General features: G+C 44.8%; 2 protein-coding genes and 1 long non-coding RNA gene across 8 annotated transcripts; 1 reads left to right on the top strand and 2 right to left on the bottom strand.

Annotated features, from left to right (window-relative positions):
• Positions 1-119,634: 119,634 nt before the first annotated feature.
• On the bottom strand, positions 119,635-121,027 carry LOC138249148 (uncharacterized). The gene is made up of 3 exons (XR_011194750.1): positions 120,994-121,027; positions 120,735-120,823; positions 119,635-120,030 (listed from the first exon to the last, which is right to left on the bottom strand). It is a non-coding gene; the product is annotated as an uncharacterized lncRNA (long non-coding RNA).
• Positions 121,028-239,985: 118,958 nt separating this feature from the next.
• DCBLD2 (discoidin, CUB and LCCL domain containing 2) lies at positions 239,986-769,202 on the top strand. 3 transcript variants are annotated; one of them, XM_069204886.1, is made up of 15 exons: positions 239,986-240,319; positions 372,126-372,353; positions 440,677-440,814; positions 459,825-459,876; positions 466,957-467,029; positions 483,483-483,616; positions 484,181-484,221; positions 491,897-492,112; positions 559,627-559,751; positions 572,776-572,923; positions 620,578-620,715; positions 670,296-670,389; positions 687,028-687,077; positions 723,178-723,315; positions 765,711-769,202. In XM_069204886.1, the coding sequence occupies exons 1-15, from the start codon at positions 240,253-240,255 to the stop codon at positions 766,166-766,168; spliced, it is 2,100 nt and encodes a 699-aa protein (XP_069060987.1). In that variant the 5' UTR covers positions 239,986-240,252; the 3' UTR covers positions 766,169-769,202. The 3 variants fall into 3 exon arrangements, with proteins under 3 accessions (XP_069060987.1, XP_069060989.1, XP_069060986.1); XM_069204888.1 differs by lacking the exon at positions 239,986-240,319 and adding an exon at positions 322,861-323,167 and having other exon boundaries at positions 765,711-769,012; XM_069204885.1 differs by lacking the exon at positions 239,986-240,319 and adding an exon at positions 322,894-323,192 and having other exon boundaries at positions 765,711-768,613.
• A 150,774-nt stretch (positions 769,203-919,976) lies between these two features.
• On the bottom strand, positions 919,977-1,116,581 carry LOC138250244 (cytoskeletal protein Sojo-like). 4 transcript variants are annotated; one of them, XM_069204883.1, is made up of 10 exons: positions 1,116,424-1,116,580; positions 1,044,812-1,045,549; positions 1,043,491-1,043,611; positions 1,021,835-1,021,953; positions 1,007,723-1,007,824; positions 986,038-986,273; positions 936,114-936,177; positions 935,266-935,328; positions 925,481-925,526; positions 919,977-925,230 (listed from the first exon to the last, which is right to left on the bottom strand). In XM_069204883.1, the coding sequence occupies exons 2-10, from the start codon at positions 1,045,484-1,045,486 to the stop codon at positions 925,148-925,150; spliced, it is 1,509 nt and encodes a 502-aa protein (XP_069060984.1). In that variant the 5' UTR covers positions 1,045,487-1,045,549; positions 1,116,424-1,116,580; the 3' UTR covers positions 919,977-925,147. The 4 variants fall into 4 exon arrangements, with proteins under 4 accessions (XP_069060984.1, XP_069060983.1, XP_069060982.1 ...); XM_069204882.1 differs by lacking the exon at positions 925,481-925,526 and having other exon boundaries at positions 919,978-925,230; positions 1,116,393-1,116,581; XM_069204881.1 differs by lacking the exon at positions 925,481-925,526 and having other exon boundaries at positions 919,979-925,230; positions 1,116,424-1,116,579.
• Between the last annotated feature and the right edge of the window lie 36,852 nt (positions 1,116,582-1,153,433).

The following is a 1,153,433-nucleotide window of genomic DNA, read 5'->3' as shown; positions in this document are numbered from 1 at the left end:
CCCCTTGAGGCTGCTGTGATGCCCTCAAGCACTCATCCAGCTCCGGATAGGCCACCGCCAGTATGCAGGCCATCAAGCGGGTCAGGGTTCGACGGGTACCCCTTCCTCGTTGGGAGGCCATCCCCAGCTGGGCCACCACCGTCTTCTGTGCCCAGCGTCTCAGGTCCTCCCACAGTTTCCGACAGTGGGTGCTCCACCTGCCGTAGACCCCCAGGGTCCGCACGTCCTTGGCGATGGCACACCATATATTCTTCTTTTGATAGGCACTGACCTGCAGAGAAATACACACAGGAAAAGGTATCAGTCAGACTGTCCTGACTGTTACACTTGTGGCCCACCATACCCCTTCACATCACCATTTGCACACACAGGGCCTAGCACACAAGTTGCACGTCGCCCAGGGGACATCCACTGACCCTCTCTACATGAGGCCTTCACACACACCACGCCATGCATTCATGCCCCATACATCATGCTCACAGTGTACACACATGTTGGTCTGGAGGCCCATACAGCAGCCTGTACTGGGGTAGGACCCCATCCACCTGTCACTCCAACTCCGTCGAGGTGAAGGCAGGGGCCCTTTCCCCAGTCACACGAGCCATGGTAGGTTCCAGTCACAGGTCACAGCAGCACATGCAGTTTAGGTCCTCTCCTATTGAAGGTCAGGTAGCAAGTGAGTGATCAGATAGAAAATGGTGGTCACGTTCACAGTGGTGCATACCGTCACCACCGGCGTACATCACCATTGGCCACTGTACCCCATAGGGACAAATAATAACCAATGAGGAGTTGCCCGGCGCTTCCCGACCGCCTACCGCAACGGCGCACAACATCAGCGGAATTACCTCACTTCCACCTGTCCCTCCACACAGGACAGGCGGATGCCATTTCAGGGGGGGAGGCAGGCCCTGGATAATAACTGCGTCACAGTTCAAAATTGGACATACAGTACAAATGCCACTCATACATTGAAATTTAACATCATGCATTGTACTGTTGTGTTTACGATGTACAGTTTGTGACCAGCTCCTCACTCTTTTGCCCCATAGATTGCTACCGCTGCAGATGAATAGGAGCTGGAGACATACCCTAGTGCACAGACCCCTGGTGGACTTGGCAACAATGGAGGACAGGCACATTATCCTCACCTATAGACTTGACAGGGCCACAATCACAGAGCTGTGTGCCCAACTGGGGCCTGACCTGATATCTGCTATCTTTCACCCCACTGGGATCCCCCCTCTTGTGCAAGTCATATCTGTGCTCCATTTCTTAGCAACTGGTTCTCTCCAAGTGACAGGGGGCTTTGCAGCAGGAATGTCACAGCCAATGTTCTCAATAATGCTAACAAGAGTGTTGCCTGCCCTAATTAAACACGTGTGCAGCTACATTGTTTTCCCCAAAGTGGAGGATTTGGCCACAGTGAAAGCTGACTTCTATGCAATGGGACATATCCCCAATATCATTGGGGCAATACACATATTGCATTTATCCCCTGGCAAAATGAACAGGTGTCCAGAAATTGAAAGAGTTTTCACTCAAGGAATGTCCAGATGGTGTGCTTGGCGGACCAGTACTTCTCCCATGTCTACACTTAGTATCCTGGATCGGTGCATGATGCCTATATCCTGAGTAATAGCAGCATCCCAAATGTGATGGCCCAAATACAGAGGCACAGGGTGTGGCTAATAGGTGAGCCCTGGTTCCCACCCAGTAGATGTTGGGGATATGGTGTGGGCCATATGCGATAGTGTGGGCTAAATGTTGTCCCTCGATATTTGCAGTTGACTCTGGTTACCCAAACCTATCATGGCTACTGACCCCTGTGAGGAATCCCAGGACAAGGTCAAAAGAACGTGATAATGAGGCACATGGACGAACAAGGATTATCGAACGTACCTTCGGCCTCCTGAAGGCCAGGTTTTGGTGCCTCCATCTAACAGGTGGATCCCTGTGCTACTCACCCAAGAAGGTCTGCCAGATAATCGTGGCATGCTGCATGATGCATAACCTGGCCCTCGGATGTCATGTGTCTTTTCTGCAGGAGGAGGAGGCTGAAGATGGCCGTGTGGCAGCAGTGGACCCTGTGGACATTGAGGATGAGGAGGCAGAGGATGAGGACAACAGAACTGCAGTGATTTGACAATACTTCCAATGACACACAGGTAAGACAGTGTTACTTCATATTTCATTTTCAATTTACGGTTTATCTTTGTCACTAGCATGCTGTTATTTCCCACTTCTATGCCCACTCACTATACCCCTTGGCAACTCATTTTGCAGATGTTGGTGCCCCACTATCGCTCCTGGTGTGATCACTGCAGCCAACTACAGGTCTTTCCTATTTGAACATTACTGTACAGTTGAATTGCAATGTTTGAACCTGGTTAAACCAATACATTCTAAAATAAGTTTAACATACTCCATACTTGTATTTTTTTAAAGTGTGTTTATTTAAGTGCTAAGAGGTAGAGTGGCAAGTGCAATGGGCTGGGGTGATGATGGAGGAAAGGCCGGGGTATTGTTCCAATCTATTGGTAGCACAGGTGCATTGTCCAAGGAGACATAGGAAGGGGAGCAATGGCAGTTTAAGGTGGACAGGGTGACAGAGTGGGGCACAAGGGTGGCAATCAGGAGAGTCTCATTTCCTGGTGGGGGTCTTGGCAATAGTCTCTGGCTTCTGCCTGGATCGCAGGGAACGTTTGTGGGGTGGTTCTCCTTCTGCAGGGAGAGGGGTGCTGGTGACCTGTTGGTCCTGTGGAGGGGCCTCCTGTCCACTAGCGCCGTTGGATGTGGAGGGCTCCCTGATCCCCTGGTACTGTTCGTCCTGCAGCCGCCTGTTCTCCTGCACGTTGTCCAGGATCTGGCCCAGTGTATCCTGGGAATGTTGGTATGCTCCCAGTATCTCTGTAAGTGCCTCCTGGAGAGTCGCTTCCCTGGGCCTGTCCTCCCCCTGGCGCACAGCAGTCCTCCCAGTTTCCCTATTGTCCTGGGCCTCTGTCCCCTGAGCCGTGTGCCCACTGCCACTGACCTCAGGCCCCTGATTGCCTTGGGTGCAAGGAGTAGCCTGTGGTCCCTGTAGAGGTGGACACACTGCTGATTGATGTGTCCTAGGGACAGAGGTATGGGTATGCAGGGTGGGTGCTGTGGTGCTGTTTCCTGATGGGGAGGCTCTGTGTTGGTGTGTGACTGTGGCTGGGTAACCGACTGTCCAGAGGTCCCTGATGGGTCAGGTTAGTCATCCAGGTCCAGGCGACCAGAGTTGCTGTCATCACTGTGGGTCTTTTCTGTGTGGGGACTGGATAGTGCTGGAACCTCTTTGCCTCTGACATTGGCTGGGGTACCCGTGGGGATGTAAATGCAGTGTTAGTGTTTCTGTGTGTGACATATTGTGCATCAGTGGATTGCCCGGTTTGGTTGTATTCGCCCTGGCAGCTTTCACTTGTGTAAGTTGGTATGTGGTGGGCTAGCTGATTCTCTCTAGTGTGCATGCTTTAGTGATAGGTCCATGCAGGTCTGTGAGTGGTGTCCATGCATTGGTATGGCATGCAGGGCTTGGCATTGGGATGAATGATATGTGATGGTGGGGTGTGTGGGAGTTGGTGGAGTGATTGGAGCAAGTGTGAGGGTGTGGGTATGTGAGGGCATTCAGGTAGGGGAGTGACAGTAGTAAAGGGTTGACTTACCGGAGTCCAGTCCACCTGCTACTCCGGCCAGGCCCTCAGGATGCATGATTGCCAAGACTTGCTCCTCCCACGTCGTTAATTGTGGGGGAGGAGGTGGGGGTCCACCGCCAGTCCTCTATACAATGAGTTGGTGTCTTGCTGCAATGGAACCTACCTTCCCCCGTAGGTCGTTCCACCTCTTCCTCATGTCATCCCTGGTTCTTGGGTACTGTCGCACGGCGTTGACCCTGTCCACGATCCTTCACCATAGCTCATCTTCCTTGCAATGGATATCTGCTGCACCTGTGCTCCAAACAGCTGTGGCTCTACCCGGATGATTTCCTCCACCATGACCCCTAGCTCCTCCCCTGAGAATCTGGGGTGTCTTTGTGGTGCCATGGGTGTTGTGTGCGTTGTGTGGGTGAGGGTGTGCTGGGTAATGTGTTGGGATGTGTGAAGTGGGGTGCATGAAGGATGTATGGGTGTATGTGGTGTGTGTATGTAGTTGTGTCAGTGGTCTTGGTGTCAGTCTTGTGCCAATGGTTTGTAATGGTAAAGGGCTGTGGGTGTGTGTTTTATAGTGGTGTGGTGTGTGTATGGGTGTCAGGTGTGTTATTTAAATTGACCAATGTAGTGTTGTTTTGTATGTGTGTGTGTGTATTTTTAGCGCTGCGGTATGTACCGGCAATTGTTTCCCATGGTTGAATGTGTGCCATGCTGATTCCTGGGTCATAATGTGATGGGTGTAGTTCTGTTGGCGTAACGGTGCGAGTTTTGATACAGCCAGTTTATCACTGACCTTTGGTGTGGCGGACTTGTGTCTGTGGCTGAATAGTGACGGATTAGTGTGTGTGTGTCATAATATGGTGAACAGATATTCACCGCCGCCGCGGTATGTTGGCAGCAGTCAGAGTGGCGGTAAATGGGATTTACCACCAATATTATAATGAGGGCCAATATCCCTTACTACAAAACACACTTAATCACAGCAAAAGATGTGAGGATAAGGACACAATTCTGATCATCATACACAACATCAAAACACTTCCCCCATAGGCTATAATGCAATACAGAATCCTTCCAACCAAGCCCAAACTATAGTGTAGTTTGCTATCCATGCACCATTTCACAATAGCACCTTGTCAGACTATGAAACTCTAAATAAATGCAAGTACCATGCTCTATTTATGCTTCACGCTGTCACCCTGTCTTAGGGCCTGATTTAGATATTGGCGGACGAGTTGCTCTTTCACAATGGTGACAAATATCCTGTCCGCCAAAATCTAAATCCCATTATATCCTATGGGATTTAGTTTTCGGTGGATGGAATATCCAACACCGTTGTGACAGAGGAACCCATCCACCATTATCTAAATCATGCCCTTCATTTGGTAATATTGTACTTGGGCAAACGGCTTGATTTACAAAGGTAAACTTAACTTTTGCGTAAGTTTAGGATTTTTTCTTATTCACAAACTACATTAGTGATTTTGGAGGTAGTATCTTTACTACTGCAGAGACATTGCATTGTGGCGGATTCTCCGCACTCATAGGGGAGAGTCTGCACCCATAGAGGAAAGTCCACTCTTGGGGCAGAGCACACCACACAGAAAACGATAGGACAGGCAGAGTCCTTATTGAGAAACTATGTTTTGTTGTATATTTTTGTAGTATTACCACAAGTATACAAAATGATATTCACAAATTACTTTTGGAGTCTTAAGCCTCCACCTGTCCTGTAATTTTATCTGTGCAGTTTGTTAGGCCACTGAAGAGTATGGCCACGTAACTACACATTAGAGTACTCAAAGAGAGAGAGACACACATATGAAGGTAGGGGGAAAACGGTCAAAACTTTGGATTAAATGTGGGAGGCATGGAGATGAGTAAGGAGTTGGTTTCGGAGGAGTTGGGAAGGTTTTATAGATGACCCAAGCACACCCACAAAACTGCATTGTTATTTACAGACTCCATTTATATAGCTAGTACTAGTCAAAACCAAAAAATGTATGAAGTCAAGACCTTATATGGCGGTACTTACAGGATTTAGGGTTAGTATCACCTTTATTTTACTCACAAAGAAAATTAATTAAAATTGTTAGAAATATATATATTTTAATTTTTGGTTTGTGGTACATATTCATGTTTTTTTTACACATGTCAACAATAATATCATTTGATATGTTGTGACATTTCAACACTAAAAACTTATATTGAGTTAACTTTTCTGTATTTTGTTTTTTCAGTCTGTTCGAATGTGAATGAATGTGAGTCATAAGTTGAAAACTCATTTAAAACTCAGATATCTAACATTGTTTCAAACACTTTCCGCACACCTGATAAATATATGAGGCTTTTTTTTTGTATAATTCCCCACCCATCACCACCGGAATCTTGTTAGCCCAGCAGCCAAACACAGCCCGGCTGAATACACAAACAAACTTTTAGAGCTTTTACTGTGTCAGAATGTGCGTATGGGTTTGCCCCTTATTTTGTGAATGAATGATTTTAGGTGGAGGGGGAGAACAGAGAGGATTTTTAGGCAAAGGATTAACATCTTTGGGATGTCCAGCCAAGAAGTTATTTCCAGATTGCGCTTTTCAACTGATGTCACTTTGGACATGGTTTCTGAGTGAGGCCAGAATCTGGACTCAGATACATGCCACTCCCAGGTTATCCCAGTCTATGAGAAGATACTACCTCTGGATCTTTTCAGAGGACATCCAGTGACATTGTAGGCACATCACAGGCAAACCAATGTGATGCTTGTACCAGGTCCTGAGATGCATCAATTGAAGTTTGCATCTCTACATAGGCATGCCATTTTCACTGGTGGGAAGGCACAGGGTTGCTAGGCAATTTTGTAGCATATCCCACTTCCTAAATGTGCTAGGTGCTATTGATTGCACCTATGTGGCACTTCAGGTATTTTACCACATATCACAACTTGTCCACAAGAGACACTGATGACTATGAACATGCAGACTATGTGTAATGCCAGTGGCTGCTTCACAGAAGAGTATGGCGTGTTTCCAGTCAGCACACAGGCCAGCTTCTTTTTCTGCAGATCACTTCTTGCATGTTGTTTGGTTGTTGAGGAATTTGGAGACATGTGGCTTCTTGGTAAGTACTCTCTCACCATTCAGGCATAATATTCACACTTGATGGTCTTTTCCACAACCATGCCAAATGAATCCTACTTTAGCTACATACATGACCTTAAAAGATACTGCTTGTAGCTTGCAATACATAAGGTACTCTAAATACAACATAGGGTCATTCACAACGTTTTATGATTTTTCTCGTCAGGTGATGCTGCGTGTACAGTCCCTCCCTATCTGTTCACACCTTATATATATCCTACCACAGTATCTCAGAGAAAGTACAATAGGGTACACATTTGTACATAATCTATCATGGAGCACACTTTTAGTCTCCTTAAGTAGTGACTCAGATGTTGTGATAGTACGGGGGTGCTGGTGTAGTCCCCTAAAGTTGTGTGCAAGATAACAGTGGCCTTTTGTATTTTGCATAACATTGCAGTACGACAGAGCTTACACATACCTCTGAACCCTCATGAAAGTTCAAATCCAGGGAACCAGGGTGTTGTCCTAAACAGAGGCTAGGGTATGCAGGTGTGTGTTTCGGCTAGTAAATTCTTTTTTCTCTTGGGCTACTAGTTGGCTTACAGTCTTTATGTGGTTTGACAGTCTGCTGTCAATGATGATTAGTAGACATTTAACGCTCTGTCCATAAATTCCATCCTAATTTAACTCTTTCAACCTTTTATAATGTATGTGATTAAATGCCGTTTTCAAGAGTTAAAAGATAGTCCATAACATATACTTTGTGGGACGTACTTTTAGTCAGTCAGGGAAATGGAGCGAAGGGCTCCTTTGCCCTTATGGGGTAACTATGCCTCTAATTTTGAAATGTCCCCTGACCCAGGGGAATTCTCTAGCATTGTCAGCAACAGCTGTTACGAAGGTTCCTCTTAATGGATTGAGAGTTTGGGGGATGGCTCTGTGAACATGATGGAGTCTTACAGGTGTTTAACATTTTTGCTATATATTTTTAATTCAATTAAAAATGTGTAATTTTGGATTTAGTAGTTCACAAAAAATAATCAAGTACCAACTCCCCAAAGGATTTATGTGCCTTGGGTATGGCTTATTTTCCCCTTTTCACTGGCCCTTACCAGCAGTTTTGTGGGGGGAGACAGCCAGTGAACACTTCACATTTGTCCACACACTCTACATTGTGGGGTCAACAAACGGCAAAAGCTTAGACAGGACTTAATGGTTTATTCCACTGGAGCTTTACGTCAGCAGAGTAGTGTCTGACACAGACATAGTGAGGCTCTGTATTACTCAAAATGGGAGGGCATGACCTTTAGTTTTGTGGGCAGGGTAGTATGACGTAGTTGTGATAAAGTACAAACTCTAAGGGGCATAGTTAATAATCTTTGACACAACTGTATGTCGCAAGTGAACTTGCTGTGTTGTGTGAAAGGGAGGTACCAGAAATTCAACAAAATAGGTATTATTTCTGCTATCTACCTGTGCTGCTACTCTTGTGGTAGTGCAGTGCCAATGCAGACACCCTTGGCTCATTATTAAAGTGTGCCTGTGTTACGTGCAGGGCTGTTTTGTGCAGGAAAGGATACCTTCCTCTACCCAAAAACGTCCTAGGGGATTTTTTCGCTCTGTAAGTGTGATGCTGAATGCATCATGCATAGAAATAATGAGGAACAAGGAGAAATTTAAAGATGTCTCTTTCTTATGCCAGGGTTAGGGAGTATTACCATTTTATCTAAATTTCAGATTGATATATCTTTTTAAATCTGGGATTAGGACAAAATTCATGGGTAGATGCATGGGAATGCCCTTGTTCCACCCATGGAAGACATCCACGATACAAGGTAGCGCAAGGCATTGTTATGTACTGCTTGCTTTGAGGTATTTTCTTTTACCAATGGCACACAAAGCGGTTCAAATTGCCCCTTGCTTGGCTTTGTAAATAGCAGTTACGGCTTAGTGTTGCCAGTACAAGGTCAACACAAGAACCTACTAAAATGTGGCATAAATTGGGTTCCAGATCAATTTTTTTTAAAACATAACACATAATTGTATAACAAACAAGATTTAACAATTTTATTGTATTTTTTACAATTGATCCTACCTGAGGTCAAACACATGGAATATAATTTTTTTTTAAACTTAGGGCCTGATTTAGAGTTTGGCGGAGGGGTTACTCTGTCACAGACATGACAGATAGTCCGTTCGCCATATTATGATTAACATGCGCTAAATAAAAGAAATCGTATTACCGCAGGCAGGATATCCGTCTCATTGGTGACAGATTAACCCCCTCCCCCAAACTCTAAATCAAGCTCTTAATCAGGTTTCATACTGACCATATCCACGTATTGGCCTTCCACATTCTGCGCTCAGCACTAGAGATTACACAGTCAAGTGGAAAACTGCCTGCTATAAATGCATAGGAAATGATGTACAGGAAAAGGAAGTCAGACATTTTGAATTCATTCTGTGCCATCCTTAAGTCAGAGAAGCGTCCTTCTCCATCTTGCTGCTCCTTGCATCAATTATGCACCCAACATGACTGAGGGACTTGAGCAGAAGGCACCCCCTTCATGGAGTCCGAATTGAAGATCATTAGTGAGGGAGTGCTTGCAAAGTACCCTCAGCTTAATGGGGGACCAGATGGCCAGTGAGTAATACATGGTATGCCCAAATATGGAGTGACATTGCCACATGCTGCAGTGAAGTTGGAGTGTACAATCTGGGGGGCAATATGTGCCAAAAACGCTGGGATGATCTGTAACGATGAGTCTCAATAATGCCCATTATGGGTATGTCTTTCCAGCCACCTACACAGTGCCCCAACATGACCCAGCTGTACTGGAGGGCTTACAGGCTGCCTGCTCAACCCTCCATGCTCAGCTGTGAGAGTTTGAGTATCAGAGAGGCAGATAAAGTACACATACTTTATTTTTTTACATACAGTTTGTTGTGAGAGAGATGTCATGTCATGTGTCATATGTTACCTTTAATGCAAACTGAGCCATAGCTCCAAAGGTTCTAGGTTCTATGCGTCAGTATTTCATTCTGCTAAATTATTTCACAAGTGATTCTTGGACTTGTAGCTCTCATTCCACAAATGGGGTTGTGTAACTTGCTTCAGAAACTACATACATAATGAAATGGTAGTAAAAGCACATATTGTTTGTAGAATGTCATGTAAATTATTGCACAATTTATATATAGCAGTACTACATAAGTGCATATGCTTTGTCCTGTGCTGCATAAACAATTCTTTATTGTAATGGAAACAGTGGCTTCACCCAGGCAAAAATCTGAAGTTCCCTTTGTTAACGTATTTGTTTCAAACAACGTAAATTTTTACGATTACCTTCAACATACTCAAAATGCGTGAAAACATAACATTTTTGTGAATTACTTAATTACATTACATCTAACTTACAATTATTATATTTTACTGCACAGAATATCCATTAGTTAGGTCAAGGTATTACAGTGTCAGCAATTGGTATTTTGTTGCTTTTATTTTTGGGTAATTTGTTAATCACAAATATATTTCTCATTTACACATTTCAGCGAACCAGACTGGCCCTGCAACATTTCAGGAGGACCAGGGCAGGAAAGAAAATCCTCAGCTAACTGGCAGGCACATTAGTTTGACACTATAAGTGAGGAGAAGGAGAAACCAACCACAATCGGCTGTAGTGTCCCCACCCAGATAATTACTCAATCATCAGAAAAAAAGACTGGGTGGAGGCTGAACACCTCAAGGAGGGGAAATGGGTAGGCCTACAAGAACATATAGAAATGGAGTCCCTAGAGCAGGCACTTACACCAACTTAGCCTGCCCATTCTTAACTCCAGAGGCCTCTATTCCATTAGGGCTTTCAGCTGTTCCCCATACAAATACTTCTCCTCCCACTGCTGACATAGAAGACCACGATTCAAGGTAGCATCTGACCCAGACACCCCACATCCCTCTTATAATCCATCTCATCTCAGACTGTTCCTATGGCTGTGCTCAAGAGCATGATGATGGCCATACAGGAGGCTAAGGCAATGATCTCTCTGGACATCTGGGACTTAATGGGAGAGGTGCAGTTGCGCCACTAAACTCTGTCTGGCCAGCTTGAAATTTTGACTGCCACCATCACCACCTTGACTGCAGCTATATTGTCTATTTTGGCTCCCAAACCCACCCAACCTGCTGTTTTCCTGTCTCTAACCTCCTCTGTCCTCACTGTTTCCCCTGCTACTCCTCATGTTGTCTCTTCTCATGGAGTGCCTGGTCCTATACCAGCCAGCAACATTTGTTTCCACATAGGAGGAGGACTTGAACATGGTAATCAAGACTAAGAGTGACGATGGCCAGTGACTTTGTTACCCAAGCCTGGACTATGGTTACAAAACTACATGTGGCTTGGAGGGCTCACATTCTTATTTTAGTTGGCTGTGGACTCTTATGATGGGACTGAGTTTTGACTTTGGAATATTTTGCTTGACCCTTTGTATACAGATTGGTTCCCCCTGATGCTTCCAGACCTTTTATTATTATGTTGCCCAACCACATCCAATTTCCCCTTCCCATTTTGCCTGAAAACTTTATTTGTGTTTTTTTCTCATCCCATCTGACCTTGTTGTTAGTTATTTTGATATAGCAATTCTTTTTTTAATATACCTAAATGGTTATGTTTATCACAGGGCCCTGTGTATTGCCCGATCAACCAGACCATAAGCTCCAGCTTTGCCATTCCTTGGTATGCCATGCAAAAGAGTGTCCACCTGCCTTGGGGAATCGGGCTTACACAATCTGGGGAACCTATATCAGGATGAAACTCTCCTCTCCACCGAGGACTTACTGGTTGGCTCTGAACTCCCACCAGGACAATTTTTATGACATGCTTCCTTTATTGGTGTACTAAGCCAGTTCTAGAAAGAGATGCAACAGGAACCCCCACAACATCTTGTTGTTCAATACCCGCATATCCTAGGTGCGGGAAGCCACCAAACCTGATGGCTTGCCAAGACTCACCACATTGCAGAGACACTGGGATACAGAGCTTGTACTACTGGGCCGCACTTGTACTAATATTGAACATTTTAACATATCTTTCATTAGTGTTCCAAAATGCCTGTTTTAAATTAATACAATTCTATATTCTGCATTGCACATACTTAACTCCCAATAAAATAAACCATTACTTTTCCTACACAGATGGTGCTAGTCTCTGTTGTTCAGCACATGACGTTGAATTTGTACACCTATTGGAAAGAAGTGATCGCACACTTAAGGGGCTTATGGGGACTGTTGTGACTTACAGTTGGGAGGCGTACATCCTGGGGCTGTACTGCCATACAAAAAAACACAGGGTGACAATACGGTTCATGGATCTTGCCCTCCTTCAGGCAAAGCGTCTGATCACCCGTAAGTGGAAGGCAGCGAACTCCCCCACCAGTCTCCTCATGAGGTTTTATCTATGCTGGAGTGGGCCCAGGCAGAGAGCGCACTGTTGCTCAGAGAAGAGGTGAAGTGTCTCCTTAAATATCTTATGTCTGAGATGTGGAATACAGTCTTGAAGAAAATTTGTGAGGGGGCACCAACTACTCCACACTGTTCTTGAAGGCTCCACAACACTAGATCCTTCTCTCATTCTCCCCTCTTTCCACACCACAGTAAGTGCCCACTGTAACATCTGGGTTCCTCCTACAACCTGACACTCACCTGTGTAGCCCTACTGTTATACTCCAGGCTCATCACCTTTGTGACGCATTACTCTGTCACCTCAAACGAGTGCAGTCCTTACTTCATTCCATACTGTTCTTTATTCCTTTACTTTATATTTATTGCATTGGGTTTTGTGCAATATTGCTCACACTTTCGTTCTTTTGGCATCCTTACCTTCCAACAGACCCTGCCTATGTGACCTTTGATTTACTGTTTGCTGTTTTACTTACAGTTGCTCCTGTGGCTCTACGCAGTGACTGCGTACAGGTGCCCAACCCATATTGATCGAGTAGTCAGATATTGCTGTATTATTTATGCATAATATGTTGGACACATGAGGTTTTATGCACCTCTCATTGTGATGTAACAAACAACCTGTGTTGGAACTGTGATTTCAGGAAGCACATTTAAAAATTCCAATAAATGCCAATAAATATCAATCAAAAGTGTACATATTTTAATACAAAACAATGGTGATGATCAAAAAATACTTACAGTATTAATGGGGTATATCTCCTACAACTATGCAATTGTAGGGGTGAAGGTCTGTGAGTGTGTATGTATCTTGGGTGGTTGTCAGTGTGCGTATGTGTGGATATGTGCAGCTGCCTGTCAGGTGGCTCTGGTAGAAGGTGGATGCACTGGTGTGACAGGAGCCTGTGCTGGTGGGGCTGAGGGTAGGGGTGCTGCTTGCTGTACAGGTTGGGGTGCCAGTTGCTGTAGTGGTGGGGGTGCGTTTAGCTGTGCTAGTGGAGCAGGTGGCTATGCAGGTGGGGGTGACAGTGGCTGTGGCTTTGCAGGTAGGGCAACGGCTGTGCAGGTGGGGGTACAAGTGGTTGTGGAGATTCTTCTCCTTGTGTTGTCTGTGAAGGTAGATTTTGGAACATTTTGAAAATTCCCTCTATCATCTTCATGGCCAAGGTATAGTGTCTTGCACTCTTTTCCTTATATATTTTAAGTTGATCTTGGTGCATCCTCGTCATGTCTTGGCAATATTTCACAACATTATCCAAGGCATGGGTCTGCCTGTCAATATTTTGGGAGAGTCCTTGAAGTGAGTCTAAAATGTGCACAAATATCCTGCTGCACCCCAGACTGCTGTTGGAAAAATTCATCCCCTCAGTGGCCATCACGAGCTGATGCTGTCCCCTGTATGAGATTCCCTCTAACATGACCAGCATATTGCCTAGCACAGTTAGGGATTTCACATGAGAGATTGTCAGGAGGAGATTCATGCTTAAAGGATACCTGTTCCTCTCTAGGAGGTAGTGTGTAGAATAATGCACACATCACCTGGAATGTGAGCGCTGTGAGGAAGTGATGGTTGTATAGGGATCAGTAGCCTCTGTGGCTGCATGGGTAAATGCTGGGAATTGCCATTCCTCAAAAGTGAAGTAGGAGGAACAATGTAGGCTGGATGTGAGGTTGCCTTCAGACTTGGCACTGGGCCAACAATGCACTCCTCTTCATCCGTGTCCTTCTCCTCAACCAGCTCCTCCTCATCTTCATCCTCCTCACCCTCTTCTTCTTGAGCATTGCTGGCTGCAGACATTGCTGCTCAGAGGAGGTTTGGATTCTCCCCTCAGATTTCCTGCCGATGTCCTCTTGTAGATGGTTCAGCATCAACGGACGACTCAGTGTCCCTAGTACCTGAAAGAAAAAGATTGCAACAGACGGAGTACATCATATACAAGTTTAAATTCTAAAACACAACAGATTAATAGAATATATTTTCAGCTGTGTTTGAATATGTAGGTTGTGCAACCCAAAATATGATCGCTCAAAGATGAACATGGAAGAAGTAATTAAACATGTGAAACTCAGTAACTTCTGCCATAGATCTGTGTTGTTTGGATGCCCCCCATGAAGTCTGCTGCTGAACTTTGGTCCTTGAGGTTGGAAAGGACAAACACTTTATTGATCCGCAGCTTGGAAAACAGGGTAAAGGTTTATTATTTTTCTGATGTATTAATAAATCAACATGAAAACAAAAGCAGAGACATAACATAAGGTATTACTGTAAATTACACACCACCATGACATGATTTGAAACGTTTGCACACACTGTAAAATACTTTCTAAAAGTGTTAGTTATTGTGTAAAGTATGCAAAGAGATGGTACAATACGGAAGTTCTCACACTTACCTGACAGGCATATGGAAGAGGCCCTACTTGCTGCTGCCAGTATGTCTTCTGAACTAATAGATGTAGGTTTGTATGTAGTTATGATCAATGATTTATTCTTGGCAGAAGCTGAAATCTACCCAACACTTACCTATTGGAGCAGCTAAGAGTAAGTGTTAATGAAATACACTATGAAAAAGTTTGGACAACTCATCTTTGAAAATCAAACAGAAAAGAAAAAAAATATGGAAGGGAAACCTTAGGCCATAAACTCACATTGGAGAAGATGTGTAAAAGGTTTCAAATCCTTGAAACCTTTAACTTGCATACTGAGCTGGGTGACAACGGGCATGTGTCATAAAACACATACTGAAAATATTTCAAACATTAAATTGTGAGATTAGTCATTTGATAAATAATAAATGGGTCAACATACGAGTGCCTAGCATCTGCGGTCCCTGACCAGTGTGATCTAATTGCGAGAAGCTGAAGTCACACTTGCCTGAAATGTAGGCAGCCCGACATCCCAGGGCCTATAACAATATGAGTGAAGTCAAATCAAATTAAAAACAACCTTTCACATGTAAAACACATATAGTCAAGTGACTGTTTAGTTCAAAACCAAGTAATGGACATGACAAAAGATATGTAATGATAGAATATTTCAGTACTACACGAGAAAGACATATCGTTAGCATAAGCACTTACCACTTCTATAGAGTTGTTGGCAGTGAACTGGCCCTTGATGTCAAGCTCCTGCAAGTACTTGGACTTCTGCCCAAATGGAAGGATTCACTCTGGTTGTATGCGGAAAATTAAAAAAGAAGGAAACATGAAGTTACAATGAAATTTGTTTGATTTTAAAAATGAACATATATCTGGTGTACACTAAACAATGCGGGTATGATAGGATAGAAACACAAACACGCATAAATCTATGAGCCTTTAATTCTTGATAAAGCAAGTGACAGGTAGAACATTGACAAATTTCACACATGAACAGCAAGGAACTTTGTTTTTGCTTTATAGAGATTTCTAGGACTTGTAGTTTGATAAGGAAAATGAAAATCATTAAAGAACATTTCACAATGGGCTACCAATACAACATGGAGTGCCTTTCATAGGTACACATGCTTCAAAGAAAACTATTTTTCATGAATCACAATTCAGTTTGGGCAAAGATAATTGTGCCCCTGCACAAGCTCAAAACCTACTAGACAAGTGCCCACTTAGTCGATATTTGAAACTAAATAAAATCATGTTTGCAGGGAGCTGTGAAAACATTAATGCCAACAACTGGACAATGAATACATTTTCTTTCGTACCAATTTTTTTCAGATTGATTATCAAAATTCCTCATAACACATTTCTGTGAATTGCTTCCATGAATTTGCATCTACCCAAACAATAACAGAAGAACCATATTTCACATTATTCTTTTTAAAAAAAAAGAGAAACATTGTCTTGTTCATGAAGACTATACATTCCAGCCAACACGTGTTTCGAGGTGACTCATGCCACTTACTCAGGACTGGAATAATAACATTTTCTTTTCACATATGGATATTGTTGCTTAATGTATTACCTGGCACCACATTACAGTTGTTTGTAATAGGCAGCCCATGTAGCAGGTGGGGTGCATAATGGATAGGACGTTCTTCTCAAGTGGGATGCAACGGAGACTGGATCTAGTTGGTCCTCTAGGCAGAACTCCAGCCAACTCTATCCTAGTGAACATCTCCTTCACACATCTCCTCTGATCCTGCCACCTATTGTTATATCCTCGACAGCCCAGACACCCTCCCCCAATGCTTTCACTTCATTGACCAACTGCTGCCCTGAGGCTGCCTTCTTGGGGCACCAAGATAATACAGAGAGGGCCCATATAGATGTTTGTAGTTAGCCACTAGAAATTAGGTAATCATCTCTGTCTCCTCCTCTGGGAAATTTCTCTTCCTCCTCAGTATAGGCAGCATGGTTGAAGCACGATTGCAAGGGAGCAGCCAAGTATCAGTCTGAAGGAGACGAGGTGTGAAGAATGAGAGGCCTGGTTGTGGCTAGTTTTTATGTGGTTACAAATGCATGATTTTCAGGTGTAATTAATTGATTTATGGTGTATATATTCACTAGTTAATGTGTCCAGTTCTCATCTTTTCTGCCGTTCAGATTTCTCCGCTGGACTGTAGAGTCTCTGCTCAAAACTTGATTCTCCACCTCAAAAGCGGAGACTCTTCCATGAGTGCAGAGACTCCACCATGAGTGTGTAGTCCTCACAGCTGTAAAAATACTACTCTTTAAATTACTAACATAGTTTGTGAATAGCAAAAATTCAGAAACTTACGCAAAAGTGCAAGTTTGCTTTTGTGAAGAAGGCCCACAGTATGTATTCCTTGTACTTTGTAAATACTTGGAAGCAGATGCTTGGAAGACCACTTTATGGATAGATGTCCCAACACTGGCAGGCAAATACACAGACATTCAACAGCTAAAGACTGGTGAATACAAACTCAAACACATGATAAAAGCATGCTCTCTCTAAAATATGGCAACGGAATGATGGTGATGAAGTGTCATGATAAAGTTTATACTCACTAGGTTCACAAGATTCAACAATCAGTGTGGAGAAAAGTTCATCCTTGGCTCCAAAAAGACTAAAGAAGACTGTAGATGAAAATTACAGTAATGTTGTCACTAAAAAAAGGTGCAGGAAGTCTCAATGATTCCCAACCTAAAAAGAACCTGCTGGAGTATCAGTTTAAGCCAGCCCGTGTTGTGCAACTCTCTGAACTGAAACACCACATCAACAACGACTGGATGCAGATGAGTAAGAGAGGTGTGATAACAAAAAAAGGAAAAAAATATTATCCTTTGAGCGTTTCTCACTTTTTTTTCTAGAAAGAAGCAAAGTCAGAATATAATGTTTAATGGAGGTGAGTTGAAGAGAAGAATATAAAACGTAGGATCCCAGTGGGCAACCATGACAGGCATAACAAGCATCAAATGAAGCACGAAAATGGGACAGCCCAAGGATAATAACATAGATGAAGGGGGAGTAAAGAAACCAAGAGGGAGCTAGCAGTTCAGGCCTTGCATTGACAGGTTGACTCATACTGAACTGATTTAAACATAGAACAGAAAATGCAGTTAATCCATACCTCACAGGTGTTTGACTTTCAGCCAAAACAGACTCAGTTTAGTGCAAAGGGTAATTCATTAGCCCAACTCTTTACTCTCCTCGAAAGCAAAGCAGGTAAGCAAATCTCAACAGAAAACTCCTGTGTGCATGAATCCCTAGCCCAGCTATAAAGAGGAGAGTAAAGGAGAATGCTTTGCTGGCTGTCAATAGCCCTAGTAGGAAGTAATAAAAGACCTAAATGACAAGGGCCTTAATGTATCAATCCATTTCCCCATAGGTTCTGAATGGGTAAAGCTCTTTGATTCAGAATTCCTAAAGACAGATCGAAGAAATTTAAGTCCTGCCACAAGGTACGTCCAGAGACATAGCTATTCCATATAGAAAATCTCAAACATCTCAGCAGATCAGCTAATCAATATTCGAGAAAGAAAATACAATGGCTAATGCACAGACAGGTGTTTCAATATGCCAGAGTAAAACATCTTTAAGACTCGAGTCTTGGAATATCTAACCCCCTTGTAAGATTCCTGCCAATTTTTCTGAGCGTAAAGACTTTACCAGCTTGCAGGATGGATTTTTTCGGATTTTCTGCGCCTCTCACTTTAACTTCAATTCAAAGAAAGATTTGTGAATAGGCCCCAGGAGTGTTTTTTTAAAGAAATTAACACACGGATAAAGCTGATTCACCCCCTTAATTGTGTCATTTTAGGCCACCTATATAATCATGGTTAATCGTACAAAGATACACATTTTTTAAATTATTTAGAATTACTTTTTAGGCTGAATTACATATTCGATAGAGTGCCGCAAATAAACAGCGATGGACACTTCCATGAAATAATCTGTTTTAAATTTGCTGGAATGGATTTCCACTGGGATTGTATTTCCACTACAATATTAATGCCTGGTCTTAATAAAGCGCAGCCTCTGGCCACCTGCCATGTTTCTATCCCCTACACTTGAGACCCGTATGAAATAATATTCTGTGGGCACACTTGTAACAGGAAGATTACTTTCCTCGGCGTGTAATGTCACGTTAACGAATGGGTGCAAAGGGACACAGCTGGCTGAGCGGGTCCCATATTAAAGCAGCCCACTTTCAGCTCCTTGAGGATTCAGCCGTATACAGCTTCACCTCACAGTCTCCTGTACTGTGAATCACTCTATGTACTAATGGCTTTCCCAATGTACCCTTTTCTGAGTAAACGTTCAAATGCTCTTGCTTCCACTTATCCAATTACTATAGAGTTGGGAGAAGCCATGGCGTAACAGCCAAAGCTGCGACTTGAGAGTTGAGGAACCAGCTTCAAGTCTCTGCGTCGGCTCAACCTCCTGTGATTCTGGGCAAATTGCATGATATCCCCAGCCTACCAAAACTGAATGCACCCTTGTAAGAAACATGGTCATGCAACCACATATTTAGCCCCTAGAGAGAGCTGTGCCTTACATATTTTCAGGCCTAGCTAGCATACTGCATACTGGAACACAAACTACTCCAAGCCGTAAAACAAAAGTTCCAAGCATACGAGAGCTCAAAAAGGGACTGGATAGTGGGAGGGGTTATTATTTTGGGGTCCCCACTAGCCTAGTGTGGGAACCCAGAGAAGGCCTAAACAGAAAGAGTGCATCAAGTACCACCACAGGCTGAGTTATGGGCAAAAGTATTTTAAAAAGAATGCTTACAAAGCATTATGGGGTGACTTTTCCTGAGTGCAGTGAATATTGTAGTATCGTCTCTCTTGCTCTGCCGGAAGAGCCGTGTTCTGTATTTCTGTGTTTTTTAATAAAGTATTCTTCAGTTCTGTGTTTTTGGGAAAGCTATGGAGAACAAAGGGGAGAGGCAAAAGAAATTACTCTGATTGGGTAACAGTGTGAACAATGTGACCAGCGCTACAATACTGCAGATGGAGTTTGCACTGTTGACGATGTTCATCCTGTGAGTGGTATTAGTGCCATGGCTACCAAGGAGCAGAAAGGGGAGAGACAAAACAAAAAATAGTTCACCAATGCTGAAGAATATCAGCAATCGTGCAATTATCCATCTAACAGGGTGAGTCTGCAAAGCGGTAACAAAACCGCCCCAAGGCGAGACAAACGTAAAGCAATTACCAATGACATCAAGGGATTTTGAAAGGTAAGCCTACGGACGAGTAAGAGTGGTGGGTATGAGGTGGGCACGGTTAAAAGTCCACAATACTTACAACAGGTCAAAATGCTTGCACGCTCAACTTAAAGAGGTTGTGTTCATGTTTTTCTAGGCACATGGAGATTGAGGGAATTGCCCAGAAATAATCACAGGATGTTGAACAGATAAAGAGAATCATATCTGGTTCCCATTGTCTAAAGGCGACATTTCAGTCCACATTCTCTACCAGGATGGCCGCGCTTTGATAGAGGTACCTATTTTCGAAGGACTTGTGTGCCGGGGAGACTACTATGTGAGGGTCACAGTGATTATGCAAATTTGTTGAGAGCAGAAGTGCTCAGTCAGCGCTGTAGGAATCTAGACTGTGGGGCACTGACAAGCTCTGTAGACGACTCAGTTGGAAGTCAATTGGCAAAGATCCAAATATGAGAGTCCTGACTAGAGGTGCATTGAAATTGCTATATACAAAATCAGCAAACTTGTGATGGAAGTGTGTATACAAAATCAGCAAACTTGTGATGGAAGTGTGTTGGCGAAGGCTTGTGACCTAAATCAGACAAAGGAAGCTCGGGACGGATGCGCTTTGAAGATGTTTGCAGGTGTTCAGGGTAAAGGTGCTTTGACAGACCTTTCTACTGGTTGATTAGGATGTACGTATATTAGCGAAGCTGATCCACATCAGGGATTCAGGCCGAATGCACTCTAGCACAGTAGCCTGGAGGGGCATTGGTAGACATGTGAAACAGCCTACGATAGAGACACATTGGCTGTGCACTGTTGTGAAGGACTAGAGATGCATTGGTATATTTATTCTTGCATCAGGATGGAGGTGCACTGGATGAGTCCCCCACCCCACCCACTTCAGCCCCCCACCCCAGGAGGCAGAAATGGAGATGCACCCACGAGCAGAGCTCTGTGCACTACACCAAACACTAAGCGCAGTAATCTTCACATAAATCCAAGTTTATTTAGAAACTCTCAAGACAGTCATGAGTGCCATTCCCCTCCTCATGCCCTCACTACTCTATTCCCTGATGCCATTTACTAAAACATGGAGCACTAACACATTTCATACCGTGCAGGGTCCCAGGTAGCACTCCAGAAGCTGAGGGTTGGATGCACTGGTACAGCACTGCATAGATTTAGAATGAAGAGTGGCAGTGGCAGAGCACTGCAGAGGCTGAGGGTTGAGAGCACTGGTAGAGCACTGCGGCTGAGGATTGGGAGCACTGGTACAGCACTGCATAGGTTTAGTATAAAGAGTGGCAGTGGCAGAGCACTGCAGAGGCTGAGGGTTCGGAGCACTGGTAGAGCACTGCAGCTGAGGTTTGGGAGCACTGGTACAGCACTCCATAGGTTTAGAATGAAGAGTGGCAGAGCATTGCAGAGGCTGAGTATTGGGAGCACTGAGGCTGAGGGGAGTGCCGGTACAGCACTGAATAGGTTTAAAATGAAGAATGGCAGTGGGAGAGCACTGCACAGGCTGAGGGTTGGGAGCGATGGTAGAGCACTGTATAGGTTTAGAATGAAGAGTGGCAGTGGTAGTGTACTGTAGAGTCTGAGACTTGGGAGCACTGGTACGGCACTTCATAAGTTTAGAATGAAGAGTGGCAGAGCAGTGCAGAGACTGAGGGTTGGGAGCGCTAGTACAGTACTGCATTGGTTTAGAATGAAGAGTGGCAGTGGCAGAGCACTGCAGAGATTAAAGATTGGGAGCGCTGGTACAGCACTGCATACATTTAAAATGAAGAATGGTAGTCACAGAGCACTACAGAGGCTGAGGGTGGGATGCACTGGTAGAGCATTGCAAAGGTTTAGTATAGATAGTGGCAGGAGCAGAGATCTGCAGAGGCTGACAGTGGGAATGCGCTGATACAGCACTGCACATGTCTAGAATGGATACTCTGGCAGAGCTCAACATGGGTTGGGGGTTGGGAGGGCTCATACAGCACTACACAGGTTTAGAATCAATAGTGGCAGAATTCAGCAGAGAATGAGGGCGGGTACTTGCTGATTCAACACCCCACAGGTTTAGAAGGGCAGTGGCAGAGCACTGCAGATCCTGAAGGTTGATTGCACTGATACAGCACTGCAGAGGTTTAGAAAAGATAGGGCAGTGCCAGAGTTTGACAGAGGGCGACAGTGGGGTGCGCTTGTATAGCACAGGTTTAGAATGGGAAGTGGCATAGCAATGCAGAGGCTGCAGGTTGAGTGCACTGGTGCGGCACTGCAGAGGTTCAGAATGGGAAGTGGCAGTGGTACCGCACTGCAGAGGCTGAGGGTGGGGTATGATGGTACAGACAGCAATGCAGAGGTTTAGAATGGGAAGTGGCTGAGGGTGGAGTGTGCTGGTACATATAGCACTGCAGTGGTTTAAAGTAGATAGTGGCAGAGCTGGGCAGAGGTTGATGGTGGGGTATGCAGGTACAGCACTGCAGAGGTTTAGAATAAATATTGGCAGTGGCAGAGCTCGATATAGGCTGAGTGTTGGGTGCGCTGGTTCAACAGTGCAGAGGTTTAGAATGAATAGTGGCACTTTTAAAGCACTGCTGATGATGAGGGTGGGATGCACTGGTACAGCACTGCAGTGGTTTAGAACTAATAATAGAGGAGCTCTGCATATTCTTGTGGGAGGTGGGGGTCATTAAAGGCTGCTGGAGTGGAAACGCTATTGAAGCTCGAGGATGTGGAAGACATGCTGGTCTGCAGGTAGTAAATTGGTTTCTCATTTTCCGGTGCTGAATAGAGCCCCACTCCCCATTTTCACTGGGACTTGTTGTGCCAGGTGTCCTGAGCTTGTGAAAGATAAATAGACAGTACCTGCAGGGAAACTGCCTTTGCCTGCCACATCCAAATTACCAGGGTTTCTCTTAAGAGCCATGCTTTTTAACAGAAGAAAGGCAAAATCGGGAGTACCCAGAACACATTTCATGCACAAATGGCTGTCTTGACACTAAACTCCTTTCTATGTTCAATGTATAATGAATAAAAATGTATTTGCGATCCTAGGCCCAAGTTTACCATTTTTGTTTACCTGCGACTGAAAAATGTACATTCAACTTTTAAAGCATGGTACACTTGATATAGCAGAAATGTTATTGCTACCCCAGAGGTCCCAGTAATCACCTATAACTGTCACACTTTGCATTTTGTTCATTGAAACAATAATAGATCAGTTGTAAAGTGGTGCACTGAAAGCCTACATTAACTGAGCTATTTCATTTTAAATCCACCATAACATGAACACCGACAAAGCTTATTAATGTTGAATTAATGATTTAAATGTTATACATGCCTTATTTTGCAGAAATGAATGTGCCATTTTAAATTCACTTTACTTAGCCTAAGTGAGGCCTTCAAGGCCCTGCCTCTCGACTGTGAAAAAAAATCTTTAGTTATTTTTGCTAAAATGATCCTATCTTTCAGACTTCATTGCCATGAAATGCTAGTTTGGCAATAGACGCCCTAATGTTTTACACATAGTGAGCCAGAGAAATCAACCTTGAGCCCGGTTTACATTCAGGAACTGTGAAAGTAAATTGTCTACATTTGTTTCAACACATACGGATGATCTAAGATGGATGCCTTGCTCATGCCTGTAGTGGGAATCTTCACTGGTGTTGCAGTTCCATGTTGCATGACAAACTTTGATCAGACAATTATACCCTCGGAGTCATATGGAGTGATGGATAAGCAAATAACCTTGTACTGTCGTGTGGGCTCTCATTGTCGTAATGAGGCTGCTGGATTTAGGCAGCAGCATCACTTGAATTGTGGGGAACTGAGTCCGATCCCACACCATGTGACAGCTGTCAGCCTAATTCGTTTTCGGCCAAGTAGCAGCGCCTCTCAGGGAAATCGTGGTGGATCAGATCTCATCCTTTTCTCTCAGTTACATTAGTCTCACACATGCAAAGACCACCAGAGGCAGAAAATGGTTCAATAAGATTTATTGAAACAGCTGTGTCTTAGATAAAATGGCATGAAATGTAATAATGAGAATGATGAAACATGATAGAACCAGAATGGTGACAAGGAAAGTAAAACACAGGAATAGTTCCACAATAAGGTCACTATGCATAATATATATGCAATTCCTACCTAAGCTATGTAAGAGCACAGTAGGATAAGCCCTAATCCACCCTCCAGGATTCTCCCCTGGGAAGACATCATCCCCCATACCTGAGGAAGGAAGTCTGTTATCTATAGAGACACCATCCCCATGTAGGCCAGGGAATCGGTAGTCTCAGCAAGCAGCTGTAATGAAGTCAATCAGCATGCAGTTGTGGTCATCTGGCTGGAATCTCCCTCTAACATGCATGGGACAGGGAAATGTTTTTATAATAAAATAGCTGATATTCTGGGAAAATGTCCCCATGTAAGGATGTGTGCGTTTCTGTGAGCGTTGGATACGCAGTGTGCCAGCAATCCAATCTTGCTGCAGCCTTGAGGAAAGCACAAAGTGAAAAGAATGTATTGCTATGAAACACAGTGCTTTCCTAGTTGAAAGAACAACTAGATAAAGAATTTAAAACAACACCACGGATGTGGGCGATGCTGAAATAATCAAAATGAAACAGAATAAAATGTCACTAGGTTAAAGGGTACAAGCGGAAGGCTTAGGTGTTAAAATAACATGCCCAGAGACATCACTAAAATGGCTTTACAACACCCTCCCCTTGCCAGTTCAGAAGTGGTAAAGCAGCCTAATTCCTAATTAATAACAACTAAAATGCAATGCTTTAAAACATATGTACGTAAATGTCAATAATGACAAGTTAAAACACACTTGAGCATGTGAAATATTGGAAGGGGATGATTTAAAATATTAGCAGTGGCACCAATAAGACCAAATTTAAAGTTCAACATAATTTTTATAATCTCCAATTCGAGCCTGGACACTTGAGAAAAGGAAATGTTCAAATTCAGCAGGTGATAATGTGACCAAATCGTTGCCAAGGAAAACCAAAGAGTTCCAATGCCTGAGCTCCAGCTAAGGCAGAAGCATTCTGTGTTGTACCGAGGATTGAGTCAAGAGCTGCATGATCCATGAAGGGTAACTCATAGACAGCTTCCCGTAGCAAACGCATCCTCAACGCACGTCTGGTAATGAGTCCTCAGTGAGAACATCAACAGATTAGCATCCAATGAAGTGCTGCGTAGTAAGACAAACTTTCAGTGCACATTCAAAAAGGCACCAGAGGCATCGAAACACAGGCTGCACACAATCCAAAAACAGTCTGACTGACAGAGACCAGTTGCACTCCAGCTCCTCCCGGAGTGGTGTTCCGAAATACTACATCATACGTTCGCGACACAGTTACGTTGATGGAAGCGCTTTCAGTCCTTTTTATTGTGATGGGACAGTCATTGTGAATAAAAAATAGCAACAGCAAGATGCCACCTATTATAGCCAAAGTAATTGGAAATCCCCAGAATATACTTGAAAATATCATGAATGACTGAAGGTATTAAGCTATATATAGAGGAAAAGGTGTTAATGAAACCAGAACCAACAGCCCTAAAGAAATGTACAATCCCAGTAGTATTAGACATGTTAAATATTAGTCCCACGAGTTCATCAAAGTGTCTCAGAAAGTTTGTATTTAAAAGGGACTGTATTTCTGCAGATGACCTCGCCACTTGGAGCGCATAGGTCCCGCGTGCAGATGTCAGCGCCACAGGTTTTCGAAAACAATCAGGTCAATAAAGTCTGCTCAACTTGTCAAAATTCACATTTGAAGTAGCAGTGTGATGCCAAGTGGCTGCTACTTTCATATGGTGTGTAGGGGGAAAAAGAACATTCCAGAAACAGGTGACAATTTGGGAGACCAAAATGACTTAAGCTATTTCAGCTCATATTCCACAATAGTTCTCACTGTTAAGAAGCACATAGATTCCATTAGAGAGCACCTGGAACGCAGGTTTAATCAAGGGGACTGGAACTCCCTTCAGATAGCAAGGTAAGTTTGCTGCCAAAGCATTACACGCGCCATGCAAGGACAGCTGCTTACGAACCATTGGATGGCTCACAGAAGTCTTGCATTCATTGCTGCTAAGAAAGACCTCTTTCATGCCATTGAAACATTTGTGCAAAAAGGGAAGCTCCCACACCTCATAGATGTAACTATCTCCCAGCCTTTCATCTCTGTTTACTGTAATGGGTTTCAAGCAGGACGTGAATTGCAATGTTGAAATAGGCAGATTAATAACCCTGTTAATAACCATTCATCAGATGGTATTTCAGCCACAGTAAAAGGTAACTTTTCTAATTTCTCAATGTTTATCATAACATACGTCCTTCTTGGTCATTATTTGTTGTTGTCATGTCAAATTAAATGCTGAAAATATGTCCCTCGCACTAACAAGTTGCCAGGGAACGGGACCTGATTTCAGTGTTTGTAGTATCCAATCCAACTGCATAATGGACCTTAGCTGACTCTGTCCAGGTTGTAAAAATGACATGTCACTTTGCACAATGTCTATTGCAGTAGAAACAATGTTGTTTAAAGTGTACATGTGGTAGGACAAGGCGTTAATCCCATTACATACAACAGCTAATGCTTTCTGTAAATCTTTCTATTTGCCTTAATCAGGCAGTGGGTTCTTGTTGGGAAAGTTTCCAAATTTCATTGTAGACTACATATAAGAAGCACTTTTCACGTTATCTTCTGGGGCATAACAGAAAATCCTGCAAATCTGTGTTGTTAGACAGGAGACTTAGTTGTTCGTTAACAGCATCTAGTGAATAACTTTTTAGCCATTGCTGACATAATTTCCCTACACTGTACATTGATACTATAACCAAATGTTCTGATGACACATAGGGGGTCATTATGAACACGGCGGCAAACACCACCGTGTTCATGCTGGCGGTCTTTTCATAGACCGCCAGCCCCCCTGAGACCCCACCGCCTGCATAAAGAACATTCTGCTAGGCCGGCGGGTGTAAACATTGTTTCCGCCCACCGGCCCAGCAGAATGCAGGGCCGGGACATTGCCGATGGCTCCACATGGAGCCACCATCAATGCCACTGTGCGGCGGGTGCAGCAGCACCTGTCGCGCAGATCACTTCCCATAAATCGGGAAGTGACCTGCGTGATAGGGCACTGCGTGAGAGCCCCTGCATTGCCCATGCCAAGTGCATGGGCAGTGCAGGGGCCCCCAGGGGGGCCCTGGAACACCTCTTCCGCCAGCCTTTCCCGGGTGTGGGAACCCACCAGGGAATGCTGGGGAAACAGGGTACACTATCCGGAGGGCATCGCTGCCCTGTCGGATAATGTAATCCGCCATTGTCAGGCTGCCTGTCGGCCGTAGCCTGGTGGTGGCGGAGGGCTGCCACAGACGGACCTCTCTGTGTTAATAATATGGTGGTTCAGACCGCCATGCCGGTGGGGGTCTTTTCCACCACCGCCAGCATGGCGGTCTGAACCGCCAAGTTCATAATGAGGGCCATAGTGAGGGTCTGGCCTATTTGTTCTATACCCCCAGCGGAGTTTACAAAACATGCATGACAACCATTTGGGTCTACTGGCTATGATAACCACCCGCCAGGACATGAAAGTGATGTGTAAATGTTCCATTTTGGACCCATGCATCGAGCTGACCTTCAGTTGTACTGATGTATTATTTCCATTTATAACATTTAGAAGGGGCAGGGATACAGGGCGCATTCTCAAGTCCCTAAATTTTGCCAAGCCTAAACAACTTGTCTGTTGTACATTTAAAATATCATTTGAACAGGTATCAGGGATGCTCTAAATAAAGCTTCCTTTCCCCTTATTTGCCATTTTTTAGTTCCCCATACACTTTTCAGGTCAATTCACTTCAGCCAAAATTCATAGCCTACTATAGCCAACTGGGAAACAAAGGAATCAGAATAAATCCATTCTGTATCAGTTAAAAAGCTGTGTTGCATTTCCATCACTGGCAATGTAGAATAATACAACTCAGCATTTTAAAAATTGTGCCCAAAAAAAGATGCAAACTTTTCAGAATATGTTTTCTTACTCCCCATTGGCGGAGTTGGACAAGTTCTCATTGTCTGTAATTAAAAATAGTCTTTCGGGTAATTGCTCTATGAATGCAATGAAATCCATAATAATTATAACAGAACATATCTCCTTATTTTTTTAGTTTGATAAACATCTTCACTTTGAAATACAGTAAATATTCTAATTCAGATAGCATAGAATCAACTGTTTTTATATTCCAATAATCAGAAACAACTCCCGGTGTTTTTACATAATTCATGGAAAGTTTAAATTCATATGGAATTTTAATAACATCCGTCAGGCCATATAAATCAAAGGGTACTTAATCCCAAACAATCCCATCAGGAATTGGTACGCTGAAATGTTCACTAGGGACACGTCTCTGCGGACCTGTTGGAATGAAAAATGTGGTTTTAGGACATCATCCACCAGTTCAGCTCTAAAACGTTCAGGAAGGTAATAACCATGTATTAGTAGGAAAAAGACTGACAAACCCAATCCAAAGAAGGAAGGCAAATACAGTTAATAAAATCCATGGAAGTATGAAATAGTTCATTTTGAGCCAATTTATCGGCTTGCGTGCTCTTGACAGTCTTGTTGTAGAAGAGGCAGATGAGTCGGCAAAAGTGTCACTGGCCTCGGCAAAATATCCAGAAGCGGTTTGTGCAAAAACTGGAGCGGTGTTTATGAGAGGAGAACTGGCAGAGGTCTCCCTTGGTGGTTCATAGCAGACTATTCCATCTGTTTGAGTTGAATTTGATTAGAATCGCTCAATATTGTTGATATTGCTTGTTGCAGAAGAAGTTAATGGTATTAATGAAAGATAATTTTCCATCCTCCCCATGCTCGGAGAGGTGTCAGTGTTGCTGCTTAAAACCTGTGGAGGAACATCCTGGTCTGTAGTGAGAGGGAGCCGGTACTATCCAGGAGTCCTCTAGGTCTGCTGTGCAGGATTAGCCATATGAGGTAGCCTGACATTGTCGATGGAGACAAAGCGATTTTCTTTAGAACCAGTCAGCAGTGGTAGAATAACAGTTCTGGTACCGTGTATTCCCAGCACTGGAACCGGTGCACAAAAAGATGGACTAAACTCCTTTTTCACAGTGATCTTTTTAACGCACTAGATCTCCAACTTTTGGAATGCAGCCGGTAGGTGTTATTGGTACATCCCATATTCCCAAGGGGGCGGCACTGGCAGATGCATTGTCACCAAGGAACTTTTGTAAGTCCAGCAAGACAGCAAAATGTTTATTTATGTCAAAAATTGTATCTGCCACCGCCGCTCCAGGACCATCAACATCTGGAACATACATTTGTGTTCTGAACAGGCATTCATATGGGGTACACCCTCCCAGGGACCTTCTGGGCAGATTATTAAGTGCTCTCTAAACTCCATAACGGTGATTAAGCCAACTATCACCCGTGCTTAATACTCTAGCTGTTAAGGATTGCTTTAAATCCCAGTTTCTTTGCTCCACCACACTGTTATCCTCGGGATGATATGGAGAGGAATAATACTGTTGGACCCCTAATGAAGCCATAGTGTTCCTGAATGCACATGCAGGGCCCTGGTCTGGGTGGAAAACCACAACTGTATACGTGCTGATAAAGACTTGCAAACCTTTAAAAACAGTTCAAGCGTCAGCCCAGCATTGTGGCCATACCCATAGAAATCTGGAGCATTAGTCAACAGAGACTAAAATGTATTTGTATGCATCATCAGGTGTCAGGGGACCACAATGGTCCAGGTACACACATTGTAGAGGCTGGTTGGAAATGAGGAGAGATGTCAGTGGTGAGCGTTTGATGGGGGACCCTTTTATTTGCTGATAGATGTCACAGCAAAGGACATACAGCTTGGTCTGTTTGTATAGACCTGGCCACCAGTAACTTGCTCGTAATAGTGAAATAGCAGCTACCACACCAGCATGGGTGGAAGCAACTCCCTCATGTGCTGCTTTAATCAACTCAGGTCTTTGATCTTGGTTGGAGATCACATGATCACCCACCCCAGGGATTGTTACTAGGCCAGGACTGAGGCTAGATATACTGTAGGAATATTTAGCAGGACATGTCTTCGGCATGGACTTGCCTTCAGCTGAAGCTTTCACAGCAGCCAGTGTTTTATCATCCAACCTCATCTGTGAACGAGTTATTGCAGCAACACCAGCTGTAGCTACTGATGAATTGTAACGTGTATTCCAAAAACGTTGATGTCCCAATGTATGAACAACTTGGACATTAGATAAAATTTCTTTCAGATCCGTTACTTTCCCCCACAGTAATTTGTGTTTAATGGTGTTACCTTTTGAATCTCTGAACCCATTCTGGTGCCAAACAGTAATGCAGAAATTCTTCGAAAGATGGGACACAGTAGTACCAATCACAGACGATTAATGTTAACTGTCCAGGTCCGTGTGTTCCACTGCCATCAATAGAGCCTTTAGCTCTCCTAGTTGTGCAGTGCAGTCCCCTAAGGTCTGCATGTGTTGTGGATGGAATTCACCATCTTTCATGTAGCCACTCGTGACCCCACAGGTGGTGGGGTATTGATGTTTAGTGCCTACTGCAGGTTGGGCTGAGCCATCAGTGTACATAATTGTTTAATTTTGTTTAATAGGCAATGTGTTTGACGGAACAGGGTATTCAAGTTAAAATTTGAGAACATTTTGAGTTTGTAATTTTGGTTCAAATTCATAGTCAACATCAGTGGCCATCAGAGACGTTGCTTGTTGCATCCAACATGGATGTAGTGCCTTAGTGTTAGAAACACTGGCTTTTATGATAGCCTCCAGGGCTGGGATTGAAGACAGAGCAATGATATGTTTCCTCTGGGCCAGAGGTCTCTCTTTCATGACAGCCATCTGAACAGCAGTCAGATTTCTTTCTGTGAGAGCAAAGCATTGTTCAGCTGTGGAATACAGATGTGATTTGTATGCAATTGGGACGGTATAACCATCATTGATTGTTACTTAGGTGAAACCAATGGCACCAGCAATTACTCTGATGACCAAATGTGTTTTGTTGTCTCTTGTGTTAGTGTTAAGCTGGAAGCATGTCTTGTTGCAATATTCTGATAATGTGTGTGTTCAACTGCCCAATATTTGCTTGAAAAGTCAGGATGTATTAAGTCATACAGTGGTTTGATGTATTGAGTACAATCTGGACGATATGTTCTGCCAAATATTAGAAAGCCCAACAGTGACTGGAGCTTTTTGATAGCATTTGGTGGTTGCAGTTGTGCGCACTTCTCTAAAGATTGAGTCGCTAAGCTCTTGCCGGCATCTGATAGTTCATATCCCAAAAATAGGACACAAGGGAAGGCTATTTAAAAAAAAAAAAACTTGGAACCTAATTCGGCAGATCCCGCAATAAATGTGGCTTACCCGTCTTACTTGTTGAACAAGATCATCATCCACAAGATAGATGTCATCTACGTAGGACAATGCCTCAGGGTCAATGTCGTGTAAAATTGAAATAGCATGAGCTGAAAACAATCCTGGACTGTTTTTATACCCTTGTGGAAGTCAGCAAAACTTTGTTTGTGAGCCTAATGCGCTAAAACATGTTAAGTCATTAATTTCAGGCGCTATATTTTGGCAGAAAAAAACATCGGAAATATCCAAGGTTGTTTTGTATTTTTTGCGCACTATATTGTTAGTAAGTGCTATACTGTGTGCATTTTGAATGGCAAATGTGTATGTATGACTATTTAAATGTCTGTAGTCTAAGACTATTCTCTATGAACAGTCCGGTTAGCTACGGGGAATAACGGGTTGTTTATTGGCGAGACACAGGGTTCAATTACACCTTAATGCTCTAGCTGTGTGAGGATTTCCCTCACGAATGCTCTAGCTTCATGCTTTATTGCGTATTGGGGTTGAAGTTGGGGTTGGGATCTAATTGGTATTATATGGTAGGGAGAATCTTTATCCCACCCTACATGGTTGCGATATAACGCTGGTGCCTGTGCCTTCGCCCAGTCAATGGCACAAGCTTCCCTGAGCTCTCTGGGAACAAGAGGCGAGAAAGAGGGTTCAATTACCTCTTCCCCATGTGGGAGATTACAGACAAATGGTAACAATGTGATCCCAAAGGCTGGCGTCTATTGAGCACTCAATCTCTCCTTCTAATTATATTTTTAGTCTATATACCCTATTGGGTGTGGAGAAGAGCATGTCCGCAGTCTCAACTTGTAGGAAGTCATCAATTGCTTTCATCTCCAGATGTGCTTGAAGATTCCGGTGAACTATTGTGACCTCTGCCACGCTGTCTAGCAGTGCCAGTGCCCACTCCCTGTTCTTCAGTAAAGCTCTCATCGTGAGCCGCATTTCGTATAGAAATTGCTGCTACTTTTTTTTAAATTGTGTTTTTTGTTGGGAAAGTTTCTCTTCTTTTTTAACAGAAACTTCAGATGAGTTTTGTGACTCCTTTCTTGGTTTCACGTACTCAGTTCGCTGCTCTGACATTCCAACTCTCTCACTGCGTTTATCCGGTGAGAACTGAAAGAAACGTGATTGATGTGTATCAGTATATTGATATCTATACGGCATTTTATATTATCTCTATTTCTAAGATTATAGTGGATTTGAGGGGGCTCCAAGTGCGGATATTCTTCCCTTTCTTTTTTAGGTGTTTGTTTTTGTTTATCTCAGGAATTTTTAGAATCCTCGGGCGCTTGCTTGGTAAAATCCTTATTGGATTTACCCTGTAATTGTAGTTTAATAGGTCTGGCTCCCGGACTATCTTGACTAATACGAGAGTAGGTCTTGGTGTTAATCTTTGGCAGCTCGTGTTCTTGATCCTGTACAGGAACGTCCCACTGCCGCATGCGCATTGCTAGCGCAACTACTTCCCCTTTAAAATGACTCAATATTGTTAGAGATAGAGTGGCAAAATTGCCCATTAATTGCATCACCAAATCCAGGGCCGGGGCAGCACCGTATTCATCTTGAATTTGTTTTAACACTTCCAGAAAATTGGCAAGTGTTGGTGTACCGTGTGCGATAGTATAGAGCGTGGCAAATACCATGCCCCAAGTATTGTGGTTATCTACTGTGCCACCCATCCCAAATGGCAAGCACATAGTGAGAATCCTATGTTTATCCTGACGTCCCTAATGTGGAAAGAATGCTTCCAATGCATTTATTTTTTGAGCTAACCAAAACGGATTCTCTTCTCATTTGGCAGGTACTTTACCCATGATCAAATGTACCTAAGCTATGTTAGAGCACAGCAGGATAAGCCCTAATCCACCCTTCAGGATTGGTCTAAGGGAAGACATCATCACCCATACTTGAGCAAGGAAACCTGTTGTCTATAGAGACACCATCCCCATATAGGCCAGGGAACTGGTGATCTCAGCAAGCAGCTGTAATGAAGTCAATCAGCATGCAGTTGTGTCATCTGGCTGGAATCTCCCTCGAACATGCATGGGACAAGGAAATGTTTTTATAATAAAACAGCTGATGGTCTGAGAAAATGTCCCCATGTAAGGATGTGTGTGTTTCTGTGAATGTTGGAGATGCAGTGTTCCCACTTGTGCCGGCAATCCTATTTCTCTGCAGCCTTGAGGAAAGCACAAATTGAAAAGAATGCCTTGCTAAGAAACATAATGCTTTCCTAGGTGAAAGAACAACTAGCTAAAGAAAAGAAAACAACACCATAAATGTGGATGATTCTGAAATAATAAAAATGAAGCAGAATAAAACGTAAGTAGGACACAAGCGGCAGGCCTAGGTGCTAAAATAAGATGCCCAGAGACATCACTAAAATGACTAGACAACAGTACCATGGACTTTAATATAACGTTCCCCAGCAGGATCAAATGCATTCTGCTCCTCACTCTTCTTTGGTCCACTCTTCATACTAGACTCCTTACACTCTGAGAGGTAGAAACTGCTCTACCCTTACCCTTCATTCCAATGCTTTGCTGAGACTTACACATTTTTCCATTGACCCAGAGAAGAAGACTCTTGAGCAAGTTTCTGACATGCTGACGAACTCCCTTACCTTTTTCCAACTTTAGTTAGTCACCTTTTGCCTCAGATGTAATTTTTCCAAATTCTTTTTATCCTTTTTCTTTTCTCTAGCTAACTAAGCTTAGATTACTTTGAATTGCCTAAATGCTTAAAAGAACTGAACAGTGCTTGTTTTCCGTACATCAGAGCACTCTTCTGATCTTTTGTATTGCTTTTGTTTAATGTTTAGTCCTTTTGATGTTGGTTCCTTTGAATCTTTTTCGTCGCCTTCGTCAACCCATGCTTTTAAACTTTGTTTTGAGAATTGCCTACATGCCTTTGAGTCTGAGTTTCTCATAAAAACCCATTAACTTTATTCCAGACTGGAGATGTCCTTATATGACCCATGTTGTCATACTATCAATTAAAATTGTGTTGTTCTGAAGTTTGATTGAACTATTTCTCCACCCCTTCATGCTGGGTAAAACAATTTATTGACCTCATTGTAAAGCATAACCTTAACAAAAATATACCTTAGCACACTTTTATAGGTGGTGAATGCCTATTGCGATTTTCTGATTGCATATATTGCACTATATGTGTCCAGCTTGAGATGGACAGCACAATTGGTGCATGTGAGGCATTGCTGGAACACACAACGATGTAAGGTATGTATTACTGTACTTACCCAGCCCTTAAATCCCTGTGTGCCATGCCAGACATGATTTAAGGGTATGTACAATGCATACAGGAGATAAATAATATTGTCTCAAAACACTAAAATCTGATGTAGGTCCAATTTATAGTTTGCGGCGATGGTGCTCCTCCCACTAGAAGGAAAATGGAGGCACAAATGGTTTGGTGCCAAAGCTACCAATTTTACCTCCCTGACTTTGGTCATTGGCTAAAAATTGTCTTATTGCGGACAAATCAATTAATCTCCCTCAGCCTAAGTATGTGAAATATAACGTAATTTAAAAGATTTCAATCTCAACACACTCCATAAGGTAAGGTGCCCTTGTGAATCTTGCCATGAATTCATTCCAGAGGAGCCCTACAATATTTTACAGGAGAAACTTGTAGCAAGGTTTACGTGGAATAGGCTCTCTGTCAAGACAGAAACTCTTAACAGAACATGGTGCATTTTTATCCTCAGCAACATTGAACTTTTACAATAGTTTCGAGAAATGACTTACAATAGAAGTGTGAAAAAGTAAAAACTGGAAATGGGAAAACTATTCTTGACAGCTGGGCTGTACGTGTAAAATGCCGATTTATTTGGAAGCATGTAGAGCTCACATTTTATCAACCTTCGGGTGGGCCTTAAACAATAAATGTCCCAAACATCAGCTGTCAATGAACTCTAAGTAATTCCTCCTACCCTAAAAATTGCCCACCCTTCAAGGATATGGAGCCCCCTCCATCTCCTTTAAATACAAACGCTATTAACAGGGCTATTAACTTCTTACTTCCTGTTTCTTATTGTAAAATTTCCATCAGTTTCTTGTTCAGCCTGCCTGTAGTATGCCCAGGCTGCCTGTAGTTCATTCCTTGTTATGTTTTATTCTCTTCTTCTAACCTTCTTTGCTCCCCTTACCCCTTTGTCTTCATGACACCAGAAAAACCCTCCCTTGATGTGTTCTTTCTATCCTCTACTCTCCCTTCAGGCTCTGCTTAACTGGCATTATTCCAATTTCTCAATTATGTCGCCAGGTATAAGTATTCCCTAAAAGGCATAAATGTAAAACATAATGCTGGAAAAGCATAGGTAATTTGAATTGTACCCAATGTAACATGTATCACTATCCCTATGCTGCGTGCTTTACAAAACCCTGAAAATTCCATGCTATCTCTCCAGAGTCCAAGAGAGGTCTTGATCCGGGTGAGATTCCGCCTTGTGCAATTACAAATCCTTCATTGATCATACTACTCTAGAACCCTCCTACATCGCATTGGGACACGGGGACTCAGATCTATGCCGAAGAGGGTGTGGTGGGCACGTTCTTTCATATCTCGTGGGACTGTCCGATCGTACCAATGGTCTGGGGGAAAATAATACACATAATGGCCCAGGTCACAGTAGTCCGGGTTGCTCAGGAGCCTCAATGACTAATACTCCAGATCTCGGGGGAAGAAACCTGGTCAAAACATCAAAAGACTTGGTTAACACTAGCAGCGGGGGTGGCCAAATGGGATGTTGCCCGGTCCTGGGGGGTGTCAGAGCCGCCGACGTCCAAAGCTGGGAGAGGAACATGGACTGGTGTCATCATTGTGACCGGGTAGTCTACTGTGGTAGGGGCTGCCCCAAGACGTTTGACAAAATATGGTCACAATGGGGACGATATAGAGGACTGTAAAGGGAGGGGTCTAGGTGCCTAGGGGGAGTTATAGAATGTGTTATTGGGATGCTAGCTACATAGTGGGCTACAGGGTAAGGTACAGATAGTAGGTTTGATGATTGTCATAACATCTTCTGTAGACATGCTTGTTTGAATGAAGACTGATACCCTTGACCAAGACATCAGAGTTGACCATATATGCTACTACTGTACAGTACTGAGCTTTGATTTAATAAAAAGATGTTTAAAAAAAAAGAAAATTCCATGCTAACCTCTGTGCAAGCCCTGGTAATGGGCACCAGCTTTGAAGCCCCTCCCAAAACCTTTGTCATCAATAACTGGGTAAAAAGAAACAGCTCTGATCATGTTAGATGCACAAGGTCATTCTCCCCCAGACGAATCAATATGTCTGCTATGGGCTGTACCTCACTCAATGTCCATAGCGTGGTTCAGTGCCATTCTAAAACCTTTACCAATTCCTTATCCAAGTCCAGCTGCAGTCCTTAAAACTTCACATGTTCTCTTGCCCAATAAAGAGCCCGCAGAGCCATACTACCTTTTCCTGAGCTTCTAAAAGTCCCTCAACTATCAAGAACATGTTCCATTAGTAATCCTGCTTACTCCTGCCACACTACCCTGAGTCTCACATATCCCCAAACTCACTTCGACCTACTCAAGTGCCTCAGCCTCTTTTCACCTCAACTGTATCACTCCATAACTGTCCTTCTCCTAAACAAATACGTTCGAAAACTGTCTTGTGCTCTTCTTCACACTTGCAGGCATTTCTCCAACACTGATGTAGTCTAAACCTGAGTAGTGTCTCTCTTGTGACAAAAGTCATTATGTGTGGCAGTTTAAGCAGTATGTTAATCAAAGCACTAATGTTTGAATTTAGAAGCTGCACTGACATGTCTTTATCAATGTGCATTTGTTTACATAGTGGAGTTCGATATAGGTGGTAATTTAATTAAATCAAAAGTTAGAAGGATTAAACAGATATTATATTGTAATTTAGACTGTAGTCTAACAGAATGTATCAAAAAGAAATTGAGCGCCTAATGACTGATGATTTAAATATGCATGCAAAATGAAGGAAATGTACTTCCCATTATATTTATTGAAATGCGTTAACAGATTCTTCATCCATTTTAGGTGAATGTAACATGTTTTTTATTGAATTATTAGTGAAGTTGAATTCATAAGTCTTCAATATTAGACGTTTTATTAAAACTTATTAATTATAATGCATTGCTGTAATTCACTTGCATTAGCCTATGTGAGGCCTGCTAAGCTTGTATTTCATAACTATGCAGGAAATGTTGATTCATTCCTTAACGTGAGCTTTCTTTCAGACTTCGTTCCCATGAGAAGACTAGCTTTTGGTAATAGCCCCGAATTGTTTTGACATAGAGAAAAAGAGTAACAGTGTCGTTGAGTACAGTAGATCGTGGGATATGGACTGCCTTTGTCTACAATTGTTTCAAACAAGCCACATGGATGGGAGATGTTCCCATGACAGACCTGGGAAGATTCCTTGATGTTTCAGTTTGAAGTCTCGTGATCGATTTCTTTTGGATGATGCCCCATCAGCATAACATGGACTGTTACTTTTGGTGAATCAGAATGTCGTATGAACTTTCATATATTGATGATCAGTTGGATTTTGATCAGATCTCCGGAGTTCCTGAACCTTTGCTGATGAAGAATCCCTGAATGCTGTGCCCCTTAGAGAGGTATCCTCCTTTCTGCCTTTGTCCCTTTGAGATGCCCCTCTAGACTTAGAAACCTTTTTTCCAATCCCTTTCCGAAGACTCTTGATCGAGGTTCTGATATGCTGACGCTTTCCCTTTTTGCCGATCTTTTGTCCACCTTAGCTACTAACCTGAGGTCCAAGATGATCTTTTCCCACATTATTTTTGTCATTTTTGTATTTTTTGTCTTTTGCCCACATGTGTTTTGCCCCACACATGTATTTCTCTGATTTGACCAATCATGCGGTTTACCCCATGGCCAGCTAAACTATGACTCTGATAAATTGAATTGAATGATGATTGCAAAACCTGAGCAATGCATGATTTCTGTATCTCAGATAATTTCATTGATGATATACATTATTCTTCTTGAATGCTTAGTTTTGTTCATGTTAGTCTGTTTGAACTAATTTTGTTGCCTTCTGCATCCTTTGGTGATTATGTATCTTTATAACCTGGTCTTGCGAATTGTCTACATGACTTTGAGCTTGAGTTTGTAATAAATCCCTTAACTCTATTCCTGACTGAAGCTTTCCTTCTTTCCTTCCATGGATACATTGGACATGGTGTGTAACCTAATTGGGTTTGTATTGAAATTGTGTTAATGGTTCTACCACACCCTGTCGCAGGGTCCACAGATTCATCAACCTCGAAGGGCATTGATTCCTGCAAAGGATGAAAATGCTTCAACAGATCTGGTAGCAGAGGTATGGTTTGCCCCACAAGGAAGGAGAATCATGAGTGTGACCTCATTCTGTGTTGTTGTGCTATAGGTCAGTTGGTGTGAAGCCATGCGGGTATTGGTAGACAGTGCTGTGTTGCTATTGGTTGAGAACCTTGGGAGAAATGATTTTGGGATTGAAGTACTTCCTGGTTTGGTTGAAAGTTATTTAAATTAATTGTAATTGACTGAAAATGATGTTTTTCAAAGCTTTAAAGTGTGTGTTAAGAGGAGTGCGTTCATTCCAGTTAGAGAGGGTATAGATGGCCCACCTTAGGGAATTCAAGGTCATCATGTGTCGTCTGTCAAAGGATTTCATGCATGTCTACGGCTTGAACAATGGTGCAAAGTGCCTGAGAAAGAAGGTGCTTTAGCATTTCCCCATTACGGAACATTCAATTTAAGAATTATAGATAATTTGAGGCAAATTATGTATTAGATAAAGCTGCCTCCAAGACCCACACAGATTGAAGCCCTTAGTCTTTAGGAACTTGCAGCATGAGAGAAAATGACAACTAAGTATGAGAACAGAATGCAGAAACAACTAAGATACTTTCAGAAGTTAGATGGGATGGGGAACAGAAAATGTGAAGAGTAAATGTGCCAGCTATTTCAAATGAAAAAGGTGAAAGCACACAACCTAAGATTAGAAATACAAAGACAAAAAAGGCAGAACAGGAAATAGAAGCTGAGGATAAGAAGACAGTATCATATGAGAGTGAATCAGATGATGGCTTTATAAATCACATTGTGATGATCCGCCTGCCTCCATATCACTCAGTTGAGGTAGGGGTGAGAAGTGAAGCAGCACAAAATGCAACAACAAATGTGGCAACTGCTCAAGTTGCACAGAACCCGAATCATATAGTACCAGGTACATCTGCAAATTCAGTGACAAGAGTCCCACCACTTCTGAGTGTAAATACAGTTTAGCCTGTATCGAGTCCAGTTGTAAATCAAGTTGTGCCCAATTCCACTGTGAGTCAAACAGTGCAGCCACCTTATGTGAATCCGCTTGTGAAAAACTGCACCCCATATCAACCTGTGCCAATGTTTAGTCCAGTTCAGTCAATGTTAACTGTTACCCCAAGTCAAACAGGACAAAGTTTCAACTCTGTCTTGACAGGATAGAGTGCCGGAATGACAGTTCCTCAGAATCAGACAAATCTTATGGGGCCCGATGCATTAACAGTTCCAGTGACTATAGGTCCAGTTGTTCCCTTGTATGCTTCAGGTACGTCTGGGAGTAATGCTTATTTAATAACTATCCCAACTGTTCCTTATATACCAGTTACATCTTCTGGGATATCACCAATTGGTTTGCAGAGATCAGTATATTCAGGCAATTCAGAGATGGACAGCTACTCTTGTACACCCTTGGACCCTTACTCGAATCCCAGAACCTAGCCCAATTTTAAATCAAGCAGGACTAATTTCGATGCAAGGTATTTTCAGGGAAGCCCACCTCATTTAATGCTCAGACCTGATCAGATCCCAAATGTACATTATAGCACTCCACAAGGAGAAGTACCCCAGAGAAATAATAATATCATTTTGCAAGTTTTCACAGCACAATAGTTGACAGGTTGGTCAAAAAATGTGAGTCCAAAAGGTGCAACAAGTGTGACAAATTGCAGTGCCAGAACAGATGAAACACCCGAGAGAGACAGATCATAAATGTGCCCATATTAGAACTAGAATTAACTTAAATGATTCTAGAAATGTTAGACACAGCCCAATTAGAAACTTACACAGAAAATGAACTACGGTTCATGTGTAAAGATGTTACCCAATGTGCAGGACAGGCTTATGAGAGATTAGCTGAAGTGGCCGAGAAATATGATTTGAATTTAGAAAAATCAAAGCCCATAAAGAGAAGCTACAGATTAGAGTTCAGCACGAATTGATTACATATATTTAGACCTGGGACGCCTCAGATAAGTGGGAAGGTAGATGTGCCAAGAAAAGAGATCAGAAGAAAGCAAAGTCAAATGTGCCTCTGGCAGGAACAAATCAAGCCAAGAACAATGTGAAAATGATGCCTAGGAGAGAAATACCAGGTGGAGGTTATGTCCATGTACCTGGAGTAGGAGTGTTATATTGGCATACATAAATGATTATCCGGGATTTAGAGAAAAGACAATGGAATGGTACAAGCAAAGAGAGAGATTTGTGTACCTCAAAATGCCTGTGGGAAGATTTGAACACATTGGACCTAATTACGAATTTGGCGGTTAGCATACTGCCGCAGTGGAGATGGCGTCCGCACCATTGCGGGCTTGGCGGTGAAGACCACCATATTACAAGTCCTGGAAAGGTACCTGGGGAACACAGCCAAGTCACCGATCATCCCGCCACAGCAGACTTGCCGAGGCGCCAGGCAGCAGCCATTTCCAGCCTTGTGGAGCATCCAACAACCATATTATGAAGTTGCACATCGTCAGGATTTCCGGGTCTGACCCACCACCACCAAAAGCCTGGCAGAAATGAACTGTGTAAAGTGCATGTTGATTGGCCTGATAGTGAACCCTGAAGAGATCCAAAAACATATGTACCTCTGAGGAGGTGCTGAAAAAGTATTACAAGGTAAATGAGTTTCTGAAAAATAAAGTGCCTCCTAAAGATATTGATTGGCAGAAGATTGATAGAACAGCCCAGGAATCGAAAGAGTTGATTCATGCTTACTATGAACGGTTGTTGCAGGCTTTTAAATAGCATTGTTGTACTGAAATGATTGAAACTAAAGATATGGGTCATTTTGTGTTCATATTTGTGTAAGGATTAAAGCTGGAAAAAAAGTGCAATGATTCAGCAGCACCTGATTTGTTGGCAGAATAAACTGATTGATGAAATCCTGTGTTACGTAAAGTACTGTAGTGATGAATTGGAATCAAAGTAGAAAAAACTGACAGAAAAAATAATGGTCATGCAATTGATAGCTGCACATAAAGCGAATCAGAGTCCTTAGATGATGGTGAACACTGGCGGAATGCAAGGAATACCACTGAAGGTGACGAATGTTGTTAGCCTAGAGGTAGAGGCTGTAGTGTTCAGGTAGATTAAGGTTCTTGATGGTTAGGCTTTGAAGAGAACTAATACGTGTCAGACATGTGGGAAATGTGGTCATTGGCGATGGGAGTGTCCATATAATAATGTGTATAATCAAGTGCAGAATGTAGGAGTTGCTCAGATGCAAGACAGTAATCAAGTTCAAGTTTAAAGTCTTCAAAGACCTCAAGTGCAGGATGACAATATGTTCCCAGGACAGCAGATGCAGGTACCACAAGCCCAGATGACACAGCAGCAAATGATCATTCCTCAACAGAATATGAACCAAATTGCAAATTCAAGTGTGAATCAGATCATATCACAGTTTCCCCTGATGGACCTGAGTGATTCTTACACCCCATGCCTCGTGCCCCCAAGAGTCTCGTTGGTGCCTGGCGGCATCGGGTAGTAGCTAAAACAATTACCCACCACGAGTCACGTTTGTACTTTTTTTGTAAACATTGTACCTGGGTGTCTGTGGTCCTGATCCCTGGCATGCCATTCTCCAACATTTGTCCAATGGAATTCGTGGGGTTCAGGGGGTTGGGCTTTCTGAAAGCAGGCTGCGGCGGTATATTTAAGCCACACCCATCCTGGTAATAGTGCTTGGCCTAAAGCCTCCTGATTTCCTGGTTCCTGCCCCATCGCTGGGACTTGCTCCCAACTGAAGATGCTGGCATTTACTTTTGCCTGTTGCTTCTCTCTGCCTCCCCTTGAGCCACGGTGTGGATTACCCGCTGCCCCTTCTATACCGCACCAGCGGTCTTACCTCTGATGTATTTCTTGTGCTTGCCCTGCAGGTCGAATGCCTTGTTTCCGTTTACTATTTTTCTCAACCCAGCCTGCCTTAACCTCTTGACACCATAAACAGGCTGCTTTTCCTCAAACATAGTAACATCCTCTTTCTGCAGCATTTCGTAACTCAGGTGACTCATGCTTGGGTGCCTTTTTGTTCCCCCTTGTGTATTTTCTTTGCTGGATTTGTGGCTCAATCCTGTTGAAAGGTCAGAGCACTGAACAATTGAAGGCTTTAATTGAATTTCGTGACTATACTATTTTGGATGTGTTTCCACTCATCTTGGATTGTTCATGTGAGTGGAGTCTTTTTACTATTATACTCTGCCCCCCTGGATCTTATGTTGATAAGTGATTTCAACTTGTCCCCTTGTGATATTGACGAGTGCTTATAACACAGCTCCCTATTTTGTGACAGCATGAGTCCTATATGGTAAGTGCACTTAAAGGGATCTGGCACAGAGACATTCTTGTTGTAAGCACCACTGGGGTAAGGGGCATAAAAAGTATATTAATGGGTGTCTTTATCTTTCTGTAGACGCTCTGCCCTGGAGTACAGTACCAGATAAGAATCAGTTGAATTTTGATGATGATCTCCCTCCCTCAGGTGGTGTTAAGTGACTACCTCCTCTCTCTCCCTGAGAGCTGTCACCTGCACTAGTTTCTAGTTGCATGTTGGGACTCGCTCTCTGGGTGAGGGGTTGGGCCATCTTCACTTCTGCAGCTTTCGGACAATTAGATAGTGGAACCCTTGACAGTGATGAGGAGTTTTCAGAAATGTGTTAAACTGATAGCTCTGATGATGAAGTTTGCATGCTAGGTGCATCCTTAGAAGTAGGTCAACATGGCCCCTAAGTAAATGCCAAGTCAGAACAGTGGAAGTGCCAAATTAGCCCCTTGGGAAAAAAGAATACAAGTTGTAGGAGTCTCAAATAAGAAATTGACCAACCATGTAACAGAGTATGTCCTTGTAAAAATAGGTTCATTTGAAGATGAGCACTAATTTGTGGTGTGTGTTTCAAACCCTGTAAGCTTGTAAGACATGATACATTGTGTAAGCTAAACTGTTGTATAGCTGCACGCCCCAATGAATAGCAAGTCAGACAGATGAGGAAGATGTGCCCTGTAAAATTGTGGAGCAGTACCTGAGTGTCACAATGCACCCAATACTGACATGTAATGAGTTGCCCAAAGAACTAAAAGAAACAGTGATGCCTGAGGTTTGCTATTATTCAGGAAAAAAAGAAATAGAACTAATCAAAGGAGTTGAGCCTATTAAAATAATGGTAAAATAAAATGCAGTGTATCTGAAAACACCCCCATATAATATGTCACCAGAGTCAACTGCTGGGTTTACCCCTTTGATTAATTGTTTGATTGAGCAAGATATCCTGAAAGGGATTTTGGGAAGTCCATGTAACACTTCAATTTTAGGACTGTGGAAGCCCAATGGAAAATATTGCATAGTTGAAGACCTGAGAAAAGTGAATGAGATTGTTGTTCCATGTTGTCCTGTGATACAAAATCCTGCAGTGATTTATTCCAAATTCCCTGTGAAGCAGAATGGTTTACTGTAATTGATCTTTGCCAATCCTTCTTTTCCATTCCATTGTATGAGAAAAGTCAATTCATTTTTGTGTTCAAATTCGGCTGTCGTGTTTTGGCATGGTGCCAAGTCCCACAAGGGTATATTGAGTCACCATCCATTTTTAGCCAGATCTTGAAAAAGAACCTGGAGTTCATTAAAATGCTCTATCATTTATTCTTAGAGCAGTATATAGATGATTTGTTGGTTGTGTCAAACAAACGAGAAGCTTGTACAATATTGCAAGAAAGAAGTTCCGTATTTAGGTCCCCAAACTGAGAAAGGTGTGAGGAAGGTGTCAGAAGACAGAATCTCTACAATCATGAAAATAAACCCCCCTGCAACACAGAAGGAAGTCTGAATGTTTTTGAGAATGATTGGCTACTGTCATAAGTGGATTTCAAACTTTTCCCTATTGGCCAAGCCTTTACAGAGACTGACACACAAGGACTTGTCTGATCCGGTACCATTGGATGACAACTGCCTTGTGCCTTCACCGAGTTGAGAAAAAGTCTATGCTGAGCCCCAGCTCTGGGAGTGTCTAATTATAAAGAATGTTTTTCTTCATTTTGCTGTGAGAAGGATGGATGTGCTATCTCAGTTTGGACACAGTTTCATGCAAATAAGCCTGTGGCTTATTTTTCTGCTACATTTGATCCTGTAGCATTGGCACTGCCTGGTTGTTTAAAGGCTGTCGCTGCATTCAGTAACAACATTGAGCAGTGCAAGAGAATTGTTATGGGCCACCCACTGAACGTTTTTGTTCCCCACTTAGTGGAAATTTTGTTGTCTCATACAAAGACACAGTACCTTACAAGTGCACGTTTAACCCATTATGAACAAGTAATCCTTGCTTTCTGGGGGATATGGCCAAACGCTGTGGTGGTCAGACATGGCTCTGTGAGCTCTTTGAGAAAAGATCCCTCATCGACCATCATCAGTCATATTGGGGGGGCCACAAACAACTTCAAACTTACCCTCATCCTAGGGACACCCATTTGGGCCTGAATTGGGTGTGTTTGTGATGGTGGACCCCATGCGAGGAATCAGACGTGGACTGCTCCTTCTCCAGCCGCCCGCAACCACAGTCAAAATGACACTGGTGGCAGATTAAATGCTTACCTGCTTGCGCTGTAACAAGGCAGCACCAGCAGACGACTGCGACTGCAGAGGCCTCGTACCAGACTTAACCACCCTGTGGAAGAGACCATACCAGAGTCAGAGCCACCTGCAGCACCAGTGAAGAAAGGAAGCGGAGCAGTGGGCCCAATTGCTGCATGATTGCCTCTGAGGGGGCTCTGTGCCCATGGCCCCAGCACATGCGGTGGGGCCCCTGTTGCACTTGGAGGGCCCCCCTGCCATTAAAGAAATAACAACAGGTGGCACTGTGAGGGGGACTTGTAGCACAAGTGATGGCCCAGACTCAAGAGCTACCCGTCCCTACCGACCGCTCGAGCAGAAGTGGCACTGGCTCTGAAGCATAGGAGCCAGGAGGCAAGTGCAATGAAAAATAGCCTGCCGTGCAGCAGGAATGCCCAAATGCAAATTACCACCTGCAGCCAGTGTGATTCAGCCAGTGCTTAATTTGTGCTTGTTGTTTCCGGTGCTGAGCACCGGCACTTATTTTTGAGGGCCGGAGCTTATTCTTCTGCATCAAGCATTTGCTGCGAGCAAAAGATACATATGGGAAAGACAGAGGAAGAAAGAAAGCGAAAAAGCGGCACAAAGGAAGAAAGCAGAAAGATGCAAGAGTGAGCTCAAGAAGCAGGGAGTGGCTGTGAATGGATTAAAGAGGACCGAGATGGTTTTAGGATTACGCTGGGTCAGTATTACGTGTTCCCACATTTAATTGCAGCAGCCGCGAGTTTCTAATAAGAGTTTAGGGCACCAGCACTTTTTTTGTTTACAAATTAAGCACTGGATTCAGCTGTTTCCTCTGCTACACATGCAGCTGAGTGGCCCAGTCACCAAACAATAAATAAAGTCCTGTGTGTGTTTCTGTTAACCCCTTAGCTGCTGGGCCGTTTCCCCCCTAGTGCTGAGCCCTTTTTTGGCTATTTGGGGTAGTTCGCGCTTAGGCCTTCATAAGTTTTTGTCCACATAAGCTATCCACGCCAAATTTGCGTCCTTTTTTTCCAACATCCTTGGGATTCTAATGGTACCCAGAGTTTGTGGTTTCCCCTGGAGGAGACCAAGAAAATAGCCAAAATACAGTGAAAATTTCGTTTTTTCCCAAAAAATGGGAAAAAAGGGCTGCCGAAGAAGGCTTATGTTTTTTTCCCTGAAAATGCCATCAACAAAGGGTTTCTGGTGCTGAAATCACTATCTTCCCACTTTTCAGGAACGGGCAGACTTGAATCAGAAAAACACATTTTCCAACACAAATTTGGCATTTTACTGGGACATCCCCCATTTTTACTATTTTTGGTGCTTTCAACCTCCTTCCAGTTAGTGACAGGAATGGGTGTGAAACCAATGCTGGATCCCGGAAAGCTAAACATATCTGAAAACTAGATAAAATTCTGAATTCAGCAAGGGGTCATTTGTGTAGATCCTACAAGGTTTTCCTACAGAAAATAACAGCTGAAATAAAAAAATATTGAAATTGAGCTGAAAACAACAGCCATTTTTCTTTATGTTTTACTCTGTAACTTTTTCCTGCGATGTCAGATTTCTGAAAGCAATATAGCGTTTTGTCTGCTGGACTCTTCTGGTTGTGGAGATATAAAGGGCTTGTAGGTTCATCAAGAACCCTAGGTACCCAGAGCCAATAAATGAGCTGCACCCTGAAGTTGGTTTTCATTCTATACTGGGTATATAGCAATTCATTTGCTGAAATATGAAGAGTGAAAAAGAGGTATCAAGAAAACCTTTGCATTTCCAAAATGGGATCAAGATAAGGTTTTGAGGAGCAGTGGTTATTTGCACATCTCTGAATTCCGAGGTGCCCATACTAGCATGTGAATTGCAGGGCATTTCTCAAATAGACGTCTTTTTTACACACTCTCTTATATTTGGAAGAAAAAAATGTAGAGAAAGATAAGGGGCAATAACACTTGTTTTGCTATTCTATGTTCCCCCAAGTCTCCCGATAAAAATGATACCTCACTTGTGTGGGTAGGCCTAGCGCCCGCAACAGGAAATGCCCCAAAACACAACGTGGACACATCCCATTTTTTGACAAAATACAGAGCTGTTTTTTGCAAAGTGCCTACCTGTAGATTTTGGCCTCTAGCTCAGCTGGCACATAGGGAAACCTACCAAACCTGTGCATTTTTTAAAACTAGAGACCTAGGGGAATCCAAGATGGGGTGACTCGTGGGGCTCTGACCAGGTTCTGTTACCCAGAATCCTTTGCAAACCTCAAAAAGTGGCTAAAAAAACAAGTTTCTCACATTTCGGTGACAGAAAGTTGTGGAATCTGAGAGGAGCCACAAATTTCCTTCCACCCAGCGTTCCCCCAAGTCTCCAGATAAAAATGATACCTCACTTGTGTGGGTAGGCCTAGCGCCCGCCACAGGAAATGCCCCAAAACACAACGTGGACACATCCCATTTTTTGACAAAATACAGAGCTGTTTTTGCAAAGTGCCTACCTGTAGATTTTGGCCTCTAGCTCAGCCAGCACATAGGGAAACCTACCAAACCTGTGCATTTTTGAAAACTAGAGACCTAGGGGAATCCAATATGGGGTGACTTGTGGGGCTCTGACCAGGTTCTGTTACCCAGAATCCTTTGCAAACCTCAAACAGTGGCTAAAAAAACAAGTTTTCCTCACATTTCGGTGACAGAAAGTTGTGGAATCTGAGAGGAGCCACAAATTTCCTTCCACCCAGCGTTCCCCCAAGTCTCCAGATAAAAATTATACCTCACTTGTGTGGGTAGGCCTAGCGCCCGCCACAGGAAATGCCCCAAAACACAACGTGGACACATCCCATTTTTTGACAAAATACAGAGCTGTTTTTGCAAAGTGCCTACCTGTAGATTTTGGCCTCTAGCTCAGCCAGCACATAGGGAAACCTACCAAACCTGTGCATTTTTGAAATCTAGAGACCTAGGGGAATCCAATATGGGGTGACTTGTGGGGCTCTGACCAGGTTCTGTTACCCAGAATCCTTTGCAAACCTCAAACAGTGGCTAAAAAAACAAGTTTTCCTCACATTTCGGTGACAGAAAGTTCTGGAATCTGAGAGGAGCCACAAATTTCCTTCCACCCAGCGTTCCCCCAAGTCTCCCGATAAAAATGACACCTCACTTGTGTGGGTAGGCCTAGCGCCCGCGACAGGAAATGCCCCAAAACACAACGTGGACACATCCCATTTTTTGACAAAATACAGAGCTGTTTTTTGCAAAGTGCCTACCTGTAGGTTTTGGCCTCTAGCTCAGCCGGCACATAGGGAAACCTACCAAACCTGTGCATTTTTGAAAACTAGAGACCTAGGGGAATCCAAGATGGGGTGACTCGTGGGGCTCTGACCAAGTTCTGTTACCCAGAATCCTTTGCAAACCTCAAAAAGTGGCTAAAAAAACAAGTTTTCCTCACATTTCGGTGACAGAAAGTTCTGGAATCTGAGAGGAGCCACAAATTTCCTTCCACCCAGCGTTCCCCCAAGTCTCCCGATAAAAATGACACCTCACTTGTGTGGGTAGGCCTAGCGCCCGCGACAGGAAATGCCCCAAAACACAACGTGGACACATCCCATTTTTTGACAAAATACAGAGCTGTTTTTTGCAAAGTGCCTACCTGTAGGTTTTGGCCTCTAGCTCAGCCGGCACATAGGGAAACCTACCAAACCTGTGCATTTTTGAAAACTAGAGACCTAGGGGAATCCAAGATGGGGTGACTCGTGGGGCTCTGACCAAGTTCTGTTACCCAGAATCCTTTGCAAACCTCAAAAAGTGGCTAAAAAAACATGTTTTCCTCACATTTCGGTGACAGAAAGTTCTGGAATCTGAGAGGAGCCACAAATTTCCTTCCACCCAGCGTTCCCCCAAGTCTCCCGATAAAAATGATACCTCACTTGTGTGGGTAGGCCTAGCGCCCGCCACAGGAAATGCCCTAAAACACAACGTGGACACATCCCATTTTTTGACAAAATACAGAGCTGTTTTTTGCAAAGTGCCTACCTGTAGATTTTGGCCTCTAGCTCAGCCAGCACATAGAGAAACCTACCAAACCTGTGCATTTTTTAAAACTAGAGACCTAGGGGAATCCAAGATGGGGTGACTTGTGGGGCTCTGACCAGGTTCTGTTACGCAGAATCCTTTGCAAACCTCAAAATGTGGCTAAAAAAAACAAATTTTCCTCACATTTCGTTGACAGAAAGTTATCGAATCTGAGAGGAGCCACAAATTTCCTTCCACCCAGCGTTTCCCCAAGTCTCCCGATAAAAATGATACCTCACTTGTGTGGGTAGGCCTAGCGCCCGCCACAGGAAATGCCCCAAAACACAACGTGGACACATCCCATTTTTTGACAAACTACAGAGCTGTTTTTTGCAAAGTGCCTACCTGTAGATTTTGGCCTCTAGCTCAGCCAGCACATAGGGAAACCAACCAAACCTGTGCATTTTTGAAAACTAGAGACCTAGGGGAATCCAAGATGGGGTGACTCGTGGGGCTCTGACCAGGTTCTGTTACCCGGAATCCTTTGCAAACCTCAAAAAGTGGCTAAAAAACAAGTTTTCCTCACATTTCGGTGACAGAAAGTTCTGGAATCTGAGAGGAGCCACAAATTTCCTTCCACCCAGCGTTCCCCCAAGTCTCCCAATAAAAATGATACCTCACTTGTGTGGGTAGGCCTAGCGCCCACCACAGGAAATGCCCCAAAACACAACATGGACACATCCCATTTTTTGACAAAATACAGAGCTGTTTTTTGCAAAGTGCATACCTGTAGATTTTGGCCTCTAGCTCAGCCGGCACGTAGGGAAACCTACCAAACCTGTGCATTTTTTAAAACTAGAGACATAGGGGAATCCAAGATGGGGTGACTTGTGGGGCTCTGACCAGGTTCTGTTACCCAGAATCCTTTGCAAACCTCAAAATTTGGCTAAAAAAACACATGTTCCTCACATTTCTGTGACAGAAAGTTCTGGAATCTGAGAGGAGCCACAAATTTCCTTCCACGCAGCGTTCCTCCAAGTCTCCTGATAAAAATGATACCTCACTTGTGTGGGTAGGCCTGGCGCCCGCGACAGGAAATGCCCCAAAACACAACGTGGACACATCACATTTTTTCATAGAAAACAGTGCCTACCTGTGGATTTTGGCCTCTAGCTCAGCCGGCACCTGGGGAAAGCTAGCAAACCAGCACATTTTTGAAAACTAGAAACCCAGGGGAATCCAAGATGAGGTGACTTGTGGGGCTCTGACCAGATTCTGTTACCCAGAATCCTTTGCAAACCTCAAAATGTGGCTAAAATAACACGTTTTCCTCACATTTCGTGGCAGAAAGTTCTGGAATCTGAGAGGAGCCACAGATTTCCTTCCACCCAGCGTTCCCCCAAGTCTCCCGATAAATATGATACCTCACTTGTGTGGTTAGGCCTGGTGCCTGCGACAGGAATAGATCGCACAACGGTCAATGTTGGTCCTTACGTGAGGCAGCTGTTGACCCTGGGGTGATCCATTCCTGACACAGGCACTAGGTGTAGGCACTCAAGTGGGGTAGTGTTTTTATCAGGACAGGTGGGGAGTCACTGGGTAGTAGGAATGTTGTGGATCCCAGCATATTCCTGTAGTTTGTGTGACAGAAATGCAAGAAAAATTGAGTTTTTTTTCCAACATTTTAGCTTTGCAGGGTATTCTGGGTAAGAAGACTTTGGGGAATCCACACAAGTCACACCTCTGTGGACTCCCCCGAATGTCTAGTTTCCAGAAATGTTTGGGTTTAGTGTGTTTCTCTATATGGCCGCCGAATCCAGGACCAAAAACACAGGTGCCTGCCTTACAAAACCAGTTTGTTTTGCCATAGATCATTTTGATGTCTCCACAATATGATTTGGGTGGTGGAATTTGGGGCTGAACTAAATTGGGGAGCTCCCAAGAGAGCACTCTCTCTCTCTCTCTGCTTGCCGCCGCATTCACCTGCTCTCTGGGTTGGCCTAACCCACTATTACCCAGTTGCACGAACAGCTTGCGAAGGGACAGCAGGACTGTCCTCATCACCTCCCTCATAATGTACTGGAAGAGGAGTTATCGAATGGGACTCCTCTGACTGAAAAATCACTCCCAAAGTCTGCGCCATTGTCCTATCCCTCAGATGCTGTCTCAGTATCTGATGTCTCAGTCTCTGATCCTATGTCAGAGCGGTCCTCTATAACCCGAGTGCAGGCAGCAGTCATCCATCAAGATGCCATCTCTGCTATTGGCTAAACTGTTGCTCTAAAACACTAGCCTACGTAGACAGTCACAAAATCGATGGTGTGTGTGAGATACGTGCAACAGTAGAGGCCACCTTACCTGCGCTTCTTCCCTCAATCAGCACGTACTTTCAAGACACTCAAAAAACACCTTGTCACATACCATTCGTCACAGTCTTTAGCACCTCCTGTGCCCAGTCCAACAATCATTATTGGTGCTCCCACTCCCTCCTCCTCGGATTCCCTCATTACCACCCAGCAAAAGTGCCCTTCATCTCTCCATAGCCGCCCTCCACCCCGCACATACATTTCATTGGTATTATAGCACAGGTAATGGCGGACTTTACTAATGTACTCAGCTATTTACATAAAATACAGATTTGCTCTTTGCAGTAGGCATATAAACCTTCTGCGCTTCTTTATGGCACTAAAACTGCCACTAGACAAGTCGGACCCTTTTCCCCCCCAGGGAAACCACACACATATTGACAAAAGTGATATATATATGACAGCCAACCACCTGAAACTCAACTCAAGCAAAACCGAAATAATCCTCTTTGGCCCACACAAAAACACCTGGGACCCCTCATGGTGGCCCACCATGCTAGGCCCTGCACCCACCCCCGCCATCCACGCACGCAACTTCAGCATCATCCTAGACTCCTCCCTCTCGATGACCCAACAAATCAACGCTCTCACCTCCTCATGCTTCAACATACTCCGTATACTGAAAAACACTCAAATGGATCCCCACAGAGACCAGAAAAACTGTCACTCACGCACTCATCAGCAGCAGGCTTGATTACGGAAACGCCCTCTACGTCGGCACCACTCTAAAACTCAAGCGCAAACTACGCGCATCCAGAACTCAGCAGCACGACTCACCCTCGACCTCCCCCGACACGAACACATCTCTCCACACCTCAAATCCTTCCACTGGTTCCCCACTGACAAAAGGATCACCTTCAAGATCCTCATCCTCGCACACAAATCACTCCACAACACAGGCCCTGCCTACCTCAACGAGAGTCACCTTCCACACCCCCACATGAAACGTCCGCTCAGCTGACCTCTCTCTCGCCTCTGTCCCCCGCATCAAACACACCACCACCGGGGGCAGATCCTTCTCCTACCTTGCACCCAAAACCTGGAACGCCCTCACAACCCACCTTCACAAGACCCAAAACCTACTTCTTTTCAGGAAGGGCCTCAAAACCTGGCTTTTCGAACAGTGAACCTCCCAGCCCCTTTCCCTCCCCCCGCCCCCCCTCCAGCGCCTTGAGACCCTCACGGGTGAGTAGCGCGCTTTATAAATCTTTGATTGATATATAGATCTACCTCTATATATATATATATATATATATATATCTATAGATATATCCATGTACATAGATATATCTATCTACATAGATATATCTATCTACATAGATATATATATATATATAGATCTATTTTTTTTAGTTGTTGTATGGTTTCCTTGGGGGCCAAATGGCCCCCAGGGAAACCCTACAACATCTGAAAAAAAATATTCCCCCCTCAGGGGGTCACCCTGCCTACGGGCGACCCCCTGTCATTTTATTTTATATTTTTTTATTTTAGGGGGAAAAAAAAAGCCCCTGGGGGGGGGGGGGGGGCACCTACCTTTTTTTTTAATAAAAAATATGCCCCGGGGGGTGGCCCGTTTTCCGAGGGGGCCGCCCCCCCAAAGTGAAATCCCTGGCGTCTAGTGGTGTTTCCTGGCCCCCGATCGCAGCTGTGCTGCGATCGGAGGCCAGGAAACATTTTTAGAAGGCCTCGTAAGAAAGGGGAGACTCTCCCCTTTCTTACGAGACCTTCTGAAAGTGTTTCCTGGCCCCCTGCTGCGATCGGGGGGCCAGGAAACCTGAAAGTGTTTCCTGGCCCCCGATCGCAGCACAGCTGCGATCGGGGGCCAGGAAACACTTTCAGGAAGGCCTCGTAAGAAAGGGGAGATTCTCCCCTTTCTTACAAGGCCTTCCCAAACGTGGGGAAGGCCGTTTTCCCCATCAAAGCAGGAAGCGTCCACAAAGGGGCGGGTGGGGGGCGGGGGGAGACACGGAAGCTTCTGTGTCTCCCGGGGAAAGGTTAAAAAAAAAAAAAAAAAAAACAGGATTTATTAATACCCTTCCTGGTGTCGGCCACTGGTCGTGACCCGCACCAGGGAGGGTGTGTGAGCGTCGCCAGTGGCCGACGCCCGCACCAAAAAGGTTAAACAGTGGTTCTTGACCTGGTGTCTGTGGACCCCTGTGAGTCTGTGACACATACTTAGAGGGTCCGCGATTGTTTATAAAATTAGATAACATTAGCAAATTAATAAAATATATGTACATAAAAAGATACATATAAAATTGAACATTTTAAAATTTACTGTGACTGTGAAAAAAAAATTGAAGGTAAAAATGAAGTTGGTGTCCTTAGCTAGATACGTGGAACGTGCACAAGTGTAGCAAACGGTAGTGTGGAAAACTGGAGGCCTCAAGTAAAGCACTTATAGGCATCAACAAAAAGCATAAGTTCGGAGCACAAAAGACAAAAGTAATGTGCTAGAGGCCATTATATCGCTTTGTCTTTTACAAAAAAATCCACATTTTGAAACGCTACAACGTCCCCATTAAAGTGAACATTTCGATTTTCGTAGAAATTGCGTAGGTAGGTGCCCCCAGTGTCCAATAGTCATTTATTGGGGACCCCCAAAATGCTAAAGGTTAAGAACCGCTCGCTTAACATATCCTTCCGAAGCTCTCTTTCCGCATCCTGCCTTGCGGTTAAGACACGGTCGACGCGGTCAACACCTGAGCAGGTCAGCACAAAAGAGTGTCAAACATCCCGCCAAATTTTTTAAAACGTTTACTTGCAATCCATAATACATTCCCACAATCTATCTTATTTAAATGAAGATTTAAAAGCACTAGTGTCAACTTTTACGGGAATATCCAATGATACCATTCCACTTTGGCACAGTTAAAACATCTGTGCTGTCGAGAATAAAGGTCTAAGCAATAGGAAGGAGTGCATACTTTGTGAGAAAAAAAACGTGCATCTCTTGATATTTACACCTACATTTTCTAATACCTCTACAAAGGTGTTTCTGCCTCTACGTTTCACGGCTTCTCCACACAAGAGCCGGATCACTGGTGGTATTTTATTTCCTAGAGCTAGACATCTTGAACAGATTTCTACGTGACATGCAAGCCGAAGTAGGCATTAAACTCGATGCCAATTAATTGCACATCTCTTCTCAAAGGCTTGCAATAAATTAGCTTTTCCTCCTTCTTAGATCTTTGAAGCCGTGTGGCACACGTCCCAGTGTTACATATATTTACTGTGCTTGTCAGAATGTCAGAACAATGTCAAATTGCACTCAACTTGTTAGGCAACATATTCATGTACTACATTTAGAGAAAGTCTCCTCCGGAAGTCAAAGGCGGAGGGAGGTCTCTTTGCTGTGTATATTTATATATGTGTGGTCAGGACAATACCCTTTACCCTTTCAGGTTTAGAGTGCCACATAAACACATAAATTATGCATAACAGCCAGCAGGGAACTCTGGATATTTCCCAAATTAAGGTGGACAGCTGCTCCTTTATTTGGTGCACCCTACAACACAATTGACTCTCTGAGTCCCTTATTCTAAAATGTCTGTTTTTCTAGCAGTGTCTTTAAGCATTACATGAGGACAGTGTCATTCAGACGGAGCAAGAAATTGACAAAGCCTTTTGCCATTTTAACAGCAAACGTTTTAAGCATAGGATTAGCACAGTGCTTTCCATGCTGGGCTGAAAAATGACAAAAGCCTGTTACCACTCTAGGAAATTGGGTTACTGGTTAATGGGAACAACAGCCTACTCAAGCAGCAACCACAATTCCTGCCAATGTGAAGTCACAAGCAAACCTGAAATTAACCTGTGCTTAGCCCACCGGTAGCTTTTCACAAAAACAGTCAGCGTTAACTTAGAGGCAATGTGCAAAGTATTTATGCAGCACTCCAAACAGTAATAAAGTGAAAACACCAGAGAAGAATAATCCCAATTTAATAAATTATCTGAGACCAAAATAAAAAATACACAATCAGTAGAAGCGAAGATATAGAATTTTAAAGATGTAAGGTAAGTATAGTGCCTAAAGCTCTCACCCCCCCTCGCTGTTATCTGGTCGTGTGAGACCAGGTGTAAGTTACAAGTTCAGGATGACCACGATGGAGCGTGGGCCGGGTAAAGGGATCATGTTCATCCAGCAGAAAGTGTTACCTTCAAAAGTCCAAAGCGAAGAATTATGTTAGCTGTGGAGGGGGTCGTGAGGAGCAGGGAGCACGACACGGACGGTCGTCGATGTAGTGCAAAGAGGAGGCCGGGCATCGTGGAAGATTGTTGCTGTAGTACAAAAATCCTGTTGGGAGTCGCAGACAGTTGCTGCTGGAGCTTTCCGTTGGCCGCCAGCGCAGGCTGTTGATGTTTTAGCACAAAGTGCAGATCTCATAATGCAGGTCGTCATTGGCGGTTGCTGTGGAGTGGAGTCGGGTTCACCAGAGCTTCATGTTGGCGGGCAGCGGGAGCAGCAAGATCTTGACGCGAATAGGCATGTTCGCAGTTGCGAAGAGCCCAAAACTTCAGGATTTCTCACTTTATTGGGGAGAGAGTTCAACTGATGCCACACTAAGGGGTCAGGACCTGAGAGGCAGCGCTCGGGGAACAAGAGCCCTCTCCTGCAGAGACCAGCAGGGCTCAGTCAGTTACAGGGCCAGGCAGCAGGTCAGTGGGGAAGATGCAGGGAGGCCTCTGGAGCTGTTTATGTCCCTATAGCTCAAAACAGGAGGTCTGTCAGCTGACCTTTAGAGTCACTTCAGCCTCGGATGAAAGGTGCAGGTCCAGTCTTCCTTATCAACAAACAAGACAGCAGGGCAGAAGAGTAGCAGTGCAGCAGAGTAGCAGTCCTTCTAACAGCAGAGCAGCACAACAGTCCTCCTTCTGTAGTATCCACATATCTAGAACTGTACTGAAGAGTTGGGTCTGAGTGTCCAATATTTATACTTTGGGTGACATATGTATTAAAAGGGAAGATTTAGCCCTAGCAAAAGGTTTATTTTGCTAATACGAAATAGCAGTTTAAAACTGCACAAAGGCTGCAATAGCAGGCCTGAGACATGGTTTAGAAGGCTAGTTACGTGGGTGGGCCAATGAGTGCTGCAGGCCCACTAGTAGCATTTAATTTACAGGCCCTAGGTACGTGCAGTATCACTTTACTAGGGACTTACAAGTAAATTAAATGTGCCAAATGAGTGTAAGCCATTTTCACCATGTTTAAAGGAGAGAGCACAAGCACTTTAGCACTGGGTAGCAGTGGTAAAGTGTGCATAGTTCTAAAAGCCAACAAATGCGGGTTCAGAAAACAGGACGGTGAAGGCAAACAAATTGGGAATGACCCCGCAGAAAGGGCCAAGTCTGAAACACGTCTCCTACTCATTTTTTCAATTATGTTTTTCAACAGAAAAATCAAAAATATTATCAAACAGTTAAATATAATTTTGTAGGGTCACAGACATTTGGAAAATAGTTAGCAAAGTCTGCAACAACTGTAAAAAGATGTAGAGTACACAAGTGTAAGTTCCTCAAAAGTGTAAGTTACCCTTGTGAATCAGGCCCATCATGTTAATTTGCATGCTCATTGGGATCAGTGCAGTTTTAAACTTAGCATATCTAATGGATCCTTAAATAATGACCATGATTTCTAACCACATAAATCCAGCTATAAAAAGATGAGATCAACTAATAACGCTAATAGTAATGTAAAGTCTGGCACCTCAATGAGCGTAACTTTTAAAAGCTCTCTAAAAAATGTTCACTCTTTAGTTGAATATGACTTTCTACATTTTACCAAAGCCTAAAAACCAGGGGCCATATGTACGAACACATTTTGCCATAGACACAAAATGGGTAAAACCCTTTGATACATCTGGCCCCAGATTCCTTATTTTTAACCAAGACATGGCTTAATAATACTTCTGGACGTGAGGTGGGAGTCACACTTTCTACTAATTACATGATTACGAGAGAGGACTGCCCCAATAAGGCTGGAGGAGGACTGGCTATAATTCATCAAGATATCGTTCAAAGTAATATAATGGAGTATAATATTCTTGCAGCAAAAGGAATGATTTTTAATTCAAAACTTAAATCAACTACTATGCAGACTGCTGCGTTTATGTATCGACCACCTGGCCCCAGAGGGCAATTTAATAATTTCATTAGCTCCAATATAGTCCTCTTCATTATTAAAGCAACTAACATCATGGTACTTGGAGACCTTAATTTTCATCGGGGCAAAAGCGACAACTGTGACAGGTAAAAACTCTTAGAGTCATTAGGCACACTTGGTCTGAAGCAACTTATAGAAGGCACATATTGGGGCAACTAAGAAAAGTTTTACAACTCTCACTTATGTCCCACTGTCAGAAGGTAGAACAGACCTCAATATCCCCCCCTTTGGTTTATTGTAATGTCCAATATCTGGGTCTCCCTAAAGTCTTAATATATCACCTGAAGATGGTGTAGAATGTGGATGTGTGGTTAACTGTGTTCCTGTACGTTCTCCCATAAAAGCTCTTTCGGACACCCTTCACTGGCTACCAATACAAAAATGTATGATATTAAAGGTACTGTATTGCATGCATACGGCAGCTTTAAACCTATGGCCTAAACAGATTAAAAATAAATGTACTAAATATTTTCCATTTAGATCACTTCAGTTCAGCTCACAAACCAGTTGAATATTCCTAAATTAAAAAAAAAACAAGAGGGAGGTAGATTATTTTCCTACCGGCCTACTGGTCACTAAGGTTCTGGAATTTTATTCCAGGTTAGTTGAGGATCACTACTGATAAACTGAGTTTGTATAAACTACTTAAGATCTGGCTCTTCAGGCAACATACCTCCCTCTAATTCATCTTGTACATATTCAGGGAACAGTGCTTGGATTCCTGTTGGTTTCATACAAGCTGAAATCATCAAAGAAAACATCTCGCTATTCTGTGACTTTTGTTGTTATTTAATCAATACCTCCCTAAGCTAAGGAACATTTCCCTCACCCCAGAAGAGTAACCAGACATCTCCATTTCTCAAAAACCCTGACCTAGACCCTTTCAATCTTGCAAATTTCTTTCTAGTATCAAAGCTTTAATGGCTTGAAAAAGCTATCAAATTGCAAGTGACAGGCCAACGCAGAGCACTCATTGACAAAAATCAAATACTAACCAACCATCAATCAGTATTTAAAACTGGCTTCAGTATTGAAATGGCTACCATCAAGATCCCGAACCATTTTCACCAGAATCTTTATGATGTCAACACAGCCTGTCTGCCCTTTTTGACATGATCAGTCACTGTATTCTTATGGCCAAAATCAAACTATGTATGAGTTTCGAAGGAAATGCTCTCAATTGGTTCTCATTCACATAAAAACAAATGCTTGCAAATGACTAACCACATTCCACCCCATCGTTTTTTGCCTACTGTACCACTCTAGACAAAGGCCCACATTATGCAAATCAGTACTGATTTGCTCTTCATTGGAACAGCCAGGTGAAGTCCCCACCAGAAGGGAACACAAGCAACCCTAGACTGGTTTCGGCCTTGTTAAGCCTTGTCTGAAAGGTACAGCTTGGATGTCATGGCACAGTGAGCAAGGAACCCATACCTGGGCATCACCACTTAGGGCGTAATTTGAATCACACAAAAGATAAAGGTTCTCTTCATTCCTCACCGGACAAGATCTGCACGTGAAAATTGGAGAATACACCTTTGTTTGGGCCGGTTGAACATGTAGGGTTAACCATGGCTTACTCCTTGCTCCACTTCTGCTCAACATTTACATGGAGTTCTAAAGTTTAAGATTGAGAGATTCTGCTTAAAGCTATACAAATGGCTGATTAAATAAAACTGTATTTTAAAATATCAAAGATTCAAAACATAATTTTCCTAAGAATTTGCTTCACCCAACTTCGATCCTGGATGAGAGACAATTTCCGTTTTCTAAACCCAGAAAAACTGAATTTCTTCTCCTTTCCTCATCGTCAAAATAACTGGACCTATTAAACCTTAAGTGCTTCACTGCTTCTGATGCACCATCAGTCACATTGTTAGGATCCACCACTGACACTGCTCTCCCATTCATCCAACACATCACTACGGCCCTCATTACGTGTTGTCTGAAGTGGTATCCACGCAAGGGATAAAGCTCTCAGCAACTACAAGTTTTCAAGTTTCTCAGGGCCCAGAATTACCAGACTGGTAATATCTGGGCCTGTAGAAACCGTACCTGACTTTGCTGCTGCATGGGGGAGGGGGCTGCTGGCAGCGACATATCTGGGGCCCCACCCTACACCTGCAGCAGCACAGAGGGCAGCAATGCTCCCCCAGACAGAAGCCTATCTAGACTCAACAACCAACACTCAAGCTCCTCCCCTACCCCCGCTGCCCACTGTCTGGGCTCCCTCCCCGCTAGCACTTTCGACCTGCTCAGAGCCCCGCTAGCACTTTCCACCTGCTCAGAGCATTTTTTCAATGAAATGGGGAAAATCTGCTCAGCAAAGGACCCAGAATCTCTGTGTCTGAGCAGTTATACGGGGAAAACTCAGAAAAGAAAGAATTGGGTGGGTCAACCCCTGCTGGAATTAAAGATTTCAGCCACCCAGTATCTCCACACTAAATTTAGGCCAGCTCATAATCAGGACCTACTTTAGCTATAGCAGTACATTTTTATCCGCAGATAGTAATGAAAATAAGGTACTTATTACATTCTGAATTTTTCAAGTCAACAGTGCACATGCTTGTCATTTCCAGCTTTCCATTCAGGAATGCTGAGCTAACCAGTGTTTCACGATATTGGTCCCGCCAAAGCTGTTTATCTCGCAGCAGACTGATAAGTACATACAGGTATGAGAAGTAAAACTTTCTGCTGCTGGAAGTTCCCAAATTCAAATCTTCATTGGCAGGAAAACAAACATTATTAGGGGCAGTTTTTACGGCTGTAACTCTACCCATGGACTTTAGAAAACTCACATCTCTCTTCATGTTTAAGCGACACCTCAAAACACATCTGCTCAAACAGTTCTTACAACAAAATTAACTCTGCTCAAATAATTCCCTTTTCTCAACAGACTAAATCGACTTGGTTAACTCCCTTCAAATCTGTATTATCTGTCTTCAAGAAGTCCTCACCTTCACTGTACATGCTTGAATTTCAGCATCATTGGATGTCTTCCCCTGCCATATCTCGATAGGCTGTGTTTCCCATTTCTATAGTTATATGCTGGCATACCTTTCTTAGAGGCTGTTGCACTATATAAATATTTTAAATAAATAAACATTATTCTGAATCAAAGGCCTTATCTACAGGATGAGGGTCAAGGCCTGTCTCACAAAAAGTCTGTGCATAGGTTCAGGAAAATTATCACATTCTGAAAGGGGGTAACATGCATTTTGGAGGTAGTCAAGAACCTTAGTTCACCAATTTATAGCCAGACATGCCTGGGACCTTGCAGGTGCCAGTTTCAATGCTATGAAATTATTTTTGATTGATAAAGAGCTGTGCGTCCTCCTCACTGAAGGTTAGTCATAAAACTTTTATTTTTCTGAAGGTCTTGTGGCGAGTACTTCAACAACTCTAATTTTCATTATAAGGCAATTTAACAGGATCTTTGTTACATACAGCATGGACTAGTCCCTTACATCCCAAGAAACACCTCAATAACTCGCCAATGGGTGAGGGGGTCAATGACTGTGTTAAACCACAATTTCATGCATCAGTTGTGTCCTGAGGTAAGGTACAAAGTTAGCATATCTAAATATACAGTAAATTAGGTTAAAGACAAACTCAATAAGTGAGTTCTAGGGTGGAATTCGAAAATGTATAAGGATTTATTACAAAAGGTCAAAAGGTACAATATAGAAATTGAAAAGTGCTGATGTATAAAGTCATTGCAATTAAGGCTCTCAGTTATAGGGCAGTATATAATAATAACCAACATCAAAAATTATATTAAGTTCTAAATGAGCAGAAAGACATCGAACAACATCCCAAGTAGCAGTGGAAAGTCATCTAGCTTACCCACAAATTCAAGGATTTTGAAAGGAAAACTTCTCACACAGCATAATAGAAACTGCTGATTCTTCTGTTTGTGAGTAAATAGATACTATTTCAGCAAATTAGAACATGGAATATAAGAGTGTCATACAGCCTTATCACCCAAGCACTATGCCACTTCATCAATATTGATGCATCCTCCTTTAAGCTAATGTCATCTAGAGATAATACAACAAGCTAATTACAAAACAACAGTGAACCATTGTGAATGAATGCAATACTGTGAGACTCAGAAAAAACCTTGAAGGCAAGTTACGTTACTGTGTCCATGCTATAGAGTCTTTTTGCAGAACAGTGTCAGTTGGAGATCAATAAAGCGTCACAGGCAGCAAAATAAATAAACAGTTATTAAGCAAGATGTGACAGCCATTTTGAAAAAGATGGCATCAAGGCCTATTTGAGGCCTAGTTAGCATAAGCCAAGAAAAAGGAACTTTAACAGGTCATGTCAAAATCAATAGCATGTATATACATGTGAACTTGAGTGTAGATTACTACTCTGCAAATTAATATTAAACCCACACAATAACAAAATTATGCACCCAAATGGAGAATTCTCAAAAGGCAGCTGCTTACCTGGTGGCCACGAAGAACAGTAGGGAATGTATAATGTTGAGAAATGAGCACATGCTGCATGAGATGATGATAAACTGTAGAGGTTTAATACTTTAAACCTCTTCCATCGTCAGTCGGTAGGTAAATGACTTAGAATCTTAACTCTACAACAGTATTGCAACACAAACACAGCACTCCTTATTCTACTGGTCTGCATGTGATTCTAAACCTAGAATCACATGCAGGAGACACCACACTTGTCTCTTCCTTATATTTTCACATAGTGGTTGCACATAGTAATGGCAAAATTAATGGATGAAATACTGCACAACTATAAATTTAATAACTACTACGGTATCATAACCCAGTGACAAAATATTTAAGATAGCATGGTGGCACTTTTCTCCTAATACTTTTTCTTGTTTCCCTTTCAATGTCATCCCTTTCACTCTGACATCTACTATCTGCTCTCACAGAAACACTACCTAGTCTGTTATTTAGTTTCATACCTCCTGAACATTCGTTATTTCACAGCATCATTCACCCACTCTTACTCTCTAATTCACCTTCAATGGCACAACTTCATTTTTTCATATTTCCTTCCATCAGCTGTTTTTACAGCATTACCAAATAACTTAATCACTTTTTGTGCTTTTGTAAATTTTGACCATGTTGAACATCCTACAGGTGCTTTAATTTTCACTCCATCAACTATTTTGATTTCTACATTATGAGCATTCATCCTTCTGTCATAATCTTCTTTCTTTTTTACCATTACTCTCTCCTCTCTGCTTCTCCAATTGGTTTTCACAGTAATCTTCAAGTCCTTGCTCCAGTCCATCGAACCTGGGCACAAACAGGTGTTGGGCACTTTTCCCTTTAACAATTCAAATGGATTTTTCCCAAGTGACATGTGAGGTGACATGCGGTATGCCGTTATTAATTTCTGCAACTCCTTTCTCCAGTCTAAACAATTCACCTTAGCAAAATGTATACTTTATTTAATGTATTTGTTAAATCTCTCAATGACGCCATTGGTTTCTGGATGATAACAGCACATTTATTATGACTAATACCACTTGACTTTAGATAATTTTCCATTTCTTTGGAGCAAAACTGAGGTCTATTGTCCGACAAAATAAGTTTTGGAAAATTTCTCTTTTGAAGATGCTCTCCATAAATTTTATGATGCTGATAGGTGAGATGTCCCCTATATTTTTGATTTCCACCCACCTTGAGTAAAGATCCATGAGAACTATAAGGTAAGGTGTGGCGTGCTCACCTTGTAAAGGACCTACAATGTCTATGGACACCATTTCCCATGGTTTGTTAGGTAATCTCCTGCAAACCCCAGGCACATGCTAACTTTTCAACACCTTATCACTACAAGAACATTTCACACACTTTCTGGCAGCCTGCTCAATCTCCACATCACCAGAAACTGGCTCTTAAAATTTCTTTGGTCTTACAATACCCAGATGACCCACATGGGCCTGTTTTATCAACTTGTTTCTCAACTTTGAGGGTGGAATTAATCTGGTTCCTCTCAACAATAAATCTCTGTCAATAGTTAATTCATTTTTAATCAACTTCCCCACTTTTTCCAGATTTTGAAACTTTCCATGACCTACAGCTTCCATCACTGCCAGCAAACCTTCATCCCTATGCAGTTCACACTTCCATTTCTCCTCCCTTGTGGTCCCAAGGATTGTCTCATACACGTCTACAGTACCTTCACACACATCTTTTTCCATGTCTTGCTCCACACTTTGTTTGTCTTCAGTTTGTTCCATATCTACCAGTCTTGAAAGGCAGTCTGCACTAGCATTTTGTATGCCAGGCAGATACTCCACTCTAAACCTGAACTCTTTTAATGCAATTATCCACCTTCCTATTCCTGCAGAAATGCAATCTAGCCCTTTCTTCTTAAACACTTCGGCTAGTGGCTTATGGTCTGATAATGTTGCAAAATCAGTTTCCCAAATAAAGTTCTTAAATCTCCTGACAGACCAGAAAATTGCCAGCATCTCCCTTTCCATTACTGAATAGTTTTTTTTCCACAAAACTCAACATTTTAGATGTACACACAATACATTTTTCCTGTCCTTTATTCTTCTGTGTCAACCCATCTCCTAAACCTTTAGAGCTGGCATCTGTTGTAAGTAGTGTTTCCTCATTAGGGATAAGTGCCTGTAAGCATGGTGCCTCTTCAACTCTTTTTTTATTCCACGAAATTCAACTTCACAAAGCTCACGCCATACAAACTCATTGCCCTTCCTCAACAGACTCCTCAAATTCACTGATTTCCCTGCTACGTTCTTTATATATCTCCCATAGAATTCCACCATTCCAAGGAATGACCGTAATCCCTCCTTAGACTGTGGTATCTTTACATTTCTTATAGAATCAACCAAATCTTGCTTGAGTTTCACTCAGTCACCCAAAATCAGATGTCCTAGGTATCTTACCTCACCCATGCCAAACTGACATTTCTTCTCTTTGGGTGTAAGACCAGCTTTTAAAAAAAACTTTTCTAAGACACTACAGACACGAACATTGTGCTCTTGCACTGTGTTTCCAAAGATCAATACTTCATCTTGGTAGCACTTTACCCCTTCCAAATTCTTCAAAAACGTATTCATAAAGTGTTGAAACACTGATGCAGCCAACACAAGACCAAACTGCATTCTTCTAAACTTGAAAGCTCCTATGGGTATTATGAATGCAGTAAGGTCCTGGGATTTGTCATCTAATTCCACCTGATGATACGCTGATCCTAAATCCAGTGTGGTGAATAGCTCTGCACCCCCAATGTCAAAATTATTTCCTCTATGTTAGAAGAGGGAACTTGTCAACCCCAACCTCTCTTTTTAATGCTCTGAGATCTACACATAATCTGATGTCCCCATTGCTCTTTCTTGCCACCACAATGGGGGGCAACCAGTCTGTAGACTCTACTTCCTCTATCACACCTGAAGTCTCTATCCTCCTACGTTCAGCACCAACTAGTTCCTGCAATGCTAAGGGATCTCTCCTTACTTTTGCAACAACAGGAATTGCACCATCCTTTAATCCTGTGCGCTGTTTACGTTCTTTCAGACATCCTAAAGAATCAGTGAAAACGTCTGGAAACTTTGACACAAAATCCACTCCACTCATTTGAACCTCCTGTACCTGAGGCTCAGCATTTAGATTGAGCAAAACCCCTAACAACCTTTGGTGTGTCCAACTCAATAAATTGTCCCCTTTGTGTGATACATAGACCTTACTTACTATATATCTTCCTCCCAGTTCTAAACGTCCTTCAAAAAATCCTAGCATTTTGAGTGTCTGCCCCCATGCCCTCCAGGGTTCACGTCCATAGTATGCAATGTCTTCTCAAAAATTTGTTCAAAGCACTGTTTAGAAATAATTGTTAAATGCAAGGAGGAGTCAAACCGCATTAACACTTTCACCTCATCTAAGATTACGCTTTCACTCGGATGTCCATCCTTGTCAGTTAATGTAGATTTTCCTAGTAAGTTATGACGGAAAGTCCTAATTTTATTAAAGACACGGAGGCAAATATTATCCATTCTTTTCTTACTTTATTTTGAACAGCAGCATTCAAGAACTACAACTCCCAAAAGGGTTAGCAACAGGCTAGCCAATGGGAGAAAAAGAGTAGTCAAACACTGGACCAATAAGGAGTCACCACAGACCATAGAGTACCCCCTTGACTGCAAGTAGCCCTCTTTTCTTGTGTGAGCAGGTCAAACAGAGTCATAAAACAAAGGAAAAATCAGTCCTATAATTGCCAAAGCGAGAGAGAAGGAGAAAAAATCCTGAACACAGGAAACGAGCCAGGAAAAACTTGGTGAAGAGAGAAGGTCTTGAGAAAGCTGGAATGCAGAACATTGAAGTCCAGCGTTGGGAGGAGTGGAAATAGTGAGACTGGAATTATCCCGATGACGGCGGTAATGCTGGAGTCGCTGGGAGGGAAAAATAAATATGTGTTAGTAAAAATAGCGGCGGGATAATATTCGCCTCTGTGTCTTTAATAAAATTAAGACTTTCCGTCATAACTTACTACGAAAATCTACATTTTATGTCAAGACCGGAGGCTCTATTATGCAGGGTTAAAGCTTGTCAATAACCAAAGAAGTTGCGGTTTTAACTGGTTTGCAATAAAAGGTTCTAAAAACATTATTATTAGACCAATCGGCCGACCTGGAAATGTCCTCTAAACTGGAACCCAACGAAAAGGCTTTGGAAGCTATTGCTCCCCTGGAAGAATGGGCACCAAAGGTGGGAATATCTATACCCGCTAAGGACATAACCCATTTAACCCAACGGGCTAAAGTGGCTGATGAAACTGGGTTGTGAGGTTTACGAAAGGAAATTAAAAGTTGGTGAGAAGAGGACATTCTCAGGTTACAAGTTCTTTTTTCATATTCCCTTAAACAGAGACCCACACAGAGTTTTGGTTTGTCAGGAAAAAAGGGGTAGAAGACAGAATGGAGATTGGTTTTGGTGCATTTGGAAATGTGAAATAGGACACCCGTAGGCATGAAATGACGGGCAGAAACATCCAAAGACTTAACATCAGAGACTCGTTTAATAGAAATTAAACACAACAACATTGTTGGCTTGGCAGAAAGCATTTTTAATGAAAGACCTGAATTGTCCGGCCAAGCGAGAAACAGGTTCAAAACCAGAGAAACATCCCAAATATGGGAATACTTGGAGGACGGAGGTTTCGACCCTTTTACTCCCTTCAAGAGGCAACAGATTAAAGGATGTTCCACTATAGGCTTGCCATCGATATAACGATGGTGCATAGAAATGGCAGATCTATAGAGATTTATAGTTCTATAAGACTTACCTGCGCTTGCCTGGGCCGCTAAGAAATGAATAATTAAGTTTAGATCCTCTGAAAAGGGATTGGCACATTTTCCCACACACCAGCCTGACCAAAGAGACCAAGCTGATCTGTAGGCTCGCCTTGTGCCAGGAGCCCAGACGTTACTAATGAATTCTGAAGCCTCTGCCGAAATTGGAAAGGTCTGTTGGGGAACCCGGAGACCTTCCAAGCTGAAAGGGTTAATGAATTGTTGAGGATTAGATTGTGGGGGATCCGGATGGATCCAGAAGGAGAGACGGGAACAGTGGAAGGAGAAGGGGAAAATATGTTGATAACTCGAGGAGAGGAGGAAACCAGACCTGGGACTGCCAGAAGGGAACTACAATGACCAGAGAGGCTTTTTGACGCCTGACCTGGGCTAGTACTCTGTTGATTAAAATGAAAGAAGGAAAGGCATAATTGAGCGACTGGGACTAGTCTTGAAGAAAAACGTCCGTGGAGATAGCTAGAGGATCGGGACGCCAGCTGAAGAAAAGTGGAAGTTGAGAATTGAGTTGAGACGCAAAGAGGTCTATGCGAAAGGGGTCCCATTTGTTTGAGTGTTTTCGAAAGACTGACGGATGCAGTTTCCAATCGCTGGTATCTTTGAGATACCGGGAATGCCAATCTGCTGTAGAATTCAGGGAGCCTGGGAGGTATTCGGCTAGGAGGGAAAATTTGTGGGAGAGACAAAACTCCCAAAGGCTCTTGGCTAGAAGAGCAAGGGGTCTGGATCTGGTGCCTCCAAGATGATTGATGTAATGAACTGCGGATATGTTGTCCATACGAAGAAGGATGGAACACTGGGCCCTGTTTTTTGTAAAACTTTTGATCCCAAAGGAGCCTGCAAGAAGCTCTAAACAGTGTATGTGCAATTTTGACTCCTCTGTGGACCATATACCGCCAGTCGATATCGTACCACAGCAGGCGCCCCAGCCCGTGAGACTTGCATCTAATTCTAATACAAGATCGGGCACAGAGGGGAAGATAGATCTGCCGTTCCAGGCATCTAAATGGGATATGCACCACTGAATTTCCATCCGGGATTCTTCATCTAGAGATATGAGGTCGGAAAAGGCAAGACCCCTGCAAAGGTGAAGTATTTTTAGGCATTGCAGAGCGCGGTAGTGGAGGGGGCCTGGAAAAATGGCCTGAATTGAAGAAGAAAGAAGACCTACCACTCTTGCCAGGGACCTGAGTGAAATTAGATCCTTTTGGAGCGTAAGAGTAAGTTATTTTTTGATTGCAGAAACCTTTGAGGGGGGAAGGTGGAGGGTGGCTGAGACAGAGTCTATTCGGAACCCTAAAAACTCTATTTGTTGAGAAGGGCCGACCATGGATTTTTCGTGATTTATGAGGAAACCTAGGTCGGTGAAGAGCAAGGTTGTGGTGTGGAGGTGAGAAAGAAGAGAAGACACGTTCTGGTGCATGATGAGAATGTCGTCGATGTAAATTATGAGTCTGATACCCAGAGATCTGAGATGAGCTACAACAGGTTTCAACAGTTTTGTGAAACACCAGGGAGCAGAAGAAAGGCCGAAAGGAAGGGAGGAAAACTGAACCATTGGAATTGTAAGAATTTCCTGTGAGCAGGATGGATAGGAATGGTCAAATAAGCATCCTGAAGAACTAGTCTGACTAGCCAGTCGTTTTGAAGTAAAATATCCCTGAGATGGAGTATAGTTTCCATTTTGAAATGGCGGTACACTACAAATTGGTTGAATGATTTGAGATTGATTACTGGCCTGAGTTTTTTGTTCTTTTTGTGAACAAGAAAAAGGGAACTGATGAATCCGGACGGATCGGGGAGAGAAGGTTGGATCGCGTTTTTGTCTAAGAGCGATTGAACCTCTGAAGTAATGGGAGATGACATCAAAAGAGAGAATTTTGGAGGGGGAGGGACTGAAAAGGATGGGAGTAGAGTTAGATGTAATAACCCCGAACAGTGTTTAGAACCCAAGGGTCTGATGAAATTGACCGCCATTTTGGTGAGGAAATATTGTAAACGCCCTCCCACGGGAAGGCCAGAAAATCGGCTTACTTTATGAGTTGTTGGTTCTGGCATAACGATGTCCACGATTGCGGAATCCTCTGGACCTTTGAGGGTAAAATTGTGGTTTGAACTCTTGATTATAGGAATTTAAGGAGTTGGAGGAGCCTCTTGTACCCTGGTTCCAGTACGAGCGGCCGGTAAAGCGGCTCCTGCCTCTACCAGCCCGTGCAAAAACCCGTTGGTTGAAAACCTTTTTTAAAGATTGTTGGGCTTTGTCAAGCGACGAGAAAGTGGAAACATAACGGCTGAGGTCCTTGATAAAAGAGTCACCAAAGAGTTTTCCATCGGCCTGAAGGCCGGGATCCAGAGAGGCTAGGTTAGCCAGCTTAGGGTCCATTTTTAACAAGAGACCTTTCCTTCTGTCGTGGATGATGGCTGAGTTGGCGTTTCCTAGGAGGCAGAAAGCTCTTTGAATCCTGAGCGAAAGATCTGAAGGGTCAATAGGAGAATCATCCAGTCTGGCTGACTCCGCCAGATCAAAAATACGAGCCAGAGGACCCACCACGTCCAAAAGTTTGTCCTGGCAAGTCGTCCAGGCCTTATCAACCCCTTTGCGGGGATCCTTACCAAATTTTGTGAAGAAGGTTTTCAGGGACTGATCGATGGAGGGAGTGGCGGTGATGTTAGAGGCTAGGGAAGGTCTAGGGCACTCCAATCTGAGCTTCGCACGGGTTTGCTTGTCCAAAGGGAGACGAAGATGGGATGAATTATAATCTCCTACATGCTCGGAAGGAAGCCACTCAGTAGAATTAGGGTGGTGGATCAGGGAGGGGTCAAACATTGGAACACCCTCGGAATCGACAATGTTGGATGAAGCGTCACTGAGAGAGAGTTTGAGACGCTTAGGAGGAGGAGAGGATGTTGAAAGATTGTCGTCAGGATTATCAGAATGAGACAAATCGTCCATGTCATCTTCATCAGTGTCCAAAATTTTAGAAACAATTATCTTTTTTGGCACGTCAACAATATTGTTTTATTTAAATTTGCATTTTGAATGAGAAGAAGAAGTACGCTTTTTTTAAGTATTCCCCTCCTTCACAGGAGGCCTGGGAGGAACCAAGTCCTCAATCTGTTGTGAGGCAACCTCACTGTCCATTTGAGCGCCTTTAGTAGGTCTAGAATTAGCCTGCTTACGTTTTCTGCCTTCCCCCGCAGAATGGGCCAGAGAATTGGACACCATGGACTTTATCGTATTTTCAATGTTCTTAGACATGTTTTCCATGGATGCTTGTAAAGCATGTTTTACTGACGACTGAATAAAAATATTCAAATCCTGCTTGAACACCTCCTCGTTCTCATTTATCTCAGGCATGACAGGTGATTAGTATAGGGAAAGGTGCGGAAGACATTGTGACGCGAAGGGTTAATTAGCTTGAGCAGTATAGATGAGCGTGATGCCTGCTGAAACCTCCGAACAACGTAGAAAAGTTCATGATATTATTTTTAAGCTTGTTTGTGTAGAAGACTCCGTCTCAACCTTGAGAACGAGAGTACAGGGAGAAGATGGAAACAAAACAAAGGCTGGGGAAGGGCAGAGCAGCAAAGTGCTGATAACATAGCTAGAAAATGCCAGAAAGAGATAGAATCCAAGCTTCGAGTTATTTAAGCACTGAAGTGCGGGTGAGCGATTAGAAGCTCGCAGATGCGGTTGTGAAAGCTGCCATGGCCCAGCGCTGCCTCCCTGTTTTGCTGTTCAGAGACCGTGATGATTGAGGGGGAGAGAGGTCCAAGCAGGCGATAGAGGGCTTCCCAGCATTTCGTGGACTAAGTTAAGTTCCACACAGGGATGAAAGGCCTTTGTTTCTCTGCTCTATTATTATGATTGATTATTATGCTTGCACTGTGTTTATAATCTGAAGTATTCAGCTTGTTTATATTTTACTTTCTGAACATCGTAGTGTGAGCCTGCTGCAGTAATTGAAACATGCATTTGGGTGTGCAGTAAATCAAAGCTTATCTGAAGTATTCAGCTTGTTTATACTTTACTTTCTGAACATCGTAGTGTGAGACGGCTGCAGTAATTGAAACATGCCTTTTGGTGTGCAGTAAATCAAAGCTTATCTGAAGTATTCAACTCATTTATATTTTGCTCCCTGAACATCGTAGTGTGATGCATTTTGGTATACAGTTAATCAAAGCTTATATCTGTCAATGAACTCTTTGCTTATATATATATATGCATAGATGCTCTTTGTAGTGTACTTATATATAAATAGATGCTTTTCAGTGCTATTCTTATTCTACTATTGTTAATGTGCTAAATGCCTACATTTACCAGAAATTTTAGTAAAGCTAAATTGTGTTAATAATTGGCGTGTGGTCCTTCATTGAGCACCCTTATTGACTTATACCGAACAGGTGTCAACCAGTCACCTGGATAAGACAACAGGAAACTGTCTGAATCCATGAAAGGAAAAAAAAAAAATGTGTCTTGTGGGAAAGTACTGGAGAAAAAACACTGTAAATGACCGTAGAAATGTGGAGGAAAAAACCCTTGGTTGAGTAAGGGTTAACTATAATGAGAAAACCTCTTCGACGAAGAAACCACTCCCAGAGGGGTGGGGCTGTACAATTATGTCCGGAAGACGCGAGAGGCCGTGCCCCTGAAAGCCTCTGAACGGACCGCAGAGGAAGCAGCTCGGTCGGAACAGTGGGCTCAACTGGAAATGCCGGCAGGAAAGGACGCGCACCTACAGGAACAACCAGAAAATGCCCGGAGCGGTCAGTAGCGCGTGAGCAAGGCGCGCTGACCGGAATCCGTGAAGAGAAGCTGGGACAGTTAGCAGATAAGGAGCGAAGGGCACAAGGAGAAACGCCTGGGGGGGGTGAGGAAACGGGAACCGCTAAGGATTAGCGGTGACAGAAGTAATAATGGGAAAAAAGTGCCAGCAAATAATTAAATATAGGCAAATAAATGAATAATATATAAACACGGACAAAAGAGGAATGTAAGAGTACTTATCTTGACTGCGAGCAGCAAGAAAAGAGGGCTGCTTGCAGTCAAGGGGGTACTCTATGGTCTGTGGTGACTCCTTATTGGTCCAGTGTTTGACTGCTCTTTTTCTCCCATTGGCTAGCCTGTTGCTAAGCCTTTTGGGAGTTGTAGTTCTTGACTGCTGCTGTTCAAAATAAAGTAAGAAAAGAATGCATAAGAGAGCCTCCGGTCTTGATATTAAATTTGTTTACCTGAAACACAGTTTCCTGGGAAACTTCCTTAACGTCTTTCGTGATATTATTTTTTCTTTTCTTGTTGTGACAACATTTGTAAAAATGACCTTTTTCCACAGCCATTGCACAAAACACTCAAAGCTGGACAGTTGTTTGCATTTGCTTTGTTGACTCAACTTCCACATCTAAACCATTCTCCTTTAAATTGTGTGCGTACTTCTTTCTCTTTTTCCTTGACTACTTCTTTGTTTTTTACTTTGCACACCATTTCTTCAACTGTTTCGGTACTTGTCACATTTTTGTCCTTAGTAGAACTTAACTGTGAAACACACTTTAGCATATGCTCCAATCTCTTAGCTACCAAAATCACCTCCTCTATAGGTGGTTCATCCTTCAACCATACTTCTTCCCTGATCTTGTCACTACTGCATCTTAACACAAATTGATCACAAATTCTTTCACCTAAAGTTGCACCAAACATACACATGGCTGCTAATTTTGTTAAACGTGTTATATACTCTTCAACTGTTTCATCCTTTCCTTGTTTTTGTCTTCCAAAATAATATCTTTCCATTACTGTGCTCACTCTGGGTAAGTGATGTCTATCCATTTTCAACAAAAGAAATTCATATTCATTTAAATTCCTTTGTTCGTCAGCACTCAGATCTGGTAATTTTTCCTAAACCTCTTGCCCTTCACCCCCTTAGACTTGCATCAATAATGCATCTCTTCTATCCACACTTATTGTTGGCCCATATACTCTTGCATAATGATTAAACATTTTTTTCCACATTACTCCATGGAAAGGCAGACTCACCTGGGCTACTTAGGAAAAATAGGAGTGGTATAACATTTTGCATTTTTTTTTATTTAACAAAACTGAGGCACACCCACCTACAATGTGCCACTAACTCTCAGTACCTCTAGTTTGTTAAACTCTTAAAAACAATATTTTATATTCAACAATCGTACCCAATATGATGACGTAACAGAGAATTCACATATATGACAGTATATAGCCACTGAAAAGAAGAAGAGAAAGGAAAACAAGCTTAATATTAAAGTCACCACTGCTTTAAACCCAAATGAGCTTGGTTATTAAGATTTCTGTTGTACTCCAATAATATTTCTTTTTTTAATGTTTCACTACTGACTGTCTAAATTCTTGTAATCATGGTGTTTAAGTTAAATTTAAAATTTATTCTGACAGATAACAGGCAGGTGTGCCTGTCACCAAAACCCTAAGCTCCAGGCTAAATTTTCCTTAAATTGAGCTTCAGGCTCAATTAACCACCATATTTGTTCCTTGCCCTGTACTGAATCAACATGTCTCTCCGGCTCAATAACTTGCCCCCCGCAGTACGTCGCTCCTTACTCTTCCAGGTGCAGAACTTGAGAGGAAAAATGTATTCTTCATAAGATGGCCACTGTAACGTTGCTACAACAAGGTTTTCATAGGTGGTAGGCCTTGTTTTCCACATTGTATAGAGTGACTAGAACATCACTTCCTGAATTGTCCACACACTCGATGCAAACCGAGTATTGGCCTGCAAATGCATTCCAAGTGCGAGAGCTCAGGAACGCATCACCACACCAGCAGGCTTTGCTTGATGTCACCAGCTGCTCTGCCTGGCGCTCTTGATATTCTTCATTTTTCCCGCTTATGCTCCTCTCCTCAGCTTTACTGAATGCGTCAGCCAACATGCTTTTTCTGCAACCTCTGAAACCACTGCCAGCCACCTGACATCAACTGGCCCCGTGGCCTGCTCATTCTTCTTGTGAGTATTTTAACTATCCTTTTCACACCACCTTCTTATCCATGTTGAGGTGTATGTCTCTCATAATCTCCCCCATCCATTGTCACCAGTGTAATGTTGAGAAATAAGCATATGCCTCACAAGATGATGATAAACTGCGGAGGTTTAATACTGTACACCTCGTCCATCATCAGTCTGTAGGTAACTGACTTGGAATCCTAACTCCACAATAGTAATGGAACACAAACACAACGTTCCTAATTCTACTAACCTGCATGTGATTCTAAACCTAGAATCACTGGCAGGAGAAGCCACAGACTGCATCCCACCAATGCTCACTATTTGGCTCCCAGTGCAAACCTCAGCTCCAAATAAGGACTTGTGCATTAGAGCAGATTGTACCATTCTAGAAGGCTGTCCTTTTGGGATTAACCTGTATTCATGACTTCACTTCTCTCTTGTTAGGATATGAGAGAGAGATTTCTAGTGGTCATCCATGTTCACAATGTACCTTTGGATGACCCTCATTCAAATTTAGACAGTGACAAAAATACCTAGAGGCAAGTGATGGACACAATGCTATATGAAACTGAGTATGATGAACATTAAATGTATTATCTGTAGGGGATCTAAGGAGAGTTAGCTTGAATGTTGTTTCCAAACTTACTATCTGAGTGGAAGAAACAAGGGTTCTTTAGATATGCTGTCATCTCAGATTAACTGTTCCTGTTAAAGGAGTCTGTTTCAGTGCAGTCCAGTGTTAGCATCAAACAATCTCACAGTCAAGGCTAAAAAATATAGCTATTAACTAGTGGCAGTTACTATTAGGTAGTTATAGTTAGGACCTAGTTTCTATAGAAAAAGTATTTTCAGTTGCCTATATCTTTGGTGCCGGTTGATGAATCTTCACAAACTTTTCCACAAAAAATCGGCATCACGTCAGCTGATGTCTGGAAAGTTTCAGGGCGATCCGTCAACTGGGGGCTGATAAAAAAAGGGAGGGGGCCCTTTTCTCCATGTTAGTTTGCATAGGGATTTTGAACAGGAATATACGCCAAACCGCTGGATGGAATTACACAAAATTTGGGAGAAAGGTAGCTCTTGGTCCAAAAAGTGCCATTTTGTTATTCGTTAAAATCTGTTGAGTAGTTTTTGAGATATTAAAGAAAATTCGAATTTATAATGGATGTACAAACCCTCCTGGTCTTGTGCAGAGATCTGATTGGTTGCAACGCTTCAACCAGGAAGTGTTGGCAGCAATCTCGGGACTCGCGAGTACCAGAAAAAAAGATTTAAAAAATAGGAAAAAGGACCAGGTTATGGACACCCTGACCCCTTAGCTCTGGTGCTGGGGTCCCAGGGGGACTCCCCGAGGGCAAAAAAGCACTTTTTAAAAAACAAAATTGCCACAAATTTGCAACAGGGTCACAAATCTGCAGCAAACATTAAAAAAAAACAATTGTGGTTTCCTGCATTTGTTTTACTAAAGCCCCCAGGTGGGCCAGGTCCTGGGGCCATATAAAGTATAAAGGAGGGGGAGCACAGGCTCCTTTATTCTTTTAATGGCTTATTTATGCCTGGAACCCATCACCTCCCTGGGGCAAAAGATTAAATTAACACGGGGCCTGCGCAATGCACCTGCAACCCCGGGGACTGCCACCTCCCCTGGGCTTCTATGCGGGGGCCCCAAATAGCCCCAGGGACTGCCACCTCCCTAGGGCCGAATATAAAATTAACGAGGGGGGTCAGCACAGTACACCCACAGCCCCGGGACCGTCACCTCTACGGGGCAAAAGATTAAATTAACACAGGGGGCAGGTGTGAACCCCTTCTTGCAGCCCCAGGGACAGCCACCTCCCTGGGTCAATTCATTTCACATTGGGGTGCTACGCGCCACACCCCACAGCCCCAGGGACTGCAACCTTCCTGAGGGCTGAAAAAAGATAATGAAGGGGGTCCACTGCGGACCCCTGGCCCCAGGGACCACCTCCACCCTAGGGCTATTTTAAATGTTGGAGTGAGGCCATATGCCCCCCCCCCTTGTGGAGTCAATAATGCTCCTGGAGACTGCCACCCCGAGGGCTGGCTCCTGCTATGTCCAGGGTTGGCCAGGCCTGAGACATAGCTGTTTGCTGTGACTTTGCGGGAGCTTTCACAGTTCCCACCAAGTCAAAGCAAACCCAACTCTGCACCCAGCAAGCATGAGCTATCAAACAACTCTCAATTGCTGGAAGTGGAGGTTTCCTTTACAGAGGAATCAATTGCTCTCACAGACAGAGAGCTGCATGGTTAGCACCTCCCTGTCTGTGACAGCAATGCTGGCTCTCAGAGAAGGTGGGGAGCCGGCTGGGACCGTGGGGGCCTTCAGGCTCCCCGGTGGTCCTCTTGCGCACTGAGTGCCGTGCGGGAGCCCCAGGACAGATGGCCGGGCCCCAGGTGATGGTGTCCCTAGTGTGGATATTGGCCTGGGGAGAGGGGCCACATGGTCCCCCTCCCAAAAAAAAGTTTATAAAGCTGGGACCTGGGAGATGGGGTCCCTGGGGCCGAAATCGAAAGGGGCAAGGAGGGCCAAATAGCACCCATCCCACACCCTGGACATTTACCTAACCAGAGAGCAATTACTGATTAACCAGTAGAAGGTGCTCCAGTTAGGTAGACATTTTGTGCAAAACTGTGGAATCTTTGGATAAACAAGCAGGTTAGCTTCCATTCAGGCCATGATACTCATTTCACAGATATTAAACCTCAACGAGAAGCACTTACAAATATAAATGTAGCAGGTGCCCCAGTTGAAGCTCCACTTCTGGAAAGGACAAATGATCCTAACTCCTGGGCTTCGTGGAGGCAAAGCAAGTGTGTTTACTCTTGGATTCTATATTGAAAAGCAATCTGAAACCCTTGGTGAAGGTGAATGGATCTTTCATCTATTGAAATGCAATCAGACATTCTCACACCCACATTGACCCTCTCACACCCGCTCTCACACCCTTACAGACACTCTCACGCCCAGAGACACCCTCTCAAACCTGTTCTAACACCCAGTGAGACAGGCCCTGGAGCCAACTCCAACTGCGCATAGCCACTGGCCATGCACAGCCTGGGGGTGGGTGGTTAATGGGGTTGGGGGTTAGCCGTAGTCTCTATGGTCAACCCTCACTGTGCACAGCTGAAGCCTGTGCACGGCACGGGGTTGGGTGGGTATAGGGGTTTGGCTGCAGGCCAAGACCTGTGGCCAACCACCACTGTGCACAGCCTTTGGTGCTTGGATTAACGTATAGTAATGAAAATTACCTTATGTTAAAAAAACATAGAAAGTCACTGAAAAAAAACAAAGGATACAGCGCCGTTATTGTTAGGAACTAAAATTTTAAAAAACCTTTGAAATTCACTTAAAAAAACAAAGGTTAAAGGGACATTATAATTGGGTTCAGAATTTACTCACTCAAAACCAGAGAAATTAAGCATTTATAGTTAGAGTTATTTCAAGTAACTATAACTCGCTGCCTAAGGTAACTATAACCTGCGCCCTCGTCATGCACTGCTAATTACCCCAGATATTACAGCACTAATGACAACTTTTATAATGTCAATAAAAATATCAATGAAACATTAGCAGTCAAATTACTGAACAGAAAACTTTGCATGGCCACGCCGCGAGTTATAGTTACCTTGGGTGGGAGTTATAGTTACTTGAAATAACTCTAAGTATAACTGACAAATTTCTCTGGTTTTGTGCGAGTAAATTCAGAACCGAATTATAACTTTGTTGTAACCTTTGTTTTGTAAGTCATATATTTTATATATATAACAGCTTTTTTTTTTTTTATTACCATACTTGAGAGGGTGGAGCCACCCAAGCTCCAGAGCAGATAACATTCACCAATTTAATTTATTTATATAAACCGCCAAACAGATCAGCAAAGCTCAGTAAACAATTGCAATATTTCACATTTGAACTCAAACTAAATTCAAAAACCTTTAAAAAAAAACAAAATGTGAGGTATTAAACAGGCTCATTAGGGGAAGACATCATACAAGCACTATTTGATGTGTACTTAGAGCATAAAGGACATACAAGCATTCTACGCTGTAGCCATAAAGCAGGACATGGGAGGGCCACACAGTTAAAATCTTGTACACCATCTGCACAGACACAGTTATTTATCATGAGTTACACCCCCCAAAGACCGATTTAAATTTTTTAACAGGCGGACACCAGCTATTATCTGATATATCTCTGTACCAGACTTGTGTTCTAACAAATGTTTTACAAACAGTAGCATTTTGTTAATCAAGACACCCTCCAATAAAGTCTTAGATAGTTTCATTTTTGAGTAATATTCTGTATCTGTTGCCCCCTTCAAGATGAGTTTGAATTGGCCAAAAGACAAACACTGTAAGCACACCTCAGATATCTCATTATAATACAAAGTGTAATTGAAGTTCTTGATAAAAAAAAAAATTCAGACCCCTCAAACGTTCTTCTTTCAAATGCTCCCTCAGCGATCCTTATAACGAATCAAGTGAAAGCCCTACCGAATCTCCATCACAAGTGACATGACAATGGTGCTCAGCAAGCCAAATTCCAATTGCTAAGCTTGGGAAGGATTAAAAGCTGCAAATAATGAAGCTGGCACAATCTCTTCTGATTTACTTATCAAAGACCATGGATCATAGATAATGGACTGCATAAAGCTGTTTAGTGAAAATGTTGACCCTGTTAATATGTATGAAATAATAAGTGTCTAATTCCAAGTGGTTTGAAAATGTAACACAGCCCCAAGGCCTTATCTCCCTGCTACATGATGTGATGCTTGCTGCTCAAATCATAAGAGGAGACTACCAAGAGTAGGTTTTTAAACATCCCCTTCTTTCATAACCCATCCTCAATTTGAAATGAGCACACACCTCCTCCTCCCTCTAAATTCCACAACTTTACTATTTGAGACGCTAAATTAAAAACAAATGGCCACATAGCAATCCATTTCATCCAAACCACACCGAAGACCTAGTGGCGTGAGATCAAAAAGGAGCATGTATACACTACAATATGAAGTGGATGTAACCCAAGTGGAGACCTACCTCGGTATGCCTTTTTGCCACCAGAATAGGTTTGTGGCCCATTTGACGGTCAAGGACAGCACACACTCTGTTCCTGGTGCTCTTGCCTGGAGTTCTCATAGCTTTCCTCAATGATGCCTTTCTTCAGTGCAACAGCCTCCACGGAAGGAGAGAGGTAGATCCTTCCTTATCACTTGATTAATCCAAGAATCTTCTCTATTCCAGCTAACTGATCCAAAAATGTTCCCCAGGAAGGATTGTGTGATAGCTTCCTCTCCAAAGGGTATTTAAGGAAAAGGCCAGTGCAAGTCACTGCACTGCATCGCATGCACATTTTTTGTCTCATTCATCACCCTTTTCCAATCTTTCCCTGATTTTTTCAAGTATCCTTGGATCTTTTTCATGTGTTTCCAGCCGTTGTGTCTTCTTGACTTGGTCTCCTGGATTCTTCGTCCATCTGTCCTCTTTCCTCCTATCCTGATACTCCTTGGGGTAGCCAGAACTATCCACTTTGGAGAGTTTTTGCCTTTGCCTTTTTCCTTCTATGTTGGGGTTACTCCTAGTAGGCACTGGTAGTTCAAAAAGTTCCTTAAGCGCTAGGCAGCACTGTGACTACTCGAAGTGGTGACCTTAGCTCTGGCAGCCCCACTGGAAAAAGAGGACTCCAGCTGGTACAGCATCCAGCGAGTGACTGGTTGCGGCACCAGCTGATTCAAGATCCAATTGTCAAAAGGGACTCTTTGAAAGAAAGTCTGCCAGCCCTGGCTCGTGTATTGGGGTGAACACTGCAACATCAAATTCAGGAACTGCAACAGTTGCATGACAAAAATTTAGCGTTAAGGCAAGGATAGGTGGCCACAGATTTGTCTACAGTGCCTTCTACAGTTCAACGTTTTTCTAGAGAGCTTACTAGGTTAAAGGAGCTTTTGGACACATTGACTGTGCAGCTTGCCTTTCGTGCAGCACAATTTGCTCAAGGACGTGTTAAGGTTAAATATGGTAGTTTCTCTTAGTCAGTCAGTCAGCCAGCCAAAACACCTTTATTCAGCTAAATATAGCCATAAAAGCAAAGGAATAAAAAACAATACATTAAAATCCACGAAGATAAGATTCAATAAATACATTAAAGGTGCATGATTTTCAAATCAACACAATGCTAAAATACATGTTAACTTTTCCTGAAACTTCCTGGCCTAATCAGGGGACATTGAATCCCTAGCTCGAACCGCAGCTTGCAAAAAAGAGAAACACATGGTTACAAATGTCATCGCCCCCCAGCCCTACCCAGTAATAGGCTAACAATCTGGACCGGGGGTTTGTACTACGTATCAGCAAAAGTACGAAAAATGTATTTGTATATATCAAGTAAAATTTACCCAAAAAGAGCAAGTGCATCATCGATTGTTTCTGCAAATTACAGCAACGGCAAATTAAGGAATCCAATTTAGGTTGAAAGCCTTTTGGAAAACAAAGAGAATATTCAAGGTACCTGCTCTGAACCTAAACAATAAGGAGCGGTACCAACTTTTATTACTGTACAACAAACGTTGACGGACACACTGCATACGTGCCACACTGCCCTTACACAAATCTTTTGTTGTTCAACCCGCATCCTCGCCACACTTACTCGCACCAAAAATAAATGAAGCACCTGCCGTTTACTAATCCGTACCCCGTGTACCTTCTAAGAAAATGTTAAGAAGACCTACAGCCTCCAGAGTTTTCCTTACATATGCTAGCCAAGTTATACCTCATCCCTGGTCACATGCCAAGCAATCTAAAATTACATTTTTTGCTAAAACTGCATCACCAGATTGCCATACAGGCAGCCACAATAGAACTGGGCTACAACTTACTAGATCACTCAAATATCCCAGGTGCAGTTCCCTGTGGCATATATAACTAGATGTATTAGGGGGAGCCGATAACACCTTTGGACAGAAATGATTTTCCTCTCTTTGCAGGTCTAGTGGATTTCCTACAGCCCAAAATCCTGCCCCATAAGTTGCAATGGGCATACACTGAGCAGAGTATATTTGCTTAACTGCTTTAAGCAGTTGTTCCCCGGGAGGGGAAGGCAAATTTATAACAAACTGATGGACCTTGTAAACTTATTTCTACATTGCTTAATATGCTGAGCCCAGGAGCCAGTCGAACTAAGGGCCATATGTACGAACACATTTTCCCATTGACACAGAATGGGAAAAACCCTTTGCTACATCTGGCCCTAAATGTTATCTCCAAATAGGAGAAAGTGCTGGTGCTTACTAATACACTGTCCCCCACTCTAATGGTTAAATGCTTTGGCCGTCTTGATCCACATGTCATTAAAAAAGATTTAGTAAAATTTGTATTTAAATTTAATTTCCCCAAAAAAACAACAAATGAACTAACGAAAAGACACAGGGCCTTGGGGGACGCGTAATTAACACTGCATCATCTTCGTACAATAATACAGGTAGAGGGACCCCCCTAATCCTTGCTACATCTGGGGTACACTTGCTCAACACTGAGCTCAACTCATTGATATATATAATAAAAAGGAGTTGGGAAAGAATACATCCTTGCGCCACTCCTTGACCTATCGTACACTCCTGTGTAACCTCTGCACTTCTTCCAAATCTTACTCTTGCCTTTGTACCGGAATACAACAAGACCCACATATGCACAATAGTATGATCCATTTGTATCGTAATTAGGGTCTACCATAATTCACCCCGATCCACACAATCCAAGGCCATCAATAGGTCTATGAAAGCTAAATACAAGTTCGATTGTTTTGCCACTTTATATTTTCTGATTAACAAATTTAAATTGAGACACTGCTCGGTTTTCCCAAGTCCACTACGAAAACCATACTGACAGGTTACTAGCACATTATTTACATTGCCCCACTCGACAATCCTGTTATACAATACTCTGCCCAGGATTTTAGCCGGTGTATCAATTAGGGCAATAGGTCTATAGTTCTTTAGCCCCACCCTATTTCCCTTTTTAAAAATCTGCACTATAGTCAAGCACTTCCAAGAGTCTGGCACCAAGATTCCCCCAAACAATTATACACGTTGTTTAGCATCCCGGCCTAGATGTAAACACTGCTTTTAATCACATCTATGGAGACCCCATCAGGGCCAGGCGCTGTACCGCCCACACTCTCCTGGATAGCCTGGATCTCCTCAGATATGGTGAACTGCAGGCAAGAAGGGGCACCCCCTGGCCACAACTGTGCGTTATGCCCATTACTTGCTAAAGATGTACTGGAAAAACGCGCCACCCATTGTTCGACCATTATATGACAGCTACTAAATGCCACTTTAACATCCACTTGTCGCGCACAAGAGGCAGCCCTCCAAAAATGAAGCGCTATTCTTAGTACAGGACACCTTAGTTATAATGTCCCACTGCTCCAGAGTGACCTCCTTCCTTCTCCTTTGTGTTGTGGCCTTATAAATCTTCCAAAGAACTGCGACTAAAGTATGATCCAGAGGGCTAGTAGTTAAAGCCCTATGCAGCGCTCGATTCACCCTTGAGCATTCCTGGTCTAACCATCTAGGGCAACCTGAATCAACTTTTGACGACTTGGATAGGGAGCATGTAATCTGTCCACAAAAACTTTGAAACACCTTAACAATACCAGTTTTGCTCCCACCCTCTTGTAAACTCTGCATAACCACTTAAAATGTTTTACAATTACCTCTTTTAAAAACTTTGCCGGTCCTGTAATTTCCTGCACAACCTTAAATTATAATTTGAGGGGCATAAATTCATCAAGCTACTAACCTCCTGGTAAAGCCCCTTACACGAGACACCTAAAATAATAATATTTGGAATATGGTCCCCGTAATCAGTAGCAAACGTTTCCCCCGCTGCAAGGCATCTCTCAGATTATGTGAGATCAAAATGTAATCCATAATACTAGATTTATTTCTGACCCTAAAAGTGGGTAAATCCTGCTTTCCTGTCGTCCCCCATGTCCATCACATTAAATAAACCTGCCGAAGCAACAAAAGCCACCAACTCGTCACCCTTACTCCCACTCCTACTATCTTCGGTAAAACCTCCCTCGTGCCCCAAATGTTTCAGGCTTGCATTGAAATCCCACCCAACCATAGGTACAATTGGCGGCCCTTCTGGGTTCTATCTTCTACCAGTGAATTTATGTATGAAAAGAGGCCTGTAAACTTCTGATTATGTGTATTTATAAAATTATTTTTATAAAAGTTAATAAATGTTAATTCCAGTGACCCTTGAAGTGCAACGACCTGGAAATCGGAATTACCTACTTTTACTTCCTCCACCCTACCCTCCAATAAAATATTCACCTAGGTAGAAAGGCCACCCACAGCCCTTCTCCCCTTGACGGTTGCGCCGCAACACTAAAACATCTTTACCCATCTAACCCACTTGCATTTACTTCCAGTGTTTCCTGGAACATGATAATATCAAACCGTCTGATGAATGTTTGCCACTCTGGCAATTCAATTTTTGCCCGTAACCCAGCAATGCTCCATTTTATAATCTTTAGCCCATCAGTACTGCTATGCAAGATACTATCCACATTTCCAAATTCTCTTGACCTCGTCATTTGTACCAATCCCCCATGAGATATGCATCCACGGGACTTAGATCACAATTGTTACCAATTACCGCCCCAATCTGTATTTTAAACCAGATTTTTCATTCGATCCTTTACAGCAGCCGAGACTACTTCACCTCCCCCGCTATCTAAAAGATTTACCACTCCACTGGAACCCAGTCTGCCGCCCATTTGGTGGCCCTTAAATCACTCCTCCCCATCCAAATCCATAGGTTCTCACAGTAGCCTAGCCTTATCCTGGAAACACCTTTGGTTGCAGCCAGCCTGTGGAATTATGAAAATGTCCTTGTCATATTTAAAAGGTTTAATTTCAAATTGCTCTTTATTTACAATTTAACATATGAGGTAAGACAATATTCCAAGACACTGATCATTCTGCTACAACAAACAAGCATTTAATATTTCAACATTTACTATACAGTTAGGTGTGCTGGGGGTTACAGTTATCAGATTTCATGAACGTGGGGTATAAGCTATAAGCGAGCCACTCAAGAAGCATGCAAGGCAGTTCTTGGTGCCATGATAACCCACAACGGACGCCCAGGGACGGTCGAAGGTGAGGATTACCACCGATCCGGGCTCAGACAATGTCAGAGAAACGCTGTGAGACACCGAAAGGCCAGACCTAAATGCGTTGCAATGCCCAATATGTCAGTCCCCGCCTCTGTGTTCTGTCCACCCCGGCGGTCCCATGGGCAGTTCCCAACAGCCAGCCCATCATGGCGGCCATCAGTCCAGGTCAGGTTCTAGTGCTAACAATAAACAATATCACATCGCATTCTGTGATCTGATTGTCCCACCCAACCTGTCGGCAAAGCCGCTGAATAACATCATCCTCTGCTCTAGCCCAGCGACTCACATTTTTCTGGTAGGCCACCACCGGTAGTGCAGAGGCCACCTTCCAATATATTGCGACCACTCATCGCACTAGCGCCACTGCCAGGTCTATAAGCATGCTCTGGCTCTGTCTACCTTGGAACAGGACATCAGGCCCAGCAGAAAAGTCTTGGATGAGTAAATGTGTTGCCTACCCATGATGTGGATGATGAAGGTGCAGAATTCGGTCCAAAATGGGCAGAGTGCTACACATTTCCATTTCATATGGTAAAAGTCAGTATTATTCATGTCGCATCTGGGAGATTTGAGTGACGCTGTGCAAAACATTCTGCGAAGGTGAGGATGTGAGATATGTGCAATGTACACAACTGAATAGCATTAGCTTCAGACGTGCGTTTCTCAAGACCCTCGAGACACGACTCAAAATCTTATTCCAATCTGAGCCATTTAATGCGATCTACAGGTCTTGGCTCCAATGGCCTATAAGGCCAATTAGCACCATTCTAACTCTCTAACCCTGTGCCCTATATATATTAGTGATCTTGTGCCTTGTGGGGCTCCATGTTAGCAGCACTTACAATACCTGGTCTATGTCAGGATCCTTACCCGGGTCACCCCACGCTTCCCCAATAGCTCCTCTTAGTTGTGAGTGTGTCAATAATGGCCCGCTGCAAAAGTGTACATCTCTTGGAGTTCTGCAAACGAAAGGGTGTCTCCTTCTGCGAACAGCTCACCCAGAGCAATGATGGAGGCACATCGCAACTGCGATGAGCATGCCGTCTTCCCAACATTATCAAAGACTAGCAGGCACCACAGGGGTAGATCTGGCGAACATGCCATTTACTAAGCCAACCTTACTAAGAGTGGGTGCCGCACAGCCCTGGAGGTCATCCCCAGCATATTACCAAGCACACCTTCTCACATCCTTCGGAGCCAAGAGCAAGTCACTACGAGGAACACATCTAGGGTTGTCCATGTCATCAGCCTTGTAGTTGGCATGCTAGGTAGTACAAATCATAGTCTGGTGCTCCCAAACCCGTCTGCAGCAGTGGGAGGCACAATTTCTACATGGCCACGAGGCATCAACCCTTAGTCCAGATCAGTTTGAACACCTTACAAGGTAATGTTAGAGATACATTGGTGAACATGTGTAGGAGCGGTGGTAGGGCTACTACACTCTCGTGTCCCATGGGTGACAGGGGCACCATCTGCCAGAACCCCAATGACGCTCTTTGGTAGGCCACCACTCTGCCCAGGCTGCCCCCACATTGGTCCGCCTGGTCTCCGAACACCTGGACACCCCAATACCGAAAGGTTTGTATGGCAGTTAGGAGAGTGTAGGGTCCAGATCCTGCTAAAAGAGAGGCTAAAAGAGTGGCACACCAATCAAATAGCGGGAAGAGGCATGATTTCGGCATGTTTACTAATAACCCAAACAGTGCACCAAACAAATCATGTAGCCTAATCGTAGGTACTATCCCAGCAGTGACTTCAATCAGGTATATCAGGGAGATAACATGATTTTGTGAATCCACCATTAGCACATGCCCCCCACTTATGCATCTTGCATGCCAACGTCTTCATGTCAACAGTGATGGCAGTGGGAAGCCCTTGTGGGTACCTCTGTGTATTTGCCATTGGTCTGTGTACTCGTGCACTACCCAGACTCTCTCCCTGGGGGCTATTTATAACACTTGGATGCAGGCAAGCAGCTTGTCACCGAACTCCATGTGGTGAAAAACCACAAAAAGGCAGGTCCACAAGATACTGTCAAAAGCCTTATCCATTTCCACCAAAATCGCCACTGCTCAGGGGAGTTTCACCAGTGGCCCATTCATTATGTGGAATATCTGCCTTATGTTCAGGGAGGTGCTTCTCCCAGGACAAAGCCATTCTGGTCCGGGTGGATCAGGGACAGTAAGCAAGAATAGATGCATTCACAATGATTTTTCCCAAGATCTTACAAACCAGGCTGAGAGGGGACAAGGACGTATAAGCACTCCTGTCCAACGCATTGCCTCCCGCTTCAGGATTATTACTATAATATGCCTCACAGCAGGATTCCAGCAGCCGCTCCACCACTCACACCACCATGTACATCGCAGCCAGGGGTTTCAGAAGTTCTGTCTGTGAGCACTTGTAAAACTCTAAGATGAAACCATCACTGCCAGACGTCATGCCCGTACCAACTGTTTGATCGATAGGGCCATCTCGCCTGCTATGATGGGACCCTCCTTTTGTTATCTGTCTTCCAGTCCGGTCAGTGCAGTCAGGGGGATGTTGGCCAAGAAGGAGGTCAGCTGTTCTGTGCTCACATCTGACACCAGCCGGTACAGAGATTTTTTTAAAATCAGAGAACACCGCTACAATGTCCGCCTGCCAGCACATGTGGTGACCATCCAGATATCAGATGACTGTTATCGTGGAGTGTCCGCTCTCCACATACAGAAGGCCCATGAGTAAGGGTCCTGCATAGTCCTGCTCTGTTTGGGATCACACCAGGTACTTTCTGTAATCATCCAGGGCGAGACTGGTCCCCAACTCAGAGTGCTTCCTCCTCTGTCGGACCGTGCCAATGGGCCTCACCCTACCAGATTTCACAAATCTCCAAATGTCAGAACTCGCTCTCCACATGGTAAACTGGCACGACAGGGCATAACATACCCTGCTGGAGATCTTAATGCAAATTCTCCCAAAGTAATCCTTCAGGGCTTCCCACTTAACTAACTATGTGGAGGCCGAGCCAGAGTTGGTTTTAAAATAATTCACTATCTCTTCTTTCACAGTACTACGGTATGCAGTGTTCTCTAGTACTGAGCATTGTAGGTGCCTGGAGGGAACACAACCCCTCGTTCAGGACCCATTGAAGGGGCAGCATCAGGAGACAATGGTAAAAGCAGGTCCTTGCTAAGTATTCTATGCTGTCTGCTGCCCTGCCAAATACCAGGAAGTAAGAAACAGGTCTATCCTAGTGTGCAGTGCATGTATGCGGGAAAAAATGAAAATATTCCCTTCTTAGCGGATAAGATTGTTGTCACCGGTCCTGTAGGTGCCAATTAGACAGCCAGTCTGGCAGCTCTTCTGCTGTCCTACATGTGGCCGTGCCCGCAGTGGTGGATGTGAGCGATCCAGTCCAATGTCTACTACACTGGTAAAATCTGTCCCAACACCACAGGCTCGTTGAATGGACTATTCAGTAGCTCCCGCGGGGAGTGCAAGTACACTGCTTGGCCCACATTCAAGGAGTTAAGGCCTCATATGTGTATCAGGGAGCCGTCTAGCCTTCCACTTACACATATGTATCGGCCCTCTGGGTCTACCCCCTGCAACTCCAGTTGGAATGGTACTCCTGGTGCCCCCATTAGAGGACACACTGGGGTATGTAGAATAGGTGGTACAAAAGACTATGCTCCTCCACCGGGTGTTCAGTCACCACCTCTCTTGGTCGGTACATATGTTTCCTTTAGTATGGAGATGTGTGCTAAGCATCTTGCGAGGTAAGAGCGAATTCAATAGCACTTAGCCAGGGTCCCCATCTGCCCGACGTTCCACGTCATAAAGTTAAATGTGGAGTGTTGTGCCATAAAGCCCACCATGATGGTCCGGGTGTGTGGTGTGAGTGACATCTCTACCTCCCTTCCGTGTCTCCAGCCCCCTCCTGGTCTGGTCTCCCAACCAATGTGTCAGCTCAGGGTGTTCCTCAGACATCAGTATGCCCATTCATATGGCAAAGGAAACTGTGAGCAAGAAAGGTGGGCCCCTGCGGGGGAGGCGCACAAAGTTGAAGGGAAGAGACAGTGTGGAGGAAGTGGGAAAGGAAAGGGAAGTGGCCTGTGAAGGTCCGGCTGGACAGGGAAATAGGAGGTAAACAAAAACAAAGAAATTAAACATTTCCAAAACAACTCAAAGTATCGTGGAGTGGGCATTGAGGAGCTGCTCTTGTATTCTTAGTAACTTCCAAGTTACTAAGGCTGAGCCCCAGTTCAGAGTGATAATCCATCCAGTCATTCCTACACGCGGCTGTGGTGTCTCGGAGGTGAACGGTGGGTAAGATCCATTTTCCAGGATCATGCCCTAGCTCTCCTGCAGCAATCAAACATTCAGCCAGGCCAAAAAGGACTCAAATGGTCACCTGTCTGGTGTGAGGAAAACAGAGTCTTATCAATTCTTCCACGGATTGTGGCGTAACCTTTGGGAGTTCACATTGTCCGAGCTGTAGAAGGGATCTAGGGTCTCTTGCTCGCTGCTGGTCTCAGATGCAAACATGGAGGGGGGTACCTGAGCACCACTGCTATCCTCAGCACTGCAGCTTTATCTGTGTCTGCCTGGGATTTATGGGGAGTTGTTACTGCAACCCCCCCCCCCCAGACTCCTCCACCTTCAGCTCCGCTCCCTGTGTGGGCCTCTAGAAAGCTGCAACCACTCCTGTGAGGTGCCTGTCTGTGAGGATGTCCATTGGGTCTTTGCCTGGTCCCAAGCCTCCATCAGGTCTGTAAAAGAGAGAGACTTACCCGTGTGAGTGATGTGAAGGCAGGCCGGGAAGAGCAGGATGTATTTCAAACCCCTGTCTTGCAGTTTCTTTCTCACTTCAAAAAATGAGACCCTGTGCTCTGACCAACCCAGGGATAATCCGACAAGAGGAAAACTTTGCTGTTGTCCACTCCATAGTGGCTGACCTTCCTGTCTGTGCAAAGAATGACATCTCTGTTGTGAAAGTACAGGAGTTTGGCCACCACTAGCTTTGGATGAGCCACTGACAGAGGCGCCTTCACCTGGGCCTGGTTCGCCCTTTCCAAGGAGAAAAAAGTGGATAAGCCACGTGGGTGACCTCCTTCTTCAACCATTCTTCTAGATAAGTGACCATGTCCTGCTGCTCGATTCCCTTGGGTAGGTCCATCACACAAATGTTGTTACAGCATCTTTCGTTCTGCACTCCAGGATTCTAAGATCTGAAAGATTGCATACCTGCTGCCGGAGGTCATGCATCCGAGGTTGCAAGTGTCCCAAGTGTTGTTTCTGTGAGGGTTACTCTCTTTCACAGTATATTTTGGTCCTCATGGAGTAGCCTTACCTTCATTGTCACTGCATCAATCTAGGCCTCTATGGACGTTTGAGAGGAGTTTACCATGGCCAGGGTCTGGACAATCCTGTGTGCGTTGAGGGGTGGGGCTGCTTGCAAAGGCTGCTTTGTATTGTCTGGCTCCTGAACAGGCTTCTTGCTTGTCCCTGAATATGATGCATGTAGCCAGAGGTGGCCTGGTCTGTCTAAGCTTCTCCATTGCATAGTCCAGGACAGGGAGAGCAGGCAGCCCCTCCCCCTTCTTCAGTCCAGCATTGTTGTGACGCACCCGAGAAGCCGGGAGGGATCTGCTAGGACAGCACAAGCAGCCGTCTTCTTCCTAGAAGATCCAGTGTGGACACCCACCGCCCTGTGCAGTTTACTTCTGATTGTCTTGTTCTCTGTGGAAGCTTGGGCAGCCTGTCCAGTTCAGCGCCTATGAATGATGAGGGAAGGGGCCCCATCCCACTCAGGCACAATGTGGATCCACTGGGTGGCCTCCCTCTGCTTGACTGGTCCTCACAGGCCCCCAGTCCCTTACATCGGGCAGGGCATCCACTGCACTCTAAGAGTTCGCCGTCAGATTTGGGGAGGAAGACTACTTCGGTTTTACCCTTCCCTGAGTGGCCACTTCTTAGGCTAAGAACAGTCTCCTGTGGGTCTCTCCCAGCCTTCCCCTGGGCTATCACCTCACACACAGAAGGGGATCACCCCCATCCTCCTCCAGAGGTCTTGTTCAGCAGCCTGAAGGACTGTGACTGCCCAACTGCCACAGCTGGGCCGTGGGTTTTGGAAGATCGCTCCCTGCTGCCACAGTCATCACCAGCCCCCTGACCTCCGACAGCCCAACTGCCTGCCAGAGGGGGGGTCAAAATCTCCCTTACCTTCACCTGGACTGCAGGAGTATCAATTGGCACTGGTTGGAACCCAATTTCCATGAGGATGACCGAGACCAAGAGCGGCGGCCCAGCAGAGTTCTTTAAGCCGCGCCTTGCATCGTCCTCATTGTGACCCCATCCTGTCATATTAAAACAATGCTTGAAAGACCAAATCTGAAATATTCATCTGAAAACTCCCTTTGTGACATCCAGCAAGCAACCTGTGATGTTCTAACATATATTACAAAGTTCAATCAGCAAAAAGCAGAGACAACTTGTGTGTGTTGAACCTTGATAACCCAACCCTGTTTCATCAAAGTCTTAAGGAATAGATTAAAGATACCTGGATCCACTCAACTCAGCCAATTACTATCTCAGAGCTTATGGATCTGTTTCTGTTTTTGAGCATTGTCTAAAAGAACAAATAACAGAGAGACATAGACAGCAACCAAATCTCTGTTGTGGAAATTCTAGGACTAGTAACCCGAAGAGACTTGAAGTCTAATCCCAAGAACCTTTTACAAATAGCCAAGAGGAGCTTATGCAAATTGTTGGCGCTACAGGAAACATAGGTAAAAGCGGATTTTGCCTGTTCTGTGGGTCTTTGGAGCCTCTCATCATCCCTATCCAGTCTGGCTTTAATGGTCGTCAGGAAAATTCAAAGTCCATCCTTTGTAAAAAGGAAAGGAGCAGATGAGCATTTATTCCCTTTGATGGATCAGAAGCAATCTATTCCTCCTCATTATTAATTCCAGTCCAACTGACCTTGCTGGGTGAAGTTGATCTAATAGTTCTACCCTTGTTGGATTTTGGGACCAGCAGTTGTTACATGGGTGAGTGTTGAGAAACTGATAGGAACATTCCTTGAGTGCCTTAAGAAACCCCTGAGCTAGTCCATATTGTGGATGGAGTTCCACTAGCGTCTGGTCAGTTAAACAAAGAACTGTGCCTCTTAAGATAACCTTTGGAAACCATAGACAGATGGTGCCTTTTGATATCATCTAATCGCCTAATTATGTGGTAGACTTTGGAGTCCGTTGGTTTATTCAGCATATTCCTTATGTCATCTGGACAACCAAAACAAACTTGCTCTCTTCTCAGTACTGTCATGAGCATCATTATCCATCAAATAATTACTGGTCGAAAAGAAAGCCAAGACTGAAAGCTGTTTAGATTGGAAGATAATCAGGAGTATTCTGCCAATACCTGAAAAGTAGCATATTTATGAAACCTAAAGAATGAAATATTTATGAAACCTAAAGAATTCATCCTATCACCCCATCGAGGGCAAGACTTTGCTTTAACTCTTAAACTCTTAAACCTGATTCTACAGTTCCCTTTGGCAAGATCTATACCTTAGTCGAGGCAGCAAAGAAGACCTTAAAAGAATACCTGGGGGGGCGTGGCCAAGGTGGTGGAGTAGGAAGATGCGTCTTCGGGAGCTCCACCGCCCAGGCCAGGAATAGCGGCACGGTGGGCCCAGGCCCTCTCCCTCTGGGTGGTCCCGGGTAGCTGAGGGTGCGGACGGCGCCTGGCGGATGGACAGGGCACCCCAAGTGTCGGCGGGGCGGGCCTGTTTGGGCGCCGCAGCACGTAGGCCGCGTGTAGCTGGCGCTGGTGGCCGGGCCTTCGGCCCTGAAGACGGTGAGGGGGGCGGACGGCTGGTGCTGGACTGCTCTGTGGTGGCGGCAGCCGCGATTGGAACCTCCTGGAGGCGGCGGTGAGTGCAGGGCCGCTGCGACACCGGGCTGAGGGGCGGAGAGGGAGGCACGCGTAGACTAGACATGGCCCGGGCCCCTCGGCCCAGAGAGAGCCTGGAGGCTATTGCTGGGAGTGGCCCCGTGAGACCTGGAGGGGCCAGCAGACGGGAGCAGGGCTACTCTACCGCCTCCTGGCGCAGCGGGCTTGTGGCCCTTCAGGCAGTGTGAGGATGGCGGCATAAGGGGTGGTCGGCGGGACTGATCGGCCCCCGGTGCTGTGAGGTGTCACGAGGTGGACGCGGGTGGCGGCGCAGTGCGGCTTGGGCCTTCTGGCCTGAGAGGACCCGGGGGCCCGGGAGTGACCAGCGGCAACCCCGGAAAGTTGAGACATGGCGATTGGCTCCTCCGGTCCCGGCCTGCAGCAGTGTACGGTGGTCTCGGAGGTGCTGAGGGCAATTCTGGGACTGGCTCGAGGAGTTCGGCGGGACGGCTCGGTCCGCAGCAAAGGGACGAGGATCCTGTAGAGCGTGCTCACCTGCGTGCTGGCCCATAGGCCCTGACTGTTACTGATAGCTGGGGAAGTTGCCCCGTGGACCGTCCTGCGGGGATGGAGTGAACAGGACTGGAGCTGGGCCTGGGTAGTGGGGCTTCTGGATGTCAGCAGTGAGACCCACGACATGTCCTGGACCTCGGCTTGGAGCTCTACCTTGACGTGGACTTTTCACAGAGGACTAGATTGTTGGTTGTTATGCACCTGTTGTGCCATTTTGTCTAGTTATGCTTTACCCCCTCTACAGGAATCATGCTTTCTATCGGAGCTCGCTTTGGGACCCCCTGACTGCCGTATCCGGGGCTGCCCCAAGCTTGGCTCCACCACAGAGGCCGGTTGTCGCAGCCTTTCGTCCCCCTCCATGAGTCTGATTTTTAAGTGTATTAGCCTTAATGTCCAAGGCCTTAATAACCTTTCAAAGAGGCTGGCAGTTTTATCTTTCTTGGAGCGATCTGGGAGTCATGTTTGTTTGATAAAGGAAACGCATTTATTGGCTACTGATACCTATTGTATGCGCTCTAGATGGTTCCTCCTGCAGTATTGGTCCTCCGCAGGGCGGGGTGGCAATTTTGTTTTTGAGGTCCTTCCCTGGGGAGGTCATTGCTAAGATCCAAGAGGTCATTGGCAGAAATCTGACTCTAAGAGTCCGCATAGACTCTATTCATTTCACGATTCCAATATATACGCACCAAACACTCAACAAGAAAGTTTCATTAAGCAGGCTCTATCCCCGATGTTTACGACCTTGGATAGGGCCATACCTGTAGGTGGGGACTTCAATATTGTTATGGACAATGACTTGGATAGATCAGGGCATCGGTATGGGCAGACTGGGGCTTTGACCTCGGCTGGGTTAAAGTGGCTGGCTGATTGTGATTTGGAGAATATTTGGCAGACAGCCCATCCGGGCCTACGAGATTAATCGTTTTACTCAGCAGCCTCAAAAACATATGCACGCATAGACTATTTCTTAGCTTCATCGGAGTTCCACTCACGGATTCAGGAGACTTCGATAGCTCCCAGGGCTCTGGCGGATCATGCTCCTATAACTTTGACAGCCCGCCTGGATCTCAGTCAAGCCCGGGGTCCTGGATGGCGCTTTCGGGACGCGATGCTGCAGTCTCGGGATGTGGCAGACGATATGTGCCAGTCGATCAGGGACTATCTTGATCAGAACGATAATGGACTAACTAGTGTGGGGACATTGTGGGAGGCACTTAAAGCGGTCATGCATGGGGAGTTGTTTCATTCTTTCACAGAGACCAAAACTCTTGCTCCTAGTATGCTTGAAGCTATTATCACGGTCATTCATAAGCCCGGGAAAAACCCAGAGGAGTGTGGGTCTTACCGACCCATCTCGCTCCTAAACATAGATGCCAAGTTGTTTACAGGCATATTAGCGCAGTGTCTCAACCCATACATGCCCGGGCTCATCAACCCAGATCAGGCGGGTTTCATGCCCCACCGACAGTGTGATGATAATACGAAGCGGATTTTACATCTGATAGATAAAACGCACAGGTCTCGTAGGGAGGCACTCCTTCTTACTATCGACGCAGTGAAGGCGTTTGATAGAGTGCATTGGCCTTACCTTTTCCGGGTGTTGGAGCGCTTCGGGGTGGGGCCGACGCTCCTGCCTTGGATCAAATGTGTCTACGGCAGGCCCAGCATGGCAGTTCGTGTTAACGGAACGGTATTGCTGCCATTTACGATAAGAATGGGAACAAGACAGGGGTGCCCCCTTTCCCCTCTCGGTTTGCTCTCTATATGGAACCCTTGGCACAAAGACTTCAAGCTGATCCTCATATTACAGGCATTACATTTGGGGCTGACAACCACCTTATCAGTCTGTACGCGGATGACGTGATTCTTACGCTGGCAGAACCCATCGTCTCGCTTCCAGCGCTTACAGACGCTTTACATGCATTTGGCATGGTCTCCGGGTTCCAAGTGAACGCACAGAAATCACAGATCTTGAATCTGTCGGTCCCTCCGGACCACAAGGCAGAGTTACGCTCTAGATTCCCCTTTATTTGGGCATCACACGTCCCGTATCTGGGCATTGTTTTTTATTCAGTACAGTTGTTCATTGAAAACTGAAGTTGCCGCGTCTATGGGCTGCAATCAGGTGTGGTATGGCAGGAGCTGTTCAAACCCCACCAGGGCATTTGCAGAACTCATCAACATCTGCAGGCAAGGTGAAGATGCAATGCTGGCCACTGTTTTCTACGTGTACACGGGCTGGGGAGAGCATACTGTGCTTGATATATGCGCGGTGAGATATGTTTGTGACATTGGAGTATTTTTTGTCTTGCCTCCTGAACCACAAGTTTAAAGTCCTGATACAGGGATATTGTGGATCCCTGATACTGGAGGGGGCTGCTCCTGTGCCAATCTCCAGGCTGTGCCCCGGTCTCTGGAATTCAGAAGGCAGGCAACTATTGGGCGAGGTGGTTCTCATGGCAGAAGGTGGGACAAGTGGATCTATCGGCATGCTCGACGACAAACGTATCTGAAAAGTCTAGCCTGTTAAAAAGTTCTATGAGCAAATGCTTGACAAAGACGTTGGGCAACCCATGTTTGTAGATTCAGCAATTCCCAGAATCCGGAGGTTATTGAGTATGGATCGCGTCTCAAGGTCCTTGTTCTTACCTGGAGTGGCCTTCAGCAATAGGCCTACTGCCGCCAGATGCTTTAAGGACACAGAGGCATCATCATCAATGTCAGAGATTTGTTATTCTGCGCCATCTGTCCAGACTGCATGGTATAGATCTGTTCACCTAAGCGGTCGAGCCTGTTTGTGAGTGTGTCAAAGTGGGTGTCGATGGACTTGAAGCCTGTGCGCAACACTGCCATAATTGCAGCCATGCCACCCATATGGGATAATGCGACGGCATCAGGTGAGGAGTCCTCAGTGTCGGAAAACGAGTGCTGGCATCTTGCCCCCTTTGGCTGATCAAAATATTTATTTTCTGCCTGGGGTCCCATGTCCCCTGATGGTGTCTGTGTAGAGAGATAAATGACAGCATTCACAACTTGCACCAGTCTGTATCCCAGGTGGGCTGTGATGGAAGCATGCTGGGGTCGAACTATTATTCTCTGGCACTAATGGGGAGTTGGAGAGTGATGAGTGCAGGCCACAGTCAGTTGTATCACAGTGCACCAATCTGGGGCCAAAGCCAGGAAACAATGTGACAGTTCAATTTGTTGCAAAGGGAGAGGTAGCGCGCAGCAGCCTGATAAGACTACACAGCATTATCTTGCCTCCTACAGTCCCATGTGGTCCTAAAGAATTCATGAGCATGGAGCGGGAGGGAGGAAGTTGTCTTATTCCATGTGACAACACCCCAAGAGCCCTCTCAGTCCCTCCGCCTGGTTGACAATTCCTATGCAGCTCCTGGTATCCATGAGAGTACAGGAAGTGTAGCGGGTGTCCCTACTTGCGGCCCCGCAGCCCACAATGCACCACTTGTGTGAGGAGCCAGATGTGGGGATTTCCTGGCAGGCAGCAGCGTCTGAGCACGGGCTTTGTAGGGGCCCCATGCAGGCTCATGGTTGTGACCTAGTCCAGCGCATGGTCAGGGTCCCCTCATCCAAATATGCACCACCCGTGGGGGCGGCACAGAGTGCAGATTAGGTGTTGGGTGATGCAGCTGGCAGCCAACAGGGCTTCTTAGGCCCATCCTCAGGCTCACCCGTGGCCCCTGTTTCAGCGGGGCCTCTGTGGACAGTGCTGGCTCACCAGGCTGCAGTCACCACTGTCATGCCCTATATGCCCGCTTGCCGGGGATTTTTCACTCAACTGGATGCAGAGAGTATGGTGCTCCCATTAATGCAGTCAGTGTCCAAGTATGTGGACAGATTTAAGGTAATACTATTGATGCTGGGCTGCCATCCCCGGAGCTTCACTCCTGTGTGGTTATCTTAGTCCCCCTCGTATCCATGGATCCTAATACTCGAAGTCCTATATCACCTGCTAAGAATTCTTAGTACTTTACACATTAACAAATATACACTTCATATTTGATTATCTTGTCAAGAGAATCCTTCCTGTTCCATCACAAGATCAACCCCCAAATCATTCCTATTGTGTTATAAGATCAACTCCAACTCTAATGCAACAATTCCTAAAGTCTCAACTAATATCTCAAAGTCTAAGGTTCAAAATGTTGCCAAGTTAATTTTCCAAACGAAACTGAATTTTCAAAATAATTCTCTGCATCCCCAAATATCTTCCAGCAAACTCTTTGAATTCAAGCAACAAGATCCTGGCTGGAGCAGCATTGTAGCAAGATTTTCTGGTACCATCTCTAAACCATTTGAGAGTTCAGGCACTGCTGGGAAATGTGGTTCGTCATTTGGGGCACTATTTTGCAATTCTTCCTCCACACATACAAAGAATCACTTCAGAATGTGCCAATAGTCTGTAAACACTGCTAGTCCTTCCTTCTTGGTAATGGACTTGGGCCATGGGGGTTTAGGATATTGTACTGTGCTGAAGCACTAAATGACAAGTCAGGCCACCTCACACACTTTCTGATAAATATAGGGAAACAATGAAGGGGCTAAGATACAGATCTGCTTTTGTGAATCCCGTTACTATCCTTAAGGAAAGACCTATGTCTATCCTCATGAAGAGCTTTCTGCAAGAAGAAGAATGAAGGGCAATAATAACTTCCAAAGACTCAATGGAATCCCAAGTGAAGCAAGTTTATACCTTTATACCATTGCATCTAGAGGTAATACTATTCGTTTTAGTGCAATTATTCTGTATCTCAATTTTCTCAAGATCATTGTAAATTTTCTCACCCAATGACCAAACTTTCAATCTATAATAATAAATAGATACCAATTAAAATCAGCAAATAATACTAAGAAAGATCCAAGTCACTAGGCTCTGTGTCCTCCTTGGTTCCTGACAATGTGTAGCCTAGGGGTCACTTTTAATCAATCAACCAATCAAACATTTGTAAAGCTTAGCAATCACCCATGAGGGTCTCTAGGAGGAATGATTATTTGAACATACTGGTCTTTAGTTCTTTTCTGAATCACTAGAGCGATGGTGCAATCCTTTGGTGCAGGGGAAGGTGGTTTCAGGCCTTGGCTGGCAAGTGTGAGAAGGAGCATCCTCTGTTATTAGCTCGACAGATCTGTGGGGTGTCTGCGAGGAAGGTGGAAGCTGATCATAGGTGTCTGGTTGGTTGGTGGAAGATCAGGCGTTTGTTGATGCATGCTGGTCCTTCGTTGTGGCTTGTAGACTCGGGTCAGCATCTTGAACTGGCATCTCTTCTGAATCTGGTGGCAGGGTAGTTTTTTGAGATAGGGTGTGATGTGGGTTATTCTGGGGCGGTCACGTACGGGGCTTGCCACTGAGGTCTGTATTATCTGGATTCTGTTCAGGAGGAGTGCCGTGACTCCTATGTAGGTGGTGTAGCCACCTGAAAATCATGCAATGGATGTGGAAGCAGGTGGGTAAGACTGCGTCGACTTGTTTCTTCATGAATAGCTTTCTATCCAGGATAATGCTGAGGTTGCGGTTGTCGTCTATTGGGGGTGTGCCAAGCTCTACAGACCACCATGTATTAGTCCATGGCAAGGTGTTGTTCCCAAAAATGAAGACGTCAGTTTTTTCGGTGTTAAGTTTGAGACAGTTGTCCTCCGTTCAGTCAGCTGCGTTCATCATGCATCTGTGGAAGTGAGCTTTTGTGGTGGAGGGATCTTCAGACACTGAGAGGATGAGCTGTGTGTTGTCGGTGTTGACCAATCTTATCTCTGAAAAGCTCCCACACATAAATATGAAGTAATGAGTAACAGTCATCAATCTTCAGAATAATTATACACAGCGTCATCAAAAAATCCTAAACTTAAAATGCAATCTTAAAGTGGAAAGTGCAATCACCACTATTCAATCACCACTATTCAGCTTAACAAGACTTCACAAGTCATCCAGCTGTGACAGAAGAGAAACATTAACCATATATACAACTGAAAGTATCTTGGAAAAGTCTTCTCATAACGGCAGGGAAGATAGAACCGCTAATGCTCGAAAACCGTCAGTGCACCTATGGTGGGCTATGCTGGAGAATCCTTTTCTACTTCCGTCCCCTCCTAAGATCTGGGAATAATAAATGACTCTAGGTTTGTATACACTATGGCACTTTTTTTAATTTCTACTTATTAGTTTCCCTCCTTAAGTTATTCTGTTGATCTGTTCCAAATACACTCCTTATGGTCCTCTGGTATTCTTTTTCCTGTCTCCCCCCCCTTCATTTTCCCTGTTATTTTCTATTCTTTGTTCTGCAGTGGTCTGTCTCCTTTTCCTTTTTAATGCTCTCTGGTTTGGTTTTCCTTTAGGTACAGCTCAGGGTCCTGTGGTCATCGCTCCGGAGCATGAGGAGAGAACAAAGGATATAGGAACAGGAGGTAAGTCTTGCGGTATGGTTCGCCACTCGTGCGTATTACAGTTAGGATAAGTGAGGATGAATAAATAATTGTGAACTCTCTGGGATAAATTGTTATACCCTTTGTGTTTTTCCGGTCAATTTGTGTAAGTGATTACAAAAAAAAAGAAAAATCAAAAGCAGGTATACTTCAGCGTGCGTTGTTTGAATTGCGAGTAGCTGGTTATAAGTAGTCCCCTTGCTTCTCGCTAAGGTTTATGTTATATTTTCTCACTGCCTCCATTTCCCACTTTTCTCTCCCTTTGCCCTCCCTGTTTGTGCCTTCTGTATCAAAGAAGTGGTTGAGTCCCGTATACGGGCACGTACCTTCTCTAGCCGCGTCCCTCCGGGGACGTGGCAGATTACCGGGTTCCACGTCTGGAGTCTGCTGCCGCCGTCAGTCTTCACTTCTGTCGGGCGCTGTTCTCCAGGATCTCCTCTTCGTTTGTTTGCCCTGTCTGTTGTCTCCCCGCCGACTCCTTACAATGGAGGGTCTACTCCTTCCGACTCTGTTGTGTGCTCTCTTCAGCTCGCCCGTCCGTATCCTCTGCGTCTTCCTTTCCTTCGCCGCACCACGCTTCCTCTTCCTGTTTTTTATCGGCATCATGTCATATGAACGGGATACTCTCTGAGGTGACCCCGGGGCACTTCTCCATTAGCCACAATCACGCGTGAAGGGTCCGCATCCTCTCCGTCTTCCTTCCCTTCGCCGCACTTCCTCTTCCTGTTTTTTTATCAGCGTCATATCATACGAACAAAATACTCTCAGAGGTGCCCCCGTGGCACTTCTCCATCGGCCCAAATTGCGCATGAGCTTCAAGGGTGCCGGTAACCCTGTGACATTCGCTCCCCCATGAACAGGGCTGATGGAGTCCTTTGTCCAAGGGATGTCTTGAGAGGTAGTCCGCAGTTACCATTTGGGAGCCTGGTAAATGTTGTATCTGGAATACAAAAGGTTGGAGTGCCATGAACCAAATGGAATTGGTGTCTTTATGGTGGGCTAACCACGTTAAAGGGGTATGATCTGTAATCAGCGTAAAAGGGTGTCCCAATAAGTAGTATTGCAAACTTTCTATAGCCCATTTGATAGCCAAGCATTCTTTGTCTATGGTAGGATAGTGTTTTTCCCTTGGTAGCAATTTTCTACTGATATATACTATCGGATGTGCTATCCCCTCTTTGTCTTTTTGGGAGAGTACAGCTCTTAGATCGACATCTGAGGCATCAGTTTGCAAGTAGAAAGGTTTCTTAAAGTCAGGACAGTGTAGAACGGGCTTCTGTGTTAGAAAGGTTTTAAGAACTTTATAACTCTTGCTTTGGGAATGGGTTAATTCACTGAAATTATTTGATTGTCCTTTCCTGAGGAGATTGGTTAAAGAGGCCGCCAGGGTGGAATAATTCGGAATGAAACGGCAATAATATCCAACCATTCCCAAAAACGATCGTACTTCTTTGTTTGTTTTAGGGGGTGGTAATTTAGTAATGGCATTGACTTTGTCAATTTGGGGTCCTATATGTCCTCTCTCTGTATTGTACCTGAGGTAGGCAATAGAGTCCCTTGCTAATTTGCACTTCTCTGGGTTATCTGTTAGCCCTGCTTTGAGTAGAGTATGAAATATCTTGGATAAATGGAGTAAATCCCGATCCCATGTCAGACTATATATAACTATATCATCTAGATAACCTGCAGCATAACCTGTATGGGGTCTTATTATTCTGTCCATTAAACACTGGAATGTGGCTGGGGCTCTGTGTTGGCCAAAAGGTAGTACCGTAAATTAATAAAGTCCTGGTGGGGTGGATAAAGCTGTTTTTTCTTTATCATGTGGGTTTAGAGGTGTCTGGCCATTCCCTTTTGTGAGGTCTAGTGTAGACAGATATTGTGGTTTCCCTAGTTATTCAATTAGTTCATCGACTCTAGGTATTGGATAGGTATCAAATTCTGAGATGGCATTTAGTTGTCGAAAGTCAATACAAAAACAAATCGTTCCATTTGGTTTCAGAACTAAAACAACCGGAGAGCACCATAGACTAGTAGAAGGCTTGATTATACCCATATTTAGCATGTTTTGCACTTCTTGTTCAACAAGCTTTCGATGGGCCTCTGGTATCCAAAAGGTTTTAAACAGACTATTCTCCCTTCTTTGGAAACGATGTTGTGTTGGATTAAAGGGTTCTTTCCGGGAATTATGGAAAAGGTTTGCTAAGTTGTCGTAAAATTCTTAAAAGTTGGGTCTTGTTCTCACTAGGTAGATCTGGGTTAATGTGGGGTACCCAGTCTTGTAAGTCTTCCTGCTGAGGGCATAAATTGATCTCAAGAGGTTTTACGTTATTCACTAACAAGACAGAGTCTACAATCAGGTTTGGTATGCCCCCTTCTTCACACTTTTTTTAGAAGATTGATGTGATATATTTGGGTTTTCTTTGGTGATTTTGACAATTGTAAACGGTAAGTGACAGGGCTTACTCTCTCTATTATTTCATAAGGGCCTTGCAATTTTGCCAGCAATTTGTTCTCGGAGCTGGGTAATAGGACCAACACTTTCTCTCCATTGGCTAGTTCTCTTAAAGTTTTGCCTGTATCAGAGTGTTTCTTCTGTTTTTCTCCTGCCTCTTCTAAATGCGATCTGACGTCTTCCCATATGGTTTGTATATGGTCCTTCAATTGTTGGGTATATTCAAGTATGTCTCTACTTTCTGTTTGTTTCTTTCTCTTCCAAATTTCTCCACCATCATATCTAAAAGGGTTCTAGGTTCTCTACCAAAAACTAATTCAAACTGACTATGTCCGGTTGATGCCTGTCCAGGAGTTTGAAAGCCACACAGAACTATTGGTATTTTCTTATCCCAATCCCTCCCTGAGTCTGATTTTGTTTTCTTTAGAAGGGTTTTAATAGTATGGTTATATCTCTCCACTAGTCTGTCGGTTTGAGGATGATAGACGGAAGTGCGGATGTGTTTCACACCAAGAGTTTGACATATCTGAGACATAAGGCGAGACATAAAAGGTCTGTCTCCCCGCCGACTCCTTACAATGGGGGGTCTCCTCCTTTCGACTCTGTTGTGTGCTCTCTTCAGCTCGCCCGTCCGTATCCTCTGCGTCTTCCTTTCCTTCACCGCACCACGCTTCCTCTTCCTGTTTTTTATCGGCATCATGTCATATGAACGGGATACTCTCTGAGGTGACCCCGGGGCACTTCTCCATTAGCCACAATCACGCGTGAAGGGTCCGCATCCTCTCCGTCTTCCTTCCCTTCGCCGCACTTCCTCTTCCTGTTTTTTTATCAGCGTCATATCATACGAACAAAATACTCTCAGAGGTGCCCCCGTGGCACTTCTCCATCGGCCCAAATTGCGCATGAGCTTCAAGGGTGCCGGTAACCCTGTGACATTCGCTCCCCCATGAACAGGGCTGATGGAGTCCTTTGTCCAAGGGATGTCTTGAGAGGTAGTCCGCAGTTACCATTTGGGAGCCTGGTAAATGTTGTATCTGGAATACAAAAGGTTGGAGTGCCATGAACCAAATGGAATTGGTGTCTTTATGGTGGGCTAACCACGTTAAAGGGGCATGATCTGTAATCAGCGTAAAAGGGTGTCCCAATAAGTAGTATTGCAAACTTTCTATAGCCCATTTGATAGCCAAGCATTCTTTGTCTATGGTAGGATAGTGTTTTTCCCTTGGTAGCAATTTTCTACTGATATATACTATCGGATGTGCTATCCCCTCTTTGTCTTTTTGGGAGAGTACAGCTCTTAGATCGACATCTGAGGCATCAGTTTGCAAGTAGAAAGGTTTCTTAAAGTCAGGACAGTGTAGAACGGGCTTCTGTGTTAGAAAGGTTTTAAGAACTTTATAACTCTTGCTTTGGGAATGGGTTAATTCACTGAAATTATTTGATTGTCCTTTCCTGAGGAGATTGGTTAAAGAGGCCGCCAGGGTGGAATAATTCGGAATGAAACGGCAATAATATCCAACCATTCCCAAAAACGATCGTACTTCTTTGTTTGTTTTAGGGGGTGGTAATTTAGTAATGGCATTGACTTTGTCAATTTGGGGTCCTATATGTCCTCTCTCTGTATTGTACCTGAGGTAGGCAATAGAGTCCCTTGCTAATTTGCACTTCTCTGGGTTATCTGTTAGCCCTGCTTTGAGTAGAGTATGAAATATCTTGGATAAATGGAGTAAATCCCGATCCCATGTCAGACTATATATAACTATATCATCTAGATAACCTGCAGCATAACCTGTATGGGGTCTTATTATTCTGTCCATTAAACACTGGAATGTGGCTGGGGCTCTGTGTTGGCCAAAAGGTAGTACCGTAAATTAATAAAGTCCTGGTGGGGTGGATAAAGCTGTTTTTTCTTTATCATGTGGGTTTAGAGGTGTCTGGCCATTCCCTTTTGTGAGGTCTAGTGTAGACAGATATTGTGGTTTCCCTAGTTATTCAATTAGTTCATCGACTCTAGGTATTGGATAGGTATCAAATTCTGAGATGGCATTTAGTTGTCGAAAGTCAATACAAAAACAAATCGTTCCATTTGGTTTCAGAACTAAAACAACCGGAGAGCACCATAGACTAGTAGAAGGCTTGATTATACCCATATTTAGCATGTTTTGCACTTCTTGTTCAACAAGCTTTCGATGGGCCTCTGGTATCCAAAAGGTTTTAAACAGACTATTCTCCCTTCTTTGGAAACGATGTTGTGTTGGATTAAAGGGTTCTTTCCGGGAATTATGGAAAAGGTTTGCTAAGTTGTCGTAAAATTCTTAAAAGTTGGGTCTTGTTCTCACTAGGTAGATCTGGGTTAATGTGGGGTACCCAGTCTTGTAAGTCTTCCTGCTGAGGGCATAAATTGATCTCAAGAGGTTTTACGTTATTCACTAACAAGACAGAGTCTACAATCAGGTTTGGTATGCCCCCTTCTTCACACTTTTTTTAGAAGATTGATGTGATATATTTGGGTTTTCTTTGGTGATTTTGACAATTGTAAACGGTAAGTGACAGGGCTTACTCTCTCTATTATTTCATAAGGGCCTTGCAATTTTGCCAGCAATTTGTTCTCGGAGCTGGGTAATAGGACCAACACTTTCTCTCCATTGGCTAGTTCTCTTAAAGTTTTGCCTGTATCAGAGTGTTTCTTCTGTTTTTCTCCTGCCTCTTCTAAATGCGATCTGACGTCTTCCCATATGGTTTGTATATGGTCCTTCAATTGTTGGGTATATTCAAGTATGTCTCTACTTTCTGTTTGTTTCTTTCTCTTCCAAATTTCTCCACCATCATATCTAAAAGGGTTCTAGGTTCTCTACCAAAAACTAATTCAAACTGACTATGTCCGGTTGATGCCTGTCCAGGAGTTTGAAAGCCACACAGAACTATTGGTATTTTCTTATCCCAATCCCTCCCTGAGTCTGATTTTGTTTTCTTTAGAAGGGTTTTAATAGTATGGTTATATCTCTCCACTAGTCTGTCGGTTTGAGGATGATAGACGGAAGTGCGGATGTGTTTCACACCAAGAGTTTGACATATCTGAGACATAAGGCGAGACATAAAAGGTCTGTCTCCCCGCCGACTCCTTACAATGGGGGGTCTCCTCCTTTCGACTCTGTTGTGTGCTCTCTTCAGCTCGCCCGTCCGTATCCTCTGCGTCTTCCTTTCCTTCACCGCACCACGCTTCCTCTTCCTGTTTTTTATCGGCATCATGTCATATGAACGGGATACTCTCTGAGGTGACCCCGGGGCACTTCTCCATTAGCCACAATCACGCGTGAGCTTCAAGGGTTCCAGTAACCCTGTTACAGCACCAATGAATAATTATTACCAACATCATTCAATAATACCTAATTTAAGGTATATCACTCAAGCACAAATCGTCTCTAGTAATATATTTTGCAACTCTTCTAAGTTCTTTCCAAAAAAGTAGAAGATGAAGTACACAGCTTCAAAGTGAAAAAAAGGCTGTCAAAAGTGTTGGTTACCAATGACAGTGTTCTGGAGTCCACACTGTAGGGAGCTGGTAATGCACTATAAACTCAGAATGTCTTCAGCTATAAGAAAAAGTTACACAGAACTCCAGGCTCCACTCATTCTCTGCTTGAAGGCCTGCTAGACACAACATTGCTGTTTCTTTCTTCAGCATACTATAAGTGGCTGTGACACTTCCTTGCTACTGGTTCCCAGTGCCCTCAACCACACCGCCCAGTCTGTAGAACATCCCAGCCTCCTTTAGGTGGCCTCCCAGTGGCCTAGAAGCAGTCAGCGAGAGATGACTCAAAAGAATAGGGGTAAAAGTACTAAGATGACCAGTTAAGCACACTCCACACAGCCCTTGCTGACCTTGTCAAACTTGGTAGACAGGTGTCCGAAGTGGTGGTGGGCCTGACACTGGTCCAAAGATTGCTGAAGTTCTCCTACTAAAGCTTTTGGATCATGTCAGCAGGAACCGTGGTCAGGCATGTATGAGGGACACAAGCACAGCAGCTGCTTTTGTTGAATGTTGAGGATGGGAGGAGTCACAGACAGTCCAAGGCCTTACAGAATGAGCAGACACCATTCTTTGATACCACAGTATGAGATCCATTTTCTGCTCCCACCATGTCATTGTTTGTTAAGGCTAATGTATAAAAAATGATACTGGAGGTGGTGAAGTGCATTGATTCCCCTAGGAAAACTCTGCACAAAAGAGAACATTGGTTTTCCAGTAGAAAAAAAGGAGCAGCTTTTTCTTGATAATTTGCTAAGCTAAAATGACACAGTCCATCATGGTCTAGGTGAGTGAGAGTTATGGGGCTGCTTTGCTGTGATGCTATTAATTGTGTTTTACCAATGACTTTGTGTTTCACCACTGCGCATATTCGTTGCTCAATGTTCACCAGTAGCACATTATGGGGGTTATTACAACTTTGGAGGAGGTGTTAATCCGTCCCAAAAGTGACGGTAAAGTGACGGATATACCACCAGCCGTATTACAAGTCAATTATATCCTATGGAACTCGTAATACGGCTGGTGGTATATCCGTCACTTTACCGTCACTTTTGGGCCGGATTAACACCTCCTCCAAAGTTGTAATAACCCCCTATATGTTTTGTTCAGTTTAGCTGCCTATTGGCATTAACATGGAGTCAGCCATTACATTCTGTATTCAGTTTAGCTGCCTATTGGCTTTGACATGGCATTAGCCATTACATTTTGTATTCAGTTCAGCTGCCTATTGGCTTTGACATGACATTTGATATTTAGGTTAGCTGCCTATTGGCTTTGACATGACATTAGACATTACATTTGATATTCATCTTAGCTGCCTATTAGCTTTGACATGACATTAGACATTACATTTGATATTTAGGTTAGCTGCCTATTGGCTTTAACGTGGAGTTAGACATTGCAGTTGAGACATTACAGATGTCTATGTTTTTCCAAGCTGTGTTTTTGCACAAGATGGACCAAGCTGTTTTCTTCACACCAGACCTTAGCTGATAAGAGCACGTAGATTTTGTGTTTGCCTCGCAATCAAGTCTGAGAACGAAGAGCTCAGGAGAATTGGCTGCTCTCCAACGTTCTTTGGCTCTCACACTGAGTTTGCTTTTAAGGATGACTCTGGGCTACAGAGAGTTAGATTTGAATCTGCTTGACTTCAGACGGGAACTAGACGTCAGTTGCCCGTCTCCCGTTTGGGTAGAGAATATCTCTCTCGCAGTTGACCGGAGTCATCAACTTGCAGACCCCAGAAAGATGAAGCTAAGTATAGGCCCTACCGCCTTGCCCATACAGTGATGAATTTTGACTTTTATGCTTTGCTTTGACGTTATGCACCTATATTTGCTGTGTACATTGCAACTGAGAAGTACTTTGATATATTTTGCTTTCATTGCTGCGACTACTTTTGAACGTGGGCTTCCAATCTACTAATTTCTTCTCTCAGGAACTTGTGGGTGGGGAATTAACAACAATAAATGTCTTCTTTAAACTCAGAAGTGCATTCCAGTGAGGTTCTGTAAGCTCGGATATGAGACAAGAGGGAAAGCAGAACATTATGGCTTAGTCGTCAGTTTTGGGAGTCAAATTGGAGATTTCTAAGTGCACAATTTAAAAGTGTAATTGTTTTTTGTTGTTTAGAGAATCACAGAAGCACGGCAGACCATGTTTGAAAATGCATGTGAAGTTAAACTGCCTGATGGTGCTGTGAGAAACATGTTTTCTTGCTGTGATAAAGCATATTTAGAAAATGTGCCTTTTGAAAGCAATGATGTTCCTTTTGTTCTTGACAGAAGGGTTTGGATACTTTTATCTGCTTACAGAAAAATGCAGGAGAGATGTAGGCAGTTAGAACATGAAAATAAGAATTTACGTGAGCAAATTAGCCAGAACACATTAATGCAAGATAATGCTGAAATCTATAAAATGTCTGTTTTAGAAGAATCTGTCTTTCCCATTCCAGTAATGAGGGTGTTAAGACAGCTGTGAGCCAGTCTGAGCCTCTGTGTGTACGGGCATGAAACAAAATGCCCCTAAGTTTTTGGCAGTTGAAGTGCATTCCTTAACTGATAACACGGAGAACAGAGCTCAGAATGTTATTGACAGACCATTTCTGCATAGAAAAATTAATTACATGGCAAAGGTACCGTCGTAAAATGTGCAGTTACTGACACAAGTAAAACGAAAGATTTTAGAGTTTCTTACTGTTTTCACTAAGCAAGAGACACCGAGTTTAATTTGCTTGTTTGATTTTTGGAAACAGTATAGCCCTCATCTGAGTGAAATCCTAACACTTTGGTATAAAGTCACTAGGAAAAAATATAAGCAGCTGCGCGCTTTTAATTTGGCAAATGAAATAATTCAGACTTTAGGTTTCTGCGCAGTGCAAGAGGGAAACACTGATTTACATGTAAATCAGGAACAGGGGAAGAAAAGAGTGCCCCTGCAAGACAGGGCTAGAGTCACTGCATCCCTACATGAAAAGGTGTCACAAGCCTCTTTTCAGGATGTGGAGAAGGGTGCAGGGAATACCACAGGTAAAAGAGTCACCAGTGAAATTGAGTGCACCATTTGAATTTGTGTCCCCTGAGGATAAAAAGCATGTTTGTTTGACTAATGATTCATTGACTGAAATGTATTCTAGCACAGGAGAAGGAACAGTGTTGTACAATGTGTGTCAGACTTTAAAGCAAGAGCTGCTTGAGATGTGTCATTTTTACACTGATTCTTGGTTCGCTGCCAATGGTTTAGCCGTTTGGTTTTTCATATGGCTTGTACATAACTGGTTCAATTCCCTTGCAGATGTTAAATAGAAAAAATCAGAGTCTGAAGTGTACACCCAGAATTCAGACTTAGTGGGGATGGCTAAGTGGGTGCACCAGAAATGTGGACAGCTGGGAGAAAAAGCCACTTACAGGTGGGAAGAGATTAGAGAGATGTACATTCCCCTAGATTTGATAAAAAAACTGTGCAGCACGCACAAGAGCAATCTGTCCCACAAACAGTCACAGAGCAGTTGGAGAGAGGAAAGTTACCAGGACAGATATGGCAAATTGATCAGGTTTTAGGGGGAGTGATTGCTGCAGATTACCAAGGAGAAATCAAAATTATGCTGATAACTGGAAAATAATCTTATTCATTCATATAAATTGGAGACAGAATGGCCCAACTTGTCAAAAGTGTAGTGAATGGAGGTTTAGTAAAGAAGGAGTCTGCCCCAGCCCTTCTGACAGTGCAAGGAAAGGGAAGCTGTGGTGCAGCAGATAAAAACCTCAGTGCTGAGGTGTGGGTTGAAGCCCCAAGTGACCCTCCAGAACCTGCAGAAATCATAACAAAGGGCCCCAAAAACATCCTGCTGATTATAAAACAGGGAAAGGAAGAGGAAGGGCACATTTCAGATGACAAATGTTATTTGCAAGAAAAGTCATACTTTTTTCTTTTGCAGATCCTACCACATTTCGCCACTGACCATGAGTGTGCTGTGTGGTCTCCCTTCGAGTGTGTGCGTGTGGGGTCGGGGGAGGGACCGAACCCCCAACCTGAACCTGACTGAGTAAAGTACATGCACCATGGATCCATTTTGCGCAAATGGCGCCTTCAGTTCAAGTTCAACTTGTTTGATTACATTCTTCCACTGGAACTAAGCAACCTTAACAGTTAACTGTCTGTGTTTTTTCGTGTGGAACTCTGACTTTCACTTACATTCCTGCGAACCTTTCAGGTGGACCGTGCACCTTTACATGAGTAGAACTCATGCTACATTAAATTGGTATTTTAGAGACACTGTTGAATTAGAGACAATATAAGTTTCAGTCTTTTCTGTGTAGATGTATCTGATGTGAAAGCTTATGAGATCAATATGTTAATCCACTTCCATCGCTTTATAGTGATTGCTTTGATCATTCAAATCTGATTTGCTGATAACGTTTTTTGTGTTGATGTTTTTGTTTTTTGTTTTTGTTCGAAATAAGGGGTATGTGAAACAAAAATTCATTGGTCATAGGGTGGAATGTGATGCTATTAATTGTGTTTGACCAATGACTTTGTGTTTCACCACTGCGCATATTAGTTTGTCAATGTTCACCAGTAGCACATTATGGGGGTCATTATGACCCTGGCGGAAGGCGGAGAAGCCGCGGTAAGACCGCCAACAGGCTGGCGGTCTTTCCTCTGTGTATTATGACCATGGCGGTTACCGCCATGGTCATCCGTCGGTTCTCCGTTTCGCCCGCCGGGCTGGAGACCAGGGTCTCCAGCCCGGCGGCCGTCACTATACAGTACTGCTGGCGGTATTTGGACCCGGCTGACCTCCATGGATTTCATGCGGTTTGAAACCGCCATGAAATCCATGGCGGTAAGCACTATCAATGCCAGGGAATTCCTTCCCTGGCACTGATAGGGGTCTCCCCCACCCCCACCCCAACTCCCTCCCCTACCCCCCCACCACTCCCCAAAGGTAGCAGGACCCCCCTCCCTACCCCGACCCCCACCATAACATCACTCATACACACACGACACGCACGCAGGCACCACCGACACACATACACGCACACACACCAACATACATGCCAACATCCACACACACAGTCAGACACGCACACCCACATTCAAACATACACGCACACATCCATACAGACATACCTACAGACATACACGCACTGATTCCCATACACACAACACCCCTGCAAGCATACACGCACTAACACGCCCCCTCTACATAAACACATACACACTCCCATGCAAGCAAACAACACACCACAACCCCCCTCCCCTCACGGATGATCGACTTACTTGGTCCGACGATCCTCTGGGAGGGGACGGGAGCCATGGGGGCTGCTCCGCCGACACCACACCGCCAACAGAACACCGCCACGCCGAATCACAGGACGTGATTCGCTGGGCGGTGTTCTGTTGGCGTGGCAGTGGAGCAACCTCCACTTCCCCGCCGCCCGCCGGTATGGCTGTTGGCGGCTCTCTGTCCGTAAAAGGACGGAAAGCTGCCAACGGTCATGTTAGGCTGAGCGGCAAACCGCCACCACTGGCGGTCTTCCGCACGGCGGTCCCTCGGAGGTCTTGAAAAAAGACCGCTGAGGTCAAAAGGACCCCCTTTATGTTTTGTTCAGTTTAGCTGCCTATTGGCTTTAACATGGAGTTAGCCATTACTTTCTGTATTCAGTTTAGCCGCCTATTGGCTTTGACATGGCATTAGCCATTACATTTTGTATTCAGTTCAGCTGCCGATTGGCTTTGACATGACATTTGATATTTAGGTTAGCTGCCTATTGGCTTTGACATGACATTAGACATTACATTTGATGTTCAGCTTAGCTGCCTATTGGCTTTGACATGACATTAGACATTACATTTGATATTTAGTTTAGCTGCCTATTGGCTTTAACGTGGAGTTAGACATTGCAGTTGAGACATTACAGATGTCTGTGTTTTTCCAAGCTGTGTTTTTCCACAAGATGGACCAAGCTGTTTTCTTCACACCAGACCTTAGCTGATAAAAGCACGTAGATTTTGTGTTTACCTCGCAATCCAGTCTGAGAACAAGGAGCTCAGGAGAATTAGCCGCTCTCCAAGGTTCTTTGGCTCTCACACTGAGTTTGCTTTTAAGGATGACTCTGGGCTACAGAGAGTTAGATTTGAATCTGCTTGACTTTAGACGGGAACTAGACGTCAGTTGCCCGTCTCCCGTTTGGGTAGAGAATCTCTTTCTCGCAGTTGACCGGAGTCATCAACTTGCAGACCCCAGAAACATGAATTGAGTATAGGCCCTACCACCTTGCCCATACGGTGATGAATTTTGACTTTTATGCTTTGCTTTGACTACTTTTGAACGTGTGCTTCCAATCTACTAATTTCGTCTCTCAGGAGCTTGTGGGTGGGGAATTAACAACAATAAATGTCTTCTTTAAACTCAGAAGTGCATTCCAGAGAGGTTCTGTAAGCTCGGATATGAGATAAGAGGGAAAGCAGAACATTTGCCACAGTAGAGTGTTGGTGATCACTGTCCATGTTCTTCCCCCAGGATGCCTGGTAATCCGGATGCCTAGAGAGAAAAGAATTTAAAAGCTCAGGAGGATTCTGGAGTGGGGGCTATTGCTTCTCACTAGATGGCACTAGAAGGGAGAATGGAGCCAGAGAACCTCCATAGTGGACATAGGCCTCAGACATAGACTATACTGCAGATGTCTGTGGTATCCTGTAGTGAGTTCCTTAAATCGAATGTAAGAACAAGGGCCTGCCCATGTACCCACACCCTGGCAGCTGGACACAGCTGTGTGTGATTAATAAACGGGCTCAGAGCTTTTAAGTGCAAAGTCAGATCCATTTAATCACTATATCAGTCATTTGTCTGTCCTGCTGCGCTATCCACCAATGACAGAAACCTCCTTACAGAGCAGGTTGTGTGCATGGTGGTGCTTTGCATTTTAAGCTACCTGTAACCTCGCCTGGGAGATGTTGCTGCAAACATGGGTACAGATGACAAGAGCAAGCCCAGGGAGGAAAAGAGAGATTTCATTATTTTCAGATCCCGTGATAAGGATGAGAGATGATGAGATTGGGGTGCAACAGCTGAACCAGCACTCTCACATAGACAGTCCACCCCATGACAGCGATCTCAGAGTTGCACACCATCTGTCAGGAAATTGACGCAAAGGTAGTGTGACTGGAGAGAAAACTAGAGGATTGCAGTTTCATTAGTGGTAAATGGTAAACAGGCAGGGCGGCCCCTCCTCTTTGGCACTCTAAGCATGCATGTCAGTTTGGCTGGCTGATGAGGCTGGCCAAACTGACATGCGCAATTAGAACTCTCCACCCGAGCTGCATTTCACAGCCGGGTGGAGACCAACCGCAGGCTCCCACTCCTTGCCTGAGTGGCATTTCAGCCCACTCAGGCCGATCCTGGTGCTCCTCTCATGCAGTCTAACAGCATGAGAGAAGCATCTGGATTGAGTGGGGAGGGGAGAAAGGCTAGCATCCAGGCAGTGGCAGCTGCAGAGGAGAGGCAGCAGGTAAGAGTATTTTTTTATTGCCCGCTCCACACTCTTCCCACCAGTCTTTCGTGGACGCAGCCACCACTAGAAACAGGTACAGGAAATGGCTCAGCAAATGGAGAGGGGTTACATTTAAGCTGGCTGCTCTGTAAATAGCAGTATTTTCAGAAGTTCAGATACAACACAGTTAACATCCTGGTGCAGCTCCAGGCTGAGAACGAAGATGTGGGGCACCTTGGAAGAACATTGCACCTGTTAATCTTGGGGATTCTAATATTCCCTGATGGTGAGAACCTAAGAGACGTTTTACATGATTTTGTATTCTCTAAAGTTTTCTACTCTCTGAGGTTCTCAAAGGAGCCCAGATGATTATGACAGAAGCTGGCAAAGTAATGGGACTACCCACAAGTGTTGCATCCTGGAGCCAAGTAGGGAGACGTGACCATCCCTGTACAGCTGAGGAATGAGTCAGAAAACTCAGTGGCTTTAGAGGATTACTAGCTCTTTGGCTATTCTTTTCTGGTGTGCTAAGATGGCCATTTGATGTACATGGATATTTTCAGACCACTCTAGTTAGAGAGGTCAAAAATGCCTAAAAAGCTCCTGTTCATTATTTCTTTGCCGCCCTTCACAGAATAAATAAGAATCAGCAAATTGAATAATGGATTCCAATGTCCTTTGCCAACAATATAATTGTATTTGAGGGAGAGTCATTGTGGTTGTGTCAAATCTTTCTGATGGAGAATTTCTGTTTTCAGACTGTGGACGGTGAGAAGTTCTTAGAGCCCACTTCTTGACAGTTTTTGTCTGTCAGAGGTAAGGGGTACCCCTTCTAGTAGCCATGATGCTGCTGACACTTTTGAGCACGTAATCATATTGTGCCTTCTAGAAGTCCCAAGGGAGCAAAAACCCCTTAGGGAAAACACCTCCAATAAAGTCAGCAAGAGTCTAATACATGGGTACTCGCAAACATTTACCCAGAGGCCAAAACGTTTGGTCTGTGGTGTGAGTGAGGGCTGCACTGTTGCCAGCAAGGTGGTGGTCGAAGGGTGGTGGGAGGAGGAGTGTAAGATGGGTGTAGGGGAAGCAAAGAATGTGCATCTAGTGCCTGAGTTGAATTGCACATTGTGGACTGAGAAAATCTGGGATCAATCCTGAGTTCACCAATTGACCAAATTTAGGCCCTCATTACGAACATGGCGGTCTGTTCCGCTACACCGGCAGTGGCGGTAGAAACCACCAACAGAGAAGCGGTCCAGACCGCCAAATAATGATCGAAACACACTTATCCCGCGAACCACCCACCGCCAGGAGAGAAGTCCCGCCAACGACAGCAGAGTCCGCCCACAGGCCGTCGGAAAGGCCCAACCCACCCATCAAATAATGAACCACTATTCCGCCGCCAGTTCCGGGGCGGGAACCACCAGCACACAAAGCCAGGCGGAAATTAACCAAATATAAGGAACATCGTACCAGAGTCCCACAGAACGTGCAGTGGCAGCCATGGATAGAGAGCTGCAGATCATGCCAGCCCTGCTCCTTGCCATATACCTACACGACTGAGACCGCCGACGAAGACGACGACGGTAAGTACTTCAACCTACGACACAAGGGAGGAAAGGGCACAGTTACATACCCACCCACTCCACCCATCAGGCAACGCCCCCCCCCAACCCTTCCCAGCAGCACAAGTCATATACCCCACACCAAGAGGTACATACCCGACCGAAGGCTAATGCAACTTGACCATAGTATATACAAAAGCCCCACGCCCATAAAAAATCTAAACAAATACCAGGGTGTAACTGCGTGCAGCCCAAACACAGGCCACACAGAAACTTTAATAAGAAGCTCACTGAGCCAAACAGTGCAAACAGGACCAATGGCCAGTCCGTAAAATCCCAATTGTCATGGGCCACAACGGGCCACACCTGACTCCCACAAGTGCTGGGTACTCTCAGAATGGGGTACCAAATGGGGATCCAGGCACCTCACAGAAGGGGGACAGGGGTGGTGGGGTGGGGATTTTCAACAGGGGTGGGCATTAGACTTTCTTGTGGAGGGGGCTTCTCCTTTGAAGGGGGTGGGGGCTGTTTGGCTCGGATGGAGCTGGATGGCCTAGGCTGTGACCGGCCTTCGTCTTCTCTGGGGAAAGGGCACAGGAATGTGAAGGGTGGACCGGCGAGGGCTGTGATGTGGAAGGAGCGGTAAGGGCAAGGAGGTGGGCATGTTTGGGGACAAGACGGGGTGGGCCAGTGGGTTGGAAGATGTCAGCACGGGAGAGGAAAAGTTTCTTGGGAGAAATTGGGGTGGGCGTGGATGAGGGCGTGGGAGTGGAGGCAGAGGGAGTGGATGTATGGGGTATAGGGGTGCGTGTAGTGGGTGCAGGTGACTGCTCAGTATGCTGTTGTGTGGTGGATGTCTGATGGGTGGGTGCCTAGTGCGTTTGTGTGTCTTGGGAGGTGGGGATGGGCACAGTGGGAGAAGACAGGCAGCTAGTGTGGATGTATGTTGGGTGGGTGTCTGCAAGTCTGGTGAGTGTGCTGCATGTGTCAACTACAGTAGAGGTGGTGAGTGCAGGTGTGGTGTATGGGGTGCATGTATGGCTGCCTGCTATTGTGGTGAGTGCAGGAAGAGGAGCAGTAACAGTGAGTGAAGGTGCAGTGCATGAGGGTGTGGATGTAGAGGGGACCGACAGGGAGGCGGAAGAGGTAGGCACATTGGGGGAAGTGGACGTTGTTGTGTGTGCAGGTGCCTGTTGGCTGTGTGAATGCTTGTGGTGGGAGGTGTGGTGCTTGTGTTTTGAAGTGTGCTTCTTGTGTGTTGATGCACCTGTCAGCAGTTCTGATTGTGTGCTTTGGACGGGTGAAGAGAGTGGGGTGCTAGAAGGGGTAGAGGAGGTTGGAGGGGGGACGGAATGGCCAGGGAAACTGGCTGCCATCCGAGAGGAGGCCAGAGCCTGAAAAGATCTCTGTAGGGCAGACACGGCACCGTGAATGCCATCCAGATAGGCATTGGTCTGATGCACCTCTGATGCTAGCCCCTCGATGGTATTGACAATGGTTGTCTACCCTACAGAGATGGTTCTCAGGAGGTCAATAGCCTCCTCTGTGAGGGCAGCAGGGCTGACTGGGGCAGGGGAGGAGGTGCCTGGGGCAAAGGAGACGCCCACCTTTCTGGGTGGGTGGGCACGGGCAACTCGGTGGGGAGCAGAAGGGAGGGTGGTGATGGTACGGGGGTGGCGGAAGATCTCACAGTAGTGGTGTGTGCACTAGTGTCCGCCACTGCGGGGGGACCCCCATCGGAGGAGGTCTCGGAGTCACTACCTCCTGTGGTAGTAGCCTCCCCCGTGGAAGTTCCCTTGCCCTCCCACCCACTGGTCCCCTGGACGTCTGTGGTCTCTGCCTTGGAGGATCCATGGGCCGCTGCCTCCTCACATGCAGCTGCCTCAGCTCCCTCGTCTGATGTTGATGCTGTACCAACCCAACACAAGAGAACAGGGATGGGGAGACAACACAGGAGAGATACTTGTAAATAGCTGAATGCAGATACAGAATGGCCAGACATACACCCACCCAGCAAACACACCCAACAGGCGCCCTTTCCCCTGCACCACGTGGCACATCCATAGCCAGAGGTAGGCCACAGCTGTACACAGAGTGGAGTACCTGTCCGCACGAGATCAGGGAGTCAATTGATCAAACGATGATGAACGCGTGTTCGTTCCACGGCGGTATGCACCGTCACCCCCAGCAGCGATAATGATACACCAGGATTTCCCTTTGGCATCCATGTTAGCCAATGAGGGTGCGAACAGGGGTCAACACCGCCTTACGCTGTGACGTCAACCGCTAGCGGTATGAGGTCACTTCCACAACGAAGGGGCAGATCTACAGTGGGCAGACATTTTGCCATCACCTACGCATCTTGAATTTCCTACTACTCACAATACAGGGCCTACTAGCCATATGAAGCACCTAGGCCTCTATCCTTTCCATATAGTAGCACACATGAATTACTCTGTTCCCTCCTAGTGATGGACATGTATATCTGTCAGGTATCAGTTATTGTAGAGACACTACAATGAACAATGCAGTGCAGAAATGTTGAGAAGTGTGCCTATGTTGGTGTCTTCATCACTCCTTTTTGTAACCCCTCGTAGGTACCGACCCTTGTGGCAAGGAAGGGCACCATCAGTGTACAGACCACTTGTGGATATGGGCACCATGGTGGAGCGTCAGATCATAATCACTTACAGACTCACACGTGCAACTATTCAGGACCTTTGTGCATTACTGGATCCTGCACTAACTCCGGGAAATCGTAATCAGCATGCCATTCCAACTGAGGTGCAGGTGCTCTCCGCACTTCATTTACTGGCCACAGGCTAATTTCAAGTGACAGTGGGCATGGGTGCTGGTTTCTCACAGCCAATGTTCAGCCAGGTACTGACAAGATTTCTGAATGCATTTGTTCAACATCTGCAATCCTATGGGCGGTTTCCCCAAAGTACTGACCTCCCTGCCATCAAATCTGACTTCTATGCCTTTGCAAACATTCCCCATGTAATAGGTGCCATCGATGGCACACACATACCCATCATCCCCCCAAGAGTGAGTGAACAGGTGTACAGAAACAGGAAGAACTTTCACTCCATGAACCTCCAATTGGTGTGTACTGCAGACCAGTACATTTCACATGTAATGCCATGTTTCCAGGTTCAGTCCATGATTCATTTGTGTTCAGGAACAGTATTGTGCCACAGAAGATGGAACAACTACAAGAGGACAGAGGGTGGATCATAGGTAAGTTTGCCTGTCAATAACTGACACATTGCAGAAAACCAGCCTGTCTGACTAAGGGACATAACAATGACGAGTCTGTATTGAACCATTTTGTAGGTGATTCTGGCTATCCAAACTTGCGTTGGCTCCTGACACCAGTGAGGAATCCCAGGACAGATGCAGAGAGGAAATACAATGAGGCCCATGGACGTACTAGGAGGGTAATAGAGCTTACTATATGTCTCCTGAAGGCTAGATTCCAGTGTCTACATATGTCTGGAAGTTCCCTGGCCTATGGGCCTGATAAGGTGTGTAGAATAGTGGTCGCCTGCTGCATGCTGCACAACGTGGCAGTGAGACATTCTATCCCCTTGGAGGTGGAGGGTGCTATAGGTCCTGATCAGCAACCTCAGAGAGGTGAGGAGAGTGATGGTGAGGATGAGGAAGGGGAAGATGCCCATTCCAGGAACCAACTGATACAACTCTACTTCCAATAACTGTGTGGGACTTAAGCCTGTCATTGGTGTTATTGACTAATACTGTCAGTGTGCTCTGTCATATAGGGGGGAATTGGTCATGATATGCGATACATGGACCACTTCTGCATGGTACGTGGAAAATATATGCATTCCCTCCTTGCCACCATTTGGACACCCCGAACCACCATCAAGCACAAATTGATAATACAGTTGTTCTCTGCCAGTTGCAGCCATACTCCACTTTGTTCACAATTTAAGACAGGGGACAGTGTTACAGGTGTGAAATGTGTTTTATTGGTAGAATTGAGTGAATTGTGCTATATACAGTGATGGGAGTCGTAAGAGTTGGGTGTCCTCAAAACCAAGTTGGTGGCAGCCTTGTTGGATGGTTTAGATGGGTCCATTTTGTCAAACAGTACTTCATATTGCCCTCAGCTAAGTGTTGCTGGTGAATGAGTGGGATGGTTGCTTTGCATTAGTAGCAGAGTCAATTGTTGGAGGGGGCCTTGTTCTTAACTGGGCTTCCAATGCCATATCTTGGCCTAAGTGTACGTTTGGGCGCCTGCTGTGGAGCTTCTTGGGGTGGCATGGTTGGCCATTGGGTTTCCTGGGAGGGTATTTCTTGGGTTGTTTCTGCTGCTTGGGTCATCAGATGCTGGTTGTCCAGGGCTGTTGCGGGGGCCTCTTGTCCGGTGTGGGTGTCAGACTGTTTTTTTTACCAACTGCAGCAGTGCTCCAGCAATGGAGGCCATTGTGGCATTGTGCTCTTTCAACTGCTCCATGGCCTGTTGGGGTTGTTGCTGCTGCATCCTCTGACTTTGCTCCAGGGTGGACACAATCTGTGCCAACCTGTCTTGGGTATGTTAGTAAGCCCCAAATACCTCTGCAATAATGTCCTGGGCTGCTGCATCCATCCTGTGGCCTCCCCCCTGGCCCACTGGGACACTTGAACTTGCCCTAGCCCCCTGTGCATGTGTCCCCTGCACAGGTCTGAACGAGCCACTTGTACTGGAGCCCTCGCCTTCCTGCATGTTGGGAGATTGTGGCCTCTGTAGCTGTGTTCCACCAGTCTGTGCCCTGGGTACACTGGTGTGGGTACGCCTCCCCTGGCCTGCTGGTCTTGACTGGGTGTTAGGGGTGACAGTGGTTTTCTGGGTGGGGCTGCTGCATGGTGAGAATCCAGGACTGTGTGAGGGGCCTGCCTGCTCATCAGTGTCCAGGGATCCTTCACCAAGGTCTTGTGAGGTGGCTCTGTCTCCCTGGAGGGCAGTGGCACTCCTTGTCCCGTCTGTTAGGGTTGCATGGGTGGTGGTGCCTGCTGGAGGACATACACATGTCTGTTACATATGCATGTAGGTTTGAGGTGTACAGGACTGTGCTATTTTGTGCTGGTGTTGATTTCAGTGGCCTTCCAGGGTGCCTTTGTGAGGTTGTAAGAGAGTAACTATAAGGGGGTTCCCTAAGAGAATGCAAGTAGCGCAATCAGGGAAAAATGTGTGTAGGAAAAACTACAACGTGAGCTACAATAATAATGTATCTGAGGATATAATAAAACTCAGAAGTAGATTCCTGTAGGGGCTGATAGATACATAATGATAAATTCAAGTCAATCAATAAGTAGTGATACCAGACTGCTAAACAGAGACGAATAATGACAGGGGAAAAAAGGAACAAAGTCACAATAAGGAAAACTTTAATTAAATCATGTAAATAAACAAATAATCATGAAATATGGAAGATGTAAATGTCCAAAAAACTGAAACTCTTATTCAAGCACACCACATTCAGACTAAACAACAGTAGACAATATAATGAAATAGGAAGAAATCATCATACAAATACAACAAAATTAATACAATAATTCATAGGGAATAGAGTAAATACAAACACGGAGAAACAATACTCAATAACTGATAAATATATATATATATAATAGTCTAATACAAAAATAATCTATATTTAAAAGAGAACGGGTCAGAGTGGCGTCGCTACAGCAGGAATGTGCTGGGGGAACCGACGGCCTACGCGCGTTTCGGTGTTCTTAGTGATTATAGGTCACCTTCCTCAGGGCCATTCCCATTAATATAATACGATAAAGATCAAGTTTTAGCAGCCAGGTTCTCAGGTTGATTGGACACTAGATACTTGATATGCTGGAGTCACATAGTCATGTCATCTGATAAAGAAAGAATATATAGTTATGTAGTCATATAATGTTGTTTGCTTTCCGATAGTTATCAATTTTGGTTTTTATATGCAGATATATATGTCTACACATAAGAATGTATAGTAGAGATGCCCATTATTATATTGAAGTAAAGGCTAGGAAGCAATCAAAATAGAAATTTAAAATAAAAATGGGAGTTTGAAATGAGAAAATATATATAAATGATAACTAGAAAGACAAGTAGAAGGTGTGAGTGAAGAAATCAAGGTGGACAGTTAACAATAATTATATTAATTATGTTAGTTAGTGAAGTAGTTAAAGTATAGTAGGGTGGTACCTTATGTAATGGTGCTTAAATCTTTTATCTCATGACTGTGGGAACATGCATCTGAGCATATTGTGAAGTTAATTATGTTTAATAAATATTTACTAGCTTACTTGAGTTGTCTATGCTGGTAGTTCAGACAATACTGTTATCATATGGTTGATCCGATCTTTTATAGAGACATGTAACCGTGTTATGTAATATGAGAAGATGATCTGGCAACAATGCAGAACGGTAAATAAATATAAATACAAGGGTATATGCTTGCATGACCAGTTAGAGAAGCTAAATAGCAAAATGTACAGAGTTGTGATGGTGTTGATTGTTAGCTCTAAAGTCTATTATTAAATAAAGACTTTATAACAAAAATATAGGCGCTTGTGGTTACCTGCCGAGGCTGAAATAAATCAAGCTAATGGCCTTTGTTTGGTGATCTTTTTTCAATCTTCAGGCTAATGAAGCTTTGAATGAAGGGTCCTAAACATATAAATATAGTTATAGTTAGGCTCGCCGAAAATTGTTAAAAGTTGTTCAAGAACACCGCACTCGTCGAATATAGTTTTTAAAAAACAGGGAGAAGTCCGTGGGGGCTTTCTCCGAGGTCGGGGAGCCTGAACGTCTTCAAGAATGAAGGGGGGAGGACTCACCGATATGCCAATGCACTCCTCGTTAGTCGATAAGCGTCAGCGGCCGCGGCTCCAATCTGTTTTAATAGTGTGGCTAATTGATGTCTGAGCTAAACTGAACCGCGGCCTCGCGATGCAACATTGCGGACTTCTATAGCCACCATGTTGGAATTCCGTTGTCCTATATCTCTAAATGGGTCGCAATGCATACCTTTCGAGGACCTGGACGATATGAAACACTGAGAAAAGAAAGAGGATTTTGCTGGCTATAGGGATGTACTATCGACAATAATATCTTATAGGGATGAAAATAATTAAGATAACAAGTGCTCCTTACTGGGAAGCGCTAATAACTATGTCAACAACTATGTAGGAGAAGCCATATTGATGACAAAGGGCACTCTATTTCTCTTACAGATGACAATAAGGTACTGAAAGACAATAATAGTGAAGAAGAGAAAGTCATGTGTGAAAATAGGGATGAGAAATGGAATGATGTATCAGAATTGAAAGATAAAGAATTAGAATGAGAATGAGGGAAATATAATATTGGATAAAGTGAAAGAATGGAAAATGAAAATGAAGGAAAGTTGCGAAGGAAGATATAAGATAAGAAGGGATGAGAAAATGAAAAATGTGCCAATATATATATATATATCTTTAAGTGTGATGATACCACTCAGAGCCCAGTGGAACATCAGGGAGATGGACAATGATTCAGATAAGATGTAAATTGATCAGATAATTGCGTTTTTACAGGGGGTAAGCTCATTCAGTCCTTTTGCACAACTATCCAAGGTGAATATCCAAAAAACTTCTCGTTTTTTCCTTATTTTATGATCTTCTATCTGTCCCGCTTTCTTGATTTTTTCCATGACAGTCCAAGTGAGATCATCTACTTGGTGTCCATGCTGTTTCCAATGGGATACTGGAGGGGCACTTTCATTGACATTTCTGATGTTCGACATATGTTCCAATATTCTTATTTTGACTTCCCTCCCTGTTTCGCCTACATAGAGTGAGGGACATGGGCACCTAATCAAATAAATGCAATTGGCAGTTTTGCAATTTATCATGTCTGTAAGCGTGTAGTTGTTACCTTTCCAGGAGAAGGAGTCGCCCACAATCGCTCTGGGGCAGGCTTTGCAATTGCCACATTTATGGTTACCGTTAATCGGTCGATCTCCGCATATAGATTTTTGACAAAAGTTTTCATTTTTAGGTAGAGATGCCCTCACCAATTTATTGGAGATATTCTGGTTCTTCCTAAACGATAGGAGAGGACATTCTAGTGGAACTTGATTAGGGTTGCTGTTAAGGATATTCCAATTGGAGAGGATTATTTTTCTGATTTTTTCATTCAGGTTGGAATGTTGGATCACACAGACCAGTGTGGACGTAGATTTTTTATTGTTACTTTGCTTCTCGAACATACTGGTCCTATTATAATACTTGGCTCTTTTATAAGAATTTCTGATCAATTTCTTAGGGTATCCTCTCAATAGGAATTTTTGTTGGAATACATTTGCATGATGTTCAAAATAGGATAAGCTAGAGCAATTTCTACGGACCCGTAAAAATTGGCTGAAGGGTATCCCTTGTTTTTGACTGATAGTGTGGAAACTATCAAAATGGAGAATGGTGTTTCTCGCTGTAGGTTTGATAAATAGAGACATTTAAAGTTGGGAGTTGTTATGACCTATCCAGAGATCTAGGAATTCAACTTTATTTCTACTGGTATGGAAGGTAAACTTGAGATTAGGATCACATAGGTTGATCCACTGATTGAATTCTAATAGGGATTCCTCTTCGCCTGTCCAGATAAAGAAGATATCGTCTATAAATCGAGACCAAGAATGGATATTTTCGAAGAACGGTGCTATCTCATTATAGACATATTTTTCCTCGAAGGAGTCTACATAGATATTTGCAACACTAGGGGCACAGGCGGCCCCCATACTGACCCCTTTCTTTTGTTGGAAAATCTGACTGTCAAATTCGAAGAAGTTTTCTTGTAGTACGATGTCTAGGCACTGTAAAACGAAGGCAGAATGTTCTGTCATGCCTTCTTTTTCAAACAGGCAGGCCACTGCTTGCCAGGCCTCTTGCTGGGGGATGTTAGTATATAGTGCTTCGATATCCATCGTGACTAATAATTGAATATTCAGATTGAAAGAGTGTCCTTCTAGTTTGGCGATGATATGGCTGGTGTCTCGAATGTATGCTGGAAGTTGGGCTACCCTCGGCCTCAACAAATTCTCCACATATTTGGACAAGGGCTCTGTCAGAGCTCCTACGGTGGAGACTATAGGTCGCATGGGAGGATCTGTTACGTTTTTGTGTATTTTAGGAACACCATAAAATACTGGAGTCCTGGTCTTCACAGGGTTCAGGTACTGTTGTTCTTGGTGGCAGATAAGTCCACTATCAAATGCCTCATTGGTGATTTGAGCTATTTCTCTTTTCACCCGTTCTTGCCAATTATTGCTTGTTTTTTTTATAGTATTGAGGATCGTTGAGCATAGTCTGGATCTTATATTTATATACTTCTGTATCTATTAAAACTATGCCACCTCCTTTATCACATGGTTTGACTGTGGTAGTCTTATCTTTTTGTAAGTTTTGGAGAGCCTGATTTTCCCCTTTATTTAAATTAAAATAAGGTTTGGGGACAAATTTCAGCACGATTGAATCTTCTCTGTCACAACATTTTCGAAGATTTTTACTTCAGGTCCTACTGTATCTAAATAGGGTGTAAAAGTAGAGACTGGTTTAAGGCCTGATTGATTGAGCTCCCTATTATCTACTTTGTCCTCAAAGAATCTGGAATCTGGTAAGTCTAATTCTTCTAAAGAAGGCATGCAGATCAGAGAGAAGATCAAGCTTGTTGATGGAAGTAGTAGGAATAAAAGACAGTCCTTTCTTGAGCAACGATTCAGTATCTGTATCCACAGGAATAGCTCTAAGGTTGAAGACCGGTACTACCTTTAGTCCCTCCCGTATTGTTGTCTCCGGGTCTGTAGGGTATGTGGCACATTGTCCACATTCTGATATCTGTTTCTCTGAAAATTCCTGTATCTTGTTCGGGGTCTTCCTCCCCTGGATAATAAATGATGACTAGAGCGGTTGGGGCCTTCGTTAGAGCCCAACCTGCCTCTATATTGTTCTAACTGATTACAGGTTCAGAGGTATCTGAAAAGGTGACAATTTTTTTATGAGTCCAGAATTGTCGATCTTGTTCTGGCATATTTTGTTGTTGGTTAGTATAGTATTTGTCCGATAGATACGGATATGCCCGCTCTGTCGTAAACCATCTGATGTCCTTTCTAAGCTTGTCTGTCTTTCTGTTAATTAGATATAGGTTGAATGATTCAAGTTCTTGATTAATGGCCTCTATCTGTTTTTTTGCTTCTTGTAAGGAATCTTGTATTTTCAATTCATCTTCTAATGATTGAATCTCCTTCATAAGAACTTCCATGAGTTCTCTTGCGGTCTCAACTATAAGGATCATCCTATCCCGAGAGCACCGGTTGGAGATGAGAGACCATTTCTCTAGGAATTGTCTGATCTCCACAAAGAGGCCTGGAACATTTCTCCCTCTTAGGCCTGTGGGAATAATTCCTGCTCTAAAATATTCTAAGATATATTCTGCATGTAACTCTGTGCGTTTGTTTTTTTCTTTAGTTCTAGTAATTTATACCAGCCTTCTTTGGGCTGGTTGGCAGAGATCGATGTTCCTACTCCTGATCTCGGTTAATCTAATAGTTTAGCTAAATCTTCCTCATTAAAGCCAAATGTTTTAATAGAGTCCATGTTGAATCTAAAGCGAAAGACAAAGAGAATACAATACAAATCCTAAGGGTAGGAAAAAATAGGTCTTGTTCTGGTGATAGAAAGATATAGTAAAATGGATAGAAAAAATATATACTGCCACCGTGTCTATGTTAAATAGTTGCTGAGGGTGCAGATCTCATGCAAATAGGGTTTGACTCACACTAATGTTAGTAGGATAACTACGGGAGCTAACAGCTAGGGGTTAAATAGAAAAAGAACATGACTACGGATATAAAGCAAACAAGAAAGAATGTATAAAGACGTATAGGAACAAAAATAATAGGTAAACAACTGGATAAGCCAGACCCCAAGCACTTGTTGCTGTTGAGTCCACTTGCCGCCCATGGCGGTCGCAGCTGCCAGTGGTCGTCTGACCTCCACTGTCCGCTGAGGTGATTTGTGCATCATTATTTGGAGGGCGGGATGTGGGTGTGCTTGGCGGTGGCGGGGTGGGGTGGTCCGGGATTCCTGCCGACAGAGTCATGGCGGGGAGTGGTGGTCTGGGAATTTTTGGCGGGTTTGGGTTTTTCGTTCATTATATGGCGGGTTTCCATTCACCGCCAACGGCGGGATTCTGTTCACCGCCAACACGGCGGTCGGCGGACTTTCCCGCCATGTTCATAATGACCGCCCTAGTTATCTTAGGCAATTGTTGTTTCACTTTCCCTCCTTTCTGTTCATTATCACATATAAGAGGACCTAGAAATACATGATTATATAATAGCAACACTGGCCACCCCACGGAGGCATGAAACAACTGACTTGTCTCTTAGTTCACTACAGGCTTTGTTGGTAGGGTGGGAGGAAGCATGAATGTTTATAAAGTTATTTGGAAAACTAATATTTAAACAAAAAATACTTCTCAATGTACTGACATAATCTGATTTACTAAGGTGAAATGGTTCTGAGTGTTAATGAAATATACTTTCTGAACTTTAAGATACTTTATCATATTTTTTACACTCTTTCTCCAAGATGTATTTAAAAATGAAGATGTCCCTAAAGTTAAAAGGTGCAGGAAACCCTAAATATGTCCCTTTTTAACTACAATTAACCTTTAAATAAATGTTTGCCTGTTTATTTAACCTATTTTAATTGTGAGTACTAAGTTGAGTAAGCATTAACCCAGTGCTGCTTTTGACCATGGGGCCACATGTAAAGGTCAGAAGGGCCACATGCGCCCTGGACCATACTTTGAGTATCATTACTCTAAGATGATGGGGCAGAGAAGAGGCACCCAGAAGAAAAGGATACAAAAACACAAAGGAGGTAACGAGAATCACCAACAGAAGCAATAACACTCAACAGAAGAGAGGAATGACAACAGGAGTGATGAAGAATCTCAGCAGGAGTGAGGAATACCAGCAGGAGTGAGGAAACACATCCAACAGGAGCAGAAAAGTGTTTGTGACGCAATGAGACAGTGAATTCTACTTCCTATATACCGCTAGGGCAAGAAGAAATAGTGTTGTCACTTGAATTGGAATACCTCTCAGAACATATATGAAATGGCTACCATCTTGGATAGGTTAGCAGAAATCCCATTAACCCTTCCAAAGGATTCTGGGATAGAGAAGGAAAGAGCTATGCTGTTCCCCAGTATGGCCCTCAGGAAGAGGGTTGCTTGAGACTACACCGTTGTGCCGGCCGCCAACAGGAGATGTTTATACGCAAATGCTGCAACCTACTGGTTTCTCTGATACCCCACAGTTGGAAGCTATTGGGCAGGGCACAGGCCACAATGCAGCCTGCGGTGTAAAACAGTATGCCCCCGCCCGAGGCTCCACACTTTATTTGGGAACTGCCTAAAAAAGTCTGGACCAGGACTGGGGCATGAACTGTAGAAGAGTCCTCCCACAATCTTTCATAGGGAGGATAACCCTTCTAATGGATAACAAACTGCAAGCAGTTCCTAAAGAAGCAGGAATCACAATTCTCCTCGACTTCATACTCAGGAGCATCATTCACCAAAATTATGGGAGGTCATGAAAAGACACAGCAGAACAGACCTTTCATGTACGGTTTCAGCTTGGAGAAATGGAATACTGGGTGCACCGTCCAAAAAAAGGCAGCTGGACTAAAATGCCACTAGATTTAGGATGTGAACAATCTTAAAAGGCCCATAAAACTGTGGTTTTAACTTGTTTTGGGACAGGTGAACAGGTAGAGGCTTAGAAGATATCCATACCTTGTCCTCAATCTGATAAGTGGGGGAACAACACTGATGGGTGTCCGCAGAAGCCTTGATCTTCTGCTTTGAATCCTTCAAATTGAGGACAATTGTACATCTAACAGTTTGAAGATGGTGAAAGAAACTAGCTGCTGTGGAAACAGAGATGACCTCCCCGCCCCTCCCCACCTTGGAGGTTAAGGAAAGGTACAAGGATGCTGCCCATACAGACAGTAAAATGGTGTATCCTTAAAAGTATGTGAACGAAAATATTGCAAGAGATACAGCAAGGAACAAAAAGGTGGACCAGTCACTCTAATTGGAATTGCAAAAACATCAGAAGTATTGTTCTAGGCTCCGATTGAGACATTCTGTCTGACTGTTGGTCTGAGGAGGATAATTAGATGTCAAGACAACCTCAATTTGTGGAGACTTATAAAAATGGTTCCCAAAGTATGATATATACTTTGTGGACCTCAATCTAATACAATAACCTCAGGAAGGCCATACAGACAAAAATATGACTGCAGGAAGCTGGCCTGCTGTGTGGTGGGTACCTAAGGTACCAGGATCAGGTATCCCCTATTATTGTAGTGTAGGCAGTGTCTAGAAGACAGGCTCTCTAGAGGTAGCTGTGGATGAGCAGCCAAGACTTTTCTAGGAGACATGCAAAGCTCATGCACTACCACTGTCGTCACACAGCACTTACACACATGAAAGAATACACTCAGTGTTACAAAAATGAAGTTACTTTATTATGGTAACACAACACCACACATATTATAGAGGCAATACTCTCTTAGGAGGTAAGTAATACACAAGATATATAGACTAGTTGTCAGAAATAGGCATAACAATAGTTAGAAAACGGTGCAAGCAGTGTAAAACACAATAGAGAATAGTGGCCCTAGGGGGAGCAAAAACCATATACAGAAAAATGGAATGCAAGAGTTGGACCCCCACCTAGGTACGTGGAATGTGTACAGGAGTGCTGGGGGTACCAGGAAAGCACAAAGGTAAGTACCACCACAACACCCCCAGCAACCAGGAAAGCAGAACTACATTTCTAGACTTTCCCCAAACCACCCACTTAGAAGAATAGAAGAGAGTTGCAAAACCCAGAGGCGACTGCAAGAAACCAACTGTGGATTCCAGAAGAGGAAGACCTGTGGAAAGCGGGTACCAAGTCAAGAAGACACAGCAGAGTCCAGGGGGCAGGAGCCCCTACCCACCAAGCTGAGGATGTAGAAGTTGGTCAACGGTAAGGAAGAAAAGTCAGCACTGCAGCCCTGGAGACAGAGTTGAGTTCCTGGAGGATGCAAGTGATGTCCCACACCAGAAAGAAGATTGCACTTGGGTTTGTGTGTCCGGATTCCACCAACAAGCCTTGGTACAGGCAAAACCCTAGGTTGGTGAAAAGTGGTGCTGCCAGGGACCAGCAAGGCCCAGGAGGACTCAACCAAGGAGGGGGAGTCAGAGAGAGTCCTCAGCATCACAGAGAACCCACAGAAGCACAGGCAGCACTCACAGGAGTCCCACAGGAGGGGGACACAGAAGTTGCAAAAGGAGACTATGCAGCACTACGAAAAGGAGTTCCACGCTGCAGGAGAGTCACTAGGGGAGCAGTGCGTCTGAAGAAGGAGTGCTGGGGGCTGGAGCTACAGGAAGACTGAAGGCACCTTGGAAGAAGTGCCAACATGCCTTGGCAGCTGCAAAAGACACAGTGCTTAGGGGTACTGTCCTGTGTGTGAACGCAAGGGCTTACCTCCACTCAAGTTGGACAGCTGGTAGAGAGGACCATCTAGACCACTTCCAACCACCACCTGTGATGCAGGATCCATGCAGCTCAGCAGGAGAGGAGATCCACGCAGCTGGTCGTCATTGCTGTTGGTGCCTGCAGATGCAAGGGAGTGACTCCTTCACTCCAAGGGAGATTCCTTCTTCTTTCCTGTGCAGACTGAAGACGGGCTGTCCTCAGATGATGCACGACTAGGGAAATGTGCCACGGCCTGAACGATTCTTACCGCTGTGATCTGCCAGTCTCTGGGCACCACCAGGTTTCTTGCTTGTTCTGGATTGACCAAGGTAGGGGCGACCCTTTCCAGTAGCCACAGTGCTGCTGATAATAGAGCACCAAGCAGGCCATAAACTCCAGAAGGAGTCCCAGAGGAAAAAATCCAAACTTGGGAAAAACCTCAGATCAAAGAACTCCTGGAAAAGATATAATGAACAGAAAAAGTGAGGCACAAAAAGTCTGGAACAAAAACTGCAGACAGGGAAAAGCAGGTGAAGTCCAAAATCACAGGATACAGGAGCGAGGAGCACAACCGGTGGGAAGTGTTTGCGACTCAATGAACAGAATACCAACTGTGCTGATAAACTGACAATCAGGAAGTGACATGCAGGAAGTAATAAAGACACCATTTTGGATTGGGAAAAGCCACATTAAAGTAAATGGAAAAATAGCCATAGTAGAAAAAGTAGGGAGCAAGGCATGCAGGGAAGGAAACATAGACTCCTAGAAAGAGAAAATATGTCCAAGAAGAAACAAAAAAGAAAAAGAGAAAAAAGAAGAAAAGAAGAAAATCTGTAAAAAACAGGTAAGTAACACTAGGGGAGTAAAAAGTGGGCGCAGTGTGAAACATAGCCCAAAGGGACAGTTTCAGGTTGTGCTGTGGCCCAAAAAACAGGTCGCGACCTGAAAAGCGGTCCGCAGCAGAAATGGCCGTCGGAGACTCAGACCGACGATCTGACCCCGGCCCGCAAGTGGGACGCCGCTGGTCTTCGCGGCGTCACAAAATCTTGTAGAAGCTGGAAGGAGCCGTGGAAATAATGTTGCAGGCGAAGTCTTCGTCTTTGTTGCAGATTGTCGGGTCATCGAGAGTCCAGATGCAGTTTCTTTGGTCAGAAGTCAAAGTAAGGGATGCAGAGGAATCCTGCTGGAATCTTGCAAGCTGAATCTGAGGGACCACCCAAAATAGAGACCCTAAATAGCTCTGAAAGGGTATTGGTCACCTAGCTGGGTGACCATTTATCAGGAGGGGGCTCTGACGTCACCTGCCTGACCTGGCCACTCAGATGCTCCCAGAGTTCCCAGCCAACCTTTGATTCAAGATGGCAAGCTGGAGCTCTGGGCACCACTTCTGGGGTGGTAAGACAGGGGAGTTTCCATTGTCCAGTTTCGCGTCAGAGCAGGGTCTGAGGGCACCAAATGTGCCCTTCAAAGTATACCAGTGGCTTGGGAGGCTACCCCTCTCAAGCCATGTAACATGTATTTCCAAAGGGAAGGAGTGTAACACTCCCCTCCCAAAGGAAATCTTTTGTTCTGCATTCCTGGGCTTGAGCTGCTCAAGCTACAGGTGGGCAGAAACCTGTCTGTGATGTGGCAGCAGCTGGGGCTGCCTGGAAAACCTCAGAAGGCTGTAGGAACAATGCTGGGGTCCTCTCAGGAGCCCCCAGAGTGCATGGAATCATACAACCAATACTTGCAAAAGTATTGGGGTATGATTCTAACATATTTGATACCAAACATGCCTAGGTTTGGAGTTACCATTATGTGGCTGGACGTAGGTAGTGACCTATGTCCAGTAATGCATAAAATGGCGTCACTGCACTAACAAAGTTCAAGAAAATGGGTCTGGAGTTTGTGGGGGTACCTCTGCTAGTGCAGGAGTGCCCTCACACACATCTATATGCACCCTGCCCTCTGGGCTGAAAGGACCTACCATAGGGGTGACTTATAGTGACCTTGTGCAGTGACCTATAGTGAAAACGGGTGCATGCACCCGGTTGACGCAGACTGCAATGGCAGACCTGCAGGCTCCCTATGGGTGGCAGAATAGCTGCTGCAGCCCATAGGGATCCCTTGGAACCCCAATACCCTGGGTACCTGGGTACTATATACTAGGGGCTTACATGGGGGCACGAGTATGCCAATTGTGGGATAAAATACAGAGTCTTAGGAGAGAGAGCATAATCACTGTGGTCCTGGTTATCAGGATCCCAGTGACCACAGTCAAACACACTGACATCAGGCAGAAAAAGGGGGTAACCATGCCAAGAAAGAGGGTACTTTGCCCCAATGCTTTAGTTGATAGCAATTTTTCAGAGGGGTGAAATGTGCCATCTTGGAATCCACTATTAGCATTATGACTCTGTTCCCTGCTGAGGGAGGTAATGCAGTGATAAAGTCAGTTGATATGGTGTGCCAGGTCTTAGGTTGAAAGAATAATGGATGTAGTAACTAAGGGCTGGATATGAGAAGGCTTACTTTTGTCACAGTTTGGAGAGGAGGTGACATTATGTTCAGTATCATTGTGTACAGATGGCCACCAAAACAATCAAATAATTAGGTGTAAGGTGAATATGGTACCTAGGTGACCTGCTATAGGGGAGTCATGGCACATATTAAGGGCTTCAAGTAGTAAACTCTTGGTAAGTATGAATAAAGCTTTGTCTTTAAAATAGTATTAATCCTGTCTTTGAATCTGTCCAAGTAAGGTGTTCTAGCTCTCCTTGGTTATTGTATAAATAACAGATAGTACTCTGTCAAGCAAGGACTGAATTTCTCCAATAATTCTCTGAAGGGCTAGAATATTCTGATCAAAGGTGGGTGTGATTCAGGATATCTGCCGGAAAGCACATCAGCCAATATATTTTTAGAGCTAGGTATATAAGTGATTGTGAAATCAAAAGGGTTAAAAAAGTAAGCCCAACACGCCTGGCGGCTAGTCCCACATTTGCATGTTCCGGAGACACTGGAGGTTTTGATGATCTGTTCTAATTTCAAAGGGTTCTCAAGTTCCTATTAGGAATTGTCTCCACTCACGGCAAGCTAACTTCATTGCCAATAGATCTCACTCCAATACTGAATAGTTCCTTTCAGAGTCTGACAAGACATGGGAATGACAAAAGATGGTATGTTCCAGACCATCTTCTTCATGTATTATTTATTTGAAACAAAACAGCCTCAGCAGCTCAGTATGAGGCATTGGTTTCCACAACAAACTTTTAAGTGGCAACTGGATGGTGCAGAATAGGTGCTTGGGTAAAAGCCTGCGTCAATTTCTGAAAGACGTTCTCAGCTGGAATATCCCACTTGAACCTGTGATGGAGATTTTCTTTCTTTAGGACTTGGGTTATATTACTGGTTAGAGAAGCAAAGCCTCCAATGAATTGCCGATAACAATTAAGGAAACCAAGGAAACACCAGTTTCTTTTACTGTGGAAGGTGTAGGCCACTTTAAGAGAGCAGAAACCTTTTGAGGGCCCATGGCAATTCCAATTTTGTTAAGGTGAAAGCTTAAGTATTCAACCTCAGGCTGATCGAACTGGCATTGTTCTGGCTTGCAATATAATTGGTTTTGTTGTAACCTTTCGGGCACTTGACAGACATGTTGATGAAATAGTGATGGGTCAGAAGAAAAGACAAGGAAGTAGACCACAACAGTCTGGTTCAGTAAATCTGCAAAGATGTGATCCATGAAGCACTGAAAGATCGCAAGGGTATTGCTTGATCAAAATAGCATGACACAGTATTTGAAGTGGCCGAGAGAGGTTCTAAAAGCTGTCTTCCATTCGTTCCCCTCCTTCATTTGTAAAAGATGATAGGCCCCTTGAAGATCTAATTTTATGAACATTTCTGCACCTTGAACAGACTCTAGGGATATCTTTAAAGAGAAGTAAGGGATACCTGTCCTTGATAGCTACTTTGTTTAAATTTATAAAGTCTTTGAAAGAATGCTGTTCACTGGAATTTTTATGTACAAAAAAGAGTTGAGCCCCAGCAGGTGAAGAGGAACAAGCAATAAGACCATTTTGGAGATTTTCTTGAAGGTATTGCCTCAATACTTCCCTCTCAGACTCCGAGAGGGAGTAGATTCTTCTGAATATAATGTTTTAATGGGAGTAGCACAGTCATACTCCTGGTGACGAGGTAATGAAGCTTCTTTGTTTTTCTTAAATAAATCTTTAAATTCTTACTAAATCCTTAGTAATGGGAATGAAGTACTTGCAGTGCAGAAGAATGATGGAACCATGCTCGGCAAAATTTTGGATGTTTCCTTTGGAGTCCAATCATTATCTGTATCTTAAGACAATTGATGACAAAACTGAAATGAAATGGTTCTTGTTTCCCAATTTATGTAGGGCTTGTGCCGGTCAAGCAGTTGAATCCCTAGAATCAAGACATGGGTGTGGTAATTAGAAGGAAAGAACCTCATGATGTCTTCCGAAAGTTAACGATAAGGGTACAGTTGTCTCCTTAAGAGGTCCAGAGACCAATGGTGTACCATCAACCATTTGCACTTCTTCTGGAGATAATTTAGGAATTCAGTGAGTTTTTCTTTTAAGCTCTCAATTATTATCCAGATATAGGTCACTGGCCCCACTATCCATGAGTGTCAATATCTTTTCAGTCTGCCCATTAAGGCTTTCCAATTGCATAGATAAGAGAAAAAGTGAAACCAGAAACTCTTTTGAGGTGCATAATAAAGGACTAATGGATTTTCCCATCCTCTCCTCTTTTAAAGAGAACAAGAACTGGCATTTCCCGAGGCCTTCTGGGGGTGAACTGCCTTTCACCCCCAAAATCAAATTTCTGGGAGATCTGCAATACATACATTGTCACTTTTTCCATCAACGTTCCCTTTCAGATTCAGTAAGCATTCCATGGACTAGTCCTATTTGCATTGGTTCTTCACGGGATAGCATAGGAAATTTCTGTTGGAGAAGCTCCAGCTCTTCCGACTGATGGTCGGACAATTTCCTGAGACACCTGAGTTTGAGTTCTGTGTTTCTCAGACCTGCATTCGTACAGGCAATGTTCAATTGATAGTGCTTGGTCCACCAATGTTGAGATAGTTTCTGTTTGAACTGAATGCACTAACTTATCCATTATCAGTTCCTGAAGGCCCCTGCGAAAAAGAGTGACAAGGGCCCGATCGACCCAGGTTGTTTCAGCAGGCAACCGGTGGAAGGAGTTGATGTAGTTTAAGACATCGTGAGAGCCTTGCTGGAAATCATAGAGAGCTTTTCTGGCAGCCCAGGTCTCTCAAACATTTGCTTGAACGCTGCGTGGGAGGTTGAATAATTGGAAACATTTGGATCTTCAGTGGCTACAAGAGGGGTCGCCAAGGCAAGGACAGAACCCGACAGAGCACTGATGAGATATCCAACCTTAGCTCAATCTAGTGTAAATTGTGCTGGACAGAGAGCATAAACTGTTGTTAATGAATCTAAAACTTCCTTTAGCTTGTTTGGGTCTCCAGAAAAATGAGGCATGGCTGAAAAGAGGCTCTTGCAGTTAGCAAAGTGCGAAATTCTCATTCCGTAGTTTTTGGAGTTCCTGAGCCTGCTGTTGGTCTGTATGAACCAATGATGAGCCAGGTCGGCCTACCATGCGTGAGCCAAATCTTGTGCAGAATCCATGCTGTCACGTCTGGAGCTGAAACTTGGGCATCACAGTCTCTCAAATATATCCGATGGAGAATTTCTGTTTGCAGGTCGTGAACGGCAAGAGGATTTGACAGTTTTTGTCTGCCAGAGGTCAATGCGAACCCTTCCAGTAGCCACGATGCCGTGGACTCTTTTGAGCACCTAAGCAGGTGGTGCCTTCTAGAAGAAACCCCAAGGGAGGAAAAACCTCAGAGGGAAAAAAATCTCCAACAAAGTCACCAAGGCTCCAAAAGGAAGAGGCAGGGAAGAGGCGCCCAGAAGAACAGGATCAAGAACACAAAGGAGGCAAGGAGAACCACCAAAAGGAGCAATAACACTCAACAGGAGATAAGAATGGCAACAGGAGAAGGAATGTCTGTGGAGTGAGGAATTCCAGCAGGAGCAAGGAAACACAATTGAAGTGGAGAAATGTTTGTGACGCAATGAGGAAGTGAATTCTACCCCTTCAATATAGCCTTAGGACAGAAAGAAACAATGTTGCCACTTGGATTGGGAAGTCTCCAGGAACATAAATAGAATGACCCCAATCTTGGCTAGGAGAAAACCTCATGAACCCTTCAAAAGGCTTCTGGTATAGGGAAGGGAAGAGCTATGACGTTTCTCAGCTTGGTCCCCGGGGAGAGGATCTCCTGAGGGCTGGCGGCCAACAGGAGATGTTTAAAGGCAAATGTGACACTCCTTGGGGTTCACTGTTGCCCTGTGGGTGAGTACAAAGAGGGAAGCTAATGGGCCTATACACAAAGGTAAATTTACACTTGAGTAAATTTACATGTGTAAATTTACTCTTACACTTTGTAGTAAATTTACTACTTTTGTCAATTCATCATTTCCGAGTGTAAACATACATTTCTCCTCTTCCTGCTACAAGGAATTGAGCCAAATGTATGAGTATAAAGTTACTGATAGTATCTTTTGACATGCAGGTGGAGGTTTCCTTCACCAGTGTGATGATTTCCCCATAGTCATTTTTAAGGTCACTTAAAAAAACGTATTAAACCTTAAAATCAATGTAAACATTTTTATGACATATAATAATGTAATCTATTTGTATACATTTATTTTGAATGTAGTGCAAAATAAGAAATGCTACAGCACTTTTATTTTGTGTATCGAAAATATAATTAATTTAAATATATTAAGTTAAATTACATTGTTGTTAAAGATTTGGGTCCAGATGCACGTCCAATGTTTCTTGTCACAAATAAATCATGCCGTTTGTGACAGGAAAAATCATTTTAGTATGTACAGACCCTATTTTGCGATTCAGTAATCTATTTACCGAGTCGCAAAATAGGTTTGTGAGTCGCAAGTAAGAAGGGGCGTTCTCTTCCTAATTGGAAATCGCAGTGCAATGTAGGATTGTTTTCTGACCGTGAATGCAGTCACAAATAATCGCAGTTAGCACCGGTTTCAAATTGGTGCTACCCCATTCGCAAACAGGAAAGCGTCCCCATGGGACTCCTTCCCCTTTGTGAATGGTAGCGAAAAACATTTTTTCAGAGCAGGCAGTGGTCCCACAGACCACTGCCTGCTCTGAAAAAATGAAAAGAAAACTTTCTATTTTTGTTTTTGAAATACATCCCGTTTTCGTTTAAGGAAAATGGGCTGCATTTAAAAAAGAAACTGCTTTATTTAAAAGCAGTCACAGACATGGTGTTCTGCTGTCCCCAGCAGGCCACCGTACCTGTGAGGGCGGCCATTCCCAATGGGGTCGCAAATTGCAACCTACCTCATGAATATTTATGAGGAAGGTAATTTGCAACCCCACTGGGAATCGCAAACAGTCTCAGTGACACTGTTATACATCAAGTTTTGCGACTTGCAAATTGCAAGCCGCTGTGACTTGCACTTTGCAAGTCGCAAAACCTAATATTCTTACATGTGGCCCTCGGTTTTAAAAAACAAATCCCATCTTAAAAATATATTTACTTTCTATGTATTATTTTTACAAAAAGATAGGTATAGACTTAATTTTTTTTAACAATTCAAAGAAGCTTTATTGCGGCTACAAGAGCCAAAAAAGCGCGAGCAGTAATAAATACAAATAAATGCACATGATAAAATAAAATTGCAGGTAAATATGGTGATAAAAGGGAATGAAATATAAATAGAAATTAAAATGGAATAAAAATGAGATAGAATAAAATGGAATGAAATTAGAAAAAAATGAAATGAAGTGAAATGCACTCTGCAGGATGTTGGGACAGTCTTATTTGGAGTCTTTGTCCAGGAGAGTTTTCCCTCTAATAAGCCAACTAGCTCCGAGGAATTTGGCGATAGCGATCACTAGCGTTGGTCTGGTGTCTGATCTAAGGATTCGCAGAGCTAGCGCAGAGCAGCGTGCTCCCAGTAGTCTGCATGCCGGGGCCAGCCATTTCCTACGGGGGGCAGTATACGCGGGGCATGCAAAAAGGAGGTGAGGGAGATTCTCCACGGGGGCTTTGCAAGCAGGGCATGCGGTGGATTCGTTGTGTGACCAGCTGCTGGTGAAAAGTCTTAATGGGAGTGTTCCAATGCGGAGCTGGAAGTACAGTTTCCTTTCCCTTGGGGCCGTGATTAGGTCCCAAAAAGTTTCGTACTTGCATGACTCTTTTAGGTTGGCAAAGTCACAAGATAATGTAGTGTGGAGTGCAGCCCGAGTGTCTTCGTTGTTGGCCCTTTGCCAGTAAAGTTTCTTTAGTTCGCTTTTCGAGGGAAAGACTGACGTGGCTGGTGAGTTCCAGAGATCATCGAGCCCGATAGAGTGGAGTAAATCCTTGATGGATCGTAGCCAGGGGATTCTGTGCAGGTGGTCGGCTTTTAGGATGACCTGTAGAGCTTCGGTGAAGATGACAAGTTCCGGAGTGGTCCAGAGACGCCGCCAGTACAGCAGAGGTCGCAGGCGGGCTTTGTGACCAATGCGTTTGATGCCGAGGTCCTTGAAAAGAGGGAACAGTGGGGTGCTTAGCGGAAGGGACACAAGGTTTCTTAAGAAGTTGTTTTCAGCGGTGGTTAGGTCTTGGGTTTTGGTATAACCCCAAAGTTCAGCCCCGTAGAGCGCTGAGGAAACTGCCTGGGCTTCGTATAATTGTAATGCTGGGCGAATTGGTTTTGTGTGTGAGAGGTGGAAGTTTTTTAGTAGAGCCCCAGTTGTTTGTCTTAATTTAAGGGCTTGTTTTCCTATGTGTGGCTTCCAGGACATGTTGTCAGTGAGTGTTATGCCCAGGTAGCTGAAAATGCCCACCTTCTCGAGTGAGGAGCCCTCTAGAGTAAATTTCCCTTTGAAAGATCTGTGGGGATTAAGGGTCATTAGTTTGGTTTTCGTTGCGTTGATTTCGAGTCCCTGGGATGAACAGAAATGCTCGAAGCACGCAAGGAGTTTCCTTAGACCACTAGGGGTCTTAGATATCAAGAGAGTGTCATCGGCAAAGAGTAAGACTGGGATTTTTTGTGTGCCAAGTGAAGGTGCGTCAGCCTGCAGTCTGAGGAGGGAGGGGACAATTTCGTTGATGTACAGGGAAAAGAGGGTCGGGGCAAGTACGCAACCTTGCCGCACACCCCTAGAGACGTGGATTCTATCGGTAAGTTGGCCCTTGTTGCCCCACCTGACTTGTGCGTAGTTGTCCTCGTGGAGTCGTATCAAAATGGCAAGGATGTGTTCCGGGATTCCCATCCGAGAGAGGGTGACCCACAGTTTGTTGCGAGGTACTAGGTCAAAAGCAGATTTGAGATCCACGAAAGCTACATAAAGGCTGCCTTTACCGATGAACACTGTTTTCCAATATAATAATAGGAATCTGAGGGCTTGATCAGTGGTGGAAATCTTCTTTCGGAAACCGGCTTGGAGGGGGCTAAGGATATCGTGGTCAATTATCCATTCTTCTATCTTCCCTAGGAGGCAGTGGCAGAAGACTTTTTGGACACAGTCAATTAGACTAATGGGTCTATAGTTACAGGGAAGAGATCTGTCGCCCTTTTTAAAGATTGGAATAACAATGGCCGCTTTCCAAGAGTCGGGAATTGGCGCCCCAGATGCTATTGCGTTAGCTAGAATGGTGAGATATCTTGACCAGGATGCTAGGTCTGTTGAGAATAGGTCTGCTGGGACGCAGTCTGAACCAGGGGCCCTGCCGCGTTTTAGAGTGCTTAGAGAGTAAGTTATATCACTTTGGGAGAACAACAGGGGTGCTGCGGTGGTTGGTGCTAACGAGTGAAATAGGAGGGGGCCCGTACAAACAGAGGTGGGGCTATCATGATCAGGGGAGTACAGACTACTAAAGTGGGCTATCCAGTCTCTTGGGGCAATATTGGTTGTGATGTCCAAACCACTGGTTTCTGGGCCTCGCGCTGCCAGGGACCAGAACAGACTATAATTTCTCTCGCGCACAGCGTCGCTGAGTGATGTCCACCATTTGCTATCTTGATCACGCTTGGCTATGCATATTGCAGATTTATAGGACTTCCTAGCTACGCGGATGGCGATGGGGTCCTTGGATTTAATGGCTTGAACTAGGCGCTTGTTTAGGGACCGGCACGTTTTGTTGAACCAGCGGTGCCTGGCTTTGGGTCGTTTGTCGTCGTGGGCTGGGGGTGCTGAGAAGTGGGTTGCGATATCCCTAAAGCAGGAGGTGTGGATTGAGCTAATTTCCTGGTGGGGTGTTGCAGAACCTGCCTCTAGGTCCCTTAGTGTGGATTTTAGGGTGTTGTTGGCAGCATTGATGAGTGCGGGCCGGGCCACAATATTGACCCATTTTAGGTGTCTTTTGTTGTTGGCCAGGTTAATACCCTCGGGTGCTACTGCTGCGGGGTTAGACGTGGCTGGGAGGTTACCTAGGGCTAATGTGTGGACAGAAAGAGGGTTGTGATCACTTTCGGTCCTTTCGATGATTGTCATATCGATGACTAGAGGCCATAATCTTATATCGAATAGGCAATAATCGATTCTGCTGGTGTGGTTCGTTTTGTTGTATGTGTGACTACCGTTGGTGTCTGAATTAGTTCTGCCATTTAGCGCCCTGAGTCCAAACTCCATGGTCAATGATTTTACCTGAATCGCAACCGACGTCCACCTTTTGATGGGTGCAATGGACAGGGCGGGGATAGACCAGACTTGATCTTCCTCGCGGGTGGACCTGAGATCGTCCCAGTCAAGGGGTTCGAATGTGACGTTGAAGTCCCCAGCCACAATGGTTTTATGATGGCGGGGATAATTTTGTAAGAGGGCTACGAGGGCGCAGAGGGTTTTGGAGACTTGACCCCCCCTGACCCCTCGAGCGTAGATATTAAAGATGTTCACCACAGAGTCAGGCCCAAAGGATAGACGAAGGCCTAACAGGTCGGGAGAGGCGGTAGGTAGCTGTGATATATGGCAGCTAAGTGATGTTTTGATCCAGATGGTCAGACCCCCTGAGGGCCTGCCTCTCGTGCTGGCCACAGCGGGGATGTGGAAATTTGAGTAGCCTGTTCGGAAGAGTGGGTCGAGTGACCATGTTTCCTGTAGGAGACATATGTCATGTTCGTCAATAAATGAGGAGAAGGATGGAAGGGGAAGAATAGATTTCAGACCTGCCACGTTCCATGAGACAAGTCGTACCCCAGATTGTGACTGAGTTGTCCTACCTAAATGCCCGGGGTTTTTGAGGTTGGCTGTCAGGGGTTGGTTTGGCAGATGTGGCTGGGGGAGCAGGGATGGGTTGATGCCAATGTTTGCCCGTGGGGTTTGTGGTGGTTGGTGATGTTCCTCTGTTGGAACAGGCCTGGTCCTGATCAAGGAGATGCTTGCGGGCCTAGACAGCAGCTCTAGGTTTGGTGGGCAATGTGCCTGCAAGATGGGTGGAGCATCGTTGTCATGATTGCTCGGTGAGCCGGAAATGGTCGCGGTATCATGGGTAGGGGGGTGAATACATGGACAGACAGTGGTGGGGTAAAAGGAGGATATGGGGGTGATGGATGTTGGAAGGTTGCAAGGTTTGCCTGCATAGATTTTAGGTGGGGCTGTGAGTCAATCATGTTTACCAAGAGGGGATAGGTTTTCTGCCGGGTGGTAACTCGGGCGTTCCTCGTGGAGCGTGGGTGACCTGGGCTGTTTAAACTGGATGCGTGAGTGTGCAGGTGGGCTTGTTCTTGCGTCTAGGGCCACCAGATTGTTCGCCATGGTCCTGTTCTTGAGTGTCAGTTTTAGGATATCAAAGTGAGTTCCCGGGTCTGGCCGTCGTACTACGGTAATTAGGTCCTCACGTATTATGGATCGGCAGCCTCTAACATGGCGAATCCAGTGGATTGCCTTGTTTTTGATAGAGTCTACCCCTTCCTTGCGCGCCAATGTGGTTAACTTGGGAACGTTAACCATTAGAACTATATTACCTAAATGGGACTGGTCAGTGGCAGGTTGCGTAGAGTATTTTGAGGCGGTGTTGCTCATGGGTTTGAGGGTATTATGATAGATGTCTAGTGAATTTCCTATGCCTAAATTGTGGAAGAGGGGAGACTGGTGGGAGTTCATGGTCTTTTCTTTGGTAGGGTGAGGGCCAGCGTGGCTAGAAGCAGAGGAGTTGGGCGAGTTTGTTGTGATGCCTGATAGGATTGGATTTTGGGCAAGGTTACTGGTGGTCGTGTTATTTGCGTGGGTTAGCTGTTTTACTATTGCAAGTAATGAGTTAACCATATGCTTGAGTTCTGTGACTTCCTTCCTTAGAGCTTGTATGTATTCGATATGCTGTGGGGTTACATGAGGAGAGTGCGTGTTGGTTGCTGCTGGCCCATCTGCCAGGGTGTCTGGGTTGATGTCGTTGCGTGATTCAGGGAGGTTGGTTAGGGGATTGAAGCGGTTACTGAGCTGGATGGAATCGTTGATGGCAAGTGGTAGGTCTTCTGCTAGGGAGGGGGCCGCATGGGTGATAACGTTCCTACTTTCACCCGCCCCTGTAGTGTCAGTAACTTGTTGCCCACGTTTCATGAAAATCTCAGCGATTTTCATGGAACCTTCCTTCCTGCTAGTTGAAGTGGGCCCCTCCCCAGTTGCAATAGAAATGTTTCCCTGGGGGCTAGTTAGTATTCTGTTGCATTCGCCCAGGAGAGAGTCGATTCTATCCATAACGCAATTGCTAGCAGCATGCTTATGCCTTTTTCGCTTGGCTTTTAGTACTGCCCCGGCCCCTGCCTCTATTGCTTTCCTTTTGCCCATCTGGTGTTAGTGTAGGTGCAGGGTTAAATGATAAGGTGTCAGATTAAATGGAGCAGCTGACTGGGGAGACAGAGTAGGAACTAGCAAAAGGGACTGAGTACAATATGGCCTTCTTGGGAGATAGATGTTAGGGGGGTGGCCCAGCCCAGCCTCTGTCAGCCGCTGACGGGCGCAGGACGGGCCCGCCCTTGGCCCGGGCTTCGCCCGCGCGCGTCCCGCGCGGCGGGAGCGCAAACAAGTTTTAAAGGGCTCCTGCCCCGCCTCCAGAGATCACACAGCGCTTCCCGCGACGGCGGGAGCGCAAACAAGTTTTAAAGGGCTCCTGCCCCGCCTCCAGAGATCACACAGCGCTTCCCGCGACGGCGGGAGCGCAAACAAGTTTTAAAGGGCTCCTGCCCCGCCTCCAGAGATCACACAGCGCTTCCCGCGACGGCGCGACGGACTTAATTTAAATGAAGTAATTATTTGAAAAAAATTAAGGGCCAGATGTAGCAAATTCCGAGTTTGCGAGACGCAAACCCGGATGCAGGATGGTGTCCCTGACACCATCTGCGAATCGCAAGGGGGTCGCAAAGACCCACCCCTTTAAAATTAATGAGGTGGGTCGCAATTTGCGCCCCCCTTGCGATTGCAGCACTCACAGGGATGGTGGCCTGCTGGAGACAGCAGACCATCATGTCTGTGACTGCTTTTAAATAAAGCAGTTTTTGTTTTGTATTGCAGCCCGTTTCCCTTAAAGGAAAACGAGTTGCAATACAAATGAAAAAATGAAACTTTTTTGTTTCATTTTTTCAGACCACTAGGACCACTGCCTGCTCGGAAAAAATGTTTTCAGGGCCATTCACAAAGGGGAAGGGGTCCCACGGGGACACCTTCCCTTTTGCGAATGGGTTACTACCAGTGTGACACTAGTGGTAACTGCGAATTGCTTTGCGACCACATTCGCGGTCACAAAGCAATTCTGCATCGCGATGCGAATCGCAAATAGGAGGGGGAGCACCCCTTCCTATTTGCGATTCACATTCCCATTATGCGAGTCGGTAACCAGGTTACAGACTCGCAAAATTGGAATGAGCATCATAATGTGCTTTTTGCATGTCGCAAACAGCTAAATTTGCTGTTTGCGCCATGCAAAAAGTTATGTACATCTGGCCCCAAGTTACTTATTTGTAAATTTAAAAAGTTATTTTCTAATAAAATATATAATTTATTTATTTTTTTTAAACATGATTTTTGTAATGAAATCAGATTTGATTATGTTCTTAAAACATCTCATTTAAAAAATGTATCTCAAAATTATTTCCTATGGGGTGTAATTTCCAGTCCCTGCCTCCATTATTTTCTATAGACGAGTGTTGCAATACCAGTGGTTGGCCATGTGTGGCTCTGGACATAGTCCTGGCCTGCACTGGAGTATATTTATGACTTGTCAGGGATCTACTTGGCTGCAGTAACTTTAGCAGTGAAGTTTGTGGGTAGGAATGGGTTTATTCTTTTGTGGGTGGTCCACGTCTCTCCCTGAAACTTTCTTTGGTCCTCCTGAAACCATTCCCATTTTGTACTAAGTAGTCCCCATTTTACAGCCACTCCCCTCCTTTCTACCTCCTACATTTACTACTAAATATATGCGTGTTTGTGGTGTATTCTGCAGTTCGGTGGAGATCTCTGCATGTCAAAATAGGAGATACAGACGTTGACCTCCACAAGTTGGTTGTTGAATGACATTTTATAGTATGTGTGCATACTATTGTAGTTCTACTAAACTTACTACAATAATGTAATAAACAGGGATAGGTTGGTTCTTTTCCTAGAGCAAGTGGAAGGGCACATGCCAGGGACATCTCATAAGCAAGTGGAGAATTGGATTTTATGAAACCAGGTGATAGACTTTACCAATTATAAGGAAACATTTGTTTTAATCCAATCTTCATTCAGCCCTGATTAGATTTACAGAGGATGCAGGACACTGGAAAGGGCTCCAGGTGCCAGTAGTGGGTAATGTGGCCTCTTCCATATTATAGCTGTCTCAAGATTCTTGTATATAATACAAAGTTTACTACCACCCTTCATCATCCAAGCTAGCTTGAATCCAGTGGCATAGTGAGCTTCAAACTGGAATGGCAAGCAAAACAACTGATGGATTAAACCCAGAACTGTGACTGGAGGTGAATGCTTGATTTGTTCTGCATTTCGTCCAGCATCTGTTGTTTTTGCATTTGTTGCCCTAAGTGGGAAGGGTAGGCCCAGACGTGGGTCCCGTGCCTGCTACGTCACCAGATTCAAGCTAGCCTGGGTGATGAAGGGTAATACCCTGAAACCGGTCTCAGGATACTTGATCTGGGTCAGGAAGGACCTGGACTAGCAGTTCGGACTGGACTGTTCCTATAGGGAACAGGGTCAAGACTGATTTGCATATGGCTGAGTCCAAACTGGAATGGCATGGCAAGCAAAAAAACTAATGGATTAAACCCAGATCTGTGACTTGGGGTGAATGTTTGATTTGTTCTGCATTCCGTCCATCATCTGTTGTTTTTGCACTTTTAGAAAGTGGGCATTTTCTTGCTTAAACCATTCTGTGACTCTGCCTGCTGTTCTATTCCCTGTCTCGGTCAGAATGACAGTTCGGCTGTTTGTGAATCCCCTCTAGACAGTGACATAAAGGGAGCTGGGGTGTAGCCCACAAATCCTGATGAGCCATCTGGGCTAGAGTGAAGGGAGGGAGGAGTGGTCACTTACACCTGAATGGGCTGTGCCTGCCCTCACACAATAGAGTCTCCAACCCTCTGGTCTGTGTCTGCGGCCAGGCCAGGGCAAGGCAAGATCTTGTGAACCACAGAGACTTTCCTTTGAAGCTTGCCTACTTCAAAGGCAGAAAGGGGTATAAGTAGTGGACCCAAAACCCCAGACTTTAGATTTAATAAAGATCACTTCTGGATTCAAGAGGAACCTCTTCCAAGGAGAAGAGCTGAGGAGAAGTGCTGCCTGTGACAGTGCTTTGTTGGGCTATGATGCAGTTGCTGCTGCTACCTGGGAACAAAGACTGGACTTTGTTGTACATTCCTGATTGGGAAGCATCTCCAAGGGCTTGGACTGAGCTTGCCTCGTGTTTTGACGTCTCATGGTCATCAAAGACTTCCTCTGCCAGCATCTGGACTCTCTGCTGAGACTCCTGCCCTGCCAAGTGATGCCCCATCCAGTCCCTAGACCCTTGAAAGGTGAAGTTGACAGACCAAGGACTGAAATCCATGCACAGAACACCGTGCAGGGAAATTTTTGACACACCATCTGCAACGCGGCTGAAAAACAAGAAGCCACCCACTTTGGGGCTAAAATCAATGCTCCACTTACATCGCAGCTGGAAGATTGATGCATTGTGGATGGAGAAAAATCATTGTCAACCTGTGCGTATCCGAGGTGTCCTGTCCGGAATTTGACGCATCGCTCTCTTGTGGGGGGAGAAAAATGACACATCGCCTACCCGACCCGAGAAGAAACAACGCACGGCCTCACTTGCGAGTAAGGAATCCAAGCATTGCTGACTTTTCTGACGCATGCTCAGCCGTGCAGCTTTATTTTTTACGCAAACCTAGTTACTTTGTGTAAAATCAACGTTTCCATTGTTTTCTATGGAGTAAGACTCTTATTCTTTTGAAAATTCATATTTGACTTGTGTATGTTGGATTTTTGTCGTTTTGTCGTGCTGGTCTTGTTTGATTTAGAAAAATATTACCTATTTTTCGAAACTGATGTGGCATCCATTTTGTAGTGTTTTCACTGTATTACTGTGTGTGTTGGTGCAAATGCTTTACACATTGCCTTTGAGATAAGCCTGACTCCTTGTGCCAAGCTACTAAGGGAGTGAGCAGGGGTTATCTTGAGTGGGCATCTCCATTGCCTTCACTACAATTTCCTGCTTGGACAGTGTGCAAACTGACTGCCAGCCAGAGACCCCATTTCTAACATTGGTGGTCAGCGGTGAGGTCTGGATTTGTATATGTACTTGACATACAGTGATTAAGTGTACAATTGTATTTTCAGTGTAGACCAATATATTACCACATACCACTTGTTTTTGTGATTTTGTTTCTTCTCTTCTTGGACTTCATCTGTTTCCATTTATTTATTTTTACTTTTGAACTTCTCATTGGGAACTCTTTGTTGTGCCTTTGAACTTTACACTTTTGACTTGCCATCATGTTTCAATCTGGAGATACACCAGCTGGAGCTGTTTTTGAGTTGGAGAAGCTGGAGAGTTTTAAAGTTGCTCAACTGAAACAGTTCAGTAGGGATCTTAACTGTTCCATTAGGTGCTCCGCCAAGAAGGAGGAGCTGCAAAAGGCACCGAGGGCCTGGGTGACAGCCAAGGAGCATGGGGGGGGGGCTCACAGAGGAGGAGATGGATGGTGAGGAGGTGCAAAACAGCCATGAGGGTGTAGTGGAGATACCTTTACTGTCTGGGGGGATGGTCTCCAGGGTGGGTAGCAGTGTATCCTCTAAGTGTCTGACTGCTGAAGAGTTGTAGGACAGACAGGCAGAGAGGGTGCACATGTTTGAGTTAGAGAAGCTTAAGATGCAGAGAGAGATGAAAGAGAGGAGGATGGCCATTGAGGAGAAAAATATGCTCTTGGCTCATTGTAGGAGGTTGGCCTGGTTTGTAGTGGGTACCTTGGGTACTTACGCCTTACACCAGGTCCAGTTATCCCTTATTAGTGAAATGTAGTAGTGTTCTAGCAGCTTAGGCTGATGTAGATAGCTATAGCAGACCAACTTAGGCTGAACTAGGAGACATGCAAAGCTTCTGTAATACCACTTATAGTTACACAGTACTTATACACAACTAAAGACAATACTCAGTGTTACCAAAAATAAAGGTAGTTTATTTGGGTGGCACAAGGCCAAAAATATCTTTGAGGCAATACTCCTTCTGGAGGTAAGTATTATACACAATATATACACTAGACACCAAAATAAGGTAAGTAATTAGACATAGGATAGTGCAAACAATAGGATATGCTATAGAATGCAATGGGAGAAAATCGGTCTAAGGGCAACACAAAACAAATACTAAGAAAGTGGAATGCGAATCACAAATTCCCCCCTAGGCAAGTGTAGTGTGTAGAGAATTGCTGGGAGAGTACAGCAAAGGTAAATAAAATATCCCACCGAGCCCAGAAAAGCAGGAGTAAAGTACTGCAAGTTTCCTTAGGACACACTACAAGTCGTGATTACAGTTTTTGCAAGAACCAAGCAAGACTGCAAACAACAAATGGTGGATTCCCGGAGCTGAAGACCTACAGAGGAAGGAGAACAAGTCCAGAAGTCAAAAGAAGTTCCAGGAAGGACAGAAGCACATGCCAACCCAGAAGAGGGTGCAAAAGAAGAGTCCCGGTTGGATGAAGACTGCAGAAATGCATCCAAGGAAGATGTCAGCAGGTTCCTGCATGATGCACTGGATGTCCCAAGAAGGGAAGTTGGATGCAGGTGAGTTTTGGTGCTGGATTCCTCCAGCAAGCCTTGGTCCGGCAAAGTCCTGTTTTGAATCAAAGTGGCACTGTCTAGACCCAGGAGGGACCTGGGGGCCTCAACTCTGTGTGAGGAGAAAGAGGAGACACTCAGCACTTCCGAGAGCCCTAAGAAGATGAGACAGCACCCACGGAAGTCCCAGGACACATGGATAAAGGAGGTGCAAAATGCGGTTGGTGCAGCACTACAAAGGAGGGTCCCACGCCGCCGGAGGTCAACTCAGTGAGTTGAGCGTCACAGAATAGAGTGCTGGGGAAGTGGGCCAGGCTGTGCACAAAGGAATTTTGCAAATAGTGCACCAAGGCCTCAGGAGGTGAAAAAGACGTGGTGCACAGGGGTACTGTCATTCTCAGGGAAGGGAAGGTCTTACCTCCTCCAAATTGGGACAGCAGGATCTCAGGACAGTCTGTGTCGAAGAGGTCCACCCTGTGTGTTCCAAGGAGCAAGCTCATCACCAGGAGAGGAGTCCAAGAGAACTGGTCGTCAACTTAGAAGGTGCCTACTTGAGCAGGGGAGTGACTCTGTCACTCCACAGGAGATCTCTTCATTCCTTCTGGTGCAGCTTGAAGACTGGGAGTCCCCAGAGCATGCACACAATGGAAATGTTGCAGTTGCTGGCTGGAGCTGAAGTTGCAGAGGAAAAGTAGCCCTTCTGGATACATTGTTGCTGTTACAGCGGTTCCTGGAGCAGTCTGCGGTTGATCCGAGGTCAGAGGATGAAGTAGTAGTTACAGAGGATTCCTGTTGAAAACAAGCAAGTAGAATCTGAAGAGAACCCACAGGAGATACCCTAATTAGCCCTGAGAGGGGGTTTGGTTACCTTATCAGGTATGGACCTATCAGGAGTAGTCTCTGACGTCACCTGCTGGCACTGGCCAATCAGAGGTCTCCAGAGTGTCTTCACACCTTGGAAAACAAGATGGCTGAAGGCTTTGACACACTGGAGAGCTCTAGGCACCACCCCTGAGGTGGCAATGGACAGAGGAGTGGTCACTTCCCTTTCCTTTTTCCAGTTTCACACCAGACCAGGTCCTGGGGGTACCTGAAACGGTGTAGATTGGCTTATGCAAGGAGGGTAACATCTGTGCCCTTCAAAGCATTTCCAGAGGTTGGGAGAGGCTACTCCTCCCCAGCCGGTAACACCTATTTCCAAAGGGAGAGGGTGTAACACCCTCCTCCCAAAGGAAATGCTTTGTTTTGCCTTCCTGGGACAGAGTTGCTCGGACCCCCAGGAGGGAACAACCCTGCCGGCGAAGTGGCAGCAGCTGTGGCTGCATTGCAAGCCTCAGAGAGCTGGTTTGGCAGTACTGGGGGTCCATGGTGGAACACCCAGGATGCATGGAATTGGCTCCCCAATACTAGATTTGGAATGGGGGACAATTCCATGATCTTAGGCACGTTACATGGTCATATTCGGAGTTACCATTGTGAAGCTAAATATATAGGTATTGACCTATACGTAGTGCACACGTGTAATGGCGTCCCCGCACTCACAAATTCCCGGGAATTGGCCCTGAACTATGTGGGGGCACCGTTGCAAGTGCAAAGGTGCCCTCACACTTAGTAACTTTGCACCTAGCCTTCATTAAATGAAGGTTAGACATATGGGTGACTTATAAGTTACTTAATTGCAGTGAAAATGGCTCTGAAATAGTGTGTGAACTATTTCACGCAGGCTGCAATGGCAAGCCTGTGGAAGGGTTTGTCTGAGCTCCTTATGGGTGGCAAAACAAATGCTGCAGCCCATAAGGATCTCCTGGAACCCTAATGCCCTGGGTACCTAAGTAACATATACTAGGGACATACAAGGGGGGCCCAGTGTGCCAATTGAAATTGGTAAATAAAGTCAATAGCCTATAGTCACATATTTAAAAGCAGAGAGAGCATAAACACTGAGGTTCTGATTACACAGTTCAGCACTATACACACACACACATTAGACCATAAACTGCTAAGCACTATACACACACACACATTGGGGGTCATTACAACATTGGCTGTAAATTCCGCTTACCACCGTGCAGAAGACCGCCAACATACGGCCGCGGCTGCGGAATTCCGCCACAGCTATTATGACCCACAGCTCGGAATCTGCCAAAATTTAGACACCCACACAAGTCCGCCACACCAAAGGTCAGTGATAAACTGGCGATAACAAAACCTCCACCGTCACGCCAACAGGAATACACCCACACTATCGCCACCCACGAATCCACGTGACGGTCTTTCAACCGTGGTATTCCATTGGCGGTACACACCGCCGCGCTCAAAATACACACACATTTACAAAACATAACCACATTGGACAAATTGAAATACACACACCTGATACACATACACACACCACTCCCACACATCCAATACAATATAAAACACACACCCACATCACCCACAAACCCTTACGACCACAACTGCGACTGAAGGCCAGAGAGAGACACCACCATCTACAAACTAGCATCCACAGGCACTCATTAGCATCACTCACACAACATCCACGCACAAAACACCACACACCCCTAAACATCACCCCACTCATCACAACACACACCTCCCCACACATCACCCACACCATCCCATGGCACCGCAAAGACACCCCAGGTTCTCTGAGGAGGAGCTCAGGGTCATTGTGAGAAGGTAGCCTCTTTCTAGCCTTGTTACCCCCACTTTTGGCCTGTTTGTGAGTGTATGTCAGGGTGTTTGTCACTGTTTTCACTGTCTCACTGGGATCCTGATAGCCAGGCCTCAGTGCTCACAGTGAAAACACTATGTTTTCAGTATGTTTGTTATGTGTCACTGGGATCCTGCTGGTCAGGACCCCAGTGCTCATAAGTTTGTGGCCTATATGTATGTGTCACTGGGACCCTGACACACAGGGCCCCAGTGCTCATAGGTGTGCATGTATATGTTCCCTGTGTGGTGCCTAACTGTCTCACTGAGGCTCTGCTAACCAGAACCTCAGTGGTTATGCTCTCTCATTACTTCCAAATTGTCACTAACAGGCTAGTGACCAATTTTACCAATTCACATTGGCTTACTGGAACACCCTTATAATTCCCTAGTATATGGTACTGAGGTACCCAGGGTATTGGGGTTCCAGGAGATCCCTATGGGCTGCAGCATTTCTTTTGCCACCCATAGGGAGCTCTGACAATTCTTACACAGGCCTGCCACTGCAGCCTGAGTGAAATAACGTCCACGTTATTTCACAGCCATTTTACACTGCACTTAAGTAACTTATAAGTCACCTATATGTCTAACCTTTACCTGGTAAAGGTTAGGTGCAAAGTTACTTAGTGTGAGGGCACCCTGGCACTAGCCAAGGTGCCCCCGCATTGTTCAGAGCCAATTCCCTGAACTTTGTGAGTGCGGGGACACCATTACACGCGTGCACTACATATAGGTCACTACCTATATGTAGCTTCACCATGGTAACTCCGAATATGGCCATGTAACATGTCTATGATCATGGAATTGCCCCCTCTATGCCATCCTGGCATTGTTGGTACAATTCCATGATCCCAGTGGTCTGTAGCACAGACCCTGGTACTGCCAGACTGCCCTTCCTGGGGTTTCACTGCAGCTGCTGCTGCTGCCAACCCCTCAGACAGGCATCTGCCCTCCTGGGGTCCAGCCAGGCCTGGCCCAGGATGGCAGAACAAAGAACTTCCTCTGAGAGAGGGTGTAACACCCTCTCCCTTTGGAAAATGGTGTGAAGGCAGGGGAGGAGTAGCCTCCCCCAGCCTCTGGAAATGCTTTGTTGGGCACAGATGTGCCCAATTCTGCATAAGCCAGTCTACACCGGTTCAGGGACCCCTTAGCCCCTGCTCTGGCGCGAAACTGGACAAAGGAAAGGGGAGTGACCACTCCCCTGACCTGCACCTCCCCTGGGAGGTGTCCAGAGCTCCTCCAGTGTGCTCCAGACCTCTGCCATCTTGGAAACAGAGGTGCTGCTGGCACACTGGACTGCTCTGAGTGGCCAGTGCCACCAGGTGACGTCAGAGACTCCTTGTGATAGGCTCCTTCAGGTGTTAGTAGCCTTTCCTCTCTCCTAGGTAGCCAAACCCTCTTTTCTGGCTATTTAGGGTCTCTGTCTCTGGGGAAACTTGAGATAACGAATGCATGAGCTCAGCCGAGTTCCTCTGCATCTCCCTCTTCACCTTCTGATAAGGAATCGACCGCTGACCGCGCTGGAAGCCTGCAAACCTGCAACATAGTAGCAAAGACGACTACTGCAACTCTGTAACACTGATCCTGCCGCCTTCTCGACTGTTTTCCTGCTTGTGCATGCTGTGGGGGTAGTCTGCCTCCTCTCTGCACCAGAAGCTCCGAAGAAATCTCCCGTGGGTCGACGGAATCTTCCCCCTGCAACCGCAGGCACCAAAAAGCTGCATTACCGGTCCCTTGGGTCTCCTCTCAGCACGACGAGCGAGGTCCCTTGAATCCAGCGACACCGTCCAAGTGACCCCCACAGTCCAGTGACTCTTCAGCCCAAGTTTGGTGGAGGTAAGTCCTTGCCTCACCTCGCTGGGCTGCATTGCTGGGAACCGCGACTTTGCAAGCTACTCCGGCCCCTGTGCACTTCCGGCGGAAATCCTTCGTGCACAGCCAAGCCTGGGTCCACGGCACTCTAACCTGCATTGCACGACTTTCTAAGTTGGTCTCCGGCGACGTGGGACTCCTTTGTGCAACTTCGGCAAGCACCGTTTCACACATCCTCATAGTGCCTGTTTCTGGCACTTCTCCGGGTGCTACCTGCTTCAGTGAGGGCTCTTTGTCTTGCTCGACGTCCCCTCTCTCTGCAGGTCCAATTTGCGACCTCCTGGTCCCTCCTGGGCCCCAGCAGCGTCCAAAAACGCCAAACGCACGATTTGCGTGTAGCAAGGCTTGTTGGCGTCCATCTGGCGGGAAAACACTTCTGCACGACTCTCCAAGGCGTGGGGGATCCGTCCTCCAAAGGGGAAGTCTCTAGCCCTTGTCGTTCCTGCAGTATTCACAGTTCTTCAGCCTAGTAAGAGCTTCTTTGCACCAACCGCTGGCATTTCTTGGGCATCTGCCCATCTCCGAGCTACTTGTGACTTTTGGACTTGGTCCCCTTGTTCCACAGGTACCCTCAGTCAGGAATCCATCGTTGTTGCATTGCTGATTTGTGTTTTCCTTGCATTTTCCCTCTAACACGACTATTTTGTCCTTAGGGGAACTTTAGTGCACTTTGCACTCACTTTTCAGGGTCTTGGGGAGGGTTATTTTTCTAACTCTCACTATTTTCTAATAGTCCCAGCGACCCTCTACAAGGTCACATAGGTTTGGGGTCCACTCGTGGTTCGCATTCCACTTTTGGAGTATATGGTTTGTGTTGCCCCTATCCCTATGTTTCCCCATTGCATCCTATTGTAACTATACATTGTTTGCACTGTTTTCTAAGACTATACTGCATATTTTTGCTATTGTGTATATATATCTTGTGTATATTTCCTATCCTCTCACTGAGGGTACACTCTAAGATACTTTGGCATATTGTCATAAAAATAAAGTACCTTTATTTTTAGTATAACTGTGTATTGTGTTTTCTTATGATATTGTGCATATGACACTAAGTGGTACTGTAGTAGCTTCACACGTCTCCTAGTTCAGCCTGAGCTGCTTTGCTAAGCTACCATTATCTATCAGCCTAAGCTGCTAGACACCCTATACACTAATAAGGGATAACTGGGCCTGGTGCAAGGTGCAAGTACCCCTTGGTACTCACTGCAAGCCAGTCCAGCCTCCTACATTGGTTGTGCAGCGGTGGGATAAGTGCTTTGAGACTACTTACCACTCTTGTCATTGTACTTTTCATAAGAGAAAAATATACAAAACAAGGTCAGTGTATATACACATAGCCAAAAAGTTTTGCATTTCCTCTTTTCACTCTTTTCTAAGTGCTGAAAAGTACTTCTAAACTTTCAAAAAGTTCTTAAAAGTTTAAAAAGTTTTTTCTGTCTTTCCAAAAAGTTCTGAAAACTTTTTTCTCTTTCTCTATCACTTTAACTCTCTCTAAAAATGTCTGGCACAGGCCAAAAAGTTGAACTGTCCAAACTTGCATATGATCACCTTAGCTGGAAAGGAGCAAGGAGTCTCTGCATAGAGAGAGGTTTGAGTGTAGGGAAGAATCCTTCCTTAGAACTGTTAATTAATATGCTTAGAGTACAGGATAAGGCCATAAGTGCCCAATCTGTAGAAAAAGTAGCTAATGGTTCTCAATCTGATCCAGGGACTCCCCCAGGAAAAGGTTCAGGAAAGAAACTTCTCAGCCTGCCCATTACTAGACAGTCTAGCATAGTTGGTACAGAGGTTGAATCACATCATACTGATGATGTGCTCTCACATTATGCTGTTAGCCAAGCTGTTAGGGTGCCCCTTGTAAGGGACAGGTCTCCTTCTGTTCATTCCCATCATACCTCTGTATCTAGAAATGTCCCTCCCACACACCCTGATGACAGATTGTTAGAAAGGGAGCTCAATAGATTGAGAGTGGAACAAACCAGACTGAAGCTCAAGAAGCAACAGCTGGATTTGGATAGACAGTCTTTAGAAATAGAGAAGGAAAGACAGAAGTTGGGTTTAGATACCCATGGTGGCAGCAGCAGTATTCCCCATAGTCATCCTGCAAAAGAGCATGATTCCAGGAATCTGCACAAGATAGTTCCCCCTTATAAGGAGGGGGATGACATTAACAAGTGGTTTGCTGCACTTGAGAGGGCCTGTGTTGTACAGGATGTCCCTCAAAGGCAGTGGGCTGCTATCCTATGGCTATCATTTAGTGGAAAGGGTAGGGATAGACTCCTTACTGTGAAAGAAAGTGATGCCAATAATTTTACAGTTCTTAAGAATGCACTCCTGGATGGTTATGGCTTAACCACTGAACAGTACAGGATAAAGTTCAGAGAGACCAAAAAGGAGTCTTCACAAGACTGGGTTGATTTCATTGACCATTCAGTGAAGGCCTTGGAGGGGTGGTTACATGGCAGTAAAGTTACTGATTATGAAAGCCTGTATAACACAATCCTGAGAGAGCATATACTTAATAATTGTGTGTCTGATTTGTTGCACCAGTACCTGGTAGACTCTGATCTGATCTCTCCCCAAGAATTGGGAAAGAAGGCAGACAAATGGGTAAGAACAAGGGTGAACAGAAAAGTTCATACAGGGGGTGACAAAGATGGCAATAAGAAGAAAGATGGTGAAAAATCTCAAGATAAGCATGGGGATAAGGGTAAAACCAAAGATCCCACTTCAAATCTTAAACACTCTTCAGAGGGTGGGGATAAAACAAATTCTTCCTCTTCTTCCCAACCTGCACACATTAAAAAGCCTTGGTGCTTTGTGTGTAAAAACAGAGGCCATAGGCCAGGGGATAAGTCCTGTCCAGGTAAACCCCCTGAGCCTACCACCACTAATACATCAAGCTCTAGTGCCCCTAGCAGTAGTGGTACTAGTGGTGGGACTGCTGGCAACAGTCAAGCAAAGGGTGTAGTTGGGTTCACTTATGGGTCCATAGTGGAAACTGATGTAATCAGTCCCAAGACAGTTTCTGTCACACCTAGTGGCATTGGCCTTGCCACACTGGCTGCTTGTCCCCTTACAATGGATAAGTACAGGCAGACAGTTTCAATAAATGGTGTTGAGGCCTTGGCCTACAGGGACACAGGTGCCAGTTTCACTTTGGTGACTGAAAACCTAGTGCCTCCTGAACAACACATCATTGGACAACAGTATAAGATTATTGATGTCCATAACTCCACTAAGTTTCTTCCCTTAGCTATAATTCAGTTTAGTTGGGGTGGAGTTACTGGCCCTAAGCAGGTGGTGGTATCACCTAGCTTACCTGTAGACTGTCTCTTAGGTAATGACCTAGAGGCCTCAGGTTGGGCTGATGTAGAGTTTTATGCCCATGCAGCCATGCTGGGCATCCCTGAGGAATTGTTCCCTCTCATTTCAAGTGAAATGAAAAAGCAAAGGAGAGAAGGCCTGAAAACTCAGGATCCCTCTCCATCAACAGGTAAAAAGGGTATCACAGTATCCCCTAACCACCCTACCATTCAGGATACTATTCCTGTGGTGGGAGAAACCTCTCCTGGGGTGGCACCTGTTCCAAGGGAATCATCAGCTGGCAAAGCTGGACTCCCTGAGGTGGAAGTACCTCTCTGTGGGATAACTAACATTGGTGAGAAAAACAGCACCATTTTAGTTAACATGGAGCATCCCTCCAACCCTCCCAGAGAAACTTTAGTGCAGAAACTCTGCACTGCCTCACAACACTTAGGACAGCATCCCTGCCCTAGTGTGGAGCTGATAGGACAGCATCCCTGCCCTGCTCCAACCCAAGAGAAACAGCATCCCTGTTCTCTCTTCCAGCCATATGGACAAAGTTTTTGCCCAGCTATGGCTTTTCTGAGACAGCATCCCTGTCTGGCATTTCCATCACTACAAATAGGTTCAGTGGACAATTCCCACTGCTCTAAACTAAAACTTACTGATAGAAACTCTGAAAATACATCTTCACATTGTTGCTTAGCTAAAAAACTTCAAACAGGATGGTTTACATCCCCACAGGGAAGTAACCATATAGTGGATGATAAAGGGAGTAACCAGTCTATTGCAGAGCTACTCTCTACTTATCACCACTTAGACAATAAAGTCTCAACTGGCCAAGGTTAGCCTTATTGTCCTTCGTTTGGGGGGGGGTTGTGTGAGAAGGTAGCCTCTTTCTAGCCTTGTTACCCCCACTTTTGGCCTGTTTGTGAGTGTATGTCAGGGTGTTTGTCACTGTTTTCACTGTCTCACTGGGATCCTGATAGCCAGGCCTCAGTGCTCACAGTTAAAACACTATGTTTTCAGTATGTTTGTTATGTGTCACTGGGATCCTGCTGGTCAGGACCCCAGTGCTCATAAGTTTGTGGCCTATATGTATGTGTCACTGGGACCCTGACACACAGGGCCCCAGTGCTCATAGGTGTGCATGTATATGTTCCCTGTGTGGTGCCTAACTGTCTCACTGAGGCTCTGCTAACCAGAACCTCAGTGGTTATGCTCTCTCATTACTTTCAAATTGTCACTAACAGGCTAGTGACCAATTTTACCAATTCACATTGGCTTACTGGAACACCCTTATAATTCCCTAGTATATGGTACTGAGGTACCCAGGGTATTGGGGTTCCAGGAGATCCCTATGGGCTGCAGCATTTCTTTTGCCACCCATAGGGAGCTCTGACAATTCTTACACAGGCCTGCCACTGCAGCCTGAGTGAAATAACGTCCACGTTATTTCACAGCCATTTTACACTGCACTTAAGTAACTTATAAGTCACCTATATGTCTAACCTTTACCTGGTAAAGGTTAGGTGCAAAGTTACTTAGTGTGAGGGCACCCTGGCACTAGCCAAGGTGCCCCCGCATTGTTCAGAGCCAATTCCCTGAACTTTGTGAGTGCGGGGACACCATTACACGCGTGCACTACATATAGGTCACTACCTATATGTAGCTTCACCATGGTAACTCCGAATATGGCCATGTAACATGTCTATGATCATGGAATTGCCCCCTCTATGCCATCCTGGCATTGTTGGTACAATTCCATGATACCAGTGGTCTGTAGCACAGACCCTGGTACTGCCAGACTGCCCTTCCTGGGGTTTCACTGCAGCTGCTGCTGCTGCCAACCCCTCAGACAGGCATCTGCCCTCCTGGGGTCCAGCCAGGCCTGGCCCAGGATGGCAGAACAAAGAACTTCCTCTGAGAGAGGGTGTAACACCCTCTCCCTTTGGAAAATGGTGTGAAGGCAGGGGAGGAGTAGCCTCCCCCAGCCTCTGGAAATGCTTTGTTGGGCACAGATGTGCCCAATTCTGCATAAGCCAGTCTACACCGGTTCAGGGACCCCTTAGCCCCTGCTCTGGCGCGAAACTGGACAAAGGAAAGGGGAGTGACCACTCCCCTGACCTGCACCTCCCCTGGGAGGTGTCCAGAGCTCCTCCAGTGTGCTCCAGACCTCTGCCATCTTGGAAACAGAGGTGCTGCTGGCACACTGGACTGCTCTGAGTGGCCAGTGCCACCAGGTGACGTCAGAGACTCCTTGTGATAGGCTCCTTCAGGTGTTAGTAGCCTTTCCTCTCTCCTAGGTAGCCAAACCCTCTTTTCTGGCTATTTAGGGTCTCTGTCTCTGGGGAAACTTGAGATAACGAATGCATGAGCTCAGCCGAGTTCCTCTGCATCTCCCTCTTCACCTTCTGATAAGGAATCGACCGCTGACCGCGCTGGAAGCCTGCAAACCTGCAACATAGTAGCAAAGACGACTACTGCAACTCTGTAACGCTGATCCTGCCGCCTTCTCGACTGTTTTCCTGCTTGTGCATGCTGTGGGGGTAGTCTGCCTCCTCTCTGCACCAGAAGCTCCGAAGAAATCTCCCGTGGGTCGACGGAATCTTCCCCCTGCAACCGCAGGCACCAAAAAGCTGCATTACCGGTCCCTTGGGTCTCCTCTCAGCACGACGAGCGAGGTCCCTTGAATCCAGCGACACCGTCCAAGTGACCCCCACAGTCCAGTGACTCTTCAGCCCAAGTTTGGTGGAGGTAAGTCCTTGCCTCACCTCGCTGGGCTGCATTGCTGGGAACCGCGACTTTGCAAGCTACTCCGGCCCCTGTGCACTTCCGGCAGAAATCCTTCGTGCACAGCCAAGCCTGGGTCCACGGCACTCTAACCTGCATTGCACGACTTTCTAAGTTGGTCTCCGGCGACGTGGGACTCCTTTGTGCAACTTCGGCGAGCACCGTTTCACGCATCCTCGTAGTGCCTGTTTCTGGCACTTCTCCGGGTGCTACCTGCTTCAGTGAGGGCTCTTTGTCTTGCTCGACGTCCCCTCTCTCTGCAGGTCCAATTTGCGACCTCCTGGTCCCTCCTGGGCCCCAGCAGCGTCCAAAAACGCCAAACGCACGATTTGCGTTTAGCAAGGCTTGTTGGCGTCCATCCGGCGGGAAAACACTTCTGCACGACTCTCCAAGGCGTGGGGGATTCGTCCTCCAAAGGGGAAGTCTCTAGCCCTTGTCGTTCCTGCAGTATTCACAGTTCTTCAGCCTAGTAAGAGCTTCTTTGAACCAACCGCTGGCATTTCTTGGGCATCTGCCCATCTCCGAGCTACTTGTGACTTTTGGACTTGGTCCCCTTGTTCCACAGGTACCCTCAGTCAGGAATCCATCGTTGTTGCATTGCTGATTTGTGTTTTCCTTGCATTTTCCCTCTAACACGACTATTTTGTCCTTAGGGGAACTTTAGTGCACTTTGCACTCACTTTTCAGGGTCTTGGGGAGGGTTATTTTTCTAACTCTCACTATTTTCTAATAGTCCCAGCGACCCTCTACAAGGTCACATAGGTTTGGGGTCCACTCGTGGTTCGCATTCCACTTTTGGAGTATATGGTTTGTGTTGCCCCTATCCCTATGTTTCCCCATTGCATCCTATTGTAACTATACATTGTTTGCACTGTTTTCTAAGACTATACTGCATATTTTTGCTATTGTGTATATATATCTTGTGTATATTTCCTATCCTCTCACTGAGGGTACACTCTAAGATACTTTGGCATATTGTCATAAAAATAAAGTACCTTTATTTTTAGTATAACTGTGTATTGTGTTTTCTTATGATATTGTGCATATGACACTAAGTGGTACTGTAGTAGCTTCACACGTCTCCTAGTTCAGCCTGAGCTGCTTTGCTAAGCTACCATTATCTATCAGCCTAAGCTGCTAGACACCCTATACACTAATAAGGGATAACTGGGCCTGGTGCAAGGTGCAAGTACCCCTTGGTACTCACTACAAGCCAGTCCAGCCTCCTACAGTCATGTTGGAGGAAATCATCAGGTTAGAGCCACAGCTATTCGGATCACAGGTGCAGCACACCACCATAGCTAGGAAGATGGAGCTATGGCGCAGAATCGTGGGCAGGGTCAACTCAGTGGGACAGCATCCAAGAACACGGGATGACATCAGGAAGAGGTGGAACGACCTACGGGGAAGGTGCGTTCCGTGGTCTCAAGACACCACCTTGCAGTCCAGAGGACTGGTGGCGGACCCCCACCTCCTCCCGCACAACTAACAACAAGGGAGGAGCAAGTCTTGGTGATTCTGCATCCTGAGGGCCTCGCAGGAGTAGCTGGAGGAATGGACTCTGGTAAGTCAAATCTTAACTATTACATCCCCCACCCTACCTGCATGCTATCACATACCCCCACCCTCGCCCTCACCCCCATCACTCCAACTCCTCACACATGTCCCACTATCACAAACCACCCATCCCAACACCAAGCCCTGCATGCAACAACAAAGCATGGACACCCATCACCAATGCATGGCCACTGCACATACCCACAAACACCCCTAAACAATTATCACATAAGGTCCCACACAAGAATGCAAGCACTGGGGTACAGGGTCACCCACCCATTGCACACCATGCCACACACAGATGCAATAATCATGCCTTTACACCCCTGTAGGACCCCTACCCAACGTCACCGGACAGGAGGGTCCAGACATGTCCACTCCACCCACAGAAGAGGCCCACAGTGATGACAGCAGCTCTGTCCAACTGGATCTAAATGACCAGCCCGGCCCATCTGGGACCTCAGGACAGTTGGTTCCCCTCACACTGGCACAAGCCACAACAGGAAACACCAGCACAGCACCCACCCAGCGGGCCCATGCCTCTGTCCCCAGGACACGTCAAGCAGCAGTGTGTCCACCACTACAGAGAACCTAGGCTAACCCACCACCCCAACAACACCAGGGACCTGGGGGCAGTGGTAGTGGGCACACGGTTCAGGGGACAGAGGCCCAGGAACACAGGGGAACTGGGAGGGCTGCTGTGCGACAGGGGGAGGACAGGCCCAGGGAACCCACTCTCCACGAGGCCCTCTCCAACATCATGGGAGCCTACCACCATTCCCAGGAGACAATAGCAACGGTACTGGCCAAGTTTCAGGATACCCAGCGGCTGCAGGAGAACAGTATTTGGGGTTCAGGGAGGAACTCATATCTATCACCACTACCCTGGGCACCATTGTAGGGGTGCTGAAGGAACTCGTCAACACCAGGAGGGACACTAGCCTCGATGATGAACTGCCCACCACCTCCGACGGCACTAGTGGACAGGAGGTGCCGCCACAGGACCACGACACCAGCACCCCACCCCGTGCAGATGGAGAAGCACCCTGCAAGCGGTCCCTGAGATCCAGGAAAAAGACAGAGAACAATGCCAAGACCCCTGACAAGAAATGAGACCACCCTGATTGTCATCCTTCTGTCCCACTTTGTCACCTTGTCCATCCTTAAACTGCCCTAGCTCCATTTCCTATGCCCCTTTGGACAATGCACCTGTGAGACTAATAGACTGGACTCTGCCATGGACATTCCTCCACCATCACCCCTGACCATTTTACCACCCCCTCCAGTATTTAGCACTTAAATAAACACCCTTAAAGCACAAAACAATCTGGAGTCAGTCTGCTTTCACAAATGTGTATTTGCAATAACTGTGTAAAAATGATATATCCATTGTATTGTCAACATACCTATGTCACACAGCTCTAGTCTATGAGGAAACAAAGCAGATGTCACTCAGTGGGACCCACATCTGTAAAATTGAAAGGGAAAGTGACAACTCAGGGTCCATACACTGGATGAAGGTGACAGACAGATGAGAGGTAGAACAATTATATCAGATGTGGCATATCTTCTTACCCGTGTCTCACTGGAAGTATTGTTGGATCACTGTGTTTCTGTTGTCGATGTCCCCTTCTTCTGCGTCCTCTTCTTCACTGTCCACAGGCTCCACAGCTGCCACAACACCTCCATTTGGACCATCCTCCTGCAGAAAAGGCACCTGTCATCACAAAGCCAAGTTGTGAAGCATACAGCAGGCCACGATGATCTGGCACACCTTCTTTGGTGAGTAGAAAAGGGAACCACCTGTCAGATGGAGGCACCTGAACCTGGCCTTCAGGAGGCCGAAGGTCCTCTCTATAACCCTCCTAGTTCACCCATGGGCCTCATTGTAGCGCTCCTCTTCCCTTGTCCTGGGATTCCTCACTGGGGTCAGTAGCCATGACAGGTTGGGGTAGCCAGAGTCACCTACAAATGTCGAGGGAAATCTGTTAGACACACACTAACTCTTAGGGACATCCCCAGACACCTAATCACACTGTAAAGGCTCCATGTCCTCACCTAATAACCACACACGGTGCCTCTGGAGTTGCCCCATCACATAAGGGATGCTGCTATTCCTCAAAATGTAAGCGTCAGGCACTGAGCCTGGAAACTTGGCATTCACATGGGAGATGTACTGGTCGGCCAAACACACCATCTGCACATTCATCGAATGGTAACTCTTACGGTTTCTGTACACCTGTTCACTCCTGCGGGGGGGCCAAGGCCACATGTGTCCCATCAATGGCACCTATGATGTTGGGGATATGTCCCAGGGCATAGAAGTCACCTTTCACTGTAGGAAAATCCTCCACCTGTGTTTCAGCAGGGCAAACAACACTCTGGACAACACCTTGGAGAACATAGGCTGGGATATCCCTGATGCTATGGCCACTGTCGTTTGAAAAGAACCACTTGCCAGGAAATGGAGTACTGACAGGACCTGCACTAGAGGGGGGATTCCTGTGGGATGGCGGATAGCTGACATCAGGTCAGGCTCCAACTGGGCACACAGTTCCAGGATTGTGGCACGATCAAGTCTATAGGTGACAATTACATGTCGCTCCTCCATTGTCGACAGGTCCACCAGCGGAATGTACACCAGAGGATGCCGCCACCTCCTCATCTGCCCCAGCGGACGTGCTCTATGGAGGAGAACAGCGAGCAGAGAGTCAACCAACACTGAGGTACGTAAACACAACTTTATTCCTCAATTTTTAAAAACCACTATGTGCCTGTATTGGTGTTTATGCACAGCCTAGATATGTGTGACGCATTAAAAAATAATGCCATGTGGCCCCCTGAAATGGCGGCTGCCTGACCTGTAAGGTGGGACAAGGGGATATGAGGTAACTGTACTGGCGTTGTACACCATCGCAGTAGGTGGTCGTAGACCACGGCGCAATCCTGCATTGGTTAACATTGGACCCCATGGGTCCGAGGAGCCAATGACGATGTACGCCGGCGGTGACAGTACGCACCGCCGCGGACGTGACCGCCCTTTTTCTCTCTGTTCAATCACTTGATACCTGATTTCAACAGGAGAGGACCTACACTGCAAGTGCTGCTGTGACCTCAGTCTGGAAGAGACAATGGCTCATGTGTCTGGGGAAAGGGCCCCTGCCTTCAGCATGGAGGAGTTGGAGAAACTAGTGGATGGGGTCCTCCCCCAGTACACGCTACTCTACGGTCCTCCAGACAAACAGGTAAGTACACTGTGAGCATGCCGAATGGGCAATGCCTGTGTAGAGTGGTGTGGATGGAAGATAGGGGGGGAGAATGAGGCGTGCACAAAACGACGGTGAGTGCATGTGCGTCATGGCAGGGGTAGGGATGCGGGCCAATGACTGTGACGGTGCGGACGGTTATATCTTCTCCTTTTCCCCCTGTACTAATCCTTTAGGTCAGCGCCCACCAGAAGAAGGATATTTGGCATGCAATCGCCAAGGAAGTCCGGGCACTGGGGTCCACCAGAGACGGAGCATCCACTGCTGGAAAAGATGGGAGGACATTCGCCGCAGGAGCAAGAAGACGGCAGAGGCCTAGCTGGGGATGGCCTCCCAACGTGGGAGGGGTGCCCGTCGCACCACGGCCCTCCTGATGTTCTGGATCCTGGTGGTGGCGTATCCGGAGTTGGATGGTCACTTGAGGGCATCACAGCAGCCACAAGGGGGTGAGTACAGTCACATTCAGCTGATTTTGCGCGCAGTGGAGGTGTCTGGGTTGGGGAGGTGGGCTGTGAGTTCCCCTAGGCGAGTTTAGTAGGCAAGGTCCATTCGTAAGGCAGGCCGTGTGGCACCTCACCCCACCTGTGTTCAGAGGCAACTACACCTAGTCAGGCTCCTGTGACTTCCATGTGTGCAGCAATCGGGCATAGGCCTTGTAACCCATGTCCCTGTGATTAATTAGGGAACTCAAAGTGTATGGCGTAGTGCAGGGGGCATCTGTGTCTGTAGGTGTTTGCCAACGGTAGCGGTATTGCATGCACTCAACATGTCTTTCTTCTGTCTTCCCCCACTTTTTTTGGTCTCCCTGTTCTTATATGCATTAGCATCATCAGGCGGAGGAACAGTGGCACCGGAGCAAGAGGAAGCTGCATCCCACATGGCCCTGGAGGGCGACAATGGAGTCTGAAGCCACCAGTGGGACGGAGGGAGAGGGGAGCTCCACGGCGGGGACAGGAGCTGAGAACAGCGACACGGACTCTTCCTCTGATGGGAGCTCCCTTGCGGGGGCAGGCCCCTCTTTGCCCACCGCATCAACAGGTACAGCCGCCACCCCCCCACCAGCACCGCCCTCCCAGCAGCCCCTCAGAGTGTGCCCGTGGCCGCTCACCCAGGAGGGTGGGCATCTGCTTCGCCCCAGGCACCTCAGCCCCTGCCCCAGTCAGCCCTGCTGCCCTCATTGAGGAGGCCATTGACCTCCTAAGGTCCCTCACTTTTGGGCAGTCTACCATTTTGAATGCCATCCAGGGTCTAGAGAGGCAGATGCAACAGACCAATGCATACCTGGAGGGCATTCATTCTGGTCAGGCAGCCCAACAGCGAGCTTTTCACACTCTGGCCTCAGCACTGATGGCAGCCATTGTCCCTGTGTCCAGCCTCCGCCCTCCAACTTCCTCTACCCAGACCCAAACCCCTGTACCTCAGCCTATCCCAAGCACACTATCAGACCAGCATGCACACACCTCAACACACAAGGGAAGCTCTGGCAAACATAAGCACCACACATCCCACAGGCACTCACACAAGCATCATACCCATGCACACATACCAACATCCACTGACTCCACTGTGTCCCCCTCCTCCACGTCTCCCTCCTCCCTCCCAGTCTCGTCTCCACTCACACCTGCATGCACTACATCTTCAGCCACTACGTCCATCACCAGCACACCCATCACCACACCCCGCTCACGTGCACTCACCACACCCATCCCCTGTGTCCTCTCCAAGTGTGTCTGTGAGCTCACCTCCCAAGGTACACAAACGCAGCCACACACCCACTCAACAGCCACCCACCTCATGACAGCATCCAGCCCATGCACCTTCACCCAAAGTCAGCAAATGGACACCTCCTACAACCACTACCTCTTCCTCCACTCCCAAACCCCCTCCATCTACCCGTCCCAGTGTGTCCAAAAAACTTTTCCTGTCCAATCTTGACCTCTTCCCCTCACCTACCCCACCCCTTCAGTACCCTAGGGCCTGCCTTTCCAGGTCCCATCCCAGCACCTCAGCCACCACATCACCGGGCACAGTGGTGCCAGCAGTAACTGGCTTCTGGAGTGCGCCAAGCAGCAGGGCAGCCAGTGTGCCAAGGAGCCAGACCACGGACAGTCCCCCACCTCAAAAGCATAAAAAGTTGGCCAGTGCCCAGCAGGAGAAAGGCAAAACATCTACCACCAAAGCCTCTCCCAGGAGTACAGTTGGGAGTGGGAAGACAGCTGCGCCACCATCAAAGGTGGGGAAGGGGCACAGAAAGACAGGCAAGTCACAGAACACCTGCACGGCGGACAAGACTGCCACCAGCACCGCTGCCAAGGACACCACCAGCACCGCTGCCAAGGACACCGCCGGCACAAGCATCGCTGCCAAGGACACTGCAGGATGAAGCACTCTGGCCACAAAGCCCCCTCCAGAACCAGTGGAGAAAGACATCCACTACCTCAGTCCTTGGCAGGATGAAGCACTCTGGGCACAAAGCCCCCTCCAGAACCAGTGGAGTATCCCATCCACTACCTCTGTCCTTGGCAGGATGAAGCACTCTGGGCTCAAAGCCCCCTCCAGAACCAGTGGAGTATCCAATCCACTACCTCAGTCCTTGGCAGGATGAAGCACTCTGGGCACAAAGCCCCCTCCAGAACCAGTGGAAACAGTTATCCACTTGAGAGACTGTGGCTTTGCACTCCCCAGGATAAGGCAGTGGGCAAACCAACCACTTGAGAGACTTGTGAGACTGTGGCTTTGCACTCTCCAGGATAAGGCAGTGGGCAAACCACCCACTGTAGAGACCTGTGAGACTGTGGCTTTGCACTCCCCAGGATACATCAATTCGCATGGAGCCCCCTCGTGGATCTGGCGTTGTGCACTCATCCGGCTGAGGCGCCCCCCTTCCTTCCCCCTGAGGTGCCTCTTGTATTTCGAACTGATGCCCCAGCAGTGTTCTCTCCATTTTGATGGGGTATCTTGTGTGGGCCTCGCCCATGCATTTTGGGCCCAGTGGTCCACGGACTTTAATGGTGGAACACCTTGGACTTGTATTATTGGTGTATATGTTTGTTAATAGTGTATATATATTTTTTTAATACTGACTTTTAATCGATTACAAACGTTCGACTCATTTCCTTTTGTCTTTGCATTCTTCCAGGGGGTTGGGGGGTGTAACTGTAATGTATCATGATGTATGTGTGTTGTCGTGGGTGAGGGTGGGGGTGGTGGTGTTTCGTGTTGCGTGTTTGTGTCACTCTCTTTTCCCTCCCCCCCCCCTGTGTCGTAGGTGCAGTACTCACCGTGGTCTTCGCCACCGGCGTTCGTGCTCTTGGTATTATGTGGTGTTCGGGTTCCATGGCGTCCTGGTTCTTCGTGGGGTGTGTAGAGGTGAGCCTTTTCCCTTCTAAGTCCTGTTTCCGCTGTGTTTTTGTTCGCAGTGATTCCGCCCCAGAAAAGGTGGCAGATTGGACTGTTGTAATACTGTGGGCGGTACTTTGTCCTCCGCCTGTCTGTTGGCGGTTACCGCTGCGGTGTTTGTTTGTACCACCATGGCGGTCGGAGTGTTAAAGTGGCTATCTATGTTGGCAGTTTCCACCACGGTCGTGATTCCATCTTTTTTTTCTGCCGGCCTGTTGGCGGTTTTACCGCTGCTTTAACACCGACCGCCAGGGTTGTAATGACTACCATTATGCCATGAACTATGAGCACTGGGGTCCTGACCGGCAGGATCCAAGTGAGACAGGCAAAAACCTACTGACATACAGGCAAAATGGGGATAACATGCCATGAAAGATGGTACTTTCCTACACTCATGAGCTTAGTTTGAGGGAACTACATCATAGGAGCCAGCCTAGTAGAGATGGTGGCAGCAGTACCACAGTGCAGCCTGGGAGGAGTCTGTGCATGCCCAAAGACCTAGTTAAGGGTTACAAGAGATAGGGTGACATATACCTGTGGTTTAAGGGGTATGAGTCTTCTCTCCAAATGAACATGGTCTCTGAAGCACATTGGGGTCGGGTCTGTGGAAGCACTTCGAGGTAGAAGAAAGGGACACCTTGACATCCTTAGGAGATCCTCAAGGACTCATCTACACCATCATGAAGGACACCCTACTCACAAGGTATGGTCTCACCCCTGAGCAGTACAAGGACAAGTTTAGGTCCTATAAAAAGAAAGAATCACAAGCTTGGTTACAATGTGTTGACTCTTTCTGCAGGTCACTGAATTGTTGGTTGAAGGGCAGTAACGTAACAACTTATGAGGGGCTTTACAACTTAATTGCTTGGAAGCACTTGTACAGTCTTTGTTTTCCAGAGATGCGCCAGCACTTGATTGACATCAAGCTGACCCCAGGAAGCTTGCACAGAAAGCAGACCATTGGGAGAGCACCAGGGTCCAAAGTAGGTATGGAGGAGACCACGCCAAGGGTGGGCAGGGTCCCTCTCAGAAGAATAGGGGAGAAAGGGTAAACAGGGCCCCAACCTAGTTCCCAGGGTAAGGATTCCTAGCCCCAGGTGAAAATAAGCAATGGTTTTCTAAAGGGAAACCTGCAGAGGGGGTGTCCCCGCAAGTGTTATGTATGTGATCAGGTGGGTCATGTGAGAGGGATCCCAAATGTCCCAAGTGGACACTGGCACCCACTGGTGCTCAGTCACAGGGTGTGGCCAGTGTAGCACTTGGAGAGGAGTTGGTTCCAGATGGGTGGGAGCCAGCTGAGATCACTCTTGTCTCACTACAGGAAAGCGAGCTGGTCCAGAGGACCCTTGTGCTTCAAAACACTAAAAAGTACAGGCAGTGGGTGACCATCAATGGACAGAGGGTGGAGGCTCTGAGAGACACAGGAGTCTGTGTGACTACTGTGAGAAGTCACCTGGTGTCTGATGAGCAGATAGATCCCCATGTACTTCACCACGTAGTTGCGGTAGACAACTCAGAGCACCTGTACAAAGTGGCGCAGGTTCCCTTAAAAAGGGGGGGTCTCAGGTGCCTTGAGAGTAGTAGTGAGTCCAACCATGCCTATAGGTTGTCTGCTTGGCACTGACCTGGAGGATTCCCCTTAGAAGGATGTGGAACGCACATCTCACTTGGAGATGTTGGGTCTGCCTTGGTGGGAGTGTGTTTCCACCCGGTCAATGGCAGCCCATCAGGGTGATCAGGAGACCTTGGAGCCTGAAAGAGTGGCCCAGGTGTCCGTCAGAAGGAGGAAGGGCAAGGGGTGCGGGAAACCCACTACAAAAGTTCCCACGGTCCGGGAGGAGGCTGAACCTGAGGGGGACTCCCCGGAACCTACAGGGGAGCTGGTGGCTGAACTGGGGAAGGTCCCTGAGCTGAATCAGTGGCAGCAGGAACGGGGCCCCACCAGGGAAGCATTCTGTAAGGCACAGAAGACATGCCATACTCTGGAGGGGTTGCTGTAGCAGGCTGTAGACCAGGTGTCGGGCAATGAGTCTGGATCACACTTGATCTCCTGGGAGGACGGCCTCCTATATAGGGAGCCTAAGGTTGCTGAGCCTGGGTCAGCCCGTGTGTTGGTGGTACCCCAGTGCTTCAGGGTCTTCATACTGGGTCTGGCTCATGATGTGCCTTTAGCTAGACATCTGGGGCAGGACAAGACCTGTGAACGGCTTATCACCCATTTTTACTGGCCCCAAATGCACAGGCACTCAGAAGCACACTGTAGGTCCTGCCATACTTGTCAGGCAAGTGGCAAGAGTGGGAGAAAATGTAAGGCTCCCCTCCAACCTTTTCCTGTGGTCAGCACCCCCTTGGAAAGGGTTGGTATTGACATTGTGTGGCCTCTGGATCCAAAGACAGCCATGGGCAACAGGTCCATCCTGGTCTTGGTGGGCCATGCCACCCGGTATCCAGAAGCCATTCCTCTGAAGTTAATCACCTTCCCTGTGGTGGGACGTGCATTGATGGGAGTTTTTACCCGCATGGGGTTCCCTAAAGAGGTGGTATCTGATAGGGGTACCAACTTCATATCAACATATATGAAGTCTCTGTGGAAGGAGTGTGCGGTGACATATAGATTCACCACTCCTTACCACCCCCAAAGTAACGGACTGTTTGAAAGATTCAACAGTACCTTGAAAGGCATGATCATGGGCCTGTCAGAGGCCTTGAGGCATAAGTGGGACGTCCTCTTGCCACGCCTTCTTCTCGCCTACAGGGAGGAGCCTCAAAAGGGTCTTAGATTTAGCCCTTTTGAGTTACTGTATGGCCAACCTGTCAGGGGATGTTTGAGTCTGGTTAGGGAAGGCTTGGAGAGAGCCTCCAGTAAGCCCACCCAGGGTGTATTAAGTTACATGATGGTGTTAGGAACCAGACAGCCTGCATCAAGAAGCTGCCCAAGAGAACCTAGAAGGAAGCCAGGAACATATGAAGCACTGGTATGACCAAAATGCCACTCTTCTTGAGTTTGTTTCAGCCTGGCCAGAAAGTGTGGGTGATGGCCCCGGTGGAGCCTAGGGCTCTCCAGGATAAGTGGACTGGGCCTTTTGAGGTAGTGGAGTGCAAGAGTGATGTCACCTATCTGATGAACTTGCAGACTCCCAGGACCCCTTTAAGGGTCCTACATCTGAACCGCCTCAGGCCTCATTTTGAGAGGACAGAGGTGACAATGCTCCTAGTAACAGATGATGTGGTGGAGGAAGAGAATAAGCCTCTTCCTGACTGTCTGCTAAGGAGAAATATGGGTCTGTGAAGGGTGTGAACCTCTCCCACTCCCTGACCCCAGAACAACAGAGGGACTGTTGCCAAGTGTTGGGACCTTTTGCCTCTCTATTTTCCTTGATCCCAGGGTTCACTCATCTGTGTACACATGATGTGGACACTGGGGACAGTCCTCCTGTGAAACTAAAGGTTTACAGAGTGACTGACAAGGTTAGGGCTAACATCAATATGAGATACCCAAGATGTTAGCATTAGGGGTTATTGAGTTTTCCAGTAGCCCTTGGGCCAGCCCTGTGGTCTTGGTCCCAAAAGCTGCTGCTCTTGGTGCCACTCCAGAACTCCGGTTCTGTGTGGATTACCGGGGACTCAATGCAGTCACTAAGACTGACGCGCACCCCATCTCCCGAGATCATGAGCTCATTGATCGGTTAGGGGCTGCCACATATCTAAGTACATTTGATCTGACCTCTGGATGTTGGTACATTGCTCTGACTGAGGAGGCTAAGGAGAGGTCTGCATTTTCCAGCCCAGATGGGCACTACCAGTTTAGGGTGATGCCCTTTGGAATGAAGCATGCCGCTGACACATTTCAGAGGCTGGTTAAGCAGGTGTTGGCTGGGCTAGATGATTTCAGTGCAGCCTACCTGGAAGACATTGCTGTGTTCAGCTCCACCTGGGAGGAACACTTGCAGAACCTCTGCAAATTGTTAGAGGCCCTGCAGAAGGAAGGCCTCACTATTAAGGCAAGAAAGTGCCAAATAGGGCAGGGCACTGTGGTGTACTTGGGACATCAGGTGGGGAGTAGCCAGATGGCACCCCTACAACCCAAGAGTGACACTATTCTGTCTTGGGAGCCTCCCAATACCCAGACTGAAGTGAGAGCCTTTTGAGGTCTCACAGGATACTATAGGAGATTTGTCAAGGGGTATGGCACTATTGTTGCTCCCTTGACTGAGTTAAACTCCAAGAAACAACCAAAGCAAGTGATCTGTACTGAGGCGGTCATTCTGACAGAGTGCCGCGGAAGCACCGCCAACAGGCTGGCGGTGCTTCATGGGCAATTCTGACCGCGGCGGTAAAGCTGCGGTCAGAAAAGGGCAACCGGCGGTTTGCCGCCGGTTTACCCCTGCCCCAAAGAATCCTCCATCGCGGCGCTGCTCGAAGCACCGCCATGGGGATTCCGACCCCCTTCCCGCCATCCTGGTCCTGGCGGTAAAAACCGCCAGGAACAGGATGGCGGGAACGGGTGTCGTAGGGCCCCTGGGGGCCCCTGCACTGCCCATGCCACAGGCATGGGCATAGCAGGGGCCCCCTAACAGTGCCCCATAATGATTTTCAGTGTCTGCCTAGCAGACACTGAAAATCGCGACGGGTGCCACTGCATTCGGAGCCGGCTTCATCGTTGCTGGGGCTTTCCCGCTGGGCGGGCGGGCGGCCTTTTGGCGGTCCCCCGCCCGCCCAGCGGGAAAGTCAGAATGACCGCCGCGGTCATTTGACTGCGGTGCGGTCTTCTGGCGGTCTCCGCCCGGCAGGCAGCGCCCGCCGCCCGCCGGGGTCGGAATGACCCCTCAGTCTTGCCAGACAGCTTTTGATGCCGTGAAGGCAGCCATGTGCACGGCACCCGTGCTGAAGGCAACTGACTTCTATACAGAATCTGTTGTGCAGATTGATGCTTCAGAGCATTGTGTAGGAGCAGTTTTGTCACAGGTAAACAAAGAGGGCCTAGATCAACATGTAGCCTTTATTAGTAGGAGGTTACTTCCCAGGGAAAATAGGAGGAGTGCAATTGAGCGTGAAGGTTTTGCTGTGGTCTGGGTGCTGAAGAAGCTAAGACCCTACTTGTTTGGGACTCACTTCCAGGTTCAGACCGACCACAGGTCCCTTGGATGGTTAATGCAGGTGAGCAGTGATAATCCAAAGCTGTTGAGGTGTTCCATTTCCCTACAGGGGATAGACTTTGTGGTGGAACACTGCCCTGGAACAGAACACACCAATGCTGATGGTCTGTCAAGATTCTTCCGCCTTAGTGATGTGAGGTTGGGTAGCTTTCCATACTTTCAGTTGGGGGGGGGCGTGTTAGACCTGGCACCCTTAGCCTGGTCTCCCCTAACTTTTTTCCTTTGCTTCCCATGTTGTTGCTATGTGCTGGTTTTGCTGTTTTTGTTACTCAGGGCACTTTACCACTGCTGACCAGTGTTAAAGTGCAAGTGCTCCCAATGTGAAATTGTATGTGTAACTGGCTTTACATGATTGGCATATTTGATTTACTAGTAAGTCCCAGTAAAGTGCACTAGAGGTGCCCAGGCCCTATAAATCAGATGCTAATAGTGGGCCTGCAGCACTGATTCTGGCACCCACATGAGTAGCCCTGTAAACATGGCTCAGTCCTGCCACTGCAGTGTCTGTGTGTGCAGCCTTGTACTGCCAATTCGACCTGGCAAGTGTACCCACTTGCCAGGTCCAAACCTTCATACATTTAATGGACTGAACTTGCCTCCTGTTTTGAAGTCTCAGGGTCACCAAAGACTTCCTCTGCCAGCACCTGGACTTTCTGCTGAGACTCCTGCCCTGCCAAGTGTCCTTCTTCCAGCCCCTGGGCCCTTAAAATGTGAAGTTGGCAAACTAAGGACTGAAATCCATGCACAGAACACTGTGCAGGGAAATTTGCAACACACCACCTGCAACGCAGCTGAAAAATGACTCACCTCCGGCTTTGCGGCTGAAATCGATGCTCCACCTGCATAGCGGCTGGGAGATTAACGCATCGTGACTGGAGAAATGACGCAACACCCGCTTGCAGTTGCTCATAACGATGCAAACCCCACATGGATCGGTTTTCCAACACGTGCGGCCGCATTTCTCACACATCATCGCTGTGTGTCAAAATCATCAAGAACCTGTGCAAATCCGAGGTGCCCTGTCCGGAAATCGATGCACCGCTCTCATGAGGGGGAGAAAAACGACGCATCGCCTACCCGACCTGCGAAGAAATGATGCATGGCCTCACTTGCGAGTAAGGAATCGACTCATCGTTGACTTTTCCAACGCACGCTTGCCCGTACGGCTTTATTTTTTAAGCAAACCAGGTACTTTGTGTAAAATCAAAGTTTTGATTGTTTTCTATGGAGTAAGATTCTTAGGGGGTCATTACAACCCTGGCGGACGGTGTTAAAGGTGCGGTAATACCGCAAACAGGCCGGCAGACAAAAAAAGGGAATTATGACCCTGGCGGAAACCGCCAACAAAGACAGCCACTTTAACACACCGCCCGCCACGGCGGTACAGACAAGCAGCGCGGCGGTCACGCCAACAGACAGGTGGAAGACAATGTACCGCCCATAGTATCACAACCCGCCAATCCGTCACCTTTTCCGGGGCGGATTCACTGTGGATAAAAACACGGCAGAAACAGTTACTGCAATGGGAAAACGCTCACCTGAACACATCCCACGAGGAAGGAGGACTCCATGGAGCCGGAATTACAAATCCTACCGGCCCTTGTATACCTACTCATCTAAGAAGAGCAACACCAGCGCCAGCGAAGACAACGGTGAGTACTGCACCTACGACATAGGGGAGGGGGGGGCAAAAGTTAGGGGGACACACACGCAACACCCCCACCCCCACCCTCGCATATTACAACACACACACCAATGCATTCACAAAATTCACAGTAACAACCCACAACCCCCCCGGAAGAATGCAAAGACAAAACGAAATCAGTTCAAACATTGTAATGTATCAATATACATGTCTCAAAAATATACAGATATATTTTAAAATCATTAAAAAGTATATACATTATGAGAAGTAGTGCAGATATGCACATATCAATGTCCGTGCACCACTAGTCCAAAAATGCATGGGCGAGGCCCACAAAAGATACCTGTCCACAAACGGAGAGAACACTGCCGGGGCATCAGATAGAAATACTACAGGCACCTCAGGGGGAAGGGAAGGGGGGCACCTCAGCCGGATGAGTGCAAAGCCAGATCCACGACGGGGCTCCATGCCCATTGATGTATCCTGGGGAGTGCAAAGCCACAGTCTCTCAAGTCTCTAAATGGGTGGGTTGCCCACTGGACCATCCTGGGAGTGCAAAGCCACAGTCTCTCAAGTCTCTACAGTGGGTGGTTTGCCCACTGGACTATCCTGGGGAGTGCAAAGCCACAGTCTCTCAAGTCTCTACAGTGGGTGGTTTGCCCACTGGACCATCCTGGGGAGTGCAAAGCCACAGTCTCTCAAGTCTCTACAGTGGGTGGTTTGCCCACTGGACCATCCTGGGGAGTGCAAAGCCACAGTCTCTCAAGTCTCTACAGTGGGTGGTTTGCCCACTGGACCATCCTGGGGAGTGCAAAGCCACAGTCTCTCAAGTCTCTACAGTGGGTGGGTTGCCCACTGGACCATCCTGGGGAGTGCAAAGCCACAGTTTTGGAAGTAGATAACAGCCTCCACTGGTTTTGGAGGGGGACTGGTGCCCAGACTGGATTAGTCTCCCCATGACAGTTCCTGTCCCTTCACTGTCCCAGCTGCACATGGGATAACGATGCTTGATGTGGCGGCCTTTTCATTCTTCCCCGGTGCATGCCCTGTTCAGCGGTGCTTTGCCATGGCGGTTCTGGACTGTTCAGCGGTGCTTTGCCATGGCGGTCTCTGGACTGTTCAACGGTGCTTTGCCATGGCGGTCTCTGGACTGTTCAGCGGTGCTTTGCCATGGCGGTTCTGGACTGTTCAGCGGTGCTTTGCCATGGCGGTCTCTGGACTGTTCAGCGGTGCTTTGCCATGGCGGTCTCTGGACCTTTCAGTGGTGCTTTGCCATGGCGGTTCTGGACTGTTCAGCGGTGCCTTGCCATGGCGGTCTCTGGACTGTTCAGCAGTGCTTTGCCATGGCGGTCTCTGGACTGTTCAGCGGTGCTTTGCCATGGCGGTCTCTGGACTGTTCAGCGGTGCTTTGCTATGGCGGTTCTGGACTGTTCAGCTGTGCTTTGCCTTGGCGGTTCTGGACTGTTCAGCAGTGCTTTGCCATGGCGGTCACTGGACTGTTCAGTGGTGCTTTGCCATGGCGGTTCTGGACTGTTCAGCGGTGCTTTGTCATGGCGGTCTCTGGACTGGGCATTGGTGTGTGGCATGACGTTATCTGGACTGTTCAGCAGTGCTTTGCCATGGCGGGTCTGGACTGGGCATTGGTGTGTGGCATGACGTTCCCTCATTGCCCAGCGGGGCTGTGGCAGCCGGGGCCCCCTGGGCACTGACTCTGGCGGTGGTCTTTCTGACCAGTGACGATATTTGGGCCCTCCTGGGCACTGACTCCGGCGGTGGCGGTGGTCTCCTGACCAGTGACGATACTTGGGCCCTCCTGGGCACTGACTCCGGCGGTGGTCTCCTGACCAGTGACGATACTTGGGCCCTCCTGGGCAATGACTCTGGCAGTGGTCTCCTGACCAGTGACGATACTTGGGCCCTCCTGGACACTGACTCCGGCGGTGGCGGTGGTCTCCTGACCAGTGACGATACTTGGGCCCTCCTGGGCAATGACTATGGCGGTGGTCTCCGGAACAGTCACAACGGTGCTGGCGGTGGCCTCCCGACCGCCGGGAAGGATGCCGCCCTGCTCACACCAGGCTGTGCAGACTTCCTCTGGCCCCTCCCCACCTTTGGAGGAGTCACAGCTGACTCTGCAATCCTCCTGGAACCCTGTGAGTTGTTTTGCCGCCAGGAGTCTTCACAGGGTCCCGTCGGTCACTTTCCAATTTCAGAGCATTTACAGGGGGTGGGCTGCCAGTGCCTTGGCTCCGGGTCACACTGCCTGCCCTGGTGGCCGGTGCACTCCACACACCTTGAACAGGCACCACTGGTACTGGAGGCTTTTTGGCTGAGGCGTTACGACGGGACTGAGAAATTGGAGGCGGGGTGGGGGCAAAAAGTTCAACTTTGCAGAGGGACAGTTTCTGACGAACACTGGGATGGGTAGTTGGAGGGGGTCTGGGAGTGTAGGAAGAGGAGGTGGTTGTAGGAGGTGTCACTTTAGGTGTTTTGGGTGCAGGTACTGGAGGCTGTCGTGAGGTGGATGGATGTTGGGTGTGTGGGTGCCCGCGTTTGTGTACTTTGGGTGGGGGGTCACAGACACACTGGGAGAGGACACAGGGGACGTGTAAATGGGAGTGGAGGTGGTGAGTGCAGGTGAGGGGGTTGTGGTGCTGGGTGTTCTGGTGCGACTCCTGGTGCCTGTAGATGTAGTGCATGCAGGTGAGAGTGTAGATGACACTGGGAGAGAGGAGGCAGACGACGAGGAGGGGGACACAGTGGAGGCAGTGGGTGTTGGTGTGTCTGCATGTGTGTGATGCTTATGTGTGTGCCTGTGGGTTGTGTGGTGCCTATGTTTGCCAGAGCTTCCCTTGTGTGTTGACGTGTGTGCATGCTGGTCTGTAGGTGTGCTTGGGATGGGCTGGGGTACAGGGGATTGGGTCTGGGTGGAGGAGGTTGGAGGGGGGAGGCTAGACACAGGGACAATGGCTGCCATCAGTGCTGAGGCCAGAGATTGCAGGGTTCGCTGAAGGGCAGCCTGACCAGAATGAATGCCCTCCAGGAATGCATTACCGTGTTGCAACTCCCTTTCTACACCCTGGATGGCATTCACAATGGTAGACTGCCCAACAGTGAGTGACCTGAGGGGGTCAATGGCCTCCTCACTGAGGGCAGCAGGGGTGACTGGGGCAGGGCCTGAGGTGCCTGGGGCGAAGGTGATGCCCACCCTCCTGGGTGAGCTGGCACAGGGCGAACGCTGAGGGGCTGCTGGGAGGGCGGTGCTGGTAGGGGAGGTGGCGGCTGTACCTGTAGAAGTGGGGCGCACAGATGGTGCTGCCACAACAAGGGAGCTCCCATCGGCGGACGAGTCCGTGTCGCTGGTTGGTGATCCAGTGGCCGACGTGAAGCTCCCCTCGCCCTCCGTCCCACTGGTGCATTCTGAGTCCGTGGTGTGGCCCTCCATGGCCATGTGGGATGCAGCTCCCTCGTGCTCTGGTGCCACTGTACCTCCGCCTGATGATGCTGATGCACAAAAGAACAGGGAAAGCACAAAAAGGGGGGGGGGGGAGACAGAATAAAGACAGGTTGAGTGCATGGCATACCCCTACCGTTGGCGGACAATACAGACACAGCAGCCCCCTGCACTACGCCGTGCTCCTGGCCTCTGCAGATGCAATTTCTGGGATCTGGCCTACATGGCTATGGTGGACATCTGCACACATGGATGCCACAGGGGCATCTATACCTGTACTTGGAACTCTACTGCAGTGGGGTAGAGTGCCACATGGCCTGCATTACTGAAGGGCCTAGTCTACGTTTTTCTGCCGGGCCTAGGTACACCCACAGGCCTCCTCCCCCACCCAGACCCCTCCACTGCGCGCAAAGTCCGCAGAATGAGAGAGTACTCACCCCCTTGTGTCTGCTGTGATGCCTTCGAGCGCCCATCCAACTCAGGGTAGGCCACCGCCAGGATCCGGAACATCAGGGGGTAATGGGGCAACGGGCACCCCTCCCACGTTGGGAGGCCGTCTCCAGCTGAGCCTCCGCCGTCTTCTTGCTCCAGCGGCGAATATCCTCCCATCTTTTCCGGCAGTGGGTGCCCCATCTCTGGTGGACCCCCAGGGTCCGGACGTCCTTGGCGATGGCACGCCAAATGTCCTTCTTCTGGTGGGCGCTGACCTACATGACATGCACAAGGGAAGAAGCAAAGTCATTACCAACTGCACCGTCGATGTGAGTAGCCCCCCTCCATACCCTAGCCATGTGGGACATTCATTCACATGCATTCATGTTCCATGAACTCTGCCCCCTTCCCTCTTACAACCAGCCATCTCCAACCAGGCCTAGCCCATACAACGTGCTACCTGTGTACTAACCTGTTGGTCTGGAGGACCGTAGAGTAGCGTGTACTGGGGGAGGACCCCGTCTACCAGTTTCTCCAACTCCTGAGCAGTGAAGGCAGGGGCCCTTTCCCCAGACGCAGCAGCCATCGTCGCTTCCAGACCGAGGTCACAGCAGCACTTGCAGTGTAGGTCCTCTCCTGTCGAAGATCAGGTATCTAGTGATTGAACAGATAGAAAATGGCGGTGACGTCCGCGGCGGTGATGTCCGCAGCGGTGCGTATCATCACCGCCGGCGCACTTGTTCATTGGCTCCTGGGACCCATAGGGTCCGATGTTAACCAATGCAGCATTGCGCCGCGGTCTATGACAGCCTACCGCGACGGTGTGCAACGGCAACGCAGTTACCCCACATTCCCATTGTCCCAGTTTAGAGGTCAGGCAGCCGCCGTTTCAGGGGCCCACATGGCTTCATTTACCTCTGCGTCACACATAGCTAGGCCTACACTCAACACACATACAGGAAGGGTTTTGTGTTTGGTGTCGTCTTCTGTGTAACTGTGGGTACATACCTTGATAAAAATTGACTCGTTCGTCGCTGTTGTCCTTCCTAGGTGCCGTCAGCTGGGACATTTGAGAAGATGGCGGAATCCGCCGGTGCACCGACCGCTGGTGGACCTGTTGACAATGGAGGAGCGACATTTAATCGTCACCTACAGGTTTGACCGTGCCACAATCCAGGAACTATGTACCCAGTTGGAGCCAGACCTGATGTCACCATTCCGCCATCCCAATGGAATCCCCCCTGATGTGCAGGTGCTGTCAGTGCTCCATTTCCTTGCAAGTGGCTCTTTTCAGACAACAGTGGCCATGGCATCAGGGATGTACCAGCCTATGTTTTCCAACGTGCTGTCCAGAGTGTTGTCTGCCCTGCTAAAACACGTAAGGAGATACATCATTTTCCCTGAGGTGGAAGATTTGGCTACAGTGAAAGGTGACTTCTATGCCCTTGGACATATCCCCAACATCATAGGTGCTATTGATGGGACCCATGTAGCTCTGGTGCCCCCCACAGGAGTGAACAGGTATACAGGAACAGGAAGAGTTATCATTCCATGAATGTACAGATGGTATGTTTGGCAGACCAGTACATCTCCCAGGTTAATGCCATGTTCCCTGGCTCAGTGCATGACGCCTACATCCTGCGGAAAAGCAGCATCCCTGATATGATGGGTCAACTCCAGAGGCACCGGGTGTGGCTATTAGGAGACTCTGGTTACCCCAACCTGTCCTGGCTATTGACCCCAGTGAGGAATCCCAGGACCAGGGCAGAGGAACGGTACAATGAGGCCCATGGGCGGACTAGGAGGGTGATCGAACGCACCTTCGGCCTCCTGAAGGCCAGGTTCAGGTGCCTCCACATGACAGGTGGTTCCCTATTCTACTCACCGAAGAAGGTGTGCCAGATCATCATCGCCTGCTCGATGCTTCACAATCTTGCATTGCGACGCCAGGTGCCTTTTCTGCAGGAGGATGGTCCAGATGACGGTGTTGTGGCAGCTGTGGAGCCTGTGGACAGTGATGAGGAGGAAGCTGAGGAAGAAGACAACGACAACAGGGAGTCACTCATACAGCAATATTTCCAGTGACACACAGGTGAGAACATTTTCATTTTTACCATTACATTCACTGTCACACGTCTTCCTCTATCCTGTGTGTAATTTAATGGGATTATTTGGTAACTGAGTTGTTCCTTTCCATTACGGTTTCACAGGTGTGGTTACCAACGTGTGTCATCTGCATGCATCCTTCAAGGACTTGTGATGTGTGACATAGGTATGTTGCCTTTACAACTAGAAACGCATTTTTGCACTGTCATTGATAATACATATTACCAAATCATAGACTGACTCCAGATTGTTTTATGGTTCAAGGGTGTTTATTGAAGTGCTCAAAAATGGAGGGGGGTTTGTAAATGAGGATGGGTGATGGTGGAGGAATGTCCATGGCAGAGTCCAGTCTATTAGTCTCACAGGTGCACTGCCCATATGGGCATAGGAAGTGGAGCTGGGGCTGTTTAAGTATGGACACGGTAACAAAGTGGGACAGTGGGGGGGGAATCAGGGTGGTCTCATTTCCTGGCGGGGGTCTTGCCATCTTGCTCTGTCCTGTTCCTGGATCTCAGGGACCGCTTGCATGGTGGTTGTCCGTCTGCAGGGGGTGGGGTGCTGGTGTGGTGGTCCTGTGGCGGGGCGTCCTGTCCACTAGCGCCGGTGGAGGTGGTGGGCAGTTCATCGTCCATGCTAGTGTCAAGGGCCCCTTGGAGTGCCACGGTGTCCCTCATGGTCTGCTGTATGTCCTTCAGCACCCCTACGATGGTGTCCAAGGCAGAGCTGATGGTCCTGAGCTCCTCCCTGAACCCCAAATACTGTTCCTCCTGCAGGCGCTGGGTCTCCTGAAACTTGACAGGACTGTCGCCATCGTCTCCTGGGAGTGGTGGTATGCTCCCATGATGGAGGAGAGGGCCTCGTGGAGAGTGGGTTCCCTTGGCCTGTCTGCCCCCTGTCGCACAGCAGCCCTCCCAGTTCCCCTGTGTTCCTGGGACTCCGTACCCTGGACCGTGTGCCCACTACCACTGCCCCCAGGTCCCTGTTGTTGTTGGGGTGGTGGGTTATCCTGGGTTCCCTGTAGTGGTGGACACACAGCTGATTGACCTGTCCTGGGTACGGAGGTTTGGGCCCGCTGGGTGGGTGCTATACTGGTGTTACCAGAGGGTTGAAGGTCAGTGTTGGGCTGTGCCAGTGTGAGGGGAACCGACTGTCCCAAGGCCCACGATGGTCCAGGCCGGTCGTCAGGCTCCAGTAGGGCAGAGCTGCTATCGTCACTGTGGGCCTCTTCTGTGGGTGGAGTGGAGATGTCTGGACCCTCCGGTGTGGTGACGGTCCTTCGTGATCCTGCAGGGGCACAAGAGCATGATTATTGCATGTGTGTGTGTGATGGGGTGCAATGGGTGGGTATGCGTGTACCCCAGTGCAAGCATTCCTGTGTGGGGGCTTGTGTGATGATGGTTAGGGGGTTGTTCTGGGTAAGTGCAGTGGGCATGCTTTCGTGATGGGTGTCCATGCTTAGTTGTGTCATGCAGGGCTTGGTGTTGAGATGAGTGGTTTGTGTTATTAGTACATTAGTGAGGAGTTGGAGTGATAGGGGAGGGGGTGAGGGTGGGGGTGTGTGATAGCATGGAGGTAGGGTGGGGGATATGATAGTTAAGATTTGACTTACCAGTGTCCATTCCTCCACCGACTCCTCCGAGGCCCTCTGAATGCATGATGGTCAAGACTTGCTCCTCCCATGTTTTTAGTTGTGGGGGAGGAGGTGGGGGTCCCCCGCCAGTCCGCTGAACCACGATATTGTGCCTGGAGACCGTTGAACGCACCTTCCCCTGTAGGTCGTTCCACCTCTTCCTGATGTCCTCCCGATTTCTTGGGTGCTGTCCCACAGCGTTGACCCTGTCTACGATTCTGCGCCATAGCGCCATCTTCCTGGCTATGGATGTGTGCTGCACCTGTGAGCCAAATAGCTGTGGCTCTACCCGTAGGATTTCCTCCACCATGACCCTGAGCTCCTCCTCGGAAAAGCGGGGGTGTCTTTGGCATGACATGGGGTGGTGTGGGTGATGTGTGGGGTGGTGTATGTGTTGATGAGTGTGGTGATGTGTAGTGGTGTGTGGTGTTTTGTGCGTGGATGTTGTGTGGGTGATGGTGTTGTGTGCCTCTGTGTGGTGGGATTGTCTAATCTGTGCTGTCTCTCTGGCCTTCGTGACTAATTTTTGGTCGTAGGGGTTTGTGGGTGATGTGGGTGTGTGTTTTATATTGCATTGGGTGTGTGGGAGTGGTGTTTGTATGTGTATCAGGTGTGTGTATTTGTCCAATGTGGCGGTGTTTTGGAGATGTGTGTGTATTTTGAGCGCGGCGGTGTGTACCGCCAATAGAATACCGCGGTTGAAAGACCACCGCGTGGATTCGTGGGTCGTAATAGCATGGGCGTGTTTCTGTTGGCGTGGAGGTGGAGGTTTTGTTATCTCCAGTTTAACACTGACCTTTGGTGTGGCGGACTTGTGTGGGTGTCTGAATTTCGGCGGATTCCGACATGTGTGTCATAATAGCTGTGGCGGAATTCCGCGGCCGCGGCGGTGTATTGGCAGTCTTCTGCACGGCGATAAGTGGCTTTTACCGCCAATGTTGTAATGACACCCTTATTCTTTTGAAAATTCATATCTTGACTTGTGTATGTTGGATTTTTGTCATTTTGGTCTTGTTTGATTTAGATAAATATTACCTATTTTTCCAAAGTGGTGCAGTGCCAATTTTGTAGTGTTTTCACTGTATTACTGTGTGTTGGCACAAATACTTTACACAATGCCTTTGAGATAAGCCTGACTGCTTGTGCCAAGCTACCAAGGGGGTGAGCAGGGGTTATCTTGAGTGTGTATCTCCATTGCCCTGACTCGAGTGAGGGTCCCTGCCTGGACAGAGTGCAAACTGACTGCCAACTAGAGACCCCATTTCTAACAATATCATTCACAGATACTTTGAATATATAAGGATTTTGAATCATTTCCATAGGGCCAAAAATATAAAACTGTACTTTATCCCAGCAATCCCATCAGGAATTGGAACTGCTGGCTGAAATGTGCACAAGGGACAAGTCTCTTCAGGACTTATGTGAGGCTAGGTAAGGTTTGAGAACTTCATCCACCACTTTAACAGTAGAGCGTTCAGGAAGATAATGACCATGTATCAGCAAGAAGAAGAAAATCACAAAATCAATACAAAGCAGAAAGGCAAGCAAAGTCCGAAGTATTCACAGATAGTGTCATGGGTGGATCAAATAGTTATGTTTGAGCCATATGTAGAGCTTACGTGCTTTTGATACAGGTGCTAGAGATGCTGCTGAAGAGTTTGAAGATGAATCATTAATGTTGGCAAAGTAACTGGAAGCAGTTTGTACAAAAACTGTAGCCGATGCAGGTGAAAGAGAACTGGCAGCTGTATCTCTTGGTGGTTTGTAGTAAACAATTTCATCCGTTTGTGTTGACTTTTAATAGTATAATTCAGAATTTCTGCCATTTCCTGTTGATGATGTGGTAAGAGAAATTAATGAAAGATCATTTTCCGGCCTGACCAAGCTCAGGGCAGTATTCTCATGATTTTTGTGTGCTTGTTGAGATACACCCTAAATGGCAGTAAGAGGGGTATGGGAACCACCCGAGTCCTCATGGTCTACTGTGCAGGACTGGCCACATGGTGTAATTTGAAATAGTCAATTGAAATTAAGCAGTTTTCTTTAGAACCAGGCAGTGGTGGTAGGATCACAGTTCTGATACTGTGTATTCTCAGGACTGGAACCAGTGCTCTCCATGATGGGTCAAATTCCTTCTTTACAGCAATTTTTTATGGATCAAATCTATTTATGGTTTTGAAAGTATAAGCATACAAAATACAGCTAATTGCGGGACATGAAATAAAATGTATCAGCACAGCAGCAATTCCAAATCTGCAGACAAAAGTCCCTCCAAGAAATTCAAAGGTCATGCCCATAGGGACCTCTCAGCCCACCCTCTCCTTGCAAAACTATTAGCCGACAGCAACGCCCAATAGTCTTTCAGGCTGCTAGTCCCACAGATGAGAACCACACAAACATGTAAATGAAAATACACCAACAATGCCTCCCTCCGAGAGATCATGTCATCCTCCTGCCTCTCCACTCCTCTGCCCCCTGCCTTGTCCAAGCTCAGCCCCCCCAGCAACTCCCCCCACAGCACACATTCAAATCAGCCTCAGAACTCTCAAGTAAATCGGGCATGTCAGCTCAGTAAATTCTGCGGACAGGATCTGAAGGAATGGCCTCCACCACTCACTCAAATCACCTATCCGCTGCTGGGAGGCTAGCGTGAGTTTCTCCATGACAAGAATAAACCACAGCTTCTGAAACCATGAGGCACGCGTCGGAACCCTATCTGTACCCCAGAGAGCTGGAATCAGCTGTAGCGCTGCATTAAGTGCCAGGGCCATCTGCCTCCCTTTTAGAGATCTTAAAGGAAAGGTAAGGGGGTTTGGCAGTCCCAACAAAATATACGATGGGTGTCTAGGAATCTTAACCTGGAACGCTATATCAATATCATCTATAATGTTTTCCCAGTAACGGTGTAGCTTGGGGCAATGCCAAAGCAAATGCACAAGTGTGCCTTTAGCTCCACACAAAGATACGACTTATTATGGTCCCATGCATGTATCCGTGCTGGGGTGTAATACCATTATGAAGCAACTTTATATGATGTCTCTGTCCCTGCTGCATTGTATGCTGTGTGGTGTATTCTATAGAATATACTGTCCCATTCCTCACCTGTAAATTCTCTCTCCAGCTCCCTCTCACATCTCAACTGTCCCTTTGACTTAGGCGGGCGCTTCTCCCCCTGCAGAAGCCAATAAAGTTCTAAAATTACTTTTTTATCATCCTTCTCTAGGAACAGCCATTTCTCAAATGGCGTAAGAGGCCTATCTATTAATCCTCTGTTCGCCGGCAGGAGAGCCCAGTGCCGAACCTGATAATACATCAGCCTATCCGCCTCCAAGAGGCCATAGGCCTCTCTCATCTGGTCAAATGACAACCCCCCTTGTTCATCAAAAAGACTTCCTATCCTCCTGCAGCCCCCTTCGTACCAACGTCTCAGGCCCTCCAGACGGAATCCAGGCTCGAAGTCAGGATTCGCACCTATGGGGGTCATTGGGGACGGGAAAAACGTCAGCCCTAGACGGCAGGCCACTGCGTCCCATATGCGTAACGTTGTTCCCGTGATCGGGGAAGAATAAAGACCTCCAGCCCTGTGCCGACGCAGAAGCCAAGGCTCCTTCCATATATGAGAGCCCGCCACCGCCTGATCCATAAAGCACCAATGTTTCTCCGTGAGTGGGTGACTCCACTCCAAAAGAGAGCACAGCTGCGTTGCCTGGAAATATCTCAAAAGACACGGAATCGCCAGTCCCCCCTTGCTCTTAGGGCGATATAAAACCTGTCACGGGAGACGCGCCGGCCGACCCACCCATATAAATCTCAGGATCACCGATTGAAGAGTGGCAATCGTCCGGGGCGGTGGGGTTAATGGGAGCACCTGAAACATATACAGTATCCCCGGCAAGATTGTCATCTTGACAGCAGCCACCCTGCCCAGCCAAGACAGCTTGTGTCTCCCCCACAACTCCGTGTCCCGCTGTATATCGCGAACCAGCTTCGTGTAATTCAGGCTTGCCGTTTTTACAGCAGACGACGCCAACTCAACCCCAAGATAGGAAAGACGCGAAGATGACCAAAGAAAGGAGTATCGAGCTCTCAGGTCTTCCTCGTGATCCGAGCTTACTGACAGACTAAGGACCTGAGACTTCTGCATGTTCACCTTCAATCCCGAAACCTGCCTAAACTCAGCTAATATCTCCATAAGCGCAGCCAGCGAGGTCGCAGGCTCCGCCAGAGTAAGGATCACATCATCTGCATACAGGGTGATAAGATGGTGGTCTCCGCCTAATTTCACACCGGAAACCGATGGACTATTCCTCAAGCGCTGCGCAAGGCGCTCCATATATAGTGCAAACAAAAGGGGGGAAAGCGGGCATCCCTGTCTAGTTCCACGCCTGACCGGGAACAGCATAGAGAGCACACCATTAACTCGAACCACCGCTCTGGGGGACCGATAGGCGCATTGGATCCAAGACCTAAAACCTGGGCCCAGACCAAAGCGCTCCAGAACCCGGAAGAGGTATGGCCAATGAACCCTATTGAACGCCTTTTAGGCGTCTATAGAGAGGAAAAGCACCTCTCTGTGAGATCTATTTTATTTAACAGATGCAGAAGTCACTTCGTGTTATCACCACATTGTCCGTTTGGAATAAAACCGGACTGATCTGGATCGATAAGACCCGGCATATAAGAGTTGAGGCTGTAAGCAAGAATCCCAGTGAATAGTTTGGCATCTATATACAGAAGCGAAATCGGCCTATATGAGGCAGACTCCTCTGGGTCCTTGCCTGGTTTATGTATAACAGCAATGGTAGCATCCAGCATACTAGGTGTCAGGGTTCCCGACGTCCGAAAGGAATTAAAAAGCCGCATGAGGAGCGGGGCGAGCTCCACACAAAAGGTCTTATAAAACAATGCTGTGAACCCGTCAGGGCAGGGGGACTTCCCACTCTTTAGGCGGGAGATCGCCGATATAACTTCTTCGGACCTTATCTGCTGGTCTAGCAGGGACGCCTCCCTCTCACCAAGAGGAGTGATTGCTATGCCCTCTAAATAAGAATCCAGGACCGCTTTGTCCTGCTCATCCGCCGCATACAACCCCCGGTAAAACTCCGCAAATGCCTCAGCAATTTGATCACTCGTGTGGCCTCTTCACCGGAAGGGGAACTAATCAGTTTGACTGCTGACGTCGCACGGTGCGCTCGCAACTGGTGTGCCAATAGCTTTCCACATCTATTGCTCCCTATATAGTATTTATGCTTAAGTCGCACCACCGCGTACTCCGCCCTATCCCAGTCCAGTCACTTCAGCTGTTGCCTTGCCTTCTCTAATTCCCGCCAAATTCTAGGTGCGCCAGTGGATTTATGGGAGCGCTCCAGGACAGCTACCCTCTGCTCTAACTTCTCCCTTACCTCTCTCCTTGCCTTATTATCTCTCGCGGACAGTGCCATCACCTCACCCCGTACTACTGCTTTCAGTGCCTCCCACACAGTCTCCATGGAAGTGCTGCCATCATCATTAAAGCTAATATAATCCGTAATTGCACACCGGAGCGGCTCCACCACTATCTCACTCTGGAACAAGGAATCCCTAAAGCGCCAGCTCGGAGTACCCACTCGGCCCATTTCCATGGTGATCTCTACAGTAATCGAGCATGATCAGTCAAGGCCCTGGGTTCGATCGTAGCCTCCCTGACCTGGGGCATAAACTCGTGTGAGGCCAAAAAAAGATTGAGCCGTGCATAAGTCTTGGTCGCCGCTGAATAGAAGGAGTAATCTCGGCGCATGGGATGAGTCTTCCTCCACACATCCTCCAGCGCACACTCAGCCAGCCACTGTCGCCCCACCTCCAACAATGCCCCGGTCTGCCCAAAGCGCTGGCCCGAGCGGTCAAGCTCGTTGTCTATCACCAGATTAAAATCTCCACCTACCAAAATGGCACTATCTGGCGAGCTCAGGATAGGGGAAACTGCCTGTCTCAGAAAGGGCTCCTGCTGGGAATTCAGAGCATAAAGGGAAGCAATGGTGAAAGAGAAGGCCCCAAGTCTTATTCTAATGGCCAGGAACCTGCCGGGCACTTCGTGCACCTTCCCAACTATCTCCCCAGCAAAAGTCCTCGAAAGCAATATTGCCACTCCCGCATGCTTTGTAGTTGCTGAGGGCCAGAGCTGTCTAGGGAACCATCCGGAACGCTTGCAAAACGTATCTTTATGCAACAAGTGGGTCTCTTGGAATAGACAGATATGACTCCCGGATTTCTCTAGACCTGACAAAATCGCTAACCGCTTGGTCGGACTGTTAAGCCCACGGACATTAAAACTTAAACACTTAACTGTCATACCATTAGAGGGAAGAAACGCTCAGCGGGAGAGAAGATCCACAAAGGGGCCAAGACCCAGAACAGCACCTCAGCCGCTCCAAGTCACATGGCCATACCATTATGACCCGTAATGACCAGACTCACAGGGAAGCATACGAACATATAACCATAACGCACAACAGGTGTCCGTAACGAAGAAGTCCTCTCACACACATCCCAAAGAGGAAAAGTCTCAGCAGGGCCGTAGAACCACACAAGTTTGCCCATTAAGTCCATCAACTCCGCCGCCCAGGCCCCGCATAAACGGGCACAGGCCCGCAACCAGCGACCCCATGCTGCCCAACAGCGTTCCGTCTTCCTCGCCTAGGCACTTGTCCCAGCCGCCACACTGCTCACTGCCGACTGACGTTCCGAGATCTGCTCCTACACAGTAGGGCGCTGCAGTTTCCTCCTTCTCTCCTTCTTCCGCCAGCGCAAGCAATCTCCTCCGGCCGGGCCCAGATTCAAGTCTGGACCCTGGATGTCCCCCTCCAGGCCCAGGATCCGGTTTGCCTCAGATAGCGACTTCACCTGGCGGAGCTGGTCCTGGCAGCAGAAAACAAGGCGGAACGGGTGACCCCATGAGTAGGACACAGCGTGCGCACGTAAATGCTCCGTGATAGGTTTAAAATTCCATCGTTGTCGCAAGGTCCGGACCGACAGGTCCTGGTATAATTGCAGTTGATGGCCTCTAAAGTGGACCTGCGGAAGATTGCGTGCCCGTTGCAAAATGCTTTCTTTCAGCCCGTAATTGTGGACACATGACAAAATATCCAGCGGGTGGTCCCCGGCTCCGCCAGATCGGCCCACACGGTGCATTCTATCCAGGACGATCTCCCGGGACTCCTCCAGGTCTAGGACTGAGCGGAACAGCTCCACCACAAAGTCTCCAATGTCCTCCTTCTCAGCCCCAATCAGCGCTCCTCTAATGCGGATATTATGCCTGCGTGAGCGATTCTCCAGGTCCTCCACGGTCATTTGAAGGAGATCCTGCTGCTCCCGTAAGCGTACGACTTCCTGCTGTAGTACCACCACCTCCTCGCCGCGGGCCTCTTCCCCATCCTCAACCTGGGTTATCCACTCTCCTAGGGACGTAAGCTCAACCCGCAACTCCTTCACCTCGTGAGATATATCTTTGCGGAGTTCCTGCAGGTCGCTGCGGAGTGATTCAAACAAGGAGGTAAGGAAGCCCTTCATGACTGGGGCCGCCTCATCTGCTATCTCCCTCCTTGCCTCAGGTGACTTCGCGGCCGGTGGCTCCTCAGGGGCCCCCCCGGCACTGGGCGTCCCCCAGTCAGCATATCTCTTACTGTCCGGTCCCGCTTGGGTTTGGAGGTTGCCATCTCCTCTGCCCTCTAACGGCTACAGCTCAGGTATTTCAGTCGGACCTCTACGCCTCAGCACCGGGAGCCGTATTCTCCTGGGCGCACACTCTCACCAGCAGCCGTCGGCCCTTCCTCTGCAAGGCACTCCGTGGGGCTACTCTTCAACACAGCTCGTCTCCACATCAGATAAAGGCCGCTGCCCGCACCGCCGACCGGCGACCCAGCCTCACCCTGCCACAACCGACTCCTCCTCTGCAGGGCACAGCTACTCGGTGGCACCCTCGCCCCTTTGCCGTCTCTTCTGGGGTCTCTCCCAGCAGGTCCCAGCAGGCGGGCCCCTCTGTCTCTCTGGCTCCAGTACCAGGCCTGTCAATGGGCCCCTGTCACGGGCCCGCCTCACCAGGGAGGTGTGCACCCTTTTGTGCGCCGCTTCACCCCCGCAGCCACCCACCAGGCCGCCAAGCTCCAGGCCTGCCCCTCAGCGCGAACCGCGGTTCGCCGCGCCCTCCGGCCGCTGGCCCCAGAGCCGCAGCCCCGCGTGCACAGCAGCTCGGTCGCGGGCGTCCTCAAGGCTCGGGCCCCCGGTGCCCCACAACTTCAGGCATCTCGGCCGGGCCTCACAGGCCCCCCCGATCAGGGTCGGGAAACAAATCCAGGGCCTAGGCGGCGGAGCCCGGACCAAAGCGTCCGCTCACGCCGCCATCTTGGCCACGCCCCCCTACAGCAATTTTTTCATGCATTTGATGCCCAACTTTAAGAATGCAGCTGGTGGATGTTGTTGGCAAACCCCCCATTCCCAAGGTGGTGGAATGTGCAGATGAGCTTTTATCAGGGAACTGTTGTAATTCTTGCAAGACAGTGACACATTCATTTATGTCAAAAGGTGTTTCTGCTGCCACCATGCCAAAGCCATCAAGATCTGGGACATACATAAGTATCCCAAACAAGACTCTGTATGGAGTATGTCGTCCCAAACGCTTTCCGGGCAGATTCTTAAGTGCTCTCTAGACTCCATACAGGTCGTGTAGCCAACTACGACCTGTACCTAGTAGCTGCTAAGGATTGCTTTAAGTCTCGGTTTTTCTGTTCCACAACCAAATTCACTTGAGATGGTAGGGAGAAGACAAATGGAGTTGAACAAGCATTGTTGCCGTCTTTCCCTGAATGCCCTGGGGGCAAAAGTAGGGCTCTGGTCCAAGTGGATTGCTGCAGCAGCATATGTTCCGATTAAGACCTGCAAACATTTAATAACAGTTAGAGTGTCAGCTGATGGTTGTGGTCATACCTCACGAAATCTGGAGCATGAGTCAATGCGACTAAAATGTATTTGTATGCACCATCAGGTTGTAAGGGACCATAATGGTCAAGGTACACACATGGAAGTGGTTTGTTTGAAATTAAAAGGGGTGTCTGCGGTGGGCAATTGATGGTGGACTCTTTAATTTGTTGGCAGATGTCACAGCAAAGGACATACTGTTTGGTCTGTTTGTTTCGACATGGCCTCCAATAGTGTTTTTGCAAGAGTGAGATGACAGCTGCCACTCCAGCATGGACAGAAGCAACCCCTTCATGCACTGCTTTGATGGGATTTAATCTTTGGTCTTGGTTGGGGAATCACGCGATAACCCACTCCTGGTATTTTTGCAAACACAATGCTTTGGGCTCTTAGGTGGAAGGAATATTTGGCAGGATATGCCTTTGGTAAAGGCTTGCGGTCAGCCAAAGCTTTCACAGTAGCCAGTGTTTCATCATCCAGTGTTATATGAGAACAAGTAAGCACAGCAACTGCAGCAACAGCACCCGCAGCCACAGCCACTGCAGGTTTAGCTGCTTCATCAGTCAAAGTATTTCCTACAACGTGTATTCTAACACGTTAGTGACCCAATGTAAGAGCTACATGAGCCTTTGGTAGCTTGTCTTTAAGATATGCTACCCTTCCCCAAAAGAATTTGTGTTTTATGGTGTTTCCTTTTGAGACTCTGAACTCGTTTAGGCACCAATAGTATAAGTATTCATTAAAGGACTGAACACAGTAGTATGAATCACAAACAATAAAAGTAGAATATTCAGGACCTGTGTGCTCAAGTGCCCAAATTGGAGTCTTAAGCTCTGTAAGTTGTGCTGTGCAGTCCCCTAGAATCTGCGTGAAGGTATGTTGAGGGAGGAATTTACCATCCTTCATTACCCCGCTAACAGCAGCGCATGCAGCGGAGTATTGGTGTTTGGTACCTACAGCTGGTTGGGCTGAACCATCAGTATAAATGATGATTCAATATTGTTCAGAAGGCAAGATGTTAGTGGACATGGTGTATTCAAGTTCATATTGGAGAAATTCTTGGGTTTGAAGTTTTGGATCAAAAACAAAATCAACATCAGTGGCCATCAGAGGGGTCAGCCATTGCATCCAATGTGGATTTTATGCTTTTGCGTTTGGTACGCTAGCTTTGGTAACAGCCCCAAGGGCTGATATTAGGGTGATGACAATAATGCGTTTCCCCTGGGCAAGAGGTCTCTCATTTATGACAGCCATCTGGACAGCAGTCAGGCTTTCTTCTGTGGGTGCAAAATGCTTTTCAGCGTTGAAATGTAAGTGTAATTTGTCTGCTATAGGCATGGTATCATCCTCACTGCTATATAGGTGAACTCAGTGGCATCAGGAATTACCCTGATGACCAAGTTTGTTTTGTTGTCACATGTGTATAAGTATTTAGCTTCAAGCATGTCTAATTGTAGTGCTCTGAGTGTGAGTGTATGTTCAGGTGTCCAATGTTTGCTTGAGAAATCTGGATGAATTAAGTCAGAGAGAGGTTTATGCATTGTGCATAGTCTGGAATATACGTTCTGCCAAATTTTTAAAATCCCAGTAATGACTGTAGATTTTTGATAGTATTGAGAGGTTGTAATTTCGCACATTTTACTAGAAAGAAACTCTGATAATTGGTATCCTAAAATAATTTTTTATTTTCTTGAAATAGAATTTGTAGCTCTGTTCGCCAAATCCAAAAACAATGTGATCTACGTGGGCTAAATGTGTGTTGAAGTCATCATCAGCGATATAGATGTCATCAACATAAGACAATGCATCAGGATCAATATCATGTAATATTGATGTTGCATGGGCTGAGAGCAATAGTGGACTGTTTTATACCCTTGAGGGAGACAACAAAATTTCCTTTGAGAGCCAAGTGCACTGAAGGCACTTAAGCCCCTGCTTTCAGGTGCTAGATTTTGGCAGAAAAAAAAACATTACAAAAAATATACAAGGTTGTTTTGTATTTTTTGCGCACTATGGCCTCTATTATGACAATGACGGTAAAAACCGCCTGCCGCCGCAGCGACGGCTGCCAAAAGACCATCACCACGGCTACCATCCATCCACCATAATATGATCACAGCCGGATTTCCACCATAAGAAGGGCGGAAATCCGGCTGTGGCCATACTGGCGGATGGCAGTAAGGTGGAGCTGCTGCCACCACCAATGCCACGCCAGTAGACCGCCGCCAGCCGTATTATGTAAAATAATGCTGGCAGGTGCTGCTGGCGGTAGCAGCGGCCCCTCCCGTGCCGGACGACCCACTGGATCCAGGTAAGTCGGGGAGGTGGGTGGGGGGTGTTGTGTGTGTGTGGGGGGTTGTTTGCATGTATGTGTGAGTGTGTGCATGAATGCAAGTGTGTGTTTAGTGTTGTTTGCGTGTGTGCATCAATGTGTGTGAGTACGTTTATGAATGTGTGTGAGTGCGTGTATGTGTGGAAATGTGGATGTGTGGATGTTTTGATGTGTGTGCAGATGTGTGCCTGAATGGATGAATGCATGCATGTACATATGTGTGGATGAGTGTGTGTCTGCATGTGTGTGTGTGTGAGAATGGGGGGGCGTGGATGTAGGGTGGGTGGGGGTGTTTGGAGAGGTTTGGGGGAGGGGGCCTCCTATCAGTGACCGGGAATAGGAACCCCCTATGCTGTTAATGAATGTTGTGCTGTGTGCATTTTGTATTGCAAATGTGCATGTATGACTGTTAATATGTCTGTAACTTGGGATTATTCTATATCTATGGGAAACAAAGGGTTATTCATTGGTGATACGCAGGGTTCATTTACTCCCTGGTACTAGAGTTGTGAGAGTATGTCTCACACTGCTGCTTTAGGCTCATGTTTAATGAGGTATTGAGGTTGGGTCTGTGGAGTTGATCTAATTGGTATAACGTGGTAAAGGGATTCCGAATCCACCCCACATGGCTGCGGTACAGTGCTGGAGCCTGTGCCAATGCCCAATCTGCGGCAATGGCTTCTTTTAGAGCATCTAGAATGAGGACTGAAAAAGAAGGTAGAATGACATCTTTCGCTTGTGGGAGGGTACGGACAAATTCAAGTGGTCAATCTTTTTCTGGCAGAAGGATGCCATAACGAAGGCCCTCATTATAAACACGGCGGTAAACACTGCACCACAGGCGGTGGCGGTGACAACTGCCAACAGACATGCGGTCCGAACCACCAAATAATGAACCAACTGAAACACAGGCATCCTGAAATACACTCACCACCAGCAGAGGAGTGCCAACAACGACAGCAGAGTCCGTCCACAGGCCGACGGAAAAGCCCTACCCACCCATCAAGTAATGAAGCACTAGACCGATGTCAGTTCCGGGGCGGGAACCACCGCCACGCAAAGCCAGGCGTAAACAAACCAAAAATAAGGAAACACTCACAGGAGGCTCACACAACACGCCAAAGCAGAAATGGATAGAGAGTTGCAGATCATGCCAGCCCTGCTCCTTGCCATGTACCTCCACGACCCAGACTGCTGACGAAGACGACAATGGTAAGTACCACAACCTATAAAACAAGGGAAGAAAGGACACAGTTACATTCCCACCCACTCCACCCACACTGTAATGCTCCCACAACCCTTCACAGCAGCACAAGCCATACACCCCATCGCAAGAGGTACTTACCCGACACAAGGCAAATCCAACCTGCACAAAGTACATACATGTGTCCCACACCCACAGACAATGAAACGAGAGAGCACGCCTCCAGAGTGTGCCTCTAACAACACAGGCCACACAATAACCTTTATTATGCTCACTGAGCAACAGAAGTGCATAGGAGGCCAATGGCCAGTTCATAGTGAAATAAGTCCAATGGGCCACAATGACCCCAATTTGACTCCCACAAGTGCTACGGTACTCCACACCATAGGGGCAAAAATGGGGCATCCAGGCACCTCAGGGAACAGGGGCAGGGGGTGGTGGGGTGGGGAATTACAATGGAGGGCTTAGATGTTCGTTTGGCAGATGAAGGGGGTTTGGTTTTGCCCTTGGAAGGTAGGGGAGTGGGCTTGGACTGGGGTGGCAGATGGACCTGGTTCAGCATGAGGCTTCTTCCTCTCTGGGGAAGGGGCACGGGAATGGGAAGGGCGGACAGGGGCGGGCTGTGACATGGGAGGAGTGGACAGGGCAAGGAGGTGAGCACGTTTAGGGACGAGACAGGGTGGGCCAGTGGGTTGGAATAGGTCAACACAGGAGAGGAAAAGTTTTTTAGGTGCAATTGGGGTGGACCTAGAGGAAGGCGTGGGAGTGGAGGTAGAGGGAGTGGTCGTGACAGGTGTAGGTGTGCATGATGTGGGTGCAGGTGACTGGACAGTATGCTGAGGTGTGGTGGATGTGTGATGGGTGTGTGTTTTGGTGCGTTTGAGTGTCTTGGGAGGAGGGGGTCGAAACAGTGGGACAAGACAGGCTGTCAGTGTAAATGGATGTTGTCTGGGTGTCTGCTAGTCTGGTGAGTGTGCTGCATGTGTCAACTAAAGTCGCTGTGGTGAGTGCAGGTGTGGTGTCTGGGGTGCATGAATGGATGTGTGCTATTGTGGTGACTGCAGGTACAGGGTTACCAACACTGAATGAGGGTGCAGTGACTGTGGGTGTGCATGTACAGGCGACAGACAGGGAGGCGGAAGAGGTGGGCACACTCGGGGAAGTGGATTTTGGTATGTGTGCATGTGTATGTTGGCAGTGTGTATGCTTGTGGTGGGAGGTGTGGTGCTTGTATTTTGGAGTGTGCTTCTTGTGTGTTAAGGTGTGTGCCTGCGTGTCAGAATGTGTGCTTTGGACGGGTGAAGGGAGTGGTGTGCTGGAAGGGGTAGAGGTGGTTGGAGGGGGACGGAATGACCAGGGACACTAGCTGCCGTCCAAGACAAGGCCAGAGCCTGAAATGATCTCTGTAAACCAGACAGCACAGTGAATGCCATCCAGATAGGCATTGGTCTGCTGCACCTCTGATGCTAGCCCCTGGATGGCATTGACGATGGTTGTCTGCCCTACAGAGATGGTTCTCAGGAAGTCAATAGCCTCCTCTGTGAGGGCAGCGGGCTGACTGGGGCATGGGAGGAGGTGACTGGGGCGAAGGAGACGCCCACCCTTCTGGGTGAGCAGGCACGGGCAACTCAGTGGGGAGCAAATGGGAAGTCGTTGATGGTATGGGATGTGGCAGAAGATGACACAGTAGGGGTGGGCCCACTAGGGTCCACCACCGCCAGGGAGCTCCCATCGGAGGAGGTATCGGAGTCACTACCCCGAGTGGTAGTTGCCTCCCCATGGTACTCCCCTCGCCCTTCAGCCCACTGGTCCCCTTGGCGTGGGACGACTCTGCCTCCGAGGATCAGTGGCCCTTTCCCCTGCAACACGTGCCATTTCCGTGACCAGAGGCAGGACACAGCAGCACACTCAGTCGAGTACCTGCATGCACGAGATCAGGGAGTCAAGTGAAGTTGGGGTGACGAGGTCGCGTACGCACCGTGGTGGTGTGCACCATCACCGCCGATCATGATACGCTAAGATTGCCCATTGAGGCCACTTCTATCACGACACTTCTGGATTACAGGGGGCAGACATTTTGGCCTTAACTACGCAGTTCCTCTGCACAATGCAGGCCCTATTGTCCCCTAAACACCCATAGGCATGTTACATTATACATTACCTCACCTGACCAGTCCAGATATATCATTGTGGTCATGTTGCTGTAATATCACACACACTAAGCATTATTGTCATCTACAATCATGCCAGCTGTGCTGAATGAAAAACAATGTGTGCAGATGTATGCGTGTTCCTCACATGTGTTTTAAACCCTTCCTAGGTACAAACCCTTGTGGCGAGGAAGGGCCCCATCGGTGTACAGACCACTTGCTGATTTGCAGACCATGGTGGAGCGTCACATCATTATCAATTACAGACTCACTTGTGCAACTATTCATGAACTTTGCGCATTACTGGATCCAGCACTGACACCAGCAAATCGTAATCAGCATGCCATCCCTACTGAAGTGAAGGTGCTCTCTGCACTCAATTTCCTGGCCACAGGCTCATTTCAAGTGACAGTGGTCATGGGTGCAGGTCCATCAATGTTTACAAGAGTGTGTTGATGTTTTCACACGGTTTGGTGGTTGATTCCGTGGGACACTTGGAGGACAGTTCTTTCCAGGGTCACTTCTTTGAAGGGGCCTTGTTCTTGGCAGGTGTTCCTATGCCATATCTGGGCCTCAGGGCCAGTTTGGGCACCTGGTGTTGACAGGCACAGGTTGAGATGGATGTCCCCTGTGTGTCCTGAGAGTGTGGTACATGTGCAGTTGCTGCTGATGCTGTATCCTGGCTTGTAGTAGGGGCTTCCTGATCTGTGTGGGCCTCAGGCTGTGTTGGGTCAGGGTGCAGCAGTGCACCTGCTAAGCTGGCCATTGTGGCATTGTGCAGTTTCCACTGCTCCATGGCCTCTTGGTGGTGTGCTATCTGCATCCTTTGACTCTGCTCCAGGGTGGATACTATCTGGGCCAATCCGTCCTGGGTATGGGGATGTGCTCCCAGGACCTCAGAGATCATGTCATGGGCTGCAGCATCCATCCTGTGGCCTCCCCCCTGGGCCACTGATGCCCTCCCACTGGGCCTAGCCCCCTGTGCATGTGTCCCCTGCACAGGTCTGGTGGTACCACTTGTATTGGGGCCATCGTCTTCCTGCCTGTTGGTAAGGGGTGACTGTGGCCTCTGTACTTGTGTTCCACCAGTCTGTGGCCTGGATACACAGGTGTGGGAACGGTTGCCCACGGCTGATGTTGTTGGTTGGGTGGTAGGGGTGTCAGTGGTATCCTGGGTGGGACTGCTGGATGGTGACAGTCCAGGACTGTGTGAGGGTCCACAGTGATCGTCAGTATCCAGGGTTCCATCCCCAGTGTCCTGGGAGGTGCCTGTGGGCCACTGCCTCTCCTTGTCCTGTCCGTCAGGGTGGCATGGGTGGTGGTGCGTGTTAAGAGGAATGGACATATCTGTTACATTAGCATGATCGGATGGAGTGCACAGGACTGGGCGTGTTTGTAATTGTAGATGACTTACCCTAGTCCATTCCTCCAATTAGTCCAGTGAGTCCCTCAGGGTGCAGGATGACCAGTACCTTTTTCTCCCAGTCAGTGTGGTCGGGTGGTGTTGGTGAAGGTCCTCCCCCGGTCTTCTGGACTGCAATGTGGTGCCTGGAAGCCATGGACCTGACCTTCCCACGCAGGTCGTTCCATCTCTTGCGTATGTCGTCCCTGGTGAGTGGTTGGTGTCCCACTGCATTCACCTTGTTGACTATTGTCTGCCAAAGCTCTATCTTCCTGGTGATGGGCGTGTGCTGGACCTGTGCCCCGAATAATTGTGGCTCGACTTTCAGGATCTCGTCCACCATGGTCCTTACCTCCCTTTCTCTGAAGCGTGGGTGTTTAGGGGTGCCATGGTGTGTGTTGTGAATGGTGTCTTGTGTGGATCTAGGTGAGGGTGCTCTTGTGTTAGTGGGTGTCTGTATCGTGGCGTTTGGTGTCTGCTTCTGGAGTTCTCTGCATTAGTTGGCCTAATTTCATTGCAAATGATTGTGGGCTGTGTCTGTGTGTGTTTTATAGTGTTGTGGATGTGTGTCAGGTGTGTGGGTTTCAAACTTACCAATGAATGTATTTCTTACTGTTGGGTCTGTACCGCCAGTGGTCATTTGGCTTCCACTCACCGCCGCAGTGATTTGTGCTTCATTATTTGGAGGGTGGCGTGTTTGTGTGCTTGGTGGTGGCAGGGTTGGAGGTCCAGCATTTCCGTCGACAAGGTCCTGACGGTGACTGGTAGCAGGGAGATTTTTGTCGGTTTCTGATTTTTGCATCATTATATGGTGGTCTTCTGTTCGCCGTCGCCACGGCGGTCAACGGTGTTCACCGCCGTGTTCATAATGAGGGCCTAAGTGTTAATCTTCTACAAAATATAGCTTTAACAGTGTGCTCTATGTCCCTCTTAACTTGAATTTTTAGTTTGTAAATTCTGAGGTGTGGGGAGACATGCCTGTCTGCAGTTTCGAGTTAAAGAAAGTTGTTTGTTGCTGTCACATCCAGAAGCTCTTGAATATTCTGGCGAACTATTGTGAGCTCTGCCACGCTGTCTAGCATTCATTTCTCACATACTGTTATTTTGTACAGTTCTCCATATGTGTGGCATTTTTTCCTGAAATAGGCACAAACTTTTTTGTTTTGAATTGCGTTTTTTGTTGTTGAAGCTTCTCTTCCTTTTTGATTGAAGCGTCAGATGAGCATTGTGAGTCTTTTCTTTGTTTCATATACTTGTTTCTATGTTCTGACTGCCCTCCTCTCTCACTCCATTTATCTGGTAAGTTCTGGAATAAAAGAGATGAGTGTATGTCAGTACGTTGGTATCTGTCAGGATTTTTTTAAGTTTACCCATTTCTAAGGTTGTATTGTTTTTCAGATGTCTCCAAATGTGGAGGTTCTTCTCTTTGTTTTTGATTATCTTCATTTTCATCTTGAATTTGTTTTAACACTACAGGAAGAGTCACAAGTGTTAGTGTACCATGTGCCATAGTATAAAGTGCAGCAAAAACTTCACCCCAAGTGGCACAGTTGTCCACTGAGGGAACTACACCAAATGGCAAGCACATTGTGAGAATTTTATGTGTATCTTGGTGTCCCGTATCGGGAAACAATGCTAACCAGAATGGAATTTCTTCACATTTGGTGGCTACCTTACCCATTACAGAATGCACTGTTGAGGGACTGATCCGTGGTGTAGGCAGATGTGGTTGTGCTGGAGCAGCCCTCGCTGGGGCGGTATTTAAGGTCCACCTTACGAATTGCAATAAACATCTATATATTTCTACTAAGTGATTATATAAGAAGCATACCTCCAATACTACCAAGTTTCCTGCATAGGGATGTGCTGTATATATGGGCAATTTTGGTCATATGGGACATGCATTACTTAAAGGACCTAATCTAACATTCTGTGGAACGTGTGGTAGGGTGCCATCAAATCAATTTTGGAGCTCTTGATAAGATAATGATATTTCTAAATATGCATATGGTCTTTATTGTGGAGGTGTTTTTGCTACTGTGTAATCGTGGAATGTATGTGAGTTGCCATCTACTGCTGGAAAAGTGACACAGGAATAAAACATTTCAGTTCTGTACTGTAGGAAGCAGGCTGTTTATATGAAAAATCAAAGTGACATATATCGTGCAACAACTCCAGGAGTTCCCTTACTAGTGGACAGAGGCTTGCTCTAGTAATCACAAGGTGCTCATTCTAGGGAGTAGTGTAGTCAAGCAGCCTTAGGCTTATCGGAGAGGAGTGTTAGACATTTGCAAATATACAGTCAATAAATGAGACACACAGAAGGAGATCCACACCATTTTACAAAAATAACAAGTATCTGTATATATGTTTTGGCTTCAGAATTATTATGTTCTAGTAAGTACGTTTTGAAAGAGAAATCTTTACAGTTCTGAAAAGTCAACACAGTGCAGTTTCTGAAAAGCTGCAATGTTATCCGATGGAGAGAAAAACAAGTACTGCATTCAGGCATAGTACAGCGACTTACATGACCAATCTCCTGGACTTAAAGTAAGTATTGGGCAAAGGTCAGGACCACACCAACAGTTCACACTGGGTAGCACTGGGGCGGCCGGGTGCAGAGGTGTAGTGCGGTGTTGGGTACCCAATGTTAGTCAATGGGATCGGTCTGGTTAAAAAGAGTCTGCAGGTCTGGACGGGGAGTCCAGTCCGGAATAACCAAAACAGTGGTTCAAGTCTTGAGTTGCTCGGGGATGGAGGGACAACTCAGGTCCTCTTTTCCACGGTCCTGGGCTGCGGGTGCAGAGGTGCTTTGAGGCATCGGGTTTTCTCCACCGGGAGCACTCGCAGTTGAGGGGGCCAGCGGGCAGAGGCTGCAGGCGGCATCAGTGAGTCCACAGTGGGAAAATCCAAAGTGGGCTTTGTCTCTGGAGAGCTGGGTGATGACTTTAGCATTGTTGGTCCACTTCAACTCAGGCTAGGCAGCTGAGGTGCAGTGGTGATTTCCGTGTTGACTTTTCTGTGGTCCAGAGTCTTCCCAGTTGTCTTGGGGTGCTTGCAAATGCAGGGAAGCAGCTCCACTGTTCCACAGGAGTTCCTGGGTCTCTGTTGAAGGCAGGTAGGCCTTCCAGGCTTTTGGAAGCACAGCAGCTTGCAGGACAAGTCGACTTTGGCACAATTCAGTAGGAACAGCAGACAGGCCAGCAGGGCTGGTGTCAAGCCAGGTGCTTCTTCCTCAGGCTTTTCTTTTGCGGCTCTTGGGTGTTTTTCTTCTTCATGGGTCAGTAGGAATCTGATTTCCTGGTGCCAGGGGCTCCCATAAATACTGAATGTATGAGTGTATCAGAGAGTGTAGGGTAGTACTCCTGGGGTCACTACTCCCCCTAGATAACCATTTCCTACGGGAAGAGGGTGTAACCCTGTCCCAGAGTTTCTAAGTCTGCCAACACCAATATTGCATATTTCTAAATGTTATATCCATATCAGGCAGTTCACCTTAGGGGTGGAACTGACCTAAAAGGTTGACACACCTTCCTGAATACTAACTTTCTCACCTGTCCAGGTGCCAAATGGGCCCCGGGCAGAGGGGGGGGGGGTCAGAGTCTCTTCTTTGAGTGAAGCCAGATCTGTTTACAAAGGGCAGTGAGCCTCTTTGAAGTCCACTGCCTTGGAATGCAGATTTACAGATCATCCTGTTGGGTGTGGTGTGTAAATACCTCTCCTAGAGCAGGCTTTGCTGTTCACAGCCCAAGAACAAAGGTTCTCACCCTAGGAGGTCAGATGCATGTCTGACGGTGGTAGGCTGGTGAAAACTAGTCAGTCCCCACACAGGTAGTTGGTAGGTTTTCAGGGCGCACCTCTAAGGTGCCCTCTGGGTGTGTCAGAGTCACCAGATCCTCGGGGTCTGTGCACGTTCCCAACACGTTCACCACTGAACAGCTCCAAGACTCTGATAGATAAATCACTGAGAGAGTTCAAGAGGGGAAGAGGGGATTAGGAAGGGAACAGCTGGGAAGGAGACCTGTAGTAAGAAAAAGGTTAGAACACACAATATGAAAATTATATCTCCTGAAATCAATACTAGACTATGATTCTAAGCCTAGTCACTCTAAAAACATGAACAATCTAAGAGTTAAGTTTAAAATGACTAAGTTTCAAGATGGCCGGATACCTGTAAGGGAATCAGGATGAATTAAATGAAAACTTTCTTATTCAAGTACTTTCCTTTACATGAGAATCAGAAAAAACATTCTGACTAAATTTTAAACCAGTCATATAAATCCTGTTTTGAGAATGTATACTAGGACCATACAATATTGCATCTAGAAACTCTAGCATTCTGTGTACTCTTAAAATGTTACAACACAAATTGCGCATATTGCAGATATATATATATATATATATATATATATATATATATATATATATATATATATAGTAAACACCATAAAAGGATTGTGCACCATGAATAACACAATATGGATTCAGGAAACAAATCACATAACTTGTCAACTCGAATATTACATAATAAATATCTTAGAATAGTGGCATACAATAAACAACATGAAATAAACTCGAGGAGAGAATTGTGCGTCTTGCCGATTCGAGTGTCACCAGGTAAAATACCAAGAAATGGTAGCACGCAATGAATATCAAAGTCAAATCATCATTAATCGAATTGCGCGTCTTGCCGAGTCGTAAAACACGATGTAAATGTCAAGAAATAACAGCTCACAATAAATAACACGATCAAAGTACAATGAAAGAAATCTCGCTTCTTTTGCCGATTCTTAAGCCACCATGTAAATGTCAAGAAATGGTAGCGTGCAATGAACAACAAAGTTAAATCCTCATGAAACGAGTTGCGCGTTTTGCCAATTCGTAAAACATCATGTAAATGCCAAGAAATAGTAGCAAGCAATGGACAACAATGTTTAAACACCATAAAACGAATCGCGCGTCTTGCCGATTCTTAAGCCACCATGCCAATGTCAAGAAATGGTAGAACGCAATGAATAACAAAGTCAAACCTTTATGAAACAAATCACGCGTCTTGCCTATTTGTAAACTACCATATAAATGTCAAGAAAGGGTAGCGCGCAAGTAATCTGTTATTCATTTAAGAATGAAACCAAGAATATGAAAATTCTCAATAACGGTGTTGGAACAGTCCAACCACCGTATTACTGCCTGGAACAATGATCACCAATGAAGGATGAAGGACAGAAGACTGGAAGATCCAAATAGGCCGCCGGGACAGGAGCTCAGGAAGAAGCTGCTGCTCTGCACCGGGACCTCTGAATAGTGAGCACTGGGAGTTGGGCTGGATCTCTTTTATAGAGTCTTGGCCCAGCCCAGAACCATGCCCAGGCATGTTGCAGGGAAAGTCTCTGGAAGGCCCTTGAAAGGGGCCACACCCTAACACACTATGAAAACCTGCAGCAATAAATTGCAAAGGAACAGTAATTATAAGCATATTAAAAATTAATTTTCAGGATTGAACTCTGCAATGCAAAAGGTTAAACCACAACATATCAGCACAATGTCTAAATTACGTTGTTTTGAGAGTGCTGGGTTTTTGCATTTTTGTCGCCAATAGAGCGCGTACTGCTCTGGTGTTGACAGTACTCCCCTCTCCCAGATGCGGTGTAGGGCCTGGTTTGCTTGGATTAAGATGATGAAAGCGTCTCACAAGTACTGGACCATGAACATCAGATGTGGAAACCCATGAGTTACTTTCAGGACCATAACCTTTCCATGAGATTAAGTACCATAGATTACGCCCTCTCAGTTTAGAATCCAACACTTTCTTGACTTCGTATTCTTCTTCCCCTTGTACTAGAACAGGAGCTGGATGAGGGTGGACCTTTTGGACTGCCTTTTTCAAGAGGGAAGTGTGGAACACTGGATGAATCCGTAAGGATCTGGGCAATTGTAGTTTATAGGTCACCGGATTGATTTGCTGAAGGACAGTATAAGGACCTATGAATTCGGGGTTAAACATCTGCTTCTTCTTGAAGTCTATATGTTTTGTGGAAAGCCACACTTTGTCACCTGGTTGATATTGCGGTCACTCACAATGTTTCTTGTCATAATGCCTTTTATATTTTGGTTTGGCTTTTTCTAAATGCTGTTGATTCAGTTTCTGGGTTTGATGTAAATGCTGAATGGTTTCTGACACAGCTGGAGTAAGAGAACTCTCTTGAGGAATTGTGATGGGTAAGGTGTCAGGATGATAGCCAAATAAACCAAAAAAGGGTGTAACGCCAATAGAAGTGTGGAATGAGTTATTGTAAGCTAACTCAGCTAACCAGAGCATAGATGTCCAAGAATGAAGTGCCTTTTCAGCGTAGGCACGTAGGTATTGTTTCAAAGTCTGATTTAGTCTCTCCGTTTGACCATCTGTTTGAGGATGGTGACTAGTAGATAGCTTAGATGTCACTTGGAGTGTTTTACACCATGTCTTCCAGAAATTGGAGGAAAATTGGGACCCCCGATCGGAGAGGATAACCTTTGGCAGTCTATGATAACGAACCACTCTGTTCAGTAAAATAGTTGCCAATTCACTAGAAGTGGGCAATTTTTTACAGGCGATGAAATGTCCATATTTCATGAGACTATCTACTACCACCAGAATTACTGAATGCTGTTGAACCACTGGCAGACCGGTAATAAAGTCTAAAGAAATGTGCTCCCATGGACGACTTGGGGTTGGAAGTGGATGTAACAACCCTTTTGGTTTTGAATGACTTGTTTTAATGCGAGCACAAACTTCACAGTTGTTTACCATTGCTTTTATATCTTTTGTTAGGGTAGGCCACCAAAAGTAGCTTTGGATCAGTTCAAGAGTTTTAGGAGTACCTGGGTGACCTGCCGTAGGTATAACATACAACCAATGAAACACTATCTTGCGAAGTTTGGTAGTGGGTACGAACAAACGAGCGTCATGAAAGGGTAAACCTTGCTTGATGGATCTTTTGGGATCTGCTTGGGCCCATGTTTGCCATTTTTCAACAGTGAAAGAGTTGCAAATTTCTTCAAAGAAATCTTCAGTGTTTATGAAACATAGAGCCTTGTCAGGAGCAATGATAGCTCTGGAGGCTTGAAATGCAGGCAACGTGGTAGACTCTTGACGGGACAAGGCGTCAACCTTGCGATTATCTTTACCAGGCCAGAAGGTTACTACAAAATCAATTCTGCAAAAAAAAGCATCCAGCGTAATTGCCGAGGGGTCAAAAGTCTGGCGGAACTCATGAATTGAAGATTACGATGATCAGTATATACTGTGACAGTGTATTTGGCACCCAACAAATGATGTCTCCATTCTTTAAAGGCGTCACGAATCGCCAGAAGCTCTTTTTCAGCAATGAAATAGTTCTGTTCGGCTTCGTTCAACTTCCGAGACATATAAGCTACAGGATGAAGTTGACCAGTGTCTTTATTTCGTTGAGATAAGACGGCTCCTATTGCTACATCTGAAGCATCAGCTTCGACTATGAAAGGTTGATTCGCATCAGGATGAGTCAGGACTGGGGAAGTGGAGAAAGCTTCCTTCAAAGTCGAGAAGGCTTGATCAGCTTCTGGGGACCATACAAACTTTTCTTTCTTTCTTAGTAGCTTAGTGATTGGAACCACTGTCTGGGAGAAATGATTTATGAACCTCCGGTAAAAAATTTCAAACCCCAGGAAACATTGTACATCAGTAGTAGTAGTAGCGCGCAATGGACCTCAATGTTTAAACACCATAAAAAGAATCACGCGTCTTGCCGATTCGTAAACCACCATGCCAATGTCAAGAAATGGTAGCACGCAATGAATAACAAAGTCAAACCTTTATGAAACAAATCACGCGTCTTGCCTATTTGTAAACTACCATATACATTTCAAGAAATGGTAGCACGCAAGTAATCTGTTACTTATTTAAGAATTAAACCAAGAATATGAAAATTCTCAATAACGGTGTTGGAACAGTCTAACCACCGCCTTACCGCCTGGAACAATGATCACCAATGAAGGATGAAGGGCAGAAGACTTGAAGATCCAAATAGGCCGCCGGGACAGGAGATCAGGAAGAAGCTGCTGCTCTGCACCGGGACCTCTGAATAGTGAGCACTGGGAGTTGGGCTGGCTCTCTTTTATAGAGTCTTGGCCCAGCCCAGAACCACGCCCAGGCATGTTGCAGGGAAAGTCTCTGGAAGGCCCCGGAAAGGAGCCACACCCTAACACACTCTGAAGACCTGCAGCAATACATTGCAAAGGAACAGTATTTGTAAGCATATTAAAAATAAGTTTTCAGGATTGAACTCTGCAATGCAAAAGGTTAAACCACAACATATCAGCACAATGCATAAATTATGTTGTTTTGAGAGTGCTGGGTTTTTGCATTTTTGTCACCAATAGAACGCATACTGCTTTGGTGTTGACAGGGTGCACATATTAATAAATCCATAAATTTCAAGATGGCCAGATACCTGTAAGGGAATCAAGATGAATTAAATGAAAACTTTCTTATTCAAGTACTTTCCTTTACATGAGAGTCAGAAAAAACATTCTGACTAAATTTTAAACCAGTCATATAAATCCTGTTTTGAGAATGTATACTAGGACCATACAATATTGCATCTAGAAACTCTGGCCTTCTGTGTACTCTTAAAATGTTAAAATTGCGCATATTGCAGATATATATATATATATTTATATATGTATATATATATATATATCTATATATATATATATCTATATATATATATATATATATATATATATATATATATATATATATATAGATATATATATAGTAAACACCATAAAAGGATTGTGCTCCATGAATAACACAATATGGATTCAGGAAACAAATCACATAACTTGTCAACTCGAATATTACATAATAAATATCTTAGAATAGTGGCATACAATAAACAACATGAAATAAACTTGAGGAGAGAATCGTGCGTCTTGCCGATTCGAGTGTCACCATGTAAAATACCAAGAAATGGTAGCACGCAATGAATATCAAAGTCAAATCATCATTAATCGAATCGCGCGTCTTGCCGGTTCGTAAAACACGATGTAAATGTCAAGAAATAATAGCTCACAATAAATAACAAGATCAAAGTATAATGAAACAAATCGCGCTTCTTTTGCCGATTCTTAAGCCACCATGTAAATGTCAAGAAATGGTAGCGCGTAATGAACAACAAAGTTAAATCCTCATGAAACGAGTTGTGCATCTTGCCAAGTCGTAAAACATCATGTAAATGTCAAGAAATAGTAGTGCGCAATAGACAACAACGTTTAAACACCATAAAACGAATCACGCGTCTTGCCGATTTTTAAGCCACCATGCCAATGTCAAGAAATGGTAGCACACAATGAATAACAAAGTCAAACCTTTATGGAACAAATCGCGCGTCTTGCCTATTTGTAAACTAGCATATAGATGTCAAGAAATGGCAGCGCGCAAGTAATCTGTTACTCATTTAAGAATTAAACCAAGAATATGAAAATTCGCAAAAGGGAGTCGGAACAGTCCAACCACTGTCTTACCGCCTGGAACAATGATCACCAATGAAGGATGAAGGGCAAAAGACTGGAAGATCCAAATAGGCCGCCGGGACAGGAGCTCAGGAAGAAGCTGCTGCTCTGCACCAGGACTTCTGAATAGTGAGCACTGGGAGTTGGGCTGGCTCTCTTTTATAGAGTCTTGGCCCAGCCCAGAACCACGCCCAGGCATGTTGCAGGGAAAGTCTCTGGAAGGCCCTGGAAACGGGCCACATCCTAACACGCTCTGAAAACCCGCAGCAATACATTGCAAAGGAACAGTATTTGTAAGCATATTAAAAATAGGTTTTCAGGATTGAACTCTGCAATGCAAAAGATTAAACCACAACATTTCAGCACAATGCATAAATTATGTTGTTTTGAGAGTGCTGGGTTTTTGCATTCTTGTCGCCAATAAAGCGCGTACTCCTTTGGTGTTGACAGGGTGCCCATATTAAAAAATCCATCACTGGCATCACTGAGGGTTTATTGATACAAGATGTTTGATACCAAACATCCCTATTTTCAGTGAAGCCATCATGTAGTTGGGGAACTCGTAGTGACCAGTGTCCAGCACAAGTACTTAAAATGGCTTCCCTGTTCACTCACTATGTCTAGGAATCCACAAAGACATTTCAGGGACATATCTGCTCTTGCAGATATGTACTCACATGTAATATAATGCCCCCTGCCTTAGGGCTGTAGGGCCTGCTGTACGGGTGCCTTACATTTAGTGCATGCAATGTTAGAGGACATGGCACACAGGCTGTGCGCCACTATATATTTTCACTTTTAGCTGCACCAAGACACGCGGCCTGCAATGGCAATCTGAGTGTGCTAGGTGATGGGTCCCCGAGGGTGACATAATACATGTTGCAGCCCTTGGGGACCCTCTTTGGTACCCATGCCCTAGGTACCAGGGGCACCATTTACTAGGTATTTATAGTGGGGGCAAAGGTATTGCCAATGGGGAAACAGTTGCACAGGTTTAGGGAAATAGATCTGGCACGGCTGACCTGATTAGCAGGCACAAAGGTGGGGTGAACATGTCATAAGGGGGCACTTTCCTACACAACCTATTCCCCCCAAACAAAAGAGAACGAGACTAACCTTTCCCAAGAGAGTGTCCATTGTCTAAGTGGAAGAACCTGAAAAAGGCCATTTGCATTGGTGTGGTCAGTCCCAGGTCTGTGTTCCATTGTAAAGTCCATTCCCTGTAGGGAGATGGACCACCACAAATATTTAGGGTCTTCACCTTTCATTTGCTCAGCCATCTGAGAGGCTTATGGTCAGTATGAACATAGAAGTGAGAAGCAAACAGATATGGTCTCAACTTCTTCCGGGACCAGACCACAGCAAAGGCTTCCCTCTCAATGGCACTTCAGCTCTGTTCTCTGGGGAGTAACCTCTTGATAATGAAAGCAAAAGGTTGGTCATGGCCATCATCATTGGTCTGAGATAGGGCCGCTTCTATCCCATGTTCAGAGGCATTTGTCTGCACTATGAGCTGCTTTGACTAATCTGGAGCTTTCAGAATGAGTGCTGACCACATTACTTCTTTCAGAGTGTCAAAAGCCTTTTGACAGCTCACTGTCCAGTTAATCTTCTTTGGCATTTTCTTGGGGGTCGGTTCTGTGAGGGGTGCCACAATGGTACCATACCCCTTCACAAGCCTCCTGTAGTACCCAGTCAAGACAAGGTATGCCCTTAGTTGGGTCTGGGTGGTTAGAGCTTCCAAGTACAGAATTGTTTGGATCTTGGATTGTAGTGGTTGCACTTGGCCTCCCCCTTACAGGTGACCCATGTATACAACTTGCCCTGCCCTATCTGGCACTTGCTGGCCTTTTACAAGGCCTGCATTTCACAGAGCTTCAACATTGCCAAGGTGGATCAGGTGATCCTGCCAAATGGGGTTAAAGACAGCAATATCATCAAAATGTGCTGCACTAAAGGCTTCCACCCCAGCAAGAACTTTATTCACCACATTTGGAAGGTGTCAGGAGCATTCTTTAAACTGAAGGGCATAACGGTGAACTGGTGTTGTTAATCTGGGATTGAGAATGCTGATCTTTTTTGTTTTTTGTACCCTGATGTCAAATCAAAAGCACTGAGAAATGTGGCTGCCCCTACCTGTCCATCAGTTTATCTGCTCTTGGTGTGCGTCTTTCTTCGGGACAGCATTAAGTCCTCTATAGTCCACACAAAACCTTTACATCCCTTGGAATAGGGCATGGGTACTATGGCCACCGGTCTGGCCCAGGGACTATCAGAGAGCTCAATTACCCCTAAATCCAGCATCTTGCTTACTTCAGCTGTGATGTTATCCTTCACTTGGTCTGACTGTATATTTTGCTGTTGACAGGCATGTGGTCACCAGTGTCCACATCATGGACACGCCATTTAGGGGGCAATTTTGACCCTGGCGGCCAGCGGTAAGGTGGCGGGAACACCGCCAACAGGCTGGCGGTGTCCCACCAGCTATTATGACCGTGGTGCAAAAGCCACGGCCATACCGTCAGCCCCTCCACTTTACCGCCAGGTCTCCGCCTGGCCGTCATAATCCCCAGGGCAGCGGTGCAAGCACCGCTGCCCTGGGGATTATGAGTCCCCGACCGCCAGCCTGTCCGTGGCGGTAAACACCGCCATGTAAAGGCTGGCGGTAAGGGGACTTGGGGTGCCCCTGGGGGCCCCTGCACTGCCCATGCACTTGGCTGGGCAGTGCAGGGGCCCCTAGGCATAGCCCCGTCGCACATTTCACTGCCCGAAATGCGCGACGGGTGCTACTGCACCCACTGCACATCAGCATTGCCGCCTGCTCTATTACGAGCCGGCAGCAATGTTGATGTGACATTTCCACTGGGCCAGCGGACGGTAACACTGTTACCGTTCGCTGGCCCAGTGGAAATGTCATAATAGGGAGGCAGGAATACCGCCGGCAATGGCGGTATTCTGTCTCCCGCGGCCTCGGCGGTCTTCCAGGAAGACCGCCGAGGTCGTAATGACCCCCTTAGTCTGATCAAGGATGAGGGGAAAGAGCTCAGCATGCTGCTGTAGTACTTGCCTGCAGTCAGCCTGCTGCTAGGCAGTGAGGGTATCTGAAAAAAAAACACTCCATCAACTCACCCATCTTCAGGGCTGTGGGAGAGGAGGTCAGGGAGAGGATCTCTTCTTTCTGATTCTCATCAGTGACCATCAGCATAGCCTCATCAGCCCTGTCATGGAAGAGCTTTAGGCAGTTCACATAGATAACCCTGTGAGGGTTCCTGGGAGCCTCTAGGTCAACCAGATAGGTGACCTCACTCTTCTTTTCAAGGATAGGATAAGGGCCACTTTGTTTGTTCTGTAGTGCTCTTGGAGTCACAGCCTCAAGTACCCATCCCTTCTGCCCTGTTTGATATTCCACCATGGCAGCCTCTTGGTCATACCAGAGCTTCTAGAGCTCTTGGCTGGCCTCAAGGTTTTTGGATGCTTTTTCCATGTACTCAGATATCCTTGAACGTAGACCAAGCACATAGTCCACAATGTCTTGTTTGGACTCCTTGAGTAGTCTCTCCCAGTCTTCCCTCACTAGACATTGTGGTCCCCTTATAGGATGACCAAACAGATGTTCAAAGAGGGGAAAACCTACTCGCTTCTGCTGCACTTTTCTGTAGGTGACAAGCAAGGATGGTAACTGGATATCCCATCTCCTTTTGAGTTTGTTAGGGAGACCTGCAATCATGCCTTTCATGGTTTTGTTGAATATCTCAACTAAACTATTTCCTTGTGGGTGATATGGGGTGGTGAACTTATAAGTCACTCCGCATTTATTCCACATTGCCTTGAGGTATGCAGACATGAAGTTGCTACCTCTGTCTGATACCACCTCCTTAAGGAAGCCCACTCTAGTAAAGATACTGAGTAGGACCCTATCAATTGCAGCAGCAGTGATAGTTCTGAGGGTTATAGCTTCAGGGTACCTAGTGGTGTGATCCACTAGGACCAGCATAAATCTGTTCCCTGGGGCTATTGGAGTGTCTAGGGGGGCAACAATGTCAAATCCATACCTTTCAAAGGAAATCTCCAACGACTGTTAGTGGAATTAAGGGGGCCTTTGAATGACCACCTGCCTTGCCACTGGCTTAACATGTCACACAGAAGTTACAAAACTCCTTCACCTTCTGGGACATACCTGGCCAGTAGAAGTCAAGTACCAACCTACTCCAAGTTTTGGTCTGGCCAAGATGCCCAGCTAAGGGGATCTCATGGGCCAAAGTGAGTATGAACTCTCTATACATCTGAGGCACTACCACTTTCCTAGTGGCACCAGGTTTAGGGTCTCTGGCCTCAGAATATAGGAGTCCCTCCTCCCAAAAGGTTTCATAGGCGACAGTGATAGCTCCCTTTTCCTGGTCAGCAGCTTGCTCTCTCAGGCTCTCAAGAGTGGGACAGGTCCTCTGTCCCTGGCACACCACATTCCCAGAGGATCCTCCAGGGTCCCGGAGCTGTGCCGTGTAGCGCCCAAGTTCCTTGGCTCAGTTCCCTCAAGGGCTGACAGGTCTTCTCCCTGAGGAGAGGGAACCTGAGCTAGGGGCTGCTTAGATGCTGGCTTGCCAGACTTCCTGATTTTTCTCTTGGAGGGCTGGGCCATTATTCCAGATTCCAGCACCTCCTTTTCACCCTGAGCTCTGCATTGTGCTCTGGTTTTCACACACACCCATTCAGGTATACCCAGCATAGCTGCATGGGTCTTTCTTTCGACCTCAGCCCATACTGAGGACCCCAGATCATTTCCTAACAGAGAGGCTACAGGAATTACAGAGGATACCACCACCTTCTTCTGCCCAGTAACCACTCCCCACTCTAAGGACAGCATGCCATGAGATGGACCTTAGCTTGGTTGGCAGCACTGATGACTGTGAAAGTTTCACATGTCACATACTGTTCTGGGAATAGCAGTTTTTCAGTCACCATGGTGACACTTGCACTGTGTCTCAGTGCTTCAACTCTGATCCCATTAATGTGAGACTGTTGTTTGTACTTTTCTAGACTACTGGGCCAGACAGACAGGGCAGCTACACCCACCCACCCTCAGAGACTAAAGTTGCTTCTGTAAGCTCTCTGACATGGTCAAGGCACACTTGGGTTCCCAACTGGAGACTTACCACTGAAGCAGGAACTGCATGTGCACTAGGTGGATTCTTTTTGGGACAGGCAGGGTCTCCAGCTTAGTGCCAATTGGCTTTGCAATTAAAGCATCACGCCTTCTTAGGGTCCCAGTTCTCACCCTAGTACCCACCTTTGCTCTGTGTCTTGTCTCAAGGCCCACCCTGCTGAACAGTTTTTTGGGAGGATTTAGATGAATCTTTGCTTTTATTCTTAGACTGGTCACCATCTTTACCTTGGAGGGCTTAGCAACCCATTTCTTTGGTCACCTCCGCCATGAGTTGTTTTGGATATCCTAGTCGTGACCCAGGGTCTGCCTTCTTCCCCAATTCTTGGGGTGAAATTGGACCTAGGTCTACCAAGCACTGATACAATTTTTCAGAAACACAGTTACTCAACAGATGCTCTTTCACAATAAGATTATAAAGCGCATCATAGTATTACACCTGATTCCCTTTTAACCAGCCACCAAGTGTTTTGATTGAGAAGTCAACAAAATCTACCCAAGATTGACAAGAGGTTTTTCTAGTTTCCCTGAACATGTACTCCTCAGTTGTGAGTCCAAAGCCCTCAATCAGGATATCCTTCATGCGGTCATAGGGCTCCACATCTGCTCCAGTCAGTGTCAGGAGTCTATCCCTACACTTTCCTGAGAGCAGCTCCCTGAGTAGATAAGCCCAATACTTTTGGTTGAGTTTCCTCATGGCACAGGCTCTCTCGATGGCTGTGAACCATGTGGGGATATCATCACTCTCTGAATATTTTGGAACAATCTCTTTGGGGGTATTGGGGTCAAAAGCTTCTTCTTTCTCCCTATTTAAACATTTGCTGCCACCAGAGATGGGTTCTAGGCCCATCTCAACTCTTTCTTTTTCTATAGCCAAGAGTCTAGACTAACTCTATCCTCTTGGCTAACTTCTGGAGTTCAGCATCCTCACTGTCTCCATCCACTGGGGTGACTGTTAATGCTAGTGGACCTGTGAAGGGATTCATCATCCTCTTCCATCTCCTCAGTCTCCTTTACTTGCCATGGGTGGATCATAATCTGAAAGCAGTTGCTGCAGATGAGCTTTTCTGGGTTTAGACCCATGATAAGTTTCCAAGCTTGGCAGAGGACCTTAAGTCAGGCCAACTTAAGGTTTTGGTAGGGACCAAGGTTGAGCTCGTGAGATGTCCCTGCTGCCTCTGTCATGGTTTAAAATAGCTGGGACCTATTTAGAAACTTTAGAACAAATCTAAGTGAACTACTAACATGCCTAGTATTTTAAATTCTAAATAATTTGGACTGGGGACATAACACAGGACCCTAATGGTAAATTTTAAACAATTTAGAAAAATAGAAAAGTGGAAAAAATATTTCCTATCTAAAGACAATTTTGTATTCCTTTGTGCAATCACTTATTAACCAAGTGGTACAGCAAATGCCAAGTGTGGTACCCCACGCGGTGCCACCAATGTAGGAAGCTAGCACTTTATATGATATATCGAAATTAGATTTATTATGCAGAGTCAGGGGCTTGTTCTAACAAGCCCAAGGTGCTCTTTTAAGGGGTAGTGTGGTCGAGCACCCTTTGGCTTACCAGAGAGGAGTGTTAGACATTTGCAAATTCACACACAATCAATAAATGAGACACAGAACTCAAGAAGGAGATCAACACCAATTTACAAAAATAACAAGTATCTCTGTGTGTGTTTTGGCACCAGAATCATTACATTCTGGTAAGTATGTTTTGCAAGAGAAATTTTTACAGTTATGAAAAGTCGACACACTGCCATTTTTGAAAAGCTGCAAAGTTATCCGATGGAGAGAAAAACAAGTACTGCATTCAGATATAGTATAGCGCCTTAAGGGACCAATTTCCTGGACTTATATGTATTGGGCAAGGGTCAGGACCACACCAACAGGTCACACTGGGCAGCACTGAGGCGGCCGAGGCAGAGGTGCAATATGACATTGGGTGCACAATGTTAGTCAATGGGGATCAGTCTGGTTGCAAAAAGGCTGCAGGTTTGGACGGGGCGTCCTGTTAGGAAAAACCAATAGGTTGGTTCAAGTCTTGAGATGCTTGGGATGGAGGGACAACTTAGGCCTCTTCTCCACAGGGGTGATGGGTGCAGAGGTGCTTTGAGGCATTGGAGTTTCTCCACTGGGAGCACTTGTGGTTGAGAGGGCCTGGGGGCAGGGGCTGCAGAAGGCATTGTGAGTCCACAGTGGGAAAATCCATGGTGGGGTTTGCCTTTGGAGGGCTGGGGGACCACGTTGGCATTGTTGGTCCACTTCAACTAGGGCTAGGCGGCACGGGTGCAGTGGTTCTTTCAGGTGTCAGGTTTTCTCTGGTCCGGAGTCCTCACAGTTGTTTTGGGGTGCCAGGAGGATGGAGGGAAGCAGCTCCACTGCTCCACTGGAGGTCCTGGGTCTTTGTTGATGGCAGACAGGCCTCCCAGGCTTTTGGAGGCACAGCAGCTTGCAGAACGAGTCGACTTTGGCGCAAAGCAGCAGGAACAGCAGACAGGCTGGCAGGGCTGGGGCCAAGTCTGGTGCTTCTTCCTCAGGCTTTGCTTTTGCAGTGCTTGGGTATCTTTGAGTGAAGCCAGATCTCCATACCAAGGGCGGCTGGCCTCTTGGAAGACCCCTGCCTTGGAATGCAGATTCACTAGTCATCCTGTTGGGTGGGGAGTGTTTGATACCAAACATCCCTATATTCAGGGAAGCCATTGTGTAGTTGAGGAACTAGTGTCCAGCACATGCACCTAAATTAGCTTCCCTGTTCACTCCCTATGCCTAGGAATCGACAAAGACATAGCAGGGGCATATCTGCTCTTGCAGATATGCCCTCACATGTAATAAAATGCACCCTGCCTTAGGGATGTAAGGCCTGCTGTAGGGGTGACTTATATATAGTGCATGCAGTGTTATGGGACATGGCACACAGGCTGTGTGCCATGTCGTGTTTTCACTTTTAGCTGCAGCAAGACAAGCAACCTGCAATGGCAATCTGCATGTGCCAGGTGAGGGGGCACAATACATGCTGCAGCCCTTGTGAACTCTCTTTGGTATCCATGCCCTAGGTACCAGGGGTGCCATTTATTAAGAACTTATAGGAGGGACAAAGGTATGGCCAATGGGAGAACAATTGCACCTCTTTAGGGAAAGAGATCTGGCACTGGTGACGTGGTTAGCAGGAAACCAGTGCACTTTCAGTCAAAACTGCATTGAGTGACCATGTCAAAAAGGAGCATATTCCTCCATGTATGCATCTCGTAGCTCGACCACGAACTTAACTTCTCCACCTTCATCAGTGAGCCCATAACTGAATAGATGTTGTGTGAGAGGTTGGCCCATGTTTGTTACAATTGGTACCTGTTGAGGGTCCACCATATTTAAAAATGGTCAGTTTAGAGACAAACACCAATTTGGAGAAATACATTTTAAGGATCAGGCTTAAACAACCTTGAGCCTAAGATAGGTACTACAAATTTAGCTGAAGAGGATATTGCCCTAAATACCACGGACAAGTCCGTACAAGGAGATTAGGGTGCCTTTAGCATATATTAAGAGACAGAGATACTCGGGAGACCCATAAAGTCAGTGCCGAACCAATGTCGGTGGCACCATGTCATAGAACTCTTACCATGGGGGTAAGACTGCTGGTTTTGGGTGGCAGTACCACTGCATGTGGGTGACTGAGTCGATCTCACACCATCTGGAATCTGTCAGCCTGACCCTTTTGGCTAGCTAGCAGCACCTCACCCAAACCTAAAGAGTAAAAGTGATTTGTGGCAATCTGACGCATGACAATCTGAATCCTCAGGGAAGTTGTGGTAGAACAGACCTTGCCTCTTTCTCTCATTTGCACAAGGTCTCATACATGCGAAGACAGACAGGGAAATGCAGGACAAGTTTCAATATGTTTTATTGAAGCAACTGCATTCTATGTAAACAAGCATGAGCAGCGATTATTAGGAAAATGAAACCTAATGTAATTATCATTGTGTCCCGGAGCGTGGTACAGATGCAAAGTCCCAGCATACTGGAATAGTAAAATCGCTACCTTCACTTCTAACATCTACCTGAGAGCATAGCAGTGGATAGACCTTCTCTATCCGCACTTGTCCCTGGACAGAATCCCTGGCCCATACCTGAATAACAAAGCATCGTTTTTGCCTGTGGTCTGCTGGAAGTCCTCCCAAGTGGCTGGAGCGATGAGACCAAGTTCAGCAGAGGTGTGACTACATGGTTCAGCGTAAGATGGATGGCTGGAAGGTCCCCTCTAACATTCTTTTGCCAGTGTGGTGTTTTTATAATAAAACATGTTGTTTTCTGAGAACTGGCCTGACGTGATAACAAGTCTCTTTGTGTAAGGTTGACTACATACTCTTGGACAGGCAATACTTGCTAAACTATCATGAACAGCCTTGAGCAGAGGCTCAAATGAAAAGCTGTGCAAAGGAACTAATAACAATGCCTGCATGCAAAGGCAACTGATAAAAATAATAAAACATCCCCGTAACAATAAAGCCATGCTAAAATAATAAAAATAAATAAATTAAATTTACTAGGTAAAAGGGAACAGGTGGCAGGCTCAAAGCTAAAATAAGTGTGTCCTAGCAAAACGGTAAAATGAACCCTAAATAGGAGGGACTGGCATTACACAAACAGTGTAGAGGAAGGGTGAATTGTTCAATGGTTTACAGCACATGCTACAGGAGTGTTGCTCTGGATATGACCTGTGGTCCGGTTCAGTCCTCACATGGAGGTCACTGGTCGGGAGGGTCAATATGTTTTACTGGCAGGCAAATTGGATGGGCAGGATGTGTCACTTCTCAACATATATGCCCCTAATGGAGATCAGTGTGCTTTTTTAGATATATACAGCTCATAGGTTGTTCCTTGTTTTGTTTTGCCTTATTTTCCTGATTTTAGTGTGTGACTATAAGGGGAAACTCCCCATCCTTTAGACCTAGGGCCATTAGCCCTTCAGGATTGGGGTAAGAGACATTCTTTATCCCTTTACACGCATTATTCATGTTTACATTGCATGACTTTGTGCTTGCTGTGTAACTTCCTTGTGTGCTGTGCATTGCTGTGTCACGGATATGTCTAAAGTACTATCATTTTTGTTTCCCTTAGGCCTCCATAGGGTAACGCCCCACAGGTAGGCCCTCTATCTCTATAATATCTAAACTCCTTCTAGTGAAGTAGTCTCTTCTTTCTTGCTTTTGTATTGCATGATACTGAGGGATCCCAGGCCCTGAAGAATGCCCCCAGAACTCCTTTGGCTCTTAGCAGTGGGCAGAAACATGTTCGCCAGTAACTATTAGATAGGTGACCCCACGAGTCTTTACTCTCATATAGGAGACCCATCTTCTATTCTTAACCTCACCAGCAGTCACCACGAATAAAGGTGTACTATTACACAGGTGACTGACTAGGTGTTTTTATATTATCCCTAGCATAACTGGATCCCGTATAATTCCAGATAATTTGAATTTCCACACTCCCTCCTGTTCTTTTAATGGTGAGGTTGAGTCAGCCCAGGTGGCATTGTCCTACCTGGGTGGGGCTAGGTGGTCATATGATGAAGCAAGACACTATATAGTGTGTGAGACCACCTAGTCCGTAAAGGAAACTCCCCTTACCACATATCTTTAAACAGCACTCAATACGGTACTCATAGTGTGAGACTGAGGAGCCGTAGGTAAATCTTTTACCAGCAGTTCCATCTTATAAGTGAACCCCATACTTCTTGTGTTTATGGTTTAGGTTTTAGGGAGACAGCATGGGGTGGTATTCCTCCTCTTCCTGACTCTCTGGTTGTGTTAATATATGCTTTTTTAGATACCCTGGTCCCTTTGTTATCTAAAATTCCCAATTCTCCGCTTGTGGTGGGAGGGGACTTTGACTGTGTTGTCGATATGCTCCTGGATAGAAAGTATTCTCTACTACCCAGTACCCCTGCACACAAAATTGCCCAGGGGTTTAGAGACTGGATGTTGCATTGGGGCTTAGGGGACATGTGGCGGCTCTGATACCCATCACAGATGGCATAGGCCTATTACTCTGGTGTACATTTGTTATATGTGCATTTGTTTAAGGTACTATGCATTACACCAATGCAGCATAGGGTTATAGCTCTGGAATACCTAGCTAAGACACATTATGACCACAACTCACTGCTGGTAACATCTGATAGGAACATGACTAGGCCCTCGATCCAAACATGGAAACTTAACCCCCTGTTGCTGGAGGACACAGTTTTTCATAAGACATTGGGAGATGTTATAGATCATTATTTTGAGGAAAATGTGGGAACAACCTCCTCTAGCCTGTTTGAATGGGACGCCTTTAAGGTGGTGTTGCAGGGACACTGCATGGCAACGGTGAGTGGGGTCTGAGTGCAAATGCATATTGACATCCACTTACAAGAAGATCTCCTCCACCATATGGAAATGGCATGGAGTGGGGACCCCACTGCTGAGAATAGGTTATGTAAGGAAAAAGAATCCCTGCGGACACTCATTGCACAACTGAGAGGGCATAATTATCAAGTCTATCTCGTTAAAGCTCATGATCAGCAAGAAACGTCTGGCAACTTAGTAGCATAGCTCATTAACTTTGAAAGGAGAGTGTCACCAATACTGAACACTAGTATGGCATAGATTTACGTGATTCACTCACAGATGTGGATTACTACAAGCAATTGCATGAAGTGGGTGATAAATGTAGCATGCAAAACCTCCACAATTACTCCTTTAAGGCCCTAATGGGCCATTTCCATGTGCAGGAGGTGGGCCGGTTGGGTGTGAACATCACAAAACAGAAGGTCAGGGTTGCAATTAAGGCCATGGCATGGGGAAATGTCCTGGGGGCAGATGGCTTACCAATTGAGTTTTATGTGGATCCCCTGAACCCTCAACTTACTGCACTGTTTAATGCAGCTAGGGAGGCTGGTAAAATTACCAGGCACTGTGCGGGAAATGCTGATCACAGCACTTCCAAAGCTGGGGCGTGATGCAGAGAAGGTAGGATCATACCTTTCCCTTTCCCTGTTAAATACGAATCTACTACTTGATGGTGATATTCGGGCAGCGGTGTCAGCACTGTGCACAGCAGTTACGTTTTAGTTAACGCACCCACTTTTGGATATGGAAAGAAGAGCCCTGATGAAGAGGATTTTTCTCCCTAGTTACTTTACTGTCCTCCCTGTGCGGATCCCTGAGGAGGTATTCCACAATACAGATGCTGTAGTTTTGCTGTTTGTAGGAAGTTGGCTCTGTATATACGATATCAAAATGAGGTATAGTGTGCACAGAGTCCAGGGGTTCCCCAAGAGGCCTGACAGAGGCAATAATAGATAATACGAATGCTCTATTTGTGGTAGCGTGGTTGAGCAGTTAGGCTTATCAGAGGGTAGTGTTAAGCATTTGTTGTACACACAAAAGCAATAAGTGAAAACACAACCTCAATGACAACTCCAGGCCAATAGGTTTTTATATAGAAAAATATTATTTTGTTAATTTATTTCTAGAACCACAAGATTTATTTAGCAAGTAAGTGCATCAAATGAAAGGTACTTTGCATAGTAATACTTAGGACTTTGAATAGAATCAATATTGCACACAGTTTTCTTTAAAATGGCAAAAAGCTATTTTAAAAGTGGACACTGCAATTTTCAACAGTTCCTGGGGGAGGTAAGTAAAGTAAAGTTTCTTCGGTAAGTATCAGACTTGCGGGTTCAATCTCCGGGGCATAGGTAGCCTACCGTTGGGGGCTCAAGGTAACCCCAAACACCCAGCACCAGCAACACAGGGCCGATCAGGTGCAGAATTCAAACAGGAGCCAAAGTAACTTGGGCGCCTATGGAGACAGGGGATACTGCGGTTCCAGTCTGCTTGCAGGTAAGTACCCGTACCCGCGTCTTTAGAGGGCAGACCAGGGGGGTTCGGAGGAGTACTGGAGGGGCCCCAAGTAGGCACAAAAACCATACCCCCAATGGCAAGGGGCGGCCGGGTGCACTGTGCAAACAGGGTGTCGGGTTCTCAATAGAACTCTATGGAGGGAGCTGGGGGTCACTTAGGCGCTGCAGGCAGGGCACAGGGGGAACTCTTGAGCAAGCCACCAACTGGGAAAGGGTGAGGACCGCCTGCTGGTCGTTGCTGCACCGGTGGCCGGTTTCTCACGGGGCTGGGGGCTGTGAGTACAGTGCTTCTCCAGGCGTTGGATATCTTCGTCCCGGGCAGTCGCGGTCAGGGGGCTCCTCAGGATTCCCTCTGCAGCCGTCATCATGGGGGTGCAGAGAGGTCAGCCCAGGGTGGACATGTCGTCGGAGTCACCTGGGGGTCCTCTCTGGATAGTTGGTTTCTCTGGACACACAGGTCGGGGGTGTCAGGTGCAGAGTAGTTTGACTCACACTTCTGGAGTGAAGTGAGAGTCCCTTTAATGTTGGTTTCTTGATCTTCTTTTTGGACAGGTCCGCTGTCCACTCGAGTTTCTTGGTCCTTGGTGATACAGGCTGTCCCCTGGAGGCTTTTTAGGGGTCGCTGGTCCTGTAGAATGCTTTGCTTCTTTTCTTGCAACTTTTCGAAGCAGGAGACGGGCTGGTAGGGTTGGGGCCGAGTCAGTTGGTGTCTCCTTGTCTTCTCTGCTGGGTTTTCAGCTCAGCAGTCTTTCTTCTTTCTTGAGGTCATCAGGAATCTGATGATCTGGGTTCAGGGTCGCCCCTAAATATTAAATTTAGGGGTGTGTTAGGGTCAGAGGGCAGTAGCCAATTGCTACTGTCCCTGAGGGTGGCTACACCCTCCTTGTGCCCACTCCCTCTGGGGAGGGGGACACATCCCTATCCCTATTGGTAATAATCCTCCAAAGCAAGATAGAGGATTTCTCAAGGAGGGGGTCACTCCAGCTCTGAACACCTTAGGGGTGGTCCTGGATGAGGGGGTGACTCCTCCTTGTTTTTCTCATTATCCCTCTGGACTTGCCACCAAAAGTGGGGGCTCATCCGGGGACGGGCATCTCCACTGGCTGGAGTGCCCTGGGGGCATTGTAACACCAGCCCTGAGCCTTTGAGGCTCACCGCTAGGTGTTACAGTTCCTGCAGGGGGGAGGTGTGAAGCACCTCCATCCAGTGCAGGCTTTGTTTCTGGCCCCAGAGAGCACAAAGGCTCTCCCCCAGGGGGTCAGAAACTTGTCTCTCAGTGGCAGGCTGGCACAGACCAGTCAGTCCTCCACTGAAGGATTGGGTAAAATACAGGGGGTATCTCAAAGATGCCCTCTGTGTGCATTTTTTAATAAATTCAACACTGGCATCAGTGTGGGTTTATTATTCTGAGAAGTTTGATACCAAACTTCCCAGTATTCAGTGTAGCCATTATGGAACTGTGGAGTTTGTTTTGACATACTCCCAGACCATATTCTTAATATGGCCACACTGTACTTACAATGTCTAACAATGGACTTAGACACTGTAGGGGCATATTGCTCATGCAGCTATGCCCTCACCTGTGGTATAGTGCACCCTGCCTTAAGGCTTTAAGGCCTGCTAGAGGGGTAACTTACCTATGCCACAGGCAGTGTTTTATGTTCATGGCACCCTGAGGGGATGCCATGTTGACTTTGAATTTTTCTCCCCACCAACACACACAATCTGCAATGGAAGTGTGCATGTGTTAGGTGAGGGGTCTCTTAGGGTGGCACAACACATGCTGCAGCCCTAAGGGACCTTCCCTGGTCAAAGGGCCCTTGGTACCACTGGTACCTTTTACAAGGGACTTATCTGTGTGCCAGGGGTGTGCCAATAGTGGAAACAATGGTACATTGTTAGTGAAAGAACGGTGGTGCTGAGGCCTGCTTAGCAGGGTCCCAGCACACTCTCAGTCAAGTCAGCATCAATATCAGGCAAAAAGTAGAGGGGTAACTGCAACAAGGAGCCATTTTCCTACACAGTTGATAAATATTTCTGTCTAAGTTAAGACTCCTTGCAACAGAGGGGGGCCTAGGGCCAGATGTAGGTAGCCTGCAAATTGCGACTTGCAATTTGCAAGTCCGTGCAACTCGCAAATTGCAAGTCGCAATTTGCTATGCAGAAAGGTGTCTCAGACACCTTCTGCAACTCGCAATGGGGTCGCAAAGACCCACCTCATTAATATTAATGAGGTGGGTCGCAGTTTGCGACCCCATTGCGAGTATGGGCACTCACGGGGATGGTGGCCTGCTGGAGTCAGCAGACCACCATGTCCGTGACTGCTTTTTAATAAAGCAGTTTTTTTTTTTTCCATCTGCAGCCCGTTTTCCTTAAAGGAAAACAAGCGCACTTGGAAAAAAAAAAAAAAACCTTTAGTTTTTTTTTTTTTTCAGGGCAGGTAGTGGTCCATTGGACCACTGCCTGCTCTGAAAAAATATATTTTTTTCCATTCACAAAGGGGAAGGGGTCCCATGGGGACCCCTTCCCGTTTGCGTCTGGGTTACCATCCACTTCAAGTGGATGGTAACTGCGATTTCATTTGCGACCAATTGAATTGCATTGCGAGTCGCAAATAGGAAGGGAACACCCATTCCTATTTGCGAGTCGGAAATGCATTTTGCGAGTCGGATCCGACTCGCAAAGTGCATTTCTGCATAGCAAAGAGGCTTTTGCGCCTCGCAAACTGCGTTTTTTACTGTTTGCGAGGCGCAAACACTTGGCTACATCTGGCCCTTAGTGGTCCCAGACTTCAAACTGTATTACCTGGTGGCACAGCTACAGTAAGCAGTCCCCTGGTGTGAGAATTGTTGGGGTGACCGCCATGAGTAGGATCCTGACTGTCTACCTTGGACCACACTGGTGCAACATTTACTGGTGCAAAAAGGCCGAACTGATAACGGGTCCTTTCATGTTAATTTATTACACATTAGGACTCGTTTTAGGCCAATGAATCTTGTGACCCAGTTGAGAGACACCGTAGGACAAGATAGCTGATCAATATGTCAATCAATGTATCAATAATGTCATCAATATTTATCACAACAATACACTTCACTTTGGTTAAAGACATTAATCAAAATTGGCGACGCAACCATGGCCTTTCAGCCATGAATAACCACACCTTTAATAGAATTTTATGAATTTTATTCCCTATTAGTTACAATCTACGAGCAAAAGGGTTAACCTCAATACCTAGAAGCATAATAGCATAATCACGATGTGGCAACTGTGATAAGATTTCATTAACGCGAGAATCACAAATATTAGAACATAACACGGCGTAAACATAGATCAAGGTAGCAGAATTCTGAACACACGTCAATTCAACATAGCATAATGTCGGTTGTTTCTCTATTTGCGTCAGTTTAAGTAAAACCCTGTCCTAACCACTGATTAGCATTAGCATGTTGGGCTTCATCCAAAACAATTTAGAACCCCAATTTGGAAAACATCTAACTATGGTCTCTAACAAAATGAGCAGTTGGTACCTAGAAAGGAAAAGCAAACAGACAAATTACAAATTGCATTGTCATAATTACCCTCCAAAGGATTAGGTCAGCATTCAGGATCAGTCTTCGTCTTCAGGACCTCAGTCAAAAAACCATCGGTCTAAACTCAACAAATAGGGCATAGGGGACACTTCCCTCATAAGGAGGAGAAGTGTAAAAATGGGCAGTCTATGGGTGAGGATGTTTTTGAAAAGTCTCAAAGTCACCAGAGTGACAGAGTTTCTGGATAAAATCAATAGCATTCCCTACCTAATTCTAATGACCCTTCTGTGACATGGGTTTTTATCCCTTTTCCGTAGTACATTCCCCAAAAATTCTATTGGACATTTACTATACCCCACTATCTTCAACCTATCCAATTTAACATTAGGTAATCCCAATTGTCACCCCACATTAATTCATCACATTTTGATTGGTCTCCATAATTGACGTCTTCGGAGGTGGCACCACCGGTGTTACTTCACTCCTTGGCACGTCCTTTGGGTCAGCAGATCCATTGTCCACCGGTCTAAATGACCTTGTACATTACATTAATCTACACTTGTTTCAATATGCTCATACTTTTTAAACCAAGGCACCGAGTATGCGCTTGGGAACGGTGTTAACATAGATACATTCATCTTCGAATCTGAAGAAAAAGAACATTTGCAGGGTCATGGCCCTTTGCGAGTCAGCGCACTGGAAAAACAGAAAAATACATTTAATATGAGAGCTGAGCAACTAAACTGCAGCTCACGCTAACTTAAAGCTTACGAGGAATTTTAATACAGTTTCATCAATACGAACATTAATATAAGCTTAATTGAATCTAACATAAACATTTTATTCATCATTATTAGTTTGCGTATACATTTGTGGCCATTTACCTTGGTCACAATTCAGGTGCGTGTTTAAGCAATTTCGCTATTATTACAGTTTCTATGCAGTATCGTCACACATTAATATAGATATTCTGCTCTAATATAGGTTATATAAATCTACGCTCTCTCAGTCCCTCCTCTGCTGACGCTCGTCATCACACAAAACCTCTCTCTTGACCATTCACTTTAATTTTTCACTTTACGCATAATGCGCATTTCAACATCTTGTCCCTTGTGTGAGCTTTCCCAAATTTCATTGAACATTTTCTCTCTTTCACTTTCTTCATTTCTCCTGGTTCTTTTGGTCCGATTTCTTTTAATTTTATCATTTATTTTGCATTCTCCCCATAATCCTAATAAGCAAGCCAGAACAATTAATAGACCCATTAGTATTTTAGCAAGTACCCCATTCCAAATGTTGGTAAACCAGCTCCCTACTCTGGCAATGCCCTTTCCGAATTTCTCCCAAACTCCGGGTTCCTTCAGATCCTTCAAATCTGCACTATCTCTAGTTAGGTTAGTAAGCATACCTCTAATCTTTTTACTATTGTCCGGAATGAATGAGCAGCAATGGCGCTCGTTGAGCATCTTGCAGACCCCTCCACTCTTTGCTAAAAGAATGTCTAAAGCAAGCCGATATTGAAGAGTCATAGCTCTTTCTGCAGCAAGTTCAGTATCCATCAGGAGTATAGCCCCTGTAAAATTCGTCAGCATGTTATCCACAATAGTAGACAACTTTTGGATCTTCATGGAATTCAAGATAACCCCTACTGAAGGGATTATAGCTCCAAATATATCACCAATGACAGCAGCCACTGATTCTCGTTTTTGTCTAGTATGTTGTAATTCAGATGTTGTAGGTATTTGTTTTAAGTCATCAATTTGGTAAATCTTTGGGAAAACCATTCCCAAATAACATGTCCCATACCATCCCTTAGGGAGACGGTAATAAGCATTAAGTCCACAGATGTAATAAATCCCAGGGATCGCTGGATCTTGTCCATTCAGCATAAATGTCCACTTACTCTGAAACAAAAACACATGTCTGCATTCACTTGTTCCCACAAACAAATTGTCCTGCTCAGATTTTGGCCTATATATACAAAGTCTACCTACATGTAATGCGTCTATAGCTAGTTTGCCTTGTGTTTTGATTGCGGTGTACGCATAATCATTTGCATATGTGCGTTACTCTAGCCCTTTTTCTAATCTTTCTTTCAAAGCTTCGCGTCTATCATCAGTGTGATCTAAAAAGCTTTTCTCTACAGGCGATAGTAAGCAAGTCAGATTATTGCGATGTGCATAAGCAGTTCCAAATGTAAGCGTTGGCTCAAAGAATCCTCTAACTATTTTTATATCATGTTCCTTAGCTAGCTTATTCAGGAATTCAATCACAGGCACAAAAGAAAACACAACATCCAGATTTGAATAAAAGTATTGCACATGCTCTTGATTATAGAATCTGGTTAGTAGCAAACTACAGCTAATCCCGTAGGTTAGAGGAAGGCTATGATAGGTAACTCCTTCTTGTACAGATGAAGGAATCTTGGTACACACTTAACAATCTTTCGCATCCATAGTTTCCACATACTCATTCAGCAAGCGATACAAGACATTAGTAGAAAGTTCCCCCCCTTGAATTAGTTCCCTCATGCAAGTGTCTTGCATCCTGCTCAAATTTCTCCCACGGTGTTAGTGTTGTAGTTTCCGGTTTTGAAGTAGCGTTAATAGTCTTTTTCTCTAACCACGGCATTCCCCCAATCACACCCACAATTATTATTGCACACACAATATCTATTATAAGGCCTAACCAACCACACACCTTACTCCCCTTGTTACTACCTCTATTATAAGCCATGTCTGTATAGAATCAGATAGCAGTATAACAATCAACTAGAGAATGATTTAGAACTTTTTCTCTTGCTCTCTGCGTGTATTTACAGCGTTTTCACTCGCACCAGGACCCCTTTTGTCAAATCAGGTTAGCAGCTTGTCGTAATCGAGTTTCTCAAAGTCAAATCCGGTTCTAATGCCACATTCGGTAATCTATAAGTCTCTTTCCTCAGTTTTCTATTTCGATTTTTAACCAAGTCTTTCCTTGGAATTAGTTCAGGTACCGTAGTATTGGCCTGGTACTTCACAATCAAAACAGAATGCTAGGAATTCTTGTTGCCATTCAGATGTGATAGCATACGCCCATTCAGGACCTGTATATCTTCTGTTTGCGACTCTCTTTCTTTTCAACCTGCGTTAACCTTGCAGCTCTCCTCCACTTAAATCTTCCACTCGGGATGTGTCAGTTTCCTCTGTTATGGTTTCGGCTGGTATGCTTCTTATCCTTAAAAGTGGTTTTTCGGGCCAGTTATCACCTTTATGCGTCTTCTGCCGATATGTCTTTTCAGGACGTTGGACAGCACCCTCCTCTTGTGATATGGTGTTTTCACTTGATGGACCTGCAACTGGCTCAGGGGATGCTGGCACACCCTGATCTCTTTCTATTATTTCTCCTTCTTCTTCTTCTTTATCTGTAACGGGTTCAAGTTCTAACCCGTATCCGTCTACTTCTGGGAGAACCTCTCCTTGACTTAGTTCTCCTGCCGCCTCTACTGAGATAGGCACTCTGTCACCTCTCTCAAACTCAATCACTGGTTGAGGGACAAGGCTGTTCTCAGTGGGCTCTCCTGCAGTCTCAGTTCCTTCTTGGCTGTTTTCTGGCCCTGAGACTTCTCTTCCTGGAACTGCTGTGCCGGAAACTTCAAGTTCCTCGTCAGTTGGACACGTTACCTTCTTTGTGTGACTGACATGTATCCAATTTGGAACGCCTGCACATTTCACAGCAGTGGTTGTTGTCAAGATTACTTGGTACGGCCCTTTCCAACGTGGCTCCAAACACGACTTTCTCACATGCTTCTTGACAACCACCCAGTCACCGGCTTGTAGAGTACGACCTGGATCCCCAATCGGTGGCAATGTGTTAGCCTCTACCTGGTGAGAAAAAGAGCGAATCACGTCAGCCAAACCTTTGCAGTAATCCAACACTATATCATCTGTGATATTCACTAGAGCATTTGCAGGTACTGCTGGCAACCTCATAGCTCTGCCCATGAGGATTTCATGGGGTGATAGTCCTGTTTTCTTATCAGGGGTGTTCCTCATTGACATCAGCACTAAGGGCAATGCATCTGGCCATTTCATATTGGTAGCTGCCCACATCTTTGCCATTCTTGATTCCAGGGTACCATTCATTTGCTCTATTAGTCCTGATGCTTCAGGACGGTAGCTACAATGCAGCTTTTGTTCAATGTCTAGTGCGGCACACAGGAGTTTAATCACTTCATTGTCGAAGTGTCTGCCCCTATCTGATTCTATAGAGACCGGAAACCCTAACCTTGGTATTAGTTCTCTAAGTAGCAGCTTTGCAACTGTGAGGCTGTCATTTCTACGTGTGGGGTAAGCTTCAATCCAGTGACTGAAAACACACACAATCACCAACACGTACTTCAATCCTCCACAAACAGGCATCTCAATGAAATCCATTTGCATTTTGCTGAAAGGACCACCAGCTCTCCCAATGTGGCTCAAAGTTACCACAGTCCCTTTTCCAGCATTCATCTGTTGACAGATGATGCACCTGTGAGAGGTAACCTCTGCGGCATGTCTGAATTTTGGGCTGAACCAATCGATTTTAAATGACCTGATCATTGCATTTCTCCCAAGATGAGCCTGTCTGTGGTATAGCCTGGCGAACTGGGACAGAAGGCTATTTGGCAAGACTAATTTCCCCTCTTCTGAGACCCACAAATCATCAGCCCTCTGTACACATTGCATTATTTGCCAGGAACGTTTCTCCTCCTTGCTAGCACGACCTTGTAATGTTTTTAACTCATCTAGGGTATCGACCACCCTTAATGCAAGGTTCAGACATGTGTCATTTTCAGTTTGTGGTAACAATTACCACTGTTCCTTGAACGATATACAGTTCAATGCGCAAAACCTTGCGACTTGATCTGCATAACCGTTTCCCATGGACACAAAGTCTTGTGACTTAACATGAGCATTGCATTTTACCACGGCAATTTCAAGAGGTAACTGAATTGCATGTTACAAATCCTTTATTTGTTCACAATTTTTCACAGGAGAACCAGAAGCGGTCATGAAACCTCTCTGTGACCACAGTTGGCCAAAATCATGTACAATCCCGAATCCATATCTACTGTCAGTATAGATAGTGACTCTCAAATTCACAGCTGCGTGGCATGCCTTAGTAAGGGCAATTAATTCTGCCACTTGTGCCGAAAACACTTTCTCGAACCAGGAAGCTTCATTGATACCAGCTATGGTACATACAGCGTAACCAGCCCTCAGTGTTCCGACGGAATCTCTTAAACAGGATCCATCGACAAACATGATACAATCATTTTCTTTCAGCTGTGTGTCTTGAATATCTGGTCGTGGTTTGGTACATAATTCCGTTGCCTCAAGACAATCGTGCTCAAATTCTTCCTCATTGTTAATTTCAGTATTCTCAGCAGGAAGTAAAGTTGCCGGGTTCAATACAGTACATCGTTTCAGCAAAACATTTGGTGACCCCAGTATAATTGTCTCATATTTAGTAAGATGGGCATTTGTCATGCGTTGAGTTTTAGTTCGAGTCAACAAAATTTCAACTGAATGCGGAACCATTACAGTTAGGGGGTATCCCATGACTATGCCTTCGCACTGTGTAAGGCTTTGACCAACTGCTGCGACTGCGCGCAAACAACCAGGTAAGGCTGCTGCGACGGGGTCCAAGGTAGCTGAAAAATATGCCACAGGACGATTTGCATCTCCATCGACCTGTGTCAAGACAGACAAAGAACAAGCATCACATTCATGACAAAACAGTAGAAAAGACTTCGTATAGTCAGGCATACCCAACGTTGGTGCCCTGCACATGCACTCTCTCAACTCCATGAATGACTCAAGCTCTTCTTTCGATAAAGCTATGGTAAATGGCTCATCCTTGATTTATTTGCCTGTCAGTTTTATCAAAGGTTTTGAGATAATCGAGAAGTTGGGTATCCACTGGCGGCAGTAACCCACCATTCCCTGGAATATTCTGACGTCCCTTTTTGTTGTTGGGGGGTTCATTTGCAAAATGGCTGTTATTCTTTCCTTCGATATTCTTCGGGACCCTCTTTCAATTAGATGCCCTCGGTATTTCACCTCTTTCTGACAGTATTGCAGCTTCCTGGGTGACACCTTGTGTCCGTTTTTTCCCAAATGATTCAGTAAGGCAATTGTATCATATTTACAGTTATCCCTTGTTTTGGATGCAATCAGCAAGTCATCAATGTACTGCACTAAAGTCGAGTTAAAAGGCAGCACTAAGGATTCTAAGTCCTTTTTCAATATCTGTTTAAAGATAGACGGTGATTCGGAAAACCCTTGAGGAATTCTGCACCAACTGTACACCTTATCCAGGAATTTCAAACTGAATAAAAATTGGCTGTCCTCATGAAGAGGTATCGAAAAGAAGGCTTGTGGCAGGTCTACAACGGTGAACCACTCAGCATCACATGGGACCTGAAACATGATCACTGCTGGATTGGGCACTATGGGGCAACATTTTACGACAATCTCATTTATTTTCCTCAAGTCCTGTACAATTCGAACTTTCCCACAGGGCTTTTTCAATCCCATTATTGGAGAATTACATGGACAGCTCAAACTTCCTTCAGGAGTCCCTGTCTCAAAAAATCTGCAATTATTTGTGACACTTCAATAAGAACATCTTGTGCCATATGATATTGTGGCACCTGAGGAAACACTGCATTTGGCTTTACCTGTACTTTAACTGGTTCCACGCCTTTTATTAGTCCCACTTCCTTTCCTGTCAGGTCCCATACGTTCTCTGTCACCGTCCCCTGTAATTCGACAGGTAGATCAATCATGGTAAGCATTGGGAACAAGGTAATTAAAGGATAATCCTCATTTGTCGTCCCTGTCTCTTCTTCTGAAAACTGACCTTTGTCTCCCTCATCGTTACTATTTGTCTGCACTTCGATTCCATCATTGGAACAGGTAATCGAACATTTTGTCTTGAACAGTAAGTCCCTTCCCAGTAGGGATACTGGACTTGAATCACAGACTACGAACCTATGTAGCCCCTGGAAGTTGCTGATCTCAACCTGCACTGGATCTGTAATCGGGTTTGTCAGATACTAATTTGCTACCCCGACCACCCTTATAGTACGCCCCGAAAGTGGTAGTTTCGGAAGCTCTGAACTTCTGACTGTAGAGCGTGTAGCTCCGGTATCAACCAGGAATGAAACCTTGTGACCCATTACCTTCCCTTCTACATAGGGTCCGCTCTGATCTACTTCTAAAGACGCAGCAAGCCTGCATTCTTCACTATCTGAGCTATAATCTGACCATTCTCCATTCATGCCATTTTCACCTCGTAATGGGAATTGCTGTACTGTATTATTTTGACTCATTACCTGACCTGTGACCTGTTGAGGAAGCATGACTTGTTGCTGTCCCATTGGAGCCATTGGTAATTGCATTAGCTGTCTAGGTACCATGGGAACCTGCTGTTGTACTTGCTGCATCTGCTCTGGCTGAAAACGCGGCATATGCATCTGCGGCATGGGCTGTACCCCTTGCATCTGTACCATGTTATTTTGAAAATTCGGATTTTGTTGTCTCAGTTTTGGACCTCTCACATTTTGCAATGTACTGACATTAGTGCTTTGCTGAACAACACCATCCTGCACCACATTCGGGCACTCCCGTTTCCAGTGCCCCACGCCCCCGCACGCGTGACATGGTGACATATTTTTCGCCCCTTGTATGTCATTTTGAACCACAACTGTATTCAAGTCTGAACCGCTATTCACGAACCCTCGGCCTCGACCTCTCGGCTGTGCCTGAAACACACCATTCATTTGCGGTTGTTGCTGTATCATCTGTTGAACTCCATTTCCCTGTATTCCTGCCTGTGCAGCCCTTATCTGCATCACCATCACTTTCTCTTTCAGCTTCTTCTGCTTTAACTCAATTTCCTTACTACAGTATTTCGCATACAGCAACACCTCATCAATTGGCTTTGCTTGCCACCGAATAATCATTTGACTGACCTCTGGTCTCAGCCCTTCAACAAATCTGAGCACGAGGTGGTTCATGTCCTTTGGCTCAATAGTCTTAGTACCACTGTAATGTTTGAATGCTTTTAACAACCTCTCATAGTAAGCATGTATTGATTCTTTAACCTCCTGTGAAGTCCGGTCAATCTTTTGCCAATCAGTCACCTTCAGCGACACCTTTTGTTTCAAAAACTCAATCACCTTATGATAGTACTTCATCACCTCTTCAGAGGGTGCTCCGGTCACCTTATCCCTTGCCGGCTCCTTCGTCGGCCAATCTACCCCTCTCTTGCACTCGAGCAACAAATCATGCGGAACAATGATCTTGAACAAAGTATTCAAGTCTTCCCAGAGACACTTCGCAAGTTTCACAAACCAATCTGTTTGCTGATACCACTCGATCGGTTTCTCCCTCAATCGGGGATAATCATTAGTAAAAGATAGGATGTCTCCTCTGGACCACGGTACATGGACTAAGACACCACCAGCTGTTTCTCTCATGGTTAGTATTTTTACTGATTCTGTATCGGGTGAGGCTTTGGTCTGACTTGACCCTGGACTGTCACCTTTTTCCTTATCTCTTTTCTTTGCCCATCTGCCTTCCCATTTTTCTAATGCACCCCAAATTTGCGCACTTTGCAATAATTCTTTTAAATGTGCCTTTATTCCCACAGACCTCATGTGCTCAAAGTCTTTCGAATCAAAGTCTAATCTGTAGCTTCTTTTCAAATGTTTAGTGTTTTCAATATCAATATTGTATTTATCTGCCAGGTTTGCTAATCTCTGGTGCACCTTGCCCACTTCTTTAGTAATCTTGGGACACAGGAATCTCAGTTCTGCTTCAGTGTATGACTCCAATCTGTTTACCTCCATCGTACCTTCCACTAATTCAGCAGCTTCCACTCCCAGTCTTACAAAATTTAGGTAGTCATCTTGCCCTACCTTTTCCGGTTCCACTGCAGTCACTGTAGTCTTTTGTGAAGTATAAGTCTTTTCTAACCATTCGTTCAGCTGTTGCACTGTAAAACCCTGCAGCGAAATGTTCCCTGTATGTATCATTGGGGACTGTGAGGCGTTCGTACTCATCGTCTGTGGAGTTAAAACCCCTAGCCCTGCTTGACGCATTGCTTCCAAGGGTGTTTCTACTGGGCTAAGGTCTATTAAGGACCTCTGCTTTTCAACTGCTTGTTCTCCTGGGGCCATTATCTGGGGAGTTCCTATGGGCCCTCCTCTTATCACATCCTGTGTCATTACTCCCTGATCACATACGCCAGATTTGCCTTGTGCATACAATGGCACTGATGGACCGGCAGTAATTGGCAATGATTTGGCAGCAGGTGTCTGACCTGGTCCCAAACTCCGTGGAGCAGTAACCCCATAGGTCTGTTCCAAAGTACCCAGGACAGGCACTAATGGAGGACCAGCTACTGGGCTGTGCCCTGGTATCAATTGTGGTTGCGGCCGGGACAGCAATTTCGGAGTTGACTCAATCTGTACTAACTTCGATTTTGTATATATCGGGTATGGCGGCACTATCAGATTTGTAGTAGTCTCAAGTACTGGAATGTCTGGATAAATTCTCTGTATCTGCAGCGGAGGTTGCAACTGTATCTGCATGTCTGGCGCAGTGGGTACACTGACACCATTCTGTATCGGAGCCATATCACTAGTCTGTACCGTATCAGTAACTCCCTTCTTCTGCATCTGGTTCCCAGGACCCATGCTAGTGCTTGGAACACTGTCGCTCACGGCATAAGGTGGCGGGCGATCATGTAATAATCGGTCCATGAACTCCTCGTCGTCTGAATCGTCTTCCTCTTCCCAAGGTCTCTTATTCTCTTTAGACTTACTAGAGTCGTTATCTGTTTTACAGGACACTTTCTTTCCCTGTGACTCTTCTCCTTGAGCTATTGCGGGGAACAATTTCAATCCGTCAACAATCCCACGTCTCCACATTTTCATTTTGTTATCCCACCTAGCTTCTGCATAGGATTTTTCTGCCCTTTTCAATCTTCTCTGAAACCTTTCTTGTCTATGTTTCAGAGCCATCAAGTCCCAAATTGCTAAAGCCTCATATTGAGCTGGCCTCGGAGGTGGTTTTTGTGTACTTAACATCCACCTTAAGTTCTCTAGCACCTTCGGATTGAATGTCCCATGTTCTGGGAACGCTAGACATCCCTCTTTTTCTGTTAATTTGCACCATTGTTTCATCCATAAACAAGGCGCGACATCCTTTTCTTCCATAACCATGTATGCTGGAGTACCTTCAGGCGGCGTAGGCTCCCCATCAGTTGCCATAATATACGCGTCGCCTTTCAGAGCGCTCTTAAATGCCTTGACAAAATTCATTTTGGGATTTTTTTCTTATTTGTTTTTAATCAGAAAGTGACTTAGTTCCCAGGACACTCTTCACCCACCTTTCTCAACCTATTGCCTCTCACGAACGGCAGCCAATCCGTGCGCGACCCCTTTCGACAACTGACCTATCTCAGCGCGGCACCACTGACATCACAGTCACACACTGCAGCTGACAAAGTCTTGCGTCCTGTCCGCCCCTTACTGAATTCACACAAACTAATGCAGAATCCTACTGTGAGCACCTTAATAACAACACAAATCTGTCGGTTTACTACAGGAAGGGTAACGCAATCGCTTCAGAACTTTACAGAGATTTCACTTGAAGCCTCGGCCGCTACTCTCTCTTTCTCAGTCCCCGCATACGCAAGCAGAATTCCACCCACAAATTCTATTCTCGACTTGTCAATGGTTCGCCCTAGTGCACTTTAGAACTTACCAAATCTCCATCGAAGGTTTCACACATGCATTCCAATTCAAACTCGACTTGTCAACCACGCCCGATTGACTTATTAAACCGCACAGATTACAACATAAACCCAAGTGTCTCCTACACTTGTCAATATACTCCGGAGTCTTAGACCACGACGGGTCCATACATAAACAACCAACCACGTGGATAATTTTGAGCATAAAGCGCCACACTCATGTGAAGTACGCCTACTTCCCTACTCTCATACTGTGGAGTACGTCCACTCCTACTAAAACAACATTTTCCTGGCCTAATACACACAGATTTCACAATCACCTGCAAAAAGGCATAAGCTGAGCAAGCGCAAAAACCCTATACCACACACGCTATGATGCCAAGAACATTCCCAACTCACTTAGGCAGGCTCCGAGATCCCGGGAAAGTCATGGTGAATTTAGAAACCCATCATACCTCCGATTTTCATTATCACAGAAAAACAATTTAAACAATGATTCTCCGTCCTAGGGCCTCAAAGGGCCAAACCGTCGCTCTGCTACCAGAACTGATAACGCGTCCTTTTATGTTAATTTATTACACATTAGGACTCGTTTTAGGCCAATTAATCTTGTGACCCAGTTGAGAGACACCGTAGGACGAGATAGCTGATCAATATGTCAATCAATATATCAATAATGTCATCAATATTTATCACAACAATACACTTCACTTTGGTTTAAGACATTAATCAAAATTGGCGACGCAACCATGACCTTTCAGCCATGAATAACCACACCTTTAATAGAATTTTATGAATTTTATTCCCTATTAGTTACAATCTACGAGCAAAAGGGTTAATCTCAATACCAAGAAGCATAATAGCATAGTCACGATGTGGCAACAGTGATAAGATTTCATTAACGCGAGAATCACAAATATTAGAACATAACACAGCGTAAACATAGATCAAGATAGCAGAATTCTGAACACACGTCAATTCAACATAGCATAATGGCAGTCGTTTGTCTATTTGCGTCAGTTTAAGTGAACCCCTGTCCTAACCACTGATTAGCATTAGCATATTGGGCTTCGTGCAAAACAATTTAGAACACCAATTTGGAAAACATCTAACTATGGTCTCCAACAAAATGAGCAGTTGGTACCTAGAAAGGAAAAGCAAACAGACAAATTACAAATTGCATTGTCATAATTACCCTCCAAAGGATTAGGTCAGCATTCAGGATCAGTCTTCGTCTTCAGGACATGAGTCAAAACGCCATCGGTCTAAAATCAACTAATAGGGCATAGGGGACACTACCCTCATAAGGAGGAGAAGTGTAAAAATGGGCAGTCTATGGGTGAGGATGGTTTTTATAAGTCTCAAAGTCACCAAACAGAGTGACAGAGTTTCTGGATAAAATCAATAGCATTCCCTACCTAATTCTAATGACCCTTCTGTGACATGGGTTTTTATCCCTTTTCCATAGTACATTCCCCCAAAATTCTATTGGACATTTACTATACCCCACTATCTTCAACCTATCCAATTTAACATTAGATAATCCCAATTGTCACCCCACATTAATTCATCACATTTTGATTGGTTTCCATAATTGACGTCTTCGGAGGTGGCACCACCGGTGTTACTTCACTCCTTGGCACGTCCTTTGGGTCAGCAGATCCATTGTCCATCGGTCTAAATGACCTTGTACATTACATTAATCTACACTTGTTTCAATATGCTCATACTTTTTAAACCAAGGCACCGAGTATGCGCTTGGGAACGGTGTTAACATAGATACATTCATCTTCGAATCTGAAGAAAAAGAACATTTGCAGGGTCATGGCCCTTTGCGAGTCAGCGCACTGGAAAAACAGAAAAATACATTTAATATGAGAGCTGAGCAACTAAACTGCAGCTCACGCTAACTTAAAGCTTACGAGGAATTTCAATACAGTTTCATCAATACGAACGTTAATATAAGCTTAATTGAATCTAACATAAACATTTTATTCATCATTATTAGTTTGCGTATAAATTTGTGGCCATTTACCTTGGTCACAATTCAGGTGCATGTTTAAGCAATTTTGCTATTATTACAGTTTCTATGCAGTATCGTCACATATTCTGCTCTAATATAGGTTATATAAATCTACGCTCTCTCCCTTCTCGCCAGCGAACAGAGAACACCCTGTTAGCCACCCTCATATATGAGTGAAACGTGCGCTATAGTACACTAAAACCTGAGCGCCCTACGCCAGAGAGCTACCTCTGTTCATGCTCCTTGCCCTCTTCAACAGTGGTGGCTCAAGAGACTTGAAAGACTGGCTAACATCTGATCTCACACGGGTGGGCGACTTATACATGAATTACATGATTGCGCCATTTGAAGAGCAGCATGACCAATATGGGATTCCTGCCCATCGCTTTCTACTACATGGAGCAATGAGGGCAAAGATTCGGCAGTGGTGGAGCGCAGATTTGGCGGAACCAACAGTCCATTTGGACATGCAGTGCATCTGCGAGATCTCAGGGCGGCACCAAGCAACCTCACTCCTGCATAAAGCACTTTTAGGGTAAGCAAAGATAGACCTTCTCCAATTGCGGGATAGATGGGAGACAGGCCTTGGAATTTCCATTGGCGATGCAGTTTGGGTCAAAATCCTTGAGGACGTCCCAAAGGTTTCTGTCAATGTGTGATTTAAGCTCACTTAATATTACTTCCCTCATAGAGCATATCTGACACAGATAGATAAAATCTATATCGTCAAAAGCGACTACGGGCTGCTCCAGGTGCGGGGACCATGATGCAGCATTCCACCGTATGGTCTGGGAGTGCCCAGACATTTCCCCTTACTGGAACACAGCGATGGAAGCAATGACAATGGCTACAGACCGTTCACTACCCAGGACACATGTGACCTGTGTCTTGGGTTGGTTCGCTCAGCCTTAGGCATTAGCAATCATGACTAGATTGGCATAACTCCTAGCTAAATACCAATTGACAATGAAGTTCCTGGAGGGATCCAGGAATTGAAACTGGTTCATAGAGCTGCAAAAATGGGCTAGCTGCCAGAGTACACTACTAAAAATAGAAGCAGATAGAGGGCTAAGACCGGAGAGTTGCAAGACTCCTGGGCTCACATCCAGATGATGTGCTACAAATAGGGAATGATGGCCGGCTGGTGAGGTGTAACCCAGACCACCCCTTGAGCCCATTCACCCAAAGTACAAACCCTTTGGTTAGACCTGACAGCCTTAGGGTGGTATTCCCCCAAACGTTTTGCCTTCTTGTCTCTTATTTTACTGATTTATTTGTGTTGGCCTTAGGGCTTTAAGCACTTTACTGGCTCTAAGCACTTTACCACTACTGACCAGTGCTAGAGTGCATGTGCTCTCTCCCTGTAGCATGGTTTGATTGGTATATACCTAATTGGGATATTAAATGTACTTATAAGTACCTAGTAGAGTGCACTACATATGTCTAGGGCCTGTAAACGAAATGAGACTAGTGGGCCTGCGGCACTGCTTGTGCCACCCACTTAAGTAGCATTATAAAACATGTCCGAGGCCTGCCATTGCAGCCTGAATGCAGTGTTATACTGCCATGTCGACTTGGCATTTAAGACCCCCTTGCAAAGCTGTAAACTTCCCTTTTATTACAGGGAGTGCAGAATTATTAGGCAAGTTGTATTTTTGAGGATTAATTTTATTATTGAACAACAACCATGATCTCAATGAACCCAAAAAACTCATTAATATCAAAGCTGAATATTTTTGGAAGTAGTTTTTAGTTTGTTTTTAGTTTTAGCTATGTTAGGGGGATATCTGTGTGTGCAGGTGACTATTACTGTGCATAATTATTAGGCAACTTAACAAAAAAATATATATACCCATTTCAATTATTTATTATTACCAGTGAAACCAATATAACATCTCAACATTCACAAATATACATTTCTGACATTCAAAAACAAAACAAAAACAAGTCAGTGACCAATATAGCCACCTTTCTTTGCAAGGACACTCAAAAGCCTGCCATCCATGGATTCTGTCAGTGTTTTGATCTGTTCACCATCAACATTGCGTGCAGTAGCAACCACAGCCTCCCAGACACTGTTCAGAGAGGTGTACTGTTTTCCCTCCTTGTAAATCTCACATTTGATGATGGACCACAGGTTCTCAATGGGGTTCAGATCAGGTGAACAAGGAGGCCATGTCATTAGATTTCCTTCTTTTATACCCTTTCTTGCCAGTCACGCTGTGGAGTACATGGACGCGTGTGATGGAGCATTGTCCTGCATGAAAATCATGTTTTTCTTGAAGGATGAAGACTTCTTCCTGTACCACTGCTTGAAGAAGGTGTCTTCCAGGAACTGGCAGTAGGACTGGGAGTTGAGCTTGACTCCATCCTCAACCCGAAAAGGCCCCACAAGCTCATCTTTGATGATACCAGCCCAAACCAGTACTCCACCTCCACCTTGCTGGCGTCTGAGTCGGACTGGAGCTCTCTGCCCTTTACCAATCCAGCCACGGGCCCATCCATCTGGCCCATCAAGACTCACTCTCATTTCATCAGTCCATAAAACCTTAGAAAAATCAGTCTTGAGATATTTCTTGGCCCAGTCTTGACGTTTCAGCTTGTGTGTCTTGTTCAGTGGTGGTCGTCTTTCAGCCTTTCTTACCTTGGCCATGTCTCTGAGTATTGCACACCTTGTGCTTTTGGGCACTCCAGTGATGTTGCAGCTCTGAAATATGGCCAAACTGGTGGCAAGTGGCATCGTGGCAGCTGCACGCTTGACTTTTCTCAGTTCATGGGCAGTTATTTTGCGCCTTGGTTTTTCCACACGCTTCTTGCGACCCTGTTGACTATTTTGAATGAAACGCTTGATTGTTCGATGATCACGCTTCAGAAGCTTTGCAATTTTAAGAGTGCTGCATCCCTCTGCAAGATATCTCACTATTTTTGACTTTTCTGAGCCTGTCAAGTCCTTCTTTTGACCCATTTTGCCAAAGGAAAGGAAGTTGCCTAATAATTATGCACACCTGATATAGGGTGTTGATGTCATTAGACCACACCCCTTCTCATTACAGAGATGCACATCACCTAATATGCTTAATTGGTAGTAGGCTTTCGAGCCTATACAGCTTGGAGTAAGACAACATGCATAAAGAGGATGATGTGGTCAAAATACTCATTTGCCTAATAATTCTGCACTCCCTGTACATATGTCACCCTTAAGTAGGCCCTAGGTAGCCCATAGGGCAGGGTGCTATGTAAGTAAAAGGCAGGACATATACTTTTAAGTTTTACATGTCCTGGTAATGAAAACCCCTCAAATGTGTTTTTCACTACTGTGAGGCCTACCCCTCCCATAGTATAACATTGGGAATTCCTTATTATATTTAATAAGCTGTAATTCCTGATTGGTAATGGATGACCTGCCATGTTTAGTACCTATGGAATTGTAATGATAAATCCTCTTTAATGGTGAAGTTGGATTTATTGTTACAATTTTGAAAATGCCACTTTTAGAAATTTGTCATTTTCCTGCACTTAGCTCTGTGTGCCTGCAGCCTGTCTTCAATAGACGTCCGGGGTGGGGTGACAGCTGGACTCGGGCACTACCTCCAAATCCACACACAAAGGAAGCTTAGGTGTGACTGATGGGCTATCAACATCCTGATGGGCCATCCTTGGCAGGGTGGGAGGGAGGAGCTGGGCATAGCCTCACACTTGCACCTGAATATGCTGTGTCTTGCCCCTGCATAAAGAACTGTTTAACCCCATGTAGTGAGTCGGGAGCTATGGCAGGATGGGAGCCCCTCTGTGTACTTCAAAGCCCTTCTTTGAACTCTCCCCCACTTCAAAGTCGCCACTGGGTCTAAGAACTGGACTTCTACATGCCAGCAAGCGAGTTGATTTTTCAACAGTTAACATGAGTAATTCCATGTCTTCAGTGCTTGAAATGGAAAAATAGAAGTGCAGGTACTCTGTATCAGAGAACCTGCTTGTTTCTGAGAAGTGCCGGTACTCTCCAGTTAAAAGTATTACGTTTTTCTTTACAAGTGCAGGAACTCTCACTCTAAAAATAAAAAAAGAGCCGGTACTCAGTACCAGACTACCGGCCCATGTAAAGCTCTGCATGTCTCCCAGCTCACTCTACTGTGGGGGAGGTTCAACTTAATTTATATCATCTTCATCCTCTATGTGAAAACCCTCCCACAGACCTCAACGCGAGCTCCCATCCCGGAAATTTTCCTCATTCTCTAAAAATGTTTGAGCTCTGTTGATTTCAATTGGATTGCCCTGTGTCAGCCTCCATTGAAGACTGAAAAAGTTTAGAGATATGGTTACTTCTGACTATTCTATTCCGTAGGCACGGTATACGTGTAAGGTATCAATCATACAGCCCATTTTCTGAAATCACTCTATCAAACTTGAACGATAAATATTCTATGAATCCCGGAACCATCCCCTGGCACGGCTGCTCTGTGGGCGCGGACACTCCAGGCCCGGGGTTCAGGCAGGTCCCCTCAGCCGTCCGAGTGGGAGATGTTACAGGGGTGGGGGAGATCGGGGGGGAAGCGGAAGTTGTTGACCGAGATTGAAAGTGGCCCGAGCGGCGGCTGGAGGAGGAGCAGGAAGCCGAGAAGAGGGGCTGAGGCAGGCGGGGCATGCGTGGGCGCTGTACGGCACAACTTTCCGCGGCGAGAAGCACCCTCGCGGGCACGGGGGTTACTGAGCGTCTGTGTCCCTAAACACCAGCTCTTCCCCTCCAGCCCGGAAGCGGCGGTTGAGGGTAGGGAAGCCAGGGTGGCACCGGCAGCCGCGACCACAACAAAGCCGGCGCCCGCCATGCATGCGGACTGTAGGCTGCTGCCTCCGGGGCGCGCATAGCGGGGATGGCTGTCCGAGCCTGCCCGCTGCTGCTGGCCGCCCTGCTATTGGGCACTGGCCGGGCTCAAAAAGGTGAGTGCCGTCTCCTGCAGGAACCACCTCGTGCCTCCTCCAAACACTGCTGCTTTAGACTTGAGGGATGTGTATGCAGAACTCCCTTGTTACAAACAGAGCTCTATTGTTATTGTTTCACCCATCTGATATACGTGCTTTGCAAAAATCATCTGTTCACATCTGCTTACATTACTAGTTACTATGACCAGTAATCACATTTAAGCTTGGTTCGCTCTCCAAGGCCGTTGCTTAAACATGTTTATTTTTTGTACATGCTGCAACTTCCATAGTCTTTTTTTTATTTGACAGGTACGTCTTGAAAAACAGTCTCATTTGGGTTAAAAAAAATTGCATTATGATGGTACTTAGAACATCGATAGTGATAAGTCAAAGGGGCAACGTGATAGTTTTCCTACCCAAATATCCTCATTAATTAGTCTAATGGGCGGTGGGCAGGTTTCATTCCCAAACGCCTTTTTACTTAATTGGTTTAACTAAATGTATCACTTCAGTGTCGTCAAAACTTGGGAGAGCTCGCATATGTAAGGCCATTTGAAGACGAATGCTAAACGTAAATTGGACTGTATGTAACAAATGAACAATGACTAACTGGAATCCAAAACTGTTTTATAAACTACTTGGCGAATGCTTACATCTTTTTTCTTGCATTTTAATAAATATGTCTGCAAACAATTACCTCATCCTTCTCATGCACTGCCCACACCTTGAAAACGCGCCTAACTCCAAACGAATATTCATTCCCTCGTACTTCTAGCGTGTTGTTTTTATTTACATAAACGCCTCGGAATGTTCTTCAGACGTTTCTTCTGTCGGATTCTCCATACCGAGAGCAACTCCGCTAACATTTTTTTTGTTGCGTTTTTCGCTTATTTTATTAATGGGTTTACACGTTCCCTCGAGAGACAACGACCTTTGATTCGGACTGGTGCCAAGGACGGATTGTTCCTGCGTTAGTCCAAAAAATCCAAATTCTCAAGGATTGTGGTGTCTGGAGTGATACTCCAGTCTGTAGATTTAGGAAATCTGATGAGCTGGTCCTTCTTATATTATTGTTTTAAGTGCATTTCAGTAGTGTGGACCCAAGACTTTAACCTTCTGAATATTCAGCACAGGTGGATACACTGCAAGTATCACACACACTGCCACCCCCATCTCACGCAACTTTTGTTGTAAAATAAGGGTTTTGGCATGTTCTTGGTAGACTGGTTTAATTCAGTTAGGGTTTCCTTCAAACCGTGGCACATTTGTTTTAGTTACACAAATTGTTTTAATTTGCAAGGTCGCTTAGAATACATCTTTCAGAGAGCAGCATCGTGCTTTAAATGTGTACTGTATTGATTTTATTTAGTAGAAAATCCCAGGCATAAGGCCCAGCATTTAACGTTTCTGGTGTCTCAACCAGACTATTATTGATCAGTATTCTGGTACTTGTAGTTTTGTTATTCTGTCATTAAATCAGAGGTACGTGTGCATTCTACCTGAAAGCTGAGCATAACCTGAAATGTAGGAGCTACTTATACAAGGATCTGGGAATCTTAATGACACTGGGGGTGCTGTTCATCAAACAGTATTGTGTGTGTTTAGTTGAATGAAGGATAGCAAAAGCTCTACAAGGTCAAATCGAAATATATAGTGAATGAATAAGTGATTGGAAGTGTAGCTGAGTTCGGAGACTGGAAGTGGACTGTTACTGTGTCTTGATGTGGTCTTCTTCAATGTGGTGTATCTTCAGCTGTCTCTTACATTGGAGCCACGCCAATTGAAAGTTGTGGCAGTCATGGCATATACAGGAATGTCATTCAAGATCCTGGGTGCATATGTGGATAAGGCCTGTTCACAGGTGTGTAATTTATTTAATGAAATATCTACTTGTCTAATGGACAGAGTGCTTCAGAAATGTAGTTGTCCTTTAAAAAAATCCAGACTGTCCATACATATGAACATGTTTAGTGGTATTCAAGTTCTCTTTCCACACTGGTAAAGGCTGGAAATGTATTCCTGACAAGGGGACAAGTGAAATATTTTCCTGGATTGGGGAAAAACGGAGGGTAGAGAAAGTGAATATCCGGACGCTCAGAATCTTGTGGTGTGGGCAAGTAGACAGGTTTATTTTTGAAAATGCAAGAATGGAACTTGCAAAACTTTGATGGGTGTACAGTTTCCAAGCTGATGCCTGTAAACGGAAGTGAACTCCTGAAAGTTGCAAATCTGTACCTGTTGAACTTGCATCTTATTTGTTAGCTTGTGTGAGCTTTCATTTTGTCTTCTTGTGTTTGTCCCTGACCTAGAGCATTGACACATTACTTGTCCTTCCACAGCTCATTTTCCTGACGTTACTTATTTTTGTTTAAGCACTCCATGAGCATGTTTTTCAGCTGTCTTCCTAGTGGGCTCCTCTTCCCACCCATGCTCTGTTGTGCTCTCTCTTACCTTTGTGATTCTCCCATGACCATTCCCTTTGCTCCATACCTACTTTCCCTTCCTCCATTCGTTCCATGTTTCTCTGTCTCCCAGTTAATTTGCTTGTCTCCATGTGTGCTCCTTGTTGCTTCCTGTGTGTTGCTTCAGCCCTGCATCCTGTGTTGCTTTCACCCACTCTCCTATTGCTTCTCCACACCCCCATGATTTCATGCCTTTGCCTTCAGTATTGCTGGCACTCCTGTGCTCCATATTGCTGTCTCTCGTCTGTTTGTCCCTTTGCCTTTGACTGCCAGAGACACTCAGGATCTTTTGAATCTGCTATGTCAGGAAGAAAATCATCTGCTCAACTTTAAGATCAGCTTTTCTGTGGAGCAAATACTGCAGCTCCGATTCTAAACAGAGACAATGGCACCGACAGCCTGGTACCTACATTTAAAGCCTTGGGTGTCACCGGGTTGGAGGTCAGGCCCTCTGCTTTCTTTAAATGAAGTTCACAACTCCCACCTCTGAGTGTAACTTTAGCTGCGCTCCTGTCTTCCCAGAGATGCTGCAGAGGATTACAGTGGTCAATACGTATTTCGGCAGCACTAGTTTTAGATTTGACTCCATTGACTTCACAGTTTTACAGTATCCAGGGGTGTGGAATTTAGTAAAATATCTACTTGTCCCTGGGACAGGTTGCTTCTTAAATCTACTTCTCATGTAAAAAAAAATCTACTTGTCCCTTTGGTGCTGTGTAGTTTTGTGTCAAGTTATGGCAGTAATCTCATCATGTAAGCGCTCTGATAATAGCCTCTCTAAATTATGCCTGGGCTAATACTATAGTAGGGCTTGAATACTAGTAATTTCAAGCCCTACTATAGCAATTTCCTTATTTTGCCACCTTTCCGCAGATCTACATACTGGGGCTGGAGGAAGCAGTAAGCAATAGTTTCATGGCTGGAATACCTTTGAGTCTGTGCAGACCTGCTAACTTACATGTTTTAAGGCTTTTCACCAGCTCTTCTCCAATCTTTTCCCAAAGGTTGGAAATTTATTTCCTGACAAGGGCAGAAGTAGAAGTTCTTCCAGGGTTGGGAAAAAAGGTAGTTGGAGGCAAAATTGAACTTGTTAACGCTCAATAGATTTTTGCATTAGCAAATCTACACATGCATATTTGCTAAAATACGGTTCAGATATTTTCTAGGGAATGATTTCCTGGTCTACTTCTGTAAATTCTTGTGAATTCACGAAAGCCACTAATACAAAGACATATACCATAGGTCCACCTTTGATACTTTCTTCAAGAATTGGGTCCCTAATTAGATCTGGCATTAGCCAAGACATTTTGTTTTTATTAAACTTATATTTCTCTCTCTCAATTGATCGGCTGGCTTTTCTGTTAGTGATAGCATTCTGCTCTTCCACAAGGAGCATATTGGCACACAAAGTAGTTTTTGTTCAGTGCCAGAAACTACTGTGGCAGTCAGTGGTGTAACAAAACTGGAGGGGCCCCCACTGCAAAGAACATGGAGCCCCCCCCCTCCTGACTCACTCAGGCCAGGTGCTATGCTGAGGAGCCCCCTGAAGCTCATAGGTGTGGGGGGCATGCTGCAGGTGCTGCGGGGGCCCTTGTTGTGCCACTGGTGGCAAGGTGTGCTTTTTTAGGCCAACATTTTTTTTTTTGCTTTTTGCCAGTGTTTGTTACAATGGTGAGGGCCTGGCAGCTCCCACAGCAATATAGTGTTACAAAAGCCTTGTCAAAACAAGACACACATTGATTAAACCAAAAGAGACACAACAAATGTCGGATTGATTGGCTTTGCCAGTGCTTGTTTATTTTCATGTTTCCCATAATCTTGTTGAAAATGGTTACACTGATTTTCCATTATGAATATTTTTGGGAAATACTAGCACGCTTCAACACATTTTACTAAATGATGCTTCAAAGAAATAGTAACAAAAATTTCACAGTAGCAAATTCTTTTTTTCCTACTTGCACTTTTTCTGAACATTTTATTTTTAAATCAAAGAATCGTCACTCTTCCTTACAAGCTTCTGCAAACATTTGCATCTAATCAGAGAGCAAGCTGGGAGCATTAAAATCAACCTCATATTGTTAAACTTTTCAAATGTGTGTACACCTCTTTTTTATTTTTTTACTGGAACAACAGTCAATAGTGCAGTGCAGTCTTAAAAAGTTCACCCTAATAGTAAAGGGTTTTCATTAATGAGCCATAAATACAAGTTTCGAACAGTATTAACATACGGACACAGATATTAACTAAACTGCAGGCACTTTCCTTCCCTGTAAACTGTCAGCCAAAGGATTTGTGCTGCAGGGGGTTGGGCCTACTTGTCCAAAGGACAAAATAAACATGAACACTTGTTGTCCTTGACCCAAAACAACATGTCTTGGGAGTTGGGATGTAGGAATTCCATATCCCTGCAGTATTGCAATGTTTAACCCACACCTACGGGGTAGCTTTTGTAGATGAAAGCCTCTTGTGAACTACAGTGCACTAAATAATCTGAAAAAAGATTGAATGGTGTCTATGAGGTTGGTCGCCCAAGCATTTAGGGCATGGATTAAAAGCTGTGAATTACCATCATTTAGATGCCTATTTGTGAGTTTTCTGCTGTTGCATTCAAACATATCACACAAAAACAAGACTATCTCAAATACAAGCCAGACCTATTGACTTTGTGATTGCTTGTTAACGGTTTGATATAAATATCATCAATGATTTTGTTGTAAATAATTGGAGTTGGCAATTGCAGTTGATAAATCTGTGACCATCGCTATGTGCGTACTGGAGAGAGGTCAAGGATTGGATGAGCATGTAATTGTAACACTGTTATGGCTCACTTACTCGCACTCCCTTCAGCCTCCTCTCCAGAGCTCGCAATCATGCCTGTTACATGAGCACCCTCTCACAACTAGAACTCATTCAGACACACAAAGCTCACATATGCCAGGCTCAGCTCACATATGCCATACAAGCATTGGAAAACCAAACATCATGGCCTTTTTAGATTTGAGTCCTCTTGGCTTTGCCAGTACTTAGTAAAGTTAAACTACATTAGAAAATTGCACTAAAACGAAGATTTTACAAAACTTAAACAAATTAAGTCTTTATTTACATAAAATATGCCTGTATATGCTGTAACATATTGCAAAAACCACTGGCAAAGTCAACAGTCTCAAAATGGAGACCTATTGGCTTTGCCAATGGATTTTAGTGAAATAGTAACATTCATGAAAAACTTTTTATTAAACATTGGTTCGGAAAAATGGTATATCAAGTTGCACACTAGTTTAGCAAAAGTTTATTTTAAAGTTTTTTTTTTTTGTGTGCACGTTTTATTTTGAAAAGGAAGCAGTTGCTAATATTGCTTTTAGGCTTCTGTTATTGCATATCACGTGGGAGCATTAAAAGTAGCCTCAAATTGTTGAAATTTTTATGTAAATATACATGTTTTTTCCTGCAACCAATATGATTAATGCAGTTCTTAAGAGGCTGCTCCCTAATAGTAATGGCTTTGCATTAATGAATGATCTACAAGTTTGAAAACCTTATACCTATGCATACAAATCTTTGCTTAGTGGCAAATACTCTTTCATAGGGCAATAAGTACTGTAAAAACTATCTACCAAAGTGTTTTTGCTGTAGGGGGATGGGCCTTAATGTCCTCTGGTTAAACTAAACATGAGAACTTGTTGTCGTTGATCCCAAACAATATTTCCTGGGTATTAGATTATAGGAATTTCATATGCCTTCTGTTTTTCTTGTGTTATTTTCATTTTTTGCACTTGTAAATGTGTCTTTTTCTGTAGATGAAATGAGAGGCACTGGAGATGTCAGCCATATGGGTGGGGTGCTGTATCCCTTCCACAAATCATCTTTTGTGCATTGGGCTTAGCACAGGTCCTATTTCCTGAGCAGGAAAGTAGTCACTAAGAGAGTTATCCTCAGTTGTTCGTCCACATGAAAATTCTCCAAGTATTGTTGACTTGTGTGATATCCGTGACAGTGAACTATAAGATCTAATGATTAGGGTTCACCACCATTGAAAGTTGGCTAAACGCATCCTTGTGATTTTTGTAGATGACTAAAATGGTGGGCATTCTAGGTATCAAAAATGTTTATTCCTTGTGGAGAATGTCAAGTCCTGTGTTTTGACTTTTCAGAATCATTGTCACTTGGATTGCACACACAAAAAATAACCTGGCATACCTTGCACCACCTACCTTGTCCATATAAGGTCCCTTTGTTCACATATCTATGTTGCCCCTCAGTAGCTGTTCAAGTTGGGTTTCGTCCACTGTCCCCCATTAGAGAAGTCAAGTACTAACCACGGCCGTTGTTTCCCATGAGGTGATAATTGAGTGCCATTGAGAAATGAACCACCGGATCAATGGATTTTTTTTCAACTTTTGGAACTGAAGGTTGAGAATAAGTTGCAATAATTAAAAATTTATTGTGCAGTACTTAAGTTGGTACAATTTGTCAGTGTAATCGGAGACTTTGACCATAAATTTGCTGAATAATCGTGCGTCTGTATGTGGTTTGGAAACAGTGAGTAATAGCTGATACGCAGTTTCTTATGTTCATTTTGCAAAATATTGGGTGGGAGAGGCCCTCTCTTTTGTTGGCGGAGACTGGACATATACACAGAGAACATGGTGTAGTGATATACTGTAATATGGGCAAGTTGTGCAAGCCAAGCTTTATCTCTTATATTTTCATTTTAGCACTACCTCACGCACATCAAAGAGGCCAAAATGCAACCTTAAAACCTGAAGTTTGGTTTCCCAGGAAGGCGCCAAGTCAAGATACTTCTGAGGAACTAGTATTTCGTAGGTGGGAACTGAAAATGTCTTTTACTGCTTTGTTTGAAGGGTATGTCGATGGATGGCTCTTAATTTCAGATTCACAGTTCGCTTAAGGCTTTATTTGAATAAATCATAGGAAATATTGCGATCTTATGATAGGTCCAGTTTGAGTTCTTTTAATGTGAGTCAATAATGAACCACCAACGAGAATAAACGGTACTGGCAAATTCCTGCCCGAGATGGTAGATGTTGGTCCGTTTGCTCTAGGTTAAAACAGAATTTCAGCAGTGCTGCCATTTGACCCGGTGTTTGCTGTATTGGACCAAATTCTAGCAAAAGCTACGCTTCCCTTGTAGTGCTAAAAAAGAATGTCTATCGTGGTAGTTGGCTATGTTAGCATGTTTCAGTGATCAGTGCGTATCTATTGGGTAGATTTTGATATCCCACTGTGCGCTTATCTGCAACCTGTCCAAGAGCTTAATGGTCCACATTCATTAAACTGAATATTTACTGAACAGGCCATCTATTTATGTTTATGGGCAGATCTTGATTGTTCCTGGTTTATGCATCGTGCTTTTAAGTCCAAACCCATCCTGACCAAAGACGCAACAAAGTTAGTCATAAGAGGCATTGTGGTGGCTTATCGCCCTCTTTTTGGCCTCACTAGACATCAGCCGCAAAAGTTTCCCTTTGCCATTCCAGCTGTTGGGTATCACCCTCTTGCATTTTGAAAAAGGTAGATAAAATGAGGTTGAGAGGTGAATCCAAATATGTTCCCTTGCCACAAGTTTAACAGCAGTCTTGTAGGTACATGGTGGAAGATATTTATAGCAGACACATCCAGATTCATCTCTGACTTAAAATGCATTTATTGCAGCATTCTGATCAAACAGGAGGGGGGGGAACATGGCCCGAGTTATTGTTTTTTGTGTTCCAATGGTGAACTCTCTCATTGGGTGGATTTGCAACATCCTTCTGGTTTAGTTAGTGCTTTAAATGGAAATCTAGATATGCAGGTACTCAATATTTAGAGTGGCTGTCTGCTCATGAGAGACATGCTGGTACTCTTGCATTACATGTATAGTGTCAATGCAGAGAAAAGCAGTTACTCTTCCTTTCAATTTAAAGAAGTGCAGATACTCAGTACTGCACAGTCCTGCCCATTTAAACTGCTAGGTTTAGTACTTGCTTTTGTGTTTGTTTGCTTTTGTCGCCCTAAGAGCTCTGGGTATGCCCAGGTGTGGGTCTCGGGCTCACTGTGTCACTGGATTCAAGCTAGCTGGCCGATGAAGGGTGATAACCTGAAACCGGTTCTGAATTTCACAGTTAAAAAAAAAAAAAAAAAAAAAAATTCCAAAATTTTCTTTTCATTTTTTAGTAATAAGCAAGCACAACATGGGCAAAAGAGAGTTGCACGTCGTAAACTACTGCCACAGGGCATGCACAGTCACAATTGACTTCATTACAGTTGGTTGCTTAATGGGTGTTGAAACATTCATGGAACTTGGCATAATCTTTGTGTATCGAAGAACATACTGCTCTCGCCTGTACTCGTCAACCCCAAACTTTTTAGTTGAAGGAGGAACTAGAACCAGACAGCAGCATATCCCCCAATGCACTGAGTGAAATTATCACCGTTCACACATCAAAATGAATGCGTACATGTCCATATCTTAATGCATCAATCAATCAAATTGCACTTGTAAATGCACAACTGTTTCCTTAGAGGCATCCTGGGGCTTATAGTAAGAAAAACTAGCCTGCTAGTAAAAAGGATGAGAAGATCTGGGCCCCATCAAAGAGGAGATTTATTAACCTTTGTTTAAAAGAGGAATCCGAGGAGGCTGGTGGGCAATGCATGCATACGTTTGGCCATCAGAAATGCAAACATATCTGCCCACTTGTATGCCCTTAAAGTTTTGGAACCTGCAAAAGTCTAAGGCTGTTTGATCTTAAAGATCTAGATTGTTGGTAAGACTGGTATCCTTTTCTTAAATAAGGGGGTCCATGTCCTGATACTGCTATAACAGCAAAGGTGAGAGCTTTATATTTGATACTCTTAGCAATCGGCAACAAGTGCAGGCATTTCAAATGAGGCAAGATTGATTACAGTTGAGCAATTCTTAAAAAAACTATCTTTCTGCTGCATGTTGTAAAATCTGGAGTCTGTGGGTCAGGAAGTTGGGAATACCCAAGTAGAGAGTGTTTGCATAGTCCATTCTGCATGTTACCACCAAGTGAACGATCGCTGCCTGAGTGGCCCTAATTTTCTGTCAGTAGCTCTGGGGTGGGGGAAGGCTTAAGTACCTCCATGGAGCAGATGGGCACTTCGATCCTAAGAAAAGCATTTTGTGTTTTCAGAACTTAATTTAAGAAATGTGACATTCGTCCATCCTGCAAGACGCTGTATGATAGTAGTAAGGGCATTGTCATTATGCTCCTGAAAAGATAGAAGGAGCTGTGTATTGTCAGCGTAAGACACTACCTGCACACCTCAGGAGTCAATCAACTTAGCCAAATATAATTTGAGAACAGTGTGGCTTAAAAAGAGTGGGTATTAGGGCAGACTCCTGAGAGACTCCATACTCAAGTGGTTTAGGGGTGTATGTGAATGGAGGAAGGTGCACCGTCTGCGATCTGCCATCAAGGAAAGATTTTAACCACGCAAACTCCTGGCCCTGAATACCTGGCAGTCTGATTCTGTCCAGCAGGGCAGAGTGATTTTTTTTTAATTTTATGTTTTGCGGAGATTCGCTCTTCCTTGTTCTTATTCACATTGGCCAGTGTTTCTAGTGTAGCAGAGCTGTATTGCTCACTTTTAACACTCCTACTACTACAGACACCGAGTTCTTCCTTTTTAGTCTGTAAAATGGGACTGTTATCGTATCCAGGCCCGCTCCTCACTATAACTCCCACCAGCCCCTGTGTCCCCTTCTCTTTGATTATCCCTTTTTTCGTCATTCCTTTGGCCAGGTCCCAGCTCCCCAGTATGCTTGTCCCCTCTTCCCTCAAACTCTTTCCCAGGCGCAGCAGCTTGACCTCCAGTGCTGGCAAAGAGACACTCTAATCAAAGGTTCAAGCTACTTTTATGTTCAGTATGTTAAGCGTTTGGTCTTTCTAATATGGTGTGGTGTATATTTTTGCATCAGTTGTATTTCATATACGCACATCTTGCGATTTTGCTCCTAAACATATAACAAAAATGCCACTTTGGTACACATTTTTCTCGTATTTTTGTCTGGCTTCATATACCTTGTGCAAAGAACTCTTTCTAAGATTACTGCCAAACTATTTGTCTTATTTGATTTATCATGGGGACATGTCCCTTTCTATAGTGCTTGTGTGATTTTGGCCTAGGAAACCAGATTCTTCAGCGGCTTTCGAAGCTACAGATCACAGTAATGGCACCAGAGATTACTACCAACAAAATAATGCAAATGTAGCACTCTGCATTCTAGATGTTGTGGTTGGTTTTGCCTTAGATCAGCATGGCAGTGTTTGTGGATCTGAACATTTTGCCTGTGCCCTACATGAAGTGTCTTCAGAGAATGGCGCACCATGGATATAGAGCCTAAGTTGCAGCATAACTGCAGTTTTTTTTTTTTTTAAACCTATCTTCCAAATTACGAGTTATAACTTCTGCAATGAATAATATGGTTTTGCATAACAATGTTGCGTTATTTTATAGGATGCTGTAGTTCATCAGTGCTCCACAACATTCACTGTATTTTTTTGTGCAAAGACGACGACAGCATCTACGTGTATTTTAGGTATTTGCGAGTCCACCAGATTTTATCCTCCCCACTTTGAGCTTCGCTTCCTGCGTCCATTTCATTGCATCTAACAATTACGGTGCAGTGTCTCGCCTAGATCATCTTGAACACTACGCATACTCCTGATTGTCCAGGCCAGTGGAAATACACTCTGTTAACTTCTATGTAGTATTTGCAATTACTATCACATGGGCGAAGTTTGTTGTTGGAGCAACTGTGACCTCGTGTTTCATGACACCTTCAATTCTTACTAATTTTAAGTAAAAGTGAAGGGTCGCCGTGGGGGGCATGACCAAGCTGCCAAACATGGCGGACGCAAGCTTCTAGAGCTCCGCACCGCATCCGGATAATCCGACTCAATTAGGGGTGAGCGGGGGGCGTGCCACTCCCCCGAGACTCGAATTGAAGCCGGGGAGGCTTGAAGACCCGAGCGTGCCGAGAGCGGACCCCCCGGCACCCTGCAGAGGTGAGGCGGCACGGCGGCCACGAAGGCCGTACCGGAAGTTGGAACCCTGGGATGCGACACCCGTGGAGCAAGGAGCTCCCTAAGAATGTATAGAGGTGGCCTTGCGATCGCGCGGGCCGCACCCAGCTCCTGAGCCGTGAGTCAGAGCGGCTGCGGGAGGGAAGCGGCACTCGCCATCGGAGCTCTCGTGACCGCGCGGACTCCATCCGGAGGCCGAGAATTGGAACGAGCCTGGGGGACTTGAAGACCTGGGCCCGTCGGGAGTGGACCCCCCGGCGCCCTGCAGCAACGAAGTGACACTGCGATCCCGGGGGCCGCAAGAAGAAGTTGAAGCGGCCCTTCGACTGCGCGGGCCGCGCCCGGATCCTGAGCCGTGACACCTAGCGGCCCGGAGGCGGCTCGCGCAGATGGAGCTAACGTGACTGCGCGGTCTGCGCTCGGAGGCTCGGAACCGGAGCAGGGCGGCCGGGAAGGAGAGAGCGAAAACCTGGCGCCCTGCAACAGCGAAATAGCGCTGCGCCCCCGAAGGCCGCACTGGAAGCTGGTGCCCTGGGCACTTGAGGAGCGGGGAGCTCCCTAAGAAGAAGAAGCCGAAACGGCCTTGCGACCGTGCAAGCCGCACCTAGACCACGAGAGACAATGGCCTCTGGGTGCGAGGCGGCTCGCACTGAGGGAACAAATGTGTCTGCGCAGACTACGCTCGGAGGCTAGGAATCAGAACAAGGCGACCGGAGCGGCCTGGGCGCTGTGCTTTGATTATACCCCCCCCCCCCCCCGGGTTGTTCCCCATCGACCACAGACTGCATGTGAGAGTCAGATGCAAGCCGGGGCAACCAGAGAAGATAAGCGCCCCACTACAAAACCACCATATAGGAGAACCAAGCCATGAGGCAAACCAAGCCAAAAAGTGAAGTCAAGCAATGCAGCCTTGGGTTAAAATACAGGTCTGAACCCCACCAGAGAACCCCCCTGGAGACCAGTGAGCCTGACCTGGAAGGAGGAGGTAACGCCCACCTGGCAACAAGTAAGAAAAAGAACAGGTGGCTTGCGCGAGTCCCATATCGAGACCTGGTGTGGATTGATGAGGTGCCCCTGACCCCACTGAGAACCGAGTAGGATGAGTGACCACTTCCCTTGCAACTAGCCATCGCCTTGAATACAAGAAGGCGCCCTCCTCCCTCGGGCACCCGGGGATCCGGGTGGAGAGGCAGAGGGAGCACGCCGGAGTGATAGACAAGCAGGACCCCCCTGCGAACCCACGGGAGTCGTTCGACCTCCACTCACATTGACACTAAATGCATCTGCCTTATTGAGAACACGCAACAACAGAAAGCACCAACAGCAAATAATTAGGTGCCAGGTGATCGAGAAGAGAGAACCACCTAACCGTGCTGTCACAAGGGGGCTGTTATCTACCCCTGGACAAGCAGGCCCGGCTGTACGCCTCGAACGTCTGGTGAATGGGGACTTCACTAAAGATCGCAGTGCAAACTAACGGCCAGGAACGCGCGGAATCTTACACTGGAGGTGTCACAAACTGCGATTCTCTGCTGGGTAAGCTACCAGAGGAGAATAATACCACAGACTAAAGGTGAGCATTGAAGGCATGACTTGGAACAGAATTGTGCGAACCCAATGGTAAACTACTTACCCACCCCCCCCACCGATCCAGGTGAAACCAAACTAGAACGCGACCCGTATACAGCAGCCGACAAAACGGTTATCAACGACCCGAGACCAAGCAGAACCGCCCCCCCCCCCAAATAAACTGAATCATGGCCAGGACAGGGCGCCTACGCTTGGGAGCAGGAACTTTGGAAAATACAAGACTCACTAAACTAAGACAGCCAAAAACTTGATGCAGTACTTGCAGCAGTGGAGCGTATTGGAGACTCACTAGAACACGCCCGCACATCATTGGAAGCCAAAACAGATAAAGTAGCGAGCGACCTCGTCCTACTCCACGCGGACCACCGCAAGCTCACAGATCAAACCAAAGAGATTGAGGCCACAGCAAACGAACTAATGCCTGCGACTGCCCATGTGAAGACTGGAATGGAAGACATGCAGGCCAGGATGACGGCACTAGAACGCTGAGTCGAGGATGCAGAGGGCCGCTCTAGAAGAAACAACATCCGGGTAGTGAATCTACCAGAAGGCGTTGAAGACCGAGACCCGGTGACCTACTCGGAGAGCTGGCTGCGGGGGTTGGTACTGGCAGGCAAACTAACTCCCTTCTTCTCTGTGGAACGCGCACATCGCATCCCGGCCTGATCAAGGCCTCTGGGCAGCATTCTGCGCCCATTCATCATTCGTCTACTTCACTACGCAGATAGGGACATTATACTGAGAGTGGTGAGAGGCGGCCCGCCTCCCCAAATAGACAACGCGCAGATTTTGCTATTTCCTGACTACACCTTAGCGGTACAAAGAGATAGAGCCTCTTACCTGCCTTTGAAGCGTAAGCTACGTTCCTTAGGCCTAACCTACTCTCTGTTATTCCCTGCAAACTACGTGTAGTGACAGGAGGAAAAACACACTTCTTCTCCACTCCGGAGGCAGCATGGGAATGGCTTGAGACATCTGGGCTATCCCCTGGTGGTGCACCAGAACGAGCAGGACCGCCACCTGGACCCAGGCGCAGCTGCACCAGAAGGGACCGGAGTAGAAACACGATCCGCACCGACTCAACGAAATGTGCTCCAGATTTGGAACAGCTAATCCAGGAGAGAAGAGAAGCAATTCACACAGCTGCAATAAGTGCATCGCCCCTACCTTCGGAAGCAGACACAGAACTCTCTCAACCAAACAGTGACTGCCCCCTCACACCGGATCAGCTATTGGAATCAGATCATATGGGAGGGCCCTCTGTGACGCCGGCAACTGCTGCCGAACTTTTTAAAAGGAACTTAGAACAATGCTTAGAGACCATCCGCAGCAGGAGCCACCAAGCCAACAATATTTGTATATGCGTAATCTGAGAGATGAGAGGCAATTGTCCTATCCCCTGAACATACACAATAGCCAACAACCAGCCATATACGCTTCAGGTGGCCTGACCCCCCACTCCTGGACTCTAAACCTGGGGGATGAGGGGCCTCCCCCTACGCTCCCCCTATTTTCCTTCTCTCTTATCTGCCACAACCGGACAAGAAAAGGTACACATCTGAAACTCTCCCCCCCCCCCCCCCCTCTTCCTCTTTTTGTGTGATTTTGGCCTACCCCCAAGCTCCTACCAGTGGAGACATATAATGTACAGGTGTGTGTTGGCACGTTGTCGTTTTTGTTGTTATGTTTGGGCGGTGACCTGTTGTCCATCTGCTCCAATGGCATTAGTTATGTTTTGGTTTTGCCGGACGATACTTGCTGAATCCTTTACATCTAGCGGAGAAGGGACAAATAATGAGGAGTCCCAACTCAAAGGGACGGGGCAGGGAGATATGTCAGACAATCCAATGTTTCCAATATGGCTACATTCACAACAATCACCTAGAACGTGAGATGTATTCACACCCCCAAGCGGCGATATGCTATTTACTCCTATCTTAAACGTCACTCAATCCACATAGCACTCCTACAGGAGACACACATAACAAGCCCCAAGATCCCCGGACTGCGCCGACGCTGGAGAGGACAATTATATGCGACAGGACACTCCGCATACGCTAAAGGTGCGCTAATTTGGATTAGGGCTGGTACCCCCTTTAAGGCGGAGGAGCAGGTCGTGGACCCACAGGGCAGATTTGTGCTAGTCAGAGGAAAACCTGCAGGTCATATGGGTGTATAGGGTTCAATATATGCCCCAAACACAGACCAAACTGCCTTTCTTCACAGGCTTTCTCCCCAATAGGCGGGTTGAAGTGGCCTTCCGTGGCTGCTTGGGGGGGATTACAATAGTGTACTCGACGTGGAGATGGACCGCTCCTACCCCCGCTGCCTACATCACCGGTGGTAGCGGCCTCAAAGGGCCTGGTAAACTGGACCCAACAATGGCAACTAGTAGATGTGTGGAGAGAGCAACACAAGACGGACAGGGTTTACTCCTTTTACTCTGCACCACACTCCCTGCACGTACGCCTAGATAGAATACTTTGCACCACGAGAATCGCCCCAGTGGTGGTGAATTCGGAATACCTAGGGCGCACACACTCTGACCACAATCCCCTGATTGCACGATTGTGCTGGGGTTCCCCCCGCTCGGCTATTCCCACATGGAAGTTGAGACCGGAGCTGCTGGAAGATGCTGCTTTTCAAGCATCATTAAGCGTTGTAATTGCAGAATTTTTTGAACAAAACGACAGCTCGGCCTCGTCGGGTTTGATAGAATGGGACGCATTTAAGGTTTTTATACGAGGGCATTGTCTGGGTACCCAATGCAACCTACGCCGCTCTGTTGTACGGGAACTGACCAAAGTAGAGCGGGATCTATTACAACCAGAGAGGGAAGCAATTAACAACCAGCCAGATCATTTGAGACTATCAGTAATACGCGCCGAGCACCTGTCACTACTAGAGCGTCTGCGATGCTTAAATTACTCTGCACACTCCGCAAGAACTCATACATCTGCTGATAAGGCAGGCAAGCTCCTAGCCTGGCTGATTCGACAGGACTATGAGAGGAAACCAATATTGGAAATCCTCTCACATACAGGGAAACTACTATACATGCCCCAGGAGATACAAACTGAGTTCGCGAGACACTACGAGGCACTCTATGCCTCAAGGGCAGCTCCTGGTGGCGACTCCGGTGTAGAATTTCTTGCCGGAGTAGAACTCCCGCACCTAGAGGATGAACAGTCTGAGGCCCTTGAGGCACCCCTAGACCTTGAAGAGATTCGATCTAGTATCCGCGAGCTCGCATCTGGCAAAACACCAGGCCCAGACAGACTCCCAGTTGACTTTTCGAAGGCCTTCGCGGTGCAACTGGCGCCCATATTACTCGAACTTTATGAGACAGCTGAACGAGAGGGCCATCTCTCGGCCACTCAGAGGGAAGCATTACTGGTTTCCCTTCCTAAACCTGGGAGGAACCCAGTAGACATGGGTTCATATAGACCATTGGCAATGTTGAATACCGATTATAAAATATTAGCCAAATTACTGGCGATGCGCCTTGCACCGGCTGTACCAGGTCTGATACACTCGGACCAAAACGGATTTGTCCCGGCTAGAGACACCTCCCACAACATCAGAAGGTTATTCCGAGTTATGCAATATGCGAAACGGGATTGGCCACGAGCGGGCTGCCACGTTTTAGACCTGGAAAAGGCCTTTGACTCCTTGGAGTGGCCCTATTTGTTCAGTCCTTCGACAACTGAGTGTAGGTTCATTCTTCTCTCGCCTGACTAAACTACTATACACCAGACCACTAGTCCGAGTGAGGCTGGGGTCTGAGATATCGGAACCGATTCGGGTGTGCAGGGGTACAAGACAGGGTTGCCCCCTTTCACCATTGCTGTTCTCACTCGCTATGGAGCCCTTGGCAGTTGCCATGCGCAAAGCAGGAAGTAACTGGGGTATTCCGTTAGGAGATGATACACATATAATCCTCACTATATGCCGACGACCTTCTCCTATACTTCCGAGACATCACGCGAGTCCCCCCCCCCCCTCCCCCCGAGGCTGGCTCACATCTACAACAATTTGCCCTATCATCTGGCCTGAGAGTCAATTGGTCTAAATCTTGCCTCTTTCCCTTCGACCCGGGACTCTCTGATCTGGGACTTATTCTTGCCGGAAACCCCGTCCCATGGCAACCCCATACATTCAGATACCTGGGTATCCGAGTATACCACTGTGAGGAAGACCTATTTGAGGGCAACCTTGTAAGGGCTGTGTCCTCGGTTAAATCCCAAATGGTCTTCTGGAGGACACTACTGCTGTCAGTAGAAGGCAGGATAGCACTCCTAAAAATGGTAGCCCTGCCCGACTTCTATACTTCTTCACTAACCTCCCGCACTATATTCCTCCTGGCTTCTTCAGGGCTCTGGAGACAGGATTGAGGGAATTAATTTGGAAGGGTGGCTGCTGTAGAGTTGCTTTAAAGAAACTGTACCTACCGCCTGATAAGGGCGGACTAGCAGTCCCTAACCTGGAGCAATACTACCTAGCGGCTCAACTCCAGTGGATATCCAGATGGCTGGCGGATGTTCAACGTGTAGACACGGCATCGAAGAGCAGACCCTTGTCACTCCAACAGATACAACATTTATTCCACCCACTCACGCAGACGCGGACCCCCCGGCAACTCGTTCTCATGGTGGCCCATAAATGTTTCCGTCGCTCACTCCGCCTTACACACACGATGGTCCCCTTCGCACTAGCCTTGGCATTATTAGGCACACCAAGAGGCACCAGAATCGCGTCAGAATCCGAACTGCGCACATGGCACGAAATTGAAATGTACACACTGGGCGATCTCTACGAAGAATCCCAACTGCTCCCCTTTGCCAGGCTTCAGGAGATGGGACTGCCACCAGGTCAATTTTTATTGTACTGCTCCCTGATAGGGGCAATGAGATCCAAATGGGGAGACATCTCTGTGGCTCCCCCCACTCACTTGCTGATTCAATACCTACAGGTGATGGGCCAAGGGCATCACCTGATTAGCTTGCTAGCAGATGCTTTGAGATCCCAGACTGCCCTTGAAAACGAAACACTAATTGTGGCATGGGAAGCAGACTCAGGCGATTCGATTGCACTAACGCAATGGAGGGCCGCCCTTTCAGGCCACCTCAACGTACCTCGCAATTCCCGATTCCGCTTAATCCAATATTACATAATGCACAGAGCCTACCTCACGCCAGCTCACGTGAATAGATACTTTGCTCGCAGAGACGCGGCTTGCCCCCGATGCCGCGAGATCAGAGCAGATCTGCTGCACATGCTCTAGTCCTGTCCTGCCTTGGGCTCCTACTGGAGAGCAGTAAATGAAAACCTATCTGACTGTATAACACTACAAATACCCTTTACATGGGAAGCATGTATCCTAGGTTTATTTCCCAGAGGCAAGCAGCACAGAGCAGAAGTACGCTTCGCAGACTTAGGACTCATCGTAGCAAAGCGATTAGTGACCCGCAGATGGAAATCACCAGACCCGCCACCGATACAGGCCTGGAAGCAGTCTCTCGAGGTGTGGGCAGGAGCTGAAGGCACAGCACTGGCGCGAGAGGAGGTCTTGGGGTTTAGACAGTTTCCATTGCCCGCTACCTTGGAGGGAATGTTGCTGCAGCTGCGTAACGAGGGAATATGCCCATCAGAAGAGGGAGTGGAGTAGTGTGAGTGGACGCCCCCCTGACGAGAAAACGCACTGCACGGAGAACTGAATATGAAAAGTTGGCCAGATATACCCTGACACTGGAACTTAAAGTGACAACACCTGCTTGGCCTGACGCCTGACCCGGCCCTCCTGTTAATAAGCTGATTTGCAACAATGTAACCCCGCCCCGACTGGGAAATAGTCATATGAGTGTAATCTGCACAAGTGTCCATTACCGGCAATTGTTAAATGTTAACCTTTTTCCTTTATTGTTTTTCCTTTTCCCCTTATATTCAAAGTTAGCATATATATAAAACTCATAATCTCTACCTACCTAACCAAACTGCTCCAACTGAACACGTGCTAGAAATAACTTTAAACCAGCAAATGCTGTTACACGAGCAGGCTGATAGACATCAGGAACCTTATTGGCTTTTACACCTGCAAACATATAAGGGGCTGACAATGATAAAACCCATTAAACAACAGGTACAACATGGTAAGACAACTGTAGATACCATAATAATGGAAATGTATAACTGACTAACTGCAAATGTATGCTAAATAATATGTTGCAGCAATGCAACTCATATACATCAACAGTTATGTAATGATATAAGAACGCACACCATACTATGTGAAAAGGAAACAAATGTAGAAACATGAAGCAATGTAATGATGAAAAATACCAATAAACCGATTTATGGAAAAAAGAAAAAAAAGTGAAGGGTTGCCGTGATTATTCATGCTCATAAGAGGTTGCAGCAAAACAACACTAATAATATGTAATATAAGCATGCATTTCTTTTACTATGGGGTGAGAAGGATTACCCGGAGACTACAGAGAAAGGGTGCAGCAAAACAGACTCAGTAGCAATTCCTGTCCACCGCACATATTCTTAATCAAGTTACTCTAGGATTCCTCAACTTAAACCAGACCCTCCTCTTTTTAGGAAAATTGCCAACCTCTTGATTAGGTGCAGAATGTCTCCTACCAGTTTCTCTCTCTCCCTGTTCTTCCCCCTGCTCTGGAATGGGCTGTCTAAGAGTGAGATGCAGGGATCGGCTTAGCTCTGGGAGGGCATTGACTCTTCCTTGGCACCCCGGAGGTTTTCAAATGCGCCTTTAATACAGAGCTTACATCACATAAACTGCTATCGTCCCTAGAACCCTCCTGCTGACAGACCACTAGGGGTAATCCTCTGATGTCACAGGAATCCAAGAAACACCGGTGGTCATCTTGCAAGAAGCAAGCAAGCAGTGGTGCAATGTAGGTCTCTACTCTAAGTGCACACCTTTAACCAACCCAGCAATGACTGTCAAATATATTGAATTACAAAAACAGAAAAACCATTAAAAACCACACAGGATAACCCTAACGCAATTACCAAAGCTTGTTCCAAAATCCTGGGGATTCTAAAGGCACCTAGGGCTTTTGGACTCCCCGGGAGAGGAATGAGAAATTAGCCAAACTAAAGCTATGTTTCGGCATTTTTGGAAAAAAAGTGCAGCACAAGGACTTTTTTTTTGTTTTCCTGGAAATGGCACCGACAAAAGGTTTGTGGTGCTAAAATCATCTCCCCAGCTTTCAGAAACAGGCAGAATTGATTCAGAAAACCACATTTTTTAAATACAGTTTTGGCATTTTACTGGGACAAAGCCAATTTTTCCTATTTTTTTTGTGTGCTTTCAACCTCTTTCCAATTTGTGCTGTAAACAAGTGTAAAACCCATGGTGAATCCTGGAAAGCTATACATTTCTGAAAACTGGACAAGATTATGAATTTAGCAAGGGGTCATTTATGTAGATCCTTCAAGGTTTTCTCAAAGAAGCTGAGTGTTGAAATGAAGAAAAATATTGAAAATGAGTAGAAAAAAACTGCCATTTGTGACAATTACTTTTGTCACTTCTCATCACAATAGCTGATTTACAAAATCAATGTACCCTTACTTCTGCTAGACCCTTCTGTCGGCTGGGATATATTGCGTTTGTGAGTTTTCCAAGAGCGCGAGGTATCCCAGCCAATAACTGAGCTGCACCTTGCAGTGGTTTTTCATTGTGTACTGGGTATAGAGCAATCCGTATGATAAAATATAAAGATTGAAAAATGGGTATTGAGGAAATCTATGTGTTTCCGAATTAGGAGTTTAGAAGCAGTGGTTATTTGCACATCTCCCAATTTGTGGGTACCCATACCAGCATGTGAATTAGAGGGCATTTCTCAAAACATCTTCTTTCTTACACACTGGCTCACATTTAGAAGGCACAAATGCAGAGAAATGCATTAGATAATAACACTTCCTCTATTATTCTGTGCTCCCCCAAGTCTTCAGAAAAAAATGGTACTACACTTCTGTGGGTAGGGCTAGTACCAGCGGCAGCAAAGGCCCCAAAGCACAACACAGACACATCAAATGTTTCCACTGAAAACTGACCTTTTTTTGCGATTACCCTAGCTGTGGATTTTAGACCCTAGCTTAGTCTGCAACCATAAAAGCCTAGCAAACCTGTACATTTTTTTGAAAACTAGACACCTAGGGGAATCAAACATTCACCCCCCAGTCACAAATCTGGGTTCAATCCATCAATTCTTTTGCTCACCATGCCACCCCAGTTTGGATCCAGCCATATGCAGATCAGTCTTGACCCTGATGAATGGTGATACACTAAGACCTGTCCCAGGATGCTTGTTTCCGGGCCAGGGAGGACCTAGCCTTGCAGTTGGGGGTTGGACTGTTCCCATGGGTAACAGAGTCAAGACTGATTTGCACATGGCTGGGTCCAAACTGGGGTGTTGTGATGAGCAAAATAATTCATGGATTAAACCCATATCTGTGACTGGGGGTGAATGTTTGATTCCGCATTCTGTCCTTTGTTTGCTTTAGTCTGCAGGGGAGCAGAAAGACTGGGGTTTTAGGAGTGAGGGTGGTCCCTGATGTTAGGCCAGAAAAGACCCACTCTATTATTTTATGAAACATATATATTGCTGCCATACAGTGGGCTTTCTTCCCCCGGCGGGAGAGGGTTGGGAGGGGGCAGATCAGGGATAATTACCCCACCTGCCCCCAGAAGGGCTGAAGGACTATTTCCCCATTTTTTTGGAGGGATGGGGGCATAGCAAAACCCATGCCGAGCAGCTCTACACCGCTACAATAAAAAATAAAAACACATAATCGCTGGTGTCTAGTGGGAGGCAAATGGGGGTAATTGCCCCCGTGTGCATTCCAGGCGGGCCAGAAAGACTGTTTACTTTTTTATTTGGGTTGAGGGCAATGCCAAACCCATGCTGGCAGCTCCCACCCCTACAAATATAAAAAAAAGTAATCCCTGAAGTCTAGTATTTTCTGCTCATCTTTGGGACAGATCGGCCTAAAAATATGGCCAAAATGTAGCTCTAATAACAAGGAGCAACCCTTGCCTAAGATGGCTAGTGGAGTGGATCCCTGCTTGGGGATCTTCCTCCTTCGGCGATCCCTGCGGGTAGATTCTCTCCTTTTCAGCGATACCTCGCCTGTGTACTTTGGTGCTTGGTGGGGCTGAGTTATGCACCGAAGCAGTGAAAGTGAAATGAGCGTTCGGCTCGTTTCACGTTCGGTGTAATGCCATGTGCGCTCATTGTCATTACATTGAAAAAAATGCCTTTGCTGCTGGGGAAGCTCTTCCCCAGCTCCTGAGGCTAAAAAAGAAAAAAGCAGAGGGGTTTCCTTGGAAGCCATCCCTGGCACACGAGCACAGTGGCTGAAGACTGCTCTAAGCCGTTCTCAACACACAAGAGGTTGAATGCAATTTGCCCACTCTTGTTTCTGCATAGGACAGTCAGTTTTCAGGGTATGCTTGAAGCTAACAACTGTTCTTTGTTCGTCATAATTTTCAAATGAATGGAGTGCAAAGTAAAATTATGCATCTAACCCCTTCTGTGCCATGTTGTGCATCAAATAAATTGTTTCCTTCATGTATTAATTTCAATCTCTTCTTATGCTATGTCTGGTTCCATGACCAAAAAGTACATTATTCAGCTGTGGTATTATATTTTAAGTAACATGTTATTGTAACAGAAACCTGCCTGTCATCTTGTTATTATCGTGTTTTTGTGCCCCACACGTTTTTGTATAAAGAGTGGAGAGTATGTTGGTCTTACGTATAGTGCAGATATTGGAAGGCATCTTCTTAGAAGAGATGAAATTGGGGCCGTTGTGTCTATAAAGCTCCAATTCAGACATGCTGAAAAAAAATCATATAATAGAAATCATGTTTAGTGGTAAACATGACTCGATTCTCACAGGAATATGGGTACAAGGGCGTGAAAGGATACCTTGCAACAAGGATAATTGTGTCAATTGCCTGCATGCTTGGGTTCTTTAAAGCTGACCGCTGTCTCCCCTTTCTGTTCATCTTTGAAATTAAGGCTCTTGATGGTGTTCCTTAGATATATTCTCTGCAATTTTCACTACCCAGCAGACAACAATATCTAGATTTCAGTTTAATGCTGTTCAGAGACAGTCTGTTCTTTGACATCCAACCCACCAATATGACCACATTGATAGAAACAAATTGGTTCCAGGTCGCCCTGAAAAAAACAGAGCTGATTGTGGAATCAATTAGCTTTTCGCTTCATTTGGGGTAGTGCAGGCGGCCATTATTTATTGGGATATGTCAGTTCAAACCTTATTTTTTACTTCTTTGCAGTAATTGTGGTTTTAGGACTGGGATTTTTTGAAAAACAAAAAAGTAAACAAATTGGAACATAAGAATTTGAGCCAAACCTTCTTGGCTCTGGGCAGGGAAACACTGACCTATGCTTCAATGTAGATAGTTGCTTCACCTTTCTTCTGTCTGACAGACTCCTTCTAGTGTGGTGGACTTGTGTGTAGGGGAGGAGGAGGGGGGCTTGAACTCAGTACTCTTTCACTTTGGTCTCCTAAACCACATCTTCTGCCTTCCTCTAAGGATCTTCTCTGTGAAATCCCAGTTGACTATGGATGGTGTTAAAGCTTTGCCTCGTTTTTGCAGTCTCGATTGGTGCACCTCAGTGTAGGTGCCACCCACCTTGGATTATCAGTATTTACTTGACTGGACCACTGGTATTACAGAGTCCTCATGTCATGTCTTCACATTTTCAAATGCAGTGAGCACAACACTGAAGATGCAGAACCCTCCTGTGCTTGATATTATATGGGCACAGAGTATTTCTCTTTTTTATCCAATTGTGATAATTTAATGTTTCTATTTATTTCCCACTACTGGTTGTTTATAAAACCTTGCATCATAGAATGTGTGTTTAGTACCCATTGGTCGGGTGTGTGTGTTACGCAAAATGGAAATACGATTAAGTTAATATATTGAAAAAGATTAATCTTTATTCTTATGTAGCTAAAATGGTAATCATATAATTTGAAGTGATTTACATTTGTGTGAAAAGCTCATGTAATTTGGCACTTTATGACTGAAGAATTCCCTCCAAACAGAGCAAATAAGGCACCTGTGCAATGAAATGTCCAAAATTAACATAACTGTACTTTTAAGTAAGTTTTGTCCCTCATGCATGCAGACTTTCCTCTTATTGCTCGCAGGTACAGTTTTATACTGGAGATGATTTAAGTTGGTAAGTATGATAATCAGCACATGGCCCGTCAAGTGTACTATAACTATGAAGGTATTCTTATTTAATTATTAAAATAAAAAAACATGATAGTGGAAATGTGTGGCTGGTAATATTTCTAGGCACATTTTACTCTCTGCTGTTTAAGGCCCAGCCCACACTTCAAGGCCACGTCCGTCTGATTGAGAGCAGAAGCAACCACAGCCTCATTTCAGTGATATCTGGCCCCTCCCTGAGGTGTCACCTGCGGCCAAATGTGACTAGTCCTGCTTGTGTTCATGTGCAAAGGGTACACTTCATAACAGCTAGTGCTAGACGGTTCTTTCTGTGGCAGAACCAAGACTGATTTACATTTGGTTGGTGCAAGTCTGTGGTGGCACAGTGAGTTAAAAATCAAGGTTCTAGAATGGATCCCAAAGTAACATGACAAGCATTCCAGCGTTTATATTTTTATTTCAATGGTGTTTTTTAAATGCCATTATTTAATGTCCTCTTTAACTATTTCTGGGAACGCAAGGCCACAATAAATTAGGAAGACTACAGCTTGACAGGCAGCAGTGTGGAAGGATGGTGTCAGTCAGCCAAAAGCATCTTTATGCGACAAAAAAACATAAAAGCATATAAAACATTTCCACATACAATTATAAAAAGTGTAAAAAAAGAAAACAAAATCACTAAACTACAATAGAATACATATAATTTCCAGCTCACTAGCATGTATCACCCATAAAGTGCATATAAGAGGGATTGTTGGTCATAGCAACGTCTACAATGTCACTATTCGATTTACACATAAAGCTCCAATCAGCCTTCAAATTCCCAGTTGTTACATAATTTAAACGCCAAAATGTTTTTACCCAGAGGTAGTTAACGCCATTATTACTAAGTCAGTAGTTCATACCGCTTTTTAATGGCTAAAGCATTCCTAATAAAGTTTAAAACTGCACAGCAAACCTCTTTCGAGGGCAATGTTTGCAAAAACTCCAGAAAAACCGATCTTGAGTTGGAGAATATAATGAACAGAAAGTGGCATTTGCTCTGTTTCATACATTATTACAGCGACACCGAGGTAACTCACGCTGCCAGGCACATTGATCTGGGAAGGCAACTTTAAAATGGATCAAACTTAGCCTAAAATAAGTAGGATCAGAGCTGCAATTGGAATTTTCAGTCCATAATAAGTAAGGTTCTGTAGCGCTGACGGTGGAGACTTGGAGATAGACCTCCACTTCCTGCATGGTCTGCGCTAGTGCTAGTTTTTCAACCATTCGGGCCTCACAGAAATGTTGCTTCAGTCTCCTTTCGCGGTTCAAAAAACATTTCTTCCTGGCCCAGTAGTTGAAACATATTTATAAGGTATTCAAACCTGGGTAACTTCCCAACATTATCTTATTATAGGCAGTTAAGGATACATGACCTTACCCCTCGCCTCTGGCGTCAGCCAAAATTTAATCCACAAAAAAAGATCCTCTTGGTATGGCAAGCCAAGTTCTTCGTGACATAAAGGATCAGCATAAGTTTTGGCACAGCTAACAACCTTCAGGTAAAGCCATTTTCAAAGTGTTGTAATGCATCAGCTTTGCAGAATCCCCACACACCTGTGCTGTACAGTGCGCCGAAATGCATTTCGATTTATACACAGCTAAAAGCTTCGCTACTGGTTTGTGTTTACATTTTTGGGTGAAACATTAAATTACTTAAGTATTCCTGCCCAGTTCCCGGGTTTCTACCAGCAAGAGGGGTTTCCAAGAGCAAGAAGAGCTAAAAGTTACAGTCCTATCAACCTGAAAATAAACACTGAAGTGTGAAAAGGGAACATGGCTGTGGAGGGGGCAGAGCTTTATGCTGAACTATCTTTGACACCTGTCTGCCCCCACTGACCTCCTTCCTCCTCCTATCAAAAAACAAAAACACGAAGGTTGCTGGGGTGCGGTCGATGTCCAGGGATATTTTCACACCTCTTAACGGACATCGGCTGTTTACAGCCTTTAAAGAGGAGCTGGAAATCTACACTTTTCAGTATTTTCGGCTCCTCCTGCCTGTGATTTTGTGTGATTTCACCCCTTCACCAGATAACCGTGTGAAGACAGCCGAAATTGTGTGACACACGGTGGCGCCATGTGAGTTGGCAGGTCTGAAGTTATCCCCAAATAGTTCAATTCCCTTACCTTATCAAGGTGGCTACCCATTTTAAGGCTTTGCCTTAGTACCAGAAGGCCCATAAGTCATTATGTATGACTTGGAATAATTAACTTTTAACTCTAACTTTCCCATGAAATCCAGAAAACAATCCAGTAATCTTTGAAGGTCATTAGATTTGCAGGCTATACGAGAGAATGAGAATAGTGCGAGATCCAATTTAGTATGTCCCTTCCAAGTTTGAGTAAATGTTAAGGTATACCGTTTTTGTATAATAAAAAAGGAAAGGGGCCAAAATGCAGCCCTGCCTGTCTCCCCTTAAAGAATCTATATATGTCGATTTTTCACCCTGGAGACCATAGCGTATTGTTTCCTTCAAATCCTGGTGTAAGCGCCTTACCAATTTAAGGAGTTCTAGGTCAACTTCCATGGCTTGCATTATTTCCCATAGTTTCTTGTGGTTAACTAGATCAAATGCGCTCGTTAGCTCAATAAAGGACAGATATAATGCCCCCTTTTTTACCGTCACATATTTACTTATTATAAGATGGAGATTCAGCGATTGCTCGACCGTGCATATACAAGGCCAAAACCCGAATTGTGCGATTGATCAGATATTATTTTCTTTTGCCCAGGTCTTGAGTTGGGCCAATATTACCCTCCCATGATGTTTACTATTGAATCAGTGAGCGAAATTGGCCTATAACGTGCTGGAGATGATTTGTTTCCTTTTTTTAAAAATAGGAACTAAAATGGCAAATTTCAGGAATAAACCCCAACACAGCACTTCTTAGCACTGTAGTAATCACCAGGGCCCATACAGAGATATTTGATTTAAACAAATATACTGGTACCCAGTCTGGACCTGGAGCTTTCCCTGGGGAGAATTGTTTAATGGCTGAGACTACTTCACTTAAAAGTATGAGAAAAGTAAGCGCCCGTGGGGTAAGTGGGGGTTAAGTACAACATCCAATGACCCGGTATGGTCCTCACACTCTTGTATGCAGCTATCATTCAGCTGAAATACTTTCCTAAAATGTTTTACCCATTCTTCCTCCAGAATCAAAGATTCCATCTTTGAACCATCTTGGTCGGAGAAGAAGGGGTGATTTATTACTTCCCAAAACTTGCTGCTATCCTTCAGGGTCGCCTCCTGATTTTAAATTCTTCTAAGCTCTTTTTTTCCTTTCTTCTAAGATGTTATTACATTGTTGCCTGGGATCTCTAATATCAGTTTAGGAACATGGGTTTGACCTTAAAACATGTTTTAGTTTCTTAAGGGCTGAAGTACAGGCCTTATTGAATCATCAGTGTTGGGAACTCTCCTGCTTTGCCCTGTTTTTTTAATTTAACTCATTTGAGATTGATCCACATAGAGGTTCAAGCACCCTTAATATAGTTGAGTGATTAGGACTATCCGCCAAGCAGGCCATTATGGATTTCATGTTTCCTTTAGTTATCCTATGATTAAAATCTGTATGCTCAGTTTTATCCCACTTAACACTCAGCCCTTTGTTCTTAGAATATGTTGGTTTACAACCTTTTGCCTCCTGAGCTCTCATCACATGACTTTTAGCGTGATAACTACTGGGTTGTGGTCACTTATACATTTAGGAACAATTTTAAACTCTAAAACAGATGATACAGCTTCTGCCGAAATTAATATAAAATCAACAGTGCTTCCTGTAAAAGTGGCCCTAGATATAGAGATGAACTTGCTGATTCCTGCAAGGATATCATAGGTAAAACTGAATCATATCTTGCTATTAAGGGGTTCAGAACATCCAACCCCCCCCCCACCTTGTGTTTATAATGGGGGCCCTGTTTACACAACTATCCATGGAACAAAATAAATGGCTGTCTTTAACCTGACATAATGATCTATTAAAATCTCCTACCCACATTATCATGGTCTCTCTATTCAAATGCGAGTGGAAGCTTTCCAGAAAGTCGGTCAATTAATCAATTATATCACACAAACAATGATTACAAACATTGTTATAAAAATGTATTAACAGGATGTTGGGCTCTTTTGCACCAGTTATTGAGGTGACCAGAAAATGTGGTGATTGTCATTTTGTAGATAATTGTACAGAGGGAAACTTAATGGACATGAAGGTTGCTAAGCTTCCCTCTCACTCTGCCAGCTACAGCGGCGACTGCAGGTTGGAATAGCGCATTGTATCCATCTATAAAGAAGTGGTCAATCATCCCCACTAGCACATATAATATCAAAAGAGGTCCCAACGCTCAACCAGTCTGTTTTTTTTTTTTTTTTTTACTTTGACCACACCCCTGCTGTGTTCCATGAGACCAGAGACCGCCTTATTTGGCACCCCTTAGCTACTACGTTTGAACCAGGCAAAGGTGGAGGCAAAGCAGGCAGTATTCATTTATCTTTGGATGTTAAATATCGGGCGTTGCCTTCAAACCGTTTTCCAGAGGCTTCATTGGAAGATCACTCAATGGTTCAAATTGGTTTGAAACAGGTATATTGGGCGGGTGCTGGACAAATGCAGATTTATAAAAGAAACCCAGAGGTAAAGCACGGACTCCCTTGCGATATCTTGTTAATTAATTCAGACGTTGCAACTGAAATTGTACAAGGGATGGGTCTCTAAAATTGACCACAATGCAGTCTGTCGTAAAGGTTTTTGTTGAATGGCCCAGCCAATTTACCCACTGGGTGTATAGGATGTTTTTATTTAAGTTGCCCTGGGACCCAGATTTTAAGGAAAGCCAGTGTGCTGTTTTGTGCATACATTCATCTGTTTTCAAGTTTCCCTTGGGGGAAGCAGTGGCACATTTTATAGTATTACCACATAGGATGTGCACTACGTTGGCAACTGGAGACTTCCATAATACATGCCTACTAAAGCATCTACTTGTGCAACACCCCTTGATCTAAACCTAAGCACAGGATTCTCCTCTGGGGTTTGATGGTTAATGGGGGTGCTACTCTGCCGCATTACACTTCCCACTGTGTTTACATCCAGGCGGTGCTGGTTCATGGAGAAGTTCAGGATTACACATCCTGGGGCTTAGCTCCCCTTTCGGTTTCTTGGGCTAGGTATTGATGCGCTACTACCCCTGGCACCACAGCAGAATTACCAAGTGCTACTGCCAACTCAGATTTAATTAGTAATGCGATCTTTCCTTCTATTTATGTGTAAAAGTTGTTTAATAAGGTGTCAATTTTGGCAAGAAAATCATCAAAGAGTTTGTTCCCCATAGTCGAGTTATTGTGTGTTGGGGTGGTTTTTCCAAGGTTGTATATAGGCCCATCAAGGGTAATAGTTTTGGTTTTCTTTTGCCCAACAAGTGATTTTATTTTAGTTTCTCTCCCTTCTCTTTTTCAGTGGTTGGCAGGGGGAGATGCGGGGGGGGGGGGGTGTTTAATGAAGAAGCCTCTGCCGGTTTATGACCGTTAATATAGTCCTTTAGATAAGACTCAGAACGTTGCCTTATATGTGGCGAGGAGGGGGTATCGACCAGCTGCAACATGTCGTGTGCGTTTGTTAAGGAGATATAATTTCTTTGCCTCTCGCTCTTTTCAATAATCACAGTTGGTACTAAAGGCCGTTTCTGTGCCAGTTTTTGAACCGCAGCGCAACCTGTTCTAGTTCTGTTGTTTGAACCCAATGACCGTAGCTAGATAATTTGTATTCTCTGTGTAAGAAAGTAAATTAGCACTGACCATACCGATGCTGGGCCATTTTCCTTTTTCCCCATTTTAAAGGCAATTACAAATGACCCTTACCTTCTTCAATGTATGCTTGGGCTCCTTCAGGGGTGATAAAAGCTGTCCTCAGACCAAGAAGGGTGGCCTGGCCTTTTCCTGACATTGACTGGCACAGATGGGCCCGGTCTTCGCCCCGGGCACGCCCCACATGCATTCCGTGCTGCAATATTGCTATTGTGCTATGTAGCGCTTACAGCGAGAACAGATGCAGATATTTCCAGCAACTGCCCTTGGAGCCCTGTGGTAGATGGAGACTCAATGGGCAGCCTTTCCCCAGCCTCGCTCCCCACGCCGCAGTGTAGGCTATTGCGCTATGTAGCTCCTGTGACAAGAACAGGTGCAGGTAATTCTAGCGGCTGCCTCCTGGGACCCTGGAGGTTTGTGGTAGATGAAGTCTCAATGGGCAGCCTTTTCCCCAGCCTCGTGACAGTCATTAAACCTCCCCAGACCGTTGATGGTCAAATAAATAATGGAATTTTAAAGTATCTCTGAGTCAAGGGGAGTAATGCTTGAGGGAAAGCCATAGACTTGATCAGTCCGGTCTTCCAAAAGGTATGTTGTAGGCCGGTTGTCGCATTTGTTGTGCACTATGTTACCGAATTCTCCATCAGCTGGACCCCTGACAAATTAATAACATTTATAGCCTTGGTTCGGCTTTGAACAGAATGTAGGGAGAAGGTAGACATCCTCATTGTCAAGTCAAATTGTGTCCCTGCCGCCTTCGACTGGACTGTTTAAAAAAAAATGAAGTCATTGTGTTTTGCACATCAAAAACCAGAGACGCCGCAGACTGAATGAGCAGGAAGCACACTACTGTAAGAAAAATAAGCTCGTCCGGCGCGCTTAGATTAACTTTAAAGAGTCTCCTACTTAAGTGGAGAAAGTTGAGTAGAGGCTTACCTCGGCTCGAGGGGTAGAGTTTATCGAAAGCTTGATTTCAAAAGTAGTTATTTACCACAGTATAGTGTTCACAGATGGCACTTCTAACACGCAAGTTGAAGGGTATTGAGTCCATGTATATTCACTTAGATTAAAAGCACAGTTCTTTATTTGGGCCAGTAATCAAAACCGTTAATGCAACTACAAATTAAAAACTCTAATCATGAGTACTTAAGCAACGGACACACCACGAGAGCAGAAGGGAAAGGTATGTTGGGGGGTGGAGGGCATTGTATCAGTGATTCTTTCTCTTACTCGACGTTTTGCATAATCATGTACTGCTTCCAAGGCTGCACTCGCTCCACCCCTCTCCTCCAGAGGTTTCTTTGTGCTCTAGCTCATATTTGCAGTTTAGTTTAGTTGTACAAATCTTTAAGAACGACAAACCATGCTAGCTTTAGTTAAATAAAGCATGTACGTTTTCTGTTGTGCTGGAAACATTTTCTCATTCGTTCTGTTTAACTCGGGTGGTTTGAGTCACGACTTCACATCTGAATCGTACTTGCTCTGTGATAGTGAAGGGCTGTTTAAGGAGGTAGTAAATGCCAATTATGCCATTTCCCACCTCCCTCTAGGGATCACTGCAGCATTGTTCACTCTCTAGGTAATGGTGAATTTCATCTTCATTGATCTGTGTTGCCCCTACACTCCCTGCCTGCGTCATATTTTCTCCACTCCCTTACCATGCCCCACCTGCCATGCTACCCCCAGAGCTGCCTTGCTTTGTCCTTTCATTCCACCTCTGATTGTGCTCCGAGGGGGCACAACAATCTGCCATAGCCAATCACAGATGTTGTGGCAATATATCTCCACTGTGAGCCTATTAATCCTCTCCTGTATTTCTCTCCACTGTGTCTTCCAGGTACCTCTGAATCTCCCTACTACTGTCTTACTGTTCCTTTCCTTCGGTCTCCTTAACTCATTCGTGTGCCTCCCTTACCAGAGACTCCCATTTCACTTTGAGACCTTTATGCATCTTCTGCATCTAGTGTCCGTAGTGCCTCTGTTTCTGCTTCTCATGTCTTCCTCGCTGTCATCTTCTGTGTCTGAGGTCATGCTTCTCCTGTGCATCCTTCCTGTCCTCTGAATCCCTGCTAATTTAACAACACACGTTTCCACTCTGCATTTACCTTGCCTCTCTGCTTTCACTGCTTCTGTGCCTCTTAGCTTGAGACTGTTCCTCTCTGCCCATGTGCCTTGCGCTCTGTGCTTCATGGCCTCCACTTCCCATCCCTCCGTAAGCCACATCCATCTCTGGGTGGATGTATGCCATTTTAAGACAACGCCTACTTAGCCCTGTGTAGCATCCTTTGGTGACTGCTGTCATTAAGTTAATTTGTTACAGTTATGAGGTTTACAGCTTGCATAACTCTAAGGGTCACTGCTGTACACAATGCTCTTTTCTCTTACCTTCTTTTCTCAAAAAGGTGTAGTAGCAATAGGTTTTGAATGTTAGCCTAACCATAATTCTGTTTTTAGTGCGTTGTGTTTTATCAAGTTGTTGGTTGGCAATCTAAGGATGATTAATTATAAGTAAACTTGACAAGTCTTATCTGTAATTAGTGTGTTGATTTTAATGATACACATTAAAAAAGTATAACTGTCTTACTGACAAATGGGTATGGTTGATTTAAATATATAATGTGAATATATCCAGGTGATGGATAGCTCTTTATACATGGAATACTTAAACGTGGCAGCAGCATGGATCGCTCTTGGAACATGTGGTCTGAGGCAAAGGGTGGTTAGTACTTGTCCGGTTTCTTGGCTGGTTCAGCAGCACGTGCTGTCTTTGCTACCATGATCTACAAGCAAGCTGGCACAAACGTTTTTATCAAAAAGTAAGCTTCCTGCAAATGAGGTGCTGGAGGGAAACACTGTAAACAAGTCCAGGTTTTGCCTTCCCAGCAGGAGCCCATTGAGAGCTGCCTTCTCCAGTGTAGCACTTTGACCTGTTGTAAGTATTGTGTTCTTTTAACCACGCCACCTACATGCCCATCACTTTCACTCGTTTGTAGGCTTGCCTTTCAAAAATCCCTTGATGTTATTTGTAATTGCCTTATGTTTGTCCCGCCTTGGACCGGTTTTGTTCCCGCCTTGCAGGCTGACCCTGTTACATGGATAATTACACGATATACTTCAGCATGGGTGAACTATTTTTTTCTTTCGTCTCCCTTTCATGCTCCATGGCCCTTAAAGTGCTCACAGCGCCAGTAGCGCAGTATCCATCAGCGGTAATGAAGCGCTGTTCACATTGTTCACACTGTTACCTAGTCAGAGTAATTTATTTTGTTTCACCCCTTCACTTTCCATAGCTTTCCCAAAAACACATAATTGATAAATGCTTTACTAAAAAATACAGAATTCGCAACAGTTGTCCCGGGGGCTCAGCAGGAAAGCCAATACTACAATTTCACTACACTTGGGAAAAGTCGCCTGATAACGCTATGGAAGCATTCTTTTTTAAAATATTTTTGCCCATAACTTAGCCTGTGGTGGTCCTAGGAAAAAAGGGCCACCACCAAAATGCGCAGCATGACACACTTTCTGTTTTGGTCATCTCTGGGTCCCCACAGTAGGTTCATGGGTACTCCAAAATAATGACCCCTCCCACCATTCAGTCCCTTTTTAAGCTCTCTTACGACTGGCATTTTTGTTTACAGCTTGGAGTAGTTTGTGTTCTAAGGGCCCTAGTATTGTTGTAGGCCTGGTAGGCCTGAAAATAAGTAAGGTGCACTACGTTACTTTGTGCCATTCCCTTTTCATTTGGTTATGCCCTCTTATATTTTTATTGTGGTGTCCTCTAGGGGCTGTTCTGAGCATCACAGTCCAATGCAAAACATTTATTTCTGATAAAGGTTTTTTTGAGGTTTATATGATAATTGTATACGTTTTATTAATCACTCCTTATTGCAATTATAACCATGATTTAGGCCAACTTAACATCCTTATTACACTATGACTGTTAAAACACTCTTGATATGTTTGGGTGATCCTTCTAGTTTATTTCTCTCGTTACTCCTCCGTGGCTGTCTTGTTTTGGGAATTGTGTTAGCCAGCCAGAAACTCAGATGGTGGCATTGTGAAAGTGGCATTCAATTGGAATTTGCATTACAGATTTAAATTGGAATGCTAAATGGCAACATTTTTATTTTTGCCTGCATATAGAGAAGGAAGGTTAATGGAAGTGCTTTAGTTATATGCAGGGCCACTGTAATTATGTGGCAGGAAAAGACCACATTGTAAGGCAGGTTTGACCAATGTTTGTGTCCAGTTATGGATTTACTGTGCCTGTAACTCTAACTCAAGCAGATGCAAGACCCATTGCATTGCAAATGCTTCTTATACTTTCTGAAAGTGAGGTGAATGTGTCATTCACTGATAGGTGGCAAAACCTTTCCAATAATATTTCAGGCTCATAATGCCGTAGCGCATTGGATGATCTATTTAGATCCATAGTTCAACCTTCCAAGTTCTTTTAATAGAATAGCTGACTTAATTTTCTTTAAACGGCTTGAAATGCAGTGGTTTCTGTGTCTTACAGCAACTACCAAAGAAGATTACAAAATATAGTGCAGTGAGTTTTATTTTAAAAGGAATACATTTTCTTGTCTGTGGTACCTCTGTGGCTATAATCTTCACTCAAACAGTAGCTTATTGTTTTTGCGATCAGCTAGATGAAGACATAACCCAGACATACATACATCAGGCTTCCTTTTTATGTTTTCTTTAGTTTAAATATGCTTTATTTAAAAGACATACTAATACATATCGTGACAAAATAATTATTGAAATGCAATACAAATACATAAAATGTTTATTGGTGCAGACCAGTTACTCAATAAGGCATTAGCAACATAAAAGAAACAGAACGAGTAGGGGGAGGAAAAGAGAAGTAAAGGAGAGGGAGAAAAAAGTAGCTGGCTTGAACTATGAATTAAAAAAGATGAGAAAATACAAACTGATCAATATCAATGTGAACTGCAAGCATTGAAACATTGGCACAGTAAAGAATACAAATACACTGTAAGTATAAATAATTCAAAAATACATGTTCAAGGAGGTTTAGAAACGTCTTCAGCAATAGGACTAGATTTAATAAGCAAAGTTGTTATAGGTGACCATAGTTGCTCTTGCATCATTGATAATTTAATAGAATAGACCTAAGTTTTGTCTAATCTGTAATGGAAACATACAGCATACCCCACGTGCTTTTTCCTATGAGTACTAAAGTGATGGAGTGCTACAACAAGCAAGAAATCTAATAACTTAGGTGTGTCAGACAAGAAAGTTCACTCAGGACAAAGACTAAAACCATATTAGGTACCAAGTATGAGATTGTTCCATTAAAAATGGTAGTAATTTGTTGTCACACTTTTAACCAGAAAAAAATGAATGCTCAGACATTGAAATAACATATGCATCAGATAGGAATTTGGTGCTTGACAGAGCTAGCAGTCATCTTGTGTCATAAGTTTCCACTTCAACAAGGACATTGAAGTGATTAGTAATATATTATAAAGTGAAATATTTGTGCCGTGTTTGCTGCTTGAGGTGCTTTTTCTAATTTAATTCAAATTCTGTGCCAAATGCGAACAGGCCAGCTCGCTTTTAGATCTTGCACCTATTGAAGTTCAAGAACAGATTTAAGTCTAACATCAAAGAAACCCACTAGTTTTTTTTATATGTGTAAGAAGCTTTAGAGTGAGTACTTAGTATAGTAAGTAGGTTTGCCTCATTAATACAGGATATGTTGTCATTATGTAAAGATTGAAAAGAGTTAAGATTAGCACAAGTTAGTTTTGTCTAGTTAGGAGCATACAAATTGGGTATGTGGAAAGATGCCTATGCAGTGACAGATGGAAGAGTATCATTGTTAAAAAATAATTGTTACATCCACTTGATTCCTTTAGCATGCCAGGATTTCCAGAATACAGTTCCATTATTAATTCTGAGTTTGTTATTATGCCATAAGGTCGAATTTTAAAAAGAATTGTTTTGTATAAGCGTTTGGGGGAAAAAGAAAGGGATGTAAAAGCGTGTATGAATGTGCGATGGACGGAATGTTGAGAAAGGATATTTTAGTCAATAAAGATTAAAATTCCTGAAATGAAAAAGGGAGAACAAAGGATTCTTCAATGTAAAACCATAATGGTTTTGGAATAGAGGAGCCACAAAGAAGCCAATGGATTAAGACAAAATGCTTCATGTAACTTTTGAAACTTGGGAAAATAAACACCTCCATGCTCTTTTGATAATTGTAAACGGGAAAGAGCAACACTAGCTGGTTTATTATTCCATATAAAATGTGAAAGAGAGGAATTTCGTTTTTTGAAAAAAATAAAAGGGGTTCAAGTAGGAATTGTCAAAATTAAATACATCCAGGAAAAAAACATTAATTTAAGTGAGCTTTATCTGTCCCACCAAGATAAAAATAGTGGATTCCATGAGGAACACAAATTTTCTAATATTTTTTTAAAGGTATCCTCAGAGTTTGTTGGCGTCCTTAATAAAGGTGGCAAACCAGAGTCCCAGATATTAGATTTTAGTGTTTTGCCATGCGAAATCTAATCATGTTCAGTACAGAATTTGTTGAGTGGTAAAATCTAAGTTTTATTAGAATTTAGTTTAGATCCTGACACATAAGCATAATCTTGAACTTCTTTTTGTAATGCTGGAATGGGTATAGAGGGACTGGAGGGATACTGAAGAATATCATCAGCATACACTGATAGTTTTAATTCATTCTTATTATATGGGAAGCCAGGAATGTCCTTATTTTGCGTGATTTTAAATAAAAGGGTTCCAAGGTAAGTTCAAATAATAAGGGGATAAAGGGCAATCCTGCCACACACCTCATCAACAAGAAAATGGTTTGATAAATCTCCTTTTGCTAAAATAGGTACTTTGGGGGAATAATATAGCAATAATATCAGCTTTAAAAATTTCGGGAGAAAACTGAACCATTTTCGAGTTTCAAACATAAAACGCCAGTCAATACGATCAAATGCTTTTTCAGCAACTAAGGTAATAGCTGCAAGAGTGAGGTTTAGCTTTGGAGCCTTACAGAGCATGTTACACGAACACCTAGTGTTATTACAAGAGAACTGCCGCTTGATTACAACCACTTGTTCAAGGCCAATCAATGTAGGTAGAACGGTTTCTATGGCCAGGGCTGTGATTTTGCAAATATTTTATAATAAACATTGATTAAGGATCTAGGTCTGCGGTTTTCTTTAGGAAATTAGCAAATTATTGCCTCTTGAAATGTTCCAGTATCATTAGGGAGGGTGATAAAATTGTAAAAAATCTAGAGAAGCCACGGAAATAAAGAAGGTGAGTTTGTACAAGATGCCATTCAACTTGCTCCGTTCTTGTTATGGATCTCTATTTGGGCAAATGAATGTGCCTCCTTTAACCGAGAGATCCTGCGGGACTGCTTAGCCTGTAATCAGGTGAAGGGTATCCCTTTGCTAATGTACATAGGAAAGGTAGCCCATTTGCTGGGGCGTCCGGACATGTTTAAGGCTCCTGAGGGTCTGACTATCCGTGACAAACACCGGGCAAAGGCTAATTTCCTGAAAATCCCGGGGGCCAAAAGAGAGGAGGAGGCCCTAAGGAAAAAATTGGTAATGGAGTTTATTATGATAAAGATGAGGGTGGGCCCTGAGTCCTATGTCTTAGAGATAAGGAATGTGAGGGAAAGGTGTCTCATTACGCGATTTTGTCTGGGGGTTGTAAGGAGCAAATTATGTTTTCCGCTAGGTCAGTACGATGAAAAATTCATTAGACTTTGCCCCTGCGATGGTGTGTCTCTGCAGTCTTAGGTCCATTTGACCTTGTTTTGTGATTTTATGTGCCTTTTAGGCACAGTTTTTTACTCCCCCTGCTGAGGCCGAAGGGTTTTGTGCAATATCGCCCAGCTTTTTTGTGGTTGCGTATGGCTTCCGATGTATTGGTGTGGCGTGGGCTGGGTTCCTTTTTGAAGGGTGCTATTACCTGGCGGAATAAGTTGGAGTATTTTCAAAAAAGTTCTTAGAATTCTTTTAACTTGACTGTTTTTTTTTTTTTTAAATAATGATCTTTATGGTATTTACATATTGGTGGGTTGTCACCAGGTTTTATGTATTGTATTGTTTATTTATTATCATGGTTGATTATTTTCATACCGAATAAAGCGTTTTGATTTGATACGAGTTGAGAAATAAGAGCAAAATTCTGAAGTAAACGTCATTCCCTAGTGCTTTGTCAGGTTTTAATTTAGAGATTGCAGTTGCAATCTCTTTTAAAGAGGAAACAGTTTCTTAATCTGAAAAAAAACAACATCATCTATTTTAGAGTGAGGAATGACACTTAAGAATTCATTAATGTGAGAAACGGTAGGGGGGTGTTCAGGTGAATAAAGGGATTCTTTTAAAATGTCTTCAGCCTTGGAAACTACATACTTATTAGTAGTCTTTAGAGAATCATTTTTTTTCTTTTCTTTTCTTAGTTTTGAGTAAATTTGCTGATATAAATTGCTAAACGTTTACCACTATTTTGGCCACCATAGTATCTGGAGTTACGATGAAGAGCATGCTCCCTGATGAAATTATTAAAGATAAATTTCACGGTTATTTTTTGCAGTAAGGCAGTAGCCTTTTCATTAGATTGTCTCTTATCTTTCACATACTCCAGAATGAAACCTTGAAACAAGGCTTTAAATGTATTCCACACAGTTGGGAGAGTAGTGTCTTGTTTAGTATTAATAGTAAAAAAAAACTATTCAGTAATAAAAGTTTGAAATTGTTCTATAAATACAGAATCTAAGAGAAGAATCACCATCTAAGTAGGTGAGGTTAAAATTGTAAGAGAACAAAATCTGAAATAAGCAGGTTTGTGGTCAGAAAGTAAGTTGGAACCGATTTCTGCCTTTAAAAGATGTCGAGCTAATGATTTACTGAAGAAAATATAGTTGATTCACATTTGAGTGTGGTGTGTGGGTAATAAAATGTGTATTCTCGGAGTGGTATTAGCAAAGCATAAGGGCTTTTTGAGAAATAGTGGAATAGAAGGATTCATTTTATTTGGCATACACTTAACTTTAGACTTTCCATCTAAAATACTCTCCTACACTTGATTAACATCACCACCAAAAATAAATCATTCCCCAGTGCAGTTCAATACTTGTTTAGTAATTGCAGGCCACAAAAGTGTAGTTAATCAAGTGTAAGTAGGTTTGTATCTATTGACAAGTCAACAGCGAGCCATATACCTTCTGTGACGTTAGATTGTGAGATAAGTGTAGCATTCAAATGTTTGTTTGCAAGAATAATTGTTGCACTCTTTTTCTGCTGTGCAGGCAAAACAAATACCTAGCCGACCCAACTTCTTTAAAGTTTGAATGCTTGAAGTTCAGTTAAATGCGTTCTTTGTTTGAAAAAAATAAATAAAATAAAAAAGCAATATCTGTGTGTAGAGTGGCAAGATAGGAGAGGACTCTTTCTTTTAATTGGGTTTACTAAACCTTTATCATTCTATGAGATTACTCAGAGTTATAAAACAACCCTAAATTCAAGAGTAACAATGCATCCAACCATACATTGATTAACATAGTTTGAAAATGATAGTTTGAAAAGAAAAAGGAGATATTTAAACATGAGAATAAGCAGATGAAGATGGAGCAGAGAGAAAAGAAAGATGAGGAAAAAAAAGAAAATAAGGAAAGAGGAGAAAATGGGAAGCTTGGAAAAATAGATAGTACAAGTCAAATACACAACTGTAGGACATACCTAAATTGGGAGATCTTCAAAGTCACAGGGGGTAGGGAACGTACAGACAAACACTGGGTTATTTCCAGACAGCAAAAACATATGAAGTGTATGTTGAGGGTATAAAAGAAGCTGTAGGAAAAAATACATAGTGTTTGTTATAAATGAAGAGGAAAATAAGGTATTCTATAACAGCACATTGTACGTTATGTAATAACAATTTGATGCAGATAGTTCCATGGAATCTTCACTGGATTGCTGAAGAAGGCATTTGAGTTTCACAGGATCGCCATATGTAATGGTTTTATCTTTATAGGTCACTTTGAATCTGCAAAGGGAAAGAAGGCCACATCTTGCATTAATAACCCTAACCTGTGGTTGAAGTTCCAGAATTCTTTTTAGTCTGTCCACTGTGGCGTTTGCTACATCTTCCGAGAACTATAATTTATGGGAGGACCATAAAAAATGCTTCTTCAATTTAACAGCTTTGAGGATCTTAAGTAAATCTGTGTGTTCCAAAAACAGAAGACTAATACCTCCAGGTTTAGAACCAATTTTGGACCTAGTCTGTGTATACCCTGAATCTTTAAGGCTGGAGTAGAGTGGAGGTCTAAAACGTTTGGAATAATGCCCTTAAAAGAATTGAGGGGGTATCATATCCCTCCTCGTTTTCTGATATACCATAAATTCTAAGATTAGTTCCATGGTGTCTGTTTTCTAAATCTTCTGTATCTCTCCTCAACTTCTGTATTTCCAGCTGCATTTTGTCTATTATAATTTTTTTATGTTGTACATCACTGACTCTTTGTTCCAATTCCGAAATATGTTTATCCGTCAATGACCATTTAGTTTCCAGATTATGTGGAGAATTTGTAGTGTCTTCCATAAAAAGTTTTAACACCCTTTTTTCCTCCAAAATTAACTCCATTGAGATAGGTGCAGATAGTTTAATTGGAGGAGGAGGATCTTTTTTCACCATTTATGAAATGGTAATGGAGTTTGTTTTGCTGAAAATTGGGCTGTGTGAACTAGTGAGTGGCCTCTGTATGTGCCGCAGCTTCAACCATGAAGGCCAGAATTTGAATGCCTGTGACTAACTCCAAGATATGCTGATGTGGGTGAGGGTCAGTAGTTTTTTGTGTATCGGAGTTTCCACTGGAGTAACCTTTCCATAAACTGGTCCACTAAAGGTATTGTTACAAAAAGCAGTATCAAAGTTAGGAAGATTAGAATGACATGGAAATAACACCTGTTTTCAGAGAGAGATCTCACTCATTGTCAAAAACATAAAGAGAAGAAAACCTAACAAAAACCTTAGGGCAGCTTGCATGGAGACTTCCCAGCTTAAGTGGAAACAAAATAGCGTCATGAAAGGTTCTTGTAGGATTATAAGAAATACAAAAATTGAACAAATATTGGTGAAAAAATGAAGATAGACCCTGTATTACACGAAACAGGTGTTTTCTGTGCAGCTTCACAATAAGGGTTTCAAAAATTGTCAGTGCTTCGATTCTCAAAATGGCACCTGCGAGTGCTGACAGCTGGTATCGCAGCAAATGTCATTTCTGCAGGTATTACAATTTGCTGGTGGTGGAGAAATCAGAGGAGTGTACAGTCTGACGCTCCCCCATCTTAAAAATGACATATTCCGAGCAGCCAGGCTTCCAATATCCGTATTGTGACATGGAGCTCCTCAGCCACGCAGCCATCCACACCAGCGCTCACTCAGACCATGCCCCTCCTCCTTTTTATATTTAAGACCATAGGTCACAAATATTTTAGGTACTACATTACTATAGTAAATGTACTGCCTTCAGTGGTCGCTTCTGCGTTCCTACAGTGAACTTCGGTCTAAGATTATTTTCCTAGTAGCTTCTTTTGAAGTTCCTAACATAATCTGTAATGCCAGTGGAACTTAGCATTGAGGACTAATGTCCCCTGTTACATATGAGTGTTCTGACCGCATTCATTATTTTACATGAATGGCTACAGTCTGTAAGGATGTAATGACCCAATGCATTAATGACCCTGCAAAGCCAAAGATGTAATAAGCCTCAATATCCTACTGTGGTAATAAGACTCGGTGACCATTAAGATTGTAAGAACACCCAGTTGCTCTAGGAAGTAATGAGGTTAGCCATCAATACTGTTACTCAACTATCACATTTACCCACCCCTGGGAACTGTAGTTCCCTGAATTGGCTGTTGTCAGCTGTTCCAGTCCTCGTAACGCTCATTGTGTGGAGTGTGTATGAGGACCAGAACAACAAAAGCCTAGTGCCATTTTGCTGGATACCAGCGGTACTCAAAGCCAGTTATTACCTGCCCCAGTTCTTACCTTCCTTCACAGCAGGACAGTATGGGGCAACAAACCCCAAACTCCTTTTTGGGCAATGCGTAAGGAACTAGACACTATTTAACCACTCCCTTGAGCAAGCTAAATCCTGCCACCCTCTGGCAAGGCATGAGGTGGGGTAGAAAAGTATCCTTACAGTCCTTGAGTAAGCCAGTCGGGGACTAGGTTGGTAGGAACGCTTTATGTGCAGTGCCCTCCCTGTCCACTGCTTGCGGTGATAAAAGCATTTTTTCTTTTGTTTTAATTCCTTCTGGCGTTCACAGACTTTGGGAGATGGTCTTTGGCAGCTCTCCTGTATTGGCTAACAGTTGTGCATTTGTTGTCCTCCAATTTGCCGGAAGGCAGGAAGGGTATTAAAGGTTTAAAAGGTGGTAATAATCTTACAGATGTCACAGTGTGCTGTTTGCTGTAACCAACAGAGCACTAATCAAGCTTTCTGTTGTCCTGGCCTCATTTGTGCTTGCAAATGTGTTGGGTCGTGGCGAGTAAACCTGACCCTAAACCGCCAGCTGGTGCAAAATACTAAAAGAAAGCACAGGCATGAAGCCCTAATGACTGGAAAAGGCAGGGAAATTGGGTAACAAACCCCTTTGGGTAAAGGTGCGGTGCACTGAATACTCCTACCATTAGGCAAAAGGGGTACCTAAAAATCTCCCTTTGCGATTGGGTAAGAGTGTAGGAGTATACGGAGCATATTCTGTCCTGTGCTTTGTCAATACTGGATGTAACAATAATTCTTTCCTGGCAAAGACTCTCTTGGTGGAGCCACCAGCGCAGGTGGATTGCAGGAACTGAGCAGGATTTTACCTCAAATGGTAGCATAATTTGCTTCGTTCTGGTGAAGTAATGTTCTTCCCTTCTCTTAGGCAAGGTAGGCGGGTGTGGTGGTGATTGACTGATACTTATACAGGCAATTCTACCCACCACCTTTGTGTTTTAAGGCGGGGGACAGAAATCCTACCTGGCGCCTGTACGTAGCTGGGACTGGAAGAAGAAAAGTGATTTAGGTGAAGGTCTGTGTAAGTGAGCTGACTAAGGACATCCATTTATACAGACACAGAATCCTCTGTAAATGTTTCGGGGGGTTCATCTCATAAAATTCAGTAACGTTCTATAATGTTTGTGAATGTTGATGAAAAAATAAGCCAATCGGAATCATGAACATTAATGTAAATATACTTAACCTTTGCTTGCTTAATGAGCAGCTTTTTTTGTCCTTGTAACTCAAAAATTGCCCAATGAAAATTGACAAAAACATGAGAAGGTGCCAAGCCCCACGCGCCAGTCACGTTTCGTTTACTTACATTCAGCAATTATTTTTTTAGGTTTCTATATAGCTAAAATTACCTACTGGACTTCCAAATTTAAATTCAGTAAGTACTTTTTGCAGTCTTTTGTATCATGATCAACTTTCTAAAAACATGTGATTCAGTATGTAAGATTTTGAGTGTGTAATAAATGGCAATAATGACATTATTAGTTACAGGCAATGTCATCAGTGGTAATGTGTCTGATATCCTGTGAGGTCATAAGCAGTATCTGGGGAAAGTCAGATATGATTGCTCAGCCTGTGACTGTGTATTTTGGATAATTGCAAATAGCCCCCATAAGCATGCTCAGTATATATTTTTCTTAGCTGGGTGTTGAGATAAGCGTGAAATTGTAAGAGGGAAATCCCCACACCACAAATGCCATTGAAGTGAATCTTTGTGGGGGCCACCCATCTCCTCAATGCATGAAATACACTGGCCGGCTATTATTACTAAGTTATTTAAGAATTCCTACAAGGTGGTCTTCAGCCAGCAGCATATTCCATTCTATTTAGACATCTACGGGGGTCGCAGATTTTACACTTGGATTCTGTGCCACGATTGCTTGTTGTACCCCACAAAAAGAAGTGAAATAGGTCTTTGGTATTATAATTGTGTAGCTCGAACCTCATTCCTGCAGATCAAGCCACATTCCTATCAATGATATTGTAATCAAAGAAGGACTTATGTCATGTGGTAAATTTTCAGCAAAGCAGCATGTCCATTTTACCACACAATAAAACGCTACTTTGCATCTCTTTGCTAATGAGCTCTTTCAATGGAAAGATATCTAACAGTTGTGTGACGGCCAGTTTTGTGTGCATTCTATGTGTTGTGTTAGGACGTGTTCAGTGCTGGATGGTCCATTAATTTTTTCATTTGAACTCCAATAAAATCTGCTTTGAATTGTATTGGTCGATCGGGAAGGTCTGTGTCATCTCAGGCACCAGATGTTTTTTTTGTTCTTTGCACGTTTATGGATTTCTTGTCATGGGTGGGCAGAGTGGCAGATGGAAAGTTTATATTAAGAGCATCAGTCTGTGCTGCTACCCAACAAAAAATCACTTGTTTCCATAGTGTCAAATGGAGATAAGGGGGTGCACACACGATATATGTAAATAAATAAATATTGGTAAATGAAATAACCAGCACATAGATAATGTTGAGTCTGCTGCAGAAAGTCCCCAAAGGGATACAAATAACATATGCAAGACAATTAAAGTCCACGCTAATTTAAACATTGTTTCATGGAATATAGGAGGACTAAAAGGAAAAGTAGATGACCAAAGTTGGGGGAACTGCATTGGGAATTTCACAGGTGTAGAATTCCTATAGTCCCACGCCCAGGATATATTGTTTGGGGTCAAGGAAAACAAGTTTTCAGGTTTATTTTGTCTTTGGGACAAGTGGCCCCAATTCCCTGCAGCACAAACCCTTTGGCTGCCAGTTTACAGTACAACATTGCTGAGCAGAGAAAGGAACAGTCTGCAGTTGAGGTAATATGTTAATGCTGTTCGAACGTTTATTTATAGCTCCTTAATACAAAGCCTTTATTATTAGGGTGAGCATTCTAAATACATGTTGTAAGGTCTGACTACACTACTAACTGTAGTTCCAGTAAAAAAAAAACCATGTGTTCACACATTTGCAAAGTTTAAAAATATGAATCGACATATAATGCTCCCAGAATGCTCTCTGGTTAAATGCAAATATTTGCATAAGCTTGAAAGCAAGATTGATGATTTTATGCTTTCAAAATAAAATGTTCACAAAAAAATGCAACTAGGAACAAAAACGTTTTGCTAAATGACTGTGAAAATATTGGTACCTTTTTTTTGAAGCATTATTTTGTAAAACATGTTGATGGATGCTAATATTTCCAAAAAATATTCATGATGGAAGGTCGGTACAACCAGTTTCAACAAGATTATGGGAAACATGAATGTAAACAGCATTGACAAAGCCAATAGCTCCAATATTGGTAGTCAGTCTTTTGACTTTTGTAAAACTTTATTCTTGTGGGAGTTGTTGGGCTCTCACCATTGTAACAAGTATTAGCAAAAAGTATAAATATTTTTTACTTGCAAAAAGCACACATTACCACAGTAGCTCCTGACACTGAACAACGCTTTGTATGCCGATATGCTCCTTGTGAAAAAGCAGATTGCGATCATTGTAATGTAATGTAATACGGAATTGTCTAGTGCGGAAACTATCACACATGAGGGTCTTTGCATTAGTGCAGATTTGCGTATCTAATGAATTTGCAAGTATTTACGGAAGTAGACCAGGAAATCGTACTACTTGAAAATATTTGTTAACTGTATTTTAGCACAAGCAAATATGCAGGTGTAGATTTGCTCATGCGAAAATCTGTTGAGCTTTTACAAGTTCATTGTAACCACTGTTCTTCCAACCCTGGGAGATGTTTTACTACTGACCCTTGTCAGGATTACATTTCTAACCTTTCTCAGTGTGGGAAATGACTAGAGAAGAGTTGGAGAAAACCCTTAAAACAGGCAAGTTAGTAGGTTTGCATAGACTCAGAAGGACATTCCAACCCTGGAACTGATGCTTACCTCTACCTTCAGCCCCAATATGTGGATCTGTGGAGAGGTTGCAAAATAAGGAAGCTGATAGTATTCAAGCCCTATTATAGTATCGGCCCAGGCATAATCAGAGAGACTATTATCAGAGGTCTTTTATAATGAAATTCCGGCCATAATTTGTTGCTGTGCTACATGTACCTAAGAGACAAGTAGATTTTTTATAGGGCAAGTAAATTTATGAAGCATCCTGTCCCATGGACAAGTAGATATTTGATTCAATTCCACACCCCTGGAATTTTAATGTTTGCATGTTCAAGGAAACTTGCCATCATCGCCTGTTCATAGACAGGGATATACATGCTGTCATGTAGAACTGACTCACCAAAATCAGGGGAGACTATCGGAGGGCCTTACAGTTTACATTAGATTATTCCTGGACTAAAGAACCAAACAGACACCAATTAACTCTAGGGACACTTTAGGATTAACGTTCATAACACCCAAGGGCCTCGCTCTAAAGATTTTCACCTTCTATACTCATTGCACCCAAAAGAACACTGTCAGAGACTCTAAATCGCTTGGAATCGTGCTTTACAATACTTGCAAGTGACTTTAATACATTTTTTGAGTCCTTTGATGAAATTGTTTTAACAAAAAAAAAAAAAAAAGCTTTTATTGGGTTTATCAGTTTTCATCATAGCAATACACAGGGAGCATATCAATTCGGTCTGTAACCAATGTATACTGGTCAGGCTGGGTTCGTAATAAGCCTCATCACATTTAAAAAATCATAAGAACATATGCAAACAACTTTGAAATGAGGAGCTTCAGGGTCCTCTTGTGGCTTCACTCTGTTTCATAGAAGAAGCCTGTGCCCTCCCTGTAAGGGAAACGGTCCACATATTGACAATGGTGTTAACAAGTATAAGATGAGGAAAAATAAAACCATAAAAAGAGGAAAACCCCTGCCCCCACTATTCCACCCCGATTGCCACCCTCCTGGAGTGACCATATGCTAAAAGTTTGGGTGCAAACACATATTGTTGTTTGGGAGGACAGACTGGGTACTGCCTTCTTCAGTATGGTGATTCCCAACTTGATTAAATTAATGGTGCAATGGAAATCAAAGACTGCTAGATGGGTATTTCCCAACTTGTTCTTCCAGTAATTAAAAACAGGACAGCAGCTGTAGTACAGCTAGCTGCTCTTACTTTATCATTTGGGCTCAGATCTTCTAATGGTAGACCTCAATAGGATTGAGCGGGTGCTCACACTTAAAGTAGTCCACACATAGCAGTATTGATTGTATCTTGCTTGACATAAGATTGGGGTATATGAAAATACTCTAATGAACTGACAGTGATTATAATGGTCTCATGCTGTCACTGACTGATGAAATTAGTTTTTTGCCAGGTCTGCCCCATGACAAGATGATTTGCAGATAGGGGTGTCTAATAACAAAAAATATCTATCAAATGGGCCAAGATTAAGCAAAGTCCAGGATCCTAGCAATCATTTCTAAAGCAGTGACCGAGGGCATGGAATCATTATAAAATATAAATTAAAATTTGAGTGTAATGAGCAACTGCTTTATAACAGACAATAATATTAGGCTGTTCAACAGTCTGAGGCTTTTTTTCTAAGCGAGAACAAGAAGACTGAGTAGAGTAGAAAAAAACATCTTGGTTCAGAAGTTACTTTAAGAAAGCTGTCTGCTCTTACAAAAACAAAGAAAGAGACATTATTAAGCTAGTGAGATACTGGAGGCTAATATCAGAAAGTAAGAAACAGTGGAAGGGCTCAACCTGGTGCGACCTTTGAGAGGCACTCAAATGCAGTGATACTGGGGAATTCTGAAATATTGTGCCCCATGGGAATTCTGGAGAAGATGATGTCGATGATGCATACATCCAGCCCCATGTGTGGGTAAATCACTTTGAAAAATTATATTCACACGGTCTAGTTGATGTCAATAGTAGCTACTATCGCTACTTACGAATTTGTAGAACTGGAATTCACATTAGATAACTCTCTAGCAACCATCAGTAAAATGCAATCCGAAAAGGCACCAGGACTATTGGAAGACATGTTCCTTTCGGGACATTGATCTGGGCCCCCGTCGTAAATGTTTTGTCCTATTACTATTGTTATGAGTGCAAATCTCCCAGAGGCTTGGGACGGGGCGGTGATTGCTCCAATATATTAAAAGGGTTGTAAGGGAGATCCAGCTAAATGTAGACTAATTAGCCCAATCATCAATTTACAGACAATCATATGTATGCAGATTCTTGGTAAATTATGACTGGATAGAGGATAATGAGTCTTTATGCCACTTTAAAGCAGGTTTTAGATATAAAGTGAGTACTGTTGACCATTTTGTTGTGTTTTAGTTATTTTTTGGAAGAATGTAGTTTTGCAACAGTGGCAATTTTATGTAGCTTTTATTGGTTTACGATTGGAATTTTACCTCGTACCTAGATAAAAACCTTGGGTGGTCCTAAGAGAATAGGGTTTACCAGGCTCTTATAGTAAGCATCCTCAAAAGGTCACACATTGGAAAGTATGCCCAAGTGATTTGGGGGAAAATGAGGAGGTAACTGAAAATATAGTTGTAGACAAAGGAGTGAGACAAAGGTGTGACTTGTCTTTAACTTTATTTTCATTATATATCAATGGTGTTCTGAAGTAGTTAGAAAGGTATAATGATGATTTCCCATGTTTAACTGGAAAGAAGGTTACAGCCTTACTGTAGGCTGGCAACACCCTATTGATTTCACAAACCCATGGACACCAGGCTTTGCTGGACCTATTTACAACCTTTTGTGTAGATAAATGGCTAGAAATTAACCTGACCACATTACGTGCCTTATCCCACATACATATTTTAGACTTATTTTGAGGCTGGGTAGCTGTGTTTTAGAGATTGTAAGGGGTTTGAGTACCTTGGTTTTAAGATTATTGATACTATCTTGTCAGTACCTCAGATCACAACTTGTAAACTGTCTCAACAGCACAACGCTGCAGCAGTTTTGAAGCTATTCAAAGCCACCTCCTGCAGGAGCGTTTCCCCAGCCTTGGAGGTCTACTGGGGAAGTGCATTGGGCTCTACCCTTTACAGTGCTTAAGTATTGGGCTTCAGTGTTGCAGACAGCTTGCATAAAGCAGAAAATCAATTTCTAAACTCTGTTAATGTGCTGCAGGGCATTACTCTCGTACCTTTGCACCTGGACATAGGAATAAATGGTGTAGCTCCATAATACAACTTAGACCACTCATGTACTAGTGTATATGTTGGCCACCAATGGATTGGATCATTTCAGAAGGGGTTTTGCAGAACTACTCAACCTTGATCAGGGGAGCGGGGGGCTGATCCCATGGCTGACCTCTGTTAAATCATGGTTACATAAATTAGGGTTAAATAAATAATGGAAAAAACAGGGTCCTCTGGAGAATGGGTCAAAAACATATTGGGGTTACGCAGTAGGTGGTTGGTCGATGTACGAATCAGAAAATGGGCCCTTAACTACGAAGTTATTTAAATTCAATTGTTCTCCATATTTTGAAGGTCTGTTAGATGTCACCAGCTGCAAGACTTACTTAAAGTTTCAATATGACATTTACTAATTGAAATTTCAAGTGTAAATGGTCAACAAATGATCTTCCTTCTCTAACTAATTGTTGCCCAGTTTGTTTATTGGCTAAAGATACTGAGGCCCGCTTGCTTTTTTTTGTACTAGTTCCATGTATTTACATAGAAAACTGAATTTTCCTATTTGTTGTATGTTGTGTTTGACCCGCCATGATGATGCTTTGAGGATTTTTAAATTGTATACTAGAGCTCTTATTGTTTTTAATGTAACTAAATATCTGTTTCATGGTTGGTGTTTAAGAAGTAAATATTGTGTCCCTTGGCCTGACCAAGAATGTTTAAGCTAGGTATTTATATCTATGTTTTAACTTGATTCTATATAATGTGCATGGATTGATAGTTTTTACTATTGTGAAGATTTTATGTATTGGATGATGTGTATGATGGCGAGTTGCTTGAAGGAGCTCGACCCCAAAATAAATGAAGTAAATGCTACCTTGTTGTGTAGTACACGTTTAGGTGTTGTACTACTGATAACGCGTCCTTCTATGTCAATTTATACACATTAGGAATTGTTTTAGGCCGATGACTCTTTTGACCCAGTGGTGAGACACCGTAAGACGAGGTAGCTGATCAATATTTCAAGCAATATATCAATAATATCATCAACATATATCACCACAATATATTTCAGGTTAGACATCGGTTAAAACTATTGGCGCAACCATGACCTTTCAGTCATGAATAACCACACCTTATTGAAGTTTTGTGAATTTTATTCCCTATTGATTACAATCTAATAGCAAATGTATTAATCTCAAGACCAAAAGGCAAAAGAGCATAGTCACGATATGGCAATTGTGATAAGATTTTGACAATGCGAAGATGACAAACATTTGACCACTAATATATGATATATACACAAATCAAGTACGTAGAACAGCATATACGTCTCAGTTCAGCATAGCACAATGTCAGTCACGTTCGTTGCGTCAGTCAAGGTGAACCCTAGCCTATCAACTAATTAGCATCAGCATGTTGGACTTCATGCAAAAAACTATTTAGAACATCGATTTAGAAAACATCTAACTAAGGTCTCTAATCAAAAATACAGCAGTTGGTACCTAGAAAGGAAAAGCAAATGGACAAATTACAAGAGCAACTGTCATAATTACCCTCCTCGGAATGAGTCAGCATACAGGTTCAGACTTCGTCTTCAGGACATCAGTTGAATCGTCGTCAGTCTATCTAGTCTAAGGGCAGGGGACACTTCCCTCATAAAGAGGAAAAGTGTAATGGGGCAAGCTAAAGGGTGAGGATGGTTTTATTAAGTCTCAAGTCACCAGACAGAGTTTCTGGATGCAATTAATATCATTCCCTAACTAGTTCTCTCGAGTCTCCTGTGTCATGAATTTTTATCCCTTTTTCGTGATACCTTCCCCCAAAATTCTATTGGATAGTCACTACACCCCACTATCTTTAACCTATCAAATTATACATTAAGTAATGCACTTGTCATTTCATGATAATTCATAACATTTTGATTGGTCTTTATAATTGACGTTTTTCGTAGGTGGCACATCCGGGGTTACTTCATTCTCTGGCACATTCTTCGGGTCAAATGTTCTCTTTTCCATGGTGGAACGTCCTTGAATGTTTCGATCTTTGTTGCAAAACGTATAAAACTTATACTAAAGCAGCTAGCATGAGGATGGGAAGAAACCTAAGTTTGATGCATAAAACAAAGGAGAGAACACATACTGGGTCATGGCCTTTTGCGAGTCAGCACGCTGGAGAAACAGAAGAATATGCTTTAATAGGAGAGCTACACAGCTAAGTTTTTCGACTCATGCTAACTTAAGGCTTATGAGTTCTAATAAATGCAATCTTCGTAAATGTTAATGTATTCAATTAATCATAATACAAGCAATCATTTCTTATAGTTGACATTAGTATATGCATACAATAATTCTCTTCTATTATAAGTACGTTAGAATACATTTCAAATGAATAATATTTTTTATGACTATCAATGCAGTATTCGTTAAGTATAAACAATTCACATCTAATGTATGTAATATTTAAACTACGCTCTCTCAGTCCCTCCTCTGATGACGCTCGTCATCACACAAATCCTTCTTTGATCTAATTTTTCATTTTGCGCATAATACGCATTTCAACATCTTGCCCTTTATGTGAGCTTTCCCATATCTCATTGAACATTTTCTCTCTTTCACTTTCTTCATTTCTTCTGGTTCTTTTGGTCCAATTTCTTTTTACCTTGTCATTTATTTTACATGCACCCCATAATCCTAATAAACAAACCAAAATAATTAATAGACCCATCAAAATTTTTGCAAGTACCCCATTCCAAATGTTGGTAAACCAGCTTCCCACTCTGGCAATTCCTTTCCCAAATTTCTCCCAAACACCAAGTTCTTTCAGATCCTTCAAGTCTGTACTATCTCTAGTAAGGTTAGTAAGCATGCTTCTAATTTTCTTACTGTTATCTGGAATAAATGAGCAACAATGACGCTCATTAAGCATTTTGCAGACCCCTCCACTCTTGCCTAAAAGAATGTCTAAAGCAAGCCGATTTTGAAGAGTCATAGCTCTTTCTGCCGCAAGTTCAGTATCCATCAGGAGTATAGCCCCTGTAAAATTTGTCAGCATGTTATCCACAATAGTAGACAACTTTTGAATTTTCATAGAATTCCAGATAACCCCTACTGATGGGATTATACCTCCAAATATATCACCAATGACAGCCGCCACTGATTCTCGTTTTTGTCTAGAATGTTGCAATTCAGATGTTTTAGGTATTTGTTTTAAGTCATCAATCTGGTATATCTTTGGGAATACTATTCCCAAATAGCATGTCCCATACCATCCCTTAGGGAGACGGTAATAAGCATTTAGCCCACAGATGTAATAGGTTCCAGGGATCGCTGGATCTTGTCCATTCATCATAAAGGCCCATTTACTCTGAAACAAAAACACATGCCTACACTCACTCGTACCCACAAACAAATTGTCTTGATCAGATTTTGGTCTATATACACAGTCTACCTAAGTGTAATGCATCTATAGCTAGTTTGCCTTGTGTTTTGATTGCAGTATAAGCATAATCATTTGCATATGTACGTTTCTCTAATCCTTTTTCTAATCTTTCTTTCAGTGCTTTGCGTCTATCATCTGTATGATCTAAAAAGCTTTTCTCTACAGGTGACAATAAGCAAGTCAAATTATTGCGATGTGCATTAGCAGTCCCAAATGTAAGTGTTGGCTCAAAGAATCCTCTAACTATTTTTATATCATGCTCTTTAGCTAATTTATTCAACAATTCAATCACAGGCACAAAAGAAAACACAACATCCAAGTTCGAATAAAAATATTGCACATGCTCTTGATTATAGAATCTTGTTAGTAGCAAGCTGCAACTAATTCCATAAGTAAGAGGGAGGCTATGATAGGTAACTCCCACCTGTACAGACGAAGGAATTTTAGTACATACATAACAACCTTTTGCATCCATGGTTTCCACATATTCGTTTAATAGGCGATAGAACACATTAGTAGAAAGTTCCCCTTTTGCATTAGTTCCCTCATGCATATGTCTTTCATCTTGCTCAAACCTCTCCCATGGTGTTAGTTTAGTAGTAGTCTCAGGTTCTGAAGTTGCGTTAATAGTTTCTTTCTCTCTCCACTGCATTCCCACAATCACTCCTACAATTATCACTGCACACACAACACCTATTATAAGGCCTAACCAACCACACACCTTACTTCCTTTGCTACTATTTCTATTATAAGCCATGTTTGTATAGAATCAGAATAGCAGATTGACAATCATTTTAAGAATAAACCTCTGCGGATTTTTACAGCGTCTTTACTCACTCCAGGACCCTTTTCGTCAATTCAGGTTAGCAGCTTGTCATAATCAGGTTTCTTTAAAAGTCAATTCCGGATTTTGTGTCACTTTCAGTAATTTATAGAGTCTCTTTTTTCAGTTTAAAAGATTTTTCAAACATAGCCAAGTCTTCCTTGAGTTTTATTCAGGAACCGTAATACTGGCCTGGTACTTCTCGATCAAAACAGAATGCTAGGAATTCTTGTGCCATTCAGATGTTGTAGCATACGCCCATTCAGGACCTTTATATCTTCTGTTCGCAATTCTTTTTCTTTTTAATCTTCGTTCACCTTGTTGTTCTCCTTCACTCAGATCATCTGCTGGTGAGGTATCACGCTCTTCTATTATGGTGTCATTCGATACGTCTCATTTTAGGATGCGACTTGTCTGGCCAATTATCGCCTCTATGTGTCTTTTCTCGACGTTTCTCTTCAGGTCGTTGGACAGCACCCTCCTCTTGTGATATGGTGTTTTCTCTTGACGGACCTGCAACAGGTTTGGGAGACTCTGACACGTTTTGATTTGTATCTACAATTTCTCCTTCTCTTTCTTCTTCTGGTTCTATGTTGGGTTCAGATTCTAACCCGTATTCGTCTACTTCTGGGAGAACCTCTCCTTGACTTAGTTCTCCTGCTGCCTCTACTGAGGTAGGCACTCTGTCACCTCTCTTGAACTCGTTGATAGCTTGAGGGACAAAGCTGTTCTCAGTGGGCTTTCCAGTAGTCTCAGTTCCTTCTTGACTGTTCTCTGACTCTGAGACTTCTCTTCCTGAAGTTGCTGTACCGGATACTTCAAGTTCCTCTTCAACAGGACACGTTACCTTTTTCGTGTGACTGGCATGTATCCAGTTGGGAACCCCGGCACACTTCACAGCAGTGGTGGTCGTCAATATTACTTGATACGGTCCTTTCTAACGTGGCTCTAAACACGATTTTCTCACGTGCTTCTTGACAACCACCCAATCTCCAACTTGCAGTGAGTGGCCTGGATCGCCAATTGGTGGCAACGTGTTAGCTTCCACCTGGTGAGAAAAAGAGCGAATTACGTCAGCCAAACCTTTGCAGTAATCCAACACCATATCATCTGTAATATTCACTAGTGCATTTGCAGGTACTGCTGGTAATCTCATAGCTCTGCCCATTAGGATTTCATGGGGGGACAGTCCAGTTTTCTTGTCTGGGGTATTTCTCATAGACATCAGTACTAGAGGTAAGGCATCTGGCCATTTCATGTTTGTTGCTGCACACATTTTTGCCATTCTTGATTTCAGAGTACCATTCATCTGCTCAACTAGTCCTGATGCTTCAGGGCGATAGCTACAATGCAGCTTTTGTTCAATGTTGAGTGCGGCACACAGGAGTTTAATCACCTCATTGTCAAAGTGTCTTCCCCTATCTGATTCTATAGAAACCGGAAACCCGAATCTTGGTATCAGTTCCCTGAGTAGTAGTTTTGCAACTGTAAGACTGTCATTCCTACGTGTGGGATATGCCTCAATCCAATGACTGAAAACACACACAATCACCAACAAGTACTTCAATCCTCCACAAACAGGCATTTCGATAAAATCCATTTGCGTTTTGTTGAATGGACCTCCAGCTCTCCCACTGTGGCTCAAAGTTACCACAGTTCCTTTTCCAGCATTCATTCGTTGACAGATGACGCACCTGTGACAAGTGATTTCTGCGGCATGTCTGAATTTTGGATTGAACCAATCAATCTTAAAGGACCTGATCATCGCATCTCTTCCCAGATGTGCCTACCCATGATATAGCCGGGCAAACTGTGACAAAAGGCTATTTGGCAAGACCAATTTTCCCTCTTCTGAAACCCATAAGTCATCAGCTCTTTGTACACATTGCATTCTTTGCCATGAGCGTTTTTCTTCTTTGCTAGCACGACCTTGTAATGTTTTCAGTTCGTCTAAGGTATCAACCACTCGTAATGCTAGAGTTAGACTCGTATCATTCTCTGATTGTGGTAACAATTCCCACTGCTCTTTAAACGATATACAGTTCAATGCACAAAATCTTGCGACTTGATCTGCATAGCCGTTTCCCATAGACACAAAATCTTGTGATCTGATGTGAGCACTGCACTTCACCACGGCAATTTCTTGAGGTAACTGAATCGCATGCAACAAATCTCTTATTTGTTCACCGTTTTTCACAGGAGAACCAGAGAAGGTCATAAAACCCCTCTGTGACCAAAGTTGGCCAAAATCATGCACAATTCCGAATATGTATCTGCTATCAGTATAGATAGTGACTTTCAAATTTACAGCTACGTGGCATGCCTTAGTAAGGGCGATTAATTCTGCCACTTGTGCAGAGAACACTCTCTCGAGCCAGGAGGCTTCGACAATGCCAGTTATGGTACATACCGCGTAACCGGCTCTCAATGTCCCTGCTGAATCTCTTAGACAGGACCCATCAACAAACCTAATGCAGTCATTTTCTTTTAACTGGGTATCCTGTATGTCTGGGCGAGGTTTGGTACAGAGTTCAGTCACTTCAAGACAATCATGTTCAAATTCTTCCCCATCTTTGATTTCAGTGTTTTCATTAGGAAGCAAGGTTGCCGGGTTCAGTACAGTGCATCTTTTAAGAGTGACATTCGGTGACCCCAGTATGATCGTCTCATACCTAGTGAGACGTGCATTTGTCATGTGTTGAGTCTTAGTTCGTGTCAACAGAATTTCAACTGAATGTGGAACCATTACTGTCAGAGGGTATCCTATGACTATGCCTTCACATTGTAAAAGGCTCTGACCAACTGCTGCGACTTCACGCAAACAACCCGGTAAGGCTGCTGCGACAGGGTCCAAAGTAGCTGAAAAATATGCTACAGGGCGATTTGCATCTCCGTGGACCTGTGTTAAGACAGACAAAGAACAAGCATCACGTTCATGACAAAACAACAGAAAAGGTTTTTCGTAGTCTGGCATTCCCAATGCTGGTGCCCTGCACATGCATTCTTTTAATTCTACGAATGACTCAAGCTCTTCTTTTGACAAAGTTTTTGTATATGGCTCATCTTTGACTTCCTTTCCTGTCAATTTTATTAACGGCTTTGAGATGATTGAGATGTTGGGTATCCACTGACAACAGTAGCCCACCATTCCCAAAAACATCCTGACATCTCTTTTTGTTGTTGGAGGATTCATCTGCAAAACAGCTGTTATTCTTTCCTTTGATATTCTTCTGGACCCTTTCTCAATCAAATGTCCCAAGTATTTTACTTCTTTCTGACAATATTGTAACTTTCTGGGCGACACCTTGTGTCCATTCTTTCCCAGATGATTCAGTAATGCAATGGTGTCATATTTACAACTGTCTCTAGTTTTGGATGCAATTAGCAAATCGTCGATGTACTGCACAAGAGTTGAATTAAAAGGCAGCACAAGAGGTTCCAAATCCTTTTTCAGTATCTGATTGAAGATGGATGGAGACTCTGAGAACCCCTGAGGAATTCTGCACCAACTGTACACCTTATCCAGGAATTTGAAACTGAACAAAAATTGGCTGTCCTCATGGAGAGGTATCGAAAAGAAAGCTTGCGATAGGTCTACTACGGTAAACCATTCAGCATCACAGGGAACCTGAAACATTATTACCGCTGGGTTGGGTACCACAGGACAACATTTTATCACAATTTCATTTATTTTCCGCAAGTCTTGCACAATTCGAACTTTCCCACAGGGCTTCTTTAAACCCATGATGGGTGAGTTACATGGACTGCTCAAGACTTCTTTCAGAACTCCCTGTCTGAGAAAATCTGCAATTATTTGTGACACTTCTATAAGGACATCCTGGGTCATGTGATACTGTGATACTTGTGGGAACACCGCATTTGGTTTGATCTGAACTTTGACTGGTTCTACTCCTTTTATTAATCCTACTTCTTTCCCAGTCAAATCCCACACTTTCTCTGTCACTGTCCCTTGTAATTCAACAGGTAGGTCAATCAAAGTATGCATCGGGTATAGGGTAATCAAAGGGTAATCTTCATTGGTTCCTGTTTCTTCCTCTATAAATTGACTCTCATCTCCCTCATCGTCACTATTTGTTTGTACTTAAATTCCATCGTTGGAACAGGTAATCGAACATTTTGTCTTACACAGTAAGTCCCTTCCTAGTAAGGATACTGGACTTGAATCGCATACAACAAATCTATGCAGCCCTTGGAAGTTGCCAATTTCAACTTGCAGCGGATCAGTAATCGGGTTAGTCAGGTACTGATTTGCATCTCCAACTACTCGTATGGTTCGCCCTGAGAGAGGTATTCTTGGGACTTCTGCACTTCGAACTGTAGAGCGTGTAGCTCCTGTGTCAACCAAAAATGAATCCTTATAGCCCATTACTTTTCCCTCTACATATGGGCCTCTCTGATCCACCTCTAGGGATGCTGCAAGCCTGCACTCTTCACTGACTGAGCTATCATCTGACCAATCCTCATTCATGCCACTTTCACCTCGTAATGGGAACTGTTGTACAGTGTTTGATTTGTTACCTGACCTGTGACCTGCTGAGGAAGCATCACCTGTTGCTGTCCCATCGGAGCCATTGGTAATTGCATTTGCTGTCTAGGCACCATGGGAATCTGCTGCTGCGCTGTTTGCATTTTTATTGACTGAAAACGCGGCATTTGCATCTGCTGCATGGGCTGTACCCCTTGCATTTGTACCAAATTATTCTGAAAATTCGGGCTTTGATGTCTCATTTTTGGACCTCGTAAATTTTGTAATGTACCAACATTTGTGCTCTGCTGAACTGCACCATCCTGCACCATATTCGGACACTCCCGTTTCCAGTGCCCCACGCCCCCGCACGCGTGACATGGAGACATCTTTTTCGCTCCTTGAACGCCATTTTGAATGACAACATTATTCATGTCCGAACCGCGGTTCACAAACCCTCGACCTCTGCCTCTTGGTTGTGTCTGAAACACACCATTCATTTGCGGTTGTTGTTGTATCATCTGCTGAACTCCATTTCCCTGTATTCCAGCCTGTGCAGCCCTTATCTGCATCACCACCACCTTTTCCTACAACTTTTTCTGCTTCAATTCGATTTAGTCACTGCAGTACTTTGCATACTGCAATACTTCATCAATAGGTTTAGCTTGCCAACAGATCAAATGATTCTTAATCATTTGACTAACTTCTGGTCTCAATCCTTCGACGAATCTAAACACAAGGTGATTCATGTCTTTTGGTTCAATTGTCTCAGTACCACTGTAATGCTTAAATGCTTTCAACGATCTCTCGTAATAAGCATGAATTGACTCTTTAACCTCTTGAGAGGTCCGGTCGATTTTCTGCCAATCAGTCACCTTCGGTGACACCTTCTGTTTCAAAAACTCAATCACTTTATGATAATATTTCATCACCTCTTCTGAAGGTGCTCCGGTCACCTTATCTCTTGCCGGCTCCTTCGTCGGCCAATCTACCCCTCTCTTGCACTCGAGCCACGAATCAGGCGGAACAATGATCTCAAACAAAGTATTCAAGTCTTCCCAAAGACACTTTGCAAGTTTCACAAACCTGTCCATTTGTTGATACCATTCGATCGGCTTCTCTCTCAGTCTAGGGTAATCGTTAGTAAAGAATAGAATGTCTCCTCTAGTCCATGGCACATGTACTAAAACACCACCAGCTGTCTCTCTCATAGGTAATATTTTTACCGAATCCAAATCAGGTGAGGTCCTAGTTTGATTAGACCCTGGACTATCACTCTTTCCCTTATCTCTTTTCTTTGCCCATCTGCCTTCCCACTTTTCCAATGCACCCCAAATCTGTGCACTCTGCAACAATTCTCTCAAATGTGCGTTCATGCCTGCAGATCTCATGTGTTCAAAATCTTTTGAATTGAAATCTAATTTGTAACTTCTTTTCAAATGTTTGGTGTTTCCGATATCGATATTGTACTTGTCTGCTAAGTTTGCCAATCTCTGATGTACTTTGCCTACTTCCTTGGTAATTTTGGGACACAGGTATCTTAATTCTGCTTCTGTGTATGATTCCAGTCTATTTACTCCCATTGTCCCTTCTACTAACTCGGCAGCTTCTGCCCCTAGTCGTACAAGGTTCAGGTATTCGTCTTGTTTCTCTTTCTCGGGTTCAACTGTGGTCACTGTAGTCTTTTGCGAAGTATAGGTTTTCTCTAACAATTCGTTTAACTGTTGTACCGTAAATCCCTGCAGTGAAATGTTCCCTGCATGTATCATTGGAGAATGCGAAGTATTTGTACTCATGGTTTGGGGAGTTAAAACTCCCAAACCTGCTTGACGCATCGCTTCGAGAGGTGCCCCTACTGGACTAAGGTCCATTAAGGATCTCGGTGGCTCATTTACTTGCTCTCCAGGGGCCCTTATCTGTGGAGTTCCCATAGGCCCTCCTCTTATCGCTTCCTGAGTCATCACTCCCTGATCACACACCCCTGCTTTACCTTGTGCATACAATGGTACGGGGGGATCAACAGTAATAGGTAATGATATAGCGGCAGGTGTTTGACCTGGACCCAGACCTCTTGGAGCCTCAACACCATAGGTCTGTTCCAATGTACCTGGAAAAGGTACTAATGGCGGTCCCGCTACAGGCATATACCTTGGTATCAACTGTGGGGGTTGGGACGTTAACTTCTGAGTCGATTCAATCTGTATTAACTTTGGCTTTGTGTATATCGGGTCTGGCGGCACTATCAAATTCGTGGTAGTTTCAATCACCGGGACATCAGGATAGATTCTCTTTATCTGTGGTGGAGGCTGCAACTGTATCGGCATGTCGGATGCAGTGGGTACACTGACACCATTCTGTGTCAAAGCTATATCGCTAGTCTGTACCGTCTCAGTAACTCCCTTTTCCTGCGTCTGGTTCCCAGGATCCAAGCTAGTGCTTGGAGCGCTGTCGCTCATCGCATACGGTGGCGGACGATCATGCAACAATCTATCCATAAATTCCTCATCGTCTGAATCATCGTCCTCTTCCCAGGATCTTTTATTTTCTTTAGATTTGCCTGAGTCTTTATCAGTTTTACAGGAGGCTTTCTTTCCCTGTGTTTCTTCTCCCTGAGTTATTGCTGGGAATAACTTCAACCCGTCTACAATTCCCCTTCTCCACATTTTGCTCTCGTTGTCCCACCTGGCCTCTGCATAGGATTTTTCTGCCCTTCTCAGCCTTATCTGAAACCTTTCTTGTCTATGTTTAAGAGCCATTAAGTCCCAAATCGCTAAAGCCTCATATTGTGCCGGTCTTGGAGGTGGCTTTTGCGTACTTAACATCCACCTCAGATTTTCTAGTACCTTTGGATTGAACGTCCCATGTTCTGGGAACGCTCGACACCCTTCTTTCTCTGTTAATTTGCGCCACTGTTTTATCCATAAGCAAGGCGCAACACCTTTCTCTTCCATAACCGTATAAGCTGGTGTACCCTCAGGTGGTGTAGGTTCCCCATCAGTTGCTACAATATATACATCTCCCTTTAGAGCGCTCTTGAATGCTTTGACAAAATTCATTTTTGCGATTCTCTTATTTTGTATTTAATAAGAAATGGCTTAGTTCCCAGGACACTCTTCACCCGCCCTTTCTCAACCTATTGCCTCTCACGGACGGCAGCCAATCCGTGCGCGACCCCTCTCGACATCTGACCTATCTCAGCGCGGCACCACTGACGTCACACACACACAGCAGCTGACAAAGTCTTGCGGCTTGTCCGCTCTTCACTGACCCTTACAATCATACAAACTAATGCAAATTATTGCGAGTACCTTAAAATGACAACACAAATCTGCCGGTTTACTACAGGAAGGGTAACACGTTCGCTTTAGAACTTTACAGAGATTTCACTTGAAGCCTCGGCCGCTACTTTCTCCTTATCGGTTCCCGCATACGCAAGCAGAATTCGGACCGCAAATTCTGCTCTCGACTTGTCATAGACTCCTTCTAGTGCACTTTAGAATTTGTCAAATCTCCATCGAAGGTTTCATACATGCGTTATAACTCAAACTCGACTTGTCAACCACGCCCGATTGACCTATTAAACCGCACAAATTACAACATAAACCACATTTATCTTCATACTCCGGAGTCTTAGACCTCGACAGGTCCGTACACAACAACCAACCACGTGGATAATTTTGAGCAACAAGCGCTACATTCACATGAAGTACGTCGACTTCCCTACTCTCATACTCCTGCTAAACAACACTTAATTTGGCCTAAATACACAAAAATTTTCACAATCTCCTGCAAAATGCATAAGCTTAGTCAAGCGCAAGAACCCTAACCACATACATTATGGCGCCGAGAACACTCCCAACTCATTTAGGCAGGCTCCGAGATCCCAGGAAAGCCATGGCAAGCTTAGAAACCCATCATACCTCTGAATTTCATTATCACAGAAAAACAAATTAAACAATGAATCTCCGTCTTAGGGCCCCCAAAGGCCAAACCATCGCTCTGCTACCAGAACTGATAACGCGTCCTTCTATGTCAATTTATACACATTAGGACTCGTTTTAGGCAGATGAATCTTTTGACCCAGTGGTGAGACACCGTAAGACGAGGTAGCTGATCAATATGTCAAGCAATATATCAATAATATCATCAACATATATCACCACAATATATTTCAGTTTAGACATTGGTTAAAACTATCGGCGCAACCATGACCTTTCAGTCATGAATAACCACACCTTATTGAAGTTTTGTGAATTTTATTCCCTATTGATTACAATCTAATAGCAAATGTATTAATCTCAAGACCAAAATGCAAAAGAGCATAGTCACGATATGGCAATTGTGATAAGATTTTGACAATGCGAAGATGACCAACATTTGACCACTAATATATGATATATACACAAATCAAGTACGTAGAACAGCATATACATCTCAGTTCAGCATAGCACAATGTCAGTCACGTTCGTTGCGTCAGTCAAGGTGAACCCTAGCCTATCCACAAATTAGCATCAGCATGTTGGACTTCATGCAAAAAACTATTTAGAACATCGATTTAAAAAACATCTAACTAAGGTCTCTAATCAAAAATACAGCAGTTGGTACCTAGAAAGGAAAAGCAAATGGACAAATTACAAGAGCAACTGTCATAATTACCCTCCTCGGAATGAGTCAGCATACAGGTTCAGACTTCGTCTTCAGGACATCAGTTGAATCGTCGTCAGTCTATCTAGTCTAAGGGCAGGGGACACTTCCCTCATAAAGAGGAAAAGTGTAATGGGGCAAGCTAAAGGGTGAGGATGGTTTTATTAAGTCTCAAGTCACCAGACAGAGTGACAGAGTTTCTGGATGCAATTAATATCATTCCCTAACTAGTTCTCTCGAGTCTCCTGTGTCATGAGTTTTTATCCCTTTTTCGTGATACCTTCCCCCAAAATTCTATTGGATAGTCACTACACCCCACTATCTTTAACCTATCAAATTATACATTAAGTAATGCACTTGTCATTTCATGATAATTCATAACATTTTGATTGGTCTTTATAATTGGCGTTTTTCGTAGGTGGCACATCCGGGGTTACTTCATTCTCTGGCACATTCTTCGGGTCAAAAGTTCTCTTTTCCATGGTGGAACGTCCTTGAATGTTTCGATATTTGGATATTTGTTGCAAAACGTATAAAACTTATACTAAAGCAGCTAGCATGCGGATGGGAAGAAACCTAAGTTTGATACATAAAACAAAGGAGAGAACACATACTGGGTCATGGCCTTTTGCGAGTCAGCACGCTGGAGAAACAGAAGAATATGCTTTAATATGAGAGCTACACAGCTAAGTTTTTCGACTCATGCTAACTTAAGGCTTATGAGTTCTAATAAATGCAATCATCGTAAATGTTAATGTATTCAATTAATCATAATACAAGCAATCATTTCTTATAGTTGACATTAGTATATGCATACAATAATTCTCTTCTATTATAAGTACGTTAGAATACATTTCAAATGAATAATATTTTTTTATGACTATCAATGCAGAATTCGTTAAGTATAAGCAATTCACATCTAATGTATGTAATATTTAAACTACGCTCTCTCACTACGTTTATGTATTTTATGTATGGTGGTAAGGGTTTATGGTGTAAAGGTGGAGTTAATACCTACTTCTGTGCTTCTGGTCCGCCAAAAGGGGATAGAACTGCTTCTTGCATTGTAGCTGCCGTTCCAGAAACGTTGTACGTGCTATTGCATTGCAGAAGTTTTCACCCATGGGGAGAGGTTTAGTAATAGATGGGCCAGTGAGGTTTCATCACGCATCCCAGCATCACAGATCCAATAAAGGAGTGTCAAAGTGGTTCCAATAAAGGTGTGGCACAGGACTGATGAAGTACTACTTAGACAACCCTTAGCCAGTGAACTATGCACTAACAATCATCTTATTTCTCCTCAAAGTATAGGTGAATTAGGCTTAAGGTTAGGTGTGTTTTGAAGAACATGAAAAATGTCTAAACCTTCAACCTTGATCTCGTCCATGAGCATGTTGCCATAACAGGGTACTGTAGTCAAGTTTATATTGAGTCTACTGCAAAAGGCATACCCTAAATACCTACATAAGTTGTAATGCATGAGAGTTGGGAAATAATTGATGTGATTTATTGGCCTGTTTCCCATTATTTAGTGCCTGACGTGTGTTGAGTGTATTGCTTGGTGGAATTTGTTCTTCACCTTTCTTGGGTCAAGTCTGCTCCACAGTGTGAGTTTACTTCTATAGACCTGCTTGTACTAGTTCTAATATGTTAATAACAATTTTAATAGCAATGCACCAAACAATGACAATATTGCTGATCCCAGCCAGGGCCAGCTGCAGAAGTGCAGTTGGATTACCACTACACACATTTCTTGTGAGGCCTACTACTCTGGAGTATTTTGTTCATATGTGGATGCCACATTTCCAGAAGTATAAAAGCGAATTGTTGACAGACCCAGTACTCCATAATTATTTGCACATTCCTGTTCATAGACAGGATATTTTGCACTGGTGTCACAGAAGTGGGCATAAAGGAGCAGGCACTGTATGTTGTACAATTCTAGTTAACAAGTTTGTCATACCAGAGTGGCTGAGGGTGCAAACAAGGACCACTGATGTTTTTTTGTATGCTGAGTTGTTGATTACTAAATAGGAGCCTTGAAAAGGCGACCCTGCTTTAAGACTGATTTAGCTGTTCATTTTCACGGAAAGTTCACTATTCTTTAAAAATAGAATGTGAGAAATTGGACAAGGCTTCCCTTTTTGTAAATAGTAGCAAATTCAAATCCCTAGCTCCACATAACTAGCCCTGCAACTCTTTAAGGTCGATCTTTTCCTGCTTATGTCCTCCAAGAGCACCTCTGTCCAAATACTGCAAGGCCACACCAATGATAGACCTAGAAATCAAGCCACACGTTACAGCATAAGTCTCACTTCATTTATGCATTTCACATGCTGTTCCACTGCTCTCTTCTGTGAACCTTCAATCAGGGCATTACCAAATGTACATTACTCCTTATAGCTTTCAGCAAATGCACTTTTTTATCTCTGCACTTGAACTATTGACTGTAGTAAATTATGCATGTACTTTTTCTTTTGTCCTGCTTCATGTAAATCTCACAAATGTTATAATGAAAAATAATCAAAGGGGTACTTATTGGCAAGGCTTGATTGCTTTGAAAGGTGTTGTTCCTAAGCATTACTCAGATAGGGTCTTATAGGTGCAGAAAGACTGAGGGGGGAACAAACAATAGTCACTCTTGCTCTTTTGTAGACCCTTAGTATCTGGAATCCTCTTCCTCTGTAAATTAGGTGCTTCTGTTGGCCAGCTGTATCTCAAGGTTGTCCTGTTTTATTAGGCCAAGAGATATCAGAGGGTGGTGACACTATTTGAATGTTTTTAATTGCCTTTGAAAATGAGACGGATAAGTCTGTGACATACTCTGTGCCTACCTTTTTCATTGGCTCTGCGTCAGTCTGTGTCAACGACGTGGACAGGAGCCAAGATGTACGTAGTTTTATTTCCAATATCTTTTTTTATTTTCCACAGTGCATGCAGAACCACAAGAAATAATTTGTGTTTCCGGAGGTTTTGTGTCATTACTGTGCCTGTGCTCCGTTTGAGAGGGCAGAATGATACTGCCACTGCCTGTTCTGATCCTGTGCTGCTAGAGAGAAACTGCATTGATGCCTCCTGTGCTTTGTTTGTTGGGGGAAGGTTTCACTTCTGCACATGTACCTGGTCTGTTTTTCTTGATTGTATGAGGGAAGTTTTCACTGATCCCTGTCTGTAAAAGTGGAAAAGGATCATCTGAGTTTTGCTTTTGGTCCTTCCATTATCTCCAGTGATTTTGCACTTGCATTTTAGAGAGGTAGGGTCGCACATGACTACATCATTGCGAGTTTTTCAACCGAGTTTGAAATCGGTCCTGTAATCTAGGATAAACCACTGGAGAATTTCATGACAGGGGTAATGTCCATTTTCTAGATGCCTATTAATAGGCCGGCAGACGTGCGTAACACTGTTTAGGGGAGGCCTGCAAGTACACCATCACTGCCTCCGTTATGTAAGAGGAGTGAGAGAGCGTAGTTTATATAATCTATATTATCATGAAATGTTTATGAATGAATTTGTGATAATACCGCATAGAAACTGTAATAGTAACATTTTGCTTACACGTGCACTTGAAATGTGACCACGGGGAGTGGCCACTAATGTATACGTAGACTAATAATGATGACTAAAATGTTTATAAAATGTTATATTGAATAGGTTCTATACTAATTATTAATCATTGTGTTATTGAATTTGTGTTGAAATCCTTGTAGGCCTTAAGTTAGCATGAGCCGAAGCTTAGCTGCTTGGCTCTCATATTAAATGTATTTTTCCTATCTTGCAGTGTGCTGACTCGCAAAAGGACATGACCTCTTGTTTTCTTCAAACTAGAAGCCGAATGTAACCATGCTAGATCCGTTCTCACAAATTCTTCATTGCTTGTAGGGTGATATTAAACAAAATGCAACAGTGTAGATTAATGTAATTACAAGGTCATTCAAACCGGTGAAGACAATGGAGCTACTGACCAAAAGATGTGCAAAGAATTACAGAAAGATGAAATCATACCGGACGTGCCACCTCTGAAGACATCGAACAGGAGAAACAATGAGAGACTTGTAAAATAATATGGGGTGAAAGATTAATGACCTAATGTATTTTCTGATAGGTTAAAGATAGTAGGGTATAAACACGGACCAATCAAATATTAGGGGAATGTACAACGAAAAAGGGATAAAAACCCATGACACGGGGAGCCATTTAGGTGGGTTAGGGAATGCTATTGATTTTATCCAGAAACTTTGGCACTGTTTGGTGACTTATTGGTTTGCTTAAAACCATCCTTGTCCTTAGATTTGCCCATTTTACACTTTACCTCCTTATGAGGGAAGTGCCCCTTTTGCCCCGGAGCTGAGTTCTGACTGATGACGATTTGACTGATGTCCTGAAGACGAAGACTGAACCTGTGCGCTGTCCTAAACTTTGGAGGGTAATTATGACAATGCATTTGTGATTTGTCTGTTTGTTTTTCCTTTCTAGGTGCCAACTGCTTACTTTTGACAGGGACCACAGTTAGATGTGTTCACTAAACTGACGCAAATAGACAAACGACCAAAACTATGCTTTGTTGAACTGACGTGTTATTGACACTCTGCTAATTGATCTATGTTCACGCCGTGTTATGTTTTAATGTTTGTGATTCTCGCCTTAATGAAATCTTACCAAAGTTGCCATATCGTGACCATGCTAATATGTTTCTTGGTTTTGAGATTAAAGCATCTGCTTTTAGAATTGTAATCAATAGGGAATAAAACTTCATAAAATTCTACTAAACCGGTGTGGTTATTCATGACTGAGAGGTCATGGTAGTGTCTTGAATTAATTGATGACTTTGACTAAAGTGAAATGTATTGTTGTGATAAATACTGATGACATTATTGACTTATTGATTGACATATTGATTAGTTATCTCGTCCTAAGGTGTCTCTCAACTGGGTCAAAAGATTCATTGGCCTAAAACGAGTCCTGATGTGTAATAAATTATCATAAAGGGATGCGTTAGCAGGAGCAAGGCTTCTTAGGAGTTTCTGAAGTTTTCGGGCCTGATTTACGTTTATTGGCAAGGTGACTGGAGTGTGGCGGGTTTAGCTACTTCAGAGATTTCTGAAATAAAGAAGGCATTTGGTAGGTTGAATGAAAGGAATACTCAGTGTGAGAGAGTTGCTAGCCAGTTTTGGCCTGGAAGGGGAAGGCCATCCGTGTAAGACTGTAGTTCTTTGTATTAATTAGCTATGGGATGCAAAATCAAAAGATGCCATGAAGACCGCAGTCTTTTGTCCTCAAAATTGAGTACACGTTTATAAAGAATAGAATAATATCCACTCTCTTGAAGTCTCGGAATACTGCAGTATTGTAAAATTAACATAAGTGCTTTACAGGCTGAAGAAAGGAAAAGTAGCAAAAGCAGTGTTGTACACAACTAAACTGAAAGCGCTGCAGCAATGGCTTTTTGGTTTATAGATGGTTTCCGACTGTTTAAAATGCAAAGCTCTGCACCCTGGGCCCCTACTGTAGATTTGAGACTTCTTTCCAGGTTCAGCGTTTTCTTTGTGTTTGCCTTTGTGTACATGTTTATGAATGATGATTTGACTATGTGCAGGGCTGCAGCTTAGTTGCTGACAGCTACTTGTTAGTAGAGCCCCAGGATTGGTGGTTGGCTGTTAATGCCAATAAGGACAACAGACTAACCTGGCCATAGATCTACTTCACTTAAGCTGTTTCAAGCATTATTTGAGGGAAATGGTTACCAAATCGCTACTATTTTGTGGTGCATGTGGAGTTGGCTTTATTGTCCAGAGCACTCATAAAATAGGTGCTTGAAAGTCGGATGTTCTGCTTGTATGCTGTTTGGATCTGCCTGTATTCTCTACTTTATTTGGGCTACAATGACCTACAAACAACTCCAGAAGAAGTGAGAATTGTCTTAGAATGGTGTGAAATGGAATTTTGCTTCTCATCTGAAAACCTGACCCTAAATTCTTTGGTGAGAATACTTGGGTTTTTTCACCTACCAGAATTGCACAGAGATCAAACTTTAGCAAGGTGACTGCCTATTCTCGGTTTCTGTTTGTTTCCCCGGTTAGTGTGCATTGTACCATTGCTTACATAGACTATTTGTTCTGCACATTTTGGATATTCCAGCAGTCTCTTAACAGTTCAAACCGTTTGCGGTAAAATGTGTATCAGTTTTTTTTTTTTTGTAGTAGTAGTACAAATATATGATTTTATTTCGGTCTAGATATGCATTTTACAATTCTGCATATGATTGTTTTCTTTGCATTTATGTACCACGGCCTGCAATTTCTGTTATAGAGTTTTCTACAAACCTTTTAACTTTTAGGAAAGATGATGCATGAATGGGGTGAGATGTTGGAGGAGGCCATGACATTAGTTACAGCTTTCTGTCATGTGAATGGGACTTACGTTTATGTTCTGTGTCAGGAGTCCAAAGTAAAGTTTAACCACTGTGTGGATATGCATTTTTCTGTTCCTTTATTGAACAGTGGGAGTTTGAATGTTCCTTTGCATGAAGCAATTCGGGTTCTATTCATGTAATTACACTCAGTTATATCTTGGGGAAAATAGGGGCCTAACCAATACTGAGACCAAATTTTGTGGGAAAGGCTGCTTTATTGAAGACAGGTGCCCTTAGCATTACAACCTGTCCTTTGCCTCACAAAACTAACCGCCTCAATATACGTACGCTTCAACTACACCACCCCCACCTACCCTCCCCACAAACAGTATTGCAACCCTTTCCTCTTGCTTGTATCTTTGCATTTGCTATTATAAAACTCTTTTCAAGATGCTATTAATCTGCAACTATAACAACTCTAACTTCTGCCGAACATTTAACAAAGCGGCTCGACCATGCGAAGTGCAGTCTCCCTTCTCCTTTTCCACCTGGGCTGCTGCTCTTAAGTCAAAAACTGTGCAAACAGTGCCAAATGGCCCTACCCTCCCACCCAGAAAGAGTCCCCTAATGGGCTCTTTCTGCCCCACCCCACCCCAGATATCCATATTTAAATCAGCCTTAAGAGGTCCTGCAAAACGACCTTGATGTACAACAAATAAAGTTCTGTGCTCATGAAAGCCAAATGAACATCGTCCTCTCTAAAGAAAACATCATCCTTCAACTTCAGATCAAAGTGTTCCAAATATGTAACACTCTATTCCCCACAAAAATTCCTCATCTTATTGATCTTCCTTGCCCGTTCAATTGCTCTCTGCCGCCTTGCACCCCTCCACACCATCCATGGTACAAATGCCGTCCACACTACAGGGCAGCCAGCACATTACTTCTGAATCTCTTTTATAGCTCTCTTCATGCTTTTTAATACCTGTGACCCTTTTGCCTCAACTGAATATTCTCGCCGAGGTGAATTAACAAAACATCCGGACACTATCCTCGCACAACCAATCTATTCAAACATGGCAACAATTCTGGACATTTCATTCCCCCCCCTGCCACTGTAACTCGAATGCTGCTGGTTTAAACTTAAACCCCAGATTCGCTCAATGACTGCCCCGATGAGCCTGCCAAATCGCCAAAACCTTACTTGCTGGACCAGCTACCGAACCTGAAGTAGAACAAACAGAAGAACACTTAAGACAAGCCATCAACATTTTTCTTGATCAACGCGCACATCCCTCTTAGAAGCATTGGAGCCCCACCTCCCCAGCTAATAATCCATTCCCTTTCCCAACCTCCCCTGCCTGCCTCAGTTGCTATAACTATTCTAAAGGAATGAGTACCAAGTTCTGAAGGAGAAAAGCCCAAAGATGGTGCTGCTTTCCTTAACACTGACAACAACTGGAATGCTGTCACAGGCCGATTATCCTTATGTTAGAAAGACTAGCTCAGTAGGAGGGCCCCTCTTGTTTGTAGCACACAACCCCATACTACCGGGCATATGCGCCTGTCAGGGTAAGAATTCAGCTGTACCATACACTCTTTGGTCCGTCTTTGACTTACTAATCCAAATCCATAAGTGTCCCCCTCTACCCCCCCACCCCCTGATTGGACCTCCGTCTTCCAAATCCCTGATTTTCCCCTACCACCTAGTAGCTCTGACACTCTGATGGCCCGAAGAACATGCATACCGTATGTATACTAAATAGCAGCACCTCACCCCTGTCCAAACACATTTCTGGTAGCTTGGATACCAAAGCCACCAACACTGCTATCGTTACCGGTGACTGCTGCCAGTCCCTTTAGACCCTATCTCTTTAGCCCTACCATCTAACATTCTTTTACCAAGTTCTCCAGCTGAAGGAGCGTAACCCTACAATAACAGTATCAGCTCTCCTCCCTATAAGGTCACCGCTACCAACAGAGGAAACCATTCCCAAAAAGCAATATTTCTGTCTACATGCTTCCACTCCTGAGACCACTCCTCTGCACACCACCTACCCTGCCAAAGAACTCAAAATGTAATTCCACCTGCTACATCTGAGAAAATCTGGGCATCCCATTCCACATCTTGCCATCGCCTCAGTGCCTAATTTGTAAACAAAAAGGTGCTGGTGCCCAAATCCCTCCTCTTAAACACGCTGCTGCTGCAAATAAATGTGTGAACACGGAATACTGAGGCAGGGTAATCCTGAAGCCATCTCGGGCCTCTTCAATCAACATAAAGCCACTCCTTGTCCCGTCAGCTCACTCATGCAGCTTTCTACTTTCTCCTTTTATGACGCTTTTTCGTTTTTCCCTTCCTCTGTCTTTCTCATATGTGTCTTTTGCTCGCAGCAAATGCTTGAGGCAGAAGAATAAGCCCCGGCCCTAAAAAAATATGTGCCGGTGCTCAGCACCAGAAACATCAAGCACAAATTAAGTGCTGCATCGCCTCAACTGCACTCCATTGAAATCCTTCAAAAACTTAAGCCACATCCTTAAATCTTCTTTCACCCTGCTGACAAGCAGATATGGTTATGAGGCAAACAGTTACCAGCCAAGAACAACCCCAAGTGCCTAAAAAAAACTCCTTCCAGCCCTTAACACTTTACACGCAAAATTCAAATGGCCCAACTGCACATGTATCTCTCTGGCTGTCACTTATTCTTTATTCAGCATGTGATGTAACAATTGAGCCATTGCAATCTGCTTGTCCAATGGGAGAAGGGCCTCCATGCTGAGTGAATCTATTTCAATACCCAGAAAAGACAATGATGTGACAGGTCCTACTGTCTTCTCCAGTTCCAACTGAACCCCCAATTCCTTCATGACCTCCTAAAAAGCCTCCAACATTTCCATGCACTGATTTGACCTTGGTTTCCCTACTAAGAAAAAGTCATTTAGATAGTGCGTTATTGCTGTATGCCCTGTGCTCTGCTGGAAAACCCACTGCAAAAATGTGCTTAAGCATTAAAAAAAGCACTCACGAGATGGAACAACCCATCAGCAGGGCTTTATCAACATAACAACCACCTTCAAACTGGATCCTCCAAAAGCTCAAAGTCGTCAGGGTGTACCGGCAACAGCTGAAAAGCTGATTTCATGTCACTCTTAGCCAACAAGGCTCCCTATCTGACCTGCTCGACTATCTCAAATGCTATATCCACTAAAGCATATGTCACCAATATTAGCTTTTCAGGAATTAAGTCATTTACAGAAGCTTCCTCTGGCCATGACAAATGTTGAATCAACCAAAAATGTCCAGCCTCCTTTATTTAATTTTTTTTGGGACAACTCCAATGGAAGAAATCATGAGGTTCTGCATCAGCCAATCAAGAAAAGGGCCTGCCATGGGACCTTCCAAAATCTTTCTGTAACTTCTCCCGCACTACCTGCTTGTGTGATCTCACTGATTTCAGATTCTCTCCCCAACGTTGCCCTCTATGACCTGTATAACCCAGTCTGACTCCCAATGTGAAACTGTGCCGTAACAGATTAGCATCATCCTGTCTATCATATTGCTGTAACCAGAATTCCAGCTTCTCCAGGTTAACTGGAGTAGGAGCTCTTGCCCCCAGAGCCGTGTACCCCTCTTCCTCCTCTTGCTGTTTGTATTGAACTGTTGTGACCCCCACTCCATTGAGACAATTGCCACTGACCTCCTGATTCCCCCAGATGCCTGCACTCCCCAACAGTTGACCAAAGCGTGCCTTCCTGTGCTCTTGGAACATTCATGCTGAAAATGGCAATACTCTATTGTACAGGCCCAGCACGCCCCCACTTGTCTATTGCTAAGCCCACTTGATTGTCCTTTTGTAGACCCCACCCCTCCCCGAATGGGACGATATGATATAGGAACACCATTACCTGTAAATACCATCTTTCCAAATTTGGTAGGACCCATGGTATGTTGCCCAAAAAACGCATCAGTCTCTCCCCATTGAACTTCAGGGTCTACTGCCATGGGGGCCCAAAATTCTTCATCATATTGAACCCATGCGTATCCGCTGTAATTCAACTGCACTTTCGTAATGACGTCCATTTATTTAAGAAAAGCTACTGACCGCTATGGGCATCTTTCACAGTACACACTGGCAAATATAAAAAAGGCTGCAATCCAGTTCTCAGTTGTTACAGGGACCTAAGGGTGTTTAGCCAATTCAGTTTCTTCTTCTTAACCTTCTTTCCCTCTTACTTCTCTATGGAGGAGTTTCAGCATACTCCCCTTTCCATACCTTCTGCTTTGTGGCAAGCATTAGGTGGTCACCAAGAGGCTTGGAAGTTCCCATATATTGTAACTTCTTAATTTTAACCTCCTTGCTCTCTAAACCATTCTTCTTATTCTCCGTCTTGTCTACAACCACCTGCTCTCCGCATATTCCCTCAGCAGTTGCTACAGCTCCCTCTACTGCTTGTCCTTTCAACCCTTTATTAGTGTGTGGCCCTACCTCTGACCCCATAGCCACATCTATTCCAACAGTTCTATCGGGTATGTATACTCCTTTCCACAGGCGTGCCTCATTACCACCTATTTCAGTGGCCTCCACTGCCTCTGACACCATTGCGTTGAGCTTCTGCACCCCATTACCTGGTGCCAAGATCAATGCCTGCTCTGAACTCGTCTGCCTTGCCAGCTCATCCCTTCTTGCTGCACCTCGCAAGCCATTTTGTCCCTGAGAACTTGAATCCTGTAAGATATGAAAAACAGCAGCATCTGTCCCTCCTGCACTCCCTTCTTTTCGCTCAAGCATGTTCTCTTTCTGCCACCATTCCCCTTCTCTCCTTCGAAACCCATGCTCCTTCTGCACCTCCCCTTCCTCTCAGCTCTCCTTATCGTAATCAAGCACAGTGTGCCCACTCAAATCCAGAGAAGCTATATCAGACGGCCCCGTTGATCCGCTCTATAATTGTAGGATTCTGCATGTATATGCTGGGTAGCCACCGGTGGGCATCGAGGGGTCTTTTGTAAACCTGTTCTCCCACCTTGCCACCATATCTGTGGCTTGCTGATGCCCTAAGACGCCGACGGGTGCACCAGCCCTGCCATTCCACTGCACCATTCTGACATCGCTGCATTTGAACTTCGCTGTCTTCTCCGATCCCTCGTTGGTCTGGCCAGCCGCTCTGGGCTCTGCCTTCTCTTCTCCTCGAGGGTCCTGAGCCGCCTCAATCTCCTTTGAGCCTCTACTTGTGCTGGGCACTAGTTGCTGAGAAAAAGGGAAAACAAGAAGGGCCCAGTGTGCTGGTCTTGACCTTCTTGTAAATTTGTAGTACGTCTCCCCCTACTTCCATCCCTTTTTTCTCCCCAATTCGTCCACCCTGACATCCTCATATCCCCACTTCTTGTCTTCACTTCCTTCCCACGAACCACCCCGGCACCTTGCTCTTATCCACTCCTTCGTGAATAAACTTTGGTGGGGGGAGCCTACTGCGCCATTCATCTTCCTCACTCCAGTCCAAGAGGGCCCCATTAGCGCTTATGCCGGGCTGTTCTCTACCTCCAAACTATGATCTCCAGACTCCTCCCATCTTTCAACAGTCCCAACCATACCCCTATTAAGGTCCGTGGTCTGCCGATCCTGTACCACTCCATCCCAAGATAAATCACTCTGCTGCTCCTCATCTTGAAGCTCTCCACGTATCCCGGGCAAATCAATCTCTTCTTCATGGGTCCCAAAAACTTCCAACTCACAAAAAGGGGCATCACTTAAATTACAATCCTCTCCGGCTCGCTCATTTTTGCTTCAAAGGAGCTAAGCCTGCTCCAAAAACCTGCTCCCTCCCTCCAACCCTCTTCCCCTCCCACCTCCCATTCCTCTGCCTTTCACTGCAGCAGCCCGAGCATTACAGGAAACCCCGCCTCATTTCCCTTCCCTATGCCTTGACAGGGGCTTCCTGCGAGCGCACCGCCCTCAAAATATTTGACTTAGGCCTTCATCGCACTGCACGCTGCCATGCAGTTCACAGATGCAGGCTCCTCTCAACGAGGGCCGCTCGTCGAGTACGTGAGCAGCCCCTCAAACTCACCTCTTCTGAAGAGCCCTTGGAATCACGTGGTTGCGAGCATGCTAATACTGCTGCCGCCATGCCTGCTGCAGCACTCCTCACCGGTCACGCTTGAGGCCACGTGGCCGGTGTGAGCCGTTCTAATCTGCCCGCTTCCTGCAGCAACGACAAGGCCTGAAGCACCAAATCCTCCGACATCCTCAGGTACTTGAAGTACTCTCCGAATTAATATAGCTCTCTTACCACAATATTAACCCTTACTTTTTCTACACTAAATATATTCCCGACTAAAAATGTTCTCTACTCCTAACTGCTAGCCAGCCACCATGTTGCCTATGACAAAATGGTGACCTAAATCATAAAATGACTAGCTAAATAACCGGCGCACATATGAAGCCCAAATGTGGCCCAAAGTAGCCAGATCAGTCTGCTCCATTCTCCCAATAATTCCAAAGGGGAGACCTCCCTTGGTGGACTACCCTCCAAAACCTCACTGGGGCTTGGTGGAGGTGGGATGGTTGTTATGAAATGTTAATAAAATTTGATAAATTCATATCAAGACAGTAACAAAATAACATTGGCACGCTTTTCAAGTCTTTGCTGTCTTTATGAATGAGTAAAGTGTATGTATGTTTTGCTGTTTACAAAGTAAAAAATTATCTGAGTAGCACAGGGTCGTTGCAAGCTATTCAGGGTGCAAGACCCTGTACATCAACAGAAAATTTGCATTTGAATTGGACAGTGACATTAAATTCCACATATTTACAATTGCATTACATCATTTGACATATATTTTCGTCTTTAGGCACCTGGAAGTTGTATCTGATTTTCCCTGACTCAGACAATGTTCAGTTAAGTACAAGAGCTGTTATTAGAATTTCAGCGAATAGCCCACACATCCTACCCTGTGTCTTACTCTGTCACTACTGACTGGTTTTGGGACAGTCGCCAGGCACAAAAACTGGATGCTAATTTTCTCGTTCGTCTTTCTCAACTCTTCTCAAGCACATTTCACGAGTTTTGACTTTAAAAAAAAAAAATATTTCAAAAAATCATATTTCCTTACTCCTTTAATTCCTAAGACTAAATTACAAGCATCTGCATAGGGCATAATCAGCTTTTTGTATATCCTTGTAGCACTGACATATGTATAGTTAACTCACGGGTCCCAATCATAACCTAGCACAATCATGGCACAGGCAGTGTACCATAAGCCTTTATCACTATCCGATCAGTGAAAACCATTGGTGATCCTTCTACTTATAGCGCTATAATATATTTTTATGCTGCTATGTTAGAAAGACATGCTCTTATTCTAGTTTGCATTAAAGTTGCAAAGGTATAGACCAGTGGTTCCCAACCTTTTGACTTCTGTGAACCCCACTTTATCATTACTGGAAGCCGGGGAACCCCACTGAATCATTATTTGAATTCAGGGACCTCCTCACTTAGTCATTACTTAAAGCTGGGTACCTAATCTGTAAATATTATTCACATTTCTAAGCAGCTGCGGACCCCCTGAGGAGACTTTGAGGCCCAGGGGCCCCCGGACTACAGGTTGGGAACCATTGGCATAGACGATTAGTGTTCTATTTTGTAATGACATGTAGGCAAGGTCACTTGCAATTCAGCAGTTGCAGTATTTTCCGCATAGCTATGGATTTGCCACATTTTTCACATAATCCCTCAACTGCTGCAAAAACTGCAGATTTTATCAAAACAATCTTTTGTTTCTAGCTCAAATGGGTCAAAAGTTTCTAAAAAAAAAAAAAAAAAGGCATCATGGGTTCCTGCTCTTTGGAAGTCTTTTCACGAAAGATGACTAGTTATCTTTTAGTTGCTTATTGCTGTGTTGGGTTGTTAAACAGTTACAAATGAGGGAAATCTTTGCCTAAGCAGTGTCCCCATGAGCAAAATTGTCAAAATAATGAAGAAATACTATGACAAAATGTGCAATATTTTACTGCATAATTGCCTTTACTTGCCTCATAATGTAGTCAATCCTGCTGCTTAATGTGGTCCTCCCATGCCATTTAATTCTGTTCGCCCTGCATATAGGTATGCTAGGTTCTGTATTGGAGAGGGTGTGTTGAAACAAAGTACTCTAAAATATTAGCATTCAGTGTTATGAGTTCAGTTGGGTAAGAGCTGCAGGCTGTACTCTGCAAATTAATTAGTGGTTACAGGAGACTGTGAAGTAGTGTTTCTTTACTAACAAGGTGCGCTGGAATTGTCAGTGACGATGGGGGAGGCAATATGGCCGCACATACTGAAGAAATTCTACTTCATAGCTTAAGACAATTATCAAATTAGTTAACAGCCTATTTGCAGCAATGCCATTGGGACCTATATGCGCACTCTCCACTACATTATGCTTGTTGCATTGCTGGGCCAGTGCTGTTCCTCAGTAGGTGGTACCTCTTTGAGGAATTGTAGCAAGAGATGTGAGATGGGGGCAAGCATGTAGTGTGTAGATTGTGTTGGCCCTGCTACTGGTTGTGAAGGTAAATATTGCTTGTTCTTGGGCAAATGTAAAATCTGAAGCATGAAGGCGAGGGGGTTTATGTGACTGCTATAGAGAGGTTTAACATATACTTTTAGGAATGGCGTTTTGATTTTATTAGAATTGTATAAGTATGATATGCCTACGTATATGGGCTTTCAGTCAGACTTCTTCATCCATTAGTCTAGTGTTTTGTGGTTCACATTTTACTTGTGTCCACTTCAGCTTCAGAGGGCGTTGGTTCAACCCACTTCAACCATTGGTTAACCTGGGTGACAACACTCTGCTGTTTCAGAAGTAGCACAGCCACAAAATAAATAGTTTCATTGAGCGAGAAAACTATTGCGATATGTGCTTTTTGGGACCCAAAACCTATTTTTGCTTTTAGTTTTTTTTTGTTTTAAATATTAGCAGCTCCCCAGTGATAAATGTTTACTAAAACCATGACACAAGAAAACCAGCAGAAGCAAATACAAAAGGCTGACAATGCATGTTATCATTTGAGATGCAAATACAACATGTTTCTGTGTTACAAAGTGTGCTGCAAAATTTAAAGAAATTGCTATTTTTTTTTAAATACAACTTATGCCAAGTGTAAAGATGATCATGGTTGATGGTAAAGATCGCAGCCGAAAGACAGCAGTGCCATTATCCAAGTCAACAAATGGGCAACTATACCTTTTTAGGATGTCATATTTTCCTACTCTTTTGACAAAGTATGGACAAATTCCCATGCTATTTTTTACGAATCATGGGTAGGCTGGATTTAAGGTCCATTCATTTTTCCTATTCCGGCTATTTACCTGTAAACCACAATTCTGTCCATTTCATTTAAAGAAATAGGAATGACCATAAACTGTGATACTATGAAGATCAGACTCCTGTCGAAAAAGTGAATACTGTATATTGCTACCTTTTTGTAAAGGAAAATAAATGATACATTTTTGGTGCTGCAGTAATAACTTGTCCAGAAATGGGATCAACATTTAAACACTTTTACCATTTACATTTACCTCCATGTCTCTCACATTGGGCAAAGTTTTATTTTCATATTTAATGAGCAAACACTTTATTCAGAATGTAGTTTTTCTTGTCCTAGAGTATGACATATTTACCTTTCCATCGCATGTTTTTTGAACTCGTTAATGAACAGCACATATTGCTAGTGTTATTGGAAGTGATAGAGCCATTGAACTGCTGAGACCTAGTTTGTCTCTAAACAGATTATCATTTTAACAATGAATGTGTACAGAAATTAGATCAGTGGATTTGCACAGAACGTTAAAACCTCGGTTTTTGGTAGGAGAAACCTTTTACTTGAGCACATAATACTAGAAAAGTACATTATTTCCCATCATATGCAAGCATTGCTGACAGCCCAGCTATTAAAACAGAATTCCCAACCATAAGATAATCTGTTATTTCTGACCAAAACCTTTTGTAAGTTGTGTCTGTAGTTGTGTATCATGTTAATATTGATATTTGAAGCCCTAAAATGATCGTGTAAGTTGAATTTCTGAAGATTTGTATAGCATATATTGATTGTCTTGATGAATTGGTAGTATTGGAGGTTTGGGGTTCTATGTTGAAAGCTATAGATGTATCTCCAGGCAGAAACTAAGGAGCAGAAGTTAAACTGATCAGGGAAGGATTAATTATAGGAAACTTAGCCCTATATGTTGCTGTGATAACCACTAAATTGTCATATTTTGACTGTACGATGAGCTAATGTGGTGCCTTGTCTAATTATATTGGGGAGATTCAAGCACTGGTTTAATCCGGGGACGTCTTACTTGTGACTCACTCCCACCCATTTTTGTTTATGTGCCTTTTCATTGTGAGTTATTATTTGTTAATTCTACTCTAGCAGAGGCAAAAACAGATCTTTAGTTAATAGAGACTTGAGCTGATTCAAAAACATGATTGTATCTGTTTGACAAAAGTGATTTTGGAAATATTTTGTTATTCTTTTAAATAAATTAAGCCAAGCTTTCTGGTTGCCAGTTAGGTTGTCAAAGTCCTCCCCGGAATTTGCATAGGACTTACAACGTGCCCATTGCCTACCATTGTTTGGCTTTATTCAATGTTTGTCCCTTCCCTGGAGCACAATCTCTACAGTCCTTTTGATTGGCTGAGTTATATCCTTCAACTTCTCACATTAAGGGAACTACTTTTTTCTTTCTTTCTTTGTTAGCACTCTATCAAGAGTTCACGTGTTTTCTAGCTCTGCCCCTCATGTGCTGCTTCACTGTTTCAAATACCAGTCCCACCCCCTGCGACGGGTTGCTCCCCACTCCCCCTAAAATGTCTGTAAAAGTATAGTAACTGATATTTTTTCTGGGGAATGGCTGAAGAGTGGACGTTAAAGATTTGTTGTTTTATCTCCTGCATGCCACATAAAGCACGAAAGCTCAAGCTTTGGTGCACACACATTTTTTATGATACTGTGGGGAGGGCCAGCTGCAGCACTCGCTTAGCTGGGATGTGAGGCAAAGGTGTACTTAGCAGGACATTTCTCCTGGAGGGCCATAAATCTGCTTCCTGGTCTACTGCAGAAGATCAAATGTCTGGATCCTGTGGAAAGTAATATTAGCCCTTGGTACGCATTACCTTTACACTTCTTTATTCTTTTCAAGTTCTGTTGAGTTTACAGAGTGAAAGGTGTTTTTAAAATTAAACTGTGACATTTATAAAGATTGAAAACATTGAATTCAATGTTGAGTTTTGAGGTCCCATATGTTTTCTTTTCGTCCAGTATTTTTATTTTTTTATTTTTTATTTATTTATACAATGTACAGACAACCGTTGGCAAAGCCAATAATTCAGCACTCACATTATAAAGGCACTAACTGTTGGCTTTCGCAATAATTGTTCAATAAATCCATAAGTATTTAAGGTTTCTAGTTTTCCATTTGAGTGTGGTTAAATTCTTAAATGTTGATCTAGAGAAGTTACCCGGTGTATAAATTGTTTGTCCTCCAGCTGCTTTACCATTCTAATCCACTAATACCAATAAAATCATATAAGCTGATCAGACATTTTTTTTTTTTACCCCAAGGAATTGTGAAAATGAAAAGAATAGGTCTTTGTAACTTGGTAGACCTGTGCAAATATCATTGTTTACTTTCAGTAGTTTGTTCTGATTTAAATATGGTTGTTACCTGCTTTCAAGAGTGTTTCTTTGATTTCATGACAAAACCTTCTCAGTGACCCTCTACAGGTGCTGTTTCTGTGCTCCAATATGCATATATGATGCTTGTTAGATAAGTGTTTAAAAGTGATGGCGGGGGATTTCATAAAAAGTTGGTACGTCCATTTTCTTTTTAAATGTACTTTTTTTCAATTTCATAGGCACAGGTGACACCCCTTTGGAATAAAAGATACATACTTCTAGGGGGTTCTAAGAACAAATATTTGTGAGCAGTGTTTAAAACATTACAAAAGAAACGTTCCTTGTGATATACACGCCAACCTCAAATATGTTGCAGTCCATAATCAAATATTCCAAACACCTAGTAGGAGTTTTGCAATCTTGGGTGAACATGTCAGTGAAGCAGGTTTAGTGCTTACGCTTACCAAAGAGTGCTGTTGAAAGAAGAGTTATTAATTTTATCCAGTCTTAATTAATTATTACATGGCTGCCACCAGGACTGACAGACCTAGTCTCTGGCCTGTGCTCGATCAGTAAGTGACCCCTGACACTTTCTTGCCCTTGTTGGTTTCATTAAATTCAGATAAGTGGACAGGGTTCTCATGGAGACAGATGGAGGTCTGACAGTAAAATTGCTGACCATTATTGGCATGAAGCAGGAGTGCATGCTCCCACCCATGTTCTTCGCGCTGTACTTTGCAGGTCTTTTGTAAATACTGAAAAATGCAATAACATTTCCGCCTGCAGTTGACAATATGGATATCCAAGTATTGCTTAATGTAGATGTCATCCTATGTGATTTAATGTACAATGGGATAAAGTAATTGTATTAAGAAAAAACACAGGATATATTTAATTTGAAAGCTTTGGAATGCCGGCCTCCGAATTGTGGCTGATTATTTATGGTTGAGAACAGTAGTGGCACAAAACTACCAAGTCTGTCTTTAGGGCAGTACTAAAGCAGTACCGCATGGTAGAGGGCTAATAGGTTGTTCAGTGCCGAAGACAAGCGATGTGCTAGCATTCAAACAAGCACATGGCTGAATTCCCCTCCACTTTATTGCATGGTGTTGGAGTAATTCAATCTGACTGTTAATTTCCTGAAGAAAGCTGCACGCAAGCTATTAATTTGTTTGGTTCAAAAACGGGAAGGCCAGTTCAAGCAAATAGAGCGGGAAATTAAATTCTTTTTAAAGAGTATCTAGCGATAATATTAATTTGTTTCTGACTTTTGAATTTTTTTATGCATCTTGTATATTTATTATCTCTTTCGAAAATGGCTGTCATGTTACATCTACATGCAGAATAACTACCATCTTGAAAAAAAAAAAAAAAAATCCAAGGTACCAGTTTTTGGCTTTCCTATTGTTTGCCTCGCAAGTCTTTTTTTTTTTTATAGCATTGCTTTTGGCATGCTGATGATTGGGAGTCGGGAAATTGGCTGAACAAACCAAAGGGTCTAAATTGAGCCTTAAAGAAGGGAGTTACAAGGTCTTACTTAAAACATCTGTTCCCTGGGGCTCAGGGAACATGACGGTCTGCTAGATGCACAGACCACGGTCTCCGCCCTCTGCTTTGCCGCCGGCTCCCCCACCGCGGGGATGATCACCCGGCTGCACCTACCCACTTCTCCCCTGCAGACGCCCGCTTCAGATGGATGCCCCAAGGCACGGGGTTCCCCCCGCCCCCAAGCTGTTCCTCGCTGTTTGCTGCTTCGTTTCTCCCCCTGTGGTCGATCTGCCGGCACAGAGGGGCGGCGGCCGGGCTGTGTTTCCAGGGCAGCCGATGCAGAGTCAGCACAGGCTTGTTTCTGGCTCTGCCTTGGTTGAAACAGGATTTCTGAGGGGAGCTGGTTCCAGAGCTCCCTCGCGCCCGTGATTCCAGCAAGGATGCTTGGCAGCATTTTTCCACGCTTCAGGCTACTCAGCATCAACTCTCCTGCATGACCCCCAGGCGCACATCTGGGCCAGGGGCCAGGACACGGCGGCAGGGGCAGAATTTATCTTCATCTAAGCCTGGTTTGGACTACCCGGGTCCCCTGTTAGCCTCAACATCATTACCACTGTGTACAGGGGTAAGGACTAAGCGCGCTGCTAAAGGTAAACCCCCAAAATACAGTTGCCAATATGGCAGGAGTATCATCTACCCCATTGGTCTTATCACATAGCCCTGTCATGCAGGAAATAGGACAAGGCACAGCTGGGCTGGGGGGGGGGGAGGGGGTCTCAATATTACCGCAAGAGGTGGAGTCTGAACGAAGCAGCATAAACTATACAGATTCCCTACTTCAGTCATTATTGCAAGAGATGAGAGACAAATTCGCTGTATCTGACTCTAATCAAGCTAAACTTCAGGGGCTTTGTGATGGTCTTGATGTGAAAATTACTAATTTAACGGAGAGATTAGGGGCTATGGAATCCTCTATTTGTGTATTTCAGGCAGAAGTGGAGTTGAACAGTCATGAGGTCCAAACTTTAAAACGAAGTGAGAAAGATCTGAGAGAGAAACTAGAATCCTTGGGAAATCACTGTAGGTGGAATAATCTCAGATTTTTTAATATTCCAGAAGGTGTGGAAGGGGACAAAATGAAAGGGCTCATAATATCCTTGATTAAAGAGCATATCCCGACTGTAGCCTCCCTCGACCTGGACTCAGAAATTCAGAGAGTCCACCGGGACCCTTTTAAGAGAAACCCTAACAAGGATAAACCCAGGAAGGTGCTGGTTAATTTTGCTTCATATCGAGTGAAAGAGCTGATCCTTACAGAAGCTCTCAAAGTTCAGGGCTTCAGGCATGAAGGTTGGACTTTCCTAATAAGATCTGATATATCCAGGGCAACGCAAGATCGACAATGGGAGCTGTGGAAGTTTATGCAGGAGTTTAAGACTTTGGGTGCTACTCCACAACTGAGGTTCCCCGCCACCCTGAAGGTAATGTGGAAAAATAAAATGTACACCATGCGAGACCCCCAAGAAGCTAAGGTTCTGATCGAACAGATAAAAGGGGAGAGCTAGCGGGCTGGGGAGGGCCGGGGCCTAAGGGTAGTGGTACCCAATATGGTCTAGAGGAGGGTTCCCTAGGGAGGGTTTGGGGAAGGGTAGTGTTGGGGTGGCACATTGTATAATGACCTGGCCAAGATCACACTGGGTGGGGAGCAGATGGGGAAAAAAACCCAAAAATAAATGGAGTCCTGACACGGTTAAGGGCTAAGCAAGAGATAGCTATCCGGACAAGAACAGGATGACCGGGCCCGATGTCACTTTTAAACTTAAAATTCTTACCTGGAATGTAAATGGTCTTAGAGTATGCAGCAGAAGAAGGAGAATTCTTGAGTTTCTAAGATTATCTGATAGTCAGATCATCCTCCTGCAAGAGACCCATCTACGATATGAGGAGTGGATGAGTATCCTTATGACGCAAAGGTGGATTACTCACTTTGCCTGTACTAACCAATCTTGCAACGTAAAAGGGGTAGCGATTGTTGTAAAGAATAAGGTTCAAGATTATCTGACAGATGTTAGGCCTGACCCTGGGGGGGGGAGATGGGTTCTGGCAAATATTAAGTTAGAAGGGGTCATATACACCTTGGTGTCTTATGGTCCTAACGTGGATGACCCTGGCCCACTTAGGGACCTCTATGAGCAACTGTCTGGAAGAGCTCAGAATTTGATAGTAGTTGGTGAAGACTTTAATGTTTTGCTTAATCGTACCTTAGATAGGTCTAGCCCCAGAACAACCATCAGCACAAACAATATGAGAACTTGCCTGCATTATATAATGGAAAATATTGGCCTGATTGACCCTTGACGAAGCAGAATGGGGCAGACCAAGGAGTTCACTTTCTGGAACAAAAAACATGGTCACGCTTCTATAATTGACTTTTTCTTGATGCATGCTAGACTTTGAAATAACTTAGTGGAAATTTTTCACCAGCCAGGTCATCTCTTGGATCACTCAGCCGTGCAGCTGGTTATAACTCTTTCTGGTTCTCGTGCATGTTCCAGATGGACACTGGATAGATCTCTCATGGGGAGGAAGAGATCTTTCTAAAGTTGAAAAGGGATTCTAAGGATTTTATTTTAGATCAATTTAGGCTCTGCATAGATAGCCACGGTTTTTGAAACGTATAAGGTCTTCAGTCGTGGAAAATTGATCAGTTACGCTGCCATCAGGCCTAAGAGAACTAAAGCCACAGTAGAGGCTCTTGAGGGTAAACTTCGTATCTTGCAAGCCCAGAGGGTTATTTCCCATGATGCAACAACACACATAGACTTACAGCACCAAATTCAGGAAGTTAAAAATTCACTTGAGGTCTTCTTGGAATCAGTTGTGAAGAGCACATGGGAAGCTACTAAATTGGCGCATTTCGAGTACGACGAAGGTTGTGGCAGGTTACTAGCCTGGAAGACTAGGTCTGACAATGTTAGGAATATGATTAAAGGCATAATGATAGACGAGATGGGTAGAATTTCCTCAGATGATCAAGACATTGCAGGGGAATTCGTTTTTTTCTTAACTATATAGAGATGACACTGTGGCTTTAACAGAGGCGATTGAAAACTGGCTGAAGGGAGATATTCTCCCCAGGTTAGAACCAGAAAAGAACCAGACCCTCAATCAATGTTTTCATCCTAGCGAAGTAGATAATGTTATTTCTGGCTTGGAAAACGGGAAGGCTCCGGGCCCAGACGGCATACCAGCTGAAGTATATAAACTCTTGAAAGAAGAACTAGTGCCAGTCTTGACTCAGTTGATGAATTCGGTTCTTAATGAGTCTTCCCCGGTTCTGACCTCTTGGAACAAAGCTAATATAACCTTAATATTAAAGCCGCAGAAAGATGCTAGGACATGTGAGTCGTATAGACCCATTTCATTGCTTAATAATGATTACAAAATCTTCGCACAACTATTTGCCAGGAGGTTGAATAATGTGATCGGTGACTTAGTACACAACAACCAGAAAGATTTTATAAGAAATCAACACTTAGGGGACCTGACTCAGAATCTAGTCTCCGCAATTGACATTGCAACTACTACGAACATGCCTCTTGCCATATTAACAATTGACGCTGCAAAGGCCTTTGACAGAGTAAGCTGGCTCTTTCTGCAAGCAGTAATGGAACGTAACAACTTGGGAGATAATTTTCTTAAAGCAATCAAAGCTATTTATAAGGCACCTTCTGCTCGCGTCCTGGTTAATGATATTCTATCCTCACCTTTTAAAATCGAACGAGGGACACAACAGGGTTACCCTCTTTCTCCTCTTCTCTTCAACCTATATATTGAACCCTTCCAGTGAATTATACCCTTTCAGAATCACGACTGGGTCCTGAAGGAAACCCTGTATGTAGATGACCTCCTGATTTATACACAGAATCCCCAAAGTGCTTTTCTGGCACTTTTTGAAATTACAGCTGGCTTTGGGGAAATTTCAGGTTATTTAGTTAATACGGATAAATCTGGAGCAATGACTTGGAATGGCCCACAGGACGGTCTATTGGAGAAAAATGAAATTCGTTACTTAGGGGTAAAAGTGGATACGAATTTGGCAGAGATGGCTCAGGTGAAATTTGGGCACCCCTGTAGGTGAAGTTACTCCACCAATGGTCACACTTACATCTCTCCATTTTAAGTAGAACAAATTTAATAAAAACTGTGATATTGCCAAAATGTACTTTCATTTTTAACACCATCCCCTTACTCTTTAAACTGACTGGTTAAGGAAACTGCAGGGGGGATTAGTTAGTTTCATCTGGTCTTATAAAAATCCTAGAGTAGCATGGAAAAAATTGAGAAAGAAGAAACTGGATGGAGGAATCGCATTCCCAGATTTCCAGTTTTATTACTGGCCATTCCAATCGAAAAATATTAGATCACTCCTCTCCAAGGAATATGAACTTTCTCAGCTGCAGGTGTTGGCAGGGAGCTTCCGGGACCAGGGCACACGGTTCCTCTATACATTTGGCCACCCCAGGTACTACAAAAAAAGTTACACTAAAAGTTCTTAATGCCTGCAGGATTTGGTATGAAGTAAGAACAAGACTGGGTATCCCGTATTACAGTGAGCTGGCCCCAATCTGGAATTCACTCAGTACAACGCTGTGTCTGCAAGACGCACTAGCTACTCCATTGATAGAGGGAGGAATCGTGCGCTGGGGACAGATAGTCAGTGGGGGCTCAGTAAGCTCTTGGGAATCTCTATCCGAAGCAACCAATGCTAAGTTATCCAGGTTTAAATAATTGCAAATTAAAATCTGGGTACAAGGAGAACCTGAGGCTTGGTGCCCCACAGTTGGGAAAGGGAAATCACTGGTCCAAAGAGATTTAAAAAAGGAGTTTCAAAGTGGTGTTGGGCCTTAGTACAAGGTGAAGATGCCTCTTTTCCATTACCCGCAGAGGCGTGGAAACCTGTTTTTCCTGCACTAGACCACCCTCATTCCTGTCAGGCCTCTATGAATATACTTTGGTCTGTGGTAAAATCTGCTCCCTTGCGGAGGAACCAACTGTTCACTGTATACCGGGCCTACTGGACCCCCGGAAGATTTGCTAGAATAGGATCCAAAGGAAGAGTAACTGCCCGAAGTGCGATCTAAAGGGAGCAGACGATATCCATTTCTCGTGGCAGTGTCCGGGGATTCAAACGTTCTGGGAATAAGTGGGTAAGACGATCTTATCCATCATAAATAGACGCGCTGAGATAACGCTACCAATGATTTTATTTGGACTATATGAGGGTGCCGAGAGGAATACGTACAATAGATTGGAGAGACCCCTGGCGCACCTCTTCTTTTACTTTGTCCTGATAGCATGGCGGGAAATATGCATTAAGTGGATCTCTGGTTTCCCCCCTACCCATATGGATTGGCTACTGTCAGTCAAGAGAATCTCAGACTTAGATTGCAGTAACGGTTCGGTTAAGTGTCTTAGAATGTGGGAACCCTTCTTGGCCTCTTATAGAACCATTTCTTCCCTGCTACAGCCCAGTGAGAATTAACTTGATTTAATTTTTGATATTTGATTTTGGTAAGAGTCCAATGATTAAGCACTAAGACGCAACAGCAAGAAGGACGGGAGGTGGATTTGTTCCCCCCCCCCCCCACCACCACCAGCCAAATGGGCACCAATAAATACACTTGTATTCATCATCTTGACTCTGAGTACTAACTTCATATTACAAATCATAACAAGTTGCAAGGTCGAAATCTCATACTTGGACATAAAAGTGGGTTTTCAACTTTTTATTATCTCATGTTATTTACTTGGGGCAAATTGGTCCACACCCCCTCTGACAACCCACAATATGAAACATAATTGGGTATTCTTCAGAAAGAGAGAGGTGGGCCACACAAACTTCGTCCTTTGAACTGTTTGAGAGGTAAGACTTCTGGTGTAGGTAACATACCTTTAGAGAGTGCAGCATAGGAGTAGGTAATATTCTTTTAGGTCAGTTTCTAATGTTATGGCGAATGCCCTTAAACATAGTCATCCAATTGCAAGTTGTTAGCAGTGAATGGTCAACCCACACTTTTTTTAAACCAAAATTTGTTGTGAATTCCCATCTCAAAATTGTAGTGGGGGGAGAGTGTAGGCTGGTTTTCTAAAATTGCTCAATTGAAGGAGCCTCGTGTGATTCCCTTAATGTAAAGCACTGGAGGTGCACGCATGGTGTTATCTGTTATAGCAACGCAGCTGTAGTGTCCTACCTTCACTGTTAGAACTCTTCTTTACTAGAGTTCCTTGTTCCTAGAACCTGTTAATACTTGACGATCAAATGTAAGATGGTTGAGAGAGAGAGAGAGAGAGAGAGAGAGAGAGAGAGACGTAGGAGCTGGAGGAAGGAGGCTGAGGTGTTAGAGGTAACTTATAATAAAGACATCTCTTCATCAACAAAGTGTGGTACCTACTTTGTTACAATAGCATTGAGGCCTTTGCGATTTATTTTTTTCTTTTTTTAACCCTCTTTTAGGCGCCTTCCCATCCTTGCACCTTAGCCCAGCCTTAAAAGGGTTATTTTGCTGTCTCATCTCCATCTGGGATTGCTTTCACTTTCTCAATATTTGTTTTAGTTTTAAACATGCATGAACATTCAAAGATTTAAAAAGTCTGGAAAAATAATCAAATGAAATCACGAAAGATAATAGAAACAAACATTATAAACCGTAATAACTGTCTAGCGCTTCCTGCTAGGTAGATGCAGTCAGATTAAAATGGAAGTAGATAATATAAAAAGATTTCTTTCATTATTGCTTTAAAATTAATCATCATAATTTTACAAAGCGATCCATTCCTTCAGGTGTTAAACTAGTAATATTAATCACTTGTTTTATATGACCCTTTGTACCGCACAGCTGCCATTTCGGAGCACTGTAAGCAGCTCATTTTACTGTTAATCAGCTTAATCGTAATTAACATATCCACCTCAGAAGGGTTGAATGCTTATTTGGTCTTTCTTTCCAGTTTTTATGCTCAAGGCTTACAAATAATGCCCAGGTTGGCGATCCTCCGCAATGGCGGAGTAGCGTCAACCCCTTGGCTAAGAGCCAGCAGCAGAAAAATAAAACAAAACTTCAATATTGTTTTCTTTTTTTTGCTGTGGGGGGGGCAGGTCTGGGCCATGGGAGGTTGGAGGTGGGAGAGGGGGAGATGAGGAATGGATTGCACTAAGTGTGCATGTGTGTTTGGCCAGCCATCTTAGGCCGGCCAAACACACATGCACACTTGTGTTTCTCCAGCCTGGCTGTGTAGGGTTGTGTCTGAGCCACTCAGACCAATCCTAATACTGCTTCATGCTAGGTAAGTCTTTTTTTTAAAATGTTTATTATTTGTCCCCCACCTTGCCCATCCCCCCTTGATATTTGCTGCAGACACCGCTAATAATGACCAATATGTTTGAGCGTTTAGCACGCAGACCTCTAGTGCGGACTTTCAGAAAGATGTGGGCAATCAAATTAGAATGCAGGGTTTATTTACAGTTTAATGACACGTCATATGGGTTCTCAGAAAGTCACTTAATCTGGAGCATTTTTCATTTGTGATTGGCATATGTTTAGCAATTGGAATTTAATAAGCAGTGTGTGTGTGTGTGTGTGTTTTTTTTTAACTGACCCTGTTCAATACATCTGTTAATTCATGTACCAGGCGATCAAATAATGGGTGGCCGTGTCATACCTTTTACTCCAAAGATTGCACTTGCGATCCCAGGTCCTTCAACACCAAACAATTGGAAGCTGCTAGCTGACTGGAAGGAGCTACATTCACACCTTCAATGATGAAAAAAGAAAGTGGCAGATTTAGAAGGTGTGAATGTAGCTCCTTCCAGTCAGACCTATTTGAAGGCAGGTCAGAGAACTTCACTCCATTTCATCAGCAAACTCAACCAGTTGTCTAACAACTGCCAGAGAAATGCGCCAGTGGGTAAATCCCTACATATAACTATTAGATCACTGCAGTCACTTGAGAAGGAACCCCTCAAATCTCTGATTTTCTGTAAACGTCAATTTGCCTGCCTTGGTGATTGCCGTAGTAAGTTTGTGTGTACATTAGAATGCTAAGAGGGGTAGTCCTGAGGAAATCTCACCATTTCGGCTAAAACCATTGTGTAATGTACCATGGACTCGACCCAAATAATAAAACAGTGCACAAGCACTTAGCAAAGACTTGTAGTGTGCTGTAGTAATTGAATAGTAGGCGGTCACCTGTTTTACATTTCGAATATTAAATAGGCGTGGCGCTTCTGTCCAGACTGCAGTTATTTTCTCCTTGTGGTTCATAGTCACGTAGCTCACTCCTATGACCGATAACAAAAACTCTTCTATTTCTGAAAATGTTCCTTCTATCACTTTTCTTTTAACTTTTTGTCCATAGTTGAAATAACAGTTGTAAGGCAAAGAAAGCACTTTATTATTCAGTTCCTGTAAGAGCCTACTCATTAAAAAAATATATTTTTTATTGATATGAATGGGCCGAAAAGACTTTCAAAAGGACCGGTCTGTGGCAGGGGTTAAAGTGGGACTGCAGCTGTCAGTTGTAGGAGGGGTGGTCTATTTCACTTTTGGGCTAGGAGGCGTAGTCTATTTCACTTTTGGGCTAGGAGGGGTAGTCTATTTCACTTTTGGGCCAGGACGTGTGGTCTGTTTCATTTTTTAGCGAAGGCGTTGTTAAATAGGCTGGAATATGTATGCCACAGTGATTTCTGCCTTTCAAGGAATCGAAAGCATGCTTTACTGCCTGTGTAATGTGAGCGTTTCATGAACACAGCTTTCTGGGTCTTTGGATGACCTTGCTCCTGCCTTTGTTTGCTATGTGTGTCTTGGAACTGCTCCTTCGAAGTCTGTTCGTTTTGTTACCGCTTCCTTTGGTGAAGTGCAAAAAAAACCTGAGTCAGAGCATTCCTTTCTGATGATGCCGTGCTGTTTGGACAACTTCTTCTACTGCGTGCCTGCGTTAATAAAACAGCTGGATCGCATCGGGCGCCAAGAAAAAGCCATTTCAGAATCTTGTTGCGTCACCAGACATTTCCAGCCACTGGCGAAGACTATCTCTTGTCCCAAAGTTTGTATTTTTTAGTTCAAATATCTTGTTTCATTTTTAACATACCTTGTTCAGCCTTTATTAGAGGATTTGGTATGCGACCCCAGTCGAAATGTAATTTGTGAGAGTGAATCGCTCCTTTGCTTCCCATGGAGGAGGGAAAAAGAGAAAAGTTAAGAAGAGGAAAACTGTACTAAAGCAGAACTGGGAAACACGTTTATAGGATCACTGTGCTATGTAACTTGAAAAATGGACGCTGGGTGCTGTTTTCTTGCTCCTTTGTGTGTTATCTGTAAATAGGCTTCCGTCCTTGATATAGCACTCTTTCCGCGTTCCCCCACATAACAATAGCTAGTGTGTTACATACTTGTCAGGGGCTCTTCGAATCTCATAAGATACATACTCATCAGTTGATTTCAAAATGTAAAATGAGGAGGCGTGGCCAAGATGGTGGGTGAGTAGGATTACCTCGCCTCCGCAATGCACCCTGACTCCCATTTCCACTGCCAACCTAACCCTCCCGCTGCCCGAATCAACGCATCTGGAGTTGGGGGGTGGGGGCAATGGACTTTAGAGCCGCAGTTCTACTGATGCCCCAGAGGAGCCCAGAGAGGGGCGGAGGGGGACAGACTTCTCACCAGCCTGACCGGGCCTACGTGTTTGCTCGCCCTCGTCTACGTGCTGCTGACAGGAGCATCTTGCCTGGGTTGAGCAGTGCACAGGACAGCCTCTTTATTGGAGATGAGGGTTGGCAAGCCGTGCAGCGATGCGCTGGCCTTATTAGCAGCCCGAGAACCTGCCCGGTGGCTAATCAGCATGTCACTGGGCAGGACCTCGATATTAGGGTGCTGTTTGCCAGTTATACGAATGGCCCCCATGGGGGAGAAAGTACGACTGTGAACTAGCCGCCTGCGTAGTGTGGCCTTCTCTGGGGGTGAAGGGATGCTGCCAACCCTCACATAGACACAAGTATGATCGCCACAGACATATCCTAACCTCCCACCAATGGCCTGACCGCGGAGGGCCCCCTGTAGTCACCAAGGCAATAGGATTGATACCGAAATATCGCTTCACGGAATCAGGAGGCTGGACTAGAGGGAACCCGACGTGTTTCTTTATCCTACTTTTTAATTGGTATACTCCATTAGAAGGGAGTAGGAGTATTGAGATTGCTTGTTTAGTTCCCAGGGACATTTGGGAAGCACCACACAGTAGCACAATAATAATAATAATACCATACAATTACCAAATAAGAGAGACCCACATCCTTTGTGAAATTTTCTGAGGGGCCACGTGGCACGATACTCCAAGCTCATGCTTGAAGGCCCTTAGTCTCAATATCTGTGGCTTTAAGATTCTAGTGAAAAGTGGCTCAGTTTTTCACTTACTCAGGGACTTCGGCTGTGACTGCTTTCTCCTTCAGGAGACTCACTTGCTCTGGAAGGACTGGGGTAGCCTTTTTGTCCGGCTGGTTCACATGGCAACTTTTGTTGTCTGTCCTGGACAAGAGGGAAGGAATTGCAGTAATACTGGTCAACAAATTTCACAGAAAAACCCTATCTACAGTCGCAACATATGCACCCTCAATAAAAAGCAAGAGCAATTCCTACGGAATGCGATTTTGTTAATCATGGCCAAACCAGGATCCCTAAATACTCATGGGGACCTTTAATATGGTGATAGACACAGGTTTAAATGGCTTGGCACACGGGGTGGATCAGAAAGAGTTCTTTCCGCAGATAGGCTCACATGGCTAAAGGACCCCGGACATTAACCTACCGTTAGGGACTACACATTCTTCTCTGCAGCACATTGATTACATTTATGCCAGACTAGATTACTACGTAGGCACAACACAATTCCTAACACAAGTCCTACAGGTGGTATAGGGGTTACAGCATTATCAGATCACAACCCAATGCTACCTATCTTGCATGACAGAGATGTCTCCACACGTCGGGGACACTGGAGATTGAACAATGATATTCTGAAACAGCCAGATGTTCGCATCTCCATCCATATGTGGATCACCAACTACCTGGTAGAAAATGAGCTATCGGTCACCCAGATCATGCTGTTATGGGACACTTTTAAAGCAGTATTAAGGTGGGAATTTATTGCTATCTCTTTTACCTTTAACACAGATAGGATGGCCAAGTGTAGGGATCCAAAAGAGAGGGTGAGTGGAGTGACCTGGAGGGTCAACATAAACACTGAGGGGCCCAGAAGGTTTGGCACAAGTGGACAGCTGCCAGACAGAATCTTTATGCTCTTGATTGGGATCCTGTGGACTATGCTTTACTGTGCACCAAGCATAGGTACTACACAGGGGGGAGATGAAGGGGGTAAACTTCTTGTCTACAAGCTCAATGGCAAAGGCAGACCATCAACTATATTACCACCAGCGTTGGCAAGAAAGCCTACACCTCTGGGCATATCTCAGGCACCTTCCAACACTATTATTCTGCACTATATACTCCAGACCTACCCCTTCCGGGACCACACAATCTTGCCTAGACACAATTCCACTCTTGGCCCTCACTACACCATAGTCTGAAATGCTAAAGGTCATTACAATTCAGAAGGTTATAAATACCATCCCCAAACTGCAATATAGATAAAGGCCCAGGCAGGTTTACGGTCACTTTCTATAAGATGTTTAGCTCTGCATGCAGATGTTGTCCTGCTGATGCTCACAAACCTGCAGACCACTCTCCTCTCCTCGCTCTTCTCCATGAACTAAATACATTTGGCTCTGCATCAGGGGTTAAGGTCATCAGGAAAAAATATCAAATTTCAGGACTTAATGTACTGAAGGACACCCATGTCTCTCTTTCTGATATGCAGACCCTGATTGAAGGATTCATCTAGAAAGGGGGGAGGGGGGGTCCAAATGGCAAAACAGCATCCATGTACTCCATTGGAAGAAGGAGAATTGGGAGTCCCCTGTCTCAAATACTGCTAATGTGGCTTCACAACTGCTCTACATTGTAGAATGGCACCGTAGGACATCTGAGAAACACTGGTGCTCTATTGACCAGTCAATCACAGGCATCCATGTGTTGATGCTACCTTGGCTACTGAAGAAACACAGATCCTGGGGGATGTATGGCAGGCCATTATGGCTGCTTGGGATAGTATGGCTGCATCGCTGGGCTTAAAAACCATACCCTCCCCAATGGGGACTTTTTTGATTAGAATGGGCTACAATCTTTTGACCAGTTTAAAAAGGACTATGGTGCAACTGACAGGGAGCACATGAACGCAAGCAAGTAGCCCGCCCCGTAACTGCCTTTGAAAAGTGGTTCATCACCAAAAACCATGATATACATCTTGTCACTGACATTTATCAACTTCTCTTAAAGGTGGTCCCCTTGCCTCGTACTGCAGCACAGAAACAACGGAAACAAGAGTTTGGACGCACGCTTTCAGATAGGGAATGGGAAGGGATATACGAGTGCACATGTACAACTGCACCCAGTGCAACAGGTAGAAAAACAATAACCAAAATTACCTATTACTGGTACTACCCACCCGCCTGAACCCACTTGTGGGCTCTGAACAGATAACCTTACTGTTGGTGGCGCAACGGTTCACTGGGTACCCATGTGCATCTTCTGTGGCAGTGTTCCAAATTAAAACCCTATTGCGGATGCATGTTGAGCAACTTGAACAAAATGTTTTCCATAGACATTCCTCCAATTCCAGCCTATACTTCTTTAGGCCTACCCATTAAGCTCATATTCCCACTGCGTACACACCAGTGGAGGGCAATAACCTTGGCCTTATGCCCAGGTGAATAAGCCATACCAGTGTTGTGGGGGTGGAAGCCATGCCAGACTGTGAAATGTGGTTTATTGGCCTATAGGCCCTGATGGGGTTGGAAAGAATCACAGTGACTCTTCACGTGAGGACAGTCAACTTGGAAAACAAAAAATGGGCCTGTGCCTCACATTTCTGAAGCGAACATATAAGGAACTTACGTTCCCTAAGTATCTGCGAGTTCTCCGACTTACAACCACACCTGCAAACGACTAGAGATATATGGCAGACACCCCACATGGCAATGGGTTTTTGGAACATCCATGAGACATCGAGTTAGACTCCTTCTGATGAGTGTGTCAACGGCTCAGATGAGTTAGATCACCGATGGATCATGTGGATGAGTTCCCCCACTGGGAGGAGTGTGGGTGTTGACATTTAGGAGGTGGGTTGTTTTTTCCTGAACTCTGTTTCCAGTTGTAATTTGATATATTAGGACCACCGACCTTTGAGCAATAAACAAATTTAAAACAAAAATTTAACATACTACATTAAATAGACTCCAGGACATAATCCTTAATTGTACCCTACTGTCTACCTCTAACCACTAGATAGAGGACTGTTACTCTAGTCACTATGACCGTCTTCTCAGTATCAATTTAATATAATCCATGTCACCATAAGATAAAATTCATTACTTGCTCAATATAAAAGGACCTATGGAAAGGATACGGCTATGCAAGCGTGCCTAAAGAACTCCTCAGTCCTATCCATGTAGGCCTGTCGAGACCAAAGAGACCTTCCACAAGTTGCCAGTCACCGGAGGACTTTACCACAGTCCACCCTGGAGGTTCCAAATAGTCGCTTACTCTGAGAACTGACATCCTATAATAACAAAAGGATGACATTAATTTTGCCAAATCTTTATCCTTATCAGCCCTTAATGGCACTAATTTAAAAAAAGGACTGCAACAAGGTCTGTCCTGGCAGACCTTGGATTCACCCCTTGCAGATCGAGAACATCACCAGAGTGGATGACATCCTGCCACAACCATCATAAGAAATCTGATTGAGAGCATAGGATAAATTACTAGCACAGTATGCGATTAGTGGAGCTAATCAAAACTACCAGAATAACATATATTGTAAAAATGTGTCTGTCTCGCACTTAATTATCCAGCACACCACTAAAGGCAGCTTCTCATAACATAACATGATAACCGCAACTTGGCGGTCATCATGCATAACATAGACATACTTCCTATGTAAGCTGAAGGCAAAGACAACACTGTTATAACCCCTCACCCACACTCTAAAGTGTGCAACCTGCTTGAACATGCGCTCTATTGTTCCCCTCATAAGGGGTAGTAAGTGCTTTCCAAATACCATAATACAATACATGCTTTACAATTCTTGTCCCCTTGTCTGGGAATCCTTGCATTATTCTTGTCTTTAGATAGACTAGCAAATGATTCTACAATATAAGTGGATTGCTTTGACTTTGGGAAGCAGTTTTGTTGGGACTTGTGTTTCTGGTGGCCACTATTGTCGTCTTGTTATTATGCTGTCATGTCATTTTGTGCCAGTTATGTTACAAGGTTTCTCCTCACAATTCTCTTTATAGAAAATCTATTGAGTGTTCCATACCTTACTAAAACCTGAGTGCAATTGCAAAAATGCTCTGTTAATAAGGATATTAAAGTAAGCATTACATTCTATTTACACCTCTAACAATCGTCTCAAAATGCACACCCCTTTATAGTTCAGAAAAAAGAGATGGGAGCGGGAGCAGAAGGAAAAGCAGAGAAACTCGGCAAGAAGAAACACTCAGCAAGACAATCAGAAAACTTTCTCTCTTAACTCACCTACAAGTTAGTCAAACTCGCACATGCCAGCCTTATAAAGAAGTTTTCATGTGCCTTGGCCCTAAGATTTAGTGTGTGTGTGTGTATATATATATATATATATATATATATATATATATATATATATATTTTTGTCCTCCGACATATCACAAAACATTGCAGGGAATCAAAAGGGAGCTCTCTGGTTGCATTCATACCTCTAGTAGGGATCTTATACACTGTTTAGCTCCAGTTCAGCAGCCAGCTCATCGCCCGAAGCAAGGTCTTTTAAACAGTGAAACTTGAGGGCCATCAGAAGCACCTCCAGAGTCCTAATCTTTGACGCGCAGGCAAGATTGTGCACAGATTTGACCTCTTCCAAGCTGATTACTAAGATATTGTGTAGTGCTTGAAAGACTCGGGGTGTACATTTTCCACATGCGTGAGAACCTGGGTTGGAAGGTAGACATCTTCGACTGCCAGTCCTGTATCCACCTTTCCGATTGTGCCACCTTCAAACATCCTTTAACCATTGACACCTCACTGTAAGAGCCTCTGGTTTTGCATCACAGGTTAAAAACATTTGCACAAAACGTTAAATCAGTGTCCACAGGGAGTCTCAATACAGGAAGCCCTCCGTGTCGGTCAGTATTCATGCAGCTGGGGGGTCCATGTAGGCTCGTGGTGCAAGTTGCCACACTCATGGAGCCCAAACTCCAGCACCTTCTGTTGCCAGATAGATATCAGAGGAGGAAAACTCTTACAGTGGAGGTAAAATGCAGGTTGCTCTGTTTCATTGTGAACTGTTTCCTGGCACAAATGAAATGTGAGGCATGTAGTCCTTAACATGTAGTCCTTAACATGTGAACTCAAGCAAGACCACGGGCTACTAGCCAAAGTGCGACACAGTAGCAGCTGCCATTTTGCACCCTGGGCCAGCTGCTGGGGAAAGGAGCACACAGTGATCATTGGATTTACTTATCAAGCAAGGCACTAAACACTCCAAACTTCTTCATTCACACAAGTTCCAGCATCTCCTGCTCCATCATAGATCTGGCTTTAAGTGTTGCATCAGGTCTTTGAAAGAATCTGCCCAGAGCTGTGTGGAAAAACATCCACTCTGCAGCTAAGTAAGTCCCTGCTGCCTTATCTGAGGATTCTCGAGGTTGTCAGTTTGGATCTGTCACCAGCAGCTGGATATTGGAACCTTCTACCATATTCGAGCTGACAACTTCAAGACTCCTGATATGGAACCTTGTGATATCAATGCTGCAGAATTACAGGACACAGCATACAAATGAAATAAAGACCCCTTTGACCATCGGACAAATTCAAGTCACAACAGGTTGCTTTTACAACGTCCCCAAAATGTTAATTTATAGCAAAACAATCTGTTTTTTTTAAATGCATTTAAAACATTTATATATTTATGTTCTCATGAAACATTATTTGATTCACCAAAAGTATTGCATAGGAAAACAGCAACACAAAATATTAATGCAGTTATGGCCCTCATGAAACAAAATTGGGTAGTTCCATAAATGTATCCCCGACAGCCTAAAAATAGACTATCTACCCTCATATAATGAACCAACTCAAAGAATGTGAATATTTTATCACTCATGCCAGAAATCTGATTGGAAGCTGAAGGCATACGGAAAAATACACTACAAAGTCAAACAATGTTCTAGTGGTTGTCTGGGACAATTGAAGACAATTCAATGTTTTAGTTTTAATGATTGCTTGTGTGAGTCTCAGGTCAGTAATATGCCTGTTTTTATTTTAATCAGTTCCTGTAGAGGACCTGGACATTGTATTACAGCGAGTACTATACAACAGGATATCTTGGTCCTCAATTACAAACAGGTAAGTGAACAATAGTAACTTTTAGGTCATAGCAGCTGTACATGCAATTTAAATAATTAAGGCGCAGTGTATGCGCATGCTGCCCTTAGTGAGCCCTTCTGTCTAAGGATGCCTTAGAACACAGTGAACTAATGCTGTGCTCATATTGTTTCAGAACGTGCCTCATCTAATAAAAACCATAAGTAGGAGCCCAAATTAATGGAAGAGACAGATTAACAGACTGTGCAGTGCGTCAGAGTACTGTTGTGGGGAATGAGTCAACAAAGGTCTCCCTCATTCCGTTGGGTCATCCTTGAGTTCTTGTAGTTAATGTAGCAGAGCGTCTCATTCCGTTGCTATGGGGACCCTGCTAAGGCCACGGGCCTCCTCCCGTCTGAGGTCCACAGGTTCAGCTGTACCCCATTTGAGAGTCGCTGCACACCAGTATTGTACACCTGGTAGTGTGCTGGCTTTCCAGTGCATGACAATGGATGTCCGAACCATGAGCAACGTCAGATCTAAAAAAACGGTAGCGCTCCTTGTCTTTTTACGCTTGTATAAACCAGGATTCCGCACTTCATGGGGCAGAGCCCCTTGTGTCCAGTGATGTGTGTCAGTGACTTCCTGACACAGTGCTGCCACCATCGGGCAGCTCCAAAGCATGTAGGCCATATTAGCGTCTCTCGCTCTGCATCTAAGGCAACTTGAGGTGGAGCCGAATGCCCTGTGTAAGCACGCAGGTGTGAGATGTTCCCTGTGCAGTATACTACGTTGGATATATTGGAACGTAGCATTGCATGAAAGTTTGCATGAGTGTGCTAAAGTCCTATCCCCTTCCTTTTGTGTCAGGTCGCGCCCTACGTTGCGCTCCCGTTGCAGTCCATTGGACTTCAGAGGGTCATGCAGTGAGTATGCTAGGGCCTGTGTGAACCATGTGACCAGTCTGCAGCCACTGCCTATGGTATGGAGCATGTGTAACAGGGAATGTGATTCCGGTTCTATGTCAACTATCTGCCAGAGTAGGCCACCATTTTGTCATGTGCCAGGAAGTGGTTCACTGGTTAGTTGTAGTCTGTCTGTAACTGCGCAAAGGGAATGCGCATGATGTTTTGAAACAGTGCGCCAAGGGTGTTGGCCCCTGCATCTTTCCATGTATCAAGACCCTCCCTCCCAATCAAGTCCCTGAAGGGGCCGATAGAACTAATGTGGATCTCTGGTGTGTATGGTGTCAGGACTGCCATCAATCGCAGATGTCTGTGATAGCTGGCAGGTGTTATTTGCATGAGGTTATTGGACTGTCTGGGGACTTTTCCCTGTGGCAAGAAAGCCTTTCACACAATGCGCCATGCTCAGTCTAGTGTGGGGAGATCCCAGTTCTTCCAGGATGCATTCCATTAATCAACAGGATGGCTATTGCAATTGCGCCGCGGGGTAATAATGTTCAGAGTTGGGGGCTTCAACTCTTCATTTTTCCACTGAGAGCTGGAGCTTGTATAGTGAACCACAACGCCAACCCTTATTCCAAAGGAAGCTCCCCAACATGCTATGTAGTGTGTGGAATGTGTTGCGGGATGTGTGCACTTGAAGAATGTGGAAAAAGTCTAGCAGGTGCAGGAGCATCACCATTTTAGACAGGGACATTCCTACCTTGAAGTGGGACCGGGAGCATCTTCCATAATGCCACTTGGGGTTGCAGGGAGGTGATGGCCTTAATGAGATTGCCATCTGTGAGGTCCTGTGTGTTGTGATAAATGTGGATGACTAAGAATCGGAAGGTACGCAGTTCACAGCGTAAAAGATGTTCATCCACCGTCAAGTGCTGCGGTGGGCAGTATGGCCTGAGCGGGAACAGACACAACTTCGCCTGATCTCTGCTATTCCTCGTCAGATGTCTCGGATATAAATAAGCATGTTGCCTGCATAAAGAGAGACGACGTGCATCTCCTCTCCATTCGGGATGCCCCATGTCTGCCCCTGTTCTTGGAGCCGCTGTGCCAGTAGCTCCATTGTGAGAGCAAAGAGGAGTGGCGATAAAGGACATGACTGTTGTGTTTCTCTTCTTATCCTTATGGGCTCTGAGTCAAGCTGACCTGTCTTCACTTAGACCGTGGGGTCTGTGTAAAAGAGTTGTATGAAGTACATGTGACGTCCATCTCGCACAATATCTCAAACATAAGCTCCCAGTCCACCATGCCAAATGCCTTCTCTAGGTCCAGCTCTAGTACTGGCGCTACTTCTGTGACTCTGTGAAGCATGTGTATATTTAAGATGGTTGATCGACTTCTGATCAGTAATATGCCCATTGCCGTGAATCTGAGCATGGTATTGCTTTCTCTATGATGTGACAAAACATAATTTGTGGTAGTCACATGTATGCCTCATCTTACTCTTTTGAATGCATCCAAGAAGTTCGGTCTCATAAGTTCCAAGTCCTTATCACAGTAAGTTAACATTGTGGAAATTTTAGAGCCAGTTTGTCTTTTAGTTTTAGGCTGATTGCAGTCTTAGATTTTTGAAGAGCAGGAGTGGCACCATTTTAACATCTTAGTATGTAGTATCATTTTGCTTTTCACAGGAACTATAAAGGGATGAGCTGATTTTGGCTTGAAATGTTGCATCATATGTTAACATAGCTTAAAAAACATAACACGATTGCATACACAAAGCAAAATAACACAAAAAAAACAATGATTGTTATCTGGTTGTGCTGGACCGAGACAAAGTCATAAGTTCAGTTTGACCGCAATAAAGCAGGCACCCACTTGAGCCCACTGAACACAGTACCTTAAATCCTGGTGTATGGACTGCACAGTGTTGCTTTGTGATGCTTTGTGTCACTGGCGTCCGTTCCGAGAAGCTGTGCGGCGAGGCTTTAAAGGGCTCGGCATCGCTTTGCATTGATCCCAAGGAGGTGTGTGGCAAGGCTTTGCAGGGATTGATGTCGCTGTACATTGATTCTGGGCTGGCAGCTGTGCGGCGGGGCTATTCATTACCCAGTGTCAATTCTGGTGATGCTGACAGCTAAGCAGTGAGTCTTTGCAGGGCTTCATGTTGCTCTGTGGTGGTTCCAATAAAACCACAGAAGGCAGAGTACCTTAGGCCCACTTTCAAGGGTCCAGGACTGGGATGGCACCACTTAGCAGGGTAGACACACAGAGATGGCACAGTCCAGGTGGTGTAGCATGTGAGTTGCAGGCAGTCTTTGAGACTGCAGGAGAACAGGGGCAAGCCAACAAGACCCTGGAGATTCTTGGGTTCGAGGATGTAGAGAGCAAGTCCAGTCCTTCTCACTGCAGGACGGAAGTAGCAGGCACCAGGCCAAAGAAGCAAAGTGGCAGTCCATCCTACTGCACAGCAAACAGTAGGCCAACACAGTAATGCAGTTTCAGAGTGACAGCCTTCCCCTCGCAACACAGCAGTCAGTCTTCCTGACAGAGAGTCCGTACTTTCAGTAGAGATCTGATCTGGTGGGGTTTGTTTCCAGTAGTTATACTTTGGTGTCCTATTTCTGAAAAGTGGGAGAAACTTCCAGACCTTCTTTTGAAGTCCACATGATCCCTGTCCTGCCCTCCCTGGCTCCAGACACTCTACAGGGGGTTATGCAGCCCATTGTGTGAGGAGAGGCACAGCCCTATTCAGCAGTGAGTGTCGGCTCGTCCCATCCATCTAGCCCAGGAAGACCCATCAGCCTGGTGATGGGCCATCAATATGTAATGCCACACCAAGCTCTCTTTGTGTGACTTTCTAGAAGGAATGCACAAAGCCTAGCTGTCAACATCCCCAGATGTGTATTCAGAGACAGGAAGAGGCACAGAATACGAACTTTCTAAAAGTGCCATTTTCAGACTTGCAGTTTAAAATCTGACTCCACCGTAAGTTGTGTTTTTAATTTGTGAATCCAGGGACACTAACCTCCAAAGACCATTTCTTCCCACTTGCAAATCAAATGTGAAATATGTTTTTAGGTAATCCCACTGCGGTCCTATGGGAGAGAGATGCCTTACAATAGTGAAAAACAAATTTACAAGTTTTTTTTACTATCTGGACATGGTAAACTCAAAAGTACATGTTCAACTTTTTAAATACACCCTGCCCTTGGGGCTAACTAGGGCCTATCTTAGGGGTGACTTGCGTGTATTAAAAAAGAAGGTTTGGGCCTGGCAAGTAGGTACACTTGCCAGGTCGAAATGGCATTGCAAAACTCCACACACAGGCTCTGCAATGGCTGGCCTGAGACATGTTTGAAAGGCTATTGTAGGTGGTTGCACAATCAGTGCTGCAGGCCACGCTAGTAGCATTTAATATACAGGCCCTATGCACATATTGTGTGCTCTTACTAGTGACTTATAAGTAAATTAAATATACTTATTGTGGAGAAGCCAATTTTACCATGTTTTAGAGTACAGAGCACATGCACTTGAGCACTGCTTAACAGTGATAAAGTGCCAGGAGTCCTAAAACCAACAAAAACAGGGTCAGAAAAAGAGGAGGAAGAAAGCTAAACATTTGGGGATGACCCTGCAGAAAGGGCTATTTCCAACATTGTGCAAATCCTTCTTCTTCCATCTGCTGGTTGGTAAGTCATGTGCTGGTCATTATGTCAGCTGTTAGCCAAGACCCTTTTATTCTAGTAAAATTGTATCTATGTAATAAGGACCACTGGAATTATGTAGCAAGGGACGACCAAATTATGTAGCATGGTTGTCTAAATTATGCATCAAGAAAAGGCAAATTATTCTGCATAATGCTACACATGATAGTATTACTTTCTTTTTTTCATTCTTACACTTATTAACACTGTCTGAGCGCAAGTTTCACATCTTAGTACTAGCAATGAGCCAAAAAATGGGACCAGTCATTCTTTACGAAGGGCTACCACTGCTCTGCAAAATGCGGCACTGCATTTTTAGTAATTTTTGATCGGTTTGAGCTAGAAACAATTTTATTTTGTTAAAACCCTCAGATTATATAGCAGGTGATGGATAATATGGCAAATGCGCCAAATCCTTTACTATGTGAAAAATGCCACGGCTGCAAAATCGCATTGTTCCAGTGGCCCTGTGTACAGTCTACTTAAGATGGCTTTTAGCCAGCCCTGTTCATTCATTGTTCTGCTGTTGGGTCACTCACATTTTGTTATCGACCCACTACAGTATATAGCATTGGGTATTGGTTTATCCCATTTTAGTAATTGGCTAACTTCACTATGAGTGATGGTATTCTGCTGTTTCATAAAGAGCACGTCCGCACGCAAAAGACTTCCTTTCAGTGCTGGGGGGCTACTATGGCAATTTGTTTTGAGAGCAAAAAATGTTTAGTTTTTTTCTCGAATGTGTTTCTTTATAAAAAATATTGGCACGGGCCCGGCAGGTCCTAGAACAATGTTTTAGAAAATAAAACAAAACAAACATTGACAAACGCAAAGATCCCCATTGCAAATGCTTGTTTTTTAATAGTATCAATCTGCTAATTTTGGTTGTATAAGTAAGTACCAGGTCATCAAAAACTTCAGATGGTGTATGTTATGTTTGTAAAGGGAAAAGCTGGAGTTTTGTCTGCTGCTAATTTTAGTTCGTGAGAAAAGAAAACAAAAACAGTTACGGAACCAGTTGTTTTTCTCTCACTTTGTTCAAGGGCGACTGCCTGAACTGTAAATAGTACGTGCAGGCTGTTACTCGTGCAGAGGGCGCAAAGTCAGAGGGGGAAAATAAGGTAAAATTCAGATTTTGAAGCTAGCTTTTCCAGGGGTTTACATTGAATATGGCTGGCAGATTGTACCTCTGTGGGGAAGGGTTTTCATGATTATAAATACTAACGAGTACTGCTAATAGTAGTCTTTGGGTCATAGACTTTAACGACCCAGTTATGACGTTGTCCTGTGACAAGAACATTGCTGGTGTATGTAGACTGTTGTAGATCGCTTGCTTGCATGATCACAGTGCACTTTACTTCCCCAAGGTTTATAATTCCAGGATACTTGCTCCTACAACACCTTGACAGTCGAAGTGAAGGAGGGTCATAAATGCAGTGCCTCAGTGATTAGTTTACATTTTTGTTCAGGCAGATGAAGATAGATGTTTCAACCTTGCTGCTACTGATGGAGGACAATGGGGGAATTTTCTGCTTTAAATTAATGTGCTCACTCTGGTAAAAGCGACTGCCACTCCTGTTACAGTGACATACAGGCAAGAGTTGGCAGCCATCTTGGGACTCGGATTTGTCCTACTCCCAAGGTGGAAAAAAACCATAAGGGTGCAGGGTAAGAATACTAGATCCCCTAGTCCTGGTGGTGGACTGGAGGAGGAGTACCACAGGGACCATGCCAAGGCCAAAAACGTTTTTAAAAAAAAAAAAAATGTTGATGTGAATTTGTGAAAGATGTGCAAATCCATACAAAATGTAAAAAAGCAAAAACAAAATAACAAAGAAACAACAAGCACAGTCTCCCTTGCTTGTGTATACTGCAACCGCCGGGTGGGCCAGGTCGCGGTGGCAAATGTTAATATATATATTGGGGAGAGGGTGCACGCTGCCCCTTTCCTCAGGCTGATTTCGGCTCCTTGAGGCCAGGCCAGTGGCAATTAAGGGCACAAGTCACTTTCGCACACTAGTCATAGAAACGGCTGAATGTCTTTGGTTTTGTGCATGTAAATTTTGCACCCAAGTAGGTAGAACTTCCCTGTAGACTTTGGGGAAAATGCATTTTGCATGGTGACGCTGGGCCTGTTTTAGCCTGATGACTCATGCCTGCATCATGGCCTTTCTCATTTTTGTTTTGGAAATGCTGGACTGCAAAAAACATTGGGAAAGCCAGTAGATCTTCACTGGCAAAACCAGAGGGTGAGACCTATTGCTTTTGACAGTGCTCGTCTTTTATCAGCGGAATGCCCCATAGATTGCTTAAACTGCTCATGGACTAGTTTTTTTGGGGGGGAATTGCTGTGTGATTTATTACTTTCCTGAAGGCTCCAGTAATTTGCCTAATAGGATTTGACTTTGCTGCACCTTGGCTTTACTCAAACATATTTGATTGATTCGTGCCTTTTGACATCTATTAATTCACGTCTTTTGAAAAGTGATTTTCTAAGAGTCTTAAAACACCCCAGGGTGCTTAGTGTGCTTATTTTCTGCATGTGTTAATTAAATAGGCCAGGCTCTCACCATGTTATAAGTGCTTAAATCGGCTCCCTTTGGTAATCTTCGACCTTGGCCAGGCTCAGTGTATCAAAATTTGTCCTTGCCTTGAGCAGTTTGAACCACAAAGTCTGAAGATATCGAGTGGCATGACGTTGCCGGAAACTGATATGGTATGAGATTATGTTAAGGGTAATTGTAATAATTACCTATAATTTCATTAAGAAGGCATGATAGGCAGTTAGATTTCTGAAGACCTGGCGCTCCAATAGTGGTGTCAACAAATCCATGTTCCGAACTCCAGTCAAAAAATACATTCAATGAGGATTCCAAAGTAAGTTTTGAACGAAACATTGGATAAGTGCAATCTTCCAGAATACATGTGCTATGGCACAACTAATGGGAGCTGTGAGTATAGGTCACAAAGAAGCTGTTTTTACTACATCTTAAAACAAGCACTGGCAAAGCCACTTGGTTGTACTCCAGTGTAGACAAAATCAATTAAAAATATACCCTTCCTTTTGAGCGAATGACTTATACTGCTCACATTCAGGGAACTCATTTTTCCTTTTCCATGAGAGAGTGCATGTGTTTTCAGGCTGTCTTCCTTGTGTACTCCTTGTTATTTTATCCTCATCTCCTATGAGCTTGTTAATTGATTCCCACACCTAGGCATTATTTATTTTTATTTCTTCCCCATTGCCTCAACTTGCTAGCCCGCTACTCACAGCTTCTGCTCCTCCGCTGCACACAAACATATCCAGTTGTGGTTATTTAAAGAATTAAAGGGGGTTGGGGAGAGGTGCCACTTCAATCTCCGGTATTTCTGTAAATTTATATATTGTTTTTGTATAAATCTCTTCAAGTTGTGTCTATTTTGAAATGATAGATCAAAAATAAATAAAATAGTAGCCGCTTCATGGATTTTGCACATTCATGCATGGTGATACATATGTCATAATGCTTGGCTGCCATAGCACTGTGACACATACATGTCCATGCAAGGAGCATTTCGAATACAATAGTTTGAAGAAGAGAACCTATTGGCTTTGGGGAATACTTTTTCTTCCTTGTTAGTTCCTAAGGAGGAAATTATTGAAGATATGATGTATTTTCCTTGGATTTGGGTTGCATGGGAATTGTACTGTATGTTGCAACAAGACACTGCTGTTTAAACAGGTGAAAATTGCAACACACATGTAGAATGTACTTCAGCACAGGTTATGGTGAAAGGCTTCCTCTACGGAAAACAGCAATTGACATGCACTATCTTTACAACGCAAAGACCTTTAAAACACATTTTTTTTAAATAATACATATACCTTTATCATGCATGCTTTTACAACAACAATGTAAGTATAATGCAGGTAAGTGTGTGTGTGTGTCCGTGCGTGTTGTATAAAACCTTCTGGCGGTCGCCAGTAGGTAGTTTTAGTTAGGATCTAGTTTCCACAGGAAGAACGTTTTTTTGTTTTGCCAATAACTTTGAGGCCGCTTGACGAATCTTAATGAAATTTTCAAAACTTACACTTTTTTTGGTTCAGCTTCTGCCTTGAAAGTTTTGGGGTGATCCGTCAAGCAGAGAAAAAGGGGAGGGGGGCCCCAAAACACTTTTTCTCCATTCACTTTTCCATAGGACCTTTAGACATGCCTACAGCCCGAGCCACTGAACAGAATTACACCAAATTTAGCACAAAGCTAGATTCTGTTCCAAAAATTCTGCTTTTTGTGAATTGGTGCAAATTTGTTCAGTAGTTTTGGAGTAATGTAAAGCCAAAAATACAGATATAGTACAAGGAAGTGTTGGTAGCGTTCTTGGGACTCTGCTTCAGCCGAGTCCCAAAAATATAATATTAAAAAAAAAAAAAAAGGGGCTAGGGTATAGTCACCCTGACCCCTTAGTCCTGGGGTCAGTGTCTCTGAGGGACCCCGCCGGGGCTGAAAATATATATTTTTTAAAACATCGGAAAAATCTGTGAATGGATCCATGGATTTTTCAGAAATTCAGAGATTTTTTGCTCAGTGGTGGGCCAGGTTCCGGGGTCATTTGGGGCTTAATAGAGGAGGGGGCGAACAGGGCCTCCCACCTTGGGCTTTAATAAGGTCCAGGGACCACCGCCTCCCTGGGACTATTGAAGTAATGGTAGAGGGGGGGCCACCCCTGTGACCACCCCTCCTCCCCCGGGGCAAAATGCCTTTTTAAAGTGGGGGAGGCCCTACGGCCTCCCCACAGACCCGGGGACCACTACTTCCCTGGGGCAAATACATAAATATGAGATGGTGGGGCTGTGTGACCTGCCCCCGCCCCACCCCCTTAGGGACCACCACTTCCCCAGGGCATTTAGGAAATTAGGTGCAAGGGTGTGCTCTCTCCCCCCCCCCCCCCCCCCCTTCATACACACCCCTTGTGCCACCACTTCCCCAGGGCAGTAAAGCAATTGGGTGTGGGGTCCCTGCACCCCTCCCCCCACCCCCACGCAGTCCCAGGGATCACCATCGCCCGGGGTAAATACAAAATAATGTAAAGAGAGTCTGTTTTGGATGCCCATTAGCCCCAGGGACCACCACCTCCCCAGGACTGTACATGTTTTTTGAGGGGGGGTGCGTGGCCCCCTTCGGGTGGCCTTGGGGACCTACCCCCCCACCCCCCCCCCCCCCGGGCTGGCTCCTGCAATGTCCCTGGTTGCCTACCACTGGGACATGGGTGTTTGCTGTGGCTTTGCTTCAGCCAAGCCACAGCAAACACTTCGGTGTTTGACAGTGGAATCTGTGAAACAGGTCCCTTTGTCAAAAAACAAAGCTTTCATCAACAGAGATGAAATGCTTCAGCAAGCATGGAGCTGCTGTTAAAGCAGCTCGGTGCTTGTTGACGCAATTGCACTGCGGGGGGAGGCCATGAGGCTTCCCCTGGCTGTGCCAGATAGCCCATCAATGGCTTGTTAAACTTTAAAAAAACTAATATATATATGTTCAATGGCATGTGTAGCTGCAGATACATATACTTTGCATATGTCCGCCATCTAGTGTTGGTCTCGGAGTGTTACAAGTTGTTTTTCTTCTAAGAAGCTTTTTCAAGTCGTAAGATCGAGTGACTCCTCCTCTCGGTGATAGTGCGCATGGGCATTGAGTCCTTTGTTCTTTCTGCCGTCGGGTTCGGACATGTTCCCTCTCACTCCGGTAGATCTCGGTTTGGTACTATCTGAACTTCTCTCTTCTTTTTCTAAATGCCGGTATAGTTTTCAATCGCGTTTTTTTCAGTTATATTCAATCCGATTGTATCGTCAGGGTTGATTAAATGCCCTTTCGGGCCCACTTGACTCGTGGTTATCAAATGATGTCAGGCTGATGGATCGGACTCCGCTTTGCTTTTGCCCTCGGTGTCACGCCAAGTTCCCATACATCGACCAAAACAGGACTTACATAACAGCATTAGATCTAAAAGATGCTTACTTCCACAATCCTATACATCCAGGACATTGCAAAAACCTAAGATTTGTGATAGTAGGCAAGCACTACCAGTTCAAAGTGCTACCCTTTGGCGTAACAGCACCAAGGGTAGTCACCAAATGCCTATCACTGGTTGTGCATATCTCAAAAGGCAACATATTCATGTCTTTGCCTACCTGTACAAATGGGTCATAAAAGCCAGCACCATTCAAACCTATCAACAGCACACATAATACACAATCAATACCCTACACAGTCTAAGGTTCACAATCAATTACCAAAAATCTCATCTCCAACCAGCACAAATACAACCGTATCTAGGAACAATTCTGAACACTCATTCAGCATTAGCGTACCCAAACCCACAGAGAATTCAAGATTTCCACAATCTTATATCTCTGCTACAATACAATCAAACTTACACAGTAAGGTTTATCAGCAAACTGTTGGGAATTATGACATCATGCATAGCAATAGTACCCATTGCATGTCTAAAAATGAGACCCCTACAACAGTGTCTCCCGCAACAGTAGTCTCAGGCACAGGGTCAACTTCACTATCTAGTGTTGTTGGACCGCCAAATGTACAACTCTCTGCAATGGTGGAATCACACCAACTTATCAAAGGGTGGCCATTTCAGTACCCTGTGCCACAGACCATAATCACCCCAGATGCATCAATGACAGGTTGGGGAGCCTATCTAAACAATCTTACTACACAGGGAGAATGGAACTCAATTCAACAAACTTACCACATAAATCACTTGGAATTGCTAGCAGTGTTCCTAGCACTCAAAGGATTCCAGCCACAGATCACACACAAAACAGTGTTGTTAAGAACAAACAACATGACAATGTATTATTTTAAAAAACCGGGGGACACACTCATCTCAATTGTCCCTTCTAGCACAGACAATTTGGAAATGGGAAATTCACAATCGTATTCAACAACTAGCAGAGTGTATGCCAGGGATACTTAAGCAGGATGCAGCAATAAACACACGAAAGGGAGATTCACCCACAAGTGATTTAACAGTACCTTCAGATGTGGGGAATACCAGACATAGACCTCTTCGCAACAAGCGAAAATGCAAAATGCCCAAACTTCGCATACAGGTACCCACACCCTCAATCTAACGGCAATGCTGTATGGATCAGTTGGTCAGGGTATTTGCTTACGCTTTTCCCCCTTTCCCACTGATTTTATTTCTGTTCAACAAGATCCGTCACACCTCCCTCACTATGATTCTCATAGCTCCCACGTTGGCACGTCAACACTGGTACACAACAATTTTGGATCTATCTGTAGTACCACATCACACGCTCCTAAACAGACCAGGCCTATTGACTCAAAACAAAGTTCAAATCAGGCATCCCAATCCCAGTATGCCCAACCTGGCGATTTGGCTCCTGAGGTCATAGAGTTTGGATATCTACAGCTTCCATCATGATGTATGAACATTCTAAGGGAAGCACACAAACCTACAACCAGACAGTGCTGTGCAGCTAAATGGAAACGTTTTGTTTGTTGTTGTCAACCCAAAAACATTGATCCACTCAAAGAATCAGTACAGGATATTGTCTGTTATTTGCTTCACTTACAAAAAGCAAATCTTGCATACTCATCTATTAAAATTCATTTAACAGCAATATCAGCTTACCTCCAAAACATACAGCATACTTCTCTGTTTAGAATTCCTGTCATAAAAAGCTTTTATGGAAGGCCTTAAGAGTTATTCCAACTAGAGCTCCACCAGCTCCTGCCTGGAATCTTAACATCGTGCTCACAAGGCTTATGGGTCCCCCATTTGAAACCATGCATTCTTACACTCTTCAGTTTCTCTCATGGAAGGTTGCTTTCCTAGTAGCAGCTACTCCCTTAAGGAGAGTTAGGTTCTTCTAAATTGAATGCTTGAATTTCACTTTCTTCCAAATTCACAAAAATAAAATAGTACTTAGGACAAACCCTAAATTCTTACCCAAAGTGGTTTCACCATCTCACATTAATCAGTCAGTGGTATTGCCAGTCTTCTTCACAGCCACATTCAGTTGCAAGAACTGGCCTCCAGGGAACAGTCCACCCCATTGTTGTCAACTGTAGTTGAGTACACAACCCGCAGTCCAGTGTCAATGGTAAAACCAGGTTCCGTAATGTGGGAAACTTACTGGCATGAAGCGTCATCAGGGCCTTGCGTTATCTGAGTGGTGTCATGCCCAGATAGTGCAATAAACAATATCCACCGAAGCTCAGGGCTGCTTCACAGGAAGACATATCATGGTCATCAGTGGGCAAGTAGCCACGTTATCCAGCTCAATAGCTACATGTGGCTGAAAAGTTGTAGGATGATGCCAATAATATGTGAACCGGGCCTGAACACAGTAATAATACAACTCCATGTCTGAAGCACAGAACCCGTTTTGTTCAAATGGAAGTGTAAGCAGTTCCCAAGTGTCTTGGAATTGTTGCCCCCCCCTTGCCAGGGAAATGAGAGCAGCCCTAAGGTGTGCAAAGAAGCATTTAGTGAGCGGGATGGGTGTAGTCATGAAAAGATACAAACATTTGGGCAAGGCGACCATCTTGGCAATTACAGTCCAGCCTGCCAGAAACAGCAACAGTTTGTTCCTAAAAGGCATCCGGTCCTCTAATTTTACGGCTGCATCGGCCCAACATAAAAAGGGTATTCAGTGCTGACCTTGCCCATGCATGGCATCAGGTGAAGCAAAACTGATTTAGACCAGTTAATTGTTATACCCGAGAGGCAGCAATAATTAATAACCTCCTGAAGAACAGGAAACAGGTTGATGTCAGGATTCCGGATGTAAAGTATGATATTATCAGCGTACATAGATATGATCAGAGGCCTAGAGATGTAACTGAGACACAATTTGAGTAATGCTGTTACAGCCGGGCGGCCAGAGGCTATATAGCTGTTGCAAACAGCAATGGAAACCGGCATCCCTGCTGAGTGCCTCTGGAGGCTGCAAATGAGGGAGTATCCTCACCATTCACCCGGAGATGTGCGGTAGCATCTTTATAAAGCAGTCGGATCCACCGCAATGACTGGTAGTTATTTATTCCAGTAGACTAAACAGATAAGACCATGCCAACAAATTGAAAGCCTTTGTGCCATCCAGAAATACCCCTGTAGCCTGCAGCTCCAGGTTTAGTGTATAGAACAACGCAAACACTGTTTGAAGTTTATGGGTAGTCGAGCTGCCCCAAACAAAGCCCAACTGATCCAGCTGAACAATGGTCAGCATCAAGGGAGCCAGTCTGTCAGATATCAATCTGGCCAGTATCTTATTGTCCACATTTATCTTAGAGAGCAATCTGTAGGAGTTGCAGCTGTCCGGGTTTTTTTATCTGGTTTCAGTATGATGACAATAAGGGCCTTTGTGGGAGAGGGTTGAAGTCTTCCATTTTGAAGGCCTCCTCATTGACAGCAAAAAAATGGTGCACCAGCAGTGACACGTAATCCTTATATTAGGAGGGCAAGATGCCATCTAGCCCAGGTGCCTTTTTATCAGGCATAACATGGATGACCTGCACAACAAACTTAGCTGTGAAGGGACATCAAGATATTGACTGTGTTCATTGTCTAACCAGAGGAGCTGTATAGAATCTAAATAGGCCATCAACTGGTCTGCAGTTGGGTTGACTGTGGTTTTGAACAAGGTGCTACAGAAATGCAGAAAGATCTGTGTAGTAATACTCTGTGTCATTGGGTGCCCCACCCACTTTGTTGACAGTCTGAGGGATATAATCTGCATTTTGAGGCTTCCCGAGAAGCTGGGCCAGGGTCTTGCACACTGTATCTCCTTCCCCATACACTCTGGCCCTAGTTTCTTTACTCAAGTAATGTAACTCCCTGTCAGCTTGCTCATTGTATTCAGTGAGCTTTTTCTCAATGTCAGCGAGCATCACGTCATCATCACTTAGTTCATAAGTCAGCTCCAGGCCCCTTTAGGCACGACAGTTGGCCACGCAGGGATGAAAGGATGCCCAATTGTTTAAACATGCAAATCCCTGCCCCATGTCTCTTCCCCCCCCCCCCCCCCCCCCCCCATCACCATCTTAAAAGCCTCCCATGGAGTGCTTACGGAAGCCAACGTTGAAGAATTAAGCATGAAGTAATTCACCAGAGTAGTGCAAAGTCCCTCCCGGAAAGACAGATCACGCAGAGCTCCCACTGGGAATCTCCACATAAACACCCTCCCAAGCTCTGTCTCTAATAAGAGCTCCTTTAACACCAGTGAGTGATCAGAAAGTGTTCTGGGCAGGTGCTTGACATGAGTCACGCATGGGCATATGTCCCAAGTGACCAGACAGTAGTCTATCCGGAACAACACATTATGTTTGTGTCGTACAGGTACCCTCATTTCGAAGTCTCCACACATCTAATAATTCATGATCAGTAATGATAGCATGTAGTTGGTGGACCGATCTCTGATGCGTATACAGAGTTCTGCTATATCTATCCAGCACTGCATCTTGAATCACATTAAAGTCGCCCCCCATTTCAGAGCCGTATCTCTGTCTCAGCACCCGAGACATAAGTTCTGATAGAAGTCAGGGTTGTTTACATTGGAGCCCTATACTGGGACAATTGTAATACACATACCCTGAATCATCTGGCACAGTATTATCCATCTGTATCACATTTCACCTTGTCAGTACACCATGGGGTTCCTCTACGGTTCACTATTGCTGCGGGGATACGCCAAGTAGTAGGCCACCTACAGTTCAGTCACCCATCCCATCCGCAGTCTGTGTGGTGTATGTCCTGTTAAGTGGGTCCCTTGCAAGAGGGCCACATCAATATGGTTTCGATTAAGGTGGGCCATCACCTGTCGGTCCTTTTGGACATCATTCATGCCCCTTATATTCCAAGAAAGAAGTTTCACCAGAGGCAGCTTAGGACCTGAGGTATATGTAAGTGACTGCAGTTCATGTACATGGTGATCTAGTGTTCCAGGCAGGTTCTAAAAGCACCAGCTACTCTAAGGAAGCCAAGCAATGTTGAGTGTATTGTCTGTATTGGTTCAACAAAGAGATCGACGTACAATCCCACCCCCCTTCCACACTGACAATTTAATTTTGTTGAGGGCATACCATCCCACCCTCACTTCACAACTGCAATATCCCACAACAGATAACCCCCATACAAAAAACAAAACATTGAGCAGATGAAGGGAAACATCCCAGGGGAAGCCAGGACATCGGGCAAACTCCCATTCCATGTAATGGATGGTGGCTAGGCCGATCGAGAAAAGGATGAAGCCAGTGGAACCTGATGGGGCAAAACAAGCTGCCCAGGATCCAGATCTGGCCCTGCTAATGTTAACAGGTCAGGACAAGGCCAGGCAGCCACACACAAACCAGGAATTGCTGCAAAGTCAAGGCTTCAATGTTCCAGCCCATCTCAGAGCCATAAAACTGAGAAACTGTGTAGGTGATCAGTCATTGTCACTGAGAGTATCTCAAGGTGCATCAGCAGAAACCATATCTGCCTCCGCTGACTTTCTGACAAGGCCACTGCAAAGCGTATGAGCAAGCTTTGGATCTATAAACAGCTGCAGTCATCCCTACACCATGTTGTGCAGTTTTGCAGGATAAACCAATGAATAGGGCACTCCAGCCCTTTGTGCAAGCTGCTTACCAGGCATAAATTTGCACTTGGCCACCTGGACCGCAAAGGTTACATAAAGATAATGTACGGCCGATTTCCCTGATATCGGGCTTCTTGTGTTCCATGGCAAGGCGAAGAATTTTATTGCGATCCTTGGATCACGTCACACACTGCCTAGAACCAAATGCTGGTTTCCTTTATATGGAGTGACAGTGTGTGGCCTTGTGGTTCTACTGGTAACTGATGACAGCATCTCTTAACAGAGTTGCACTTGTAAGTTTACATCCCGCCTCAGATGTGTGTATAATGGACTTATTTTCTAGGATGGTGGTTAACAGATTCAGTGCCAGATTTGTGGGCCTGGCCCTGGTCCTTGCTAAAAGGTGCATTGCAATGCCCTGGAAAGCAACAGTAGCCCCTGCAATAGATAGGTGAAGGCGCGATGTGTTCGGTTGGGCCACCAGTGAGCACCCAACTAATTAATACGAGAGGAGAAACTGCGGCTCCAGCGCCACCCCATTGTAGATCGTTGGGGTGACATACTCACAGCCTTCTCAACCCCAGAGCAGACGTAACCCGCTAGACAGGTGCGATGCAGCTACATGCTTGAGGCGGACTGCGCCGCTCCGTAGCCCGCAGACACACATGAACCAGCAATCACCTAACTGATGACTGTTGAACCAGGAGAGAAGGTGGGCAGCTCTAGTTTTGTTTGATCTTATTTTCTTCAGTTGCATATGTACTTTTATTTGATAAGGATAGTGCAGGGTGAACAGAAAGTAGTTGTAATTGTTCACAAAACTGTTGTGTTTGCGCTAATCTATAGGCAGAGGCATACGATTATATAATTTAAAATGTTCTTCTTAAAGCCTGGCTACCTCTTACTTGCTCATTGGCTTCCTTGTGTGATTAACTGTGTTCATATTATTGCAGAGAAGTTGGTTTTATGGGCTTGTTTTGGTTTCCGATGTGTCCTTTAAAGAACATGGGATTACTAGCAAATGCCATTGTTCTATTTTAGTGCGCGTGTCTTTCAAAAAATGCAAGACCTTTCTGGAAACTCATCCTCCTGACGGCCTCTGTGCACTACAGAATAGTCGTAACACAAGCAAAATTAAAACGTGTGTTATCGAGCCTGCTGTTCCATCTTAGAGCCGCCACTCTGTTCGTTTTTACTGAAATGTATAGACACACATTTGTTTAACGAGCCTGGAATAGGCGTTCCAGAAACTGCCCATCTCTGTCAAAACGAATAGTCCTGCTCTGTGTCCAGATAAGGAAATGGGGAAACCTCTGGTTAAGGCCAAAGAGAAGTGGAGGGACTTACTCCCTAGTTAAATAAATATAAATCATGCAAGCCTACAGCGGAGTGTTTTTGACTTGGTGTAATGTTATTTCATCTACCTGCTCAGAAATGTAAAACCTATAAATTCTTGTTTCGTTGAACAGTAATGTGTTGCTGATTTCTGCTAACAAAGAAAAAAACATTTGTTATTATGAAAAAGCCCCAATATGGAAAGAAGGATCTCCTTTTTAAACGTTGGTCTGTTTCAAAAGTTTAATCACCAGGCATGACAAGTTTCGTTTTTGTATTGTGGCTTTTATTTTCCTTTTGTATAGCTATACTATTCGCAAAGCTCTTTTCTGATTTCCTCCATCTTCTTTCTTCTCGGTTTTTCTGTTCCATTTCTCTGCTCACTCTGTCTCTCAGCAATTTGAGGCGACTTCAGTGGGTCACAAAACAGTACACAAAAGCTCTAAATTATCTTTTGAGCAAATAAGCTCAAAAGCTATTCCACTATTCTGTTTGGGGTAGTTTTTCCCAATGAACAGAATGCAGCCCTGTTAGAAATGGGGTTTTGGTTGACAGTCAAGTTACCCCCTGTTCAAGCAAAGACCCTCACACTAGTCAGGGTAAAAGAGAATCACCCTCAGCTAACCCCTACTTACCCCATTGGTAGCTTGGCAGAGCAGTAAGCTTAACTTCAGAGTGCTAGGTGTAAAGTATTTGTACCAACACACACAGTAACTTAATGAAAACACTACAAAATGACTCAACCCCAGTTTAGAAAAATAGGAAATATTTATCTAAACAAAACAACACCAAAACAACAAAAATCCGACATACACAAGTCAAGTTATGAATTTTTAGGATTAAACTAAAAAATAGCGCTTATAAACACAAAATCCTTCGATGAGGTGTTATCACGGCGTTGTGACGGAGTCGTTCCCAACAAGCTGACACCAGCGGTGCCGGACACGGAGTCGCGTAGGCCCCCAAGTACATACAGTACCTTTGGTGAAGAGTGAAAACAAGTCGATGCGTGAAGCCTGGGATTGTGGCTTCTGTGCAAAACGTTGAATCCGCGCACTTCGAGCGGCGTCGGTCACGACGTGGTGCGGCGACTTCCACGGAGTCGCGGACTTCAGCGGGGCTGCAGCGGCATCGGGCCTGCGAAGGTCGTCGCGTTCCAGCGAAGATCATTGAGTCGGTTGCAGGCGGCGTCACCGGATTCAGCAGCGGCATCGGTCCGAAGTCGATTTCCTTGGATTTCCACCAGCTTTCCTTTCAAGGGCCCAGGGACTGGATAGGGTACCACTTGTCAGAACAGGAGTCTCTCCAGAGACTCCAGGTGCTGGTAGAGAGAAGTCTTTGCTGTCCCTGAGATTTCAAACAACAGGAGGCAAGCTCTAAATCAAGCCCTTGGAGATTTCTTCACAAGATGGAAGGCACACAAAGTCCAGTCTTTGCCCTCTTACACTGGCAGAAGCAGCAACTGCAGGATAGCTCCACAAAACACAGTCACAGGCAGGGCAGCAATTCCTCAGCTCTTCAGCTCTTCTCCGGGCAGAGGTTCCTCTTGTTTCCAGAAGTGTTCTAAACTCTGGTTTTGGGTGCCCATTTTCTCCTTTGAAGTAGGCCTACTTCAAAGCAAAGTCTCATTTGAATGTGAAATCCTGCCTTGGCCATTCCCCAGACACTCACCAGGGGGGTCGAAGACTGCATTGCGTGAGGACAGGCACAGCTCTTTCCGGTGTAGGTGACCACTCCTCCCCTCCCTCCTAGCACAGATAGCTTATCAGGAAATGCAGACTACACCCCAGCTCCTTTTGTGTCACTGTCTAGTGTGAGGTGCAACCAGCCCAACTGTCAAACTGACCCAGACAGGGAATCCACAAACAGGCAGAGTCACAGAAATGGTATAAGCAAGAAAATGCTCACTTTCTAAAAGTGGCATTTTCAAACGCACAATCTTAAAATTAACTTTACTAAAAGATATATTTTTAAATTGTGAGCTCAGAGACCCCAAACTCCACATGTCCATCCGCTCCCAAAGGGAATCTACACTTTAATCAGATTTAAAGGTAGCCCCCATGTTAACCTATGAGAGGGGCAGGCCTTGCAACAGTGAAAAACGAATTTAGCAATATTTCACTGTCAGGACATATAAAACACCTTACTATATGTCCTACCTTAACCATACACTGCACCCTGCCCTTGGGGCTACCTAGGGCCTACCTTAGGGGTGTCTGACATATAAGAAAAGGGAAGGTTTAGGCCTGGCAAGTGGGTACAATTGCCAAGTCGAATTTACAGTTAAAACTGCACACACACACACACACACACACACTGCAGTGACAGGTCTGAGACATGATTACAGAGCTACTCATGTGGGTGGCACAACCACTACTGCAAGCCCACTAGTAGCATTTAATTTACAGGCCCTGGCACCTCTAGTGCACTTTACTAGGGACTTACTAGTAAACCAAATATGCCAATCATGGATAAGCCAATTACATACAAATTTTGTAAAGGAGCACTTGCACTTTAGCACTAGTTTGTAGTGGTAAAGTGCCTAGAGTATCAAAAACAGTAAAATCAGAGTCCAGCACACATCAACAACCTGGGGAACAGAGGCAAAAAGTTAAGGGAGACCACGCCAAGGATGAAAAGTCTAACAGGCCCCATAAGTAATGCCCGCTTTTTCAATGTCATAGTGGTTGAGACAGTTGCCTGCGTTTTGTTACTTCTCCTTTCTGTGCTTCCTATAGATAGGACTTGGAACCTGTAATAAGAGCCACAATGCAAGGACGTGGCATTGAGAAAGTTTAATATTTTTGCGCACACATTAGAAATAAAATGGTTCACTTTTTGGAGCTGCATTGCTCGACTGAAGGGCTAGTTTTGCCATACATACAATCTGGTTTTGCTCGAGTATTGAGATGTCTAAATTACAGGACCTCCCGTCCTGTTTGCTTTGGTTTTTGTTCCCGAATTTGTTTGTCAGCCTATGCTAATGAAGTGTTTTTACTTATATGACGTTTACTTTTTGTGGAAAGTGGTCAAATAGGCCTTTTTCTCTTTTACCAATTGATTAATTCAATTAAATACATGAGTGCGATCTATAAGTTATGAGTAAATTTTCTTTTGGAAGTGTTTAAATCATTAAGCTATCTGATCGCATCAGAACATTACCTAAGGAGAAAGCTAAGCAGTGTAGTTTCATTTTAAAGCCAGCCAGTCCCCTACCAAGCTTATATCAATCTCTCTCCTAAATATACTGTTTTCCATAAGGAGGCAGGTACTCTCTGTGATCTGCATAAACACGTATCATGCTCTTAAATAGCATGGGTCATCATGGAGCAGGTTTTATTTTTTGGTTATGAAACAGATTAGTTAAGGCTTCACTTTCCAGGTACGTACAGGAAGTGGACAAACCTACATCCAATCCCTAAAAGAAGGTGCTACAAGTTAACCTGTCATGAATTCTATGGAAATGATTTTTGGTGGGTCCCCTGCACGGGCTACTGCTGTATTTGGAAATTTGGTTTTAGATGTTTCAATAGCAACAATATCGTAAAAGAGGACGTTGAAGCTCCTTACTTTGCTGACATGGTCCTATTTACAAAACTTGATATAGTCAGTGGTCAAACACGAAGGAAAATGCACGCATGTGAACTTTTGGCAGGCAAGTACAGCTTAAGGGTGCAGAAAAGGCGTGCTTGGGTTTATAGTTTTGCCATTACAAAGGCTGGGTGAAGCAAGCCATTAGATGGGCTTCCAAATACCTTAAAGTTGCATTTAATAGTGGTTGCTATCTGTTTGTGCGTAGAATGCATTGGGAGGCTACCACTTTCAAGAGTAGGTGATTGTTGAAGTGGTTTTTGGATGATTGGAAAGAGGTCCATGTCTGATAATTTTAGAGATCTAATTGCAAATCGTTGGTGCTGGTTTGAACCCTTCTGCAATAAATATTTTCGGTTGGAGGTTCAAGGTGCTGTGACGGTTTCGCCATGTACCTGAGATTTTTTGATTTGTTAGTTCATTATCATATCAGAGGAAATGCATCCTTGTTTGAGACCAGTAACATCTTTTTGCTATATTGTTCAGTTCTGTTAACCACAGTAAATGTTCTTTAAATACATTCAGCCAGTCTCTGAAGGAATCACCACATTTTGATTATGTAGCAAGAAAAGGCCAAACTATGGAGGCATGGTTGACCAATTTATGTGGCACGAAAAGTCCAGTTATGAATCTACACCACCAGTAGCTCTAACACAAGCAAATGCGATACCTCTAGCATTGCAATTGCTTGTTCTTCCTTGATCTTTGCTGGGATAGCCCATTGAGTATGATTCTGCCTAATTATGAATTTGACATATTTGGCACATATTTCCTGATCTGGTGCATGCACCTAAAAAAAGCAAAAGCAAACTAAAATATGCAAGTTCTTTGCCAATGCCACTGCTGTCTGAATTGGGTGACATATTACCTTCTCTTATTATTAGATGTATACTGGTACCATTATACACTATTACCTCTAGATCCTTAGCTTTTCAACTCGTTATGTTTCAACATTTACCTATGTAATAAAATAATGACTATTGTGGTTTGATGTTGGGGTTAGTTTTAGGTGGAATTTGTGTAACTAAAAGCTACTGATAGAAACAGCAAACCATAATATCGTGCACTTCTAAGTTTCTCAAGCGCCACACAGGCATGACAGTGCCTCTTGGCAACTTGGTAAAACTGGTAAAAGTTATCCAGCTTGAGGACAGAAGCATGCCAGCAGGAGAGCGCCGTGACTTAGTGATTAATAGGCTCCAGAATTCAGAATACTCTTCAATGAGTATTCTTCAGCAGATATTCAAGTCTGAGATATTCTAAAAAGACAGTCCCTCCTTCAGAATGCCTCAAGGGAACATCTTCCCAACTAGGGTGTACAGTAGTCCGTCAGTTGCTGCTGCATCTATGTTGAGTCCAGGGTGATATCAATGTGGATGTCTAATACCGATCTGTGATTGTATTGCATTGTTACATTTGGGTAGCACTTTATACCTCTGACAAGGCTGCAAAGTGCTCAGATTCATGAATATTCCTGAATATCCTTTTGGATTGGGTGGTTGGAATTATATTGAATATAGAATATACTATGTGGGAAATTTGGGTTGAGGTGTTTGAGATTCAGATACATCCTCCAAATGTGGTATAGTGTGCATTGCTGCAGATAGTGTGAGAACAACTGAGCTTCAATGCCTGCTTTTCAGTTTTGTTTCTGCTGGTTATCCTTTGGATCTTTTCCCTGTAATGCTGGAAGGGGCCATGTTTGTGTATGGTTTCTGATACTGGAGTTGGAGAGAGCTCTGTAACATTCAAGCACTCTGCCTCATCTGTAAGACCTGATGAAAGCATTGGCAATAGGTCTGGTTTAGGAATGAAAGTACCTTTTGTGCCATTGATTGTCTAAGGCAATGAATAAGTCATTATATATGAACTCTGTCACTTGTCTTTGCACTCACAAATCCATTCATCAACCAACTGACTCATTCTTGCATTCACCCTCTGACACAACTGCAATAAAACATACAACTCAAAAACATATACAAGTTAAATACATCCTTGCAATAACAAAACTATCCATAACAGTGAGTGTCCGTTTTGCAAAGGTATTGTAAATACGTTTTTTGTTGTTTTAAAATTCGAGAATGGCAGCCCCATCATTTAGAACCAATGTTTTAGCCATCTTGGAATGGAAAAACAGTATTACAATATGGACAACATCATTCTTTAATGGTCTCCTGGTTTAGAGGATGCAGCCACTTGGGATGTAGGGCACTGCAGATGAAATGAGCAGGCACTGCAGATGAAATGAGCAGCAATCATGCGACCTGCTAGCACTGCCTGAAGAGCTGTAGTAAGCTCTTGATAAATATTTAGAAAAAGGAGAAACAAAAATGAAATGGGAATGATAAAAGAAGAAAATACAAAATGAAAACACTGGCCAACGAGCCTGGATACTGAAACACACTCCTTTTCAGGTGGGTGTACACAAGTGATCTGAAAATTCTGTCATTCACAGGGCAAGAGAGCCAATGACTGATATGGACAGACTGAACCATTACCCCATGAAGTTCGCTGGATAAATGACACTTGGACAGACCAATCGCAGAACAGAGCTTGCCCAAAAGCCTTATGCACAACTATATGGATGTTGGGGGTGGGGTTGGTGTGTGTGTGTGTGTATGTATGTGTGTGTGTGTGTGTGTATATATATATGTGTGTGTAAATATATATTAATATATATTTATTAATATATATATATATATTTATTATCTCAAATGGATAAGTACTTATTCTTTGATGTTATTTTGTATTACAATATCCTGACCGATAAGGAGAGATTCTAACAAGAATTATTACAGTGCAAACCTTCTCTGCCTATGAATTGGCAAACAGGAGCCAACAGCAAAATAATTCCCTCCAAAGGTAACCTGAGACATTTAGTAAATACTTATCAGTAGGTGTTAATATGGAGAAACAGTCATCTACCCTCAAAAAAAGTGTATTGAATTTTACGTTTGCTTTTCACAATCACTGTTAGGCCTACTGCTTTTATTGTAACTTTTCTTTATAAAAAATGAGGCCTCTAACCTTTAGCTTGTCACCATAACCAGCTCAGACCTACTTTGTTGCCTCATAAGCTTTCCCACAAGGCAACCATTGGGAATACCATAATAAAATAACAAATATGTACAAAATGCAGTTGTCAAAACAATATAAAATCCCTACTAATACCAATTACCGTAGTGCAAATAGTCTATCCCTATGGTTTGTTTAGGTTGGTCACCCACACCAAAACCCTTGGCTACTACAGTAATCTGAAAGATTCCATGTAACAAAATACCTGCCTACAGGCTTCAGCACAGCGTAATAACAATCCACCCTTAAAACCTATTGCCTTTAATACATGCTTTCCACAATAAGTAAGTTAGACTTACTTGTGTTGTCATAACTTTTCATTATATACAGATCACACCTAAGGAAGCTGACATAACTTTTCACGGTGAACTGATAAGGCTCAAGCCTTTGTCAATAACTGGACACTATATAGAATCAAGACCTACTAAATGTGTGTAAGCTGGCAACCATCAGGCATACACTTATAACATTCTAAATATGTGCAGAATTACAGTTGGTAAACCAGTATACAACCCTTCTCAATCTGGCCTAACAAGAATCATCACAATGAAATTCCGCTCCTATGGTTTGTCGGAGTAGGTGACCAACACCAAAACCCGTCTCCTTTGGCAAACTGTAGATAACATGTAACCAAATACCTTTCTACAGACTGTAACATACTGTGGTAACAATCCATTGTCAGAGGCATATTGGCCTTACCATATGCTTCCCAAATAAAATAAGTAAGGCCTATTTTATTTGTAATAACTTTTCATAATAAACAGACCAGATCTATGGGATCATGCAGAAAATGTCTCTGCACATCAATCAACCTTACAGCTGTTAGTATTGGCTATTCAACATAACCAGGTTTACTGAGTGTAAGCTTTCACACAAGGCAACCATCGGGCATATAGTCATAAAATTGCAAATGTTTACAAAATTGCAGCTGGCAAAACAAAATACACTCGCCCCTAATGGGGCTTATCAAGGATTCTCATAGTCCAAATCTTCAATATTAATTGTTAGTCTAAGGGGGCAAACCTCTTGCTTACTAAGGTAATCTATGAGATTCAATGTAACAAAAAACTATGTGTAGCGTTTAAATCAGAGTAATAACCCATCCTTAGATGTCTATTGACTTCAACATAAGCTTTACACAATCAGTATATCAGGCCTAATGCCTTTATTGTGACTTTTCATAGTAAACAATCATTCATGTAGCCTTTATCGTTGGCTTGTCACCATAACCAACTCAACCCCATTGTTCTGAGCGTATGCTTTCCAAATGGCAGTCATCAGACATACAATCATGAAAGTTCAAATGTATACAAATTTACAGTTGTCAAAGCAAAATGCTTTTGCACCTAACAAGATTGACTAGTGCATATCCTTTGCCCCCCACAGTATGTTTGGGTGGAGCACCAACACCAAAACACTTGCCTACTACTCTAATCTATGAAATTCCATCTAACAAAACACCAGCCTACAGTCTTTGGCACTGTGTAATAACAATCTATCCTCTAAAGCATATTGTATTTAATGCATACTTTCTACAATACGTAGGTCAGGCATGATCATAACGTTTCATAATAAACAGATCAGACCTATGAAATGTGGCATGACTTGTCCCAGTGCACCGATGTAGGCCTTACACTTTCATTGGCTTTAGACTAGCCTTTTAAATGCACATACACTGGCAACCACCATGCATACGGTTATAAGTATGTAGAAAAACACAGCTTGCAACAATATACAACCCTCCTCAACATGGCCTAACAAGAATCATCACAGTGAAAGCCCCAAGGATTTGCCATAGTGGGTGACAAATGTCAAAACCCTGCCTTCCATTGTTATCTGTGAGATTACATAGAATAAATACCTGCCTATAGCTTGTAACACAATGTAATAACAACCAATTGTTAAAGGCTCTTTGGCCATAACATATGCTTTCACCATTAATAAGGTAGACCAACTAAGTTTGTCAAGATGTTTCATCACAGGCCTACTGGACCTAAGGCATCAGACATAACCTTCCAGTGTTCCAAACAGGCATACAGCTTCTCACCACAACCAAATTATGACTAATGTTTTGGTTGTACGTTTTCCACAAGGTAACCAACAGACACAGTCATACAATTTGAAAGTTATACAAAATTACATTTGATTAAACAAGATATTATCTCTCCTACGATGCCCTAAGAAGGATTCTCACAGAGCAAACCTTCTGTATCCACACTAGGTGACCAACACCAAAACAGTTTCCTACTTTGGTAATCTGTCAGATTACATGTAACAAAGTACCTATCTGTAGATTTTTCATATAGAGTAAAAAATAATCCACACATACCTCTCGACTTTTACTTATGTTTCTCACACTAAATATGTTAGGACTGGTGCTTTTATCATAACATTTAAAAATAAACAGATCAGGCCTATAATCAGGATCATTGGCTTGTCACTATAACCAACACAGTCCTGCTGTATCGAGAATAAATGATGCCACAAGAAAAAAAGTGTATTGCAAGGAGTCTTTTGGTAGAGCTTCTCAAATTTGGCCCAATCAAATCCTGTACTCAGGAAAATCAACATGTGGCCTGTGCCAAAGACATTCTCTCAATAGGACTCTGAAAGCTCTCTTTTGTTGGTCATAAGGTCAGGCAACAGTTTCACTGTCAAGCCAGACCTAAAAATTCACATAGATAAGTGTAGCCCTGGGCTTCGAAGCTCAAAACTGCATTCTGAATCCTAAAGTTACTGACTGCCCTCCTCCCGTCCGTACTGCTGCAGAGACAAACACACAGCGTACATTTTCAAGTTATCTGAGACACTAAAATAGCATTACAATGTCTTGTGTATGCCTCTGTAAACTCAAGATCAGGCATCTGGATAAATAAACAAAAGGATTACAGCTGCATGGGCATAGCAGTTTCAAGTACATGGAGGTACATTTTATTAGTAGGGCTTCTGGATATAACGTGATCTTTTTATCAACTCAGTCTTATACAAATGTATTGTTTACTGATCTATAGGTATATATACATATTTCATTTGACATATATACAAAATTAAGTCTTAACAGACACATTTCTACGCAATTTAACCAATAAATGTACACTCAAGATTGGTACCTGTCAGGTTGTGGCACTATTAGCAGCTGTGTATTAAACAGCAATACCCTTGTCTGTAACCAACCCATTGCAAACGTGTACATCTGTGCTTGTTCAGGATAAATCACCTTTTAAGTCTCAGTTCTGTCAGTTTGCACATTTATTGAACCAGCAGTTATGACTGGCAGAACATGGGGTCTCTCCAAAAAAACATTTTCTGCAGTTTTCTGTTCTTAAAAATATTTGACAACCGATAACCATATTGTTTTTGTCTGTATCAGTCTACAAATCGGTAAAAAAGATGGACATTTAAGTTATCAAATGCAGGCATCACATCTGTTATTTCATCCATTTCCTGTGCAACAACTTAGATACAACTTTTTTTTTAAAAATGTTTTGGGATTATTATAGAGAAACAAAAATAGTGCATTCTATTATAGAGAAACCACTGTAAAAAGTAATTCCAGAGAAGCACAATGTCAGGGCGGCACAACAGTAACAAATAAAATTCGCTTAAAACGTTTTTAATGTGACATGAGGTAAAAATCAACCATAAAGGAAGGTGTTAAAGTCCCTTCCAAATAGCCAGTTTAAAGGTTGGTGTGTCGTTTGCTCCATGTTTCTCCTTCAAGGCCGACTGCAGTGCACCTTTGCAGCCGTGCTTCCACTGTGGCACATGATGCGTGGTTCTCCCGTGCTGTCACTCACCTGTTCCTCGGTGGATCAGGTGGTCACAGGCAGCGCAGTGGGGTGAGAATATGGGGTCAGGCACCTTCCCTAATGTTGTGTGATGTCTGTTTTCTCAGAGACCATCTCTGTATATTTATCTGTGCCCTGTCTAAGATAGTTCCATTCATTGAAGTCTGTGAGTGCTTCCCATTTCAAGATGGTGGAGTATTACTTCCTATGAGAGGTTTCCTGTTCCTGGTCATTCTTCTGTATATAAGCCTTTGTCTAGAGTGCGTTACAAACGTTTCTGTTTGGTGTTCACTCTCCTAGTAAGTTTTTGTGTCTTCAGACTGTTTTTTCTTGTTCCTTGCTCCATGTTGGTCTTCTCAGCGTTTCCTGGCCTTTTGAATTCCTGTGGAGGTTTTTGCACCTTTTGCTTTTCCTCCTTCAGAAGTGGTTCATTTTCTTAGTCATCAGCTAGAGCGGGGTTCCCTGTTGGCATGGTGGCTTCGAGAAGGTATTGCCCTTTCTTCACCCTCAAGGTCTCCAGGATCTGAAATCTACCACCAAGCCCGGCCACCAACATGGTGGGAGAGATCAGATTTAGGTTAAAAATTAGGGTTATACTATGTTTGAAGGTTAAACTTAGAGTAGTTTTTAAAGTTGGGTTTGAGATTAAAGTAAATTCAGGAGGGAATTAATTAAATCCATGTTTGTTTTATAGGACATTTGTTGTAGCAGTTTGTTTTAGGAGTCTAAAAGATTTGTTTAATGTTTTTATTTAATTTTCAACCAAATGTCGAGTTGTTCACCTCTTTCTCAGGGACTGTTAAACTAATACTTAATCAAGGACAGATGTCATACAACAATATTAGACAAAATGAAATATCAAAAAGAAAGACATTTGTTGGAATACGTTTAAATGAGCTTGCTCAATCGTTGTGCATCATGCTTTCCTGGAAGTTATTTGTAGAGCTAATTTGCAACCTACTTGAGTCTGCGAATTCCTCCTGTAAAAACAATCATAGTTCGCAATGGTGTTTCGGAAGTACATCGGTGATTAAAAAGCCTTTTTATTTGAATATGATGGAGTCCTGTGGTCAGGTAGAGACATCACCCTGGACTGTGCCCCACTGTCTCGGCAGTTGCAGGCGCTCCATTTCAACTCTTGTACTCTGATGGCTTTGATTTCAGCATCTACCCATTTCTGTATTTCAGCTCCTTGACCACCCCTCTAACTCCTGCCATGCCCTCCCCCAAACTCCCTCCAGAACACGTTCCCACAGATATGTTCTCAGGGGCTGGTGGACTTCCAGGACATTGCTCTTTGTCATTTGGTAGTCAGCGGAGCTTGGCCTATAAATGCATATTCTGTCCTGAGCTTCTTAGGTTTAACTTGAGTTATCAGTCTACACGATTTTTTATGTTAGGATATGTAAGCCCAGCCTACCAGGGGCCGTACTTAAGTCATAGGAGTTTTAATGTTAATTTTACACATTGATATGTGGTTTGCCTATAAATGCATTTCTCTAACAACTTTTCTTTGTGCTGGTTTTTCTATGGAGGTACTTGCCTGTTACAGTACTGCTTGTAACAGTACACGTTCAAGATGTCAATCTCCTTTTTTGGAAGTGTTATGTTTGTCTTCCTAAACAGTACGTGTGAATGTGAGTGCACTTCACAGACAGTTAAAGGTGCTACCCCACCACTACATTCTTGGAATGCACTGTTCCTAGAGAGGCGTTCAAGCAAATATTGAGTTTCACTGTACTGTAGGGGTGGCTCCTGTGTGGGCAAAGCGACGGGGCACATAAAAACATTACCAAAAAAAAAAAAAACTTACCTGACTAACTGCCTCCGTCGCACCACTCCTAGGTCCTCACTCACAGCAGGCACAGGCTCCCAGCCTGTCCTGCAGCCAATCCTAACGCTGCTCTCCTGCTGCTGGCAGTATGAAAGCAGCCTTAGGATTGGCCAGAGCGCCCATGCTTGGCGCTCTGAGGCAGACTAGTAGCCTTTGCCAGCTGTCTGCAACCCGGCAACACAGTGCCAGGTTGGAGAGAGTGCAGTGCTTATGTGTGTGTGGCTGGCCCGAGACGGGTGGCCAAACACACATGCGCACTGAGAGGAACGCACACCACTTCCCTCAGTGCTCCTCATCCCCGATGGCTCTGCCCCCTTACAAAATGAAAACGATAATTAACATTGTTTACTATTGTTTTTATTTTTCAATTTTCAATTTGCAGTTGCTGCTGCTGGCGGTGGGCAATGGGGAGGAGGGGTCACTGCAGCTTTACCAAGTCATTTTCCTTTAATGGTACCTTGTGAATTCGAGCAACATCTACAATATATGAGATGTTATTGATCCATGTATTTGCTGAAATGGCCCGAGGAGTGAGGTACTAGATTTTGTTCTTTAAAAAATGTTAACGGACACCTTGCCATAAAAATTGGTATCAGATTATCTGGCATTTGTCTTCTGTTCTTAATGTATTATTGCTACGAATTGCGAGATCTACTGAAAAGTTTGTTCTTTGAGGCAGTAGATTTTTGGAACATGTACTCTGCATTGCAAAGTTCCTTCAGTGTTCTTTCTATGGAATCCCTGTAGTCTCATGTGGATTTGTGGAGAAGCTTTCATTGCAGCTTGAATCTAGCAACTCCAGGAAAGTGTGCTTTAGTACAGTGGTGCCATGTTAGGGCATGCAGACAACATGGAAAAAGATTTCATAATGAAACTTCGGTTTGCGGAAAAACACAACTTTACACAGTTCTCCGTTTTTTAAAAGCCTCCTCCCCACTGTAAATTCTTGATATATAATTGAACGCATTGCTTGTTTAAATGGACGTGTTCCATAGAGCACAAGTATAGTGAAACTAAAACTTCAGTCTGTTCAAGCTATCATCTACTACTCCTTGCATTTAACACTTACCATCTCAGATCGGAAACCTTCTCTGTGCAGTAAGGTGCATGTGTTATTTATGCTAATAATACAAAAATCGACGATATGCACCATTTTATATATGGTTCTAAAATGTAGGTATGTAAAGAAACCCATGGACTAGAAAAACTGATGTCACCAAGGCAGGGAGAGGGACACCTGTGTTTGTTATGTGGAAATAGGTTCTTACAGTTGCCTACTAGAGTAAAGATGGGGCCTGTGGTCCTGCTTAATTTGTTGTTAACGTAATGTTTAATAGCAAAATACCCATTGTTGCATCGTCAATCTTGTGTGGATTCACATGCTGTGCATTATTCTGCCATCTAGTGGTTGGGTGAGGAGTTCTCCTCTTGTATATTGCTCCCTTTATTCTTTCCTTTTTTTTTTTGTTTGTTGTGCGTAGACTGTCCTCACCATTTGGTGCTTAGTCCAACCTCTCCTGACGTCAGATGCCCCCCTCCCTGACATCGCACCCCAAGACATGGAACATCCTCTCTTAACACATGAGAGCCTCCTCCACACTTCATGAATTCCACAAAAATCTGAAGACCTAGCTGTTCGATAAGCACCTTGGGGACCACTCACCTGCTCAAGAGCCTCGATACCCTTTCGGGTGACTAGTGCACTATACATATTAATATAACATAACATGATTGGTTGTTATGGTTATCTGTCTGTGGATGGTCTATCTCCATGCCTCTTGTGCTAGCCTTAATAGGGCAAAGGATTTTGTTCCTCCTTGCTTGTTCATATAGAACGCTGTTGTGTTGTCAGTTTGAATTTGTATTGATTTCTCCTCACCTGCTTCTAAAAATCTTTTATGGCTAGAAACACTGAAAGTGGAATTCTGTCTTACCCTTCTTATTTGTACAAAGTATTGTTGACTTATGAATTAAAAGCATAAAAGATAAAAGCTACTTGTTGATTGTAAATGTACACACTGATCAGAGCCAAGTTACTGAAGGTGTCATCTTTTTTGGCATTATTTTAGAAATTCATCAGAACTACATGGCTCGGGCAAAAAAATGTTTTCTTTTAATCAGGTAATGATTTTAAAAATGAGATTGTGCATAAATATTTGAATTGAGTTATTTTTATTATTTTTGGGATTAAGGCTCGAGCCTTTTTCAAAGGAGCCACAGCACCTCAGATAAATATTGCATATGACAGTCCCAACTAACTAGTGTTGCATCTCAGTGCGTTTGTATGTAGTGACATTGCCTATGCTGTGAATTACGTTATTGTTCTTGTTGTTGTAAAATTCTAAAAGATTTGGGAAAAATTAGCCACTAACTTCAGATGGAAATTCAAAGGTACTTTTGTGAATAAAAGCAAAATCAATGTATATATTGCAAAACACCATAAACGATCCCGTACTTTGGTGAATTAGTTTGTACTCTGCTCTGTTGAATTTTGTGGACTCCAGCTCACTGACGACTGCCCTCGAGCTGAGCACTCCCCCTTCTCCGTCTTACTTCTTGATGTAGGATACTGCTTCGTCTTTTCTTCTTTTATCATTACTTCAAATGTATCAATGTACTAATCCTATCCACACTCTTATCCCTCAGGCCCTCCCTTCCCATCACCCAACCCAGTAGATCACCCTTACCTGCACGATTCCTCCGCCCACACAATCGACCATACTTACAGGATCACCCCATCCTCAACTGTCACTCCATTACCCCCCCATGCTAATTTTCACTAAGTAAACACATTCTGACCCTTCCTTTTGGCCTATCTCACTGCTTCCACACACTCACTCATCCCCACACTTCTCCATGTCTTGACCCCAAGCCAGTCATAACATAGCCTCACCAATGCCTCCTCCTCACCCAGAAGCTAAAGTAAAACGTATAGTTGACATTCTATATGTGGTGACTCGTATAAATCTTATTCACTTCGAATAGAACCTTGTGACATGCTAATTTCTCCGTCACTCGCCAAGTAAAAGTTCACAAAGCACACGGATCATAAATTGTATTTCATGAATCATTTGTTTGTTCTGAAAACATAAGCATATCAGCAGTACGTTTGAGGCTACTTCTCGGCTACAAACAAAAATGAAAAAAGTAGCTGTCTGGAGCCCTGGATAACAGTACCAGTTGCAGAATGAACCCTGAGTGTTCTGTTCTACTTAACATTATGATTCTGTTATTTCAGGTGATGGATGTGGATATACAGTAATGGGACCAGAAAGTGGAACATTTACATCACTAAACTATCCACAAACCTATCCAAACAGTACTGTTTGTGAGTGGGAACTCCGTGTCAAGTCTGGGGACCGAATTCATCTCAAATTTGGTGACTTCGACATTGAAGACTCCAACTCGTGTCATTTTAACTATTTGAAAGTTTATAATGGGATTGGTCCAACAAGAAGTGAAATAGGTATGTGAATTATATATTGGTCATGTTTTTAGCTTTTATTATGTGCATACATTCTTATGTTTCAAGTTATTTCAAATTGTAGTAAAATCATAATTCCCAGGTGTATTACTTTTGTCCTGCGTTTCTTGTTCTATAACGATACAATTTCAGTCAGTGTAGTTCTTCACACTGCCATCATCTCAATTACTTCTTAACGAATATTTAATAGATTATATTTTGAGCACACCTTCAGCACATTTGTTTTTTCTCAGTTCACACCCCACAATTAGTGATACGGAGAGGGGATCAGTGCCTCTTACTAAAAATGAATTTTCATGTTCACTGTAACAATGAAGTTTTAGCATGTTGTTTGCCTTGAACTGGGACCTTTATCGAGCTGTACTATTGCTTATGTGGGAGGTAAAAGCTATGGTTTTAAGGCACGTTAGTACTATTACTTATGGCTGCATGTGTTTTCAATGGGTAGGGATATCAATTTCTGAGGTTAAGAAGTTGCTTTCTTAGGGGGAAGATCTATTTTTGATTTGAAAAGGGTCAATATTTTATTTTTTGTAAATGGGGGAAGTCAACCAAGGAGTGTTGTCTCATACAGGCCGATCACACAAAAGGTGATGAAAGGAATGCTTACAGTGTGTCTAACCATTGGCAATTGCTTGGGTTAGCATCCCTACCCATTGTTCTTTTGGCTACCGAGCAACCTCAGTTTAGACCCACCCATATGCAAATCAGTCTTCCCCTCCTCCCGTGAAAACAGTCCAGCCCGAACTGCCAGGCTAGGTCCTCCCTGAACGAGAACACAACAAGTTTAAGACCGATTTTGCCCTGATTGGGGTAACTTTGTTGTCATGGTGGGCATAGTATAGTGGACAAAAGAACAGTGGTTTGGAAAAATACCCTGATTGATTGGCTGTGGTGCAAGTATGCAAATTTTTGGTAGGCATACAGAGGGAATCAATGCTGGAATATGGAATGCTAGCAACCCCCCTGAAAAGACACACCTTCTCGCAAATATATAGGACTTTGGTTAATAACTGCCAGGGAAAAATGGACAGACTCTGAGATAAGGGGCAAGGGAGTAGTGGACTATTTTAAGAGGAAACTGAAAAGAGGCTTTCAGGTGCACAAAGGAAGTGGTAAAAAAGGCAGGCTTCTGATCTGTACAATTGAAAACATAACACAAGTTTTATTATACTGTAATTTTACTGTGGAGAATGGTAAGAAGAGTTAATGATACATGGATTAGGGGCTACGGATAAAAGGGAACCTTTATTCATATTACATGGGAATGTCCCAGGATATGTGTCTTCTGTACTAGAGTGTACCAGGGGATAGCAGCCACATAGACAGTAGAAGTCTTGAAATTAAAATCTCCTCTTATGATGGTAGGAATGTGAGATGATTTAACAGCAATGTCGCATTGTTGGTAGTACAAAGTGGATATTGTCAGACTATGGGGCAGCCAACATACCGCTAGTCTGAGCCAATGGGACAAAAACATAGTTTTGCTCTTGCGGTGGAGGAAGTGGCGTAGAGAGGCCAAGGTTGTCTGCAAAAGTTTAACAAGATCTGGAGTCCCTGGAAGGAGTACTGCCGTGGAGCAGAATAAGAACGGTATGAAATGGCATGAAACGCTGAAACACAAAAAGGACATGGTTGGATTGAGCTCAAGATAGTTGGAACCACAGAAGCTACTCTTGACCTAGGCAGTTTACGAGTGGGCAGGGTACTCCTAAGGCCAATATTTATAGTAGATATTACAGCCTAATTACAAAATGAAATCTGCATTATAATAATCTATGTGGTGGTGTTTCGGTATGTTTTCTTAATATTTGGAAAATGCTAAAAATTGTTTTAAATTATTTTAAAAAAAGTCTTATTTGGGGCAAATCCTAAACTGGACATCCTTTCTTCAAGGACTGCTTCCTAAATGTGGCAATATAGAAAGCAGAGTGCAGACTTTTAATCATCAAATTACTAGCAAGGATTAAATATTTGTATGGAGAATAAGTGCATACTCCTTTCAGCTGGTTGCTTGCCTGGTTGCCCCGCTCTGACAAATTTTGCAGGTTCAGACAGGGAAATAAGAAAACAAAATACAAGAGAAGCAACGCAGCGGGTGTCTTCCTCTTTAAACAAGAAAAAGTGGCACGAGTGGTGTGTGACTATTATGAAAAACTAAGTAAAAAGACAACAAGGAATGGCTCCGCAACAGGGAGGTGAACCTCGGAGTTTGATTACAGCGTCTCATCTGAAGTGAAGGCCACTACTGTTAAACAGCCCAGAATGCTGTTCTTCCTCAACAATGCAGAAATGTTCTAGATAAGAGTAGCACTTAAAAATAAGGGTACCTTCGGTGGATATTAAAGAGGGGAAAACCTAGGGAATTTGCTGCAGGAAGGACACTGGTGTATTGTGTGTGTTGGTGAAACGTCGTAGAGCATCAAGGGTGTGCAATTTTATAAAGTGGTTACTTGCACAAGGGCCTAGATGCTTCAGAAATCTAGTAATCTGGTAAACAAAACATCCACTTGCCCATTTGGTGCCATGCAATGAGCTGAACACTGATGGCAGCGTTCTCATTATATCAGAGTTATCACAATAGAGTCCCTGATTTTGCCAGGCATCATATTAGGTCAGGGTGTAAATTTCAGCAAAGCTATGATCATAAACCCTTCCGATTTTAAAGCGCCCTGAACATACCACTGCCACATTTACCTTAATTCTTCAAACGTTCATTGTCTGTGCATATGCAAATGTTCTGTTTGAGTGAGCTCCGCTTACATTAGCTTTCTGATCATGTTTGTGCATGGGCTCTGTTTACGCTCTGAATCTGGCAGCCTCTTCATAATGGAAGAGTTCTGATTATAGCAGAGTTGACCTATGTCACTGCTCTCTTTCTACTTTAGTGTATTGTCAATTGTTCTGGCAAATTTACTTTTAAGCATTCACTCTGTTTTTAGGTTTCACCTGCACAGCTCTTGCGCTGTGGGTGCAAAATCTCTTGTGATGGGAAAAAAAAACTTTAAAAGGCCTGTTACTTACCTCTACTTACTGTTGGTTTGCTCCCACGTCACTCTTGTTTCCTATTGGTCTTTGGCTCCTCTTGAACTTCAGAATCTTCATCCATGCTGTGGAGCTTAGCCACATACTGGTTCCTGTGCCCAGTGTCCTTTCATTGGCCACAGTCTCCTGCAGGCACTATTTTGTTTTTTTTTCACTTTTCCACATGCACTTTTAGGGAGTGCATGTGTCTGCAGTCTCTCACCCCCGCCCTCCTCGCGTGCTGTTTTTTCCCCATCCACCTTACTCCTATGTAAGTTTAATCACTCCCCCGCCACGTCTGTTTTTTAATCACTGCCACTTACACCGTCTTGAGTGAGCACTCTCCCTGCCCTCCTCCCGTATCCTTGTTTCATCCTGCCACCTTCTGTTTCACACAGCCCTAACCCCTGTGTTTCCGTTCCCCCCCCAACCCCCCTCCATTTTAAGACATGTTGCACAGCAGTGCAGGCTTAGACGGAAAAAAGCAAAATGACACAGTCAACTTTGGCTGCGTCATAGTGCTTTTTTATTTTGCATGCCCTCTCTACCCCTCCCCGCCGTCTTGCTTGCCTTACAAATCTCCCACCTACTCCTGTGTCCTTGTTTCCCAAGCAAGCAGGCTCTCCACCTCCTTCTCAGGCCATGCCTGCTGCTCCCCTGCTAGTAGAGCAGGGCATCTTTAACCATCATGGACTCTCCAGGAGCAGTCGTGGGCCGAGCTGCCATGTCTGCCACCTGTCTGCCTACCATCAATATTTATGAACTAGGTCTGTTCCAGTAGCTCAGAGGCTCCTCAATATGCCATCACTTGCACGCACCTCTTACACAAAGTAGTGATTGCGGCGCTGGCGGCTTCACAAGCCAAATATGTAATTTAGCAAAATAATGTCACCCAAAGCCATTTCTAAACTTCGCCTTGCTTGGGGCTGTCAGCGGAGACAACCTGCTTTTTGGGTGAGCTACAGACGGAGGCATGGCTTGACAAACTCTGGCAGTGGCTCCCCATCCTTGGCTACATGCTGGGCCCTTTGGAGAACGCACGAATGTTTTCAGGTATACATTCTTCCATCAGACATCTTTCCATGTCACAGCGAGGCATTGTTTTGCTAATATGTGCTTGCTCCTCTCTGTCAATAGCGCGTGCCTAAATGCGCGTGATGAAAAGAGGAAGTGGCGTATAGGATAAAGCTTGCCAACTTTGAAACTGGGGTACCAGGTTGGAGGCATGGCATCAGCTCAACATGTGCACTTCTGAGACCAATCTGTTTAGCCGAACACTCTCTTTAAAGTTGGTGCAAATGTTACCTCTCCTTTCCGATCAAACACACAGCAGGGCGGACCATCTTCTTGGCACAACACTTCCCCTGCCGCCTCTCACCAGATTATTTGTACTGCGACACTCCGCAGCTTTCTTTGTATTCATCGTTCTTTACTCAGTATTTGTCAGAGATTTTTCTGATCCGTGATTAAAATGTGTGAACTGAAGTGTAAAAAACTTTCACTCGTCAATGTTTTTTTTTCTTTCAAATCTTCATTAGCATTTTATTTGTAGTGTAAGTGATGCTTTATATCGTGTCAGTGGCACTGAAACAGTGAACTACAATAATATTTCAGAGTTCATAATTTTGTTGGTTAAAACATGGTGGCAAAGCAAATAGGTTTCGCCCTTGCTAGATATACTGGCTTTGGCAATCTGTTCTTAGACATATTGTACAGGAGCGCTGGCTGCGGTGCCACCTGGCTTAAAGAAAAGAATATCACTAAAACGTGGCCAGTGTCTTAGTCTCTGGTTTCAGCCATGTTGCACAGCAGCGGGATCGCCTTTGAAATGAAGTGATTAATGAAAGGCTTTGAGTAGATGGTAATGATTTGTGAACACCTTTGGAAAAAAATCATGCCTTCTGTTCCCTTCACCAGGTTGTCGTTTTGGTGTCCATTTAAAGATAAAAATATACACTATTTTTTTTTAATATATAAATTGGAGCAGGATTTTTATCGTCATGTTTTCTGCCTATTGACTATTTTAGTACCGGTGAAAGCTTTACACTTGTTTCCTTTGAGTTAACCCTGTCTGCTCTGTGCCACAGCTAAGGCTTAAATTAAAGTATTCCACGTGAATGAGCTAAGGCCTACTAAAGTAACCTAATACAGAATACTGTATACAGAATAATAATACTTGGTGAGGGCTCCCAACTAATTATCCACATTTTCACACTGTACATCAAGGCTTTGGGAGTTCGAAGATGCTCACATTTTCCAAATTTATTCCATTAGAATTTGGTGATTGGACATCAACAGTCCATTCGATAGACTGCTGTTGTGGGATGCTGCGTGGCTTGGAATTCGACATTAGTGTGTGTTATTTTATGCATTTTCTTTGCAGGCCTGGTAGCACGTTAGTTGCTGATTAAGGGCTTTGGCAGTGCTTGCTGTTTGCACGTCCAGTCTTGTCATAAATACATGTTGCTAACCACCCTTGTGTGTTTTACATTCCTGTTATGTTTGACTTACTCCTTTTTTCCTCATAAAGTAAAATCATTTGCGCACATAACTTTTTTTTTAATTTCAACAAAATTACTGTCCGTGTGTGAAAAAGTATCTAGTATACAATATTTTGCTGTGTATGCTTTGCATGTTCACCCTTAACACAAATTTTGTTTTGGTTTCTTTTTATATCATCCTTCTGTGATGGTATAGTTTACCTCTGCTACTGCAATCTGTTTAGCAAAAGTGCCATAGTCTCTGTTCCCATATTGTTTATCCCAAGATTCAATTAATTTCTTAATTTTCTTTCTTGACATTGCAGTTTGTAAATGCGTTTTCTATGGGATCTCATGGAAACGGAGTCCCCTTCTTTGGGGAGATTTAACTGAAGGCACAGTTCGTATTCATAACTGTGGAGAAGTCGGTTACCTGTTTGGTGTGACATGGGGATCAGTTGTACTGCTGTAGGTTCCTTTACCTCTTGTAACTGAGCTGTGTAAGCATTATCTTCCTCATTAATAGACTGCAGCTATAGATTCTCTGTATTTACATATTTACACTTCCATTTTGATGATTTGCTTACAGGCTTTCTTCCTGTTATCTCCTTGCGGTCCATGCAGTGTTTCTATATTTCACGTTGATATTCAATGACACTTGGCCTTAAGGCACTTCTAGTCATACTGGGACACGTGGAGTGTAGTGACCCATAGACAGACATTCCGCAGTAGTATGTCCAAATCTCTAAAAGGGCGTCATTTAAGTCCTCATATCCTCTCATCCACTGTGATTGTGGGCATTTTATGTTGTTTTAGCACATGCTTCTCAAAAGATAAGTTCAGTTAATATGACTGATTTGTCATTCAGCTTCACCCTTCAAAACACCCAAAATCAGATGTCAGGATAGCGCTTCCTAAAGGAAGTGGTGGCATAATCAGAAATAGGTGTGAATGAAAAGCAGCCTCACTATTCATAGTTAAGGATGAAAGCTCAATTTCCTGGTCTGAAAGTAACCATAACCGTACATTCATCCTTCCATCTCCAATTCAGCTCTGTCAATAGTATGCTGGATATTAGATTGACCACTTCTGTGTTTCTAAATACAGTTCCTGCTGAAACATTTAGGATCCCATCCAGCAGGGCACAATTCATTTAACAATTTATCTTTGGCTCTGGTATTAATGTTGCCCATTGCTATGATTTTATGCATACCTTGTTGCATTATAGCTTCTAGTGGACCATCATGGCGAGCTGATTTATGCTACAGTCGAGGCATATTCATCTGACATTGGTAACTTGTTTATGGTTGGTGTCAGCATGTCACAAAAGCTTGACTGTAACTGAAATTACTAGTCTCCCCTGACTGTAACAACAATGACAGTCTCCCTTTCAAGTTCCTTTGGTGGTACAAGCCTTTTTCTCTATCAATGCAGGCAATATTCTGGGGATCCAACAAAAGAGACAGGTTTTAATGCTGTTGCTAGCCAACTGCTTTCTTCCACTACTAAGCCTACTGGGATGGTGGGTGTGATTTTGGCCAAGTCTTCACTGGATGTGATTGTGCCAACAGTCATTTCATTGGCTCTCATCCCTTTTCATGGTAACCCTTCAGCACTATGGCCATCTTGCACCTCTCCTGGTAAAGTGTCTCCAGCTACACTAGCCAAGCTGACAGGGAGCCAGAGAGCGAATGCTCTGTGGAGAACAAGGGAAAAAAGTGTCTCCACGCAGGGGTCCCGCACAGCAACTGTATTACTAATAGCATAAGCCTCAGGAGTGTAAAAACTGCGGAAAATGTTCTTATAAAGCCCATCCACATTAAAAGAGTAGTGTCATGTAATTTCTCTAATGAGAGGAATCTCCTTTCTCTGGGGGATAAATCAACCAGGCCCCATATTATAGACAAGAATCACTGTCCCTGTTTGCGGCACGGACATCTTAAATGGGCAAAGACAGGAAGAGTGCTCCTTATTATAATAAATGCGCTGCCTCAGGACACCAGTGTGTCTGTGCCTGCCCTGGGGAGTTGGCAGAGCATCCTCTGAAGTATGGAGCCTCAGGGGGCAGAGCATCACGTGAAGCATGGAGCAGCTGCTTACAAGCCGCTGCATGTTTCACAGTGCAGGTGGCAACCCAAATGTATTTTAAAGAGGTTACGGAGATCCCCCTTCAGGAAGGTGCATTGAGTGACTGCACCCGCCTGCAGGTAGGTGACTGGGGAGTCAATGGGACTCCCTTTCCCACCTCCAGCGAGAGGGCTTAGGGAGGCACTCTCAAAGGGTGCCATGTTTTGTGGTACACAATCAGTGTGCCCTCCAAGGGCCTGATTGCCTCTGCGCCCATGTCCATTTTAAGGCTCAAACACAGGGGCAAAGTCATTCCCTCATTTGCATAGGACCATGCCCGATGCAAGTGAGGGAACACCCTCTCAAGATAGCGCTATCAGTATTATGGAAGAAGCCATACAAGCATCTACGGCCCCTTCTGTAGAACCATTGTACCCCAGGGACGCACACAGCAGCCACTCACACCTGTTGTTCCCATTAAGGTACAAAAATGGCCCCAGGAGTCTCCTCTAGCCTCCTTCGCAGAGAAGGTCACAGGTGGGACAAGGGAAGCTTAGATTTTGGAACACATCAAGTTGTTGCCAGCAGGGTACCTGTCGTCGAAGGAATTATCTATCAAGAAGTCTCACAAACTTTCAAATGGGCTGAGTTTAATGCTTTTCCTTTGGGTTTCCATCAAAACCATTGTCCGTGACAGCCGCCTTGGTGGCGGCACAGCTTGTGGGTTTTAAGCATCCTTTTTGACGTTTGTCAAAAATCTTCATTGAGATGTAAGTTATCTGTGGCACTGTATCTGTCTGTTAGCAGGCCCAGCCTCTTGACAGAGCTTTCATTGGAGAAAGCTTCTTGGTCTATTGTTGCTGGTTCCTTTCTTACTGGCACATCCAAAATTGAGGGGTTTGGGAGTGTGTGTTGGGACAGGGGGATGGCGATGAATCAGGGTATTTCATATGCGGATGTAATTCTGTTATCTATCACTTCAGCAACGTCCATCACTTCCCCTGATGACCCTTAAGTGTTATGGCCTACTTGCGCCTCTTCTGCTGAGTTGTCTCTAGCTCCACCAGCTAAGCTGCACGGAGTCTGAGGGTGGAAATCGAAGAGGCAAGTGACAATGAGCCATTCCCATTCAGCTTGCAGTCTAGGGGTCCTAAGGGTTCCCTGGACTTCAAGTTGTCAGGGCGATTATCTCTAAGATTAGGATCAGTGGCTGGCATTACGACCTCTTTTATGAAGAGTAGGCTTTTAAAAACTGTTATTGTGAACCACAGCGATGGTGTAAGTACCCATTGACTTTGTCCATGACCTATTTTTTTGATGATCAACAACTAAACCCGATTTGCTCTTCAGCCTTCACCTGCTCAACCAAGGACTCCCCCAAAACCACCCACGCACACAATCACCACCAGCCCTCCCACTTTGCCGCCAAGCTCTACTTCTTATGTCCGATCCTTATATGACCTAGGATGATGATGCTGAGGAGGCAGAGATACCCAGTCCAAATTCATTAGAAATGGAATGATTACTAAGCTGATCTACCTGAAGATACTGAGTCAAAACCAGTGATCTCCCCTTTGGATGATATAATCATCATCATCTCTGTGACTGAAAGGCTTCTGAAGAAGTTCAACTACTGCTCCAGTTACAGCAAAATGTTTTCTTTATGATTTTAATGTTTCTTCTTTGAAAACATCAATGGCTTTTAAAAGCTTGAGGGAATTAAATTGATTCAAAATGCTCACTTAGTTTGTGCGCTACAGTTCCACAAATGGAAAATAAATATCAGACACCAGATTCTGCGCCTGCTTGCTTGAGTGATCATCCCAGCGTAGAATCTGCGATCTTAAATCAGGTCAGCGTAGTTCGTGAAATCCCCTCTTTCCTTGTGCCGGTCCTCCCAAGAGAAAGAGATAGAGAGAGACAACATATAATTCCTTTGTAAGATACATTTCCTCCTTCTGCTGATGCTGGAAATTACTCTGCAATACTAGGGTGATGTTATCTGCACATTTAGAATAACTCTGGAGCTTAAGCGAGATCTTTGTGTTAAACAGAAACACTGACAGGAATGGCTTCTGTGTACTTTCTTTTAATCAGAAGTCCAGTATTGCAGGCTTTATGTGCCTTTTGATGTAATTCTATGTTCGGCATTGTGGAAAAGGCCCTGTGATAACTCAAAGTGGAAATGGAGACCATCAAATCGTAGACTTCACTTAATTCTGAAGCAGACAGCTTGCAGTTGCAAGCCTCCTTGCTGCCCTACCAACCACAACAACCTTAGTAGCAGCTCTGTTTTTCTAAAGAAAGATGTGCTATCCCCCTCAGTAGGCCAAGAGCTCCTCCAGATTACAGCAAGTGTGCTCCCCTCAAGCAAGAAGAGAGGGTGGAATCATGCTAAATCTCATGGCTTCTGATGACAGTGATTGCGTACCGGCGTGGGTTGCTCCATGCCCCACCCTGCCCAACTCAGGTTGAGAAGTACTGACGTCCTAGCAGAATGGTCTATTATAAATTCAGGCCCATTGGTTCAGGATATGAAATGTTACAAACACACCCTTCAGTACAGACAGGAAGCACTTCACCTCCCAAAACTTCAGGCAGAGATTCTTGTTATGCTCTGGAAAGGCTTCTGCTCGAGATAATTAATTGGCAAAAAGAAATTGGGCAAATGACAACCCGTTTTAGATCTGCAGTGCCTCAACGAGCACCTCAAGAAGCAAACATTTAACGTGGTGACACTTCAAGGAATACGTCAGCTGCTTCAGGAAGGAAAGTACATGGCTTTGCTAGAGCTCCAAGATATTTATTTCCACATCCCAGGCATGGGAAGTACTTCAACTTTTAACTATCCAGATGCCACTACCCGTTTTGAATCTAAATTGTGTCAACTGCTTCATTATAAAGTGTTTGACTTCCGTAGTTGCACACTGAAGTCTTCTCATGTTAGAACAAGGAAGGAGTACCATCTCCCACCACTACCTGCCTGAGGTTGTTCAACTCATCAAAACTCCTGTTTCTAGCGGCCATCCAAGAGACAGAGTTCCCATCAAAAGATCGTATTGCACAGCTGCATGCACCTGCCGCAAATTCCAGCAGTCTAAGAACACATTGTTTCACAGTTGTAAGTCTCTTCTGGAGTGATGTCATCTTACATTCTTCTGGTTCCGATCTGCTGCCTGCACATAAGACCGCTTCAGAAGAAACTGGCTGTCCGTTGGGTCCAGGCCCAAGCCCCTTCGAAGACACAGGTATTAGTCAAGGTCTATATCCATGCACAGTTAGTTTGATGGGCCAACAGATGAAAGATAGCTCAAGCCCTTCAATTTTAGCAGCTGTTTTTCAGTATTTTGATGACAATAGATACCTCCATAGACAGCCGTGAGAGCGCACCTGCAGGAATTTTCAGCAAGAGGTCTTTGGCACGCTTAGAAGACTTTGCTTCACATCAGTGTTCTTGAACTCTGGGATATTCACTGAAGTCTAGCATCGTTCCTTCTAAGGAATCCAGGTTTCCTTAGCTTTCATACACACCCGCAACACCATGTCCAAATTTATGGCAGCACCCTATTTAAATAAAAACTCTGATAATACCTTATCTGGTTATAGCATGGCACTTTTAAATGAGGGATTGGATTCCAGCAAGATTCTAATTTTGCCACCGTTCTGTATATCTGTACAGACGCTGATTGTGACTTGATTGTTGCAGAACTCCAGCATTGAATTCTGCATCATTCAGTCATAAGTAGGCCAGCTGACCTGATTTTTAAGCCTGGAAAATCCAGCCAGTAATATTGCTTTTAGAACTTGCTGCATTGTAGCCTGGACCCATTTTCCAGGGCTACCCTCAGCCGTGGCTCACGGGGGTTATTTAAGGCTTCAGCTGCCAGACTACAAACTCCTTCAAACTATCTCCACTGTCGTCCTCTTCACCCCACAGCAGATCCTATCTTCACTCCATGGGGATAAACTCATAATTGCATGGTACTGTTGGGATGTTACTACACATACTGATTTTAACCGGTGCAGATTTATCACTGCCAGTACTGTGCAACTCCTAATCGGGTCATACAGAGGCTGGAAGTACTCGGGGAAGGGATTGTTTTAGGTGTGAAATGCTGTCCGACTGTGCACACCCACATGCTTACATGTGTAAAGGTATTCACCAACTCCTTTCCAGCCTCTTTCCATACTGGTAGAGGTTGAATAGTCACTCCTGACTTCTTTCATGGTGGGAAAAATGTGGTGTAGAAAAGGAATTCACAGCTCATTGTATCTCTTTGGAGCACTCACCTTCATAGTAAAGGCTTTGCATTATTGAATCGTATATACAGCTTTGAACAACTCATATGTGTGGATAGACACCTTGCCTTATTGGCAGACAATCCTGTTTCAGATGTAAACTGTTGTACTGTAAACTGTCATCCAAATAGGGTTTCTTGCAGTAGGTTGGGCCATTTTCCCATATTCCCAGAGCAGTCCCAGAGATCAAACTGATCAGTGCTGTCTTATCGCTGGTGCTCAGTCTGTTCCTGAAAGTTCTGGTGCACATTTTTCCTGTGTGTCTGTATGACAACGTTTATGGTCCTGGTTAGAAGCCCATCCTTATTGTTACACCAGGAAGGCCAGGTGCTTCAGCTGCATCTGGAGGTCACAGAACTTGCTGTCCTGGTTCATGAGCACCATGAGTTCGCTGAACAAGATAGTTAAGTATACTGTAACCACATGGGAGGTTTTCTCATCTACTCCAGCGAGCAGAGTCTGGTCTTTACTACACTTCCATAAGCGTGCATTTGTCAGCAGTCTCCAGGTTCTGCTGCTCCGACTCATCTCCCTCAGTGCACCCCAACTACATAGTAAAGGAGTTAGTAAGGTCCTTTTCAGAGTGTGCTAAACAGGATGGTGAGTTGGAAGCTAAACACATTACGTAATAAAGGACCAGTTCGAGTCCATCTGCAAAACAGACATGAAGTACGCTTCATGTAAAATGACCACAGCAATGAGTGAGCACCTCCCACCCCACCAACATCTCCATAAAGGCGGCCAGCTTCATGTAACTGCCAGGCCGCTCAGTGTGTTCCCCTGGGATTGGCATTGCTGTCCTGCACTTACAGCGCATCAGAGCTTTCTACCGGGTGAGAGACTGACACTGAAGAGTGACCATCTGATGGCCTGGGCGCTGCCCTGATTGCAGGAGAAGCTGGGGCTAGAAGCCCCCCCCACAGGCCTGGTGTGGCTGCTGCTGTAGGCCGGCCAGAGGGCATTCTGTTGGGAGGAGTGAGAGCGCCATGGTGCGTAACGCTATAGTTACTCTCCTGCACCATGTCTGGGTCATAGGATGCGTTCCTATGTTAGGACCTCAACCATACTATTACGGCCTAATATCTGCGTTGTACGGCCTGGTGCCCCTGTAGTGGTGCACCCCTTTAGGGCAGAGAGTCTGCTCATGTCCCCCCTACCCAGTGTAGCTCTTTGGCAGTTTCTAATGGCTAAACATTCAGGGGTGAGGTGTGACCTTTTCTGAGCCTCCTGGCAACATTCAGTGCCACCACAAGGCACTCACATGGCTGCCTTTGTTGAGACCAGACATTATCTGCTATATCCACTGCTGTGTTGCTGATGCACCTGTATAATTACTGCACATGACTGGGAGGTGCTGATCAGTAATTGATTGACAGCAACAGGAATGTTGATGGGAAATAGCCAAAATTCAATTTCTGTGCCTGCAAGAGCATTCACTCTCTGCCGATGGAGCCTTCTAATCTGCACAACGAGAGTACCCTTCAGGAGAGGAGCGAAGGCGACATGCAAGCGATTCTCCAGTTAATGCAGAGTAGCCTGGTGTCAACTGAATCAAAAATGGCCTTGCGTGGGGTCAGGATAAACACCATCTCACATAGGTTAGAGAAATAAGATGACAGTATAAAGAAAGTGAACTAACGGATTTTCAGTGCAGAAGATGACCTGGCAGTAGCAAAAAGCGAAGCACTCCTAACCATGGAAAAGATGCTCAAGGTGATAGCAGTGAAAAATGAAGATTTAAGGGGTGCTCACACTGGAACAATTGATATTGTGTCTTGGCAGTAGCATATGAAATGTAAGCGCCAAAAGAAGAATATAAGAGAAAAATAAAACCAATAATTTAAGTGGAACCTAAAAGTGAAGTTCAAAGAGACAGAATTTCAGTTGTTTCCTGAAACAAGTCAGATTGGACAGATTTTTTTTTTTAACTGGATGGGCAATTTATTCAAGAGTTTGCACTTTGAAAAGACAAAACGTCTGCCCACTCCACGCCCCCCCCCCCCAAAAGACTTTATTACATTTGGGGATAATCACAGTTCTAGATGCAGCGTATTGAATAGCTTTCCTGGGTGTATACCATGATGGTTTCTTCCTCGGGTACTCTGAGCCAATACTGTGCAGAGATTTATTGGATATACATAGTGCCTTAAAAGCAACACGCATTTTGGTTGGTAGCCAGTGGAGCGCTACTAACGTGTGAGAAACCGATTTAATTGTGGGTTTTCTCATAAGAAGATGAGCAGCTGCATTTTGTAATATTTGGAGTTTGTTCATGGAACGTTGCTGTACGCCCAAATAGAGGACATTATAATCAACCTGGAGAGTATTAGTGCTTTTATCACTAATTACTGAAGATTGAAATAAATAAAAGGAAGAATCTTTGTCATCGCTCTCAAAAGGCAAAAACACGAAGATGGGAGTTTAATCTGATCAGAGATTGTAAGATTAGTGTCAAAAGTCACTAATAAATTCCTGACTTTCCAAATCTGAGAAGAAAGGGGGACCACATTTTGCAGCCACCAAGAAGGATCCCAAAAGGAAAGTTCCTTTACAAAAAAGAGGAACTCTGTTTGATCCCAATTTAATTTGAGGGAGTTCTTTCATCCAATAGACAAATTCACTCATGCAGCTATTGAAGTGTAGCGAAACGTCCCCAACAGCATTAGAAATTGGCACCACAGTTTGGGTGTCGTCAGCATAAGAAATAGTTAAAAAGCCAAAAGAATTGGCTAAAGGAACTACATGCACATTAAAGAGGATGAGGCTCAGTGAAGACACCTGAGGCACCCCACAGAGCAATGAAAACTGTTTAGATGTGAACTCTCCCAGGGAGACAGATTGCTCTCTTAGTAAGAAAAGAGCGAAACAGGTCTAACACTGTTCAGCCAGCCCCCATTTTCTCTAAGCTACCTATGAGGACAGAGTGACTCACTGTGTCAAAGGCTGTAGATAGGTCCAAAAGAATCACTGAGGTCAGAAGGGGCCCCTGACTTAGTGTCAAGTATACGTTTAATCACTCCGTCTCCATTAAGCAGGGGAAGATTTAAAAAACGTAGAATTCCTGGTGTCTGAAATTTCGGTATTAGTACCTGAGGTACTAACATAAAGTCTATAGTCAAGTTCCCCAGAGACTGCCTCTACTTTAACAAAAACAACTGGTTAGTCTATTGCTAAAAGATTGACTAGACGTCACTGCATTGGTTGAATTTAGCACAGAAAGGATTTTAACAGTTTAAAAAAGTTATTTTGACAAAGGTTTAGCTAAGTTAAATTTCTCGGTAAAGAAATGTTATTTCTCAAGTATAATCAAATCCTTATACTCATGGATAATATGTTTATATTTATCTCTTTCAGCAAAGATATAGGCCCCCATTACAACCTCGGCAGTCTTCTCAGAAGACCGCCAAGGCAGCGGGCGCCAGAATATCGCCAGTGCTGGGTTATTTCTGGCTCCCTATTTCGACTTTTCCGCTGGGCCAGTGGACAGTAACAGTGGCCAGCGGAAAAATCACATCAACATTGCTGCCGGCTCGTAATAGAGCTGGCTGCAATGCTGATGTGCAGCGGGTGCAGTAGCACCCGTTGCGCATTTCACTGCCTGAAATTCGGACAATGAAATGCATGATGGGGCTATGCCTGGGCGCCCCTGCACTGCCTATGCCAAGGGCACCCCAAGTCCCCCTTACCGCCAGCCTTTCCATGGCGGTGTTTACCGCCGTGGCCAGGCTGGCAGTCGGGGACTCATAATCCCGCTGCCCTGGAGATTATGACTGCCAGGCGAAAGCCTGGTGGTATAGTGGAGGGGCCCGCGGTATGGCCGTGGCTATTGCGCCACAATCATAATATCTGCCGGAACACCGCCAGCCTGTTGGCGGTGTTACCGCCAGCTTATCGCCGGCCGCCAGGGTCGTAATGAGGCTCATAGTGTTCTGTCCTCTTTTTCTCATCTACAACATTTTTGTTAGAAGGCCCTGAATTTAGGGGAAAACCAAGGAGCTGTGAACTTGTTTCTGTGATTCTTGACAAATTTAAAAGGAGCCTGTTTAGTAACTGCTGAGTTGATCCAATCAGAATAATTAACTGTAGTTGCATTGGGATCACTCTAGAGAATGGGGCGAAGTTAAAATATCAATAAATTCTGGTTTGTTGATCTTAATCCAGGCCCAGTATTGGATGACGTACGCAGTTTTACTAGCTGATGGGTTTGTAACCAGAAAGTTTAAACTAAATTTGATGGCCAAATTAATGTCAGCGCTGCTTCCAACTTCCAGTGAGGATTACTCGTAAAATAGCATCTAAGATATGGCATGCCTTAAGTGTCATGATATTTACCAGTTGATAAAGATTAGCGCACCTCAAATTATCAATGAGTTGGTCAGTTACTTTGTTAGTGGAATCCTCTAAGTGAAAATGAAAACCAGCTAGAATAGTGTAGTTAAGGTATTGCATACAGAAGTCCATGAAATCATTTATAGATAATAGAACATTGGCTCTAGGGCCCGACGGCCTATAAATCAGCAATCCATTAAAAGTATGATCATTGGTCAATTCACATTTAAATGTGAGAGCTTCACAGTCTAATTGTTTGACGAGCTCACATAAAATCTCCAGCCAAAATATATGTCTAAATAATCGAAAAATACATACTTGTGTTAAACTATCAATCGTGTATTGATCAGGACACAAGTCAGATTATAGGCACATTCCGAAGTTGTAGAAAGAGGGGCTGTGGACTTATGTCTAGAAGTATGTGCTAATGCTCAGGAGCTCATCTGGCATGAGAAGGGGCAGTTAGTGCAACAAAAACTTTCCCGTCCCTTACTTAGCTCAAATGTATTACATAAAGAATACATGCATGGAGTGTTAAGCCGAAAAGGCAATTCTCTAGAATACCTCTGAGTGGGAAAATGGCCAGGGGTTCTGGCGCAAGGCGCATTCTAGGCGTGGATGGGCTTGCTGTTGAAGCGCCTGCTGAAGGCATCCGATCTGCTACCTGCATCATATGGTCTCTGAACTTTTACATGCTCCCCCCTTGCTTCCTGACTGGTCCTTGTGTTTAGTCTAATGCGCAAACACTATGTTCTGCTGAAATCAACACAGCAGAGGTGATAAGGTGCGTAAAGAATTATTTTTAAAATGCTCAGTTATTAAAAAATACTTAGTTCAGATAATACGTACAAAAAGTCTGTGCAAAAAAACGCAAGTCTAAACTCCAATGTCGCTTCTCTGACAACATTTGTATATTGGACGTACCCGAGTCTACTAACATTGTGGGCAGGCTGGAGGGCTATGTTGAGTGGATGCCGGTGATCCTATTCGATGCAGACTCCTTTTCCGAGGAACTGATAGTGGAGATTGCACATAGATCCTTTACTAATAGGCCGATGTCCGGAATGCCTTCCAGGCCTATTATAGCCAGTCTCCTAAATTTCAAGGAAAGACAGTGTTCTCTGCCTGGTCCAAGATTGACAACCCCTCTTCTTTGAAGGAAAGTCTTTTTTTTTTCCTTTCCAGATTACACCATTGCATTGTAGGAGGCAAGGTGCGCATTTCTTCAAGTTAAACAAAAACTCCAGAAGGCAAATATACAGTATGCCATTCTCTACCCAGCTTGACTTTGCATCACAGTTAGAGGGGAACATACCGTCTTTTAAACACACACACACACACACGCACGCACGCGCGCGCACACACACACACACACACACACACCCCTTCCCTCCCACCTTGCCAAACCTCACCCTGCCTACTTTCAAATTTCATAAAATCAGGTGTGTGGTTTCACTTGCGAGGGTCCCTCACGGATGATCAGGAACTATATGGAACTATATGTTGTTGCCTGACGAAAATTAGGTACCTCGACAATCACTCTGGTAAATTGCTATGTTCGAAATGTTAATGATCCCAGCTTCTTTAGACGCCTTTGGGGGAAAGTTCTTTCTACCGACCCACACACAATAATATGGAGTGGACATTTTATTTGTGCCCTCCAGGAGGGTCTTGATAGGTTGCATGTTCTGATGCTGAAGCCTCACCTCTGCTCACCTCAGAGCAATATTTAAGGACACAACTTAGTGGATATTTGGAGAGACCGGATTCCCTATACGAGGGAAGGTACTTTTTTTTCGGGAGGGGGCACACAGGAGTTGTCGCGGTTCTCAACGGTCTTACCCTCGCAGCGGAGAGGCGTAGGGGAACGGTCCTTGTTCCGACGGGTTCTGCTCTGGCCGAGGTAGGGGCGACCCCTTCCGGTAGCCACGGTGCTGTTTGGTATGAGCGAACCACTACAGTCCGTGCCCTCCAGAAGGAGTCCCAGAGGAAAAACCCCAGTAGGGTAAAAAACCTCCACAGGAACTCCCTGAAACGAAAAGGAGGACACCAGGGTATTAGGACCGCAGTTCAGGAAGGCAGGAAAACAAAGCAATCAGGAACAGACAGGATTCGCAGAAGGATATCAAATAGGAGCGTGACTATCACCAAGGAGTGTTGCAACGCAATGAACAGGCAGTTGGAATCCCCTTAAATACCCCTGGACAGGAAACATGAACAGGCAGTTGGAATCCCCTTAAATACCCCTGGACAGGAAACAGGAAACAGGAAGTAGAACACCGCCATCTTGGATTGGGGAAAAGAAAACAGTAATGAATTAGGTATGTGTGTTAAACAATGCATGCTGGGTAGAGAGGAAGTGGTAAGCATGCTGGGAAGAGAAAAAAGGCAAGTATAAAGAACCCCCAGTGTAAGGGTTCGGTTTGTCCTAGGAACATCGGTAAGTGGTGGTGGGCAGGTGAATACATGCAAGAAAAATAAATGTTAAGCGCATAATGCGCTGTGTGCGGCCATGCCTGAAACCCCCTTGGGGTTTCAGGCTCTGCCGCGTCTGCCTTTAAGGCAGAACTTGAAAAAGGGGGAGCGGCGAGCGCCGTGACCCCCAGACCGGCTCCCTGGAGCCTTCATGGCCCTCGCCGGAGCCGCGGCGACCCCCGCGACCTGGGTGTCTGCCTCGGCGTCTACCGCGGCCCGGGCGTCGGCCGCGGCAAAATTAACGTGCCGCGCCGCGGCAACCTGAGCCCGCGGCCGCGGCGAGCGCCGCGGTGTAACAGTATGCCCCCTCCCCGAGGCACCGTGTTTGTGAGGGAAGAGCCGAAAAAAGCGGCGGATTAAAAGAGGAGCATGGACTGAAGAGGCATCCTCCCAGGAACACTCACTCAAAGGGTATCCCTTCCAATGAATAAGGTATTGGAGGCGCCCATGGAAAAATCGAGAGTCACAGACCTCCTGCACTTCGTATTCAGGCACATTGTCAACCAACAAAGGAGGGGGACAGGGCAACTGCCTATGAAAGAGATCAGGACGGTAAGGTTTCAGTTGCGAGACATGGAATACTGGGTGGATCTTCCATGTCCGAGGTAGGCGAAGACGCATGGACACTGGGTTGATCTTCTTGAGAATGAGAAAGGGGCCATAAAAGCGGGGCTTGAATTTGTTTTGGGTGAGTCGGAGAGGTAGGAATCTAGAGGAGAGCCAGACCTTATCATGGACTTGATATAGAGGAGCCGCACAGCGTCTCCTATCTGCTATTGTCTTCATGCGGGACTTGGCGGACACAAGGTTAGAATGGATAATTCGCTGTATACCCCGTAGCTGTCGAACGAAAGAGGAGATGGCGGGAAGGTTGGAGTTGTCTCTCAGGGGAGTTGGGAAGGCCCTGGGATGGAAACCATAGGAGCCATAGAAAGGAGAGACTTTAGAGGCACTGTGTAGAGAGTTATTATAGGAGAATTCGGCAAGCGGTAAGTAGGGAGCCCAATTACTTTGTGTAGCGTTACAGAAGCTACGTAAGTACTGCTCGAGACCCTGATTGAGTCGTTCTGTTTGTCCATTGGTTTGAGGGTGGAACCCGGATGACAAGGCCACCTGGATCCCCAAGATCTTGCAGAATTGGTTCCAGAAACGGGAGATATATTGGGGACCTCTGTCTGATATAATAACTTGGGGTAGCCCATGTAGCCTGAAAATTTCTTGAGTAAAGACCTGACTTAACTCCTTTGCCGTGGGTAACTTTCTCAAGGCCGTGAAGTGGGCCATCTTGGTGAAGGAGTCCACAGTTACCATTATGACGTGGTTTCCCATTGAGGAAGGTAAGGCGCACATAAAATCGGTGGATATGGTAAGCCATGGGCCTGGGGGAACAGGTAATGGGCGGAGTAAGCCCACAGGTCTGGTTCGGGGTGTCTTGGCTTGAGCACATGTAGGACAGGATAACACATATGCCTCAGTGTCAGCCTTGAGAGTTGGCCACCAGAAAGAGCGAAGCAAAAGATCTTGAGTCGCTTTCACTCCTCGATGACCCGCAATAGGAGAATCATGGCACATGTGTAAGGCTTCGATTTGCACTGTTTTAGTGGGTAAAAACAGGGCCTTATCATGATAATAGTAGTCATGATCTATGTGCAGCTGTGGACGTAACCTCTTTAGTTCTGTTTCGTGTAGACGGGCATATTCAGACTTAACTTGATCTAAAAAGGTCTGTGCTACCCCTATGATTTTATTGTTGTCGAATAAGTTTTGAACCGTGGAATCACCGCACCCAGGATAACGTCGGGACAGGGCATCCGCCAGGATGTTCTGAGAACCAGGGATGTAGGTGATATAGAAATCATACTGGCTGAAGAAGAAGGCCCATCGAGCTTGCCGGCTATTTTGGCACTGGAAATTTCTTAAACACTGTAGATTTCTATGATCGGTCCGGGCTTCGAAGGGCTCCTTTGATCCCATCAAAAAGTGTCTCCATTCAGTGCACGCGACCTTTAAGGCGAGTAATTCGCGTTCTAGCACGGAATAGTTTCGCTCAGAATCAGATAGAATGTGGGATAGATAGAATACAGGGTGTTCTAGGTCATCATCGTCTTGTCTTTGTAACAAGGCAGCCCCAATGGCTCTTTCTGAGGCGTCTGTGACAACAATGAATTGTTTGCTAGTGTCTGGGTGTCGAAGAATAGGGGCTTGACTAAAGGCTTTCTTTAAGTCCTGAAAAGCTGACTCAGCGCCTGGTGTCCAACAAAAACCTTTCTTTAGGTGTTCCTTTTTGAGGGTTTGAGTAATGAAGCTGGTTCTCTGGGCAAAGTCTGCTATGAACTGCCGGTAGAAGTTGGCTAGTCCCAGAAAACATTGAGTCTCCTTGATGGAAGAAGGAGATGGCCAGTTCAATATAGCCTGTACTTTGTCTGAGTCCATGGCAATTCCGGTTTGGTCTATACAGTATCCCAAATATTTCACTTCTATCTGATCAAATTCGCATTTTTCAGGCTTACAGAACAAATGATGTTGTCGGAGTCTTTCTAAGACTTGGCGGACGTGTTTGGAATGTTCCTCTGGATGAACCGAATAAATTAGGATATCGTCAAGATACACTACCACTGTTTGTTGCAAAAGATCAGAAAAGATAGAATCCATGAATCTTTGAAAGATGGACGGGGCATTAGTGAGTCCGAAGGGCATTACTCTATATTCGTAGTGACCAAAAGGTGTTCTAAAGGCGGTCTTCCACTCATCACCTTCTCTGACTCTTAGCAGATGATAGGCTCCTCGGAGATCCAGCTTAGTGAACCTCTTGGCTACTCTGACTGCTTCTAAGATGTCTTTGATGAGGGGTAGCGGATACCGGTCTTTGATAGTGATCCTGTTTAACCCTCTGAAGTCGATACAGGGACGCAGGTCTTTGGTTTTCTTTGGTACAAAGAAAAGAGGAGCCCCGGCGGGTGAAGAGGAGGGAGTTATTAACCCACTTTGTAGATTCTCATCTAAGTAATCCTTCAGAATTTGTTTCTCTGGTTCGGTGAGGGAGTACATCCGCCCAAAAGGAACTACAGTGTCTGGCTCTAAAGAAATGGCACAGTCGTATTCTCTGTGGGGTGGCAATTCAGGTCTTTCTGGCTTCTGGAATACATCGATATAGTCCTGATACTGTCTGGGAACTCCCTGTAGAACATTAATGGATCCTCCCACCTGGGCAGGTGCTGTTGAGAGACTTTTTGGGGACCAATAATCCCCGGCCGGATAGCAATGGTGTTGACAAAAATGGGAGGATAACGAAATGGTTTTTGTTTCCCAGTTGATGTAAGGATTGTGCCGTGTAAGCCATGGAACTCCCAGGATCATGACATGGTGTGGTGATGAGATTAAGTCAAACGAGAGAATTTCCTGATGTTTACCGAACTGTAAACAGAAAGTAGGGGTGGTGTATTGTACCGGTCCAGAGGCCAAGAGTGACCCATCAACAGTATGTACCTGTTCTGGTATTTCTTTGGGTATTTGTGTTATTTGTTGTTCTTTGGCCCATGTTTCATCTAAATATAGGCCACTGGCTCCGCAATCCAATAAAGCCAAAGTTCTTGCTTCCCGGCCATCAGTTAAATGGAGGGTAACTGGTAAGAGAAAAAGAGCAGTTCCTTCCTCCCTGGAAGAGCAAATAGAAGGTATATCACGATATCCCGTCCTCACCCTTCTTACTGGGGACGGGAGTTGGCGTTTCCCAAGGGCTTGGTTGGACGAATGGGGCAGGAGCGAATTAGGTGACCAGCTGCACCACAATATAGGCAAAGCCCCTTCCTTCGTCTATGTTCCCTTTCGCTGGCGGATAGAGGTCCGCGAGCTGTGTCAATCTGCATGGGCTCTTCCTCGGTATTCCCTTTGGATTCAGGGCGGGCTTCCTCGGAACGATGGGCGAAGGGACGAGATGGTACTGAGTGAAAAGGCAAACGACTCTTCTTTTTCTCCATTCGTCGTTCATTTAACCGATACTCTATAGTTAGTGCTTGGTCCATCGACCCTTTGAGGTTTTCTATCCTGGCAGAATGTACTAGTTCATCTTTGATGTCCTCTCTTAGACCTCTACGGAAGAGTGTCACCAAGGTACGTTCCACCCAGGTTGTTTCTGCAGCTAATTGTCTGAAACGGGTGATGTATTGTAATACATCCTGACTCCCTTGTTGGACTTCGCAAAGAGCCTCTTCTGCTGACGCCTCGAGTCCAGGGCGTTCAAACATCTGTTTAAAAGTAGTGATAAAGGTGGAATAATTAGATAGACAGGGATCGTTTCTGGTTACTAGAGGTGTGGCCCAGGCCAAGGCTGGTCCTGATAAGGCACTAATCAAATACCCCACCTTGGTCTTATCTTGTACAAATTGCGAGGGGCGAAAGGCAAAGTACACCGTTAAGGCATCCAGGAATTCTTTTAATATGGTGGGATCCCCGGAAAATCGAGGTGTAGAGGCGGCTACTGCAGGGACATCTGTGGTCCTGGAGGCAAAGGCTTGTCGATAAACAGTATTCTCAGTACGTAATTGCTGGAGTTCTTGAGCCTGTTGTTGTATCGTCGCCAGTAGGTCCTGGTTAGTAGGTTCCGTGTTTACCACTGGGTTATCCATAGTTCCGGACTGCAACAGGAATTGTGGGCGTTGCAATCTGTCGCGGTTCTCAACGGTCTTACCCTCGCAGCGGAGAGGCGTAGGGGAACGGTCCTTGTTCCGACGGGTTCTGCTCTGGCCGAGGTAGGGGCGACCCCTTCCGGTAGCCACGGTGCTGTTTGGTATGAGCGAACCACTACAGTCCGTGCCTTCCAGAAGGAGTCCCAGAGGAAAAACCCCAGTAGGGTAAAAAACCTCCACAGGAACTCCCTGAAACGAAAAGGAGGACACCAGGGTATTAGGACCGCAGTTCAGGAAGGCAGGAAAACAAAGCAATCAGGAACAGACAGGATTCGCAGAAGGATATCAAATAGGAGCGTGACTATCACCAAGGAGTGTTGCAACGCAATGAACAGGCAGTTGGAATCCCCTTAAATACCCCTGGACAGGAAACAGGAAACAGGAAGTAGAACACCGCCATCTTGGATTGGGGGAAAGAAAACAGTAATGAATTAGGTATGTGTGTTAAACAATGCATGCTGGGTAGAGAGGAAGTGGTAAGCATGCTGGGAAGAGAAAAAAGGCAAGTATAAAGAACCCCCAGTGTAAGGGTTCGGTTTGTCCTAGGAACATCGGTAAGTGGTGGTGGGCAGGTGAATACATGCAAGAAAAATAAATGTTAAGCGCATAATGCGCTGTGTGCGGCCATGCCTGAAACCCCCTCGGGGTTTCAGGCTCTGCCGCGTCTGCCTTTAAGGCAGAACTTGAAAAAGGGGGAGCGGCGAGCGCCGTGACCCCCAGACCGGCTCCCTGGAGCCTTCATGGCCCTCGCCGGAGCCGCGGCGACCCCCGCGACCTGGGTGTCTGCCTCGGCGTCTACCGCGGCCCGGGCGTCGGCCGCGGCAAAATTAACGTGCCGCGCCGCAGCAACCTGAGCCCGCGGCCGCGGCGAGCGCCGCAGTGTAACAGGAGTTGGTCCAGATAGGACTACTGGTTGGTGTCACTCAATGTGGGCACTTGGACACAATGCTTTTTCAGATGGCACACACTCTGAGACCACTCACCAGTACTGCTTGTTTATTGATCCCAGTGATGGCCCCATTGAGTGTGCTTGGAATTTCATTCCTAATATATGAATTGATCCTGTTTTTGCTGATGACCTGTGGGTCGAAATATGACTGAATATGAGGAGTTAGTAGTCAAAGTATTCAATTACAGGGGTAAATATGCATGAACCAGGGTTTATGGAGAGGGGGGGAAAGTCCGGGAAATCAATGGTAGATCTGAGTCAGTGCCCTGGAGCAGGAAATGACGTCCTTGAAGTGGAAGACCGGGAGGCGGGAGGAAGGTGCTCTGATCCTGTGCAGGTACTGTCTACATTCACTATTTATGAAAAACATGTATAAATCCTCATCCTGCAGAACTGCTGAAAACATTTTGGTCTGTGTAGCTGATGAAAGCCTGGTGTGGCTGAGTGATAACCACAGGCTTTTTCTTGACCAGCCCTTTGCTTTCTACGAAATTCATATGGCCATTAGTTCACTCCCCAACTGCAAGCCGCCTGCGATAGATGACTTCGCAGCAGAATTTTATAAAAGAGATGCCTCACTTTTAGCTCCTTGTCTGCTTGCAGTTTATGAAGAGGCCCAGCCAGCACACTGGGCTCCTCCCAAAATTCATGCGGAGACAGTAATAATCACCCCCCTTAAACCTGGGAGACCTCCCATCTATGCCACTCATACCGCCTGTGCCCTTATTAAACTGCAGCAGTAAGATCTTGGCTAAACTAGTGGCGGACCGATTAACTCTCCTTCTGCCAAACCTGGTGTGGCCCGACCATTAAGACCTTATTCCAGGCCGATCACGTGTTTTGCCCAACTGCAGGATCTCAACCCTGCTCTGGCTGGTCACTGTGGCCATCTTTCTGGACACCACTAAGGCGTTTGATTCCCTGGAGTGAGACTCTCTCTTTCCTATACGAAATAGGATAAGTTTCTTGGGTACCATCCTTGGGTAGATCAAGTTGCTGTATGCCCAAACTTTGGCTAAAATATGCATCAGCAGAATGATATCTGAACCCTTTGGTTTAACAAGAGATCGCTAGGCAGGGGTGCCCACTCTTGCCTCTCCTGTTTGCGCTGGCTGTGGAGCCATAAGCTGCCAAGAGAAAGGCAACACTACACTGATTATGCAATTTGCTATACGAGTCGGCACATCCTCGTCTCCCTTCATGTGGATGACATAACCTTATACATCCGAGAGTCCAGCAAGAACATGAACGTTATACCAGGTGAATTTTAACATTTTTGGGATCTCTTGGGTATAAACTTTCACTTGGGGAAATTTCAGATTTCCCATTAATGCCCGCTGTATAACAATCTGAGCCACATTTTCTGCAGATGAAATTAAATACCTAGGCATTTGGATGCACTGTAACAGAGGTGGTGATGCATGCCGACTATGGCCCCACACTTAACTCCATCAAGAATCAGTTCATGCAATAAATCTTGCTTCCTTTGTTGCTAGCTGGACGAGTAGGGCTGGTCAAAATGGTGATCCTGCCGAAGATATTATACCTGTTTCTAAATATTCCCTTCCAGCTCATTACCTTCTTTTCTGTACCAAAACCTAATTAATGCGTCTCATTTGAGAGTAGAAACAACCGAGAATTAAATAAGAGACTTTCACCTTGCCATTTAATCATGAGGCAGGGGTTATCTTTAATGTCTTATGGGGCGATACATCTGGATCCTGTGGTGGCCTTCATAGGATAGTTTAAGAAGATTGGGGCTCCACACTGGAAATGTGTGGCTTTGGCTCTTTTGTTAGTGAAGAGGCAGGGGGCTGTTAGGTGGGGGAAGAGGGAGAGCCCCCAAATTCAGGCACTGGCTTATCACCTTGACGTACTATAATGAACAATTGGACTTGCATACAGAACTGTTACCCCAAAAATCCAGACCAGGATGGTAGCCCTTGAAATTATACCTATTAGGCCAGCCTCTGGTTGATGGACCATAGCACATTGCAATTACACCCTACGGTAGTTGTTGAGATATTTGATAGGAATACAGCAGTTTAATTAATTGACCCAGTGACTGACTGTGTTCCTTGGCCGAGCACCTCCTGATGATATGGGTATTTCAAGGGCCATAATCCCTTACTTAGTTGCGGTTGTGTGATGTATGTATTATTGTACTTGACCATGTATTGTTTATTTGCAGTTCTCGTGCATTGTAACTTTATGCTTCGTGACTGTGTTGATCTGTATCTCAAAAGCATGTTAAAAATAAAGATAACAAAAAAAAAAAGTAAAAAAAAAATGATCAAGTAGTTGTTTCTGAAATTCACTAAGGCCAAAGTCATTTTACACTGGAGGTTATCCTTTGGGTCCAAGGTACCAACTGACTTCCTCTTAAATGAGCCAGTCCATATCGAGTCTTTCCTTAAGACCCCATCTAAAAGGGCACAAAGAGATCTTCAGTGAGGGGATGCAGCAAGTTGCCTAAAGTTTTACATAGTGAAAACTAAACCATTTAGACACTCTTCAAACTCCTTTTCTCCTTCGGAAAAAATAAAGCGGGGTGTAAATTGAGGAAATATGGCGCTCAGGGTACAATCTACCCTATGTAAATAACGGGGAACAATGAGTTCAAAGTTTATTCAGAATCTGATTTCCATTCGACAGTCTGAAATCCACAAGATTTTACGCTTCCAGCCAGTATAACCAATATGTCAATAATAGCCTCCAACATGCTATATATAAGTGAAAAAACATCCTCATTGATAGCCTAACAGATAGCTGCATGCCACCCAAAAGTGCAAAAAAGTGTCACCAATCCAGATAATATAATATTAAGATACCTTATTTGTTAATCTCTATTAAAAAAACAGTCGGTGATGTAATCTACTCAAATCCAACTGTGCTTCCCAACACAAATAGTATTCCAATGCAAAATCCAATCTACTGTCAGAAAAAATGATAAAGATTAAATGCATTTCAGCATGCCATCACTATGATAAATGAATATGTAATGCGTAGGTACTATATGCCCTAACAAGAATAAGAAAAACCAGTAAGAAATTTACAGAGGTCCTGCTATTATGGTTAGGCAGTAATTAGTTTAATTACCATATCAAACAAAGTTACAACCTTTGTCACTAAAAATAATAACAGCTTCATGTAGGCTAAACAATAACCTAATGATCACAACTTGAATAGAAACAATTCCATCAAAAAACTCACCCGTAGCTCAATAACTTCTGATATTATGGCAAGCTGCGTCTCCAAGTATGGACGCATAGCGAGTGCGCTCCTTTTCTCCTTCGTTTGACCACACAACTGTCAAGCAAGTTAAAATCACATATTAGAATGGAAGTGGTTGCAACTTTATCAATGTACCCTAAAGTGCCACTCATAGACGTTAGTAGCGGGCAACATGAAAGAACCACCCTTTGGGCATTTTGCTACCTGTGCATCAATGGTTCCAGTTTTCCACTACACTGGTTCCTTCCCATACAGCTGATCTGATTGCCCTACCTCCAGGCTTATTTGCTTGTCAGAGTAAAGGTAAACTGTTTTCCATGCCCCTGTGATTGCTGACAAAAGTATTTGCATTTGCATTTGCATATCCCTATTACTCCGTATGACCTGAGCCATACAGTACCATTTTTAGGTCTTGCCCAACAGCGTGCATGTGTTTCTACTGCAAGGTGCATTGTATACAGTAGAGGGCTTAGAGCCCACCCATTACTTACCACTTGCTGCTTAATCGTCATTCTTGTTAGCTGCCTCCTAAGTGGGCACAGTATGCATCACTTCACTTACGTTTATTTCTCCAGCGCATGAGGTAACTGATTTGATTGGATGTGTGTCCTTCCAGTGCTTAAACTGTGATTCAGAGTACTTTTTTTTTCTTCACATTTTCTGTCCATTATTTCCACTGTCACTACACCTTTGGTTTGCTTTTAACACCTATCCTACAGGTTTGTTTGTTGTTGTCGTAAATTGTTTTGGAATTCGGTGCTTCCTTTTATAGCACCAGACAAATGGCAGAGACATTTAAAGCAGCCAGTGTGAGTACATGTTTTTGTAGGGGCATATCCGTGCGTACAAAGTATGTGTATTTTTAAAATCCACACTAGTCTAAAACCAGACTCCCGTAGTCTTTCCAGACAAGCAGTTTACTGACATGCCCAGCCCAGCATGCCATTAAGCAACATAAACATGGTGGAGACATCTGTACCTGTTCATACACAAAGTATCTGGCTCATCTAATAAAGACTTCTACCTGCAGTTTCCATGCCATTCAATTATCCCCAGGCATCAGACTAGATCTGGAAGATTTTCGTAATTGACTCTGCATCCATCATCGACATCATCTGCACCGGAAATTACATTGCGGGTCCTACATAGGTGCCACCTAGGCACGCCAACATCAGTTCTTTTCTTACCGCACCAGCCAGTGCTGATACGAAGAAAGCTACCCTTCAATCATTTTTTGACTGGCCTTTTTTTTACTTTTATCGAGCCTCTTTGAGAGATTACTCTCCTGGTGTGTCGAGAATATCTTCTAGGAGAAAGGATTCACTCGTGTCATTGGGTGATTTCCGTGATGGATTCGCACCTCATGTGTCTTTGGTCTCTGGAGTGCGTCACAAAGTCTTGCTCCGAGTGCCAGGCCATGCATCCTAAGATTTTGAGGGACCGGTCCCTAATGCTAGTGGCGGTCCCACACAGGACTTTGCACAAGTCGAGCTCTTACTCGAGAGGAAAGTCTCGGGACCGGTCGTGGAGTCCGAAGTCATCGTCCCCCCCCCACTCCAGGTTCCCAGTAAGATAGGGTAAGATGAGGTATAAAAAGAAATCCAAGTAGTCGAGGCGCTCTTCAACTTCACCTCGTTGGTCGGTCAACGAGATGAGGGAGCGTCGATGCTCTAGGCCTCGTTCTGAGGAACTTGTGCCTGGGCCAACTCAGTGCCTCCCCATGTTTTCAGGAGCTGGCGTGACCCCTGTTTAACTTTGAGAAATTTAAGAGGCCTGCATCTCAGTTTTGGGTAGCTGATCCTGCCGGAGTGCCTTCAGGCCCCACAGGAACCGGGGAGAAAGCGGCCCCTTCGGGTTCAGCACCAGCAGCTCCCGGGATCCAGACCATCATTGTAATTCCTGACTCCAATTAGGAGCGGGATGGGCGTCGTACAACACCAACTCTGGTGCCGGCAGGAGCCTTGACTACTCCTCATTTGGATTCTGACCCCTATTCCAATCGGCTAGGCTTCAGGGATAAATGGGAGGGGCGGCTGGGCACTTTAGAATACTAGCCACCTGAAGAAATGGACTGGCGTGAAGACTTGGGTGAGCCCAGCCAACTGGACACTTCTCCACATACTGGCAAGCTTGTTCTCCCTACTGTGACTATGAAGGAGGGAGCTTCTTATTCCATGGTGGTGAGGAGGACAGCTGAGGTCCTGGACTTTCAACTGATGTCCTACAGGGCACCTGTCCAAACCCAGCACAGGGGCTCCTGTGAACAGGACAATTGCCCGCAGCAATCGCTCCACACGTGGGGAACCAAATGTCTTGACGCAACACCCCACCCCACACTTGGGAGCTTGGTGGTACAAGCCTCCACCTCTCATGACACGTTCCCTTATGCTCCCTTGGATAGGGACTCCAAAGGGTTGGACTCAACGAGGAAGATGTTCCTTCCATTCAAACCATACATTACACATTCTGAAATGAAACACTGAAATGTGCAATAATCGAAGTTTCCTTTTTTTTTTTTATTAAATATTTTTGTTTTCTGTGATGAGTAGGCCACAACCGAATAAACAAAAGAAGCAAAAAAAAAAAAAGCATAGCGTATAACATGCTATAGTAATCAATTAATCAGCATACAGACAGTGGGATAGTCCACCAAAACAACCCATGCTCTCGCAATACACAGTCTTGCAGTAACAACATTAATTGCAAACAGCCGGCACAGCCCACATCGAGTTCCATTTTATGACCAAATATTAGCTCCCTACCTGAAAGTTGTATATGACCTCCCAAGCAGTATGTTAAACGTTGTCATTCCTACAAAAATCACGCAGACTTGGCAGGCAAACGTGTCAAATCTTTTGCATAATCCCCACATTTAGGGCACTTTGTTTTATCGCCTGCCGGATTCCCACCCCACTTAGCAACTCTGCCAGGGTGTAATACATCATGCAGATTATTTTAAATTGTTATAGTTTGAGATTATCAGAATAGACTGCGTCGTCAGTAATCTCTAAGGACCGGATAATCTCTGCCACTGCAATATCCTCAGAAAGTGCACGGTTCCTTTTGACTGCCAGCTCTGAGCTGCCATCAACCTCATACTGTCAGAGCCCCTGATAAATTTTGCTAATTAACAACTTCCTGCTTGCCCTGTAGAAAGCGGAAAGTAAAGCCGAACTGTCTACTTGCGAAGTAAATTGACATTCAGAAATGAAATAATCACTTATCTGGAGATATTTTAAAAAACAAAAACGATGAGAGTGATCAAAAGCATCCTGAAGCCCAGCGAAAGGGCGATTTAGTGGAGAAGCTGCATGAATCATAGGGACAGAATATTTAATGGAAATTTCAAACCATATATAAATCACATCCCTCTCAACCTGAAACCTGACAAGCTTAAAATAGCTGGGGTCCCTAGCTATATGTAGAAATAACCTATACTCTGGTGTCAGAACCAGTTGGAAACCCAATACCGTAGGTTGTGGTTCAGCTAGAGTTAATAAATTAATCAGTTGACCTGCAAATGCTGCCCAGAAATAGTTTAAAATCGGGTAATTGCAGCCTTCACTGTCTAGAAGTAAGCTTTAGCCGTCTAATAGATCGTCTAGCATGCCTATATCCCCAAATAAAACTACCAATAGGGCTTTCCAGGTGCTTAAAAAATAAATTGGGGACCAGGAAACGTTCCTGTTGAGCAAGTTCCTGGAATCAGGATATCAACTTCGAAGTTAAGCAGGACAAGGATCTTAGAAACATTAACTTTATAGCCTTAAAATGTACCAAACCGATCCGCCTCCCTGATGATATGAACTAGTGCTTCTGAGGGATTAGTTGAGAAGACAGTGACATCGTCTGCATATGCTGTAATTGTAAGCTCATTGTCACCTAAAACCATAGGCCAAATTTGCTTGTTCCTAAGAAGGGACCACAAGAATGGTTCCGGATAACAGAGCAAATAATAAGGGCGACAACGTACACCTCTGACGGCTACCACAATAAATCAGAGACAGTGTTACAAACATGCTGGCTTGAGCTAACTGCACCCTGGGGTTCCTGTACAAAGCCCTCACCCACTTAAGAAAATTGTTCCCTATACCAATATCGGCCATAATTACCCATAGTACCTCCCATTCCACACGGTCAAATGCCTTCTCAGCATCTAAAAGCATCATCCTTAATTTTTGACCTTGTTTTTCAGCTACATCAAATGCTGCAATTGCAGTATTAACATGGGCTGTTGTATTCCTGCAGCAGTCAAAGCGACTGGCTCGAGAGCTGGATATCCGGGTTCGAGCTTCGGCGTCAGCGCAACATCCTTTGATTCTGGGCAAATCACCTAATCTCCCCTTGCCCTTGGACAGCGCCTTGAGACCCTTACGGGCAATAAGCCACTCTATATAAATCTACATTTTATTTCATTTGTCTCTCCTGCAGCGACCAGCCTGGAAGGATTGCTGTGGCACCTGGCATACATCCACTATACTCCAAACCAAAACACATAGATAAAACACAATGTAATTTATAACGCCAGTAGCTGTTACTCTCACAAATGCAAGACCTATTGCATTGCAAATGCTCGTTTAAAAATACTACAGTGTTAGTTATGTTCCAAGAATTGGGCACCTTCCCACCTGAATCTATAGGCCCAATAACATCCCAGATGTCCTGTATACCAATGTCTTTAAAAACCTTATAGAACTCAAGTGGAATGGTGTCTTCCCCTGTTGCTTTGCCTATTGGCAGGACTAGGATAGCTAGTTCGATATCTCTCATGGAGATATCTTTCTGAAGTATACTAGCCTCAGGTTCCCCAAGATGGGCAGACTGCACTCCTGGAGATACTGTAGAAGTTCAGGGAGGTTAAACACAGGTGGCTGACTATAAAGCTCTTGATAGAAAGCCGAGAATTGTTCGACAGTAGTGTTAGGCTGTGTATGAGCCACACCCTCACTGCCTCCAATAGAGTGGATAGTACCCCTAGCCTGCCTGTCAGCGATTTGGTGCGCTTTCTCCATATTCATATTGGAATGCCTGATTCTTGGCATAGCATGCTGCTATCTTCTCCTTCATGCTCCGACCTAATAACGATAGTTTTTCAACTAAGCTGAGATATAGCATTCATTACCCTTCTTTTCCCCAGTTACTATTGCCTGAGCATGCAGTGTCTCTAATTGTGTCATTTGCTGATGGAGAAGCCTAATATTAGCTTGGCAGCCCTTGCTTTTTGTGTGGATAATTTGTGACGTAATCACCCTAATAAACGCTTTCATAGCATCCCAGGAGATGCTGTCGACATTCAGCATTAAGAAATCAGAGAGCGATCTAGTCATAAATGAGCAATACTCTGCGTTAGATAGCAGATGCCGTGGGAATGAGAACCAACGCCATACCTGCCCGGTGATGTGGCAGTTGAAGTGCAACAAAAAAATAGGGTAGTGATCGGAGGTGATTCTGGGGCATACTTTCATTGTGGCCTTTTGAAACAACGCTGCACTGGCAATGGCCATATCTATTTGTGGATAATGCTTATGGGTAAGAAGTATAACCCGGTAGGACCTGATATAGGGCCGTCCAAACATCCCTCAATCTATGTAGATGGGCTAGCTAGGACAGAGCTGCCCTAGTTTTTCCAATTTGTGGAGAGGCCTAATGGTTGGTGGAGTCAATGCGATAGACCATCACACAATTAAAGTCACCCATTATGAGCAGCTCCCCGGATTCATCTAATAACTCTAGTGATAGCTTGTCCATAACCCCAGGGTCATCTGCATTGGGACCATAGACTGTGGAAAAACCTCTCTCCCTGGGATCTGCTGCAGTTTGCAGAGTACTAAATTCAAAGTTCTTATTAGCCAGCATTGCAGCCCCCCAAATAATCAGTTCGGGGGGGGACAAGCCCTTTGATGGCACCAGTCTATTTGGAGACAAGGTAGACTGCACTCGAGCACTTCAAGAGTTCTCGGGCTATAGCCAGGCCCTTGAGGTGGCCCCGCGTCCCCTTCAGTCTGCCTTTTGCCCCTTCTGTGGCTACAGAAGGGGTCTCCAACTGCACCCATTTCCGGTCAGCCACTGTGCCGTGCATGCTGCCCACCCTCTGAGTGGCCCAGGATTAAGGGACACACTGACCTTGTGGGTCAGGTGTTCAGTGGTCTGATAAGTCTGCCCCACTTGCAGTAGCATCTAAAACCTCCTACTGTCCCTTCCCCCCACAAAAGACCAGTTGGTGACAGGATTCGCCATTAGTTGCCCCACTGGCAATCCATCACTTCAGATAGGAGGGTTTTGCAGATAGTCCAAAGGGGCTACTTCCTCCCCTTCGAGACTACTCCTTCAGCAATGCCACCATCATACGATTGAATGACGGAGGATCATTTGTCCCTTCTCTGCGAACAAGTTATGTTTCTCTTGGTCAAGGGAGCCATACAAAGGGTTCTAGTGCCAAAGTAGGTTCCCCTACTTTCTGGTCCCCAAAGAGGACAAGAGTCTTTCCCCCTATTTTAGGCCTTCAATCCCTCAATCTCTTCCTCAGAAAGAAGTTTGTGGAGCTCACGTTGAGGCAGGTCTTTTTTTCTTTTAAAAGAAACAGATTTTATTGGGTTTAGCATATTAACATGGTTGGATCCACAACACAAATAGTAATCTAAGCAATGAATCAAATTTCCATCAAGCATCAGCATTGTATGCACATCTTTAAACATTCTTTCCTGCCCCACCCCCAACAGTCTCCTCACCTCCCCCCACCCCCCAAACGTGGTCTCATCCATGTGTCTGATTAACATTTCTGTATTCCCATGGAAATTGTCTTGACTCATAAAGTAGTGTGTGGTTTACAAAGCGTGTGGTTTACAAACATAGTTTGCAACATCATTTCCACTCCGAGCATATGCATATGTTATGCAGCATCTCATTCAGTGCGGGCAGAGATCCTTTCCTGAGTTATCTGTAAGTCAGGGATCTGGGTCTTGCGTACTATCCACTAATACCTCCCAAGCACTAGTCAGGCCTAAAGAACCTCCCCTCTGTCTTGCCTCCCCTGATCAGCATGGCACCTTCATATTCCGCCCATCTTTTGAGCTCTCTGTGCCATGTGTCTACTCGGGGACCCCAGTGGCTTTCCAATTTCTAGTAATTTCAATTTTGCTAGAATGAAAGACGAGTCCTGTAATCTATTCATAATCTTATTCCTGGTTGTATGTGGGAACCAACTTAATAAGCAGTGTACTTGTGTGCAAGGGACTTGCTTTGATGGGATATCTCCCCCTGTATTTGTAACCCTTCCCCAGTACTCTGTGATTGACTGACAACTCCACATCATATGTAGGAACCCTGCTCCCTCTTTCCTGCTCCTTGGGCATGCTGCTCCCACTACGTGAAAGTGTCTGTTGAGTTTCTTAGGTGTGAGGTATGCTGTGTGGAACACATAGAAGTTTATTATTTCAAAACGGGCCTTCCGTGAGACTCTAGGGGTTCTAACTAGTACAGCTGCCCAGTTGCCTTTTGTTTGAGGGATTCCTAAGTCTTCCTCCCATCTGGCTCTCAGGGTGCCAAGAGGCTTGGATATGTACCCACTCCTGTACTGCTCTGTATAGACAGGTAACTTCCTTTTAGGTGCCCGATGCTCTATGTATGTACTGGAAGGTCTTATGGTTAGGGGTTTCGGTGAGGCCCGCTCCCCAGTGGCGCCATACCACAGTCATCGCTCCTTGCAGCAAAAAGTGACCCTGATGTAATTCCTTTAAATTTTTCAAATGGGAGGAGCACCCCTTCTTGGTACAGGTCCCCCACTGTAGTGACTCCTGCTTTGGTCCACTCTGTGATACCCCTCCATTCCCCCCATGTGTCAGTACCTCCAACATAGTTAAGGGCATGATAGACGAGTGCAGGTGTCTCACCCTGGTCCTTTGCAAACACCTGCTCCAGCTGCATTGTAGGACTTGAAACTCAGTGGTGTCATGCTCCTGGGGGTACCACGGGAGAAGCAGAACTCCAGTCAGGGCTCTGGATCAGGTGCATTAGGCATCTGGCCGCTTCCCAGCCGGACTCTGCCCGTCATGCACTTCGTTAGCCATTGCAGCTGTGCAGCATGGTAGTAGGTAGTAGCTGGTAGCCCCCCTCTCTGTTGTAGGTCTCTGCAGTCTGGCAAAGGCATCCCATCTGCGCCTCCCCCAAAAAAGGCGATTAGAATGGAATCTAGCTCTTCAGAAATGTTCGAGGGATCCCCACCAGCAGTGTCACAAAAAAGTAGAGCAATCTGGGGAACACTATCTCATCCTAAACAAGGCCACCCTGCCTGCTACAGAAAGGGGAAGCATTTTCTAGAAGTCTATACTCGCTCTAAGAGCTCTGATTGCCTTTCCCACGTTCCCATCTAGCAAGTCCACTTGAGTATGGTAAATGTTTACCCCTAGACACGATAAGCATCTAGCTTCCCATTGTAGCGAGTGCATTGTCAGTGGGGGTGCCCGATTTGTATGTGTATAGTAATCGACTCCAGGCTATGAATCCCTGTCCCAGTATGAAGGGCTCCAATACTCTATAAAGAAAACTCCACTCTTGATATCTATTGTGAGAACTGCAGTAGCATTTTGATTGTAGGTATCAACCTCCAGAAGCATTAGGAGCCTTCTGATATTGAGCGCAGCGTTGTGTCCAGGAATGAACCTCTCCTGGTCAGGTTGCAACAGACGTCCTACGCAGGAGGAGTCTGGTGACTAGGATGTGGCTAAGAATTCTGTAATCAATATTGACCATTGACAATGGTCAATAAGCTCTCACATCATGTGGTGGTCATCCAGACTTCAAGACTGGAACTACCACTGCCTCCTTAGTGCTGTTCAGCAGAAATCTGGCTTCCTTGGCCACCTTGTATAAGTCTACTTGTTTAGGAGCCAGCTGGTTCACAAATGCAATGCAGAATTTAGCCAGGAATTCATCGGTTCCCCAGGTTTTACCTCTGGCTAGGGCCTTGATAGATGTTCAGACCTCTTGGATTGTGATTGTGGCACCTCCCCCTAAGCATGGTCTTGAATGCATCCCATTCAGCCATGAGAGAGTCGGCAGTTTCTGAATTGTTTTCAAAGAACTGTCTTACACATTCCGCAATGGTGTCACAGAAGAGCGTGTTCTCTTATGACTCTGGTTTCAGTCACCATGCCGATATGCTAGGCCTAAGTCGCTCTCACCGCAGGTGTAGGAGAACTGGGTTATGATCTGAAATGGCTCTAGTGAGGCACTCAACGACATGCACCAGGCCATGGATGTCTTGGGTGCAGATAAACTTGTTCAGGCGCAAATGGAGTTCATGCAGGCATGAGAAAATGAGCAGTCTCTTGTCAAAGGGTGTGTCCGATGCCACGTATCGATCAGTCCCCACTTCTTATACCAGGCTGAGAGCAAATGGCCCATTCCAATTGTCTGAGAGTCCCGCAGTGGAGGATGGGAGTGGTCCAAGTCTGGATCAGTTGTAGTCCCCTCCCATAATGGCCGCGTGGACTAAGGAATGGGCTAAGGATCGTAACAATTCTGCAAAGAAAGCTACCTGATCTGTGTTTGGGGCATATATATTGATAAGTGCAACATCGCTTCCCTTGCCACTCACCACTACATAACATGGGTCAACAAAGCCACCTATGCGCTGGGAGGGCACGCCAATTCATATCCATATTAACGTCGTCCTAGCGTAGGCCAAGTAGGTAATGTAGTAGGCCTGACCTCTCCATCTCCTTTTAAGTGCCATCCCTTCTTTGGCTGTGAGATGAGTTTCCTGAAAGAATGCTATTTGAACCCTTCTTCTATTCAGGTGTGAGAACACTTTGTATCGTTTAGTCATTGTGTGCATCTCTCTTGTGTTCCAGGAGAGGATTCTGTAAGTCATGGGTGTAGGAGGCTGGCCTGGTTTGTACTGGGTACCTTGGGTACTTGCACCTTATACCAGGACCAGTTAACCCTTATTAGTGAAATGTACTAGTGTTCTAGCAGCTTAGGCTGATGGAGGTACACTAGACACCAAATAAGGTAAGTAATTAGACATAGGATAGTGCAAATAATAGGAAATGCTATAAAATGCAATGGGAGAAAATAGGTTTAGGGGCAACACAAACCATATACTAAGAAAGTGGAATGCGAATCGCGAATCGCGAATTCTCCCCCTAGACAAGTGTAGTGTGTAGAGAATCGCTGGGAGAGTAGGAAAACCACAAAGGTGAGTAATATACCCCATCCCAGAGCCCAGGAAAGTAGGAGTAAAGTACTGCAAGTTTCCTTAGGACACACTACAAGTCGTGATTAGTTTTATTACAAGAACCAAGCAAGACTGCAAACAACAACTGGTGGATTCCTGGACCTGAAGACCTGCAAAGAGAGAAGACCAAGTCCAGAAGTCAGAAAAAGTTCCAGGAAGATGGCTGTTGGTTCCTGCGTAATGCAATGGATGTCCTACGAAGAGATGTTGGATGCAGGCGAGGTTCGGCGCAGGATTCGTCAAAAAAGCCTTGGTTCAAGTTTTGCGTCAAAGTGGCGCTACCTGGACCCAGGAGGGACCTGGGGGCCTCAGCTCGGACTGAGGAGGCAAAGGGGGCTCCCAACACTGGAGGGAACCCGCAGATGACCAGGCAGCTCTCACGGAGGTCCCAGGACACGGGCACAAAGAAGGTGCAACTTGCGGTTGCAGCACTACAATAGAAGATCCCACGCCACCGGAGGACAGCTCAGCGAGTTGAACGTCACAGGATAGAGTGCTGGGGACCGGGGCCAGGCTGTGCACAAAGGATTCTTGCAAAGAGTGCATAGAGGCCTCAGGAGGTGAAGATGACGCGGTGCATAGGGGTACTGTAGCTAACGGGGAAGGCAAGCTCTTACCTCCTCCAAATTTGGACAGCAGGAGCTTAGGACAGTCTGTGTTGAAAGGGTCCACCACCTGTGTTCCATGGTGTCGCGTGGGCTCTCATTATACTAAATGAGACTACTGGATTTCTAGGCAGCAGGATCGATAACTGTGTGGGGGACGGAGTCTGACCCACGTGTAAGGAACTCAGTCACCCTAAATCCGGTTTTTGCTCTGGCTAACTAGCAGTGCCTCATTTCTCCCACGGGGGAGAGATGATTGGGCAGCCGAGCGTATGACATCTTTGGAACTTCTCAGGGAAGTCGTGGTCACTCAGATCCAAACCAACTCTCTCATTTACAATATGATCTCATATACAAATGACAAAGACAGTATAAGTTTTATATAATGATTTAATAAAACAACTGTATTTTAGATAATAAGGCGTGAGCCGCAATAACCAGAACCATACAACACAGTAGGATTGAAATAGTCACCAGGAGAGTAAAACATAAGAACAAAGCGATCATCATGTCTAATAGTTTCTACTCTCCCTCTGCTTGTTCTATTTTGAGCACAGCATGTTAAGCTTCTAGCTTGCCTGTCTGTATCACTGGGGAGACATCAGCCCTCATACCTGAGCAAAGGCCTGTGATCTTGGTTCAGCATCTGCAACAAGGCAGTCAGCGTCTAGTTGTGGTTCCCTGGTAGGAATCTCCCTCTTGCATGTATTGGGACAAGGAAGTGATTTTATAACTAACATGTCAGCGTGATCACAAAATGTCCCTACGCAGGAATGCCAAATCTAAACTCCTACCACGTCTATCGGCAATGTACCAGACTGTTTCCTTGACTGAAGCACAGAGTGAATGTGTTATGGAGAACTCCAGTGCTGAAGTAGGCTAAACAGTGTGATATGAATAAAAAACAAAACCGTAGAACTGGCTATTTGAAAAATAACAGTACGAAGCCTAATAAAAAGCATTTAGAGCAAAGTGCACAGAGACTCTAAGCTGCCAGTAAAAGAATAAAATACATCCAAGGCAAAGTGCACGAAGGCCTAAAGCCTGAAGCTAACGCGCAAAGGATACGTAAAACTAACCACACTACACCCTCCCCTTGTCGGTAGCAAGTGGTTCCAACAACATAAAAATATGCCCCAGATATAAACAATACCTAAAATTATATACATATTCCGACAAGGTCAGAAGACAACAAAGTCATAAATTTAGGAAACATGTGACAATAAAGCCAAATCCAATATAATGTCAATTTTGCAGGAGAGGAAAAAAATCCAATTGTTAAACAGAAGCAATAGAAAGTAGGAGCTCCTCCACTTCGATATATGTCAATATCGGAAGATCCAAGCCACAAAGTACCATGGAGCAGGTGTGTTCCAAAGCCCCAAAACCATTCAGGGCGGCACCCCGTGCAGGGCCTATGAATGAGGCAAAACCATCTTCCTCCAGGAAGGGAATCTCATAAACTGCCTCACGAAGCAAACGCAACCGTAGTGCACAAGTCTGGGAATGAGCCCTAAGCGGGAACATCAACAGATCATGATCGACCACTGGAGGGCGTTGCAGTGAGAGACAGAGAGCCAGTGCATGTTCAAACGAGCACCAAAGGCACCGAAACACGGGTTGTACACAATCTAAAACCGGTCGGAATGACAAAGACCAGTCACACTCCAAATGGCCCGGGAGTGTTGCTCCAAAATGCTGCATCATGCGTTCACGACACAGCTGCGCTGACGGGAGCAGCAATATAGGATCTCGTCGTGGCGGGACAGCCATTGCGAAAAAATAGCAACAACAGCAAAACTCCAGCCAATAAAGCCAAAGTAATCGGGAAACCCCCAAAAATGCTTCCGAAAATAGAGTGTATAGCCGAAGGTATCAAACCGAATATGGAAGAGAAGGTGTAAGCAAAACCAACACCAACGGCTTTGAAAAAATGTGCAATACCAGCAGTGCTGGATGCATTAAATATACGTCCCACAAGTTCACCGAAGTGATTTGGAAAGTTAGTGTTCAAAAGGGACTGTATTTTCGCCGATGACCTTGCCACTTGAAGTGCGTAGGTCTCGCTAGCAGATGTAAGGGCCACATGCTTTTGAAACAATAAAGCCTTTAGTCGACTCAACTTGTCGAAATTAACCTTGGAAGTAGCAATATGAGGCCAGATGTCCGCTACCTCCCTAATTTGAGTGGGGGGAAACAACACATTCCCGCAGCACGTAACGACCTTGTTGACAACGACAACGTAAACTATTCCGGCACGCATGCCACAGCAGCGTTCGCTGTTAAGAACAATGTAACTGCCGTTAGAAAGCACCTGGAAAGTGTTTTTAATAACCGGGGCTGGAACTCCCTTCAGATAACAAGCTAAGTTAGCAATCGAAGCGTTACACGCTTCGTGCAAGGACAGCTGTTTACAAACCATAGAATGGCTGACAGAAGTTTCGCATTCACTACCGCTAAGAAAAACCTCCCTCAAACCATCAATACATTTGTATTGAAAGGGAAGCTCCCACACCTCGTGTATGTAACCGTCTCCCAATAGTTCATATCTACCCACCGGAATGTGCTTCAAACAAGAAGTAAATTGCAGAGTGGAGATAGGCAGATTAATAACCCCATGAATCAACCACTCAGCTGACGGAATCTCAGCAACCGTGAAAGGCAGTTTCTCCAATTTTTCAATATTTAACATGACATACGTCACTTCCATTTTAGCCATCAGCTGTTGTTGACGAGTCAAATTAAAGGAGACAAAGATCTCTCTGGCACGAATGTGCTGCCACGGAACGCGACCTGCCTTCAAGGTCTGGGGAGTCCAACCCAGCTGCATGATGGACCGCGTCTGACTCTGCCCATGATATAAAGAAGACATGTCCGATTTAATAATGTCAATAGCAGAGGAAACAATGCTGTCAATCGTGTAAACACGATCAGAAAGGGTATGCATGCCATTATCAACAACAGACAAAGTCTGCATCAGGTTTTCCTGATCAATCTGCCTCAACCGGGCTGCAGCCTCCTGTTGTGAAAGCTTCCAAATCTCATTATAAACTTCGTATAAAAAATATTTTCTTCCGTGGTACCTTGGGACCTGACAAAAAATCTTGTAAATCAGTATCATTAGACAGTAACGTGAAATGTGACTTAACTGCATCCAGCGTGGATGACTTCAACCATTGCTGACAAAGCTTCCCCACGCTGTATGTAGTTATAATATCAGCATGTTCTGGTGAAATGTAACGAGGGTCTGCCCTACTAGTCCTGAACCCCCCTGAAGAGGTGACAAAACGTTGATGACACTTATTAGTGTCTACAGGCCATAATAACCACCCGCCCGGATGTATCGATGAAGTGTTAAGCATACCATTCTGGACCCAATGTGTATATTCGCTAAAAGTAGCATTCACATAGTGCTGCCAGTTGTTTAATTTGGAAGGTACAGGTTTACTAGGCAAATTTAACTCCCTAATTGTTGCCAAGCCCAAACAGCTAGTCTGTTGTACTGTGTCATTGAGGAAAATTATCTGCACAGGGATAATACATGCTCTAAACAATGTGTCCCTGCCTTGCATCTGCCAATTTTTCGTACCCCAAACACTTTTCAAGTCAACAGTCTTAAACCAGTATTCATACCCCTCGACCGAAAGTTTAGAAACAAACAAATTAGAATACAGTAATTTAGTATCGGTCAATAACATTTGCTTATTAGAATACGGAGTAACTTTAAAATAGTAAGACTTAGCATTTCGTTGATTATGCCCAGAAAAATATGCAAATTTATCATAATACGTTTTCGAACTCCCTTGTGGAGGAGTCGAGCAATGTTCCCGTTGCACATAATTAAATATGGACTTAGGGCTACTAGCTTTATGAATAAAGTGGTGTCCATAATAGTTGTAGCAAAACATGTCACCATGATTATCTCTAAATTGGTAAGCATCTTCATCATCATAGACAGTATAATATTTCAAATCTGTCAGCATAGAATCTACAGTCTTTACATCCCAATCATCAGAAACAATGCCTGGTATAACAATATCATTCATTGATAACTTGAGGACATACGGTATTTGAATCAATTCAGTGGGACCATATATATCAAACATTACTTTATCCCACACAATCCCATCCGGAATCGGTATTGCAGAAATGTTTACATTTGACAAGTCTTTCCGAACCATATGAGACGAAAAATGTGGTTTCAACACAGTCTCCACGTGCTCAATGTCAGATCGTTCAGGAAGAAAATGACCATGGATTACTAGAAAAAAAGGAACCACAAATCCCAACCACAAAAAAAGTCATTACAGCCATAAAAAGCCACTAATAGTTCCAAGGAAAAACAAAATATGTGCGTTTAAGCCAACACAGCAGCTTACGTGGACCTCGGACTGAAGACATCGAGGACAAGGAGCTGGACACTGCATCTTCATCAGTGTCGTTGAAGCAGCCAGAGGCAGTTCTTGCAAAAGGAGCAACTGTATACAAAGAAGCAGATGGAGGCTCTCGCCTAGGCACGCTATAAACCACATACAGAAACATCAGTAGAACGTTCAGCAACTTGATCAAAACATTCCATATTAATCGGCGTCTGTGGAACAATCGCAAGATCATCTTCCACCCTCCCCAAGCTCGGAGAGGAAACAGCGTTGGTGTAAATCACCTGCAGCGGGACCTCTTCCCCAGTAGTGAGAGGGATTCCGGAACTACTGGGTGTCCCTCTTGGTCTGCTGTGCAGAATCGGCCACATGTTGTAACTTGACATTATCAATGGAAACAAAGCGATGTCCTTTGGCCCCTTGCAGCGGCGGTAAAATCACAGTTCTCGTGCCGCTAACCCCTAACACAGGGACAGGTGCTCGATAAGAAGGACCAAATTCTTTCTTTACTGCGACCTTTTCACGCACTAGATCCCCAATCCTGGGTATCCAACCAGTAGGTGTTACTGGCTCATCCTTAATTCCTGAGGAGGCAGCACTTGCAGAAGAGTTATCTTCACGGAATTGTTGTAAACCCTGCAAAACAGTGACACGATCATTTATGTCAAAGGGCGTATCTGCCGCCTCCACACCAGGACCATCTAGATCAGGAACATACATTCGTGTTCCAACCAGGCACTCATATGAAGTACGACCCCCCAGTGACCGTCTAGGCAAGTTATTAAGTGCTCTCTGTACTCCATACAGGTGGGCTAGCCAACTACGACCCGTACCTATAACCCTGGCCATTAAGGATTGCTTTAAATCACGATTCAAACGCTCCACGACAGAATTTCCCTCGTGATGAAATGGAGACGAGAATTGGAGTTGGACCCCCAATGAAGCCATGGCGTCCCTGAATGCCTTGGAGGCAAAAGCAGGGCCCTGGTCCGAATGAAAAGCCGCAACTGCAAATGTATCGACAAAGATGCGCAAATCTTTAATACCAGTCCGAGCGTCAGCCGAGCGTTGTGGCCAGACCCACACAAATCTGGAGCACGAATCTACAGCAACCAAAATATATTTGTATGCACTATCTGGTGTCAGCGGACCACAATGATCCAAGTACACACACTGTAAAGGTTTATTTGAAATCAGAAGGGGCGTCTGCTGCGGGCGTCTAGCCGACGAAGCTTTAATTTGTTGACAAACGTCACAACAAAGGACATATTGCTTTGTCTCTTTATAGAGACCAGGCCACCAGTAACGAGCCTGTAAAAGTGAAATCGTGGCAGCCACACCAGCATGTGCAGACGCCACCCCCTCATGTGCTGCAGAAATGAATCGAGGTCTCTCAATTTTATTGGGTAGTTCACGTACACCAATGCCTGGAATATTAACAACAGCATTTAGCGCACTACTCAAGCAGTAACTATATCTAGAAGGAAATCCTTTAGGAAATGGCGTGCCATCAGCCGTAGCTTTAATGGCAGCCGAAATCTCTGTGTCTGGTTTGGAACTCGAACGAGTCACTGCGGCCACAGTGGCAACAGCCACTGCCGATTTCGCGGCTTCATCAGCCAAAGTATTCCCAGCAACGTGTATTCCAACGCGCTGGTGTCCAAGTGTATGTACAACATGGACCTTAGGAAGCGTCTCTTTCAGATCCGCAACCTTACCCCACAACAATTTGTGTTTAATGGTGTTGCCTTTAGAATCTCTGAACCCATTCAACTTCCAATAGTGTAGATATTCATTGAAAGACTGTACACAGTAGTAGGAGTCACAGACCAGCAAGGTTAAAATCGCCGGATCCGCGTGCTCCAACGCTAACAATAGAGCTTTGAGCTCAGCCAGCTGTGCCGTGCAATCTCCAAAGGTTTTAGTATAAGTATGTCGGGGGCAGAACACTTCCCCCTCCATCGTGCCGCTCACCACCGCACATGCAGCAGAATACTGTTGTTTAGTCCCAACCGCTGGTTGCGCAGAGCCATCGGTATACATGACCACCTGATATTGGTCAATAGGCAATGTGCCAGCAGGGACTGGGTACTCCATTTCATATTGAAGAAATTCTTGAGTCTGCAGTTTAGGGTCAAATATGTAATCTACATCAGTGGCCGTCAAAGACGTAGCCCAATGTATCCATCGCGGGTGTAAAGCTTTCGAATTAGGGACACTCGCTTTTGTAACAGCCTCTAAGGCCGGAATCGGGGAAACGACAATAATGCGTTGGCCCTGGCCAAGCGGTCTTTCTTTAATCACAGCCATCTGTACGGCAGTGAGTATCTTCTCAGTTTGCGTGAATCGTTGTTCTGCAGCAGAATACAAGTGGGACTTGTATGCAATCGAGACTGTCTCACCCTCATTAAAGGTGACATATGTAAACCCAACAGCCCCAGGTATCACCCTGATTACTAAATGCTTTTTATTGTCCCGTGTGTGTAAATGTTTAACCGCTAAGAGATCGGTTTGCAAATCTCGTAGGATATGTGTATGCTCAATCGTCCAAAATCTACTTGAAAAATTCGGACGAATCAACTCGTATAAAGGTTTTATACACGTAGCATAATCAGGAATGTAAGTTCTGCCAAAATTCAGAAACCCCAACAATGACTGGAGCTTCCGAACCATATTAGGAGGCTGCAATAAAGCACATTTCTCCCAAAAATGTGGCGCTAAGCTCTTGCCCTCACTCGACAACTCATATCCCAGGAAAATGACGCTGAGGAAGGCAATCTTCGATTTCTTAAAATTAAATTTATAGCCAATTTCAGCAAACCCCACAACAATGCGTGATACACGCCCCAGATGTTGCAGAATCTCATTATCCGTCAAATATATGTCGTCAACATATGATAACGCTTCAGGGTCCAACTCGTGCAGAATTTCAGTTACACAAGCCGAGAATAGTCCTGGGCTATTCTTATACCCCTAAGGCAAACGACAAAACTTTTTCTGAGAGCCAAACGCACTGAAACTGGTATAGTCCCGACTTTCGGGCGCTATATTCTGGCAGAAAAATCCATTCGAGATATCTAACGTTGTTTTGTATTTCTTACGCACGATATTATTCATAAGCACTGCGCTATGTGAATTCTGTATTGCATATGTGCGTGTATGACCATTTAAATGTCTGTAATCCACCACTATCCTATATGAATGGTCTGGTTTAGCAACCGGGAATAAGGGATTATTCATCGGCGAGACACAGGGCTCAATTACACCCTGGTACTCCAATTGTGTAAGAATTTTCCTAACCAATGCCCTTGCCTCAAATTTGATAGGATACTGCGGCTGTGGCTGAGGTGCGCCCTTTATTGGAATTACATGATAAGGTGATTGTCTATCCCACACCACGTTATTTCTACATAGGGCGGGAGCCTGTGCTAGAGCCCATGTTTTACTATAGGACTCCGCTAGTTCTCTCGGAACAAGTGGTGAGAAGGAAGGTATAATAACCTCCTCCCCAACCGGACAGTCGCAAACAAAGTCAGGTGGCCAATCCTGTTCGGCCAGCAGAACATCATATGATTTTACCACATGGTCCCAAAAGATGGCGTGTACAATGCGGTCAATCTCCCCTTCTAATTGCAGAGTCACTTTATATACTCTATCAGGATCAGAGACTCGCATATCCGCCGTTTCGACTTGTATGAAGTCATCAGTTGCTTTCACCTCCAGATGCTCTAGAAGACTCCGGCGAACTATTGTGACCTCTGCCGCGCTGTCTAACAGTGCCAACGCCCATGTCTTGTTCGTCAAGAGAACTCTCTTCTTGAGCGGCATGTCTAACTGAGACTGCTGCCACTTTCTTCTTTTTAAATTGCTGTTTCTGTTGCAGCGGTTTCTCTTCTTGCTTAATAGAAACCTCCATTGAGCGCTGTGAATCCTGTCTTGGTTTCACGTACTCCGTTCTCCGCTCTGACCGCCCACCTCTCTCACTTCTCTTCTCTGAGGAGTCCTGAAAGGAACGAGACTGGCGTATCAGTATATTGATATCTATCAGGCGTCTTCAAATTATCCCTATTCCTGAGATTATACCTATTCTGCGGGGTCTCCGGTTGCGGAGACTGTCCCCCATTTTTCTTAGCTGTTTGCTGTTTCTTTTCCCAGCGCTTTTTAGTACCCTCAGGTTGCTGTTGTTTAGCATTGTCTTTATTATTTTTACCCTGTAATTGGGGTTTTTGTGGTCTAGCCCCTAGGCTATCGCGACCAATACTGGAATATGTCTCTGCTATTATTCTCGGAAGTTCCCGCTCCTGATTAATCTGCGGAACGTCCCGAAGACGCATTCGCACTGCTAGTGCTACTGCCTCTCCCTTGAGATTACTCAAAATAATAGAAGAAACCGCGGCAAAATTGCCCATTAACTGCATGCCCAAATCTAAGGCAGGGGCAGCCCCATATTCATCTTGAATTTGTTTAAGCACTTCCGGTAAATTAGCTAATGTGGGTCTACTGTGTGCCGTAGTGTAGAGCGCGGCAAACACCGTGCCCCAAGTATTACAAAGGTCCACCGGAGGGACCATCCCATACGGCAAACACATCGTCAATATTCTATGTTTATCCTGAGGTCCCGTATGGGGAAATACTGCTTCCAGCGTATTAATTTTTTGCGCCAGCCAAAATAGAGTTTCCTCACGTTTAGCCGGCACTTTACCCATAACTGAATGTACAGTGGCCGGATTGATACCCGGAACCACCGCTTGTGGGTGCGCCGGAGCAGCACGCGCTGCGTTTGTATTTAGTGTGTGCATGACAAACTGAACCAATCGTCTATAAGTAGCCGTTAAGTCTGTATATAAACAACGAACTTCAACCACTGTCAATTGAGCAGCCGCAGGATGAGGTGTATATGTAGCCAATAAAGGCCAGGTAGGACCATCATTACTTAGTGGACCTAACCTAACTTCTGCTACTGTGTGTGGGAGGGCGCCATCAAGCCAATTATGGTGTTCTTGATAAGATAAAGGTATCTCTAAGTATGCATAAGCCCTGTATTGTCCAGGGACATTCGCAACAGTGTATTCGTGAAAAGTGTTTGTACCCCCATCAACTGCTGGAAAGACGACCCAAGAATAAAAAAGTTCTGTTCTATAGGCTGCATGGGCGTCCACCACAAAAGTGACCGGACCCCCCTGGACCGTCAGGCCATGTGCAATCAGATGTCCTGTGAGCGGGTGTCGCATATGAACTGCTATATTCACTACAATAGGATTCGCCATTTGTAAAAACAGCACCAGGTCAGAGAAGGCACACCAATATCGGGGTTTTTTCCCTTTCAAAGTTCAAGCTTGAAAAACCAACCACTAAGTAACAGGATGTACCTATACTGTGGTGGCGGAAACCCTCAGCCCCACGGACGTCTCCGCTTACGGAACCGAGGAGTCAAAATATATATGAGACCGAGAGAGTCAGTCGGACCTAAATATTAGAGCCAGACCAATCGCTGGCGGCACCTTGTGGGTCAGGTGTTCAGTGGTCTGATAAGTCTGCCCCACTTGCAGTAGCATCTAAAACCTCCTACTGTCCCTTCCCCCCACAAAAGACCAGTTGGTGACAGGATTCTCCATTAGTTGCCCCACTGGCAATCCATCACTTCAGATAGAAGGGTTTTGCAGATAGTCCAAAGGGGCTACTTCCTCCCCTTCGAGACTACTCCTTCAGCAATGCCACCATCATACGATTGAATGACGGAGGATCATTTGTCCCTTCTCCACGAACAAGTTATGTTTCTCTTGCTCAAGGGAGCCATACAGAAGGTTCTAGTGCCAAAGTAGGTTCCCCTACTTTCTGGTCCCCAAAGAGAACAAGAGTCTTTCCCCCTATTTTAGACCTTCGATCCCTCATTCTCTTCCTCAGAAAGAAGTTTGTGGAGCTCACGTTGAGGCAGGTCTTTTTTTCTTTTAAAAGAAACAGATTTTATTGGGTTTAGCATATTAACATGGTTGGATCCACAACACAAATAGTAATCTAAGCAATGAATCAAATTTCCATCAAGCATCAGCATTGTATGCACATCTTTAAACATTCTTTCCTGCCCCCACCCCCAACAGTCTCCTCACCTCCCCCCACCCCCCAAACGTGGTCTCATCCATGTGTCTGATTAACATTTCTGTATTCCCATGGAAATTGTCTTGACTCATAAAGTAGTGTGTGGTTTACAAAGCGTGTGGTTTACAAACCTAGTTTGCAACATCATTTCCACTCCGAGCATATGCATATGTTATGCAGCATCTCATTCAGTGCGGGCAGAGATCCTTTCCTGAGTTATCTGTAAGTCAGGGATCTGGGTCTTGCGTGCTATCCACTAATACCTCCCAAGCACTAGTCAGGCCTAAAGAACCTCCCCTCTGTCTTGCCGCCCCTGATCAGCATGGCACCTTCATATTCCGCCCATCTTTTGAGCTCTCTGTGCCATGTGTCTACTCAGGGACCCCAGTGGCTTTCCAATTTCTAGTAATTTCACTTTTTGCTAGAATGAAAGACGAGTCCTGTAATCTATTCATAATCTTATTCCTGGTTGTATGTGGGAACCAACTTAATAAGCAGTGTCCTTGTGTGCAAGGGACTTGCTTTGATGGGATATCTCCCCCTGTATTTGTAACCCTTCCCCAGTACTCTGTGATCGACTGACAATTCCACATCATATGTAGGAACCCTGCTCCCTCTTTCCTGCTCCTTGGGCATGCTGCTCCCACTACGTGAAAGTGTCTGTTGAGTTTCTTAGGTGTGAGGTATGCTGTGTGGAACACATAGAAGTTTATTATTTCAAAACGGGCCTTCTGTGAGACTCTAGGGGTTCTAACTAGAATAGCTGCCCAGTTGCCTTTTGGTAGAGGGATTCCTAAGTCTTCCTCCCATCTGGCTCTCAGGGTGCCACGAGGCTTGGATATGTACCCACTCCTGTACTGCTCTGTATAGACAGGTAACTTCCTTTTAGGTGCCCGATGCTCTATGTATGTACTGGAAGGTCTTATGGTTAGGGGTTTCAGTGAGGCCCGCTCCCCAGTGGCGCCATACCACAGTCATCGCTCCTTGTAGCAAAAAGTGACCCTGATGTAATTCCTTTAAATTTGTCAAATGGGAGGAGCACCCCTTCTTGGTACAGGTCCCCCACTGTAGTGACTCCTGCTTTGGTCCACTCTGTGATACCCCTCCAGTCCCCCCATGTGTCAGTACCTCCAACATAGTTAAGGGCATGATAGACGAGTGCAGGTGTCTCACCCTGGTCCTTTGCAAACACCTGCTCCAGCTGCATTGTAGTACTTGAAACTCAGTGGTGTCAAGCTCCTGGGGGCACCACGGGAGAAGCAGAACTCTAGTCAGGGCTCGGGATCAGGTGCATTAGGCATCTGGCCGCGTCGCAGCCGGACTCTGCCCGCCATGCACTTCGTTAGCCATTGCAGCTGTGCAGCATGGTAGTAGGTAGTAGCTGCTAGCCCCCCTCTCTGTTGTAGGTCTCTGCAGTCTGGCAAAGGCATCCCATCTGCGCCTCCCCCAAAAAAGGCGATTAGAATGGAATCTAGCTCTTCAGAAATGTTCGAGGGATCCCCACCAGCAGTGTCACAAAAAAGTAGAGCAATCTGGGGAACACTATCTCATCCTAAACAAGGCCACCCTGCCTGCTACAGAGAGGGGAAGCGTTTTCTAGAAGTCTATACTCGCTCTAAGAGCTCTGATCGCCTTTCCCACGTTCCCATCTAGCAAGTCCACTTGAGTATGGTAAATGTTTACCCCTAGACACAATAAGCATCTAGCTTCCCATTGTAGCGAGTGCATTGTCAGTGGGGGTGCCCGATTTGTATGTGTATAGTAATCGACTCCAGGCTATGAATCCCTGTCCCAGTATGAAGGGCTCCAATACTCTATAAAGAAAACTCCACTCTTGATATCTACTGTGAGAACTGCAGTAGCATTTTGATTGTAGGTATCAACCTCCAGAAACATTAGGAGCCTTCTGATATTGAGCGCAGTGTTGTGTCCAGGAATGAACCTCTCCTGGTCAGGTTGCAACAGACGTCCTACGCGGGAGGAGTCTGGTGACTAGGATGTGGCTAAGAATTCTGTAATCAATATTGACCATTGACAATGGTCAATAAGCTCTCACATCATGTGGTGGTTATCCAGACTTCAAGACTGGAACTACCACTGCCTCCTTAGTGCTGTTCAGCAGAAATCTGGCTTCCTTGGCCACCTTGTATAAGTCTACTTGTTTAGGAGCCAGCTGGTTCACAAATGCGATGCAGAATTTAGCCAGGAATTCATCGGTTCCCCAGGTTTTACCTCTGGCTAGGGCCTTGATAGATGTTCAGACCTCTTGGATTGTGATTGTTGCACCTCCCCCTAAGCATGGTCTTGAATGCATCCCATTCAGCCATGAGAGAGTCGGCAGTTTCTGAATTGTTTTCAAAGAACTGTCTTACACATTCCCCAATGGTGTCACAGAAGAGCGTGTCCTCTTATGACTCTGGTTTCAGTCACCATGCCGATATGCTAGGCCTAAGTCGCTCTCACCGCAGGTGTAGGAAAACTGGGTTATGATCTGAAATGGCTCTAGTGAGGCACTCAACAACATGCACCAGGCCATGGATGTCTTGGGTGCAGATAAACTTGTTCAGGCGCAAATGGAGTTCATGCAGGCATGAGAAAATGAGCAGTCTCTTGTCAAAGGGTGTGTCCGATGCCACGTATCGATCAGTCCCCACTTCTTATACCAGGCTGAGAGCAAAAGGCCCCTTCCAATTGTCTGAGAGTCCCGCAGTGGAGGATGGGAGTGGTCCAAGTCTGGATCAGTTGTAGTCCCCTCCCATAATGGCCGCGTGGACTAAGGAATGGGCTAAGGATCGTAACAGTTCTGCAAAGAAAGCTACCTGATCTGTGTTTGGGGCATATATATTGATAAGTGCAACATCGCTTCCCTTGCCACTCACCACTACATAACATGGGTCAACAAAGCCACCTATGCGCTGGGAGGGCACCCCCGTTCATATCCATATTAACGTCCTCCTAGCGTAGGCCAAGTAGGTAATGTAGTAGGCCTGACCTCTCCATCTCCTTTTAAGTGCCATCCTTTCTTTGGCTGTGAGATGAGTTTCCTGAAAGAATGCTATTTGAACCCCTCTTCTATTCAGGTGTGAGAACACTTTGTATCGTTTAGTCATTGTGTGCATCTCTCTTGTGTTCCAGGAGAGGATTCTGTAAGTCATGGGTGTAGGAGGCTGGCCTGTTTTGTACTGGGTACCTTGGGTACTTGCACCTTATACCAGGACCAGTTAACCCTTATTAGTGAAATGTACTAGTGTTCTAGCAGCTTAGGCTGATGGAGGTACACTAGACACCAAATAAGGTAAGTAATTAGACATAGGATAGTGCAAATAATAGGAAATGCTATAGAATGCAATGGGAGAAAATAGGTTTAGGGGCAACACAAACCATATACTAAGAAAGTGGAATGCGAATCGCGAATCGCGAATTCTCCCCCTAGACAAGTGTAGTGTATAGAGAATCGCTGGGAGAGTAGGAAAACCACAAAGGTGAGTAATATACCCCATCCCAGAGCCCAGGAAAGTAGGAGTAAAGTACTGCAAGTTTCCTTAGGACACACTACAAGTCGTGATTAGTTTATTGCAAGAACCAAGCAAGACTGCAAACAACAACTGGTGGATTCCTGGACCTGTAGACCTGCAAAGAGAGAAGACCAAGTCCAGAAGTCAGAAAAAGTTCCAGGAAGATGGCTGTTGGTTCCTGCGTAATGCAATGGATGTCCTACGAAAAGATGTTGGATGCAGGCGAGGTTCGGTGCTGGACTCGTCAAAAAAGCCTTGGTTCAAGTTTTGCGTCAAAGTGGTGCTACCTGGACCCAGGAGGGACCTGGGGGCTCAGCTCGGACTGAGGAGGCAAAGGGGGCTCCCAACACTGGAGGGAACCCGCAGATGACCAGGCAGCGCTCACGGAGGTCCCAGGACACGGGCACAAAGAAGGTGCAACTTGCGGTTGCAGCACTACAATAGAAGGTCCCACGCCACCGGAGGACAGCTCAGCGAGTTGAACGTCACAGGATAGAGTGCTGGGGACCGGGGCCAGGCTGTGCACAAAGGATTCTTGCAAAGAGTGCACAGAGGCCTCAGGAGGTGAAGATGACACGGTGCATAGGGGTACTGTAGCTAACGGGGAAGGCAAGCTCTTACCTCCTCCAAATTTGGACAGCAGGAGCTTAGGACAGTCTGTGTTGAAAGGGTCCACCACCTGTGTTCCATGGAGCATGTCCGTCAGCAGGAGATGAGTCCAAGAGAACTGGTTGTCGACTTAGAAGGTGCCTGCAAGAGCAGGGAAGTGACTCTGTCACTCCACGGGAGATTTCTTTGGTCCTTCTGGTGCATGGTGAAGACGGGGAGTCCCCAGAGCGTGCACACTGTGGAAACTGTTGCAGTTGCTGGCTGGAGCTGAAGTTGCAGGGGAAAAGTCGCCCTTCTGGATACCTTGTTGCTGTAAAAGCGGTTCCTGGAGCAGTCTGCGGTCGATCTGAGGTCAGAGGATGAATTAGTAGTTGCAGAGGATTCCTGCTGGAAACTTGGAAGTAGAATCTGAAGAGAAAGCCACAGGAGAGACTCTAAATAGCCCTGAGAGGGGGATTGGCTACCTTATCAGGTATGGACTAATCAGGAGGGGTCTCTCACGTCACCTGCTGGCACTGGCCACTCAAAGGCCTCCAGAGTGCCCCCACACCTTGGAAAACAACCCAGTAACACCTATTTCCAAAGGAAATGCTTTGTTTTGCCTTCCTGGGACTGAGCTGCTAAGACCCCAGGAGAGCAGAACCCTGTATGTGAGGTGGCAGCAGCTATAGCTGCAGTGCAAGCCTCAGAGAGCTGGTTTGGCGGTAACTGGGGGTCCATGGTGGAGCCCCCAGGATGCATGGATTTGGCTCTCCAATACCAGATTTGGAATGGGGGGACAATTCCATGATCTCAGACACCTTAGATGGCCATATTCGGTGTTACCATTGTGAAGCTACTTATAGCTATTGACCTATATGTAGTGCACGCGTGTAATGGCGTCTCCGCACTCACAAATTCCGTGAAATTGGCCCTGGACTGCATGGGGGCACCTTTGCTAGTGCAAGAGTGCCCTCACACTTAGTAAATTTGCAACCTAGCCTTTAGTAAATGAAGGTTAGACATATAGGTGACTTATAAGTTACTTAAGTTCAGTGAAAATGGCTGTGAAATAGTGTGTGCACTATTTCACGCAGGCTCCAGTGGCAGTCCTGAGGAAAGGTTTGTCTGAGCTCCTTATGCGTGGCAAAAGAAATAGTGCAGCCCATAAGGATCTCCTGAAACCCCAATGCCCTGGGTACCTATGTACCATATGCTAGGGTCCAGTGTGCCATTTGGAATTGGTAAATAAAGTCACTAGCCTATAGTGACTAATTTAGAAGCAGAGAGAGCATAAGCACTGAGGTTCTGGTTAGTTGAGCCTCAGTGACACAGTTAAGCACTACTGACAACACACACATTAGGCCACAAACTATGAGCACTGGGTTCCTGGCTAGCAGGATCCCAGTGAGCCAGGCAAAACACACTTACACACACTCACAAACAGGCCAAAAGTGGGGGTAACCATGCTAGAAAGAGGCTACTTTCTCACAATGGGGCTGCCATTTATTTGGTCTGCAAACTGTCAGTTTTGACCATCACTAGGGCCCTCCCTGCACTATGAGAGGTCTGCGGTTTCTCGGGACAGAAGCTGATATAATTCACCCATAGGACGCAACTATCAAACATTCCCTCAATAAACAAACAGTAGTCAACCCAACTCCCACTCCCTAGGACAAGTAGGCACGGACCCCCATGCAAACTCTCAGGCAAACTTTAAACACTTGCAGGAGGACCCATGTAGGCTCTAGATAGTGGAGGTGTGGTGAGCTTAGGCATTCTGCCTGAGTAAGCACCCCTAGAGATACAGCTAGTAAAGAGGCTCTAAGCCCTGGATGGCGTTATGCCTTACTTATGAGTCTCGTCTGTCCTCCCCCCCCCCCTTCCCTTCACCATCAGGCTCAGGTCTACTATTTACTTATTGCTGTCAGATAATTTCATCTGTAGTTCCAGGTGTTACTTTTTGAAGCTTGTCATCAGACATGCCAGAGGAGCTGGATCTGTGATCAGAGTCAGTCTTAGGCCCCATCTTCACGCACTGTAGAGATGTGGCTCCCTCCACTGCCACTCAACATTGCTACCAACGCTACCGCTCTCTGTTGCTCCTGGTGTACCTACTCCCTTGATGGGTCTACCCTGGTGCTCCCAGTGTCTCTGTGCCTCAACCTTTTCATTTAGGAGTGTCTGAGTGGGAGCCATGAGCCCAAGTGCTGTTACAGATTGATCCATTCCCACACTTCCTGCCTGCAGGGTTCTAAAGAAGTGTGCCGCTCATGGGGTCGCTGCTCCGTGCCTGGCAGGAAACATGGTATAGGACAGACCCATTTGATGGAGGTATCTTTTTGCCATCAGCAACATAGCGGGTTGGCGTTGTACATCTCTGGTGTGAAGTCTGGGAATAGCATTACTTTGCTGTTTTCTACTTTAAGTTTTCCCTGTTGTCGGGCTTGTCCCAGGATGTGGTCCAGATTGTTATAATATAGTAGTCTGGTGGTCGCAGGGCGCTCCTGGCTGCGGGGTTTTTGCCGAGTTTCTTAGTGCCCTCTCCAAGGCATATAACGGGTAGAGCCCCTCTGGCGTTACCATGTCCTTCAGCCAGTGTTCAAGGTAGTCCACCATACTGGTTCCTTCAATTCGCTCAGGCAGGCCAATAACTCCAATATTTTTGCACCTTGATCTCTTTTCTGCATCTTCTGCTCTGATTTACTATGTGCGTGTTTTTCCTTCCAGATCAGCCAGCCTCTCCTTTTCAGAAGACAGTTCAGACTGTATCCCACCAAGTTCTCGTTCCACTGTGGTGACTTGCTCTACTAGGCAGTGATTGTTCCCTGTCCGCCACTAAGTTGTTGATTTTACACCTCTAAGGCCTCCCTGGAAGCAGTTATGGCTAGTAGAATATGTCCTAGAGGGTGGGGACCTGTCTGAGGTCCTAAGCGTGAGTCAGCAGTATCCTGCCCAGAGAGTTAGCTACCAGTCTCCCCTGCAGACATATGTCTCGTGCCGGGGTCTTTCTTGCCCGATGCCTTCTCCATGGTGGCATATTCATGGCACAAATCAGCTGAGTTCACTCTAGTCTAGGAAGCTTGTGTTGCCCAGGTCTGCAGTCAGCAAAAGTCCTCACAGACAGGCCTCCGACACTGATAGTAGTAATAATGGCATGATGTTCACTGTGCCTCGTAAGGTAGGGTGGTGTGCAGGCGGATGTGGCGATGTTCCCAGCTGGGCACGAAAAGAACGGAGTGGGGCTAATCCTTGGGTGGGCTTACATCTCCTCAGTGGATCACAGGTCCAGAACCCTCTGCTCCAGGAGCTCCGGTTAGGTATTGACCTGGAACCTTCACCTGTTGGGCCTACAAGACAGTATTTCGTGCCAGCAGATTGTGTTCCTCCAGGGGCTCTTGTGTATGCTGTTCCCTATGAGTGAACAGCTGTCTATGGGGATACTGATTACTGCAGGGCTTCCCCAACTCTCCTCCTTGTGCACTCCCTCCACTATTCAGTAGCGACCTCTGTCGTGGATCTGGTGGAAAGTCAAAGGCCTCCTAGGTGGTTGCACGCTTCCGGTCCCTGGCTACATCATGAGGCTGCAGGAGGTCGATGGCTCCCAGGCCCGAAGATTAGTGCTGTTGCCCTCATGAGCGACTCCAAGGGCCAGATTCATGGCAAGTAGCAGAATTGTTTGGCGCACTTCCCATGGCAGAGAGTCTCTCCTGCTATGGTGTGTAATGTCAAGCGGGCCCCTTTGCGGGAGTAGGAGTATGTAAAGTCTGCCAGCAGAGTCTTAAAACTCTCTGTAAAGTTCTCTTTCAGTGTTTTATTGTCCCCCCAACAGCAGTTTGGTAGTGCATTCTGCAGCTCTAGCATCAGGGAGAGCCCTGTCCTGCCTGTCCACAGACTTCACTTGCAGTTCATTGTAGGCCAGAAGCACTTTCAGTTCACCTTGGCATTACCAGCTTCCCCTCTTGTGTTCACCAAGATGATGGTTGTTGTTAGAGCTCATCTGCAGAGATCAGGGGTTTCAGTTTTCCCCTATCTCAACAACTGGCACTTGAAGGCAAATTTGCCTAAGGCTGTCATCTCCCACCTCCAGACTATGGCGGACCTCCTGCATTTGCCAAAGACACACATGACTCTGTCTCACACGCTCCTAAAGCTGTTCTGGACACAGTGCAGTTTCTGGTTTATCCTTCTGAGTGGTGAGTCCAGGGTATTTAGGCTATGATACCGATGTTTCAGCCTTTGTCTGGGATTTAGTGAGAATGATTCTGAGGCCCCTGGACCTCATGGCCTCCTGCATCCTGCTGGTAACACATGCCTGATGGCATATGCAGGCTCTGCAGTGGGACCTGAAGTTCCAGTGGGCACAGCATCCGGGGAACCACTCCAACGGGGTCCAGATCTCAGAGGGAACTGAGAAAGGTCTGCAGTGGTGGTTAACGAACCACGATTGGGTCAGAAGCAGATCCATCTCCCTTCCTCAACCAGATCTGAGAGTAGTGACAAATGCATCACTCCTGGAATGGGGGGGCCATCTGAGAGAGGTGGAGATCAGAGGCATCTGGGCTCTGGCGGAAAAGGGACTCTACATCAACATTCTGGAGCTCAATGCTGGCAATGAAAGCCTTTCTTCCCTCTATCAAGGGATAGAGAGTGCAGGTGTTCTGCAAAAAGCGGGGTTGGGTTGGGGACCCTTTGTCAAGACAACAGCAGGGCATATCCCTGGTGTTTCAACATTTGGTAGGCTCCCCGAACGCCAGTGTGGACAAGCTCAGTTGAAAATGCCTAGCGGATCATGAATGGCATCTCCTTCTGGAGGTGGCGCAAGGTCTTTTTCAGCAGTGGAGAGAGCTTTGGTTAGATTTGTTCGCTTCTGCAGAGAAATGTGCAAGGTCAGCAGAATTTGTGAGTTGGAGTTTCCAAGGTCTCTATCGCTCAGAGGCGCTTTTCGTCTCGAGTGGAGTTCAGGCCTCCTGTACACCTTCCTGCCCGTGCCATTCCTACCCACAGTTCTCAATAAATGACCAGTCCTGATGGCTACAGACTAGGTAGGGAGTGTCAGGTATCCAGAGCTGCTGAGCATGTCCATTGATCTTCCGATCAGACTGCCCCTTCGGGACAAACTTCTCTCACAGCAGCAGGGGTGGGTTCTGCACCCAAACTTGTCCACTCTCCACCTTCTTCTGTGGAGATTGAGCAGCGGCAGCTGCCAACCTTTGACCTTCCTCCTGAAGTCTTTAACGTAATCTTGGCAGCCAGGCACAAAATGATATATGCCTGTTGGAAGAAATTTGTGGTGTGGCACACAGACAAGTCTGTTGACCTCCACTTTCTGCCCTTCTCACTGAGGTTCTGTTGTTCATTCTGTGCCTTGCCCAGCAGGGCTCTGCTCAGGACACTCTTCAGGGATATTTGTCTGCTATTTCTGCTTTTTGCGGTTGCTTGATCAATCTTCTTTTTTTAAGCATCCTATTGTACAGAGGTTCCTCAGAGATCTTAAACATCTTTTTCCTCCATCCCCATTCATTATGCCCTAATGGGATCTGAATATGGTTCTGACTTTTTTGATGTGCGCTCCTTTCGAGCCTCTCCACAATTGCCCTCTCAGGCTTCTTGCATTGAAAATAGTCTTCCTTGTTTCAGTTACATCTGCCTGCAGAGTGAATAAGTTGTAGCCACTGTCACCTAAGCTGCCCTACCTTTCTATCTATCCAGACAAAGTGGTGCTTCACACTAGGGCCGCTTTTCTGCCAAAAGTGGTCACAACCCTTTCATGTAGGCCAATCCATTACCTTTCCTACTTTTTACACCCTCCCACATCCTTCTAAGTATCGTACGAAAGAGTTCCAGGTGGATGACCACCTCTTTGTAGGGTATGTGGGTGCGAAGAAAGGTCGGCAGTGCAGAAGCAGACCATCTCTACATGGGTCGTACTCTGCAATAAGATCTGCTACTCACTGGGCAGAAAGCAGCCCCACCCCCCAAGGGTTTGCGCACTCATTCTACCTGAGCTAAAGCTGTGACCAGTGCGTTAGCATGCGGAGTTCCTGTCCCAGACATCTGCCAGGCAGCAACTTGGACATCTCTGCACACATTTACCAAACACTACTGTCTGGACAGTCAGGTCCGTAGGGTCGGGCACTTTGCCCTTTCATTTCTGCAGGACTTTCTAGTTTGAACTTGGTATTGCTGGAGTGTCTATTCAGAGGTAAGGAACCTGCACCTAAAAATCTCTATCAGATGGACAAATTACTTACCTTCTGTAACACCTTATTTGCACTCTGCTCCTGTGATGCTTTCTTTGTGTATCGATCAACAAGAACCATCAAAGCGTACAAAAAAGAAAGCTCCACATGAAATCATGTTAATAAATACAAAATGATAAAAATGCTAGCAACAGATAAAAGCCAATCAATCCCGAGCCCCAACCACTAAGCATGCATAATTTTATATTATTAGACATGATTCATTAACACTCTTATTTTAAAAAGAAACAAGAATGTGTGCGCCATGAATGCATAATTGACACAAGTCATTAACATAATTCATTTGCAGACTCTGTTTTTTAGAAAACGAGTGCGTTTGTACCATACAGCCACAAGGAACTTGCCAACTGCCAGCACCATAACAGTGGAAGTATCAATTTTTAAAATCCTGAGGGCAGTGTCATATTGTCTGGTATCCTGGTTCTGGCAGATAGGACGTATCCACTTACGCCGAGGGAAAACGGAAGCTGTACAGAAAAACAGAAGCTGTACAGAAAAACAGAAAATGTTCAACTGTCTCAGGATCAACACCACAGGCCGGGCAGGTGTTTGATACAGATGTTGCCCGCCATCTACTTGTCAAAGACGTTAGTGTCAGACACCCATTACGAAAACAAATATTCAAGCTCTTAACAAGGGGTTCAGGAATGATATCTAAAAAAAGACTTGTACCGGGGGTGCCACTTGAAGTCAAGAAATTGATTGGTCATAAATACATCACTGCGCAAGGTAAGAAGCAAAGAATGGGTTGTAGCAAAAAGGTGATTGTTCCTAATATAGGCCCAATAAACTGATTTCAGGGATTGCATCTGGATTTTCTTAAAACCCTGGGGATTCTCCCAAAAACTTTAAAGACCCAGGATACGGAACCAGTTTGACAGAAGCTTAAACCATAGGATAGAGTCTACATTAGGTCTTTTTAAAAAATCAAGAAGTGAATTTCTGTAAGTACTTAGTTCCGGTGTGGTCCATATACTTCCCCAGTATAACAGAGATTTTAAAACTTGTGTGTCTGGAATCCATTTAAGGCCAAGATCAAGATAAATGGGAACCAGAGGGGTACTGTCTGGACAAGCAAGTAGTCCTCTAACAAAGATATTTTCTCTCACAGACAGTTTAAGAGCTTCCCAATAGCCCCACACCTCTGCACCAGAGGTAGCAGTATATTTGAGGTACCATCAGTTTTGTTTTGCTGACATTCAGTTCCAACCCATGCTCTGCACAAAAAGCTGTAAACCTATTGACAAGAGTCTGTAACCCTTTCGGTGTTTTAGAAATAAGGGGAGAGTCATCCGCAAAAAGTAATATGGGGATTTTTTGAGCATTTAGGGCAGAGGCATCATTCTGGCAAGAGAACACGTATTGCACCACCCCGTTTATATATAAAGTAAATAGTAATGGTGCCCAGACGCAACCTTGGCAAACCCCCCGCTGTATAGGGATATAGTCAATTTTCCCTGTTTGCCTCATCTTACCCGAGCGTAAGTACCTTTGTGGAGCAGCACTAAAAGATGAATTAAGTTCCTGGGTATACCCCCTTTGCCTAAAACCTCCCATAGTTTCCTCCTAGGAACCAAATCAAAAGCAGACTGAAGGTCCACAAAAGCAACATACAGACTTTGTTTGGCAAGATGTGCATATGTCAAGTATAAAAGAGTAAGTTGGAAGACTTGGTCTACAGTCAAAAACCCACCTGAAGGGGGGGGCAGCACATGGTAGCATCAACCCACTCTAAAAGCCTATCCAGAACCTGCTTTGCAAAGATAAGTTTTCAACAAGGCTGATAGGTCTATAATTAGCAGGGGAGCTCACGTCACCCTTCTTATATATGGTTAATATTTCAGCCCTCTTCCAAGTGGCAGGAATAGGGTCCCCAGCTGCTACAGCATTGGCTATCGTATTAATGTAACTAGACCAGATTACCGGCTCAGATTTGTATAGATCCCCTTGTATTTTGTCAGGACCAGGATCTTTGGAAGATTTCAAGGAAGCTATTGCAGCTCTAGTTTCTCCAAAGGTAAAAACAATACGGTCATCAGGACTGCTATACCCTGCCCCAGAGCCTCCTGACAAGGGGCTCAATTCGAACTGCCTCAGAAAAGAGGAGTCGTCACTAGATGTATCACTGTATAGAGTGTAAAGATATTATAACTCTCTGGTTGAATATGATAATGGTTTAAACTCCCTCCCTCATTTTGACTTAGGGAGAGTAACTTCCAGAAGGTCCTGTTAACATTTATGCTGCTTGCTTGAAGCAAATTTTCCCAAAGAGTATCTCCCCACTTTTTCTTTGCATGCGTTACGGCCTTATTGTATGCAACTCTGGCCATCCTCATCATCCCCTGGGAACGAGACACGGCCGCTATCTTCAGGGCTGATTTTGCTTTTGGACAATCATTGCTAAACCACTTATTCTCATTTGTGTGTGTGTGTGTGTGTGTGTGTGTGTGTAGAGGCACTGTAGTTTAGAAACCAGGGTCTCATGGATATTGAGGAATGGAATGTTTTCAACCTCATACTCCTCATAGTTAGAAAAGGCATCAATAAACAAATTATAATTCTCCTTATGCAAATAAGGGTTTGACATCACTTTTAGCTAAGTTACACGTTTATAGTCATTAGCCAGTAGTGGCTCGGGCACCACAGTGGAATAATTGTTCTGTGATCTCATAAATACATCACTGCGCAAGGTAAGAAGCAAAGAACTATGATCGCTGTTATGGCAAAAATCAACCTTCATATCTTCCAGCATAGACCACAATCTAACATCTACTAGAAAATAATCAATGACGCTAGTCAGCTGGCCATGCTTGAAGGTAGGAGAATAACATTGATAGGTGTACGTATTGCCATTACAGGCCCTTAGTCCTTGCTTGAAACATAGCGCTGTTAACTGAAGGGCAGCACGCAAACAAGTAGACAGTTGTTTTCCCATCAGTTGTGGGATACCCCAATATTCATCCTCGTCTGCAGTCAAATCCCTACTATAATGAGAGGGTTCAAATGAACAATGAACATCGCCAGCAACCACTAAATTAAAAGAATAGTGCAATGTGTCTGTAAATTCAATCAGTTGGGCCAAGGTCCAAGACTCTGCACTCCGTGATATTAATCTAGCATATACATTACTTATTGCAAGCCTAAAGCCTTGCTTAAATTCAAGCTGGATGCCTAATAGATCCAGTGGGTGCACTGTAGTTTATTTATCAATATCAGAATGCCTCCCTTCGCCAGGCTGCTACCCCCAGCAGTGGGCTGTGCTTCTACATAATAAGATAGAAAATCATCCAAGGAGACTAGGGTCAATGCCCAAGTCTCCTGAAATATGCATATATCTTGTTTATTAACATAAGCGGCCCCCTCATGGTCCATTAATTTACAACTCAACCCTGCCAGATTCCAAGACATAATAGACAGCTTAGCTCTAGCCTCTGTAGTGGTGGGCATATTACTCTGAGCCTTTTCCCCTGTCCCACAATCAACAGGCCCAACAGACACACCATCCCTCCTCACAGGGCCACTGGTAAATTTGCAGCATAGGATTTAGTGGATTGTCAATCAATAGCATTCAAGTCAGGGGAATTACTATCTGCGAGAGCAAGAATGTTTAATTTGCAAAGATCTACCTTTCCCCCCTACTATTTCCCTAGAAATTCTGGGTGTAGTAGTAACAGGCAGAGATTGTTTTAGCCTAATGCCCACCCCTTGAGGATTCCTGAGATAACAAGTTTGCAGTTCAATGTCAATAAGGTTGGTCGCTAGCAGCTTGTCAATAAGAAGGATAGAGATAAAACCAAAATTTTACCCTTGCGAACTGTGTCTTACAGCTTCTACAATATCCGCTCTGATGACAGAGAGGCAATTGCGCTGAACTCTCAGCTAGTAGATGGCCTTATTTATCAGAGAGTCCTGGGTTTAAAGAGATTCTAACAGCAACTTTGGCACCCCGACCATGAAAATAGTTCTTCCTGGCTTCCCCGCACCCTGGGCCTGTTACTTTGCTGTTGATAATCTTACGTCAGACCAATACTGAGGACAACCTAATGGCCTTCCCTCTCACACCCTAGATGTAGTTTCCCCAGTGAGCACCTGAATACAAACCCCCTCCCCGCCTCGAGGGACCTTTATATGAGCAGAAAAATGGGGCACGTCGAGGAAACCCAGTTCAGCAGGAGCACTCCTCTTTACAGCAGAACTGTACCTAGGCCTTCTTGTCTCAGAAGTGACCGTTGTTCCTTCAACAAGAGGAGCGGATTGGTTTATCTCACAGTGGGTGGTAAGACTCCATGAAAACTGCCCGTACAGGCCTTTGTGGTAAGCTACTGCAGAGACTTGTTGAACATGCCTGAAGATATTTCGTCAGTCCTAATAGAGGATGGCAGCGTTTATGAAAAACTAATGTAGTCTATCATTCGTAGGCAATTTTGTGAACTCTTGGGCTACGAAAGGGCAACATAATCTTATTTTGAGGCAGCTTTGTATGTTGTTTTTAAGAACACCAGATGCTTAGAGACAAGTATAGTTTAAGGAATATTTTTCTAATACTGTACTGCATGGAAGGATGATGGTATTTGGGCTTATGGGAAATGAAGAAACCTTTTCAGCATTATTATTTTTCTACGAATAGTTGAGCTCTAGTTTTGTATGTGTGGGCATTTACATTGACATATGCATACAAATGTAATACAAAGCAGTAATGGTTGAAAAAAGGCTATAAATTCATGGAAGAAAGCCTGGGGATAGCATGTGGTTCTATTTAGCTTGTCACTGTGTGTATACAGGCATGTAGATAAGCTGAACACTGCCAAGTAGCGTACAAGTCCGAAATGCATGTTAAAAGAATAGGATTTCAAATTCAAATGATCTTTATTAGCATGAAGAGCTATACCACTGTTTCCAACTTTAATACTATTCATTTTCCTTTTTTTTTTTTTTTTTTTTTTTACAAAAAAGGCAAAATATTTTGGACTCCAGATGCAAATTACCAGACTGATTTGTGAAATGGATTTAAGGATCAACACCATAGTGCCCCTTGAATATGCTCCCCTAGTTTTTGACACTGTCTCCATGAACTTTGAAATTGCTTCCGCAAGACTTTAAATCTTCCACAAAAGCCAAGAACTGGCTCTGTGCTGATATCGTGATACTATTACTAACAGTCAGGTGTTTACAATGTGAATCTATTGTGGTTGCTCATGCTTTGCATATTTCTGAATTCTAAAATACAAGAAATTGATGGATAGAATTCTTAACTGAATGTTAGTCCCTAGTAATTATTCAATGCCATGTTGCAGTCCATCGTTTTTTGCCCACCATGCAATATCAGATTAGAGCCCGCTGAATGCACATCAGCTTGGTCCTGCACTAATAGGATCCATCCAGCCCAGACTGCTAAGTTGGGTTCCCTCTGAACAGGAACACAAGCAACCCAAGGCCAGTTTCGTCCTAGTTTGGTCTCTTCAGTTGGGTGCAGCTTGGTTAAGAAACACATACAATGAGCATGAGTTCCACATTCGGGTATGGCTGTTGCACTTGGGGCATCACAATGAAAAATACAAAAAAGTAAATCCTTAGATTAAGGAAAGCGCCCAGATAATAGACTTCAACATCTTGATTCTCAAGATGTTTTCTGGATGGAATTCATGATTTCATGGGTGTTACTTTTTAATAGTACTTTTTTCTAAACGTTGGTGTTCTAGAGATTATTTGTTTTTGGCTTTGTAAAAATCTATTTTTTTAGAGCAAGGGATGATGATTAATCAATATACAGGGAGTGCAGAATTATTAGGCAAGTTGTATTTTTGAGGATTAATTTTATTTGTGAACAACAACCATGTTCTCAATGAACCCAAAAAACTCATTAATATCAAAGCTGAATATTTTTGGAAGTAGTTTTTAGTTTGTTTTTAGTTTTAGCTATGTTAGGGGGATATCTGTGTGTGCAGGTGACTATTACTGTGCATAATTATTAGGCAACTCAACAAAAAAAATATATACCCATTTCAATTATTTATTATTACCAGTGAAACCAATATAACATCTCAACATTCACAAATATACATTTCTGACATTCAAAAACAAAACAAAAAAAAATCAGTGACCAATATAGCCACCTTTCTTTGCAAGGACACTCAAAAGCCTGCCATCCATGGATTCTGTCAGTGTTTTGATCTGTTCACCATCAACATTGTGTGCAGCAGCAACCACAGCCTCCCAGACACTGTTCAGAGAGGTGTACTGTTTTCCCTCCTTGTAAATCTCACATTTGATGATGGACCACAGGTTCTCAATGGGGTTCAGATCAGGTGAACAAGGAGGCCATGTCATTAGATTTCCTTCTTTTATACCCTTTCTTGCCAGCCACGCTGTGGAGTACTTGGACGCGTGTGATGGAGCATTGTCCTGCATGAAAATCATGTTTTTCTTGAAGGATGCAGACTTCTTCCTGTACCACTGCTTGAAGAAGGTGTCTTCCAGGAACTGGCAGTAGGACTGGGAGTTGAGCTTGACTCCATCCTCAACCCGAAAAGGCCCCACAAGCTCATCTTTGATGATACCAGCCCAAACCAGTACTCCACCTCCACCTTGCTGGCGTCTGAGTCGGACTGGAGCTCTCTGCCCTTTACCAATCCAGCCACGGGCCCATCCATCTGGCCCATCAAGACTCACTCTCATTTCATCAGTCCATAAAACCTTAGAAAAATCAGTCTTGAGATATTTCTTGGCCCAGTCTTGACGTTTCAGCTTGTGTGTCTTGTTCAGTGGTGGTCGTCTTTCAGCCTTTCTTACCTTGGCCATGTCTCTGAGTATTGCACACCTTGTGCTTTTGGGCACTCCAGTGATGTTGCAGCTCTGAAATATGGCCAAACTGGTGGCAAGTGGCATCGTGGCAGCTGCACTCTTGACTTTTCTCAGTTCATGGGCAGTTATTTTGCGCTTTGGTTTTTCCACACGCTTCTTGCGACCCTGTTGACTATTTTGAATGAAACGCTTGATTGTTCGATGATCACGCTTCAGAAGCTTTGCAATTTTAAGAGTGCTGCATCCCTCTGCAAGATATCTCACTATTTTTTACTTTTCTGAGCCTGTCAAGTCCTTCTTTTGACCCATTTTGCCAAAGGAAAGGAAGTTGCCTAATAATTATGCACACCTGATATAGGGTGTTGATGTCATTAGACCACACCCCTTCTCATTACAGAGATGCACATCACCTAATATGCTTAATTGGTAGTAGGCTTTCGAGCCTATACAGCTTGGAGTAAGACAACATGCATAAAGAGGATGATGTGGTCAAAATACTCATTTGCCTAATAATTCTGCACTCCCTGTATAAACAAAATGGAAACCCTGGATTCAATATGTGATGATCTAGCTATTCACCATGGAGGAGGCTACAGAGGCTGAATATCCTTCATAGATGTTTTTCCAGAACCTGCAAATGGGAAAGACTTCTCAGTACCTAAAATTGATATAAGATCACCATTACTTGACAAATTAGCTCCTTGCAGCTTCGTGGGAAGCCAAGAAAGGGATCAAAAACAGAGCAAGGCCAAGCAGAAGAAGAACTGGATCGTTTACCCAAAACACCCGGAAACCATCAGGTTCATAAGAAAGGATTAAAGAATCGACTAAAAAATAGATTCCAAACTTCCCAAAGCTTAGATACTTTTGACACCGACTTCCACAACATTCAAAGAAAAGACAAAAAATAAACAATTTGGTAACTACAAATTTGACAAGAGAAAGAGAGTACCTCATTAGAAATACGTTAGCAGACATTTTTACCTGGAGAATTAGGAAAAATGTTTTTGTCATCAAAAACACTTCAAATCTCGGCGCATGTTTTAGCACTGATGCAGACTGCCCTCAAAGTTTCAACATCTTCATAAAGAGAAATGTATTTAAAATAATTCATCCTGTTACCTTCTAAGATACTATGTCTTAACATTATGGATGCTTTATTAAAAAAAAAAGCACTGAATTAAGTTACCAGGTGCAACAAGACCTCTTATGTGGCATATTATACCTCATGATGCATGTTTACTTAATGTGGTGGACAACCTGGAATTATAGAAAATAATATTCCAAGCTGACCTACTGTTACTGATTTTGCCAGTGTTGGAGCAATCTTGCCAACAACCATTGGCAAAGTGAGACCAGTTGACCTAACAAGTGCATATTCAGTTGGTACCAGTCTTGTAACTGTATGGAAAACTGCTCCTCTAAAAAGAAGTTATAGGTACATTTTCCTCTTTAGGGAATGGGAACACATAAGTTCTCCTGGGGCAAAAGGGCAAAGGATTTCTTCATAGGAACATATTTTCCCTGTGCAGGAGAATGTAACATTCAAATACATGTGGAACATGCACATTTTTAACTGGAACAATCTAGCAGATTGGTCACCATGCAGACACAATACTGAAATTTACAAGGAGATTTTCGTGCATACTCCATTGTTTCTTTGTGAGCTACTGAAAGGTCAGTAGCCAATGCAAATCACAGGGATAAATCTCTCTTGTGTAAGCTTACAACTTTTCTACAAAACATTTTTGAATCTGGACCTTTATTATCACCACACTGGTAAAATGTCTGTGACATGTTAAAAATGCTCTTTTTAAGTATGGATTTATTTTTAGTATTGATATAATTCAGACCTAGCTCCCAGGGCAATGATACTCTTTACAAATAAACTGAAAATTACATTAAAGGAGTGAAGAGTAAGTTAGAATAATATACACAAGGTAAAAGCATACAAGAGAGGGTATAGAAAGTTGATAATGATTGAATCATTAATAATATTAAGAATAGGCTTTGAATAGATGGGTCTTTAGATTTCCCCTAAATGAAGTATGTTGTCTTGGGTCCTCAGGCAAAGCTTTGAAGATAGTCATTCCTCTGAACGATTGTACTGAACATGTGTGTAATAGGTACTTGCCTCTAAAAGAGAAAATGAGGATGTTAGTATCTGTTTATTATAAGATATCCTGCCCTGATGTTTGTACTCCGCACATGCATTGTACCTCAACTCACATCAACTATAAGCACACTCAAATTGCTCATTGTTCTTTTGTGTTTTCTAGGTAAATATTGTGGTCATGTGTTTCATCTGGAAAACTTGATTGAGTCCAAAAGCCATGAGGTTACAGTACAATTCATGAGTGGAACTCACATTTCCGGTCGTGGCTTTCTAGCCTCCTACTCAACTACAAAAAATACAGGTAGTATTTTGCATTTTGTTTTTATTCAGAATGAATAGTTCAATGTAGCTCACCCCCCCCCCAATGCTTGATGGATTTAAATTAAATGTGAATGCTGTTGCAGATTTGCTTAAATATCACGTCTCTTGTGGCTGGCTCCCTGTTTCTCCAGTTTTGAAGAACCACCCTTCGGTGACTATGGAAACTTTCATAGCAGTTTAAAAGAATTCCAATGTTAGACAGATATACAAGCATGTAATGGTAAATAGCACAATAGTAGATCAGAAGGTGAAGTTACAGTGACTGTGCGTCAAGCTCTTGTGGGGGCATTATTTAATGTATTTGTAAACGACAAAGCAAAGGGAATCCTTAACTTTATTTTAACGTATTTCCAGTCCAAATATTTCTACCCTGGGGCACTATTGGTAGAAAAGCTAACTTGGCCTGCAATAAAGAGTGATCAAACGGCACACAATATACATGGAAGCGCATTAGCCAGCAAAAGTAAACCCTGGTAACTGACATACTACTGTTAGTGGTGTTCAGTCACTGAGCGAGAGCATTAGTCATGCATCACCCATTCTGTCCGAACGGCCTGGAATTTACAAAGAATGGTGGTAGCTAACAGAAATAAGCCCTGGAGTTTTTCAGCAAAATTGGGGGACTACAGATGAGAAAGGTCAAATAGTTCTATCAGATGGGATTGTGAGATTGGTCTTGGTACCAAGGATGTGAGCAACCACTATTGTATGAGTTGTTTGGAATAAATCACGATTGCAACTTGTAATGTCTACGTAATTGCTAAATGAAAGCACAATAAATCACGTTTTTAACACAGATAGGAGCCATGGCCAGAAAACTGGTAGTTTTTTTTATATGGCAACGTGGAGTTGATGGTTTTATTCACTACTCTCTAAATTACATCAAAACTCACAACCATCTGTTTTGCCTTGGTCAGTATAGATTTTGAGAGTGAATCTCCAAACATAGGGGATGGACCAAGAGGAGCATCTGAGTCCACAACATTTAACTTGAAGGTGTTTGCTTTGGGAAAATGAGGGATTGCATCAAAGCCTTTCATTCTTTGTTTTTAACAACTTTATTTTGCATATTGATGAATGAAACATAAGACATATTTGACTAGGCATCCAGCATACATCGTAGTAAGGTAATAAATCTAATATAGAAGAAAGGTAGACAGCGTCATAATTTTTGCCATAAATCCAACTCATTGGCCATCCACAGTTCCACTCCCCCAATCTCCCGGTAAATAGAGACAGAGACATGAACCCCCAGAGAGAGATCAACTTCAGTTCCATCTAGGATGATTTAGCCTGCTGGAAAACAGTTACATTTAGCATGGGTAGGTAAACTGTAGTTGAGTCATGGAGAATCCTCTGCTGATTCTGAAAGTGAGAGGACCCATATATCCGAGACTTGTCGTGTCTTAAAAATAGTACGATGTAAGCCCCCTGTCCTGTTCTGGCACTGAATGTATGTGATAAAGGGACACCATGTAGCTTCGAATTTAGCCTGTCGATTTCTGAGCACTGCAGTGAGCTTTTCCATAGCATATATGTTCCGTAATTTGCCCACCATAAATTAACAATGGGAGCATGGGGCTGTTTCCAGATGTGTGCTACAAAGAGGTGTGCCGCTAGTAAGAGATGTGATTGAAATTGACCTCTGGAGGTTGTGGTGGGAAGAGCTCTCTCTACGCCAGAGTTGCCTAAGAGTACCAACAAAGGGTCATGGGGCAATTTGATATTAGTGATGATGTATATGTTATGGAGTATTTCGTCCCAAAAGGATTGTAATAATGAGCAAGCCCACCAGGTGTGTAGAAATGTGCCCCATTAACTGCAACCCTTCCAACAAGAGTCAGAACTCCCAAACATTTTGTGTAGTTGTACAGCCATCAGATACCATTGTGTGACGAGTTTGTAAGCATTTTCTTTATGACCGAGATATATGGATAAACTAGACGCCCTCTGCCATATATCTCTCCATGTCCTCAGAAATTTCAGTTCCTAGTTCCCATTGTATCATATATGCATGTTTCTTGACTAGCAGGAGGGTAAGTATACAGCTATAGAGCAGTGAGATGCCTTTATATTGAATGTTTGAGTGGAAAAGAGATTCAAGAGCTGTTTCATCTCGTTCCATAGCTGCACGAACCTTCGGAAGTGGCATGATGGATAAGGAAGCATAGGATATCATCAGCGAAGAGGGCCAATTTGTGTTCCCTGCCACCCACTCTTATACCATGAATGTCAGGGTTGTGTTGGGTTTTTGCCACTAAGGGTTCCATGGAAAGTGCAAAAATGGAGAGGCAGAGGGGGCAACCCTGGTGTGGTCCCCTTGTAAGGGAGAAAGTAGGGGAGAGAATCCCATTGATCTTCAATTTCGCTATAGACCTACGAAAGGTGGCCTGAATGAGCCCTAAGTGGATTTTGGCCAATAGTTTGTAGAGATATGCTCAGCCCACTCTATCAAACGCTTTTCCCATGTCTTGGTAAAGGAGGACCAGAGGTTGATGGGTACGTTCCGCCACTTCCATAAGGGCCACTGTTAAACGCTTATTGTTATCAGCCTGATGGTTATGAATGAAACATGATTGTTGTGGAACTATGATAGTTGGCAGTATTTGTTGGAGGTGCTTTACTGTGATAGATGTAAAAAAAAAAAAAAAATTCACGTCGCAATTGAGGAGTGCAGTTGGACGGTATGAAGCACACTTGGTTGGGGGTTTATGTGGCTTGATGAGCAGTGTAACATGGGTTTAAAACATTGTTACGGTGACAGAGCTAGTGGTTAAAAAATGGTTAAAACCTCAGGCCACGGGACCCACCAGAATATGGATGAAAGCTTTATAAAAGGTACCCAGAAACTAGTCACGACCGGTCGCTTTGCGTGTGGGCAGCGAGTTGACCTAACCTCATCTGGACTGATACCTGATTCAGGCTGAAGCAATTCTTCGCTGCACACAAGAGGATTAAACTGTCTAATTATGTGTCCTGAACATGTTCCTCTAAACTTTGGGCCTTGTAGAGAGCTGAGTAATAGTCGTAGAAGGCCGTTGTTATGTCCGGTGTTGTGAGGAAAGAGCAGCCCGTCTTGTGTCGGATTTTATGGATGTTATTGTTTGTGGAATGTAGGCATATTTTGCGAGCTAACAATTTTTCAGTTTTGTCCCCCCACTCATAGTAGATTTAGCCAATATAAAGAAGTTTCTTGGCTGCTTCTTCCGTCAAGAGATGCTCTAGTTCCCCTTGTATGTTATGGAGGTCTCTCACAGTCCAAATTGTGCCCTGATTCTTGTGGCAAGTTTCCGCCTCTGAGAGGTTGGTCTCTAATAATTCCTACCTACGGAGTTTGGCTGTCCTCTTGAACACTGCATGTGTGATATTAGTTCTCCTTGGAGGACGCCCTTCAACGTACCCCATAGAAACACTGGTGCATGTCTCTAGTATAATTATCTGTAAAATAATGTTCAAGGGTATCTTTTATTCGATCGTGAAGGGACTGGTCACGGAATGCTAGATCGTTTAAAACCCATGGGCATGGGAAAGGGGGCAGAGGGGCATCAAGCTGTATTTCCAGGGACACAGTTGTATGATTGAATAAGAATTATCCTTGATTTATGAATCCAGCAGTCGAGGTGTAGTGTACTGTAAAGCAAGAAATAGTCAATGTGTGAATATGTTTTGTGGACATTGGAGTAGAACGTGTAATCACGTTCATGGTGGTGTAATTGTCTCCATGCATCCTTTAGAGAAAGGTCGGATATGGCTTTGAGCAAGGCTGTGGATATGCGTGTATTGCCCGGTTGCGTGTGGGAGAGATCAACACGTGGATCAAGTGTGGCATTGAGATCCCCTCCTAAGAATATGGCACCCTGTGTAAAGAGAGAAACTGTCGGGAAGAGATCATTATAGAAGGATTTGTCTTCTGTGGCGGGGGCCATAAACAGAGGCAAGTGTTATTATGGAGGGTGAAAAAGTTCCTCTGTTGCCCACCACATGTCCCCTGTATCCCTATACATGGTATCGGGTTGAAATAGAGGAACTCTCGCCGGAACAACATGCCTACTCCTTGTGTTTGAGGTGTGAGTGGAATGGTATTGTGTGGGCTACCAATAAGAGCACAGACATTTGGTGTCCTCCCTAAGGAGGTGCGTGTCTTGGAGGAATGCAGTATCAATCTCTCATCGATGCAGCCAGTTGGTCAGTGCCCTGCGTTTTATGGGGAAGTTAAGGCCCTGTACCTTTAGGGTAACCAGTTTTAACATCATGTTTGTCATGTTGTGACAACCGCCTACCACATGGAAGGCATCTACAGCTCCATGCGCCCTCGTATGTCTGTACTGGTGTGGTTGTGTCAATGTGTCAAACAACAAATTAAATATGTAAGACAAAAACCAAACAAAGGCGCCAAGCATGCCAGTCGTGAGGGCCCCACCCGAAGGAGGGGCCACGTGGATCAACTCAGTAAAGAAGAACACAACATGAAACACAAATCTCCAAGCGTAGAGGATCAAAAAAGGAGTGAGAGGTGAGCCCCTATACAGAACTCCACCCCCGTCCCCTCAAGCTATAGGTAATTGCCAAGATCAGTAGGATGGGAACCTCAGTGCTAAACCCTTTCATTTTTAAATGGTCTAGATTGGTTAGATTCAGATTTGGATGTACCCATGATATTAATTTGGTGCACAACACTGCAGAAAAAGAAAATGTTAATCTTTTAATTGCTCAACAAGCTTTGAGTCTCCTGTGCTCATCTGAACAGAGCGAAATAATTTTGGTTGGAAAGGTCTATGCATTGGGACTTATCAACGAGGCTACTCCTCTGGAAACAAGACTATGATGACTATGTACAATGCCAACTCATTTCTACCACCTGGGGAATAGTAAAGTAAAACAAGTTTCCTAGCTGTAAGTGACCAGAATGGTCTGTAGTTGAGTAGGATGTAAATTTTCATAATTCACAGAATTTTAAATGTCTGAGATAAGGAAAGCTGCCAGGTTTGTAGTTCGTTCTTGCCCCTTGATTTTTACTAAAGATTGTATCTGGAATGAGGCACAAGGACTTTTTAAAGAAATCCTTATTTTCAATAGTTGTCTTACAGCTGTAATCTCCTTAACAAAAATCAATTAAGCTTTCTAAAACTTAGGGTATAGTTTAAGGTTTTCAACCTGTATGTTTGTGAACAGCACAAACCTTTTATCATTTATGAAGGTAAGCTTCAATTCCTTAAATAATTTCTGGGGAGAATGTACAATATTTTTACTCCCCTGCTTACGACTTTTTAGGTTTTATTTTTATTTTTGTATTTCCTCCTTGCAGAGAGTTTCTGTTCCAAAATGGAGAAATTCACCAGCGGAATCACCTGCTTCAGGGCGGGATAATCGCTGTTCTCATTTCCATTATACTAAAACCTTGTGAGCTCCCCTTGAAATTACCATTATTACTGGGTAGAGCTTACAGAATATGATCAAAATCCTTTGAGACTAGATCAAGTCATTTGCCTTTTTTTCCAGTGGTGGGGTAAAAGGACAATTTGAGGCAGTTATGTTTTCTTGTATAATACTTTACTGATTTTCAACTCAAGCATACAAGAAACCCCCCACCCCCATTATAAGTTGCATGTCCATCCTTCCCATACTTTATCAAACTTATTTGGACATTCTAAACCTATGAATATGTCCTTTTCCTGTATATAGCACATAACCATTTCTCATTCCCAGTGCGATATCTTAGGTGCTCCAGCCCCTTAACACACTCTCTCTCTCTTAGCCAAGAGGAACCCCAGATTTATAAAAGTTTGTTGATATGAGGTGGAATTCAAAGCTGTTCATATTCCCAATTGTCTGTGGGGCCAATCTCTCTAACTTAACTCCGGCAGTCTCTTCCAGCCACTGGTGTACCTTCTCCCAGAAACTGTTGATGTCGGGCATTCCCAGGGAATATTATATAGGGTCCCCAGTTGCCCACACCGACGCAAGCAGGAGGGGTCTGAAATCCCCTCAATAGTATGTAAATGTGTTCTGGTGTAATAAACTCTATACAGTACTTTTAATTGTATTAGTTTGTATCAAGCTTTAATCGCTACCTGTTTAGGGAATTGTACTGACTCTGTCCAATCATCAGCCTCCAACTCTCCAACATCCATCTGACTTTTATGTCTTAATGTATCTAGATCTTTCTGGGTATTTCTCATATGTATGCAATATCGGGGTGGGGGCGGGGAGGCTGTTTGTGGAGGGGATGGATCCTGTAACCCAGTAACCTACACTCCAAAGATGAGGACTCCATAGTTTCCTCCCCTGCAGTTATTTGTGCTTTCGTGGCTTGACTCATTTGGAGATATCTAAACATTTGGGAAGGGTGCATGGAATACTCGGTGTGAGAATGATGCCATTCCATTGGCATCCCCACACATCTACAAGGGTACTAATTCCTATGAGGCGCGACACCTGCCAACCTAGTGCCCAACCACAGTGGGGTCCCCGGGGTCTGTCTATCCTTCCAACCCATTGCCTTGTGTAACTGATGGCATAATTCCACTGTCAGTTTTGTAGCTGGGGAGCATCCTTCCTTAATTTCCCTTCAGATAAGGCATGGAGGTAGCCCCTACTTCCATCACCTCTCTATCCATCCAGAACACTGGCCGTGACTGTGGTGAAAATGCCCAATAATTAATTATAGACAAGGGTGCTGCCTCATAATATCTCTGCAGATAAGGGAGGGCTAACCCTTCTTCATACACAGATCGCTGGAGGAGAGCAAGTGCTATTCTCTGGGCTCCACCCTGCCAAAGGAGGGCACATATTAATACATCCACCTCCATGAAGAATCGTTGAGGTAGTCTATAGGGGTATTCTGCAGTACATAAAGGAATTTAGGGGGCGTCACCATTTTAAATACTGCTGTCCTACCCAATCTAGAAAGCAGCAGGGTCTCTCAGTGTTTGATGTCTCCTCCCAAACCCTTTAGCACTGGCGCTATAATATCCTCGTAATGCATGGTAGGGGATGTAGAGACCCAGAGACCCAAATATTTAAAATGCATCCTCTTAATCTTGAGCGGCAACGGAAGAAGTTCCTTCGCTGTCCAGGTGCTCAGAGGGAATATCAAAGACTTATCCCAATTAATATGGAGTCCATTATATTCCCCAAAGATCTCAAACATCTCTCTAATTCGATCTATATATTTATTTGGGTCTGACAAATAAAGCAGTATATCATTGGCATACAGTGATATACATTCTTCCCATGACGAACCCCACCTCCAGCCTTCTATCTGTGCATCTCGTCGCACCCATTCCACCTGTGGCTCTATAACTAGTGTGAATAGCGGAGACAGAGGGCAGTCCTGGCACGCTCCCCTCTCTATGGGAGAGCACGCCATTCACTTTTACCTTTGCTTGCGGTATGGTGGATCCATTTTAGAATGTTTTAACAAATCCCATCTTCTCTAACATTGCAGACATGTAAAGGCCCTTCCACCAAGTTGAATGCTTTATGAGCACCCAGGGAGACCACTGCTAACGGAACTTGCAACCGTGATACAACTGCCAGAATATTATGTAGCATTCTAAGATTAAAGCGGGTAGAGCGATCTGGGATAAAGCCATTTTGGTCTGGATGTATCAGATCTTATATCACTCCCCCAGTCGATTCGTGAGAACTTTTGCCAATATCTTACCGTCCACATTCAACATCGATAATGGTCTATATGAATCCCACTTACCTGCCGGTTTCCCAGGCTTCAAGATAAGGATTACTGTTGTTGTCCTAATTTCCTCAGGTAAAACTCCTTGTTTAAAGGGCTTAGCATACATGTTATGCAGGTGAAACACCACTGACCTCCTCCATGTGACGAGAGACTTCCACCGGAAGCCCATTAGGTGCTGGCATCTTCCCAGATTGTAATTGTGCAAGTTATGTCGCTACCTCCTCCACCGTTACATCGGTCTCCAGACCCAGAGCTGTTGTCTTATTCAATATTCTGCAAGGGCAGTCTTTCACAAATGCCTGGAGCTCCTCAGCAGCATACTCGTCTCCCCCTATTGCACTCCTGCAAATAATCTGCCACAGTCTCTGCTACATCCACACTAGTATGTATTTTATCTCCTCAAAGGTTGTTAATTTCTTTTATTTGAGATCTCGCTATTCCCCAGGTAACAAACCATGCCAGCAGTTTCCCTGCCTTTTCTCCGCCTTTATATATTCGGCGTTGTTGGGCCTGGTGTATTAATTTAACCTCCTTTGTGGCCACTGCCTTCTTTTCTGCTATGACATTTTCTAGTTGTCTAGCTATACTATCCACAGATGATGGAGCATGCATGTCCTCCAGTCGTCGTATTTCCTCCTCCAACACTTCACAATTTTAATTTCTCTTCATTTTATCTGCTACTTCTCTAGCTATAATCTTTCCCCAAAGCGTCACTTTCTATGCTTCCATAAGGACTATCTCACCCTCGTTCTTATTAAAATAGTGGTCTGTATCTTGAGTCAGTCCCTCCACTTTCTGTGGAGAGGTGAGGCGCCATGCCGCCATCCGCCAAGTACGCATATGTCTTGCTGTATGTGCCTGACGCTTGATTTCAAGAGGGGAATGATCTGAAATACTGCTTTCTTTAAATTGTGCACCAACTAATCTATGTGGTGATACTGCAGAGGTAAACATGTAGTTTACACAAGAATGAATATTGTGTGAGTCAGCGTAATGCGAGTACAACGTGTTTTTAGGATGTAGCAATCTACATACGTTCACCATGCCCAACGCTCAAGCAAATCTACAGCGTTTCACTTCATATGGTATTCATACTTGTTCCGTATATGTCCTACCTACAGTGGAGTCCATTAGCAGATTAAAATCTCCCCCCATGATCGCCAGTGCTTGTGGAATCTCTGTCACTACTTTACTTAACACTTTGAGTATGTCTGATTAAAGGCCTAATGGGATAGAAACACAAATAAGTGCCAGTAGCTCTAACTCCCATCTTCTCACTATTACTATATGACGGCCCAATGCATCTCTCCATATTTTAGTAACGTCAAGGGGGAAGGACTTCCTGGCTAAAGTGGCCACTCCTCAAGACCCTTTAGTATAGTACCTGCATGTCCTAATAGTTTTTATTTCTCCCTAATCAACACAGGGGCATTAATACTGCACATATGTGTCTTGTGTAGAAACACCAGATCAGTCGCGTAGCGTGCCAGAGTTTCATGCACAAGTCCCCACTCGATTCTATAACCCAGGCCACTACATTTCATGATAGTACTGTTATGCTATTCACTAGCATGTCTAATCATTTCACTGACAGCGTCCCAGTTGGCTAGTATCAACTTCCTGGCAACTTCTTCCCTTCCCCTGCTCCTACCCTTAAACAAGTTGATATCTCCCTCAACCCCCACCCACTCTTTCTTAATGCACAGCGGGCATTTAACTAGCCGATCCCCCAATTCATGGTACGCCATTCGGCCTTCAAAAACAAACTAATCAAAACTCCCAAAAAACAAACAAACAACCCTTTATATCAGGGGGGACCTAAGTGTTGGACAGCTCGGAGGTGAGGAATAAACATTAATTTTACGGCTGAGGAATCCATCCATGTTAGTATGTGTTTGTAGATCATTTCCCCTGACGACATTGGCGTCACGACCGGTGTGGGTGGGTCCATCTTGGAGGATGTTGACCTTGAGCCATCTACCCCTGAGCCTTCCTGGAGTATGTCCCATCAGGTACCAGACAACACTTCCCTCAGGTGCTGCAATTCTTTCACAACCTTCGCTTGTTCAGTTTCCTCCTGATCATGAGTAAGTTTCTGTATTGGACGCAGGCTCAGTTTACATGGCTTGCGTCTTTGCTTAGCCGCCAGCCAGCCATCCTCTGCACACTTCTTACGTCCATTTCAAGGGGGTGGGTAGCCCCTCTGTCCAGCCATTCCCATGCCCGTTTGGGCTTAAAAATAAGTGTCTTGTCTCCCACAAGAGTGCAGAGCCTCGCCGGGAACAACAGTGCATTCTTGATTTCCAGGCTGTATTTTCTAACGTCTACAACAGTGCATCTCTGTCTTTGTAGTGGAGGAGTCTTATTATTGTAACTTGGGTGGTGCTTCTGGTGTTGGGGCCATGATAGGCCCTTTATGTGCTCTTTCCTCTGCTCTTTCCTCTGCAAACCATTTGGAGGTCTTCCCTTCCAGCACTATATGTGCCAACTAATCTTCCATATACAGCTCCATAGACGATCCTTCCGCCTTCTCAGGAAGACCCATCGCTCTTATATTATTTCTACGCGAGCGGCCATCCGCATCTTCTATCCTGTCACATAGTACATTTACTTCTTTTCTAGGTGGGTCCGCCCCTCGTTGTGAATTAAGATCGTGGGTCTTTTTTGTGCTTGGGTCGATTCAGCATCAGCCACTCTATCTGCCAACTTCTTATGATCTTCCCATAGAAGATTAACATCTATTGCCACAGTTTCAATTTTCCTCTCTAAAGTTTCTTTGATAGCTGCTAATATTATTGCTGGGTGCAATTCTAGTCCTTTATCATCGGTTCGTTGTGGCGGTGCATGTGATTCCCAATCTTCCCTAGGCTGCTTCCCCCGGGTTTGTTGCGAGGAATTAGTACTTGCCATCTCTGGTATTTGTGCCTTGCCAGTCTAGGGATTCAGGGACAACACCTCTGCATCAGCAGGCAGAAGCTCTCCACTTCTTGTCTCACTCAAACAGTGAGTCAGATTCAGGGGGTGCCACCGCTCAGACTGCTGCCCTCAGGCACAGGCACCCAAACAATTGCCTCTGCCCCTATTGCGGCTCCATGTCACTAGCAGCCACATGCACTGCCACCATCAACCACCAAACACGGGTAACACACAGAATCAGCCACTATATCTCAGCAAGAGTATTGAATATGTGGGGTCTCTCCCACAGCCATGAGGTGCGTACTATCACTTGTATTAGTCAAGTCCATGTCTCTCTTTAATCATCAGGATGTAGACTTAACCAGTCTGCCCTGGCATCAGAGCTTTCCTCTGCCCTCCTCCAGGGGTGGCCTAAAGTCCACTAGGTAATGGAAGCTCCTGCCTCAAAGACTACCCCACATCGCTCCCTCAGTGATTGTTGTCGGAGCGAGGCCGACACACGCCTATGTCCCTCTCATCCGCCATAGCCACAAGTTCACAGCGGCATTCAAGGGGAATCATCCGACCGGTCGTTCGAGCAAGCCCCCTGTATCAAGGGCCATCCCAACCAGGCGCTTTACTTGCTCTACGCTGGCCGCAGAGCAGATGCTCAATTTTCAGTATATTCGACCCCACTGCAACATTTTGTGCAGCCAGTTCTTGGAGCTGCGTCGTGTCCCCCTCCGGATCTGTGACGGCTCAGGAGGTCTCCCTCACCTTCGCGCCTGTTAGGGAAGCCCGTTCCGTATCAGAGGGGTCCGGGGTCAGTTTTGGGTAGCTCATCTGCAGGATAAATGTCCTCACGACCGCAGCTCATGTTGGAGCGCTACAGCTCAGCTGCCGCCACTATGCTGCTCAGACCAGTTTGAGGCTGTTTTAATGGCCACTAGTGTTTGCAGAATAGTTGCCAACAAATTAGACATATCATCAGTACCACCTAGATATTTCTGCAACAGTGTAAGAATGGAGCTGAAAACTCAGTGCTGAGCATGTGTGGATTCAGATGTTCTTGCACAGAAATGTTCTTTGAGGAGAGGCATATATCTGCATGGTTGATATCAGAGTACTGTTAAGCGGGTCCTAGTTTTGAATTAGGAATAATGTTGAATATGGCAAACTTTATATTGTTGTGGGGTAAAGCGAAATATTAATTAATCTACTAACAATAAGGAAACCTCCATGCTTCTGGCCAGATGCCGAAATCCAAAAGCAGATCTGCCAGGTTGCCGGAGGATTCTAGCCGAAAAACTGAATTTCAGTTTTGTCTGCATTACACTTTTAATTCAGTTCAGTTCATCTTTATAAAAGTAATCACAAAAGAATATAAATACACATAAAACCAGACACACTTTTTAAAAAACACAACAAAACTTCAGATAGCTTAAATATCACACAATACTACGGACAGGTAGTTAAACCAGAAATCCATTCCACTCGTACATCAAAAAAGGTACCCAGGCAAGTTAAGAATTCAACATCTTATTCCAAAACAACGCGCTTTTCGGCAGAGTGGAAATGGCCAGCGCCACCACATGATCAATAAATATTTGCAAGTACATGCTTTCTGATATTTCCGAAAACCCCTTGTCTTCAAGATTGGGAGCAAATACCTCTGCCGCAAAAAGTCATAATAGCTGCAAAATAAAACACAATGCTCCAATGTCTGAGGTGTACAGAAATCAAGATGTGCAGCAGGGATAAATATGCAACCAAATATCCAAGTGAAAACCTCAATTTTTCACAGAAACGTAATTTCTTTATTACAATTAAATCAATTCAGTCATAGTGTCAACAAATTACCTGTTCACCTAAAGAACCAATGAACAAAATATATAACAAAAACACAAAATATCTCATTATATACAAGTACTGCATATAAACTAAACAAATCAACCAACGATTCCTTTAGGGCACCGTAGTACATAAAACATAGGCTGCTTGGGCATTCAGTGGCAAGCAGTCACATTGGAAGGAATGTCTGAGGTGAGCAGCTATCGCCGGGGCACATCAGAATCATATTTGGGTCAAACTGACCAGGAGGAAAGCATATATGGCCACGAATTGTACACACCTGAAACATTGTTAAAAGGGATCTCTCATGCGGGTGCCTAACAGACCTAAGATAGAGCTCCGGACCAGCCACTCTTTTCAGAAGGAAAAAAGAATGCTTTACGAGTTTTACAAGAGCCTTATACTCCCTTTCTTCCCTTGCACGGTTTAAAAATAAATCGCATGAAGAACGTGGAAGTGGGATGGCCCACATCAAACAATCTCCTACAAAAATGATTCCCTTAGTTTTGGATGACCCTTCAATCGCAAAACCCCCATATAGCAGCTCCATACAACAACACAGGGAGGCACTTCATTTTATATATCCGCAAAAGGGGCAAGACAGGGTTACTACCAACTGTGGGAGTAAATGTGAAGAAAGCACTGCAAGCTTGACTAAAATGGGTGCAACAATTTAAAAGACAAGGTCTCCAGTTACCTAGGTGGTCATAAGTAACACCCAAGTTGGAAAATGACATCACCCTAGTTACAGTCTTCCCCTTGATAGCTACGGGTCTAGATTTAGAAGGCTGCTTCCCACATACCATTTAATGGATTTTTTAGCTGTTCGTATCCAGGCCCAGCTCGTCCATAAAACTAACGTATAAATCAACAAGCTCTTTGAGGCCATTTTCAGTACGAGACAACAATACTGCGTTGTCCACATACAACAGAGAAGGTACAAAGGCAGACTTCACTTTCGGCAGGTCTTTCTCATTCGCAAGCGATGGATCGGAACTGTTGATATATAATAGAAAAAGGATGGGTGCCGACACACATCCTTGTCTGGCCCCAAGCGGAAGGCTAAAAGAATCTGTAAATTCCCCTACCTCACTCCCACTCCTTCCACCCCGTATCTAACAGAGGCATTAACAACTATATGGAGTGTTCTAAGGGAATCACCAAGTTGGGAAGGTAACCCAAACGCCACTAAATTTTGCCAGAGTTTTGAGCTGACTACCCAGCCAAAAGCACAACTCAGATTCATGAATGCTAAGTGGATTGTTCCCTGTTTGGCAACCACATATTTACCGATCAGTAAATTGAGATTCAGACATTGGTGCATGGTACCCTTTCCTTCCCTAAATCCGTACTGGGCCAGACAAGGAACATTGTTAGTACTGGCCCAATTTTGCATGTGCTGTAGAATGATGCACTCCACTACCTTTACAACTGAATCTAAGAAGGAGATGGGTCGGCAACATCTGGGGTCCTGATGAGTTCCCTTTTTAAAAACAGGGTCGATCACTGCAGATTTCTAAGAGAGGGAGAATATTAACTTGGGCAACCACATTCAGATAATTTGTTAGAACAGGGGCCCAGAGGAAGACCTCTGCTGTATAAAGGTCCATAGGAATCCCATTCGGGCTAGTAGCTTTATTGGAGGGGCTGGCTAAGATAGCAGCACAGACCTCGGTCACATCAACACTGATTTTCAGTGGAAAAGACTGATCCTCCCCGGCAGCAATCGCAGACACACCCTTAAGTGCATATGAAGGGGTTGCCGCACATCCCAGCACAGTTCGCCCCTTTGCATCCTGTTAAATGCAGTTCACAGTTACCGCTTACTTCAAAATCATCTGTAATTTTTCACCAAAGTTGGGGCAGACATTGCTGAATTTCTCTAGACACGTGTTTGAGTTCAGCCCTCCATCAGTAGAGAACAGAGAAAATTCATCTGGGGTTGCTGGAAATGCTTCCAAATTCCTCTCAGGTGACGTACCACTCACAGGCACACAGGTGCATGTCCAAAGCTTGTCAGCTCACTGGCTCAGGAGTAATAGAGGAACCAGTCGCATCAGGCACAGCTGCAAAAAGATGCTACTGATTGACAATGGACCAAAATCTCCTGGAATCCCCCGATTTACAGGTAGAAATTAATCGTTTCCAGGATGCTTCTTTTAGGGCTGATTTCTGTTCACGGATGGCATTCTAGTAGGCCACCCTTGCAGCTGCAATTTCTGACTGATTGCAGGCATTAGCATTTAAGGTTTTCCAAAGCTGCCTGTTTGACACCCTGCAAACCTTATTAAACCAGCCAGTATGAGCAATTTTCTGATATCCAGACATTTACCTCATGATAGGATTGATAGATATGTTTGAACCGTAGAAAGCGTCCAAAACCGAGAAAGGAGATCCAAATGAATCAAAGGATAATAAAGGTTCTAAAATATCATGTAGATTGGACTTAATTACGGCTTCTAACAGATTCTGAATTGAAAGGCCACACCATTTAACCCTCAAGCCTTTATCCTGGGGGATCAAATCATTGAGACCTGGAACAGGGTTAGGGCTGCCACTAACAGGTTGTGCCCCCTTACATCAGTAGGACTCTGATCACTGAAGCAGGTCTCATGGACCAACCCCGTTCTGATGATGCCCACTAAGGACCGAGAGGCAAACACATAGATGATGATGGTCCCCCTTCCAAGAAAAGTGGGATGTTGGACCAGCAACCCTGGCCTCATAGATGTCATATTCCATAAACCTGCATGTCCCAAAGCATTAAGCAGCGTTCTCCCTCTGTGGTCAGATGTTAGCTGGCAGAAGGAGACATCTTCAACCAAAAACGGGTTGTTATCGATATGGTTGATGCCTAGCTTCACATTAGAATCAATCCCCCCCCCCCCCCCCCCCCCCCCCCCCCCAAATGGCATTAAAAGACTTGAGGTGGCTTAGGGATCTAGCCTCAAGAATGGAAAGAACTTGGAATTAGGACGTCAATTTGACACCCAGAATCCCTGACTGAGTTCTAAAAATTAACAACAACAAAATGTAATTCACAAGAAATGACCACCCAAAAAAATCTGTGTCCCAGCATATCTAAGGAGTTTGAGTATAACCTTGAGTTTATTTACAAATGCGGACGATGGTTGCCAGCCCACCATGTGCTCTATTGCCAGGAGAGGGGGGGCGCAGCAACACAAAAACATTCAAAACCATCTCAGGCAATCAGTTCCTGGTTCCAAGTCTCCTGAAACATGACCACATCAAACTTGGTAACAAAATGTAGCCATTCGGGTTCCTAGCACCTAGCCTTAACACTGGCCACATTCCAGCAGAGGACTCTTAGAGTGGATTCCAGATGTTGTTTAAGCTCAATCCAAGCCGAAATTGGCAGGGGTGAGAGTGATGGTGACCTACTGGCTGAGAGCTCAGGGGGTGAAGTGGGAGTAACTAGTAGTCAAACATTTTAATCTAAAGCTGACAGGGAGAGAAATCTGTTTGATGTGGTCACGACAAAATGCGGTCGCAAGCCCATAGTTATTGACATCAGGGGCTTGGATCGCAACTGCCTACAGAAAAAACCAAGCAGGAGGATTTTTATTCTCACATCCCTGATATGAGGCAATTCCCGCTACAAACCACATGCCTAGCCAGTGAATGTGACTTACAGTTGATTACTAAGCAATCTCCTGTCAGGGTTTTAGCTGCAGGGCCCACTCACCACACACTTCTTACAAACAATATGTTGCTGTATTCCCTAATGTTAGAATTAACATTATAACACAACCAGTGGCAGGCCTTATTTTTTAGCTGAGAGGTAGATTCACTACTAATTTGGCTAATTTGCGGCACACCAGTCAAGATTGCCACATAGGGACACCAGTCAGGTGGCAGATTGAGAGTGGGTAACCCATTTGCCAACATTGGCCCCGCTCCCCAGTGACTCCTCCATTTATCAGTTTATCCTGCTTAGCGAAGGGTCCACTTCCATCATGGTTAGCAGTCAAAGAGGTCACCTCATTTGGCATGTGGGGCTGAGTAATAGTCAAACTGGCTGATGTGCGGCCAGCAGCGGCACAATCAGGACACCCGCTTTGGAGTATACTTGAAATGGTGGTTGGATCTGAGCTCAGCAATCCGTTTATACCTGGAGAAGGAGGGGTACTTTTGCTCACATTTGTGTAAGTGATAGATTTAGTCAGAGCCAATACAGAAGACTCTAAGATGGACAACCTCTTAAAAAAAGGGGGGGGGTCACACTTCGAACAATGATAACCTTTAGTTTGCCAATGGCATGGTCCCATACAGATGCTGCAGGGGTGGCCAGATCGACCCCAGAGGATTCACAATTACTCATGGTGTGAATTAGACAGTTAGCGTTTCCAGTGTGTTTTGTTTGGCGCTTTCTCTTCGCTAGGGGTGGACAGATACTATTATTGTAGACATCTGGCGAGAAGCTCCCAATCGGATGATCCTGGGTTGCAAAAAGTGGGCTAAAGGGGTGGGCTGATCAGCATGGCTGGGTTGTACATTAGGAGCTACTTCTCCTGGTTGGGTGGATTGTTCAGTCGGCAAAGAGCCAGGCCCACCCACCATCTCCAAGGAGAGTCTAGGCTCCTCCAGATCAATTTCCTTGTGTACTACACTGACCTCCCGGGCCAGGAAAGAGTCAAGGGTGCTGCTTCTGGAAGCCCTGGGGCAGAGTCTTTAACACCCGTCAATTTCCGCTTCACCATGATGAATTTGAACTCCGTAAACAAAATTCACAGTGAAACACAAAGAACCCAAGAGGCTGCAAAATCCGAACCCAGGTATTCGTAAAGAAGGGTTTACCCAGTAAGGTTACTGTCGGGGCATACTGTTCAATGAAAGAGGTTCTGGCCCAGCCTCTGCCGGGCGATGACAAGCCCGGTCTTCGCCCTGGGCGCGTCCTGTGCGCAATCATGTGCTACAGAAGCCCTTCACAGCTTTGTTGTCTCTGCACCTCCGGGCACGTTAGAAATCTGTGTGATGTGGCTCCCTGGGAGGTGTAGTCTGAGAAATGAGTCCCCAGGCAGGCCTTGATTCACTGCACCCCAGGAGCCCTTTGTAGTCTTTGTGCCTCGTGGTGCATTAGAAAGCCATGTTATAGGCCTCCCTGGGAGGTGTAGTTCATGAAATAAGCCCCCAGGCAGGCTTTGATTCATTGCACTTCAATTGGTTGATGGTCTGCCAGTCAAATACAGCAGCTAAACACGATTTAATGGATTACCCTGCAATCTCTCTTCCCTTTTTAGAGGAAAATAACAATCATGTGTTGCTGGCATAGGAGATCACTTTTACCCCCAAGGCTTCCTCCAGCTATGCTGGTTATGTAAGAAAAATGTTCAAAAGAGTGGGGCTCATGGCAGAGCCCTGAGACACCACCACTGTTAATTCTAGGGACTCTGAAGAAAATGTAGAGACCCTTAGCTACTGTCCTCTACCGCTCAAGAATGATGCAAGTCATTTCAGGACCTGACCTTCCCATCCAATTGATTGGAGACGCTCCAGGAGCCTGAAATGGGGGATCGGGTCAAAGTCCGCAGACAGATCTAACATTGTCAGCACTGCCTTCACCCTTCATCGAGGGTGCCTCTGATGTACCCAGTAACCTCCATTAATGTGGTCTCAGTGCTAAAATTGATCCTGAAGGCAGACTGGCTCAGGTGTAACAAGTTATTGTCCTTTTGTTCCAACTGATTTACTCAACTGTCTGTGCCCTTAATTTCTTTATAACCTTTCAATTTGGAAAATCTGTCTTGCACAGTTTACTAACCCCTTTCTCATTTTTTTGTGCTGAGATAGAAGCCACAGTCTAGGTAGCGCCACAAAGCCGATACACAAAGAAAAACATTAGGCAGTCTGTTGTTCATGAAGACCTCGGCTGCAAGACACACTGGGCACCAGCTTCAGTGCTGTATGTGTGGTCCACCCACGCGGCCTTTACAACTGATGAACGTTCTACGCTTAATTTTAAAATAAGTGACAAGGCCCAAGGTATTCCTCAAGAAGTCAATACAGCCTGCATTTCCAACAGGACCTGCCATTACTGCGACATGCCTGTGTAAATGCTTCCTACTAAGCATCGCACTCCTATGAATGTGACTGGGCAATTCTAGGTGACCCACAGCTGTAAGATTGGCATGGATGCACTGGAATGTTTTACATATGTATTTAATTGTTAAGCTCATGCGCTCAACTCATAAGTAGGTAGTTCGTGTTACCACATGGTGGACTATCTTATGTACATGCTGGTGTTTACAATAAAGGGGCGATGCCGAGCACTGGCAAACACCTGTACATATTAAGTACTACTCTCTGCCACCTGGGAAGTCTTTGGTCACGAGGATGCCCAGCAGCATTGATTGGCAGCGTAAAGTGGAATCCTTACATGTACCAGCACAAGAAATGAGCACACCCAGCCACTTCCATCTCGTGTTTCCAATGAGAGAGGGAAGGGCTGACTCCGAAGTGTTGGAGTCAAGACAGCAGATCGTTGTCAACTGTAATTTGATGATTAATTCTATTTTTTTTCTCTTTAGATCTCATTACATGTTTGGAAAAAGCAAGTCGGTTTTCAGAGCCTGAGTACAGGTATGAGATTGACGTCCAGGTCGCTTGAATGTAGCAGAAGAAAGTCAGCATTTTTGTCTTTGAATTGGCAATTGTCAAGTTACTCGTGGATTTCTTTTCAGAACCAAGACTATATGAATAATCGTAAATGAGGGTTTTGGTGAACCAGTTAATGTGATAATGCCGAAAGTCAAATTAAAGTAACAGTAGGTCTATTTAGACAGTACCACATAGTTTTATAACACTGTACAAATGAGACTAAAGCAAAACGAACGTTTTACGATGAATCGGAATACTGCGCATTGTATGTCACGTGTGGCTGACTATCATTACTTGTGACAACAATAGAAAAAGAACACTGTTTCGAATTATAAGTATAAAAAGCCCACCATGTAAAGTCTACTGAGAACAAACCTTGTGAAACTGTTACATTTATCTGTTAAAATTGTGCTTGATGCAGATGACGTTCTTTTTATTAGACCTATAAACCAAAAAAACTAACCTTGTAAAATCAAATTTTGTCCTATAACGAATTTATTGTTTCATTGCAGTTAGTTGCCTGGCTTCGGATCATAGTGAATAGCAGGGGCTAGTATTTCTCAGCTCAATTATTTGCATTTATAGGCTTTAGATTATTGAATTTCCAAGTGATTTTTACTTGAAAATTAACCTGTGGCCTTCCAGTTGTGTATACAGCTCTGCAGCAGGCTCATTAACTGGAACTGGATAATCGCCTACCTTTGATGCTTTAAGTCAGCCTCGAATCATAAAGGGGGAAAAAGACGTAGAAAATGGCTTATGGAAGTAAAGTGATTAAGAACAACATGTTTATACTGCCAGAAGCGTGCAGTGAATAGCTTTACAAGGTCAATCAGACCACATCACAACAAGCTTTAACAGTAATAAATGATTGTGATATGTTGTAATTCATTACGTATAGATAATCCTCATGGTGCATAGACATTAAATTGGTACACTTAGTTCCAGTTTATCTACTCCAATCTCCTTTTATGTTATATTGATTTGTATAGCGCACTAATCGCCCAAGAGGGTATCCAGTCGTTTAGGCAGGTGTGTAGGTTTGTGGTCTCCAAGCTGCTTATATGAAGAGCCTAGTCTTCAGCTTTTTGTGGAACTCAAGAAGTGAGGAGGCGGCTCTGCTGTGTAGAGAGAGGTCGTTCCATATCTTGGGTGTGATGTGGAAGAATGCGTGATCTCCATTGCACTCAACATAAAAAGTAAAAGTTACTGATTGCTTTAATTCCTGTATTCCTAGTCACCTGTGTTGTGTCCACCTATTCAACGACATTGGAGCAAGTGCCATTAAACTTCAATAATTTAAGAGATGTGCTCTGGAGTCCGAGAGTAAGAGACTGTACAGATTACAGTGCTCTACCATCTTCTACCTCATTTAGCTCCTTTCACCCTAGTCCTCTTTTCATTGCCTGAGGTGACAACTATGGTATGTCCTGGACATAGTAAGAATGAAGGAAGGGATGTACAACTGGAGGACATGATACGTAGGCATTACTGTGATGAGTAACCTTTACCCACTTGCATGTCTACACCCCTTTATTTATGAGAAGATTACCAGGCATGGATTTTAGAGGAACGTGCAATTTACATGTGTCCTGGGAGCCTGAAAAACCTTATTCACCTGATGTGCTTCCTGAACCCTCAGAGGAATTTTGGGCATTTTCATTGCTGCACTATGCCACAGAGCCATTATCTGATGTTTGGTAATCCCACTGCAAATTATGCTGTTATGGCTTTATTGCTCATGCTTATTGTGGTGGTCTTATTTGAATGCGTGTCTTTTCAATTGGGGTGTGTGCTACCTCCTGTGGTACCACATCTCACTCTTTCTTCTGCTGTGACTTCCCCGTTTTGTCCAATGATCCAAGCATCCCTAGATTTCTGTGAATGTATTTAGCTCAGCAGTGCAACCAAGGACTTTGTGCAATTTCCTTACTCCATTAATAGTTGTAATATTTTTTTATCCTATTTTCAAGGTAGCCATGCTAAAGAGGGTTCATTTTTTGTCTTCTGTTATGTGATTCTTGTGAGGAAATGGAGTGTATTATATGGTTGTGCAACTTCAGCTTGTAATACACTTCCCAACCCATTTAGGATGGTGAGGTTTCGTTTGTTAAACCTTCAGCTCAACCATGGGTTTGTATACCTCTGAGCAGCAAGGCTTACACAAAGGAACAAGGGTAAAGCATTTAAACAGCACCAAAATAACTGAAATCCAATATCCGTTTATAAAACAAGACTGTATTTATATGCATTTTAAGTCACCACAACAAAAAAGATCAATTGGAGATATAGATTTTGCAAGATGAAGTGAATCGAGTTTTGTCACTCAATCGCAAACAAGCACTGGCAAATCCAACTGATTTGACAATGCAGTCACTTCGAGTCACTTTAGGAGACAAACGTTGGTAGGGAGCCTGTCTGGTGGACCAGCAGGGTCTTCAAAGACTGACTCCTCTTTGTCCATGGATGGACGGTGTGGGGCAGTCCTGGTCACAGGGTCAACATCCCTCAAAGTCCTCTTGGTGATGGCAGAAGTCCAGTCGCCACTGGACTACTGGTCGCCAAGTATTGTGGTTATAGGCCATTCCTTCCTGGGTCGATAGCTTGTTCTCTGGCGATCCCAGCTGCACCTTAGCAACAGTCCCTGGCTCAGTGAATGCATCAGATCCTGGTCGTTGATGCTGCACAGCAGCGGTAGGATTCTCAGCTGTTGTGTGCCTGTTCTGTGAACAAGAGGCCAGGTCATTGACCCTTCCTTGGAATCTCTTGGCTTGGCTGGGCTCTGGAGATTGCTTCTCCTCAAGCAGGACACAGCAGGCACAGTCCTTCTTCCACGCTGCAGCAGGTCAGTCTTTCAGGCTAGACAAGATCGGAGTTTGGGGTGCCAAGGGTGCCCTACTTATGATTAAAGAATGCCCTCAGGGCAGGATGCGGTTGATAGGAAATGGGCTACTAGGTTCCCTCTCACCTGATAAGCACTTGCTGTAAAGTGTGCAGTCTCGGCATTCCTGGGTGCACCACTCTGCCCATTCTCAGTATGGCAGGACCCCTCTCCCAGTGAGTGGAGCTCCCTAGCCCAACCCAGAGGTGTGGCTACCAAGGGGGCAGCACACCCCTGGAAAACCGGTTTGGCAACTGATTTCCCCTCTTCTGTCTCAAGTGCCAGCCTGTCTGCCTGAACAATGGAGCAGCCCATCCCAAATTGTACTCATGTGCCCTTTAAAGGCAGCTTTTCCTTTGGAGTGCGTCTTTTGGGCTAAAACCCGTGGAACTTTCTGCAAGAGGAAGGGAAGGTGACACCTTGATGGATTATGTGGCAAATCTGTAATTATGTGAAAATCGCTGCACAGTCCTATAATTCCAGTGTGCCTGGGTATATTGGCTGTAATGCACGAGCTGCAACTTTAGTGCATGGCATTTGAGGAGAACCATCCTATATTTCATGGGATGCTAACGAGATTGGCTTTTACAACTACATGGAACTGGAGGTTGCTGAACATTCATCATAATTAAAACATACTACTTACGGTCAATAAGGCTGAACTGTAAGGTCAAAGTAAAATGCTTTCTTTAATTGTAGGGGAGGGAAGTGGTCCCTTATTCTTCTTTCAAACTTTTTCTAAAAAGGTTTCTATTTTTAACTAAATGAAAACAAACACTTCTATTTTAGCAAAAACTGACTCCTGGTTATATTAGTTTGATGCTGCTGTTGTTGACTTACGTTTTTAGGTCTTTCACCACAAGGTAGCTACATATAAAATAACTGGCAGCTTAAATGAAAAATAAATTTAAAAAAGTTGTTACTCTGTGGGAAATGCACTGTAGTAGATTGTGAAACGCCTATTAGTTAATGCACTGCAGAGCTCCGTGTGTAACCAGAGAGCCACATAATTAAATCTTGGTTAGTGCAGTGGAGAACAGTGACGAGTACTTTTAGTGCTAAGAGGCCCAGCCTGTGTCAGAAAAGCACTGTCAATGTGTAAGTCATTTTTTATACTTGCATTACACACAATATAAAATAGACTACTACAAAATGTGCAAAACGTTTTACCATAAAATGGTGCTCCCAAAATATAGATTTTAGTAATACTCAGACCATAGTAATACATTGTTTTAAATAACTTTCCCTTCAACACCTTCTCAGGGGTAGTAAACACTATGTAAATACAATTACAATTAAAGGATGCCCTTCACAGGTCAGCTGTTAACTATTTTTACTACCACTCAAGAAGAATAAATCGTTGTCATCACAAAGCTTCCAGTGATTCAATCACTTATAGCCAGTACCACTCCCAAGCATCCTTTACATTTGTAGATTACCCTTTACATTTGCAGATTAACTTGTAGCGCATATTTGCATTTCTTTAAGGTAAATTAGGTACTGTAGCAAAAATGCTTGTTTAGATGTCCGCCCCTTCCTCGGTTTCACTTAACAGGAGGCTCACTGAATGACATTTCAGCTGAAGCCACTCTTTTTCCAAAGCAAAGATGTTTTGCATTTGAGGCAGAAGTGAGGCTGGCAAATGTGCACTCCACCCCCTTCCGATGACTCCACGGCCCCCCTTGGGGTCGCGACCCACAGATTGAAGAACTCTGCTTTAAGCCAATGCACTCTACTCTACACTATTTCACTCCTCTGCCACTTAACACTACTCTATGCAGCTCCACTCTATGCTGTGCTACACAGTGCCACTCTACTCTGTGCCACTCCACACCACTGCACGGTATGCTTCTCTACTCTAAACCACTCTAGTCCATGCCAGTGCACTCTATGCCACTCTGTTCTGCACCACCGCACCCTTTGCCACTGCACTCTATAACACCCCACTTTAGGGCACTCCACTCTGTGCAACTGAACTCTGTGTCAGTGCAATCTATGCCAATGCACTCTGCTCTGTACCACTCCTCTCTTTGTCACTGCACTCTTCACTCCACACCACTCTAATCTACTTTACACTACTGCACTCCATGCTGCTGCACTTTACCCTGGGCCACTTCACTCTACTATGATCCACTGTACGTCACTCCAGCCTAGCATTCTACTTCACTGCACTCATACTGCACTACTGCACTCTATTCTACTCTGCAGTACTCAACACCACTGCACTCCACAACACTCTACTCTAAACCACTGCATTCCTCGCAACTCCAAAACACTGCACTACTGCACTATACAACCCTCTACTCTATACCTTTGCACTCTATGCCACTCTACTCTACACCATTACACTCAACGCCACTGCTCTCTATGCCACTCTACTCTGCACCACTGTACGCTACTACACCATATGCCACTCTATTCTGCACCGCTGAACTCCGTGCCAATGAACTCTACACTACTGCACTCCATGCCACTCTACTCTACAGCACTTCAATAAACTGCCCTCTGTCACTCTATTCTGCACCTCTCTACTCTACATTAGACCACCCTACCCCACACCCCTGCATTCTGTCACAGTACTCTACAACACTGCACTCCATGCCACTCTACTCTCACTCTACTCTACACCACTCAACTCTGCCACTTCACTCTACGCACTTTACGCCACTTTACACAGTGCTACTCTACACCACTTCACTCCACACAGAGCCACTATGTACCACTTCAGCCTATGCCACTTTACTGTACACTACTCCAAGCATCTGCACTGTACTCCATGCCACTCTACACCATGCCACTCTTCTCTTTTCCACTCCACTCTACTCTGGGCCACTCCTTTCCACTCTGTGCCACTCCTCTCCACGCCACTCCACTCCACTCCACTGTATGCTTCTCTATGCTGCTCCATTCTACGACACTCTACTCCACTCCAACACTTTATTCCACTCTAGGCACTCCACTGTGTGCCACTGCACTCTACAGCACTTAACTCCACACTGTGACACTTTACTCCACTCTATGCTACATCACTGTACGCCCCTCTACTCTACAACACTTCACTCTCCTCTGTGCCCCTTCACTGTACAACACAATACTCTACTCCACTCCACTTTATTCCACTCTCTGCCACAACACTACTCCACCACACTCTGACACTCTGCACTGCTTCACTCTAAGCTGCTCCATTCTACACCACTGAATGACACACTGACCCTGCCACTATGACCCAACATTCTATGACCCTCCACTCTGCACCACTCTGCACCACTCTGCACCACTCTGCACCACTCTACACCACTCAACAGCACTCCACTCTAAGCCACGATGCTCCACTCCACTCTAGAACACTCAGTGCCACTCTACGACAATCCATTCTGCCACTCTGCCACTCTACGACACTCCACGCCAAGTAACTCTATAAAACAACTCTCCACGCCACCTCACTGTAAGTCACGCTACTCTACAAAACTCACACCACTCTCCTCGAGGCTGCAAACTTTCTGCCATGCTGAACATCAGCTGCGCTGATGTACAACATGGCTAAAACACATTAGCAAAGTCAATAGTTCTTGCATAGGCGAGACCTATTTGCTTTGACAAATGCTTGTCTATAGAAGTGTTGTTGCTTGAAATGGTATTGGATATACTAGTCTATATTAAGCAGCAGGTATACCACTATTTTTGGTATCACCACACCTCTGTCAGAACCATCAATTTGGGAAACCACAGGTCGAAGCAGGAACAGTTTCAACCTAGATTTGGTGGGAGTACTCTTACGACTTTCCTCTTAATCGTTCCTCGATTTATTTTTGTGATTAATCCTTTATTTTCACATTTATGAGGTATGATTTAGCTCCTGATCTCATTAACGAGTCTGGCATGTCCTTGCGTTTCCTTTCTCGGTAAGAAAAGCCTTTCTAGAGTAGGGGTAATTTTGCAAGGTACTGATTATTTATATTGTTATATTGAAGTATGTTGTCCTTGAACTCTGAAAAGCTCTGTGTCCAAAAAAGATGGTATCTTTTTCAGATTAGAGATCTGCACATCAAGTAATTATATTTAAAGTTGGAAAAGTGTATTTTTCATACAGTACTGTAAGATACTTTGGATTTCTATATTCTGTTTTGAATTGTCATTTAGATTTTTTTTTTCTTTTATCTTCTTTTCCTTTTTTTTTATAGTAAATACTGCCCAGCTGGTTGTCTTACTCCCTTTGGCGATATTTCTGGGACCAGTCCTCATGGATACAGAGATGTAAGTAAAGTGTATTTAGCTTTATCTGTCTTGTGATACCCCTTCCAAATGATCTGAATTATGGGCCTATTCACGTAAGAGTTCTTTACAGAGAGGATGATTTTCCTTTTACTCATACTTTCTACAACACAGGTCGAACATGCAGCACTTGTAGCCGGTGGTGCAGGCACATCATCACATATAATAATGGGCATGTGTTCAAATTACCTATTTATTACTGGAGTATTTTTCCTACATCAACCATGTTGCTAGAAGTGTAAGAAGGGGCACATACGACAAGGGTGATGTTCGAGTTGGAGGAACATATACAAGATAATTACATTTAAATTGTATCTATTTCTGACTCCTACAACTGGCCATGTTTGCTTTTAAATTCAGGGTTTGCTTCAGCTTGCCTTACGGTTTGTTTTCGGGGATGGAGGGGATCTCTAAACCCCTCCGAAAACTTCTTTTTTTATTCCTATCCAGTTCTGATGCACGAAGCTGGCCCAATATGCTTTAAAATGTTTATTTCCTTCCGTTTTTCTTTTCTTTTTCTTGGGCAGGGTCCGGTGGTATCACCAAATAACTTTAATAAGATCATAAAAACACGATTAAGGGGCTTGCTGAGCTGCTCAAAGCTGCCAGCGTACTCAAGAAACGTAACTGCGTGACCCTCGCTCACACTTCTTCCATTACATTGCTATGCACTGCGTCCTATAACACAGTAACCCCGTCTCGGTCATCATCATTCACATTGAAACAATTTTAGACATACGGTCAAAGCAAAGACAACAGACCTCGAACCACACACCCTATACTATGCAACATGCTATCCATGTAGATAAATGCTTCCTCACCCACTTATGGAAAGAAACGCTATATAAATTTTGCAGTGCTATAAAAGTACCTTTCATTTTTATCCAGTTTAGCCTGTGTTGCCTACATTATGTGATTTGCAGTACACCATTTCTGTCAATGTTAACTTCTATTTTTTGTTTTAGAAAGAACCCCAAATCCTCCATACGGGAGCCTTTAAACTCTACCCACCCATGATCGAGTGTGCTCTCAAGTGCACCTTTTGCCAGTGTTGTACTATTTTGCTAGTCTAAGGCGCTCTTCGAAAAATACTTTCAGGAGAGTGCTAAAGTTGACCTTCACAAATCTTGAAGTCACATCCAGTTTAATCCAATAATATTTGCCTGTTGTTCCCTCAAAAATTCTATGGAGGAACCTTCACTCCTTTCCAGATCTGAATGTGTTTCCCAGATTCTGTTCCACACCAACCGAGTGAGTGACAAACAAATCTGCTTCTTTTAGTTTCTTACTGATCTCTGATGTTGATCGTCTTTCAGAAAGTATGCATCCATTTTTGTTTAGCGAAACTAACAAGCGAACCCCACTGGCTATAGCTTAATCACTTTAATACACAGCAGTACATGAATCCTGTCTGTAAACTACTATTTTTCCTTTTTTTACATGTATCAATTCACATTATCTTTTTGTACCATCACCTCATTTCCCTTCTTGAAAACAGACACAACACATAAAAATGACATATATGTACACATTGCCTTATTTTGAAAGTTATGCAATTCAACCTTCCTTTAGTCATTTCCCTGATTTAATCAACAGACAGTAGCTAACCCCAATGTTAATTCCTGGGATAGCTCCAAAGAGTTCATCAAACGCCCATTACTGCATGAGGAAGGCAAAATTTCCTGTGAATTATTCCCTTCTTTTCAGTTCCCTAATACTTTAAAACGTCGCCAAATTTATTTGATCATTGGCCATTCAAAACCATTCCTCATTCCTAATAGATCAACGCGTTTCGACCTCTCAGATCACTGGGCATTCCATTTTTTTAGGTCATCAGGGCCACACCAATTTCTTCAGGGTTTGGACTCCATCCAAGTAATGGTTACTTTCTCCTAGAAGGGAGCCAGCACGTTGTTGCCCTCTTCACTTCATTAAATAATCCTCTTTTCTTTCTGTTTTCCGCCGCTTTCCTAACTCCACATGGTTCGGTGCCATTCCTGGTTCTTTCTTCCAAACGTGTAATATGCAAACATGTTTGTTGTTTAGATTCTTATATTGTATTTAGCCTTTCATTCAACTGTTTTCAAATTCCATACTCCCAAAGCATAATAAGACCATGTTTAAAGTTCTCAGTGCATTTCGTATGTGGCGCTTCAAGAGATCTTGTATATTAAAAAAATATCTGTTAATGCAAACACAGAACACACCAGAAGTAATGAATATGCCCAAACTCTTGCATCTCTTTTTAGTCTTGTAGTTGCACTTAATAAATAAATATCAGTTCAGAAATTAACTCTACGGGCTTCACACATCACATGATTACGCTCTCATAGTTGTATTTGATAAATCATTATCAATCCACTTTGCCTGATGTACTCGATTTCTTTACCAACTCTATAAACTTCAGTCATTTTTTGACTAGTCGTTGGTATGTTACAGTTACCCACACTCCTATTTGTAATATTGTCCTTGTGTTACTCTCTCTTGTATCCTTATGTTATATGCTAGGTTTCAAGTTCTTACACCTTGCAACCAAAATATGTATTCCAGCATCCTTCCAAGCCTCATGCTTCTTGAGACTAGTCTGAGTAGTAGAGCGGTGTTGGGTATCAAGTCACCAATTGTTCCTGCACTCAAAATAAATCAGGAAAAGAACAGTGACTCCGTTTTCAGATCTCACTTGAGAAAGCCCACGCACTGTTGCTTGCAAGATCCTTTTGTTAAAAAAATAAAATAAAGCAAAAACAAAAAAAACATAAAAAGGGTTAGAGCCTGCACATTACTTACCTTAGATTTGCTTCATAGTCACTTCCATTTCCTTGCATCTCATTGCTTCCTAGTTTGTTTGTTTCTTGTTCATGTGCTTGTCCCTTTGATGGCACATGAACTAAGTACTGATTAATTACTTTATTGGTGCTCTTCCACTGCTTGCGCTCAAATTAAGGTACTTTTTCCTTTTTGCTTTCCTCATCCTTTTTGTTTCCTTCGTCGTTGATTCAAGTTCTCCTGCTCCCCCTTCTTCGTTGCTTCACCATTCCTGGGTCATTGCTTGCCCATTTTACCCTCCCATATCGTTATTTGCCTGTTGTTACCACCCCTTCCGAACTTCCTTCTACCCTGTTGTTGCTTGCTCCTCCCTTGTACCCCCTATGTTGCTAGCTTCCTCCCCCTTAAACCAGAAAAGAAAGAGCTATAATGGGTCCAGCATAGGTGAGAACCACTGACTTTGCCAACGCTTGTTAACTGAATAGTTGAGTCTTAATTATGTTAGGGGATCTCCCCTCGGGACACAGGAGTCAAAGCTGAGGAGAATAGAAGTATTTCAAGCGGCACAACACCCTTGGAGTGACTCTAGCTGCAGGGGCATGCCATCGCTTGTCCCAGTGGGGTACGAAAAATGCCAACAGAGTCATATTAATGAGTGCTCCTATAGGAAAACCAGGCAAGTAGGCCACGTATGTTCAGTGTTGCACATTATTTTTGTTACCCTGACTGGCCAAATTGGATCTGGCAACAATAATCCATGGCTATCTGCATAGTGGCCCTTACGAAACCCCTGGACCCATAGTGGCCTAACCACGAAGGGCTGAAACATGTTGACTGACTAAGTAGGGTATAATAATTTGTTACACTTTATTCTGACACTCCAGAACTTCTAAGTTTTAGCCATTCCAGAGGCACCAGAATAAAGGGATACCTTGATGTCCTCTAGGTATATTTATCTATAATTACAGTAGACCCTGCCTAGATTTACATAGCAAAAGTGCTTCCTGGAATATGGTAGAGCCCATTCTTGTTGATGGGGACGAGGATGAGACCCGATGATGAAGCATGACATCATGAAGTGTGAGGATCAACAAAAACACAGGGTTGCTTGCACCAGGAACGATACCTGGTAAGCAATTTGACTAAAAAGATATGGTTGTAGGATAGGTAGGGTGTTTCCATATCTGCTCTTGTGTTATATGCCATCTTTTTATCATCCAAAGACATGCAAAGGCTTTTCATGGAAGAAAGTTATTTTAAACAAGCATTGGCAAAGCCAGTATGTCCCACCTTTGCGAGCTATTGCCTCTTCGAAGTTTTAACCATGTTGCAACACTGTCTATAGGCCACATGTTTTTTAAAGTATTTATTTATTTTTCTTAAAAGCTGTATAACGCAACCAGTGTTGGTTGCAATATAGCTTTTTTTTTCAATTGCTGCCTGGAGGCTAATCACAGGAAGTGAGGCTGTGCAACATTAAGGGTGTAGATGCCCCCAGCCAGCAATTAAGAAAAAGCGATATAATAAAATGCTCTGGTCGGTGTATCAAAGTTTTTTTATTTTTTTATTTTTTTGTATTTTTTTCTCTAGCTACATTGCACAGCATCACAGATATTTAGCATTGTGACTAAAAAACATTGACAAAAAGCCAGTAGGCCACAAAGGTGCAACAAATAGGCTTTTCCAGTACTTGTTCACCGTGCTCTCACATCTGAGAACATAAACTAGATCTCCTAATTTGTCTCAGCACTGAATGCTGATGAAGTCTTGCCAGTCTAAACAAGTCATGCCACGATCAACACTTTAGAGGATCCTTCAAATTTGGAGCTCTAAATAAAGAGCTCTCTGTTTCCCAGGCGCATCCTGTTCAGTCCAGGTTTTTGCTTTGCATGCTGGGAACTATAGTTCTGACTTTATAAATGGATGAACAGACTGCAGAAGATTGTGCTCCAAACTCTATTTTTGGGAAGTGTGTACTCCCTATGGGAAAATGTGTTGCATGTTGAGAACAAAAACAGAGGTAAATGTGCACAGGCACATTACCCTCAACCCAGGGCATACTGATTGTAGGCTTGCAGGTTGAATCCAGGTTGCGATTAGAGATTTAGGGGTGAAGTGGAGGGTGCAGGCTGATACCTGGAAATCTCTGATTTTTCAAACCCACTGTAAGATTTTTGTGGCTGCCAAAAATAAGTAAATCAAATTTAGTCACGTGAAAGTCTATCAAGTAGAGAAGAACTTTCTTTTAGGTCTCACCTGAAGCAGAGCACGCCCTATTGTTTAAGAGAATGTCTTAGCTAAGAGGGGTTTGAAGCCTGCATATAGTTTACCATTTGTTGGCTTTATTGCCAGTGTAATGTCCTTGCTTCTCATCTGTCAGTGCATATTGGTCACCTTTTAGTTTTGTGTGTTTGTCCCTTCCCTGGAGCATGAACCAACTACTGATTAATTGCTTTGTTAGTGTTCTGCTGCTGTTCGTGCTCCAATTGAGCTACTTTTATATCTTGTTGCTTTCCTCATCTTTGTTTCCTTGTCATCCTTGCTTTCTCACCTGCCTCCTGTCATTGTTTGCCTTCCTTCGTTGCTTGCCCTCCCTCCCATAATCGCTCCCTCCCATAATTGCTTGCCTTCCCAATGTTTGCAACCCCCTCTCACCTCCCGTCATTGTCGCTTGCCCACCCATCATTGTTGTTTGCACCTCCTCACACCTTCTGTCTGTTGCTTGCCTCCCCTCCTTTCCCCTCCTGTTGTTTTTGCTTTCTCTTCTGTGGTTGTTGATTGCACTCCTTCTCTTGGTTGTTACTTGTCTCTCCTCCCTCCCCAACCCGTCATTATTGCTTGCCCTCCATCCCCATTGTTGCCTGAACCAGAAAGGGGCCCCCTCTATTGTCTTATCTTGATTGAAAAAAGCTCTGTGATGCAGCAAACGCTGGTCGCATCATAGTGCTTACTTTTGTAATTTTTATCATGTCCCACTGCAACTGCCTTGCTGTACAACATGGCTGAAATATATTGACAAAGCCAATTCCCCGTGCATAGGCAAAACATATAGGGTTTGCCAGAGCTTTAGTTCAGATTCTTTTGAAGTTCAAATATTTTGTTTCACTAAGCACTTCTCCAGATTTATTTTTAAAGCATTAATTTGCCTTTAAAGTACTTAAATAGTAATAGTAATAGTAAATACAAATAGTGCATATTGTTATGATGCATGCAAGTTTCTTGCTTATATACTGCAGGCTTTTTAGTACAGAATTCCAATGTCATGATGGGACTGAGCCACAATTGACTTTAAAGTTGGGAAATTAATAAGTGCAGTGTTTTCTGATTATAAGCATGGACCTGTGATCATAGTTTTTGTAAACCCCAGAACACGTTCACTATGTGGAGGATAAAAAAGCCTAGGAAGCTCATAAATATTAACAACAATACGGAAAACATGACTTGTTCACTGATACCTTCAAATTTCGGAGTGTTTTTTAGGACCCAAAGGTAAACTAAATAATAGTAAATATGGAATTCCAGGCATTCAGATCTTTAAAAAATAGCGGACTGGGTTGGATAAAAGGCTACATTAAGCTGTTTAGACTAGGAGAAAGGGAATACTTTCCATGTGGTGAAATTGATTAATCTTTTAAGTTGATAACTTTTTTATTACTATGTGCTTTAGTCAATATCTGTCACCCTTCATGATTTGATACAAATAAGGGAACACATGAGTTTTCAGTTTTTGAGGACGTGAGTTTTCAGTTTTACCCATTCGCTGTCTTCTGTTATTAAATCCCTGCCAATTATTTCTAAATTAAATAATAATTTAAAAGAATAGTACAGTAGTCATATATAACGGACACGAAAAGCTTAACTTATTAGAACTCAACAAATATTTTAATTTAATGGATTTACAATTTGTTTGACTTGACATTATGGTTTCTGGGACAGATATATATCCTCCAAATAGACTTTGCTGATTAATATTTTTTGTGTGTGACACCCATATACTGGAACCATGTTGGCTTGTTACATATGTTTTTCACCTCTGCAAAGCCAGCTATATGAAAAAGCTTATATCTGTAATCTATTTTGTTTAAATGTAAGAAAGGAGTTATATATACAGGTTGCAGAAACTTAAACTGGTGCAAGTGGAAACGGCAAAAAACCAGCAGATACAGGGCAGGTACGGCTTGCCTACATACTTCATGGGGATCGCCAGACTCTTGTTCTGGCCTGCAGTACCTCAGGCCCTGCCCAGTTGGGTTTCGGGTTCCTGTAGGAGAGAGAAAATCCTGGTTAACTGTAGTATCTGTCTTAGGAGTGACCCCGGCAGGTAGCCAACCGGTTTAACTGATTTGTAATTCATATCCGGATGTTCAGCAGAGCTCCCAACTGTGGGGCAGACCTAGGAGCCAATAAGTTACAGACTGATGATTGATGGCGGCAGAGAACCAGATTGACTACATAGAGGGACCATCAGTTTTGGAGTTTACTGTTTGACCGAGTTCTTCAGTTGTCTAGCTCTCTTCTTAGCCCTTCTAGTCTTTGGTTCCTCTGAGTGGAGGAGCAAGTGTGGCCGCATTCAGTTTGAAGGATGGGGATTGTGAATAGTTGTGGCACATTTACACTGCCCGTGTGTACCAACTGTTCAGTTGATTTAACAAAGTATTGTTCTTGGTACCACCCAGTATTTGACTTTGAGGTGGAAATGTGTAATTATTCAATTCATTCTTTCCCCAGTCCTGCCTTTTGTGTTCTTTCATGATGCACATTCAATTTCATTCCAGTACTGAATGGTTCAAAACCAACCCTTGTGGCACTGATGTACATGTGGAATTAATATTTTGACCATCTCCGGTTCACCCCTTTACACTGCCAGCATCTCTTAAAATCTTCCAAAGCCCCCAAAATTCCCTAGAACAAGAGGAAATGCAGAACTAGATTATTCCCAGGAAATAATGCTGTTGCGGTTATGGGGAAACATGGCAATAGAATTGGCCTCCAGACAAAACAATTCATATCTATACTAGGAAGATGTGAGACAAGCTCAAGGGAGATTTTTGAAAAAATACATGGATAAGATCACATTTCAGAACGTTGTTAGTTCCTTCATGAAGGGTACGTTCTCTTGGCTGATCGCCACACTAACCACCACACTGCCTTATTAACTAAAGTTTTCATAGCCCCCAAACCTGTGGTCACCATATGTAACAAGCATTAGCAAAGCCAATATATTGCACCATTTAGCATTGCTATTTGCTGATGCCGTAGGCCCGACCATGATAATATATAAGCACATATTGTTCACCATATATGTTCTCGCGTTCATCACAATGCAGCAGTCATTATCTTTTTTTAATTAAACAGTGGGGGTACTAGAAGGTGGACTAAAAGAAAATCTGAGTGTGATGGGGAGGGGTAGGGTAAGCAACAGATGAGCAGCTAGAGGAGGGATGGTGTGGGGGCAAAGCAGGTGTGAGAGGTTAATATGGACAGCAGTGGAAGGGCTGGTTCGAGGAGCAACACTGACAAACTGATTTGGGCAACATAGACAATAGAAGCTAGGTTGGGTGGTGGTGCTGGCAACATGGACAATAAAGGAATTGAAGGTGGTGGGCACTACGACAGACAGCAAAAGATTGGCAGTTGAGGTGTACACGGAGAGGGAAGAAGTACACAAGGGAGACAGCTGAAAAGATTCCCTCTGGTAGAGTACTTTTTTTGATAAAGAGATTTTATTAAATTTTGCGTAGAACAATTATGGATACAATACAACATGTTGCCAACGGGCATCAAAACAGTAATGGTCAAGTCCTCGGTCCCTGCCATTTTCATCACTAATGTTGCTCACCATCCCCTCTTAAAGGCCCGCTACATCCTCCCATTTCCCCCATATCTTCTTATGTTTGTGTAAGCAACCTCTGGCCTCGTATACAAGTTTCTCTCGCTGCGCACACCAATCCACTCCCCGTCTCCACTTAGCCAGTGCCGGAGCCACCCTGGCCTTCCAGTCTGCCATTATGTCCCTTTTGGCCACCAGACATGCCACCCCTAAGAAGGACCGATCTGCTCTTCGTAGCTCTGTATCTCCCATCACCCCGAGAAGGAGGGGCAATGGCAACCTCTTTACCTCCATCTGTAGGACCCCAGATGTCTCATGCACCACCTTTTCCCAATAGGCCATTATAATCGGACATGTCCATACCATGTGGTAGAAATCCGCTGTATGATACCTGCAGCGGGGGCATTCCGCTGTGGGGCGGAGGCCTGCTTTATGTAACATGGCGGGTGTGAGGTATGCAGCATGAAGGAAATAGGATTGTATTAAACGGAAGCGTGTGGCCATTGTTAGGGAGCGTGGGGCCATTAGTGCTTCTGTCAGTCCGCTTCCTCCATGGGTCCCACCCAACTCTCCCACCTTTGGCGAAGCTCTCTCAGGGGTCCCCCAGTGGCGGTGATTAAGGTGCGGTAAATCTGAGAAACCCCTCCCCTTCCCAGGACTCCCATCAGTGCCTTGGCTTCCATGGGGCTGTGTTCGGGTATGGTGTCTCCTGTCTGTAGGTGGACTAATAGGGCATGACGTAGTTGGAGATATCGGTGGAATTGTGTTTTGTTTAAGGAATATTGTTTCTGGAGGTCTTGAAAAGATCGTATATGTGTCCCACTCCAAATGTCTCCCAGCGTGGAGATCCCTATGGTGTCCCATTTCAGGAAGCCCTCCAGACCTGCTACGTGTATCAGCTGCTTCCCCTGCCATAGCGGGGTTTGTTGGGTTAGGCGTCCCCACCACCCCGTCACTTTCTGGGCTGTACGCCATCCCAGAAGTACCACTTTGGTCACATCTGGAATATCCCGGGGTATCGGGTTCCCGTAGAGTATGCCAAGGATCTGTGGATAGCCCATTGCCTGCAATTCTAGTTGGTATGCGGGGTCTGTCCATCCACCTCCCATCCAGTCATTAATTACAAGTATGTGCATCGCTAGATAATAGTATTGAATATTCGACATGCCCAGTCCACCCTCCTAAACATCCCTCTGACAGGTTTTTAGCGACAGTCTTGTACGTGAGCCACTCCATATGAATTGGCGTGCTAAAGAGTCCATCTCCCTGAACCATCTCACGGGGAAGGGGTGTGGAAAATTCTGCAGGAGGTATAAGATTCTGGGGAGAATCATCATCTTGTACAGCGCTATTCTGCCAAGTAGATTCAGGGGGAGGGCCCTCCAGCGCAGAAGGTCGGTTTTGATTTTCCTTGAAAGCGGTGTGACATTGAGTTCCCACGCTAGCTCGGGGAGAAGTGAGATATGTATCCCGAGGTATTTAAAGCTGTTTCTCCGTATCGGGATATTCCGTTGCCAATCTATACAGTCGTGCGAGCGATGAAGGGGGATCAGTAAAGATTTGGCTGGGTTCAGGGTCAGCCCTGAGGCTTCCGCGAAAAGTCTAAGGATCTCTAGGACGCGTGGGCCGCTTTTGGATGGGTTGGAGATATACAGGAGCACATCATCTGCGTACAAAGCCACTCTGTCTTCCGACCCAGAGGGCCAGTGCCAGCCCTCGATCAGTGGGTCGTTTCTCATTAGTATCGCCAGTGGCTCTATCACTAGTGCGAAGAGCAGGGGAGATAACGGGCATCCCTGTCGGGTCCCTCGGCCAATCGGGATTGGGTCGGAGACTACTCCATTCACCCTGATTCGAGCCGTCGGATTAGAGTATGGGAGTTTCACCATTCCTCGGAATTTAGGTCCGAGCCCGTTTTTATATAAGACCTGATTGAGGAAGGACCAATCTACCGTATCAAAGGCTTTTTCGAAGTCGAGTAAAAGCAGTGCCAACTGCGTATGCGATAGCACTTTGCGGTGCGCCAAAGCAAGATGTAGTCGTCTGATGCAGTGCCTTGTGCTACGAGTGGGCATAAAACCACACTGGTCAGGGTGCACCAGCGTGGGCATTACCTCCCTCAGTCTGGAAGCAAGGATCGAAGAGAGCACCTTGACTTCCACATTTAAGAGCGAGATAGGCCGGTACGCTGAACATTGTCGTGATGGGGGTTGAGTTTTGGGGATCACCACAATAGTGGCTTGGTCAATCTCTGTTGGGAAGCGGCCCTGATTCTCCGCTTCTTCGTACATGTTGAGCAGGTGGGGACCCAAAATATCGCTACATTTACTATAAAATTCCGCTGGAAAGCCGTCGGGCCTGGTGTTTTGCCTGATGCCAGTCCCGATATTGCGCTGCAGACTTCCACAAGACCGATGGCCTCGTCCAGTCTGTCTCTCGCCTCTGGGGTTACCCCGGGAAGGGTAATCTCATTTAGTAGGGGGGACTCTCTCTCAACAGCAGGGCGTAGATGCCTGGCGTATAGACGGGCGTAGTAGGAGGCGAAGCTATGTGCGATTTCCACTGCTGTTTTGACAAGGGTGCCCGAGTCATCTAAGATCTCCGGTATAATTCTGTTAGCCATGGGGCGGGTGGCCAGCCAATGCAGTAGTTTCCCGTTTTTATCCCCCCATCCATAAATTCGGCCTGCTGAGGCTCTCCACATGTGCTTGGCCGAATCTAGCATTAAATGTTTAATATCTTCTCTTACCCTGGTCAGTTTCCTCATGATCGTGGCCGATGCCAAGTTTATATGTTGGCATTCGAGACTCCGGGCCTTGTTCTCTAGCTCGGTGATTTGGGAATCATGATCTCGTTCACGGGACCGAAGAAGGCTTCTAGCATGTCCTCTAATAGTGGCCTTGCAAGCAGCCCATAGCATTCCTGGGGACCGAACCGAGCCTTCATTTAATTCGAAATATTGGTCGAGGTGCAACCTGATCTCTTGAGTGTACTCTGTATCTTGTAAGTGCCACGCGTTCAATCGCCACATAGGCCGTCTGGTAGGGTCTGCTCTACCCAGCCGGATCCGTATTGGCGCATGATCGGAAACCCCCCGTGGAAGGATCTCAGCCCCTGCTACTTTTAAGAAATCTAGGGCGGGCATGAACACCAGGTCTATTCTGGATTGCGTCTGGTGGGCTGCCGAGGTATGTGTGTATTGGCGTTCTCTGGGATGCCAGGTGCGCCACACCTCACACAAGCCGAGGCTCTCCGCCCAACTACTTAGGGCTGAGGCCCGCTTGGATCTATGTATGGTAGCTTCTCCAGAAATGTCCAGCCTTGGGTCAAGGACCGCGTTAAAGTTGCCTCCCAGTAAGGTAGTTCCTTGGGGTAATCCTGAGGTTACTCGGTGGAGCGAAAGTAGGAAGGAGTCGAGATTTGCCAGGGGCGCATATGCGCATACCAAGTTTAGCGGTTGTCCTTGAAGAGTCCCCGTGACCACCATGAATCTACCTTGTGAGTCAGATTGCGTGGAAGTGATTACCATGGGCGGAGATCGGTGGAGCAGAATGGCCACTCCTCTAGAGCCTCTGGAAAACCCTGCATGGTATACCCTATCGTATCCTCCTCTCGCAAGCATAGGGCATCTGGACCCAAGAAGATGGGTCTCTTGTAGTAGAACTACTGAGGGGGAGTACCTGCGGAGGGTGTTAAATACTGCTGATCTTTTGATCTTGTCTAACAGGCCGTTTACATTCCAGGAGAGGACCTGGGTTACTGAGGGCCAAGCGTGAGGTGTGACACTGTTGGGCATGTTTGGATGTGCGGGAGCAGGCCCAGGGATGACCGTTTCGGACATGACCGTGAAATTTTAAATCTACAAACCAGGCTAACTAACTTGTCGCCTCTTGAACCTAACTTAAACTTCTCCTCCCCCCTAAACTCCCCCCCCTCCCCATACTCCCCCCCCCCCCCCCCCCCCGGAAGCATCTGTCGCCCATATACCCAACCAAAACTGTCATTGGGGTGGAGTGGTGGACCCCTCCTTTCTTTCGGATCAATTGCAATTAGTAGTCACAAAACAAGCGTTCAACACCATACTCTAGGAAGTCTCCGGAGCCATCAATGTTAATCTCGCTAGGGGTCACCCGAGAGGATCAGGTGAAGCCCGAATCCCCCCATGTCTCGCGCAGGGGTCCCACATCCCCCGTCAGCCGAGTACCGGAGACTGACTCAGTCGCCCATCCTCGGCGGGTTGGGATGGTGTTCGGGACACTGGAAGAGTCTCAGTGGTAGAGTTAGCATGAGGACCAGAGTCCCGGGCTGCTTCGTCCTCTGCAGGAGCGATCGTGTCTTTCTGTCTGCCTCTTCGGGATCTGGTGCGCCGCCTGCTCCTCCGGGGCCCCTCTGATGGTGAGGGCCCGACATGTGGGGTTCTTCCAGTGGTCCCGGGGGGACCCTTTCGGGCTCCAATGCCCTCCTCCGTCAGCCAGTCCCAAGCTTCCTCAGGGGAATAAAAAAAGTAAGCTTTCCCAGCCATGAGGACTTTGAGGCGAGCGGGGAAAAGGAGCATGTACGAGAGCTGCATTGCCCTTAGTTTTTGCTTAACATGTTCGTACGACCTACGGCGGGTCTGGACTTCTCTGGTGTAGTCCGGGAAAATTAGGATTTTGTGGTTCTCCCACTGCGTACCATCTTGCCGCCTCGCTTCCCTGAGGATATTGTCTCTGTCCTTAAAGTTAAGGAATCGTGCGATCATCGGGCGCTTCGGACCGCCCGGAGGTGGGCGAGGTGCGAGCGCCCTGTGGGCTCTTTCAATTGCAAACAAGGGCGAGAGGGATTGGTCAGGCATCCAAGATTTGATCCACGTCTCCAGGAATTCGGCGGCCTTGTCATCCTCTATGCCCTCCGGAAAACCTATGAAGCGTAGGTTGTTGCGCCTGGCCTGGTTTTCCGCATCTTCTGCACGACGATGAAGCTCGCCGGTTCGGGACTGCAGCTGGGCTACTTTGGCTTTGAGGTCAGACAAATCGGTCTCGGTTTGGGAGACTCGGGTTTCCACTTCCGTAATTCGGGTTACAGCATTTCTAAGGTCCTGTCTGATGAGGCCCATGTCCACTCGCACCTCACCAATTTTCGTTTCCACGGCTATCTGCGATGATTGAATAGCTTGGAGAATGGCACTCACCCCGTCTGGGGTCGAACCCCCGCCAGCCACTTCTCCCCCTCCTCGTTGGCCCGTCGCTGTTGTGAACTGGTAAATTTTTTGTTGGGAGGGCGGAGGTTGTTTGTTCGTTTTATCCTTCCCCATCGTGGCGCTTGAGGCGGGCGTCAGGTGGGCCACACCTTCCTTAACGCGGTTTCGAACCTGAGAATTTAGTCCGTTGTTAAGTACCATGGGCTGTGAGGGGGTACGCTGTGTCTGATCACGTGAGGACAGCCGGCAATGACACCGTTGGCCCCTTCTTTTCAGCTCCCTTTCTCGCTCTCTCCACCAGTTGGGGGGGGACCCCGTCTGAGACCCAGACCCAGGCCTCTCCACCTTAAGGGCTCTGCATCTCCATTGTAGGCCTCGTGCCGTCCCGGTCGCGCTCTCAATCTCTCTGGTCGTTCCGACCAGGGTCTAAAGTCAACCAAGCACGACCCGGAACCCAGGATATCCACTTGCCTCGAGGTGTTGTCTTCCACCGCCTGGCGCGCAGTCCAGATTTTGCCGCAGTCCAGCTCGCGCTCCACCCGGGCTCGGGTCCGAGAGAGGCCGAGACCAAGTCCCCAGGCCCCCGAGCCCCCTCTTGTTGCTGCAGGGATGGGGGGGGCGGGGGCGTCACCGCACGTCTTCTCCTTTCACCCCCTCCCGGTCTCCGATTCACCTCCTTGCCCCCCCGGGGCACCACTCAGATTTTCGGCCGGGTTCTGGACCCCAGTACGCCTCCAAATTTAAATTCCCTCTAGTAGGGGGATCTCGGGGGCCAGGGCCTCCGCCACGGCCCCAGCGCGGCACCGCAAACCGCCCAGGCGGTCAGGGAGGGCTCCCGGTCCTCCGGGCCGCACTCGCGCCTCGCGCGCTGGCGCGGCGCCGTTCACCCCGCGCTCTCCTCCACGATCGGAGGGGGGGGGCCCGCCGGCGCCCCAGCGGCAGGGATCCAACTTCAGGGCGCGCCTCAGCTCTCACCGGGCTTCTCGCCGCCCCTCAACCCGCGGCAGTCGACTTCGTCGGGGACCCCAGGCCCACCTCAGGTCTGCCGGGTGCATCTCGTAGCGGCCGCCATCTTGAGCTCCTCATCACGGGAGCAGCCGGATCGCCGTATGAGGGCGAGCTGCCGGCTTTTCATCAATTCGCCCCAACAGACTTCTCCACGGGCCCCCGGGACACCGGGGCGCCATGTACAGCGTTTTTCCGCTTCCTTGGACCGCGGTGGTTAAAGGCGGATGACGGAGGGGTCCAGAGCACTCTCAGAGTGCGACCGCCATCTTGACGCCCGAAGCCACGCCCAGACCTGGTAGAGTACTTAAACACAAAATAGATCCTACAAATGATCAGTGGAAGAGCACAAATAATACGCCTATTCTTCAAAGGAGGGCCAAATACACACAGTAAAAGGAAACCTACATCAGCTGACCAATAAAAAGTAAGCAAATGAGAGACAATGAAGCCAACCAATGATGAGCAATTAGTAAGCCAACTGAAAACAATATGTCTTACAAGAGACAGCTCATGCACTGAGGTGAGACATAAAAAGTAGTCCTCTGAATGTGAGCAGTGGAAGAGTACAAATTATTCAGTCGGAAGGCTGGTCAAGAAGCTATGCTCCAAAGCATGGACAAACACAGGAAGAAGGAGGAAAGACATTGCTCAAGAAGCAAGCCAATGAGAAAGACAAGAAAGACAACCAGTGATGAGCAATGTGTTGACCCAAGGGCCAGTGTAAATACAGGTATTGTCTATGAAAGGTCTTTTGACAGCTGAAGCTGTCTGTAGGCAAGACCTAAAAATCAAGACTTTGCAAAAAGCTCGCCGGGAAAAGTTGTAGTAGTCTAGGGTTGGAAGTACGGGCTGTCAAACACCCAGTGAAAAAAGAGGTACTTGTGTGGGGGTCAGATATAATAACCACTTCATTCCATGTTTCATAGTCGGCAACACAGCATCCCCCCGCCCCTTTTTAGCAGTTCTACCTGCCATTGCTAGAGGCATTGCCTGAACTTAAAGTTATTGGGTTTAATTAAGCAATTTCATTATCCTGAACGTGAAGAGGAGTGAGTTTCCCCCAAGAGTAGCCTAGGATTAAACATTAGGAGCCACTGGAGGCTGGACAAATTTAAGGAATATACTTATAAATCTGAATAAGCCTGCGCTGTTTGGAACAGTAAATGGCCTGAAAAGGAAGAAGCAGGACAGAATTAGGATCTGGTGCCCTAAGATCAAAAGACTTTGTCACAAGGGCCCTTTCCCAATGTTCAAGTCTTCATAAAGTACAGATACTTAATGTATTCAGTCAGAAAATTATTAGACAACCCTTTGTTAACAAAACTACTACTAAGAATTGAGACAAATAGCTTTGAAAGTATGAGAAATACAGGGGTAAAGAGCAAGCATAGTAAAATATGTAAAACGTTTTATCAGCCTAATATTAAAGATTTGAAAACCGAAATAATTACTTTGTTATGGTGAGCAATACTCTCGTTCATTTCGTACCCTTAATGATCCAGTTGTAGTGTCCCTTTGTGCTTTTTCCCCTCCTATCCCTCGCCGCTTCCCCCTCATTTTCTTTGTTTATATATATTTAGATTTTACGTTTATTTCATGCTTCGGCAAGATTGAAACCAGCTGTGACCGGGCGACCTATTTTTGTTTTCTAGTCTTCCTCGCTGTGCATGGCTGGCGTGCATGCAGGAGTCGTATCCAACATGCTTGGTGGCCAAATCAGTGTTGTCATCAGTAAAGGTATCCCATACTATGAAAGTTCTCTGGCTAACAATGTCACATCAAGAGTGTAAGTAGATCTTTTATCTTTAGTTATAATGCAACTGAAATGCAAGCTTGTGATATGAAAACTGTTAGATCTTTGTCCTAGTTTAGTGACATTGCTAATTAGTGATTAACTGCCTCCTTCATATGCAAAAATGGCATGTTCTATTAATTAGTTTTGAATCACACTATATGCTTCCAGAAGGCAACTTGGGTGCATATGTTTCCCAAATAACGTAATGGGACTGTAGAATATTTTCTCCTCAAATCAAATGTGATAATGTTGGCATGCCTGCATTAGTTGTGCACAGTATAAGTTCCAAAGGATCTGCTTCATGCCAACTGTTCAGGATAATGCACAATCAAATTTAAAAACAATAACTCAAATTAAAATAGTTTGCTTATTCAGTAGTGATGCAGACAGTCTGGCAAGGGTCCAGCCTCCGTAGGGCTACAAGTCGCTCTTGCTTAAAAGTATGGAAACATAGTCACATTAACAAATAGTGGAAAAAAGTATTGGTCTTATACAGCTAATTTTGTAGTAAGGCGGGGAGAGCTGTACCTCAATAACATATGATTTGTTTTTCAGGGGCCCGTTATCTGCAAGCCTTTTTACTTTTAAGACCAGTGGTAAGCTTTCTCCTATACATTGGTTGTTACAGTTCAGTTTCTAAAGTGGCAACATAAAAACCCCTGTGCATTGACATTCATCAGCAATTGTGTTTATGCCCCCTTTTGTGTTTTTTCTATTGTATCCCTTATAAAGACTACCCCATGTATGTTTCTGAATGATTTAGTACTACTAAGTTATTAATGTGTGGGAACGATAATGTACTCCTGGACCTTTTTCAATTCATTTTCATCAACCTTTATGTTTTGTGATGTATTGATTGCAAAATAGAGGCTTTAGTCAGCAGAGGAGACATGTCCCTATAGTATCACATTAATTTTAAATCTTAAGGACACATTTGAGATGTTTTACAGCAGGCTGAAGGGATTTGTCTATATGCAGGAAGTAGGAAGGGTCGAACTTGATTACCGCCCCAGTAAGCAGTCTCAGGGTGATGATTAATTTTCTGAAGGAGGATGGAGCAGATCATTAGGCATGGGTTTGATTAATTTATCCGAGAATGCAGGTGTTTTGAGAGAAGCTTGAGGAATTGTTTAAAGGTTTTCCAGGGTCCAGTAGGTTAAAGATTAGACCTTCCATTTCTTAATTAAAAAAGCTCAGCTGGGTACGATGGTGGTGAGAGTCCAAAAACGCATTCTGAAATGAACATATCCAAATGCAGGGATCCAGTAATTCTACTGCAAGAAGGGTGCCAGTGTGTCAGCGGCAGGCCCACTTTAATATGGAGGTTCTTAATTTGGCCTATAAAAATTGAAGATTGACTGTGCAAAAATAGGCAGATACTGGCACCAAAATTGGACCTTCTGTAGATCTAAGAACCGCAAATACTATCTTAAAATCACACTGAGAATAATAGTGCAGACAACCATAGAATTATTTATAATTTAAAATATGTAGAAAGCAAAAGGGTAACCTTATGTATTTGTCACTCAATTCATGATTAAACAATTAAATTAAACAAATGACAGTTTTTAGCTTATAAGTGGAAATTAGTCAAGTTTGGCCAACTGCCGGAACAGAATCGCTACACCTAAACCCTGACATTCAAGAACATTACCAGAGAACACTGGAAAGTGTCTGGCAAGTGCACAGATTGGGGAAGCACACATCAGCCACTAATCCCCAAATCTTTCCTTCACAAAAAAGCAGTAAAATCTTACATTGTACAAAAAGAAAAGTAAAGAGGTCACTAAACAGAGAATAAAATAATGTGAAAAATATCAACTAGTAGAACATAATCACTATTGGTCTTCACTAGCCATATTCCAGCAAATATTTAGGTCTAGACCAAACACCCCATCCTTCGATTGCTCCATGATTTCCATCCTTAATCCATTTGTCTGTACTTCCCTCAAACCCTCATCCGCCTCTGCACTCACTGACACCCGACTTAAATTCTGTATTATTGGAACAGAGACCTTTGCTGCGTTCTTAAACAACTTTTCACCTTTAAAGATTTCTTGAATTTAGAGAATGTTGTACATCCACTTGGACCTTTGATACACACCTAATCCCCCACATTAATACATCCACTTGGACCTTTGATACGCACCCAATTCCCCACATTAACCATTCATTAATGTGCAGCTTTTCCTGCTTGTTCAGGACCCTCAACTTTTTCTCTCCAGGTGTCATCAGTAGACATCCTCAAACAACCTTTTAGCCACATCTCCCATTCTAGGACTAATTTGAAGTTAGGATTCTGCCCCCTGAACAGCTAGAAAGGAGTCTTGCCAGTGGTCTGATGAGGCTACAGTCTGTATGACTCAATCCTTTTGAAGTAATTCCTTCTTATAATCTAAACGTGAGGACTGTGCTAACTGTATACCTTCCTTCAATGGGCCAATCACAATTCAACTGGGTTTGGGATGCTACCAAATGTACTCGATAACATTTTCACTAAAATACGCCTTCAACTCTCTGGAGCAAAGCTGTACCTGCTATCTGGTAATACTGTTTTAGCAAAACCTTCCCTGTGGAAAATGTCTTGCAACAAAGATTTAACACTATAAGAACAAATGTCATTCATCCACATTACTTCCGGCCAATGTGAAACATATCCACTAGAACAAAAATGTAATGTGAAATGACCTTTCCATGTAAAAAGATCCACAAGGTCCAAAGTAAACTCCTCCCACCGCACCAACTGCAATTTCCTACAAAATGTTGATGGAGTGCATGCCTTGCGTATCTTGTCACTCATGCAAAAATTAGAAAAATCACTGATGCAGGGCTCAACCTCTAAATCTGAACCAGGCCATTCACTACATCTTCACAGGGATTCCTTTCCACCATGCAGGTGAAACAATCAGCTGGAACATTTTGGATTTCTGGTAGACATTGTGCACAAAAGGTGTGCTTTTGCAAACCAGTGACCCAAATCAGTATGCATGCAGACTCTGTATCAAATCCTTTCTGTTCAAAATGTTTCCCTCAACAGCTTGTGATTCTTTCATACAGAGAAAACCTCCCCTGCACACAGTTCTTCAATTTGTTGACAGCCCAGTTTATTGCCAGTGCCTTGTTTTCAATTGATGAATATTTGAGTTCTGCCCCTCTCAGTGCCGGTGAGGCAAACGCAATTGTTTTTCTCAGCAGGTCCTTTTGAACTACCTACCATATTGATAATACACTGTCTTCCTGCAACAAAATCCTTCAGAGATGGCTGTTGCTTTAGGTCCTTTTCAGGTCCCTTACTCCGACTTCGTTACTGACAAATTCAACATCTTTCCTCAGGAGTGTGCACATGTTCTGAGTTTTATGCCATTTTTTCCCACCAAGCAGTTATAAAATTTGATTAGTCCAAGAAAAAAATAATTCCTCTTTATTAGGCTGATCATTGGGAGCAATGGTGTCAGCTAATTACCTTTTTGGCAATACCCCAATGCAGCTCATCATATGGCCTAGATATATAATCTCCTCTTTACCAAAATCACATTTATCAGCTCTCAGGGTCAATCCATTTTTCTGAAATCTCTTAAGAACCTCTTCCACTCTCTTCTGGTGCTCCTCCCATGCTCTCCGAAAGACCAGAATGTAATTTAGGAAAATACTCCTTTGCAACGTCCTGACAAAAATTACATGGCTTGATGAATCACAGGCTGCTTTGACAAGCCCAAATGATATCTGCAAACATTTGAACAACTCAAATGGCGTTATAAATAAGTGTTTTCCTGCCAACGTTCGTCCGGCCCCACCTGATAACAGGCAGAGATTAGATCCAAAGTCGTAAGATACCTAGCCGCGCCCATCACAGTCAAATGCTTGGATATGCTATGAAGTGGAAACTTATCAATGACTGCTTCCCAGTTGAGGGCCTGGAAGCCAGTGCACAGCCTGAGTTTCCCCAGAGGGTTTGTTCACCTCAACAATGGGTGCCAACCATTTTTAGAAGACACAATGGGAATAAAAACCTCATCTTTACACAACCTAGTTAATTCCTCCTTAACTGCCTCTTGGAGACCTATCAGTAATCTCCTCTTGCTGCATGAGACTGGTCTGACAGAGTCTTTGAGGCAAATAAAGTGAAAATTATTCTTCAAGCTTTGTAGTTTCTTCCCAAACCCTCTAGGAAACCTACACTCAAATTTAACACTTTCCTTCCACTTTCATATATTTTCTAGATTCTTATCTCATCTGAACTGGTGGTTCTGCATTAGGATTCAAGAAAACTCCTGTTTTTGGTGAGGCCACCAGTGTGCGGTCCCTTGTGACTGAGACATTCACCTTTACCATAGTAGTCCTTCCATGAAATGCCACACTCATCTCAGTGAGACCCCGCTCCCCCCCACACACACACACTTCCTTAAATCTTCCTGGGCTGATATGCATTCTCTTAAGTCTGCATTTATCCTTCAGGTTTTGTGTTCACACTTGCTCTGACATGAACACATGTCAAACAGCATGGACAGATGAGCACCATTAATGTTTACATCAAATGGTGTTCACTCACCTTACACACCAACTACTACATAATTTTGTCCCAGATTGTCTTTCTGGTTTTACTAGCTGCAGCACCTCCACCACTCCTACAACAGCGCACAAAAAGACCTCTTACACACTCATTGCGTATAGCCTTGATTGCTGGACATATTTTGTCCTTTGGCACAATTTCTCAAATCTAAAACATGGTCCTGTGAACGTGTTGTCCATATTTTTCTTGTTTTTTCCCCTCCCAGTTATAGCAATACACGTTTTGTTGAGATATTCTCCACTCTGTGTCACTTTTTAAAGTTTCTAGTCTTTTGTGCATGTGATCCACCCTCTTAGCTGTCAATGACAGGTGGCTTATCCTTTACACATATTTATCTCATTTTTCTCACACATGCAATTTAGAAAAAACGGGTCTCTTAAATGTTCATCCATCAATACACCATATGTAGAACTGCTTACCAGCTTCCCCATGGCTGTAGAAATATTCATTAATAGTACTTACTCAAGCTAAATAATGCAGGTATAACTTTTTGAGTTCTTTCTCAAACTCAGTTAAGTCCCTCATCTTTGGCCGACAATTCAGGTACATTGTCTAGCATCTCCTGATCTTCAATTCCTGAACAATTAAACAACAATTACCCTTTCCTCCCAGCCCTCACATTCGTACTGCATACTCAGGCATAATTCAAAAATATATTTTTCACACATTTTGACAGGTTGTGTTAACAAAGATAGGATAGGTGTAACGTTCTGCATTGTTCCCAGATCATCTGGCACTTCCCTGAGCAGAACTATACTTAAGATTTGCTAACAGCCCAGAAGCATCACTCTATACTGAGTAAAATACTTATGTACTGGTGTGCCTGTCACATCTAATCTCAACTCCACAAGCAGGTCGATTTATTACTCCAGCTGTATTTTCAAAGTCAGCAGGTTGATGAACAAAAGAAACATCATGGAGATTATGGCGTTTACACCACACCGGTCAATTTCCCCCAGCACACATGTCAGAGTGCTTCCCATAGAATGAACTGAGCACTCCCCATAGAACCAACTAAGCACTCGTTTGACGAAGGTAAAACACCTCCTTCAAAGCTGAGTACTGTAATATGCCAGTGCTGATGTCACAATAACTGCATGGTATTAGACCAGCCATCCAACATCTCTGCTCTCACTATAACGCATACATAACAACCAACTCACCCACAAGTGTCAAGGTTCACAACTGGAGTGAAACATCTGATGTTACAAAGGTCAGTGTGCCTCTGAATAAATCACTCCAGGACCCTGGCGCACACAACAATCAATTTCAACCCACCTGGAACCAACAAACTACTCTTGTCCTAGGAAAACACATTTGAAAAGCTGCTGCTTCCAAAAACTCGGAGATAAGACAGCCATTACATATCCATGCGTACCATGTACTTGTAGCCACCAATCACAACATCTAGAAAGGAAAATAAACTTGCACTATAAGCAGATAGCTGAAGGGTGTCATGTTCCACAATACATTCTGTCCTTGTTGCTAGTTTTATATTGATGGCAAACCACACAAGGAGCTTAGGTAAGCTGGACCTTTTACCATATACACCCCTGCCACAAGCAGAGTCTGATCAACTACCCGAACAGAATCTCCACACCTAATCCCTAAAATTCCAGCATATTACTTCAAACCCCTTGAAGGTGCTTGGCGGGTGCTCAGAATAGCAAAGAGCTGGTCCACCAACAAAAATGCCATTTTGTGTGACTTTATCGTTCGAGTAAGCCACTTTTAGTTTTTCATACTATCTTGTCTTTTTCACTTTTTCCTGTCCTGCCCTGTTTATTGCATATGTGAGCCTTACGGTCTGAAGGTCCACTGAGGGTGCGCCATGTTCTGGTTGCACAAACCAGGAGATTTCAACCTTGATGTGCCCCCAACCATAGTAGAGGATGTATGCTGCTCATAAACACTCACTATAGATTGCTGGTTGGGTGGTTTGACATAATCTAAGAATGATTTATAGTCCATGTGGGATCCCTGGGGTTCTGTGACGCTAATTTAGAGCATGAGCACGGTCTTTAAATTCTGTCCGCCCTGCTATTGTAATTTTGCCCGCAATGACGAACACCCAAACTTCATGCCTCCCTAAAGACCAAATGATTTGATTTGGGTCTGATTTTGTAATATGCATGTGGAAAGGTGAAGGGTTTTATAACATTTATGTACATGTTTTTAGTTGTGCTCCAGGGACTTGAACATTGTGTGGAGACACAATATAGACAACTATTTATAAATGTTTCATTAAAGATAATGGAATGATTGAGCCTAAGGTCCCAGTGTTAAATTTAATGAGTTCACTATCGCAAAAATTAATATTGTAACTTATTCCTGCAGGATACCTTTTTTTTTTTTTTTTTTTTTTGTGAAACGATGCAAGAAGCAACATTTGGCATACTCACTCCGAGTACCTTGATTGAGGCAGGTTGTCCTGACTCCAGAACAGTTTCACACCCTGCATCTACAACAGGGCATAACAGACTTTGAAGGTGCCCTACAACCTCCAGAGAGAAGAGTGGGTTCCACTACTTCCTAAAAAGTTTGATCAGAGCCAGATGCTTATGAGCTATAAATCCCTAACATGTGGGCAACTTAATTTGGGTGTGAGAGCTTTTCCTCTACCCGACATTCCCAGTGAGACCTTTGATGATTGTATCATTAAAGGCTATTAGTGGTTCTTCTTGAACCTGGTCCAGTAGCCCCAATGTTTCTGACAACTTGATCAATGGCAGCTGTGTTAACTGCACACGCAGACCATCACTTTATCAGTTCTGGGTTCTGTTTCACTTTTTGGTTGTAGTGTTTTATATCTGCTAAGATTTATGGCAGAACACCAGCTAACTTGGTTAAAACTTGCTCTGCCTCTAATACTGAGCTGTTGCGAAACTAGGTCAAAAGACATGCATACCAAGGTACTCCTGATATAATAGTGATATGCTGTGTGGCACCTTCATCACTGAGCTACATTGCCCTGAAAGTTTCTAGCAGTTGTGAAGGATCTGTTATCTTGGCTGTCTAGTGACTAAACTCTTTAGTGTCATAATGTTCTAAGAATATCTTTCTTGTTCAGAGCTTAATGTGAACTGCTATACTTTGCTTAAATACATATTCTATTCTTGATACTGTTCTGTTGATACTATACTATTCCTGGTAGTTCTGACTGGGCATTGGATTTGTGTGATTACTATGTCAAACTGTATCTGAGTCCTACAACTTCTACTATCTTGTTAAGCTAGCTTGTGTCATTTGCCTTACATTATAAAGTGTACAAAAGAAGTAACCTCAATATTCAGTCTGTATACTGTAGTACCCGAGACTTGAGTCACCAGTTGAAAATAACATTGCCCACCACACATGCTGACCAGTAAACACTGGCTGCCTCAGGGCATAGAGAAAATACCTCATAATGCTGTTAACATACACATAGATAAAGTTTGGCATCAGAACTTTGCAAAGTTAGCACAAAATTTATTAGCAACATAATGTGAACAGGTTTGTCACAATGGTAGAATTAACAGATAGCCTGATAGCCTAAAAATGGAGGGAAACTGTGGACTATGTCACCAATAATGTATTATCTCTCACCTGAATATCGTTACAGTTCTCATCCTCAACTATTAGACATTTCTGAAATGTAATTCACTTAAATTCCGAGTATCACGGAAGTGATATGGTGTATTATTTTCTTCTTGCATTTCCAGGTTGTTATGGGACTCTTGGAATGGAATCCGGGGTAATCCCTGATTCTCAGATAGCTGCCTCATCAACTTTGGAATGGACTGATGTGTCAGGTGAAATAAACATCTGGAGCCCTGAGAGAGCTAGGATGAAAAAACCTGGACCTCCATGGGCCTCAGAATTCATAGATGAAAACCAGTGGCTACAAATAGACTTGAACAAATTCAAGAAAATTACAGGTAAGATATCCAGCTTTTTGAATGACGAGCATTAGTAGTAAAATACAAGTTCAGCTATATGCATATATTTACCTTAGTTTTTTTTAATTGTGTATGGAAACAAAGAGAATACATTTGTTCACGACGTGTGACTGTAGATACACTTGCTTTGCATACTCCTGCCATCTAGTTTTGCGTCTGGATGTGTGCAGGTTGTTTTTCTTCGAAGAAGTTTTTTGATTCACATGGTAGAGTGAACCTCAGTGATACTGCGCAAAGGCATCAACTCCATTGTTAGATTGTTTTAGTTCAGCCGTCGGGTTCGGACGTGAGTGCTATTGTTCCAGTGTCATACCGTTATGGTACTCTTTCGACTCATGCTTTAACCTTGTTGGTATTTCTTTTGTTCACGCTTTCTTATTTTCCGTATCAAGGAATACAAATCCATCGATCGTAGGGTCGACGTGCCTCGACCGCAGCCCTTTAGGTCCTCGCCCTTCGGGTCCGTCATTCCCATGTTCTCCAGATAATGACCTGCTGGTGATGGAATGGATGCCCTTCAGGTTCTGCCCTCGCTGTCACACAAAATATCCCCAAACAGACATACATCTAGTCTATAACCTGTGTTTGTTCCCTGAACCCAGGGAGGTGGATTGCAGGGCTTGTTGATCTTTCCGTTTTAAGAACATTTTACAAGATTGTTGGGCGCGTCGTCTCAAAATGCAGAGAAGAAGCATCAAAGACACTCCCAATATCTTCGGCCATGAACCTGTCCGTGAAGAAGGGGGAACAACACCCGGAGGCATCCCCTGTGGAGGAAGAGGTGTTCTGTCTGGAGGGCAGTTCTGACTCCAATCTCGAAGTCGACCTAGAGGTGCAGGAAGTTACACCAGCCCAACAGTCCGTGAATAAGATTTCCCCTCTCCCTCAACCCAATGTCAAACATTCTAAATGACATACGGCTCACTCTGATCAAGAGGTCCTTGGTCCACCACTGCCGTCCGGCCATGGTCCTTATAGTGTAACCATTTTACATGCCCGCCCTCAAGCTCGGCCCTGCAACACCAACTAAAGTCTTTGGCATCAAGCACCTTGGCGCCGACCATTCGTGCCGGGTCAAATGTCGACGTCCACCACATTGACTCCGAGTGGAACTTTTGCGCTGAAACACACACATGGCTCGGTACCGAAAACTTTGAAGCTGGCTTCGAAACCTAATTCCAGCAGGACAGTCAAGCCTATCCTCCACAAGCTGCAGGAGAAGTTGGATGCTCTACAAAGGCAAATCCATATTCAGCCTTAAAGTGGCCGTATTCTTGCCAAGCCTTCGGCCACCATTCCTCCACATCCAAAAGACTGTTGTCTTTCCAAGAGGCTCTGGACTCTCCAGTACCTCCGAAACATAGGAAGAAATTGGACAAAGCAATTAGTCCTTTGTCTCATCTACCATTCTCACCACTACCGCCTCTACCTCCACAACATCCACAACCCCATTGATTGTCTCCAGCACAGTCTCTTGGAGATCCTCTATACCGCTCACCTCAGGGATCCCCACAGCATTCAATAGTTGACCAAGGTGCAAGGCATGTCACCTTTGGGACACCCCGTTCCGTGGGACACCCTTGAGTCACACTCCATATGACAGGGGCACGGATTTCATTCCAGCCTGTCTCTCCCCTCCTGACAATTCTACCATTTACTAGGCGTTAATAGGTAGGGCTGCTGCATTTCCTGATGTAGAGCAAGGATCCTCAAGAGGAGGAGTTCCTCTTTGAGACACTTTCAGCTACACAAAGGTCCACCCAATTCTTACCCATGCTAAAGGGCATATTACGTCATACTGAAGACATTTTCAAAGACCCAGTTAGATCTAGGGTAATTACACCTAGGGCTAATAAAAAAAAGTACAAGTCCTGTCCAGCAGACCGTATATATATTACTGCCAGACTTGCTGGTGATCACAACTGCTCACATGTGGGCCAGCTCACAAGCTAGTGGAGAAGCCCCACTGTCCAATAAAGAAAGTAAACATATTAGTACGGCAGGGAAAAGGGTTTCAGCACAATCTGACAATCGCTGGCACATTGCCTACTCAATGGGCCTGCTTGCTCGTTATGACTGCGCACACTGGGATGAGATGGAGGACCTCCTCCAGTGTCTTCCAGATGAACATAGGAAGAGAGGACAAGAGCTTGTCTCAGAAGGCAAGCTCACATCAGACACCTCCATACCCTGTGCGCTGCATGCTGCAGATATGGCAGACAGATGCATTAACATTAGTATTCTACTTTTATGGAATGCATGGCTCTGTGTGTCTGGCTTCAAGTCAGAGGTTCAGCAGAGCCTACCTGATGTCCTGTTTGACACAGAGCATCTCTTTAGTCCCCATGTCAACCAGACCTTAGAGAAAATTAAAAAAAGACAGATCAGTATGAGGCCTCCAAACATTTACACCCCTCCCCCCCCCCTTGGCTCTTTTAGCCTCTTTAGCAGTTGTGAAGGCTCCAAAGCCACCTCTTCTGAGGCCTCCACCTCATACCAACACATACAGAGCCAACCCTCTTTTCCGAAAAGTTAACCTAGAGGCTCATACAGAGGCAACAATGCCAGCTGTAGAGGCAAGGGTGCTTCCCCACGTAGTGGAACACCCACCACTAAACAATGACTTCCCTCTCCTTCCCCTGATCATACAACACTTGTTGGAGGTCGATTACAGGACGTTCTACCCACATGGCAATCAATAACATCAGACCAGTGGGTGTTGGACATTATCCAACATGGCTATTGACTGGAGCTCACTACCACATCTCCCAACATTCCACCTCGCACTCACTGGCTATCACTAGAACATGGAACATTGAATATTGCTAAAACAGCAAGTTCAAGCTCTTCTCCTTAAAGGAGCAATCGAACCTGTCCCTCTTCAACATCAAGGCCCTATACTTCCTAATACCCAAACAGGATGGTTCCTTGTGGACGATCCTGGATCTACGGCCGCTAAACGAATACATCCTATCAGAGCTTTTCCACATGGTCACCTCGCAGGATGTGATTCCACTTCTCCAACAAGGCAACGTATGGCTACACTAGATCTAAAAGATGCATATTTTCACATACCGATACACCCAGTATATCACAAATATCTCCGGTTTGTGATGAGCAGCAAACATCAGTTCAAAGTCCTTCCCTTTGGGGTGACTACTGCAGTTAAACTGTTAACCAAATGTCTAGCGGTAGTAGCACCCACCCACGCAGTCAAAACATACATGTTTCCATACCTGAACAATTGGCTTATCAAAGCCAACACTTATCAACAGTGTCACCAATACACTCAGATTACAGTAGATCTGCTCCACCGCTTGGGATTCACCATCAACGTTCCCACGTCTCACTTACAACCTCTACATGTACAGCCATATCTAGGGGCTATTCTAAACACACAAATAGGGCTAGCTTAACCAAATTCTACAAGAGTTCAGAATTTCCAAATACTATTACCTTGATTTCAGTCAAATTTGCAGATAACAGTGAGGACAGTCATGCACCTCCTAGGGATGATGGTCTCCTGTATTGCCATAATAACCCATGCCCACCTACACATGGGTCTGTTACTGTAATGTTCAGCTCAACAGTGGTCTGTCACAGGGTCAATTAGAGGATCTAGTGTTGATAGACCACCATACTCCTCACTCTCTACAATGGTGGATTACCAACAACATTATGAAGAAGTGTTTTTTTTTTGTTTTCTCAACCCTGTTCCCCACATAACTGTCATGACAGACACAGGGCGTGACCAGGGCTCGCATGGATTAAGCTGCAAATCTAGGGAGCTCTGGGGTCGCTCACCCACATCCTTGACCCATCCTGCACCGAAATTAAGCGGGGAATCTACTGCCGCCTTCCCCGAGACCCGGGGAACCTAGGTGGGGGCCGCCAGAATTGGAAATGAGACCTTAAAATAATAACTCTACTCTCTGCTTGCGGCGCACCCAAAATGGCGGCCACCACTAATAGTGACGCTTCAAAACAGCACGTTCTGAGAATAGCGGAGACCATCGGACGCAGAAATAGCACAGGAGAGGAAGCTGTGGGATTCCCGGAAGGGGGCACAGGAACTTCAGGCCGCAAACCCAGCGCCGCGAGCGCCCGAACGCCTAGGAGAGCAGAGGCGACCAAGCGCGGCCACAGAAGAGAACGAATCAGAGAGATATCCAACACAAAGCGCTACTCGCCGACACCACCGAGCGGAGGGCAGTGAACATCCCAGTCGACTTGGCGGTAAGAGTGAAACTTATCAGCAAGGGCAGGGGCAATGACAGATTAGCGCACTAGGAAGGATACCAACCCCTGGGCCAACGCTAAGAAAATGCTGCTTGTGATTCCACTAAAATGTCCCTAATCAAGGGGGACTGGCGAGCCCAATACTCAGACCAATAACTGAGGCACACCTACAGAACAAGTGACGCAGTTACGGGCCCTGGTGGGCGATAGCACAGAACAAATAAGGAGAACTAAAACTTAACTCTGACTCTTCTCAGCACAAATACATCACCTTATGAGCTGAGCGCGCAGCAGAAGAGTGAGCACTGAGCGAATAAACTTTGCCACACAATGGGGAAGACCCTCAAAAAAAGAGAAAGCGACATAGGAGGATTCCTACGTCCCAGACCGCGCGCAGGGAGCATGGACCCGTTAACGCACAATGTACCAGTGGCGGAGAACACTGAACCGACTCTCCAAGATGTACTTCAAGCCATAGCAGCATCCCGAACAGCGTTGGAAGTTAAAATTGATACACTAAGCATAGATCTGGGCCTCTTACAGGATGACCATAAGTGGTTGACAGAAAGAGTTATCACGACAGAGCGAGACCTGGCAGAAGCAATCCCTAACCTGACGCTGGCACACAACAAGCTGAATGTAATGGACAACCAGGTCAAAGCGCTGGAAAGCAGAGCGGAAGGCACAGAAAACAGGGTGAGACGCAATAACATCAGAATCACAGGGATCCTGGAAAAAAGTGAAGGCCCTGACATGGTGGAATTCCTGGAGACCTGGATTCGGTCAGTTGTTGCCCCGGAGGGGTTGTCCGCATTTTTTGCCCTGGAGAGAGCTCACAAAGTACCCAGCAGGATGCCACCCCCCCAGGTACTCCCCCAAGGCCAGTGATAGCGAGACTCCTCCACTTCCGAGACAGGGATCACATACTGCGTCAGGCATGAGAACAGTAAAGTATCCATCTTCCCAGATTTCTCCAGGGATGTGCAACGACGGTGATCGGACTATAACTCTGTGAAGCGCAAACTTCGCGATTTGGAGATCCCTTATTCAATGTTATATCCGGCTAGACTTCGAGTGGTCACCCCGACTGGCACAGAATTCTTCTCCACACTGGAAGATACTTAGGGGGTTATTCTAACTTTGGAGGAGGTGTTAATCCGTCCCAAAAGTGACGGTAAAGTGACGGATTTACCACCAGCCGTATTACGAGTCCATTATATCCTATGGAACTCGTAATACGGCTGGTGGTATATCCGTCACTTTACCGTCACTTTTGAGACGGATTAACACTCCTCCAAAGTTAGAATAACCCCCTTAGTCTTGGTTGGAATCGCACACAACACCAGACCCGACTAACAATTCGCAACAAGACAAGAACGAAGGTGTCCTAGATCAAGGAGGTGACAGGCAACACAAAGAAGAGTCCCACCTAATCCAGATGAAGTACAAAAAGAAAGACGGCGTGTGGTGGAAGCGGTGGCAATGCTGGGTGAAGGACCTAGGAGATAGAACATGGCTTTGCCTTCGAGCTCACAGAAAGAAGATGAACATTCGGATTCCGATAATGAAACTGCAACCTCCACCCAATCAAGTGTTCTCCTGCCTATGATTACCCCTGGCACGGCTAATGACCTAATCGGACTAAGAAGCGCTGGTACAGACTGCTCACTCCACCGCTGAACAGTCATTTAGCAGAATCTCCATACGATGAGACAACTTGGTAGGCGAAACACAGCTTACCTACAATCTCAAAATTGACAATCTATGAAAAAAACTATTCTCTTGCACTACCTGCTACATTAATGGATAGCAGGGGGCCAGAGGAATCCTGGGGCTTCCGACAGAGGAGAAATGAGCACACCACCCCCACAACCGCTGTGGGCCACACAGCGGAGACTATGATCATGGTTGAAACACTGTTATTGTTTAAAGGTTTGGGCGAAGACAATATGTTCTTTGCCCTGGGGAAGGGCGGAGACTTCAATTGCATAGCAGATGTAACACTAGACAGATCCCACCCCTCTTTGCCCTCTTCCCCAACCACTAGAACGGCCCACTCATTCCGAACATGGCAACAAAACTGGGGACTAGTGGACACTTGGCGCGTTCAGCACACAACGGACCAAGACTATTCGTATTACTCTCCCATGTACGATCTACACGTCAGATTAGACTTTTCTCTCCTCATCAGAGATACATAGGCTAGCGCATGCGAGCGAATACCTCACTCACACACTTTCAGACCACAATCCTCTTCTCCTCACCCTGAATTGGACTCTGGTAAAGGCACCAATACCTGCTTGGCGACTTCTATGTTGGATGACGAGGCGTTTAAGTACACCATTGGCCTGACAATAGACAGCTACTTAGAAACTAATAAGGGATCGACTACTTCCATGCTGGTGGATTGGGACGCGTTCAAGGCAGTCATTAGAGGGAGGTGTCTTTCTGCAGCAGCTGGAGAGAGACGCGTGCTGCTGCGAGACATAGAGAAGGCCGAAAGCAACCAGAGAGAATTAGAGAGACAATGCTCCAAGACTACAGACTTGCGAACACTGCTCACATCAGCGCGCGAACACACTATATTGGCAACTGACAGGATGCGTTGTTTCGACTATAGAGCATACCTAACACGAACACACGCGGAGGGTGATCGAGCGAGTTCATTACTGGCATGGCTGGCGAATCCAGCAAAAAGGGGCTCGGTAATAGTCGAACTTACACAACCCGGAGGCGATTGTATTAACTCTCAATTGGCTATTAATGACGAATTTCGGAAATATTACGTAGATCTATACACTAGTAAAACACATCCCCCTCTTAAAGCATTTACCACTCCCTACGATGTCGGCCCTGGATGCAGCTGAGCTGGGAGCGCCGATCACAGAGACGGAAGTGAAAGAAGCCATCGCTTCCATGGCACGCAATAAAACACCTGGCCCAGACGGACTCCCAATAGAATTTTACTCGACCTATCTATCCAAACTGGGTCCTAGATTAGTGGCGTTTTTTGAAGCGGCAGCTGAGAACCGGGCATTACCTGTGTCTGCTCGGGAAGCCCTGATAATACCGCTCTTAAAACCGGGGAAGGCGCCAACAGATGTGGCTTCTTACCCCCCGTTGTCGATGCTCGCAACAAACTATAAGATACTGAGTAAAATACTAGCGGCCCGACTCATGCGACACATACCACATTTAATACACGCAGATCAGGCTGGATTTATTCCAGGACGCCAAACAGCACAGAACATACAACGCCTCCTGGCCTTGATGCAGGGTGATGGTTATGATAAGACTAGGGCATCAGTCTTCGCTAATGATTTTGAGAAAGTGTTTGACAGTCTGGAGTGGAGATACTTATGAGGTCCTCCGCAAGTTTGGGATGGGAAACCGTTTTATAGCCTGGACAAAACTACTGTATGCTGGACCGACGGCCAGAGTCCGGGCAGGCACCACCATATCTGATAACTATAGAGTAGAGAGGGGAACTAGACAGGGTTGCCCCCTTTCCCCTCTGCTATTTGCATTAGCTATCCAACCATTGGCTTGCAAGGCTAGAGAGGGCGGAACATATAGGGGTATCACTCTGGCGGCTCAGACTCATATAGCATTGTACGCGGATGACCTCCTGCTCTTTTTTTAAAGATACAGAGAGTGATCTGCAGAGCGCTCAGGTGCTGCTAAGAGACTTTGGTGATTTGTCTGGGCTGAGACTAAATTGGCAGAAATCCAGTCTCTTTCCGACTGAGGAGGGGAGGAACCCTCCCTGAACATAGGAGATTTACAATGGGAACCCAGGTGTTTAAAATATCTGGGAGTTCATATATTTCATGACTGCCAGAACCTATACAACGGCAATATCCAGCGGGCGCTGAGGGGCATTAAGAGCTCAATAGGGTTCTGGTCCACACTGCCCATCTCGGTTGCGGGCAGAGTGGCGCTTCTGAAGATAACCCTCCCCAGGCTAATATATTTTTTCACAACACTGCCGGTATGGATCCCAGAGCGTTTCTTTAGGGACTTGGACTCTCTGATAACGCGTTTTATCTGGGGGACGGGCAGGAGGAGGCTAGCACTTACAGTGATGAGACGGGCTACTGAAGAGGGGGGACTAGCTGTCCCGGATTTATAGCATATTACTTAGCAGGCCAACTGCAGGGGCTGCCAGATGGACGGCAGACCGTATGACGCCCAGTCACGAAATATTAAAATTTATCCCCGAACTGTCCTCATTGGCTAGAGTCATTCTAGGCCTTGGCCCACCTGTGCTTCCTAGATCAAGGCACTGGAAGTAATCCATAAATGCTGGAGATGACATCTCCGCAAGACAAAATGCCCCCCCCCCCAATGCCTCCGAGACACCAATGCGGTGCCTGCTAACACTTCCACATAAGGGCAGTAGGAGTGGAATAAAGAATTGGGAGAAGGCAGGAGCTACCACCCTGGGCACCCTATACGAGGCAGACTCCCTGCTGCCCTTCGAGGACTTCCAAAGCCGATATCAAATCCCAGGGGGGAACTTCCTGCTTCACAGAGCAATTACAAATGCGATGAGTAAACATTGGGACACTGATAATTCAGAACCACCTATCTCGGAGATAACACAATACCTTGTTAGCGCAACAGGGACAAATAGGGCAGTGACCCACCTATATAGAACAATAAGAACTGCACTGACACTCCCACTAACAGTTCTTAAACAAAAATGGGAAACGGATCTGGGAGCTGTCATAGAGGATAGAGACTGGGAGGAAATACTGACCTGGATTCCGATGGCCTCTAGGAATGCTCGATTTAAATTGATTAACACATACGTCCTACATAGAGCATATCTGACTCCGGGCAGAATCAAGAGGCACTTTGGAGCCCTGGGAACTGGCTGCCCCAGATGCCATGAGGAGGGTGCGGAATTATACATATGTTCTGGACCTGCCCAACCCTACGGGAGTACTGGCGCGAGATAGCACAACTCCTATCTGACGTTATTGACCGGGAAGTACCAGATAACCCCAGACACTGCTTACTGGGGGGATATCGACACCAACCCAAACACAAATACACTAATCAGTTCGAAGATTTAGCCCTAGTTCTGGCCAAAAGAGAGATTGCAATGACATGGAAAGCAGAAGCAGGACCACGTGTGCAAGCATGGAGAAGGGAAGTCCTTAAGTGGTTTAAGGCCGAAGAGACGATTAGGCACAGGGAAGCGCGGAAGGACCAAGGCCCCATGGAAAGGGCCAGGGCTTGGAGCACTCTGGTGAATGAGTGGGAACAGCAAGAAAAGGAAGCACTAGACAGCTGCCGAGGACCACTGACCTGTTAGCGCAATCCCCTGGACATCACACACTTTATGAGGAAGCATTAATACACTCAGACAGGGACATATTGCCCATGTACAGGACCGGAACACATAACCTGTCAACCCTCAAGGAGTTTCAGTCTTCTAGACATTTATTGATAACCAACACTCACCAGGCACTCGAGCGACAATTGGGGAGGTTTGATTCCCTTGGGGAGTGGAATGCACTATAGCAGCAGGTGAAATGCTGTATACACTATTACTCGTCATTGGCCTTACCTTAACTGAAAATGTATGTACAGTTTAGGATTTCATGATGGGTGCGATAATCACTCCGTATGATGACTAGATCTCATTTGTTAGCAGAAGATTTCCCAGGCACGGACAACAATTTTGCAGACATGCTCAGCAGGATGCAGCAACAAGTCCATGAGTGGGAAATCCACCCACAAGTCCACCTCCCATACTCCCACCAATGAGGGTTCCCTCAGATAGACCTTTCTGCAACCTTTGAAAATGCAAAATGCCAAGACTTTGCCTCCAGGTTACTATGGATGAGTTGGTCAGGGATATTTACCTATTCTTTTTCTCCTCTCCCTCTTCTATTTCTGGTTCAGAAGCTCAGGTAAACATGTCTCACAATGATCCTAGTAGCTCCCACCTAAAATCGTCAACCCTGTTTCACAACAATATTAGACCTCTCTATAGTACCCACGAAAAGCTCCCCAACAGGCCAGACCTTCCCACTCAGAACCATGGATAAATCAGGCACCAAGATCCCCAAACTCATGTTATAGATTTGACTTCTGAGGTTATAGAGTTCGGTTACCTTAACATGCGACCTGGATGTTTGAACATTCTTAAAGAAGCCTGTAGACCTACAACTATAGTTTGCTAGGTGGCAAAATGGAAAATGTTTCTCTGTCATTGTCATTCAAAATACATCGGCCCTTTCAATGCCACTGTATATTCTCTATTTCAAACAACTGTACATTGTCTATTTTCTTCATTTACAAAAAGCTGGGTTAGCATTCATATACATCAATCAATCATGGATTTGTATAGCGTTGCTAATCACGCATAGGGTCTCAAGGCGTTGAATGTCTGCATGCTGCTCAGTCGAAGAGCCAGGTCTTGAGGTCCTTCCTGAACTGCTTCAGTGATGCGGTCTGCCTGAGCATGAGAGGTAGCGTGTTCCATGGCTGGGCTGCCAGGCAGGAGAAGGATCTTCCTTCTGCTGTGCTTTTCTGAATCTTGTGGAAGGCTGCAAGGGCGAGCTGGGAGGAACGGAGACGTCAGTTGTGTGAGTAGAAGGGAAGATGGTGGTTGAGGTATGCCGTTCCTATGTTGTACAGTGGCTTGTAGCTGTGGGTCAGGAGTTTTTTTGCGATGCGCTTGTTGACTGGGAGCCAGTGTAGATCTCTGAGGTGGGAGGAGATGCGGCTGTGGCGGGGGATGTCCAGAATGAGTGTGGCTGCTGCATTCTGGACTCTTTGTAGTCTTGGTTGAAGTTTCTTGGCGATGACGGCATAGAGTGCATTGCTGTAGTCCAGTTTGCAAGTGATAAGTGCGTGGATGACTGTCTTCCTCGTGTCGGAGGAAATCCACCTGAAAATGTTCCGCAGGAGACGGCGGGTGTGAAAGCATGATGAAGAGACGACATTGGCTTGGCAGGCCAGGGAGAGAGAGACGTCCAGGATGATGCCCAGGTTGCGCATGTGGTCTGTGGGGGAGTTTTCCAGCGCGGTGGGTCACCAGGAGGAGTTCCAGGCAGAAGGGATAGAGCCGATTATGAGAATCTGTCTTGTCCGAGTTGAGCTTGAGGCAACTGTCCTCCATCCAGGCGGCAACTGCTCTCTTCCCGTTGTTCAGGCTGAATGAAGATCCTTGGGGCACTCCGCAGCATGTGTCTTTGGGTTCTGACATGAATGGCGATAGTCTTACACTCTGTTCTTCCAGTGAGGAAGGATGTAAGGAAATGCCTCCTTGGCATGGTTACCCCCTGACTTTTTGCCTTTGCTGATGCTATGTTTTGAATTGAAAGTGTGCTGAGGCCTGCTAACCAGGCCCCAGCACCAGTGTTCTTTCCCTAACCTGTACTTTTGTATCCACAATTGGCACACCCTGGCATCCAGGTAAGTCCCTTGTAACTGGTACCTCTGGTTCCAAGGGCCCTGATGCCAGGGAAGGTCTCTAAGGGCTGCAGCATGTCTTATGCCACCCTGTAGACCCCTCACTCAGCACAGACACACTGCTTACCAGCTTATGTGTGCTAATGAGAACAAAATGAGTAAGTCGACATGGCACTCCCCTCAGGGTGCCATGCCAGCCTCTCACTGCCTATGCAGTATAGGTAAGACACCCCTCTAGCAGGCCTTACAGCCCTAAGGCAGGGTGCACTATACCATAGGTGAGGGCACCAGTGCATGAGCACTGTGCTCCTACAGTGTCTAAGCCAAACCTTAGACATTGTAAGTGCAGGGTAGCCATAAGAGTATATGGTCTGGGAGTCTGTCAAACATGAACTCCACAGCACCATAATGGCTACACTGAAAACTGGGAAGTTTGGTATCAAACTTCTCAGCACAATAAATGCACACTGATGCCAGTGTACATTTTATTGTGAAACACACCCCAGAGGGCACCTTAGAGGTGCCCCCTGAAACTGTATCCAACTATCTGTGTAGGCTGACTGGTTCCAGCAGCCTGCCACACTAGAGACATGTTGCTGGCCCCATGGGGAGAGTGCCTTTGTCACTCTGAGGCCAGTAACAAAGCCTGCACTGGGTGGAGATGCTAACACCTCCCCCAGGCAGGAGCTGTAACACCTGGCGGTGAGCCTCAAAGGCTCACCCCTTTGTTCCAGCACCGCAGGACACTCCAGCTAGTGGAGTTGCCCGCCCCCTCCGGCCACGGCCCCCACTTTTGGCGGCAAGGCCGGAGGAATTAATGAGAAAAACAAGGAGGAGTCACTGGCCAGTCAGGACAGCCCTTAAGGTGTCCTGAGCTGAAGTGACTCTAACTTTTAGAAATCCTCCATCTTGCAGATTGAGGATTCCCCCAATAGGATTAGGGATGTGCCCCCCTCCCCTTGGGAGGAGGCACAAAGAGGGTGTACTCACCCTCAGGACTAGTAGCCATTGGCTACTAACCCCCCAGACCTAAACACACCCTTAAAATTAGTATTTAAGGGCTTCCCTGAACCTAAGAATTTAGATTCCTGAAACTACAAGAAGGAAGAGGACTGCTGAGCTGAAAAACCCCTGCAGAGGAAGAACAGAAGACACTGCTTTGGCCCCAGACTTACCGGCCTGTCTCCTGCCTTCCAAAGAAACCTGCTCCAGCGACGCTTTCCAAGGGACCAGCGACCTCTGAATCCTCTGAGGACTGCCCTGCTTCAAGAAAGACAAGAAACTCCCGAGGACAGCGGCACTGCTCCAAAAGAACTGCAACTTTGTTACAGAGGAGCAGATTTAAAGACCCCTGCAACTCCCTGCAAGAAGCGTGAGACTTGCAACACTGCACCCGGCGACCCCGACTCGACTGGTGGAGAACCAACACCTCAGGGAGGACCCTCCGGCGACTCCGAGACCGTGAGTAACCAAAGTTATCCCCCCTGAGCCCCCACAGCGAGGCCTGCAGAGGGAATCCCGAGGCTCCCCCTGACCGCGACTGCCTGAACTCTATTTCCCGACGGCTGGAAAAGACCCTGCACCCGCAGCCCCCAGCTCCTGAAGGAACGGAACTCCTGTGCAGGAGTGACCCCCAGGAGGCCCTCTCCCTTGCCCAGGTGGTGGCTACCCCGAGGAGCCCCCCCCTTGCCTGCCTGCATCGCTGAAGAGACCCCTTGGTCTCCCATAGGAAACTATTGGAAACCCGACGCGTGTTTTCACACTGCACCCGGCCGCCCCCGCGCTGCTGAGGGTGTACTTTTTGTGCTGACTCGTGTCCCCCCCGGTGCCCTATAAAACCCCCCTGGTCTGCCCTCCGAAGACGCGGGTACTTACCTGCTGGCAGACTGGAACCGGGGCACCTCCTTCTCTCCATTGAAGCCTATGTGTTTTGGGCACCTCTTTGACCTTTGCACCTGACCGGCCCTGAGTTGCTGGTGTGATAACTTTGGGGTTGCTCTGAACCCCCAACGGTGGGCTACTTTGGACCCCAATCTCAAACCTGTAGGTAATTTACTTACCTGCTAAAACTAACATTACTTCACCTCCCCCAGGAACTGTGAACATTGCAGTGTCCACTTTTAAAACAGCTCAATGTGTTTTATGTAAAAAGTATACATGCTATTGTAATTGTTCAAAGTTCCTAAAGTACTTACCTGCAATACCTTTCAAATGAGATATTACATGTAGAATTTGAACCTGTGGTTCTTAAAATAAACTAAGAAAATATATTTTTCTATAACAAAACCTATTGGCTGGATTTGTCTCTGAGTGTGTGTTCCTCATGTATTGCCTGTGTGTATGTACAACAAATGCTTAACACTACTCCTTTGATAAGCCTACTGCTCGACCACACTACCACAAAATAGAGCATTAGTATTATCTCTTTTTGCCACTATCTTACCTCTAAGGGGAACCCTTGGACTCTGTGCATGCTATTCCTTACTTTGAAATAGCACATACAGAACCAACTTCCTACAAAGGACATGATCCAATTCAGAGCTTTATCTCAGATGCCGGCATTGTGCAGTCTGTCGCAGAGGGTGGAGTGGGGTAGGTGTAAAATGCAGCAGAGAGGTCAAGGAGGATGAGTGTGCCGTGCCTCTGCAGTCCAGTATGATATATATGTCGTCAGTGGCTGCTAAGAATGCAGTTTCAGTGCTGTGGTTGCTTCTGAATCCAGACTGGGATGGGTCTAGCCTACGATGTGTCTCGAGGAATTTAGTGAGTTGCTGGTTGATGGCCTTCTCCATTACCTAGGATGGGAAAGGGAGCAGAGAGATGGGTCTGTAGTTCTCCAGCTCTGTAGGGTCGGCGGTGGGTTTCTTGAGTAGCGGGTTGATTTTGGCGTGCTCCCAGTCTGAGGGAAACACGGCTATCTCGAATGACCGGTTGATGGTTCAGCAGAGCTCCGGGGCTATGATGGCACTGGCCAGGTGGAGAATATGATGAGGGCATGGGTCTGAGAGTGCTGGAGGAGTTCATCAGTCTTTGGGTGTCCTCTTCGGTGATGGGGGTCCAGGTGTTCAGTATCTAGTGAGGTGCTAGGTCCGTGGTGGTGAGCGGTGCTGGTGGGTTTTGGTTCCTGAAGCCCTTGTAGATTCTGGATTTTACAATGTGCATAAAACTACATCTTGCTGCAATAACTACCTATCAACCGAATGGACAACATGTCTCTTTATTCAAAATATCAGTCATCAAAGGCTTCATGGAAGGGCTCAAGATTTATTCCACCAAGGGTTCTACCTGCACCCTCATGGACTCTTAATGTGCTTCTCGGGCCCGCCATTTGAACCCCTGCACTCATGCCCTCTTCGGTTCCTTTCTTGGAAAGTGGCATTTTTAGTCACTATCATATCACTTAAACATGTTAGTGAGCTCCAGGCTTCGACCTTGGAAGAAACTTTCTTCCAGCTACACAGGGACAGGGTAGTTCTCCACACCAACCCTAAATGTCTTCCTAAATTTGTATTCCATTTTCACCTCAGTCATTTGAGCTACCAGCTATACATTTGATGTAGAACACATTGTTACTGGACACTTATTTACTTAGGTCCACAAATTGTGCCCCCCTGCGTTTTGGATAGAAACAGCATGCTTTTAGTTTTGAAAATTATATACGAAAGAGTGTGTGCTGGACCTTGATAGCTCCCAGTTCCTCTAATTTCTGGTTATCTTGATAACTACCCCTTACACAAATATATTAATACAGCTTTTGCTGTTCAGAAGAGTCCAGACTCCATTGCCGGTTTAGAGCCTGAGTGGCCTCCCCAGCCTCTGTCTAACACAATTAGCAGGCTGCCATCTTCAGAGTGGAATTTGCAGACAGTTGAATCACTTGTCTAAGGGTTGGACAAAATTTCTGTTATAACAATTAGAGCTTGGCCTGTGGATCTCAAATCCCTAGGAAATGAAAGATAGCTGACCTACGTTTTTTTTTTAAAAATATGTGCCATTACATAAATACAGGAGGCAATGAAATTGAGTACCCTAATATTCCAGACTGCAGTCGTCAACTTTCCCTCCTGAAATAAACAATCACTGTCCTGGCACTCCATCCTCGCCTACGTAATTCACCAGTCAGTGTTTTGCAATATTAAATTCGAATTTCTGAGGCTCATGCAAAATTTGTCATATTATATGGTGTGTCTGTATGTTGTTCCTCTAGTGCCGTTCTTGTTGGAAACTGTAACAAATCCTGTAGATATTTGGCATGCATGCTCTTGTTTACATTTGGGTGAATTAAAGTGTCTTTTAAACTGAAAGGGTTTTAGTTCCCGTCTGGCTGTCATGCCTGGTGTTTAATGTGCATGTACAAGTCTTTCTGTCACTGATTTGAAATGCACTTATGCAGTGCTCAGACATGTTAGTGATGGATCGAATAAACATCCTAGCTAAGCAGGTGGAGAACCATTAATTTTCCCAATCTCTATGGATGTCATTGTGGGTATAAACTGTTGGTTCAGATGTATTGGAGGTGGAATTAGCAGAGTTTTTTGGTCCCAAACCTTTATCAGTGGCCTTATTAAATGGTTCACATACATGTCTTTCAGCCCTTCTGTAAGCCATAGTCAGTACCACTTAAGGTTTTCCCACAACCACTAAGTACACATGGAATCAAAATATATCCATATTTATAACTATTTCGAAATGATTTGTAACTCTGCATCACGATACTGTTAAAATATTGGCATCATTAGAACTGCCCTCCTGTTCGGCCCTGACAGTATGTGTTTCAACAATATACTGAAGCATGCAAGACTGTTTTGGTCACACCTGTTAAGAGTCCTCTTGGCTCCCAGGATGTAAGGATATACTGTTTATGCCCTGTAATGGGTAGGAGACAAACAGGTGACAGGAAAGCCTATATAGTCTATTCTGTCATAGACCAAGTATGTTATTAGTGAGATACTTAGCTAACCCTCAAAGGTCTCAAACCCAAGATGCATATCTATGTATATCTTAGGATATCTTGGGTCTTTTTCATGCAGCAGCTTAGTACATAATATGTTTTAAAAAATAGTGGCAAGAGTGACAATTGAAGATGGCGGGCCATAGGCTTAGTTTGCGGCTACATAATACAAGAGCTCCATGCTTGACCCAAATGTATCTGCCTAGATCCTCAAAAGTGACCCCTCCGGGACACGAAGTTCAGCCTACGATATTGCCCCCCAGCCCCATCTTAGACATAGTTCTGCGAGCAGCTTTGCTGGGGGCTTTGGGGCCATACCTGCTGTGGAGATGGCATTGGCAGGGCTGTGCAGCAGGTTGTGAGGTGGAGCGTGGCTCTTGACATGGAAATCAGCAGATTGTAGCCTGGCATTGGAGGAGTTTGTGGAAGGTGCCTTTTCTGCCAGGGGGTCTGGTGGAGAGTGGACAGTTGCAGTGGGGCCGCCCAGGGTCCTCCAATGCAGACGATGAGTGTGCCAGCCGTGGAGCGGCTCAGGCAGAGCCATGAAGAGCTGTGTTGGGCCCACATCTGGAGGTCGCCAGCGTGTGGCGCGTTGGTTTCTCCTGCCCCGGCCAGTGGCAGTACAGTATCTTTGAAACATCTTAGGTGGGAGACAGGGGGTTCGAGGGAGAATGCTGGCCCCCACCCTTACCTGACTTCTTTTGGTGGGGCACATGGCCCAGGACCTGCCTGGTGAGCGATGATCTAAGCAGAGGGGCAGCTGGAGTGTCTGGGAGCCTATCCTCCTACCCCACTCCCAAACCACTACAGGAAGAGGTACTGGGTGGGTCAGTGTCAATAATTGTTCACTGAATTCCATTCATGCATTTTGTTTTTAAACTTTGTTTATTGGTATTTTCAAGACATTACTTCTCATAATCAGTGCGGGTATAGCATGGTGTTTGTCATATACAGAATCCATTAGTATTATTGTCTTCGGGCATTTATCGCAGTGGGGCCATATCCGTTTCAGATTCATACATTAAGCCCAGTTGAGACAGTCAGCATGCATAACCCATGGATCATTATGTTGGCGGTGTCACGTCTGAGATCCATTATTCAGCATTACCTTTGTGTTACCAATCAAACTTTTAAACAAAACTAGTAATGTTTACCATAGCACCCTAAGAACATTTCTTTGTTTAACCCCTTCGCTGCCAGGCCTTTTCCCCCTCCTGTGCCGGGCCTTTTTTTGCCTATTTGGGGCAGTTCGCGCTTAGGCCCTCATAACTTTTTGTCCACATAAGCTAACCAAGCCAAATTTGCGTCCTTTTTTTCCAACATCCTAGGGATTCTAGAGGTACCCAGACTTTGTGGGTTCCCTTGAAGGAGGCCAAGAAATTGGCCAAAATACAGTGAAAATTTCGTTTTTTTCAAAAAAATTGGAAAAAGTGGCTGCAGAAGAAGGCTTGTGGTTTTTCCCCTGAAAATGGCATCAACAAAGGGTTTGCGGTGCTAAACTCAGCAGCTTCCCAGCTTTCAGGAATAGGCAGACTTGAATCAGAAAACCCAATTTTTCAACACAATTTTGGCATTTTACTGGGGCATACCCCATTTGTGCAATTTTTTGTGCTTTCAGCCTCCTTCCAGTCAGTGACAGGAATGGTCATGAAACCAATGCTGGATCCCAGAAACCTAAACATTTCTGAAAAGTAGACAAACTTCTGAATTCAGCAAGGGGTCATTTGTGTAGATCCTACAAGGGTTTCCTACAGAAAATAACAGCTGAAAAAGAAAAATATTGAAATTGAGGTGAAAAAAACATCAATTTTTCTCTACGTTTTACTCTGTAACTTTTCCCTGCAATGTCAGATTATCGAAAGCAATATACCGTTACGTCTGCTGGACTCCTCTGGTTGCGGGGATATATAGGGCTTGTAGGTTCATCAAGAACCCGAGGAACCCAGAGCCAATAAATGAGCTGCACCCTGCAGTGCGTTTTCATTCTATACCGGGTATACAGCAATTCATTTGCTGAAATATAAGGAGTAAAAAATTGCTATCAAGAAAACCTTTGCATTTCCAAAAAGGGCACAAGATAAGGTGTTGAGGAGCAGTGGTTATTTGCACATCTCTGAATTCCGGGGTGACCATAGTAGCACGTGAATTACAGGGAATTTCTCAAATAGATTTTTTTTTACACACACTCCTATATTTGGAAGGAAAAAATGTAGAGAAAGACAAGGGGCAATAGTACTTGTTTTGCTAATCTATGTTCCCCCAAGTCTCCCGATAAAAATGGTACCTCACTTGTGTGGGTAGGCCTAGCACCCGCGACAGGATATGCCCCAAAACACAACATGGACACATCACAGAAAACAGAGCTGTTTTTAGCAAAGTGACTACCTGTAGATTTTGGCCTCTAGCTCAGCCGCCACCTAGGGAAACCTACCAAACCTGTGCATTTCTGAAAACTAGAGACCTAGGGGAATCCAAGGAGGGGTGACTTGTGTGGCTCGGACCAGGTTCTGTTACCCAGAATCCTTTGCAAACCTCACAATTTGGCTAAAAAAACACATGTTCCTCACATTTCTGTGGCAGAAAGTTATGGAATCTGAGAGGAGCCACAAATTTCCTTCCACCCAGCGTTCCCCCATGTCTCCCGATAAAAATGATACCTCACTTGTGTGGGTAGGCCTAGCGCCCGCGACAGGATATGCCCCAAAACACAACGTGGACACATCACAGAAAACAGAGCTGTTTTTAGCAAAGTGACTACCTGTAGATTTTGGCCTCTAGCTCAGCCGCCACCTAGGGAAACCTACCAAACCTGTGCATTTCTGAAAACTAGAGACCTAGGGGAATCCAAGGAGGGGTGACTTGTGTGGCTCGGACCAGGTTCTGTTACCCAGAATCCTTTGCAAACCTCAAAATTTGGCTAAAAAAACACATGTTCCTCACATTTCTGTGGCAGAAAGTTCTGGAATCTGAGAGGAGCCACAAATTTCCTTCCACCCAGCGTTCCCCCACGTCTCCCGATAAAAATGATACCTCACTTGTGTGGGTAGGCCTAGCGCCCGCGACAGGATATACCCCAAAACACAACGTGGACATATCACAGAAAACAGAGCTGTTTTTAGCAAAGTGACTACCTGTAGATTTTGGCCTCTAGCTCAGCCGCCACCTAGGGAAACCTACCAAACCTGTGCATTTCTGAAAACTAGAGACCTAGGGGAATCCAAGGAGGGGTGACTTGCGGGGCTCGGACCAGGTTCTGTTACCCAGAATCCTTTGCAAACCTCAAAATTTCGCTAAAAAAACACATGTTCCTCACATTTCTGTGGCAGAAAGTTCTGGAATCTGAGAGGAGCCACAAATTTCCTTCCACCCAGCGTTCCCCCACGTCTCCCGATAAAAATGATACCTCACTTGTGTGGGTAGGCCTAGCGCCCGCGACAGGATATACCCCAAAACACAACATGGACATATCACAGAAAACAGAGCTGTTTTTAGCAAAGTGACTACCTGTAGATTTTGGCCTCTAGCTCAGCCGCCACCTAGGGAAACCTACCAAACCTGTGCATTTCTGAAAACTAGAGACCTAGGGGAATCCAAGGAGGGGTGACTTGCGGGGCTCGGACCAGGTTCTGTTACCCAGAATCCTTTGCAAACCTCAAAATTTGGCTAAAAAAACACATGTTCCTCACATTTCTGTGGCAGAAAGTTCTGGAATCTGAGAGGAGCCACAAATTTCCTTCCACCCAGCGTTCCCCCACGTCTCCCGATAAAAATGATACCTCACTTGTGTGGGTAGGCCTAGCGCCCGCGACAGGATATGCCCCAAAACACAACGTGGACATATCACAGAAAACAGAGCTGTTTTTAGCAAAGTGACTACCTGGAGATTTTGGCCTCTAGCTCAGCCGCCACCTAGGGAAACCTACCAAACCTGTGCATTTCTGAAAACTAGAGACCTAGGGGAATCCAAGGAGGGGTGACTTGCGGGGCTCGGACCAGGTTCTGTTACCCAGAATCCTTTGCAAACCTCAAAATTTGGCTAAAAAAACACATGTTCCTCACATTTCTGTGGCAGAAAGTTCTGGAATCTGAGAGGAGCCACAAATTTCCTTCCACCCAGCGTTCCCCCACGTCTCCCGATAAAAATGATACCTCACTTGTGTGGGTAGGCCTAGCGCCCGCGACAGGATATGCCCCAAAACACAACGTGGACATATCACAGAAAACAGAGCTGTTTTTAGCAAAGTGACTACCTGTAGATTTTGGCCTCTAGCTCAGCCGGCACCTAGGGAAACCTACCAAACCTGTACATTTCTGAAAACTAGAGACCTAGGGGAATCCAAGGAGGGGTGACTTGTGTGGCTCGGACCAGGTTCTGTTACCCAGAATCCTTTGCAAACCTCAAAATTTGGCTAAAAAAACACATGTTCCTCACATTTCTGTGGCAGAAAGTTCTGGAATCTGAGAGGAGCCACAAATTTCCTTCCACCCAGCGTTCCCCCACGTCTCCCGATAAAAATGATACCTCACTTGTGTGGGTAGGCCTAGCGCCCGCGACAGGATATGCCCCAAAACACAACGTGGACATATCACAGAAAACAGAGCTGTTTTTAGCAAATTGACTACCTGTAGATTTTGGCCTCTAGCTCAGCCGGCACCTAGGGAAACCTACCAAACCTGTACATTTCTGAAAACTAGAGACCTAGGGGAATCCAAGGAGGGGTGACTTGTGTGGCTCGGACCAGGTTCTGTTACCCAGAATCCTTTGCAAACCTCAAAATTTGGCTAAAAAAACACATGTTCCTCACATTTCTGTGGCAGAAAGTTCTGGAATCTGAGAGGAGCCACAAATTTCCTTCCACCCAGCGTTCCCCCACGTCTCCCGATAAAAATGATACCTCACTTGTGTGGGTAGGCCTAGCGCCCGCGACAGGATATGCCCCAAAACACAACGTGGACATATCACAGAAAACAGAGCTGTTTTTAGCAAAGTGACTACCTGGAGATTTTGGCCTCTAGCTCAGCCGCCACCTAGGGAAACCTACCAAACCTGTACATTTCTGAAAACTAGAGACCTAGGGGAATCCAAGGAGGGGTGACTTGTGTGGCTCGGACCAGGTTCTGTTACCCAGAATCCTTTGCAAACCTCAACATTTGGCTAAAAAAACACATGTCCCTCACATTTCTGTGGCAGAAAGTTCTGGAATCTGAGAGGAGCTACAAATTTCCTTCCACCCAGCGTTCCCCCAAGTCTCCCAATAAAAATGATACCTCACTTGCGTGGGTAGGCCTAGCGCCGGCGACAGGAAACACCCCAAAGCGCAACGTGGACACATCCTAAATTTTGGAAAAAAACAGAGGTGTTTTTTGCAAAGTGCCTACCTGTAGATTTTGGCCTCTAGCTCAGCCGGCACCTAGGGAAACCTACCAAACCTGTGCATTTCTGAAAACTATAGACCTAGGGGAATCCAAGGAGGGGTGACTTGCGGGGCTCGGACCAGGTTCTGTTACCCAGAATCCTTTGCAAACCTCAAAATTTGGCTAAAAATACACATGTTACTCACATTTCTGTGGCAGAAAGTTCTGGAATCTGAGAGGAGCCACAAATTTCCTTCTACCCAGCGTTCCCCCAAGTCTCCCGATAAAAATGATACCTCACTTGCGTGGGTAGGCCTAGCGCCGGCGACAGGAAACACCCCAAAGCGCAACGTGGACACATCCTAAATTTTGGAAAAAAACAGAGGTGTTTTTTGCGAAGTGCCTACCTGTAGATTTTGGCCTCTAGCTCAGCCGGCACCTAGGGAAACCTACCAAACCTGTGCATTTCTGAAAACTAGAGACCTAGGGGAATCCAAGGAGGGGTGACTTGCGGGGCTCGGACCAGGTTCTGTTACCCAGAATCCTTTGCAAACCTCAAAATTTGGCTAAAAAAACACATGTCCCTCACATTTCTGTGGCAGAAAGTTCTGGAATCTGAGAGGAGCTACAAATTTCCTTCCACCCAGCGTTCCCCCAAGTCTCCCGATAAAAATGATACCTCACTTGCGTGGATAGGCCTAGCGCCGGCGACAGGAAACACCCCAAAGCGCAACGTGGACACATCCTAAATTTTGGAAAAAAACAGAGGTGTTTTTTGCGAAGTGCCTACCTGTAGATTTTGGCCTCTAGCTCAGCCGGCACCTAGGGAAACCTACCAAACCTGTGCATTTCTGAAAACTAGAGACCTAGGGGAATCCAAGGAGGGGTGACTTGCGGGGCTCGGACCAGGTTCTGTTACCCAGAATCCTTTGCAAACCTCAAAATTTGGCTAAAAATACACATGTTACTCACATTTCTGTGGCAGAAAGTTCTGGAATCTGAGAGGAGCCACAAATTTCCTTCTACCCAGCGTTCCCCCAAGTCTCCCGATAAAAATGATACCTCACTTGTGTGGGTAGGACTAGCGCCCACGAAAGGAAAGGGCCCAAAACACAACGTGGACACATCACATTTTTTTATAAAAAGCAGTGCCTACCTGTGGATTTTGGCCTGTAGCTCAGCCGACACCTGAGGAAACCTAGCAAACCAGTGCATTTTTGAAAACTAGAAACCCAGGGGAATCCAAGATGGGGTGACTTGCGGGGCTCTGACCAGGTTATGTTACCCAGAATCCTTTGCAAACATCAAAATTTGGCCCAAAAAACACTTTTTCCTCTCATTTCGGTGACAGAAAGTTCTGGAATCTGAGAGGAGCCACAAATTTCCTTCCACCCAGCGTTCCCCTAAGTCTCTCGATAAAAATGGTACATCACTTCTGTGGGTAGGCCTAGCGCCCACAAAAGGAAATGGCCCAAAACACAACGTGGACACAACATATTTTTTCACAGAAAACAGAGGTGTTTTTTGCAAGGTGCCTACCTGTGGTGTTTGGCCTGTAGCTCAGCCGGCCCCAGGGGGGGGGGGGGCAGAAATGCCCTAAAATAAATTTGCCCCCCCAACCCCCACCCTCCCCCGCCGGGAGCGACCCTTGCCTACGGGGTCGCTCCCCCTGCGTGACATTGGCACCAAAAAACAAATCCCCGGTGCCTAGTGGTTTCTGCCCCCTTGGGGGCAGGTTGACCTAAACTCAGCCAATCTGCCCCCAAGGGGGGCAGAAATGTCCTAAATACAATTTGTCCCCCAGGGGAGCGACTTTTGCCTGATGGGTCGCTCCCCATCTCTAAAAAAAAAAAAAAAAAAAAAAAAAAAAAGAAAAATTCCCCTGGCGCCTAGAGGTTTCTGCCCCCCCCCCCCCGGGGGCAGTTCGGCCTAATAATAGGCCGATCTGTCCCCCGGGGGGGCAGAAATGGCCTAAAATAAATTTGCCCCCCAAACCCCCACCACCCCCCCGGGAGCGACCCTTGCCTACGGGGTCGCTCCCCCTGCGTGACATTGGCGCTAAAAAACAAATCCCCGGTGCCTAGTGGTTTCTGCCCCCTTGGGGGCAGATTGACCTAAAATTGGCCAATCTGCCCCCAAGGGGGCAGAAATGGTCTAAATACAATTTGCCCCCCCAGGGGAGCGACCCTTGCCTGATGGGTCGCTCCCCATCTCTAAAAAAAGAAACAACAAAAAAAAAAAACACAAAAAAAAAATTGCCCTGGCGCCTAGAGTGTTCTGCCCCCCCCCGGGGGCAGTTCGGCCTAATAATAGGCCGATCTGTCCCCCGGGGGGGCAGAAATGGCCTAAAATAAATTTGCCCCCCCAACCCCCACCGCCCCCCCGGGAGCGACCCTTGCCTACGGGGTCGCTCCCCCTGCGTGACATTGGCGCCAAAAAACAAATCCCCGGTGCCTAGTGGTTTCTGCCCCCTTGGGGGCAGATTGACCTAAAATTGGCCAATCTGCCCCCAGGGGGGCAGAAATGGTCTAAATACAATTTGCCCCCCCAGGGGAGCGACCCTTGCCTGATGGGTCGCTCCCCATCTGTAAAAAAAGAAACAAAAAAAAAAAAAAACACAAAAAAAAAATTCCCCTGGCGCCTAGAGTGTTCTGCCCCCCCCCCCCCCCGGGGCAGTTCGGCCTAATAATAGGCCGATCTGTCCCCCCGGGGGGGCAGAAATGGCCTTAAATAAATTTGCCCCCCCAACCTCCACCCCCCCCCGGGAGCGACCCTTGCCTACGGGGTCGCTCCCCCTGCGTGACATTGGCGCCAAAAAACAAATCCCCGGTGCCTAGTGGTTTCTGCCCCCTAGGGGGCAGATTGACCTAAAATTGGCCAATCTGCCCCCAGGGGGGCAGAAATGGTCTAAATACAATTTGCCCCCCCAGGGGAGCGACCCTTGCCTGATGGGTCGCTCCCCATCTCTAAAAAAAGAAACAACAAAAAAAAAAAAACACAAACAAAAAAATTGCCCTGGCGCCTAGAGTGTTCTGCCCCCCCCCCCGGGGGCAGTTCGCCCTAATAATAGGCCGATCTGTCCCCCGGGGGGGCAGAAATGGCCTAAAATAAATTTGCCCCCCCAACCCCCACACCCCCCCCCCGGGAGCGACCCTTGCCTACGGGGTCGCTCCCCCTGCGTGACATTGGCGCCAAAAAACAAATCCCCGGTGCCTAGTGGTTTCTGCCCCCTAGGGGGCAGATTGACCTAAAATTGGCCAATCTGCCCCCAGGGGGGCAGAAATGGTCTAAATACAATTTGCCCCCCCAGGGGAGCGACCCTTGCCTGATGGGTCGCTCCCCATCTCTAAAAAAAGAAACAACAACAAAAAAAAACACAAAAACAAAATTGCCCTGGCGCCTAGAGTGTTCTGCCCCCCCCCCCCCCCGGGGGCAGTTCGGCCTAAAAATAGGCCGATCTGTCCCCCGGGGGGGCAGAAATGGCCTAAAATAAATTTGCCCCCCCAACCCCCACACCCCCCCCCCCCGGGAGCGACCCTTGCCTACGGGGTCGCTCCCCCTGCGTGACATTGGCGCCAAAAAACAAATCCCCGGTGCCTTGTGGTTTCTGCCCCCTAGGGGGCAGATTGACCTAAAATTGGCCAATCTGCCCCCAGGGGGGCAGAAATGGTCTAAATACAATTTGCCCCCCCAGGGGAGCGACCCTTGCCTGATGGGTCGCTCCCCATCTCTAAAATAAGAAACAACAAAAAAAAAAAAACACAAAAAAAAATTGCCCTGGCGCCTAGAGTGTTCTGCCCCCCCCCGGGGGCAGTTCGGCCTAATAATAGGCCGATCTGTCCCCCGGGGGGGCAGAAATGGCCTAAAATAAATTTGCCCCCCCAACCTCCACCCCCCCCCCCCGGGAGCGACCCTTGCCTACGGGGTCGCTCCCCCTGCGTGACATTGGCGCCAAAAAACAAATCCCCGGTGCCTAGTGGTTTCTGCCCCCTAGGGGGCAGATTGACCTAAAATTGGCCAATCTGCCCCCAGGGGGGCAGAAATGGTCTAAATACAATTTGCCCCCCCCAGGGGAGCGACCCTTGCCTGATGGGTCGCTCCCCATCTCTAAAAAAAGAAACAACAACAAAAAAAAACACAAAAAAAAAATTGCCCTGGCGCCTAGAGTGTTCTGCCCCCCCCCGGGGGCAGTTCGGCCTAAAAATAGGCCGATCTGTCCCCCGGGGGGGCAGAAATGGCCTAAAATAAATTTACCCCCCCCCCCCCCCCCCCGGGAGCGACCCTTGCCTACGGGGTAGCTCCCCCTGCGTGACATTGGCGCCAAAAAACAAATCCCCGGTGCCTTGTGGTTTCTGCCCCCTTGGGGGCAGATTGACCCAAAATTGGCCAATCTGCCCCCAGGGGGGCAGAAATGGTCTAAATACAATTTGCCCCCCCAGGGGAGCGACCCTTGCCTGATGGGTCGCTCCCCATCTCTAAAAAAAGAAACAACAAAAAAAAAAAAACACAAAAAAAAAAATTGCCCTGGCGCCTAGAGTGTTCTGCCCCCCCCCCGGGGGCAGTTCGGCCTAATAATAGGCCGATCTGTCCCCCGGGGGGGCAGAAATGGCCTAAAATAAATTTGCCCCCCCGGGAGTGACCCTTGCCTACGGGGTCGCTCCCCCTGCGTGACATTGGCGCCAAAAAACAAATCCCCGGTGCCTAGTGGTTTCTGCCCCCTAGGGGGCAGATTGACCTAAAATTGGCCAATCTGCCCCCAGGGAGGCAGAAATGGTCTAAATACAATTTGCCCCCCCAGGGGAGCGACCCTTGCCTGATGGGTCGCTCCCCATCTCTAAAAAAAGAAACAACAACAAAAAAAAACACAAAAACAAAATTGCCCTGGCGCCTAGAGTGTTCTGCCCCCCCCCGGGGGCAGTTCGGCCTAATAATAGGCCGATCTGTCCCCCGGGGGGGCAGAAATGGCCTAAAATAAATTTGCCCCCCCAACCCCCACCGCCCCCCCGGGAGCGACCCTTGCCTACGGGGTCGCTCCCCCTGCGTGACATTGGCGCCAAAAAACAAATCCCCGGTGCCTAGTGGTTTCTGCCCCCTTGGGGGCAGATTGACCTAAAATTGGCCAATCTGCCCCCAGGGGGGCAGAAATGGTCTAAATACAATTTGCCCCCCCAGGGGAGCGACCCTTGCCTGATGGGTCGCTCCCCATCTCTAAAAAAAGAAACAACAAAAAAAAAAAACACAAAAAAAAAAATTGCCCTGGCGCCTAGAGTGTTCTGCCCCCCCCCGGGGGCAGTTCGGCCTAATAATAGGCCGATCTGTCCCCCGGGGGGGCAGAAATGGCCTAAAATAAATTTGCCCCCCCAACCTCCACCCCCCCCCCGGGAGCGACCCTTGCCTACGGGGTCGCTCCCCCTGCGTGACATTGGCACCAAAAAACAAATCCCCGGTGCCTAGTGGTTTCTGCCCCCTAGGGGGCAGATTGACCTAAAATTGGCCAATCTGCCCCCAGGGGGGCAGAAATGGTCTAAATACAATTTGCCCCCCCCCCCAGGGGAGCGACCCTTGCCTGATGGGTCGCTCCCCATCTCTAAAAAAAGAAACAACAAAAAAAAAAAACACACAAAAAAAATTGCCCTGGCGCCTAGAGTGTTCTGCCCCCCCCCCCGGGGGCAGTTCGGCCTAAAAATAGGCCGATCTGTCCCCCGGGGGGGCAGAAATGGCCTAAAATAAATTTGCCCCCCCAACCTCCACCCCCCCCGGGAGCGACCCTTGCCTACGGGGTCGCTCCCCCTGCGTGACATTGGCGCCAAAAAACAAATCCCCGGTGCCTAGTGGTTTCTGCCCCCTAGGGGGCAGATTGACCTAAAATTGGCCAATCTGCCCCCAGGGGGGCAGAAATGGTCTAAATACAATTTGCCCCCCCCCAGGGGAGCGACCCTTGCCTGATGGGTCGCTCCCCATCTCTAAAAAAAGAAACAACAACAAAAAAAAAACACAAAAAAAAAATTGCCCTGGCGCCTAGAGTGTTCTGCCCCCCCCGGGGGCAGAAATGGCCTAAAATAAATTTGCCCCCACACCCCCCCCCCGGGAGCGACCCTTGCCTACGGGGTCGCTCCCCCTGCGTGACATTGGCGCCAAAAAACAAATCCCCGGTGCCTTGTGGTTTTCTGCCCCCTTGGGGGCAGATTGACCCAAAATTGGCCAATCTGCCCCCAGGGGGGCAGAAATGGTCTAAATACAATTTGCCCCCCCCAGGGGAGCGACCCTTGCCTGATGGGTCGCTCCCCATCTCTAAAAAAAGAAACAACAAAAAAAAAAAACACAAAAAAAAAAATTGCCCTGGCGCCTAGAGTGTTCTGCCCCCCCCCCGGGGGCAGTTCGGCCTAAAAATAGGCCGATCTGTCCCCCGGGGGGGCAGAAATGGCCTAAAATAAATTTGCCCCCCCCAACCGGCACACCCCGCCCCCGGGAGCGACCCTTGCCTACGGGGTCGCTCCCCCTGCGTGACATTGGCGCCAAAAAACAAATCCCCGGTGCCTAGTGGTTTCTGCCCCCTAGGGGGCAGATTGACCTAAAATTGGCCAATCTGCCCCCAGGGGGGGCAGAAATGGTCTAAATACAATTTGCCCCCCCAGGGGAGCGACCCTTGCCTGATGGGTCGCTCCCCATCTCTAAAAAAAGAAACAACAAAAAAAAAAAACACAAAAAAAAAATTGCCCTGGCGCCTAGAGTGTTCTGCCCCCCCCCGGGGGCAGTTCGGCCTAAAAATAGGCCGATCTGTCCCCCTGGGGGGCAGAAATGGCCTAAAATAAATTTGCCCCCCCAACCGGCACACCCCCCCCCCCGGGAGCGACCCTTGCCTACGGGGTCGCTCCCCCTGCGTGACATTGGCGCCAAAAAACAAATCCCCGGTGCCTAGTGGTTTCTGCCCCCTTGGGGGCAGATTGACCTAAAATTGGCCAATCTGCCCCCAGGGGGGCAGAAATGGTCTAAATACAATTTGCCCCCCCAGGGGAGCGACCCTTGCCTGATGGGTCGCTCCCCGCTCTAAAAAAAGAAACAAAAAAAAAAAAAAACACAAAAAAAAAATTGCCCTGGCGCCTAGAGTGTTCTGCCCCCCCCCCTGGGGGCAGTTCGGCCTAATAATAGGCCGATCTGTCCCCCGGGGGGGCAGAAATGGCCTAAAATAAATTTGCCCCCCCAACCTCCACCCCCCCCGGGAGCGACCCTTGCCTACGGGGTCGCTCCCCCTGCGTGACATTGGCGCCAAAAAACAAATCCCCGGTGCCTAGTGGTTTCTGCCCCCTAGGGGGCAGATTGACCTAAAATTGGCCAATCTGCCCCCAGGGGGGCAGAAATGGTCTAAATACAATTTGCCCCCCCCAGGGGAGCGACCCTTGCCTGATGGGTCGCTCCCCATCTCTAAAAAAAGAAACAACAAAAAAAAAAAAACACAAAAAAAAAATTGCCCTGGCGCCTAGAGTGTTCTGCCCCCCCCGGGGGCAGTTCGGCCTAAAAATAGGCCGATCTGTCCCCCGGGGAGGCAGAAATGGCCTAAAATAAATTTGCCCCCACACCCCCCCCCCGGGAGCGACCCTTGCCTACGGGGTCGCTCCCCCTGCGTGACATTGGCGCCAAAAAACAAATCCCCGGTGCCTTGTGGTTTCTGCCCCCTTGGGGGCAGATTGACCCAAAATTGGCCAATCTGCCCCCAGGGGGGCAGAAATGGTCTAAATACAATTTGCCCCCCCAGGGGAGCGACCCTTGCCTGATAGGTCGCTCCCCATCTCTAAAAAAAGAAACAACAACAAAAAAAAACACAAAAACAAAATTGCCCTGGCGCCTAGAGTGTTCTGCCCCCCCCCGGGGGCAGTTCGGCCTAATAATAGGCCGATCTGTCACCCGGGGGGGCAGAAATGGCCTAAAATAAATTTGCCCCCCCAACCCCCACCGCCCCCCCGGGAGCGACCCTTGCCTACGGGGTCGCTCCCCCTGCGTGACATTGGCGCCAAAAAACAAATCCCCGGTGCCTAGTGGTTTCTGCCCCCTTGGGGGCAGATTGACCTAAAATTGGCCAATCTGCCCCCAGGGGGGCAGAAATGGTCTAAATACAATTTGCCCCCCCAGGGGAGCGACCCTTGCCTGATGGGTCGCTCCCCATCTCTAAAAAAAGAAACAACAAAAAAAAAAAACACTAAAAAAAAATTGCCCTGGCGCCTAGAGTGTTCTGCCCCCCCCCGGGGGCAGTTCGGCCTAATAATAGGCCGATCTGTCCCCCGGGGGGGCAGAAATGGCCTAAAATAAATTTGCCCCCCCAACCTCCACCCCCCCCCGGGAGCGACCCTTGCCTACGGGGTCGCTCCCCCTGCGTGACATTGGCGCCAAAAAACAAATCCCCGGTGCCTAGTGGTTTCTGCCCCCTAGAGGGCAGATTGACCTAAAATTGGCCAATCTGCCCCCAGGGGGGCAGAAATGGTCTAAATACAATTTGCCCCCCCCCAGGGGAGCGACCCTTGCCTGATGGGTCGCTCCCCATCTCTAAAAAAAGAAACAACAAAAAAAAAAAACACAAAAAAAAAATTGCCCTGGCGCCTAGAGTGTTCTGCCCCCCCCCCCCGGGGGCAGTTCGGCCTAAAAATAGGCCGATCTGTCCCCCGGGGGGCAGAAATGGCCTAAAATAAATTTGCCCCCCCAACCCCCACACCCCCCCCCCCCCGGGAGCGACCCTTGCCTACGGGGTCGCTCCCCCTGCGTGACATTGGCACCAAAAAACAAATCCCCGGTGCCTTGTGGTTTCTGCCCCCTAGGGGGCAGATTGACCTAAAATTGGCCAATCTGCCCCCAGGGGGGCAGAAATGGTCTAAATACAATTTGCCCCCCCAGGGGAGCGACCCTTGCCTGATGGGTCGCTCCCCATCTCTAAAATAAGAAACAACAAAAAAAAAAAACACAAAAAAAAAATTGCCCTGGCGCCTAGAGTGTTCTGCCCCCCCCCGGGGGCAGTTCGGCCTAATAATAGGCCGATCTGTCCCCCGGGGGGGCAGAAATGGCCTAAAATAAATTTGCCCCCCCAACCTCCACCCCCCCCCCGGGAGCGACCCTTGCCTACGGGGTCGCTCCCCCTGCGTGACATTGGCGCCAAAAAACAAATCCCCGGTGCCTAGTGGTTTCTGCCCCCTAGGGGGCAGATTGACCTAAAATTGGCCAATCTGCCCCCAGGGGGGCAGAAATGGTCTAAATACAATTTGCCCCCCCCAGGGGAGCGACCCTTGCCTGATGGGTCGCTCCCCATCTCTAAAAAAAGAAACAACAAAAAAAAAAAAACACAAAAAAAAAATTGCCCTGGCGCCTAGAGTGTTCTGCCCCCCCCCCGGGGGCAGTTCGGCCTAAAAATAGGCCGATCTGTCCCCCGGGGGGGCAGAAATGGCCTAAAATAAATTTAACCCCCCCCCCCCCCCCCCGGGAGCGACCCTTGCCTACGGGGTCGCTCCCCCTGCGTGACATTGGCGCCAAAAAACAAATCCCCGGTGCCTTGTGGTTTCTGCCCCCTTGGGGGCAGATTGACCCAAAATTGGCCAATCTGCCCCCAGGGGGGCAGAAATGGTCTAAATACAATTTGCCCCCCCAGGGGAGCGACCCTTGCCTGATGGGTCGCTCCCCATCTCTAAAAAAAGAAACAACAAAAAAAAAAAAACACAAAAAAAAAAATTGCCCTGGCGCCTAGAGTGTTCTGCCCCCCCCCCGGGGGCAGTTCGGCCTAATAATAGGCCGATCTGTCCCCCGGGGGGGCAGAAATGGCCTAAAATAAATTTGCCCCCCCGGGAGCGACCCTTGCCTACGGGGTCGCTCCCCCTGCGTGACATTGGCGCCAAAAAACAAATCCCCGGTGCCTAGTGGTTTCTGCCCCCTAGGGGGCAGATTGACCTAAAATTGGCCAATCTGCCCCCAGGGGGGCAGAAATGGTCTAAATACAATTTGCCCCCCCAGGGGAGCGACCCTTGCCTGATGGGTCGCTCCCCATCTCTAAAAAAAGAAACAACAACAAAAAAAAACACAAAAACAAAATTGCCCTGGCGCCTAGAGTGTTCTGCCCCCCCCCGGGGGCAGTTCGGCCTAATAATAGGCCGATCTGTCCCCCGGGGGGGCAGAAATGGCCTAAAATAAATTTGCCCCCCCAACCCCCACCGCCCCCCCGGGAGCGACCCTTGCCTACGGGGTCGCTCCCCCTGCGTGACATTGGCGCCAAAAAACAAATCCCCGGTGCCTAGTGGTTTCTGCCCCCTTGGGGGCAGATTGACCTAAAATTGGCCAATCTGCCCCCAGGGGGGCAGAAATGGTCTAAATACAATTTGCCCCCCCAGGGGAGCGACCCTTGCCTGATGGGTCGCTCCCCATCTCTAAAAAAAGAAACAACAAAAAAAAAAAACACAAAAAAAAAAATTGCCCTGGCGCCTAGAGTGTTCTGCCCCCCCCCGGGGGCAGTTCGGCCTAATAATAGGCCGATCTGTCCCCCGGGGGGGCAGAAATGGCCTAAAATAAATTTGCCCCCCCAACCTCCACCCCCCCCCGGGAGCGACCCTTGCCTACGGGGTCGCTCCCCCTGCGTGACATTGGCACCAAAAAACAAATCCCCGGTGCCTAGTGGTTTCTGCCCCCTAGGGGGCAGATTGACCTAAAATTGGCCAATCTGCCCCCAGGGGGGCAGAAATGGTCTAAATACAATTTGCCCCCCCCCCAGGGGAGCGACCCTTGCCTGATGGGTCGCTCCCCATCTCTAAAAAAAGAAACAAAAAAAAAAAAAACACACAAAAAAAATTGCCCTGGCGCCTAGAGTGTTCTGCCCCCCCCCCGGGGGCAGTTCGGCCTAAAAATAGGCCGATCTGTCCCCCGGGGGGGCAGAAATGGCCTAAAATAAATTTGCCCCCCCAACCTCCACCCCCCCCGGGAGCGACCCTTGCCTACGGGGTCGCTCCCCCTGCGTGACATTGGCGCCAAAAAACAAATCCCCGGTGCCTAGTGGTTTCTGCCCCCTAGGGGGCAGATTGACCTAAAATTGGCCAATCTGCCCCCAGGGGGGCAGAAATGGTCTAAATACAATTTGCCCCCCCCCCAGGGGAGCGACCCTTGCCTGATGGGTCGCTCCCCATCTCTAAAAAAAGAAACAACAAAAAAAAAAAAACACAAAAAAAAAATTGCCCTGGCGCCTAGAGTGTTCTGCCCCCCCCGGGGGCAGAAATGGCCTAAAATAAATTTGCCCCCACACCCCCCCCCGGGAGCGACCCTTGCCTACGGGGTCGCTCCCCCTGCGTGACATTGGCGCCAAAAAACAAATCCCCGGTGCCTTGTGGTTTCTGCCCCCTTGGGGGCAGATTGACCCAAAATTGGCCAATCTGCCCCCAGGGGGGCAGAAATGGTCTAAATACAATTTGCCCCCCCAGGGGAGCGACCCTTGCCTTATGGGTCGCTCCCCATCTCTAAAAAAAGAAACAACAAAAAAAAAAAACACAAAAAAAAAATTGCCCTGGCGCCTAGAGTGTTCTGCCCCCCCCCGGGGGCAGTTCGGCCTAAAAATAGGCCGATCTGTCCCCCGGGGGGGCAGAAATGGCCTAAAATAAATTTGCCCCCCCAACCGGCACACCCCGCCCCCGGGAGCGACCCTTGCCTACGGGGTCGCTCCCCCTGCGTGACATTGGCGCCAAAAAACAAATCCCCGGTGCCTAGTGGTTTCTGCCCCCTAGGGGGCAGATTGACCTAAAATTGGCCAATCTGCCCCCAGGGGGGCAGAAATGGTCTAAATACAATTTGCCCCCCCCAGGGGAGCGACCCTTGCCTGATGGGTCGCTCCCCATCTCTAAAAAAAGAAACAAAAAAAAAAAAAAAAAATTGCCCTGGCGCCTAGAGTGTTCTGCCCCCCCCGGGGGCAGTTCGGCCTAAAAATAGGCCGATCTGTCCCCCGGGGGGGCAGAAATGGCCTAAAATAAATTTGCCCCCCCAACCCCCACACCCCCCCCCCCCCCCCGGGAGCGACCCTTGCCTACGGGGTCGCTCCCCCTGCGTGACATTGGCGCCAAAAAACAAATCCCCGGTGCCTTGTGGTTTCTGCCCCCTTGGGGGCAGATTGACCCAAAATTGGCCAATCTGCCCCCAGGGGGGCAGAAATGGTCTAAATACAATTTGCCCCCCCAGGGGAGCGACCCTTGCCTGATGGGTCGCTCCCCATCTCTAAAAAAAGAAACAAAAAAAAAAAAAAAAAAAAAAAAAATTGCCCTGGCGCCTAGAGTGTTCTGCCCCCCCCCCGGGGGCAGTTCGGCCTAATAATAGGCCGATCTGTCCCCCGGGGGGGCAGAAATGGCCTAAAATAAATTTGCCCCCCCGGGAGCGACCCTTGCCTACGGGGTCGCTCCCCCTGCGTGACATTGGCGCCAAAAAACAAATCCCCGGTGCCTAGTGGTTTCTGCCCCCTAGGGGGCAGATTGACCTAAAATTGGCCAATCTGCCCCCAGGGGGGCAGAAATGGTCTAAATACAATTTGCCCCCCCAGGGGAGCGACCCTTGCCTGATGGGTCGCTCCCCATCTCTAAAAAAAGAAACAACAAAAAAAAAAAAACACAAAAAAAAAATTGCCCTGGCGTCTAGAGTGTTCTGCCCCCCCCCCGGGGGCAGTTCGGCCTAAAAATAGGCCGATCTGTCCCCCGGGGGGGCAGAAATGGCCTAAAATAAATTTGCCCCCCCAACCGGCACCCCCCCCCCCCCCCCGGGAGCGACCCTTGCCTACGGGGTCGCTCCCCCTGCGTGACATTGGCGCCAAAAAACAAATCCCCGGTGCCTTGTGGTTTCTGCCCCCTTGGGGGCAGATTGACCTAAAATTGGCCAATCTGCCCCCAGGGGGGCAGAAATGGTCTAAATACAATTTGCCCCCCCAGGGGAGCGACCCTTGCCTGATGGGTCGCTCCCCATCTCTAAAAAAAGAAACAACAAAAAAAAAAAACACAAAAAAATAATTGCCCTGGCGCCTAGAGTGTTCTGCCCCCCCCCCCGGGGGCAGTTCGGCCTAATAATAGGCCGATCTGTCCCCCGGGGGGGCAGAAATGGCCTAAAATAAATTTGCCCCCCCACCCCCCCCCCCCCCGGGAGCGACCCTTGCCTACGGGGTCGCTCCCCCTGCGTGACATTGGCGCCAAAAAACAAATCCCCGGTGCCTAGTGGTTTCTGCCCCCTTGGGGGCAGATTGACCTAAAATCGGCCAATCTGCCCCCAGGGGGGCAGAAATGGTCTAAATACAATTTGCCCCCCAGGGGAGCGACCCTTGCCTGATGGGTCGCTCCCCATCTCTAAAAAAAAAATAAAATAAAAAAAACAAAAAAAAAAACACAAAAAAAAAATTTGCCCTGGCGCCTAGAGGTTTCTTCCCCCCCTGGGGGCAGATCGGCCTAATAATAGGCCGATCTGCCCCCAGGGGGGGCAGAAAAGGCCTTCCCAAAAAATTGCCCCCCCTGGGAGCGACCCTTGCCAAAGGGGTCGCTTTGTTGCGTGACATTCGCGCGCAAAAACAAACTCCCTGGTGTCTAATGGTTTCTGCCCCCCTTGGGGGCAGATTGGCCTTATCGAAATAGGCCAATCTGCCCCCAAGGGGGGCAGAAATGGCCTAAATATATATTGCCCCGTAGGGGAGCGACCCTTGCCTAAGGGATCGCTCCCCACCTAAAAAAAAAGAATTCATCACAAAAAAAAAAAAAATGGTCCCTGGTGCCTAGAGGTTTCTGCCCCCCCTGGGGGCAGATCGGCCTAATAATAGGCCAATCTGCCCCCAGGGGGTGCAGAAAAGGCCTTCCTAAAAAAATGCCCCCCTGGGAGCAACCCTTGCCCAAGGGGTCGCTCCCTTTTGCCAATTTCAAGAAAAAAAATAAAAAATCCCTGGTGTCTAGTGGGGTTTCAAAAGCCGGATTGCAAGCAACCTGTGAAACCTGTGAGAGACTTCAAAGGGAAGGAAATACATTTCCTTCCCTTTGAAGCCTCTCGGGGCCTCCCCCATGGGATTGAAAAAGAAATGCAAAAGCATTTATTTTTCAATCGCGCTGGAAGCTCTGCTTCCAGCGCGATGGGGGAGACCCTGTGACTAATCACGTCACAGGGGGGGTTGGGGGGGGTCGGGGGTGGGAGGGGAAGGGCTTCCCCTTCCATCCCTGACTTGGGGGGGTGGGGGGGAACCCCACAGAGGGAGCGAGAGCGCTCCCTCTGGGCTGTGTGCCGAGGACGTAGTGGTTACGTCCTCGGCACAGCAGCACTGTGCCGCAGGACGTAACCACTACGTCCGCGGCACAGAAGGGGTTAACTGTGGGGGTACTCTGGGCCTGGTGGGGGCACCCAGTAGGTGGGGTCATTGTCTCTAAACTTTACAGTCTCCATCAGCGGAGTAAGGTCTTTCTAGATAAGTATGGGGCACATCCATACTCGGCGCATCTGACTGGTGTACTGTGCAGCAGTGTAGCCCAGCAGTTCCCATCCATCAGCTCCCGTCAGTGTTTGTGTAGGGTGGTGTCTTCGGTGTCAGTATGTGGTGTCCCCATCTTGGGCTCACACCCACTCAGGGTTTGAGTTTGATCAGGTTGTACGCACTCAGTCCTCCACTTCCCGGCCGTCCAACCCGCTCATGAATCAGCTACATCTCCAACACCTCAGACCATAGGGGGCAGTGGGCCGCACACATACTTCTCGGACCTCCTCCCTTTTCAACACGTGCATCACCGCCTTTGCCCACTTTATAACATCCTGCTTTGTCTGCCAGGGTCCAGCCTGTGGGAGACTTCCGGTCCATAGCTATCCTGTGCCTAGCCAATACCAAAGCGAGATCCAAAAACCTATTACCAACCTTTCTGGAGGTGGGTCTGGGGAATAACCCTAGTAGGCAGAGAGAGGGACTTTGTGTTGGGGGCCGGTTTAGGACCTCCCCAAACGTTCCCCGAGCCTGGCATCAAAACGTCTGTACGCTAGGGCACTCCATGTCATGTGGTCAAAGTCTAGGCCAGCTGCATTGCAATTGGGCCTTCCCCTTGGCTCCCCGCTGTAAATTGTCCAAAGTCTGTGAGGGGTTAAGTACGTTCTGTTAACAGAATTACACTGAGTGTATTTTAAGCGTGAGTTTAGGCTGGCCCACCCCCACATTGTGGGGGTGGGCCAGCACCCCCTGCGCCTGTTACCTTCCCTCCCAGCGTCGGCTCCCATTTGGCTCTCAGCGATTGCAGCGACCTCAGTTAGCTTGTTAAGGGCCCTGTAGAACCAGGTGGCTAAGTGAGTAAATTCTATTCATGCATATATTCTTCCATAAATGCATAAACTGGAATTCCCAAGGCAATTCAGGCAGTTTCCTTCTTCAGGGGATATTTTTCTGTGGTGCTTATACAGATCGTGACGAATAAGAAGTCTCCAGGGGTGTTCAAACATTAAAGAATCATGCATATAAAACTGTAAGAAGTTTGATGGATTATAGTACAAAAAGCAGTTTACAGGAGAACTACCGCTTTGGGAATATTAAGTGTGCATGAAGGGGACTCTGTGCCCATTCAGGAAGGCCCTGTGGTTCAATTTGGTTCGCACTTATCACAAGGTGTTACACTACTTGCACCTAACTAAATTGGAGTAATCGTGAAAAAGGTGTGCTTAGTCAAAATGGTATTACTTTCATAGTCAAGATTTATTTGGTGCCCTCCCACAGATCAACCTCACATTTGTGTTGTTTATGTTGATCACTGTTAGACCTGTCAGCTTTTGCCGTGGTTTCCCCTTTCTTTTTGCTTCTGACCTCCTGCTTTTGATCTTGTGCTGAATTTCATTTTTGCTGGCTGTAGGACTCTGAGCATGTTACCACTGCTGACCAGTGCTTAAGTGCAAGTGTTCCCTGACTAAATTGTATTGATAATTGGTGTATCCATGATTGGCATGTTTGATTTGCTAGTAAGTCCCTAGTATAGTGCACCATGTGGGCTCAGGGCCTGTGAATCAAATGCTACCAGTGGGCCTGCAGCACTGATTGTGCCACCCACATGAGTATCCCTGTAAACATGTCTCAGACCTGCCACTGCAATGTCTGTGTGGTCAGTTTTAAAACTGCCATGTCAGCCTGGCAAGTGCACCCACTTGCCAGGCCCAAACCATCACTTTTAATACATGTAGGTCACCCCTAAGGCAGGCCCAAGGCAACCCCATGGGCAGGGTGCAGTGTATTTAAAAGGTAGGACATACACTGGTGTGTTTTACATGTCTTGATAGCGAACTACTGCCAAATTAGTTTTTCCCTACTGCAAGGCCTATCTCTCCCATTGAGTAACCTGGGTATTGCCTTGAAATATGTTTTCAGTGTAATTCCCCAATGAGAGCAGATAGAGATTGGAGTTTGGAGTCTCTGAATTCACAATTTAAAAATACATCTTTTGGTGAAGTTGTTTTTCTTGCTTAACCATCCTGTGCGTCTGCCTGTTTGTGGAATTTCCATGCATCGTCCCCAGGGTATCCATTTCTCATTGACCGCGCACTGCAGTAAGAAACCGAGGTTGCATGTCCGGAAATCAACGCATCGCCTTTCCAGCGAGGAAAGAAACAATGCATCACCTCCCCTGCACAGTAAGGAGCCGACACATAGCTTTGCTTTTCGGCACTTCACCTCCCCTGTGCCCTGCATCGTCTTTGGTTTTGTTGCATCCCAGGTACTTTGTGCTAAACAGATACAATATTTGATTATAATCGATTAAGACGTGTGTGTCTGTGTCTGTGTCCGTGTGTCTGTCAGTCATTGCCTCTCAGATAAGCCAGACTACTCATGCCAACCTACCAAGGGGGTCAGCAGGGGTTATCTTTGCAGTGCTGCTTCCTTGTGCTAATTAGAGTGAGGGTCCCTACTTGGACAGGGCGCAAACCACTGCCAACTAGAGACCCCATTTCTAATAACCACAAAAGCAGTAAAATGTGTTTGCCATCTAGTGTTGGGCTCAGAGTGTTACAAGTTGTTTTTCTTCGAAGAAGTGTTTTCGAGTTACGGGATCGAGTGACTTCTCCTCTTCGGCTCCACTGCGCATGGGCATTGACTCCATGTTAGATTGTTTTCTTTCCGCCATCGGGTTCGGACATGTTTCCTTTCGCTCCGATAGTTCGAGTCGGAAAAGTTTCAAAACTCTCTATTCCCGTTGGTATTGTTTTGATCGCGTTCCATCTTCCATCGACGCTTCGGTACAGTCGGATCAAACATCTTTAGTCACCCTTCGGAGCACCCGCGCCCAACTCGGGCCTAATCGGGTGACCGCGTGGAAGCCTCATGGACTTTACTCCATTCCGCTTTTGTCCTCGTGCCATGATAAATTCCCCTACACCGACCAACATCTCGTCTGTAACCTTTGCCTTTCCCCCAGACCATCGGGAAGAAAATTGCGAGGCCTGCAGATCCTTCCGTTCTACGAAAACACTCCGAGACAGAAGAGCGCGGAGACATGAGATGGCATCCAAAAGCACCAAACGTTGGAGATCATGCAGACTGCTGTCTCTGTTCGAGGATCCGACTCCGAGCAGGAGTCTGAGGAGGACAGACCGGTCATGGCAGGACAGCACGTGAGTACGCCAGCCCCTGTCCCAGCAAAGCCCAAACATAAGCCCTTGGGGACGCCACTGCTGGAACGCCATGGCTCAACCCGCAAAAAGACCTTTGGTGACCAACCTACAACTTCGGCACTGAAAAAGGCCACTCCTCCCAAGACATCGGACTCGAGCCGAAGCGCTGTCTCTGAGCCCAGCAAACATCGATCTTTCGAGTCGAAATCTCAAAAATCGTTTTCGCAGCCGGAACCATCCTCAACTCCCACATTTTCGATCCCGAAAAACCCAGCTTCGGAGCCAAAAAAGCCTATTTACACAGAGGAGCATGGACTTTCACAGGCACTTAAAGCCACAAAGCTACTGAGGAACACTCACAAGGGGAGGCAATGGATGGAAGGCAAGCCAGGATTCACATCCATAAAGAGACTGGCAGAATTTTAACAGCACCTCCTCTGAAACCAAAGAGGAAATTAGCCTTTCAAGAGGAATTGGACACTGGACAGCCTCCAGCTAAAGTGCTAAGAACAAAGGAGAAACTTCCACCTCCTCAATTCTCTCCTCCTCAGTCTCCTCCTCACTCTCCACATTTACTTATCCCTCCCCCTACTAGACCTACACATATGCAGTCACCAGCACACTCATTCGATTCACAACAAGACAATGTGGATCCATGGGATCTTTATGATCCAGACCCCAATCCAGACAAAAACCCAGATTGCTATCCCTCTAAGCCTTAACCACCAGAGGATAGTACAGGCTAAACTCGGGTCATAGCTAGGGCAGCATCCTATCACAATGTTGCTATGCACTCTGAACCATTAGAGGATGACTTCCTTTTTAATACACTCTCCTCTACACATGCAACTTACCAGTCGCTTCCCATGCTCCCCGGCATGTTAAAACATGCTGACTTAATATTCAAGGAGCCAGTAAAAGCAAGAATAATTACTCCTAGGGTGGAGAAAAAAAATAAGCCACCTCCTTCTGATCTTTATCACCCAACAGTTACCTCCAGACTCTGTAGTCATAAGCGCAGCCAGGAAAAGAGCAAGCTCACAGTCATCAGGTGATGTACCGCCACCAGATACGGAGAGTAGGAGGTTTGATGGTACAGGGGAAAGGGTGGCATCTCAGGCAGCCAACCAGTGGAGGATAGCCAACTCTCAGGCATTGTTGGCTAGATACGACAGGGCCCACTGGGATTAGATGAAAGACATAATTCAACATCTCCCCAAGGAAACAGCAAAAGAGGGCACAACAAATAGTAGAGGAAGGGCAAGCCATCACCAATAATCAGATCAGGTCAGCCCTAGACTCTGCAGATACAGCAGCCAGAACCATCAACACTGCTGTAACCATACGAAGACACGCATGGCTTAGATCTTCAGGATTCAAGCCTGAAATACAACAGGCAGTCCTTTATATGCCGTTTAACCAAAAAAACTTTTTGGCCCAAAGGTGGACACGGCAATTGAAAAAATGAAAAAAGATTCAGACACCGCAAAGGCCATGGGTGCTCTGTATACCAAGCAATGCAGGGGATCCTTTCGTCGGCCCCAATATAGAGGCAGATTTAGAGCCCAAACTGCTGAGGCATCCACCTCACAGCCAAACTCGGCCTACCAACCTCAATATCAACAGGATGGTTTCAAAGGTACTTATAGAGGCCAGTGCCCCAGAGGCAGGGGAAAATATCAAGCAGCAAAACAAGCCTCTCAACAAACTAAGCAGTGACTTGTGCCATCCCTTCCCAATTCACACCTCACCTGTGGGGGAAAGACTGCAAAGGTTCCACAACAATTGGCTACCCATTACCACAGACAGCAGGGTATTATCAATTATCCTCAATGGCTATTGCATAGAATTGACACAAACTCCATCACATATTCCACCAAAACCACACAAACTCTCCACAGACCATATCGCTCTGTTGCAAGAGGAAGTCAAATCTCTATTACTCAAACAAGCAATAGAAGCTGTGCCACAAAATCAAATAGGGACAGGAGTTTACTCACTGTATTTTCTCATTCCCAAAAAGGACGGGACTTTAAGGCCAATATTAGATCTCAGAACCCTCAATCTTTACATCTTGTCAGAACATTTTCACATGGTAATACTACAGGATGTTATCCTACTACTTCAACAACACGATTTCATGGCAACATTAGACCTCAAGGATGCGCATTTTCACATACCCATCCATCCAGGGCACAGAAAATATCTCAGGTTATCATTCAAGGAAAGCATTATCAGTTCAAAGTGTTACCCTTCAGAATAACAACAGCTCCCAGGGTATTCACAAAATGCCTGGCAGTAGTTGCAGCCTACCTAAGAAGGCAACTAACAGTCATACACAGTGTCAAAACCATGCGCTTTATGTAATACAAACCCTGCACACCGTAGGGTTCTACATAAACTACCAAAAATCACAACTACAACCTGTGCAAATTCAAAAGTATTTAGGGGCAACACTAAATACTCAGAGCAAGCCCAAATCCGCAAAGAATACAAGCATTTTACAATATATTAGCACAAATACAGACGGGCCAACAGTACACTGTCAAATTCGTCATGAAAGTATTGGGCATGATGGCATCCTGTATTGCCATTGTTCCGCATGCAAGACTAAACATGCAGCCCTCGCCACAGTGCCTTGCACAGCAATGGTCACAGGCACAGAGTCAACTTCAAGATCTAGTGTTGACAGATCGCAAAACATACATATCCCTTTAGTGGTGGAATTCCACAAACCTAAACAAAGGGTGGCCATTTCAAGACCCCATGCCTCAGACCATACCTACAACAGATGCATCAATGATTGGCTGGAGAGCTCACCTCAACAATAACAACATTCAAGGACAATGGGAAACCAAACACAAACAGTTACACATAAATCGCTCAGAGTTGTTAGCTGTATTCCTAGCACTCAAAGCTTTTCAGCCTCTTCTCACTCACAAGAATATCCTTATCAAAACAGACAACATGACAACAATGTATTACTTAAACAAACAAGGACAGACGCATTCGTCCCAACTCTCCCTCCTAGCCCAAAAAAATTGGCAATGGGCAATCCACAACAAGATTCACCTGGTAGCACAATACATTCCAGGCATACACAACCAATTGGCATATGTTCTCAGCAGAAATCATCAGCGAACACCAGACATAGATCTGTTCGCCACCAGCGAAAACGCAAAATACCCAAACTTTGCATCCAGATACCCACATTCCCCTATCCAAGGGTAATGCTCTTATGGATCAATTGGTCAGGGATATTTGCTTACGCTTTTTTCCCCTCTCCCACTCATTCCATTTCTAGTCAACAAACTGCGTCAAAACACGCACAAGCTGATACTCATAGCGCCAACGTGGGCACGTCAACCTTGGTACACAACACTATTAGACCTGTCAGTAGTACCACATACCACACTCCCAAACAGACCAGATGTGTTGACACAAAACAAACGGCAAACCAGGCATCCAAATCCCAACATACTCAATCTAGCGATTTGGCTCCTGAGGTCATAGAATTTGGGTATCTACAACTACCAACTGAATGTATGGAAGTAATTAAGCAAGCAAGCAAGAAAACCCACTACAAGGCACTGCTATGCCAACTAATGGAAAAGATTTGTGTGTTACTGTCAAGCTAAACAAATTGCCCCCCTTTCAGCATCAATACAAGACATTGTATGCAATTTGCTTCATTTACAAAAATCCAATTTAGCTTTTTCATCCATAAAAATACATTTCACTACAATCTCAGCGTATTTGCAAAATATACAGTACAGCTCTTTATTTAGAGTTCCTATTATCAAAGCCTTCATGGAAGGCTTAAAATGCATCATCCCACCTAGAACGCCTCCAGTGCCTTGGTGGAATCTAAACATAGTGCTCACGTGCCTTATGGGCTCACCATTCGAGCCTATGCACTCATGCACTCATGCAACCAAACACCACCGAACCCGCATCCCCGGCCATCACCCTCAACAACTGGACCCACATCAACACGGAAGAAACCAAATCCATCATGAACTCTATCCACTCCGGCGCCCCTTCGGACCCCTGCCCGCACTTCATCTTTAACAAAGCCGACGACATCATCGCCCCGCACCTCCAGACCGTCATCAACTCTTCTTTTTCTTCTGCTACCTTCCCCGAATGCTGGAAACACGCCGAAGTCAACGCCCTACTAGTGAAACCTACGGCTGACCCGAGCGACCTGAAAAACTTCCGCCCCATCTCTCTTCTGCCTTTCCCAGCCAAAGTAATAGAGAAGACCGTCAACAAACAGCTGACCACCTTCCTGGAAGACAACAACCTGCTCGACCCCTCACAAACCGGATTCCGAACCAACCACAGCACTGAAACCGCCCTCATCTCAGTCACAGATGACATCAGAACCCTGATGGACAACGGTGAAACAGTCGCTCTCATTCTGCTAGACCTCTCGGCTGCCTTTGACACCGTCTGTCACCGCACCCTAATCACCCGCCTCCGCTCCACCGGGATCCAAGGCCAGGCCCTGGACTGGATCGCCTCCTTCCTCGCAAACCGTTCCCAAAGAGTTTACCTCCCTCCGTTTCGCTCAGAACCCACCGAGATCATCTGCGGCGTACCTCAAGGCTCATCACTCAGCCCGACACTCTTCAATGTCTACATGAGCCCCCTCGCCAACATCGTACGCAAGCACGACATCATCATCACCTCCTATGCCGACGACACCCAACTTATACTCTCCCTCACCAAGGACCCCGCCAGCGCCAAGACCAACCTACAAGAGGGTATGAAGGACGTCGCAGATTGGATGAGGCTCAGCCGCCTAAAGCTGAACTCTGAAAAAACGGAAGTCCTCATCCGCGGCAACACCCCGTCCGCAACCTCGGCTTCATCTTGGACCCTCTTCTCACCATGACCAAACAAGTCAACGCCGTGTCCTCCGCCTGCTTCCTCACCCTCCGCATGCTCCGCAAGATCTTCCGCTGGATCCCCGCCGACACCAGAAAAACCGTGACCCACGCCCTCGTCACGAGCCGCCTAGACTACGGCAACACCCTCTACGCCGGGACCTCAGCCAAACTCCAAAATCGCCTGCAACGCATTCAAAACGCCTCGGCCCGCCTCATCCTCGACGTACCCCGCAGCAGCCACATCTCCGCACACCTGAGACACCTGCATTGGCTCCCAGTCAGCAAAAGGATCACCTTCCGACTTCTCACCCACGCACACAAAGCCCTCCACGACAAGGGACCGGAATACCTCAACAGACGCCTCAGCTTCTACGTCCCCACCCGCCTCCTCCGCTCCTCTGGCCTCGCACTCGCTGCTGTCGCTCGCATCCGCCGCTCCACGGCGGGTGGGAGATCTTTCTCCTTCCTGGCGGCCAAGACCTGGAACTCCCTCCCCACCAGCCTCAGGACCACCCAGGACCACTCCGCTTTCCGGAGACTCCTAAAGACCTGGCTGTTCGAGCAGTGATAACCCCCCCTTTTCCCCTAGCGCCTTGAGACCCGCACGGGTGAGTAGCGCGCTTTATAAATGTTAATGATTTGATTTGATTTGATGCCAAATACAATTCTTAACACGGAAAGTAGCCTTCCTAGTCACAATTACTTCATTACGACGAGTTAGTAAAATTCAAGCTTTCACAATTCAAGAACCATTCATACAAGTACATAAGCATAAAGTCATACTACGAACAAACCCTAAATTTCTTCCAAAAGTAGTATCACCTTTTCATATCAATCAAACAGTGGAACTACCAGTCTTCTTCCCACAACCAGATTCTTTGGCAGAAAGAGCCCTGCATACATTAGATATTAGGCGAGCCCTAACATATTACATAGATAGAACAAAATCATTCAGAAAAACTAAACAGTTACATGTGGCCTTCCAGAAACCACATACTAGTAACCCCATTTCAAAACCAGGTTTAGCAAGATGGATAGTAAAATGCATCCAAACATGTTACCTTAAAGCTAAAAGACAACTATTAGTTGCTCCTAAAATACATTCCACAAGGAAAAAAGGAGCTACAATGTCTTTCTTAGGAAATATACCAATGGCTGAAATATGTAAAGCAGCTACTTGGTCAACACAACATACATTTACTAAACATTATTGTGTAGATGTGTTTGCAGCACAGCAAGCCACAGTAGGTCAAGCTGTACTAAGAACATTATTTTAAACAACTTCAACTCCTACAGGTTAACCACCGCTTTTATGGGAGGAACAACTGCTTTTTAGTCTATTCACAGCATGTTAATCTGCAGCTACACATGCCATTGAACGGAAAATGTCACTTTCCCAGTGTACATCTGTTTGTGGCATGTTCCGCTGCAGAATCACATGCACCCTCCCACCTCCCCGGGAGCCTGTAGCTGTTTAAGTTAAACAATCACTTGTACATATATATATATATATATATATATATGTTCGATGGCATCTGTCGCTGGAGATACACATGTTTTGCATAGCTCGCCATCTGGTGTTGGGTCGGAGTGTTACAAGTTGTTTTTCTTCGAAGAAGTCTTTCGAGTCACGGGACCGAGTGACTCCTCCTTTTGTCTCCATTGCGCATGGGCGTCGACTCCATCTTCGATTGTTTTTTTTCCGCCATCGGGTTCGGACGTGTTCCTGTCGCTCCGAGTTTCGGAACGGAAAGTTAGCTATCTATCGGAAGATTACGTCGGTATTGTTGCGTTCGGGATCGGCTTAGATAGAATCGACACTGCATCGAAGTTTGGAGAGCTCCGGTGCCCTTCGGGGTAGCTTTCGATCCCCCGTCGGGGCCTGGTCGGCCCGACCGCGTGTCAGACAACGCAGATGGAACGGACCCCGTTTCGTTTCTGTCCCAAATGCCACAACAAATACCCGTATTCAGACCAACATTTGGTCTGTAACCTGTGCCTGTCGCCTGAGCACAGTGAAGAGACTTGCGAGGCCTGTCGTGCGTTCCGGTCCCGAAAAACACTCCGTGACCGTCGAGCCAGAAGACTTCAGATGGCGTCCACGCCGACAGCACACCGAGAGTTCGAGGAACAAGAGGAGGAAGAAGCCTTCTCGATCCACGAATCGGACTCCGAAGAATTCGACGATCCAAGAACTGTGAGTAAGACGTCGAAGGCAACACACAAGAAAAGTGACAAGGCCCAGGGGACGCCACTGCCACCAGGCCATGGCTCGACCCATAAATTCGGTGACCGACCGTCGGCACCGAAAAAGGCCGAAACAGTGCCGAGATCGTCCGACTCTGGTCGAGACACCGGCACGCAGCCTGCTCGGGACCGAGACAGTGCTGCTGAAAAGGATCGACGCCGAGATAGCGGTGCCGATACGGCTCGACGCCGAGACAGTGGCACCGAGGAAGATCGACGCCGAGAGGTTTTGACTACAAAAAAGAAAAAAGTCACCTCGGAGCCGAAAAAGAGTACAGACAGGGTTTCGGTGCCAAAACGAGCCGCAACCGACCCAGTTACCGGTTCCTATTCAGAGGAGCAATCACTGTCCTCTCAGATGCGAAAGCATAGATTTGAGGAAGAGTTGCAATCCACCGAAGTGGACCATACGCAGAAACGTATTTTCATACAGGAAGGAACAGGGAAAATAAGCACCCTTCCCCCAATTAGAAGGAAAAGGAGACTGGAGTTTCAAACAGACCAAGCACCACAAACAAAAATGGTGAAAAAGGTAACTCCGCCACCCTCTCCTCCACCTGTAACTAACGTTTCACCAGCACAAACTCCATCACATTCCCCGGCTCACACCACCGCGAGCCAAGGTGACCAAGACCAGGACGCTTGGGACTTATATGACGCCCCAGTGTCGGACAACAGTCCAAAGGCGTATCCCACAAAGCCCTCACCACCAGAAGACAGCACGGCTTATTCACAAGTGGTGGCTAGAGCGGCAGAGTTCCACAACGTAAACCTCCACTCAGAACCAGTCGAGGATGACTTCTTATTCAACACCCTCTCCTCCACCCACAGCTCCTACCAAAGCTTGCCTATGCTCCCAGGAATGCTACGGCACGCAAAAAACATCTTCAAGGAGCCGGTCAAGAGTAGGGCAATAACACCAAGGGTGGAAAAGAAATATAAAGCGCCTCCTACAGACCCTGTTTTCATCACCTCACAGCTGCCACCAGATTCCGTCGTAGTAGGAGCAGCTCGCAAGAGAGCCAACTCCCACACATCTGGGGATGCACTACCCTCAGATAAAGAGAGCCGCAAGTTCGATGCAGCTGGAAAGAGAGTCGCAGTACAGGCTGCAAACCAGTGGCGCATCGCTAACTCCCAAGCACTACTTGCGCGCTATGACAGAGCCCATTGGGACGAGATGCAACACCTCATTGAGCATCTACCCAAGGAAATGCAAAAGAGGGCGAAGCAGGTGGTTGAGGAAGGACAGAACATATCAAATAATCAGATACGCTCCTCTATGGACGCAGCGGACACAGCTGCGAGAACAATTAACACATCTGTGACTATAAGAAGGCACGCATGGCTACGAACGTCTGGTTTTAAACCAGAGATACAGCAGGCAGTGCTCAATATGCCATTCAATGAAAAAGAACTGTTCGGACCAGAGGTGGACACAGCAATTGAGAAACTGAAAAAGGACACTGACACTGCTAAAGCCATGGGCGCACTCTACTCCCCGCAGAGCAGAGGCACTTACAGCACCTTCCGCAAGACAACCTTTAGAGGGGGGTTTCGGGGTCAGGCCACACAAGCCAGCACCTCACAGACAACACCGTCCAGCTACCAGGGACAGTATCAGACGGGAGGCTTTCGGGGCCAATACAGAGGACAATTCCCTAGGAATAGGGGAAGATTTCAAAGCCCCAAAACCCCTACAACCAAGCAGTGACTCACATGTCACTCATCCCCTCCACACAACACCAGTGGGGGGAAGAATAGGCCAGTATTACCAAGCATGGGAGGAAATAACTACAGACACTTGGGTCTTAGCAATTATCCAACATGGTTATTGCATAGAATTTCTACAAATCCCTCCAAACATACCACCAAGAACACAGAATTTATCAAAACAACATTCAGACCTTCTGGAAACAGAAGTTCAAGCATTATTGCAAAAGAACGCAATAGAACTAGTACCAGAAACACAAATAAACACAGGAGTTTATTCACTGTACTTCTTAATACCAAAAAAGAACAAAACACTGAGACCAATCCTAGACCTCAGAACACTAAACACCTACATCAAATCAGAACACTTTCACATGGTCACGCTACAAGAGGTGTTACAATTGCTAAAGCAACAAGAGTACATGACAACCTTAGATCTCAAAGATGCGTATTCCCACATACCAATACATCAGTCGCACAGGAAATACCTCAGGTTTGTATTCAAAGGAATACATTACCAATTCAAAGTATTGCCGTTTGGTTTAACAACCGCGCCAAGAGTCTTTACAAAATGTCTAGCAGTAGTGGCTGCACACATCAGAAGGCAGCAAATACACGTATTCCCGTATCTAGACGACTGGCTAATCAAGACCACCTCACTGACAAGGTGCTCACACCACACAGATCAGGTCATACAAACCCTCTACAAACTCGGTTTCACCATCAACTATGCGAAATCACACATTCTGCCGTGCAAAGTACAACAATATCTAGGAGCCATAATAGACACAACAAAAGGATTAGCCACTCCAAGTCCACAGAGAATTCAAAACTTCAACAAAATCATACAACGCATGTACCCAACACAGAGAATACAAGCAAAAATGATATTACAACTCCTAGGCATGATGTCCTCATGCATAGCCATTGTCCCGAACGCAAGACTGCACATGAGGCCCTTACAACAGTGCCTAGCATCGCAATGGTCACAAGCACAGGGTCACCTTCTAGATCTGGTGTTGATAGACCGCCAAACATACCTCTCGCTTCTATGGTGGAACAGTATAAATTTAAACAAAGGGCGGCCTTTCCAAGACCCAGTGCCACAATACGTAATAACAACAGATGCTTCCATGACGGGGTGGGGAGCACACCTCGATCAACACAGCATACAAGGACAATGGGACGTACATCAAACAAAACTGCACATAAATCACCTAGAACTGCTAGCAGTTTTTCAAGCACTAAAAGTATTCCAACCAATCATAACTCACAAGTACATTCTTGTCAAAACAGACAACATGACAACAATGTATTATCTAAACAAACAGGGGGGGACACACTCACCGCAGCTGAGCCTCCTAGCACAAAAGGTATGGCGCTGGGCAATTCACAACCACGTTCGCCTAATAGCACAGTTTATTCCAGGGATCCAAAATCAACTTGCAGACAATCTCTCTCGAGATCACCAACAGGTCCACGAATGGGAGATTCACCCCCAAATTCTAAACACTTACTTCAAACTTTGGGGAACACCTCAAATAGACTTATTTGCAACGAAGGAGAACGCAAAATGCCAAAACTTCGCATCCAGATACCCACACAGGCAGTCCCAAGGCAATGCCCTATGGATGAACTGGTCAGGGATATTTGCGTACGCTTTTCCCCCTCTCCCTCTCATTCCATATCTAGTAAACAAATTGAGTCAAAGCAAACTCAAAGTCATACTGATAGCACCAACATGGGCAAGGCAACCTTGGTACACAACACTGCTAGACCTATCAGTAGTACCCCACGTCAAGTTGCCCAACAGGCCAGATCTGTTAACACAACACAAACAACAGATCAGGCATCCAAACCCAGCATCGCTGAATCTAGCAATCTGGCTCCTGAAGTCCTAGAATTCGGACACTTAAACCTCACACAAGAATGTATGGAAGTCATAAAGCAAGCTAGAAGACCATCCACTAGACACTGTTATGCAAGCAAATGGAAAAGGTTTGTTTGCTACTGCCATCAGAATCAAATCCAACCATTACATGCATCTCCAAAGGATGTAGTGGGCTACTTACTACACTTACAAAAATCGAACCTGGCCTTCTCTTCCATTAAGATACACCTCTCAGCAATATCTGCATACCTGCAGATTACCCATTCAACTTCACTATTTAGGATACCTGTCATTAAAGCGTTTATGGAAGGCCTCAAAAGAATTATACCACCACGGACACCACCCGTTCCTTCATGGAACCTTAACATCGTCTTAACAAGGCTCATGGGTCCACCCTTTGAACCTATGCATTCTTGCGAAATACAATTCCTAACCTGGAAAGTTGCATTTCTCATCGCCATCACATCTCTAAGAAGAGTAAGTGAGATTCAGGCGTTTACAATACAAGAACCTTTTATCCAACTACACAAAAATAAGGTAGTCCTAAGGACTAATCCTAAATTTTTACCGACGGTTATTTCACCATTCCACCTAAATCAAACGGTGGAACTACCAGTATTCTTCCCACAGCCAGATTCCGTAGCTGAGAGGGCACTACATACATTAGATGTCAAAAGAGCATTAATGTACTACATTGACAGAACAAAGAACATCAGGAAAACTAAACAGCTATTTATTGCATTCCAAAAACCTCATGCAGGAAACCCAATATCAAAACAAGGTATAGCCAGATGGATAGTTAAGTGCATCCAAATCTGCTACCTTAAAGCAAAACAACAGCTGCCCATTACACCAAGGGCACACTCAACCAGAAAGAAAGGTGCCACCATGGCCTTTCTAGGAAATATTCCAATGCACGAAATATGTAAGGCAGCCACATAGTCTACGCCTCACACATTCACCAAGCACTACTGTGTAGACGTGTTATCTGCACAACAAGCCACAGTAGGTCAAGCCGTGCTAAGAACCTTATTTCAAACCACTTCCACTCCTACAGGCTAAACCACCGCTTTTGGGGAGTTAACTGCTTACTAGTCTATGCAAAACATGTGTATCTCCAGCGACAGATGCCATCGAACTGAAAATGTCACTTACCCAGTGTACATCTGTTCGTGGCATCAGTCGCTGAAGATTCACATGTGCCTACCCGCCTCCCCGGGAGCCTGTAGCAGTTCGGAAGTTAGCTTAAGCTTTGTACATTTGTAAATATATTATTTAAACCTTAAATAGGTACATACTTAGTCACTCCATTGCATGGGCACTATTACTACAACACAACTCCTACCTCACCCTCTGCGGGGAAAACAATCGAAGATGGAGTCGACGCCCATGCGCAATGGAGACAAAAGGAGGAGTCACTCGGTCCCGTGACTCGAAAAACTTCTTCGAAGAAAAACAACTTGTAACACTCCGACCCAACACCAGATGGCGAGCTATGCAAAACATGTGAATCTTCAGCGACTGATGCCACGAACAGATGTACACTGGGTAAGTGACATTTTCAATATATATATATATATATATATATATATATATATATATATATATATATATATTCCATTTGCATGGACATCTCTTTTCTTTATACTCTATCCCTCCTACCTTACCGCCTGCGGGAAAACAATCTAACATGGAGTCGATGCACATGTGCTATGGAGCCGAAGAGGAGTCACTCCATCTCATGACTCGAAAACACTTCTTCGAAGAAAAACAATTTGTAATACTCCGAGGCCAACACTAGATGGCAGACGTATGTAAAATTTCACTTACCCAGTGTACATCTGTTCGTGGCATGTTCCGCTTCAGATTCACGTGCTGTGCATACGTCTGCCATCTAGTGTTGGGCTCGGAGTGTTACAAGTTGTTTTCCTTCGAAGAAGTGTTTTCGAGTCACGGGATGAAGTGACTCCTCCTTTTCGGCTCCGTTGCGCATGGGCATCGACTCCATGTTAGATTGTTTTCCCACAGAGGGTAAGGTAGGAGTGATAGAGTATAAAGAAAAGAGATGTCCATGCAAATGGAATATATATATATATATATGTTCAATGGCATGTGTAGCTGCAGATACACATGCTGTGCACTGTTCCTGCCATCTAGTGTTGGGCTCGGAGTGTTACAAGGTGTTTTTCTTCAAAAAAGTCTTTTCGAGTCACGTGACCGAGTGACTCCTCCCTTTCGGCTCCATTGCGCATGGGCATCGACTCCATCTTAGATTGTTTTCTTTTCGCCATCGGGTTCGGACGTGTTCCTCTTCGCTCTGTGATTTGAATCGGGAAAGTTTAACAAATCACTGAAAATATGTTGGTATTGTTGCGTTCTGGACTGGTTTTCTATAGATACATCGGCACCGACGAGACAACCGCTTCGGCGGCACTTCGGGGCTACCGCACTCAACCGAGGCCTGGTCGGCCAGACCACACCCGTCGCCGAAGACTCATGGACGGGACCTCCTTACGTTTCTGTCAGACGTGCCACGCCAAGTATCCTTATACAGAGCTGCATCAGGTCTGTAATCTGTGTTCATCACCGGAACACAGAGATGATACCTGTGAGGCTTGCAAGGCTTTTCGGTTGAAGAAGACCTTGAGAGATTGACGAGCAAGGCGCTTGCAGATGGCATCGAAATCGCCACAACACCTCGACGTCGAGGAGGAAGAGATGGCTGTCTCGATCCAGGGTTCGGAATCGGACGACTCCGACAGAGACCGACCACCAACGGCAGGACAAAAAGTGAGTACACCTGCCCCGACCCAGCCCAAAGTCAGTTGAAAAAACGGAAGGCCTCGGGAACGCCGCTGCCGGAAGGCCATGGCTCGACCCACAAGAAAAGTGGTGACCAAATAACATCTTCGGCACCGAAAATGGCCAAGATCGTGCCGAAGTCTTCTGACTCGGGTCGAGAAACCTGCATCAAAAAGAGTCGACATCGATTGGTCGAATCGAACAAGCCGTGAAAGAGCCTCTCGGAGCCGAGACCAACCGTAACCATGGGTGTTTCGGTACCGAAAAAAACGGCTTCGGAGCCGAAAAAGACTTCTTATACAGAAGAACATGGGCTCTCCCAACAAGTTAAAGAGAGGCACAGGTTTGAGCAGGAGCTGGAAGTGGAGGAGCTTGACCAAACTCAACCAAGTTTACAAATCCAGAAGGACACTGGGAAAATTCAAACCATCCCTCTGCTCATGTTTAAAAGAAAATTGGCTTTTCACGCAGAGACTGAAACTGAGCAGCCAAGAGCAAAGGTGGTTAGAGAAAGGTCACCAATTCCACATTTCACACCAGAGATGTCGCCACCACACTCGCCACAAGGGACAAGGTCACCAGTTGGCACTCCAACTGCACAGTCACCCACACATCCTGTGCACACACAGGACGATGCAGATCCCTGGGACCTATACAACCCACCAGTTTCAGACAACAGTCCTGAGTGTTATCCTTCAAAGCTATCTCCTCCAGAGGATAGCACATCCTACACGCAAGTACTAGCCAGGGCTGCGACATTCCATAATGTCACGATGCACTCAGAACCAGTGGAGGATGACTTTCTTTTCAATACACTGGCGTCCACGCATGCATCATATCAAAGCCTGCCAATGTTACCAGGCATGCTTAAGCATGCACAACAGGTCTTCCAAGAACCGGTCAAGGGAAGGGCCATTACACCGCGGGTGGAGAAAAAATATAAACCTCCCCCATCGGACCCTGTGTTCATTACATAGCAGCTCCCTCCGGACTCTGTTGTAGTGGGAGCCGCAAGAAAGCGGGCAAATTCACAATCGTCAGGGGATGCGCCACCCCCTGATAAAGAAAGCCGTAAATTTGACGCGGCAGGGAAAAGAGTGGCATCGCAAGCGGCCAACCAGTGCGCCAATTCACAGGCCCTCCTCGTCCGTTACGAATGAGCACATTGGGACGAAATGCACAATATTATTCAGCATTTACCAAAGAAACATCAAAAACTGGCTCAACAGGTGGTGGAGGAGGGACAGGCCATCTCCAACAACCAAATCCGTTCTGCACTGGACTCTGCCGATACAGCAGCACGAACGCACGAACTGTAAACACAGCAGTTACCATCAGGAGGCATGCATAGTTACGCAGTTCTGGTTTCAGACCAGAAATACAGCAAGCGGTATTAAACATGCCGTTCAACCAGCAGCAACTGTTTGAACCGGAGGTGGACACTGCAATAGAAAAAATGAAGGAGGACACAGACACGGCCAAAGCCATGGGCGCGCTCTACTCTTCCCAGTATAGGAGAACATTTAGGAAGCCACAGTTTAGGGGAGGGTTTAGACAGCAACCCTCAGAGCCATCCACCTCCCAAACAAAACCCACCTACCAGTCTCAGTACCAGAGAGGGTGGTTTTGTGGTTCATTCAGGGGACAATACCCAAGAAGAAGGGGAAAATGTCAGCCTGCCAAGCAGACCCCCAGTAACAAGCAGTGACTTCAATGTCACACTTCTCCAACACACATCACCAGTGGGGGAAGATCAACAAAATACCACAAACATTGGTCAGACATAACCACGGACTCATGGGTTCTATCAATTATCCAAAATGGTTACTGCATAGAGTTCACACATTTCCCTCCAGATGTTCCCCCAAGGACGCACAAACTGTCAGCACATCATCTAGACCTACTACAAATAGAGGTGCAAGCACTATTAACAAAACAAGCCATAGAACTAGTACCACACCATCAAAAAGGAACAGGGATTTACTCCCTCTATTTCCTTTTTCCCAAAAAAGACAAAACACTAAGACCAATTCTAGATCTCAGGACGTTAAACCTCTTCATTAAATCAGATCATTTCCACATGGTCACACTACAAGATGTAGTTCCCTTGCTAAAACAGGAAGAATACATGGCAACACTGGATTTAAAGGATGCGTATTCCCACATACCCATCCATCCATCTCACAGGAAATACCTCAGATTTGTCATACAGGGCAAACATTACCAATTCAAAGTATTGCCCTTCGGGATAACAACAGCGCCCAGAGTATTTACAAAATGCCTCGCTGTAGTAGCAGCTCATATAAGGAGACATCCCATGCACGTATTCCCATATCTCGAAGATTGGCTAATAAAAGCCAACACAACAACGGTGTCAAAGTCACACGCAATATGTAATAGATACTCTACACAAACTAGGGTTTTCTATAAACTACCAAAAATCTCATTTGCAACCATCCGAAATACAACAATACTTGGGAGCCACACTCAACACGCAAAGAGCAATTGCCACTCCAAGCCTACAAAGAGTTCCATCATTTCAAAATATAGTGTCAAGCATACAACCAAACCAACAGTATACAGTCAGGTTTGTAATGAAACTATTAGGCATGATGTCCTCATGCATCACGATTGTCCCAAATGCACGGCTGCACATGCGGCCCTTACAACAGTGCCTAGCAAAACAATGGACGCAGGCACAGGGTCAACTTCAAGATCTAGTGTTGATAGACTGCCAAACACACTCTTCGCTTCAATGATGGAACCCTGTAAATTTAAACAAAGGGCGGCCATTTCAAGACCCAGTGCCTCACGCCATTATTACAACAGACGCTTCCATGATTGGGTGGGGGGCACACCTCAACAATCACAATATACAAGGTCAATGGGACAATCAACAAAAACAACTTCACATAAATCACTTAGAACTACTAGCGGTCTCCCTAGCACTGAAAGCTTTTCAACCCCTTCTAGTCCACAAACACATTCTTGTCAAAACGGACAATATGACAACAATGTATTATCTAAACAAACAGGGGGGACACTCTAGTCACAACTATGCCTCCTAGCACAAAAAATTTGGCATTGGGCAATTCACAACAACATTCACCTGGTAGCGCAATATATACCAGGCATTCGCAATCAGTTAGCTGACAGTCTCAGTCGAGATCACCAGCAAACTCACGAGTTGGAAATACATCCCCAGATTCTACAAGATTACTTCTACCGCTGAGGGACACCAGACATAGATCTGTTTGCAACAAAACTCAAAATGCCAAAACTTCGCATCCAGGTACCCACACCCTCAGTCCAAGGGCAATGCTCTATGGATTAGTTGGTCAGGGATATTTGCTTACGCTTTTCCCCCCTCCCACTCATTCCTTTCCTAGTCAACAAATTGAGTTAAAACAAACTCAAACTAATACTCATAGCACCAACTTGGGCTTGCCAACTGTGGTACACCACACTGTTGGACTTCTCAGTAGTACCTCACATTAAACTCCCAAACAGACCAGATCTGTTAACACAACACAAACAACAGATCAGACACCCCAATCCAGCATCACTCAACCTAGCAATTTGGCTCCTGAAGTCTTAGAACTTGCCTATCTAAACCTTTCAAATGAGTATATGAAAGTCATTAAACAGGCAAGAAAACCGACATCAAGGCATTGTTATGCTAATAAATGGAAAAGGTTTGTTTTCTACTGCCAAGCAAACCAAATCACACAGTTAGAGGCCTCCATACAAAACATTGTGAGTTACTTACTAAACCTACAAAAAGCAAATCTTGCTTTTTCTTCCATCAAAATTCATCTCACTGCAATCTCTGCTTACCTGCAGATTAAACATACAAAGTCACTTTTTAGAATCCCAGTTATTAAAGCCTTTATGGTAGGTCTAAAAAGGATCATACCTCCAAGAACCCCACCATTACCCTTGTGGAATCTTAATATTGTACTTACACAACTCATGGGCCCACCTTTTGAACCCATGCATTGTTGCCAAATCCAATTCTTAACTTGGAAGGTAGCTTTTCTAATAGCCATCACTTCACTACGAAGAGTTAGTGAAATACAGACGTTTACTATCGAAGAACCCTTTATACAAATACACAAACATAAAGTGGTTCTCCGTACAAATCTAAACTTTTTACCAAAAGTCATTTCACCGTTTCATCTAAACCAAACAGTAGAGCTCCCAGTCTTCTTCCCACAACCAGACTCTGTAGCAGAAAGAGCACTGCATACATTAGACATAAAAAGAGCGCTAATGTATTACATAGACAGAACAAAATCATTTTGTAAAACTAAGCAAATGTTTGTTGCTTTCCAAAAACCCCATGCTGGTAACCCTATATCCAAACAGGGCATAGCCAGATGGATAGTCAAATGCATTCAAACCTGTTACCTCAAAGATAAAAGAGACTTACCCATTACACCAAAGGCACACTCCACTAGAAAGAAAGGAGAAACAATGGCCTTTCTAGGTAATATACCAATGACAGAGATTTGTAAGGCAGCCACTTGGTCTACACCTCATACCTTTACTAAACATTACTATGTAGATGTGTTAGCAACACAACAAGCCACAGTAGGACAGGCTGTACTAACAACATTATTTCAAACAACTTCAACTCCTACAGGCTGACCACTGCTTTCGGGAGGATTACTGCTTTGTAGTCTATGCATAGCATGTGTATCTGCAGCTACACATGCCATTGAACGGAATATGTCACTTACCCAGTGTACATCTGTTCGTGGCATGTTGCGCTGCAGATTCACATGCGCCCTCCCACCTCCCCGGGAGCCTGTAGCCGTTTAGGTTGCATTTAAATTGTATATATGTAAATAAATATTCCTTTACCACAAACTATGTACATACTTATCTATTCCATTTCATGGACATCGTTAGTATCCTCATTCTACCACTCCTACCTCACCCTATGCGGGGAAAACAATCTAAGATGGAGTCAATGCCCATGCGCAATGGAGCCGAAAGGGAGGAGTCACTCTGTCCCATGACTCGAAAAGACTTCTTCGAAGAAAAACAACTTGTAACACTCCGAGCCCAACACTAGATGGCAGGAACAGTGCACAGCATGTGAATCTGCAGCGCAACATGCCACGAACAGATGTACACTGGGTAAGTGACATTTTACATATATATATATATATATATATATATATATATATATATATATATGTTCGATGGCATCTGTCGCTGGAGATACACATGTTTTGCATAGCTCGCCATCTGGTGTTGGGTCGGAGTGTTACAAGTTGTTTTTCTTCGAAGAAGTCTTTCGAGTCACGGGACCGAGTGACTCCTCCTTTTGTCTCCATTGCGCATGGGCGTCGACTCCATCTTCGATTGTTTTTTTTCCGCCATCGGGTTCGGACGTGTTCCTGTCGCTCCGAGTTTCGTAACGGAAAGTTAGCTATCTATCGGAAGATTACGTCGGTATTGTTGGGTTCGGGATCGGCTTAGATAGAATCGACACTGCATCGAAGTTTGGAGAGCTCCGGTGCCCTTCGGGGTAGCTTTCGATCCCCCGTCGGGGCCTGGTCGGCCCGACCGCGTGTCAGACAACGCAGATGGAACGGACCCCGTTTCGTTTCTGTCCCAAATGCCACAACAAATACCCGTATTCAGACCAACATTTGGTCTGTAACCTGTGCCTGTCGCCTGAGCACAGTGAAGAGAGTTGCGAGGCCTGTCGTGCATTCCGGTCCCGAAAAACACTCTGTGACCGTCGAGGCAGAAGACTTCAGATGGCGTCCACGCCGACAGCACACCGAGAGTTCGAGGAACAAGAGGAGGAAGAGGCCTTCTCGATCCACGAATCGGACTCCGAAGAATTCGACGATCCAAGAACTGTGAGTAAGACGTCGAAGGCAACACACAAGAAAAGTGACAAGGCCCAGGGGACGCAACTGCCACCAGGCCATGGCTCGACCCATAAATTCGGTGACCGACCGTCGGCACCGATAAAGGCCGAAACAGTGCCGAGATCGTCCGACTCTGGTTGAGACACCGGCACGCAGCCTGCTCGGGACCGAGACAGTGCTGCTGAAAGGGATCGACGCCGAGAAAGCGGTGCCGAGACGGCTCAACGCCGAGACAGTGGCACCGAGGAAGATCGACGCCGAGAGGTTTCGACTCCAAAAAAGAAAAAAGTCACCTCGGAGCCGAAAAAGAGTACAGACAGGGTTTCGGTGCCAAAACGAGCCGCAACCGACCCAGTTACCGGTTCCTATTCAGAGGAACAATCACTGTCCTCTCAGATGCGAAAGCATAGATTTGAGGAGGAGTTGCAATCCACCGAAGTGGACCATACGCAGAAACGTATTTTCATACAGGAAGGAACAGGGAAAATAAGCAACCTTCCCCCAATTAGAAGGAAAAGGAGACTGGAGTTTCAAACAGACCAAGCACCACAAACAAAATTGGTGAAAAAGGTAACTCCGCCACCCTCTCCACCACCTGTAACTAACGTTTCACCAGCACAAACTCCTTCACATTCCCCGGCTCACACCACCGCGAGCCAAGGTGACCAAGACCAGGACGCTTGGGACTTATACGACGCCCCAGTGTCGGACAACAGTCCAGAGGCGTATCCCACAAAGCCCTCACCACCAGAAGACAGCACGGCTTATTCACAAGTGGTGGCTAGAGCGGCAGAGTTCCACAACGTAAACCTCCACTCAGAACCAGTCGAGGATGACTTCTTATTCAACACCCTCTCCTCCACCCACAGCTCCTACCAAAGCTTGCCTATGCTCCCAGGAATGCTACGGCACGCAAAAAACATCTTCAAGGAGCCGGTCAAGAGTAGGGCAATAACACCAAGGGTGGAAAAGAAATATAAAGCGCCTCCTACAGACCCTGTTTTCATCACCTCACAGCTGCCACCAGATTCCGTCGTAGTAGGAGCAGCTTGCAAGAGAGCCAACTCCCACACATCTGGGGATGCACCACCCCCAGATAAAGAGAGCCACAAGTTTGATGCAGCTGGAAAGAGAGTCGCAGTACAGGCTGCAAACCAGTGGCGCATCGCTAACTCCCAAGCACTACTTGCGCGCTATGACAGTGCCCATTGGGACGAGATGCAACACCTCATTGAGCATCTACCCAAGGAAATGCAAAAGAGGGCGAAGCAGGTGGTTGAGGAAGGACAGAACATATCAAATAATCAGATACGCTCCTCTATGGATGCAGCGGACACAGCTGCAAGAACAATTAACACATCTGTGACTATAAGAAGGCACGCATGGCTACGAACGTCTGGTTTTAAACCAGAGATACAGCAGGCAGTGCTCAATATGCCATTCAATGAAAAAGAACTGTTCGGACCAGAGGTGGACACGGCAATTGAGAAACTGAAAAAAGACACTGACACTGCTAAAGCCATGGGCGCACTCTACTCCCCGCAGAGCAGAGGCACTTACAGCACCTTCCGCAAGACAACCTTTAGAGGGGGGTTTCGGGGTCAAGCCACACAAGCCAGCACCTCACAGACAACACCGTCCAGCTACCAGGGACAGTATCAGAGGGGAGGCTTTCGGGGCCAATACAGAGGACAATTCCCTAGCAATAGAGGAAGATTTCAAAGCCCCAAAAGCCCTACAACCAAGCAGTGACTCACATGTCACTCATCCCCTCCACACAACACCAGTGGGGGGAAGAATAGGCCAGTATTACCAAGCATGGGAGGAAATAACTACAGACACTTGGGTCTTAGCAATTATCCAACATGGTTATTGCATAGAATTTCTACAAATCCCTCCAAACATACCACCAAGAACACAGAATTTATCAAAACAACATTCAGACCTTCTGGAAACAGAAGTTCAAGCATTATTGCAAAAGAACGCAATAGAACTAGTACCAGAAACACAAATAAACACAGGAGTTTACTCACTGTACTTTTTAATACCAAAAAAGGACAAAACACTGAGACCAATCCTAGACCTCAGAACACTAAACACCTACATCAAGTCAGAACACTTTCACATGGTCACGCTACAAGAGGTGTTACCATTGCTAAAGCAGCAAGAGTACATGACAACCTTAGATCTTAAAGACGCGTATTTCCACATACCGATACATCCGTCGCACAGGAAATACCTCAGGTTTGTATTCAAAGGAATACATTACCAATTCAAAGTATTGCCGTTTGGTTTAACAACCGCGCCAAGAGTCTTTACAAAATGTCTAGCAGTAGTGGCTGCACACATCAGAAGGCAGCAAATACACGTATTCCCGTATCTAGACAACTGGCTAATCAAGACCAACTCACTGACAAGGTGCTCACACCACACAGATCAAGTCATACAAACCCTCTACAAACTCGGTTTCACCATCAACTATGCAAAATCACACATTCTGCCGTGCAAAGTACAACAATATCTAGGAGCCGTAATAGACACAACAAAAGGATTAGCCACTCCAAGTCCACAAAGAATTCAAAATTTCAACAAAATCATACAGCGCATGTACCCAACACAGAGAATACAAGCGAAAATGATATTACAACTCCTAGGCATGATGTCCTCATGCATAGCCATTGTCCCGAACGCAAGACTGCACATGAGGCCCTTACAACAGTGCCTAGCATCGCAATGGTCACAAGCACTGGGTCACCTTCTAGATCTGGTGTTGATAGACCGCCAAACATACCTCTCGCTTCTATGGTGGAACAGTATAAATTTAAACAAAGGGCGGCCTTTCCAAGACCCAGTGCCACAATACGTAATAACGACAGATGCTTCCATGACGGGGTGGGGAGCACACCTCGATCAACACAGCATACAAGGACAATGGGACGTACATCAAACAAAACTGCACATAAATCACCTAGAAATGCTAGCAGTTTTTCAAGCACTAAAAGTATTCCAACCAATCATAACTCACAAGTACATTCTTGTCAAAACAGACAACATGACAACAATATATTATCTAAACAAACAGGGGGGGACACACTCACCGCAGCTGAGCCTCCTAGCACAAAAGATATGGCGCTGGGCTATTCACAACCACGTTCGCCTAATAGCACAGTTTATTCCAGGGATCCAAAATCAACTTGGAGACAATCTCTCTCGAGATCACCAACAGGTCCACGAATGGGAGATTCACCCCCAAATTCTAAACACTTACTTCAAACTTTGGGGAACACCTCAAATAGACTTATTTGCAACGAAGGAGAACGCAAAATGCCAAAACTTCGCATCCAGATACCCACACAGGCAGTCCCAAGGCAATGCCCTATGGATGAACTGGTCAGGGATATTTGCGTACGCTTTTCCCCCTCTCCCTCTCATTCCATATCTAGTAAACAAATTGAGTCAAAGCAAACTCAAACTCATACTGATTGCACCAACATGGGCAAGGCAACCTTGGTACACAACACTGCTAGACCTATCAGTAGTACCCCACGTCAAGTTGCCCAACAGGCCAGATCTGTTAACACAACACAAACAACAGATCAGGCATCCAAACCCAGCATTGCTGAATCTAGCAATCTGGCTCCTGAAATCCTAGAATTCGGACACTTAAACCTCACACAAGAATGTATGGAAGTCATAAAGCAAGCTAGAAGACCATCCACTAGACACTGTTATGCAAGCAAATGGAAAAGGTTTGTTTGCTACTGCCATCAGAATCAAATCCAACCAATACACGCATCTCCAAAGGATGTAGTGGGCTACTTACTACACTTACAAAAATCGAACCTGGCCTTCTCTTCCATTAAGATACACCTCTCAGCAATATCTGCACACCTGCAGATTACCCATTCAACTTCACTGTTTAGGATACCTGTCATTAAAGCGTTTATGGAAGGCCTCAAAAGAATTATACCACCACGGACACCACCTGTTCCTTCATGGAACCTTAACATCATCTTAACAAGGCTCATGGGTCCACCCTTTGAACCTATACATTCTTGCGAAATACAATTCCTAACCTGGAAAGTTGCATTTCTCATCGCCATCACATCTCTAAGAAGAGTAAGTGAGATTCAGGTGTTTACAATACAAGAACCTTTTATCCAACTACACAAAAATAAGGTAGTCCTAAGGACTAATCCTAAATTTTTACCGAAGGTTATTTCACCATTCCACCTAAATCAAACGGTGGAACTACCAGTATTCTTCCCACAGCCAGATTCCGTAGCTGAGAGGGCACTACATACATTAGATGTCAAAAGAGCATTAATGTACTACATTGACAGAACAAAGAACATCAGGAAAACTAAACAGCTATTTATTGCATTCCAAAAACCTCATGCAGAAAACCCAATATCAAAACAAGGTATAGCCAGATGGATAGTTAAGTGCATCCAAATCTGCTACCTTAAAGCAAATCGACAGCTGCCCATTACACCAAGGGCACACTCAACCAGAAAGAAAGGTGCCACCATGGCCTTCCTAGGAAATATTCCAATGCACAAAATATGTAAGGCAGCCACATGGTCTACGCCTCACACATTCACCAAGCACTACTGTGTAGATGTGTTATCTGCACAACAAGCCACAGTAGGTCAAGCCGTGCTAAAAACCTTATTTCAAACCACTTCCACTCCTACAGGCTAAACCACCGCTTTTGGGGAGTTAACTGCTTACTAGTCTATGCAAAACATGTGTATCTCCAGCGACAGATGCCATCGAACTGAAAATGTCACTTACCCAGTGTACATCTGTTCGTGGCATCAGTCGCTGAAGATTCACATGTGCCCACCCACCTCCCCGGGAGCCTGTAGCAGTCCGGAAGTTAACTTAAGCTTTGTACATTTGTAAATATATTATTTAAACCTTAAATAGGTACATACTTAGTCACTCCATTGCATGGGCACTATTACTACAACACAACTCCTACCTCACCCTCTGCGGGGAAAACAATCGAAGATGGAGTCGACGCCCATGCGCAATGGAGACAAAAGGAGGAGTCACTCGGTCCCGTGACTCGAAAGACTTCTTCGAAGAAAAACAACTTGTAACACTCCGACCCAACACCAGATGTCGAGCTATGCAAAACATGTGAATCTTCAGCGACTGATGCCACGAACAGATGTACACTGGGTAAGTGACATTTTCAATATATACAGGGTAAAGAACTTAGGCATTGTGTATATATATATTCACAAAGTAACGTAACTGCCTCATTGCTATTAGCTAATAATTTTCTTTATGAGAAACGAGATAAGAAAGCTACACACCTAAAGCAAAACGGAATGCATTTGATGCTAGCAAAGCTGAGAGATAACCCTTGTGTGTGACTCAGGAAGAAGGCAAATTAACTTGTACATGCAAATTTTTTGATAATTCCCATTCTGTGTATCAATGTGCCTTTTTGTGTTGATTCTCACAGAGTAAAAACAGTGCAGTGAACGTATTTTCATCCTCATGACGTTTGTGATAATATTAGAGTGAGAAATTATGTTTAAGGTATAGTCCTATAAAGGCCTGTTGGTTTTCTCTGTTTTTCATATAACTTGTATTACAACGGGTGAGTTTTGTATTGCAAATAAGCACCTAACTCGTAGAGCATTATGCATAGTGTATAACTTATAAGTGAGGGGTCAGAAGGTACTATAGGCTTCAAGTGGGCATGAATGTGGCATGCACACACTGTTAACCCCCCCCACACACGCCAGTAAAACACACATATAGACAAATGTGCTGCATATTTGTGAACTATAGTGAATTGACCCAATGAACTTTAACTGGAAGCACTTGGAACAAACACAGTGGTATGGATAGAATATTCACTTTCAGCATGACTATGCAGCATGCTCAGATTTGCTCGATTCTCCGTAAGGTTCATTTGGAGTGCATCACTGTTGCTAAATAGTCTACATATCTAATCTGTTATGTAACTCCACAGGTGTTTGATATTCACTTTTTTCTCATTGGAAAAGCAGCATTTTCTTTAGTTGAAGGGCATCCTTGCTTGTCAGAGTTCGATTTCACAGTTCAGATTTACTGTAACTAATTTTGAAGTCTGCTACTAGCCTTTACAATGACTTGAATAAAACACGATCCTAACATCATACGCAAATGTGGACCTTGCACTCCTTTGCAGACACCTGACTGCTGTGTACCTTTAGGTTTATTCCTAATTTCAGCCCTTACGTTTTCAATGAAAGGACAGAAGAAGGAAGAAGTGTGCATACTTGCCTTGCAATCGTTCGGAGCCTAATTTTATCTCCCTCATCACACAACCCTTTGAACACCCTTAGAGCCTAATTTTGTCTTTCTCATCCCACAAACCTTTTAAGAGGATTGTGGATGTATGATTTTCATAATTGTCTATTATACATTTCATCAGTTTGTCTCCCATTCCTATTTTCTTTAATGGTTTTTGCACTAATAGCCATCTTGCTGTGATGCCTTTTCTGCATCAAAGTCTTTCGATACTGTTTATTTATTGATTTTGATGAAGTGGGTGAATCATTAGAATATAGCCAAAGGTTTGTATGGCTATGACAAAGCACTGTCTGCCTCATTTTGGTGTATCTAAAAGCCTGTCCACTTTCTTTAGCTTACCAAAGGTTTGTATACATCTTAAAATCAGTATTCAGCTGATAGTCTTTTCAGGAGTTGAGATTATTTTGGCCTCTTCCATCTTACTTGTGACTTGCTTGCCATATAAAAATGATTTAACCAGTTATGAGGAAGTTAACTCACAAACGTTGTGTAGAGGGATCTAATAAACCAGTAGGTACTGGTTGTTTTGTTTGGATTCAGTGTTTTGATTGCTTCTCTCGCTTCCTATTAAATTATTACACATTTTGTTTCCTCTTATAAATGTGTGGCTGGACTCATAGATAAACAGCAAAGAGATAGGTTGTCTGTCCTTCCTCTTATTCCACTTCTTTAAAATGGATTTTGGAGCATAGGTGTACAAGTTCAGGCAATGGTAGGCGTGCACCTCTAGCATTGAATACACTCTGTCTAAATAGTATGATAGCCAAGACATATTCAGCATTATGTATTGTTCTTGCTTCTAACACAAAGAGCAGTCTTCCAGCAACTGCGGTGACTTCTTCTGAGGTGGTATGTAGGGAACATATATTAGAATAATGCTCCACTGCAGCACACAATGGGGCTTGTACCCTTTGAAAGAGGTGGCGCGATTGACGAACCCCGCCACTTCCCAAAATAACAAATTAAAATACACCATCACTTCAAAACCCCAAAGTAAACCATCCCTCCCACTAAAAGCTCAGATTAAAATACCCCCTCCCTTCAAAAGTCCAAATAAAAACATAAAACTAACTACAAAATGAAACAAAACACTACACTTAAATGCATTACACTTTTAAAATAAAATAAAATGGCACTTACCCGCAGGTTGCACATCCTCCTCGCTGTTCTTTTGCTGTCTCTGTTGTCCGATGCACAAAGAGCTCCCCTAATCAATCCAGACACTGCTCTTATGCTGTTAACCAACATGAGACAAGCACCTGGATTGGATGGAGTGGGCTGGCTGGACGGTCCTCTGGGCCATGGAGACATGAGCTTCTAAGTGCGCATGTCACTTTGGCCGGCGCAAACCAGCAGACCAAGGTGACAGGTGCACTTAGGAGTATCCAGTCAGCCCATCTTCATTCCTCCATGCTGCCAGTCTGCAGCAGAGGCCGCACCTGGCATGTCTCCAAACTGCTGCAGTGCGCACTGCGTACACCAGTGAAAATAAAATGGCAATGAAGTCTTCTCATTGGCATTTGATATTTTTTTTTTCCTGCGCAGCTCGCAGCAAGTGGGGTGTGATGGTCCCCCGCCCTCGAGGAGAAACCGCCACTGGAAGCACATGGACACTTCACCATCCATTGGCTGCAATGGAAGCTCTTCTCATGTTGACTAACTCAGTGGGTGGCCAATAATATGTAGAGTAGTAGTGAAGAGGATTAGCATCATAGGAGCTGATCCAAAGCTCTTCTCTTCATGCTCCTTTTTTCCTTTTTGGCATGATCTTTGAAAACCAGCTAAAGCTGTTACTAGCCAGACCTAACCACTTATTAATTTAATAAATACGCGGGAGACACGTTAAATGCAGAAATCATGGTATGTAGACATTGAATTCCAATTTTAGGGATCATTGTAATTCTTAATGTGCTCACTTTTTGTAGAACTTGGTAATCACTGGTATGTGTGAGCTGACTACTGTTACATGCTGGTGAATCCTTTTGGTCCTAAGCACTTTTAGCATTACAAACGTGTGGTAGGAATTGGTGTAGATTTGTTTTTAAAGCTGTTAGCGCTGTAATTCAAATATATCCTTATTGCTGAGCATAAAAGTATCTGTGGCTTGTGTTTGTGTGTGTATGAATATTTGTATCTAGTGTAAACATAAAACTTCAATTTTACAGGAATAATAACAACTGGCTCCACCATGGCACAGTACAATTTTTATGTTGTGATGTACAGAATTATGTACAGTGATGATGGAAAAAAATGGAACGTGTACAAAGAACCTCACATCGAACAGGAAAAGGTAAACTATCTGAATTCTAATATGTTCAGGTTAGTTAAAGGCTGTATTGCTAGAACCAGAAGAGAGATGCTGTTTAGTTTTTAGGACACTCACTTTCACAGAGTTTTTCTTGGTTAATGAATTTCTGGAGGAGTAAGTAATGCTATACTCATTTACCTAAATCGGTTTCACATTTGCTCATCCAGTGCCTGACAAATCAACATATTGCATACAATAACAAAGAAGTTGCTATTTTAAGGGATACTAAGATTTACCAAACAGTGGCTGCCATACAAGAGAAAGTACTTAATTGGAAACTATGGAAAAGAAATATGGGCTCATTTAGGTTTGCCAAATGCCCTAGGAACAATGCAGAGGAAAATTAAAAAGAGGCTTTTGCAAGCTCTGCAAGCAATTCGACATCTGCCAGAAAAGCATGCTGGGTAGCAGTACCTTGAGCTCTAGGTACCCTTAGTTATGTGTTATACTGCTAAATTAAACACATTCATAGGTAGCAAACAGTTGCATCTAGTCAACTGAGGTAGAACATTTAATTGTCAACTGTCAAAGAATGATGTATATAATTGAAACCTCAAGCTCTCTGCATTTATCAATTGAGCTTTTGTCAGCTAAGAATTGCCAACTCCTTCAGTGTGAAAAGTCATTGTGAAAGAAGTTCAAAATTCTAAGGAAGACAGAATGGATCAATTCAGTAGATAAATTGTAAGGACTAAGATGGCAAGAGATACACAAACTACTGAGCAACCCTCAGCTGTACCAGTCCTCGCAGAGGAACTCTAAACACAGAATAGTCTTTGGGAAAGTAAATCTTGTAGATAACAGTGTCATTTCTGCCTGTCTTCTCTTTCTGAGCCCTTCATTATGCCCTTTCCTGGGTATCTATGTTCTCGTCTTAGTTTACAAGCCACTTGCTATCTGGTCATCTTTGTGAGGAAGAATCTATTTTGCACACAAGGGCCCCTGGCTCTGAAGTCACAAAGTTTAAGATTTTGGAATGACAGGGTAGTTGGGTTTGTGTCCTTGAATTACAGTGCGAAGGCTACCTGAGGTGCTACGGTGACCTCATGCAAATCTTATGTCTTAAGTTCTTTGTAGAAATCAGAGAGGACTACTAGCGCAATGTCTGCTCTTCCTATTTTATTAGAGATTTCTTCTGGCTTTCTGCTGTTGGTTCCTGGGTTCCCTAGTGCTTTGAGAACTTTAGATGCGGACAGTTTCTTTAGATAACAGGAGATTGTAGTGGGGGTGTGGTCTGGCCACGTACTGAAATGGCCACCTGAGTGCCGAGCTCCGTAGAGCAGCAGGCCTTGGACCGGGGGCAGCGGCGCTGGGGAAATGCCGGAAGGCCCCCCTGTTGATCACGGAATGAGCGCTGGGGGCCGCTGGTGTCCAGGGGCCCCCTGTTCTCTTCAAACACTCGCGGGGGACTCCCGCCTTCACCTGGGTGGTTCGAGGAAGCCGTGACGGCCTGGCGGCCTGCAAGGGTCTGATGAGCCACGGCCTTGCGTGAGCTGGAGGCCCGGCTCGGAACAGACGCCTCCCTGAGGGCTTCGGAAGCCCTGGCGGGGGACGCTGCCGAGGGTGGCGGACTCTGCGGGTGAGCGAGGGCATAGACTGTGGCCACGCCCTCACCCATTAAAGTGCCTCTGCCCGCCCTACCTTCCTACTGCATTACGATCTTTCCCCCCGCGGAGGCGTGGGGAACGCTCAGAGTAGCATTTTTGACCCACATCTTCAGCTACCTGGCAATTGGGACTTCGTCAAGGGACAGGAGGGCAGCGGCTTGACCTGTTCCCGAACCATCGTCGCCTCTGACCCTTTCCCTGCCTGGCGGCCCCCCTGGAGTGTGAATCGACACACTGGCGCAACCTACTGGCACAAGGTTCTGGCCACTAAAGTTTCCAGGAGAGTGACGGAGCAGCGCTGCTGGGAAAAGGCCCCTCCCTTAGCTGGTGATAGTGGTGGGGGGATTGTGGCAAGACTGGAGAGGCTACATCTTACAAAGACAGAGAGGCACATGGCGGAGTGGAGCCCGGAGAGTCCATGCAGTGGGCCCCTGTACTTTTGGTACTCTTGATAATGGCAAGACACTCTCCACTACCCCTTATGGTCACTGCAGGGGTGGGACCCAATCTGTCTGACAGGAGGGTATCCCTAGTGGTGCTGTCTGCAGAATTGAGGAACCCCTGCACTGCCCCCGTGTCACCCTGGGCCATCGAGCTGATGCCCTGGCAATACTGGATAAGTCTCGCCTGTGCTGGCTTAACGGAGGGCTCTCTGGTCTACTGTTTCTCCTCATGGTTGCCCATGAGCGATTGGGCCTAATGCCTCACACACCGCTTTGGGCTTCTGACTCCTACCCTCTAACGCTGGTCCTCTGATCTTCAGTTACCGACACCCCAGTGGCTGCTTTCTGGTCCCTGCCAGGATCTGCAACTCGGAAGGCGACCCATCTCCTTCCCTTCCTCCCCCTTCTTCCTCTGTTGCACCATCTGTCTGCCCCCGCATCTGCTGCACAGTGGATCAACGCTCTCCCGGTCCCTACCTACACTGGGGAGCCTGCGATGCCCGGAGGTAAGATGGCGAGTAAACCACCGGGTAAGCCGTCCTGGCAGCTACTCTTTCCGGAAGCTTTGCGCCACCAGAGAGTCCCGCCCACAGAGGAGCACCCACTCCCTCCCCCAGTAGTATGGCGAACGCCAAACAGAGCGTGACCAGGGACCGCATCCTACAGGAGATTTCAGCGGTGGGCCGTAAGCTGGAAGGTATGGACAGTGCCATGGCTTCACTGACGGCGGAGACGAAATCCATGCACCTGGATATAGCAGGCTTTCAGGCACAAGTTACAGGACTGGACCAGCGAGTAACGTCAGTGGAAACACACATTGCCTCCTGGGTAGACAGAGACCAAGAACTCTGCTACCTCCGTAGCAAACTGATCAACCTGGAGGATAGGAGCCGCAGGAATAATGTTCGCTTTCTTGGGTTCCCAGAAAACATCGAAGGCGCGGACATATACTCTTACCTACGGGAGACCCTACCCAAGCTTACTGGCATTACTTTTGATCCTCCCCTGGAGTTTCATAGAGTGCATAGACTGGGTCCCAAACGGCAGGATGGCACCAACCGCCCCTGCCCAATCATAGCTTGTCTGCTGCGTCAGCTATTGCAGGCGGCCTGAGCGCATGGTCCATTCCGGTCGGATGCTCTGGAGGTTCGACTAACGGCCAACTTTTCCAAAGAGACCAGCTAATGCAGGAGGGCATTCTTGTCTCTCCGACCTTGCCTCCGCCAGCTGGATGTGAAATATGGCTTGTTTGAGCCGGCCAGTATGTGGATCACCAAAAATGGGTCATCAAGGGACTTTTACGACCCGAAGGACCTGCGACTATTTCTGGAGGGACTTCAGAACCAGACCCAATCCATGGACACAGCGACTCAGATCCATCCAGACATGCTGGGGACCGCTCTCGAGTGCCGCCCTTTCAACTCCCGCTCCTGAGGTTGTGGGACGGACCACTGCGGATTCCCACTCTAGGGGGAGAGACCTGGAGAGGCTCACGAAGAGCCACGGCGACAGGGGTCAGGTGCTGCAGGCAGTAGCGATGCACACGCAGATCGCTGACAGGGACAAGTCTTGTTCCCCTCTGAAACCCACTCTGGCCCCCATTTGAGGGCAAGGAAACGTGATGTTCTAAAGAAGCCCCACCATTGACGACCACGAGGTCCCGTGAGAAGCTACAGAGGCTCTGCTGCGGGGACGACGGAGCGGAGAGATGATTACCTGACTTTAGAATTTCACAGACACTTTGTTTATAGGGGTCCAATATTTCCGCAGGTCATACGTCAATCTTCTTCAGTTGTCTAGCCCTCATTTTGCCTGTTCAAGTGGACTTGGTACTGCTTTAGTGTTGTTCTATTGGATCTATTTGTTTGCAATATGTTTTAAGTTTGGCTGCTTTTCAATGCTAAATGTGTGCTGCAGTACGCTGTCATAGTTGCATGACTTCTGTTGCAGGCTCTTACACGCGCCTGCTGCGTGCTTTCGCGCTGCCCTGTCCTCCCCCCCCTCCCTCTTGAACCACTCCTTGTGTCTCCCCTTCACCCACCCCCCTTTCCTGGATCTTAGTTTCTCTCCTCCATCACCTCCCTCTTTTTTGCCTTCTCCACTAGGGCTTTGTGATGGTAGGCCCTAACCTATCCCCTTCGGTACCATTGCGGATTATATCTTGGAATGTAAACGGTCTTACCCATTTTATATAACGAAAAAAGGTCCTGTCCTACCTTAACTCCAAACAGGCTGATATAGCTTTACTGCAGTAGATACACTTAGACAGAGAGAAGTCTAGCAAACTACACAGGGATTGGATGGGCACTACACTGTTCAGCTGCAGCCCAACCTCACCCGATACAGGGAACGTCCCCTGGAAATGCTGTGCAAAACCCTCTCCCCGCAGTTATTAAAGCATGGACTGACCTAGAGGGGCGCTATGTGTTTGCTAAGTTAAATATAGGCGATTCCTCACTGTGCGTGGGCTCCGTTTACGTGCCAATCGGCCCAAAGCGCCTTTTCTTCCTGCAAATCAACCGCCTCTTGACGGAAATTGGGGTGACCCGCTATTTGATAGGGGGTGACTGAAACCTAGCCAGAGACGCAGTATTAGACAGGACGGGACCCTTGGAAGTTAGTAACAATGCCGACAGAGCCCTTCAGTCCGATATATCCTGGTGGGTCATTGAAGGCTGACCCATCCGGCTGACAGGGAGTACACCTTCCTGTCACCGGTGCATGGCACCCGATCTCGTCTCAATTAATTCCTTATGTCCCATAACCTAGTGGCCCATACCCATGATGCATGCTTGAATGTGGTCTCTCGGACCACTCCCCAGTCAGCGTCGCTGTCCAGATGGGCCTGGTATCCCTGGGCCGCAAACTGTGGAGATTTGCCATTCACAGGTATTGTTCCCCTCAGGGCAAGACACAGCTGAGAGGCCATGCGTCCACCTTTGCCCAAAGCAACTTGGGCACTATTGACTCCAGGCGAACCATGTGGGCTGCAGCTAAGGCAACGATCCGGGGGTGCAGCTCATGCGTGACGCGGCATTAGCAAATGAAGAAAGGAAAGAGCGACAGGTGGCGTTGGAACTTGACATCTGTCGTCTTGCATGCCAATACACTGACCACCCCTCTCTTCCAGGGCGTCGGAGTCTAGAACGCACCCGAATGCCTCTTAATGAGTTATACACCTCCCAGGCCGAGTACACCCTACAGCGTCTACAGGGGAGGCACTATGAACAAGGCGAAAAAGCAGGCCGGCTGCGTGCAGCTCAGCTTTGTCATAGGACGGCTGCTCTCGCTATCCCGGCCATTCGCACCCCCTCATGGGACGTGCTTACACACCCGCAGCTGATAGCAAATGAGTTTGCTTCCTTCTACCGGCACCTTTATACGCCGGAGACGTCTAGCCCTGTTCAGATTGCAGCTTTTCTTGCTGATCTTGATCTACCTTCTTTGTCAGACGACAGGCGCAGCCTCCTGGAAGGGGAAATCAGCAGGCTGGAAATAGAGAGAGTCATCTCTGATTTACCTTACCACAAGTCGCCCAGGGAGGATGGGTTCCCGGCGGAATTTTACAAATGGGTGGGGTAAGAGGCGGTTGGCATCTTGCATGAGGCCTTGAGTGAAGCCTGCAAGACGAAAGCTCTAGGAGCCATCTCCAACATTGCCACAATAGCAATTATACCAAAACCTGGGAGGGACCCCCTGCTGTGTAGTAGTTACCGACCCATCTCTCTCTTAAACAGTGGTATCAAAATCCTAGCTAGTATCTTGGCAAATAGGCTACGTAAAGTCATACCGTCCCTGATCCATTACACTCAAGTGGTGTTTGTACCAGGCCGCACCTCCCGGAACCACCTGCGCACTCTGTGCCATACCCTGTGGGCTTCCAAGGATCTGCCAGAGACTGCGCCGGCCCTGTCTCTGGACGCCGAGAAGGCGTTCGATCATATAGAGTGGCCCTATCAGTTTGCGACGATGGAAAGATTTTGTTTGGGAGACTGATTTATCTCTATGATACGATTGCTATATGATCAGCCCACAGCACGAGTTAACTATGGAGGCTTCCTCTCGACCCCCTTTCCCATCCGCAGAGGGACGCGACAGGGATGCCCCCTCTCTCCCCTTTTGTTCCCCCTGGCGATGGAACCCCTTGCCGCAGCCATCCGCTCCTCCCCTTCCGTAACAGGTCTCACTCTGCCGGATGGCATTTCCAAGCTCTATCTATACGCCGATGAGGATCTTCGAACCCTAATGGACCTCGAGTGATCTCTACCAGCCTTACTGGAGATCATTGACATATTTGCACCCCTCTCTGGCTACCGTATTAACTGGGACAAGAGCGAGGTGCTTCCCTTTTGCGTGTGACCACAAAAGCAGCACTCCTCAGCTTCCCATTTCGTTAGACTCCGAGATACTTCAAATACCTGGGGGTGTTGGTCAACCAAGGCTTGGTGCACATGGTGGCGGACAATCTAGACCCCCTTATTGCGCGAATGAAACTTGATTTTGCAAAATGGAACCACCTGGGCCTCTCCATGTAGGGCATGGTACAGGCGGTCAGGATGGTCACAGTGCCTCGTTTCACTTATGTCTTAGGGCTCTTACCCTTACAAGTGCCTCTCTCTACTTTGCGGAGCATTGATACTCTTATCAGAGCCTTCGTGTGGGGCTCCATGCGGCCACGCCTAGCACCCGCCAAGCTACTAGCTTGCCGCTCCCATGTGGGTATAAGGTGTTGCTTTCCACTGATGGGGGACTTGGAGGGCTCTATTGTTATGACCTCTCATCCTCTAGCTCGGCGAACCCGATCCTGAGGGCGACCCGGGAGGCCTGGCGCAGGGTCCACCGCCTGCTCGGGGACCACCCTCTCTTCCACGCCCAGGCCCCCTTGTGTAACAACAATGGACTACGGATAGGCGGTGAGTTGCTCAACTGGCCACAATGGAGCAGGGCCGGTATCCATGAACTTGCTCAGGTTCTAGAAGGTGACGTGCTCAAACCTTTCACTAGGCTGCTGGAGGAATTCGATCTTCATCTGCGGCAAGAGTGGAGATACCTTCAACTCAACCATTTCTTGCATCAGGGTGCTGACACCATCCGACGGGGGCTCCAGACTTTGCCTGTGGTGACTTACCTGAAGGCGTGGGGACAGCATATGGGCGTCATGGGGGGCCTCTATGGGGTCCTCATCCGGCAGTTATACTCCAAGCCTGTTCTGGACAAACTACGCTTGCAATCGCAAGATCGTCTGCAACGGACTTTTGATCCAGAGGACTGGGAGGACATCCTGGAGGCTCTGGACAGGGGCAACCGGGAGGCCTGTTTAAAGTTCTCTCTCTTCAAGGTGCTGCATGAGTTGTATTGGTCCCCAGCGAAGCTGCACAAGACGGAACTTCTTCCGCATGCGATGTGTTGGCTTTGTACGGAGACGTGTTGTGACTTGATACACATTTTAATTGATTTGTCTGACGGTCTGGCCTTTGTGGGCTGTGGTGGGCTCCACTCTGGCTGAGTCTATACTGCTTCCATCACCACTCCCCCTTCTCTTATCATATTGCATGATGTAACCTCTCTCCCGGCCCTGTCCAGACCGCATAGACGACTGTTACATACGGCGCTAGCTACTGCAAAAATTTGCATTCTCCGCCATTGGTGATCGATGACCTCCCCAGTACCGGAGGAATGGATTGTAGCTATGACCCGCATAGCCACTCATGAGAGAGTCATCTATAATCTGCAGTACCCGGCCCAGATATTTAACCAGGTGTGGACCCCCTTCCTTACTGCAGGACTGGCGCAGGCTGCCCGACACCAACCTTACTCGCTGCAGACCGCCTCTTGTCTTTTACGTCTTTTACGTCTCTTACTCACGTCTCTGACAGCTTCTCATTGAGATTCCAACTATAAGTAGATACAGAACATTGGTCCAAGTTGAAGTCTTGGTTACTGCATCTTAATCTCTCTTGAGCCCTTAGCTTACAGTGCCCCCCCTCTCTCTCCTGCACAAAGGCTTCACCTAGATATGCTCACTCTCCCTCATCCTCTCCCCCTGCCCTACTACCCTCCCCACCTCTTGTATGCCGACCTTCCCCCTCCCACCTCACCATTCCCCACTGTCCTCCTGCTGCTATCACTATTCTCTCCCCCCTCTCTCTCTCCTGTCCCTTTCCTTTCAGAGATTCGATCCTAGCCCTCTACACCCTCCCTTGCAAGACTCCCTCGTAGTCGCACCTCTCGGAGTCACAGCTGTAGTACAAGGCACCAACACTGGCCATGCTGAGGGAATGCCTGGGTCCAAACGGTCCCAGTTGTTCTGCTTTTTTGATATTGCGATGTCTCAGTAAACTGATACCCTGATATTTTGACCCCTGACGTGAAGGAACTCTGCCTATATTGGCGTTTTAACGTACATCGACGCTACGGTGTGACTCAGACCTAAGTCCCATCTCAGAGAGAAGTGACATTCGTACCACTGCGCGGCTAGGCGGCTTTGTACCATCATCATCCTATTGTTCCCCCTTTCCTCCTTTCCCCTTTCCCCTCCCCCACCCTTCTGAGTTCCCGCTTTTTCTTTTTCTCTTCCTTTCTTTTTTTTATTTCTCTTTTCCCTTAAATCCGAAAGCTCGACTTCTTTTTATTTTCTTAATGTTTCATTGCAAACTGCCCATCTTTTATGCCTCTGAAATGTGATTGGTTGTGTTTCATTGTTTTATTCTATTTCTTTACTATATGACCTATTATGTATCACTGTTTGTTCATGCTGGGACCCCGGTCCCTCTTTGATTTTGTATCATCTTGCAGTGTTAATAAAAAAAATTCAACACAAAAAAAAAGAGATTGTTGTAGATCTGACTTTAGGTTGATTGGATGCCCCCCGTAGACCATCCCTACAGCAAAGGCAGGCCTCAGTAAAGAAAACGTTAAATCGTTTACATAGTGTCTTCATTCGTGCCACAGGTTGGTTCTGGGATTAGTCGTGCAGTGGAGTTTGTTGTGTACATAGCTTCTTGTGTTCATCTTGACTTCATACTGATACTAGAAGTTGGCAGCAGCTTTAAAGGCAGATGGACTCTGTGGTATGCTACATTGTGTTCAGTGCTCTGGTGCTGGACGGCACACTCCATCGAACAAGACTGCAGTATGTTGTTTGCAGGAGACATCAGTTACATAATCCTTAATTTTTTTGATTTAAGACCAGTAAGTTTATTTTTTAACATAAAATACAACTTAGAACAGCACATCACAGTATACAAAAACAAATGCAATGGGGCTACATGTTATACCAGAATGATAGTAATTGCAGTGATCAGTAGGACTATTGGAAAGCTGATGAGTGTAAAGTGTGAGTCAATAGGTTTTAGAGTATTGTTGGCAGGACAGACGTGTGAACTATGTAGGTTTGAAAGAAACACATGGGGATGTTGTTCATGGTAATTTGCTTTCGATCCTAGGTGTATTTCGCAGCTATTTAAATATTGCCAATACTATTTGTTCTTTATGCCTTCAGTTTTGGGAGTGGAGTTCATTATTTCATGTTAAATGCTAGGTATTTTGTATAGTACACTTCTCCTTTCGTCTTTTGTTGGAGGGATAAGATATTTCTTGCTGTAGGTTTTCTTTTGTAAAGAAGCAATTTTAGGGACGTTTAGTGAGCCTAGGCGGCTACTTTTTGGACAAGCAGTAGGGAGATACTGTCCAGGATAACCTGAAGGAGGGCTGTTAGCGATTTCTTGTAATGTGACTAAAGATGTATAGTATCCTCCCATGGATGCACTTTCTAAATGGGGATAGACCTGGATAGTTGAAGAGCGTGTGTCCTGATTTGCTTAGCCAACACAGCATCATCATCATTTGCTAACTATCCTTGCAAAGGACAACTTGGCCGAATCTGTCTGGTCGATAAAAATGAATTACATTGGCTAATCAATGCAGACAGACAAATTAAGGGGTGTCTTCCGCATTGTACCCTTCAGTATTGGGAAGATCAGTTTTTTTTTATATACATTGGCACCTCTATGTGGTGTTTGATTAATTTGGGTCCAGTTATTTCCGTTGCTGGCGTGGAATTTCTTCTACCAGGTGTCTTTTTGGTGTATGTAAGTTCACCTTTCTTTGGTAGTCCTGTTCCTTTTATGAGGGAGATTTAAAGCTTATCCACTTTGCAAGGAGTTCAGTATTGTTGGGATTTTGTTATGTCCATTTGACAATAGTACGTCTGTAAAGTGCTCATGCATTCGTGGTAGACTTGAAAACCTAACAAGCTTCTACATGTAGATTATCTGGCTATATACCATGCCATAGATATGTTGTCATATTTGTGTTTATCCCTTTGAAAAAAAGGTTGAAGGGGCGAGTAAGAGGAAACATTGGCATGAGTATAGAATGTTGAATGTGGAAATAATTTTAATAGTGCCCAACCTTCCCGACCATGAGAAGGTGAGTGCAGATTATAAGATTGTTCTCTCATTGATAACCTCTGATAAGTCTGGATGATGATGTATGTGTTGGATACGCGTTTTACCAAAAGGATTCCCAGATACGTAATGGTTCATGGGTTATATCTGATTTTTACATTGAGCCAGTGTGTTTCATTTACAAGCTGGAGATCCTCAGTTTTTCTTTGAGCTTGTTTCCAGAGATGTTTGCATATATTATAATTTATTGTAATTAATTAGCGATATACTCGTTCGGGTTATTTAGAAGGATTAGCATATCATTTGTGTAGACTGCTAATTTGTATTAAGTGGATTTACAACTTCTTACATTTTAGTGAGATTTGTATTCTTCCAAATAAAGATTCCATGCCACAGATGAAGAGAAATGCGGAGAGGAGGCAATCTTGACATGTACGAAGTCTGAATGCTGGTGAAAGCAAACCATTAATCAGGATGTGTGCTTTTGGATTCACAGAAGATTTTAAGAGTATATAAGAATCTTTTGAATGCCTTGTGTTTCCATAGATTTACAAATCTAGTTCCGTTCTCCTCGACCAAATTACTTCTCATTGTGTAATATATTGTCTCAACTGTTTTCTCTGCTGAAGCTATGATGTTTGAGATTAATCAGGTGTTAGAGGATATATTCCAATTTACAGATCCTGTTAGATACACGTTAATTAGATTGAGCATTGCATCTTCAAGACCAGGGGCAAAGATGTTGAAATCCACATTCATAAGTGAAATTGCAAGTGCGATTTATAGTGGGTGTGGTGCTTTACACCAATGAAGAAGGTGAAAATGGTTCAAATGTTGAATTTTCCAGGAGACGTTGGCAGAACTCTGGAGGCTTGGAAACATCTCGGCTGGGAATCTTAAGGCATTTGATGTTGTTAGGCATTGTTTCGTCAGTTACTTCTACCTTCATTTCAGATATTGTGATATTTAATTTATTGACATTTGCGTTTAGGTCTTATTCAGAGACAGAAATGTAATTTTGACTATCGTTTTTTTATATACATTTTAGAATGTTTGGAAGATTTATGTGCTTTAGTTTTCGCCATGCCTGCTTCTATTTAACTTTCATAATGCAAAATTTGGTTACGTTTTATTTTTCTTACCTACCTAATCATCATCTTCTAAAGTGATCCATCTGATAGGCTTAATTGGCGAGAATGGGAGGTTGGTTGTGATTCAGTGATCTATCAGTGAGATTCTGAAAGTGTAACAAGTCACTTTTATCTGTATGCTTTGAAAATAATGTTTGCTTCAAGGGTATTGCTGTTTTGTTTTTAAAGTTAACACTGTTACTCATTCATGCATGGGAGAAAAGGTGAAGGATGTCACACTCCTTGTGACACAGACGTTTGTGCCTACTTACTAGTCTGTATGGCAAAACGTGTATGTAAAATAGAGTAACATACACGCATCAAAACAAAAATGAATGACATAAAAGATAAATGCATTCCACACCCTTACTGGAGCAGGAACAGCACCACCCTTTAACAGAGAAGTTCTAAATAAAAAATACGATTTGGGAGGTTTTATTATAGAACACAGAATATGCATGTTGAAGCAAGGGGGCTACAACTGACAAAGGAACATCTTCAAAGTGTACTGAGAAGGCAGTCCTTTGAGAATAAACAGCTCATTTGGGCGGCGAGGTCACTCCACTCCTATGTGCATATCAGTATATAGGATTTTGAGTAATGGTAGTCAAAGGCAGAGACACAGGCTAGACTGCATGCACGTCTGGAAACCTTGAACACTTGTAGAGGTCGTGATAACACCAGGATACTTATTCATGCAACTTTAAATATGTTGAGATGTGGTGTAGAATTTCTGTGTTTGGCTTTTGTAAATGTCACTTAAAAATAAAGATGTGTAGGTCTCCTGATTAAGAAACCTAATTTGTTTAAAATGCATTTCTGATCTGATGGAAACCCTTTCACTGGAATGTATATAACGAGACTATGTACACCTGAATAACTCAGCGAGAAGATGTGTTTTCTCAACATTGGTGAATTAATGTTTCAGTGGAAACGAAACCTAACACATGAATTAACACCTATGCTTTGCTGCTGTGCTTAACAGAACATTGTGCAATTTTTCATGCTGCGTTTCCCATAACCTACATTGTTGACATTGGCTTATGGTCAAGATAAAGGTTTTGAGATTAGAATGTGGCTTTGTGCCAGCTTGTCAGACCTGCTTTTGTACTTTTTTAGTTGTATGCCAGTTCTTCTGTTCAGTGACCTCTCCACTTGATAAAGGATATTCTATTAGTTTATCACTAATGAGAAGGATCATGTGGTAGACATTAACTGAAGGGTATTCCATCGTCTTTCAACCCTTAACTAAAAAAAACAGCATCTAATGTCTCTCCTGAACCGGATTCTTGTTTGCCTCAGATACAGGTATGGTAAATTCAACACTAGATAGAGAATAATGTAAGAATCAAATATGTGTATGTGTAATTCGGTGTTACATTTTAGACATTTGTACTATATCAAAATGTTTTTCATAGTTTTTTCAGGGCAACACAAATTACTATCAGGAAGTACGCAATAATTTTATTCCACCCATTATGGCACGGTTTGTGAGAATTAATCCAATGATGTGGCATCAGAAAATCGCTATGAAGGTGGAACTTCTGGGGTGCCAGTACAACAAAGGTCAGTATCAGCATTTACTGTAAGCTATGCCAGCTGTGAAAGGAGCAAAAACTATTCGATGGCCACAGAAAGATCACAGCATTTGAAAGTAGTGATATAAAAACTAAATCGCATCATAAAGCAGAGTTAATGCTTGTGGAATGGTGCAGAATGTAAGCTATTGGCAATAGTAACATAGCATTGTATGTTGGAATCCTCAGTATTACAGTATTTGACATTGACCCGCACACCTGGAGGTAGATGTTTATTTTTTGTAAGTTTTCCATCATAAAAAAAACAAATGAACCCTGTCAGTCACTTGGACCAAGATTCACAAACTCAGAAAAATAAATTGCACATGTACCTGTCAAGAGTTATTCCTTTGTATTAAACTTATAGCATTTATGGGACTCAAAGATGCAAAATGTCTCAGTTGTGCTTCAGAAAATGTATAACACTCCTAGGTGTTCATGTGCTAAACCGTGCACCAAATGTTCAGAAGTAGAATTTTTACACTGTTGCAATATTTTCGATTTTGTTTATTGCTTGTCTGGGAAAATATTTTAAACTCCCCCCTCTAACACCCAAAGAAACCTATTCCTCTGTATCCACATGGATTATGCTGTTGAATCTTCCCTTTTCTTACCCTGACAGGATATTTGCTAATGTTTTTCATGGGTAGGAAAATACTTACAATGGCATGTAAATATCCACAAATATATAATTTTGTAAATGTTCACCTGCCTCGTAAGGGGTTCCCCCTAAAAACACTGAGCTTACCACATGTTCTCCTGTGTTTAAAAACATTGGTAGATTATTCATAACGCAACCTACTAGGGTAAAATTCGATATCTGATTCTGTGTGTTAGCTACGGGAATGAGCTTGCCCCTGCACACCCTACTAAAACCTAATGGAACTTGTGTGCAGACCATTTGTGAATCAATCCTTAATTCGTGTATTAGCAATTTATACCGGGAATTGGAATGCCAGGAACATATTTTGGTTAGGTTTTTCAGTAAAACACTTGCTGGTTAAACAAATTAGGACATCAATTTCCCTTTAGATACATTGGTTCTAGGTCGTCTTACAGAGTAGAGTTTTTTTTTATATATATATATATATATATATATATATATATATATATTTGATCCCCCACCTACCTCTGGCAATTCTTATGAAGTCAAGCATATTGTCTTATTCAACTCTTTATTTCATTAGGCTAAAATTGAACCAATTTCAGCAGGACAAGTTTTGACCTGTCTAGAAGGTTACACTTAAAAACAGTGACCTGAAAACATGACCATAGAGAAGCCTTTACTGAAAGGCATGGTGTCTGCATGCTCATATCCTGTATCCTTTGCTTGATGCTTTGTCCGCCTGGAACCACAAACATTAAGATTTCATGAGCTAAGAGCTGTTGACAACCTAAAAGACAAATGTACTTCACTGTGATTAGGTACCCCCAAGAGGTTTTCGCAAAATGCACACTTTTATTAGAGTCACACAGGTCCTGAAAAACTGGGCATTTTTTGGGTCAAGTGGCCTTTTCCACTACCTCAACAAACCTAACAACATGGAGGAAAGAAAGATAAGTACAAGTATTACTGAAGGGTGGTGAGTGAGGGTGAAAATAGACAAAGTGGACTCAGAAAATTAAATATTTTTATAAATTGTCTCAGCCTCTTCAAAACGGAATTGAGAGTGTCTTTCTAGGTCAGACACAGCAAAAGCTTCCAGCCTAGAGAGAGATCCAAACAGCAATATTGTTGTGTTGTGTTTATTAAGAAAGAGGAGAAAACTATTGGTGATGGTGATAATCCAAACAGATCAAACATGAATTGCAGCTGTAGATTTGTATTTGCAGTGACCTGGGTTTGAGCTAGCAAATATTACACATAACTGCAAAATCATAACTTTATTTCAGATTATGGAAAGCGACTTATAATAAAGGGTGAGACAGTAGATCCTTAGGAACTGAATGGAATAGGCAGAACAACAAGGACACCTCAGAGCACAGGCAAAGAGTCTCCCCACATAACCATATTGCTATTATAAATATCACAGGAAGCAGGGATGATTCCACAACAAGCTGGATATAACTAAGATGTCTTGATTGGAAATTATGCTATGTCGAAAGATGTGATCTTATAAAATCCATGTTACGGTCACCAAATACCACAACCTGTGATCAAGTGATCCCATCTCTGTGGCATCATAATGCCCAGACAATAGGCAAATCGTGTCAGATAGAGACTTCTAGCTGCAGATTCCTCAACTTTTGAATATTCCACAAGCCTCAGGCTGGATCTGTAAACTTATTTATAATATTTCTGCATTCAGGAAGGTGGAGCTCCGTGGCCCCGTGCTGATGCTTTTCTGCTCCAGAAGTGATGTGCATGGCCTATATCAATTCTACTCTTGTCCGCTGACATCAGTTCTTTTTTTCTGAACCTCAAGACGCAGATCCAGAGTGTTTAAAATTGGGGTCTTTGGTTGGCTGTCAGGTTACCCCCTGTCCAAGCAAGATCCCTCACTCTAGTCAGAGTAAGTCACACAGAATCCTAATTATCCTGTGGAGTGTCTGAGTTGGTAGGGGCAGAGGCCCTGTTTAAATACCCAAATGTGCCTTTGAAGTGGGGGAGACCTCAAAGAGTGGCTTAGAAGTGCACAAGGTCCACTTTCAGTTCAATCCTGTCTGCCCGGGTCCCAGTAGGGGGTGTGGGAGTCCTTTGTGTGAGGGCAGGCTACTGTCCTTTGACATGTGTCAGGCCCTCCACCCTCCCAGCCCAAGAAGACCCATATAAAATGCAGATGTATGCAAGTGAGGCTGAGCATCCTGTGTTTGGGGTTTGTCTGAGTTAATGCACAAGGGAGCTGTCAACTGAACCCAGCCAGACGTGGATTGTAAGGCACAGAAGGATTTATGTTGCTAAGAAATGCCACTTTCTAAAAGTGGCATTTCTAAAATAGTAATAATAAATCCAGCTTCACCAGTCAGCAGGATTTTGCATTACCATTTTGGCCATACTAAATATGACCTTCCTACTTCTTTCAGATCAGCACCTACCACTGAAACCGTATATGAGGGTAGCCCTGTTAGCCTATGAAAGGAGCAGGCCTCGCAGCAGGGTAAAAACGAATTTAGGAGTTTTACACTACCAGGACATTTAATCTACACAGGTACATGTGCTGCCTTTTGCCTACACAGCACCCTGCCCTATGGATTACCTAGGGCCTACCTTAGGGGTCACTTATATGTAGAAAGAGGAGAGTTTTAGGCTTGGCAAGTATTTTTAAATGCCAAGTCGAATTTGCAGTGCTCCGTAACCATATCTCAGGCCTGTGGCAGGCCTGAGATATGGTTAAGAAGCTACTTAAGTGGGTGGCACAATCAGTGTTGCAGGCCCACTAGTTGCATTTAATCTACAGGCCCTGGGCACATATAGTGCACTTTACCAAGGACATATAAGTAAATTAAATAATCCAATTGGGTATGATCCAATGTCGTCATGTTTAAAGGGAGAGAGCATATGCACTTTAGCACTGGTTAGCATTTGTAAAGTATACAGAGTCTTAAAACCAGCAAAAACAGTATCCAAAAAGTGGAGGGAGGCAGGCAAAAAGTTAGAGGTGACCACTGTAAGGCAGTCAGGTCTAACACAGAGCTTCCCTCATCTCCCAAAAGAATGTACTTTTCTCAAAATCCACTATTATGAGCAAGAAATGTCACCCGCTAAGACAACAGGTTTTAAACCCTGTTTAAAACCTGCTGTCGAATGTTTCAAACAGATTGTGACAGATCCCAACCAGGTTTGCCTGTAGAACCTGTGGAGTCTGCATGTTGATAAACCTGAAAGCAGTCATGGAATGCAAGGTGAGAGACTTCATTGCCACAATAATCACAATAAGCTCCAAGTCCTCTTCAAGGTCCTACCCCAGTTCTGTTTCCGGAGTCGACTGAGCTGCTCTAGAGGCCCCTGTTTTTTGTGCTCCAGCTCCTCCCCTAAGCACAATAAACATAAGAAGTCAAAGTGGAATTCGTGCCGTTCCCAACATTTTTTACACTCACTTTTTGGAATGGACTGGGATAATGATTATGATCAGGCTGATGTGTTTGAGCAGTTTTGTGCTAATGACAATTGGTATGAGGACTTGTAGGAAGCTAGTGGGCCATATGCTTCCATAGAGGTTGCAGTTTTCTCTCCGCCTAGCCTCCTACGCCATTATTATGCTTAGGTTGGGCGAAGTCCTGGACCTCCACCATGGAGGTGAAAACTAATGTTCTAACCAAAGTCCTACAACCTGGCCTGATTGCTTCTGTGCGTCTCCTCCCTTTCAATGAGTCCTTGACAAATACCCTTCTAGGGGCTCGGGCTAAGCCTTGTACATGACCTTCAATTAACTGGCAAATTGTCAGACGTCATTATCCTGCTCCAGTCTTATTTGTCGCAGCATGCCTCCCTGGAGATTCTCATGGTGCAAGCTTCCATTAGCCGGACCAACCCCAGCAATTTCCCTATTTCTCCCCCAGTAGGGAATCGAAGAATGGAGACTTCAGGAAAACACTTTTTCTCCTCAGCCAGATTGGCCCTGCGGTCAGTTAAGGCCTCCTATTTGCTGGACCGCTATACTCATGTCCTTAGGGACTCAGTGGCAGAACTCCTCCCAGGTGCTCCAGAAGACCTTTGAGCTATTCTGTCACAGGCGACTCAGGGTGGTCGCTAGGCGGCCAAGTTCATAATTCATTGTAGCTTGAACACTGCTGACTCCGTTGGACAGGTGATAGGCTTTGGTGTTGCCACTGGTCGCAATGCATGACTATAATTGACTGGGTTCTCAGGTGACATTCAGTCCTCCCTGATGGACATGCTTTTAGATGACTCGCTTGTTTGAAGACCAGGCTGATTCTGCCCTTTAATGTTTCAAAGCGAGTAGGGCTACTGCTTGCTCCGTGCCTTTCTTCCTAGGCTCGCCAACAACCATTCCAGGGTTCATTTTAAGACTACTGACAAGACGTAACTTACAGCAGACTCTCTCTCCCCAGCAGAGAACCCACCATTTTCGCAGGATAGGGCTGGGGCACCACTGCTCCGTGGCCAAGGTCAGCATGCACGCTGACCTTAGCTGCAGGGACAGTCCACCGCCCACCAAAGCCCAACTTGCCAACCCTCTTCAGTGTATTATTCCAGGGTCACTGCCACCTGTGGGAGACAGAGTCCACCAATTCTATCCAGGTTGGCAACCGATTATGTTGGATAGGTGGGTCTTTCAGGTCGTCCACAGAGGGTATGCCTTATCTTTCCTTTATTCCCCACCACTAGTGCCACCATCACCCCACTGGCTGACAAAGGGCCATTGCTCCATTTTGCAACAGGGCGTGCAAACCCTTTTGATGGGGCTTTCAAGAGGGTTCCAGCATTATAAGTAGGGAGTGTTTGTTATCCAGCTAATTTCTGGTACCTATGAAAGGTGGAGGCCTTTGGCCTATTCTAGATCTGGGCCCTCTCAATGCATTCCTCCAAAGAGAAGTTCAAAATGCTCACCCTGGCCCAGATCTTGTCTGTTTTTGACCCTGGAGATTGGATAGTTGAGTGGGACCTGCAGGACATCTATTTCCATAGTCCTGTCCTTTCCTGCCAGCCCTTTGGCAACACCTTGCTTCGTGGTAGGAGAAGAGCATTTTCAGTTGGTTTCTTCTGCTCCTATTTGGTCTCACCAGACCCCTCGGGTGTTCACAAAAGTAGCAGCTCTTTGAAGGTCTGGGATGCCCTTCTCTCCCTACCTCGACAACTGGCTGTTGAAGGCAGGCTCGCCCCAGGCAGTCATCCGCCAACTCCAGACTACTGCAAATTTCATGCCGTCTTTGGGGTTCACTGTCAACGTGACAAAGTCAATCCTGACTCCTTCTCAGACCTCCCCTTCTTACGAACCATTCTGGACACAACTCGGTATAGTGCCGTAACACAGGGAAGGATTGCAGGACAGTCAGGCAATGTTCCTGATCTTTCAGCCTTGGTCCTGGATTTCAGTGAGGTCAACTTGGGAGCTGCCAGGACTGATGGCCCCCTACGAACTGCTAGTCGAGAACTCCTGGTGGTTTATGCAGGCTCTGTAGTGAAATATGAAGTCTGTTAGCCAACATCAAGGGGACCTCTCCCATCACATTCTGAATTCAGAGGAGACTGCAAAATATCTGCAGTGGTAGCTTCTGGACTGTGATTTGGGCAGCGTCAGACATCTCTTCCTTTCCCGCCCAGAGCTAAAAGTGGTGACCGATGTGTCGCTTCTGTGCTGGGGTGGGCACATGAGAAAGGTTGACATCAGAGGCCTCTCTTCTCTGGCAGAGTCCCAGCACAATATCAATCTCTTGGAGCTGAGGACTATCTGCTTGGTACTGAAAGCATTCCAGATGTCTATCAAGGGGAGGCTGGTATAGCTGCCCACTGACAACAACCACCATGTGGTACTGCAACAAATAGGGTTGGGGCGGTGTGAGGTTGAGTACCCTGTACCAGGTGGACTTGCGCCTCTGCAAATTGCTTGACTGCCAAGTAATGGTCCTGTGGAAAACCTCCTGGCAGACTCCCTGAATGACAGGGCAGGGAACTCAACCATCGGGGCCTAGCAGATCACAAGTGGCAGGTACATCCAGAGGTGGCACAAGTTCTTTCCTCGAAGGAGAAGAACTTTAGCTCGATCTGTTTGCCACTGCTCAGAATGCGCAGTTTTGGCACCTTTGTGCGTTGGAGTTTTCAAGGTGTCTCTCGCTCAGGCATGTTGCAACTCGAGTGGACATCAGGACTCCTGTATGCCTTTCTGCTGATACAAACGAGTTCTCAAGAAGATCAGGACCAACCAGGCCCAAGTCACCCTAGTGGCTCATTATTGGGCATGGATAGTCTGGTATCCAGAACTCCTGGATATGAGCATCTGTCCTCCTGCCAGGCCGCCCCTTCGGGAGGACCTGCTGTCGCAGAAATGGGGCACTGCCTTCGCAGGCCTTCACAAACTCCACCTTCTTGAATGCAGATTAAGTGGTGACAACAGAACACCTTTGACTTTCCTCCACAGGTGGTTGATGTCATTTTGGCAGTCAGGGGTCCCTTGGTGAAACTGTGTATGTCTGCCATTTGGACAAATTTGTTTTTTTGTGCAGCACTTGTCAGGTTGACCCCATTCCAGGCCAAAATGTCTGATGATTTGCTATTTGTTCCGCCTCTCGCCTGGCAAGGCCTTGCTCTTGGCACAGTTAAGGGTGCTCTTTCAGGCCTTTTGCCTTCTTATGGTTTCCTGATCAGCCCTCTTTGTTTAACTCAGCAGCTGTGAAGCAATTTTACATATGTTTCGGTTATCTCCGTTTGTGATACTCTAACGGGACCTCAATCTGGTCCTTACTTAATTAATGTGTGTTCCTTTTGAGACGCTCTACAGCGATCCTTTGAGGCGTCTAACTATTAAACTGTGTTCCTTATCACCATCACCCCTGCGCAGCATGTGAGTGAGTTTCAGGCGCTTTGTGTTCATCCACCGTACACCACCATCTTCCCTGAGAAGCTGGTTCTGCAAACTCCTTTCAACTAAAAGTTGTGACGCCGTTCAACATCGGCCAAACCATCACTCCACCAGCGTTTTATACTCTGCCTCACCTCTCTATGGAGGAGAAGAGACTCCATTGTTTGGATCCCAAAAGAGAATTCAAGTAAACAAATGGATCCCTGAAAACCGTTGTTGATATTGGAGCTGAATAGGGACAATTGAAGGAAAGATAGGACGTAACAAACCACCTCCAACTGAAGGTTCTGTATAAGGAATACTTTTTTGTTCAAAATGCACAACAAGCATAAACTAATCACAAAGAATGATTTGCATATTGTCTTTCTTCATTCTAATGTACAATCATACAAAGCCAATTTAAAAAGCAATGATATATAGGTAGCGAGCCACCCTTCCCTAAAACATTAAAACATATAACACTCATATATGCCAAACATACCATTCATACATCACACATAAATTGTGTCATAAAAATATGCAATGCCAAACCGGAATATTTGGATCTGAAATCAAAAAGCAAGACAAATGACTCTTGATATAAAAAAAAAAAGGTAAATCACATTCTTAATTGTCATACCTTAGCAGGGATTGTTATTGAACCTGGCAGAAAGGCATAGAGGAGTACTATCTTCTACTGGGTCGAGCTCTGCATTAAAATGTGCTACATATTTGGCAGAGAAGCAACCTCCTGAAGGCTTGCAAGTCCACTCCAGAGGACCAAAGTTGCTACCACTGTGTTAACACACAAAGACCCTGTCATAGATATCCATCAGGCAGCTACGTGGGCGTCCATTCATACGTTTACGAAACGCTATTGTCTGGACAGCCAAATCTGCTGAGAAGTGCACCTTACTTAATTTGTCCTGCAGTACTTTCCGGTTTGAGCCCACCTCCTGCAGGTACTGTTTTGATATCTATTTAAAAGATGATAGTTCTACAGCTAGAAGTCTCTATCAGAAGAACAAGTTACTTACCATTGGGGACGCTGTTTCCTGTAGAGACTCTAACTAGCTGCAGATTCCGCATTTAACTTACCCTTCTCTCAATCACCCCCCCCCCCCCCACCCCCCTTTTCTTTTCGGTGATTACTCTCTCTCTCCATTAATAAGATCCCAAGTCTAGGAATCTCCACATTGAACTTTCAGTTTGATTTTGAGGCTCTGTGTCTGGAGGTGAGGACTGTCTCAAAAGCAACTGATGTCAGCGTGCAGGATTGTCACCTACGTAGGCCCTGCATGTCACTTCAGGAGCGGAACAGCCTCATGACACCACCTTCCGTTGCACAGAAGTTCTATGGAAACATTTCTGGATCCAAGATTACACTTGGGGAATATTCAAATGGAGAGGAATTTGCCGCTAGATAGTCTCTATTGTAACGAGAGTTACAGAAGAAGAGTAACTTTTTCATTTGGAATACTGGCAGGATAATAATCTAACATGAGAGTGTCTTTTATAAAAAGGTAGCCACGGCAAACCGGCAATATGGGGGTTCACCTAACAGCAGTTGGTTTAATGATGCATGCATGAGGGCTAAGACTGAGTTAAGGAAGGCTATACTGGCCGGGTATACGGGGGCAATCAAACAAGCAAGATTCACGTATAAAAAGATAATCCTACAATCAAAGAAAGCTTGGGAAGATGCTATTTGGCAGGACTTGCTAGATGCTACTAAAACAAACAACAATACGCTTTTTTGGGAACTGCTGACTAAGCACGAGAGAGGGGGTAGGTTTATTCAAAGGAACCATATTCAACCTGGTACCTGGGTGGATCATTTCTCTCTCTTGTACGAAGGAACTGCCTCCACTGGGACTGTCGATTGTGAGAAAGTGGGACTATACCCCCCAATTTCACCCAATGCTAACCTTGCCACTTCTCCGTCCAGTGGGAATCTATTTAACTCTGAAAGCTATATTTGCTTTTCTCTAGAAGAAACTGCAGACGCCATTAAATCTCTAAAGACAGGTAAAGCCCCAGGCCCTGATAAAATTCCAGGTGACCTTTATAAATCAGAGTTACCCATCTGGACCTGGTATATTAATATGCTGTCAAACAAAATCGCAAAAGGAGGACAGATCCCTGAGACGTGGAAGGGTGCAGAAATTATTCCAATATATAAAAAGGGCAACGTAAATCTTCCAATTAACTACAGACCGGTCAGTTTAATTGACAACCTACAAAAAAATTTTGCAAAACAATTGTTAGTTAGACTGACGAGTTGGGTGACGGAGCAGCAGATCCTATCACCACTTCAGGCAGGGTTCCGCTCTAGAGTTAGCACGGTTGACCAGGTATTTAGGTTGACCGTGCTACACTGGAAATATGTAGTCTTGGCAAAGCAAACACTATATGTCACTTTTGTAGACCTGCGCTCTGCCTTTGACCTGGTCCATAGAGACAAGCTTTGGGGAGTGCTACACAAAAGAAGGGCACCATCTGATATCATTCATTTATTAACACGTATGCATGAAGGCACATACGCTCAAGTAAGATGGGGTAACCAAGGCGAACTGACTAACAAGTTTCCCATTAAAAGAGGTGTTCGTCAGGGATGTGTCCTAGCGCCACTTTTGTTTTCTTTATTCATTAACGAGGTGGTCCAAGAACTCATGACATGCCAGAATGATGCTCCCAGCTTAGGCAATCAGAAAATCCCAATTCTTCTTTTTGCGGATGACTCTCTATTGATCTCAAAGACCCCTATGGGGCTGCAAATTCTTGTGGATAGATTTAAATCATTCTGCTGGAATTTTGGTTTAGAGCTGAACTCGAAGAAAACAAAATTGATGGTGCTTCGCTCTGGCTCTCGTAAGAAGTGTTCGATCAGGTTAGATGGAGCTATTTTAGACCAGGTTAGCTCTATCGACTACTTGGGTGTGAGGCTTACAGACTCACTCCTCTGGGACGAACAAGTCGGTAAGAGTGGCGGGCTTTTGAAACATCGGGCAGCATCCATATTACGCCTTTACAGGAATACGATCGCTAAAGTTGTGTCTCCAGCAGTAAAGATCTATGTGGCCAAGGCACAGGGTGCTGCTGTTTATGGTGCAGAGATTTGGGGCATGACCGATAGCAGTAGGATAACTAAAATTGAGAATAGCTTTGCTCGGGCTCTATGTGCTTGTCCCACTAGCACCCCATTAACCCCCCTTTTTTTAGATCTAGGGCTTAAACGTATAGCCGATTTGATTATCTTACGGCCCCTACTATATTGGGTGAGGCTTTGGGTAGTTCCTGAACTGGCTATATATAAGTCTTCCCTATTAGAATTGTTAAAAACCTCTAACTCCATGTCCATACCATGGATCAAACACGTATCTAGTTGGTTTTGCATGCTAGGACTGAGGAACTTCTGGGAGAATCCCCAGCAACTTGTGAAGCCCCATGTAAAAGTATTGAAGAGAGCTTACTGGTCCCACATATGTAATAATTACATTTCTCAGAAATCGAATGGTCATTTAACTAACTCGTTTATTGATTTTAAATGGTACCCTGTGTTTGAACCATACTTAGATACAATACCTGATTTGTTAGGCAAAAGTTTGTATGCCAGATTTCGATTTGGAACACTACCCCTGAAGGCCTTAACGAGCAGATGGGGACCTAAGTCAAGCTCTGATACCTGTCCTGTATGTGGCATTCCTTCCGAAACAGTAGAACATTTTATGTTTTTTTGTCCCGCCTATTCAATCCCAAGGTTTAAATGGATATATAAAATCTGTAGGGAATTGAATTTAAGGAAATGTTTTTTAGCTTTGCGGATCTTAAAAAGCCACAATTCAAATGTGACAATTTACGCAGTAAGTAAGTTTTTAGCAACAGCATGGCGCATACGCACTTTTTATTTACAATGAGTTGAAATTGTTTTAAGACGGGCAAACATGGATCATTCTTTTTTTAAATGTTTCTATGACATTATGGTTTATATTATTATATTATATTGTATTGTATTGTATTGCTTTGATGGTCTGTTGGCCGAATAAAGCTTATGTGAAACACATCTAACATGAGAGTCACAATGAAAATAGGAGAAAGTCTGCATTTAGTTGAAGATATAATACTGAACATGAGAACGAAAAATGCAACATACCTATAAGTAGTAAACCAAGACTTAGAAGAAGCTGCAATTGTTTCTCGTTATTTATAAGTTAGAAAAGCTCAGGACCAAATCATTTTTCTGTTTCTTTGTAATGTCATACAGAGGCTTCATTTTAGGAATAGGCTAAGTTAACTACTTTGGTGTTTTTACAAAGCACCAAAGTACAGATTACCTTATCACTTTTTTAAACTCACACCCTAATTTTACCATAGGTGCCATGTGAATTTTTCTCATCTAACACTTGGTTTAGAAATAATGCCAGTAGGCAAGATTGATGGTATTTTTCACTAACCGGAGCAGACATGAACTAGCACTTTTCTCTGGTTAAAAAGCTGATTTATTTTTTTGTTATAAACAATTTTATACATTTTCCAGTTGCAAACATCACAGTAAAAACATGTAAAACATACAATCGCACCATTATCCCACATACCCCGGCGTGACTCTCTGGCTGATATGTGGTCCCTCATGAGGGGATTAAACACTTAGTATTCCTTCCATTTGCTCCATATTGATGAGTGCTTCCACTGGTAGCTTTTAGAGGTGTATATGGTTTTCTCCAATTATACACACCAGTCCATTCCCTTATGCCACTCAAGGAGAGTGAGCGGTCTCTGAGCAATGTCTCCTTTGACCACCACCCTTACCAGCCCAGTCAGGGATTGATTCCCACGGCTATCCCCCAGCCTCACCAGGAACCTCAAAAGTGCCTGTGAGGGTGTAATGGTGTGGGGTTCTCCACTATTCAGGTCAAATATGGGTCACGAGATGGCAGGCCTCGGGTGACTAGGCAGTCCCCTTATGCAATGGGTCGTTGTGTAGGTCCCGGCTGCCTCTCCGTCCATGGGTTGAAGGTCAGAGGTGGGGCGCTTTACACCACCTGCTTGCCTCTGTGGGTCCTGGCAGGCAGCATGAGCAACAGGGCAGTGCCTTCTGGTGGCTTCAACAGGAATCTCCCCTCCCTCCCTCCCCCTTCATGGATGGCCAATATTGTTGGTATCTCTCTGATGGTGCAGGCTAACCCAGTGCCCCCACCAGCCTGCTTGTCCCAAATGGGGGGAGGAGGGAGGCAGGAAGTTGAGCATATGTAGCCAGGAACAAGCGCCCCTGCCCGCCCAGGTCATTGATCAAGCAGGGGGAGGTCCGATCATAACAGGTGAGCGAGGACGATCCCCAGGGCCCATGTCCCCCTCCAGTCCATCTCTACATGTCTTGCTGGGTGAGCCCCATTGGATGGACAGGGTATGTGGCTCAGGCAGATAAAGGGGGGCACATGGAGGCACAAGGCCCCTCAAGAGCTGTTCACACAGCATCCGTTCCCACAGAGGGAAAAGCGTGCTCTTCCAGCTCAGGTCTCAGCCCCAGAGTAGCTGCAACACAGGGGGTATCATGACCCATGCAGGCCTCGTCTCACCCCAGGGAGCTGGGGCACAGACCCGGCAAGGTGCTGATGGCACCAGGAATAGCTGGAGTACACATGGTCCCTGAGAACCTCAGGGTGATGAGTTGGTCAGTCTGGGGCACAGATGATGAAGGATGGCAGAGGAGTTATCAGAGCACAGCTAATGTGCAGCCACCGTCTTGGCCCAGTCTGCCCACGCCCCCAAAATAAGAATTTTATAGTCTGTATCAGTGTCGTGCAAACCTTACACCAAGAATCATGATTGCCCCAGTTAAGTAATGGTGGGATTATCATGGTAAACTCATTCAGACACAAATTGGGATTGATTGTGTTAGCATAGACAACATTCAGGAGAATCATCATTTGTTTTCTAAGTGCTGGACCTCCAAGGAAAATTTGTGAGCTGTATACAGGCATCAGATAAGTTTTATTTGGCGAGTTAAATCAATTTAGTGGCAGCTCAATGCATGCCCAAACCTAAAGGGAGCTTGGGTTCCTCCCAACCTTTGGTTCTCCATTTGTACAGCCTAGCGGAACATGATGTAGTTTTTTCTAGGCTGTCTCAAATACTTAAATGATCTTGCTATAATATATGCTCTCTCAGTATCTGTTTGGTCTTAAATTGCAGACCTAAAAGTATTTAAAGAAGCATGGCACTAATTATGGTATCATTCGGTTTTAACTAGTAGGTCATCACAAGATTCTTACAACTTCCAGCATTTTAACACCTAACAATCTCCTGAATTTTATTCGGAGTTATAAAAAGTGTCACTTTCTGAAACCACTAGAGAACACGTTTGGAAATTGCTGAACCATTATGCTGCCTTCTCCGTAGAGTAAATGCAGTCAGAATAAATGCCTTCTTTGTTACGTTATGAAGTGGAGTGCTTTCTGAAAAAATCCATTTAAACTGACTGTACATAAGGTCAGGCTTACCTGTGTAGGATATTTGCAGTATGGTAAGATTGAAGTATATGAGTAGCTTTTATTGCCTTTTCGGGCAGTGCTTAAGAACATGTTGTAATGGTAAGATAACCTATTTAATGGCAAGTAGAAAACCAGGTTGTATGCCCGTGATTTGATCAATTTGTCTAGGGTAAGGTGTCATCATTTATTGCGTAAGTAAATTCTACTGGCAAACTTAAATCAGTTTTGTGTTTGTTGTTAACTACATTTTATGCCTGAAAGAATTGTGCTAAAGTCAAAGAGAGAGACATAATACCTGCTTTAAACGCAAAGGTTATGACATTATCTCCAATGATGAATCACAGATTATAGTCCAGGATATTTGAAGGAATAACCAATAGCACACATATCCCTTTTCTGTTACATCTAGAACTCACAGTTCTAGTTTAGGGCCCAGAAAATGAAGAGGCATTTTTCTCCTTGATATGATATTTGTTTACTCTTGCCAGAAAGTGATTTGCAGGTTCTTAGAAGATTCTAATCTTACTGCCTATTGGCCCTACTTAAATTACATAATGGATAGAGAGTATGTTATAATCATTTAGCGTGTGGATCATGTCCTTGATTAGAACATCATGTGACTTTGGTTAATCACCATGGAAATCTTAAGAGAGAGAAATGAAGTTGTGAATATTACTAAAAAAAATGATCTAAGTGTATTTCATGCTGCATATTACAGTAGAAGTAATGCTGGGTTTTAGCACACAACATACAGCCAACAGCTCTTCCCCTGCAGAGTCACATTGTGGCCTCCCCCCAGTTGTAAACCCAATAATGTATTCATCTGTAGGTGCACCAGTAAACGTCCATGATTAGAAGAGGCTATGGTAAGAATCAAAGGAATGTTATGAAAGACTTGATGGACGTATGAGTTAAGTGCTATTTTTCCAGCCTCTCCAGAGATGCAAACAAGCTGTTGGTTTTAGTGTGCCTAACACCTACTGCTAACAAATGCCATGATTTGGAGGTTAGGAGGTTGAATGCTGGCAAGGTAGACTCAGCCTTCAATTCTTTCATGGGCAGGAAATTGAGTACCATAAATTAGGAAATGGTATTTTCTTCAATTTATGGCACTTCGTAATGGTAGATATATGATAATTTAGAGCTGAATAAAACAATTATGTGATCATCACTAGGAGAGACTATATCATTATCAATTAATTCTACTGATACTGTTTGTGCAACAGCATCACATTCTTGCTGCTGCTCCAGTCTGTAATATAGCTGAATTATTTGCTTCACAGAATAGGTGGTCATAGCAGGAGTATGGCCATAGAAGCAGCTAATGATTGGGAGATGGAGCGGTGCAAGGGTGATCTCCACTTAACTAAAAATATTCTGCACACATGTATAGAAAAGCTTGTTAAGCATATATTTCTGCCTTGGGTCTCTGGTGCACCTCTTTAAATGCAAGGGTATTTGCCGGCAGATAGAAAATGCAGGATACAAGTGCATGAAAAATAACTATGTTTGTTGGCATAATTTGAATTCCAAAGTTGAGGTGATTTCCAAAGGGCATGGTGGTAAATCTTTTTACAGTTTACTTCCCTTCTACTGCCTTAATGCAGATTTTATGATCTTTTACGACCAAAAAACTAAGCACGAACCCATGTGTGATACTTCATGATATTGCTTACATCATTAACTTCATTTGAGTTTCACTTTGACCATTCGGTTTAGTGTCAGTCAATGTTTTGAATTCTGTCTTGCAACCCTTGTTAGTGTTTCCTACTTAAGAAATAAAACATGCAAAAGCAATATTTTTTGGGTGACAAGAATTTTCAAAAGTATGCTTTTATTTTTCTTGAGCCTAGGTCGGACCAGGTTATGGAATTGTGCAGACTGGCAGAGGCATTCAGCTTTCCTTGACCAACGCTTCTCAAGGTCTGGGGATACTGTGCATGAATAGACTGGCTATCTTGGCTGCTTAAAATAAAGATTCTGCAAAAGGCCCTATTTCATCTTAAAATAAAGATAGATTCTTAAAATGAAGGTTCTACAAAATGCCCTATTACAACTCAATTCAGTTCTGCTGTTGATTCCTTCACATGGTTTGAACAATGCATAGATGCTGAGCTTTGTACTATATCTGAGAGGACTGCATGTTATTCCCAAGCAATATAGAAATATTACTCTTAGTATCACGGTGGAAAGTCCAGGTTCTGTCTCTGACAATACTACAGTGCTTGTACACCTTCACCCTTTACTTGTTAAGTGTGCCTAGGTGCCTGCTAAGGAATACAGAAATGTTGTGCCCGTGCCACGCATTGCTCCACAGGGTAACATGTCTGAACATTTAATGAAGATTGGCCTTATGATGCCCTCACAATGATGAAGCAGGATATCAGATACTCTTAAGGAGAAAGCAGGAGCAGCTCAGCTGACATTGGGTGTAGAAGGTCATTGTTTGCATAACATCTGCAGAGGGTAGTGCTGAACTAGACATAAAGCCAGAACTTCCCTTCTTTAAAGCAGCTGAATTCATTGCTTGACAAAAATAAAAAAAATAGTGGTCTTATTTTAGGTGTGTGTGCGCCTGTGTGTGCCTACAAATCCTGGTTGGGATGGGGTGCAACTATAGTCTTCCTTTCTTCTGAGTTGCTGCGCACACATGCTTGGAAGAGTCCCTTGAGTTTGTACTTCCTGCCTTGAATTGCTAGTTTCACTGCTTTCATTACAGTATTTAATGTATCAGATAAGATAACTGGTAATCAGACCCACTATCCATGTATAGTACATATAAGAATGTTCTAGTGGGCTGTTAACATGTAGGATGCAAGTGAATCAGCTAGATTGATGTATGAGGAGAGAACATATAGCAACACAAAAGGATGATAGACAGAGTGCTGAAACTTTTCAAACACTCATCCCCAGTCACAGATCTGAGTTAAATCCATTGTTGTTTTGCTCCCCATCCCACTCCAGTTTGGACCCAGCCATATGCAAATCAGCCTTGACCCTGCTCGCCATGGGAACAGTCCAGCACAAACTGCCGGACGAGCATCCTGGGACCGGTTTCGGGGTATAACCATTCATCAGCCAGGCTAGCTTGAATCCAGTGGCACAGCAAGCAAGGGCACCCTGTCTGTGCATAATCTGGTCTCCTAGGGCAACTTTAGCAGCACAAAAGGATGATGGATGGAGTACTGAAACTTTTCAAATGCCCCCAGTCACAGAGGGATCAGGAATGATTTGCATATGGCAGGGTCCAAACTGAGGTGGCATGGTGAGCACAAGAACAGTGGATTTAACCCAGATCTGTGACTGGGGGTGAGTGCTAAAAAAGTTTCAGCACTCCGTCCATCATCTCTTTGTGTGTTGCTATGAGGAGAGATCATGCTCAGGGTTGCAGTCAAATATCTTCGTAGCCTTATGAACAGCTCTGCAGAGAGCCAGAAAACTTGATGGACCTAACTTAGGCATTTTGCCTGCTAATGCCTGGAGGGCTCTCTTTAAACGTGTCCCCTTGTTCACTGTGCCACTGGAACCAGGTGACACCCGACTGAAGAAGCCCAGCCAGGGTGAAACCAGTCTTAGGTGGCTCGTGTTCCATTTCAAGGAAGACCTGACCTGGCAGCTTGTAATGGAGTGTTCCTGTTTAGAACAGGATCAAAACTGGTTTGCGTATGACTGGGGCCAAACTGCAGTGGCAGGGTGAGCAGTAGAACGATCTAATGGTACCCCCAGCAATTGCCATTCGTTAGACATATTGCAAGCATTCCTTCCATCACAATGTGTGTTGGGTATATCCAGTCATTAACAGTTACTAACTCGGTAACAAGATAACATTTAAAATATTTTCATGCCATTCTTAAATGGAGATTTTGTGTGTTTATTCATAACCACCCTAGGACTGCCATTATCCAACAAAAAACCCTCATAATGGAATTACTCATTGTAAAGAAGTCCTCTGGGATTTGGTAGGTGTAGTTCTGTTGCTTATTTAGGAACTAGGAGAGGGGTATAATTTTTATTATGGCTACACATCCCTGCAAGGATAGCAGGAGTGGAGACCAGTATGTCAAGTTGCCTCACATTGTTTAACAAGGAAGCTGGCTGGATCCTGCCATTCCGGTCACCAGACCACCACGGATTGTGATTGTGACTGTGAGGGCCTTCCATATTGACCAGTCCCAATTCGATTTCATAGTCTTGTTCATTAGTTGTCACTTTGGTATCAGGCAACAACCAGGCACTAAGCCTCCATCCCACCAGCGCCATGCCTCCACCGAGGTCTCAGGCTAATTCCATTAGGTCCTCATCAGAGAGTCATCTAGCCAGAATATAGATTTTCACTTACTGGAGGTTGGTATCAAGAAATTGTTTATTGTGGAGAAGGATTTATATGCCCCAGAAAAGGACTGCTCCTTGAGTGTGTCATTTACTAAAGGTCTTCCACTCCCAATGACTTAGCGAAGTCTACTAGGGGAGATATTTTGTGTAAGCATGTGGGACGTGAGAACTGCCCATTGTTTGATCCATTCTCCATTTAAAGTCTTCATTCATAATAATCTTGCCTGGTGTGGCCAGAGCCATAACAGGTCCTCTTTTCAACAAGAAATGCCACATAGTGTAGGTGATGCATCGACATTCAGTAGAGTGAATGGCTTTCCCTGCATGAGAACCAAGACATTGACATACCATGTGTTGGAGGAGAGATGTTACTTAAGTAGTATGGCGACATCCAGTTACCCTTTTGCAAAGGAAATATGTACAACCATGGAAAAGCCATATTTCAAATGTTACAATCTCCTGCAGGAATAGAATGTGTGGGGTGTCTTTCTTTGACAACTTAAGTCTGACCTTTTATTTAATCTTGTCTACCAAACCATGTGTCATGCAGGTAAGTAGTTAGATAGTATGTGATAATATGCTTTCGGTACCCTAAGCCATGATCAAGGATGTATCCGATAATTAGGAAGACCATGTAAAGGCCAATATCAGTAAACATGAAAGTACTTAAAGGTCAAATAATCTAAAAAGCAAATTAAACTCAACCACATCCTCACTCTCCACCCTGCACTTCTAAACACTAAGCATCTGTTGGTCATGTCTGGAGCACCTTATGTGTATCCTCCAACTTCAGCACTGAGTGTCGGTACACTGATAAAACCAAACCAACCGATATTTAAATCTAGCTTCAGCTTTTTCTTAGCTCCACTGCCCTACACATCATATTTTGTAACATAAATGTGAGTTAACAGGAGTACAAGAAAATATATAAGCTTAATATTAGGGTGTCTGAAATGTGCTATAAATCAAGTGAGGTGTTCTCCATCACTTGTGCATTTTCTGTGTTTGTGTAGATTCAATCACTTGATTCAATATAAACTTTATTAGTTTTTGAATTATAAAACCATAGAAGTGCAACATTACATAAAAAATGTATTTCTTAATTCACATAAAATCAAATCAACATAGATCAGTGAAAACAATTATAATTTCGATAGGTAGCATATATGCACTAACCATCAAGAGTCTTCTTTATGTGTATAGTATGCCTAATATAAGTCACAACACTAGTACAGACCTCCACTGCTTATAAATGTTATAAAAAGGTCAACTTCATTCAACAATTTTCTTCTATGGTATTTCTTTCTCACAGGTTTGCTAACACTAATTCTCAGCATATCTTAAAAGGGACAAAACAAACATGAAACGCAACATCCCTTGATAGGAGTTACTATCACACAGACATTTGCCTAGCTTTGTAGACCAATCATTTTGACGTTCGTATATAACATTGATACACCATATTGAATATAAAAACATGTTAATGTGCACCTTTGTGGATGTTGACATAAAGGGCCAAGTAAAGTTGTAGACCTTTGCCTATTGAGAGGGCGGAACACATCATTTAACTTAGTTTGTTTCTACTTGATGATCTTTACTCTTTCAGAGTCCTACAGACACAAACACTTTAAATCCACCCTCTCTATTTCTGCCGGAATGTTTGGGTCATTGAAACATTGTGGATGCTTCACACTAACACATAGTTTTCATGTACCTACGCCAGGGTATATGGTTAGCCCAATCAATGGATAGACAGTCCTGTATAATCATCTATTTAGGTTGGCCTCTTACTTTGTTCAGACCCGGTGCCTCAGAAGAAGTGGTTACAACTTGAGAAGATCTTTTTAAAGGACCCCCTAGTTCACTGTGGCACAGCGTTGACAAACAGAATAAGGGACAGATGGCAGTCTTTTCAGAGATGCATTTTCTGACTGCCTTGGCATGTAGACATTTACATGACCCCAGGTTCACCCCCCCCCCGCACGTTTAACCTGATATACATTTTGCTAAGTAGATAGTACAGCATTCCCTCATAGGCTTCATCCCCAATTTAGATGAAATTACAAAATGTGTGGTGATTGCCTTCACAAATTGATTGCTTCTTGAGGTGACCTGCTGTTTTCAAGAGCCTGCCGGGTAAAATTAAAACCCCCAAGTAGTAAAATGTCCTAGTCTGATCTAACTATTTGTGCTTGACACAGAATTGGCATGGGGTTGCCATGTTTGGCCCAAGAGCAATGAAGAAAAATTTCTTAAGATTGACATTTATACCTAATTCCCTCATAAACACCTCCAGGGTAGCCAGTAATGTTTAAAGGGATTTTGGGTTGCAGGCGATTAGACCCAGTCTGTCTGCATAGAGAAGAGTGGGATTGGGATGATACCCAGCCTGGGTGCATGGTCCTGCATCCACCACCAGCGCCCTCTGTAAGTTGTTAACTTAGGTGGTTATCAGGAAAGGTGCAAGGACCCCCCAGCTACATGAAACTAAATGGAGCATTCTCCATTGAGGCCATACAGTACCCTAGCAGTGGTTCCAGTGTAAATATCTGGTAACGCATCCCTTTATGTTAATTTATTACACATCAGGACTCATTTTAGGCCAATGAATCTTTTGACCCAGTTGAGAGACACCTTAGGACAAAATAGCTAATCAATATGTCAATCAATACGTCAATAATGCCATCAATATTTATTACAACAATGCATTTCACTTTAGTCAAAGGCATTAATCAACTCAAGGCGCCACCATGACCTTTCAGTCATGAATAACCACACCAGTTTAGTAGAATTTTATGAGGTTTATTCCTTATTGATTACAATTCTAAAAGCAAGTGTGTTAATTTCAAAAGTAAAGCACTCAATAACATTGTCATAATTTGGCAACTCGAATAAGACTTTCCCAAAGCAAGAAACGCAATTATTAGAACATAACACAGCGTCAACATAAACCAACTCCAGCAGAGTGTCATTAACGCGTCAGTTCAACAAAGCATAGATTTAGTCATTTGTCTATTTGCTTCAGTTTAGTGAGCCCCTGTCCTAACCACTGATTAGCATTGGCATGTTGGGCTTCATGCAAAACAATTTAGAACACCAATTTGGAAAACGTCTAGCTATGGTCTCTGTCAAAAGTAAGCAGTTGGTACCTAGAAAGGAAAAGCAAACAAACCACAATTTCATTGTCATAGTTACCATCCAAGGTTTGGGTCAGCACTCAGGTTCAGTCTTCGTCTTCAGGACATCAGTTGACTCGCCATCAGTCAGAGACTCAGCTCTCGGCAAAGGGGGACACTTCCCTCATAAGGAGGTAAAGGGTAAATGGGCAATCTAAAGAAGAGGATGGTTTAAGTAAAACCATATAAGTCACTAAACAGAGTGACAAAGTTTCTGGATAAAATCGTAGCATTTCCCTAACCAGTCTAAATGGCTCCCCGTGTCATAGGTTTTTATCCCTTTTTTGTTGTACATTCCCCTAAAACTTGATTGGACAAATGTTGCACCCCACTATCTTTAGCCAATTAAAAAGAGATTATGTCATTAAATCTTTTACCCCGCATTAGTTCTCAAGCAGTTTATTGGTCCATATGATTGATGTCTTCAGAGGTAGAACGTCCGGTATGATTTCATCCTTCTGTAATTCTTTGCACATCTTCGGTCAGTAGTTCCATTGTCTGTACCGGTATGGGCGACCTTGTGCATTTTACTAATCTACACTGTTGCTTTTAGCTAGTACATTTCTACAAGCTATATGAATTTCATGAGAACGGATCTACTATAGTTACATTCAGCTTCTAGTTTGAAGAAAAACAAGAGGTCATGTCCTTTAGCGAGTCAGCACACTGCACGTTAGAAAAACACATTTAATATGAGAGCCAGGTAGCTAGGCCTCGACTCATGCTAACTAAGGCCTACAAGATTTATTAGCAAAACTTTAATAACATAATCATTAGTAATTAGTACAAACCCATTCTTTAATATCATATTTCATCAACATTAGTCATTTTCATTAGTCCCCGTATACATTGGCGGCCACTCCTCGTGGGCACATTTCAACGCACGTTTTCAGCAAAACATATTAATACAGTTTCTATATGGCATTATTATACATTAGTTCATAAACATTTCATGTTAATATAGATTATATAAGCTACGCTCTCTCATATCTTTCAGTAAATTTAAGATAGCCGGCTCCACATCCATGTCTTTCATCAAGCCCCATAGCTGGCTGTGGGAGACTCAATCAGTGGCGCTTGATAGGTCCATAAATGCTCCAAAACCCATACTGGGTGTCTGACAAAATATGATGTTCGTAGCAAATTTTTTCAGCCTTCTCAATGAAGTTCTCCCCAATACCTTTCCCAGAATGTTCAAAAGAGAGACCAAGACGGTAGCAACTCAGGTCACTCCAATTAATTGCCTTTTTTGTAAATCTGAATAATTAGAGATTCAAACCAATTGTGTAATTGTTTTGATTTACAAGCTGACTTTAGGACTTTTGTCGTTAAGGGGCTCCACAACTCGATGTTGGTCTTAAAAAATGCCAGATGGAACACCATCCAGTCCTGGAACTTTGGCATTCAGGCAATTCTTTATGGGTACAATCACTTCTTGGAATGTTGAAACAAACAAATGTATGGTACAGGGTTGAAATTGTTCCCCATCTCTCAGATGCGCTCCAAGTCTCCAGTAGCTTTATAATAGATACTACTGAAGTGGGCAAAACACTCATGGGCTGGAACGGCCACTTCCGTGGCTTGACTCCCCTATCTCTCAAGAACGGGCGACTGATACTTGCCAACATGCAGTGTTGTCTTTTTCCTTACTCGCTATCACTAACACAACCCAGGTCTCCTTTTTAATCTATTTCCTCTTCTGGTTTTAAGCCAATTTATTTTGGCCTGTGATTTCTGAAATCTTTTCAAAGCTGCCCATAGTACAGAATTGCCATTTATACAATTATGATTAAACTAACCGTATTGTTTTGGAGGCCTTCCAGTGGGTGGCCTTGTCAGTTTCATCTTCATATATTTTGATAATTCAATAAATGTCCTCTTGAGGTCTATTTCTGCAGCATTCTCATCTAAGCAGATATCTACAAGGGATTGGTTATCCCCAATTTCCTTAGAAAGAAACCTCCTTGGGGATTCTTTCCAGCTTTATGCATGGCCCATAACTACTGACCACTTTAATTTTGTTTATTATTATTGGTTGCCTAGATTGCCTGCCCGTGCGTCAACACTCTGGACAAGTTCACTAAACCATACTTGTGAATCTCAAAGTTCTGTGAAAAGGAGCTTACATTATTTGACACTACGATTTAATCTATAATGCCCTCTCCTTCTCTACCCGTAAAGGTCTGGATCGATGGATATGCAAAATTACATTTAGTAAGAAGGTGGTTAATGAGACTGCCATAGTTATCATGTTCAAAATGTGTTATCCGATTTCCATTTATGCCGTTGAACCCACAAGTTGCTCTGGCTGAAAATTGAAAAAGATAAGCATTAAACACCCTCCCCCCATTCTCAAATGTGTTTAAATCTTTGTCCAATCTATATAAAACCTCTGTTTTTTAGGTGAAAACATTATTGTAGATGTTTACCAGTACGATACGAGTATCCCTTGAAAGCGCTAGACCTAAAATTTGATAGAAAGGGTTGCCTGCTATATATTTACATTTCCTCCCTTAAAGTTGTGAATTGACAAGCCTCCTTTGGTCTTAGCACATATTGCTCATATAGTGGGCAAAGATAATGTCTGAAATCCATTGATATGCAGGGTTTCAATGGCCCATATCTCCTGAAAACAAAGGAGCGGATACCTGCTGACAAGCTGTCCCTGTTCTGAAATATTACATTTTTAGCCCTACCATATTCCAGTTAAGTAAGCCAAGCTAAGTCTGTTGGATTGCTGCAGGCACAGCTATCCCTAATTTGCTAGTTGTGACAGCCATTGGGGGTGAAGTAGCCTCACAAAGTGCCCAGCACTCCTACCCCTTTCCAACATGGTGTCCTTTCATGCTGTTTCTAATACCAAGTGAATTATAGAGCATTTTCGTACTGGTGACTTGTGGTCCTTATCTGAATCTCCTTCAACATGATGTGCTGCTACTGCATCCCCTTCCTAGCATGGTGTCATTTGGCATAATTTTTTAAGACAAATTAATAACCAGATCTTTTCCTACCTATGGATCCCGGGCTCTTTCTAAGTCCCCTTCAGCTTTGTCAAGGACAAAAATAGCTGGCAGTAGTACACACACCACCCAGAAGCGGCTTTCTGTGTGGGAATTAAATGCAATTTAAGTCAGGTTTTTGCAGGTGTATCACATTAGATGAACTTGTGTTTGTGACATGGGTATCCGGTTTAAAAAAAACAAAAAAAAATATGGGTATGTTGTGATCAGTGAGGGGATTTCAGGAGGAGGGCGTAACCTTGATAACTCAATTATTACAAGATTACGTGATCTAAAGTTTAAGATCACACTTTGACCTGTGCATCTTTTTTTTCACTTCGGGCCACCCAAGTCACTTAGTGCACCATTATATCATTCAACAAGTCATTTACATGCCTTACTTTTCTCCCCAGCCGATGTACTGCTTTATTTTTTTAGCTCCACCCAGGTTTCTGTTTCACCTTGATCGAGGATATATATATGACTTGCTCCAACTATTGTCAGAGGATTTGTTTTCAAGAGGGCTATACATTTCTGCTTTTCTGATCTCAGTTGAGATTGAATGTCCTGATAGACCCCACCAGTTTAGAGATGTTTTTGCAATCCTGTTTGAGGGCATGAAGTGCTCTTTGGGACCATTCCTGATTTCTCTATATGCGGAAGCTGAAGCTTGTAAGCTGAAGCTTGCTCAACCAGCTCCATATAACCACTTAAATAACTTATACGGTCTTTCATCCTTGTTTTAAAAGAAAAAGGCAGTGTTTGAATTTGGTCAGTGATCCTTTTTTGAGAGCAAAAGTAAATGTATATATTGTTTTTCTCCTCCATTACTGGATTGGAAGAAGGTGAGCGGTAATTGCCTTGTGCCCCTCTCTACCTCTGCTCTCTTTTTCCTTTTGGAAGGGGGCAGATTGTCATGTGAAGCTTGTGAGATGGATGCTATTGATAGAGGTTTGCTAAATGGATTTCCCCTCTAACGCTTGAATCCTTCCACGTTAGGCTCCCCATTGGCTTCTAAGCCTGTTCATGTTAAATCTGAGACTTCCAGGGCGAAACATCAGCCTAAACACCTGATGATTGATTGGTAATCACAATGACTTTATCACTGTCAAATCGAAGCAGGGGTTTGCCAGAATATTGTGGACTCAGAGTCCAGCACCCAAACCAATGCTTTGTATCTCCTTCCAGTCATTTTTTTTTTTTTTACATCATTCTTCGTGGAGTTTCTCCGTGGGACTGTCAGTCAAGCGCCCTGGGGCCATCTGGTCCTTTTGTGATATGTGCTCATTGACCTGATCCTTCTGTTCAGCCGAATTCTACATCAGTTCTGGGGTATCAGGGAACAATATTCTACTGAATATTACTTTGAGGTTCACAGGGTAAAGGTGCATATAGTTTAAAAAATAATAATAATAATACAATCAGATTTTATTACAATGGTAGTAAAGAGTACACGGTACAAAGCATATTATTTCTCAGCAGTAACAATAGGGAGGAAGAGCGATGAGCGTCAACATGTCATTCATTAACCAGGTTGTAGTATGCCCACCACCTCCCTCAAATTTTCTTATGTTTATGGTAGTTGGGTCTGGGGGTCCTGAGTTTTGTCTGCTGTATCTGTTGGTTTTTGCTCTTCATTCTATTTCTGCTAAGGGGTTTTAACTTATTTGTTTTTGGATCAAGATCTAAAAAATTTATAGTGACCGGTATACTAAAAAAAAGTAGAAAATCTACACCTATAAGCAGGACTCTTTGAATGGGTGCGTGCAAATGTCCACAAACATTTTCACAAACATTGGCAGTAGCAGGCTTGGAGAGCTGCACTAGTCTCAAATACTGGCAATCAAACACAAAAACGTGATCGGAAGAATGCTTGCAAATATTCTAACAAGTGGCAATTGCCCAGTTAGCATTCCATCACATCAGTTTTCAGCCACTCTGCCACTCTAGACAGAGGCCCACTTAAATGCAAATAAATACAGAACATGTTTCACATGGAAAAGTCGATCCCAGACTTTGGGCATCTCAGCCCTCCACTGTGCATCCACTTTTTTAGTTTGGAAATTTGAGATTCAACATCCTCTCCCCCTCCAAACCCTCACTGACTAAGCTACACCCGTGCCCAAACCCAGACCCTGCTAAGACCCTCTTTCCTCAATCACATTCAGGGTGTTATATGCTTACTGTGTACTAGCTGAAAAGGGTGAATAATTGATGCAAGGCATTGGGATGTTAGAGATTGAGATTGCTGCAAGTGCAAGATGTTACAGTATTTTGAGAAGACACGTGGGACACAGTTTTGAGCTTCCATGGCATGCCCCAAGATGGGTCAATGTTTGGTGACCCAGTAGTGATCGGTAACTGTAAAAAAATATATATATTTTGAAGACTGGGCAGTACCTCTAAGCGTTTGTCTTTTGCTTAAAAATAAATAAATCCATAAAGTTTCCCATTTTGTCTCAATCCTTCAAACTCAACGTTGCAAAGGTTATTTCAATGTCTGATATTAGCCATTAACCTTTCCCCATGCAAATCACGAGTCTAATGCCACAGGCATTCTTCAAAGTAGAATTTTTCATAAACATTCCTTTATTTTTCAGTTTTGGAAGGAAACAGCACAGTGACAATTATACAATCCTAGCAGTACAGAAAAATAATAGCATCACTTGAGTCCATAAAGACAAGAATACGGAGAAAAGGCAACATTTCCTCTGCCATTATGGGCCCGCCCATGCATCTCCATGGTAACCATCTTTGTGGCCCTGTGTGCCACCACCCAGGTACCACCCCCCTCTCCTGGGTACCTGCAGACATCCTCACAGTCCTTGTTTTCTAAGTGATCTGGCCTTCAGCTTATGTTGTGGTACCAGGATGGCATAGCTCAGCAATATCCCATGACGGTGGAGTGGCACCACCAGCAGTCTAAATTCTTGGGGGAGGAGGAGGGATTCTTCCTCTGTCGCATCAAGATGGCAAAGACATTTAGTCAGTTCGTGTCTAACCTGCAAATAGCTGAATCTCTAGGAATCTGCCATTTTATATTGGTCCAGCAGATCTTCAAAGGAGACTTTCTATGATTCCCCCATAGGTCCCCAACTTAAGTTGTCCCAGGGAGTCAGCATCCCATAGTTGTGTGTCCATGGTAATTTTCCCCACCCATCCTGTTGCTTTGGTCACTGTCTGACAGGTTTTCACCCCTATCGCCGTGGCTGCTATCCCTATCAGCCTCTCCCTTTTGCCATAGAGCACCTTCAAGTACCCCCTGTCTGGTAGCGTTTTCCTGTCTCCATAAAGGCCAGATCGTGCTGGTCCGTGAAGGCCCAGTCATTAATGATGAGCAGCTGTGCCACCCATTATAAAGCCTCAGATTAGGTAGGGTTATGCCCTCATTATAGAGCCCACACATTAATGTCTCCATTGCTATTCCAGAGGGTGCCCCATCCCACAGCAGTGTCCTTATGGTCACCTGTACTGCCTGGAAAAAGGTATCCAGGATCACATCAGGGTTATTATGTAGTATGTAAAGGAATCTGAACAAATAAATCAACTTATAGAGTGCTGTTCTACCTATCAGAGGCAATGGCAGCTTCCGCCATCTAGCTACATCTTTGCGATATTGGCCCAGGATATTCCCTAGATTCCAAGCATAGAAATTCCAGAGTCTTTAGTGATGAAGATGCCTAGGTACTTAGAACACATCTCAACCCACTGTCTTCTGGTAGGTGCCACCATGTAGGGGAGAGTGTCACTGATTTGTGCCAATTGATATGAATGCGTTAAAATCTCACAGTGAAATTAAGAATCTCTAACACCTGTGGAATGAACTGTAGTGGGTTGGCCAAGAGTAGCAATAGGTCATTTGGCATAAAGTGAGGTAATGTCCTAGTCAGGGTCCCACCGTAAACACTGCAGCTGTGCGTCCTTTCGGACCCACTTCCGCAAGCGGTTTCATGGCCACGGAAACTGCAGGTGTGACAGTGGCCACCCTAGTCACGTGCCCCTCCCCAGCTGAATCTCCCTAGACAGTGTCCTATTAGCACGCATCCTAGCTATAGGTGCCGTATACAGTAAACCAGGCCAAGGACTCCCCCAACACCCTATTTACCAGTATTGCCAGAAGAAAAGGCCACTCTGGGGAATCAAATGCCTTTTTGACATCTAGTGAAGAGAGTACCACTGATTCCTTCATACAGCTCACCCTACTACGAACCCCAAAGAGTCATTGCAGATTAAGTCTTGTGGCCTGAAGCAGCATGAATCCTGATTGGCCCCAGTGTATCAGTTTATTGCATGCTTCATACAAGTGGGTGGCCAGAACCCTCACCAATAGTTTAGCCTCAATATTCCATTTAGGCCCGGGGCCTTCCTTCCCCCTGAGGTGTCCTACGGCCTCAATTTCCACAGTCTCTAACTCACTCTTCAATTTATCCATAACTTCTGATGGTCGGACTCGCACCAGGAGATCACCCACAAATCCTCTGATTGCCCACTTTTGGGGAATATAGGGGCTCTAAATGGTCTGCAAATGCCTCCGCTATGGCATGTGTCCCTCCTTTATGACCACCTCTGGCGGCACCCATTGCTGAGTCGCCTAGCAGTGGGCCAACCATGCCAGGAGTTTCCCCTCCTTGGTAGGAAATTAGTGTCCCTGTATCTGTGTGCTTGTACGTGTGGGGCCAGGAAATAATCCAGTTTCAAACCAGCCCTGGTTTTGGAGGAAGAGTAAGAGAATTGGCGCTGGGTCAGAGTACCTAGCCCTCCACAAATCTTGAAGCCCCAAAGTGTGTAGTCTAAGATCTGACCCTCCCCTACTGCCTGAGGCTGTTAGTCTATCTAAGTTGGTATCCATTGTCAGGTTGAGGTCCCCCCCAAATCAGCAGCACTGCAGGCGGTGCCTGGACCACCCATTGCTCCATTGTCTTCAATGCATGGTTCTGCAAACCTGAGGGAGGGACATGCCAGGACATCAGCAAGATCAGTTCCCCATTCCATTTCTCCAACACCGCTGTATAACAGCCATCAGAGTCTCTACAATGTTGCATTATCGTCAGTGAGAGATCTGCGCACACGAATACCCACCCCTTGGCTTCTGATGTAAATCCTGAGTGGACTGCGGTTTTATAATGAGTCTAAAAGGTGCATTTGTTCCTCTTCAGGTGCATTTCTTGCAGGAGCAGAATATCCGGATTGTGCTGGTGTACAAATTTATGCACCATTCCTCGTTTGGCTTTCTGTCTCAGCTCGTTCAGTTTTCAGGACAGAATAGATAATCCCAGAGGGCTGACCTCCTTCAATCCGGTAACCAGCCTATCTGTTATCCGTTCTGCTGCCTGTCACTCTTCTGATATTCATTAGAACTACCAACAACTTCCACCTTACTACCTCATGTTGTAGATTCCAGTCTAACTCCCTCCCCCCATACTTGAGGTGTTTGGCCCTAACCCCATAACTACAACTTAATCAAGTAAGAACTTTGTGCACTCCACCCACCTTCATGTGAGTAAGTGTGCTAGGGTCGTGTGCCTCTAACGTGTTCCGTAGGTGCTGGCGAAGAGTCTTTTACCCCTATACAAAACCCTGCCCCCCCCCCCCCCCCCCCCCCCCCCCCAACCACCACCAGCTTCCTTGGATTGTTTGATTGAGAGGGGAATTATCGGCTAATCAATGTTAAATGTATCATTTAACCTTCTCAACCTAGTGAGCACCCAGAGGAAACATGTTACAATAGGCCAAGTCAGCATATAAACCAGTAATTGGCAGCCCAGAACTCCAAGAAGCCTAGGTTACCTATCATGGTGCTGTGGGTTCACCCAAGACTGCCACCAAGGTATGAGTCAACAAACTCAATGCTTTCAGGTCATCAGACAGCCTATCATCATGTCTAGTGAGTCTTGTGTGGGCTTCTTTAGTTCCAGCCCATTCCTTGAAGCCATCTACCCATATCTGGATTGACAGGGTCTGGGACTTAGCCATTGAATCGCGATATGTCTCTTAGCCACCATTAAACCTAGTATTGAATATCGTCTCCTCAGTTTCTTTTTGGGGTTCGTGGGAGCAGGTCTAAGAGGCATTGTTTTAAATGATGAAGAATCCCCCAGCCCATCACGCTGCTGATATTAGGTAAAACCTGTATCCAAAAAATCGCTCTAGCTGGGCATCACCAAACCATATGGAGGAAGTCTGCCTCCCCAGCCATACAATGGAGGCAATGTGAATGCTTGGTGGAGTAGATAGAGTGGAGTCTCTTGGGTGAGAGATAAACCATATGTACATAATTGTATCAGTTTTACCCTTGCGTTGATGGATACATCGTTCACCCCAGCATGGATCTTGCCCCATTCTTTAGCTGTGATCATGTTGTCACAGGCCTTCTGCCCTTTATCCTCCACATGGAGTGGTGCCCCCATTTTTCCTCTCAGAGAGTCCTGTATATTATGGTTATCAACCGGTGACCACCTGCGAACGCCAGCATAGTGACCAAAGTATGTGTGTCAGAGCATTGGATAAAGACAACCGTAACTGCCTGGCCATAGCCACTATTTTTGCATATTGCAGAAATTGACCACAGCCTAGCCCAAATGCTTCTTGTATGGTAATAAAGTGGTTCTCCAGGCGGTCAGAGAGCATAATACAGCCCCCCTCCCGCCATTAGTCTGTTGACATCGACTAGGTTATTTGTGCAAAGGGGCGGATTATCCAGATAAACATCTCTGGAGCAAAAGGGCCCTGCCATATTATCTGTCCGACTGCTTGATCCCATAAAAGACATGTCAATATAACTATGTGGGGTAGTGTCTATGGGATGTGTCTCCTTCTCATTAACAGTCCACCTAATTGATGGCCGTCATGGGACCCTGTGAGAAGAGCCCTTCCCCAGTTTTCCTTACCATTGAGCCAGTGAACATCATGCTGTAGGTGGGTTGCCAGATAATTGAGCTCCAGATCTGGTACCTCCAATCCTCCCTGACCACATTCTCTCTTCAGGGTAACAAGCCCTATTCTGTAGTGCCCTCCTCCCCAATAATTATATTAGGAGTTTGTCCAGGTCTCTAAAGATTTGGTGGGGGATATCATACATTGCCCCCTGCAGAGCATGGAGGCATCAGGGTAATACCTCCATTTTAATCAAAGCACTCTTACCCATTAACAATAATTGCAAAGTGTTCCAAAACGTTATGGTGGGGTGCATACCTTATGTATTCGGCCCATATTGAGATCATAGGAGGTCTGTTCTCCCCAAGTGACCTGAATCCCCAGGTACCATACAGCCTCTGTTGTCCAAGGGATACCTGCCTCCGGCACCTGCCTAATCAGGAAGCCCTGTCAGGAATAGTACCGACTTATCTTTGTTGATTCTAAGGCAGGAGAAGTCCCCAAATTCAGTCATAGAATTTTACCAGACCGATAGGGTCGCTGGAGGTACACCCGAGCATTGTCCGCGTAGAACGAGTCCACATGTCCATGTAACCCACCTTTATGCCCCACCCCTGTATAACGCTCCGAAGCTGTCTGTCCAGCGATGGCAAACAATTGGGGTGACAAAGGGTACCCCTGCTGTGAAGCCCTGTGGAGGAGAATCACATCACACGTAGTGACCCGTCCAGACCCTTGCTTGAAGACGTTGATATAAGTGCCTGACCACTTGTATGTAAGTGTGGCCTAGTTCTAATCTCTCCAGAACCTGCCATAGACAATTCCAGCATACCAAGTCAAAGGCCTGTTCTATATCCAAAAAGGCTAATACGTATGGGTCTTTCATCAATTCTGGAGAAAGTAGTATTTGTGTCAGTCGTCTTATGTTGTGTAGTGTGTTCAACTGGGAATAAAGCCCGACTGGTCAGTGTGAACTAAACATGAAAGGAAAGGCATAAATCTCACCGCCAACACATGACTGCGTATGTTTTTATCAAAATTGAGAATTAATATTGGATGGTACGATCCCGCCACCATTGGATCCTTGCCCAGTTTTTGGATTAGGACTATCAGGGACTCTTTCAGTGAGGAGGGAAGTATTCAGGTGACTATGACATCCAAGAAGGCTTTGTAAAATTCTACTTCAAACCCATCACCCCCCTAGGGATTTAGCCATTTTCATGGTTTCTATTGCCCCCTTGATTTCCTGTTTAGTTTGTGGGACCCCCAGTATGTCTCTGTCCCCCGACGACAGGGTCAAAAGTGCCAAGTCTGCCAAATATTATGGGAGATCAACCATGTTCAAGTCAACTGGAGGTTTGTATACTTTTCTCAGGGGGTCAACAAATACTTTAAGTTCGATGGCATGTGTAGCTGAAGATACACATGCTGTACATATATCGCCATCTAGTGTTGAGCTCAGAGTGTTACATGTTTTTTTCTTTGAAGACGCTTTTTTTTTAGTCACAAGATCGAGTGACTCCTCCTCTCGGTGATAGTGCGCATGGGCATGAGTCCTTTGTTAGATTGTTTCCTTTCCACCGTCGGGTTTTTACGTGTTTCCTTTCGGGCCGGTGAATCTCGATTCAGTAATTCAAAACGTATTCTAATCTTTCAATAATACCGTCTGTATTGTTTTCGATTGTGTTTCTATCTATACTCAATCTGATTTAGACCGTGGGGGTCGAATTTCTCGCTCTTACAAGGACAACACCCTTTTAGGGCCTACTTCAATGTGTGTCTGATGGAACAAACTCAGTTTCGGTTTTGTCCTCGGTGTCACGCTAAATTCCTGTACACTGATCAACATTCTGTGTGTAACCTTTGTCTATCTCCAGACCATCAATGGGACAATTGCGACGCCTGTAGATCTTTTTGATCTAAAAAGACTGGACCAGAAAGCTCGTCGTCTTGAGATGGCGTTGAAATCAACAGAGGACACACCGGACATCTTTGGTGAAGAACATGCCCAAGAAGAAGTTCAGCAAGGGGCAGTCTTTTCCATCCAAGACTCCGACTCCGCAGACCATTCAGATGATGACAGCCACTACGTGCCTACGGTGCAGTACGTGAGTACAACTGCCTCATCGTACCACACAAAAGTGAATAAAAAGACTCCAGCACTAGTCGTCGATCCTCCACTGCCTTCGGGCCATGGTCGGATTCTAAAAGAAAGTCCGGATGACCAACTTTCGGGTTCGGCACTGAGATTAAAGACTAAGGTGCACTCTGCTTCGACCAAACAGACTCCAACACCAGTCTGAGTTGAGCCGAAGCATGTCTTCGGAGCCGAAAAAATCTACAATTTCCTCGGAGCCAAAAAGGATTATATCATCTTTGGAGCTGACAGTTTTGGTTCGACCAAACATAAACTTTCGAAGTCGAAAGCCATGGGTGGTAAAAAAAAACTACTTCTACCCAGGAATCAACAGACATTCAACCCATCTTAGAGGTGATGGATGCCAAAAAAAGAAATATATTTATTCAGAAGGACACAGGAAGAATAATTGCCTCCCCTCCAATGTCCTTTAAGAGAAAACTAACTTTTAAAGACACTTCAAAAGATGTACCTCCATCAAAAAAGATCTTCAAGCAAAACCAACAGGGAGAGACTTCAAAGCAGAAACAGATCTCACCACCACATTCTCCTTTTTTTCCTTCCACCCCACCTTCACCCACATATGAGGCACAATAATCACCACATACATCCTCAGTCTCACCACATAGGGATGATCTTAGTGATGACCAACAGGACACAGACCCTTGGGGTACATATGACTCAGGTCCCATTTTACCAAATGACCCTCACTTATATCTTGCCAGACCCTCACCACCTGAGGACACTGCAGCATATAATCTAGTAATGGCTAGAGCTGCAGCCTACCATAATGTGCAAATGCATACTGATCATATAGAGCATGATTTTCTATTTGACACACTGACATCAACGCAGAGGCAATATGAATGTCTTCCTATGCTACCAGGCATGCTCAGTCATGCGTCTGATATTTTTCAAAAGACTGTTAAAGCTAGGATTATTACTCCTAGAGTGGACAATACATATAAACCAGCACCTTCAGACCCTCTTTTTATAAATGCTCAACTGCCTCCTGATTCTGTTGTAGTTGGTGCAGCTAGAAAAAGGGCTAACAGTCAGTCCACAGGAAATGCCCCTCCTCCAGATAAAGAAAGCAGGAAAATTGATGCAGTGGGGAAAAGAGTGGCCTAATAAGCTGCAAATCACTGGAGGATAGCCAATTCACAAGCTCTTTTTGCTAGATACGACAGATAACACTGATGAAATGGAGGAGCTGTTACAATACCTCCCTCCAGAACACCAAAAAAGAGGACAGCAAATAGTTAATGAAGGGCAAGCAATATCCAACAATGCTATTAGATCTGCCTTGGATGCAGCTGATACAGCAGCCAGGTCAGTTAACAACAGTGTGCTTATCAGGAGACATTCTTGGTTAAGATGTTCAGGTTTCAAACCTGAGATACAATAGGCATATGCCTTTTGATAAGCAGCATTTATTTGGCTCTAAGGTAGATACAGAAATAGACAAACTTAAAAAAAGACTCAGAAACAGCCAAGACCATGGGGGCTTTGGATACCACACCGATCAGGGGTACTTTTTGTTGACCACAATTTAGAGGTGATTTCAAACCATCGGCTACGGAAACAACAACCACCCATCAAAAACAATCCTCATAATTCTGCAGTAGAGGATCATTTAGAGGTTCCTATAGAGGATCCAACAGTAGAGGAAGAGGTGAACCCTCCACATCTAGAGGTTCCTCACAATCAAGCAAACAGTGACTTTCTTACCATCCCCACAGAGAACACATCTCCTGTGGGGGGGGGGGTGGAAGACTGGTGATTTTCTATACACAATGGCAAAGCATCACAACAGATCAGTGGGTTCTGTCAATTATCCAACATGGTTACTGTCTAGAACTCACTTCTACTCCACCAAACATTCCACTTCGTTCACACAAACTAACTCAGGAGCATCCCATTTTATTAAAAAAAAGTACAATCGCTTCTATTCAAAGGCGCAATATAAGTGGTAACTACAGCTCAACAGGGAAAAGGAGTATATTCTCTATACTTTCTTATACCAAAAAAGGATTGTGCTCTCAGACCAATTCTGAATCTCAGACCTCTCATCAGTACATCCTCTCAGAGCACTTCCACATGATCACTGTTCATGATGTCATTCCGCTACTACAAAAACAGTACTACATGACAGCATTAGATCTGAAAGATGCTTACTTCCACATCCCCATACATCCAGCACATCGCAAATATCTAAGAGTTGTGCTAGTAGGAAAGCATTACCAGTTCAAAGTCCTACCCTTTGGAGTAACAACAGCACCAAGGGCATTCACCAAGACCCTTGCAGTAGCTGCAGCATACCTCAAAAGACAACATATACATGTCTTCCCCTATCTGGACGATTGGCTCATAAAAGCAGCACCATTTAAACCTGTTAACAGCACACACAATACACAATCGACCCTACACACTCTAGGGTTCACGATCAATTACCAAAAATCTCATCTCCAACCAGCGCAAATACAACCATATCTGGGAGCAATTCTGAACACTCAGTCAGCATTAGCATACCCAAACCCACAGAGAATTCAAGCTTTCAACAATTTCATATCACAACTACAATACAATCAGTCTTACACAGTAAGGTTTATCATGAAACTATTAGGAATGATGGCATCCTGCATAGCAGTAGTACCCAATCCACGTCTAAACATGAGACCCCTACAACAGTGTCTCTCACAACAATGGTTTCAGGAACAGAGTCAACTTCACAATCTAGTGTTGTTGGACCGCCAGACTTACAACTCTCTGCAATGGTGGAATTACACCAACTTATCAAAAGGATGGCCTTTTCAGGACTCTGTGCCACAGACCATAATCAGCACCGATGCATCAATGACAGGTTGGGGAGCCCATCTCAGCAATCTTACCATACAAGGAGAATGGACTCATTACAGCAGACTTATCATATAAACCACTTGGAATTGCTAGCAGTGTTCCTAGCACTCAAAGCATTCCAGCCGCAAATCACACACAAGACAGTGTTAATAAGGACAGACAACATGACAACAATGTATTATCTGCAGAAATTGGGGGACGGGGCAGGGGGTGTGGGGGGGGGGGAGCATTCATCCTAATTGTCCCTTCTAGCAAAGACAATTTGGAAATGCGCAATTCACTATCGCATTCAACTACTGGCAGAGTATATCCCAGGAATACACAACCAACTAGCGGACCTCTTAAGCAGGACGCAGCAACAAATACACAAATGGGAAATTCACCCACAGATAATTCAACAGTACTTTCACATGTGGGGAACACCAGGCATAGACCTTTTCACAACAAGTGAAAACACAAAATGCCCAAACTTCGCGTCCAGGTACCCACACCCTCAGTCCAAGGGCAATGCTCCATGGATCAATTGGTCAGGGATATTTGCTTACGCTTTTCCGCCTCTCCCACTACTTCCATTTCTAGTCAACAAGATTTGTCACACCTCCCTCACTGTGATACTCATAGCTTCCACGTGGGCACGTCAACATTGGTACACAACACTATTGGATATGTCTGTAGTACCACATCACAAGCTTCCAAACAGACCAGACCTATTGACTCAAAACAAAGGTCAAATCAGGCACCCCCAATCCAAGTATGCTCATAGAATTTGGATATCTACAGCTTCCATCAAATTGTATGGGCATTCTAAAAGAAGCATGTAAACCTACAACTAGGCAGTCCTATGCAGCTAAATGGAAACATTTTGTATATTACTGTCAACCCAAAAACATTGATCCACTTAAAGCAGCAGTACAGGATATTGTCCGTTATTTGCTTCACATACAAAAGGCAAATCACATATTCATCTATTAAAATTCATTTAACAGCAATATCATCCTACCTCCAAAACAGACAGCATTACCTCTCTGTTTAGAATTCATCTCATAAAAACGTTTATGGAAGGTCTAAAGAGTTATTCCACATAGGGCTCCACCAGCTCCTGCCTGGAATCTTAACATTGTGCTTACAAGGCTTATGGGCCCACCATTTGAATCCATGCATTCTTGCTCTCTTCAATTTCAGTCATGGAAAGTCGTTTTCCTGGTAGCAGTTACTTCTTTAAGGAGAGTAAGTGAAATTCAAGCATTCACTTTAGAAGAACCATTCTTCCACATTCACAAACACAAAATAGTACTTAAGACAAATCCAAAATTTCTACCCAGAGTGGTTTCACATTTTCACATCAATCAGTCAGTGGAATTACCAGTCTTTTTTCCATAGCCAGATTCAGGTGCTGAAAGAGCTCTCCACACTCTTGATCTCAAAAGAGCTCTCATGTATTATATAGACAGAACAAAAGATTTTAGAAGATCTAAACAACTTTTTGTAGCTTTTCAACAACCTCATAAAGGTAATCCTATTTCAAAACGGATTAGCCAGATGGATAGTAAAGTGTATTCAAACTTGCTATATCAAATCTAAAAGGCAACTTTTAGTAACTCCTAAAGCCCATTCTACTAGAAAGAACGGAGCTTCATTGGCATTTTTAGGGAATATACCAATGGCAGACATATGCAAACAGCCACATGGTCCACTCCACATACATTTACTAAACACTACTGTGTGAATGTACTATCTCACCAACAAGCAAATGTTGGTCAAGCAGTGCTTAAAACACTATTTTAAACTACTCCAGCAGGCTAGCCACTGTTTATTTAGGAGGGGACTTTTTTCAGTCTATGCACAGCATATGTATCTGCGGCTACACATGCCATTGAACGGAAAATGGCACTTACCCAGTGTACATCTGTTTGTGGCATGTAGTGCTCTGTTTGTGGCATGTAGTGCTGCAGATTCACACACGCCCTCCCCGGAATCCTATAGCTGTTGTAGTATTTTTTTCTTATGTAAATATGTATACACATTGCATGGACTTCTTTTGTATTTACTATATATATTTGTACATATACAATTCTTCACTCCTTACTTCACCCTCCTGCGGGAAAACAATCTAACAAAGGACTCAATGCCCATGTGCACTATCACCGAGAGGAGTCACTCGATCTTGTGACTCTAGAAAAGCTTCTTTGAAGAAAAACTACTTTTAACACTCCGAAACCAACACCAAATGGCGATATATGCACAGCATGTGAATCTGCAACACTACATGCCACGAACAGATGTACACTGGGTAAGTGACATTTTCCTTATGACTTGTTGTGTAGTGTCAATACACCCCTCCACGACCAGCATTGTGAGGACAGGTTGAATCAGGGAGTCCACCTTTACGAGGCATGCTAGCAAACGGTCGGCCTTTTCCCCTTCCAGTTATAAACAGTGGTGATTACCAATCACTGGTGTTTTTCCAGTTGGTCCCACAACTCACATACACATGTCTCTGTCTATCCAACGTGAACCTATTATCGCGGGAATCCTCAAGGGATCTCTTAAGGTGAGCTAATTCTGTTTCTCCCTGCAACAGTTCCCTTTCTAATGTCTATCGAAAACTCAAGGACATAGACATACAGACACCCTGGAGAGCCACTTTTAGGGCCAGATGTATAATTTATCTGGACAGCGATACCTAATTGCGGTTATCTGCGAATCGCAATTAGGTAAACGCTATTTCAATGTATGAAACTCCAGGAGTTTAATTTAGCGATTCCAAGTGGCTCGCAAATCGACCTACCTCATTAATGATCCTGAGATAGGTCGCAATTTCGACCCATTGGGAATGGCTACAATCACATGGATGATGGCCTGATGGGCTCAGCAGTCCACGATGTCTGTGATTGCTTTTAAATAAAAGTATCTTTTTTTTTTTTTTTTTTTTTTAACGCATCCTGTTTTCCTTGAAGCAAAACCCTTACCCTGCAGCCTCTGGCGGCTGCCCACTGGGGCTGCCGCTGGCAGTGGTGCTGGTGGTGGTGCTGGCAGTGGTGGGGGGAGGCTCCAGCCCTTCCCCTGCAGCCTCGGATGGCTGCCCACTGCGGCTTCTGCTGGTGGCGGTGCTGGCAATGGTAGGGGGACGCTCCAGTCCTTCCCCTGCAGCCTTGGACGGCTGCCCACTGGGGCTGCTGCTGCTGGCAGTGGTGCTGGTGGCGGCGCTGGCAGTGGTGGGGGGAGGCTCCAGCCCATCCCCTGCAGCCTCGGATGGCTGAACCACCGTGGTTGGTGGTGGGGGCTCCGACTGAGTCCCAGCACCAGGCCTCTTGTCATTTTTGCCTGCTGGTGCGGGCCCCTTGCCCCTCCTGCCAGCAGTTGGGGATGGCTCCTTGCTCCTTTTGGCAGCAGATGGGGACTGCTCCTTGCCCTTTCCTCTCAGCAGCCGGGGATTGCTCCTTGCCCTTCCTTTTACCAGCTTGGAGTGCCTCCTTGCCCTTCTTTACAGCAGCTGGGGGTTCCCACTTGCCCTTCCTTGCAGCACTTGTTGCAGGCACCCTATCAGTGTGGCTGCCTGGTGGCCGGGATCCTCTCCAACCTGGTGTAGCTGTGGACACTACTGTGCCCCTAGACTGGATGGCTGAGCTGGGTTTTGACCACCCTGGCCTGACGTGAGGGTCGGGGGAGGGCTAGGGAAGAAATCATAGGTGGAGAGGAAAAGCTTCTTTGGGACATTGGGGCGGGAAAGGGAGATGGTTTGGGAGTGGAGGTAGAGGGAGTGATTGTAGAAGGTGTCTGTCTACTGTGTTTGGGTGCAGGTGCATGGGCTGGATGCTGTTGTGAGGTGGATGGCTGTTGGGTGTCTGAGTGCTTGCGTTTGTGTACTTTGAGAGGAGGGGGCAGAGACACAGTGGGAGAGGACACTGGGCACATGTGCATGGAAGTGGGGGTGGTGACTGCCAGTGAGGGGCGTTTGCTGATAGGTGTGCTGGTGATGGGTGTAGTGGATGAGGATGTAGTGCATGCAGGTGTGAGTGTAGACGCAACTGGGAGGGAGGTGGACGATGAGGAGAAGGGGGCCACAGTGGAGGCAGTGGATATTGGTGTGTTTGCATCTGGATGGTGTTTGTGTGAGTGCCTGTGGGATGAAGTGTGGTGCTTGTGTTTGCCATGTCCACTCTTGTGTGTTGTCCTGGGTGGCTGCTCGTCTGACTGTGTGCTTGGGATAGGTTGGGGTTGAGGAAAATTGGATTGGATAGAGGAAGTTGGAGGGGGGAGATTAGAAACAGGTACAATGGCTGCCATCATAGAGGAGGCCAGAGCCTGGATTGCTCTCTGTTTGGCCGCCATGCTAGTGTGAATGCCCTCCAGGAATGCATTTGTCTGTTGCATTTGGGCTGTCAGCCCCTGGATGGCATTCACAAAGGTTGACTGCCCAACAGAGATGGATCGCAGGAGGTCAATAGCCTCCTCACTCAGGGCAGCAAGGCTCACTGGGTCAGGGCCTGAGGTGCCCAGGGCATAGTCGATGCCCACCCTCCTGGGTGAGTGGGCAGGGAAACACACTGAGGGGCTGCTGGAAGGGCAGTGCTGGTACGGGGGTTGGCAGATTTACCTGCAGCTGGGGTGGGCACAGAGGTGTCTGCCACCATCACGGAGCTTCCATTGGAGGAGGAATCCGTGTCCGAACTGTCCCCTCCGGTTTCTACTGTGGTGCTCCCCTCACCCTCCGTCCCACTGGTGCCCTTAGTGTCGGTGGATTCGGTCTCCTAGGCCCTGTGGGATGCAGCTCCCTCGTCGCCGGTGCCTCAGCTCCTCCGCCACATGATGCTAATGCACATAAGGACAGGGTGACAAAACAAAAAGAGGGGGAGAGACAAAAGATACACTTGGTCATTGGCGCCAACACCACCACCGTTGGCGTACACGACACACACACACACGGAACAGCCCTATGCACTAGGCAATGCACCACCAGTCACAATGCTAGTCACCAGCCCATGGTTAGGGACACCTAACGCCAATTGCAGCATACCTGAGACCCACAGACCCCTGCCCAATAGTGGATGACTACTAGCTTGGTTTGAGGTATTTTACATCAGAACCCTGCAAAACATGGGACCTACTCTGCAATGTCAGGCCTGGCCTAGGGGCACCCACAGGCCCACATCTCCCACCCAAATACCATCCCACCATCACAGAACTGTGTGCCCAATTGGAGCCTGACCTAATATCCGCTATCCGTCACCCCACTGGGATCCCCCCTCTTGTGCAAGTGCTATCAGTGCTCCATTTCCTGGCAACTGGCTCCTTCCAAGTGACAGTGGCTTGGCAGCAGGAATGTCTCAGCCAGTGTTCTCAATAGTGCTGACCGGAGTGTTGTCTGACCTGATTAAAGACATGCGCAGCTACATTGTTTTTCCCCAGGTGGAAGATTTGGCCACAGTGAAAGCTGATTTCTATGCAATGGGACATATCCCCAACATTATTGGGGCAATTTATGGTACACATATAGCATCCCCCCCCCCCCTGGTGAAATGAACAGGTGTTAAGAAATCGAAAGAGCTTTCACTCGATGAATGTGCAGATAGTGTTCCTGGCGGACCAGTACATCTCCCACGTCAATGCATAATATCCTGAGTCTGTGCATGATGCCTTTATCCTGGGGAATAGCAGCATCCCATATGTGATGGCTCAACTCCAGAGGCACAGGGTGTGGCTAATAGTTGAGCCCTGGTTCCCACCTAGTGGATGTTGGTGTATGGGTATGGTGTGGGCCCTAAGGGTTGGTGTGTGGCTAGTAGTTGTCCCTTGATATTTGCAGGTGAATCTGGTCACCCCAACCTCTCATGGCTACTGACCCCGTGAGGAATCGCAGGACAAGGGCAGAGGAGCGTTACAATGAGGTATATGGGCAAACAAGAAGACTTATAGAGAGGATCTTTGGCCTCTTGAAGGCCAGGTTTTGGTGCCTCCATCTAACAGTTGGATCCCTGTACTACTCACCCAACAACCAAAAAGGTCTGCCAGATCATTGTGGCATGCTGTGTGTTGCACAACCTTGCCTTACGTCGCCAGGTGCCTTTTCTGCAGGAGGATGAGGCTGGAGATGGCCGTGTGGAAGCAGTGGACCCTGTGGACAGTGAAGATGAGGAGGTAGAGGATGAGGACAACAGAAGTGCAATAATTTGTCAATACTTCCAATGACAAACAGGTAAGACAGTGTAACTTCACATTTAATTGACAGTTTTGTGTTTGACATTATCACTGGCAAGCTGATTTTCCCACTTCTATGGCCACTCACTGTAGCCTTTGGCATCTCTGTTTGCAGATATTTGTGCCCCACTATCACTCCTGGTGTGTTGTCTGCAGCCAACTACAGGTCATTTCTATGTGACAGAGTGGGACACAAGGGTGACAATCAGGAGCGTCTTATTTCCTACCAGGGGTCTTGGCAATAGAGGAGGGGTGCTGGTGGCCTGTTGATCCTGTGGCGGGGCCTCCTGTCCACTAGTGGCAGTGGAGGGCTGTTCGTTGGTTTGGCCAGTGGCAGAGGTCCACTGGTGTGCCACTGTCTCCCTCATAGTGTTGGCCATGTTTGCCAGCACCCCTGCAATGGAGACCAGGGTGGTGGTGATGTCCTTCAAGTCCTCCCTGATCCCCAGGTGCTGTCCCTCCTACAGCCGTATGTTCTCCTGCAACTTGTCCAGTATCTGGCCCATTGTCTCCTGGGAATGGTGGTATGCTCCCAGGATCGCGGTGAGTGCCTCTTGAAGTCGGTTCTGCCCTCCCCCTGTTGCACGCAGTACTCCCAGCTTCCCTGTTGTCCTGTGCCTCTGTCCCCTGAACTATGTGCCCACTGCCACTGACCCCAGGTCCCTGATCGTTCCGTGTTTGTGGGGTGGCCTGGGGTCCCTGTAGTGGTGGACATACTGCTGATTGACGTGTCCTGGGGACAGAGGTATGGGCCCGCTGGGTGGGTGCTATGGTGGTGTTTCCTGAGGGGGGGGGCTCTATGGTTGTGTGAGAGTGTGCCTGGGTAACCAACTGTCCTGAGGTCCCTGATGGGCCAGGTTGGTCATCCAGATCCAGGTGAGCAGAGCTGCAGTCATCACTGTGGGCCTCTTCTGTGGGGGGACTGCATGTTGCTGGCACCTCTTCTCTGGTGACATTGGCTGGGGGACCTGTAGGGATGTAAATGCTGTTTTATTGTTTCTGCGTGTGACATCATGTGCATGGGTGTGTTGGCCTCTATGTTTGTTGTTGCCCTGGCAGATTTGCCTTTGTGTGAGTTACTATTTGGGGGGGGCTAGGTGATTCTCTTCAGTGTGCATGCAGTGGTGATAAATGTCCATGCAGCTCTGTGAGGGGTGTCCATGCATTGGTGTTACATGCAGGGCTTGGTATTGGGATGAGTGGGTTGTGATGGTGGGGTGTGTGGGAGGTGGTTGAGTGATGGGAGTGAGGGTTAGGGTAGGGGCTTGTGATGGCATGCAGGTAGGGGTGGTGACAGTAATAGAGATTTGACTTACCAGAGTCCAGTCCTCCTTCTACTCCTGCCATGCCCTCAGGATGCATGATTGGCAAGACTTGCTCCTCCCATGTTGTTAGTTGTGGGGGAGGAGATGGGGGTCCACCGCCAGTCCTCTGTACAGCTAGTTGGTGTCTTGCTGCTGTAGGTCGTTCCACCTCTTCCTGATGTCATCCCTTGCTCAGGGGTGCTGTCCCACAGCGCTGACCCTGTCCACGATTCTCCGCCATAGCTCCATCTTCCTAGCATTGGATGTCTGCTGCACCTTTGATCTAAATAGCTGTGGCTCTACCCAGATGATTTCCTCCACCATGACCATTAGCTCCTCCACAGAGAATCTGGGGTGTCATTGTGGTGCCATGGGTGTAGTTTGAGTGGAGTGGGTGAGGGTGTGTGGGGTGATTTGCTAGGGTGTGTGATGTAAGGTGCGTGGATGATGTATAGGTGATGATGTTATGTGGCTCTGGTTGTGTGTGTGCTCTTGCTGTCTCTCTGGTGGCAATTCTTTCTAGTTGTAAAGGGTTGTGGGTAGTGTGGGTGGGTGTTTTATAGTGGTGTGGGTGTGGTGTGTGTATGAGTGTCAGGTGTGTGTAGTTTGATTTGTCCAATGTGGTGTAGTTTCGTTTGTGTGTGTTTTTTGAGCGTGGCAGTATGTACCGCCAATGGTTTACTGCCATTAAATGTCAGCCGCAGTGATTTGTGGGTCATAATGATGTGGGCGTAGTTCTGTTGGCGTAACGATGTGGGTTTGGATACCGCCAGTTTATCACTGACCTTTGGTCTGGCGGACTTGTGTGTGTGATGGTATGTGTGTGTCATAATATGCTTGGCGGTTATCCGCCGCAGAGGCCTTATGTTGGCGGCAGTCGGCATAAGTGGGATTTACCGCCAAGGTCATAATGAGGGCCTTACTGTTTATGGTAAAACAACTGTTTTCGAAAAATACATATTAGTAATAGCTAACCAGAGGGTGCCTACTGCAGACATTTTTATAAGTCCATTAAGAGGACACTCTCCAAACTGCAGCATCCTTACATTACCTCTCAAAAATAATACATCTTTTTCATCATCATGTTTCAGGTGACTTAATAAATCAAAGCACTTTAGACCCAACCCCACCCCTCTTACACAAAGGTACCTTTGGATCTCCATTAACAATTCAGAGGTGGTCGCTTTCAACAAAAAGAAGGAAAATATAACTGTTTGTATCGATCAAACCTCATGGGCACCATGGTCCCTCATACACTCAGCCGACTTCAACTCCTGTGATGGCCTACATGGAGATGTCCTTTCAGTTGAGTCATTGGGGTGGCAATGAGGCCAAAATGGTCATCTGAACCCCTGGTGCCTCAGAATAATAACCTAGATGAAAGCAGAAAGAACCGAAATCCATGTATAGTGTCAAAAGAGATGGTTCAGAGAAGAGAGCACTGTGGGGGAGGGGGGTCTCATGTTTTTTTTTTACATATCTTTTTATTAACATTTTGAATACAACATCAGTTCCAAAATTTAGCACTATCATACATCTCGCAGTGTTATTAGTCGCCATTTCCAACCCAATCTGTTTCCTCCTATTGCCCCTCCCCATCATTTGGTACTCTAGTTGTGGCCTTCGGATGTGGTACTTTAGATGCAGCATGATCGAAGTTGCTACATAGCTGGCCTCTATAGATATTCCGGTCCTTCTGTATTTTGTCCCATTTCAGGGGGCACCCCCTGCCTTCATAGGCAACCCTTTCTGCCATCATACACCAGGCAGTGTTACATTTCCAAGCACATGGGGTTGTTCGTCACCCCAAGCCTTCGCTATATTCCGTTTTGCCACTGCCAGGCCCAACGTCATCCAAGTTTGTTTGCAATCATCTGGCTTCTGTCTCTGCCCTTCTATTCAGCACAAACAACTTGGCAGAGACACTCATGCCCCCTCCAGTTCACCACATCTGACCAAAACTTGTGTATTGCAGGGCATTCCCATAGTTTGTGGAAGACGGTACCAGTCTGTCCACACCCAGTTAGACAGTGCGTGTCTCTGCCACTCCCATCTTTACCATTGTCATGCGGGCATAATAAGAACGATGTAGGATTTTCGATGGACCAGTTCAACCCTGTACATAGGGCTACCTTCCTGGGGGAGACCAGGGCCACCTCCCATTCACTCCTTTTCCAACCCTTCTAGCTCTCTATCCCATTGTTCTCTGACCCGCTTCAAGACATTTAGCGTGTGGTTTAGTAGTTTTTTTATAGGTCAGTGACGTTGCCTGCAGGGTGTGAATTCATATAAAAGCCTATCCTCCAGTGGGGAGGATTCCAGAAGATAGGTCCCCTTGGGTAGCACCACCGTGAGCGTGTGCTGAAGTTGAATGTATCTTTATATTTTAGTGGGCGCCAGTTGGTATTTGTGTTGCAGGTAATGCCACGGAATAACATCGCCCGGTACGAAAACATCCCCCAACCTGGAGATTCCCAAGAGAATGAAAGGCCCACTGCAACACAATTGTAACTGTCTTACATAGCACTAAAGGCATGGGGAAAGCATTAGTGCTGAGGGCACCCATACTGCAAAGAGGTATATGTGGAAGCTCATTTTTTCGGAAAGGAAGAGAGAATATGTTTCAAGAGCGGAGTGATGGCCAAGCTTGGTGGGGGAGGGGCGAAAGAGGGGATAGCCTGCTACTCATGGCCACAGAAATCATTATTGCAGAAGGTGCAGTTGCATTGCGGCCCACGAGTGCGAGAGATGAAACCTTGAACAGATACACAAAGTAGCATCCAACATTCACATTAATCAGGCCATCCAATTTGCTGGAGTTTTTCCAAAATACCTACCGAAAGGATATTACATACCCAGTGGATGTCTGGAGAGCCATCAAGTACTATGTGCAAGCTACATCGGACATTAGGAAAACAAGTTGTTTGTGGCACATGCACCACAATCAAAAGGACAGACAGTGTAAGACTTCTATGACTTGATTGAAATTTTAAACTGCTCAACAGTGCTGCTCAGTAGAAAGGAAAATTCTTGCCTTTGGAACAAAGATTACTCTCAACCAGGAAGAATGGGGGCTTTGTAAGAGTACATGGTAAACATCTCGCTAAAAGACATTTACACAGCAGCAATATGGCACTCTGCACCCATCCTTTACTCACCATTGCGTCGTCATCCAGGCAAGGAAGGAAGCGCTGATATAAAAATCATATTTCCAGATCTTCCCCCCTCTCTCGCACATCTTTGTAAGAGGGACGAACCAGTGTACAATCTGTGCAAAGTTTATGAATCTGAGAGAGGTCCACTCTGCACAAGAAACTAGTTACTTACCTGTAAGAATTGTTTGCAGTGTGCAGCTGTTCTTTGCTATCAGCTTAACCCCCACCTCTCTGACAAATGAGGCAGGGAAAAACAAAATAAAAGCAAAAACAGAATCTAAAGATGGAGGCTATGCACTGGGGCATTGTGGGCTTATATTCAACATCATAGACCTCGCCTATTGTTGATGCCCAAAAAGCTAAAACTTTCTAATAAATCCGTATTCTCCGGACCCCACCACAGCATAGCAGAATTATGGGAAGATTTGAATCTGAGTCCATGCTGCAAAATAGCTACTGGCAATATCACAGGTAAGCAAGCAGTTTTCTTCTTTCCCCTCAGTGTTGGGTATGATTCAGGGTTTTTGCGTATATGGTTTGGGGCATTGCTGTTCTCAGTATGCATTGGCTACATTTGTTATATTGTTAATCCAATAATTAATTTTTGTCTTTGTGGAGATTGCCTGTTATTAAATTAAACCAAACGTTTTGTTTCAAAGGTTTGGCTCCGAAGCTTACCATCGCACCGCCACCACCTCTGATACCTCGGTCCAGAAATAACATTCCTCACCAAACTGAAAAAACAACCTTCATTCCTGAGATGAAAAACACCACAGTAACTCCACATATAATTAAAGGTGCTTGCTTGTTGTTTATAGTTCAGTATTGTTTATAAATGCTGACACAACCTGACAGTCAATAAAATAATTAATTGCAGTCATTTAAACTGTAATGTAAATGTCAGTCCTGGTCAGAAGAGAAATTATCTGCATCTAAGCAATTCCATTTTTGGTTGCGGCTGAGGTACATTGAGAAAGTGTTATGCCCATGATTATGCTAGAAAAGATATTCTAATGTTGTATCATCAGATCACCTCTAGATAATCTCTTTCCTCATGTAAAATACATTTAAATCTATGAAAGGAAGACACCTAAGGGCCTACTTTGCATATTAGACAAGTGTTATTAATGTCACCACAGCTGTCATTTTCTGCCTTATTATTGTTATTATTTTTTTCGTTGCCACTTTTCTAGTATTCATTACATTAAATATATAGATTTATAAAACATTGCACTCACAGTACTGGTTATATTATCTTTCAAAATCGTAGATATTTACAAAATTTAGCAAGGAATGTTTCATGATTGATCATCGTTTACAATTTTTTCTGTCCTTAGTCATCAGTGACATATTGTATAAGTCACCTTTTCAGAATCAAATCACTGAAAAGTATCTGCAATGCATGATTTAAGTAACATTAAGATTTTACACTGCAAGGAGCCATAAGTGTTACTTTAGCATTTGTTCAAAGCAACACTTGTTTCTGGCATGCTCAACTGGTCTTGAACTAATTAAACTAATTTGGATCACACTTTATGGGTACTTACAGTCTTGAGAAACAAGACTAACAACTGCCTCTCGTGTCCTAATATCGTTATTTACTGCATTACTAGAAGAGCTTCCTTGCCACTCCTGATAGAACCAGATTTGGTGGCGAGGTCACCTCTGTCCATTAAAAGGAAAACCGCTAAATATTCTGAAGGTTTCAATTAAATGCTTATCACACTATCAGCGATGTTAATTTTGCACAAATGTTGCAACATCAATAGATATTTGAAATAAACTAATGTAGATATGAAGTATGTTTGAAATTTAGCCAATATTAATGCAAGTAGCACTATGAAAATTGATGCTAAAATGTAAATTACTGCAAAGTAATTTCTCTTGTCGGAGTTTGGTATTGTATGAATAGTTAAGGATGTTTCGTTTTCAGACGCAGTCGTCACTGTCTCCTCAGCCTCTCGTATTTTGTGAATAGTTTTACCTAAAATATCTTGAATAAGAGAGCTTTATTTCTGACGAATCTCAAGACTTGTTAGTAATATTAACACAAGAATCTAACGGGAATGTTCTAGACAAAGGTTCACGGAGTTCGGAAATGGTCAGAATTAGAACACTAGTGCTTGTAGTAGTTCAACTATCAGCATTTTTATTTTTTTTGCTTTATGGGTCAGAAGTCTGAAATCCTGTGGGCCTTGAAAATTCTAGGTCGACTTGGGTGCATTATGGAGGCTAGTGTTTGCTTAAGGAGGGTCATTCCATGAGAGCGCAGGTCTTTTTAGAAAGTTAAAAATAATAGGAATTAAAGCAACCTGAATGTTAAGTTTTGCTCCTGTTTCCATGTTGCTAGGCAGGTTTCTGAACTTGGTGGAATTTAAACATTTAGCTGAACAGTATGGCTACCAAGGAAACGCTATAGAATCCATAATCTTGCTAAACATGTTGCTAGAAGACAAAATGTATCTGGTTTTGCTGTAATGCTGGCAAGGAATTGAAGATGTAGGAGTGCTGTGGTTATTCAGAAAGGTCTGTTAGTTTTACTACTCCTTGTACTTAAACATTAAGCATCTTGTTACTGCCACAGAATCTTGTATGAACTGTTCCTGTTGAAATCGTTTCTGTTGTGCTTGTTGAGCTGCAACATTGAGGATGCCACTGTCTCATCATAAAAGTATACCCTGAATTACTAGTTGGATTGCAAGGAGCCGGGTAAGTTACCTGACCTTAAACGTAGGTATTCTTAGGTTAGTTTTTCCAAACTGCAACAAATGCCTTCAAAGTTCTGACTGCTTCTATGCTACCCACTTTTCAGCTGTAGGGTCCAATGATGACATCCACCACCCTCCTTGTTCATTTTGTGTGTTGCGGACCAAGCCAGTAAGGTATTGCTTTCTTTGATGATCTGAAGTAGATGGAAAACTTGGCCTCCTTAATTCCTAACTAGCTTGATTGTTACAGAATTTTGCTTTTAAGATTGGTGAGCATTTTGACACTCTTAACTGGGCTATTGAGGCAGTTTGTTCTTAACATTACATTCATCATCTGAAGGGCCTTTCAGGTACTGCTTGTCTTAATTTGCGTGTTAAAACTATCATTACATCACAATGGTCATTGTGGAGCAGGAGGAAGGCATCAGGCCTAGGGATGAAGAAGAGTTGGGTTCAGACGCAGAGACCTCCCTTGCTTTCACCCCCGTCCCTTCCCCAAACCCTCGCTCAACCCCCTCCTGAACTCTAATGTTCTTGTCACTGTGCACCCTACTGTTTTACTAGCTTCAAGGGGTAGGGATCCAAGAAATGGAGTGAGTTAGATTAATACATGAAATTGTATAAAAACATAGCTAAAAGTTCAGTATTTCAGTTACAAGTCGATTAGTACTACAACGTCGCTTAAGTTCATATACATTTGGACTGACATAAATTGTGCTTGACCTCCTTAAAGATACATCCTCCGCCTACATTTCTCTATGCCTCTAAAAATGACAAGATGCAAGGTATAGGTTTAGTCAAAGGAATAAATGTCGCTGGCCTTTAATCATGCAGCCTTCTCAACAAAAAGTAGAGCTCTCGTGGGAGCAGCCATTTTCTTTTGCCTGACTTTGAATGCAATAATCGATTAAGTCTATGCAGTGGAAGAACTGTGAATAGAACAGCCAGCCACCTCACGTGTCGGTCATTGTCAGGCTGCTTGGTGCTCAAAGTCAGCTCTGGAGGAAAGCACCAGACACCAATATCCTTCGATGGAGCACTAATTCTCACAGACCGACCACGTCAGGTGGCCATCTTCCTCAGGCGCCGCCACAACTGGACATTCGGCCTTTATTTTGGGTTATACAAGATACTTTGAACATTCAACATTGTAACTCCTTACAGAAGGATCATGACATTATGTTGTGTGGTGTTGTGTGAGTTTGAATGACTGAACCCTTTTGTCTCCTGAAGAACTCCTTAGAACTGTGGCATAAGTGTTAAAACGTGGTGAAGTGAGTGCAGGTTTAGAATGTTGAGTTTGTGGTTACACACAGACGAATAACGCCATTCAATACATAGCTCCAGGTGTGGCGTATTCATTGACAGGTACCCAGGCTGGGGAGGACGCTACTACTGGCAATGAGAAAGGAGATAAGTAACCCGAGGATCGACAGTGCTCTCCCAGATAGTTTGCTGTGGTCCAAGCAAACTGCTTGTGCATGCCACGTGTGCCTTTGTCGAAGTGCAGAAACGATGTATGGCATATGTGGAGTCAAAGCGCAACTCCAGCCGGTGTGAAGTGTTTGAAGATAAAGAAAGCTTCACAGAAGTTAATGCGTCATTGGGCAAGAACCTACTGACAAGGTCATACAGAAAGGTACTGCAGTACTACACAGTATATAGCTGTATAGTAAACAGAGTGATAATGTTAAAGGTGGCCACAACAGTTGAAAATAAGACATACTGTCATTACACTTACAGAGACGCAAGCAGAAGAGCTCTACTACCTCAGCAGCAGGCAAGGGAGACCCAAGAAGAACCACAAGGGTTGTGCTTACTGAGCTGCCCCATACCTGAAGCGGCACACCACCAAAGCTGCTGGGTGGCGGCTCAGCACAACTCCTGACGTCTGTAGAAAGTAAAGGTCTCCAATGGAGACCAAGAAAAAGGTCGCTATTCCACAGATTATCCAAAATGACCCAGAGGCCAGCACATCATAGTGTCTCAGATGGTGTGTATGAACAAATTCGCCAATACAGCCAAGTGGAGTTGAAGAGAACTCCAGTTGCAGTGTCAGCCAATCCAGTGAACAGTTTCACTGATGCCGCCTTCCTGAGACCATCACTACCATTCGATATCCCCAATAAGCAAAATATTGGCGATAGCTAGACTGCCTGGATAGAGACATTTGATGATTTCATTGATGCGCTAGAAGAAACAAAAAGATTATCAAGTACCTGAAGAATCTTGCTGGTGACGGTGTAAAAGTAGTCATAAAGGAAATGCCGTGAGCTGATGGTTACATACTGTCAACTTAAAGCTTTGAATTTCAAGTTTATTCCAGTGTCGAGTGTAGGTTACGAAAGGTACATTTTCAGTCAAGAACAACAAAGTTGGTGAAATCCTAGACAAATTTGTTGAGAAATTGGATACACTCATCAAAAACTGTAGATTCAATTAACTTAATGATGAAGAAGCAGTAAGTCTCAGAGATAGAGTTATTGACGGATGCCTGTGAGATTCATTCAGATGACAGATGTTGAGATAAACTGTTGGTCTGGAGCGAGTGTTGATGGCTGCTAGAGCTGAAGAGCTTGCTCATCAACAAGCTGCTGACATGGAGGCTGGTGGTGCCCATAACGAGGCAGTCATGAATATGAAAAGCAAGCTGAAACACAGAGCTGAAGGATACAAGGTGAAGTCTCCACAGAAAAAGAAGTTGTGTTTCAGATGCGAATTGTCATTTCCACACAAAAGTAAATGTCCTGCAATTGGACAGATATGCAAAGGCTGTGTGAAGGAGAACCCTTTTGTAATGTTTTGCAAGGTAAAGGAAAAAGTGCATGCATCATGGTGAGATGACAAAATGGCCGACCGGATGTTTCAGAAGCAACGTTCGCATGCCCAAAAGACCAAGTGACAATATCAGTTGAGACAAATTAACACCAAATGAAGGCAATCGTCATCTAAACCATTGTCTGAACATTTGTCAGTATAAATTGAAAATGAATGAGATGATTGTGCATTGTCAAAGGCCACATGTAGGAAAAATACCAGTCAAAGAAAAGTTGATATGAAAAAGCACCAAAGTCATTCAAACATTGTCCAAAGATTACACTGAAAATAAATGGTTGTTCCATACCTTTTATCATCAACAATGGTGTATCAACATATATTATACCTGAGGGAAAATATAAGTTCGGTGGCATGTGTAGCTGCAGATACGCATGTTGTGCATAGTCCGCCGTCTGGTGTTGGGTCGGAGTGTTACAAGTTGTTTTTCTTCGAAGAAGTCTTTTTCGCGTCACGAGACCGAGGGACGACTCCTCCTTTGCTTCCATTGCGCATGGGCGTCGACTCCATCTTAAATTGTTTTTTTTCCGCCATCGGGTTCGGACGTGTTCCTTTTCGCTCCGGGTTTCGGGACGGAAAGATAGTCATAACTTCGGAAAACTGCGTCGGTATTGTTTCGTTCGGTATCGGGTTAGATTATAATCGACACCGAATCGTGAAGAGCTCCGGAAGCCCTTCGGGGTAACTCCGATCCCCCGTCGGGGCCTGGTCGGCCCGGCCGCGTGTAACACCGATGGAACGGACCCCGTTCCGATTCTGTCCTAAATGCCACAATAAATATCCATATACAGACCAACATTTGGTCTGTAACTTGTGCCTGTCGCCCGAGCACAAGGAAGAAACGTGTGAGGCCTGTCGTGCGTTTCGGTCCCGAAAGACGCTCCGTGACCGAAGAGCTAGAAGGTTGCAGATGGCGTCCACGCCGACAGGACACCGAGGGTTCGAGGAACAAGGAGAAGAAGAGGAAGCCTTCTCCATCCATGAATCGGACTCGGAGGAATTCGACGTCGAGGAAACCGTGAGTAAGACGTCGAAACAAGCACCACACGGGAAAACAGACAAGGCCCAGGGGACGCCACTGCCAACAGGCCATGGCTCAACCCATAAAACAGGTGACCGTCCATCAGCACTGAAAAAGGGCGAAATAGTGCCGAGATCGTCCGACTCGGTTCGAGACACAGGCACGCAGCAATCTCGGGACCGAGAAAGTGCTGCCGAAAAGGGTCGACGCCGAGACAGCGGAACCGAAGCTGCTCGACGCAGAGACAGCGGCACCGAGGATGATCGACGCTGAGAAAGCTCGATTCCAAAAAAGAGAAAATTCTCCTCGGAGCCGAAAACAAGCAAAGACACAGTTTCGGTGCCAAAACACCCAGCATCCGAACCAACTGCCAGTTCGTATTCAGAGGAACAATCACTGTCCTCTCAAATGCGTAAACACAGATTTGAGGAAGAGTTACAAACCACTGACGTAGACCACACCCAGAAGCGGATCTTCATACAAAGTGGGACAGGGAAGATCAGCACTCTTCCCCCAATCAGGAGGAAAAGGAGACTCGAGTTCCAAACACAGGAACAAACACCACAGGCAAAAGTGGTGAAGAAAGTAACTCCACCACCCTCTCCTCCACCTGTAACTCATGCATCACCGGCACAGACTCCGTCACATTCACCAGCTCATACCACCATGAGCCAAGGTGACCAGGATGCTTGGGACCTATACGACGCCCCAGTATCAGACAATAGTCCTGAGTCGTACCCTACCAAGCCCTCACCACCTGAGGACAGCACAGCGTATACACAGGTGGTAGCTCGGGCAGCAGAGTTCCATAACGTCTCGTTACACTCAGAACCAGTCGAGGATGACTTCCTTTTCAACACCCTCTCCTCCACCCATAGCACCTATCAAAGCCTGCCTATGCTCCCGGGAATGCTAAGGCACGCAAAACAGATCTTTAAAGAACCTGTCAAGAGCAGGGCGATAACTCCAAGGGTGGAGAAAAAATATAAAGCACCACCCACGGACCCTGCGTTTATCACATCACAACTGCCACCAGATTCAGTTGTAGTAGGGGCAGCTCGCAAGAGAGCCAACTCGCACACATCAGGCGACGCACCACCTCTGGACAAAGAAAGCCGCAAGTTCGACGCAGCGGGAAAAAGGGTTGCTGTACAAGCTGCAAACCAGTGGCGCATCGCGAACTCTCAGGCGCTCCTAGCGCGTTATGACAGAGCCCATTGGGATGAGATGCAGCATCTCATCGAGCATCTACCCAAAGACTTACAGAAACGGGCAAAACAAGTGGTTGAGGAGGGACAAAATATATCTAATAACCAGATACGCTCCTCTATGGATGCAGCGGATACAGCTGCAAGAACAATAAACACCGCGGTAACCATAAGAAGGCATGCATGGTTACGCACATCCGGGTGTAAACCCGAAATACAACAGGCAGTGCTCAATATGCCGTTCAACGAACAACAACTGTTTGGACCCGAAGTGGACACGGCAATTGAGAAATTGAAAAAGGACACGGACACAGCCAAGGCCATGGGCGCACTCTATTCCCCGCAGGGCAGAGGCACTTTTGGCACATTTCGCAGAACAACCTTCAGAGGGGGGTTTCGGGGAGAAGCCACACAAGCCAGCACCTCACAGTCAACACCGTCTACCTACCAGGGACAGTACCAAGGGGGAGGCTTTTGGGGCCAGTACAGAGGGGGACAATTCCCTAGAAACCGGGGGAAATTTCAGAGTCCCAAAACCCCTACAACCAAACAGTGACTCACAAGTCACTCAACCCCTTCACACAACACCAGTGGGGGGAAGACTAAGCCAATTTTACAGAGCCTGGGAGGAGATAACAACAGACACTTGGGTCCTAGCAATTATCCAACATGGTTATTGCATAGAATTTCTCCAAATCCCTCCAAATGTCCCACCAAAAACACAAAATATATCAAAACAGCATTTAGACCTTCTGGAACTAGAAGTTCAGGCATTACTGCAAAAGGACGCAATAGAACTTGTACCACATACACAAAGGAACACAGGAGTTTACTCACTGTACTTTCTAATACCAAAGAAAGACAAAACACTGAGACCAATCTTAGATCTCAGAACACTAAACATCTACATCAAATCGGAACACTTCCACATGGTCACGCTACAAGACGTATTACCACTGCTAAAACAGCAAGACTACATGACAACCTTAGATCTAAAGGACGCGTATTTCCACATACCGATACATCCTTCGCACAGGAAATATCTAAGGTTCGTATTCAAGGGAATACATTACCAATTCAAGGTATTGCCGTTCGGTATAACGACCGCACCAAGAGTATTTACAAAATGCCTAGCAGTAGTAGCTGCACATATCAGAAGGCAGCAAATACACGTGTTCCCCTACCTGGACGATTGGCTAATCAAGACCAACTCCCTAACAAAGTGTTCACACCACACAGGGTATGTCATACAAACCCTCTACAAACTCGGATTCTCCATCAACTATGCAAAATCACACATTCAGCCGTGCACAACACAGCAATACCTAGGAGCGACAATCAACACAACAAAGGGGATAGCCACTCCAAGTCCACAAAGGGTTCAACATTTTTACAAGGTTATACAAGCCATGTATCCGACACAAAAAATACATGCAAAGATGGTATTAAAACTCCTAGGCATGATGTCTTCATGCATAGCCATTGTCCCAAACGCAAGACTGCACATGAGGCCCTTACAACAGTGCCTAGCATCGCAAATGTCACATGCACATGGTCACCTTCTAGATCTGGTGTTGATAGACCGCCAAACATACATCTCGCTTCTATGGTGGAACAGTATCAATTTAAACAAAGGGCGGCCTTTCCAAGACCCTGTGCCACAATACGTGATAACAACAGATGCCTCCATGACAGGGTGGGGAGCACACCTCAATCAACACAGCAGTCAAGGACAATGGGACGTACATCAAACAAAGTTGTATATAAATCACCTTGAATTGTTAGCAGTATTTCTGGCGTTGAAAGCTTTTCAACCCATCATAACCCACAAATACATTCTTGTCAAAACAGACAACATGACAACAATGTATTATCTAAACAAACAGGGGGGAACACACTCGACACAGCTGTGCCTCCTGGCACAGAAGATATGGCAATGGGCAATTCACAACCACATTCGCCTAATAGCACAGTTCATTCCAGGGATCCAGAATCAACTAGCAGACAACCTCTCTCGGGATCACCAACAAGTCCATGAATGGGAGATCCACCCCCAAATTCTAAACACTTACTTCCAAATTTGGGGAACACCTCAAATAGACCTATTTGCAACAAAAGAGAACGCAAAATGCCAAAACTTCGCATCCAGGTACCCACACAGGCAGTCTCAGGGCAATGCTCTATGGATGAATTGGTCAGGGATATTTGCATACGCTTTTCCCCCTCTCCCGCTTCTTCCATATCTAGTAAACAAATTGAGTCAAAACAAACTCAAACTCATACTAATAGCACCAACATGGCCAAGACAACCCTGGTACACAACACTACTAGACCTGTCAGTAGTACCCCATGTCAAACTACCCAACAGACCAGATCTGCTAACACAACACAAACAACAGATCAGGCATCCAAATCCAGCATCGCTGAATCTAGCAATCTGGCTCCTGAAATCCTAGAATTCGGACATTTAAACCTCACCCAAGAATGTATGGAGGTCATAAAACAGGCTAGAAGGCCATCCACTAGACACTGCTATGCAAGCAAATGGAAAAGATTTGTTTGCTACTGCCATAATAATCTAATTCAACCATTACATGCATCTCCAAAGGACGTAGTAGGATACTTACTACATTTACAAAAATCAAATCTGGCCTTCTCTTCCATAAAGATACACCTCGCAGCAATATCTGCATACCTGCAGATTACCCATTCAACCTCACTATTTAGGATACCTGTCATTAAAGCGTTTATGGAAGGCCTAAAAAGAATTATACCACCAAGAACACCACCTGTTCCTTCATGGAACCTCAACATCGTCTTAACAAGACTCATGGGTCCACCTTTTGCACCCATGCATTCTTGCGAAATGCAATTTTTAACGTGGAAGGTTGCATTTCTCATTGCCATCACATCTCTTAGAAGAGTAAGTGAAATTCAGGCGTTTACTATACAAGAACCTTTTATTCAAATACACAAGAATAAGGTAGTCCTAAGAACCAACCCTAAATTTTTACCAAAAGTTATTTCACCGTTCCACTTAAATCAAACGGTAGAACTACCAGTGTTCTTTCCACAGCCAGACTCAGTAGCTGAAAGGGCACTGCATACATTAGATATCAAAAGAGCACTAATGTACTACATTGACAGAACAAAACTAATTAGAAAAACAAAACAACTGTTTATTGCATTTCAAAAACCTCATACAGGAAACCCAATATCAAAACAAGGTATAGCCAGATGGATAGTTAAGTGCATCCAAACCTGCTACCTTAAAGCAAAGAGAGAGCTGCCCATTACACCAAGGGCACACTCAACCAGAAAGAAAGGCGCTACAATGGCCTTCCTAGGAAATATTCCAATGAACGAGATATGTAGAGCAGCCACATTGTCTACGCCTCACACATTTACTAAGCACTACTGTGTAGACGTGCTATCCGCACAACAAGCCACAGTAGGTCAAGCCGTACTAAGAACTTTGTTTCAGACTACTTCCACTCCTACAGGCTGAGCCACCGCTTTTGGGGAGATAACTGCTTACTAGTCTATGCACAACATGTGTATCTGCAGCTACACATGCCACCGAACGGAAAATGTCACTTACCCAGTGTACATCTGTTCGTGGCATTAGTCGCTGCAGATTCACATGTGCCCACCCGCCTCCCCGGGAGCCTGTAGCCGTTTGGAAGTTATCTTCAACATTTGTACATTTGTAAATATATTACTTAAACCTTATGTTGTACATACTTATTCATTCCATTGCATGGGCACTATTACTAACACACACAACTCCTACCTCACCCTCTGCGGGGAAAACAATCTAAGATGGAGTCGACGCCCATGCGCAATGGAAGCAAAGGAGGAGGAGTCCCTCGGTCTCGTGACTCGAAAAAGACTTCTTCGAAGAAAAACAACTTGTAACACTCCGACCCAACACCAGACGGCGGACTATGCACAACATGTGAATCTGCAGCGACTAATGCCACAAACAGATGTACACTGGGTAAGTGACATTTTCCTTAACTGTCTCCATTGCCACGACTGATGCCATTGAAAACTAAATTGTACATATGGGCTGCATCGTCTCCCTTGAAAAGTAAGGTTTCATTCATAGCGATTATGAAACACAAGAAAACAAAAGTGAAAATGCCCATCCATGTGCTTTAACCCCTTCGCTGCCAGGCCTTTTCCCCCTCCTGTGCCAGGCCTTTTTTTGCCTATTTGGGGCAGTTCGCGCTTAGGCCCTCATAACTTTTTGTCCGCATAAGCTAACCAAGCCAAATTTGTGTCCTTTTTTTCCAACATCCTAGGGATTCTAGAGGTACCCAGACATTGTGGGTTCCCCTGAAGGAGGCCAAGAAATTGGCCAAAATACAGGGAAAATTTCGTTTTTTTCAAATAAATTGGAAAAAGTGGCTGCAGAAGAAGGCTTGTGGTTTTTCCCCTGAAAATGGCATCAACAAAGGGGTTGTGGTGCTAAACTCAGCAGCTTCCCAGCTTTCAGGAACAGGCAGACTTGAATCAGAAAACCCAATTTTTCAACACAATTTTGGCATTTTACTGGGACATACCCCATTTTTGCAATTTTTTGTGCTTTCAGCCTCCTTCCAGTCAGTGACAGAAATGGGCATGAAACCAATGCTGGATCCCAGAAACCTAAACATTTCTGAAAAGTAGACAAAATTCTGAATTCAGCAAGGGGTCATTTGTGTAGATCCTACAAGGGTTTCCTACAGAAAATAACAACTGAAAAAGAAAAATATTCAAATTGAGGTGAAAAAAACATAAATGTTTCTCTACGTTTTACTCTGTAACTTTTCCCTGCAATGTCAGATTATCGAAAGCAATATACCGTTACGTCTGCTGGACTCCTCTGGTTGCGGGGATATATAGGGCTTGTAGGTTCATCAAGAACCCTAGGTACCCAGAGCCAATAAATGAGCTGCACCCTGCAGTGCGTTTTCATTCTATACCGGGTATACAGCAATTCATTTGCTGAAATATAAAGAGTAAAAAATTGCTATCAAGAAAACCTTTGTATTTCCAAAAAGGGCACAAGATAAGGTGTTGAGGAGCAGTGGTTATTTGCACATCTCTGAATTCCGGGGTGACCATACTAGCATGTGAATTACAGGGCATTTCTCAAATAGATGTCTTTTTTACACACTCTCCTATATTTGGAAGGAAAAAATGTAGAGAAAGACAAGGGGCAATAACACTTGTTTTGCTAATCTATGTTCCCCCAAGTCTCCCGATAAAAATGATACCTCACTTGTGTGGGTAGGCCTAGCGCCCGCGACAGGAAACGCCCCAAAGCGCAACGTGGACACATCCAAATTTTTGGAAGAAAACAGGTGTTTTTTGCGAAGTGTCTACCTGTAGATTTTGGCCTCTAGCTCAGCCAGCACCTAGGGAAACCTACCAAACCTGTGCATTTCTGAAAACTTGAGACCTAGGGGAATCCAAGATGGGGTGACTTGTGGGGCTCGGACCAGGTTCTGTTACCCAGAATCCTTTGCAAACCTCAAAATTTGGCTAAAAAAACACGTTCCTCACATTTCTGTGGCAGAAAGTTCTGGAATCTGAGAGGAGCCACAAATTTCCTTCCACCCAGCGTTCCCCCAAGTCTCCCGATAAAAATGATACCTCACTTGTGTGGGTAGGCCTAGCGCCCGCGACAGGAAACGCCCCAAAGCGCAACGTGGACACATCCACATTTTTGGAAGAAAACAGAGGTGTTTTTTGCGAAGTGCCTACCTGTAGATTTTGGCCTCTAGCTCAGCCGGCACCTAGGGAAACCTACCAAACCTGTGCATTTCTGAAAACTAGAGACCTAGGGGAATCTAAGGAGGGGTGACTTGCGGGGCTCGGACCAGGTTCTGTTACCCAGAATCCTTTGCAAACCTCAAAATTTGGCTAAAAAAACACATGTTCCTCACATTTCTGTGGCAGAAAGTTCTGGAATCTGAGAGGAGCCACAAATTTCCTTCCACCCAACGTTCCCCCAAGTCTCCCGATAAAAATGATACCTCACTTGTGTGGGTACGCCTAGCGCCCGCGACCGGAAACGCCCCAAGGCGCAACGTGGACACATCCAAATTTTTGGAAGAAAACAGAGGTGTTTTTTGCGAAGTGCCTACCTGTAGATTTTGGCCTCTAGCTCAGCCGGCACCTAGGGAAACCTACCAAACCTGTGCATTTCTGAAAACTAGAGACCTAGGGGAATCCAAGATGGGGTGACTTGCGGGGCTCGGACCAGGTTCTGTTACCCAGAATCCTTTGCAAACCTCATAATTTGGCTAAAAAAACACATGTTCCTCACATTTCTGTGGCAGAAAGTTCTGGAATCTGAGAGGAGCCACAAATTTCCTTCCACCCAGCGTTCCCCCAAGTCTCCCGTTAAAAATGATACCTCACTTGTGTGGGTAGGCCTAGCGCCCGCGACAGGAAACGCCCCAAAGCGCAACGTGGACACATCCACATTTTTGGAAGAAAACAGAGGTGTTTTTTGCGAAGTGCCTACCTGTAGATTTTGGCCTCTAGCTCAGCCGGCACCTAGGGAATCCTACCAAACCTGTGCATTTCTGAAAACTAGAGACCTAGGGGAATCTAAGGAGGGGTGACTTGCGGGGCTCGGACCAGGTTCTGTTACCCAGAATCCTTTGCAAACCTCAAAATTTGGCTAAAAAAACACATGTTCCTCACATTTCTGTGGCAGAAAGTTCTGGAATCTGAGAGGAGCCACAAATTTCCTTCCACCCAGCGTTCCCCCAAGTCTCCCGATAAAAATGATACCTCACTTGTGTGGGTAGGCCTAGCGCCCGCGACAGGAAACGCCCCAAAGCGCAACGTGGACACATCCACATTTTTGGAAGAAAACAGAGGTGTTTTTTGCGAAGTGCCTACCTGTAGATTTTGGCCTCTAGCTCAGCCGGCACCTAGGGAAACCTACCAAACCTGTGCATTTCTGAAAACTAGAGACCTAGGGGAATCTAAGGAGGGGTGACTTGCGGGGCTCGGACCAGGTTCTGTTACCCAGAATCCTTTGCAAACCTCAAAATTTGGCTAAAAAAACACATGTTCCTCACATTTCTGTGGCAGAAAGTTCTGGAATCTGAGAGGAGCCACAAATTTCCTTCCACCCAGCGTTCCCCCAAGTCTCCCGATAAAAATGATACCTCACTTGTGTGGGTAGGCAAAGCGCCCGCGACAGGAAACGCCCCAAAGCGCAACGTGGACACATCCACATTTTTGGAAGAAAACAGAGGTGTTTTTTGCGAAGTGCCTACCTGTAGATTTTGGCCTCTAGCTCAGCCGGCACCTAGGGAAACCTACCAAACCTGTGCATTTCTGAAAACTAGAGACCTAGGGGAATCTAAGGAGGGGTGACTTGCGGGGCTCGGACCAGGTTCTGTTACCCAGAATCCTTTGCAAACCTCAAAATTTGGCTAAAAAAACACATGTTCCTCACATTTCTGTGGCAGAAAGTTCTGGAATCTGAGAGGAGCCACAAATTTCCTTCCACCCAGCGTTCCCCCAAGTCTCCCGATAAAAATGATACCTCACTTGTGTGGGTAGGCCTAGCGCCCGCGACAGGAAACGCCCCAAACCGCAACGTGGACACATCCACATTTTTGGAATAAAACAGAGGTGTTTTTTGCGAAGTGCCTACCTGTAGATTTTGGCCTCTAGCTCAGCCGGCACCTAGGGAAACCTACCAAACCTGTGCATTTCTGAAAACTAGAGACCTAGGGGAATCTAAGGAGGGGTGACTTGCGGGGCTCGGACCAGGTTCTGTTACCCAGAATCCTTTGCAAACCTCAAAATTTGGCTAAAAAAACACATGTTCCTCACATTTCTGTGGCAGAAAGTTCTGGAATCTGAGAGGAGCCACAAATTTCCTTCCACCCAGCGTTCCCCCAAGTCTCCCGATAAAAATGATACCTCACTTGTGTGGGTAGGCCTAGCGCCCGCGACAGGAAACGCCCCAAAGCGCAACGTGGACACATCCACATTTTTGGAAGAAAACAGAGGTGTTTTTTGCGAAGTGCCTACCTGTAGATTTTGGCCTCTAGCTCAGCCGGCACCTAGGGAAACCTACTAAACCTGTGCATTTCTGAAAACTAGAGACCTAGGGGAATCTAAGGAGGGGTGACTTGCGGGGCTCGGACCAGGTTCTGTTACCCAGAATCCTTTGCAAACCTCAAAATTTGGCTAAAAAAACACATGTTCCTCACATTTCTGTGGCAGAAAGTTCTGGAATCTGAGAGGAGCCACAAATTTCCTTCCACCCAGCGTTCCCCCAAGTCTCCCGATAAAAATGATACCTCATTTGTGTGGGTAGGCCTAGCGCCCGCGACCGGAAACGCCCCAAAGCGCAACGTGGACACATCCAAATTTTTGGAAGAAAACAGAGGTGTTTTTTTGCGAAGTGCCTACCTGTAGATTTTGGCCTCTAGCTCAGCCGGCACCTAGGGAAACCTACCAAACCTGTGCATTTCTGAAAACTAGAGACCTAGGGGAATCTAAGGAGGGGTGACTTGCGGGGCTCGGACCAGGTTCAGTTACCCAGAATCCTTTGCAAACCTCAAAATTTGGCTAAAAAAACACATGTTCCTCACATTTCTGTGGCAGAAAGTTCTGGAATCTGAGAGGAGCCACAAATTTCCTTCCACCCAGTGTTCCCCCAAGTCTCACGATAAAAATGATACCTCACTTGTGTGGGTAGGCCTAGCGCCCGCAACAGGAAACGGCCCCAAAACGCAACGTGGACACATCACATTTTTTCATAGAAAACAGTGCCTACCTGTGGATTTTGGCCTCTAGCTCAGCTGGCACCTAGGGAAACCTACCAATCCTGTGCATTGTTGAAAACTAGAGACCTAGGGGAATCCAAGATGGGGTGACTTGTGGGGCTCTGACCAGGTTCTGTTACCCAGAATCCTTTGCAAACTTCAAAATATGGCTAAAAAAACACATTTTCCTCACATTTCGGTGACAGAAAGTTCTGGAATCTGAGAGGAGCCACAAATTTCCTTCTGCCCAGCGTTCCCCCAAGTCTCCCAATAAAAATGATACCTTACTTGTGTGGGTGGGCCAGGTGCCTGCAACAGAATAAGGCCCAGAACTTGTAGAGATAGAGGGGATAGCACAGGGAGTTTATAAGGACATATTCTTTTATACATCTTTAGACTGACTCTGCTTTGGGGACCCACATAAGTGAGGTGTCATTTTACTTGGGAGACTGAGGGGAACACTGGGGAGTAGGAATTTTGTGCTGGAGCGGTGATCGTACAAACAAAACTCAGGAAAATATGCTTTTTTATGCAAATTTTGCGGTTTGCAGAGGCATCTGGGTAAGAAAATGTTGGGGGATCCACGCAAGCCACATCTCCCTGCAATGGAGATGTCTGGGTTTGGTAGGTTTCCCTAGATGAAGGCCGCACCCAGGACCAAAAACACAGGTGGCCCCTCCCCCCAAACACAGGTAGTTTTGTAATATATCATTTTGATGTGTCCACATACGTCTGTGATGTGCCAAGCACTAAAATTGTGAAAAGAAACGCACTTAGGTTATGTGAAAAAGACCCCTCACCCACCAACCAAGTTGGTGGCATGCTTCATCATCGGGGTCCCACCTGAGACACCTAGCGTGTCTCAAGTGTGCTGCGACGCCTGATTACAGCGGAGCAGGTTTTGTCATTTGTACCACACATACTGGTTGGATTTGGCACGAGGGTGAGTGATGGTTCAGTAGATCAAATTTTATTAACAAGAGATTTCACAAAAGTGAAATGCACTGGTAATAACTGAAAGGCCAAAAAACTGAACCAATGACTCACAGCTCGTGAGCTGTAAAGCCACGACAAGGCACCAACCGCTTTACAGTCCATTCACACACCTTTCATACATGACATGCACTAGACCATTCATGCCGCCAGCCACGGGCCCAGCACATTACAAGACTCGCATCCACAGACAGCGCCAGTCAAGGGCCCATCACTTTCATACGCCCACATGCCTGATACAGCAATCACACCAGCTGATGAGTGTGTGGACTGGCGTTTGGCTGGCACTGCCAGCCAAGCGCCGCCCCACCCACACCACCAGCCAAGCGCCACCACACCCATACCGCCAGCCCAGCGCCACCCCACCCACACCGCCAGCCCAGCGCCACCCCACCCACACCGCCAGCCAAGCGCCACCCCACCCACACCGCCAGCCAAGCGCCACCCTACCCACACCGCCAGCCAAGCGCCACCCTACACATGCCATCCCCTTTTTTTTGTTTTTAAACAACAAAGAAACCACTAATCATAAATTAGTACAAAACTACAAACACAAAAGCTCTAACTGAATACATGACTAATGCCAACCGTGAAACCGAACATATAAAAATATAAAACACCAGTTTACGCTCACGGAATTTCCCAATAATTCTTCTGTGTGTGGTAGCTCCTGAAAAAGCCACCCACACACAGCCAAGGCTTTGAAGGACAATCAGGGCAGTACATCCTAGTCTCCTTCCTGATACCTCTTCGAGCACAGACTCTACATCTCTTAGCAGGAAAGTTTTTTTTGGTCGTGGGAGGAATGTGCTCAGCAAAGTGACGATCTTTCAATCTAGCCACATCCTCCACCACTGCTTCTCTAGGAACTCTTGCCTGTTCCAGCACAACAAGTCTAGCTATGATAGACTCCTGAAATTTCACAAATGTCATCCTTGACTCTGGAGAACTATCCTTAAACACAACAAAAGCATTAAAAGTTGCCAAGTGGAACAAGTGAAGCCCTAATTTCTTATACCACACATAAGACTTACGAGCAGCAGTGTAAGGTTCTAACCTCTGATCTACTCTATCAACACCACCCACGTGCTTATTATAGTCTAAGATGCACACAGGTTTGCGCACTTCGGCAACCTGACCCCAAACAGCCACAGGTGAAGTACTCTCATCATGGATGGTGCTTAGCATGTATACATCCCTCTTGTCTACAAATTTCAGAGCTAGCAGCTCATCATTCCGCAAGGCACTGCACTGTCCCTTCTCAAGTTTTTTACAGACAAGCTCTTTTGGATAGCCTTTCCGATTAGAGCGGATTGTGCCACAAGCAACAGTGTCCACTCTGAACAACTCCTTGAACAACCGAACTCCAGTGTAGAAGTTATCTACATATAAATGGTGACCTTTGTTAAACAGTCGTCTACCAAGTTCCCACACAATTTTCTCACTAACTCCAAAAGTGGGAGGACAACCAGGGGGGTCAATATTGGAATCCCTACCAGTGTAGACCCGGAAATTATAAACATATCCTGTACTACTTTCTGACAGCATATACAATTTAATTCCATACCGTGCCCTCTTGCTAGGAATGTACTGCCTAAAAACCAAACGACCCTTGAACAGGACCAAAGACTCATCTACAGATATTTCTTTCCCTGGAACATAGATCTCTGAAAACCGATCTACCAAATGATCAAGGACAGGTCTAATCTTAAAAAGACGGTCAGAATCAGGATGATCTCGTGGCAAGGCTAAAGCATTATCTACAAAATGCAACATCCGAAGAAGAAGCTCATACCGGTTACGACTCATGATGGCAGGAAATATAGCAGTTGCCATCAAGGGACTAGTAGACCAATATGAAGACAGCGATGGCTTCCTTATCAGCCCCATCAAAAAAGTTAAACCCACAAACTTTTTCAACTCTTCCAGATTTGTGGGAATCCACCGGCTAGCTCTAGAGTGTGGCCTAAGTCTGGCAGCGTTGTCCCTCAAAAACTGCTCTGCATACAAATTAGTCTGCTCAACAATCTCTTCCAAAAATATATTGTCCATAAACAACTCAAAAAAGTTGACGGGCAAAAAGTTTTCCGTATTAACTCAACACCCTGGAAAACCAGTAAACGCAGGCAACTGTGGCTGCTCCATGTTTGGTGCAACCCATGTGTCAGGTCTTCCAATGGGAAGCCTTTCAGCCGCTGGCTCCTGCACCATTGGCACATCACTGTCCTCCTCTAAAACAGGCCCTTCATCAGCACTGAGAGTGGCTTCATCATCAGATGATTCATCTCTGACAGAAAATTCACTTCCAGAATCCTGCACTTCCTCCTCTGCCTCAGATGCAGAGTCAGTCTCATATTCATGGTCAGAAGATGACTCAAAAAACACACTAACAACCTGCTGAGCGGTCATCCTACGGCTAGCCATGATCCTTCCTACAAAAATTAACTGGACAAATACACCACCAACAACCAGCACTGTGTAAGATAAGTAACAAAGTATAGGTTTATCACTAAGAATTATAAACTCAAAAACTATACTGCTCACTTGTCTGAAAAAGCTTGACTCACCAGCAACTACTCTGCACAGCCACAGCAATCACCAACGATATCCCACTAAAAAGAGAAAAAAAAAAGCAAATTAGACATAAGACAACACAATAATCATTGTGCATAAATCTAAGGACAATTTCACACACAATCCTGCATTCAGTACACCACCTACAAACATGTCATTCATGCATTGCAACAATACTCACTTGGAGTAAATTTATTTGCTTACCTAAAACATGCAACTACGCAAACCGTAGGACAACTACTGCCAAAACTGCAACAAGCCACAGCAAAGTCAGCAAAAGCTTTGAACTAGAACAAAAAGGAGAAAAACTGTTATCGTAAAAGCAAATACTTCGCCAGTTGACAAACACTCCGCCACTAACCATTTTTTAATTTTCCCTTGTGTCTAGTGTTCTCTGCTTGGGGGAAGATGGGCCTAAAAAAAAATAGGCCAATCTACCCCCAAGGGGAGGGGGCAGAAATCGCCCAGATTACATTGCACCCTTTGGGGGGGGGGCGACCCTTGCCCAAGGGGCCACACCCCCACACAAAGCACACACACACACACACATATAGTATCCCTGGCGCTATGGGGATTCTGCCCCCCTTGGGGACAGAAAGGCCTAAAAAATAGGCATATCTGCCCCCAAGGGGAGCAGAACTGCCCAATAATACATATGGGCCCCTGGGGCCGACCCTTGCCCAAGGGGCCGCCCCCCAACAGAAATAAATAAAAAAACAACAATAAAATCCCTGGTGTCTAGTGGCTTTCTGCCCCCCTTGGGGACAGATTGGCCTAAAAATAAGGCCAATGTGCCCCCAAGGGGGGCAGAAACGACGATAAATACATTGCCCCCCCAGGGGGAGCGACCCTTGCCCAAGGGGCCAACCCCCAACACAAAGCACACATACAAAACATAATATTTCTGGCGCTATTGGGATTCTGCCCCCCTTGGGGGCAGAAAGGCCTAAAAAAAAATAGGCCTATCTGTCCCCAAGGGGGGCAGAACTGCCCAAAAATACATGTGGGCCCCTGGGGGCGATCCTTGCCCAAGAGGCCGCCCCCCAACACAAAAAATAAAAACCAACAATAAAATCCCTGGTGTTTAGTGGCTTTCTGCCCCCCTTGGGGACAGATTGGCCTAAAAATAAGGCCAATCTGCCCCCAAGGGGGGCAGAAATGACGATAAATACATTGCCCCCCCAGGGGGGGCGACCCTTGCCTAAGGGGCCAACCCCCAACACAAAGCACACATACAAAACATAATATTTCTGGCGCTATTGGGATTCTGCCCCCCTTGGGGGCAGAAAGGCCTAAAAAAAAATAGGCCTATCTGTCCCCAAGGGGGGCAGAACTGCCCAAAAATACATGTGGGCCCCTGGGGGCGACCCTTGCCCAAGAGGCCGCCCCCCAACACAAAAAATAAAAATCAACAATAAAATCCCTGGTGTCTAGTGGCTTTCTGCCCCCCTTGGGGGCAGATCGGCCTAAAAATAGGGCCAATCTGCCCCCAGGGGGGGCAGAAACGACGCAAAATACATTTGCCCTCAAAGGGGAGCGACCCTTGCCCAAGGGGTCGCTCCCCCACACTAATAAACACACACACATAGAGAAATCCCTGGTGTCTAGTGGGCATTCCTGCTGCCCGATCGCATCGCGATCGGGCAGCAGGAATGCTCAGAGACATCGAGGGAAAGGAAAACCCTTTTGATGCCTCTCTCAGAGCATCCCCCCCCCCCGCACGAAGGTGAAAAACTCACCTTCTCCCTTAGACGCGCTGGAAGCAAATGGCTTCCAGCACGTCTATCCCCCTTTCCATGAAATCAGCGCGCGATCGCGCGCTGACGTCATGGGGGGGGGGCGGGGGTGAAAGGGGAAGGGATTCCCCTTTCAGCCCTGGCCTGGGGGGGTTGGGGGGCGGCCCTCGGGGGAAGCGCTTGCGCTTCCCCTGACTGCCAGTCCCAGGACGTAATGGTTACGTCCATGGCGCCACACGGGCGCTGCCATGGACGTAACCATTACGTCCGTGGCGGGGAAGGGGTTAAGGTGCGGCGTCAATTACCTGTTTACTCAGTTTCAGCACAGCTGCTGATATTGGACTGATCTCAGTGAACTACAAAATGAATGCTCATCACGAAGTAGTGAGTGAGTTTCCTTTGCTGTTACATGTGTTAGGAAAACTTTAGACTATGAAAGTACAATTGCGTATTATTGAGGATGTCCGTCCTGTAGCTCAAAGACACAGACTAATTGCATTTTATTTACAAGAAGCTGTTGAAAAGGAAATCAAATCATTACTTAAGCATGAAATCATTGAGCGTTCTACTGATCCCTCACCATGAGTTTATTCCATTGTGTTATTTCCCCCCAAAAATCAGTGAAAGAGCTTTATGCATTTGCTTGGATATGTGTCAAGCGAACAAGGCAATTAAAAGAGAACAACATCCATGCCCACACATTTCTGACACAACACAAGTGAATAGTGCAAAAGTCTTATCTCACCTTGAATTAAATAAAGGATATCATCAGTTGGAACTCGAGGAGAATTGCAGGTACATTACAACCTTTTCTACACATATTGGTCTGTTTTGATACAAAAGATTGTTTTGGTGTGTCATCAGCTGCAGATATTTTTCAAGATGTCAGACATATCTGTAGGAGGCTGGTCTGGTTTGTAGTGGGTACTTACACCTTATACCAGGTCCAGTTATCCCTTCTCAGTGAAATGTAGTAGTGTTCTAGCAGCTTTGGCTGATAGAGGTAGCTATAGCAGAGCAGCTTAGGCTGAACTAGGAGACATGCAAAGCTCATGCAATACCACTTATAGTTACACAGTACTTATACACAAGTAAAGACAATACTCAGGGTTACCAAAAGTAAAGGTATTTATTTGGGTGACACAGTACCAAAAATATCTTACAGACAATACTCCTTCTGAAGGTAAGTATTATACACAATATATACACTAGACACCAAAATTAGACAAGTAAATAGTCATAGAACAATGCAAATAATAGGAAATGCAATAGAATGCAATGGGAGAAAATAGGTCTAGGGGCAACATAAACCATATACTAAGAAAGTGGAATGCGAGTCACAAATTCCCCCGTAGACAGGTTTAGTGTGTGCAGAATCGGCTGGGAGAGTAAGAATACAGTAAAGGTAAGTAAATTACCCCATCCAAGATCCCAGAAAAGCAGGAGTAAAGTAATACAAGTTTCCTTAGGACACACTACATCTTGTGATTGGGATTTTGCAGCAACCAACCAAGTCTGCAGAGAACAACTGCTGGATTCCTGGACCTGAAGACCTCTAAAGGAAGGGGACCAGGTCCAGAAGTCGAAAGAAGTTCCAGGAAGGACAGGAGCCCCTGCCAACCCAGAAGAGGGTGCAAAAGAAGAGTCCCTGGCTAGTCGAAGACTGCAGGAATGCACCCTTGGAAGATGCCAGCGGGTTCCTGCGTGATGCAAAAGATGTACCACTACGTGAAGATCGTTGCAGATGAGATTTCGTGTTGGAAGTCGCCAACAAGCCTTGGCTACGACAAAACTGCATTTTGCTTCAAAATGGTGCTGGATGGACCCAGGAGGGACCTGGGGGCCTCAACTCTGTGGGAGGAAGAAGAGGGTGCTCTTAGCACTTGAGAGAGCCCTCGGGATGCCAGCCAGCAACCCCGGGAGTTGCAGGATCCAGGAACAAAGGAGGTGCAAAACGCAGTTGAGGCAGTACAACAAAAGAAGGTCCCACGCCGCCAGAGAATAACTCAGCGAGTAGAGCGTCGCAGGATGGAGTGCTGGGGACCTGGGCCAGGCTGTGCTCGAAGGAATTTCGCAAATAGTGCACAGAGGCCTCTGGAGGTGAAGAAGACTCAGTACACAGGGGTACCGTCGCTATCGGGGAAGGCAAGGTCTTACCCCGTCCAAGTTGCGTCAGCCGGACCTCAGGACAGTCTGTCGATGATGTCCAACCTCGGTGTCCTTAGGAGCACGCTTGTCGCTGTGAGAGGAGTCCAAGGGTACCAGTCGTCGTCTTGAAAGGTGCCTGCTTGGAGCGGGGGAGTGACTCCGTCACTCCACAGGAGATTTCTTCTGTCCTTCTGGTGCAGGATGAAGACAGGGCGTCCTCAGAGCATGCACATGTGGAAACTTTTGCAGTTGCTGACTTGGAGCTGAGGTTCCTGAAGAAAAGTATCTCTTGTGGATACTTTGTTGCAGTTACAGCATTTCTTGGAGCAGGCTGCGGTTGATCCGAGGTCAGAGGAGTCTGAAGTTGTTGCAGAGGATTCCTGAAGGAAACTTGCAAGCAGAATCTGAAGAGAACCCACAGGAGAGACCCTAAATAGCCCTGAGAGGGGGATTGGCTACCTTATCAGCTAAGGACCTATCAGGAGGGGTCTCTGACGTCACCTCCTGGCACTGGCCACTCAGAGGCCTCCAGAGTGCCACACATCCTGGAAAAGCAAGATGGCTGAAGTCTGGGACACACTGGAGGAGCTCTGGGCACCACACCTAGGTTGGTGATGGACATGGGAGTGGTTACTCCCCTTTCCTTTGTCCAGTTTCGATCGAGAGCAGGGGACAAGGGGGTCCCTGAACCGGTGTAGACTAGCTTATGCAAGAAGGGCACCATCTGTGCCCTTCAAAGCATTTCCAGAGGCTGGTGGAGGCTACCCCTCCCCAGCCTGTAACAGCTATTTCCAAAGGGAGAGGGTGTAACACCCTGCTTTCAGAGGAAATGCTTTGTTCTGCCTTCCTGGGACTGGGCAGCCCAGACCCCAGGAGGGCAGAACCCTGTCTGCGAGATGGCAGCAGCTGTAGCTGCAGTGCATGCCTCAAAGAGCTGATTTGGCAGTACTGGGGGGTCCATGGTGGAGCCCCTAGGATGCATGGAATTGGCTCCCCAATACCAGATTTGGAATGGGGGGGACAATGCCATGATCTTCGACATGTTACATGGCCATATTCTGAGTTACCATTGTGAAGTTACATATAGGTATTGACCTATATGTAGTGCACGTGTGTAATGGTGTCCCCGCACTCACAAAGTCTGGGGAAATGGCCCTGCACTATGTGGGGGCACCTTTGCTAGTGCAAGGGTGCCCTCACACTTAGTAACTTTGCGCCTAACCTTCAGCAAGAGAAGGTTAGACATATAGGTGACTTATAAGTTACTTAAGTGCAGTGAAAATGGCTGTGAAATAGTGTGTGCACTATTTCACTGCAATGGCAGTCCTGTGTAAGGGTTTGTCTGCGCTCCTTATGGGTGACAAAAGAAATGCTGCGGCCCATATGGATCTCCTGGAACCCCAATGCCCTGGGTACCTAGGTACCATATACTAGGGACTTATAAGGGGGGTCCAGGGTGCCAATTGAAATTGGTAAATGTATTCACTGGCCTACAGTGACAAATTTAAAAGCAGAGGGAGCATAAGCACTGAGGTTCTGATTAGCAGAGCCTCAATGACAGAGTTAGGCACTACACAGGCATACACATTAGGCCATAAACTATGAGCACTGTGGTCCTGACCAGCGGGATCCCGATGAGACAGGCAAAAACATACCGACATACAGATATGGGGTTAACATTCCAAGGGAGATGGTACTTTCGTACAATATCATATAGCTGTCATGAATGCTTTCAGCTATAGTGATGACATAGTTTTCAGAGCTACACAGAATTAACCCAATAAAGCTTTCAGGCAAGTGTGTTGTTTACTTGTTGATGCTGAACACTGAATGCTGAGAAATGTGAATTCAATAAGAAAAAGATACAATTCTTTGGCTATATCTTTTCTGATGGTGGCTTGACACCAGATCCAGCTAAAATGCAAGTACTGTCAAATGCCAGTCCCCACAAGATGTTTCCAGGTTACGCTCATTTCTTGGCATGGCCAGTTAATGTTCCATATGCATACAAGACTTTGCCGCTACGAGTGCTCTATTGAGAGAGTTGACAAATAAGAATGTTTCATTTCACTGGTCATATGAATGCGAGCTAAGCTTTAAGAGAATCAAACAAGCTATTGAAAATGCTACCTAAATGGCATATTTTGGTCTAAAGCTACATACAGAATTTGTTGTTGAGGCTAGCCCAGACGGGTTAGGCAGATTTCTTGCTCAGCACAATGGACACCCAAATGCTCAAAGACATACTGTGGCATATGCAAGCAAGAGTTTGTCCCAGACTGAAAATGCTTAACCACAACATGAAAAAGATAGTTTAACAATGGAATGGACTTGTGAACATTTCCACATGTTCCTGTACTTAAAACCTTTTTACGCTTCTGACGAATCATCAAGCATTGCTGACCATCTTTGACAAGCCAAAGGCCAAGATGTCTCCAAGTATTGAATGTTGGGGCCTATGATTACAAGAGCATCACTACACAATTGTGCTTCTCCAGAGTGCCTACAGTAGTGGTCTCCTACCTTTTCTGTAGAGAGAGCTAATTCTGATCAGTGAAAATCATAGTAAGCTACTGAAGGCTAAACAACTTGTCATTGACTTTAAGCCTAATGTCCATAGAGCCAGATACTATGGTTTGAACAAAATACTATGACTAAGGGCACTATCACAGCGCTGCCATGTGTGTCAGTGAGTGTGTCGTCTTTTGGGGATATATGAACATGTGTGTTTATGAACTGGGTATATGTGTATGGGTGCCTGAGAGCCTGTGTTGTATGTACTTGTGGCACAGGCCATACATTTCACCATATATGGCACCGTTACATGTATAACAAAAACATACAACCATTTTTCTTTAAATTGGAGAAATTTAAAGTGCAGAAAATGTGCTGCAAAAATGTTAAAAATATGGAACTTTTTCTGTGCTTTAAATCTCTCCCATTTAAAAAGAAAAATACTTTATTTTCTAGTTCTAGATATGGCACAGCGTCTTCTGGCCACTGAGAACAAGAGGCCTGCTGTTTGTAAATGAGACACTTGGAAATTGCAGAAAATTAAAATGAAGAGTTAACCTAATCATTGAGGTAACTTTTTATTTTAATTTTCTCCCATTTAACCGCATTCAGAAACATCATTTTGTTCTCAGCCTCCAAATAGTTAAATACCTCATTCCTTCAGTTTTTCACCTCTGTGCCCCAGCTGAAGCCTGGGTCATAAATCTGACTGGGCACTGTTCATTATCAGGCCCTACTACCTGCAACTGGACGATAACAATGGAAAAACACAGCCTTCCCTTAACTTTCAAAGAAAAATGTGAGCATGTGCCTATTTAAAAATGAACTCAGGGCCACATGCTACTCTGAAGATGTCTGGGAGCTACTTGTAGCTCGTGATTGACAGGTTGGAGACACCTGGCCTATACAGTACCAGGGCAACCCGTCTAGCGAAGCTGAAGCCTACATTAATTTCGCTGTGAAATCAAACACGCTGGCTGCCATTTTATTGGAACAAAAACCTTTGTCACTGCCATCAGTCAAGATAGTGACATGTTTAAACTGAAAGACATTATTACTCATCAGTCATGGAACCAACATACTCAACCTTTTGTCAGTGACAGTGAATACCGTAAGTTGAAAATGTCAAAGATGAAGTGTCCATGACACAAGAAGGCATTATCCTGAGGGGTTTGAAAATTGACATTCTGGAGATTCTGTGACAATAGATAATTAAAGTGGCTCATTTAGCACAACATGGAATCATTGCCACAAAGCAAGCACACCGAGATAGAGTTTGGTTTCCTCATATCGATGAGAGTCAAAAGAGAATTAAAGGTCTGTCGCTTATACAACTGCCTGGCATCGAACTCCACTAAATTCCCCTTAAAATCAACAATGACTATATGGGTGGGGGAAGGTGTGTGTGTGTGTTTACACAGCCAAGCTAATTAAGAATACAAATGGATCACCAGGGGGATGGAATCCAACATCATCCTTGCCAACGTCAAGCAGAGAAACCTTCCCCAATGGAATTTTATTTGGGCAGTGTGTCCACCCCCAAAATGAGTTCCTACTGCCTCAGTGCCAAGCTCTCCCACCTTATATACCTTAAACCATCCCTTCCAGGGCAACCTCCCCCTCCATTTGAGTAAGTTATAAAATTCAATAGCTGGCTGTACTCAGTCTACCTCGAAAACACGATGCGCATTCTAGAGGCAGAGGTACAGTAATTTTCCATAATTTAAATATTGAAAACCTTCCCAGACTGAGACTTTCTTATCACGTCTCCTGTCCACATCCCCCATGTTATGTTCCTGCACAGTGCAACCCGGTGCTGGTAGAGAGAAGCACAAACACGTTCTATGTGGAAAACAAGCACAGTGTTTGAAAACCCTGCACCACCGATGTGACGGCAAGCACCTTAAGCTAAGCTAAGCACAAATGGAGTCAGTGGTCAAGATGGAGTTGGTGGTTAAGTACAGATAGCATTACATGTGCAGACAAAATAAAGACATGTAATACATAGCTATGCATGTGGGGTATTCATTGGCGGGTACACAGGCTGTGGATGATTGTACACACTGCTTCTTGAGAAGTGTGGTGGGAAGTAAGTAAGCAAGGTCAAAGTTGAATGGGTTGGTACCTGTAAGGCTTTGCAGGATTGCTTCTTCCTAATGTCATTCCTCCCCACTCAACCTAAATATGAAGTGTTAGAACAGTTTATGATCTAAATTGATTGTATGGCTTTAATTTTTAATTGTTGCAATTTGTTAACAAAATAAACTGAAAGCCACAAAATCAGTTGGCCTTAAAATGTGCTAATTTTAGCAAAAATGTTTTGTAGCGCACATTGGGGAATCACTGGCTTAGCATGGCCATATCTTGAGTTTAGCTGATTAGATTCTGCACCTTCACTAGTGCTGGTTCATGGTTTGTGGTTTATTTTGCTGCAGAACCAGAGTTTTGATTTTCGTGATTCCAAATGTATAGCTGTCTTGTGCTTCTATCGAATCACAATCAAACCCCAGCCAAATGCAATAATTTGTTAACTTTTAACCGCAACTGTTTGTGGTTTGGGCATCATTGTCCCTTTCTGTCTACGTGTTCGCCGGCTCACAATATTTGTGATATAGAAAGAGAAATTAAGGATGCTTTTTAAAGAGTCAAAAATATCGTTTCGAGACTTGACATTGAAAAATTAGTACGTTTTAATTTATATAATCTGTATGAAGTCACAGCATGCTGTCCTGTGGTGATTTAGTTAGTCAATTTCTCCTTTTAGTACGAGAACGTATGGAATTCTGATTAGAAAAAATGCGTAATAAGGTGGTATTACAGCAAGCATTTCGATGGAATTGTATCAAAAGCTATAATCATATGTCAATTCGTTTTTCCAATTGAAAAGAGGGTTGTTAGGAAGAGGGGAAAGTAACCATATAAGGTTATTTCAGTGCTCACAGCAGTGATTATGGTTTGAGTGCTTACTTTGTTGGGAAAAAAATAATGTTATAGAGAATACCTTGAAGAAAATAGAGTGCATTGTAGACCAGGGCTAGCCGATATGATTTGCTTCATAGTACCTGGTCGAAATACATACATTCTTTTAGCGAATGATAGTGTTATATAACATGAATCCTAGAAATGCCAAGGTGCATCCACCAATCGTTTTTTGGAACAGGATCTAGTCTATAGGGCATGTTTTGTTTAATTTGGCTAGTGACACATCTGTGACAGATCCCAGATTAATCTCTGAGGACCATTTATATGGGGCCTTCAAATCCAGTCTTACTTTAAGTAGAAAGCCAGTGGAGGCCTCAAGAACCAGGCATCATGTTTTTATTGTCTGCATAACTAGTATGAGGGCAATATCACACACAGATTCTGACATTCTGTATCTGGTAAATAAGTATGTCAAGGGCTGGCCTATAGAAGTAGGTCAACATTTATCATGTATTAATGTTTTCAAACACAAGAGAACAGAGGTTATCTGCTGTTCAAAGGAGAATTATGGGCTAAAGGAGATACCTAGTTGCTGACCATTGTAACTCGGGGGGGGGTTGGAAATGGGAAATCTTGAAGAGGTTGGTCAGAAGAATAAACTACATAGAGGACATAGTAAAATTAGGACTTCTTTGGATCATTCATGAGAAGACAGTTTGCTTTGATAGATTAGTCAGTTTTCCTTAGCCAGTAGCTATGGGGACTTGTGATATATTAGTTGCATGCTTCACTGCAGTTGCTCTTACCTTGCTCATTTTAGCAAGTAGTTGACTATAATTAAGGTGTAATATTTAACATAGTGGCATGTATTATTTCTTTGATTTTTTTATCTTTTGAAACTCTCAATGCTTGAAGCAGAAAATTCTTAATTTGAAATAAACACCTCAGCAGGGTACACATTTACTATAGATCATTAAAAGATACATATTTTCCTTGTGAAATAGAACAGGGTAGGGTAGGTGGTAGCAAAACTAAACTGCAAATTTAGTTGCCAAGAAATTATTCATATTTTGTAAAATGGCTACGTACATATGGGAAGTAACCTTTCCATTGATTAGAGAAAATTGGTGTAAACAAATGCACAAGACTGGAATTTAGGCGTCATTGAAGGGGATTCTCTGTAGCTGTCAGAGTAATTCAGAGTGGGAGGCAGAAGAAAGTAGTAGTACTGAGGATCATAGGTCAGTCCCTCAAGCACCAACTGTGATGGTAGTGGTACTCATTGGAAAAGTGATATTCTTCCGAGGATCGCTGTGTCGCGTGGGCTCTCATTATCCTAAATGAGACTACTGGATTTCTAGGCAGCAGGATCGATAACGGTGTGGGGGACTGAGTCTGACCCACGTGTAAGGAACTCTGTCACCCTAAATCCGGTTGTTGCTCCGGCTAACTAGCAGTGCCTCATTTCTCCCACGGGGAAGAAATGATTGGGCAGCCAAGCGCATGACATCTTTGGAACTTCTCAGGGAAGTCGTGGTCACTCAGATCCAAACCAACTCTCTCATTCACTATATGGTCTCATATACAAATGACAAAGACAGTATAAGTTTTATATAATGTTTTAATAAAACGACTGTATTTTAGATATTAAGGCGTGAGCCGCAATAACCAGAACAATACAACATAGTAGGATTGATATAGTAACCAGGAGAGTAAAACATAGAAATAAAGCTATCATAATTCCTAACCGTTTCTACTCTCCCTCTGCTTGTTCTATTTAGAGCACAGCATGTTAAGCTTTCAGCTTGCCTTTCTGTATCACTAGGGAGACGGACACACTCATACCTGAGCAAAGGCCTGTGATCTGGTTCAGCATCTGCAACGAGGCAGTCAGCGTCTAGTTGTGGTTCCCTGGTCGGAATCTCCCTCTGCATGTATTGGGACAAGGAAGTGATTTTATAACTAACATGTCATCGTGATCACAAAATGTTCCTGCGCAGGAATGGCAAGTATAGACTCCTACCACGTCTATCGGCAATGTACCAGACTGTATCCTTGACTAAAGCACAGAGTGAATATGTTATGAAGAACTCCAGTGCTGAAGTAGGCAAAACAGTGTGATATGAATAAAAAACAACACCGTAGAACTGGCTATTCTGTAAAATAACAGTACGAAGCCTAATAGAAAGCATTTAGAGTAAAGTGCACAGAGGCTCTAAGCTGTTAGCAAATGAATAAAATATATTTAGGGCAAAGTGCACAGAGGCCTAAGGCCTGAAGCTAATGCGCAAAATATACGTAAAACTGACCACACTACACCCTCCCCTTGTCGGTAGCAAGTGGTTCTAACAACATAAAAAAAAAAACATGACCTAAATTTAAACCCAACATTTCGACAAGATGAGAAGACAACAAAGTCATAAATTTAGGAAACATGTGACGATAGAGCGAATTGCAATATAGTGTCAATTTAGTCGGGAGAGAGAGAAAAAAAAATCCAATTGTCAGACAGAAGCAATAGAACATAGAAGCTCCTCCACTTCGAGATATGTCAATATCGGAAGATCCACGCCACAAAGTACCATGGAGCAGGTGTGTTCCAAAGCCCCAAAACCATTCAGGGCGGCACCCCGTGTAGTGCCAAGGAAAGAGACAAAACCATCTTCCTCCAGGAAGGGAATCTCATAATCCGCTTCACGAAGCAAACGCAACCGTAGTGCACAAGTCTGGGAATGAGCCCTAATCGGGAACATCAACAGATCAAGATCAACCACTGGAGAGCGCTGCAGTGAGAGACAGAAAGCCAGTGCATGTTCAAACGAGCACCAAAGGCATCGAAACACGGGTTGCACACAATCCAAAACCGGTCGGAACGACAAAGACCAGTCACACTCCAAATGAGCCAGGAGTGTTGCTCCAAAACACTGCATCATGCGTTCACGACACAGCTGCGCTGACGGGAGCAGCAATACAGGATCTCGTTGCGGCCGGACAGCCATTGCGAAAAAATAGCAACAATAGCAAAACTCCAGCCAATAAAGCCAAAGTAATTGGGAAACCCCCAAAAATGCTTCCGAAAATAGAGTGTATAGCCGAAGGTATCAAACCGAATATGGAAGAGAAGGTGTGAACGAAACCAACACCAACGGCTTTGAAAAAATTAGCAATACCAGCAGTGCTGGATGCATTAAATATACGTCCCACAAGTTCACCGAAGTGACTCGGAAAGTTAGTATTCCAACGGGACTGTATCTCCGCCGATGACCTTGCCACTTGAAGTGCGTAGGTCTCGCTAGCAGATGTAAGGGCCACATGCTTTTGAAACAATAAAGCTTTCAGCCGACTCAACTTGTCGAAATCAACCTTGGAAGTAGCAATATGAGGCCAGATGTCCGCTACCTCCCTAAATTCAGTAGGGGGAAACAACACATTCCCGCAGCACGTAACGGCCTTGTTGACAACGACGATGTAAACTATTCCGGCACGCATGCCACAGCAGCGTTCGCTGTTAAGAACAATGTAACTGCCGTTAGAAAGCACCTGGAAAGTGTTTTTAATTACCGGGACCAGAACTCCCTTCAGATAACAAGCTAAGTTAGCAATCGAAGCATTACACGCTCCGTGCAAGGACAGCTGTTTACAAACCATGGAATGGCTAACAGAAGTTTCGCAGTCGCTACCGCTAAGAAAAACTTCCCGCAAACCATTAACACATCTGTACTGAAAAGGAAGCTCCCACACCTCGTGTATGTAACTGTCACCCAATAGTTCATATCTTCCCACCGGAATGTGCTTCAAACAAGAAGTAAATTGCAGAGTGGAGATAGGCAAATTAATAACCCCATGAATCAACCACTCAGCTGACGGAATCTCAGCCACCGTAAAAGGCAGTTTCTCCAACTTTTCAATATTTAACATAACATACGTCGCTTCCTTCTTAGCCATCAATTGTTGTTGACGAGTTAAATTATAGGAGATAAAGATCTCTCTGGCACGAATGTGCTGCCATGGAACGCGACCCGCCTTCAAGGTCTAAAGAGTCCAACCCAGCTGCATGATAGATTGTGTCTGACTCTGCCCATGATATAAAGAAGACATGTCTGATTTTATAATGTCAATAGCAGAAGAGACAATGCTGTCAATCGTGTAAACACGGTCAGAAAGGGTATGCATGCCATTATCAACAACAGACAAAGTCTGCAGCAGATTTTCTCGATCAATCTGTCTTAACCTGGCTGCAGCCTCCTGCTGGGAAAGTTTCCAAAACTCATTATACACTTCGTATAAGAACCTTTTTCTCCGGGGCACCTTGGGACCTGACAAGAAATCTTGTAAATCAGTACCATTAGACAGTAACTTGAGGTGTGACTTAACTGCACCCAGCGTGGAGTACTTCAACCATTGTTGACAAAGTTTCCCCACACTGTATGTAGTTATTATATCTGCATGTTCTGGTGAAATGTAACGAGGGTCTGCCCTACTAGTCCTGAACCCCCCAGAAGAGGTAACAAAACGTTGATGACACTGATTAGTGTCTACAGGCCACAATAACCACCCGCCCGGATGTAACGATGAAGCGTTAAGCGTACCATTCTGGACCCAATGCGTAAATTCACTAAAAGTAGCATTCACATAGTGCTGCCAGTTATTTAATTTAGAAGGGACAGGTATGCTAGGCAAAGTCAATTCTCTAATCGATGCCAAGCCCAAACAACTAGTCTGTTGTACTGTGTCATTGAGGAAAATCATTTGCACAGGGATAATGCATGCTCGAAATAATGTATCTCTGCCTTGCATCTGCCAATTTTTCGTACCCCAAACACTTTTCAAGTCAACAGTCTTCAACCAGTATTCATATCCTTCGACCGAAAGTTTAGATACAAACGAATTAGAATACAGTAATTTAGTATCGTCAACAAAATTTGCTTATTAGAATACGGTGTCACTTTAAAATAGTAAGACTTAGCGCTTCGCTGATCATGCCCAGAAAAATATGCAAATTTATCATTATACGTTTTCGAACTCCCTGGTGGAGGAGTCGAGCAATGTTCCCATTGTACATAATGAAAGATGGACTTAGGGCTACTCGCTTTGTGAATAAAGTGGTGTCCATAATAGGTGTAGCAAAACATATCACTATGATTATCTTTAAATTGGTAAGCATCTTCATCGTCATAGACAGTATAATATTGCAAATCTTTTAGCATAGCATCTACTGTCTTCACATCCCAATCATCAGAAACAATGCCTGGAATAACAATATCATTCATTGATAACTTAAGAACATACGGAATTTGAATCAATTCAGTGGGACCATATATTTCAAACATTACTTTATCCCACACAATTCCATCCGGAATTGGTATCGCAGAAATGTTCACATTGGATATGTCTCTTCGAACCATATGAGACGAAAAATGTGGTCTCAACACAGTCTCCACGTGCTCAATGTCTGATCGATCAGGAAGAAAATGACCATGTATTACCAGAAAAAAGGTAACCACAAATCCCAACCATAAAAAAATAGTCAGTACAGCCATAAAAAGCCACAAATAGTTCCAAGGAACAACAAAATATGTACGTTTAAGCCAACTTAGTAGCTTACGTGGACCTCGGATTGAAGACAGCGAAGACGAAGAGCTGGATACAGCCGCATCCGCGTCGTTGAAGCAGCCAGAGGCAGTTCTTGCAAAAGGTGCAACAGTGAACAAGGAAGCTGATGGAGGTTCTCTCCTAGGTACGCTATGAATCACATGTTCAGAAACATCAGTAGAACGTACAGCAACTTGAGAAAAAGAATCAATATCAATCGTCGACTGTGGAACAATCGCAAGATCATCTTCCACCCTCCCCAAGCTCGGAGAGGAAACATGGTCGGTGCTAATCACCTGCAGCGGGACTTCTTCCCCAGTAGTGAGAGGGATGCCGGAACTACTGGGTGTCCCTCTTGGTCTGCTGTGCAGAATCGGCCACATGTTGTAACTTGACATTATCAATGGAAACAAAACGATTTCCTTTGGCCCCTTGCAGCGGCGGCAAAATCACAGTTCTCATGCCGCTCACCCCCAACACTGGGACAGGTGCTCGATAAGAAGGACCAAATTCTTTCTTTACTGCGACCTTTTCACGCACTAGATCCCCAATCCTGGGTATCCAACCAGTAGGTGTTACTGGCTCATCCTTAATTCCAGAGGAGGCACCACTCGCAGAAGAGTTATCTTCACAAAATTGTTGTAAATCCTGCAAAACAGTGACACGATCATTTATGTCAAAGGGCGTATCTGCCGCCTCCACACCAGGACCATCTAGATCAGGAACATACATTCGTGTGATCCGAACAGGCACTCATATGAAGTACGACCCCCCAGTGACCTTCTAGGCAAGTTATTAAGTGCTCTCTGTACTCCATACAGGTGGGCTAGCCAACTACGACCCGTACCTATAACCCTGGCTGTTAAGGATTGCTTTAAATCACGATTTAAACGCTCCACGACAGAATTTCCCTCGGGATGAAATGGAGACGAGAATTGGAGTTGGACCCCCAACGAAGCCATGGTGTCCCTGAATGCCTTAGAGGCAAAAGCAGGGCCTTGGTCCGAATGAAAAGCCGCAACTGCAAATGTATCGACAAAGATACGCAAATCTTTAATAACAGTCCGAGCGTCAGCCGAGCGCTGTGGCCAGACCCACACAAATCTGGAGCACGAATCTACAGCAACCAATATGTATTTGTATGCACTATCTGGTGTCAGTGGACCACAATGGTCCAAGTACACACACTGTAATGGTCTATTTGATATCAGAAGAGGAGTCTGCTGCGGGCGTCTAGCCGACGATGCTTTAATTTGTTGACAGACGTCACAACAAAGGACATACTGCTTTGTCTCCTTATAGAGACCAGGCCACCAATAACGGGCCTGTAAAAGCGAAATCGTGGCAGCCACACCAGCATGCGCAGATGCCACCCCTTCATGCGCTGCAGAAATTAATCGAGGTCTCTCAATCTTATTCGGTAACTCACGTACACCAACGCCTGGAATATTAACAACAGCATTTAGTGCACCACTCAAGCAGTAACTATATTTAGAAGGGAATCCTTTAGGAAATGGCGTGCCATCAGCCGTAGCTTTTATGGCAGCCGAAATCTCTATGTCTGGTTTTGAACTCGAACGAGTTACCGCGGCTACAGTGGCGATAGTCACTGCCGCCTTTGCAGCCTCATCAGCCAAAGTATTCCCAGCAACGTGTATTCCAACGCGCTGGTGTCCAAGTGTATGTACAACATGGACTTTAGGAAGCGTCTCTTTCAGACCCGCAACCTTACCCCACAACAATTTATGTTTAATGGTGTTGCCTTTAGAATCTCTGAACCCATTCATTTTCCAATAATGCAGATATTCATTGAAGGATTGCACACAGTAGTAGGAGTCACAGACCAGCAAGGTCAATATCGCCGGCTCTGCATGCTCCAACGCTAACAAAAGAGCTTTGAGCTCAGCCAGCTGCGCCGTGCAATCTCCCAAGGTTTTAGTATAAGTATGTCGGGGGCAGAAAACTCCCCCCTCCATAGTCCCGCTCACCACCGCACAAGCAGCAGAATACTGTTGTTTAGTCCCAACCGCCGGTTGCGCAGAGCCATCGGTATACATGACCACTTCATATTGGTCAATAGGTAATGTGCCAGCAGGAACCGGGTACTCTATTTCATATTGAAGAAAATCTTGAGTCTGCAGCTTAGGGTCAAATATGTAATCCACATCAGTGGCCGTCAAAGACGTAGCCCATTGTATCCACCGCGGGTTTAAAGCTTTCGAATTAGGAACACTCGCTTTTGTAACAGCCTCCAAGGCCGGAATTGGGGAAACGACAATAATGCGTTGGCCCTGGGCTAGCGGTCTTTCTTTGATCACAGCCATCTGTACTGCAGTGAGAATTTTCTCAGTCTGTGCAAAACGTTGTTCTGCAGCAGAATACAAGTGGGACTTGTATGCTATCGGGACTGTCTCCCCTTCATTAAAGGTGACATACGTAAATCCAACAGCCCCAGGAATCACCCTGATGACCAAATGAGTTTTATTGTCCCGCATGTGTAAATGTTTAACCGCTAAGAGATCATTCTGCAGCTCTCGCAGTATGTGTGTATGCTCAATCGTCCAAAATCTACTTGAAAAATTCGGGTGAATCAGTTCATATAAGGGTTTTATACGTGTAGCATAATCAGGAATGTAAGTTCTGCCAAAATTCAGAAACCCCAACAAAGACTGGAGCTTCCGAACGTATTAGGAGGCTGCAGTAAAGCACATTTCTCCAAAAAATGTGGCGCCAGGCTCTTGCCCTCACTCGATAACTCATATCCCAGGAAAATAACACTGAGGAAGGCAATCTTCGATTTCTTAAAATTAAACTTATAACCAATATCAGCAAAACCCACAACAATGCGCGATACGCGACTGAGATGTTGTAGAATCTCATCGTCCGTCAAATAAATGTCATCAACATATGATAACGCCTCAGGGTCCAACTCGTGCAGAAGTTCAGTCACGCGAGCCGAGAACAGTCCTGGGCTATTCTTATACCCCTGAGGTAAACGACAAAACTTTTTCTGAGAGCCAAACGCACTGAAACCGGTATAGTCCCAACTTTCGGGTGCTATATTCTGGCAGAAAAATCCATTCGAGATATCCAAGGTTGTTTTGTATTTTTTACGCACTATATTATTCATAAGCGCAGCGCTATGTGAATTCTGTATAGCATATGTGCGTGTATGACTATTCAAATGTCTGTAATCCACCACTATCCTATAGGAATGGTCCGGTTTAGCAACCGGAAATAAGGGATTATTCATCGGCGAGACACAAGGCTCAATCACACCTTGGTACTCCAATTGTGTAAGAATTTTCCAAACCGATGCCCTTGCTTCAAATTTAATAGGATATTGCGGCTGTGGCTGAGGTTCTCCTTTAATGGGAATGACATGATAAGGTGATTGTTTATCCCACCCCACATTATTTCTATATAGGGCGGGGGCTTGTGCTAGAGCCCATGATTTACCATATGACTCCGCTAGTTCTCTCGGAACAAGTGGGGAAAAGGAAGGCGCAATAACCTCCTCCCCAACCGGACGGTGGCGAACAAAGTCAGGTGGCCAATCTTGTTCGGCCAACAGGACATCATATGATTTCACCATATGGTCCCAAAAGATGGCGTGTACAACGCGGTCAATGTCCCCTTCTAATCGTAGAGTCACAAGATATACTTGATCAGGATCAGAGACTCGCATATCCGCCGTCTCGACTTGTATGAAGTCATCAGTTGCTTTCGCCTCCAGATGCTCTAGAAGACTCCGGCGAACTATTGTGACCTCTGCCGCGCTGTCTAACAGCGCTAACGCCCATGTCTTGTTCGTCAAGAGAACTCTCTTCTTGAGCGGCATGTCTAACTGAGACTGCTGCCACTTTCTTCTTTTTAAACTGCTGTTTTTGTTGCAGCGGTTTCTCTTCTTGTTTAATAGAAACCTCCGCTGAGCGTTGTGAATCCTGTCTCGGTTTCACGTACTCCGTCCTCCGCTCTGACCGCCCACCTCTCTCACTTCTTTTCTCCGAGGAGTCCTGAAAGGAACGAGATTGGCGCGTATCAGTATATTGATATCTATCAGGCGTCTTCAAAGTATCCCTATTCCTGAGATTATACTTATTTTGTGGGGTCTCCGGTTGCGGAGACTGCCCACCATCTTTCTTAGGTGTTTGCTGTTTCTTATCCCAGCGCTTTTTCGCACCCTCAGGTTGCTGTTGCTTAGAATTATCCTCATTATTTTTACCCTGCAATTGTGGTTTCTGCGGTCGAGCCCCTAGGCTATCACGACCAATACTAGAATATGTTTCAACTATTATTCTCGGAAGTTCCCGCTCCTGATTAATCTGCGGAACGTCCCGAAGACGCATTCGCACTGCTAGTGCTACAGCCTCCCCCTTGAGATTACTCAAAATAATAGAAGAAACCACGTCAAAATTACCCATCAATTGCACGCCTAAATCCAAGGCAGGGGCAGCCCCATATTCATCCTGAATTTGTTTAAGCACCTCCGGCAAATTAGCCAAAGTCGGTGTACCGTGTGCTGTAGTATAGAGAGCAGCAAACACCGTGCCCCAAGTATTACAAAGATCCACCGTAGGAACCATCCCTTACGGCAAACACATCGTCAAAATTCTATGCTTATCCTGAGGTCCCGTATGGGGAAATACTGCTTCCAGCGTATAAATTTTTTGCGCCAGCCAAAATGGAGTCTCCTCACGTTTAGCCGGTACCTTGCCCATTACAGAGTGTACAGTGGCCGGATTTATTCCCGGCACCACCGCATGTGGATGAGCTGGAGCAGCACGCGCTGCATTAGTATTTAATGTCTGCATCACAAACTGAACTAATCGTCTGTACGTTGCAGTTAATTCCACATATAAACGACGCACTTCAGCCACTGCCACATTTGCCACTCCAGGATATGGTGTATATGTAGCCAATAAAGGCCAGGTCGGACCATCATTACTCAACGGACCTAACCGTACTGGTGTTACTGAATGTGGGAGGGCGCCATCAAGCCAATTATGGTGTTCTTGATAAGATAAAGGTATTTCTAAGTATGCATAAGCCCTGTATTGTCCAGGGACATTCGCAACAGTATATTCGTGAAAAGTATTTGTACCCCCATCAGCTGCTGGAAATACGACCCAAGAATAAAAAAGTTCTGTTCTATAGGCTGCATGGGCGTCCACCACAAAAGTGACCGGACCCCCCTGGACCGTCAGTCCATGTGCTATCAGATGACCCGTGAGCGGAAATCGCATATTAAGCGGTATATTTACTACAACTGGATTCGCCATTAGTATAACAATAATAGCTCTAGGACAGAGAAGGCACACCAATATCGGGGTATTTCCTTTCAAAATTCAAGCTTGAACAACCAACCACTAAGTAATAGGATGTACCCAACCTGTGGTGGCGGAAACCCTCAGCCCCACGGACGTCTCCGCATACGGAACCGAGGAGTCAAAATATATACGAGACCGAGAGAGTCAGTCGGACCCAAACATTAGAGCCAGACCAAACGTTGGCGGCGCCATGTCGCGTGGGCTCTCATTATCCTAAATGAGACTACTGGATTTCTAGGCAGCAGGATCGATAACGGTGTGGGGGACTGAGTCTGACCCACGTATAAGGAACTCTGTCACCCTAAATCCGGTTGTTGCTCCGGCTAACTAGCAGTGCCTCATTTCTCCCACGGGGAAGAAATGATTGGGCAGCCGAGCGCATAACATCTTTGGAACTTCTCAGGGAAGTTATGGTCACTCAGATCCAAACCAACTCTCTCATTCACTATATGGTCTCATATACAAATGACAAAGACAGTATAAGTTTTATATAATGTTTTAATAAAACGACTGTATTTTAGATATTAAGGCGTGAGCCGCAATAACCAGAACAATACAACATAGTAGGATTGATATAGTAACCAGGAGAGTAAAACATAGAAATAAAGCTATCATAATTCCTAACCGTTTCTACTCTCCCTCTGCTTGTTCTATTTAGAGCACAGCATGTTAAGCTTTCAGCTTGCCTTTCTGTATCACTAGGGAGACGGACACACTCATACCTGAGCAAAGGCCTGTGATCTGGTTCAGCATCTGCAACGAGGCAGTCAGCGTCTAGTTGTGGTTCCCTGGTCGGAATCTCCCTCTGCATGTATTGGGACAAGGAAGTGATTTTATAACTAACATGTCATCGTGATCACAAAATGTTCCTGCGCAGGAATGGCAAGTCTAGACTCCTACCACATCTATCGGCAATGTACCAGACTGTATCCTTGACTAAAGCACAGAGTGAATATGTTATGAAGAACTCCAGTGCTGAAGTAGGCAAAACAGTGTGATATGAATAAAAAACAACACCGTAGAACTGGCTATTCTGTAAAATAACAGTACGAAGCCTAATAGAAAGCATTTAGAGTAAAGTGCACAGAGGCTCTAAGCTGTTAGCAAATGAATAAAATATATTTAGGGCAAAGTGCACAGAGGCCTAAGGCCTGAAGCTAATGCGCAAAATATACGTAAAACTGACCACACTACAGCTGCAAGCAAACGATCTAAAAGCAGGAATCCATCACTTAAACCCCAGTCTTCCCCTCTGATCTGACCTTCTCAGGTGAATTTGGAATGCTCCTTGGATACCAGAATTAATTTTTTGTTGGACAAAAATATGGAAGTGGAGTAGGGAGCAGGGCTTCCTTGAAACCAAGCATGCCACTCTCTGCTTTCTATTAGTCTGCATTTCAGGGAACAATAAAGGCCCCACACCATGACCATCTGAGGACCACATTGAATTTACATGCCACCGTTTGGGGCATTCTGTCCCATGCAGAAGCTCCACCCAAAACCATGGGACATTGTTTGGAATGTTGGAATATTGGATGGCAAAGCACTTGACCTTGGCTACAAATTCCAACATTTTAAGGCATATAAACATGAGAACATTGTGGCTTTTTTTTAACACCATAGTTTGCTATTTTTTAGGCTTTCTGGGAAAGAGAATATGGTGGTATCCTCACAAGTCGTTATCCCAGATTTCCTTAGCTCTCTAGTACTCGGAAATCTATTGGGTTGATAGGCCTCACATAATTTGTGTATATGTATATTTAACACAAATTAAAACTGCAGCCTTCCTTCTTTGAGTACTGCAACCTACTTTCACTTTGCCTGGGCTGCGTAACTGACTAGCATGTTGCCTATGGAGCCACTGGAGTAGTCTTTGTTGCTAAATTCTACAGATCAAATTCACACGGCTGCAGCTATTTTCATATTGCTAGAGTTGCATAGCTTCCCTTACTGTCCTAATTCCACTAGCAATGTGAAGGGGCATAATCACATAGCTTTTTACTCGACTATATAAAGGGCAGAGTAAGAGAACGTGTATAGGAGTTTCTAGGACCACATTCACCCATAAAGGGTATGTTCTTCTCATGATCTTTGGTCCACATCCCCACCACAGCTGCAAATGGCATCTGTCCAGACGAAATTCCACATACCACTGCCTTGTGTTAGCGAGTATAATTTTACCAAGGTAGTCCTCCTTACAGCCACTGCTTTACCTCCAACTAGGCCTTTGCCATCCAACTTGACTCTGCCTTGAAAAGATATCATTCCATGTTGTGGGCCATGTCCCCTTTTGTTTTTTAGTATCGTGATATCTATTTACACGCTATTGTTGGATTTTACAATTGTCATTAAAATTCTCAGGGCTGGCCCTCGCCAGCCTCACCCATTGTTTCTCATCACACTTATCAAGCTTCCTTAAATGAAGGCACTTTATTGCAGGGTTAACCCAAAACCTAATTGAAAGAACCAGAGGTTTAATGTTGGCCTAATGGCCACAGGGGTCACTGAATAAAACGTTTTGCATGTGATATAAATCAGATGTGTGGTATAAAACACAATATAAACTAAGTAATGGGCACCCTTATTACATTCTGTTTTTTAAAAATTGTAGATGTGTGGTATAAAGCACAGAGTGAAAAATGCATTGGCAGTCATTAGGTTTGATATTGATACTGTGCTCTATTGGTTTTGTGCACTGAGGAGTGAGCACAGACAAAACAAGAACCCAAAAGAATATATTGTTCTGAGGTGACTGTATTTGTTTTGAGACAGTCAGCAAGCGCTAATAAATGCTTATAAACTGAATGCTACAAATTTTGTTTTCTGTAGCATCCCTTTTAGATACTTTTTCAGCACTCACTTCCAAGTGCTACCAGACCACCTTCTGATGCTATATAGTCCTAATGCATGGCAGTATATTGCACATACCTAAACATCCAGTAGAAACACAGTCAAAACAAAATACTCCTGTGGACTGGTCTCAGATGTTTCCGACAATGTTGCAAGCCAGTGGCTGAATGTTCCATGACGCAAGACGCCAATGGACGAAGAAAGCCATCCCCAAAGGTAAGTATAGCATACACACGTTTGGCCGTGAATAACGTAAACGCCGTACAAGTGAAACCTAACAAGTTGCTATATTATTCTAATCTTTGAGTGTCCTTTCGAATTTACTAATTACTGCTTCGAAAACATGGGAGCGTAAAGATGAATTTGCCCAAGTGAAGCAAAATACAGGGAGTGCAGAATTATTAGGCAAATGAGTATTTTGACCACATCATCCTCTTTATGCATGTTGTCTTACTCCAAGCTGTATAGGCTCGAAAGCCTACTACCAATTAAGCATATTAGGTGATGTGCATCTCTGTAATGAGAAGGGGTGTGGTCTAATGACATCAACACCCTATATCAGGTGTGCATAATTATTAGGCAACTTCCTTTCCTTTGGTAAAATGGGTCAAAAGAAGGACTTGACAGGCTCAGAAAAGTCAAAAATAGTGAGATATCATGCAGAGGGATGCAGCACTCTTAAAATTGCAAAGCTTCTGAAGCATGATCATCGAACAATCAAGCGTTTCATTCAAAATAGTCAACAGGGTCGCAAGAAGCGTGTGGAAAAACCAAGGCGCAAAATAACTGCCCATGAACTGAGAAAAGTCAAGCGTGCAGCTGCCACGATGCCACGATGCCACTTGCCACCAGTTTGGCCATATTTCAGAGCTGCAACATCACTGGAGTGCCCAAAAGCACAAGGTGTGCAATACTCAGAGACATGGCCAAGGTAAGAAAGGCTGAAAGACGACCACCACTGAACAAGACACACAAGCTGAAACGTCAAGACTGGGCCAAGAAATATCTCAAGACTGATTTTTCTAAGGTTTTATGGACTGATGAAATGAGAGTGAGTCTTGATGGGCCAGATGGATGGGCCCGTGGCTGGATTGGTAAAGGGCAGAGAGCTCCAGTCCGACTCAGACGCCAGCAAGGTGGAGGTGGAGTACTGGTTTGGGCTGGTATCATCAAAGATGAGCTTGTGGGGCCTTTTCGGGTTGAGGATGGAGTCAAGCTCAACTCCCAGTCCTACTGCCAGTTCCTGGAAGACACCTTCTTCAAGCAGTGGTACAGGAAGAAGTCTGCATCCTTCAAGAAAAACATGATTTTCATGCAGGACAATGCTCCATCGCACGTGTCCAAGTACTCCACAGCAAGAAAGGGTATAAAAGAAGGAAATCTAATGACATGGCCTCCTTGTTCACCTGATCTGAACCCCATTGAGAACCTGTGGTCCATCATCAAATGTGAGATTTACAAGGAGGGAAAACAGTACACCTCTCTGAACAGTGTCTGGGAGGCTGTGGTTGCTGCTGCACGCAATGTTGATGGTGAACAGATCAAAACACTGACAGAATCCATGGATGGCAGGCTTTTGAGTGTCCTTGCAAAGAAAGGTGGCTATATTGGTCACTGATTTGTTTTTGATTTGTTTTTGAATGTCAGAAATGTATATTTGTGAATGTTGAGATGTTATATTGGTTTCACTGGTAATAATTAATAATTGAAATGGGTATATATTTGTTTTTTGTTAAGTTGCCTAATAATTATGCACAGTAATAGTCACCTGCACACACAGATATCCCCCTAACATAGCTAAAACTAAAAACAAACTAAAAACTACTTCCAAAAATATTCAGCTTTGATATTAATGTGTTTTTTGGGTTCATTGAGAACATGGTTGTTGTTCAATAATAAAATTAATCCTCAAAAATACAACTTGCCTAATAATTCTGCACTCCCTGTATTTTTAAAGTAAATTAATTCATTCTTTACACCGCGGTTGGATTATAATTAAGTATGCAAAGTTTTATTTCCTGGTTTAGGAAAATGTTCTATTGGTTTTGCCATCTGGGCACAATTATCACCACATTAGAGCCTGAATATAGCAATCAACATGTGAAAATTAGCCATTTCACCTTTGCAGTTTATCTGGTGCTGCATTCCGTTCCATGTGCAACATTTGAATAATCTTTTATCTGAGCTCTTAATATTTATTTTTTTGTTGACTTGTTAAATAAACAGAGAACGAATTGTACAGCAAGTGCAGCACAGCCGTACCTTTCTGGAAAATGCTTTAGTCACAGAATTTTATAATTCTAAAGGCCCTAACAAAAACACATCTGGAGCCTGTGGTACCCCTTTCCCTAAAACGTAACTTTCTGATAGTTTATTTTGGTTCTTTAAAATTATCTCAGAAAAGATTATGTTGGATGCGCTCGCAAAAGGTATGTATGTAATGACAACCATAGCATGTGCTAGTAGGGATTTTTATTAGAGTACGCAAAGCAGGTGCCTAGGATGTGTGACTCCAGTAGGAAAATATTGAGCCAATCAAATTTAAAACAGACACCAACTGTGCTTACAAAGTTCTTGTAAGATGGGGATGGAGGTAGAATGTTCTGTTAGTGCACCTACTGCCAGTGACTACACAACAGAAAACAAAACCACTAAGTGGGATTTCAGGAAGCAACCTGTTTTTAAATATATGTGGGTGTGTATGTATTTTTTTTCCAGTGAAAATTAATATAACCATATGGCAGTCGCCACTAGGTAGTTATAGTTGGAGCCTAGTTTCTATAGAAAAATCATTTTTGTTGTGCTAATAACTTTGATGCCATTTGATGAATCTTCACAAAATGTTCCAAAAAAATACAATGCTCAAGCATCTGTCTGGAAAGTTTTGCGTTGATCAGTCAACTGGGGTGAGAAAAATGGGGGGTCCCAAAACACCTTTTCCCAAGGCATTTTTCCATAGGGTTTTGAACTGGAATAGCGCCTGAACCACTCAACGGAATGACACCAAATTTGGCAGAAAGGTAGCTCTTGGTCCAGAAAGCGACCATTTTGTTATCTGGTTTAAATCTGTTCAGTAGTTTTTGAGAAAGCAAAGAAACAAATTTGTATCTATAGGGACACAAATGCTCTGCCAACCCTCCCGACCTCATGCTGAGATCTGGTTGGCTGCCAACACTTAAACAAGGAAGTGTTGGGCATCATATTGGGACTCTGCTTCAGAAAAAAAATTACAAAAAGAACAGGGGCCAGGGTAAGGACACCCTGACCCCTTAGCTCTGGTGCTAGGGTCCCAGATGGACACCCGCCTAAACCTCCCCCCATGGCAGGCTCCTGTGCTTGTGTAAATTAAGCCCCGGGAGGGCCAGGTCCTGGGGGCATGTTGAAAATAAGGAGGGGGCCCACTACTTCCCCGGAGTAAACATACAAAGAAATGCCCAGGACCACCACGTCCCTGGGGCAAACATAAAATGAAATCCAGGGATGGCGAAGGACAAAGCGAGGTTTTTGTGACAAGTCTTTGACTCATTAATAAAGAACTGGTCCACTTCCTTGTAGACTCAGGGGGCCTCGACAGCTCGCAACACGGTTTCCGGAAATCCCATAGTACGGAATCAGCTCTCATTGCCTCATCCGATACCATACGCAGACTGGTTGATGAGGGTCAGCGGGTCTTCCTGGTTCTATTGGACCTGTCGGCAGCATTTGACACCATTGCTCCACATGTCCTGCCAAGCTCTTAAGCTTATTGAATCCTTTCTATCGGATAGATGGGCTACAGTCAGCAGTGGTGACTTTAGATCCCCTGCCTACCTTCTGCCTTGTGGGGGTCCCTCAGGGCTCTTCTCTTAGCCCGACGTTATTTAACGTGTATGTGGCCCCACTGGCAGAACTAATTCGCTCCTTCGGTTTTATCCCGACCTCCTACGCAGATAATACCCAGCTTATCATCCCGATTAACAAAGACATGGAGGAAGTGGCGACCCGCTTTAATGCCTGTATGATAGCGGTGAACAGCTGGATGAAGGCCAATTGGCTAAAATTGAATTGCGAAAAAATGGAGATCCTGTGCTTTGGGATCAAGAGGGAATATTGGTCCTCCATTTGGTGGCCCAAAGAGTGTGGTACTCTCCCTGTGCCAGGGTCTACCTCTAGGAACCTAGGATTACTGTTCGACGATCAACTGTCCTTTAAACCCCAGGTCAATCAGATAATTAAATCCTGCATGTGGACTCTGAAGAAATTAAAGAAAGTCTTTCCCTTTATCGCACAACCTTGGAGAACTACTGTTATTCTGGCTCTGGTCATTTCCAGATTGGACTATGGGAATGCGCTTCTGCTCAACCTGGATAAAGGATCGCTAAATAAGCTGCAGCTGATGCAGAACACCGCTGCTAGACTGAAGCTGCCTCGCTCGGTCTCTGCTAAGAAGTGCCTCAAAAACCTGCACTGGCTTCCGGTAATCCAGCGGATCTCTTTCAAAGCCCTCTGCATTACTCACAAAGCCATCCATGGGATTGGGCCTAAGGCCTTGACTACTAAACTGCAATGGTATAGACCTAAAAGGTTGTTACGCTCTGTCACCACCTATCGAATTCAAACTCCCCGCACTAAAAAGGCGAAGTGGGGTGACAGAGCTTTTACTATTGCAGCTGCTAAAGCCTGGAACTCACTTCCGCTGGAACTGAGGAAAGAACACAACTATCTGACTTTTAGGAGACTGGTTAAGACCTGGCTCTTCCCGTGATAAGACCCGGAGTCTCCTTCTTAGCAGATACAGCCTCACCCTATTTAGCGCTTCGATGCCCTCGGGCCGGAATGCACTTTATAAATACTCAATACATACATACATACAAAACTTAAAAAACTTTGACAGTCTAAGTGAACTGTGCAACCTTAGCTCTTATCCACGCAGTGCTCATGACCTCAGAGATTAGAACACAAATGACATAATTTGTAACAACACTGGTAAAATCACATTTCACAGCAACATTGATGGCATTGAGCTGTCACTTAGGGCACATTAGTGTTAGCAGTGCCTGCACCCATTCTCAAGGGCTCCAAACCCACTGCACCCGACATTTGGCTACATGCAGGAGACACTGAGCACAGTATGTCTGTCCACTGCACTTGCCATCATACCCACATTGCGCAGGAATACCGAGAACAGGTTGAGGCTTTTGGTAGCACTCTGCACCCAGCCCCTTTGCCTTGTGGATGGCCTTTGGGCATGCACATCGATCATTGGTTAAGGGCCATAACTTTTGGCCATGTCCAGCACAGTGGTTCTGTACTTACAGACCCACTGTCTTCAGTGAGCACTTGGGTCAGGGCTTTAAGCATGTCCTGCACTCAACTTCCCTTTTTCCTGAGCGCTTGTGGCACTGCCTCGAGTGAGCCTACTTATCACAGACATTTGATATGTGCATTTGGCACTGCACAAATTGCCTGTCCACCCACCATAGTGCCCCCACCCCATCTGCTGCAATTATATTAATAGTATGGATCCAAAAGTATGTATCCAAACTGTCAGCGTTCTGCACCATGACATGAGTGTGCCTTCTGGATAGGGCTTGATCAGGTGGCATCGCTTTTTGATTTCTTCTGGGTACTAAACAGCTAGCAAAACAGAGCAGAAGAAAGAAAAGCAAAATTTGTTTCTGTGCTTAAAAAGCAGCTTTAAATATGCTCTGTACCCTGACCTGCCTTTCTCCTTGACTGCCAGCTTTGGCAGCAGGCATTGTGATATCAGACCTCAGCTGTAGTTAAGTGATTACAGTTGAGTTCTGATGTGTTTTCTTAATAATAGTCGAGTGTGCGTCACACAAGACGCATATTATAAAGAAATTAGAGACTGATTTTTATACAAAGATTGCAGAATCCCATGTATTATAAAGACCTGGCATACTTGCTCTACTGTAACACGTTATTACAGTTCATTTCTGAAGTCGCAGTGCCTGCTGCCAGCAGAAAGGGTGAAAAAGGTCACAAAGAATAATTACAGCTGCAGTTAGAGCAAGGAACACAGGACTACCTTTTCTTTCTGATAGGTTTTTTGTAAAATGAAAAGTGATAAGCAGACAGTAAAATAATACCACAAAAAAATATTTTTCACATAATATGGGTCATGGCTGGAAGGATAGAATCTGTGTGTTGCAACACATATGAGCGGTATCATTTAATTTGATTTATAGTAATCTGATCTTAATATCTCTTTGCACAAATTAATCTCTTTTTCATGTTTAATTTCCCAGTAGAGATTATGCTTTTATTCTTTGTGTCTGCAGTGAACATGAAAAATCAAGGATTTAGGTGGTCTGTGGGACGGGTGATGGTGTGACCATGTATTAGACGGAAAAAATATCCTCAGCCGTACAACAATTGATGTTTCAAGTCACCTTGGGGTTCCATGACCTTTTAAAGGAACTCCACCTTTGCCCTCTTTCCTCTATATGGTCACTGCACTCCTTGATAACTTGCAATATCCTTATTATGTACAACAGGTGGTACTTTAAACATATTACTTGTAGAAAAATAGGTTGAGCAGTTACAACAGGTGGTACTTTGACATGTTCTTTACGACTGTGACAGGCCTGGCATAGTCAAAAGGAAATATGTTCAGAGAGTTCTCTTGGAAAGCAGTGAATCAGCAATGCTGTTTGTTCCCATGATTGCATGTAGGCATGGACTCCATTTTAGAGGCCCTTACTCAGAGGATAACATTTTTCATCGGTTACAAAAACTGGTTGTAGTTTATCGTGAGCTTCGTGAAGTCATACACTGTGCTATACATTTGTTATAGTTACACTCGTGCTTGAAGTTCAGGTGCATCTTCTACAGAACATATTGCTTTATTGCATAAATGTGCTGGGTCTTTGATAGCAGGGATGTGTAACAGTAGCTAATTTATTTAGTCACTGAATACTGTATCTAGGAGGACAAACAGAATAATTAAACAAAACTGTTAATTAATGTACATATGTTTTAATCTGCTTGAGCACTCGGCTTTGTTTTGTAATAAGTATGAAGTGCTTTCTCATTTATTTACCCACTAGCCATCTGATCGTGCTTGACCTTAAAACTTGCAAATTGAGTGCTCTATAATTGGTGCATTCAGAGCCATTGTCTTTTTTTTTAATATGTGTAATGTGTTTCAGATGTGGCCTTAGCAGCTATCCTGGTTCCTGTGCTAGTCATGGTTCTGACAAGTCTTATCCTGATTCTGGTCTGTGCGTGGCACTGGAGAAACAGGTAATATCAGTAAACCATTCTTGCTGCTTATCATAGCGTAGACTTGAATGATAAGACGAGCTGATATTTGAACCCTTTTTCTCTACTATAAACAGAGATTGCATTGTGGTAGACGAGCCCTATGTAGTTTACCTTGTTAGCACGCCTTGCTAATGTTGAAATAGTTCATGGTTTCTTTCTTTGTTTATGTTGTGGAAAGTGACTTAAAAGTGCCGTCCAAACGTTCTTGGTCAGAAAACTCAACCCTACCATCCCACCTGATTTCAGGGCATGGTAGAAACCCCAGTTGTGTACCACCTTGCAAATATAGACAAGGCCTCTGCACAACCAATTATATTGAGCCCTCTTCAGGATTATGACCAGGTTCTAAATTGTGTCCTAATTTGAGTTCCTTTGAATGCTAAAAAAAAAAGTATAGTTCTTGGACAGCAGGTTAGCAATACATTCACATACTGGCTAGCTATATTCACATGGATAAAATATTTAATGTTCAAATGTGCAACAAGAAAGATAAGGAATAGTATAGCTGTCCTCCCGAAATACACCCTAGTACCTTTCCAGAATATTGTCCATGGTGCAACACACCTTGTCAGAGGTGTCTTAAAATCAGAAAATAATTCCATTCAGATACTCCACCACTGGCTCATTCTTGAATCCAGAATGACCTGAGTCACCCACAAGGCCCTTAACTAAATTCGCTATCCTTCTGTAGGGGTCTAAAATTTCCTTGAATTCAAGCTGCTAAAACCGAATAATATGTTCTGTTTTCTTTGTTCATTAGCAGGATGTATGCTGTTGTACATGTACATGTCACTCTTTAGGAAACATTGCTGAGTGCGTTATTGCTTTAACACAACTACTACTCATATGTTATTTTTAATGTTATTTTCACATGAACTGAGCTATACTTGTTTGTTACGAAAAGCACAATCTACAGCACAATTAAAATTACATATGTTACATGTGAGTAGAACATCAGTGCATTCTTTGGGTATGGCAAAACATTTTGAAAGTATAAGCAACCATTCTGCTGGAGACTTCTACTTTCTGATTCCTTACCTGGAGTATAATCCCAGGCATTAAACTAGATCCAGAAACTTCAAAGCTCCCATGCTACTGGTAGGGGTTGGTGACTAGCTTTGTATCAATGCCGGAAAGTGTGTCAAAAGATGTCACCGCAGCCATATACTGCCCACCCTGTTGCAGCAATCTGGAGCTCTCTGTCTTCTAAGAGTCATGGGTGTTCCTCACAGCATATTTATCCTGAAGTGCAGTGCAAGGGCTCCTCTCAAATGCTATGACTTCAAGCCTGGTAGGGATTGCGAGTCACAGATATCCATTATGGACCCGCACACCATCTGCTTGTGATGCCTTGGCTAGGACCTAAATGCCTACTGTTGCAACTCCTGTCAGAGTATGTACCCAAAAGCCATCAATGAGTGTGATGCCAAGTTGCTAATGGCCAGGGCCCGTGATGACAAACAGAGAAGTCATCGATCAAGACCACAGTCCAAATCTTCCTCCTTGCATTCCTCCGGAACGAAAGAAAGAAGCATCACAGCATAAGAAGCATGATTGAGGTAAGTCCCTTAGACAACCCCGGTCTCCCACAATGTCTTCATCCACAGCGTTAGTCGCGGTAGAGCAATCTGACCGAGATCCTATTAGTTCCAAGCCTGTTCCACAGCTGAATCTGGACTACCATTCGACTTCATGGGTGCCAGTTCAGTCATTACGGACTTTCCAGCAGCGCATCCTACTTTTCTAGAGTTTCCAGCGACAGGTGCAGACCGGGTGGTATTCCTTAATGTAATTTTTGGTATCTTCACCAGGTCCTTGAACCTATCTGGTATGCCTCTGAGATGAAACACAGTTCCACCCACCCATTTTTATTTATGTTGGTGAAGTTGCCTGTGCTAGGCATGGGACTCCCAGCGCCTACTGCTATCTACACTATTGTACACGGCTATACAGCTCAGCCATTGGTACTGTGGCAGCCGCTGCTGCTGCCGCCTTCGCCAGATCTATGCACAGAGACATTGGAGCCACCTTCTCCGGTCACATAGCCCCTTCCTGAGAAGGTACAGGATTGATTGAAGAGGAGTACTGGCAGAGGATTCATGACCACTTTGGGTCAGATTCCGACTCCCTATGGCAATGATGGGAGAGAACATCCATATGCGATTCCAGGTTTGTCCTCGTCTAGGGAACTTGATACTTCGTCGGAGGTGGAAATGGAGTTCCTGCTGGACCACCCACTCTAGATGTCATGTCTTTTCACTATGTAGTCTGAAAGAGCAGCTGACGTACTAGATCTAGAACTTTACCTCTAGATTCACCGAGTGAAAGTCCTACTGCCCTCAACTCCCACATCCGAACCATTACTGCCCTTTAATGAAGTCTTGGTAGAATGTTTCCAGGCCACTTGGAAGAAACCTTTCTGAACACCAGTGGTTGCTGACTAGTATCCTGATACTATCACTCTGCTCCTGGAGAACCGGTTTCTCTTTCCGTGCACCCTTCCTCAGAGAGTTTGGTGATACAAGCATTTCTGTTCATCAGGACAGGTGTAAGGCATGTTCCCCACAGTGCCCTTAGACAAGGTGTCTAAAAGGCTGTAGCCATGGGCAAAAAATCATCATATCATCTGGAAGCATGACTGTGAAATCCTTGAGTACTAACTGTCTTTTAGTATGCTACACGCATGCTGTATGGGATATAGCCCAGCTCATCACTCACATGTATTGTAAGGTATCCAGGCACATTACCAGGAGGTACTAAAGGATGAACAGAAGCCTTTGTGGCACATCATAAAATTGGGCTGTGATACCATTGACTCCATGGCAAGGGCATTGGGTACTTCGGTTTCCATCAGGTACCATGCTTGGCTCAGGACTTCAAGATTTTCAAATGATGTGCGAGCCATTCTGATGTATCTTCCATTTCATGATGCCCATCTATTCAAGGATAATGCAGATGCAGCCCTAAAAAGGTTTAATGCCTGGAACTCCAGTAGCTTCTACCCCAAAGTGACTACCCACGATTTCAGCGCATTTTGGAATTATACAGGGGCTTTTCTTTTACTTAATGTCAACCTCATCAGCCACAGCAGCAGAGATGAGGGCTTTGGATCCTGCAAGCTTCCTGTTCCTCATCCTTCCCTGACACCCACCTCACACCAAACCTTTTCTTCAGGCCCTGCCCCCATCTTCTTCTCTGGAGCACATGGCCATTCTACAGCAAGGTGGAATCACTCCTTCAAAAAAGGAGCCGTGGAGTTAGTGCCAGAGCAGAAAGAGGGTCATGGATGGTTCTTCTGTTATGTTCCCAAGAAGGACAGCAGTCTGCATCCGGGCCTGGACCTTATGGAGTTGAACCTCTTCCTAGGAAGAAAAAGGAAAAGTTAAAGATGCAACTCTAGCCCAAGTGTTATTGGAGTTGGAAGCTGGAGACTGGATGGTGTTGCTGGACTTGCAGGATGCGTGCTTCCACATCGCAGTCCTGAAGTCTTATCAGAGATATTTGCACTTTGTGGCGGGTAATACGAGTTATCAGTTTGCAGTACTTCACTTAGGCTTGACATCATAGTCATCTTGAGTCTTCTCCAAGGTAATGGAAGTGGTTGCAGCATATCTCAGACGCTCAGGCATTCCCATTATCCTGTGCTTGGACGGCTGGCTGATCAAAACTGGGTCAACAGAGATGCCTCTCACCACCTGCATTCAATATTAACCCTAATGTTGAACCTGGGCTTTTTGATCAACGAGCCCAAATATCACCTGAGGACCCCCAAACAACTCCAGTTCATACGGTTGGTACTAGACACCACCCTGCTCTGTGCCTTCCCTCACGTCAAAAGATTGTCAACATGCAGCAGATGGTCTCTACCTTTTGACAAGACATGCGAGTTCCAGTCCTGAAGGTTCTGTGATTCCTAGGTCTGCTCCCCTTCCTGCATTGTCCTAGTCACAAACTCAATGTTGACCCTGGAGCAGTGCCTCCGCGGCAAAGACTACAATACGAAGCAGACTTGGCCGACTCCATTGTGATCTCTCCCAGTGCTGAGGTGGAAGTAGATTAGTGGGGGAACAAAGAAAAACTTGCATGCGGGATGGCCTTCACTCCCCCTCCAACAGTGACTATAGTAGTGACGGATGCCTCCAACACAGGTTGGGAAGCTCACATAGAAGATCTGGGGATCAGAGGCCTCTGGGCACCTGAAAGAATCAACCTGTCTGAATTGCTGGAGATTTGGCTGGCACTCAAAGCCTCCTCTCCCCCATTCAAAGTCGGTCCATCCAGTTTCGTCGAACAACACGCCCCCAATGCAGTACATCAACAAATATGGGGGAGTACGGTCTCACCCTCCCATATCGGAAAGTCTTGATACTGTGGTCTTCAACGCACATCCGAGGGATCTACCTCACTGCCAGTCACCTAGCTGGGTCTCTGAAGATCAGAGTCAGCACCCTGAGCCGGCATTATCTTGCCAAACATAAGTGGCATTTTATACTAGAGGTAGTCTAGGACATTGGTTCCCAACCTTTGACTCCTGAGGACCCCTACTGAATCAATACCGGAAGCTGGGGTACCCCAAGCAATGTGTACGATTTTAATTTCAAGCATTAAACCAGTAATGTGCAAAAGATACACAAACAAGGACACACCAAATAAATACTCAAATTACTAAAGATTTTATTATTTTATATTGACAAATATCCAAAAATAAAACAAGAACGTAATGGGAAGGGTAGTGCTGCACCTCTGCGTCCAAATTTTCATTTTCTGGTTTTATTTCGGCAAGTTGAATCCTCATATCAGATTCTACTTTTTCCAAGCGATTTCTGTATTTACTTTCTAGGTACATAAGATCTGAGAAAGCTTTTTCACATAAATATGTGGTGGGAAAAGGAAGTAAAACGTTAATTGCTTTGTGAATTAATTCAGGATAGTCTGTTGGTACTTGCAGCCAAAATTCATCAGAGAATTTTCTTTACATTGACTTTTAAGTGCACTATCTGTAGAGATTTCAGTCAAACCATTTTCTTCCGATGCTGTCAGCCCCATTAAATTGTCAATGTCTACATTGAAAGGATCTTTAATCCAGTTTTTGCTTTCATTTGGAAGTGGAAAGTACTGATGAAAACTACATTGCATATCTGGATAAAAGATTGCAAGACTTCGTTTCATGATTCATCATCAGCAGATTCCAAGAATGCCTTCAGGTTTTGAAAAGAATCAAAATGTCTTTGATAAGTGACAAGGCCACACATCTATATTTTTATCATTGACTCAATCTAGTCTTCGACATAAAAAATTGTGATATCAACTCCTTGCATACTCAAGTCGAGTACATTTAGATGAGTGAAGATGTCTGCCATATACACCAGCATGGCTAACCAAGTATAGTCATGTAAGTGCTCATTAAGTGCAAATGGAGATTCCAATTCATTGAAGAATACTCTGATTTCATCTCTCAGTCAAAAAAGCTGCTACAAAACCCTACCAAGAGACAGCCATTAGACTTCTGTATGCAGCAAAAGCTGATCATGATCATTATCCATGGACTTACAAAGCTGTTCAAAAAGCCTTGAATTTAGTTACCTGGCTTTGATAAAATTTACAATTTTGACTGACTCATTCAAGACCTTTTTTTTAATTCATCAGGCATCTTCTTAGTGGCTAATGATTCTTGATAAATACAACAATGTTGCCATAAAGCTGAAGGGATAATTTCCCTTATTCATGCAAAAAATCCAATTAGTCTCCGAGACATTATGCAAGCCCCATCTGTGCTGATTCCTAAGCATTTGGACCACTGCATTCTATTTGATGTCAGAAATTGATTGAGGGTGCTGACGACCCCTTCAGCAGTGGTATGTTTCAAATAGCAGCAGAACAGTAAGTTCGATGGCATCTGTCGCTGTAGATACACATGGTATGCATGAGCTCGCCATCTGGTGTTGGGTCGGAGTGTTACAAGTTGTTTTTCTTCGAAGAAGTGTTTGAGTCACGGGACCGAGTGACTCCTCCTTCTGTGCTCATTGCGCATGGGTGTCGACTCCATCTTCGATTGTTTTCTTTCCGCCATCGGGTTCGGACGTGTTCCTGTCGCTCCGAGTTTCGGAACGGAAAGATAGCTGAAAACGGAAAATTTTCGACGGTATTGTTGCGATCCGGTTCGAGATAGACACATACGACGACGCGTTGAACATCGAAGCGCTTCGGTGCCCTTCGGGGTAGATTTCGGCACCCCGTCGGGGCCTAGTCGGCCCGACCGCGTGGAGAACAACGCCGATGGAACGGACCCCGTTTCGATTCTGCCCCGAATGCCACAACAAATATCCTTATACGGACCTACACTCGGTCTGTAACCTGTGCCTGTCACCCGAGCACAGCGAAGAATCCTGTGAGGCCTGTCGGGCGTTCCGGTCCCGAAAAACTCTGCGCGACCGTCGAGCGAGAAGACTGCAGATGGCGTCCACGCCAAAGGAGCGTCGACAGTTCGAGACAGAAGAGGAACAGGAGGAATCCTTTTCCATCCAGGATTCAGACTCCGACGAGCTAGACTCTACAAAAACTGTGAGTAAGACGTCGAGATCAGACCTTAAAAAAGGAAAGAAGGCCCAGGGGACGCCACTGCCAACCGGCCATGGCTCCACCCAAATTCTCGGTGACCAACAATCGGCACCGAAAAAGGCCCATTCAGTGTCGAGATCGTCCGACTCCGGTCGAGACACCGGCACGCAGCCTCCTCGGGACCGAGAGAGTGCTAAACAGAAGCATCGACACCGAGAGTTCGGTGTCGACACGGATCGACGCCGAGACAGTGGCGCCGAAGACCATAGAGGCCAAGAATTTTCGGCACAGAAAAAGAGGAAGGTTACCTCGGAGCCGAAAAAACAATCAACGGGGTTTTCGGAGCCGAAAAAAGCGACATCAGACCCTGTTTCTGGCTCCTATACTGAAGAGCATTCTATGTCTTCTCAAATGAAGAAACATAGATTTGAACAAGAACTGCAATCCACTGACGTGGATCACACGCAAAAGCGTATCTTTATTCAGCAGGGGACTGGGAAGATCAGTACCCTTCCACCTGTCAAACGAAAGAGAACGCTTCAGTTTACTTCTCAGCAACAAACAGCACAAAAGGTAACACCTCCTCCCTCACCTCCACCTGTAACTCCAGCTTCGCCAACTTACACCCCGTCACATTCGCCAGCTCACACCGCCATGAGCCACGATGACCAAGATCAGGATGCGTGGGACTTGTACGACGCACCAGTGTCTGATAACAGCCCAGACACATACCCAACTAGGCCATCACCACCGGAAGACAGCACAGCCTACTCACAAGTGGTGGCTAGAGCAGCACTATTCCATAATGTGGAACTCCACTCGGAACAAGTAGAGGATGATTTTTTATTTAACACCCTCTCTTCAACCCACAGCTCCTAACAAAGCCTGCCGATGCTCCCAGGCATGCTACGCCATGCAAAGGACATTTTCAAGGAGCCAGTTAAAAGTAGGGCAGTGACGCCTAGGGTGGACAAAAAGTATAAGGCGCCTCCTACGGACCCTGTATTCATCACCTCTCAGCTGCCACCAGATTCTGTGGTGGTAGGGGCTGCCAGAAAACGGGCAAATTCACACACTTCTGGGGATGCACCTCCCCCAGATAAAGAAAGCAGGAAGTTCGATGCAGCCGGGAAGAGGGTTGCTGTCCAAGCAGCAAACCAGTGGCGCATCGCAAATTCACAAGCGCTGCTAGCGCGATACGACAGAGCCCACTGGGACGAGATGCAGCATCTCATTGAACATCTCCCAAAAGATCTGCAAAAAAGAGCAAAACAGGTTGTTGAGGAGGGTCAAAACATTTCCAACAATCAAATACGCTCCTCCATGGATGCAGCAGACACAGCCGCAAGGACCATTAATACGTCGGTTACCATCCGTAGGCACGCATGGCTCAGAACGTCTGGATTCAAGCCAGAAATTCAGCAGGCAGTGCTTAACATGCCAGTCAACGAAAAACTTCTGTTCGGTCCGGAGGTCGACACAGCCATAGAAAAGCTCAAGAAGGACACTGACACTGCCAAGGCCATGGGCGCACTCTACTCCCCGCAGAGCAGAGGATCTTATAACACCTTCCGCAAAACACCTTTTAGAGGAGGGTTTCGGGGTCAGGCCACACAAGCTAGCACCTCACAGTCCGCACCGCCCACCTACCAGGGACAGTACAGGGGAGGTTTTCGGGGCCAGTATAGAGGGGGGCAATTCCCTAGGAATAGAGGAAGATTTCAAAGCCCCAAAACCACTACCAACAAGCAGTGACTCACATGTCACTCACCCCTCCCACACAACACCAGTGGGGGGGAGGATACGTCAATATTACGAAGCATGGGACAAAATAACTACAGACACATGGGTCCTAGCAATTATCCAACATGGTTATTGCATAGAATTCCTGCAATTCCCCCCAGACATACCACCAAAATCACAAAATTTATCAAAATACCATTCACAGCTTCTAGAGATAGAAGTTCAAGCACTACTGCAAAAAAATGCAATAGAATTAGTACCAAGCACACAAATAAACACAGGAGTTTATTCACTGTACTTCTTGATACCAAAAAAGGACGAAACACTGAGACCAATTCTAGACCTCAGAGTAGTAAACACATTCATCAAATCAGACCACTTTCACATGGTCACACTACAAGAAGTGTTACCATTGCTCAAAAAACACAACTACATGACAACCCTAGACCTCAAGGACGCATATTTCCATATACCAATACATCAATCACACAGGAAATATCTAAGGTTTGTATTCAAAGGAATACATTACCAATTCAAAGTATTGCCTTTTGGTTTAACAACCGCTCCAAGAGTATTCACAAAATGCCTAGCAGTAGTCGCTGCACACATCAGAAGGCAGCAAATACATGTGTTCCCGTATCTAGACGACTGGCTAATCAAAACCAGTTCGCTCACACAATGCTCAAACCACACAAATCAAGTCATACAAACCCTCTACAAACTAGGGTTCACCGTCAACTTTGCAAAATCAAACATTCTGCCAAGCAAAGTACAGCAATATCTAGGAGCCATAATAGACACGACAAAAGGAGTAGCAACGCCAACCCCACAAAGGATCCACAATTTCAACAGAGTCATTCAACACATGTCTCCAAACCAAACAATACAAGCAAGAACAATACTACAGCTCCTAGGCATGATGTCCTCATGCATAGCCATTGTCCCAAACGCAAGACTGCACATGAGGCCCTTACAACAGTGCCTAGCCTCACAGTGGTCTCAAGCACAGGGTCACCTTCTAGATCTGGTTTTGCTAGACCGCCAAACTTACCTCTCGCTTCTATGGTGGAACAGTATAAATTTAAACATAGGGCGGCCTTTCCAAGACCCAGTGCCACAGTACGTAATAACAACAGATGCTTCCATGACAGGGTGGGGAGCACATCTCAATCAACACAACATAAGAGGACAATGGAACATACATCAAACAAAACTGCATATAAATCATCTAGAATTATTAGCAGTTTTTCAAGCACTAAAAGCTTTCCAACCAATCATAACCCACAAATACATCCTTGTCAAAACAGACAACATGACAACGATGTATTATCTAAACAAACAAGGAGGAACACATTCAACGCAGTTAAGCTTGTTAGCTCAAAAAATATGGAAGTGGGCAATCCACCATCAAATTGGTCTAATAGCACAGTTTATTCCGGGGATCCAGAATCAGCTGGCAGACAATCTCTCTCGAGATCACCAGCAAGTCCACGAATGGGAAATCCACCCACAGATTCTGAACACCTACTTCACACTCTGGGGAACACCACAAATAGACTTATTTGCAACAAAAGAGAACGCAAAATGCCAAAACTTCGCGTCCAGATACCCACACAAGCAATCCCAAGGCAATGCCCTATGGATGAACTGGTCAGGAATATTTGCTTACGCTTTTCCTCCTCTCCCTCTCCTTCCTTACCTAGTAAACAAATTGAGTCAAAACAAACTCAAACTCATTTTAATAGCACCAACGTGGGCAAGACAACCCTGGTACACAACACTGCTAGATCTGTCTGTAGTACCACACATCAAACTACCCAACAAACCAGATCTGTTAACGCAACACAACCAACAGATCAGACACCCAGACCCAGCATCGCTGAATCTAGCAATCTGGCTCCTGAAATCCTAGAATTCGGACACTTACAACTTAGCCAAGAGTGTATGGAAGTCATAAAGCAGGCCAGAAGGCCATCCACTAGACACTGCTACGCAAGTAAGTGGAAAAGATTTGTTTGGTACTGCCATCATAATCAGATACAACCACTAGATGCAACTCCAAAACATATAGTAAATTACTTGCTCCATTTACAAAAAGCAAAGCTAGCCTTCTCTTCTATTAAAATACACCTTGCAGCAATATCTGCATACCTGCAAACTACCTATTCAACTTCCTTGTATAGGATACCAGTTATCAAAGCATTTATAGAAGGGCTTAAAAGAATTATACCACCAAGAACACCACCTGTTCCTTCATGGAACCTAAACGTGGTTCTAACAAGACTCATGGGCCCACCTTTCGAACCCATGCACTCTTGCGGAATACAATTCCTAACCTGGAAAGTTGCCTTTCTCATCGCCATTACATCTCTAAGAAGAGTAAGTGAAATTCAAGCGTTCACAACACAAGAGCCTTTTATACAAATATATAAAAATAAGGTCGTCCTACGACCTAATCCAAAATTTTTACCAAAAGTTATTTCACCATTCCATCTAAATCAAACGGTAGAACTACCAGTATTTTTCCCACAGCCAGATTCTGTGGCTGAAAGAGCACTACATACATTAGATGTCAAAAGAGCATTAATGTACTACATTGACAGAACAAAGAACATCAGAAAAACTAAACAGCTATTTATTGCATTCCAAAACCTCATGCAGGTAACCCAATATCAAAACAAGGTATAGCCAGATGGATAGTTAAATGCATCCAAATCTGCTACCTTAAAGCAAAAAGACAACTGCCCATTACTCCCAGGGCACATTCCACAAGGAAAAAAGGTGCTTCAATGGCCTTTTTAGGAAACATCCCAATGCAGGAAATATGTAAGGCAGCCACTTGGTCTACGCCTCACACATTCACCAAACACTACTGTATAGATGTGCTATCCGCACAACAAGCTACAGTAGGTCAAGCTGTATTAAGAACTCTATTTCAGACAACTTCTACTCCTACAGGCTAAACCACCGCTTATGGGGAACTAACTGCTTACTAGTCTATGCATACCATGTGTATCTACAGCGACAGATGCCATCGAACTGAAAATGTCACTTACCCAGTGTACATCTGTTCGTGGCATCAGTCGCTGAGATTCACATGGACCCACCCACCTCCCCGGAAGCCTGTAGCAGTTCAGAAGTTACCTTCAATTTTGTACATTTGTATATATATTACTTAATCCTTTAATAGGTACATACTTACATTTTTCATTGCGCGGGCACTATTACTATAGTACAACTCCTACCTCACCCTCTGCGGGGAAAACAATCGAAGATGGAGTCGACGCCCATGCGCAATGAGCACAGAAGGAGGAGTCACTCGGTCCCGTGACTCAAATACTTCTTCGAAGAAAAACAACTTGTAACACTCCGACCCAACACCAGATGACGAGCTCATGCATACCATGTGAATCTCAGCGACTGATGCCACGAACAGATGTACACTGGGTAAGTGACATTTTCAATCTTCAATAATGTTTCACTCAAACTCGTATCTAACGTAACACACAATAGAAGATTTATATGCTATGTCCGTACTTTCATCTACTTTTAGGCTAAATGCTGACTTTTACAAATTCTTTCAGTCAACTGTTCTTTTATGTTGTCTGACATTTTGTCAATTTTCCTTTTTACAGTGTTAGATAATGGCACTAAATTGAAATCTTTTGCTGCTTTCTCTCCAATCATTGTACTCACCATCGCTTTAGCAGCAGGTACTATTACTTCTTCAGCAATTGTATGAGGTTTTCCAGTTCTTTTTTTTCTATAAGCATGGACACGTCATATGAAGCACTAAGACCATTTTCATTAAATGATCCTAATGTAGTTTCCTTAATTATTTTTCTACTTTGTCGAAGCTCTTACTATTTATTTTTGAAGAATTCTGTGGATTTGGTAGCATGTTTTTATGCTTAGTTTCCAAGTGTATTCGTAATTTAGAAGGTTTCATTGCCTAATTTGACAAAATTCCATAATGTAGCACGCATTGTTGTTGCTGTTCATGTTCTGAACCTGAACATGTGAAACACATTGATAAATATTCAACATCATATTTGCGACACTTTGTTTTCTTTTGACTTAAATCACTTTGTTTTTAGCATGATGGCCCATTATTAATGTCTTCAGTGGTTTTCTGCTTAAGGTTAAGACATCGATCCATTGTCCTTATGTTTTTTTAGGATACCCACAAATTACAGGTCTATTGAATAACATCTGGTTATGGATTCAATTTCTAGCAAATCTATTTGGTAACGCACATAGTAGACTTTCACTACTTTACCTACTACAGGTTTCCCTCATCATATGTTTCCAGACTACGTATGCTCTGATGTTTAGGGACCAAGCAGCGCCTGTAGGAAGATTTTAACACTGTATCAGTACTGCTTTTGTGGAAAAGACAGAGGACACTAGAAAACCATATGCATGCATATGACATTCTGATGAATTCTGCTTTAACAAAATTAAATGTGCTCATTTTAACTTAACACACCTAGCTGATTCATTTGGCCTCCATTGTGGAAGCAGTCCATTTTTGATTGCACATAGGGGTTCGCACGACAGTGTGGGGAAAATATGAGCAGGGCTGGAGTTAACCAGAACACTTCAGATAGTCATTTTGTCTGCAACACACTGGCCATAAATGTGTTTAGGTAGAGGTTCAATTTAAACCAGTGTGTGTCAGATGTTTTCTGTATGGTTCACTAGCAGCCATGGGGCGTGGCAGCAGCTGATGTGACAGTAAGAATAGTTAAATGCATACACATAAATGCCAACATTTTAGAAGAGGGAAGTGGGTTATTAAAAAAAAAAAAAATTGGAAGGATGTATTTTCCCCCATTCACGTCTATTGAAGCAGAGGCAATTTCAGATCAGAGACAGCCTGAATCAAGTCTATTGGCATGTATGCATACAGTGGTCTATTTAGCAGTACAAGGCTCCTGCTCATGGCCATTACAACATCTCTACATTCTCATTTCAGAGCCCAAGAGTGGTGACCCTTCCTTGCACAAAAGGGTTGAATGACTATGAATTAGCAGGCTTACCTTATTTACTAAGATGTGCTCTAAATATATTATAGATTTATGAAGAATTTTATAATGAAGACATGCCCCACAAGGCAACATATAAATAGGCAGAACGTTGTGAAAATGTAGATACTAATAGAACATGTGCTCAGACTGTATTCAATGCATGCTGTTGATTTCCCCCCTTAATGGATTTCTAGAGCTCCACGTAAAGTGCAGTTTTTCACTTTACTTCTTACCCTCACATGCATAGGCGGCGCTATGACGCAAAGAAGGACAGAGCACCACAGTGGGCACTAACACATGACACAAAAAAGAATTCCCACAAGCCAACCTGCAATATACATTAAGGGCAGGACTGAGGAATCAAAAGCAGCCATGCAAAAAAGTTTAAACCAGCCCTACTTCCCCTGTCTCCATTGAGCAGGGACATCTGCCCTCCTTTCTGTTGCCAACGGAGGTGGTTAACGTCACTCTGTCAAGGTGTCACCACTCCATATACTGGGTTTACTCAGGAAGATGTGCCAGCTTTGTTGCATGGTGCACAGACAACACCTTAGACCCCTCTCAGGCTAAGTGTTCTCGGATCTTGCAATTTGCACATCTTTTTACCCTGTCAAATTGGTGTTGCGACCCAGGACTACTTCCCTGCCAAAAGTGGTGACTCCTTTCTTCCAGCGTCAGTGCATCACTCTTCCAACTTTTTACTCCCAGCCCCATCCCACTAAAGAGGAGGTTAAGTTGTACAGGTTGGATTTCTGGAAGGCGGTCTACTACCCGAATCACACTAAGGATACACAACTGGATGACCAGCTGTTCGTGGAGTACTGTGTTGCTAAGAAAGGCAGAGTGGTGCAGAAATAGACCCTTTCGAGTTGGATCATCCTCTGAATCAAGACCTGCTAGAACTTAGCCTAAAAGGAGGCTCCAAAAGGGAACAGGGTCCATTCCACCAGAGCCAAATCCACCACTTCTGCACTTACAATTCCAATTGCAGAGACATGCAAGGGGCTACATGTGCATCTGAGACTTCTGTCTTTGGCACGCCAACACAAGATATGGTTGGTGGTGAAACAAATAGCTGTCTCTACGAACATCAAGGTTTAGCACCTAAGTTGGCATCATCTTGCCGAGCATGAGTAGCATCTATGTCCAGATGTGCATATTCAAACAATAAGATGTGCCCCTTGTGGATCTCTTTGCCACTCAATTCTATTCAAATTCTCAGAAGGCAAGACAGAGGAACGTGTTTTCAATAAAGAGCAATTTTACTTTTCACTACATGTTTCCTCCCATACCATTGAATTCTTGAGTCCTTTGGAGGATCAGCAAAGCCCTGGATTAAGTTATCTTAGTGGCTTCAGATTGGACAAGGATGCGGTATAGAGACCTTCTGCAGCTCTCCCGGTGTCACTCCCTTTGTCTTACTCTCAATTCTCTAGCTGTTAGAATGGCAGGTCTTTCATTTTGATACCCGAGCCTACAAGTTCATGTATGGAGTTTGAGTAGGGACACTTCACTGCATTTCTGCTGTCTGATGAGTTGGTGGATGTGATCTAATCTGCCTGCCTGTTTGTCTGCCAAATCAGTTTTCTCTGGGATGTGGCACAGGTTTGTCATTTGGTGCAAAGATCACCATATTGACCCCTTGGAATCACGGTTGTCTGACGTTCTCAAGTTTGCACTTTCTATAGCTCAGAAATCATATGCCATGGGGATGGTGAAAGTGTATCTCGCAACTTTGTCGGTTTTGGTTGCATCCCGGATCAAATATCTCTTTTCAAGTCTTCCTTTGATCTACAATTCTTGAAAGGTCTGACCATTATGTTTCCTCCCACTTCATTTGTTATGCGTCACTGGGATCTAAACCTAGTTTTTACTTTTTTGATGGGAGCGCCACTCAACCCCCTTCATGGTTGTTCCTTGAAGCTGTTAACACCTAAAATGTTTTTTCAAGGTGCCATTACTTTGGCCACACAGTTACAAGCACCCAGCATCCAGCCCCCTTCACCACTTTTTATCCCGAAAATGTTATGCTCGAAATCAGAGCTGCTTTCCTCCCAAAGTTGGTGATCGCTTTCCATCTCAGATAATCGCTCAATCTTCCATCTTTCTTTCCTTCAGCTGGCCCTATAAAGACAAAGGAGAGACTGCAAAGCCTGGATTCACGAGAGTGTTAAGCTTTCATATCAACCTCATGAATTACTTCGGTGTGGATGACTATCTCTTGATAGGCCATGTAGGCAGCATAAAAGAAAAAGCAATGAAGAAAAGGACTTTGTTTTGGGGGGTTATTTTGTGCATTAAAATATGCTATGCCATGGCCCAAAAGAACCAATGGAAGGCATCAAAGCAAACTTCATGAGAGCATCACTCCTCAACATCTGCCTTAGCTAGGTGAGTCAATGTAGGTGACATCTGCAGAGTGGCCATTTGGTTATCCCATCCCAGCTTCGCTAAGTACTTTTATCTGGATTTGGAGGTGAGGGGGAATGGGCATATTGCCTAATCCATGCTACAAGACTTCCTGGTATAACCACCCTTCAAGGACGTCTGTCCCATAGGTAGGTACTGCTTGGGAATATATTTGAGGCGAGGAACCTGCAGGTAGAAGTGACCATCGGAAGAAAAAGTTATTTACCTTTGTTAACAATAGTTCAGGTAAATATTTTATCTACCTACAGGTTCCTCACCTTTTCCTCCTCGTTTTTTGTTGGATGGTTGTGAGACACTACAATAAAAAACATTTTTTTATGCTGTTGCACTGCATTTCACAATCTGATGTCATTCCCATCGTGCTGCTTCGGTAGTCTGAAAAAAATAGATTGGAAACTGACGTCTCGAGGGTGGGGCAATTATAGCCCCTTCAACGTCGCCTGGACGTTAATTCTGGCGTTTGTGTGAAGCCAGTGTCAACGACTGCCTGAGTAGATCTATGGAGAAAACTTTTCTAGACCAATCTGGCACCTGGTAAAGTGTTAAAAGGTAAGCGCTCTACAAGTAGATACATTATTCACCAGAAATATTGTTGCCAAGGGGAAGTACGTTTTTCTTTTAGTTTAACATGCTTTCACACATAGCAAAAACATTCCACCCATGTGCGTGCCTTGGAAGTAAATGATTTAATGACCAGGAGACCCTTATTTTATGAATCCTTCTTTGAGTAACAGTTTTTTTTGCTGATTGCCATTGCACCGCTCCTGTAAAAGACTGTAAAAACAGAGCTTGTGATTTTATGCTATGCGGGACAACTTAACATAATTTTTGATGGTTGTGTTTTTTTTAATTTCAGAAGAAAGAAAACTGAAGGAACCTATGAATTGCCTTATTGGGATCGTGCAGGTAAACATTTTTTTTTTTTTTTTAAATCAAGTGAATGTTATTCATTGTGTCAATATTTAAATAAAAAAACATTATGCTGTTAATAATTTTAGAGCTTTATTAACGGTTAGCATTGCACCATTTAATGCAGTTAATTTTAAAATGAGGTAATGGAAACCGCATTATGGTACAGTTTAGGTTTACAAATACAGGCCAAGTGAAGGTAAGACAGTGTAAAATAAAAATAATAAAGGTCATTTCAGTATTATCGATAGGTTGGTGTAAAAGGAAGTAAAAGTACATATGTACAGTATGTCTGTAGTCTTGTTATATTTGGATGTGGTTTTTACATCAACACACTATTTCTCGTTTAGTGTCTGAAATTAGAAAATAATAAAGATTTGTAGGAAGATTTTTCACCTCTGTAAGGAAATGACTTGTACTGTTAGACTGCGTTGCATAACAGAATACCTCCACCTTAAGTATCCATCAATGACCCCCATAAAATAGTATAATTTTGCTCTTGCTACAATAATCGGTCATTAGATATCCTCCATAGCACAGATTCCTGCTTGTGATGCTGACTTTGTGATTCATCGCCCTGCCCTAGGCGACCCTGCGTTCCTCTCTCAGCACTTCTCTCCTAATGTTTAGTGGTGCAAGTGTTCATGAGCAAGTCTAACCTCAACACTTTTTTTACTACTCCGCCCGATAAGGAGTCTAAATGCGGGGAAAACATTTGGGAAGCAAGTTTTTTTCTTCAACTAACCTGGCTGTATGATCTGTAAACTGCAGCTGATTCCTGGGGATGTTATTTCCACGCCCTTTGGGACTCAGTGGCTCAAGTCCTCCTTGGTGTCCCTGAAGGTCCCCGACCTGTCCTTGCTCAGGCTATCCTGGACGGTCGTGATGCGGCCTAGTTCACTATTCGTTGTGTGTTGGACACCACTGATTCCATCAGGTGACACATTGGCACCAGTGTTGCCATTCGACGCCATGCGTAGCTGCTATCAGCCAGGTTCTCAAATATATCCAGCCCTCCCATATGGACCTGCCATCCTATGGGAATTGCCTGTTTGGGGACAAGGATGATTACGCTTTATAGCTATTTAAGGAGGGCACAGCTGGTGCACACTCTCTGGGCATATCAGTCCATCCTCACCAACCTTACTGCTCCTTATTGAGATTTGGTAAAGCTGTCCCATATTGCCAGCCTGCCCAGCCTCAGCAAGGAACACAGCAGTTTTCTGGTCAGGGGCGCGGTACCCCCCACAACAAAGATCAACAGGCCATCCAGTCCCTCGTTTCCTTGCAGCCTCAATACGAAACACCTTTTGCATGCCCTAAGGGGAGCATTGCCACCCAGTGGGAGGCAGGATCCAGTGATTCTACCGAGGTTGGTAAGCAATAACATCGGACAGGTGGATTCTTCAGATCATTGGCAAGGGATATGCCTTACCCTTCCTCTCTTCTTTGCCACACCTTCCACTGTCCCTCCAGCGTCTGACAGAGGACCATCTCTCCATTTTGCAGCAAAGCGTGTAAGCCCTTTAGGCCAATGAGTCTGTCAAGAGTGTGGCAGAAGTAGGATGTGGTTGTTATTCCTGTTACTTTCTGTAGACCTGCAACCTCTCAACGCCTTCCTCTGGAAGGAGAAATTAAAAATGCTCACCTTAGCCAAGGACTTATCTGCTCCTGACCCTGGAGACTGGTTGGTTGCAATGGACCTGCAGGATGTCCTTTTCCATATACTAGTCCTGCCAGCCCATTGGTGCTACCTGCGGTTCGCGGTGGAACACTAGCATTTTCAGTTTGATGTGCTCCCCTAGGTCTCACCAGTGCCCCTTGGATGTTCACAAAAGTGATGCTGATGGTAGCAGCACACCTTTGTGAGTAAGGGTGCCAGTCTTCTCGATGACTGGCTGTGGAAGGCGGGTTCCCCTTAGGCAGTCGTCAGACACCTCCAGATTACGGCAAACCTCCTGTAATCTTTGGGGTTCACTTTCAACGTGCCAAAGTCAAATCCGACTCCTTCTCAGACACTCGTTTTCATCGGAAGCATTCTTTCCATCTCAGATGATCGATCACTCTTCCATCTTTCTTTCCTTCAGCTCACTCTGTAAAGACGGTGAAGAGACTGCTAAGCATGGATTCACAAAAAGTGGTAAGCTTTTATATCGACCACATGAATGACATCAGTGTGGATGACTATCTCTTTATAGGCCATGTAGTCAGCAGAAAAGAACTTTGACCTTGTGTGTCTCCACTCCGTCTTTCGACTTGCTCCGGTACAAATGCTCTCTTTTATCTAAACCTCTTTCAACAATACTGTTATCGCTCGCGCTACTTCCATCCTAGTGCTCACCTCAATTCGTCGGGTTGGGCACCAACACCCAACTCTGGCCTATCTTCCACACTGCACCAACAGACATGCTAACCTGATGGAACGGACTCCATTCTGCTTCTGACCTCGGTGCCTCACAAAATTTCTGCACACCCACCAGCATTTCGTGTGCAATCTCTGTCTCTTCCCCCGATCATTAAGAGGCTGACTACGATGCCTGCGAATTCTTCCGATCAAAGAAGACGCTACGGGACCGAAGAGCATGTTGGTTTGAAATGGCGCACTACACTCCTGGTGACTCCCCAGATGTCTTTGGTGAGGAACTCGCTAAAAAGGAGCCTGTGCAGGAGGAGGAGGAGGCGGCCTTCTCTATCCAAGACTCTTCAGACTCAGACCTCCAGTCTGACATCGAAAGTTACAAGATCACCTCAGCTCAACTTACGAGTGCTGCGACCCCACCCGCCCACCATAAGACTGTTAAAAAGACCCTTCTTGAGGTACCCAGTCCACCACTGCCTCCAGTCCATGGTCGGCACTGAAGAGCTTCTTCGGTTGGAAGCTGATGTGGCCAAGTTGCAAAGGGCTGAGAAGCCCATAGCTCCGGAGAGCCGGACCCTATCCTGAGTGAGGCAGACACTTCTTGGGGACCTCCGACCCCATAAATTTCCTCCGCGAGTCCCTGTGAGCACTTGGAGATGGCTAAGGGTCACGGCAGAAGAGAGAGCAGCCATGACACTGCGACAGCCCTAGATGATCCCGAACGCAAGATGGTGTGGCTGCCTTTGGTCCGTGGCTGTGAAAGGAGGCTGCGGACATGCGACCCTAGGCGCGACAAGGAAGAGGTCCTGAAACCCCCCATAGATGAATAGAAGAGCTGGGGGAATTTTGTGCTGGGCCGGCAACAGTGTAGTTCTGTGATCCCCAGCACATTGGAGTAAAGTGGATAGCGGGATTGGCTGGCCACCTCAGGCCCTTGCAGAGTGAAGGACAAACTTGAGAGCCGAACTGACAAGGCCCGCTCACTCTTTGTTGCCAGGGAAGAGCAGTAATTGCGGTGAGCGGGCAGTCGCGCCCCCCTCCATGGCTGTATATGGGGGATGTGGTGGGCGAGGGGCTCCAGGGACCATGATGACTCTTCTTCTCCCCTAATATAGGCCCTCTCGCTGTGCGTGGAGTTGTGTGGTGAGGGGCTGTTGGATTGTCCAGAATCTGCGAGGCCTGTGCTACTGGAGAAGCCGGGGCTGCCTAGAGAGGACAGAGGTGCACCACCTGCATGGATACTGGGCGTCCAGAGGGGCCCACTGAACCCTGGCCCGCACCAGAAGGGACCCCAAGGTAAAAGGGGGAGGGTAATCGAGAGGGTGCGTTGGGAAAAGCTCCCTTCCCTCCACATAACAGCAGAGAGCAGACGATGCGCAGAGTGAAGCCTGACGCGAAATGTGGGAGGTTATAACTGAGTTCACGGGGCCCCAAGGGGGGGTTACAGGTGACGACGGTGTCAACCGGGGCCCCTACTGGATGTGGAATGTGACTCGGTCTGCTCCCCCAAGTATTGGTCAATACCCCATCAGTGCAAGGACTGCCAAATGAGACGAGAAACCCCTGAGAGGTCTGTGCTGGGGGAGACCCCCGCTCTGCCTTCCCCTTTGAAGGAGTGGCTGGGCCCCTCAGAAGATTCTGGGATCCATGATGAGGTCATTGCTGCGGTGAGTCGCCGCTTTAGGAAGAGACTAGTCTGAATATTCAACCACTTATCAGGCAATAGTCATGGTCAAACATACCAAAAAGAGGGACACAGAACTGGGAGGTCAGCGGCTAGATGACTCAATACCTGCTCGATCTGCACCTAGTGCGCACCCTGACCAGGGGCTGGTGCACCCTACCCCTGCTCTCCAAGATGTATTGCAAGCTATTGTGGCCTCCAGGGTGGGCCTGGAGTTCAAAATTAATGCTCTGAGTATGGACTTGGGCCTTTTATGCAATAACTATCTGCGCCTGACGGAGCGGGTCTCAGTAATCAGATGAATAGTGCAGAGTCTCGCCTGAAAACCTTTGAAGCCAGGGCGGAGGATGCTGAAAATAGAGCCCACCAAAACAATATCAGAGTGGTGGGCCTTCCGGAGAGGATGGCAGGGGACAACCTGGTATGCTATCTAGAGACCTGGCTTAATCAGGGCGTGGCCCCAGAGGGACTGTCCCCCTTCTTTGCGCTGGAGCACGAGCATAGTCGCTTCCTCCGGGGGCCCCGCCACGGCCAAAAATGGCAAGACTGCTACATTTTAGAGACGATGACCCCATTCTCCAACAGGCCCGCAAGAAGGAGAACTTCATGGTCGAAAACCACAAAGAGATGATTTTCCTAAATGGGCAGAATGTCAGCCTAGACGAGGCACGAGCTGGGAGCCAGGCACCCGAAAAAGAAGACACCACCTGTGCCCTCGGCGGTGGGGGTCCCCAGCGCTGGCTGGTTCTCCCACACCAGCTGAGGCCCAGCATGAGTGTCAGAGGGCAGTTGAAGTCACTGCCTCAATTAGCGGAATGGCGCCAGGAGAGCAAAGAAAAATCTGACACAGAGAATGACTTTTGCAAATCTGGTTCATACAGCATTCATTTGTCAGTAGTGACCCTCAGGACAGCTGATGAACTGATATGAACTTGTGAATGGCCCCTGAATGTCTGAAGTTGTGGAAAACTCCATTTGATAAATATAATAGGTGCTAGGGCCTGTATGTAAGCTTCATAATCTTTTTCTTTCCTCTTTTCCCTGGGATTGAGTCGTGCAGATATACATAAAGTACAGTATTGCAAAAGAACAGTGGTGACCAGTTAACTCTGAAACTGGGCACTGCTCAATGTCATCTCCCCAAAGTTTTACTAATGAACAGAACTGGTTACTGGTATGTAGCTTGGATAAATGGGGCCTTTTTCCCTCTCCTGTAGGGCAGGAGTTGGGCTGAATTGTTTCCAGTTAATGTTTGGGGAGCAAAGTCTAGGACGGCTTTCCAGCCGTGTTTTATAGTGCCTATGCAATAGAACTGGCCCCGCAGTTGGTGAAGCTATATGATGAGGTGCGCATGAAGGGGTGTCTGCCCTCAACTAGCAGGGAGGCGTTGATAGTCCACCTGTTAAAGCCGGGGACGCCAGCCCTGGAAGTAGGGGCATTTTGCCTGCTATTCATCCTCAATGTTGATTATAAAAGTTTGAGTAAAATTCTGGCCTCCCGGCTCCTCCTCATTATGATGAAGCTCATCCATAGCAACTAAATGGGCTTCATCCACAAACGCAACACTGCCTTTAATATCGGGCACCTCATGGCCATCCTAGAGGGTGGCTTTTATGATCACATCAAAGCGGCGGTCCAAGCATTGAGAAGGCATTTCACAACCCTGAATGGGGCTATTTATATGATGTTGAGAACCTCATGGGAATAGGTCCTGGCTTTATAGCCTGGACACGATTTTTATATACCAGCCCCACAGCCAGGACGGGCCAACACCCCTCAGAGAGCATTACAGTAAAGCGAGGCATACAGCAGGGTTGCCTGTTGTCCCCCCTGCTGTTTGCCATTGCTGTGGAACCCCCGGAGGCAAAAGCTAGATCGGGGACATACAACGAGGGCATCAGAGTTGGGGATTCAATGCAGCGGATAGCTCTGTTTATTTGCAGGTGTGTCAGGACTAAGGGTATGCTTGCCTAAGTCTAAGTCTAAGCTTTCCCTACACAAGAAGTCAGGGCCCTGAATGCCCTCCCTCCCCCACCACCACATTTTGGTGGTAGTCTCTTTGTTTGCTATAACTAGGGGTACAAATCTATTACTCTACCACTGATATGTTCGATGGGAATTATGGGACAGCTCCCCGGAACTTGAAGTCATCGATTGCCTTCTGGCAAACTCTCTTTGGAACCCTCCTGTTGTGGGTACCTCAATCCTATTTCGCTGATCTAGACCCTGTTAGTATACCCTCTTCATGGGGATCAGGACAGCGATGGGTGGTGCTCTCCATGCTTCAGCGCCCGGTGTCTCAGGGCAGTTCGTCAGTCTCGGACTTTGGGCTGTATTATCTGGCAGCTTAACTACAATGACTGAATAGATGGATGGCAAGTAGACGCAATCTGGACGGGCCCATTGACGGATTTACCCACACACAAGAAACGCTGCTTGAACTGATCATACGAACAAATAGCTCAACTAGATTATCCTTGCAAACCCACAAAACCATGCAGAAATGCTGGGCGAAAAGTATGTGAAAATCTGGCATCAGAATCCCCTATTCCCCGGAGTTATCCATCACCAGCCTCCCATTGCTAAAGAGTGGGAACATATTGGGGGGGGGGGCACTGGCGACCTGGATTGCAGCAGGGATCTGTTTCGAGACAATGCTTTGGTCTCCTTTGAGACACTGAGAGAGGAGTTTGGTTTACCGGGTGAGCTTTTTCTACTCAGTGGGGCCGCCTTGATGACATTCGCAGGCACTGGAGAATGGGGGATGCAGAACCCCGCTTCCATCTCTTATTCTTATGTCCTTGATGTTACAGGGACGTTTAAGGCGATCACCTGCCTTTTTCGTTATCTGCAAACCGAGATGCTCCGGACCCTTGATAGACTGAGCATCAAGTGAGAGGCGAACCTGGGGATCCCTCTTCCAGAAAGGGCATGGGAGATCATAATGAAGAGTTTGCCAGGGTCTTCAGAAATGCAAGATTTAAACTTATCAGTTTCTATATTTTACACATGGCATATCTGACCCCAGAAAAGATCAATAGATAACTTTGATACAACGGAGGTGGCGTGTCCCCGGTGTGAAGCTGTAGGGGCCACCTTCTTACACATGATATGGTCATGCCCAGTTCAGACCCCGTTCTGGACAGAGGTCACTGGTCTTCTGACTGAGATCATGAGAAAGCCAGTCCCCACCACCCCAGCCCAATGTAGATGTGACTGAGTGCTGCATTGGTTTCCCCACACCTCCAAAAAGGCCCCAAGGGGCCGGGATTGCTTCCCTGGTGGCGTGAATTGGACAAATGGGCGGCATGTGAAAGGGTTATATTGCGTAGAGAAGCAGCGAAGGGAGTGGGGCGAATGGAGGTTGGGCTTTTATGGGAGCTAATACTTGCCAGCCTAAGGGACACTGACTTACATGGGAGGAGCTATGGTTCCCTAACTGACTGGGGATACCACTGTTGCCTGCAGAAGAAACTCCATACATCTGAACTGCTGGTTTACCCTTGTTACCCTGTCAGTACCGTTGCTATCAATCCACCGACTCTGGGCGGTAGGGTTGGGAGGGGAGGCGAGGGAATGGTTAACACAGAGTTGGGTCAATTGCATCCGGTAATGGTCTGTTTATTAGACCTGATTCATAATTGATAAATGTAGTTGTCCAATCATCTTTCCATTTCACTATTGAATAACCGCTGCTTGCATTGTTCATAAATGCATTTGTATCTTCTTTTTTGAGAATGTCAATAAAATCTGTTTAAAAAAAAAAAAGGTACTTCAGCTGCCATATCCTTCGGCTCAGTACCAAAACAATCTGCAAAGACCAAGGCTCCGTCCGTCTTCAACTTCGACTTCTTTTCCTCGGACTGACAGATTGTCTCAGTTTCAATTGGAGCCTTGGCACTGAGCCGAATACTGTCAGCCTCCACTTTGGTGCTGACCAAACCGCACTGACTGAAATCTTTGGTGCCGAAAACATCAGAGCGGAGATCACCAGAACAAAGAGGCTCGGGTCAGTCTTCTAATCCTCCTCCTGTGGAGCCATAGAAACCATGGACGCTCATCAGCGCCGCCTCCAAATACAGGTGGCTACGGGACGTATTATTGCTACGCATTCCTCCCCTGTACTTTTGAAACAGAGACTTTCAGTCCATTTGGCTTTGGACATTCATCAACCACCTAAAAGGAGGACCACAAACAAGGCTACCAGTCCACCACATAGGCCTTCACACCAGCTTTTCCTCCACCTCCTCCTTCAACTCCACCCTCATCCCCGCCTCATTCTCCCACTTCACCTACATGGGAGAGTACACTCCTCAGGGTTTTCCCCTGTTTGCTGCTGGTGATTTAGGTGGGCCTCAAGATGATCCAGACCCCTGGGATGCTTATGATCCTGACCCTAATCCCGTCAATGACCCTGACCTCTACCCTGCACGCCCCTTAACACCTGAAGGGAACTGCATAAAGATCCTATTGAGCAGAACTTCCTGTTTGATACCCTTACTTCCACGCCTAGAGAGATTCGTTATCTTTCAATGCTCCCTAACATGCTTCATCTGGTAGATGAGATCTTTAAGGATGCGGTCTCCTCTAGGATTATCTCCCAAAGGTGGATACAAAAAATGTAAATCGGCCCCTTCTGACCCTCTCTAAATTACGTCTCAGGTTCCACCCGACTCCATTGGAGCCATCATAGCTCCAAAACGGGCCAATAAGCAGGCCACTCTAGACTCTTCTCTCTCTGAGAAGGTGAGTGAGAAGATCAGCGCTGCTGGCAAAAGCGTTGCACCACAGGCATATCATCAATTTGCAAGCCTTGTTGGCCGCGTATAACGGGGCTCACTGGGATGAAATGGAGGAGCTCCACCAGTTCTTACCAGATGAGCAGCGAAAAAGAGGGCAGCACATAGATGCAGAGGGGCAGATAATTTCCAGTAATTCAATTCCCTGTGCCCTGGATGCTCCTGACACAGCAGCATGTGGCAGCATCACCAGCGTCCTTCTCCGAAGGCACACTTGGCTGCGTTGCTCTGGTTTTAAACCAGAGGTCCAGCAGATGGTCCTAATATGCCCTTAGAGAAGGAGCATCTTTTTTGGCCTCAAGTGGACACCACTCTTGAGAAGCTTAAAAAGGACTCAGATAAAACAAAAGCTGCGGGTCCCCTTCAATATCCACGCAGAGAGGCACCTTTCATCGCAACAGGTTCAGAGGCTCTTACAAGCCCTCCACCTCTGAGGCATCCACATCCCACCCTAGGCAGCCTCAGTCTGACTATTCCAGGGGCTTCTACAGAGGCTGTTAGAGGTAACACTAACAAAGGACGAGAAAAGAGTTCCACCTCATGTTGCAGCTCCTCCACTTCCAAGCAGTGACTACCTACATCTCCTCCTCCCCCACTCATCCTACACCTTCCAGGGGAATGCTTCAACTCTTATACTCACACTGGGACAACATTACCACGGACCAATGAATCCTCTCCATTATGCAACATGGTTCTTGTCTGGACCTTACCACTACTCCTTCCAATATTCCCCCTCGCAGTCACAGGCTATTTAAGGAACACATAACCCTTCTCAAACGAGAGGTCCAATCTCTTCCTCTCAGAGGGGCCATAGAGCCGGTTCCACTACACCACCAAGGGACAGGAGTATACTCTCAATTCTCCCTGATTCCCAAAAAGGATGGTTCCTTCAGGCCTAATTTGGACCTTAGACCATTAAACAACTACATTCTGTCAGAACATTTTCACATGGTTACCTTTCAGGACACTATTACACTTCTACAGCAAGGCGATTTTATGACATCCCTAGATCTAAAGGACGCCTATTTTTATATTCCAATTCACCCTGCACATCAAAAATACTTAAGGTGAGTCTTTGCAGGCACACGCTACCAGTTCAAGGTCTTTCTTTTTGGGGTCACTACACCTCTGAGTCTTCACAAAGTGTTAGCAGTAGTTGCCGCACACCTCAGAAGGCAAAACATTAATGTGTTTTCCTACCTCAGTGACTGGCTCATTAAAGCCAGCACCTTAAGACGCAGTGCCAACGACTCAGTGAGGTGACAGTGGACCACCTTCACTCACTGGGTTTCACTCTCATCTTCTCCAAGTCTCAGCTTCAACCTCTTCAGGTACAGCGTTATCTAGGGGGCATCCTTAATGCAGAGCTAGGGCTGCCATACCCCAACCTGGCTCATGTATAGAGTTTTCAGACTCTACTCCCTCAATTTCAAGAGAGCCATACTTACACATTCAGGGCCATTATGTATCTGTTGGGGATGGTGTCGTCTTGTATTGCCATAGTTCCCCATGCTAGACTTCGCTTACATCCCCTACTGCGGTGTTTGTCTCATCAGTGGTCTTAGTAACAGGGTCACCTGGAAAATCTAATGTTGTTAGACCACCACACTCACCATTCGCTGCAGTGGCGGAACACTAACAGCCTGTTAAAGGGGCGACCTTTTCTAGACCCTGTGCCTCGGGTCACACTGACCACAGACACATCAAGCAGGTTGGGGCGCTCGCCTTCAGGGCCTCACTGTACAGGGCCTCTGGGATCCCTGTCACTGATCCTTACACATCAGTTATCTTTAGGCAATGTTTCTAGCCCTAAAAGCATTTCTTCCTCACCTATCTCACAAGGTTGTCTTAGTCCACAGGGACAAAATGTCAGTCATGTACTGCTTGCAGAAACCGGGGGAGGGTGAATGGTCATCCCAACTGTCATAACTCTCTAAGACAATATGGATGTCGGCCCTCCACCACCACATTCACCTGTTGGCATAGTATCGCAGACCTGCTCAGCAGGATGCAGCAACAAGTGCATTAGTTAGAACTCCACCTACAAATACTTCAATCCTACTTCGCGAAATGGGGAACGCCTCACACAGACCATTTCGCTACAGCAGATAACACAAAATGCCCAAGCTTTGCCTTCAGGTATCCACACCCCCTCTGTCCAAGGGCAGCGTTTCATGGATGAACAGTCCCTGCTTACTCTTTTCCCTCCTCTCATTCCATTTCTGAGGATCAGGTAAACATCTCTCACCATGATCCTTGTAGCTCCCATTTGGGCGCGTCAACCATGGTTCACCACACTTCTCGACCTCTCAGTAGTTTCGATGAGGAGCTCCCCAACAGGCCGGACCTTCTCACTCAAAATCAAGGACAAATCAGACATCCCAAACCCCAAGTCACTCAACCTTGCGATGTGGTCCCTGAGGTCCTAGTTTGGTTACGTAGGCTTGCCTGTGGAATGTATGGACATAGTGAGAGAAGCACGTAGACCCACAACTAGATCTTGTTATGCTGCAAAATAGAAATGTTTTGTATGCTACTTGCTTCATTTGCAAAAGCAAATCTAGCCTATACCTCCATTCACTTTCATCTTGCAGCTATAGCTGCATATCTACAGAACAGACAACATATTTCCCTGATCAAAATCCCAGTCATTAAAGCATTCATGGAGGGCTTTAAACAGGTTACTGTACCTAGGGTTTCCCCACACCATCATGGAACCTTAACATTGTGCTCACCAGGCTCATGGGTCCTCCTTTTGAAGTATTTTATTTATGTCCTTTTTAATACCTTTCTTGGAAGGTAGCTGTCTTAGTTGTCATCACATCACTCAGGTGTGTCAATGAGATCCAGGCACTAACCTTGGAAGAATCTTTCTTCCAGATTCATAAGGATTAGGTAGTCCTTCACACTAATTCTAAGTTCCTCCCTAAAGTGGTTTCACAGTTTCATGTAAAGCAGTCCATTGAACTAACCGTCTTCTTCCCACAGACTCTGTTGCAGAAAGAACTCTACACTCTAGATGTTAAAAGAGCACTCATGTTTTACATTGACAGAACCAAATAGCTTAGGAAAACTAAACAGCTTTTTGTTGCTTTTTCACCACTCCACAAAGTCCAATATACAAATCTGGCATATCTAGATGGATAGTTAAATGTATACAAACTTGTTATGCTAAAGCCAAGAGACCATTATCTGTTATGCCTAGAGCACATTCCACTAGGAAAAAAGTTATTGCTATGGCTTTCTTGGAAACATCCCGATACCTGACATTTGTAAGGCAGCTACACAGTCTATACCGCACATATTGACAAAACACTTACTGGATGTGCTAGCATGCTAACAAGGCCGTGCTACAAACACTTTTCAAGTCTACTGTAACTCCTACTGGCTAGTCACTGCTTTTATGGATAGACTGCTTTACAGTTAACGCAGAGCATGTGTATCTACAGCCCTGCATGCTATCGAACAGATTGTTACTTACCCTGTAAGCATCTGTTCGAGACACATGATGCTGTAGATTCACTTGCGCCCTCGTTCCTCCAAGGGCACCTGTGGCCGTTGCAGTTACTTCACCCTTGTACATATATGTGCATATGTATTTATACATTGCATGGACCTCTTTTCCCTACGCTTTCCTTCCTTCCACTCCTTTCTCACCCGCCTGCAGGAATACAGTCTAACGGAGGAGCCAAGGCCCATGCGTAATATCACCGAGAGGAGTCACTCTATCCTGTGACTCAGAACACTTCTTTGAAGAACAACTTCTTGCACCACTCCAGACCCAACCTTAGATGGCAGGAGTATGCAGAGCTTGTGAACCTACGGCACGACATGCCACAAACTGATGCTTACAGGGTAAGTAGCATAATCCTTCAGACTGATACTCTGTCATAGGTATTTTACAATTCAGTTAATTCTTTTGAAGACAATAAATATTTAGGTCACACCAGTCGGTGGGGTACAAGATTATTTTTGGGACACCCTACTTAATATATTTTTTTTCTTACATTTTTATTTAACAATGTGTACACAGAATAAAAATAAACCTCAAATACCAATGTTATAAGGTGATATTTGAGCTAATTTAGAAGAATCCTGTTGATTGTTTTTGTTTCTAGTGTGCCTCAAGCAAGTCTTTAAGATTATAAATATTTTTTTCTTCACAAAAGAAAGACTTGTACATTTCTCACAACTATTTGATGTATGTTGGAATGTCATACATTATGCACAGTCTAAAGAATTTTAATTAAGCGTAAGGGAGCCTTGCACGAAAAGCAACAGTTGAAGATAGGCATTCAGTAATCATCTATTTTAGAACATGTTTCTCGCAAGACATAAGAGGGGTACCTATTTCTTTACATAAAAATGCTATCAATCCTTTATTTTTCTGATGTACAGTAAGCTGACACACATTAAAGATGTATCAATAAATCATTATTTTGAGAGGGATTTGTAGTAATTTAAAGCAAAGTTGTTTACTGCCAAGTTTGTCTTCCTAAAGCCATTGAGGCACCTGGCAAAGCAGTTGTTGTCATGAGCTTTGTAGTTCTTGCATCCAGTTAGACAAACTCATTCTTTGGTTCTAGTCTTACTCATTATCAGATTCTGTAGTAGACCAGTACCCTACCTGCAATTTAAAAGGAGATTTAAAGGCTAGAGACTGGTGTAAAGAAAATGGAGTGAGCAGCGACAATACAGTAGCACATTTCCAGTTCCGCAGCGCTGCTGAGTAGATTTTTCTACCTACAATAAGAAGACATTTAAGAGGATACTTCAACAGCTTTTACATTTACAAAGAGGGTAAGACAGTGCCTAATAGGTGTCTTATGCCTGCTGTGCTGAGGCAGACATGACTAGCAGGTCATTCTGTACGGCCACTCTGGTTGAGATACAAGGCTTAAAATATTGGTATCTGAAAGAGACTTCTAGTTGCAGATTCCTTACCTGTGAATTCTCCCCAGGCCTCAAACTGTATCCAAAAGATTTTTCGTAAGCAATACCCCCCATGCGCCGGTAGGTGGTGTTGAACGGTTCTGCGTCTGTCTAGGCATCGTCTGACGATGCGGTCCCTATATAAGCACCACCCAGGCACACCAGTGTCAGTTATTTTCTTTCTGAGCCTGCCTGCTCTGATCCAAGAAAAGAGTACCCCTTAGTCATTTTTTGACTAGCCTTTTTTGACTTTTTGTCAAATATTTTTGAGGTTTACCTCCTGGTGTGTTGAGGTTGTTGTCACGCAAGATGGGTTTTAAGACCTACAGAGCTTATCACTGGCTAATGTCAATGACTGATGCGCAGCTCGTCTGCTTGTGGCGTTTGGAACATGACCCAAAGTCATCGTCCGAGTCCAAGCAGGTCGAGGTCCTGGTCGCGTGGAAGGTCCCGGGACCGGTCATATTGTCTGAAATCATCATCATCCCACTCCAAGTCCTTGGGGTAATCGGGCAATTCAAGGCACAAGAAGAAGAGCAAGAAGTCGAAGTGGTCTTCAACTTCTTTTTATTAGTCGCCCGACTCAACGACGGAGTATCATCAATCTAGACCTCATTCTTCAGAACATGCGCCTCATTCGCAACTTCACGAGAGCGACCACTGCCCAGTTAAAATAATTTTAGGAAAACGTGCATCTCATTTTTGGGCAGTCTGACCCTGTCGCCGCAACTTCTGGCCCTGTGGGGACAGAAGGGGCTCCACTGGGTTCTGAACCAGTGGCCTCAACCTCTGCACAGATGGGCCCCCAAGGATCCAGTCCTGGATCCATACTGGAGTTGGTCATACCACTTTGAACTTCCCTGGTGCTGGTCCCGATGCCGACACTTCTGGCGCCATCTGGCTGCGCCATCCCCCATCATCATCCCTGACTCTGAAACAGAGCCAGATGGGCGTTGCCTGACTCTGACACAGGCAGGAGCTTTGCCTCCTACATCGGACCCAGAGCCCCATTCTGTTGGGCTGGGCCTTGAAGAGGACTGGAATGTATCGCTAGACCCTTTATAATACCAGCCTAAGAAATGGACTGGCGTGAGGATTTGGGTGAGGTCTGTGGTCTGAACACATCTCCAGATACTGGTATGCTTTTCCCCCCACATCGGGTATGGAGGAGGGAGCCTCTTATGCAGAGGTGGTGAGCAGGGTGGCTGCCGTCCTGGACCTTCAGCAACCCTCAGTGGTAGTCAAGGCTAGTCTTAGACAGTGGTGCTGCAACCAGGAGCTTCCACATCCGAACCCCTGCTCTCGTTCAGTGATGCCCTCATGGATGTCCTCTTGGGTACTTGGTCCAAACCCAGGACAGGGGCTTCGCCCCGCACCTCAGGATCCAGCCTTCCTCATGCAACACTCCATCCCTGAGAGATTGGTGGTCCAGGCTTCCACTTCCCATGGCGCCTTCCCTACCTCTCCCCTGAATAGGGAATCCAAGAGGCTGGACTCATTTGGGAAGTAGATGTTGTCTTCCGCCAGCCTGGGATTGCGGTATGCGAACACCCCATGCCTTTCGGGCTGTTATTCCCATACTCCCTGGGACATGATTTTGCAAGTGCTGCCACAGGTCCCGGAGGAGGCCCAGGCTGTACTTGGGTTGTTTCAGATGGGAGAGAAGCAGCAAAGTTCCCACTGAAGAGTAGTTTCAATGACAGTGGCTCTGAGGTGCCACTCCTGGCTGGGGATGTCTGGCTTTTCGAGGGATGTCCAGGCTTCCCTAATGGACATGTCCTTTGATGGCACACGTCTCTTTGGAGACTAGGCAGATTTGGAGATCAAGGGATCCAATTATTCCTGTGCTATGGCCAGGTCCTTGGGCCTCGCAGCGGCCTCCCATACCCCAAAATGTCATTCACTCTTTTCTTGACTATGGAAGGGGCTTCGAACCACGCTCATTCCTGCCCAGCCACCATGCTACACTTGCTGGCCAGCCTCTGCCTCTTCCTGGACGAGGGTGTGGTTCCCAGTGACCTCATTGGTCCCGTGACCAGTGGTCTGGTCTGTCCATCACCCCCAACCCAGCCTCTCCCCTCCCCCATCTGCAGCAGTCTCTAAACCCTCCCAGTCTGCCTGTTTACCAGCATGGGCAACCAGTAGGTAGCAGGATTCGCCATCACCTATCCCGCTGGCAGTTCATTATCTCAGACAGGTAGGTTTGCTAATCGTCCGAAGGGGATACTCCCTCCCCTTTGGGACTAAAACTCCGTCCATGCCAATATCTCACCCCCAGATGACGGAGGACATCTGTCCCTTCTCCACATAGAAGTCTCTTGGCCAGTGGAGCCATAGAGAGGCTTCCAGTGCCAGAAGTAGGCTGTGATTGCTTTTCCCACTGCTTTCTGGTCCCCATTAAGGACAAAGGCCTTTGCCATATTTTAAATCTCCGAAGCCTCAGCCTGTTCCTCAAGAAAGAGAAATTCAAAATGCTCACATTTGCTCAGGTCTTGTCTGTCCTTAACGCAGGAGACCGGATGGTTCCGTTGGACTTGCAGGACTCCTATTTCCTCAGTCCCTTCCTGCCTGCCTTCAGAAGTTACCTGCAGTTTTCTTTATGACTTAATGACTGGTTGTTGAAAGGGGGCTCGCCCCAGGCTGTCATCTCCCACCTCTAGACTACAGCAGACCTCATGCATTCGCTGGGGTTCAATATAAACATGCCGAAGTCACCTGACTCCCCCTCAGATGCTCCCTTTCATCTGAGCTGTTCTGGACATGGTGCAGTTTTGGGCTCATCCTCCTGAGCAGCGAATCAAAGATATTAATTAGTGATACAAATAATTCAGCCTCTGTTCTGGATTTCGGTGAGACTGATTCTGAGGCTGTTGGGACTCATGGCCTACTGCATCCTGCGGGTGACACATGCCAGGTGGCATATGCAAGCTCTGCAGTGGGACCTGAAGTTCCAGTGGGCGCAGCATATGGGGAATTTCTCTGACATGGTCCAGATCTCGAAAGGGACTGCAAAAGATCTGCAGTGGTGAGTAAATAACTGCAGTTGGGTCAGAGGCAGATCCCTCTCCCTCCCCCAACCAGATCTGACAGTAGTGATAGATGCATCACTCCTGGGATGGGGTAGCCATCTGGGAGAGGTGGAGATCCGAGGAATCTGGTCTCCAGCGAAAGCAGACTCCACATCAACCTGATGAAGCTTCAAGAGATCCTTCTGGCATTTGAAGCCTTTCTACTCTCCATCAAGGGAAGGCTAGTGCAGGTGTTCATGGACAACGCCACTGCCTTGTGGTATTGCAAGAAACAGGACAGGGTGTGATTGTGGACCCTTTGTCAAGAGGCTCTGTGTCTCTGGACATGGCTGGAACAGCAGTGCCTATCCCTGGTTGTACAACATCTGGCGGGCCCTCTTAACGCCAGAGCAGACAAACTCAGCCAAAAATGTCTAATGGATCACAAATGGCATCTCCAACCAGAGGTAGCGCAAGATTTCTTTCAGTAGTGAGGAGAGCCTTGGTTAGATCTGTTCATCTGCAGAGAACACCCAATGTCAGCAATTTTGCAAGCAGAAGTTTGTTTCAAGTGGAACTCATGCCTCCTGTGCACCTTTCCCCCATACCACTTGTGCCCAGAGTTCTCAAGAAGATCAGAAATGACCGGCCACAAGACATCCTTGTGGCTCCAGACTGGGCACAGAGTCTGTTATCCCAAGTTACTAAGCATGTCCATCGATCCTTCAATCAGACTGAACCATGGAGGCTCTTCTATCACAGCAGCAGGGAAGGGTCCTCCACCCGAACCTGTCCACTCTTCATCTTCTTGCTTGGAGATTTAGCGGCGGCAGTTGATAACGTTTGACCTTCCTCCCGAAACCTATAACTTCATCTTGGCAGCCAGTCATCCCTCCACCAAGACGGTATACTCCTGCAGTTGGAAGACATTTGTGGTATGGTGTGCAGAAAAATCTGTTAGTCCCCTCTCTGCCCCTCTCTCTGAGGTTTTACTTTTCTTTCTTTCCCTTGCCCAATAGGATTCTGCCTTGGGCACTCTTAAGGGCTATTTATCTGCCATTTCTGCTTTCTTGAGGTTGCCATCCTTGTTTAAGTCTCCTATTGTACATAGGTTCCTTGAAGGTCTCAATAGTCCCCAGTGCGATCTTAATTTGGTTCTAACTTTTATGATGTGCGCTCTTTCTGATCCACTCCACAATTGTCCCCTCAGGTTTCTCACATTGAAAACAGCCTTCCTTGTATTGTGGCAATTACATCTGCCCGGAGAGTGAGTGAGTTGCAGGCCTTATCATTTAAGCTGCCCTGTCTCTCTATATATCCTGACATAACGGTGCTTCGCACCAGGGTCTCTTTTCTGTCAAAAGTGGTCACGCCTTTTCATGCAGGCCAGTTAATCACCATATGCTCCCCCCACATCCTTCTAAGGAAGAGGAGAAACTCCACCGCCTAGACCCAAATAGAACGTTTACATTCTACTTTGATCATACCCATTAGTTCTGGGTGGACGGCCAAATCTTCGTGGGGTACGTGGGTGCAAAGAAAAGTTGGGCAGTGCAGAAACAAACCATCTCTAGTTGGCTCGTGCTGCGCACTAAGGTCTGCTACACACTGGCCAAAAAGCAACCTCCTGAAGGCTTGCAGGCTCATTCCACAAGAGCTAAAGCTGCAACCACTGCTTTAGCACCCAGAGTTCCAGTCCTGGACATCTGTGGACCTCTCTGCACACATTTACCCCACACTACTGCCTGGACAGTCAGATCCATAAAGATGGGCACTTTGAAATTGGTTTGCAGACCCTCCTCCAGGAATGGCATTGCTTGGGTATCTATTCACAGTTAAGGAATCTGCAGCTAGAAGTCTCTTTCTGATGGACAAGTTACTTGTCTTCGGTAGCACCTTATCTGGTAGAGACTGTATCTAGCTGCAGATCCCTTACTGACCCAACCATCCTCCCCCCTCTGCAAATGGCTTTCTAGGGCAGGGGCTTTTCTTTTAAGGTGCTAGTTTTGACAAACCAGTGAAAGGGTGGTGTTCATGGCTCTGCGTTTCTGGAGTGGAAGGTTATCAAAAAGAAACTGACATTGATGTGCCTAGGTGGCACCTATATACGAACCGCAACTTAATTTCATGTGCTGACAGACGCAGAATCGATCAACACCACTTACTTCACGCAGGGTTACTGCTCACAAAAACTCTTTCAGATACAATCTGACACATGGGGAGAATTCACAGGCAAAGAATCTGTAGCTTGATATAGTCTCTGCCTGACAAGGCGTTACCAAAGGTAAGTAACTTGTCCATTCAAACCTGAAGTGCAAGCCATTAAATGGGACCTTTTATTTTGGTCTACGAGTAGATGACAAACTTGAACAAATGGAAGAAAGACAATAACGCTACCAAAGCAATGGTGGTCTTACAAAGTGGAGTTCCTATCAGAGATGGACATTGACTCGATGGAAACCTCGAGAGATAGCACTTTGTCCAGGGAAGATGGACACAGTGTAGCCAACAAGACCAAACCAGCAACCAAAGTGGCAATAACAGTCTTTTTGGTGGCTGAAGCAAAGGAATGGGACAAAGATCAACAGCTAAATCTCCACCACAAATTATTAAGGTGCTCGTACCCCACTGATCATGAATTGTAAAGAATCCCCCCAAACTTCAGACCACAGACAAATAAGCCAATAGCTTACTGCATTCGCTCTCCACTGCCATAATTCCAATGTCTACTCCGTAAAGAATCAATAAATGATATTCTGCCTTCAGAAAGGAATGAATTGGTCTGCTCCGTGTATTTTACAGTCTCCCAGATAAGACCAAACTATGGCGCATATACTGACCTCGAGGCCACTAAACTAACCTGTCAAAACAGATAAGTTCTAAATAACCACATGGCAGGATGTCATTCTGTAGCCATAGTATTGAATGAAAAAGACGACCTTGACACAGTATATTTAAATGGTGCATATTTCCACTTCCTAGGCATCCAGATCATTATAACTGTTTGACATTTTTGGAAGCTGACAAACATGGTCAGTCCACATTTGGAATATATTCAGCACTAAAAGTAGTCACAGGGTGTTTAGCTGCAATGACAGCACATCTACAGTGAAGAGCCTCACACTTGCACCTATATCTAGATGATGTGTGGACAAAGAAAAGTCAATCTACAGAAGTCACCTACCATCACCATCTCAGGAAACTTATTTTCTGGGAATAGTGATGTACTGTTAAAGAAAACTCAATTCCATCTTTACAGACCATAATGGTATTCCAGAACTGTGTCCAAATTTACAAGAACTATCAATACAGTGAAAAATGAGGTGAAAGCATTATAAAAATTATCTCATTAACAATGCTCCTCCACACAGACCAAACCAGGAGTGGCTCACAGGTTAGTAGACTGTCAGTGGGGGAATGGGAATATCTAGTGGTTGCCCCTTAAAAAAAGAGGATATGGTGATGGACAGAACCTTTACAGAATCAGTGCCAAGTATGTACATTAACCCAGGTGACTCTCACATGAGCTGGGGACAGTGCTTCAAAAACCTACAAGTCAATTAGGTCCAGAAGAAGCTCAACAAAACATCATTGTGACAGAGCTCAAGAATGTTAAATTAGCCTTGAAGACCGTTCTCTGTCAAATACAGGGAGCTGACATTCAGATTCTGACAGACAACACCCCTGCATTGTTTTATTTAAACATATAGGAATGAGTGAATTAATAAGCTACCTAAAAGCTGGAGTATGAGATTTGGCACTGGGCAATTCCTCACAAATTCTGCCACGGTAGCATAATCATACATACGTGCAGGCTGACTCAGATATCATTGAAACTTTCCATATGAGGCACACTCTTCATAGACTTATTTGCCTTAGGAATATAAAAAAAAAGATACCAAGACTTTGCATCCACTGTTGTGGGGAAATGTCCTGTCAATGAGTTGGACAGCACTGTTCATATAAGATACCCCCACACCCAGGATTCCTTTAATCTCACAAGTAATAAACACTTCAGTAGGTCACATCCTAACTTGATTATAAAAGCACCAGCATTGGTTTAGCATCCTTGGTGCTTTCACTGAATCAACCTCTCGATAGTACAATCCGAAAAAATGGGTGCCCCTGTGACTGTAGTAGGAAAGGTTTTCTCAACAGACCTTTGCAGGGTTCGTAAAAGCTTGTCCATTCACATTTGTAGCGACTATTACTGTGTTGATATTCAGCCAATCCAGGAAGCAGCAACGTACTGAACTGAATAAAAACATTTGCTTGGGATTGCTCTTGCTTCACAATACCTTCTATAAGGGCAAAATCAACACAAAGCATTTGAATCTAAAAGAGGTTCACACTACAGAAGAAACACATTACTTACCTATGTCGGGTATTAAGCAGTTCTAGATTCACATAACACCTTCTCCCATCCCCTGTGGAAAAGAGCAGTGCACTAATAAATTTGATTGAAAATGTCATATATATAATATTGGTCAATAACAAATAAGCCCACATCATCGTAAAGCAGTAAATAGAATAATTTCATGCAGTGGGGCATTGTGGGCTTGTGGTTGAAGTGATACTGATTTCCTCTATAGTCGATACCCAAATAAGGAAGGTTATTTTTCAGCAGGTTTTTCCAGGCTGCACCATTAAATGGCAGAATATGTGTAGTGGGTGACATTGTGATAGTCTCAAGCTGAAAAACTATTGTTACAAGTTATGTAACTTGTTTCTTTTACAACCCCCTTCCTAAATGGTGCACCTTGAATTGGGAGGCTCGTCAGTAAAGTATAGATATGTTTTAACGGGCTCTAGTGATACCTCTACGCTGTGTCACTATGTTCTTGTAGTTAGATAGCTAGGATTTATGAAGAATTGTCGTTTTCAACAGAAGGCCTCCCAAATCTGTGTTCCTCAAGACCTTCCTAAATAGTGCGTTTTGAATTGGGAGGCTTGTCAGCAAACTGTAGGTATATTCTATCTGGCTCTAGAGAGACTTCTAGGTTGTGTCAATATGTTCTTGTTTTTACATAGCTAGGATTTATGAAGAATTGTCTTTTTTAATGGAAGGCCTCCCAAATCTGTGTTCTTCCAGACTGCAAGAATTTGATTGGCCCTCTGAAATTTGTAAGCATTTGTATAACATTTTTTGCTTTTTTATCTTTTTACTCTGTTCACTCCTTAACTAAGACAGTGTTAAGAAAGTTTGTATTCCAGCCTTTTCGAATAGGATCCTTTTGTTTCTAGATTGGGATGCAAGTTTATCCTTATGAGAGTCCCTCTTAATGTGCCCCCTTTTGATCATCAAGTTGAGGTGCAAAAATGAAGATCGTTCTTGTGTGGCTTGGCTGTAATTGCTATTCCGTTCAGTGCAATTATTTTCAGCTTGTTTGTAGCCAGCTACTTAACTCTGACCTATGGTGTATAAGTGGTGGGACATTTACACACTTCCATGTAAGTTCATTTTCACAGTAGTACAGTATCCTGGATTGTTAGGTGATGTTTTCTTCTGCCTACACTCTGATTTAGTGAATATGGCTTGCTGTTAGATTATGTTGAAGGTTGTGGTCTTTCTGCCTCTCCTGTATACTTTTTCATTAGACCAGGTGTTGTTCTTCCGTGAAGATTTGTCTTATGGACTTAAAATAATTTAAAGGCATGTCAACTTAACATGGGGTTTCTAGCCCATGCTTTTGAAGGCTTTGGTTTCAAACGCCTGTTTTCAAGATATATATATATATATATATATATATATATTTTTTTTTTTTAATAAAATGTGTTCATTATTCAGCTGCTAAATGGCGGAATAAGTGCAAAACATGATCCATAACGTAGCCATCCTGCATAAACTTTGTTACAAGTAAGTACGCTTTTTCTGGCTTATATATGGAACAATGCGTTTGAGTAAATGTTTGCGTTAAGAGGAGTTGCTGTGTTACTGTCTTGGATTTTGTTCCTTGTTGTTTGGACTTTTGTCAGTATTTTTGTCACATGCGTTTTTGCAGTATTCTATGGTTGTCCAAATAACTCCATGTGCTTCCTTAACTGCTGAGTTCTTCCATTTTGGGTCCTCTCCTCTGTCATGACACATTTTACTGACCTTGGAGCTCTCCTGTTTTGCTCCCTACTGCCAGGTATCCACCATTGTTATGATTTGGCGTGCTCTCTTATCTCTCATATTTCTAAAGCAAGGAGGATAGGTTGGTACCATAAAGGACAAGATACTGTTTTAATTGATGCAGTAGTAGTCTTTATTTCCACTACTTGAAGGGGTGAATGGTAGGGTCTCCCATACTTCAAGGCTTGAAATTGAACTGATGTTGTACTCGAAAATGTCTATGATCTATCATATGTGAATTGTAAGAATTCCATGAGTCTTGGGAAGGAAGATATATTACCCTTAAAAGAAATTGCACAGATGTTTTAGCCAGTATAGAGAAAATATTTAGAAAGGCCCTTTGATATGCAGAAAACCAAAAAATAATTTATCTGATAGAGACTTCTAGCTGCAGATTCTTTGCCTTTTAATTCTTACCACATGTATTACTTTGTCGCGTGGGCTCTCATTATCCTAAATGAGAATACTGGATTTCTAGGCAGCAGGATCGTTCACAGTGTGGGGGACTGAGTGGGACCCACTTGGAAGGACCTCTGTCACCCTAAACCCGGTTTTGCTCCGGCTAACTAGCAGTGTCTCATTTCTCCAAAAGGGAAGAGATGATTGGGCAGCCGAGCGCATGACATCTTTGGAACTTCTCAGGGAAGTCGTGGTCACTCAGATCCAAACCAACTCTCTCATTTACAATATGATCTCATATACAAATGACAAAGGCAGTATAAGTTTTATATAATGTTTAATGAAACGACTGCATTTTAGATATTAAGGCGTGAGCCGCAATAACCAGAACCATACAACACAGTAGGATTGAAATAGTCACGAGGAGAGTGAAACATAAGAACAACGCTATTATCGTGTTTAAGAATTTCTACTCTCTCTCAGCTAGTTCTATTTCGAGCACAGCATTTTAAGCTTCTAACTTGCCTTTCTGAATCCCTGGGGAGACATCAGCCCTCATACCTGAGCAAAGCCTGTGATCTGGTTCAGCATCTGCAACAAGGCAGTCAGCGTCTAGTTGTGGTTCCCTGGTCGGAATCTCCCTCTTGCCTGTATTGGGACAAGGAAGTGTTTTTATAACTAAGATGTCAGCGTGATCACAAATGTCCCTACGCCGGAATGCCAAATACTAAACTCCTACCACGTCTATCGGCAATGTACCAGACTGTATCCTTGACTGGAGCACAGGAATGTGTTATGGAGAACTCCAGTGCTGAAGTAGGCTAAACAGTGTGATATAAAAAATAAAACAAGACCGTAGAACTGGCTATTTAAAAAAAAACAGTACGAAGCCGAATAAAAGCATTTAGAGCAAAGTGCACAGAGGCTCAAAGCTGCGAGCAAAGTAGTAAAATACATCCAGGGCAAAATGCACAAAGGCCTAAAGCCTGAAGCTAATGCGCAAAGGATACGTAAAACTGACCACACTACAACTTGATCACAAAGATTTTCCGTGAGCAGTATCGCTGAGTGCTAGTAGGTGGTACCATTCGGTCCCTCATCTGTCTGAGCCGGAGATGATGTTGTGGTACCTACATAGGCGCCACCCAGGCGTGCCAGAGTCAGTTCTTTTCTTTCTGTGCCAGAATTCATGCTGATCCAGAGAAGCTATCCCTCTAACTTTTTGACTGGAGTTTTTTGGCATTTTGTCAAGTATTTTTCAGGTTTTTCCTCGTGATGCGTCGAGGATGTCATCCAGGAAGACTGGTTTTAAGCCCTGCAGAGTCTGTCACCGGTCGATGTTGGTGACTGATCAGCACCTCGTCTGTGGTGTTTGGATTGCAACCATGACCCTAAGTCATGCTCTGAATATCGGGCCCTGCATCCGGAGGCTTTGAGGGAATGGTCCCTAAACCTGATGTGCGGTCTGGCATGCAACTCCACGCAACTTGAGGTACTGGTCGAGGGGAAGGTCCGGGCCCAGTCACGGAGTCCGAAGTGGTCGTCATTCACTCCAAGTTCTTAGGGTGACATGTAAGTCAAGGCGCAAGAAGAAGAGCAAGAAGTCAAAGCGGTCTTCAACTTCTCCTCTGTTGGCTGACGCGACAAGGGAGCATCTGCATTCTAGGCCTCGTTCCTCGAAACCTGCGTCTGGGCTGGCTCTATGCCTCCCTAACTTCTGTGAGCCGGAGAGACCTCTGCCCAGCTTGAAGCGATCAGTGAGGCCATGCACCTTATTTTGGGCAGTCTGACCCGCTTGGTGTGCCTTTGGGCACCACTGAGTCGGAACGGCCCCCGTTGGGTTCTGTGCCCATAGCTTAGGCACCAATGGGGCCCCCAGGGACCCAGTCCTGGATCTGGACAAGCGCCGGTCATACTATCTTGAACTTCCCAAGGTCAATGGTCCCGGCTCTATCATCACCATTGTCATCCGCAACTCTGATATGGACCCGAATGGGCTGTGCCTGACTCTGGCAGGAGCTTTGCCTCCTAGATCGGATCCTGAGCCCTATTCCCTTGAGCTGCTAGGCCTCTGGGAAGACTAGGAGCGGCCTGTGGACTCTTTACAATACCAGCCCTATGAGGAAGAATTGGAATGGGATGAGGATCTGGGTGAAGCCAGTTGACTGGATACATCCCTGTTATTGGCTTGCTTTCTTCCCCTACCATTGCTACGGAGGAAGGAGCTTCCTATGCAGTGGTAGTGCGGAGGGCGGGTGAGGTCCTTGACCTTCAGCTATTCTCCGTGGCAGTCAAGATTAATCTCTTGATAGAGGTACCACAACCGGGAGTTTCTACATCCGAACACTTACTCCTGTTGAAATATGGCCTCAAAGATGTCCTTTTGGGTACCTTGTCCAAACCCAGCACAGGGGCTAATTTGAATAAGACGATTTCTCGCTGCCATCGCCCCACTCCTGGGGTTCCAACTTTCCTCACACAACACCCCACCCCTGAGAGCTTGGTGGTCCAAGCCTCAATTTCCTGTGGTGCTTTTCCTACCGCTCTCCAGAAAGGGAATCCAAGAGACTGGATTAATTTAAGAAGAAGATGTTTCCATTTGCCAGCCTGACATTGTGGCCTGTGAACGCCACATGGCTTTTGGGCTGTTATTCTCACTCCCTGTGGGACACGGTTGTGCAAGTGCTGCCCCAAATTCCGGAGGAGGCTCGGGCTGTACTTTCTCTGGCTGTTGCTGATGAGAGGGATCCATCAAAGTCCACAGTTCATTGCAGACTTGACACAACTGACTTGCAAGGCAGTGCACTTCCCTGAGGCACCACACCTGACTGAGGACATTTGGCCTTTCTAGGATGTCCAAGCTTTCCTTGTGGACATGCCTTTTGATAGCACCAGTCTGTCTGCAGACGAGGCAGATTCTGCACTCAAATGATTTAAGGATCCTGGAGTTACAGCCAGGTTCTTGGGCCTCACTGCAGCCCGTCACCCCTCCCCGCCCCCAGCCGCCACTCCTACCCCCACAAAACTGCCTTTCGCTCCTTTTGTGTCTACAGAATGGGCTTCCTGCCATGCCATTTCTTGGCCAGCCACCATGCCATGCATGCTTCCCATCCTCTGCATTGATGAGGTTGCCATACCCACAGACCTCATGGGCCAGTTGACAAGCGGTCTGGTCAGTCCACCACGCCCTCCCTTGCATCAGCCTTCAAACCCTCCTAGTCTGTCCCTTTACCACCATTGGCACCCAGTTGGCGATAGGATGTGCCATCACCTGCCCCACTGGCAGTCCATAACATCAGATAGGTGGGTTTTGCAGACAGTCTGGGGTGGCTACTCCCTCCCCTTCAAGACTACTCCTCCACCAATACCACCATCTGACAGAGGATTATCTGTCCCTTCTCTGCTGGGAAGTCGTGGCTCTCTTCGCCAAGGGAGCCTTAGAGAGGGTTCTGGAGCCAGAAGTAGGCTGTGGGTACCAATTTCTGGTAGTCAGAGAGGACAAAGGTCTTCGTCCTATTCTAGATCTTCGAGCCCTCAATCTCTTCCTCAAGAAGGAGAATTCAAAATGCCCAGGTTGACTTGGGTCTTGTCTGCCCTGGACCCTGGTGACTGTATAGTAGCATTAGATTTGCAGACCATCTATTTTCACATCCTCATCCTGCCTGCCTCTCAGCACTATCTGCGGTTTTTGGTAGGCCACAAGAATTTTCAATTTGCTGTGCTCCCCTTTGGCATTACCTGCGCCCCTTGGGTGTTCACTAAGGTGATGGTGGTGGTTGTAGCTCATCTGCTGAGATCAGGGGTTGCAGTCTTCTCCCTATCGCAAAGATTGGCTGTTCCAGGTGGACTCGCCACAGGCTGTCGTCTCCCACCTCCTGACTATGGTGAATCTCCTGCATTAGTTGGGGTTCATTATAAATGTGCCAAAGTCACACCTGACTCTCGCTCAGACGCTCCCTTTCATCTGAGCTGTTCTGGACGTAGTGCAGTTGCAGGCTTACCCTCCCGAATGGCGAGTCCAGGATATTCAGGCTATGATACTGATGTTTCAGCCTCTATCTTGAATTATAGAGAGACTGACTCGGAGGCTGCTGGGACTCATGGTCTCCTGCATCATGCTGGTGACACATGTCAGATGGCATATGCAGGTCTCCAGTAGGACATAAAGTTTCACTGGGCACAGCATCAGGGGAATCTCTGACGTGGTCCGTATCGCGGAGGGAACTGTAAAGGTCTTGCAGTGGTGGCTAACCAACCGCGATTGGGTCAGAGGCAGCGCTTCTCCCTTCCCCAGGCAGATCTGACAGTAGTGACATATGCGTGACTCCTCGGATGGGCAGCAATCCTGTCTCCATATCAACCTGCTGGATCTCTGAGCGATCCGTCTGGCTTTAAAATCCTTTCTACCCTCCATGAAGGGAAGGCTAGTGCAGGTGTTCACGGATAACACCACCACCATGTGGTATTGCAACAAACAGGACAGGGTGGGGTTGTGGACCCTTTGTCAAGAGGCTCTGCGTCTCTTAACATGGCTGGAACAGCATCGCATATCCCTGGTGGTTCAACATCTGGCAGGCTTTCTGAATGTCAGAGCGGACAAACTCAGCTGAGGATGTCTAGCGGATTACGAATGATGTCTCCACCCCGAGGTGGTGCAAGATTTCTTTCAGCAGTGGGGAGACCCTTGGTTACGTCTGTTCACCTCTGCCGAGAATGTGCACTGTCAGCAGTTTTGCGCATAGCAGTTTCCAAGGTGACTTTCGCTCAGAGATGCTTTCCAAGTCATCTTTGTGGCTCTGGACTGGGCACGGAGAGCCTGGTATTCCCAGCTACTGAGCATGTCCATCAATTCTTCAATCAGACTGCCCCGTTGGGAGGATCTTCTGTCGCAGCAGCAGGGGAGGTTTTTTCACCTGAACCTGTCCACACTCTGCGTTTTTGTTTGGAGATTGAGCGGCTGCAGCTGACAGCTTTTGACCTTCCTCCGGAGGCGTCCCTCCCGCAAGACGGTATACACCTGCCATTGGAGGGAATTTGTGGCATGGTATTCAGAGAAATCTGTTAATACCCTTTCTGCCCCTCTTTCTGAGGTTCTACTTTTTCCATTGCCCAGCACTCTTAATACATATGTTCGATGGCATCTGTCGCTGTAGATACACATGGTATGCATGAGCTCGCCATCTGGTGTTGGGTCGGAGTGTTACAAGTTGTTTTTCTTCGAAGAAGTGTTTTCGAGTCACGGGACCGAGTGACTCCTCCTTCTGTGCTCATTGCGCATGGGCGTCGACTCCATCTTCGATTGTTTTCTTTCCGCCATCGGGTTCGGACGTGTTCCTGTCGCTCCGGGTTTCGGAACGGAAAGATAGCTGAAAACGGAAGATTTTCGACGGTATCGTTGCGATCCGGTTCGAGATAGACACATACGACGACGCGTTGAACATCGAAGCGCTTCGGTGCCCTTCGGGGTAGATTTCGGCACCCCGTCGGGGCCTAGTCGACCCGACCGCGTGGAGAACAACGCCGATGGAACGGACCCCGTTTCGATTCTGCCCCGAATGCCACAACAAATATCCTTATACGGACCTACACTCGGTCTGTAACCTGTGCCTGTCACCCGAGCACAGCGAAGAATCCTGTGAGGCCTGTCGGGCGTTCCGGTCCCGAAAAACTCTGCGCGACCGTCGAGCGAGGAGACTGCAGATGGCGTCCACGCCAAAGGAGCGTCGACAGTTCGAGACAGAAGAGGAACAGGAGGAATCCTTTTCCATCCAGGATTCAGACTCCGACGAGCTAGACTCTACAAAAACTGTGAGTAAGACGTCGAGATCAGAACTTAAAAAAGGAAAGAAGGCCCAGGGGACGCCACTGCCAACCGGCCATGGCTCCACCCAAATTCTCGGTGACCAACAATCGGCACCGAAAAAGGCCCATTCAGTGTCGAGATCGTCCGACTTCGGTCGAGACACCGGCACGCAGCCTCCTCGGGACCGAGAGAGTGCTAAACAGAAGCATCGACACCGAGAGTTCGGTGTCGACACGGATCGACGCCGAGACAGTGGCGCCGAAGACCATAGAGGCCAAGAATTTTCGGCACAGAAAAAGAGGAAGGTTACCTCGGAGCCGAAAAAACAATCAACAGGGTTTTCGGAGCCGAAAAAAGCGACATCAGACCCTGTTTCAGGCTCCTATACTGAAGAGCATTCTATGTCTTCACAAATGAAGAAACATAGATTTGAACAAGAACTGCAATCCACTGACGTGGATCACACGCAAAAGCGTATCTTTATTCAGCAGGGGACTGGGAAGATCAGTACCCTTCCACCTGTCAAACGAAAGAGAACGCTTCAGTTTACTCCTCAGCAACAAACAGCACAAAACGTAACACCTCCTCCCTCGCCTCCACCTGTAACTCCGGCTTCGCCAACTTACACCCCATCACATTCGCCAGCTCACACCGCCATGAGCCACGATGACCAAGATCAGGATGCGTGGGACTTGTACGACGCACCAGTGTCTGATAACAGCCCAGACACATACCCAACTAGGCCATCACCACCGGAAGACAGCACAGCCTACTCACAAGTGGTGGCTAGAGCAGCACTATTCCATAATGTGGAACTACACTCGGAACAAGTAGAGGATGATTTTTTATTTAACACCCTCTCTTCAACCCACAGCTCCTACCAAAGCCTGCCGATGCTCCCAGGCATGCTACGCCATGCAAAGGACATTTTCAAGGAGCCAGTTAAAAGTAGGGCAGTGACGCCTAGGGTGGACAAAAAGTATAAGGCGCCTCCTACGGACCCTGTATTCATCACCTCTCAGTTGCCACCAGATTCTGTGGTGGTAGGGGCTGCCAGAAAACGGGCAAATTCACACACTTCTGGGGATGCACCTCCCCCAGATAAAGAAAGCAGGAAGTTCGATGCAGCCGGGAAGAGGGTTGCTGTCCAAGCAGCAAACCAGTGGCGCATTGCAAATTCACAAGCGCTGCTAGCGCGATACGACAGAGCCCACTGGGATGAGATGCAGCATCTCATTGAACATCTCCCAAAAGATCTGCAAAAAAGAGCAAAACAGGTTGTTGAGGAGGGTCAAAATATTTCCAACAATCAAATACGCTCCTCCATGGATGCAGCAGACACGGCCGCAAGGACCATTAATACGTCGGTTACCATCCGTAGGCACGCATGGCTCAGAACGTCTGGATTCAAGCCAGAAATTCAGCAGGCAGTGCTTAACATGCCAGTAAACGAAAAACTTCTGTTCGGTCCGGAGGTCGACACAGCCATAGAAAAGCTCAAGAAGGACACTGACACTGCCAAGGCCATGGGCGCACTCTACTCCCCGCAGAGCAGAGGATCTTATAACACCTTCCGCAAAACACCTTTTAGAGGAGGGTTTCGGGGTCAGGCCACACAAGCTAGCACCTCACAGTCCGCACCGCCCACCTACCAGGGACAGTACAGGGGAGGTTTTCGGGGCCAGTATAGAGGGGGGCAATTCCCTAGGAATAGAGGAAGATTTCAAAGCCCCAAAACCACTACCAACAAGCAGTGACTCACACGTCACTCACCCCTCCCACACAACACCAGTGGGGGGGAGGATACGTCAATATTACGAAGCATGGGACAAAATAACTACAGACACATGGGTCCTAGCAATTATCCAACATGGTTATTGCATAGAATTCCTGCAATTCCCTCCAGACATACCACCAAAATCACAAAATTTATCAAAATACCATTCACAGCTTCTAGAGATAGAAGTTCAAGCACTACTGCAAAAAAATGCAATAGAATTAGTACCAAGCACACAAATAAACACAGGAGTTTATTCACTGTACTTCTTGATACCAAAAAAGGACGAAACACTGAGACCAATTCTAGACCTCAGAGTAGTAAACACATTCATCAAATCAGACCACTTTCACATGGTCACACTACAAGAAGTGTTACCATTGCTCAAAAAACACAACTACATGACAACCCTAGACCTCAAGGACGCATATTTCCATATACCAATACATCAATCACACAGGAAATATCTAAGGTTTGTATTCAAAGGAATACATTACCAATTCAAAGTATTGCCTTTTGGTTTAACAACCGCTCCAAGAGTATTCACAAAATGCCTAGCAGTAGTCGCTGCACACATCAGAAGGCAGCAAATACATGTGTTCCCGTATCTAGACGACTGGCTAATCAAAACCAGTTCGATCACACAATGCTCAAACCACACAAATCAAGTCATACAAACCCTCTACAAACTAGGGTTCACCGTCAACTTTGCAAAATCAAACATTCTGCCAAGCAAAGTACAGCAATATCTAGGAGCCATAATAGACACGACAAAAGGAGTAGCAACGCCAACTCCACAAAGGATCCACAATTTCAACAGTCATTCAACACGTCTCCAAACCAAACAATACAAGCAAGAACAATACTACAGCTCCTAGGCATGATGTCCTCATGCATAGCCATTGTCCCAAACGCAAGACTGCACATGAGGCCCTTACAACAGTGCCTAGCCTCACAGTGGTCTCAAGCACAGGGTCACCTTCTAGATCTGGTGTTGCTAGACCGCCAAACTTACCTCTCGCTTCTATGGTGGAACAGTATAAATTTAAACATAGGGCGGCCTTTCCAAGACCCAGTGCCACAGTACGTAATAACAACAGATGCTTCCATGACAGGGTGGGGAGCACATCTCAATCAACACAACATAAGAGGACAATGGAACATACATCAAACAAAACTGCATATAAATCATCTAGAATTATTAGCAGTTTTTCAAGCACTAAAAGCTTTCCAACCAATCATAACCCACAAATACATCCTTGTCAAAACAGACAACATGACAACGGTGTATTATCTAAACAAACAAGGAGGAACACATTCAACGCAGTTAAGCTTGTTAGCTCAAAAAATATGGAAGTGGGCAATCCACCATCAAATTGGTCTAATAGCACAGTTTATTCCGGGGATCCAGAATCAGCTGGCAGACAATCTCTCTCGAGATCACCAGCAAGTCCACGAATGGGAAATCCACCCACAGATTCTGAACACCTACTTCACACTCTGGGGAACACCACAAATAGACTTATTTGCAACAAAAGAGAACGCAAAATGCCAAAACTTCGCGTCCAGATACCCACACAAGCAATCCCAAGGCAATGCCCTATGGATGAACTGGTCAGGAATATTTGCTTACGCTTTTCCTCCTCTCCCTCTCCTTCCTTACCTAGTAAACAAATTGAGTCAAAACAAACTCAAACTCATTTTAATAGCACCAACTTGGGCAAGACAACCCTGGTACACAACACTGCTAGATCTGTCTGTAGTACCACACATCAAACTGCCCAACAAACCAGATCTGTTAACGCAACACAACCAACAGATCAGACACCCGGACCCAGCATCGCTGAATCTAGCAATCTGGCTCCTGAAATCCTAGAATTCGGACACTTACAACTTAGCCAAGAGTGTATGGAAGTCATAAAGCAGGCCAGAAGGCCATCCACTAGACACTGCTACGCAAGTAAGTGGAAAAGATTTGTTTGGTACTGCCATCATAATCAGATACAACCACTAGACGCAACTCCAAAACATATAGTAAATTACTTGCTCCATTTACAAAAAGCAAAGCTAGCCTTCTCTTCTATTAAAATACACCTTGCAGCAATATCTGCATACCTGCAAACTACCTATTCAACTTCCTTGTATAAAATACCAGTTATCAAAGCATTCATAGAAGGGCTTAAAACAATTATACCACCAAGAACACCACCTGTTCCTTCATGGAACCTAAACGTGGTTCTAACAAGACTCATGGGCCCACCTTTCGAACCCATGCACTCTTGCGGAATACAATTCCTAACCTGGAAAGTTGCCTTTCTCATCGCCATTACATCTCTAAGAAGAGTAAGTGAAATTCAAGCGTTCACAACACAAGAGCCTTTTATACAAATACATAAAAATAAGGTCGTCCTACGACCTAATCCAAAATTTTTACCAAAAGTTATTTCACCATTCCATCTAAATCAAACGGTAGAACTACCAGTTTTTTTCCCACAGCCAGATTCTGTGGCTGAAAGAGCACTACATACATTAGATGTCAAAAGAGCATTAATGTACTACATTGACAGAACAAAAAACATCAGAAAAACTACACAGCTATTTATTGCATTCCAAAAACCTCATGTAGGTAACCCAATATCAAAACAAGGTATAGCCAGATGGATAGTTAAATGCATCCAAATCTGCTACCTTAAAGCAAAAAGACAACTGCCCATTACTCCCAGGGCACATTCAACAAGGAAAAAAGGTGCTTCAATGGCCTTTTTAGGAAACATCCCAATGCAGGAAATATGTAAGGCAGCCACTTGGTCTACGCCTCACACATTCACCAAACACTACTGTATAGATGTGCTATCCGCACAACAAGCTACAGTAGGTCAAGCTGTATTAAGAACTCTATTTCAGACAACTTCTACTCCTACAGGCTAAACCACCGCTTATGGGGAACTAACTGCTTACTAGTCTATGCATACCATGTGTATCTACAGCGACAGATGCCATTGAACTGAAAATGTCACTTACCCAGTGTACATCTGTTCGTGGCATCAGTCGCTGAGATTCACATGGACCCACCCACCTCCCCGGAAGCCTGTAGCAGTTCAGAAGTTACCTTCAATTTTGTACATTTGTATATATATTATTTAATCCTTTAATAGGTACATACTTACATTTTTCATTGCGCGGGCACTATTACTATAGTACAACTCCTACCTCACCCTCTGCGGGGAAAACAATCGAAGATGGAGTCGACGCCCATGCGCAATGAGCACAGAAGGAGGAGTCACTCGGTCCCGTGACTCGAAAACACTTCTTCGAAGAAAAACAACTTGTAACACTCCGACCCAACACCAGATGGCGAGCTCATGCATACCATGTGAATCTCAGCGACTGATGCCACGAACAGATGTACACTGGGTAAGTGACATTTTCATTATCTGCCATTTCCGTCCTATTAAAGCTGTCTGATCAACCTTGTTTGTTCAAGTCCCCTATAGTACAGAGGTTTCTCCAAGGTCTTACTCATCTCGTTCCTCCTTTTCCATTCATTATGCCCCTGTGGGACTTTAATCTGATTCTTACATTTTTGATATGTGCTCCTTTTGAGCCTCTCCACAATTGTCCCCTTAGGCTTCTAACACTGAAAACAGCCTTCCTTGTGGCAATTACATCTGCCCGCGGAGTGAGTGAGCTGCAGGCCTTATCATCTAAGCTGCCTTACCTCTCTGTATACCTTGACGTACTGGTGCTTCGCAAAAGGACCTCTCTTCTACCAAAAGTGGTCACACCTTTTCATGCTCGCCAGTCTATCACTTTGCCTACTTTTTATGCACCCCCACATCCTTCTAAGGAAGAGGATAGACTCCACCGTCTGGACCCAAAAAGAGCATTTGCTTTCCACCTTGACCCTACCTGAGAGTTCTGGGTGGATGACCAACTCTTTGTGGGGTATGTGGGTGCTAAGACAGGTAGGGCAGTGCTGAAGCCAACTGTCTCTTGTTGGGTCGTGTTCTGCATCAATATCTGCTATGCACTGGCCAAAAGTAGCTTCTTGAAGGTCTGGGAGATCATTCTATCAGAGCTAAAGCTACGACCTCTGTGTTAGCATGCAGAGTTCCAATCCGGGACAGCAGCAACACAAGCATCTCTGCATACGTTTACCAAACACTATTGCCTGGACAGTCAAGTCTCTGGGATTTTGCACTTTGCCGGTTCAGTTCTACAGAACCTTCTCATTAGAAATTGGTTTGCAGACTTCCGTCTGGGGGTTGTATTGCTTGGGTATCTAGTCAAAGGTAAGGAATCTGTAGCTAGAAGTCTCTCTCAGATGAATAAGTTACTTACCTTCGGTAACGCCTTGTCTGGTAGAGACTATCCTCCCTGCTCTGCGATTGGATTTCTAGGGCCAGAGATGAACCTTTCCAAGGACCTAGTTTTGACACACTAGGGGTCAATGTTCTTCATGGCTCTGCACGTCTGGTGTGGAAAGCCATGAAAAGAAATTGATCTCGGCACGCCGGGGTGGTGCCTGTATCGGTATCGTAGCGTCACTTCTGGTGCGAACGATGACTGACGTGGAGCCAGTCAACACCGCCTAGCAGAGCGCAGGGTTACTGCTGACGAAAATGTTTCAGATCCAGTCTGGTACCTAGGGAGAATTCAAAGGTGAGGAATCTGCAGCTAGATATAGTCTCTACCAGGTAAGATGTTGCCAAAGGTAAGTAACATGTTCTTTAATTTGTCACACAAGAGAGCAGTTTCAGATCTTTCCTTGTGTCTCTAGTTTGCATTGGCTGATGCAAATGAAAAAAGGACGTTTCTCATGTATCTGGTGCTCACTACTAAAACCTTTAATGAGTATGTTGGAGGGGTTCACTGATTCATAATCTTTATCTCTCTGTTAACTGTCTTATGCATGCTGATTAAATAATTGATCATAAACACTAAGTATATTTGACTAATTATCTAATCGCTCTAGTTCAGTCAGACACATTGCACAGATACCTTACCAATAACGTGGCCTACTGTGTCAGAGAGCAGAGGTGTGAGACCTTTTCCAGCAGTCATTTGATTATCAAAGTAAGAAGCTATTTCGCAGGTGCTAACTTCTGGGGATTTTTAAGACCTCAATCTGACATCTGCTTCTATGGTGTATAAAACAATGACCCTTGAAAATATTACTGGCTTTGTTTGATGTAATTTGTGCTTTTGGATCTTGATGAAGGCTGGTGGAAAGGAATGAAGCAATTTCTTCCTATGAAGTCAGCAGAGCATGAGGAGACTCCGGTGCGTTACAGCAGCACTGAAGTGAGCCGAATGAGACCAAGGGAAATGGCCACCATGTTACACACTGAAACAGCAGGTACTGTTTTATGTACTTTATCTCTTTTCTGATTTTATGTAGTGTACAAATGGTTTGTTTTGTTCCCATTTACTTTTTAGTAGCAGTATATGAATATGTTGAACCTTTTAGTGACTACTTATAAAAAATCACACCTTTTATTTTATTAAGTTGATCAACCAAACAAAGGACATTGATTCATCCAGTCTGGTGCCAGGGGCAGCTATTATAGGCTTTGCAGACCCAACCTCTTCTCCCTGCCAGCCAATATCACTTTTAGGGACAAATCTTGGATCAAATCCAGCTTTATGGACCTTAAAAGGCAAGAGAGAGAACTGCTCGAGCTGAAGAAGTCTGCCAATAGGGAGTACCAGATGGTTCAAACCACCTTAGGGCTTGAACCCCACCTGGAGATGGTAGCCAAAACTTGGGATAGAGTTCTACTGACCAGATTTAGGTTTGGCCAGATTAGGAGTGAGCTCTCTTTTCCCTTGGGCCACTTTGACTCCACATTGATTATGGTTTGCCCTTGTGATAAGTACTGCTTACAGACTATGGTACACTTCATGTTTTTCTGTGGGTACTAAAGCTGGTATATTGGAAGATCTTTAATCCTGCTCCACAAAGCTTCTTCTGTTTATCAATATGTTCCAGTGCTCTTGTATCTGCAGAAAATGCCTACCTTGGAAGTCTGAATAGGTGTGGCTGCTTTTCTTGGGTATGTCCTGCGGTTTTGACAAACACTATTGGTGCAGCTGGCCTGATGCCTGATGTTGTACAGCCCATGGGCTGCTCCTGAACCCAACTCCGTGACAGCCTTGAGGCTTTAGCCTTGTGATATTTTAATTTTTATTATTCTGTTATGCACCATGCACTTTGAGGAAGGATTTTATAGTAATTGTGTGCTATCCAGAATTTTTAGGTAGAGCGTTAGCGTTCGACCTGGTGTATACTTAAGTATACTTATACTAAGGGTTAAAGCAATTTAATTTCTCGGTTGCCTTGTCGTTTAAAAATTCTTTCTAGTGGTTTGTTCTGCCTTTTTCTCCCTCATTTTTCTGTTTCGTATCAGTGACCTACTACTGTTATTGTTCCACTTTGGTTTGTTTATCTGTTGCTGTGACAGACTATTTTTTGACATTTCTTTGGTGCCCACCTTTCACTGTTGGTGTTTTAATAGGTTGCTGCTGGATCTCTGAGCGATCCGTCTGGCTTTAAAAGCCTTTCTACCCTCCATCAAGGGAAGGCTAGTGCAGGTGTTCACGGATAACACCACCGCCATGTGGTATTGCAACAAACAGGGCAGGGTGGGGTTGTGGACCCTTTGTCAAGAGGCTCTGCATCTCTTGACATGGCTGGAACAGCATGGCATATCCCTGGTGGTTCAACATCTGGCAGGCTTTCCGAATGTCAGAGTGGACAAACTCAGCTGAGGATGTCTAGCGGATTACGAATTATGTCTCCACCCCAAGGTGGTGCAAGATTTCTTTCAGCAGTGGGGAGACCCTTGGTTACGTCTGTTCACCTCTGCCGAGAACGTGCACTGTCAGCAGTTTTGCGCACAGCAGTTTTCAAGGTGACTTTCGCTCAGAGATGCTTTCCAAGTCATCTTTGTGGCTCCGGACTGGGCACGGAGAGCCTGGTATCCCCAGCTACTGAGCATGTCCATCAATTCTTCGATCAGACTGCCCCTTTGGGAGGATCTTCTGTCGCAGCAGCAGGGGAGGGTTCTTCACCTGAACCTGTCCACTCTCTGCATTTTTGTTTGGAGATTGAGCAGCTGCAGCTGACAGCTTTTGACCTTCCTCCGGAGGCGTCCCTCCAGCAAGACGGTATACACCTTCCATTGGAGGGAATTTGTGGCATGGTGTTCAGAGAAATCTGTTAATACCCTTTCTGCCCCTCTTTCTGAGGTTCTACTTTTTCCATTGCCCAGCACTCTTAATACATATTTATCTGCCATTTCCGTCTGATAAACCTTGTTTGTTCAAGTCCCCTATAGTACAGAGGTTTCTCCAAGGTCTTACCCATCTCTTTCCTCCTTTTCCATTCATTATGCCCCTATGGGACTTTAATCTGATTCTTAAGTTTTTGATATGTGCTCTTTTGAGCCTCTCCACAATTGTCCCCTTAGGCTTCTAACACTGAAAACAGCCTTCCTTGTGGCAATTACATCTGCCTGCGGAGTGAGTGAGCTGCAGGCCTCATCATCTAAGCTGCCTTACCTCTCTGTATACCCTGACGTACTGGTGCTTCGCAAAAGGACCTCTCTTCTACCAAAAGTGGTCACACCTTTTCATGCTCGCCAGTCTATCACTTTGCCTACTTTTTATGCACCTCCACATCCTTCTAAGGAAGAGGATAGACTCCACCGTCTGGACCCAAAAAGAGCATTTGCTTTCCACCTTGACCCTACCTGAGAGTTCTGGGTGGATGACCAACTCTTTGTGGGGTATGTGGGTGCTAAGACAGGTAGGGCAGTGCTGAAGCCAACTGTCTCTTGTTGGGTCGTGTTCTGCATCAATATCTGCTACGCACTGGCCAAAAGTAGCTTCCTGAAGGTCTGGGAGATCATTCTATCAGAGCTAAAGCTACGACCTCTGTGTTAGCATGCAGAGTTCCAATCCGGGACAGCAGCAACACAAGCATCTCTGCATACGTTTACCAGGTGGGCTTGAACCCCACCTGGAGATGGTAGCCAAAACTTGGGATAGAGTTCTACTGACCAGATTTAGGTTTGGCCAGATTAGGAGTGAGCTCTCTTTTCCCTTGGGCCACTTTGACATTGATTATGGTTTGCCCTTGTGATACGCACTGCTTACAGACTATGGTACACTTCAGGTTTTTCTGTGGGTACTAAAGCTGGTATATTGAAAGATTTTTAATCCTGCTCCACAAAGGTTCTTCTGTTTATCAATATGTTCCAGTGCTCTTGTATCTGCAGAAAATGCCTACCTTGGAAGTCTGTATAGGTGTGGCTGCTTTTCTTGGGTATGTCCTGCGGTGTAGACAAACACTATTGGTGCAGCTGGCCTGATGTTGTACAGCCCCTGCTCCTGAACCCAACTCCGTGACAGCCTTGAGGCTTTAGCCTTGTGATATTTTTATTTTTATTATTCTGTTATGCACCATGCACTTTGAGGGAGGATTTTATAGAAATTGTGTTCTATCCAGAATTTTTAGGTAGTGCGTTAGCGTTCGACCTGGTGTATACTTAAGTATACTTATACTAAGGGTTAAAGGAATTTCATTTCTCGGTTGCCTTGTCCTTTAAAAATTCTTGCAAGTGGTTTGTTCTGACTTTTTCTCCCTCATTTTTCTGTTTCATATCAGTGACCTACTACTGTTATTGTTCCACTTTGGTTTGTTTATCTGTTGCTGTGACAGACTATTTTTTGACATTTCTTTGGTGCTCACCTTTCACTGTTGGTGTTTTAATAGGTTGCTGCCTGCGGTGTATTGCAGCATTCCTTTCCTCCCATGTTGCTGACATTTGTTTTGGCTTTATTCCAATGCTGTCCTCTACCCTGCTCCTAAAATAAGCTTATTTTACTAAACAAACACCATATGCCCTTGCATCGCAGAGGCTCTCTCTTCAGGGTCCCTTCCTGACAGCACTTACGACATTGCACACAGGGCATTGCTTAGCTCCTTTATGGGGCCAAAAATCTTCTCAGGCTGCTCTGCTAACTTCATTAGAGCTTTGTTGCAATAGGAGGCAAAAATGCTTTTTTATTAATACCATTTTTTAAGTTACTAGCAGACACAAATAAAAAATACTACAAATATTTCACATCGCCAACAGAAACTACAAATATGATGTAACGTATAATAGCACATTTTGAACAGACTAAATGAATGGATAACCAGTGAGATATCGAAGAGTATGAAGCATCTCAATTATAGCGGATGGAATGAGAGCTGACAGGTTCACATCAGTAGTTAAGCTCACGCAATAAATAATAATATTGACACATTTAATGTCACCTTGATGAATGGGTGATCAGTGCCAGTTAGTGACTGTGTTAAATTATTCATAGATATTTAGGCCCAAACCCGATTTCTGCATGCACAAACCTTTTCAGAAAAGTAAAAAAGATATAGATATTATACAATTTCATACATTTTCTTTGCACAATTTCTCGCATTTTTTCATAGTTCATCAGACTCAGAAAACTGTGGCTCCTCCAAAGGCAGGCTGTGTCTGTTTTTCAAATCGCCCAAATAGCAGGCAGGTCTGTGTCTAACTTGTGATTGAATTTGTATCAGCTGAAAGAGGCTTTCAGAGGCACCAGGACATCGGCACATTTCACAACAATAATTCCATATAGGACAGCCCTCGAATGCATGCAGACATGCAAACGTTTACACAGGGCCAGCGTTTGTATATGTTAAGGCAGTAGTCTTGGAACACTTACTGCTGGCTTCAAATAACAACAAATGCACCGAAAATGCCTTTTTGCTTTTCTTTTATGGTGAGCTCCAAAGGCACAATGAAATTCTGCTTGGTGCTCTGAAAATCCGTTTACCATTGCTGCAGAAGTTCCCTGCCTCGCGTACAACTCCCAAAATCTTGAAAACAGACACAGGGATAGATCCTGGCATTTCAGATTACCTAATGTAACTTGGCGTTTTGGAATAGAGGTTATTCTTCAGGGTCATCACGGAACTCTTTAACTGGTACCCCGCAGGGTGAGGGAAGGAGCCTCACAGAGAATTTGTGGGGGGTCGCCTTTGGGGAACATTGACGTCACTAACTTGTGCTTGGATTTCCACATGGCCTGGGAGAGGTCTCGGTACAAATGTCATTGTTCTTGTCCACAAATCCCAGAACGTTGGAGTTAATCTTTAGCAAAAAAAACGGAGGGGAGCATTATTTATTCAGGGCAACACACCCCACAACCTGAACTGTGTCATCACTTTATGAATCCTATATTTGTCATTACTTAAGGTATTTTACATATGTCATTGACATCTGATGGGTAAAAAACTAACTTGGCCATCTAAGACCAGTTAGCCTTTGCAGAGTGTCAGGAGCTGCATTACATTCTACACAGTGTAATAAACATTTGATGATTTCAGCTGCAACCATATATTTTGTTGAAATCTGGAGGTTACACAATAGATGATGTATTTTGTGGCAAGTGCGGAAAACACATAACGATGCCAAAAACATAGCAAAAACAGAATCACATAATTCCAATGGCTCTGCCTATAGGGTTCACATAGAGATCTGTACAATGGGTGCTGAACGAATTGCTAGCGATCAGCAAGGAAGAGGAGCCAAGAATGACTAACATGCACAATGTGCATCATCAATATGTTTCATCAGCTCTTGAATAGAGCCAAAAAAGGATGCCAAATTGGAAAAAAATTCCAAAAATGTCAGCTGAGCTGAAACAAACAAGGTACACCTCACACCAAGAAACTTTGTATGCGCAGTTTACATGTCCTGCTCTATGTGTTACTGAATATTGAGTTTCACTTTTGCTTTTTTCCACTTTTCTCATCTGTTCAATTTGGCCTCTATTGTTAGAGCTCCTTAAGAGAATGACATGCTGGCATGCATCAGAGATGGGCAGCATCCACTCCTTTCAGTGCCGCTACTTTTCCTTGAATTCTATCTCCCATCCTGCTGCCTTCATAGCAGTGTTCTGTGTGACACTGTAAATTAAAAGGTGGCTCTCTCTGCATGCAGTATTTTTTAGGTCAAGCGCGCAAGCGCTCTGACGTATTGTAATCGATCTGTGGCCTCTTAATCATTCCCACTGCAAGCCTATCACTGTTACTAGTTCATGGGCTTGCCTTTGAAAAATCATTTGTTATCATTGGTAAATGCTTTACGTTTGTCCCTCCTTGGGGCAGTTTTGTTACCGCCGTGGCCATCGACCCCGTTACATGGATAATTGCACGTTTGTCGATTCGTTTGACAGCAAGCAAACTTCTTTTTCCTTTTGTCACTCCTTTTCGCTCATGCTAACCATAGCCGTGACACTCGTCATCTGCTTACTTATGTCGACTGCTTTACTTTTCGAGAAAAGTCCAGTTATGAATTCACAACGCTAATAGCTCTAACTTGAGCAAACGAGAGACCCATTGCATTGCAACGGCTTGTTTGATAAGTGCTGCTGCTGATTTGTAATTTTCAGCTGTCACCCTATATGTATGTACTGTTGTGTAATTTTAATATTGCTGTAATTCTTAATGTTTTAACCTTATGTGCTTTTATGGTTCCTTTGAGCCGAACAAAGGAATTGAATTGAATTGAATTGAATTGATTTATCCAGTGTAAGTAATTTGCAGTTTGTTATTTGGGAAAAGCAAAATGAATATTCTCTTGATTAAGGTGTACTTTGCACATGGTCCTTTCTTACCTTAGGTCATATGTATTTCTAAAAAATTAAAGTCTTGAACTGTCCTCTGCTTTGTCACATTTTGTGTTAAAGAGAGCTGGTGATAAGCTCTGAATAAACACAGGTGCTATGCAGGTCACACAAGTTCACATGGAATCATGTGTATACCCTCGCATAAAGCATACTGTTTTTTATGCAAAGTGCTGTATAACAATTTATGGCTTCTGATTTCAGCATGCAGAACAGTTGTACTTTCATGAGTGTAATCATTTGTCTTTTGTTATTAGGATGTTATACTGCTGTTGTTTTAAAAACATTATAATATTTATCCTTATGAAGCCTCCTTACCTCCTTTAATCTGGTAAATAGAGGTAATTCATTGTGGTAAGGTACACACTAAGTGGACAGACGAAAGACTGAATGAAAGCAAAGTTGAGAAGAGCAGTAAATAACTTCTCCAGTGTTATTGCATATACATATTGCATTTGGCCTGATTAATAAAGTGTTTCTTTGTGTGCATTTGTGACCATGTAAAAAGAAGAAGTGAGACACACCCACATCACAGACGAAGCAAGCCAATAGTGAGCCAAAGAACAGGGCACATAGAGGGTAGCAGATGTCATATAGCAACAGAAACATTAACATGGGCTTGCGTGGTATAATAGCAGGAAAGTTAAATGTTTGGCAATTTAGCCTAGATAGAATCCAACTTAGCAGCATAAACCTGCATCTTAAGTACACACTTTTTTTTTGTTTTTAACTTTATGTTCTCAACAAGTACAAGTGTTGCCATCAACATCATATATAACAAGGTACATACATGATACCCAATTTGTTCAGGGGGGAGGGAGATGATGTGTGATGGAACTATGGGAGATATATTTTGGTGAGATAGCGCTAAGATACAAATCAGTAATGAGGAGTTGTATCCGCAGCTTCGGAGGAGGAGGAGGGACATAGTCCATATTGTAGTCAACTTGCTGTGTCTTGTCAGTGTGGTCGGCAATGACTCTTCCCCTTTGGGCTGGCCTCCAGTGTGAACATATAGTCTTTCACTGGTTACCAGATGTCTTTAGGTCGAGATGTTGAAGGTTGCAGTGTTGCATAAGTCTCAGACATGTGCAGCCAGTCATTTGTAGTGGTGACCCTACCGCTGCCCAGCATATTGCAATCTGTTGTTTGGCCAACAGTAACGCCATTGCTGTAAATCGTCTGATTCCCACAGGCACGGGTTTGACACATCCATCAACACCACCATTAGGTCTGGGCAACTGCGAACTCCACCATTATGGATAAAATATCCAGAATCCACAACCAAGTACGTCTGGATGGTGGGATACGTCCATATGAGGTGGGCGAATTCTGCATGTGAAGGTTTACATTTGGAACAGTGCTGAGATCATGTTGGATCTATTCTTGCCAGGTGTTGTGTACTTGCGAAGTAGGAACTTATAATGTAGTAATTTGTGTTGATGGTGTGGGGACACAAGTTTGGTCTGAGTGCAACAGAAACCCCAGAACTTATCCAATATCGGTTGGTTAACTTCATACCCCCAAGCTGCCCGTGCCCTACTCCTGCCTGCCGGTCTTAGTGTTAAGTTGGATTGATAGAGACTTGCGTATAGCCGTGAACCTTGGGTCAACTCTGCTAACAAGGTTAGAGGGGTAAAGTCATCTGGCATTTTCGGATATGCGGGTAGTCTGTCTCCAATGTGCCCTGGAGTTGTCAGAGGATAAAGGGGTCCTTAGGCGTAGGAGTCCTTAATTGTGTGAGAGTGTTGTGAGAAAGAACGCGGCCTTCTGGAAAAAGGTCACCCACTGAGTATAATTTATATGCTTTGAGTGTTTGTTGCACCAGTCTCTCTTGTGTCAAGGGCAGCTATGGGTTACATCTAAGCGGCAAGGAAGTACGAGTATAGGTAGTCTACTTCCAAATATCTCTAGAGCCATGTTCATGCCTAACTAGTGGTAGCTATTGTGTTTATATTTGTGAGATCTCTGGATATGCCAAGGGGTAAATGGAGGACAGGGGTGTTTGTTCTGCCTGGTCACGCACTGTTGTGAGATAAGGGATGCATTTGTCGTGGTACCAATAATAAGCAAAAAGGCACTGTGCTACTAGGTAATATAGATGGGGGTTTTGGCACTTCCAGACCTCCGCAGTTGTACGGAAGCACAAGGGTCTCCCAACGGACTCTGGCTGGTGTCCAGCCCACACCAGCCTGATCAACAGGCTACGTAAGGTGGCAAAGAAGGAATTAGTCAAGTGTATGGTAATGTTTAGGGACAGGTACAGAAACCGCAGGAGCCACACCATCTTGATGATTGCTATCTAGCCTGCCATGGACAATGGTAATTTAATCCCGCTCTCAACCTGTAGAATCAATTTTTCAGTAGCTGGGCCATAGTTTAGATGTATCACAATATTCTTCTGCCTGTGGAGGATTATGCCGAGGTATCTAGTGGAGTCATTGTATCATTTTAAAGGGTAGTCTACAGTTCCAGGTGTTGCAGCATCCATGGAGGTGAAGAGCTCTGGCTTGTCCCAATTTATCGAGAGTCCTGACAAGTTTCCAAACCTGGTGATTTTATTGATAAGGGGGTGTTGCATTTTGTGCAGGGTCCAGAACAAACAGCAGGATATTGACTCCATTCATAGAAATAAGTAACGGGTCAGTTCGGAACTGTATTCCCCTACTCTTGTGTTGTTCTTGGAACTGGTGCACTAGGAGGAACCTTTCAATGAGAGTGCCATTCACCCAGACCTTGGCCACAGGGTTAGCATATAGGAGTTTATTAAGGTTCTGAAATCCATGGCGGAAGCCTGATTTAGTCGATGGCGCTGAAGAAACGGCCTTTCTAAAATGTTGAACACCTTTATGGCGTCTAGTAGTCCTACGACTGCAAGTATTGTTGGGGAAATGTAATGTGTTATTGAAAATATGGTTTGAAGGTTTACAGTAGTGGAACAGTGTGGGACAAATCCGGACTGCACTAGGGAGATGATCTGTTCCAACAAGAGGGAGAAATGCATTGCTAGCACTTTGGCCAGTATTCTAGGTTCAGGAGTGTTAGCGGTCTGTAAGACGTGCCAGAGTTTGCCAGGTTTGAGCAGTAAAATGATCACTTCCTCTCTGAGAGTGGGGGGAAGCTCTCCTACCTCTAGGGCTTCTGCATAGACTTCCATGAGGCGAGGTGCCAGTGTGTGTTTTATAAAAACACCCAGGGAGGCAGTCTAGTCCCGGTGCCTTCGGCCACCCAGGGTGTCTATTGCCTGAATAATCTCCTTGCACGTGATAGGAGTCTCAAGGAATTGCTGTTGGCCGTGCTTATGTCACACCAGGGCCACCTCTTCCAGGTAGGCTTTCACAGTGTCTGGACCCGTGACCGAGCATGTGGTATAGAGACTAGAATAGTATGCCAGGAATTCTTGTGCTTTGGGGTCCTCAGATGTCACAGGAGTGCTTACGGCGGTCTGGGTCTCTGGGATGTAATTATTGTGTGGGTGTAGGCACAGCAAGCCTGCTAGTGTTCGGTCGGGCCTCGCGCCCTCCCTGTATCTGCAAGCCTAGGCATATTTCCCAAGGTAATTAGCCTCACAATCCGCTAATTCTCGAAATTCATCGAGGAGTCAGGATCTTTGTGGCAGTAGGTTTGTGTCGTCCTGTGCAGCAGCATTGCCGTCCAGATCCAGCAATGCGCTTTTGATCTTGGCGCGATCACCTCGGAGAGATTTGAAGATGCCCGCATGCTTAGATATGCACACTCCATGTATGTAGGCCTTAAAGGCCTCCTAGAGTACAGCATGCATAATTACCGAGCCAGTATTTAACGTAAAGTACTCAATAATGGCGTGTCTGAGTTCTGAGTAGAAGACCGTGTCATACAGGGCATTCTCAGGTAAATGCCACTGCCTACCGATTGTGCTCAGGGTTAACTGGACAGGGAAGTGATCCAAAACAGTGTGGGGCAGGTGAGAAACATCTACATCTGTGAGTCATAGTAACAGCCCTGGGGAAATGAACCAGTAGTCCAGACATGTCCACACGCTATGTGCAGCCAAGTAGAACGTGCAGCCAGCATCTACGGCATGGTGCACGTGCCACACGCTTGCTAATTGTTGACAGCTCACAATCTCTGCTAAAATACAGTGGGCCCGAGGTTTACTGCTGGCTTGTGAATCAGAGGAGTCCATTGGCGGGCCAAAGGGCATGTTGAGGTCACCACCCATCAGGACGAAGGTCACATCTGCTCTACTCATGGCTACGGAGAGGTCATGGGAAAACTCAGGCAAATCTACATTAGGTGCAACTTTGACCAATAGGACTATGTGGCCTGCCAACGTACCGGTGAGGAGCACATACCTTTCTTCTGTGTCTGTAATACTGTTGTAACAGGTAAAGGGGACGCTTTTGTGTATTATAATGCAGACTCCCCAGGAGTATGAACTGTAGTACGCAGCGTATCTGTTGGTCCCCCAAGCACGTGCAAAGTGGCATTAGCTCCTAGGTGACAAGTGTGTATCCTGCAAATATGCCAGTTGGACCTTGTGTCTGGTTAAGTATGAAAGTACCTGTTTCCCTTTTTCTAGGGTTGTTCAGTCCCCGTATGTTCCATGTCATAAAGGTAAGGTCTAGCCCCAAATCGGACCTATGGGGGTCCTTTCGAATAGTGGGAGTGACTGGATGGCGAGAGTATTGGAGATGGCAAGGTGAGTATAGTGTGACTGCGTACAACCTGGACATCAATACAATGATAAGCCCCAATAGGAAAATACCCACTCCCACCCACACCAGAATCAAACACATTTGACGAATCCCAATCAAACAGAGAAACAAAGCAAACATGAGTTCCACGGTGTACACCTTGGCTGATTTTCGAGGCCCGCTAACTAATGCCCCCTGAGATCTAAGGTGTTCAACGTGTGTTAAGAATGAACCATATTAAGGTACAGTTCAGTCTGCAGCTACAGTGTAGGTTAGGAGTAAAAAAAACATGAGTTTCATGGATATCGTACTTCCTGAGGAGTTAAGGATATTGATAGTCACCTGGAAGAAGCAGTGGGGTCCTCTGCTGTTTCCGGCGAGGCCCATGCTGTTTCCGGCGAGGCTTAGCTGGGCGAACGTTTGGGGGGGGGGCAGCCAATGGAGAACCACCTGTGCCGCCACTGTGTTTGCAGAAGGGGACAGCATTGGCAGGGGTGTTCAAGATGTGGTGCTGTCCATTTATTTCCACCCACAATCTAGCAGGGTACATCACACTGTACTTCAGCCCTTGCTTGCAAAAGGTGTTCTTGGCATCAGAGCATTTGCGCCTCACCTCCTGAACTGCTAATGTGAAATCTGGATATATCGATACTGTGGAGCCCTGATATTGTAGTGGGTAGGCCTTGTTTCCATGCAAGACAGAGCGCTGTCTCTCTGTCCCTATGGTTTAGTAGGCAAGCTATGATTGGCCTGAGTGGGGCATCCAGTATGGGTCTCGGCCCGAGAAACCTGTGAGCGCTCTCCATCATGGAAGTGTCTGTAAATGAGTGCTTGCCGAACAGTTCTGTGAGTAGGTTCACACAAAATAGATCATACCGGCCTGTGTTTGTAGATTCTGGCACACCTTTGCGATTCCAGGACTTCATTCTTTTCCGTCATTTGTTTCAGGAGTTTCTCGGCCTTCTCCAGGCACTTCATTATGTTGATGGAGTCATCTTTCATTTCTGAGATGCGGCGCTCCGCAGGGTCCAGTCTGGTGGTATGGCAGTCAGTGTGCTCTCCCATTAAGGCAAGGCGGCTGGTCAGCACTGCCAATCTGGAATCGATGGCTTGAAAGCCTGCCCAAAGCTCGGCCATGCTGGCGTCTGTGCCCTTTAAGGGTGTTGCCAGCGCACCCTCCTCAGAGTCAGACATGGGCTGTAGTTGTTGTTGTACACTCCAGGGGGTTAAAGGTGAGCTGCTTCTGGCGTGGGTCTCCGCGCCCCATGTTGGTGTGGGGTACCATGCGGCCTCCCCAATGCACATGGAAGGGAGTGGGCAAGAGCATGAAATGGGGCAGTTGCCGGCAACAGCATGATGCGCCCGGGAAAACTGGGCCCTATGCATGTGGCACTTCAATGTGCTTTTCTTTTCTCTTCAGTGCAGAGAGGCAGTAACACAAGTTCCTAAAGTCTATAAATCGTAGAGACGTAGTGTACAATCTCCCGGCCACCCGTTCACTGGCATGTGATCACTGGGCCCAATGCATGTGGATTCCGGCCCCAGGGGGCCCTGTCAGTCTCTAGGTCACTAAACCTTCAGGCAGCATGTGGAGGCGACGACAATTTCCCAATCACCACCGGGTATTTTGGATAGATTATTAACTTGGATCTCTGACGATAACATCTTGAGGTGCAGTATTGTTTTCTTTCATGACCTGGACTGAAGAACAGTCTTTACCTGCATTTTCTTGTATAAATTGGCCAAGGATAGCTCTATTCAAGTTGATTTTATGGACCTCTCTAGTTCATTTGACAGTGTGAATCGATCAAAGCTCTGGGAATTGCTGACCTTCATGGGCGTTTAGGAGGGGCTGGTGCACTTCCGGTGGGCGCTGCATTTTGATCTTTCCACCTCAGTGAGGTGTGGGGATAATGGACAGTGCGCTGACTCCTTTAGATTGAAACACTGAGCCCACTAGGGTTGTGTCCTGACTACTATTGTTTTCTTATTGTATATCAACAAAATAGAGACCGCCCATCTGGAAGTTGGGAAGAATGTGCCAGCAGTAAAGACCAGACTCCTGCCTGCTCTTCTTTATGTTGATAAGAATGCTGCTACACAGGACTCCAAATGGTCTTATGGCCCTTGTAGATCGGTTTGTGAGTTTTATGGAGAACTTGAACTTAGAAACCAGCATGTCTAAAACTTTTGTTATGGCATATGGCCCAAAAAATATGAAAACTTGCCCTCTTCCGATTAAGGGTAAGTGTTTGGAGAGAGACTACTTGTATAATATGGGCGTAACATTTAAGCAGATCAATACTTGGGCTACTGGTCATTCAAGTTGAAGTGTTTGTTTCTCATGGGATGTTGGCTCTATCTTTAGTTTCTCTTCTAGAAAGGGATTAAGCCCATTCGGCTTCTTTCTTTAGATCTACAAATGTAGTGGGGCTATTTTAATGTTTCAGATTTGCAGACTGAAGAAAACAGGATGCTTAGAAGAATTTTGGGGGTCCCACCAAGAAGTCACAATTTTATGGCGCATGAAGAATTAGGCCTACATTATGTAGAGGATTATGTTCAATTGGTTCGTTTGCTTCTTTGGTGCTCTATTTGGAGTAATGACCGGGCCACACTTAGAGATACTATTGAGGATCGCCTGGCTTGTTGGCTTCGACTGACGACACCCTGGCTCAAATACATCTGGAATTTCTTGAAAAAGGGTAGATCCCAATCCCTTTTTAAACCTGAGATCCGTTAGAAAGGAGGGTAATGTTTGGTTCAAAAACAATTAATTTTTTGGTGAACCAGGGGTGTGACAAGGGAACTGACTGAGTCAGGAAAGCAGTCTGTTTTGATCCAAATGAGCCTTGGGTTGGAGCCATATTTGGAATGGAGTGGTCACCCTGGGAAAGAACGTTATTCACCAGGTTTCGTTTTGGGTCAGTTAGGCAGAAACTTTGCTTCTCCCTTGGCCAGTATGATGTTTCTAGTGTATGCTATTGTCCTTGTGACAAAACCTCCCACAAAATCTTGCTCCAGTTTGTATTTTTTTTATAAATATTATAAACATTTGGTGTGTGTCTGGGACCTGGGCAAGGCACGATTTTGTGAACAGAGACTTTCCTTTCATGCATGCTTACTTCAAAGGCAGAAAGGGGTATAAGTATTGGACCCAAAACCCCTGAAAATTAGATCACTTCTGGAACAAAGAGGAACCTCCACCAAGGAGAAGAGCTGAAAAGCTGAGGAGAAGTGCTGCCCCTGCCTGTGACTGAGCTTTGTTGGGCTATCCTGCAGTTGCTGCTTCTGTCTGTGAAAGGGGACAAAGCCTGGACTTTGTGGTATATTCCTGTTTGTGAAGAATCTCAAAGGGCTTGAAATGAGCTTGCCTCCTGTTTTAAATTCTCAGGGCCATCAAAGACTTCCTCTGCCAGCACCTGGATTCTCTGCTGAGACTCCTGCCCTGCCAAGTGATGCCCTATCCAGTCCCTGGGCCCTTGAAAGGTGAAGTTGGCAGAACAAGAGCTAAAAATCCACCCACAGAACCCCATGCAGGGAAATTTTCGATGCACCATTTGCAATGCAAATGACGCACCGCCAGCTTCACGGCTAAAATCAAGACTTTACCCTCATCGCAGCTGGGAGATCGACGCATCGCGGCAGGAGAAACAACACGCAACACCCGTTTGCAGCTGCTGATAACGACACTGTGATAGCTATGAATTTTATTATGTTTTGTTTATAGCATCTGTAATGTTTTTGTTTATTTGAAAATGAATTTATTTTTTTGTGTGTCTTATGGTCTAATTGGCCAAAATAAAGTCTTGAATTGAATGGCCCCTGGAAGACCCACTGTTCACATATCAGCTGAGTTTTTCTTTCAAGATTCATATGAAGAGGAAAGCATTCTTAACCCTGATACATTTACTCTGAAAGTGGAATGTAAAATAGGACCTTTGGCAATGGTATTCACCAGAGATGGCAAATTTCCATTATAAATAACTGGAAAAGCTTTAACAGTGTCTTGATAACCTTCACATACAGGCATGGGGGTTTCCACTGCTTCTGAAAAGCCAGTTTTGCCGTGTGAATCTTTCCTGGATACACATGCTGTGCATTATTCAGCCATTTGATGGTTGGGACCAGAATTCTCTAATATACTAGTAGTCTTTGTTTCCTTTTTTTTGTTGTTGTTGTGCGTTGACGGTTCCACCATTTGGTGGCTTCTTCGGCCACCTCTAATCTGACGTCATGCACCCTCCTTGAAAGCTCTGTCGTGGTCGCCATCTTCAGATTCTTTTTTTCCACTGTTGGGACTGGAAGAATTACCAAAGGCTCTCCAAACTACGAAGAAAAGAGTTTGTAAAAGGTTTTCCATCAAAGAAAACTGAAGAATCCAATGACAGGTACCGGAGGAGTAGTGTCAAACTAGTACGTCAAACTCGTATCTAAGAATGCCCAGATAGGGGGCTCCCTGTTCTGTGTGATATGGAGGAGAGACAGTTCCAATTTTGCCTGAAGTGTCACCACAAATTTGTCCAAAAGACTAAACATCAGGTGTGTAACCTGTGCCTACCTCTCAACCACAACAGCAAAGACTGTGAGGCCTATGCTGATTTTAAACAGAAAATGCTGAGAGCATGGTACAAGCAGAGGCAGGCATACTATGCTGTGACTGGCTAGAAGCCGACTCTATCCCTGAAGGATTTTGTTTTGTCGAGTGACAATGAGGTTAACGTCGCTTAAGGGTTAGAAGGAGAAGGCTCAGGTGCCAAGTTGTTGAAGGGGAACAACTCAAAACTAATGTAACTCAGACAGAATTTTCTGGGGAAGACTCTCATCTGACTCAAAAAACGGCCTCGGTTTCGAAAAAATCAATGACCCAAGGCCTAAATGATATCAAAAGAACCCTACGAATCCGAGGGCAGGGACACAGGTGGGCGAACTCCCAAAAAGATGTTGAAAGGCTTATTGATGTTTAGGATATCGGAAGACGGATAAGAGCAGAGAACATCAAGGGAAGAAAGAAGGGGAGAAACACCGAAAAAGACAGCATAAGATACTCCATCGAAGGAATTTTTGAGGTAGAAAAGAAATAATTGACGCTGAAGAATGAGCCGTAAAAAAATTGAGAGGAAACAGAGGCGGCTAGAGGCAGAAATGGCAGTCTTTCTGCAAAAAAAAAAAAAAAAAAAGAGGGACTTTGATGATTCGCTTTGGGAATTTTGAAGACCACAGAAGACTTTAAGGCATGATGAGAGTGGGACGGGGGACATCAAGGAACTTGCAGCCCCGTTGACACCTGAGCCACAGGAAGAACAACAAGAGCAGGAATTCTTAATGGTAGAGGACAATTTGGCCATGGAATTGTTCCAAGAGGGATCCAAATTTACAGAAAGCCAGTGGCAAGTCATGAAAATAAATTTCCCCGAAGAGGGAATTGAGACTCCCCCTTCGAAACCATTGCCTCCTGTGATATTACAATGTATAGACAGGTTATTAAAAAGCTGCTGAAAAATAGGGGTACAATCGGGAGAAAAAAAGCCTAATCCTGCTAGAAACATTACTGCCCTCTCAGTCAAAAAAAACTGTTTTTGACAATGCTACCAAGCATTTTGGATCAGGGGAGAGAGGCTTTTAAGGAGCCTGCTGCATGGAGAGCGGTGACACCTAGAGCAGAAAAGAAATAAAGACATTCATCCAAGAATCCTTTATTCGTAAGAGGAACAGTCCCAGCTGACTCAATCATAGCAGCTTCATCAAGGAGAAACACAAACATTCCAACTACATCTGGTCCACCTCCAGACAAAGAAAGTAATTTGGGCCGGCAGGAAATTCGAAAGAGTAGCTGCAAATCAGTGGAGAATCACCAACTTCAGTGCACTGCTATAGGTACTCATAGTAGCAACAGGATGAAATGGCTGAGTTTATGAAGCACTTCGCTGATCAGTACCACAAAAGAGTGGCTGCACTGGCTGAAGAAGGTAGAAATATAGCCAATGCATGCCTCAAATCAGCATTATACGCTGCTGATGGTGCTAGCCGACAAATGATGGCAGGAACAACACTAAGACGCCATGCATGATTGAGGGTGTCTGGTTTAAACCAGAAGTTCAGGCGAACATCATCAACAGAGAACAGCTGTTCGGCAGTACAGTAGATGAAACATTATAACAGCTGAATAAACAATGAAACCACTAAATCAATGGGGGCTCTTCAATTTAGGGGACAGCTAAGAGGACCTCCGGTCGGAATACCACCGGGAAGAGGAAGCATCTCTACTACCTCTTCACATCAGGGGTTTCAAGAAGCAAACCAAATCCATCCAACATCTCAACAACGGCAGTTTCAGATGCAAGGATGACAGTCCTTTCTGGGACATGCACGAGGAAGAGCACGAGGAAGGTAACAACAGACAGTTGGATCTTAGATATCATAACATATGGCTATTGCATAGAACAGATTAGAGCATCTCCAGCAAGAAGGAGCAATAGAAAAGGTGACCAGGAAGGAAATCAGTCCAGGAAATTACTCAACATAATTCCTTGTCAAGATGACAACACTGTAGGAGGTTATATCACAGATACAAAAAGGGGATTATATGGGAACCTAGACCTGAAATATGCCTATTTACAAATCCTAATGAATCACAGTCACAAGAGATTCTTGCGATTTGTAGTCAACAAGACTTATTACCAATTCAAAGTGCTGACTTTTGGAATAAAGTCTGCACCAAGAGTTTTTACAAAAAGCCATAGCAGCAGTGGCAACACAACTAAGAAGACAAGAAATTCACGTTTATCCATACTTAGGTGACTGGTTGGTAAGAGCAAGTTTATTAAGCAAACAGACATACAACTGGTTATGGCAACACTGTTCAATCTAGGTTTTTCAGTAAATACAGAAAAATCATCAACACAGCCAGAGCAAGAAAAGGTCTTTCTTTGGGCAAGATCCAAAAGGATAGAGGCAAAGGCATATCAATGCGAAAAGAGGGTAGTGTCAATACTTCAAGAAACTCGCATTTAACACAGGGGACAGTCTGACAACGAGGACTTTAGGGAACGTGCAGCAGAAGATAGCCTCATGCATCGCTCTCATTCCGTATGCAAGGCTACATATGAGACCAATGCATGAATGGCCACAAAACTAATGGTCACACACCACAGAGATTTGGGAGGATTTAGTGGTTGTCACACAAAGTCAGGAAGAAGTAGCGTGGTGGAACAGGATACATTAAACAGCAGGAAGACCATTTACATAACCAGCTACTACAGTGACCATTACCACAAATGCATCATGCATGAGTTGAGCACATATGGGCTCACTCAATGTCAGAGGTATATAGCAGGAACAAGAGGCAGTGCAGCATATCAGTGTCCTGGAACTGAAAACTGTGTTCCTACCCTTAAAAGCCTTTCAGAAAGAGCTTTTGGGAGAAATAACAAATAATCAAAACAGACAATACTACAGCCAAGCTTTACATCGACAAAAAAGGTCCAACATTGGGGCACACCAAAAATAGATCTCTTTACAATGCAGGCAAATACAAAAGGCCAACACTTTGCGTCCAGACAACCACACCACCAATCGCTGGGGAATGCCCTGTCGACAAGCTGGTAAGGGCTATTTGCATACGCTTTTCACCTGATACCACTATTACACCGAGTAATCAACAAATGCAAACAGGACAAGAAGACACTAATACTGTCCCTCAGTGGGTGAGACAGACGTGGTACTCAGAATATATGGAAATGGCACAAGGAAACATCAGAAATTGCCAAGACTTAAGACCTGTTGTCAAGTAAAAGGTGGGAGAGTTCTCTATCCAGAATCTGAGAGTTTTATTTTATCAGCATGGCTCCTGAATACTTAGAATATGGCCACCTAGGCCTATTAGCAAAAACAATGGGGGTCCTCAGAGAAACAAGAAGGCCAAGTACAAGATGATGTTATATGCCCAAGTGGGAAAGGACTCTGTGCACACTATACCTAATTTCGGTATAGTATATACAGAGCCAGCTTCCTACATTGGTGGATCAGTGGTGGAGTCTACGACTTTGCATTTGCTGGACTACTCAGCCAATATAAGATCACACAACTAAGTTTCAAAATTGCCTTTAGATTCAAGTGATTTTAGAATTTACAATTTTTCTAAATTTTTTAAAGTCCTGCTAGGGCCTAAGTTAAGTCCCCTTTAGCAGTTCTTAAAAAATTATTATAGTTAGGAGTAAGTAACTAGAAGTCGTTTTAGTTCCTAAAAGAAATCCCCAACTTTGGTAACAAAATGAGCAGCTCCGAGAACATGGCGGTGGGATTCAACCTCACCCCTTACCTCCATCTTGGGATGAGAGAGATGAGGAATCTCTTCAGCCTCAGAAAAATCAAAACTGGTTCCAACCCTACCAAGATTAAGCTCCAGGAGCTCTTTGTAGAGTATGCAAAGGAACACCCTATTAAGTAGGAAGACATCCCCTCACATGGGGAAGACGTTAGGGATCAGGAAGATGACCTCCCCCCTCCTAACCTAACTAGGGATAGTCCTCAAATGATCTGGGTCTCCCAAAGGGGTGTCTGGTTCCTCTGGGAATACTGAGGGCAGCCTCAGTGAAGAAGACCTCCTTTAAGCAAGGATGACCAAAGGACTAACTTTGGAGAGACATCTCCTGGCTATAGAAAGGGAGAGGTCAGAAATCAGCCTAGCACCCATTAATGGTGGCAAGCACATAAGACCTAGGAACAGAGAGCAATCTTATGACCCTAAAATCCCCAAAGGAATTGTCCCCAAGTACGAGGATGGTGATAATATCGCCAAGTGGGTTACAGCCTTTGAGAGGGCCTGTGGAATGAGAAAAGTGTAAAAGTCTTACTGGGGAGCAGTACTTTCGGGGATATTCACTGGTAACTGTAGGGATAGACTCCTCACACTCACTGGAACAGGTGCTGAATCTTATGACCTCATGAAGACTACCCTGATTGAGGGCTTCGGATTCACAACTGAGGACTATAGAATTAGGTTTGTGGGGGGGGCTTACCAAACCTCATGCCAGTCCTGGGTTGATTTTGTAGACTACTCAGTGAAAGCGCTGGATGGTTGGGTAACTGGAAATTAAGTGCATGACTGTGACTGACCCTATAATCTGTTTATGAAAGAACACCTTTTGAGTAACTGCTTCAACGACAAGCTGCATCAATATCTGGTAGACCTAGGTCCAATTTCTCCCCAAGAATTGGGAAAGAAGTGGGTCAACACTAGGGTGACAAGACATCTACTGGGGGTGACCAAAAGAAAGGGGTTACAAAACCTCCCCAGGAGAAAGATGGTGACACTCCTAGAAATAAAGAAAAACAATCCTCTGTAGGCCCCCAAACACCTGTCCGGGTGGGCCCAAAAGACACCTCACAAAACAAAAGTGGGTACCAGGATAAAAAATGGGATGCCACTAAGGCATGGTGTCACAACTGTAGACAGACAGGGCACTGCATTTAGGACACTTCTTATCCCAAAGATAAACCCACTAACAAACCCTCAGGGGTAGCCAGTGTAGCCACTGGGGATGACTCCTCAGATGAGGAGTTCCTCATAGCCTTTAACTGGAAAGTTGGCCCCACAGGTGAGTTGGAGATTCCAGAGGGGAGTAGATACTTCGACCACCTACCGGTTTGCTCTGAGAGATACCTACGTCAATGTCAACACCAGGACAGTGGGCGCTCTATTGGCGACTAGAATGCAAAAACCCAGCACTCTCAAAACAATGTAATTTATGCATTGTGCTGATATGTTGTTGTTTAGCCTTTTGCATTGCAGAGTTTAATCCTGAAGACTTATTTTTAATGTTTTTACAAATACTGTTAATTTGCAATGTATTGCTGCAGGCTTTCAGAGTGTGTTAGGGTGTGGTCCCTTTCCAGGGCCTTCCAGAGACTTTCCCTGCAGCATGCCTGGGTGTGGTTGTGGGCTGGGCCAAGACTCTATAAAAGGGAGCCAGCCCAGCTCCAAGTGCTCACTATTCAGAGGTCCCTATGCAGAGCAGCAGCTACTTCCTGAGCTCCTGTCCCGGTGGCCTATTTGATCTTCCAGGCCTCTGCCCTTCATTCTTCATTGGTGATCCTTGTTCTGGGCGGTAAGACGGTGGTTGGGCTGGCCTCCCGACGCCGTTATCGAGAACTTTCATATTCTTGGCTTAATTCTTTAATGATTAACAGATTACTTTGCGCGCTACCATTTCTTGACATTTGTATGGTGGTTTACGAAACGGCAAGACGCGCGATTCGTTTCATGCTGATTTAATCTTGTTATTCATTGCGCGCTACCATTCCTTGACATTTGTATGGTGGCTTGCGAATCGGCAAGACGCGCGATTCGTTTCACAGTGCTTTAAGCTTGTTGTTCATTGCGCGCTACCATTTCTTGACATTTACATGGTGGCTTAAGAATCGGCAAAAGACGCGCGATTCGTTTCATTTTACTTTGATCTTGTTATTCATTGTGAGCTGTTATTTCTTGGCATTTACATCGTGGTTTTACGAATCGGCAAGACGCGCGATTTGTTTAATGATGATTTGACTTTGATATTCATTGCGTACTACTATTTCTTGGCTTTTTACATGGTGACACTCGAATCGGCAAGACGCACGATTCTCTCCTCGAGTTTAATTCATGATGTTTATTGTATCCACTATTCTAAGATATTTATCATGTAATATTCGAGTTGACAAGTTATGTGATTTGTTTTTCCTGAATCCATATTGTGTTTTTCATGGTGCACAAACCTTTTATGGTGTTTACTATATATATATATATATATATATATATATATATATATAAATCTACAATATGCGCAATTTGTGTTGAAACATTTTTAGAGTACACAGAAGATCAGAGTTTCTAGATGCAATATTGTATGGTCCTAGTATGCATTCTCAAAAAAGGATTTATATGACTGGTTTAAAATTTAGTCAGAATGTTTTTCTGATTCTCATGTAAATGAAAGTACTTGAATAAGAAAGTTTTCATTTAATCCATCTTGATTCCCTTACAGGTATCCGGCCATCTTGAAACTTAGTCATTTTAAACTTAATTCGTAGATTGTTCATGTTTTCAGAATGACTATGCTTCATCAAGTGAATGAATCATAGTCTAGTATTGATTTCAGGAGATATAGTTTTCATATTGTGTGTTCTAACCTTTTTCTTACTACCCGTCTCCTTCCCAGCTGTTTCCCTTCCTAATCACCTCTTCCCCTCTTGAACTCTCTTAGCCTCTGTGATTTATCTATCAGAGTCTTGGAGCTGTTCAGTGGTGGACGTGTTGGGAACGTGCGCAGACCCCGAGGATCTGGTGACTCTGACAGTCAATCACACAGTTGTGCATGACAGGCTGGTGCGCTCAAACCAGTACATCCCAGGTGAGACTGCCAGGGTAAGGGTTAGCCCAGGGGAACTCACTGATAGGCCTGTAGCCATAGTTCCCCTAGAGATAGCTGGGTCCCTTAGCTGGAGGAGAGTGGTAGTCAGTACAGACCTGCCCCTTGATTGTCTCCTTGGAAATGACCACCCGTAGGTTTGCCAGCACCCAAAAGATGGACTTGGCCCAGTGCCAGCCCTAAGGGCTGCTGCATGTATTGTGCCACCCCAAGGGACCCTTCACCAAACATGCACACGACCATTACAGATTGTGTATGTTGGTGGGGAGAAAAAGGTAAAGTCGACATGGCATCCCTCCCATGGTGCCATCCCCACAAACCACTGCCTGTGCCATAGGAAAGTCACCCCTCTAGCAGGCTTTACAGTCCTAAGTAGGGTGCATTATACAACAGGTGAGGGCATAGCTGCATGAACACTATGTCCCTACAGTGTCTAAGCCCATTCTTAGACATTGTAAGTGCAGTGTGGCCATATTAAGTACATGGGCTGGGAGTTTGTCATTACAAACTCCACAGCTCCATGATGGCTCCACTGAAGACTGGGAAGTTTAGTATCAAACTTCTCAGCACAATAAACCCACACGGAATCCAGTGTTGGATTTATTGTAAAATGCACACAGAGAGCATCTTAGAGAGCCCCCCTGTATTTTACCCAACAGTCTAGTGTAGGGCTCACTGGTCTATGCCAGCCTGCCACTAACAGACAAGTTTCTGACCCCATGGGGTAAGAGCCTTTTTTGCTCTCTGGAGTCAGGAACAAAGTCTGCTCTAGGTGGGGGTGCTTCTCACCTCCCACCTGCAGGAACTGCAACACTTGGCAGTGAACCTCAAAGGGTGCTGTCTAGTGTTACACTGTCCCAGGGCACTGCAGCTAACAGAGATGCCCGTCCCCCCAGACCACGCCCCACTTATGGCGGCAGGTCTGGTGGAAAAATTAGGTAAAACAAGGACGAGTGACCACTGCAGCTAGGACCACCCCTAAGGTGTCCAGAGCAGAGCTTGCAAAATCCTCCATCTTGGTTTGGAGGAGAAGGACAAATAGGGCTGGGAATGTGCCCCCCTCCCCAAAGGGACTGGGCACAGAAAGGGTGTAGCCACACTAAGGGACAGTAGCCATTGACTACTGCCCTCTGGCCCCTGTAACACCCCTAAATCTAGTATTTAGGGGTACCCCTGAACCTTACTAAGTAGATTCCTGGTGACCTCAAGGACTGCAAAGTGGACCCCCAGCAGTGAAAACTCCAGATGACAACTGACTTGGCCCCTCACCTACCGGCCTGCCTGCAGCTTCAAGACTCCTGCTCCAAAAACAAAAAGGCGACAAATCCTGCAGGACCAGCGACACCTACAAACCCCCAGAGGACTACCTGCCCAGCAGAGGACCAAGAACTCCAGAGGACAGGAGCCCTGTCCAGAGGAAACCTCCAAAAAGGACTCCAGAACTGCCCCGGATCCACGAGCCCTGCCCATTCTGCACCCAACACACATGGCCTTAGACCAGGTGGCCCACCGGTTCAGAGAAGGTCCCCAGGCGATTCTGACCTCGAGTCCACCCAGGGTGGACCCCTCCTGGCTAACACAATGAAGCCTGAAGCCAGAGGACCCCCCTGACCGAGACCGTATCTGACAAAGATTCCCAACACCCAAGCAGACCCCTGCACCCGCAACCCCCTGACCTTGGAGAATCCGACCGACGGTCCAGCAGTGTCCAGCGGGCGCCTTTCCTTGTCCAGCCTTTGGTTTCCCAGAACCGACCTCCTGGACCCAGCCTGCAGCATCTTTTGTGGTCAGCTCTGTGTTTGCACCCGGCCGCTCCTTAGCCACTGAGGGTGTGTTTGGTGCTGACCTCTGGCTCCCCCGGTGCTGGCCTAAAGCTCTCAGGCTTGTGTCCTGAAACTGCAGGTACTTACCTGCAATGTGCTTTCTACCGAGCACCCCCAGTCCTCATAGGATTCCATTGAAAACCCAACACCAACTTTGACCTCTGCACCCAGCAGGCCTTGTGTTGCTGGAGTTGCACCTTTGGGGCAACGTAAACTTTGACCTGTGGACACCCTGATCCCTCAAAGACTGGAATCTTAAGTCGTGTACTTACCTGTTAAATGTGCTATTCCCCCCTGACTCCCAGGACTCCATTGACTCCTATGAAAAATTGCCAACTATTGAAGGGGGCGTGGCCTGGTAAGATGGCCGAGTAGACGTGCCAAGTTCTGATCCTGCTAAAGTAATCCTGCCTGGTCTGATGGATCCACATAGCCCATGGGCCATCCCTGCGGTGCTTGAGAAAGAGTGAGTTGACTATTCGTGCGGCAGGGTGGCTGTCCAAAGAAAAATTCGGGACAGAGGTGCCCTGGCCTGACCTCAAAATGACACAGCCTGTCCCCCTGAATGAACATTGCTGGAGCTGGGGGTGACGGTGTGAGGGCAGCGCTGTTCGGGACCTGAGGGGTGATGGCCCGGTTCCTGGCCGGTAGTCGACGGCGGTGAGTGGCCGGGGGCTGGTGGGCCTGGCACCGAAGCAGAGGCCTTGGCCATCTGCGGGAGCAGCCAAGCTGCGTAGAAGATCCGGTGTGAAAATGATGGTTCCTCTCCACCCCCGTGGGGTACCCCCAGAGAGAGGAGCAGCTGCCTGAGGCAGAGACCAAGTGAGGACAAACTCCCCTCCACCCCCCTCCTCCTCCAGTGTGGGAGGGGATTTGTGGACTGTTCGCTGTGAGGCCCCCTGAAACAATAGAAGGGCCCTCTGGGCGAGAAGGAGGCTGCCGCCGCGGGACCCGGGAACAGGAGTGGCCCGAGAGTGCAGCTGACTGGGCCCGACCAGGCTGGTGAATCCCTCATGGGTCCTCCACCACCACCAGGCACTGAAGACAGCAGGAGAGGGATGCGCGGTTCTTGGGGGTTTTCCTTGTCTGATGGTGGGCCCTTGTCTACGGCCTGGGATCTGAACCACAGTGAGATCTTGCTGGCAGTGCTTCTAGAAAAGACGGCGAAAGGACGACTAGGTCAGTGATTTTGGTGGTGGCGGGCTGGCCATATGGGGACAACACACCTGAACTTGGTGGAGGTGTTGCTTTAATCTTGGGGTCCTTTAGCACAGTGTGGAGCTCAGGCCGCAACGCAGGAGGAAGGGGCACAGTGGGACACATTGATCGATCCCTGTGAAACGCTGAGAAGAATTGGTCCTTGTGTGTGGGTGACCTGGCATCAGCGATCATGAGAGCGGAGGGCGACACGGTCATATCCTGATTTGTCAACCACACAAAAAACAGAGTACAACAGTGGGTTTTGTTCCAGGAAGGGCGATGTGGAAGGATAAACCCCAGGGAAGGGTGCAGACAAACAAAATTGTGCAATATGCTGTCGCTGGCCAGGATGTGGACGACCGGGAGGATGGGAGGCAGCGCAGTCCCGATCAATAAACGCAGACACAAGATACACACGAAATACTAGAGGCCATGCGAGAATCATGTATAGCTCTTGAAAATAAAATGGACACCATGGCAATGGACATCAATCATCTACAACTTAATCTACACAGAGTTGCGGAGAAAGTCACATCAAATGAGGGGGAATGTTGTGGTGCTCAGAGAAAAGGTACAGACACTTATGGTGGTACTGCTCCCTACTAAGGTGACCCAAATGGAACTACGTGTTGAGGATGCGGAGGGCCGATCCCTAAGTAACAATTTACGATTTATTGGTTTCCTGGAGAAGGCAGAGGGCTCTTCGGCTGAATTATTGCTAGAGGACTGGATAACAACGGCATTGAGCCCGATTGTCAAACTTCCTCTCAATAGAGAGGGAGCACTGGACTCTGGCTCTTGCGCCCCGGTCGGGGTTGCCTCCGCGGGCAACTGTAGCACAAATGTCCAACCATAGAGACAGAGATGCAATTCTCCAACATGTTCGGGTGCATGGCCCTCCCCGCTTTGAGGATAAACAAATTCACATCTACCCAGATTACACTAAAAAGGTCCAGGACCTCCATAACAGTTTTCTGGGGGCCAAATGTAGGCTGCGGAAGCACAATAACAGATACAGCCTTGTGTTTCCAGCCAGACTCTGGGAGCAACATGATGCAAAGGTTCTCTTTTTTGAGTCCCCTGGAGAAGCAATGGAATGGATGGATACATTGGTTCTGAAACAAGCTTCACACGGTCTGGAGTGGAACGGAAGGCAAAGGAAAGATCGGCGACCACCGGCTCGCCGGAGGGCACCTTTGTCAAATTTGGACCCCAATTTGGAGAATCAACCCACAGGGTGAATATTGGTCACTGAAGATGGCACTTTGAGATCTGAGCCTGGTACCCTGGAGACCAGAAACTCCTTTTCGCTGCAGAGTTTGGTGCAGGCCACTCAAGAAGAGAAGAGAAAAGACTCACAATGGATGGCCATGGATAGTTGAAGGGTGGAGCTCGTAGCGGGATGACCTGTGGCGAGGGTCGGCAGAAAAACGGCATGATGTAAAGTACTGTGATGAGGAAACAACTGTGTGCTTCAAATGAGGGCACTCCCAAGGGCATGTCAAGGGGTTGAACCTGCCGAACAGGTTTGAGTAACATATAGCAGGACACTCCAGACGCCTCGCCTGTGCACGGTGACAGCCCTCCAGTGGGGACGAGCGCTGGGCTTGGGATCAGGCGTAATGGTTAGACTGTATATACAACTGTTACTAGTATGACTTCAGTTTTGATTTAAGGGGTGACGGTAGGGAAAAAGTGGGGCGGGGTTTGCAGTCCTCTTGATTCTCGTTGAGCTGGGAGGGATGGGTGGCCACTGCCTAAGGGGGGTTGGGTGACATTCTGTTTGGTGTTTACAGGAGGAGAAATAGTTTTCCTTGGTGGGACTATTTGGTTGGGGTGGTTTCGGGGGGTAGAGGGATGGGAACTGCTATGCTGGAGAACTTTGATTGTTTTTGCCGTTCAAGGCGTGATTATACCTCTGAAACTGAAACATGAAGGGGGCTGGGACTGATTATAAAATCATTACATGGAATGTATATGAACTAAGTAACTGTCAAACGAAATCTGATATATTCCTACTTGAGGAGTTGCAGGGTGTCGATCACATTTCTCCAAGAAACTCATCTGTGGGGCGAGAGCATTAAGTATGTTAAGAGAAGATGGTAGGGGCAAATGTATGCTACCTCCTACTCAGGCTGTGCACAAGGTTCTTTAATTTGAGTGGCCCCTGGCGTCTCCTTCAAGCTCATTAGAACATGTATTGATGTTGAGGGTCGTTATGTGATGGTAGAAGGAACGCTCGATACCCATCCTGTCGGTCTATTGAATGTGCCTGCCCCAGATGTGGATTATAATAGCTTTCTAGGGGCCATGATGGGGAGAGGCCACCCCTTCCTTGACACTAGGATTATAATGGCTGGGGACTTAAACTGTGTTTTTGATGGTGAGCTGGATAGATCCCCACCCTGCCGAGGGACTAAACCTAATCAGTAGCAGCCCTGTGTCAGGCGCAGAATAGGTTAGGCCTGATAGACATCTAGAGGAGATGAAACCCGACAGCTCAAACTGATTTCTGTTACTCCCCGGTGACGGACATTTATAGTCGCTTGGATTATGTGTGTGTACAGGCATCAGAATCACAAAAAATCATTGATGCCCAGTACCTGGCCCCTTATTTATCCGACCACTCCCGATTGCTTATTACATACTCACTGTCCAGCCCGCACCCCTGGATCCTAATGTGGCGATTGAATGCCCAAACACTTACAGACCCAATATTTAAAGATCAAATTGCACAGAGCTTAACAACTTATTTTGAACACAACTGGGGGTCCACTAACAGGCGGGCCACAGAGTGGGATGTTATGAAGGTAATGGAGAAGGGGACCTATATCTCAGGGACACGGAATAAAACGTAAAATAGAAGAGGACCTATCCACACGAGAAGGGGAGGTACTAACACTTGAAGAGTCTCTCTCTAAAGGGAGGGAAGATGTAGCACAATGGAACACCCAGCACCAGAAAGTAGGGGAGGTGTTGGACAGACTAGATAAGTACGTTAGATCTGTTAATCTTATGCAGTGGCACTTAGAGGGTGATAAATCCGGACACCTCCGAGCACGTCTTATAAAAGTAGAGAATCAGTCCCCCCCAATCTTGGAGATCCGCAACGCAAATAGAAAACTAGTACATACACAGCAGGCAATCATTGAAGCCTTTGCAACACACTTGGGAGGGGTCTACATGGAGCCACAAAGGACTGTGGATGACCAGGGGATAGAGACATATTTGAGGGAAATTACTCTCTCATGCCTGGCTCCTGACAGCTGTTAGATGCTGGCGGCCTGTTGAACAAACCAGAGCTCCTAGAGGCGGTGAAGACTCTAAAATTGGCTAAATTACCCGTAGCTGATGGCCACCCGGCAGAATTTTATCACAATACCCAGACGCGCTGGTAGACAAATCACTTGAAGTTTATGTTGAGGCCCTTAATCTGGATGGCCTGCCACGATCCATGAAGGAGGCTCTTATTGTGGTGATTCCAAAGCCTGACAAAGATCCGACTGAGCCAGGCTCCTATGGGCCCATATCCATGCTGAATGTAGACCTCTAACAACTAAGCTATGTATTGGCAGCAAGATTGCTGCCCTTTCTCTCATAGTTAATACATGAGGACCAGTCGGGATTTAGAAGGCGTAGATATCCGCCAGCTTGCCCATGTGATGCACTCGATGGCGGGCGGTTTTACACATGTGCATTGGCTTCCTTGACATACAACAGGCATTTGATACGGTCCGATTGGACTATATTTGGCTGATGCTTCACAGGATGGGCTTCAGTCCACAATGTATTAAATGGCTAAAATTGCTATACACAGGTCTACAGGCTTGGATATGCACAGGGCATACAATTTTGGTTGCCTTAGAGCTCCAACGTGGTACCCGACATGGTTGTCCCTTCGCACCTCTGATCTATGCGCGGGCTATGGATCAAATGGCATGTCATTTGAGACAGGTGATTAAGGGATAGGAGATACAAGTGGGTGCGACAGAGCACATCATCTCTCTTTATGCGGATGATGCATTGCAATATCTGCAGAGACCAGTTGAGTCAGTCCCACTTGGTGCTGACAGAACTAGAGGGTTTTGCAAATGTCTCTAGGCTCCGGGTGAATTAAGCAAAATGTCTTCTATTCCCATTGGGAGGGCTGACTGGTCCCAGCTGGGGCGACTCCCACAGGTTGAGTTACCCTGGATGATAGACAAAGTACGATACCTTGGAACTTCCGTTACGGTGGAGCAAAACACATGCTATGACCTGAACATGGGAGGGGTGCTAAGAGGGTTGCGTGAATCCATACAGTTCTGTAACACATTGAAATTATCTTTGATGGGTAAGATCGCCCTAATTAAAATGATGGTGTAGCCGAGATGCCTCTACGTCATGCAGGGCACTTTTTCTGCGATACAGAGAAAAACCTTCCAATAATTAGATTAGCTCCTGGTGGAACTATTGTGGAACGGCAGAAGATGTAGGGTAGGTCTTGCCACAATGCGGAGGAAGTGGGAACAGGGGGGCTGAGATATCCCAGAACTAGCATTACATTACCTAGCATCGCAACACCAGCATGCAGTATACTGGTTAAATACAGACACTAGTTGGTAACGATCCATCCCTATTGATGGGCACTTGTACAAAACAATCGCTGGGGGCACTTTTGATTACTTTTGATGAAGGGAATGAGGGGCGGCCCTCCCTCCTGTAGACCTATCCACTCCCCCCTCCCTCCTGTAGACCTATCCACTCCCCCTCCCTCCTGTGGACCTATCCACTCCCGCTCCCTCCCATGCACCTATCCACACCTAATCTATGTATTAGCTAAATTATGGGAAAGGACTGTGTAAATAGTGATAAAATTAGTGCCTTATGTGCCTGATCTGGATTTTTGGATCATACACCCCTTTGCGCAAAAACAGAAATCAGTGTCAGGTGAGAAATGTTAGGAGGGAGGATGCTTGACGTTACCATATCTATATCAGGATGGGAGATTTATAAGCGCTCAATGACCCAATAGAAACCTTTAATCTGGGCACTGGACAGTTTATCCAGTACGCTAAGATTGCTGCCACAGCAAGACAGTTGTGGCTGACATTCCCGGAAGCTCCGGGTCCTACTCTCTCACTACTCTGCATGCTTTCAATGGCGGGGGAATGCTGGCTGGTGACTCACATGTATCGTGCACTACGAGCAGACAGACCAGTTAAACGACCGAAAGTGGGGGAGAAATGGGCAGCCCCGTAGTGAAATCTCTCTCTCCACTGATAATTGGTCCCAAATCCATGCGGAGGTCTGGAGAGTGTCAGTCTGCACAAGATTCAAGCAAACACAATGCAATGTCATTCACATAACTTACTTATCTCCCAAAAGACTCCACGCAATCTACCCAGCCTGTGACCCCAGGTGCCCCCAAATGCTTAGCCCTAGAAGCCGCCTTTTTGCACTGATTTGGCAATGTCCTGTGATAGAGAAGTATTGGGGCGAAGTAGTAGGGCAGCTTAAAGTCACACTCTTCGACATCCCCCCGACCATTAACAGTTGCCTTCTGGGTTTAATGCCTAGAGACTAGAAGCAAAAGCTCAGCAGGCATTTTGTAGTTCTGGGTCTCACGGTGGCTAAACGGAGAATTGCAATACATTGGATGAGTGACTGGTCCCCAGCCAGAGAGAGTTGGGTGTGACATGCGGGAGTGGGCGAGTGTGGAGCACCACATGAGACAGATGAGAAATAATGCTAAGATTACCTGAAGTGTTGCTCGCATGGGGACTGATGGTACAGGAACTGCTGCGCTAAGATCTTTTTTTTGGGCCTCATTTTCATACCATCCTTCCTCACCACGAGAGGATATAAGGCGGGGGTCAATACAGCAGAGTGTACTATGATCAAACACTGCCCGACGCCGCCAGACCTTTACCTGCCCGGAAGTAAGGCCTCACTATACCCACTCCACTTACCAGCGACAGCCAGTGGTAATACGTTGGAGGCAAGTTTAATCATTGGACCGTGCCAAAACCAAATGTGGTCACTTACCCTCACCCAACCTCTCCCAAGCCCCACCACTGCTTCAATTGATTCCAGAATCTTTTTTTTTTTTTTTTTACAAATCTTACTCGTGTCCAGCTTTAAATTATACCTCAAAGCATCTTTCCAATCCATAAACGTTGGGGGTGAGGCATCAATCAATTTTTTTTTTTTTTTACAAATCGCTCTCCTTGCCACAAGCATCATATAAAACAACAAGTTAGAGCTATCCCTACTTATCCGCTGGGGTCCTGCCAAACATCCAAAAAACACAAGCGAGGTGCTTACCTTGAATCTTATAGAGAGTATTTCACTAATAGCATCACCAACCTCTACCTAAAATTTGCTGAGCTTGGGACATTCCAGGAACATATGGACGTCATCTACCGCCAGGGTCCCACACTTCCTGCATCTAACCATATTGTCCTGATCCATTCTACAAAGCTTTGCTGGTGTCCAGAAAGCTCTGTGAATTGAGAACAAATTATTCCTCCTTAACGCAGCAGGCTTGACAATATTATATAAAGGTGTAGTAGATACTTTCCATAAGTCTTTGTGCTGGTGCTCCGGCAAGCACTCTCCCCATAGCTCCTCTAGTAAGGTGAAATCCCCGTCCACGATATCCATAAATAGCCAGTACCATCTGGCCACCTCCTTCTTCAACGGGATATCCAGGAGCCACTGATCTTCCAACTCATTTGTGCCTCCCAACTCCACTTTTAAATCCTTCGCCCAGCTGATAATCTGAAGGTACTTGAATTTGGACAAGTTACCCCCTACCTCCCCATTCAGGTTTTCAAATGATCTAACCTCTCCATTATAACAAAGTTGTCCCCAATATAACAAACCTGCAGCTTTTAGAGGGGTTGCCAATGTGTCCTTAGTCCACCCCGGTGACCCTGGGGAATCCCAAATTGGGGCCTTATCACTATAATACGATAGTTTTGTGGTTCTTCTGATCGCATACCACATCATCGCTAAATCTTGTAACACCTTAAATCTAATTTTCTTGAAGTACTTGGGATCACCGAACTTATACATAAAACTTGTCTGTAACCCATTATCCTCTGCCATTGTAATCAGAGCCTGCCCCAGCTCAGACCGACATGAGTAGCTAAAGGTCTCCCTCCCATTCTTAAAAAAAAAAAGGCCCACACATAGTATTGCATATCTGGCACAGCCAACCCTCCTTTTTCTTTCCTCCTTCAGTTTTTTCCAAGAAATACGTACACCTTTAGATGCCCAAATGAAACTACTAATTTTTCCTTGCAGTTGCCTTAAAGAGTCCTTGCTAAACATTAATGGAATTGAATTGAAGATAAATGTAAACTTGGGAACAATCACCATCTTAATTAAATTAACCCGACTAATAATAGTTAAAGGTAGATTTAACCATCTCTTCAATAGGATATCCACCTCCCTCATAACCTTCCTAGAATTTGTTTCTGCAAGTTTATTTATATCCTGTGTTATAGTAATCCCTAAGTATTTAACCTCCTCCTTCTTAATTACAGAACTACCTACTTCCATATTCCAAACCATCACATCCGTCTTTTGGTTATTAACTGCATACCCCGAAATACTCCCAAAATCTCTCATCAGTTCTTCCAATACCAAATTAGTCTGGTTAAAATTAGAAGTATAAACCATCAGATTATCTGCATACAAGGACACTTTCATAGAAAAATTCCCACTCACAAAGGGGATAATTCGCTGATCATTTCTAATTCTAGTAGCAAGTGGCTCAATATACAAGTCAAACAGAAGCGGGAATAACGGACACCCCTGCCGTGTACCCCTTCCTATCTTAAATGAGGAAGTAAGATCACCATTAACCAAAATTCTTGCACAGGGATCAAGATAAATTTTCTGTAACGTCCTAATAAAGTGTCCAACAAGATTATAACCTTACATACCGTCTTTAAATAATCCCAGTTAACGCTATCAAAAGCTTTGGTTGCATCGATCATCACAACTGCTAAAGGGGAGTGACATGTGGTGGCCAAAGCAACCGAGGCTACCAACCCATGTGTCAAATCCTGCATATGTTGTCCTTTCAAGAACCCTTTCTGATCAGTGTGTATCAGCTTCCCCATAACACCCCCTAATCTGACTGCCAAAAGTCTTATAGTCACAGTTTAGGAGGGATATTGGACGATAAGATTCACAACACCTAGGATCCTTCCCTGGTTTTAAAATTATAGTGTTAATAGCTTCCTTCCAAGGATGGGGGTGGGGGTCTCCCATCAGTCACAAGAATGTTATTAAAAAGTTCTCTCAAAAAAACCATAATGCTGCTTCCCAAGATTCTATAAACTTCGCCTTACCTGATTTACCTGCATTTATCGCCTGCTCAAGCTGTACCATATCAATTGGTTCATTTATCGCCTTATTCTCCTCCTCACTTAGAGATGCCAAATCCAATCCCTCTAACCTCCCCTTCACCGAGACTGCTGAAACTTCTACACCCTCAGTATATAATTCCTTAAAAATGTTTAGAAAGTATCTTCCACCTGTTTCTTGCTCTTCCTAACCACCCCCGCAATTCTGTCCCAGATTTCTCCCACCCGATTCCTAACCATACCAGTTTTTATCTTCCAGGCCAACAGTTTGCCGCTGTTCTCACCGTACTCAAAATGAGACATCCTGTGGGAATCGCATCTCATTCTGATCCGATTAACTATAACTGCTGCTAAATCCAAACAAGCCTCTTGATCTTGTTTATATAACTAATTAACTTCTTCCTCCTCCAAATCCATGGCCGCCAATCTCTGCCAAATCACGTTTTCTAGCCTACGTATTACTTCATAGTACTTTTTCCTTCTATATGCAGCTACACTTATCAGTTTCCTTCTCAAAAATGCTTTGAACGCATCCCATACTATCACAAGCGAGGCTGACCCTTTATTAAGATCTAAAAATTCTTCAGTCCCTCTCCATAACTCTGCTACGACCTCATCTTCCAATAATAACGTTCTGTCCAGAGTCCACCTTCTCTCTTTTATCCCCAAACCAACTAAGCTTCAAAGTCACAGCCGAATGATCCGAGAGATGAGCCACAATATGTAAAACTTCTTCCACAGCCTCTTTCAAACTTTCATCAATTAGAAAATAATAAATCCTAGATTGATGTCTATATTTTTGTTGTTATAAGTATAGCCTCTTTCACACCTGTGCTTTTCTCTCCAAACATCATATAAGCCAAATTGTGACATCATTAATGGAACCTGGGCATGCATTTTCTCATTAATTCTTGACCTACTCCGTGAGGACCTATCCAACTCTTAATTCAAAACTACATTAAAGTCCCTCTCCCATATAATAGGGTCCCAATATTGAAGCAGAACAAGTGAGAGATCTCTCAATAGAGCTGTATCATCCCGATTTGGACCATAATACCCCACTAGAGTAAATGCAAAATCATACACCGTGAATCTCCTCACCACCCATCTCCCAGACTTATCCATCGGACCCTCAACAAAAGATATATTAGCATTGTTTTTTACTATGATGGCTACCCTCTTACTACCCCTGTAAAATTAGAACTAGCTATCTGCTGTACCCATCTACATGGTCGAAAAACTTCCACACACTCTTCCTTAGAAAGATGGGTTTCCTGCAAGATCAGCACATCACATTGAGCATTCTTCAAATATTGTACCATCCTCTTTTGTCTTCTCTTCACCTGTAGGCCATTAACATTCCAGGACAGGACCTTCAAATCAGTTCTCGACATACACCCTCAAAGGACCCCCCTTCCCTGTTAGACCTCGTATTTCCCCACCTTCCTCTCTATCCATCACATCACCCAGGACCTTTTTTCCCTTATTCCCTATGCTACACTCCACCCAGTGCTCCCCATCACTCCCCTCCCTCCCCCCAACCCACCCCCATCCTCCCAACCCCAGGAGAACCCTCCCTATCTTCATAGACCGGCGTTACCACCTATGAAGGGTCCCCATGCAGGGCTCAGAGCCTCATATCACCATAACCGACTAACCGATGTTAGAGGAGGAGGCCAATACTACGCCAGAATCTTGCTCTAATTTCTTAATCAGGTCATCAACATCATTACAATCATTGAAATTATACATCTTATTATTTGCCATTACTCTTAGGGATGCCGGGAACCTTAATTGGGCCGTAGCCCCAAGCCTTCTCAACATGTTGATTCTCTTCCCCAGCTCCCATTGCTTATTTAGAGTAATGGAAGCAAGGTCCGACCTAACCTCAAATAGAGCACCGTTCACCAAGAGTGACTTCTTCTTTAATGCCATCCCCAAAATGCGTTCCTTAAGCCCATATCTAAGAAAGTAGACCAAGATTTTCCTTGGCCTATCCCTGTTGGGGGGCATTTTTGTGGGGACCCTATGTACCCTTTGAATATCCTTTGCAATATCGACTCCAACATTATCAAATTTTATTTCCTGGGTTATTAATTTTACCACAAAACCCTTTCATGTCATCTCCCTCCAATCCCTCGGGGACTCTGAGGAACCTCAAGTTATTTCTTCTTTGATTGTTTTCCAAGGATTCCAGCTTAGCCAGCATCCCTGCTTCTCCTGATTTCAGACCTCTTATCTGCTCTTTATTTTCCTCCACAACAGCCCTCAAGTCACCAACCTCTTCCTCCAAGGCAGCTGTCCGCCCTGCCAAATCTTCTAATTTTTTGCCAAGATCTTCACACAAATTCCTAATCTCCTCCTGATTAGCTTTAGACGTTTTAAAACCGTCCTTCAATTCCATGACTAGGGCCTTCAACATATCTGTAACAGAGTCACTGGGTAGGTTTACCTCCCCACCCCCATTCAAGGGGTCAAGTTCCCCTCTAACCTGTATGTCGACTTGACTGACCCCCCCGTCCTCCTCCAGTAAATCCGTCATCCCCAAAGCGGATTCCAGGGATATTTTGTTGTGTCGAGTCCCCATTAACCATTGAGGTAGATATTTCCCCCCTTCCTAGCAAGGGCTGTCCTGCCTCTGCCCCTTGCGCACTTGACATTTTCGGGGTTCCGGGTAACACCCTAAAATAAGTCCTTAATGAGGGGGTGAACTTTATTTTCCTCTTTGAAGCGGAGCCTGTTATTATAGCTAGTATACCTTTCCTCTTACCTAAACTATTAATTTGCTCTTCATTACTTCCCCCCGTAGTCTGCTTCTGAAAATTCTCACCGGATTCCACTTCTATCCGCTTTATCATCGCCTTTGCACTTCGCAGGGAGTAGGCTGCCCCACCTCTGCCACCCCTAACTCCTATCTTCCCTTCTCCTCTTCTGGCCCGGCTCCGAGCCACCCCCTCTGCCTTATCCACCATGGGACCTTGAAATGCCAAGGAAATAACGTTATTCCTTACTGGTAGTCTGATATTTATAGAGCAAAAAAAAACTCCCACACACCTTCGGCATTCTTGCTTACTTCTTGCAGCCCCGACAGTAAAGAATGCCTTCTTACCTTCTTCTAAGTCTGTTCCTGTGACTTTGTAAATGCAACTGGTGCTGACTCTGCCACACCTCCCCTGGAAAGGAATCCTTGCTACTGCTTCCCTTCCTCTGAACACCTCCGAGGCTGCTCTCAGCAGGGGCACCGCCCGCTTCTGAGTGTAACTACTCCGTGCCCCTGCCACCTTCGAAGGGAAGAGAAAACCATTCCTCAACGACCCCCCGGTAAACGGCTAAAATTCAAAAAACGCCATTTCGCGCATTGTGCGCGCCGAGCCCTGCTGTGCCCTCCGCGTCCGGCCCCTCAACCGGCCGCCATGTTCTCCCGACGACGCTGAGCTTCTTCAGGCTCAGATCTTGATAGGCAAACCATGCCAACGGGTATACAGATTAGCAACGTAGAGGATGGGCGGGAAGAACTTGACCTAGTACAAACCTAGTTGCCTGCGCACAAACTAGACTAGCAAATTCTCCAGACTTCTGGTGTTTAAATGGCAATCTGCTGGTGAAATGTGTCATAGGCGAACGCTCCCGGCATGGAGGGTTTCTTGATGGGTGGGAGGAATGGGGTTTGTTGGTTTCTTTGTTGATGCTTTGTAATGCTGCAGGAAGTGTCAGTCAAAGAATTAGCAAAACATACTGTCAGCATGTATAGCTGGAACTGTTTTTCTGAGTAATGTTTGCTCGTAGATAAACTCCCAATTTCTCAACCCATTTTTCCAACAATGGGGTCACTCGGACAAAGATCTATTCATCACGGCATAGAACGCCAAATGACAAAACTTCGGCTCCAGGTTCCCGCAGTCTAGGGGCAAATTTACTATGGATGAGTTGGTCAGGGGTATTTGCTTATACATCTCCCCCTGCTTCTCTTTGTGGATCATAAAATTTGACAGAAATCTCTAATGCTCATCTTAGTAGGTCCCACATAAGCCAGGCAACCAAGGTTCACCACACTACTGGAACTCTCAGTAGTACCACACCAAGTACCTCCCAATCGGTAGGACTGTCTAACCCAAAACTAGGGAGCCGTATGCCATCCAAATCACAGATCGGTCTATCGTATGATCTGGCTCCTGAGGTCTTAAAGTTTGGGTATTTAAATCTACCTCAACAGTGTATGGATATTCTTAAAGAAGAAAGAAGACCCACTACTAGAGCTCGTTGTGTGGCAAAGTGGAAACATTTTGTTTTCTATTGCCAGTCAAAGCATATTGATCCTTTAACAGTTAATGCTCAAAATATTGTCTGCTATTTATTACATTTATGTACCTCAGGCTTAGAGTTCACTTCCATAAGGTTACACCTGGCAGCAGTCGCTGCACATTTTCAAAATAAACAACACATTTCCATATTTAAAATTACTGTGATCAAAGCTTTTTTATAGGGTCTCAAAAGAGTGATCCTGCTTAGAGTTACTCTGAGCTGTTTGCTAACAAAGTTAATGGCTCCCTCGTTTGAATGACTTCGCACATGCCCCCTCTAAATTCCTGTCCTGGAAAGTCACATTTCTTATTGCTATCACTTCAGTCAGACATGTCAGTGAGCTTCAGGCATTAACTTTAGAAGAACCATTATTCCAAATACATAAGGACAAAGTGGTACGACCTACCAACCCTAAACTCCTTTCAAAAGTTACCAGTATATTTTCCTCAACCTGACTCAGTGTGGAAAGAGCTTTACACACTCTGGATTTAAAAGAGCTCCTATGTACTATATTGACAGAACTCAGTAATTTAAAAAAGCATTAAAAAATGTTGTTGTATTCTCTAACCCACATAAAGGAAGGGCCATTTCTAAATCAGCTATTTCATGTTGGATTGTAAAATGTATCTAGATGTGTTACTCTAAAACCAAACAAACTCTACCTATCCCTCCAAAAGCTCATTCTACCTACAAGAAGTTTCCATGGCATTCTTAGGGATTATTCACATAGCTGACACATATAAAGTGGCTAATTGGACTGCACCTCGTACATTTACAAAACATTACTGTGTAGATGTTATGGCCCACCATCAAGCTAATGTGGGTCAAGCAATTCTCAAAACTTCATTTCAAACAAATGCAACCAACACAGAGGATCCACCGCTTTAGAAAGAAAACTGCTTTAAAGTATATGATAGGCATGTGTACCTACAGCCACACATGCCGTCAAACAGAAAATGTTACTTATCTAGTAGGCATCTCTTTGTGGCATGTTGCGCTGTAGATTCACATGCTCCTACCCTCCTCCCCGAAAAACTGTACGGGTTACAATTATCAACATTACACTATTTTCGCATGGTCATCTCATTAGCATACATCATCCTTTACACTCCAGCCTCACCTACCAAGCGGAAAACAATCAAACATTGGAGTCAAGGACCATGCGCATTGCAAGCAAGAGTATTCACTGTATCTTGTAATTCGAATGATTTCTTCAGAGAAAAACAACTTTCACACTTCTGAGGCCAACACCCAGATGGGGGACTTAGCTAAACGTGAATCTACAACACTACATGCCACAAACAGATGCTTACTCGGTAAGTAACATTTTCCTTCTGTTTTGGGTATGCAATTTTTTGCCCATGTAGGTTTCTTCACAGGTGTACACTTTTAAAGGCCACATCTTGTCCTGCGTCTGGGGAGGGCTGGGAGAGCGATGTGCTTTAGAAATGCCAATAAGTAAACAAAATATGTCTTTTTCATTATGTGTGTATATATTTGATGAATGTTTGATTCTGTATTTTTTGTGTCTTGTTTTATAGTTGATATAATCACAGTGGTTAGGCCAAGGTCCCCCTGCTCAAAGTAATGACTCAGTGGGGGTCCCTGGATTGGAGTAATTGTTCAGTGTGGGTCCATTGGCTCATAGTAATGACTCGAGGTCCACAGAAGTCAAAATGTTAATAACTACTGTTCTAGAGTATTTTCAGAGGTACAGGGGATAGGAGAGGACAAGGAAGAAATGTTAATCTTAAGGTAGTAGGGTACAGGCAAGGGAAGAGGCACAAAGGTGTAAGTGAGGATACAGGTGCCAGTGTACATGCACAGGTAGAGGAACTATGGTATAGGGATAGGTAGCTATATTAAGAAATAGATGTAACCAGTGTTGCAGGGTAAATAAAATAAACACTGGAAAAAGAGACAAACTCTCCTTTGGCAATGAAAAGACAGTTCTTTACTGTCCCAAAAGGTAGACCGACCCTTCTCACACAGGCAGATAGCCGGTCTCAAATTGCTCTGGCTCAAACAGCCTCTTACATCCAAAATCACACAATATTTCATTATAAAGCAGTAAACAAATGATTGACTGGCCAGTCATAGATTGAAACAGAAAAAACATTTGAACTTTTGAGACCCTGTGAGCCCCGTAACTCTAAACTAATCGTATGCACATTCTTTACGTTTGAATTTAAAAAATGCTAGACAAACTACCCCTTCTTCACTCTAGCATGCATACATTTCTACAGCAAATGCAATTTTAAAACAATGTATGCCTTATCATTGTAACCCTAAGACCTCTGTTTAGTTTGAGCTGATTAGATTATCTGCATTCATTGTCTAATCTGGTTCACATTCTGTTTAAAGACACGAAATATGTGCCAGTGAATATATGTGCTTTTATAACCTAAATTCCTGTTTGCTTTTAACTGCAATCTTGTCCTCAAGTGAACTCTTCACCTTATTTTGGTCAGCACTGGATTTGGGCCTGCAGTGTTTTTATTTCCTATATTGTAGCTCTTTCTGCCAATGTCTATTGTTGCTCTGTATTTTTGCATACATATTCTACATTTCCCTTAGCACTAGCTGTAGCACGGTGTAAGTAAGAGTAGAGTACTAAGATAAAGGGAGGGGTAAATGTATTAGTCTCTGGTTAAGTGAATTTGTAATAAGCTCATTAGAAAAAAAATGAAGGAGAAGGAGGACGAAAGAATATGGACGAGTGATGAGGAGAGGTGGACAGTAGAGTTGAGGAGTCTGCCACCCCCAAAAAAAACAGTCAAAGAGAAGATGGGCAAGGAAGACCAAACAAGCATTGTCAAACCAAGCAGGCCTGGCACTCATATAGGAACACATGAAAACAGCTTTTGTGCATGCTTGTATTTACATGTGTTTAGCTCATGCTGTTTGTGCACATGCCCAATGACATCACACCTATTAAGATTGAGGTTTTGTTTGCGTGCATTTGATGTCAGTCACTCCAGTACATGCTGAAGTCATGACATTGCTGCTAGGAGTCTCCCTCATGTCTGTTACCAGCACTTGGTGTAACTGTTACACCGTTCCAGAAGGATTCTCCAGTAATTCTGCGAATGGGGCGGTTCTCCATCTCAATGTTTTCCACATCAGGGGTACAGGATTAGACTACAGCTACAACCAGGTGGCTTAATATTTAGCTACCTTTGGTGGGTGTGCAGTTGAGATAGAACTCTTAACTGGCATCTTTCTCCCTTGATAGAGGGACAGAGTTTTTTTGGTGGTGCACAGGAGTGCCAGAATTTGAAGTCACCACGTATAAACAATCACACAAATCAAGCATGTAAAAAATTACTTCATTGTATATGTTGTGCGCAACATCGGTGGATCACTGATTGAGTGATAATAGACTTTCCTTATAGGTCAGATGACCTATGATTGCACCATAAAGGCACGCGGCAACCACGTTTTTTATTTTCTCTTGCTCTCTATCCAACTTAGACTAACACATCAGAACTGAACCTGATGGCAGATAGGTAAGAGGGGGACCTTAGCCCTGATGAATTCTCTGGACCAGCACTGGCCACAAATACAAGGGGCAGAAACTTGTTGACACACCACTAAGGATCTGCATTGTCCAGATCCCATTGTGCATTTGCTTTTAGGAAGGTACCTATAAACACTACAAAACCCAGCCATGACATATGCATTTTTAATCCTTCTCAATGTCCCAGATACCTTACAGGGATGCATACCTCACAGCCTTCTTAAGAGTTCCAGGAGGCGCCCAATGTTAACCTGATACTGTAAGAAAGGACTGCAACAAATGTTCTTGTTCCAGCTTGTGAATACCATTCATTGGGGAAGATTCTCAACAGCATGTGTCATTAAGTATGTTTTTCCCCAGAAGCACATGCAACTGGTTGAAATTCATCAGGAAAGCCTGTAACGGCCATTCTGGTTATGGGTTTTATCATCCTCTCTTTCTGTTCAGGCCTGTTTGTGCCTTGGAAGAGTTGGCGCATTATGGAAGCCAAATGTGGCAGGTGTAGCACGTGGGTGCACTCACTCTGGGAAATAAATAGTGCTTAATGGCAGAAAAAAATATTCCAGAGTCTCATTCTCCGGGAGGGTTACTTTCAAAGACAATGAAGGTGTAGGAGAAAATCTGCATCAAAGTCATCGTATCTGAACGTATTTAACTTTATTAATCTCAATTGCTTAAACACAATATGAACTGTTTTTTTTATGCATGTGCTTATATAAATTTATACATTTCTTTACACAGAATATGCCCAACCTCTCGTTGGAGGAGTGGTAAGCACGCTGCATCAGCGGTCAACATTCAAACCAGCAGATGGAAAGGATTCTGCTTATGCCGACCTGGATCCCTACAACTCACCACAGGATGAAATCTACCATGAATATGCAGAACCATTGCCTGCGAATGGACCAGAGTATGCCACCCCAATTATTGTGGACATGTCGGGTCATTCAGCTGGAGCTTTATCTATGCCTTCAACATCCACCTTCAAGGCTACAGGGAACCAGGCTCTCCCTTTGGTGGGAACATTCAATAAACTTTTATCAAGGACTGACAGCTCCCCTTCAGCACAGGCACTCTATGATACTCCTAAAGGGACACAAGGAACAGGTCTTTTAAGTGAAATGGTATATCAGGTGCCTCAGAATGTGCCACCACCTGTAGAAACTAATGAAGAGTCGTCGAAGGATGTCCACGCTTAGTATGAACAGGAACATTGTCTAACCAGTTGAAAAGAATAAACCATTCACTCTTCTCCCAAGGGACTTTCATTTTCACTTTGCAGCTGGATTAGTTTGTAAATAGTAGTGTCAAAAGTCATTTGGTCACTGTAATGGAGATGAGTGAAGACAAATGTGACAACTCCAGTCTGAGAAAAGTAGGTTTTTGTCATTGTTTGTTAATGTTGCAACATGTGTTTGATGCTTTTGCCTTTTGGTCCTTCCAAAATCTGGGATTGTTTGTCCTGCCAAAATGCTTCTTGAACTTCAGAAGTATTGATTTACACATAGGACCTGTGTTGCTCGTCAAGGCAACCAATGAGAATTTATTAATAGAAAATGATCACTGTATTTTAGTAATGTTATTTTACAGCTACTTGTCAATCCAAGTTATTTATCTAAGAAACAGCGCTTTCTTTTTTAACTGGCCTTCTAGTCCTACTATCAAGTTTCGTAAATCATCATGGATGGCTTGACTGTCTCTAAGGTAGCATGCCAACGTTCTTACTGCTTGCCTTCCCAGCAAAAAGAAACAAAATAGGAGTTATCATAACTTAACCATTGAGCATCTGTCATATCTGGCCTTTTAAAAGTCGTCAACTGAATTGAACACTGAACATCAGCCTTCATAGCAAGGGGACACAGCCCTTTTTCTTTCCTTACCCACCTCCTTCTCCACACGAGAAAGTGTCTCTGTGCTCATTATAATAAAAATGCACTATCCAAAGGTTGTGTGATGGAGCCCCGCGTGCATTTACACTGCATGCCTTTACAACACAGTCACTACCCTGACAGCGATGTTACTGCGCATTATTTAACTTGCAAATTGTTACAGTGAATTGCCTTAGGAGGCACAAGACTTTGGAATAGTATAAATTACTGTTCCATCTCCAGTCTAAACAACAGTAAGGAAGGTGTTGGACTTAAAAATTCAACACCAGTCCAACAACGCGCCCCAAAGCAAGTCATTGTAATGATATGCACGGTAAAGTAATGCGTGGTAACGTTGCAGTTGGGATAGTGACTGCTTTGTAAAGGCAGGTCGTTGTTGTGACTTTGGGGTAAAGGATGTTTCCCCTATCCAACATGTTGACTTAATTTCCTATCTTCCTTAAGTAAAAGGTCTTTTGTTTGTGTACAGGAGCTAAATTGATAAATTATGACCAGCCTGACCTTTTAATCTGCAGTATTCATTTTTGTTGTTGAATTAGTAGTTTCATGCATTTCGTCTACTAATTAATAGCATTTGTATTCTAGATTTACCGTGCAGTCCTTGGTCAAGGTTGAGCATTCTAATAATTTGCTCGACAACTTATGGTACTTAATACAGGGCTAAACTGTCCTGCCAATGCATAGGGAAAATCCCAACAGGCTAAAGAGTAGTGTGCTGCTTTTGTTTAAGCAAGGCTTAAATCATTCCAAAGGAAGCAGAAACCTCTCTTTTATGCACATATGTGATTTTGCTGCTGCAGGGAAATAATACTCCTGGGTACCTTCCCAGACCCTAAAGCATTAGAAAATGCATTGAGTGTCCTTTCAGGACTGCCTATAAAAGCTGTATAATTATTCTGTAAAATCACTTGGCCTCACCAGCTAAAACATTAAGGCAGGGAATACTACTCAGGGGAGGTACCAGTGGTTAACATTAATGTAAATATTCCTGTCCCTAGAACCCCAGTGTGTTTGGATTTATTTAGCTCAGTGTCGGTAATTGAACGGAGCCATCGTTTATTTCAAGTCAAAGTGATAGGAGCAGCCAGGATAGCATATTGCAGACCTTCTCCTGAGGGCCTTCCGTATGACCACACACGACCTCTAGCCATAGCCTGGAATTCTAAAGGAGCCTCCTTTGCTGTGACTCTGGCAGTTGCAATTTTAGTGTACTATTTGGGCTTATGGGTCGACAGAAAACCGCATTAACAGGACAAGAGAAACAGCTCCCCATTCACAGCAAAAAGTAATACATGACTTCAAAATTAAATTAAAAATATTTTCTATATACTTATTCATAGATTCCTTCTACTGCAGTAGAGACCGAGTTGGACGCGTCAGGGCTAAGGTAAAGAATGTAACAGTACAATTTGCCTTTTTCATGCTCAGATTTGTATACTTTCATATAAACAGTTTAACCACAATAGCATATTAATATAGCACCATCAGAATTAGTTTATATTATTTTATTGCAGGATGTCTTAAGAACGTTCTTTATACTTTTCCACATAAGCTTGATGACACTGTTAGGAATTCTGTAAACCATACAAATGTGACATCAGTGTGTACACTGTAGCCCAGTTTTATGGACTTTGACTGTAAAATGAGATTGTGGCATTGAAATGCATATTTTAGCTTGCTCGTAATTTTAACACTAAAGGTTGCTAAAGCTGATATAAAAGGTATTTAATGTGCAGTTTTCTGAATTAGGAAATCAAAAAACAAATATAAAACCTTCCATGGGTTTGCCCTCTATCGGATATTTAATGGACCACTAAAGCTTCCCAGATAGCCACTGAAATTCAGCAAGTGTATTAAGCTGCTGCATCTGTTTTTGTATCATAGAAGCCTTTATACTAGCAAAAGGTGAGTGTCGTCTTTACTGCGTCTCATATCTTACTTGTATAGAAAAATACTGTGGAGCTGTGACAACTTTTGTTGTTTTACACACAGGCACAGTGCATTTGTTTGAAGGAATGCCACAGCATTTTCTTCTATTCAGTCACTAAGTGACTTATGTTCTCTGTGTTGTGTTTGCTACATAAGTTTTCATACTTCAGTTTGGCATGAGGCCTACGTATTATATCAAAGTGAAGAGAAGTTAGTTATTTTCCTAAAAGAAAATGAAAAGACCGCCCAATTATGGGGCTTGTTTTTTTTGTTTGTTTTTTTGTTTGTTGTTTTTGTTTTTTGCACATGAAATATTCAGTTCCTTATTAAATATTAAATGCGAGATGGACACGGATTTGCTATCTGAAAGCAATGACTACAAACAAATATAATTATGCAGTAATCAGGCAAAGGTAAAAAAAAAAATATATATATATATATATATATATATATATATATATATATATATATATATATATATATGCTTATATTTAAATATATATATTTAGAATTCTCCAGTGGTACTAAGTAGGTTGAAGACTTGCTCCTAAATGTATAAAATGTCATTGCCTTTGACTAGCTTTTCCCTCTACATGCGCCCTCACCACCATCCTGCCTTATTTATGTATATCCTAGCCAACCTGTCCATCTACTCTATCATACTCTATCATGACAAAACTTGAAAATCCATTTAATCCTACCTAGGTATACTGTTAATTCTATATCTTAAGTTGTGTCCCGGGTTACACATAAACCAACACTGCCTATCATTGCTTCTATCAGATGAATTCAAATAGTAAAAACATATCAACAGGGGAAGAAACTAAGCAACGCCCCAAAGACTGCAATAAAACCTAGAACAAAGAGATGTGTGTTTGAGAGGGATTAGAAAGTATGATAATTCATGAAAGAAAAATAATAGAAAGTCAACAATATTCCATTGGTCATGATGCCTAAATAAGTTGATTAATGGACGAATATGTATATTCATAAGCACAGCATTTGTAATTTACAGTTGTAGTCAAAATGGTCACGCTTAAGACAAGAAGTTTGGATTTCACTTTTCCAGACGTAAAGAGAGCATGTGCATTGTTTTTTCAAATCCTTAGGAACGAAAAGCCCATGTGTGATCTCTGCTAAGTAACTTGCAATACGTGTAATGACAACTTGCAGTTCTTTACAGATGTCTTTTATACACCAAAGGTTTGGGACAAATCAAGTAAGCCTTACTTAAAGCTATGTTTTTGTTACAAAGCTGGAACATTGGTCATTTGCTTGAGCTGAACTAAGCAACAGGCAATGAGTTTCCTTCTTTCTTTGCCATTTCGTACTGGTTTTAACACGTGTGGAATCTCATGTGTTGATGCAAGTGATTGTCACATTATACTGTTGCTCAGTGGAAAATGGTAAGATTGGTGGTTTTGTGCACCCACAACTTTATTGATGTGTGAGATATAACTTGTATGTTCTCTTTCAAAGCTCTACCGGACTACAAATGTGTAGCAGTAACGTATTATTTTAAGTGGACCACACTTTAGTGATTGACAGTACAATAAGCTGCAGCCACTGTAACATTGGTTAAACTTCTCCCGCTTCATTCTTAAATCAAGTTTTACGTTTTGGCTGGTTGTAACAGATAATCACTAAATATGGGTGTGGTATCTCAGGCTGTAAGCATATCTAACAGTAGAGGAAAACAGACTTGAAACAATGTATTCCTTTCGAAAACTTTATTCTGTTTTTTTGGGTTTTAGAGTACAGCTGTGTTTCATAATGTGTATATTTCAGAGGCAGTATTACGCTGAATTTATACCCTTTAGTTACCTTAACAGTGTATCAGAACTCTCTCCTCTTCCAAACTTGGAGAAAGTGTTCAAATTAAATTGACTAGTGTGTGTCATACCCCGGGGTTCCTTGTTCTGTCCTTCGGTTATATCTAGAACCTGTTTCACCACCTGTTTTTCCAAGTCTTCACCTCTAGTGCTTTTTTTGTATTTTACAGTTTTTGCAAGCATGCCCTCTTTGATGCACACACAAAAAGTAGAAGTATTGAATAGTTTGTCAGATGATTCTACGTTGCAGCTTTATGCTATGGACAGTATTTAAAGCATAATGAGTGGCGTTCATCTCTGTGTAAGAGTTTTTCATTGAGTGAGTTTGTGTACTGCATTAAATTTACCTTGAAGGCCTTCCAAAGGCTCCACCAAGAAATACACTGTAACAGCAAGAATATCTGCAGGGGGCCATTGGCTTAATCTACCAGTTGCCGTACTGTGGTCTGCAAACAAGGCTTTGGTAACATAGCTGTTTTAAATTTGCAGCTGACGTTGTAAGAACCACAGTAAGCTACCTTTACCGAGAAGTAGTGCAAATACCCTAAATGTAATCCAATTAAAATGTACACCCAATTGTATGACCATAGTATGTAGGGTGAGATTTGTTCCTTTAAAGCCCAAATACAGCCACACCAAACCTTTTGCAACCTCTTTACAACCAGGTCTAGCATTTCCAGTGCGCAGGAGGAATGCTTGTTGGAGTTAATTTCCACATAAAAAATATGGATGGCCACTAGTGTTGTTAAAAATGTCTGCACAAGAGTAAATACAAGATCCTGGCCTTTTGTCAGAATGTTAGCTGATGGTGCTCACCAGAGTGTTGTTTGGGTTGTAGAATTTTTCTGTACCCTCAAACCTGGGAACTGTCTGTTCTGGGTCTCCTTTCTGGAACAGTACCTCTCAAACCTTGAGAACATTCCCCCTTGCAGGTGGGCCCCTGTCAGAGATTACAGTTCACCAATTTGATGGTGAATTTCAGAACGGGCATGACCTTTCTTCGTTGTAATATTGTTTGCAATCAGTGAAATATTTACCGTCTTCTGTGTTTCATTTTCTTTAACCCATTTGGTTCTTTATTGCCCGCAGAGGATAGGGATATAATGGCCTAACTTAGGCAATTTGTTGTAAAATTTCAGAGCATAAAGTAGGCACTCTTGATTCTTTAGGTGCTCCTTTATGTTCTAGATTGGTAGAGTAGACTATGTACTCCCATCTTTTTTGTCCAGTGCCCACATTCAGAGTTCTGTCTCGTGGGTCTCATACACCAATTTCTTGAGGTTTAGCAATCCCAGGGCCCTGGTAGGCACAGAGCAAGAAGTAAAACATTCAAGTTTTAGAATCATAAGCTATTTTCCGGATAGTAAGATCTTCCTTCCATGTCAATAGACAATGATTTTAGACTATAAAATCAACACGTGTAATACATACAGGGGATAGTTAAGACCACCAGGATCTAACCAAGTCTGCCAGTTAACTCTTGCTTCTGTAGCAACGTCATGATTAAATAGTGACAAGCATAGTTCTTGCTTTCTCTGGAATTACTCCTGAGACAGATGCATAGAAAATAAGATAATTATCTGGAGTGCTGCTTCCTTGCATCAGCCGGAGAACTAGTGAGTTCTGGGCCCATTCAGCTTCTAATCCACATAAATTGTCTTGCTTCAAAATAGTGAGATTTGCTCTCTTCCATCGTTTAACGAGTTCTCATATAATGCCATCCTAATTGTTATGAACTCATGCTGGTCATCTTTTTTTGGCTCAGTTTGGTATCCCAGCCCTCAATCTTGATGTAAGGCATGGTCCATTTTCTCTGTAGCATTTTGTCGCACATCATGGTTCACTAGGAACCCCCCTTCTGCATACTTGTTATTGCTAACATTTTTGTTTTCTTTTATGGTTCCAGAAAGCTAACTTCAATAGGGAATCCATGTACACTTTGAATGCTTCGTGAAGGGCTGGTGCAGAATTTGCTCATGGTGCACTTCTTAGCGTGTTGATTTGAAGCCTGACTTCACACTATGCTTCCTTCACCTTCATATATCCTCTGATTGATAAACTTTAACTCATAAGTTAGGAATAATAGGTATAGATAAGTCTCATGTGATCCTAGTACATAGGGCACAGGTATTTCCAGCCACGTTCTGTAGTTAATGGTCTACCTGGCGTCACCATATTTGAATTGAAGAGTGGGAAGAGAATGCACTGAGGAAAGGCAAGCACAACGCTTCTTTATTTTATATTAAACATTATGGAACAGTGTAATACTTTTTTTTTCTACATTTAACTAAATACCATTGGAGTCAATATAAGGGACGGCTAACTTTGAACGTTTTTTGTTAAGCCCACTTGATCACTTTTTGCACTTTGTATTTCAAAAATTAGTGTATTGTTTTTGAGACCAATTGATAACAACACAGTCTTTTGTTTTGTAAAATGTCTGTACATAGAGTGATTGTGTGCAAAACGTGCTTTTTATACACAGAAGAGGAAGAGTGCTTTGTCATGCGTAAAATCCTTACACACCATGTATGTTTGGTGAGCTGATGAATAAGGCAGTGGTTATAAATGTTTTTACTAGTGCTTAAATAAATCAAATGTTAGTCTAAAACCAAATGTTATGTTTGAGCTTCTTGCACGGTTCCGATTTAGAGAAAGCAGTTGTAAATTGTGTTTGAACTATATGGGCAGTGCTCAGACTATAATCTTCATCCCACGGCGGTTTGCCTGGTGCTGAAATATGATTTCCGATGCTTTGTAAGGGGTAAGAATGTTTAAAACAATTTGTATGTTTTTGAGTATGGTTAGTAGAGCATGTTGGTAAACTGTGTATGTATAAATATGTACATTATTACACACAATCTAACTTATGTGGACGGTTGACAGAAAATGTCCTTTTCTTTGTTGGATGTGAAAAAGCCTTGGGCATCTGTGTTTTTGCAGAATGTAGTTTTCTCCTACCTTGGTATGTACTGTAGACACTAAGTATTTGTATATTTTGCTAGAACTAGGATGTATAAAGAGAGTGAAAAGATGTTTTATGTTTATGTGCTAAATAAATTGTTTAAAAAATGTGGCTTGCTTGAATGTATTATAAGACTCGAAGCTGAAGCTTTTTTTTTTTTTTTTAACTGTATCCACACATGACAGAGGAGAAAATCAGGAAATCGCCAGAGAAATCCGTATTCACAAATATGGTAAGTTAGAAAGGATAGTGGGGTACCATACATACACATGGTAAGCAATATCAGTACTGTTCAGCCAATGCTAGGTATTATATTCTTGGGAGAAATCAGGGTAGAGTGCAGATTTCAGTTGCATTCAGTTCGTATTTTTCAACTTAAATGTCAAAAATCCTCCACACTGGCACTGGAAATAACATCAGTTTGATGTCATAAAGCAGCTGCCACAGTGCCCTGACGTCCGCTTCCTTTTTAGGGTTGAGTGTGCAAGCGCTCTGGCCTCTGTTGTAATCCCTCCGTGGGCTTTTACCCACGCACGTCACACCCATCACTTTCATTGGTTTGTGGGCTTGCCTTTTAAAATTTGCTTGATTTCATTTGTGAAAGGCATGCATACGTCATGCCTTTTCCAGTGGTTAGCCCTCTTTGAACGCATTGGCCAACTACGGAAACCATACGAGGCTACATGTTTTCAGCATGGTTTCTGGACTGATTTTTCTTCTTATTTCCTACACCACGTGCTCTCACTGGGATTTTTACAGCGCGATCGTGCTTTTTAAAAAAAAAATTTTTTTTTTGTTTGTAAATTTCTCCTGTCCCCATCCATATTCCTGCCACGCATCCTCTAGTTATACTTTCTCACCACCTTGTAGCCATTTGTTGACTTCGGACTTTTTATGATTGTGGATGAAATGTGTGGCTGGGATGTTTTCTGTACCTCTTAGCAGCTTGGACAGTCTTCCTACGGAAAAGAATACTTGCCGTCATATTTTGCATCGATTGTATTTATTTTCTTTGCCGACTTCCTGGTTCAGCGTTTTATAGTTTTTTTTTCTATCAATGTTGTTCCTTCATTTTGTTTATTTGAAATAGGCAGCTGTGGCTTTCGTTTTTTCTCCTTAATATATAACTGTATAACACGCGCAGTAAGCGTGTTACCTAGGTCATATCAAAATGTTATGAAGTGTGCATACTCATTTCGAATCCCTTAGTTGGAATAAGTCACCCAAATGGAGTTGCCAGTATGTTGAAAATAATGCTTTGGAAGGAAGAGAAGGCATCCTTGTTACATATTACAAGAACGTTTATAGCAGATTTTTTTTTTTAAATGAAGTGATGTTTACTGAAAGATAGATTGGGAATGGCCGAGTGCATACCAAGGACTCTTGAATATATTGTATTATGAACTATGCCAAGTATTTCTCCACCGCATCATAGGCATCGGAGTGGATGCTGCACGTGTATCGTCGTCCTTACTACTGATGTTACTACTGTCTTTGTATAGCGCAGTACAGTGGACAGTAGAGTCAAGGCTCTCCGAGTGGAATGTCAATCGAGGAGGAAAACACGTCAGGTGGCATTTTCGCCAGTGTGTCTTCTGACGAAGGAGCACTGTGCAAGGGATCCTTGTTATTCCAATGGAACCCGTTATCCAGAAGGTCATGTTTCGAGAATCCATCATCATGAGACTCCAGACATATGTTTTAACTACCACTAGTTTATCCACCATGGTAGATTAGCTACAACTAAATCGTCAATAACGAAAACACTTTTAATCACCCTCACTGAAAACCCATCCGAATCAAAACTCTGAACTGTAAATCCTTAGACTAACCCTTCACCATATTGAAACGTGGAGTATCAGTAACCATTTAACCCTTGACATCATCCTATAATTGACCTTAGTGTATCACTCACCACACCTATAAACCTTAACGTAATTACAACAAAGTAAACAACGAATCCCAATGCTAATACAACGTAATTATTTACATCCACGTTCCTTCATAACGCCTTTGCATTGCAGAGGATTTCCAGCAATTGGTTTCTCCGTTCTGTATTCGCTGTCATTACATCACATTCCAGGTGTAGAGCTTTGTGGATGACAAGAAGTTTCAGGTTGACTTTCTTTTTGACTGGGAATAAGTGGACAGCTATCAGTGCAGGCAAGATGTGATCATTCTTTCTTCTTCCGAACATGAGGCGGGTTGAGTGCAGCAGTTTCACACTCCTTACAGATAGGATCACTGCAAGTGCAAGGGTAATTTAATGATGCCCGCAGGGGGTGGAGTAGTCCGAGAACGCACCAAAGGCTGTAAAACTGCTCTGGGTACATTGTTTACATCCATAGTGAAAGATAACTTGGATCTTAAGATACATTCCAAGTTTCTGACTTTACTTGAGGAGCAGCAAATTAAACATGTAATCCAAAGTGTTTTAATAGTCTGTGAGCATAGTTTTTGTATTTGATGCACTGATGCAAAAACAATGTTGGCTTATCCACTGATGTACCTGTGAGAGGCAATTTTTGAAAACGTAGCCAATTGATTGTCGCTTAACCTATTATTTTTTGTTCAGTTTTATATCGCACAAACTCCACCTAAATCTATTGGAGCACTTTACATAAACACCAGTTAATTTACAAAGCACACAATCATTTTTGGTTGACGGGGGAGATTGTGATTTGCCCAGAATCACAGAATGTTGAGCTGACCCCGAAACTCAATCTCTTGATATGTTTGGGTGATCCTTCTAGTTTATTTCTCTCATCACTCCTCCGTGACTCTCTTGCTTTGGGAATTGTGTTAGCCAAACAGCAACGATGGTGGTGGGGTGGTGAAAGTGGTGTCCTATTGGAATTGGCATGGCAGATTTAAACTATGATGCCAAATGGAATTTTTTTTAATTTTTGTCTGCAGATAGAGGAAGAAAGTACATTGAAGTGCTTTAGTTATATGCAGGGCCACTGGAATTATGTGGCAGGGAAAGACCAAATTACGAGGCAGAGTTGACCAATTTAGGTAGCAGGAAAAGTCCAGTTTTGAATTTACAATGCCAATAAATCTAACTCAAGCAAATGCAAGACCCATTGCATTGCAAATGCTTGTTCTATCCTGAATTCACTTCTCAATATTCCTGTCAGGAACTCAACATTTTCTCTATGGTTTTCTTCATATATTTTCTATGGTGCAATGAGTTTTACCTTAAGCATTCAGGGTTCATGTCCTGCAGAGCTGGTGTCCATCACTCACCTTTACAACATCTACCTTTGGTCCTTCACTTTGCCCACAACTTGAGGTCATTGAAATATGTCAGAGTATGCACCAGGTAGAAAAGCACCCTCTTCTTGGCATGTTTACCCCCACTTTTTGCCTGCTATCAGTGTTCTTAGACTGTTTTCACTGGGATCCTGCTAACCAGGACCCCAATAATTGTGCTCTCTCCCTCCAAAATTGGTTACCTTGGACTTTTGTGCACTCCTCAGTTGGCAGACTGGTGTCCCCTTATAAGTTCCTAGTATATGGTACTTAGGTCCCTAGGGCATTGGGACACCAAGGGTCTGCCAAATGGTGCAGCATGTATTATGCCACCCCTGGGAGCCCATGCAAAATGTGTCTTCAGGGCTGCCGTTGCAGCCTGCGTGAAAAGGTGCATGCACCCTTTCAACACAGGTCACTGTAAGTCACCCCTGTGATAGGCCCTCCTGGCCCTGAGGGCAGGGTACAGGTCACTATGTCTGAGGGCACCCCTGCATAAGCAGAGGTGACCCTACGAACTTCAGTTCCATTTCACTGGCCTTCGTAAATGCAGGCAAGCCATTTTACCTGTGTCCAGCTACATAATGGTAACTCCGAACCTGGGCATGTTTGGTATCAAACATGTGGGAATCATACCCCAATACTAATGCCAGTATTGCGGGCATGATTCCATGCACTCTGGAGGCTGCTTAGAGGACTCCCCAGTATTGCTCCTACCAGTCTTCCGGGGTTTTGCGGGCAGCCCATGCTGCTGCAGCCCCTCAGATAAGTTTCTACCCTTCTGCTGCTGGACCAGCTCAGGCAGGGGAAATCAGAACAAAGGATTTCTTGTTGGAGATGGGGGGGGGGCAAGAACCTCTCCTTTCGAAATAGGTGTTACAAAGCTTGGGAGGGGTAGCCTCCCCAAGCTACCGGTTTGCTTTGAAGGGCACATTTGGTGCCCTCCTTGCATATCCTGGTTTGCACCAGTCCAGGGACCTCTGGTACCTGCTCTAGCGTGAAACTGGATGAAGGAAAGGGGAGTGACCACTGCCCTGTACATCACCACCACAGGGGTGGTACCCAATCAATCAATCAAATTTCTTAAGTGTGCTACCCACCCGGTAGGGTCTCAAGGCACTGGGGGTGGGGGTGTTACTGCTCGAAGAGCCATATTTTGAGGCACTTCCTGAAAGTTGGGTCTTGCGTAGGTTGGTGGGGAGGGAGTTCCAGGTCTTGGCGGCAAGGTGGGAGAAGGATCTGCCGCCGGAGGTGGTGCGTTGGATGCGGGGGACTGTTGCGAGGTTGGCAGGTTGGGACGTGGAAGTTGATTAGTTTGTTGAGGTAGGCCGGTCCGGTGTTGTGGAGGACTTTGTGAGCGTGGATTAGGATTTTGAAGACAATCCTTTTGTTGATGGGCAGCCAGTGTAGGGATCTGAGGTGGGTGGAGATGTGCTTGTGGCGAGGGAGGTTGAGGATGAGACTTGCGGCGGTGTTCTGGATGCTCTGGAGTTTTCTCTGAAGCTTGGCTGTGGTCCCAGCGTAGAGGGTGTTGCCGTAGTCCAGTCTGCTGCTGATGAGGGCGTGGGTGACCATTCTTCTGGTTTCTATTGGAATCCAGTTGAAGGTCTTGCATAGCATGTGGAGGGTGTTAAAGCAAGAGGATGATATGGCGTTGATTTGCTGAGTCATGGAGAGAGATGAGTCAAGTATGATGTTGAGATTGCGTGCATGGGTGGTGGGTGTTGGGGCTGGTCCTAGGGTGGCAGGCCACCAAAAGTCATTCCATACTGTCCTGTTGGATCCGAAAATGATGATTTCAGTTTTACCTGAGTTCAATTTGAGGTGGCTTGCTGTCATCCAGCTAGATATGGCGAGGAGTCCGGCGTGTAGGTTGTTCTTGGCGGTAGATGGGTTCCTCATGAGGGAGAGGTGAGCTGGGTGTTGTCGGCGTATGAAATGATGTTGAGGCCGTGGGGGCGGACGATGCTGGCGAGCGGAGCCATGTAGATATTGAACAGGGTGGAGCTGAGTGAGAATCCTTGGGGGACCCCACAAATGGTCTTGGTTGCTTGACACCAGAATGGAGGGAGGCAAACTCTTTGGGTTCTTTCAGTGGAAGGAGGTGAGCCAGTCCAGGGCTTTGTGGCGAATTCCGGCGTCGAAGAGGCGTGTGCAAAGGATTTGGTGGCATACGGTGTCGAATGCTGCGGAGAGGTCTAGAAGGATGAGGGCGACGGTTTCACCCTTGTCCAATCTGGTCCTGATGTCGTCTGTGTAGGCGATGAGGGTGGTCTCAGTGCTGTGGTTTTTGTGGAATCCAGACTGGGAGACATCGAGTATGCTGTTGTCCTCCAGAAAACGGGACAGTTGTTTGCTTACTATCTTCTCTATGACCTTCTCAGGGAAGGGGAGTAGAGAGATCGGTTGGTGGTTTGCAAGGTCTTCGGTGTCTGCTTTGGGTTTTTTGAACAGAGCGTTGACTTCGGCGTGTTTTCAAATATCTGGGAAGGTTGCGAAATCGAAGGAGCTGTTGATGACAGCCCGGAGCTGGGGAGCAATGATTTGTCTAGCCTTGTTGAAGACATGGTGGGGGCAAGGGTATGTTGGGGAGCCTTAGTGGATGGAGCTCATGGTTTTGCTGGTGGTTTCATTGTTGGTGGGGGTCCTCACCCAGAGCTCCTCCAAGTGGCCACTCGATTCTGCCATCTTAAAAATAAGATGTGCAGAGACCCCTGGGAGCATCTGAGTGGCCAGGTCAGGCAAGTGATGTTAGTGACCCCTTCTGATAGGTGGTCACCGTGCAGTGTCCAAACCCCCTTTTAGGGCTATTTAGGACCTTTGCAGGTAGTTCCCCAGATTCGGTATGCAAGACTCCACCAGGACTCCTCTGCATCATCTACTTCTGCTCCTGGCCACCAGAAGCAACTGGCCATTCAGTAACTGACAAGATTGCAACTCCTGAGACTACCTTGCTTTGCAACACTGTTTCCCTGGCTCCTTCCAGCAACTGCAACATTTCCCAGTCTGTGCATCCTCTGGGGTTGGCAAAACGTCAGCTGCACTAGGAAACAAAAATGAATCTCTCTTGGAGTGAAGAAGTAACTCCCCTGCATCTACAGGCACCTACAGCAACGACGTCCGGCTGCGTAGATATGCTTTCCTCTAGAACTATGTGGAGCCTGCATCACAGGTGGTGGTCTGGAGAGATCCCATTGGTCCTCTCTGCCTGCTGTCCATCTTGGACAGTATCCATGTGCACTGAGATTCTTGCAGCAACCAAGGCTTGTTGTCTCCTGCTCCACTGGATCTTCAGGCTCTGAGTAGCCCCAGCCTCCGGCACTTAATCCTTCCAAGGACAGTCTCCTCTCTGCTGCTCCAGCGACGTGGGACTCCTCTCCTGGTGTGCTAGTTAAGCCCCACTGAAACTTACTGTGTCTGCTGCAAGTGGGTTGCCTCTGAGGGCTGCTACTGCTTCTGCTGGCTTTCCCGACTGCTGAGGGTCAGCCCGGACTTCCCTCCAAGGATCAAAACCCCTGGACCTTGCTGGTCCTCTTTAGCCTTGCAACTCTTCTTTTGCCTCCTCATGCATTTGCAAAGGCTTGGTGGTGGTTCTCCAGACCACTGACTGACTGCAACTCAGCGACCGTCATGGGATATTATCTGCATGGCTCCAAAAACTTGTCTGCAGCTCCTAGACTCCACAGCTGATCTTCATCTCTCCTCGACGACCCGGATCTTCATCCATAAAAGGTTGGGTAGTGGCTCCTTCCCCAACTGGACCCCTTTTTTATGAGGTCCTCCTCTTCCAGAATCCACCTTTGAGTTCCACTGGTCTGGTCCTGTTCTTGCAAGTTCCATTTTCTAAGTCCTCTTGTTAGTCCTTGGGAGAACCAGGTACTTACCTCTACTCCCCAGGTCGCTGGGGGGGGATCACTAAAGTACTCAGCTCTTGGGGTCCCGTGTTCCCCCAGCTCCCCTCTAATGACTCCATAACCTCAGGTGGAGATCTTCACATTCCACTATTTTAGTGTATGGTTTGGCCCTCCCCTAGGATCCTCACTATTTTTCAGTATTTCTTCTGATGCTTGTTTTTTCTTGTGCTAATTCCTAATTATTACTGTGTGTGTGTATGTGAATATATATTAGTGTGTACTTGTATCCAATTTGGGGATATCCTATAAGTAATCTAGTTCAGTGTTACTATAATAAAGTACCTTTATTTTTGCAATACTGTGTGGTTCTTTCAGGTGTGATAAGCTGCTGTGTAACTGCTGTGGTATTGCAAGTGCTTTACACTCCTCCTAGATAAGTCTTGGCTGCTCATCCACAGCTACCTCTAGAGAGCCCTGACTTCCTAGACACTGTCTTAATTCATTAATAGGGGCTGTCTGGACGTGGTATACAGTGCCAACACCATATGTGTCCACCACACACCAGGCCAGCTTCCTACACACCCCAAGGCCATTAAAGAGATAGAGCGGAGACTCTTTATGGCCAGGTCCAAATATGACTGCCAGGGTAAGAGAAAGTCCCAGCCCTGTTTGAGGTCACCAGAGCCTCACCTTTAAGGTTGTCGCAGGAGAGGAGACACAAATGTAGAGAGTAGAGAAGGCACGGTGACAGCATTAAACACAAGAAAGGTAAGTTCCAGAGCTGCTCTCTGAACCCTTACCCCAATCGCCACTCACAGAGTCAATGTTTTCTGATATATTTGGTAATGATTCTGAAAATTTGGATGTGCCAAAAACCGACAATGAGGAGCAAGCCTAATATCTGCTACCTAGTCCTGATGGATACCGGATCCTTGAAGAGGCCAGTGGCATAGACACATCTGCTAAATTGGAAATCTCAAACCCATAAGAGCCCCTACCCCCTTTTCAGAAGTTGTCTCATATAACACATTGGTTAGGAAGCTTTTACTTTTCTCTATGGAAACGGCTTATATTGCCAGAAGTGCTGCAGATTCTACTCCCACTCAGTTAGCTGAACTTTTTCCACCTTTTAATGATGATGATGCTCTACTGGATCCAGTTTTGGATACTTGGGATAGACCATCTTCCACACAAACGGTGAGCCTGACAATAGCCAGGTGCTATGAACCTGAAGCATATGACCCAAGTTTCTTATCTGTGCAGCTGTCACCTGAAAGACTGGTAGTTCAGACTTCTTGTTCTTCAAAGCTTTCAGCCCAAGCATACAAGGAATATAAAAACTTGACAACTATAGGTAAGAAAGTCTTTTCTGCTGGCAGCTTGGCTTTAAAGTCCTTCAATGCAACATGTCTCTAGAGGTGTTATACATAGGCACTGTGTAACATGTCAAACATGGTTGTGCCAAACCTACCAGAACGTTAGCAGGGACACTTCTCTGAGCTGGTCAGCGATGATCAGGCAGCATTCAAACAAATAATTCACTTGAGTATGGACACTGGGATGTCTAGCTAGCACCCTTTAGACAACATTCCTGGCTTGAGACATCTTGATTTCTCTTCTGATGTCCATTCTACCTACATGGACCTATGTTTTGATGTCTTCAGGATGGCGAGGGAAAAGACTGATTAAGCCTTGCAGTGTTTTAAGATCAACAGGACAGCAGCACACTCCTTAGTTTGCAAGCCCCTTGTATAAGTCACCCACTGTTTTAAGATTTTCGAAAGGTGTATGTCTCTGATTTAGTCACTTCATAATTGCCAGAGGAGAACCATTTTATACATTAAAACATGCTAAGCTGAACCACCAGCATCTGAGCCTATTACATCATTTCCAAGTCTTCCACCTCGGCTTGAGCGGGGTGAGTTCCTGTTGCCAGAATCTGCAGAGTGGCAATATGGGTATCCCTTCACACATTTTTAGATACAGAATTGTCACAGGATGGCTATCCTCCAGGACTTCCTTGTCTAACCATTATTTCAGGTGCTTCTGCCAAGTGGTGTACTCTCGGATAATCTATTAAAAAAGCAAGTAATCTGCAGGTAGAAGTATCCATCAGCATAAAAGGTCACTTACCCCTGGTAATGATCTGTCTGGTGGGTACTCTCTCTACTTGCTCTGTTTCACTGATCCCACCGACTCCCCCTCACTAGAAGGATGGTCATAAGAGTGCCAGGTTAATAAGGCTTCAAATAGTTTGGCTTTACTGCACCTGTACAGAATCGAGGATGTTTTCCTCCTGCCTCATTGCTGTGAAAAACGTGGACGGGGAAACCGATGGCGCACAGGGTTGGCGCTTCAAGGCACCAGTGAAATGAAAAGAAATAGATTTGTAAGATTGCACAAATGCCCTAGAGGTGTCAAGTTGCTAAAGCCTAGTTACTTCTGATGAAAGAGAGAGGTCAGCAAGGATAGCAAGATCTGTATTTGTAGTTATCGTGACCTCCCTTAAAGGGTGTAAAGCTAGGTTTTCAAGGCTTTTCTGAACAAAGCATGAATCTTTAAGCAGGTGAGATGATGGGAAAGGGCGTTCCAAAGCTTGGGTGTGGCCACTGAGAAGACTGCGTTCCCCATCTTGCCTTCCGGAACTTGGGCATCACTACCAGATTTTGGTTTGCTGAGCAGAGTTGCCTGGAAGGATTTACCACTTGAGTTATGTAGGTCCTTGTGCACAATCCACAAAGCTTTAAACATAATGTGCTTTTTCACAGGTAGCCAAAGGAGCTTGGTTAATCCTGCAGAGACTGAGTGATATTTAGTAATATCCAGAATCAGTCTTGCTGCTGCATTCTGTATCATCTACAGCTTAGTTAGTGCTGACTGATTGATTTCAAGGTAGAGCGCATTACTGTAATGAAGTCTGGAAGAGAATAAAGACAGAGCTACTTGTTTATGCGCTGGTAGTTGGATAATACGAACATTTTCCAAAGAATCCTTATGATGCAGAAACAGGTCAACACTGTGTTATTTTGACCTGAAGGTTGAACAACATAATTTTGTCCACAATCACTCTCAAATGTTTTGCTGAATCATTGGGAGTGGGTAGTGAACCCAACATTTCCAGCCACTAAGTAGTGTTCCCTATGGATGGTTGGCTGCCAAAAATCAAGACCTCTTCCTTCTCTCTATTTAGTTTTAACCCATCCAGTTAGCTACTGCAATTCACACAGTTTTTAAAGTTGGCAGATGGCCTCCATATCTTTAGTGCTAGAACCAATTATTTGAGTGTTGCCTGCGTACAGGAGAGCCTGTAGCCCACAAGACTACACCATCACAGAGGTGTAGTTTCCAACACTAATGTGGAGTCAACACCATCTACCGTTGTAAAGGAACTATGGAAACTTATCCATATCCAGTCAAGCACCTGAGATATTCAAGAGGTGAGGAATCTGCAGGTTGATAGAGCATCCATTAAAAATATTGTCATTGAAGGTAAGTAACTTTTTGTTCAGTTCACACTTTTTGTAGTTAATATTTCAGCATTATGAAAATCTTGGCTGCAAAATGGTCCTGGTTATATGCACACTGTGAAATACATACATCATTTTGGTATTTATATGTTTGTGGCATCTGTTGCTGTTGATTAACATGCTGTGCATACTCCTGCCATCTATTGCTGGGCCCGGACGTGTGCAACTTGTTTTTCTTCAAAGAAGTCTTTTGAGTCACAAGGTATAGTGACTCCACCTTTTGCTGGTAATGTACATGAGCATCAGCTTCATTGTTAGATTGTTTTTACTCCTACAAGACTCATCGGTGCAAACAACTGCTGTGTCTACTCTTTGGTTGCAGCGATGCACACCTTTTCCTTTGGCTCCTCAAAACCGTTGACAACCTGCATGATGCTTTGCCCCTCCGGGGATCTATCGATTCCTTGACACCTAATAATGTGCTCCTAATTTAAAGGACTCCATTCCATTACTGTCCTAAGTGTCTGTCAAGCCAAATACCCCAGAACAGACCTCCATCAGGTCTGTAACCTGTATCTGTTTCTGGACCGTGAAGAAGCTTCCTGTTCAGCGTACCTCTCGTTCAGGAATAATAAGACCTTCTGCTACTGCCACACTCGACAGACACATCGACTTGGCTTCAATGGCCCAACAGCAGGCGGATAATAACCCAGACCGTTTTGGAGACCAATACATAGAGAGTGAATATCAGCCAGGGTCCTCTGGTGCAGAGGACCACATCTTCACATTGGAGGAGATCTTTGGTGCAGAAATGGATGAGGTGCAGCCTGAACAGTGTCCTGCATTGAAGACGGTGCAGTATTAATTACAACCTTCCCCCCGCTCCAGCTACCGGAGACAAAGACCTCCTCAAGAGCATGCTCTTCTACTTCTAAAATCCTTTAGGCTCCAACATCAAAACCACCAGTGATGCCAGCTTCAAAGTCGAGACTTTCAGAGCTGAAATCCAGATCTGTGCTGGCAGGACAATGGCTATCCTCTGCATCAAAACAACCGACGTCCAGGACAGCTTCCTCCACCGCTTCCAAGGATCAAGACCAGCCCCTTCTCCTGCACCTCCAAGAGGAGCTCAACTCAAGGCACCAGCACATCTACATCCATCCTGAGGCCAGACCAATCCTAACTCTATCAAGGCAAAGGACCCTGTGACTCCCAAGAGGAAATTACCTTGAGAGGAAGCCCTTAATCCACCTTTGGATAGGATGCCCAAGAAGCCTCAGCACCATGGCAGAGGCACCTCTCCACCACCTCATTTGCCTTGTCTCCCTCCACCTCGCTCTTTTCCTGACACTCCCATACCTTCCTCTCTATCTCCTACTCACGCCCCCTCCCAGTTACCACCAGCAGACAAACCCCTGTTTCGCCTCAGGGATCCCAGCATTCTGGTTTTGGGGCAGACAGCCCTAGGTGTCCGTATCATCCACATTGTTAGAACGATACGTGGCATGACTAGGATGTTGATTCCCTTCTACCAGGCTACACTATACTCACCAGACAATACTATCATATCATGAGGTCTTATAGATGGTGGCCACCTTCACAAGCAGTCGGAGGATGACTATTTCCTCATGGAAACCCTCTTCTCCACTCAGAGGTCCTTTCAATATCTACAAGTGCTGAAGGGTATGCCTAAGCTGGCTCCGACATTCTCTCCGGAAGTGTTCTAACTCCCAGGGTACAGGTGATGCATTCCCTCCTGAAAGGAAGAGTAAGAAAATAGATGCAGCTTGAAAACATGTTGCTGCCCAGTCTGCTACTCATTGGCGTATATCTAATTCTATAGGTTGACTCTTCCAGTATGAGAGCGGACATGGATGAAATGGAGGAGTTGCATCAACCCCCAACCTGGATCGGTTAGCCCTGGTTCACCACTCACCTTGAACATTTCTATTGCTCTATGGGAAGCTTCCCAACCAACTGGATTTTTACTCACAAAATCACCGCACACGCAGGCATCCCAACCCCAAACAGCTTAATCTTGTGATTTGGCTCCTAGAGTTTGGGTACTTCATTCTGCCTTCAGAGTGTAGGACCATTCTTAAAGAAGCATTCAGGCCCACAACTAGAGCCTGCTATGTGCCCAAATTAAAAATTGTTTGTGCACTACTATCATCCTAGACATATTTAGCCTCTAACGGGAACAGTCCAAGACAATGTCTGTTATCTGCTTTAGCTACAGGTCAGGCCTTGTTTACACTTCTATTAGGCTTATTTTAGCTGCCAGTGCTGCTTACCATCAAAACGGAGAACACACTTATCTTTTCAGGGTTCCTGTTATCAAAGGGGCTCCGGGGATTATCCCACCATGCGTGCCACCTGCTCCCACGTGGGAGCTCAATACTGTTCTAACAAGACTTATGGGCCCGACTTTTAACTCACTCCATTCTTGCCCTTTACAGTTTCTCTCATGGACGTTAGCTTTCCTGTATGACTTCCCTCAGGTGTGTCAGTGAGCTTTAGGCTCTTACCCTGAAAGAACCTTTTTTCCAAGTACACTACAAAAGGGTAGTCCTCAGGACAACCCCCAAATTCTTCCTTAAGGTGGTCTCTAGTGTCCACCTTAATCAAACCATAGAACTCCAAGTGCTCTGCCCACACCCAGAGTCAGTAGCAGAAATAACTATTCAAATAATAGATGTCAAAAGAGTCCCCATATAATACATTGACAAGACAAAGTCCTTTCATAAGACACAACCGCTGTTTGTCTCTTTTTCAGAACTGCACAAAGGTCATGCTCTCTTTAAGGCAGGTAGCTCGTTCTGGTGTGTCATGCATATAGACCTGTTATGCCGAAGCCAATAGACCTTTACCTGTCCCTCCCAGACCCCACTCAACATGTAAAAATAAGTTTATATGGCTTTCATGGGTAATATTCCCATAGCTGATATCTGCAAAGCATCTACCTGGTCTACTCTGCACACTTTTACTAAACATTACTGTGTGGAAGTCTTAGCTGGCCAACAAGCTAGCGCTGGTCAGGCTGTCCTGCGCACACTTTTTCAATGTTCTGCAACATCTTCGGGCTAGCCACTGCCTTAGGGGAGGACTGCTTTACAGTCTATGCAAAGCATATGTATCTATAGCTACAGATGGCATGAACGGAAAACTTGAACTACTCTCTAAGCATCTGTTCATGGCATGTAGTGCTGTAGATTCACTTGTGCCCACCCTCCTCCCTAGAAGCCTTTTGATGTTGCAGATATTTTTCTTCAATCTTCTTTTGTATGGTCATCTTTTTCTGTATATCTATGCTGCTTCTACATCTTCACCCTGCGTGCAGAAAAAGCAATATTAACAATGAAGCCGATGCCCATGCTGATCGGACCTGAGCCAGCATTGTGTTTATTTCCTTGTAGGCATTTATGGATTTTTTTAGGAGGTGCCTGGCTGGCTGTGACTTCTTTCTCATGCTCCTTTTAATTTCGATTTGAGTTACTAGTAGACCCCTCCCCTCTGGTTAGCCTGATGTAAAAGTATGGGGTTGCTGGACCCTGGCTTGTATCTTCTGTTGCCCATCATCTTTTATACTTATTGCATGCTTGATTGCACTGTAGCCATGTCCCTTTTCAACCCCCGTTCAAGGCAGGATATTTAAACTACTGCTGTGTGCGTCCACGCAGCGAACTTGCGTTCCTAAGGCAAGCCCATCTGCACCCATCAACGCCCTGAACGCGTCTCGGGCCAGTCCCCCTACCTATTGAGATGTACGTATTGGAGGAAGCTACCCCAGGGAAAAGCTTCTAGCACTTAACGGTAAACGTAATGTTACAAGTTGCATCAAGATCAATTTTTCTTCATCGGAGGTAAGGCACACTTATGCGTGTGGATCTCAACTAGGGTCCGTGGACCTTAGTGCTCATGATCTGTCTTTTGTAAAACAGCGAAATGTAAAACCTGCATCAAGCCATAAGTACAATCTAACATTTGTGGCGCCCTTATTAATGCCAGATCTCTTGTAAAACTTTGCTTGAATTTCATGCTATTTGTGGAAACTCACAAACACAAAATATTGTTTGTAACGGCAAATTGGGCGGACTGTACTTCAGGCCCAAATCTTGTAAACGCCATTCCAGAAGGCTTTTTGATCTTCCAACAGGATAGGCCCATAAAACGGGGAGGTGGTTTGGGTGTAGTTTACAGTAATACTTTTCCTGCCACCTTTAAGCCGATCCACTCTTTGCTCTGTGAGGCTTTGGAGTTTTCCTTTGCTCTGCATAGCAAAAAATACTTCATGGGACTCTTAGTTTAGTATATCGCCCCCCTGGTCCACGTCATATTTCTGCCCAAGACATTGACAACCTCTTAAAATCGTACATTCTTGAGAATAATTTTACAGTCCTTTAATTTTCATTTAGAGGCATACTTGGACAATGACACTATATCACTTACCCATAGTTTGGCTGATCTGGGCTTCACACAGATACCCATTTAGCAAGGCATATCCTTGATGGACATTTAACAACTCACTAACGAATACTGAGGTTTTATCCTAACCTGGACGGACAACAAGTCTATCTGCTTTGATATCAACTATAGTATGTTAGGGCGTGACAAAAGAACATATACAGGCTCAGCCTAGCAGGGCATAGCATAGAATTCATGATGAAGATTTTAATTTAATTCTTAAAAACAACCCTATGTGCTTATCTGTAGATATATATGTTTCCACTTTGAACTTTTCCAACTGGATCACTGGGGCCATCAATACTCTAGTCCCTGTCAAGGTAACCAGACAGTGGAAAGGTAAAATGTCTGCTCCTTTGTTTACTCAGAAACTGAGGACATTTAAGCAGAACTGTAGAAAACAAGAAAGATTATAGAGGAGAGACTATAGTGAGATAGAAAAAACACAATGTAGGAAACTGCTAACAGAGTATAAATCAATGATTGTTAGAGCAAAAACTAATTTCTTTACACATAAAACTGAATCATTGAAAAATTCTACTAAGGAACGGTTTAACACAATTGTCAAACTTACCACACCACCAAGTGATAAACTGACAGGTAAAACTCAAGCTTTCTGTAACTCCTTAGCAGACGCATTGTAGAATAAGGTAAAATTAATCTACAATAGATTCACTAATCACATTTTCACCACAGGAAAAGAAAAGCCAACTACAATGTCAGATCTGAGTGCTTCTCCCTGCACTAAACCTAACTCTACTATTGATAAAGAAAGGCATGCAGGAGATCTAGATCAAAATACCTCTCATGTCGTGAACAATCAGTAGCCCTGGCTGATTTTGTTTCTCACCCCTTTCACCTGTAGTGTGGGGTGCCTCAAGGATTCTCCTTGACCCCCAACTTGCTTAACGTGTACGTGACTCATTTAGCTGACCTGATACGCTTGTTCGGTTTCTCCCTGACCACCTATGCATACGACATGCAGACTGTCATCTCTTTGACCAAGAATGACTCTTGCACAGGGCCCAAATTCCATGACTGCATGCTAGCAGTCAGTGGTTGGATGGACAGCACTGTCTAAAACTAAGCTCTGACAAAACTGAAGTTTTGCTGATTAATTCCCAAACTGCCTTCTGGTCCACGAGCTGGTGGCACTCCCATATCCGGTAAAGAAAGCCCACAATCTTGAGACTGTTTTAGATGATAGGGTGACATTTACCGACCAGATAAACTCAGTCACTTCATCCGCATTCTATGTGCTAAAAACCATTAAAAAAATCCTTTCTTACATTCCCTCGGAATTACAGATGTTCGTTACATCCCTTATTCTTTCCAAACTAGATTACTGTAATAGCCTGTATGATGGTCTGTAGCAACAACTAATAAACAAACTACAGATTGTGCGGCAGCACGCCTTCTTTTTAATACCTAAACTCCAATCAGCCTTTAAGGCCTTAAGGAAATTACATTGGCTCCCAATCAAGAAAATAATTATCTTTAAAGTCTTATGTATTAGTTTTCAAACGTTATAAGGATTGGCTCCGGCTTTCATGAAGGAATGTGTGGAGTCGTATAGTCCATCCAGAACACTTCGGTCAGAAAAATCCAAATATCTGCGTGCCCCTCTAATTAAGAAAGCTTCTTGGGGTGGAAGAAGTTTACGGCTACTTGCTGCCAAGGAATGGAACTGTTTACCGAGGGAAATTAAGGAGTCACCTAAATTTCTGACATTCCGGAAAGCCTTAAAGACATGGCTTTTCAATCTTTAAATGTGGTTCTGATTATTTGGTTCAGAAGTTCAGGGCCTAAAATACCCCTGGGTATTGTACGATTTATAAATCCACTTAACATAACATGTGCATTACCAGCAATACCTTGTGACTCAAAATACTTCTTCACAGAAATTTTTGTGCACACGGCCGAACCCAGTACTAGACTGGAGCATGCACAGCATGTGAAGCTACAGCACTACATGCCACAAACAGATGCTTACAGAGTAAATAACATTGCCCTTATTTGATTTATAAACTGCAAGCAAAGTCAAAAAGCACTGGCAAAGCCAAGACGTCTTACCTATGCAAGATCTATTGGCTTTGTCAATGCTTTCAGCCATTTTGTACAACTTTTGTTAAAAAGTATTACTATATTATAATGTATTCTATCATACAATGCTATTATTATATGATGGTATCATAACTTTTGGATATTTTAGCATTGGGCATAAGAGAATTTTGTATGACTATATATATATATATATATAATATGGTATGACCTGGCATTGTATAGTGTGGTATGGACTGTCATTGTACACTACAGTATATTATGGTCTGTTTTTTTATGTGATGGTATGGTATGTTATGGCCTGCCATTGTATAGTATGGTATTGGGTGGCCTGTCACTGTACAGTATGGTTCATCATTGTAGTGTATGGGATGGCCTGTCACTGTACAGAATAGTACGTTGAGGCCTGTCTTATACTACAGCTTTTCAGTGTATAGTATGGTATAGTATTGCCTGGCATTGTATATGGTATGGCCTCTCAATGTATTGTATGGCATGCCATTGTATCTGATGGGCATGGCATATTATGCCCTGTCATGTATGGTATGGCCTGTAATTGTATAGTGTGGCATGGTACTGCATGGTCTGTCACTGTATACTGTGGAATGGCTTGGCATTGTATAGTATGGTATGGCCTGTTAATGTATGGTATGGCATGATATTGTATAGTATGGTCTGTCATGCATAGAAATAACATGCCTTGTCATTGTATACTGTGGTATGGCATGTGAATGTATAATATGGTATACTAATCTTTGTTGCAATGTTTCAGCTATGAGAGAATGGGGTATGGGAGAGGCCAAACAAGCAAAAAGGTGCTTTACAGTAAAATTTTATTTTCACTCTAGAATGTTCTAATCAATCCATAAACCAATTTAAAACACACACACATTTTTGTGTAAGACGTTTTAACCATGCCCAAGATATCCTATACCTCATGGAACACATACCAAAAAGTACTTTGTTACAAATTAAACAAGTGATTACTTTAAAGCGTTAGCACAAAGCCATTAATGTATTTTGAAATCATCCTTAAAAGTAACTCTAACCACCTGTGCCCTACTAATGTTGTTATCCTGCACCCAAGAGGAGAAAGGGAGAGGATGAAGCTTAAATGACAATAAACATGGGAATGAGCAGTGAAAAAAATAGTGAAAAGCAAAACTAGGAGGAAGACAACTTATGAATACATACACTGTTACAAAGCACTGGACTATAGGAAAAAATAGGCTAAGAAAGAAAGCAGAAGCACACTCCCCAAAAAAGGGAGCAGTTCTTGACCCATGCTCCTGAGACCCTGGAAATACACAAACAAAAACTGAAGCCAGCAAATCAGACTGACAATGAAGCCAAAGAATGTTAAGCAATGAACAGGCTCTAAGCCGCACATTCAGGGTCTTACATGAGACCTAAAATGATTCTGCACACACAAAGACTATTGCTATTAAAAGGGGAAATGGGGGAGGATCAAGTATGGGAAAAAAGTTATTTTTTGCCATGTACTGCATCACAAACATTTACGAGCAATAGGCATTACAGAATGTTGCTTTGCTTGATGATGTCTGATTAGGTTTTTAGTAAGCCTAGGAGTAATTTCGGTAATTCTGCATTACCCTCTGATGCAGAGCTACCAAGGGTAATGTAATTACACCCGTCTGAGTAATTAAGAGTAGTTGAAGAGGGGGAATCCTACTTTAAAAGCATGTTTATCGAGTGAGCAACTGGTGGTACTGCTGTTTATATGCTATTGCATTTATCACTTATTTTCATAGCAAAAAATATATATCCTTGCATACATTTGGGACACAAGTGTGCATTTTGCTCTAAGAAACTAGTGCTAAATGTCGGGAGAATGTTGGGGAGAAATCATATCCTAAGCGCACATTTAGCAAGTGCAGGCGGCTGCTTGTCCTACTATTCTTGTTCTGTTGCTCTTAGAGTTGATTCTTACATCAAAATGCATCCTTGTCTCCATTTTTGGATGCAAGGGAGCATTTGTGTGTTAGGATAATTGATTTAGATGCAGAATGACCCTTCTTGCCTAATTCTGTGTAATCTTGCAGAATGTTTCGGTAATTCTGCATGATTGCTTTATACAGAATTACGAGAGTTACACCTACCCCTAGTTTTCAATTTTTTGTGACATTACCCATAGAGTGGCCCCTTTAAGTTAGCAGTTCATAAACAAATCCGTGAACTTAGCTGTATAATGTAAAAAGTTCCAAAATAAACAAAAAAACTTTTATATAAATGAAACATGATAATTGTGTTCTACTAGTAGATATATTGGTTGCATTCATGCGTATGCATTTGAATAATGCTTTTTGATTAGGTTTAAAATCTATATGTACCCTTGTTTAAGTATTTGAATAACAAACACAATCTTACAGTAAAAAGCTTTGTTTTAAAGAATGGCTTTAAACAACTTTAAATTTGTTTTAAAGTTCACCTTTGGCATGATTAAAAAAAAATAGGCATGTCTCCTTAGTGTATGGATTTGTAACATGTCAGTAAAGCTTGTTGCTGCTCTAGTTTAATACTTTTTGCTCCGGGGGCAAAGCTTTTTCTCCTAATATTGCAGTTGCATGAAAAACCTATCATTATTGACAACAAGATTGAAATTGTCCACCTCCCCACTATTCAGGACATTGGGGATTTGATCTGTGATGGTAGGTTGGCCTCCCAAACCTACTTGAATCTTGTGGTAGTGTGGTTGAGGAGTTACGGTCTTGCTTAATGGGGGTGGGAGGTACGGTCATGATACAGTTCAGCAGTTATCACTGTTAGAATAAAGATGGAATTCCCAACCAGAGAAATTGTACTATAAAAGAGCCAGACTTTGATAATAGCGCAATATAAAGATATTCAAAATAAAAACAGCAATCAATGTAAATCATACACCATATAACTGAACAAAGGAATACAAAATGTTAAATCATTAGACACCCAAGTTATACACAATATAGATTGTTTGTGTTCAGTACCTCATTGTGAACACTGTACTCTTCATAAACAAACCACAGAGGTCTGGAAACCTCCCACCAAAAATGGCAACTATTAAAATAGGGGCCCTGGTCATTTATTGATGACAAACATTAAAATCTTTTCACAACTTTGAGTCTAAATGGTACAAATGGTAGGAGACAAAAGCATGATTTGAAAATAGTGAAATCCGTTGTTCATAGTCTAGTTACAGGATTGTAAAATATGCTTAGCTTTTGTTTTAGGGTTAAGATTTGCCAATAACTTGAAAGATGAATATCTCATTACCTGAGGTTCCTAGTGGCTGCAAATTCATATATCTGCATTGGGAGAAGATATAGATCTAAGTACTGAAAGGGCCAAACACCATCTGACTAGTTGGGGCCATTCCAGTGTGTACCCAGAGGTACAAAGATGGACAGTTGTACCACAGAGTATCACTTTTAGCTCTCTGAATACGGTTAGCAACTTTGCAAGAAGGATATCTAATGTAAGGTGGGTTTGCTTAATCATAGCACATGCAGACATGAATTCTTCATTGATCTTAGTGCTCCAGCAGTGTTAGATTCAAAATGATCAACTAGAGTTGACAACCTCCTAATGTTTACATCATTAAAAGTCGCACCAAGGACTAAAACATAGCACCAAGCACATACAACACAATCTGACTAAATCTACTCTTCACTCCTCATCTCATTCACATAGTAGATCCCAGGGAAAACCAATGAAAGGTAGCAGCTTCCCACCCAGCTCTGAAATAGGCTAAAATAAGCAATCTTACACAAGCATAATAACTTGCTCTAAGTATAGGCTCTTCACCAATCAAAAGCTCAAAATTAACAACATAACTCTTTTCACACTCACTTTCTCCAAAAATTCCATTAAACTAGCAGGCTGTGATCTCTGATGCACCATACACACGATCCCTCTTCTCTCATGCTCTTCCCTTGGATGTATCTTTGAATTTCTAGACTCAATTTATAATGTAATTTCATTCGCTTCCTCCCAATCTCTGAAAAGTCTCACTCTTCTCTTGTGTTGCTTAATAAACTCACTGTCTATTTCACTCAACCTATACACAAACCCATTTTTAGTCAGATTAATATTCAAGTTAAGTTCTGTAATCGCCTTTTAGTATTTAGAAAAATGTATGCAATTTTGAGGATTTTCAGATGCAGAAAGGTCTTTCAAGGAGATGTAGCAATCTGAAAGATATGGCAACAGAAATTCTCTATTTTAAAAAACACTGAAAAAACATTACATAAGAGAATGGAAGAGGAACAATTGAGAGTAAGTTGCACTTTCGTATACCGAAGACAGTAAAAATGTAAAGACAAAACAGTCCTTAATATTCATGATGCTACTATATTCAGGTAATAAAATCAAAATACATATCCCCCCTATAATTACCTACAGGTCTATCCCAACGCGTTAACTTTATGTGTACTGTGAAATTGTGTGTAGTAGTTAGCTTAACTTGCAACGGTACAGCTTATCCTACTGGAGTAATCAAACACATCAGGCAAACTAAAATTATTAATGTCATTACCAATGAAAAAACCCTCATTGTTTTGCAGCACCTTTGTCTGGAGGTAGCCATCCCTCTACTAAACAAAAATTAATGAGACAGAAAAAATCAATTTCTAAAAAAGTTACAAAATCAGGAACCCATCTCCAGGTATTCAGTTCATAGAATTCAAGAATTCTTATATTCTTCTGGATACCTAAGGTACAATAACAAATCAATCAACTTCTTGTGTGTTTGAAATTTTCAGTTCACAATTTCAACAAAACTCATATTTTTGTATTGATCTCAGGATGGTTCTTGAGATCCCTTCCCAAAATTGCACTTACAGGAATTTGTCATATCGACTTCCACATCTGTTTAGTCATCTGCAGCAACTGATTCAGTTGATATGTAATATACATTAAGTATTCACTCTTTTGCTGGTCTTTTGATGAATGTAGATTCTGTCTCATGGCTTTCGATGTCTATTTCAATTGTCTCTGGTTCTTTTCTGATTCACTCTGGCTTTTGTGTTGAGAGAGCGTAGTTTAAATAATAACATATATTAGAATGAAATACTCTTATTAATGCTTAACGATGTTGCATAGAACACGACAATAATAGTGATTTTGCTTAAACGTGCATCTGAATTACGACTATAATGTGTGTGGCCACCAATATATACATGTGAACTACTAATGATTGAGTAAAACTGTTTATGTTATGGTTTATATTAAAATTTATGATGTTGCATTTATATTAAAATTTCATAGGCCTTAAGTTAGTGTGAGCTGTGGGTTTTAGCTGCCTAGCTCTCATATTAAAAAGCATTTTTCTGTTTTTCAGTGTGCTGACTCGCAAAGGGCCATGACCCTGCAAATGTTCCTTTTCTTCATTCCAATGTATCAGTATGAATTCTGTTCTCATCTGCATGCTTGCTGCTTTAGTATGAGTTTATATACAAAGTTGAAACAAGAGTAGATTAATGTAATGTACAAGGACGTTTAAACCATGGACAAAGGAAACTCATGGCCCGAGAAGATGTGCCAAACGGTGAAGTAACCCCCGGATGTGCCACCTCCGAAGGCGTCAATTATGAAGACCAATCAAAATGTTATGAATTATCGTGGGGTGACAATTGGAATTACCTAATGCTTAATTTGATAGGTTAAAGATAGTGGGGTATAGTAAATGTCCAATAGAATTTTGGGGGAAGGTATTACGGAAAAGGGATAAAAACCCATGTCACAGAAGGGTCGGAAAAAAACTAGGTAGGGAATGCTATTGATTTTATCCAGAAACTCTGTCACTCTGTTTGGTGACTTTGAGACTTATTACAACCATCTTTGCCCATAGACTGCCCTATACGCTTCTCCTCCTTATGAGGGAAGTGTCCCCTGTCCTTTAGATGAGTTTAGACTGATGGCGTTTTGACTGATGTCCTGAAGACGAAGACTGATCCTGTGTGCTGACCTAATCCTTGGAGGGTAATTATGACAATGCAATTTGTAATTTGTCTGTTTGCTTTTCCTTTCTAGGTACCAACTGCTCGTTTTGATAGAAACCATAGCTAGATGTTTTCTAAATTGGTGTTCTAAATTGTTTTGCATGAAGCCCAACATGCTGATGCTAATTAGTGATTAGGATAGGAGATCACTCTGACTGACACAAATAGACAGATGACTGACGTTGCGCTATGCCGAATTGACACATGAATGAGATTTGCTGTAATCTAATCTATGTTCACGCTGTGCTATGTTCTTATGTTTGTGATTCTTGCATTAATGAAATCTTATCAAAGTTGCCACATCGTGACTATGCTCTTATGTTTTTTTGGTATTGAGATTAACACTTTTGCTCGTAGATTGTAATCAATAGGGAATAAAATTCATAAAATTCTATCAGAAGGTGTGGTTATTCACGGCTGAAAGGCCATGCTTGCGTCGACAATTTGATTAATGTCTTTGCTAAAGTAAAGTGCATTGTGATGGTAAATATCGATGACATTATTGATATATTGCTTGATATATTGATCAGTTATCTTGTCCTACTGTGTCTCACCACTGGGTCACAAGATTCATTGGCCTAAAACGAGTCCTAATGTGTATAAATTAACATAGAAGGACGCGTTAACAGTGTCTTCCAGTGCAGCATTTTGTTTTTACTCACAGTTGAAGGCCAAGTAACTTGAATGTGCCTTTGCTCTTCAGATTCTCTTGTGAATACTGCTGAATGTTCTTCACTTGCAATTGGATTCCTGCTTTCATCTGCATCAGCAACTTGACTCGCTGTGAGCAGCTTTCCCTTTGGTGATCTGAAACTCAAATGTTCAGCTTTACTTTATCTAATTTAGTTTATTGTTTGTGATACTGCAAACCTTTTTCTTCTCAGTTTTGATTTTTGTTTCATCAAATTAGGAACACTCTGAAACAGATTCTAGGCTTCCTCTGGATTCTCTCAGTGTACTCGAGCTTGACACTGTGAATCAGTGGTTGTTAACAACACATCCTCATTTGCAGTCTTCAGTCTCTTCATGTGAACTGGATGGACCCACTGCTTGATTCAAGTACACTTCACAGGAGTGTTAGTTATGGTTATCACTTGATATGGACTTCGCCAATGTGGTGACTTTGCAAAAGGTGTACATAATAGGTTTAGAATTTTAATTAAAAGAGGTTCAATAAAGGTTGGCACGCCAATTGTGGTATTAATGGTCTCAACATTATTTTGGCATCAATAGGGAAAGCCTAGTTGAATAGGCTTCTCTTACTTCGAAAATAAACAATCCCTAATCTATATAAGCCCATTACAAACCGGCATTTCAACATAATCTGCTTGAATCTTAGTGAAATGGCCCTCAGATTTGCCTATGATACTTAAAGGGGCTTATGAATCCTTTAGAGAGGAAACCAGACTTGAGATTATTTTGGGTATGCATCAGTTATCAGGTACATGCAAATATTTACAACCACAGGTATGGAATCATGTCTAACTTGGGTACCCAACCCGGAGCATAGATTTGATCTTACCAGGCTAAGATTGATTACAGTCCATGTTTTTTGTGGTTTTTCCTACAGGAGGCTCCTAGCATACATCTCTCCTGTGTTGTCCCTGTGATGCTGTCACTGCCCAAACCACCTCGCACTTTATGCTCTATTGCACATTGTATGACACCCTCAGAATGCACTTTTTGTGCCCAATTCTTTTAAACAAACACTTCGCATCTTATAAAGATGGGCCGATTTGCCTGCAAAGTCTTTCTTCTGCAGAAATTTGCACTGCCATCCTTAGCTATATTGTTGCTGCTATTACCTTAAGAACAACTTATGCATTTTAATTGATTAATGGATGATATACTTTGAAATCTGTGTTGGTGTTTTAAGTCTTTTTGTTGCTACTGTTTTATTAAGGAGAATATATGCATTTTATCTGGTTATTGGATGGGGTTTGCTATGATTCTTTTCAACTGTTTATAACTTTTAATGTGTTTATGAAATTTGGATTTTATTTGTGCTTTTATAGTCATAAACATTGGCCGAATAAAGATATTTTTGACTTGACCTATGTGATTCATAGTCACTAAATTTAATTTTCCTTGATGCTTTATCTGACATGTAATGCATCTTAGACACTGATCTTCTGCTGTAGCTCTGCTATACCTGTACCTCTTACATTTATTACTATACTATCTCTCCCTACATAAGTCTGTCTCTCTGTGTATTAAGGTTGCCATAGTTGGCAACATTGAATCAGGAAGTTAATATTGGTGTTCCTGGGTTACTCAAATGTTATTTTAGTCTTTCTTACAGCCAGTTGTTTCCCTCTTTATTTTTCATCCTCCGGTACTTCCTTCTGAGCTTAAGTGTTGCCTGCACTGGATAAAAAACAAAAAAACAAAAAAAAAAAATTATATGTTTCGGATTCACCTTATTCTTGTTCATTTGATTTGATTGTTACAGTTTCAAGAGCACAATATCTCCCACATAGCCATGGCTCTGGGCCCTCCTTTACACCTTGCCTCAGGCTTGGATAGAGTCGACGTGCTCGCAGACCCAACAATACCCTATAACAAGGTGGGACAGGATAGAGTCAGATCTCTAACCCAACCCTTCCTGTGACCCTCTGACCTCACAGAGCAGGGACATGATTTTTAGGTGGTCCACATTGTCCTTTCAGCTCAGTCTCTATCCTGCCCCCCTTTAAGCCTGCATGGTGTAGGTGTATAGGGCTGCAAGCTCCTTGTCTAGTGCCCTGGGGAGGTCTACCAATACATGGTTTGACAGTAGAGCCTACAACTCTCTCCTCCTGTTCAGCCTTCACTAAAGGACAGCACAGTCGAGGGAGGGTTCCAAAAAGACGCTACAGAGTCAGGAGCACCACCACCCCATGTGAGGTACATCCAGAGGGTAATAGGGGAAGAGAGAAAGAAAGTCTGCCGGTGAGTGAACATTTCCCTGTGTTTTTGCAGTTTAGAGTCCTGATGGTGACATGGGCATGTTGTTTTCATTTGGCAAGACCAAATTTAAGTGGTTGGTCTTTGATATATTGTGGGCATTTTCAGTATTTTGACTACCTCGGCATAATGATGGCCCAACCTTCACACTTAAAACAGTGTTGGCGTTCTTAGTAATACACCGGCTATTTTGTTATCTATATTGGCTCTTCTTGACATAGTGAGTTTCCTGATGACATTCTTGCTATCTCTTGCGTAATTGTTGCCCATCCATGATAATTTGTGGCCATTACTAACAACATTCTTTTAATTTCTGGCACCAGTGTCCCACCCTTGGCATATTGTGGGCATTCTTAACATCATTATGGCTATCCATCGCTTAATGGTGCCACTTGCATATTGGACCCATCCTTGAAGTATTGTGTCCAGTGTTTACATAATTCTTGCTAACTTTGGCACAGTGATGGTCAAAATCCCTGTCATTTGTAGGGCATCCTTTGTATTTAATGATAAATGAGCATTACATTAATGACCATGTGACAGCAGTGCATTGCAGTTCTTAGTGAAAATCACAAGCTGATGTGTGCAGACTAAACATGTATTTATTTTATATATATATATATATATATATATATATATATATATGTTTGTGTGTGTGTGCGGCATTATGAAAAAATAGTGTTTCAGAAAAATGACAAAAGATGTTCTTTTTGTGAACTAAGCTTATTTACTCCAACTGCATCGTGTGCATTTCATGGTGAAAGGTCTGTAATTTTAGAAACTGGAAGGCTGATGTTTCAAACCGAAGAACTGCATTTCAAAATTACTTTTAAAAGTCAGATTTGAGGGGTAATTCATGCTGAATTAGGAATGTGTATTGCTGATTGTTTATTTGGTACTCAATGGTAATTTCTGCTATGGCTTTTATCTCATGACTTGTGGGGGGAGCTTTTATTATCTATTGTGTTAGTGTTATCACTATTGCTTGGGCCGAGCATGTAAGATTAGTGTAACCCGTTGGTTAATTTCTGCTTTTGTATCCTCTGTGTAATTGCGGAGTTATGTTGCTCTGTGCATCTGCACGTTTTTTCCTAACACAATCTACAGTCTGTGAATTTCAGATTTGTTTAACTTTTGTTTTTTTCCATCCTACCTCGTCAAAGTGGACTCCCAATCATGACATATGATATGACTGGGAATCTGCTTGGAAGGGACGGATGGAAAGATGCTATTTACACATTGAAGAAATGATAGGTCATATGATGTCTTATAATCCATATTTTAACCCCATGTAATGCATATATCCCTCCGACCTGCTGTTTGTCAAATTGTGCTTAGCAAACCTCTTTTGTCAAAATGTTGGCAAGGAATTTTAACGGAGGTTGAGCCTGTGACAAAATAAAATAAAACTGACTTCACCCCACGAGAGTCCTACTTAGACATATTCAACGTTAGGCAGGCTCCCTGCTTAAAACATATTACACTGTATTATAGAGCCTTAATGAAATAATTTATTTTCAATAGTGTCTACAGTATTAATTTCCAATGATAATTTTCCTTCAGTGTCACCAGATCATTTGTTATACAGCTCCTACAAATTAAGTAGGGCTGTGTATTAGGTCAACATGAACTTCAGGATAGAGGGACCTAGTCCATCTATACCATCAGAAAATGTCGACACAATTCCTAGCTAGCTTACAGTGCTCAATCTGAGCCCCTAACCTTACCCGGGTACCAGATGGTATCACCAGCCTCAAACGTGACCCCTCTTATCCCCAAGGAAATTGTGGAAACAGATCTACCCTTTTGTTGGTACTCATTGTGCCCAAGGTAAGCACAAGAGAGATACAAAAATGGCTTTTAAACATTTATTGAAACAATAGTATTCTTGTATAGAAATCATGAGTTGTGATTATTATGCAGATAAAGCAAACCATTATAACCAACTTTTATGAGAATGTTGAAATAGATATACAATTCAACCAGTGTAGAATTACTACGTTGTTACCTTCCTATCTGCTACTTCCTACACCATTGAGAGCATAGCGGGAGTACCCTCTGTCAAATCCATTGGGATAGCCTAATCCTCCCCCCTACCTGGGTATGATGTGCAAGGAAGCCAGTCTGATTTAGAGCAGGCTATGGTCCTTTGCAGAATGGAGGTCAGAGTGGGCAAAGTTGCATCTCAGTCACAGTGCACCACATTACAGGATTATCCCAGTAGAAGTGCTCCTCTGCAGAATGTAGCACATATATATTGTATATATGTATTTATATAGCGCTTACTACTCCTGATGAGGCGTTAAACCGCTTTTCGGCGAGTAGCACGCTACTCTAGAACCCAAAAGGAGTAGTGGTGAATTAGTATAGGAAAATATGAGTATAGTATTAGTATGAGTTAAAAGCAGAGGGTATGTGAGTTTGTTAGTAGGTTTGAATAGAATAGAGGAGGGAAGAATCCAGAAGTGTTAAATGTAAGTTTATAGTAATAGGATGAGGCTTGGGATGAGTAAAGGAGAGGTCTGAGGGAAGAGTCTGTAGAAAGGTGTTGGGGAGATCATAGTAGTAGAAGGGGTTTTGGATGAGTCAAAGGTGAGATAAGGAAGGGAGAATTTAGTAGGGTTGTTTGGGATTTCATAGTAGTAAACTGAGGTTTGAGGGTGAGCCAGGAGGGGTAGAGGAGGAAAGAGCTTAGGCAGGGTTATTCTGGAAATCATAGCAGTAGAATCGATTTTAGATGAGTCTGAGAGAGGGGATTGAGGATAGACTGATAGAGGTATATGGTGATGGGGAGACAGAGTAATGCTTACGCAAGATTTTTTTTTCTTTTTTCTTCTTGTACAGTAGGACTAAAGTAATACATTTGTAAATACATAGTAAGGAAATATATGTGTAAGAAATATAATAATGAATATAATACTTAGAGATTTAAGGTTTTGTTGTATAAACACGGACTCTCAAGATTTGCGGTATTTGAATCTAATTTGTGTACTTTTCTAAAATGATTTTAGCTTTTTCAATGACAAAATGCTTGCTGATTAAAATAGTTAAGATAACATTTGCTCAGTGTGATAGATAAAATGAAAGCAATGATTCATAAGTATCTTATTTAACAATTTATCTAGGAACTATGCAATGGCATCAAAATATTTAATGTTAAGCTCAAAATATTATACATATATTTATGGATATATACGCACACACATACATACGTACATTGTATACATACTTATATATACATCTATACATCTATGCACACATATATACATACACATACCTACATTTAACAGTGAGTAAGTATACGTTTGATCAACAGGCTTAAAGAGTATGTTTATATTTTTGTATTATTATATAGTTGTTATACATATTTCTTAACCCTTTGGCAGGGCAGCCAAGGATGTAACGGTTACGTGCTTGGCTGCGGCGCGGAGGTGCCAAGGACGTAACCGTTATGTCCTTGGACTGGCTCATGGAGGGGGGGAGCGCTGGCACTCCCCCCCCATGATCCTCGCCTCACCGCCCCCACTGCAGGGATGGAAGGGGAATCGCTTCCCCTTCCACCGCCGCCACCCCCTGTGGCGTCTGATAGACACTAGGGATAATTATTTTTTTTGTTTATTTTTATTTTTTTATATGTGGGGAGCGACCCCTTAGGCAAGGGTTGCTCCCCGGCGGGGCAAAATTACTTTTAGGCCATTTCTATTTTTATTAGGCCAATCTGCCCCAAGGGGGGGCAGAAACCACTAGACACCAGGGATTTATTTTTTATTTTTTATTGAATGAGGGGAGCGGCCCCTTGGATGCAAGGGCCGCTCCCCGGTGGGGGGGCAAAATATTTTTAGGCCTTTTCTGCCCCCCTCCCCCGGGGGCAGATCAGCCTATTATAATTATGCAGATCAACCCCTTAGACACCAGGGCTATATATACTTTTTTGTTTACCTTATTTTTTTTTATATATGGGGTGCAACCCCTTAGGCAAGGGTTGTTCCCCTTGGGGGCAAATTTATTTTAGGCCTTGCCCTATTTTTATTAGGCCGATCTGACCCCAAAGGGGGCAGAAACCACTAGGCACCAGGGATTTTTTTTTTGCGCCAATTTCACGCAAGGGAGCGACCCCTTAGGCATGGGTCGCTCCCCTAGGGGGGGGGGGGGGGGGGGGTTATTTTAGGCCATTTCTGCCCACCTTGGGGGCAGATCAGCCTATTTCTGTTAGGCTGATCTGCGCCCGGGGGGGGGGCAGAAACCTCTTAGGCGCCAGGGATTGCTGTGTGTGTTTTGTTTGGGGGGGCAGTCCCTTGGGCAAGGGTTGCTCCCTATGGGGGCACATTACTTTTTGCCATATCTGCCCAAAGCCCAAAAGAGACCATTTTTCTAAAATAAGAGGGTGGGGGTATGGCCATACCCCCACCCCAAATAAATGGGGCCAAAGTTGTTCTGCCCACCAGTGGGCAGATATGGCAATTACTGCCAATCCACACCCCGGGGGGCAGAAAGTCTACAAGTTGCCAGAGAATTAAGAAAAAACTAAAAATAGTGGGGTGGTGGCTACCAACCTGTATGGGCCTGGTTATGCCCCACCACAACTGAAGGGGTAACAATCTTTCAGCTCTCCCCTGCACACTAAAACCTCTTATCCCACAACAAGCAAGAGGACATTTGATTATTTTGGGTTTTGGTTTTACATTTGGGCCATGAGCACTTGGCTAACTCTCAAAATCGTCCCATTTGGAATGGTGCGGGCTGCACCTTTTGGACTTTAGAACGCTGCCATGTAGAAAAATCCACAAGACCTAGACACATCTGAAAACTAAACATCTGCATGAGTCCAAGGTGGTGTGCTTCACATGCACCCCACACTATTTTCTTACCCACAATGCCCTGCAAACCTCAAATTTGCTGGAAATCACACATTTGTTCCCCATTTTTTGTGATGGAGCCTTCCGGATTCTGCACTAATCCACAAAATTCTTACCACCCAGCAATGTCTCATCTATACCGATAAAAATTCTGCCCCACTTATCAGCTTAAAAATGTTTTTTTTCCACATGCCCTTTTGGACCCCCTTTAGCTCCCCCTCAGTTTCGACATGTTTTTGGCTGTTCCTTGTCACAGGCATTTGGCCCATTTACACAAGTGAGGTATCATTTTTACCGGGAGACTGAGGGGAATGTTGGGTGGTAGGAAATTTGCCCCGGTGCGGCGATCCCACACAGAAATGTGGGGAAAATGTGATTTTTTGGGGGGCTAAATTTGAGCTTTGCTGAGGTTTCTGGGTAAGAGAACACTGGGGGGTCCAAGCAACTCACACCTCCCTGGACTCCCTTGGGTGCCTAGTTTTCAGAAATGTCCTGGGTTGGTGAGTTTCCCTGTATGGCTGCTGAGCCCAGGACCAAAAACGCAGGTGCCCCCCACAGAAACAGGTAGTTTTGTATTTGATAATTTTGATGTGTCCAGATAGTGTTTTGGGGCATTTCCTTTCAGGGGCACTAGGCCTACCCACACAAGTGAGGTACCATTTTTATCGGGAGACTTGGGGAAATTTGTGGCTCCTCTCAGATTCCAGAACTTTCTGTCACCAAAATGTGAGGAAAAAGTGTTTCTTGGCCAAATTTGAGGTTTGCAAAGGATTCTGGGTAACAGAACCTGGTGAGAGCACCACAAGTCACCCCATCTCTGGATTCCCCTAGGTGTCTAGTTTTAGAAAATGCACAGGTTTGGTAGATTTCCCTAGGTGCCGGCTGAGCTAGAAACCAAAATCCACAGCTTGGCACTTTGCAAAAAACAGCTCTGTATTCTTTGGGAAAATGTGATGTGTCCACGTTGTGTTTTGGGATATTTTCTGTCGCTGGCGCTAGGCCTACCCACAGAAGTGAGGTACCATTTTTATCGGGAGACTTGGGGGAACGCTGGGTGAAAGGAAATTTGTGGCTCCTTTCAGATTCCAGAACCTTCTGTCACCAAAATGTGAGGAAAAAGTAGGGTTTTTTGCCCAAATTTTGAGGTTTGCAAAGGATTCTGGGTAACAGTACCTGGTGAGAGCCCCACAAGTCACCCCATCCTGGATTCCCCTAGGTGTCTAGTTATTAAAAATGCCCAGGTTTGTCCCCAGCCAGAAACTGACTTCTACCACATGACATGGTCCTGCCCAGTCGTAGAGACATATTGGGGAGCAATTGCATCTCAGATCTCCAGAGTCTTACAGACCAACCTAACACTAGACCCACTGCTGTTCCTACTGGGGGTAATGATGGACACAGACCTAAGGAGAACAGAACGGACCTTTATGGGAATAGCATGCCTGGTAGCTAAAAGGGACATAATGACTAAATGGAAGACGGGAGTGGCACCATCCTTAAATAAGTGGAGGCAGGGAATGGACTGGTGTGCACAGCAGGAGAGGTTGGTGTATAAGGCCAGAGGTAGCCCGGTTAAATACAATAAGATTTGGGGAGGATGGGAGGCCTTGGCGGGCGACTAGAGCAAAATAGAGTTCAATCATTCGGAGCAGTCGCCCTACGGCTGGGCTCATCCCTGGTCTGGTTCCCTGTCCTCACTCCGGCACCCACCTGTGATCTTGAAGCATCTACATTCCTGCCACTGACAGATATAGATACCAAGGGCTAGGCCCCCGGGTAGGCCGGGCTGATCAATGTCAAAACAACTCGAGCACTCATAACACACGTCATTCAGCATTCTTTGATAAAGAGCACAAACTATATTTTATACTTTATTTTATTGTACCTTAGTATACCCTACTTGATCCTATCTTGTTCTATTTTATTCTGCCTTATTATATTGTATGGTATTGTATAATATTGTACTTCACAGGGTGGACACTTGTACACGATGTTATGCTTTATTTTCATAAAACAAAAAAAACCTCTTTATAAATTTTTTTTTTTAAATGACCAGGTTTGGTAGGTTTCCCTAGGTGCCGGCTGAGCTAGAAGCCAAAATCTACAGCTAAGCACTTTGCAAAAAACACTTCAGATTTCAATGTAAAAATGTGATGTGTCCATGTTGCGTTTCCTGTCGCCAGCATTAGGCCTACCCACGCAAGTGAGGTACCATTTTTATCGGGAGACTTGGCGGGAACACAGAATAGCAAAACAAGTGTTATTGCCCCTTGTCTTTCTCTGCATTCTTTCCTTCCAAATGTAAGACAGTGTGTAAAAAAGACGTCTATTTGAGAAATGCCCTTTAATTCACATGCTAGTATGGGCACCCCGGAATTCAGAGATGTGCAAATAACCACTGCTTCTCAACACCTTATCTTGGGCCCATTTTGGAAATACAAAGGTTTTCATGATACCTATTTTTCACTCTTTATATTTCAGCAAATTAATTGCTGTATACCTGGTATAGAATGAAAACACATTGCAAGATGCAGCTCATTTATTGGCTCTGGGTACCTAGGGTTCTTGAGAAACCTACAAGCTGTATATATCCCCGCAACCAGAAGAGTCCAGCAGGCGTAACAGTATATTGCTTTTAAAAATCTCTCCTCGCAGGAAAAAGTTAGAGTAAAACGTGGAGAAAAATGGCTGTTTTTTTCCAACTCAATTTCAATATTGTTTTATTTCAGCTGTTATTTTCTGTAGGAAACCTTTGTAGGATCTACACAAATGACGCCTTGCTGAATTTAGAATTTTGTTTACTTTTCAGAAATGTTTAGCTTTCTGGGATCCGGCATTGGTTTCACACCCATTTCTGTCACTAACTGGAAGAAGACTGAAAGCACAAAAAATAGTAAAAATGTGGTATGTCCCAGTAAAATGGGGTTTTCTGATTCAAGTCTGCCTGTTTCTAAAAGCTGGGAAGATGGTGATTTTAGCACAGCAAACCCTTCGTTAATGACATTTTCAGGGAAAACCCCACTAGCCTTCTTCTGCAGCCCTATTTCCCCTTTTTTTGAAAAAAAACCTAAATGTTGCTATATTTTGGCTAATTTCTTGGTCTCCTTCAGGGGAACCCACAAAGTCTGGGTACCTCTAGAATCCCTAGGATGTTGGAAAAAAAGGACGCAAATTTGGCATGGGTAACTTATGTGGACAAAAAGTTATGAGGGCCTACGTGCATACTGCCCCAAACAGCCAACAAAAAAGGCTTGGCACATGAGGGGGAAAAGGCCTGGCACCGAAGGGGTAAAGAAATACACATATCTAGATATATGCACATAATCAGATTATAATTGTTTATCAAAGCAGGCATATGCAGTCCATTGCTGTTATGAATGAAAGAGCCCACTCTTGAACCGACTTCTGAAGGCAAGATAGTTATAGAATAGATGACATTTGCTCTGTTTTGAAGGTAGGATGTGATCCAGTCAAGAGCAGTCCCTTCTATGCCAGCTTCATGGAGTCTTTGAATTAGGGTGTCATGGTCAACAGTGTCAAAGGCAACCGAGAGGATCAAAAGAAGTAGTGCAGCAACTCCATTGCGGTTGATTGTGTTTTTAGGATCATCCCAGATTGCGATGAGTGCAGATTCAGTGCCTCATCCTGGGTGGAACAGTTTGGTAGTCTGAAAGTATGGAGAACATCTGGGTGAATGCTGCTCTTTCCATCAGTTTTCCCAGGAAAGGTCCATTTGTAATTGGTCTTTAGTTGGTGAGGTCATGCGGTCTGGATTGGTTTTCTTTAATAATGGGCATATGTATGCCTTTTTAAGGATTTCAGGAAAGGTTCCCATAGTTAAAGAATTATTGATGATGATTCTTACTGGTGTGGCAGAAGTAGATAATAGAATGTTTTTGAAGATGTGTGCAGGACAAGGGTCAGAAGGGCAGCCGGAAGGCTTACTTGCTTTGGCCAAAAACATAATTTCATTTTGTGATATTTGTTTGAAAAAGTACAGAGGCTGGGTTGGCTTACTCTTGGAGGGGATTTTATCGAAACAGGTTGGTGCTGGTGGATTTCCTTTGTTTTAAATAGGAGTCCAATGTGTAATAATTTGCCAGTTTGTTTGTGAATTCTTGAATAAAGAGATGAGTTCCTTCCATGCATTTAGATTTTCAAAATTCATTGAGAATTTTATGAAATTCTTTATTTGCAGATTTAGTATCTTGAAGTCTGTCTGAGCAGTACCTTTTTTTTTAGTTTTTTGACTGATGATTTGTATATGCTGTTAGGGTATGTAGGTAAAGTTTGTCTTGAATGTTGCTTGTTTAGAGACTGATTTGTTGTTTTATCTTTCTTTGTTCTGTGTTTGTCCAACGTGTTGGTTTTCTTTGGTCCTGTTTATTCTTTTGAGTGATATTAGGATATTGAAAGCTTCCTGTAGGTACTCATAAATCTTTTGAACAGAATTTGTGTCTAGCTCTGTGTTGGCTGCTAGTTGTGTTTCTAAGTCTTCAAAATAGAGTTTGTTCCATGGTCGACAGATGGATTGATGTAAGGTGGTCTTAGGTGTGTTGATTTGTGGTGTTTTATTATGGAAAGTTACCAAATGGTGGTCTGACCATGTGACTGGCATGCTACTTTGAACGGTAACTAGTTTTGTGTTTGTACACATCCTAGGTGCCATTTTTACAATCTGATGAAGGTTCAATGTGACTAGGCCAGTGGTGATAGTTTTTGGCAATGTGTTTTGTAGAAGAGTGTATAAGGTGTGTAAGAGGGGAGTGTCTGTGTTAGATTTGGTCAGTGGAAGAAGTAATGTGGGGTGGAGTGTAAGGATTGTATGATTGTGCATAATTGGGAAAAAGGTGAGGAGGGTGTTGGTGGATGATCTGTTGGAAGGCTGAGTATAGGTTTTCTCATGAAAAAAAGGGGTCTGGTTGGAGCAAATAGAGGATAGTGCCAGTGTTTTGTATGAACAGGGAGTGTGTGTCTGGATGGATGACAGTTATGTATAATGCAGCTTTGTGTTGTGTGGGTGATTTCTGGATGTGTTAGTGGTAAAAGACAGAACTGTGTTTGTGAGACTGAAGGTGTCGTAATGTAGTTGTGGTTGATGTGTGTATAGATGTGTATGTGGGATTTTGTGGTTGATGTTGAGACATTGAAATATGTATGAGTTTTGTTTGGATGCCTTTGTTGATATTGTGTTTGGAGGTTGGAGGATGTGTAGAGAATAAGATCTGTTCTGGTCAAGAGAAAATTGGGCAGCATTTCTGACCCTAGGCTAGACCAGTCCCAAACAAGCCCAAACAGGCAACTGCCCTTGTCCTCTGCGCCTTTAGCCTCGACGCCTGGGCTGAGACGCCCTTGGCTTAATTAGCCCTATTGGTCAATAAAACCCTAGCCCTAACTAATCAGATTTTTAACCCTAGAGTCAATGGGAGACCTGGCCCTGTTAAACAATCACAACCCTAGCCCTGACAGCCAGTCTCAACAGTAACCCAAAACCATAGTCCAATAGGAACCCTAGCCCTAGTACCAATCACAGCCATAGTCCTGACAGCCAATCACCACAGTAACCCTAAAAACTTTAGACCAATAGGAACCCTAGCCGTAGTACAAATCAGAACACAAACCCCAACCTTTAAGTCAATGGTAATACTAGTCCCAGCAACCAATCACAACAACATATGCAACAACCAGTAGACACTTATATGAGGGCCAGGTTACCTTAAGCCCACGCCCCTGTGGAATGGAGGAGGTAAGTGATCCTTTATTCAGAATCTCCTTGGATTTTAGACCGGCAGAATCCACACTTCCAAGCTAGCAGAGTCCACTTTCCTGGTAAGGGGCAGATTTTAAAACACGGAAATTCTGCTTGTCGCTCACTCAAACAAATGGCTTTTTCAAGGGAAGTAGGAGGAGTGCATACTGTAGGAGTGGGTACCTAAGGTACTTATGCCGGTCCAGTTATCCCTTATTAGTGAAATGTAGGCAGTGTTTTCGCAGCTTAGACTGTCTAGACGTAGCTGTAGCAGAGCAGCTTAGGCTGAACTAGGAGACATGCAAAGTTCCTGCAATACCACTATAGTTACCCAATACTTATACATGATAAAATACAATACTCTGTGTTACCAAAAGTAAAGGTACTTTATTTCAGTGACACAAAGCCAAAAATATCTTAGAGGCCCTGCCAACCTAGTCAGAAGAAGTATGCATGCAGAAGAGCACAAAAGAAGATGGCTCAGGTTCCTGCATGATGCAGGAGATGTCCCACATCGAGTTGTTGGATGCAGGCTGTTTGTATCACTGGATTCGTTCAACAAGCCTTGGTTCAAGCAAGGTTGCGTCAAAATGGCACTGCCTGGACCCAGGAGGGACCTGGGTGCCTCAACTCGGACTGAAGAGGCAGAGGGGGCTCCAAACACTGGAGAGAGCCCACAGATGACCAGGCAGCACCCACGGGAGTCCCAGGACACGGAGACTAAGAAGGTGCAAATTGCGGTTGGTGCAACACAACAGAAAGAAAGTCCCATGCCGCCGGAGAACAACTCAGCAAGTTGTGTGTTGCAGGATGGAGTGCTGGGGACCGGGTATACACAGTGCATGAAGGATTCTTGGAAGAAGTGTACAGAAGCCCAAGGAGCTAGAGATGACGTGGTGCACAGGGGTACTGTTGCAAACTGGAGAAAAAAAAGCTCTTACCTCCTCCAAATGTGGACAGCTGGTCCTTAGGACAGTCTAGGTCAGATGGGTCGACCACCCGTGTTCCAGCGAGCACGCTCGTCGTCAGGAGAAGAGTCCCAGAGAACCGGTCATCGTCTTGGAAGGTGCTTGCAGGAGCAGGGAAGTGACTCCGTCACTCCATGGGAGATTCCTTTGGTTTTTCTGGTGCAGGGTGGAGACAGGGAGTCCTCAGAGCCTGTACACCTTGGAAACTGTTGCAAATGCTGGCTGAAGCTGAAGTTGCAGGTCACAGGAGTCGTCCTGGATACTTTGTTGCAGTTACAGCGGTTCCTGGAGCAGTCTTCGGTTGATCCGACAGTCAGAAGCTGAAGCAGAGGATGCATAGGATTCCTGGAGGAGTCTTCAAAGCTGAATCTGAAGAGGAACCCACAGGAGAGACCCTAAATAGCTGGATTGGCTACCTACCCAGGTATGCACCTATCAGCAGGGATCTCTAATGTCACCTGCTGGCACAGGCCACTCAGATCTCCAGAGTGTGCCCACACCTTAGAAAACAAGATGGCTCATGCCAGGGACACACTGGAGGAGCTCTGGGCACCACCCCTGGGGTGGTGATGGACAGGGGAGTGGTCACTCCCCTTTCCTTTGTCCAGTTTCGTGCCAGAGAAGGGACTGGGGATCCCTGAACCGGTGTAGACTGGCTTATAAAAGGATGCCACTATCTGTGCCCTTCAAAGCATTTCCAGAGGTGCTGGGAGGCTACCCCTTCCAAGCCTGTAACACCTATTTCCAAAGGGAAAGGGTGTAACACCCTCCTCCCAAAGGAAATGCTTTGTTCTGCCTTCCTGGGACTGAGCTGCTCAGACCACAGGAGTGCAGAACCCTGTCTGTGAGGCGGCAGCTGCTGTAGCTGCAGTACAAGCCTCAGAACTGGTTTGGCAGTTCTGGGGTACATGTTGGAGTCCCCAGGATGCATGGGATTGCCCCCCCTCAATACCAGATTTGGAATGGGGAGACAATTCCATGATCTTAGACACCTTACATGGCCATGTTAAGAGTCACCATTGTGAAGCTACATATAGGTATTTACCTATATGTAGTGCACACATGCAATGATATCCCCGCACTCACGAAGTCAGGAGAATTGGCCCTGGACAGCGTGGGGGCACCTTTGCTAGTGCAAGGGTGCCCTCACACTTAGTAACTTTGCACCTAGCATTCAGTAAATGAAGGTTAGACATATAGGTGACTTATAAGTTACTTAAGTGCAGTGAAAATGGCTGTGAAATAGTGTGTGCACTACTTCACGCAGGCTGCAGTGGCAGTCCTGAAGAAGGATTTGTCTGAGCTCCTTATGGGTGGCAAAAGAAATGCTGCAGCCCATAAGGATCTCCTGGAACCCCAATGCCCTTGGTACCTAGGTACCATATGCTAGGGACTTATAAGGGGGGGGGGTACAGTGTGCCATTTGGAATTTGAATATGAAGTCACTAAACTATAGTGACTAATTTGGAAGCAGAGGGAGCATAAGCACTGAAGTTCTAGTTAGCAGAACTTCAGTGACACAGTTAAGCACTACTGACAACACACACATTAGGCCACAAACTATGAGCACTGGGTCCTGGCTAGCAGGATCCCTGTGAGACAGGCAAAACACACTGACAATTGGGTTTTAACTATGAGCGCTGAGGCCCCGGCTAGCAGGATCCCAGTGAGACAGTAAAAACACACTGAGACACACTCCCAAACAGGCCAAAAGTGGAGGTAACCATGCTAGAAAGAGGCTACTTTCTCACACATAAATTTTCCAAGCACAGTTGAAATAACAGAGGAGATTAAGCAGTCTCCTAAAACACACTCTAGTTAGCCACTGAGGTTTATGTAGCCTTTTGAAAAGGAGGGGGTGTAGCTTTATGCAGTCTTTGTGAAAAACAAGGAGGGAAATTTAAAACAGTCATTAGTAAAAAGCAGCAGTTTAAAAGCATCAAGTTTGCTGAAACACAGGGAGCCTAATATACACAGGCACGGGTAGGAGGAACACACTTTTTAATAAATAGCAAGAATACACAGAAAGTCTGGGGTCTTACCATTCTCCTAAGACTCTAGTTCACTGGGCTGTATTAGGGTGCAGGAAAAGCAAGGCTCACAAAATGGAGGTGGCTGTCTTGGGGTTCCCTCCACAAACTTAAAGGTTTGTGCAGGTGTCTATAATAAAAGCACTGTTCATATCACACTGTGTAAGAGGTGGAGAGCTGATGCGATGGTTTGTCTGGTGCATCAGAGCTGTCTTCAACAGACAATCATAACACAAAGGAATTGTGTTCTATGTGCCTATCCATGGATGGAGTGTACAGACTATATGGCGGCAACGCTCACTAGGAATGAGCTGTGATTAGTGTCTTCTCAGTGCATTAGTGTAGAAGTGTAAACACATGTAAAATGTCACTATTAGTAAAGGATGTCAAGCTAAAATTTGAAAACTAAAATGAAGATTCAGCACAGACCCTAATGTATTTGACCTCACATTCAAATGCAGTTTTAAACAATAAAATATTTTTTGTTCCTGTGTAAGATGAGAGAGGGTTTGCAGTTTCCTTCCTCATTTGATCTGCTTTGAGACTTCCTGAAAATCGAGTCTGTGGGTAAGGGTCTGAACACCACTAAAACACACCACAAAACATATTTCAAAATGTTCCCAGTTGGCGAAACGTTCATCCTTCCTTCCACATACCAAAAATATAGCTAGAATTGCTTAACTAGCTTTCATGCATTGTCCAATTCGAGGCAGTATTTACATGTTCTTGTCTTCAGTTTTCACAAATTGACACTTCCTGGCAGTTTCAGGAGTGGCTCTCCATTTCCCTGAGGGTAGTAAATAATGAGATGAGAAGCAAAATGGGATCTGTGAGCGAGCCATGAAGGTCCTGCCTCCAAAGTCTGTTAAGGTAAGGCAAACATTGAGCTAGCATATGCAGTTGTGGGCTGGGAAGCCTGTGGCTTGTGACTTAGGAGAGGGCAAAGGCTGGGGTGGTGTCCCGACCAGTGCCTAGTCCAGGGGAGCAACTAGACTTGACTTTAGGTGGAAGGGACTAACTTTTCTGTGAATGGAGCAAGACACCCATCTCAAAGCAATGTAGGCCGAGATATCTTTATAGCCAGAGGGAAAGAAATATTATACAACCAATCTTATGATGAGTGACAGACTGGAATTCGTATTTATCCCTAGATTCCTTACTTAAAATCAGTTGTTGGTGGCGGGCCTACTTGCTGAGGCCATATTGTTGATGGTTGGTGTTTGATCCATTTACTGCAAATAGATATTTTGATTTGTAACATGTTTAGGTTGCTGTGGTTAAATATAATCCATTATTGTACTTTGAGATATTTTCCGATTGAGTAGGAGTCAGTCATATGAGTTTTCATACTTAAATATGATTTGTTTAGTAACTGCTTAACAGTAACAGTTGAAATTGAAGAAGCAGATTCGGTGCAATGTAGAGCAAAGGTAAATGTTAAAGAGGGGATAAAGATGTTTGGTACATTAGTTGTGAATTACTGGAGCTGACATGAAGGGACCAGTGGGATGATGAATTGTGTGATTGAAATGATGCAGTCTGCTTCAGTTATGTGCCCTGCACTATGCTGTTGTCAAGTCTCTGTAGAGGCTTGGGACAGTGAACAGTATCAAAGGCAAGGGAGAGTTCAAGGAAGAGGCATGCCGGTACTCCAGTTTCTAATCCACTGTTTTAAAATCATCCCAAGTGGATATCACTGCTGCTTCTGTGCCTTAGCTATACTAGAATCTTTTTGGTAATCTTAAAGCAGGTTATTTTCCTTAAATGTAGGTCTATGTTTTAAGGCAGATCTTTCAATCACTCTTTTTTTAACAGACTGTTATTGGCCTGTGGTTAGAAGGATCTCTTGGCTCAAAATCTGTTTGATGTAGGGAAGGATTTTATATAAGGTATTTGGAGTTCCTTTGGGAAAATAACTATATTTAATAAGATGTTGACTGTTCAGACTGGACTGGCTGCAGAGCTAGTCATTGACATGGGTCTGCAGGCAATTATGTTGGCCCACAGGCATTTGCAACATTGGTGAAGGATTGATGGAGCCTTTATGAGATTAAAGACGAGTGACTGTAGATGTTTTTCTGTTTTGATATCTGATAAGCTATTGAGCTTCTGGAATTGTGGTTGAGCAGGGGTAAGGGATGCAAGAGTGGAATTGGTGGGTGAGACGTAATGCAGGTTTGTCCTCCAAACAGCATGGGCCTTTGGTGAGGTTCATCTGTACTGCAAAGGAATCAGGATGTTCCAAGGTACTATGACTTGATGTATATAGTCGGCAGACCTTTTTCCTCTGAAATCATCTAGCAGGACTGTTGTTTGTGACCTTGAGGCCTCTTGAAGGGTCTGAAGGCCCCTCATCAGCTCCCTCTGTTCAAATCTTCTGCCTTGTGTTAAGAGTTTGTAACTACTTTCAGTTTTACAGCCTCTAAGTAAGCTCTCCAGGACTTAAGGGAAGGTTTCCCTTGAGCAAGGCAGCCACCAGGTTGCAATGAGTGTTAACTTTTCTGGCTCCAGTCAGCTATCCTTGCTACCAACTCATTGTTCTTGTGAAGAAAAGAAAACAAAACATCCAAGCTACTCACCATTTAGAGGGCGAGGAGTAGCAATTCCTGCATGTGTGCACTATGTAGAGCTGGACAACGATTGGAAATAATGTATATTTATATCAATGATTATACATTCAGACTCAAAAATGCACTTTTTTAGTATCCACAAAATAGCATATTTATAGGAGCCAAGTAAACATATACATAGTGAAAAGACCGTAAAATAAGCCAAATTCATTTAGGAAAAACATAATATTGCCTGATCATGCAGTTGGACTGAGAATGTTCCCTGCGGGTGTGCAGTCCCATTGCCATGTCCTGAGTGCTTGACTGTGACTCACTTATATCCCATGTTTTGATTTTGGCTCTAGACTCATGCTAATATAATGGGCAGAGTCCTGCCCCTGCCCCTGTCCCTGACACAAACGCAGTCCTGCAACTGTCTTGTGACCTGGAGGAGTGCACCAATTGTGCCCTCATTTTCCTAACACTGTACTATGGCCCCTGTCATGGGTTTAGCATGTACAGTGGTGGTGGCAGAATACCATCTTTGTGAATCCATAGTTGTGAATCAGATCTTCTATCTGTGTAGCTGGCCCCACTTGTGTAAAGTTCTGCATCAATGTGTAACATAGAGTGTAGTACTAACATCCAAGTGGATTTTGTGTGTTTGTGACTTGTGTAGAATAGGCAGTATGTGCATGAGTGAACCAGAGTAATGGAGACCTACAGGCCCCATTTTATTAGCCCCTTGCCTCCTTCTGTACACAAGATGTAGGTGAGATTGCTTTCACAAAATGTGAAAGAGCATTGCTGTCATTCTTGAAAATTCACTAGCAGCATCTCCTGCTGAGTGGAGCTGCTGACTATTTTCCTGTGGAACTGTCATTTGGTGGGTTTTTGGGTGGTTGCTATCTTATCAATATATCTGCCTAAAGGAACTTTGGAGTGCGGTAAATTACTTTTTGGACATATAATACTTTTCGAGGGTGGTCTCCTTTGTTACCATATATATATATATATATATCAATCTTTGAGGTGAAGCCAGCCTTTTGTTTTCATCCTGATCACTGTTCAATGTAGCTTGTGAAAAGCCAATTGCATAAACTTCACTCTTTTTTGAGCCTCTATTGTGAGTACTCCAGGCTGGAGAATACCCTGCTGTGAAGAGCATCACTCTACACAAAGACTATCTGGAGAATAGCCTAGAGAGAACACTTGACAGACGAACCACTGCCTGCAAACCTGTTTTGAGATTACAAACAGAGAATCAACATTCATTATCTGCTTTAAGTGCATAAAAGTGGGAGCTACTTACATCTTTGGTGCTCCAGTTCCAAGTCCTTTTACAAAGGAGGGTAGTTTTCTGCAGCATTCTTTGAGGACTGCTGTACAACAACCAGAAATGATGTCTGTGACAGTCATCCTCTCAGAGGAGAGGGGACATCAAGTGGAGTTTTTACTTGCTGGAAGAGGCCTTTCCAGAGATAGTAGCGGCCTATGCCTGTAAATACTCCAACTGTACTATTCTAGGGGACTTCAACATACATGCAGAGGACCCTTGCAGTGGTCCTGGCACAAGGTTATTAGGGGATCTAGCAGCTCTAGATCTTGCACAGCTTATATCCGGCCCCACAAACTGTAAAGGACATACTCTCGACTTAGTCTTTAGTAATCTTTCTAATATTGTAGCAGATTCCCCCTTCCCCTAACTTGGACTGACCACTTCTTAATTACACTGACTTTTCGGACCTCGGTCCCCTTAGTCCATCAGCCGCAGGGCCACCTTATCATTCGTCAGTGGTCAAAACTAAATAAAAAAGATTGGGTAAATACCCTCTCTAATCTGCAGATTACTGCATTTCCTGACCTGTCCTATACTGCAGACAAATTTGACAATTGGATTTCCCAATCCTTACACACCGTATTACCGACTAAGACTATAACTAAGACTAATCGATCAAAGAATTCTCCTTGGTTTTCCCCACATCTGCTATGTCTAAAAAAGGAATGTAAGCACATGGAAAGAAGATAGAGAAAATCATATGACCCTGGCTTAAAAAAAGCTTATAGAAGCCAAACTCGATCCTTCCACCTAGAACTTAAAGCGGCGCAGGCCTCTTATTATACTGCCAAAATTGAACAGTCTTCCGGTTTCCCTAAAGAGATTTTCTCTGTCGTCAGAGAAATGACTCAACTTCCATCAGGTATAACCTCAAAAGATGGTTCTAAGGAATATAGTGATGAATTAGTCTGCTTTTTCTTGGAAAAGATATCTATCATTCAGGCTTCCTTTTCGGTCAAACGGTCTAATTTGGATCAGAGGCATAATGGGATCTCGTGCTCGGATGGTTTAGTCCCCTGTGCACTACTCTCAGTGTTTCAGCCCATTGAGGAAGAGGAGGTATATGAATACCTCTGCTCCATTAAATCGGGCTCTCCTTTAGACCCATCCCCTCCTTCCAAGTTGGCTCTGGGTTCAGAAGCTGTAACGTATGTTCTAACTAGGATTCTCAATGATTCCTTGTCTTCTGGTTGTCTCCCCCATTGCTAGAAACATGCTGTGGTCAAGCCTTTGTTGAAAAAAACAAATCTTGACCCTGCTTCACCTGAGAATTTTAGACCTATTGCCCTCCTTCCTATTGCATCTAAAATTATGGAGAAACATGTCAACTCTCAGCTGTCAGGTTTCTTGGAAAAGTACAACTGTCTTCACAACACCCAGATGGGCTTTAGACCTTTCCACAGTACCGAATCTGCCCTCTTAGCTGTTACTGAAGACACTAGACACCGCCTAGACGCAGGCGGCTATGCAGCTTTTATTCTTCTTGATCTGAGTGCAGCTTTTGACACGGTGGACCATGAGATGCTGTTACGCAGAATCGCTCAAATGGGATTTGAGGGCAAATGCCTTAAATGGCTGACATCTTTTCTCTCGCATAGGACATTTCAAGTTTTGAATCAGTCACAATATTCAGATACTTTCTCCTTGACATGTGGTGTTCCACAGGGCTCCTCTTTGAGACCTACGCTATTTAAAATTCATATGGCCTCGTTGGCAAAGATTGTGGAATCATATGAACTATCGCTTATCTCCTATGCAGACGATACTCAATTGGTTTTCTCTTTTTGCACCAAGAGTAATTCAGAGTCGGCTGCCCTCTCTTCTTGCCTGTCGGACATTGCTGGTTGGATGCTGGACAGTAAACTAAAATTAAATGATGGAAAAACAGAGGTGATGCTGGTGGGATATTCTCTGTCTTCCCAGTCCTCCTTACTTGCGTCAGTAGGACTAAATACGCTTCCTCCATCAAAAGATACTATTGAGAGCTTAGGTTTCTGGCTAGACACACAACTTACAATGGAATGCCATGCAAAGAAATTAGCCTCCTCTTGTTTCTGTGCATTAAGGACGTGTAGGAAAATCTTCCCATTTCTTCCTTTTTTAGCCAAAAGGCTTATTGTTCAGGCCTTAATCCTTTCACGCCTTGATTATGGGAATGTACTGTTTACGAGCTCTCCTAAATGTCTTGAGGAGGCTACAGGTAATACAGAATGCCGCTGCCCGTCTCCTGCTGGGGATTCTGAGTTACAGTTCGGTAAAATCCGCCTTGGCCTTCCTTCATTGGTTACCTATAAAACAGCGCATACATTTCAAAACAGCTTGCGTTGTCCATCGAGCCCTTCATAACAAAGGTCCGGCTTTTTTTTTAACTCCTTCGCTGCCAGGCCTTTTCCCCCTCCTGTGCCAAGCCTTTTTTTGGCTATTTGGGGCAGTTCACGCTTAGGCCCTCATAACTTTTTGTTCACATAAGCTACCCACGCAAAACTTGCGTCCTTTTTTTCCCAACATCCTAGGGATTCTAGAGGTACCCAGACCTTGTGGGTTCCCCAGAAGGAGGCCAAGAAATTAGCCAAAATACAGTGAAAATTTCGTTTTTTTCAAAGAAATGGGAAAAAGGGGCTGCAGAAGAAGGCTTGTGGTTTTTCCCCTGAAAATGGCATCAACAAAGGGTTTGCAGAGCTAAACTCACCAGCCTCCCAGCTTTCAGGAACAGGCAGACTTGAATCAGAAAACCCAATTTTCAAACACAATTTTGGCATTTTACTGGGCATACCCCATTTTTACGATTTTTTTGTGCTTTCAGCCTCCTTCCAGTCAGTGACAGAAATGGGTGTGAAACCAATGCTGGATCCCAGAAACCGAAACATTTCTGAAAAGTAGACAAAATTCTAAATTCAGCAAGGGGTCATTTGTGTAGATCCTACAAGGGTGTCCTACAGAAAATAACAACTGAAAAAAAATATATTGAAATTGAGGTGAAAAAAACAGCAATTTTTCTCTACGTTTTACTCTGTAACTTTTTCCTGCAATGTCAGATTTTTTAAAGCAATATACCGTTACGTCTGCTGGACTCTTCTGGTTGCGGGCATATATAGGGCTTGTAGGTTCATCAAGAACTCTAGGTACCCAGAGCCAATAAATGAACTGCACCCTGCAGTGGGTGTTCATTCTATACCTGGTATACAGCAATTCATTTGCTGAAATATAAAGAGTGAAAAATAGCTATCAAGAAAACCTTTGTATTTCCAAAATGGGAACAAGATAAGGTGTTGAGGAGCAGTGGTTATTTGCACATCTCTGAATTCCAGGGTGACCATACTAGCATGTGAATTACAGGGCATTTCTCAAATAGATGTCTTTTTTACACACACTCTTATATATGGAAGGAACAAAATGTAGAGAAAGACAAGGGGCAATAACACTTGCTTTGCTAATCTGTGTTCCCCCAAGTCTCCCGATAAAAATGATACCTCACTTGTGTGGGTAGGCCTAGCGCCCGCGACAGGAAATGCCCCAAAACGCAACGTGGACACATCACATTTTTTGAAAGAAAACAGAGGTGTTTTTTGCAAAGTGCCTACCTGTAGATTTTGGCCTCTAGCTCAGCCCGCACCTAGTTAAACCTACCAAACCTGTGCATTTTTTAAAACTAGAGACCTAGGGGAATCCAAGATGCGGTGACTTGTGGGGCTCTGATTAGGTTCTGCTACCCAGAATCCTTTGCAAACCTCAAAATTTGGCTAAAAAACACGTTTTCCTCACATTTCGGTGACAGAAAGTTCTGGAATCTGAGAGGAGCTACAAATTTCATTCCACCCAGCGTTCCCCCAAGTCTCCCGATACAAATCATACCTCATTTGTGTGGGTAGGCCTAGCGCCCGTGACAGGAAATGGTCCAAAACACAACGTGGACACATCACATTTTTTCATAGAAAACAGTGCCTACCTGTGGATTTTGGCCTCTAGCTCAGCTGGCACCTGGGGAAACCTAGCAAACCAGCGCATTTTTGAAAACTAGAAACCCAGGGGAATCCAAGATGAGGTGACTTGTGGGGCTCTAACCAGGTTCTGTTACCCAGAATCCTTTGCAAACATCAAAATTTGGCCAAAAAAACACTTTTTCCTCTCATTTCGGTGACAGAAAGTTCTGGAATCTGAGACGAGCCACAAATTTCCTTCCACCCAGCGTTCCCCCAAGTCTCTCGATAAAAATGGTACCTCACTTGTGTGGGTAGGCCTAGCGCCCACAAAAGGAAATGGCCCAAAACACAACATGGACACATCACATTTTTTCACAGAAAACAGAGGTGTTTTTTGCAAAGTGCCTACCTGTGGATTTTAGCCTCTAGCTCAGCCGGCCCCGGGGGGGCAGAAATGGCCTAAAATAAATTTTCACCCCCCCCCCCCCCAGGGAGCGACCCTTGCTTACGGGGTCGCTCCCCCTGCGTGACATTGGCGCCCAAAAAAAATCCCCGGTGCCTAGTGGTTTCTGCCCCCTTGGGGGCAGATTGACCTAAAATTGGCCAATATGCCCCCAAGGGGGGCAGAAATGGTCTAAATACAATTTGCCCCCCAGGGGAGCGACCCTTGCCTAATGGGTCGCTCCCCATCACTAAAAAAACAAACAAACACAAAAAAAACACAAAAAAAAAATAACAATAGGCCGATCTGCCCCCGGGGGCAGAAATGGCCTAAAATAAATTTAACCCCCCCCCCCCCCCGGAGCGACCCTTGCCTACGGGGTCGCTCCCCCTGCGTGACATTGGCGCCAAAAAAAAAAATCCCCGGTGCCTAGTGGTTTCTGCCCCCTTGGGGGCAGATTGACCTAAAATCGGCCAATATGCCCCCAAGGGGGGCAGACATAGTCTAAATACAATTTGCCCTCCAGGGGAGCGACCCTTGCCTAATGGGTCGCTCCCCATCACTAAAAAAACAAACAAACAAACAAACAAAAAAAAAACACACAAAAAAAAAAACAATAGGCCGATCTGCCCCCGGGGGCAGAAATGGCCTAAAATAAATTTAAACCCCTCCCCCCCGGAGTGACCCTTGCCTACGGGGTCGCCCCCCCGCGTGACATTGGTGCCCCAAAAAAAAAAAAAAAACGGTGCCTAGTCGTTTCTGCCCTCCTTTGGGGAGCGACCCTTGCCTAAGGGGTTGCTCCCCTTTCGTGAAATTCACGTTAAAAAAAAAACTCCCTGGGGTCTAGTGGTTTCTGTCCCCCTTGGGGGCAGATTGGCCTCATCAATATAGGCCGATCTGCCCCCGGGGGGGGGGGGGACAGAAAAGGCCTTCCCAAAAAATGCCCCCCGGGAGCGACCCTTGCCCCTAGGGGTCGCTCCCTTATATCCATTTAAATAAAAAAAAAACCTGTTGTCTAGTGGGCGTTTCAAAAGCCGGATTGCAAGCAATCCGGCTTTTGAAACGCTTGGAGAGACTTCAAAGGGAAGGAAATACATTTCCTTCCCTTGAAGCCTCTCCGGGCCTCCCCCACGTGATCGAAAGAGAAATGCTTTGCATTTCTCTTTCGATCGCGCTGGAAGCTCGGAGGCCCTGTGACAAATCAGCACTCTGACGTCACGGGGGTGGGGGGGTTCGGGGTGAAAGGGGAAGGGGATGGGCTTCCCCTTCCATCCCTGACTTGGGGGGGTGGGGGGGAACCCCACAGAGGGAGCGCTAGCGCTCCCTCTGGGCTCTGGGACCAGGATGTAATGGTTACGTCCTGGGCACAGCAGCAACCGTAACCACGGTTAAACAGATTATAACTCCCTACACTCCCCAACGACTGCTCAGATCTTCATCTGCATCCCTGATTAGTATACCTCGGTTTAAAAGATTGAGATGGGGAAGCAGATCCTTTGATTTCAGGGCAGCCCAACTGTGGAATTCTCTCCTGGTCGAAGTTCAATCAGTAGATTCTGAACTCTCCTTTTGGAAATCTTTAAAGACCTTCCTCTTTCCCTCATATGGTCTCTCTGTGGTTGTCTTCTTTTCTGGTTCTGCAGTAGCACTGGGAAGTTTTTTGGCAGCCATGCGCTTTATAAAATTCCACATAGAAATAGCTATACGCCTGACCTGAAGCCCCTGGAAGCCAGCCTACCTGCTCAGAGGTTTAAGGAGCCTGTCAAGCTGCAGAAGGTGTGACTGTCCAGGTAGTGCAAGAAACTGCCAAACTCTAGCTTGGAGAGTCTACCAGGAGAAAGAAGACTGCAGAAAAAGATCTGCAAGACTGAAGAGGGTGGGTGCGGTCTCTACGGAAGTGTGGTTCCAAGAGGGAATCATGGGCAGGCAGGCGACCTTGCAATAGGAAAACTCACTGTTAGCCTCGCAGCTTAAACGAAGAGCTCTGCCCATCGTGAATGTAGCCATCAAAAACCCAGAGCTGTTCCTGTGGTTGACTTTGCTGCAGAAGTAAAAAAAAACTAAGGGCCTGATTTATTAAAAGTTAGCGCAGCTTTTACGTCATTTTTTTATGCAATCGCAGTGCAAACTTATAAACTATAATTATATTTTGTACGTTTGCGCTGCTTTTGCGGCAAAAAATTATGTAAAGGCGGCACTAACTTTTCATAAATCAGGCCTTTATGCATACCGTGGCTGCTAATGTGCTGTTGTGACACATGTAAATGGTGGCCCATCTGCTGCCCAGTGACCCAGAAGCAGGTCTGATCCCTGCCATGAGCCCTCACTGACTTCCATTGTCTGCATTCACCAAAGGACTCACAGCTGGAGCTCTGGCTGCCCCATCCTGCTGCAACATACCCAGGGACAGAGAGCACAACCTGCAACCATGCCGTCTCATCCTACAAGTGGGTGAGATCCAACACACAAGATGCTGAAAGGCATAGAGACCTTCATTGTTTCGAGGGTGTACATAGGAGCATGTACTGAACTGAGGACAACCATAATTGCACTAGGGTACCTGCACCTGAGCCTTGATTAATGTCTCACAAAACTAGCCTAAGGGGGACCTGCCTAGACTCACAAGAGAAGAGACTCATGTGAAAGAAAGACGAGGAAGATAGTAAAGACAGTATCCCAAGATGCAGTAGCATAAGTGGCAGTTCACATTATTGTACCTGCGGCAGTATACTGTTTTAAGCATGCCTATTAAAGTATGCTTCTTATCCAAAAAAAGCACTGGGTTGGACAAACCGATATTGGTCTGCAGAGTGCTCTGAGTTCTGTTTCCATACCCATACACCACCTCCCTGAAAAGTTTGTGAATGCTACAAAATGCTACCACAGAGAGTCAAATGCTGAAGGGGTTGTACGTGGCTCAGTTTGTGAAGCCAAAGTAGCACTGACTCTGGAACACCAGAGGTAAACCATCCATGACCCGTGGCTCAAGCCCAGTAGCCTCTTGTAGTATTTCCTTTATGTGAAGAAAGAACGAAGATCCATTAGATGCAGAAAGTCCTCTTTTATTTTCTCAGAGATGGAGGTAGAAGAAACTCCAGCCACACCTGTATACAGCTCGACCGGCTCCTAACAGAATAGAATCCCCAGGAGCATTCGAGATAATGCAAGAGCTGGAGCAGGGGGGCTAGATCATACCAACTACCAAATATTATATACATGAACAGATATGGAGAAAATAAAATAAGATGTGCAATAAATCATAACTTAAAATTACACATACAATACCACACATCTGCTTGCCCCATGCCCCCTGAACTGGATCTGATACATGGCATCTGCCAGAAAGGATATGTATTCAAGGTGACCAATTATACACTTTATGCCACCTAAGGATATGTAGTTGGTGGTATTAACTTTATTCTAAGGCCTAGATGTATGGGCTTTGTTGTGCAGGGCAGCGCAGCAAGTCTTCTTGCTGCACTGCCCTGCATCACAGGGTAAGGGTAGGAATGTACCGTATTTATCGAATATGGCACATTTGTCCTTTCCCTCTGCACTGGCACTCTTGTTGCTGCCTAGTGCCAATGCAGGCACTCTTGCATCATGGTGCAATTGTGCAGAAGGGGCACCTTCCTGCATATAAACAATCATGAGAGGTTTTTTCCTTTTTTCTGTGTGTACTGCTGAACACATAGAAAGAGGGGAAAATGAGGATTCCCTGGCTCACAAGTTCTTGTAAATCTGGGAATGGTCACAACCAATGGATATTGAGTGGGAACACCCACGGAAATGCCTCGCTGATGCTGATATAACACAGCGATTTGCACTGCTTTACATTACTCAAAATGTATGAAGGCCCGCAGGGCCACACAAGGTGTCACCTTAAGGCTTGAGTTGCTCTTGCATCAGGTTGCATAGTTCAAGAGTGACACAAACCAGGCCCTATATATGGCCCTAAGTTTTATATGGGAGTCAAGGGCACAATGGGTCCAGGTAGGAATGGTGAAAGAGGCACTAAGGGCATTGAAGGAAAAGAATGAAAACAACGTTTTTGTTTTTGTTTTAAATTAAAACTCAAATTGATTTATAACCACTTCCCAACTTTTGGATAATCACCAGTGCTCCAGAACACAACACGTTATTCTTGAATTGTTAATGTACTTACGTTAATGTATAGTGCTATAATGTGAGTTTTTAAGAACCATATTGAATGTGTTCAATACTCCTGGGATGCACATTTAGGACTGGCTATTCGCCAAAGGACTTACCTTGTGTGATCAACAGAAAAAAAGCTTTATGAAACAGCCTTCAGAGAGATTTTGGCTTGTGCCACACATTTAACTCTACAATGATGTGATAGTATTGGTTAAGAATATTACTCTGTGAGCCAACAGCAGTATAAATGATAGAAGTATTGCTGAATAGAACTTCCCAACCAGGGAATTCCCCCCATCCAAAATGGTTGCTCTGTCCAGCATGATAATGCAGCAGCAACCCATCCTGTTTGCTTTTTCTTCCCCGTTTGCATTTGTGACATTCAAAAGAAAAGAAGTTTGTTTTTCTCAAGATTCATTGCACGCCAGAAGTGCTGCTCACTGCAGCGTTGGCCTGCAGTCCTGCATCTCAACAGACTCATCACAGTCCCTATTCCTACACCATCCTACAACCTCACTTCACTGGCTCTTCCACGGACTGCTCCCATCTCACACAGTAGCTGTAGCCTCAGCACACTCTCACCTCCAAAACTAGCCCCTTCAGAGTGCTACTGCTATGCAAGCCCAAAAGGCCCAGATGTTGGTCTACATCTTGGCTTCAGAAACGGCAAAAATGGCATGTCTGGTCACAGGTGACCCTCCACCCCACCTATACTCACAGTGACTGTTATGAAGGCCAATGGGGCTCAGTGCAGGGCCAATAGGTACCTCGTGAGCTGTAATGTTTTGCCTCACATGCGCCTCACCCTTAGACTGCAGTACCAGTCAATTCCCACAACATATCCCGGCCAAAATTGCAGTGCTTCATCCTCAGCTTGTTGTGCTGCTCCACATCCTGCTGCCTCTGCATGCTTTCACCACTCCCTCTGGGCTGGTCCCCACAGCCAAAGACCAATCCCGACTCCCACACTACCCACCCCCAGCCCAGTCTCTTTTTTCTTACTATCTCACAGGCTTACTGCACTCTCCCATCTAGTATTGCTTCTGTAGTTACAGATGGAACTGAATAAGCATCTAGAACTGCTGTAAGGACAGATATGCATACATCTACAAACGCCATCACAGAATAAGTGTTTGGTAGTTTAATGTATGCTGTGTTACATGTGTGGTCTGGAAGTGGTGTAAGTGCATGGTTAAAGAAATGCTTGCGTAAATGCAGGGAGAGAGGTGTGAGTGCAAGACCCAGATGATGAGCCCTGGCTCTGGAAAAAGTCCTCTTGGAAATTCGGCCCAAGAAATCTTGTGGATTCTGCCACCCACACCCTTATATTAGTCATGAAGCCACTTCCCCTTCATGTAGTGGCTACATTATACACAGTAAAACCAGGAAACCTGGTTTCAAACATGGTTTACCTGCTAAACAAAATCTGTTTTACACTAGGCCATGGGTACTCGCACACATTTTCCCAGGGGGCTAGAAAGTTCCGTCTGTGATGTGACCGAGGGCTGCACTGATGCCAGCAGTGTCGACTGGGGGAGGGGGGGGGGGGGGGGGAGGGAGAAGGTTGTTGGCAGTAAGGCAGGTGTAGTGCCTATACATCTAATAGCTGAATTGCACAATGAGAAATCAGAACACTTGGAATTAATCCCTGCTTCCCCACTTTACCTAATAGTGTGATTCCAGGCAATTGTTTTATTTCACTTTCCCAACTTTTTCTTCATTGTCATATATGAGGACCGCGAAATACATGCCTCTGTGTGGTACAAAACCTTTTACTGTGTTTGATTTTTTTTTAAGTATAATGTTCATAAATGGTAATAACCCAGGCCAGCCAAAGTGTGCACATAACAAATGACTTGCCCCTTATTTCACTATTGCCATTGTTGTAGGGTGAGGGGGATTATAGGTTCTAAATTCATGTTTGAACACTATCCCTTTGAGAAAAAAAAATCAATGCAGTGATATAATCTGATGTACTAAAATTAAAGGGTTCTGCATGTTAATGGAATACACTTTTTAAATTGTGAAGAAACTTTATCATATTTTTACACTTTTGCTGTAAGATGTCTTGAAGGTGTTCCTAAAATTAATCAGTGCAGGATTCCCTAGTTAATTTGTTTCTTTCAAACCAAAGGGCCTCATTATGAGTTTGTGGTCCATTGACTATGGTGTTGGTGGCTTGACCGCAGTTGGCTTGGCGGTCAGACCGCTGTATTACGTGTCATGAGAGCCTATGGAGCAAATATCACTGCAGTTCTGCCGGCACTGCCAAGCAGCACAGACCACCACGGTTATGAGGCAGTACAAACAGGCCGGCAGAGCCTGTGTTGCTGCCGGACACATTACAAGGTTGCACACCACCATTGCGACCATGGCGGTCCAAAGACCACGTCACAGCAGGCAGAAACCAGAACTATAAAGGGAGACACTCACCTGCAGGCAGCCTTACACAGCTGCTGCTGTCATGGAGCACATCACACATGTCCTGCCGCTGCTGCTGATCCTCTAAGGAGACTGAAATCCGTGCTGCAGTGGGCACAACCGATCATAAGTACACCCACCTAGCTGTGTCATCAATTATTACAACCGATCGTTGCGCCATCGTACACATGGAATGAGGCTCACACTACGGTCACCAAGCACACATCTCTTTGTCTACACAGTAGCAATCATACATAAAGATGGACACATTCACAGACACAATATGCCCCCTTTGGGCAACTCACTCACACTGCACCGCAACACCACACAAAAACACGTCTGAGCATCTCCGACACAAGGATAGTGAAGGGTACATAACATTGTCTCAACACACCAACATCAGATATACAAATACAGCTCGCTCGCTCATATGGCACACATGCCATGGACTGTCATCGCATCCAGCACACACGTGTGGATGTGGCATGGAACACAAACACCATTAAACAGCCCTGCAATGGACACACATATCACACACCTTACAGCACACTTGAAGGACAATGGCATGCACAATAGTCAGAGACATAAATGTCCCAAGCTCACTGTGCAAACCATACCTGCACAATTGGGATGCTGTCATCCGGAGCACTCAGGGAAGAAGGCAGCACTGGGACACATATCACTATGCACATGCCCCTCAAACAACATTTTCACAGGAAATGTCCCTACATGTATCTCAGGGACAAACAATACTAGAGCCAAATGACATGCCTATCTGCACAATGTGGAATGGCAAGTCAACAAAGCACATACAACTCCAACTGTATGGGACATACACCTACATGAACTAGCTGCAAGGTACACACAGCTAAATGGACACATGGACAATTAATTGCAAACAAAGGTAGCACAATTGAACACACTCCATGTCTCCACAAGCAAAACTCAAGCTGATACACATCAGATGAATACATGATCCATATCAGGGAGATACGTCTAACACCACACATGCTCACATTGGACAGCACAAGATTAAATACTTACCATAACAAACAGTACACAATGCTATGACACCACAATTGCATTTACACCCACATATCCAGACAGTTTACATATACCCTTGTGTTGGGAGACAACAGCACAGACCACCAAGTCACATACTGCAAACAACAGCAAAAGGAACAACAAGCAGGCTGAAACGCTCAACAGTTGGCAGACACACAGATTACTCAGGAAGAACATAATGGTTGCAAAGGAACTGCAGGAGAAAGGTGTACCCAATAAAACAACTGTTTGGGTTTATTTAGCCATTGGCTAGACCATGTTCCTGTCCATAATAGCAAACTACTGTGCCAAAATGTGACTCCTAACTGCCATGGAACCTCCACAGGAAGGGGCTTCAAGTGGGCAGGCAGGCACATCAGGTATCATCCTTTAGGGAAGGGTTGGATTTTGGAGGAGGGGTTTGGAAGGGCTGGTCTGTTTTTTTGGGAGGGGTGAGCTTCTTCAGGGGGGGATGGCGTATGGGTGCTTGCATGGGGGCAAGTGAGGCCATGGAGGTGGAAGGGAGGGGCTGAGAGGTGGGTGGAGCCTCTTGGGTCTGGGATGGGATGGAGGGAACAGGGGAAAGGGCAAGGTCAAACATAAAAACTTTCTTAGGGACCCGGGGATGGTCAGCAGAAGAGGTTTGGGATTTGGAAGTTGAGGGAGTGGTTCTCTGCTGTGTAGGTGTGGATGTTGTGGGTCGGTGCTTCTTGGAGGCATGCTTGTGTTGGGTGGGTGTGTGAGTGAGTGAGTGAGTTTTTGTGTCTTGGGGGGTTGAGAGGTGGAGATGTTGGGGTTGGAGTGGTGGATGTGTGTGAGGCTGTTGGGGTGGTGTCTGCGGGTATGCTGGATATGGTGTGTGTAATGGTGGCGGTGTCTGGGGAAGTGGTGACAGTGGTTGGGCCTGTGGATGGATGTTATTTGTGTGTGTGTGTTCTGGTGTGTTTTGTGGTGCTTGTGTTTGTGGGTGCTGCTCTTCTGTGTTGATGTCGATGTGTGCAGATCTGTCTGAGTGCTTTGGGTAGTTCAGGGAAGGGACGATTTGGAATGGGAAGAGGAAGGTGGAGGTGTACAGAAGGTGGGGGGTTGGCTGGTTGCTGTCAGTGTGGAGGCCAGAGCCTGAAAAGATCTCTGTATGCCAGACTTTGCACAATGAATGACTTCCAGGAATGTATTGGTCTGTTGTAGCTGACTTGCCAGTTCTTGGATGGCATTCACAATGGCTGTCCGACCCACAAAGATACTGCTCAGGAGGTCAGTAGCCTCCTCACTGAGGGTAGCAAGAGTAACAGAGGCTGGGCAGAGGTGCCTACGGCAAAGAAGACACCTATCCTTTTGGGTGAGCGTGCATGGCCAACTGGGTGGGGAGTAACAGGGACGGTGGCAACAGACCTAGGGGTGGCGAACACAGGTGGGTCCTCCACCTCTAAGGAGTGTCCTTTGGAGGAAGAACCTGATGATGATGATGTTCCGGTCTCTCCCATGGCACTCCTCATCCTCCAGGCCACAGGGTTCCTCTGTGTCTGTGGCCTATACATGTGCCACACCATATGCATGCATGCCATCTGAACTATCAACACTCGCCCACAGGGAAATCAGGATCTTGGACAACTACAATTGCATGGCTGAAGTTGTACAATCACAATAGCCTTTCAACAAGTAGAAGACACCATCACCTTCAAACCTTTGCTCCATGGAGCAGACCCCAATTAGCTACTGGCATACAATCGTAAGCCAATGCCAAATGCATTCCCACAGATCCCACACAAGGTCATGCACACATTCATTTGTCACATACATAATGACCCTACACTGAGAAATGAAGATACAAAATCCTGCCATGTTGATGACAAAAGTACAATAGCCTGGAGAATGAGACATAGAAATACCCATGTCAAACTGGAAACATCAACAATGCGTCACTAAGTGATATTTGTCTCAACAGGGTAATGTACGTAGTATTAATGTTGCTCATATAGACCACACATATGGCATGGACCTGGACACTGTAGACTCCATGTACAACACACAACACAATGAATCAGCAAGCCCCAGGCTAATCACCACTAATGTCTCGCAACCCTTACAATTACATACTCTGAGTGCATCAGTAGACACCATTAGTCCCTTGGATGTTTGAGAGGCTCTGAGATTTGCGAGCACTTGCTGAATGCACTAAAAATGTTACCCAATTGGAAGCTAAGTCATTGTCTCCGTAATGCTCATGCAGACCCAGATGTCTGTGGTGAATGGTTGTACCCAACAACATGTAATTCTAACATAACTGCAAATCACTCCATGATGATTGCCAGCAGTTGGGGCAGAAACCTTACCCATTACACATGTGCAGTGCACTTTTCCACAAGATGCCACATCAGGGCAGAGGTATCAACATTGTGACTAAACTCTTGGCCTACCTGTCATGTCCCTCACTGCCACCTCAGTTGTACATGCCAAATTACATGCTATGACGGGTGAGGGTATGTGTCAGACAACAAACTTTACTGACACACTCCTGTCTGTGGCACAGCATGAAATTTATCCCATTGTAAATGTACTATTCTACAGTTTGCCATGCACATATATGTGAGGGAATAACGTCATCATCCCATCAACATAGGTAGACCATGCATGAGACAGCAGATTACGAATGTTTTACAAAAGAGAAAGGGACACATGCTGACATGTAGGCACAAGGAATGTTGGCAACAATAATGGCACAGAAATCATGACAATGGACATTCCTCGCTTACCAAGGGAAAATAGTGACCTAAAGCTGCATCCAAAGAACAATATAAGCTCTATTACATGTATTTTGGACATCTTCACATTACAGACTGCAGTGAGGCAGCAGCACCCATCATACGCTAAATGCAACTGGCCTCTGGCTGGCAGATGTCTATTGTTAGAAATGGGGTCTCTAATTGGTAGAGGTATTCACCTTTGTCCAAATAGGGACTACAATCCTAGCCAGGGTAAGTTACACCCAATCCAAATTATTCTGTGCCCACCCTCTGGTAGCTTGGCACTGAGCAGTCAGGCTTAACTTAGAAGGCATTGTGTAAAGTATTTACAAAATAAATCATACAGTAACACAGTGAAAACACCACAAAAATACACCACACATGATTAGAAGAATAGAATATATTTATCTGGTTACATTAAGGTCAAAACGATAAAGATTCAATAAGCACAAGTTGAGATATCACTTTTGCAAGTATAAAAAGAGTCTTAAATTTTAGGAATTAACAATTGTCTCTTGGTTGCACAAGGTACCTGGTTTGCATCAAAATTACCACGCACAGAGACCGCAGGGGAGGAGATTTGTGGAAAAATAAGGTGTGCGATGGACTTTCTGACGCGGCACAGACGATGCGCTGTGTCTTTCCACGCTGCAAGGGAATTTGCGACGATTTCTGGTGCGCAGTCTTGGTTCCTCATTGCGATGCGGGGATCTTTTGGCACCCAGGGACGACGCAAGAGAAATCCTGGGTGTGTGGGAAGAAGTCACAGGTGTTGCTCTGATCTGGTAGGCGATGCATCAAAGTTTCTATTGCATGGCAGGCACTGCGTTGATTCTTCACCCAGGAAGTAACGCTGCATCGTTCCAGCTTAGCTGTGTGTCAATCCGGTATGGCAGTGCATCACATTTCCGGTCGCAAGGCAGGCGCTGCGTCTATCTTCGCTCGGAAAGTTGGGCTGCGTTGGTTTGTTCGGCTGTGCAGCAATTTTCTCATCGCAGGACAGGCTCAGTGTTGTTTCCGGCAGGCTGTGCATCAATTTTCGGCACACAAGGAATTTCCTTGAAGAGATGAAGTCTTTTTGGACCGGAGACTTCAGTAAACAGGAAGCAAGCTTAATTCAAGCCCTTGGAGAGCACTTCTCAGCAAAGTCAGAGGGCAGCAGGGCAGCAGTCCTTCTCAGCAAAGCAGTCCAGATGAGTCATCTGGGCAGCCAGGCAGTTCCTCTTGACAGGTTGCAGGTTCAGGTCCAGAAGTGTCTGATATGGTGGGATCAGAGACCCACTTTATATACCCCAAAATGCCTTTGAAGTGGGGGAGACTTCAAAGAGTGGTTTTGAAATGTACAAGGTCCCCTTTCAGTACAGGTCTGTCTGCCAGGTCCCAGTAGGGGGTTTAGTAGTCCTCTGTGTGAGGGAAGGTGTAGGAGGCTGGCCTGGCTTGTAGTGGGTATCAATGGTACTCACACCTTATACCAGGTCCAGTTATCCCTTATTAGTAGAGTGTAGTAGTGTTCTAGCAGCTTAGGCTGATAGAGGTAGCTATAGCAGAGCAGCCAAGGCTGAACTAGGAGACATGCAAAGCTCATGCAATACCACTTATATCATATAGGTTCTATATCATAAGAAAGACAATACTCTTAGTTACTCAAAATAAAGGTACTTTATTTTAGTGACAATGTGCCAAAAATATCTCAGAGGATATACTCCCTTAGGAGGTAAGTAACATACACAAAATATGCACAACTAACCAAATCAGGTAAGTAAAACAGTCAGAAAGTAGTGCAAACACTGTAAAACACAATAGGATGCAATAGGCCCAGGGGCAACACAAACCATATACAAAGAAAGTGGAATGTGAACCACAAATGCACCCCTAGGCAAGTGTAGTGTGTAGAGGGTCGCTGGGAGTGTGAGAAAACACTAAGGGTGTAAAGGAGACCCCAACCCAAGACCCTGGAAAGTAGGAGTAAAGTACTACTATTTCCTCCAAAACACACTTAAGTCGTGATAAAGGATTTTGCAAGGACCACAACAGACTGCAAAGCACTGAAGACAGATTCCTGGACCTGAAGACCTGCAAAGGAAAAGGACCAAGTCCAAGAGTCGCTAAAGTGTCCGGGGGGCAGGAGCCCACCAAACCCAGATGAAGGTGCAAAATGGCTGCCTCCGGTTGGAAGAAGATGCTGGTTTTGCACCAACGAAAGGAGGTAGGAGATTCTTCTTCAGGCAGAAGATGTTCCACGGCATGCTGGAGGATGCACAGTTGTTTCCTTGGCAAAATCCCGAAAACAAGCCTTGCTAGCTGCAAGAGTCGCAGTTGGAGAAAAAGGATGCTGCCCAGGCCCAGGAAGGACCAGGATGTCGCCACTTGGGAGAGGAGACAGAGGGGGCCCTCAGCAATGTAGAGAGCCCACGGACAGGAAGGAAGCACCCGCAGAAGTCCTTGAACACGGGATCTGATAGAGACTTCAAGTTGCAGATTCCTTACCTTAGAATTTTCCCACAGGCTTCAGACTGGATCTGGAGATTTTTCTTTGAGCAATACCCTTGCGTGTCGGTAGGTGGCGTCGGTTGACTCCGCAGGCGTCGTAGGCGTCGTGGTCACCGTGATGACATTGGGAGTAGTACATGGACGCCGCCCTTGCACAGTGACTTCAGGTCTTTTCTTTCCGGACCACGTACTGATCTGGAGAGAGCTACCCTGGCTATTTTTTGGGCAAATTTGACCGTTTTGTAGAAGTTTTTGTGTACGACTTTGGTGCGTCGAGATGTACCTGAAGACCAGGTTCAAGCCTTGTGAGGACTGCCATTGGACAATGTCGGTGACGGATCCTCATTGCGTTTGTCTGTGGTGCCTCAAGCGCGACCATGACCCGAAGTCGAGCTCTGAGTGTCGGCCATGCACCCGAAAGCTTTGAGGGAGCGGCCCTAAAGCTAATGGTGGCCCGGCACTCGACTCCGTGTAGGTCCCGGTCTCACTCAAGAGGAAGGTCTCGAGATTGGTCGCGGAGTCATCACCACTTGTCTTCTTCGAAATCCTCCGGTCAAGGTAAGAAGAAGAAGAAGATGAAGTCGCTCTCTAACTTCACCTCGTCGCTCGGACGATGCGACGAGGGACGAGCGTCCACGCACAAGGCCTCCGTGCTCGGAGCCTGCGTCTGGGTCGACTCCGCACTTCTCAGAGTTATGCGCCTCATCTTTGGGGGGGCCGATACCAATACGGTGCCTTCGGGCCCAAGGGGTTCGGCTAAGGGGCCTTCGGGTTCGGCACCAGCGGCTTCGGCCCCGGCCACCGAGGTCACCTCTGGATCCGTGTGCGGATCCGCACTGAGGCAGGTCGCACCTCCGAGACCTTCCCCGGCGTCGGGTCGATTATCGACGCTCCCGATGCCGGTAGTGCCCACCATCGACGTCGACCCAATTCTTATCCCTGACGACTCGGAGTTGGAGCGGGATCGGCTTCTGTGGGGCCTATTCGCCCGAGGTCAGATTCAGACCCTTTTTCCTATGGGTACGAATACGGGGAGGAATTGGAGGGGTCCCTGGACCCTTATGAATAGCAGGATGACCCTGCAATGCACTGGGCACAGGATTTGGACGAAGCCAGTGGTCTAGATACTTTTCCTGACCCTGGCATGCTGTCTCCTCCTACTGTGGCTACGGCGAGAGAGCAACTTACAGTATGATGGTCAGTAGGCCAGCTGAGGTCCTCAGCCTTGAGCTACCTACTGTAGAAGTCAGGTCTAATTTTCTGACGGAGGTGCTTCAGCTTGGGGCTTCTACTTCAGAACCCCTTTTACCATTCAATGAGGCCCTCACCGATATCCTTTTGGGTACATGGTCCAAACCCAACACAGGGGCTCCTGTGAACAGGACTATCACTCGCCGCCATCGGCCCGCACCGAACGACCCAAAATTCCTGTCCCAACACCCCACGCCTAAGAGTCTTGTTATCCAGGCTTCCTCTTCTTCAGGCATATTCCCTTCCGCACCCAATCCAAAAGGCTGGAACTATTTGGCAAGAAGTTGTTTCTTCCTCCAGCCTCGCACTGCGGTCTGTGAAAACCGCATGTCTTTTGGGCCGTTATACCCACTCCCTGTGGGATACGGTTGCGCAAGTCCTGCCGCAGATACCGGAGGAGGCCCGTGCTATCATCTCCCAAGCAGTGAAAGATGGGAGAGATGCAGCGACATTCACTATCCGTTGTGGGCTGGATACGACCGACTCTCTGGGCAGATCGGTTGCCACGACAGTGGCCTTACGGCGCCACGCCTGGTTACACACTTCTGGCTTCTCGGGGGATGTCCAACAGTCACTCATGGACATGCCCTTTGATGGCACCAGTCTCATTGGAGACAAAGCGGACTCGGCATTTGAGAGATTCAAGGATTCCCGGGCTACGGCTCGGTTCCTTGGTCTTTCCTCTGCCACTCACCCACCACAGTCTGCTTTCGTCCCTTTCGTGAACACGGAAGGGGCGCTCTGTCGCGCCCTCTACCCAGCCACCATGCCACGCACGCTGGCCAGCCTATGCGTGGCTGAGGACGTGGAATCCCACGCAGCTGTGGGACAGGGAACCAGAGGTCTGTCCAGTCCACCTCTGCCCCCACTGCAGTCTCCAAACCCTCCTAGTCCGTCCCTTCACTCCCATCCAGTTGGTGGCATGATCCGCCATCACCTGCCCCACTGGGAACATATCACCACGGACGGTTGGGTTTTGCAGATCATTCGGAAGGGCTACTCCATCCCTTTCAAATCTGACAAATGTAAAGGCAGAGAGAGCATGAGCACTGAGGTTTTGATTAGCAGAGCCTCAGGGACACAGTTAGGCACTACATAGGCATACACATTAGGCCACAAACTATGAGCACCGGGGTCCTGGCTAGCAGGATCTCAGTGAGACAAGCAAAAACATACTGACATACATGTAAAATTGAGGGTAACATGCCAAGAAAGATGGTACTTTCTTACAGCAGGCCACTAGCCTTTGAAATGCAGGCCCAGGAAGACCCATTCAGTATGCAAATGAGTGCAGGTGTGACTGAGGATCCTGTGTTTGTGGTTGTCTGGGTGAAATGCACAAGAGAGCTGTCAACCAGCCCAGGAGAGACGTGGATTGGAGACAGGCTGTAAGGCACAGATGTATTTTAAGTGCAGAGAAAAGCTCACTTTCTAAAAGTGGCATTTATAAAATAGTAATATAAAATCTAACCTCACCAATAAGCAGGATTTTGTATTACCATTCTAGCCATAATAAATATGACCTGGTTACCCATTTCTGATCAGAATCTACCACTCAAACAATATATGAGGGTAGCCTTAATGTTATCCTATGAAAGAAGCAGGCCTTATAGTAGTGGAAAATGAATTTAGGAGTTTCTACTACCAATACATATAAAACACACATGTACATATCCTGCCTTTTACCTACATAGCACACTGCCCTGTGTGTTATTTAGAGCCTACCTTAGGGGTGACATATATGTAGAAAAGGGGAGTTTAAGGCTTGGCAAGTACTTTTAAATACCAAGTCGGAGTGGCAAAGAAACTGCACACACAGGCCTTGCAATGGCAGGCCTGAGACAGGGTTAAGGGGCTACTTATGTGGGTGGTACAACCAGTGCTACAGGCCCACTAGTAGCATTCAATCTACATGCCCTGGACATATGTAGGGCATTTTACTACGGACTTACAAGTAGATCAAATATGCCAATTGTGTTTGAACCAATGTTACCATGTTTAAGGGATAGAGCATATGCACTTTAGCACTGGCTAGCAGTGATAAAGTGCTCAGTCCTAAAACCAGCCAAAACAGTGTCAGAAAAGTGGAGGGAGGCAGGCAAAAAAGTTGGAGGATGAATACCCTAAGGCTGTCAGGTCTAACATATGTTCCCCTCAGCTGAAAATGGGGAGACCTACACAACCCCTTGGGAACTCTCATTGCTAAGGCGGAAGTATCTGGAGAGACCATCAGCACTGGCGTGGTCAGTCCCTGGGTTTTGCTCCACCGTAAAGTCCACCCCCAGTACGGAAATGGACGACCTTGAGTTTAGGATTTTCACCCCTCATCTGCATGAGCCATCTGAGGGGCCTGTGGTCTGTCTGAACCCGGAAAGTGAGTCCCAAACAGGTAGGGTCTCAGCTTCTTCGCTGCCCAGAACACAGCAAATGCTTCTTTCTATGGCACCCCACCTATGTTCCAATGGTAATAGTCTTCTGCTAAAGAAGACTACTGGTTGGTCTAGGCCCTCCTTATTCAGCTGTGCTAGAACTGCCCCTGTGCCATGCTCAGAAGGGTCTGTCTGCATGATGAACTCCTTGAAGTAGTCAGGGGTCCTGAGCACAGGTACCGTGCACATGGCTTCCTTGAGAGAGTCAAAGGCCTTCTGACAAGCCTCTGTCCAATTCACCAACGTAGGTTGCTTCTTAGATGTGAGTTCTGTTAAGGGGGCCACTATGGTACCATAGCTCTTAACAAATCTGCGGTAGTACCCGGGTAGACCCAAGAAAGGCTCTGTCTGGGTTCTAGGTGGTAACCAAGCCTTGACTGTCTTAATCTTGGCCTGGAGGGGCTGCACCTTGCTACCACCTACTAGGTGTCCCAAGTACATCACGGAACCCTGCCCAATCTGGCACTTACTAGCCTTGATGGTCAGGCCTGCCTGCTGCAGAGCCTGAAGCACCTCCATGAGGTGGAGCAGGTGTTCTTCCCAGCTGGAACTATAGACGGTAATGTCATCTAAGTAGGCTATGCAGAACGCATCCTTGCCAGCTAGGACCCCATTAACCAACCGTTGGAAGGTAGCAAGGGGCATTTGTTCTTTCCAAAGGGTATTATTCTGAACTGATAATGTCCCTCAGGAGCAGAAAAAGCAGATCTCTCCTCAGCCCCCTCATTCAAGGCGATCTGCCAGTACCCTGAAGTGAGATCAAAGTTGAATTTGGCAGCGCTTAGCCCTTCTATGAGCTCATCAGCTCGGGATGGGGTAAGCGTCTGTCTTCGTGACAGGCCTGAGACCCCGGTAGTCCATGCAGAACTTCAGGTCTGGATTGGCACCAGGACAGCAGCCTTGGGAACCAGCACCACAGGGCTGGACCAGGGACTGTTGGACTTCTCAATCACCCCAAGAGCCAGAATCTTGGCAACTTCTTCCTTGAAGCTAGTCCTCACCTTGTCTGACAACCTGTAAATGTTGTTCTTTACAAGGGGACTGTCTCTCGTGTCAATGTCATGGACACACGAGTGTGTGAGTCCAGGGGTGAGAGAAAACAGGGAGGACAACTGTTCTGATAAGTGGTACCAGTCCCCTCTCTGATCTAGGGTCAGGAAGTCAGCAAGATTGACACCCTCCACTGACCCATCACCTTCCTTGGCAGAGAGGAGGTCTTGGAGAGGTTCACTCTCCTCTTCCATACTCTCATCTGTCACCAGAAGCATGTTGACTTCAGACCTCTCAAAATGAGGCTTCAGTCGGTTCTGATGGAGCACCCTTGTGGAGTTTCTAAGGGACTTGAGGTCCTCCAAGTAAGTGGCCTCCCTCTTCCGCTCCTTGATTTCAAAGGGGCCAGTCCAGCTGAGCCAGTAGAGCCTAAGGCTCTCCAGCACCATCACCAGTAGTTTGTCGCCAGGTTGAAACTCTACCAGGTTGGCCTTCCGGTCATACCATTGTTTCATAACCTCTTGACTGGCCTCGAGGTTGGTCTTGGCCTTCTTCCAGAAGTGCTGCATCTGGTTGCGGAGAGCCAGCATGTAACTGACCACATCCTGGGGGGGGGGGGGAGGGGGGCTCTTGGGAGCTTTCTCCCACCCCTCTTTCACTATGCTTAGGGTCCCCTGACAGGGTACCCATAGAGAAGTTCAAATGGGCTGAGCCCCACCCCTTTCTGGGGCACCTCTCTATAAGCAAAGAGAACGCATGGCAAGAGGACGTCCCAATTATACCTCATGGTCTCAGGGAGGCCTATGATCATGCCTTTCAAGGTCTTGTTGAATCTCTCCACAAGACCATTGGATTGAGGATGGTAAGGGGTAGTGAACCGGTAGGTCACCCCACACGCATCCCACATAGACTTCATGTATGCAGACATGGAGTTTGTGCCTCTGTCAGATACAACCTCCTTTGGGAATCCCACACGGGTAAATTTCCCCATCAGAGCTCTGGTCACCACCGGTGAAGTCACTGTCCTCAGAGGGATTGCCTCTGCATAGCGGCTGGCATGGTCCACCAAAACCAGGATAAACCTGTTGCCTAGGGCAGTCTTGGGGTCCAAGGAACCAATGATGTTGATGTCAACCCTTTCAAAGGGGGTGCCAACAGTGGACAGTGGGATCAGGGGGGCCTTGAGCCTCTTCCCTGTCTTCCCACTAGCCTGGCAGATTGGGCAGGACCTACAGAATGCATCTAAGGCCATCCGTATTCAGGACTAATAAAAGTGGTTGACAAGCCTGGCGAAGTTCTTGTCTTGCCCCAAATGTCCTGCCAGGAGGATGTCGTGTGCCAGACCCAGTAGGAAGGCCCAGTAGCATTGGGGGACCACAGGCACACATGCTGTCCCAGCCTCCGGCACCTTAGGCTCGCTGAAGAGAAGATAATTCTCCCAATAGATATGGTGATCGCCAGAGGCTTCACCTGCTGCTTGTGCTGAGGCCTGTTCCTCCTTGGTTGGCCCACTCTCAACTTGCCAGCCAGCAAGCTCAGGTAGGTTACCCATGTCCTCCTCAGTTGGCTCAGGGGCTTCCTCCTCAGGGACCTTGTCAACCACGGTGGGAACTTTTGGAACCGGTTTCCCGCACCCCTTGCCCCTATCCTTGGCAGCTGTCTGCACCATTGTTCCAGGCTCCAGGCGCCCTTGACTCCCTTCCCGGGCAGCCATGGACCTTGTGGTCATGCAGACCTACTCTGGCAAACCTAACATCTCCAGGTGGGACCTTAGCTCTATCTCCTTCCAGGTAGTATGCTCAAGGTTGATGCCTAACAGACAATCTACAGGCATGGCAAGACTTACAGCTACTTTCAGAGTACCAGAGATCCCCCCTCCACTCAGGAACCAAAGCTACTGGTAGGTGGCTCTCACGAGTGTCAGCGACTATGACCTGGTGGAATGTATTGGGGATGACCTGCTCTGCTGACATTAGCTGACCCCTGACAGTAGTCATATTGGCTCTTATGTCATGCAGAGCCTCCACCCTTTGCCCATTAATGGTGACCCACTGTTTATACTTGGAAGTATTAGCAAGCATGTGGGCTTTTGCCACCATTTCCTCATCCCACAGGGACACTAAGGTTACCTCTATCTTCTTCCCAAAACTATCTGGGACTACCTACTCCCCGAACGCTATACTAGCCAACTCAGGTGTCTGCTCACCAGTGTGGGTCTGTGCCCTCATTGGACACTTGTAGTCGCCCTTGGAATGACCATAGTTGGTGCATTCTATGCATTGTGATACAAACCTTCTGTTTCTTACGGTCAAAGAATCCTGGTTTTTTTGCAGAATCAGGTTGGGACTAGGTACCACTATCCCCTTGGAAATTATTTTGGGGCCTTTTTAGAACTCCTTATTTTTAAGTTGTTCTTCCCCCTCTTTCGTCTGGTGGGAACCCTGACCACCTTTGTGGGTGTCCGCCCACCCCCACAGATACCTTTTTGGACACTCTGATCCTAGGAAGTTTGCTGAGGAGACGGACCTCTGGGCTAGCACCAGTCAGCTTACTGTCAATCAAGTCCTGGTGCAACTCTGTAAAGCAAACACTGAGCATATGCTCTCTCAGGATCAAATTCTACAACCCCACATAATCATTAACTTTACTGCCCCGCACCCATCCATTCAGTGCCTTGCTAGAGAAATCAAAAAACTCTACCCACGTTTGTGTGCAAAGTTTGTTGCTGTCCCTGAATGTCTGGCAATACTTTTCAGGGGTCAGCCCAAACTTAGCAATCAAAATGGCTTTCATAGGGGCATACTTGTTCAGGTCTCCAACCTCTAGTGTAAGAAGTGTGTCCCTCCCAAGTACTGCCAAGTGTTTCCACAAGCCCGCCCCCCATTGCTCTTCAGGAACCCCATGAGGCCTTAGTGCAACTTCATAAGCGCAAACCGCATCTCAATGTCATCTCCCACCACATAACTTGGCACCACATCTTTCGGTATACTAACCTTTTTGTCCCCAGCAGGTCCTGTATGTATGCTGCCACCATCACTGCTGGCCTCAGACTGCCTAGACTCGAGATCCAGCTCCTTCAAAGTCAGTTCATGAGCCAAGATGAGTTTCTTTTCAGTGAAGGCCCTCTCAGCTGCAGCAGCCTCAGCTTGTTTGGCTGCTCTCTCAGCCTCACTTTCTGCTCTCCTCTACCTCCATGCTTAACCTGGCTATCTGCAGTTGAAACTCTCTCTCCTACCTCCTTTCCTCTGTGGTCAGGCTGTGATTTGAGACACTGCTCCCTGGTTTAGCAGGGGGCATAGATCCAGGGGTGTTAGGTCTAACACCTATATACACATTTACCCTGACACATGGCTGAGAACAGTGATCCATCACCTATTTACCTTTGTATTAAAGTTATGGCAGTACACACTTAATTATTAATCAACACAAGTATAACAGTAAATTACTGCAAATACATATAAAAAGTCTTCATCCCATCAATTTCAAAAGCGAACTTCATTGAATTCTTCATATGCTTGTTCTCAAGTTCCATCAAATGTTTTTCATGATATTTGGAATTTCATCAAGCCGTCATCACAATGTATTGTTTCCAGTCACCATATTAGATCTTCACTTTTCTTGTTTCATAATTCCATCAAATAAATCAGCACTTTGTTCCCACTTGTCTCATATTTCCATCAATTAAATCACCACTTTTTGTTCCCACTTGTCAATCACTCATATACTGTATGACACATGGCCCATCCCTAATAGTCAGGGGAAGCTGTTAGAACCAAACTCATTTGCTTGGCAATGTGACAGGCAGAAATATGCCCTTTGCGTACCCCCCCCCTGGCTGCTGTACTGCCCTCAAACGCCCATCAAGCTCCGGATAGGCCACCACCAGAATGCGGCCCATTGGGGGGGGGGGGTCGTGGTTTGAAGGACACACTGCCCATGTTGGGAGAACAGCCCCAGCTGGGCCTACACAATCTTCTGGACCAGGGTCTCAGGTCCTCCCACCTTTGCCAGTGGGTGCTCTGCCGGCTATGGACCCACAGGGTCGGCAGCCTCTTGGTGCTGGCTCTCCATAATCCCTTCTTTTGATGGGCGTTGACCTGCATGGATGCAAAAGACAAATCAAGAGATCATGACCACAAGTTTCCTCACAAATGGTTGAGTCACATAGGTGTCCGAAACATCAATCGAGGACTTACCTATTTGTCAATACTTCCCAAGTGTGACATATACAAGCCAATTAGAACAGGGACATCACTACAGACATATAATTCTTCATCTGCAGACTAACATACTACCCTGCTAAGGGCCTACAATGACTATGCAAGCTTATTGATGTCATGTAGCCTATGTTCTAGCAACCTGACTGCGATGTAAACAACTATGAAACACATCACACCTATGTGGCTTCTGAAGGGTAAACTACATAGGCATGAATGGACCAACACATTCACACTCTGTGAGATTGACTATGCATACAGTCCCTACAGCCAACTACCAGAGTACAAACTCAAACAATGAAGAGCCTGGCATGGCGGGTACAGAAAGTGACTTCCATGTCCATGTGTGGACATGTGCCATAACAAATGCAGACTCGTGCCACTTCAGGGGTTGGTGTTCTGTGGTATGTACCTGTACCACATAACAGTTCTTTGGATATATGTGTCCAACCTACAGAGATGACATTAAACAAACAAAGGCATGCGTTCTACAGTTTCTGCTATGTGACATATCGTGGGCTCCCTGGAATCAACACACTGTCTGCACTGTTGGACTGTCATTCATGCAATTAGCCTGTACAGGACAGGTATGACCTCTGTGACAGTGACAACAGGGCTATGGGAGTAAGGGACCTGTCATGAGTCAAAGACACACATTGACAATGATACTAAGTGCACATATGGCTTAGATCACTAACTTACCTCTGTACCCATTCCTAATCTAATCAAAGATATGAGACATTCTGATCAGGATTTGCCACCAACGCCTCATATTGGCCATGTGGCAGGATCTGTTGGGGCACATGGAGTGGGCACAGTGCCACAGTTGCATAGCTAGAGTGACCCTACCCCAGCCTACACTAAGACCAATACTGGGAGATACATTTGACAGGCCCTGGTTTCTGCAGGCTGAGCAGACAGAAATCTAAATGACACTCCTTTCCCATCACTTCCATGCATGACAGTACACCATGTAAACAACAGGAAATTGGCATATTGTGTGTGTGGCAACCTGAAAGGCAGAGTGACTCATGATATGCCTTCCACACAAAGGTTTAGCAAGGGCAGGTATGTTAATGAATCTCTGTGGCACCATACACGTTGCTCACATTACTCACAACCGACTCAAACAACATAGCATACTCAGCTCTTGCTGTAATGGAACATACATGTTTTTTGACATTTACAACAATCATGAGGAAAGACATTTCAGTAGATGGCAGTAATGTCTCCTCGCCTAGATATGTACATTCAACACAAGGAGGATCTTGGAATCAAAAAAGGGGACACAACACAATGTGAATAAACTTTACATATGGCACTGGCCACCAATACCGGCACATTATTCATCCCATAGATGCCACACAGACTGCAACAAGAGGCATGAGTAGTCAACCTGGCACACATGGCCACATTGCAGCCTGTGTAGAATGAAAGGATGGTAAATTAAAATAGAACTGTGCACATAAGGTACTTACCTGCTTCTCTGGTGGACCATAGAGCTGTCCATTCAGGGGTAGGACCTCGTTCACTAACCTCTCCAGCTCCTCTGGCAAGAGGCAGGGGGCCTGTCACCTGCTGGACATGGCATGATTGCGCGCCAGAGGCAGTACACAGCAGCTCAGGTAGTGGAGGTCTTGCTGGCAGCAGTGTTAGGAGGGAAGTGAGTGAATCTGCAAAACATGGCAGACACGTCCACCACATACGTGGTCATCACCGCTGCCGGACACAGCCATTGGCCTGCAACAGCCACTGGCAACAACGTTAACCTATGGCTGGTTCAGCCGTGTTTGCAACCGCCAACCGCCATGACTACTTCCGCCGGCGGTTGTGGGTGGTTCCCACTGTCTAGTGGAGTAGGTCATCAGCTGCCATTTTGGCAGCATGAAATGCTGTACTGGACTATCTGCATTGTTACACACTCTAAAAACGTGATATAAGGTCACATACTTCCTTATGTTGTGTTGTGATCAAACAACATTTTAGCATGTTACCGGGCACAGATGGCATTAAACAGCAGTGCATGGTACACCCCAGTCAGCTGTCTGTTTTGCACTTGGGGAGGCAGTCACATTTTGAGGGGCAATTGTATTGCACAAAGTCCTAATTTGGTCCAATACCATGTAGTGGACACGTATGTGAAAACACACTGGGTCACTTGGGACTCTTGTGTAGTTGCAAGCTGGGATGTGTACTGGTTGTCATGTCTATGCAGTCTGAAATGCTATGTCACATGTTAAACTTGGCATGCATCATGTATGTTGCTCTGGACACACTGGCTAATATTACAAATCATGTCTTGTCACACATAGGTACCCAGGCAGAGGGAGGAGGTGTTAACCCCCTGTATACCATCCACTGCCAGACATGCAGATCAAGAGCATGGCCACATTGTAATGTTGTACCACTTGGACAAGCGAACAATAGTGGACTTGTGTCATCATTTGGAGCCAGATGTGATGCCAGCTATTAGTTATTCAACCTTCATACCATCCATTGTACAAGTCATGGCAGTGTTGCATTTCCTGGCCACAGGGTTCTTCGGACATACAGTGGCCCTGGCAGCTGGTATGTCGCATCCTATGCTCAGTCTTGTGTTGAGGGATGTCCTCTCCGCAATGTTGAAACACTTTGACACCTATATCCAGTTTCCCTGACTTGAGGATTTAGCCAATTTGAAGGCTGACTTTTATGGTTTTGCACATCTACCACATGTGGTGGGAGCCAATAATGGCACCCATGTTAGCTTGGTGCCACCGCATGCCAATGAACAAGTCTATCGGAACAGAAAGAACTTACATTCCATCAACGTCCAAGTAGTCTGGCAGATCTCTACATTTCACATGTGTGCCCGTTATCTGGGATCAGTCATGGCTCCTTCATTATTCAGAACAGCTCCATTCCCCAGCTGATGTCACAACTGCAATCAGACAAGGCCTGGCTGGTTTGTAAGTCATGTCTGTACTGGTTCTGTGTGTGCAATGTCAGGTGCTACAATCATAAAGTGTGGGACTCATTGATGCAATTATGTCCCATTCCTTGGCAGGAGACTCCGTATAACCCACCCGTCCTTGGTTGTTGACACCGCTAAGGAATCCGACTATGCCAGGGGAAGTCCGCTTAAATGAGGCCCATGGAAGAACAAAGCAGGTTGTGGGGCAGACGTTTGGTCTCCTGAAAGTCAGATTTTAATGCCTTGATCCGAGTAAAATCACTGTAGCATGCTGCATGCTCCACAACCTCGCCCTGCATAGGAACACCTCATACATTCCAGAGAAGGGGGAGCCTGTGGTGCCACCGGCTAATACTCCTGAAATGTCAAGTGAGGATGACAGTGGTGAAGAAAAAGGGGCTGTCTTTCGGGAGGATCTCATCAACAGCTACTTTTCATGAGTGTAAGTATATCCTGTGATTATATGACTGTGACTTCACAATGGACTGTATTTGTGAGAATGTGTGGAGTTTGTTTTATACAAAAAAGCTAAGGATCTGACACTCTGCAATTTGCATTTGGCACATCCCCTCTTTGAGGGTGTCGCTTTGTTAGTGTTTCTTTCCCTGCAATGTAAGTCTTTTTCAAGTTGCTTTAATTGTGATTTGTGTCTTGGTTATGACTCCAAGCCTATACTCATTTTTTTGTCTTTGTACAGGTACCTTCACCATGATATCCTCATGTGGGCATTTCAGAGTTGTGACATTGGCAGGTTTGTGATGCTGTTAGGACACACGAAGTGGACATGGATTTTTCCAGGTAGTGCAGGTCACAAAGTGTGTGTGTAGGAGAGCTGTGCCAAGACAGCTTGCACAGTGTCTTGGTGGAAGGTTAGAAGTGCCCATTGGACTAGTTGTATGTGCTGTGGAGGGGGCACTTGCATCATGTGTGTATTCATATGGGCATGACACGTAGTCGTAGGTAGCAAAAAGATAATTTTTGCTTTACATTGGCTAAACACTTTTTGCATTGCCGATATGTAACTGTTGATGTGTTTCATCATTGCAGGCCACAGTGCCTGTATCACAACACTGACATACGTGTGTGTCATACCACCAGATGCATGGTAACTGGATCATGATGTGCCTGTGATCAGGGACTGTTGCACTGCCATCTGTCTGTATCTTGGATTATGTGGTATTCAACAACTTTGGTGTGGAATGTGATGAGTCTCAAGCTGGTGACATCATCCACTTCCCTGTTTGCCTATTCTACAGGCCAATGTCTGGCAAATCCCTTTCCTCCATGGTCTGGGTGGCTGTACCTTGGGATATGTACAATGACTCAGTATGAGTTACACATTCTTGTTTCTAAAAGTCCAGACATATGGACAGCCCATGTGCTTTACTCTGCAATTAAATTTATTTGTGTGACCAGACACTTGTGCTAATGTGTTGGTGTGTAATAATTATGGCCCTGAGCCGGACACTGTGTACCTGTGACTTATCACTCCTTGCACAAGTAGCTTGTGTCCTCATCATATTGGCCACATAGTTAACATCTCTAAATGGCAATTAGTGGAAATTAAGCAAGCAGACAACAGGTTTGTGATGGATGAACTTATTTCAATGCTAGTGCAAAAAGTGTAGAGGGTCAGTGATGGTGGATGAAATCAACAGACTCAATGCCACACCACTGGGAGTCCAAAGTCCAGAGTACTCCTCCCATTGGACCAAGTAGGTGGTTCAGGAAAATTCAACAGTGTGAATGTGTGGCACACAAAGGAAGTCCCTTAGGAAGAGGTCAGTTGCTGACAGTGGTGGGTGTCTTGCCATCTGCACCTCCTGGATTCTTTGTTTTGTCATCCCCGCTTGTGAGGGGGATCTGCTGCAACAGAGGCAGGGGTGTCTGGCTCTGGTGGGGCCTCTGGCAGGGCTTCCCTTCTAGTGGCTGGCACTGATGCTGATGGCCCTGGTGTTGCTGCGCCAAAGGAGGGGGTGGAGTGATGTTGAATAGCCTTGCCCAGGGTGTCGTTGATGTCCCTCAACACCCCTGTTAGGAAGGCCATGTTGGTGTTCTGGGCCTTCCATTGCTCCAGCATGTTCTGATGGATGTCTCTCTCTAGCTGCTTGATTTTCTGGAGTTCATTCAGTATCTGGTCCATTACGCCTTGGGACTCTTGATAGACCCCCAAGACATGTCTGATAGAGTCCTGTCTGACGGCAGCCCCAGTGGCCTCACCCCGCTGACCCACAGCATCCCTCCCACACACACCACCCCCACAGGTCTGTACCCTTGTAACAGGTTGCCCTCTCCCACTTGTTCCTGGATCCTCATTGTCCAAAGTGTTGTGCCGCAACTCAGGATCCAGGACTGGGGGGCATGAGATTGTCTACACTGTGCTTGGTACACAGGTTGGAGGGTGAATGGCTGCCTGAGATGTTGAGGCAACCGGGCTGGGAGTTGTTGATGTGGACAAAGTGAGACTCACTTTAGCCATCTGACTAGGTTGCCCGTGGGCATCTTCCACGTCCAGCAGTCCAGGAGTGCTGTTCTCAGTGAGGGCTTCATCCAGAGGTTGAGGAGGGGTGTGGGCCTCTGTGTGCCCAGTGGCAGGTCGGCCTGTTGATGTGAATGGTACTGTTTGTATTGTGACATCTACCAGCAACAGTATAGTGTTACGGTAAGCTGAGACCTTATTCATTGATCCTGTTGTGCCTAGTGACCATAATATTGGGTGTTTTGACTTAATGTGTGAAGTTTGCCAATTCATTATTACCCAAGCAGCTGATGAGATGTGCAGCTCATTTGCACTTTGGAGGATGGCCTTGAAATGACATCTTGCCACCAGGTCAGGCATTACAGTGGCTGTTCAGGATATGCATTTGCCCATTTTATGGCCTCGTTGATTGAGATGCAGGAAAAGGCAGGAGTTTGTTCTATATGTGACTGGAGTGATCTTGTGGTGAGTGCAGTGTGACTATGTCTCCTGCCAATACCATTCTGGTAATACATCTTGAGGTATTGGTCACTCCCAGGTGAGTAAACTACTATTGAGATTTAGCAAGCAAGTGTATTTTGACAAGACACCACTGATCTGGTGTCTGGTGAAACAGTTACAGGGCCTGCTGGGAGTTGCAGTCAGGTCACTCCGTATACTCCCAAACACTTGACAAATGTTTTCCTCCCAAGTGAGTGAACTTCAAACGGGATTTCACAAACAGGGATATATTGGCAAGTGACCACTGGGCTTGTGTTTCTAGTTTCAGAAAAAATGCCTGCTGGCCTTCCCATTCATGTCACTCCCTCTACTTCTCCCACTTGACAAATGCTGCTCTCCCAGGTAGGTACACTTCATTTGTGGGTTACCTAATGAGGGTTGTAGCAGGGAGGCTGTACAGGGGTCAGGCGCTTATGGCTTGGAGGACTCGGGGTCGCCGGTGTCGGTGCCCCAGGGGGACGATCAGACAAATTACGTTGGTACACGTAGGGAAGCGTGCCAAAGTACTTGAGGAAGGGGAGCGATAGAGGAGAAAGAGAGGAGCACAGGAGCAGGACGCAGGACCACCTGGGAGCAACGGAGACCCGAGGAGAAAGACAGAACAGCAGGAGAGATGAACGTCAGTTGCTGGGTCTGAGGAAATGACCTGAGAGGACTGCAGTGCCATGAAGGAGGACGGAGAGGATAGCAGCGTCCCTGGGAGAAACGCAAAGGCCCACCACGTATCTGGAGGGATGCGGCTTCTGCAGTTACGTGACCGCTTACACGGTCAGATTTTGGCATGGACACAGAGGGCTGGTGATAAATGGGGAAAGGGAGGGGGGTGGACCGACACTTCACGGTTGTGAGAAAGTAGCCTCTTTCTAGCCTTGTTACCCCCACTTTTGGCCTGTTTGTGAGTGTATGTCAGGGTGTTTTCACTGTCTCACTGGGATCCTGCTAGCCAGGGCCCAGTGCTCATAGTGAAAACACTATGTTTTCAGTATGTTTGTTATGTGTCACTGGGACCCTGCTAGCCAGGACCCCAGTGCTCATAAGGTTGTGGCCTATATGTATGTGTTCCCTGTGTGATGCCTAACTGTCTCACTGAGGCTCTGCTAATCAGAACCTCAGTGGTTATGCTCTCTCATTTCTTTACAATTTGTCACTAACAGGCTAGTGACCAATTTTACCAATTTACATTGGCTTACTGGAACACCCTTATAATTCCCTAGTATATGGTACTGAGGTACCCAGGGTATTGGGGTTCCAGGAGATCCCTATGGGCTGCAGCATTTCTTTTGCCACCCATAGGGAGCTCTGACAATTCTTACACAGGCCTGCCACTGCAGCCTGAGTGAAATAACGTCCACGTTATTTCACAGCCATTTTACACTGCACCTAAGTAACTTATAAGTCACCTATATGTCTAACCTTTACCTGGTAAAGGTTAGGTGCAAAGTTACTTAGTGTGAGGGCACCCTGGCACTAGCCAAGGTGCCCCCACATTGTTCAGGGCCAATTCCCCAGACTTTGTGAGTGCGGGGACACCATTACACGCGTGCACTACATATAGGTCACTACCTATATGTAGCTTCACAATGGTAACTCCGAATATGGCCATGTAACATGTCTATGATCATGGAATTGCCCCCTCTATGCCATCCTGGCATAGTTGGCACAATCCCATGATCCCAGTGGTCTGTAGCACAGACCGTGGTACTGCCAAACTGCCTTTCCTGGGGGTTTCACTGCAGCTGCTGCTGGTGCCAACCCCTCAGACAGGTTTCTGCCCCCCTGGGGTCAAGCCAGGCTTATCCCAGGATGGCAGAACAAAGGACTTCCTCTGAGAGAGGGTGTTACACCCTCTCCCTTTTGAAAATGGTGTTGAAGGCAGGGGAGGGGTAGCCTCCCCCAGCCTCTGGAAATGCTTTCATGGGCACAGATGTGCCCAATTCTGCATAAGCCAGTCTACACCGGTTCAGGGGACCCCTTAGCCCTGCTCTGGCGCGAAACTGGACAAAGGAAAGGGGAGTGACCACTCCCCTGACCTGCACCTCCCCTGGGAGGTGTCCAGAGCTCCTCCAGTGTGCTCCAGACCTCTGCCATCTTGGAAACAGAGGTGCTGCTGGCACACTGGACTGCTCTGAGTGGCCAGTGCCACCAGGTGACGTCAGAGACTCCTTCTGATAGGCTCCTTCCGGTGTTGCTAGCCTATCCTCCCTCCTAGGTAGCCAAACCCTCTTTTCTGGCTATTTAGGGTCTCTGTCTCTGGGGAAACTTTAGATAACGAATGCAAGAGCTCATCAGAGTTCCTCTGCATCTCTCTCTTCACCTTCTGCCAAGGAATCGACTGCTGACCACGCTGGAAGCCTGCAAAACTGCAACATAGTAGCAAAGACGACTACTGCAACTCTGTAACGCTGATCCTGCCGCCTTCTTGACTGTTTTCCTGGTGGTGCATGCTGTGGGGGTAGTCTGCCTCCTCTCTGCACTACAGTAGAAGCTCCGAAGAAATCTCCTGTGGGTCGACGGAATCTTCCCCCTGCAACCGCAGGCACCAAAAAGCTGCATTACCGGTCCATTGGGTCTCCTCTCAGCACGACGAGCGAGGTCCCTCGAATCCAGCAACTGTGTCCAAGTGGCCCCCACAGTCCAGTGACTCTTCAGTCCAAGTTTGGTGGAGGTAAGTCCTTGCCTCCCCACGCCAGACTGCATTGCTGGGAACCGCGACTTTTGCAGCTACTCCGGCCCCTGTGCACTTCCGGTGGAAATCCTTTGTGCACAGCCAAGCCGGGGTCCACGGCACTCTAACCTGCATTGCACGACTTTCTAAGTTGGTCTCCGGCGACGTGGGACTCCTTTGTGTAACTTCGGGTGAGCACTGTTTCACGCATCCTCGTAGTGCCTGTTTCTGGCACTTCTCCGGGTGCTACCTGCTGCTAAGAGGGCTCCTTGTCTTGCTCGACGTCCCCTCTACCTCCTGGTCCAATTTGCGACCTCCTGGTCCCTCCTGGGCCACAGCAGCATCCAAAAACGCTAACTGCACGATTTGCAGCTAGCAAGGCTTGTTGGCGTTCTTTCGGCGGGAAAACACTTTTGCACGACTCTCCACAGCGAGAGGGATCCGTCCACCAAAGGGGAAGTCTCTAGCCCTTTTCGTTCCTGCAGAAACCTCCGCTTCTTCTGTCCAGTAGAAGCTTCTTTGCACCCACAGCTGGCATTTCCTGGGCATCTGCCCATCTCTGACTTGCTTGTGACTTTTGGACTTGGTCCCCTTATTCCACAGGTACCCTAGATTGGAAATCCATCGTTGTTGCATTGTTGGTTTGTGTCTTTCCTGCATTATTCCTCTATCACGACTTCTATGTCCTTGGGGGAACTTTAGTGCACTTTGCACTCACTTTTCAGGGTCTTGGGGTGGGCTATTTTTCTAACCCTCACTATTTTCTAATAGTCCCAGCGACCCTCTACAAGGTCACATAGGTTTGGGGTCCATTCGTGGTTCGCATTCCACTTTTGGAGTATATGGTTTGTGTTGCCCCTATCCCTATGTGTCCCCATTGCATCCTATTGTAACTATACATTGTTTGCACTGTTTTCTAAGACTATACTGCATATTTTTGGTATCGTGTACATATATCTTGTGTATATTTCCTATCCTCTCACTGAGGGTACACTCTGAGATACTTTGGCATATTGTCATAAAAATAAAGTACCTTTATTTTTAGTATAACTGTGTATTGTGTTTTCTTATGATATTGTGCAAGTGACACTTGTGGTACTGTAGGAGCTTCACTCGTCTCCTAGTTCAGCCTAAGCTGCTCTGCTAAGCTACCATTATCTATCAGCCTATGCTGCTAGACACCCTATACACTAATAAGGGATAACTGGGCCTGGTGCAAGGTGCAAGTACCCCTTGGTACTCACTACAAGCCAGTCCAGCCTCCTACATTGGTTGTGCAGCGGTGGGATAAGTGCTTTGAGACTACTTACCACTCTTGTCATTGTACTTTTCACAAGAGAAAAATATACAAAACAAGTTCAGTGTGTGTACACATAGCTAAAAAGTTTTGCATTTCCTCTTTTCACTCTTTTCTAAAGTGCTGAAAAGTACTTCTAAACTTTCTAAAAGTTCTTAAAAGTTTAAAAAGTTTTTTTTCTGTCTTTCTAAAAAGCTCTGACAAACTTTTTTCTCTTTTTCTATCACTTTAACTCTCTCTAAAAATGTCTGGCACAGGCCAAAATGTTGACCTGTCTAAGATTGCATATGATCACCTTAGCTGGAAAGGAGCAAGGAGTCTCTGCATAGAGAGAGGTTTGAGTGTAGGGAAGAATCCTTCCTTGGAATTGTTACTTAACATGCTTAGAGAACAAGATAAGGCTAAAAGCGCCCCATCTGTTGAAAAAGTAGCTAATGGTTCCCAATCTGATCCAGGGACTCCCCCAGGAAAAGATTCAGGAATGAAACTTCTTAGCCTGCCCATTACTAGACAGTCTAGCATAGTTGGTACTGAGGTGGAGTCACATCATACAGATGATGTGCTCTCACATTACACTGTCAGCCAAGCTGTTAGGGTGCCCTCTGTAAGGGACAGGTCTCCTTCTGTTCATTCTCATCATACTTCTGTGTCTAGGAATGTCCCTCCCACCAACCATGATGACAGATTGTTAGAAAGGGAACTCAATAAGTTGAGGGTGGAACAAACCAGACTGAAGCTTAAAAAGCAACAGCTGGATTTGAATAGACAGTCTTTAGAACTAGAGAAGGAAAGACAGAAGTTGGGTTTTGAAACCCATGGTGGCAGCAGCAGTATTCCCCATAGTCATCCTGCAAAAGAGAATGATTCCAGGAATCTGCACAAGATAGTTCCCCCTTATAAGGAGGGGGATGACATTAACAAGTGGTTTGCTGCACTTGAGAGGGCCTGTGTTGTACAGGATGTCCCTCAAAGGCAGTGGGCTGCTATCCTATGGCTATCATTTAGTGGAAAAGGTAGGGATAGGCTCCTTACTGTGAAAGAAAGTGAAGCCAATGATTACAAAGTTCTTAAGAATGCACTCCTGGATGGTTATGGCTTAACCACTGAACAATACAGGATAAAGTTCAGAGAGACCAAAAAGGAGTCTTCACAAGACTGGGTTGATTTCATTGACCATTCAGTGTAGGCCTTGGAGGGGTGGTTACATGGCAGTAAAGTTACTGATTATGACAGCCTGTATAACTTGATCCTGAGAGAGCATATTCTTAATAATTGTGTGTCTGATTTGTTGCACCAGTACTTGGTGGACTCTGATCTGACCTCTCCCCAAGAATTGGGAAAGAAGGCAGACAAATGGGTCAGAACAAGGGTGAACAGAAAAGTTCATACAGGGGGTGACAAAGAGAACATTAAGAAGAAAGATGGTGAAAAATCTCAAGATAAGCATGGGGATAAGGGTAAAACCAAAGATCCCACTTCAAATCTTAAACACTCTTCAGGGGGTGGGGATAAAACAAATTCTTCCTCTTCTTCTCAACCTACACAATTTAAAAAGCCTTGGTGCTTTGTGTGTAAAAATAGAGGCCATAGGCCAGGGGATAAGTCCTGTCCAGGTAAACCCCCTGAGCCTACCACCACTAATACATCAAGCTCTAGTGCCCCTAGCAGTAGTGGTACTAGTGGTGGGACTGCTGGCAACAGTCAAGTTAAGGGTGTAGTTGGGTTCACTTATGGGTCCATAGTAGAAACTGGGGTAGTCACTCCCAAGACAGTTTCTGTCACACCTAGTGGCATTGGTCTTGCCACACTGGCTGCTTGTCCCCTTACAATGGATAAGTACAGGCAGACAGTTTCAATAAATGGTGTTGAGGCCTTGGCCTACAGGGACACAGGTGCCAGTATCACTTTGGTGACTGAAAACCTAGTGCACCCTGATCAACACATCATTGGACAACAGTATAAGATTATTGATGTCCACAACTCCACTAAGTTTCTTCCCTTAGCTATAATTCAGTTTAGTTGGGGTGGAGTTACTGGCCCTAAGCATGTGGTGGTATCACCTAGCTTACCTGTAGACTGTCTCTTAGGTAATGACCTAGAGGCCTCAGGTTGGGCTGATGTAGAGTTTTATGCCCATGCAGCCATGCTGGGCATCCCTGAGGAATTGTTCCCTCTCATTTCTACTGAAATGAAAAAGCAAAGGAGAGAAAGCCTGAAAACTCAGGATCCCTCTCCATCAGCAGGTAAAAAGGGTATCACAGAATCCCCTAACCACCCTACCTTGCAGGATACCATTCCTGTGGTGGGAGAAACCTCTCCTGGGGTGGCACCTGTTCCAAGGGAATCATCAGTTGGCAAAACTGTACTCCCTGAGGTAGAAGTACCTCTCTGTGGGATAACTAACATTGGTGAGAAAAAGAGCACCATTTTAGTTAACATGGAGCATCCCTCCAACCCTCCCAGAGAAACTTTAGTGCAGAAACCCTGCACTGCCTCACAACACTTAGGACAGCATCCCTGCCCTAGTGTGGAGCTCATAGGACAGCATCCCTGCCCTGCTCCAACTCAAGCGAAACAGCATCCCTGTTCTCTCTTCCAGCCATATGGACAAAGTTTTTGCCCAGCTATGGCTTTATTGAGACAGCATCCCTGTCTGGCATTTCCATCACTACAAATAGGTTCAGTGGACAATTCCCACTGCTCTAAACTAAAACTTACTGATAGAAACTCTGAAAATACATCTTCAGATTGTTGCTTAGCTAAAAAACTTCAAACAGGGTGGTTTACATCCCCACAGGGAAGTAACCATATAGTGGATGATAAAGGGAGTAACCAGTCTATTGCAGAGCTACTCTCTACTTATCACCACTTAGACAATAAAGTCTCAACTGGCCAAGGTTAGCCTTATTGTCCTTCGTTTGGGGGGGGTTGTGTGAGAAAGTAGCCTCTTTCTAGCCTTGTTACCCCCACTTTTGGCCTGTTTGTGAGTGTATGTCAGGGTGTTTTTACTGTCTCACTGGGATCCTGCTAGCCAGGGCCCAGTGCTCATAGTGAAAACACTATGTTTTCAGTATGTTTGTTATGTGTCACTGGGACCCTGCTAGCCAGGACCCCAGTGCTCATAAGGTTGTGGCCTATATGTATGTGTTCCCTGTGTGATGCCTAACTGTCTCACTGAGGCTCTGCTAATCAGAACCTCAGTGGTTATGCTCTCTCATTTCTTTACAATTTGTCACTAACAGGCTAGTGACCAATTTTACCAATTTACATTGGCTTACTGGAACACCCTTATAATTCCCTAGTATATGGTACTGACGTACCCAGGGTATTGGGGTTCCAGGAGATTCCTATGGGCTGCAGCATTTCTTTTGCCACCCATAGGGAGCTCTGACAATTCTTACACAGGCCTGCCACTGCAGCCTGAGTGAAATAACGTCCACGTTATTTCACAGCCATTTTACACTGCACTTAAGTAACTTATAAGTCACCTATATGTCTAACCTTTACCTGGTAAAGGTTAGGTGCAAAGTTACTTAGTGTGAGGGCACCCTGGCACTAGCCAAGGTGCCCCCACATTGTTCAGGGCCAATTCCCCGGACTTTGTGAGTGCGGGGACACCATTACACGCGTGCACTACATATAGGTCACTACCTATATGTAGCTTCACAATGGTAACTCCGAATATGGCAATGTAACATGTCTATGATCATGGAATTGCCCCCTCTATGCCATCCTGGCATAGTTGGCACAATCCCATGATCCCAGTGGTCTGTAGCACAGACCCTGGTACTGCCAAACTGCCTTTCCTGGGGTTTCACTGCAGCTGCTGCTGCTGCCAACCCCTCAGACAGGTTTCTGCCCCCCTGGGGTCAAGCCAGGCTTGTCCCAGGATGGCAGAACAAAGGACTTCCTCTGAGAGAGGGTGTTACACCCTCTCCCTTTGGAAAATGGTGTTGAAGGCAGGGGAGGGGTAGCCTCCCCCAGCCTCTGGAAATGCTTTCATGGGCACAGATGTGCCCAATTCTGCATAAGCCAGTCTACACCGGTTCAGGGGACCCCTTAGCCCTGCTCTGTCGCGAAACTGGACAAAGGAAAGGGGAGTGACCACTCCCCTGACCTGCACCTCCCCTGGGAGGTGTCCAGAGCTCCTCCAGTGTGCTCCAGACCTCTGCCATCTTGGAAACAGAGGAGCTGCTGGCACACTGGACTGCTCTGAGTGGCCAGTGCCACCAGGTGACGTCAGAGACTCCTTCTGATAGGCTCCTTCCGGTGTTGCTAGCCTATCCTCTCTCCTAGGTAGCCAAACCCTCTTTTCTGGCTATTTAGGGTCTCTGTCTCTGGGGAAACTTTAGATAACGAATGCAAGAGCTCATCAGAGTTCCTCTGCATCTCTCTCTTCACCTTCTGCCAAGGAATCGACTGCTGACCGCGCTGGAAGCCTGCAAAACTGCAACATAGTAGCAAAGACGACTACTGCAACTCTGTAACGCTGATCCTGCCGCCTTCTTGACTGTTTTCCTGGTGGTGCATGCTGTGGGGGTAGTCTGCCTCCTCTCTGCACTAGAAGCTCCGAAGAAATCTCCTGTGGGTCGACGGAATCTTCCCCCTGCAACCGCAGGCACCAAAAAGCTGCATTACCGGTCCCTTGGGTCTCCTCTCAGCACGACGAGCGAGGTCCCTCGAATCCAGCAACTATGTCCAAGTGGCCCCCACAGTCCAGTGACTCTTCAGTCCAAGTTTGGTGGAGGTAAGTCCTTGCCTCCCCACGCCAGACTGCATTGCTGCGAACCGCGACTTTTGCAGCTTCTCCGGCCCCTGTGCACTTCCCGCGGAAATCCTTTGTGCACGGCCAAGCCGGGGTCCACAGCACTCTAACCTGCATTGCACGACTTTCTAAGTTGGTCTCCGGCGACGTGGGACTCCTTTGTGTAACTTCGGGTGAGCACTGTTTCACGCATCCTCGTAGTGCCTGTTTCTGGCACTTCTCTGGGTGCTACCTGCTGCTAAGAGGGCTCCTTGTCTTGCTTGACGTCCCCTCTACCTCCTGGTCCAATTTGCGACCTCCTGGTCCCTCCTGGGCCACAGCAGCATCCAAAAACGCTAACCGCACGATTTGCAGCTAGCAAGGCTTGTTGGCGTTCTTTCGGCGGGAAAACACTTCTGCACGACTCTCCACGGCGAGAGGGATCCGTCCACCAAAGGGGAAGTCTCTAGCCCTTTTCGTTCCTGCAGAAACCTCAGCTTCTTCTGTCCAGTAGAAGCTTCTTTGCACCCACAGCTGGCATTTTCTGGGCATCTGCCCATCTCCGACTTGCTTGTGACTTTTGGACTTGGTCCCCTTGTTCCACAGGTACCCTAGATTGGAAATCCATCGTTGTTGCATTGTTGGTTTGTGTCTTTCCTGCATTATTCCTCTATCACGACTTCTATGTCCTTGGGGGAACTTTAGTGCACTTTGCACTCACTTTTCACTGTCTTGGGGTGGGCTATTTTTCTAACCCTCACTATTTTCTAATAGTCCCAGCGACCCTCTACAAGGTCACATAGGTTTGGGGTCCATTCGTGGTTCGCATTCCACTTTTGGAGTATATGGTTTGTGTTGCCCCTATCCCTATGTGTCCCCATTGCATCCTATTGTAACTATACATTGTTTGCACTGTTTTCTAAGACTATACTGCATATTTTTGGTATTGTGTACATATATCTTGTGTATATTTCCTATCCTCTCACTGAGGGTACACTCTGAGATACTTTGGCATATTGTCATAAAAATAAAGTACCTTTATTTTTAGTATAACTGTGTATTGTGTTTTCTTATGATATTGTGCAAGTGACACTTGTGGTACTGTAGGAGCTTCACTCGTCTCCTAGTTCAGCCTAAGCTGCTCTGCTAAGCTACCATTATCTATCAGCCTATGCTGCTAGACACCCTATACACTAATAAGGGATAACTGGGCCTGGTGCAAGGTGCAAGTACCCCTTGGTACTCACTACAAGCCAGTCCAGCCTCCTACAACGGTCACACTCCTAAATGAAATAAAACAAGGACAACATGGTAAAGTTAAACCAGTGATGCAGGTCCTCAATTGTTTTGTTAAAAACAAATCTTCTACTGAGGTGATCAATAGTGATTGCATGCACATAAGAACCACAACACCAGGGTATTCTGGGCTCTATCTTTGTATTTATTTTTCATTTCAAAACCCCACAGAACCTCTTTTTGCATGCAGATAGGAAAAGATAACATTAGAAAGGATGAATATATATGTATAAATGACCACTTACCTGAACCAGGCCTTTATTTTCTGTTCTTCCTCATGAACCCGGGTGACGAGAACCTTCGAGGATGGTGAAACTTCCTGTGAAGAAAAAGAGGCAAAGAATAAGAAAAGGAAGGAAAAGAGGACTGAAACCAAACCAAAAGGGGCTACAGACTATACATTTGCCAAAGCGTTTTTTTTCTGTTGGAAATTTGTAAACTCTCATTTGGACGCCCCGCATAAAATAAACTGAATAAAAAGACATATACCCACGTCATAGTATCCTCCGTGACGTCCCTACTTCAAGGGTATTTGGAGATGAGAACACTGGTCTGGTGGTTGGAGTGACAACAGAAAAAGGGCCTATTGTGAGCTGTAGTCAGCCCAGTCCCTGTAGTTCACACACTATACAAATGGTATCCCGCCAGGTGAATAAATTTCATTTGAGAGTTAACAAACAGGTTTATTTGGGCAGGCGTGCACTGGTCTGGTGGTTAGAGTGACAGAAACAGGGCCTATTATGAGCTGTAGTCAGCCCAGTCCCTGTGCTTCACACACTGGACAAATGGTATCCCTCCAGGTGAGTAAACTGCATTTTAGAGTTGTCAAACAGATGCATTTGGCCTGAGGTAAACTGGACTTGTAGGAGTTTGAGGAACAGTGTCTCCTGGGAGTTGCAGTCAGGTCAGTCCTTGACCTTCACACAGTATACAAATGGTATCACCCAGGTGAGTACACTTCATTTGAGTGTTAACAAACAGGTGTATTTGGGCAGGCGTGCACTGGTCTGGTGATTGGAGTGACAGAAAAAGGGCCTATGCTTCACACACTGGACAGATGGTATCCACAGAAGTCTAGTATCATGATACCACTGTGGTAGTGTTTGTAATTACAGGAACAGTGCCTGCTGGTATTTGTAGTCATGTCAGTCCCTGTACTACACACACTACACAGACGTCATCTCCCCAGGTGGGCACACTTAAATTGTGATTTGCCAAAAGGTAGTCTTTGGACAGGTAAATACTGGGCTGGGGAGTAGAGTGACAGTAACTAGGGCAAAAGGTGACTTATGTATGGTCCTGCATGACGTCCTTTTTGTGACATTTTTAATTTTGTGACTTATCAGACTCCACTCCTCCAGGTACTCCTATCAAACCCTCAGGAAGCAAGATGGCCAAGCTCTTCTCCTCCCAGGGTAGAAGCTGTAATGGGACACTGGGAGGGCCACCAACCGTCTTCCTATCCTGCAGTTGGGGCCTAGAGATCAGGGAATGGACCTTGTCTCTGAGGTCGTTCCACCTCTTACTGATGTCCTTCCTTGTGCGCATGGTGGAGCCTACATAATTCACTCTGTCGACTATCCTGTCCCATAGTTCTATTTTCTTACTGAGAGAAGTATGCTGGACTAGTGCTCCAAACAATTGTGGCTCTACTCTTGTGACTTCACCCACCATGACTCTTAACTCTTCATCTATGAAACGAAAATTTTAAGACGTGACATGTTGGTGAAAAAAAATAAAATTGGGGTGATAGGGACTTGATTAACAGGGAAGGTGCAATAGAGGGTGAATGGCCAAGGGTGTGTGCAGGGTGTTCTATGGGATGGAGAAATAAATTGGGGTATCTAAATGCTCTCAAGATATAGGTGCTCTGTCTTCTGGGTGTTGCAGGGTAGATGAAAAGGATTGTGATGTGTGAAGGGGTGTGTTTATAGTGTTCTTTGCAAGTATGTTCAGTGTGACAATGAGTGGCAGCTGTGTTATTTTCTAATTCATCCAATGTGCCGTTGTGTCTTACTTTGCAGATTGCGAACTGCTGTGGTTCGGGACGCCGTTGAAGGACTGCCACAGTGGCTGTGTGCTTGTAATATGCTCAGTGGTTGGTTGTGGGGCTTGCTGGGAGGGAGGTCGGACCGCCTTTTTTACAATGCCACGCTCCTGGCGGTGTGCCATTTTTGGTTGGTGGTCGGCATTCCTGCTTGGTTAACTCGTAATAGGGCAGTATGGGAAACCGCCAACATGGCGGTCTTTTCAGGACCGCCAACATGGCAGTCGGTCCACAAAACCCATAATGAGGCCCTAAATTTAGCATGAGTCCTCTACAAAAAATTAACTTTTATATGTTTTAATAGACTTTAAAGCTGCTCCATATGTTCTGAAAATCTAAGCAAGGTTAACATGACAACTCACTTGCCTCTTGATTCACTAGGAGCAAGGGGCACTGGAATTATGTAGAAGAGAACCAAATTATGCAGCGGTGGTGACTAAATTATGCGTCAAGAAAAGGCAAATTATGTGGCACACTTTGTGATAGTATTACCTCATTAGTTTGTCATTTCTGTACATCATAACACTGTCTCTAGAAGATTACCCTTTATTAAAACCAATTTAACATCTAAATACTGCATTAAGCAACTGAAATATGACCGTTCAACCTTTGGGAACGGCCTGCCAGAGTGCAGGTACACGTATCCCCACGTTTTTAGTAAATTTTGATCCGTTTGAGCTAGAAACTATTTTTTTTTTTGTTGGGTCAAAATCTTCAGATTATCCAGCATACAACCGATTATGTGGCAAATGCAGCAAATCTAGTACTATTTTTAAAACTTCTGAATCATATGATTTGTGGCCCAGCTAATAGCGTGTCATCTCAGCCATGAATATTTCAAAGTTTACATTTGGAAACTGAGAAGCCAAATAAATGTCAAGTACACTTAAATGAATTTTTGCATTGTTAAGTGAAACGCTTCCAAGTTAAAGAAATTAACTTTTTGATATGTGAGAAATTCTCTCTCTATATATATATATATATATATATATATATATACACAAACACATACCACATGGAGGGCAACCAGACCAATGGATGGGCATATTAATGAGCTACATGCCGACATATGATATTGTAAAAGAAAACCTTTCTCCCACTCTTGACAGCGGAGGGGAGGGGGCGGTAGCAATTAAAATACGCAACGTCCCGTGAACTGCTAAATAGTCTTTTGAAGACCTGTGAAGTTCTTTGGATGAGGCCGAGTCGGAGTCGTTAGGCCCTGCCAGCCCCAACCCAGAACAATTAAAGAGCTGCCAGTGCCCGGGTTACGGCAGACGACGAGGGTGGTGTGGGGAGATGTTAAGGGGAGGGGTGGTCGAAAGCTCTTTCAACCTAATGGGCGAGTGGCAACCATATAAAGTGGTGCTCCCACCCGTCACTTGAATTTGCCTGCTAACTGCCACTGGTTGGTTTCTGGTTTGGACACCCAACACCCTCTTTGCATTCCCAGCTCGGTGCTTCGCATTTGTTTTTTTTAACCAAACTGGCCCCGTGTACTCTGCTCGTGGGTAGCTCAATGTTAGACTCGTGCTAGGCTGCCCTGCCCTTGTGCTTCTGGGGGTCCTTGCGTTCACCAATTGAAACCCCTTCATGCTTGAGTCTTCCTTCTAGATTCCCACCTCTTGGTGAAGCTAGCAGCTGAGCCAGTTGAAAACGTGTTAATTATACATCCCACTCAAAGCTCCGCAGACACTCATGAATCCCTTCTTCATGACAGAGTGCAGTTTACTTAACGGCTTCCCGGGCGTACGTGCTGTGGTTCGCCTCAAAACGGCGTGCAGGTGCTCTGCATTTCCTAGCAAAATCTTCGTGCAGAAGACCTAGCCACTTTCCACACTGTGTGCATACTTCTGTCAAACAGTAGGGAAGATGCTCTCTAAAGCTACGCAGTTTGCCAGGATGTTCCGGATGCAGTGTACGCAGAACCTTTCTGACTGCTTTAAAATATTACACACAGGTAACATATAGTTAGCTTGCATACACAAAACACACTACTGCGGTTATAATGCAGAGTTATAAATATCCCTGCCTCTATGGGCTTTTTTATTTTTTATATAATACATTACGCCCCCATTGGCCAAGGTGCAATGTTAATGATAATAATAAAAATCTTAGGCCCAGATTTATACTTTTTGCCTCAAAACCGCACAAACAAAGTTTTGCGGCAAAAAGTATAGTGCCGGCTTGCGTCATTTCAAAGCACCAGCCGGGTAGCAAATTTATGGAATGCGCAAGCCAGCGCTAAGCTTGGGCTACCATGAGTAAAAATGATGTTAGCTGATTGGGGGTGGCGGTAGGGTAGAAGGGGGTTTTGCCTAAAAAAAATGATGCTAAGCTGGTTATAACACATAACTCCTGTCTTATAAAAGACAGGAGTCATGCCCACCACCCCAATGGCCAGCAGAGTCATGCCCACCACCCCAATGGCCAGCACAGGGGACCAGGGTCCCTGTGTATGGCCACTGCACCCAGTGCCATGCATGGGGCTCCAAGTTAGGGCCCTATGGCATTTAAAATAAATAAATAAGTAAATACTCACCATTACTTACCCTACTTACGTAGGATGGGGTCCCCCTCCTCTGGTGTGGGTGGAGGTGTTCCTGGGGCTTGGGGAGGGCACCTGTGGACCCATTCATTCCATGTTGTTTAACCATGGAAATTAGTCCACAGGCCTCCTAACGCCTGATCTGACCCAGGCGTTAAATAATGGTGCAAATCAAGCTTTGTACCATATTTAGCCCCTCCTCCCACCCGTGCGTCATTTTAGCACGGGGACATAAATATGGAGATAGCACCACTTTTTAGATGGGGGCGCATGTCATTGACGCAAGGTAGGTGCACTCATCCAAAAATGGTGCTAACTCCAATATTTTGATGCTAGACGTGTCTAGCGTCAAAATATAAATATGGAGTTAAGTTTGTGCCGAATTTGCGTACAAAAATGACACAAATTCGGCGCAAACATAGTATAAATATGCCCTTTAATTTTATCAGTTTCCCCATGTAAGCAAGATCAACTCATGGCGTGGTTTCCTTTTTGAGTTACAATGATATAGAAATCAAGCATACAAGTATTGGTATAGTCGCTTATCAGCCTCCCCAAAAGGGGAAGAGACGTTTTTGACCTGACCTGGACAAACTGCTAACTCTGTCTCCTTTGTACCTACAACACTATTCCTAAATCTTTGTCATTTTTACACTCTCAAAATAAGTGAGCCTATACTCCCATCTAGAGGACAAGCAGAATATAAAATATCTTCGGAAACACATAGCTGGTTTATCAAACAGATGACTTATTCAATAGTTTTTGAGATTTATACGCGTTGCATCAATATGCATGGCTGTACCAGGCCACAACAAAGTAGTTGAAGGGAACAATGGTATGAGCTGAGGCCTGAAACAGAAATTCCTCATGGATACTTCGACCTACAGATTCCTCTTCTGTTGAATACACTAGGAGTCAGACTGAATCCTGATACATTCAATAGCTCTCTGCACCTATGGCGGGGCACTGGTTCTCCCATTCCCCTTTTTTAGGGCCGGAAGGATGGGTGGACCAGGAGAAAGCCTCTCTCTCGAGGACAAAGTAGCCATCGTTGGAGTACTCTCAATGCAAACCCAAGAAGAAACAGTATGATTCAGAACGGCACCAGGGTTCCAAAGGTAAGTCGTCGAGGCACGCCTTAAAGACTCCTATTCACAGCCAGAAGTGGTCCCGGTACATCAAGAGAATTTGCGTCTGCGGGCCCTCCGGACCCAATCTTAGTCCCGGCCGATGAAAGGGCGGATTAAAAAAAATTATTCGACAGAACCCAGCAAGACAACTTTTTGCACTGCATGAAATGGAGAGGGCAGGAATGTGCTTATCTATCAAGATTTGGCGCAGTCCATATCTCTCGCTAGCACACTGAGTGCTGCTGAGTGCCAATGCTGTCACCCACGCACCAGGGTGCAAGGCTCCCTGTGTTGCAGGCATCATTGTTTTGTGCAGGAAATAACACCTTCTTGTACAGAAACAGTCCTTAGAGGCGTTTTTCTCTTTCTAAATGTGCTGCAGAATGTATCACACTTAGAGGAAACAATAAGAAGAAATAAAGATATTTTTCCTTGTTGCGCCTCTATCAGAAAAGCACAGAATTCTGACACATTCCCAGGTTTAGCAGTCTTGTCAAATATGGGAATGCGCCAACATGGGTGGGAGCATGGAAACGCCCCTACTCCACCCATGTAACACCTTCATGGTGCAGAATAATGCAAGGCAGCAACTTGCGTCACCTTGCTATACTCTAGATTTACCAAACCGCGCAGGGCAACGCAAGATTACCTTGCATCGCTTGGGAAATCTGATTTAAGCTTTGTGATGCCCTTGTATCACCTTGAGTGATGCAACGGCTACACAATCCTACAGTAAATTTGGCTCAACAGTCTCAAGAAATGGTGTTGCACCACTTGCAGCTGACAGCATAAATGCTATATGACTTAGGCTTTTCCATCAACATGCTTAAGTGTCAACTGGAGGCTGTTCAGCACATTGTGTTCATAGGGGCAGTGCTTTACACTATTTTGAGTTGCCGTCAGCCCTTCTCAGGATAAGAGATATTCATGCTATGATTCAGATATTTCAGAATGGGGCAAGCATTCCAGTCCTCATGGTTTTAGGCCTGCTAGCATCCTACATGCTCTTGGTCACTCACACACTGCGGAACATGAGGACTCTACAGTGGTGTCTCTGCAAGCAGTGCTTTCAATACTGCTTGGATCTCTCACACTCCATAGTAATCTCCAGAGGATTTGACATGAAGAAGAGTCTAGTTCAAGGGAGTGCCCTTTACCACTGTCATTCCAAGGAGTGACCACAGTGGTAAAGGACACTTCACTCAAGAGTGGGGAGCACTTTTGGAGGAGCTGGACATCAGAGGCCTTTAGTTTCCAGAAGATCAGATGTTACACATCAATCTTTGAAGCTGCGAGCAAGTTGGCTGCCAATCAAGGCATTCCTGCCATCCCCTCATGGGCAGCCAGTCAAGATGCTGGCTGACAACATGGCCCTCATGTGGTATGTCAACAAGCAGTGGATAGGGAGGGGTCACATCTTGAAGGACAGGTTTCTTGCCTTCTGTAATGCTTTCTGGTGGATATTCTAACCGCAGATTCCTCAACTTTAGGATCTCATCTGCTCCCAGTCTGGATCCCCAAAGCATTCATAGTAGTACTCTTCCATGGCAGTAGACGGTGCTGTGCAGCTCAACAGTGACTCTGTTCTGCCACAGAAGTGATGAAGCGAAGGCACGTATAAGTGACTTTCTGCATCCTCAGATATGGAGCACGAAACCAAACAGGCGTAACAGTGTGCAGATCTCTCTAAGTTGCAATCTTTTCAGATGGAAAGCGAGTGACCATTGCACAGAACGGGGAGGCCGGAGGACAGTGAGGACTCTGCAGTAAGACAGAGTATCCAACAGAAAGAGGATTACCGAAGGTAAGTAACTTCTTGTTCTGATGGAAACTTCTAACTGCAGATTTCCCACCTTCAGAATAGATACCAAAGTGGTACCTCCCATGGTGGTGGAATGTGCTTAGACCAAAATGTTCTGCAGGACTGAACAAGCAAAATGCCCTTCCTGTTCGACATGGCTGTCAAAGCAATAGTGCTTTGTGAATGTGTTTACTGAAGCCCACATTGCAGCCTGACAGATATCAAGAACAGGGACTCTACATACCATGTGCAGGAGCCTTTGATCTGGTGGAATGAGCCCTTCAGGCTCTCTGGAGGATGCCTATTGGCCAGTGCATAGCAGGGCTTAATGCAGAGAACTATCCACCTTGACAAAGCACTTTTCAGCATAATTTTTCCTTTCTCTGCCCTAGAGAACCACACAAAAAGCTAATCATCCACCTGATGGTCTTTGGTGCAACTGAAGTAAAAATTCAAGGTTCTCTTGGGATCTAGCTGATGGGGTCTCTCCTCTTCTTTCCAAAGGTAAGGCAGGGCAACAAACATTGACAGGGTGATGGATTGCCCAAGTGATATGTATTCACAACATTTGGCAAAAAAAGGCTGTCCTGATCTTCAAGCCGCTCCTGTCTTCAACCCCAGTTCATCTGAGAAAAAGGTGATGTAAGGTGACTACACCGAAAGAGCTTAGGCCCGTATTTATACTTTTTTTGCGCCGCATTTGCGTCGTTTTTTGACGCAAAAACGGCGCAAACTTGCAAAATGCCATTGTATTTTGTAGGTTTGCGCCGTTTTGCGTCAAAAAGCGGCGCAAATGCGGCGCTAAAAAAAGTATAAATACGGGCCTTAAAGCTTACTCATGCGATTAACTAAATTAATCACAATGAAGACGATTGGCTTTAGTTTCAGAAGATGTAGCAAACGACTGTATTGTCTTGAAGCTAGTACACATGAGGAAAGTCAGGACCAGATTGATATCCCACTGTGGCGTCACAAATGAATTGGGAGCAAACATGTTAGTTAAACGTTTTGTAAACCCGATCACACCATGTGACTTAAAAAAAACAGCTGGTCAGGCAAACACAAAAAGATCAACAAATAACTTCTTATTGTGCCCACAGCAAGTCCTTGCTGGGCCAGAGACAAAACAATAACACATCCAATAGTTTTGCCTGCAACAGACCTATGATGTGGCTCTACACAAGGGTACAAATTTGTCTCAGCGTCCAGTGTAAATGGACTTTGTGGACTGATGCAACGCAGCAAATATAACATCCACAACCTCAGGAGGTAGGTTGAACACAGTTTGCTGCTGCTAAATTTCCACGCATGGAATGAATCTACCAGAGATAGTCTCCAGCGTGCAACAGTTGTGACATTACACGTCCTTGAAGGTGAAAAAAAAATCTATTCCGGGTTCTCTAGAGTGCTGGAAGATACCCTCTACCATTTCAGGGTGTAATCACTATCTGTTATCTGTCAGCTCTGGCATTTAAGGATCCTACCAAGTAATTAACAATCAGGGAAGTACCCTGACACTCTAGCCAACTCCAGAGACTTAGATCCTCTTGGCACAGGACCCACTACATCCTGCTTGGTGAAGTACCAAACAATGGTGGTGTTGTTCATAAGTAACTGTTCTAGCTTCCCATTGAGGGATGGCAGGAAAGTATTCAATGCCAAGCAAATGGCCTGCAACTCCAACAGATTGATGTAGAAAGTGATTTCTGCTGGGCACATGAGTGCTCACCACAACTCCCAGATAACCTCCCCAATCCAGCAATGATGTATCAGTCACTACCTTCTGCTCTAGGTGGGGCAGGGAGAGAGATCTGCCACTGGTTCAATTGTGATCAAGCAGCTACCACTGCAGATGTGTTGAAGTCTCCTTCAAAACCTGGATGGAATCAGACAGGCTTTCTTGGCGCTAGGCCCACTGAGACTTCAAATTCCACTGCAGACCCTGCATATGCCACCTTGAATAGTCCCCGACCATGACCTGCACTGTGTCCAATATGGCACATATGAAAAGAAGCATCTGCAAAGGAGACTCATAACTGACTAGTTGATTGTTAATCCCAGTGATATCAAGGGGTTTGCTGTCATCTGGAGGTGGTCTACTACTGACTGTTGCAAACTTGCCTTCAACACCTAATCCTTGAGGTAGAGGGAAACTTGAATCCCCTGCCATGCGTGGTGACCAAGACTATCACTTTTGTGAAGACCCAAGGGACGCTGAAAAGGTTGAGGGGGATAAAGGCAAGCTGGAAATTATCTTGGTTTACGTTGACTCACAGGTATATTCTGTGGGAACTGCAAGATGAGTACATGAAAGTACGCGACCTTCAGGTCCAAGGCTACCGTCCAGTTGCCCAGATCTAGGACAGACAGAACCTGGGTAAGTGTGAGGTTCTTGAATTTGTTCTTCTGCAGGAAGGCTTTCAGAAAACCTAAAACAGAACAAATGCCTCAATCCTTCTTCTGTATGAGTAAGTAACAAGAATAACAACCAATTTCGATTTCCGCTTCCAGTCACCTCTCTAAAGCCCCATGGCCCGTAGGGCTTGCATCTCTTGCAACAAGATGTACAGGTGCCTCTCTTGAAGTTGCTCTGATGTGGATGGAAGATGCGGTGGGTCAGAAAGGAATTAAAGGGCACACACACATTGAATGGGTCCACTTAGACTTCAAATTCCACTGTGGATCCTTCATATGCCATCTTACATAGTTGCCGAGAATGATGCTCAGCAGAATTGGGGTTCAACTTCCGGGCGATGAGTAGGGTATTAAGTAAAAACAAATCAAGGCTGCCTGGTGCCGGTCTGTGGTATCTGGCTACCTGTCTGTTCACTGGTGGACAAGAATAGGGCTTAGACCAGGTGTCCATTAATGTTCATTCATGGCTTCATTAAAGTGTAGTAAGAGTTCAGATATGACCTACCCAGACTACAAAAAATTTGCAAGAACGTTAGTTATAATTTCTAGAAAGGTGAGTTGTAGGTCCAAGACCTCAGTTGCACATCTATTCACCACAGAAAAAGAGTCACTTTCTTCAGTTAGTGGCTCAGGGAGGGAATCAACTTAGTATAAGGGGACGTTTCGACCCCACTGGCCTCTGATAGGTCTATGTATATGTCACTGTCGTCATAATATGGGGGAAAATCTTAGCCATCATCTCCATTGTCTTCCTCAAAAGGGACATGGCTTTGATTTGAGTCGGAGGCAGAAGACTGATAGAGCACCTGATGGCTGCCCGCGGTAGAGGCAGAGTTCTGTCTGAAATCGAGATGTGACTTCAGTTGAGGCTGAGGCAAGTCAAACAGTGTCTTGTACCGATGCTGACTATGAAGGGAAGTGAATGTAGTCACAGGAGTTGGTGCGGAGCCCAAGGAAGGTTCGAGAGTCACAGACTGATCTGCAGACAGTAACAAGGTTGGAAGCCCTTGCAAATCAATGGAGCCCAAAGGCGTACCAGAGGGAACAGAGAGAGTGCCAAGGATATGCAACATGGCCTCCTTAAAGGCTTCAATCTGTTCCAAAAGTGCTGATGACCCTGGGAGCATAGGGACAAGTTGTGGAATCAGCTCCTCGATTGGGAGTGAGATCGAGTGTCACTTTGATGCCCTCACTTCTCTGAGGATAGTGTTTGGTGGGATGGGGGAGGCTTACTTGACCTTCTTGTGCTTCTTTGTTTAATTTGCCAGAAAACATATATTGCAAAGAGGATCTATTGTGTCAGCAACCTCAAAAGAAGTTAGGAGTCCGCATTCTCAACCAAGTGGGAGCATGACTTGCATAATTTCTTCCAATATTTGATGATGTACAGCTATACTTAACAGTCCCAGATTGCCTTTAGTTTTATGAGGGTGCCTTTCTCACACAACCAGGAGTTACATCTCAAGCACAAACACAAAAGGCATACTTAGTGCAGGTCTGTCACCAGTATGTTTTGACAGTTAAAATAAGGTTTAAATCCTGTAGTTTTGGGAGGGGACATTGATCCCTTACCCACAGGCTAAATTGTTTTTAGAGATTATTTTTTTTGACTTAGATGAGAAAAAGGACAGGGGAGATCCAGACCCGTGTTTGAGGAGTGGAAAGAAAGGAATGGACGTATGCGTGGGGTGATGCTGGTATGCAGCTTTGCCCCATTACTTCCGGGGCAGACAGAGTCACTGCAGAGCCACACAGGGCTAACTACCAGCTCGTGGGAGCACTGCTATGAAGCTCTCCAGTTCCAGTCTCACACCTGGGGGATATTCTAAAGGTGAGGAATCTGCAGTGAGAAGTATCCATCAGAAGCAATACAAGTCTGGTCTTGTGGACAGAAGCACCATATTTGGTTGGTTGGCAATCATCTCGTAGATTCTTTGAATACCGGAGCAGACAGCCTTGGCTTCACCTTGCCAACCAAAAGTGGTGGCTTCACCCAGAGATGGTTCAGAAAATCTTAGCCCTTTGGGGCACATGTCAGGCAGTCCTGTTTGCCACTCCCAGCAATGTTTAGTGTCCTCAGTTTTGCGCCCTCCAATAGCATTGAAGGGAGCCTTGAGGGATGTGTTTTGGTTAAAATGAAGCTTTCTGCTTCACTACACATTCACTACTGTACCATTGATTCTTTGGGTGCTCACAAAGATTATTTTTTTTTTATAAAGGGGGGGCCATCAGCAATCTAGAGCAGTGAATCCCAACCTTTTTATCGCCGCGGACCGGTAAATGTTTGATAATATTTCCGTGGCCCGCTTGTTTTGATTTAATAATTTTAATTTAATTGTATTTAAACATGCCTTCAAGATTTGAAGACCTCGGGTGGCCCGGTGCCGATTGATCCGCGGACCGGCACCGGTCCGTGGCCCGGGGGTTGGGGAACACTGATCTAGAGCATAGCCATGCCATGTCTAAACATATGCTGAAATACTGTCTATAGGACTAAGTTGCAACTCTACAAACTAAGGCCCTGATTTATACTTTTTCACACAAAACTGTGCTAACGCAATTTTGCGTAAAAATTATACTGGTGGCTAGCGCCATCCCAAGACGCCGGCTGGGCGTCACATTTATGGTATGACGGTAGCCGGCGGTAAGGCCCGGCTAGCGTCATAAAAAAAGAATACTAGCTGGGTGGGGGTGGCGTAGGGGGAACAGGAGGTTGTGCGTCAAAGGATGATGCCAGTGCGGGCAGAGGCATAAATAATGCCTCTAACCAGACTAGCGTCATCCTTTGACGCACAACCCCCATGGACATGACTCCTGTCTTGATAAAGACAGGAGTCATGCCCAGAGGACATATGTCCCCTGGGCATGGCCATTGGGCTCAGTGCCATGTTGGGGGGGGGGGCAAATTAGGCCCCCCTATGTTGCTTGTTAAAAAAATATATATATACTTACCTGTACCTACCTTACTTGCCAGTGGATGGGGTCCCCCAATCCTCTGGCGTCCCTCAGGTGTGGGTGGGGGTGTCCCTGAGGCTAGTGATAGGCCCACAGGCCCGAACGCCTTGCCTGACCTAGGCATTAAATAATGGCGGTAAGCAAGCTTAGTGTCATTATTTAAAGCCCCATTCCCCCTGTGCTTTATTTTAGCACAGGGGGATAGCTATGGCGCTAAGGCCATATCATAATGTTTTGCCCGGGAACACCTACCTTCCATCTCAATGACACAAGGTAGTTTCCCGCATGCAAAAAAAGACTTTAAGTCCAAAACATTGGCGCTAGACGGGTCTAGTGCCAAAGTATAAATTTGGAGTTAGGTTTGTGCTGAATTTGCGTTGAAAAAATGACACAAATTCAGCGCAAATGGGGTATTAATATGACCGAAATAACCATGTACCTGTAACTTGTGCTCTCTAGTCTCTATGCTCATCGATTGACAACAACTCATCAACAGTCATCGCTAAGCTGGCAGTTGCAGGCTCCAAGATGTGAGCACGGGTGCCGTCTGGGAGGTAACCTCCAGCTACAAGGGCAGATCCCTACCCAGCTCCCACCTCAGTTCTGGCCTCTATATGATCATCGGCAGTGAGATCAATAGACTCCCATTCCTCTGCTACTTCAGCCCAGAGGTGGGCTATTGGCCGAAGTCTGAGCCCCTTGGATTTCTCTCTTTAATACCCACTCCTTCACACTTGCCCAGCGTGTGACCTCTCATGTCCATGTAGGTAGCTGGGGTCCCTCAGGGGCTTTCCGAAACATCACTATCCTGCGCCATGCTAATGCCGGAGGCAAATCTATACATCTGTTACCTATCTTTTTAGAGGGTGTTCTAACCAACAGGCCCAGCAAGAAGACTTCCAAAGTGACGGGTAGAGACCTATCCAGGGTTAGGTTAAGGCGCGCAAAAACTGCAGCCCAGAAGGCCATTAGAGTGGTACATCCCCAAACCATATACCCAAAATCAGCATCTGGGACTTGGCATCTAGGGCAGGCCTGGGGTTCCCTTCCATATATGGTCTGAAGTCTATGGGGAGTGAGATACGTCCTGTGTATGAGATTGAACTCAATCAGTTTAAGGCGTGTATTCCGAGAGACACAGGGTGCATAAGCAATCACCCACTCCCACTCAATCACCGTCAGATCCATGCCCAAGTCCCCCTCCCAACGAGACTTCAGGGAATGTAGTGGCCCACCCATCATTCCATTCAGGGCTTTGTGTAACCATGTCACTAAGTGAGATCCTTCACCCATCTTAAGCATTGTCTGAAACGCAGCATGAGTGGGGGGCTCCTCTGTTCTTTCCCCCCACAGAACCCGTATATCACGACCCGTATATCACAAGTCATTGCTTCGTATCTCAAAAACTGACCCTGTCGGAGGTAAGTCAGCTGCAAGAGCTCTGAAAAAGATGACAATCTGCCCTGCATATAACAGTCACCCACGGAGGTCAACCCCACCTCAATCCAGGAGAGCATTTGTCTCTGTGTAATGCAGCAGGGGGGTTCACCAAGTGGGAGCCCCACCAAGGGGATCTCAGGGGTGTAGAGGGTTGGGACCCGGTTCACCTAAGCACTCTACACCAGACCGCGGAGGCCGTACCCAGGAGAACCCCAGCCAGTGGAGACTTGAGTCTCGGCCGAAACAATCCAGGCAGCAACTTGTCTGTACACTGTCCAGCTCCGTCAGCCCATAATTGTTCAGGCACCGCACCAGCCATTGCAGCTGCGCCGCTACGTAATAGGGTTCAAAATCCGGGACTTCCAATCCTCCCGCTACCGGAGGAGTCGGGAGTAGCCAGAGCAACCCTGTGGTGCCCACCATTCCATATTAATTCCCGAGAATGGCATCTAAGGACCTGAACCAATTCACCGGGATAGTTACTGGTAGGTTAACGAAAAAAAACAGAAGTCTCGGGAGCCTAATCATCTTAGACAATGAAACTTGCACCATAAAGGGCAGGCTAAGAGAGTGCCAAAAACCTACGCAGGCTCGAAGGGACCTGAGAACTTTACTGAGGTTACCCTCCCTAATGTCCACCTCGTCATGGTAAACTTGAATGCCAAGATATCTAAATGTACTGGGTGCCCACTTAACATCCGCAGGTGGAGGGGAGGATACTACCCGCAACCACAAGGGAACACACGTCTTCCTCCTATTAAGGTGTAGCCCTGAGTATCTCCCAAAGTCTTCCAGCACCTGAAGTGCCCAGGGTAACGTCCGTTCCCAATCCCTTAGATAAATCAACGGGTCGTTGGCATACAACAATATAATATGTTCTGTACTTCCTCTACATAGCCCCTTACCCTGACCTTCCATCCTTAACCATTCTGCTAGTGGTTAAATCACTATGACAAAAAGCAAGGGAGAGAGTGGACACCCTTGCCTGGTTCCCCTGTATATGTAATAGACGCCAGAATTGTGTTGCCCAGTCTTGACTCTTGCCATTGGAGAAACATATAGTAACCTAAACCATTTAATCTATGCTTCCCCTAATCCCAATCGATGCATAGTAACTTCCAAATAATCCCATCTCACTGTGTCGAAAGCCTTCTTGAGGTCTACTGACACTACCACTGCGTTTGAATCAGTCGGGTGGGAGTGACTGTACAGTACAGTGTACAGTCTGCGGAGATTTGTGAGGTGTTCCGGGTAGGGTTGAATCCACACTGGTCATCATGGATCAGGGTCTGCATATGAGGCAATAGCCTGTTAGCCAGGACCTTACTCAGGATTTTAAAATCCATGTTGAGCATGGAAAGAGGTCTAAAATCTTTAACTGCTGCATTCCGATCGGTGGTCTTAGGGAGGGGAACCACCAGGACCTCCCTGTCACGGGTATGAGGCCCCTCTCATAGGCTTCTTTATACATTTTAACCATCCTTAGGGCTAATGTGTCTACTGTCAATTTATAAAAACCCCGGGGAAGGCCGTCTGTCTTGGGGGTCTTGCCAGTCGCTGGGGGGCATATTTATACTCTCTTTGCGCAGAATGTGCGTCAAAATGTTTGACGCACAATCAGCGCAAACACTGTCCCATATTTATACTTTGACGTCCGACCCCGCGGGCGTCAAAGTTCCACCATGTGCGTCATTTTTTAGAAGGGGGAGCCAGCCTTGCGTTAATTATATGCAAGGTAGGCGTTCCCTTCCAAAAAATGACTTTAAGGCCTGTGCGCCTTATTTATACTGTGACGTCATTTTGACGCACAGGAGGGGGCAGGCCTTATAAAACGGCGCCCAGCCTGATGGGCGCTGTTTTTTAACGCCTGGGTCAGGGCAGACGTTAAGGTACCTGTGGGCTCAGAAGGAGCCCAGAGGTGCCCTCCCATGCCCCAAGGGACACCCCCTGCCACCCTTGCCCACCCCAGGAGGACACCCAAGGATGGAGGGACCCATCCCAGGGAAGTTAAGGTAAGTTCAGGTAAGTATTTTTTTCGTTGTTTTTTTTGTGGCATAGGGGGGCCTGACTTGTGGCCCCCTACATGCCACTATGCCCAATGACCATGCCCAGGGGACATATGTCCCCTGGGCATGGCCATTGGGCAAGGGGGCATGACTCCTGTCTTTGCTAAGACAGGAGTCATTTTAATGGGGGTTGGGCGTAAAAAAAAATGGCGCAAATCGGGTTGAGGCCAAAATTTAGCCTCAGACCTGACTTGCCCCATTTTTTGACGCCCAAGCTCCATTTTCCCCTACGCCGGCGTTGCCTGGTGTGAGTCAATTTTTTTGACGCACACCAGTCAGCTGCGCCGGCTGACGTCATTCAATAAATAAGGCGCCCGCATGGCGCTTTAGAATGGCGTTAGCCGGCGTTAAAATTTTTGACGCACAACTGCGTTGGCGCAGTTGTGCGTCAAAAAGTATAAATATGGGCCTAAGTCTTTGATAGCCAGTTTTATTTCACCCTTGGTCACCTCCGCACCTAATGGGGCACGGGCCTCTTCTGGGAGGACCCTCAGTCGCACCCCAGCCAACAATTCACCCAGTGTATCCGGCAATGGCGTCTCCAGGGGGGCATACAGTGCCAGGTAATAGTCAAGGAACGCTGTATTTATATGTAGGATGTGTGAAACAAGGAGCCATCAGGCAGGGTGATTCCAGTGATTGGTGTTCCCGCTGAGTGAGGGCGAACCAATCAGGCCAATACCCGTCCAGCCCTACCTTCCTCCTTGTGTACCCTGTCCATATATTCTGCGTGATCATGACATCTAAGTTTCTCGAGGGCTACAGCGTACTCCTCCGGGAGGTTCGATAAACAGTGTAGGGCCTTGAGGTCAAGACCCTGTGCATTGTCTAGAGCATGTAATCGGTTTTCGAGTCGATGGAGGTCCCTCTCTACAGCTTGTTTGATGCCTACCGTCTGACCCATACAATGTCCCCGTACCACCATAATAAGGGCCTCCCATTCCACTCCATCTTTGGAATACCGATCCCACATTGCGGGACAGTACTCCGCTACTGTTGTGGACAGTGTGTCTCTAAAACGAGCATCTTCCAGCGCCACTGGTTGGAAACGCCATGTCAGAATGGGGGCCGGGGCTCCGCCATCTGCAGGTGGATCAGAAGTGGGTTGTGATCTAAGAATGGTACTCTAAGGCCCATATTTATACTTTTTTAGCGCCGCATTTGCATCATTTTTAGACGCAAAAGCGACGCAAACTTAATTGTATTTTGTAAGTTTGCACCGCTTTTGCGTCAAAAAGCGACGCAAATGCGGCGCTAAAAAAGTATAAATACGGGCCGGAGTGTCTTATCTGCTCACAGATTGACCCACTGCGTACAAATATGTCTATTCTAATGTGAACATGGTGAATATGGGAGTAGTAGGAGTAATCCCTGTCCACGGGGTTATGCGTACGCCACACATCCTCCGTGGTCCAATTGGACAGACATGCAGTTAACCCTACAGCTATTCTAATAGGAAGGACCCCTTGCACAGGTGGAGAGGAACAATCTAGATCCATATCAAGGACACCATTAAAGTCACCCCTTATAAGGAACGACCCCCTTGGAAAGGTAGCCATGTGAGCGGTCAATGTGTGAAGGTAAGCGACCTGGTCCTGGTTAGAGGTGTACACTGTTCCCAATACAATGGGCTTACCAGGAAGGCGACCTACCACAAAGACAATCATCCCATCGTCGTCTACTACCACTCTCGTTGCTTCCAGTGGGACCCCCAGATCAATGTACCTTGGGCATACACAGAGTAGGTAGTCCCAAACAATTGCACCCTCCAACGCCAGTGGAGACACCCAGGCCTTTTTGCGTGAGATGCGTCTCTTGCAGGATCGCTATATGCACTCCTTGACGTTTTAAATATGACAGAATTTTATGCCTTTCAGCCATGGACCCTAGCCCCGTCCATTCCAGGTGATCACATTAAGTGCAGTCAACTTTTCAGCCATTTGATAACAATTCTCGCTCTCCACTGGTAGCCAAGACCCCCAGCGGTTGTACCGCTTCCACCACACTCTGCAGAGCAACAGTCACAGTCCCACCAGAGATCACAGAAGACATAACAGAAAAAAAATAAAAAACAACTTCCCACCCAAGGACAGTCCGGCAACAGCTGGCCACCCAAACAGTGCGTAATAGCCATAGAGTGTAGCATAAGAAACCGCCTCGGCTGAGGTGGAGATGCTGGGCAGAGGGAGAGGTGTGCGGGGGTGGGAGTATGTGCAACTCAGCAGCTGAAATATTTATATGATGTCTTCGGATGACTGGGGTGTCACATGGGGGAGATCTTCTAGTGTGCTTGCCTGGGAGTCAGTCTGATAGGTGAGTTTCTGTATCCTGGTCATTCCTTGCCCCTGCCCCATCTAACACTTCAGCCTCTGTTAGCGAGGCTGCAGCTCGAATCACCAACAGTTTCCCTTCCTCAGACTGGGTTGGTGTGGGCTTGGTGAGCCGTAGTCGGCAGGCACAACTCCAGGACCTTTTCCTCCTCTTATGACATTGGGCATTCGCAACCACCTCTTTCTGGGATCTAACTGTGCCCGATTTGTATTGTTCCAGCCATCTCTATGCTTCCTCAGAGTCCTGGCAGAAGTGCACAGTTCCATCCACCATCAGTTTCAGCCGAGATGGAAAGAGTAGGGCGTAGGATATCTCCTCATCTCTGAGTGCCCTTTTCACTGCCGAAAAGGTGGCCCGTTTGGCCTGTACGGCTGCTGTAAAGTCTGAAAACAGACTAGCCTAGCCTCCTTCCATCCTAAAGGGTCCAGCCACACGTGCCCTCTGTAGCAGCATGTCTAGATCATGGTAATAAAGTAGTTTAGCCACAACGGGTCTAGGAGTCTTACAAGGCAGGGATCGGCGCGCCAGAACTCAGTGTGCCCTCTCAAGAGCAAAAAAGGGCGTGAGGCTGTCCACGTCCATGAGAGCACGCAGCCAGGCTCCAGGAATTCCACCATGTTCTTCCCCTCCACTCCCTCCAGCAGACCGATAATACAGACATTGTTGCAGTGACTGCGACCTTCTGCATCTTCCGTCCTTTGTTTCAGGTGGTCCACTCTGTCCGCTAAGTGAGATACCAGGAGTTTCAAATGATGGGATGGTTGTAGGTCCGTGACTGTAGACTCCACATCTCACACTTTATTCGACAATTTCTGATGGTCTGCATGCAACAAACCCAATTCAGCAGCGTCCTTGCCAATATCCCACTGCAGGGTAAGTTTAGAGTCTTCAATGGCCCCCAGTACTTTATTTAGTGTGTCACTCATTGTAGGAGGCTGGCCTGGCTTGTAGTGAGTACCAAGGAGTACCTACACCTTGCACCAGGTCCAGGTATCCCTTATTAGTGTAGAGGGGTGTCTAGCAGCTTAGGCTGATAGAAAATGGTAGCTTAGCAGAGCAGCTTAGGCTGAACTAGGAGACAAGAGTAGCTCCTTCAGTACCACAAGTGTCATATGCACAATATCATAAGAAAACACAATACACAGATATACTAAAAATAAAGATACTTTATTTTTATGACAATATGCCAAAGTATCTCAGTGAGTACCCTCAGTATGAGGATAGCAAATATACACAAGATATATGTACACAACACCAAAAATATGCAGTAATAGCAATAGAAAACAGTGCAAGCAATGTATAGTCACAATAGATTGCAATGGGAGAACATAGGTATAGGGGCAACACAAACCATATACTCCAAAAGTGGAATGCGAATAACGTATGGACCCCAAACCTATGTGAGCTTGTATAGGGTTGCTGGGACTGTAAGAAAACAGTGAGGGTTAGAAAAATAGCCCACCCCAAGACCCTGAAAAGTGGGTGCAAAGTGCACCTAAGTTCCCCAGAGAGCACAGAAGTCGTGATAGGGGAATTCTGCAAGAAAGACCAACACCAGCAATGCAACAACGATGGATTTCCAGCCGAGAGTACCTGTGGAACAAGGGGACCAAGTCCAAGAGTCACGATCAAGTCGGGAGTGGGCAGATGCCCAGGAAATGCCAGCTGTGGGTGCAAAGAAGCTGCCACCGGATGGTAGAAGCTGTGGATTCTGCAAGAACGACAAGGGCTAGAAACTTCCCCTTTGGAGGATGGATGTCCCACGTCGTGAAGAGTCGTGCAGAGGTGTTTTTGTGCAGAAAGACCGTAAACAAGCCTTGCTAGCTGCAAGGGTCGCGGTTAGGGTTTTTGGATGCTGCTGTGGCCCAGGAGTGACCAGGATGTCGCCAATTGCGTGAGGAGACAGAGGGGGCGTCCAGCAAGACAAGGAGCCCAATCAGAAGCAAGCAGCTCCCGCAGAAGTGCCAGAACAGGCACTACGAAGTGGAGTGAACCGGAGCTCACCCGAAGTCACAAAGGAAGGTCCCACGACGCCGGAGGACAACTCAGGAGGTCGTGCACTGCAGATTAGAGTGCCGGGGACCCAGGCTTGGCTGTGCACAAAGGAAATCCTGGTAGAGTGCACAGGAGCCGGAGCAGCTGCAAAACACGCGGTTCCCAGCAATGCAGTCTAGCGTGGGGAGGCAAGGACTTACCTCCACCAAACTTGGACTGAAGAGTCACTGGACTGTGGTAGTCACTTGGACAGAGTTGCTGAGTTCAAGGGACCTCTCTCGTCGTGCTGAGAGGAGACCCAGAGGACCGGTGAAGCAGTTCTTTGGTGCCTGCGGTTGTAGGGGGAAGATTACGTCGACCCACGGGAGATTTCATCGGAGCTTCTAGTGCAGAGAGGAGGCAGACTACCCCCACAGCATGCACCACCAGGAAAACAGTCGAGAAGGCGGCAGGATCAGCGTTACAAGGTCGCAGTAGTCGTCTTTGCTACTTTGTTGCAGTTTGGCAGGCTTCCAGCGCGGTCAGCAGTCGATTCCTTGGCAGAAGGTGAAGAGAGAGATGCAGAGGAACTCTGATGAGCTCTTGCATTCGTTATCTAAAGAATTCCCCAAAGCAGAGACCCTAAATAGCCAGAAAAGGAGGTTTGGCTACTTAGGAGAGAGGATAGGCTAGCAACACCTAGAGGAGCCTATCAGAAGGAGTCTCTGATGTCACCTGCTGGCCCTGGCCACTCAGAGCCGTCCAGTGTGCCAGCAGCACCTCTGTTTCCAAGATGGCAGAGGTCTGGAGCACACTGGAGGGGCTCTGGGCACCTCCCAGGGGAGGTGCAGGTCAGGGGATTGGTCACTCCCCTTTCCTTTGTCCAGTTTTGCGCCAGAGCAGGGCTGGGGGATCCCTGAACCGGTGTAGACTGGCTTATGCAGAAATGGGCACCATCTGTGCCCATGAAAGCATTTCCAGAGGCTGGGGGAGGCTACTCCTCCCCAGCCCTAACACCTTTTTCCAAAGGGAGAGGGTGTAACACCCTCTCTCTGAGGAAGTCCTTTGTTCTGCCTTCCTGGGCCAAGCCTGGCTGGACCCCAGGAGGGCAGAAACCTGTCTGAGGGGTTGGCAGCGGCAGCAGCTGCAGTGAAACCCCAGAAAAGGCAGTTTGGCAGTACCCAGGTCTGTGCTAGAGACCCGGGAATCATGGGATTGTCTCCCCAATACCAGGATGGCATTGGGGGGGCAATTCCATGATCTTAGACATGTTACATGGCCATGTTCGGAGTTACCATTGTGAAGCTACACATAGGTAGTGACCTATGTATAGTGCACGCGTGTAATGGTGTCCCCGCACTCAGAAAGTCCGGGGAACTTGCCCTGAACAATGTGGGGGCATCTTGGCTAGTGCCAGGGTGCCCACACACTAAGTAACTTAGCACCCAACCTTTACCAGGTAAATGTTAGACATATAGGTGACTTATAAGTTACTTAAGTGCAGTGGTAAATGGCTGTGAAATAACGTGGACGTTATTTCACTCAGGCTGCAGTGGCAGGCCTGTGTAAGAATTGTTAGTGCTCCCTATGGGTGGCAAAAGAAATGCTGCAGCCCATAGGGATCTCCTGGAACCCCAATACCCTGGGTACCTCAGTACCATATACTAGGGAATTATAAGGGTGTTCCAGTATGCCAATGTAAATTGGTAAAATTGGTCACTAGCCTGTTAGTGACAATTTGGAAAGAAATGAGAGAGCATAACCACTGAGGTTCTGATTAGCAGAGCCTCAGTGAGACAGTTAGTCATAACACAGGTAACACATACAGGGCACACTTATGAGCACTGGGGCCCCAGTGACACATACAACTAAAACAACATATATACAGTAAAATATGGGGGTAACATGCCAGGCAAGATGGTACTTTCCTACACTCATCCCTTGGCATTGGGGGCCATGGCCATCCCCAGGACTGGGCTATCTTGCAGATCCATGGAGGTTGGTCCGAGGTGGCCCTGTGCCTTGGGCTTCAACTTCCCCATGTTAGGCACCAGCAGAGTTCTCAGCTCTTGTTTTCTGTTCTCTCCCAGGGAGTCTGCTTCATTTGTGGCTACCACGAAGGACCTCAGGAGGGGGTCACACAGCCCACACAGCTGCTATGGGGCAATTGCCTCCTCAGAGTGTCCGAGCGCCGCAGCTCCAGCACAGCTACACACACTCAAGCGGGTCCTACCTCTGGCTCCCGACTCAGCGGGCTTCCAGCAAGTCCCGTACTCTAGATCCGGGTTGAGTGGATTGCCCCATTCCGTCACTGCACCCCTCGCCTTCTCGCCAACCCAGTGGGTCCAGGTCAGTTACATTCCAATAGGCCACATGGCCTAGACGCACAGTTTCCTCGGCATTCCTCTAGTTAGGGCCTCCAAAGGTTCCCCCATCACGTGATTCGGCACACACCACTGATGTCCTACGCAATCCGGCAGTCCACCAAGCCCAGTAGGCTCACTCCTGACCCCTTGCGAGGTCAGTCACAGGTCCGGCAGTCTTCTGTCAGCTCCGCGCTGGTGGTCCCTCACCGCTCCTCCAGGCCTCCTCCGTACCGGGACCAGTGCGCTTCCCTCCTCACCAGACTCCCCAGCCATCTCTGGCACTCGTGCCACGGATCAGTGTCCAGACCGAGATAAACGTGCCACGCTGGATCAGGGGAACCCCCCCCCCCCCGGCACCTCACTATCCCTCTTCCTTGCCGCCAGGTCCTGGGTGCCTCCGGCCTCTTAGGCCTGAACCGACGTTTTCCTATGCCTAGTCACCGCGCCTTCCCATCCGCGGGTGACGGCTCTATGCAAGCGTGGGGGTGCACTACAGTGAACACCTGTCCCTGCAGCGCAGATCTCAGTCTGCCGCCATAATCAAGAGAAAAAAAGCGGTCCAGTGAGAAGCAGTGATATTACGCGTCCACCATGTTGGCTTTGGCAGCTGAGGAAGAGTTGACTAGACCGGACCCAAGTCATCTTAATGGACCCGGACTGGCCAAGAAGGGTGTGGCATGCAGACCTGGTGGACCTTTCTTTGTGTCACCCTCACAAAGTAGGCCCCTCCCACTTGGAAGTGCAAGTGTTGGACCCCAAACTCCACCTTCATTCCTGGAGATTGAGTGGGGACACATGAATGCTTTTCATCTGCAACTTGAAGTGAGGGATGTAAATGTAATGTGCTCGCAGTCATTTCACCAAAATGGTGTACTTTGGGAGAGGTGCGGGTTTTGCAAGTGGTCTTTAACAATTCTGTAGACCCACTCAAGCCCCACTTATTCATTATCTAAGAGTTTGCCCTGGTGTTGGCTCGATAGGGTTGTGCAGTGGGTACAGTAAATCCCTATTTATCTGCGTTATCAGGTTTTTCATGTCTCCCACAACAGCCTTCCTGTTCCCCTCCGCTATAGTGATGAGGTTTCTGAAGGGTCTCACCAAAATGTTTTCACTTTTCCCATTCATTATCCCTCAATGGTATCTCAATATGACCATTATGTTTTTAATGTGTTCACCTCTTGAACCCTTATACAGTTGTGATTTTTTACTCTTAACCTCTTAGCTGCTGAGCCCTTTATTGGCTATTTGGGGTAGTTTGCGCTTAGGCCTTCATAACCTTTTGTCCACATAAGCTATCCATGCCAAATTTGCGTCCTTTTTTTCAAACATCCTAGGGATTCTAAAGGTACCCAGAGTTTCTGGGTTCCCCTGGAGGAGACCAAGAAATAGCCAAAATACACCAATAAATTCCGTTTTTTAAAAGAAACAATTGGAAAAAAGGGCTCCCGAAGAAGGCTTGTGTTTTTTTCCCTGAAAATGGCACCAACAAAGGGTTTGCTGTGCAAAAATCACCCTCTTCCCAGCTTTCAGGAACAGACAAAGTTGAATAAGAAACCCACATTTTTCAACACAATTTTAGCATTTTACTGGGACATACTTCATTTTTACTATTTTTGGTGCTTTCAGCCTCCTTCCAGTTAGTGACAGGAATGGGTGTGAAACCAATACTGGATCCCGGAAAGCTAAGCATCTCTGAAAAGTAGATAGAATTCTGAATTCAGCAAGGGATCATTTGTGTAGATCCTACAAGGTTTTCAGACAGGAAATAACAGCTGAAATAAAAAAATATTGAAATTGAGCTGGAAAAAACAGACATTTTTCTCCACGTTTTACTCTGTAACTTTTTCCTGCAATGTCAGATTATTTAAAGCAATATACCGTTACGTGTGCTGGACTCTTCTGGTTGCAGGGATATATAGGACTTGTAGGTTCATCAAGATCCCTAGGTACCCAGAGCCAATAAATGAGCTGCACCTTGCAATGGGTTTTCATTCTATTCCGGGTATACAGCAATTCATTTGCTGAAATATAGAGTGAAAAATAGGTATCAAGAAAACCTTTGTAGTTCCAAAATGGTCACAAGATAATGTGTTGAGAAGCAGTGGTTATTTGCACATCTCTGAATTCCGGGGTGCCCATACTAGCATGTGAATTACAGGCCATTTCTCAAATAGACGTCTTTTTTACACAGTCTTACATTTGGAAGGAAAAAATGTAGAGAAAGACAAGGGGCAAGAACACTTGTTGTGCTATTCTGTGTTCCCCCACGTCTCCTGATAAAAATGGTACCTCACTTGCATGGGTAGGCCTAATGCTCGCGACAGGAAAGGCAATATGGACACATCACATTTGTACACTGAAATCTGACGAGTTTTTTGCAAAGTGCCTAGCTGTAGATTTTGGCCTCTAGCTCAGCCGGCACCTAGGGAAACCTATCGAACCTGCGCATTTTAAAAAACTAGACACCTAGGGGAATCCAGGATGGGGCTGACTTGTGGGGCTCTCACCAGGTTCTGTTACCCAGAATCCTTTGCAAACCTCAAAATGTGGCCAAAGAAACACTTTTTCCTCACATTTCGGTGACACAAAGTTCTGGAATCTGAGAGGAGCTACAAATTTCCTTCCACCCAGCGTTCCCCCAAGTCTACAGATAAAAATGGTACCTCACTTGTGTGGGTAGGCCTAGCGCATGCGACAGGAAATGCCACAAAACACAACATGGACACATCACATTTTCCTAAAACAAACAGAGCTGTTTTTTGCAAAGTGCCTTAGCTGTGGATTTTGGCCTCTAGTTCAGCCGGCACCTAGGGAAACCTACCAAACCTATGCATTTTTTTAAAACTAGACACCTAGGGGAATCCAGGATGGGCTTACTTGTGGGGCTTGCACAAAGTTCTGTTACCCAGAATCCTTTGCAAATCTCAAAATGTGGCCAAAAAAACACTTTTTCCTCACATTTCGGTGACAGGAAGTTCTTGAATCTGAGAGGAGCCACATACTTCCTTCCACCCAGCATTCCCCCAAGTCTCCCGATATAAATGGTACCTCACTTGTGTGGGTAGGCCAAGTGCCCGCAGCAGGAATAGGTCACACAACGGTCAATGTTAGTCCTTACATGAGGCAACTGTTGACCCTGGGGTGATCCATTCCTGACTTAGACACTAGGTATAGGCACTCAAGTGGGGTAGTGTTTTTATCAGGACAGTTGAGGAATCACTGTGTGGTAGGAATTTTGTGGATCCCAGCATATTCCTGTAGTTTGTGTGACAGAAATGCAAGAAAAATTGAGTTTGTATTCATCATTTCAGCTTTGCAGGGTATTCTGGGTCAGAAAACTTTGGGGAATCCACACAAGTCACACCTCTGTGGACTCCCCCGGATGTCTAGTTTCCAGAAAGGTTTTGGTTTAGTATGTTTCCCTATATGGCCACCGAACCCAGGACCAAAAACACAGGTGTCTGCCTTCCAAAACCAGTTTGTTTTGTGATAGATAATTCTGATGTCTCCATTACACGATTTGGGCAGTGGAATTTGGGGCTAAACTAAATTGGGGAGCTCCCAAGAAAGCACTCTCTCTCTGTGCTTGCCGCCGCATTTACCTGCTCTCTGGGTTGGGCTAACCCACTATTGCCCAGTTGCACAGACTGTGCTTGCGAAGGGACAGCAGGACTGTCCTCACCACCTCCCTCATAATTTACTGGAAGAGGAGTTATCCAATGGGACTTCTCCGACTGAAAAATGACTTCCAGAGTCTGCGCCATTGTCCTATCCCTCAGATGCTGTCTCAGTCTCTGATCCTATGTCAGATCTGTCTTCTATAACCCGAGTGACGGCGTCAGCAGCAGTCATCCATCAAGATGCCATCTCTGCTATTAGCTAAACTGTTGCTCTAAAACACTAGCCTACGTAGACAGTCACAAAATTGCTGGTGTGTGTGTGATATGTGCAACAGTAGAGGCCACCTTACCTGCGCTTCTTCCCTCAATCAGCACATTCTTTCAAGACACTGCAAAAACATCTTGTCACATATCATTCGTCACCGTCTTTAGCACCTCCTGCGCCCAGTCCAACAATCCTTATTGGTGCTCCCACTCCCATGTTCTCCTCCTCGGATACCATCCAGCAAAAGTGCCTTTCATCTCTCCATAGCCGCCCCCCCATCCCGCATATACATTTCATTTGTATTATAGCACAGGTAATGGCTGACTTTACTAATGTACTCAGCTATTTACATAAAATACAGATTTGCTCTTTGCAGTAGGCATATAAACCTTTGGTGCTTCTTTATGGCACTACAACTGCCACTAGACAAATGTCTGATCCTTTTGTAGCAGAAACATAATCACAAGACTTACTTGACTTTTTTTATTGCTGCCTAAAAGCTGCAGTTGAAATGCGTCAGTTGACGTATATGCATTGCTTTGAAGATGCAAGCTGCAACTGCAAGACAACTGGTGGCAAGTATATATATATTTACATATATATATATGATATATATATATATATATATATATATATATCACTTTTATATGTGGGTCTGGTTTTCCTGGGGGCCGATCGCAGCCGCCAGGGAAACCACACATGCATTCTATATAGATCTATCTATCTATGTAGATAGATATATCAATCCACATGGATATATCTATAGATATACATATATATATAGATCTATATATTTATAGATCTATAATTAATTTAGTAGTTGTATGGTTTCCTTGGGGGCCAAAATGGCCCCCAGGGAAACCCTACAACTACTAAAAAAAAGTATTGCCCCCACAGGGGGGGTGGGGGGAGGGGCGATCACGCCCCCCCCACGGGACACCTACCTCAATATAAAAAAAATATGCCCTCGTGGTGGGGGGGGGGGACCCATTTTCCAAGGGCACTGACCCCCCCAAGTAAAATCCCTGGTGTCTAGTGGCGTTTTCTGGCCCTCGAGGGCCAGGAAACGCATTCAGGAAGGCCTCGTATGAAAGGGGAGAGTCTCCCCTTTCATACGAGGCGTTCCCGAACGTGGGGAAGGCTGTTTGGGGCCGTTTTCCCAATCGGAGCAGGAAGCAGCTGTAATGTGATGTCAGCGGGCGACGTTACAAAGGGGCGGGAGGGGGGTGGGGGGAAACACGGAAAAGCTTCTGTGTCTCCTGGGGAGTTTTAAAAAATAAAAAATTCTAACCCCCTCCCTAGTGTCAGCCACTGGTCGTGACCCGCACCAGGGAGGTAGTGTGGGCGTCGGCCAGTGGCCAACGCCCACAGCAAAGGGGTTAAAAGTTTTTCTAATTGCCATTACATTGGCTGTGTTAGTTGGTTGCTCGTGCTAAGCGCTAAGCCTCCCTTTATATACTTTTTTCCTGACAAGCTGGTCCTTTGAACTTGAGCTGCTTTCCTATGAAAGGTGGTGACACCCTTTAAACTTGGGGCAGTCCATCACCTTACTTATCTTCTTCCTGCCTCCACATCCCACTGAGGAGGAGGGGCTGGCACAGTTTTTATACTGACCATACAAAAGATTTCTGCCTTGATGACCACTACATTGTCAAGACGAAAGGCAAAGCCATCTAAAAATCTACATGGCCAGGTGCATCATCTTGTGCATTTAGATGTGTTAAGCCACAACGGCAAATAACCTCCCGGGGGCACAAGAGAGCTGCAAAGTGGTGACTTGGACTTCCCAACACATTGTCATAAAACACTACTGTTTAGATTTAAAGCTGTGAAGTGTAGGACACTACGGGGGCTCAGTCCTCCGTGACTTCTTGGCTTAACAATCCCTTCAAGCCGCACCTCCCTGTTGGATTTTACTTGGAGAATCTATTCATAAATAAGGAATCTGACGATAGAAGTATGCATCAGAAGAAAAGGTTATTTCCTTTTGGTAACAATTTTTCTGATGGATACTCCTCCTGAAGATTCCTCATGACCCTCCCCTTCCTGAAGACTGATTCCCTAGTAGAATCATTAAAATACAATTCCAAGTTTAGATTTTGCATTCCACCTTGCTTATAAGATATTGCTCTCTTCCCGTTTGCTTCGAAGGCTGGGAATAAATGGATGCAAATGGACATCTGGACGCCTATGAGGTGCATTATGGATCCTGCAATATCATAGTGGCATAGCTTCCAGGGCCGAGGTGGAGTCAGCACTCCCTACCGATGTGGAGAGCTATTGAAAAGTTTCCAGATTCAGTCAGACGCCTGGGATATTAAAAACTTAAGAAATCTGCAAGTAGAGTCTCCCCAAGAAAGATAGATTCTTCCCAAAGGTAGGAAACACTTTAATTTATACATTCGGGTTTGTTCTTGGTAAAACTTTACAAAATATGGTGTGGAATTTCATCACAGGTTTTCCAGCATATGGGGGTAACAAATTAAGTTCAAGGATCATCTTGAAAATGACTTGACCTCTCAATGGAGTCAATGTCAGATCAATGGATGCATTATCATGATGGTAACTTGAAATGAACCCAGACTAAATTTACGACTGTGTTGAACAAGGTATATTTACTCAGGTCTTTGAGCATCTGTTATTTGTACAATAAAGCAAACACTTTTTCTTCTATATGCAGGGCTTCAAAGATATTTGTAGGCAGGGGCTGGTAGGACAGTGACATCTCTTATCTTTGCCACACACATTCTGCCGCCTCTTTCTTTCCTTGCCCTCCCATGCATGCGTCCTCCTAGAGCACAGGGAAAGCATCTCACAATAGATGTGTCAAAACAATGTGCATTTCAGGTGTAAAGACACAATATCACCACATATTCTAAATGAAAACTTAGTATGACTCCAGATATTCAATGAGTTTTTCTGGAAGCCTCAGATTAGGACAGGGTGAGAAGGTAGGAGGAAAAAGGGAAGGGACAACCAGGAGCACATCCAGGTTGAGAGCAACAGTTTGTGCAGGACTGGCTGGTGAGTTGATGTGGTCATCAGTCAGTCAGGAATAACAGAAAGTTCTTCAAGCCTGTCCTTAACATCCAAATACTCCTCAGCTGATGTTTGTTCATGAAGACTTGTCTGAAGTGTGCTGCAATACAACCAGTTATCTTTAATCACATACCTGTTTCTCCAAAAGTGATCATGGACCTTCTGCTGTCAGTGAATAAATTGAGTTGTTTTAAAGTTAGGGTCATTATGTTCAGGAACCCTGGGATCTGTTGAACCTCTAGATTATATTGATTTATAGCCCTTCAAACAGATGTATCTTGGTTTGATGTTTTTGTCCACACATGAGTTCTGCAAGAGAGATGCCTTTGGTGCCATGTCCCTGTAGTCCCACAATGTCTGACACAAGGTTTCAGAGGCTGACGCACATGTCTTTGGAAACTTGTGGTGTCACTTTCCCAGTTTTAGTAAAGTGCTCTACAATGTCATAGGTCTATGATTTTGTAATAAGTTAAGCCTAAGCAAACAGCAAAGTCCCTGAGGTCTGGTCCATTAAAAGGAAGCCCGTTGTTAGATTTTTACTATGGCTAGAATGCTACATTTGTAGAAGACTTCTTAATAGCAGGTGCAACAGTTTCAGTGTCAGAATATGAAACAGCCCTGAACTTGAGAATTCATCTATGATAACTATCAAGTACTGCCCTATGCCAATGGGTCAGAAAACATCAATGACTGATTCTTTCCATATCACAGAGAGTATGTTATACATCTACAGTGGTTCAGACAGGCCTTAGTCAGCTACTGAGGGCTTGGTGGTGCAGGTGGAGATGAAAAATCTCCACTCAAAATCTGCAGGGTTTTGATCAGACTGAAGAATTATCCTGAGTTGATAGTTTTGATGTCTGAGGTCCCATCTTTGTTTTCCATAAGTCATTGTGGCTTTTGGGGTGTCAAATATGGTAAGAACTGACTGGCAGGCATTAATGACAGTCAAAAGGTTTCAGTAGATGAAGAGGCAGCAATGTTCACAGGCTAGGCCTTCTTCCTCTACCTGCAAGGGTGCCTTTTTGGGTTGGTCAAACTGCAACTGGCATAAGTGACCGAGATCTAAATGCAAGGATGGCACCTAAAACCACTTGACTAACTTCTACTGTTATCTATATTTTTAGTAACAGATCAAACTACGCAAGCTTCTGAGACTGGCATCTTTGAATTGGTTTAACTGCAGAATCACACTTCTTGGATCATTTGTACTCTTCCCCTTCTTCGCTAGCTCTCTTAATGGGATACTGCCAGAGCAAAGTCTTGGCTGTAGTACGCACAGGTTGTCTTGTTGGCAAATGTATTGCCCTGCAAACGTCCACAGGTGTTACAACTCACCCCGCCAATTTTCTGTTTGCTGATTTACTTCTCTGGTTAGGGATCCCAGCATTCTCAGGAGTCTCACAGCATCTTGTACAGCGTTTCCACGTCTCTTTCCAGCCAGATCATGGTGGGAATGACATATTTCCTGAATCTCTCTTAACTCTGTTTTCTCCACCTTTCAACAAATATTTTTTCTCTAATTTCCCCAGGACCTGCTCCATTCCCTCAAGTTGCACTCCTATTGATTTCTTGAATACTTCCCTCAATCTCCATTGCATGGTGTTCAGTGCTTCTGACAGTAGCCTTCAGGTTGCCCAGGAGGTCCTGGATCATGGTCTCCCCATGAGTCAAGCCATTTGCACGAAGATCCTTGGGTATACTTTCTACAATGTCTTTCTGGTTTGGAGCAGCGCAGCATGTAGCAAAAAGTATTTTTGTCGCAATTATTCAGAAGAGTTGGCTCCCTTAGATTCAACTTGTGTTGGCTGCTGTCATCCACAGAGGGTGACTCCTCCAGGCCTTACATGCCTTATCCATTCCCATGCCAGTTCAATCTGATGCCCCTCTGGCTCACTGTGTTGCTGCTATCCATGACCTTTCCCAAGACCTCCAATATAGAATACAAATCATTACAAGTGAGGCTCTTGAGAATGGATGGATATGGGAGAGAGAATCTGAATTCCCTAACAAAAGTGAAGGGAGAATGGCTCTCATACATATTCTCCTGAAAATTCACAAAAACCCAGAGGACCCCCCCCCCCCCCGGCGAGAACTATTGTCTCTGCATGTGGCTCTATTTTAGAGCCATTAGCTCAATACATTGAAATTTTTCTCAAAACTTTTCTGGTACAAACCCAGGCATATGTTCGTGATTCCATGGATATTATCAATAAAGTAGAAGACTTACCATTTAATTAGTATAATCAGTTTTTGGTGACTTTTGATATCGAAATTCTTGACACCAATATTCCCCAGGGTGAGGCTAGAGAAGTGATTAGGTCTGTTCTAGGTACTAGACCACCTCCGGTGAACATCCCTACAAAATGTTCAACTGCTTTAGCCACCCTCTGCTTGAATTTATTTTTTTATGTATAAAGAAAATATGTATTTACAAATCAAGGGAGTGGCGATGGGGTGTAGCTTTGCACCGGAGATAGCTAACCTGGTGATGGACGTTTTTGAAAGGAAATGGGTGTATGAAATCTTGAACCCCTTTAGAAACAATATTATAAGATGGTTTAGATATTTAGATGACATTCTGATGATTTGGGAAGAGGATAGGACTGCCCTGTCAGCCTTTCATGAATGGTTAAACCAACATAAGCTAGACTTCAGATTTACCATGCATTGTGACGCTAAGAAAATCAACTTCTTACGCCTCTGGATTATGTCAAATGAGGGCTCTTTAGAAGTTAGCCCACACTATAAATCAACTGACCATAACACTTTGTTGCATTTTTCCAGTGGCCATACTAGAACTATGAAAGAAAATTTACACTATGGGCAGGGCAGTTCCTTCACATTAGGAGGAACTGCACAAAAAAGACTATTTTGAAAACGGTAATGAATTGGTGACAAAATTAGTCAACTTAGACGACCCGAACAAATTGGTAAAAGCAGCATCCAAAAGAGAAATGTTTACACCTAGATAAACTTTATTAACTCCCAGACAACACATGAAGGATATTCCTTTGACCTGTGTTGTTACATATAATCCTAAAGTGAACAAAGTCAGAGCTATTATTGAAAGAAACTGGAGAATCTTGACCTGATTGGGAATCCAGAAATCACTATTTGCTTTAAAGAAAGCACAGAACTTACATGAACATTGGGTTAAAGCTGCTTTTCCTATTGAAATGAGGAAGGATCTTAGGACGATGCTTCAGCTCCCCCCTTTACCTGGCTATTATAAATGTAACAACTGCATGGCATGCCAATTTACGAGTGAAACCAAAGAAGTACTGTTGAATGGACAAATACACTATCAATCATGTTTTTCTAATTGTAACACTAAAAATGTGGTTTACTGTATAAAATGCCCTTGCGAGTCAATGTATAGAGGACAAACGTTGCAGCCAGTTAAAGCAAGAATTCTCCAACACAGATCAAGAATCAGATGTGCAATAAAAGGAGCGCCACTAGTTGAGTACTACAGTGAACTTTACCACAAGCCAGATGATATCTGGTGGACAGTACTTCTGGTAGTACATGCAAATCAAAGTGGACAATCTATATTGACTAGTCTGGATAAAATGGGAGCGAGATTTATTGAGAAATATGGAACAAGGCGACATGGCCTTAACAACTTTGATGAAATGTGGGCCCTGATCTAGATGTCCCATTTGTATGGCAGTGTTTATTCTTGACTGCATCTAACTAATATGTGAGAGTGCACAATGAAATTAGCATGGGGAAGACCCTTGTTTTTATTTGTACCTTTGTGGATAGTTACAGTAGTTTTTTATACACAACTATGCTCTAGATCTCTAATAAGATGATTAAATGTACATGGGGGGGGGGGAACAAGATATCTCCCTTGAATTTGAAGAGTACAGTTTACTTCCAAGCCATGAGGTATTAGATGAGAACAGCCTTCAACATTAATGGCCGTTATGGCATCCTTCTCGAGTTTTGATAGATAAGTGCTAAACTAAAATATTATTTGTGTTAAACTGCAACATTATGGTTTAAAAAAAAAAGATTTTTGGATGAAGAGAGATTTAGGCCGCTTGTAAGTTGTTTGTGAGACAAGGTGATCAGATATGTGTCCATTCAAAGATGGCCACCATTGATGATATGTAGACAATGAGAAAGATTGCTGCCAGGGAGGGTAGAAAAGAGATATTTAACTCCGCTCTATGATGGCCGCCAATAAGGATTGTTGCTGGGATGAGAGTGCTGCAGCGGGAATCGGGACAGGTGGAGGTCCCTGACAGGGTCCTCAAACACACAAACGATTGGGGTCTGTCCTGGATACGGTGGCACACATACAAATGTGCCACGGAAGAGCTGCGATGTGACATCTACACTTGATTTCAAGTAAGCTCCTAAAAGTAATAAGATCGGTAATATTGGAGGGTTGGCTTTAACTTAGTGAGATGTAAAGCCATTGTCTATATTTGATTTGACATACCTTATTTTTTAGGGGTGATTTGAATTTTACCGATTGTTGACGACAGACCTGGCTTATAGAGAGTAGGTATACAGAAGTTTATGTTTGGCATATTGGGCCTGGTGTGCAGCACTTGAGTAGACTGTACAAATTAGTCTCACTTGGAATGGAACTATTGTGTAATAGGTTTGTCACCAAGGGGAGATTCCTATTTAAAGATTAATACTCCCTTTTGCATGTGAGTCACTATGGTAATGATGAGGTCAGTTGGTTTGAGGCACAAGTGTGTTTTTGTACTCATAGGTTTATATTTATAAGTTTTAAATAGGATCTTTCACGGTGGAGGTTTCATCAGTTTTTGAGTTGTGTTGTTTAATTTGCTTTTTGTATTTTATCTCTCCAATAGTCCTGATGAGGCCCGCAATTAGAGGGGGCCGAAACACGTCGACCTTTTGTATATATGGAGAGGTTGCGAGGAATACTAAATACAACCTATAAGAAACGTTTGGTTACACATCTCTCTTCAAATATGAACAAAAGTAGTGGTGTTGTGGAGATGTGTACATGACGCAACCATCTCTCTCATGTGGATTAATATTTAAAGTACTGTTAAAGTATTGTTAATAACCACATTTCTTTGAAAATAAGGAGATGATAAGTATTGTATTGGTGAATTGAAATATTCTAATATATGTTGGTGGTGTTATATGTATAAGGATGTTTTTGTGTTATATGTTGAGTATGATATAAATATTGTTTGAAGTATGTTTTAGGTGCTTTCGGTTATTTTATCGTTTGATTAAAATATAACGAATTGAAAAAGTGTAACTGAATTGTGCTTCCAATGACTGATTTATAGTTTCATTGTGATACTGATGATTGCATCCTTTCCTACTATTATACCATTTGTTGTTTTGCTTTAGTTTACCCAGGTATAGTGGGGTAAATAGGGTAGACCCTTTCTTGTCCAATGTCCATGCCCCCAGTGGCAGTCTTCTGGGGGCCTTCAACTGCCTCATAGGGGAGACACGTCTGTAATCTCCTTCTTGCAGGAACGCTGTTCGAAAAAAAGCCTGCCCTGTCAGGCAATCCTTTCTCGGTCCCGAACACAGAGGGAAAGAGTGACACCTCGGTGATTCATGGGCAAGTGCAGCGGCTGGGACCATTCCATACTTTGGCTTCTGCTGCTCCGAGGTTCCCAGCTCCGCCTCACTCTCTGAAGGGGGCTGCAGGAACAATGCCAGAGCTCAGCTAGCTCTGCGACCATTTGGCCTTGTTTAAAATTACTTATTGCTTCTTCAAACTCAGAAAGACTGATGGGCATGTGTAACAACCGAATGGAAATACTCTAGGCACTTGTGACTTTAATCATCTATAGGTATCTGAAAGCCAGCCCACAAGAAACTAGGATTGGCTTGTAGTTCAGCAAATATGGCATCTGTCACAAAGATAATCATGGCATCTACACAGAAGAATTTGTTTCTGCCACTAACTCCAGTATAACAAATAAGTTAATTTAGTTCATTGTCACTGAGAACTCTGCTTCTTATGGCACATACTTTGATTGTTCTTGAAGTATGTGTAGCTTTTTTAGGAGTAATATCTTGAGAAGTTAGGAAAGAAGGACAAATGTGGGTGTGGGCTGCCCTGGAACCTTTGCAGATGCTCTGAAAGTGACTGACTTGCCACATGTCTGACGCTTTCAGTAGGAGGGCAGCTACCATAGTGTGGAAGGCAACATCCTCTCCAACAGCTCCTGTACTTCAGACTCTGACCTTTCTTTGAAGAAACATACAGATGTGTCCGTTTTCAAATCACATGTCCTCCCAGTGTGGGCGATGCAACTCAAAGGAATCGGGTCAAAAACAACTCAAATTTCAAGCAGGAAGACAGCAGACCAGTCAGACTTTAGTTTCATAATTGTTTAATCACAGTGGTGTAGCCAAGATTCTTTACAAACGTTTTGGGTCTGTACTCAAACTCGGTGTACTTGGGCCATCTGGATAGGGTGACTGAGACAAACAACACCCTTCTCATGGTAATCTTGTATGGGAAGAATGAAAAAAGTGGGAGATGACTGGAGGGTGTGGTGAAATAGGCCTTATGGGAGATCGCACATGTTCAGAATATGCATGAGGAAAGTGTCTCTCTATTCCAGCCTGTTCATTGGTTTAACTAAATTGCACCCAGTTTTGCATGTTAAAAACGAGTACCCAGTTTTGCATGTTAAAAACGTGTACCCAGTTTTGCATGTTGAAAGCTTTCTTAGTTCTTGTGCACATTTGGTCTGGGCTTCCACTTTAGTGAGGCAGTGATTCTCACAATCCTCAGAAACTACTACAACCGGCAGACTGCAAGGTGTTCAAAGGTGATAAAGTACACATTTATTTGTGCAACAATCAAACAATTATATACTTGAACTATGCTGGCAAGGGGTATGATCAAATTAAACAACAGGTAGCCTAATACCGGATTAAATCAAACATGAAGGCTTCTTAAAGCTATTCTGTAGTAAGGGCTAACCAGAACATATGTTTTTTGACAATCTATACAGCAAAACAAAATAAGAGGCAAGTGATGAACTTTGGAGAAAAATCCTCATGCACGTGTACACTGTGTCTACTTTTGAGATTACTGCATACTATATCATAACGATCTGTCAAAAACACAAACAACAGTATTTTGAATGCAAAAAAAAATAGATAATGTTTAAAACAGAAACATACGGAATGACATTGATGCAGTACTGTGCTTTAGTAAAAAGAAGGACTGAAGGATAGCTCTTACATAAAATTAAAAGCATAATAAAATATTAAGCTCAATACTTTGTTTTACAACCAGTTATCAGGACTCACACTTCAGCAATTTTAGTGTAACAGAAAATAAATGACACTCACTGGGGCCAATTCACAAAAGTATTTCGAATATAGGCAGTATTACTCCAGGAATACTACTTCTCATGCTGTCAAATGTTATTCATAAATGTCTGGCCGGCGATCTCCGTCTGCCTCGTCCATCTCTTATGTGCATAGATTGCCATTCGAGGAAGTCTCCATTTTAGTAGTAAATGTGGATGGGACAAGGGGGAGTGACTGTAAAATGGGCAATATTTACTTCAAAATAGGTAGATTTTAGGTAAATTTAAAAGAGGTTTAGTGAGGGACATGTAAATAATAACACATCCACAAAACAGTAACACACTTTCTGTTCACAAAATGTAAACCTAAATCTACCACAATACTACTACTGACAAAACAGGTTCATATATACTCCATTCAAGCAACAGACATGGCCAATCATTGGTACTGAAACACCTTGTCGGAAGTCAATGGAGGCAAGGAATAACACTTTAAATACTTGGAGAAATAATTGTGTTTCTGAATGTTAAAAAATGATTTTATTATTTTAAGTTAATTATCAACTTTTTTGGTAAATGCAACGTAAATCACATAGTTCAATACGGAAACACACCTGCTGCTGCAATGGATGAATTATTGAATAGTGAGGAATACACCACAATTAACAGCTGAGAAATCAACCAAACTTGCACAGCCTGCCCACATAGGAAATCAACACATACACCATAAACACCTGGTTCACTATGTCACTGAGGGGCATATTTATACTCTGTTTGCACAAATTTGTGTCATTTTTCTTATGCGAATTCCGTGCAATCCTAACTCCATATTTATATTTTGACGTTAGAAACGTCCAACGTCAAAATATAGCAGTTTGCACCATTTTTTGGATGCGTTCACCTACCTTGCATCAATGAGATGCAAGGTAGGCGTGCCCATCTAAAACATAAATGGTGCTATCCCCATTGCCCTCATATTTATCCCCCATACTAAAATGACGCACAGGTGGGAGGAGGGGCTAACTAATGGTGCAAAGCTTGCTTTGCACCATTATTTAATGCCTGGGTCAGACCAGGCATTAGGGGACCTGTGGCGCTAGTCTGGTAAGAGGCATTTTTTTTTGCCTCTAACCAGGCTAGCTTCATTTTCTGAGGCACAACCCCCTCCTTCCCTATCACCACCCCCACCTGGCTTGCATTTTTTTTTAAAGACGCTAGCCTAAGTTTAGCACCAGCTTGTGCCATTCAATAAATACAGCGCCCTGCTGGCGTTGTTAAATGACGCGAGCTGGCGCTAACCTTTTTGCCGCAAAACTGAGCTAGCGCAGTTTTGTGCAAAAAAGCATAAATCTGGGCCTGAATATCTTTTTTGCTTCCCTTATTTTGAGGAGCAATTACTTGAACAGGAGACACAGGATTTCCAGCCTGAGGAACATCTTAGTCATGTACAGGAAAGCAGTCATTGTAATTTACCATTTCTCTCTAGATCATTGTATGGTGCATACTGTGAGTAATTCATCTACAGCCCACTACAAAGTCATACCTGCGCATGCCAAAATACTGTCTGAACTCCATTTCCTGGCCTCTGAATCTTTCCACAGGGTCACTGGAAACATTGTGCATCCCAAAGGCTGCACAATCATGCTGCCGATGACAGGTACAGTGCTACACCACCAGTTCAGTGCAACAGTTTAACCCCATGCAATAGTCCATAACAGAAATGGAATAGATGGAAAGGGAATTGTATGCCATTGGCTTCCTCCGGGTAGTAGGTGCCATCAATTGCACCTATGTGGTACTTCAGCCACCCGACAACAGAGCACAATATTTCTGTAACAGAAACGTCTGGCACTCCATCAGTGTGATAAGCGTAACAGACGTCATAGTCTGCAGGTGCATGACTAACTAGTTGGCTCGTTTTTCACATGAACTGCTATACTGATTGCTGCACTTCAGTAGTTGGACAATGTTGAGTGAGTGATGAATAATGGACTACTACATCGTCCACATATACCATCCTGAGACAGCATTGTTACACAACCAAGATGTAACAACCAAATAGGCACATCTCACTGTTATATGCATTCTCTTATACCTCAATTTCGAACTCATTTAGTTGTAAATTATTATTAACAAAACACCCGTCCCATACAATACAAATATATCTAGAAAGACATGATTTAGACGTTCAATGTTATATTTTATATTGTATTTTAGGTCCAGACCTGTGGGAAAGTTACTCAAATGTGACGAAACACAGCAGAGCAACCAAAGTTGCTGCACTGTGTTGCGTCACAGAGGGAGTGAAAAAGAGCGCCATATCTATTTAGCTGAGGTACTGGGATTTTTTTTTTACCTCTCCTGGTGTGTTGGTGCACTTTATGCTGCCATGTGCCAACACACACAAACGTGGTACCATAGTGCAAGGGTGTACGTTCTGGCAGCATATATTTTGTACTGGCAGGAAACCCTTCCAATGCATTAAACAATGCTTTGCCCACTTTGTATGCACGCTGTAGAATGCAGCGCACATGCAAAGTCTGAAAAGTATGGAGAACTTCGAACATTTTTTATCTGCTCCACCTGCCTTGAGGAGGCATAAGGTTTTGGTGCACATCCCAGGTTACAATTGTTAGTAGATAGAGATTTGCGTCAAAACTTATGGGTGGTTGCATAGGAACGCCCATGTAACACCCAAGGAGGATCCTGTTGACAAAGTAGAGCATAGTGATTCTTTACATTAGTTTGTCAACCCAACCACACACCCTCAGCCCCCCCCCCCCCCCCAAAAAAAGAGAAATCACAATGAGAAAGCTTATAACTTTGCAGAACAGGAATTAAACATTATTTAAAACGTGGTCCTGCACCATATTCCTCAGCTTCATGGGGCCCTGACAGCCAGCTGGGTAAGGCAGCACAGATGGACACTGCCACATGCTGCGGTGCAGTGGGTTCACATTCCAAAAAAAGGATGGAGTAATGCAAATCTTGGAACCTCTGGCAGTAGGCATGCCGGAGGGCAACAGATTTGCTGCGGGGTATCCTCCTATCCACGTTTTTGGCACCCCAGACTGACATAAATACACAGGAGGATCTCAATATAAGGAGGTTCCTTAAGACAGCCTGACCATTCCTACATGATCAGTTGAGAAACGCATAGGCAGCAGAAGACTGGCAAGTATCATTTGTTAATACAATTCAAAGTGCATTTATGTTCTGAAAGCATTGTCTGATCAAATCTTTTGGTTACTGTTTTGTAAATCTGTATGTTGTCTATACCATATGGCGTCCTGTTAAATGAGTTGCTGAATTATGTATTTTACGTTATCTATTGGAAATATTATTAATATTAAACATATATGTTAGAACACTCAAAAATGCACTCTAATAAACCTTTTGGCATATAAGGAAACCTTTAAGTACAAATAACCATCTTTCAATTTTTTGTTGTTGTTATATTTGCATATGACCCTTATGGTCTTTTAAGTTTATATTGTGCTTAAAACAGACATAACATTATAAAAAGATATGCAATCAAAGACCACTTAATAACTCACCATTACATGACCAAAAAAAGCTCTGGGTCAATCAGCATTGTTTATCCATTCACCCATATCCATGTTCCTGTTTGTCATCATAAGTGAATGTACGGCTAACATATCTTCAGTTACTGTAGGTATATGGTGTCAAAATATGTAGTTTTGCAATATATGATACACAAATGACATTGTAAGAAGGTTCAGTAACAAGCCGTCTGGTGCATATGCGTTTATGAAAGACAGACAAGGCTGGCCAGGCCTTCTGCACTTCAGACATTTCCCTGGTTCGTAGCAGGCTAGGGAACTGAGTTGAGCTGGAAGGGTTACCATGACCCAATTATGCCCATGTGACTCCGTTTCATAAAGGCATCCGGCATTATTGCTCTCGTTTTAAATGTGTCCAGGTCTGGTGCTGGTTACCACTTTTACCCTTTAAACAACCATTGTAAAAAAAACACAGATGGAATAAATGGCAACTTTGCTTGGCAAAGTAGAGTTATGTACTTGACAATATTAGTCTGTCACGTTTACTGTTCATTTATTTGTTAAAAACTATATTAAAAAAACTATATTAGTGTCCATGAATTATTGGGCATGTCGACTCACCATTTCTTTATTTGTCACCATCCCATTTCTGCGGACTGTGCAGGCGAAGCAAGAGATGTGCAGGACCTGGGGAGAATATCCCCAGGATAAAATGAAATTGGAAAAATAATCATTATACAGATATTTGGTAGAGAAGTCGGAGGGCAACGAAGTGATCTAAAATACTTTAATATGGGAGTTGTTGGGTCAGAAGTGACCCCTGCATATCAAACAGGTGTGTATCCAACAGCTTGTGAAATTTGAATCCTTTTTGTTTGACCTTGGAATCACACTAATCTAATATGCGTGCAGATCCCTAGGTATGCTTGTATTAAGAGGTCTACAACCTGTTCTGTGATGTTGAGGGGCGCACAAAGCCAGCCCTTAACGTGGGCATCGAACTTCTGTCCATTGCCTGGGTAAGTCACAAAAAAAAGGTGGTGGCAGTGCACCAAGATTTTGTAAATCATGAGTGTGATCAAACCTTTTTCTCTGTTCTAAGAGGGTGGTTTACTGATCCCTCTTGTATACAGTTCTGCTGTTATGTGAACTCCAGACCATAGCGCTGATGTCTGTGGGTCTGTGGCTTTGTTTAGTGAGTTTCTTTGGTAGTAATACTGGTAGTAATACTGTGTGTGGTAAGAGTCTGAACAATGGGGGACCATGGTTTAGCATGACACAAGATGATTACATACTGCTTCCCCATACAGTGGAAGTATATTGACTGCATTAGTGTGGATGAACTGTGGAGACCCAGACACTGAAGTGGAGGATGGAGGCAGGCCTCCCTTTAGAAATTCAATTAGGCCCTTGTTAGCAAAGGGCTGCTTCTTACTTTTTTCTGAGCACTACCATTTGGTAAATGATAGGGTTGAAGTGTGGGACTGCAGTTTCTGTTCAAGGTTTGTGGACAGGACCTGTCCTTTTGTCTAACCCTTATTAGTGCATCAGGAAGCCCAATGACAACTAGGTCCACAGACCTTACACTTCATTGCACCTTTGTTTTGGATAATTCTGCTTGGCGATATCATCATGTCTACCTGCTGTGACAGCCATCACTTTCCACAAAAGCTGTCTGAGAAGAACCACGCTAAAATGATGTCTAAAATAGGGTCAACTCAAACCAGTTCCGATGCCTCAGACTATAAATCCAGATCCCTTCACTAGAAAATGTGTGTAAAAGGGGGGATCCAATCCATCTCACTTTGTTGCAGTTGCAAGTTCTTCATGACCAAGGAAGGGGGTGCTCTGCAGAATTTTCAAATTGACTACTGTGTGACCAGGCTTATGTCTACCTGACAGCCAGTTTCCAAGAGGTGAGGGAACATTATCTGAAATCTGTATTTTCTGCTAGATCTGCCTAGAAGCTTTGCTCTGTGTTGAGAGAGAGAAGGAGTGTGCCTGGTCCTGCAGGAGGACAAACATAGTGAGTTCCTGGCATGGGAAATTACCAGAAAACTGCATGGGAAGAAAGGCAGAGAAACCAAACAACTACATGGGAGTGAAGCCAGATGTGTGTTAAAGGCTCCCCCAGCAACCCTGTATTGTTCTTGTCATCAAACAAACCAAGATCTCTGCAAGTAACAAGCATCATATGCTATCTGCACTTTGCTGTGACTGGCAATTCCAGTCTCTAAGTCATATGCTTTGTCACTGGTGAGTGAAAGAGCCCAAGGCTGCAAATGCCAAAGACATACACAAGGGCAATTTTGGCTCGAAGACAGCACATGCAACTCCAGTATCCAGCTACTCCGAATTCTTCTTGTCAAGTTCCGGTAAATGCTCAAACAAGTCAAGAACTGCCGCCTCAATAGCACTGCACAAATCGACCCGACCCTGGAACATCTGAAAGTAAGCACAGGGCTTTTGTAAAGCACAATTGGGCCTGCTTAGTGCCTCCTTTTAAAAAATGCACATTTTAAACTTAGAATTTCTTTTCTGATGGTGATGTTTACATAGATTCACTCATGCAATAATGTACAGAAAAATCACTGTACATCCAGCTTATTTATTGAAAGCATTTCTGATATCCGGTCTATACACTCCATCCAAGGTTAAGCACACATGCCTTTGTATTGTAATTGCACGTTTCGAGAGCTCCTCACATGCAGACATGCCATAGCATTGAACCTGCACCTCTGACACAGTGTGACATGAAGGGTTCTTACTGCCTCTGCACCACATTCTGCAGAGAAGCACTTCTTCTAGGATCATCATAGAATGCTACAGACCTCCCCAAGATGCAGCTTTGATAACTATGATGCCAACTCTAACCTCTACCCTGCACAGGACAATAGCCTGCACTACACCAGACCGGCTTCTTGGCACATCGTAGCCAGATATTTAGAGAGGAGGGTTGGTGTTGGGGGGTGTAAGGCTATCCCAATTGATCTGGCAGAGGTTACTCCCATTATGCTCTCAATAGTGTAGGTAGTGACAGATAGAGGAATGTAACAACATAATATTATCATCATGGTTAAACTGTTAATCTTTTTTTTTTTTTAACACAAGAATAAGATTGTTGCAATAAATGTTTGAAATTACATTTCCACATTGTTCTTGTGCCTCATTTGGGTAACCAAAGGGATAGACCTGTTTCCACGATTTACTAGAGATTCTGAGTAGTCATTTTCAAGGTTGTAAATACCATCTGATACAATGGTGTGTTTAGGAGTTCAAATGGGACACTGTGAGCTAGCTGGGAATCGTGTCAACATTTCCTGATGGTATAGGCAGACTGTGTCCCTATATACTACTAGACATTGTCCCTACCAGATAAGGCATTACCAAAAGTAAGTAACTTGTTCATCTCACAGAGGCTTCTAGCAGTATATTCCTTACCCTATGAATAGATACTCAAGCAATACTATCCCCATTAGTGGGACTGCGGACAAATCGAAACTAGGAAGTCCTGCAGGACAGAACGGGCAAAACACCTGTCCCTGCAGACCTGACACTGTCCAGGCAGTAATGTTTGGTAAACGTGAGCAGATGTCCAGGACTGGAACTCCATGTGATAATGCAGTGGTTTCAGCTTTGGCTCCAGTGGAATGAGTGCACAACCCCTCAGGGGGTTGCTTTTATGCCAATGTGTAGCATATGTTGATGCAGAGAACAACCCATTGCGAGATAGTCAGTTTTTGCACAATCCAGCCTTTCTTTGCCCCAACATACCCCATGAAGAGTTGTCATTCACCTGCAACTCTTGTGTGCTGTCAAGGTAGGACGATAATGCTCTTTTTGGGTCCAGGAGTGGAGTCGCTCCTCTTCTTTAGAGGGATGTGGAGGGTCGTAAGAAGTGGGCAAGGAGACAGATTGGCCCAAATGAAATGGTGCCACCAATTTGTTTGTTTTTTGTTTTAGGAAAGAGGCCCTAGTGCAAAGAACCAATTTGTCTGGAAAAATGGACAAGAATGGATGCTTGTATGATAATGCCTGCAGCTCATCCACCCTCCGGGCAGATGTTATTGCCATGAGAAATTAGGTTTTGATTGTGAGCAGCTGGCAGGGACAATTATGAAGAGGCTCGAAAGGAGCACACATCAAGAATGTAAGGACCAAGTTAAGGTCCCACTGAGGCATAATAAAAGGAGAAGGAGGGAACATATGCACAAGACCCTTTAGCAATGTATTTACAATAAGGGACTTAAATAAAGAGGGCTGGTCAGGCAGCCGCAAAATTACAGACAGAGCAGAGAGGTAACCCTTTAGAGTGGCCAAAGCAGAGCCCAGCTGGGTAAGTGTAAGAATATAAAGAACATTAGAAATGGAAGTAGAAAATGGGTCAACTGCCTTTTCTGTACAATATATTACAAACATCTTCCACCAGCAGGTGTATACTGTCTTGGTAGAGGGACGCCTGGCTGCTAGAATAACATTGCAGACTTCAGAAAGAAGGTGGAAAGCTGTTACTACTCAATCTCCATGCAAGAAGGTGTAGAGTTGAGAGGTTCAGGTAGAGTACCCTCCTCTGCTGCTGTGACAGAAGATCCTCCTGAAGAGGCAGCCTGATCGGGGCATCAATGCTCATGTTCAGAAGCTCAGAATACAAGACTCTCCATGCCCAGTCAAGGGCCACAAGGATGACTTGGGCTCGGTCGTTCCCGATCTTCTTGAGAACTATGGGCAGGAAAGGCATATAGGAGGCCTGAGATCCTCGCAAGACAAAAAGTGTCTCCGAGTAATAGCCGACGTGGTAGTCCTGACCCTTTGATATATCCACATAAAAGAAATTGTTATCCTCAGATTTTCATTTTTGATTTGAGTTTTTTGGATCATCATAGAAGTAATTTAGCTGGGGTAGACCTTGTTTATTCAGATCGTTTTTTTCTGAACGACATTTTTAAAAATGGCAGCTGTGTTGCTGTGAAGATATAATATTTCAGGAACCATTAGACCTATATACTTCATTTTGGTGTCAAAACATATGTTTGGGAACTCAAGTTGTCTTACAGAGACAGAAAATAACTCCTGAGAGCAACCCTTGCGGCGTTTCCAGCATTTTCTAAAATGGCAGCTCTATAATAATGTGTTTTCGCAATCATACTGTTAGTTTATTTTAATATTGTTTTTGTTTCAGGTTTTCTGTCGATGCAAATTCATAAACATGAGCAAAGCAGGTGTTAGCAGAAGATCTTTACCTTCTGAAAGAGTATTGCTAGCTACAAAATCTGAGGACTCCTTCAACCAAACTAATCTGAAAGAAAAGCTAACATCAACTGCGGCTGAACAGAAGAGAGTTTGAGATGCTGCAGAAATACAGCTAGATGACATTCACAAAAGATTGAAACTGATGGGTAAAAAAGATCAAATATTTCATCAGTGTAACAACAAGTGTTACAAGGCATATACAATGGAAAAAAAGCCTGGAACAAATTAGGCGAAAAATAGCAGAAACCAGTGAATCACAACAAGAATTTGAGTCTTCTGAGACGACACCAACCAAACCCAATGCTCATCCACTTAGAAGATCGATGGCTACCCCTTGTCAACCTCCAACAACTAATCAGAAAACAGAGCATCTTCAATGTGTTATCTGATGTTTAGCCAGAACAAAGGCCAAAGGGACTGACGAAAGAACAAAGTACAGAGAATGTGAGTCTCAAGGGGTAAACATCTCTTTATTTGCATTTAGTTTCTTCATCCAAGCTGAAGCTTTCAGCCGAGTAACTGATATAAACAGTGTGGTGAATGTATCTGTAGTGGAACTGTATGCCCACCCAAACTGCAAGCGTGCATACATTAGAAAATATGAATGTACAATGAGCTCTGAGCAGCAACATAACTTCCAGTCTTCAGTCTTTGAAAAAGCAAATTACGTTTTAAAGCCACTCTTGAATGCTGGCTATGGGTTCACACTCCGCAATATCAGAGAAATAATGGTTGAGGAATCTGTATTGATCCATAATAATAAAATTAAGATTTTTCTGGTGAGAATGTACAATGACAGAATTAGTTTTTGTCAGTCTAACAAAAAGAATAAGCCACTTACGGTATTCTCAGCTGATTTGACTCCTGAAGTTCGTGCTGCCAAAATAAGATGACAGGATGCAGTAAAATCAGCAGGAACAATTTCAAGAAATTTCCTGAAAGATTTAGATTTTGGACCTAATGACAAATGCCCCAGAGTTCTGCAAATCATGAGAGCCAACCAAGTCTGATGTGATCTTAACATTTTTTTCATCATTGTTTAATATCAGCAAAGCAAAACTGTTACAAACTAAACTTCTTGAGTTTAGAACAGAAGCCAACAACATTGATGATGGCTTTGAAGAAATAGGCAAAAAAAAGTGGAAGACAATCCCATGAACCAACAGGATTATGCTGTGCAAATGAACTGTCATTTTCAAATCATGCTTTATCGATTACATCACGGCAATCTACGACTAGTTCAAATGTAGAGAGCTAAGAACTTCAATGAATATAATTGATGCATCAACAAGTTATGACATAGTGCAGAGCAGGACCTCGTTAGAAGCTCATGCTGAAACATTTTGTGAATCCAACAGCACACAACTTCCAAGTCACTTTACCAGGAAAGGTTTTACAAATGCTGCTCTTGAACATTTTGGTGACAACTCTTGTTTATCTGGAACATCCAGCACACATGATACTGCCATAGTGCTTTTTCAAGACTGAACAAATGAAGTAGCTGCTTGAAAGCAAGCTGTGGTAGCTGTAGGCATAAACAAACGATGCTGCAAACATATAACCCAACTGCCTTGTTAACATGTAACAAATCACTACAAGCCATCAACACATCCCAGTCTACCAGAAAGGTTAAAAGTGGCTGAGGACATGGCTCTTCTTCTACCTGATGCTGCAGTCCGCAAAGCTGATTTAACTGAATTTATCATATTGCTTACTCAGTGCGGACTGAAGAATGAAGATAAGCAAGTTCCTCCATGGGCTGGAATCCATGCTCTGATCTCCCGGAATACTATTCCACTAAAGAAGGTTGGATTTTTACCAGTAATACCATTTCCAGCCAAACTATGCAACAGTATACACAGCTTTAAAAAAAAATAAAAAAAATAAAAAAAAAATATGCATGCTCAGCTTCAAGACCAGCCTATCCTGCCAATTGTCTGCGATGAAGGTCTTTTACGTATTGTAGCTGACATTTTTATGCACCAGTAGAATTTGATTATCTTTACCCAATGATGGGAGTTTTCCACATGACAAAAGTTGTGTTGCGGTGTGCAGGAAGTTATCTCAGTCTATGCGGCACAGACGATTCACTTGTTGAGGCTGAAATCTTTGGAAGCAAAACTGTCCAATCAGTACTGAGCGGAACTTATTATGTTTGTTACAATGTATGGTCATCATAGCTGAGGCTATAAAAACATTGCATTACAATGCTTTCTGGAACAAGAATGACAAATTAAGATTTGCATATCTTATCTCGAAAGTGAACAAGGTACAGGGTGCACTTCATTCAAAAGACATAATGCAAAGCCAGGCAATGTTCCATACACAGTTCCAAATCAGAAAATATCAAAAGCAAGTTTGTAGAGTTTGTCAAAGAAAGTGAAGAAACATCAGAACTTTGCAAGTACTGTGGAAGTGTTTTACACATGATAGCTCTAGTGAAAAACTTGGTACACGCTGATCGGGAAGGTGATTGGGAGGTGCATGTGAAGACTGCAGTCACCGATTACTGTGTTTTGCGAATTTGATTGCATAAACTATCTGAGATCTGAGTCCTGATATTTGGAAAGAGTAAAGAAGCTAGAGGTGGAAAAAAACATACCTCTACAGAAAATTCATCCAAAGATATTTTGTGGTGAAAGACAGAGGGAAGGGGTCCAGATATGAAACTGGAACATACTATGCAGAGATCACAGAAAAGCTCCAAGGGAATAGTTGGTCAGACATGTAAAAGTGAATATGTTGCTCAATGATGCCCTTTCTATTTGCAAAATTGCCAGAGAGATTACAAATTCAAAATTGACAGACCATTGTGAAACTGTCCCTCACCATACATTTGTGGGGAACAGAGGGGAACATTTAATAAACCTGCTGACGACCTCTCATTTCATGCAGCAGTAAGGAAACCCCTTTGAAATGACTGAGCCTGTGCGACTACATAACTTCGTGACCAAACAATACGTGGATAGCGATATAAAGACAAGTCTACTAGATGTCCTGGAAAACAGATTGAAACTTTACGCAGACATGTAGCAGGAGAATTGTACTGAAAGAGTAAAAGCTGTTTGACAATCACTAAAGCTAAACTTCCACTCTTTATTTGCCGTAGTAGGAGTTTCGTCCAATCAGTCACTACAAAACAAGTTACAAAAAAACAACTTTCAAAAGCACATAGAGAGAACGATGTAGAAAGAGAGAGGGGTGAATTTATCAAGTGAAAAACTTTATTTAATTTTCATATTCAGATCATAAACATTGGTGTATACATAAAAGGATTAAAACCGTTATTTGTTTCATTTCTATATATGTCTATTCTTCTTCCTCTATTATAGCCGCCATTTTAGAAAATGGCAGAAGCGTTGCTCTCTATAAGACTAGTTGACCCACAAAACCTGATTTGGCACCAAACTGAAGTATATTGGTCTCATGGTTACATCACATCTGCCATTTAAAAATAATGTGGTCCAGAAAAAAGAAAAAAAAAAAAAGTCCTCATTAGCAATGTCTACCCAAACTAGATGACTTCTTCAATAATACAAAAACACAAATCAAAAATGAAAATCTCTGGACAACAATTCCCACCCCCCCCTCAGAGGTGTATCAGGAGCCTGGGATGATGGAAACTCCAGGGAGCAAACCTGCTGACATTGCGCGTTCCCTTCAGAGGTGAACAAATCTAACCCAGGTTATCCCCACTGCTAAATGAGACCTTGTGCCACTTCCGGATGGAGGCACCCCTTGTGATCCACTAGGCATCGGAGGCCAAGGTTGTCTGCTCTGGTGTTCGGTGCACCTGCCATACGTTGAACCACCAGGGATATGACCTGTGTTTGCAGCCGTGACCAGAGATGCAGGGCCTCTTGACAAAGGGTCCAGGGCCCGGTCCCCACCCCACAGAGTTTGTACCACATGGAGGTGGTGTCGTCAGTGAACACCTGCACTAGCCCTCCCTTGAAGGATGGTAGAAAGGCTTTCTATACCAGTCAGATCGTCTGGAGCGCCAGCAATTTTGATGTGGAGTCCAGATTCCGTCGGAGACCAGAGTCCTCTGATCGCCACCTCTCCCAGATGACCCCCCCCCCCATAGCCCCATCCCAGGACTGAGGAATATGTCACTACTGTCAGCTCTGCCTGCAGAAGGTAAAGGGGTTTGCCTCTGATCCAATCCTGGTTCATGAGCCACCACTGCAGATATTTGCAGTTCCCTCTGAGATCTGGACCATGTTGGAGAGATTCCCCTGATGCTGCGCCCACTGGAACTTCAAGTCCCAATGCATAGCCTGCATATGCCATGTGGCTTGAATTACTAGCAGAAGGCCATAAGGGCCAGCAGCCTCAGAATCATTCTTACAGAAATCCAGGATTTAGGCTGAAACATCAGTATCATAGCCTGAATATCCTGGACTCGCTGTTCGGGAGGATAAGCCTGAAACTGCAGAACAGAGCTGATGAAAGGGACCATCTGAGAAGGATTCAGGTATGACTTTGGCACATTGACAGTGAACACCAGCAAATGCAGGAGGTTCGCTGTAGTCTGGAGGTGGGAGATGACAGCCTGGGGCGTGCCCACCTTCACCCGCCAGTCATTCATATAGTGGAAGAGTGGAATCTCTTAATCTCCACAGATGTGCTGTAACTGCTGCTATCACCTTGGTGAACACCTGAGGAGTGCTGGCAAAGCTAGAGGGGAGCACAGTGAACTGAAAGTGCTTGTGGCTTACCAGAAACCACAGATAACACAGATGGGCAGGCAGGACAGGAATGGTAAAGTAGGCATCCTGCAAGTTCAGCGCTACCATCCAGTCTCCTGTGTCCAGGGCAGATAAGACTTGAGCCAATGTGAGCATCTTCAACTTCTCTTTTTTGAGGAAGAGAGTTCATAGCTCTAGGATAGGACGCTGACCCTGGTCCTTTTTTGGGATCAGAAAGTAGCAGGAATAGCAACCACAGCCTACTTCTGCCACCGAAACCCTTACTATGGCTCCCTTGGTCATGCGAGGCTGGACTTCCTCTCAGAGCAAGAACAAATGATCCTCGTCAGCCGTTCGTACGATGGAGGGATGGGGAGGGTAAATTAAAAGAAGAGGGAGTAGCCCCTCTGAATGACCTGTAAGACCCACATGTCTGATATTATGTGCCACTGGCGGAGATGAAGATGGATTCTGCCTTCACCTGGACAGCCATTCTCTTGAAGGACAAGATTAAGAGTGCTTAGAGGCTGCAGCTGCCGGGAGGGCTAGTGGTTTAAGCAGACCGCTGGTTACCCGACTGACAGGGTCAGTAAGAACTACGTCCTTTCCAGGAATAGGCTGGGAAGATTGTGCAGGATGGTGGCTGGTATATGGCTGGTGCAGATTAACATCATTTCCATAGCTGTGAAAGGCAGACTGGGGTTGACGCGGGGCAGCAAAGAGGCCTAATGACTTGGCCATACCACGCAAGTCATTAAAGCACTCCAATGTCAAGTTTACCTTGTCTCTGAAGAGGCGGTTGCCATCAATAGGTCATGAGCGAAGCCTGGACATCCCCTGAAAAGCCAGACGTGGCGTCTGAGCGCCACTGTTGTGGAAAGCGCTCTGCCCAGAGAGTCAGTGGTTGTATTGTCTGTTTGTATCAATACATTTTGACCAGTAAAATGTGCCAAGAAAGCCCTTAGGGCTAGATAGACTGTCTTGATCTCCAGGTATCTGTTGTGTTTCACTTCACCTGTGTAGATCCATAACCCACACACTTTCAGGGTTCCTGTGTGAGCTCCCAACCTTTGTGGGATATGTCCGTTGCTATAGTCACAGTTGGAGCTTGTATCTTAAATGGGCTCCCTACTATTATTTTTGTTGAGTTCTTCCATTGTATCTCCTTTTGTGCTCTTGCTGTGATAACCACTAGATCCTTCCAGTGGCTTGTGACCATTTTTTACAGATCCATTTCTGGATGGGTCACATGTGTAGTCTTGCATGTGGGATCAATGGGAAGTATGATGCCATCATGCCCATGAGTTTCATGACATTCCTCACTGTCAGAGACTGACCCTTCTGGTAGAGTACAGTCTGTTTTTCGATCACCTCTGCTCTCTTCTAAACATGATATGCTCTTGCTGTCTTGGAGTTCAATGTAGCTCCTAGAAACTCCTTCACCTGCTCTGGTTGAGGTGATGACTTCTTGTGGTTTATTGTGAAACCTGGGAGTTGTAGCATGTGCATGGCTGTTTGCATGTCCTGACACTTGATCCTTGATTGTGCTTTTACCAGCTAATAGTCTAGTAACAGATAGACATTAATTCCTTACCTTTTTATGTGTGCTGAAACTGCTGCAAAGGCCTTTGTGAAAACTCTTGGTGCAGACTTTATGCTGAATGGGAAAACTGTGAATTTGTAGTGTTTTTTGTCCAGGACAAAACGGAAGGGTATTTGATTCACTGGTATGCATCCTTTAGATCTAAGGTGGCCATATAATCTCCTTTTCACAGAAGTGGTATTACTTCCTTCAGTGTTGTCATTTTGAAGTGTTGTGTTTGTGAGAAGCTAGCCTGGTTTGTAGTGGGTACCAGAGGTACTTACACCTTATACCAGGTCCAGGGATCCACCTTAGTGAAATGTAGGCAGTGCCTAGCAGCTTAGGCTGTCTAGGGGTAGCAATAGCGGAGCAGCCAAGGCTGAACTAGGAGACATGCAAAGCCCCTGCAATACCACTATAGTCACACAGTACTTATACACTATAAAATACAATACTCAGTGTTACCAAAAATAAAGGTACTTTATTTTAGTGACAGGGCCAAAAATATCTTAGAGGCAATACTCCTACTGGAGGTAAGTATTATACACAATATATACACTAGTAACCAAAATCCAGTAAGTACACAGTCAGAAAATAGTGCACACAGTGGAAAACACAATAGATAGCAATGAGCCTAGGGGCAACACAAGCCATATACTAAAATAGTGGAATGTGAATGTCTGATTCCCCCCTAGGCAAGTGTAGGTTGTAGAGGGATGCTGGGAGTGTGAGAAAACACCAAAGGTAAGTAAAATACCCCATCCCAGAACCCAGGAAAACAGGAGTAAAGCAAAGCAAGTTTCCACAGAACACACTAGAAGTCGTGGTAAAGGATTATGCAAGAACCAAACAAGATTGCAAGAAACCAACAATGGATTCCTGGACCTGAAGACCTGTGAGAGAGGAGGCCAAGTCCATAAGTTGATGAAGGGTCCAGGAAGAACAGGAGCCCCTGCCAACCTGGGTGAAGGTGCAAAAGTGGATTCTCCGGTTGTAAGAAAAGTATACTGTAGAAATGCACCAAAGTAGACTGCTGCGGGTTCCTGCTGAGATGTCCCACGTTGAGTCATAGGATGCAGGCTGTTTTCGATGCTGGATTCTGCCAACAAGCCCTGGTTCACGCAAGAACATGTTTTGCGTAAAAGTGGCGCTGCCCAGGCCCAGGAGGGACCTGGAGGCCTCAACACAGACTGAGGAGACAAAGGGGGCTCTCAGCACTTCAGAGAGCCCTCAGAAGACCAGGCAGCACCCACAGGAGTCCCAGGACACAGAGACAAAGGAGTTGCAAAGTGCAGTCGTCACAGCACTGCACAAAGGAATCCCATGCCGCCGGAGGACAACTCACGGAGCTGTGCGTCGCAGGACAGAGTGTTGGGAACCTGAGCTATGCCATGCACGAAGAACTTTTGGAAGTAGTGCACAGAAGCCCAAGGAGCTGCAGAAGACACGGTGCACAGGGGTACTGTCTGGCACGGGGAGGCAAGCTCTTACCTCCACCAAATTTGGACAGCTGGACATTTGGACAGTCAGGATCACTTCGGTCCACCACCTGTGATCCAGGGATGCTCGTCGACAGGAGAGGAGTCCCAGAGTACCGGTTGTCTTGGCAGTGAGGTGCCTGCTGAAGCAGGGCAGTGACTCCGTCACTCCACAGGAGATTCCTTCAGTTCTTCTGGTGCAGAATGAAGACAGGCAGTTCTCAGAGCGTGCACAACCTGGAAACTGTTGCAGTTGCTGGCTGGAGCTGAAGTTGTAGGTCACAGTAGCCATCCTGGATACTTTGTTGCAGTTACAGCGGTTCCTGGAGCAGTCTGCGGTTGATCCGACAGTCAGAAGCTGAAGCAGAGGAGCCCTGGTGGAGTCTTTAAAACCGAATCTGAGGAAACACCCAGAGGAGAGACTCTAAATAGCCCTCAGAGGGGGATTGGCTACCTACCCAAGGATGCACCTATCAGGAGAGGTATCTGACATCACCTGCCGGCCACTCAGATGCTCCCAGAGGGTCCCCACACCTTGGAATCCAAGATAGCTAATGCCAGGGACACTCTGGAGGAGCTCTGGGCACCACCCCTGGTGCCCAGAGCTCCTCCCCTTTCCTTTGTCTAATTTTGTGCCAGAGCAGGGACTGGGGGTCCCTGAACTGGTGTAGACTGGATTATGCAAGGAGGGCACCGTTTGTTCCTTTCAAAGCATTTATAGAGGCTTTGGGAGGATACCTCTCCCATGCCTGTAACACCTATTCCCAATGGGAGAGGGTGTAACAACCTCCTCCCAAAGGAAATGCATTATTCTGCCTTTCTGGGATTGAGCTGCTCAAATCCCAGGAGGGCAGAAACCTGTCTGTGAGGTGGTGGCAGCAGCAGTAGATGCAGTGGAAACCTCAGAGAGCTGGTTTGGCAGTACTGGGGGTCCATGGTGGAGCCCCCAGGGTGCATGGAAAAGGCCCCCCATACCTGATTTGGATTGGGGTTCAATTTCCCAATCTTAGACACTTCACATGGCTATATTCTGAGTTAACATTGTGAAGCTACATATATGTATCGACATATAGGTAGTGCACGCTTATAATGGTATCCCCGCACTCACGAAGTCCTAAATTGGGCCTGGATCACATGGGGGCACCTTTAATAGTGCAAGGGTGCCCTCACACACAGTATATTTGCACATAGCCTTCAGTAACTGAAGGTTAAACATATAGGTGACTTATAAGTTACCTGGTGCAGTGAAAATGGCTGTGAAATAGTGTGTGCACTATTTCACTCAGGGCTGTGAAATAGTGTGTGCACTATTTCACTCAGGCTGCGGCGGCAGTCCCAAAGGAGTGTTTGTATGAGCTCCTAATAGGTGGCAAAAGAAATGCCGCAGCCCACAAGGATCTCCTGGAACCCCAATGCCCTGGGTACCCAGGTACCATATACTAGGGACTTATAGGGGGGGGGGGGTCCATTGTGCCAATCTAAATTGGAATATGGAGTCACTAAACTATAGTGACAAATTTGGTAAACCGAGAGAGCATAGGCACTGGAGTTCTGGTTAGCAGAAGTCCAGTGACACAGTCAAGCATACTGACAACACATATAGGCCACAATCTATGAGCACTGGGGTCCTGACTAGCAGGATCCCAGTGAGACAGTAAAAACACACTGAAAAACAGGCAGCAATCGGGGGTAACATGCCAAGAAAGATGGTACTTTCCTACACAACCCCAACAGGAGGGACAATAAGACTAACCTTGCCCAGATGAGTCTTCATTGTCTAAGTGGAAATATCTGGAGAGTCCATCTGCATTGGAGTGGTTACTCTCAGGTCTATGTTCCACTGTAAAGTCCATCCACTGTAGGAAAATGGACCACCTCAACAATTTAGGGTTATCTTATTTCATCTGTTTTAACCACAAGAGAGGTTTGTGGTCTGTCTGAACTATGAAGTGAGTCCCAAATAGGTATGGTCTCAGCTTCTTCAGGGCCAAGACCACAGCAAAGGCCTCCGTCTCTATGGCTGACCAACACTTTTCTCTAGGGGTCAACCGCCTACTGATAAAAGCAACAGGTTGATCCTGGCCCTCTGAGTTTAGTTGTGAAAACACTGCCCCAACCCCCAGTTCAGATGCATCTGCCCGGACAATATTTTTTTTTAAGAGTAGTTTGGGCTTTTAAGGAGTGAGGTCATTAAGAGGGGCAACAATGGAGCCATAGTTCTTAATGAACCTCCAGTAATACCCAGTGAGACCAAGAAAGGCTCTAACCTGGGTCTGAGCAGAAGGGGGAGCCCAGTCCAAGGTTGTCAGGATCTTCCAATGTAGTGGTTCAATCTGTTCCCCACCAACTAGGTGTCCCAGATAAACAACTTTCCCCTGCCCTATCTGGCATATAGAAGCCTTGATAGTGAGGCCTGCATTTTGCAGGGCTTCACAAACGTTCCACAGGTGGACCAGGTGTTCATCCCATGTGGAGCTAAATACAACAATATCATCTACATACGCTGCAGTACATTCTTCCAGACCTTGGAGGACTGTGCTCACCAGCCTCTGGAAAGTGGCAGGTGCATTTTTCAGACCAAAGGGCATAACTGTGAAATGATAATGCCCTCCAAAGGTTGAAAATGCAGTTTTTGGTTTAGCATCCTCTGATAATGTGATCTGCTGATACCCTGCAGTCAAATCAAAGGTGCTTAGATACTTGGTAGATGCCAGTGTATCTATTAGCTCATCTGCCCTGGGTACAGGGTGAGCATCTGTTTTTGTAACTGTATTAAGCCCTCTGTAGTCTAGACAAAACCTAATTCCCCTTTTTCCATCTTGACTATGAGGTTTGGGGACAAGCACCACTGGGCTGGCCCAGGGGTTTTCCGAGTGCTCAATAACACCTAGGTCCAAAATTTTCTGAACCTCAGATTTAACAGTCTCTGACATGGTCAGGCTGCCTATAAATCTTACTTTTGACAGGCAAACTGTCTCCAGTATCAATAGTATGTTCAAAGTCAAGTAGCATGACCAGGTGCGAGTGAAAAGAGTTCAGACAATTGGCCTAGGAGGTTCTTGCAGTCCTCCTTTTGCTCTGCAGTAAGGCAGTCTGCAAGAACGACCCCCTCCACTGAGCCATCAGCTGCAGCGTTGGAGAAGAGGTCAGGTAGAGGGTCACTCTCTTCTTCCTGCCCGTCATCTGTGGCCATGAGTAGGGTCAAATCTACCCTATGATAGTAGGGTTTAAGGCAGATGACATGAAGTATCCTGAGGGGACGTCTTGCAGTGCCAAGGTCTACCAAATAGGTGACCTCACCCTTCTTTTCCTCAATAAGGTGTAGTCCACTCCATTTGTCTAGGAGTGCTCTTGGTGCCACAGGCTCCAAAACCAAAACCTCCTGCCCTGGGTGGTACTCAGTCAGGACAGCCTTCTGGTCATGTCATTGCTTTTGAAGCTCTTGGCTGGCCTGAAGGTTGTTATTGGCCTTTTTCATGTACCCTGCCATTCTTGATCTTAGGCCAGGCACATAATCCACAATGTCTTGTTTAGGGGGCCTATAAGGGTTGTTCCCACCCCTCCATGACAAGTGCAAGTGGACCCCTAACAGAGTGACGAAATAGGAGTTCAAAGGGGCTGTAGGCCACTCCTTTTTGGGGTACCTCCCTGTAGGCAAAAAGGAGGAATGGTAGGAGGATATCCCATCTCCTTTTGAGTTGTTCAGAGTCCCATGATCATGCCTTTGAGAGTTTTGGTAAATCTCTCAACCAGTCCATTTGTTTGTGGATGACAGTGTGTGGTGAACTTATAGGTTACACAGCATTCCTTCCACATTGCTTTTAGGTATGCAGTCATTAAGTTACTACCCCTGTCTGTAATACCTCTTTAGGAAAGCCCACCCTGAAAATATTCCCAGAACGGCCTTTGCCACTGCAGGAGGTGTAGTGGTCCTTAAGGGGATTGCTTCAGGGTATCTTGTGGCATGGTCCACTACCACTAAGATGAAGCTGTTGCCAGAAGCAGTTGGAGGGTCGAGGGGGGCAACAATATCAACCCCTACCCTTTCAAAGGGAACCCCAACCACAGGCAGTGGGATTAGGGGGCCTCTGGGGTGCCACCAGTTTTGCCACTGGCTTGTCAAGTGACACAAGAGCGACAGAACTCTTTTGTGTCCTCGGACATGAGAGGCCAGTGAAAGTATGTCATAGGTCTTACTTTGCCCCAGATGTCCAGCCAGGGGAGTATCATGTGCAAGAGTTAGGAGAAATTCCCTATACCGCAAGGGAATGACCAGTCTCCTGGTAGCACCAGGCTTTGGGTCCATTGCCTCAGTATAAAGGAGATTGTTGTCCCAATAAACTCTATGTGAGTCACTGATATCCCCAGCTTGCTGTCTTAGATCCTCTAGTGTGGGACAGGTCTGCTGTGCCACACTCAGTTCCTCCCTGACAGGCCCCCCTGCACCCAAGAGCTCAGCTGTACCAACCTAAAGCTCCTATGGTGTAGGTTCTGCACAAGGGGTTGACTCCTCCTCATCAAAAGGGGAATCTTATGGAGAGGGAGGGATGGTGGACAAGGACTTGCCCTTTCTACACCTGGTTTTTGGGAGCACTTGGTCCATTGTTCCAGGATCCAAGTTTCCCTGTCCTCTTTGCTTCTTGGCCTGAGCCCTCGTAAGAGCAAAGATATGCCCTAGAATGCCCAGCATGGCTGCATGGGCATCCAACTCCACTTCAGCCCAAGCTGAAGTTTCCAAAATCATTGCCCAATAGACCTTCTACAAGTAAGTCAGTGGATACCACAACCCTTTTAGGACCAGTACCCCCACCAGTTGAGATTCACAACAGCCATGGGGTGGCTAACAGTGCTGTTATGGGCGTCAGTAACTTGGTACTGATGACCAAGTACATGTTGCTCAGGGGCAACCAGTTTCTCCATCACCGTAGTGTCACTGGCACCTGTGTCTCTGTAGGCCTCAACCTGAACACCATTTATTAGGGGCAGTTGCTTGTACTTATCCATATTAAGGGGACAAGCAACTAAGGTGGCAAGGTCAATGCCACCATCAGAGACTAAAACAGCTTCAGTGGTCTTCCTAACTAGACCAACCCACACTACATTACCAAAAGTGGGCCCAGCTAACCCTTTGTTTGGCTATTTGTAGAGTTTTTCCCACCACTGCTGCTATTACTAGGGGCACCAGTGGAAGCAGTAGGGGTTGTGATGGTGGGAGGTTTGGCGTTTCTCTTCGGACAAGTGGGATCACTTGCCCAAAGGCCTTTGATTTTACACAAATAACACCAAGCCCTTTTCTGATGGTTAGAAGAGGATTTGGGCCCACTACCCCCAGAGGATTTTTGTGGGCCTGATGAAGACGGACTTTTTATCTTTGTCCCCGCCCTTGTCATGTGACTTACCATCCTTCTTCTTGCTGTCTGTGTCACCCCTGTATGATCTTTTCAGCTCACCCTTGTTCTGACCCATTTGTCTGCCTTCTTTCCCAATTCTTGGGGAGAGGTCAGATCTGAGTCCACAAGATACTGGTGTAACAAATCAGACACACAATTGTAAAGAATATGCTCTCTCAAGATTAGATTATATAAGCTTTCATAATCAGACACCTTGCTGCCAAGCAACCAACCTCCTAAGGCTTTCACTGAACAGTCCAAAAAGTGTATCCAATCTTGTGAAGACTTTTCTGGTGTCTCTGAACGTAATCCTATATTGTTCAGTGGGTAAGCCAAATTCATCCACGAGTGCAGTCTTCTGAACACTATAATTATCTGAATCATCTTCTCTGACAGTAAGGAGTCTATCTCTCCCCATGCCAGAGAAGAACAACCACAGAATAGCAGCCCACTGTACCTGAGGGACCCTCTGAACTTTACAGGCTTTCTCAAGTGCAGCAAATCACTTGTAAATGTCATCCCCTCCTTGTAAGGGGGGGGGGCAATCTTATGCAGGTTTCTAGAATCAAATGCATGTTATTTGACACTGAAACTTCTACAACTGCTGTTGCTGCTGCCACCATGGGGTACTAACCCCAACCCGTCTTTCTCTTTCCACAGCTAGGGATTCCTTATCTAAGGCCAACTGTTGCTGCTGTAGCCTCAGTCTGGCCTCCTCCAACCTCAGCTTTCTGAGTTCCCTATCTAGTGACTGGTCCTCCGGGTTGGATGTGTGGGACACTTCTGACACAGAAGGGACATGGGAGTGTGCAGAGGCTGATCTTTCCCTAACTTGTGTAATGCTAGTGACCTGGCCTTTAGGGGTGAATGGTGCGCTACTTGTGTGTGCCCCCTTCCCACAACCAGCTACACTAGGTGGTTTGTTAAGAGAAAGATCTGTGGGAGGACCCACCCCTGCATCTTCAGGACCCTATGCTGAATCTACCTGATCAGGTTCCCCCTCTATCTTCCCCTCTGAGTGTACATGAACTTCAGGATTCTCCTGGTCATCTTGCAAGAGAAGATTCAAGGGGAAATCCTTATTGGGGTTCTTCCCAATCCTAAGATTCTTTCTAAGCAAAGCCCCCTCAGACTCTTGAAATTAAGATTTTCATATGTTGTCTTGACAACCCTGGGGGTAGCCTCAATAGAAGACATAGTAAGAGAAAAAGATAGGGAGAAGAGTAAGAAGTAAGCAAAACTATTTCACCTAACTGTTTAGAGAAAAAGACAACATTTTGGAACCTATTTCTTTTTTTGTGAAAATAAGAATGCTAGGTATAGTTGTATATAACTCTAAGTACTGGAGTACACTTTTCTTGTGAAAAGCACCAGTGAAAGTGATAAGGCAATTGCAAGTACTTATTCCACTGCTGCACCACCAATGTGAGAAGCTGGCCTGGTCCAGTGATCCACCTTAGTGAAATGTAGGCAGTGTCTAGCAGTTTAGGCTGTCTAGGGGTAGCTGTAGCAGAGCAGCCAAGGCTAATCTAGGAGACATGCAAAGCTCTTGCAATACCACTATAGTCAAACAGTACTTATACACAATGAAAGACAATACCCAGTGGCACCAAAAATAAAGATACTTTATTTTAGTGACACAAAGCAAAAAATATCTTAGAGACAATACTCTTACTGGAGGTAAGTATTATACACAATATATACACTAGTAACAAAAATCAGGTAAGTACGCAGTCAGAAAATAGTGCAAACAGTGAAAAACACAATAGATTGCAATGAGAATAGGGGCAACACAAACCATATACTAAAATAGTGGAATGCGAATATTGGATTCCCCCTAGGCAAGTGCAGTGTGTAAAGCAACGCTGGGAGTGTAAGAAAACACCAAAGGTAAGTAAAATACCCCATCCCAGTGCCCAGGAAAACAGGAGTAAAGTACAGCAAGTTTCCTCAGACCACACTAGAAGTTGTGGTAAAGGATTATGCAAGAACCAAACAAGACTGCAAGAAACCATCTATGTATTCCTGGACCTGCGGTTTAAAGAAAAGTACAGAAAAGCACCAAAGAAGACAGCTGCGAGTTCCTGCTTGGTGCAAGAGATGTATTGAAGGAATTTGTTTATAAATCTGAGGTCCAGGATTGGTCTTAAGATAGGTGAGCAGGAAGGAGTAAAGAAAAATGTCCCTCTTCTCCTCGCTTTTAGGGCTTCTCATAGTGATAAAAAAACCAGAGACCGGCGAAATAGAAATTAATTAATTTTCTATAAGCAACAGGATTCCAGACACATCCTATGAATAGTGACCATCTAAAAAAACAAAGTAGAAACTCTTTGGTAAGGGCAGTTGTGGTTGAAGCAGGTTTATTTATCTTTGGCAGAGGAAAAACATGAGATATTTGTCACATATTTGTTGCTTGTGGTAGTGCCCTGGTACAAATAGGACACTAACATTTGCCTAAAGGCGTTCATTAAAAAAGAGCAGGCTATGATAAACCAACCCAATAGCAGCATTCAGAGAGATATGGTATGTTCATGACCGGGAGTCTTCTGGATTTCCCTATGTATTAGGCAACATTTTCTTATTTTCACTTAAAGTATGGTTGCAAAATGAAATATATAGCAATACAAAATGGGTGCCAAAAGCAATCAGTGATAACAGAACGAGGAGCAAATCGAGCCGAAAATGTAAAGAAAATTAATTCTCTCCCATTCTTCTTCTCTCACCAACCCGTTCAATTTGTCTATTAGCGCTTACAATCAACAATGTCCACATCTAAACAGCTGGGTCGAAGCTATGCTCATTCGTCTTGTAAGTACCTCGCTTCATACCCGACATCGTCTCATGTTGTAAGCATTATTTCCAATGCAATTGATTACACTCCTCTCTATTTCTCTATCCTCAAAATTAATAAAATATTTTGAAAGGAAAAAAGTTTTACCGTTATATTACTCTCCTAGCTACTCATCTTTTTTGGTAGAGCTAGGAGACCCAATCCCTGGGTGACAGGGTGCTTTACAAAACCTATGCAACATAACATTGCTGTATGTTATTGTGCTTGTGTTGGAGAGTTACAATTAAATTAAAATCATGAAGAAGAGAAAATTAGTTCAAAATGGCATAGTGGTTTCTTCCACTCATGTTGGGATTGGGAAAGAGGGGGTTCAGGCAGTGCAGCCCGTAGGTGTGGAGAAGGTCAGGGATGATTAAATCTGTCTTACTGAACCATTCCACGACCTGCTTCTATAAAGCATGGTGTCACAGGATGAGCATCCTGTACATTTGTAGAGAAACTTCAATGAGACAGACAATATAATATTATATACAACAAGATACAATGACATCGGGAAAAGGCAAAGCAGCAGACAGTTTTCTGTATGCAACGCAACCTAGACTGGTACTCGTCCTAAGTGTCAGAAGCATGCACACAGTAATTGGGAAAAAGGAAGGAGTGTTTCTCTTTATTTGTGACGATAACTACAGCAGACTTAGTCTGGGGATATCAGTGGCCCCTGTGCCCAAACTTTCAAAAGGAAGCCACTTGAGCCTTTTCAATTACTGTCCTGATATAGTGCTTAGATGAAGAAAATCAGATGATTTATTACAACAAAATGGTCTGCCACTTTAAATAATTTCCAGACCTCGTATCACTCAAAGGCTGCAGCCCGTGCCATTTTAGACCACAATTGCAACACGCCCTCACTCTGTAATCCGTAGCTGGTTATAACCAGCCATATGCTCTTTCTTCAAGTGATTAGGACTTTGCCACAGAGCAGTGAAAGGGAAAGGACCACTCACCTGCAACAATATTTTGTGCTAAGGAACGTTCCCATTCGCTCTACAGTCATCTTCCTCCAATCTTGTCACATACCCTTGTGTTTGCAAAATTCATCTTGGCAGACTTTCATTCTCGTTGCCAAATATTGAAGCTTGCTATGTCTTTCGTTCCTCCTTTGGTAGAACGATCTTTTCATAAACAATCTAAGCCTCTCTACTGAGCTTCCATCTGATCCTCCTTAGGTCATTTTAGTCTAGTCTGCCTGGCGCGATTACATCTTTTCTGAGTATCTGCACACTCTACAAATGCTTAATCAATCTATTGCCTGTTCAACATGAGAAATTCCCTGTCCCTTGTAGGAATGAAGCAGTCCTTTCAGGTTGATGGGCCAGGTTCATGGAACATGGACAAATCAACCAACTCAAGAGTTCAGATACTTTTAGCATTTGTCTGGCAACCATACAGGATCTATATCTGTATTACCTGAACTTTTCTCAGCAGCATTAAAGACTTGGTAAGAATATAAACTCAAATGGAGCACTGATCCTGAAATAACATACCTATCACAGTCAAGATGACACAATCACAATACTGAATGTAATGTATGAAGAGGTCTAGCCCTACCATAAACCTAGAGATCACATACATGTTCGTACACATCCCAATTTAGGACTAACAACTTCAGTCAAGCAAGTGCTCCCATCTGTCATACGCTAAGACAGATCTCTATTTGCAAGGTCTACCACAGTGCATAATGACTATATCCATTTCACAGCTTCATTTTCAATTAAGTTTGAAATTCCAAATTAGGGTTTCCAGGGACCCTGAAGACTTGGACAGCTCACCTTATATGCATATGTCATGCTGCACAGCAGCACTTGTTTAGGGGGCACCTCAGGAAGTTGATCATTTTTTTGTCTCATAAATTGCTAGAACCATAGGCAAGCGTCTTTGACTGAATGTACAGAGGTTAATTAGATTAGCCTCTTTCACCTGCCCAGAAAATAAAGACACTGTGCATTGAGTGAGAAAGTCAGTCTCATCCTCACCAGCTTCTACATTTGTGTAAATGCTTTCCAACACAGAGGTGAGTCAGGGCTTTTCAAGATCTCCATGCCATTCCAGAACAGCCAGAAAACATTTAGGTGTGACACACCATTTTCAGTTTGACAATGATACGGTTGTAGAGAAGTGCATAATCCTACCACACTAGGCACTTAACTCAACAGTGTTCACAATGGGATTCTTGCTTCTGGTAAGGCATAGCCCCACTTAGCTATTTGGTGTTACATGCCCACATAAGAGTGCAACTCCTCTGGCTCATGGTCAGATGAGGTACAGGAAAGGCCCCTGTAGATCTAACCATCATAAAAGAATCTCAAAGATCAATATGCATTGAAGTATGGTAGACAGAGTAGTTCTGGCACCATGGGTGTTATCAGTATTTGAAACACCAACAAGTATCAAATTCCACATGCAATACATAAATAGCAGCATCCTGGGGAATGGCCAAACCAGAGATAACTGGGCACCAAGTAGGTGAGAAAGCAATAAATGGAAAATGGTATTGGTGTTCCCAAACCAGAGATACTCCCAGGAGGCTTAAAGATGAACAAAGAATGGGTAGCTAAACTTTCAATAGCAATGGACAATTTGGCTAATGAACAGCATCTGGTTCTGCCATCATGGACAAGACTGTATACCACTTTGCCCTGACGGCTGGAGGTGTAGGGAATTTGTAGGGTGCAAATTTATGGTCCTTCAATCTCCACTTTCACCTCTGGAGGCAAAACAAGAGGAGGTACTTTAGAGTGATTTTGCTTATGAAGTGATTAAGGTGACTTGACGGCTCCTCCCACCCCCTCTCCCCCCAAAAATGTGCATTTGTTTTGTCAACTCATCGTCTGGGAATGAAACTCAAGACTAGGATCATCATATAACTGGTCAACAGCAAGGAAAATAAGACTTCTGGTTAATTTTATATATTGATGCCCCTTCCTGGTATTGGATAATTCAGAACTATATGTATAGCATGTGGCTATGCTTAGGCAGTAGTGACTCCACAAACCTGGATAATGTACCAGATAACTAGCCTATAGTGGGATTTTCAAAATAATCAAGGTTAATTTCCCAGTATTCTAACACATTTATCTAAATCTATTTAATAATTGAAGGGGATTTGTGAGAGAGGACAAGCAATTTGCAAAACTAACTGGTAGTATTTCACCTGAATTCATATGCAAAGGATGCTGACTTTGCAAGGTTCATGTGCAGATTATAACTGACCTTTCAATCTGCGATACAGAAATTATTATTTTTTTTAAACTAAATGCATTTAAGAAAATAAACCCTACATCAAAAACAACTGCATGCAGGGCAAAAAGTAAATAAACAATGCCTCAATACCACCTCAGAAAACAAAAGGAAATCTTAAAAGTGCACGAAGAAAAACTCAGTGAACCAGTGCAAAAGACGTTTGTATGGCATGGGTAGTGACCCATCAAGGATGCTGTAAATTGCAGCAGGATGCAAGAATGCAGAATAATTCACAGGAGATTCGAGAGTTTAAGAAAAGTTAATGAAGCTTCATTTAAACTCAAATCTTCTGAACATTTAAACAGATGCATATCAGCAAACATGATAAAAACACGTACACTGAACAAGTGACTGAACTTTCAGTGCTTCTTAAACACTACAACCTTTGGGACCAGATATTAAGATATCTTTCTCTTTAAAGCAAAAAGTGTGAAGGTGGGCACAGTAACCTAAAATTTAAGAACAAAATTAAAGAGCAGAAGAGCTTTGTACATGAAATTATAGCATGCTGTATTACCATAAACAAACTTCCACAGAGGTACAAGAAATATTTAGTGATTAAAATATATGACTGCTACTGAAGGGTTTCAGCCTAGAGTCTTTCGTAAACGTTGTATAATTTTTTCTCTCTCCATGAATATCTCCATTCGGTGTAAAATTCTTTCAAGTTTTCTGCGAAGACGTCGCTCTTCAAATTCATCCATGGGTTTTGAGGCAGCTACTGTTTCTTTTGAGGATTTCAAGCAGCATATTTCTGATTGAGTTTTCATTAAGTTCTCCTAGAACATGGTAAAACATGAAACCACTATTTCGATTTGGATCTCAAATAACATGGATTAGCTGACTCACAATAGCGAGAAAAGAAAAAGCTATAATCTTCAACAATGATTTTCCAGTATGGGTAGCCAATAAAAAGCCATGCATTTTTAGAAAACCCTTGTCCCTTATTTAAGGATGTACGTTTTGATTAACGAAGAATCAATTCCTAATTATTAAATTCTGTACTTTACCCATCAACCACTCCCTTACCCTGCTTGTGCTTTCCAATGGTAGTGCCGACTTTCAACAGGAAAAACTGGAAAAATCCCATAACACAAGCATTAGCACTGCTAATAGGTTGGTCTTTAAAGCACTAATGTATTATATAACAATTAGTCACACCAGAATGCTTTTTGCCAGGACGGAATACCTCACAAAACCTTTGCCGCCTGTTCCACATTCAGGATCAGGTTCGCGTCTCCTTCCCCCATGTTGCGGCCCTCATTTTAGACGTGGACAAGGCATTCAGCACGTTATCATGGGACTATCTGTTTCAAATATTCATCCGCCTAGGCATCAAAAGCGCCTCTTGGCCTACACCTGCCTTCAATACCACGATCCCTCTGCCAGAGTGTGACTTGGCCCCTTGATCTCAGACTCATTCCCAGTTCAGCGAGGTACGCACCAGGGCTGCCCACTGTCTCCCCTCTTGTTTGCTTTGGCGATTGAGCTGGTAGCGATCCGGCTGCGAAGGGAGGGAAGAGACTGGGAAATCCTGTTAGCTGATCAAGTGCATGTAAACTCACTATAAGCTGACGATATGCTAGTGTACCATCGGGACATACATAGTGCCCTCGCCCCCACTATACTTAAGGTTTGAGGAATTTGCAGCTGTCTCAGGTCTACAAATTAATTAGGCCAAATCTGAGGTCTACCCTCTGCACCCAAATGCCCCCCCCCCCCCCCCTTCATGTTGTTAAAGTAGGCCCCACGCATCTCTGATGGGGACCGGAATCGGCCTGCTACCTTGGAGTCCGTCTCTATTATGCTCTGACAGACCTTTATGAAGCCAACCTCTACAGGCCACTAGCTAACATCAGAGCGCAGCTCACATTCATGTCATTCCCATAGGCAGGAGAGGGCTTATTAAGATGCTTATCCTCCCCAGGTTGTTGTATTTCTTTGCAAATCAGGGAACTTGACGTCCTGACGGAAACTTTGATCTGGGGCAAGCAACGCCATCGAGTGGCTCTCTCAAAGCAACTACCGCAATACCAGGGGGGGCTTGGGCGTAAATGCAGTGGATGTCATGCCGTACAGCAGGCCGGTACATCTACGGTGCCACGGGCCCCCATGGCCCCTTGGGCATAGTCACAATACTTAGCCTCTTCTTCCCACAACTGACGCCTGCCTCCCACTGGCCCCTCCAGGTGACAATAGCAAAAGCTTGTATGCTGCAAATATACTGACTCTCTCAAGACAGATCCTGTTACATGCCTAATATCCCATTGGTGGGACTCCCTCACCCCCCTGGTTCACTACACAGTACGCCATCTAATGACATGGTCAGCGAATAACATCAACACAACGGTGACTTATATGTAGATGGTCAATAACTCACTCTCCCATTACACACCTTAATGGGGCATTATGGGATATGTTCTTTTAACCAATGATGTTTGAGATCCTGAAATTTAGGAATGGGGTTTGCAAGTGAGAGTAGGTCAAATAATGATTGTATATACATAGTGTTTGTTTAATTTATGTAGACAAGTGGTTTAGTGTAAAAATATGGGTTCTTATTGACTGTTTGGTGTTATATTTGTAAATGGTAGGACTACGTATCCCATAATGCCCCATTGTATGTAATGGGAGAGACTATAAATTATGTGTAAATGGATCACTCACTCACTGTGATCAAAACCTTGTTGGTTGAAACGCGTTGGGTAAACTCGATCTTTGTTTATGAATAAAGGAACTAAAGGATTCCTGTGAGTGCCGTGTGTGACTTCTCGTCATTTGGTGAAGAATTGTTTACAGGACTGGCCCGTCCCTGACATGAGCACCGACTTAGTGGAGCACGCCTAGAAGTGCCATTTGGAGATTGATATATATATATATATATATATACACATATATATATATATATCAATTAGTAACAGCACAAATGGTTGCACGCTCTGGGAACCGTCCTCCACAGTAACACTATATGGACTGCTTAGATAATGTGACATGCAACGAAGGCAGCAAAATTGCATCAGAACTTCATATTTATGTGTAATAATTGCTAAGTTTTTTAATACATCTTGCTACCATGGTTGTTCTGTTTCATTACTTTGTTTCAGGAGCTAATATTATCTAATCTGATACCAGTGAATGTTTGGGGCCTTGAAGGAAGGCGAGTTGGCCGTTCTGGCTTTGAAATGTTCACGTGAGGATTACAAAGAGTAGACCACAACAGTGCTCGATTCACTGAACCATCTGACTCTCCAAAAAGGGAGATACTGAAGCCGACAAAAGAGTTTTGCTGAATGACATCCTGCCATGTATACGTTTTACCCAGAGAAATGGGGAGACTCCCATGATCAACTGAAAGACGTATGGAGTAGCAGCAGAGGAAGGTGCAGAAGGAAGAGGAGATATATATATACAGTAGAACTGAGAAGGGTTAGTGTATGTTCTCAAAAGTTCCAAAATATTCCTAATACCATTTGAAAACGTAGGTCTAAGTTCTCAAATGAACAGATAATGGGACATGTGGCCTTCCCGGCCCATCTAGTTCTTGTAGTCCAGTATTTATGTTGCATTCTCGTTTTTGAATGCCTCCAGAATCAGAATGAAATCCTGGTCTGGATGAGTTACACGTGCATGGACCTGATACACTTTATTAAATATCGCTGTCTTTTTAAGTTTTACAAGTGATTTATTGGCATTTTTGATACCTATGACCTTATCAGTCTCCAGGAAGTGTAGTTTTAGTGCGATTTTTGATGTAACTACTTGTGTAATTTATTTTTGCCCTGCTATCCCCATTGCAAAAGGCCGACTGGCAATTTCACAGACATCTATGTTTAAAATGTATTTGAATGTCCTGTCTTGAAGCCTACTGGAAAACAACAATGAATCTAATGTTGGTTTGGCATCATATTTGGACAGCTTTCAATGCCACTGCTTTAAAGTACAATAGACTTTATGGATGTGCTAATAATTGTACAATTTTACAAAGTTTTTAGTTGTTGATTATGTTACATTTTATCAGTTTCAGTGAACTATGTGAAAGTGTTACGTGGATTTATACCTATAAAGCTTGAACTTAAAAAACTTGACAGCTCAATAAAATCATTCTTTTGTAATTTTGAGTTAAACATATTAATGGGGCATTTGGACTCCTTTAGTTGACTGGCACGGTGGAAGAAATACAAAGAGAAATACTTTATCCCTGGATTCTACTTGATTAACCTCAAAGATTTCTTGTCTGGTACTAAGCAACTTGTAATATTTGAAGGTAGTAACTATTGGTTCAAATTGGTTTACTTGAATCTTTAACTAGGGTTTCACCTTTCACGTGCCCACGTCTGGCTTCTCTTAACAGCTACTGAACACTTTACTTAGCGTTTACCAAGTTCCAGATTTCCTTACGAAATACCTGCATCTGCCTTAGGGATTCTATCTCTGACCAATAAGGTGCTGGGACATCTGGTTTGCTATGCACGTTTTATTTTAATAATTTTTTAAAGATATTAAAGACCACGTGGGTAGTAAAAGTCACCAAGATGCAATTACAGGACTGTATTACGCATGTTACTCATTATGTACTTTTGCTATCACATGTGTTCACTCTGGCGATAAGGGGGGCAAACTAGGGGTGGAGCAAGAATGTGGCCCCCAATGTTGTGATCCTCCCCAATTAGTAGCTGTAACTTGAATATTGTTCAATGTATTCAACAGACAGCATATTCTCAAACTAGTGACGTGGCCCTCCCTAAAGATACTTCCCACAGTAGAAGAAAGTTTGATGTGACAGAAGGATTAACAGTGGAAATTATCACGCCATCTCTGGGATGTGGCTTTTTAAAACTGTGGGCTAAGAGACATGATTGCATATGGAAGCAAGAGCCTATTACAAAAGATAAAGGTCAGACATGATGGTCCCAAATGAAGGGATGCTTAATGAGGATAATCTTGGTTAATTAAAAGAAAGAACAAAAAGGTAAAGAAGGTAAATGTTGCTTACCCTATAAGCATCTGTTTGTGGCATGCACTGCTGTAGATTTACATGCTTTGCATACTCCTGCCTTCTAGTGTTGGGTCTGAATATGTGCAAATTGTTTTTCTTCGAACACATCTTTCAAGATATAAGGTAGAATGACTCGTCCTCTTGTTGGTAATGCGCATGGGCATCAACTCCCCTGTTAGATTGTTTTTCCGCTGGCGGGTGAGAATGGAGTGTAAGGTGAGTGTAGGTAAAGAAATGTCCATGTGTATACAAAGTAAACTGCAATGGCCACAGGTGTAATACCATTACGGGGAGGATGGTGGGCGGTATGTGAATCTACAGCACTACACACCACAAACAGATGCTTACAGGGTAAGTAACATTTTCCATTCATGGCATGTATGCCTGTAGATACACATGCTTTGCATAGACTGCAAGTCAGTCCTCCTCAGAAGTGGTGGCTAACCTGTGGGTGATGCAGTTATCTGGAAAAGTGTACGAAGCACTGTCTGACTTACATTAGCTTGTTGGCATGCTAGAATATCCACACAGTAATGTTTAGTGAAAGTGCGTGTTGTAGACCAAGTAGCTGCTTTGCATAAGTCAGTTATTGGGATGATTCCTTGGAAAGCCATGGGTACTCCTTTCTTTCTAGAGCTTTAGCGTAACACGTTTAGATACACTTAACTATCCATCTGCCAATATCTGATTTGGATGTAGGCTTTCCTTTATGAGGTGGTGAAAAAGCAATAGCTTAGTGTTCTTAAAAGTTTTAGATCAATGTAAAACATAAGGGTTCTTTCAACATTTAATGTGTGGAGAACCCTCTTCGCACCCGATTCTGTTAGAGGGGATAAAAAACAGCAACTCAATTGATTGACGTGAAAGTCAAACAACTTTTGGCATAAATGTAGGGTGGGTGCGGAAGACCACCCTGTCTCTGTGGAGCTGGAAGAAAGGTCCTTCCAAGGTTAATGACTGGTGCGCAAGGATATGAACAGTGTGAGCCCGGATGCAAATTGTATTTTGTTTGGCATCCAGTTGTTCTTGGAGTCTATGGAGAGTGGGCTCCACTTGCTTGCTGTAATCGAACTTGGAAACCTGCTTTGAAGATTTCCGGTCCGACCCAGATTTCAGATTCAGTACAGAAGAGCCACTCGGCATCAAAGCAGTGGACATCGATGATGGTCTGCTCGGCACAGAGGGCCAGATGGCCATGGAAATGGTTGATGCAGAAAGCTTCAGCACAGAGCTGAAGTGCATCCAATCCAGTTATTCGGTGCCAATCTGGACCAGAAGGTATTGGTGGACCAAGGGCCCCTGTCTGTTGTTCCAGAGAGGTAGAGTATTTTTTAAGGTGTTCGGTGCGGTATTGAGGGATGGGGTACCATCCTCACGGTTTGCCAAGCCGGAATTTCAAAGTCAACTTCAGGGTCGAAGTCCGAACTGCCCTCGTTGGGGAACGCCGCTTCTTTTGCAACTGACTGTTGCGGGTGTTCCTGTTCTTCGACACACGTCCGGCATTCTCAAAGAGTCTTTTTAGATAAGGAGCAAAAGGCCTTACAGTCCACCTCTCTGTGTTCTGGAGATAAACACAGGTTACAGACTAGGTGTAGATCTGTTTGTGGATACATTGCGTGACAGAGAGGGCAGTAACACAAGGGAGTTTGTTCCATCACAAGCAAGGTAATTCTGAAGAACTTGATGGAGCTGAAGATAGGTCGTGAAGGTCGAGGCCAATTAGAAGCTGTGGGATAATTGAACCAACTCGATGAGCGAAGGGATATGCGAAATGCAGAGTGGAAAGTGAGAGCAAAACAATACCAACAAAGGGAATAGTGTTTGACAAACCGAAAAGAGCACCGTGATGGTGTTGAGTCAGAGCGCAGGCAGAAAGAAAACAATCTAACAATGGAGTCGATGCCGAGGTGCATTTATCACTAAGAGGAGGAGCCACTCTACTTCGTGACTTGAAAGACTTATCTGAAGAAATTCAACTTGCACACATCCAGACCCAACACTAGATGGTAGGAGTATGCAAAGCAGCTGTATCTACAAGCAAAACATCCCTCAAACAGTTGACAGCAATGGAAAGTTTCCCTCAGATGCTATGAGGAAGCTCGGAAACAACATGAATAATCACACATGTGTAGTTTAGTACAATCTTCAGCTGGAATTTGTAAAGGGGCACTAAATGGAAATCTCCAGCGCCATCTGACACAATTCCCAAGGCCTAAAAACTAATCACAAGTTTTAGTCCCCCCAAAAAAAGCAACAGCAAACATTAGGGCCATTTGTACTAAAACAATTACAGAAGGTAGTCAAGAAGGTAGAATCTGTGTGGACTTTGAGCCAGCTCTCAGTTTACAGTACCCTGACTAATGAGGATATCCACCATTTGACCTTGCATATATAACAAGTTGAAAAAGGATGGACCTATTATCAGAAGGGCACATGTTAGAATGAAAGGAAATAGAAATAAAGGGAGATAGAGGTGGCTGACTAGTTGTTCGATGCCATGGAACTTTTCCATTTCTTGGTTATGCAAGTTGGTAGAACCTACAGCAAGGAGCAAGTAATACAAAGCAAAGGTGGTCCAAGCGGAGGTGGTGATAGAAATGAGAATAGGAAGGATCCTTTGATGACCATATCCTTGCAGGCAGTCTCCCGTCCACCGGGACATAACAAAACATTTATCTCTGTTCCTTGGATGAATGGAGACTCACCGTTAGCTAGGGACTTATCATCCTTTATGGAAAACCCTAAGAAATTTAATACAGTCCCTTCAGAGCATCATAGTTTTTTTTTTATAACCTATCCTATACAGACATCAACGCACTGATGGGAGCCTCTAAGTGAGGAAGAGGACCGTCCGAACAGGCTTCGAGAGATTCAGCAAATAATTAATGATAGCAGCAGAGGTTTGGAATTTAATAAGAATAGCACTGCAGAGTGAGCCTGGACTAGGCCAGACATTCTCTCCAAGTCACCCCAGTGTCTATTAGTCGGGATTGTGGAATTCCGCATATCCCACAGAGGCATAGTCAGAGGTCTCTTCCTAGTGTTATCAGCTCCTGAGGCAGTGTGGGTTTCCCACACTGGTCAAAGGGTGGCCTCGAGTTTCTTTCGGATCTTACTTGAAGTATTATTCAAAGGCACATGTAAACAAAGAGGAGGCGGCTCTGCATTTTAGTTTCACTGGCATGTCTCCACTTTTATTGCATTAAAAAAGTACTGCGATGTTTGCCTTTATCCCATGGAAAGCAATAGAGTGGAGCAAGGAGCACAGCCCCCATATTGTAGTCCATTACTAAACACACAGATTGATGTTATTCAAATGGGACATTTGTTCACTAGGGGGTGGAGCCTTTCCGTAGTGTACATGCAGATATTGGGACACTAGCCAAACTACTGTTAAAGGAATATATTTCTAGATATAGAATCCCACTACAGGTGGACAGTGTGCATGTGACATTTTGCTGATAAGAAGTTAAGGAGGCTGGTAAAGTACTGAACATTACTCAGAGATTCAACTGTCTCTACCACAGCCAGTGGCTGTGGAACGTTTTAATGAAATTTTGAAAAAGGGACTGGTGAAGATTTGTGCAGAGACAACCTAAAATGGCTTAATGCCCTTCCTTCAGCACTCAGGAAAATGTGAAGTACAACAAATAGGATGAGCCTTACCCCCCCCCCAAGACGTAGGGGTACACAGGCCTATGATATGGCCAGTGACATTGGTTGGTAATTTGCTCGTGAAGGATGAAATCATACTGGACTATTGAACGGCATTGTTAAAGCCTATTTAAATTATTCATTCCCCGGTATCAGCAGCTTCCCAAGAGCCACTCACAAAATGTTGTTATCGACTACAGCCTGGAAACGGAGTCAGTGTGAAGGTCCACAAAGGAAGTCATTCTAGCATGAACGGTGAAAATACCCTTCCAGGAGCTGCTAGATGACAATACTGCAGTGAACTGCCAAGGACAGGCCGCCTGGGTGCACAAGACTAAGTGAAAGTGAACTTCCGAATCTGCTGAAGGCAGACCTGGATTCAGTGGAAATGCCTGTAAACTCCCCCCACCCCCCCAATGTGCAGTCTTTAGAGAAAGGCCATGCAACAATACAAATGAACCCTCCGTGTATCACTTGCACTCGACAAAGAAAGATAGGAGAGAAAACAAGGAAAATGGTTAAGTACTATATGTTGTGATGTTTACTGCAGTAAGTCCCCAGGGGGCTTATATATTTTCTACCGCTATAAGCATAGGATTCTCTACTGATATCTTAAATCCTGTCCGTCTTTTTCAAGCAACCAGTCAATACCTATCTTCAGCTCATCGATGGCTACAGAAAAAAACTAAATGTAAGCCAGTGCTTTGTTTATGCTCACGCGCCATGGAGTCCTGAGGAAGGGTTGGCAGAACAGGCTATTTCTAGCTTGTTATGTAACAAGGAATGTCGTTCTGTATGCATACCAATACAACTAATCCTTCCCAAGGGCTAGGTAAGGGATGGAATGTGTGTTAATTTGGTGACCCAAAATGATTCAGAAATAACAGGTTTGGAAAGAGTAATAAAATAAACAGAAACTATTATTTGGGTCACAATTTTTCTGTTCAGTTCCTGAGGTAGCCACATTAAAAGGAAGGGCTTTTTTTCAAGAAAAAAAAACAAACGTCTTTTGTACTGACATTTAGCCCATTTAAAAGTGCTCCCAATTTTGACAGATAAGGAAACTAAGACCAATCAAGATTTTCCATGGATCACACATTGAGTCGAGAGGAGGCGACAGAACAAAATGCATTGCATTTTCTAGATGTGGACAGACTCACAGGTCTTTCCAGCCCTAGAACTACCACTTTCTGCATACACCCAAGCCACTACATAGAGAGGCCGAAAGGTAGATAACTGCTTATATAATGAAATAACAACCCTGGCCTAATCACACAGATTTATCAGAGCCTCTGATGTGAGAATGTTGCCATAATCTCTCCACCCCCCCCAAAAAAAACAAATGACTTCGCCAAATATTGACAAATGCCTCTGCTGAAAAATGCAGTACCAGGTAGAGTTCTGAACACGTGCTGCTTGCACTTTTATATATGCCTCTAGGGCTTTGCACAACGCAAGTGTGCAGCATAGGCCTATTTAATATGAATGCATGGTGAACTAAATTGTCTATAATTACACTCATAATTTACACCTCAGTAAAATAGAGGAGGGTGCTCTGGTTCTATAAAGCATGTGTTATTATTTATAACTGCATACAGCTAGAAAAGAGTGCCTACTTTTGTTACCCGTGGGTAAAATGTTCCAATTGCCTTTAGCCACAGTGGCAAGTAAAATCACAACTATTGAGATAACACACTGCTCCATAACCATGCTGGTCCTAAAGCTGGGTTATTTGCTGCTTGGGCACAAGTCAGAAGGTTCCTAGTCATGCTAGCTGGCTGTGACATCTGCACAAATGTGGAGGAAGTCGGACACTCCATCCCAAAGTCCTTCCCATGACCCATCTCAAAAAGTCTGAGATGCCACCGTAACTGATGAATCGATTAAATAGGTATGCTATATTTACTTTAAGTTAAAGGATTTTTATTTTTTAATAGCAGGACATGTAAGATAATAGTAAGCCCAGGGTTTTGGTCAAAATGTCATTTGGACTATTTTGAAGAGAAGATTCAATGAACAATCATGTTCTGTTATAACAAAGAGACAAGTCTGGAACATCTCCTCTAACATACCTCACCCGTACTCCAGCCTCTGGTAAATACATTTATATTGATTACAATAATGCTTCAGTTTGCATGCTTATAGTTTGCTGAGCTTTACCCACCTCTGCAATGGACACTTTCTGTTGGAGGTTTTTAATTCGACACTTTAATCCATCAACATCATCCTGCAAAGGAAAAATGCACATTTGTACCATAAAGAAAAAACTGCAAACAAAAAGCTTTATTTGTAAGAATTTTCTTAAAAGAGAATGCCGACTATGCAACCATTATTTTGTTGATTTTGCACAGTTACAATCTTGGAGTAGGCCACCAAAAAGGAAAGGGAAGGGAAGGGGAAAAAGCATGTGATGTGGAGGAGTGGGGGTGGATCTGGTGAGGAGGAGAAGGAAAGTAAACACTGACAAGTAGCTTGACCAATGGGGAGCAATTTAAGGAAAGCAATGGAGTGTGGGACGTAATTAAAAAAAATGACAAAAAAGCAGGGTATGCTGGGGAGGAATGCAACAGATGAGCTGGAGACAATTTTGAGAGCACATGGGGGAAAGCGGCACATTGACAGATAGTCAGAAAGTACATCCTCTCTCAAAGAGTACTATAGCTGACGGAAAAAAAGTAGTTTCCTTAATATGAACAGTAGGAAGGATACAAGTCAACAGATCAATAGGACAGTAAATAAGCTGTGCTCCACCAGAGGGACAAACACAAGAAGGAAAACTGTAGACTAAGATGTAAGCAAATTAGTTTAACTAGAAAGTCAACCAATGCTAAACAGTGGGCTGACCCAGAGTGCACTGTAAGTATTAATATTGTCGAGAATAGTTGTTTGCCAACAGATAGCTTAAAACTGTCTGTAGGTGAAACCTAATACGGCAGTGAGGTTTCAGCGTAACAGCATTTTACAGGGCACACAATCATAAACCCCCTAAACTATTCAACATTAAATATGTACCTGTGCTCGTTGTAGGGTGCATTCTGCCACCTTCACCTGATTATTGTACGCCTCTAACTTCTGACTGAAATAAAAACATAAAAATATAATTTAGTTCTCTTATTTCATGATTACACTGTTACAAATAATGTAACTGAGCTTTATATGAAGATTTGCTTCAATCCTCATAAAAAGTCTTCATTTTGGTATTTGTACAAATCCATAAAAGATTATAAACATGTAGTGCACAAGTAAATCCAATCAACAATTAAATAGGCTTCTAATTTTGACTGCTTCAGTTAAAAAAATGAACAATCAAATAACAGTTGAATTCATCAGTCAGTAATTGTAAAAATATCAATGGAGGGCAGTATAAAAATCCTCTCAGAACAGAGTATAAAAAAAAAACATATTGAAATGAAGGGTATTCAGGGAAGAATCCAAGTTGCAGCCACAAGGACCTAACTTTTTGATCTCTATCGATCTATTTTGGACCTCCAATAGGTGGTGCAATAAATTGAACCTGAACCTTGTTAACAAGAAACTATTATAATTGGTGACAAATGTAAGCTAAGTTTCAGATAGATGCATTGTTTTTAAGGGCACATACACGGGTATTAAGTTTTCGTTAAATTTAGTCCTTCTCTATCTGCCTGGCGCAGGGTAAGAAACGTTTTGTGGGTCCAGATCAGATTTAGAAATCTTTTCAGGGCCAACAAATCACGAGGACTCTTGGAAGCAAATGAGGTCTTGATGTGTTTTAGCCATGGGATCAACTGCACTATACCAAGGGAAGGACAACCCCGTAGTAATTCCCAATATAGTTTGGTCTCAGGCCTTGATCCAATCTCAAATGGGGATGAAGAGCTAATACATCAGAAAGATAACTTAATCCCAGGACTTTAGTTACTACGTAACTTTGAATACAGTGGGGCGTAATCAGGAAGCATCTGAAGAATATATTTTCCATGGTTTGTAACAAAGTGCCATTAATATAACCCAAGATATCACTACCAAATGCTGCTGCAGTCACAAATATGGACTGATACATTTTTATCAAAGCTTTCAAATGTTTTTTGCTCAAACTGAAGGCAAAATAAGAAACTGAGGCAAAAGAACATGTAAGCAGATTTTATTAGCTCTTCAAAGGAGAGACTAGGCACCAGCCTGTCATCCCTAGGTATGAAAAGGAGTTGGCCCTAAATAACAAGAGTCCTTGATGGCACTGCTCTAAACCTAGTAGACAGAGGCCCGACCACCACACCAAAAGAACGGTTATAACTGGTAGTTCGGTCATAGCGTCCATAAATGCAACAAATGAGTCCAAAGGTTTTTGGAGACCCAATGCAGTTCTAGCTAGTAGGATTGCATAGTCTGCTTAGAGTAACACTGGAAGGGGACGTTTTCCTGCATAAGAGAAATCTATCCCATTTGTTAACAAGGTAATTTCCAGGTTATTTACATATCGTGTAACCAAGAACAAAGCCCAGATGCCCTATTAACCCCTTCCCTGCCAAGGACGTAATGGTTACGTCTGTGGCTACGGTGCTGAGGCGCAACCATTATGTCCTGGGACCAGCCCTCGGGGGAAGGGGGAGTACTAAAAAAGAGGCATAGGGGAAAGGAAAGGGTTTTCCTTTCCCTCGATGTCTCTTTCAGCATTCCTGCTGCATGATCGCGATGCGATTGGGCAGCAAGAATGCCTACTAGACACCAGGGATTTGTGTATGTGTGTGTGTGTATTTATGTGCAATATATGCTATGCCATTTCTGCCCGCCCCCTGTGTGTGTTTTGTGTGAGGGGGTGGCTCCTTGGGTAAGGGTCGCCCCCCCAAAGGGGCAACATAATCTATGCCATTTCAGACCCTCTTGGGGGCAGATTGGCCTATTTGTTTTAGGCCCAACTGCCCCCAGGGGAGGAAGAAGCCATAAAGGTGCCAGGGATTTTTTTTTCTTTCCTTTTTTTGTGTTGGGGGGTACTCCCTTTGGCAAGGGTCACCCCCCCAATGGGGGCAAAGCACTGTTGGGTAGTTCTGCCCCCCTTGTGGGCAGATCAGCCTACTTTTTTTAGGCCCATCTGCCCCCAAGGGGGACAGACTCCACTTAGCACCAGGGATCATGTTTCTCTCCCTCTTGGGTAAGGACCCCCTCCCCTCGGGGGTCAGATTTAGGCTATTTTTTTTAGGCCCAGAAAACACTAGACACCAGGGAAAATATATAAGTACTTGGTAGCGGGGTGTTTGTCAACTGGCAAAGTATTTGCATTTGTGATTATAACAGTTTATTTCTCCTTCTTGTTCTAGTTCAAAGCTTTTGCTTCCTTTGCTGTGGCTTGTTGTAGTTTTAGCAGTGGTTGTCCTGCGGTTTGCGTAGTTGCAAGCTTTAGGTAAGTAAATAAATATACTCCAAAGGAGTATTTTTGCCATGCATGAATGACATGATTGTAGGTGGTGTACTAAATGCAGGATTGTGTGTGAAATTGTCCTTAGATTTATGCACAATTATATTTGTGTTGTCTTATGACTAATTTGCTTTTCCTTTTTCTTTTTAGTGGGATATCATTGGTTATTGCTGTGGCTGTGCAGAGTAGTTGCTGGTGAGTCTAGCTTTTTCAGGCAAGTGAGTGGTATAGTTTTTGAGTTTATACCTCTTAGTGATAAAGCTACACTTTATTTATTACTTATCTTACACAGTGCTGGTTGTTGGTGATGCATTTGGCCAGTTGCTTTTTGTAGGAAGGATCGTGGCTAGCTGTAGGATGACCACTCAGCAGGTTGTTGGTGTGCTTTTTGAGTTGTCTTCTGACCATGATTATAAGACTGACTCTGCATCTGAGGCAAAGGAGGAAGTGCAAAATTCTGGAAGGGAATTTTCTGTCAGAGAGGAATCATCTGATGATGAAGCCACACTCAGTGTTGATGAAGTGCCTGTTTTGGAGGACGACACTGAATTGCCAATGGTGCAGCAGCCAGCGGCTGAAAGGCTTCCCATTGGAAGACCTGACACCTGGGTTGCACCAAACATGGAGCAGCCACAGTTGCCTGCCTTTACTGGTTTCCCAGGGTGTAGAGTAAATACGGAAAACTTTTTGCCTGTCAACTTCTTTGAGTTGTTTATGGACGATGTATCTTTGGAAGAGATTATTGAGCAGACTAATGTGTATACAGAGCAGTATTTGAGGGACAACGCTGCCAGACTTAGGCCACACTCTAGAGCTAGCCAATGAATTCCCACAAATCTGGAAGAGTTGAAAAAGTTATTGGGTTTAACTTTTTTGATGGGGTTGATAAGGAAGCCATCACTGTCTTCATATTGGTCTACTAGTCCCTTGATGGCAACTGCTATATTTCCTGTCATCATGAGTCATAACCGGTATGAGCTTCTTCTTCGGATGTTGCATTTTGTAGATAATGCTTTAGCCTTGCCACAAGATCACCCTGATTCTGACTGACGTTTTAAGATTAGACCTGTCCTTGATCATTTTGTAGACTGGTTTTCAGAGATCTATGTTCCAGGCAAAGAAATATCTGTAGATGAGTCTTTGGTCCTGTTCAAGGGTCGTTTGGTTTTTAGGCAGTACATTCCTAGCAAGATGGCACAGTATGGAATTAAATTGTAAATGCTGTCTGAAAGTAGTACAAGATAGGTTTAGAATTTCCGGGTCTACACTGGTAGGGATTCCAGTATTGACCCCCAGCCCCCCGGTTGTCTGCCCACTTTTGGAGTTAGTGAGAAAATTGTGTGGGAACTTCGCAGACGACGGTTTAACAAAGGTCACCATTGATATGTAGATAACTTCTACACTGGAGTACAGTTATTTAATGAATTGTTCAGAGTGGACACTGTTGCTTGGGGCACAATAAGCTCTAATCGGAAAGGCTATCCAAGAGAGTTTGTCTGTAAAAAAAAAATATATATATTGAGAAGGGACAGTGCAGTGCCTTGCGGAATGAGCTGTTAGCTCTGAAATTTATAGCCAGGAGGCATGTGTACATGCTAACTACCATCCATGATGAGAGTAATTCGCCTGTGGCTGTTTGGGGTCAAGTTGCTGAACTGCGCAAAACTGTGTGCATTTTAGACTACAATAAGCACATGGGTGGTGTTGACTCAGTAGATTAGAGGTTGGAACCTTATGCTGCTGCTCGTAAGGCTTATGTTTGGTATAAGAAATTAGCGGTTCACCTGTTCCACTTGGCAACTTTTAATGCTTTTATTGTGTTCAAGGATACTTCTCCAGAGTCAAGGATGACATTTGTGAAATTTCAAGAGTCTATCATAGCAAACCTTGTTGTGCTGGAACAGGCAAGAGTTCCTAGAGAAGCAGTGGTGGAGGATGTGGCTAGATTGAAAGATTGTCACTTTGCTGAGCACATTCCTCAAACGGCCAAAAAACAGACTTTCCTGCAAAGAGATGTAGAGTCTGTGCTCGAAGAGGTATCAGGAAGGAGACTGGGATGGACTGCCATGATTGTCATTGTGTGGGTGAATGATTCAGGAGCTACCACACGCAGAAGACTTATTGGGAAATACCGTGAGCATAAACTGCTGTTTTATATTTTCATATGTTCAGTTTCACGGTTGGCATTACTGTCATGTATTTAGTTAGAGCTTTTGTGTTTGTAGTTTTGTACTTATTTATAATTACTGGTTTCTTTGTTGTTTAAAAACAACAACAAAAAGTGATGGCGGTGTCCATGGACTGACGCTTGGCTGCTGGTGTGTGTGGACTGGTGTTTGGCTGGCGGTGTGCGTGAGGCGGCGCTTGGCTGCCGGTGTGCGTGGGGCGGCACTTGGCTGGCGGTGCCAGCCAAACGCCAGTCCACACACTCCCATCAGCTGGTGTGATTGCTGTATCAGGCATGGGGGCGTATGAAAGTGATAGGCCCTTGAATGGCGCTGTCTGTTGATGTGAGTGTTGTAATGTGCTGGGCCCGCAGTTGGCGGCGTGAATGGTCTTGTGCATGTCATGTATGAAAGATGTGTGAATGGACTGTAAAGCGTTTGGTGCCTTGACGCGGCTTTACCGCTCACGAGCTGTGAGTCATTGGTTCAGTTTTTTGGCTTTCCAGTTATTAACAGTGCATTTCACTTTTGTGAAATCTCTTGTTAATAAAATTTGATCTACTGAATCATCACTCACCCTCGTGCCAAATCCAACCAGTATGTGTAGTAAAAATGACAACACCTGCTCTGCTGTAATCAGGCGTCACAGCACACCCGTGATAAGCTTGGTGTTTTGGGTGGACCCCGATGATGAAGCATGCCACCAACTTGGTTGGTGGGTGAGGGGTCTTTTTAACATACCTAAAGCACCTATGTTTTTGGACAGGGTGAGGCCTTCATCTAGGGAAACCTACCAAACCCAGACATTTTTTTAAACTAGACACCCCAAGGAGTCCAAAGAGGTGTAGCTTGCATGGATCCCCAACATTTTCTTACCCATTCTCCTCTGCAAACCTCAAAATTTGCTTGAAAAAGCATATTTTCCTCACTTTTCTTTGTAGGATCACCGCTCCGGCACAATTTTCCTACCACCCAGCATTCCCCTCAGTCTCCCAAGTAAAATGATATCTCACTTGTGTGGGTCCCCAAAGCAGAGTCAGCCTAAAGATGTATTAAAGAAAAATATGTGCTTATCCACTCGCTGTGCTATCCCCTCAATCTCTACAGGTTTTTGGCCTTTTTCTGTTGTAGGCACCTGGGCCACCCACACAAGTGAGGTACCAATTTTATCGGGGGACTTAGGGGGAACGCTGGGTGGAAGGAAATTTGTGGGTCCTCTCTAATTGCTCGACTTTCTGTCACCGAAATGTGAGCATAAGGTTTTTTTTTTTTTTGCCAAATTTTGAGGTTTGCACAGGATTCTGGGTAACAGAACCTGATGAAAGCCCCACAAGTCATCTCATCTTGGATTCCCCTAGGTGTCTGGTTTTAAAAAATGCACAGGTTTGGTAGGTTTCCCTAGGTGCCGGTTGAGCTAGAGGCCAAAATCCACAGCTAGGCACTTTGCAAAAAACAGCTCTGTTTTCTTTGGGAAAATGTGATGTGTCCACGTTGTGTTTTGTGGCATTTAGTGTTGCAGGCACTAGACCTACCCACAAGTGAGGTACCATTTTTATCGGGAGATTTGGGGGAACGCTGGGTGGAAGGAAATTTGTGGCTCCTCTCAGATGCCAGAACTTTGTCACCGAAATGTGAGGAAAAAGTGTTTTTGGGCCAAATTTTGAGGTTTGCACAGGAATCTGGGTACCAGAACCTGGTGAGAGCCCCACAAGTCGGTGTTCATGTTGAGTTTCCTGTCGCGAGCATGAGGCCTACCTACGCAAGTGAGGTACCATTGTTATCTGGAGTCTTGGGGGAACACAGAGTAGAAAAACAAGTGTTATTGCCCCTTGTCTTTCTCTACATTTTTTCCTTCCAAATGTAAGACAGTGTATAAAAAGACGTCTATTTGAAAATGCCCTGTAATTCACATGCTAGTATGGGCACCTCGGAATTCACAGATGTGCAAATAACCACTGCTTCTCAACACCTTATCTTGTGCCCATTTTGGAAATACAAAGGTTTTGTTGATACCTATGTTTCACTATTTATATTTCAGCAAATGAATGGCTGAATACCTGGTACAGAATGAAAATCCATTGCAAGGCTCCGGGTACCTAGGGTTCTTGATTAACCTACAATCTCTACAGTATATATCCCCGCAACCAGATGAGTCCAGCAGACAAAACGGTATACTGCTTTCAAAAATCTGACATCGCAGGAAAAAGTTACAGAGTAAAACGTGGAGAAAAATTGCTGGTTTTTTTCACCTCAATTTCAATTTTTTTTTTTTTCTTTTAGCTGTTATTTTCTGTAGGAAAACCTTGTAGGATCTACAGAAATTACCCCCTGATTAATTCAGAATTGTGTCTACTTTTCAAAAATGTTTAGCTTTCTGGGGATCCAGCATTGGTTTTACACCCATTTCTGTCACTAACAGGAAGGAGGCTGAAAGCACAAAAAATAGTAAAAATGGGGTATGTCCCAGTAAAATGCCAAAATTGTGTTGAAAAATTGGGTTTTCTGATTTAAGTCTACCTGTCCCTGAAAGCTGGGAAGATGGTGATTTTAGAACCGCAAACACCTTTGTTGATGCCATTTTCAGGGAAAAAACCACAAGCTGCCTTCAGCAGCCCTTTTCCCATATTGTTGTAAAAAAATGAAATTTTTGCTGTATTTTGGCTAATTCCTTGGTCTGCTTCAGGGGAACCTACAAAGTCTGGGTACCTCTAGAATCCCTAGGATGTTGGGAAAAAGGACGCAATTTTCTAGTGGGTAGCTTATGTGGACAAAAAGTTATGAGGGCCTAAGCGCAAACTGCCCCAAATAGCCAAAAAAAGGCCTTACACCTGAAGGGGGGGAAAAGGCCTGGCAGCGAAGGGGTTAATGTACACCTCTTTTAACCTGGAATGCCTGAGTACAGGAGCCATTGTTATTATCATGAACAGCGGCGGACATGTTCATATGAAGATAAAATGAAAATAACCAATGGCTGCATCCACTCCCAGGATCAGGAGAATGTTTCATAACCTGTCCCTATTAACTCTCAAAGGATGAGGTGAGATCCCTAAAGGCCAAGTGCATAGAACCTGGTTTGGCTACAGTATACTTGTTGATGATATGGTACATATTTAGGCACTGGTCGTTTGTGCCAAGCCAGGCCAGGCCTAAACCCTGATTGCAGATTGGATAGAATATGGTTCTCCTCAGCCCAATATGTTAGCCTATTAAGGACCATCCATCAGCCCAATAACCTTTACTGCAGAGTCAACTAGTGATACTGGTCTGTAGTGGTAGGCTTGGTTCTTATCTCCTTTTTCAAAGACTGGTATTGTTGTTGAGGTTACCCAAGATGAGGGGATCTCTTTGGTTGGCAGTCAGGTCACCCCCTGTACAAGCAAGGATCCTCTCTCTAGTCAGGGTAAAGGAGAATCACCCTCAGTTAACCCGCACACCCCCTTGGTAGCCTGGCACAAGCAGGCAGGCTGGACTCCAGAGTCTAAGACGACACAGGTTTCGAGAAATAGGAAATATCTAGACAAAACTAGCCCAAAATGACAAAAATCCAACACACACAGGTCAAGTTATTAATTTTAAAAGCAAGAGTCTTAAATCCTTTTGTAAACAGGTAAAACACTTAGCGTTGAAAAGTACCTGGGTAGCGTCAAAATAACATGCACGGGTGAGTGTGCATCAAAGGTTAGCTGTGCGTCGATTTCTCACCCGCAAGCAAAACCGTGCCTCATTTTTCCTTCTCCGGTCGGGTCGGTGTATGACGATTTTCCTCTCTGTAGGAGAGCGGTGCGTCGATCCGGGCAAGTGCTGCGTCGCTTTTCACCACCCAACAAGGTTTGCTTTGAAAATCCTGCCGCGCAGCATTAGCAAAACCACGCTGTGTGGGTTGCGATGTTACCAGCCTTCGTTAGCGATGCGGCACGTCATTTCTCCAGCCGCGTACGTCGATCTTCCAGCCGCGTTGCAGAGGGTAGATCTATTTCAGCCACGGAGCCGGCGGCGCATCGTTTATTCAGCCACGTCTCTGTGGTGCGTCGTGTCTACTTCTCCGGTTGGGTTGGCATGCGTTGTTTTTCCTCTCCCCAGGAGAGAGATGCATCTATCCGGGCAGGCATTGTGTTGTTTTTCCACACCCAGGAAGGTTTGCGTTGAAGATCCTGCTGCACAGCATTGGCAATACTGTACTGTGTGGGTTGTGAAGTTACCAGCCTCCGTTAGCAATGGTGCATGTCGTTTCTCCAGCTGTGTGCCTCGATCTTCGAGCCACGCTTCAGGCAGCACGTCGATTTCAGCCACGGAGCCGGCGGGCGTCGTTTCTTCAGCCACGTCTCGGAAGTTGCGTTGGAAATTTCCCTGCACGGCAGTCTGTATGTGGATTTTCAATCTTGGTCTGCCAGCTTCACCTGTCAAAGTCCCAGGAACTGGATAGGGCACCACTTGGCAGGGAAGGAGTCTCAGCAGAGAGTCCAGTTGCTGGCAGGGAAAGTCTTTGATGGTCCTGAGACTTCAACAACAGGAGGCAAGCTCAGGACAAGCCCTTGGAGATTTCATCACAAGCAGGAATGCACAACAAAGTCCAGTCTCTGTTTCCTCGCACAGCCAGAAGCAGCAACTGCAGGAGAGCTCCACAAAGCACAGGCAGGGCAGCACTTCTCCTCAGCTCTTCTCCAGGCAGAGGTTCCTCTTGATGTCCAGAAGTGATCTAAAGTCTGGTTTGGGGTGCCCTACTTATACCCATTTTGACCTTTGAAATAGGCTTACTTCAAAGGAAAGTCTCTCTTGTTTGTGAAATCATGCCTTGCTCAGGACAGGCCCCAGACACACACCAGGGGGTTGAAGACTGCATTGTGCGGGGGCAGGCACAGCCCTTTCAGGTGTGAGTGACCACTCCTCCCCTCCCACCTAGCACAGATGGTTCATCAGGATATGCAGGCTACACCCCAGCTCGATTATTGTCACTGTCTAGAGATATGTGCAAACAGCCCAACTGTCAAACTGACCCAGACAGGGAATCCACAAACAGGCAGTCACAGAAAATTGCATTTTCAAACACACAATCTTAAAATCAACGTTACTAAAAGATGTATTTTTTAATAGTGAGCTCAGAGACCCCAAACTCCACATGTCTATCCGCTCCCAACGGGAATTCATGCTTTAATCATATTTAAAGGTAGCCCCCATGTTAACCTATGCGAGGGATAGGCCTTGCAACAGTGAAAAACGAATTTGGCAGTATTTCGCTGTTAGGACATATAGTACACATTAGTATATGTCCTACCTTAAACATACACTGCACCCTGTCCATGGGGCTACCTAGGGCCTACCTTAGGGGTGTCTTACATGTAAGAAAAGTGAAGGTTTAGGCCTGGCAAGTGGGTACAATGCCAAGTTGAACTGGCAGTTCAAAACTGCACACACAGACATTGCAGTGGCAGGTCTGAGACGTGGTTACATGGCTACTAATGTGGGTGGCACAACCAGTGCCACAGGCCCACTAGTAGCATTTGATTTACAGGCCCTGTGCACCTCTGATGCACTTTACTGGGGACTTACTAGCAAATCAAACATGTCAATCATGGAAATCCAATCAACAATACAATTTGCACAGAGAGCATATGCACTTTAGCACTGGTTAGCAGTGGTAAAGTGCTCAGAGTTCTAAAGCCAACAAAAACAGGTTAGAAAAAATAGGAGGCAGGAGGCTAAAAGATTGGGGATGACCCTGCATAAAGGAAAATGTCCAACACAGACTAACTGCAGCATTCTTTAACTACATAATTTCTCACCTAGCTGAGCAGTGGGACCCATAATTAGGATTCCACATTTAAATCATGAGGGATTCCATCGGGTCCAGGGGCTTTGTTTTTGGTTAACAATGAGATACTCTCATTTACTTTCTCCAGTGATAAGGCTTATCCTGAGTTGTCTGCATGAGGGTGGCACATCCTTAGAGGAGTCTGTGGAAGTATGGTTGTAGATTTCCACAAAATGTCTCACCAAGCTGTAGGGTGTAATAAGAGAGCAGGGGAAAATAATGCAGTTTATAGTCCTCCAAAACAAAGGACTGTTCGTCTGAAGGGTAGCTTTTAAAAGTTGGTCCCAGGCTTAGTCCTTCAGAAACTTTTTTGCACCTTTTGATCCCCGATTTGTCGTTGGACCGACAGCTGGCTATCAACATTGTATTCCTTTGGGCAGGTCCTAAGCACTGTCTGCTGGTTTCTACGAGCCCTCGAACATCATTGTCAAACCATCTGTTTTTTTGAGTAGTGGTATTCAAACACTGTACAAACAAGAAGTCAAAACCATTATGAGCTATAGAGACAAAGGCACATAAGATATTGTGATACAGTGAACCAACATTTAGACATGTCTCACAATACGAAACACAGACAGAAAACAACTTGTCCATGAAGGTCTGGGCACAACCTTTGACTATTTAAGTCTTGTTCCCTGGTCAGCCAGCTTCACCCTGCTGCTAAAAGTTTGAGGGCCCTCTCCTTTTTGAAATACCCCAAACCAGGGAGAGAGAGACTGGAATATGGCCACTAATCCCACTGTGCTGGATCTTTATATCTAGTATTGAACTAAAGACTGTAACTGAAACAAATATGAAACCAATAGTGAAAAGGCACCCTCTGCCTGTGAAGGTACGGGGCGCAGGAGTAACCCCATGAAAAACAATTTTGTTAAGGGAGAGAACTAGATGAAATTAATTAAGAAGGGTGTTTGAAAATTCGCCTTGTACATATAGTGTTCCAAATGAAGAACTCTATTATTCGTACACCTTAAGGTTAAACTGGGACACGAGTACTTGCCCTAACAAAATCGCCCAAAAGCATACCCTGGTTGCTTCTAAGGTCCAGCTCTTATTATGTCAAATGTTGAGCTGTAATGATATGAAATTAAACCACAGTATAAATGCACAAAAATTCACCACTGAAACACAGGCAATCTTTTCAAATGGTACTGTGACAGAGGCATTTTTCACCTCAAAGAATTTTCTCGCAACTCGTGTCACATTGCTCGGAACCTCATGTATAATACCAGACTTCCCTTACAGGCCAGGCTCCATTGTCTCTGAGCTACTGCGCGAACAGAAACGGCTGCGCTTGGCCAGGCCAAACAAGAGGTAGCAGTGGGAGGCGCAAATGTCCGGAAACTGTTACACTCGGAGATGAAAAAACATCTTACCCTGTCCCAAACATTTCCACTTAGTACACAGTTTGAACATTTGTTTTTAATTCCTTTGTCTGATTCACGTCTCAGGAGAGATGCGAAAAACTGGTCATTTATGTGAGATGTGCAGCCACTGTGGCACAATGCTGTTCCAGTGTTTACATCTAGAACCAGATAATACATATCTCGCCAACCTGCCAGATTACTCTTGCAAAATTAGGCCTGGCTGTCTATAACTACAGGCATGTGTGTTTTTTCTGCGCCCAGTAAGTCGGCTGTAACTATTTGTCCATACCCTGCGGCCAGTGCTATAACCCTCATAGATATTGGACTCGGATAAGAGCTTGCCCTTTTTTTTTATTTTTTTTATAAAGATCACTAACTAGTACTGATGATGATCAGTAATTTGTTTTCTTCAATGTTTCTCAAATAGCCACTTCTCAGAATCATCATGCTTTTGTGAATATAGCACTAATCACGTTCGTTATTTTTATCGTATATCGGCATCCTTGCTCTACAAACCTCGTTTTGAGGACTACACATTGCGAGTTATTTTATAAATACATTTTAAATGAATTTTCACTTGTCTGGGGTGCCCTCTCGGGGTTACAGTGTCCCCTGCATGGCTTCCATAATTTGTTTTCTGCAATACAAGCTCGGTAACACCACACAAACCACAATGGATCATGTAATGACAGCAACAACATTTTCAGTCAATCAGTTTTTTGGTGTAGCCAGCGTCTAACAACTTTATTTCAGCTGCTCATATTCAAGCCATACAATAAAACAACACTTATTACAAAAAGTGTAACACTTAGACTCGGAGACATATCTTGTGCCAGCCCGCAGCTAATGCATGAAATGACGTTCAGCATCTTCTTCTATGTAGTTCGTTTTCGGTTGACTGGCTAAACAGCTGATAAGGGATTACAACGTGAAGGCCTTCACCAAGTTTAAAAATGGCAATACACATAATAAAAACGGGTATAAACTCTGCTTAAAATGTAAAAGTTTGAGGCCCTACCCCACAGGTATGCAAGATTCGATAATGTTTTTGCAAAGTCGCAATTATGCAAAATTAAGATAAAACATGTCCTGGATAGTACATTTTTTGCTTTTAGACAGCACAAGTGTATGGGGCTGTTAGACGAAAGACGTTTTAGGAACTGTGTAGCGGCAGAGCGTGTAGGATAAGTAGTGCACTTATGTGCAAAATCACGGAGAACCAGCAGTTTTCAAGCGGTTGGGAGCGGTCTGGGCAGTGAATCTCCTTTTCCTTGCGGAGTAGATGTATGAGGCTACTGGGCCAAAGAACAAATCAATCTTCCCGAAGGCAAAGGGATAGGGCTGCCTTACAGTGCCCTATGTTATGACTGGTAAATAGAGGTTTTAGATACATTTTCCTGGCTGGAAGGCACTTTGTGCAAAGTAACATGAAATTAAATACGCAAATCAAACGCCTTGTTTGTAACTGCAAGCAGCAGATTCCTCGTAGTTGTTTGACCAGTCTTTGGTGGTAGTTTTGATTGGCAAAATGTCCAGTCTAAATTAGATGTACAGCGACCTTTTCAGTGCCAGAAAGACCGTTCTTGTAGGCTTCAAACAATATACTGGATTTAACCTCCACGAGCAGTGTCAGAGAGCCCCCCTCTTCAACTCTCATGAAGGCCCTGAACCTGTCCTTTAGTAGTTGCAGACTTCAGGGAGCCACTGACTCAGGACTGTTCCATAAGATCTCTCAGCCCAGTGCCGAAAGGGTGCTTGAACTATAACTGAACCAAGGCAGCCTTCTCAATCTGCTACTTGCCCAAATTTCGCTCATGGCTTTTACAGAGAAGGTCAGATCGGATTTGGTCCATATACACCCCAGAAGAGCACTGGCTTGAGGGCTAGGAGCAATTTAATAGCCTCATGTCCATCTTTAGTGTGACCACTGGGGTCCCAGGACCCAGGCAAAAGAGGTTGCACAAAAATCTATTTTCTACCTTCCATGGCCTATTGAGTTTTTCAAACTCTAAAGTTCTACACCGGAGGAGCTTGACGCCACAGCTTTCATTTGGTAGGTGCGGAGTGCTGGCTCATGAGCCATCGGCCACATTTGTGGGAGAATCGGAGTACAGCGCTGTTATACTGAGATGGAGTTGCTACACTTTTGGATAGCTGAGAGGCCAAGACCGCTTTTTGTCAAATTGGATTCCCAAATAATCATAATATTGTATTCCTCTAAGAGACGGACAGTAAATTTTGAAAGTAGAGTTCAAGGATTCCCGAGGGTTCACTATCAAGAATTTTGTTTTTGCCGTATTATCTGGAAGTTTTTGAAGATGCAGTAGTTTGCAAATCCCTTGAGCAATTTATGCATCGATAACCGTGGATAATAAGAAAACTGCGTTTTCGGCAAACAGCAGTATTGAGAATTTGTCGCCTCAGAGGAGTTGTGGGTCCAAGATAAGCTTCAGTAGTTGGTCACCTGTGTCGTTAATAAAAAAGTTGAATAAGAGCGGTGCAAGTATCCAGCCTTGTCTTACATTCCACGTTATATAAACACTGGCCATCAGTTCTCCTTCTTGGCCGTATCTGACAGCAACTGTATGATTAGGATGTCTGCATCCATGCATGAAAAAAACCAAAATGAAGAGCTGGAGCAGTAGGTCACCCGTGGAGGGCAGGTGCCTTCCCTAACTTGTGTGAATATCCGCTCTACTGCCCTCAAGTGCTTTTCACTTGTTGAACGATACCCAGTCTGGCAGCCCAGCTACAGTGGTGGGAGGGGCTGTGGGTGCCTATGCAGTGCCAAGCTGAGGTGAGAAGGGGTGTGGCAGTTCTGTTGTGACTCGGAGACCATCCTGGGCTGCAGACGGGCTCAGGTGGCAGCCTGGTCATGCCCCCTGCTGTCGCTTGAAGGGCAGAGCTGCGGTATGCTGGCCCGAGGAGACAGAGCACAGGGCCTGGTATTGGGGCTACAAGTCCATTGTTGGAGTGTCAGGCCTTCAATGAATGCCCAGAATTAGTTAAAGACCGGTCCCAGGAAAGCTTGGAGGCAATCTGCCCCTACGTACATTAGTGAACACTAGCAACTACTGCCATTGCTCTGGACAGTTTGCAAAGTTAGCCCTATTGTATGCCACCTGGATTGCAGATGGGCTGATGGGGCATAACTATGGCACACTGCTGAGGCACTGGGGCTTGCCGACTGCATTACCTGCATTCGTCACCGTCTCTTATGACTACCACCTGTGGGCAACTAGGAGACGTCCACGTGCCATCCTGCTCCGACCCGTACAGACACACCCACTGCGAGGCCTACTGAGGCTAATGGACAGTGGGTCGTCTGGTGGCCCATCGAGGGGACATTCTAATACGCCAATCTGCTGAATATTGCCACCCATGATGGGGAAAGCAACCACAATCAAGCCAAACTGAGCTTTGATGCTAAGAAAGCGTCCAGGGCCATATCTGTTGATCGGGCAGAGGTGCCTACTGATGTCAGCAAAACAGACATCCATTCACCATTCCTGTAAATGCAACAGAGACTAACCTCCAAAGAAAGCAAGATCAACACTCTGACAAAGAGTTGACACAATGACCACTACTTTGGCAAAGCAAGACAATCAAATACCTGCAGCTGAATCTCTAATATCTGCAATCAAGGATTGCACATCTGGTGTCCATGAAAAATTACTTAGTATGCAAAAGTTCTAGATGTATTACAGGCAAAAACCAAAGATCTAGAGGCCACAGCCAGGAACAACAATTTGCGACTGTTGGGACTCCTTGAATCCTCAAACACAGGCAATATGGCTGACTACATAGGAGGTCTTCTTAAACGCCTCTTCTGTGCCAAGGCTTTTTCACTGCTATTTGCAGTCTAACATATTCACCGTTTATTGAGACAGTGACCACCTCTTGATGCACAACCTAGACCTGTTATAGCGTGGCTATTTAATTACCACAACAGTCCTGCATCTGGCCAGGAGCGGCAGTCCCTTCTCTACAACGGCACCACACCATCAATCTACCCAGGCTTTACCCAGAAAGTGCATGAGGTCAGCTGTATTCCATATGTCGAACAAGCACAAACTGCAACAGCAGGGCATCTCCCACGTAATGCTGTATATGGCGTGTCTAATGATCACCTACAGGAACAGGCTATATATCTCCAACCTGCAGTCTGCCTCGCAGCTCCATTGTAAGCTTAGGCTGCAGAGGCCAGCCCCATCTGGCAGTCAGTTGGACCCTTCAGAGGCAGAATTAAGCGATGTAGAGTGAGAACAGATAGCAGATACATCTGTCGATGTCATGCTCACTTTGTCATGATGCCGAACATTCCCTGCTGACAGTATCTCCACACCAGAATCTGTCCCTTGGTGGAAGCTTTGTCCAATCAGCTTTAATTGATTTCTATTTACCAGTGCAATGTATAATACCTTCACAATGCAGAGCTGAGGTATCCACCTTCTGACTACATAGACGACTCTCCGAATCTACTTGTCTGAAATGCCCAAATGAATGCCAGATGAGCAACCCCTTGGAAAGGAGGTGCTTTCAGCTGCTACTCTGGTATCCCCCAAAGTGAACTCCCCTGAAGCAGTCATCCCATGGCTGGTGTCAGTCATGTAGTGTACTGCAATCATAATGCAGTGAAACAGATTAGGGTGGGATTACTTCTCTGACAGGTTGGGGCAGCTACTGTGGACCCAAGGGTAGGTCGCTTCCCCTGCCGCTGCAGCTCCTCCAGCTCCTCCAGGTTCCTGAGTTCCTGAGACCCACCTCACAGTAAGTACCCCCCACCTCCCAGCCCCTCGCTCTGCCCCGCGCTACTCACCCTCTCTCCTGCTTCTGCTTCTTTTCTTCTTCTCTGTTCTTCCTCCTCGCTCCTCGTCTGTAATCTTCTTCTGTACTCTTCTTTTCCCCGTCTTCTCTCTTCTTCCTCATCTTCTTCTGTGGTCTTCTGCCCTCTGTTCTTCGTTTTCTGTATCTTCTTCTGTGGTCTTCTGCCCTCTGTTCTTCGTTTTCTGTATCTTCTTCTGTGGTCTTCTGCCCTCTGTTCTTTGTTTTCTGTATCTTCTTCTGTGGGCTTCTGCCCTCTGTTCTTCGTTTTCTGTATCTTCTTCTGTGGTCTTCTTCGTTTTCTGTATCTTCTCCTGTGGTCTTCTGCCCTCTGTTCTTCGTTTTCTGTATCTTCTTCTGTGGTCTTCTGCCCTCTGTTCTTCGTTTTCTGTGTGTTCTTCTGTGTTCTTCTGTTCTTCCGGTCTTCTGTTCTTCCGGTCTTCTGTTCTTCCGGTCTTCTGTTCTTCCGGTCTTCTGTTCTTCTGGTCTTCTGTTCTTCTATCTTCGGCTCTTCTGCCTCCTCCGTCTTCTTCTCCCCACGCCTGCCCTCCTGCTCCTGCCTCATCCCCCTCCCTCACTCGCATCCCCCTCTCTACCTCCCCTATCTAACCCGTTCACTATCTACCTCCCTCGCTCCTCCTATCTACCTATCTCTCTATCTCTCTATCCCACTATCTAACTCCCTCACTCTCCACCTCCTCCTATCTTCCTATCTCTCTATTTCTCTATTTCTCTATCTATCGATTTCTCTATCTATCTATTTTCTCTATCTATTTCTCTATCTCTCCCCCCTCCCGCCACCCCCTCTATTACCTATCTTCGTATCCTCTCACTCTACCTCTCACCCTCACCCACCTCTACAACCCACCCCTATCTTCACAACCCTACTCCTATCTTTCTCCCTAATCTCCTAAACCTCCCAACACTCACCCCCCTCCACCCTTAAACCCCCCACCCCCAGCTCTTCTCACTCTACCTGTCCCACCCCTCACTCGCGCTTTCCCGCCGCAACCTCCTGCACGCCCCCCAGCTCCCATTCGCCCCCAGCTGACCCCTCCCCCCCTCCTACCTCATATGGCGGACGCTGCGCGACAGTGGTAGCGACCTTTGACCCAAGGGTAGGTCGCTCCCCCTGCCGCTGCAGCTCCTCTAGCTCCTCCAGGTTCCTGAGTTCCTGAGACCCACCTCACAGTAAGTACCCCCCACCTCCCAGCCCCTCGCTCTGCCCCGCGCTACTCACCCTCTCTCCTGCTTCTTTTCCCCGTCTTCTCTCTTCTTCTCTTCTTCCTCATCTTCTTCTGTGGTCTTCTGCCCTCTGTTCTTCGTTTTCTGTGTCTTCTTCTGTGGTCTTCTGCCCTCTGTATCTTCTTCTGTGGTCTTCTGCCCTCTGTTCTTCGTTTTCTGTGTGTTCTTCTGTGGTCTTCTGCCCTCTGTTCTTCGTTTTCTGTGTGTTCTTCTGTGGTCTTCTGCCCTCTGTTCTTCGTTTTCTGTGTCTTCTTCTGTGGTCTTCTGCCCTCTGTTCTTCGTTTTCTGTGTGTTCTTCTGTGGTCTTCTGCCCTCTGTTCTTCGTTTTCTGTGTGTTCTTCTGTGGTCTTCTGCCCTCTGTTCTTCGTTTTCTGTGTGTTCTTCTGTGGTCTTCTGCCCTCTGTTCTTCGTTTTCTGTGTGTTCTTCTGTGGTCTTCTGCCCTCTGTTCTTCATTTTCTGTGTGTTCTTCTGTGGTCTTCTGCCCTCTGTTCTTCATTTTCTGTGTGTTCTTCTGTTCTTCCGGTCTTCTGTTCTTCCGGTCTTCTGTTCTTCCGGTCTTCTGTTCTTCCGGTCTTCTGTTCTTCCGGTCTTCTGTTCTTCCGGTCTTCTGTTCTTCCGGTCTTCTGTTCTTCCGGTCTTCTATCTTCTGCCTTCGGCTCTTCTGCCTCCTCCGTCTTCTTCTCCCCGCGCCTGCCCTCCCTGCTCCTGCCTCATCCCCCTCCCTCACTCGCATCCCCCTCTCTACCTCCCCTATCTAACCCGTTCACTATCTACCTCCCTCACTCCTCCTATCTACCTATCTCTCTATCCCACTATCTAACTCCCTCACTCTCCACCTCCTCCTATCTTCCTATCTCTCTATCTATTTCTCTATCTATCTATTTCTCTATCTATTTCTCTATCTCTCCCCCCCTCCCGCCACCCCCTCTATTACCTATCTTCCTATCCTCTCACTCTACCTCTCACCCTCACCCACCTCTACAACCCCCCCTCCCCTATCTTCACAACCCTACTCTTATCTTTCTCCCTAATCTCCTAAACCTCCTAACATTCACCCCCCTCCACCCTTAAACCCCCCTCCCCCAGCTCTTCTCACTCTACCTGTCCCCCCTCCCTCGCGCTTTCCCGCCGCGACCTCCTGCACGCCCCTGCCCCCCAGGCTCCCATTCGCCCCCCAGCTGACCCCTCCCCCCCTCCTACCTCATATGGCGGCTGCTGCGCAACCGCGCCGCTGGCGCGCCAGAGGCAAGCCTGTCTGCGCCTGGCCCGCGCCCAGCGCCACGACCTCCGGTCCCCAGCTCTCCCAAGCCCCGCTGATCAGCTACGACCCCACCACCCTCCACGCCCTCAACCCAGGACGCTCCAACACCTGCTTCCAAGCTCACCCCAAACGCACCCATGGACCCTTCGCCTGCAACTCCTGCAAACGCATCTTCCACCACGCAACTACCACGACCACAAGCCCATGCGCCATCAACCACCTCAAGTGCATCCTAGTCAACGCTCGCTCCGTCCACAAACACGCCGTTGAATTCTGGGACCTCCTGGACTCCACAGCACCGGACATCGCCTTCATAACGGAGACCTGGATGAACGCCTCCTCTGCTCCAGACATCGCCACCGCCATCCCCGAAGGCTACAAGATCTCCAGGAAAGACCGCACTAACCAAGCAGGAGGAGGTATCGCCATCGTCTTCAAAGACTCCATCAGCGTCACCACCTCCACCGAAGACACCCCTCTCGCTGCTGAACACCTGCATTTTCAGATTCGCACCGACCCGAGGACCACCCTAAGAGGATCCCTCGTCTACCGTCCTCCTGGACTACGCGCCCCTTTCAGCGACGCCATCGCCGACTTCATCTCCCCGCACGCCCTCGCCTCACCGGACTACATCCTCCTAGGCGACCTCAACTTCCATCTGGAACAAAACAACGACCCCAACACCACCACCCTGCTCGACAACCTCACCAACCTCGGCCTCAAACAACTGGTGAACACCGCCACCCACATCGCCGGACACACGCTCGACCCTATCTTCTCCGCCAGCAAACATGTCTTCTTCAGCCACGCCTCCGCCCTACACTGGACGGACCACAGCTGCGTCCACTTCACATTCCGACGCGAGACCCGCCACCTCCGCACTCAACCCATCCCTCGTCGACAGTGGAACAAGATCCCTGAAGAGCAACTCTTCTCCACACTCGCCACCAACCAACCCACCCTCACCACCGACCCCAATGACGCAGCCCTCAACCTCAGAAACTGGATCTCCAACTGCGCAGACAACCTTGCTCCCCTCAAACGCACGCATCGACAGACCAACACCAAAAAACCTCTCTGGTTCTCTGACACCCTCAAAGAATCAAAGAAAACTTGTTGCGCCCTTGAGAAAGCCTGGCGCAAGGACCACACCGCTGACAACATGACCGCCCTCAAGAACGCTACCCGCGAACACCACCACCTGATCCTCGCTGCCAAAAGGAACTTTTTCACCGACAGACTGGACAAAAACAGCCACAACAGCAGAGAACTCTTCAGCATCGTCAAGGAGTTCTCCAACCCCAGCGCCAACGCCGTCACGCCCTCACAGGATTTGTGCAAATCCCTCGCCACTTTCTTCCATCGCAAGATCAGCGACCTCCACAACAGCTTCGGACACCAGACCCAACCAAACACCACCGAACCCGCATCCCCGGCCATCACCCTCAACAACTGGACCCACATCAACACAGAAGAAACCAAATCCATCATGAACTCTATCCACTCCAGCGCCCCTTCGGACCCCTGCCCGCACTTCATCTTTAACAAAGCCGACGACATCATCGCCCCGCACCTCCAGACCGTCATCAACTCTTCTTTTTCTTCTGCTACCTTCCCCGATTGCTGGAAACACACCGAAGTCAACGCCCTACTAAAGAAACCTACGGCTGACCCGAGCGACCTGAAAAACTTCCGCCCCATCTCTCTTCTGCCTTTCCCAGCCAAAGTAATAGAGAAGACCGTCAACAAACAGCTGACCACCTTCCTGGAAGACAACAACCTGCTCGACCCCTCACAAACCGGATTCCGAACCAACCACAGCACTGAAACCGCCCTCATCTCAGTCACAGACGACATCAGAACCCTGATGGACAACGGTGAAACAGTCGACCTCATTCTTCTCGACCTCTCGGCTGCCTTTGACACTGTCTGTCACCGCACCCTAATCACCCGCCTCCGCTCCACCGGGATCCAAGGCCAGGCCCTGGACTGGATCGCCTCCTTCCTCGCAAACCGTTCCCAAAGAGTTTACCTCCCTCCGTTTCGCTCAGAACCCACCAAGATCATCTGCGGCGTACCTCAAGGCTCATCACTCAGCCCGACACTCTTCAATGTCTACATGAGCCCCCTCGCCAACATCGTACGCAAGCACGACATCATCATCACCTCCTACGCCGACGACACCCAACTTATACTCTCCCTCACCAAGGACCCCGCCAGCGCCAAGACCAACCTACAAGAGGGTATGAAGGACGTCGCAGATTGGATGAGGCTCAGCCGCCTAAAGCTGAACTCTGAAAAAACAGAAGTCCTCATCCTCGGCAACACCCCGTCCGCCTGGGACGACTCCTGGTGGCCCACGGCCCCGCACCGACCCCCACAGACCACGCCCGCAACCTCGGCTTCATCTTGGACCCTCTTCTCACCATGACCAAGCAAGTCAGCGCCGTGTCCTCCGCCTGCTTCCTCACCCTCTGCATGCTCGGCAAGATCTTCCGCTGGATCCCCGCTGACACCAGAAAAACCGTGACCAACGCCCTCGTCACAAGCCGCCTGGACTACGGCAACACCCTCTACGCCGGGACCACAGCCAAACTCCAAAATCGCCTGCAACGCATTCAAAATGCCTCGGCCCGCCTCATCCTCGACGTACCCCGCAGCAGCCACATCTCCGCACACCTGAGACACCTGCATTGGCTCCCAGTCAGCAAAAGGATCACCTTCCGACTTCTCACCCACGCACACAAAGCCCTCCACGACAAAGGACCGGAATACCTCAACAGACGCCTCAGCTTCTACGTCCCCACCCGCCTCCTCCGCTCCTCTGGCCTCGCACTCGCTGCTGTCCCTCGCATCCGCCGCTCCACGGTGGGTGGGAGATCTTTCTCCTTCCTGGCGGCCAAGACCTGGAACTCCCTCCCCACCAGCTTCAGGACCACCCAGGACCACTCCGCTTTCCGGAGACTCCTAAAGACCTGGCTGTTCGAGCAGCGATAACCCCCCCTTTTCCCCTAGCGCCTTGAGACCCGTACGGGTGAGTAGCGCGCTTTATAAATGTTAATGATTTGATTTGGACATTTGTGATTGCACACTAAAGATCAACATTTGTATTCTGATTGCATTATGGTTCACAATCCGCTAGGGCAGACACACCGTAGCATGAGAGCTACAGACCGCCATCAGACTGTTGGCCTCAGCACATATGCTCACTACACTTGTAAACCTGATATCATGGAACATCTGTGGCCTTAACCTCTGTAAAGCCAGACACATACTAGCCTATTAGACTGCCGTAAGATAGACGTAGCACTCCTGTTGGAGACACATATAGGGACACATAAAACCTGAAAGTTTTCAGTGTAATGGTGCTGCCACAGGTCACTATCCTGTTACTCTACCTAAGCCGGGGAGACAGCCATTTTAGTTCACCGAGGACTGGCCTTCATACGCATTGCAGAGGAAAATGACCTGCAAGGTAGACATGTTATACAGACTCACAAAGCCACCCAGTATTTACTGATCAAATACATACGGTCCCAACTTTGGCAGGTATGGGGGGGGTGCTGTGACTGTCGCCTTGGTCAGTGTTGTGGGGTGACAATTTTAATTTGATAATGAATAAACATCTCCCACCCGCTGACTCACATACAATGCTGCAGCTGTGTCTTAATAGGACATCATGGGGATGCACAAAATTAACCACTGATGGCGCAGTAGACAGCCAGACAAACAAAAGGGCACACACATCAATGGCGGATGGTACATGGGCCTGGCTCGACTATTGGCTGGGCACTTGTGACACCAGTGTTTGGAAAAAATGCACAGAGCGTCTCCTACATACATACTGTCTGACCACCCCGTGTTAAACTGACCATTAACCTACTAGCCTCAAAATACCACATACCTTCATGTGAAGCTTCTCTCCACCAGCTCTTACACACACAGATTTGCAAAAGAATTAAGAGCAGAAAGTTTATCTCATTTTTCAAACAACAAGCCCTCTGTCACATCTCCTGGTCTATTATGGGATGCACGTAAGGCTTACGTATGAGGGCTATGCATAGCAAAACAACATGGAGTGTGTAAAACAATCCGTAATAGACTAAAATGTCCTACAGGAGGAATTACGCACCCTAGAACAAAAATAGAGCACTAATGTAGTGAGGTTTTTTGCAGTGACATTTTGCACACTTTGCTTGTATGATTTTATTTTAGGAATACATTGTACGAGTTACTTGTTTTAGTTAGCCTTTCTCGACATATAATCAGTACACTCTTATCAAGGCGAGGAACACAGTACAAGATATCCAAGTGTTTGCGCTGCCCATTCTAAGACAGCTTCTAACATTTAGACATAGCAATGATCAGAGCTGGCCCTTTAATACAGTGTGGCTTTCATTATATAAATGATGCACTAACCCGGAAGGGTCAGAGGGGAATGCCAGCCGTGGCCTTCCTGGGACAAATGCTGTGTTTGACATGCAGCTCTGCTGGCACTAATCTTCCAGGTTCCAGAAAGGATTGCCATCTACACTAAAGGCTGATTCCTGAATCAGCTCTTCAGGTGTGGGGGCTAAGCCTATCCTCTTAGATCGGGCGAAGGCAAAAAGTAGACACACTACTTAGTGTTTGGTAGGAATGTCTAGAAATCATCTACCATGGTTGGACTATTCATTCTCTTCACCATGTTCATAATGCTTGCAATTTTGCTTAGTTTCATCCGTTTTATGATTGCAGCTCATTCTCTCTATGCAAGACTACAATTGTTTCAATAAATGTATGGAAAACTTACCGCATATCTCTATGTTTTGCCTGGGCGTACATGAGTAATACAATGAAAGGGTAAGATCTGTTTTCAGAACCTGAGTGTCTTGTTTAGGATGGCAGAATCACCTTCCACCCCAGTAAGGCTAAGGATTCGGGTGAGGCACTGTGAGCTAGCCAGGAATTGTACCGACAGCTCCTGATGGTTTGGATGGGCTCAGTATACGCATTCTGGGTTTATGTCATCCTAATACACAGTCCTATTATTTTAGTAGGAACCATACAACACTAACCCCTCCACTAAAACACTATTAGACATCTGCACCAAGTTAGATGAGTTCCATGATGAAACAGATAGGAAGTCAAACACATGTATAAATTCACCACTGCCAGGACATATCATGAGGCTGATATCTCGGGCAGAGCTCTGGACTTGCTGGTGAGACAGAGAAGGGTAAGGATGGCACTATTCTACAGGAACCAAAAGCTATTGTACATTTACTTGTGGAATACTACACCAATGTATATACAGCAGGCACTTCTACTCCATTCAGCAGACTACACAACCTACTTTGACAGTGTTGCACTGGCGTGGCTTGAGGGGCCAGTGACCTGTTCTTGGAGGCACCCACTACCCCTGATGAAATCACTGAGGTGATTACAGGCCTTCCCACAGGCAAGTGACTGGACGGCGATGGATTCTTACCTGAATTTTACAAAATCTATGCCAAATACTGGCACCTAGACTTCAGCTTCTACACGCTGAGGCACTGCAGAAAGGATTACTTCTTGAAAGAAGGGAGAGTACGTAATTACACTGTTAAGACCTGGTAAGCCACCACAGTATCCAGACTTTATCAGGCCACTCAGGCTTATAAACACTGACTTGAAGATCTTTGCCAAAATCACAGGTAATAGGATCTTACTCTTGCTGCTCAATGTGTTTCTCCCAGACCAAGTGGGTTTTATACCACATAGATTCATTTCCCATAACCTCTCACCTTTAGTCACACTACTACACCAAACTGATCCAGAACACAAAGCAGTAGATGTCTTGTTGGACACCACAAAGGTGTTTGACTTTGTTGAGTGGGGCTACTTATTTCCTGTGCTGGACCACATGGGTTCCCACTGCGGTGTATTCAATTATTAAAACTGCTATACACCATTCCTAGGGCCAAAGTACGAGTAAATGGCCTGACATCCAACCCGTTCGAGATCCAAAGAGGTACCTGATGGAGAGGCTCCTTGTCATCCCCTGCTATCTGCATTGGCAACAGAGCTCAAGGCCTGCGCTTTTCTGCACTTGCATGGGCACAGAGGGATTGCTTTTTCTACATGCAGCTGAATTGTATCCCTATACAGTGATGACATTACACTCCACAAAGGCAACCCTCTCCGAAACCTCACACCCGTTATACAATAATTTACACTGTTCTGAATACTTTCAGGAATGGTAATAAACTGAAAAAAATCAGCTAAACTGCTCTTTACACCAGCAATAAAGAAACAGCCTCTCACCTATCCCATACCAAGGTGCCAGACATCCACCGATTATCTTGGCATTTGGGTTAGTCACGACATGGAGACCATAACTGAAAACTATGGCATTACCATAGCAAAAATGGAAGAACAAGTAGCGAAGTGGATTAGACTCCCCATATCCCTATGGAATGGTATGTTATGGGAGACGTGCCCTCATGATGATCATTTTTCTACCTAAACTACAATTATTCAACAACATACCAATCCCATTGAACAGGCATTCCTTCAACACTCAAGTTTCTTCTGGTTAACCTTGCATGGGTAGGTCAACAGCCCTCAGTTAACTGGGAAACTCTCACTTTGCCACATGAGCAGGGAGTATATAAAGACAAGAATCTCTATCAGGATAAATAAAGAACAATTATTAATAAATAACTTACTTGTTATAGGTAAAGAAAGTTTCCTTCTACTGCTAAGACCTTTTTACATAAATCAATATTTGTGTATATTAACCAGGGCATCATTGCTATGTAGAAAGAGTCAACTGTCAATAATATAAAAATGTTTTTACTTCTGTCTTGATTTTAGACAGAGAAACTCACAACAAAGTAAATAAGAATGTGCATGCATCAAAGCACTTTCACAATAACATATTGTTCTACAAGCACATGTATATGTATACAGCACAATTCTTGTAAAATATAAAGTGTGCAAAAAAGAATGGTCGAATAGGTTGGAGTACGGTCACCAGGTACGTCGCCTAAAATGAAAAAAAGAAGGACTAGCTCTTTGAGTAATTTATCAATTGTCTCTGAAAAGTTGGGGTCTTTGGTAGATGTGAAACTTTTTTTTGTATGTCTTGTAGGCCGAACTCCTGGAGTTGGTGGTCGAAGAGTTTCAGCCTTGTAATTCTAGTTCTCTTCAGTATTGGGCAAGGGTATGTACCAATGCTTGAAAAGACAAATTAGAATGGACCGGTCGAATGGATCATAGTGACCCATGTCTTGCTTTGGTAATAATGCATGTGTTGTACATAGAGGATAAAAGTGAATAAGTACAACACACACGCATAAATGCAATGTGCAGTGGCTTGCAGAAATTACAAAATGTATGTGCATTAAGGCTGCTGTGTCCTTTCTGTCGTTTGTGCTTCAAGAGGAAGAGCATAATAAATATTAGATTATTGAGGAGACCAGTGATCCACCAACTACACAGCCTGGAGAAGCCATTAAATAGCAATTGCACGATTTCTCAGCCTGAATGGAAATAATTAAATGGTCCAAAAGTCACTTACTAATCATGTGACTAAGGGCCCGATTATGATCTTGGTAGAGCGAATACTCCATCATAAATGTGACGGACATTCCATCCACTGTATTACAATTTCAATAGGATATAAAGGAATCGTAATACAGCAGTCGAGATATGTGTCACGTTCGTGAAGCGGTAACACCGTCCACAGAGTTCGATGTCAGACCGTAAGTCTTCTGTGAACAATGTGGCAAGTACTCATATTGAACTGCAATATAGAATAAGCATTTGAAAACTAAGACAGCACAAAACACTCGCCTGAAGTGATTTTAAAAAGGGAAAGAGAAAATAATACTAGCAGATGATGAAGAAGAAAACATATACGGCATTGTACCACAAGTGATTAATGAAACATAAGAACTGGACAATTCCCCAGGCTTTGTGATGCATGACTGTACTGCATACAATGCAAACCCAACATATGGTTAGGAGAGCAAAAATTAAAAATACAATCACCTTATTATTTGCAAAACATATTTTTTGATTTATAGAGGTATCATGCGTCAGTGTGTTTACTTGCGTTACTGTTGCAAGAACTATATCATGCTTCAATGCATTTGCTTGTAGTACTGTTGCAAGGAATATTTTGCAGTCGCCATTCACAACTCCACATTTTGCACAAAAAAAAACCATGAAAAAATAGAAATAAAACAAACCAAAAACGCCACAAAAAAGGGCTGCTACCTAAACGTGGCTGGCATATGACTGAAATACCACCTTATTATTATTATTTTTTTTAATCACTTATGTGGCCATTTTACATCATATGTATTTAAATAAAAGGCCTTTCATTTCTGCCATTTATTATCAGGTTGTTTGGAAGAAGACAAGAAGAAATCATCTGTAAACAGAGCACCCAAATTGCAGAAATCTATAATGTTACAATATAACTTGCAGAGACAGTAGGTCTTGCCTTTATAATGGGGGCCAAGCTACTGACTCCGTTAATGTTTATTTTTGAAACATTGTTTAACCCCCAGGGTGCCTGGAGCGAGCTGGTCTCGTCCAGGCACACAGTGTCTCCCTTTGTTTTTTTGTGTGCTGGGGTGTCCCCTTTGACAAGGGTCGCCCCCCCACGAAGGGGGCACAAAGCTGTTGCCATTTCTGCCCCCCTTGTGCCAAGAGTGCAGCAGTCTGGGGCTGAAGGGTTTCTTATTAGGAGACCTGACACCTGGATTGCCCCAAACATGGAGCAGCCACAGTTACCTGCATTTACTGGTCTCCCAGGGTGGAGAGTCAATACAGAAAAGATTTTGCCTGTCAATTTCTTTCACTTGTTTATGGACGATGTATTTTTGGAAGAGATTGTGGAGCAGACTAATTTGTATGCAGAGCAATATTTGAGGGACAACGCTGCCAGACTTAGGCCTCAGTCTAGAGCTACTCAGGGGGTTCCCACATATCTGGAAGAGATCAAAAAGTTTTTAGGTTTTACTTTTTTGACGGGGCTGATAAGGAAGCCATCACTGGCTTCTTATTGGTCTACTAGTCCCTTGATGGCAACAGCTATATTTCCTGCAACTATGACTCGTAATCGCTATTTGCTTCTTCTTCGTATGCTGCATTTTGTAGACAATGCTTTAGCCTTACCATGAGATCACCCTGATTGTGACCGTCTTTTTAAGATTAGGCCTGTCCTTGAGTATTTTGTAGATCGGTCTTCTGAGGTCTATGTTCCAGGCAAAGAAATAAGTGTGGACAAGTCTTTGGTCCTTTTCAAGGGGCGTTTAGTTTTTAAGCAGTACATTCCTATTAAGAGGGCACGGTATGGAATTAAATTGTATATGCTGTCAGAAAGTAGTATAGAATACGTGTATAATTTCCGGGTCTACACTGGTAAGGATTCCAGTATTGACCCTCCTGGTTGTCCACCCACTTTTGGAGTTAGCGAGAAAATTGTGTGGGAACTTGGCAGACGACTGTTTAACAAAGGTCACCATTTGTACGTAGATAATTTCTACACTGGAGTGCAGTTGTTCCAGGAGTTGGTTAGAGTGGATACTGTTGCTTGTGGCACAATCTGTTCTAACAGGAAAGACTATCCAAGTGAGCTTGTCTGTAAGAAACTTGAGAGGGGACAGTGCAGTGCCTTGCGGAATAATGAGCTGCTAGCTCTGAAATTTTCAGACAGGAGGGATGTGTACATGCTATCTACCATCAATGATGAGAGTACTTCCCCTGTGACTGTTTGAGGCCAGGCTGCCGAAGTGTGCAAACCTATGTGCATTTTGGACTACAATAGGTACATGGGTGGTGGTGTTGATAGAGTAGATCAGAGGTTGGAACCTTACATTGCTCTTCGTAAGTCTTATGTGTGATATAAAAAGTTGGCTCTACATTTATTTCATTTAGCAACTTTTAATGCTTTTATTGTGTTCAAGGATTGTTCACCTGAGTCAAGGATGAAATTTGTTAAATTTCAGGAGTCAGTGATGGAGAGCCTTATTGTGGTGGAACAGGCAAGAGTTCCTAGAGTAGCAGTGGTGGAGGATGTGGCTAGATTGAAAGATCGCCACTTTCCAGATCACATTCCTCCCACTCCCAAAAAAGACTTGCCCACTAAGAAATGTAGAGAATGTGCCCGAAGAGGTATCTGGAGGGAGAGCCGGATGTACTGCCCCGATTGTCCTTTAAAGCCTGGGCTGTGTGTGGCCAGCTGTTTCAGGAGTTACCACACCAAGAGATGTTTTTGGGAAATACCATGAGCGTAAACTGCCTATTTTATATTTTCATATGTTAGCTTTCACGGTTGGCATTACTGTCATGTATTTAGTTAGAGCTTTTGTGTTTTTAGTTTTGTACTTATTTTATAATTAGTTAATGGTTTCTTTGTTGTTTACAAAAAAAAAGTGATGGCGGTGTGCGTGGGGTGGCGCTTGGCTGGCGGTGTGCGTGGGGTGGCGCTTGGCTGGTAGTGCCAGACAAACGTTAGTCCACACACTCCTAGCAGCTAGTGTGATTGCTGTATCAGGCATGTGGGCATATGTAAGTGATGGGCCCTTGAGTGGGGCTCTCTGTCGATGTGAGTGTTGTAATGTGCTGGGCCCACGGCTGGCGGCGTAAATGGTCTTGTGCATGTCATGTATGAAAGGTGTGTAAATGGACTGTAAAACGGTTGGTGCCTTGACGCGGCTTTACAGCTCACGAACTGTGAGTCATTGGTTCAGTTTTTTGGCCTTTCAGTTATTAACAGTGCATTTCACTTTTGTGAAATCTCCTGTTAATAAAATTTGATCTAATGAACCATCACTCACCCTCCTGCCAAATCGAACCAGTATGTGTGGTAAAAATGACAAAACCTACTCCGCTGTACCCAGGCGTCGCAGCACACTTGTGACACGCTAGGTGTCTCAGGTGGGACCCCGATGATGAAGCATGCCACCAACTTGGTTAGTAGGTGAGTGGTCTTTTTCACATAACCTAAGTGTGTTTCTTTTCACATTTTTAAAGTTTGGCACATCACAGACGTACGTGGACACATCAAAATGATATATTACAAAACTACCTGTGTTTGGGGTGGAGGGGGCACCTACGTTTTTGGTCCCGGGTGCTGTCTTCATCTAGGGAAACCTACCAAACCCAGACAATTAAAAAAACTAGACAACCCAAGGAGTCCAGGAAGGTGTCGCTTGCATGGATCCCCAAACTTTTGCGTACCCAGATTCCTCTGCAAACCTCAAAATTTGCTTAAAAAAGCACATTTTCCTGACTTTTCTTTGTAGGATCATAGCTCCAGCACAAAATTCCTACTCCCCAGCGTTCCCCTCAGTCTCCCAAGTAAAATGACACCTCACTTATGTGGGTCCCCAAAGCAGAGTCAGCCTAAAGATGTATAAAAGACAAATATGTGCTTATCAACTCGCTGTGTTATCCCCTCAATCTCTACAGGTTTTTGGCCTTTTTCTGTTGCAGGCACCGGGCCGACCCACATAAGTGAGGTATCATTTTTATCAGGAGACTTGGGGGAACACTGGGTGGAAGGAAATTTGTGGCTCCTCTAAGATTCCATAACTTTCTGTCACCGAAATGGGAGGGAAAAGTGTTTTTTTAGCCACATTTTGAGGTTTGCAAAGGATTCTGGATAACAGAACCTGGTGAGATCCCCGCCAGTCACCCCATCTTGAATTCCCCTATGTCTCTAGTTTTCAAATATGCACAGGTTTGAAAGGTTTCCCTAGGTGCTGGCTGATCCACAGGTAGGCACTTTGCAAAAAACAACTCTGTTTTCTTTGGAAACAAATTGATGTGTCCACTTTGTGTTTTGGGGCACTCCCTGTCGCAGGCGCTAGGTCTACCCACACAAGTGAGGTACCATTTTTATCGGGAGACTTTGTGGGGGGGGGGGGGGGGGGGGGTGGCATAGCAAGCAAAACAATTGTTATTGCCCCTTGTTTTTCTCTACATTGTTTCCTTCCAAATATAAGACAGTGTGTAAAAAAGACGTCTATTTGAGAAATGCCCTGTAATTCACATGCTCTGATGGGCACCCCGGAATTCAGAGATGTGCAAATAACCACTGCTCCTCAACACCTTATCTTGTGCCCATTTTGGAAATACAAAGGTTTTCTTAATACCTATTTTTCACTCTTTATATTTCAGCAAATTAATTGCTGTATACCCGGTTATAGAATGAAAACCCACTGCAAGGTGCAGCTCATTTATTGGCTCTGGGTACCTAGGGTTCTTGATGAACCTACAAACCCTATATATCCCCGCAACCAGAAGAGTCCAGCAGACGTAACGGTATATTGCTTTAAAAAAAAAAAAATCAGACATCGCAGGAAAAAGTTACAGAGTAAAACGTAGAGAAAAATGCTGTTTTTTTCACCTCAATTTCAATATTTTTTTACTTCAGTTGCTATTTTCAGTAGGAAATCCTTGTAGGATCTACACAAATTACCCATTGCTAAACTCAGAATTGTGTCTACTTTTCAGAAATGTTGAGGTTTCTGTGATCCAGCATTGGTTACAGACCCATTTCTGTCACTGACTGGAAGGAGGCTGAAAGCACAAAAAAAATCGTAAAAATGGGGTATGTCCCAGTAAAATTCCAAAATTGTGGTTTTCTGATTCAAGTCTGCCTGTTCCTGAAAGCTGGGAAGCTGGTGATTTTAGCACAGCAAACCCCTTGTTGATGCCATATTCACGGAAAAAACCACAAGCCTTCTTCTGCAGCCATTTTTTCCCATTTTTTTGAAAAAAAAATAAATAAAAAAAATCTGTATTTTGGCTAATTTCTTCATCTCCATCGGGGAACCCACAATGTCTGGGTACCTCTAGAATCCCTAGGATGTTAGAAAAAAAGGAAGCACATTTGGCGTGGGTAGCTTATGTGGACAAAAAGTTATGAGGGCCTAATCGCACCCTGCCCCAAATAGCCCAAAAAAGGCCTGGCACCTGAGGGGGAAAAGGCCTGGCAGTGAAGGGGTTAAAAAAGTGAAATGAAAGGGGTTAATGAAGGAAAATCAAACCCATCTCATTGTACCCCAAACTGTACTCTGAACTCAATTTGAATGTTTATAAATGTTATTATTAAAAAAAAAAAACATTTCACTCTGGAAATCTAAACAAAAATTAAAAACAATAAGCAAATTTAAAGGAAAATGCTTGCCATAGCCTACTTTACTTTCCACAGGACTACAAAATGAAATATGGTTCAGTCATTAGGTCCTCTGCAGTAGCCCAGAGGGCAAATTTATGGACATCCAGGAGAAGGGAGATCTCCTTTTCAGTCATGCTAATTACAACATCTGCCTTAAAGGCCAGCTGAGAGGATCCAACATTGAATCCAGCAATAGGGCTCCTCTCCAGTATATAGAATGCGGTTGGAACAAGCAAAATGCGACAGACGAACAGACAAATGGATGAAGCCAGCTGACCATTTATATACGTAAATTATGCTTTTTGTATATTTACATTATTTGTAAAGGAAAAACAAGTCTGGCGATACAGCTGAAACTTTCTCAAACGATATCCTGCGCAAACACTAAAATTATACAATTATGTTAAAACCATAACACTCTCACGCTCCACGACGTGTAATTCTCCTAACCTCACACGATATCATTAGCATCTCAAATTACATCACTGATGACGTCACATATGACATTGGTGACATTGGTGACATCACTGTTCAACAGGTACATAACACTTTTTCGAAGGCATAGTTTTAGAGCTTTTATGTTTCCACACCACCCACTAGTTCTATAGTACGTGCAATCTGTGTTGGCACACATACAAAGTATCAGGTACATTGATGCCGCATTTAGTTTCAACTATTGCCCACACCTATTCTTCCAAGTGCATGAACAGCTTAGACATTAACCTTCAAGAATATCTTGCAAGGATTCAAAACTCTTATCTGGTGTGTAATTTATGTGACTTTATATTATTTTAACCATTTGGAACATCTATCAATACCGCAAGCACAGAGTAAATTTATATAACCTGCATTTAATAGTGCACCCTGCAATCAGACTGAGACCTCACCCTCAGTCCCGTTTTGTGTGTCAAGGTTTTCCTACAGAAATTAACAGCTGAAATGAAAAAAGATTGAAATTTAGTTTAAAAAAAAAAGAAAAAGAAAAAGCAATTTCTGTCCACGTTTTCTTCTGTGAGTTTTCCCAGCTATGGTAGATACTTGAAAGCAATAGACCGTTATGTCGGCTGGACTCTTCTAGTTACAGGGATATATAGGGCTTGTAGGTTCATCAAGAATCCTAGGTACCCCGAGCCAATAAATGAGCTGCACCTTGCAATGGGTTTTTATTGTATACCAGGTATACAGCAATTCATTTGGTAAAATATAAAGAGTGAAAAATAGGTATCAAGGAAACCTTTATATTTCCAAAATGGGCACAAGATAAGGTGTTGAGAAGACGCGTTTATTTGTGCATCTCTGAATTTGGGGGTCCCCACACTAGCATGTGAATTACAGGGCATTTCTCACATAGACTTCTTTCTTACACACTGTCTTACAAGACAAGGGGCAATAACACTGTTTCTTCTATTCTGTTTTTCCTCCAAGTCTCCCGATTAAAAAATGGTACCTCACTTGTGTGGGTAGGCCTAGTGCCTGCAACAGGAAATGCAACCTGGACACACCACATTTTTACATTGAAATCTGACGTGTTTTTTGGAAAGTGCTTAGCTGTGGATTTTGGCCTCTAGCTCAGCCAGCACCTAGGAAAACCTACCAAACCTGTGCATTTTTTAAAACTAGACACCTAGGGAAACTCAGGATGGGGTAACTTGTGGTGCTCTCACCAGGTTCTGTTAAACAGAATCCTTTGCAAACCTCAAAATTTGGCTAACAAAACACTTTTTTTCCTCACATTTCGGTGATGGAAAGCTTGGGAATCTGAGAGAAGCCTCAAGTTTCCTTCCACCCAGCATTAGTCGCACCCCCCCCCCCACACCAAGTCTCCCGATAAGAATGGTACTCACTTGTGTGGGTAGGCGTAGTGCCCGCAAAAGGGAAGCGTCCAAAACACAACATGGACACATCCAAATGATCTATTACAAAACTACAGTTTTTTGCAAGGGGGCACCTGCATTTTTGGTCCTGGGCTCCCCTTATGTAAAATATATATATTTTTTAAATCCCTGGTGTCTAGTGGTTTCTGCCCCCCTTGGGGCAGAGTGGCCTAATAAAAGTAGCTAGATCTGCCCCCAAGGGGTGCAGAAATGGACTCATATAATATGTCCCCCCTGGCGAGCATCCCTTGCCTAAGAGGTCGCTCCCCTTATGAAATTATAAAATAAAAAAATATCCCAGGGGGCTAGTGGTTTCTGCTCCCCTTGGAGGCAGAATGGCCTAATAAAATTAGGCCGGATCTGCACCCAAGGGGGGTAGAAATGGCCTAACACAATATTGCCCCCCAGGGGAGCGACCCTTGCCTAAGGGGCCACTCCCCTCCTGTAAAAAAATAAAAAATAAAATTAAAAAAACAAAGAAAAAAGATGCCTGGCGTCTAGAGGTTTCTGCCCACCTTGGGGGCAGTTCAGCCTCATTAAAATAGAAAGCAGAAATGGCCTTAAAATAAATTACACACTTGGGAAGTGACCCTTGCCCAAGGGGCCGCTCTTCTTATTTTTTTTTTACCTAAGGTAAACAAAATCCCTGGTGTCTAGTGGGCATTCCTGCAGCACAATCGTTATGCGGATGGGGGGGATTAAATTAATTAAAATGTAAAAGAAAAAAATGAGTTTGTTTCAATAATACAGCTGGATTAACATTTATTTACAATGCTTATGGAAAGCTTATGTACAGCTATGCGGTTTCACTTTTTTGCTCCACTGACAGATAATCTGACAAGCTACTGTTAGTGAACCAAATTCAAGACATGTTAGATGCAAGTCTATTCCCTTTTCTCTAGGTAATGACATTTGAGCTGTGAGGTCTGATAATTATGTGTATCTTTACGGGCAACAAAACTAAGGGGGTTTTGTTCCCAACATCCAGCCGGCTGTTCTCACCCCCTTGATAAATTCCTAGAAGTGAGCCCTAGGTGCCCTCAGACCAGCGGATGAGAAATCTGTGTCAAACCAGAGAAACATGACACGACCGCGACCTGCAGGGTCCACGATGGCCGGCAACCAAAATGGCAGAGTAGCGCAGCCCTAACCACCGCTCCCTGAGCATCGACTGAATGATCCCAACCCTACCTGAGGGACCATACGGAGTGGTGCCAGCTGTAGTAAATCCTTGTGACAAACTAAGAATGGAGGAGGAAGATAACCGAGCCGAGGCAGTCTCAGTGAGTCGGCGAGGGCCGTCAGAGGGCCCAGATCCGAGTGAGTGATAAGGCATCCCTGTGAGACTTGGTGAGTGGCTGCAGCGGTTCTGCATGGGCCCCTACCTTGCAGTGAGGGTGGTCTGCCCAGTATGCCTGAGGATGGGAGAGCAATGCTGATCAAACCCCCACCCCCCAATCCACCGAAAGCCAGGAACAACCAGAGCCCGTGCGACTGATCACATGCTAACCAAAGAGTTCCTGGCGCCTGACTGCTGTTGCTGTGGGGAGAGAGGGTGAGTCCCAGCTGCAATCTAGTGCCTCGACAAAGGGACCGGAGGTTCCCCCAGGACCTAGAGAAGTGGCATACCTTGTGGGAGGAATACAACACCATCATACAGGATGCTAACCAAGGGGTCTCCCTCCCATCTCAGGCTCTACAGGAACATTGGAGGGCAGTTGAGGTGGTGGCGATCATGACTGGGTTGAGTTCGAATCCTCCTTCAGAACGTGATGAAGAGGAACAGGGGAGGCTCTTATTTGGACCGAGTATCCACTTTCTTCCATAACACTGGCACATCTCCCACGCACGTCACACCTGGCTCCCTGGACAAACTGATCTGATGACTTTGTATTAGGGAGCTATATCAATGCCACTAGGGGAAATCTATTATCTCCTTGGGTAGATTGGTTGCTATTGTTAAAAGCTATCCATGGGTGGGATGGCTAAGCTGAAAAACATTAATTACGTATATTGGGATGGTGTGAAGAGATGCTGGGAACCACCTGATTGAAGGCACCCTCCATTACTCTATAGTTGTGAGAAACGGAATAGCACAAGAGTTGTTAGATTGTTGACTGGTTTCAATGGGGTGAATCCACTTCTCGTCCTGGGGTGTGGGAGTTGTGCTGTTACTGCTTGGTTAATATAGACTGTTTACCACAACCTCCACGCTGTCTTTCCCCATATGATGAAATGCACACATAGATCATGCTGTGGACCAACACCGGCTGAAAGCCGACATGACATATTACAGTCCTATACTCATATGGCATCCCTTATGACATATGTTTATTAGTTGGAATGCCAGGGGGTTAAACAGTATGTCTAAAATTTAAGTGCATGCATACCTAAAACGGTGTGGTGCCCATATAGCCATAATACAGGAGACACACCAGATGGGCCCTGAGAAGGACGCACTGCAGAAATGATGGAGAGGACAAGTGTTCGCTACTACATACTCTGCATTTGCATGGTGGGTGCAAGTGAGGGTCCGACCAGGGGTTCACTTCCAACCAACAAGTGAACTGAATGATCCCAGTGGGAAATATGTGGAGATATCCGGCAGATTAGCCGGATGTGACCTGACTTTTGTCGGGATCTATGCGCCAGGGGAGGTTCTTTGCTGACTTATCTGGAACGCTGGCTTTACACCTCATCCAACCTCTACTCTTGGGCGTGGGCTACAATAGCGTGGCTGACCCAGGCATGGACCACTCCCATCCGCCTCTGCCTATCTCCCCAGTGCTCAGAACAGCTAGGGCCTTTAGATGAGGCCTTTCAGATTCCTGAAGGAAGCAAGGCTATTCTTTCTTTTTAGGGATGCATGATTTATACGTCCTGTTGATCAACTTTCTGTGTTCCCCGGAGGTACAGAGATGCGTTTGTCATGCGGAATATCTGTCGCACTATATTTGATTACATCCCGATCATGATAGTGTTAGACTCGCACAGAGGGCATTCCCCCAATCCCAGATTGGCATCTTAAAGCGGAAATCCTAGAGGACCCAGCATTCCGACACACAATAGGTGAGGCCATCCATAATTACTTTCATGAAAACACCCACCCCACGGCCTCTCCTCTGACTGCAAGGGATCCTTTAAAAATAGTTATTAGGGGCAAGTACATATCGGAGGTGGTGGCGCTAGGAGCACTTTGATTTCAGATATAGAAACTCAAAAGAGCGCAGTGCGGAAACTGGAGAGGGACTGCCCTGAGTGAGGAACCAGGAAAGATTTGACCCCCACCCGGGGTCTCCTTCCCAGCGGTGGAGGGACACCCTTTATGTCCTCAGGGTCAATTTAGCAGAGAGTTCACAAATCAGACGGAGTCACCAACTGGAGGAATAAAGAGAAGTTTATTACATGGATTATAGCTCGAGCTAATACAGAGTCCCAGGACAGTCAAGTGACTATCCTACGGAGGCTGCCCCTTCACTCTGGGGCACCCAACCTTATATACACACAAAACTGCTTAGTCAGAGGACAACTCCACCCCTATCGTATTCAAGGTCCTCTGCGGTCTTCAGAATATTTCAGGGATACACATGTGGTGGGAGAAGGTACAGATGCAGCTGGCAGGAGGTGGCAACGACCTGTACAAACTTGTTCTGGCAGTTACTGATTAAGCACGACAATTCTCGGAACTGTAATTAGAAAAAGTAATATGGCAGCGATAAGCAGATTGCAGCCCAAGGCTGCGAGCACAAGGTCAATCATCAAAGTTCAGGAGGTTTGTCGAGCACATGGCAACATAATAAAGATAAACAGATGCCTAGCAGCTATGGTGTATGATTAACTTTATGTACATTTTCTCAATCCCTCCTTTTGCCATTGTGAGGCAAGTTTGAACGTCATTCATTGTCTATGTTAATGGACATAAGGTCTTATCTCCTGCTCAAGGGACAGCATAGTCGTGTGTTGAGGAGGGCGAACAGGCCAGGGGGCAAGGGATGCCATACAGCAACCGCACAAAGCAGGTAGGCACTGTACACAAAGACAACAGGTGAGGAATACAGCAGTAAGCACAAAAATAAATATTAGTATCTTCCAGCCCCATTGGGAAATCAAGCCCCAAAACCAGTCGGTCAAGGACCATGTTCCTTCGTCTTGGTGTACTGTGGAAGCTATCATATGCAACCTTTGAATAGTTTTATACACTGAAGGGGCATTGTCTGGTATATGAATGCAGCAGCTCGATCCGATCAAAGTACAAACTCCACCACGGTCTGCCAAGATAATGTCAAGAACCAATCTGTTTTGAAGAGTAACAAGGCGGTCAGCAGCGAGCTCTGCAGTGATTTTACTCAGAGCTCCTGCTGTTTCATTTATTGTTGCTTCCATGACTCGTGTGAGATGTCTGATATCCCTACTGTTCATCATAGGGCCCCAAAATGGAAGGACTCCTTTAAAGTAGTCCAATGCTTCTTGTGCTGAGGTATCTTCTGCAGATATTACCCCTCTCTGAGTCCTGTGGTGTTGAGGGCCAGCTGTGCAAGTTGGTGGTAGTAACCAAGCAATGTAACACGTGCCAGTCCAGGTGGGTACCAAGGAGGTGTAGGCATTATTACCACAAACAAAATACGAGTTTCGTGATGGTATCATGGTAGACCAATTAGTTCCATTCAATATTACTGTAGCATTACAGTTACTGGCACCTACACTTCTATTACCACTTTTCTGAAAACAAAGTGGAGCCTTGACCTGTGTTACAAAAAATCTTCGGCCAATCCGGGGTGTGGTATTAAAGGATAAACAATATATGTCAGTAGACCTATTTCGTCGGTCAGCATATTCTGACTTTTCTTCCTTTGTTCCATAAACTCTCGTTCCAGTGGGCCAGCATAACCGGTATAGGTGGGTGACCAATAGTCCGGAACCAGTAACATCCATTGAGGTAGCCCAAATGGCTGATACTTCATACCAGGCGCTGCAGGAGCCATCAAAAGAAAAAGGGAATGAAATATATGGCAACCTTCTTTGCACGGAACTCGGTAGCAAGCCACATATCCAACAATTTGTTCTATTTACAGCCAGCTGATGTTGATTTAACATAGACATAAAGGTATTGTTTTCATATTCCTTACGTCGTCCTTCCTCATGGGGTGGTAAGGAAACATGGCTGTGTTCTGGAGGCAGTGGCGTAGTTGGTGAGACCTCTGAGTCAGAATCATGTATTACCCACCCAATGCAGGACAGAAGTACCAAAAATAGTATTGTTATGGTGAGACAAGCGATACGTGGGCCTAATAGTCTTTTTAAATTACTTATTTTCTTCTTTTTCCTCTTGTCTTCTTGTATAAGATCCATTTCTCTTTATTGCTTGTCCCACTAGCAGTTCAGTCCAACCTAGGTGCTGCCCGTGACTGGTGGTTGCCTCACTGTGGGGTGATTCCAGCAGTCCCATTGACACACTCTGGTCCGCCCTGACAGTCAAAATCACGGCCCTGCAGCTATCGTCAGACTTAATACAGGGGACAAGCAATCAGTTCATTGTTCATTTCCTTATTTTCGTGGGCGGAAATCGTATCTTGTGGACTGTGGTATGGTATGGTCAGGAAACAATTGTTCAGTGTGACCAAAATCTGAGGGAAGCTCCTGCAGCACACTGTCGTTCTGTTTTTTTATCACTCTGCGTAGTGTTGCTGAAATGGTCCTCAGTCGTCGGGTGGTCACCACTTTTTATTTCATCAGAGGGTACGAGTAGGGGTACTTTCTTACAGTGGGATGCATGTATCCAATTCTTAGCTCCCTCGACTTTAACTGCTGTTTGAGTAGCTAGGAGGACCTGTCGCGGACCTTTCCATCAAGGTTCGAGACTCTTTTTCCACTGGAAATTCTTTGTGAGGAGCCAGTCTCCAGGTAGTATCTTGTGGCCTGGATCAGTGGATACAGATGGAAGTGCTTCACGCACCTGTTGGTGAATAGAACGCAAAGAATTAGTGCGTTCATTTAAATAGTCCATCAAAACAGGATGTTCTAGTTCTGAGTACTTGTGAGGTCGAGGGACCCCCCCAGACATTTGCTGGCCTACCCATCACTATCTCATGGGGTGACAACCCTGATCTAGAGTGAGGCGTCATCCTGACAGACATTAAAGCCAGGGGCAATGCGTCCGGCCACCGTATACTGCGTTCTGCGCATATTTTTGACATCTTCAATTTAAGTGTGCCATTATATTTTTCAACTAGTCCTGCTGACTGGGGGTGGTTAGCTGCATGAAACTTCTGGCGGAGGCCCAACCCTTCACACACCCTTTTCATCACCTGCCCTACAAAATGACTCCCATTATCTGACCAGACACACCTTGGGAGCCCAAACCGTGGGAAGAACTCCTTCAGAAGTACCTTTGCGGTGGTAAGGGCAGTATTATCTTTAGTAGGGTAATCTTCTACCCACTTACTAAACATACAGACCACAACTAGGACATATTTCAAGTTATTACACCTTTCCATCTCAATATAATCGATTTGTAGTACTTCAAAGGTATACGTTGGTGGGGAAAAATGCCCAGCGGGGACTGAGGCACCCTTCCCTATGTTATGTTGTAAACAAATCATGCAGGATTGAACCAGTTGGTCAGCTACTCTTCTGATATTTTTATTAGACCAAACCGGATCAAGCAAATCACAGATGCTTTTTGCACTAACGTGTGCAGGACCATGGGCCATAGTCACTACTGGCAGAACGAATGCATCGGGTAACATCCATCTTTCCCTCTGTGACAGATCTGCCCAGCACTGCGTATTTTCATATAGCTTGGCCTATCCTTCTTCCCATTCCTTTCTCTCCTGTTCAGTTGCCTCATCTGTACCTTCCTGACACTCTGTACCGTGTTCCCAAATATTTCATGGGGACGAACCTTCTCTGTACTATCTACCACATACATGTGTCCCGTCTTTGCATACGCTGTATCTTTTGCTGTTTGATCGGCTAGGGCGTTGCCCTGTCCAGTTTCATCTGTCACCTTTATGTGTGCACTACACTTCATGATAGCCATTGTTTTGGGCAACGCCAGGGCAGAAAGTAAGTTAGTTATAAGGGTCCCATGTTGAATACGTGTCCCATGTGAAGTGAGGAATCCTCGTTCTACCCACAAGCGACCAAAATTGTGTGCTACGCCAAATGCATACTGACTGTCCGTGTAAACATTCACATTAAGTCCTTTACTTAACTAACAGGCTCGTGTTAGAGGTATTAATTCTGCAGCCTGAGCAGAGTTATGTGGTATTCTAGCTGTTTCAACTACAGTGGTAGCTGTTGTAACTGCATAGGGTGCAGAGGTAGTGCCATCGGGTAGCTTGATGCATGAGCCATCTACGTATAATGAGCCATCTACGTATAATATGCCATCAGGGTCTCTCAGTGGAGTGTCCTGTAAGTCCACTCTCCCTTTTGTTTCATCCTCCGTCCGGAGAATGCAGTCATGTATGTCATCATAAGAATCTTCCGTTTTTTCAGTAATTGGCAATAAAGTGGCAGGATTGAGCGTGTTGCACCTTTTTAATGTTATATGACTAGCTAAAAGTGTCAGTTCATAAGTAGTTAATCGTGCATTAGTAAGATGCTGTGTTTTTGTTTTGTTTAATAGTGCGTCAACAGTGTGTGGGACCAACAGGGTGAGGGGTGAATCCATGACTATCCCGGCCGACTGGCGCTCTGCGACTGCTGCAGCGGCTACTGCCCGTAGACAACTTGGGAGTGCACGGGCCACTGGATCCAGTAGGGCCGAAAAATAAGCACAGGGGCGTTGTTTGCCGCCATGCTCTTGGGTTAACACCGATAGTGAACATCCATTTCTCTCGCTCACATATAACTGAAAATCTTTACGATAATCAGGCGTACCCAGTACAGGTGCTGTGCAGAGTGTATTTTTCAATTCATCAAAACCAGACTGAAAATCATCATTCCATTCAATTTTTTCAGGACAATCTTTGTGGGTGAGATGCAAAAACGGTTTTATCAAAAGAGAATAATTAGGAATCCATTGACGACAGAAGGAGGTAATACCTATAAAGGCCCTAACTTCTCTCTGTGTCCTTGGAACCGGTATGTCTCGTATAGCTTGTATTATCTCAGCTTTTAACGTACGTCCCTCCTTAGACAGGAGGTGTCCTAGGTATATAACCTCCTGTCTACAATACTGCAATTTGGAGAGGGAGACCTTATGGTGATGGTATGCAAGATGTTTCAATAAGGCTACAGTATCTGTTTTACAATTTTGTTCTGAAGTGGATGCTATTAAAAGGTCATCCACATATTGAACCAGCGTCGAGGAGCAAGGAAAAACAAGGGCATCTTATTGACCCTTGAGGGCCTGGCTAAAAATGCTAGGCGATTCAGTATAGCCTTGTGGAGCGCGACTGAACCGGAAACTGCAACCACCCAGTGAAAACCCAAAGATGTGTCTATTATCTGGATGAATGGGAATGCTAAAGAATGCATTCTTAAGATTGATAACAGAGAACCAAGTAGCAGAGGCAGGTATCATTGTTAATAATGTCGTAATGTCAGGAACAACAGGGAACTGGGGTATTACAATCTTATTGACCGCCCATAAATCAATGACAAATCGGAGTCCTGGAGACGCGGTGCCATCAGATATTTTTTTATGAACAGGAAGGACAGGACTGTTACAATCATTACCACGCGTTTCTTCAATGACACCCAAATCAATCAACTGGGTCACAATATTTTTGAGTTGTTGTTCAATGTGTTGGGATAATTTGTATTGGGGAAGACGAGGCAAATTGGCATTGGCTTTCAAGCGTATGACATACGGTGGTATGTCCAAACATCCAACATCGTCCTTATGTGTGGCCCATAAAATGTCTGGCAAATCTCGAAGTTCGGGTGGAAGTGGTTTTGACAAAAATTGTGACGGGGTAATATTTGGACCTAGAGTGACATGAACTCAATCCGGAGAGCAATAAATGGTGGCATACAATTTCTTTAATAGGTCCAAACCCAATAAATTCTCACTACAGGCCGAAGTAAGAATGAGAGGGGAGCTAATGGTGTAAGGACCTATAGCAACATGCAGCGGCTGGGAGACGGGGTTAGCCACCGGAACACCAGAAAAACCCATAGAGACGTTAATATTGCCAGACAGAGGGACCCCTTGGACCTCTTCCTGTTTAACAGAACTTTTGGTGGTCCCAGTATCTATCAAAAAATCATGTGGAGTACCGTCTAATTGTACCTCAATGTGAGGGCCATTCTGCCTAACAGGAATAGAAACTGGTCCCACCCCCCTCTGTCGAAGGCTGTCCTAGTCAAAGGAGGACCCCTGACCTTCATACGCATCATAGTTGTCATTAAAATATTGACACTGGGATGAAGCATCAAAATAATTTGGGCAGGGGGTACTGTGGGAACGTGGAGGGGCCTGTTGGCGGGGTCTGTCTGCAGGACCAGACCTACCGCGTGGTCTGTAGTCCTGTTCGGTGGGGGCATGGGGCGGCCTGTGGAGTGTCCTTATTGGGGCAGTCATTATTCCAGTGGCCCTCCTGCTTGCAATAGGCGCACTGATTGTAGGAGAGGGAAGAACGGGGAGGGCGTTGGGACTGCCTTCTGTCATTGGGAGGTCCTTGTGACCTTGATCTGGACTGCTGTTGACGGGGCTGAGGGTAGGCCTGCTGAAATAACACCTTCGTTTTCAACTCCTTCGTTTTTTTCTCGTTCTTTTCTTGTTCTTCTATCTCCCTGTTCTCATAATATTGGGCCATTGTCAGTATTCCAGTGGCAGTAGAGAATGGCCACGTACTTTCAAACAATTTCAATTTTCCCTTTATGTCTGGTAATAAATTGTCCACGAATTTGTCAACAAAGAGTCTTATTCCCCCCTTCAGTAGTCATGTCTTGGCCGTTGTAATCAGAAAAGACACCCTCAAACCTTGAATAAAAGTCTGAAACACCCGCATCCTTTTTCTGTTTACAGGCGGCCAATTTATCCTGTGTGGTGCAAGTATGGTCTTCAATAAATCCAAAATACGCAGTGGGAGAGCCAATATAAGTGGGTCTGGTTTCGCTCCCCCAACCCTGTCTCTTTCTGCTGCTTGCAATTGGTCCCACGTGCCCCCTAGTTCAGCATGGTCGTGCCTCCGTACTTTTGACCATACTTCCTGCGGGACTACTGCTGCCATTAACATGTCAATATCAGACGTCATAGTACATGATTCAAGAATTTGTTGCAATTCTTTATAATATCCTGCAGGGTTCTTACGGGGGTCAGGTAAGGCGGATTTAAGGGTATATGTTTCAGATCTTTTCCATGGGGTGTGTACCCACATTTGTTGAAAATGCCCTGCGGTAATAACTTGGCCAGCGTCATCAGCCACCGGTTCTCGCCAAACCGGCGGAACCTCTCTCATGGGAAACATGGATGCCCTTACAGAAGGGCTACATGTCCACAGGCGGTCCCTATATACAAGAAGAGTAACAACATAATCATGTAGACCAGAACCAAATGTCAGCCCAGTAGAGGCGCGCTTTCGGAGGTCCACCAGTCCAGCGGGAGCTGAGGAACCATCATCCTCATATTCTTGTATTATAATGTTGCACATAAGGGTGGCTGCATGTAACTGAACTAAACTATCCCATTGTTTCATAGTGTGGACAATGTCCCTGACCCCATAGTCATTCCAATTAGTCATCCACCTCTGTGTCATTTCTTCAATGACATCTTCCTCTTGTGAATTAGAGAACAAGTGTCAGCGCAGGGTGAGCTTTCGCGGGGTCATGGGACGGGGGGTATGTGTGGTGTCTAAACAGGAGTCAGGGGTGGGCCAAACGGGGGCCAGTCGAGGGGTGGGTACAGTCGGGCGGGGTGTATCCTCTATAGGTCTGATGACAGGAGGAGTGGTGGTGGGTGGCGGAGCACTCACCTGATATCTAACCGGGGGTGGCACAATAGGGTCACCTGGTGCAGGTTGAGGATGTAGTGTAGGATATATTGGTGGAGTATATAACGGGGGTTTATCTAACATATCGTTTAAAATGGGGTCTTCCTCTTGTGGCTTATCCACTATTGTCCTGGAAGGGTAACACTTATCAGTTTGTAAGTGAAGCCTTCGGTCATGTTCTAAAATTTTCTGTTGATGTTCAGCTACGTCAGAGTCGTATACCTTTTCAGTCACCGTCCTGGTCTTATGTCTCAGTAATTCTTTCTCTTCCTTCCTACGTCTTTGGTCTGCTTCTTTCTGCCAAGTCCGTAGTGAATCAAACATCCCTGGTCTACTTTTTGTCACAAACAAACGTTCCTGTAAATAGTCTAATTTATCTTTATCAAATGTCCCGTGAATAGGCCATTGTAAATCAGAACTACTTTTGGTTCTTTTTCTCCATATATCAGACCAAATAATCGGACCTATGCCATATTTAACATATATATCATGATTCGGAGTCCCTGCCGGAGGAGCGGGGCATGTTTCCTCCAGGCGGGAGTCCCTACTGCAAAGACAACAACACAATTTCCTGAAACAACTGAACGCTGGCATTCTTCCAGTATTTTTTTTTTTTTTTAAATTCTTACACCAGTGGTTTGAATACACCAAATGAGTGGCAAATATGCCCTTTGCTTCCTATATACTTAAATGACAACTGAGGTCAGTCTTACCACTGACGTCGGTCTTTGCAAAGAGCGATAGAAACCGTACAATACTCACAGACCTATTTTTAGACAGGAATCTTTCAATTCCCGTCCTTACCTGACACTTCTGTTATAGTCCAACAGTTGGGGACTCCAGTAGTTCACGGAAAACAGAGACCCGAATTCAGACAGCGCCAGGAGAAGTCGAGCCGGCTGGAAGACACACAGTGGAGATCCGCAGGTCCACGACAGAGAACGAAGCTCAGAATCTGGTGTGGGGCGCCTCCCTTGGAAATCCAATCGTGAGTCCTCCGTCACCTGGGCGGTCCCCTGGATGCCTGACTCGGGTCCCTGTTCGGGTGCCAACTGAGGAACCAGGAAAGATTTGACCCCCACCCGGGGTCTCCTTCCCAGCGGTGGAGGGACACCCTTTATGTCCTCAGGGTCAATTTAGCAGAGAGTTCACAAATCAGACGGAGTCACCAACTGGCGGAATAAAGAGAAGTTTATTACATGGATTATAGCTCGATCTAATACAGAGTCCCAGGACAGTCAAGTGACTATCCTACGGAGGCTGCCCCTTCACTCTGGGGCACCCAACCTTATATACACACAAAACTGCTTAGTCAGATGACAACTCCACCCCTATCGTATTCAAGGTCCTCTGCGGTCTTCAGAATATTTCAGGGATACACGTGTGGTGGGAGAAGGTACTGATGCAGCTGGCAGGAGGTGGCAACGACCTGTACAAACTTGTTCTGGCAGTTACTGATTAAGCACGACAATTCTCGGAACTGTAATTGGAAAAAGTAATATGGCAGCGATAAGCAGATTGCAGCCCAAGGCTGCGAGCACAAGGTCAATCATCAAAGTTCAGGAGGTTTGTCGAGCACATGGCAACATAATAAAGATAAACAGATGCCTAGCAGCTATGGTGTATGATTAACTTTATGTACATTTCTCATGAGCGACAAGACTTGCAGCAATCACTTCTCGAGGCAAGAGAATCTCAATCGCCATGCACGGAGAAGCTCCGCTCCTTCCATTATCGAGAATATATGATTAAGGCCCATGATGAGCATGACAAGGTGGGTGAGTTATTGGAGTGGCTATCCAATCCCCTACCCAAGAGTTACTTGATACTAGAAATTGACTCACTAACAGAGGAAACCCTCTACAGAAAGGAGATATTAATAACGCCTTTAAAGAGTATTACGAAAATGTACGTGCCTCCGCCCCCCTCCACTGCACGAGGCTCTCACGGAATTCCTAGACACTATAGAACTGCAGCGCCTTGATTGGGATAACAATGAGACCCTGGCGGGCCTATCACCATCCAAGAGAGCCCGTACAGCTATTACAACCATGGCTCGTGGCAATGTTCCAGGGACCGATGGATTCCCAGTTGAATTCCATGCCATATACTATAAGAATTGGCCCCCAAGCTTGTTGATCTATACAACTCTGCTTGTGAAGCTGGTAGCCATCCACATACAACCAAAGAGGCGCACGCAATCCAATTTTTAAAGCAGGGCAGGTCCCCTTGTGGCATGCGGTCCAATCAACCACTGTCATCATTAAATACGGACTACAAGATATTAAGTAAAATATATTGGCCACTCGCCTCCTCCCACAAATGTGCACGCTTATTCATACTAATCAGTGTGGCTTTATACTAGAGCACAATACAGCCATAAATATCAGACTATTGTTGATCATGGAGACACACCCAGCAGAGGAGGATGAAGTGGTGATAGTATTGATAGATAACTGGACGGCATTTGATAGCCTAAGGTAGGACTACTTATATCGAGTGATGGATAAAATGGGGCGGGGGGGTTCAGCTAGTGGACTAAGTTACTCTATACCAACCCTATCGTGTGAGTATGAACCAGAGAGGTGATATCCCTCGTGTATACGGTGGGTAGGGGCATAAGGAAGGGGTGCTCTTTCCCACCACTACTGTTCGCAATTGTGATTGAGTTTCTGGCCAGCGGAGAACGAATGGGGAAACACTACTGAGGACTAAACGGACACGGAACATCCCATAAAATAGCTCTCTTTGCAGATGATATGCTCCTCTTTTTGAAGAACTTAGAAGTGGCATAATAGGGGTTATTTCCTTGCTGAAGCTTTTTGGATCCCACTCTGGGCTCTGCATTAATTGGCAGAAGTCCTTATTTTTCCCCCTTTTTACGCAATATGCCTTTCCCGCCAGAATTGCATGGATTATCATGGGAAGGCTCCTGCATAAAATATCTAGGAGTCAGAATATATCACTACAGGCGAAATGCCCTAGATGGCATCATAGGTGAGGCGATTAGAGCACTACGCACCAATATAGGCTTTTGAAAGATGCTTCCGCTTTTGGTTGCTGGCTGAAAAGCATTATCGAAGATGGTGGCACTCCCCCACCTACTTTATTTATTTTTATGACACTGCCCCTAGTTATCCCCCGCAAAATGTTCACTGAAATAAGACTCTACTGGTGGAACTGATCTGGGCCTGGAGGCACTGGACTTCTAGGCATATTACCTGGCTACCTAGGTTCACTGATTCAACCAATGGCTACGTGCCTGTTAACATCTGCCACAGGTTGCCCCAATTGGTGTGCCCAAACTTTTGCTGCTCTCCCAACTCCTCTTGATCCCCCACATGTCCTATGTCAGGGTGCCTGATCCCACTGACCTCATTCGCCCAACATTCCAGTGCAATGCCTTGCCACCCAGAGGGACACTGGAGCATTAGAGAGGATATATGTCAGGGTATTACTCGCGTAGGTGACCTGGAAGCCACTGGCGAATGGAAATATTGGAACTAGGCCTCTCTGCCATGACCGATAGGAGTAAAGCGGTCACCCTCTTCTACCAAGCGATAAGAGCAGACATCAGCTTGCCCCTAGGGGGCCTACAACAGAAATGGGAGGACGATGTAGGGCTCCCGATATCAGATTCGGGCTGGTCCAAGATATTACCCAACTCATATCACGTTTTCCGAAAAGCTAGATTTTAAGTTAATCAACTTTTATTTTCTACATAGGGCATACCTAAACCCAGGGAAAATTAAACTGACATTTGGTGTGCTTGATGCAGCATGCCCTAGATGTGGAGACAGAGGCTCAGAATTGGTCCGTGTAGTGTGGGCTTGCACTGCTATACGTGACTTCTGGGATGAGGTGGTGTCCTGCATAAATGAAGTCACAGAACGGACGCTGCTGTGCAGTCCGCTAGCATGTATACCAGAAGTCTTCCCCCATCCTGCTTAACACAAAATGACCTCTAAATTCATAGAGCTCGCCTAATAGAGCTTAGGACAATCTAGTGGAATGCCTCCGAGCGCCAATCATTGATTCTCCTGATAACGTCATACATACATATCAAAAACAAGGAGATGTCAGTTGAATGTATGAGATGGGCGCTGAAAGCCTAGGATTGGTTCCACAAGTGAGTATAGCAACATCACTTAACCGAGAAATGGCTTTTGTTGAACTATTCCTATATGAACTCTGAGGTGTGGATGGGTGGCAGGGGGTAATGTTTTATCACTGCGTGTGAATTCAATCATAAGTAAGCACTGAAAACTGACATATCGTGATATGTGAATACTATATTGCTATATGTGATCCTAATCATACAATATCCTTGTTTCATTCTCTGCCATAAGGTTCACAGTAATTACATTTATCACACTTGAATATGTTGAACACAATACAATTATGTTTAAACAAAAAAAATCCAGAAGCAACCAATGCCATCTAAAAGCAGGTTATGTTTTGTAAAGCTGGATCATCATTCCACTTTTGTGCAATATCTAGACACCCCCAACCCCCTGCATGAGTCATGGAGCGGTGAACAAAGCAAGTGAGTAAATAATTTCAACTATGGGACATTTTCCTCCTAAACACAAGGGAAAACACTTAAGACATGCCAGACGGAAATGTGATCATGTGACTTTCAGATAAGTGTGTGTTAGGTAGAAACTTAAGACAGCAGACAAATTCTTGTACTACAGAACAAATACTGTGATTCCGATACCCTTTGATGGGGAAAATAATAACAGTTATTTACAGCCTTGCAAAAAAGGTATAATGTTAGCAACAACTAATTTATAATTAAAAAAAAAAGAAACCTGATTTTCTTAACATAATAAAATTTGGTTGCAGATCCGCTTTTAGTAAATAGCTACATCTATATTAATCGCTGCTCACCTGATATTTTCTTCCACTGGTTGTGTCTGGATTGTGTCATCATGGTTCTTTCTCGTTTTCATTTCTTGTATCATTCTCTCCAGTTTTGCATTTTGCTTATGCAGAACACACAGCACAGCTTGCGCATTTAACTGACTGAGCACATCATCCTCTCCCAAGGTTTCAATACACTCCACCTGATGATGCCTACTTAGAAAATATCTTCCAAGGTTCATTACCTCATCGTAGGATCCCTTCTGTAAAAAAAGATGTCTAAGTAACATCCTCAAATCTGAACGGTGAACATACCGGGCAAGGAAAGAAGTTAGCAACAGTTTCCATGAAATAGCACTAGTTTAATTTGCAAAGATTGAAAGCTGGTACATTGTGTTATGATATGAAAGGTACTCCATCAGCAACAAATAAATGTCCTCTCTGCAGTGCCCTGTAATGTGTCTTCGGAGTCATTTAATCCTTGCAAATCCACCTCTTCATCATCGGACTCCCAGATTAGAAACACACAAAAACATAAAGCTTCTTTATGTAATACAATCAATTCTCCTGATCACAAAGTATGGCTGCCTCCGGAACTTATTTTTTTTGCTACCCCAGCTAGAACAGCAGTTGGTGGCTAGAAAAAAACAAATGGGATGAAGCAAGTAGTGTAGGGAGGAATGGTAATTCTGAGTAAAGTGAATAAGGCAATCGGTAAGCAACCACCAACCCATCGTCTTCTTTGTCTTACTTCTTCATGACATGATGAAGCATACACCAAAGCAACATGCAGTTTATTTCTTGAACCACCCGCAAGCATTTCTTCAATAACAGTGATGAAATAATTCTTGTAGCACTGAAGAAATAACTTGTGTCAAAGGCAATCTGACCTGAGTTACATATCAACATCCAGTTGTCTGGGAGGACAATTGAGGGAGGAGATGACGTCATGGTTTGATTACTGTCCTGTAACAAATTTCCAGTAGCCTGTTGCCGATAGGTACACACCATTCTTGTGGACATACAAAGGACCTGCCCATCAATATCTATTTGAGTCACTGAATAGGTCAAAGAAAATATTGCAATGACTTTAAAGACCAAAACCACTCTGTATGGTGTAAAACCTTTTTTGCCCTCGAGAAACTGACAAAAGGATGTCACAATATCTAAACACCACAAACCTGCTGGCTTAAACTCAAGGATGTGAAGAAGAAACTTCTCCTTGAAAATGGGGGAAACCAATATGGATTTACACCTCAGAAATTAAGCCACGATCGGACCTCAGAAACAAGCAATCTGGGTACATAACCCAGCTGGAGAAATGCAGATATGATTCACACGAAGGAAGTGACCTACAAGATCAAAATTGGCATAAGGAGAGTCACAGTGAGCTCAGTAATAGTGGTAAGTCACATGTGGGTGCAAGGGGTTTAGCAAAAGGCTATATATACCACAAATCTCAAAAGCCTGACCTCAAAGTGACTGTTGGTGGCCACACTACCCCACTGTAGTGATGGGGTAGCAGAATATATACGGTAGCGGGTGGAATGGAATCATGTTCCACAGTATTACATGAGGCATGGAATGTGGTTGGGCATTCGAGAGTTGGGGGTTGACAGTGCTGGTTATATGCTTCTTGTGTCTCTTTTGGAATAAACCTGAAGTTAAGATGACGAGTGTGTCAGCGCTATTACTACAAAATTTGGCGACGAGGATGCAATAGTTTTGTAAGGTGTTCGTGTATGCCATGCAATAGGAATGTGCAACGCTTCTCTGCTGCGTGGGAGGGCGTCATCGATATAAAGGGGGTTATTACAACTTTGGAGAATGTGTTAATCCGTCCCAAAAGTGACGGATATACCACCAGCTGTATTACGAGTCCATTATATCCTATGGAACTCGTAATACGATTGGTGGTATATCCATCACTTTACCGTCACTTTTGGGATGGATTAACACCTCCTCCAAAGTTGTAATAACCCCCAAAGTGTTCTACGTTTTGCTTGCTAGGGAGACCCTGCTATCAACAAGTCTACTTGTTTTTTTTAGGTTTTTTTAAACAACGTGGTGTAGCCGGGCACTAGGCTCACTGTTTTTTATGCACGAGGGCTTACCGTTATTGAAATACAAGAGCTGTTGTGTTCGCAACTGCAGCAGGAAGCACGTGAAACTGCGAGGCAATTGGACCTTGAGACGCACTGTACGTTGACAATAAAAGCCCTATTGCCAATAGAAATGCTACGTTGGATGACGCACGGCGGGCATTTTGGACGGTTGGTGTGGATGCTATTGGTCTTTATGAAGAACATGTCATACAGGTGCATCTTATACATCTAGAAGTCTGCTTTTTTTGTTTCCTTCCGGTTTTGTTTCCTGGTTTTAAACTGGAAAGAAGTAGGTACTACACAGCACTCAAGACTGTGAAATTTTATCTTTTTAGAGGATTTCACCAGCAATGTGAAATCAACTAAATAAATACAAATTCACAGTCTCTATTGGTCATGAAGGTTATTCGGGTATTGTTTGTACAAAAGGTGCATCAAAGTCCTCTATTGGTGGCCTAAGGTAGATTTGGAAATTGAAAGGTATGTACGGGAATGTATGGATTGTGAAAATAGTGACAAAGCTCAGAAAACATTAAATCCACCCAAGTCCTCGTTAGTTGGTCCTGAAATCCTGTGGAATGAGGTTGCATTGGATATTATGGGTCCAATTACATGGAGTGATGGTACATGTAGATAGTATTGTTGAGGGAAGGATTTCCAGCGCACATATTAACGGATAATGGAGCCCAATTTGAGTCAGAGGAAATGAAAACATTTGTGAGGCTAGCTGGTATAGAACTGTCAATATCAGGGCAGTGCGCGCTCTACGGGCGACTAGAATGCAAAAACCTAACAATTTCAAGCTAACATAATTTATGCATTGTGCTGATTTGATGTTGTTTAACCTTTTGCATTACAGAGTTCAATCCTGTTCAGCATGCATATAAATGCTGTTCACATGCAATGTACTGCTGCAGACTTTCAGACTGTGTCAGGGTGTGGTCCCCTTCCAAGGCCTTCTAGAAGCTTTCCCTGCAGCATGCCTGGGTGTGGTTGGTGGGCTGGGCTAAGACTCTATAAAAGGGAGCCAGCCCAGCTCCACATGCTCATTATTCAGAGGTCCTGGTGCAGAGCAGCAGCAACAACTTCCTGAGCTCCTGTTCCGGAGGCCTACTTCGATCTTTCAGGCCTTTGCCCTTCATTTACATTGGTGATCCTTGATCAGGGCAGTAAGACGGAGGTCATGCTTGGCCCCCGATCCCGCTTTCAAAGGCATCCGAGCTCTTGGGCCAAATTTTCATGTTGAGATTTTACCTTGTGTGTGTGAATATGCTCTGGGTTTTTTCTGTCATTTACATGTTAATATTCGAATCAGCAAGACGTGCGATTCGTTCCTCGTGCTTTAACCCTTGATATTCATTGTGCGCTACCATTTCTTGGCAGTTACATGGTGGCATTTGAAACGGAAAGACGCGCAATTCGTTCCTCGTGCTTCAACCCTGGATATTCATTGTGCGCTACCATTTCTTGGCAGTTACATGGTGGCATTCGAATCGGCAAGACGCGCGATTCAATTCTTGTGTGTAATTCATGTTATTCCTGGTACGCTACCATTTCTTGTTATTCATATGGTAGTCTTTGAATCGGCAAGTCACGCGATTCCTTTTCTTGTGTTTAATTCATGATATTCAATGTGCGCCACCATTCCTTGGCATTCACATGGTGGGCTTCGAATCGGCAAGACGCGCAATTCATTTCTTGTGTCTAATTCATTATATTCATTGTGTGTTACCATTTCATGACATTTATTGGCTGACATTCGAATAGGCAGAACGCGCGATTCATTTCTTGTGTTGAACTCATGCTATTCAGCGAGCGTTACCATTTCATGACATTTACTTGGGGGTGCTCGAATCAGCAATACGCGCGATTCGTTTCTTGTGTTTCAAATCACGGTGTTCATTATGTGCTACCATTTCATGGCATTTCCTTGGTGACCTCAGAGTCAGCAAGACGCGCGATTTATTTCTCGAGTCTTACTAATGTTATTCATGGTGCACAATCATTCCATGGTATTTACAATCTTTGTGAAAATCTGCAATGTGCGCAATTCATGTTCCAGCAATTTTGAGAAAACAAAAAAATGCTAGAGTTCTAGATGTAATGTATGTACATAATAAGTTCCTCAAGCATGATTCATATGATGGATTAGAAATCATTCAGATTATTTCCTGATCCTCATGCAAAACATAATACTTGAATTTGAAAGTTGCATTTAATCCTTTCTTGATTCCCTCACAGGTATCTAGTCATCTTGAAGCCTAGTTATTTAAGTCTATGCTTAGGTTGTCCATGTTTTTCAGAATGACAATGCTTAGAGTCATAGCCAGTACTGATTAATATGATATAATCTTGATATTGTGTGTTTGAACCTTTTTGCTTCCTACAGGTCTCCTTCCCAGCTGTTCCCTTCCTAATCCCCTTTTCCCCACTTGGACTTTCCTAGACTCTGTGACAATTCTAATCAGAGTATTGGAGCTGTCTTGTGGTGGAAGTGTTGGGAACGTGCACAGACCCCGAGGATCTGGTGACTGACAGAATAGTGAGCCCACAAATTATTATCCTCCTGTTTTGTGTATGTTCTCAACACGGCCACACTGGACGAGCTAGTCAAGGCTATCACTCAGCTCCAAGCAGAGGTGGTATCATCAAAAGATTTGGCAACTAGCCTAGCTGAGAGAGTGAGTCAGTTACAGGATAAGGTAGAGAAGAAGGAACAAAATCCCACAGGTGTGTCTTAGCCAGGTCCTTCTTCTCAGACTTCTGGAGGTAATCCGACAAACATTTCCTTCAATGTTCCTTCAGTCATTCCTTTAGCTCCCCCAGAATGTTTCTCATGCGACCCCTTGAAAGTGCGAACTTTCCTGGTCCAAGTGGAATTACACTTCACCTGCAGACCACATACTTTCCCCGATGCCCAGTCCAAAGTAGCTTTCTTGTTATCATATCTGACTGGAGATGCAGCTACCTGGGCTATTCCTCTTGTGCGTAAAGACAGTCCCCTGCTGTACAACTGGAGAAATTTTGTTCGCAAGTTTGAACGAGTCTTTGATCGTAGAACTGTAACATTGACAGCAGATCGAGAATTATTAGACTTACGACAAGGGAATCAGGACTTAGTGTCATATTTAGCCAACTTTAATCGGCTGGTCGCCGGGACATCCTGGCCCGAAAAAAAAACGAGCAGCCTTGTTCTACAAGGGACTCAAAGAGGAGCTAAAAGATATTCTAGTTCAAATAGACCCACAGCCTACAGACTGTCAAGAATTGATAAACCTTGTTTTGAGGCTGGATCATAGTTTAACAGACCGAAAAAGAACATGCAAAAAGACTGAAAAATATTCCTGCCGTGTTCATGATGATAGAGACTCAAGAACTCCGAAAGAAAGAACGCCGGAACATATGGAAATTGGAACAATCAGGAGACCTTTGACCAAAGACGAAAAGGACCTACGTAGAAAGAATGGACAATGTCTCTATTGTGGGCGCAAGGGTCATTTTGCTAAAGAATGTCCAATCAAACCAAAGAGTAAACGAGGTCCGGCCCAGAAGGTCGCAGCCAATGCACAAGTCGAGTCAGAAAACTAAAACACCCAAGATGCAGAGAAGGGTTGCTCCTGGGTGTCACTGTGGACCCTTCACAATCTAGACATCTCAAACTGGGTATAAAAGTTCAGGTAAAGAAAAAGACCTATTTCAAGAAGGCTCTAGTCGATTCTGGGGCTACCGGGAACTTTGTTGATGCCCAATTGGTTCGTGCATGGGGGATCACATGTATATAAAAAAAGACCCCAAAAATCATCCAGACAGTAGATGGAAAACTCTTGACTGGAGGTCCGGTAACTCTTCAGACTGTCCCGTTGTCGGTGATTTGTGAAGATAAGAATCAAAGAATGAAACATAAAGAGAAACTCATTCTTGACGTGATCCATGCTCCCCAGTATGGCATTATCCTTGGCTAACGGTTAACTCATCACAATCCAGAGATTAATTGGGCAGAACGGAAAGTCGTGTTCCCATCTGCGCTATGTAAAGAACAATGCCTCCAAAAGTTTAAAGTATCAAAAGTTTGCAACTCTTACATAGCCACTGCCGCGGAGAAAGTTAAATTGCCCAAACAACATTCATCTTACGAAGATGTATTCGATGAGAAAGAAGCAGAGAACTTACCTCCTCATAGATCTTATGACTGTCAAATTGATCTAGTTCCAGGTGCGATACTCCCCAACTGTCGTGTATACGCCCTGTCAGAACATGAAAACCAACATTTACTAAAGTATCTAGATCAATTCTTGGAGAATGGTTTCATTCGCCCTTCTAAGTCTCCTGCAGCTTCTCCTTTGTTTTTTGTTCCGAAGGCGAATGGAGAACTTAGAACTTGTATCGACTATAGGGGATTGAACAAAGTCACCATCAAGAATAAACATCCCTTGCCCCTAATTTCGGTCTTGGTGGAACAAGTAAAGAAAGCAAAAATCTACACGAAGTTTGATCTTCGAGGTGCTTATCATTTGGTCAGAATGAGAGAGTGCGACAAATGGAAAACAGCGTTCAAGACAAGATATGGCCTCTTTGAATACACCGTCATGCCGTTTGATCTGTGTAATGCTCCAGCAGCATTTCAATTTTTTTTTATGACGTTCTTAGAGAGTACCTCGACATATTTGCCATAGTCTACATCGATGACATTTTGATCTACTCAATGAAAATGAACATGTACAAAATGTCAAGAAAATTCTTGCAGCCCTTCAAAAGCCCCATTTAGATTGCAAACTAACCAAGTGTGAGTTTCATGTTACCACAGTTGAGTTTTTAGGGGTTATCCTTACCCCTCAAGGTATGGTGATGGCAGAAAAGAAAGTAAAGGCCGTATCTGATTGTATATCACGAACAGTCTTTGGGATGGGCCAATGTTTCCTGGGGTTTGCAAATTTTTACCGGAGGTTCATAAATAATTTCTCCCAGACAGTGGCTCAAATCACTAAGCTATTAAGAAAGAAAGAAAAATTTGTATGGTCTCCAGAAGCTGACCAAGCCTTTTCAACTTTAAAGGAAGCTTTCTCCACTGCCCCAGTCTTGACTCATCCTGATGCGGATCGTCCCTTCATAGTGGAAGCTAATGCTTCAGATGTGGCAATAGGAGCAGTCTTGTCGCAATGAAACAAAGACACTGGACAACTTCATCCTGTAGCTTACATGTCTCGGAAGTTGAACGAAGCCGAACAGAACAATGTCATTGCTGAAAAAGAGCTTCTGGCGATTCGTGACGCCATTAAAGAATAGAGACATCATTTGTTGGGTGCCAAATACACTGTCACAGTATATACTGATCATCGCAATCTTCAGTTCATGAGTTCCGCCAGACTTTAGACTTCTCGGCAATTACCCTGGATGCTGTTTTTTGCCGAATTTGATTTTGTGGTAACTTTCCGGCCTGGTAAAGACAATCGCAAAGTTGAAGCCTGGTCCCGCCAAGAGTCTACCACGTTGCCTGCAGTTCAAACCTCCAGAGCTATCATTGCTCCAGACAAAGTCCTATGTATCATAAAAACTGAAGATTTCTTTGAAGACATCTGCAATTCCTTCACTGTTGAGAAATAGCAGACATGGGCCCAAGCAGATCCCAAAAGGTCGATCAAGCAAGGACTACTTTTTCATGACGCTCGTTTGTTCGTGCCTACTGACAAACTTCGCAAATTAGTGTTTCACTGGTTGCATGTTATACCTACGGCAGGTCATCCAGGTACTCCTAAGACTCTTTAATTAATCCAACGCTATTTTTGGTGGCCTACCCTAACAAAAGATGTAAAAGTGATGGTAAACAACTGCGAAGTCTGTGCTCGCACTAAAACAAGTCATTCAAAACCGAAAGGGTTGCTGCACCCACTCCCAACTCCAAGTCGTCCTTGGGAGCACATTTCTTTAGACTTTTTTAAAGGTCTACCAGTGGTCCAACAACATTCAGTAATCCTGGTGGTAGTAGATAGTCTCACGAAATATGGACATTTCATTGCCTGCAAGAAATTGCCCACCTCCAGTGAACTGGCAACTATTTTACTGAATAGAGTGGTTCGTTATCATGGACTGCCGAAAATGATCCTCTCCAATCGAGGGTCGCGGTTTGCCTCCAATTTCTGGGAGACGTGGTGCAAAACACTCCAAGTGACATCCACACTATCTACTAGCCACCATTCTCAAACAGATGGTGAAACTGAGAGACTAAATCAGACTTTGAAGCAATACCTGCGTGCTTACGCTGAAAAAGCACTTCATTCTTGGACATCAATGCTCTGGTTAGCTGAGTTAGCCTACAATAACTAATTCCACACTTCTACTGGCGTTACACCCTTGTTTGGCTATAATCCTGACACCTTGCCCATCACAATCCCTTAAGAAAGTTCTCTTACACCAGCTGTGTCAGAAACCATTCAACATCTGCATCAAACCCAGAAATTGATTCAACAGCATTTAGAAAAGGCCAAACAAAAATACAAAAAGCATTATGATAAAAAAAACATTGTGAGGGACCGCAGCATCAACCAGGTGATAAAGTGTGGCTTTCCACAAAACATATAGACTTCAAGAAGAAGCACATGTTTAACCCCAAATTCATAGGTCCTTACACTGTCCTTCAGCAAATCAATCCTGTGACCTATAAACTGCAATTGCCAAGATCATTACGGATTCATCCAGTATTCCACACTTCCCTCCTAAAAAAGGCTGTCCAGAAGGTCCGCCCTCATCCAGCTCCAGTTCTAGTACAGGGGGAATTAGAATACAAAGTCAAGAAAGTGTTGGATTCTAAACTGAGAGGGCGTAATCTATGGTACTTAATCTCATGGAAAGGGTATGGCCCTGAAAGTAACTCATGGGTTTCCGCATCTGATATCCATGCTCCAGTACTTGTGAGACGTTTTCATCGTCTCAATCCAGACAAACCAGGCCCTAGTGCGCGTCTGGGAAAGGGGAGTACTGTCAACATCAGGGCAGTGCGCGCTCTACGGGTGACTAGAATGCAAAAACCTAACAATTTCAAGCTAACATAATTTATGCATTGTGCTGATATGATGTTTTTTAACCTTTTGCATTACAGAGTTCAATCCTGAAGACTTATGTTCAGCATGCATATAAATACTTTTCACATGCAATGTACTGCTGCAGGCTTTCAGACTGTGTCAGGGTGTGGTACCCTTCCAGGGCCTTCTAGAAGCTTTCCCTGCGGCATGCCTGGGTGTGGTTGGTGGGCTGGTCTAAGACTCTATAAAAGGGATCCAGCCCAGCTCTGCGTGCTCACTATTCAGAGGTCCCGGTGCAGAGCAGCAGCAACTTCCTGAGCTCCTGTTCTGGAGACCTACTTTGATCTTCCAGGCCTTTACCCTTCATTTACACTGGTGATCCTTGATCAGGGCGGTAAGACCGAGGTCGGGCTGGGCCCCCGATCCCGTTTTCGAAGGCATCCGAGCTCTTAGGCCTACTTTTCATGTTGAGAGATTTTACCTTGTGCGTGTGAATATGCTCTGGGTTTTTTCTGGAATTTACATGTTAATATTTGGATCGGCAAGACACGCGGTTCGTTCCTTGTACTTTAACCCTTGATATTCATTGTGCGCTACCATTTGTTGGCAGTTACACAGTGGCATTCGAATCGGGAAGACGCACGATTCGTTCCTCGTGCTTTAAGCCTTGATATTCATTGTGCGCTACCATTTCTTGGCAGTTACATGGTGGCATTCGAATCGGCAAGACGTGCGATTCAATTCTTGTGTGTAATTCATGTTATTCCTGGTACGCTACCATTTCTTGTTTTTCATATGGAAGTCTTCGAATCGGCAAGTGGCGCGATTCCTTTTCTTGTGTTTAATCCATGATATTCATTATGTGTTTCCATTTCATGACATTTATTGGCTGACATTCGCATCGGCAGAACGCGCAATTCATTTCTTGTGTTGAACTTCTGCTATTCAGCGAGCGTTACCATTTCATGACATTTACTTGGGGGTGCTCGAATCGGCAATACGCGCGATTCATTTCTTGCGTTTCAAATCACGGTGTTCATTATGTGCTACCACTTCATGGCATTTCCTTGGTGACCTCCGAGTCGGCAAGACGCGCGATTTATTTCTCGAGTCTAGCTAATGTTATTCATGGTGCACAATCATTCCATGGTATTTACAACCTTTGTGAAAATCTGCAATGTGCGCAATTCATGTTCCTGCAATTTTGATAAAACAAAGAAATGCTAGAGTTCTAGATATAATGTTGTATGTACATAATAAGTTCCTCAAACACGATTCATATGATGGATTAGAAATCATTCAGATTATTTCCCGATCCTCATGCAAAACATAATACTTGAATTTGAAAGTTGCATTTAATCCTTTCTTGATTCCCTCACAGGTATCTAGTCATCTTGAAGCCTAGTTATTTAAGTCAATGCTTAGGTTGTCCATGTTTTTCAGAATGACAATGCTTAGAGTCATAGCCTAGTACTGATTAATATGATATAATCTTGATATTGTGTGTTTTAACCTTTTTGCTTCCAACAGGTCTCCTTCCTAGCTGTTCTCTTCCTAATCCCCTTTTCCCCACTTGGACTCTCTTAGACTCTGTGACAATTCTAATCAGAGTATTTGAGCTGTCTTGTGGTGTAAGTGTTGGGAACGTGCACAGACCCCGAGGATCTGGTGTCTCTGACAAGAACAGAGGTTTACGGCATTATATCATACCAGGTGAAACTCTGTGGTAGAACAAGTAAATAGAGCATTCAGAGGTATTATTCAAATGGCAAGTAAAGGGAGAAAGAATTGGGAATGTGAACTCAGGAGAAAGTCATGGGCGTATAGATTAACACCTCATGAAACTGTTGGTCAAAGCCCTTTTGATTTAATGAGAGGCAGGGTTCCTTTCTCAAGAATTAATCCGGGATGGATGCAGAGAAGCAGACAAGCAAATTGGAATATGGAAGATGTAAGGCAATGCATGGTAGATTCACAAGTAAAGAATAAAAGGTATTTTGACAGTAAACATGGTACCAAATAAGTACATGTCAAAGTACGACAATAGGTTCGGGTCAAGTCTGTCAGGAAGGTGGCCATGGGTAAGAGTAGGTTTAGCAAGCCTACAAGGATCAGAAAAGTAATGAAGAATACAGTGGAACTGGAAGATGGTAGCATTTGTCATATGAGTCGTATTTCTATTGCAAAGTCTGGAAATGAGAGTGATGAGGTCTTGCAAGATGAATTGCATGATGAGAATATGGGTAGGTATTAGTGGTTAAGCGTTGCACATTGTGAGAGCGCTAATGGCAGAATGGTAGGAAGTGAAGGTGTGTCACAGGATGTAGTAGAACAGAATGGTGTTAAGGGAAATATGGATTTGAGTGAAAGTGGAAGTAATATTGGAAGTAAGGTGAGAAAAGAACTGGTGAAGGGTGGTGAAGAAAGAAGAGTTTGTTTGGGAGGTGTTAGAAATGGGGTCTTTGGTTGGAAGTCAGGTTACCACCTGTCCAAGCAAGGACCCTCGCTCTAGTCAGGGTAAAAGAGAATCACCCTCAGCTAACCCCGGCTCGCCCCCTTGGTAGCTTGGCACAAGCAGTTGGCTTAACTTTCAGAGTGCTAGGTGTAAAGTATTTGTACCAACACACACAGTAACTTAATGAAAACACTACAAAATGACAACACAGGTTTAGAAAAATAGAGAATATTTATCTAAACAAAACAAGACCAAAACGACAAACATCCACAATACACAAGTCAAGCTATCAATTAACAAGCAAAAAGTCTTCATGTAGTTTTAAACACAACGCTAACACTGTTAGAGTGGAAATGTACCTGGGTGCATCAAAAATAACCGCGCATGGGCGAGTGTGCGTCAAAAAGGGCTTGCGATGCATCTATTTCACGCACGAGCGAGACCTTGCGTTGTTTCTCCTTTAGTCGGGTCGGCGGCGTTGTTTCTTCTCTCTGCAGGAGAGGGATGCGTCGATCTGGTCAGCACACTCTGGTACGGGCAGGCCTTGCGTCATTTTTACACACCCAGCGGTGTTTGCATCAGAAATTCAGCCGTACAATGGTCCGAAAACCACGCAGCGCGGGTTGCGATCTCACCAGCCTCCGTCAGCGAGGCTGTGTGTCATTCTCCAGCAGCAGGCGGTGATCTTCCAGTCGCATTGCGGCGAGTGGCGATTTTTCAGCCGCAGATCGGAGTTGCGTCAATCTTTTCCCCGCACGGCGGTCTGTGCGTGGATTTCTCACTCTTGGACTGCCAGCTTCTCTTCTCAGGGCCCCAGGAACTGGATGGGTACCACTTGGTAGAGTAGAAGTTTCTCCATAGGCTCCAGGTGCTGGCAGAGAAAAGTCTTTGCTGTCCCAGAGACTTCAAACAACAGGATGCAAGCTCTAAATCAAGCCCCTGGAGATCTTCACAAGACGGAAGGCAACAAAAAGTCCAGTCTTCATCCTCTAGCAAAGGCAGAAGCAGCAACTGCAGGCTAGCTCCACAAAGTACAGTCACAGACAGGGCAGCTCTTCTTCCTCAGCTCTTTTCCAGGCACAGGTTCCTCTAGCTTTCCAGAAGTGTTCTAAAGTCTGTGGTTTTGGTTGCCCTTCTTATACGCATTTTGCCCTTTGAAGTAGGCTTACTTCAAAGAAAAGTCTTTCTTGATTGTGAAATCCTGCCTTGCCCAGGCCAGGCCCCAGACACACACCAGGGGGTTGGAGCCTGCATTGTGTGAGGGCAGGCACAGCCCTTTCAGGTGCGAGAGACCACTTCTCCCCTCCCTTCCAGCACAGATGGCTCATCAGGGAATGCAGACTACACCCCAGCTCCCAACTCTCAAACTGACCCAACAGGGAATCCACAAGCAGACAGAGTCGCAGAAATGGTTTAAGCAAGAAAATGCCCACTTTCTAAAAGTGGCATTTTCAAACACACAATCTTAAAATCAACTTTACTAAAAGACGTATTTTTAAATTGTGAGCTCAGAGACCCCAAACTCCACATGTCTATCCACTCCCAAAGGGAATCTACACTTTAATCATATTTAAAGGTAGCCCCCATGTTAACCTATGAGAGGGACAGGCCTTGCAACAGTGAAAAAAGAATTTAGCAATATTTCACTGCCAGGACATATAAAACACATTACTATATATCCTACCTTAACCATACACTGCAGCCTGCCCTTGGGGGCTACCTAGGGCCTACCTTAGGGATACCTTACATGTAAGGGAAGGGAAGGTTTAGGCCTGGCAAGTGGGTACACTTTCCAAGTCGAATTTACAGTTAAAACTGAACACACAGACACTGCAGTGGCAGGTCTGAGACGTGATTACAGGGCTACTTATGTGGGTGGCACAACCAGTGCTGCAGGCCCACTAGTGGCATTTCGTTTACAGGCCCGGGGCACCTCTAGTGCACTTTACTAGGGACTTACTAGTAAATCAAATATGCCAATCATGGAAAAACCAATCAACAATACAATTTACACAGAGAGCATATGCACTTTAGCACTGGTTCGCAGTGGTAAAGTGCTCAGAGTTCAAAAGCCACCAGCAACAGGTCAGAAAAAATAGAAGGCAGGAGGCAAAAAGATTGGGGATGACCCTGCACAAGCAAAAATGTCCAACAGGAGGGTTTTAAGAAAACCTAAAGTCTTAGAAAGCTTTGTGTGTGATTAAAAGTGCTGTGTGTTGTTAAGTGTGGGATGTTTATTGTTGTGTTTTAGTAGGGGGGTTGTATTTTTTTTGCTGTTAAGGAAAGGGGATGTGTAGTGATGGGGTAGTAAAATATATATGGGAGCTGGTGGAAGGGAATCACGTTCCACAGCGTTACGTGAGACATGGAATGTGGTTTGGCATTCGAGAGTTGGGGGTTGACAGAGCTGGTTATATGCTTCTTGTATCTCTTTTGGAATAAATCTAAAGTTAAGAAGACTTGAGTGTGTCAGCGGTATCACTACACTCACATATCACCAAATCTCCACATGGTTGCACGATGAACACTAAGCGGACTACGCCAAAGGAAGTCCCTTCTGAAAGAAGTGCAAATCAAGGGACATTTGTAATTCTATGGCTGCACAAATTGGAAGCAGTGAGCTGCTTTGATTCGTAAACAGATTGAGGGTGGATGGCTGAACTGCTTTCATGTTTCTGCTGGTAAATCCAGAGAAAAAAAAAAACTCCTGCTCTGACAAACTGCAAGGGTACGGCCATGCCCTCCTGTATACTAACAAGTGTATCATGCCTGAAATGCCAAGGCTGCCAGAGATCTGTAGCACATATCTGCCTTTTTTTGTTTCCCCAAGAGACTGTCTGAACAAAAACCCACTGTCTTTCTCTGTAGGAGTCCTTCAAGGCACAAAAATGCATGCAACAAGTACTTCCATTTTGGATGAATACTTCCTTTCCAGATAAGCCTAGGTCAGGGTTGAAGCTAGTGTTTCTCCCCAAACATGGCTAATTGTATTTGCCCCGAGTACTATGGGTAACAGATACGAAAAAGGCCTTTTCAGGGTCTGGCTGGCCACTACTGTACCTTTCAGGAGGTAAGGTACAGTACCTTACTGAATTATGTACATTATGAGGATCCTGGAATCCTCTTCGGACAGGTGCAAATACTTTCTCCAGAAGTACTGAAGAGGTTTCCGCATAGACCCAGATGCACCCTGATTAGAAGTACCATGAAATTTAACAGGGCCTTTAGAAGTGTAAGACACATGAGAGAGGAAGAGAGAGCATAGAAAGGGATTAAACTGATGTAGAGGACCTGTAGCAAGGCTTGTTCGAAGACACTCTAGTCCAAATACTGTGTTTCCCTGCACTTGAACCTAATCTGACAACCTGTGAATCTCACTGTAAAAGGCAAATCAGCTTTGCAGTAATTAGCCTCTCAATTCGGACAGTAAGCTTTGGTTCTGAACAAATCAATGAATTCACCAAATGGAGATGAAGCATAAGCTCTTTGTTGCACAACATTCACACTGATCGAACTAGAACTTTTGGAAATAGCATTTGGGATGACTTTAGATGAGAAAAATCACTTTGAAATGCAAGTGGAATCAGAGGACTGAGTTTTGCAGGTACAGACATGAAAGATACTTTCAGGTTCTGCTTGGTCACTGCCGTCCATCTCATCCATGAGGATCCTGGAATCCTCTTCTGACTGATTGCCAAATACTGTCTCCAGAAATACTGAAAGGGTTTCGGCACAGACCTAGATGTGCCCTGCTCAGAAGTACCATGAAAATCATCAAGGCCTTCACAGCAGGGAAAAACAAAAGATAGGGAGATACAGCAGAATTTTTTTTTAAACTGTTTTAAAGGACCTGCAGCAAGAATTGTTTGAAGAAACTAGAGCACATACTGTGTTTCCTTTCAGTACTTAATTTGAGCTGATGGGTTTTGGTGCTTGACACCAAGACTTAATCGCAAACACCGGCACTTTCTAACAGTTTTCCACATGGTGGAGCCATTTGTTTTATTTGGAAATGGGCACAACAATGGTTGTTTATTAATTCAATTTGGATTACAAATGACAATGACCTCCCATCCAAGCCATTCTTATAGCTTTGGGGGCCTGGAATAGTCTGCATTGTCACACGGGTAGGAGGGTGATGGTTAGTAAGTGATTTTGTACTGTCATTGACAGCAATGAGAGGGGCAATGGGTAGTGCAAGCTGCAGAGGTCTCCTGACGAGGGCCCGGGCACTTTTTTTTTTTCTTTCAAATTAAGCACTGGTTTCCCTGTACCTGAATCTAACCGGACAACTTATGAATCTCACTGTAAAAGGTAAAACAACACTTCAGTGAGTCATCTCTCAATTCAGAGAGAAAGGGTCGGTTCTGAACAAAGTAATGAATTCACCTAATGCAGGTGCAGCATGAGCTCTTTGTTTGAGCCCCACACTGATAGAACTAGAACCTTTCTGAATAGCACTGGTGAAGACTTTAGACCATTGAAGAGCACCTGGAATCGGAAGATCCTTAAAATAGGGGTTATGTCAGGCATCTTGATGGTTGAATTAAATCATGCATACATCCCTGGTTGGGAAGAGTTTTTGGAATGAGCCAATTTTGAAAGTGGTGGTCTGTATGTCTAGTATGATCCAATGTCCCCCTCCATCATTCGTCCTATCTATTATAAACCAAAATTCTCCCAAGACATCCAGGAGAAGAATACTAGTAATAGCAAATTCCACCCCCTAAGTATCTAAGAAAGTCTTCTTGGTCAAGATAATTTCTATATCATCCACAGAGCAGCCCTCTAGATAGAGAGTCAGGGCCATAGATTCTGCACTAGGCCTACATCATCTGATAGAATCAAATTCTAGGGAACAGATCTTGCTTATAGTTTCAAAAACCTATTGCGGCAATACATTTTTTTCTGGTCTAGCGAAACAGAACGCCTGCTTTCCACGCACATTAACACCCTCAAAGGATCCTACAAGAGGCAAGAGATCCTACATGATACATTATCTACCATGCACATACACCAGATGGCCAGAAGGCCTATGAAAAAGCCAGTAATTAATCTATGGATGATAAATTTACTTGGACCTTGACATTCTCTCAGAATCAGCTTTCTGACAAACTAGTGTACTGACAGTTTGGGAACACATGGGTGCACCAAATGCTTAAAATGTTTCCAACATGTGCTCTGAAGAGGCTCTTTTCTTTGCAGGCCCAAAATCACTCTTAGGTAGTGCAACTTTAAAGTCAGGATCTGCTTTAATGAAGTCAGCACCAGACCTGATTTCAGATCCAATTCCTCCTAAACATGCCCAGGAGAGTTTTGAATATAAGTAGATTACTTGTTCAGGTAAGGCAACACCTCCACAAATGTAGCTATTCTGTCTGTGACAACAGGACTCATAAAGGAGTGGACTAGGGAACTGTCTATCAGCTCATCTTGTGGTTACTTATCCTACCAGTGCTCTGGTTTCTCTTGGGGAAGATCCATTGCTGTATCAAAGATGCCAAGCTTATATTCACCAATAATTCTGGAAAAAAATTCACCCATGCCAATCTGAACTGCAGAGAAATAAAGCCTGTCTATTAACACACATTGGGAGCCTGCTCTCTTTCCTTTGCTAGGCAACCACCTGAGAGAGAAATGGCATAATGTTTCCAGAGATCGCTCGATTACTTCAGAAAATCGCACTGCTCTTGCATCAGCTCATGATCCTCACAATAAGAGCACGCTGCAGTACCTGAAGCATATGTAACTATGAGGATGTGCCTCTTGTTCTAATTTTCCAGAACCGGAAAAGTTCTTTAGACAATCCTTTAGACGCCAAAAACGGCATTCCTACCTCCGCCGAATTTGAAACTTCTCTTATTTAATGTAATATGTTAACACAATATTATCCTATGGGAGAGGTAGGTCTTGCAGTAGGGGAATTGAAAACCTTTTCACTACCAGCACACGTAAAAGTTGAAAGTACAAGTCCAACTTTTTAAATACACTACACACCCTCCCTTATGGGGCTGTTAAAGCTCTGCCACAGGGGTGACATATGTATTTAAAAGGAAGATTTAAGCCTTGAAATTGCAGTTGAAAACTGCTCATAAAACTTCAATAGCAGGTCTGAGATGGTTAAAGTGGCTACTAAAGTGGGTAGCACAATCAGTGCTGCAAGCCCACTGGTAGCATTTAAGTTACAGGCCATGGGAACATGCAGTACCAATTAAGTAGAGCCGTATAAGTAAATTAAGTGTACCAATTGGGTGTAAGCCAATGTGTTTTAGGGAGTGAGCGCTTGCACTTTAGCACTGGGCAGCAGTGGTGAAGCACACAGAGTCTTAAGGCCAGCAAAAATGAGATCTGCTAAAATGGAGGAATAAGGCAAAAAGTTCAGGGGGAAAACAGATTGGTTTAACAATCACCAAATGGAGACTAGAGGTTTTACGGTTTCATTAATGACTTGTACATAAAGGTAGGCTGGCTCCCTCGTCAATTCAGGTCTGCTGCAGGAGGCCAGAGAACTATTTATCACTATACCAGAGCCTGCTTTCACCCTGCTGTGAGAAAGTAGCCTCTTTCTAGCATGGTTACCCCCACTTTTGGCCTGTTTGTGAGTGTTTGTCAGTGCGTTTTTATTGTCTCACTGGGATCCTGCTAGCAAGGATCCCAGTGCTCATAGTTAAAACCCTATTTGTCAGTGTTTTTTGCCTGTCTCACTGGGATCCTGCTAGCCAGGACCCCAGAGCTCATAGTTTGTGGCCTAATGTGTGTGTGTTGTCAGTAGTGCATAACTAGACCTCAAGTGCTTATGCTCTCTCCACTTCCAAATTAGTCACTATAGTTTAGTGACTTCATATTCCAATTCAAATTGGCACACTGGAGCCCCCTTATAAGTCCCTAGTATGAGGTACCTAGATACCCAAGGCATTGAGGTTCAAGGGGATCGTTATGGGCTGCAGCATTTGTTTTGCCACCCATAAGGCGCTCAGACAAACCTTTCTTCAGGACTGCCACTGCAGCCTGAGTGAAATAGTGCACACACTATTTTACAGCCATTTTCACCGCACTTAAGTAACTTATAAGTCACCTATATGTCTAATCTTCATTTACTGAAGGCTAGGTGCAAAGTTACTAAGTGTGAGGGCACCCTTGCACTAGCAAAGGTGCCCCCACACTGTCCAGGGCCAATTCCCCGGACTTCGTGAGTGCGGGGATACCATTACACGCGTACACTACATACTGGTCAATACCTATATGTAGCTTAAGAATGGTAACTCGGAATATGGCCAGGTGAGGTGTCTAAGTTCATGGAATTGTCCCCTATTACAAATTTGGTATTGGGGGGCCAATCCCATGTATCATGGGGGCTCCATGAACCCCCAGTACTGCCAAACTAGCTGAGCTTTGCACTGCAGCCCCAGCTGCTGCCACCTCACAGATGGGTTTCTGCCCTCCTGGGGTCTGAGAAGCTCAGTGCCAGGAAGGCAGAACAATGCATTTCCTTTGAGAGGAGGGTGTTACACCCTCTCCCTTTGGAAATAGGTGTTACAGGCTTGGGATGGGTAGCCTCCCAGAGCCTCTGGAAATGCTTTGAAGGGCACAGATGGTGCCCTCCTTGCATAAGCCAGCCTACACCGGTTCAGGGACCGGTGTAGCCCTGCTCTGGTGTGAAACTGGACAAAGGAAAGGGGAGTGATCACTGCCCTGTCAATCATCACCCCAGGGGTGGTGCCCAGAGCTCCTAGAGTGTATCCCTGGCATTAGCCATCTTGGATTTCAATGTGTGGGGCCACTCTGGAGACCGAGTGGCCAGTGACAGCAGGTGACGTCAGAGACCCCTCCTGATAGGTGCATACCTGGGTAGGTAGCCAAACCCCCTCTCAGGGATATTTAGGGTCTCTCCTCTGGGAGTTTCCTCAGATTCAGCTTGCAAGACTCCTCCAGGAATCCTCTGCATCCTCTGCTTCAGCTTCTGACCATCGGATCAACCGCAGACTGCTCCAGCAACCGCTGTAACTGCAACAAAATATCCAGGACGACTCCTGTGACCTGCAACTTCAGCTCCAGCCAGCATTTACAACAGTTTCCAAGGTGTGCACACTCGGAGTACTCCTTGTCTTCACCCTGCACCAGAAGAACCGAAGGAATCTCCCATGGAGTGACGGAGCCACTTCCCTGCTCCTGCAGGCACCCTTCTGCGACGACGACCGGTTCTCTGGGACTCCTCTGCTGAAGACGAGCGTGCTCCCTTAAGCACAGGTGGTGGACCAACACGGCCCTAAGGTCCAGCTGTCCAAATTTGGAGGAGGTAAGAGTTTACTTTTCCAGTTTGCGACAGTACCCCTGTGCACCACGTCATCTCCAGCTCCTTGGGCTTCGGTGCACTTCTTCCAAGAATCCTTCGTGCATAGTGTAGCCCAGGTCTCCAGCACTCCATCCTGCGACGCACAGCTCACCGAGTTGTTCTCCAGCGGGGTGGGAACTTCTTTTGTTGTGCTGCACCAACTACAATTTGCATCTTCTTCGTCCCCGTGTCCTGGGACTCCTGTGGGTGCTTCCTGGTCTTCTGTGGGCTCTCTCCAGGGCTGAAATCCCCCTCTGCCTCCTCAGTCTGAGTTGAGGCCCCCAGGTCCCTCCTGGATCCACGCAGCGACACTTTGACGCAACCCTCAACCTTGCTAGAACCACGGCTTGTTGGACTAATCCAGCAACGCAAACAGCCTGCAGCCAACATCTTGACGTGGGACATCTCCTGCACCACGCAGGAACCCGCAGCCATCTTCTTTGGTGCTCTTCTTCACACTTCTTCTAACCGGAGAAGCCACTTTTGCACCATCTTCTTGGGTTGGCAGGGGCTCCTGTCCTTCCTGGAATCTTCTGCGCCTGCTGGACTTGGTCTCCTCTCTTCACAGCTCTTCAGGTCCAGGATTCCACCATTTGTTGATTGCAGTCTTGCTTCGTTCTTGCAATATCTCTTATCATGACTTGTAGTGTGTCCTGGGGAAACTTGCAGTACTTTACTCCTACTTTCCTGGGCTCTAGGGTGGCGTATTTCACCTACCGTTGGTGTTTTGTTACACTTCCAGTGCCTCATTACACAGTAAACTTCACATTCCACTTTCTTAGTAAATGCTGTGTGTTGCCCCTAGGCCTATTGCATTCTATTGTATTTTCTACTGTTTGCACTATTCTATGACTATTTACTTACATGATTTTGGTCTCCAGTGTATATATTGTGTATAATACTTTCCTCCAGAAGGAGTATTGTCTCTAGGATATTTTTGGCCTTGTGTCACTAAAAGCACCTTTACTTTTGGTTACATAGAGTATTGTGTTTTATTGTGTACAAGTACTGTGTAACTATAGTGGTATTGCAGGAGCTTTGCATGTCTCCTGGTTCAGCCTAAGCTGCTCTAATACTGCCTACATTTCACTAAAAGGGATAACTGGTCCTGGTGTAAGTACCTTAGGTACAAGCCCAGCCTTCTACACCTGCTGACACTGTCACAAGTCAGAATACTGTGAATACTGCACCCATCTGCTCCTAGCAGTGTATCAGGATAATAAAACCTGTGCATTCCTTACAAAAGGACTAAAACACAGATGACATCCCGAAGGAGGCAGCATTTACAGATTTCTACTTTCAAGTGTTATTTCATTAACGCAAATGAATGCCTATCCAGTGATGTGTAAATGCAACTATTTAAGTCAGGAAGGACTTGTAAAAGGTTGTATTAACACAGGTAAATCAATTAAATACGAGGACCTGTGTAAACCAAACTGCAACACTTTCTTTCCCAGGTTTGCAGAGGTAAGACTCTCTGGATACTCATCAAACATTGATGCCAATCGTGTGTATGAACATTAAACTTCCTTTGTATTAATAAATGTATACCACTTCTAAATAGTACATAACAGGGAGTGATTTTAAAGTGCTAAACAAAATCATCAGCTTGCAATCATAGCACATATGCATGCTTTTACTATGGATTATCAATGATCTAAATGCTGTCAGCTTTGTTTTTGAGTATCATAAGTCCATATAAAACAATAGGTTACATATAATTAAATATTTGCAAGAGCAATTCATTTTCACATTCACAAAATAGCTAACTGTATATTAATTTTGCAAGGCAGTTAATGGTTACCATTTGCTGGATGTCCTTCTTAATATTGTCTTGCACTGCCAACATCCCTTCCTTCTCCCAGCGCACCTTCATAACTTCATGTCGAAGGCATAAAAGTTCCTTCTGTAAAATATCAGTATGATATGATGTATAAGAAACAAGAGAGTAAAGCACTCCAAATTGTATTAGCATAACCTAGAAACTCTCATTAGGAACCAGACACCAGCAGCCTATACTTACCCCTGAAGTAACTCATTCATTCTTGATCATGTTTGCGTATGGGTCTACAACCCCAAGAAATATTGTGCACAAGACCTGGTAAATATACAGCTAACCTTGGCTCCAGCCATTGGGTCGATAATGCTACTCATAATAGTGATCCTGCTCCTATTTTAATTGTATAAGGGAGAGAGGATGGAGGGACGGTTGCACACCAATCTGAACCAGCCTCTAGGAAAACTCCAAAGCCCACAGTTCATCAGGACATCAAAGGATCAGCAGCACTTACCATGACAGACCATAAAAAGAAACAGCTGATGCCAGATAATGTCACCTGGGACCCCCATTAGAACGCAAGAGGACCACCAGTTCCACCCAGAGTCCCGACGGTGAGGCAAAGTGACTATTTGGGGCCTGTATGGCTGGAGTTCAGCAGTATGTCTGTGAATAGCAGACTAGTAAGGCTCACTAAGGTGGTATCTGGATAAAAGAGGACTCAGTGCACAGAGTGAGTTGGGCAGAGGATATATGTGCATTGATGGGATGGTGACGGGACAGGGGTCTTTTTAGAGGAATGGAAAAGACAAGAGGTGCCGCAGTGTTAAACAAAGAACATGGCAAAGATGTACCTGGCAAACATTTAAATTCTACCATCAGGTCTACCTAAGCCCCAGTTTGGAGGAAGAAATGCCATAGATTAAAAGCGCAATTTCAGCACGCAGACCAGGTGGTCCTGCCATTGTGAACTAGAAAGACATTAGCCCACGGAACTCTGAGAAGAATCTCAATCTATATCCAAATTGGGATTTAAAGGAAGGACTCAAACATTCAGGCGCCAAAATTGAATCCTAGTGGCAGAAGGGAACCGAGGAAGGAGTCTCAAAATCTAGCTTATGAAAAGGTTTCTGTGAAACAGTGGGCTAGAACAAGAAGAGAAAGCAACCAAGACTCAAAGTAATTGTCAAGCGTGGCACTGTAGGACAGACCTGTAAAATAACATATCCAAAAACTGTTTCTAAAAAAGGAATGCTACACACAGACTAAACATCAATTAATACTTTTTATGCACCATTACAATTTTAGCTTCCACTATTTTTAGTGGTAGCATTCTGTATTTTATCGCTGTATTACACAGGATATTCAAATGGTGTCACGATATTAGTTTGTTATACTATAAGCACAAAACACAGCCACAGCTTTGTAAGAGGTCTCCTTCAAAGAGACACATGTCTCCTTTCCGGAAAGGGCGGTGAATCTTTTGTATCATGCCAAAAGGAACGGTCATGGGTTGAACAAATTAGTCTACCTCACCTATGCAGCTCTGAGGAATGGGCTGGGTAGAGGCTACACTGCTTCTTTGAGCTTTCGAAAGAGTTGATGGCTAGCCGAAATTCGGCTTAAGCTAAAGGATACAGCTGGATCTGCCTAGCAAATGGCTACCCCTCACACACCATTCACAGGGATGGAGAAATGAAAGTGTGAGCCCAGGTTCTCCAGACAGGAGAATCAAATACCAACTAAGCGAGACTACCTGTGGTGATGTATCTAAACTAGAAGACCCATGTTTTGAACTGTGCCATTTTTTTCAGTCAGGAAAGGCAGGGAAATGGCAAGTAATGCTGGAGAGCAAAATTGCTCTCAGGAAATTGGATGTATTAATGCCAAAAAAAGCTAACTGGGCAAAGAGAAAACTAAAAGGAATGCAGAAACATGGTGGAGGCAGAGGCGCAGATAATTAAAAATAACTACTGCGATATGAGGGTATTCATGCACCTGGCTAGGTCTAATAGCAGCAGGCAGTAGTTTTATTGAAGTCTGACATGTCAACTCCAGGTATAGTTTAATAACAATGAAGCCACAACAGGACTAGAACAATTACAAGGAGCAAATTAAACAAACAAAAAATAAATTTGGTTTGTTAAGGAATGATCAAGAGAACAAAATATCTAAATTGTGTCCCAATGACTCATCCACTGATGAAATGGAGCACATTTGAGCACAGATCTGGACTAAAAGTTAAAAACAGTATTGACAAATGTCTTAATACCAAATCCACAATTCACGAGCAAATAACCTTCACTCTTTAAAAGAGTTGGATCAAATACCAAATTATTAGGGCCAAGACTGAAGATAAACTTGTAAAGTATTCCAAATTTGCACTGATCAGGCACAGAACCAAGGAGCATTTTATACGCATCAGAAAACAATATGCATGTGTTTAACCCCTTGGGTGCCATGGACGTAAAAATTACGTCCTCGACTGTACCGCTCAGGTGCAGAGGACGCAACTGTTACATCCTGGACTTGGGCAGGGATGAAAGGGGAACCGCTTCCCCTTTCAAACCAGGGACTTATTTTTTTTTTTGCACCAATTTCACGCAAAGGGAGCAACCCCTTAGGCAAGGATCCCTCCCCTGGGGGAGGCAAATTTATTTTAAGCCATTTGCAGATCGGCCTATTTTAATTAGGCCGATCTGCCCCCAAGGGAGGCAGAAACTGCTAGGCACCCTGGAATTTTTTTATTTTATTTTTATTACAGATGGGCAGCGACCGCTTAGGAAAGGGTCGCTCCCCACAGCCATACCCCCACACCAAATAAATGGGAACAAAGATGTTCTGCCCACCGGTAGGCAGATGGGGCCATTACCCCGAATCAACTCCCTGGAGGGGAAGGGGGAAGAAAGCCTACTAGATGCCAGGGAATTTATAAAAAATAAAAAAAAGTTAAAAAGTGAGTTGGTGGCTACCAACCACTATGGGCATGGTTATGCCCCCACCCTAACTGAAGGGCGTAACAGTCTTTTAGCTCTCCCCCCGCACACTAAAAGATCTTATCCTAACCACAAGCAAGAGGGCATTTGATTATTTTGGGTATTGATTTTACATTTGGGCCATGAGAGCTTGGCCAACTCTCAAAATTGTCCCACTTGGAATGGTGAGGGCTGCACTTTTTGGACTTTGGGACGCTGCCATGTATAAACATCTACCAGACCTAGACACATCTGAAAGCTAAAAATATGTATGAGTCCAGGGTGGTGTGCGTCACATACACCCAGCACCATTTTTTTTACCCACAATGCCCCAAAAACCTCCAACTTTGCTTGAAATCACACATTTTCCCCACATTTTTGTGTTGGAACCTTCCGGAATCTGCAGGAATACACAAAATTCTTACCACCCAGCATTTTCGCATCTATACCGATAATAATTCCGCCCCACTTGTCAGCCTGAAAAACGTTTCCCCCCCCCAAACTGCCCTTTTAGACCCGCTTTGGTGCCCCCCTAAATTTCAACATGTTTTTGGCTCTTCCATGTCACAGGCAATTGGCACACCCACATAAGTGAGGTATCATTTTTATCGGGAGAATGAGGGGAACACTGGGTGGTAGGAAATTTGTGTCGGTGCGGTGATCCCACACAGAAATGTGGGGAAATTTTGTTTTGTTTTTTAGCAAAATTTGAGGTTTGCTGAGGATTCTGGGTAAGAAAACACTGGGGGATCCACGCAAGTTCCACCTCCCTGGACTCCCTTGCGTGTCTAGTTTTCAGAAATGTCTGGGTTTGGTAGGGTTCCCTATATCGCTGCTGAGCCCAGGACCAAAAACACAGGTGCCCTCCCCTCCCCCTCTGCAAAAAAAGATAGTTTTGTATTTGATAATTTTGATGTTTCCAGATAGTATTTTGGGGCATTTCCTGTCGCAGGCACTAGGACTTGGCCACACAAGTGAGGTACCATTTTTATCTGGAAATGTGGGAGAATGCTGGGTATAAGGAACTTTGTGGCTTCCCTCACATTCCAGAATCTGCAGCACCGAAATGTGAGGAAAAAGTGTTTTTTTGGCCAGATTTTTAGGTTTGGTAGGGATTCTGGGTAACAGAACCTGGTGAAAGCGCCACAAGTTACCCTATCCTGGGTTCCCCTAAGTGTCTAGTTTTCAGAAATGTCCAGGTTTGCTAGGTTTTCCTAGGTGCCAGATGAGCTAGAGGTCAAAATCCACAGCTAGACACTTTGCAAAAAAACAGGTCAGTTTTCTGTGGGAAAATGTGGTGTGTCCATGTTGTGTTTTGGGGCATTTCCTGTCGCTGGCACTAGGCCTACCCACACAAGTGAGGTACCATTTTTATCAGGAGTCTTGGGGGAAACACAGAATAGAAGAACAAGTGTTATTGCCCCTTATCTTTCTCTATATTTTTTCCTTCCAAATGGAAGACAGTGTGTGAAAATAAGAAGTCTATGTGAGACTTGCCCTGTAATTCACATGCTAGTATGGGGATCCCGGGATTCGGAGATGTGCAAATAACAACTGCTTCTCAACACCTTATCTTGTGCCCATTTTGGAAATACAAGGGTTTCCTTGATACCTATTTTTCACTCTTTACATTTCAACAAATGAATTGCTGTATACCCGGTATACAATGGAAATCCATTGCAAGGTGCAGCTCATTTATTGGCTCTGGGTACCTAGGGTTCTTGATGACCCTACAAGCCCTATATATCCCCACAACCAGAAGAGTCAAGCAGACATAACGGTATATTGCTTTCAAAGAGATGGCAATGCTGGAAAAAGTTACAGAAGAAAACGTGGACAGAAATGGCTCTTTTTCTCACCTCAATTTCAATATTTTTGTTTTATTTTATCTGTTGCTTTCTGTAGGAAAACTTTGAAGGATCTACACAAAGGACCCCTTGCTGAATTCAGAATTTTGTCTACTTTTCAGAAAAGTTAAGCTGTCCGGGATCCAGCATTGGTTTCACACCCATTTCCGTCACTAACTGGAAAGAGGCTTAAAGCACAAAAATAGTAAAAATGGGGTATGTCCCAGTAAAATGCCAAGGTTGTGTTGAAAAATGTGGTTTTCTGAGTCAAGTCTGCCTGTTCCTGAAAGCTGGGAAGATGATGATGGTGATTTTAGCACCACAAACCCTTTGTTGATGCCATTTTCGGGGAAAAACACATGCAGCCTTTTTTCCATTTTCTTTTTTTATAAATGAAATTTTAGCTGTATTTTAGGTAATTTCATGGTCTCCTCCGGGGAATCCACAAACTATAGGTACCTCTAGAATCCCTAGGATGTTTGGGGGGGGTGGGGGGGGGGGGGGAACAAGGATGCAAATTTGGCATGGGTAGCTTATGTGGACAAAAGGTTTTGAGGGCCTAATCGCGGACTACCCCAAATAGCCAAAAAAAGGCTTGGCACAGGAGGGGGAAAAGGCCTGACAGCGAAACGGTTAAGAATAGTTCTGGCTGCACCCACAGGGATACATGGCTCAAGCATCCAGATACACTACTCGCTTTCACAACCTACAGAGGGTTTGCTCAGCATCCCATATGGCCAGTGTAGTCCTGACCATGCCACTTATAAGCATCTTAGAGGCCAAAATCACTCCCAGTAGTGTACAAACCGTTTTCACACAGGTCCAGAGGACACAAGAAAACAGGATCTGATGAATTCAATATAGAATAGTGGTTCCTAACCGTTTGACGTCTGTGATCCCCCAAGTAATACTGGAATTCTGGAGCCCCCTCTGGGTCAATCCGGGAAGCCAGGGGCCTAGGAATTTTGATTATTTGAACCGCAAAACAATACACTAGAAAAGCAGAAACGTTCATCAACTAACTACAAAAATTATAAAATATTTTATTCACAAAGATTTAAAAAAAAAAAAAAAAAAAAAAAAAAAGAAAACACAAATTTTACTTGTCATGGCAAAGATGGTACTTTTCTAAATTTAACGAGGCCACTCATTGCCAATACTATATTGTCTGATGCCCTTGCAGTTTCCGCACGACTTAATCTGAGGATACTAACAATTTTTAGCCCCCAATTTCAAAGTCCTTCACATTTATAGAACATTTAAAAATGTTCAGTTTTACATTTAGCCTCTTTATTTATATGCACTTTATTAATCTGCAAATATTACTTAATTTTCCTCGCAGCAGCAGGCCCCCTGAGTCAGTTCCGCGGACCATCATGGGTCCCTGGGCCATAAATGAAGAACCGTTGATCTAGAAGGATCTTCTAGTAATAGGGTTCCATGAAGAAAACAACAAAAATGCAGTGGTAACAGTGTAATACCAACTCTGTGGTGTGCATTGAACTTGTTGTAAAATCAACAGAGATAATTTAAATAAAAAATGCTGTGGAGGTGGACTAGGCATAGGCAATGTCAGGTCATGTGGCAAAGAGGGGTTGATGAATCTTATTGGATGGAGTGAGGTTGTTTGCCATGGATATCCCAGGGTCCATCCTACACCTTAAGCACTCTCTGCTGCAGCAATGTCAAGCAGTCACAGGCTTCTTGTGGAGGTAAGTGAGGGGTTGCTCAAGCTTGGCATTCAACAAAAACACATTAGTACAAGCATTGGCAAATCCAATAGATTTCGCCTATGTGAGATCAATTGGCTTTGTCAATGTTTATTTACACATGTTGCACAGCAGTGCAGGCTGGTTTGAAATATGTATATACACTCAAATACAAATTCCATTCTATTAAAATGACAAATCTCACAAAATTAACACCCACAACTCCCTATTTCCCTCTGTAGTGAAAAATCAACTGTTCACAATTTGAACATCTCTTAATTCATTACATAGCAAAGTTGTTGCTGTTTGTCTTGCAAATAAAGTCTCCTATTGCTGTCAATCATAATATATATAGAATTTAAACATTATTGCACTGTGCCCTAATACTCAATGAGTGAAAATTTACAAACCAACTTTATACATCATAACCTCTACTCTATATGTTCATTCACAAAACTGTTCCCCTTGCAAAACCCATCACCATATATTAGGAAAGCTTTATTGGGAACGTGTGGATGAAGACGTTGGCTACCATGAGTGGAAGAGAAGGATGTTTGTAAACAAATTAATAAAAAGAAAAATAATTTTACAAGCAAGAAGTTTTGGAGTCTGTGCCATCTATATTTGAACTTTATTTGTGGATACATTTAATGTCTTGTGCGAGTGCGGAGTCTTCATGAATAATTAATTAATCCATGAATTGTATCTGGAATTTTGGAAACTAGGAGGGTTGGTTTCCATGTCTCCATCACAGTTTCTTTGGACCATGGCGGATACCTATTTAAGTGTTGAAGTGCAGTCTAGACAGCCTCAGCCTTCCAATATCTGTCTGCTATGAAATATAGCTTACAGTAAAACAAAAGCAAAAAGAACAGATGATGGACGGAATGCTGAAAAATGCAAACATTCACCCAGTCACCACGCCACCCAGTTTGGATCCAGCCATATGCAAATCAGTCTTGACCCTGTTCCCCCATGGGAAAGGTCCAGCCCGAACTGCCAAGCCAGGTCCTCCCTGGACCAGAAACAAGCATCCTGGGACCGGGGTCAGGGTATCGCCCTTCATCAGCCAGGCTAGCTTGAATCCAATGACACAAGGAGCCTGGGACCTACGTCTGGACATACCCTTCCCACCTAGGGCAACAAGAGCGCAAAAGTAAAACAAAGGGCTATGGCACAGACAGAGCTGACCACATCATAGCACTTTTTTCCCTTATGCCATGGTTCACAGCAGCTTGCGAATGCTTTGTTAATATTGTTTTTGTGAGGGTGGGGGCTGCAACATAACCAGAAATGCCGCCACCTGGGGAATGTAGATTAACCCAGCCTACATAAAGAAAACATTCAGCCATGGGACCTTCACTCCCCTTCGGATCCAATGCCTATAAATTGCTGTTTTCCACCATATTAGCTGAGAGGAGAGAAACTTCAACATGCGCGGGCACTTAACCTTTTACTGCAAATTAAGCAGGCGATGATGAAACATCCCTCTTGTCCCTGTAACATCAAAGCAGCACTTACCTTTAGGCAGATGATATATGTGCAGAGGGTCTGTAAGCATTAAAAAAAAGTCTGCCACTACCCATTTCATTGCTTAGATGTTCATCAGTACAGAGCAGATATGGGGCTCATGTACGACTCTTTCAAGGGTCTTCATAACCATGATTACCATACACCTCGCCCTCCTCTTAATGCAAGCTTTTCCTGCTGCAGTAGAAGGACACTGGCCACAGGAAGCAGTACTTGACCAGGCTCCATGGCATGGACAAAGACGTGGAGGAAACCAGAGGCCAGTAGGAGCCAATGAACAGTAGAAAGTAAGGAAACAAGAGTGGCTTGGGAACAACCAATGATTAGTGAAGGTAAGGCTTTAAGCTCTTTTAAAGATTTGTTTTTTATTTACAAGAGATTTTGCACACATAGCCTGTGCAGGCGAAACTTAATAAATGACTGTCCACCCCAGTGCTTTACTTTCAAATACAAAAGTACTTTAATGTACATTAGAATTAATTACTACACACACACAGCCACACAGCATGAACAAGATGATGCTTAGCAACCTGTGCTATGCTTTGGGTTGTCTGTCACATTTCCCACTATTGGCTCCTGTTCGCCCATTAGGATGCAGAAGGTTTCCTCCCATGGTCAAATGTCAAGTGTTGTCAAGCTCAGGTGCAGATTATCCCTGTACTGTCTCAAAGTGCAGACTCTCTCATAATTCACTTTGTTTCACCAAGCGCGATGCCCCAGCCTGTGTTCAGGTTGGTGAACTCAGACGGCCAACCAATTTCAGCACTGCTTTCCCACATTTGAAAAAGCACCAGATAACACCTTTTGTCAGGGTCTCTTCAGGCAGTCGCAACTTCAATGAGGCACCTGCTCTACGTCCTCCAGGTACTGGGGTGGCTGTTCTGGAAGACAGTGGCTCTCAAAGGGACTGATTAAGCAGGTGTTTATAGATAGGCACAGTTCCACTTGGGCCAAGCGTGTCCAGAACGGTGCGTCCACAAACAGGTCAGCCTCAGTCATGCAAAGATCTGCATCAGTCAGATAGCAAGGCCCCACAGAGGTCTCACTCCTTGGAAGTTGTGGCGGAGGTGTCACTGCTGATTAGTCTGTGGGGGCAGTGGCTCAGGTTACACCACAACTTCCTTTTTGGTACACTGGCTGAGGTCATGCTACCAAGCATCACAGCCCCAACTGGGCCTTGGCAATCTTCAGTCACGCTACACAGTTACTATGAGGAACGACAGGGTAAGAGACTGTAGACTGCTCAATGGAATCTTCCTCTTCTGGTAGAACCCACCATGCCAGAGTAATGCAGCACCTCATTCCAACTGGACGGTGTTATGCCATTGTGTTTAACCACTGACTTTGTGTTTCACCACTGCGCAAATTAGTTGTTCAATGTTCATCAGTAGCACATTACATGTTGTATTTAGCTTAGCTGCCTATTGGCTTTAACATGGCATTAAACATTACATTCTGTATTTAGGTTAGCTGCCTATTGGCTTTAACTTGGCATTAGACATTTACATTCTGTATTCAGTTTAGCTGCCTATTGGCTTTATCGGGGAGTTCGACATTGCAGTTGAGACATTGCAGATAAGCTGTGTTTTTCCACATGGTAGACCAAGCTGTGTTTTTCATATTGTGTTCACACCGAACCCTAGCGTGATAAGAGAGCGTATATTTTGTGTTTTCCTCTCTACTCAGCCATGGGAAGGAGCGAGGTTTAGGAGATCTGGCCAATCTCCAATGGCTTGTTTTCTTCCCAACTCTGTGCATGTTTTGACTATTAGAGAAAAGGGCCTGTTAGCAGGCTATTTTCATTATAAAACGGTGTCTCTGGGCAGCAGCAAGAGGGAATTTTCCAAGACTTCAGTCAGGAGCGGACGTCAGCTGCCTGACCTCCCGTATGGGTGGAAAATCTCTTTCTCGCAGTTGAACAGAAGTCATCAACTTGCAGGCAAAAGAAAGATGAAGAGGAGTGATAGGCCCTACAGTGATGAATTTTGACTTTTATTCTTTGCTTTGAAGTTATGCTATAATATAATCACATGTATTTGCTGTGTACATTGCAATTGAGAAGTACTTTGATATATTTTCCTTTCATTGTTTTGACTACTTTTAAACGTGTGCTTCCAAACTACTAATCTCGTCTCTCAGGAACCTTGTGGTGAAGGAATAATAATAAATGTCTTCTTTAAACTAAGAAGTGCATCCCAGAGAAGTTTTGTCAGCTCGGTCATAAGATAAAGGAAAGCAAAACAAACGGTCACTCCTGTAGGACTGGCAGGCTTCATCCCCCTATCTCTGCAGGCAGACTGTCATCTAAGTGATTCAGGACAGGTGAACAGATCTTAAAGCAAGCGGTAAACGCAGGTGGTGTCCCCTCAACTTCAGAAAGCAGACTGTTAGAAAGGCACCAGCTCCTTTCCTTGGTCATAGAGAACTTGGAATTGGAACAAGTGGATCAAGAGGTTCTGCTTTTATGTAGTAAAGGAGATAGGAGATGTAAAGCCACTCTGCATTTTCAATTGATTTGAAGTGGTTCTCCTTTCAAGTGCCCTTTCCATGCTGCTGCTTGACAGAGACTCAGGGTTCTTTAAATTGGGGGGGCGGAAGGGGGGGTGCCCCCCAGGGGGCTCCCAAGTGATCCCAGATATTAGATGGGGTTGCAGACTCTGGCCAAAAGAAGCATTAGGAAGATAACAGTGCTTTGTTTTAAGCACAAAATAATGTATTGCATTTTAAAAAAGATAATGAATAACAGAACTAAACTGCAATATTTAAATACGTATAGACATATTTAAACATTGCCAACTTAATAGAATAATTGTGAAAAATTCAGAGAGGGCAAGATGTTTTTATTTTCTCTTTTTTGGGGGAAGGGAGGGATTAACAAGTTTGAAAACCACTGATGTAGAGTGATGCTTTGCATAGCAGGGTTGCCTCCAGCCTAAAGCTCCACCTGCAAAGGTTTCTGCAAGTGGCTGGCACCAGCCAAACTGAAGAGTGTGATCAGGTAAGGTCAAAAGGTAGGCCCTACCTCACCCGCATCTTGTGCAGCAAGTCAGCGTTGAAGCATGCCACTGTGGCATTCTTACACATAATACAAGTACCATGCAGGTCAAACACACATGTGGGCGGGGCGTGGCTGCTAAAGGAGAGCTATTGAAACAGGAAAAGGTGTGGTGGAAAACATAATTTAAAGTTACGTACACTTCCAATGCAGAGAAATATCTGTAGGAGATGGCGAAGGCACATACCTAGCAATTTAGACAGAGGAGAGAACATTGTTTGCTCTTGTACTAATACACGTACTTCAAACATATTTCTTATATCTTAAAGAACCTCACCACTGCAGATTAACTGAAGCGTATTTTATACTTCTGCTGTGTGAGAAATCACAAATGTTCTGCTTTCCAACAAGTTCAGATGTGTCATTTATGTAAGAATACCTAACCCATAATTATTAGTAATGCCATCTAACCTTTTCCAACTCACTCAAGATAGCTGTGCAGACTCATGTTATATCCAGACTAGATTTTGGTAATGTCCTTCTAGTTGGAGTTCCAAAATTAGATCTGTCCACAATCAAAGCTGTCTTTTATTTGGCAGCAAGACTGGTTCATAGAGTAAAAATAATGTGATCACATTACTCTAACTGTTATTGACCTCCGCTTGCATTCTATAAGAGCTAGGATAGGTTTCAAGCTCGGTCTCTTGCCATACATGAAAACTGGCAACCGCAGCTGGCAGAACTTTAACCATTTCAGGAGAAATGGGCCTAAGACATAGACTCGCTGTTGCTAGAGGGTTCCAAATTGAAATCTTCACTAAAAAAACAAAAAACATTCCCTGAAGCAGCTGATACAGCATAGAACTCCTTATATTTTAGAAAGTTCATGCCTGTCACTACATTTAGGAAACCGATCAAAAACACATCCAGTCAAACATTTTCGGACTCTAGAATATCTCAAAAGGAGGGATACATTCAGATAGGCAGTGTGGTTAGCTTTTTGGAATTCTACCTATTCACTCTGAACAAAACCTTTAGACAATTAAATCCCTAATTATTACAATCTCATTTTCCCCTTGCCTGTCTTGATGCATTCCCATTACTAGTTAGTTATATGCAAAGCAACAGTATACCTCCCAGGCCTGGTCGCGCTATATACATACTTAAAATAAAAAAGGACCCTTGTGCAGAAAACCAGCTAAGAATTGATAAAGTCCTGTAACACTTAATGTAATGTAAAGGGATGCCGAACAAGATATACGTAGTGACTGGTGGGTGACTGATGTTTTGAGTAAAGCCAATAAATTACTCCTTTCCATGGGTCTCAAATTCCTTTGCCCCAATTCAAATCAGCCATAGCTTCCATTTGTTGATAAGTCTTCTCTGTAGAAGGTCTTTGGCCTCCAATGTGCACTCTGTGCTTTTTTTATACATGATGTTATTCTACTACTATTTTTTACCCACTTTTATTCTTAAAAAGTGTGATCATTCCTGGTTTTCAATTGCCGTCATTTGAGGAAATCTTTAGAGGGACTGGAATCTGTTTTTCTCCCTCAGAAAATATAACCTAAGAGTGCTGCCAAGCCGTACTCCTGGATAATGACCAGTGCTTCAGATTTAGTCATTCAGGTACAGCCTTCATTTCTTTGCAAAGTCACTGATACTCTCTCGTCTTACCAGTAGATTGTGGGATTTTTGTATATCATGAAGAGGAAACAAGAACAAATTACTTTGGAGAGGGTTCTGGGTCATGCAGATAAGATCTGGAAGGAATAGCTGTTTGCCTGAGGACTTTGGAGCAGGACCAGATATTGCCTAACACTGAAAAATGCTGTTAAATTTCTGTTTATTTCTTTGTTCTACAACCTACAAATTCAACAACAAAAAAAACTTTATTCCTCCTCCTTTGGCCCCCAGCCGTAAAGTAAAGCTAAATAGAGTTTAGGGAAAGCTGTGGGCTAGCGTTTGACAGAAGGGACCACCATTAACATAAAAATGTAGAGATTGCACTACTAAGTAAAATTGTAAAAAAAAATTCAACTTTTCCCCCTACAAGCAACATACACTCGCAAGCTTTGCAAAATGGGAGAACACATGGCTCATTGAGACACTGCTGTGTTAGCAGGGTATCTGGCTAAACATAAGGAAGGAATAATTAAATAAAAACAGAACAAATATGTCTCTATTGTCCAAAGTATGCTACTTGTAATACTAGGTGGCTACCAAGGACCTTTGAGATTAAGCACTGCATGCTTAAAAAGTACATGTAAAGACATGCAGGATACTGGATTACACCGTACAATGATTCTAATACGTTGCCAACCGATTTAGGCACCAGGAACCTTCTCAATTATACATTTAATTTTTTAATTTTTTTTAACGCAAAATCTCCTACCCTAGCAGAGATGTTGTTGCTTCGCACCAATGTCCTTGATGTATTCAGTTTCTCCGTCAGAATTTTCTTCAGTCAGCATAGTGTAGAACCATTGTGGGATGAACAATGAACACCAACATCATCCTCCAACATAAGGGACCTTGTATAAAATTCAGTGCTTAGAAATATCATTGACACCCTCATATGATCTACAGATTACAATTCTGCCTTTAGTCTGCCTGCACATGTAAAACCGGCACCACAGGACACATATCTTAACTGTACATTAATATGTTCCAGTAACCCTGATATTATGTGAGCAGGATGTGCACACTTGGGGATGGTAGATGGTTTCAGAACCTGTGATATAAGATGCTGAAGTAACGAGTAACAGTCTGTTTAAACTGAAGTTTGCACATTCACAGGAATTCGAAGTACTGTGATCTATCACATCACAGCAGTGTTTCCATGCCAGATTACGCCAGTGAACAAGTTACCAAATAACAATAAGAAAATACACACAAAAAAGGCAAACATGCATAATTTGGGGGGCAGTACAATTTTAGGATTATCCATGCTATGCTTCATTGAATAAAATACACTGGTAAAAGGATACAATTACTCTACCCAAACGTACCGGACCCCAGACTATCATTACTTACTAGATACAGCAATACTACCTCTATTTTGCAGAATAGGACAATTTTACCTTCAATGCCTTTGCTTTCCGCTTGTACTCCATTTGCATCAGAAATTCTAAATCTTGACTTTGCAAATGACACCCTGGCAGTCTTCTAAGCACTCCAGACACTCTTATCTCACTAGTCCCTGAAAGAAGCACACATAAGGAAAAAAAATACAAATAATGCATGTAAGGCTTTTGGGTTATTTTACAGAACACAAACATTTTTTAAACAAAAACAAAAGTGTAAAGAAACAGGCCATTAATGAAGTGTGTGCACAAGTAATGCGTCCACATCTGACCTCCACTGGGAACCAAACACCCCACGGTAGCGCTTGATTCTCTCAGAGTAGTGAAGCAGAGCAGTTTAAGGCCTAGTCAATGTAGGTGGTGTTGTCTAGTAATCACCATTCACTGGTATGAAATAATAATACCCAATAAATAATTGTCCATTCTGTGCTTTTTTTCTTTAGAAAAGGAATAGTAAATTTATTACACACATACACACACACACACACACACACACACACACCTAAATACTACCCAGTAATTTACAAATATACCCAAGGCTGGTGGAAATACCTTCATTGACATTGCGTGATCACCTCTGACCACCTAAAAAGTCATAAACACATCAGGTAAGTCTATTGACTTAGTCAAATGTTCAAGTTCAACAAACCATATACCTGAAACATCATCTGGCAGGGTGCGGGACTCAGTGGTGGCCACATCCCCCCCAAAGATATAGACACAGGGATAAGTCAGACCGACCACTACTTTGCGGCATGGAGGTGCTCCCCTGGCACCACTTCTCCTGCGGGACTCAGAGGTGGTGGTCTGGGCCCTTGGCTTTACCCACACTGGAGGCGCAAAAGTACTTCTCACCTTCTGGCGGTGATTGGGCACGGAGTTGGGGGTCCCATAACTCCGTGGTGAAAATATAGCCTGGAGGTTGGGATTACCGGGCCCTTGGAGCTCCGACACATGCCCACTTCCAAGAAAAATGTACCTATTCCTCCTTGCGACCCTGTCTCACCCTGAGGGAGCTAGGACAGCCAGCAACAGAGCGCCATGTGCGCCAATTGCCATGATGGGGGTCAAAGGTCAAATCCTTCTTTGGCTGGTATCTCGGGCCCTGTTGGACTCATTTTGCTCCTGGTGGTGAGCCCTTGCCATCTGGGCCACTTTCCTTAGTCCCCCTGGCTGCAAAGGTGGTGAACCTTTTAGGGAGCTGGTTTAATTGGCTTCCTGTGCCACCCTTCCTGCTCTTTCTCCTCTGCCACTTCTCGCCTCCTGGGCGCAGCAGTCTAATACTTTCCCCCAACTAGTCTTGGGGGATTTAGGGGGACCAGCTTCTCTGGTCCTGGAGAGAGCCCATTGGTCCTGGAGCAACTGCAGTCAGAATCCTTAGCCCAGATGGACATCAGAGGTCTAGGGTCCTGCCTCCTGTCCCAGTGTCCAGCAGAAAATCACAACCAAAATAGATTTCCAGCTTGGGCAGGACCTTTTAAATGAGGGTAGAAGGTTCCAAAAGTGAGGCACCTCTGACCTACCCTGGGGGTGCCAAATCAGCTCTCCTTCCCTGTCCCAATCCTCCTGCACATCAAGCTGGGACAATTCGAAATATTGTCACCCAGGAGTCACCACTCACATCTCCTCTGGAGGCCTCAGGTCTGCCAAGGCCTTTCCCATCAAATCTTTAAACGGCCCCCCCCTCCTATGTTGGCGCGAGAGGTCTGGGCTTCCCTCCTTTGTTTGGTGAGCTTGGTCTTACCCATCCCTAGGACAATGTGACAGCTGATTGACTGATACAGATCCTTCATTCCCCAACCCTTTTATCCTTAGGAGCTGAGTGAACCACTGTCAAATGCTCCCTTTGTGTGGGGGAGGCATTGTTCCTGCTGCTGGCATGAAATGCAATTAACATGGCACTGCAAGGTGAAAAAAGGCCCGGGGCTCTGATCCTGACCTGAGCCAGAGAGATATGTCAATCCTGGATGACCCATAAGCTGTACAGATATATTTTTGGAACTCTAATACTTGAGTTTGGCATACAGATTCCACCCCAGTTTGATATGTCACTTATCTCTGTTGGCCAAACAGAAGAGAATCTGCACTCTAAGGCAGCCCTCCCAACAGGTGTATAATGGAGTGTCACTGAAGACAAGACAATAAACCACAATGACTTTCCCTATGAGTGTACACCAACATAATGAGTCCTACCCCAGGTCGATATACAATCCTACAGAGTCCCCTCTGTGCCAGCCTACCTGTGAGCAGTTACCAGGATGCGCATGGCAAGAGTCTCCCACGCACAGTCCTCACACATGAAACCAGCCAAGTGACCCTTACCCTTGTTGCATCACAACAAACTTATCATAAAGGTAGACACTGACGGTAAACATGTGCAGTCCATTTACAGTGAGCATGACGTGGGGTGAGCCACCTGTTTTAAGGCTCACTTACAGTAAAAGGTTAAAAAAAAAACAGGCGGTCAAAAAGAGAAAAATCCAGGCAGGTTTGATAATAAGTAACAAAACATTAACTTCCTGAACTAGGCATGTCTGAAAATAATATTTAATGTAAAAAGAGATGAACATTGGAAGTGGATTTTCCATTTAAAAACACTCTCGAAAGGGGACTAAAATGTTAACTCAAAGGCTTGCTAATATTTCTCACTCTCCACACCGTAGCAATAATTGACGCCTTGTTATTAAATAAGTAATATTTTGCACCCTAATGAAAATGCTTCTTTTCGTCAAAAGAAAGGGTTTACTGCTATGTATCGAAGCAGGATGCATGCCCTTCTTACGGTGTTAAGTTATCAGGTTGATTCATGATTAGGCTCCCAGTTCTGCAGAATATATTTACTTAAAATCTCATTTATCAGTTTCAGAACACTAGATTACAAAGTCCGATAAAGAAGTGACCAGATACCTTAAGATGTCTGCATAATATTAGTGAGTGGATTCAGAGCAGGACATACAACTCTTGAAAGGAGAAATCCCATAACAATAAAAGGGGCCATCTAAAACTCTGGCACTTGCAGCATATAATCCTCACCTAATAGCAGCAGTAACAAGGGGATAATGTGAGAGTACACATAAGAATGGTGTAAAATAAACTAAATTGCTACATCATGTGAGGTAAGTAGTAGAACGTGCAGTTTGGATCTAAAAGGACACACGCCTGAGGACCAACTCAACAAAGTCTCTCTACAGTGGCTGGAAATCCTTCCTTCTGAAGGCCATCACTGGATAGTCATCTGAATACAAAATTACCCATTGGCCCAAATAATAGATGGCATTCATCTTTACTGCCCAACACAGGACGGTTGTCTTTTGTCTTGAACTGTTTCAAGGACTCATCCTTGGTTACTTTCATCAAAATATGTGCTATTCATGGGCAGCCACACAGCTTTTTCTAATCTGAGTGGTTATATCCCTTCCAGTTCTGTTATTACTTCATTCAGAAAGTGTTCTGTTGAGCCTTTCAGGCTCTCTTCTGAAACATTCGCTGGCCAACCAATTACTTTCAAGGTGGCTGTCAATCCCTAAACTCTCCAGTCTAACCTTAAGGAGGGAGGTACAGTAATGTTAATATACAAGCTGAAAACATGTTGCTTTCTCGGTTACTTTCCATGGAAAAGCTACACGTAGCATTTAAAGCTGCTAATAAAAGCTGAAGTAAAATCACACCACTAAGTTAAGAAAGGGGACTCATGAGGTCTCCGGCATACACTGTTTGTGTTCTGCTGCAGCAGGGCTCAGTGAACAAAGCATCACAGAACTCGTGCTGTGCTGCGAATCAGGGTTTATATGCAAAAATATCAAAAGCAGAATAAATTAATCAGAACACAGGTGAAGGATTACCTGTTAAACATTTGTATAAAGGGAGAATATTTGGTCAAGGACGAGGTTAATAAATCATTAAACAACTGAACAGTAAGGGATTAATTATTTTTTGAGAATGCACTACTACTCTCGTTCCCAGCCTTGAACACAGCTTGTCTTATCTGTGAGCATTCTACTCTCAATCTTGAGCAGAAGAACAATGTGTATAAACCGTTGACTCATTTCCTGTACACCAAAGAGATGATTTTCATTCCTTTTTCCAATCAACCTTGGGGAGCCTTTAGGCCCTCTGTGTCTAATATAATGCTAATATGCAGATACATATTAGCTCCCTCCTTAAATGCCCTTTAGGCATTTATGGCTATGTCTGCATTAACCTCATGACCTCCAGCACAGGGTCGGAAGAATCATCAGGAATAGAAGTATTAAAACAGAAAAGGGCTATAACAGTGAGCTTATGATAGATAGATATATATAAATATATATTTAAAGTTACTTACCCAGTAGACATCTGTTCGTGCCATGCAGTGCTGTAGATTCACATGCTTTGCATAAGTCCATCTAGTGTTGGGCTCGGAGTGTTACAAGTTGTTTTTCTTCAAAGAAGGTTTTCGAGTCATGAGATTGAGTGACTCCTCCTTTTGGTGATAGTGCGCATTGGCATCAAGTCCTTTATTTGATTTTTTTCCTGTTGCAGGAGGGTGAAATAAAGGGTGCACAAGGGTATATGTACATATATAGTAAAGAAAAGCGATGGCCATGCAATGTATATACATATTTACAATATATAAAACTACAATGGCCACAGACTTCCGGGGAGGAGGGAGGGCGCATGTGAATCTTCAGCACTACATGCCACGAACAGATGTCTACTGGGTAAGCAACATTTTCCATTCAATGGCATGTGTAGCTGTAGACACACATGCTTTGCATAGATGATAAAGCAGTCCACTCCCGAAAATAAGCGGTGGCTAGCCTGTAGGAGTTGTAGTAGTTTGAAATAGTGTTCTAAAGCACTGCCTGTCCAAAATTTGCTTGTTGGCGAGATAATACTTTCACACAGTAGTGTTTAGTAAATGTGTGTGGTGTAGACCAGGTGGCTGCTTTACATATGCCTTCCATTGGTCTATTCCCTAAGAATGCCATTGAAGCCCCTTTTCTCCTAGTGGAATGGGCTTTAGGAGTTACTGGTAACTGGTAACTGCCTATTGGCTTTAATATAGCAGGTCTGTATACATTTGACTATCCATCATGCTAATCTTTTTTTTTTTTTTTTTTTTTAAATGGGATTACCTTTGTGAGGTTATTGAAATGCCACAAAAGTTGCTTGGATTTTCTGAAATCTTTTATTCTGTCTATATAGTACATGAGAGCTCTTAACATCAAGGGCGTGAAGAGTTCTTTCAGCAATTAAATATGGTTGTGGAAAGAAGACTGGTGATTCTACTGACTGATTGATATGAAAGGGTGAAACCACCTTTGGTAGGAATTTTGGGTTTGTTCTAACAACTATTTTGTTTTTGTGACTTTAAAAGAAAGGTTCCTCAAAAGTGAACGCTTGAATTTCTCTATTTAAAGAAGTGATTGCTACTAAATAGCAACCTTCCATGATAAAAACTGAAGAGGGCAAGAATGCACGGGTTCAAAAGGTGGCCCCATATGTCTGGTGAGTACAATATTAAGATTCCACACAGGGGCTGGTGGAGCTCTAGCTGGAATAACCATTTTAAGACCCTCCACAAAAGCTTTTATAAAAGGAATCCTAAACAGGGAAGTATGTTGACTGCTTTGGAGGTAAGCAGCTATTGCTGTTAAATGGATTCTAACAGAGGAATATGCTAGGTTTGATTTTTGTAAGTGTAGCGAATAGCAAACAATATACTGTACTTATGTTTTAAATGGGTTAATGTTTTTAGGTTGACAATAGTAGACAAACCGCTTTCATTTAACTGCATAACATTGTCTATTTGTGGGTTTGTGTGCTTCCTTTAGAATATCCATACACTCTGATGGAAGCTGTAAGTAGCCAAACTCTATGACTTCAGGAGCCAAATTGCCAAGCTGAGTATGCTGGGTTTTGGTGTCTGATTTGACCTCTCCTTTGAGTCAACAGGTCTGGGTCAGTTTGGTAGTTTGGGATGTGGTACTACAGACAGGTCCAGTAGTATTGTGTACCAATGTTGACATGCCCATGTGGAAGCTATGAGTATCATGGTGAGTGAGATTTGTTTCATGTTTTTGATTAGAAATTGAATTAGGAGAGGTGGAAAAGTGTAAGAAAATATCCCTGACCAATTAATCCACAGAGCATTACCCTTGCATTGAGGGTGTGGGTACCTGGATGCAAAGATTTGTCATTTTGCATTTTTATTTTGTGGCGAAAAGGTCCATTCCTGGTGTTCCCCAAATTTGGAAGCATTGTTGAATCACCTGTGGGTGAATCTCCCATTCGTGTACTTGTTGTTGCGCTCTGCTTAAGAGGTCCGCTAGTTGATTGTGTATCCCTGGGATATACTGTGCCACTAATTGAATGCGATTGTGAATTGGCCATTTCCAAATTGTCTGTACTAGGAGGGACAATTGTGATGAATGTGGCCTCCCCTGTTTTTGCAGATAGTACATTGTGGTCATATTGTCAGTCCTTATTAATACTATCTTGTGTGTGATTTGTGTCTGAAAAGCTTTGAGTGCTTGGAATAGTGCTAGTAATTCCAAGTGGTTTACGTGATAAGTTTGTTGGATTGAGTCCCATTCCCCCTGTATAGTCAGGTTGTTGAGATGAGCTCCCAACCTATAATTGATGCATCTTTTGTGATTATGGTCTGAGGCACCAGGTCGGTAAAAGGCCACCCTTTTGATAGGTAGATGGAATTCCACCATTTCAGAGAGTGGTAAGTTTGGTGGTCTAACAACACTAGTTGCTGAATTTCACGGTGTGCCTAAGACCATTGTGGAGAGAGACATTACAGTAGTGGTCTCTTGGAGTCTGGCATTGGGTACTATTCCTATGCATGAAGCCAGCATCCCGAATATTTATAATAATAATTATCACCAACTTTACTGTATAAGTGTGGTTGTATTGTAGATGCGCTATGAGATCGTGAAATGCTTGAATCCTGACTGGGTTTTGGTATGCTAATGCTGATTGAGTGTTTAGAATTGATCCGAAATACGGTTGTATCTGTGATGGTTGCAGGTGAGATTTTTGGTAACTGATGGTGAATCCTAGATTGTGTAGGATGTTTGTGGTGTATTGAGTTCGATGTTGACAAATTTTAAGTGAACTGGCTTTTATAAGCCAGTCGTTGAGATATAGGAAGACATGTATGTGTTGACTCTTGAGGAATGCTGCAACCACCGCTAAGCATTTGGTGAACACCCTTGGTGCTGTTGTTACCCCAAATGGTAGCACTTTGAACTGGTAGTGCTTTCCTGCTACAACAAATCTTAGATACGTTCGATGTGCTGGATGTTTGGGAATGTGGAAATAAGCATCTTTGAGGTCTAATGCTGTCATGTAATCCTGTTTTTGTAATAGTAGAGTGGCCACATGGAAGTGTTCTGACAGTATGTATAGATTTAGGGGTCTGAGATCTAAGATTGGTCTCAGAGTACCATCTTTCTTTTGTATGAGGAAGTATAGTGAATAAACTCCGGTTCCTTGTTGGGATATAGGTACTGTTTCCATTGCTCCTTTGAGCAGTAGTGATTGTACCTTGTGTAATAGAGTGAGATGTTCCTGAGTAAGTTTGTGTGAACGAGGAGAAATGTTTGGAGGAGGCGAAATGAGTTCTAGACAGTAACCATGTTGGATAATTGACCGAACCCACTGATCTGTAGTGATGTGGTGTCATTGCGGGTAGATTTTTACTAGTCCTCCTCCCACAGGAGATGTGTGCTGTGTGGGAATGGTGAGAAAGTCACTGTTTATTTGATTGAGAGGGACCTCTGGAAGTGGGTGGTTTACCTCTTCCTCCATTGTTGGATCCGCTACAAGGAGCCTCTAAACTACCCTTTTGTGTAGAATTGTGAGGATTGATTTTGTTGGGAAGTTGCTGTTTCTGAGGCTAATGGTTTGAAACCCACTCTAAACTGTGGTCTACGAAAGGTACCTCTACTGCGTGTCATATATAAGGCACCCTATTTTCATGTTCTGGAGGAAGGTTCTGCAAGAGTTCTTCCATCTCATCCCAGTGGGCCCTATCAGACCTAGCCAAAAGAGCCTGTGAGTTGGCTATCCTCCAATGATTTTCAGCTTATGAAGCTACTCTTTTACCTGCTGCATCTATTTTCTTACTTTCCTTTTCTGAAGGAAGAGCATCTCCTGTGGACTGACTGTTAACCCTTTTATTTGCTGCACTAACTACAATTGAGCCAGGTGGTACTTGAGTTTTTATAAAACACTGGGTCGGAGGGTGCAGCTTTATATTTTGTGTCTACTCTAGGAGTGATCATTCTGGCCTTTATGGGTTCCTGGAAAATATAAGAAGCATGTTTGAGCATTCCGGGAATTATTGGAAGACGTTGATATTGTTTATGTGTAGGCGCTAGTGTGTCGAAAAGGAAATCTTGTTCTATCTGACCTGTATTCATCTGCACATTATGATACGCAGCAGCTCTGGCTACTACTCGATTGTATGCAGTATTGTCTTCTGGTGGTGAAGGTCTAGCAGGATATAAATCTGGAACATTTGCCAAAATGGGATCAGGTTCATATGTATTGCATGGATCCTTGTCCTGTTGGTCATCGCCAAAGTCATCCCTGTGTGGTGATAGTGAGGATTTGTGTGGTGACAACTGTGCTTCATATGTGGGTAATGGTGTGGAAGGAAGAGCAGGAGAATGTGGTGGTAAAGGCTGTTTATGTTTTGTGGCCTCTTCCTGCTGTTTGTCTTTGGAGACCTTTTTTGATGGAGGTACATCATTTACAGTGTCTTTAAAAGTCAATGTCCTCTTTAAGGACATTGGAGGGAAAGCAATTATTCTTTCTGTGTCCTTTTGAATATGTAGTTTTCGCTGTTTAGCGTCCATCACCTCTAAAATAGGTTGCATGTCCAAGGATTCATGGGTAGAAGTAGTTTGCTTGCTAACCGTGTCTTTCGACTCCAAAGGTTTGTGTGGAGTGTTTTGCTTGAACCGAAAACATGGGTTCCGAAGGTGGTGTAGATTTTTCCGGCTCCGAAGATGTCCCTTCTGATTTTCAGTTTGCTTGCGAGACTGGTGTCAGAGTCTGTTTGGTCGATGCCAAATGTATTTTAGACTTTAATCTCTGTGCCGAACCTGAAGGTTGGTCATCCCGACTTACTTTTCGGATCCGGCAATGGCCTGAAGGCAGTAGAGGACCAACGACTGGTGCTGGAGTCTTTTTTTTATATTTTTGTGTAGTGCGATGGGGCAATTGTACCAACATACTACGCTGGAGATATGTAATGGCTATCATCATCTGAGTGCTGATCGAAGTCGGAGTCGTGTGTTCTTCACCGAAGATATCAGGTGTGTCTTCTGTGAACTTGGATGCCATTTTAAGACAACAAGCTCCAAGGTCCAAGCAAGACTTTTTAGCTCGAAATTATCTGCAGGCATCACATCTTCCTGATGATCTGGAAATAAACAGAGATTGCACATAAAATGTTGAATGGTATATGGGAATTTAGCGAGACACTGAGGACAGAGTCAAAACAGAGTTTTTTTCCATCAACCCGACACTGAAGTAGGCCCTAAAAGGGCACAGCCATTTTAAGAGCGAGAATTCGACCCCAATGGTCTAAATCGGATCAGTATAGATGGAAAACGCGATTGAAACAATACTGACAACCTTATAGAAAGGTAGAAAAAAGTTCTGAAATACCAAACAGAGATCCACCGGAGCGTACCAGTATGAAGCTATTTACAGAAATTGTGATGGGATGGGATGGGTTCTGCACATCTAATCTGCCCAGGCCTTTCGCTTTTTGATCACCTAGTTTTTGACACAACCAGACTCATCCATACTAAACACAGGTAAATGGCTTGTGTGTCTACTGCCAGTGTCCACCTTTTAAGAGATGGTTGCTGCAACGCAGCAAGGGTAAGGGGCACTTGGCTAGTTACATCAGGGCACATGAGTATGCACTTGTGTGAGGGCTGCTTGGAGAAATTCTTAACGTGCAGAGCCTGGTAACTGCGCACGGATAGCCTGGAGCAGAGGGGACTCTGCAGGATTGGATACTGACCTGGTGAAGGCATCAAGAAGTTGGCATACACTCAAAGGGAAAGTCAGTGAGGTTTACTGTTTTGCCTGCAGTGACTCTCCATTGTACACCTATGGGGAAGACGGCCTTAGAGTGTCGTTTTGCTTCCCTTTGTCCTACAGAGACCACTGACATATCGGAATAGGGTGGCACCTGTATGCCAAACCTAAATTTGAGCGTTCCAAGGTGATATCTGCCCAACTTATGTCATCCAGGACCGTCATATTTCTATGGCTCAGCTCAGGATCAGGCCCCAGGTCTTTTGGTGCCCTGCTGTGCCAAGTTAATTACATTTCTCTCCAGCAGCAGGGACAAAGACCCCCCCCATACAAGGGAGCAAATACCATGTTTCACTCAGCTCCTGAGGAGGAAAGGGGTGGGGATAAAGGATCTGCATCAATCAGTCGGTTGTCACACTGTACAAGGGATGGATCAGCCAAGGCCTACTGAAAAAAGAGGGAGCCCAGACCTATGGAGTCAACAAAGGAGGTGACTTCCCTTTCAAGATTTGGTGGAATAGGCCCTGGCAGTGATGTCAGTGAGGGGTGGAGCGGAAGCCCCAATAGAAGATGTGACCAGCTGCTCCTGGTTCAAGCCATTTCGAACTGTCACAACATCTAGAATCTTCCACCCCACTTAAAAAGGTCTTGCACAAGAGGGTGAGTTCTCTCTTGGTTGTGGTTTTCCCTGGACACTGGGACTGGAGGAGGCAGCCATGGACAACTGGAAGGAGAACTCCTGAGATGCCCATCTGGACTAAGAACTCTGACTACAGTTGACCCCAGGACCATTGGGGCTCTCCAGAGGATCAGGAAGGCTGGTTCCCTTACACTCCTAAGGACTGGTTGTGGGAAGAACTAGACGTCTGTGCCAAGGAGGAGAGAAGCACCAGAGGAGAAGAAGCAGGAAAGCTGGCAAAGGGAGGCAGTGGAACCAGCTCCCTGAAAAGGTTACCAGCTTGGAGGGCAGAAGGCCAGAGGAAAGTGCTTGAGGAGGCTAAGGCTCACCAGCAGGAGCAATAGGAGCCCAAAAGCATGCACAACAGCTCAACAGGGCTTGAGATGTTAGTAGGAGAAGGATTTGACCTTCCAGAGCAATCATGTAACAAGTTGAGCTCTGCTGCCTGGGTTCCGAAACACCCCTCCACCCTTTCTGGGGTGGTCAGGGCACAGGGGCCACTGCAAGGAGGTATTCATTTTTTTAATCCTGGAAGGGGATATGCAGGGGCCTCTTCTCCGGAGCTAAGAGGATCGCAACTCCCGAGATGGATTTAATTTCCGGGAGCCCAGACTCCCACATCACAGGAAGGCAAACCCCTGTGAGTGGAGCCAGGGGCCAGAGACTCCCAACTCCAGGCCCCACAGGAGGAAAAGTGCCGGAAGAAAATGCCCCTACACCCCAAGTAGTGGTGGGGCCTCCCCCATTCTGCACCTGTGTCAGAGGGAGTGAGAAGCCACAACCAGAACCAGCGCTCTGCTCGCAAGAGGGGGCAGCGGAGAACAGCTGCCAGCTCCTGCAGGCAAAGAAGAAAGTCATGCCCACAAGGGGAGCCAGCTGGGACAGCTAAAGTTGGGCTCCAAAGGCTTCCACTAACACCCAAGGTTATGAGGGGAATCCAGAATGGGACCAAGCAGCCCCAGCATACATATATATAAAAAACAAAAAAACAACAAACAAAAAAAAGGAGTAAAAAGGTAGGCTGTATGGCACATAAAAGGCAAGCGGCTGGAGCAAGGGAGTGCCCCATAATGACCTGCAGGACTCTTCCTCAGCCCAAATTGTTTAGTGTGGGGTACAGTAGTCGTGCAGCAGCGTCACCAGAGGAATTTAATAAACTACTGCCAGCAAAATTGGATTGTCTAGTATGGGATCTATAGCTGGGTGTGCAACACCCTCAGAGGACTATGTTTATGGATACAGGTTTTGTGGCCTAAAGATCATTAAAAAAAAGACAGACACATGGTACATGTGAAATGCTTTATTTAAAGATTGTTGTCACCATGACTTTAAATGCTTTATTGATAAGTGGTAGTAGTAGTAGAACTTTATTGCTCGATTAATAAAAACCATTGGGATATAAAACAAACGTGCTACAAATAATAAAATTAACACGACAATAAAACAAGTTTAAAAAAAAAATCTAAACAGCTAAATAAACATTTCTAACCAAAATAAACGTTTACGTTGAATCCTTAAGAACTAACCTGCAGCTATTTTCCCAAGGTGGTCTTCATAGCAGTCTGGCACTGCTTTCTATCAAAGTATTATGCATCTAGAGTTCAAGCAAAGCTTTATTCAAAGATGTCAACAATGATTTAGTTAAAGGTTTGTTTATTCGGACAGTGATTCATCTTGCTAAGGGGTTGCAATGTTTTACTTATGAAGATGCAAGCAACTTACTGGCATGCCTGAATACTCATTAAGTGCAGAAAAGGATGCCATGCTCTACCCTGACAAAATTACAGGTCTAGTTCCATAAGCTACTTTTGTATACCTTCTTAGTGAGTAGTCGACCTACGAGTTCTGTCATACCTATGCAAACGTATGCATGCTAATTCCACCCTTGACACAGGCGAAGGTATAAGAGAAAAGGGATACAATAAAAAACGCAGTGCATATAAACAAACATTATCAGACATTTTCATACAGTGGAACGAAATACGCAATAGATTCCATCAACAATTATCAATGTGATGATGGATAGTCTTATTCCATAGGATATTAAAAGCTACATAATCATTGGATATATAAAAAATTCAAATAGTAAAAATGGTAGCTAATAATGTTCCAATATCCCAGCATTATCTCATAGTAATAATCCTTTCAGCCCAATACCATATTGACCAACAGAGGCTGTCAATACCGTTGGGTGGGTCTAAGGAGGGATTCTCAGGCACAGATTTAAAAAGATCTCTCCATATGTGCTGCTTATGGCAAATCTGGCACATGTTCTGGCTGCAGCGTCTCCGTCAGTGACTGTGCCCTCTTGGTATGGCTGGTGTGCAGCCAGTGCTTGTGGCCAGCACACTAAACTGCAGTATTTGTAAACAGATATATTTGCAATGGACCTCTCAACTGGAGTTTTAGACAGTTGCTTCTTTGAAAGTTCTTGACGTAAGTCCAGCCCCCAGGCTGGAGACAGTGTCCAGGTTCAGTCAAAGTTTTCAGCAGAGCAACCTTTACCTGGGTGTATAAGAAGTCGAACTGTTTAGTCAATAGTCTCTCAACAGTTCATGTGCCAGGGTGCCAAAGTGGCCTTGCTTTGTGCCCCACCCCCTCCAATGAGGACATCATCTTCCAGTCACTATTGTGTGAGAGCCAAGTGTGTTGTCACATTGGCGGTGCTACAAATACCAAAGGGGGCCGGGCCAGGGGCAGAGCATCACCCCATGTCAGATTTGTTTCTGAGCACATCTTTGCTATTTTAGCCTTTAGGGTGTCATTCCTCTTCTCCATGGCACCCGCCACTTCAGAATGATGGACATAGAGGAGCCTTTGAGTCATGCCCAATGCTCTGACTATCCAGGTGACAACAGAGCTCATAAAATAGATCCCTTAGTTTGAGGATTTCACCCTCTGGACTCCGAACCGCAGAATCAGTTCCCTCAATAACATTTTGCCCCAGTCTATGTATAGTTCCCATTGTGATGGTAAGCTTCCACCTACCCAGAGAACATACATAAATACTACCACCAGTGCATACTTGTACTTGTTTGTTGGAGGCATTTTTATGTAATCCATCTGCAAATGTTCAAAACATTGCCTCATTTGGAATAATATGTTCTTGTTCAGTTGCAGTTATTTTCATAATATTAAAAAGAAACACACACACTACACAAGTCGTCGTGTATTTCATAAAGTATTTGTTGTGCCAGAACTATGAAATGTATGTTATCATAGCATCACAGCCCAGATGCGCTGGGCTACTACTTCTGCTAAGAATCACCTCTCTTGTTGCACAAACTAACTGCACTATAAGATAATGTTTATGACTCTCAAGAAGATGCCACCCTGCAAACACTTAATTACAGCATTCAATTTCTTTAGATGGTCTCCATCCAGCAAGTTTAAAGCACACTGATCAGCCACAACAAGGAATGTTTGTGCAGTGTAGGACCATCGGTGAAAGTTACAGGTTTGCTTACAGGATTCGTAATTAATACATTTGAGAACTACACTGAGGTAGCTATTTTCCCTGAGAGAGGAAGGTGGGGTAGATACTCGGTTGATACTGAGGAATTGGAAGAGCTTGTCAAATTAGGGATTTTACCTCCTGTCCCGGCACCGTCCTTTGGCATATGGTCCCATTGGATTTACATCCATTACCAATGCCACCAAATCCATATCCTCTTTGGGGCCCGCCTAATATTCTTCATAACTTACACTAACTGTCACCGTAGCTCTCGTCTCATTATCAAGTATATCAGATGTATTTTGTTGGGCTGAAGGCAACTAGGCATTCTGTTGTCCAACATGTGTGGGAGCCTTACTGGGGAGGGGACACTTTTTTCCAATGGCTGGTGGTGCACAGTTGAAACAATTTTGGTGAGGCACAATCCTCCCCTACTGCACCTTCCCCTGTTCCTACCCCCCCCCCCCCCCCCCCCAAACCTACCTCTTCCCACTATATTAGCTAGTTTGTAACTGTTGCAACTGCTGGATCATCAACCTAGTCTTTGTATCTTTTCTATCCTGATCTTTTTACACCCTTTTCTTCTGTTGATAGCATAATATTTTGACAGAGTCAATACCATATTCAAGTGCTTTACTGACCAAAAAGTAGCCACAGTTTGTATGTGTTTTTTATTGCAGGTGATAAACCTGAGGCAAAGGTTTTTACCAATGCTGGAGCGTAACTAGATCATCCACATTCATTCTACTGTTAGCCTTAAACACTTTAACTAACCTCTACTTACACTGATGGAAAGATTCATCTATATTTTGAGCTGTCTTACAAAAAAACAGCCTGGACAAAAATAACTAAGTGCTATAGTATCTAATTGTGTAAAACTTTCTCTGCTAAGCCATTTGTTTCCACAGTTGATCTGCCCCCACCAACCTCCAAGCCCCCCTACTTTCAGGTTCCTCCATGGACCATACCCCAGTAAACTTTATTTCAGTGGAAAGGAAACACAGTGTCCAAATCTTTCCATAATAAATCAACCAGCTTCAATACTTGTTCTATTCTAGCACACCAAATATAAGATTCTTCCCTTAAATAATACAAATGTTTTGTAAACATATTGCTTTGACCATGGGGAATGTATATTCTGTGCCTGGTCAGGAACTTTACACATAGGACATGTCTTGTTCTTACTGGATGAGGGTGGGCCATATTCCAGTTGTACAAGATCACAACTAATTCCAGAATAATTTAATATAGTATTATGATTAAATAGATTTAGTGCTTTTTCTGCCACGTTTCTCTCTAGCCTATACAGCAAGGCTGCTGCTTCTGCATTCCTAAAATAATCTGGCAGTGCAGTTTACATCATCTCCTTCTGATAAAAATCCCATACTTCCTTATAGTATGCCAGTAGCATTGCTTTCACGACAAAGCCATTTAGATCCAGTTCTGCTTAGCTGTGCAGGAGTTCCCCAATAAGCTGGACACCGTAATGCCCCTTTTACCAACTTTTTCCAGTGCTCTTGGACTTGTGCAGTCGCCCTCTAAACCTTCTCTCCTTATCCATTATGTCTCCCTCATTACCCCTTCCTTTTATTTATCCCTTCTTTTAGTGTGTGTATTAACGTATGACAACAATCATATCTCTCAATTAAGTATTACATGAACACCCTGGCTTGTGTATTTGTCAGATTATTCCCTCTGGCCCTGAAGGATTTCAACTGTCATCCCTTGTCTGCATTTGAACGTGACAGTCGCTTTGTACATGCTATTCAATTGGCAGGCTTTCTGGTACCGTTCATACATTGTGAGGCCAGGCCATTTAGTTATTTTTCCCTCTCTTTTCTATTTCCCTTCTACATTCCCTTTTTATCAATATCAGTGGAATGGTACAACCCAGAATTTCCATTTCTTCTTCTGTCCCTTCAGGATCCAATCCATTCCTTATAGCCTTATTTTGATCATTATACTCATCACATTCCTGTGTCAGATCCTCTCCCTTCACACCTTTTCCTTCCATGTAAGTAGGAGGCTTCCTATCCACTACTGAATTTAAAACTTCATCTTCCTTTTCCTTTGGGCCATAGAACCACTGGAAGCCTCCCTTCCTCTTTTATAGCATCTTGCGGTCACCATTCCCTTCACTTGTCAAATGTTCCTTCATTTCTGCTGCCCGTTCATGATTTACACCATCTCTCACAGTCCCTTTGACTCTACTCTGATTTCAGATTGCACTCATTCAAGGCCCATTCGTTAGAAGCATTCCACATTAACACCCGTACTTTCTTTGCATGCAAAGCCAAACACTGACTCAAATAAGTCATTTCCTGCCAAATGGGCAATCCAAAGGAAACCAAAAATGTGCATTCCTCATAGTGTATTTATGCCATTGCTTCAAGAATAATCCTGTCAACACTGATACCTTAGTCATAATCTTGTATGAACCTTTGGGTGGCACTGGCATAGATGGTGCCTACTAACTAAGACCATTACCCATAAACGCTAAAGGAAAAGGACAGAGAACCATAATAAGTCACTGTTGGAATACCAAAGATGCACTTAAGGCCAAATAATGGGAAACCAATCACTGTGGGGAACCCAGTCCCAACCTGCTCAGTATACCGTTCCTAAAAACACAGCCTATACCCAATGATGGTCTATCTCAAAGAATTTTTGAAGAGTTCATTTGCTGGTCCCATTCAAATGTAGACTTGTCCACATATAGAACTAATTAATCCACTCCATCAAGTCTGTCCATTTAGTAGCTTATTCTCTAGAGCCACAAATTTAGCCCGAAAGCTGCTGTCTTTTTTATGTAGTGGTTTGAGCAAATGTCAAAGGACTCTTCGCATCCTTGGATAAGCCTCACTGTGAATGAAAATCTTCATTTTCTGGACTTTCTTTTCTTTGTACAAGCTAGAGGGCAAGGTAAAAAAGACCTGTAACAAGGGAACTTCTATGCTTTGTTCACCAGTGTTGCAGTCAATCCTGAGGAAGCACCCTTCTGCGGCTTTCCCATCACAGAACTTAGAAACATTTCTACATCCAAGTACAGCATGTCTAAGTTTTACTCTCCCATACTAGTTATATTCTAAAACACAAGTATAGATGTTAGAGGGCCCAAACTGTCCCGCTAATGCAGTTAACTGCTGGGGAGGGACTATTCCTGCCTTAAAAATGGGGATTAAAATAGAAAGAGGCTTTCCATCTCCACCTCACAACCAAGGTCTCTGCCTGGGGTGCTAAGATCTATCAAATGTGGTTTGGGCCAGGAGCAATACCACAAATTCAGCAGCCCATACTGACGTCAATATACACTGTGAGAACCAGCTTCCTACATCTGGAAAATAGCAATACCAAGGCAAAAGCAAGTTGTGGCCACCATTTTAGTTCCTCAACAAGACAGGGGAAGAGGGTTTTCACAGTTTGATTCACAGAGTCCCAAACACCACACCTTCATGGCCAAACGTATTAGTGGGCACAAGTACCGGACGTCAACCTTCTTTAATACCCAACATAGGACAGTTTCAAGTGATTTCCAGACTTGAAGTGTAACAAGGACTTATCCTCAATTCCTCTAACCAATATTTTTGGACTTCATGGGCAACGACACAGCCTTTTCTAATCTGATCCATACAGCCGTTTCATCTTTATTCAGGTCAGGTTTCCAAAACATTCAGTCACACTAGAGAAATACAGAATTGAAGGCAGGAACTGTGCAGACCAATGAGAACTTGTTCACTCCTTAGCTTTCTCCTGATCCCTTGGCTGGAAGCTTTATATTTTGACATTTCCAACTCTACTTATCCTTGTTTAATTTTTGTTCAGTTTAAACATATGTATCCATATGTATTTTGTGTTTTGTAAAAAAAAAAAAAAAAAACACCATGAAACAATAATAAGCTTCATTTCCACATTTATTAAACCAATGAAGGTGCGTTCACATTGACGGTTTTAGTGCTATGAGTAGTCATATAGAATGCACTGATCCACAAATACATATTATTAACATTAAAGTTCAAAAAATGTGTGCTTATTTGAGCTGTTTACGCTTCACAAAGAAACTATGTCCTTTTTTGAAACTCTATCTGTCGAATCTTCACCTCTACTGGACCAGCAATCATGACTGACAGAATTTAGGATCCCTGCTAGAAAGACCAATTTTCATTTTTTGCTCTGTTTAGATTTCAACATGAAAATCATTTTATTCTATCTGTAAAAATGGGTTAAAATGGAAAGCTGGACACCTTATTTATAGTATATTGTTTTTGCCTAGTCTCACTTGTAACATAACAGTTCTGGTGTGAGGTCAACACCTCTAAACCCCGGTTTCAGAGAAAAATAGGAGACCCTAGAATAAAGATCACAACTGTGGAACTGCTTTGATGATGGCCAGTGGCGGCAGATGCAAGCATGCTCTTCCTGATCTCTGCCACAGATCCCAAGTTTGGCACCAACATGTGCTATATTGCCTTAGCCCTGGGACCTGTAGGGGTGCATTCTGGAAGGGACACTGCTGCTGCCCCAGGACTGCTGATGGAGCTGTGCAGTCATAGAACTAAGCCTCATGAATGAGGCAAAAGTCTCAATCTTAGGCAAGCATGCTATGAGAAGGCTGCTAGACTGCCTCTAATGCCTTACTGCAAACAGTGAATTTCTCCATGCATTGTGGGTTGAGACCAGCAGCTGAGGACAAGACCCCCTTTCTGCCTCTCAGTTTAGGGAATGGAAGCTCTGCGTCTCCCATGGACTACACACCCTGGCAGTTCACCTGGCCCTGACGCAGCTGGGGTGTTATGATCTGATAGGAGCCAACTGAACGTTGCGAAAAAGCACATGTAGTGTCGAGCAGTGTTGTGGGGGTAGGGGGCAGAGAGAAAGTAGAGTATGGCACAGCAGAATGAGCTCCTTACCCTACTTTCTTGTGTGCTAAGAGATATGATTGCTCTAGGCCTTGAAGCCAGAATCCTGATGATGGCAGCTCCTAACCAGGGTTCGGTAACTAACGTGTGCTAACTAAAGTAGATTATGAGTTTTTCCAATGTGCCTCAGAATCTGTATTTACCCATACTATAAAAACTGACTATTCAACACTACAACGGATTAAATAATTTGAGCTATACAGCGGGTGTAGTAAATACTGCACCTGATAAACAGAGCATGCACAGAACACCAGGTTTTCAGGCACTGAAAGTCCCTTGAGTGAGACATAATCCTTACAGAGCAAAATAACCATAGCAGCACACAGAGGGGCCTTACAGCACCCCAAAGCACACTTACACTCGTGTCTGGATGCAAGTGTACAGCCAGTTATTTTGTGTGGCTTATGAACATTAAAACAGGACAAACAAAATCTATTGCCATTCTTTGACATCAATCATCAACAACAGAATCTTCCATCATGGATCTTTCAAGATTAGGAAGTACAAATGTATGGACCCTAAGCTGAAGGTCTTGACTGAGGTGGTGGTAAGACACCATTACTGTTTCTTTGGCAATATTATGCTAAAGAACCCACCGGAAATAGGAACATGCCTGTAGAAGGGAATACACCCCTTCTTCAACTGTCTTGTGATCTGCCATCGAGCAGCTGTTTAAATCCAACACCATTTTAGTTTTGGGCTATTGAGGCCCTGTCTGTTGGTGTTTACCACCTGCTGCCCCTATCTTCAGCTGTATCCTATAAAGTGCCTTGGCGCTGTAGCTATTGAAAGCCAATCCCCACTAGTATTGACCAGTGCATCCAATGGCACTTGTAACTTTGCTCGTTCTCATCGTACAAAACAGTAGCAAATACATGGAACACCAGACCACTCGAGCTGCAGATGTGTTCTCATGTGGCAACTGTACTGTTTCCAAGGAAAATCAGCTGATCACTCTTACAATGCAGGATAATAATTGTCTGAGCCAACATCAGCCCACTGAAGCAATTTGCAAAAAACAACGTTCAGATAGCAGCAATTTCAAGGGGAAGACTCTGCCCCATTTATCAATGGTACACAAGCAGATGGCTCCAGATGCCATTGGAACACTGTTACAACTGATGTTAGCCTACTGAGTTGAGATACAGGGAGGGTTTATGATATGGTATTCCGTGCTTAGATATCTGTGGCCTGGCCTCAACTTAAAATAAATGTTGCCAACTCAGGTCTAAAAGCTTGAATTATCTGATGAAACTAAAAGTATTGTACTAGACTCATGAAATGATAACACTGTCAATTTAAACCCAAATTAAACTCAGAATTCCCTACCGTTCATGTTTTAGTCTGCTGGACAGTGCACTGCTGGGGTATAAATTGCTCTCCACAATTTATCAAATTTGTAAGAAATAAATCATAAACTAATATGGTTACATGTGGGGCCATCCATAATATTTGTTCATATCTGCAACACAATTCTGAACTCAGATTTCCTTTTTGTTGGACCTGTGAAATGAGGTGACATCGGAGCCACTTATTCCCATATTTATTATGCAAATCGTTGCTACTTTACTAATGTACCCTTCCTCAAGACCCCCAAGGACCACACCGAAATGTTTCATAAAGGGTCTCACTTAAACAGTATTCACCAAACAGTAATAAATAAAAGGAGTGTTGTTTTCTTCAGACTTCCATCAGCTTCCCTCAGCGGTACTTCAGCACAGCAGAAGGAATGGATCGCAAGCTCATCACCGGAGATGTGGGAGGGGGGTCATGCAGACAGAGAACACTTGAAAAACGAGTCCAGCAGTATGCAGAAGGACCAGGGCATGGGGCAGGAGCTGAGGTGGTCCAAAGGGAGGTGTCACTGCTGACCAAGGCCATCAGGACAAGGACCAAAGGTACCTCAATCCCAAGAGTGAACGCTAGCTGTAAGAAGAAGATGGTGCAGACTGGGGCGATTAAGTTCAGCAAAGGAGCACTACTTTCAGCTTCTATATTGTTGTAGCAATATGTTGCTTTATTATTGCATTTTCACTCTAAGAAAGCTAAGGTGATGCACACAGAGTTGCCCAACTATTCCCAAACACTTCTAATAAAATGCTGGGCCTAGTGCCTTCATCTATGCTTGTTTTTTGTCCAAGAAACTGAAAAACAAAACAGATACAAACTAAACTTCAGCTCTCTGGGGCTACATTCACAACCTAAGGTTCTCACCTGCACCCCATGCCCTCCTATGGTGCTCAGTGGCAGGACTCGATACATTTCCTCCCTGCTCCAAACTCTTTCTTGTCACACTAAGAACAGAGCTAAAATGTTGAACCTCTACTGTGGAGGCTAATCCAAGGTCCCACCATTCACATGTACAATATCAGCCTGTGTACCCCGGCCATCGACAGCCAGACTTATTAGAGCAGCAGAATACCATACAAAGATGAACTTGGCAAAGATTTATCAATAGTTGCGGGAGTCAGATTATTAATAACAGTTCAAAGTATAAAAACGTTTCACAATAAAACCCATATAAATTGTTAAAAATTAATCAAAAACATACTATGAATTGGCACTTGACTTAACCTCATCTTCTTGGAAGATTTTGCCATTCTGGTTGAGTAGTTATAAGACTTAGTCAAAGAAGTAAGATTCAGGCTTTCGGTTCCTTCATCCGTGTTTTCCTAACAAGTGAAAAACAGTTTATGTAACGACTGTTTTAAAAAAATAAATTAAAAAAAAGTAAATTAGAGCCACAATGTTCAGTCTGGATTTATGCTACTCTGTGAAATTGATAGTTGCGTTGGCCTCTGTGCTTAAGTTGAGCCCATGGTTTCCGGTGCTCTGCAATGAATTTCACTGTCAACACTGGTACTTATGACAGCCTACCACATGGTAGCTCTGTTCATCTAATTTTGTGATGAGCACAACAACAGTAGTTTAATTATTCAATATACATTAAAATGACTAATACATGCCACCAAGAAGCTATAGGAATAGCTATAAGAATAGGTGGTAGATATTGGTCATTTTTTATGTATATTTAAAGTCTGAATCATCACACTTATTGTGTTGGTAATCTCATTGGCAGTGCTGGTAGGGGCAATGGGTGGCGCAAGCTACAATGGCCTCCTGGCAAGGCCCCTGGCACTTATTTTTTAAAAAAAATTTTTTTTAACAAATTAAACATTGTTTGGCTTGCTCTTAATTTCAGTCTTATGCCACCAGTGGAATTTTCACTATATTACAGGCTCTACTGCAATTCATAATAAATCAACCTCAAACCAGCCAATTAGCACAAAGATCTAACAACAAATGTGTGTTAATAGTGCCCATTGTGGTACAAGTAAAGCTTCAGCATATCTACATCACTACCACTGTGATGTTAGTCCAACATTAGAAGTTAGTGGGCTATTATTTTTCTAAATAAAGTCAGGAATCATGCTTCAGGCAAATGTTACACTGGCCAACCACCCATGTTTAGCATGATGATGATTTTTTTTTTTAAAGCACCATGCCAATGTAACTCAGTGACGCAGATAAAACAAATTATCACCTATACGATCCACAAAATAAATGACAATTTTTAGAAGGAAATTTCAGATTTACTACGTGATGTTCTTATGACAGTGAGGCAACGTCTATCAAAAGATTGTTGGTCCGTTCCCCATAAGTATTATCCCAAGTTCAATAATAAAGTCTCTATTTTCTGTTTACCTTTTTCTTTCATAGCCTTCATTTCTACCAGACTCGCTACTCACCGTCTGAATAGCAAGCAGCCAATGATGACAAAGGGTTTTCACAATATAATAAATCACCCAATGTGGCTTCAAGAATCCTTTTTGAGTCTATCATCACAACGTTAGAGCCAGAAAATGTCTTACCTGATTCACAGTAGCAGAAAGTGGTTCCATTTTGTCCATGGGAATTTTGCTTCTCACATGCAGCAAAGGCAAAGATGAAGAACTTATATGGTGGTGTTGACAGCAACTTGTCCCAGACGAGCCACATGTGCTCAAGGTTCCTCTGCATTCGTGTCCAGATTCCTCATCTGCCTTGGTGTGTTCATAATCTGGAATACCAGACAACATTTGTTGCCTCATATTATTCTCACAGTGGAGGCTGTCATCTTTATTAACTAACAGAACTTTTTGGTCATGGTTCTTTGCAACAACAGGGCTGCGTGACAACTGTCGACCAGTCGGAACTTTGTTAGCCGACTGCACAACTGCATTAGTGTGTGTAAACTGGGAACCAATGACTGAGGTGTCATCTGTTGCTTTTGCGGGAGTGTTTAGTTCTGAGGGCAAAAGCTCCAAACGTCTCAAGAAAGGAGACTGCAGCATCTTCTGACTTGAACGAGGGATATTCCCTGAAGATGGATCCATCCTCCACCTACTGGTTTGGTTTTCCTTTTGATTTTCATTTGAGTTGTTCTCTTGGGAACACTTTTTCAAGTGAACAGCTCCCTCAAAAAAAGCTTCAGCATCTTCTTTGTTCATAGCAGTTCTAGAAACGCTCCACCTTACATCCTCCTTTTCTTTAGCTTCTAGATTCATTTTGTCCTGAATCTCTTGTAGGCCTCTGACAACTACTAAAAGACAAGTACTAAAAAACAGTAACTAAAAAAAAAGAAAAAGACAAAATACATTAATTCAATATTTAAGGGAAAGAATGACTGTGCCTACAAAGAGTTAACAAAAGGGTAGTACAAGAATAAGGACCAAATAAGTTAAAGCAGAGCACAAACAATTTAACTTGTAGCAGTATCTGAACACTGAACCTAATTGTGCAATATTCTGCAAAGGAATGTAACAAAATGTTTCCTATTTGTATGGATGAAAAGTGAAACACATTAACTCACAGAATTTTAAAAATGATTCAACTCCCAGACGAAATGTGGATTTCCTGATATATGAACCATGCCCAAAGGCTCCTGGATTTATTCCAACAAAAACTTCAAAAACCGTAATATGTAAATTAATTTATTCAAATAATTGTGCATTTGATGCATGTTAGAATAATGTGCCTCCTCTCATGAGATGTTGCAAAATTTGTGGGCAGAAACAAATGAACAAATTGCCATACTAATAAAAGGAATACATTATGTTGCACCATTTCAGTGTACATCACAGCTAAGTGTTAGGCTTCTCTGTATGCGTGCCACCTTCAAGAACGCCTGAAGCAGAAGACCACTGCACGAATGGGTGAGAGCAATGTTAACCTATGACTACACCCGGGTGGGCATGATAGGTCTCAGCCTGCAGCTACAATAACCACTCCACTCTTCTTTCTGTTTTAGTCTCTTGTTGTTTAGTAATTCATAAAGATCTTAAACAAATACAGGGAGAAAAACACGCACCAAACTCTCTAATGGCCAACAAACCAAACGCTGCTTAAAGCCTTCACACACTAATACTACATAACCCACCTTTTCATACTGGCCAGAATTTCAGGAAATCCCCTATTTGCTCCAAGATTTTCAAAGACCCATTCCAGGCCTGTGGGTGTGATGGGGCAAGGTTGGACACAAGCAGAAACATTGCCCTTTGCCACAAGACAATCAGCAATATATATTTAGGTAATCAGTTAGATTGCAGAAAGGAAGTAAAATGGTGTCCACACCACACCACTTATCCAAATGGTCAAACTGAGATGAGCTATGACCTACTGAAATTTTTATGCATATTAGCAGATTGTAAAACCACTCAGGAATGACACTGATGTTTTCCTAGGTGTCACTTTGCACCATAAAATTATACTTAATTTTCATCAGGAACAGAACCAGAAGCATGATTACATATGAATCACATTTTAAGACAATAATGGCAGAAACTGGTTATGAGATGTTGTGGGTGAAAACAGAAATACATATCTATGTGCTTCAGGTTAGATTAAGAATGTTATTGTGTTGGCATTTCGACTGGATCAGTTCTTGAAGAATGATATTTAGGAAGAAACTTCAAAAGATGACCCACATTGATGCAAGAGAGAGGAAGTGATAATAAACGCAATGTCCAAGTGAAGCTTATGCACGTGAGCTACTTGTGAAACACTGGCAATGGCTGAGATGAAGAGTTAGAGGAATATGTGAGACTTTTTTTTTTTTTTAAGAACACTGCATATTGGATAAGGGTTCATTTAGCGATTGTAGTGCAAGATTGTGAGATATAGTGGCAGAAACACTTTGTAGGAAATCCACCTTTTCTCTGTGGTCATTCCACATTTTTCAAATTTTCGTGGACTCTATATATTTGCTGGATTTAGCACTATGTGCACTTTACCTCTGATAACTAGTGGGAAAGTGTCAGTGTTTCCCCCTTTTAGCATAGTTGAGTTGGCATACTACTAACTGGTGTATTTAGCTTGTCTATAAGTTCTTAATATATAGTATAAAATGTACCCAGAGCTTGAGAGTTGAATGCCACTTATAGACTGCAGCACCTACTGAGCAATCTATTACACGGGCAGTACAAACATGGTTTCAGGGCTACCATTGTAGCCCGACTGTAACAGTGCAAGACATGCACCGCAATCTGTTAAAGTAGACCCTGAAGCCCACAAGGCATGGTACATGGTATTTAAAAGTATGGCAGGTAGAAATATAATGTTAGCATATATTTACTGTGAATAGCCCTCAAAAGGTATTTTCACTATAGGAAAGCTGTCTGGGCCATACAGAAACACAGGGAAGCAATATTAAATACTAATGTACTGTATCTTTTGAAAGGAGCCAGGTAGATATATAAATCACTAGTTTAATAAATATTAAAATTCAACTTAATGGTTAGGTTTTTAATAAATATTGAGTAAAGGTTGTAGGAGGCTGGCCTGGCTTATAGTGGGTACCTGATGGTACTTACATCTTGTGCCAGGTACAGTTATCACTTATTAGTAGATTAGTAGTGTTCTAGCAGTTTAGGATGACCGAGGTAGCTATAGCAGAGCAGCTTAGGCTGAACTAGGAGACATGCAAAGCTCCTACTATACCACTTATATCATATAGCACTATATCATAAGAAACACGAGTTACTAAAAATAAAGGTACTTCATTTTAGTGACAATGTGCCAAAAATATCTCAGAGGATATACTCCCTTAGGAGGTAAGTAAAATACACAAAATATACACACAAACCAAAATCAGGTAAGTAAACAGAAAAGTAGTGCAAACACTGTAGAATACAATAGGATGCAATAGGCCTAGGGACAACCCAAACCATACACTCCAAAAGTGGAACGCAAACCACGAATGGACCCCCAGACCTAGTGTAGTGTGTAGAGGGTTGCTAGGAGTGTAAGATAACACTAAGGGTGTCCAAGATACTCCACCCCAAGAACCTGGAAAGTAGAAGTCAAGTTACCCTACTACCCCAGAAACACACTAAAGTTGTGATAGGAGATTCTGCAAAGACCACAACTGACTGCAAAGCACTGAAGACAGATTCCTGGACCTGAGGACCTGTAAAGGAAGGGAACCAAGTCCAAGCATCACGCAAGTGTCCAGGGGGGGCAGGAGCCCACTAAACCCCAGATGAAGGTGCAAAAGGGCTGCCTCTGGGTGGAAGAAGCTGAAGATTCTGCAACAACAAAAGATGCCAGGAACTTCTCCTTTGCACAGAAGATGTCCCACGGCGTGCTGGAGGATGCAGAGTTTTTTTCCACGCAGAAAGACCGCAAACAAGCTGTGCTAGCTGCAAGAGTCGCGATTAAAGAAAATCGGTGCTGCCCGGGCCCAGGAAGGACCAGGAGGTCACCCCTTGGAGGAGGAGACAGAGGGGGCACTCAGCAGCACAGAGAGCCCACGCAGAAGCAGGCAACACCCGCAGAAGCACTTGAACAGGCGTTCAAGAAATCTGAGCACGGCGGTCGTCTCAACACTACAAAAGAGGGTCCCACGAAGCCGGTGGTCAACGCAGCGAGTTGAGCAATGCAGGACGGAGTGCTGGGGACCTGGGCTATACTGGGCATGCAGGATTCCTTGCAAAAGTGCACCGAAGCCCTAGCAGCTGCAGTTCACGCAGTACACAGGATTACTTTCTGCCGTGGGAGGCAAGGACTTACCTCCACCAAATCTGGACAGAAGGACCTCTGGACTGTCGGGGTCACTTGGATCCAGCTCCTGTGTTCCAGGGACCACGCTCGTCAAGATTAGAGGGGACCCAGAGGACCGGTGATGCAGAAGTTTGGTGCCTGCATTAGCAGGGGGAAGAGTCCGTCGACCCACAGGGGATTTCTTCTTGGCTTCCAGTGCAGGCAGGCAGCCCTCAGAGCATGTACCACCAGGAAACAGTTGAAAAAGCCGGCAGGATTAGGAGCTACAATGTTGCTGGTAGTTGACTTGCTACTTTGTTGCGGTTTTGCAGGTGTCCTGGAGCAGTCAGCGGTCGATCCTTGGCAGAAGTTGAAGAGAGAGATGCAGAGGAACTCTGGTGAGCTCTTGCATTCGTTATCTGAAGAGAAACACACAGGAGAGACTCTAAATAGCCCTCAGAGGAGGATTGGCTACCAAACCAGGTAAGAACCTATCAGGAGGGGGTCTCTGACGTCACCTGCTGACACTGGCCACTCAGAGGCCTCCATTGTGCCCTCACACCTCTGCATTCAAGATGGCAGAGTTCTGGGACACACTGGAGGAGCTCTGGGCACCACCCCTGGGGTGGTGATGGACAGAGGAGTAGTCACTCCCCTTTGTCCAGTTTTGCGCCAGAGCAGGTGCTGGGGGATCCCTGAACCATTGTAGACTGGTTTATGCAAGGAGGGCACTATCTGTGCCCTTCAAAGCATTTCCAGAGGCCAGGAGAGGCTACTCCTCTCAGGCCCTTAACACATATTTCCCCAAGAGAGAGGGTGTAACACCCTGTCTCAGAGGAAATCCTTTGTTCTGCCTTCCTGGGACTGGGCTGCCCAGACCCCAGGAGGGCAGAAACCTGTCTGATGGTTGGCAGCAGTGGTAGCTGCGGTGAAAACCACAGAGAGCTAGTTTGGCAGTACCCGGGGTCCATGCTGGAGCCCCGGGGATGCATGGGATTGGCACCCCAATACCAGATTTGGCATGGGGGGGGGGGGGGGACAATTCCATGATCTTAGACATGTTACATGGCCATGTTCGGAGTTACCATTGTGAAGCTACATATAGATATTGACCTATTGGAGTGCACATGTGTAATGGTGTCCCCGCACTCACAAAATCCAGGGAATTTGCCCTGAACAATGTGGGGGCACCTTGGCTAGTGCCAGGGTGCCCTCACACTTAGTAACTTTGCACCTAACCTTCACCAAGTGAGGGTTAGACATGTAGGTGACTTATAAGGTACTTACGTGCAGTGTAAAATGGCTGTGAAATAACGTAGACGTTATTTCACTCAGGCTGCAGTGGCAGTCCTGCGTAAGAATTGTCTGAGCTCCCTATGGGTGGGAAAACAAATGCTGCAGCCCATAGGGATCTCCTGGAACCCCAATACCCTGGGCACCTAGGTACCATATACTAGGGAATTATAAGGGTGTTCCAGTGTGCCAATCAGAATTTGTAAAAATGGTCACTAGCCTGCAATGACAATTTTAAAAGGAGAGAGAGCATAAGCACTGAGGTTCTGGTTAGCAGAGCCTCAGTGACACAGTTTGGCACCACACAGGGAACACATTTAGGCCACAAACTATGAGCACTGGGGTCCTGGCTAGCAGGATCCCAGGGAGACAGGCAAAAACAAACTGAAACACAAGTAAAAATTGGCTTAACATGCCAGGCAAGATGGTACTTTACCCTTTACCTCCCTGAACGGTCAGAAGGCTAACAATCCTTTGCCAGCTCCCAGCCTTGAATAGCTGTGAAAGAAGGAGTTAAATGCCTTACAGAAGCAAAAACAATAGGCCGATTTACAGGGGCAGAGATGCGCCTTCAGAGTGCAGCATAAAATGCAGAGTGTGGTTTGTGGCCTCCTTTTAACAACACAGTGTCAAATCCTGCTCGGTGGGTCTGCTGAGCCACAGGTAAAACTGGGGCACGCTAGAAAGGGAGAGAACAGAATGCCAAGTCAATTCTTATGCATCTACTGTTTGGCTGCTGGAGTACATTGCTTTTATCCTACCAGACTTCCATCTCTGGGTTTGTTGCAGGTAAAGTGCATCCCTCAAACTGTTTTTTAGTGTTAGATGTGGAAGGAAACTGTGATTACCATAGAACCCTGCGCACAAATAACCCCAGGGCCCAAGTTTAGTGAGACAGAAGACCTATGCCATCTTGAAAAAGCCTTGACACTTAGCGTTTTTGGCATATTTGCAGTACGGCAAACACGTACTACTGAAAAACTGGGTTGGATTAGCCCAGGGAACTTTTAACACAAGAGGAACCCCACATACAACCTGGTTCCAAGCATAAATGTTGCACCTTCAAGCACCAGCCTCAGATCACTTCAAGAGCCAATGGAAGATCAGAAGAGGACTGGACCTACTTCTGTGACCTAAAGTGAACCATGAAAGACTGCCGCCTCCTGTACCCCTGACAAAGAAGTGGACTACAATGGTCAGTGGATCGGCCTCCTGTGTAGCTACAGGGGACAACAAGCTACATAAGGCATTTTCCTGGAAGTACTAGGTTGACCAGTAGCAACTGGACCTGGAGGGACCCTGCTGTTGGCCTCGGCCAGATAACCTGCAAGTTTCTATGAATTGCCTCTGAGTAGAGGAAGCTTCTAGAGGTTTCCACCCGCAGGTGTCCCACATCCTCTTCCTCCCTGTCCTAGCCCCAGCTTGTCTAGGGTAACTAAAAACAAACCCTTTGTGTGGGCGCTCAGGCAGAGCTTTTGTGATGTGCAAGTATTGTACGTGATAACTCCTCCCCCTCATTAACTCAGAGTGGCTCATCCTGCAAGTACACATCTTGCCTTTAACTCACTGCCTGGGGGCAATACACAAAGACAAGCTACCAGCTACACCTAGTCATGTGATACAGGAACAGGCTGCAGGCACCAAGTGGTTAGGACAAGATGCCAACTTTGTAAAATATGCCATTTTCAGATTTGTGACTAAAGAACAAGTTACTTACTTTCAGTAACGCATTATCTGGTAGAGACTATCTAGCTACAGATTCCTGATCTTTGAATTCCCTAGCATCAGCTTCGAATCTGCAATCCTTTTGCGGAGCAATACCCTGTGCATGCTGTCGGGTGGCATCGTCCAGCTCCGCGTGGATTAGTCAGCGTTGTTGGAGCTGCCTGTGACGTCATGGTCACCTATAAAGGCACCACCCCGGCATGCTTATGTCAGTTCTTTTATCCACAACACTTCCGCTCCAGAAGCACAGGGTCATGGATAGAACCAACCTTTTGTCTGTGCAAAACAAGTGCCCTGGAAGGCATAAACCCTAACCCTACTAGCCATATCCGCAGAGCGGGGAGGCATGGGTGGGTGTAAGGAATCTGTAGCTAGTTTCTACCAGATAATGCGTTACAGAAGGTAAGTAACTTGTTCATCTGATAGATACTTCTAGCTGCAGATTCCTTACCTTTGAATAGATACACAAGCCATTAACCTTCTGGCAGTGGATATTTCTACTTACACTAAGAAGTCCTGCAGGACTGAACGGGTAAAGTGCTCGTCTCTTCGCACCTGACGGTCCAGGCAGTAATGCTTTGCAAACGTGTGCAAAGATGCCCACATTGCCCCCGGACAAATGTCCAGGACTGGAATGCCTCGAGCTAATGCAGTGTTAGCAGCTTTGCCCCTGTCAGAATGAACCCTCAAGAGACTGCTTCTTGGCCAATGCGTAGCAGATCTTGATGCGGAGAACGTCCCAGCGTGAAATGGTTTGCTTCTGCACTGCCCGACCCTTGTTTGCTCCAACATATCCCACAAAGAGTTGTTCATCCAACCAGGACTCTTTTGTGCGTTCAAGTTAGAACGGCAACCCTCTTTTTGGGTTCAACCGGTGGAGTTGCTCCTCTTCTTTAGAGGGATGCAGTGGAGCAAAGGAAGTGGGCAGGGTGATGTTCTGACCCAGATGAAATGGGGCGATGAAATGGGGAGGAAAGAGGCACGAGTTCTGAGTACCACCTTGTCTGGACAGATAGTGAGACATGGTGGCTTTGATGAAAGAGCTTTGCTCTCACTCACCCTCCTGGCAGATGTTATCACCACTAAGAAGGCTGTCTTGATGGTGAGCAGCCAGAGGGGACAGTTGTGCAAAGGCTCAAAGGGAGCACACATCAGAAATGTGAGGACCAGATTTAAGTCCAATTGGCGTATAACAAAGGGCGTTGGGGGAAACATACGTACAAGGCCTTTGAGGAATCTATGTACAATGGGAGATTTAAACAGAGAAGGCTGATCAGGCAGCCGGAGAAATGCAGAGAGGGCAGAAAGGTAACTCTTGAGAGTCCCCAAGGTAGAACCCTGCTGGGCAAGGGAAAGTATGGAGAGAACGATATCAGAAAGAGGATCAATAGACCATTCTGTATAATAACATACAGTGGAGGGATGGCAGGCTGGCAAAACAACTTTACAGACTTCGGGAGGAAGGTCAAAAGCCATCCACGCATGAAGGCGCAGAGTCGACAGGTTCAGGTGGAGAACCCTCACCTACTGCTGCGACAGAAGATCCTCCCGAAGGGGCAGGATGAACGGAGGATTGATGATCATTTCGAAAAGCTCGGGATACCAGACTCTCCGTGCCCAATCCGGAGCCATTAGGATGACTTGGTTCCGGTCGTACTTGATCTTCTTGAGAGCTCTGGCAGGAGTGGTATAGGCAAAAAAGCGTATAGGAGAACTGACCTCCACTTGCGACGAAAAGCGTTGCTGAGCGATTGCTGCCTTGAAAACTCAAACCCGCAATACTGCTGACATTTTGTGGAATCTATGGAGGCAAACAGATCTAACCAAGACTCTCCCCACTGCTGAAAGAGTCCTTGCGCCACCTCCGAATAGAGATACCAATCATGATCCGCCAGGCATCGACGGCTGAGTTTGTCCGTCCTGGCGTTCAGAGAACCTGCCAGGTGTTGAACTACCAGAGTTATACCCTGCTGTTCCAGCCATGTCCCGGATTCAGCCGGAGACCAGAGACCTCTGATCTCCGCCTCTTGCAGATGGCCACCCCATCCCAGAAGTGATGCATCGGTCACCTCTGTCGGATCTGGTTGGGGAAGGGAGAGGAGTCTGTCTCTGACCCAATCGCAGTTCACTAACCACCACTGCAGATCTTTTGCAGTACCCTCTGAGATCTGAACCATGTCTGTAAGATTTCCCTGATGCTGTGCCCACTGGAACTACAGGTTCCACTGCAGAGCCCTCATATGCCAGCTGGCATGTTTGACTAACAGGATGCAGGAAGCCATGAGTCCCAACAGCCTCAGAGTATGTCTCACCGAAATCGAGGATAGAGGCCGAAACATCGGTATCATAACCCGAATATCTTGATCTCGCTGCTCGGGAGGATAAACCAGAAACTGCACTGTATCCTAAACAGCTCAGATGAAAGGGAGCTTCTGAGAGGGAGTCAGGGGTGACTTTGGCACGTTTATAGTGAACCTCAGCAAAAGCAGGAGGCCCGCCGTAGTCTAAAAGTGGGTGACGAGAGCCTGATGTGTAGGAGCCTTCAACAGCCAATCGTCAAGGTAGGAGAAGACTGAAATCCCTAACCTGCACAGATGAGCTGCTGCCACCGCCATCACCTTGGTGAACACCCGAGGGGCACTGGTGAGACCGAAAGGGTGCACGGTAAACTGAAAGTGCTTATGGCTCACCTTGAACCACAAGTAACGCCTGTGGGTGGGTAGGATGGAGATGTGAAAATACACATCCTGCAAGTCCAACGCTACCATTCAGTCTCCTTGGTCTAGGGCAGACAAGATATGAATCAGAGTGAGCATCTTAAATTTCTCTTTTTTGAGGAAGAGATTGACATTCCTTAATTCAAGATAGGGCGAAGGCCCTTGTTTTTCTTTGGAATCAGAAAGTAGCGGGAATAACAACCACTGCCTACTTCTGACATTGGGACCCTTTCTATATCTCCTTTGCCCAAGAGAACCGTCACTTTCCTCACGGAACAAGATTAAATGATCCTCCATAAGCCGTTCTTTCAATGGAGGGATAGAGGGAGGAAAAGACTGGAAAGGGAGGGAATAGCCCTTCTGTATGATCTGCAGCTTCGAAAGGGGTGATAGGTAGACTTCTGGCGAGCGGGCACCGAGAGGCCCAAGGATCCAGCCGCGCCTCGAGAGTCCTTGAACTGCTCATGCACAGAGTCTGCCTTCGCCCCAAAAAGGCGTGTGCAATCGAAGGGCCTGTCCATCAGATTTGCCTGGACATCCTCTGAAAGCCAGTAGTATGCAGCAGTCATGTCCTAATCACACCGAATAGTAAACTTGGCTGCATCGCTCCCGTCCTTGACAGCTTGGCTGAGTGTGACAACAACTGTGCCACTATTTCCCATGAAGTATGGGAAAAACGGCACAAAAGGCATGAGGTGTTTACAGACCTCAATGCCAGCTGAGGAAGAAAACATCTTCTTCCCAAGTTGGTCCAGCCTCTTGGATTTCCAATCCAGGGGAGCAGAAAGGAAGGTGCCAAGGGATGTGGAGGCTTGGAACACAAATCTCTACAGGTTGGGGTGTTGGGTGAGGGAACTAGGGTCGGTAGGAGCTGGTTGATAGCGGCGGCCAATTGTTCTATTCACAGGAGCCCCTGTGCTGGGTTTGGAGCACGACCCCAGCAAGAAATCAGTAAAGGCTTCATTAAAAGGTAACATCAGCTCCGATGTAGCAGCCCCCGGTTGAAGCACCTCTGCCTGGATGTTAGTCCTGACCGGCACCGTGGGCAACTCCAGGTCCAAGACCTCAGCTACTCTACACACCACCATGACGTATGTGGCTCCCTCTTCCGTAGCCACAGAAGGAGGTGAGAGCATACCAGCATCTGGAGAAGTATCCAGGCTGCTGGCTTCCCCTAGTTCCTCATACCAGTCCTGCTCCTCTAATCCATATTCCAAAAGGTCCTCAGACCCCTCCCAATTCCTCAACTGTGCCTGGCTGATCAAAATTGGTGTTGAAGTTGGAATCGGAGTAGTGCGGCATCATTCCGGCTCATCTAGAATGAGGATGGGGCTCACACCACCAGTGGGTGCCAGCAGTTTGGTAGGGGGTGGAGGGGAAGCATCGGTATCGTATGTGCAACCGGTGGCAGTCTGGATCGGATACTGGATGCTGGGGTCCCCAACAGCGCAAAGCCGAAGTCACCAGAGTCAAACCGATGGGGCCCCTGCTGTCCCCACGGGGTCCAAGGAATTACCCGCGGGGGCAGCCGGCTCAAAAACGAGGCGCATGGTTTCTTAGAAGTCTCATTTGAGCGGGGGGTCGCTCTGGCTCCCAGATAAGTTGGGGGGGGGGGACGGGGGGGACACATGCAATGTCGGCCCTGGCAACGGCTCTGAGGAACCATGCTCGGAACATCGATGTTCTTGTGATGCCTTGTTGGCCAACAGGCATGGCAAACTCGAAGTCCACTTGGACATCTTCTTCTTCTTGTGCCTCTTCCCCGAGTGCCCAGAGGACCTTGAGTGGGAACTAGAGGATTTCGGGCTCCTGGAGCGGTCCTGCAACCTCCCGCAACCTCCTTCTTGAGCGGGACCGTGACCTCTGAGGAGTCACGACGACAGCAGTCGACTGTTGGGCCGCCATGAGCTTTAGAGACTGCTCTCTCAAAGCCTTCGGGCCATGGCCCGGCAGTTGGAGCACGGCTGAGTCGTGGTCCCTGGCGAGGCACCAGAGACATACCTGGTGGGGGTCCGTCACCGATAAGGCACGATGACGGGCACCACGCGGCTTGAACCCCGCCTTCTGGATGACATCTCCTCGCACACACCAAAAAATTATTCGAAAAAAGGGTTGAAAAAAGGCTTGCCAAAAAAGGCAAAGGATAGCTCGATCCCGGAACTTTGCTTAACTGGTGCAGAAGGAAAAGAACTGATGTACGTGCGCCAGGGTGGTGCCTTTATAGGCGACTGTGACGTCACAGGTAGCTCCAACAATGCTGACTAATCCACGCGGAGCCGGACGAAACCACTCGACGGCGTGCGTAGGTTATTGTTCAGAAAAAAGTTTCCGGACACGAAGCAGACGCCAGGGAATTCAGAGGTAAGGAATCTGCAGTTAGAAGTCTCTATCTGATAATCCAAATTTACCATTAAAGAGGACTTTTAATTACAATTACTTGGACACCAAACTCAACCTGCCTACCTGCTTCCAATATAAACTGATCACTTATTAAATATAATAAGGTAGTACAATGTTATCCTTTGGAATATGGCTTCAAAGCAGTGAAGAATGAGTTAAGGTGTTTTTCACTTTTAGGACATGTAAAACTTAGAAGTACATGTCCAACTTTTTAAACACACTGCACCTTGCACTCTGGGTTGCTTAGGGTCTACCGTTAGGGTGACATATGCATTTAAAAAGGGAGGTTTAGGTCTGGCAAAAGGTTTGTTTTTCCAGGCTGTAATGGCAGGATAAAAAACACAACCTGCACACATGGGCTGCAATGGCATGCCTGAGACATGTTTAAAAGGGCTACTTAATTTGGTGGCATTCAGTGCTGCAGGCCCACTAGCAGCATTTAATTTACAGGCCCCGGATACCAATAGGACCGCTTTAATGAGGACCTACAAGTGAATTAAATGTGCCAGTTGGGTACAAGCCAATTTTACCATCCCATTATGGAATGGAAGAAAGCAAGAGAGGTTGACAGGACCGCAGGGGGAACATGAAGGTCCTCACAGTCCAAGCCAGCTTCCTGTGTCCTAATGTTGGTGCAGAGAGGAAGGGTAATGGGGTTTGGGGGGGAAGCCGCATGACCCCTCCCCCCCAATATATCCAACTCATTGCACCCAGGTGGTGGGGATCACCGGGGCTGCTGGGGGCACACGGGCCTCCTGCATTAATGTAAGATGTTAAGCCCCAGGAAGGTCGTGGGAGGTGTGCATTAATGTATCATGTTTTGCCCCACCGAGGTGGCGTTCCGCAGGGTGCAGGGCTATTTCCACACGGGACCCCAACATTAATTTAGAACTCTTTCTCTGGGGAAGCTGTGCCACGGGGAGGTGGTGGTCCCCATGAATCCCCCCCCCTATTTATTTTTTTTAAATGCCCCCAGGACCTGCTCCACCAAGGGGGGGGAAAAACAAAACAAAAAAAAACCAAGATTCTGAAGGAAACTTAAATTTGTTTCCGAACATTTCATGAAAAAACATCCAAAGGCACCATGGATACAGGCAAGTGAAAAAAATACTTTTGTATGGAAACGAGGTGCTAACTATAAACCTACTGGCGATAGAGGGAGAGATAATCTTTCTTCAGTATAAGGGCTTTCAGCTCGCCCTTTTCAGTCATTGTTCTGTTCAAGTGGCAATCACATTTTGATTCCACCCACCACAGCATGGGGCAATGGCTTCACCCTCTTTGTGCCATGTGCTGACTTCACTTTCAATGACAGCTTTTTGCTTGCCCACAATGTCCACATCAGCCTAAAACGTAATCCTCTTTGGTGTCAACCTGGTGGCCCAGTATGCCACATGTTTGAATTGTCAGGCATTGGAGTGACAACATTTTGCCAGCAGACATCAGCTCTTCCACTTTTTTCATGGAGAAGATCTTATGCAGCATATATGACACTTGTCATGGGAGAGGCATCTGGTTTTTGTATCAGGCTACTGAGCGGGTTTGCTGAGTTGAGAAAGTATTACATGCTAATTTGTCCATTAGCAACATCCCTCCTCCTACTGTCCAGGCTACTCTGTGTAATGGCTTAGTGTTTTGATTGGAGGGTGAGAACCAGTGAGTCATGGGTCACAGTGCAAGAAAGGAAATGCCTTCCAGCTACTGTTTGGATTATAAAATACAGAAATAAGCAGGGTTAAACTCTGGAACCCCATGCCGAGCAGCAATGCCTTCAACAATCCACATTCTAGTGCCAATGGCCTCGAAGGGACATGCAACAACATAACCATATTGCGATGAGATTCGACTTTAGGAACATTCTTAAAATAGGATATTGAAATAGGCTATTGACTCTTTGGGGGGGACCCAAGGTTGTAGCCTTACCACCCACAGACCACAACAGAGGTCATGTGTAGCCAATGCGCAATGGACCCCTTCGTCAAATAAGCCCTAGAGGTGGGCAACATTGCAGCTGCTCCCATCTCAGAAACCAGACTTTGGCTGGTGTACAACATTCACTCATTACTCCCAAACCATGACCAATACCTCTTGATAACACGCTAACTGCTTGAAAGTCATATAGAGCAGAGATAGCCTCCCAATGCATTTGTACTCAGCTCATTTAAGATTTTTTTGTCATTGCAATCCACTTACATAATACAATATCATTGACTACGCCAATAGCCCTTGAATTGCCGAGATCTATTGACTTTGCCGGTGCTTGTTATTTTTGACACTGACAACACTCAAGATGGCCCCACCGCTTCATTATGCATAGCTGCAGGTGTTTCAAATTTGACCTTTAAAATGGCGGCATCTACGTTTGAGAAAGAAGAGTGGCAATAAGTTCTGGATTTTTGTTTTTAAATTCTTACAATCAAATAAAGAACTCAGCATATTAAAACATCTGTAAGTATTGCCACCGATCTCTTACATAGTATAGGCTTTATCTTGTGTAGTACCAATAAAATATAGCTGGCACCACTTTGGAATACTTAACTAAATGTTATGCATTTCAAGGTGGTGCATGCCACTTTGTGAATTGCTGTCAAGTAAGAAAATCAAAATACCTTTCTAAAAAAAGAGATTTTATCATTTAATTACATTTTCCTTTCAGAACTGTATTTTTTCTTATTTCTCAAGAGAACATAATCAAGATGAAAGCTTTATTTTACACACTGCTTCTTATACCCAAGGACTGAGAGAATTACCAATGCATTTCTGATTTGATCCTGACAGGAAGTCATAAGATTGGGCTGGCTTGTTGGAGTTTCCAGAGAACACAGATAACTGGTCAGCACAACTCTCAGTAGGTAGCTTTCCTCACTCCACCTCCAGACTTTACTTCTAGAGACCATTTTGTACATAGGCACATTTACCAAAATGTTTCTTGAATACCTGGGAATAGAGAATAGTGAAGGAGTGCTGCTGAAAGGTCCGTCTCGCCTATCACCCATTCCAAAAAATATAATCAAATATTAATTTCTTTTCTACCTTGGCCTGATAATGTATGAATTTGTAGGATGTTCTGACACGTAGAGTTCTTTGGTTAAAAAAAAAAAAAAAAAAAAAAAAAAAAACATTGGCACCCAGGAGTGTAGAATTTATTAAAATATCTACTTGTCCATGGGACAGGTTGCTTCTTAAATCTACCTGTGCCTTTGGTGCCATGTAGTGCGGTGACAAATTATGGAAGCAGTCTCAGTATGTAAGAGCTCTGATAATAGCCTCTCTGATTATGCCAGGGCTACTATTATAATAGGGCTTGAATACTTGCAATTTCAATCCCTACTATAGCATTTTCCTTATTTTGCCACCTTTCCACGGATCTACATACTGGGGCTGGAGGAAGCAGTAAGCAATAGTTCCAGGGCTGGAATGGCTTGGAGTCTGCAAACCTACTAACTTGCATGTTTTAAGGATTTTCACCAGCTCTTCTCTAATCTTTTCCATTAATAAGAAAATTTGAAATTTTACTTCCGACAATGGCAGAAGTAGAAGTTCTACCTGGGTTGGGGAAAAAGAAGTTGGTGGGAAAGTGAACTTGTAAACGCTCAATAGATTTTCACATGCTAAAATACAGTTCACAAATATTTTCTAGGAGTAAGATTTCCTGGTCTACTTCTTGTGAATTCATGAAAACCACTAATTCAAAGACATATACCATGTGAGCACTTTTGTGACTTTCGTTAAGAATTGGGTCTCCAATTAGGTCTGGCGTTAAGAAAGGCATTTTGTTTTTATTAAACCTCTATTTCTCTATCAGCTGGCTTTACTGTGAGTGATCGCATTCTGCTCTTCCAATAGGAGCATATTGGCACACAAAGTAGTTTTGTTCAGTGCCAGGAACTACAGTGGCAAACCAAATTTATAACGGTAAAATATTAAAATATTGCACGCAGCAATAGCTATCTGGCATAGACCATAAATAAAATGTGTCAACAGGTGAGAATAAAAGGTATATGCAACATTCACAGGAACATGGCACCAAAAAATCTATACAGAGCCTGTAATCTTCTGGTGCATCAACCATGCAAACATGGTAAATTTAGCTATTATAAACACCACAGTCGCCCCTGTCACTATTACATATTCACAATGAGTAGATGCGGTCAGACAACCCCAAAGACTGACACATTCAAGAGATCCATCTGGATCTCTGTCTGAGGTATGCTCCGCAAAAAAATAAAAAAAAAGTTAATCTAATTTTTCTGTAAGGCAACAAACCGGACAGAGCTTCGACTTGTCGACAAATGCCAAGATGATGCATAGGTTGCCAGATGAAGAACACTATAAAAAATGTAAATGTGCCCGGATCGGCTGGATGTAATCAAAGGCATCACTCAAATCAAATACATTTTTATACATAAGAAAGACTTCGGTCCTGCTGCCTATAGAGTCAGAGTTCTCGCTAGGTGAGATAAGTAAAGTAAGTAAAGATATTTATTGATGTTCGATTAATTGAAATTGTTACATCATAGCATACATAATAGAAGAGATTTGTTTAATAAAAAAAAAAAACATTTTGTTACATAGTAGCTGAAAAAATAGAATGAGATAAAAAGCAGCATTTCATAAAATATCCAGATTTCATGTTAGTAATTACTTATCGGACAACAATATGTAACAAACCGAAGAAGGTAAAAATGCAATACATCATAAGGCAGAGCTGATTGCAAGCCGATCCTCGCAGGGAAAAATAAAATACAATATTTCATAAGTCAAAACTAATTTCAGGTTAGGCATCACTTTTTGGCGCATAATACTACAATTTCATCACACACCATACACAGGTCAGGGGTGTCCTATGGCAACATGTAGTTCTCAGAAAATCTGGGTCTGTAAGTGCTTCCAGGGACAAACATCGCTCCTATAAAAAGTGCTCCATGCAGATGGTTCATCATTCTGAAAATCATCTATGGTGTTCCATGATGGCAAAATACGACCTCGCGAGATCAGGATCAAAGTGCTCCATACTCGGACTCCCACCAGAGTGAGCGTCTTTGTGGACTTTATCGAGTGCAACTTTTTAACTTTCCCCTAGTGGTTCACGATGCTCTGGGCCAATGGGAAGCGGTCCGGGCAAGATAAGGTGATCAAAAAAATAAATAAAAAATGTGCGGCCATCACAATCATTCAGGATTGCTAAGTGCTGTTGTCATATTTTATGAAGCACCCGATAGCTGGTATGATTCTCCTTTCAAGCAGGTTAGGACCCCTGCCCAGCATGTCCTCACAATTGAAGTGTGAAATATAGAACGGAGTTGAGAGAGCGTAGCTTATATAATCTATATTAACATGAAATGTTTATGAATCAATGTGTGATGATGCTGCATAGAAACTATAATAGTAATTTTGCTTAAACATGCACTTGAATTGTGACCACGAGGAGTGGCCACAGATGCATACGTAGACTAATAATAATGACCAAAATGATTATATTATCTTTAAATAAGTTTATACTAATGTTTGCGTTATTGAATTTGTATTGAAATCCTCATAGGCCTTAAGTTAGCATGAGCTTAGCTGCCCTGGCTCTCATATTAAATGCATTTTTCTATTTTTCAGTGTGCTGACTCACGAGGGGACATGACCCCGCTTGTTCTTTTCTTCAAAACTTGGAAGATGAATATAGCCATGTTAGATTCGTTCCCATCACTTTCTCTCGTTTACAGAATAAATGTTAAAAGTAAATTGAAACAGTGTAGATTAATGTAATGTACAAGGTCATTCAAACCGGTGAAGACAATGGAACTGCTGACCGAAAGATGTGCAAAGAATTACAGAAGGATGAAATCATACCGGACGTACCACCTCTGAAGACGTCAATTACGAAGACCAATCAAAGACTTGTAAAACAATATGGGGTGAAGAGTTACATTACCTAATGTGTTCTATGATAGGTTAAAGATAGTGGGGTATAGCAGATGACCAATAAAATTTTGGGGGAATATACATCGAAAAAGGGATAAAAACCCATGTCACGGGGAGTCATTTAGGCGGGTTAGGGAATGCTATTGATTTTATCCAGAAACTCTGTCACTCTGTTTGGTGACTTGGTGGGTTACTTAAAACCATCGTCGCCCTTAGAATTGTCCATTTTAAACTTTACCTCCTTATGAGGAAAGTGCCCTTTTTGCCCCGTAGCTGAGTTCTGACTGATGGTGATTTGACTGATGTCCTGAAGACGAGGACTGAACCCGTGTGCGGACCTAAACTTTGGAGGGTAATTATGACAATGCGATTGTGATTTGGCGGTTTGCTTTTCCTTTCTCGGTACCAACTGCTTGCTTTTGACAGAGACCTTAGCTAGATGTTTTCCAAATTAGTGTTCTAAATTGTTTTGCATGAAGACCAACATGCGAATGCTAATTCGTGGTTAGGACAGGTGTTCACCAAACTGATGCAAATAGACAAATGACCGAGATTATGCTTTGTTGAACTGACGCGTTATTGACACTCTGCTAAATTGATCTATGTTCACGCTGTGTTATGTTCTGATGTTTGTGATTCTCGCTTTGGTAAGCTTTCATTAAAGTTGCCATATTGTGACTATGCTATTATGTTTCTTGGTGTTGAGATTAACGCATTTGCTATTAGACTGTAATTAATAGGGAATAAAACTCATAAAATTCTACTAAACAAGGTGTGGTTATTCATGGCTGAAAGGTCATGGTAGCGTCTTTGAATTGATTAATGACTTTGTCTAAAGTGAAATGCATTGTCGTGATAAATATTGATGACATTATTGATGTATTGAGTGATATATTGATTAGCTATCTCGTCCTAAGGTGTGTTTCATCTGGGTCTAAAGATTCATTGGCCTAAAACGAGTCCTGATGTGTAATAAAATATCATAAAGGGACGCGTTAACAGTTCTGGTAGCAGAGGATGGTTTGGCCCTTTGGGGCCCTAGGACGGAGAATCATTGTTTAAATTGTTATTTTTAAATAATGCAAATTGGAGGTATGATGTGTTTCTAAATTCACCATGACTTTCCCGGGATCTCGGAGCCTGCCTAAGTGAGTTGGGAATGTACTCGGCGTCATAGCATGTGTGGTGTAAGATTTGCGCTTGCTCAGCTTATGCATTCTTGCAGGTGATTTGTGAAGTGTGTGTGTATTTAGGCCAGGTAATGTTGTTTTAGTAGGAGTGGGCGTACTCCGCAGTATGAGAGTAGGGAAGTCGGCGTACTTCATATGAGTTTGGCGATTTGTGCTCAAAATTATCCACGTGGTTGGTTGTTCATGTACGGACCCGTCGTGGTCTAAGACTCCGGAGTATATTGACAAGTGTAGGAGACACTTGGGTTTATGTTGTAATTTGTGCGGTTTAATAGGTCAATCGGGCATGGTTGACAAGTCGAGTTTGACTCAAATTGTATATGTGAAACCTTCGATGGAGATTTGGCAAGTTCTAAAGTGCACTAGAGCAAACCACTGACAAGTTGAGAGTAGGATTTGCGGATCGAATTCTTCTTGCGTATGCGGGAATTGAGAAGGAGAGAGTATCGGCTGAGGCTTCAAGTTAAATCTCTGTAAAGTTCTGAAGCGAATGTGTTACCCTTCCTGTAGTAAACTGGCAAATTTGTGTTGTTGTTAAAGGTGCTCGCAGTAATTTTGTATTCGTTTGGTGTGAATCCAGTGAAGGGTGGACGAGCCGCAAGACTTTGTCAGCTGCAGTGTGTGAGTTTGACGTCAGTGGTGCCGCGCTGAGATAGGTCTGTTGTCGAGAGGGGTCGTGCACGGATTGGCTGCCGTCCGTGAGAGGCAATAGGTTGAGAAAGGTGGGTGAAGAGTGTCCTGGGAATTAAAGTCACTTTCTGATTAAATACAAATAAGAGAAAAAGGCAAAGATGAATTTTGTCAAGGCTTTTAAGAGTGCTCTGAAAGGAGGTGCATACTTTATGGCGAGTGAAGGGGAGCCTACACCACCTGAGGGTACTCCAGCTTACATAGTTATGGAGGAAAAAGGTGTAGCGCCTTGTTTATGGATGAAACAGTGGCGCAAATTGACAGAAAAAGAGGGATGTTTGGCGTTCCCAGAACATGGGACGTTTAATACAAGAGTTTTGGAAAATCTAAGGTGGATGTTAAGTGTACAGAAACCACAGCCGAGGCCAACTCAGTATGAAGCTTTAGCGATTTGGGATTTAATGGCTCTTAAACAGAGACCAGACAAATTCCAAAGAAGAATAAAAAGGGCAGAAAAGACTTATGCGGAAGCTAGGTGGGATAATGAGAGCAAAATGTGGAGATGGGGAATAGTTGATGGATTAAAATTGTTCCCAGCTATAACACAGGGAGATGAGACGCAGGGAAAGAAAGCCACCTGTAAAACAGACAAAGACTCTAGTAAGCCTAAAGAAACGAAGAGATCTTGGGAAGAAGAAGATGATTCAGACGATGAAGAATTCCTGAATCAGATATTACATGATCGCCCGCCACCTTATGCGGTAAGCAACAATGTTCCAAGCACTAGCCCAGGTCCTGGGAACCAGACGCAGGAGAAGGGAGTTACTGATACATCACAGACTAGTGATACGGGTTTGATACAGAATGGTGTCAGTGTACCCACTGCGCCAGACATGCAGATACAGTTGCAACCTCCACCGCAGATACAGAGAATCTATACAGACGTTCCGGTACTAGAGTCTACTACAAATCTGATGGTGCCGCCAGACCAGATATATACAAAATCGAGGTTAGTGCAGATTGAGTCAAATCCGCAATTGCTGCCCCAGCCGCAGCCACAACTGATACCAGGGTATAATCCAGCAGCAGGTCCTCCATTAATACCTGCCCCGGCTTCAGGAAATCAAAAACTTTTGGGGTCGCTGCTCCACGAGGTTTGGGACCAGGTCAGACACCAGCTGCAATATCATTGCCAATTACTGTTGGTCCACCGGTGCCATTGTATGCACAAGTAAGCCTGGTGCATGTGATCAGGGAGTAATGACCCAAGATGTAATAAGAGGAGGGTCCATAGGAACCCCTCAGTTAATGGCCCCAGGAGAGCAAGCGGTTGAAAAACCAAGGTCTTTGATAGACCCTAGCCCAGTTGAAGCACCGGCGGAAGCAATGAGACAGGCAGGGCTAGGGGTGTTAACCCCATAAACAATAAGTACGAATGCTTCACAGTCGCAGACGATGCATGCAGGGAACATTTGCTTACAAGGTTTTACGGTACAACAGTTGAATGAGTGGTTAGAGAAGACCTTTACTACGCAAAAGACTACAGTAACTGCAGTGGAACCGGAAAGGTTGGGGAAAGATGAGTACCTGAACTTTGTGAGACTGGGCGTGGAAGCTGCTGAATTAGTGGACGGAAAAATGGGGGTAAACAGATTAGAGTCATACACAGAAGCAGAATTGAGATATCTGTGCCCTAAAATTACTAAGGAAGTAGGCAAGGTACATTAGAAATTAGCAAACCTGGCAGACAAATACAATATTGACATTGAGAATACTAAACATTTGAAAAGAAGTTACAGATTAGACTTTGATTCAAAAGAATTCGAGCATATGAGGTCTGCCGGAATGAAAGCGCATTTAAAGGAAATATTGCAAAGTGCGCAAATCTGGGGAGCATTAGAAAAGTGGGAAGGCAGATGGGCTAAGAAAAGAGACAAGGAAAAAGGCTACAGCCAAGGTTCGAGTAAAACTAAAACCACACCAGATTCGGAATCAGTATAGGTACTACCAATGAGAGAAAAAGCTGGTGGAGTTTTAATTCATGTACCGTGGTCCTGAGGAGACATCCTATCTTTTACTAATGATTATCCCAGGTTGAGGGAGAAACCGATCGAGTGGTACCAACAAACAGATAGGTTTGTGTAGTGCTTTCCTCTTATTTAGTTTCTAAGCACTAACATAACCCAACAGAAATGCACTTCTGAGGTCAAAGAAGACTTTTATTGTTATTTTATTCTTCCCCAACCACAATGTTTATGAATGAATGACGAATTAGTAGCTTTCAAGTCCGCGTTAATCAAACAAAATATATCAGTTTGCAATATACACAGCAGGTTATATTTATAAGATATTGAATGCAAAGCAAAACAAATACTTCACCGTGTAGGAACTATTTACAGCTACATCTTTCTAAGGTCTGCAAGCTGAGACCCCTGTCAGCCGCGAGAAAGAGTGTCATCTACCCACACGGGATGCTGGCAACTGGCGCCAAGCTCCAGCACGAGGTCCGGCAGATTCGAATCTGACTCTCTGCAGCCTGTTACATTCGTTACAAAGGTGTGCCCCCTCCTCTCAGACCTGGGAAACTGAGCAAGCCTTTTGGAGACTGGCCAGGTCTCCAAAAGGCTTGCTCAGTTTCCCAGGTCTGAGAGGAGGGGGCACACCTTTGTAACGAATGTAACAGGCTGCAGAGAGTCAGATTCGAATCTGCCGGACCTCGTGCTGGAGCTTGGCGCCAGTTGCCAGCATCCCGTGTGGGTAGATGACACTCTTTCTCGCGGCTGACAGGGGTCTCAGCTTGCAGACCTTAGAAAGATGTAGCTGTAAATAGTTCCTACACGGTGAAGTATTTGTTTTGCTTTGCATTCAATATCTTATAAATATAACCTGCTGTGTATATTGCAAACTGATATATTTTGTTTGATTAACGCGGACTTGAAAGCTACTAATTCGTCATTCATTCATAAACATTGTGGTTGGGGAAGAATAAAATAACAATAAAAGTCTTCTTTGACCTCAGAAGTGCATTTCTGTTGTGTTATGTTAGTGCTTAGAAACTAAATAAGAGGAAAGCACTACAATTGGTACCTGGAGTCGTGGGGTCGGTCATTAAGAGGTGATTAAAGGGGTTTGACGAGTTAGTAGATTTCTAAGTGCACACTTTAAAAGTGTAATTGTTTTTTTGTTGTTTGGAGAATTACAGAAATTGTTTTCTGTTTGGAGAATCACAGTAGCACGGCAGACCATGTCTGAGAATACATGTGTTGATGAACTGCCTGATGGTGCTAAGAAAAACTGTGAATTGTTTTCTGTTTGGGGAATTACAGAAGAAAATGCATGTGTAGCTAAAAGGCCTGATAATGTTTTGAGAAATAATTCCTGTTGTATATATGTAGAAAACGTGTGTTTTGGAAGTAATGATGACAGAAAGGTCTGGATACCTTTATCTGCTTACAGAGAAATGCAGGAGAAATGTAGGAAGTTGGAACATGAAAATAGGAATTTACGTGAGCAAATTAGCCAGGATACGATAATTCAAAATAAGACTGAAAGTTATAAAAGGGCTGTTTTTGAAGAATCTTTCTTGTCCCATTCCAGTAATGAGGGGGTTAAGACAGCTCCGAGCTGCACTGAGTTTCCGTGTGAGCCAGGGTTTTTGGCAGCCAAAGTGCATTCCTTAACTGATAACAGGGACGAGAGACCAGAATGTGATTTACGAGTTACGTTGCAAAATGCACAAGTAAAACGAAGGATTTTAGAGCAAGACACCCCGAGTTTCATTAGCTTGTTTGATTTTTGGAAAAAGAATAGCCCTCATTTGAGAGAAATCCTAACACTTTTGTACATGGTCACTGTGAAAAATAATATGCAGCTGCGCGCTTGTGATTTGGCAAATGAAATAATGCAGACTTTAGGTTTCTGCGCAGTGCAAGAAGGAAATACTTATGTACATTTAAATCATGAACAAGGAAAGAAAATAGTGCCCCTAGCTAGAATCATACAATGGATCTGGTACTTGCAAGACAGGGCTAGAGTACCACAGATAAAAGAATTACCAATGAAATTGTGTGCACCATTTGAATTCGTGTCCACTGAAGATAAAAAGCATGTTTGTTTTACTAATGATTCATTGACTGAAATGTTGCTTTCTGGCACAGTAGAAGGAACAGCGTTGTATAATGTGTGTCAGATTTTAAAGCAAGAGCTACGTGAGATGTGTCATTTTTATGCTGATTTTTGGTTCTTTGATAATGTTTTAGCACCTAACTGGTTCAATTACCTTGCAGATGTTAATGAGAAAAATGCAGAGAGAGAAGTGTTCACCCAGAATTCTGCCTTAGTGGGGATGGCTATGTGGGTGCCCCAGAAATGTGAAAAGGCCACTTACAGGTGGGCAGAGATGAGAGAGATGCCCATTCCCCTAGATTTGATAAAAACTGTGCAGCACGCACAAAAGCAATCTGTCATGCAAGCAGTCACAGAGCAGTTGGGGAGAGGAAAGTTACCAGAACAGAAATGGCAAATTGATCAGGTTTTAGGGAAAGTGATTGTTGCAAATTACCAAGGAAAAATCGAAATTATGCTGATACCTAGAAAAGAATCTGATTCATTCATACAAATTGGAGACAGAATGGCCCAAATTGACAAAAGTGCAGTGAATGGAGGTTTGGTAAAGAATGAGTCTGCCCCAGCCCTTCTGACAGTGCAAGAAAAAGGAAGCTGTGGCGCAGCAGATAAAAACCTCAGTACTGATGTGTGGGCTGAAGCCCCAAGTGACCCTCCAGAACCTGCAGAAAATATAACAAAGGGCCCCAAAAACGTCCTTCTGATTATAAAACAGGGAAAGAAAGAGGAAGGGTGCAGTTTAAATGAAAAAAGTTATTTGCAAGAAAAGTCATACTTGTTTCTTTTGCAGATCCTACCACGTTTCGCCACTGTCCCTGAGTGTGCTGTGTGGTCCCCCTTCCGGTGTGTGCGTGTGGGGTCGGGGAAGGGACCGAATCCCCAACCTGAACCTGGCTGAGTAAAGTGCCAGCACCATGGATCCATTTTGCGCAAACTGCGCCTTCAGTTCAAGTTCAACTTGTTTGCTGTGTTTTTTTTTTTTTCCCCTCTCGTATGGAACTCTGACTTTTGCTTATCTTCCAGCAAACCTTTCAGGTGGACCGTGCACCTTTACATGAGTAGAACTCATGCCACATCAAATTGCTAACACTGTTGAATTAGAGACTCATTCAGAAAAAAAAAAAAAAAAAAATTGCCCAGTCTTTTCTATGTAGATGTATCTGATGTGAAAGGTTATGAGATCAATGTGTTAATTCACTTCTATTGCTTTACAGGGATTGCTTTGATCATAATGTTTTTTTTTTTTGTGCTGATGTTTTTTTTTTTGTTTGAAATATGAGATATGTGAAACAAAAATTCATTGGTCAAAGGGCGGAATGTCCTGCTATTGGATGGAGTTTTGTTTTGACCAATGACTTTGTGTTTCACCACTGCGCATATTAGTTGCTCAATGTTCACCAGTAGCACATGGTATGTTTTGTTCAGTTTAGCCGCCTATGGGCTTTGACATTGCATTAGCCATTACATTTTGTATTCAGCTCCGCTGCCTATTGGCTTTGACATGATATCATATATTACACTTTGTATTCAGCTTAACTGCCTATTGGCTTTGACATGATATTCAGCTCCGCTGCCTATTGGCTTTGACATGATATTATACATTGCATTTTGTATTCAGCTCAGCTGCCTATGGGCTTTGACATGATATTATACATTGCATTTTATATTCAGCTCAGCTGCCTATTGGCTTTGACATGATATCATATATTACATTCCGCTCCGCTGCCTATTGACTTTGACATGATATTATATATTGCATTTTGTATTCAGCTTAGATGCCTATTGGCTTTGACATGACACTAGACATTGCATTTGATATTTAGGTTAGCTGCCTATTGCCTTTAACATGACATTGCATTTGATATTTAGGTTAGCTGCCCATTGCCTTTAACGTGGAGTTCTGTATTTTTCCAAGCTGTGTTTTTGCACCAGAGAACCAAGATGTTTTGCTCTCACAGTAGACTAGACCTGATAAGAGAGAGTACATGGGCGTTGTTTCTCTTCCCTTGAGCTTGGGAACAGGAGTAGTCTTGGAGACCTGGCCAGTCTCCAAAAGGCTTGCTCAGTTTCCCAGGTCTGAGAGGAGGGGGCACACCTTTGTAACGAATGTAACAGGCTGCAGAGAGTCAGATTCGAATCTGCCGGACCTCGTGCTGGAGCTTGGCGCCAGTTGCCAGCATCCCGTGTGGGTAGATGACACTCTTTCTCGCGGCTGACAGGGGTCTCAGCTTGCAGACCTTAGAAAGATGTAGCTGTAAATAATTCCTACACGGTGAAGTATTTGTTTTGCTTTGCATTCAATATCTTATAAATATAACCTGCTGTGTATATTGCAAACTGATATATTTTGTTTGATTAACGCGGACTTGAAAGCTACTAATTCGTCATTCATTCATAAACATTGTGGTTGGGGAAGAATAAAATAACAATAAAAGTCTTCTTTGACCTCAGAAGTGCATTTCTGTTGTGTTATGTTAGTGCTTAGAAACTAAATAAGAGGAAAGCACTACAGTTTGTGAAGCTTGCAAAGTGTCTCTGGGAAGACCTGAATACCTTGTTTGAAATTATTGTTCTGCCTGACTTATGGCTTGAGTGCAAGAGAGGGGTAGACTGGCCGACGCAGGAGCCGGCAAGGGATAAGGAGACCAGAGCACCCTCTGAGGAGGTGATGAAGTATTATCATAAAGTGATTGAGTTTTTGAAGCAGAAAGTGTCGCCGAAAGTGACCGATTGACCGGACCTCACAGGAGGTTAAGGAATCAATACGTGCTTACTATGAGAGATTGTTAAAGGCATTCAGACATTACAGTGGTACTGAAACAATTGATCCGAAAGACATGAACCATCTCGTGTTCAGATTTGTTGAAGGCCTGAGACCAGAGGTTAGCCAGATGATTAGGAATCATTTGATCTGTTGGCAAGCGAAGCCGATTGATGAGGTATTGCAGTATGCAAAATACTGTAGTGATGAAATTGAACTGAAGCAGAAAAAGTTGAAGGTGATGGTGATGCAGATAAGGGCAGCGCAGGCAGGAACGCAGGGAAATGGAGTTCAACAGATGATACAGCAGCAACCGCAAGGGAATGGTGTGTTTCAGGCACAACCAAGAGGTCGAGGTTTTGTAAATCGCGGTCCAGACTTAAATACTGTTGTGGTTCAAAATGACATGCAAGGGATGAAAAAGATGTCACCATGTCACTCGTGCGGGGGCGTGGGGCATTGGAAGCGGGAATGGCCAAATGTGGTGCAGGACGGTGTCATTCAACAAAGCACTAATGTCGGTACATTACAAAATATGCGAGGTCCAAAATTGAGAAATCAAAACCCGAATTTTCAAAATAACATGGTACAGATGCAGGGGTTACAGCCCATGCAGCAAATGCAAATGCTGCGTGTTCAGCCAGCACAAATGCAGCCAGTACAACAGCAGGTTCCCATGGTACCTAGACAGCAAATGCAACTACCAATGGCTGCAATGGGACAGCAACAGGTGATGCATCCTCAGCAGGTCACAGGTCAAGTGATGAGCCAAAATAATACAGTACAGCAATTCCCATTGCGTGGTGAGGATGGAATGAATGAGGAATGGTCGGATGACAGTTCAGACAGTGAAGAGTGCAGGCTTGCAGCATCCCTAGAGGTAGATCAGAGGGGACCCTATGTAGAGGGAAAGGTAATGGGTCATAAGGTTTCATTCTTGGTTGATTCCCGGAGCTACACGCTCTACAGTTAGAAGTGCCGAGGTTCCGAAATTGCCACTTTCGGGGAGTACCATAAGAGTGGTAGGAGTAGCTAACCAGTACTTGACTAATCCAATTACAGATCCAGTGCAAGTTGAGATTGGCAACTTCCAGGGACTGCATAAGTTTGTAGTCTGCGATTCAAGTCTGGTATCCCTACTGGGAAGGGACTTACTGTGCAAGACGAAATGTTCGATTACGTGTTCCAATGATGGAATTGAGATGCAGACAAACAGTGATGATGAAGGGGATGATGGTCAGTTCTCAGAGTTAGAGACAGAAACCGCAAATGAAGATTACCCTTTGATTACATTGTTCCCGATGCTTACAGTGATTGACTTACCTGCCGAGTTACAGGGAACGGTAACAAAGAAGGTGTGGGATTTGACAGGAAAAGAAGTGGGGCTGATAAAAGGAGTGGAATCAGTTAAAGTACAAGTAAAGCCAAATGCAGTGTTTCCCCAGGTGCCACAATATCACATGGCACAAGATGTCCTTATCCAAGTGGCACAAATAATTGCAGACTTTGTAAAGCAAGGAGTCCTGAAGGAAGTATTGAGCAGCCCATGCAATTCACTGATAATGGGTCTGAAAAAGCCTTGTGGGAAGGTTCGAATTGTACAGGACTTGAGAAAAATAAACGAGATTGTGGTGAAGTGTTGCCCCATAGTGCCCAATCCAGCAGTGATTATGTTTCAGGTCTTGTGTGATGCTGAGTGGTTCACCGTTGTAGACCTGTCACAAGCTTTCTTTTCGATACCTCATTAAATGTCGTAGAAATTGTTCCAGCTTGAGTGACTTTGAATACCACGCAAATATTTTACAACAAAAATTTCTCCTACGAGGATATCCCAGAAAATTGATCAGGGACTCCTACAAAAGAGCAAAATACTATAATAGGACTAGTATGTTCGAGAAACAAAAGAAAAAATCCACACCTTCCATAGTTTGTGTAATCCAACACTCAAATCTAAATGAAAAGATCAGGAAAATAATTCTTGCCAATTGGCACATTCTTAATAGCGATTCTAACCAAACACCACTAGAACGTCCTCTTCTCTCATTTAGGAAAAATCAAAATATCTCGAACAAACTAGTAAGAGCCAGTTTACCCAAAAATGAGACCTTTTGTCAGAAGTCTATACATGGAAATCAACCGATTACAGGCAACCATAAATGTGGTAACTGCAAGGCTTGCCCTAGAGCCATCGTGGGCAATGTATTCTCATGGAAATGTACCAATTTTCAATTATCGGATATGCCTAACTGTAAAACAGCTAATTGCATTTATTTAATCAGGGGTCCGTGCCCTCTTTTATATGTAGGAGAAACAGGGAGAGAAGTTAAAATCAGAATATTGGAGCATATCTCCAACATTCGAAATGACAGAGAGAGTGCCCCGTTGGTTACACACTGGAAACAACATGGACATAGAATTGAAGATCTCTCCTGGACTGTCCTAGAAAGAATAAAAAAACTTTGGACAAATAGAGGATCAAAAAATCCGGAAAAAGAGAGAAGTTTTCTGGATGTTTACATTAGACAGCTATGAAAAGGGATTAAATGAATATATCCCTTGGGAAAACGCCATTATATAAGTCAAGTTTGTATCTGTAAGTATTCATATATTGTTCCTGAATTAGTATTTTCAACAAAAATAATTTTTTAGAATTTTTGCCAGTATATTTTTGCCTATAGGTGTGCTTATTTTTACCACTGTTGTTATCTCTATCTTTATTTTTATACCTATTTTTTTATTTCCATTTTTATTTTCATCTACATTTATATTTCTGTTATTCCCATTCTTATTTCCACATTCATTTTCATCTTTCTCTCTGTCTCTTTCTGCTAGCACACAGATGAGTCGCTGCCACCATAAATTAGAGGACGCTTCTACTAAAGTTCATCCCTTACTAGTACATAGATATACTCTGCCAGCTACCATGTTACATCAGTAGATTCAAGTATACACTCTATGGAATTATCAGAATCTATAAGAATTTCTGAGCACTGTACTAGGAGTTTCATTGTATTTGCATTAAATAGCGTATAACTTATTTATTCATAACGTGTTAAACGTTCGTTTACGTCCTCGATATACTCCCAATATGGCGCCCGCGCAACTATTCCACACATCTGCGGCCTAGTACAACTAGGAATCCCATCCGGGAGCCGTATAAGAACGCGCACATGCTGCGGCAATCGACCTTAGCCAGCAGCAGTGAAACGATTGAGCGTCGCTACCGGTATTTTCTTTAAGCATTTATCTTTTCTTTCTTTAGCTATACTGCATTTATTCTACTTTATCGTAGTATATAATTAAATGATCTATGCGGCTCATAGCACAGAGCTTAAGTTTTCTTGCCCCCTGTTTATTTTTCACCACTAGTAACAGTCTTGTTTATTATATCTAGATATATATATCTTGGACTCACCCTTTATATCGCTATAACCTTGAGGACCTATAAAAATCAAATATAAGGACCTAACTTCCATAGCTGTTACCAGCAGATGTACAGGTGAATTCTTGCATTTACAAATAATATCAGGAACATTTACTTATTACATCATGAACATCTTGCCTTAAGATCAATCGATATATCTATCTATCCTGTGCCTTCTGTCATTTATTTAGCTCATCTCCTGGTTTACCAACCAATATCTGCCCTATAAGGAGATAGAAACAGCCGGGATAACCTTTGCTAGGCATAAAAGTTAGAAGAGATCCCTCAAGTAAGATCTTTCTTCATTAGAACTCATTACTTGTATCATCTAACATACACCAAGATGCATGTACCCACTAAGGGGAATTAAAGAATGCTGGTTACACAAAGGAAGGCACCATCTAACTATGATCTACTAACCACTGGTTCTGCAAGTTTTGTCCATGATGCACTATTGTCATCCACTAAATACTTACCAATCTACGTTTTCTAACTAAATGTCTGCAGTTTTTAGTACTCTATATTCCATACTTTACTACTAACTACACTACTTAAAGTTCATTCGGACCTTTTGGGCATTCATCTTGATATGACAACACGTCACCTTTGATTGATATATATCTAAAAATATAGATAGGTGACTCCTAACAAGCTAGCATTATTATTTACATAAATTATTATACAATTTTCTTTATCAGAATCTGCGACTACATTATCAAAAAACATACTACAAATCTAAAATCAAATGTATCAGAAGATTTGGCTGCTAAGACTAGACCACTATTGAACAGTACCATTGGGAACGGCCCTGAAGAAGGTGACCCATAACATCATGAAACACCGAAACGCGCGTAGGCCTTTTGGTCCCTACGGTACCACTCACATAGAACCACGTCAGCAATATTTTTTCTTTTTATGTATCAGATTATCATTAATGTATTAGAAGAATTTATATCAATATATCTTTATTATTAAAAATTGTTTTTAGCTTCACTATGATATTAGGATTAGCTTTATTGATGTCATGTTTCACTAATTAATAAGATTTTCCTTTTCATCTGTTGTGTTTAGTATGTGTGTGGTATGTCTGATTTAGGTAGTTTGCTTGTTTTCTTTATTAAATGATGTATATAATCCAAAATAACTCTTTTATGATTGTATTATTACTGAATGACAATAACAAAAATAAAAAACGTATATAAAATCATATAATGGGATTACTTTATCTGTAACTAATAGTAAGAGTATAGCAGCCTGACATCCTGTGTGTATAATTGGTTTATTATACATTATTCGTACTATCCCTAACCCTATTGTTATTTTTGTGAAGATTATGGTATCTTCATGCGCACTTGAGTAGCTCTCCTAGTAGTTTTTTCTCTTCATGAGGACAGCCAGTTTTTATTCAGTTTCAAATTCCTGGACAAAGTGTACAGTTGGTGCAGAATTCCTCAAGGGTTTTCTGAATCACCGTCCATCTTCAATCAGATATTGAAAAAAGACTTAGAGTCCTTGGTACTGACTTTTAATTCGACTCTAGGGCAGTACATTGATGATTTGCTGATTGCATCCAGGACAAAAGATGACTGTAAATATGACACAATTGCCTCATTGAATCATTTGGGAAAGAACAGATAAAGTGTCGCCAAAGAAACTGCAGTACTGTCAGAAGGAGGTGAAATACTTAGGACACTTGATTGAGAAAGGGTCCAGGAGAATATCGAAGGAAAGGGTGACTGCTATTTTGCAAATGAACCCTCCAACAACAAAGAGAGATGTCAGGATGTTTTTAGGAATGGTGGGCTACTGTCGCCAGTGGATACCCAACTCCTTGATTACCTCAAAACCATTGATAAAGTTAACAGGCGAAAGAGATTAAGGATGAGCCGTATACCATAGCTTTGTCCAAGGAAGAGCTTGAGTCATTCATGGAATTGAGAGAGTGCATGTGCAGAGCACCAGCTTTGGGTATGCCTGATTATACAAAGCCGTTTCTATTGTTTTGTCATGAACGTGATGCTTGTTCTTTGTCTGTCTTGACACAGGTCCATGGAGGTGCAAATCGCCCTGTAGCATATTTTTCAGCTACCTTGGACCCGGTCACAGCAGCCTTACTGGGTTGCTTGCGTGCAGTTGCAGCAGTTGGTCAAAGTCTCACACAGTGTGAAGGCATAGTGATGGGACATCCCCTAACAGTAATGGTTCTGCATTCAGTTGAGATTTTGTTGACTCGAACCAAAACTCAGCACATGACAAATGCCCGACTTACCAGATATGAGACAATTATATTGGGGTCACCTAATGTTTTACTGGAGCGATGTACTGTATTAAACCCGGCAACTCTGCTTCCTGTTGAGAATACCAAGATTAATAATGAAAAAGAAGTGGAGCATGATTGTCTCGAGGTAACAGAACTATGTACCAAGCCCCGACCTGATATTCAAGATACGCAGTTAAAAGAAAATGACTGCATAATGTTTGTTGATGGATCCTGCTTGAGAGACTCAGTTGGAATGCTGAGAGCCGGTTACGCTGTATGTACCACAGCTGGTATCATCAAAGCTTCCTGGCTCGAGAGAGTGTATTCCGCACAAGTGGCAGAATTAATTGCCCTTACTAAGGCATGCCACGCAGCTAAAAATCTGAGAATCACTATCTATACTGACAGCAGATACGGATTTGGAATTGTACAGGATTTTGGCCAATTGTGGTCGCAGAGAGGTTTCATGACCTCTTCTGGTTCTCCTGTGAAAAATGGTGAACAAATTAAGGATTTGTTACATGTGATTCAGTTACCTCTCGAAATTGCCGTGGTGAAATGCAATGCTCACGTTAAGTCACAAGACTTTGAGTTTATAGGAAACGGCTATGCAGATCAAGTCGCAAGGTTTTGCGCATTGAACTGTAGATCGTTCAAGGATCAGTGGGAATTGTTACCGCAAACTGAAAATGACACATGCCTGAACCTTGCATTAAGGGTGGTTGATACACTAGATGAGCTAAAGACACTACAGGGCCGTGCTAGCAAAGAGGAAAAACGCTCCTGGCAAAGAATGCAATGCGTACAAAGAGCCGACGACTTATGGGTTTCAGAGGAGGGAAAATGGTTTTGCCAAACAGTCTTCTGTCACAATTTGCGAGGCTCTATCATGGACAGGTGCATCTTGGGAGAGATGCAATGATCAGGTCATTCAAAATCGATTGGTTTAACCCAAAGTTCAGACATGCTGCAGAGGTTACCTGTCACAGGTGCATCATCTGTCAACAGATGAATGCCGGAAAAGGGACTGTGGTAACTCTAAGCCACATAGGGAAAGCTGGTGGTCCATTTAGCAAGATGCAAATGGATTTCATTGAAATGCCGGTTTGTGGAGGATTGAAGTACGTGTTGGTGATTGTGTGTGTTTTCAGCCACTGGATTGAAGCTTACCCCACACGTAGAAATGACAGTCTTACAGTTGAAAAGCTGCTGCTCAGGGAACTAATACCCAGGTTCGGGTTTCCGGTCTCTATAGAATCAGATGGGGCAGACATAGACAATGAGGTGATTAAGCTCTTGTGTGCCGCATTAGACATTGAATAGAAGCTGCATTGTAGCTACTGTCCGAAGCATCAGGATTAGTAGAGCAAATGAATGGTACCTTGAAATCGAGCATGGCGAAGATGTGCGCAGCTACCAATATGAAATGGCCAGATGCATTGCCCTTAGTGCTGATGTCGATGAGGAACACCCCTGATAAGAAGACAGGACTATCACCACACGAGATCCTTATGGGTAGAGCTATGAGGCGGCCTGCAGTACCTGCAAATGCTCTTGTGAATATCACAGATGATATGGTGTTGGACTACTGCAAAGGTTTGGCTGATGTGGTTCGCTCTTTTTCTCACCAGGTAGAAGCTAACACATTGCCACCGATCAGTGATCCAGGTCACACCCTGCAAGCCGGTGACTGGGTGGTTGTCAAGAAGCACGTGAGAAAGTCGTGTTTGGAACCGCGCTGGAAGGGGCCATATCAAGTAATATTGACAACAACCACTGCTGTGAAATGTGCAGGCATTCCAAACTGGACACATGCCAGTCACACAAAGAAGGTAACGTGTCCAACTGATGAGGAACTTGAAGTTTCCGACTCAACAGTTCCAGAGAGGGAAATCTCAGGGCCTGAAAATAGCCAAGAGGGAACTGAGACTGCAGGAGAGCCCACTGAGAACAGCCTTGTCCCTCAAACAGTAAACGAGTTTGAGAGAGGTGACAATGTGCCTATCTCAGTAGAGGCAGCAGGAGAACTAAATCAAGGAGAGGTTCTCCCAGAAGCAGACTGATACGGGTTAGAGCTTGAACCCTTTACGGATCCAGAAGAAGAAGAAGGCGAAATAGTAGAAGGAGATCAAAGTACACCGGCATCCCCTGAGCCCGTTGCAGGTCCATCAAGAGAAAACACCATACTACAAGAGGAGGGTGCTGTTCAGCGTCCTGAAAGAACAAGCAGGAAGAAGACGCATAAAGGAGATAACTGGCCAGAGAAACAGACTGCAAAAGAAAGGAGCGTACCAGGTGAAACGATAACAGAAGAAACGGATACATCCCGAATAGAGGATCTGAGTGAAGGAGAATTACAAGGTGAACGCAGACTGAAAAGAAAAAGAATCGCAAATAGAAGGTACGCAGGTCCTGAGTGGGCATACGCAACAACATCTGAATGGCAACAAGAATTCTTAGGTTTCTGTTTTGACCGAGAAGTACCGGGCCAATACTACGGTACCTGAAATCAGTCAGGAAAAGAGACTATGTTAAAACTAAAAAAAGATTGAAAGTTGGAAAAACTAAGAAAGAGACTTATAAATTACTGGATGCAACACTGATAATCTGATTTGACTTTGAGAACCTGATTATGACAAGCTGCTAACCTGATTTGACAAAGGGGTCCTGGAGTGAGTGAAACGCTGTAAATACACGCAGAGAGAAAGAGACTTTTGCATCAAGAAAAGAAAAGAAAAAAAAAAGAGAATTTTTATATCGCCCTCAAGTTGATTGTTGTTTTGCTATCTGATTCTTTACAGACATGGCCTATAATAGAGGTAGTAACAAGAAGGGTAAGGTGTGTGGTTGGTTGAGTCTTATATTAGGTATTGTGTGTGCAATAATAATTGTGGGAGTGATTGTGGGAATGCCGTGGTTGGATAAGAAAGTGACTAACTATGCTTCAAAACCTAAGACTGCAACACTAACACCGTGGGAAAAGTTTGAGCAGGATGCAAAACACTTGCATGAAGGAACTAACTCAAAGGGGGAACTTTCCACTAATGTCTTTTATCGCTTGCTGAATGAGTACGTTGAGACTATGGATGCGAAAAACTGTTATGTGTACCAAGATTCCTTCATCAGTGGAAGAGGGGGTCACTCAACATAGCCTTCCACTAACATACGGGATAAGTTGTAGCTTGCTATTAACAAGATTCTATAATCAGGAGCATGTGCAATATTTTTATTCAAATCTGGATGTTGTGTTTTCTTTTGTGCCTGTGATTGAGTTTCTGAACAAGCTAGCTAAGGAGCATAGTATAAAATTAGAGGTTTCTTTGAACCGACGCTTACATTTGGGACAGCTTATGCACACCGCAACAATCTGACTTGCTTATTGACACCTGTAGAGAAAAGCTTTTTAGATCACACTGATGATAGACGCAAAGCATTAAAAGAAAGATTAGAAAAGGGGATAGAGAAACGCACATTTGCAAATGATTATGCTTACACTGCAATAAAGATGCAAGGCAAACTAGCTATAGATACCTTACATGTAGGAAGGCTTTGTACATATAGGCCAAAATCTGAGCATGACACTTTATTTGTGGGAACGAGTGAATGCAGACATGTGTTTTTGTTTCAGAGTAAATGGACATTCATGTTAAATGGACAGGATCCAGCGATCCCTGGGATCTATTACATCTGTGGACTTAATGCTTATTACCGTCTTCCTAAAGGATGGTATGGGACATGTTATTTGGGAATAGTTTTCCCAAATATTTACCAGACTGATGACTTAAAGCAAATACCTAAAGCGTCTGAACTACAACATGCTAGACAAAAACGAAAGACAGCAGCTGCTGTCGTTGGAGACATATTTGGAGCCATAATTCCTTCAGTAGGGGTTATCTTAAACTCCATAAAGATTCAAAAGTTGTCTACTATTGTGGATAACATGCTGAAAAATTTTACAGGGGCTATACATCTGATGGATACTGAACTTGCTGCAGAAAGAGCTATGACTCTTCAAAATCGGCTTGCTTTAGACATTCTTTTAGCAAAGAGTGGGGGAGTCTGCAAGATGCTCAACGAGCGTCATTGTTGCACATATATACCAGATAATAGTAAAAAGATTAGAGGTATGCTTACTAACTTAACTAAGGATAGTGCAGATCTGAAGGATTTGAAGGAACCTAGAGTGTGGGAGAAATTTAGAAAGGGAATTGCCAGAGTAGGGAGCTGGTTTAGCAATATTTGGAATGCGGTACTTTTAAAAATATTAGGGGGTCTATTAATTGTTCTGGCCTGTCAATTAGGATTATGGGGAGCATGCAAAATTTATGATAAAATCAAAAGAAATTGGACAAAGAGAAACAAAAAGAATGAAGAAAGTGAAATGGAGAAATGTTTAATGAAATTTGGGAGAGTTCACACAAGGGACAAGATGTCGAAATGCGTATTATGCGTAAAGTGAAAAATTAAAGTGAAAGGTTAAAGGGAAAGGTTTGTGATGACGAACGTCATCAGAGGAGGGACTGAGAGAGCGTAGCTTATATAATCTATATTAACATGAAATGTTTATGAATCAATGTGTGATGAAGCCGCATGGAAACTATAATAATAGTAATTTTGCTTAAACATGCACTTGAATTGTGACCACGAGGAGTGGCCACCAATGCATACGTAGACTAATAATAATGACCAAAATGATTATATTATCTTTAAATAAGTTTATACTAATGTTTGCGTTATTGAATTTGTATTGAAATCCTCATAGGCCTTAAGTTAGCATGAGCCGAAGCTTAGTTGCCCTGGCTCTCATATTAAATGCATTTTTCTATTTTTCATTGTGCTGACTCACGAGGGGACATGACCCCGCTTGTTCTCTTATTCAAAAGGTGAATATAACCATGTTAGATTCGTTCCCATCACTTTCTCTCGTTTACAGAATAAATGTTAAAAGTAAATTGAAACAGTGTAGATTAATGTAATGTACAAGGTCATTCAAACCGGTGAAGACAATGGAACTGCTGACCAAAAGATGTGCAAAGAATTACAGAAGGATGAAATCATACCGGACGTACCACCTCTGAAGACATCAATTACGAAGACCAATCAAAGACTTGTAAAACAATATGGGGTGAAGAGTTAGACTACCTAATGTGTTCTATGATAGGTTAAAGATAGTGGGGTATAGCAGACGACCAATACAATTTTGGGGGAATGTACAACGAAAAAGGGATAAAAAACCCATGTCACGGGGAGTCATTTAGGTGGGTTAGGGAATGCTATTGATTTTATCCAGAAACTCTGTCACTCTGTTTGGTGACTTGGTGGGTTTATTAAAACCATCCTCGCCCTTAGAATTGTTCATTTTACACTTTACCTCCTTATGAGGAAAGTGCCCTTTTTGCTCCGTAGCGGAGTTCTGACTGATGGCGATTTGACTGATGTCCTGAAGACGAGGACTTAACCCGTATGCTGACCTAAACTTTGGAGGGTAATTATGACAATGCGATTGTGATTTGTCTGTTTGCTTTTCCTTTCTAGGTATCAACTGCTTGCTTTTGACAGAGACCTTAGCTAGATGTTTTCCAAATTAGTGTTCTAAATTGTTTTGCATGAAGCCCAACATGCGAATGCTAATTAGTAGTTAGGACAGGTGTTCACCAAACTGATGCAAATAGACAAATGACCGAGATTATGCTTTGTTGAACTGACGCGCTATTGACACTCTGCTAAATTGATCTATGTTCACGCTGTGTTATGTTCTGATGTTTGTGATTCTCGCTTTAATCATTTTTCTTGGTGTTGAGATTAACGCATTTGCTATTAGAGTGTAATTAATAGGGAATAAAACTCATAAAATTCTACTAAACAAGGTTTGGTTATTCATGGCTGAAAGGTCATGGTAGCGTCTTTGAATTGATTAAGGACTTTGTCTAAAGTGAAATGCATTGTCGTGATAAATATTGATGACATTATTGATGTATTGATTGATATATTGATTAGCTATCTCGTCCTAAGGTGTCTCTCAACTGGGTCAAAAGATTAATTGGCCTAAAACGAGTCCTGATGTGTAATAAAATATCATAAAAGGACGCGTTAACAGAGTCAATAGCGCCTCAGAGGTGTTAGGGCTTCACAGGTAATAGATCACATGTACTAGGGACTCCTCCATTGCACCACACCATCTGCCTGGTACATCATCTTCCCACTCCCAACTCCTGCACCAATTGAACCTTAGTGGAATAAGGCCAAAACGTAGTCTCATGAGGGTGTACTTCGCATGGCCTGGGAGGGGCGAACTCAAATAGTGATGGAGGGTGCCTGGAGAGAAAAGATTCACAGCCTATCAGCTGTTTAATTCAGTTTTTTAGATCCTGATCCTATGATTTTTTTTTGGATGATTTCATTAGAAGTTTAGCAGTTGTTCTCTGAGATAAGCTGCTATTTATTAAGTCTTCCACTCTTAGAACCTTAATTGAAGTTACTGGAAGCTGGCCTCATATGGAGCCGGATTCTTGAAATCCCTCCCAGAGCGCAATGTGCCAGCTGCAGCTCTTTTCAGGCCAGCAGTACCACATCTTGCTTTGATAGTACGACTTTCAGCCTTATTTGAGATTGACTAGTGCACCAAGGGAGTGCAAATAAACAGCAGTAACAAATACATTGCTGTTTGTCTAGCCACTCATGGAAGTGATGTCTGAACACCATGGCACCATATGTAATTGTGGGCATCAGCTTTGTTGCCACCACCGTGATTCGAGCATTTGTATTTTGGCATGCTAGGCTTCTCTTTAATTGAACCATTCTACATGTTCGATGTTTCGCCATCAATGACAATGTGCCTAGCTGGGCTTTTCTGTCCCCTCTTTCATTACGTGTGACACCAAGGTATTTAAAACTTGATACTCTTTCTAGTCTTGACCCTTCAATTAACCTGGCGCCTCTTTTTTTATCACAGGTTTACCACAAATCATAGTTTTCATCTGTTTGAAGCGGATGGCAATGTCATTCATTAAGCAGTATTCTTCCAGCGCGGCAAGCAATCTCTGAAGGCTAACTTGGGTAATATGGAGTACTACCATATCATTAGCGTATTGTAGATTTTTTTTTATTTTGTGTTTCATCGGCAGGGGTGTGGAATTTAACCTCTTAGCTGCTGGTCCTTTCCCCCCAAGTGCTGAGCCCTTTTTTGGCTATTTGGGGTAGTTCACGCTTATGACTTCATAACTTTTTGTCCACATAAGCTATCCACGCCAAATTTGCGTTCTTTTTTTCCCAACATCCTAGGGATTCTAAAAGGTACCCAGAGTTTCTGGGTTCCCCTCGAGGAGACGAAGAAATTTGCCAAAATACAGCTAAAAAAAAATGTTTGCCAAAAAAAATGGGAAAAAGGGCTGCCGAACAAGGCTTATGGTTTTTACCCTGAAAATAGCATCAACAAAGGGTTTGCGGTGCTAAAAATCACCATCTTCCCAGCTTTCAGGAACAGGCAGAGTTGAATCAGAAAACCACATTTTTCAACACAATTTTGGCATTTTACTGGGACATACTCTATTTTTACTATTTTTGGTGCTTTCATCCTCCTTCCAGTTAGTGACAGGAATAGGTGTGAAACCAACACTGGATCCCAGAAAGCTAAGTGTTTCTGTAAAGAAGACAGAATTCTGAATTCAGCAAGGGGTCATTTGTGTAGATCCTATAAGGTTTTCCTACAGAAAATAAAAGCTGAAAAAAACAAATATTGAAATTTGGCTGGAAAAAACAGCCATTTTTCTGAGCCTTTTACTCTAACTTTTTCCTGCAATGTCAGATTTTTTAAAGCAATATACCGTTATGTCTGCTGGAATCTTCTGGTTGTGGAGATGTATAGGGCTTGTAGGTTCATCAAGATCCCTAGGTACCCAGAGCCAATAAATGACCTGCACCTTGCAATGGATTTTCATTTCATACCGGGTATACAGCAATTCATTTGCTGAAATATAAAGAAAACCTTTGTATTTCCAAAATGGGCATAAGATAAGGTATTGAGCAGCAGTGGTTATTTGTCCATCTCTGAATTCCGGGGTGCCCATACTAGCATGTGAATTAGAGGCCATTTCTCAAATAGACGTCTTTTTTTACACACTGTCTTACATTTGGAAGGAAAAAATGTAGAGAAAGACAAGGGGCAGTAACACTTGTTGTGCTATTCTATGTTCCCCCCCAAGTCTCCCGATAAAAATGGTACCTCACTTGCGTGGGTAGGCCTAATGCTCTCGACAGGAAAGGCAATATGGACACATCACATTTTTACATTAAAATCTGATGTGTTTTTTGCAAAGTGCCTAGCTGTGGATTTTGGCCTCTAGCTCAGCCGGCACCTAGGGAAACCTACCAAACCTTCACATTTTTTAAAACTAGACACCTAGGGGAATCCAGGATGGAGTGACTTGTGGGGCTCTGAACAGGTTCTGTTACCCAGAATCCTTTACAAACCTGAAAATGTGGCCAAAAAACACTTTTTCCTCACATTTCGGGGACAGAAAATTCTGGAATCTGAGAGAAGCCAGAAATTTCCTTCCACCCAGCGTTGCCCCAAGTCTCCCGATAAAAATGATACCGCACTTGTGGGGGTAGGCCTAGTGCCCAAGACAGGAAATGCCCCATAACACAACGTGGACATATCACATTTTCATAAAGAAAACAGAGCTGTTTTTTGCAAAATGCCTAGCTGTGGATTTTGGCCTCTAGCTCAGCTGGCACCTAAGGAAACCTAGCAATCCTGCACAGTTTTGAAAACTAGACACCTAGGGGAATCCAAGATGGGGTGACTTGTGGGGCTCTGAACAGGTTCTGTTACCCAGAATCCTTTGCAAACCTGAAAATGTGGCCAAAAAAAACACTTTTTCCTCACATTTCGGTGACAGAAAGTTCTGGAATCTGAGAGGAGCCACAAATTTCCTTCCACCCAGCGTTGCCCCAAGTCTCCCGATAAAAATGATACCGCACTTGTGGGGGTAGGCCTAGTGCCCAAGACAGGAAATGCCCCATAACACAACGTGGACATATCACATTTTCATAAAGAAAACAGAGCGTTTTTTTGCAAAATGCCTAGATGTGGATTTTGGCCTCTAGCTCAGCTAGCACCTAGGGAAACCTAGCAAACCTGCACAGTTTTGAAAACTAGACACCTAGGGGAATCCAAGATGGGGTGACCTGTGGGGCTCTAATCAGGTTCTGTTAATCCTTTGCAAACCTCAAAATGTGGCCAAAAAACACTTTTTCCTCACATTTCGGTGACAGAAAGTTCTGGAATCTGAGAGGAGCCACAAATTTCCTCCCACCCAGCGTTCCCCCAAGGCTCCCGATAAAAATGGTACCTCACTTGTGTGGGTAGGCCTAGTGCCCGTGACAGGAATAGATCACACAACGGTCAATGTTGGTACTTACATGAAGCAACTGTTGAGCCTGGGGTGATCCATTCCGTATGCAGGCACTAGGTATAGGCACTCAAGTGGGGTAGTGTTTTTATCAGGACAGGTGAAGAATCACTGAGTGGTAGGAATTTTGTGGATCGCAGCATATTCCTGTAGTTTGTGTGACAGAAATGCAAGAAAAATAGATTTTTTATTCAACATTTCAGCTTTGCAGGGTATTCTGGGTAAGAAGAAAACTTTGGGGAATCCACACAAGTCACACCTCTGTGGACTCCCCCGGATGTCTAGTTTCCAGAAATGTTTGGGTTTAGTATGTTTCCCTATATAGCCGCCGAACCCAGGACCAAAAACACAGGTGCCTGCCTTACAAAACCAGTTTGTTTTGTGATAGGTAATTTTGATGTCTCTACAATACAATTTGGGCAGTGGAATTCAGGGCTGAACTAAACTGGGGAGCTCCCAAGAGAGCACCCTCTCTGTGCTTGCCCCCACATTCACCTGCTCTCTGGGTTGGGCTAACCCACTATTGCCCCGTTGCACATACTGTGCTTGCGAAACCAGAGTGACATCAGCAGCAGTCATCCATCAAGATGCCATCTCTGCTATTAGCTAAACTGTTGCTCTAAAACACTAGCCTACATAGACAGTCACAAAATTGCTGGTGTGTGTGTGTGTGTGTGTGATACGTTCAACAGTAGAGGCCACCTTACCTGCGCTACTTCCCTCAATCAGCACGTTCTTTCAAGACACTCAAACACCTTATCACATACCATTGGTCACAGTCTTTAGCACCTCCTGCGCCCAGTCCAACAATCATTATTGGTGCTCCCACTCCCATGTCGTCCTCCTCGGATTCCCTCATTACCACCCATCAAATGTGCTCTTCACCTCTCCATAGCCACCCCGCACATACATTTAATTTGTATTATAGCGCAGGTAGTGGCTGACTTTACTAACGTACTCAGCTATTTACATAAAATACAGATTTGCTATTTGCAGTAGTCATATAAACCTTCTGCGCTTCTTTATGGCACTAAAACTGCAACTAGAAAAAAGTTTGATCCTTTTGTAGCAGAAACATAATCACAAGACTTACTTGACTTCTTTATTGCTGCCTAAAAGCTACAGTTGAAATGCGTCAGTTGAAGTATGTGCACTGCTTTGAAGACGCAAGCTGCAACTGCAAGACAACTGGTGGCAAATATATATATCTATATATATAAAAATAACTTTTATATGTGGGTCTGGTTTTCCTGGGGGCCGGTTGCAGCCCCCAGGGAAACCAATCATACACTGACAAAAGTGATATATATAGATCTCTATATAGATATATCTATCTACATGGATATATATATAGATATATCTATCTACATGGATATATATATAGATCTATATCTATATCTATATATCTATATATCTATATATATACATATAGATCTATATATATAGATCTCTCTCTCTCTATATAGAGATCTGTATTTTTTTTGGTAGTTGTAGGGTTTCCTTGGGGGCCAAAATGGCCCCCAGGGAAACCCTACGTCTACCAAAAAAGAAAATTGCCCCCACAGGGGGTCGCCCTGCCTATGAGCGACCCCCTGTCAATTTCTTTATTTTTTAAATTAGCCCTTGGGGGTGGCGCGATCGGGAACCCCCCAGGAGGCCCCAACATTGGAATCTAAAAATATTGTGACCCGCCAGTGGCCGACACCCGCATTAAAGGGGTTAATAAAATATCTACTGGTCCATGGGACAGGTTGCTTCTTGAATCTACTTGTCCTGTAAAAAAATCTACTTGTCTCTTTGGTGCCTTGTAGCGGGGCAACAAATTATGGAAAGAATGTCATTATGTAAGAGCTTTGATAATAGCCTCTCTGATTATGCCAGGGCTACTACTATAGTAGGGCTTGAATATTTGCAATTTCAATCCCTGCTATAGCAATATCCTTATTTTGCCACCTTTCTGCAGATCTTCATACTTGGGCTGGAGGAAGCAGTAAGCAATAGTTCCAGGGCTGGAAAGTTGTTTTGCTCAGTACCAGAACTACTGTGGCAATCAGTGGCATAACGAAACTGGAGGGCTCCCCAGATTCACTCAGGGCAGGTGCTGTGGGGACCCCCTTGGGGGGCCGGGGGGCCTTTGTTATGCCACTGGTGGCAATGTGTGCTTCTTGAGACCAAACACTTTTTTTTTCTTTTTGCCAGTGTTTGTTACAATGGTGAGGGCCTGGCAGCTCCCACAACAACAAAGTGTTACAAAATCCATGTCAAAACAAGATATGCATTGACGAAACCAAAAATAAAATGTTCATGCTTCCCATACTCGTGTTGAAAATGGTTACACTGATTTTCCATTAGGAATATTTTTGGGAAATACTAGCATGCATGAACACATATTAGTAAATGATGCTTCAAAAAAATAGCACTTAAAATTTCATAGTAGCTAAACGTTTGTCCTATTTGCATTTTTTTTCGAACTTTTTATTTTGAAAGCAAAGAATCATCAATCTTGCTTAAAAGCTTCTGCAAACATTTGCATCTAATCAGAGAGCATTCTGGGAGCATTATACTTAGCCTCATAATGTTAATCTTTTCAAACGTGTGTACTATTTTTTTTATTCTTTTTTTTTTTTTTTTACTGGAACCACTGTCAGTAGTGCAGTGTGACCTTAAAATGTTTGTTTACAGCGCTTACCCTAATGATGAAGGCTTTTCATTAATGAACCATAGATACAAGCTAGAACAGTATTAACATATGGACACATATATTCCCTCAGCTGCAGACAGTTCCCTTCTCTGTAAACTGGCAGCCAAAGGGGTTTGTGCTACAGGGGATTGGGCCTACTTGTCCCAAGGACAAAATAAACATGAAAACTTGTTGCCCTTAACCTCAAACAATATGCGTCGGGCGATAGGAATTCTACATCCCTGATCGGGCAGAGTGGACAAATCCTTGGGACTGCCAAGTGACTTTCCAAGTCTGCCATATATGGATTAAAAAGAAGAGGGGCAAGGATGCAACCCTGTTTCAGACCTTTATTAGTACGATTTTTTTCAGAGGCTGCCAAGTTTGCAGATAATTTGAATCTTAACCATGTGCCACTGTATATCGATTCTATTACCTTTAGGTTTGATGGTATCCCCCACTTAGTTTTGTCCATAACTGACCTCTTGGGATGTTGTCAAACGTCTTTGTGAAATCAATAAAAGCTGGACGCGTCACACCAATCAGGCAACGTAGGGTCAGGAGATTGTCCTCAATGGAACTATGCTTTATGAAAGCTGATCTGAAACCAAGGGATCGGTTTCTACTCAGTTACCCAGGTTTCCAGGTCTTTATACAATAGCCTTGTGTAGCTGTGCCCTTTAATGCCTAGCAGCACCATCATTCTGAAATTTTCAGGAGACACTCTGCTTCCCCTTTTGTGTATAGACACAAGAATTGAACCTTTCCAACTTTTGGGAATGGTAGTCATGGTGTAGTATTAAGAAAAGAGCAGGGTTAAGACAGATGTCCAAAGATTTAGATCAGATTTTAGTAGGGCCGCCAGAAGGCCATTTGGCCCTGGTGCCCCGGCTGTTCTCATTTTCCTAAGAGCAATTTCTACCTTTTTTAAAGGTGGCCAGGGATTAATATTAGGTAGAGTCTGTAAGATGGTCTCCTCCATCTCTCTTAATAGGCCATATGTCTTATGTGATGTTTCCAAGAGTGATGTCCACGGGTGAGACTCCTTGATAGTCTGAACAGGTTGGCTGTCCTGGGTAAGCAGACATGAGGCCATCTTTTTATGATTGCTGTTTAAATCCGTTAATGCAGAATTGCTGCTTTATATATTCAGACCATTGCTCTGCAGAGATATTACAAAGCCTTTGGATTTCAAGGTTGAGTGAGCGTGTTCACTAACCTCCTGAATTTCTTTGAGTCTTATCTTGAGAGCAGCAGGAAGCTGGCAAGGTTGGTTCTTCCGCCTTCTGTTTATCCTCCCTTAGTTGTCTTCTATAGACGTGCCTAAAATGTTCAACTTTTCTTTCATACCCTTTGTATCCTGGTTTTTGTGCTTGAGGCAGCATAGGCTTTTATTTCGCTATTTTCTTAAGCTTTTTGTTGTATGTGTGATACAATTTGCGCAACATTCCCCTTTAGTGATGCCTTTAGAAGTTCCATGCTGCTACTGCCTCTTATATGCAGTGTATAAGCTGATGTCAGCACATACTTAAGTGAACCTATATCAGGCTTGTGCTGCTGTTTCTGGTGCAGGTACACGGAAGCAATTGCCAAAGCAAATAAGTCCAAAAGGCGAGATGTACTGGCTATGCCAATGCACGTCGTTGGTAGGCACAATTTCTGTGCTTTTTTACACAGTGGCATAGGTGCACCTCTGGCAATAGCTTTTGAGACAGTGTTAATATATGGCACCCAGTCTAGATGGATAGAACGAAAAATAGATGGAATTTTGCCTAACCCCAGGGCCTTGCCCTGTCTTTGGGAGCAAATCACAGCCAATGAATCTTCAAGGGAAAAGCTAAGTGGCACACTCTCATGATGGGGGGGTTGCTGAATATCCACCAAGGGTGTGTGGCTACCTGTTGGATGACTGAACAGGATTGCAGTAAAGCAATTTTAAGTGATCTTCTCATTTCCTTGCCATATGGATTACTCAGGTTGGTCTTTGGCACCATGGCTCACTATCTACCAAAATGTCTGAGTCTTTCTTGGCCCATGCCACCAAAAGGACTCCCCAAGTTGCTTCTTCCCAAAGTGCCCTGGCCAATCTAATAGTTTCCCGTTATGCTGCTCTGAACTTCCGATAGACCGGAGACCTACTGCCTTGCTTTAAGGTGGTTACAAGGTTGTTCCTTGCCTTCCTACAAGTGTCTGAAACCATTCTGGGGATTTTGGCTTCTTAACAGCCTACCTAAATCCCTTTGTCAAATGTTGTTTGTGGTTTGAAAATAAGAAGCTCTGGTACTCGAGAATTTAATCTGAGCACTCAGTAGTCAAACATCGTATTCATTTGGGTAGCCACAGTGTCATAGATGCTGAAGATCACATCCTCGGAGGAACAAACTGCGTTCAAATTAACATTTTTGCAGTTGTCAGCCACTGCCATAGTGTCACTACTAAGCATGGGTGGGTGAAACGCAAGATTACAGACTGTTAGAATTAAGGGGTCATTATTGCTTGTCTCTCTGTCTAACTGCAATATTCAACACAGATCCACAAATACATAGGTCTAGGAGGGTGTAATCTATTTAACTTGCATAATTGGAGCAGTATTCGAGTCTGAAATGGAATGGGCATTGGAGGCAGGTAAGCTGTGGGTTAGAGAAAGATCCACTATTTTCAAGGTGGCCTTGGAAATATAACTCCTAGATGGAGAGCTTAACTCTGGAAGGTGTCATACTGCATTCTCATCAGCACACAGGCTTCATGAATTGTTATTGGGCTTTAAGGTTAAATGTAGATCCCCTGTGGTGATGATGTTATGAGATGCCGCATATGTCAATATCTGATCCAAATAGACGGTAGTTCTTGTTTCTTTCTGCCTAGCCGTACTTCTGTTACACATGTTGATTTGTAAAATAGGAGTGCTAGTAGTATGCGTTGAGACACGCCCCTCGATATCCAGCGAGGATAATGGCAGCTGCAGAAAAGTCCATTTTAATGTAATGATCAACCAGACTAGCAAGCCTCCTGAGGGTCTCCCTGCGAAAGAACACGTTGCTGGGGGCAAATAAACTTTTATAGCCATTCCTGTAAATATTTTCCACTGCCCACCTCTCTTGAAAGAGACACACCACTTGGTCATCAATGAATTTCCACCACTCATCCTCTCATTTCATTTCAATCCTTGCCTCGTTCCAACTGAGTAATGATACTAATACATGGCGTATAATAGGGGATCTGGAGTTATTACTATGGCAGGGGAGGGGACGGTTTGAGGAGATTGAATTAAGAAGAGCCCTAGCAATCCCTATATATTTTAATGCTAACAAATGGACTCAAGTAGGATTCATCTGATTGCCAGCGGGATCAGCCCTCACAGATTCGATTCTGCACATCTCTGCATCTAATTCACAAGTAGTAGGACCAAAAGACAACGTTGCAATATCGCTAGGTGCTAGCTCTCCATATGATTTGGCAGTGTCTCCAGCAAGGTTGCCTTGTGCACAATTGTTAACGCTAGGAGCAAACTCAGCTTGACCGTTGGCAACAAAACAACATCTTTAACCCCCGGTTTTGGGTGCAGGTGTTGGGAAAGCTATTTTGGCTTTGATAAAGAAGTCCCTCTGCTTGTGCCAGGACCAGGGGAGGTTGGATCTCAAGGTCCTCTCTCATTGGAAGGCAGTTAATCATTCTCAGTCAGTCAGGGCCATGTCGCGATTGGTTGTAGGAATTTGGAATTGGGCTGACATTAGACCCTCGCTTTGGGGGTTATTCATCAACATAGTCAGCAGCTGGCGAAAAAAATACCCTAGGGGAACAGCTTTATGTGATGCTCAGCGATTTGGCAAAACTTGAAGAGCAAATTATGTACTAGCCTTGGATGCCTGAAATTAATTATCCTGCAGACTCCCTCTAACGTTTTCTTTAGCGGGTCCACCCATCGTACCTGCGAGCCATCATAATGTTGTGAATGTTTGAGGTTGGAAAATACGTTTGAAGTGGAGCCAATGCAAAGTCTTATTCCTGCACTTGCAAGATTGATTCTCCTGCATGCTGGGACAACTGGAGGGGTGAGTCATTATCACTACCTATGGACAAACAGCAGGGGTAGATTGATAAGGCCAGTATGTGGAGACTGTAGTGTTGCATCCCAAGTCATTTGACAAACAGCTGCCCACCCCAATAAGCTGTTGAGTATGGTCTGGGGGACAATTAGCTAGGGAAGTTGCACCACCACACTCCCAAGCCCTCCAAATAGCAGTTGCCCCATGCACTATCACAATATACATTTTTAGAAGCAGGTGGGGAGCAGCTTAAGTCCTTATCCCTTTTAATAAGGCTATTACAGCTGCAAGTGCCAGTGGAAAAGATCACTGTCACTCCAAGATGCTTTGAATAGTTGGTTGGTCACCTCGTAGATCTTCAAGGTGAGGGTGTGCTGGTGACACATGAAGGGGTAAATTACACAAGTTCTGTTTTATGGCTTCTGACCACCCTTCAATCGGTAAGAGGAGTCTTTTACAAAACAAGGCGAGATGATGGATCAACAGTTGAGGTCTGTGCAATTAAGCGTCTACCTGGACTTATAACTTTAGTTTTGGATACATGAAGGCATTATTTGCATTTAACTGGTGGACCCTCATCAAACAGAGCAATTGGCCTTGATTGAGGGCAGTAATAGCATTAGGCAAGTCATTTGTAACATTAGATAAGTCTGCCACTGTTAAACTCGTGGATGTTGAAGATGAGACTTGGGGCAAGATTTGAGATAGGTTGGAACATTCCAATGAAAGATGTGCAAGTTCCGAGATGAGCTCGAAAGTGAAAGAGTCAATTCAATTTCTTTATTAATTACTCCTATGGCTCGTTGAATAAAATCCATCAAGAGATGAGTTTAATGGGACCTGGGCAGAGATGATAGTGCCTTACATTTCCCTATGATATGCCAATTGGAGTTAAAAGAGCAGATGGAGAACTAAACCAAGGCAAGTTGATAGAGATTAAGTTGTTGGCTGCAGTCAAGCCTTAAATAAGCAGCTTCAAACCGGAGAAAATATGATAAAATGAGCCACTTCAGCAATTAAAAACGACTCAAATGAACTGATCCTGCTCTTGGCACAGAATATAAAAATACAATTTCTTACTTGGTACGTAGGGGAAGGAAACAGCAGAAGAGGTTTGGGGGGGGAGGGAACACAGGTGACGGAGCACGCTTTTGTAGCACTGGTGTCTCACATGCCCCTCTCCCTCAGGGTACACTAAAAACTGGAACTTGGAGTCCCCAAAATTAAGTAAACATCCACCATAATCAGTCTAATTCTAACCTAAATTATAACAGCATACATGTGCTAATTAATTAAATTTCTTTATGTACAGCCATGTAACTCCTTCCCGTATATGTTTCATGCCATTAGGCCTGAAGTCAGGACTACATACTAAGACATCTCTCCAGCAGTCTGTCCAGCTGTGGGAATTTGCACCTCGTAACAGAAGTCTCCATAAAAATATAACTACTGTGTGTATGGTGCTCCATGGAGCAAGGAGAAGTCCGCTTGTGCTTAGCTTCTGTTCTGCTTCACAGAACAGTAAATAATACTTCTCTTCAAATTAAAGGAAGTACATGGAAGATTACGTTTATAGTATCTCCTCTCCTTCAAAACAAGATGTTTTCTCCCTTTAGCAACTTTTCATCTACCATGTTTATTAAGGTTGTATGGGATTTCATAGAAAAATAAATTCATGTAATACCATTAAATGGTTTCTCAGTAATCTAAACTGTTTACTGGAAATTTTCCGAATGAATGCCATTTACCTTTTCATAGAAAGCAATTCACAGAAAATATTTTCGGTAGAAACTGGCTTTTGAATGCTTATTTTTTATTTATTTTTTTTAACTGTAAATGCAATGGTTGCAGGTCTTACTTTCAGAAACAATTTTGTCTGAGATATTTATTTCAGTGCTTTACTTCAGGGGACATTGTTTCATAAATATATCTTTTACATTGTCAACAGTTACTTAGGATGCTTTGAATTTACTGTCCCATCACCACATGTAAATATCATCCGTCACTGACCCCTCAGCATCCATCCCTGCCGACTAAGAGCCTTCGCCACACCTAAACTAGACTAATCCCAGAAGGCTAAAAGTCCTTTCTATACCACAAATCCACCATCCCTGAATCATAAGATCGTGTACTAACCATAACTCCACCGATTCATGAACCTTAAAAATCCCTTTCGATGACTAAACCCAACCCATTCCATACCTCTTAAAACACCTCAGGACACCCAAAGTCCATCCATCCCTGAACCCTAAAAAACCCTCACCGCCCTTAAACAGCAGCCACACATGACCCTTAGGAATTCATTACCCTAAACTCTTTCCTGAACCCAAAAAAACTCTTTCTACATCTAAACTCCACCCATTCCTGAATCCTTAAAACCCCTCACGACCCTAAATTCCACACCATGCTGAACCCTAAAAACTGCCCATAATTGAACCCTAAAAACCCTCACCAGCCCTAAACTTCACCCTTCCATGAACCCTAAAACTCTTCAACACCCTTACTCTATCCGTTACTGAAACCTAAAACACTTCACATATCTCAACATCACTCATCCATGAAACCTAAAAATCCCTCACCACACTACACTCATCTTTGAACCCTAAAAAAGCCTTTCTATGCCTAATCTCAAATTATTATTGACCCCTAAAACCCTCACCACCTTAAACATTACCAATCTATGATTCTAAAAATCTCATAGTAGTCCTAAACCCCAGCTATGTTTATTGTAATTTTACAATTTTCATGAAAATTATATTTTCTTGAAAATATTTGCTTTTGGGGGCATGGCCTTTAGCTCAGCAAACATGGCACTCGTCTCCCAAGGTTTGAACTCCCTTTCTGGGCTCAGTGCCACATCCTGAGACAGCAGAGGAGTCAGATAATGTGGAGGGGAAAATGACTGAAGCCGTCCATTTGGTGGCTGATTTGTCTGCCTAGAAGCTGAAATCTGAAGCTGAAATCTGAAGCAGAGCACTCCGGGGCGCCTGTGAGATCCAGCAGCCATCTTCTACCTACTGCAGATCCAATGTACCCAAAACGAAGGAAGCAGCACTTGAGGTTTGGGTGCTCCTGCAAACACAGTGAGCTCACCAGGAGATGCAGGCGGTCTAGCCCCAGAGGTGAGGGGGCAGTGCCTCGCATACAAAAGGTGGCCGGAATGCTGTCCACAGGGCCCTGATGTCAGACATGTGGCGGTGCGCGGTCTAGTGCCCGTGCCAGTCACCTCTGTGGCAGAGTCAGGCGGGATGTCACTCCACAAGTACCTGCTCCCCTGTGCCAAGTCTCTGTGTTTGGGAGCTTCTTGTGAGAAAGCCCATAAAGCTGCTGTTTCGGGACACTGGTGGTCACGCTCTTCACACAGGTCCCTTTGAGGGCCTTGCTGTTTATGGAAGGGGCCTTGTGTTCTGTGTACAATAGGTTTGTTGTTTGCTCGTCCATTAATGCCCCTATGATGCCTTTTTCTGTTCCCACAGGTTGGGGTAGTCACTTTGGACTACAAGTCCCAGCATTTGCGGCGGGCAGCCATTTTGGGTATAGTAGGTCCACCTAAAACAAGCCATGCCCTGGAGAACGTGCTCACTATTCTCCTGCACCGCTTGACCGAACAGTTGCACCAGTCTTCCTGCTTTGGCCCTGTGGTGTCAGAGCGGCTGTTCTTCAGAGTCTTTTTGTTACACTGCTGTGAGAGGGCGCTCTTTGGATTTCTCTTGTTCCCCGCAGGCTCCTGCTGCGTTTCCAGAGCGCATAAAAGTTTTAAAGAGCCTTTTGGGCACGTGCTGGTACACAGCAGGCCGTGCTTTGACTAGTAAGGTTTCTTAGAGCAGCACATTCATTTCTCATCTTCGGCAGCATTGCCAGAGCAGAGAGTGTCGTGTCGCTGCGCCGCTGGCTTAGTAACGACACAAAGCCTTTCGGTTAGTCTAAACAGATGCACCACTTTATTCAGTGCTCTCGGCTCTTTACGTCTGGACACAACTCTACAGTACGGCATTCCAGAGTTCTCCCTTTCGCACCTTCCTCCCCCGCTTATATGCCCCTGCTCACGTCATGCCTGGGCCGTTACACACACGGCTCAAACATGAGGGGTGTCTTACAGACGGCACCCATGCGAGATGGGCTGGCCCGAGTGCAAAGGCCAACACTACAGAGCGCATTCCCCCCTAGCAAAGTGATCACATATATTTGCATGTTTGATATTATGATCCACTGCCATTATTTAGCGTAAGCCTCATGCCCGGGGCTCATTTCAGGTTCTTTTAGGGTGACCACCCGTCCGTAAATTTCACGGACTGTCCGTAATTTCGCCCTGCCGTCCGTTGTCCGTGATGAAAGTCTTCACGGACAGCATTTGTCCGTAATTTTAGCCATTCACCTAAAGGACAACAGAGGCAGGGCGAAATTATGGGCAGATCAGTCTCCCCAGCTGGACTGGAAGGCAGGGAGTCTCCTGTGTTCTGAGGGAGGGGCAGACAGATAAGAATCAGACCTTCTTGCCAGGGGGTCTCCTTCCCTAAAGATATGCAAATGTGCCCAACTGGTTAATCTGCAAATACAAAGGGGCTTGAAAACCTCCATTGACTTTACTAAAAGGAGTCACTTGAAGTTTTCTGGTGGCAAAGATATTTCTTTTAGAGAGGTATTGTAATGGTGTTCCAAAGTGAGCTGTGGGGTGTGTGGTTTTAATGGAGTGTTATAACATTTTTTTTAGTACTAGGTATAAACTGTATATTATTCAAATCTGTATTTGAAAAGCACTTTTTTTTAATTTAACCGAAATGTGTTTGCGCATTTTGTAGCAGCCTTTATTATGATGTAATTGTTTTTTTCACAGTTCTTTCAGGTACCTCGGTACCTCGTAGTACTAACAAACATTGGCAAAGCCAATAGGTCTCATCTACGAAAGAGTTATTGGCCCTGCTAATGTGTTTTAGCCATTAGCAATGTTGTACACCAGAGTAGCTGCTGTTCAGCATGGCTTAAAGTTAGTGGCATAGTTGTGTGGAGTGGAGTAGAGTGGCATAGGAGCAGTGGTGTAGAGCCCTGTGGTGCAAAGTATAGTGCAGTGGGGTACAGTGCAGTTGTTTAGAGTGTGTTAGCATAGAGTACAGTGGTTTAGATTGCAGTGGCATGGAGTGGCGTGGGACAGAGTAGAGTGGCATAGAGTGCAGTGGAGTAGAGTGGCATACAATGGAGTAGCAGAGAGAGCAGTAGTGTAGAGTGGTGCAGTGGCATAGATTGCAGAGTAGACTGGCGTTGCAGGGAGTACAGTGGCGTAGTGTAGAGTGGTGCAGAGTAGAGCAAAGTGCTGTAGAGTGGAGTGATGTAGAGTGGCATAGAGTCCAGTGGAATAGAATGCAGTAGTACATTGGTGTATAATACAGTGGTGGAGAGTGGAACGCTGCAGAGTAGAGTGTCAGTGCAGTGATGTAGAGTGGCACAGAGAGCAGTGGCGTAGAGTACAGTGGTACAGAGTAGAGGGCAGTGGCGTACAGTGCAGTTGTTTAGAGTGCATTGGCGCAGAGTGCAGTGGCATAGAGTGGCATGGGGTAAAGTGGCATACAATGGAGTAGCAGAGAGAGCAGTAGTGTAGAGTGGTGCAGTGGCATAGATTGCAGAGTAGACTGGTGTTGCAGGGAGTGCAGTGGCATAGTGTAGAGTGGTGCAGAGTAGAGCAAAGTGCTGTAGAGTGGAGTGATGTAGAGTGGCATAGAGTGCAGTGGCATAGAATGCAGTAGTACATTGGTGTATAGTACAGTGGTGGAGAGTGGAACGCTGCAGAGTAGAGTGTCAGTGCAGTGATGTAGAGTGGCACAGAGAGCAGTGGTGTAGAGTACAGTGGTACAGAGTAGAGGGCAGTGGTGTACAGTGCAGTTGTTTAGAGTGCATTGGCGCAGAGTGCAGTGGCATAGAGTGGCATGGGGTAGAGTTACATAGAGTGCAGTGGAGTAGTGTGGCATACAATAGAGTAGCAGAGAGTGCAGTAATGCAGAGTGGTGCAGTGTCAGAGTGCAGAGTAGACTCATGTGGCATAGAGTGCAGTGGTGTAGAGTGGTGCAGATTGGAGTATTGTGGAGTGGTGTAGAGTAGAGTATAGTGCCTAGAGTGCAGTGGCATAGAGTAGAGTGGTGTAGAGTGCAGAGTAGAGTGTCAGTGCAGTGGTGTACAGGTTCTGGCAAGGCAAGAGAAAGCTGTGCATGATAACCCTGAATGGTCAGTAGGAAACAATGAGCAGTGCATTAAGCCTTTCTTAAAAGTCTTTACTGGTAAACCCCATCTCATGCAGGGAGGTGGGCAGAAAGCCAGCCACCCATTGGACCTGTGCAGCTGAATAATAGCATTCTAAGTCCAGAAGACCTAATCCACCCGCAGTCACAGTTAGCTTTAGAGTGGAAAGAGCTCCTGATGGTGCAGCAGTGACCAAATCAGATGTGTGGCCTGTCTGAAGAAGGAATGAAGGACGAGCAGAGGAAGGTTTGCAAAATAATACTAATCATTGGGGTAGCACACCATCTTCACTAGTGCCACATGGCCTCTACAAAAAGCAGAAGAGAAGACCAAAAAGCAAACTGGACTTGGAGGGACCGTTCGCTCTGCCGAGATTTTCTTCCTGGAAATTAGTGTAAGAATGGTAGATATTAATCATTAGGTATCAAAAGGTAACTGGTTCCCAGTTCAATCTGAGATCTAAATGTATATAAAGGCAAAAACAGTGCCATATGTCAAAGAAACACTAATTACAATTTAACATTTGTATATTGTGTTTGTGCAATTTACATCCCAAATATTTTGAAGATTCTATGTGTACTTGACACTTAGGGATAACACAGATCTCTAGTTTGCCTTTTGCTCAATTTCAAAACCATATAAAGACATGGACAAAGCGGGCAATTGCCTTGCACAACCTTGCAAGGGGTCTGGCCCCTGCTCACCCTTCAAAAGCACTAACAGCGGACCATTGCACCAGAAGAGTTTGCCAAGGTGGATGGGTGTTGCTTGTTCAACCACTTGACAGTGCCCCTTCTGTTTCGCTCCTGTGTGCAGAGACAACTCCCCAGGTTCCCAATACCTTCCGATAGTCCTGGTGGACACATCTTGTCTGATTTTAGGAATTGTCCCACCTTGTACTTCTCTTCCTTATTTAACCAGTTCTTGGCAACAACCCTTTGAATTACTTGCTGTGGATCTCCCATTTGCTCTCGATTTCATCCTCCTCTTTTATTATCTTTGATTGGTAGTCCGGGCTCCCATTTCTGAGATAAATATAGAGTCCCAGACATACACTCTAGTGCTGTGAGACCACAGACAAGTTATGGGTACATCACATCCTGACATTAGGTGTGAGACTGTCGCCCACACCATCTGCCCTGCCTCGTTAAGTTGAAAGTCCATGGGCGGTTGGGGTAAGCCAGATGTTTTTGTTCAATTTGTTTAAACTAGCATAAGGTTAATTACCTTAATGTTTCCCAAACTGTTTGCCAGGGGTTTTAAAATGTTCAGAAACAGAATCAAAATTTTGCTGTTACTTTCTCTTCAGGAAAGATCGGGTAGATTTGGGTAGGGGTGATGGCCTTGCCGCCGTACTGAAGGGCATTAATTTACTACTGAACAAGGACGTAATGCGACACCTGAATGTAGCATACCAGGAAGCAATCACAAAAAAACCACAGTGAATAAATAGTGCTATGTTAAAAAAGAGTAAATAAATGCACTGACAACATAGTGAGGCATGGCCTCTCTTGCGTGTGTCTGTAAAACTGACGTTTGTTCTTGAATTTTTGTCCTGAATTTTGACCCTTTGTCCTGAATTTTTGTCCTGAATTTTGACCCTTTGTCCTGAATTTTTTATAGTCCTGTCCAGAATTTGCCTCAATGCCAGGTGGTCACCCTATTTAGGAGACTAATTCTCCAACTTGAAGCTACACAGAGATAGTCTGCCAAAATGCTACGTATTCTGAATACAAAGCCTACTGCTTGATTGATAGAGAGTGTGTTGATTATTGGATGTGAGCAGTATCAGATCGGCTAAACACTTCGATACTAAACAGATACTTAACAAGAAACCAAGCATAATGGGTGCTTAGAGTTAAGAATACAGCGAAATGTATCAGTGGCATTCTGAGGATATCACAAACTGAGTTACAAAGCAAGTGGTGTGAGCGCTTGTGAATTCTTGCATTGTGTTAGGCATTTTGCCTTTCAGATCTCCTTCCCTGCTGTCCACTTCCCACACCCTTCCCCTCACCTGGCCACTCCAATACTCAGCGCTACCACAGCATTCTGAGTTTGAGGTGCCAGGAGCTGGGCCTCGTAGAGCATCATGAGGATCCCAAGGAATCAGCTATCTAGACACCTGAGGATTTAGCAAAAAGGAGCCCTGTAGCTGCCACTAATGCACTGTTCCCTCTTCTGTGACCCCACATTAACTAGCATGGGCTACCTGAAAGTGAAGGCTTCCTAGGGGGTGCATCCCTAGGGTGCAAAGTGACTTTACCCAACTGGGCAATTGCGGGACTGGAGGATAGCCGGCGAACTGCTGCCCACTTGTTGCCAGGGGGGTGCATTTGGCTGTGACCACCTATACCACTGCTTGGTGAAGAGAATCCTGGCCTATGAAACAGCACAAGGACCAGAAAGGGATCTTGGGAACATTCTATGTCATAAAAGAAGGAGGACCTGAATTTTGCCTTTCAGATCTCCTTCCCTGCTGTCCAGTTCCCACACCTTACGAAGAAGGACCTGCAAACATACCTCAACAACACGTTACACAGAAAGCAAACCAACATGCCTGCCATCCAAATGCAGGCCTTGAAATCTGACCTGGCTTATAGTTTGCCTGCAGTCTAGAAGGCCATACATGCGATGGGTGAGCGTGTTGCAACAAATGACGACGAAGGTATCACTATGACCGAGGGTACAGTAAAACTATAAGAGGCAGAGTCTAAAGCAGAAACGCAAATTGTTCAACTCAGGGATAAGTGTGCTGATCTAGAAGACAGAATGAGATGCAGCAATACAAAACTTAGTCACATCTGAAGCGGAGGAGAGAGAAGATATTACATGCTTCTGTGCAGTCCTGTTTCACGCCATATTTAAGGATGACCAAAAGAGTAAGCATACCCATTGTTAGGGCACATAGAGTCTGGGTCCAAAGCCCTGAAGCTCTACCAGATTTCCATGTTTTCTAAGCCAATCCAGTGGAATTGTATCAGGATCTTTCCCAAGCCAAGACTAACAAACGCTGTGTACCGTCACAGCAGAACTGCGGAAACAGCAGATCCGCTACCACTGGATGTTCCTCTTTGCACTGTAGTTCCGTATTGATGCTAAAACTTGTACTGTTCGTACGCCTAAGGAGACACAAGAAATCCTAGGCCCACCCGCAGAGGAGTCCAACAACTCTCCCTGGCAGCGACACAGAACAACAAAGGAGCCCCAAGCCACATTATATAAACGATTGAGTGAGTGGACCTTGCCATTACACACTGGTATTGTTATGCAGGTGTTAAAAAGAGGTGACACGTTACTTGGGGTGGGGAACTACCCTGACCGCCCCAAACCCCTGTGGAACAGTGATCTCTTGCGGAGGTTAGAGCTCCGAGAGGATTTAAGAAAAAGGCACTTCTGGATATTGATCACCTGGGGGATGTCTGGAGGGAGCAGGCATTGGTGACGTTTGATGATGTCCCTCAAGAATACACATGGCGGAGAACGAGCACTATAGGTATGTACAACTGGGGCACACCTTGCATTGTCATATGGTAGAGTGTGACCAGCTACGGGAATCAGCCTCAATGGAGGAGCGCCTCCTCTCAGCTCCACTTGAAAATAAGGCAATCTCCATGAGCTATAAGAAATTGATTAATAATTCCCCTCATCCGCTGACCGCCCTGCACATGGCCTGGGAGGGAGATGTAGGGGTATTAGATGATGACGATTGAGTGGAGGCAAAACAGAGCTCCAGAGAGGTTGCAATACGGGCTCACTTCAGATTGATCCAATTGCGAATGCTACGCAGGGCTTACTATTCCAGGGTGCTCATAGACCGAATGGGCTGGGTTGACTTCCCACTCTATCTGAGGCAATGGGGGCAGGTGGGAACCTACTTCCATATATTATGGAGTGTTCCGGTATACAGTGCTTTTGGGAGGGAGTACTGGGGGTTCTCACTAGGGTGCTGTGGCAGGAGGTCCCCTTGAACCATAAACTGCTCCTATTAAATATAACTGGAGAGGAGGTCTGGCCAAAGTTCCAAAGGCTATTGCTTACAATGGCAGCAATAGTGGCCAAGAGCAATATAGCATGTGCTTGGGGAGCGGGAACTTCTACCCGAGTAGAAGAGTGGAAGACTGACCTGGATTGTGCCAATGGGCAGAGAGAGCAGTCTACCAGAATAGGGAATGCCCCAAAAAACTTGACAAGATATTAGGCGGCTGGAGTGCTTACAGGGGGGGATGAATGAGTGAAGGGCTAGGAGGGGGTATAAAGAGCCTAGAGCTGCAACAATTCCTGGACCATTCACTGCTATTGTTAAGAACAGTGATGCTGCATGCTTACTATGTCCAGGAATCTGTTGAAAGCTATTTCTACATGCCAGAGGGATACTGTATCAATCACTGGCAATTGTCTAAACTAAGAAAAATTGTTTTATGTTGATTAATAAAAAGATTTCCCCAAAAATAAAAAATGACCCAAAAGATAGATGGGAGAAACTCAAATCATTGTGGAGGGTCACATGTGAAGAACTTGCCTTCTTGTCTGGGACCTGTCCACAAGTGTTATATTTAGGTAAATCTAGGTAAACTCCACTGGAAGCCTTGGGGCACCTTCTCACCTTTGTGGCAGCTGAGCTTCTCAAGGTCTCAGATTAGGTTATGGAATGTAGCCTTAACTTACAGGTTATATGTTTATTTGTTTGTATCATTGACTACTGAACTGCCTTAGCACACCTACTTTTGTCACTGCCACGTAGATGGGTTAGACCCTGAGCTCTACAGGACTCAGGCCACAGCTGTGAAGAGGGAGGTGTGGATGGTTGGTCAAGTGGGGTTTGGGAAGTTGGGCGGTTATCATTGGGCACAATAGTTGCACTGGGAGAGTTTGAGCTTGCTTCCTTGTTACTTTTGGGGCTTTGGTTGTGGTGGGTATGGGGGAGGGAGGGAAAGGGGAGAGAAGCGGCGGGTTACTCTGATATATATATATATAGACACACATACACACATACATACACACACACACACACACACATACACACGACAGATTGGTAAACTGCTAATATCGTACGTGTAACAGGCAACGGTACGTGTGCTATATGGCAGCTGCTTTGTGTTTTAACAGCATATTCACATTTGAGTCACTGTTTGTTGCCCGTTATTGATATGAATTTATGTATGTAATGACCATGTCAGTTCCTCCTTCACCTACCATGATCAAGGCTTTGGCCGAAACACGTTGGTGTGGACATACTTGGTGAATAAATCGTTTACTGCAATTTGATGTTGTCCGTGGCATCCTTGATGAAGGGACCCGTTGTTTGAGTGTCCGGAAAAGGTTACAGGGACGTTATCGTTAGGAAATCGAATAAAAAAAAATATTTAAAAAAACTTTAGAAATTCACTATGAAAATCAAAGGTTAGAGGGGCGTTATAGTTAGGTTCAGAGAGACTTAGAAGTCAGACTCTTACCAGACAAATCCCCGCTGTTTGAGGAAAAAAGGCCACAGTAATGGATAAGTTGACTGCCATTGAGGACTTCTATGCAGATTTATACTGTGAGGAATCCATAGATCACATTGAAGTGCAGGCCTTTATTGCAGGAGCCCAGCTACTGTGCGTTAGCAAACCTAAAATGGATAAGCTGGAGGAATTGATAAATGATGAGGAAGTAGCAGCGGTAATCTGTGATCTCTACCCTGATTTTGTCCCAGGGCCTGAAGGCTTCACAAACAGGTTCCACAAACATTTCAAGGAAAACCTTATTCCACATTTATTATCCCTCCATTCTCCTTTCTCTGCTCCCATTTGGTGACACCGTCCATGCTGGAGGCACATAAACCCCTGGTACTGGAGCGGGGCAAACCGGCATCAGAGTACTGTTCCTACCACCCTATTGCGTAGCTGAATATGGATGTGAAAATATTCACAAAGATAGTAGTAAATAGATTTCTGCCACACATGCCATACTTGATCAATACAGATCACTCAGGGTTTGTCTTGCACAGAAAATCAGCAGATAATATTAGGAGAGTACCTAATATGATGACCTGGATAGCAGCCAGCAATAAATCTCCTAGTGCTGGAGTATTGGTTAATGGTGAGAGGGATCCCCCTATATCTAGGTACTTGGCAGCCATGACTGTTGTCCCTGTTACTATTTGTCCTTGTAGTGGAACCTCTAGCTGCAACCATTCAAAGACATTCAGGGATTGAGGGAATGGCGGGGGGAGCAACATACTTCACATTGATTTGCAGGCAATATCCTCCTCAGATTGACAAACTCCACACACTAGATTCCTCAGGCGATGGAGGTGATAGCTGCATATGCTAAGATATTTAGGTTCAAAGTAAACCTGGAAAAAGTCAGAAATGTTGAGTGTGGGTATTTCGAAGGAAACGTGCGTAGCTGACCAACCTGCTTCCACTCTGGTGGGCTGCAGGCAAGAAACAATTAACTTGGAGTGTATATCGCCCCACCCCCCCCAACCACCATCAACTGTTCACGGCAAACTACACAAGCCTTACTATTATCATCAAGGCTGACCTCGCTGGAGGTCTCTCTAGATCTCCTGGATAGAGAGACTGGCCATTATTAAGCAAAACATTTTCCTGAATTTGCTGCATCTGTTTCAAGCGCTACCGGTTAAGATCCTGGGAAGTGACTTAAAATTGCTACAAAAACCATCAATAACTTTATATGGTTAGGAAGCAAGTGCGAGTGTCGAGACTGGTTTTGCAAGCCACCAAGGTACAAGGGAAACTAGCGCTTCCAGATATTCTTTGAAAGGCCCCTTTACAAAACAAAACTCCATTGGGTCCATATGGCTTTTGTGGACATGGGGCGGGCATCTGTCCATTTGGCTTTTGCAGTTATGGGGTGGGCACCTTGGGCTGTAGTGTGGCTTCGGAGGCCAGTGATGCCTGCTGTATGCTAGATGCTCAAAATTTCCTTTAAGATTTGGGATTCATTGAACAGAACTCACGCACAAACTACATTTCCAGCCTCATTCACAACCTTGAAAGACAACATAGATTTCGCCCCACAGGCATGGATCCCACAGTCGATGTTTAGGGAACTTGAGTCGCCAGTGGGTACGTTCCTGTGGGGTTCCTGCCATAGAGGAGTGGCATTACTACACTACAGTGATCATTGGGGGTAAAGGGCTTAGCCATCCCGGATTTTGGATCTTTCTACCTGGGTGCACAACTGCAATGGCTGACGCAATGGGTGGTGGGAAGACCGACTCCCAAACGGGAGATGGGATCGGAAGTACCTCAACACTTGATCAAAGCACTACTGTGGTTTAAAGATTCCACGATGCTGTCTGTGTGATCAGATGCTTGTAAAGTCACCCGTGGGAGTTCCATATTCCACGGACATCCCGCTTATAACACTACAGTTTCTCTTCCTTGGGAGAAACTGGAGAAGACTAGCGGAGTGGATGGCAACAGGAGTGACAACATTGGGGGACTTCTACAGAGGCTAGGTGCTCCTCCCATTTGAGGTGTTCCGGGTGGAGTATAACCTACACAAGAACTGTATGTGTATCATTACATCATCAGGGATGTATAAAACAGTTATCATCCCATACAGGGCGATATGGGAGGACATGATGATGCCCCTGGGCACGTTGAGAGGAATACATAGGGAAGCCCACAGTTGAGAAGGATTAGGCAGCTGTATTAGAGAGAGTACCCAAAATATCTAGGAATGGCAGATTCAAACTCAAACTTTTATGTGTTGAATAGAGCATACCTTACACTTGGGAGAATAAATCAATAAACTCTGTTTAAATAAAAAAAAATTAAAAAAACAAATAAATATTTTTTTATTTTTTTTAAACCACAGATGGAGAAAAAGGTTTCTCACATTGGTCGAAAGGGGGTTGTAGAATATTGCACGATTTATTCATAGGTGGCGAGATCAAGGACTTCTTGATGTGCAAGAAAGACTTCGGTCTACAGGAGACCAAGTGGATGTGTTCTTTCCAGCTGCGACACTGGGCCCTTTTCCCTACTAATAAGCTAATGGCCATATGGAAGCTGACCAAGTGAGAGACGTTTTTCACCACCTATTCGGCCGAAGGGTCTCATATCCAATATCTATACTCTCCTTATGGCAGGACCTGAGACCCATGAGTGGTCTTATATGAGGCACTGGCCTCGAAACTTACATCGCCCAATCCCACAGAAACAATGGCAAAAACTATGGGATGATATCCCATTCCTATTCAAAAGCGTACAACAGGGAGCACAAGTACGCTCAGTCCGACGGCCAGTGATGGAGGGAGTGTGGCCATTAAGGAGATGTGGTCCACATGTGGTGAGAATGACCCAAGCTGACTGCCTACCGGAAGTAGATCCTAAGTCACATGGTGGGGGGCGGGGGGAATAGTGGGCTGTTTGCTGCAACCAGAGCAACTATAATTCTGGAACTTTGACTTGAGGGGTATGATCACATGTCACAGGGGGACTGAAGGATTATCTTCAATATGCTGTTCAGAGTTCCTACCATGCAGGAAAGGCAAGTATGTTTTGGGCTTTGACAACAATGGAAAAACTCACCCAGGGGCTTTATGACATGGATCATGAATTTGAAACTCACCGGCGGATCCTGTTTGACTACTTGTCAGAAGCTGGGCCGGGACTAGGATGCCCTACATAGTGAAGCTCCCTCTGACTTTCAGATGGGTGGAGGGCATTGCAAGACTCTGGTACAAAGAATGATTGGCTGTCTGATCCTCTAGAGCAGCGTAAGACAATAGCACTACAATATGTGAATATGTCTATTGTGAAGTGGATGGGGAGGGGACAGTAATGAAACAAAAAGAATGACAGAGGATTCAGGGGAAGGGTGTCTTCCTTAAAAATTTAAAATTGAAAATTCTGCTCGTGTTTGCTTGGTTAGACCACAGTTTTTTAACAGTGTTGTAACATCCATCAGCCTTTGTTCTACTTACGTTGTCGTATTAATGCTGGAGATGGGGAGGAAATGTTCCTTTAATTTTAGATTTGTTTGTATTTCTTTAAAATAGTCTCTCCTTAAAATTGGTTAATTGGTTTCTCCAATGTGGTTCCTCGGTTTTCGTTTTCCATTAAATCACAATCAGTTTATTAAAGAGCTTCAGAAAATTGTTAAATCGTTCTCGGATTATTGTGAACCTCAGATACCCTGACAGTTGAGACATAAATAAAAAAAATGTAACATTTTCTCTTAAGCCCTTCTACAATTCTGAAATACCTCCCCTGTTTCCTTGGCAGTATCTTCCAGTTGATTATTTTCCACTTTCAGATGCATCACTAGTGTCTGCAGATGCTCAAGCTACTCCACATTGTCTTCTATTGTCTGTAGCCCAGAACATTATTTTCAGTGATTCAATTTATCCCTCGTGGTGCACAAATGTACACAAACATGATCTAGTGTTCATGGCTTTCCTTTCACTGTCGCTTTAAGGGCTGCCCTCTCCTTAAATAGATGACATTAATGCCTGTGTGTATGCAAATTAGGTTCACATCTTGTGCCCATACTTTATCAATCATCCAAAATCAATTAGTCGAATTACCTACCAATATTTTAACGAGCTGGTTAACAACATAGTTGCATTTTTTTTATTTTGTGTCTATGTTGAGCCATGTACAATCTCTTTGCAACCACTCCATCACTGTGACCTTGCTGAATATCTTTAGATCTGACCTACAGACAGCTTTAACTGTCTCTCCAGCCTGATGTTTTCACAAAAAATATATACAAACATATATACATAGAGGGGCTTACAGTTAGCCCTCTTTATCCACTTCTCTGATGAAGTGCCATTGACATTTTATTTCCACAGATGCTGGTGTTACCCAAGAACTTTGGATTTTACTAAAATTATGTGGATAATATACCTAGTTAAGGGTGCTTTCAGTCATCTCTCTTCATTCAATCGTCAGTTGCTGTGTCATTCACATTTTGCTTCTGCCTACTACAGCATACAGCATGGGGCAATAGGTCAGCCTACACCAGCCACCGGTTAACTTCACTTTGAGTGATCGCATTTTGCTCTTTCACAAGGAGCACATCCTCACACAAAATAGTTCCCTTCAGAGACAATGCTTTTGTTTAGTATAAGTAGTTTATTGTTGCCTCTGAGTGTAGAGGCTGATGTGATAATAGAACACTTTTTTTATCAAATGTGAGCACTGCTAGCATTACAGCTTTATCAGTTCCTGTGCTAATGCTTTTTGTAAATTCTTTTTAGATTGCTAATACTTTTGTAAATTCCTTTCAGAGTGGCCGTTGCTTATCTGACTGCTGCTATTTGACAACATATAACACTGCGTCCATTTGAAACTGTTTTTGTAAAGTTATCCTTTTTTTAGTATGCACACAATGAAGTACATTTACAACTGCATTCCTGTATGTACGTTAAGGACTACAATTATACTCGTAAACCAGTTTACTCTGTACGTCATTCTTGTCTGGCTCTCTAGTTTGCTTTTAATGCTTGTGTGTTGTGTTCCTAAAAAGGTTTAACTATTATATTACTAATTGAAGTTGTGCTGTTTATTCCAATCTAACTATCTGTCAATCTATCAGTGACTCGGTCTATCCACCTCTCTATCCATCTTTCTAGTTCCCTGGCTATCTGCCTAGTAGACTGTACATCAACCTTTGTACCTACCCGTCTGTCTTTCTACCAGTCTCTCCATCCATCATTGCAACACTATCTATCTTACCTATATAGTCCGGCAGCTCCCACAACAACAACGCTTTGCAAAAAACATGAAAGAGCAAAACGAGAATTGCCAAAGCCAATAGGCTGGCAGACAATACCAGATACTGGTTTTAGTAATGCTTGTTTTATATGCACTTGGTTGCATTTGTGAAAAAGTGAAAAATACAGGCAAGTTTCCAGAGTAGTTTTTACATCATATGTGAGAACACATTTATATGGCTATTTACAGAGTGTATGGTAAAACAAAAAGCAAATTCCAAACATCCCTTGAAACAATCCCTCTATTTGGGCAATACACACTGAGGAGCAGGATCAGTGTAGTTGAAAAAGTCCTGATGGAGAGACTGGACATAGAGGTTGCCTAGTAACAGATGATATTTGTGCTGCTTGCAATTTACTCTTCTTACGGAGTTGGGCATTCATGGTCTGTGGTGACACGGTTGAGGCTTCATATCTGCATAATCCAAATGCCAAGTGGCAGAAGGCCTGATTTAGTGGGCGAGAGCAAGGGCGTTTAATGAACTCAGAATGGGGAATAAAAACGCACAACTATATAGGGGAACTTAATGTAATCCATGCTCATATCGGCATATTTTTTAATGAACCTGTGGCATTTTTTCTCTGGTCTGAATGGGCAGCTGTTTTGCAGATAGTGCAAATGTGTGTGGGGGCGGGGGGACTAAGCCAGTTCCAGAAATAGCAAACCAAATGGGACAATGCTTGAATACTGGTAGGCATCATAACAGCCAATGTACCATCAAGGAAAGCCAGTACAAATGGTATACCTCCAGTTACTTCACAACCAGAATAAAGTTAATTGTGTCCATCATGTGGTCTTAGCCCAGGTCTCTATTACAGATGCTTGTTTCATTATCTTTCTTTCAGATGTTTACAGGCTGCGCATTAACAGTGGGTGCACCACTCCCGGATAAGCTGCTGTGGTACAGCAGGAGGCCAAAAAATCCAAAAGTCTGACAAAAAAGCACTACATTTGAAAGTATATTTTCAGGAAAAACGAGGGAGGAGTGGGTCAAGCAACAATATGGATGGACTGGGGGACAAGAAGCAAGCAACAACACAGAAGGGTGGAGTGGGGGCTCAAGCAACAACAACAGACAGCAAGATGAGATCAGGATGGAGGCAAGCAACAAAACGATGAGAGCCAAGCAACCGTTGACAACACAGGACTTTGAGGCCAAGCAACCAACAATGCGGGATGTGTGGTTGGGGGCCAAGGAACAACGGGCGACTTTAGGGCCAAAGCAACAATGCAGGACAAGTGGGCAGGATCCAGGCAACCAACAACGCAGGGCGGGTGGGTATTTGCCAGGCAGCCAACAACGCAGGGCGGGTGGGTATTTGCCAGGCTACCAACAACACTGATCAGATGGGTGTCAGCCAGCTAACCAACAATGTGGGGTGGGTGGGTGTAAGGCATCCAACAACTCATGCCAGGCAACCATCAACATGGGGCCAGACAACAAGCAACACCGGGTGGATGGGTGCCAACCAACAAAGAGAACCAGGCGATCAACCAACAATGCTTTACTGGCAACCAACAACACATTGCCAGGCAACCAACAATGCAGGGTAAGCTGGTGGATTGCCAGGCAACCAACAACACAGAGCGGGCGGGTGGCAACCAACAAATCATGCTAGAGAACCAACAACACGCTTGCCTGGCAACCAACAACATTAGCTTGCTGGCAATCAACAATACGGGACTTGGGGGCCAGTCATCCAGCAAAGCAGGACCAGTGGATGAGTGGCTGCGGATCAAGCAACAATGTAGGACTGGCGGGAGGTTGGAGACCAAGAAACAACACAAGTTATGTCCCAGCAATGAGCAGTACATGGATGGTGGAACGACCCAGTATTGGGGGACTTGGGTGGGGGGGCCACAAGCAACCGCGTGGGACTTGGGGGCCCCCCAACCACAACGGACGGTGAGTTGAGGGCAAGCACCAACAAGGATCACAACAGAGGATGGGTGAGGTGACAAGCACCAATGCAGGCGAGTGGGGACAAGCACCAATGCAGACAGAGGTAGGGACAAGCACCAATACAGAAAGTGGGTGGGAAATAGTACCAAGACATACAGCAGGTGAGAACAAGCACCAAGACAGAGGGGGACAAAAGCACATGGGTGTGGGTGGAAAATAATCTCCTGAGAGAGATTGTCTGCAGAAGTAGCTCCAAAAGCACGAGCAGTGAAAGAACACAATTACTTGGGACATGCTCCAGAAGAGGACAATCACACTAAGGGGAAATGAAGCCAGTGCACATTGACCAAAGAGAAGCGAAAAAATGAGCGTGATGATGAAGCTAATCAATATTAAGCTATGGGTGGATTTAAAGCCCACTGTAAATCAACAAAATTTCTTGCAAGCGACAGTGCATGCGCCGTCTCAGGGGAGACTTAAAGTACCTTCAGAGCTGTGAACCATAAACCTGTGCCTATTTCTCAAACTTCATCTATCACTCCATTAAGCGCTGCATTCCATAACACAGTAACTGTGGTCCTCTTGCATGACATGAAAACACTTCCTATACAGGCCTGCCAAGTGCCACGCATCATGTGTTAGAGTAACGCTTTTGATTCCATGTTCCCGCATCACTACAAGGACAAAGATTATCATGCAAATTAGCCGAAAAGAAGAGCTAAACATGTTATCTCTCCCCATCCCTTGCAGTGGTTGGCTTTACTGTATTCCTACAGTTAACAGTGACATGGACAATCTGACAATGGACAGTCTGGTAAGTTTTGATACTGCTCACCCCTGATCCATCACCCCAGTTATTTTGTAGCCACAACCACAATGCTTCCTGGAACTGGTGCCTCCATATATGCATGTGCCTCATACCACTACTCGCCATGCCCACCAGCATAGGAGTTACAGCTGTGAAATCCATGTGAGTGGAGCACGCATGAGCAATCCATAGATCACATGTTTTTTCCATCATCATTGCTCAGCAAAGGAGTCAGTGCTGGAACCAGCGATGTGATAACTTGGCCATGAACATCCGTGAGATCAACAGAGCAGCTGTTTGGGGATCTCCACTGAGATTGGATTCACAGCTGTATTAAAGGCCTGCACATATTTGCTACACAGGCTGGTGCACTGGATACAGAAGCAGATCAGCACCTGAAAAGGGCTGTGCCGCCACTCAACAAGGCCAAAGTGTGCTAGGTACCAGTGTAAATTAAGACTAATCATTATGGAGTCTTCTGGGTAGAGCTGCTTTAAGTCTATGGGTTGACTGCAGCACTGACAGCGCAATTGTAAACCCAGAATGTCACCCCTATGAAACTGCTTTTCAGGCTGTGACACAAGCATCAAGCCTAAAAAACATTTATCAGGAATAACGAAATGCCAATTATAAGAGAAATAACAAAAACATGTATGTGTTTACTTTTCTCAGTTCAAAACCCCCAAAATAAACCTTGTAAACACAGAAATGCCAGGGTTCAGCTCATGACATCAGTTAAGTAAATCAAGAATGGGTAATAACGCACTATGGAATATGATTGTTTAGGTCGCAGTCTACTAGACAGTGCAGCAGTCTTTTATGCTAAAGACATCTTGGGGACTTTAAGAAAGTTGACCTAGCGATGCATTCTGCTCGTTGATTCCCACTGGCTATGTGGTTCGTAACTCACACTTTCTGGCTTTCCGTTTGCTGGCTTTATTTGCTCTTGGCTCTCCAGGTTCAGTTTGTCTCCCCCATTGTCTAAACCATGTTTTCTGTATTCTTCCAAGAACTACCTTTCTGTTAACAAGCCTTTAAAACCTGTTCTTAACTCATCACATTTGCTTGCATTCAAAGACCAAAATTACAGGTCAGGTGCTGTCTTCCAAGCGTGCTTGTTTACTTTTCTTTCTCTGACTTCAAAGCAAGAGGATTTATGTGACAATCTCGCTAGGTACTGGGGATAAGAAGGAGATTTTTTTTCTAGCACGTGACAACATTTAAATTAACTGGGTAAGTATTTAAAAAAATATCAGAAATATGAACGCAATAATGAAGCACATTTTATGTTATTTCTTAAGTGTGTTGGAAATAAATACTTTAATATGATCAAAACGACTCATTAAATTAGGTGCTGCAATTTTCACACATTTCCTCTGTGCACTCTATAGTTTTATTAGTAAAACTGTATGTCTTTGTAAATGTATTGAACATTTCAATTGAAAATGTGCTATCTGTAATTTCAGAGTCTTACCACACGATGAATACTTCACTGTACGCCACTCTGCATCACTCCACACCACTTTACTCTATGCCAATGCACTCTTCGCCATTCTACTCTACACCACTGTAGCCTAGCCCACGCCAATCTACTCTACACAACTCCACTCTATACCACTCTGCACCATCACTGCACTCTACTCTGTAGCATTCAATTCTTTACACCTGTACTCTAGAACAATCCCCAGGACGTCACTCTACTCTGCACTTTAAACCACTTTACTCTATGCCACTCTACGCAACTGCAATCTAGCCTGCACCACTCCACTTAACTCTACTCTGAAACAATCTACTCAACGCCACTGCAACACTGCACTCTATGCCACTGCATTGTACTTAGCCTCCCTGTACGCTACACCTCTGCACTCCGACACACTACTCTGCAACACTATACTCCCCGTCACTCTACTCTGCACTACTCCACCATACGATACTGCACTGTCTCTCGACTCTACGCCACTGCACTCCATGCCACTCGGCTGTACTCTGCGCCACTATACTCTGCATAACTCTAAGCCACTTCACTCTGCGCCCTACCACTCTAATCTATGCCACTGCATTCTATGACTCTGCACTCTACGCTGCTGAATTCAATACCACTGCACTTCAACACTCTATGCCAATGCACTGTAGACCAGTCCACTGCACACCATGCCACTCCAATACACGCCACTCTCTGCAACTCCACTCTACACCCGTCTTTGCCATTCCACTCAACTATACTCCGGGCCACTCTCCTCTATGCCACTAACTTTTAGCCATGCTAAACAGCAGCCACGCTGGTGAAAAACATTGCTAAAACATATTAGCAAAGTTAATAGCTGTTCCATAAGCAAGACATACTCGTTTTGTCAATGCTTGTTTTCAAAGGCGTTTTCGTTGTGTTGCAATTCAGTCACACGTTCATTCAACTATTTCTTGGCCTTGACATTTATTAAAACGTTAAAGTATGTAAAAGGTCTGACTTAATTCTCTTTCTGCAAGTTCTACATTTTTAGGGAACCGACCACAGCAGAAAAGTGAAACTACAAATCCATGAGTGCAATAAGCATTTGGCTACAAACATGACTTCTGGCTAATATTCATTTACTTATTAATTACAGAAGGATTACTTCTTTCATCTCTGCATGACAGTAATTAATCGCTGTCCTGGTATTATGTAGTTGAAGCACCAGTGTCAGACAAAAGTTTCAACTCCTTAGAGTGGCATAAGTGGGCCCTGATGGGTGCAACCACTAGAAGCAAATTTCACAGAAGCAGGATAATACATTTGGTGTTTGCAGGTCAAACTGACATTACACCAAAACGAGCCAGGACTATCGGCTTTGGCAGTTGCATAAGCTAAACAAGTGCAACAATGGCTTTGTTGTATTTAATACTGAAAATGCTTCAGTTCTAAAATGAGAATTTAAATATGAGTTTCTTTTAAACTACATCAAAGGCACTCAAGGGTGGTGCTGGTGCTGCGTGAAGATTTTTTTTCATCCTGGGGGGCATTAATGGAGAGCTCGTTAAGGTCCCGTCTCAGCACCTGCTGTATAAAACTGCGGGTGCTGAGCACCGGCAGGACCTGGCCCACTTAAAGCCGTGGTGAACTGGCTATTAGCCAAATGAGGCCAACGCTAGTTCGAATCACTGTACTAAATGCCTCAAGTCCTGTCATGCCTCCCCACCTTCTCATCGCAGTTTGATTCCCTGCCTCACCGCATTAATTCGGTAGTAAAGTATCCGAGTGCACAAATCTCGGCATCTTCCACTGCTTCAGAATTGAATACCGGCGCCGCTCTTCCTGAGTAGCTGATTCGTTCATTACATAAACGCAGGCGCCACACGCTTAGATGGAGTAGGCTGGGCCGTGCTCGCGCACACAGCTGGAACACCAACAACGTCATCACGGTGAAGGCAATTTAGGAGTTTACTATCGCTAGCCCAATCTACGACACCTAAAAGTTTAAATACTGTTTTTTTAAACTGTAAACTATCGCATTGTCGTACACTTACATGTTATGTTAAATGTAACCTAATTAAAACCCCTGTATTATTAAATGCATCTCATTTAAACTATTTAATTTCATATTTGACAATTGACCTAATATTTTACTTGTATTAGAAAAGAACATTAGTTGCGTTTACTTCGCATTGCAAGCAATTGATGATTAAGATGGCCGCCACATTTAAGGCCATGTTATGGGTTTCGTGCAATTTTAGTCCTACTACTCTGACATTTTTTGATACTAACTTCCTGTTTGATTCCGTAATTTACAACGCTGTGGGTACGCGGGGGTTGTAATGTGTTTCTGCTTCAAAAAGGTACCAGGAGGCGGATTATTTGGATTAATGTTCAAATTGTACGGTTTTTTTTCTCCAAAAGACCGACCATTGCAGATATACATCAACATATCGTCCGTGCATGCCAACATGTAAAAACGGGAAAGTGGGAGATTTTGAAAAAGAAATTGGGGTATGTGTTTTCCCCATCGTATGTTATTGTATTGTAGTATTTATATAGCGCATACTACCCCTATTTGCAGGCACTGAAGTGCTTGTCTACAACAGTAGAAAGCTACACCATGTAGGGTGTGTGGTTGGAAGGTTTTTGTTTGGCGCACATGTAGGAGGTGTTTACATGTTGTGTGTAATGACCAGCTTTATCATGTGGTTATGTGGTATAGGACTCAGCTCGTATCAGGGTATTGGATGATGAAGTGCAGGTGCAGAAACGCCCATTGGGCTGCAAGGGCTTTAGCCACCAGTAGCGGTTTGCAGCGTGATGAAGGGTCAGGGTGGCGCGCATGGGGGGAGGGGGTTAGGGGGTGAATAAACATTAAATAAAAATAAAATTTAAAAAACGTACCTGCCTCGCTGCTGAAGCGCCGCCTCTCCTTCAGGAGGCACAGGCTCCCAGCCTGCCCTTCGGCCAATCCTAGCCCTGCATGAAAGCAGCTGCTTTTCCACATTGATTTATTACACATCAGGACTCGTTTTAGGCCAATGAATCTTTTGACCCAGTTGAGAGACACCTTAGGATGAGATAGCTAATCAATATATCAATCAATACGTCAATAATGTCATCAATATTTATCATGACAATATATTTCACTTTAGTCAAAGTCATTAATCAATTCAAGATTCTACCATGACCTTGCAGCCATGAATAACCACACCAGTTTAGTCGCATTTTATAAGTTTTATTCCCTATTAATTACAGTCTAAAAGCAGATGCGTTAATCTCAACACCAAGAAACATAATAGCATAGTCACGATATGGCAACTTTGGTAAGATTTCATTAAAGCAAGAATCACAAACATCAGAACATAACACGGCGTGAACATAGATCAAATTCAACAGAGTGTCAATAACGCGTCAGTTCAACAAAGCATAGTGTCAGTCGTTTGTCTATTTGCGTCAGTTTTGGTGAACACCTGTCCTAACCACTGATTAGCATTCGCATGTTGGGCTTCATGCAAAACAATTTAGAACACTAATTTGGAAAACATCTAACTAAGGTCTCTGTCAAAATAAGCAGTTGGTACCTAGAAAGGAAAAGCAAACAGACAAATCACAAATGCATCATCATAATTACCCTCCAAGGTTTAGGTCAGCACACAGGTTCAGTCTTCGTCTTCAGGACATCAGTCAATTCACCATCAGTCAGAACTCAGCTCCGGGGCATAAGGGCACTTCCCTCATAAGGAGGCAAAGTGTAAAATGGACAATTCTAAGGGCGATGATGGTTTTAAGTAAAGCAACAAGTCACCAAGCAGAGTGACAAAGTTTGTGGATAAAATCAATAGCATTCCCTACCTAATTCCCCATGACTCCCCGTGACATGGGTTTTTATCCCTTTTTAGTTGTACATCCCCCCAAAATTTTATTGGACATTTGTTATATCCCACTATCTTTATCCTATCAGAAAACTCATTAGGTCACCTAACTCTTCGCCTCATGTTATTTTACAAGTCTTTGATTGGTCCCCATAATTGACGTCTTCAGAGGTGGCACGTCCGGTATGATTTAATCTTTCTGCATTTCTTTGCACTCTTTGGTCAGAAACTTCATTGTCTTCACCGGTTTGAATGACCTTGTACATTACATTAATCTACATTGTTTCATTTCATTTATTCTTCAACCAAGGGAAAGGCTATGAGAACGGATCTAACAAGGTTACATTAGTCTTCTAGTTTTAAGAAAAAGAACATACTGGTTGTGTCCTTTTATGAGTCAGTTCACTGAAAAATACATTTAATACGAGAGCCAAGCAGCTAAGCTTCGGCTCATGCCAATTTAAGGCCTATGAGGATTTCAGCACAGATTCAGTAATGCAATCATTAGTATAAACCTATTTAAACACAATATAAACATTTTAGTCGTCATTATTGGTCTACGTATACATTGACGGCCACTCCCCGTGGTCACATTTCAGGTGCACGTTTTAAGAAAAATCACTATTATAGTTTCTATGCAGCATTGTCACACATTAATTCATAAACATTTCACGTTAGTAAAAATTATATAAGCTACGCTCTCTGAGTCCCTCCTCTGATGACGTTCGTCATCACACAAACCTTTCCCTTTGACCTTTCACTTTTTATTTTTCACTTTATGCATAATGCGCATTTCAACATCTTGTCCCTTGTGTGAACTCTCCCAAATTTAATTAAACATTTTCTCCCTTTCATTTTCTTCATTCCTTTTACTCCTCTTTGTCCAAACTCTTTTAAATTTGTCATTTATTTTGCAGGCTCCCCATAAACCTAATAGACAGGCCAGAACAATTAATAGATCCCCTAATATTTTTGCAAGTACCCCATTCCAAATATTGCTAAACCAGCTCCCTACTCTGGCAATTCCTTTTCCTAATTTCTCCCAAATTCCAGGTTCCTTCAAATCCTTCAAATCTGCACTATCTTTAGTTAGGTTAGTATGCATACCTCTAATCTTTTTACTATTATCAGGTATATATGAGCAACAATGATGCTCGTTGAGCATCTTGCAGACTCCACCACTGTTTGCTAAAAGAATGTCTAAAGCAAGCCGATTTTTAAGAGTCATAGCTCTTTCCGCAGGAAGTTCAGTATCCATCAGTATAGCCCCTGTAAAATTTGTCAGCATGTTATCCACAATAGTAGACAACTTTTGAATCTTCATGTAGTTTAAAATAACCCCTACCGAAGGAATTATGGTTCCAAATATGTCACCAACGACAGCAGCCGCTGTCTCTCGTTTTTGTCTAGCATGTTTTAATTCAGACGTTTTAGGTATTTGTGTTAGGTCATCAATCTGGTAAATCTTTGGGAAAACTATTCCCAAATAACATGTCCCATACCATCCCTTAGGAAGACAGTAATAAGCATTAAGTCCACAGATATAATAGATCCCAGGGATCGCTGGATCCTGTCCATTTAACATGAATGTCCATTTACTCTGAAACAAAAACACATGCCTGCATTCACTCGTTCCCACAAATAAAGTGTCATGTTCAGATTTTGGCCTATATATACAAAGCCTTCCTACATGTAATGCATCTATAGCTAGTTTGCCTTGTGTCTTTATTGCGGTGTAAGCATAATCATTTGCATATGTGCGTTTCTCTAACCCTTTTTCTAATCTTTCTTTTAATGCTTTGCGTCTGTCATCAGTGTGATCTAAAAAGCCTTTCTCTGCAAGTGTCAATAAGCAAGTCAGATTGTTGCGGTGTGCATAAGCTGTCCCAAATGTAAGTGTTGGTGCAAAGAAATCTCTAACTAATTTTATATTATGCTCCTTAGCTAATTTATTCAGGAACTCAATCACAGGCACAAAAGAAAACACCACATCCAAATTAGAATAAAAATATTGCACATGCTCCTGATTATAGAATCTTGTTAGTAGCAAGCTACAACTTATCCCGTATGTTAATGGAAGGCTATGGTAGGTGACCCCTTCTTGCACTGATGAAGGAATCTTTGTGCACACATAACAGTTTTTCGCATCCATGGTTTCAACATACTCATTCAGCAAACAATAGAAGACATCAGTAGAAAGTTCCCCCTTTGAGTTAGTTCCCTCATGCAAGTGTTTTGTATACTGCTCAAACTTTTTCCACGGTTTTAGTGTTGTAGTCTCAGATTTTAAAGCATTGTTAGTTGCTTTCTTATCCATCCACGGCATTCCCACAATCACACCTACAATTTTTATTGCACACACAATACCTAGTATAAGACTTAACCAACCACACACCTTACCCCTTTTGTTACTACCTCTATTATAAGCCATCTCTAAAGAATCAGATAGCAGAACAATAATCAACTTAAGGACGATAAAAACTCTTTTTTTTTTTTCTTGATGCAAAAGTCTCTTTCTCTCTGCGTGTATTTACAGCGTTTCACTCACTCCAGGACCCTTTTGTCAAATCCGGTTAGCAGCTTGTCATAATCGGGTTTTCAAAGTCAATTCAGGTTATCAGTGTCACATCCGGTAGTTTGTAAGTCTCTTTCTCAGCGTTTCAGCTTTTAATTTCAAATTTTAGTTTTTAATAAAGTATTTTTCTTTGATGAATTTCAGGTACCGTAGTATTGGCCAGGTACTTCTCGATCAAAACAGAACGCTAAGAATTCTTGTTGCCATTCAGATGTTGTTGCATATGCCCATCCAGGACCTGCGTACCTTCTATTTGCGGTTCTCTTTCTTTTCAATCTGCGTTGGCCTTGCAATTTTCCTTCACTTAGATCCTCTATTCGGGATGTATCAGTTTCTTCTGTTATTGTTTCACCTGGTGCGACCCTTTCTTTCGCAGACTGCTTCTCTGGCCAGTTATCTCCCTTCTGCAACTTTTTCCTGCTTGTCCTTTCAGGACGCTGAACAGCACCCTCCTCTTGTGCTATGGTGTTTTCTCTTAATGGACCTGCAACTGGCTCAGGGGATGCCGGTGTACTTTGATCTCTTTCTACTATTTCCCCTTCTTCTGGATCTGTAATGGGTTCAAACTCTAACCCGTATCCGTCTGCTTCTGGGAGAACCTCTCCTTGATTTAGTTCTCCTGCTGCCTCTACTGAGATAGGCACATTGTCACCTCTCTCGAACTCGTTTACTGTTTGAGGGACTAGGCTGTTCTCAGTGGGCTCTCCCGCAGTCTCAGTTCCCTCTTGGCTATTTTCAGGCCCTGAGACTTCCCTCCCTGGAACTGTTGAGTCGGAAACTTCAAGTTCCTCATCAGTTGGACACTTTACCTTCTTTGTGTGACTGGCATGTATCCAGTTTGGAACGCCTGCACATTTCACAGCAGTGGTTGTTGTCAATATTACTTGAAATGGCCCCCTTCCAGCGCGGCTCCAAACACAACTTTCTCACGTAATTCTTGACAACCAGCCAGTCACCGACTTGCAGGGTATGACCTGGATCACTGATCGGTGGCAATGTGTTAGCTTCCACCTGGTGAGAAAAAGAGTGAGCCACATCAGCCAATCCTTTGCAGTAGTCCAACACCAAATCATCCGTGATATTCACAAGAGCAGGCACTGCGGGTAGCCTCATAACTCTACCCATAAGGATCTCGTCGGGTGATAGTCCTGCCTTCTTATCAGGGGTGTTCCTCATCGACATCAGCACTAAGGGCAATGAATCTGGTCATTTCATATTGGTAGCTGCACACATTTTTGCCATTCTCGACTTCAAGGTACCATTCATCTGTTCCACTAATCCTGATGCTTCAGGGCGGTAACTACAATGCAGCTTCTGTTCGATGTCTAACGCAGCACACAAAAGCTTAATCACCTCATTGTCGAAATGTCTGCCCCTATCTGATTCTATAGAGACCGGAAACCCGAACCTGGGTATTACTTTTCTAAGCAGCAGCTTTGCAACTGTGAGACTGTCGTTTCTACGTGTGGGGTAAGCTTCAATCCAATGACTGAAAACACTCACAATCACCAACACGTACTTCAATCCTCCACAAACAGGCATTTCAATGAAATCCATTTGCATCTTGCTAAATGGACCGCCAGCTCTCCCTATGTGGCTCAGAGTTACCACAGTCCCTTTTCCGGCATTCATCTGTTGACAGATGATGCATCTATGACACGTAACCTCTGCGGCATGTCTGAATTTTGGGTTAAACCAGTCAATCTTGAATGACCTGATCATTGCATCTCTTCCAAGATGTGCCTGTCCATGGTAAAGCCTCGCAAATTGTGACAGAAGACTGTTTGGCAAAACCAGTTTCCCTTCCTTTGAGACCCACAAATCATCAGCTCTTTGTACGCATTGCATTCTCTGCCAGGAGCGTTTTTCCTCTTTGCCAGCACGACCCTGTAGTGTTTTTAGCTCATCTAGTGTATCGACCACCCTTAATGCAAGGTTCAAACAGGTGTCATTTTCAGTTTGCGGTAACAATTCCCACTGGTCCTTGAACGATATACAGTTCAATGCACAAAATCTTGCGACTTGATCTGCATAACCGTTTCCCATGGACACAAAGGGGGTCATTACAACATTGGCGGTAAAAGGCACTTACCGCCGTGCAGAAGACCGCCAATACACCGCCGCGGCATTCCGCCACAGCTATTATGACACACATCTTGGAATCCGCCGAAATTCAGACACCCACACAAGTCCGCCACACCAAAGGTCAGTGGAAAAGTGGCGGAAACAAATCCTCCACCTCCACGCCAACAGAAACACGCCCATGCTATTACGACCCACGAATCCACGCGGCGGTCTTTCAATTGCGGTATTCCATTGGCGGTACACTCCGCCGCGCTCAAAATACACACACAGCTCCAAAACACCGCCACATTGGACATTTCGAAATACACATACAAACAACACTCCCACACACCCAATACAATATAAAACACACACCCACAAACCCCTACGACCAAAAATTAGACACGAAGGCGACAGACAGAGAGCACAGAATAGACAACCCCACTACACAGAGGCACACAACACCATCACTCACACAACATCCACGCACAAACCACCACAGACCACTACACATCACCACACTCATCAACACATACACCACCCCACACATCACCCACACCACCCCATGGTACACCAAAGACACCCCCCCTTCTCCGGGGAGGAGCTCAGGGTCATGGTGGAGGAAATCGTCTGGGTAGAGCCACAGCTATTTGGCTCACAGGTACAGCACACATCAATAGCCAGGAAGATGGAGTTATGGCGCAGAATAGTCGACAGGGTCAACGCCGTGGGACAGCACCCAAGAAATAGGGAGGACATCAGGAAGAGGTGGAACGACCTACGGGGAAAGGTGCGTTCAACGGTCTCCAGGCACAACATCGCGGTACAGCGGACTGGCGGCGGACCCCCACCTCCTCCCCACAACTAACATCATGGGAGGAGCAAGTCTTGACCATCTTGCATCCTGAGGGCCTCGCAGGAGTCGGTGGAGGATGGGACACTGGTAAGTCAAATCTTAACTACCATATCCCCCACCCTACCTGCATGCTATCACACACCCCCTCCCTCACCCCCTCCCCTATCACTACAACTCCTCACCAATGTACCCATGACACAAACCACCCATCCCAACACCAAGCCCTGCATGACACAACTAAGCATGGACACCCCTCACTAAAGCATGCCCACTGCACATACCCAGTACACCCCCCCCCAACCATCACCACACAAACCCACACAGGAATGCTTGCACTGGGGTACACAAACACCCACCCATTGCACACCATTACACACACACATGCAATAATCATGCTCTTATGCCCCTGCAGGAACCCGAAGGACCGTCACCACACCAGAGGGTCCAGACAACACCACTCCACCCCCAGAAGAGGCCCACAGTGACGAGAGCAGCTCTGCCCTACTGGATCCTGATGACCAGCCCGGACCATCGTGGGCCTCGGGACAGTCGTTCCCCTTCCACAGGCACAGCCCAACACCGACCTTCCACCCTCTGGTAACACCAACACAGCACCCACCCAGCGGGCCCAAACCTCCCTACCCAGGACAGGTCAATCAGCGGTGTGTCCACCACTATAGGGCACCCAGGGTAACCCACCACCCAAACAACAACAGGGACCTGGGGGCAGTGGTAGTGGGCACATGGTCCAGGGGACAGAGGCACAGGAACACAGGGGAACTGGGAGGGCTGCTGTGCGACAGGGGGCAGACAGGCCAAGGGAACCCACTCTCCACGAGGCCCTATCCTTCATCATGGGAGCATACCACCACTCCCAGGAGACGATGGCGACGGTCCTGGACAAGTTTCAGGAGACCCTGCGCCTGTAGGACGAACTGTATTTGGGGTTCAGGGAGGAGCTCAAGACCATCAGCTCCGCCCTGGGCACCATCGTAGGGGTGCTGAAGGACGTACAGCAGACCTTGAGGGACACCGTGGCACTCCAAGGGGCCCCTGACACTAGCCAGGACGATGAACTGCCCACCACCTCCGCCGGCGCTAGGGGACAGGACCCCCGCCACAGGACTACCACACCAGCACCCCACCCCCTGCAGATGGACAACCACCACGCAAGCGGTCCCTGAGATCCAGGAACAGGACAGAGCAAGATGGCAAGACCCCCGCCAGGAAATGAGACCACCCTGATTGTCCTCCCACTGTCCCACTTTGTTACCCTGTCCATACGTAAACTGCACCAGCTCCACTTCCTATGCCCAGATGGGCAGTGCACCTGTGAGACTAATAGACTGGACTCTGCCATGGACATTCCTCCGCCATCGCCCATCACCATTTAAAAACCCCCTACCATTTTTTAGCACTTCAATAAACACCCTTGAAACACAAAACAATCTGAAGTCAGTCTGTGATTTAGTATAAAAGTATTATCAATGACAGTGTCATAATGGGTGTACCATTCAAAAGCTAACATACCTATGTCACACATCACAAGCCCTTGAAGAATGCAAGCAGTTGACACATAGGTAACCACACCTGTGAAACCGTAATGGAAGGGTACAACTCAGTTACCAAATAGTGAATGAAATCGAAAAACATGATAGAGGTAGAGCTGTGAAAGTTAATGTAATGCTAAAAATGAAAATGTTCTCACCTGTGTCTCACTGGAAATATTGCTGTATGACTGACTCGTCGTTGTCTTCTTCATCAGCTTCATCCTCATCACTGTCCACAGGCTCCACAGCTGCTACAACACCGTCATCTGGATCATCCTCCTGCAGAAAAGCCACCTGGCGTTGCAAAGCCAAATTATGGAGCATGGAGCAGGCGATGATGATGTCGCACACCTTCTTCGGTGAGTAGAATAGGGATCCACCTGTCATATGGAGGCACCTGAACCTGGCCTTCAGGAGGCCGAAGGTGCGTTCGATCACACTCCTAGTCCGCCCATGGGCCTCATTGTATCGTTGCTCTGCCCTGGTCCTGGGATTCCTCACTGGGGTCAATAGCCAGGAAAGGTTGGGGTAACCAGAGTCCCCCAATAGCCATACACGGTGCCTCTGGAGTTGACCCATCATATCAGGGATGCTGCTATTCCGCAGGATGTAGGCGTCATGCACTGAGCCAGGGAACATAGCATTTACCTGCGAGATGTACTGGTCTGCCAAACAGACCATCTTGACATTTATGGAATGATAACTCTTCCTGTTCCTGTACACCTGTTCACTCCTGTGGGGGGGGGGGACCAGAGCTACATGGGTCCCATCAATGGCACCTATGACGTTGGGGATATGTCCAAGGGCATAGAAGTCACCTTTCACTGTAGGCAATGATGTATCTCCTTACGTGTTTCAGCAGGGCAGACAACACTCTGGACAGGACATTGAAAACATAGGCTGGGACATCCCTGATGCCATGGCCACAGTTGTCTGAAAAGACCCACTTGCAAGGAAATGGAGCACTGACAGCACCTGCACGTCAGGGGGGATTCCAGTCGGATGGCGGATTGGTGACATCAGGTCTGGCTCCAACTGGGTACATAGTTCCTGTATAGTGGCACGGTCAAACCAGTAGGTTACAATGACATGTCGCTCTTCCATTGTCAACAGGTCCACCAGCGGTCGGTACACCGGAGGATTCCGCCATCTTCTCATATATCCCAGCAGACGGTGCCTACGAAGGACAACAGCGAAGAACCAGTCATTATTCTTCCAGGTATGTACCCACAGTCACACACAAGACTACACCACTCACAAAACCCTTCCTGTATGTGTGTTGAGTGTAGGCCTAGCTATGTGTGACGCAGTAGTAAATGAAGCCATGTGGGCCCCTGAAATGGTGGATGCCTGACCTCTAAACTGGGACAATAGGATTGTGGGGTAACAGCGCTGGCGTTACACACTGTCGCGGTAGGCGGTCGTAGACCGCGGCGCAATGCCGTATTGGTTAACATTGGACCCTATGGGTCCCAGGAGCCAATGAACAGGTGCGCCGGCAGTGATGATGCGCACCGCCACGGACGTGACTTCCATTTTCTATCTGTTCAATCACTAGATACCTGACCTTCGACAGGAGAGGACCTACACTGCAAGTGCTGCTGTGACCTCGGTCTGGAAGCGACGATGGCTGCTGCGTCTGGGGAAAGGGCCCCTGCCTTCACTGGCCAGGAGTTGGAGAAACTGGTAGACGGGGTCCTCCCCCAGTACACGCTACTCTACGGTCCTCCAGACCAACAGGTTAGTACACAGGGAGAACGTTGTATGGGCTAGGCCTGGGTGGAGAGGGCTGGGTGGAAGAGGGAAGGGGGCAGAGTTCATAGGACATTAATGCATGCGAATGAATGGGCCACATGGCCAGAATAGGGAGGGGGCCACTCACAACGACAGTGCATTTGGTAATGACTGTTCCTCTTTTCTTGTGCATGTCACGTAGGTCAGCGCCCACCAGAAGAGGGACATTTGGCGTGCCATCGCCTAGTAGGTCCGGACCCTGGGGGCCCACCAGAGACGGGGCACCCACTGGCGTAAGAGATGGGAGGACATTCGCCGATGCAGCAAGAAGACGGCGGAGGCTCAGCTGGGGATGGCCTCCCAACGCGGGAGGGGTGCCCGTCGCACCATGACCCCCCTGATGTTCCGGATCCTGGCGGTGGCCTACCCGGAGTTGGATGGGCGCTTGAGGGCATCACAGCAGACACAAGGGGGTGAGTACAACCTCAGTCTGCTGACTTTGCGTGCAGTGGAGGTGTCTGGGTGGGGGAGGTGGGCTGTGGGTGTCCCTAGGCCAGGGCGAGTTCGGTAGGCAAGGCCCCTCCGTAATGTAGGCCATGTGGCACTCTACCCCACCTCAGCAGAGTGCCAAGTCTAGGTATAGTTGCCCCTGTGGCATCCATGTGCGCCGATGTCCACCATTGCCATATAGGCCATATCCCAGAAATTGCATATGCAGAGGGCAGGAGCACGGAGTAATGCAGGGGGCTGCTGCGTTTGTCTTGTCCGCCAACGGTAGCGGTATGCCATGCACTAAAACCCTCTTTCTTCTGTCCCCCCCTTTTTCTGCTCTCCCTGTACTTTTGTCCATCAGCATCAACAGGCGGAGGTAGAGTGGCACCGGAGCACGAGGGAGCTGCATCCCACATGGCCATGGAGGGCCACACCACGGACTCTGAATGCACCAGTGGGACAGAGGGCGTGGGGAGCTTCACGTCGGCCACCGGATCACCAACCACCGACACGGACTCGTCCGCCGATGGGAGCTCCCTTGTGGTGGCGGCACCATCTGTGCCCCCCACGTCTACAGGTACACCCGCCACCTCCCCTACCAGCACCGCCCTCCCAGCAGCCCCTCAGCGTTCGCCCCGTGCCCGCTCACCCAGGAGGGTGGGCATCACCTTCGCCCCAGGCACCTCAGGCCCTGCCTCAGTCACCCCTGCTGCCCTCAGTGAGGAGGCCATTGACCTCCTCAGGTCACTCACTGTTGGGCAGTCTACCATTGTGAATGCCATCCAGGGTGTAGAACGAGAGTTGGGACACGGTAATGCATTCCTGGAGGGCATTCATTCTGGTCAGGCTGTCCTTCAGCGAACCCTGCAATCTTTGGCCTCAGCACTGATGGCAGCAATTGTCCCCGTGTCTAGCCTCCCCCCTCCAACTTCCTCCACCCAGACCCAATCTCCTGTACCCCAGCCCATTCCAAGCACACCTACAGACCAGCATGCACACAAGTCAACACACACAAGTAGCTCAAGCAAACATAGGCACCACACACACCACAAGCACTCACGCAAGCCTCACCCACGTACAGACACAACAACATCCACTGCCTCCACTGTGTCCCCTCCTCTTCTCCCTCCTCCCTCCCAGTCCTGTCTACACACACACCTGCATGCACCAAATCTACAGGCACCATGAATCGCACCAGGACACCCAGCACCACAAGCCGCTCACCTGCACTCACCACCTCCACTGCCATTTACACATCCCCTGTGTCCTCTCCCAGTGTGTCTGTAACGCCCCCTCCCAAAGTACACAAACGCCAGCAATCACTCACCCAACATCCATCCACCTCACGACAGCCTCCAGTACCTGCACCTGCACCCAAAACACCTAAAGTGACACCTCCGACAACCACCTCCTCTTCCTCCACTCCAGACCCCCTCCAGCTACCCATCCCAGTGTTCGTCAGAAACTGTCCCTGTGTAAAGTTGACCTTTTTGCCCCCACCCCCCCTCCATTTCATCAGTCCCGTAGTAGCGCCTCAGCCAAAACGCCTCCAATACCAGTGGTGCCTGTTCAAGGTTTTTGGAGTACACCGTCCACCAGGGCAGGCAGTAGGACCCGTAGCCAAGGCACTGGCAGCCCACCCCCTGTAAAGGCTCTAAAATTGGAGAGTGGACGACGGGACCGTGTTAAGACTCCTGGTGGGAAAACAACTGACATGGGTTCCAAGGGGATTGGAGAGTCAGCTGTGACTCCACCAAAGGTGGGGAAGGGCCAGAGGAAGTCTGCCCAGCCTGTTGTGAGTGTCACGGCGGAGAAGTGCGCCATCATTTCCGGCGGTCGAGACACAACCGCCAGCACCGTCATTAGTGGTCCAGAGACCACCGCCAGAGTCACAGCCCAGGAGGGCCCAAGTATCGTCACTGGTCCAGAGACCACCGCCAGAGTCACAGCCCAGGAGGGCCCCACTATCGTCACTTGTCCAGAGACCACAGCCAGAGTCACAGCCCAGGAGGGCCCAAGTATTGTCACTGGTCAGGAGACCACCGCCAGAGTCACAGCCCAGGAGGGCCCAAGTATCGTCACTGGTCAGGAGACCACCTTCTAGAGTCACAGCCCAGGAGGGCCCAAGTATCATCACTGGTCCGGAGACCACCGCCACTGCCGGAGTAAGTACCCAGGAGGGCCCCACTATCGTCACTGGTCCAGAGACCACCGCCAGAGTCACAGCCCAGGAGGGCCCAAGTATCGTCACTGGTCCAGAGACCACCGCCAGAGTCACAGCCCAGGAGGGCCCCACTATCGTCACTTGTCCAGAGACCACAGCCAGAGTCACAGCCCAGGAGGGCCCAAGTATTGTCACTGGTCAGGAGACCACCGCCAGAGTCACAGCCCAGGAGGGCCCAAGTATCGTCACTGGTCAGGAGACCACCGCTAGAGTCACAGCCCAGGAGGGCCCAAGTATCGTCACTGGTCCGGAGACCACCGCCACTGCCGGAGTAAGTACCCAGGAGGGCCCCACTATCGTCACTGGTCCAGAGACCACCGCCAGAGTCACAGCCCAGGAGGGCCCCACTATTGTCACTGTCCAGAGACCACCACCAGAGTCACAGCCCAGGAGGGCCCCACTATCGTCACTGGTCCAGAGACCACCGCCAGAGTCACATCCCAGGAGGGCCCCACTATCGTCACTGGTCCAGAGACCACCGCCAGAGTCACAGCCCAGGAGGGCCCAACTATCGTCACCGATCAGGAGACCACCGCCGGAGTCAGTGCCCTGGAGGGCCCCGGCTGCCACAGCCCCGCTGGGCAATGATGAAACGTCATGCCACACACCAATGTCCAGTGTAGAGAACGTCATGCCACACACCAATGTCCTTATCAGAACCGCCATGTCAAAGCACCGCTGAACTTGGCAAAGACCGCCATGTCAAAGCACCGCTGAACAGGGCAAAGACCGCCATGAACAAAGCACTGCTGAACAGGGCAAAGACCGCCATGGCAAAGCACCGCTGAACAGTCCTGAACCGCCATGGCAAAGCACCGCTGAACAGGGCAAAGACTCCCATGTCAAAGCACCGCTGAACAGGGCAAAGACCGCCATAGCAAAGCACAGCTGAACAGGGCAAAGACCGCCATGGCAAAGCACCGCTGAACAGGGCAAAGACCGCCATGGCAAAGCACCGCTGAACAGGGCAAAGACCGCCATGGCAAAGCACCGCTGAACAGTCCTGAACCGCCATGGCAAAGCACCGCTGAACAGGGCAAAGACCGCCATGTCAAAGCACCGCTGAACAGGGCAAAGACCGCCATGGCAAAGCACTGCTGAACAGGGCAAAGACCGCCATGGCAAAGCACCGCTAAACAGGGCAAAGACCGCCATGGCAAAGCGCCACTGAACAGTCCTGAACCGCCATGTCAAAGCACCGCTGAACAGGGCAAAGACCGCCATGTCAAAGCACCGCTGAACAGGGCAAAGACCGCCATGGCAAAGCACCGCTGAACAGGGCAAGGACCGCCATGGCAAAGCACAGCTGAACAGGGCAAAGACCGCCATGGCAAAGCACCGCTGAACAGTCCTGAACCGCCATGGCAAAGCACCGCTGAACAGGGCAAAGACCACCATGTCAAAGCACCGCTGAACAGGGCAATGCACCGGGTAGGAATGTATGGACCGCCACATCAGGCATCCTTATCCCATGTGCAGCTGGGACAGTGACAGGACACGACCTTTCACGGGGAGACTCATCCAGTCTGGGCACCAGTCCCCCCCAGTACCAGTAGAGACCTGCATCAACTTGAGAGACTGTGGCTTTGCACTCCCCAGGATGTAACAGTGGGCAACCCACCCACTGTATAGACTTGAGAGACTGTGGCTTTGCACTCCCCAGGATGGAACTGTGGGCAACCCACCCACTGTATAGACTTGAGAGACTGTGGCTTTGCACTCCCCAGGATGGAACAGTGGGCAACCCACCCACTGTATAGACTTGAGAGACTGTGGCTTTGCACTCCCCAGGATGGATCAGTGGGCAACCCACCCACTGTATAGACTTGAGAGACTGTGGCTTTGCACTCCCCAAGATGGAACAGTGGGCAAAACACCCACTGTATAGACTTGTGAGTCTGTGGCTTTGCACTCCCCAGGATGGCATAAATGGGCATGGAGCCCCGTCGTGGATGTGGCTTTGCAGTCATCCGGCTGAGGTGCCCCCCCTTCCCTTCCCCCTGAGGTGCCTGTAGTATTTCTATCTGATGCCCCGGCAGTGTTCTCTCCGATTGTGGTCAGGTATCGTTTGTGGGCCTCGCCCATGCATTTTTGGACTGATGGTGCACGGACATTGTTATGTACATAAATGCACTACTTCTCGTATTGTATATAATTATGACTGATTTTCAAATATATATCTGTATATTTTTGTTCGACATGTATATTGGCACATTACAATGTTTGAACCATTTTCGCTTTGTGTTTTCATTCTTCCGGGGGGATTGTGGGTTGTTACTGTGATTTTTATGAATGCATTGGTGTGTATGTTGTAATATGTGGGGGTGGGGGTGTTTGGTGGGTGTCCCTCTAACTTTTGCCTCCCCGTGTCGTAGGTGCAGCACTCACCGTTGTCTGCGGCGCCTACGTAGCTGTTGGTCATAGAGGAGCAGAAAGACAAGGGCAGGGAGTATTTGTAGTTCCGACTCCATGGATTCCTCGTTCCTCGTGGGATATGTTCAGGTGAGCGTTTTCCCATAGCAAAAGCTGTTTCCGCTGTGTTTTTATCCACGGTGAATCCGCCCCGGAAAAGGTGGCGGATTGGCGGGTTGTAATACTGTGGGCGGTACATTGTCTCCCGCCTGTCTGTTGGCGGTGACCACCGCGCTGCTTGTCTGTACCGCCGTGGCGGTCGATGTGTTAAAGTGGCTGTCTTTGTTGGCGGTTTCCGCCAGGGTCATAATTCCCTTTTTTTGTCCGCCGGCCTGTTTGCGGTATTTCCGCTGCTTTAACACCGTCCGCCAGGGTTGTAATGACCACCAAAGTCTTATGACTTAACATGAGCATTGCATTTCACCACGGCAATTTCAAGAGGTAACTGAATCGCATGTAACAAATCCTTAATTTGTTCACCATTTTTCACAGGAGAACCAGAAGAGGTCATGAAACCTCTCTGTGACCACAATTGGCCAAAATCATGTATAATTCCAAATCCGTATCTGCTGTCGGTATAGATAGTGACTCTCAGATTTTCAGCTGCGTGGCATGCCTTTGTAAGGGCAATTAATTCTGCCACTTGTGCGGAATACACTCTTTCGAGCCAGGAAGCTTCGATGATACCAGCTATAGTACACACAGCGTAACCAGCTCTCAGCATTCTGAGTGAATCTCTCAAACAGGATCCATCAACAAACATAATGCAGTCATTTTCTTTTAATGCGTATCTTTAATATCAGGTCGGGCTTGGTACATAGTTCTGTTACTTCAAGACAGTCATGCCCACTTCCTCTTCATTATTCATCTTGGTACTTTCAACAGGAAGTAGAGTTGCCGGGTTTAATACAGTATATCTCTTCAAGGAGACATTAGGTGATCCCAAAATGATTGTCTCATATCTGGTAAGTCGGGCATTAGTTATGTGCTGGGTTTTGGTTCGAGTCAACAAAATTTCAACTGAATGTGGAACCATTACTGTCAACGGATGTCCTATCACTATGCCTTCACACTGCGTGAGGCTTTGACCAACTGCTGCAACTGCACGCAAACAACCCGGTAAGGCTGCTGCGACGGGGTCCAAGGGAGCTGGAAAATATGCTACAGGGCGATTTGCACCTCCATGGACCTGTGTTAAGACAGACAAAGAACAAGCATCACGTTCACGACAAAAAAGTAGAAAAGGTTTCGTGTATTCAGGCATACCCAAAGCTGGTGCCCTGCACATGCACTCTCTCAATTCCATGAATGACTCAAGCTCTTCTTTGGATAGGGTTATGGTGTACGGTTCATCCTTAATTTCTTTGCCTGTTAGCTTTATCATTGTTTTTGAGATAATTGAGAAGTTGGGTATCCACTGACGACAGTAGCCCACCATTCCCAAAAACATCCTGACATCTCTCTTTGTTGTTCGGGGGTTCATTTGCAAAATGGCTGTCACCCTTTCCTTCGATATTCTCCTGGACCCTCTCTCAATCAAGCGTCCTAAGTATTTCACCTCTTTCTGACAGTATTGCAGCTTCTTTGGCGACACTTTATGTCCGTTCTTTCCCAAATGATTCAGTAAGGCAATTGTGTCATATTTGCAGTCATCTTTTGTCCTGGATGCAATCAGCAAGTCGTCAATGTACTGTACTAGAGTCGAATTGAAAGGCAGTACTAAGAATTCTAAGTCCTTTTTCAATATCTGATTAATGATGGACGGTGACTCAGAGAACCCTTGAGGAATTCTGCACCAACTGTACACCTTGTCTAGGAATTTGAAACTGAATAAAAACTGGCTGTCCTCATGAAGAGGCACCGAAAAGAAGGCTTGTGACAAGTCTACAACGGTGAACCATTCAGCATCACACTGAACCTGAAACATTATCACTGCTGGGTTTGGCACTATAGGGCAACACTTCACCACGATCTCTTTTATTTTTCTCAAGTCCTGCACAATTCCAACCTTCCCACAAGGCTTTTTCAGACCCATTATCGGTGAATTACATGGGCTGCTCAATACTTCTTCCAGGACTCCTTGTTTTACAAAGTCCGCGATTATTTGTTACACCTGGATAAGAACATCTTGTGCCATGTGATATTGCGGCACCTGGGGAAACACTACATTTGGCTTCACTTGTACTTTAACTGGTTCCACTCCTTTTATTAGTCCCACTTTTTTCCTGTCAAATCCCACACTTTCTCTGTCACTGTTTGTGAGAAAGTAGCCTCTTTCTAGCCTTGTTACCCCCACTTTTGGCCTGTTTGTGAGTGTATGTCAGGGTATTTTCACTGTCTCACTGGGATCCTGCTAGCCAGGGCCCAGTGCTCATAGTGAAAACCCTATGTTTTCAGTATGTTTGTTATGTGTCACTGGGACCCTGCTAGTCAGGACCCCAGTGCTCATAAGTTTGTGGCCTATATGTATGTGTTCCCTGTGTGGTGCCTAACTGTCTCACTGAGGCTCTGCTAACCAGAACCTCAGTGGTTATGCTCTCTCATTTATTTCAAATTGTCACTAACAGGCTAGTGACCAATTTTACCAATTTACATTGGCTTACTGGAACACCCTTATGATTCCCTAGTATATGGTACTAAGGTACCCAGGGTATTGGGGTTCCAGGAGATCCCTATGGGCTGCAGCATTTCTTTTGCCACCCATAGGGAGCTCTGACAATTCTTACACAGGCCTGCCACTGCAGCCTGAGTGAAATAACGTCCACGTTATTTCACAGCCATTTTACACTGCACTTAAGTAACTTATAAGTCACCTATATGTCTAACCTTTACCTGGTAAAGGTTTGGTGCAAAGTTACTTAGTGTGAGGGCACCCAGGCACAAGCCAAGGTGCCCCCACATTGTTCAGGGCCAATTTCCCTGACTTTGTGAGTGCAGGGACACCATTACACGCGTGCACTACATATAGGTCACTACCTATATGTAGCTTCACAATGGTAACTCCGAATATGGCCATGTAACATGTCTATGATCATGGAATTGCCCCCTCTATGCCATCCTGGCATAGTTGGCACAATCCCATGATCCCAGTGGTCTGTAGCACAGACCCTGGTACTACCAAACTGCCCTTCCTGGGGTTTCACTGCAGCTGCTGCTGCTGCCAACCCCTCAGACAGGCATCTGCCCTCCTGGGGTCCAGCCAGGCCTGGCCCAGGATGGCAGAACAAAGAACTTCCTCTGAGAGAGGGTGTGACACCCTCTCCCTTTGGAAAATGGTGTGAAGGCAGGGGAGGAGTAGCCTCCCCCAGCCTCTGGAAATGCTTTCTTGGGCACAGATATGCCCAATTCTGCATAAGCCAGTCTACACCGGTTCAGGGGACCCCTTAGCCCTGCTCTGGCGCGAAACTGGACAAAGGAAAGGGGAGTGACCACTCCCCTGACCTGTACCTCCCCTGGGAGGTGCCCAGAGCTCCTCCAGTGTGCTCCAGACCTCTGCCATCTTGGAAACAGAGGTGCTGCTGGCACACTGGACTGCTCTGAGTGGCCAGTGCCACCAGGTGACGTCAGAGACTCCTTGTGATAGGCTCCTTCAGGTGTTGCTAGCCTATCCTCTCTCCTAGGTAGCCAAACCCTCTTTTCTGGCTATTTAGGGTCTCTGTCTCTTGGGATTCCTTAGATAACGAATGCAAGAGCTCATCCGAGTTCCTCTGCATCTCTCTCTTCACCTTCTGCCAAGGAATCGACTGCTGACCGCGCTGGAAGCCTGCAACACTGCAACAAAGTAGCAAAGACGACTACTGCAACTCTGTAACGCTGATGCTGCCGCCTTCTCGACTGTTTTCCTGGTGGTGCATGCTGTGGGGGTAGTCTGCCTCCTCTCTGCACTAGAAGCTCCGAAGAAATCTCCTGTGGGTCGACGGAATCTTCCCCCTGCAACCGCAGGCACCAAAAAGCTGCATTACCGGTCCCTTGGGTCTCCTCTCAGCACGACGAGCGAGGTCCCTCGAATCCAGCAACTCTGTCCAAGTGGCCCCCACAGTCCAGTGACTCTTCAGTCCAAGTTTGGTGGAGGTAAGTCCTTGCCTCACCTCGCTAGACTGCATTGCTGGGAACCGCAACTTTTGCAGCTACTCCGGCCCCTGTGCACTTCCGGCGGAAATCCTTTGTGCACAGCCAAGCCTGGGTCCACGGCACTCTAACCTGCATTGCACGACTTTCTAAGTTGGTCTCCGGCGACGTGGGACTCCTTTGTGTAACTTCGGGTGAGCACCAGTTCACGCATCCTCGTAGTGCCTGTTTCTGGCACTTCTACCTGCTGCTAAGAGGGCTCCTTGTCTTGCTCGACGTCCCCTCTACCTCCTGGTCCAATTTGCGACCTCCTGGTCCCTCCTGGGCCACAGCAGCATCCAAAAACGCTAACCGCACGATTTGCAGCTAGCAAGGCTTGTTGGCGTTCTTTCGGCGGGAAAACTCTTCTGCACGACTCTCCACGGCGAGAGGGATCCGTCCACCAAAGGGGAAGTCTCTAGCCCTTTTCGTTCCTGCAGAAACCTCAGCTTCTTCTGTCCAGTAGAAGCTTCTTTGCACCCACATCTGGCATTTCCTGGGCATCTGCCCATCTCCGACTTGCTTGTGACTTTTGGACTTGGTCCCCTTGTTCCACAGGTACCCTAGATTGGAAATCCACAGTTGTTGCATTGTTGGTTTTTGTCTTTCCTGCATTATTCCTCTATCACGACTTCTTTGTCTTTGGGGGAACTTTAGTGCACTTTGCACTCACTTTTCAGGGTCTTGGGGTGGGTTATTTTTCTAACTCTCACTATTTTCTAATAGTCCCAGCGACCCTCTACGAGGTCACATAGGTTTGGGGTCCATTCGTGGTTCGCATTCCACTTTTGGAGTATATGGTTTGTGTTGCCCCTATCCCTATGTTTCCCCATTGCATCCTATTGTAACTATACATTGTTTGCACTGTTTTCTAAGACTATACTGCATATTTTTGCTATTGTGTATATATATCTTGTGTATATTTCCTATCCTCTCACTGAGGGTACACTCTAAGATACTTTGGCATATTGTCATAAAAATAAAGTACCTTTATTTTTAGTATAACTGTGTATTGTGTTTTCTTATGATATTGTGCATATAACACTAAGTGGTGCTGTAGTAGCTTCACACGTCTCCTAGTTCAGCCTAAGCTGCTCTGCTAAGCTACCATTATCTATCAGCCTAAGCTGCTAGACACCCTATACACTAATAAGGGATAACTGGGCCTGGTGCAAGGTGCAAGTACCCCTTGGTACTCACTACAAGCCAGTCCAGCCTCCTACACTGTTCCCAGTAATTCAGCCGGTAAATCAGTCACTATAAGCACCGGGAATAATGTTATAAAAGGGTAATCTTCATTTCGGTTTCTGCTTCCAACTCTGAGAACTGACCATCATCCCCTTCATCATCACTGTTTCTCTGCACCTCAATTCCATCATTGGAACAGGTAATTGAGCATTTCGTCTTACACAGTAAGGCCCAGATTGAGCAACAAATTTGCGACTCGCAAACTGCGAAAATCGCCGTTTGCGAGTCGCAAATGCGTCTATGCTATGTAGAAATGCATTTTGCGAGTCGGAACCGACTCGCAAAATGCATTTCTGAGTCGCAAATAGGAAGGGGTGTTCCCTTCCTATTTGCGAGTCTCAGTGGTATTCAATTACGCGGTCGCAAATGGACTCGCAGTTACCATCCACTTGAAGTGGATGGTAACCCACTCGCAAACGGGAAGGGGTCCCCATGGGACCCCTTCCCCTTTGTGACTGGACCCAAAAATAATTTTTAAGAGCAGGCAGTGGTCCAATGGACCACTACCTGCCCTGAAAAATACCGAAACAAAAGGTTTCGGTTTATTTTTCAAAGTGCAGCTCGTTTTCCTTTAAGGAAAACGGGTTGCACTTTGAAAAAAAAAACCTGCTTTATTTAAAATCAGTCACGGACATGGAGGTCTGCTGTTCCCAGCAGGCCTCCATCCCCGTGAGTGCCCTGACACGCAATGGGGTCGCAAATTGCGACCCACCTCATTAATATTAATGAGGTGGGTCTTTGCGACCCCATAGCGACTCGCAGAAGGTGTCTGAGACACCTTTCTGCATCCCAAATTGCGACTTGCAATTTGCGAGTCGCAATTTGGGAGTTTCCTACATCTGGCCCTAAGTCTCTTCCCAGTAGGGGCACGGGACTTGAATCACAGACTACAAACTTATGCAATCCCTGGAAGTTGCCAATCTCAATTTGCACCAGATCTGTAATTGGATTTGTCAAGTACTGGTTTGCTACTCCGACCACTCTTATGGTACGCCCCGAAAGTGGCAATTTCGGAACCTCTGCAATCCTAACTGTGGAGTGTGTAGCTCCAGTATCAACCAAGAATGAAAACTTTTCCCTCTACATAGGGTCCCCTCTGATCTACTTCTAGGGACGCTGCAAGCCTGCACTCTTCACTTTCTGAACTGTCATCCGACCATTCCTCATTCATTTCATCTTCACCACTCAATGGGAATTGCTGTACTGTATTATTTTGGCTCATCACTTGACCTGTGACCTGCTGAGGAAGCATCACCTGTTGCTGTTCCATTGGAGCTAATGGTAATTGCATTTGCTGTCTAGTTACCATGGGAACCTGCTGTTGTACTTGCTGCATTTGCGGTGGTTGGACACGCGGCATTTGCAATTGCTGCATGGGCTGTAACCCTTGCATTTGAACCACGTTATTTTGAACGTTCGGGTTTTGATTTCTCAATTTTGGACCTCTCAGATTTTGCAATGCACCAACATTAGTGCTTTGTTGAATGACACCATCCTGCACCACATTTGGGCATTCCCGCTTCCAATGACCCACACCCCCGCACGTGTGACATGGTGACATCTTTTTCATCCCTTGTACATAATTTTGAACTACAACAGTATTCAAGTCTGGACCGCGATTCACAAAACCTCGACCTCGGCCTCTCGGTTGCGCTTGAATCACACCATTCCCTTGCGGTTGCTGCTGTATCATCTGCTGAATTCCATTTCCCTGCATACCTGCCTGTGCAGCCCTTATCTGCATCACCATCACTTTCTCCTTCAACTTTTTCTGCTTCAACTCAATCTTGTCACTACAATATTTTGCATACTGCAACACCTCATCAATTGGCTTCGCTTGCCAACAGATCAAATGATTCTTAATCATCTGGCTAACCTCTGGTCTCAGCCCTTCAACAAATCTGAACACGAGATGGTTCATGTCTTTCGGCTCAATGGTCTCAGTACCACTGTAATGTTTGAATGCCTTCAACAACCTCTCATAATAAGCATGTATTGATTCCTTAACCTCCTGTGAGGTCCAGTCAATTTTCTGCCAATCGGTCACTTTCGGCGACACTTTTTGCTTCAAAAACTCAATTACTTTGTGATAGTACTTCATCACCTCCTCAGAGAGTGCTCCGGTCACCTTATCCCTTGCCGGCTCCTGCATCGGCCAGTCTACCCCTCTCTTGCACTCAAGCCATAAGTTGGGCGGAACAATGATCTCAAACAAGGTATTCAGGCCTTCCCAGAGACACTTCGCAAGCTTCACAAACCTATCTGTTTGTTGGTACCACTCGATCGGTTTCTCCCTTTACCTGGGATAATCATTTGTGAAAGATAGGATGTCTCCCCTGGACCACAGTACATGAATTAGAACCCCACCAGCTGTTTCTCTCATTGGTAGCATCTTTACTGATTCCGTATCTGGTGAAGTTTTGGCTTTACTCGATCCCGGACTGTCACTTTTTTCCTTGTCTCTTCTCTTTGCCCATCTGCCTTCCCACTTTTCTAAGGCTCCCCAGATTTGCGCACTTTGCAGTATTCCCTATAAATGCGCTTTCATTCCGGCAGACTTCATATGCTCGAAGTCTTTTGAATCAAAGTCTAACCTGTAACTTCTTTTCAAATGTTTAGTATTCTCAATATCAATATTGTATTTGTCTGCCATTTTCGCTAATTTCTGATGTACCTTGCCTACTTCTTTAGTAATGTTAGGGCACAGATATCTCAATTCTGCTTCTGTGTATGACTCTAATCGGTTTATCCCCATTGTTCCTTCCACTAATTCAGCCGCTTCCACACCCAGTCTCACAAAGTTCAGGTACTCATCTCTCCCCAACCTTTCCGGTTCTACTGCAGTAATTGTAGTCTTCTGTGAAGCATAGGTCTTCTCTAACCACTCAACTGTTGTACCGTAAAGCCTTGCAGTGAAATGTTCCCTGCATGTATCATTGGTGACTGTGAAGCATTCGTACTTATCGTTTGTGGGGTTAACATTCCTAGCCCTGCCTGTCTCATTGCCTCCAACGGTGCTTCAGGTGGGCTAAGGTTTAACAAAGACCTCGGTTTTTCAACCGCTTGCTCTCCTGGGGCCATTAACTGGAGAGTTCCTATGGACCCTCCTCTTATTACATCTTGGGTCATTACTCCCTGATCACATACACCAGGCTTACCTTGTGCATACAATGGCACCGGTGGACCAACAGTAATTGGCAATGATATGGCAGCTGGTGTCAAACCTCGTAGAGCAGCGACTCCAAAGGTCATCAAAAACAGTGACAACGAGGAAGATATTCATAGGATATGGGCGCTCACAGAAAGTCCATAGAATAAACAACACATTTAGTTCATGGCATGGTGCTTCTGACAAGAGGATCTCCCTCAATCCTCCAATGTTTCCAGAGAAACACAACAGCATAAAAACAGGAGTCGTAGCACTCGTGGTATAAAAAACAGAGTTAGAAGTTGTTCATATGTCCAGTCTTCTTCGTAAATTATCAACCAACTTGTTTGTATCACAGTCCAAATTTTATTAATACTGTTCAGAAATCCTCCACAAGAACAGCCTATTTATAATGTTCAGATATCCTCCATAAGAACAGCCAACACATGTTTCATCCTCTGAGAAGTCTCTCTCATTAAGGACTTCATCAGGGCTTACTGTACTTCATATATTCAAAATAATCATAACGTTAGGTAGTCTCCGAATAATATCTCCTGTCAGAATGTCAGATTGACGTTCAGATACATTGCGGCCATTAGATTCGGGAACGCTGCGGGTGAATGAGACCGCGCAGTGTTCCTTTTTCCTATATTTATTCAATCTGACATTCTGACAGGAGATATTATTCGCCGAACCGCCGCGGTCAGAATGCTCGTGGGAGCACCGCCAGCCTGTTGGCGGTGCTCCCGTGGTCGGTGGCCCTGGCGGCCACCGGCCGCCAGGGTCAGAATGCCCCCCTTTGTCTGTTTTACATGTGGCTTTCTTTCCCTGTGCCTCATCTCCCTGTGTTATTGCTGGGAACAATTTTAATCCATCAACTATTCTCCGTCTCCACATTTTGCTTTCATTATCCCACCTAGCTTCCGCGGAAGAATTTTCTACCCTTTTTATTCCTTTGGAATTTTTCTTGTCTCTGTTTAATAGCCATTAGATCCCAATTTGCTAAAGCCTCATACTGGGCTGGCCTTGGAGGTGGCTTCTGTACACTTAACATCCACCTTAAATTCTCTAGAACTTTCGTATTGAACGTTCCGTGTTCTGGGAACGCCAAACATCCCTCTTTTTCTGTCAGTTTGCGCCACTGTTTCATCCATAAACAAGGCGCTACACCTTTTTCCTTCATGAGTATGTAAGCTGGTGTACCCTCAGGCGGTGTAGGCTCCCCTTCACTCGCCATAATGTATGTGTCTCCTTTCAGAGCACTCTTAAAAGCTTTGACAAAATTCATCTTTGCGTCTTTTCTTTAGTTTGGATATAATCAAAAAGTGACCTTAATTCCCAGGACACTCTTCACCCACCTTTCTCAACCTATTGCCTCTCACGGACGGCAGACAATCCGTGCACGACCCCCCTCGACAACTGACCTATCTCAGGGCGGCACCACTGACGTCACACTCACACACTGCATCTGACAAAGTCTTGCGGCTCGTCCGTCCCTCTCTGGATTCACACCAAACTAATGCAGAAATTACTGCGAGCACCTTAACAACAACAACACAAATTTGCCGGTTTACTACAGGAAGGGTACACATTCGCTTCAGAACTTTACAGAGATTTCACTTGAAGCCCCGGCCGCTACTCTCTCCTTCTCAGTTCCCGCATCCGCAAGCACAATTCGACCTGCAAATCCTACTCTCGACTTTTCAATGGTTCGTTCTAGTGCACTTTAGAACTTGCCAAATCTCCATCGAAGGTTTCACACATACAATTTGACTCAAACTCGACTTGTCAACCACGCCCCATTGACCCATTTATACTGCACAAATTACAACATAAACCCAAGTGTCTCCTACACTTGTCAATATACTCCGGAGTCTTAGACCACGACGGGTCCGTACATGAACAACCAACCACGTGGATAATTTTGAGCACAAAGCGCCACACTCATATGAAGTACGCCGACTTCCTGACTCTCATACTGCGGAGTACGCCCACTCCTACTAAAACAACCTTTACCTGGCCTAGATATACACGAACTTCACAAATCACTTGCAAAATGCATGGGCTGAGCAAGCGCAAATTCTACACCACGCATGCTGTGACGCTGAGAACATTCCCAACTCACTTAGGCAGGCTCTGAGATCCCGGGAAAGTCATGGTGAATTTAGAAACACATCATACCTCCAATTTGCATTATCTCATAAAAACAGTCTAAACAATAATTCTCCGTCCTACGGCCCCAAAGTGCCAAACCGTCGCTCTGCAACCAGAACTGCTAACGCATCCCTTTATGATAATTTATTACACATCAGGACTCGTTTTAGGCCAATGAATCTTTTGACCTAGTTGAGAGACACCTTTGGACGAGATAGCTAATCAATATATCAATCAATACGTCAATAATGTCATCAATATTTATCATGACAATATATTTCACTTTAGTCAAAGTCATTAATCAATTCAAGATCCTACCATGACCTTGCAACCATGAATAACCACACCAGTTTAGTAGAATTTTATAAGTTTTATTCCTTATTAATTACAGTCTAAAAGCAGATGCATTCATCTCAACACCAAGAAACATAATAGCATAGTCACGATATGGCAACTTTGGTAAGATTTCATTAAAGCAAGAATCACAAACATCAGAACATAACACGGCGTGAACATAGATCAAATTCAACAGAGTGTCAATAACGCGTCAGTTCAACAAAGCATAGTCTCGGTCGTTTGTCTATTTGCGTCAGTTTTGGTGAACACCTGTCCTAACCACTGATTAGCATTCGCATGTTGGGCTTCATGCAAAACAATTTAGAACACTAATTTGGAAAACATCTAACTAAGGTCTCTGTCAAAATAAGCAGTTGGTACCTAGAAAGGAAAAGCAAACAGACAAATCACAAATGCATTGTCATAATTACCCTCCAAGGTTTAGGTCAGCACACAGGTTCAGTCTTCGTCTTCAGGACATCAGTCAATTCGCCATCAGTCAGAACTCAGCTCCAGGGCATAAGGGCACTTCCCTCATAAGGAGGCAAAGTGTAAAATGGACAAATCTAAGGGCGATGATGGTTTTAAGTAAAGCAACAAGTCACTAAGCAGAGTGACAAAGTTTCTGGATAAAATCAGTAGCATTCCCTACCTAATTCCCCATGACTCCCCGTGACATGGGTTTTTATCCCTTTTTAGTTGTACATTCCCACAAAATGTTATTGGACATTTGTTATACCCCGCTATCTTTAACCTGTCAGAAAACTCATTAGGTCACCTAACTCTTCACCCCATATTATTTTACAAGTCTTTGATTGGTCCCCATAATTGACGTCTTCAGAGGTGGCACGTCCGGTATGATTTCATCTTTCTGTAATTCTTTGCACATTTTTGGTCAGTAACTTCATTGTCTTCACCGGTTTGAATGACCTTGTACATTACATTAATCTACATTGTTCCATTTCATTTATTCTGCAAGCAAGGAAAAGGCTATGAGAACGGATCTAACATGGTTACATTCGTCTTCTAGTTTGAAGAAAAAGAACATATGGGTCATGTCCTTTTATGAGTCAGTTCACTGAAAAATAGAAAAATACATTTAATACGAGAGCCAGGCAGCTAAGCTTCAGCTCATGCCAACTTAAGGCCTATGAGGATTTCAGCACAGATTCAGTAATGCAATCATTAGTATGAACTTATTTAGATACAATATAAACATTTTAGTCGTCATTATTGGCCTACGTATACATTGGCGGCCACTCCCCGTGGTCACATTTCAGGTGCACGTTTTAAGCAAAATCACTATTATAGTTTCTATGCAGCATTGACACACATTAATTCATCAACATTTCACGTTAGTAAAAATTATATAAGCTACGTTCTCTCACAGCTTTGGGATTGGCTGGAGCACCTTGACTGGGCGCTCCCAGAAAAACTGGGATCCTGTGCCTACTCTCTCCAGCCCGGCAACACAGTGCCGGGCTGGAGAGAGCACAGTGCACTTGTGTTATGCCGGCCAGAGATGGCTGGCCAAACATACATGCGCACTGAGGGGGAGTGCTGCGCTCTACCCCCTTATCCACGTTATCCCCCATGGCCCACCGTGTTAACAACAAAACAATGGTTTTGTTGTTAAAGGTTTTCAGCGGCTGCTGCTGGGGGGCAGCGGGGACCGGGGTGGCTGTTAGCCACCCACTTCAGCTGCCAAAGTCTGGGCTGGGGCTCCAGGCTGCATTACTCAGCAAAATAATCTGACTGCTCCATCACACTTAACAGAGAAACATTTCCAGCTTCCTGCACTGTTTGGGTAAACCATTTAATTTTTCTATTACTTGTTACAATTTTTCCTTTGAGCTCTGGGACTTGTAGTCCAGTTTTATAATGAACTAACTAAAACTACAAGTCCCATAATTTAAAGTTAAAACTTGGGCTGGAGCAGCATATCGCACATGGACTTGGGAAACATGTCACAGCTGATTTCTGCAACACTCCCTTCCATAATGTCTTGCAAAGGATGTATTCTAAACGTCAGAGATTAGATGTGAAAGTTGCTGTTTTCACATCAATTTCTGATTGCCCCCACCCCATAAACACAGCAGGAGTGTCATGCAACACTCCATCTACAACAAAGACAGATTGCTAATCCCATCAGCATGTAATTTTACGTCAGTAAAAATAATGGGTATTAACAATCAAGCAATAAGTTTGCCATTACAGGAAAAAGTAAGTTAAAGTATGTATGAAGTCATAATTCCAATTGTGGTTTGTCTCCTAGTGCTTTTAGGCCTTTGGGAACTTGCATCATTACTGCAATTTATATAAGTTTAAAATGTTAGAAAGAAATGTGGTTCAATAAATATTAGTTGTTTATTTAACACTTCGTATTGCATTTCTCCTTTTTCCAAATGCTGGAAAAAGCAGGTGCTACTCTGGCAGCAAACGCCTATTGGGCTAAAAGGTCTTCACCCTATGTGCCCCAAACGTCTCCAACAATCCCTCTCCCTTGTATATTAGCCCAAGCAGCGGACACGACATACACAATTCTTTACCTGATGCTTGCTGGAATGTGTTGGAGATTGGGCCTTAATGAAATGCCCCTACAACTTATTTTACAGGTTGTCCATCAGCTAAGTGCTTAAAAAGCCTGGAATGTGTCAACCTGGAATGGGCCCAGAGACTTGGCCAAAAAAGAATAAAATAGTCTTCAAATATTTTGTTGGCCTTTCTTTTTCAGGTAAGTACGTAACAAAACAACACACACACCTGAAATCAAAAATAAATTTTTAAGTTAAAGTAAACATTGGGAAATTTATCACTTTATTAAAACAATATTGGTTAGTATGATAATTGCAGACTTCTGTGTGTGAACCAGACAGCCTCAAAGTGAATCCTGGTTGGTCTACTGAGAAAAAGTGCTATGCACTTTTATAAAGCTATGAGGTCCCAGCTTGTGACTGAAAGCACTGTGAATATGAAACTCATTGTTTTATACATGTACTACATAGCATAAAGCTGCCACGAAATGTGCATAGATTTAGTGTTTCAATTTTTTTTTTTAGCAATATACAATCATACTGTACCAAGTGCAAACCTCCTTTTTTACGTTTCCATTAGAAGAGCAACTTTCTGAGCAGCTCAGCTGCTATAGCCCTTACATTAACTCTAAAAAAATAAAAACAATTTAGGCACAATAGACATCAAATTATTTTTGTAATTAAAGCCATACACTAGCTTCCAGGCTGCCTTTAAATTTGCCAGTTAAACAATTGCACATGTTAACACGTTTTCCTCATCCTTCGCAGGATTTGAAAACTGCTTCTTCTTTTTATTGAGGTCGATGGGATCTTTTGACTCAGTAAATAGTGTGGTAACCATGCACAATCAATTCAAACCCAAATAACAAATTTCAAACACTATGACCCATTTGACCATTGACGAATATGCCAGTCAAAATAAAAGTTTCAAATCTTTATTTATAACCGCAAAGCCAAAGTTATGTAAGTAGCTTGCATTATCAAGTTGTAGAGGTAAATGAACATCATAGGCTTTCCTAATCTACGAAGCAAGTTTAATCTACCCAACATCATCACCATTAGACATTCTAGAAGAATAATGCATACTAATAAAGCAATCATTTGTAAGTCAAAAACATGTTTCACTTCAGTCTGTAAAGACATTAGACAAATCAAATGCACAGATTCAGAATTCAGGGATTGGGACATAGGTTTTCCCTAGTACTACCCAAATTAGGACAAGCATGTGTGGGAATGGGCTGCACATGCGGGCAAAAGTAAAAAAAAGACACAACAAGAATAATTTGGAAAAGCATCCATCTCGGGCTAAGTTAAATTAGCTTGAGAGAGCATAGCTTGTATAATCAATTTTAACATGAAATGATTATGAACTAATGTGTAATAATGCTGCATAGAAAATGTATTAATGTTTTGCTAAATGCGTGCTTGAAAATGTGCCCACGGGGAGTGGTCGTCAATATATACGAGGACTAATGAAACTGACTAATAATTATGAAATGTATTATTAAAATGTAATTTTGCATTAATAATAAAAACCTATAAAAACCTATATGTTAAAGTTTTGATAATGAATCATTAGGCCTTAGTTAGCATGAGTCTAGGCCTATATTAAATGTGTTTTTCTAACAGCAGTATGCTGACTTGCTGAAGGACATTAACTCTTGTTTTTCTAAAGCTAGAAGATGAATGTAACTGTAGTAGATCCGTTCTCATGAAATTCGACTTGCTTGTAGAAACATTTTAGCTGAATGCAACACTGTAGACCACTCACAGGTACAAGGTCGCCTAAACCGATACAGACAATGGAGCCACTGACTGAAGATGTGCAAGGGACCACGAGAGGATGAAATCATACCGGACATTCCACCCGCTAAGGACGTCAATCATAAGGACCAATTAAATATGTGTGGAACTGTTATGGGGTGACAAATTCGATGAGCTAATTTGAAGACAATTGGATAGAGATAGTGGGGTGCAACCCCTCATCCAACCAATTTTTAGAGAAATGTACAACGAAAATGGGATAAAAGCCCTTGACACAAGGAAGAGAATTAGAATAGGAGACTAGGAGATAGAGGAGGGGGAGATGCTGATGCGATTTCCTATGACCCAGACACCTTGTTACTCTGCATAGAGACTTTGCTGTTTGGTTCTTAAGCCATTCTTGCCTTATATTGCCCGTTTACACTTTACCTCCTTATGAGGGAAGTGCCCCTTTACCCGACTTGCTGAATTCCTGGCTGATGACAAATCAACTGATGCCCTGAGGAAGAAGACTGAACCTGAGTGCTGACCTAATACTGAGGGTAACTATTTGACAATGACATTGTGATTGTCTGTTTGCTTTTCCTTTCTAGGTACCAACTGCTTCTCTTTTGATAGGGACCATAGTTATATGTTTTCTAAATTGGTGTTACTAAATTGTTCTGCATGAAGCCCAACATGCCAATGCTAAATCGAGGTTAGTTAAGGGGGTTCACTCAGCTGCACAAACAGACAAATGACTGAATCTATGCTTTGTTGAATAATACTCTGCTAAGGATAACCTATGTTGACGCCGTGTTATGTTCTAATATTCGTGATTCTTGCTTTGATGAAATCTTATCACAGTTGCCATATTGTGACTATGCTAATGTGCTTCTTGGTTTTGAGATTAATAAACTTGCTAGTAGAATTGTAAACAATAGGGAATAAATATCACAAAATGCATACTATACTGGTGTGGTTATTCATGACTGCAAGGTCATGGTGGTTTCTGATTCTTATTAATGTCTTTGACTAAATTGAATTGTCTTATTCTGGTAAACATTGATGATGTTATTGACATATTGATTGACATGCTGATTAGTTATCTCATCCTAAGGTGTCTTCAATCAAGGTCAAAAGATTCATTAGCCTAAAACGAGTCCCAAAGTGAGTAAATTAGTCATAAAGGGACGCGTTATCAGTTCTGGTAGCAGAGCAACGGTTTAGGCCCTTTGGGGCCCTAGGACGGAGGACAATTGTTTAAAATGTTTTTCGAGATAATGCAAATTGGAGGTATGATGTGTTTCTAAATTCCCCATGACTTTCCCGGAATCTCTAAGCCTGCCTAAGTGAGTGGGGAATGTTCACGGCGTTTTAGTATGTGTGGTGTAGAATTTGTGCTTGCTCATCTTATGCCTATTGCAGGTGATTTGGGAAGTTTGTGTGTTTATGCCAGTTAATTTTGTTTTAGTAGGAGTGGGCGTACTCCGCAGTATGAGAGTAGGGAAGTCGGCGAACTTCATATGAGTGTGGCGCTTTGTGCTAAAAAAATTATCCACGTGGTTGTTGGTGATGTACGGGCCCGTCGTGGTCCAAGACTCCGGAGTATATTGACAAGTGTAGGAGACACTTTGGTTTATGTTGTAATTTGTGCGGTTTAATAGGTCAGTCGGGCGTGGTTGACAAGTCGAGTTTGAGTTAAATTGTGTGAGTGAAACCTTCGATGGAGATTTGGCAAGTTCTAAAGTGCACTAGAACAAACCATTGACAAGTCGAGAGTACGGTTTGCAGGTTGAATTCTGCTTGCGAGTGCGGGAGCTGAGAAGGAGAGAATAGTGGCCGAGGCTTCAAGTGAAATCTCTGTAAAGTTCTGAAGCGATTGTGTTACCCTTCCTGTAGTAAACCGGCAAATTTGGGGTTTTGTGGTTAAAGGTGCTCGCAATATAGTGCATTCGTTTTTGTGTGAGGAGGACAAGCCGCAAGACTTTGTCAGCCGCTGTGTGTGTGAGTGCGATGTCAGTGGTGTCGCGCTGGGATAGGTCAGTTGCCGAGAGGGGTCGCGCACGGATTGGCAGCCGTCAGTGAGAGGCAATAGGTTGAGAAAGGTGGGTGAAGGGTGTTCTGGGAATTAAAGCCACTTTCTGATTAGATTCTAAACAAAAGAAAAGACGCAAAAATGAAGTTTTTCGAGGCTCTAAAGAGTGCTTTAAAGGGAGATACATATATTATGGCGAGTAAAGGGGAGCCTACACCGCCTGAAGGTACTCCAGCTTATATCGTAATGGAGGAAAAGGGAGTCGCGCCATGCCTTTGAATGAAGCAGTGGCGCAAATTAACAGAGAAGGAGGGATGTTTAGCGTTTCCGGAGTACGGAACGTTTAATACAAGAATTTTAGAGAACTTGAGGTGGATGTTAAGTGTGCAAAAACCGCCACCGAGACCAGCTCAGTATGAGGCGTTAGCAATCTGGGATTTGATGGCCATAAGACAAAGACAGCAGAAATTTGAAAGAAGAATGAAAAGGGCAGAAAAGACTTTAGTTGAGGCTAGATGGGACAATGAGAGCAGGATGTGGAGAAGGGGAATAGTTGACGGACTTAAATTGTTTCCGGCAATAACAAAGGAAGATGAGACACAGGGAAAGAAAGCCACCTGTAAAACGGACATGGGCTCTAGTATGCCAAAAGAGACTCAGAGATCTTGGGTAGACGCAGAAGATTCAGACGACGAAGAATTTCTTAATCAGTTGTTACATGATCGCCCGCCACCATATGCTATAAATGATAACGCACAGAGCACTAGTGTGAGCTCTGAAGAACCAGCACAGAGTAAGGGCGTCTCAAGTATTGTGCAGACAAGTGATACGGTTTTGATACAGAATGGTGTCAGTGTACCCACTGCGCCAGACACACAGATACAGTTGCAGCCACCACAGATTCAAAGGATTTATCCAGATGTCCCAGTACTAGAGACAACTACAAGTCTGATGGTGCCGCCTGATCCGATGTACACAAGATCAAAGTTAGTGCAGATTGAGCCAACTCCGCAATTGCTCTCCCAGCCGCAGCAACAACTGGTTCCAAGTTACAATGCAGTTGCAGGACCGCAGTCAGTAGCTACAGCACCTATGATGAATCAAGCTATGGGAGTTAATGCTCCACAGGGTTTGGGTCCTGGACAGTCACCAGCTGCTATATCATTGCCAATTATTGTCAGTCCACCAGTACTGTTGTATGCGCAGGGTAAACCTGGCGTGTGTGATCAGGGAGTAATGACCCAAGAGGCAATAAGAGGAGGGTTCACAGGAACTTCCCAAGGAATGACACCAAGAGAACAGCCAGCAGAAGGACCTAGGTCATTGTTAGACTTTAGTCCGATTGCGGTTCCTTTGGAGCCCATGAGGCAAGCAGGGTTAGGTGTGCTAACCCCACAGATAATGTGTACAAATACGACACAGACACCATTGATGCAGTCAGGAAACATTTTGTTGCAAGGCTTAACGGCGCAACAGTTGAACGAGTGGTTAGATAAGCGCAATACTTCACAAACTACTGCAGTGACCACAGCGAGGTCAGAAAGGGATGAATACCTGGATTTTGTGAGACTGGGTGTAGAAGCCCTGGAACTAGTAGAAGGAACAATGGGGGTGAATAGACTAGAGTCATACACGGAGGCAGAATTGAGGTATCTGTGCCCCAAAAATCACTAAAGAAGTGGGCAAGGTGCATCAGAGGTTGGCAAACCTGGCAGATAAATACAGCATAGATATTGAGAATACTAAGCATCTGAAAAGAAGCTACAGATTAGACTTTGAGTCTAAAGATTTTGATCACATGAGGTCTACCGGAATGAAAGCGCATCTTAAGGAAATACTGCAAAGTGCGCACATTTGGGGACCCTTAGAGAAATGAGAAGGCAGATGGGCAAAGAAGAGAGATAAAGAGAAAGGAGATGGCCCGGAACCAAAGCAGGCTAAAGCCACACCAGACACGGGTACAATAAAAATGTTGCCAATGAGAGAAAAGGCCGGAGGGGTTCTAGTCCATGTACCGTGGTCTAGGGGAGACATCCTGTCATTCACAAATGATTATCCCAGGTTGAGGGAGAAGCCAATAGAATGGTACCAGCAGACAGATAGGTTTGTGAAGCTTGCGAAATGTCTTTGGGAGGACTTGAATACCCTGTTTGAAATTATAGTTCCACCTGACTTATGGCTTGAATGCAAGAGAGGTGTGGACTGACCAACACAGGAGCCGGCAAGGGATAAGGTGACTGGAGCACCATCTGAGGAGGTGATGAAGTATTATCATAAAGTGATTGAGTTTTTGAAGCAGAAAGTGTCACCGAAAGTGACTGATTGGCAGAAAATCGATCGAACCTCACAGGAAGCCAAAGAGTCGATTCATGCCTACTATGAGAGACTGTTGAAAGCATTCAAACACTACAGTGGCACTGAGGTAATTGAGCCAAAAGACATGAATCATCTTGTATTCAGGTTTGTTGAAGGGTTGAGACCAGAGATTAGCCAGATGATTAAGAACCATTTGATCTGTTGGCAAGCAAAGCCGATTGATGAGGTGTTGCAGTATGCGAAATACTGTAGTGACGAGATTGAATTAAAGCAGAGAAAGTTGAAGGTGATGGTGATGCAGATTAAGGCAGCACAAGCAGGAATGCAGGGAAATGGAATTCAACAGGTGGTACAGCAGCAACCGCAGGGGAATGGCATGTTTCAGGCACAACCGAGAGGTCAAGGTCGAGGAGGTTTTGTGAACCGTGGTCCGGACTTGAATACTGTTGTGGTTCAAAATGATGTGCAGGGGATGAAAAAGGTGTCACCAAGTCAGGCGTGCGGGGGCTTGGGGCATTGGTAGAGGGAATGCCCAATCGTGGTGCAGGATGGTATTGTTCAACAAAGCAATGATGTCGGTACATTTCAAAATGTGAGGGGTCCAAAAATGAGGGGACAAAATCAGAACTTCCAGAATCACATGGTTCAGATGCAGGGGTTACAGCCTGTGCAGCAAATGCCGCGTGTTCAACCAGCACAGATGTAGCAGGCACAACAGCAGATTCCCATGGTACCTAGACAGCAAATGCAAATAGCTTTAGCTCCAATGGGACAGCAACAGGTGATGCTTCCTCCACAGGTCAAACGATGAGTCAAAATAACACAATACAACAGTTCCCATTGCGTGGTGAGGATGAAATAAACAATGAATGGTCGGATGATTGTTCAGACAGTGAGGAGTGCAGGCTTGCAGCGTCCCTAGAGGTAGATCAGAGGGGTCCCTATGTAGAGGGAAAGGTGATGGGTCACAAGGTTTCATTCCTAGTTGATACAGGAGCTACACGCTCTACAGTCAGAAGTGCAGAGGTTCCGAAATTACCACTTTCAGGACGTACCACAAGGGTGGTAGGAGTAGCAAATCAGTTCCTGACAAATCCGATTACAGATCCGGTCCAAGTTGAGATTGGCAACTTCCAGGGATTACACAAATTTGTAGCCTGTGATTCGAGTCCCGTATCCCTACTGGGAAGAGACCTACTGTGCAAAACAAGGTGTTCAATTACCTGTTCTAATGAAGGGATTGAGGTGCAGACAAACAGTGATGATAAAGGAGATGATGGTCAGTTTCCAGAGTTAGAGATGGAGACCTCAAATGAGGAATACCCTTTGATAACCTTATTCCCAATGCTTACAGTATC

Source organism: Pleurodeles waltl, chromosome 8, assembly GCF_031143425.1.
Source record: "Pleurodeles waltl isolate 20211129_DDA chromosome 8, aPleWal1.hap1.20221129, whole genome shotgun sequence".
Taxonomy (NCBI): Eukaryota; Metazoa; Chordata; class Amphibia; order Caudata; family Salamandridae; genus Pleurodeles; species Pleurodeles waltl.
The sequence above is the reverse complement of the archived record's forward strand: the minus strand, read 5'-3'. Positions and strand labels throughout refer to the sequence as shown.

Coding starts and splice junctions, on each gene's coding strand:
- DCBLD2 (XM_069204885.1), top strand. CDS start 323,036: ATGACCCCCAGGCGCACATCTGGGCCAGGGGCCAGGACACGGCGGCAG. Junction 323,193..372,125: donor GACTAAGCGCGCTGCTAAAG/GTAAACCCCCAA, acceptor CTGTTATTTCAG/GTGATGGATGTGGATATACA. Junction 492,113..559,626: donor CAAATTCAAGAAAATTACAG/GTAAGATATCCA, acceptor TCAATTTTACAG/GAATAATAACAACTGGCTCC.
- LOC138250244 (XM_069204882.1), bottom strand. CDS start 1,045,486: ATGAATCTAGAAGCTAAAGAAAAGGAGGATGTAAGGTGGAGCGTTTCT. Junction 1,043,612..1,044,811: donor TTTCTGCTACTGTGAATCAG/GTAAGACATTTT, acceptor TTCACTTGTTAG/GAAAACACGGATGAAGGAAC. Junction 1,007,825..1,021,834: donor GGAAAGCAAAGGCATTGAAG/GTAAAATTGTCC, acceptor GATATTTTACAG/AAGGAACTTTTATGCCTTCG.